At 43.8% G+C, this 1,153,433-nt stretch overlaps 1 protein-coding gene, 1 non-coding gene and 2 pseudogenes across 2 annotated transcripts; 1 reads left to right on the top strand and 3 right to left on the bottom strand.

Annotated features, from left to right (window-relative positions):
• Window positions 1-229,640: 229,640 nt before the first annotated feature.
• Window positions 229,641-867,320, bottom strand: LOC124716675. The gene is made up of 5 exons (XM_047243213.1): window positions 867,067-867,320; window positions 846,992-847,052; window positions 368,575-368,725; window positions 229,802-229,975; window positions 229,641-229,657 (listed from the first exon to the last, which is right to left on the bottom strand). The coding sequence occupies exons 1-5, from the start codon at window positions 867,318-867,320 to the stop codon at window positions 229,641-229,643; spliced, it is 657 nt and encodes a 218-aa protein (XP_047099169.1).
• Trnat-ugu lies at window positions 709,377-709,451 on the bottom strand. Its single transcript has one exon. It is a non-coding gene; the product is annotated as a tRNA-Thr (tRNA).
• On the top strand, window positions 744,051-744,168 carry LOC124717583 (annotated as a pseudogene).
• Window positions 755,684-755,801, bottom strand: LOC124717416 (annotated as a pseudogene).
• Window positions 867,321-1,153,433: the final 286,113 nt, after the last annotated feature.

The following is a 1,153,433-nucleotide window of genomic DNA, read 5'->3' as shown; positions in this document are numbered from 1 at the left end:
GATGGCAGGCCTCAGACGTGATGTGAACACTCCGATCTGCTTTCACCATTTCATTCACGCGAGTAACGATTTTGTCAGTCAGCGACGAACGAACGCGGCCTCCCGGACAGCTCATTGTCATTCAAGACTTCACTGCCTTTGCCGAACTCGCAAGCGAGACTGTTTTCCCGATATGTGGACTGCATTTCTCTGTAGCCTCCATGGGTGTTCGTCTCTTGCTTCATAGAAAACGAATCACACATCGTTGCTCTAACGCTATGGACGTGTGAAGCACAACAGACATCTTTAACAACTGACAGCAGCGCCGTGCTGCGAAGCTACCACGGGTTATTTACATCCGTAATTTGGCTAAAATAAAAAAAAATAAAAAACATACGGGCAAAGGCTTTCTGATTTGCCGTCAGACTGGCGGGTGCGGCCTCTTAACATCCTTTGGTCAAATCGGCGTTACACTGCGGTGTCCGAGTACTTCTGTTCAGATAGTGTGCAGTTTCCAGAAAACAGGGAAGAGTGCCATCGGCAGAGAAGAGCTTTCTGGGCAGGACATGACTCGTGTCTCGTTAGCTCAACAGGTAAGAGCACTGCCTGCGATAGCCGAGGTTCCAGATTCCGAGCCGGCATTTCGCTCCCCGATGTCTCAACATTGCAATAGGTTTAGTAGATAGATGGCCAGAAGTCATGCGAGAAATAATAATAATAACGGCGTTTCACCCATCCCACAAAATATCAGTAAATTAATTTCGAAGAAATTACTGTATTTATGACTTGGGGTCAATTTTTTATTTATCATAAAATAAATTACTGACTTTTGCGGAAGTTAGCGATTTTATAACCACGTAAGGACATTCATCGCGTTCGATGGGGTACAATGGAACCTTGCATGGCGGACATACCAGTAGAAATGGGACAGAGAAGAAATGCAACTCTGCATTCCGATTAAGACGGCAGTCAGTTTGACATTGTTTCTGTGGTGTTCAGTTCGACGAATGGTATGCTGCAGTCTCCTGTGCAAGCCTCTTTATCTCTGCATGACTAACGCAGCTTGCATCCTTTTGATACTGCTTACACGCCTTAGTCTTCCTCTACAATTTTTACCCCCACCCTTCCAACTGACAGTTCTTGGTGCCTCACGATTTGTCCTATCAATCAACCCCATCTTTTATTCAAGTTGCGCCTTTTTTTTACCCAGTTCGATTCAATAAGTCCACGTTTATTATTCTATCTATCCACTTAGTACTCAACATTCTTCTATACCACCGCATTCCAAAAGCTTCTACTTTCTTCTTGCCTGAAGTGGCTATCCTTCACGTATTCATTTCCATGCAGGGCTTCATTCCAGGCAAATAATGAGCGAAGTGGGGCACTGGTCAGCACACTGGAGTCGCATTCGGGGCGTCCGGTCATCCTGATTTAGGTTTTCCGTGATTTTCCTAAATCGCTTCAGGCAAATGGCGGAATGGTTCCTCTAATCCGAGCTTGTGCTCCGTCTCTAATGACCTCGTTGTTGACGGGACGTTAAACACTAATCTGCTCCTCTTCCAGGCAAATACCTTGCCATTGCCAGGCTGCATTTTATACCTTCCCTACCCCGTCCATATTCAGTTACTTTGCTGCCCAAATAGCAAAACTCATCTAATACTTCTCACTGTCTCATTTTCTGAAGTAATTCCCTCAGCATCGCCTGATTTACTTCGACTAAATTCCATTGCCCTTGTTTTACTTTTGCTGATGTTTAATCTTTTAATATATTTCGTGACATTATGTATTCCGTTCAACTGCTCTTCCAAGTCCTTAGTCGCCTCTGATGGTATTACAGTGTCATCGGCAAACAGCAAGGCTTTTATTTCTTTTTCCTGAACGTCGCTTAAAAATTTCTCGTTTGTTTCCTTTCACGCTCTTTGACTCTTAGAACTGCAGTCTAGTTTCTGTTCTACGCGCAACTCTACAAATGCCGTATACGTAGATTTGCCTTTCTTCAACCTAGCCTCTGTTCTACGATAAGTCCTAGGTTCAGTATTACCTCGACTGCTCCTGTATCTCTCCGGAACCAAAACTGATCTGCCAGTTTTCATTCTTCTTACTTATAACACGTCCCCCAATACTGACGAACCTTACTTTTCATACACAGTACAGATAACAAAATGTTATCTCCAAAGCATAGTACACAAAACGAGTCTTTCTGCTATATGTATAAGAAACTATGATTCTTGAGAAAGGAGTAGTAGAATTGTATACACTCGTCAGCGTACGCAGAGAAACGTTTGGTAAAAATAACCGAAGACTGTGACCCCGAAGTACGCCTAATTGTAGACGCAATGCATGTTTACACAACACAAGAGGTGAAAATGTGCCATGAGTGCCTCACGATTAGCACTCTTAGCGAGAACTGTGTGTGTCGACAACGTCGTGTTTCTACAAAAAATAGGCCTATCTGTAAACGGCTAACAGGGTTCAAGGTACCCTGTCTCCGTTGCAGGCTGCCTACTAAACGGCTTCCAGGTACAACAAAAATTTGCTTCCCCTTTTCATACAATTAGTGACTGAATTTCAAAGCCGGCAGGAGTGGCCGAGCGGTTCTAGGCGCGACAGTCTGGAACCGCGCGACCGCTACGGTCGCAGGTTCGAATCCTGCCTCAGGGATGGATGTGTGTGATGTCTTTAGGTTAGTTAGGTTTAAGTAGTTCTAAATTCTAGGGGGCTGATGACCTCAAAAGTTAAGTCCCATAGTGCTCAGAGCCGTTTGAACCATTTTTGAATTTCAAAACATAAAATGTGTTTCGGTTTTTCTTGCTCTAAGGCATCTTCAGTGGGGTCCACAACGATTTTTGTTATTTTTTGATTTTCAAAGAGTTCACGTCGGTTTTTTTACGTAATTAAGCAATTACTTACAGTTTGAATTGATCTCAATTACGTAAAAAAACGCGACGTGAACTGCTTGATAACCTAAAAATAACAAAACTGTATCGTTATAGGCCCCACTGAAAGATGCCTTAGAGCAAGAAAAGGAGAAACACGTCCGGAAAAAAATAAATTAAATTGCACCAAGGAAAAGGCGGTTTTATTTACAGAACAAGTGTTTCTGTACTTGCTGCCGAGAATGGCCACGCAAACAAACTTGCTACGCGCCACGTTCTCCGGAGTTCGGACGGTTTTCCTGGGGACGGTTCCCTTTCGATTCGATGCACTTGCAACTGTATGGAAGTTTCTTAACTAATTCAATATTTTTCCAAAAGCAGGAACTGGATCTCGCGGCTGAATGTTGAAATGCTTGCGAAAGGCACGCTGCAAGTGCGCGACGGATTCGCCGTAGCGAAAATAGCACTCCACCGCTAACGCACGATGTTGCTTCGACCAGTACATTGTTACTAACATGTGTACGGGATGAAACTTACACTCCGCACAACTAACAGACGGCGCCACCGTCGCTGTGTCTTGTTTTTATCGTTATTCAACTCCGAAATCGTCAAAACAATGTGAAACACTGTAGTAGATGTGTTATGCTATATGGGCAGCAAAGTAACTGCTGGTCGCCGATGTAGGGAGGATATACGATGTAGACTGGCAATATCAAGAAGACAATATCAAGTATAGCTTTGTACGGAAGTGAAACGTGAACGCAATCAGTTCAGAAAAGAAGATAACAGACACTTTTGAAATGTGGTTGTATACAAGAATGCTGAAGATTATGTGGGTAGATCGAATAACTAATAAGGCGGTACTGAATAGAATTGGGGAAAAAAGAGATTTATGGCACACTTGACCATAATAAGGGATCGCTTGATAGGGGATATTCTGAGGCATCGAGGAATCATCAGTTTAGTAATCCAATGAAGTGTTGGAGGTAAAAATTATGGAGGTAGACCAAGGAATAAATAAATTATGCAGGTTCAAATGAATGTAGGCTGTGGTAGTTACACAGAGATGGAGAGGCTTACATGGGAGGGTGAAGATGTTGAGCTCCATCAAATTAGTCTTCCGGCTGAAGAAAACAACAACAACAACAACAACAACATGTGTGACGAAGTAATTTGTTGCCTGATTCTACATGAAACACGCATTACCAGGACTTTAACAGTAATAGTCTGTGACTCACAACGTTGCAAGGATCCCTTGAGTTTGATGAGCATCTCCATGGCTATCTCGCGGTCCTATGCAAACCCTGTCTTTCGGATCGTCTCTACCTCCTTTAATAATCAGGTCAGGTGCGGCTCAAGCATTGATGATCAGTTGTCAAGAAACAGTGAAACGAGTGTTTCGTAAGCTAACTTCTCAGTGGAGGAATTGCATTTCGTTAGCGCTCTCCCAATCAATCCTAGACTGACATGTTGCTGTCCACTGTTTCTAACGATTGTTTGGCAGTAGTAATATCGAAGAACAACGATCATTTTCATCTGTTTATGAGCAATAGATCATACGCGTACGCCTATATATATTGCAACTGTTTCTAACGATTGTTTGGCAGTAGTAACATCGAAGAACACCGATACTTTTCGCCTGTTTATGAGCAATACGTCACGTTTATTGGACATAATCATCCTTGGCCCCTTTCGCACAAGACATTCGATTCCAAGTGTGGGATAAACAAACATGAGCTTCGAAAAAATGAATAGCAGTTGTTATTACTTGTTGGCATAGCCCATTTTTATCAACTTTTAATGTTATTCCATCTTATTCTTGCAAAGAATTAATGGAAAGGATCAGGTTACTTGTTCATCATCAGTTCTCCAAATCTCGGCATAAGACAGGATATTGCGACTCGCTTCTCTTCCTCCGCGTTCATTCGGGATCTGTATTTCGTACTGATGATTTCCAATGCTGAAAAATCTACACGTTTTGTGTTTACATTTAAAGATTTGCAATAACACACACTTGCTGGCCCGCAAGATACCACTACTGGCGTACACGTTATCCCTGTACTCAGAAAGCTAACAAGCCAAATTATTATTTTTATGAAGCCACTGCGACGCCCCTACTTAAACGCCGCAACACATGGTTTGAAAACTCATGCGTTATTCCTTAATCACCATTACAGATGCAGAATACTCAAGGAATGTAATTGTTGCTACTCCTAGTCACAATAAAGGCTACTCTTGCTTATTTAAACACAAAATATTATACAGGGTGTTCGGAATTTCAGTCTTTCTCGGCGTATTCCACTGATGAACTCTTCTCGGGTTATCAGCCGAGTGGTGGCGTCGTCTTGTCGCAGAAGATGATGGGTACGAAATCACTGAAACGTTGCGACAAGACGACGCCACCACTCGGCTGATAACCCGAGAAGAATTCATGAGGGTGTTTGGAAATTCTCGTTGCAAACTTATAGGACTTGTAGAGGGGAATGAGTACATCATATTTTGAATAGGAACCTCAGCCAGACGGTTTCAGTTCAGATGTTAAACGCGTTCACGTCTCAGGGTAACTTATCCCGGTATGCAATAGTGTAGACAGGATGCTGTGTACCACTTCTTATGGGGTCGTATGCAAACTTTAATTTACTATACTCCTGTAGGGACAGGGGAATATCTACCGACACGAGTTCTGGCTGCTACACTAGAAATTGAAGAAACACCGCGGGGGATGGAGAGAATGTACCAGAAGATGCTTCGTAGGTACAATGTCTGTTGGTGGTTGTCACATCGAGCCGTTGTTTGAATACATCAGTACTTTTCTGTATATGCAGTATGCTGCGTTCTTGTTTTATTTTGGAATAATGTACATAAGTAATACTTGGGTGTTGATACAAACAAATGTGCTTAAGAGATGAACTGGTGTTTCGTTATGTTTCCTTTCGAACTGTTACCTAATAATTGTAGTGCGTCACGCCTAATTCAATTCCTCAAACAGAAGTGGGTGAGTTAAACATCTGAGTAGAACCCGTCTTAGAATGGAAACGGTACGTTTCCGGACAAGGATTCCTATTCAAAATATTATATACTCCCTTCCCTATAAAAGTCCTAGAAGTTTGTGATGGGAATTTCCGAACGCCCTGCATTTACTAATGTTCAGGGTCAACTGCTGACGCTACAGCAAGCATTGGTCTTCTGTAGGAATACTGCTCGAGAGTCTGGGTTTCAGATCGGGCTGCAGTTTGACAGCGAGAGCATGGATGGACTTGGCACTTCACGTGACAGAGCATGCTTTTTTTTATCTTCGTATTGACCAAGTAAAATGACGTTACCACTTCAGTTCCTCTTCCTTCTTTGATAATGTTTCCTATTTCTCCAGTACTCATTCATCTTCTCTCCATATTGTTTTTTCTACCTTCTGTCCCTGTTGTTCCCGATTTCTTATTTCTTCTGCCTTGAAAGCCTCCTAAATTTAGTATTTTATCCTTAAAAAGGTTTCTTTCTGTTATTTCCGTTTCTTCAGTGTTGTTTCATTCCAGTTCTTTTCTTCTTTCTGTAATCCATGCTATTGTTGATACTTTTTTTCAAGAAATACAGCAATATTTATTTCGTTGGCCTGTTGTCATTCTTCCGACAGAGGTGTCCAGAGGCGATTAATCTTCACCTGGCCATTGCTTCTGCCATTTTTATAAATCAGCCCGTTACTTCTCATTTTCTAACTATTTATAGTCTATATTGCGCTCATTATCTTTTTTACGATCTGTCTTTCAAGTATCTTTTTTCTTTTCAGAGTGTAGTATACCATTAAACACTCACATACAAATGACATTCTGGTCTTATCACTATGATATAGTGTTTCAGTTCAATTTTTCTGGACTTGCAATTCTTCTTGTAGACAATTTTTTGTGAAACCATGTTCTTTCCATTTTATTAACTTTTACAACTAGGCCTAATGCAAATTTTTCTTGTCCATTCTGCCGTATGGTTTTACCAAGATATTTAATTTTACTATCTCACTTTTTTTAACGTATTTTTTTCTATGTATTTGGGTGCATTTTTTATACATGTCATGAATTTTATCTTTTTCAGCTGAAATTTTGAAGGCTAGTTATATTTGATATTTTTTTCCAAAAGATTTGAGTAATTTTTCTTTTTTCGTGCAAGCATTGAAAATATTTTTGTAGTAAAGATCCTTACAATAAACATGTGCATAATGCAACATGATTATATTAAACAATAATGAAACTTCATAATTAAAAAGGCAGTAATTAGGCCAGAATGCAATTATGCGCATCAGAAACACTAATTTTAGGAGCAGTATAAGTAAAACGAAAGAGATTAGGAAAAAGGAAAGATATTGCAAGGGTGACATTGTCAAGAAATAGAACAACAGTACAAACACTTACATTTTGTAAGTACCACAGAAGTATACCATGGCGCTAAAAAAAAAAAAAAAAAAAAAAAAAAAAAAAAAAAAAAAAAAAAAAAAAAAAAATAAGAGAGAGAGAGAGAGAGAGAGAGAGAGAGAGAGAGATTAAATTAGAACGCGACTAATGCTCAGGGCACATACGGGAATTGGTCCTAGCACTCTGACAAGAAAAATCGTTTATCGCTTTGAAAAACTAAAAGGCAAACCCAACTGGGGTGGAGAAGTGCTTAAAGGCCTAGAAGAGATCCCCATAAGCAAGTAACTGAGACACGATAAAATAAAGAGGTGCTAACCTCAAACAACTCTAAAATGGCAGCAGTGATCATATGAAGACGTGGTAAAGGAAGCATAAAGTTAACTAAATATAGTCGTTAGACAGACTGTAACGTATGCAAAAGACATCGTATGGATAAGAATAGGAATAGAGTTAGGCTACATGAGTGACACTGATCCCGTGCACAGGTGTTCGTAAGTTTGCAAGAGGAACTTGTTGAAAAAAAAATCGATCACCTGGAAAATATATCCTTATACAATTCTTACATGTAAATATATAATGATCCGAATTTCCACATAAAATTCGCAGATAAATTAACTATGCTCAGCGACAAATCTGGAGAAAATTTTCGAAATTAAGACTGAACTTTTCTATACAAACATTTCTCACAAATATCAAAACTACGTGTCACATTCGACTAGCGCATACCAGGTTTGTTCTATATCTGTGATATGATAATCATTGTGAAGCGCCTGTTGGATAATTTTTCTACTAGTGCTACCATAAATTCATAAATAACTTCTCGAAATTTTCGTCTTCAGTATTCATACTGTCGAAGGAATCTACCTCAGCTAAATACATTGGTTAAAGGCAAAACAATAAGAAAATTACGGTATTGAAATATTTAATGGATATATTCGTTGTTTAATTTTTCTTCCATCGTTATGCTCATCCTCTGAGAACATATCAAAGATCCAGCGTCTGTACGAGCAAATAAGAATAAATCAATGAAGACGCCTTCCACTTACGCGATACGAATACTGCGAAACAGCTCAGCAAAACACGTGCCGGCTCACTGTTTCCAGTTAAGACGCGCAGCGCCAGGCCTTAAACAAACAGCTGACAGTAATCAGCAAACAGTTGCCAGGCGTGTTGCAAAGAGCAAACAGCGCTGAAACCAGAGAAGACGCACCGCAAACCGAACATCTAGAAGGCATTTGGAACCAGTTATTCGAAATTACATTACTACCTGCCTTGGATCTAGACACTGCGACAACATTTTTATGTTGCCGAAATCTATATGAAGGTCAAAACGAGGGTCATTGGCAGTGTGAAACGAAGTCATACTGGTTTGTTCAACCACTGTTACAGTATTATTATACTGACACACAGCCTGCATTACCGGGCACACAAAGTTGGCTATGCATTAGATCATGAAAAAGTTACTAGCGCACATCTCAAGAACAGGTTTTTTGTGAGGAATCTTGCAATATCGCTCTGCCACCAACATACTGCTGCTTCAAGCCATTGGAGAAGAATGATCAGATTCAACACGTACACAAATGAAGAGCATTTTCCCACATTCCAACTCTGAATAAGGATGCAAAGAGTATTTATGAAAAATAACGAACTATTCTACAAGCTTTACAATTGGCTACAGAATACAACACAGGTTAGGTCGTTACCGTGACATCATCAGAAAGTGATTCTAACGCGAGAATACATTTGTGAGTACAGCCAAGCGGAGTAACGTCTTTCTCAAGATCTTTGTAAAAGAACAAAAACTTTTTCCTTACTTTCATGTAACTAGCAAGGGCACTTTGACAGCTGCACATTATCGACTTCACCGGATTCCAACACGATAGATAAGCAAGTACAAGGCATTTCAGACTCACAGTCTAGATTTCCATGTACGTAAAAGTGAAATTTATCATCAAAATATGTACAGTACATATGTATATGCATTACTGTTGTTTAAATTCGTCGAAATTTCCGACGTTTTTCAGGGATATTTTCTGAGCATTTTGAGCTAAGGGACCCAAGGTCTCCAGTGTCGCGTTATAGAATAATAATGTAGCTAATTATGATTTATTAGGTTTCTCAAAAAGAGTTGCCTTTGGTTTTTTTATTTTTAAAAAAAAAATACACGTAAGAACCATGAAAAAGTTTGTGATACGCAGTCACGAAAGTGTGCAACACAAGACACAAAGTAATGAAACAACCGTAAGATGCAAAAGAAATGTCATGTGGTTGCCGTCGCTTCGAGGACACCTATCTGGCGCTGCGTTCAGTGAACCCACACATCGACCAACTTTTCTCCAGTAAACGTATCAATACTGCTGTGTATGACTGTTTACGTGTCGAAAAGCTAACACGAGCCGGAACCGAGCAGTACTGATTCCAAGCTTGATGTGAACATCACTGTTGTCAACAACCAGTACTATTCAATCACGTTACTGCACACTGCCGCAATCGGAAACATGCGTGATGTTCCAGTAAACAATAGCTGTGGTGACAGAGGAAGCGTATCACAATGTCAATGCTTTCAGATCAGTTGTGCATATATTATTAACCCCAATTACACACTGACTCATGGTAATACAGCCGATGCGTCTTCACTTCCACATGCAACAATATTGTGGTCGACTAATACAGCGCGTGAATGGAACAGGTTTGTTTTCAAGCAAGACACACGGCGCATACCGTCGACATCTGCAGTGTCGTACAGATATTTGAGTGCAAGATAGATACAAACATAAATCTGGGCAAGATGGGAATATCATACAACGTCCGTTCAAAGAAGAATTTCCTTCGGTCAGACGTTTATTACCATCTGACTTACAGCAACGTTTCCAAGGACTGGCTTTCTGTTAGTGGGTCAGACTTCGTAAGCATGTGGTAAGAGGTGAAAAACATCTCAGGTAACACTACGAAAAGGATGACAGAATGATAAAGAGTAAGAGAATAAATATTGTGTAGCCCTACCTTTCCGAAGCGCCGTTGGAGGTTCCTTTCTGGGACACAAAAAGACAAGAAGCTCCGAGGGTGCGCCGACAGCAAGGAGATATTCCTGGAGTAATCCTCAGACGAGCTGTGGTGGAACCCCTCTAGCAAGGACGCAGCATACACTCACAAACCACACTGACGTTAAGACGAATATCCGGGGATAAATCGTGTGAGAAATGGAGGTTAACACACAGCCGGGCCGGAAACGAAGTCGACTCCTGGCCTCTTCAATGAACAAAATTTTCCAGACGCACTAACATTACTGAAATTGATGAGCGCGAACACACGTACACACAGCGAGATAACTTCACAAGACAGAAGAGCAGCAAAGCTGGGTATATTTGTAATGCACAACACATTCACACGTCACACAAAACAGAACTGTATCGTTACAAAAATGACTATTGTGCTTGGAACAACACTGGTAGTTTTTGTAGGTAAGTTTACTATTTTACTAATGCGTTAATGCAGCACACCACATTTAATGCTCGAACGTGACACTGATACTGATTTTCAACTTTTCACATAGAATATACAACTTCTGTCTTCTTCTGTTTGATCGCAAAGACGTTGTCGCTTTAGGCTCTTGGAAGAACACGTTCCGCTTCGTTAATATTCCGGCGGTTGCAAATGAGGACGATGACCTTCTGTACGCGGACAGGACCAGATTTTGACGTATTCGCACGCGTTACACTGCGAGGAGCTTTTTCGGTGTATGTAACTAAAAGCAACAACAATTGACGAGTTGTCCGCGGCACAACAATCACAGATAACACGTCAAGAAACTGAACGTCTCCGGCGCTCGACGTGCGCATGCGCCGTACGACGCGGCCGCTCGCTCGCAACTGTTGGCTCGGGCAGAAGTAAGAGGTTTTTCGTGTGAGTGGGGACGAGTCGTGAGCTGGCACGGCGTCGACGTCGTCGTCGTCGTTTTATGTTACCGGAGTCGTGGGCGCCTCGAGCGGCGCGCACCGCTGCTGGCAAGGTGCCTTCGCGTTCGCGCGGACGGTTGGCCAATTCGAAACAGTCGGCCGTTAGCGTAGGCTCGCCGACTAGCATTCGCGCTTAGGGTAAGCGCCACTCGTGGCCCGCGTGGCGAGTATAGGCGGCGTGGAGAATTTCCCCCCTCCCCCGCCGCGCCGGCGCGGGTGGGGGAAGCTCTGGCCAGGGGAATGCGGGCGCAGCGTCGGTTCTTACCTGTCGGGCCACATCTCTCGTGCGCACAGGTAACAGCCAGCCGGAACGGCGGCGCGCGGCGTTGCCAAACGTTTTAATGTCTTTAGGCGGCGGACAAAAGGGAAGTCGCTGCTCGGCGGACAGAGCATTCCGTCCGTACGGAATCCGAGAGCGCGCCTGCTCGTTCGTGCAGTCCCGACGTGGCTTTTGTTTCGCGCCCGCTGCGCTTTTTGTTCCTCGCCTCCTTTTGCAAGAGAGGGCGACGCCAGAAGAAAAAGTGGCGTCGGGCGGCTCAAGGATACGCCGCCGCGAATCGGCCAAGGAGAGCGGTAGGGCATTTTCATTCATGGCCTGGCAGCCGCGGAGAGAGACAGACGGAAATACAATTTCCAACGCACTGGACTCGCGCGTGCGGCAGGCTGCGAGGTGGTTGCGAACTGGTGCTCGTAGAAATTCCAATGGCGGCACGTGTCTGGCAAGGAAAAGTAGAACACATCCCTTACGCTAAGCTCCACATTAAATTTTTTGGTCGTCTTATAAACCGATCCTGATGTAGACCGTGGTGCTTTCCTTAGTCTTGTAAAACCGCCCTGCGTGCTGATAGTGACCTATCTATTGTGATACTCTGCAAATCGGCGTGAAGAGTCTGGTGGAGGTATATTACGTTGTTATCACACATAAAGGTTCATTTTACCTTTATTCATGGATGTAGGTCAGAATGGTTACATATATGAAGAGTGGAAATGGAAAACATGCTAAGTGACAAATTGTTTCACAAAACACGTGCCGGGCGGTGTGGCCGAGCGGTTCTAGGCGCTTCAGTCTGGAACAGCGCCGCGCGATCGCTACGGTCGCTGGTTCGAATCCTGCCTCGGGCATGGATGTGTGTTATATCCTTAGGTTAGTTAGGTTTAAGTAGTTCTAAGTTCTAGGGGACTGATGACCTCAGATGTTAAGTCCCATAGTCCTCAGAACCATTTGAACAAAACACGTTATCAGTCTACATGTACACTCCTCAAACAACCTTGCAGCGTGTGGCGGAGGATTTACACAGGGGAAGCAATATATTTGTTGACTCTTCTAGGAGAGTACGCTGTCGGAAGTGTTAAACAGTAAACCACACTGTTATGCAGAACGCCTGACTTTCAGCGTCTGCCACTCGACGCTGGAACTGGTTTATGATCTCCATTACGCTTCGTGCTTAATAAATGAAAGTGTAACGCTGTTCTTCCTTAGATCTTTTCCACTTTCTCCATCAATCTTATCTGGTACTGATCCCATAGTGGCGAGGAGAGATGGGTAAACTGAAACATCAGACTATTTCGAAACAAGTGAAACAGTACAGTGCAATTTTTCGTAACACTGAAACACTTCGTGTTTTGATAGCATAGGTCTAGATATTAAACTGTACGATGCTTATGGTGCAAATGGCTATTTAAGCAAGAAGTGGAAATACTTCTAAACAACACTGCCGAGTACGAGTTACTTTTAACTTTCTCGGGATGTATTTTCATAAAATAATTCCACACGGAACTTCGTGACGGCAGAGCTGAAGAAACAAGAAACGACACGAACTGAATGGAGCAAATTGCAGAAATAACGCATACCACAATTCCCAAATTCGTTAAGAATTTACAATGGTTAATACCCATCTGCAGTGATGGATCATAAAAACAATTTTCATACAAACTAAAGGAATCATTTTGGATAATAGGCACAATGAATACAGTATCACAAATAATGCCCTGTGAAACACGCAGATACGAGATTTTTTTTCTCGTCAGGAAAATCGAACCATAATTAACTGCTCAGCAAACGTTCTATCTACACGCCTTGACCCTTACGCCACTGCATAGTTGGACACTTAGTTTCTACTATTAAGCTTATATCAGGTGCACATATACTTCAACCTTTAAGAATATTTCTCTTTTAAATGTGTGCCAAGGCAGAGATTTGCCGACGATATTTCTTTTTTTTCATTTTTGGCTTTCAATAAATTATGGAAAAAAATCCTGACTCTTAAGTAGAGATTTCATCTGTGATCTCCTCTTGTTGGTGTACGGACTGCCACGCTAGGCCTTACGTTGTTGTTTATTAATAAAGATGCAAGTTCACTCGCTTTTTTAAAAATGAGATTACATGAACAGATAAGCCTATTGTATAAGAGGTGTGTGACTTATCTGTACATTTTTCAGTCTTGGTAAGACACTGGACACGGATTGGAGATGACAGTGGTCCAAATTCCTGTCCGGACGTCCACATTTAGGTTTCTGCGGTTTCCCTAAATAGCTTAAAGCAAATGCCGGGGTGAATCCCCATTTCTGGTCTGTATCGTCGCTAAAATGATTCCGCATTCGTCTTTGCATCGCTTACATTCTTTCCTTACCTCTCACGTGCTCATAATGCCAGCACGTGGTATTCACTCTCGTGGTTGGCAATGGACATAATGTTTTGAGTCATAAGTGCATATTACTGTGTCATGTTTACCTTAATCTCAGACTGCACTACTATGGAATACTTTCCTGTTGCTGTTATCTCTGGCAGGGGAGAGAAAGCAACAGAATGGTGGAGGGAAAGCACAAAAATCATACCACACCGACCTGCGCTGCCTCGCACAAACTATGCTATGGTATGGCGCATTATGCATATAATCACAGAATTGGTTGGAATATTACGAAGGACCATACCTGCAACCCTCCCCTCCCCCTGTCTACGTCCGCTAGTTTAGTGAAACTCAAGAATGTCGCAAGTTAGTGAAAACAGTTTCTTGCATGAAACTTCCTAACAAACCAAAATTGTGTGCCGGACCAGGTTCCCAGGTTCGAGTCCAGATTTGGCACACATTTTCAACCTATCCACCGAGCGAGGTGGCGCAGTGGTTAGACACATGGACTCGCATTCGGGAGGACGACGGTTCAATCCCGCGTTCGGCCATCCTGATTTAGGTTTTCCGTGATTTCCCTAAATCACTCCAGGCAAATGCCGGGATGGTTCCTGTGAAAGGGCACGGCCGACTTCCTTCCTCATCCTTCCCTAATCCGATGAGACCGATGCTGTCTGGTCTCCTTCCCCAAAGAACCCAACCCCAACTTGTCCCAAATGAAGTATATCAACGCCTGTTTGCAGCTAGGGTGTCGATGTAATTATCATTTCATTCTAGCAAAACTGCATGGTCATCAACGGTAACTGTTGTTTCGGGAACAGATACTAGCTTCATATATAGTTAATATATGGCTTCCCAGCCACTGACCTTCTTGTGCGAACGCACACGCTACGCCCGAACTCGTACGGGACTTGGTAGATTAATCTACCATGAGTAATGAGCATGATGGGCAAACATTTATTGGGAGCACTACGAATGTAGTGGTGTGGATATGTTGGGAATGTGTGGGTCTCACGGGGAGCGTGCAAGGGATACGTCCCTGCAGGCGCACTATCCTCTGTGCCCTCGGTGGCTCAGATGTAGCCGGCTGCAATGTTTACAAATGCGGAGTTGGCAGATGCCCATTTGAAGTATGGATTAGCACGGGGCAATAGCCGTGGCGCGATACGTCTGTATCGAGACAGATTTCCAGAACGAAGGTGTCCCGACAGGAAGACGTTCGAAGCAATTGATCGGCGTCTTAGGGAGCACGGAACATTCCAGCCTATGACTCGCGACTGAGGAAGACCTAGAACGACGAGGACACCTGCAATGGGCGAGGCAATTCTTCGTGCAGTTGACGATAACCCTAACGTCAGCGTCAGAGAAGTTGCTGCTGTACAAGTTAACGTTGACCACGTCACTGTATGGAGAGTGCTACGGGAGAACCAGTTGTTTCCGTACTATGTACAGCGTGTGCAGGCACTATCAGCAGCTGATTGGCCTGCACGGGTACACTTCTGCGAATGGTTCATCCAACAATGTGTCAATCCTCATTTCAGTGCAAATGTTCTCTTTACGGATGAGGCTTCATTCCAACGTGATCAGATTGCAAATTTTCACAATCAACATGTGTGGGCTGACGAGAATCCGCACGCAATTATGCAATCACGTCATCAACACAGATTTTCTGTGAACGTTTGGGCACGCATTGTTGGTGATGTCTTGATTGGGCCCCATGTTCTTCCACCTACGCTCAATGGAGCACGTTATCATGATTTCATACGGGATACTCTACCTGTGCTGCTAGAACATGTGCCTTTAGAAGTTCGACACAACATGTGGTTCATGCACGATGGAGCTCCTGCACATTTCAGTCGAAGTGTTCGTACGCTTCTCAACAACAGATTCGGTGACCGATGGATTGGTAGAGGCGGACCAATTCCATGGCCTCCACGCTCTCCTGACCTCAACCCTCTTTCATTTATGGGGGCATTTGAAAGCTCTTGTCTACGCAACCCCGGTATCAAATGTAGAGACTCTTCGTGCTCGTATTGTGGACGGCTGTGATACAATACGCCATTCTCCAGGGCTGCATCAGCGCATCAGGGATTCCATGCGACGGAGGGTGGATGCATGTGTCCTCGCTAACGGAGGACATTTGGACATTTCCTGTAACAAAGTGTTTGAAGTCACGCTGGTACGTTCTGTTGCTGTGTGTTTCCATTCCATGATTAATGTGATTTGAAGAGAAGTAATAAAATGAGCTCTAACATGGAAAGTAAGCGTTTCCGTACGCATGTCCACATAACATATTTTCTTTCTTTGTGTGTGAGGAATGTTTCCTGAAAGTTTGGCAGTACGTTTTTGTAACACCCTGTATAAGCAGGAGATCCGGGTTCGAGTCCCGGTCGGGGCACACATTTTCAACTGTCCCCGTTGATGTATGTCAACGCCTGTTTGCAGCTAGGGTGTCGATTTAATTATCATTTCATTCTAGCAAAGCTGCATGGTCATCAACGGTAACTGTTGTTTCGGGAACAGCTACTACCGTCATATATACACTCCTGGAAATGGAAAAAAGAACGCATTGACACCGGTGTGTCAGACCCACCATACTTGCTCCGGACACTGCGAGAGGGCAGTACAAGCAATGATCACACGCACGGCACAGCGGACACACCAGGAACCGCGGTGTTGGCCGTCGAATGGCGCTAGCTGCGCAGCATTTGTGCACCGCCGCCGTCAGTGTCAGCCAGTTTCCCGTGGCATACGGAGCTCCATCGCAGTCTTTAACACTGGTAGCATGCCGCGACAGCGTGGACGTGAACCGTATGTGCAGTTGACGGACTTTGAGCGAGGGCGTATAGTGGGCATGCGGGAGGCCGGGTGGACGTACCGCCGAATTGCTCAACACGTGGGGCGTGAGGTCTCCACAGTACATCGATGTTGTCGCCAGTGGTCGGCGGAAGGTGCACGTGCCCGTCGACCTGGGACCGGACCGCAGCGACGCACGGATGCACGCCAAGACCGTAGGATCCTACGCAGTGCCGTAGGGGACCGCACCGCCACTTCCCAGCAAATTAGGGACACTGTTGCTCCCGGGGTATCGGCGAGGACCATTCGCAACCGTCTCCATGAAGCTGGGCTACGGTCCCGCACACCGTTAGGCCGTCTTCCGCTCACGCCCCAACATCGTGCAGCCCGCCTCCAGTGGTGTCGCGACAGGCGTGAATGGAGGGACGAATGGAGACGTGTCGTCTTCAGCGATGAGAGTCGCTTCTGCCTTGGTGCCAATGATAGTCGTATGCGTGTTTGGCGCCGTGCAGGTGAGCGCCACAATCAGGACTGCATACGACCGAGGCACACAGGGCCAACACCCGGCATCATGGTGTGGGGAGCGATCTCCTACACTGGCCGTACAACACTGGTGATCGTCGAGGGGACACTGAATAGTGCACGGTACATCCAAACCGTCATCGAACCCATCGTTCTACCATTCCTAGACCGGCAAGGGAACTTGCTGTTCCAACAGGACAGTGCACGTCCGCATGTATCCCGTGCCACCCAACGTGCTCTAGAAGGTGTAAGTCAACTACCCTGGCCAGCAAGATCTCCGGATCTGTCCCCCATTGAACATGTTTGGGACTGGATGAAGCGTCGTCTCACGGGGTCTGCACGTCCAGCATGAACGCTGGTCCAACTGAGGCCCCAGGTGGAAATGGCATGGCAAGCCGTTCCACAGGATTACATCCAGCATCTCTACGATCGTCTCCATGGGAGAATAGCAGCCTGCATTGATGCGAAAGGTGGATATACACTGTACTAGTGCCGACATTGTGCATGCTCTGTTGCCTGTGTCTATGTGCCTGTGGTTCTGTCAGTGTGATCATGTGATGTATCTGACCCCAGGAATGTGTCAATAAAGTTTCCCCTTCCTGGGACAATGAATTCACGGTGTTATTATTTCAATTTCCAGGAGTGTACATTTCTAATTTGTCAGGAAGTTCCAAATCAGCGCACTCTCCGCTGCAAGGTGAAATCTGGTCCTAGTTTCTTGCATCTTGCTGCAAGTACTTGCCGAATTGGTCGTTTTGTGGAAGTTGTTCTCAAACTTACAGAAGTCTTGTGTGTTCAGTACCGATGTGAAAATGTCAGTGATGAAAATGAGAATGGCACTCAGACAGAGCCGCGAGGGGTAGCCGCCCGGCCTAGGGCGCCTTGACACGGTTCGCGTGGCTGTCCCCGTCGGAGGTGCGAGTCCTCCCTCGGGCATGGGTGTGTGTTGGCGGTAGCGTAAGCTAGTTTAAGTTAGGTTAAGTAGTGTATAAGCCTAGGGACCGATGACCTCAGCAGTTTGGTCCCACAGGAACGTACCAAAAAATTCCAAATTTTTGACACAAACAGACAAGCCGAAACAAATGTACCATTACGACCCTTAAACACACATAATTGGCACCACCAGCCAAGTAAGTGCGGAATAAGTTTACCCATCAATTTCTTTCACCAGAAGGGAAAGCAGAATGGCAGTACAGACGGCTTTATATTTTAGCTGATTTTTTAATGTTACCGTAAACATAAATGCGTTATTTTTGTGATAAAGGTAGTAAATATTGGTTGCAAAAATCAAAGAGTAATTAAAAGATAGTCTCTTGGTGATATACCGCGCCACATTTTTGTTTCCTGATCTCGAATGTTTGGTTACACAATGGATCAGGGATGTTCCGGCCCGAGATGCTGGCGTTGCCGGTAGTGTGTGTGTGTGTGCGTGTGCGTGTGTGTCTGTGTGTGTGTGTGTGTGTGTGTGTGTGTGTGTGTGTGTGTTAGCTTGTGTGTGTGTGTGTGTGTGTGTGTGTGTGTGTGTGTGTGCGTGTGTGTGAATGTTGTGTGTGTGTGTGTGTGTGTGTGTGTGTGTGTGTGTGTCTGTTTACTGATGAAGGCAATTTATTGCAGAACTTAATTAGTCTTTCTCCTCTCTCATTTCTTGTGCCAACTCCATATTGTCCTGTAACGCTTCTAATATACCCTCCGTATTTTGGATCTCACCAGCGGCAACTTCATTAAAGTCGCTTTATCGGTTAACATACCCACGGAAGTAAATTTAGGATCCTGTTGCTGTCGCACACGAAACCAGTCACAAAATTCAGTACGAGGTGCATAATCCTTTGTGTAAAAATTGTGCATTTCAGCCTTTTTAGTACACTTTCATGCCGTTCCACACACGCCATAGCTTTGACTTCTGAAACGCTCAATGGCCCTCGACTTGTCGTGTACTCGTTTCAGGAGCCTAGGTTACACGCGGCAAAGCAGCTCCCTCCATTTGGTGTCTTACATTTGTGCAACGCCCAACATTTACGTCACGTCCAAGAACGTGGAAGGTTGAAGTTAATGAGAAACATCTGCACGCGACGGGAATATCTTGAAATACAGGCTTTTATATAAAACTCTTACAACTTTTTAAATAAAACAATCGTTATTAACATCTTTACTCAACATATGTACGTATTTGCAGCCCTCTGCCGGCAGAGGACACCAAATTGTAACTTGTTACCCAGCACTGTGGAACCTACCTATATCAGTGTGTGAGAAACAGCACGTTATAATCGAATTTTGAATTCGAAGAGTTCGTCTGCACTTCTCCTTTTTAGCCGGGCCACACACGAGCACTGCGACAGTCCGATGCCTAGGGATTCACATTCATCGTCCTGCATATAGTCCCCACTTGGCCCCATCCGATTTTCATGCGTTTACAAAATTTAAAGAACGTCTTCATGGGTCTCACTTTGATAGTGATGAAGTGGTGCAAGCAGAGGTGAGGTTGTGGCTTCGTCAAAAAGAGTCAAATCTTCTACAGTGGCGGTATCAATGAACTGGTCTCTCGTTGGCAGAAATATGTTCGTCGCCAGGGTGACTATGCTGAGAAATGAGTGTGAGGCATAAAGAACAAAGATGCAGAACAATAACAAAGTTTTTTTCATTTAAAAAGCTTTAAGTGTTTTCACATCGAAAGTTCGGAGGCATTACTTTGCAGCACGCCCCCGTACTTTCGTCTACTGACTCCGTAACCCTTGTTTCACAAGTAGGACTACAATCTGTGCTGAAAAGGCTGAATCACCGCCTTATCGTTTAGATCTAAGTAATTCAACCTGAAAAGCTGATGAGATACTCTCTGTTCATCGCAAGGTTAATACGGATGGGAACGTCATACTACGTTTCTTTCCATGTTGCCTCTTACGTCACTGCATCCAAATTTCGCGAAACTCCGAGATTTAAATAACCACGTCCCGTTGTGTACAGTCACAAGAGATTGTATACGCAGCACGTGTATTCAAATAAATGCGCAATTCGTGAAAGTGCTGCACGATATACAAAAAGGCCTAGGACTCAATCCACAGACCCACTCTATTTAGGATTCTTGAAGAAAACGGACTGGATCGTGAAATACAGAAAATCATTCAGCAGACATTAACAACGACAACATCCAAAGTGAAATTTATGGGAAAACTTTCAAAACCATTCGAGATAAAAACTTGGGCTAGACAAGGTGATGGGTTATCGCCTTTGTTGTTCAACGTAGTTCTAGATAGAGTCATGGAAGAATGGGAAGAGAAACTTGAAGAAAAAATTGCTGGAAACGAATTACATTATGAACCAAAAAAAAAAAAAAAAAAAAACTACGAATCCCCTACCTAGCCTTTGAGGACGATCTCACAATAATGGCAGATTCCTGTGAGATGGCTATGAAAACAGTGTTTACAAAAACAAACTTAGAAATTTTCAAATTACGAACCACATATGGAGAAATTAACGGAATATCACACTTTAAATATGTAGGAGAATTTATCTCTGAAAAATATGCACAACAAGAAAGAACACAAACAGCTCGTAAAGGTTTAGTATTAGTGAAAAACCTCTATAATAAAAAACGCTTATCTTTAAATGCCAAATTAAGCCATTACAAAACGGTAATTAAACAATCAATGTTATATTCCAACGGAACCTCGGCACTAAACAGGAAAACTGATATAGAAAATCTAAAGAAAGAAGAAAGAAAAATAATTAGGAAAATTTTGGGACCAAGATGGACCGAGAATGGATTGACTACAGAAAACGTCCAAAATTGATATTCTAACACAGAAACAGACATGAGGAAAAGACGCCTCAAAATCTATGGTCACCTAATGAGGCTTCCCGAACACAGACTAACAAAAATAATAGTAAAATACGTAGATTCCCTCGCTAATGGAAGAGAATGGATCCAAAATGTTAAAAAAGACTTGGAAGGAGCCAAAATCACCAAAGAAGAAATAGTCATAAGGAACAATTTTAGAATAAAAATAAAAAAGTGTGAGGTTAAACCAGAGACAAAATCCCGAAGAACCGGAACAAAATTGAGCGAAGACGAAGAGCTAAATTCTCGCAAACAATGAAAAACAGGTGGGCAAATAAGAAGAACAAGAAGAACGGAAAATGAACCATCTTTACTTAGCGTCTTCCACTATGGGAGCTTTCCGACTAATAATAATAATAATGGTAATAACAATTCTACCAACGCACTTCAGTGTAAATTGTAAAACGGAAGTAATCTACGGTAAAATTATGTCAGTATTTTTCTCACACTATCAGGCCGATTACACATACGGGTTGAGAAAACTCAGATTAAAAAGCCTGTAGCAAACATAGCATGATTCATACACGGGAGCTATGTGCGCAGGAAGTAGCAAATTAGTGATACACTGACCGGGGTGTCTCCAGATACGTCTTCGAACGGGAATCTCACTGAAGTGAGTAGAGTCGTCTTCAGTGATGAGTCCCGCTTTGGATTCAGCTTCGATGACCAGCGTTAGACTTGCCTGGAGACGCCGCGGACAGTGGTGGGACGCTAACCGAACTGTTGCCCGCCATGCAGCTCGACAATCAAGAGTGTGCTACTTCTTTTCATAGCAGCACCCCATCGGTTATCGTCCACGGCACCCTTGCATAACAACGGTACACGATGACATCCTACGCCCCGTTTTGTTGCCTGTAATGGCCGGCCAATCTGGTCTCACATTTCAGCAAGATAATGCCCGCCCACACACGGCGAGAGTTTCAACTGCCTGTCTTCGTGCCTGCGAAACCCTGGCTTGGCCGGCTATGTCGCCGGATCTCTCACCAGTTAAGAACTTTTGGAGCATTATGGGCAGGGTCCCCCAAGCATCTCTGGATGTGGACAGCATTTGACACGATATCGCTCAGGAGGACACTCAGCAAATCTATCAATTAATCCCAAACCGAATAACTGCTTCCACGAGTGTCAGAGTTGGACCAAAATCATCCATTTTTTCTGAAATTGCAATCATTGTTTGTATCTACATGTACATCACATCTACCGATTTCCGTCCCATTCGTCTTTTTTTTGTCTTAGAGTGTAGTATGGCCACTAAGGTCATTACTTACAGTTACCCGGTAATATCTTATCTCTATGTATCCGAAGACTTCCTACAGACTTTCGTGCATTACTGTGGTACGTCTGGTATTGATTAGTAACGCTGTAACCACAACAATGTGGCTCGCAGCACTAGTATTTTGCAAGAAATGTATTTTTATTATTACTTTGTCCGTAATTTCTTACTAAGGTTTTGGTCTTTATGAAAGGTCTCTTTATCTTATTCAAATGTACAAAAACCATCTATCTGTTAGAGACATCAATGTACAGGGTGTCCATAAAGTCCCTTTACAACTTCAAAATTTTATTACAACGGCAGTTGTTGAAATATTTTAACAAAATTTCTTCTACTGTAATCACTCTTTACTAAAGTTTTTAAATATACCAAAATTTTGTGTTTCAGATACTCTGTTGTTGGAAGGAACTGAACCTTTATAAAATGGCAACTCTTCAAGAGAAGGTACAATGTGTGTCCTGGTTTATTGAGACAAAATCGGATGTTCAGATTCAACGAAACTTCCGAACAAAGTATGGAAGAGATCCACCATCGCGCTCTTCAATCCATGCATGGCAAAAAAAATTATGGAGACAAGGACAGTGTTGGATAAATGGAGGAGTGGGCGATCGAGAACATCCGAGGAAAACATCGATTGCGTTTTAAACGTCTTCACTCGTTCACCTACGAAGTCCATCCGCTCTGCTGCCAGACAGTTGCAACTACTACGTTCAGCTGTGCATCAGGTCCTCCACAAGAACTTACGGTTGTACGCTTACAAAGTGCAACTCTTACAGACACTTGAGCCAAATGACAAGCCAAAACAGACCGAGTTTGCACTCAACATGCTGGAACGCCTTTCGGAGGATGAAGCATTCCTCAAGCGAGGTTGTTTCAGTGACGAGGCAACTTTTCATGTTTCTGGGACATTAAACAGACACAATGTGAGAAACTGGAGATCTAAACACCCCCATGTAACTAGGGAGCTTCACCGGCATAGTCCAAAAGTGAATGTGTGGTGTGGAATCATGTGCAACCGAATAATTGGTCCATTTTTCCTCAACGAGTCAACAATTACTACAGATGTTTACCTGGACCTTCTGACCGAATATGTAGCACCACAATTGACTGGCTTACAACTAACTATCATTTTCCAGCAAGATGGTGCACCACCACATTGGGGACTGCATGTTCGTCGGTTCCTCAATGAGACATTTCCAGGCAGATGGATAGGCAGTGATGGGCGAATTTTTTGGCCACCGCGTTCGGCAGATATCAGTCCCTTCGACTTCTTATTTTGGGGGTATGTAAAAGATATTGTATATCAAACGCAGATAAGAGACATTGCTGACTTGAAGCAAAGGATTCGTAATGCCATTGCCACCACTGATGACGCTATGCTACAGCGAACATGACAAGAAATCGAGTACCAGGCACCCATATAGAGGTCTATTAAACACTGTCAAAAACACTTTTATAAACACTGATTAGAATAAAATAAATTTTATTAAAATATTCAACGACTGCCGTTGTAATAAAATTTTGAAGTTGTAAAGGGAAAGGGACTTTATGGACACCCCGTATTTTTCAATATATCGTTGTAACGTGGATCCCACAATGCGATATATCGGATCGAAAAAGCGTCGATGTATTTCTTTAATATTTGGCCCTATCGCTACCCTCCAATTACATTGATTTCGATTGCTTTTAAATTAATTTGTAACCGCTACTTGTCTTTGTATCGTAGATCAGAACAGAGATGGAAGCTCACACAGTGATACTGCAGGAGAAGGGCCAGCAGCCAGCCATTCAGTACCGTACGCACACCTGCGTCTCCTGGCTTTGTACTACCGCCTATCACCTCCTGTACACATGCAGGTGTGTGGGTTTGCTACAGGTGAGTCTCCTTTGTGAAGACTTGCATTGGGAGGTGTCCCTTTCTTTGCAGGGATCCCCCTCTACCGAAGTCTTCCAAACATCGTGGGAACGTAGCAGCAGCTTCAGACCAGCTGGAGCTCACCTGGCGACTTTTCTGTATTCTGCCACCCAAGCGTTACGGTGGTCGACTCTCTGAAGACTACCGATCACGCTGGCCCAGTAATTAATGCAATGGTGTCGCATAATGGAGCTACGGCATCAGTATCCACATTTATGCATCTAGATTTATATTTCTCGTATTTTCTCCTTATCTTTTAAAGCGATTGATCGGATGGTTCCATTGAGAAACCTATACAGACGATTTTAAGCCTTTTTCAATGCGAGCCTGGGCTCCATTATTATTGACCTAGACGAAACTGGTACATTAAATCACTAATGTTCCCTGGTCCTTAGTCAACCTCCGTAACTCAGCGGTCGTCAGCCTGTCTGGTTCGTACTTGCGGAACTCGGTTTCGATTCCCGATACCGCTATTGATTTTTTTCCTTGGTGAGAGGAGTGGCGTGGAACGGGATACATTCAGCTTCGTGATGCCAGTTGAGGAGCTACTTGAGAGAGAAGTAGCGGATCCAAGGTCAGAAAAGCCGACAGCGGCCGATAGATCGGTGTACTGATCCCATGCCCCTACATATCACGCAAGAATGACGCCATTGGCGGAAGATGACATGGCGGTTGGTCGGTCCCGATTTTCACGCCTGGACCAGACTGCAGAGCCTTGCTTTACTCTTTGTACCCTGACTTTTAAACGGTAGATGAATTGTTTCAGAAGGCTCTGCAATAGTCAACAACGTGTGTCGTAACACGAGGCGACATGGTGTGTGGCAGGATCTGGACTCAAATTAGAGAGGAGAGAGATTCAAATTCCAATCTAGGGATGCAGATTTAGGTTTCTGTGGTTTCTCTAAACAGCTTAAAGCAAATTCCAGGATGGTTTCCCATTTTCTGAATTTTTTTCCTCTCCTGACTGGTGTGACACAGGCCCCCCTTTTCATCTCAGAGTGCCACTTGCAACCTAGTTATTTGCTGGATGTTTTCCAGTCTCTGTTTTCCTCTACGTCTTCCTCCTCTACAGATCCCTCTATGACCATGCAAGTTATTCTACAATGTTTTAACAAATGTACTATCACGTTGTCCCTTTTCCTTGTCAGTGTCTTCACATTTGATATGACGTTATGCAAAGCTCTTTTAAATTCTGATTCTAATACTGCACCCCCTATCTCTTCTATATCGCTTCTTGTTTCTTCTTCTAGCACGTTAGCAAACAAGTGATCCTCATCATAGAGGCTTTCAATGTACTCTTTCCACCTACCTGCCGTCATCTCTGCATTTAACACTGGAATTCTCATTGTACTCTTAAGGTTACTGCCTTTCCTTTTAATTTCAAAAAATGGCTCTGAGCACTATGGGACTCAACTGCTGAGGTCATTAGTCCCCTAGAACTTAGAACTAGTTAAACCTAACTAACCTAAGGACATCACAAACATCCATGCCCGAGGCAGGATTCGAACCTGCGACCGTAGCGGTCTTGCGGTTCCAGACTGCAGCGCCTTTAACCGCACGGCCACTTCGGCCGGCTTTTAATTTCACCGAAGGCAGTTTTGACTTTGGTGTATGCTGAGTCAGTCCTTCCAGCAATCATTTGTTTTTCGATGTCTTCACATTCTTCATGTAGCCATTTCCTCTTAAAATCAATTTAATTTCTCTTTATAATGATTCTTAAGCATTTTTACATTCCTGAATTCCCCTGAACATTTTTGTACTTCCACCTTTCATTGATCAGCTGAAGTGTTTGTTCTATTACCCACGGTTTCTTCGCATTTACCTTGTTTGTAACTACGTTTTACTTCCCAACTTTTGTGATTGCGCTTTTTGGAGACGTCCTTTCTTCTTCCACTGAACTGCCTATTGAGCTATTCATCATCGCAGTATCTATAGCCTCAGAAAACTTTAAGGGTACTTCTTCACATCCGTAACTCACTTCTTTGTGCATTGACTCTTCCTCACTAACTTTTTAAATTTCAGCCTACTCTTCATCTTAATTAAATTGTGATGTGAGTCTCTATCTGCTCTTGGGTACGCCTTACAATCCAGTATCTTACTTCAGAATATCCGTCTGACCATGGTGCAAAATGGTTCCAATGGCTCTGAGCACTATGGGACTCAACTGCTGTGGTCATCAGTCCCCTAGAACTTAGAACTACTTAAACCTAACTAACCTAAGGACATGACACACATCCACGCCCGAGGCACGATTCAAACCTGCGACCGTAGCGTTCTAGCACCTGGAACAATCATGCAACCTAACTGGTATCTTCACGTTTTTCCCGACCTGTTCTAAATGTACATCCTCCTCTTGTGATTCTTCGGCCTCAAAGGGTGGCCGTGCGGTCTAAGGCGGCGCCTAGGCACGGTTAGCGCGGCCCTCCCCGTCGGAGGTTCAAGTCATCCCTCGGGCATGCGTGTGTGTGTGTGTGTGTGTGTGTGTGTGTGTGTGTGTGTGTGTGTGTGTGTGTGTCTGTGTTGTCCTTAGCGTAAGCTACTTTATGTTAGATTAAGTACTGTGTAAGCCTAGGGACCGATGTTCTCGAGAGTTTGCTCCCATAGGAACTTACCACACATTTCCAAATTTTTCTTGTGATTCTTCAATAAAGAACTCGCTATTACTAGCTGAAATTTATTGCAGAACTTAATAAGTTTATCCTTTCTCATTCCTTGGAGCAACTCCATGCACTCCTGTCTCGCTTTCTGCTACACCTTACCCTACAACCACGAAACCTATCCCCCATGACTATTACATTTTCATCTGCCACTGCATGCTGAAATGCCCGTTCAGTATCGTCATATACTTTATCGGTCTCTTCATGCTCAGCTTGCGACTAGGCAATCATACCTAAACTATACTGCACAGGAATGATGCCACTGGCGGGGAATAACGCGGAGGTCAGTCGGTCCCAATTTTCACGTCTGGATCGAAACTTGGAGCTTTGGTTTGCTTGCTTGTATCCATGAAGATTACAGGAATTATTTCGGAACCCACTGCGATAAACAAAAAGTGTACAGTAACACCGAACGACATGGAGTACTGCTAAGATACTGGTCCCGAATTAGAGAGGACAGTGGTTCAAATTCCTGTCTGGACATATAGATTTAGGTTTCCATAGTTTCCCTAAATAGCTTAAAGCAAATGCCGTGGTTATTCCCCATTTCTGGACTGTTTCGCGCTAAAATGATTCCGCATTCGTTTCTGCTCCGCTTACATTCGTGGTCCGACAGTAAAGTAATGAGACTGATTTTCTTTGCATGGTGTGGCAACCCTGCAGGCTTGCGTAGGCACAATATCTTTGACCTCGGTCCATAAGCTGCATCTAGTCCAAGCGGCACATCGATACAACTGCTCAGTCGTGAGTTGTGCTGTAATAAGTTAACACGTGTTTGTGTCTCTCGTCACGGAAATGGAACCGCATAATATTGCGCAACGGTATGCCATTTCTTTTTGCGTTAAATTGGGTGAAAACGCGACAAAAACTTACGGTAAGGTTCAGAAGGCTTTTGGAGTGGTTCTTATGTCAAGAGCTCAAGTTTTTCGTTGGCATAAAATGTTTAGTGAAGGCAGAACGAATATTGAAGATGCAGACCGCAGTGGACGACCATCAACCTCACAGACGGATGTCAACATAGCCAGGGTGTGTGAACTCGTACGATCTGATGGAAGATTATCCGTGAAAATGATTGCAGAAGAACCGAACATCAGTCGAGAAGCGGTTCGTCTAATAATAACTGAAGATCTTGGTATGAGAAAGATTTGTGCAAAAATGGTCCCCAAAAATCTCACACCACAACAGCGATTAACACGGAGAAATGTGGCAGCCGATCTGTTAGAGCAAACGGAAATGAACCCAGAATTGTTGAGCCGTGTTATCACTGGTGATGAAAGCTGGTTTTTTCAGTACGATCCAGAGACAAAACGCCAAAGTTCGCAATGGCGCTCAAAGGGATCACCCAGACCAAAAAAAGCTCACATGTTGAAGTCAAAAGTGAAATGCATGCATGTGTGCTTCTTTGATTCCAAGGGAATTGTTCATAAAGAGAGGGTGCCCCCTTTACAAACATTTAACCAATATTACTACAAAGACTTCGTAAAAGAGTTCTTCGTGTCCGTGCCAACATTGCTGATTATTGGACTCTGCATCACGGTAATGCGCCATCCCATACTGCTCTGTGAGTACAGCAATAACCTCAAAACAAATTTCAGTACGGCCATAGCCACCTTGTTCACCAGATATCGCTCCGTGTGACTGTTTTCTATTTGCAAGAGTCAAAACGGTGGTCAAGGGACACCATTTTCAAACAAGAAATCCAAAAAGCTGTGGCGAGGGTCTTGGAAGATATTACAGAAGATAAGTTCCAGAAAGGTTACCATCAATGGCAGAAGCGCTGGAAAAAGTGTGTGCAATCGGAAGTGAACAACTTTGAAGGAGACAACACTAAACTTGACTAAAACGGTAAGTAACATTTTCTTTCACATCAGTCTCATTACCTTATTGTCGCACCTCGTACTTTCCTTACCTCTCACGTTCCTACAATGCCGGCACGTAGCATTCACTCTCAAGGTTGGCCGTGGACATACTCATGAGCGCATCTCTGTGTTACATGCACCTCGATTTCAGACTGCACTACAGAATCCTTCCCTGCCTCTGCTGCCCATCACAGGACAACGAAAGCGACAGAGCAGTAGAGGGAAGACACAACAATTCGTAATACACCGACATGCACTGACTCGCACAAAGTCAAAACAAACAAGAGGAGGCATTAGTTTTGGAATGACACTCGTGGTGTACCTACGTACGAGGACGTGCTGAAAAGACATGCTTCCGAATTTTTCATGCAAACAGTCTAGAAGCCTTTTAAATAAAACAGACGTTAATGTCATTGAGACGCCCTGCTAAAACTGCAGGACAGGACACGTAGTTTCAATAGTGGGAAGGGGCCAAAATAAGCGGCTGTCAGTTACACTCGAACATACAACTTTATTTATTTGACCAAACATTACAAGAGACAAGAAAATTAAAAGAAAAAAGCATTTATTTACCGACTGAATGCGCTATACAATCTCATGCCTTGACGGCAAGACAACTTCAATTTAAAATCGGCTGAAGGCCAATAACTTAATACTCAAACCAAAATCAGAAATTTAATAGGCAGAAGGCCTTATCTTAAATCAGTTCTTTCAATTAGGCTGAAGGCCCAAAATATCTCGCACTTTAAGAGCAAAACAACTTTAATTTTTAAAAAGTCGGCTGAAAGCTCATCTCTTAAGACTCAAACCAAAATTAAAATTTTAAAAGGCAAAAGGGCTTATCTTAAAACAGTTCATTAATTAGACTGAAGGCCCAAACAACCTGACACCTTAAGAGCAAAACAACTTTAATTTAAAACTCGGCTGAAGGCCCATCACGTAAAACTCAAACCAAAATAAATTTTTAAAAGGCCTTACCTGATAACAGTTCTTTAAATTAGGCTGAAGGCCCAGGCAATCTTAAGCCTTAAGGGCAAAACAATCTTAATTTAAAAATCGGCTGAAGCCATACAAATACAAACAACAAGAACAAACAAGAAAGGCAGTACACCCAACGGCGCTCAAAAGTTTCTGAGGGTCGGCCTGGAATTCAAACACTAACGCTCGCTTAGGTGAGACAGGCAGTCGGCCCAACCATTCTCGATCCGACGACAACCCAACCTACATACAGTCAACGGACCCACCGACAAGATAACTTCCGCTCCACCCGACCAGCACACCACAGGGAGTTCAATGGAAAAACGTAGAAGGTATTGGCGCCCACCACCAATCACACATGGAGCTTTCAAACTACACACCGTGTCGGACAGCGCCAATACGATGAGGAAAATACACTGCCTGAATTTACGTCAACGGCCAGGGCAGGTAACCGGAACATTAACGGCCACAAGGCATAAGATTCCGCTGGTGCACTTGAATTCAAATAACCAAGTACAGTTAAACTACACCAGAGGGTGGCTAAAAATTGCCAACTTGAAAACAGACGTTGTTGCTCGCGGGAATGTCCCAGCAGCCGACAACGAAATCCAAACGACACAATGTGAACAGTCGTGACTTGCTGGTAGATTAAGTCAGAACTCAACTTTCGTGTCCAGGATCGGTGAGCCACGGACCTCGTAGCAATGGGAACAGCACCACACACTCCGGCCAAACTGCGCGCCGCGAGGATTTCCTGCTGCTCCACGCCAACCGACCAACTGCTCGCCCACAGCACAGCCGGAAACTTCATGTGCCAGGCCAAAGATAGTAAAAGGTGCGAATATCGATACACACCGCTGCTGCCACTCGCGGAGAGAGAAGATAACACCATAATCGCGATAACTGCCGGCGACTAAACGCAGAATAGCAATCAAGGTTAAAAAAAAAAATGTTCAAATGTGTGTGAAATCTTATGAGACTTAACTGCTGAGGCCATCAGTCCCTAAACTTACACACTACTTAACCTAAATTATCCTAAGGACAACCATGCCCGAGGGAGGACTCGAACCGGGACTAGCCGCACAGTCCATGGCTGCAGCGCCTTAGACCGCTTTTTTAAAAAAATAATAATCTTTATTGAACAAGCTGAGAGTAGATATATATAGACAAAGCAACAGTTCTAACAGTTCTTCAAGGTACCATTTAAACATATACAAATGAGTGTTAGTTAAACAAAAAATATTAGAAAAACATTAAATACAACAAAATATAACATATTCTTTCTTCCTTTTTTTTTGTCGATGCATGAGAACGTGGATAAGGGTGTTGCATCATGTGACAAGTAGACATGGCACACCGCAACTTTGAGGGGGGTCAAGGAAGACGCTGCGGAGATAAACGGCAAAAGTTTGTCGGTAAGATGGTTTTCGGGTGAGGGTGCTATGCGCGGTCACAACTTTGTACCAGAAGTCAAGGAATGTATGCGGACCACTCTGACAGAGGTATTCTAAAGCCTGTCCTCGAAACCAGATTAGGGTATGGTGCTTGGCAGGAGGGTAGTGAAGTGCCTGGGGTAACAACAGGAAATCCGGGGTTACCGTCGTTGGCGGGGCACGGGGGTAAAAGCCCACGATTCGTTGGATGAGGGGCCATACGTTTTGTTTCAGGGGGCACGTAAGACGGTGCACGTCGGTGTCTTCGAGCTGACATTCAGGGCAGAGTGGGGAGGTGGCCAGTCCTATGCGATAAAGTCGACTATTAGTCGGGAATTTTCCATAGACTAAAACACACCAGAGTGCAGACACAAACGACGGTAAAAAGGGTGCATGCACACACCCCCAAACCGTTCGCCAGTTAATGTCAGGGTGCTGTAACAGCATGGGGTCGCAAGGGTTGGACAGCATAAACAAAGGATAATAATCTTTCGTACGGCGAGGACGGGTGACTGGAAGATCGGTCCGGACGTAGCTGAGTTCTATGAAACAATTGGCGACGTGGTACAATAATGGAGAAATAGGTGCCACATTGATCGGTAGATCGAGAGAAGCTGGTCGGAGGATATCTAAGGGACTGCGTGTGAGGGACGGGACCGGCCCCCGCCCGTGCCGCAACATGGTATGGACAAAGAATGCAGAAGATCTTGCCCGCACGTTGACGAGTCCGAGGCCTCCTTTTGCAGGAGGCAGTGTTAGAGTGTTGTAGCGGACTTTGAAAAGTGCCCCTGCTGACACGAAATATCCAAAGGCTGATTGGATGCGGCGGCCAAGGAGTAACGGCATTGGGAGGATCTGGGCGACGTGTACCAGTTTAGGGGCGACATACATGTTGACATAGGACACACGTTGGAGTTGGTTGGAGTTACGGTGCACTTGACCGCGGACATGGTGCCGAATCGATTACTGCAAATTCGGCTAATCCCGCGCGGCATCAAGGTTTAATCGAACGCATAACATGCGCCAGCCACGACTCAATCATGCCACCTGTTTATTCTTCAGATGTGCACATTTACTTCTCTACATATTAACGCACAGAACGGGAAACCAGTTAGTGATACTGTCACTACAAAATGTTTCACTTTGATGACGGAATCACAGCCTCTCCACCTCTTCGTCACTATTAATGTGACGTCCTCGAAGGTGTACTTTCAGTTTTACAAACAGACGAAAAGCGGGTGAGGCTAAGTCGGGACCGGATGGAGGATGATCGATGACGGTAAATCCAAGGCGTCGGATTGTTGCACACGTCGCAGCGCTGGTCTGGCGTTGTCGTGCTGGAGGGTGCTCCATGTGTGGACGGACTCTTCGAATACGAAACTCGATAACAGCTCACTGTTTCTCATGCTCCGGCATAGTTACGTTATACACCGCCGCGTTACACGATACATTTCGGTGCCCTCTAGCCTCAAAGGGCTGCAAATATGTAGAAATGAAGAATAAAGATGTAGAATGATAATACCGTTTGTTTTAATTAAAGAGCTTTAAGAGGTTTCACATTAAAAATTCAGAGGCCTTAATTGACAGCCCGCCCTCGTGTATCTCTCCAACACTCGCGTGTCATATGAGGGCAAACCAGGAAGTCTTTGCTCCTAATTTTTATTAGCCAAAGTGAGATACGTACAGGTAACGCAAATATGCATCCTATTCTATGTACCTTACACTATTTTTCCACTTACTTCCCACATCGGTTTACAAGTTTGTCCCATTAGAGCCCTAAATCTGAGATGCCCCTGCAGTAGAATTCGTCCGGCTGACTATGAAACCACTGCGAGACTGCTGTCTTGTCTTCATCATTACTTGTGAATCGCTGTTGTACCAGGAACTTTTTCAGCGCTCCGAAAACGTGAAAATCACACGCCGATCTACTTTCACCTCTGCATCGACGCGGGAAAGGTTGTCGTCAGTCAGCGATGAACTCCCACCGGTTATTGTCATTCAAGACTTCACCGTCGTTGTCGAACTCAAAACACCAACACCTGATTATTCTCAAAGCGATACAGTTTTCCCCTTACGTGAGCCGCATTTCCCCGTAGATCTCGACAGGCATTCTTCCCACGCTCCATAGAAAACGAATCACATTTCTTTAACGCCATGGACGTGTGAAGATCACCCGCCATCTTAAACAAGTGCAGCAGCGCCGTGCGGCGGAGCTACCGGCAGACTAGGCTTCTTCGAATCAAGAAAGGTCCAACGCTGGGAACGGATATATTGACTTCGCATTTACAGCCGTAATTTGGCTAAAAAAAATGGGGGCAAATACTTTCTGATTTGCTCTTGTGTCTCGGCCAAAGCGGATGTTAGCACTCTACTTGGCAAAAAAAAAAAAAAAAAAAAAAAAAAAAAAAAAAGTGAAGCATCTAGACGCCGAGGAGGAAACGAAAAGAAACTTCACGGTCCGAAAGGCTATCTTGTGTTCTGGTATCGAGTGCCGTGGATTTCGAATCCAGACGACATGGGCCTCGATTACAGCTAGAGGTCTCTGCAGCCGTCGCGCGCTCCTGGCCCGCGTATAATGAGAGGGCGCCACGGTGGAGCACGTGGTCCCAGCGGCCAATAGCAACGTACCCTATCATCTGTTTAAGCGCCTGCCAATCGCTCAGCGAGCCCCACCATTCTATCCTCTCTCCCTGTATCCTCCACCGCACTCCTGGTCCTCGTGCACAGGCTGGAGTCGCGATTGGCCACCTTAAGCATATCCCCTTCCGGCCACAACCTCTCCTCAATGTCCCCACAGAACACCTTATCCTCAACTTCTTCCCCCTCCTCACCATTACCTGTGCCACCTTCTATGTCCGCTCCACTGCTCCTCTTCCTTATGACTTCATCTACATCTACATACAGGGCGTTTCAAAAATGACCGGTATATTTGAAACCGCAATAAAAACTAAACGAGCAGCGATAGAAATACACCGTTTGTTGCACTATGCTTGGGACAACAGTACATTTTCAGGCAGACAAACTTTCGAAATTACAGTAGTTACAATTTTCAACAACAGATGGCGCTGCGGTCTGGGAAACTCTATAGTACGATATTTTCCACATATCCACCATGCGTAGCAATAATATGGCGTAGTCTCTGAATGAAATTACCCAAAACCTTTGACAACGTGTCTGGCGGAATGGCTTCACATGCAGATGAGATGTACTGCTTCAGCTGTTCAATTGTTTCTGGATTCTGGCGGTACACCTGGTCTTTCAAGTGTCTCCACAGAAAGAAGTCACAGGGGTTCATGTCTGGCGAATAGGGGGCCAATCCACGCCGCCTCATGTATGTTTCGGATAGCCCAAAGCAATCACACGATCATCAAAATATTCATTCAGAAAATTAAAGACGTCGGCCGTGCGATGTGGCCGGGCACCATCTTGCATAAACCACGAGGTGTTCGCAGTGTTGTCTAAGGCAGTTTGTACCGCCACAAATTCACGAAGAATGTCCAAATAGCGTAATGCAGTAATCGTTTCGGATCTGAAAAATGGGCCAATGATTCCTTTGGAAGAAATGGCGGCCCACACCAGTACTTTTTGAGGATGCAGGGACGATGGGACTGCAACATGGGGCTTTTCGGTTCCCCATATGCGCCAGTTCTGTTTATTGACGAAGCCGTCCAGGTAAAAATAAGCTCGTCAGTAAACCAAATGCTGCCCACATGCATATCGCCGTCATCAATCCTGTGCACTATATCGTTAGCGAATGTCTCTCGTGCAGCAATGGTAGCGGCGTTGAGGGGTTGCCGCATTTGAATTTTGTATGGATAGAGGTGTAAACTCTGGCGCATGAGACGATACGTGGACGTTGGTGTCATTTGGACCGCAGCTGCAACACGGCGAACAGAAACCCGAGGCCGCTGTTGGATCACCTGCTGCACTAGCTGCGCGTTGCCCTCTGTGGTTGCCGTACGCGGTCGCCCTACCTTTCCAGCACGTTCATCCGTCAAGTTCCCAGTCCATTGAAATTTTTCAAACAGATCCTTTATTGTATCGCTTTTCGGTCCTTTGGTTACATTAAACCTCCGTTGAAAACTTCGTCTTGTTGCAACAACATGAAGCGTCCCCTTTAAAAAATTATACAAGACTGTGCTTAAACTGACATACAATATTTTTAGCGCAACACAATCTGACTTTCAAAAATCCCTGCAAAAGAATGGCCCTGAGTAACATTAAACTATACCTTTCAGAAATCACTTACCTCACAAAAATCTTCATTACTCGAACTACTGCAGTACAGCGAGCGCCACTACTGCCAGCTAAATAAAAGATTCAAACTATGGAAGGCACTAACTACTGATAGGGATAGTTAGCAAATGAAAGATATTAATAGAGAACAAACAATGTATTTACCTTGATAGTCATAATATATATAGCAGTTCATGACAAATTAAAAAACTCCGCCATCTCTCTCCCCACATCCACCACTGCTGGCGGCTCACCTCCAACTGCGCAATGCTACACGCTGTTAGCAGCCACCTGCCCAACACTACAATGGCAGACAACAATGCAAACTAGCCACAGACTGCACACAGCACAGCCAGTGATTTTCATACAGAGGTGCCGTTACCAATAAAAAAACCTAAACAGCCTACTTACATAGCCCCCATGCTTCCCACAAAAAATTTTACAAATTGTTTTGGGCAGTGGCCAACAATGATTTGATAAAATTTTTCATAATTACAATAACAAAGATATCAAATGCACACACTTATTCATACAATGTTGGTCAAAAGCTAAAATTTTCTCACAGTCCATAAAGACAGTCCAGATTGTTCATCACAGTAAAATTCCAGTGTTTTTCTCAAAGTCTGAGCAGTAAAAGACAATGCACACGGAAGTAGTGGATTTCCATGCAGTCTTGAAGAATTAGTATTGTCCTTCCAATGGAAAGACAGTGCTGACTCTTGACATGCTGACAAGTAATGGGCCACAACAGAGCAAACCCACAGCAGAGTCATTCGAAGTTTTGAAGAATATTGGTAGGTAGGTCATCACAGAGCAGACCCACTACAGTCTTGGTAGAGAGTATGGTATTGGTGGGCCACCAGAGGTGCAGACCCACTGCAGTCCTTGTAGAAATAATGGTACTGGTGAGTCAGCAAAGGTGTAGACCCACTGTAGTCCTTGTAGAAATAATGGTATTAGTGGGCCATCAAAAATGCAGACCCACTGTAGTCCTTGTATAGATGGCTAGCAGCCATCCGTTGCGACTGTGCAGGTGCACAATCACCATCGAAGATTCTTGCGGAGAATATAGCAAGTCCATAAACCACCACTTGTGCACGCGCAGAAAAATATTTTTGAAATGTCCTTAGAACCAGCAATGCTGTTATCCAGTCCCTTGCTGAATTATTAACACACGTGCAAACACTATCAGTCCCTACTTCTCACATATTGTCCATATACTATGACCAACAGAAACGTGTGCAGTGAAACGTAACTTAATTTGAAGAACTGGTGTCTATACAATTATAAATTTACAACATGAAAATACAATTACAAAGGTACAAAATACATCATTAAAGAACATAATAATACAGATAACATTTGTAGTAAAACAGGCTTTGCAAAAGAATCGAAATAACATATACATCAGTATTACAGGAATTATAAGTACCTACATAAAAGATCAGAATAACTTTTGAAACATCAACTTCACACATGAGCAACAAAACAGAACAGATAAATAATGTCTAAACATCTTTACAAAGTAAATAACATATTATTAATGCAAATTATATTTGAGGATAACAGTATTCCTCATCATAGTGAATGTAGCTTAGTATTAGAAAAATTCTACGACATAAGTCTTATCAGATAAACACATAAAGACAGGAAGTACACAAATACACAAGGGTACACAAACATATAGAGGGATGACACAAAAGGAAAGGACAGGGTTTGTTTTACTGCAGTATTTTGCAAACAAAACTTTCTTTACTTCTCGGAGATCTCCCTTCATTCTTCATTATTTCCAAAAAGTCCTATCTAAGCCTGCTGTCTGTATTCTGTTCACATCCTCTTTCAAAATAGTTTTTCTCCACTGCACAATACTCATTTTGGCCCAAATCTTTTTCATATAACTTCTCAATACATTTTTTTCCTATAGTCCATAGTCAGTTTCTTATATAGTCTACCCCCTCTTAAGCTAATTTAAATCTACTGAGCTCAGATGCTAAACTAAGGGACGAGGCAATGCAGCAGCATAAAACAATTAATACAAACAGCAATAAAAAATGGAAATTTGCAAAGCAAGCTACAGTAAATCTAAATTACCAAGCAATTCAACATTACAACTAATATGAGGCAATGCACAGCAAACAAGAAAAATAAATCTGGCTTAGCAGAGTAACACAAATTAAAATTCAGTAGCACGAAAATGAAATAACTTATATCTAAACATGACATAGCTCAAGCAGAAAAATATTACACTAAAAATAGCCATGTCTAATACTTATGTCACATCTTAACACTAGAGTGATGCATCACAAAAACTTACTCTGCAAGAAAGTTACCAAGTCAATAAAAAAATTATTTATGCAATTCCTGTGAAAGGAAATGTCTATTTGTGTTCTCTTTTCTAAGAAAGGATATCATAAACGTATTCTTTACTAGGTCTGTAGACAGAAAATAGCGATTTTAGTACATATGTTAAATTTTATAATAACCAATGCTGCAGTGCAGCTAGGAACTAAATATTAAACAAAATAGGCAAAGCAAGGCGTCAAACGTCATTCACTAGCCATATGGCATTTCATAATGCAGTAAACAATCTTTCAACTAGCAAGACAATAGACATAAAATGTTTCTCATCATTTCATTTCAGTAAATGTCATAAATTAAGAACTCTACAGTGTAATAATGTTTTCAAGTTTGAGGGTGTCGTATTTACGATGCTTTCTACAAAGGAACGTCAATAGCAAGGATAATGGCCCCCTTTTTTTTCCACCTGTGCCTCTGGAAGGCACACGCTAATGGCTTTTTTTTCAAGGCGACTGTCGCCCAGCTGGGTGCCCACGACGCATTAGGTGCAGGTGGTTACTTAACTTTCTTACCGAAATATTTACGACACCAGTTTCCGCTACAGTGACAGTCTCATATGAAAATTTCACAGGTCGAAAATTTACGTTCAAATGTGTAGAAACAAAATCCTGTAAATATAACAGCATCCAAAAAATTTTCGCCAGCATTGTGATACATTCACGCATATACACACATTTCATAACTCTTAAAGTACGATTCTTGGTTTCCAACAATCTTTTTCACAAACCAGAGTCCCTAACCACTACTCATTATTCCTTACCTTATTACACATATGCATATTCGTCGACACTTCTTCAATATTTCATCATGAGAAATACGTAACATAATAAACGTTCCTCAACAGCATAATACACATCGTCGTCGTAATAATAACATCATAACACCTCAGTCAAATCTCAAAAACGTCGTAGCTTTTTGCAATAATGTCAAAACCTAAAAAAAATTCTCTGCTCATTTCAAGAGTGTCATCTACCTCAAACGTACTTTAAAAATCATGATCTCATACCAAATACATCATTCAAAGCCCTCATAGTATCACAATGGTTCTGAAAAATATGAAGAGTTCACAAAGTACAGACAAAATACAATTTCGTAAGTGTGAAGTTATCCAACTGTGTAATTACGTAAACATCTGTCACTGATGTAGTAAAATAAATATTTGTCTCACTCAGTTAAATGATCAGATAGCTGTGTAATTCTGTGTTAGAGAAATATGGTACCGATGTGTAAAGTTGTATAAGCAAATACCATATTAGCTAGGGCTCCTTGTGCTTGCCAAACACATGGTACACAAAGTAAGCGTGTACCCCCCTGAGGATTAATGTAATTATACCCTGAGGTGTTACAGATTATTGCAATGGAATGAAATGTATCACTGAAAACCTTTGTATCATTGTACTTCAAATATCTTTAAAAATAAATGTTTTAAGTACAAAGGTAATCACTCAAATGCGTGTCCTGTAGCGCTAAATGTGCGTCTTGCTGTGAGATAATTCTGTGGAAGTGTCGTAGTTATTGTCCTCCGAAAGCTAAGTTCTGCAGAAACCAATGTACTTACCTTATGATAAACAAAAGTGAAATGCTTTGCGTATAGATATCTTAGTTATTACGCTTATTGTTGTGATGAAGAAAGTACTGTGCTGTAACGTATTGTTGTGCTACGGAAAAGACAGTCTCATTGTAGCTATACCACAAAAGTTACTACTAAAACATGTTTTACTTTCCAGAATAATACAGAAAACTGTGCAGATATAAAACAGAAACACTGGAAAAGCAACATTGTAAATTGTCACTCATTAGTAGCGTCGTGATAAAACCGTGTAGTTGTCACATAAACTCCAGCATGTATTTTCAAGTAAACCAAAATGTTGTATTAAAATCTCATTAGCAGTACCGGTATATGTTCTAAGTATGTGAGCCTTATAGTCGTTACGTAATCGTGCAACTAACAAGCAAGAATGTACACACACAATAACACTGTGTCGTCTGTTCGCAATAACAATGCATTCATAATTTCTGTTTAAATAAGTTCTCTTGGTTCTTGAGTGGATATTTAACTTCAAACATTGTTGCATTGTAACATATTCTAAGTCTGACAAATCATATTAGCAATGTAAAGTGAAAAGTTATATGGCAAAGACAAAGTTAAAAAGCAGATTATCTTTCAATAAACGGTTTTACATGTGAAATGTGGTGTAAACCTTTACTCTTCCTAGTACGCAGAGTTTCAACTTTAACGCAATTATCATGTGGTATATGTCAGTGAGGAGTGCTAAAATTTTTCTCAAGGTTAGCGTCTATGTTATTTTTCTCTGAGCCAGCCGGCGCGCGCGGCTGCCTGTGGTGCAGGTCATTGTCTGTTCCTTTGTTGGCGCGCGTCGTTATTGGGATTTGGAGACCTAACTTCTACAAATTCACCGTGACGAGAGGGTCCTGCTCTGTTTGAATCCCGCCAGTTCTGATGAAATTCAGCTCTGTCGTTACGATCATATCGTCTGTCGTCATGTCGGTAGTTCCTGTAGTTTCTTTCTTGTTGGTTAAGTGGTGAAGAATTTCTCCCTGAATCGTAACTGCGTGGTGGATCGTTGCGTCTGAAGTTATTCTGTCTCCCTTGATAATAATAGTTCTGGTTGCCATATTGTCTGTTTCTACGACTGTCTCTGTTATAATCATTACTACGGAAATGCGATCTTTGTCTGTAACTATTACCCTGCCAGTAGTTGTCATACGGGTGGTGTCTGTTTTGGTCACGATTTGTGTTGTGAGAATAGCCTTGTCGTGTCCAGTTGTTATTTCTTTCATCTCGGAATTGCGACGGATGTGACCTGTAATTGTTGTGCTCCTGTTTCCGCGTTCCCCGATTGTCAGTGTCAATTTCCAGTTCTTGTAACAGTCCCTGAAAAGCTTCAATGTCGTGTTTGCAACGTCCTGCTAAAATAATATATCGTAAATGATCAGGCAATTTGAGTAAGCAAATGCGGATGAGTTCTGAGGGGCTGTATGGGTTTGAAAGATACTGATTCTTATGCAACATGTCTTCAAAATATTTGACAAGACTGGAAAATTCAGATTGTTCAAAGTGTTACATCATCATGATGCTATGTTTTACTCGGTCTTGTGTAGCTTGAGACCAATATGCTGAGAGGAAGGCATGATAAAAATCTCCTTCATTGTGGCAATCGTGAATGACCGACCGCATTCTTACAGCTGGTTCATTCTCTAAGTAGCCACACATAAATTCTAATCTGTGTTCTAACGACCAGTTGGGAGGAAAACAATGAGAGAAATGATGGAGCCATGCTTGTGGATGAATGTCGTTGCCAGAATTCTTAAATGTTTTGAATTTACGTGTAGTAATGATCAGCTTATAGTCAAAATCATCATGTCGGCGAGTCGCGTATTGGTCATTGTTAGATCGTGTCGGCTGTTCCATCTCAAATTTCGGTGCACATTGCCAATTTCTTTCATAACTTCCGAAATGCCCTGTGTTATTATTTTGTGGCTTTTCTGTATTTCTAAGTCCCTCTTCCCGTGTTGGAGCGCGAGTGTCCTCTGAAATTTGTAGTTTTTGTGTTACTTGTGCCAACTGATCTTGTACTTCCCGGATTTCTCTATTGTACTGTATATTGATTTGATTTTGATTGAATTTCCAAATTTGTTCGCACTCTTCTGTGTCATTAAAGGCTACCGGTTTTGTGTCATTCAGATTATCATCTACCTTCGTAGATAAATTAGTGAATTGATCCGAAAGTTCGGCTACTTTCTCCGATAGTGTACTTATTTCCTCAGTGTGTTTTTCTGAACCAAGTTTCAGAGTATCTACTGTGTCCTTTAAGTTTTCCTGAGTTTTTGCAAGTTGCGTAACCGAATCGGTAGATGCAACTGAGTCAAATTTAGCTTGCAAGGTCTCATGATTTTCATGAACAATAGTTTGCAGTTCTTTTATGGCTGCTTCGTGATTCTGTAATGCATTTTCATGCCGCGAAAAAATAGGTTGAAAATGCTCACAAATTTGAGTTTTTACGTCATTACAGACTTTTTGACATTTCGATTCAATGTTATGTAACTCAGTAGTTAAATCTTCACGTGTTTGTTCAAGAGTTTGTTCCAATGACTCTAACTTTTGAAGCTGTTGCTGTGTTTGTCTCTGATTTTGTTCCATCGTGTCTAACTTTTGAAGATTTTGTTCCATTGTGTCTAGCTGTTGCTGTGTTTGTCTCTGATTTTGTTCCATTGTGTCTAACTTTTGAAGATTTTGTTCCATTGTGTCTAACTTTTGTAGCCTTTGTCCCATTTGTTGCATTAACTGTAATAACAATGCACTGGTGTCTGAAACATGTTCCTCAGTGCTTTTCGGCAGTGAAGTTGCACCGGCAACATTCACATTTTGACAAGCAGAAAATGTTTCTTGACTCATTTGAGGTAACGGTGAGAACCCAAAACCTGAGTCTACAGTATTTGCAATATTGTGTTCTGTCATTCCCGATTCCTGAGGCGAGCTGTTGCCGACCGATCGATCGATAATGCTTCCCTGTTCACTACCTGTTTGACTGTCTACACCATTATTTGACGACCGCTCCATTTCCCTATGCACAGTTACCAAATTACTACTTTGAATGTCTGTTAATTCATTACACAGCGGTGCTAGTAAGCTACACTCGTCGTCACTATTATTTCTCAGTTTACTTTGGAGCCTAGTGTTACGTTTTTCACACGCCATTATTGTCACAATATTTCACACGATAACACAGAAAAGCACAATTTGAAGAGCAAAAATAAGAGAACACATTAACATAGCACTGAAAATAATATGTAGTTAATTGCAAGCGCAGCAGCGAAATACTTGGTGCAAATCTACATGCATGCCACAACTATTTTACTGTACAACAATGAAAGGCTGCTACTATAAAGGAGATTCTCTCTACAATTACGCGCTAGCAATAAACAATAGCTACACTAATTACACAAACTACAAGAAAAAAATCAGAAGATTCCAGTGAGGTATCCCCGGCTAAGGGTCGACATATGAAGCGTCCCCTTTAAAAAATTATACAAGACTGTGCTTAAACTGACATACAATATTTTTAGCGCAACGCAATCTGACTTTAAAAAATCCCTGCAAAAGAATGGCCCTGAGTAACATTAAACTATACCTTTCAGAAATCACTTACCTCACAAAAATCTTCATTAGTTGAACTACTGCAGTACAGCGAGCGCCACTACTGCCAGCTAAATAAAAGATTCAAACTACGGAAGGCACTAACTACTGATAGGGATAGTTAGCAAATGAAAGATATTAATAGAGAACAAACAATGTATTTACTTTAATAGTCATAACATATATAGCAGTTCATGACAAATTACAAAACTCCGCCATCTCTCTCCCCACATCCACCACTGCTGGCGGCTCACCTCCAACTGCGCAACGCTACGCGCTGTTAACAGCCCAGCTGCCCAACACTACAATGGCGAGTATTACAACAATGCAAAGCAGCCACAGACTGCACACAGCACAGCCAGTGATTTTCATACAGAGGTGGCGTTACCAATATAAAAACCTAAACAGCCTACTTACAAACACTGTGTTCTAGGCGGTGGAATTCCAACACCAGAAAAATCCTCTGTTCTAAGAAATAAACCATGTTGTATACAGCACACATGCACGTTGTGAACAGCGCACGCTTACAGCAGAAAGACGACGTACAGAATGGCGCACCCACAGACTGCGTTGTCTTCTATATCTTTCACATCACTTGCAGCGCCATCTGTTGTTGAAAATTGTAACTACTGTAATTTCGAAAGTTTGTCTGCCTGAAAATGTACTGTTGTCCCAAGCATATTGCAACAAACGGTGTATTTCTATCGCCGCTCGTTTAGTTTTTATTGCCGTTTCAAATATACCGGTCATTTTTGAAACACCCTGTACATACTCCGCAATCCACCATACGGTGCGTGGCGAAGGGTAACTCGTACCACAACTAGCATCTCCCTGTTCTACTCCCAAACAGAACGAGGGAAAAATGACTGCCTATATGCCTCTATATGAGTCCTAATCTCTCTTATGTTATCTTTGTGCTCTTTCCGCGAAATATAAGTTGGCGGCTGTAAAATTTTACTGCAGTCAGCCTCAAATGCTGGTTCTCTGAATTTCCTCAGTAGCGATTCACGAAAAGAACGCCTCCTTTCCTCTAGAGACTCCCACCCGACTTCCTGAAGCATTTCCGTACCACACGCGTGATGATGAAACCGACCAGTAACAAATCTAGCAGCCCGCCTCTGAATTGCTTCTATGTCCTCCCTGAAACCGACCTGACAGGGATCCCAAACGGTCGAACAGTACCCAAGAATAGGTCGTACTAGTGTTTTATAAGCGGTCTCCTTTACAGATGAACCACATCTACCCAAAATTCTACCAATGAACCGAAGACGACTATCTGCCTTCCCCACAACTGCCATTACATGCTTGTCCCACTTCATATCGCTCTGCAATGTTACGCCCAAATATTTAATCGACGTGACTGTGTCAAGCGCTACACTACTAATGGAGTATTCAAACATTACGGGATTCTTTTTCCTATTCATCTGCATTAATTTACATTTATCTATATTTAGAGTTAGCTGCCATTCTTTACACCAATCATAAATCCTGTCCAAGTCATCTTGTATACTCCTACAGTCACTCAACGACGACACCTTCCCATACACCACAGCATCATCAGCAAACAGCTGCACATTGCTATCCACCCTACCCGAAAGATCATTTATGTAGATAGAAAACAAAAGCGCACCTACCACACTTCCCTGGGACACTCAAAATGATACCCTCACCTCAGATGAACACTCACCATCGAGGACAACGTACTGGGTTCTATTACTTAAGAAGTCTTCGAGACACCCACATACTTGGGAACCAATCCCATATGCTCGTACCTTAGATAGGAGACTGCAGTGGGGCACCGAATCAAATGCTTTCCAGAAGTCAAGGAATATGGCATCCGTCTGATACCCTTAATCCATGGTTCGCAAGATATCATGCGAAAAAAGGCCGAGTTGCGTTTCACAGGAGCGATGCTTTCTAAAGCTGTGCTGATGCATGGACAGCAACTTCTCTGTCTCAAGGAAATTCATTATATTCGAACTGAGAATATGTTCGAGAATCCTGCAACAAACCGATGTTAAGGATATTTGTCTGTAATTTTGAGGATCCGTCCTTCCACCCTTCTTATATACAGGCGTCACCTGCGCTGTCATCTCCCGAATTGACCGCACCTTCTCCACCTATGTGATTGCCGCCGACCTCAACATCCATAGCTATTCCCCTGCCTCCCTTCGGCGGTGAAATCAGTTCCACTCCACGATCTAAGGTGACCTTGTTCCCCTTCCCCAGCACACCTGTCCCAAAAGCGACATCACCCCTGATGTTGTCATTGCCTCCACCAACCTCCTCGGGTGTATCGCTGTCGACATCCTTGACACCGCAGGTAGCAGCTGCCTCCCCGTCCTTCTCACCAGAACGTCTGCTCACCACTCCCTACAGTTCCCCGCCCTGCACCCCCTCCCAAGGTCGTCCATGACTACCGCCATGCCAACTGGGATGCCTACCGGGAATCCATCGCCACCCAGGTCGAAAGCCACCCTCTTACCTATCATCATCCTGATGACATCACCCAAACCTCGTCCTTCCTTCAGAAGGTAGTTACTGACGCCGTGGAGGCCCATGTTCCTACTAAAACTATCCACCACCACTGTCCCACTCTCCCTCCGTGGGCTGTCCTCCTCCACAAATCTCGGCGCCTCTTTCGCTCCTTCCTGCGCACTCGTGAATGGATACCTTCCAACGCCACTGGCAAATACAGTGATACATACAGAACCTTATTACAGCAAAGAAACGCCGGGACTGGCGCCAGACCTGCAGATGACTCAACACCACCCTCCCTATCAACTCCTCCAAGTACTGGTCCACCTTCCATCGCCTTACTGTTTCCCATTCTGCACCCTATTACCCCCTCCTCCATCACGACCGTCCTCTTCCTGACAACCTCAGTAAGTCAACCACCTCGCTTCCCAACTTTCTGAGGTATTCTCCATCCCTGATGATCCCCACTTTGATTATTCTCTTTTCTCCAGCATCATGGAATCCACTGATACCTTGGTCGCTCCACTTGCTCCTAGTCTCCAGTACTTGGGGCAGTTACCCCCTCCGACATCAACGCTCCAGTGAATGGTGGGCTCCACATAGTTGCCAAGTCGTGCAGTGACCGTAAACCAGTGGCAAAATCATGTTTTATTTACTCACTTTTGAATAAATAAAACATGATTTTGCAACTGGTTGCTGCATATTTGTTAATTTTAATCAACACTCCAATCACAGCACAAGTCATTAAACTTATCCTCCGGTCCAAATGCAATATGGCCCCTGGTCATCTTAGGGAAAGCCCCTTCTCCTTCCTGACTGTCTTTGTCCATCTCTATGATGTCATCCTCTCTACTGACTTCTACCCTGACCTGTGGAAGACTTCCCGCGTCCTCTTATTCCTCAAACCCAATAAATCCCGTTCCATTGCCTTTTCCTATCATCCCATCTGCCTCACCACTGTCTTCAGTAAGGTCTTCGAATCCATCCTCTCCTGTCATATCCATCAGCACCTTACTCAACACCACTTCCTCCACCTTGGCTTCCGAACCTCCTCCTCCACCGAAGACCAATTCCTTAACCTCATTCACCTTCTCTCCCTCCAGCGTATCTCCCGCCACTCTGCCATTTTTGTTTCCCTCGACCTCCAAAATGCCTATGACAGTGTATGGCATCCCAGTCTCCTCTGTAAACTCCAAACCTACGCCCTGCCTATCCCACTGCTGGCATCCCCCAGGGCTCCGACCTCTCCCCTCTCCTTCTCCTCTTGTACTCAGCTGATATACCCAAGTCACCCCCACCTGTCCACCTTCTCCAGTATGCTGATGACACTCTTCCTGGCTCTCTATCCTACCCTTGAACAGTCCCAACGTTAACCAGTTCACCACCTGGTGTAACCAGTGGTTCCTCCATCTCAATAAATCCAAAACCAAGGCAATCATCATAGGCCGTACCACCTGGTCCTTCCGTCTATACGGTTTCTACCTCTCCCTTTATGGTCGTCCTATCCAGCTCACCCCAACCTGAGATACCTTGGCCTCACCCTCGACTGTCACCTAACCTGGACCCCTCATCTCCTGACCATCCAGCAGAACGCCCATTCCTGCTTCCGCCTCCTGAAACTCTTGTCTGGCCTGACATGGGGATTGCATCCTTCCACCATCCTCCACACCTACAAAAATGGTTCAAATGGCTCTGAGCACTATGGGACTCAACTGCTGAGGTCATTAGTCCCCTAGAACTTAGAACTAGTTAAACCTAACTAACCTAAGGACATCACAAACATCCCTGCCTGAGGCAAGATTCGAACCTGCGACCGTAGCGGTCTTGCGGTTCCAGACTGCAGCGCCTTTAACCGCACGGCCACTTCGGCCGGCTTCCACACCTACAAATCCCTCATCCATCCTATCCTCTGTTATGCCAGCATTGCCTGGATCTCTGCACCCACCCGCCTTTACAAGGCCCTCCCAATCCTCGAACGACATGCGCTCTACCTTGCCTTCCGAATGTGCCTTCCTTCCCCCAGACAGCTCCTGTATGACCTCATCCCCTTCCCCTATCTCCTCCTTTTCCTCCAACATCTCCGCATCCTTTACACTGTCCGCAGGCTTGATCCCCCCCACCCACTAGTTTCCTCCTTCCTCTCCACCCCCCGACCCACTGCCGCTCCTCTATCGCTGTATCCCTCACTCTCTCCATCTCGACTCCCTCTATCTCCTTCATCAGGGCAATTTCCAGCACCTCCCTCTCCCAGATGCTGAACTTTGTCGTGACATCTACTCTTCCTTCCAACTGTAGCCTGGCCATGTTCCCCCCTCCTCAGGGCCCACCTTTTCCTCTCCTCTCCTTCCCCCCTCTCAGTTCATGCACGCCATCCTCGCCTCTTTCCCTCCCACGTCCTTCCCTCCCCAGCCCTCTTTGGCGCGCCCCCCACCCATCTCCCCTCCCTGCCTTTTCCTTTCCACCTCATCTCCTTCCACCTGGCAGATCCTCCGTTTGGCTCATCATCATCAGTGTGCTACGTCAGTGTTGTGTTTGGTGCTGTTGTCCTGTGCATCAACAGCCGTGATTTTAGTTGTGTGCTGGACTTGTACATAGTGTTACTGTCAGTGTTCGTTATGTGCTACGCCATCCGTCAATATTTTTATCCCGAAGCCTTGTGTTCTTTTAATTGTCCCAGTGTGTGGTTTTTTTGAGCTCAATACTTTTTAAGGTTTTTGTCTCCATTTTACAGTCGCCCCCTTTTTGTCTGTTCTTGTCCACTATGTTCCCCCTTTTTATATTTTGTCCGCCGTATTTTCTCCTTTGTAATTTTAAATGTCTTCTGTTGTAACATTATTGTCTTTTGGCTGAAGAGCAACGCATATGCTGCTGCCAGCCCGCCCCGATGGGGAATTGAAATTCAATAAAGAAGAAAAGGAAGCTCAGCAAGGCAGTCTGATGTTCGCGTGAGTCTATTGACATCTCACCTACAGACAGCGTGTTTACTGTACTTTGTTTCCGTGTACGAGTGGACATTGTGGATTCGTGAGGTTTTCCCTTGTGACCACGTTGCTTCTTGCGTGTTGTTGTTCGTAAGGTCTGGCTCGGTCGTTCGTGTCCGTCCTTTCCCGTTCGTTTTGTTTGTTCGCGGGCTGCTCCCGTTTGGTCCCGCCGCGTTTTCGTTCTCGGCAACACCGCGGATGTTATTTCTGTGATTAGCAAATCAAAATTACAAAAAAACTTGGCAGTATGAGACTACTCATCAGTAAGATGTGGCATCTCCTCTGGCCTGGATTCTTGTACTGATTAAATTGTCAGCCATTTTCATGCAGCCTCTCCTGAGGCAAGGCGACAGATAACGGTTGGAACTGGTCGCTGAAATCATGGACACTGGCACAGTAATGGAGTTGGCCTTCACAATGATCTATCAGGGACGGACCTGGCAATTTTGCTGGCCACGGGAGAATCTAAACACCAAATGGACATCTGCAGCGATAGTTACGTCATTATACTGTCGCATGAGAGTAACACATGAGGACGTAGTATGTCAGTGACGTACTGTTGTGAGATCAGAGTTTCACCGTTCACTACCAGCCGTGACCTAAAACCGTACACGATGGCTTCCCGCAATATGAGACCGGGGATTAAACTGCTAAGCCTCTCCAAAAAATTGGAATAGTTCGGCTGCTGCACCTAATCTCCGGCCGATGCAACATATATTGCGTTCGAACATTATGAATTACCTCGAAGCCGCACGGGATTAGCCGATATGTCTGAGGCGCTGCAGTCATGGCCTGTGCGGCTGGTCCCGGCGGAGGTACGAGTCCTCCCTTGGGTATAGGTGTGTATCTTTGTCCTTAGGATAATTTAGGTTAATTAGTGTTTAAGCTTAGGGACTGATGACCTTAGCAGTTAAGTCCCATAAGATTTCACACACAATTACCTCGAAGAAAACGGTCTATTGACACACGGATTTAGGAAACATCGTTCTTGTCAGACACAACTAGCTCTTTATTCGCATGAAGTGTCGAGTACTATAGACAAGGGCTCTCAATTTGATTCCGTATTTCTTGATTTCCGGAAGGCTTTTGACACTTTACCACACAAGCGGCTTCTAATGAAATTGCGTGCTTATGGAATATCGTCTCAGTTACGTGACTGGATTCATAATTTCCTGTCAGAGAGGTCACAATTCGTAGTAACTGACGGAAGGTCATCGAATAAAACAGAAGTGATTTCTGGCGTTCCCCAAGGCAATGTTATAGGACCTTTGCTGTTCCTTATCTATGTAAACGATTTGAGAGACAATCTAAGCAGCCGTCTTAGACTGTTTGCAGATGATACTGTCGTTTATCGACTAGTAAAGTCAACAGAAGATCAAAACAAATTGCAAAACGATTTGGAAAAGATATTTGTATGCTGCGCACATTGGCAGTGGACCCTAGATAATGAAAAGTGTGAGGTCATCCACGTGAGTGCTAAAAGGAATCCGTTAAACTTCGGTCACAGAATAAATCAGTCAAAGCTAAAGGCCGTAAGTTCAACTAAATACCTAGGAATTACAATTACGAACAACTTAAATTGGAAGGAACACACAGAAAATGTTGTGGGGATGTTTAACCAAAGACTGCGTTTTATTGGCAAGACACTTAGAAAATGTAACAGATCTACTAGGAAGACTGCCTACACTACGCTTGTCCGTCCTCTTTTAGAATACTGCTGAGCGGTTTGGGATCCTTACCAGATAGGAGTGACGATCGAAAAAATTCAAAGAAGGGTAGCACGTTTTGTATTATCGCGAAATACGGTGTAACTTTCTTTTACAAGGAAATGAGAAACTTTACGATTACATTGAATGAAGTCTGATCTGTGGAATGGATAAAAAAGAAGAATTGTCGTGTTGTGTGTTGTAACTGCAAGTTAACTCTGTGTTATTGTGTAAGTAGGCTGTTTAGGTTCTTTTTATTGGTAACGTCACCTCTGTATGAAAATCACTGGCTGTGCTGTGTGCAGTCTGTGGCTGCTTTGCATTGTTGTAATACTCGCCATTGTAGTGTTAGGCAGCTGGCTGTGAACAGCGCGTAGCGTTGCGCAGTTGGAGGTGAGCCGCCAGCAGTGGTGGATGTGGGGAGAGAGATGGCGGAGTTTTGAAATTTGTCATGAACTGCTATATTTATATATGATGATATCAAGGTAAATACATTGTTTGTTCTCTATTAATATCTTTCATTTGCTAACTATCCCTATCAGTAGTTAGTGCCTTCCATAGTTTGAATCTTTTATTTAGCTGGCAGTAGTGGCGCTGGCTGTATTGCAGTAGTTCGAGTAACCAAGATTTTTGTGAGGTAAGCGATTTGTGAAACTTATAGGTCAATGTTAGTCAGGGCCATTCTTTTGTAGGGATTTTTGAAAGTCAGATTGCGTTGCGCTAAAAAAATATTGTGTATCAGTTTAAGGACAGTCGTGTATAATTGTTCTAAGGGGACGTTTCATATGTCGACCCTTAGCCTAGGATACCTCACTGGAATCTTCTGATTTTTTTCTTGTAGTTTGTGTAATTAATGTAGCTGTTGTTTATTGCTAGCGCGTAATTGTAGAGAGAATTACCTTTGTAGTTGTAGTTTTTCATTGTTGTACACAGTTGTGGCATGCATTTAGATTTGCACCAAGTATTTCGCAGCTGCGCTTGCAATTAACTAGATATTATTTTCAGTGCTATGTTAATGTGTTCTCTTATTTTTGCTCTTCAAATTGTGTTTTTCTGTGTTATCGTGTGAAATATTGTGACAATAATGGCGTGTGAAAAACGTAACACTAGGCTCCAAAGTAAACTGAGAAATAATAGTGACGACGAGCGTAGCTTGCCAGCACCACTGTGTAATGAATTAACAGACGTTCAAAGTAGTAATTTGGTAACTGTGCATAGGGAAATGGAGCGGGCTGCAAACAATGCCATAGACAGTGAAACAGGTAGTGAACAGGGAAGCATTATCGATCGATCGATCGGCAACAGCTCGCCTCAGGAATCCGAAATGACAGAACACAATTTTGCAAATACTGTAGATTCAGGTTTTGCGTCCTCACCGTTTTCTCAAATGAGTCAAGAAACATTTTCTGCTTGTCAAAATGTGAATGTTGCCGGTGAAAATGCACTGCCAAAAAGCATAGAGAAACAGATTCCAGACACTAATACATTATTATTGCAATTAATGCAACAAATGGAACAAAATCAGAGACAAATGGGACAAAATCTTCAAAAGTTAAACACAATGGAACAAAATCTTCAAAAGTTAGAAACAGTGGAACAAAATCTTAAAAAGTTAGACAGAGTGGAACAAAATCTTAAAAAGTTAGACACAATGGAACAAAATCAGAGACAAACACAGCAACAGTTAGACACAATGGAACAAAATCAGAGACAAACACAGCAAAAGCTTCAAAAGTTAGACTCATTGGAACAAACTCTTGAACAAACACGTGAAGATTTAACTGCTGGGTTACATAATATTGAATCGAAATGTCAAAAAGTCTGTAATGACGTAAAAACACAAATTTGTGAGCATTTTCAACCTATTTTTTCGCGGCATGAAAATGCATTACAGAATCACGAAGCAGCCATAAAAGAACTGCAAACTATTGTTCATGAAAATCATGAGACCTTGCAAGCTAAATTTGACTCAGTTGCATCTACCGATTCGGTTACGCAACTTGCAAAAACTCAGGAAAACTTAAAGGACACAGTAGATTCGATTTCAACACAAATGGACACTCTGAAACTTGGTTCAGAAAAACACATTGAGGAAATGTGTTCACTATCGGAGAAAGTAGCCGAACTTTCGGATCAGTTCACTAACTTATCTACGAAGGTAGATGATAATCTGAACAACACAAAACCGGTAGTCTTTAATGACACAGAAGAGTGCGAACAAATTAGGAAATTCAAACAAAATCAGAATCGAATTAATACGCAACACCAAAGAGAAATCCGGGAAGTACAAGATCAGCTGACAAAGGTAATACAAGAATTACGTATTTCAGAGACCACTCGCGCTCCAATACGGGAAGAGGGACTTAGAAATACGGAACAACCACAAAATAATAACACAGGACACTTTGGAAATTATGAAAGAAATTGGCAATGTGCACCGAATTTTGAGATTGAACCGCCGACACGACGTAACAGTGACCGACATGCGACTCGCCGACACGATGATTTTGACTATAAGCTGTTCATTACTACACGTAAATTCAAAACGTTTAAGAATTCTGGCAGCGACATTCATCCACAAGCGTGGCTCCATCAATTCTCTCATTGTTTTCCTCCCAACTGGTCATTAGAGCACAGATTAGAATTTATGTGTGGCTACTTAGAGAATGAACCAGCTGTAAGAATGCGGTCGGTCATTCACGATTGCCACAGTGAAGGAGAGTTTTACTATGCCTTCCTCTCAGCATATTGGTCTCAAGCCACACAAGACCGAGTAAAACATAGCATCATAATGATGAAACGTTTCGAACAATCTGAATTTTCCAGTCTTATGAAATATTTTGAAGACATGTTGCACAAGATTCAGTACCTGTCAAACCCATACAGCCCCTCAGAACTTATCCGCATTTGCTTAATCAAACTGCCTGAACATTTACGACACATTATTTTGGCAGGACGTTGCAAAGACGACATTGAAGCTTTTCAGGGACTGTTACAAGAATTGGAAATTGACACTGACAATCGCGGAATGCGGAAACAGGAACACAACAATTACAGGTCACATCCGTCACAATTCCGCGATAATAACTGGACGCGACAAGGCTATTCTCACAACACAAATCGTGACCAAAACAGACACCACCTGTATGACAACCGTTGGCAGAGTAGTAATAATTACAGGGAAAGATCACCTCTCCGCGGTAATGACTATCACAGAGACAATCAGAGAAACAGACAATATGGGAACCAAAATAAATATTATGAGGGGAGACAGAATAACTTTAGACGCAACGGTCCAGCGCGCAGTTACGATTCAGGGAGAAATTCTCCACCACGTGACCGACAAGAAAGAAACTATGGAATCTACCGACATGACGACACACGATATGATCGTAACGACAGACCTGAATTGCATCAGAACTGGCGGGATTCAAACAGAGCAGGGCCCTCTCGACAAGGCGAATTTGTAGACGTTAGGTCTCCAAATCCCAATAACGACGCGCGCCGACGAAGAGACAATAGGCAATGACTCATACCGCAGGCAGCCACAAAACGTACTTATGAAAATGACGACGCAGCTGCCGTAGCTAATAATTACGTAAAAATGAAAGACATTAGGGACATCTTACTCCAGGAACACGACGTAAAACATAACAACATTGCATATCCTGTGATTCACATTACAGTAAATGTAAAATTTACGGCAGTACTTGACTCTGGCAGTCCCATTTCAGTAATTAGTGAAACAGCCTTTAGCAAATGTAACAAATCGAACGATTGCCCCACACTTCCGTTACGTAAGATTAAATTACAAGGTGCAATCTTTGGAAAAAGTGTAGATGTACGCCAACAAACCAATTTAGAATTCTTTTGTCAAAGCCACAGCTTCTCTATGAACTTTCTTATTGTTCCATTATTGTCGACGGAAATTATACTGGGAGTAGACTTTTTGAATGAATACAAAGCAATCTTAAGCTTTCACGATGCTGAAATAAGTTTAGAAAAAGAAGGTAAGTGAGTAGCTTTGAAATTTGAAGATTGGCTCTCAAACCATGACGAAGAAATTAATCGGCTTTACCTCCTGTTAGACAACAGTTCGGAATTTTCAACGGAACTTGACACTAACAATCACTCTGCAAGTACTGACAGGGGTGATATCGACGGCGCATTTGATACTAATGAGTTAATTCAGAATAAAATTCAAACAATTGAGAATTGTAATGACAATGATAGGCAAGACCTTTTTGAGATTTTACAAGCACATTCCACAGTTTTACTCACAAAACAGGAACAATCAAGGGATTTCAATACCAATTTCGTGTTCGTGAGCATACTAAATTTTGTGTTAGACCATACGTAATTCCGGCGCATTATAGGGACCGTGTTAGAACAGAAGTACAATCTATGCTTGACGAGGGCATTATTGAGCCTGCAGTAAGCTCATACAACAATCCATTACATGTTGTTGAGAAGAAAAATGGATCGATCAGACTTGTCTTAGATTCGAGACAAATCAATACTATCATTATTCCTAAAACAGACAGGCCGCAAACGTTGGGAGAACTTCTTCAAAATTTTAATGGTGTAAAAGTGTTGTCTTCCATTGATCTCAGATCCACCTTTTATCAGATCGAACTTCATCCAGAATCTAGAAAATACACAGCTTTCCTTTGTTTCGGAAACTTCCCTTTGGTTTGAACATTTCTTCGGCAGCATTCATTCGCGGGCTAAATTCCATATTACCTGAGTTCTTAAAACGTCACATCACCTTATATGTAGACGATATTCTGATAGCAGAAGCTTCATGGGAACAACATAATCGCATCCTTAACAGTTTGTTACGTATTTTTGCAGAATCTGGAATTACAGTTAACTTGGAAAAGTCTGAATTCGGTAGGTCAAAGGTGAGGTTTTTGGGACATATTATTTCTTCTGAAGGCATTCAGCCGGATCCTGAAAAGTTAGAAGCAATCAGAGCCATTCCAGTTCCATCCACAAAAAGACAAGTCCGCAGTTTTCTGGGTCTCGTAAATCTTTACCGTCGTTTCCTGAATATGCAAATTGTTGTTACACCAAAACTTTGTTCTCTCACTGGAAAAAAACACTATTTGGAACTGGGACGAACAAGCACAGTTGGAATTCAATTCTTTGAAAGAATCGCTACTTAACGCGCCAATACTAGCTCATCCAGATCTGTCACAAGATTTCTGCCTTAGCACGGATTCTTCTAAAGTCGGTCTTGGTGCCCATTTATTTCAAGAAGCCACAGAAAATGACACTACTGTTCAGAAAACCATTGCTTTTGCTAGCAGAGTGCTAACCAAATCTGAAAAAAAATTATTCCGTTACTGAATTAGAAGCTTTAGCTATCGTTTGGGCATTTAACAAATTCCGTTTCTTTCTTTCTGGTAAGCACGTAAAAGTATACAGTGATCATCGTGCATTACAATTTCTTATGTCTTCAAAATTAAATCATGACAGGTTAAAACGTTGGGCATTGTTTCTGCAAGAATTCCGCCTCACAATAGTCTACATTCCCGGTAAGGAGAACATTGTTGCGGACGCACTGTCACGCGCACCGGCTGGGCTTGAGAAAAGTACCACAGAAGGCAACCTCGAGAAAAATTTCAGTATTCTTTACATTCAGAAAGTCGCCTTTGAAAACTTCATCACCACATCTTTAAAGGACATTGCTCATGAACAAGATAAAGATCCGATTTGGAAAGACATCAAGAGCAAATGGCATGAAAAGACACACACACAGATTCGGCATTATTATCTGGTTAGAAACAACATACTGTTCAAACGCTGCACTGTTGATGACAAGCTATGGGTACTTTGCATTCCTGACGATGTTGTTAATAAGCTCATTTGGTATATTCATTTCAGCTATGCACATTTTGGCCCACGAAAATGTTATCATATTCTTCGAACGACTTGTTATTTTAACAATATGGAAAAGAGAATTCGAAGAGTCTTGTCTATTTGTAAACTTTGTCAAAAGGCGAAACCATCTACTATCTCCCATCGAGCTCCGCTGTTTCCTATCATTCCTTCTAAATTAAAAGAATTTGCTGCTGTTGATCTCTTGGGACCGCTTGTCAGAACATCTAATGGATTTTCGTACATTCTAGTCGCTGTTGAACTTACTTCAAAATTTGTTTCTTTCACACCGTTACGTAAAGCCACTGGACGGTCTGTATCCAACGCCTTTGTTAAAAATTTCTTACGTGAAGTTGGACACGTTAGTAAAGTCATTTCAGATAACGGACCGCAATTCAGATCTGCTGTTTGGTCACGCATGCTTCGCAACCATAAAATCAAACCTGTTTTTATTTCATTGTACTCACCACATTGTAACCCGTCTGAACGGATTATGAAAGAAATCAATAAGCTATGCAGACTTTATTGTCACAGAAAGCATCAGCATTGGGACAGATATTTACACTTATTTCAAAACGTGCTGAATGAAATGCCTCATGACTCCACTGCTTTACCACATACTCTTGTACTGAAGAATGAAAAACCACCGAACAGAATCAGAGAGCTTGTACCTTTCCCAAATACACGTAAACTTCGGCACAAAGACATAATTGATTTGTCTATTAAAAATATAAAATCTGCAGCAGACAAAAGGAGAAAACTACACGGTAAAGCAAATGCAAAGAAATTATGTATTGGTCAGAAAGTTCTCATTAAAGCTCATTCATTGTCACATAAGAAGAAACACTTGAGTCACAAATTCTTTCTAGTTTACAATGGACCTTACAGAATCCGACGTTTACCACATGATAATTGCGTTGAAGTTGAAACTCTGCGTACTAGGAAGAGTAAAGCTTTACACCACATTTCACATGTAAAACCGTTTATTGAAAAATAATCTGCTTTTTTTAACTTTGTCTTTGCCATATAACTTTTCACTTTACATTACTAGTATGCTTTGTAAGACTTAAGAAACTGTTAACATGCAATAATGTTTGAAGTTAAATATCCAATCAAGAACCAAGAGAACTTATTTAAACAGAAATTACGAATGCATTGTTATTGTGAACAGACGACACAGTGTTATTGTGTGTGTGCATTCTTGCTTGTTTGTTGCACGATTACGTAACGACTATAAGGCTCACATACTTAGAACATTTACCAGTACTGCTAATGAGATTTTAATGCAACATTTTGGTTTATTTGAAAATACATTCTGAATTTAAAGTGCTTTCTGAGAGATACCAGATGACACAGAGGTTAGTTTATGTGACAGCTACACGATTTTTATCACGACGCTACTAATGAGTGACAATTTACAATGTTGCTTTTGCGGTGTATCTGTTTTATATCTGCACAGTTTTTCTGAATTATTCTGGAAAGTAAAACATTTTTTAGTAGTAACTTTTGTGGTATAGCTACAATGAGACAGCCTTTTTCGTAGCACAACAATACATTACATTATAGTACTTTCTTGATCACGGTAAGGTACGTAATAACTACGATATCTATACGCAAAGCATTTCACTTTCGTTAATGGTGAGGTAAATACAGTGACTTCAGCAGAACTTTGCTTACAGAGAATGATAACTACTACACTTCCACAGAATTATCTTACAGCAAGACGCACATTTAGCGCTACAGGACACGCATTTGAGTGATTAATTTTGTACTTAAACCACTTATTTTTCAAGATTTTTGAATTACAAAGAAAGTTTTCCATGATACATTTCATTCCATTGCTGTAATCTGTAACACCTGAGGGTATAATTACATTAATCCTCAGGGGGGTACACGCTTACTTTGTGTACCATGTGTTTGGCAAGCACAAGGAGCCCTAGCTAATATGGTATTTGCTTATACAACTTTACACACCGGTACCATATTTCTCTAACACACAAATTACACAGCTATTTGATCATTTAACTGAGAGATAAACATTTTTTTTACTACATCAGTGACAGATGTTTACGTAATTACACCGTTGGATAACTTCACACTTACGAAATTGTATTTTGTCTGTACTGTGTGAACCCTTCATATTTTTCAGAACCATTGTGATACTATGAGAGCTTTGAATGATGTATTTAGTAAAGGAGCATGATTTTTAAAGTATGTTTGAGGTAGATGACACTTTTGAAACGAGCAGAGAATTTTTTGTAGGTTTAAAATATTCAGAAAGCTACGACGACTTTGAGATGTGATTGATCTGTTATGATGTTATTATTATGGCGACGATGTGTATTATGCTGTTGAGGTATGTTTATGATCAATAAGATGATGCTACCGTATATGAGGAATTTGATTATGCTATGTATTTATTAAGATGAAATATTGTAGAAGTGTCGACGAATATTTATATGTGTAATAAGGTAAGGAGTAATGAATAGTGGTTAGGGACTCTGGTTTGTGAAAAAGGTTGTTGGAAACCAAGAATCGTACTTTAGAATTATGAAATGTGTGTACATGTGTGAATGTATCACAATGCCACTGAAAATTTTTTGGACACTGTTATATTCATAGGATTCTGTTTCTACACATTTGCAATGCAAATTCTTGACCTGTGAAATTTTTTATATGAGACTGCCACTGTAGCGGAAACTGGTGTCGTAAATATTTCGGTAAGAAAGTTAAGTGACCACCTGCACGTAATGCGTCGTGGGCACCCAGCTGGGCGACAGTTGCCTGGAAAAAAGCCATTAGCGTGTGCCTTCCAGAGGCATAGGTGAAAAAAAAAGGGAGGCCATTATCCTCGCTATTGACGTTCCTTTGTAGAAAGCATCGGAAAAACGACACGGTCGAACTTGATAACATATGATTACACTGTGGAGCTCTTAATTTATGATTTACTGAAATGCCTAATGAAATGACGAGAAATATTTTTATGTCTATACACCTGATTATGACTACTGTCTCTCTAGTTGAGAGATTTTTCTACTAATTTACGAAATGCCTAATGACTACTGAATGATGTTCTTATGCTTTACTTTGTACATAGTTGCTTATTTCATTTGATATCTAGTTTCTAGCTACACTGCAGCATTGGTTAAAATAAAATTTTATAGATGTACTAATATAAATATTTTCTGTCTACAGATCGAGTAAATAATATTTTTTTTCAAAATAAATGAGGGAGCACAAAACGACATTTACCTTCACAGGAACTGCATTCATAATTTTCTTTTCAAGTACTTGGTAATTTCTTTTGTAGAATAAATTGTGATGCATCACTCTAGTATTAAGATGTGTCATAGGTATTAGACATGGCCATTTTTAGTGTACTATTTTTTCTGCTTGAGCTTTGTCATGTTTAGGTATAAGTTATTTCATTTTCTGTTGTTGGTTGCCAGGCATAGTGCTACTGAATTTCAATTTGTGTTACTCTGCTAAGCCAGATTTATTTTTTTTGTTTGCTGTGCATTGCCTCATATTAGTTGTAATGTTGAATTGTTTGGTAATTTAGATTTACTGTAGCTTGCTTTGGAAATTTCCATTTTTTTTTCATTGCTGTTTGCATTAGTTGTTTTGTGCTGCTGCATTGCCTCGTCCCTTAGTTTAGCATCTGAGCTCAGTAGATTTAAGTTAGCTTAAGAGGGGTAGACTATATAAGAAACTGACTATGGAGAATAGGTAAAGAATGCGTTGCAAAGTTATATGAAAAAGATTTGGGCCAAAATGAGTATTCTACACTGAGAAATAATTATATTGAAAGAAATATGAATAGAATACGGGAAGCAGGTATAGATAGGACTTTTTGGGAATAATGATGAATGAAGGGAGATCTCCAAGAAGTAAACGAAGTTTTGTTTGCAAAATACTGCAGTAAAACAAACCCTGTCCTTTCCTTTTGTATTATTCTGCTATATGTGTGTGTACTCTTGTGTATTTGTGTTTTTCCTGCCTTTATATGTTTAGCTGATGTTGTTATGTTGTAGAATTTTTCTAATAATATGTTATTTACTTTGTAAAGATGTTTAAACATTATTTATTCTGTTTTGTTTTAATGCTCATGTGTAAAGTTGATGTTTCAAAAGTTATTCTGATCTTTTACGTATTTACTTTTGTCATAATTCCTGTAATAATGATGTATATGTTTATTTCTATTTTGTTGTAAAGCCTGTATTACTACAAATGTTATCTGTACTGTTATGTTCTTTAATGATGTATTTTGTACCTTTGTAATTGTAATCTTATGTTATAAAATTGTAATGGATACCAGTTCATCAAATTAAGTAACTTGTAAGTTACATTCCACTGCACACGTTTCTGTTGGTCATAGTATATGGACAATATGTGAGAAGTAGGGACTGTTAGTGTTTACACGTGTGTTAATAATTCAGCAGGGGACTGGATAACAGCATTGCTGGTTCTAAGGACAATTCCAAAAACTTTGTGCGTGCGCAAGTGGTGGTTTATGGACTTGCTATCTTCTCTGCAAGACTCTTTGATGGTGATTGTGCACCTGCGCAGGCGCAGCAGATGGCTGCTGGCCATCTCTACAAGGACTTCATTGGGGCTGCATCTTTGATGGTCCACCAATACCATTATTTCTACAAGGACTACAGTGGGTCTGCACCTCTGGTGGCCCACCAATATCGTAATCTCTACCAGGACTACAGTGGGTCTACTCTGTGATGGCCTACCTACCAATATTCTTCAAAACGTCGAATGACTCTGCTGTGGGTTTGCTCTGTTGTGGCCCATTACCTGTCTGCAAGTCAAGAGTCAGCACTGTCTTTCCATTGGAAGGACAACACAACTTCTTCAAGATTGCATGGAAATCCACTACTTCCGTGTGCATTTTCTTTTACTGCTCAGACTTTGAGAAAAACACTGCAATGTTACTGTGATGAATGATCAGGACTGTCTCTATGGACTGTGAGAAAATTTTAGCTTTTGACCAACATTGTATCAAAAAGCGTGTGCCTTTGATTTCTTTGTTATTGTAATTATGAAAAATTTTATCAAATCATTATTGGCCACTGCCCAAAAAAATTTGTAAAAATTTTTTGTGGGGAGCATGGGGGCTATGTAAGTAGGTTGTTTAGGTTTTTTTTATTGGTAACGCCACCTCTGTATGAAAATCACTGGCTGTGCTGTGTGCAGTCTGTGGCTGCTTTGCATTGTTGTAATACTCGCCATTGTAGTGTTAGGCAGCTGGCTGTGAACAGCGCATAGCGTTGCGCAGTTGGAGGTGAGCCGCCAGCAGTGGTGGATGTGGGGAGAGAGATGGCGGAGTTTTGAAATTTGTCATGAACTGCTATATATATATATATGATGATATTAAGGTAAATACATTGTTTGTTCTCTATTAATATCTTTCATTTGCTAACTATGCCTATCAGTAGTTAGTGCCTTCCATAGTTTGAATCTTTTATTTAGCTGGCAGTAGTGGCGCTGTCTGTATTGCAGTAGTTCGAGTAACCAAGATTTTTGTGAGGTAAGCGATTTGTGAAACTTATAGGTTAATGTTAGTCAGGGCCATTCTTTTGTAGGGATTTTTGAAAGTCAGATTGCGTTGCGCTAAAAAAATATTGTGTATCAGTTTAAGGACAGTCGTGTATAATTGTTCTAAGGGGACGTTTCAATTGTTAGCAAAAATTTACGATTAGATTGGGCAATGCGACTCCCGATACCAATAAAGAAATACAGTCACTGCAAAACACATTCAGCCCCTTAGGTACTGAATCATCTGGCCCTGTTAAATACTGGTAACTTTGGCCGCCGTGCATGTAACAAATAAATTAAATTGTCTTACCTCTAAAGCAGCAACGGAGTAACGCGATATATTCCGGTCTCTCACAGTTAATATGAATACTAGCTACAGGCTCAGCAGTTTGCAATGCTGGCCATAATACTTGGCACATGCAATTCATTTGGCTGATAAACGAGAACATTTAAGAAAACTCAACATCTTTAAAATATGTATGACCTAGACTGGGAAGCGGTACTGATTATGGTGAATTACTAGCACTCAGTGTTTTTAGCAAAATTATATTGGAAGCTAAGTTTGTCTTTTCAAAAACATCTGACAATTGCAGTTAGGTTACTCACAATTGATTCACAAACAATGAGATTTAAACAGCAAGTATTATTTAACTTCATTAATCCGACATAAATGCAAATCATCAAATTACACACAGCTCCATTAACAAATTTTAAAACCATTACAAAATTGAAATATCTAACTGGTCTTTTTCTCAAAACAGTTTACGTACATTCTGGGGTTACTCAACAATTACAAATTATCAGCCAACTCATGCATACTAACGCGCTGGCAAAAACAAAAGTCATAATTACTTAAATCTTAACGACATTTGCCTGAAGACGTCTGCTTCCACGTTCAACAATATTAACATACTTACATTAATCTAACTGTTGGTGGGTTCACACAGCACACCAGAGAAACTGCCTGCTCCATCGTCTTTCTCTCACAGACAGCTACCTACAACTGAGCGCCCAGCGCTCTCTCGCTCCAATAAAGCAGTATAGTATCTTTGGCTCTGTGGTCAGCGACCCACATTATCGAGCCTATCAGAGACATTCATTGTTTATAGTACACTAGTTTCATTTTAATTTATTACTATTCTTATCTTATTCTGGCACCACATGCAAGTGTGCTCCAGTATAAACCTTTCAAGGGGTTCAAATGGTTCAAACGTCTCTAAGCACTATGGGACTTAACATCTGCGGTCAGCAGTCCCCTAGACTTAGAACTACTTAAACCTACTTAACCTAAGGACATCACACACATCTATGCCCGAGGCAGGATTCGAACCTGAGACCGCAGCAGCAGCGCGGTTCCGGACTGAAGCGCCTAGAACCGCTCGGTCACAGCTGCCGGCCCTTTCAAGGGAAGAGAGTGTCACTGAAATGATACAGGATTTGGGATGGACATCATTCAAACAAAGGCGTTTCTCGTTGCGGAGTGATCTTCTCACGAAATTCCAATCACCAGCTTTCTCTTCCGAACGCGAAAATATTTTATTGTCGCCGACCTACGTAGGGAGAAACGATCACCATGACAAAATAAGGGAAATCAGAGCTCGTATGGGAAAGATTTAGGTGTTCGTTCTAACCGCGCCTTACACGAGATTGGAATAATAGAGAATTGTGAAGGTGGTTCGATGAACCCTCTGCCAGGCACTAAAATGAGATTTGCAAGAGTATATAGATGGAGCGGGGTAACACGGAATGCTGTAGCGAGTCCATTGATCGGTTTCGAATGGGAGGCGTAGACGTGAAAGGGTTACAATGCACTTGCTGCACAATATGGCGACCTTTACCTGTGGGGGTCAGATGCACTCGACCGGAACCTTCACGTCGGGTATGCCTGCCCTCACGTTTCCCTGTAGTCCTGTCGGGCCACTGTGACATCCGAGTTCCACACAAGTCTAGCCACAGCAAGATTTGACCAGTAGTCCAAATGGTGACGTACAGAGCGGCCATTTCAAATTGTGTCAGGTGCTCATAACGCAGTCTCAGACGGTTATGTGACTTCTCTGTGTCCTTCACATTGGGCACGCATTGACACTGTTCACTCCCCATATACCAGGTGTAGAAGTATGAAACCGGGATTTCCCCATAGATGGTACTGACCGTGAGAGTGCGTCTGCAGCGCCATCTGCTTCCTGTAACGGCTGACGACGAATGTCAGCACACAGTAACCCCAGTTCCATACATCAGTATCTGTTTCAAACTCGTAAACGTGTCGAGTTTTGTGCCTACGAACTACGATTTGCAGACAGCTTTGGTTTTCTGTTGTCATTTGAAGAAAACTGCTGCAGAATCGCATCGAATGTTTGAATGTTTGTCGAAGCTTTCGGCGAACATGCTCTTGGGAAAACAGTGTTTCGAGTGGTCCCAAAAAATTGAAAAGTGATGTCGATGTGAGAAACGACGAGCATGGGAAACCACCGACAAAGTTCGAAGACAAAGAATTGCAGGCCTTATTGGAGGAAGACGATACTCAACAGGAATTCGCGGAACAACTGAATGTGACGCAGAAAGCCATTTCTCTCCGTTTGAAAGCTATGGGAAAGGTGCAGAAAGTGGGAAAATGGGTTCCGCATCAACTCAATGAAAGACAGCAAGCAAATCGAAATATCACTTGTGAAATGCTGCTCGCCAGATACAAAAGAAAGTCTTTTCTCCATCGAATAGTGACAGGTGATGAAACATGGATATATTTTGAGAATCATAAGCGTTGTACATCATGCCTGAATCCAGGCAAACCACCGAAATCCACTGCAAGACCAAATGCCTTTGGAAAGAAACAATACTCTGTGTTTGGTGGGATCAGAAGGGTTTCATCTACTATGAGCTACTAAAACCTGGCGAAACCGTTAACACGGCGAATGATCGATTTAAATCGAGCATTACGCGAAAGACGACCGGAATATGGAAAAAGGCGACACAAAGTCATATTGCTCCATGATAACGCCCCATCACACACAGCAAAACGGGTCAGGGAAACGATTGAGGCCTTCAGCTGGGAAATACTAGGGCATGCGGCTTGTTCTCCAGACTTGGCTCCTTCCGATTATCATCTATTTGGAACACTGGCACACGCTCTCGCTGAATAACACTTCAGTTCATATGAAAATGTACGAAAATGGCTCGCTGACTGGTTCGCTTCAAAATAACTGTTTTCTTTTGGCGTGGCATTCATAGCCTGCCGGAGAGGTGGGAGAAATGTATAAATAGCAATGAAGATTATTTTGAACAAAATATTGCTTATTAGTTTCAAACAATACACGTGTAATTATAGCAACCAATGTCCGGTTTCATACTTGTACATCTGGTATATCCTGTCAGGCTCTGACACAATATTAAACACGAACAATGCTAATACACTCTGAGTGACCATTCCGCTTATCACCGACAATTGCATCTCTAATCCTTTAATAAACTGATTCCCATCCAGCCCACTCGTCTAATAGAGGGTGCCTAGGAAGCTGTTTTCTCGGATAGCTAGACAACAATTCGAACAAATCTTAGTAATGGAGTTTATTACATTAAGTTAAATTGATAATACTTAACTTCGCGTTTTCACAAAGAGGTATCGCAAGCAGTTGGCGACATGCAAACAATCAGTGTGTAAGTAGGCTGTTTAGGTTTTTATGTTGGTTACGCCACGTAGCGCTCTGTGTGAAAATCACTGACTGTGCTGTGTGCAGTCTGTGGCTGGTTGGCATTGTCGAAATATTCGCTATTGTAGTGTTGTGCAGTTGGCCGTTAACAGCGCGTAGCGTTGCGCAGTTGGAGGTGAGTCGCCAGTAGTGGTGGATGTGGGGAATGAGATGGCGGAGATTTGAGAGTGGATAATCTGGACGTGTGTCCATTAGAGAGAGAGTAAATTTGTAAGACTGGATATCATTAACTGATATGTATATGATGACTTTCGAACATTATTAAGGTAAATACATTGTTTGTTCTCTATCAAAATCTTTCATTTGCTAACTATGCCTATGAGTAGTTAGGGCTTCTAGTAGTTGGAATCTTTTATTCTGTTGGCAGTATTGGCGCACGCTGTATTGCAGTAGTTTGAGTAACGAAGATTTTTGTGAGGTAGGTGATTCATGAAAGGTATAGGTTATTGTTAGGCAGGGCCATTCTTTTATAGGGATTATTGAAAGTCAGATTGCGTTGCGCTTAAAAAATATTGTGTGTCAGTTTAGTGATGATCAGAATAAGTAGAGAGAGAAATGTCTGAGTACGTTCAGTTTTGCTCAGCTGTCTGAAAATCAAATAACGTAAGGGGTTTACCAGCACAGTAATTCATTAATTTTTCTAAGGGGACGTTTCAAGTGTCCTTCGACATAAACAATTTCCATGCAAGCTAATAATATAGTTCACAAGTCACTGCTATAGCGTTTATATCGCGGCTCGTCTTCTTATAGTCAAACATCCATGACATACGTCATGGATGTTTGAGACTTAAAAAAGGTCTCTGCAACCGTATACGAGGGTTGGAACTTTAATAGTGGCAACTATTTATTTACAGTTCCTACAAAATAGATACGTGTTTGAGTTTTACTGACCTTCGAAGCAGTCACCAGCATTGTGTATAACCTGTTTCCAACGATGTGGAAATCGTAGGGTACTCTTAGCAGTGCCAGTTGTGTTGAAAGTTCGAGTGGCGCGGTCTATTGCCCGACGAATTTGTAGCAGTTCTGAAGTCAATGCCGTGAAGTGTCTCCTTCAGTTTAGAGGGGTTACGCCAGGGGAGTGCAGTAGGTGGTATAGCACTTAACAGCCCCATCAGTCAAACAAATCGGTAACAGCTTGCACTGTACGTGCTTGAGCATTGCAAAATGATGGTCAGGTCCTGCAGAAAGTGTCATCACTTCTGTCTCTAAGCTGGTCGTAGGTTGTGTTCCAAAAATTGGACAGCATAGAGACAGAAGTGATGACACCTTCTGCAGGACCCGACCATCATTTTGAAGGACAATGCTCAAGCACGTACAGTGCAAGCTGTTACTGATTTGTTTGACTGCCGGCCATTGTGTCAGAGCGGTTCTAGACGCTTCAGTCCGGAACCGCCCGACCGCTACGGTAGCAGGTTAGGATCCTGCCTCGGGCATGAATGTATGTGATGTTCTTAGGTTAGTTAGGTTTAAGTAGTTCTAAGTTGTAGGGGACTGATAACCTCAGATGTTACGTCCCATAGTGCTCAGAGCCATCTGAACCACTTGTTTGACTGATGGGGTCCACCCCAGTAAGCTGAGTGGTCAGCTCGGCAGAGTGCCACGCCAAGGTGCCCGGGTTCGATTCGCGGCTGGGACAGAAGATTTTCTCCACTCAGGGACTGGGTGTTGTGTTGTCCTCATCATTTCATCCCCATCCCCGACTCGCAAGTCGCCCAATGTGGCGTCGAATGCAACACGTGCTTGCCATCCACGGCCGAACTTCCCCGAATGGGGGACTCCCAGCCCACAATGCCGTACGCTCATTTCCACTTTTTTTTTTTTTTTTTTTTTGACTGATGGGGCTGCTAGGTGCTGTACCAGCTAATGCACTCCCCTGACTTAAGCCCTCGTGAATTCAACTGGATTTCTAAACTGGAGGAAACAATTCAGGTCATTCGCTTCAGAACTGCTACAAATTCGTCGGGCAATAGACGGCGCCGCTCGAACTGTATACACAACTGGCACTGCTAAGAGTATCCTACGACTTCCACATCGCAGGCAATGGGTTATACACAAGGCTGGTGACTACTTTGAAGGTCAGTAAAACTTAAGAAGCCGGCCGCTGTGGCCAAGTGGTTCTAGGCGCTTCAGTTTGGAACCGCGCGACCGCTACGGTCGCAGGTTCGAATCCTGCCGCGGGCATCGATGTGTCTGATGTCCTTAGGTTAGTTAGGTTTAAGTAGTTCTAAGTTCTAAGGAACTGATGACCTCAGATGTTACGTCCCATATTCCTCAGAGACATTTGAACCAAACTTTGAAAGACGTATCTACTTTGTACGAGCTGTAAACAAACAGTTGCCACTACTAAAGTTCCAACCCTCGTAGTTTCATTTGATTAACGCAAATATGTCTGGGTTGCAGGAAGGTTGTCCCGTTTCGTTCGCTGTCGAGATGGTATTCGAGTGCAGTTGGTGAGCCTCTGGAATGCCGTTCGAGTTTAGGGGGAATACCAAGCAGGCTGAGGCGTAAAGGGGAATATGGATTGAGGAGAGAGGCGTCCTAGGCCAGAGCGTGCAGTTGTGCGAAGCCAGTGGGTGCCGTAGTGGTTAGCAAATCTGACTGCTGAGCAGGAGGAATGGGTTCAAATCCCGGCAGTGGAACAAAGTTTTGTTCAAAGAGTTTTTGATTGTTTATTTAAGTGCATCCCAGGTTTCGGCTTTTTATGCCATTTCCAAGTATTTAATTTTACATCTTTAACATACATTGCAGGACACTGAACATGTTGTCAAGTTCAAACGTGACCATAAATTAAGTCAAATATTGGTTCTCCGCATTTTAAGAACATCTGCTCATCTTTTGTTTACCAACGTAAGCCTGTTTCTACTAAATATAAAGTGCTGTCACGATTATTTACTGGTCAGCAACAAGATGGTGATTTTACATCTGGCATTGTATGGGGACTCAATATGTTTCTTAATTTGCGGCCAACTTTGTGCCTGGCAACATGTTCAGTCTCCTGCAATATTTGTTAAAGACACAAAATTTGAAAACAGAATAAAATGCAGAAACCTAGGTTGTACTTAAACGAACAATAAAACAGTCAAATGGTGGTGTATTCCTTTAACAAATTTTCGTTCGTTGCTGCAATCTGCATATACACTGAAGCGCCAGACAAACTGGCATAGGCATGCGTATTCAAATACAGAGATACGTAAACGGGCAGAATACAGCGCTACGGTCGGCAGCGCTTATTTCAGACAAGTGTCTGGCGCTGTTGTTAGATCGGTTATTGCAGCTAGAATGGCAGGTTATCAAGATTTAAGTGAGTTTCAATGTGGTGTTGTAGTCGGCGCAACAGTGACGGGACGTAACATCTCCGAGGCAGCGATGAAGTGGGGACTTTCCCGTACGACCATTTCACGCTGCGGCCGGAAAAAGATCCTGCAAGAACGGGACCAACAACGACCGAAGAGAATGGTTTAAAGAGACAGAAGTGCAACCCTTCAGCAAATTGCTGCAGATTTCAGTGCTGGGCCACGAACAAGTGTCGGCGTGTGAACCATTCAACGAAACATCATCAATATGAGTTTTCGGAGCTGAAGGCCAACTCCTGTACCCTTGATGACTGCACGGTACAAAGGTTTACGCCTCGCCTGTGCCGTCAACACCGACATTGGACTGTTGATAACTGGAAACATGGAGCCTAGTCGGACGAGTCTCGTTTCAGATTGTATCAAGCGGATGGACGGATACGGGTATAGAGGCAACATCATGAATCCATGGACCCTGCTTGTCAGCAGGGGACTGTTCAAGCTGATGGAAGCTCCTGTAATGGTGTGGGATTCCTGATAGGTCTAGATATGACTTTGACAGGTGACACATATGTAAGCATCCTGTCTGATCACCTGCATCCACCCATGTCCACTGTGCATTCCGGCGGCAGTTCCAGTAGGACAATGCGACACCCCACACGTCCAAAATTGCTACAGAGTGGCTTCAGGAACACTTTTCTGGCAACCAATCTCGCCAGACATGAACATTTTTGAGCGTATCTGGGATGCCTTGGAACGTGTTGTTCAAAAGAGATCTCTACCCCCTCGTACTCTCACGGATTTATGGGCAGCCATGCGGGATTCCTTGTGTCAGTTCCCTCCAGCACTACTTCAGACTTTACTCTAGCCCGGGCCACGTCGTGTTGCGTGCTCGCTGGGGCCCAAGACCATATTAGGCAGGTGAACGAGTTTCTTTGGCTCTTCAGTGTATAGTAATCATTTACACTCTCGCCGAGGGTGTATACGTGTATAAAGTTACATTGACCATGTTTCCCGAGTTATTCACTCTTTTTTCAGGCAGTGGAGTAGCGAAATGGTGGTTAAAAAATCTCATACTCGAATAACGTACTTGAAAGAAGCCGCTCCAGAAAGGAATCCATTTTATTCCGCCGACTCTTGTATTAACGTATTCCGTTTCAGCGCCCTCATTACGAAAATTACCGGTTGAGAGCATTGCTGGCCGTGTAAGAAGTGCGCGGGAGCTTCTAGTTCAAAAGAAATCCGCCAGGGGTCGCGAGGGCGAAAGAGCTCCTCAGCTGCTCTGAGCCCGCTTAATAAATAAAATGGCGGATCAGTGTCGCCGCGCAAAGGGACCCAAGCAGTGGGCGGTGGGATGAAAGGCGGTGGTGTGGTGGGGGCGCCGGCAGAGTTGCGGGGGTGGCGAAGGCGTCACGGGACCGGAAAGGAGCGGCGCTGCGCCGCGCCGGAAATGAAGAGCGCCGGAGGCGGCCCATCTGCAGGCGCCGCTTGGCGGCGGCCGGATTAACGAGCGGGCTGGATCATCCCCTGCCGAGACAAGGGCCTCGTGTCCGGCGTGGCGGAGACTGCAGTGCCGGCGGAGCAGTGGCAAATAGTCCCGCACTCTGGCGGCTTCTGCTGGGATTACTGCGGCGCCCCCAACGGGCGGAGGAAGGGATTGGATGTAAATACACACGGGCACTAGAGCCATGCCTACATGTACAGGGTTATTACAAATGATTGAAGCGATTTCACAGCTCTACAATAACTTTATTATTTGAGATATTTTCACACTGCTTTGCACACACATACAAAAACTCAAAAAGTTTTTTTAGGCATTCACAAATGTTCGATATGTGGCCCTTTAGTGATTCGACAGACATCAAGCTGATAATCAAGTTCCTCCCACACTCGGCGCAGCATGTCCACATCAATGAGTTCGAAAGCATCGTTGATGCGAGCTCGCAATTCTGGCACGTTTCTTGGTAGAGGAGGTTTAAACACTGAATCTTTCACATAACCCCACAGAAAGAAATCGCATGGGGTTAAGTCGGGAGAGCGTGGAGGCCATGACATGAATTGCTGATCATGATCTCCACCACGGCCGATCCATCGGTTTTCCAATCTCCTCTTTAAGAAATGCCGAACATCATGATGGAAGTGCGGTGGAGCACCATCCTGTTGAAAGACGAAGTCGGCGCTGTCGGTCTCCAATTGTGGCAAGAGCCAATTTTCCAGCATGTCCAGATACACGTGTTCTGTAACGTTTATTTCGCAGAAGAAAAAGGGGCCGTAAACTTTACACCGTGAGATTGCACAAAACACGTTAACTTTTGGTGAATTGCGAATTTGCTGCACGAATGCGTGAGGATTCTCTACCGTCCAGATTCGCACATTGTGTCTGTTCACTTCACCATTAAGAAAAAATGTTGCATCATCACTGAAAACAAGTTTCGTACAGAACGCATCCTCTTCCATGTTGCAACCCCGCCGAAAATTCAAAGCGTTTGACTTTGTCATCGGGTGTCAGGGCTTGTAGCAATTGTAAACGGTAAGGCTTCTGCTTTAGCCTTTTCCGTAAGATTTTCCAAACCGTCGGCTGTGGTACGTTTAGCTCCCTGCTTGCTTTATTCGTCGACTTCCGCGGGCTACGGGTGAAACTTGCCCGCACGCGTTCAACCGTTTCTTCGCTCACTGCAGGCCGACCCGTTGATTTCCCCTTACAGAGCCATCCAGAAGCTTTAAACTGCGCATACCATCGCCGAATGGAGTTGGCAGTTGGTGGATCTTTGTTGAACTTCGTCCTGAAGTGTCGTTGCACTGTTATGACTGACTGATGTGAGTGCATTTCAAGCACGACATACGCTTTCTCGGCTCCTGTCGCCATTTTGTCTCACTGCGCTCTCGAGCGCTCTGGCGGCAGAAACCTGAAGTGCGGCTTCAGCCGAACAAAACTTTATGAGTTTTTCTACGTATCTGTAGTGTGTCGTGACCATATGTCAATGAATGGAGCTACAGTGAATTTATGAAATAGCTTCAGTCATTTGTAACAGCCCTGTACATCTACACCCATTTATCCGCGAGTCAACTTAATGTGTATGGCGGAGTGTGCTTCTTGTTAGAAATGTTGATATTTTTAAAAATACCAAGAATCCGTCCGATACATCGATATTTACAAACCATTGTCCGTCTTCGATATATCGACAAAATGGTATCAACATGTAAGGAGAAAATATCGGCATATAAATCTACAAAAATATCGGGAGCACATTGTAAATATACTGTCCGTTGTAGAGTTGTGTATTTGAGTAATTATCTAACGATATTCTGCACATGAACAAGCTAGCAGCTTGCCATTCGCACCTTTTCCCACCCTAATGTAGGAACATTGCGTGGTGAAGCTAAACGTTGCAGTTTTTGTTGGTAGCCCCGAGCGCCGATTACGTCCGCACTTCTCCTCGCGCGTGTCCACCCACCACCCGTCCACCCACCGCAAATACCAATGTTGTCATTCAGTTTTTTGTTCATCATTTTCAGCACTGGTTTTAAAGAATGCCGATGTGAAAAAAATGTTCAAACGTGCGTGAAATCTTATGGGACTTGTGTTGCTTGAGGCTTTCCCGACGGACATGTATATATGGTTCTCGGGCGAGACGTCGGATGCCATAGTGAAAACTCCACAATATTTCGTCAGCGCAACTGGCCGACATCTTCAGGCGTGACGAACACACCTGAAGATGTCGGCCAGTTGCGCTGACGAAATATTGTGGAGTTTTCACTATGACATCCGACGCCTCGCCCGATACCATATATACACCTTATGGGACTTAACTGCCAAGGTCATCAGTCCCTAAGCTTACTACTACTTCACATAAATTATCCTAAGGACAAACATACATACACATGCCCGAGGAAGGACTCGAACCTCCGCCGGGACCAACCGCACAGTCCATGACTGCAGCGATCGAGACCCTTGGGCGAATCCCGCGCGGCGCCCATGTGAAGAAATACAGAAATACCACACAAATTGCGTCAAAGATTGTTTTTAACTTAACTGGTGTGCTGTTTTTTCACATCAGGCATGTTGTTATTCCATTCACACCGCCACCCACTAGTTCAGTCGGGATTGTTGTTTGTGCTCCCTACACTTGTCGTGTTTCATTCGACGCCACACTGGGCGACTTCCGCGCCGTTGATGAGGATGAAATGATGATGAGGACAACACCCAGTCCAGGAGCGGAGAAAATCTCCAACTCGGCGGGGAATCGAACCCGGTCCCACTTGCATGGGAGGCGAGCATGTTACCACCCAGCTAAGCAGGCGGACGCCCCCTATACTTGCTTCACATGGTGAAAGAGGAAAATTGGACGTGGTGGAAGGTCAAAAAGAAGTAAGACTCCTTCACACAATGAAAGGAAAATTACGTTCTGCTACAGTTTCAAAAAACAACTTCAACTATTTGCCGCAAATTGCGAAAATATATAATATAAAATAAAAACATCGGCATTCTACATTGCTGTTTTGATATCGATATATCGCGGAGCAAAACGCGATTGATATACAGGGTGTAAATTTTAAGTTCACAAACTAGAATAACTCGAAAAGTAAGCTTCACACGAAAATATGTGTAGAATTCAAAGTTGATTATTTTCGAGGGGGACATCTGCTGGTGCTAAAATTAGCCCGTCACCCCAGCCCCTTGTGGGTGGGACGGGAGGCAACTTTAAAATTTCAAATGGGAACCCGCATTTTTTATTGCAGAATCAGATTCTACATAGAAAACTACGCACATTTTGTCTTAAACATTTGTTTTGATTCTTGGTAGTTGGCGCTTTAATTCAAGAAAATCCATGTTCTGATTTTTGCGTGGAAAATGGTTACTCATAAATCAAAAATACTCATCTACTTCGTAAATTTTGATTCGCTAAAACTAAAACTCTCCCTTTTGGTTAGCTAGTCAGATGATTTGTTTGATAATTAAAAGTTGTATGGCCTCATAACCACGAAACAAACAAAATTTATCCGAATCTGCGGAAAAAATTAATATTTGGGTCAACATTTGTAAAATTCTAATTCCCCTCTCTCAAACCCCACCCTATAGGGAGAGAGGGAGAGTTTTAGTTTTAGCGAATCGAAGTTTACGAAGTAAATAAGTATTTTTTGTTTATCCATAACCATTTTCCACGCAAAAATCAGAACATGGATTTTCTGAATTACAGTGCCAACTACCAAGACTCAAAATAAATGTTTAAGGCAAAATGTGCGTAGTTTTTTATGTAGAATCTGATTCTGCAATAAAAAATGAGGGTTCCCAATTGAAATTTTAAAGTTGCCTCCCGTCCCACCCACAAGGGGCTGGGGTGGCGGGCTAATTTTAGCACGAGCAGGTGGCCCCTTCGAAAATAATCAACTTTGGATTCTACACATATTTTCGTGTGAAGCTTATTTTTCGAGTTATTCTACTTAGTGAACTTAAAATTTAAACCCAGTATATCATTTTTTTCTTGGGATAAATCGATAAATCGGTGTTTTATCAACAGCCCTACTCCTTGTGCCACGATGTTTTCCCATTGCCACTCAGTACTCCCCGTCTCCTTTTATAATGTCTCGTACGGCTATAACGGTCAGTTTCGGGTTACGCAGGGCTGCAAGGATGCTTTTGAGCAAGTGATGTTGGTTGTTATTCGAGGAATGTGATGTGAGCTCTTTATTTTTATTCGGTGTGTCATACTTTATATTTGTACGTTGGACAGTATTCAAACAGCAGTCTTCAAGAGCTGACATGTTACGCCAGAGAGGCTCTGGGTACAAGATCTGTGGTCTTCGGTTGTCAGCAGCATTGCCGTTGCCAGTGTAGCGTTCTGTGAGGAGTAAGTGAGTGGACGTGTGTATGGTTCGAGGTTATGGGTGGGCCATGGCGAGGTTATCAGCACCCTAGCACTCAATAAAACAAACGAATGTGGATAAAATCCCAGTCATTCGAATTGTCCATACAGTCGTTCTATCTTACGTGCGATAAAACAAGGGAGAAAGATAAAAGTAGCTATACACGAGACTTAGAAATAAACTTAAATGACAAAGGAGCTAAAAGAAAAGCACAGAAAGATTGACCGACTGACAATCTACAACAAACATGGGTGAACCAGCCACCCTGTTAACACTGTAAAACCATCACGCTAATATCTTGGTATAAATACTGGACAATTCCCAGCACTTTAAAACTCGAACCACATTCGTTTGAATGTTACTTAAAATAGAGGGCAGATACGTAGGCAAATCCGCTGTGGCCCGCTGGTCGGAAAATAAAAGACAATACAATAATATGTGGCGCACAGAGCCGGCCGTGGTGGCCGAGCGGTTCTAGGCGCTTCAGTCCGGAACCGCGCGACTGCTACGGACGCAGGTTCGAATCCTGCCTCGGGCATGGATGTGTGTGTGATGTCCTTAGGTTAGTTAGGTTTCAGTAGTTCTAAGTTCTAGGGGACTGATGACGTCAGATGTTAAATCCCATAGTGCTCAGAGCCATTTGAACCATTTTTTTGTGGCGCACAGTGATCTGTCCGCCACAAGCAGCATAACTGGAGGGGTCTCTCGCCGGAGCAAAAGCCATGTGTCAGAGGAGTGTCGCCTTTGCGGAGAAGAGTGAGGAGGACCTCTTCCCGCCGACGTGGCTGGAAGGAAGTACGCCACGGCCGCGTTGTGGGTTTTACTAGTCGAAGCTTACTGTCTGCCACTTGCAGCCATTCATTCTTCGGTCGACGCAACTCTCTGGATCTCAACAGTGAGACTATAGCATGCAGCTGTGTACCGTACTGATACTGAAATAATTGAGGGTTACGACAAGCCTCCTTGGATGCTAGGCCCGCCGTTTCGTTCCCTGCGATACCCATCTGTACTGGCACCCAGCAGAAAGACACCAGTCTTTCCCAGTCGTTGTATTGGAGGAGGGCATCCTGGGTATCGTGTTCGGCCTTATCTCCTGGGTACAAACATTGTAGAGAGTGAAAGCGGATACTTCGTTTTTGTCATGTGGCACTGTATAGTTCTATTTACTGGTATTTTATCGGTTTGGTAATGTGAAGTTTAACTCGTGATTAGAGAAACAGTTAAGTTCGTATTTAAGTTCATAAGCAATCTCGTAATTCTTAAAAAGTGATCAGTAAAGCAAAAGTTTATCTGAAACGCAAAATTAAACAGTGTACTGCAATGCTTGTGGTAAGAGTACAGTCTGTCCTGTTAATGTATGAAAACTCTCCTGTTAACAATAATACATCTGAGCCGCCCGGAGTGGCCGTGCGTTTCTGGTCGCTACAGTCTGGAGCCGAGCGGCCACTACGGTCGCAGGTTCGAATCCTGCCTCGGGCTTGGATGTGTGTGATGTCCTTAGGTTAGTTAGGTTTAATTAGTTCTAAGTTCTAGGCGAGCGATGACCTCAGAACTTAAGTCGCATAGTGCTCAGAGCCAATAATACATCTGAGAGAGAGAAAAATATGAAATATAAATCTCTCGTTCCAAGCATTTATCCCGACTTGCGGGGTCTGCTGTTACGGTTAACCGGATTTTGGGTGTTAATTTTAAGGTGTGGCGGGATGGCCTTTATACATGGTGTTACAAAAAAGTACGGCCAAACTTTCGGCAAACATTCCTCACACACAAATAAAGAAAAGATGTTATGTGGACTTGTATCAGGAAACGCTTAATTTCCATGTTAGAGCTCATGTTAGTTTCGTCAGTATGTACTGTGTAAGTAGGCTGTTTAGGTTTTCTTATTGGTAACGCCACGTAGCGCTCTGTATGAAAATCACTGGCTGTGCTGTGTGCAGTCTGTGGCTAGTTTGCATTGTTGACTGCCATTGTAGTGTTGGGCAGATGGATGTGAACAGCACGTAGCGTTGAGCAGTTGGAGGTGAGCCGCCAGCAGTGGTGGATGTGGGGAGAGAGATGGCGGAGTTTTGAAATTTGTAATACTGGATATCATGAACTGCTATGTATATTACGATTTTTCAACACTATTAAGGTAAATACATTGTTTGTTCTATATCAAAATCTTTCATTTGCTAACTATGCCTATCAGTAGTTAGTGCCTTCCGTAGTTTGAATCTTTTATTTAGCTGGCAGTAGTGGCGCTCGCTGTATTGCAGTAGTTCGAGTAACGAAGATTTTTGTGAGGTATGTGATTTGTGAAAGGTATAGGTTAATGTTAGTCAGAGCCATTTTTTGTAGGGATTTTTGAAAGTCAGATTGCGTTGCGCTAAAAGTATTGTGTGTCAGTTTAAGCACAGTCATGTATAATTTTTCAAAAGGGGACGTTTCATATGTCGACCCTTAGTCGAGGATACCTCACTGGAATCTTCCGATTTTTTCTTCTAGTTTGTGTAATTAGTGTAGCTTTTGTTTATTGCTAGCGCGTAATTATAGAGAGAATTTCCTTTGTGGTTGTAGTTTTTCATTGTTGTACAGTAAAACAGTTGTGGCATGCATGTAGATTTGCAGCAAGTATTTCGCAGCTGCGCTTGCAATTAACTAGATATTATTTTCGATGCTATGTTAATGTGTTCTCTTATTTTTGCTCTTCAAATTGTGTTTTTCTGTGTTGTCGTGTGAAATATTGTGACAATAATGGCGTGTGAAAAACGTAACACTAGGCTCCAAAGTAAACAGAGAAATAATAGTGACGACGAGTGTAGCTTATCAGCACCGCTGTGTAATGAATTAACAGACATTCAAGGTAGTAATTTGGTAATTATGCATAGGGAAATTGAGCGGGCGGCAAACAATGGCGTAGGCAGTGAAACAATTAGTGAACAGGGAAGCATTATCGATCGATCACTCGGCAACAGCTCGCCTCAGGAATCCGAAATGACAGAACACAATATTGCAAATACTGTAGATTCAGGTTTTGCGTCCTCACCGTTTTCTCAAATAAGTCAAGACACATTTTCTGCTTGTCAAAATGTGAATGTTGCCGGTGCAAATGCAGTGCCGAAAAGCGTAGAGGAACAGATTCCAGACACTAATGCATTGTTATTACAGCTAATGCAATAAATGGAACAAAATCAGAGACAAACACAGCAAAAGCTTCAAAAGTTAGACACAATGGAACAAAATCGTCAAAAGTTAGACACAATGGAACAACACCAGAGACAAACACAGCAACAGTTAGACGCAATGGAACAAAATCTTCACACCACGCTTGAACAAACACGTGAAGATTTAACTACTGAGTTACATAAAATCGAATCGAAATGTCAAAAAGCCTGTAACGACGTAAAAACACAAATTTGTGAGCATTTTCAACCTATTTTTTCGCGGCATGAAAATGTATTACAGAATCACGAAGCAGCCATAAAAGAACTGCAAATTATTGTTCATGAAAATCATGAGACCTTGCAAGCTAAAATTGACTCAGTTGCATCTATCGATTCGGTTACGCAACTTGCAAAAACTCGGGAAAACTTAAAGGACACAGTAGAAAGACACATGGAGGAAATTAGTACATTAGCAGAGAAAGTAGTTGAACTTTCGGATCAGCTAAATAATTTATCTACGAAGGTAGATGATAATCTGAATGACACAAAACCGGTAGTCTTTAATGACACAGAAGAGTGCGAACAAATTAGGAAATTCAAACAAAATCAGAATCAAATTAATACGCAACACCAAAGAGAAATCCGGGAAGTACAAGATCAGCTGACACAGGTAATGCAAGAATTACGTATTTCAGAGGACACTCGCGCCCCAATACGGGAAGAGGGACATAGAAATACGGAACAGCCACAAAATAATAACACAGCGCATTTCGGAAATTATGAAAGAAATTGGCAAGGTGCACCGAATTTTGAAATGGAACCGCCGACACGACGTAACAATGACCGATATACGACTCGCCGACATGATGACTTTGACTAGAAGCCGTTCATTACTACACGTAAATTCAAAACATTTAAGAATTCTGGCAACGACATTCATCCACAAGCATGGCTCCATCAATTCTCTCATTGTTTTCCTCCCAACTGGTCGTTAGAACACAGATTAGAATTTATGTGTGGCTATTTAGAGAATGAACCAGCTGTAATAATGCGATCGGTCATTCACGATTGTCACAGTGAAGGAGAATTTTACCATGCCTTCCTCTCAGCATATTGGTCTCAAGCTACACAAGACCGGGTAAAACATAGCATCATGATGATGAAACACTTTGAACAATCTGAATTTTCCAGTCTTGTCAAATATTTTGAAGACATGTTGCACAAGAATCAGTACCTGTCAAACCCATACAGCCCCTCAGAACTCAACCGCATTTGCTTAATGAAGTTGCCTGAACATTTAAGAAATATTATTTTGGCAGGGCGTTCCAAAGACGACATTGAAGCTTTTCAGGGACTCTTACAAGAATTAGAAATCGACACAGACAGTCGCGGGATGCGAAAACAGGAAAACAATCACTACAGGTCACATCCGTCACAATTCCGTGACGACAGAAACAATAACTGGACACGACAAGTCTATTCTTACAACGCAAATCGTGACCAAAACAGACGCCAACCATATTACAACCACCGGCAGAGTAATAACAGTTACAGAGAAAGATCGCATTTCCGTAGTAATGAATATGACAGAGATTACCATAGAAACAGACAATACGGGAACCAAAATAATTATTATCAAGGGAGACAGAATATCTTTAGACGCAACGGTCCAGCGCGCAGTTACGATTCAGGGAGAAATTCTCCACCATGTGACCGACAAGAAAGAAACTGTGGAATCTACCGACATAACGACAGACGATATAATCATAACGACAGACCTGAATTTTATCAGAACTGGCGAGCTTCAAACAGGGCAGGGCCTTCTCGTCAAGGTGAATTTGTAGAAGTTAGGTCTCCTAATCCCAATAACGTCGCGCGCCAACAAAGAGACAGACAATGACTCGCACAGCAGGCAGCCGCGTGCGCCAGCTGGCTCAGGGAAAAATAACATAGACGCTAACCTTGAGAAAAATTTCAGTATTCTTTACCGACGTATACCACATGATAATTGCGTTTAAGTTGAAACTCTGCGTACTAGGAAGAGCAAAGGGTTACACCACATTTCACATGTAAAACCGTTTATTGAAAGATAATCTGCTTTTTAACTTTGTCTTTGCCATATAACTTTTCACTTTACATTACTAGTATGCTTGTCAGACTTAGAATCTGTTAACATGCAACAATGTTTGAAGTTAAATAACCAGTCAAGAACCAAGAGAACTTATTGAAACAGAAATTACGAATGCATTGTTATAGTGAACAGACGTCACAGTGCTATTGTGTGTGTACATTCTTGCTTGTTAGTTGCACGATTACGTAACGACTATAAGGCTTACATACTTAGAACATATACTGGTACTGCTAATGAGATTTTAATGCAAAATTTTGGTTTACTTGAAAATACATTCTGGATTTAAAGTACTTTCTGTGAGATACCAGATGACATAGTGGTTAGTTTATGTGACAGCTACACGATTTTATCACGACGCTACTAATGAGTGACAATTTACAATGTTGCTTTTGCGGTGTTTCTGTTTTATATCTGCACAGTTTTTCTGCATTATTCTGGAAAGTAAAACATCTTTTAGTAGTAACTTTTGTGGTATAGCAACAATGAGACAGCCTTTTTCGTGGCACAACAATACGTTACTGTACAGTACTTTCTTCATCACGCCAATAAGCATAATAACTAAGATATATATACGCAAAGCATTTCACTTTTGTTTATGATGAGGTAAGTACATTGACTTCTGCAGAACTTAGCTTTCGGAGGACGATAACTACGACACTTCCACAGAGATTATGTTGCAACAAGACGCACAGTTTAGCGCTACAGTACACGTATTTGAGTGATTAATTTTATACTTAAAACATTTATTTTTAAAGATTTTTGAAATACAAAGAAAGTTTTCCGTGATACATTTCACTCCATTGCTGTAATCTGTAACACCTGAGGGTATAATTACATTAATCCTCAGGAGGGTACACGCTTACTTTGTGTACCATGTGTTTGGCAAGCACAAGGAGCCCTAGCTAATATGGTATTTGCTTATACAACTTTACACATCGGTACCATATTTTTCTAACACACAAATTACACAGCTATCTGATTATTTAACTGAGAGATAAACATTTTTTTTTACTACATCAGTGACACATGTTTACGCAATTACACAGTTGGATAATTTCATACTTATGAAATTGTATTTTGTCTGTACTTTGTGAACTGTTCATATTTTTTCAGAACCATTGTGATACTATGAGAGCTTTGAATGATGTATTTGGTATGAGATCATGATTTTTAAAGTACGTCTGAGGTAGATGACACTATTGAAATGAGCAGAGAATTTTTTTTTTAGGTTTTGAAATTATTGGAGGAAGCTACGACGATTTTGAGATTTGGGTGAGGTTTTATGATGTTATGATGACGATGTGTATTACGCTGTTGCAGTATGTTTATGATCAATAAGCTGTTGCTATAGCAGGAATTTGATTATGCTATGTATTTATTATGATGAAATATTGAAGAAGTGTCTACGAATATGTATATGTGCAATAAAGCAAGGAATAATGAGTAGTGGTTAGGGACTCTGGTTTGTGAAAAAGGATGTTGGAAACCGAGAATCGTACTTTAAGAGTTATGAAATGTGTGTAAATGCGTGAATGTATCACAATGCCGGCGAAAATTTATTGCACATTGTTATATTTATAGGATTTTGTTTCTACAGATTTGCAATGCAAATTCTCAACCTGTGAAATTTTTATATGAGACTGTCACTGTAGTGCAAACTGCTGTCGTAAATATTTCGGTAAGAAAGCTAAGTGACCTTGCTGTAATGCGTTGTCGCGCCCAGCTGGGCCAGCCGCCTGGAGAAAAAGCCATTAGGTGGAGAAAAAAAGAGGCCATTAACCTCGCTTCTGACATTCCTTTGTAGAAAGCATCGCAAATACGACACGCTCATTACTTGGAAACATATCGTACTTTCTGATATTTACTGAAATGCCTAATGAAATGACAAGAAATAGTTTGTCTACACACCTGATTATGACTACTGTCTTTCTAGATGAGAGATTTTTTTTACTACTTATGAAATGCCACATGGCTATTGAACGATATTCTTATGCTTTGCTTTGTACATAGTTGCTTATTTCATTTGATATCTAGTTTCTAGCTGCACTGCTTCATTGGTAAAAATAAAATTTTATAGATGTACTAATATAAATATTTTCTGTCTACAGATCGAGCAAATAATATTTTTTTTTTTCAAAAAATGAGGGAGCACAAAAAGACATTTACCTTCACAGGAACTGCATTCATAATTTTCTTTTCAAGTACTTGGTAATTGATTTTGTAGAATAAGTTGTGGTGCACCACTTTAATTACATAGACATTAAGATGTGAATAGACATTTCTTTTATCTGCATTGTTGTCTTTAGTGTACTAGCTTGAGCTTTGTCATGTTTAGGTATAAGTTATTTCATTTGCTGCCGCTGTTTGCCAGGCATAGTGTTACTGAATTTAACTTTGTATTACTCTGTTAAGCCAGTTTTACTACGGATTTATTTTTCTTGTTTGCTGCACAGTGCCTTATATTAGTTGTAATATTGCAATTCCTTTGCCTTTTGTATTTTTTATCATTGCTGTTTGTGTTAATTGTTTTGTGCTGCTGCATTGCCTCATCCCTTACTTAAGCGTATGAGCTCAGTAGATTTAAGTTAGCTTAAGAGGGGGGATACTATATAAGAAACTAACTATGAAGAATAGGGAAAGAATGCATTGAGAAGTTATATGAAACAGATTTGGCAAAAATGAGTATTGTGCACTTAGAAATAATTATTTTGAAAGTAATACGAATAGAATACAGAAAGCAGGTATAGACAGGACTTTTTGGGAATAATGATGAATGAAGGGAGATCTCCAAGAAGTAAAGAAAGTTTTTTTTGCAAAATACTGCAGTAAAACAAACCCTGTGCTTTCCTTTTGTATTATTATGCTACGTGTTTGTGTACCCTTGAGTATTTGTGTACTTCCTGTCTTTATGTGTTTATCTGATAAGACTTATGTTGTAGAATTTTTCTAGTACTAAGCTACATTCACTATGATGAGGAATACTGTTATCCTCAAATATAATTTGCATTTATAATATGTTATTTACTTTGTAAAGATGTTTAGACATTATTCATCTGTTCTGTTTTGTTGCTCATGTGTGAAGTTGATGTTTCAGAAGTTCTTCTGATCTTTCATGTCATAATTCCTGTGACACTGATGTATATGTTGTTTCTATTCTTTTGTAAAGCCCATATTACTACAAATGTCATCTGTATTGTTATGTTCTTTAATGATGTATTTTGTACCTTTGTTATTGTATTCTCATGTTGTAAAATTGCAATTGACACCAGTTCATCAAATTAAGTAAGTTGTAAGTTCCATTTCACTGCACACGTTTCTGTTGGTCATAGTATATGCACAATATATGAGGAGTTGGGACTGTTAGTGTTTGCACATGTGTTAATAATTCAGCAAGGGACTGGATAACAGCATTGCTGGTTCTAAGAACATTTCAAAAAAATTTTTTGTGAGTGCACAAGTGGTGGTTCATGGACTTGCTATATTCTCCGCAAGACTCTTCAATGGTGATTGTGCACCTGCACTGTCACAGCAGATGGCTGCTAGCCATCTCTACAAGGACTTCGGTGGGTCTGCACCTCTGGTGGCCCACCAATACCATACTCTCAACCAAGACTATAGTGGGTCTGCTCTGTGATGATCTACCTACCAATATTCTTCAAAACGGCGAATGACTCTGCTGTGGGTTTCCTCTGTTGTGGCCCATTACGTGTCTGCAAGTCGAGAGTCAGCACTGTCTTTCTGTTGGAAGGACAACACTACTTTTTCAAGACTGCACGGAAATCCACTACTTCCGTGTGCATTTTCTTTTACTGCTCAGACTTTGAGAAAAAAAAACCACTGCAATTTTACTGTGATGAATGACCAGGACTTTTTTTTGTGGACTGTGAGAAAATTTTAGCTTTCGACCAAAATTGTATCAATAAGTGTGTGCATTTGATATCTTTCTTACTGTAATTATGAGAAATTTTTTCAAATCTGTATTGGCCAGTGCCCAAAACAATTTGTAAAATATTTTGTGGGGAGCATGGGGGCTGTGTAAGTAGGCTGTTTAGGTTTTTTTATTGGTAACGCCACGTAGCGCTCTGTATGAAAAATCACTGGCTGTGCTGTGTGCAGTCTGTGGCTAGTTTGCATTGTTGTCTGCCATTGTAGTGTTGGGCAGATGGATGTGACAGCACGTAGCGTTGAGCAGTTGGAGGTGAGCCGCCAGCAGTGGTGGATGTGGGGAGAGAGATGGTGGAGTTTTGAAATTTGTAATACTGGATATCATGAACTGCTATGTATATTATGATTTTTCAACACTATTAAGGTAAATACATTGGGTTCTCTATCAAAATCTTTCATTTGCTAACTATGCCTATCAGTAGTTAGTGACTTCCGTAGTTTGAATCTTTTATTTAGCTGGCAGTAGTGGCGCTCGCTGTATTGCAGTAGTTCGAGTAACGAAGATTTTTGTGAGGTAAGTGATTTGTGAAAGGTATAGGTTAATGTTAGTCAGGGCCATTTTTTGTAGGGATTTTTGAAAGTCAGATTGCGTTGCGGTAAAAATATTGTGTGTCAGTTTAAGCACAGTCATGTATAATTTTTCAAAAGGGGACGTTTCAACTGTACTTCCTCGATTCACTGCCAGTTGGCCCAATTGAAGGAAGGTAATGTAGACTTCGGTGCTTGTGTTGACATGCGACTCATTGCTCGACAGTACTAGCATCAAGCACATTTCAGTCGAAGAGTTCGTACGCTTCTCAACAACAGATTCGGTGACCGATGGATTGGTAGAGGCGGATCAATTCCATGGCCTCCACGCTCTCCTGACCTCAATTCTCTTGACTTTCATTTATGGGGGCATTTGAAAGCTCTTGTCTACGCAACCCCGGTACCAAATGTAGAGACTCTTCGTGCTCGTATTGTGGACGTCTGTGATACAATACGCCATTCTCCAGGGCTGCATCAGTGCATCAGGGATTCCATGCGACGGAGGGTGGATCCATGTATCCTCGCTAACGGAGGACATTTTGAACATTTCCTGTAACAAAGTGTTTGAAGTCATGCTGGTACGTTCTGTTGCTGTGTGTTTCCATTCCATGATTAATGTGATTTGAAGAGAAGTAATAGAATGAGCTCTAACATGGAAAGTAAGTTTGGCTGTACCTTTTTGTAACACCCTGTATATCTACCCCCCAGGACGGAATGTGTGTACCCCAACTGTCTGCATCTAGTGTAATCCGTGGAATAGTTGCTTTCATTGTTCGGAAGCTATTAACTAAAGTTACCACTTCACGTGGCTTGCACTCAGACTTTATAGATTTACTTCTCCTTAACCAGTATATTACACTCCTGGAAATTGAAATAAGAACACCGTGAATTCATTGTCCCAGGAAGGGGAAACTTTATTGACACATTCCTGGGGTCAGATACATCACATGATCACACTGACAGAACCACAGGCACATAGACACAGGCAACAGAACATGCACAATGTCGGCACTAGTACAGTGTATATCCACCTTTCGCAGCAATGCAGGCTGCTATTCTCCCATGGAGACGATCGTAGAGATGCTGGATGTAGTCCTGTGGAACGGCTTGCCATGCCATTTCCACCTGGCGCCTCAGTTGGACCAGCGTTCGTGCTGGACGTGCAGACCGCGTGAGACGACGCTTCATCCAGTCCCAAACATGCTCAATGGGGGACAGATCCGGAGATCTTGCTGGCCAGGGTAGTTGACTTACACCTTCTAGAGCACGTTGGGTGGCACGGGATGCATGCGGACGTGCATTGTCCTGTTGGAACAGCAAGTTCCCTTGCCGGTCTAGGAATGGTAGAACGATGGGTTCGATGACGGTTTGGATGTACCGTGCACTATTCAGTGTCCCCTCGACGATCACCAGTGGTGTACGGCCAGTGTAGGAGATCGCTCCCCACACCATGATGCCGGGTGTTGGCCCTGTGTGCCTCGGTCGTATGCAGTCCTGATTGTGGCGCTCACCTGCACGGCGCCAAACACGCATACGACCATCATTGGCACCAAGGCAGAAGCGACTCTCATCGCTGAAGACGACACGTCTCCATTCGTCCCTCCATTCACGCCTGTCGCGACACCACTGGAGGCGGGCTGCACGATGTTGGGGCGTGAGCGGAAGACGGCCTAACGGTGTGCGGGACCGTAGCCCAGCTTCATGGAGACGGTTGCGAATGGTCCTCGCCGATACCCCAGGAGCAACAGTGTCCCTAATTTGCTTTGAAGTGGCGGTGCGGTCCCCTACGGCACTGCGTAGGATCCTACGGTCTTGGCGTGCATCCGTGCGTCGCTGCGGTCCGGTCCCAGGTCGACGGGCACGTGCACCTTCCGCCGACCACTGGCGACAACATCGATGTACTGTGGAGACCTCACGCCCCACGTGTTGAGCAATTCGGCGGTACGTCCACCCGGCCTCCCGCATGCCCACTATACGCCCTCGCTCAAAGTCCGTCAACTGCACATACGGTACACGTCCACGCTGTCGCGGCATGCTACCAGTGTTAAAGACTGCGATGGAGCTCCGTATGCCACGGCAAACTGGCTGACACTGACGGCGGCGGTGCACAAATGCTGCGCAGCTAGCGCCATTCGACGGCCAACACCGCGGTTCCTGGTATGTCCGCCGTGCCGTGCGTGTGATCATTGCTTGTACAGCCCTCTCGCAGTGTCCGGAGCAAGTATGGTGGGTCTGACACACCAGTGTCAATGTGTTCTTTTTTCCATTTCCAGGAGTGTAATTAATTTCAAGGTTCGTTATGTATAAGGGGGATTCTTGTAAAGGCGATTGCAACTGTTGAAGTATCAGAGTTTCAGTAGGAATTTGGAATGCTAGTCTGTTTACATTATTCAGTAAATATAATATCATCGACCGTCTCCTCACGAATTTTATTGTTTGATTGTGTGTGTCGCCTCATTGCACTGAACAGAACACAGTTGCACTAAAGCAAAGTTGAAGCATAATGTGTCATCGCATTGCACTGTGCAAGCATTTTCTTTTATTTAGGCGGTTTGCTGTTGCGCTGTATATTTTTTGTTAATCGCTTTCGAGCGGTAGCGAGTTTCCGTTGCCATAGACGAGTCACATAAATTCGTTAGGACCAGTTTAAAATTACAGTCGCGACTCAAGATCAGTCACAATCACGCATTACGTTTCAAAAGTGTTATCACGTTCAGTTTAGGTAGAGATAAGCGTATGTTTAATTTCCTACGAAGAAAGATATATAGTCTTACACTGCAGTCTTACATCCGCGTGTGTTTTACCCAGCGTTTGGAATTCCATTTAGTTGCTTAAGTAAAATCATAGGGCATTTTTTGGGAAACAGTTCTCGTTAATCATTCCTTCAAGATTCGTTTTATAACTTTTATAACTTATAGCCGGCAGGGTTGTCCGAACGGCTCTAGGCGCTTCAGTCTGGAATCGCGTGACCGCTACGGTCGCAGGTTCGAATCCTGCCTCGGGCATGCATGTGTGTGATGTCCTTAGGTTAGTTAGGTTTAAGTAGTTCTAAGTTATAGGGGACTGATGACCTTAGAAGTTAAGTCCCATAGTGCTCAGAGCCATTTGAACCACTTATAAAGTACTTTTATTCTCTGTTTTGTGTTGGAATTGCAAGTCACGTATTGTGACGTCAGGCACTTTAACACTGTCCGCTGTACTGCACAACAGAGTTTCACATGACAGCTTATTTAACACACAGTTTTGCGTTTTATATTTAATTCAAATACAGTTATACAGTTGTTTATTCTTATGAGATAGCTTTTCTGTTATTGCACCACTTTCATTGTTCAGAATTACAACGCAGACACACATGAGGCTAAGATAGGAAACCAATTTAGTCCAGTAGAATTATAGTTCACAATTTTCAACATATTATTGATTTTTATTCACAAAAGTTACAACTTTATGGGAAGAGTGGAGCAACATGTTACTTCCGCTCACATACGTCTCGTGAAATGGCAACGACGAGTAATTCAAAGAAATTAGTTTTTGCGGGAATAACTGCAACCAGTCGCCTTTTGTAATTCTTCAGTTTTTATTTACCATGACTGGTTTCGAATCGCCGTGCTATTCGTCATCGGATGGTAGGTCTACATGTTTGGAGCTTTGTTGGCGTGACATACCTGTGGCAAGATATAAAACGTGACAACAAAGCATTGAAGGTGGCGAGAATTATTTGTATCACGATGTGAACTTAAAGGCATCTCTTACAGTTATTAGCATCCGTTGGTTTAACGATGGTGCGCACATTACCCTAAAAAACAAAATGCATACACTGATCAGCAAGAACACTATGACTAGCGACCTACTATCGATACAAACCATCCAGGCGATAGGAGCTTAACCGAGGAAGGTGGTGGTGGTGGTTAGTGTTTAACGTCCCGTCGACAACGAGGTCATTAGAGACGGAGCGCAAGCTCGGGTTAGGGAAGGATTGGGAAGGAAATCGGCCGTGCCCTTTCAAAGGAACCATCTCGGCATTCGCCTGAAACGATTTAGGGAAATCACGGAAAACCTAAATCAGGATGGCCGGAGACGGGATTGAACCGTCGCCCTCCCGAATGCGAGTCCAGTGTGCTAACCACTGCGCCACCTCGCTCGGTACCGAGGAAGGAATGACTGCTAGTCGCACTATGCATGTAGTATCAGCGAGTGTGCTGTCCCTGTGTGGAATGGGGAAGGCGTGCAATCTACACTACTGACCATTAAAATTGCTACGCCAAGAAGAAATGCAGATGATAAACGGGTATTCATTAGACATATATATTGTACTACACTCCTGGAAATTGAAATAAGAACACCGTGAATTCATTGTCCCAGGAAGGAGAAACTTTATTGACACATTCCTGGGGTCAGATACATCACATGATCACACTGACACATAGACACAGGCACATAGACACAGGCAACAGAGCATGCACAATGTCGGCACTAGTACAGTGTATATCCACCTTTCGCAGCAATGCAGGCTGCTATTCTCCCATGGAGACGATCGTAGAGATGCTGGATGTAGTCCTGTGGAACGGCTTGCCATGCCATTTCCACCTGGCGCCTCAGTTGGACCAGCGTTCGTGCTGGACGTGCAGACCGCGTGAGACGACGCTTCATCCAGTCCCAAACATGCTCATTGGGTGACAGATTCGGAGATCTTGCTGGCCAGGGTAGTTGACTTACACCTTCTAGAGCACGTTGGGTGGCACGGGATACATGCGGACGTGCATTGTCCTGTTGGAACAGCAAGTTCCCTTGCCGGTCTAGGAATGGTAGAACGATGGGTTCGATGACGGTTTGGATGTACCGTGCACTATTCAGTGTCCCCTCGACGATCACCAGTGGTGTACGGCCAGTGTAGGAGATCGCTCCCCACACCATGATGCCGGGTGTTGGCCCTGTGTGCCTCGGTCGTATGCAGTCCTGATTGTGGCGCTCACCTGCACGGCGCCAAACACGCATACGACCATCATTGGCACCAAGGCAGAAGCGACTCTCATCGCTGAAGACGACACGTCTCCATTCGTCCCTCCATTCACGCCTGTCGCGACACCACTGGAGGCGGGCTGCACGATGTTGGGGCGTGAGCGGAAGACGGCCTAACGGTGTGCGGGACCGTAGCCCAGCTTCATGGAGACGGTTGCGAATGGTCCTCGCCGATACCCCAGGAGCAACAGTGTCCCTAATTTGCTGGGAAGTGGCGGTGCGGTCCCCTACGGCACTGCGTAGGATCCTACGGTCTTGGCGTGCATCCGTGCGTCGCTGCGGTCCGGTCCCAGGTCGACGGGCACGTGCACCTTCCGCCGACCACTGGCGACAACATCGATGTACTGTGGAGACCTCACGCCCCACGTGTTGAGCAATTCGGCGGTACGTCCACCCGGCCTCCCGCATGCCCACTATACGCCCTCGCTCAAAGTCCGTCAACTGCACATACGGTTCACGTCCACGCTGTCGCGGCATGCTACCAGTGTTAAAGACTGCGATGGAGCTCCGTATGCCACGGCAAACTGGCTGACACTGACGGCGGCGGTGCACAAATGCTGCGCAGCTAGCGCCATTCGACGGCCAACACCGCGGTTCCTGGTGTGTCCGCTGTGCCGTGCGTGTGATCATTGCTTGTACAGCCCTCTCGCAGTGTCCGGAGCAAGTATGGTGGGTCTGACACACCGGTGTCAATGTGTTCTTTTTTCCATTTCCAGGAGTGTAGAACTGACATGTGATTACAAACAGAATACTGTTTTGATCACTGTTGTGCTGTTGGAGTTGTTACTGGGATGTTACTTTGTAGAAACGTCAAGTGTCAGACACACACTGCCAAAGTGTAACTGTACACAACAGCTCCGCTAGTATACCATCGATGCCAGTGAAACTTTGGGACGCCAAAATCGTGAATGAACATCGGACATATAAAGTGTATATCACGCCATAACAATTGCTACAAAACTACCTGTATCCTCCTCAGGGTAGGTGTTGTATCAGTCAGAACAATCAGACACAGCTCCACACCAGCAGAAGACAACAATGAACGCCGATTTCGGGCCACACACTGTTTCCCCTATCCCCAGATACTCCCAAACAGCTACTCCAGCAGCAAAACAAATAAAGGATCGTCTACTCAGGCCGACCACGTTGGCCTAGCGGTTCTAGGCGCTTCAGTTCGGAAAGGCGCGGCCGCTACGGTCGCAGGTTCGAATGCTGCCTCGGGCATGGATGTGTGTGATGTCCTTAGGTTAATTAGGTTTAAGTAGTTCTAAGTTCTAGGGGAGTGATGACCTCAGATGTTAAGTTCCATAGTGTTCAGTGTCATTTGAACCATCTACTCACTCCCGACGATAGCTAGACCAGAACAGTGCGAGGCCTATCACACAATTACCTCAGCAGCTCGCACATCCAGGATTCTGGCAAGAATAACCACAGGAAAATGGAAAAGAAAGTTATCAGTTAAATAACGATCAATTGGCGTTGAGCGAAGGTTAAAGACACCAGAGAGACAGTTACGACTATGCGTTTACTAATAACAACAGGACCTAAGAAAAATGAAGACGTCTTCGTGAGATTTGTCGACCTATAAAAAGGTTTACACGGTTTAAAAGTGGGCTAGTTTTTCGAAATTCCCAGGAAAATAGGTGTAAAAGTAAATATAATAACGAGTGATATACAATATGTCGAACAAACGAGTGAACATTAAGACTGGAATATCAAGAACGAAGTGCTCAGACTAAAAATGGTGGAAGACAGGGGTATTGTCTTTCGTCCCTACCGTTCAGTCTATACGTCGAAGAAGCAATGACGGCAATAGAAGAAAGAGAAGAAAGGGTAAAGAGTGGACTGAAATTCAGTGTGAGAAGGTTATCAACGATAAGATATGCCGATGACGCTGGTATTCTCAGTGAAGGTTAAGAACAACAATTACAGGCTCTGTTGAACGGAAAGAACAATCGAATGACTGCAGGATGTGTATTTAGAATAACCCGCAACTAGACAAAAGTAATGAACGGTAGCAGGTATGAGAATAGTGAGAAGATTAACACCAAATAAACGAAGATAAGGACATCCGGTACCTTGGAAGCAAAATAACCCAAGACTGACGAAGCAAAGAGGACATAAAAAGCAAACTAGCACTGGCAAAGAGGGCGTTCCTGGCCCAGAGAAGAAAGACATTTCTGAGACTATGCGTTTGGAGCAGAGCATTGTCTGGTAGTGAATTACGCACTGTGAGGAAACTGGAACACAAGACTCTTGAAGTATTTGAGATGTGGTGCTACAGAAGAATGTTGAAAATTAGGACTGCTAAGGTAAAGGAATCAGGACATTCTCCAGAGAATCGACGAGGAAATGAATATGTGGAAAACACTGACAAGGAGAAGGGACAAGATGATAGGGCATCTGTTTGAGACATGAGGGAATGACTTCTGTTGTATTGGAGGGAGCTGTAGAGGGTAAATTCTCTAGAGAAAGGCAGACATTGGAATACATCCAGAAAATAATTTACAAGATGCTACTCCAGGCGGGTGTAAAAATGAATGTGCGCAAAGGAAAATAATAAACGCTAAATGAAGATTTGGCCCTGTCGGACTACCCTCTGAAGCAGATTTTAGGATCTCTGAATTTTGTAAATTACGATCTAAACAGAAATGAATAATGAAGGCTACTAATGCTACAAAATGATAAACGTTGTTCCTGCTTATATATGTATTGTAGATTAAAAAAAACTTTAGATTACAAAGTTTACATTTCCCAAGTAAAATTACTAATCAATTGCCCAACTCTGATCCTTCTTATGACTGCCAGATCTAATATCAATACCGCGAAATGACTGACGTCAGCTACGTACGACCCACTAAAAGACACTACTTTCAAAGACGATCTATGGAGGTGTGGACCCTCAGTGGAAATAAACTAACGTGATCACGGCTGTTTAGCTTTTAAAGTCCTAATAAGCCGAAGCAATAATTTGCTATATCACCGTAGGTACTGTGTTCGGTGCGTCGAAGTGATGGTCCTCGTATTTGTCTGCGACGATGGAAGAACTCCAGCCACAAATAAACTCTTTCAAACTCTAGGACGGCAGAAAGCGGTCCTCTGACTAATATACTCTAATACTGTCTTCTCCTCTCTGTGTTCTACAGACGAGAGACGCGAACTCCTAGTCACAAGGACGGAGTTCAAATAATGTCTCAACGTGAGTATAGGCAGAGAAAGTGCTCTCAATTACTGAACGCTGCGTACTCATTGACGACTTCCAACCCGGAGGTGAAGTCCAGAACCGCATAGGCTCGCAACAGTACAGTTCCTAACTGTTCTAACTATTAACTCTTCTCCGAGCAAAGACAGCAAGTCCGTCTGTACCAACGAAAGCTGATACTGAGCGACGTCAAACACGGGCGCCACCGCTGGCTTCCCAGCAAGGCTCAGCTCCCCACCATCGTAATTCCGAAAACGAATCATATTCCCGAAGCCACGGAATATCCTCCCTCTCTACAGATTCTTCCGAACGCCGGCCAACCATATGTTAGTCTTTTGTCGTCCAGCGCCGGAGGAAAAACTTATACTCGTATAACGGTACGCTTCTGACTAAAAATCCTTGGAAATAACCTAGCCTGCATGGTTTGCGAGATACCGCTTCTTCGTTCCTCTCACCTGCGCCCAAGTTTTTCAGCGTTCGGAAGTATTATCCGGTTATCCTTCCGGCCCGTACTACAATAGCGGCCGGCCGTCACTCTACTGTGCTCCAGAGCTCAGGTGCCACGACGCCTGTCTGGCTACTTCCTGTGTTTAAGCAGGACCAACACCTGTGTGGGCCTTCCACCCAGGGCTTGGGTTCTGCCTGCCGTTTCATCTCCACTGGCGTTCCAACCTCTACTGGTATAGGCAATCATTCATTACGGCGTTGTTATAATAAAGACACTCCGTCACCTTTCATGCAATAAGCGTTAACAATTATTTACAAGACGTACTATATGTTCCCATATACGATGTACTACCTATCAAATAATACCTAATGTGGTTGTAGATCACGGCAAAGTATGTGGGTGAGTTCTTGTAAGGTGCGAAATTATAGCCACCTTACAAAATGAGGAGGCATGTTACAAGAAGATGAAAAGGTTGATACAGGAGAGGAGTTCGTGGCGGGCCCTGTCAAATCTGTCAGAAGGCTGGGTGCGGCGGACAATAAACAAAGGTTGAAACGTTCAATGAGACACTTTGGCATTTAGCAGCTATCTCTGAACTGTTTCGAGGCACTTTTGTATACGCTCGATACGTGATCACTCTATTGTGGTTGGATTTTATAAAAAAGTGAGGATGAGCGGAAGTAAATGAGAGCGCTATTCGCCGGCCAGTGGGGACGTGGAGAGCGGCTCGCTTGCAGAGCACGCCAGGGAAATGTCAGAGGGGCAGCCGCGGCAGTAGGCCATACGGCACCGCCACGCTCCGTATCCCGCATCCCGTACTGGCTGGCGGGCGGGCGGGGCACGTGTATCCGTGACATTTGTGGCGACGACCGGTTTACGGGGGCAGACAGGCGGGACGAGAGCCGATGCGTGCGTAGACTGCCAAGCAGTGGGCGTGGCCGCTGGTCTCTCTCTCTCTCTCTCTCTCTCTCTCTCTCTCACACACACACACACACACAACAGCCGCCCGCGCCTACCGGTTATGTCAACTGAATGCATTTCCGCATCTCGCGAGGCTATAACAGAATTCGAATCTATCTCAAATGCGAAATAACAGTGCCTTTGTTGTTAATGCAACGGTTCTCCGGAAACGCTTCCGTGTCCGAAGGAACAGGCACTGCAGGGACTACAGCCGTCAAGATACGGATTCGCAATTGCGAATATGAGCCCCCATCGGAATGATGACAGTGAAAATTACTGCCAGACGGGACTCGAACCCCGATTTGCCACCTTACGCGAGTGGTTCCATTCTTTAAAGAATCAGCGGTGGGGGAGCTCAACATTAACTATGATCGCTGTGTTCCGTCATTATGTCAAAAAATGTAAACGGAAAGAATCGCAGCTTTGGGAGGAATGATACGCAACATAGCCAAGATGCTTCCTTGTGGTAAACCATTTACTGTATTGTAAGCAAAAAAAGAGATATTCTTGGTTGTAAGACGTTTGAATTCATTTATTACAGCAAATCGATTTCAGTCCCTATGTGACCATCTTCGGTGCTGAAGAGTATAAGATATAAAATCAGACACGAAGACAATATTATATAACATAGGCATGAATCACATCTAGTAAATTACAATGACATATAGCAGCTACCAGACGTTAAAGTTTTGAAGATTCATGTGATTTTGTTGTTGTTGTTGTTGTGGTCTTCAGTCCTGAGACTGGTTTGATGCAGCTCTCCATGCTACTCTATCCTGTGCAAGCTGCTTCATCTCCCAGTAACAACTGCAACCTAAATCCTTCTGAATCTGCTAATTCATCTCTTGGTCTCCCTCTACGATTTTTACCCTCCACGCTGCCCTCCAATACTAAATTGGTGATTCCTTGATGCCTCAGAACATGTCCTACCAACCGATCCCTTCTACTAGTCAAGTTGTGCCACAAATTTCTCTTCTCCTCAATCCTATTCAATACCTCCTCATTAGTTATGTGGTCTACCCATCTAATCTTCAGCATTCTTCTGTAGCACCACATTTCAAAAGCTTCTATTCTCTTCTTGTCCAAACTATTTATCGTCCATGTTTCACTTCCATACATGGCTACGCTCCATACAAATACTTTCAGAAACGACTTCCTGACATTTAAATCTATACGCGATGTTAACAAATTTCTCTTCTTCAGAAACGCTTTCCTTGCCCTTGCCAGTCTACATTTTATATCCTCTCTACTTCGACCATCATCAGGTATTTTGCTCCCCAAATAGCAAAACTCATTTACTACTTTAAGTGTCTCATTTCCTAATCCAATTCCCTCAGCATCACCCAACTTAATTGGACTACATTCCATTATCCTCGTTTTACTTTTGTTGATGTTCATCTTATATCCACCTTTCAAGACACTATCCATTCCGTTCAACTGCTCTTCCAGGTCCTTTGCCGTCTCTGACAGAATTACAATGTCATTGGCAAACCTCAAAGTTTTTATTTCTTCTCCATGGATTTTAATACCTACTCCGAATTTTTCTTTTGTTTCCTTCACTGCGTGCTCAATATACAGATTGAATAACATCGGGGAGAGGCTACAACCCTGTCTCACTCCCTTCCCAATCACTGCTTCCCTTTCATGTTTCCCGACTCTTATAACTGCCATCTGGTTTCTGTACAAATTGTAAATAGCCTTTCGCTCTCTGTATTTTAACCCTGCCACCTTCAGAATTTGAAAGAGAGTATTCCAGTCAGCATTGTCAAAAGCTTTCTCTAAGTCTACAAATGCTAGAAACGTAGGTTTGCCTTTCCTTAATCTAGCTTCTAAGATAAGTCTTAGGGTCAATATTGCCTCACGTGTTCCTATATTTCTACGGAATCCAAACTGATCTTCCCCGAGGTCGGCTTCTACTAGTTTTTCCATTCGTCTGTAAAGAATTCGTGTTAGTATTTTGCAGCCGTGACTTATTAAACTGATAGTTCGGTAATTTTCACATCTGTCAACACCTGCTTTCTTTGGGATTATTATATTCTTCTTGAAGTCTGAGGGTATTTCGCCTGTCTCATAAAAGCACGTATTACAACTTCTATATGGCGTCAATACACAAGGACATAGCAGCTAACGAACAAATTTTGAACTGAGTTCGTAACTTACAGTCACATGCAGCAAAGCATTATTAATTTGTTGTACCTATGGGACCAAACACATTCATACCCGAGGGAGGACTCGAATCTACGACGGCGGGAGGGGGGGGGGGGGGTGGCGAGGTTGCGGGAACCGAGGCAAGGCGCTCTAGACCATGCGGTTACCTCGCGCAGCTCATTGTATGACGTACACATCACAGTGTCTTCTTTACTCGGATTACAGATTACACAGGACAGATTCATGCAAAAGAATAGTAAAATTAAAAACACAATCTTTTTACCAAGAGAAATCAAGAATATAAACGATATAAAAATACACCATACATAAAACCATCAACAGGCATAACGAAGTTACATGATTTCAGTTAAATTAATAACTGAAGAAATCCAACAAGTAATAACAGTTTTCTCGCCTCCATTTTTTATTGATACTTATTTTTGCTTCACCTATAAATGGCGATTTCTAAACCAAATGAGAGCAGTGAGTGACTATAGTATGCTTCATAGAAAATTGCCATAAATACCTATAATTATACGTATCAAACCCTCTCTGGGAAGAATAAATGCATAGTCTGATGTTAAGAAATATGCAGAAGAAGATGAGAACAAAAATTATTAGTAAAGAAGCATAACACATCGACTATAATATGTGTACTAAGATGCTGGACAGTGTTCTCCCGTAAGATTATGCAGTTTATTAAGCAACTTTCACTGATTAGCATTATCATGTGGGACGACTACTATGATTTATTCGCACAAAAATTAAAAGTTTCGAGAGTGGAATTTTCACTCTGCAGCGGAGTGTGCGCAGATATGAAACTTCCTGGCAGATTAAATCTGTAAATCTGTATGCCAGACCGAGACTCGAACTCGGGACCTTTGCCATTCGCGGGCAAGTGCTCTACCGACTCAGCTACCCATGCACGACTCACGACCCATCCTCACAAATTTCACTTCCGCTAGTATCTCGTCTCCTACACTCTAAACTTCGTAATTTCGCACCGCACAAGCTAGGACCCATCTACATACTTTGCCGTGATTTAGAACCAGAATTAGGTATCATTTGATAGGTTGTGAGAGGTGGCATGAGCCCCCTCTCATATTTCTGAGTAATTCGATTTTCCTCTCTAATTGCTTGCAGTGAAAAGTTGCTATTCCTCCACACGCGGACTTCCCATGCAGCGTCTCTGATCACCCGGGTGGTCCGGTGACAGGCGGGTTCTGGTGATCTTGAAAGGGTTAAGCCGACGGGTGTGAGGGAGTCGAGTGGATGCTTTCCAGCCGACATTGTCATAAGAGCGGGTGCGACACGTCCACAAGGGTCTGACGGAGCGGCTGGGCTAGAGATTCCGTTACTTCGCATAAACTTAGTGAAAACACTTTCTGACGAGCTACCAGCGAGGCGTGGGAATGACTTGTGTTCCCAGGCAGTCATGGCGGGCCAATTCCCGCGTTTTCTGCAAAATCATAACTGCGACTGGCTTGCTCAGGTGATAGCTCTGTGACGTAGAAAAATCGGCGCAGAATTTCGCGCCAAGTATCTCCATTGGTTGAATAGTAGTGCTCTGGCAATAGAGTGGAATTTTCCGCCGGTTTTCGAGTTGCTGATTGGAACGTTTAACCATGGCCGCTGTCGTGGGGGCGGGAATGTTCTGTGTTCGGCTTGTGCGGATGCTCTTGAGGGGGTCGGCTCTCGCCTTTCGGTCGGAGTAGGTTACAAGACTGAGCTCTCGCTGCTCTGGACAGCCTGCCTTCAGTTGGCTGTCTAATATACTTTCATTTAATTGTAACTGTTTGACGAAGTTGCTAAAGCTTCGACTTCAACGTAGCTTTCCGAGTACAGTTGGAAATTGAGCGTTCTGCGTACAAGCGGCCTGTGTTGTCCGTCTTGAGCAGTTTTGGCTAAAGTTGACTGTATAAGAGTTACTGTGTGACTTCGCTTGGTAAAATCAATCACTGTACTGTCAGTGATTGTGTGGTGGGCCTTCTTCGTCTCCCTCAGAGGCGCATTTATATTGCTAGGAAGTCGTTAGTCTGGAACAACCAGACCAGGATAATTTGTTTTGGGCTATACTCGCTACATTATCACCACCACGACGGGACATCGAAGCAACCAGCTATCGCCTCCGGTACGCCAGATCGTGCCCTTGCAAGTAAGAAGACAGCTTGGTAATGTGTTGCTCTGTGATTAATGTTGGGTTGGCTGGGTGTTTCTCTTAAGATCTGAGTTGCAAGGAATTGGCTCCACATGCCACATAAACTTCACAAGCTAGTTTATGGATAACTTCACCTTCACAACATTTATTTGAGTATCCAATTTGACGTACTGTAAATGTTTCATGTGTTTTGTTTATTATTTTGAGTTTAGTCATGATAAATCAAATTGTTATTTTGGATAGAACTTTCATTCTGTTGATCAGTAGGGCAACCCTTTTATTTCTCACTACGTTAATGAAACTTTCCTTTATCAAATTAACTTGTATCAAATTAAATTATTGCATGTGCCAAACTCTTTTTTACTCCACTTCCAGGGTCGATTACAATCAGTTCACGTTTCTTCTTAATGCATGTGCGCAGTAAAAGTCAGAAAAGGGGGGGGGGCTTAGAGCATCATTTCCATATGAAGATTCTAGAAGAATTTAGTGTTAAATACATTCCTAGCCCCGGCACCTCGCACACTCTTACATTGCATATATTCCCGTCCAGTAAGGACATGCATACATGTACAGAGAGAAAAAAAACAGAAGACCTTGAATGACTAGAGGTAGGACATCTATATTCATAGGAGATGTACATTCATATGTTCTGCAGAAATGAGTAGCATATAAGTCACCTCAGTTCAGCACATGTCCTATTGCGTAGCAGGCACAGGGTCCGCCGTTGACCCTGTGACATTCGGGAGGCCGACGGTTCAAACCCACGTCCGCCTATCCCGATTTAGGTTTTCCGTGATTTGCCTAAATCTCATCAGATAAATGTTGGGATGGTTGCTTTGAAGGGACTCGGTCAAATTGGAATGGCTCTGAACACTGTGGGACTTAACTTCTTTGGTCATCAGTCCCATAGAACTTAGAACTACTTAAACCTAACTAACCTAGGACATGACACACATCCATGCCTGAGGCAGGATTCGAACCTGCGACCGTTGCGCCTAGAACCGCTCGGCCACTTCGGCCGGCGACTCAGTCAATTTCCTTCCCTACCCTTCCCTAACCTGCTGGGACCGATGACCTCGTCGTTATGGCCCCCTCCTCCAAATCAACGGCCGGCCGAAGTGGCCGTGCGGTTAAAGGCGCTGCAGTCTGGAACCGCAAGACCGCTACGGTCGCAGGTTCGAATCCTGCCTCGGGCATGGATCTTTGTGATGTCCTTAGGTTAGTTAGGTTTAACTAGTTCTAAGTTCTAGGGGACTAATGACCTCAGCAGTTGAGTCCCACAGTGCTCAGAGCCATTTGAACCATTCCATATCAACGAACCAACCATGATGGACCCTAATAACTTCTTCCATGAGTGATGGCGTAGACGCGTATAAGGCGTGAATGGCGTCCTGTGGTATAGCCATCCACACTGCATTCATCTGGTTACAAAGTTCATCAATGGTGGTTGACATTGGGTCACAGCGCTACACCGTCTTCTCGCCACATCCCGCACATTTTCGATTGGCGACAAGCTGGTGATTCGGCGGGCCAGGGCAAAAGGCTGACGTCCTGTGACACCAAGAAGGCACGTGTTCGTGCTGCAACGTGTGGTCGTGCATTGTCTTATTGAAAAACGGCGCTGGGGTGTTGTGTAAAAAGGGTATGGTTACCGGTCGCAGGATGCCATTCACGTAGGTTACACTGGTCACAGTGCCCTTGATATTCGCACCAACTGTAATTTGTGGTTGTACCCAGTAACACCTCCACCATACGGCGGTGTAAGTCTTGTGCGAATGCAGTCACTGCGATGCCGCTTCCCCTGTCTGCGGCGAACCAAAATGCGGCCATCGTTTTCAAATAAACAGAACCGAAAACACTATCTGATACTGAGCCGTAGTAAAAATTGGTGTTTTGAAAAGCGCGCCGCAGCGCGTAGTGTGAAGCAGTCGCCCTCCGTTTCTGGCGGTGGCGCCGCTGTGGCAATCGCAGCTTTGGTGTCTCCCTCTGGTGGGAAAGGGGAAAGGTTGCCTGTTCACGTGCATTTAAGTGGCGCTATCAGCTCGGCAGGGGGTTATTCGGAGGTAGTCAGTCGGAGGCAGTTGGTCAGCCAGGTCAGTCTGTCAGTCTGGGCGAGTCTGGTCAGTTGGTCAGCCAAGTTAGTCTGGGTCTGTCTATCGTCCGCATTGGTGAGGCGGTCAGTGTCTTTCTGTCTGTCGTCCGGAGTGCTAGTATGTGTTAGGCCGCCAGTCTTCTCGAGGTTGCTCAGGCAATGGACATTGGCAGTTGGATCGATCGGTTGGTCGCTCGCGCACTGGGACACAAGATGACTTGTCCGCCTGGAGCGTCGGGCATGTGAGGTCGCCACGTGAGTCCAGTGTTGAAAGGGAGCAGGCAAGCTTCTCAGCCCGAAGGCTCATACTGTAAAAAAAGAAATTGTTGTTCTGCCTCTGAATAATTGTAACTTGATATTTAGAGGGTGCTGTTCTCCTTATAATTTTAAAACTGTTTTGAAAAAGCTTTTAGGAATAAAATTCACATTTGTTAAACTGTAACTTGACATTTCGAGGGTGCTTTTCTGCTTACAAATTTTAAATCTGTTTTTGAAAAGGCTTTGATGAATAAAATTTCCATTGGTTGAAATTTAATTTGTTTCCATCAGTTACTCCTTGGCAGCTACTTCCACGCTCACATAGTGTGTTAATGTTCTTGATGAATCGCTAGTAAATAAATTCTTTAAGAAAAGATTTTGAAAGTAATTTTTCACGGTTCAGATACCATTCCTGTCCCCAGTGACGTCGTTCCACAAACTGTTGTCATCTAACACGTTTCTGTACATTCGTCAAAGGTAGGCAGAGAAGTGGGGGACGCGCACGTAGCCCACGCCGTAATAAACAGTGACAGACTGTCACCCCTAACAGTGCACGATGTGTCCCACTGTTCCGCCAGAGCCGAGGAGGGCTCAGACCTGTCCTGCAATGCCATTCGGATGAGTATCGATCTTCTCTGTCCCGTGTCGTCGTGTTCTCTGGTCTCCCGTGAACCATTCTGCACACTCCCGTTGCACTGCAGAAACACTTCGTACCACAATTTCCAGAATGTCTGCATCACATTCTCTAATACTAATAATGTACCCTCTAGCAAGCTCACTGATTTGATGGAACGTTTCGGCCATACGCCACCGAGACATCCTGCATACCTCTTCAGGTCTCACTGATCCATTACCTTCGGCTTACAACGTCAACGAGAGCCTCAGTAACATTTTACCGGCAGGTGCTGTTGCGCCTCGATATCTATGTTTACCGTGCACCCGGGGGTAGGCATGATTCAAATGCTATCATTTTTGCAGAACGTACTAATGTAATCATTTTTACAGAACATACTAATGTAATCATTTTTTCAGAACGTACTAACGTACATGTCCTGTCAATATGAGCTTCCTACGTCTAGCCGTTCATGGTGTTGGTTGGTTGATTCGGGGGAGGGGATCAAACAGCGAGGTCATCAGCCCCAGTGGATTACCGTGTTCTGTGTTTTCTGAACATGAGTGTATTTATTGAGAGCCCAGGGCCTGGTATTGGCGAGTACATGCGAAACAGAGGTGCCAGTGTTACTAGGAAGTACGGTGCAATGTTTCCCCGGACATGCAAGCAGGAAATCCGGGTTCGAGTTCTGATGTGGTACAAATTTTCACTGGCGTAATTCCAATATACAAGCGATGGTGGTTCATATTTTCAGTTACGAGTACGTTTCCTGTATGTCTTAAATGATCACTCTGTCACCGAGACCCATTTGCATGTTGTCTAAAAACTTCCAGTCGCAAACGAAATTTGATTTTTAGTATTTCGTATAATTGTTGACCAAATTTAAAAATTTTAGATGCTATGACGATCTACTCGTTAAGGGGGGTAGGACGTCAAACGGGCCGACTTCGAGAAGGAGAGGCACCACAGGACATTTTAATATGCACTGTTTATACTTTTACAAATAAATTCATAAAACTTTGTCAGCATCACCAGGAAGGATTCAGGATTCACACTCGTAGCAGTAGAAGTTCAAAAACATAACAAAACAAATTTCTTTTACATGTGAAATTTCATGATTTTTTCACTTACTGTTGGCTGCATTTGTTGCTATAGGTACACTTTTCTTCACAAGTAAGAGAGATTCTTCGATGAATTTTGCACAGCTTACAAACCATACTTACAGGTGTATGAAACTCTAGAATTAATTTAATCTATGGTAAAATGAATGGGCTGTTACGTTTTAAACTTCGTGTTTAGGGAAAACTCGAATTTTATAGTTAATTATCTCAATTTTTACCACAGTTTTTAACAGATTTGGGAAATTCTAGAGTTTAATACACCTGTAAGTATGGTTTGTATGCTGTGAAAAATTCATCGAAGAATCTCTCTTACTTATGAAGAAAAGTGTACCTACAGCAACAAATGCAGCCAATACCAAGTGAAAAAATTATGAAATTTCACATGTAAAAAAAAATTTGTTTTGTTATGTTTTTGAAGTTCCTCTGCTATGGGTGTGAATTCTGAATCCTTCCTGGTCATGCTGACGAAGTTTTATGAATTCATTTGTAAAAGTATAGACAGTGCAAATTAAAATGTTCTGTGGTGCCTCTCCTGCTCCAAGTCGGCCCGTTTAACGTCCTACTCCCCTTAAGAGGTACAATCTTAAAGCAAAGTGAAGTATTAAAATCAGAAACTGTGTATATATAGGGGGCATCGTAAATCACGCCGTGCGATTTACCCAGATTATATTCATCCAGTATTTGAGAATGAGAGTATTTACAGCCTTACAGCACTCTCCATACTTAACTGCAATCCCTTTCGGAACCGTTTCTAGCTTATACCCCTCCACGAAATAATGAATGGAAAATAGTTTACCGCTTAGTATGAGGACCAATCAAAAATGTAAACCGAATACCGGCAACAATGGGACCATGCAGTGAGACATTTGTTCCACTGGGTGACGATCAATTGCCGTTTCGTAGGGCGCGGTCGGCCTCTGACGGATCCACAGCCGCACTCACTCTTGCACTTCCTCGGTCGACTGAAAGAGACGCCCACGCATGTCTTTCTTCAGGTCGCCAAAGATGTGAAAAGCACGCGGTGGAAGACGCGAGCTGTTAGGAGGACAGCGCTGTTTTTCAACTAAGTCGGTGAAGTGTAGCCCTCATCCCATCGACAGTGTGGGGGTGGTCTTATCCTGCACCAGGATGATCGCGTCCGACGGCATTCCTGAGCGCTGCTACGTTACATACGTGTTTCATAACCCTCCACTGGGGGGGCAAAAATTTGGCAGCGATGGTGAGTCATTTGGACTTGCCATCGCAAGAAATTTTTTTACAATTTACAGAATATTCAAAAGTAGTACATAAATTAAATGTTGTGCACATGCACCGAGTACAAAACATTTCAGACAAAGACAAGATATGAGTACAAAACATAGTAGCAAATCAGAAAACTGTATATACAAATTATTTGACAGATAACAGAGTGCATACGCATTGAAAAAATTCTTTAGCATTTTCAGAACAAATAAACAGAATGGTAGAAAATCATGTTGACAAGTGACATGAGTGTACTTGCACTGGAGTTGAGGACATATCAGCAAATGACGAAATGTATATACAATGAGTAACAAATGACATAAGTGCATAATGAACATATCAGGAAATCATAAAAGGTATACAGAATGAGTACAAATCATATTGAAAAATGAGAAAAGTGCACAGGCACTGAAGTTCAGTAGAAAACATATTAACACATAACCTAAGTGCACATGCACTGTAGTTCAGAACATATCATTAAAATAAAAATGTATATACAATGTAAAAGACAAGAGTGCACATATACTGTACTTCAGAACAAATCGAAAAAATGTCTTTAGCGTTTTCACAACAAATAAACATAATGGCAAAAAATCATGTCGACAAGTGACATAAGTGTACTCGCACTGGAGTTCAGCGAATCGAAAAAAAATGTATAGCCATGAACATAAATGATGTTAGCAAAAAAATGATTTTCACTATTAGGATAGGAAAGGGAAGGATTGCATCATGGTTGTAGCACTTTAGATTGCACACAGCTGTTCTGAAAGTCCATATCTTTCCACAGAAGTACAACACCAAGTGACACAATTTGAAGTTCTTTTCCCATAAGAATTTATCAGCGTAGCCAAGACACTGAACTGTCGTAGTAATGTTCCATGTTCTCATTTTGGCAGTACACTAGGTACACCAAACAGTGGGACCATAATAACGTCTTCATCGCTCACGGTGGTGGACAGCATGTCGTGTCAACACCACGCTCTTACAAGGCACACCAACGTAGAATTAGTGCAAAAACCAAATATAGTGCTCCATGATCATGAGGATGGACAGGACAAATCGACATTGCAGTAATTCAGGGTAGTTAGCTCATAAGGTGAAGGACATTAAGTCACATAATATTGAGAATTACAGTAGTAGCTTACGGCATTCATAGCCTAGTTATTGAACATTTCTGTACCATGTATTTAGTATTACAGAATAATGTTCATAAAATTAAATTATTGGCATCATGGGTAATCGTATTACAATAAACAGTGGCAGTCCTTGGCCAGTTACAAAGCATATTTAGTATGACAGAATAATGTTCATCAGACGTCTTAATTGAAAAGGTTAGTCAATTATTGGCCTACCATTAACATAATACATTGAGTGATACAAATTATTGGCACTCATTGGCCATTTGCCAAAAACATGAAAAGTCAATATTGAAAACAAGAGCTAATTAATGACATAATTAATAACATATCCATTTAGTGACATTAATTATTGGCACTCAGTGGCCATCAAGTATCGAATAGTATAAAACATTGTTCATCATTCAGTGTTAATCAGATCATTAAGAAGTCATTATTAAAAATCAGTTAATTACAATCATAGCATTAATAATCATGGGCATTATAAGTAGCCTCATTACAATAAACAGTAGCAGTTATTTGCCCGTTACAAAGCATTATTTTTATATATATATATATATATATATATATATATATATATATATATATATATATATATATTTGTATCATTAAGAAGTCATTACTGAAGTGACATACTATTCAGAGCTGATCAGTATTATTCAGAACTGTCCTAAACTAGTATCATTACTTGGGACTGATAATACGTTTTTTTGTTAGCAATGCATTGCATTGGGATCGATAATTAATTGCTGAGGCATAACAATATTTACTTTTGACCTATTGCTGCAAATGAGGATAGGTAACGTCATTCGTCATGAGTCAGCTGTAGCAAGGTTATGTAACAAGGCAGTATATGTTATCACATTTATAAATGATGGACACAAATGGGTAAAAAATAAAAGTGCAAGTACTAGAACAGGTATAATAAGTAACAGGTTTAGTAAGTATCATGAAAAGCTTCTCCTGGAAAAAAAAAATACAAAATGGATTATTGAGCTGAAAGAAGAAACGCATACTATGCTGAAAAGTAGTGAACTTCGAATTAACAGGTAGTGAAATGTGTATAAAAATGTGTTCCATAGCTGTCCTTTCCAAAACTTTCCGTCATCCTACTATGCAATATAACACCTGCTGTCAAAGCAAACTGCAACAAATACTTAAATAACTACATAGCATAAATACATAACTTCAACATTATCCTCATCTGTAAAGAAAAAAAAACTTCATTATCCATCACTTCATTATCCATATTATCATAACTTCATTATTATCATCACCTGTAAAGAAAAACTTCATTATTCATAGTAGCATATCCTTCATCATTATTCATCAGCATTCATTATCATCTGCAAAAAAAATCACTTCATTACTCATTACACAACTATTCCTTATCTCTAGCATATTTCATCACTAAAACTAAGATGTGTAGTTCTGTCTGACAGCCTGCATCAATCACCTTGTATTCTGAAAGAAAAAATTCGTTAAGACTGCTATTCTACGATGAGTATAGTATATTCTTGTTAATGCTTGTTAATCCTGATCCATTTACTCTTCCTCATAAAGTTATTGCATCTTCTTTCGTTTATTCCGTAGGTCAAATTCCCATTTCTGTTGAATTTATTTCTTACACTCATCATTTCTTTTTGAAATTGATGAACAGAGATTAATGTTTCCAGAATGAGATTTTCACTCTGCAGCGGAAGTGTGCGCTGATATGAAACTTCCTGGCAGATTAAAACTGTGTGCCCGACCGAGACTCGGTCGGGCACACAGTTTTAATCTGCCAGGAAGTTTCAGAGATTAATGTCTTGCATTTAAATCCTATACCCACTAAATAATGACTGGTTTATGATGACATAATTAACCATACAGCATAACATGACAGAAAACGTAATATGTCAAAGACATTGACAGTGTTCAGAGGCAAAATGTACAGAGAATATCACAATGCAGCAGCAAAAAGAAAAATGTAAAACAGTCACGATGTTGAGATATCATAGGGCAACAAAAATGTCAAAGTCAACTGGTGTGTGTTATATCTTAACTATTTCACAGTGCATACAAACAAAACTGGAATACAATCATATACACAAAAAAAATGGAAAATGTGCACGGTCTGATGTGTAACGACAAGAAAAGCGACCTGCTAACCTTACCTTGTCGGGCACTTGTCAAGAAAAAATACGATAATCATCACTAATTAGTCATGTGAATATAATTGCATAAGTGATCATAAAAAATTAGTAAATGGCATCATAGTGTGTCGAATCATAAAGTGTCTTCATTCAATAAAGGGTTTAATATTTGACCAATGGTGGTTACCTTTCGATTTTCTGGTTCTCAAAGTTTCGACGTGTACAACACTGGGATGAGGAATGCTGCGAATCCGATATGGACTTGCGTATAGAAGTTCAAATTTACTGCACTTACCTTTTAATTTGCTGGATAAATAGTGTGTACGCCCTAATATCTTCTGTCCAACGTGAAAGTCGCGGCGTGTACAAACCTGTTTTTGCTGTCTTCTCCGGCGCTCTGCGGCACGTTTGATGTTGTTCAGCGCAATGTCAATCATTTCGTGGTGTCTTAGTCGACGACAGGTAGGGAAGTTTACTAATTCTTTAATTTTGTTTGGTGGTTCAACGTTTTTCAGTATAACAGACGGAGATAGCATAGTGGATTCATTTGGAATGGAATTAATTACATCTTGGAATGAGAATATGTGTGTATCCCAATCAATATGTCTTTTGTGGCAGTATATTCGGCACAGCTTACCAATTTCTTTCATTAATCTTTCACAGGGGTTCGAAGAAGCATGTTACTTGGATATATAGATCGGAGAAATGTTTCTAGCTCGTAACATACGTGTCCATATGCCAGAGCGAAATTGTGATCCATTGTCAGAAATTACTTTCATCACATGCCCTACATGAAATAGAAAATGTTTTACAAATGCTTTCGAAACAGTTTTAGCAGTAGCTTTGCGTAACGGAGTGAAAGTAACAAATTTTGAAGTGAGCTCAACAGCGACAAAGATGTAGCAAAAACCTCTGTTAGTTCTCGGAATTGGACCAAAAATCTCTACTGCGGCCATATGTCTTAATTTAACGGGTACAATGGGATATAAAGGAGGAATATGAGAAGTGGTGTTTGATTTAGCTTTCTGGCAAATTTTACAAGACGCTAAAACTCGTCGTATACGTTTTTCCATGTTGGTAAAATAACAGTTCTGTCTCAGTATAAGAAAACATTTTCGTGCTCCGTGATGTGCGTAACTTAAATGAGTGTACCAGATTAATTTGTTAACCAGTTCGTCAGGAATGCATAATAACCAATTGTTGCTGTCAGGATGAGGGCGGCGAAACAGAATGTCATTGCGTACAGTGTAGTGGTTCCTAATCGTAACATTATTCTTATCTTGCCAGAAGTGTTTAATTTCTTTCCACACGTTGTCTTTATTTTGTTCTTGTGCTATGTCCTGTAATGACGATGAAATAAAGTTTTCAAATGCAACTTGCTGAATGTACATGACACTGAAATTTGCTTTGCAGAAGTTGGTTGCAACGTCTTGCTGATTGTTGCTCAGGGAACGCGATAGTGCGTCTGCTATAACATTTTGTGTGCCAGGAATGTGAACTATTGTAAAATTAAACTCCTGTAAATACAGTTTCCATCTGCTTAATCTGTCGTGAGTGAATTTAGCCGAAAGTAAAAATTGTATTGCTCTGTGATCTGTGTAAACGGTGGTATGTCTGCCATAAAGAAAATGCCGAAATCTCGTAAAAGCCCACACAACACATAGTGTTTCAAGTTCTGTAACAGAATAATTTCGCTCAGCAGGTGACAGAATGCGGCTTGCAAATGCGATGTTTTTAATTACTGTTGAGCCATCTTCTTCAATTTCCTGGAAAATATGTACGCCTAAAGCCGTGTTAGAACTGTCGGTGGCAATGGAAAAATTTCTGGTAAGATCTGGGTGCGATAAAAGTGGTGCATTCAACAGAGCATGTTTCAGGTTCATGAATTCAGAGTGTGCTTGCTTATCCCAAGACCAAATACTGTTTTTACCTGTTAATTGGCATAATATGGGTGTGTCTAAAGCAGAGTGATGAATAAATTTACGAAAAAAGTTAATTAAGCCCAAAAAACTGCGTAGTTGCTTTTTCGTTGTAGGAATAGTAATGTCACGTAGAGCTTGAAGTTTTTCCGGATCAGGCGCAATGCCTTCTGCTGAAATTACGTGTCCAAGAAATTTTATAGAAGTTTTGCCAAAGTGCGATTTACTAAGGTTAACTGTAAGTCCTTGTGCATGAAAAGTTTGTAACAGTTGTTCAAGAATCAGATTGTGTTCAGACCAGTTAGCTTCTGCGATAAGAATGTCGTCTACATACGTCGTGATTCAGTCCTTAAGTTCTGTCGGAAGTATTGTGTTTAAACCGCGAATAAAAGCTGCAGAAGAAATAGTTAAGCCGAACGGTAATTTGCAAAATTGATAACAGTCGCCGAAACAGAGAAAAGCTGTATATTTTCTGCAATTTGGATGAAGTTGAATTTTTCAAAATCCCGATTTCAGATCTAAAGTGGAATAAATAGCCGTACCATGAAATTTCTGTAGAAGTTCCTCTAATGTCTGTGGTCGATCAGTTTCATTAATAATAATATCATTAATGTGACGCGAATCAAGTACGAGGCGAAGTGAGCCATCTTTTTTCTTAACAATATGTAGCGGGTTTATGTACGGACTAACTGCTGGTTCAATAATTCCTTGGTCAAGCATATCCTGCAATTCTTTTTTAACTTGTTCTCTGTGAATATATGGAATGGGATAATGCTTTGCTTTAAATGTGTCGTGCTGTTTGACTTGAAATTCATACATAAAACCGGACATAGTACCAGGAATGTTGTTAAAAACTGGAGCTTGCTGTAAAAGAATTTTGTGTAACTGCGTGCGTTCGTCGTCTGTATTTGCACTGCTTTGTTTAACTTTATCAGAAATCAATTGCATTACGTCGTAGTCAGTTTCGTCTGGAGTATTATAGTTGTGTACGTACGTATCTGTGAACAATGTGGGATTACAGTCTATGTTACGTGTTGCGGAAATGACCTCTGTGCGGTTAATTGTTTGTTCTTCCGCAGATAAAGAGTGCTGAAATTCTAAAGCCAATTGTACATTTTCATCCTTTAGCATTAAATAGGAATTTTGAAAATCAATAACTGCGTCATGTTGTACCAGAAAATTCGTACCTAAAATAACATCTGTTGTCAATAAAGGAACAATCCAAAAATTTGAGTGGAAAGTATGACCTCCAATACAAAATGATAAATGCGTCTGTAATTTAACGTCTACTCCTTTACTCGATACTGCTCCCTTCACTTTTGTTTTGCCTAATGGTAACGTAGGATAGGTATTCTCTTTGTTACACTCGTTAAAAGTTTCTTCATTTATTACTGATATAGGTGATCCGGAATCAATTACTGCTGAAAATTTCGATGAACCAATTTTAATTTCGATAGCAGGATGTGAAATAGTTTTCTGAACAAATGGTCTTTCCTGCAAGAGAGTGTCTCTGATGTCGTCAAAAGTAATTACATTTTCGTGAACAACATTTTCCGTGTCAAAGGTAGTGCTTGTGTTATTGGAAGATGTGTCCTGTACAGTATCTAGTCAGATTCTATCTGACGTGTTATTATTATCAGGAGGATTCTGTGGCATTTCTACTATTTGAACTGTTCTATTACTTCTTCCAGACGTTTTACGCTCTGGATGATACCTACTGTCTGGTTCATTCATGAGAATAGGTTCTTGCGTATAATTTTGCTGTTGGTATGACCGACTGTTGTTAGATGTACGCTGAAAATTGTCCTCATTATTTTTACGTCTGTCGTAATAGTCATCCCTATACGGTGCATTACGATAGGAATTGAAATACTGCCTTCTTTGTACGTAGTTGTTTCCTTGCTGCCGTACGTTACTATTTCTTGTATCAGGGACTATACGTGCACGCGGCGAAACATTAAAGCCTGGATGACCTTGTGCATTACATTGTTGGTTAGGTATGCTAACCGGCTGGTTTTGATGTTGTTGTTGTGAAACACCTCTATTTTTACCAAAATGTGCTTCCTGTTGCTGAAAATTTTGACGATATTGATAGTCTGAATTTTGTCTGTGATTTAAGTTCTGGTAGTTGTCGTTCCTAAAGCGTCTGTTACGTTTCCTATTGAAATTACGTCCTTGATCATAATTACTGTAAGTTTGTTGACCTTGGTTATTATACGAAAAGTTTTTGATTACAAAAGAATAATCAGATTGCTGTACTTCCAAGAGCTGTAAAAGATCTCTGAATGCTGAAATGTTTTCTTTTTGCTGGCCCGTTAGAAGTGACACTCGTAGTGACGGTGGTAATTTAGAGATACATAATTGTATAAGTGCGGATTCACTGTACGGTTCACTTAGGTACTGGTTTTGTTGCACCATGTGCTCAAAAAATTGCGTCACACTGGGAAAATTTGAGTTCTCGTAATTCGGCAAACAAATTAACTGATCTTTAATTCCGCGCTGTGTCGTTTTCGACCAATACGCAGACAGAAATGCATTCTGGAATTCTTCTACCGAATAGCATTGTCTCGCGATCGGTCTCATACGATTTGCCGGTTCGCCTTCCAAAAAGCTGCAAATAAATTCAAGTTTATGCGTAACGGGCCAAGTCGGTGGAAAAGCAAAGCTAAACTGTTGTATCCAATCCAGTGGGTGAATCTGTGTTCTGTCGTTTTTAAACACTTTAAACTTTCTCACTGACAGAAAATGTTTGTAATCAAAATTATCGTCTCTGTGTGATGGAACAGGTTCAGGATTGTAAGAGAATCTATTGAACTGTGGTTGTTCGGAATCTAAGTCCCGTACTCTCTGTAGATTACCCAAATTATACGCGTTGCGCGAGTCTGACAGATGTTCGCAAAGTGGCGTCTGCTGTGATGTGTTATTAACTGAAATACTTTTCATCTCTGTTACTTCTTGTTGTAAACTCGATAACTTTCTACGCAACGTATTATTGGACGAATCGATCTCATTAATTGTCTGCTGTAAATTTTGAAATTCAGGTGTTTGGTTAAATGAAACCGGTGCAGTATCGTCTGATTTATTATAATTATTACTTTCAATAGCATCAATACGACCGGCTAATTCATCATATTTTTCAGTCAGTATTTTTGCCTGATCATCGGTTTTAGAATCGGACGCATTTATCTGTTTTTGCAACTTACGTGTAGTTTCGCTCAGTTTTTTAACATCAGCTTTGATGACATCACTATCCTGTGTTAGTTCTAATTGTTCGAATCTGTCTGTCACTGTTTGAATATTTACTGTGTGTGTATCTGTTTTTGATTTAAGATTGGAAATTTCGTCACATAATTCTGTGTTCGACTGTTTGATGGAATTAATTTCGTCGGACACTGTAGCAATATTATTGTCTACATACGTTTTTGCCTTCGCAAACATTTTACGTTTGTCTTCCTGTCTCTGTGCTGTGATTGTTTCCATTACTTGTCGTTTCACTTTGTTTTGATCCTGAATAAATTTACGGAAACGCGTATCACTGTTTTGTATATGGTGATTAAGACGTTCGTTAATTTGAGTGTTCTGCTGCTCGAATTTCGCGTCTATCTTTTCATCCATTGTGCGCTAAAGTTCTGCTGTCATTGTTTTAAACTCTTCCCGTAATTGTGTAGCTTTTTCAGAGCATTGTTTAGCGACTCCGCTAATTTCGTCTCTAAGCGTTTCTGTTGCGGCTGCTTGCATTTCCCTTAATTCCTGAGCAACAGATCTAATTTCTTCGCTACTTTTTTTTGAACAAGCCTCAATTTCCACGCGCAACTGTTCCTTAGTGTCATGGCACTGCGCGGCAACGGCTCTAATTTGTTCACTAAGCTGTCTGGAATTGTCGTCTAATTTTTCATTTAACTGTCTGGAATTGTCGTCTCATTTTTCATTTAACTGTTTGTTCTGCTCACTAAGTTTGAAATTTTCGTCATTATTGTCAAGTTTTTCATTTAAGTGCTGTTTGAGATTTTCGTTATCCTGTTTGACCTGTTCACTAAGTTTGTCTTGTTTTTCGTTCTGTTCGTTCCTAAACTGTAGCATTATTGCCATAAATTGTTCCAAAGTAACATTACCTACTCCATTATCTGTGCTGTTTGATTGTGTACCTGGAATTGTCGCTCTTTGTGTGACCATTTGGTCATTCTGCAATTTACAAAAAGGATTATCAGTCGGACCTACACTGTCACTCATTATTTCGGAATTAAATAAATCCGTCGTACTTTGTGTATCCTGTTCATTTTCATTAGACAAATTTGTCTGTACGTTACTTGAATTTTCCAAATCGGGTGTGTTATGCTGGGCAGCGCTCATTACAATAGTGTGCCCCGCATCATCGATTGTCGTCGAATCAACAGAAGACACAATCGAGTTCGTTTGTTCATCATTAAGGTCTACATCATTATTAATGGTTGGAACGCACTGATTGTCAGTGAACGCAGGATTGTCACAATTACTACCGGTCACGTTGTTTAAGTCGGTAATTTCGTTCATAATACCTCGCGATACACTATTCATAGTCTTTCGCGGCATTTTTGCTAAAGTCACAATTATTCACAAAAGAAATAAGCACAATACAAAAACAACACACAAATACAACAGAGCAACGAATTGCCGTTGACCTGTAGAAATAAAGTCATAAGATTAGTAAAAGCGTTGCGCCAAGTCCTAATTATATCTAAGCAAATAAGAGCAGATCTCTGACTGGTTTTCAAAAGATTCTCAACGAAATTCGATCCTGGACTGGGTGTCGCCAAGTGTAACCTCCCCACAAAAATTTTAAAGACAATATTATTTATGATTGCTAATGGTCATTGAGCTAGGTGTAACCTCCCCACAGAAATTTAAAAGAAATGACAATATTTAATAGAAATGGGAGCCAAACGTAACCTCCCTGCATGAAATGTACTGACTATGACAATTAAATCTTTGAAAAACGCAATCTGACTCTGGTGTAAGCTCCCACAGAAAAATAATAATAAAAGACAATTCAATGCTAATGAAACTTCAGTGACAATGAAAATTCAATTAAACCGAAATATCGGTATTTGGCCCTGTGCAAAAAAATCAGAATTAATTTCTTACCTCAGTATAACTGCATGTCAAATTTCTGCTCTTATTGTTGGCCACGGCTTGGAGGAAATGCATTGCAAATAATATTTTTTTTTTTGAAATTTAACTGAAACTTTTCTTTAAAGGAAATGGAAGGAAATCGTTGGTTCAATTAAATGGTTTATTTGTTGAAAATTGCTTTGAAATAAAAATTATTATTGGGGCGATTATTGCACAAATTAGTTACAGTTAATTTACATTATTCGCTGAGCGCATTTAAAAATAATATACCTCGTCCTGTATCTTGACCAGAATGCCATGTCGACGCCCGCCGACTCCTCACACACAACTGCACTGGGCTGCTACTACCGACATACTGCACTGCTCACAGACTGCCCACTGACAGACTGCTCGCAACTGTACTGCACGACTACTACCGACCGACTACTGGACGCAACTGAACTGAGCTACTGCTACCGACAGAGTGCACTGCACGACGACTACTAGAGTACTGCTCGTAACACTCGCGCGGTCAAGCGCAGACTATCCACGATAACAGGCTCTCTGGTCAAAGATTTTATCATGCCTCACCATCGCTGCTACGTTACATACGTGTTTCAATGTCACAAATTTATATACTGGGAGTTACAAAAAGTTACGGCCAAACTTTCAAGAAACATTCCTCACACACAAATAAAGAAAAGATGTTACGTGGACATGTATCCGGAAACGCTTAATTTCCATGTTAGAGCTCATTTTAGTTTCGTCAGTGTGTACTGTACTTCCTCGATTCTCCGCCAGTTTGCCCAATTGAAGGAAGGTAATGTTGACTTCGGTGCTTGTGTTGACATGCGACTCATTGCTCTACAGTACTAGCATCAAGCACATCAGTACGTGCCATCAACAGGTTACTGTTCATCACGAACGTGGTTTTGCAGTCAGTGCAATGTTTACAAATGCGGAGTTGGCAGGTGCCCATTTGATGCATGGATTAGCACGGGGCAATAGCCGTGGCGCGGTACGTTTGTTATCGAGACAGATTTCCAGAACGAAGGCGTCCCGACAGGAAGACATTCGAAGCAATTGATCGGCGTCTTAGGGAGCACGGAACATTCCAGCCTATGACTCGCGACTGGGGAAGACCTAGAACGACGAGGACACCTGCAATGGACGAGGCAATTCTTCGTGCAGTTGACGATAACCCTAATGTCAGCGTCAGGGAAGTTGCTGCTGTACAAGGTAACGTTGACCTCGTCACCGTATGGCGAGTGCTACGCTAGAACCAGTTGTTTCCGTACCATGTACAGCGTGTGCAGGCACTATCAGCAGCTGATTGTCCTCCACGGGTACACTTCTGCGAATGGTTCATCCAACAATGTGTCAATCCTCATTTCAGTGCAAACAATCAACATGTGTGGGCTGACGAGAATTCGCACGCAATTGTACAATGACGTCATCAATACATATTTTCTGTGAACGTTTGGGCAGGCATTGTTGGTGATGTCTTGATTGGGTCTCATGTTCTTCCACCTACGCTCAATGGAGCACGTTATCATGATTTCATGCGGGATACTCTATCTGTGCTGCTCGAACATGTGCCTTTACAAATATGACACAACATGTGGTTCATGCACGATGGAGCTCCTTCACATTTCAGTTGAAGTGTTCGTACGCTTCTCAACAACAGATTCGGTGACCGATGGATTGGTAGAGGCGGACCAATTCCATGGCCTACAAGCTCTCCTGACGTCAACCCTCTTGACTTTCATTTATGGGGGCATTTGAAAGCTCTTGTCTACGCAACCGTGGTGCCAAATGTAGAGACTCTTCGTGCTCGTATTGTGGACGGCTGTGATACAATACGCCATTCTTCAGGGCTGCATCAGCGCATCAGGGATTCCATGCGACGGAGGGTGGATGCATGTATCCTCGCTAACGGAGGACATTTTGAACATTTCCTGTAACAAAGTGTTTGAAGCTACGCTGGTACGCTCTGTTGCTATGTGTTTCCATTCCATGATTAATGTGATTTGAAGAGAAATAATAAAATGAGCTCTATCATGAAAAGTAAGCGTTTCCGGACACATGTCCACATAACATATTTTCTTTCTTTGTGTGTGAGGAATGTTTCCTGAAAGTTTGGCCGTACCTTTTTGTAACAACATATATATATATATATATATATATATATATATATATATATATATATATATATATATATATAATGACTTTTGAACACTATTTAGGTAAATACATTGTTTGTTCTCTATCAAAATATTTCATTTGCTAACTATATGCCTATCAGTAGTTAGTGCCTTCAATAGTTAGAATCTTTTATTTAGCTGGCAGTATTGACGGTCACTGTATTGCACTAGTTCGAGTAACGTAGATTTTGGTGAGGTAAGCGATTCATGAAAGGCATAGGTTATTGTAAGTCAGGGGTATTTTTTTGTAGGGATTATTAAAAGCCAGATTGCGTTGCGCTAAAATATTGTGTGTCAGTTTAGAAATGATAAAAATAACTAAAGAGAAAACTGTCTGAGTACGTTGTAAGAGGTCCGAGCAGATGTAATTTCGATGTATTGCTCATGCGCTGCCTGCGATATGCATGGTCTCTGACCAGAGAGCAGTGTTGACTGCAGCAGGAACTGTGTAGCTGTAGCAGTAAGTTGTTGCTAGTCTGCAGTCTGCTCTGGTCTGGTCTGGTGTACCGTGTTGGCTGGCCCGGTCGCGGTGCAGCGATGCCGGAGCCTGAGTGTTATTGTATAAGGTAAAAAAAAAAAAAAAGCAGCCTCGCGCATATCTAGTAATGTTATCTCAAGTCCCATGTAAATGTTTTAAAACTCTCGTAATAATAATCTTTGTCATAAAAAGTAACTTTTAACAACCATTCATTTCAATTTAAAGAATTTACTAATTTCTCCCATCCATGATCATCCCGATTGTTGCAAAAGAAAAATCAGTTGCATCCTTTCATAAATGACAAATCTATCGGCCAGCATTGCACAGAGCTGTGCCAGAAAACATTATTTTAAGAGCAGATATATATGCGTTATCCGGCGACTTCATTGAGGTAACAATTTTTCTCTCTTTTTTTTATGACAAAGATTATTATTACGAGATTTTAAAAACATTTACATGGGACTTGAGATGACATTACTACATAAGCGCGAGGCTGCTTTTTACCTTATACAATAATACTCAGGCTCCGGCATCGCTGCATCGCGACCGGGCCAGCCAACACGATACACCAGACCAGACCAGAGCAGACTGCAGACTAGCAACAACTTACTGCTACAGCTACACAGTTCCTACTGCAGTCAACACTGCTCTCTGGTCAGAGACGCTGCATATCGCAGGCAGCGCATGAGCAATACATCCAAATTACATCTGCTCGGACCTCTTACATAAAATTACATCTGCTCGGACCTCTTACAACGTTCAGTTTTACACTGCTGCTTCAGTATCAAATAACGTAGAAGTTAACCAGCACAGTCTTTCTTTACATTCAAAGGGGAAGTTTCAAAGGCACAGAATACAGTTAATTTTGGCCCTCTGCATACGCTGCTGTTCATTGCACATGAAAACGGTTGTGGATGGCAGTTTACGTTCGGGGCCTGAATCTGGTAGCATGTATTAAAAAGAATAAATGACGCTAGATTCAAATACAGGTGCTGGATTTGTTATCGTTATTCAAGTGTAACGGGTCCGGTTGCAGTCCCACTTTCCTTGATAGATTACCAGAGTTACAATAACTGTTCGCTAGGTTGCCTCGGGAGAGGATACGACAGCTTCGTGACACCCTTCCCAACCGAACTGTTGCATGCATCCAGGCCAAAGTGGATGCAACGTCGAACTGATAAAGAGGTTCATACTACCAAGTTGTTAGCAAATTTGACTCTATTTTGTAATCACTGAAGTAAAATCACACTGCTTCTCAATCCGTGAAGGTGACTGGAGAACGTATATTTAAGTGCAGAGAATTCTATGATTATTATAGTTCACAGTGTAAGTATATTTACGAGGTGCATTCAAGTTCTAAGGCCTCCGATTTTTTTTCTCCGGACTGGAAAGAGATAGAAACATGCGCATTGTTTTAAAATGAGGCCGCGTTCATTGTCAATACGTCCCAGAGATGGCAGCACCGTACGGCAGATGGAATTTTACTGCCAGCGGTGAGAATGAGAACTCTTTTAAATACTTAAAATGGCGACGTTTTCCTTACTTCAACAGCGTGCAATCATTCGTTTTCTGAATTTGCGTGGTGTGAAATCAATTGAAATTCATCGACAGTTGAAGGAGACATGTGGTGATGGAGTTATGGATGTGTCGAAAGTGCGTTCGTGGGTGCGACAGTTTAATGAAGGCAGAACATCGTGTGACAACAAACCGAAACAACCTCGGGCTCGCACAAGCCGGTCTGACGACACGATCGAGAAAGTGGAGAGAATTGTTTTGGGGGATCGCCGAATGACTGTTGAACAGACCGTCTCCAGAGTTGGCATTTCTGTGGGTTCTGTGCACACAATCCTGCATGACGACCTGAAAATGCGAAAAGTGTCATCCAGGTGGGTGCCACGAATGCTGACGAACGACCACATGGCTGTCCGTCTGGCATGTTGCCAAGCAATGTTGACGTGCAACGACAGCATGAATGGGACTTTCTTTTCGTCGGTTGTAACAATGGATGAGACGTGGATGCCATTTTTCAATCCAGAAACAAAGCGCCACTCAGCTCAATGGAAGCACACAGATTCACCGCCACCAAAAAAATTTCGGGTAACTGCCAGTGCTGAAAAAATGATGGTGCCCATGATCTGGGACAGCGAGGGCGTAATCCTTACCCATTGCGTTCGAAAGGGCACTACGGTAACAGGTGCATCCTACGAAAATGTTTTGAAGAACAAATTCCTTCCTGCACTGCATCAAAAACGTCAGCGCGTGTGCTGTTTCACCAAGACAACGCACCCGCACATCAAGCTTGATAGCAACTTTGAAGTGATTCCTCATGCTCCCTACTCACCTGACCTGGCTCCTAGCGACTTTTGGCTTTTTCCAACAATGAAAGACACTCTCCGTGGCTGCACATTCACCAGCCGTGCTGGTATTGCCTCAGCGATTTTCCAGTGGTCAAAAGAGACTCCTAAAGAAGCCTTCGCCGCTGCCATGGAATCATGGCGTCAGCGTTGTGAAAAATGTGTACGTCTGCAGGGCGATTACGTCGAGAAGTAACGCCAGTTTCATCGATTTCGGGTGAGTAGTTAATTAGAAAAAAAATCGGAGGCTTTAGAACTTGAATGCACCTCGTGGTTGTAGTAATAGTAGTAGCAGTAGTGAGACGTTGGTGGCGGCACTGGATAGTAGAGGTAGAAAAAACTAAACTCCGCCGCAATAAGCCATGAAGGCCCAACGAGGCATAACTGAGCGCGGATATGGAGGGGCGTGTGACCAGCACACCGCTCTTCCGACCGTATGTCAGTTTACGATACAGGAGCCGCTACTTCTGAATCAAGCAGCTCCTCTGTTTGCCTCACAAGGGCAGAGTGCACCCCGCTTGCCAACAGCGCTCGGCAGACCGGATGGTCACCCATCCAAGTGCTAGCCCAACCCGGCAGCGCGAAATGTCGGTGATCTGGCGGGAACAGATAAATTAGAGCTAGAGGTGGGTGTTATTATTCATTTATTCCACTATATGGAGTTAATACTCAATTGGAAAGTCTGAGACGCGAAGGCGTGATCTTCTGTTTGTATATTTTGTTCTCATTTATAGAGTTGACAGATTTTAAGCATTTATTCTGTTATATTGAGTGGCGCCCAACTGTAGTGACTCTGAGCCAAGAGAGCAACAATTTTGTTGTGTAACTTTGTCTTTGTTGGTGCCCTCATATGTGTTACAGGGCTGCATCTAATATTCGGTTGTTTTGTGATGTTATTTAAGGAGTCTTTAATATGTTTGTGATATTATGGGTCCAAATTGCTCAAGAAGTAGAGCTGGGCAGTATACCTTTCCGTGATCATTACTGCTTTATATGTAGACTGGTCTTGTAATGTGTCGTCGATGGCACTTACGAGGGTAAGTCAATTATTATCCGCAATTTAGTTATATTTTTGTTCATTTTGGTAGTACTGTCGTTTTACGTTGATGGCGCATGCTTTGTTTATTTGTTGTTATATCTTTGCAATTTTTCAAGCTCCTAGCATAGTTTCGCTATCGCTGCCGTGCTGTTAATCATGGCTGCTCCGCTATTAGCACCAAAGAAGGCCAACGTTCAATGTTCCTTTTTTTGTGGTCGGAAGGCGTGTCAGGGGTTGAAATTCATCGAAGATTTTCGGTACAGTGCGGGAACAGTGTTTTGCCACAATGGAGTGTCTACGAATGGACTGAAAAATTCCGAAATGGTCGCACAAGTGTTACGCACGATGAAGGAGCCGGACGACCGTTTACCGCCGCAAATGAAGAAACCATTGAGCGTTTACGTGAAATTATTCTCTTAGATAGACGATTAACTATTGACGAAGTAGCACATCGCCTGTAAATTAGCCACGGTTCTGCCTACGAAATCATCCACAATAGATTTGGCTTTCATGAAGTTTGTGCAAGATGGGTCCCAAAACAACTCAGTTTTATAAACAAACGCGCTTGGACATCTGCAAAAAAACGTAAACGGCAGAGTATGGAATGGAAACATCCAAATTCGCCGTGCAAGAAAAAATTCAAGACCCAACCGTCCGCAGGAAAACCGATGCTTACTGTTTTTTTGGTACGCACAAGCTCCCGTACTGGAACATTATAGGGAAAGGGGCATAACAATAAACAATGTACGTTAGAGTGAAGTGCTTACTAGCAGGCTAAAGCCTGCAATTCGAAGCAAACGGCGAGGATTGCTGTCAAAAGGTGTTGTGTTGTTGCACGACAATGCCCGTCCGCATACTGCTGCCCACACTGCTGAAACGCTCCAGAAACTCAAATTTGAAGTACTGGATCATCCTCCATATAGTCCCGATCTTGCCCCTTCTGACTATCACTTGTTTGGTCCTCTCAAACAGGCATTAAGCGGCCGTCGAATTGCGTCGGACGAAGCAGTGAAAGAAGCGGTGCATTCCTGGCTCGCAGCTCAACCGAGAACCTTCTTTTATGAGGGCAATAGGAAGCTTGTACAACGAGGGACCATGTGCGTTGAAACGCAAGGAGACTATGTCGAAAAATGATGCTCTCGTAAGTTTACTATTTGATTACAATAAAATTTTTTAAGTACTTTTCGGATAATAATTGACTTACCCTCGTATATTTTCTTAGTAAATGCTTTTAGTAAAAGAAGCTTCCGCCTCACACAATCCCCAAATCACACCTCGGTCCATCCAAACTCTACCCTACGTATTCAAAATACTGATGAAGATTTCGTCATGCATGATGGCGCACGCATCCTGAAAGGCTAAACTGGGGCTCGCCTGAAGAAATGTAAAATTGAACATTCCAAAACCGTGAGACGAGTTCAACCAGAAACCATCGGCAGGACTCAACACGCTTGAGCTGATGCGCAAAGTAACAGTAAGAATTCTCCTGTTCATTAACAAGGGCCAATTGTACGTCAGCCTTACAGACATTTTCCGTGCCAGTTTTATTCTACCAAACTTGTTTTACTGAGGTATAAGGAACTCCATATTGCAGCCATGCTAATTTGACCTTCAAAAGTGGAAGAGTTTCTCAATAGACGATCACAATTAAAGCAGTCTCACCAAAAATGACGGATGGGGAACATCAGTCCTCCATGTTGCTACGCAGGACGAACCGCTTACCTGCAACAGAAGAGAGCGCTGTATGAGATCCATTGGTCACCAACTGTAACGCAAGCAAATTAGGCTACGCGGTTACATTTACACGTCATGGTATTTACTGCTTTTTATTTATTAATTTCTGTGGCACCATGCAAACTAGAACTACTTGGCCATGGAACGAGTCAACACACAGCTGATCGTAAATTCTTCTTTTGTGTGGCCATATTATCCGCAATTTGTTTACAGTTCCTGAGGGTATTTTCGTTCTGTCGATGCAATTACAAGAAAATTGGAATAGGATTGTGATTACGTTTTTAAACTGGTATATATGTGTAATTATCGTTTGTCCTGCTGACAGACTTACGCGACGTAGCATTCCTGACAATAACAGAATTCTGACTGAGAACAAGAAGAAACAGTAATTACACTTCGTACAAATCATAAAGGAATCAGTTCTCAAGTATCTGACTGCGAGTTTTAAATTATTCTCTAACAATTCCTAACAATTGTTCTGCAATGATCCCGTACTCAACGGACAGCTTACAACGTCTTCACGCTGCAACTGCGTCATCAGCAACATGCTACAAATATTCCAAAAGCAATTCTGCAATCGATGCAGAGTGCAATGTGTGTTCATAACAACTGCAACTACTGCCATATTATTATTTTTTTTTATTTATAGAAACTGAATGACAGGAGTCACCCAGCCTTAAACGGTATAAAAAAAACAATTAAGCAGGAAAGACTTTACTTTACAATATTCGCAAAATAGGTTACTTAAACATTCACTAACTTTGCATAGACTTTAATTATTCCGCAATGTCTCTTCTCAAGAAACACGTCTCTGGCCACAACAAAGATACGAATATAACTCTCAATACATGCATACAAAAATCTGACAAAATCCCTACAGTGCGCAAGCTAGCAAGATCCAAATGCAGCAACAAGGCATATTACCAGAATTCCTGAATTTCGACTCCTGCAGCGCTACTACAACGATGAGTGCAGGGTGCGACCTCCCATGTCGCGCGGCTTCCCTCCGCCGAAGGCTGCGTCCGGACCACTTCCGACTCCCCTCGACAATTGACCGTTCGCCAGTAGTCGCGATAATTGTATCTCAGACTCCTCAGAGTTTGTGTACACACATCACACCAGAACCATTGCTCAATTTCGCAGCAAAATATTAACGTCCAACTTTGAAAGTGCGTCCTTTACTCGCCAGACGCGTTCCACTTCATTGAGATAAAGCATCATCACTAGTCTATAATTAAAGATATTTACAATTTTAAGAGCGAAAAACCGTTAGTTAGGAATATGTTGGTTTTTACTTACAGTGATTTCCCCCTTGGTTTCTCGCTTACATCAGGAAATGCCGTCTGCTGGCACATCTTTGGTGTTTTTCTTCATTACACGCTGATACTTGTAGTCTAATTATTAGTTGCTCACAGAACTACGCATTTTTTAAGGTTTAAACAGCACACTTTTTCGCACATCATTGTTTTCTGTTTATTTTTAGTCTTCTGAGTAAGTATTGTGGTTTATGTTTTGCAGTGTTGCCAACATAACGTTGCCACTAGTTTCTCCTTTGACCTGCACTATTTGTTTCCTATTTTAGTTTGCTGTGTATTTACACTGAAGTGCCAAAGAAGCTGACAAAGGTCTGCGTATTCAAAGACAGAGATATGTAAACAGGCAGAATACGGCGCTACGGTCGGCAACACCTATATGCCAGTAAGACAAGTGCCTGCCGCAGTTGTTAGATCTGTTAATGCTGTTACAATGGCAGGTTATCAAGATTTAAGTGAGTTTGAACGTGCTGTTATAATCGGGGCACGAGCGGTAGGACGCGGTATCTTCGAGGTAGCGATGAAGTGGGGATTTTCCCGTGCGACCATTTCACGAGTGTATCGTGAGTATCAGGAATCCGGTAAAAGAGCAAATCACCGACATCGCTGCGGCCGGAAAGAGATCCTGCAAGAACGGGACCGACGACTGACGAGAATCGTTCAACGTGACAGAAGTGCAACCCTTCCGCAAATTGCTGCAGATCTCAGTGCTGGGCCATCAACAAGTATCAGCGTGTGAACCATTCAAAGAAATATCATCGGTATAGGCTTTCGGAGCCGAAGGCTCACTCGTGTACCATTGATGGCTGCACGACACAAAGCTTTAGGCCTCGCCTGGGCCCGTCAGCACCGGCATCGGACTACTGATTACTACAAAAATGTTACCTGGTCGGACGAGACTCGTTTCAAATTGTATCAACTGCATGGAGACAACCTCACGAATCCATCGACGCTGCATGTCAGCAGGGGACTGTTCAAGCTGGTGGAGGCTCTGTAATGACGTGGGGCGCGCTGCAGTTGACGTGATACGGAACCTCTGATACGTCTAGGTACGACTTCGACACGTGACACGTACGTAAGCATCGTGTCTGATCTCCTGCATCCATTCATGTCCATTGTGCATTTCGACGGACTTGGGCAATTCCAACAGGACAATGCGACATCCCACACATCCAGAAATGCTAGAGAGTGGCTCCAGGAACACTCTTCTGACTTTGAACACTTCCCCTGGCCACCAAACTCGCCAGACATGATCATTACTGAGTAATGGTTGAACTGTGTAAGCATTCACTTGAGCACGAACAACTGCTACAATTCCGCACTGCATTGATAGTGACCTGACACAGGTCGAAATCTGATCAGCGCTGTGACTATAAATGTCATATTAAAGCAACTTAATTTCTACGACTGATTGCTGCTCTATCTAACCCAATTATTGAGCATATCTGGGATGCCTCGCAACATGCTGTTGAGAAGAGATCTCCACTGTCTCGCACTCTTACGGGTTTATGGACAGCCCTGCAGAATTCGTGGTATCAGTTCCCTCCAGCACTACGTCAGACGTTAGTCCAGTCCATGCCACGTCGTGTTGAGGCAGTTCTGCGTGCTTGCTGGGGCCCTATTCGATATTAGGCAGGTGTACCAGTTTCTTTGACTTTTCAGTGTATATACTGTGTAAAAGTAGTGAACGAATAGTGATTGAGTGTGGTTTTTTCTTTTTATTAGGTGGGGGATGGAGAAGCCACGATGAGTGGACATAAGTGCATAGTAGTGTGACGGAGGAGGTGAGGAACAAGAAGTGATATGAAATTCGGAGAGGGTGGGTTGGGTGGGAGAGTGGGAGAGGGTGAAGGATGGAAAAGGGTGTTATATTTTTCTTGTAATTTCTTCAGTTGTTTTATATAACATCTGGTTTTCAATATTTATCTGGTCATTGAGCTGATTGGAAAATTTGTAAAAAAAATGAATCTAAGGAATTAATAAAATACTGACAAGACAGTGAGAGATAATACGAATAAATAATACGTTACAGAGAAGAAAAGTTCCTAAAGACTGAGTGGAGGACTTGTACACAATAGCCGTCGATTCGCCGCAAGGTGGCGGGTGTAGCACCTAAGCTCAAAGGAGGAATGCGCGGACCGCCGCACACAGTCGTGGACAGGCAAGTGGATGTGGCAGTTTGCAGTGCTTCAGCGAAGCTGAGTTTACGGCAGGAGTGAAATGCTGTGGTGACGAAGGACACTTTAAAATTTGCACTGCACAAAAGTGGAAGCCGTGCTATTTTGCGACGTGCTAATATTAAGCCTTTGTGTGCCGCTTCACATGGAGAGGCGGCGCTCGGCTTGAAGAAAGTTCCTCGTTGCAGCGGAGCGAATGGGCCGTTGTAATACACTACTGGCCATTAAAATTGCTACACCACGTGCAACAGACGCGAAATTTAACCGACAGGCAGGAGACGCTGTGATATGCAAATTATTAGCTTTTCAGAGCACTCACACAAGGTTGGCGTCGGTGGCGACGCCTACAATGTGCTGACATGAGGAAAGTTTCCAATCTATTTCTCATACACAAACAGCAGTTGACCGGCGTTGCCTGGTGAAACGTTGTTGTGATGTCTCGTGTAAGGAGGAGAAATGCGTACCATCACGTTTCCGACTTTGCTAATGGTCGGATTGTAGCCTATCGCGACTGCGGTTTATCGTATCGCGACATTGCTGCTCGCGTTGGTCGAGATCCAATGACTGTTAGCAGAATATGGAATCGGTGGGTTCAGGAGGGTAATACGGAACGCCGTGCTGGATCCCAACGGCCTCGTATCACTAGCAGTCGAGATGACAGGCATCTTATCCGCATGTCTGTAACGGATCGTGCAGCCACGTCTCGATCCCTGAGTCAACAGATGGGGACGTTTGCAAGACAACAACCATCTGCACGGACAGTTCGACGACGTTTGCAGCAGCGTGGACTACCAGCTCGGAGCCCATGGCTGCAGTTATCCTTGACACTGCATCACAGACAGGAGCGCCTGCGATGGTGTACTCGACGACGAACCTGGGTGCACGAATGGCAAAACGTCATTTTTTCGTATGAATCGAGGTTCTGTTTACAGCATCATGATGGTCGCATCCGTGTTTGGCGACATCGCGGTGAACGCACATTGGAAGCGTGTATTCGTCATCGCCATACTGGCGCATCACCCGGCGTGATGGTATGGGGTGCCATTGGTTACACATCTCGGTCACCTCTTGTTTGCATTCACGGCACTTTCAACAGTGGACGTTACATTTCACATGTGTTACGACCCGTGGCTCTACCCTTCATTCGATCCCCGCGAAACCCTACATTTCAGCAGGATAATGCAAGGCCGCATGTTGCAGGTCCTCTACGTGCCTTTCTGGATACAGAAAATGTTCGACTGCTGCCCTGACCAGATTCTCTCCAGATCTCTCACCAATTGAAGACGTCTGGTCAATGTTGGCCGAGCAACTGGCTCGTCACAATACGCCAGTCACTACTCTTGATGAACTGTGGTATCGTGTTCAAGCTGCATGGGCAGCTGTAGCTGTACACGCCATCCAAGCTCTGTTTGACTCAATGCCCAGGCGTATCAAGGCCGTTATTACGGCCAGAGGTGGTTGTTCTGGGTACAGATTTCGCATGATCTATGCACCCAAATTGGGTGAAAATGTAATCACATGTCAGTTCTAGTATAATATATTTGTCCAATGAATGCCCGTTTATCATCTGCATTTCTTCATGGTGTAGCAATTTTAATGGCCAGTAGTGTAGTACTGGTTGGCGGCATCTCTGAAGCTCGCTGTAAGTGGAATACGATCAGTGGTAAGCGCCTTTACGTGATCTCACCATGAGAAGGCGTTGAGCGCTGGCCGAAAGTTGTTCTCCGTGGTTGGACAGCATTCAGCTCTGCTTCGCGATGATAATGGCCATCATTTGCAAGTCTGTAAAACTTGGTTCACTGCCAGTGCTTCAGTTGTTTAGTGTGTACCGCCCTGCTCTTAACAGGACTGGGATTTATTAGTCTTTTGTAAATGTGCTATGTCAATGTGCCGGTTCCTTTCAAAAAATAAATGTTTTACTGTCATATGTTCGTTAAAATTCCTTCTGGAGCTTTTGTGTGCTTTCAGTTTTATACGGTTATCTGAAGCGGGTCGGGTTTATCGAAACACACTCTGGTTTAGTAACCTTAAAACTGCAATTGCTGGCCCATTAGCTTATCGCAGCGACCGTTCACTACTTGCTATTGGACGGCTATTGCTCGAGTGTGTCTTGCCCTTTTCAAGTAAAGTAACTGCTGAGTAATTTTGCGGCACCATTAACTGATGCTGTGTATCTTTTATTTAATGTTGGGTTTTAAGCGTTTTCTTATTCATCAAAACATTTTAATACCCACTGCCATTGTGTGGTACAATGCAGAGCTCGGGACAGGTTCTGGGCTTGTGGAATCATTATGTTTGTTTTTACTTGTATGTTCGTTTCTTCTTCTATGAGTTTTCTGTACCGGCCTGCAGTCAGAGTGTTTATGATACCACAGGCGGCTGCTGTTGGCATAGTGTAAGGTCATGTTGTGGCCGTTTGTAACAGCCTCTGCAACTAAATAATCTGTCTTGATTACAGCTGTTTATCTGATGTAAAAGACAGTAATTGCGTGAATTTAGAATTGTAGCTTCTCGGTTATGTCCCTATGCATTCCCGAATTCGAAAGTAATTTTGTGCTTTCTCTTGTGTCCATGATTGCTTTTGCGCTGTATTCAATTTGTTTAAAATTTAGTCGTAAATTTATATTTATAGAGGGTGGACCATTTTAATCCATACTGCGAAATAACTCGAGATAGTGATGAGATACAGGAAAATGGTTTAGATTAAAATTGTGGGAAGCAAGGAGAGTCATTCATTGTTACTAATGGCCGTGACCTTGAACGTGATTTACATGCTGATTTGGAGGTTAAAGTGACTTTTTTTAAAGTGAGAATCCTAATATTAGATTTAAGATCTGAAAAGAATGCAGATTTTATGTATAAAATGGCACGTTATTTAGGGTCATGGCAAGGTTCAACAAAGGAAAAATTAGCAAACTTGTTTTTAATTCTAGTAGGGATTACCTGGGAATAGAGGGATACAGCAAAATACAATGTTAGATACAAGCTAAAAGGGGCATCCCGAGGAATGAGAGGCAAGGGGTCTCACTCAATGACTTATGAATCGATGGTCAATTTTTATTTATGTTCGATGTATCGTTCCAATGTCAAAATAACATTTATACGTTGTGATGTATTTATTTTTGCCAATAAACAAGTTGATTAGAACTTAGAGCTCGAATCCATTTTCGCTCTTTCCAAACAAAACTCAACTTTCGAATGACCGTCGATAGTTAACTTTAAGATCATGATCATAGGTAATTATATGTGACCCTTATGCTGCTTCCAGTTTATATCTAAAATTGTATTTTGCTGTATCCCTCCTCTATTCAGGGCTAATGACCTAATAGAACTAAGAATATATTTGCTTATTTGAGCATCGGCCACGGCCTTGGCGCAGTTCCGTGAGATCACCGAAGTTAAGCGCTTTCGGGCGTGGTCGGCACTTGGATGGGTTACCATCCAGGCCGCCATGCGCTGTTGCCATTTTTCGGGGTGCACTCAGCCTCGTGATTCCAATTGAGGAGCTACTCGACCGAATAGTAGCGGCTTCGGTCAAGAATACCATCATAACGCCCGGGAGAGCGGTGTGCTGCCCCACGCCCCTCATATACGCATCCTCCTCTGAGGATGACACGGCGGTCGGACGGTCCCGGTAGGCCACTCGTGGACTGAAGACAGAGTGCTTTTTATTTGACTTTCACTGGACCTCCATGACTTTGAACAATATATTTTATACCTAAAATTTGTCGCTCTTTTCAAATATTAAATAAAATATTAGGGTTCCCATTTCAAAGAAGACTTTAGCCTCCAAACTACCATGAAAATCCAGTTGAAGCTAAAGGCCATTAGTAGTAATGCATGACGCTCTTTTCCACATAAATTTTAACCCAGAACGTTTTTCTGTGCCTCATCTCTAGCCCGAGTTATGCCCCATTTTAGATTAAAATGGTCCACCCTGCATGTACCGGGTGTTTACGTCAGAGCATGAAAAAATTTGACATGGCGTAGAGAATGCTTCACTGAACGATTTGAGGTAGGAAACCTGGGTCGGAGATAATAGGAATAAAATCACATTACTGTGTACTTTTTTAATTAAATTAATTACAGTTAACTGCCAATACCATCACTGAAACAATGACACTGACCTCGAGGCAAGCATCACATCGTCTAGTAAGATACTGACGCATCCTGACAAATATCCCTGGTGTTTCGAATCATATCACAGGCAGGTATAATTCTGGCACCTTAATTTCATCTCCGTGTCCACTCTGGTCTCATACACAAGTAACTTTTGAGATATCCTCACAGGAAATGATCAAGGCGATACAAGTCAGGTGACATCGCAGGCCATGGAATAGGACCTCCACTTCCAGTCCAGTGACCAGGAAATACAGCACTGAAATGGTTGCGGACATCCACACTGAAATGAGGCGGTGCACCGTCGTGTTGTATCCACATCCCCTCAAGGAACAGCCGAGGTTACGTACTCCGAAACCTCAGGTAGAACACTTTCCACGAACCTCAAGGAAAGGTGGCCATTCATACGGTCAGGTAGAAGTTGTTTCCCAATGAGACTGTGGCCATCAGTGCTGGCCCAGATATTCACGGCAAAACGTACTTGATCGATTACTCTACTACAGCGTGAGGGTTTTCCTCATCCCACAAATGGCTGCTCCTGCTGTTCGGAGTACCATCACGATCAAATGAGGCCTCGTCAGTAAACAGCACGATGTGGAGGAAAACTGGTCGATCAATCCATTGTAGGAGCAAGCACTGACACAAAGCCATCCTCGATGCAAAGTCAGTCACAAGAATTGTTTGCCGCGAGGGGTAGACAAGCGGTCTACGGCGCCTTGTCACAGTCCGCGCAGCTTCCCCCGTCGGGGGTTCGAATCCTCCCTCGGGCATGGGTGTGTGTCCTTAGCGTAATTTAATTTGGATTAAGTAGTGTGTAAGCTTAGAGACCGATGACCTCAGCAGTTTGGTCCCATAAGAGAGTAGATAGTGTCGGAAGTTCCATGCGGCTTTTCACGGATCCTGCTATAGTATACTGAGAAGTTGCAGCATTAGAAAATTGCAGGTAATGCAGGAAGATTTGCAGCGGATAGGCACTTGGTGCCGGGAGTGGCAACTGACCCTTAACATAATGTAATGTATTGCGAATACATAGAAAGAAGGATCCTATATTGTATGATTATATGGTATCGGAACAAACAATGGTAGCAGTTACTTCTGTAAAATATCTGGGAGTATGCGTGCGGAACGATTTGAAGTGGAATGATCATATAAAATTAATTGTTGGTAAGGCGGGTGCCAGGCTCAGATTCATTGGGAGAGTCCTTAGAAATTGTAGTCCATCAACAAAGGAGGTGGCTTACAAAACACTCGTTCGACTTATACTTGAGTATTGCTCATCAGTGTGGGATCCGTACCAGGTCGGGTTGACAGAGGAGATAGAGAAGATCCAAAGAAGAGCGGCGCGTTTCGTCACAGGGTTATTTGACAAGCGTGACAGCGTCAAGGAGATGTTTAGCAAACTCAAGTGGCAGACTCTGCAAGAGAAGCGCTCTGCATCGCGGTGTAGCTTGCTGTCCTGCGTTTCTGGATGAGGTATTGAATATATTGCTTCCCCCTACTTATACCTCCCGACGAGATCACGAATGTAAAATTAGAGGCTTTCCGGCAGTCGATCTTCCCGCGAACCATACGCGACTGGAACAGGAAAGGGAGGTAATGACTGTGGCACGTAAAGTGCCCTCCGCCACACACCGTTGGGTGGCTTGCGGAGTATAAATGTAGATGTAGGTAAGACCTTACTACAAATTTCCAAGAACTGCTCGGACTCGTTGTGAGTGACGTGGGTGTAATAGTTGAGGAGCTCTCGCCACACGCTAGTATGTGGAGCACTCATTTCACGTGCGTGCGATACCACAAGTACGTGTAGCGGGGATCCGCTGCAACACGTTCCAGCATCTCCTCTTCAAAATCAGCTGTGCGAGTGGTCCTCATGTCGCCAGAGCACTACAACATACTTCCCCATACGCAAGGTGATTATTAGTTAGTTCTGAGAAACTGTACCGGTACTGCTGCATTGTACTGTACTGTACATTTCTCAATAGCACTGCATAAGGAATGGGTCTGTCTTCGATTCATAGTACATTCTGTCATGGGACAATGTAAATACTATACAACGGAGCTACATTATGGACAAATAAAGTAAACAAAGCTTGCATCATGACTTCCTGGTAATCAGGCCCGTCCTCACTGTTCCATTGCAGGAAAAATGCAGAATGTACATGTAAACAAACAGCACAGTACGTGTGAACTTGTACGCATGCCAGCTGGAAATAAGCTGGAAGAGAGTAATGCTAGATGAAGTAGTAGAAAAGTTTACTTGCTTATCTCCTTCAGCTGACTTCTCTGACTCCAGGTTCTCTATTTCAAATTGTTCAGTGGGGCATTCTCTATATCCTGTTACATTTTTGCACGCCCTTAGGTAAACGCCCTGTATATAGCTTAATCCCAAGGAAGTCACGCATTTTCATGATATATTTTGTTGATGGGGGTAGGACGTCAAACGCACCGACTTGAAGCAGGAGAGCCACCACAGGACATTTTAATTTTCACTGTGTATACTATGACCAGGAAGGATTCGGGATTCAAACTCATAGCAGTGGAAGTTGAAAAACATAACAAAATAATTTTTTTACATATGAAATCACTTCATTTTTTCACTTACTATTGACTGCATTTGTTGCTATAGGTACACTTCTCTTCATAAGTACCGTACCATAGATTCTTCGAAGAATTTTGCACAGCATACAAACCATGAAACTTTAGCATTTTCCAAATCTATTAAAAACTGTGGTAAAAATTGAGATAATTAACTATAAAATTTGAGTTTTTTTCTAAACATGAAGTTTAAAATGTAACAGCTCATTTACTTTACATAAATTATACACCTATAAGTATGGTTTGTATGCTGCGTAAAATTCTTCGAAGAATCTCTCTTGCTTATGAAGAAAAGTGTACCTATAGCAACAAATGCAACCAATAGTAAGTGAAAAAATGATGAAACGTCACGTGTAAAAAAATTATTTTGCTATCGAACTTCCACTGCAGTGAGTGTGAATCCTGAATCCTTCCTGGTTATGCTGACAAAGTTTTACGTATTTATTTGTAAAAGTACATACAGCGGAAATTAAAATGTCCCGTGGTGCCTCTCCTGCTCCAAGCCGTCCTACCCTCCGTAACAGAACAGAGGGACAGATCACGTGTGCCACATGGATTTGGGTAGAGGGGACTTATCACTGTGTTTTTTTTTCAGTTATGTTGGAAGCCTCGAAATGTGTCTGTTGATTCACTACCCCTTCATTTAGATCGTGTATTTTCCGCATCGATTACAGACGCGCTCATTGCCTTTATTTTCCGATCGCACGTCGATCGATTTCCACATTTATTTCTGCTGCACGGGAAGTGCTTAAGTTGTACTTGTGGTCTTTGGAGTGCGGTGTGACATGTGATCACTTAGAACCTGAAAGGAAGAACGAGAGGCAGTTGTACTGACTCAGCCAGTCTGTTGTGGTCAAACATGGGCAGTCCTAAGTGGTCTCGCCATGTAACGCAGGGCAACTTATTGTGAGTTAGTCGGCGCTGAGCAGTTTTAAGTATGAAGCGCCTGTTTTTGTGAGTTTGTGACGGCAGGCATTGCTGAGCATAGGCAATGTGTTTCGTTGAAGTAACGGGTTCATTTGTTTCCTGAAAGCTGCGTGGTGATCTTACTGACTGCAATATTAGCTACATCATTATCTTTACGTTCTGCGTTTCCTCAGTGTTGTGCTGTGGGTGGAAAGTCACACGCAAACACCAAGGTAGCAGTAACGTCTGACCGTGGGTACCGTCCTGTGTGGTTTGTGGTGGCACCTCGCAGGAGAAGTGAAAACTCGCCGTGTCGAAGGTCTGTTCAAAAAATGGTTCAAATGGCTCTGAGCACTATGGGACTCAACTGCTGTGGTCATTAGTCCCCTAGAACTTAGAACTAGTTAAACCTAACCTAAGGACATCACACACATCCATGCCCGAGGCAGGATTCGAACCTGCGACCGTAGCGGTCACGTGGTTCCAGACTCCAGCGCCTAGAACCGCACGGCCACTTCGGCCGGCGAAGTTCTGTAGTGGACAACTACATGTGTACTCTATATATGGCGGACAGTATACAATGTATCAAAATCAAACGTTACACAATCTACACCTGGGAATGTTTTCACTTCAAATACACCCTAAGATGCATCACAAAGGAATTATGCGAATGGGACGCATGCAAAGCTCCGATTACTGTTGTTTTGGATGCTGTGGATAATCACAGTAAGGTTCAACAACTACTAGCTGATCCAGTGTATCGCAAGTTAAAAAGCGATCCGACGAACAGAATCGTTCGCAGAGTGAAAGACCTGATATCAGGCTCCAGACTGGACAGCTGTATTACAAAAAATCTAACACCTCGATTACCTGCCTCACCGAGAATGTATGGACTACTCGAGATACATAAAGAATGTATCGACTACTCAAGATACATAAAGAATGTATGGACTACCCAAGATACATAAAGAACCGGTTCCTTTGACGCCTATCCTCAGTGGGATTAACTCGCCGACTTATTTTTTGGCACGTCATTTATCTGGCAGACTGAGACATCTACACTTTTTTTTTTGGTCATCAGTCTACTGACTGGTTTGATGCGGCCCGCCACTCTTCATCTCAGAGTAGCACTTGCAACCTACGTTCTCAATTATTTCCTTGACGTATTCCAATCTCTGTCTTCCTCTACAGTTTTTGTCATCTACAGCTCCCTCTGGTACCGTGGAAGTCATTCCCTCATGTCTTAGCAGATGTCCTATCTTCCTGTCCCTTCTCCTTATCAGTGTTTTCCACATATTCCTTTCCTCTCCGATTCTGCGTAGAACCTCCTCATTCCTTACCTTATCAGTCCACCTAATAATCAACATTCGTCTATAGCACCACATCTCAAATGCTTCGATTCTCTTCTGTTCCGGTTTTCCCACAGTCCATATTTCACTACCGTACAATGCTGTACTCCAGACGTACATTCTCAGAAATTTCTTCCTCAAATTAAGGCCGGTATTTGATATTAGTAGACTTCTCTTGGCCAGAAATGCCGTTTTTGCCATAGCGAGTCTGCTTTTGATGTCCTTCTTGCTCCGTCCGCCATTGGTTATTTTACTGCCTAGGTAGCAGAATTCCTTAACTTCATTGACTTCGTGACCATCAATCCTGATGTTAAGTTTCTCGCTGTTCTCATTTTTACTACTTCTCATTACCTTCGTCTTTCTCCGATTTACTCTCAAACCATACTGTGTACTCATTAGACTGTTCATTCCGTTCAGCATATCATTTAATTCTTCTTCACTTTCACTCAGGGTAGCAATGTCATCAGCGAATCGTATCATTGATATCCTTTCACCTTGTATTTTATATTCCACTCCTGAACCTTTCATTTATTTCCGTCATTGCTTTCTCGATGTACAGATTGAAGAGTAGGGGCGAAAGGCTACAGCCTTGTCTTACACCCTTCTTAATACGAGCACTTCGTTCTTGATCGTCCACTCTTATTATTCCCTCTTGGTTGTTGTACATATTGTATATGACCCGTCTCTCCCTATAGCTTACCCCTACTTTTTTCAGAATCTCGAACAGCTTGCACCATTTTATACTGTCGAACGCTTTTTCCAGGTCGACAAATCCTATGAAAGTGTCTTGATTCTTCTTTAGTCTTGCTTCCATTATTAGCCGTAACGTCAGAATTGCCTCTCTCGTCCCTTTACTTCTCCTAAAGCCAAACTGATCGTCACCTAGCGCATTCTCAATTTTCTTTTCCATTCTTCTGTATATTATTCTTGTAAGCAGCTTCGATGCATGAGCTGTTAAGCTGATTGTGCGATAATTCTCGCACTTGTCAGCTCTTGCCGTCTTTGGAATTGTGTGGATGATGCTTTTCCGAAAGTCAGATGGTATATCGCCAGACTCATATATTCTACACACCAATGTGAATAGTCGTTTTGTTGCCACTGCCCCCAATGATTTTAGAAATTCTGATGGAATGTTATCTATCCCTTCTGCCCTATTTGACCGTAAGTCCTCCAAAGCTCTTTTAAATTCCGATTCTAATACTGGATCCCCTATCTCTTCAAAATCGACTCCTGTTTCTTCTTCTATGACATCAGACAAATCTTCACCATCATAGAGGCTTTCAATGTATTCTTTCCACCTATCTGCAGCTCTCCTCTGCATTTAACAGTGGAATTCCCGTTGCACTCTTAATGTTACCACCGTTGCTTTTAATGTCACCAAAGGTTGTTTTGACTTTCCTGTATGCTGAGTCTGTCCTCCCGGCAATCATATCTTTTTCGATGTCTTCACATTTTTCCTGCAGCCATTTCGTCTTAGCTTCCCTGCACTTGCTACTTATTTCATTCCTCAGCGACTTGTATTTCTGTATTCCTGATTTTCCCGGAACATGTTTGTACTTCCTCCTTTCATCAATCATCTGAAGTATTTCTTCTGTTACCCATGGTTTCTTCGCAGCTACCTTCTTTGTAGCTATGTTTTCCTTCCCAACTTCTGTGATGGCCCTTTTTAGAGATGTCCATTCCTCTTCAATTGTACTTCCTACTGCGGTATTCCTTATTGCCGTATCTATAGCGTTAGAGAACTTCAAACGTATCTCGTCATTCCTTAGAACTTCCGTATCTCACTTCTTTGCGTATTGATTCTTCCTGACTAATGTCTTGAACTTCAGCCTACTCTTCACCACTACTATATTGTGATCTGAGTCTATATCTGCTCCTGGGTACGCCTTACAATCCAGTATCTGGTTTCGGAATCCCTGTCTGACCATGATGTAATCTAATTGAAATCTTCCCGTATCTCCCGGCCTTTTCCAAGTATACCTCCTCCTCTTGTGATTCTTGAACAGGGTATTCCCTATTACTAGCTGAAACTTGTTACAGAACTCAATTAGTCTTTCTCCTCTTTCATTCCTTGTCCCAAGCCCATATTCTCCTGTAACCTTTTCTTCTACTCCTTCCCCTACAACTGAATTCCAGTCGCCCATGACTATTAGATTTTCGTCCCCCTTTACATACTGCATTACCCTTTCAATATCCTCATACACTTTCTCTATCTGTTCATCTTCAGCTTGCGACGTCGGCATGTATACCTGAACTATCGTTGTCGGTGTTGGTCTGCTGTCGATTCTGATTAGAACAACCCGGTCACTGAACTGTTCACAGTAACACACCCTCTGCCCTACCTTCCTATTCATAACGAATCCTACACCTGTTATACCATTTTCTGCTGCTGTTGATATTACCTGATACTCATCTGACCAGAAATCCTTGTCTTCCTTCCACTTCACTTCACTGACCCCTACTATATCTAGATTGAGCCTTTGCATTTCCCTTTTCAGATTTTCTAGTTTCCGTACCACGTTCAAGCTTCTGACATTCCACGCCCCGACTCGTAGAACGTTATCCTTTCGTTGATTATTGAATATTTTTCTCATGGTAACCTCCCCGTTGGCAGTCCCCTCCCGGAGATCCGAATGGGGGACTATTCCGGAATCTTTTGCCAATGGAGAGATCATCATGACACTTCTTCAATTACAGGCCACATGTCCTGTGGATACACGTTACGTGTCATTAATGCAGTGGTTTCCATTGCCTTCTGCATCCTCATGTCGTTGATCATTGCTGATTCTTCCGCCTTTAGGGGCAATTTCCCACCCCTAGGACAAGAGAGTGCCCTGAACCTCTATCCGCTCCTCCGCCCTCTTTGACAAGGCCGTTGGCAGGATGAGGCTGACTTCTTATGCCGGAAGTCTACAACTTCAAAACAAAAATGACAGTCGACAAATAAGCCCATACCAAATGGAGTACTAACACGCGAAATTAAAAATTATCCCTCTAAAAGTCGGACGCATGTTACAATGTTACATGGAATGTTTTATTCGAGTTAGCCGATACTACCACCTCCTAAAATGTTCACTATTCCTGCTGAAAACCAATGTATTTAACTGGTATAAAAGATTTCCTTGTACCTACAATGATGTCATGTGTATTCCGCGCGTTATGTTTCAAGTTTTAAGGCGCGAGCAGTTTTGTGCGAAATGCAGAGCGGGTGATGTGCCATTGTTAGAAATTGTTATGATTCCTATCGCTCCAATCGCCTAGACTCGTAAAACAGAAGAAACCGCTACAGATAAATGTCAGCGTCAGCAGATAAGCAGTAAGAACTCAGGGGCATAAAAGCGAAACAAGCGCTACCGTTTCGCGCCCTGACATTGTAACCGTGAGGCTTGTACGGAGAAACTGTTCATTCAAACACATATTACTAACCTTTCGATGTTAATGCACAGTTTTCAGTCTCTGAGGACCAATCAAAATGTCTCCGTTCGAAGGCTGCACAGTCCAGTATCGGTATGCCAATAAGGCAGAATCGTCGTGGGGCACTGAGGTAATGATTCCACTGATGCATCGGGTTGAACATACCCGTTTGGTAAATGACAGTGTCGTACTGTCGTCCGACATCAATCGTCGACCCTTCAGGGCCTATTTTAAGGGCTAATATATGGGAATGACGGCCCCAGTTACGCAAATTTTCTGGTCTTTACCCAGGTTTCGACTAGAATAATCTAGCCTTCTCTGAAGAAGTATAAAATTACTATAACATGCCAGAGTAAAGCACAGTCATCAATAAAAATTAAAACCTATAGTACCGTGGTACCATGTCGAATTAAAACTACTTAATTGAAGTCCAGCCCCAGCATCACTTCACCACGCGGTCGGTTGGCAGCGACAACAGCGTTGGCACACACCGCTGCACGCGGAATTGCACTGAGCCTTACTCTGGCATGTTGTAATAATTTTATGCTTCTGCAGAAGGCTAGATTATTCTAGCCGAAACCTGGGCAAAGACCAGAAAATTTGCGCAACTGGGGCGGACCTTTCAATGTATTAGTCTATCACAGCTGCTGACTGGGCTGCAATATGCTAAAATTTCCTTTTTTTAAGGGACCGTTGGCATGATAATCGCGTGGGAAGAGATCAAGGCAACAGGGAGGCTGCTGGAGTTTCTACCATTTGAATTGTTGTTCGCAGTGAATGAGACTGGCTTTTCAGATCGATTGGCGTCTTGATTCGACTAGCATGGAATTAGACATACTTTTCCAAAACGGTCGTTTTTGACAAGCGCGTACACATTCTTAATTGTCCGATGGATGTCTACCGGTGTCTGTCCTTCGGCAGGTGAGAAAAGAATAACAGCTCATTGGTACTGTTTGGACGCATTTGGCAATAACGTCGCTGTAGTTCACTTCTTCGCATTTACCGCATGCGCATCGCTACGACACGAATGCCACTCCAGCTGCTTGACTATTCGTCGGTGCTTATACAGGGTGGTCCACTGATCGTGACCGGGCCAAATATCTCACGAAATAAGCATTAAACGAAAAAACTACAAAGAACGAAACTTATCTAGCTTAAAGGGGGAAACCAGATGGCGCTATGGTTGGCCCGCTAGATGGCGCTGCCATAGGTCAAACGGATATCAACTGCGTTTTTTTTTAAATAGGAACCCCATTTTTATTATATATTCGTGTAGTACGTAAAGAAATATGAATGTTTTAGTTGGACCACCTTTTTCGCTTTGTGATAAATGGCGCTGTAATAGTCACAAACGTATACGTATGTGGTATCACGTAACATTCCGACAGTGCGGACGGTATTTGCTTCGTGATACATTACCCGTGTTAAAATGGACCGTTTACAAATTCCGGAAAAGGTCGATATGGTGTTGATGTATGGCTGTTGTGATCAAAACGCCCAACGGGCGTGTGCTACGTATGCTGCTCGGTATCCTGGACGACATCATCCAAGTGTCCGGACCGTTCATCGGATAGTTACGTTATTTAAGGAAACAGGAAGTGTTCAGCCACATGTGAAACGTCAACCACGACCTGCAACAGATGATGATGCCCAAGTAGCTGTTTTAGCTGCTGTCACGGCTAATCCGCACATCAGTAGCAGACAAATTGCGCGAGAATCGGGAATCTGAAAAACGTCGGTGTTGAGAATGCTACATCAACATCGATTGCACCCGTACCATATTTCTATGCACCAGAAATTGCATGGCGACGACTTTGAGCGTCGTGTACAGTTCTGCCACTGGGCACAAGAGAAATTACGGGACAATGATAGATTTTTTGCGCGCGTTCTATTTAGCGACGAAGCGTCATTCACCAACAGCGGTAACGTAAACCTGCATAATATGCACTATTGGGCAACGGAAAATCCACGATGGCTGCAACAAGTGGAACATTAGCGACCTTGGCGGGTCAATGTATGGTGCGGCATTATGGGAGGAAGGATAATTGGCCCCCATTTTATCGATGGAAATCTAAATGGTGCAACGTATGCTGATTTCCTACGTAATGTTCTACCGATGTTACTACAAGGTGTTTCACTGCATGACAGAATGGCGATGTACTTCCAACACAGCTCGCGTGCGGTTGAAGCGGTATTGAATAGCGTATTTCATGACAGGTGGATTGGTCGTCGAAGCACCATACCATGGCCCCCACGTTTACCGGATCTGACGTCCCCGGATTTCTTTCTGTGGGGAAAGTTGAAGGATATTTGCTATCGTGATCCACCGGCAACGCCTGACAACATGCGTCAGCGCATTGTCAATGCATGCGCGAACATTACGGAAGGCGAACTACTCGCTGTTGAGAGGAATATCGTTACACGTTTTGCCAAATACATAAAGATTGACGGACATCATTTTGAGCATTTATTGCATTAATGTGGTATTTACAGATAATCACGCTGTAACAGCATGCGTTCTCAGAAATGATAAGTTGACAAAGGTACATGTATCACATTGGAACAACCGAAATAAATTGTTCAAACGTACCTACGTTAAAAACCCTACCTGTCACCAACTGTTCGTGTAAAATTGTCAGTTATATGTTTTACACGGTCATCTGTCACAAGGCGAAAAAAGTGGTCCAACTAAAACATTCATATTTCTTTACGTACTACACGAATATGTAATAAAAATGGGAGTTCCTATTTTAAAAAATGCAGGTGATGTCCGTTTGACCTATGGCAGCGCCATCTAGTGGGCCAAGCATAGCGCCATCCGGTTTCCCCCTTCAAGCTAGACAAGTTTCGTTCCGCAAAATAGTTATAAAAGTTTATTGTAATCAAATAGTAAACTTACAAGAACATCATTTTACGACAAAGTCTCCTTGCGTGTCAACGCTCATGGTCCGTCGTTGCACAAGCTTCCTGATGCCTTCATAAAAGAAGGTTCTCGGTTGAGTTGCGAGGCAGGAATGCAGCGCTTCTTCCACTGCTTCGTCCAGCAGTGTGGGCAGCAGTATGCGGACAGGCATTGTCGTGCAAAAAGACAGCACCTTTTGACAGCAATCCTCGGCGTTTGCTTCAAATTGCTGGCTTTAGCTTGCAGTAAGCATCTCGTTGTAACGTACACTGTTTACTGTTGTGCCCCTTTCCCCAATATGTTACAGTACTGGACTTTGTGCGTCCCAAAACACCGCAAGCATCGGTTTTCCTGCGGACGGTTGGGTCTTGAACTTTTTCTTCCACGGCGAATTTGGATGTTTCCATTCCATACGCTGCCGTCTACTGTCCGGCTCGTAATGATGGATCCATGTTCGGTTCAAAAAAATGGTTCAAATGGCTCTGAGCACTATGGGACTTAACATCTATGGTCATCAGTCCCCTAGAACTTGGAACTACTTGAACCTAACTAACCTAAGGACATCACACAACACGCAGTCATCACGAGGCCCATGTTCCGTCACCAGTAATGATCCTGTCTAAGAAGTTGTCCCCTTCGTTACCATAGCGATCCAAATGTTTTTTGCAGAGGGCCAGGCGCGTTTGTTTTTGCAACTGTGTGAGTTGTTTTGGGACCCATCTTGCACAAACTTTATGAAACCCAAGTCTGTTGCGGATGATTTCGTAGGCAGAACCGTGAGTAATTTGCAGACGATATGCCGCTTCGTCAATAGTTAATCGCCCGTCTAAGAGAATCATTCCACGTGAACGCTCAATGGTTTCTTCATTTGTGGCGGTAAACGGTCGTCCGGCTCCTTCATCGTGCGACCATTTCGGAATTTTTCAATCCGTTAGCAGACACTCCGTTGTGGCGGAACACTGTCGCCGTACTGTAGCGAAAGTCTTCGACGAATTTCAACCCCTGACACGCTTTCCGACCACAAAAAACGGATCACTGAACGTTGCTCTTCTTTGGTGCAAACAGACAGCGGAGCAGCCGTGGTTAACACCACTGCAGCGATAACGAAACTAACCTAGCAGCTTGAAAATTGCAAAGATATAACAACAAAGAAATAAAGTATGCGTAATCAACGTAAAACGACAGTACTACCAAAATAAACAAAAATATGAGTAAATCGCGGATAATAATTGACTTACCCTCGTATGTAAGCAGAGCACATACGGACAGGGGATCCAAGTAACTTCCACAATATTTATAACTCTGATGATGGATCACACTGATTTATGTACTGTACCAGGTTTTTTTCGTTTGTGAGGCTTAATAAAGCACTTAAGAAAACTGTAGATCAAGGTATTTATTTCTGAATTGTCAAAGTATTATTGTGTTTTTGTCCACAAATGGAACGGTAGTTCACAGTTGAGTTCGAAGACTAGGCTGGCCGATGTATCCCCAACCCCGCGCTAACTTTGACCACCTAAAATCTCTTCCATTTCTTCCTATGCATTTTAGAAAATGTATTGTGCTAATTTGTATGTAATGCTTTCATACAAGCCCTTACGTTCACTACCATAAATATCACAGAAGTGGGAAACAGTCATGATAATCACATTTGAATCTGAGAAACGGTCGAAGTATGCCCAGTTTATGGAAACAAACGTTTGATCTCTGTTGGTCCATCATGGACAGGGGCATCAGCCGGTTAGGTAATTGTCAGTACCAATGAAATCCTCCAGGAGCCGTGTAACTACGGTGCTACTTTATTTTATTTTGACGACAACCAGTTTCGGCGGCATTCCATCTTAAGACCTCATACACATCTCTCAAAATAAAAGATAATGCCAAACAGTGCAATGCATCATTGGATTTGGTGAATTCAAATTGTTTCACAAGTGCTTCGGCAGTTACTACCAAGTCTTCGAATGAAGCACTTGTGAGCTGGTTTGAATTCACTAAATCCAGGGGTACATGGCACTGTATGGCATTGTCGTTTATATTGAGAGAAGCATGTGGGTCCTGACGACAGCGTAGTGGAATACCGAAACTAGTTGTTGTCAAAATAAAATGAAATAAAATAAAATAACATCTTAGTTACACAGCTGTTGGAGAATTTAATTGATATTGACAGAAGCGTTTGGTGTCGGCCATTTTGGAATTACTACCAGTGATCACGTGATAAACGCTAATGACGTCACAAGATGATAGCATGTGGGATAAAGTATATTACGACCCTGTAGTCTTTTTGTTGCATTGTTCGGACTGGGATTTTAGCAATGGGTTGCTCAAGACTTTCAGTATAGTCTCTGAGTGGCACCACCGTCTGAAGACCATTTTACAGCATGTCTTTGGCACCTGTCAGTTACGCATACATTTTACAATCTTCGAAACGCTAAGCTTCAAACTTGTTTGTGTTTCGTCGCGTCTCGCCGTTGTCCGGATTGGATGTCACGTGGTTTTATAGCAGCAACACGCCCAAGTTAAAAAAGGTAGCAGTTGTCAGCGGCGAACAGCGCGAAATACGGCGCTCCTCTTCCACATTTACAGCAGACGCACGTGGATGTAGCGGCCGCGCTCGTAAATATGGCTCCCGCTCGTGACATTTAGCGCCGTGAACCCAGGTATTGTGCCGGCCGCGCCCGGCACAATGCCATCTGTCGGCCGCGCGGCCCTCGACGCGCCTCGCCCGCTGATTGATAGATGGCTCTCGTGTCGGGCGCATGCGGCGCCAATTTCGCGGGCGCGGCATCCCCCCCTGGGCTCGGGCTGACAGACGAAACAAACAGCGCGACGCACGTGGCTCGCTTTGTGACGTGCGGGGAAAAAGATTGCGCGTCACTGCTGTGCTCGTCTTGTTTACAAAACGACGGCCGCACAATTACACCGCAGCAACCGGCGTAGCCTCGGGCTCTACAGACCGAGAAACAGCGTACCTGTATACAACCAATAAATTAGTAAAACTCCTCTGGGTTATCAGATTAGGTGAGGCTTTGTTTGACATGTTTATCAAACATACACTGTGACGTGTATGAGAGAAAATTTGGTCTACCTGACGTCCGAAGGAAGGAAGGAAGATTGGATTTAACGTTCCGTCAATATAGAGGTCATTAGGGACGGAGCGCAAGCTCGAACTGTATCAAAGATGTCCGCAGCTCGTGGTCGTGCAGTAGCGTTCTCGCTTCCCATGCCCGGGTTCCCGGGTTCGATTCCCGGCGGGGTCAGGGATTTTCTCTGCCTCGTGATGACTGGGTGTTGTGTGATGTCCTTAGGTTAGTTAGGTTTAAGTAGTTCTAAGTTCTAGTGGACTGATGACCACAGATGTTAAGTCCCATAGTGCTCAGAGCCATTTGAACCATTTTTTTTTTTTTTATCAAAGATGGGGAAGGAAATCGGCAGTGTCCAGTCCAAGGAATCATCCCGGAATTTGCCTGGAGCGATTTAGAGCAATGACGGAAAATATAAATCTGGATGGCCACCTCGTTCGGTCTGTCGTCCAAAAGGGGTCATGATCATTAGCTTTCGGGCCAAGGGTGGAACCATTTTCGAACTGGCTAAGTCTGTAAATTGTTCGAGTGCTGCCGTGTTTATAGTATACCGTAGATGGCAAAATGGCGCCTGTGAAAAACCAGCGCCAAGGCAATTGCGGCGCACCGCGCGTGCAGGGGTGTACGTCGGCTGTAGAGATGGAGACGTGTACGGGGAAGAGATGTGCAACTGTTGAGCAACTGAACGGCCAGATCAACCGGGGGGCCACTTACGACCCGCGCGGGATTAGCCGAGCGGTCTTGGGCGCTGCAGTCATGGACTGTGCGGCTGGTCCTGGCGGAGGTTCGAGTCCTCCCTCGTGCATGGGTGTGTGTGTGTGTGTGTGTGTCCTTAGGATAAATTAGATTAAGTAGTGTGTAAGCTTAGGGACTGATGACTTCAGCAGTAAAGTCCCATCAGATTTCACACACACTTGAACATTTTTTTCGGCCACTTACGGTTACTCCTCAACGATCACTCAGCGAACGTTGTTGCGTAAGAATCTCCGCAGCAAGAGTTGGTTCATGCACACATACTGACTGACCTGTGTTCATCGGCTGCGATGGCAGGACATTGCACGGCAATTGTGTGGCGACAAATGGCCTCTTTAGACGAGTCGCGTTTTGCTCCATCGGAAAAACAGCTGTTGGCGTGTACGGTGTGAAACGTCTGAAAGGTAATATCCACGATGGAGGAGGGAGCAATATGGTCTGCGGAATGTTTTCTTGGCATTCCCTGGGTGATGCCATCATTCTGGAAGGCACATGAGGTCCTTGGCGGCTGTGTCCACCCCTTAACGCTGTCTGCTTTTCCCCAGCACGATGACACCTACCAGTAGGACAAAGTCAGCATGTTACCTTCCAGAACTTCACTAACTCTCTTCCTGCGCCTCTCGTAGAGGTCTGCGCTGCAAAATCTGGTTATTCGGGCTATTGACAGGTGGTCGCTTTAGTGTGGTTGGACGATTTATATGGGGGAATGCGATTAAATAAAATGAAAAATCGAGGCTCTCCGGTTTTTTCCATGGACAATGTTCGTTCCCACCTTATGGCATCTTAATTTTCATGGATATGTTTAACTCTCAATTTCAACCCTTCCCTGGACCAGCATCTTCTTTTCTGTTATTGTCTACACACAGTGCTGAAGTGAATGCAGGGAATGCTTTGTCTGCATTTGTAGCCATTCCGCCAGGCGTCAAAATACGAGGGGCATTTGAAAAGACCGTGCAAAATCCGAGAGATGGCACCACCAGCGCGTATCGAAGTCATGTTTAGTTAGTAGCATCTTTGGACAGAACGCACACCAAGTTTCAGCCATATTGCTGTATTTCTTTGTGTTTGGCATTCTTGTGAATCAAGGAAGTCGAGTGATTGTCAAAAAATGGACGAAAAAGAATTTCGTGTGGTGATTAAACATTACTTCTTTGAAAGGCAAAACGCCTCAGGGGACTAAAGAGAAGCTTGATAAACATTACCGTGACTCTGCACCTTCGATTAGAACAATTTGTAAGTGGTTTCAAAATTTTCGGCGTGGCCATATGGGCACAAGTGATGCTGAACGTTCTGGACGCCCTGTGGAGGTTACGACTCCAGTATTCATTGATAAAACCCATGATATGGTGATGGATGAGAGAAGAGTTAAGGTGCGTGAGATTGCTACTGCTGTAGGCATCTCGAATGAACGGCTACATAATATTTTGCATAAACATTTGGACATGAGAAAGCTATCCGCAAGATGGGTTCTGCGATTGCTCACGCTTGACCAAAAACGGAATGTAGTGAAGTGAAGTGTTGCAAGGATGGTTTGCAGCTGTTCAGGAAGAATCTGCAGGACTTCAAGCGTCATTTGAAAGTCACACGCCCGGTATAGGCAGATAAATGCGATATTGCAGTGCCTGTGCTATTCTAATGACTGGTCGTGAGTCGTGCACGGGTAGCCAAATGGCACGGCGACCGCTCGCGATAAGCGGGAAACCGCAGTTCGAGCCCCGGTCCGGCACAACTGTCCATTGTCGTCATTCCATTCTACAGCTGATGGCAGTCATTTTTCGCAATTGCGAATTCATCCGATGTGTTCCACTTTCAGCGTTTTCTTAGCTCTCACAACCTAACCACACAAATCACCCCCATGCCACAACACGACCCCGTCCACGCTCCACTGTTGGCATTATACATAGTGGCAGGTAACGTTCTGCATGCACTCACCAATTCCAAACCCTTCTTTCGGATTGCCTCAGAGTATAGCGTGATTCGTCACTCGTTTCCAGTCACCTACTGTTCAGCGGTGTCGTTGTGTAACCACGTCAAGCATAATATCCCACTGACTACGGAAAGTCTGGCTTATGAAGAGCTGTGCAAAACCCCCGTATTGGCTACATTCCCAATCCCTCAAAACTACTGGGGCCGGCCACTCTCTTAAGATCGACCCTTTAAATCTTAATTATGACCAAATTAAGTGGATAACGCGGAATAACACCCCTCGCCATCGGCATTAAAGTGGGGGAATGTGACTGACGAATAATTTATTTGCGTATGGAAATGGAAATGCCGTATTGCTAAGGCCTCCCGTCGGGTAGACCGTTCGCCTCGTACAAGTCTTTCGAGTTGACGCCACTTCGACGACTTGCGTGTCGATGAGGATGAAATGATGATGAGGACAACACAACACCCAGTCCCTGAGCGGAGAAAATCTCCGACCCGGACGGGAAGCGAACCCGGGCCGTTAAGTATGACATTCCGTCGAGCTGACCCCTCTTCTACCAGGGGCGGACTATTTGCGTATGATTTACTATGAGAAGTATCTACCTGGTTAACTGCACCAAACAGAAACACTGATTAGTTAAGTACTCAAACTTATTCACAAACGCATCAATCAAACTATGAAAATAGTGGCAATTCTGTTTCCAAACTTAGGTGTAGCTTTAAGAGGGTAACAGTGTTCCTTATCTGTGTATGAATTTACTACTTGCCCACTCGAGAATTTACACTCAAAATACAACAATAGTTCCACCCTGTATGACCCTGCAAATTCCTGACTTAAACAGCGACAGAGAGTAAGTTGCTACCCGCAGAAGTCTACACACTCCTACAAGTGCGAACAACGTGAGGCAGGCGATCGTCCTGCACTCCAGGAGAGTGGAAACGAAGTGAACTACTCTGCCAGCGCTGCGAATGACGCTCACTGTGAGTCCTGCTCTGTACGCTGCGCAAGTGAAGATGAGGTCGTCAGCTCACTATCACAACGCGAGTTGTTGCATGCCCAACCGCAATGCGACACCAACTCCATCTGTCGTCAATAGCTACTGTCCACGGATTCAATCCAGACACTTGCGCGACCAAAGAGCAAGATGATATGGACACCTTCATCACGAAATCCGACACCTCCGCGTCCAAACTGCAACTGCTTTCTCTCGTTGTTCTCACTTTATTTCTTTCTTTCGTCCTCCTTTTTTTCCCCTCTGGTTTGATGTGGACCGACACGAATTCCTCTCCTGTATCAACCTGTTCATCTCAGAGTAGCACTTGCTACCTACGTCCTCAATTATTCGCTGGATGTATTCCAACCTCTGTCTTCCTCTTCAGTTTTTGTCATCTACAGCTCCCTCTAGTACCGTGGAAGTCATTCCCTCATGTCTTAGCAGATGTCCTATCATCCTGTCCCTTCTCCTTATCAGCGTTTTCCACATATTCCTTTCCTCTCCGATTCTGCGTAGAACCTCCTCATTCCTTACCTTATCAGTCCACCTAATTTTCAACATTCGTCTATAGCACCACATCTCAAATGCTTCGATTCTCTTCTGTTCTGGTTTTCCCACAGTCCTTGTTTCACTAGCATACAATGCTGTGCTCCAGACGTACATCCTCAGAAATTTCTTCCTCAAATTAAGACCTGTGTTCGATACTAGTAGACTTCTCCTGGCCAGGAATGCCCTTTCAGCCAGTGCTAGTCTGATTTTGATGTCTTCCCTACTCACTCCGCCACTGGTTATTTTGCTGCCTAGCAGCAGAATCCGCTAACTTTATCTACTTCGTGACCATCAGTCCTGATGTTAAGTTTCTCTCTGTTCTCATTTCCGCTACATCTCATTACTGTCGTCATTCTTCGATTTCCTCTCAGTCCATATTCTGTATTTTCAGACTGTTCATTCCGTTCAGCAGATCATTTAATTCTTCTTCACTTTCACTCAGGACAGCAATGTCATCAGTGAATCGTATCATTGATATCCTTTCACCTTGTATTTTAATTCCACTCCTGAACCGTTCTTTTATTTCCAACATTGCTCCCTTCAATGTACAGATTTGAGCAGTGTGGGGCGGGGGAGGGGGGGGGGGGGAGGGAGAGGGGGGGGGGAAGACTACATCCCTGTCTCACACCCTTTTTAATCCGAGCATTTCGTTCTTGTTTGTCCACTCTTATTATTTCCTTTTGCCTCTTGAAGATATTGTACATTATCCATCTCTCCCTATAGATTACCCCTATTTTTACCAGAATTTTGAACATCTCGTACCATTTTATATTGTCGAACGCTTTTTCCATGTCGACAAATCCTATGAACGTGTCTTGAACATTTTTTTACATTATCAACCGCTACGTCAGAATTGCCTCTCTGTTACCTTTGCCTTTTCTAAAGCCAAACTGCGCATCGTCTAACACATAGTTTTCTTTTCCATTCTTCTGTATGTTATTCTAGTCAGGAAGTTGGATGCATGACCTGTTAAGCTGATGTGTGATAGTTCTCGCACTTGTCAACTCTTGCAGTCTGCGGAATTGTGTGGATGATATTTTTCCAAGAGTCAGATCGTATGTCGCTGGACTTACACATTCTACACACCAACGTGAATAGTCGATTTGTTGCCGCTTCCTCGAATGATTTTAGAAATTCTGATGGAATGTGCATAAGATGGAGACTGCATTATGCAGGGAAGATAATTGGATTGGGCATATATTAAGAAAGAATGACGGACTGATAAAAACAGTTTTAGAAGGTTATGTAGAAGGGAAAAGGAAGCGAGGAAGGAAGAGATTCCAGATACTGGATGACATGATGGACGGTACAACATACAGCAGCCTTAAGAAGGAAGCAATGGATCGCAGAAAATGGAGAGGCAAAGGACCTGCTAATATAGCAGATAACTGATGATGATGATGATGATGATGATGGAATGTTATCTATCCCTTCTGCCTTATTTGAGGTTAAGTCTTCCAAAGCACTCTTAAATTCCGATTCTAATACTGGATCCCCTATCTCTTCTAAATCGACTCCTGTTTCTTCTTCTATCACATCAGACAAATCTTCACCCTCATATAGGCTTTCGATGTATTCTTTCCACCTATCTGATCTCTTCTCTACAATTAACAGTGGAATTCCCTTTGCACTCTTAATGTTGCCACCATTGCTTTCAATTGCACCGAACGTTGTTCTAACTTTCCTATATGCTGAGTCAGTTCCTTCCGACAATAACCAATAACTTTTTTCGATTTTTCACATTTTTCATGCAGCCATTTCGTCTTAGCTTCCTCAGTGACTTGTTTTTCTGTATACCTGAATTTCCTTGAACATTGTTGTACTTCCTTCTTTCATCGAACAACTGAAGTATTGCTTCTGTTACCCATAGTTTCTTCGCAGTTTGTAGCTATGATTTTCTTTCCAACTTCTGTGATTGCCCTTTTTAGAGGTGACCATTCCTCTTCAACTCGCGCTCACTTACACCCTCCTAATTCTTTCACCACGAAACAGTGCTAGTTGCCAATTTCAAAATTAAGAAGCACTGCTGCCTAATTCCTCGGATTCCCTCCAGGCAGAGAATCCTGCCAAAACAGCGCGTCTCCTTCAGTCAGAAAAGGGATATCTGCCCTACTGCCATAAAACATTTACACAGAGCTGCGCTATTGACGTCACACACTATTACGCCGATCGCGCGTTCTCCTGTCCTTATGGTTAGCTTCGCGCCTCATCGTTCGAGAAATACAGCAAGAGTCTCTACAAGGCTAAACTTTTTTTTCCCGTAGCCCACGCTTTCTGCAACTGGTGGATGGGTTAACTTCAAAGGAGGTCTGCAAAACACGGAAAGGCTTTCCCCCGCCTCGTGCACTCGGCGTGCGACTGCTTGCCGACCAGATATTAGGCTTTGCAGTCGTATACCATATTTTACTGACTATAAGACACACTTTTTTTTCGAAAAATTGGCTCCAAAATTCAGGTGCGTCTATACTCGAAACTAATATAAAAATTTTCAGTGTTTGATTGAAAACACAAAAACTGCCAACATTCTAAATAGACGCCATGAGCCGCGCACAGCTCGCGTTTATCCCATTCATGGTTTGTCATCTTCTATTGCGGTTCTGCCGCCTCGTTTGTTTATTCCATGTACTGGCGTCACTAACTTCCTGCCTCACTTGCTCGTGAGCGGCAGCAGCAGCGCATATCGATAATCGCACTGTTGTACCATCTCTGGAGCGACCGATAGTATTTCAGGGTCGTCGTGAGTCTGGCAGTCAGCTGGAGACGCAGCAGCAGTGCAGTCGGGGACGCAGCAGCAGTGGAGTCGAGGACGGAGCGCCGGTGAGGCGCTGACAGCCAGTGCTAGCCGACCGCTGGCGGCACACGTGAACTGTCCGACGGACGGAGATTGGAGAGGGACGACCGTTGGTTGGTCGTTCGATTGCTCGTATCATCGGCCGACGCCTACTTGGTCCTTTCATCCTTTCCAGGCCTGGACAGTTAGTCGGTTGGCGTGGGGCAGCGAGGAAGTCTGCGTGTGGCACATGTCTGGCCGGGTCCTGGCGGCCTCTATGCGGTGTCGGAGTGTGTGGGGCTGTTCCCATTGCTACGAGGTTCGTGGCTCACCGATCCCGGATGTGGAAGTTGAGTTCTGACTTAATCTACCAGCAAGTCACGACTGTTCACATTGTGTCTTTCGATTTCGTTGTCGGCCGTTGGGATATTCCCGCGAGCAGCAACGTGCTTTTTCAAGTTGGCAAATTTTAGCCACCCTCTGGTGGAGTTTAACTGTACTTGGTTATTTGAATTGAAGTGCATCAGCGGAATCTTCTGCCTTCTGGCCGTTAACGTTCCGGTTACTTGCTCTGGCCATTGACGTAAATTCAGGCAGCGTATTTTCGTCATCGTGTTGGCGCTGTCCAGCACGGTGTGTAGTTTGACAGCTCAACGTATAATTGGTTGTGGGCGCCAATACCTTCTTCGTTGTTCCATTGAAGTATCTGTTGTGTGCTGGTCGGGTGAAGCGAAGGTTAGCTCGTCGGTGGGTCTGTTGATTGCCTGTTCGTTGGGTTGTCGTTGTATCGAGAATGGTTGGGCCGACTGTTTGTCTCGCCTAAGGGAGCGTTAGTGTTTCAATTCCAGGCCGACCCTCGGAACTTCTGGGTGCTCTTGCGTGTACTGCCTTTCCTTGTTTGTTCTTGTTGTTTGTACTTGTACGGTTTCTAGCCGATTTTTAGATTAAGGTTGTTTTGCCCTTAAGGCGTCAGATGGTTTGAGCCTTCAGCCTAATTTAAGAACTGTTTTACGTAAAGCCTTTGGCATTTTTAAAATTAATGTTATTGAGTCTTAAGTGTTGGGCCTTCAGCCGATTTTGAATTTAGGCTGTTTGCTCTTAAAGTGTCAGATTCTTTGGGCCTTCAGCCTAATTAAGGAATTGTTTCAAGATAAGGCTTTTAAATTTCTGATTTTGATTGAGCTTTAAGTTATTGGCTTTCAGTCGTTTTTAAACTAAAGTGGTCTTGCCCTTAAGGCATGATATTGTACGGCGCATTCAGCCGCTAATTAAGTTCCAAAACTAAAGCTGCGTGTTTTTTTTATTATTTTTTTTTTTAATCTTGGCTCTTGTAATGTTTGATCAAATAAAAGATTGTACTTTCGAGTGTAACTAACAGCCGCTTATTTTGGCCCCTTTCCACAACTTAAACTACCTGTCCTGTCCTTTGGGTTTAGCAGGGCTCTCAGGCTATATATTCGACGCTGCAGGAAACTTATCTATATTTGCCAACACTGAATTCGACTGGCAGCAGCAGCGCACCGATGCGACGGACACGAGTTGCGGGGATTCACAAGCTTGCTAACACTGCCTCCCTCCCGCCTGGCCACCAAAAACCCACCCAGAACACTGTCTAGCCTATGATAACGTCATAGCAGTCTCGGGGCCAGTGAACTTGGACTGAAAATGATTTGTGTTATGGGTAGCAGTACAGTATTTATGTTAGTAGCTAATTTCCTAATGCAAAAAAATAAAAGGTATTCGTATGATGCGGGCTATAAATTGAAAGTAATAACATGTGCAGAAGAACGGGGAAACAGAGCAGCTGAGAGGCATTTCGGCCCTCCATCAACAGGAAAAAATCATTCGCGACTGGCGGGCTAGTAAAGAAGAACCGACAAAAAATCAGGAAGACTATATGTTCAAACAGAGGACTGTAAACAAAATGGCCAAAACTAGAAGACGACTTACTGAAATGGATTCAAGGTCACCGTTAAAATGGCTTTGGGATTAATACAAAACTGACGAAATACGCGCTCGTAAGCTAACACTACAGCGGAAATTAACAGACTTTCAGCGTGCAGTTAGTTGGTGGTAGGAGTTTATGAGGCGTCGTGGACTTTGCATCAAACCAAAACCAAAATATGTCAGAAAATGCCACAAGACTAAGATGAGAAAAAACTGCCTTTTCATTGTTTTATTATTCGACATAGAAAGAAAATCACCGTGGAACTACGTGAAATAGCGACATCTGATGTGCCGAGTAATAGAATTGTTGCCATGAGAGGTGCTAAAACTGCAACTACAAAAAGAAGTGGACATGAAAAACTGCAGTACATCATTGTCTTTTCCTGTTGTGCTGACGGTACTAAATTTAATCCATTTATCATTTTCAAGCACAAAACAGTCCAAAGACTTTCTGCAATAGCGCCAAGTGTCGTTGTTCACGTACATAGCAAGGATTGTATGGAAGAGGATGGTATGAAATTATGGATTGACAGAGTGTGGGAGTGAAGGAAACGCGCTTTATTGAAGAAGACTTCTTTTTTGTGCTAGATCGGTTTAGTCGTCATTTGAGAAATTCTCTCAAAGAAAAATTGAGCCACAATTGCGACCTGTTGATGTCTCGACAAATAAGACATTTAAAGTGTATATGAGAGACGAACGGAACAAATGGATGGTGGGTCAAACCCATCATGAATTAATGCCAAAGGGACTACAAACAATTGTATCAGTTGATAAAACAGCCGCGGTGTAGAGTGGAAGAAGACATTATTGTTAAATCTTTCATGAAGTGCTCTCAATGGCAGTGAAGAGCATCTTATATATGAAGATGATGATGAAGAGGATGATGATGATGAGCTCTCCATGCTACTCAATCCTGTGCAAGCTTCTTCATCTCCCAGTAACTACTGCAACCTACATCCTTCTGAATCTGTTTAGTGTATTATTTTATCTCCGGAATATTTTACCCAAGAGGACGCCATTATCATTTAACCATACAGTAAAGTTGCATGCCCTCGGGAAAAATTACGGCTGTAGTTTGCCCTTGCTTTCAGCCGTATGTAATAAAAAAATGGTAAAGACGTAACTTTTTAAAAAATTACTTAAAAATGAAAGTGAGGCTTATAGTCCGTAAAATACGGTTCGTGGGCAATAATAATCTTAGAATGTTACAGTTCTTCGAGCAGAATAGATAAACATGTAATAATTAGAAAGTGAAGAAATAACAAATAAGCTAATGCAAACAACTTAGAAACAATAGATGACGATTGGTAAGCGACAATGAGCAGTCTAGTACTTAAAACAAATTATCGTGTCGTAGGATGGACGACTCCACTGGCTAGCATTCTGCGCCGCATGCTTTTAATGGCGCGGCGAAGTCGTTAAGTGTCTGACAGCAGGCTGCTGCAATTATGGTCTCAGTCGATGAACAGGACATCCTTATGATCCAAAAACACCACAGACGTAATCTTTCTGATGTTCAGAATTAATTTTGCTTTTTTGAGTTTCGTTGGGCATTACGTGTGATCCCATTCCATTGGTTGGCGCTCCGTTCCTGGTGTCAAGTGTGGTTGGTGGCCACGTTTCATCGACGGTGACGATGTCATTCAAAGATTCATCGCCGTCCTTTTCATACCGACTGAGAACTGTCAATGCAGCCGCCATTCGTTTGGTTTTGTGTTCGTCTGGCACACAGTTCCTTACAGCCCAGACCTGTGCAAACAATCTCGTACAACGCAGTTCTTGAAATATATGTGAAGAATGAGTGCAGACCACTAATTGTGAAACGCTCGTCTTCTTCGATTTTTATTCCAGTCTTCCGTTTGAGTTCGTAAGCCACCACTGAGGGCCGGCCCGAGCGATCTTCGTCGTGAACATCCTTACGTCCGCCATTAAGCTTGATACATCACTCCCAGACTGACGCTTCGTTCTTCACATTGCCGTAAACCTATCTGTCTATAAGTTTCAATGTACCAGACTTCTCGGGCGTTTAAAAAGTGGATAACACTGGTGTGATCGTCGGTTTTGTCACACATTTTGAAGTCAAGCACCTAAGCGGTAAGCAACCGTATTGGATCGCACGTGCCTCTAAACTGAAGCGCATGAGTAGCAGCGTCAGTTGTCTGTAGGCGGCGGTGGTGGTGGTGGTGGGTGGTGGCGAAATAAAACGTTCTTTCCGGAAGGAAATTTTCACTCTGCAGCGGAATGTGCGCTGATATGAAACTTCCAGGCAGATTAATACAGTGTGCCCGACCGAGGCTCCAATTCGGGACCTTTGCCTTTCGCGGTCAAGTGGTGGTAGTGCGGGTGGGGGTACATGCGGTCACGTGTTAAAATAAAAGGTTCTTTCCGGAAGGAAATCTTCATTCTGCAGCGGAGTGTGCGCTGATATGAAACTTCTTGGCAGATTAATACTGTCTGCCGGACCGAGACTCGAACTTGGGACCTTTGCCTTTCGCGGTTAAGTGGTGGCGGTGCGGGTGTGTGTGTGTGTGTGGGGGGGGGGGGGGGACATATGGTCACGTGTTAAAATAAAACGTTCTTTCAGAATGGAATTTTCACTCTGCAGCGGAACGTGAGCTGATATTCAACTTCCTGGGAGATTAAAACTTTGTGCCAGACCGAGATTCCAACTCAGGACGTTCGCCTTCCGCGGGCAAGCTCCACCAAATGAGCTACCCAAGCACGAGTCACGACCCGTCCTCACAGCTGTACTTCCGCCAGAACTTCGTTTCCCACTTTCCGAAATTCACGGAAGTTCTCCTACCAAACTTGCAACAGTGACATCCCTGGAAGAAAGTATATTGCGGAGACGTGGCTTAGCCACAACCTAGGGCATGTTTCAGGAGGAATTTTTTCATTCTGCAGCGGGCACTTGCCCCGGAAAGGCATAGTTCCCGAGTTCGAGTTCGCACCGGCTCACAGGAAGTTTGAAAAAGTTCGTAACTTTCGGAATGACCCTCGTACTTGGGTCCAGCTCCCAGCAGCGCTCAGTACGATCGGACTGCGTGGCTGGCTGTTGCCCTGAGGTGCGGGATGCCTCAACCAGTGGCTGGTGTCAGAGACAGCCGGGGGCCGGCCCGTCTGACCCCCAGACGTCTCCGAGAAATCGAACGCTTGTTAGGGCGACCTCTCGGCGCCTGCCCTATCGCTCCTCAGACGCCCTCTCCTCGGCCCTCCACAAATCTGCCCTGCAGGCCACTCGAGACAGGCGGCGTTTCCTCGCGTCCGCACTGCCAACCCTCTCTCTAAGCCGACAGATCCAGCAGAAAAGTTGGCTGCGCGATTTCAGCTGTGAGCGTGTAGGCTGTTTATGTTTTCTTGTTGGCAATGTTACGTAGCGCTCTGTGTGAGATTCACTGGCTGTGCTGTGTGCAGTCTGTGGCTAGTTTGCATTGTTGTCTGCCATTGTAGTGTTGGGCAGCGGCAGCTGGATGTGAACAGCACGTAGCGTTGCGCAGTTGGAGGTGAGCCGCCAGCAGTGGTGGATGTGGGGAGAGAGATGGCGGAGTTTTGTAATTTGTAAGACTGGATGTCAATTATGACTATTAAGGTAAATACATTGTTTGTTCTCTATTAAAATCTTTCATTTGCTAACTATGCCTATCAGTAGTTAGTGCCTTCCGTAGTTTGAATCTTTTATTTAGCTGGCAGTAGTGGCGCTCGCTGTATTGCAGTAGTTCCAGTAACGAAGAATTTTGTGAGGTAAGTGATTTGTGAAAGGTATAGGTTAATGTTAGTCAGGGCCATTCTTTTTTAGGGATCTTTGAAAGTCAGATTGCGTTGCGCTAAAAAAAATATTGTGTGTCAGTTTAAGCACAGTCTTGTATAATTCTTCAAAAGGGGACGTTTCATATGTCGACCCTTAGCCGAGGACACTTCACTGGAATCTTCTGATTTTTTTCTTGTAGTTTGTGTAATTAGTGTAGCTATTGTTTATTGCTAGCGCGTAATTGTAGAGAGAATCTCCTTTGTAGTTGCAGTATTTCATTGTTGTACAGTAAAACAGTTGTGGCATGCATGTAGATTTGCAGCAAGTATTTCGCAGCTGCGCTTGCAATTAACTAGATATTATTTTCAGTGCAATGTTAATGTGTTCCCCTATTTTTGCTCTTCAAATTGTGTTTTACTGTGTTGTCGTGTGAAATATTGTGACAATAACCGGCGTGTGAAAAACGTAACACTAGGCTCCAAAGTAAACTGAGAAATGACAGCGAAGTCGAAAGCAGCGTGTTAGCGCCACTGTGTAATAAATTAACTAATGTTCAACATAGTAACTTGGTAATTGTGCATAGGGAAATGGAGCGGGCGGCAAACAATGGCGTAGGCAGTGAAACAATTAGTGAACAGGGAAGCATTATCGATCGATCGATCGGCAACAGCTCGCCTCTGGAATCGGGAATGACAGAACACAATATTGCAAATACTGTAGACTCAGGTTTTGGGTTCTCACCGTTTTCTCAAATGAGTCAAGAAACATTTTCTGCTTGTCAAAATGTGAATGTTGCCGGTGCAACTTCACTGTCGAAAAGCACTGAGGAACATGTTTCAGACACCAGTGCATTGTTATTACAGTTAATGCAACAAATGGGACAAAGGCTACAAAAATTAGACACAGTGGAACAAAATCTTAAAAAGTTAGACACAATGGAACAAAATCTTCAAAAGTTAGACACCACACTTGAACAAACACATGAAGATTTAACTACTGAGTTACATAACATTGAATCGAAATGTCAAAAAGTCTGTAATGACGTAAAAACACAAATTTGTAGCATTTTCAACCTACTTTTTCGCGGCATGAAAATGCATTACAGAATCACGAAGCAGCCATAAAAGAACTGCAAACCACTGTTCATGAAAATCATGAGACCTTGTGGGCTAAAATTGACTCAGTTGCATCTACCGATTCGGTTACGCAACTTGCAAAAACTCAGGAAATCTTGAAGGACACAGTAGATACGATTTCAACACAAATGGACACTCTGAAACTTGGTTCAGAAAAACACACTGAGGAAATAAGTACACTATCGGAGAAAGTAGCCGAACTTTCGGATCAGTTCACTAACTTATCTGCAAAGGTAGATGATGATCTGAATGACACAAGACCTGTAGCCATCACTGACACAGAAGAGTATGAACAAATTAAGAAATTCAAACAAAATCAGAATCAAATTAATACGCAACACAAAAGAGAAATCCGGGAAGTACAAGATCAGTTGGCACAAGTAATACAAAAATTTCATATCTCAGAGGACACTCGCGCTCCAACACGGGAAGAGGAACTTAGAAATACGGAAAAGCCACAAAATAATAACACAGGGCATTTCGGAAATTATGAAAGAAATTGGCAAGGTGCATCGAATTTTGAGATGGAACCGCTGACACGACGTAACAATGACCGATATGCTACCCGCCGACACGATGATTTTGACTATAAGCTGTCCATTACTACACGTAAATTCAAAACGTTTAAGAATTCTGCCAACGACATTCACCCACAAGCATGGCTCCATCAATTCTCTCATTGTTTTCCTCCCAACTGGTCGTTAGAACACAGATTAGAATTTATGTGTGGCTATTTAGAGAATGAACCAGCTGTAAGAATGCGATCGGTCATTCACGATTGTCACAGTGAAGGAGAATTTTACCATGCCTTCCTCTCAGCATATTGGTCTCAAGCTACACAAGACCGAGTAAAACATAGCATCATGATGATGAAACACTTTGAACAATCTGAATTTTCCAGTCTTGTCAAATATTTTGAAGACATGTTGCATAAGAATCAGTATCTTTCAAACCCATACAGCCCCTCAGAACTCATCCGCATTTGCTTAATCAAATTGCCTGGACATTTACGACATATTATTTTAGCAGGACGTTGCAAAGACGACATTGAAGCTTTTCAGGGCCTGTTACAAGAATTAGAAATTGACACAGACAGTCGCGAGATGCAAAAACAGGAAAACAATCACTACAGGTCACATCCGTCACAATTCCGTGACGACAGAAACAATAACTGGACACGACAAGTCTATTCTTACAACGCAAATCGTGACCAAAACAGACACCACCCATATGACAACCACTGGCAGAGTAATAATAGTTACAGAGAAAGATCGCATTTCCGTAGTAATGATATGACAGAGATTACCTTAGAAACAGACAATATGGGAACCAAAACAATTATTATCAAGGGAGACAGAATAACTTCAGACGCAACAGTTCAGCGTGCAGTTACGATTCAGGAAAAAATTCTCCACCACATGACCGACAAGAAAGAAATTATGAAATCTACCGACATGACGACAGACGAGATAATCATAACGACAGACCTGAATTTCATCAGAACTGGCGGGATTCAAACAGAGCAGGGCACTTTCGACAACGTGAATTTGTAGAAGCTAGGTCTCCTAATCCCAATAACGATGCACGCCAACAAAGAGATAGCAGACAATGACTCTCACTGCAGGCAGCCACGTGCGCCGGCCGGCTCAGAGAGAAATAACATAGACGCTAACCTTGAGAAAATTTTTAGCATTCCTTACTGACATATACAACGTGATAATTACTTTGAAGTTGAAACTCTGCGTACTAGGAAGAGTAAAGGTGTACACCACATTTCACATGTAAAACCGTTTCTTGAATGATAATCTGTTTTTTAACTTAGTCTTTGGTATAAAACTTTTCACTTCACATTTCTAGTATGCTTTGTCAGACTTAAGAAACTGTTAACATGCAATAATGTTTGAAGTTAAATATCCAGTCTAGAACCTAGGGAACATATTTAGACAGTATTTACGAGTGCATTGTTATAGTGAACAGACGACACAGTGTTGTTATTTGTACATTCTTGCTTGTTAGTTGCACAATTACGTAATGACTATCAGGCTTACATACTTAGAACATATACTGATACTGCTAATGAGATTTTAATGCAACATTTTGGTTTATTTGAAATTTGGTGTATCATGAGGTAAGTACATTGGCTTCTGCAGAACTTAGCTTTCGGAGGACGATAACTACGACACTTCCACAGAATTATCTTACAGCAAGACGCACATTTAGCGCTACAGGACACGCATTTGAGTGATCAATTTTGTACTTAAACCATTTATTTTTCAAGATTTTTGAATTACAAAGAAAGTTTTCCGTGATACATTTCATTCCATTGCTGTAATCTGTAACACTTGAGGATATAATTACATTTATCCTCAGGGGGGTACACGCTTACTTTGTGTACCATGTGCGTGGAAAGCACAAGGAGCCCTAGTTAATATGGTATTTGCTTATACAACTTTACACATCAGTACCATATTCCTCTAACACATAAATTACATAGCTATCTGATCATTTAACTGAGAGAGACAAACTTTTTTACTACGGCAGTGACAGATGTTTACGTAATTACACCGTTGGATAACTTCACACTTACGAAATTGTATTTTGTCTGTACTTTGTGAACTGTTCATATTTTTTCAGACCCATTGTGATATTATGAGAACTTTGAATGATATATTTGGTAAGGGAGCATGATTTTAACGTACGTTTGAGGCAGATGACACTTTTGACATGAGCAGAGAATTTTTTTTAGGTTTTGAAATTATTGGAAGAAGCTACGACGATTTTGAGAGTTGACTGAGGTGTTATGATGTTATTATTACGATGACTATGTGTATTATGCTGTTGTGGTATGTTTATGATCAATAAGCTGATGCTATATGAGTTATTTGAGTATGCTACGTATCTGTTATGATGAAATATTGAAGAAGTGTCGACGAATAAGCTAAGGAATAATGATTAGTGGTTAGGGACTCTGGTTTGTGAAAAAGGTTGTTGGAAACCAAGAATCGTACTTTAAGAGTTATGAAATGTATGTAAATGCGTGAATGTATTACAATGCCACTGAAAATTTTTTGGCCTCTGTTATATTTACAGGATTTTGTTTCTACAGATTTGTAACGCAAATTCTTGACCTGTGAAATATTTTTATATGAGACTGTCACTGTAGCGGAAACTGGTGTCGTAAATATTTCGGTAAGACAGTTAAGTGACCACCTGCACGTAATGCGTCGTGGGCACCCAGCTGGGGGACAGTCGCCTGGAAAAAAGCCATTAGCGTGTGCCCCTTTCAGAGGTACAGGTGGAGAAAAAAAAAAGGGAGGCCATTATCCTCGCTATTGACGTTCCATTGTAGAAAGCATCGCAAAAACGACATGGTCGAACTTGAAAACATATGATTACACTGTGGAGCTCTTAATTTATGATATTTACTGAAATGCCTAATGAAATGATGAGAAATATTTTTATGTCTATACACCTGATTATGACTACTGTCTCTCTAGTTGAGAGATTTTTCTACTAACTTATGAAATGCCTCATGACTACTGAATGATGTTCTTATGCTTTACTTTGTACATAGTTGCTTATTTCATTTGATATCTGGTTTCCAGCTGTGTTGCAGCATTGCTTTTATAAAATAAAATGCGTTTGCTAATGTGAACACTTTCTGTCAACAAATCTATTAAATAATAATTTTGTAATCCACATTCTTAAAAAAGGGAGCACTTGGAAAGGAAAGAACAATAAGAAGGGACTAGTAACAGTAACTGGACACATAATTTTCTTTTCAAGTACATGGTAATATTTTTTTTACAATAAGTTGTTGTGGTGCACCACTTTAATTACATAGTCATTAAAATGTGAATAGACATTTCCCTTATATGCATTGTTGTCTTTAGTGTACTATTTTTTCTGCTTGAGCTTTGTCATGTTTAGGTATAAGTTATTTCATTTTCTGCTGCTGGTTGCCAGGCATAATGTTACTGAATTTGACTTTGTATTACACTGTTAAGCCAGTTTTACTACACATTTATTTTTCCTGTTTGCTGCTCATTGCCTTATATTAGTTGTAATTTATGCTGCTTGCTTTGCCTTTTGTATTTTTTTATCATTGCTGTTTGTGTTAATTGTTTTGTGCTGCTGCATTGCCTCGTCCCTCGGTATATATATCTGAGCTCAGTAGATTTAAGTTAGCTTAAGAGGGGGTAGACTATATAAGAAACTAACTATGATGGATTGGAAGAAAGGCATTGAGAAGCTATAAGAATATGGTTTACCCAACAAAGTATTTTGAAAGAGGATATGAACAAAAAAGTAGGTTTTAGAGACAACAAGTTTAGGTAGGATTTTCTTGGAAATAAATGATGTAAGATAATGGAAAATAAATAATGAGGTAAGAAATATGTGAACATATAAATACAGAAAGCATGCTTGGACAGCAATTTTTGGTGGAAACAAATGTTGAAATAAGACGAAAGATCTATGGAATGAAGTTTTGGGTTGGACTGCAGTACCAAATGTTACACTGAAAACGAACCCTGTCTTTCCTTTTGTATTATTTTGCTATGTGTTTATGTACCATTGTGTATTTGTCTTTTTCCTGTCTTTAAGTGTTTAGCTAATAAGATTTATGTTATTTATCTGTTCTGTTTTGTTGCTCATGTGTGAAGTTGATGTTTCAAAAGTTATTCTGATCTTTTATGTAGGTACTTATAATTCCTGTAACACTGATGTATATGTTATTTCGATTCTTTTGTAAAGCCTGTATTACTACAAATGTTATCTGTATTATTATGTTTTTAATGATGTTTTCTGTATCTTTGTAATTGTATTCTCATGTTGTAAAATTGTAATTATCACCAGTTCATCATATTAACTTCTAAGTTACATTTCACTGCACACGTTTCTGTTGGTCATAGTGTATGGACAATATGTGAGAAGTAGGGACTCTTAGTGTTTACACGTATGTTAATAATTCAGCAAGGGACTGGATAACAGCATTGCTGGTTCTAAGGACAATTCCAAAAACTTTGTGAGTACACAAGTGGTGGTTATGGACTTGCTATATTATCCGCAAGACTCTTCAATGGTGATTGTGCACCTGCACAGTCACAACAGATGGCTGCTGCCCATTTCTGTAAGGACTACAGTGGGTCTACACCTTTGCTGACTCACCAGTACCATACTCTCTACCAGGACTACAGTGGGTCTTCTCTGTGATGACCTACCTACCAATATTCTTCAAAATGTCAAATGGCTCTGCTGTGGGTTTGCTCTGTTGTGGCCCATTATCTGTCAGCATGTCAAGAGTCAGCACTGTCTTTCTGTTGGAAGGACAACCCTACTTCTTCAAGACTGCATGGAAATCCACTACTTCCATGTGCATTTTCTTTTACTGCTCAGACTTTGAGAAAATCACTGCAATGTTACTGTGATGAATGATCAGGACTGTCTTTATGGACTGTGAGCAAATTTTAGCTTTTGTCCAACATTGTATCAATAAATGTGTGCCTTTGATTTCTTTGTTATTGTAATTATGAAAAATTTTATTAAATCATTATTGGCCACTACCCAAAACAATTTGTAAAATTTTTTGTGGGGAGCATGGGGGCTATGTATGTATGCTGTTTATGTTTTCTTGTTGGCAATGTTACGTAGCGCTCTGTGTGAGAATCACTGGCTGTGCTGTCTGCAGTCTGTGGCTAGTTTGCATTGTTGTCTGCCATTGTAGTGTTGGGCAGCGGCAGCTGGATGTGAACAGCACGTAGCGTTGCGCAGTTGGAGGTGAGCCGCCAGTAGTGGTGGATGTGGGGAGAGATATGGCGGAGTTTTGTAATTTGTAAGACTGGATGTCAATTATGACTATTAAGGTAAATACATTGTTTGTTCTCTATTAAAATCTTTCATTTGCTAACTATGCCTATCAGTAGTTAGTGCCTTCCGTAGTTTGAATCTTTTATTTAGCTGGCAGTAGTGGCGCTCGCTGTATTGCAGTAGTTCCAGTAACGAAGAATTTTGTGAGGTAAGTGATTTGTGAAAGGTATAGGTTAATGTTAGTCAGGGCCATTCTTTTTTAGGGATCTTTGAAAGTCAGATTGCGTTGCGCTAAAAAAAAAAAAAATATTGTGTGTCAGTTTAAGCACAGTCTTGTATAATTGTTCAAAAGGGGACGTTTCACGCCCTCTCCTCGGCCCTTCACAAATCTGCCCTGCAGGCCACTCGAGACAGGCGGCGTTACCTCGCGTCCGCAGTGCCAACCCTCTCTCTAAGCCGACAGACCCAGCAGAAAAGTTGGCTGCGCGATTTCAGCTGAGTGGAGCGCGAACGCCCAACGCCTAGCAGGGGCAGTACAAAGGGTGGTGTGTGGGTGCGGGACCACCGTTCCACGACAAAAACAGGCTCATAAACAGAAACTTAAAGTCAAGTCGTACGACATGCGAGAGGGAGGAAAAACTGTAAGGTTGTCAACATGGGCGCCATTTCGGGAGCCGCCATCTTCGATGCGTCTCATACAGGGTGGCGCACGAAATGTGTTACCAATTGTTTCTTTCACAATTTATGACGCACAGTAGATATCCCGCTGGGACTCAGACGCGTTTTCGACAACAGTTTAACGCACGATGGGCCCCTTGCAAGATGACCATCCACAGGTTGTACGATAAATTTGTATAGGAAGGAACAGTATTGGAAGCGAAGCGACCTCGGCCTAAGCCTGTTTGTTTGCCGGAGAATATGGAAGCGGTACGAGTTACAGTACAGAGAAGTCCCAGGAAATCGTGTAGAAAGACAGCAGTGCAGCTGGGAATATCCAGACGCGCCGTTCAACGCATTCTTAAAAGTGACTTCTATATGTATTCATACAAGATGACCTGTGCACAGAAGCTCACTGAAGAACACAAGCAGCAGAGACTACTGTTTGCTCAGAGGGCGGAAGATAGGGAAGAAACTCTCAACAACGTTTGGTTTTCAGACGAGGCGCATTTTCATTTAGACGGTGTGGTTAACTAACAAAATGTACGATTTTGGGCCACTGAAAACCCACAAGTGCTTCATGAACGACAACATTATGCTCCGAGGATTACAGCGTGGGCAGCAATTTCCTGTCATGGACTTATTGGACCCTTTTTATTTGAAGACACTGTGAACAGCGAGCGTTATTTGAGCATGCTTCGCAATAGCTTCATTCCACAGCTTCTTGTTACTGCCTTGCCCTCCAACACGCTGTGGTTCATGCAAGATGGAGCAAGGCCGCATACTGCAAACACTGTGCTGGAGTTTTTACTCGAGCATTTCGATATGCGGATCATTTCACTCATGTTTCCAGGTCGCTTCAATGACGGACAAAATTGAACCCCGAATAGTCCAGACCTCAATCCATGTGACTTTTTTCTTTGGGGGTACCTGAAGGAAAAACTTTTCCCGAAACGTCCACGTGATTTAATGGAGCTCAGAAGACATATTCTTCAAGCTTGCAGTGAAATTACGGAAGACACGTGCCGTAGGGTGATCACTAACTTCAGTGTTCGTTTGAAGGAAGTTAGGAAACGAAATGGTGGACATATTGAGCATGTGCTGAGTTGGAACAAATCCCCATGGACGGCTCTTCATTGTAGTATATGTTCCTTTCAGATTGTATTGACAATAAAGTTTATATTCAAAAACAAAATGATAACACATTTCGTGCGCCACCCTGTAATTTTCCAGTGGAAACATAGTCACGTAACGTATCAAAAGATGGAAAATTACACGAGAAGAAGCCTAGAGGGGCCACGTTCCAATTTCACTTCTTAATCCCATGTTGTATTTCTTTTCTCCCAGTATTCTCTTCTTCCAGTATACCATCACTGTTTAACTATCCTTCTTTTTCCCGTCTTCAGATCACTTTCTGCCGGTTTTCTTTTCCCTGAAAATCTTTCTTTCCGATACTTCTTCTCTTATGTCATGCTTTCCCCGTCTTTCCTAACCATATTTGAAGGACAGCAATCAGACGTAAGAATCCTTAATTTATTGTAGATCTAGATTTCGATTATAAAATAGTCAAACATCGTTGCACGACGAGAAGAGTGATAACAACTTATCAGAGCATGAACTTTTGTCAAATGACAGTAGTCCGTACATGGCACGTGCTAGGCAATTTATTGCAACACCTTTGTTCTTTTCCCTAGCACAAAAGGTGATATTTTAGATTCTTCCAGTCTTTCACTCCGAATTATTACAATTTTCTCCACTAGAAAGTTGAAAATTTGAGATAGACCATGGGCTTGTGTGAAACCTGTATTTATGTCGAAAGGTCGCGATTTCTCCACCAATGTACTTTTAAGTCACAGATTACTTATCCTAAAGTTTTCATATCAACACAAACTTTTTCAAAATCAGTAAATGTTACAGTATCTTTGGAGTTTATTAATCTGTGACGTATTGGGGATATTATGCCGAAAACATGTTCCGAGCATGATCTTCCCTTTCTAAATACACCTAGATATTCACCAAATTGACAGTCAAACGTCGATTGTACTATACTGCGTATTATTGTTAAGAATATCTTATTAGCAATGAACAACATGCTGTAAGGTGGCTATAATTTCGCACCTCACAAGCACTCATCTATATACTTTGCCGTGAACTACAACCACAATTAGGTGTAATTTGATAGGTTGTACATTGTATATATGAATATTTAAAGAAGATTGACATGGTCGCGTACACCTTGTAAATAAATGTTAACACGTATTGCACGAAAGGTGACGGAGTGTCTTTATTATCAAAACGGCCTAATGAATGATTGCCTATACTAGTACAGGTTGGAACGCCAGTGAAAATGAAACGGGAGGCGTAACTCAAGCCCTGGGTGGAAAAGCCCGCATAGGTGTGTTGGTCCTGCTCCACAAAGACGGACAGTTTTGGCACCTGAGTGCGGAAGCACAATACAGCGGCGGCCGGTCGGTTTTGTCGCGGGGCCGGTGGATAACACTTCGGAAACTCTGAAAATCTTGGACGCACAGAGAAGAACGAGGAAGTGTTACATCGGAAATCACACAGGCTGGGTTGTTTCTGACGATTTTTATTCTGAGAAGCTTACCATTTTATGAATTTCTAATTAATGGGTATAGGTATTTCCTCGCAAACTTTCCGTGCAGGACAACAAAAGATTAAAATATGGTTGCTCGGCGTTCGGAAGAATGTGTAGAGAGGGAGAATATTCCGCGATTTCGAGAATATGATTCGCTTTCTGCTGTTACGAGGGAGAGGGGCTGAAATTTGCTGGGAAGCCAGCAGTGGAGAGAAGGAGGTGTTCCGTTGTGAGCGCTCGTGTGTCACGGTCGCTCGGTACCAGCTTTGTTGGTACAGACGGACTTGCTGTCTATACTCTTAGGAGATTTTAAAGTTAGAATGGTTAGGCACTGTACTGTTGCGAACCTATACGATTCTGGACTTCACCTCCGGGTAGGGAGTCGTCGTTGAGTACGCAGCGTTCAGTGATCGAGAACACTTCTGCCTATACTCACGTAGAGGCGTTATCAGAACTCCGTCCTTGTGGCTGGGAGTTCGCGTTTCTCGTCTGTAGAACACAGAGAAGACAGTTTTAGATTATAGAAGTTTTCTGCCGTCCTTGTGCTTGACTGAGGGCTTTTTTTTTTGTGGCTGGAGTTCTTCCGGCGTCGCAGACGAGTACGAGAACCATCACTCCGACGCACCGGACACAGTACATACGGCGATGTTACTAATTACTTCGGCTTATTAGGGCTACAAAGCTAAGCAGATGCGATCACGTAAATTTATTTCCACTGAGGTTCCACTGTAGATCATCTTCGAAAGTAGTGTCTTCTAGTGTTTGGTACGTAAATGATGTCAGTCATCTCGCTTTATTTATATTAGATCGCGTAGTCATAAAAAGGGGCAGAGTTGGGTAACCGATCACTGATATTAGTTAGGAAATTAATTTGTATCTCTTTATGTCCTTTAGACATTGATATATAAACATTTGTAATATGTAAAGGGGTTTTAATCTACAATAAAGGTATAAGCAGAAAGAGCGTTTTTCATTTGCAGTTAATAGTTCCCTTAATCATTCATTTATGTTTATGTTGTAATTTAAAAATGGTTCAAATGGCTCTGAGCACTATGGGACTTACCTTCTCCCCTAGAACTTAGACTACTTAAACCTAACTAACCTAAGGACATCACACACATCCATGCCCGAGGCAGGATTCGAACCTGCGACCGTAGTGGTCGCGCGGTTCCAGACTGGAGCGCCTAGAACCGCTCGGCCACTCCGGCCGGCTATGTTGTAATTTAAAGAGCCATGAAGGAGGTGATAGTATCACCATTAGTAGATCCTAAGATCTGCTTCAGGGGGTCGTCAGACAGGGCAAAATCTTCGTTTTCGCTCTCAGTATTTTCCGTTGCGCATTTTCATTTTATACCTGCCTGGACTATCATCTTGGAAAACATAGCTTTATTCGTTCCGGAGATACAGCGGATGTTACTTCCTTGTGGGTGACGTAAGAGCTGACGAAGTTAACACGAGCCGAACGCACTGGGATCGCTCTGATCGCAGAGGATTTCAACCAACGCTACTTGATCAGAATACGCATTACGCATGGTGCTGCGGTGGAACTTCTCGTGAAATTCCGTGAAACTGGCTCTGTCGCAACGCAAAGCGGAATGGTGAAAGGTATCATAATAAATACAATAACATTCTTGTTATTCATTACAAATTTTGCTTGCTCGCAGTGTTAGCTATCTGTAAACTCCAGTAAACTTGCGACATAGGAATTCTTTGAACATACGAAATTGACTGCGATAATGTGTTGCAAGATCTGACTGCGAGAAAGTAACCAGAAAGTTCCTATCTGGTTCCCTGTCTGTTTAAACATTCGTAACTGCAAGACAGTCAGAATTCAACAATGTGAATCTTCAAACTTTTAAACTGATAAACTGGCCCTGGGAAAACTTAATCTTCCCTTTTCTTTGATACTTAATTTTGGCTTACGTGTTTCACAATGGAGTCATCGTGACACTGCTCTTGTTTTGAAAGCGCGTTGCATTTCCTGAGCTTCATCTGAGATGCAGCTGGTGCAATGAGACAGCCGACAGTTGAACAGGGTCGTAATGTGCAATAGGCACACATCTATCCAGGTCAGCAGACAGGAATTCCAGACTTCATCAACATCCACTGCAAGTACTGTGACAGGCGGGATGTGAGAAAACTTGGATTTCATGGTCGAGCGGATGCTCATAAGCCAGACATCACGCCGGTAAATGCCAAACGACGCCTCGCTTGGTGTAAGGAGCGTAAACATTGGACGATTGAACAGTGAAAAAACGTTGTGTGGAGTGACGAATCACGGTATACAATGTGGTGATCCGATGGCAGGTTATGGGGTATGGCGAATGTCCGGTGAACGTCATGTGACAGTGTGTCTAGTGACAACAGTAATGTTCGGAGGCGGTGGTGTTATGGAGTGGTCGTGTTTTTCATGGAGGGGGCTTGCACCCGTTGTTGTTTTGCGTGACACTATCACAACACAGGCCTACACTGATGTTTTAAACACTTTCTTGCTTCCCACTGTTGAAGAGCAATTCGGGAATAGCGATTGCATATTTCAACACGATCGAGCTCCTGTTCATAATACACGGCCTGTGGCGGAGTGGTTACACGACAATAACATCCCTGTAATGGACTGGCCTGCACATACTCCTGACCTGAGTCCTATAGAACACCTCTGGGATGTTTTGGAATGCCGACTTCGTGCCAGGTCTCACCGACCGACATACACTCCTGGAAATGGAAAAAAGAACACATTGACACCGGTGTGTCAGACCCACCATACTTGCTCCGGACACTGCGAGAGGGCTGTGCAAGCAATGATCACACGCACGGCACAGCGGACACACCAGGAACCGCGGTGTTGGCCGTCGAATGGCGCTAGCTGCGCAGCATTTGTGCACCGCCGCCGTCAGTGTCAGCCAGTTTGCCGTGGCATACGGAGCTCCATCGCAGTCTTTAACACTGGTAGCATGCCGCGACAGCGTGGACGTGAACCGTATGTGCAGTTGACGGACTTTGAGCGAGGGCGTATAGTGGGCATGCGGGAGGCCGGGTGGACGTACCGCCGAATTGCTCAACACGTGGGGCGTGAGGTCTCCACAGTACATCGATGTTGTCGCCAGTGGTCGGCGGAAGGTGCACGTGCCCGTCGACCTGGGACCGGACCGCAGCGACGCACGGATGCACGCCAAGACCGTAGGATCCTACGCAGTGCCGTAGGGGACCGCACCGCCACTTCCCAGCAAATTAGGGACACTGTTGCCCCTGGGGTATCGGCGAGGACCATTCGCAACCGTCTCCATGAAGCTGGGCTACGGTCCCGCACACCGTTAGGCCGTCTTCCGCTCACGCCCCAACATCGTGCAGCCCGCCTCCAGTGGTGTCGCGACAGGCGTGAATGGAGGGACGAATGGAGACGTGTCGTCTTCAGCGATGAGAGTCGCTTCTGCCTTGGTGCCAATGATGGTCGTATGCGTGTTTGGCGCCGTGCAGGTGAGCGCCACAATCAGGATTGCATACGACCGAGGCACACAGGGCCAACACCCGGCATCATGGTGTGGGGAGCGATCTCCTACACTGGCCGTACACCACTGGTGATCGTCGAGGGGACACTGAATAGTGCACGGTACATCCAAACCTTCATCGAACCCATCGTTCTACCATTCCTAGACCGGCAAGGGAACTTGCTGTTCCAACAGGACAATGCACGTCCGCATGTATCCCGTGCCAACCAACGTGCTCTACAAGGTGTAAGTCAACTACCCTGGCCAGCAAGATCTCCGGATCTGTCCCCCATTGAGCATGTTTGGGACTGAATGAAGCGTCGTCTCACGCGGTCTGCACGTCCAGCACGAACGCTGGTCCAACTGAGGCGCCAGGTGGAAATGGCATGGCAAGCCGTTCCACAGGACTACATCCAGAATCTCTACGATCGTCTCCATGGGAGAATAGCAGCCTGCATTGCTGCGAAAGGTGGATATACACTGTACTAGTGCCGACATTGTGCATGCTCTGTTGCCTGTGTCTACGTGCCTGTGGTTCTGTCATTGTGATCATGTGATGCATCTGACCCCAGGAATGTGTCAATAAAGTTTCCCCTTCCTGGGACAATGAATTCACGGTGTTCTTATTTCAATTTCCAGGAGTGTAGATACCTCTCCTCAGTGCAGCACTCCGTGAAGAATAGGCTGCCATTCAACAAGAAACCTTCCAGCACCTGACTGAGCCTGAGAGAGTGGAAGCTGTCATCAAGGCTATGGGTGGGCACCACGTAAGTCATTTTCAGCTAGGTGTCCAGATACTATTGATCACATAGTGCATATCGCATACCCAAAAGGTTGGAAAAGTCTCTGTTAGGATGAGCGAACGATCCATCAGCACCAGCATCACTGAACATAAACGATATCACAGGATGGGGCGGTTTGAGAAATGGGCTGTGGCTGTGCTCGCGCTGTGCGAGACCGACCACGGAATGAAATACGCCGACACTGCGGTTCTCTTATGTGAAAGTGTGTGGCCTGTTCCTTTAGACATGTCCGGAAGAGCAGACACCACGCACTCATATAACTGATTCGGCTAGTTGGGAAATGGGTCCACCTCCTTCAGTGCAGATGCACAAGCACGTGCGACCTGTTGCGGGTATCTCAGGGTAAGGAGCGTGGAGGAAAATGACGGGGACTGCGGACAGGTGGCCCTCGGTGGGAATGCGGGTCGGTCGTGATGCGTGCAGCTGCGATAACGCCGTGTCCCGGATGGCGTAGTGGTTAACTCATCTGCGTAGTTAGCAGAAGATCGCAGGTTCGACATCCGGTCTGGTACACATTTGTACTCGTCGCCGTGTAGTGTCCCTTTTGCAATATTCACCGTTATCGAGGTGAAACATAAATAAAAATGACTGTATGTGACTCAAAATGAACTGCAGACATCGATTTATCTGCGAAAGGTAATAACACTAACCGTAAAAATATACAATATATGCCGGGCGGTGTGGCCGTGCGGTTCTAGGCGCCTCAGTCTGGAACCGCGTGACCGCTACGGTCGCAGATTCGAATCCCGCCTCGGGCATGGATGTGTGTGATGTCCTTAGGTTAGTTAGGTTTAAGTAGTTCTAAGTTCTAGGCGACTGATGACCACAGATGTTAAGTCCCATAGTGCTCAGAGCCATTTTTTTTATACAATATAGATCGATGAATGCAGAAAAGACATTATTTTTATTGTATGAGATTACAATGTGTAAGTAATTAAAAGAAATATTATTATCTTTGTAAGAGTATAAAACACAATGCAATGCTCATTCTTCTGTCTAGTCTGATTTGTTCTGTTCCTTCTGGTGTTAGCTGGAATAAGGTACGCAAGCTATTGTGCTCCGCTAGCATTTGTTTCTGTCGCAACGTAATTGCAAATATTTAATGGTGTAAACTGTGTGCTAGTAAGAATATATTAGTATAAAGTGATGTCCGTGTGTTATTTCAAGAACCTACGCCACATTTATGTTATGAAAAGAATATTTAATGAAAATTATATAGCATGTTTCCAGCTGCTGCGCAGCGAGTAACAGTGATCTCTGACTGTTAACAACTAGCCGCCATTACGCGGTACATTCCAAAATATTTTTTCACAGCAGAATGTCTGATAGCCGGAGCGGAAGAAATTATGTAAAAATATTCAGTGACTTTAATTGAAGGAATCCAGTGAAATAATTTTATTAAAACTTGTCTATTTTCTGTCATAGTGAACTGGAGCTGAGTAATACTACGCTATTGCATTTACAGTAATTTGTAGGGAGCCTGGCGCTCGATAAAACCAGGTATAATACGTAATTGGCAACCTACGAAATTCATTATTTTGCTTATTATATCTCTTTTGTATTTTTTTGACAGCTAAACGTAAAAACTAACTTCACTAAAAATCTAGAACAGATCACGATAAATCAAAGGGCAAACAAATTTACTAGGAGAGTATTTCCTCTCAAATAAATAGTTACATATATATATATATAAGAGATATAATAGCGGCTGATTCCGCGTAATGTGACGATGCAGGTGACATCAGTAATCCCTTCTCTTTTCCGTGCGTTCTCTCCCCTCCACCTTCAATTTACATATACTGCGGTTCTCGCTGTAGAGAAAAGCTACCACCCCGCTTATTCAGGGGTGTCGCGACAATAGATTCAGCAAGACTCAAGCCCCAAGGACTCTCGTGCTGCAGTGGAAGACCATTGCAGATAGCAATGGGAGATCCACAGTGGTAATGAACACGAAAAAGCTCTTAGATTCGGCGCGACAGGTACACAAAATCTGTTGCTTCGAGCTCGACCCCAGTCTGCCATCAGCTCTGGAGGGTGAAACTTTGATAGTGCTGCTGGAATGCCAGAAAACTTGTCAAACAAATGACGCTCAAAGAACCCCGACACGGAAGCCGTCAAACAATTTGTCATATTGCTTGACTTGTAATTTCTGTTTAAGCACCTGCATTCATCCTAGAGAGGTGGTCCACACATATGGCCGATCCTCTATGGTCTATAATTCTACAAAAAACAATTGAGATATTCGTACGGTCCTGGCGCGAGTTTATTGTCGTTCAGGCGACCGAAAGTATAGTGGTACAACGAAAGAAGCCAGCCTCTCCGGGTATTAGAGGTGAACACCAACATTACTGACAAAATTTCGAAGTTTTTTCGAGGATATTTTCCGAGAATTTTGATATACAGCATCCATGGTCTTTGGTGCCTTGTAAAAGGCTAATTACGAAATCGTGATTTACTAAGTTTGTTATATCACTTACCTTTCTGTGAGAATAACTTCGCGACATACTGTCGGCATTTGCAGTTCTGCGCAGATATGTTCAGCGCACTAAAAATAGAAAGATAAACAGCTGAAAGCTATCAAAACAAATGCAATTTATCTGTCACAAGTCAGGGGAGACTAGAATACACAAAAACATGTCCCTGAACATTCTGGGAAATTTAAATGGCGAAATTCAAGCTCACCCTTTGGTAGTCCTGCTGGATTTCCATTTTAGAGCGATCTGGGCCGTTTTTCATTTTCTCGGCCAATTATTTCTACCTCTGTCCTCGCACAGACGGCCGGCCGCGGGGGGTAGCCGTGTGATCTGGGGCGCCTTGTCACGGTTCGCGCGGTTCTCCCCGTCGGAGGTTCGACTCCTCCCTCGGGCATGGGTGTGTGTGTTGTCCTTAGCGTAAGTTAGTTTAAGTTAGATCAAGTTGTGCGTAAGCCTAGTGACCGATGACATCAGCCGTTTTTGTCCCGTAGTCCATACAAGAAATTAAAATTTTTTTTTACAGAGCGAATGAATTGCGTTGCCATATCATTCAATGCAGTATTTACTTCAAAGTTCATTCATATAAAAACTACTAATCATCTATCAGTCACTAAGAACAACGGCTATACGTAAACAAAACAACGGTCACCAGTCTGAACGGAAAGGTTCACCATCAGACGCCTTTTCGTAGTTAATTTTTTCATTGAAAGTGTGCTTGACGCAAAATTCCGGCTGATTCTGGCGGTGACGAAAGCTTGTTGCGGTGGCATTGCCGTATTGCACCAACGGATGTTGGGTAAAGCACATTAATCGGACCTAATGATGAGATATGACAGCATAAACAACTTCCAACGTAAGAACAGAGTTTGTTTTTGCGCTACTGAGCTTTGTGTTCGCCTCATATTAAACTGTCCCGTACGCAAGCTCGCAGGTACTTAATGGACACTTAATGGGTATTGCTGTTTGAAATGGTTCTAATGGCTCTGGGCACTATGGGACAACTTCTGAGGTCATCAGTCCCCTAGAACTTAAACCTAACTAACTTAAGGACATCACACACATCCATGCCCGAGGCAGGATTCGAACCTGCGACCATAGCGGTCGCGCGGTATCCAGACTGAAGCGCCTAGAACTGCTCGGCCACTCCGGCCGGCCTATTATTGCTGCTTCCGTTGACTGTTCGGCAATCCTAAAAATTTATAGTAATGGGTCTTTCTGCCCTTCTCTGAGCAACACTATACATTTGTTTTTGCTGTGAATCCTTGCATCGAGTTTGATCATGCACCCTTATCAAGCTTCCATATGTCTTTGTGTGTAATATCACAGCTGGGAAACGAGGAGGGAAATGACACCCGGAGAACGCTTGCTCCAGTAATGGCGATTCTTTCTGGCGGAGAGCCGCTGCAGCTAGCTAGAGCCGTACGTAATAACCCGCCCGTAGACGGAGTGCCAGACTGAAGCCCGCTCTCCGCTCTTCTGGAAATTCCTCTGGCGGCGCCGCGCCAGAACAGAAATCGCTACAAGTCACGTTTCCGACAGAGGCGCTGCGTACTCTGGGGGAATCCCCCCGTAATGATGGCGGCCAGCCCGCTGTTCTCCACCAAATCCCCGGCCGTGCTTCCGGCGCCTTCGCTGTCTTTCCACTTCAGGTTATCAGGAATTGGCGCTACCACCGTCTCCCTGGCGTCGCCTTCACCTCCTGACGTGAAATATGTAAAGTGTCCCGGAACCCCCGTACCTCTATGTCAAAATAGTATGTTGTATAGTGAGTACTTACATAGGTAATTACGTACTCGGTAGGCATGTTTACGGTACATTCAAAACGAAACGAGCTGGATGCTGTAAAATGGAAACCGATCGTAAGTTCATTTTCACTAGCGGAAGAACGCAATAAAGCTGTTTTCCTAGCACCGGGAATTTCCCGCAACGTGCTGCGTAAAACGTGTGCGAGACCGCGCCCCCTGTTCGCGCAATGCAAATATGACAGATCGTTAGTGAAATATTGTGGGGTTTCAAGCCGCGTCAAGTGGTTAACTGCCCGCGAGTTTTCGGCGGACACCTCCTCTGTTATTCTCAAGCTGTTGACAGTCGTGTGAATGCCACTCTCGTGCTTACATAGGCGAGACACCGCCAGCGACGTGCCTAGACCCGCATCATACACAGAAGCACCAGAGAAACTGGTGTAGGCATGCGTATTCAAATACAGAGAAATGTAAACAGGCAGAATACGGCGCTGCGGTCGGAAACGGCTATACAGGGTGCTACAAAAAGGTATGGCCAAACTTTCAGGAAACATTCCTCACACACAAAGAAAGAAAATATGTTATGTGGACATGTGTCCGGAAACGCTTACTTTTCATGTTAGAGCTCATTTGATTACTTCTCTTCAAATCACATTAATCATGAAATGGAAACACAGCAACAGAAAGTACCAGCGTGACTTGAAACACTTTGTTACAGGAAATGTTCAAAATGTCCTCCGTTAGCGAGGACACATGCATCCACCCTCCGTCGCATGGAATCCCTGATGCGCTGATGCAGCCCTGGAGAATGGCGTATTGTATCACAGCCGTCCACAATACGAGCACGAAGAGTCTCTACATTTGGTACCGGGGTTGCGTAGACAAGACCTTTCAAATGCCCCCATAAATGAAAGTCAAGAGGGCTGAGGTCAGGAGAGCGTGGAGGCCATGGAATTGGTCCGCCTCTACCAATCCATCGGTCACCGAATCTGTTGTTGCGAAGCGTACGAACACTTCGACTGAAATGTGCAGGAGCTCCATCGCGCATGAACCACATGTTGTGTCGTAAAGGCACATGTTCTAGCAGCACAGGTAGAGTATCCCGTATGAAATCATGATAGCTTGCTCCATTGAGCGTAGGTGGAAGAACATGGGGCCCAGTCAAGACATCACCAACAATGCATGCCCAAACGTTCACAGAAAATCTGTGTTGATGACGTGATTGCACAATTGCGTGCGGATTCTCGTCAACCCACACATGTTGATTGTGAAAATTTACAATTTGATCATGTTGAAATGAAGCCTCATCCGTAAAGAGAACATTTGCACTGAAACGAGGATTGACACAATGTTGGATGAACCATTCGCAGAAGTGTACCCGTGGAGGCCAATCAGCTGCTGCTAGTGCCTGCACACGCTGTACATGGTACGGAAACAATTGGTTCTCCCGTAGCACTCTCCATACAGTGACGTGGTCAACGTTACCTTGTACAGCAGCAACTTCTCTGACGCTGACATTAGGGTTATACTCAACAGCACGAAGAATTGCCTCGCCCATTGCAGGTGTCCTCGTCGTTCTAGGTCTTCCCCAGTCGCGTGTCATAGGCTGGAATGTTCCATGCTCCCTAAGACGCCGATCAATTGCTTCGAACGTCTTCCTGTCGGGACACCTTCGTTCTGGAAATCTGTCTCGATACAAACGTACCGCGCCACGGCTATTGCCCCGTGCTAATCCATACATCAAATGGGCATCTGCCAACTCCGCATTTGTAAACATTGCACTGACTGTAAAACCACGTTCGTGATGAACACTAACCTGTTGATGCTACGTACTGATGTGCTTGATGTACTTTAGAGCAATGAGTCGTATCTCAACACAAGCACCGAAGTCAACATTACCTTCCTTCAATTGGGCCAACTGGCGGTGAATCGAGGAAGTACAGTACATACTGACGAAACTAAAATGAAATTAAGCGTTTCCGGACGCATGTCCACATAGCATCTTTTCTTTATTTGTGTGTGAGGAATGTTTCCGGAAAGTGTGGGGCGTGTGCAGGGTTGGGTTGGGGTTGGGTTGTTTGGGGAAGGAGACCAGACAGCGAGGTCATCGGTCTCATCGGATTAGGGAAGGATGGGGAAGGAAGTCGGCCGTGCCCTTTCAAAGGAACCATCCCGGCATTTGTCTGGAACGATTTAGGGAAATCACGGAAAACCTAAATCAGGATGGCTGGACGCGGAATTGAACCGTCGTCCTCCCGAATGCGATTCCAGTGTCTAACCACTGCGCCACCTCGCTCGGTGGACGTGTGCAGTTGGAGTGATATGGGACGCCTAATACGCATACATACGACTGTGACCGGTGACACGTTCGTAAGCATCCTGTGTGATCACCTGCATCCGTTCATGTTCGTTTTGCATTCCGACTGTCTTGGGCAATTCCAGCAGGACAATGCGATACCCACACTTCCAGAATTGCTACAGAGTGTGTAATATTTATGGCTTACTCAGCCATGAAATTAGGCTCCAGGAAGCTATTCCCAGGGCAGTGGAGATGCAAGAAGCATAGAGACGACGCAGTGTGGGATGAGGTACCGGTGACAGATGTTGGATTCGGTACCATTCCCGTGAGAAAGACCGCCTGCATGATGCTGCTGCTCTGTGATTGGCTGTTGTGTTCGGCGGTAGGGCGCCAAAACGTTAAACTTTAGTTGCTATTATTAATTAAACCTGTCATCTAAATTACTTCATTTTTTAAAATAAATACCTCTCAACAGCCAGCTATCAATCAGTCATTTCAAAATTATTAACATCAAAGTATTACTAAAACAAAAGACTGACGATATTACTGCCGATGCACTTCGGTGGCGTTCGGGTCACGCCTTGCTGGCTTGGCGCGCGAAGTGTCTCGGGGCAGTCCGGCTCTCCAGTTCTGACCGTTCCAGTAGACAGACATGTTGTCTGTTATAGCAGTATTTGTTTCATGCAATTTTATTTATTACAGTTCCGACCGTCGCTAGGTACAGACATGTTGTTTGTAATAGTAGTATTTGATTCATGTCATTTTATTCTCCAGTTCTGACGGTTCCAGTAGACAGACATGATGTCTGTGGCAGGATGTATTTCATGTTATTTTAACCAGATACAATGACTGTGGAAAGATATGTTCAATACGTTGTGATCAAGAACAGTTTCTCGTGTCTATATCAATAAAAACGTGAGTGGCACCCGAAATGAGTTATAGTTTATTCGTGGGAGCAGTTCCTTGCGAAGTTAATTTCAGCCTCAAGAAAAAGAATCCACGACCTGCGTGCTGTTTTCTGCGCTGGGGACATCATCATCATGAAGACAGCAGGTCAGTGAAGTTTACAACGACTTACGTATTCCACACAGGGCAGTGGAAACAACTAGGCACCTCACGTGTACTGCATGCACAGTACAAATGTGCTCAGTGACACGTCATCTGCAGTAATGCAGAGGAGGTAAAGAAGGATTAAAGTATTAACACTATCTCACTTTTATTCATTTTTTCTTGCCGTAAGTGGTTTCTGAAACACTCTTCTGAGTTTAAACCCTTCCACTGGTCACCAAACTTCCCAGACATGAATATTGGTGAGAATATCTGGGATGCCTTGCAACGTGCTGTTCAGAGGAGATCTCCACCCCCTCGTACACTTATGGATTTACGGACAGCCCTGCAGGATTCATGGTACCAATTCCCTCTAGGACTACCTCAGACATTAGTCGAGGGCACGCCACGTCGTGTTGCGGCGCTTCTGAGTACCCGCGGGGGCCCTACACGACATTCTGCAAGTGTACCAGTTTCTTTGGCTCTTCAGTGTATGCGGCAATGTTTTAATGGCGCGACCGCCGCGCTCGCTTCAACTCCGCAATCACAGGACTCCAGGCTGTACTCAGCTGCAATCCAACGTCTATATTGAAAGTGTTCACCGATATTTTGACTCCTATTGCTTCATGTGTTATGCTGTCCCACAAGCTGTTGCCCCGTTTAATGATAGAAGTATCGTCGAATGCAATTCAGTGTCCGTATTCCAGTGCACGCTCGGCGACAGATGATTTTTCGGGTTAGCGTACGTGGCAATACGTTTCATGTTCCTTGCGACACTGTTCAATAGTGAGGACAGTCTGACCGTCATAAAACGGCCCACACCCACACGGTATTCTGCATATTTCCGGTGTTCTGAGGCCAGCGTGTCTTTCACAGGCTTCATTAGTCACCCGATCTTTGCCGGGGTCCTGAGGACTGTATCGATTTCATGTTTCTTCAGAAGCCGGCTAATCTTCCCTGTTATTGAGGCAAAAAACGGGAAAATCAGAATCTTCTTCGTGTCTTCTTCGGAGGTCTTTTGCTTTCGCGGCTTAAATGAAAGTGCTTGCGAAATTTGTTTGTGGTTGTAACCGCATTCCTTGAAAAACTAACGTAAGGTTTTCGGCGCCTGAGATGGCTTCAGCTCTATATACCACCCCTTCGGAGGTTCAAATGGCTCTGAGCACTATGGGACTCAACTGCTGTGGTCATTAGTCCCCTAGAACTTAGAACTACCTAAACCTAACTAACCTAAAGACATCACACACATCCATGCCCGAGGCAGGATCCGAACCTGCGACCGTAGCAGTCGCATGGTTCCGGACTGTACGCCTAGAACCGCGAGACCACCGCGGCCGGCTTCGGAGGTTCGAGTCCTCCCTCGGGCATGGGTGTGTGTGTTGTCCATAGCATATGTTAGTTTGAGTACGTATTGTGTAGGCTTAGGGACCGATGACCTCAGCAGTTTGGTCCCATAAGACCTTACCACAAATTTCCAAAATTTCTGTGTACCAAGGTCCTCAGAACCGACCGTTTCTGTGCTGAGTGGTGGTAGCTGGTGGGGTGCAGATGCCGACCCCTGTGGATGAGCTTGCGATAAATGCTGTGACCGAGACACCCATTGGGTGTAGGGCATACTAGCGAGTACAGAGGCGACAAGAAACCGTCCTTCTCTACTTCCATCGTGAACTTTATGAGGTCGTGGATCTTCTTGATGTGTCCAAAAACTCTTTCAGCATTTCATATCCATGGGCACATGTGACGAAGATGTCGACGTAGCGAGAAAAACAACTAGGCTTTGCAGGAGCTGTGTCCGAGGCGGTGTCGTCAAAATGTCCATAAAGAGGTTCGGTACAACTGGAACTAATGGGCTCCCCATCGCGACACCGCCCCTCCGGTTGAAATGTTCACCATGCGCAGCGGTCGCGCCACCAAAACATTGCCATATATGGTGCGGGGCTTGGCACCAGTGACGTCACCGGCGGCGGCGCGACTATATAAGCACGGCAGCGGCATTCTGACGAATGGCAGCCACTTGACAATGGCAGAGCAGATCACTGCGGAAAACTCGTGGGAGTTAAATACTTGAGGCGGCTTGAAAGCCGAGAATATTTTATTAATTGATATCGCCGCGTTCCTGGGATGCGGACATGGCAGTGCCTCTGCCTGCAACGCTTTCGTGCTTCGGCGGTGGTGTGTCCAGCACGCCACAGCGATTTGCTTGGTTGCTGGTAGTGGGGGAAGTCGAACTGATTGTGAGCGGCAGACTAAAAGGCGACAGCTGAAGTATAGGGTGTACATAAAGTCTCAGAACACTTTCAATTATTTGTTGCACAAGAACCAAACATTGTACAGATATCATAGATACGTCATTTTCAAGAGAAACGCTGGAAGTTTTTTTCCATGTATACCGTCACAGCGTAGTTTGATAATATGCCGATAGTCAGCGCTAGTCGCAAACATGGCGAGTTGAGGTGCGGAGCGAGCTTTCTGTGTGTTGCAGCTCGACAAAAACAAGTGTGCTACAGACGGTCAACGGATGTTTAGAACCAGGTACGGTAAGAATCCACCAACAAGGAAGGCCATTTAGCAAAAATGTTCAAATGTGTGTGAAATCTTATGGGACTTAACTGCTAAGGTCATCAGTCCCTAAGCGTACACACTACTTAACCTAAATTATCCTAAGGACAAACATACACACCAATGCCCGAGGGAGGACTCGAACCTCCGCCGGAATCAGCAGCACAGTCCACGACTGCAGTGCCTTTAGACCGCTCGGCTAATCCCGCGCGGCAAGGCCATTTACCACTGGCACAATAAATTCGTTGCTTGTGCCCGGCAAACAGAAGCGCACGTCCCAGTGTCAGTAAAGTGAACGTGGAACGCGTACGAGAGACGTCCGTAAGGAGTCCAAAGAAATCGGTGCGTCGTGCATCCTGTGAACTCGAAATGGCCCCAATGACAGTGTGGAAAGTCCTGCCACAGAAGCTGTCTGTGAATCTATTAAAAAACTAAAAAACCGGCCTCGATTGCGAAAAAAGCACCTACTGTTATGTGTTAACCCAGGTTTCGGCGTAGATAACTACACCTTCTTCAGAACAACAATAAAACCCACAGGGGCCTAAGAAGACTGCAGTTTATGGCGGGTCATGGCCCATCGAACATAGGCCGGTGTGAGGTGGAGCGTACACCATTAAGTTTAGTGGTTTTGACTTTGTGCATATGTACTGTTTGTGTTTTCCTTTTCTTTTCCATTTATAAATGTATAGCTATGGTGTTCTTTTATTCATTGACAAAGGTCTTCTTAGGTTTTTTAATATATTAACCCACGATTGCTGACGCGTTGCGATGTTGAAGGTTCTTAAAATGTCTGTAAATCCATTCAAATTGGAGCTAGTGCAGAAGCTCAATGACGACAACAAAGAGAAGCGTTTTGAGTTTTGTTCGTAGTTGCAACAATTGAATGAGGATGGGAATGGCATTGTTGATTGCTTAATTTTTAGCGACGTAGACACTTTTTACACTAATGGGAAAGTGAACAGGCATAATTGTCGAATCTGGGGTACTAGGCATCCACATGAATCAGTTGAATTTGAGTGTGATTCCCCAAAGGTAACTGTTTTTTTGCCTTGTCACGTCGAAAACTGTGAGGGCCATTCTTCTTCGCCGAGAGCACTGTCAATGCATATTCCTACTTGGACACATTGCAGCAATGGCTGACGCCTCAAATGCAATCGGAAACTCCTTTCATCTTTCAGCAGGACGGGGCTCCACCCCAATTTCATCGTGAAGTTCGTGGGTTCCTGAACACGGAGCTGCCGCTTCGATGAGTCGGCCGTGCTACAGAAGGGGACAGCTGTTTCATGAAATGGCCTCCCCGATCACCAGATCTCACTCCATGTGACTTTCTTCTGTGGGGACACATTAAAGATCTGGTGTACGTACCGCCTATATCACGTGATGCAGCAGAGCTCCGGCAGAGAATACGGGAAACGACTGCCACAGCCGACGATGCCATTCTGGGACCGGAATGGTAAGAATTTGATTACCGTATTGACTACCGTTTTGACGGGTCACTCATGCTTCGCATATCGGATGTTTGTAAAAGAACTTTCAGAGTTTCTATTCAAAATTCAATATGTATGACATCTGTACAATGTTTGGTTCTTGTGCAGTAAATAACTGATATTTTCAGCGCACTAAAAATACAAAAATAAACATTGAAAGCTATCAAAAGAAATGCAATTTATCTATCACAAGTCCCCGGAGACCAGAATACACCAAAAAAAGTCCCCGAACATCCGAAGAAATTTTACTGGTGGAATTCAAGCTCATCCTTCAGTAGACCTGCTGGATTTCCAATACAAAGCGCTGTGCGAGACCGACCACAGAATAAAATTCGCCGACACTGTGGTTCTCTTATGTGAAAGTGTGTGGCCTGTCCCTTCAGACATGTCCGGAAGAGCAGACACCAAACATTCGAAAGCATAGCGTAAAGCGTAATTGCATGGTTAGGCTCGTGACTGTTAGTCCGAGTTTGCAATAATCCCATGTTTTGCTTGTCAGTTAAAGAAGCCTCCTTATCCTCCAAATAATTATTATTATTCTCCGCTTCTAATTCATAAATATGCTGTGATTAATAAATGTTAATCTAACTTTGAAATTGAAATAATATGTTTATCTGGCACCCAGCCATTACTGATACTTACAAGGTCATTGTCAGGCATTTCGCCGTAATTAATAGTTGTCAAACTATTATTGGTCATGACGATTTCTGAAGTTTTTAAATAGACATAATTTATGGAATCCCTTCTTGCTAGTTATTTAGTAGTTAACAGGACCCAGTCAACCACTTTTTTTATGAAATTCATTCTTAATAACGACAACCTTTACCCGCTGTTGCTGGATGCTGCTACGAATTGCTGTAAACCACTTGGAAAAAGGCAGTCATCTAAAGAGATGAGTGTAAAAGTTAGGGCCAAAACAGAGACACACACCACAACATGCCATTTCCTCTGATCCAGTAAATTCCGTTGCACAAGCCAAATTCTGTATTACTTTAAATTCCTACTCAAATACGCAGTCATATAGCTTATCCAGATTTTAGTTTTAAGTTTTTCATATAACGATATTCTGAGGGAATAAATGACAGTGAAACTGACACTCATACTACACACACACACAGACACACACACACACACACACACACACACACTCACACACACACACAGTGTTATGCAGGTTAGATTCCGATTACTGAAAGCTCAGGTTGCTTATCGAGTCCATTTTCTCAGACGAACATAGGCTAGATTTGTTACACTTGAAAGGTCTCTGTTCGATTCCTTTCATGTTAATGTCTTAAATCTGTTGTCATTTACGGAATAAATTCCTCTTCTAAATTTACTGTGGTGTTTCTGACTATCTGGGAGGAGACTGAGCAGTGAAACGTGTTACTTTTACTCATAAACAAGAACGATCTGTCACACTACTACACTTAAAAACACAGTTTATATGTAATTCATGTCACACAGTTTCATACGGAACCTACATCCGCTTTCCTTTATATACTGTATACGATAAGAGACTGTCATCCCCCTTCCCTTCTGTGTGAAAGAATGAATGAGCAAATGTATTTGTAGTTGCATGCTTGATGGTGGCATACAAGCCTGTCTGCTAGAGAACAGTAGGACCAACGTCGGAACAGGTAGCTATGCTTTCTAGAAGCAAAGAGGTTTCTATTCTTAGTATGGTCCTGTCGGTCCCTTGTCATGTTGGTATAGGGAGCTGCCTCTCTGGTCACTTCCGTTTGTATTTGTGAAGCACGCTCGGTAGGAGCCCAGGTCAGTCTGTCCGTGGCGAACGTCTGAAGTGGTAAGATCTCCGGCTAAGTGCGTCTCTGCTAAGTCCGTAGGATAATGGATGTCTTAAGTTCAGCCTAACTGAAAATTTAATCACTTTTATTTCACGTTTAGCTCTAAAATATCTAATGTTATCTTAAATTGCAACGCAGTGTATTTCGAGTGTGAAGTTCAGAATATCTTCCAGTAGTTGGTTTGTCACTACTTTGTGAGTAAAGTGGGACCACGTGTTGATCAGTAACTCTGACTGAGATCATAAATCTTAAATGCAAATGTGCGTGAGATTATAACGTCTCGTCTTGACAATATTTTTCAATATAGCAACTTCTCTTTATGTTCAACCCACGTGGGGTGTACTTTGTGAGACCAGTACCACATGCTTATACAATTGTTTGACCCATCAGGTTAATAGTAAGACGATAGTAACCAGTTCGAGGTTTTTCTTTTGTAAATTGCGTTTCGATGTAATTTGTTTTAATTATCAAAATTAATGTGGAGTTACACTCTTTGTGTAAACCAAGTTGACCACGTGAAGCATGTGGTGTCAACATCAAAGTAGCCCTCAGCTATTCTTTTCGGGAACATTTCACAGAGAGTTAGTATGCATTTAGTATACTAGTGTGTGGTAATTTCATGACGGACAGGATTGTGCTACGAACGTAACTTCTTTGGGTGAAAATTGAATCGGTTGGTTGCGGTTAATTTCCTCTTGGGTATGTTTCAACGTTCTTCGTGTGTTATTTTATGAATGCAGTGTTGTATGTAGTCTCCCAATCTTGGCTCCCTATTTGATGTGTTCCATAAGATTAAAAAAATCACATTTTCACAATCCTAAATAAGGCACCAGCTTAGTTATGAATCAAGTTTAATATGCTGAAATTTCAACGATCAATGTTAAAATAAATTTCCAAATATAAACTGATTTATTTCTTTTTATTTAAATTATCTTTTATATATATATATATATATATATATATATCACCGGTTGAATATATATATATATATATATATATATATATATATATATATATATATGTATATATATATCACCAGTTGACGTATGACGACTAAAAGATTAAAAGATTATAATTAATGTTAGTCTGGTTGGGAATTTGGTAAGCTAGACTGGATACCTGGTGAAGCAGTTGCTCAGTAATGCAAGGTTAACTTCCCCAGACAGCTCACAGCTTTTAACCCGCTTTTATTGTCTATCAGCACCGCTTTCATAACAAATTAATGAAACAACATTACACACTCTATACAAGAAATTATTCTTTCCGTTTCACTTCACTGACCTCTACTATATCTAGATTGAGCCTTTGCATTTTCCTTTTTATATTTCCTAGGTTCCCTAACATGTTCAAGTTACTGACATTCCACGCCCCAACTCGTAGAGTGTTATCCTTCAGTTTTCTTTTTCAATTACAGGCCATATGTCCTACGTGTACACATTACATGTCTTTAATGCAGTGGTCTCCATTGCCTAGTGTATCCTCGAAATTTGTTGCGATTAAGGAAGATTCCATAGAGAGGACATGGTCGGTCGACGATACTGACATCTGTGTGCGAGTGATAAAATCAAAATAGCGTGTGGTGAACTCGCCCTTAAATGTTTCACAGTTATTCTTGACAATAACATCCTTATGTAATTTTTTATCATGTTATAGCAGTTACTCCCTAAGTTAAGGATAGGATTCAGTACATTGCAATAATAAATAATTGGTACTTATCTTTCAAGACAGCTTCAGTGTCTAGGTCTGTATTGCTGCGTAATATTCTATAAAATGAGGTCCTGGATTTTGTATATTAACTGTATCTGAAGAACTAACAATTTCAAATTACCATAGATGTTTATTTTTATTTCCTCGATACAACACCCATATTTTCACAAACACTGCATAAACGTCTTCAGAAACAACACACAAAAAATTAATTCTCTTCATAGAATCCAAAGACTGTCGTCCAGGAACCGTCCAATCATAAACTGAGAGCAACATGAACCGAACTCCAAAGATTTTAATGTCACTTTGACGCACTTGAGGTAAAAGATTAAATATGTATTGCAGACCCAGTGTCTAGAACCTTTTACTACTGGAAATAAATCAATTTCACAATAATATAGCTTTGATTAGTGAAAATGTTTGTCAGTTTTGAAGTAAACAATGTTTTCTGAAAGTAATAACTTATGTGAGGATTTATAGATGAAATGGTTAATAGGAAGGGCTGCATATTATGAAGATATTAAAAATTTTCTTTTTATTATAATATGGATTTCATTGTAGATAGTAAAATTTATGACATTATAAATGGAGACAGAAATTTTGTTTTCAGTTAATACTGACAAATACAAATTATTGTATCTAACATAGACTTCTTTTCAGGTCATATACTTCGAAAATTTTGAATACTGATTTTCATTGTGTAAGATCGACGCCTGATAATATGTCGAAATACAAGATATTTACAGAAAAATCGTATTTGACAATTAATAAACTTTATAAGCTTTTGTACAAAGGAAGTAAATAATTTATGTAATAAAGTCCGCCAAAGTCTGGTTAATATTTAGATGGTATCGAACATTTCACTACTTGAGTAGCAGCTTTGCAGGGACTAGATTCATTGTAAGTGTCAGCGAGTTTTTAAAGTAAGCGGCATAGCAGTAGATAAAAAAGAATAATTATTCTTTGATATGGCTATGTATTAATTTCTTATTACTAAGAATGTTCTCGTGTTTCTTAGATGGAGAAATGAAATATTTTGTCTCCTATGAGATTATGGACACGAAAAAGGGATTTTGTTATAAAATTTTAAAGAGAGGAGGACATGGAACATTGGAAAAACTTAACAAGAGAATATAAGTAACGAATGTATGCCAATTAATTGGAATGATAAATCATAATGTAGGTACGTATTTCTTACGTTTCATTATTCACATTGCTGGTGATTTCTTTTACTATATCAAATTCAATTTCTTTTAGTTTTAATAAAGAAGAACTGGTGAGCATAAGAGAATTTTGCTGGTGACATATGTAAAACATCGTAAATCAGACACCCTTTTCACTGACGTGGGAGAGATTATATATTGGTTTTCAGAAAGAAGTGCAGCATTACATCTATTTACAGACCCAGTGAACCGGAAAGCTACTGCACAGGAGTAATTAACATTGTACCAGTCAGTGTAATTTTTTTTCCTCTATAATTTTGACAGTGATAGAGTGTATTAGCTGGCTGCCCTTTTCACTCACTCATTCGTGCAGAAATACTCTTGCCTCATTGTGGATAACGTGGGAAGTGAAACGTTTTTCAAATAACTGGGAAATACAGATTTATCAGCTTCCTGGGAAATACAGCTAAGCACACTACACAGCCATCACTGATACTGTGAAAACGAAATTGAAGCCTTTCCTTTCCGTCACACTACGTTACACCAGCAGACTATCTTTATTTACTTTGGACAGACGTCTTGGTTCAGTACTTGGAAGGCCGAATTTGAATATACAGTACTCAAATTACTTTGTTTGCATGGTCATTTTGTGCACTAGCACCTGTGGACGATGGAGTGAATTGTGAAATACCACAGACAAAAAAACTGGTGTAATCAGACTGTTTCAATTAATTATAGCATATACATATGACAGATAGGAATGAAACGTGTCCTTGGGCCTAATAGTGGTAGTAGATGTAGTTTTTATTAATATTAGAAATAGCTATGGTGAAGGAAGTGATACTCTGTTGGATGTAATGACCCATTTTGTATCATTAACTGGACATGTGTGGGATGATAGGGATATCAGACGTTGGAATACATTCAGAAAATAATTGAAGGTGCAGGTTGCAAGTGCTAATGTGAGATGAAAAGGTTGGCTCAGGCGAGGAATTCGTGGCAGGCTGCATCGAAACAGTCAGACGACTGATGACAAAGAAAAAGGGAATAAAAATTTCTTTTAGAAATAATTTGTGTAAAAGTGAGTATGGCCTGTGCTTGAACTGTAGGCATCGAAGTTCACTGTGATAAATAAATAGTTTTAAACTGAGTGACGTGTGCACCATCTCCCTCCCACCAGTGTATTAGCGAATCTAAAAACATCTGTTTCCCAGAGGTCGTCCTGGACGACTAGTTGGCAGTCTTACAGGAGACAGTAAGGGGCGTCGTACGCTGTAGACGGCGGCGTTCTATTCTCAGAGGCACTCCGCGCCTCCTCCAGACACGGGCCCAGAGCTAACTACTCGGAAACGACTTGGTTACAAGATTAAACGCTGCGCCATAGCCTGTGCTCCGGGATAGAGGAGAGGAGGGAACCAAATTAAAGGCAGGCAGGCAGGCAGGCTGCAGTCTGGGACGAACACATCCCAAGGCTCGCAGAAACAGGGCGCCGGCAGCTCGGAACCGACCGTAACCCGTGTGCCCCGGAATAAGCACACCGCCACTCTGCTGAAGCCTTACTCTTTTCGACTTTGCCACTGACAGCGCTCCAGCTGTAAAGAAACGGAGCGAGTGCGAGACTTGTGTTGTGGGTTGCATACTTTATAAATCAAGGCGCCGCCGTCACGTCAGTGCTAACGGGCGCCCGTCGCTCCCGCTGCAGTTAAGCGAGTATAGGTCACACCAATATTCAAGAAAGGTAGTAGGAGTAATCCACTAAATTACAGGCCCATATCGTTAACGTCGATATGCAGCAGGATTTTAGAACATATATTGTGTTCGAACAGTATGATACCTCTAAGAAAACGGTCTATTGACACACAGTCAACATGACTTTAGAAAACATCGTTCCTGTGAAACACAACTAGCTCTTTATTCACATGAAGTGTTGAGTGCTACTGACAGGGGATTTCAGATCGATTCCGTATTTCTGGATTCCCGGAAGGCTTTTGACACTGTACCACACAAGCAGCTCGTAGTGAAATTGCGGGCTTATGGAATATCGTCTCAGTTATGTGACTGGATTTGTGATTTCCTGTCAGAGAAGACACAGTTCGTAGTAACTGACGGAAAGTCATTGAGTAAAACAGAAGTGATTTCTGGCGTTCCCCAAGGTAGTGTTAGAAGCCCTTTGCTGTTCCTTACCTATATAAACGATTCTGGAGACAATCTGAGCAGCCGTCTTCAGTTGTTTGCCGATGACGCTGTCGTTTGTCGACTAATAAAGTCACCAGAAGATCAAAACAAACTGCAAAACGATTTAGAAAAGATATCTGAATGGTGCGAAAAGTGGCAGTTGACCCTAAATAATGAAAAGTGTGGGGTCATCCACATGAGTGTTAAAAGGAACTCATTAAACTTCGGTTACACGATAAATCAGTCTAATCTAAAAGCCGTAAATTCAACTAAATACCTAGGTATTACAATTACGAACAACTTATATTGGAAGGAACACATAGAAAATGTTGTGGGGAAGGCTAATGAAAGACTGCGTTATTGTCAGGACACTTAGAAAATGTAACAGACCTACTAAGGAGACTGCCTACACTACGCTTGTCCGTCCTCTTTTAGAATACTGCTGCGAGGTGTGGGATCCTTACCAGGTAGGACTGACGGAGTACATCGAAAAAGTTCAAAGAAGGGCAGCACGTTTTGTATTATCGGGAAATAGGGGAGAGAGTGTCACAGAAATGATACAGGATTTGGGCTGGAAATCGTTTTTAGTTGAGACGGATTCTTCTCATGAAATTCCAAGTTTCTCCTCAGAATGCGAAAATATTTTGTTGACACAGACCTACATAGGGAGGAACGATCACAACGATAAAATAAGGGAAATCAGAGCTCGTACGGAAAAATATGGGTGTTCATTCTTTCCACGCGCTATACGAGATTCGAATAATAGAGAATTGTGAAGGTGGTTCGATGAACCCTCTGCCACGCACTTAAATGTGATTTGCAGAGTATCCACGTAGATGTAGATGTAAATATAGGTCGTGCAAGATACAGTGACCGATGTGGAGTGACCAGTTTTGAGTCCAAAGCGCTGGGCGATTACATTTGTTTGTTCAGAAGGGAAGGCCGAGAAGCGTTTGCCACCTTTGACCGGTTGGAGATGACAGAACAGACTCGAATTAAAAACAGCCCACATTTGCACTAAGTTACATTTATTTTAAACCTTGACCATGGTTTCAGCTATAGTAATATAGCCTTCTTCAGAAGTCCTAAAAAGTGATCAAAATAACATCTGGACCAGTGATACAATCTACAGATAAACTTAAAAATTACGTAACTGATAACATATTACTTACATACACACTGATAATTGTAAAATGTCTTAGCCGAGCGGCTTCGTCAAGACCAATAAAATAACTTCAACAGACAAAAGCCTGTTTAGAACATAAGTAAAATTACATATGGCACCGTATGTCCTCCACCTCTACCTGTGTTATACTGGGCGCACGGTCGTCAAATGTGCTGCACCCCGCACACCATAGGTGGCGCTCACCACAGTGAGCTACGTCGCACCGTTTATCAGGCAACTAGTCAATACATACGACAATAAATTAATTACAAGCCTACACGTGCAAATGAAGGGCCATATACTTAATACGAATGTCCAACAGTTGAAATACTGTTGTATACGATCATTAGAGTGGTGGAACATTAACAATTTCATATAACAAATTTCGTCGTATCACTATTAGATGCATGATTCAGAAACGAGACTATCGTATACAGATATAACTCCAGCTTACATTATACGCTCTAATAGCTTATAGGCCTAATTCTACCAGCTGACCATAGTCATTGTACACAGCCACACTGCCAATGATTGACATTATTATAGCTGAAACCATGGTCAAGGTTTAAAATAAACATAATTTAGTGCAACTGTGGGCTGTTTTCCATTCCAGACAATTTCGTAATGTTTTCTGTTGTCGCTGCCATGATGAAAATAATGATAGAATAGACGCGCATGCCCTTCCGTCTTCCTCAAACGATATTTTTCAGACACTATAAATTGGTAAAAAAAATCATTTTTGCTTTTCTTGTAGCTTTTATATGTCGTGTTCATTATGCTATGTCCATCATTTCGTTGATGGGCATAGCTACTGTGATACTGACGTGGAAGTAAGACACTGCGCGAAATTCGAAAACGTTCGTAACGAAAAACAGGGGACGCTATGATTTTGCATTTGCTGCATATTACATAACATGTTGTTGCACGTGAAATTTAGCTAACATATTAAATTTTTCTTTAGACTGTCTGTGGCCAATCTCGACAAAATTGATCCGACGTAGCGCACTCATTTGCAGTCTCACTGCAACAGCAGTAAAGCCAGAGTGAAATATCGACAACATTCCTCTGTTTCACAAGAGTTTCATGCTACAGTCCACGCTTCAGACGAAAAGCAACGTCATTGTTAAAATCCTCTGACCAGGAAGTGCATTGTTTCTGCGTCTTTGATCATGGAAACTCGCGTTCATGGGCTAAAAGCTAGTTATGTAGCCGAATGAAATGAAATGATTGTACTGTGTTGATGGCTGGGAGTTCCCACCTGGGGAAATTCAACTGGTGCGTTGCAAGTCTTTTCAGATGACGCCATATTGAGATACTTGCGTGTCACTGAGGATGAAACGATGATGAGGACAACCCAACACGCAGTGCCTTTGACCTGGCCAGATACCAAACCCGGGCCTGCTGCATGGCAGTCAGACGCACTGACTACTCAGCTAAGGAGTATCACGTCATGTCTGCTGATACTGTCATAGAGACTCAGTAAGGTCTCAACAGTGAGTGTATGTCAACGTAATTGTTAAGGATTCTCTGAATAGAAATTAAACATTAAAATAAATTTACAGCAGTGTTCGAAAAAGTTGTATATATACAGGCTACAGGGTGTATAAGTGCGGATATTTTTATATGGTGTCGAATGATCTTCCCACAAACACATCACAAAATTTACAACCTGATGCTTTCTCCACAGTCCTACTTCACCATTAAGTGGATTGCGTCTGTCAATACACACACACACACACACACACACACACATAGATACTGAGGTGACATAAGTCACAGGATACCTCCTAAAATCATGTTGGACCTCCTTTTGTCTCGTGTAGTATAGCAACTCGCCAACAGCCTTGCCAGAGTGGTAACACCGGTTCCCGTCAGATCAGCGAAGTTAAGCGCTGCCGGGCTGGGCTAGCACTTGGATGGGTGACCATCCGGTCTGCCGAGCGCTGATGCCAAGCGGGGCGCACTCAGCCCTTGTGAGGAAAACTGAGGAGCTACTTGCTTGAGAAGTACGGGCTCTGGTCTCGTAAACTGACATACGGCCGGGAGAGCGGTGTGCTGACGACATGCCCCTCCATATCCGCACCCAGTGACGCCTGTCTACTGAGGATGACACGGTGGCCGGTCAGTACCCTTGGACCTTTCAAGGCCTGTTGGGACGGAGTTTAGTTTTAGTATAGCAACTCGATGTGGCATGGACCCAACAAGCCGTTGGAAATCCCCTCCAGAAATACTGAGCCATACGCCTCTACAGCCGTCCATAACTGCGAAATCGTTGCCAGTGGAGGATTTTGTGCATGAACTGAGCCTTTGATAGTGCCCCATAAATGTTTGATGAGATTAATGCCAGGCGATCAGGGTGGTCAAATCATTCGCTCTTCAAACCATTTGCAAACATTTGACTCCTGGTGAGAAGGCACACTGTCATCCATAAACATTCCATCGTTGTTTCGGAACATGAATGGCCTCAAATGGTCTGCACATAGCAGTAGCGCGGGGTAGCCTTGTCATGCCCCCCCCCCCCCCCCCCCCCCCCCCCGTCGGAGGTTCGAGTCTTCCCTCCAGCATGGGTGTGTGTATTGTCCTTCGCGTAAGTTAGTTTAAGTTACGTTAGGGATCGATGACCTCAGCAGTTTGGTCCCATAAGACCTTACCACAAATTTCCAAATTTCTCTACATAGCCGAATAAAGCCATTTCCAGTCAATGATCGGTTCTGTTGGACCAGAGGACCCAGTCCATTCCATGTAAACACAGCCCACACCATCATGGAGCCACCATCAGCTTGCACCGTGTCTTGCTGACAACCTGCATCCATGGTCTGCACCACATTCAAACCCTACCAACAGCTTTTAGCAACTCATCTGACCAGGTCACTGTTTTCCAGTCGTCTAGGGTCCATCCGATGTGGTCACGAGTCCAGGAGGGGCTTTACAGGCGGTATCGTGCTGTTAACAAAGGCTCTCGCGTGCTGCTTCTTCTGCCATAGCCCACTAACGCCAAACTGCACCGCACAGTCCTCACGGATATATTCGTCGTACGTCCTGCATTGATTTATGCAGTTATTTTAAGAAGGTTGCTTGTCTGTTAGCACTGAAACCTCTGCACAGACGCCGCTGCTCTCGGTCGTCAAGTGAAGGCCGTTGACCACTACCTTGGCAGTGGTGAGTGGTAATATCTGGAATTTGGCTTTCTGGGCACACTCTGGACGTTGTGGACTTCGAATCTCTGGTTGCGATAAGCGATCGTTCTCACATGACATGTATTTAGCCGTGAGTCAGGTGACCGAAGAGCTTCACAGCAGCAGAAGGAAAAAATAAGACCTTGCAAATCTTTGTATTTTGTTATGGATAATGGAAGGAGATCTAGAATAAAGAACGGCATTGTTCAAGTTAGATTACACCGAACAGAAGATAACTGCAAAGCTATTGTGCATTAGACGAATAACGAATTCTGAAGTTAAAACATACAATTATCAGCACGTATGGGGCAGTTCAGACAGCCCATCCACTGGTTGACGTTGTCATGGTGTCCTTATGATGCCAGTTTGCCATTCCTCCTGATTAGTCGTTTGACGTTTTATCATTCGGTAGTGGCTAAATTCGGATGACATTATCTTAATAGCATGAGTTTTTAAAGGGAATTGTGCAGCGTATTTTGAGTTCAACATTGTTTTTCATTTCTTGATTAACACTGAACACACTCAAAGGAGACGGCTTAGATGTGGATGCGTCGATGGGTTCTTTGAAATCTTCAGATGTTTCCATCAGTGCCTTCCCTTTCCATAGTCCAATATTTTATCATAGTTTAACTACCCAATGGCCATGCACAGAACGTAATTTTTATCTTCTTCTGGGCACTGATTTGATTGAGAATTACATAATAAATGAAAGGGAAGACGGTGATATTTTTATTTCGACCACCAGCGGAATCAAAAAATATACTGGATGTTCCTGGAGGAATGGTCAGTATTGAGGAATATGACAGCAAAAGAGTGTAATAAACATGGGCCCTTAAAACACATATCTCAAGAGCTATGAGGACCACTTCATATTAGTTAATGTGAATCACATCTCCTCTACTGCAAGTTGTTTGCTTTCCATATCTTTGGAGGAGGTCGTATGGACAATAACAAGAAAAAATGTATAAGCTCTAAACTCCATTCCTTAAGGTTTATGAGCATTTACCCATCTTCACTACGTTCAACACATTTCTTCCACTGAACTAGTGCTCCTAGCTCTTACGGTATACATTACAGAGCTCATGTTTACTAAACTTTTTTGCTTCGAATTATCGTCCCTTTCATATGTCCGAATACTGACCATTCCTCCTGACACACCCTGTATAGAGCTCTTCAGTGTCCTTATCCAAGGCAAAAGTGACGAAAGGGAGAAGGAATGATGTCACTTCGTTTGCGACCTTTTTTGAAATGCATTCAGGACAAAGATGAAAAAGGGATTTGGCTGTTGCAAGGCCATGGATACTGAAAGTATACATCGAAAGTTGCCGCACTGAGTAAACGTCATTGGTTGGCATATTTGGTAGCGATAATTTTTTTGTTACGTCTTTACAAGCATACACCTTATTTTTCCTTGCCACTAATTTACTGGGGCGAGAGAATACATTAGGATTCTGTTTGCTATACTCCTCACGCCCGAATGAATTACCACTGACTTGTCATAGAGGAAAACTTTGAATGCTAATATTTCCGGATTCGCTTGTTTTTTTTTCAGTTTTAGTCTCGCAACAAATGAATGGAGCTGTGCCACCAACTTAATTTCGAAAAAAAGCGACTTACCTAGTTCTCTTTTTCTCCCCAATTCTTCCTATGTACAATAATGGTCTGCCAGTAGTCTAACGGCTAATAAATCAAGGTGTACAGAAGTGAGTAAAGCGTTACTGTTTACTTTGGATGAAGGACTTTCGGAACACACGCAAGTATATTCTGCCGTGTACAGGCGACGCAATAGACCAGGTTGGTTGTTTGGTTGATTTGTATGAGGGTACCAAACAGGGATGTCATCGGTCCCATCGGAGTAGGGAAGGATGGGGAAGGAAGTCGGCCGTGCTCTTTCGAAGGAACCATCCCGGAATTTGCCTGAATAGATTTAGGGAAATCACGGAAAACCTAAATCTGAATGGAGGGACTCGGGTTTGAACCGTCGTTTTCCCGAATGCATATCCAGTATGCTAACCATTGCGCCACCTCGCTCGATAATAGGTGAGGCAAGGCAAACGCTGAAGCCAGATAGCGGCTGTGTCTGAACTGAGGCTGGGGGAGTCCTGAGCGCTTGGTGACACGCCTCATCTGGCCATCAAGAGGGCCGGATTACGCTCGTCCCGTGCCAGTCTACGTGAGTAAAAGGCCGCCCATAAATACGGACTGTCCTGTAATAATTTATACACTGTCTGGCCAGAACAGTGAAGCACTTATGAGATCCCCTGCTACACCCACAGGACAGGACAGATAGTTTAATTTGTGGGAAGGGGCCAAAATGAGTGGCTGTCGGTTGCACTCGAACATACTACATTATTCATTTGACAAACATTACAAGAGTAAAGAAAACATTAAAAACAGAGCAAGCCAAAGATTAATTTTAGAACTTAATTCCTGGCTAAATGCGCCAATCAATCTCACGCCTGAGGGGCAAAACAACTTTAATTTCAAATCGGCTGAAGGCCAATAACTCAAGGCTCAAAACAGGAATTTGAATTTTAAAAGGCAGAAGGCTTTATCCTAAAATTTCTTTAAATCAGGCTGTAGGCCCAAACAATCTCACGCCTTAAGAGCAGAACAACTTTAATTTAAAATCGGCTAGAAGCCATACATAAACAAACAACAAGGACAAATAAGAAAAGGCAGTACATCAAACTGCGCTCAGAAGTTTCCAAGGGTCGGCATGGAATTCAAATAGCAACGCTCGCTTAGGTGAGACAGGCAGTCGGCCCAACAATTCTCAATCCGACGGCAACCCAACTGACAGACAGTCGACGGACCAAGCGACAGGATAACTTTCGCTCCACCCGACCAGCTCACAACAGGGAGTTCAATGGAACAACGCGCCCACAACGAATTACACACATTCATCTGTCAAACTATACGCCATACCGGACAGCCACAACACGACGAGGCCGAAAGAAGGTAACTGCGAAGAAACCGTTGGTAATAGAAGAAACATTTCAGTTGATCGACGAAAGAAGAAAGTACAAAAATGTTCAGGGAAATGCAGGAAAACAAAAATACAAATCGTTTAGTGATCAAATAAATGGGAAGTGCAGGGAACCTAAGTCGAAATGGCTGCATGAGAAATGTCAAGACATCGAAAAAGAAATCATTGTCGGAAGGACTGAGTCAGTATGCAGAAAAGTCGAAACAAACTTCGGTGAAACTGAAGGCAAGGGGGGTAACATTAAGATTGCGATGGGAATTCCACTGTCAAATGCAGAAGAGAGAGCGGATAGGTGGAAAGAGTAAATCCGAGGCCTCTATGACGGGGAGAACCTATCCGATAACGTGACACAAGCAAAACCAGTAGTCGATAGGGAAGAGATAGGCGATGCAGTATTACAATCGGAATTTAAAAGAACTTTAGATGACCTAAGATCAAATAGGGCAGAAGGAATAGATAATTTGGCACCGGAATTTTTAAAATCATTGAGGGAATAGGCAACAAAACAACTATTCACGATGGGGTGTAGAACGTATGAGATTGGCGGTACACCATCAAACTTCCGGGAAAACATAATCCACACAATTCCAAAGATGACAAGAGCCGACAAGTACCAGAATTATCGCACAATCAGCTTAACACTTCTTGGATCCAACTTGCTGACAAGACTAAACCGCAGTGGATAGCACACTGGACTCGCATTCGGAAGGACGACGGTTCAAACCCTCGTCTGGCCATCCTGATTTGGGTTTTCCGTGGTCACCCTAAATCGCTTCAGGCAAATGCCGGGATGATCCCTTAGAAAGGGCACGGCCGACTTCCTTCCCCATCATTCCCTAATCCGACGGCACCGATGACCTCGCTGTTTGGTCCCCTCCCCCAAATCGACCAACCAACCAAGACTAATATACAGAAGAATGGAAAAGAAAATTCAGGATCTTTTAGATGACGACAGGTTTCGGTTTCAGAAAATCAGAGGGACTAGATATGCAGTTCCCATGTTGCGATTCATGATGCAAACAAGAAAAATTAAGACACGTTCATAGGATTTATCGACCGGAAAAACGGGTTCTGTAATGTGAAAAGGTGTAAGATGTTCGAAATTCTGAGAAAAACAGGATTAAGCTATAGGGAAAGACAGGTAACATACAGTGTATACAAGAACCAAGAGGGAACCATTAGAATGGAAGACCAGGAATGAAGTGCTCGGATTAAAGAGACTGTAACGCTGGGATGCACTTTTAGCCCCTAGTACATCGAAGAAGCAGTTGTGACAATAAGAGAAAGATTCAAGAGGAGGATTAAAATTCAAGGTGTAATAATATAAATGATAAGATTCGCTGAGGACATTGCTATCCTCAGTGTAAATGATGAAGAATTATAGGATGCACAGAATGTCTAGAACTGCATAATGAGCACAAACTATGTATAAAGAGTAATCCGAAGGAAGGAGAAGTAATAGAAGTAGGAGACATGATATTCGCGATGAAATCATCAAAACTGAGGAGCAGGAAGTGGGCGAAGTCAAATGGTTCAAATGGCTCTGAGCACTATGGGACTCAACATCTTAGGTTATAAGTCCCCTAGAACTTAGAACTACTTAAACCTAACTAACCTAAGGACATGACACACACCCATGCCCGAGGCAGGATTCGAACCTGCGACCGTAGCAGTCCCGCGGTTCCGGACTGGAGCGCCAGAACCGCTAGACCACCGCGGCCGGCCGCGAAGTCAAAGAATCCTACTGCCGGGCCAAGAGAAGTCTGCTAGTATCAAACTTAGGACTTAACCTGAGGAAGGAAGGACGGAAGATTGGGTTGTCGTCCCGTCGACATCGTGGTCATTAGAGACGGAGCAGGATCTCGGACTGTGTCAAGGATAGGGAAACAAATCTGCCGTGCCCTTTCAAAGGAACTGTACCAGCATTCGCCTGAAGCAATTATTTTAGGGAACTCACGTAAAGCCTACATGAGGATGGTAGGGCGAGGGTTTGAACTATCATCCTCTCGAATGCGAGTCCAATGTGCTAAGCACTGCGCCATCTCGCTCTGTAGCTTAAGAAAGAAATTTCTGAGAAAATACGTTTGGAACACAGCACTATACTGTAGCGTTTCATGAATAGTTGGAAAACCAGGAGAGAAGCCAAGTATTTGAGATGTGGCGCTACAGACGAATGTTGACAAGTAGGTGGACTGATAAGACAAAGAATGGAGAGGTTCTCTTCAGATCGACAAAGAAGCGAACATATGGAAACAACGAATTACTTCTTCCGAATGGCGTAAAACTGCTAAAATTCGTTGGCGCAGAAGGTTTTATGAGAGCAGATAATTACGTACACCAGCGCCCACAAGTAGTTACCCAATGATCTGTCTGACGTAACTCACTGCTGATCTGCAGATTATCCTCTCGTTGAGACATCTGACAAAGGGAGGCACACAGATTTACTTAAAAGTTTGTACACGTTTAGTAGGCCGTTAAAGCCACATAATGTCCAAATAGTAAGGTGCACTACTCTGGCAATTCCGATAAAATCGCAAGGGAAGTTTTACGGGTCTATTATGTGACTGATGTATCTGTGCGTAGGTGCCGGATGTTGAGAGTTGGTGGTGGTCAAGTGGTTAGCGTTCGAGCTTCGTAAGGTTGTTGTTGTATGAGGTTACATTTCCACTCCCGCTCAAACCTTAGTTTCTGTAGTACAACATCCTGTGATATCCAAAAAATTTGCACCTATACCACTCGTTCTTGCTACATTTGCAAGGTTGACTGCCAAATGGACACTGCATTTGTTGTAAGTGGGCTGCTTCTGTGTTGGCAGCGCTGTGTAGCGCTTTGCATTGGATCTCTGGCTGCGCTTTCTTTGTAAGAGACACTGTGGCTGGTTGGACTCGTTGTTGGAAGTTAATCGCCAGTGGTGTCGGGCAGCTGGAAGTTAGTCGCCAGCAGTGATGGAAGTACTGTTGGGCAGTTGGAGGTGAACAGCTAGCAGCGATGGATGTTAAATGTGAGAGGTTAGCATTGATGGAGGGTAGAGGTCTGAAGTGTTAGCGTAGGCTATCGATATGGAAGTATCCCACTTGGAGATTGCAAATTATTCATGATTACATATCTTTGCACTGGATGTCAATGGCGATTTATATTCGTATTTGAAGTGGATGTCACATTATTAAGTTAAAAAAATACATTATTTGGTTTGCAACAAAATCTTCCCTTTGATAACCACATGCCTATTAGTAGTTAGTGGCTTTAGTAGTTAGAATCTTTTATTTAGCTGGCAGTATTGACGCTCAATGTATTGCATAGTTCGCGTAATGAAGATTTTTGTGAGGTAAGTGCTTAATGAAATGTATAGGTTATTGTTAAGATATCTTTTTACTCATGGCCATTCTTTTGTATTAATTATTTGATGTCAGATTGTAATTTTTTCTGGGCAGTCAGATTGCGTTGCGCTAGAATATTGTGGGTCAATGTCGACATGATAAGAAAAAGTAAAGAGAAAGTAGGATCAGTACGTGCAGTTTACTCAGCTGTTTCAGAATCAAATAACGCAGAAGTTTCATCTTCTCAGTCATTCAGCAATTTAACTACAGCTTCACACATTTAAATAAAGAAGTTTCAGTGTGTCTGCAGCTCGGAATGTTGAGGTGCAAATTAGTTCTAACTACCTTACCAGAATACATGTAGAAGGGATTTCGCAAATCACGACAGACGTACATTTTCAGGAAAATTCTATGCATTTCTTTATTTACTTGTCGACAGTTATAAATGTGTTTGTTCTAATAATTAAATTTAATTAAAATAGTAAGTAGTCAAATAAAATTAAATTCACTAATACTTCATGAAAATACACGTGGTTTTTGTAATTATATTACCCCTCAAATGTCATATAAATTAAATAATATGAAGAGAAATGAAGAAAATATAGATTAGGGCGTAAGTTTGAACAGGAGCCGAACCATCGTCTCATACACGCTCGTTTTACGTAGCTCTTACCACTTTTTTCCCCTCTTGGATTTTGTTCGGTATTATTCGTTGTATTTGGTCCAGGCGGACGTCACATGACATCCATTCAAGTTAACTGTTGATTCCTTTTTATTAGAGACGGCAATCAGGCATCTGACCGAACACGCTGAGCTACCGCGCCGGCTATTTCCTGATCACCATGAACTCTTAATGTCCGGCACCTACGGACAAACACATCAGGTACGTAATAGACGCATAAAACTTCTCTGGCGATTTTCTCGGAAATTCGAGAGTAGTGCACCTTACTACGGGGTGTTCAAGAAGTCGCACTGCATTGCCGTATGATTGTTAGCTGCGCGTGCCGTATGATTGTTTGCCTGCCTGGGTTATTTGCCTTCAAGTGGACTCTCCCAACATTCCACCGTTTCGTTTATCTCAGCCAGCGTCAGCAGCAGCGTTGCTGTGTGTCGTTACGTGTTGACGTGAACGTTTAAGTTTAGTTCCTTTGTTTGTTTGTTTCGTTTTTGTCACTGTTAAAATGCTAACCATTGAAGAACGTGTGTTTTTAGTCGAACAAGTGTTCAAAGCTGGCGGTAAATACACAGTTTCAGTTCGTCAAACATTTAATTCAGTTTTCCCGCAGACAACACTCCCACATGGCGGTACTGTGCCAGATTTGATTAACAAATTTCGAAGTACGGCTTCAGTGACAGATGCACCGAGAAGTGGTCGTCCTAGCGCTTTGTCTAAGGACAAACTATTCGATATTTCCGATAAAATGTTTATCAGTCCGAACAAGTGAGTAAGAAAACTCGCTCAGGAAATCGATGGTAGTGTAGAAACGGCCCCCACAGCTGTAAGGAAAAATTTAGATCTTTTCCCATTTAAAGTGACAGTCGTACAAGAACTGAAAAATACTGATCGTGGCAAGAAACTGCATTATTGTCAATGGTTCAAAAATTTCGTTCAACAAAAGGGAAGGGATATTCTTAATGAGACGTTTTTCACTGATGAGGCGTGGTTTCATTTATCCGGGTGCATGAAGTCGCAAAATTCTCGCATGTGGAGTATAGCAAATCCATAGTGTATTCACGAGGAACCACTTCATTCTGTGTAAACAGGAGTTTGGATTGGAATTTGTAGACGTCGGATTGTGGGTCCCATATTTTTCAAAGAAACAATAAACGGCACAACTTTACTGCAGTGAGTTTCATTTCGGTATATGTTCACTGCGGCATACGGCACACGCGGCTAACAATCACACGGCTCTGCGGAGAGACTTCTTGAACACCCGGTACTTGCACATTACGTGTTTTTAATGGCCCACTGAAGGTGTACAAAGTCTGAAGTGAATCCGCGATCCCAGCGTCGTGTCCTCCCCCTGTGAGGTGTCTGCCAACGTCGTTGGGAGCCCTCGCTTGCGCAGTCAGAGACTGAGTGGGAATTTAACCGCTGCCTGATGCGTTTCTGACCTTGGCGAAGCAGACAATGCCACCTATTAGCACAACAATGGAACAACGCCTGGCTCCCACTTTCTGCGTTAGCCGACGGCTTCAGCCTTGACACCCAGGCCAAGCTGCTCCTGAGATATACCACGCAATTGTTTAATTTACTTCTTTAGTGGAAAATAGAGATATTAGTAGTGTATTTGTTTGTTTTAATGTAGGGGATACCGGGAGGGAACGGCCCATCTATTTTTTGGAGCAAATTTTTGAGGTCTCAGTGATGAAAAATATTTTTAGAAAAATCAGGAACAGTTTATTCAAACACTATTGTAATATAATTTTCAAATAAAGATAACATAAAATACTACATTTCCAATAAACTAAGAAAGCATTTGTAAGTCCGTTTCGCTCCGTATTTTTCGTATAATGAGTCACTTCCTGTTCACTATATTTTGTCCGTTATAAAAATAAATCTGAAGTAAACAAACACAATCGTGATGATTGGTCAGCACCGGTAGCACACGTATTACGGCGTTTTTCCTGTCTTCGGAGTAGTGCTAATTATGTATTAGGTATCTTGTTACTATGTTATGGTGAATGAAACTTTAAGATATTCTTATGTGTTACAAGCCATCGACGTTTTTCTTAACCCTTAACTTTTCTGTAACGTATACCACAAGGTGGTGGTATCTGGGATCCCTATCCTTAAACTGAGATTTAGGGCAAAAATCATTCGAAATTTTTAATTTACGCCATATAACGTTTATTTTTACAATTATTTAAGTGCTATTTAAATGCTTCTAGCTTATTTTATTGTACTAAACAAAGCCTGCAGCCTTTTACTATTTATGGCACAAAAGCACATAATTTTGTGTGGTTCTTTTAAATTGTACACGTAAATTGACTGTTAGAGAACTGAATTTTACATTCCGAGAGATTATACAATCTCTGTAGCAAATAAATTTCATAATAAAACTACCGAACGAGGTGGTGCAGTGGTTTGAACACTGGACTCACGTTCGGAAGAGCGCCGGTCAATCCCACGTCCGGCCGTCCTGATTTACGTTTTTGGTGATTTCCCTAAATCGCTCCAGGCAAATGCCGGGATGGTCCCTTTGAAAGGGTACGGCCGACTTTCTTCTCCGTCCTTCCCTAATCCGATGAGACCGATGACCTCGCTGTCTGGTCTCCTCCCCCAAACAACCCAACCCAACCCAAAATAAAACTAAATTACAGGGTTTAAATTTGCACATAAAAGTTCCACCCGACGGGTACAAAAACGAAGTCTGTCAAATTGGCATTCATTGCTGGGAACTACATTTTTGTTAATACCACTCGGAACGCATTCGATTTTAACAGACACTTCAAGTTTTTCATTGAAGAAACAGACAGATGCCCATCAGAACTTTCCTGAAGTTCTTCCTCTGAATGATACACTTGTTCGATATCAGAATTGTGATCACTGGCTGATGTAAAATCGTCGACTTTTTTGTTTATTTCTTGATCTATATCACTGACACCTTCCTCCACAGACCGATTAATAGTTTCATCAAACTCGGGAAAGTTAAAACTGACACATTCGTGCGAACACTTTTTGAGCTATATGGTACCGAACTGAAGAATACACGTACGTAGTTCACGAGACGCGGTCTAGGAGACCCCAACACCTATCAGTAACACGAGTAAAAAAAAAAAATACAGAAGGTGATAACGCAACCGTCAACAAAACATCATAGGCTTGGCAATTTAAGGAGGGTAGGGGAGGTGACCATGAGAAAAATATTGAATAATCAAAGGAAGGAAAACGTTCTACGAGTCGAGGCGTGGAATGTCAGAAGCTTGAACTTGGTAGCGAAACTAGAAAATCTGAAAAGGGAAATGCAAAGGCTCAATCTAGATATAGTAGGGGTCAGTGAAGTGAAGTGGAAAGATGGCAAGGATTTCTGGTCAGAAGAGTATAGCGTAATATAAACAGCAGCAGAAAATGGTATAACAGGTGTAGGATTCGTTATGAATAGGAAGGTAACGCAGAGAGTGTGTTAGAATGAACAGTTCATGATAAGGTTATTCTTATCCGAATCGACTACAAACGAACACAACGATAGTTCAGGTATACATGCCGACGTCGCAAGCTGAAGCTGAAGAGATAGAGAAACTATACTCATATGAGGATTTTGAAGGGTAATACGGTACGTAAAGGGAGACGAAATCTAATAATCATGGGAGACTGGAATGCAGTTGTAGGGGAAGGAGTAGAAGAAAAGGTTACAGGAGAATATGGGCTTGGGACGAGGAATGAGAGAGGAGAAAGACTGAGGTCTGCAACAAGTTTAGCTAGTTATAGCGAATACTTTGTTCAAGAATCACAAGAGGAGGGGGTATAATTGGAAAAGGCCGGGAGATACGGGAAGATTTCAGTTAGATTACATCATGGTCAGACAGAGATTCCGAAATCAGATACTGGATTGTAAGGCGTACCCAGGAGCAGATATAGACTCAGATCACAATATAGTAGTGATGAAGAGTAGGCTGAAGTTCAAGACATTAGTCAGGAAGAATCAATACGCAAAGTAGTGGGATACAGAAGTACCAAGGAATGACGAGATACGCTTGAATTTCTCATAGGCTATAGCTACAGCAATAAGGAATAGCTCAACAGGCAGTACAGTTGAAGAGGAGTGGACATCTCCAAAAAGGGCCATCACAGAAGCTGGAAAGAAAACATAGGTAGAAAGAAGGTAACTGCGAAGAAACTATGGGTAACAGAAGATATACTTCAGTTGATCGATGAAAGGAGTAAGCACAAAAATGCTACGGAAAACTCAGGAATAGAGAAATACAACTCGCTGAGGAATGAAATAAGCAGGAAGTGCAGGGGAGCTAAGACGAAATGGCTGCATGAAAAATGTGAAGAAATCGAAAAAGAAATGATTGTCAGAAGGACTCACTCAGAATATAGGAGAGTCAAAATAACCTTCGGGACATTAAAAGCAGGGATGGTAACATTAAGAGTGCAGCAGGAATTCCACTGTTAAATGCAGAGGGGAGAGCGGATAGGTGGAAAGAATACACTGAAAGCCTCTATGAGCGGGAAGATTTATTTGATGTGGTAGAAGAGGAAACAGGAGTCGATTTAGAAGAGATAGAGGATCACGTATTAGAATCAGAATTTAAAGGAGCTTTGGAGGACGTAAGATCAAATAAAGCAGAAGGGGCAAATAACATTCCCTCAGAATTTCTAAAATCATTGGGGGAAGTGTCAAAAAATCGACTATTCACGTTGGTGTGTAGAATGTATGAGACTGGTGACATGCCTTCTCAGTTTCGGAAAAATATCATCCACACAATTCCGAAGACCGCAAGAGCGGACAAGTGCGAGAATTATCGCACAATCAGCTTAGCAGCTCATGCATCCAAGTTGTTTACAAGAATAATATATAGAAGAATGGAAAAGAAAATTGATGACGATCAGTTTGGCTTTAGAAAAGGTAGAGGCAGGAGAGAGGCAATTCTGACGTTGCGGTTGATAATGGAAGCAAGACTAAAGAAAAATGAAGACTCGTTCATAGGATTTGTCGACCTGAAAAAAGCGTTCGACAACGTATAATTCTGAGAAAAATAGGGGTAAGCGATAGGGAGAGACGGGTCATATACAATATGTACAACAGCCAAGAGGGAATAATAAGAGTGGACGACCGAGAACGAAGTGCTCGGATTAATAAGGGTGTAAGACAGGGATGTAGTCTTTCCCCCCCTATTGTTCAATCCGTACATCGAAGAAGCAATGATGGAAGTAAAAGAAAGGTTCAGGAGTGGAATTAAAATACAAGGTGAAAGGATATCAATAATACGATTCGCTGCTGACATTGCTATCCTGAGTGAAAGTGAAGAAGAATTAAATGATCTGCTGAACGGAATGAACAGTCTAATGAGTACACAATATGGTTTGAGAGTAAATCGGAGAAAGACGTAGGTAAAGAGAAGTAGTAGAAATGAGAACTGTGAGAAACTTAACATCAGGATTGATGGTCACGAAGCAGATGAAGTTAAGGAATTCTGCTACCTAGGCAGTAAAATAACCAATGACGGACGGAACAAGGAGGACATTAAAAGCAGACTAGCACTGGCAAGAAGGGCATTTCTGGCCAAGAGAAGTCTACTACTAGCATAGTCTTAATTTTAGGAAAAAATTCTGAGAACGTACGCCTGGATTACAGCATTGTATGGTAGTGAAATACGGACTGTGGGAAAACCGGAACAGAAGAGAATCGAAGGATTTGAGATGTGGTGCTACAGAAGAATGTTGAAAATTAGGTGGAGAGATAAGATAAGGAATGAAGAGGTTCTGCGCAGAATCGGAGAGGAAAGGAACATATGGAAAACAATGATAAGGGGAAGGGACAGGGTGATAGGACATCTGTTAAGACACGAGGGAACTTTAGAGGGCAAAAGCTGTAGAGGAAGACAGAGAGTGTAATAAATCCAGCAAACAATAGAGGACGTAGGTTGCAAGTGCTACTTGAGATGAAGACACAGGAGAGGAATCCGTGGCGAGCCGCACTAAACTAGTCAGAAGACTGCTGACAAAAAAAAGTAAAAAAAAAAGAAAATTGGGGGAATATAGAAGCATTTGGCCTTGGAGAGCCAGTCCGAAAATTTTCGCGCAGTCTGAGAGACCATACCTCGTGAGTTAAGGGTTAATCACGCTTTAGCTATGTAGTTTTTATTTAAAAAATCGTCAACAGTCACAGAGTCTGTGTACTGTTGTGCTCTGATATTCGCACTGTTAACACGTAGTGTGATCGTGGCTATGGCTGCCTCCCGCTCCGTAGTGTAAAACGGTGAGAAACAGACTGTTCTCAAAATTGCTCCACGTGTACACAAAAAAAATCGGTTTTGAGGTTTTACGATGGCTGTATTTACTCAGCTGAAGGCGTTATGTCAAATGAAATGCGTAGCTGAATTGGTAGCATTGTAGATGCGCAACTGGTTCAAATCTCGCTTAGGTCTTCTTTCTTATTCGTTCACTTTAGAATACCTACACTTTTTAAATATAAGTTTTATGAAATATATGTTAATTAACATACATCTTATCATTTTGATGAAAATGCACGTATTCGTATTTCTAATTACATATTGCAAGCGGAATTCCAGTTTTCATTGCAAATGTAAGTTTTTCATCATCGAATACTGTTTAAATTAAGCAAACATAACAAATTAAATTCTTAGGACAAAAATGAAAAATCGGATACTCCTTATTTGGACTATGTCCATTGTTTTGTGGAACACATGTAGTTCCACACGAGCCAGAGTGATAAGCGTCGTAGAAACAGGGCAAAGAATAGTTTTCACCAACATCGAGCACACCACATAAATGGAGCATTTTTATAGTTGCTATCGTGCCCTGCAATATGAGCCCGACAGACCTGATCTCTAGACAAGTTGAATTTTTGTTGCGACACTTAAAGAGGCATTTAAGCTGCCAGACGTACTTAACTGACGCACGAAGCTTTGTCACATGTCACTGACGAACGCTAGCGGGATACAGAACGGCACGTCATGGAAGAGGAAAAAATGTGGTGCTCAGATAGTTTCCTGAAATCTGTTGTTGATCGATTGACTCAATATTTAAGTCTATGATGAAATCCTTTGGAGTCACACACAACTTGCGCAGAGAAATTACCCTGTGTTTAATTTAGACATTTTGATCACTCTTATTTTTCATTACACAGGCCAACGATGGAAAAACTTTTTTGCTGAAAATACCTTATTCTTATATTTTTTAGGTCGGGAAATCCAAATATGATACTTAAAACACTATATCACCCAGCATTTTTTCGCATTTTGCAGTTAAATTTATTAAATTAGGCGATTTTTTCAAGAAATTAACAGCTTTTATATAGTTAAAATACATTTAAAAAGGAGGTGTAACGAATGTAGCTGACGTTGGTAGCACTGCTGAAAAACATTTGCTGGCAGAAAAAGGTCGATTATATTTTTGTGTTACTGTTTTACTGTCAACCTAACCTCACTTTCCCGTTTCTTGTACATGTGCCCAGTGCAATGTCTAATCGTGGTTGTAAAAAAGTCTGCTGACAGTTTTTGTTATATTTATGCTGAATTATTGATTAAAAACACCAAAGAAACATTATAGACTTTGTGAGAGAGGTTTATCTATCATACTTCGGATATTAACTTGGTGATCAAGATAAATCTTGGGGGCCGCATAAGGTACGTTAATATGTGAACTGAAGATCTGAGAAAATGTTCCAAAAAGGAGAAAAACGCCTTTAGATTTTCTGTTCCTGTGATATGGAGGGAGCCAAGAAATCATTCCGATGATTGCTACTTTTGCAATGTTGATATTACTGGTCACAATTCGAAAAACATGAAGGTAATAATCTACCCTAATCTTCCGTCCGCCATCCGATCAGTAGGGAATGGTGTAGATTTGCCGGTTCCTGAACCACCAGATGATTTAGATTCTATTCCAGCACAAGTATTTTCTGATGTACAATCTGATTTAGGTGAACCAGACGGTGATGAATTCCATTGTAATACAGAAAGTCTTGAGCCCAAATTGTTTACTCAGACCGAGCTAACCGATTTGGTTAGGGATGTGGGCTTAACAAAAGAAAAAGCTGAATTGCTTGGTTGTAGATTAAAAGAAAAGAACTTATTGGCAGTTGGAACAAGCATATACATGTATAGAAAGACAGAGCAGCAATTTTCCAAGTTTTTTTCAACAAGAATGTGATTTAGTCTACTGCTCAGACATTCGCGGTCTGATGAATGAGTCTGGCACTGAATACAAAAAGGGAGACTGGAGGCTGTTTATTGACTCATCCAAAACTAGTTTAAGGCTGTTTTATTACACAGTGGTAACATGTATGCATCTATACCTGTTGGACATTCTGGTCATATGAAAGAAAGCTATGAAAACCTAGAAATATTCCTAAATAAATTAGGCTGTTCTGCTCATGGTTGGGTGATATGGGCGATCTAAAGGTAACATGCATGCTCCTTGGTCAGCAAGGTGGCTTTACCAAATTTCCATGTTTCTCGTGTGAATGGGACAGTAGGGCTAGGGATCAACACTGGTGCAGAAAGAACTGGCGTGTGAGGGAGTCCTTAAAACCTGGAGAGAAGAACATTCTATGCAGAAACCTTGTAGATCGAAAAAAACGTACTCCTACCACCTCTACCTATAAAGTTAGGCCTAGTGAAACAGTTTGTAAATGCTTTTTCTAAAGCTGGACCATGTTTTAAGTAACTCTGCCAAAAGTTTCCACACCTTTCTGAAGCTAAACTAAAAGAAGGCGTCTTTGTCGGTCCTAACATTAGAAAATTGATGTCTGATGTTAACTTGGAATCCACAATGACCTCAAATGAGAAATAAGCATGGGTACATTCAAACAAGTCGTTACAAAGTTCTTAGGGCACGAAAAAGCCCCAGAATATGTTTCTATTATAGCTACAATGTTAAAGAAGTTTAGAACTTATAGGATGTTTAATGAGCCTGAAAGTTCACTTTTTGAACAGTCACCTTGAATACTTCCCGGACAATATGGGAGATGTTAGTGAGGAGCAAGGAGAGCGTTTTCACCGGGACATTAAAGTGATGGAAAAACGCTACCAAGGCCGCTGTAACACCAACATGATGGGGGACTACTGTTGGTTACTTCACCGAGAAGTTCAGCAAACGACTCATCGTAGAGAAAGCTACACAAGAAGCTTCAAAGAAAAAAGAGAAAGGAAATACAAACCAATTCCAGCTGACAAGTGAAACCTCTATTAACACATATCATTGTTTTAAGTAGCTTACTGTAAATACAAACCATGCTTATGTTGTAACAAAGCGTTTCATTAATTTCCCCATTTACCGTATAGCATAAGATTTTTATTCTATATAATAAAAAGCACATTGCTCGAAAACCATGGGTGATACAAAAACACTAACGCTACATTTGGATTCAGCTCATAAAAATTTATAAAGATCAACTATCAAAGTAAAAAAAAAAGTCTTAAAATTTTTCGTTGGCCATTGTTACAAAACAACGTTAGTTAAGAACTAGAGTATGGTATGTTTTCCGTTTAGTTCCATAAGAAGCGTATACTGAATTTTTCCCGAATATTATTTCATTGTGTTTAAAACCTAAATGACATTCAGAGCTATATTGTTTACTGTCTCGTCTCTTTGACGTCTTAACTGCAACTGTTCATGTCGCTGAAGTTTATTTGGACCAGCAAATGCGCAAGTAGAGCTGTTGTCCCGTGTTGTCGCTGAGTCGATGTGCTCGTAACGCATAGCATATCGTTCTTTACTGTACACAGTGTCCCTTCATCGGTGATAAGCCGCACGTACAATTGTTTTGTATGACCAATACTAGAATATGCAGCGATAACATGGATCAACTCTGAATCCAAATACGGCAGAATTCAAGCGCACGCCATACGCAACCTTCGCACAGCAGGACGTCTTCACCCAAGCACCAGTGTCGAGGAAGTTCACGTAAGCACAAACACTCTCCTAGTACCTAAAAGATGGCTACTCCAAATTGCCAATTACGGATCCCAAAGAGTCTGAACAGGTGGCCTAATAAAAATTTCTGCTAACCTCTCAGACATTGGAAATTTATATACCCCCAATTTCAGTACCCTCTGCCATCATATACCATTGCAAATTGTATTCAGCAACATCTCCTAGAACACGCTCCCACCGCAACAAATATCATTCAGGACATCGATAGACAATAGCTAAAATTACGAAGAAAAACAGGTACCATAGAAATACTGAAATAAATAGATATCACAACAACGACCAACAGAAGAACAACATTAAAATGAGAGATAAGAGAATCCGCAAGTAAACAAATAAAAAGAAAAGAAAGAAAATCAAACATTGAGAGCTCTATACATTCAACTGGAAACGGGGTTAATCCCAGGATTAAGAACACAATTGAAGAAATAAAATGTACCAAAACGGAATGACGTTCCTCATTTATGGCTGAAAAGCGGGTCGAATCGGTCGGTAACAGCCGAACGTTCTCCACTCCGCGGGGAAAAGAAAATCTCGAGACAGCTTGGCTCCCGCTCCAAGTGAAAAGAAATTCTATGAGACTCCAGTAAACGCGGAAGAATACACGGTGCAATGTTTATACCAAGTTTATTCTTACGATGAACACAACAGAGATGTAAGTAGGGTACATTTTTATAAAATATGGCACACTCATTTACGCTTATTAACAGCACATTAAACTAATACATACCCTAAGCCAGCCGGTCGTGTGGTGAGTGGGGAAGGGGCTGGTGGTGGGGGGAGGGGGGGGGGGGAGCAATAGGTGACGGGACAAAGATAGAAACGCGGCTGCAATACCCAGCTGTACCGAGCTGTGTGGGCCTCTAACTTTGAAATGTGGAAAGGTGGGGCTACGTCGGACTCATCAAGACTGCTGGTAGGACGGCGTAGGGCCAAACAACGTGAACATTACGTCCTACTGCAGAGTCTAGTCCAAGTTCAATATTAACGGCTTCAAATACATTGTATTCATGTTCCACAACAACATTTATTCTATGTTTTAGATAAAAGTATTCATACAGACATTTTCGTTTGAATAATTTTATTTATGAGAACTAAAGGTCACAACCAGAGGTGTTTCATAGTAAACTACCAGTATGGGGTCTTCATGCTAATTTGTACGTAAAAAAGGATTAAATAAATGCCCGCGTGGTCTTGGGCGCCTTGCACGATTCGCGCGTCTCCCCTACCCTCCCCCTCCCTCGGCCATGGGTGTGTGCATTGTCCTTAGTGTAAGTCAGTTTAAGTCGTGTGTAAGCCTAAGCCTAGGGACCGATGACCTCAGCAGTTGGTCCCATAGAAACTTACCACAGTTTTCAAATATTAAATAAATTAGCCTTCTGCAAAAAGTACATACAAATTCTGCGCGAGCTGGCTCCACAGAATGAGGAAAAAGGTTTTGTTACACTACGAGAAATGTAAACCTGGAAACGACTAACCAACAGCTTGCCGCCAGGGACGCCTTCAGTGGCAAACAGTACCTCATGCATGTTGGTCCTAATATGCGGTGAATGTCGTGAGCAGCAAACTAGACCGCAAGAGAAGGAAACAACCGCAGAGGAAAGGCAATTAACTATCTCCCTACATGAAAAGGGTAAATCAATTTCAGAAATAGCTAATATTATTGGGAGAAGCCGAGAAACTGTGCTGTCGCTAAGGCCGCGATTCAGAGAACGAAATATTCTCAATAATAGAGAAAAAAAGAGGTCGAACACAGAATCTAACACAAAGAGAACGAAATATCTTAACAAGGATGCTCAGAAAAGATCCTGAATAGAGCGCTTCTGCGGTGTCAGCGCATGTTAATAATGAGTTAGGGAAGGAAGGCACACCAAGGACAGTTCGATATATTTTAAATAGTGCATGTTGTGGAACTTGGGTGCCAAGAATTAAGTCATACTTCAGCACGAAGAACAAGAATATGAGACTTCAATTTGCTCGAGAGCGTACAAGCAAGCATACAAGTTTCTGGTACAAGGTACTGTTCACAGCTGACAGTAAATGTAACGTATTTGTAAATGATGGCGCAATTCTGGTTTGGGAAGACCAAATATTGAGCTGGACCCAAAACACATTCAACTCGCAGTGAAGCACGGTGATGGAGGAGTTGTGGCATGGGGATTATGGCTACATCTGGTGTTGGGCAACTTGTTTTTGTTGAAGGTAACATGGATAGGTTTTAGTATTTAAATATCCCAAAGGAAAAACTTTTAACATGACAATGACCCTAAGTATAGAGACGAAATTGTGGGTCTGTGATTGCCCCATATTCCGCTTGTTCTCAATTTTGTAGCACAGGGCACAGACCTTAATCCAATTCATCATCATTGGAAAACGCTTGAAAGAATCGCCAGAAAACACGAAGTAAAAGGCAAGACTAATCTGAAACAATGTCTGCAACAAGAATAGTAAAAAATTGCCTCAGAGACTACTAAAAAACTGGGTCACTCCATGCAAAAGAGATTAACAGAAGTGGCACATAAAATAGGAATGACTACAGTGTATCAACATTGTCATTACACTTATGTACATGGCAATATTCTATGAGTGTATGAATACCTTTTTGCTCCACTGTATGAAGCCAGTTGGTAAACAATTTTTATTTATTTTTGCAGAAGGCTAATTTATTTAATCCTTTTACACGTACAGATTAGGAAGGGAACGCCATACTGTTAGTTTACCAAATAACGTATATGGTTGTGACGTTTAGTTCTGATGAATAAAGTTAATCAACATGAACAACGGTGTATGAATACTTTTCTCCATGACTGAATGTGTATGGTGTGCTGTGCTTGTGGGGACGTACCACAAGGTAGTTACACAAACTTTTCTAACATTTAAACTGACTTCACAAAAAATAAATTTTACAGTGGAGCTTGAGGGAGGGGGGAGGGGGGGGGGTGCTCAATCAATTTCTTACATCCTACCATTGACATCAGCAAGCTACGAGTAAAACATCTCACAAACCAATTCAGATTTTTAAGGTGAATTAAAATCAAAGAAATTGCATACCATAGCATACATACTTGGCAGAGGCAAGAGACAAAGGGGTAACAGCAGTTTTGTATCCTCCTCAGTAGGAACTAAATAGCACTGGCAACGAATGGGTCCACTTGCTATATGTTGCTAGCAAGCTAAAATCCAGCAAATTGACACCATCTTTGCGTAACAGGGATAGTGTTGGCCACAATTTATTCAACAGTAAAGACGATTCACGAGTGTAATTTACAGAGTTTCCTGCAGTCTGTGTCGCAAATTACTTGTAGCTTAATCTGGTACAGCTATAATTGCACGACAGACAGAACATGAAAGGAGCTGAAGACTGAAAAAGGAAGTTTCCACGTTTGTTGAACATGCTCTGAATGAATGTCACTCTGATGATGTTAAATGTGATCCTCTCCACATATCCTTCTATATAAAAAGAATGTATATGTTTGTTTGTACAAAATCGTAAATACCCGAAAGCTATACACCAGTTGCTTTGAAATTTTGACACAATGTTACATTTCAATACACCTACTAGAGCGCCCCATATGTAATATATAAATATATATGTAATAATTATAGCGGAAATCAATAACAATGTAAATGTTCGTCTGTGCAGAATCGTAAATCTCTGGAAGTTCTTCACTTACTGCTTCGAAATTGTGACACAAAGTTGAATTCGAATACACAAGTGTTTTCATATATATATATATGACATATATATATGCCATATATATATATATGACATGTAAATAAATGTATAATACATAGGGTGTTTCCCCGAAGAGTCGTTCAGACGCATTTTCTCTGGTCTTTCGGCGGATGTTTGCAATTTCTTTTTTGCAGTGTGCAGCTGGAGTCATACCAAACAAATACCCTTGTGGTGTCACCGCCAGACACCACACTTGCTAGGTGGTAGCCTTTTAAATCGGCCGCTAGTATACGACGGACCCGCGTGTCGCCACTGTCAGTAATTGCAGACCGAGCGCCGCCACACGGCAGGTCTCGAGAGACTTACTAGCACTCGCCCCAGTTGTACGGACGACTTAGCTAGCGATGCAACACTGACGAAGCCTCGTTTATTTGCAGAGAAGATAGAATAGCCTTCAGCTAAGTCAATGGCTACGACCTAGCAAGGCGCCATAGCAATTGATAGTTATCGTATGAAGCATGTCTCATCAAGAACGATGTATACAAATGATGGATTAAAGTTATGTATTCCAGCAGCTATGTACTTTTCTTTATAGCATTCATTACGTATCCTGTTTCAGACCTCACGCCATCTTATAGCGTGCATTTCGGCCTTCCCTAGCTATATAACAAGTAGCGACGAGGCTTAAAAGAGGATTTCGCGTTCGTATTGCTCTAATTTACTTGTGTCATGGCTTAGCCACAATCTCCAGATGTACTGTCCGAATTTTATCGCTTGCAGAATCAGCAGACGCAGACGTTATTGGATGCTCTTGGACAGCTCGTCCAGGGTCAACGTGCAATGCAAACCGATGCGGCAGCCGCCGCTTCACCGCTACCGCAGCCACAACATGCTGTTGTATCCCCGTTTCGGCACTACGATGCGGAGGTGGAAACCTGGACGGAGTGGTCACGCCAGTTTGGATTTCATCTCGAGGTAACGAGCGGCAGCCTCATTTATTGGCGTGTGTAGGGGTGCAAACGTACCGTGTGATAGTGAAATTATTTCCCCGACGCGACGTAGCAACTCTGTCCTACGAAGAAATTTTGTCTGCTTTAGATGCCTATTTGAAGGAATCAGTTAATGTAGTTGCAAAAAGGTATACTTTCTTTCGTACAAAACGTGCGGCCGATCAAACTAATCGGGAGTGGGTTGCAACTTTGCAAGGCCTTACCAGAGATTGTGCTTTTGAGTGTGAATGTGGACTCCCTTATTCAGATACAATGGTGCGTGATGCAATTGCACTGAACGTTTCTGATGTTCGTATACGGGAGCAAATTTTGAAACTAGTCAATCCCTCCCTTCAACAAGTGATAGACATATTGGATAGGCAAGATACACTTGACTTTGCTCACGAAGCATTTGCAACTTCGCCAGCTGTGTGTCACATTAACCGGCCCGCCGGGCGAGCTGCACGGAACTGTAAACAGCCCTCGCGCCCGTCTGCGCAGCCACGTGTCCCGCGCAAGCACGCAAATGCAGTGCTAAAGTCATGCCCGCGGTGTGCTACTAGACATTCGCGTGAGAATTGCCCGTCACGCCAAGCTATTCGCTTTTTCTGTAATAAAAAAGGACATGTTCAAAGTGTTTGCCAGAAAAAGCTCAGATCGGACACTAAAAACCATTCCAGGCCCTTTGCTTCGCGCCGGAATCGAACCAAGAATACTCAGGCTCATGAACCTTCGCCCATGGACATTCATGTTGTTAATTCCACTCCGCCCAATGCAACTCTCTCTAACGGTGACTGTGTTCGTCCCACCAAAAGTGTGCTTCGACATCGACGGAAACAACGTCAATTAGCAAGTGATTCTGTACCAGTGTCTGTTCACATTGCACGAGACAGTCGCTCTTGTCGTCAGCAGGACAATAAACTTTTTGTAGACTTGGACATTAATGCCCCCGTGATCCCATTCCAGCTCGATACCGGAGCTGCAGTTTCATTGATCAATAAAGACACGTATCAAACAACTGGGCAACCCTCCATTGCGTGCCGCAAATGTTAAGCTAACTACATATTCAGGACAGCAGATCCCTGTGTTAGGACAGTGCAGCCTTCTTGCAACATACAAGGGACAAACAAAACTTGTGTCATTTTACGTTCTTCGTTCTTCTTCTGCAGTGAACTTGTTTGGTTTAGATTTATTTCAGTTGTTTAACTTGTCTATAGTCAATCAGGTCCTATCAGTGAACCAGACTGTGCCTTCAGCCAGTGTTTCTCGGCTATGTGAAAAGTTTGCAGACATTTTTGCACCGGGCCTAGGTTGCGCTAAGAACTATAAAGCACATTTGGAACTGAAAGTAAACACGCAACCGAAATGTTTCAGGGCGCGCAATGTTCCCCACGCATTGCATGATGAGGTCGCAAGAACGATACACGATTTAGAATCACAAGGTGTAATTGAACGTGTGCAAGCTTCTCTCTGGGTCTCACCCTTAGTAATTTTGACAAAACCTTCCGGAAAATTGAGACTTTGTGTGGACTTCGAGGCAACAGTGAATCCACAACTAGTGATTGCAACTTATCCTTTACCCCGCCCGGAAGATCTTTTTAACAAACTGTGCCCGGGTAAATATTTTTCTAAGTTGGACTTAGCAGATGCGTACTTGCAAATACCGGTGGACGAAGACTCCCAGCACGTTTTGGTGGTTAACACGCATCTTGGTTTGTATCGATTCAAAAGACTGCCATTCGGGTGTGCATCCGCCCCTGCATTGTTCCAGCAATATCTGCAAACTGTTTGTGCATCGGTCCCTACTGCAGCAAACTATCTGGACGATATTGTGATCTCCGGAAAGACGGAAGAAGAACAGTTAGCCAACCTCCGCACATTATTTCAGGTATTGCGGCAAAATGGTATTCGCTTGCGGAAGGACAAATGTGTGTTTTTTGCTCGTGACTTACCGTATTTGGGACATGTAATCAATGCCCAAGGCATACATCCGAGTCCAGAGCACCTCCGTGCCATAAAAGACTTGCCTTCGCCGCAGAATTTGAAGCAGCTGCAGAGTGTGCTGGGTAAAATAAATTACTATCATCGCTTTCTGCGCAATGCTTCCTCCATTTCAGCTCCGCTTCATCGCTTACGCCGTAAAGGTGTTCCGTTCGTCTGGTCGACGGAATGCGAACGCGCCTTTCGCCAGTTGAAGTCGGCGTTGCTTTCAAATACTTGCCTTACGCCATTCGATCCCCGGAAACCCCTTTTGTTGATGGTAGATGCATCGGATTTCGGGATCGGAGCTGTGCTTGCGCACAAAGATGGTTCGCATGATCACCCTATTGCCTTTGCGTCCAAATTGCTCTCGTCAGCGCAAAGAAATTATTCACAGATCGAGAAGGAAGCTTTGGCTCTCGTGTTTGGTGTTACAAAGTTTCACGATTTCTTGTATGGTCGTCACTTTACCATCATCACAGACCACAAACCTTTGACATCGCTTTTTCATCCGAACAAGCCTGTACCTCCACGTACAGCGCAGAAATTCATTCGCTGGTCTATTTTCCTCTCGCAGTACCGCTACGATATCTTGTATCGGTCCTCTGCTAAGCACGGAAACGCCGATGCGTTGTCCCGTTTGCCTGTTGCTGAGGATAGCGCATTCGATTCTTCCGAACTTGCTTGCATGTTCATCGATTCGGAAACCGATGTCGTGATCGAATCGTTTCCGATCGATTTTCGTCGTGTAGCTACAGCCACAGCTGCTGACCCTGTCCTTGCTACCGTTTTGCATTTTGTTGTTACGCAATGGCCCTTGTCAAAGTCACGGATCGAGGATCCGTTGGTTCGCAGATTTTTTGCTCGCAAGGAGAGACTTTTTGTTCGACGTGGTGTTTTGTTGTTGCGTTCTGATAATGATCAGTCCAGAGTCGTGGTCCCACGTTCGTTACAGTCCTCTGTCTTACGGCTTCTCCACCAAGGACATTGGGGTATGGTGCGAACGAAACGACTTGCTCGTCAGCACTGTACTTGGTCCGGAATCGATGCTGCGATTACGAATACGTGCTCTTCTTGCATTTCGTGTGCCGAACAACACTCCGCACCGCCGCGGAACTTCTTTGCATGGCCGAAAGCCACTTCCCCTTGGCAACGCTTGCACATCGATTTTGCTGGTCCATTCTGGAATGCTCTATGGTTGGTTGTGGTAGATTCTTTCAGTAATTTTCCTTTTGTTGTCCGGATGTCTTCCACGACGTCATCTGCCACCATCCAAGCGTTATCCGCTATCTTTTGCGTTGAATGTCTTCCACAGACTATTGTTTCCGACAATGGCCCACAATTCATGTCCGCCGAATTTCAGTCATTCTGCAAGGCCAATGGTATTCAACATCTGACATCCGCGCCGTTTTCGCCTCAGTCAAACGGTGCCGCTGAACGATTGGTCCGGACTTTCAAGTCACAAATGTTGAAGTTGAAAGAGTCTCATTCTCGGGAGGACGCGTTGTTGCTCTTTTTGTCTTCGTATCGCTCTCAGTCCCGAGATGGTTGCTCGCCGGCTGAGTTGCTCCACGGTCGTCCTCATCGCACCTTGATGTCTTTGCTCCATCCGCCGCATCAGGTTCCTGTGCAGCGGCAGACACCTGCTTTTGCCCCTGGCGACGTTGTATACTATCGCAACTATAGAGGTTCACGGCGTTGGCTCGCAGGGCGCATTCTTCGCTGCCTCGGCCGCGCTATGTATCTGGTTTTGGGGGCCTCTGGTGAGGTGCGTCGGCATCTCAATCAGCTGCGCCTCTGTCGTCGCTTGGGTTCTGCCACTCCCCGTCTGCTTTCAGCGACGGTGCCGTCCGGTCAGCGCCCTGGGGACCCATCTACTGGCTCGCCTCATCCCCAGGTGTTACCGACGCTGCCTTCCATTTTGCCCCATGGCGACGCGCCGCCGCCGCCGCCGCCGTCGCCTGTTCTCCCGCCAGCGCCGCCCGCAGCGGACGCTTCGCTGCAGCCGCCAAGCGCCTCCCTGGGTCATGCGCCGCCGATCGCTTCCCGTGACCAGCTGTCCTCCGACATGGACCTCTTGCCCACTCCGGACCAGATGTCATCTTCGCCCGTCGGGTACTCCGACTCGATGGAGGTCGACCCTTCGGCCCCTCCTAACTATCTTAGGGCGCATCACCCGCATGTTGGCGTGCACCCTGGACTAGGTTTTCAGGCGTTTCCTCGCTCCCCTCGGACCGAATGGCCGGGTGCGGGTGGCACAGCCTCGCCTGTTGTTAGGCTCCCCACCTCGTCGCATACGCCAACATGGGGTCCTCCCCACGGCGGGCGGAAGCCTTATAACACCACCGTTCGCCGATTTGCGGGGGAGGAATGTGGTGTCACCGCCAGACACCACACTTGCTAGGTGGTAGCCTTTTAAATCGGCCACGGTCCGCTAGTATACGACGGACTCGCGTGTCGCCACTGTCAGTAATTGCAGACCGAGCGCCGCCACACGGCAGGTCTAGAGAGACTTACTAGCACTCGCCCCAGTTGTACGGACGACTTAGCTAGCGATGCAACACTGACGAAGCCTCGTTTATTTGCGGAGAAGATAGTTAGAATAGCCTTCATCTAAGTCAATGGCTACGACCTAGCAAGGCGCCATAGCAATTGATAGTTATCGTATGAAGCATGTCTCATCAAGAACGATGTATACAAATGATGGATTAAAGTTATGTATTCCAGCAGCTACGTACTTTTCTTTATAGCATTCATTACGTATCCTGTTTCAGACCACACGCCATCCTGCGTGAGCTTATAGCATGCATTTCGGCCTTCCCTAGCTATATAACAACCCTCATGTCATTCATGCGACGTCCAATGGGGACGGAAAGTGTCGGTTTGTTTCCTGGCACGAATATTACATATATTACTGGCCATTAAAATTGCTACACCACGAAGATGACGTGCTACAGACGCGAAATTTAACCGACAAGAAGAAGATGCTGTGATACGCAAATGATTTGCTTTTCAGAGCATTCACATATGGTTGGCGCCGGTGGCGACAATTACAACCTCCTGACATGAGGAAAGTTTCCAACCGATTTCCCATAAACCAACAGCAGTTGACCGGCGTTGCTGGTTAAACGTTGTTGTGATGCCTCGTGTAAGGAGGAGAAATGTGCTCCATCACGTTTCCGACTTTGATAAAGGTCGGATTGTAGCCCATCGCGATTGGGGTTTATCGCATCGCGACATTGCTGCTCGCGTTGGTCGAGATCCAATGACTGTTAGCAGAATATGGAATCGGTGGGTTCAGGAAGGTAATACGGAACGCCGTGCTGGATCCCAAAGGCCTCGTATCAGTAGCAGTCGAGGTGACACGCATCTTATCCGCATGGCTGTAACGGATCGTGCAGCCACGTCTCGATCCCTGAGTCAACAGATGGGGACGTTTGCAAGACAACAACCATCTGCACGAACAGTTCGACGACGTTTGCAGCTGCATGGACTATCAGCTCCGAGACCATGGCTGCGGTTACCCTTGACGCTGCATCACAGACAGGAGCGCCTGCGATCGTGTACTCAACGACGAACCTGGGTGCACGAATGGCAAAACGCATTTTTTCGGATGAATCCAGGTTCTGCTTACAGCATCATGATGGTCGCATCCGTGTTTGGAGACATCGCGGTGAACGCACATTGGAAGCGTGTATTCGGCATCGCCATACTGGCGTGTCACGCGGCGTGATGGTATGGGGTGCCATTGGTTACACGTCTCGGCCACCTCTTGTTCGCATTGACGGCACTTTGAACGGTGGACGTTACATCTCAGATGTGTTACGACCCGTGGCTCTACCCTTCATTCGATCCTTGCGAAACCATACATTTCAGCAGGATAATGCACGACCGCATGTTACAGGTCCTGTACGGGCCTTTCTGGATACAGAAAATGTTCGACTGCTGCCCTGGCCAGCAGATTCTCCAGATCTCTCACCAACTGAAAACGTCTGATCAATGGAGCTCGAGCAACTGGCTCGTCGCAATACGCCAGTCGCTACTCTTGATGAACTGTGGTATCGTGTTGAAGCTGCATGGGCAGCTGTACCTGTACACGCCATCCAAGCTCTGTTTGACTCAATGCCCAGGCGTATCAAGGCCGTTATTACGGCAAGAGGTGGTTGTTCTGGGTACTGATTTCTCAGGATCTATGCACCCAAATTGCGTGAAAATGTAATCACATGTCAGTTTTAGTATAATATATTTGTCCAATGAATACCCGTTTATCATATGCATTTCTTCTTGGTGTAGCAGTTTTAATGGCCAGTAGTGTATATTAGTGAAACGTTGTTGTGTAAAATTGTGTATATGGCTTGTAATCGTAATCACATTGTAAAAATACTACTACAGAATTTGAACATGCAGTAGCAATAAAGAAGGGGTGTATGTCAGAGTGAGAGGCAGGAGAGGAGAGGGACAAAGATGTGAGAGGAAATGAAGACAGAAAGCGGAAAGAAGGAGATGGACAGTGAGAGGGGGAGGAGATGATGGACAGAGAAGGAGGTGATGAACAGAGGGATATGGGGAGAGAGGGGGAGGACGATATGGGGGGGAGAGAGAGAGAGAGAGAGAGAGAGAGAGAGAGAGATAGAGAGAGAGAGAGAGAGAGAGAGAGAGAGGAGGGGGGGGGGGAGAAGATGGACAGAGAGAAGCGGAAGGAAGTGATGAATAGAGACAGGAGGAAGGAGGTGGTGATGGAAAAACGAGGGGGGAGGGGGAGATTGAGAGCGGGGGGCGGGGACGGAGTTGAAACAGGGACCTATATCCAGTTCCCATACATTCTAGAAACGTGTGCTTTCTGTTCTCTTGCTTTTCCATTTAACGACACTGTGTCATAGCAGTGTGTAAGGAGTGTGTCAGAACTCTCCAATACATAACACAATACATCCAACCTAAAGCTCGGAGACAGAAGACGTGTCACGCTGCCGTAACGTCGGTGATGGCAGATCTTACCACACTCAAGGTCTGATTTCATGTACATAGCCAGGAGAGATTTAGATGGCTCACCTACGCCTGAACATAGAATTGAAGGTAAAACTCGTAAGCACAGCGCCAAAGCAGTTGCAGGATTAGTCTCGAGATTGTTAGTCCGAGTTTGCAATAATCCCATGTTTTGCTTGTCAGTTAAAGAAGCCTCTTTATCCTCCAAATAATTATTATTATTCTCCACATCTAAATAACATGCTGTGGTTACTAAATGTTAATGTAATTTTGAAATCGAAATAATTTGTTGATCTGGCACTCTGCCATTATTGACACTTATGTCATTTGTCATTGTCATTATTAATACTTGCTCATGATGATTCTGAAGTTTTAAATAGCCTTAGTTAATGAAATCCCTTCTCAAAAGTTAGTTAGTAGTTAACAGGGCTCAAGCAAACTCCTTTTTATGAAATTCATTGTTGTGTTGGCAGAAGAGCCAACACCGTGTTACTAGAGGAGCCCGAAATGCACGCGTTGTAGCTCACGCAGGCTGGCGTGAGGAGGGAAGAAGTACAAGGTGTTATAAAAAGGTACGGCCAAACGTTCAGGAAACATTCCTCACACTCAAAGAAAGAAAATATGTTATGTAGACATGTGTCCGGAAACGCTTACTTTCCATGTTAGAGCTCATTTTATTACTTCTCTTCAAATCACATTAATCATGGAATGGAAACACACAGCAACAGAACGTACCAGCGTGACTTCAAACACTTTGTTACAGGAAATGTTCAAAATGTCCTCCGTTAGCGAGGATACATGCATCCACCCTCCGTCGCATGGAATCCCTGATCGGAACCGCGCGACTGCTACGGTCGCAGGTTCGAATCCTGCATCGGGCGTGGATGTGTGTGATGTCCTTAGGTTAGTTAGGTTTAAGTAGTTCTAAGTTCTAGGGGACTGATGACCACAGATGTTTAGTCCCATAGTGCTCAGAGCCATTTGAACCATTTTTTGAATCCCTGATGCAGCCCTGGAGAATGGCGTATCACAGCCGTCCAAAATACGAGCACAAAGAATCTCTACATTTGGTACCGGGGTTGCGTAGACAAGAGCTTTCAAATGCCCCCATAAATGAAAGTCAAGAAGGTTGAGGTCAGGAGAGCGTGGAGGCCATGGAATTGGTCCGCATCTACCAATCCATCGGTCACCGGATCTGTTGTTGAGAAGCGTACGAACACTTCGACTGAAATGTGCAGGAGCTCCATCGTGCATGAACCACATGTTGTGTCGTACTTGTAAAGGCACATATTCTAGCAGCACAGATAGAGTATCCCGTATGAAATCATGATAACGTGCTCCATTGAGCGTATGTGGAAGAAAATGGGGCCCAATCGAGACATCACCAACAATGCCTGCCCAAATGTTCACAGAAAATCTGTGTTGATGACGTGATTGCACAATTGCGTGCGGATTCTCATCAGCCCACACATGTTGATTGTGAAAATTTACAATTTGATCACGTTGGAATGAAGCCACATCCGTAAAGAGATCATTTGCACTGTAATGAGGATTGACACATTGTTGGATGAACCATTCGCAGAAGTGTACCCGTGGAGGCCAATCACCTGCTGATAGTGGCTGCACACGCTGTACATGGTACGGAAACAACTGGTTCTCCCGTAGCACTCTCCATACGGTGACGTGGTCAACGTTACCTTGTACAGTAGCAACTTCTCTGACGCTGACATTAGGGTTATCGTCAACTGCACGAAGAATTGCCTCGTCCATTGCAGGTGTCCTCGTCGTTCTAGGTCTTCCCAAGTCGCGAGTCATAGGCTGGAATGTTCCGTGGTCCCTAAGACGCCGATCAATTGCTTCGAACGCCTTCCTGTCGGGACACCTTCGTTCTTGAAATCTGTCTCGATACAAACGCACCGCGCGACGGCTATTGCCCCGTGCTAATCCATACATCAAATGGGCATCTGCCAACTTCGCATTTGTAAACACTGCACTGACTGCAAAACCACATTCGTAAAGAACACTAAGCTGTTGATGCTACGTACTGATGTGCTTGATGAGTCGCATGTCAACACAAGCAGCGAAGTCAACATTACCTTCCTTCAATTGGCCCAACTGGTGGTGAATCGAGGAAGTACAGTACATACTGACGAAACTAAAATGAGCTCTAACATGGAAATTAAGCGTTTCCGGACACATGTCCGCATAACATCTTTTCTTTATTTGTGTGTGACGAATGTTTCCTGAAAGTTTGGGCGTACCTTTTTGTAACACCCTGTATACTGACGTGAGGTCTGGAACATGACAAGGAATTAGAATTCAGAAAGCGGACGTAATTAGTTTCATACTTAACCTTAATCCATTATTGATGAACGTCGCTCTTGACGGCATATGATTCACAATATTATCTGTTCAGAATACATTCTTGAAGAATATGGCGCCTTGCTAGGTCGTAGCAAATGACGTAGCTGAAGGCTATGCTAAACTGTCGTCTCTGCAAATGAGAGCGTATGTAGACAGTGAACCATCGCTAGCAAAGTCGGCTGTACAACTGGGGCGAGTGCTAGGGAGTCCCTCTAGACTAGACCTGCCGTGTGGCGGCGCTCGGTCTGCAATCACTGATAGTGGCGACACGCGGGTCCGACGTATACTAACGGACCGCGGCCGATTTAAATGCTACCACCTGGCAACTGTGGTGTCTGGCGGTGACACCACATTCATTCTTAAGAACAATAAGCTTCAGCCACTGCTGCTGCGCGTTGCTGTAAACTACGTGGAAGAAGGCAGTCATCTAAACAGGTGAGTGGAAAACTAAGGGCCAAAGCAGAGGCACTGACACACCGCAACCTGTCATATACTCTGATCCAGTAGATTCCGTTGCACAAGACAGATTCTGTGTCACTTGTAAATTCATATTCAAATACGCAGTTCGATAGCTTATCCAAATGCTGGTTTTAATTTTTTCGTGTAACGATCTGTTGAGGGCTTAAACGACAGGAAACTGACACTCATACTACACACACCCACACAGTGGTATGCAGGTTAGATTCCGTTTACTGATAGCTCAGGTTGCTTATCGAGTCCAGTTTCACAGACGAACATAGGCAATATTGGCCGTAGCAATCCTACGATATTGGATGCATATACGTTGAATTTGTTGCATATACGTTACAACTGCTTGGCAGGGAATAGCTAGTAGCAAATAAAGCCAGCATAGTTTCAGAACAAAAAAGTCTTAGCTGGGAAGTTATCAAGTATCAGTAACGCATATCACCCTTTTGCGGCATCATAATGTCGTTTAAAAGTAGCTGGATATATAACCCATACAACATAAAGCCATATAAAATGGAAAATATCCAGTTACTGTTGCGTCCATTTTATATTGCCTTGAAATTTATGGGTTTATCTAATGATGCCCCAAAAAGGATGAAAAACATTACTGATATTAAATAACTTCGCAACCAATATTGTTTTTATTCTGAGATAATTCGAAACCGGTGGCTATAGCACCCTGTCACAATGGAGGGGGAAATTTTAAAAAGCAGAATCTTCCTATGAGTAAACACCATTCACTGTACCCTCACCTGGTCCTTAATGCGCAAACACAGGTTCTTTCGTCAACCTTACTATAGTAGCAGTAGCCAGGTAACATTTTTTCCTCACCGCTAAGAACTCGCGCTTGCTATAAACAGTATAATTGTTCCTCTCTCACATTCCATTGATTCTTTCCTCCTCCTTCATTATTTGCTTATTCGTCGTACGCGTCAGTTATTTGCTCCTTATAAAATGTTTCTAATGGCTCTGAGCACTATGGGACCTAACCTCTGAGGTCATAAGTCCCCTAGAACTCAGAACTACTTAAACCTAACTAACCTAAGGACATCACACACGTCCATGCCTGAAGCAGGATTCGAACCTGCGACCGTATAGGTCGCGCAGTTCCCGACTAAAGCGTCTAGAACCGCTCGGCCACACCGGCCAGCTGCTCCTTATAATGCAGTAGACTGTGTCAGTACTCACTTATATACTGTTTTCGATTTTATAGACTTATACATTTAGTCTTTGAGCATAAAGTAATATAAGATTTATTTTGTTGTGTCCTGCCTATTTGTCAAATATGGGGTGCCTAGGAAACCAGCTTTTCGGATCGTTAGACAAGAATTCAAGCAAATCGTATTAATGAATTTTTATTACAGTGAGAGAAATGACAATCCTTAACTTTGAGAATTTACAATATTTAAGGTGGTGTGGTCTCCTGACGTTCATTTGATACATATTCCGTCCTCACAATCGTATTCTGCATATCAAGATGCTTCATTCAAACCCAAACTAGATAAGGTAGAGTCAATTTTGTATGAATTCATGTAAGCGATATGCAAATCTAATAAGTAAATCGCAAGTGTGCACTGAGGTTGTAAAAGTCGAGGCTGGCATACACAACATGATAGCCACAGGAATTTTCGTTCTAAAGAGGAAACCAGACCGCTGGGAAGACTGTCCCTTCAGAGGGCTGGGTCAACAACATACCTACTTCAGCTGAAGCGACCGCCCAGAGAGAAGAAAGCTTTTGCCAGAGCGAAGGGATAACTACCCCCGTGTTTGACTTAAAAGCAAATTCCGCTACATTGTATGGCAGTGCCCAGAAGCCACATTTTTTCATGGATCGACTGTGTAGTTAAGGAGTTATCACAGTAGTACAGAATACGCCTAACAGAGATGCTACAGATTTCCGCATTGGTCGACTTAAACGAAACGTCATTCTCCTGTTTAATAGAGCAACGCTAATTGGGGGAATATTTGTGACGCAAAGAGTCAGAGGAGTGAGGGAAGGCAGCGAATGATATACCCTTGCAACTTTTGCAGAAAAAGAGGCCATCCCGTTGTCGCTCCTACGTGTATGCAAAGAGTGAGGAACAAAGTCTCTCCTCAGTACTTCACTGGGAGAGCACTTCTGTCGTTAGTGAATCAGAGTGACACTCTATAGTGAGTCGCTCATCATAAAGCATTGTTCACTGTGTTGGCCATCACACTTATTGTGCAGTGTGAACACGGACAGAGTACTAGTTAAACGCCTGCGAGCGAGTATTGAGTGGCATTGCGGTGGACTGGTTATCTGACCGGTGTACCACGCCAATAGAGTAGGGGCGGATATGAGTCCTTGACTTCATCAAGGCATAGGGAGAGTTTGATTGGCGAAGGTCAATCCAGATAAGAAGAGACAGTTATTTGTGAGCAGCGAGCGACGCAGGCAGCAGTCGTCGCAGCTCACAGTACTGCGCGCTACAGCGTATGCGAGCCCCCTCTGTCCTCCCTAACAGTACACTCCAACTAGATATCTCACGCGACAGCCTTGACCGTACCTAGAAAATTATTCAAGTTGTGTTGGTGCTGCTCTCAGCCATTCTGCCGAGTAAATAACATTCTTAAAGAGAAGGGAAAAAAGAACCTTTCCATACTTTGTAAAATAATAGCATTCCTAGCCATAAGGGGCACTCTACTGTTCTGAAAAGAACCCGGAAATTTATTAATTTTTTTTCTTTAAGAAGAAGTTTCACTTGATTTCTCAGAATTTTTTGTAATAAATAATATTTTTCGTTCGTTTCATGTCTTTCTTACACTAACTAGCAATACTCCTATACCCAACCATTCCACTAGTTACGCAAGAATATGCAGAATATTTTTGTGTCTTTTCCTTACAGCGAACGACTTCAGAAGATATTTGTTGCTGAATGTTTTTCAAGCAGTTCTTGTTGGTACATTAGGAGCGTCTGTCTGACTTCTGTAGTAGTGAGAGGTGGAAATTTTTTCTTGCAGGAGCCAAAGGGTACGTGTTGGATCAATCCACTGCGCAACTCCACAAAAATAAAACCCACACACTTACAAATAATTTGTCGCAAGCAATGGGAGACAGACAAAATAAGAAATTTCATCAGTATGGACAATGCGTAATAGAAGTGACAGACTACAGTTCCTAAGTCGCTGCTGCAGAGCTTGTAGAACGGCCAGTCTTCAAGTGAGCCGCGGCAAGGCGGCGTGGAGCTTATGTCCTCGTCGGGTAGAGGGCGCGCCCGTTTCGTTGTCGTCCTAGAGGTGAGTCGGTCGGCGCACCGCTGGCTGACGTCTCCTTCACACCCCTCTCCGCCCTGCCGCTCCAGAGCGCTTCAATTTACGCCACAACATATTTGCTCAGAGCTTCTTTGTGTATTTCATTATGCGTGTTTTTTTTCGGACAGATATATAGTTGTAAAAGTGCATATAGCTTTCGAAAAGTAGTCTTTCTACAACTATAAGCGGCAACTGCTGGTCTGTGGACCATCTAGTGAGTCTTACGTTGTCTGAGGGTGGTCGACAATCGGTTCACAACGAAGTGTAAAATGAAAGTAATTGTGGAACATGAGTACTATTTATTTTAGTCTTTAATATGTCTGTGTACCTCCAAGTATATTCCATAAACGTTGCCATGTTTAATACTTTACCATGTGGCAGGTCGATCAACAATTTAGGCCATCAGCTTAGTTTTCTTTTCGAGTTGTTTATATCAAGCCATAAGTCAGCGCGTGACATTTTCATTAATCATTCCACTCAACACCTGCTCGCCGCAAGCATGAAAGCCAAACAACGGTATCCATTGTTTCATGCCTGCCTTTCTTTGGGCTTATTGTTTGCACGCAAGGATTGATATTTTTTATGGCTGCAGTGCCAGTACTGATTTTGTATTTTGTTAGGTTTTGGACTGCATTACGTACTTCAATGTTTATGCTGAACTGGTCTGCGAGAAGCACATCTGAAGATGAAATTGTATAATTTCGAAATCCGTCGTGTAAATCAACCCTATATTTAGCACCAATTTAAAAGGTTGAAAAAAACTGTTGTGTTAATTTTTTTTAGTTGTTTGGAAAAAAAAGGCCGCTTAGACAGTTATTTTAGGAGATGAGGAGTCATATTTTAATCAAGGCGAAGTTCGAAAGATCTTCGTTATTTCCGGTAAGAGCACTTGTTGATTCAAAGACATCACATTTAAACCTATTATCAGTGACTTGATGTATTAAGAAACAAACCATGTTTATCAACTTAATGTTATGATAAAGTAATTAGAGATATAATAATGTCTGTGAGGACAACAGAACAAAAAAACCACAATTCAGCAACAATTTTAGTTTCTGTATCGAATACATTTTGTAACCAGACAAATTTTGTTTCTTATTCTCCCAGATCCAAAACAGATATTGACTGTGTCTATTCACCACGAAGACCAATGAATATAAAAAAACCAATGAACAGAAAAAATAGTCAGATTAATCCTGCTGCTGTTTCTATTCACCCCTTTCTGCAGAGTGAACAGAATAACACAGTCATTACTTCTTATGTCATTAAAACGGGAGTTATGTCTGGAATCTATTTATAAACTTAAAGTTAATCACAAGACCTATAATCATGTATAATTTTGATTTTTATGTTTATTTCCAAAATTATCGCTCGTTTCCTTTTAAAGCTGAAAACTGTTCCTACTCACTCCATTTTACGGCATTTAGGCAAGGCACAGGATTGGGCCAACCACTGAACCTTGCGGAACTACATATTTAATGCGACTCCACTCGGAATATAGAGTCTAAAATCTGAAAATGATCAAAGGGCTTTTTGCTTAAGGGTAACGACGATGAAGAAGATGACGATAATAATCGTGATGATGCTGATGATGAACTTGAGAACCTCTGCTGACTCTGTGTGAGATTTTGGTTGGGAAAACTGCTGCTGTGGCTACGACACACGAACATTCAGAATTCATCCGTGAGCCCGAAAAAACGTAAATAAATTCACAAGTGCAACAACAGCCTCTCACAAAAGTCAATAATTCAGGAAAACTACCAAATACACACATACAATGTCTGAGCAAACTTCAGAGCACCCGATGGCCATAATAATAATCTTTGGAAAAATATGGCTTAAGAACTGAAAGAAGGACGGGTGCTGACGACTACTGGGCTGAAATGGTGTGCCGTACTCACCTTGTGACGGGAGGGGCGTGTGGGGGCTGAGCCGCCTCTGGTTGTCCAGGTCGAGGTCGTGCTCGCGGTCGTGGTCGTGGTCGAGCGTGTAGCGCAGCACGAGCCTGACGGGCCCGCGGCCGCGCCACTGCTGCAGCACCTCGAGGGGGCGCTCCGAGTCCGACAGCGCCCGCTCTGCAACGCGAGACACGACCTCTGAAGATGACGCACTCTGCCCACATCCAAACGACCTCATAAACCACTTCTTGTGTGGCACATACACTTCCGGCCACTAAAATCAGACCGGGAATGATAGTAAATAGCAAATTTTTAATTGAAACTTCCTGGCAGGTTAATGCAGTATGCCGTACCGAGACACGAACTGGGGACCTTCTCTGAAGTTCCAAGGTGCTACTCCAGGCGGGTGTAAAATGAATGTGCGCAACGGAAAATACTGAACGCGAAAATCAAGATTTGGCCTTGTTTGACTATCCCCTGAAGCTGATCTTAGGATCTCTTGATGGTGATATTATCTCCTCCTTCTTGCTCTTTAACATACAAATTACAACATAAACGAATGATTAAGGGAACTAGTGACTACAAAATGATAAATGCTGTTTCTGCTTATACATTTATTGTAGATTAAAACCCTTTTATATATTACGAATGTTTATATATCAATGTCCAATGGACATAAAGAGATACAAATGAATTTCCTAACTAGTACGATTGATCAATTGCCCAAATATGCCCCTTTTTTGGCTATGTGATCTAATAAAAATAAGGCGAGATGACTGACATCATCTACGTACCAAACACCAGAAGATACTACTTTCAAAGATGATCACGTGATGTGCATCCTCAGTGGAAATAAAATTTACATGATCACAGCCGTTTAGCTTTATATCCCTAGAAAGCCGAAGCAATTAGCAATATCACCATATGTACTGCGTCCCGTGCGTCGGAGTGATGGTTCTCGTACACGTCTGCGACGAAGGAAGAACTCCGGCCACAAAATATAAAAAAAAACCCCTCATTCAAACACTAAGACGACAGAAGGCGGTCCTCGGACTAGTATAATCTAATACTGTCTTCTCCTCTCTGTGTTCTACAGACGAGAAACACGAACTCCCAGCCACAAGGACGTTCAGATAACGTCTCAATGTGAGTATAAGCAGAAGAAGTGCTCTCAATCAGTGAACGCTGCATACTCAACGACGACTCCCTACCCGGAGGCGAAGTCCACAATCGTGTAAGTTCGCAACAGTACAGTGCCTAACCGTTCTAACTATAAAATCTCCTGAATGCACAGACGGCAAGTTCGTCTGTACCAACAAAAGCTGATGCTGAGCCACTATCAAACATGGGCACTCAAATCGGAAGACTCACTTTCTCTCCACTTCTGGCTTTCCAGAAAAGCTCAGCTCCTCTCCCTCGTAGCTGCAGAAGTCGAATCATATTCTCGAAACCACGGAATATTCTCCCTCTCTACACATTCTTCCAAACGCCGATCAATCATATTTTAGTCTTTTATTGTCCAGCGCGGACAGTTTGCGAGGAAATCCCTATCCCCGTTAATTAGGAATTCATACAATGGTACGCCTCTCAGAGTAAATATCCTCGGAAATAACCCAGCCTGCGTGATTTCTGACGTAACGCTTTCTCGTTCGTCTCTGCTGCATCCAAGATTTTCAAAGTTTCCAAAGTATTATCCGGTTATCATTCCAGCCCTGCTACAACGCCGGCCGGCCGCCGCTGTATTGTGCTTCAGCGCTCAGGTGCCCCGACCGTCCGTCTTGGCTACTTGCTGTGTCAAGCTGGACCAACACACCTGTGCGGCCTGTTCCACCCAGGGCCTGAGTTACGCCTGCAGTTTCATTTCCACTGGCGTTCCAACCTCTACTAGTATAGGCAATAATTCATTATGCCCTTTCGTTATTAAAGACATTGGTTCAAATGGTTCAAATGGCTCTTAGCACTATGGGACTTAACATCTGTGGTCATCAGTCCTCTAGAACTTAGAACTACTTAAACCTAACTAACCTAAGGACATCACACACATCCATGCCCGAGGCAGGATTCGAACCTGCGACCGTAGCAGTCGCGTGGTTCCGGACTGAGCGCCTAGAACCACGAGACCACCGCGGCCGGCATTTAAGACATTCCATCACCTTTCATGCAATAAGCGTTAACAACTATTTACAAGGTGTACGTGACAATTTCAGTCTTCTTTTAATATTCATATATACTATGTACAACCTATCAAATGATATCTAATTCTGGTTCTAAATCAAATCGACAAAGTATGTAGATGGGTGCTAGTTTGTGAGGTGCGAAATTAAAAAGTTTAGAGTGTAGGAGACGAGATACTGGCGGAAGTGAAACTGTGAGGATGGGTCGTGAGTCGTGTGTGGGTAGCTGCGCACACTCTGCTGCAGAGTGAAAATTCCGCTCTCGAAACTTTTAATCTTTGTGCGAATAAATTATAGTAGTAGTCCCACATGACAATGCTAATCAGTGGAAGTTGCTGAATAAACTGCAGCCGGTCGCGGTGGCCAAACGGGTCTAGGCGCTTCAGTCCGGAACCGCGCAGCTGCTACGGCCGCAGGTTCGAATCGTGCCTCGGGCATCGATGTGTGTAATGTCCTAAGGTTAGTTAGGTTTAAGTAGTCCTAAGTTCAAGGGGACTGATGACCTCAGATGTTAAGTCCCACAGTGCTCAGAGCCCAATAAACTGCACAATCTTACGGGAGAACACTGTCCGACATCCGAGTACACATGTTATAGTCGATGTGTTACGCTTCTTCTTTAATAATTTTCGTTCTCATCTTCTTCTACATATTTCTTAACATCAGACTATGCGATTATTCTTCCCAGAGACGAGTTTGTCACGTATAATTATAGGCATTTACGGTAATTTTCTATGAAGCGTACTATAGTCACTCACTGCTTTCTTTTGGTTTAGAAATCGCCATTTATAGGTGAAGCAAAAATAAATATCAATAATAAATGGTGGCGAGAAAACTGTTATTACTTATTGGATTTCTTCAATTATTAATGTAACTAAAATCATGTAAACTTTGTTATGCCTGTTGATGGTTTTATGTATGGTACGTCAGAGGGCGTACTTAATGCTGTATTTTTATATCATTGATAATCTTGACTTCTCTTGGTACAAAGATCGTGTTTTTAAATTTACTATTATTTTGCATGAATCTATCCTGTGTAATCTGTATTCTCCCTTCCCCCCGTCGGAGATTGGGTCCTCTCTCGGGCATGGATGTGTGTGTTGTCCTTAGCGCAAGTTAGTTTAAGTTAGATTAAGTAGTGTGTAAGCCTAGGGACCGATGACCTCAGCAGTTTGGTCCCACAGGAACTTACCACAAATTTCCAATGCTTTGCTGCATGTGACTGTAATTTACAAACTCAGTTCAAAATTTGTTCGTTAACTGCTATGTCCTTGCGCATTGACGCTATATTGAAGTTATAATACTTGTTTTTATTACATGAATCTTCAAAACTTTAACGTCTGGTATCTGCTATATGTCATTATTGTAACGTACTAGATGTGATTCATGTCTATGATATGTAACATTGTCTTCGTGTCTGATTTTATGTCTTATGCTCTTCAGCACTGAAGATGACCACATAGGGACTGAAATCGATTTCTGTAATAAATCAGTTCAAACGTGTTACAACCAAGAATATCACTTTTGTTGTTTACAATACAGAAAATTGTTTACCACAAGGAACCATCTTGGCTATGTAGTGTATCATTGCTCCCAAAGCTGCGATTCTTTCCGTTTACAATTTTTGACGTAATGACGGAACATGGCGATCATACTTAATGTTTTATTAAAAGCAGCAGCCCAGATTGCAAAAAATTATTTTTATTTCTGGCCAGCAATTTCAGTCTTTAACACTATCACCACGCCACGGTTCCAGATGACGTGAGGAACCAGTGTGCGGGGCCACTACATGCTACCAACTAATACCTGTTGTGATTTGAGCGGTTCGTGACGGGTACCGGTCGGTATTACACAGTGGATTCACGCACTGGCTCCTCACGTCATCTGGAACATTGGTCCGAGGATGGTCTTGTAGACTGAAACTGCTAACCAGAACTAATTTTTTTTGTTTTCATCGTCTAGACTACTACTTTCATTTAAATCTTTCCATGTTGTCTATTTTTTGTACGTCGCATTTGCATCTTCACTTTTGTAGAGGCAGCTATAGCCCTGTTTCTCCTGGTGGACGGGGAACAGAGCTGACGCAAAGAGATACCCAATCCAGTTTCTGCTACAAATTTAATACCAGTAAGCTCCCCCATAGCCGATTCTTTAAAGAATCCAGCTCCCACGAACAAAACAGTTTCAAATGTGTGATTACAGACGAGCTAATATGTTAAATGCTTATCATTAAGCATGTACAACATCATTTTCATATTCATAACTCACAGTACATCCTAATACCTGAAACTTAGATACCTGTGCAACTGACTTTCCATCAAGCAATGTTTTAAAAGGTACTGTGAACTTTCCTTTATAAGCCATTGTTTTGGTTTTATTTTCTGATATTTTCGAGTTTTAGAGAGTAACCACTGAATCCAAACGATATAGAATAAATTGTAAATCATCCTCCGCCTTTTCTAAAATTATTTGACCATCAGCAAAGAGTACAGTATTTAATTCCTCTTTTTTTGGAATTAATTTTATTCCTGTGTTAACTTCTTGTTTCCGTCGTCTAACAATATCGTTAAAATAGATGTGAAATAATAAAGTGGGTGAGAGACTGCACCCTTGTCGTACTCCTCTGTTAATTCCTAATGGTCCTGTTCTCTCTTTGCCCGTACTAATGAAAAATCCCTCATTTATATACAAATTTCTTATCACTTGTAGTAAACGTTTCGAATGACATCGTCTTCCCATTAAATGCCACAGCATGTATCAACTGACTCTGCCGAAGGCTTTTTCATAATCTACAAATGTAGTCTGAGTCTCAAAGTTATTTTATCGTGTCTTTTCAGTTACCTCTCGCACTATTGTGGTACTTTCACTGCATTATCACCCTTTTCCTAAAACCATTTTGTTCCTCCAATAAGAGGTCGTCAGCTATTCTTTTCAGTCTGTTATTAATTATTCGTGCTTACAATTTATAGCCAGTGTTCAGCAGACTAATTCCCCTTCAGTTTTTACAAGCATTTCTGATTCCTTTTCTATAGAGTGATGTTACTTTCGCCTCTCCCCAGGAGTCAGACATCGTTTTCAATTTCCGTCATTCATTTCATAAATGAAACAGCCGGAGCTCTAACGTTAAACCTCCGTATCCGATAAGTTATGCATTTTATTCGCCTGCTAAATGTGTTGTTGTTTCGTTTTTACGTCGCATGTTTTCATATCCGGAGAATATGGCGGCCAATCGAGACCCATTCCAGTGGCCTCTGGGTACCCCAAAGTAAGAATGCGGTGCCCAAAGTGCTCCTCCAGGACATCAAACACTCTCCTGCTTCGATGGGTGGGGCCGAGCTCCGTCTGCATGAACCACATCTTGTCGAAATCAGGGTCGCTTTGGATAATGGCGATGAAATCATCTTCCAAAACCTTCACGTATCATTAGGTAGCCACCGTGACATCAGGGAATATCGCACCGATTATTCGGTGACTGGATATCGCACACCACATAATCACCCGTTGAGGGTGAAGAGACTTCCTGATAGCGAAATGCGGATTCACAGTCGCCCAAATGAGCTATAGACATCGGTAAAATGTCGTGGCGTTTTGGTCTGAAAAACTGTTAATGTGGCCACAACATTCTAACATGAAGAATTCGCCAATGATTAAGAAAAAACGTTAGTAAATTTTAAAGTGCAGCCACATCACTCCATGAAAACTAATAATTAAGAAAATCACAAGGTACGGAAAGACATAATTGAAAGAGAAGAAATAGTAAATGATTCCGCAGCTCTTTGCAACGGAACTGCGTTCTCCGCCCAACGGGACCAACGGACCGCCGTGTCACCCTCAGCTCACAGGCGTCACTGGATGCGGATACGGAGGGGCACGTGGTCAGCTCTCCCGCTCTCCCGGCCGATGTCAGCTTTCGTGACCGAAGCCGCTACTTCCCAGTGAAGCAGCTACTTAATTGGCCTCACACGGGCAGACTGCACACCGCTTGCCAACAGCGCTCGGCTCAACCGGACAATGACTCATCCTAGTGCTAGCAAAGTCCGGCAGTGCCTATCTTCGGTGATCTCATGGAAATCCGTATTTCCACTGCGACAAGGACGTTGGCACTCTTCCGGATAGAATGAAATAGTGTTAACCGTAATATCAAACTCGCAAATTTTCCAAATAAAATAGCTTTCTGCAGTAAATTCTCTATGGCTGCAGCTGAAAAATTGTGAAAGAAAACATAAAAACTTCAAAAACCACTACATGAGGTTACAAGATCTAAATAAAAGAATCTTTTCTATTTTCCTACTTGTGATTAATTTTCATAAAAATTGAAATTTATATATGGCTATATAGTAAAGCATTTTCTTTGTCGTTTGACAGAAAGAAAATAAAAGAAACCGCATTACTGATGCTGTATCTTGAGGAACATGTCTGGCCCAGAGATCAGAAACTGTGTTTGCTGTCATCCAAAAATAAATTTAAGTATCAAAAATCCGCAACAGAATGTGTCAAGCCACGCCAGATACTATTCCAAACTTAAACATAATGAAACTATACCCATATGCAAAGAGCGGTGTAAACATAAAAACCGGAAAACAACACATTTATGAGGCAAATAAAAAACAAGTACAGCTGAGAACAGGTCAAATACAGCAAAGGTGTGAAAAGGAGGAATATGCCACTATTTTACCGGAGCAAACTCTAAACAGAAACTCAGTGCGGGTGTTGTCCTAACATCCTTGGGTTGCAGATGAAGTGCCGTATTTAGACTTGTGACCGCTTTTTGTTGGCAGTTAACTGATGTCAATATATTCCTAAATGAATGGTTCAAATGGCTCTGAGCAGTATGAGACTTAACATCTATGGTCATCAGTCCCCTAGAACTTAGAACTACTTAAACCTAACTAACCTAAAGACAGCACACAACACCCAGTCATCACGAGGCAGAGAAAATCCCTGACCCCGACGGGAATCGAACCCGGGAACCCGGGCGCGGGAAGCGAGAACGCTACCGCACGACCACGAGCTGCGGACAATATATTCCTAACCGACAGAAAATTTGTATGTACATATTTCAGAAACAATAAACGAAAAAGCGGGGAGAAGACGCCACAACTCTGGTGGAACACGTTCGGGGATTAAACAAAACAAAGATTGTGGCGGACCCTCTTCAGTTCATTATTATTTTTGGCAATCACGGCAACACAGCATAAAATTCCATTACAATAAATTTTTAATTTAGTTGATAAAATTTGCAATTACGTGTTTTATGACGTATGCAGTTGCAGCAGGGAAGATTAGGTTAGAAACGGACACTTGGCCCGAGCAGTCTTCAGTTATACAAGTCGTATTAAATGGCTCTGAGCACTATGGGACTTCACTTCTGAGGCCATCAGTCCCCTAAAGTCGTATTAAAGTAGAACATACGCATGCTGCCAGATTTGGTGCCAGTAGGCTTGGTCAGTACGGAAATACTCCTTGAACTCAGATGGGAATCCTTGGAGGGAAGAAGACGATAGGAGTATTTACGCGTCCGGTACTGAAGAAGTGCAGGGAAATGGCATTTCAGACAGACTGCGTAGCGATCAGACGACCATCTCGTGTCGGTAGCGTAAGGACAAAATAAACAGAATGAGGGCTCGTAAGCTACTAAGGCATAGGCCCAGTCATTTCTCCCTCGCTCCATTTGTGGGAGGACTAACAGTAATACAAAGCACTATCAGCCGTGCACCATACAGTGGCTTGCGGGTTGTGTATGTAGAAGTTCTGAGCTGCCGACGCCTGATAGGTATTTCCGCTACCGGCACTGTCCATAAAGAAAAGCCTTTAGAGCGATATCATCATTAAACATGGCGAAGATAGGAGCGTCGAGGAACGACCAGTGGATAGCGTCACCAACAACATGAAAACGTTACCCATACAGAAACACAGAATGAGATTTTCACTCTGCAGCGGAGTGTGCGCTGATATGAAACTTCCTGGCAGGTTAAAACTGTGTGCCCGGCCGAGACTCGAACTCGGGACCTTTGCCTTTCGCGGGCAAGTGCTCTACCATCTGAGCTACCGAAGCATGACTCACGCCCGGTACTCACAGCTTTACTTCTGCCAGTATCCGTGAGTACCGGGCGTGAGTCGTGCTTCGGTAGCTCAGATGGTAGAGCACTTGCCCGCGAAAGCCAAAGGTCCCGAGTTCGAGTCTCGGTCGGGCACACAGTTTTAACCTGCCAGGAAGTTTCAGAAACACAGAAACGGAAAAACTAGAGATTGCCACAGAAACAGGTGTTTTAGGGTCGGGATGTTCGTGTTATAACTTTATATTAAAAACTAGTGAATATTAGTTCACAACTGGAATTTTTATCATGCACGTAGGTGTAACTGTGCAGTATGCTACACAAAAGTCTCTACAACTACCATATACGTTTACACTGCAGTACTGCTGTTCAGTTTTGACAATGACGTCATAATCGACACGATTTATATATATGGTTCCGACAGCGATGTTAGTGGTCAAAGCAGAACCTCTCTTTCGCCGTTTTCAATACACCAGTCCCTGACTGGGCTGCAGAGGTCTCTCATGAAGTTTGCGGGTATTGGGGTCAATGCCCACATAAAATGTTTAGCGGCTACACCGATTTGTAGAGACTAACCCATAAATATTTCTCCTACTGCAGGAGCCTCAATGAAATGTTTATATCTAGCACGCTTTGATGCAGTTGTAGGACAAGAAATACTTGTGAGGTATTGATAATGACTAGTCTCTCAAAACCGGCATAACCTCAAAGTACACATATCAAAAAAAGTTTTGCATCACCCAGGTTCCGAGAACTCCTGAAGATAGACGTTGACTGTGGATATTGTATCATAGACACAGTCCCTTTGACTGTTCAGAGATGTCACTAAACCCGCCCAAAGATGTAAACAACCGTGCATGAGCAGCGCCTATTAGACGGAGGGGGTGCGACAGCCGATCAGTTCCAGTCATTCCACCTTGAAGGAGGTACACGGTTCGTGTTGTCTGTAGTTCAACCATGTCTAGACGGTCAATATTGCGGTTCGATCGCGTCCTCATTGTTATTTTTGTGCCAGGAAGGCTCTCAACAAGGGAAGTGTCCAGGCGTCTCGGAGTGAACCTAAGCGATGTTGTTCGGACATGTAGGAGACACAGGAACATGCCACGCTCGGCCGCCCAAGGGCTACTACTGCAGTAGAAGGTCGCTACCTAGGCATTATGGCTCGGAGGAACAGTAACAGCAACGCCATTACGTTGAATAATGCTTTTCGTGCAGCCACACGACGTCGTGTTTTCAAATGTGCCCAATAGGTTGTATGACGCGCAATTTCACTCCCGACTTCCATGGCGAGGTCCATCTTTGCGACCATGACACCATGCAACAGGGTACAGATGGGCCCAACAACATGCCGAATGGACCGTCAGGATTGGCATCACGTTCTCCTCTCCGATGAATATCGCATATGCCTTCAACCAGACAATCGTCAGAGACGTGTTTGGAGGCAACCCGGTCACGCTGAACGGCTTAGACATGCTGTATAGCGAGTGCAGCAAGGTGGAGGTTCCCTGCTGTTTTGGGTGGCATTATGTGGGTCCGACGTACGCCGCTGGTGGTCATGGAAGGCGCCGTAACGGCTGTACGATACGTGAATGCCATCCTCCGAGCGATAGTGCAACCACATTGACAGCATATTGGCGAGGCATTTGTCTTCATGGACAACAATTCGCGCCCCATCGTGCACATCTTGCGAATGACTTCCTTCAGGTTAACGACATCGCTCGATTAGAGTGGCCAGCACGTTCTCCAGGCATGAACCCTATCGACCATGCCTGGGATAGATTAAAAATGGCTGCTTATGTACTACGTGACCCACCAAACACTCTGATGGATCTACACCGAATCGCCGTTGAGGAGTGGGAAAATGTGGATCAACAGTGCCTTGATGACCTTGTGGATAGTATGCCACGACGAATACAGGCATGCATCAGTGCAAGAGAACGTGATACTGGGTATTAGAGGTACCGGTGTGTGCAGCGATTTGGACCTCCACCACTGAAGGTCTCACTGTATGGTGGTACAACATGCAATGTGTGGTTTTCATCAGCAATAAAAAGGGCGGAAATGATGTTTATGTTGATCTCTATTCCAATTTGCTGTACAGGTTTCGAAACTTTCGGAACCGAGCTGATGAAAAACTTTTTTTGATGTGTGTAGTTTACGCGAGTGTTGAATATAATAAACTTCACAGGAAAAAATAATGTGCTTACCGATGCTATCAGCCAATAACATTGTGAAGATGAATACATGAATAGGTTTGGTTCACTGCATGATCCAAGCTATTCCTTCCCACAATGGATCGTATCCGCACTAGACCTACATAGGTGCAGTAAAAACGCCATTCAGATCACCACAGATAAGAACTAAGCAAATTAGCAAACACATGAACGAGATATACAACTGAAACATATAATCAAAAGCACCCCCATGCATCACAGACGCCACGTACGTGACGCTTCAAGCAATATACCGATAGCAGCACCCATAAGCCCCCCCCCCCCCCCCGATAACTCGCGTTGTTCCTTACATCTGAAAAGCGATCACGGCCTATAGTATCTCCCAGTGTACTGATTCTATTACAGATACGAGTAATAAGTGAATGAAAAGGGAGTTAGTTAGTTACGTGTTCAATTGATCAATAGCACGGAAATACCGTTATGATGTGGAACGTGTCAATGCACAAGAAATGCGCACAGGAAAAAAGTTTTTTTTTTACATTATAGTGATATACCTACATATTTCTATTATCTATCCCATTCCCTTAAATGGCACAAAATGCATATATTATATCTCCAAATTTATTTACTCATATTCAAGAATTCATCTATGGCATAGAAGGAGTTGTCAAGGAGGTATGATTTCAATTTCTTTTTGAAACTATTACTGCTGTCTGTCAGACATTTTATTTGATCTGGTAATTTATCAAAAAGTTTTATAGCAGCATATTTTACCCCTTTCTGTGCCAAAGATAGGTTAAGTAAAGGATAGTGTAGGTCTTTCTTTTTTCTGGTATTGTAATCATGAATGTCGCTGTTCATTTTAAACTGATCCATGTTGTTCAGAAAAAATTTCATTACTGAGTAAATGTACTGTGAAGCAGTTATAAGAATTCCTAACCTTTTAAACAGATGCCTACAAGATGTGCGGCTATGAACCCCACACATTATTCTAACTACTTTCTTTTGAGCAGTGAATACCTTTTGCCTAAGTGTTGAGTTGCCCCAGAATATTATTCCGTATGACATCAGAGAGTGGAAGTATGCGAAGTATGTTAGCTTACTAATTTCTACATCCTCAAAATTGGCAATTATTCTGATTGCAAAAGTTGCTGAACCCAGTCGCTTTAGGAGATACAAAATATGAATTTTCCATTCTCATCTATATGTACACACAAAAACTTAGTATGCTCTACCCTGGCTACTGACTTCTTTTGATGTGTTATGTTTATTGAAGGAATTATACTTTTTGCAGCAGAAAATTGGATGTACTGTGTTTTTTCAAAGTTCAGAACAACCCCATTCGCAGAAAACCAATGAATAACTTTTCCAAAGACCTTATTCGTATCATTTTCTATCGGACTTTCTTTTACTGGATGAATAATTATGCTTGTATCACCAGCAAACACTGTAAGTTCATCATCTTGTTTCACATAAGAAGGGAGGTCATTCACATATATCAAGAACAGGGGGGGACCCATGATCGAACCTTGTGGATCACCTAATGTAATTTCACCCCAGTTAGATGAAGAGGCAAACTACTTTGAATCACTTGAAGCATATAAAGAGACTTTTTGCTTCCTGTTCTATAGATATGACTTAAACCACTCATATGCTGTTCCATTTTCACCATAGAATTGTAATTTCTCTAACATAATGTCATAGTTCCCACAACCAAATGCTTTGGATAAGTCACAGAATATTCCTACTAGTGACATTTTACTATTTAAAGACTCTATTATGTGGACAGTGAAATTGTGTATTGCTGTCTCAGTAGAAATATGGAAGACTCAATATAATCGTCCTTCTTGAACAGTATTTTTATTTTTTAACAATTCTGTGCAATTTAAAGACTTTTGGCTACCATATAAGTCATTTCCCATATGCACTAGTACCATAGACTAGATCAGAGGTCTTCAACATTTCTCCTTCACTTGCCCCCAAGGACATGTTTCCTTTCCAGTATGTATGTATGTAAGCCCTAGACATGCCCTAGAATTATCCTTAATTCAAATTAGTCATATCTTCATCATCATCATCATCATCATTTAAGACTGATTATGCCTTTCAGCGTTCAGTCTGGAGCATAGCCCCCCTTATACAGTTCCTCCATGATCCCCTATTCAGTGCTAACATTGGTGCCTCTTCTGATGTTAAACCTATTACTTCAAAATCATTCTTAACCGAATCCAGGTACCTTCTCCTCGGTCTGCTCCGACTCCTCCTACCCTCTACTGCTGAATCCATGAGTCTCTTGGGTAACCTTGCTTCTCCCATGCGTGTAACATGACCCCACCATCTAAGCCTGTTCGCCCTGACTGCTACATCTATAGAGTTCATTCCCAGTTTTTCTTTGATTTCCTCATTGTGGACACCCTCCTGCCATTGTTCCCATCTACTAGTACCTGCAATCATCCTAGCTACTTTCATATCCGTAACCTCAACCTTGTTGATAAGGTAACCTGAATCCACCCAGCTTTCGCTCCCATACAACAAAGTTGGTCGAAAGATTGAACGGTGCACAGATAACTTAGTCTTGGTACTGACTTCCTTCTTGCAGAAGAGAGTAGATCGTAGCTGAGCGCTCACTGCATTAGCTTTGCTACACCTCGCTTCCAGTTCTTTCACTATGTTGCCATCCTGTGAGAATATGCATCCTAAGTACTTGAAACCGTCCACCTGTTCTTTGTTCCTCCTATTTGGCACTCAATCCGTTTATATTTCTTTCCCACTGACATTACTTTCGTTTCGGAGATGCTAATCTTCATACCATAGTCCTTACATTTCTGATCTAGCTCTGAAATATTACTTTCCAAACTTTCAATCGAATCTGCCATCACAACTAAGTCATCCGCATATGCAAGACTGCTTATTTTGTGTTCACATATCTTAATCTCACCCAGCCAGTCTATTGTTTTCAACATATGATCCATAAATAATATGAACAACAGTGGAGACAGGTTGCAGCCTTGTCTTTTCCCCTGAAACTACTCTGAACCATGAAAATTTACCGTCGACTCTAACTGCTGCCTGACTATCCATGTAAAGACCTTTAATTGCTTGCAAAAGTTTGCCTCCTATTCCATAATCTCGTAGAACAGACAATAACTTCCTCCTAGGAACCCGGCATATGCCTTTTCTAGATCTATAAAGCATAGATACAATTCCCTGTTCCACTCATAACACTTCTCCATTATTTGCCGTAAGCTACAGATCTGGTCCTGACAACCTCTAAGAGGCCTAAACCCACACTGATTTTCATCCAATTGGTCCTCAACTAATACTCGCACTTTCCTTTCAACAATACCTGAGAAGATTTTACCCACAACGCTGATTAAAGAGATGCCTCTGTAGTTGTTACAATCTTTTCTCTTTCCACGTTTAAAGATTGATGTGATTACTGCTTTTGTCCAGTCTGATGGAACCTGTCCCGACTCCCAGGCCATTTCAATTATCCTGTGTAGCCATTTAAGACCTGACATTCCACTGTATTTGATGAGTTCCGACTTAATTTCATCCAACCCAGCCGCTTTATTGCACTGCAATCTATTGACCATTTTTTCCACTTCCTCAAATGTGATCCTATTTCCATCATCATTCCTATCCCATTCTACCTCGAGATCTGAAACATTACTGATCGCATTTTGACCTACATTGAGCAACTCTTCAAAATATTCCCTCCATCTGCCCAAGGCATCCACAGGATTCACCATCAGTTTTCCTGACCTGTCCAAAATACTTGTCATTTCCTTCTTACCTCCCTTTCGAAGACTGCTAATTACACTCCAGAATGGTTTTCCAGCAGCTTGACTCATAGTCTCCAACCTGTTTCCAAAGTCTTCCCACGATTTCTTCTTGGATGCTGCAATTATCTGTTTGGCTTTGTTTCTTTCTTCAACATAACTTTCTCTGTCTACCTGGGTTCTGGTATGTAGCCATTTTTGATACGCCTTCTTTTTCCTTTTACAGGCTGCCTTGACTGTATCATTCCACCAAGCTGTTTGCTTCATCCTACTTTTACACACTACTGTTCCAAGACATTCTTTAGCCACTTCTAGTACTGTGTCCCTGTACCTTGTCCATTCCTTTTCCAATGACTGTAATTGACTACATTCAACTAACTGGTACCTTTCTGAGATCGCTGTTATGTACTTGTGCCTGATTTCCTTATCCTGAAGTTTCTCCACTCATATCCTCCTACATATGGACCTGACCTCCTGCACTTTCGGCCTCACAATCCCAATTTCACTGCAGATTAAATAATGATCAGTGTCATCAAAGAATCCCCTGAATACACGTGTGTCCCTCACAGCCTTCCTGAATTCCTGATCTGTTATTATATAGTCAATGACAGATCTGGTTCCCCTGCCTTCCCAAGTATACCGGTGAATGTTCTTATGTTTAAAAAAGGAGTTTGTGATTACTAAGCCCATACTGGCACAGAAATCCAAGAGTTGTTTCCCGTTCCTGTTGGCCTCCATATCCTCTCCAAATTTACCCATAACCTTTTCATACCCTTCTGTTCGATTTCCAATCCTGGCGTTAAAATCACCCATGAGCAGAACACTGTCCTTGTCCTTTACTCTAACAACTACATCACTGAGTGCCTCATAAAAACTATCCATCTTATCTTGATCTGTCCCTTCACAATGCGAATATACTGACACAATCCTAATTTTCTTGCTAGACACTGTCAAATCTATCCACATCAGTCGTTCGTTTCCATACCTTATTGCAACTACGCTGGGTTACATTTCTTTCCTGATGTAAAGCCCTACAGCCCGTTGAGCTATTCCTGCTTTGACTCCTGACAGGTAGACCTTGTATTCTCCCACTTCCTCTTCTTTCTCACCCCTTACCCGAATGTCACTAACAGCTAAAACGTCCTGCCTCATCTTACTTGCAGCCTCTGCCAGCTCTACCTTCTTCCCAGAGTAGCCCCCATTGATATTAATAGCTCCCCATCTCATATCTAGACTACAAAATTTGTAACTCATTAAATACCACAGGAAGGAGGATTATGCTATAAACGTATGAAATAAATACAGGAATTACGTTCCAGCTAGCATAAACACACAGCAAATTATAGAATTTTTTCATATTTCTGACTTGTTAATGAAATAGCTGAGCTTCTGTTCTGGACACCAGCTCCTTTATTCGTGGCTGAATGTTCGCTAATGCGAGTATGAATGGCATTCTGAACCCCAGCGATTTCTGTGTCTCGTTGTGATCGCTGTCAATGCAGAGAAACCTGCTCACACGAATGAGTAGAGGGGAATGGAAGAAGGTGTGTACTGTTCAGTGTTTTCTTTGCGTACATAACACCAGAAATCACAAATTGGCGTATTTTCGATTTTTATTTTCAGTAAAGTCAACGGAATTTTTTTAAAAAGACTCTCTTTTAATGATACGGGAAGACCAGAGGAATTGATGGCGATGTTGCAAAATGGATTTGTATTCCATTGTTGTGTATTATCATCCTTCTCTGTTTGTGGAAAGTATTTTCAAAACTGTAACCTGCGTTTTTGTAGGCCTAGGCAGAGTCTGATCTTTTCAAAAGTACACCAGAAATAATAGCTTTATTTTCTCCATTATGTTGCAACACGGTTGGATAAATATCAGTATTCCCGTTATTAATGCAATCAATCTAAAATAAAATTATCTTATAAATCCTCTTTCCTTTCTCACGAGCCTTAGAAATATTTCTGTCAAAACCTTTTGAAGTAAAGACTGAGCTCGTTAAATTTGTTGAATATATCCGTCAAATAAGCTGACTGACGCATCCAATCTTCAAAACGCTTCACCAGATCGGATTTCTGTTTTGTAAGCAAATATTTTACCTAATTTTTCAGTTAAAATAGACCAGTCAATATGCATCCTCGTGATCACTAGCATACCTCGGTGTGCAAAACAATTGAGCAATTGTGTATGTGTAGTTCCCCCAGCTCCTCACACACTGTTTTTCAAAAGTCTAGTGGACGTGACTTCGTTCATTTGACTCCTTTTATAGCAATGTTCAGAGTTTCGTGTAGATCAGGAGTTACTATTTTTGCTACCAAATGTAATGTAGCCAAATTTTTATGAGCAATAAGTTCGCTTTTTTTACCTGTCATTGAAGTAGCAACGTCTGTGGAGGACCCCACATACAAGTACCACGACAAATTTAATTGTAAACTTAAATTTTAAAAATATCTCTAGCGTTTTATGTCCTAGTAATTGTTCACGTACTAGAATTTCATCAGCAATAGCACCTTCTTTAAAGTCAAAATACCGAACATATAGGCTACCGTATACAGCATCTCAGACAGACACACACCAATTCATCGAAACAAATCGCAAATCTTTCGTCCATTGTAATATTATCCAATATTTCGGTCCATATGATGAATTCTACGCTCTACGCTGTTGTCAGAATTCGGAATTATTTTGTTCACTTTAGCGGTCTTAGTGTGTAGCATTTGATCTACTACAAACAAAGAACCGATAATAAGAATATATTAAACTGCGGTGTAAGGTAATCTATTTTATGTCTTTTTTTAATTTTTCACTCAATCACTTTTTTATGATACACTCATAGTCAGTTTCAGCCTTTATTTGACAGCGCATGAACGCTTATTCATGAACCACCACTCACCGCAATGGAAGATGCCCGTCGAAGGTCGAAACCTGTTCTGATTGTATCATAAAATCTGACTGAGTCAGAAATGAAAAACAATATCCTCTAAAATGTCAGTCATCGTCTCCTCAGATGGAATGTCGTTTACTCCAGGATTTATTTTTTGCAACTAGCAGTGCTAAATCATAGGATGTCTCTAGTGTCACCTTTATTGGTCTCGCAAATATGTGTATTATGTTTGAACTTTTATCTAAATTTTCTGCTTTGTGCCTGAAGAATTCGACTGACTGGTCTCTACAATCGCTGTGACTGGTTACCAAGTGACTGTGAAGTAGGAATGGTTCCATAGTTTGTGAAGCAGGAATGGTTCCAGATTTAAGTTGCAGATAATGAAGAGTAAAGAGGTGGATCACACATATTGATACAAACACGTATTTAATGTTAGAGCCATTGTACCATTTGTATTTCAAATTTATCGCGTTATCTCGACTTGTTTCAACAGTATTTTTACCATTAAGCCATGGTGGAACAAGTGGTGTACTTGTCACTGGTGGATGGTTCAACACTGTAGCTACTATCACTTGTTTCATTGGTCTGACGTTTTCTTCTCATAAAGTAAACATTTGTGGTTCACTATCACAATAATAAAAAGAAATGTAACGTTGATAATGTGAAAATCAGTTCACAGACCACTAACCACTAAGCAACCACTTCGTCTGAGGATATATGTCGGTAATAGCCACATAAAATACCTTGAAATCTTTGTTTTCTTTTTCAAGACTGGTCGAATATCTACAGATAAAAGAGATATGTATTCGATTATCTTGATTTCCACTGAGCGGGTCTCCTCGGAAATTGGACGATGGCACTTCCCGTGTTCTCCGCGTGAGTACTGAGAGACCATAATCAGTCGTAAACGTACATTAACAGACACTTTCGTTGTTTCTGGCGTTTAAAACAAACAATATAAATGGCTAGTGAGCGCAGCTGTAACATACACTACTGGCCATTAAAATTGCTACACCACGAAGATGATGTGCTACAGACGCGAAATTCAACCGACGGAAGAAGATGCTGTGATATGCAAATGATTAGCGTTTCAGAGCATTCCCACAAGGTTGGCGCCAGTGGCGACACCTACAACGTGCTGACATGAGGAAAGTTTCCAACCGATTTCTCATACACAAACAGTAGTTGACCGGTGTTGCCTAGTGAAACGTTGTTGTGATGCCTCCTGTAAGGAAGAGAAATGCGTACCATCACGTTTCCGACTTTGATAAAGGTCGGATTGTAGCCTATCGCGATTGCGGTTTATCGTATCGTGACATTGCTACTCGCGGTGGTCGAGATCCAATGACTGTCAGCAGAATATCGAATCGGTGGGTTCAGGAGGGTAATACGGAACGCCGTGCTGGATCCCAACGGCCTCGTGTTACTAGCAGTCGAGATGACAGGCATCTTACACGCATGGCTGTAACGGATCGTGCAACCACGTCTCGATCCCTAAGTCAACAGATGGGGACGTTTGCAAGACAACAACCATCTGCACCAAGAGTCCGACGACGTTTGTAGCAGCATAGAGTATCAGCTCGGAGACCATGGCTGCGGTTACCATTGACGCTGCATCACAGACAGAAGCGTGATGCTGTACTCAATGACGAACCTGGGTGCACGAATGGCAGAACGTCATTTTTTCGGATGAAAGCAGGTTCTGTTTACAGCATCATGATGGTCGCATCCGTGTTTGGCGACATCGCAGTGAACGCACCGAGACGTTTAACCAATGACACCCCGTACCATCACGCCGGATGATACGTCAGTATGGCGATGACGAAGCGTGTATTCGTCATCGCCATACTGACGTATCATCCGGCGTGATGGTACGGGGTGTCACTGGTTAAACGTCTCGGTCGCCTCTTGTTTGCACTGACGGCACTTTGAACAGTGGACGTTACATTTCAGATGTGTTACGACCCGTGGCTCTACCCTTCATTGGATCCGTGCGAAACCCTACATTACAGCAGGATAATGCACGACCGCATGTTGCAGGTCATTTACGGGCCTTCCTGGATACAGAAAATGTTCGACTGCTGCCCTGGCCAGCACATTCTCCATATCTCTCACCACCTGAAAACGTCTGGTCAATGGTGCTCGAGCAACTGGCTCGTCACAATACGCCAGTCACTACTCTTGATGAACTGTGGTATCGTGTTGAAGCTGCATGGGCAGCAGTACCTGTACACTCCATCCAAGCTCTGTTTGACTCAATGCCCAGGCATATCAAGGCCGTTATTACGGCCAGAGGTGGTTGTTCTGGGTACTGATTTCTCAGGATCTATGCACCTAAATTGCATGAAAATGTAATCACATGTCAGTTCTAGTATAATATATTTGTGCAATGAATACCCGTTTATCTTCTGCATTTCTTTTTGGTGTAGCAATTTTAATGGCCAGTAGTCTACATATTTCTGGGTTGACCGGTAGAATAAGCAAAATGGATTGTTGGAGAGAGTGCAATTCACAACTCTCTGGCTGAAATATTTTTCGTTATCTGTGATCATTAGAGAACGTTTTAAATTTTACGTGGCCCCTGTGAAGTTTTCACGCACCCGTGAGAGTACGTGTACCCCGGGTTGCATATCGCTCGACTTGACCATTGTTTTTACGCCGTTCTTAGAGAAAAGACGTGCAGAGGAGTGAGCCACAAGGCCGCGCAGCAGGAGAAAACGCGTGGGCGGCGCGCGTTTCTTGGTCTGCCGCAGGCTCTAGACCGCCAATCTCGCCACCTGTCATCGACAATCGAAGCGCTCCATCACCGCCCAGCTGCCGACTCGGGGGCGCTAGGCACGGAACCAATTCCCCCCGCCCCCGCCGCCGCTTTTCGGCCTCCGGCCACTCCACTGGGAGGCCTGCTGCCACCCTGGGGCAGGGCCCGTCCGGCCCGAGAAGGGAGTTCCGGCGCCGGCAGCGCCACAGGTGGCGGGCCGCCGAAACAATGCTCCACTAATGGCACCCTTGGGCACGGGGGAGTCCCGGTCGGCGAGCGGCGGAAAAAGAGGCAGGAAAGGCCGAGGGAGGACGTCAGAGTCAGAGTCCTAACGAACGAGTGGGTAGAGGGGCGAGGCGGACTTCCGGGGAACCTCGCCGATTCTCTTCTGGCCGAAGGATTCGCGTCTGGATGTGGTTGTTCACCCGGTGCAAATGGACAGACGTGTTTCTCGTCTGTTTACTGCCGGTTACCGGAGCTCAGTGGCCTTAGAGCCTCACCAATAGATAAATCAGAATGCGACACAAGGCAGACTAAATCTCACACAGTACCTGTTAATTTACGAACACTGTTAGACATTAAAACAGGAACATTACGAAGGCTAACGAATAATTATTTTCTTACAGCGAGTCGTCTATATAGACGGAAGGCCACGTAATTAAATGTGAGTAACTATGATAAAATCTAGCACACCTCGGGCAGCAAAGCTCTAACCTATCTCGGTATCCAGTCGAACTAAACTAGGATGACGGATATGGGTACGTCAATTCATCATGCTGACAGGCCATGGTGATCCAGACGTATGGCGCAGAGTTCAGCCATCACAGTCGAAGTGAGTGGTAGCATGTCCGTATCTCGGCAAACCACAAGTAAATGTTTTTGATGGTGATGGTGAGAGATCTGAAGAACATACTGCCAGGGCAACAACCGAAGAGCGCCAGTATCGAAGTAAATCAGGATACTACAGGCATCATGTAACCTTCTGTTGCCTTTCTGAAAGATAACGTATTAGAGAATTCGAATATGGAAAGCACAGCTGACCTGTATACAACAGAAATATTACAGCTGCTATCAAAATTATAGGTTATGTGAACCAGAAGTGATTGGGTTCTGCACCCAGTGGCATCCCACACCATCTCGACACTGAGAGTCTAAGAGTCTGCACACCTCGTGTGCAGAGCCACATTCACCCTAAGATATACCCTCCTGTATCCACTGTTTTCCTCAAGCGTAGCTCCGCTGTCTCCTCAAAGGAAGCCATGCTGACAGGCCGTGGTGCTCCAGACGCGAGGTGCAACAACTGCAGCTTCTAACAGTCTGTGGTGCTTCTGACCATCACCATCACGATACCACAGTTCATCAAGAGTAGTGACTGGCGTGTTGTGACGAGCCAGTTGCTTGGCCACCATTGACTCAACTCGCTTTATTTGTTCATGAGACCCAGAAAATATTAGATACAGGCTCCCAGGTAGATGCTATTTTCCTTGACTTCCGGAAGGCGTTCGATACAGTTCCGCACTGTCGCCTGATAAACAAAGTAAGAGCCTACGGAATATCAGACCAGCTGGGTGGCTGGATTGAAGAGTTTTTAGCAAACAGAACACAGCACGTTGTTATCAATGGAGAGACGTCTACAGACGTTAAAGTAACCTCTGGCGTGCCACAGGGGAGTGTTATGGGACCATTGCTTTTCACAACATATATATAAATGACCTAGTAGATAGTGTCGGAAGTTCCATGCGGCTTTTTGCGGATGATGCTGTAGTATACAGAGAAGTTGCAGCATTAGAAAATTGTAGCGAAATGCAGGAAGATCTGCAGCGGATAGGCACTTGGTGCATGGAGTGGCAACTGACCCTTAACATGGACAAATGTAATGTATTGCGAATACATAGAAAGAAGGATCCTTTATTGTATGATTATATGATAGCGGAACAAACACTGGTAGCAGTTACTTCTGTAAAATATCTGGGAGTATGCGTGCGGAACGATTTGAAGTGGAATGATCATATAAAATTAATTGTTGGTAAGGCAGGTACCAGGTTGAGATACATTGGGAGAGTCCTTAGAAAATGTAGTCCATCAACAAAGGAGGTGGCTTACAAAACACTCGTTCGACCTATACTTGAGTATTGCTCACCAGTGTGGGGTCCGTACCAGATCGGGTTGACGGAGGACATAGAGAAGATCCAAAGAAGAGCGGCGCGTTTCGTCACAGGGTTATTTGGTAAGCGTGATAGCCTTACGGAGATGTTTAGCAAACTCAGGTGGCAGACTCTGCAAGAGAGGCGTTCTGCATCGCGGTGTAGCTTGCTCGCCAGGTTTCGAGAGGGTGCGTTTCTAGATGAGGTATCGAATATATTGCTCCCCTACTTATACCTCCCGAGGAGATAACGAATGTAAAATTAGAGAGATTCGAGCGCGCACGGAGGTTTTCAGACAGTCGTTCTTCCCGCGAACCATACGCGACTGGAACAGAAATGGGAGGTAATGACAGTGGCACGTAAAGTGCCCTCCGCCACACACCGTTGGGTGGCTTGCGGAGTATAAATGTAGATGTATATGCCGAACTGATCAAAGAGAATGGAATCATCGATTTCAATCTCTTTACTCTTCAAATAAGAAACTGTCTCTTCAACACTTTCCCATTTTGGCACTCTCTTCAGTAACATCCAATCAAACACTGGCGATGAGGGTAAATATGAGGCGCTCCACTTACTGAGATATTCTACACAAGTGTCATAAAACTTGTTAACTTCTTCTCTAAAACTCCTTTCCGCTGCTTCTGATACTTCTGCTCTTCTAAGGACAGATTTAATGTGGTGTCACCGCCAGACACCACACTTGCTAGGTGGTAGCCTTTAAATCGGCCGCGGTCCGTAGTATACGTCGGACCCGCGTGTCGCCACTATCGGTGATTGCAGACCGAGCGCCGCCACACGGCAGGTCTAGAGAGACTTCCTAGCACTCGCCCCAGTTGTACAACCGACTTTGCTAGCGATGGTTCACTGACAAAATACGCTCTCGTTTGCCGAGACGATAGTTAGCATAGCCTTCAGCTACGTCATTTGCTACGACCTAGCAAGGCGCCATTACCAGTTACTACTGATGCTGTAAAACATGTACCGTCAAGAGCGACGCTCATCATTAATGGATTAAAGTTAAGTATTCCACCAGCTACGTTCGTTTTTCTAAAGTCTAATTTCCTTGTCCTGTTCCAGACCTCACGCCAGCCTGCGTGAGCTAAAACGCGTGCCTTTCGGCTTCCTCTGGTAACACGGTGTTGGCTCTCCTGCCAACCCACAACATTTAACATTAAAAAAAACATCATTTACCTCTATTACACTTTTCGTGCTTCCCTCAATTTCCTTTGTCCCATGTTGCAAAGTGCTAAGCGACTGTGAATGAACCATAAGTAGGCTTCACATAAAGGGTTACTGAAACACTGAACCAATATTTTGGGGGCTTTGTCTTCATTTAGCAAAATATCTTTTAACGGTTCAAACAGGCGGATTACTCTTTCAACTGCTGGAAACAGTGATAACCAGCGAGTTTTCGAGTGACACATTACATTCATATATTCAGTTCCCACATAATCACAGAACTCCTTAAGCCTCTCTGTTCTAACAGTATATATGTAAACGTGTGAGTATACCTTCATGACGATAGTTTCAACATCACAGCTTTATTTTAAACTGTCAGCAGATGTCTGCACGCTATTGTGTAAAACATGTGCAGGGCACCCTATGCCTTCAATGTTTTCATGCAGTGTTGCCTTTAATTTGGTAAATACATTGCATTTGCCTCGTCTTTCTAAACCACCAAAGTTTGTGTTGGTGTTGTCTCCACAAAATGCCACACATTTATTTTTCTCAAGATCAAACATTTCGATGGTATTCATACAAAATCTTGAAATTTCGTCAGATGTTTCATTAGGTAGGGAACTCACCTTCAAAAGTTTGGTCTGAATTCCCTGATTAATATCGAAAAACTGAACAATAAACGGAAATATTTTAGTGGCCTTATGATTGCTGGCATCAGTGGATATCCCGTAGAAAGAAGACTTTTTGATGTATTCAAGGCTTTCCTTTACACTCTGGGGAGCAATAACTCCTTTCACTAAGGCTGACACTTTAGTTCTTGCTGAACTAAACTTTTTTGCAAAGGAAGAATCATCAAACATAATGCTGTTAAGCTTATTAGTGCGATCACTAGATCTATAAGGTTGGTGATGTTTTACCGTGTGGTAGGCTAGTGTAAGCTCAGGTGCTCGAACTTTCGCCTCTTCACTTGACTGATGTTTCACAAAATGATTTTGTAGAGTTTTACTGCAGCTCGGTGCACTGTATCTGTTAATGTGTTTCTTTGACCTGATGTGATCAACTATGTCGGAACGTCCACCATGACTTATACTAATAAAACAGTTACATACTTAACACTCTGCTTCGTAATCAAAACGACCTTTCTTAATGAAATTCCATTCTTTGGAATAACAGTCACTGAACTTGCAGGCACGTTTCGGCGTTGCGTTTCACAGTACTGCAGCAATAATACCACTAATATGAGAAAAAACTATTGCAGTTTGTCTGACAAAACATCAACTACTACACTGTTCTGAAAATGAGTGTGTGTGTAAGCGGCGCGACAATCGGACGGTTTCATAGCTCTGTTGCAATAATACAACTTACTACTTGTTGGCCAAAGTACCGCTCAAAGTAAATTGTTGCCTGAGTGTATCAATACTGATACTGTGATTACTAGTATGCGGCAATGGAGGTTTTAGACTAATAAGCTAAAATATATTAATTTCTTGTGTTGTATTTCCTTTAATATAGCGAAATCCCAAAAATTTGAGAAAGTTTCACGAAATGTATTTAAAAACTGAATTCCGTGCCTTTTGAGCGTTCCGAAACAAATTTTCGGGACACCGGAACACAGGGATGAAAACCGGGACAATTCCGGTTTTCCGGGACGTTTGGTCACCCTATAGTAGATGGGACTCCCACATCGGTTGTATTACTCCACAAATAATAGCATTATGTGACTTTGCAACACATGAATTTTATATTTCTTTGGGTTGACAGCAAAAATGGATTCAACAATGATTCATTTTCCTTTGGTTCTTTATTGTTTCCTGTTCAGTGGCACTTAGTCCAGTGTTAGATACAACTGTGATTGAAAATTTTGATAAAATGAATAAATTACTGCCAAAATATTATTCTGTTGCGATACACACTGTTATTGATGAAATGTCATTGTTCTGTGGCAGGTTTCGCTTCAAGGTCTTCATGAAGGAAAAACCTGTTAAATACGGTATACTTATGAGCATGCTCACAGACGATAAAACTAGATGTGTTATCAGCATGGATCCTTATACTGGGAAAAGAAGAAATGGTACACAACAATGAAATCCCGCTGCAGCTGTGGTCAAACGCCTGGTGCTTCCTATACATAATTCAGGGCGAAATGTCACCACAGACAGACATTACACTTCAGCTGATTTGGCCGAATATCTATGGACGAACCACAAACTAACTCACGAGGGAACATTACAAGCTAATAGGAAACACATACCTTAAGAACTGAAAGATATTTCAAGACGAGAATTATATTCTAGTAAATTTGCTTTCAGTGACACTAGTACTGGAAGTATTCCAATCACAATTGTTTCTTATATCCCCTACGTACACCCAAAAGAAATCTGCTGTTTCTATCATCTCAACATTATGACGCTGCAATTGGTTCACCTACTGACACTAAGTAGAAAATAGTTATAAATTTATATTACAATGAGAAAAAATGTGACATTGAAACGATATATCAAATAGTGAGGAAATAATCAAGTAACAGGGCTACAAGAAGGTGGCCGCTGTCTGTTTTCTATACTCTTGTGGACATAGCATCGGTAAATAATTATACACTATTTTTGTTGAACTTCACGGACTGGAATAAGAAAAAAAACCTAAGAAGCGACGACTTTTTCTTCAAGAAGTAGGAGTACAGGTTACGAAACCATACAGCGAAGAAAGGGCTACAAATAGTGCAGGACCGCCAAAGCCTGTAGTTTCAAGTATGGAGGTTATTCTCAGATGGAAAATCAAGCAGAACTTCGGTGCAAAGGAATCTCATGGAGGTAAAACTAGATGTCATTTGTGTGTGTGTGTGAGAGCTGCTCAAAAGCAGGAAAGAACAACAATGTAAACAAAACAACAACAATCTGCAACAATTGTAAGAGAAACACACGTGGCAAACACAGCAAGAAGACTATTTTATGCTCCAAGCGTGAAGTGGATTCCGAAGAATGTGTGAATAATCCTGTTAACGAAACTATGTTATGTTGCTAAGCTATTTGTATATTTCCTCATGTTTCTGTAATATTTTTAAATTATACTAAAGTGTACTTCAATAGTACTATAACGGCTTTTACTACCAATTTTTTCTCAAGATAATTAGACTTAATAAAGTTAAATGATGAAGTAAGTAAAAGATATAAAACGCATTTTTGAAAACAGTTTTATAAGACATATTCAGGCTCTGGATCCTGATTATGCATCAATAGGTCTTTCAAGAGCATGTTATTAATGTAATTCAAGAAATTTTATTTATTTTCTAAATTTTTTTATGGCAGGCAAAAAGTACACCCCCCCCCCCCCTGTTGGTAATATACGTTACTGAAAATGGTTTGGTATTTCGAGGGTGGTTAAGAACGGAAATAGCTTTCGCATGACGTGTCACTGCCAAGTAACATAGCTCAATGAAATTTCTACCATACGTAGAAATAACTGCTACACTATAGTGAAGAAGATAACTGAAAGAAATACGCAATGAGCTGAACAGAAATTATACTTTCATTCTAAGACAATAACTACATTCAAGTCCCCCAATTTATGGTAGTTGACATGCACATTACAAAATGCGGAACGTAGTTCTTTATTAAAGTGTGTTATGACCACAGATGGAAACGCATGTTCCTCCATGGGCTTCCATGCTGGCAACAGCTAGCACTGCACTAAGCGCCATTGGACAGGAAACAATAAAGAACCAAAGGAAAATCAATCATTGTTGAGACCATTGTTGCTGTCAACGCAGAGAAATATAATATCCATGTGTTGTAAGGTCACGTAATTTGTGGGTTAAGACGACCGTTGTTTGAGTCCCATCTACTACTAAGGGGAGAGGGGGGGAGACGTTATGACTACCACCCTTAAACTTAAATTTTCCGATTAAGCTTAAACGAAAAATGTAAAACAATCATAGAATCTGGAAGCAGACTTAATTAAAGACAATAAATATTTTTCACACAATTTTAAAAAATAAAGTACTTGAGTAGATTTCAATATTCGTTCTGGGTGGTCGATGGTGCATATGGACATACCACATCCTACACACGGTGCTTTTTGGGATTTAGGTCTGAGGAATGGGCATGCCAGTCCATTCCCTGAACACGCTGTCGTTCCCAGAGCTGCTGCAACTGTGGTGTCCGAGACGGTTGTGCATTTTCATTCACAAAAATGAAGTCAGGGCCGAATGCACATCTGAATAGACCCACATGAGGTAGGAGTACAGTATCGTAATAACGCTGACCTTCGAGTGTACCATGTTCAAAAATTAGGGTGCCAGTAGTCTCATGCAAGATTACCTCTCACACTTCGACCACCAAAACGATCATGCTCGACAATATTTCTGGGTGCATTACATGTTACCACCCTGCGCATTACGTGCTCCCATCTCTCGCTATACGAGGTACGACAACAAAGTAATGAGACTGATTCTCTTTGCAAGATGTGGCAATCCTGCAGGCTTGATTAAGCAGAATATCTTTGACCTCGGTCTATAAGCTGCTTCTAGTCGAAGCGGCACATCGATGCAACTGCTCAGTCGTGAGTTGTGCTGTGATAAGTTAACACGTGTTCGTGTCTCTCGTCACGGAAGTGGAACCGCATAATATTGCGCAACGGTATGCCAATTCTTTTTGCGTTAAATTGAGTGAAAACGCAACGACAACTTACGGTAAGCTTCAGAAGAAGGCTTTTGGAGAGGAGGTTATGTCAAGAGCTCAAAGGGACCACCTAGACCAAAAAAAGCTCGCATGTCAAAGTCAAAGGTGAAATGCATGCTTGTGCGCTTCTTTGATTCCAAGGGAGCCGGCCGCGGTGGTCTAGCGGTTCTCGGCGCTCAGTCCGGAACCGCTCGACTGCTGCGGTCGCAAGTTCGAATCCTGCCTCGGGCATGGATGTGTGTGACGTCCTTAGGTTAGTTAGGTTTAAGTAGTTCTAAGTTCTAGGGGACTGATGACCACAGATGTTAAGTCCCATAGTGCTCAGAGCCATTTGAACCATTTTTTTTTATTCCAAGAGAATTGCTCATAAAGAGCGGGTGCCTCCTGGACAAACAGTTAACCAATATTACTATAAAAAAATTTTAGAAGGACTTCGTAGAAGAGTTCTTCGTGTCCGTACCAACAGTGCTGATAATTGGATTCTGCATCACGATAATGCGCCATCCCATACTGCTCTGTCAGTAGAGCAATTTTTACCCTCAAAACAAATTTCAGTACTACCACGGCCACCTTGTTCACCAGATATGGCTCCGTGCGACTTTTTTCTATTTCCAAGAGTCAAAACGGCGGTCAAGGGACACCATTTTAAAACAACACAAGATGTCCAAAAAGCTGGGACGAGGGCCTTGGAGGATATTACAGAAGATGAGTCCCAGAAATGTTACCATCAATGGCAGAAGCGCTGGAAAAAGTGTGTGCAATCAGAAGGGAACTACTTTGAAGGAGACAGCACTAAACTTGACCGAAACGGTGAGCAACATTTTTTTTCACATCAGTCTCATTACTTTATTGTCGTATGAGGGGCCATCCAGCATTATCGAAGATCGAGGTTTGGTGGTCGAGGGCTGTATTCAGCCCTGGCTTCATTTTTACGCACGAAGACTTCGAACAGTGGAGGCGGAGGAGCTATTGGATTCAGAGGGTATTCGGCGAATGAAATGATCTGTCATTCCCCTTACTTAAATTGTATCGGGCTCGAGTGGGGTATGTTGGGCAGACGTCCACATGGACTAACGACAAACCAGCAGTCGTCAACGACTCTGGTGGAGGAATGGACTGACATCTCTGCCCAAACTCTTTGCCTTTACATATGTCTGCTTGTGTCTGTATATGTGTGGATGGATATGTGTGTGTGTGCGAGTGTATACCTGTCCCTTTTCCCCCCCTAAGGTAAGTCTTTCCACTCCCGGGATTGGAATGACTCCTTACCCTCTCCCTTAGAACCCACATCCTTTCGTCTTTCCCTCTCCTTTTCTCTTTCCTGATGAGGCAGCCTTGGGTTGCGAAGGCTTGAATTTTGTGTGTGTGTTTGTGTTTGTTGGCGTCTCTATCAACGTGCCAACGCTTTCATTTGGTGAGTTGCATCATCTTTGTTTTTAGATATATTTTTCCCGCGTGGAATGTTTCCATATATATATAACTTCTGCACAATTTCAGTGCAGTAATGTGTTCATCGTACATGTGTGTGTGTGTGTGTGTGTGTGTGTGTGTGTGTGTGTGTGTGTGTGTGTGTGTAAGTACAATCTAACTTCTGCACCATTTCAGTGCAGTAATGTGTTCATTGTAAATAAGTATTATAGTAGTTGTATTACATGTTTATTACCTTATAAATAAATGAAAAAACTTTTTAATTTTAAATTCAGTGCATTAGTATTTGTAGAATGACTCTTTCATATAGTATGCATTAAAAAATGACGATCATTCCACTTGGGACCGGTGGCATGGTACATTAGCTTATTTGTTTTAGTTGTAAATATTTAAATATTTGTCATGTATTGTTGTTTTTCTGACATTTTCCACATCCTGGAGGACCTCCTCACTACGGATCAATTGGAATGAAAGTAAATCTAATCTAATCTATCACAAGAACCCTCTGCAAACCTTGTGGTCAGCATGGAAGCACGTTGCAGAGCGCGTATTGCCATCCGTCGTGATCGCACGCTCTATTAAGAGCCAAGTCTCGCCTTTTGTAATGTCCAGGGGAACGTCATGAATCACGGTGACTTCACTGTAATTACCGTCTTCGAATAAAGATGAAATTTCGGTATATGAAGGTAGTATCGGTTCCCGAAAGAACAGATACCATTGATGGCCGTGCAGCTTCTCTAGAATGAAATGATAGTTAAATCGACACCCTAGCTGGAAACAGGCGTTGGAATACATCACTGGGGACACGTTGAAAATGTGTTCCCCGACCGGAACTCGAACCCGGGATCTCCTGCTTACATGGCATCCATCTGAGCCACCGAAGGCACAGAGGATAGCGCGACTGCAGGGACTCATCCCTTGCACGCTCCCTGTGAGACCGACCTTCCATCTACATCTACATCTACACCTACATCTACATCTACATGATGACTCTGCAATTCACATTTAAGTGCTTGGTAGAGGGTTCATCGAACTACAATCATACTATCTCTCTACCATTCCACTCCCGAACAGCGCGCGGGAAAAACGAACACCTAAACCTTTCTGTTCGAGCTCTGATTTCTCTTATTTTATTTTGATGATCATTGCTACCTATGTAGGTTGGGCTCAACAAAATATTTTCGCATTCGGAAGAGAAAGTTGGTGACTGAAATTTCGTAAATAGATCTCGCCGCGACGAAAAACGTCTTTGCTGTAATGACTTCCATCCCAACTCGCGTGTCATATCTGCCACACTATCTCCCCTATTGCGTGATAATACAAAAGGAGCTGCCCTTTTTTGCACCCTTTCTATGTCCTCCGTCAATCCCACCTGGTAAGGATCCCACACCGCGCAGCAATATTCTAACAGAGGACGAACGAGTGTAGTGTAAGCTGTCTCTTTAGTGGACTTGTTGCATAAGTGTCCTGCCAATGGAACGCAACCTTTGGCTCGACTTCCCCACAATATTATCTATGTGGTCTTTCCAACTGAAGTTGTTCATAATTTTAACACCCAGGTACTTAGTTGAATTGACAGCCTTGAGAATTGTACTATTTATGGAGTAATCGAATTCCAACGGATTTCTTTTGGAACTCATGCGGATCACCTCACACTTTTCGTTATTTAGCGTCAACTGCCACCTGCCACACCATACAGAAATGTTTCTAAATCACTTTGCAACTGATAGTGGTCTTCGGATGACCTTACTAGACGGTAAATTACAGCATCATCTGCGAACAACCTAAGAGAACTGCTCAGATTGTCACCCAGGTCATTTATATAGATCAGGAACAGCAGAGGTCCCAGGACGCTTCCCTGGGGAACACCTGATATCACTTCAGTTTTACACCAACATGTCCACACCACTACATTTGTAGTGCGCCTAATAGATGTTTGCCCATCTCACTCATTACTCGTGTCAGATTAATCTACCAAGTCCCGTACGAGTTGGGGCATAGCGTGTGCGTTCGCACTAGAAGGTCAATGGCCGGTTAGCCGTATTTTAAATGTATATGTAGGTAGTATCAGTTCCCGAAAGATGTCACTTCTGTTCGACTCATTGCGTGTTTCTTTCGATCACCTTCCGTACTATAGTGTATCACTTCTTTCAGTATACGGTCCAAGTCTCATCGTGCTATGTTACTTCGCAGTGACACATCGCGCGAAGGTTACTTTCGTCCTTAAGTTTTGCACTCCAGTGTCTTTTATGCTGTCACTTAGGAAATCTAATTGTTTGCTTGTCCAAGCATGCAATACACATCATGCTGCCTTCATGCATATGCAAGTTTAATGTATTAAAGTAATTAGCGGACATGGTTTAACTAACCATTTTACATATGAACGCAATAAATGTCAAAATTTCTTAAGTCTATACACTGTAAGCAGAAAGGAATCCTACAGTCTCCAAAATTCATATTAACGTAATGGTACTACGTATTCACTTTAAGCCTTAACCAGATAATAGATGATCTTTGGAAACTTTTTTAGGTATCAGCGCAATTGTTCTGTTCCATTGTACCGCCGCCACCTCCAGCACTACAGAGGACCTGATGTGTCCTTCACTGAGCAAAGAGGAAGTCGGTAACAACTGTTAGACGAGCATTTCGCACAATGTTTCACCACAATCCACCCAGCAGTGTCTCCATTTACGTCTAGTACAAACAGTTTGAAGAGAAGGAATGCATTTGCAAAGGGAAACGTCCTGATCAGTGTTCTGTGTCATAACACAATAATATTTGCATCCGAGCAGGATTCCAGCGAATTCCACAGATATCATAACGTCGAGAAAGTCATGAGCTTCATTTCTCACAAACAACCCGTGACATATTTTGGCCCTCCTCTTCGTATTGCGATGAGTGTTTCACTAAGTCGATATCTCGTAGGGAGTAACACGAAACTTAGTATATGCGCTTCAGTTTACTTTTTAAGTGTCTTCTGTTATCTTATGCTCTATGTGTACCAACATGGAATCACCAAGTGATATCTAAGTTGCTGTTGTTATTTTGAATTGTAGTAGTATTCGCAGTGCACCAGCGTATATTGTCTATGCGTATACTGTCAGTAAAAATAGATATCTGTTCAGAAGTTTTACGAACAAAAGGAGACAAATGATGTGCGGGGTAGTTCAAGACGAGCTTGCTTTGCGTAGGACGGGAAATTACGAATGTGTTGCAGTTCTGAGAAACGTCTGTCAGTTTGTGAAAAGGAGAGTAATTTTAGTAATGTGGAAATAAGGAACAGTTTGGAGAATATTATTTCATCGTGATATGAATGAAGTAGCCAATCCAGCTTCGTTTTCGTGATATAAAAGGCTAGTTAGTAACTGTAATTTTTGTTGTTTCGAGTGCTGACGAGTGGAAATTTTACTGAAATTCTGAACACCGAACTATCATTTACTTGGTACAAAACTGCGTTTAGAAGTGCGAGGGCCAAGCTTCCACCTCTTGGTCTTGAGTGGAATAATAACCCCACTGCTAGATATCTTAATACTTAATTAAGCTGCCGTCATACTTAAAGTGCAATATATCTGTGTATCAGATCACAGGGTTCCGGGTTCGATTCCTGGTCGGGTCGGGGATTTTCCCCGCCCGGGGACTAGGTGTTTGTGTTGTCCTCATCATCAATCGGGTAGCCGCGAGACATGGAAATGAAAAGACTGGAACTTGTACGGGCGCTGATGACCAAGAAGCCGAGCGCCCCACAAACCAACACATCATCATCATCATCATCTAGTGTCAGTTTCTAACCCGATATGATCCACTACAGTATGTTGTTGTTGTGGTCTTCAGTCCTGAGACTGGTTTGATGCAGCTCTCCATGCTACTCTAACCTGTGCAAACTTCACCTGCCAGTACCTACTGCAACCTACATCCTTCTGAATCTGCTTAGTGTATTCATCTCTTGGTCTCCCTCTGCGATTTTTACCCTCCACGCTGCCCTCCAATACTAAATTTGTGATCCCTTTATGCCTCAGAACATGTCCTACCAACCGATCCCTTCTTCTAGTCAATTTGTGCCACAAAATTCTCTTCTCCCCAATCCTATTCAATACCTCCTCATTAGTTACGTGAACTACCCATCTAATCTTCAGCATTCTTCTGTAGCACCACATTTCGAAAGCTTCTATTCTCTTCTTGTGCAAACTATTTGTCGTCCACGTTACACTTCCACACACGGCTACACTCCATACAAATACTTTCAGAAACGACTTCCTGACACTTAAATCTATACTCGATGTTAACAAATTTCTCTTGTTCAGAAACGCTTTCCTTGCCATTGCCAGTCTACATTTTATATCCTCTCTACTTCGACCATCATCAGTTATTTTGCTCCCAAAATAGCAAGACTCCTTTACTACTTTAAGTGTCTCATTTCCTAATCTAATTCCCTCAGCATCACCCGACTTAATTCGACTACATTCCATTATCCTCGTTTTGCTTTTGTTAATGTTCATCTTATACCCTCCTTTTAAAACACTGTCCATTCCGTTCCACTGCTCTTCCAAGTCCTTTGCTGTCTCTGACAGAATTACAGTGTCATCGGCGAACCTCAAAGTTTTTATTTCTTCTCCATGGATTTTAATACCTATTCCGAATTTTTCTTTTGTTTCCTTTACTGCTTGCTCAATATATAGATTGAATAACATCGGGGAGAGGCTACAACCCTGTCTCACTCCCTTCCCAACCATTGCTTCCCTTTCATGTCCCTCGACTCTTATAAATGCCATCTGGTTTCTGTACAAATTGTAAATAGCCTTTCGCTCCCTGTATTTTACCCCTGCCACCTTCAGAATTTGAAAGAGAGTATTCCAGTCAACATCGTCAAAAACTTTCTCCAAGTCTATAAATGCTAGAAACGTAGGTTTGCCTTTTTTTAATCTAGCTTCTAAGATAAGTCGTAGGGTCAGTATTGCCTCACGTGTTCCAACATTTCTACGGAATCCAAACTGATCTTCCCCGAGGTCGCCTTCTATCAGTTTTTCCATTCGTCTGTAGATAATTCGCGTTAGTATTTGCAGTCGTGATTTATTAAACTGATAGTTCGGTAATTTTAACATCTGTCAACACCTGCTTTCTTTTGGATTGGAATTATTATATTCTTCTTCAAGTCTGAGGGTATTTCGCCTGTCTCATACATTTTGCTCATCAGATAGTAGAGTTTTGTCAGGACTGACTCTCCTTGAATGGAATATTGTCTACTCCAGGTGCCTTGTTTCGACTAAGGTCTTTCAGTGCTCTATCAAACTCTTCACGCAGTATCATGTCTCTCATTTCATCTTCATCTGCATCCTCTTCCCTTTCTATAACATTGCCCTCAAGTACATCGCTCATGTATAGTCCCTCTATATACTCCTTCCACCTTTCTGCTTTCCCTTCTTTGCTTAGAACTGGGTTTCCATCTGAGCTCTTGATATTCATGCAAGTGGTTCTCTTTTCTCCAAAGGTCTCTTTAATTTTCCTGTAGGCTGTATCTATCTTACCCCTCGTGAGATAAGTCTCTACATCCTTACATTTGTCCTCTAGCCATGGTTGCTTAGCCATTTTGCACTTCCTGCCGATCTCATTTTTTTAGACGTTTGTATTCCTTTTTGCCTGCTTCATTTACTGCATTTTTATATTTTCTCCCTTCATCAATTAAATTCAGTATTTCTTCTGTCACCCAAGGATTTCTACTAGCCCTCGTCTTTTTACCTACTTGATCCTCTGCTCCCTTCACTACTCGTACTTCATCCCTCAAAGCTACCCATTCTTCTTCTACTGTATTTCTTCCCCCCATTCTTGTCAATCGTTCCCTAATGCTCTCCCTGAAGCTCTCTACAACCTCTGGTTCTTTCAGTTTATCCAGGTCCCATCTCCTCAATTTCCCACCTTTTTGCAGTTTCTTCAGCTTTAATCTACAGTTCATAATCAATAGATTGTGGTCAGAGTCCACATCTGCCCATGGAAATGTCTTACAATTTAAAACCTGGCTCCTGAATCTCTGTCTTACCATTATATGATCTATCTGAAACCTGTCAGTATCTCCAGGCTTCTTCCATGTATACAGCCTTCTTTTATGATTCTTGAACCAAGTGTTAGCAATGATTAAGTTATGCTCTGTGCAAAATTCTACCAGGTGGCTTCCTCTTTGATTTCTTCTCCCCAATCCATATTGACCTACTACGTTTCCTTCTCTCCCTTTTCCTACTACCTAATTTCAGTCACCCATGACTATCAAATTTTCGTCTCCCTTCACTACCTGAATAGTTTCTTTTATCTCATCATACATTTCTTCAACTTCTTCCTCATCTGCAGAGTATCCTGGCCACAATAATGCGTTCACACTGACCAAAGGTCTTGTTCCTCCTGCCACCGACCTTCACTAATTCCCACTATATCTAACTTTAACCTATCCGTTTCCCTTTTTAAATTTTCTAACCTACCTGACCGATTAAGGGATCTGACATTCCACGCTCCGACCCGGAGAACGCCAGTTTCCTTTCTCCTGATAACGACGTCCTCCTGAGTAGTCCCAACCCGGAGATCCGAATGGGGGACTATTTTACCGCGGAATATTTTACCCAAGAGGACGCCATCATCATTTAATCATACAGTAAAGCTGCATGCCCTCGGGAAAAATTACGACTGTAGTTTCCCCTTGCTTTCAGCCGTTCGCAGTACCAGCACAGCAAGGCAGTTTTGGTTAGTGTTACAAGGCCAGATCAGTCAGTCATCCAGACTGTTGCCCCTGCAACTACTGAAAAGGCTGCTGCCCCTCTTCAGGAACCACACGTTTGTCTGGCCTCTCAACAGATACCCCTCCGCTGTGGTTGCACCTACGGTACGGCTATCTGTATCGCTGAGGCACGCAAGCCTCCCCACCAACGGCAAGGTCCATGGTTCATGGGGAAGGGGGGGGGGGGGCACTCCAGTATATAGCCTGAAAAACGGTTAAAATTTTTTTCCTTTTGTGAGTTCTGCCGCTAATCGATACGACGAAGCAACTGTTAATTTTTATTTCAGATTTGGTTCTCATTTTAGTAATTATCGAGATGACCACCGTCATCTTGCAGCAGGTAAATGATATTCGGGGACAGCAGAGTGTCACATACAGAGTAAATCCTTGATGGCAGCGGAAACGCACATTAGACAGGCGAATATATCTGTGACATCAGACCCGACTCCCATATTTGTTTATAACATGAGTGAACATAATCATTATCCTAGTAACAGGTGATAGTGACCATTTAGAAAGACAAGTAACAGCGTTAATCCGAACGTCCGTTGAATTAGTAGCGTATGTTTCCACGCAGTGAGAACTTCCACGATCACATGATATCATCGGTGCTTACCTTACACTTTACACGTTGAGTAATATCCTCATCCATTTTTACGTCACACCTTGTCATTACGATAGGTGTAGAGAAACCTCAATTCGAGGTTATTTAGTTATTTATTGTGTTAAACAAAATTTAAGCTAGATGATGTTAGGAAGTGCGACGGAGGATTCCATTGGTTTTGAACTACTTTGAGTAACAACCATATACAGAGATACCAATAATGGGGGTTCTTACTTCCGAAGTATCCTTGGTTGAGGGCCACTTTCAGTTAACAGCCATGTGCAGAAATACCAATAACAACTTTTTATTTCCGACATATTACGTTGCATTTGAAAATTATATGGATGAAGGACACGTTACGACTGCGACAGGTAAGTTATCTCTGACTCGTGATACAAAATCTCCGTGGATATAATGTGTATGATTTGAGTCAAGATGGTGTACTCAGTGTTGAAACAAAGCAGTAGGCTTTACCAGAAATATTCACCCTTAGACAATGTGTCTAATAGCGTATTTTAAATACGAGAGTATGCGATTTAGGCACTGCATACAAGGTGTTACAAAAAGGTACGGCCAAACTTTCAGGAAACATTCCTCACACACAAAGAAAGAAAATGTGGACATGTGTCCGGAAACGCTTACTTTCCATGTTAGAGCTCATTTTATTACTTCTCTTCAAATCACATTAATCATGGAATGGAAACACACAGCAACAGAACGTACCAGCGTGACTTCCAACACTTTGTTACAGGAAATGTTCAAAATAGCGAGGATACATGCATCCACCCTTCGTCGCATGGAATCCCTGATGCGCTGATGCAGTCCTGGAGAATGGCGTATTGTATCACAGCCGTCCACAATACGAGCACGAAAAGTCTCTACTTTTGGTACCACGGTTGCGTAGACAAGAGCTTTCAAGTGCCCCCATAAATGAAAGTCAAGAGGGTTGAGGTCAGGAGAGCGCGGAGGCCATGGAATTGGTCCGCCTCTACCAATCCATCGGTCACCGAATCTGTAGTTGAGAAGCTTACGAACACTTCGACTGAAATGTGCAGGAGCTCCATCGTGCATGAACCGCATGTTGTGTCATACTTGTAACGGCACATGTTCTGGCAGCACAGGTAGAGTATCCCGTATGAAATCATGATAACGTGCTCCATTGAGCGTAGGTGGAAGAACATGGGGCCCAATCGAGACATCACCAACAATGCCTGCCCAAACGTTCACAGAAAATCTGTGTTGATGACGTGACTGCACAATTGCGTGCGGATTCTCGTCAGCCCACACATGTTGATTGTGAAATTTGATCACGTTGGAATGAAGCCTCATCCGTAAAGAGAACATTTGCACTGGAATGAGGATTGACACATTGTTGGACGAACCATTCGCAGAAGTGTACCCGTGGAGGCCAATCAGCTGCTGATAGTGCCTGCACACGCTGTACATGGTACGGAAACAACTGGTCCTCCCGTAGCACTCTCTATAGAGTGACGTGGTCAACGTTACCTTGTACAGCAGCAACTTCTCTGACGCTGACATTAGGGTTATCGTCAACTGCACGAAGAATTTTCTCATCCATTGCAGGTGTCCTCGTCGTTCTAGGTCTTCCCCAGTCGCGAGTCATAGGCTGGAATGTTCCGTGCTCCCTAAGACGCTGATCAATTGCTTCGAACATCTTCCTGTCGGGACACCTTCGTTCTGGAAATCTGTCTCGATACAAACGTACCGCGCCACGGCTATTGCCCCGTGCTAATCCATACATCAAATGGGCATCTGCCAACTCTGCATTTGTAAACATTGCACTGACTGCAAAACCACGTTCGTGATGAACACTAACCTGTTACTGCTACGTACTGATGTGCTTGATGCTAGTACTGTAGAGCAATGAGTCGCATGTCAACACAAGCTGCGAAGTCAACACTACCTTCCTTCAATTGGGCCAACTGGCGGTGAATCGAGGAAGTACAGTACATCCTGACGAAACTAAAATGAGCTCTAACATGGAAATTAAGCGTTTCCGGACACATGTCCACATAACATCTTTTCTTTATTTGTGTGTGAGGAATGTTTCCTGAAAGTTTGGCAGTACCTTTTTGTAGCACCCTGTAATACTTAAACACGTGATAATGGCACTTTGAAGCCGAAATCATGATAGTTTATGTGTATATGTAACACTGCAAATAAAAAAGTCTAATGCCGGTACTAACTTTAAAGAAATTAAAGTAGTTGATTCTGTAATGCGGTAAGTTTTTGTATAAGCCACAGTTTCCGAGTTATTCAAAGAATACGTACAAAACATTCAAATGCACCTTCACCCCACACTCATAGATCAGCAGTCTGGATTCCTCGAACATTGTTCGTGACACTCTCTTCTCCTACTACTGTACAAAAATGTCCGACTAAACGAGCTATTCCCGACGTTCGACCTTTTTTGGTCTATACTGCTTGGCCTATTACGCCACCAGCATTGTGAGCTACTTCGTCAACATTATTAATTTAAACGAGACCGTGAACGCAATGAAAGAAAAATGATTTTTGTAGACGTTATGCTGTATGTAATTACGTTAGCGACTCGATCCAACCTTAACCTTTACAAACAAAATAGTTTCGTAGTCAGAGGTCCAGATGAATACAACGACGTGATTGTTTATGTTCTGCAGTTATTACTCACAAAATTGCTAGGTAAAATTTACACAAACACCAATTTTACAATTTGTAAATGTTCGAGTAAGCCGGTGGCGTAATAACAACCATCGACGAAGAGCATAAAATGTCGAACATAGGAAATAATTCGCGCAATCGCAGATATTTTTGCAGTGGTAGGTGGGAGTGCCATGAAACCTACTAGAAATCCTGAGAGGTGGGGGCTGAGCGTGGCAATGGACTCTTGCGAAAACGGAGGGCAGAACAAATTTAACTACATTACATTTCCTACAAAAACGACGTGTTCATTATTTCTGTAGGACTGTTTGGATGTAGCGAGTGAGAGAATATGAAAATCTCGCTTGTGGTTTATGAAGGCCAGCTATAAAGCGAGTTGCATAAAAGGACAGTGGTAGAAGCAGATGACTCACTCTGTTTGTGTATACGGGGGAACTTGAGTAAGTTACACACTGCTATGGCGTCCCAAGCAACGTTTATTGACTGCTGCACAGCACTTTGAAAGTGATAGAGGTGCACTTTTCTACAAAGTCACAAGTTTCTGTAAAAAAGATTTGGAAAATTCTACCAACAGTTTAGTTCCATTACAAAAGTCCAGTACTTCGTCACGGAGCAATTCGAGAAGCGTTGTGAGAACGCTGGAAAATCTGCGGTCTCTGCAAATTAGTTCCTCGATTGCCTGGATATTGTAGTATGTGGCCGAAGTCGATGACCTTCGGAATCAGCTCCTCGGTTGGCGGGATACTGTGGTTATGGCCGATGTCGATGGCCTTCCAATCCGATCAGCGTTACCCACTTCCATGCGGCCTTGATCACACTGTTGGCACCATTTCACTACAGCTGGAAGCGACCGTGCATTTGGTCTGAATTTCAACTAGCCACTCACACACGGTCGATGTAATCAATGACCCATGGGCTATTAATTAATCTGACATGTGACACGTAAAACCGGTAGAAGCCGACATCGGGGAAGATCAGTTTGGATTCCGTAAAAATGTTGGAACACGTGAGGCAAGCGGTGGTCTAGCGGTTCTAGGCGCGCAGTCCGGAACCGCGCGACTGCTACGGTCGCAGGTTCGAATCCTGCCTCGGGCATGGATGTGTGTGATGTCCTTAGGTTGGTTAGGTTTAAGTAGTTCTAAGTCCTAGGGGACTGATGACCACAGATGTTAAGTCCCATAGTGCTTAGAGCCATTTGAACCATTTTTTGAACGTGAGGCAATACTGACCCTACGACTTATCGTAGAAGAAAGATTAAGGAAAGGCAAACTTACGATTCTAGCATTTGTAGACTTAGAGAAAGATTTTGACGATGTTGACTGGAATACTCTCTTTCAAATTCTGAAGGTGGCGGGGGTAAAATACAGGGAGCGAAAGGCTATTTACAATTTGTACAGAAACCAGATGGCAGTTATAAGAGTGGTTGGGTAGGGAGTGAGGCAGGGTTGTAGCCTCTCCCCAAAAAAATGGTTCAAATGGGTCTGAGCACTATGGGACTTAACTTCTAAGGTCATCAGTCCCCTAGAACTTAGAACTACTGAAACCTAACTGACCTAAGGACATCACACACATCCATGCCCGAGGCAGGATTCGAACCTGCGACCGTAGCAGTCGCGCGGTTCCAGACTGTAGCGCCTTTAACCGCTTGGCCACTACGGCCGGCTAGCCTCTACCCGATGCTATTCAACCTGTATATTGAGCAAGCAGTAAAGGAAAGAAAAGAAAACTTCGGAGTAGGCATTAAAATCCATGGAGAAGAAATAAACGCATTGAGGTTCGCCGATGACATTGTAATTCTGTCAGAGACAGCAAAGGACTTGAAAGAGCAGTTGAACGGAATGGACAGTGTCTTGAAAGGAGGGTATAAGATGAACATCAACAAAAGCAAAACGAGGATAATGGAATGTAGTCGAATTAAGTCGGGTGATGCTGAGGGAATTAGATTAAAGTAGTAAAGGAGTTTTGCTATTTGGGGAGCAAAATAACTGATGATGGTCGAAGTAGAGAGGATGTAAAATGTACACTGGCAATGGCAAGGAAAGCGTTTCCGAAGAAGAGAAATTTGTTAACATCGAGTATAGATTTAAGTGTCAGGAAGTCGTTTCTGAAAGTTTTTGTATGGAGTGTAGCCATGTATGGAAGTGAAACATGGACGATAAATAGTTTAGACAAGAAGAGAATACAAGCTTTCGAAATGTGGTGCTACAGAAGAATGCTGAAGATCAGATGGGTAGATCACATAACTAATAAGGAGGTATTGAATATAATTGGGGAGAAGAGAAGTTTGTGGCACAACTTGACTAGAAGAAGAGATAGGTTGGTGGGACATGTTCTGAGACGTCGAGGGATCAACAATGTAGTATTGGAGGACAGCGTGGAGGGTACAAATCGTAGAGGGAGACCAAGAGATGAATACACTAAGCAGATTCAGAAGGATGTAGGGTGCAGCAGGTACTGGGAGAGGAAGAAACTTGCACAGGATAGAGTAGCATGGAGAGCTGCATCAAACCAGTCTCAGGACTGAAGACCACAACAACAAACAATGTCACACTTGAGGCTGACAAACGTCACAAACACGGGAGCACGAGGAAACGAAATTTTACTTCCACTCAGTAGCGAATCGGATCTTCATAGAGGCTAGAGCCTCGTCGAAGTTTTCCGGAGATGGTTTCTCCGAGCAATTCATCCGACCAAGCACAAGAGCTTGGAATATTTTAAATAAGTGTGACATATCCGGTAGTGAAAGTTTACGAAGAAGTTTAGCGCCTGGAAATACACAGGCTGGTTACTCTCACGGATTGCCGGCCGGGGTGGCCGAGCGGTTCTTGGCGCTACAGTTTGGAACCACGCGACCGCTACGGTCGCAGGTCGAATCCTGCCTCGGGCATGGATGTGTGTGATGTCCTTAGGTTAGTTAGGATTAAGTAGTTCTAAGTTCTAGGGGACTGATGACCTCAACAGTTAAGTCCCATAGCGCTCAGAGTCATTTGAACCATTTTACTCTCACGGATTGCTGATAGTAAATCTGTGTATAACCGGTAAGGAATGTAGGAAGCGGTTATATACACAGAGCTAATGTGTAGAACTAGTTAATCAGTCTACACCTGCATCTACATCTACATCTACGTACTCCGCAGGGCACCGTATGGTGCATGGCGGAGGGTGCCCTGTTCCACTCGCAAATAGAGCGAGGGGAAAACGACTATCTACATGCCTCCTCTATAATCTTATCTTCAAGGTCTTCACGCGAAATGTACCTTGGCGGCAGTAGAATCGCTCTGCACCCAGCCTCACATGCCGCTTCAGTAAATTTTCTCAACTGAGTTTCTCGAAAAGATCGACGCCTTGCCTCAAAGCATCTCCGTAATACTCACGTATTGAGAGAACCTACCGGTAACACATCTAATAGTCCGCCTCTGAATTGCTGCGATGTCTTCCTTTAATCCGAGCGGTCTAAGGCGCTGCTGTTATGGACTGTGTGGCTGGTCCCGGCGCAGGTTCGAGTCCTCCCTCGGGCATGGGTGTGTGTGTTCGTTCTTAGGATAATTTAGGTTAAGTAGTCTGTAGGCTTAGGGACTGACGACCTTGGCGGTTAAGTTCCATAAGATTTCACACACATTTGAACATTTTTTTCTTCCTTTAATCCGCCCTGGTGTGGATTCCAAATACTAATACTCAACATGGGCTTTTGCACTAGTGACCTATATGCGGTTTCCTTTTCTGTTGAGCCACACTTACCTAAAATTCTCCCAACAAACCGACCATTCGCCTTCCCCACTACAGCCCTTACGTGCTCATTCCATTTCATACTGCTTTGCAACGTAACGTACGATCTGTGGCAAGGCAGCAGTTTTTTGTAATCACTTAGCAAGCTTTGCCCCCCACAGTACTGTATGCATCCGATAAACGGTAGCTTTTCGCGTTACTAGTATTCAGCGTTGAACAATTTCGTGCTTTACGTTTGTCCTGGACGAAAATTTCTGTTTATAGCGACGTCTGTTTTCTGCCTTTGTTATTTCTGCTTATATGTATTACAACGACACCCATACATAGCGAGAGCAAACAGGAGTCACACACGAGCCATGGCGTGTAGACAGCTGGAATATTCAGAGGCCACTGGGGTAACCTACAGTGCGGTTTCGACTTGCGGTCGCTACGGTCGATACCACGTGGCAGGTCGACACAACATACAATGAAGAATGGTGGGGATGGGAGGGCGGAAGGGGGGGTGGGAGAGAGAGAGGAGGAAGGTCTCAGGTGGTCAGGTGGCACAGCAGGAGGCGCTGGAGTGAGTGGCGGAGGGTTACCGGCACGAACGGTAATGTGTCCATTTTTAAGGCCTCACTAGTGATGTTCCGATATTATTGATTTGGATAAGTATCGATACTTTTGTTTCGATACCTATGTAAAGGGTATATTCAGTATTTTCATAATACCTCTCCAGTTGTGGTCTTCATTCCGAACACTGGTGATGTAGTCCAAGACTCTATCGTGTGTAGCTCTCTGCGTAACAGCCGGCCGGTGTGGCCGTGCGGTTCTAGGCGCTTCAGTCTGGAACAGCGCGACCGCTACGGTCGCAGGTTCGAATCCTGCCTCGGGCATGGATGTGTTTGATGTCCTTAGGTTAGTTAGGTTTAAGTAGTTCTAAGTCCTAGGGGACTGATGACCACAGATGTTAAGTCACATAGTGCTCAGAGCCATTTGAACCATTTCTCTGCGTAACTTCTGCAATCTGTATCTGCTTTAAGCTAGTTACTTAGTCCTCTGTCTCCCTCTACAACGCGTTCCCGCCGCCCCCAGTTAACTTTCTGCAATACCAAACTCAGTACTCTTTAATGCCTTAGGATATGTCCTGTCAGTCTATCAGTTCTTTTAGTCAAGTTCTGTAATAAACTTCTGTAGTCCACAATTCGATTCTGCACCCGCTGATTAGAAATCCGATCTATCCATCTAATGTTAAGATTTGTTCTGTAACACAAAAATTCAAAAGCTTCAGTCCCCTGCTTGTATCAACTGTTTTTCGTCCACGTTTAATTTCCATAGAATGCTACATTCAAGACAAATGGTTTAAAAAAGACTTCCTAACACATAAATTTATACCCCATGTTAACAAGTTAGTTTTTACGGAAATTCTTTTCCTCTTATTTCCTGTTTCCATTTTATATCTTTTCCACTTCTGCCATTGACAGCTATTTTGCTGCTCAAGTACCAAACCGTATCTACTAATTGTAGTGCCTCATTTTTTACTTTCCCTTAGTATTGCTTGATTTGATACAGCTACATTGCATAACCCTTATTTTACTTTAACTTTACGATTAATTTATTTATATTATGATCGAGCGAGGTGGTGCAGCCGTTAGCACACTCGACTAGCATACGGGAGTACGATGGCTCAAACCTGCGTCCCGCCATCCTCATTTAGATTTTCCGTGATTTCCTCAGAACGCTCCAGGCAAATGCCGGAATGGTTCCTTTGAAAGTGCACGGCCGATTTCCTTCCCCATCCTTCACACAGTCCAAGTTTGTGCTACGTCTCTAATGATGTCCATGTCGAGTGGACGTTAAAACGAATCTTCCTTCCTTCCTTCTGTCCTCACTATCCCCTCTCAAAGCTACCTATTCAATTTCTACGGTACTCGTACTCTTTTCCCCTATTCTAGCCAATCGTTGCCTGAGGTTCAAATGGTTCAATTGGTTCTGAGCACTATGGGACTTAACTACTAAGGTCATCAGTCCCCTAGAACTTAGAACTGCTTAAACCTAACTAACCTAAGGACATCACACACATCCATGCCCGAGGCAGGATTCGAACCTGCGACCGTAGCGGTCGCGCGGTTCCAGACTGTAGCGCGTAGAACCGCTCGGCCGCTCCGACCGGCGTTGCCTGAGGCTCCTACAGAAACTCTCGGCTCTCAATTTATATTACGTAGAGTAGAAATTCCTGGTGTTTTGTTCTTACAACACATTTTATCTGTATACAAGCCTCAGGTATCATATTTATCTTCACTTCATTCTGTTATTATAAATCCTTCGTGTATTCAACTCCCGTAGCCAATGTCGACGTTCTGAGCAAGTACATCGTAAATGGATCTGACCAAATATGGAACACATCAGGAGCTCTTCACAACATACAGCGTATCACGGAACATATGCTCAGGGCACACATGTAAACATGAGGTGGTCACTTCGAACAACATCTGTCAGAAACTTTTAAAAATATTTTGCTTCATAGTCATAAGCAGTTTTGGGTTACCATGCCCATCTCCAGATTGCTAATACTTTGAGTTACATTGATGTACTGATCAACAACAATTCGCCTTCTCCTATGCAGCAAAAGAATATCTATGTAAGCTGTTTTGTTAATAAAAACAGTGTAAAGTGCTGGCACTTATTTAGATATTGACCTCTTAGCTGAGTTAGAAATATTCACGCCTCAATACACCCCAATACATTTTGAATGATCAGCTGGAGCTAGCGAATAAGTTTTACATAATTTCTTGGGCTGTTCACAGAAATCATATCAGTCACAACTCTGAAAAATACCTGTTTAATAAATAAATTTGTATACATATAAACTATCATGATGAATTAATGTGTTGCTCTCATGCCACACTCCAATTTTCTAATTTGTATTTCCGGCAACTAACTGATAAACTGTAATCATAATCAAATATTTGTATAAATAAATATGTGCACATATATGTGTAATTTGAAGCCTCTGTCAGTTGGCTTTAACGTATTTCGTCAAACTTTCTACTGACAGTTACATACAAGAAGATAACACAAATAACACAATTTTTCCTATTGTCGTCTAAAATTAATTTACTCTTAGAGTACAAACACTTTTCTTTATTCAAATGTATTTTGCACATCCCATACGTCATGTTTGCTATGTTTACATCCTTGGTTAATAGAAAATGAATGATATGTTTGTATCTTTACTTAGAAATATCTCTGCATTGTAAAGAAAAACATGTAGTGTATAGCACATCTGTGATGCTTAGCACTGATATTAAGAGCATTATGAAGTGTGTCACACTCATTTATTTGCAATACGAGTGCCGTTTGCAATTAAACAACATATACCTCGACCAGATACGTCAACTATATAACCACATGGACCACAACAAAACAAATCACCGTCTACATTCTTGCTCAATGGAAAATGAATGTTATCTTTGTGACTTTGTGTAATGATTATCTTTGCACTGTAAACACATGTGTGATAATCAACACTGACATTATTATAAAGGGTACCACAGCCATTTATTTGCAATATATGTGTTGTTCGCAACTGAGAAACATACACATCGTCCTGGAAAACAACATGGACCACAACTACCTATTGGAAACTATGTAAGTGAATGCAACTAGTTCACATCATATCTAAATTAGAGCAAAGTACTTTAGCGTGTTTTTTTATTAATGAAAGAACTTGTGAAGTAAATATTCAGATATTCTGGTGCCATGTTGATCAAAACAATGTAACTGAAATTTTTAGTCATCTGAAGATGGGCAAGGTAGCTCAAAACCGGTTGCGGAACTAAAATGAAACATTTAAAAATATTTGCAGCTGTTTGCATCATTCATCAAATATAAATAACAAACCCTTTGCCGGCCGCTGTGACCCAGCGGTTTTAGGCGCTTCAGTCTGGAACCGCGTGACCGCTACGGTCGCAGGTTCGAATCCTGCCTCGGGCATGGATGTGTGTGATCTCCTTAGGTTAGTTAGGTTTAAGTAGTTCTAAGTCTAGGGGACTGATGACCTCAGATTTTAAGTTCCATAGTCCTTAGAGCCATTTCGAACAAATCCTTTCGCACACACCTCTCCACGGAAGGATTTGCAGACCGATTTCCAATTAACTTTTTGTAGCGTTTTGATATCATAAATATATTCCTAAGGTTTCGGATAAATGTTTTTATAAACCATATTGGTCTGGTATAGTTATCCAGGTCTATAGTGTCTTTCCTCTAAAACAATAAACACATTAACCACTACAATGAAAAAATTCTTGACAAAACCAACAACCACAGATCTTTGACAGATTTTTTTTTAATTTTTATGTCAATTCCCTGCTTGGAAAATTACAACTTCTTTTTCAATGAAGAGTGATTGTGTTCGAAATATCGAAAATTCGGAATATCGAAAATATCATTGTCTTCCATCCGATATACCGTTGAATCGATATCACCTATGCTATTTATGAACACTTCAATACGTCGGCATTTCAGTAAATTTTGACATCTGTAGCCAACTTGCGATTATGTTATGTAAATCAACAGTATCAATCAATGGAAAGGAAACAACTATTAATTAAACATCGGGTGGAGAATTTAACCATTTAAAAAATACAGTGACGGTGGGATGGTAGTGAATCAGCAGGTCCGCTTGATTTATGTGCGACCTCGGTCCTAAAGCGGAGCGCAGCTAAATTTGCTGGCGACATTGTTGTCTGAAGGCGTGGTCCGCCGGCGGGACGCCGCGATCGGTTACTAGCGCCGGCTGGTACGGCCGACTCCCAGGACGCGAGCAGAAAAGACGTGGGAGGGAGGGAGGGAGGAAACGGACGGTGGATAGGGAGACGTAACGAAGGGAGGGTGAAGGACACACGCCAACAAGTAGACGGAATCGATGGAAAGCGAGCAGAATGAAATATTGTTCGTCCTGGCATTTCGATCACTTAATAGTTTGTTGCTCCGCCTCTGGAACGCTGTGCAGCAGTGATTCTCAGTGGCACGGATTCAACAATCACTTGGTAGGTTTACGGAGGTACGTGGCATATTCATACACCATATGATCAAAATTATCCGGACACCCCCAAAAACATACGTTTTTCACATTAGGTGCATTGTGCTGCCGCCTACTACCAGGTACTCCATGTCAGCGACCTCATTAGACATCGTGAGAGAGCAGAATGGGGCGCTCCGCGAAACTCATGGACTTCGAACATGGTCAGGTGATTGGGTGTCACTAGTGTCATACGTCTGTACGCGAGATTTCCACACTCCTAAACATCCCTAGGTCCACTGTTTCCAATGTGATGGTGAAGTGGAAACGTGAAGGGACACGTGCAGCACAAAAGCGTACAGGCAGACCTCGTCTGTTGACTGACAGAGACCGCCGACATTTGAAGAGGGTCGTAATGTGTAATAGGCAGACATCTATCCAGAACATCACACAGGAATTCCAAACTGCATCAGGATCCGCTGCAGGTAATATGACAGTTAGGCTGTAGGTGAGAAAACTTGGATTTGATGGTCGAGCCACATAAGCCACGCATCACGCCGGCAAATGCCAAACGACGCCTGGCTTGGCGTAACGAGCGTGAACATTGGACTATTTAACAATGGAAAAACGTTGTGTGGAGTGACGAATCACGGTACACAATGTGGCGATCCGGTGCCAGGGTGTGGATATGGCGCATGCCCGGTGAACGTCATCTGGCAGCGTGTGTAGAGCCAACAGTAAAATTCGGGGGCGGTGGTGGTATGGTGTCGTCGTGTTTTTTATGTAAGGGGTTTGCACCCTTTGTTGTTTTGCGTGGCACTATCACAGCACAGGCCTACACTGATGTTTTAAGCACCTTCTTAGTTCCCACTGTTGAAGAGCAATTCCAGAATGGCAATTGCATCTTCCAACAGGATCGAGCACATGTTCATAATGCACGGCCTGTGACCGTGTGGTTACACGACAATAACATGCCTGTAATGGACTGGCCTGCACAGAGCCCTCACCTGAGTACTACAGAACACCTTTGGGATGTTTTGGAACGCCGACCTCGTGCCGGGTCTCACCGACCGACATCGATATGTCTCTTCAGTGCCGCAATCCGTGAAGGATGGCCTGCCATTCCCCAAGAAACCTTCCAGCACCTAATTGAACGTATGTCCGCGAGAGTGGATGCTGTCATTGAGGCTAAGGGTGGGCCAACACCATACTGAATTCCAGCATTACCGATGTAGGGCGCCACGAACTTGTAAGTCATTTTCAGCCAGGTGTCAGGATGCTTTTGATCACATAATGTAAATTGCGGGTCTTTGGTTTGTGGTTAAATAGCTGGTACGATAGCCTGCCAGAAGTGTTCTATTAGGTTCAAAGCAGCCGAATCTGGTGGTCAAGACATCAGCGTGAGTTCACTATCATACCCCTCAGACCCTGGCCTTGTGACAAGGGCAGTTATTCTGAAGAAAGATGCCGTCAGGGGAACCAACAAGCATTAAGATGATTAAGATGTGCAGGTGGTCCGCAGTGGTCACTCACACCTGTTATGGTGCTTTAGATTACTACCACTGGTCCCACAGAATCCCAAGCAAATGTCCCTCATAGCACAAGACTGCCTCTACCGATATGAATGTGCATCTCCATTACACGCCGCAAGGCACCGCGAGTATCGGCGTATTAAAGGAGGTCATCTTTTCTCACTGGGATCTGGAATGTATGGAAAATGCTCCTGGGAGAGGTCAGTTAAAGCAGTTGAAGAAATTACTGTTGGCATGGCTGAAAATTGTGTATTATAGTGTACTGTGTATTCAACCGGGGACCTATAAACGACGTAGAGGCTTCGTACCGCCGTAGCCCTCAGTGGTCCACACCCTTACAACAGGCCACAGCAGTCCACCCACCCCACCGCCACCCCGCACCGAACCCAGGGTTATTTATTGTGCGGTTCGGCCCCCAGTGGACCCCCCCCCTGCCCCTCCCCCCGGGAACGTCTCACACCAGACGAGTGTAGCCTCAATGTTTGCGTGGTAGAGCAATTATGGTGTACGTGTACGTGGAGAAAGTGTTTGCGCAGCAATCGCCGACATAGTGTTAGGAAAACCGCCTTAAAAACTATACACAGGCTGGCCGGCACACCGGACCTCGACACTAAACCGCCGAGCAGATTCGTGCCGGCCCGCCTTCCCGCTCGGAAAGCAGCGCGTCAGACGGCGCGGATAGCCGGGTGGTCATGGCTGACAATACTGAAAGCTATACGCGCTCTTGAAGCAGTGTATGAGCTGTGGTGCAAAAGCTTGTAAGGTGTATGCTTCGCCGGCGATGGGCGAGGCATGACAGAATCTCTGACCAGAGAGTATTTTATTGTTAGTTGTTGCTTGTCTCGAGTCTGCGCTAGTCTGCGCGAGTCGACAGTAGAAGTCAGTCTGCGCTTGTCTGCGCGAGTCTGCAGTAGTAGTCAGTCGGATACGGTAGTAGGGAGTCGGCATGCGTCGGCTGTGTGCTCTGGTCGCGACTCTGGTCAGGACTCTGGAGGATGAGTATTGTTGTAGAAGGTAAAGAAGCAGCCTTGCGCTTAATTAATAATGTATGTTAATTGTAATTTAATTTGTTCAAAAAAATGCCCCAATAATAATTTTTTATAAAGTAACTCTTTTAAAGAAAAACATTCATTTCAATTTAAAGAACATTTCTAATGGATCATCACTCCTTTCAATAATCAAATATATATATATATATATATATATATATATATATATATATATATATATATATATATATATATATATATATATACACCAGCATTGCACGAAGCTGTGTCGAAGAATGTATAATTAAGAGCAGATATAGATGCAGTTTTATTGAGGTAAGAATTTTTGCTTTTGTTATTCAGAATACAGGGCCGAAGGTCAGCGCTGCTGTCCTTATAAAATTTACCAGATATTATTATTTCTGTTAGGAGGTTACATTTCGTTCATGGTTCATTATTTAATTAATATTATTGTGTGGTTTTCGGTCAATTTTCATTCCTTAATTTTTGTGGGGAGTTTAAGCTTGGCTCCATTTTGCATTATTATTAAGCATTATTTTTGTTGGGAGGTTACACTTGGCTCCATTTCCATTTAATTATTTAAAAATTTCTGCGGAGATGTTACACTTGGCGACATCCGGCCAGGATAGTATTTCTTTGGGAATCTTCTGATAGGTAGTCATATATCTGTTCTTATTTACTTAAATGTAATTAGCATTTGGCGCAACGCATTTACTAATTTGTCACTCTTTCTTCCACAGATCATCGGCAATTTGTTGCTCTCTGTTGTATTTGTTGCATTTTGCATTGTGTTTCTTTCATTAGTGAATAATCTTGATTTGTGTAAAAATGCCGCGAAAAACTGTTAACAGTACATCGCGATGTGTAATGAGTGAAATAACCGACACGAATAATTTGACCGATAGTACTTGCGACACTCAGTGTAATGATGACAATCCTCCATTTACAGACAATCAGTGCGTACCGACCACTTGTAATGATTTTAATGCTAATGATGAGCAAACAAATTCAAGTGTGTCCTTTGTTATTTTAACGAGAATTGATGACGCAGGACGTTCTGTTACAATGAACGCTGCCCAGCTTGACACACCCGGTTTGCAAAATTTACGTAACGAACAGACAAATTTTTTTAACGAAAATGAACAGTGTACTCAAAGTACGACAGATTTATTTGATTCCGATCTAGTGACCAACAGTGCACATTCGATTGGCAAACCTTTTCAAGAATCACAGAATATCCGAATGGATACACAAAAGGTGACAATTGCAGGTACGCCATTAAACGGCACAAAGAATACAGTAGCTAATTTTGACATGGATCGAGTCATAGCATTAATGATACAACTTAACGAGAATCTCAGACAAGAATTTAATGAAAATTTCAAACAACAATTTAGTGAACAGAACAAACAATTTAATGAAAAACAAGACAACCTTAATGAAAATCTCAAACAACTTAGTGAACAGAACAAACAATTTAATGAAAAACAAGACAACCTTAATGAAAAATTAGACAACAATTGCAGACAGCTTAATGAACAGATTACAGCCGTTGCCGCGCAATGTCATGATACTAAAGAACAATTACGTGAGGAAATTGAGGCTTGTGCTAGAAAAAGTAGTGAAGAAATTAGATCTGTTGCTCAAGAATTAAGAGATATGCAAACAGCTACAACAGAATCACTTAGAGACGAAATTAGTGCAGTCGGTAAACAATGCTCTGAAAAAGCAACCCAGTTACGCGACGAGTTTAAATTAATGACAGCAGAACTTTCGCGCACACTGGATCAAAAGTAGACGCGAAATTCGACCAACAGAATAGTCAAATTGACGAACGTTTTAATCATCACCTGCAAAACAGTGAAACGCGTTTCCGTAAATTTATACAGGAACAGAATAAAGTAAAGCGACAAGTTATGGAAACAATTACCGCACAGAGACAGGAAGATAAACGCAAATTGTTTACGAAAGCAAAAACATACGTAGACAACAATGTTGCTACTGTATCAGGCGAAATTAACACTATCAAACAGTTGAACACCGAATTGCGTGGTGAAATTTCCGATCTTAAATCAAAAACAGATACACACACAGTAGATTTTCAAACAGTGACCGACAGACTCAAACAATTAGAACTAACACAGGATTCCGATGTCATCAAAGCTGACGTTAAAAAATTGAATGAAACCACACGTAAAATACAAAAACAAATTAATGCTTCTGATACTAAAAACGATGATCAGGTAAAAATACTGTCTGAAAAATATGATGACTTGGCCAGTCGTATTGACGTTATTGAAAGTAATAATGACAGCAAATCAGACGATACTTCACCGATTTCGTTTAATCAAACACCTGAATTCCAAAATTTACAGCAGACGATCAGTGAGATAGATTCGTCTAATAATACATTACGCAGAAAATTGTCAACTTTACAGCAAGAGGTAACGCAGATGAAAAATGTTTCAGCGTTTAATACATCACAGCAGACGCCACTTTGCGAACATTTGTCAGACTCACACAGCCAGTATAATTTAGGTAATTTACAGAGAGTATGTGACCTAGATTTCGAACAGTCACAGACAAATAGATTCTCATACAATCGTGAACCTGTTCAGACGTACAGAAACGATAATTTTGATTACGAACATTTTCTATCAGTGAGAAAATTTAAAGTATTTAAAAATGACAGAACACAGATTCCCCCATTGGATTGGATACAACATTTTAGCTTTGCTTTTCCACCGACTTGGCCCGTAACACATAAACTTGAATTTATTTGCAGTTTTTTGGAAGGCGAACCGGCAACTCATATGAGACCGATCGCGAGACAATGCTACTCGGTAGAAGAATTTCAGAATGCTTTTCTGTCAGCGTATTGGTCGAAGACGACACAGCGCGGAATTAAGGATCAATTAATTAGTTTACCGAATTATGAGAACTCAAATTTTTCCAATTTTTTGAGCACATGGTCCAACAAAACCAGTACTTAAGTGAACCATACAGTGAATCTGCACTTATTCAATTATGCATTTCTAAATTACCACGATCATTAAGAGTGTCACTTTTAACGGGTCAGCAAAAAGAAAATATTTCGGCATTCAGAGATCTGTTACAGCTTTTGGAAGTGCAGCAATCGGATTATTCCTTCGTAAGCAAAAATTTTTCATGTAATAACCAAGGTCAACAAACATACAGCAATTACGATCAGCCACGCAATTTCAATAGCAAAGGTAATAGACGCTTTAGGAACGACAACCACCAGAACTTTAATAACAGACAAAATTATCAGCAAGAGGAACTACATTTTGGTAACAATAGACATTTTTCGCAACAAGAGCAACAAAACCAAACGGTTAGCATACCTAACCAAGAATGTAATGTACAGCGTCAACCAGGCTTTAATGTTTCGTCGCGTACGCGTATAGCGTCGGCCCCGACAAATAGTAAAGCACAGCAACAAGGAAACCAGTACGTGCAGAAAACACACTATTTCAATTCCTATCGCAATGCGCCGTATAGAAATGACTATCATGACAGACGTAAAAATAATGCGCAGAATTTTCAGCGTACGTTAAATAACAGTCGGTCTTATCAGCAGCAAGAACATCAGCAACAACATATTATCATGAATGAACCAGACAGTAGATATCATCCAGAGCGTAATACGTCAGGAAGAAATAACAGAACAGTTCAAATAGTCGAAATGCCACAGCATCCTCCCGAAAATAATAACACGTCAGATAGAATTTGACTAGATACAGTACAGGTTGCATCTTCCAGCAACGTGAGCAATACTTCAGATACACAGAATCTTGTTTACGAAAATGTTATTACTTTCGACGACATCCGAGACACTCTTTTACAGGAAAGACAAGTTGTTCAAAAAACCATTTCACACCCTGTCATCGAAATTAAAATTGGATCATCGAAATTTTCGGCAGTAATCGATTCTGGATCACCTATGTCAGTGATAAATGAAGAAACTTTCAACGAGTGTAACAAAGAGAATACCTATCCTACGTTACCATTAGGCAAAACGAAAGTAAAAAGAGCAGTATCTAGTAAAGGAGTAGACGTAAAATTACAGACACATTTATCATTTTGCATTGCAGGTCATACGTTTCACTCAAATTTTTGGATTGATCCCTTGTTGACAACAGACATTGTTTTAGGTACGAATTTTCTGGTACAACACGATGCCATTATTGACTTTCAAAATTCATATTTAATGTTGAAGGATGAAAATGTACAACTAGCGTTAGAATTTATCTGCAGAAGAACAAACAATTAATCGTACAGAGGTCATTTCCGTATCATGTAACATAGACTGTAATTCCACAGTGTTCACAGATACGTATGTACACAACTATAATACTCCAGACGAAGCCGACTATGACGTTATACAGATGATTTCTGATAAAGTTAAACAGAGCAGTGCAAATATAGACGACGAACGCACACAACTACGCAAAATTCTTTTACAGCAAGCTCCAGTTTTTGACAACGTTCCTGGAACTATGTCCGGTTTTATGTATGAATTTCAAATTAAACAGCACGACACATTTAAAGCCAAGCATTATCCCATTCCGTATATTCATAGAGAACAGGTTAAGAAGGAATTGCAAGCTATGCTTGGCCAAGGAATTATTGAACCGGCAGTTAGTCCGTACATAAACCCGCTCCATATTGTCAAGAAAAAGGATGGCTCACTTCGCCTCGTACTTGATTCGCGCCACATCAATGACATTATTATTAATGAAACAGATCGCCCACAGACACTAGAAGAACTTCTACAGAAATTTCATGGTACTGCTATTTATTCCACATTAGATTTGAAATCGGGATTTTGGCAAATTCAGCTCCATCCGAACTGCAGAAAGTACACAGCATTTCTCTGTTTTGGTGACTGTTATCAATTTTGTAAATTACCGTTCGCCTTAATAATTTCTTCAGCAGCTTTTATTCGCGGTTTGAATACAATACTTCCGACAGAACTTAAAGACAGAATCACAACGTACGTAGACGACATTTTTATTGCAGAAGCTAACTGGTCTGAACACAATCTGATTCTTGAACAACTGTTACAAACTTTTCGTGTACAAGGACTCGCAGTTAATATCAGTAAATCGCACTTTGGTAAAACTTAAATAAAATTTCTTGGACATGTAATTTCAGCAGAAGGCATTGCGCCTGACCCGGAAAAACTTCAAGCTTTACGTGACATTGCTGTTCCTACGACGAAGAAACAACTACGCAGTTTTTTGGGTTTAATTAATTTTTTCGTAAATTTATTCATTACTCTGCTTTAGACACCCCTAGATTATGTCAACTGACAGGTAAAAACACTATTTGGTCCTGGGATAGGCAAGCACATTCTGAATTTGTGAACTTGAAAGAAGCCTTGTTGAATGCACCACTTTTATCGCACCCAGATCTTACCAGAAATTTTTCCATTGCCACCGACAGTTCTAACACCGCTTTAGGCGTACACATTTTTCATGAAATTGAAGAAGATGGTTCTATAGTAATTAAAAACATAGCCTTTGCGAGTCGCATTCTGTCAGCTGCTGAGCGCAATTATTCTGTTACTGAACTTGAAACATTATGTGTTGTATGGGCTTTTACCAGATTTAGGCATTTTCTTTATGGAAGACATACTACCGTTTACACAGACCACAGAGCGATACAGTTTTTACTTTCCGCTAAATTTACACATGACAGATTAAGTAGATGGAAACTTTATCTACAGGAATTTAATTTTACAATTGTTCACATTCCCGGCATACAAAATATTGTAGCAGATGCACTAGCCCGTTCTCTCAGCAACAATCAGCAAGACATCGCAACCAACTTCTGCAAAGCAAATTTCAGCGTTATGTACATTCAACAAGTTGCATTTGAAAATTTCATTTCGTCGTCATTACAAGACATAGCACAAGAGCAGAATAACGACAACGTATGGAAAGAGATTAAACACCTTTGGCAAGATAGGAATAATGTTACCATTAGAAACCATTACACTGTACGCAATGACATTCTGTTTCGCCGCTCTCATCCTGACAGCAACAATTGGTTATTATGCATTCCTGACGAACTTGTTAACAAATTAATCTGGTATACTCATTTAAGTTACGCACATTACGGAGCAAGAAAATGTTTTCTTATACTGAGACAGAACTGTTATTTTACCAACATGGAGAAACGTATACGACGAGTTTTAGCGTCGTGTAAAATCTGCCAGAAAGCTGAATCAGATACGACTTCACATATTCCTCCATTACATCCCATTGTACCTGTTAAATTAAGACACATGGCCGCTGTAGACATTTTTGGTCCGATTCCCAGAACTAATAGAGGTTTTTGCTACATCTTTGTCGCTGTTGAACTCACTTCAAAATTTGTTACCTTCACTCCGTTACGCAAAGCTACTGCTAAAACTATTTCGAAAGCATTTATAAAACATTTTCTATTTCATGTAGGACATGTGTTGAAAGTAATTTCCGACAATGGACCACAGTTTCGATCTGCTATATGGACACGTATGTTACGAGCTAGAAACATTTCTCCGATATATATATATATATATACAGGTACCACGCTTCTTCGAACCCTTGTGAACGATTAATGAAAGAAATTGGTAAACTTTGTAGAATTTACTGCCATAAAAAACATACTGATTGGGACACACACATACTCTCATTCCAAGATGTAATTAATTCCATACCGAATGAATCTACTATGCTATCTCCGTCTGTTATACTGAAAAATGTTGAACCACCTAACAAAATTAAAGAATTAGTAACATTTCCTACATCTCGTCGACTTCGACACCATGAAATAATTGACATTGCGCTGAACAACATCAAACGTGCCGCAGAGCGCCGGAGAAGACAGCAAAAACAGGTTTGTATACGCCGTGACTTTCACATTGGACAGAAGATATTAGTACGTACACACTATTTATCGAATAGAGGAAAAGGTAGGTGCAGTAAATTTGAACTTCTATACGCAGGTCCATATCGGATTCGCAGCATTCCTCACCCCAATGTAGTACACGTCGAAACTTTGAGAACCAGAAAAGCCAAAGGGAACCACCACATATCCAACATCAAACCATTTATTGAATGAAAATACTTTATGATTTATCACACTGTAATGCCATTTCCTAATTTTTTTTATGACCGCTTATGTAATTATATTCACATGAACACCTACTGATGATTATTGTAATTTTTTCTTGGCGAGTGCCCGGCAAGGTAAGGTTAGCAGGTCGCTTTCTTGTCGTTACACATCAGACCGTGCATATTTTTCCAGATGAACTTACACATTTTATGACCACTTATGCAATTATATTTATGTGACTACTTACTGATGATTATCGCATTTTTTCTTGGCAAGTGCCCGGCAAAGTAAGGTTAGCAGGTAACTTTTCTTGTCGTTACACATTAGACAGTGCAAATTTTCGAGATAATTACGTATCTTACGAATAATTATGCAATTCTATCTAGTGATATATTAATTTTATCAAATTTTCTCTCTATTAAAGTATTCAATTCTCGCCTCTACTAACTACACAACATACAAGCTGTACACAGAGAAGATCACATTTCTTGTCGTTATACACCCTAGACCGTGCATATTTTCCATTTTTTATGTAAGTATGATTGTTTTTCCTATTTTGTTTGTATGTACTATGAAATATTTAAGATATAACAAACACCAGTTGACTTTAGCATTTTGCCTTATGATATCTCAACATCGTGACTACTTTACTTTTTTTTTTTGCTGCTACATTGTGATACACTGTGTACATTTTTGCTTCCGAACACTGTCAATGTTTTTGACATATTACGTTTTCTGTCATGCTATGCTGTATGCTCAATTATGTTACTATAAACCAGTTTTTATCTAATGGGTATATGAATTAAATGCAAGACATTAATCTTTGTTCATCATTTTCAGAAAGAAATAACGAGTAAACCAAATAAATTAAACAGAAATGGGAATTTCACCTTCGGAATGAACGAAAGAGGATGCAATACCTCGTGATGAAGAGTAAATGGATCAGAATTAACAAGCATTAACAAGAATATACTATACACATCGTAGAATGGCAGTCTTAACTAATTTTTTCTTTCAGAATACGAGGCGATTGATGCAGGCTGTCAGACAGAACTACACATCTTAGTTTTAGTGATGAAATATGATAGAAATAAGGAATAGTTGTATAATGAATAATGAAGTGACTTTTTTGCAGATGATAATGAATGGTTATGAATAATGATGAAGAATATGCTACTATGGATAATGACGTTTTTCTTTACAGGTGATGATAATAATGGAGTTATGGTGATATGGATAATGAAGTTTTTCTTTGCAGATGAAAATAATGATGAAGTTTATATATTTGCTGTTAGTTAAGAGATGCTATGTAGCTATTTAAGTATTTGTTGCAGTTCGTTTTGACAGTATGTTTTATATCGCATGGTATGATGACTGAAGGTTTTGGAAAGGACAGCTAGAGAACACATATATTTTTATACACATTTCACTACCTGTTAATTCGAAGTTCACTACTTTTCAGCATAATATGCGTTTCTTCTTTCAGTTTAATAATCCATTTTGTATATTTTGCAGGAGAAATTATTCATGAAATTAATGTGCTATAAGCAGTTGTTTATTAAACCTATGTCGTTTATGAATGTGATCACATATACTCTACTTGTTTCATAACCTTGCTACAGCTGACTCATGACGAATGACGTTACACATCTTCATTTGCAGCAATAACTCAAAAGCAAACAAAGTAATTACCAGTCCCAAATAATGCTACTAGTTTAAGAGAGTTCTGAATAATACTGATCAGCTCTGAATAGTATGTCACTTTAATAATGACTTCTGAATAATACAAAAAAAATGCTTTGTAACTGGCCAATGAATGCCACTGTTTATTGTAATAAGATTACCTATGATGCCAATGATTACTATAATTAAGTGAATTATGTTAATACCATGCCATTCATTAGCTTCTGTTTTGAATGATGACTTCTGGTGGTTTGTAACTGGGCAATGAGTGCTAATAATTACTATACTCAGTTAATTTTATGAACGTTATTCTGAAATACTACATACATGGTACAGAAATGTTCAGTAACTGGGCGATGAGTGCCACCATTTACTCAAATCAGTTGTTAGACTAGTGTAATTCTCAATGAAGACTACTATGTGACTTAATGTCCTTCACCTTCTGACCTAATTACCAGAAATTACTGCAATATCCATTTGTCCTGTCTATCCTCATGATCATGGAGCACTATATTTGGTTTTTGCGATAATTCTACATTGATGTACTTTACAAGAACATGGTGTTGACACGACATGCTGTCCACCACCTTGAGCGATGGAGATGTTATTATGGTCCCACTGTTTGGTGTACCTAATGTACTACCAAAATGATAGCATGGAATATTATTACGACATTTCAGTGTCTTGGCTACACTGATTAACACTTCAAGGAAAAGAGCTTCAGATTGTCTCACTTGGTGTTGTGCTTCTGTAGAAAGATATGTACTTTCAGTGCAGCTGCGTGCAACCTAAAGTGCTACAACCATGACGCAATCCTTCCGATTTCTTTCCTAATTCATGTAAAATGATAAAGACCTATATTGTGCGTGTGCACTTCATTTCATTTGTTAACAAGATCAGTTGTCCTAAAAATACTAAAGACTTCTATAGTGCATGTGCACTTTATTTTACTCCTTGATATGTTTATTTGTTGTAGAAAAATACTAGAGAGTTTTGCAGTGCGTGTGCACTCTATGCCATTTGTTAATATGATTTGTACTCGTTGCCTATACATTTGTGATTTCCTGATATGTTCACTACTTCAGTGCGTGTGCACTTTTGTCATTCGTCAATATGATTTGTACTCATTAGGTTTATTTGTTGTAAAAATATTAGAGTTTTACAGTGCGTGTGCACTTTACGCCATTTGTACTCATTACGTATACATTTTTTTGTGATTCCCAGATATGTTCTGTATTACAGTGCGTGTGCACTTTCGTCATTTTGTTAACATGATTTGTATTCATTGCTTATACATTTTGTGATTTGCTGATATGTTCTGAACTACAGTGTGTGTGCACTTTTGTCATTTCTCAATATGATTTGTACTCGTTGCCTATACATTTGTGTTTTCCTGATATGTTCACTACTACAGTGCGTGTGCACTTTTGCCATTTGTTAATATGTTTTGTACTCATTGTGTGTACATTTTGTCATTGCTTGATATGTCTGTACTCAGTGCGTGTGCACTATATTTTATTTCATGTTCTGCACTTATATATCTGTAAATATTCTGTAATTGTAAAGTTAGTTAATTAAGAAAAATTTGTTGCTCATGGCAAGTCCAATTGACTCACCATCGCTGCCAAATTTTGTCCCACCCAGTGGAGGGTTATGTAAGGTGTATGCTTCGCCGGCGATGGGCGAGGCATGACAGAATCTCTGACCAGAGAGTAGTTTATTGTTAGTTGTTGCTTGTCGCTAGTCTGCGCTAGTCTGCGCGAGTCGACAGTACAAGTCAGTCTGCCCTTGTCTGCGCGAGTCTGCAGTAGTAGTCAGTCGGATACGGTAGTAGGGAGTCGGCATGCGTCGGCTGTGTGCTCTCGTCGCGACTCTGGTCAGGACTCTGGAGGATGAGTATTGTTGTAGAAGGTAAAGAAGCAGCCTTGCGCTTAATTAATAATGTATGTTAATTGTAATTTAATTTGTTCAAAAAAATGCCCCAATAATAATTTTTTTATAAAGTAACTCTTTTAAAACAAAGTATTCATTTCAATTTAAAGAATTTTTCCACTCTTTTGAAGAAAAAGCATTCATTTCAATTTAAAGAATATTTCCTATGCATTCCTTCCAAGAATAAAAAAAAAATATACGCCAGCATTGCACGAAGCTGTGTCGATAAATAAGAGCAGATATAGTTGCAGTTTTTATTGAGGTAAGAATTTTTGCTTTTGTTATTCAGAATACAGGGCCGAAGGTCAGCGCTGCTGTCCTTATAAAATTTACCAGATATTATTATTTCTGTTGGGAGGTTACATTTCGTTCATGGTTCATTATTTAATTAATATTATTGTGTGGTTTTTGGTCAATTTTCATTCCTTAATTTTTGTGGGGAGTTTAAGCGTGTCTCAATTTCACATTTTTTATTAAACATTATTTTGTTGGGAGGTTCCATTTTCCATTTCCATTTTTAATTTAACATTTTTCTTGGGGAGAGGTTACAAGCTGATAATTTCAAGGGTCGAAAAGTACAGCGAAAAATGCGAAATTGTGAATGTAGTGCTGTTCCAGGCTATCGTGGTTGCAGATGGTCGTCACATTGAGCCACGTTTGTAACCGGGAACGTAAACATTGTACACGATTAACAAGTATTTCTCTCTCGTGTGGTTTATTCGTCCTTCCAAATGTTTCCACAAAGTTTCCTTGTTTCACCATCACTCGCTTTTCGTGGGGGCCTCCTCTTAAGTGCCGAGAGTTTATTCATAACCACGCCGTATACTCACGCAGCGCTCTTTCTGTTACTCTTCAGTGTCATTGTCAGCACCACAGGTAAGTCCACGTGATGTAGTACCACAAAACAGCACAGACGGCGTCATCCGAACTTGCTTCTTCCACCGCAGCAGCTCATACATTTACACGCCCTTATGCAGCATAGTCATAAAAGACAAATTTATTTGTCCAGCACAGTTCTAGCCTATAAACAACAACTTATACACTTCGAAGGCTCGTAGTACAATGTTTGCAGTCACTATTATAATTTATATTTTGTCTGTGGGAAGATCTCGGGGAAGATCAGTTTGGATTCCGTAGAAATGTTGGAACACGTGAGGCAATACTGACCTTACGACTTATCTTAGAAGAAAGATTACGGAAAGGCAAATCTACGTTTCTAGCATTTGTAGACTTAGAGAAAGCTTTCGACAGTGTTGACTGGAATACTCTCTTTCAAATTCTAAAGGTGGCAGGGGTAAAATACAGGGAGCGAAAGGCTATTTACAATTTGTACAGAAACCAGATGACAGTTATAAGAATCGAGGGACATGAAAGGGAAGCAGTGGTTGGGAAGGGAGTGAGACAGGGTTGTAGCCTCTCCCCGATGTTATTCAATTGGTGTAGGTATTAAAATCCATGGAGAAGAAATAAAAACTTTGAGGTTCGCCGATGACATTGTAATTCTGTCAGAGACAGCAGAGGACTTTGGAAGAGCAGTTGAACAGAATGGACAGTGTCTTGAAAGGAGGATATAAGATGAACATCAACAAAAGCAAAACGAGGATAACGGAATGTAGTCGAATTAAGTCGGGTGACGCTGAGGGAATTAGATTAGGAAATGAGACACTTAAAGTAGTAAAGGAGTTTTGCTATTTGGGGAGCCAAATAACTGATGATGGACGAAGTAGAGAGGATATAAAATGTAGACTCGCAATGGCAAGGAAAGCGTTTCTGAAGAAGAGAAATTTGTTAACATCGAGTATACATTTAAGTTTCAGGAAGTCTTTTCTGAAAGTATTTGTATGGAGTGTAGCCATGTATGGAAGTGAAACGTGGACGATAAATAGTTTGGACAAGAAGAGAATAGAAGCTTTCGAAATGTGGTGCTACAGAAGAATGCTGAAGATTAGATGGGTAGATCACATAACTAATGAGGAAGTATTGAATATGATTGGGGAGAAGAGAAGTTTGTGGCACAACTTGACCAGAAGAAGGGATCGGTTGGTAGGACATGTTCTGAGGCATCAAGGGATCACAAATTTAGTATTGGAAGCCAGTGTGGAGGATAAAAATCGTAGAGGGAGACCAAGAGATCAATACACTAAGCAGATTCAGAACGATGTAGGTTGCAGTAGGTTCTGCGAGATGAAGAAACGTGCACAGGATAGAGTAGCATGGAGAGCTGCATCAAACCAGTCTCAGGACTGAAGAGCACAACAAAAACAACATTTTGTCTGCGTTACGAGTACTTCCGAATGATACCCTATACCCTCCATGGTCGTTAAGCTTATCGAACATCTCTGTCATCTCCGAAGTTCTTATGATACAGTCCGACTGTGTTTCCAAGGACCTCATTCGATATCTTGCGGTAAGAGCATGTTCATAACTATTCACGAACACACATAGTAAGTGGCAGGCTTTTAGTATGAAACACTTCAGCAAAATGATGTAGACTGAAGCAATGAATTAAATTTTAGAATTTGTACTGGGGACGGAGGCATAATAGGTCAATCTGTGCAGGTGTGGTACTTGCAGTGCGAGTGTGGTGCAGTGGTTAGCGCAGATGCTTAATAAACAGAAGACCCAGGTTTGAATCCCGGCACTGGTACAAATTTTGTTTCATTGCTTCAGCCTACATCATTATCGTCATAGAGGTCAGACGCTGTACGTCTCAGGAATACGAACTGTGTGTGATTAAATCGTCGAAAGTTACAGGTCGAGGCACTTATGGGGCTCCGGAACGCCCTATACTTGCAATGTTAAAATAACGCTTATAAATTACATCTTTCCTCACAAAGTATTTGAGGTAGGAAGTTGAACTTTTTACAGATTATTTTTTGGAATATGGGCTACAACTTAACACAGGGATTTTACAAAATTTTAGTTCAGTTATTAAAGATGATTTTTTTTCAATTGTAATGAAAATTCACAACATTTTTTTGCAATTTTTTATTTATATATTCAAAATTATACAGTTTTTTGGAAAAAGGCTGTGTTAAATTATGCAGAAGGTACTGTGTAACATTTACAAAAAGTTTGAAACAAATATGTTTGGAAGATCCTTAGAAAACATGTAATTAGTAGGAGAGAATAAAAGTTTTGGGAATCGAGCGACAAAGATTGGATTAACGTTTTAGTGCATTCCAGGTCCATAGGATGGATTATCTTCATCCTCTGCAAACTCCTCCTCCAGCTTCCTCTTGTTCCTCCTCCTGTTTACTCTTGCTTGTATTTCTAGACTCTTTACAGCCCTGTCTGCAGCCCGAAGGCGTTCCTTGTCTAAAGCAAGCATCGCTCGTTGTTGTGTTCGTAGATTTTGCTACCATTTTCTTCAGTTGCAGTTACTGCAACACTGTTCCAAAAGGTGGTCATGTATGAACACTTATCACATTTCAGTTGTATTTCACTAGCAAGTCCTACGCGCTTTATTATGGAGAGTTCCAGACCAACTTCACTACAATGAATACATCTTACACAGTTTGAAAAAATTCCTTTGAGAACCGACATATCAAATATTTCATTCACATCCGATTCACCCATAAAACATTCATAGTTTTCACTCATTGAACCAAGCTTCTTCTGTGAAGTATTTTCTTTCCCACTTTGACTGCTATGGGCAGGTGTACTTGAGAGGTTAGGTTCACTCACTTGGTTAACGTCTTTATTGTTTACAGTAATAACACATACCTTTGGCTTTCCAACATTTCTCCTTTTCTTAAAAGCCTTCAGAGGATTTCTAATAACTTTACTTTTACTCATTATTATACTTCAACAAAACAGAGACTCAAGAAACAGAATTAATTACTAATATTTTCGAGATAACGACAGAGTAAATAAACATGAAACAATCGACAATCACACCAGCGATATACACTCCTGGAAATTGAAATAAGAACACCGTGAATTCATTGTCCCAGGAAGGGGAAACTTTATTGCCACATTCCTGGGGTCAGATACATCACATGATCACACTGACAGAACCACAGGCACATAGACACAGGCAACAGAGCATGCACAATGTCGGCACTAGTACAGTGTATATCCACCTTTCGCAGCAATGCCGGCTGCTATTCTCCCATGGAGACGATCGTAGAGATGCTGGATGTAGTCCTGTGGAACGGCTTGCCATGCCATTTCCACCTGGCGCCTCAGTTGGACCAGCGTTCGTGCTGGACGTGCAGACCGCGTGAGACGACGCTTCATCCAGTCCCAAACATGCTCAATGGGGGACAGATCCGGAGATCTTGCTGGCCAGGGTAGTTGACTTACACCTTCTAGAGCACGTTGGGTGGCACGGGATACATGCGGACGTGCATTGTCCTGTTGGAACAGCAAGTTCCCTTGCCGGTCTAGGAATGGTAGAACGATGGGTTCGATGACGGTTTGGATGTACCGTGCACTATTCAGTGTCCCCTCGACGATCATCAGTGGTGTATGGCCAGTGTAGGAGATCGCTCCCCACACCATGATGCCGGGTATTGGCCCTGTGTGCCTCGGTCGTATGCAGTCCTGATTGTGGCGCTCACCTGCACGGCGCCAAACACGCATACGACCATCATTGGCACCAAGGCAGAAGCGACTCTCATCGCTGAAGACGACACGTCTCCATTCGTCCCTCCATTCACGCCTGTCGCGACACCACTGGAGGCGGGCTGCACGATGTTGGGGCGTGAGCGGAAGACGGCCTAACGGTGTGCGGGACCGTAGCCCAGCTTCATGGAGACGGTTGCGAATGGTCCTTGCCGATACCCCAGGAGCAACAGTGTCCCTAATTTGCTGGGAAGTGGCGGTGCGGTACCCTACGGCACTGCGTAGGATCCTACGGTCTTGGCGTGCATCCGTGCGTCGCTGCGGTCCGGTCCCAGGTCGACGGGCACGTGCACCTTCCGCCGACCACTGGCGACAACATCGATGTACTGTGGAGGCCTCACGCCCCACGTGTTGAGAAATTCGGCGGTACGTCCACCCGGCCTCCCGCATGCCGACTATACGCCCTCGCTCAAAGTCCGTCAACTGCACATACGGTTCACGTCCACGCTGTCGCGGCATGCTACCAGTGTTAAAGACTGCGATGGAGCTCCGTATGCCACGGCAAACTGGCTGACACTGACGGCGGCGGTGCACAAATGCTGCGCAGCTAGCGCCATTCGACGGCCAACACCGCGGTTCCTGGTGTGTCCTCTGTGCCGTGCGTGTGATCATTGCTTGTACAGCCCTCTCGCAGTGTCCGGAGCAAGTATGGTGGATCTGACACACCGGTGTCAATGTGTTCTTTTTTCCATTTCCAGGAGTGTATATTGAACCATCACAGGTTAGCCACAACACATACTTTATCTCACATCACTAAAATGTACCTGATGAACACGGACGTTAATAATAACACCATTTGACAGCAGTTTAACAGCGCCACAGTGGGTCACGCCCATGCAGAACACATTTCAAAAAAAATTTAAAAATAGCTGTAGTCTTCGGAATTGAATAAATTATGTTGTTGTTGTGGTCTTCAGTCCTGAGACTGGTTTGATGCAGCTCTCCATGCTACTCTATCCTGTGCAAGCTTTTTCATCTCTCAGTACCTACTGCAACCTACATCCTTCTGAATCTGCTTAGTGTATTCATCTCTTGGTCTCCCTCTACGATTTTTACCCTCCACGCTGCCCTCCAATACTAAATTGGTGATCCCTTGATGCCTCAGAACATGTCCTACCAACCGATACCTTCTTCTGGTCAAGTTGTGCCACAAACGTCTCTTCTCCCCAATCCTATTCAATACTTCCTCATTAGTTATGTGATCTACCCATCTAATCTTCAGCATTCTTCTGTATCACCACATTTCGAAAGCTTCTATTCTCTTCTTGTCCAAACTATTTATCGTCCATGTTTCACTTCCATACATGGCTACACTCCATACGAATACTTTCAGAAATGACTTCCTGACACTTAAATCAATACTGGATGTTAACAAATTTCTCTTGTTCAGAAACGCTTTCCTTGCCATTGCCATCCTACATTTTATATCCTCTCTACTTCGACCATCATCAGTTATTTTGCTCCCCAAATAGCAAAACTCCTTTACTACTTTAAGTGCCTCATTTCCTAATCTAATTCCCTCAGCATCACCCGACTTAATTCGACTACATTCCATTATCCTCGTTTTGCTTTTGTTGATGTTCATCTTATACCCTCCTTTCAAGACACTGTCCATTCCGTTCAACTGCTCTTCCAAGTCTTTTGCTGTCTCTGACAGAATTACAATGTCATCGGCGAACCTCAAAGTTTTTATTTCTTCTCCATGGATTTTAATACCTACTCCGAATTTTTCTTTTGTTTCCTTTACTGCTTGCTCAATATACAGATTGAACAACATCGGGGAGAGGCTACAACCCTGTCTTACTCCCTTCCCAACCACTGCTTCCCTTTCATGTCCCTCGACTCTTATAACTGCCATCTGGTTTCTGTACAAATTGTAAATAGCCTTTCGCTCCCTGTATTTTACCCCTGCCACCTTCAGAATTTGAAAGAGAGTATTCCAGTCAACATTATCAAAAGCTTTCTCTAAGTCTACAAATGCTAGAAACGTAGGTTTGCCTTTCCTTAATCTTTCTTCTAAGATAAGTCGTAAGGTCAGTATTGCCTCACGTGTTCCAGTGTTTCTACGGAATCCAAACTGATCTTCCCCGAGGTTGGCTTCTACTAGTTTTTCCATTCGTCTGTAAAGAATTCGTGTTAGTATTTTGCAGCTGTGACTTATTAAGCTGATAGTTCGGTAATTTTCACATCTGTCAACACCTGCTTTCTTTGGGATTGGAATTATTGTATTCTTCTTGAAGTCTGAGGGTATTTCGCCTGTTTCATACATCTTGCTCACCATATGGTAGAGTTTGGTCAGGACTGGCTCTCCCACGGCCGTCAGTAGTTCCAATGGAATATTGTCTACTCCGGGGGCCTTGTTTCGACTCAGGTCTTTCAGTGCTCTGTCAAATTCTTCACGCAGTATCGTATCTCCCATTTCATCTTCATCTACATCCTCTTCCATTTCCATAATATTGTCCTCAAGTACATCGCCCTTGTATAGACCCTCTATATACTCCTTCCACCTTTCTGCTTTCCCTTCTTTGCTTAGAACTGGGTTTCCATTTGAGCTCTTGATATTCATACAAGTCGTTCTCTTATCTCCAAAGGTCTCTTTAATTTTCCTGTAGGCGGTATGTATCTTACCCCTAGTGAGATAGGCCTCTACATCCTTACATTTGTCCTCTAGCCATCCCTGCTTAGCCATTTTGCACTTCCTGTCGATCTCATTTTTGAGACGTTTGTATTCCTTTTTGCCTGTTTCACTTACTGCATTTTTATATTTTCTCCTTTCATCAATTAAATTCAATATTTCTTCTGTTACCCAAGGATTTCTACTAGTCCTCGTCTTTTTACCTGCTTGATCCTCTGCTGCCTTCACTACTTCATCCCTCAAAGCTACCCATTCTTCTTCTACTGTATTTATTTCCCCCATTCCTGTCAATTGTTCCCTTATGCTCTCCCTGAAACTCTGTACAACCTCTGGTTTAGTCAGTTTATCCAGGTCCCATCTCCTTAAATTCCCACCTTTTTGCAGTTTCTTCAGTTTCAATCTGCAGTTCACTACCAAGAGATTGTGGTCAGAGTCCACATCTGCCCCTGGAAATGTCTTACAATTTAAAACCTGGTTCCTAAATCTCTGTCTTACCATTATATAATCTATCTGATACCTTTTAGTATCTCCGGGGTTCTTCCATGTATACAACCTTCTTTCATGATTCTTAAACCAAGTGTTAGTTATGATTATGTTGTGCTCTGTGCAAAATTCTACCAGGCGGCTTCCTCTTTTATTTCTGTCCCCCAATCCATATTCACCTACTATGTTTCCTTCTCTCCCTTTTCCTACACTCGAATTCCAGTCACCCATGACTATTAAATTTTCGTCTCCCTTCACAATCTGAATAATTTCTTTTATTTCATCATACATTTCTTCAATTTCTTCGTCATCTGCAGAGCTAGTTGGCATATAAACTTGTACTATTGTAGTAGGTGTGGGCTTCGTATCTATCTTGGCCACAGTAATGCGTTCACTATGCTGTTTGTAGTAGCTTACCCGCATTCCTATTTTCCTATTCATTATTAAACCTACTCCTGCATTACCCCTATTTGATTTTGTGTTTATAACCCTGTAGTCACCTGACCAGAAGTCTTGTTCCTCCTGCCACCGAACTTCACTAATTCCCACTATATCTAACTTTAACCTATCCATTTCCCTTTTTAAATTTTCTAACCTACCTGCCCGATTAAGGGATCTGACATTCCACGCTCCGATCCGTAGAACGTCAGTTTTCTTTCTGCTGATAACGACATCCTCTTGAGTAGTCCCCGCCCGGAGATCCGAATGGGAGACTATTTTACCTCCGGAATATTTTACCCAAGAGGACGCCATCATCATGTATTCATACAGTAAAGCTGCATACCCTCGGGAAAAATTACGGCTGTAGTTTCCCCTTACTTTCAGCCGTTCGCAGTACCAGCACAGCAAGGCCGTTTTGGTTATTGTTACAAGGCCAGATCAGTCAATCATCCAGACTGTTGCCCTTGCAACTACTGAAAAGGCTGCTGCCCCTCTTCAGGAACCACACGTTTGTCTGGCCTCTCAACAGATACCCCTCCGTTGTGGTTGCACCTACGGTACGGCTATCTGTATCGCTGAGGCACGCAAGCCTCCCCACCAACGGCAAGGTCCATGGTTCATGGGGGGGGGGGGGGGAGGAATAAATTATATATCTATTAAAAGGTAATAGTCTGCAGATTCAGAGAACGCAAAAAAGTATAAATTGAACTTTTCATGATTTTGAGCCTTTCCGGAGCCCCTTAAGGAGAAAATAAGCAAGGACTGCCGGAGCCGTGTTAACACACGCAAAATATGGTTAGTAATAGACTTTGCAGATTGTGTTTGAACTATGAACCCTGTGGAAGAAGACATACTGGAAAATTAACAAGAGATGGAAGGTTTTCTTAAGGACTGAACAGGCTTAAAAGCCTAATCATTAAAGAGGATGACTGTTATAAATCTTATACTTTCTTTAATTTATACAGCATTCTTTCTGGGTTTCAATTCTTTCGTTTGAGATTTTAGTGAATTATATAGTGACACGTTTACGAGCAAACGTAATGAGATCTCGAACAGAAAGAGCTTCACCATGAACATCAGCGTGGATTGTTAAAACATCCATCACGAAAAATCCAACTCTTGCTGTTCTCACGTGAATGTTATGGATGAAGGAAATCAGGTGGAAGCAGTATTTATCGGATTCCGAAAAGAATGTAGTTCATTACCGCACCAAAGCTCATTAATGAAAGTGCAGAGCTATCGGGCGCAAAATTGGTGAGTGATTTAAAGGTTTCTTGGTAGGTAGGACGTTTCTTTGAATACACAGTCATGGTCGTACCAGAAATAACTTCAGATGTGCCCCAGGAAATTGTGTGAAGAACCATACTATTCATGAAGTATATTATTGACTACGTTGTTGTTGTTGTTGTTGTGGTCTTCAGTCCTGAGACTGGTTTGATGCAGCTCTCCATGCTACTCTATCCTGTGCAAGCTTCTTCATCTCCCAGTACTTACTGCAACCTACATCCTTCTGAATCTGTTTAGCGTATTCATCTCTTGGTCTCCCTCAACGATTTTTACCCTCCACCCTGCCCTCCAATGCTAAATTTGTGATCCCTTGATGCCTCAGAACATGTCCTACCAACCGGTTCCTTATTCTTGCCAAGTTGTGCCACAAACTCCTCTTCTCCCCAATTCTATTCAATACCTCCTCATTAGTTATGTGAGCTACCCATCTAATCTTCAGCATTCTTCTACAGCAACACATTTCGAAAGCTTCTACTCTCTTCTTGTCTAAACTATTTATCGTCCATGTTTCACTTCCATACATGGCTACACTCCATACAAATACTTTCAGAAACAACTTCCTGACACTTAAATCTATACTCGATGTTAACAGATTTCCCTTCTTCAGAAACGCTTTCCTTGCTATTGCCAGTTTACATTTTATATCCTCTCTACTTCGACCATCATCAGTTATTTGGCTCCCCAAATAGCAAAACTCCTATACTACCTTAAGTGTCTCATTTCCTGATCTAATTCCCTCAGCGTCACCCGACTTCATTCGACTACATACCATTATCCTCGTTTTGCTTTTGTTGATGTTCATCTTATACCCTCCTTTCAAGACACTGTCCATTCTGTTCAACTGCTCTTCCAAAGTCCTTTGCTGTCTCTGACAGAATTACAATGTCATCGGCGAACCTCAAAGTTTTTATTTCTTCTCCATGGATTTTAATACCTACTCCGAATTTTCTTTTGTTTCCTTTACTGTTTGCTCAATATACAGATTGAATAACTTCGGGGACACTGACTACGTAGACAATGTTAATAGTAATCTCAGACTTCCGTCACGTGATGTATAAAGAATTGCTATCTGAAGCTTCACAAGTATTCCATGATATCTGAACATTTCAAATTAATTCTAAGTTTGGCAACAACCTTCAAATGTTCATAAATGTAAAATGGACCCTTTCACAAAGCTAACGTAAGGAGAATCCTACGCCTACGACATCAGTCGGTTATAACTGGAATCAGTTAACTCATATAAATAAATACCTGGATGTAGCAATTTGCAGGGTTATGAAATACGATGACCGCAAAGACTCAGTCATAGTTAAACGAGGCAACAGATTTCGGTTCGTCGATAAGATATTGGGAAAATGTAATGACTCGAAATGATGACGTTGTCGCTGAGATGCACTGATGGCAATACAGTAAGTACGAGGGAATGATGAAAAGTAAAGCCTCCGAATTTATATGAAAACTCTTAAAGCTGTCTACACAAAACAAACGTTGTTAACATTGTACAGCTTTGTTCTTAATGTCTACACTTTTAGAGCCCTCTGTCGGTACAGGAGCGTGTAACATGGCAGTGCGTCACGTAACTATGCTGGTGCGTGAGAAACAGTGCTGTAATCTGGTTTCGGATTCGAAGAGTTCGCCCACACATGGAGCGCCCTTTCCTTCGTCATCACAACGGCAGACCACACACGAGCGCTGCGACATTTGCAACAGTCCGACGCCTAGGATTCACTGTCATCGATCGTCGTCCACAGAGTCCTACAGTGGCCTCGTCCGAGTTTAGGTTCTTTCCAGAACATAAAGAACACCTTCCAGGACTTCACTTTTTGTTGTGTCTCGTCGTCACTGTAGGCTTATACCATGGGAAGCAAGGAGAAGATGTTGGTTGGTGGCTGGTATCCTCTTTCTATAACACAAACTGCACATATTTATTAACTGGGTTCTTTATTCGTAAGGATAGAAAATTACTTAACTCAAGATAGTTAATAGACCACCTTAGCCTCTCTGCAGGTGAAATACAGGTCCATTACGTACACTACTCTGGTCGCTATGTGCTGCCTGCGACTGGAAGTGACTGGGCTGCTGTAGTGTTGGCAGAAGCCAACACTGTGTTTCTAGAGGAGGCTGAAATGCACGCGTTTAGTTACACGCTGACTGGCGTGAGGTCTGGAACAGGACAATATCTTGAGAATGGCAAATAAAGTACGTAGATGATGTAATACCTAACTTTAATCCACAATTGTAGAACATCGCTCTTGATGATACATGCTTCACATAATAAATATCAATTGAATACGGCGCCTTGCTAGTTCGTAGCAAATGTAGCTGAAGGCTATGCTAACTATCGTCTCGGCAAATGAGAGCGTATTTGTCAGTGAACCTTTCCTTGCAAAGTCGGCTGTACAACTGGGGCGAGTGCCAGGACGTCTCTCTAGACCTGCCGTGTGGCGGCGCTCGGTCTGCAATCACTGACAATGGCGACACGCGGGTCCGACGTATACTACCGGACCGCGGCCGATTTAAAGGCTACCACCTAGCAAGTGTGACACCACAGCTGCCACTGATGTCTCGGCGGCTCACTGGGTGACAGACTGGAACTGACGCGCCCCTCCGGTCCGCGGCGCCCGAGAGGGCGTTGGCAGCGCGTTTCTTCCGAGTCTGTCTTTGGCCTCTAGCGATCTTCTCACAACCTCTTTGCCACCTGGTGTGCTGGCGCCAGCTTACACCAGCACACACTTTGATAGTGGTAACGTGGTACAAGCAGAGTTATGGTTGTGGCTCTGTCAACAGAGTCAGACATTCAACAAAACTGGCCTCTCGTCGGCAGAAATGTGTTCGTCAGAACGGTGACTATGTCGAGAAATAAATGTGTAGACATGAAAAATAAAGTTGTAGAATGTTAATAACATTTGTTTTATTTAGAAAATGTTAATAGGGTTCTCGTAAATACAATCTAAGAAGCAAGAAACGACACACCACCAGCCAGTTATGTTCCTAGGACGGAAATCGGTAGATGTGATGTACATGTACAGACAAACAAATAATTACAGTTTCAGATTCGATGCCTTTTTCAAAAGAAAGAGCTTCACAAACTGAGGAATTCAATAACGCGTGGGTCCATTTCTGGCCCTTATGCAAGCAGTTATTCGACTTGGCTGTGATCGATGGAGTTCCTGGATGTCCCCCTGAGGGCTACTGAGCCGTTGACAGCTCGTGCTCAAGCCATTTGTTGTCTGTCATCTTCTATTAGGGTACTGCCGCCTCGTTTTCTTATTCCATTTCCTGGCGTCACTAACTTCCTGCCTTACTTGCCCATGACCAGCAGCGCGTATCAATAGTGCACTGTCGTACCATCTCTGGAGCAACCGATAGTATTTCCGAGCCGTTGTGTGTCTGGAAGTCAATTGGAGACCGGCACAGAGCAGCGTCGGTGACGGAGCGCCAGCGAGGTGCTCACAGACAGTACTCACGGACCGCTGGCGACACACATGCACTGTCCGACTGAAGGAGACTGGAGCAGGAACGACTGTTGGTTGGTCATTCGGTCGGTCGTCAAATCAGGTGACGTCTATTTGGTCCTTTGACCATTTCCGGGAGTGGAGCAGTCGATCGGTCGGCGCAAAGCAGCGAGGAGGTCCCTGTCGCGCGCAGTCTGGCCGGAGGCGCTGGCGGCGTGCGCGCTGTTGGAGTTGTGAGGCGCTTCTAGCGAGGGTTACGAAGTTCGTCGCCCACCGATCCTGCACTCTAAAGCTGAGTACTCACTTAACCTACTATCAAGCCTCGACTGCTATCGCATCTCTTCGTTTGAACCTGGTTGTTGCTCTCTGCGACATTCCCGCCAGCAACAATGTGTGTGCATTGAAGTCAGCTAGAATTGAAGCTGTTTTCTTGGATGGGGTTTAACTTAATTTAATTCATTCCTTCATTAATGAAGTGTACCAGCGGTATCTGCTGCCTTGTGGCCGTTGACGTTCCGGTTACCTGCCCTGGGCGTTGACGTAGTTTCTGGCAGTGTATTTTCCTCGTCATGTTGTTGCTGTCCAACACGGCGTGTAGTTCGACAGCTGAGGTAGTTTTGGGCGTTTATCCTGACTTGGCTGGATTGGGCACCAATGTCCAGAACGTTCTGCTATTGACGTCTTTTGTCGTTTTGCTCAGCGGGTGAAGAACTGATTTTGTTGGTTGGTTTGATGGCTGGTCTTCGGTTGGGTTGCCTTCCGATTAAAAGGTTGTCGGTCTGGCTGCCTGTGTCACCTAAACGTGCTTTAGTGTTACCTTCCCAGGCCGACCCTTGGAACCTTCTGAGTGCCACTTCTTGTGTTTTACACAGTGATTTCCTTTTGGTCTTAAGTACTCTGTGTGGCCTTCGGCGGAGTTTCAGCTTATTAAAATTGTAAGAGTTTTGTCTTTAGGCCTAAAACCGTAAAATTGTTTTCGCTAAGGTGTGTGGCCTTCAGCCGAGTTTTAAACTCTCTTAAACTGAAAATTCGCCGGCCGCGGTAGCCGTGCGGTTCTAGGCGCTGCAGTCCGGAACCGCGGGACTGCTACGGTCGCAGGTTCGAATCCTGCCTCGGGCATGGATGTGTGTGATGTCCTTAGGTTAGTTAGGTTTAAGTAGTTCTAAGTTCTAGGGGACTGATCACCTAAGCTGTTAAGTCCCATAGTGCTCAGAGCCAAACTGAAAATTCAAAATCTTGCTCTTGCCCTTAAGTCATAAGATTGTTTTTTCTTTTTTTTGGTGTATCAGGCCTTAAGCCGAGTATGCATGAAATGTTTTAAGCTAAGGCCCTCAGCCTTTTCAAATTGAAAGCTCTTCTTCCTAGGCCTTAAGCCGTAACATTGTTTTGACATCGTGTGTGGCTTTCAGCCAAGTTTTAATCTCTCTTAAATTAAAAATTAAAAATTTTGTTTTACCCTCAACTCATAAGATTGTTATTCTTTAGTATCTGGCCTTCAGACGAGATTTAATCTCTCTTAAACTAAAAATTTAAAATTTTGGTCTTGCATTAAGTCATAACATTGTTATTCTTTAGAATGAGGCCTTCAGCCGAGTTAACATGTTTTAAGCTAAGGCCCTCAGCCTGTTAAACTGAATGCCCTTCTTCCTAGGGTTTAAACCATTAAATTGTTTGGTTGATATGCGGCCTTCAGCCGGGTTTCAGCCTATTTAGGATTAACATTGAAAATTTTTGTTTTGGCCTCAAGCTGTAACACTGTTCTTGCTTAAAGTGCGGACTTATGTCTATTTTTATTGAAATAAAAATAAATTTTGAAAGAAGTGAAACTTCCAGAAGAACTCCTGTACCTCAGTTCCTTGCTTAGGCCTTGGGTCATGGATTTTCGTATGTGGCTTTCAGCCGATTTAAATCAAATGAAAGGAGGTCTTTCGTTAAAATCTTGAGAGTTTTTAATTCTTGCTTATGTTGTTGTCTGTTTTAAGTAATAAAATTTATATGTTGAGTGCAACTGTCAACCATTTATTTTGGCCCCTTTCTGAACGGTGCCGACTCGTATCGATTCATCGATCGGGTCGGCGTGGTGTGATCTTTGGACTGGGCCGTTTGACGTGGCTTTTGGCCGCGATAGGCGTGTGTGGCGCTAGAGAGGGACAGCTGGAGAGCCGCGCGGCGAGTGGGAATCGGTGGCCACATTACCCGAATCGAGTCGTGCCGCCCTGATTTGGATCTGTAAAGGATTTCGTATAAGATCTGGTGAGGATTGCTTGTCATACTCTTGGTGCGCAAATTATACTGACCATTGCTTCTCAGGTATCGGCACCATGACCGGAAACTGTGGCCTTGCCAACCAAAAGGTCCCCTCTATTTAGTGCTGTTTAAGTAAACACGTGTTATTGTGTTTGGTTAAAGCTATATCTGAATTTTGTGATGTCATACAGTCCGAGCAAGCGAGGTGTATTAATTGGTACTATAGCTGTTCGGAGTGGCGAAACTGTGATATTTTTCCTGGTACAGGGGGCTGTGTGGACTTTGGTATAGTTGGTTCAAAGCACAGGCTTAACATTAAATCTGTACGTTCTGTGTTATCTAATTGCATTACTGGTTCACTCGCAAACAGTGAAATGGGAGCCTCACTTGACTGTCTAAGTTTATCAGCATCCCGTTAAGTAGTAATTTAAATGAGCTCTCCAGTTTCAGTGAGCATATGTTAATCTACCAGTGTAGTTTAAATTTCTAAACTGACTTGGTGTTATCTACTCACCCTCGTCCTTTAAGGTTACGTCAAGGGCATTAGTTATTGATTCACCCTTGACTATTTTATTTCAATGTTCGTGAAGTAGGCTGTTATTTTATACATCGTAGTTATTTTACGTTTGAGAAATTAATGTTTGCCTTGCTCCCCCCCCCCCCCCCCGCCCCCCTGAAATTGTGTAGTAGCACGGGCTCTAAGACCTTTCCTTCCAGTGTGTTATAGTGTACTGTGTGCGGCACACTCTCCAGCTCACCCTCTTGCTGTGGGTTCAGGGTCCAGTCGTCTCTGGTCTGTGTCCAGTGGGGCCTCCCTTCTGCTACTTGAATTAGCCCGTGCCTATGTGACGTCACCTGTTTTGAAAATGTGTCACGAAGGGGCGTATCTGTTTGTATCTTATTTTGTGTTAAAATTTTTTTGTGATATCCATTTTTATTATTATTTATTATTTATTTTATGGCCTTCATTGGACCACTGTAGTTAAAAATACAAAGTTCTAAACAAGTTGTTACACATGGATACAATTTGGTTCGACAATAACTTAATATATTTAGGTAATATAATTATTAGAGGCTATTCTTATATGAAAGGTGTTTTGCCTTTCTGTCTGCCCAATATTTCTTGATTCTTAAAGATATTTTCTTTCTCTCTTCATATGAGACCACTCTTCCTGTACTCCTTTTATTGATTTTCATTTGTAGTCTGGTTTGCGGGTCTTGCAGTATTCTGGTTTTCTCTGTCTTGTTTTTTAGGTCATCTACTGTAATTTGAAGTTCTTTTATATCTTCCTTAATTTCTGTGATCCATTTAATGTCGCTCTTGCTATTCCACAATTTTTGTATTATTTTTTTACTAATTCTGTTTTCTGGAGTTCTCATCAGATGTCCAAAGAATGAGATGCGTTTCTTCCTGATTGTGCTCATGACTGCTTCTATTTTCTTATATACGGTTTCATTTGATGCTATTCTCCAATGTCCATTTATTTTATACTGTTTATTTGTACATGTCCTAATTATTCTTCTTTCTATTTTTAGTATTCTGTCAATTTCTGCTGTATTAGTTGTTTTGAAGATAGTTTCAGCTGCATACGTTATTTCTGGTTGTGTAACTGTTTTATAGTGTTTTAATTTTGCATCTATAGATTGGCTTTTTTTGTTGTATGTAAAGTTTATCTCATTATTGTAGTCTCCTTTTGGGAGCTTTACTGTGTACAGAATTTAATTAACGTGCGAGTCACTTAATGCTTGTTTAAATATTAATGTTGTTGTTTGAATAGGGAGGTTGCCTATGCTTCTAAGGGTTTTTTGATAACTTACCTTATCAAAAAATTTTAAAGATAAAATTTTATTTTGCCAAAAATAAAGTTCAATAAAAGTGTTGCTGTTATAAGCTGTGAACGTTGCTTATGTGGCCCGGCCCTCCCGCTCAACAGCAACTGGCTGTAATTAGGGTGTACTGACCACCACACTTTCCACAAATATAACGTCACCCGCTCGGTCCTGCTAATCCCGGGATTTCAGATACCATGCCAAATTCTATCCAGCTGGCGCGTTAGAACCTCAAAATCCCGAGCTAGCTGAAGGGCCGTGCCCGCAACACTACAAACGTTCTGCATTGGGAAGAAGTAGGCGGCTTTTGTGGCCAAGATAGCGTTTATCAAACACGAAGAAACTCTCACAGTGTGCGAGTGGGCATTATCTTGTGTAGGTGGAAGCCAGGGATGGCTTGCCATGGAACGCAAGAAAATGGGTAGCAGAATATCGTCGACATGCCGTTGTGCTCAAGGGTGGCGCGTATGACAACTAAAGCTGACCTGCTACGCAGTGAAACGGCACCCCCACCCCGGGCCATCTTCGCTGGCTGTGGTTGGTTGGTTGGTTGGTTGTTTGGGCAAGGAGACCAGACTGCGTGGTCATCGGTATCATCGGTTTAGGGAAGGATGTGGAAGGAAGTCGGCCGTGCCCTTTCAGAGGAACCATCCCGGCATTTGCCTGGAGTGATTTAGGGAAATCACGGAAAACCTAAATCAGGATGGCCGGACGCGGGATTGAACCGTCGTCCTCCCGAATGCGAGTCCAGTGTCTAACCACTTCGCCACCTCGCTCGGTGCTGGCTGTGGGGCCGTGTGGCGGGCGACCGACACGTTGATATCCCACCACTGGAGTGTCTCCAGATACGTCTTTGGCCTGGAATCTCATTGGCTGGATTAGAATTGAGTGACGAGTCCCGCTCCGAACTGAGCTCTGATGACGAGCAGAAGCGTGTCTGGAGCCGTCCCAGACAATGATGAGGTACCAGCTTGACTGTCGCCTCGATAAAGCCTCACAACCAGGTGTGACGGGCTGGGATGCCATTTACTTTCACAGAGTAGAATCTCTTTGGTTATCATCCGTAGCACCGTTATACCACAGCTGTAGGTCGACAACATTCTACGTCCCGTTTTGTGGCCCTCCAGGGCTTACATTCCAGCAAGACAATGCCCGCCCCGCACACGGCGAGTTTCTTCCGCTTGTCTTCGTGCTTGGCAAACCCCACCTTGGACAGCATCGTCGCCAGACCGCTTCCCAACTGACAACATTTGGAGCATTATGAGCAGCACTATCCAACGATCTCGGGGTTTTGACGATCTAGCCCGTCAATTCGACAGAATTTCGCTCTCTACCCTCGGGAAAACTTCCAACAACACTATCAATCAATGCCAAACCGAACAACTCCTTGCATGTGGGTCAGAGGTGTGCCAACGCGTTATTGGTTTGCATCATTTGTAGAGCCCTTTCTCTTGTATGAATCATCTAGTTTTTCTAAAACTGTAAGCATTTTTTTGTCTGTACATCAGTACACCACATTTACCGATTTCCGTCCCTTTCGGATTACTGCTTCTTTTTTTTTTATCTTACAGTGTAATTCGGAGGGATTACTTTTCAACAGAAAAATTCGGAGTAGGTATTAAAATCCATGGAGAAGAAATAAAAACTTAGAGGTTTGCCGATGACATTGTAATTCTATCAGAGACAGCAAAGGAGTTGGAAGAGCAGTTGAATGGAATGGATTGTGTCTTGAAAGAAGAATATAAGATGAACATCAACAAAAGCAAAACGAGGATAATGGAATGTAATCGAATTAAGTCGGGTGATGCTGAGGGAATTAGATCAGGAAATGAGACACTTAAAGTAGTGAAGGAGTTTTGCTATTTGGGGAGCAAAATAACTGATGATGGTCGAAGTAGAGAGGATATAAAATGTAGACTGGCAATGGCAAGTAAAGCGTTTGTGAAGAAGAGAAATTTGTTAACATCGAGTATAAATTTAAGTGTCAGGAAGTCGTTTCTGAAAGTATTTGTATGGAGTGTAGCCATGTATGGAAGTGAATCATGGACGATAAATAGTTTAGACTAGAAGAGAGTAGAAGCTTTCGAAATGTGGTGCGACAGAAGAATGCTGAAGATTAGATGGGTAGATCACATAACTAATGAGGAGGTATTGAATAGAATTGGGGAGAAGAGGAGTTTGTGGCACAACTTGACTAGAAGAAGGGACCGGTTGGTAGGACATGTTGTGAGGCATCAAGGGATCACAAATTTAGCATTGGAGGGCAGCGTGGAGAGTAAAAATCATAGAGGGAGACCAAGAGATGAATACGCTAAGCACATTCAGAAGGATGTAGGTTGCAGTAGGTACTGGGAGATGAAGAAGCTTGCACAGGATAGAGTAGCGTGGAGAGCTGCATCAAACCAGTCTCGGGACTGAAGACCACAACTATCTGGGTGTGGTTTCAATGCGTTTTGCACCACAGTCAGACGTAAGATGCCCGGCTACGACCAGCACACCAGTGTCACGACGACGCACTACTCGTAGCCAGAAATTTAATATATGATGATGGTGCATAACGCATTGACAACGGTTATATGATAATAAAAATACTGTACGACAGAGACAGAGAAAAATTATATTGTCAAAATGTAATGAATCTATAAAACACTTGTGGTATACATTCTAGAATATTGCTCAGTGGCCTGTGACCTATATCATATAGGACTAATAAGGGACGTCGCACATGTACAAAGAAGGGCAATACGAACCGTCACAGGTTTTTTTTTATCATACGAATGAGATAGCATCAATGGGATACTGGAAAACGTGAATCTGCACAAGCTTGAAATTATACGCCAATTGTCCCAGAGAAGATCGCTTACAAAGTTACATGAAGCTCCAGTAAATGAGAAACGTAGTAAGGCAGTGTTATAGATCCATTACTTTTCACAATATGCATAAATGACACAGTAGATGACATCGGAAATTTCATGAGGCTTTTCACGCATGATGCCATTGTACACAGAAAAGTCGTAGGGCTAGAAAATTTTAGCTGGATGCAGAGGATCGACACATGGTGCATGCAGTGGCCACTGAGCCTCAACATAAACAAATGTACTGGAAACATGTAGACACAAAGATCTTTTAATATGGTTTTTATGTTGGTAACGCCACGTAGTGCTCTGTATGAAAATCACTGACTGTGGTGTCTGCAGTCTGTGGCTGGATGGCATTGTTGGAATATTCGCTATTGTAGTGTTGCGCAATTGGATGTGAACAGCGCTAAGCGTTGCGCAGTTGAAGGTGAGCCGCCAGCAGTGGTGGATGTGGGGAGTGAGATGGCGGAGTTTTGAGAGCGGATGATCTGGACGTGTGTCCGTCAGAGACAGTAAATTTGTAATATTGGATACCATGAACTGATATATATACATATATATAACTTTTGAACACTATTAAGGTAAATACATTGTTTGTTCTCTATCAAAATCTTTCATTTGCTAACTATGCCTGTCAGTAGTTAGTGCCTTCAGTAGTTTGAAGCTTTTATTTAGCTGGCAGTATTAGCGCTCGCTGTATTGCAGTAGTTCGAGAAACGAAGATTTTTGTGAGGTAAGTGATTCATGAAAGGTATAGGTTATTGTTAGTCAGGGCCATTCTTTTGTAGGGATTATTGAAAGTCAGACTGCGTTGCGCTAAAAATATTGTTTGTCAGTTTAGTGTTCATCAGAATAAGTAAAGAGAGAAATGTCTGACTACGTTCAGTTTTGCTCAGCTGTTTGAAAATCAAATAACGTAAGGGGTTTACCATTACAGTAATTCATTACTTTTTCTAAGGGGAGGTTTCAATATGATTAAACGATTGCAGCACAATCACTGGAATGAGTTATTTCAATAAAATATCTAGGAGTATGTGCACGGAGCGATTTGAAGGCCAACGACCACACAAAATTAATCGAGGGTGAGGCAGATGTCAAACTGAAATTTATTGGAAGAATCCTCAAGAAATTGAGTCAGTCAACAAAGGAGATACCTTTTGTTCGACCGATACATGAATATTGTTCGTCGTTGTGGGATCCGAACCACATACGATTGAAAGAGGAAGTAGAGAAGATCCAAAGAAGAGCAGCGCATTTCGCTACAGGTAAATTTAGTCACAGGGAAAGCGTCACAGAGATGATCAACAAACTCCAATGGCGGATATTGCAAAAGAGGTATGGTCTACTGTTAAACTTCTGAGAGCGTACGTTACTGGAAGAGTCAACCAATATATCGTGTACGCCCCCGCGAGCACGCAGAAATGCCGCAACATGACGTGGCATGCACTCGATTAATGTGTGAAGTAGTGCTGGAGGGAATTGACACCATGAGTCCTACAAAGCTGTCTATAAATCCTTAAGGGTACGAGTGGTGGAGATCTCTTCTGAACAAGACATTGAAAGGCATCCCAGATATGCCCAATAATGTTCATGTCTGGAGAGTATGGTGGCCAGCGGAAGAATGTATTTGGAGCCACTCTGTACAAATTCTGCACGTGTAGGGTGTCGCATTGTCCTGCTGGAATTGGTCAAGTCCGTCGGAATGCGCAATGGACATGAATGTATGTAGGTGATCAGACAGGATGCTTACGTATGTAACACCTGTCAGAGTCGTATCTGGACGCATCAGGCCTCGATATCACTCCAACTGCACACTCGCCACAACATTACAGTGTCTCCACCAAATTGAACAGTCCCCTTATGACATGCAGGGTCCACGAATTCGTGAGGTTGTCTCCACACTTGTGTGCACGTCTGTCTGCTGGATAAAATTTGAAACGTCCGACCAGGCAACATGTTTTCTGTGGTGTCACCGCCAGACACCACACTTGCTAGGTGGTAGCTTAAATCGGCCGCGGTCCATTTAGTACATGTCGGACCCGCGTGTCGCCACTGTGTGATCGCAGACCGAGCGCCACCACAAGGCAGGTCTCGAGATACGGACTAGCACTCGCCCCAGTTGTACGACGACTTTGCTAGCGACTACACTGACGAAGCCTTTCTCTCATTTGCCGAGAGACAGTTAGAATAGCCTTCAGCTAAGTCCATGGCTACGACCTAGCAAGGCGCCATTAGCCTTACATAGTTTGAAAGTTATCGTATGAAATGTATCATCAAGAACGTTGTAAACCAATGAGGAATTAAAAGATAAGTATTCGAGGAGCTGCATACTTTTCTTGCTACCATTCACTACTTATCCTGTTCCAGAATTCACGCCCGTCTGCGTTAGATAGCGTTAGATTTCGGCCTCCTCTATCTACAAGGTGTTGGCACATTTACCAACACATCATTTTCAGCCATCAAGTCATCAACACTCGAATATCGGTGTTGACGGGGGCCAAGGCGAGGCGTAAAGCTTTGTGTCGTGGAGTCATCAATGGTACACCAGTGGGCCTTCGGCTTCGAAAGCCCATGTCGATGATGTTTCGTTGAATGGTTCGCTCGCTGGCACTTGGGGTAGCCTAGCACTTAAATGTGCAGCGATTTGCGGAAACGTTGCACTTCTGTCCCGTTGAACGATTCTCTTCAGTCGTCGTTGGTCCCGTTTTTGCAAGATCTTTTTCCAACCGCAGCGATGTTTTACCGGATTCCTGACATTCACGATACACTCTTGGAATGGTCGTACGGGAAAATCCCCACTTCATCGCTACCTCGGAGATGCTGTGTCCCATCGCTCGTGCGCCGACTATAATTCTACGTGCAATCTCACTGAAATCTCGGTAACCTGCTGTTGTAGCAGCAGTAACCGGTCTAGCAACTGCGCCAGACACTTGTTGTCTTGTGTAGGTGTTGTCGACCGCAGCGCCCTTTTCTGCCTGTTTACATATCTCTGTATTCCAATACACATGGCGACAGCGGTTTCTTTGGCGCTTCAGCGTATTACTTCCTCCTATGCATACCTAGGCGAAAGCCGATTAAGAAAACTAGAGAGAGATTCGAGACCATGCATAGGCTTACCAGCAATCGTTCTCTCCGCGAGTCATTTGCGACTGGAACAAGAAAGGTGGAAAGTGACAGTGATACCGACCGCCACATATACAGGGTGTTACAAAAAGGTACGGTCAAACTTTCAGGAAACATTCCTCACACACAAAGAAAGAAAATATGTTATGTGGACATGTGTCCAGAAACGCTTACTTTCCATGTTGGAGCTCATTTTATTATTTCTTTTCAAATCACATTAATCATGGAATGGAAACACACAGCAACAGAACGTACCAGCGTGACTTCAAACACTTTGTTCAAAATGTCCTCCGTTAGCGAGGATACATGCATCCACCCTTCGTCGCATGGAATCCCCGATGCGCTGATGCAGCCCTGGAGAATGGCGTATTTTATCACAGCCGTCCACAATACGAGCACGAAGAGTCTCTACATTTGGTACCGGAATTGCGTAGACAAGAGCTTTCAAATGCCCCCATAAATGAAAGTCAAGAGGGTTGTGGTCAGGAGAGCGTGGAGGCCACGGAATTTCAAAAAATGGCTCTGAGCACTATGGGACTCAACTGCTGAGGTCATTAGTCCCCTAGACCTTAGAACTAGTTAAACCTAACTAACCTAAGGACATCACAAACATCCATGCCCGAGGCAGGATTCGAACCTGCGACCGTAGCGGTCTTGCGGTTCCAGGCTGCAGCGCCTTTAACCGCACGGCCACTTCGGCCGGCGCCACGGAATTTGTCCGCGTCTACCAATCCATCGGTCACCGAATCTGTTGTTGAGAAGCGTACGAACACTTCGACTGAAATGTGCTGAACCTCCATCGTGCATGAACCACATGTTGTGTCGTACTTGTAACGGCACATGTTCTGGCAGCACAGGTAGAGTATCCCGTATGAAATCATGATAACGTGCTCCATTGAGTGTAGGTGGAAGAACGTGGGGCCCAATCGAGACAACAATGCCTGCCCAAACGTTCACAGAAAGTCTGTGTTGATGACGTGATTGCACAATTGCGTGCGGATTCTTGTCAGCCCACACATGTTGACTGTGAAATTTGATCACGTTGGAATGAAGCCTCATCCGTAAAGAGAACATTTGCACTGAAATGAGGATTGACACATTGTTAGAAGAACCATTCGCAGAAGTGTACCCGTGGAGGCCAATGAGCTGCTGATAGTGCCTGCACACGCTGTACATGGAACGGAAACAACTGGTTCTCCTGTAGCACTCTCCATACAGTGACGTGGTCAACGTTACCTTGTACAGCAGCAACTTCTCTGACGCTGACATTAGGGTTATCGTCAACTGCACGAAGAATTGCCTCGTCCATTGCAGGTGTCACCCTCGTCCTAAGTCTTCTCCAGTCGCGAGTCATTGGCTGGAATGTTCCGTGCTCCCTAAGACGCCGATCAATTGCTTCGAACGTCTTCCTGTCGGGACACCTTCGTTCTGGAAACCTGTCTCGATACAAACGTACCGCGCCACGGCTATTGCCCCGTGCTAATCCATACATCAAATGGGCATCTGCCAAATCCGCATTTGTAAACATTGCACTGACTGCAAAACCACGTTCGTGATGAACACTAACCTGTTGATGCTACGTACTGATGTGCTTGATGCTAGTACTGTAGAGCAATGAGTCGCATGTCAACACAAGCAGCGAAGTCAACACTACCTTCCTTCAATTGGGCCAACTGGCGGTGAATCGAGGAAGTACAGTACATACTGACGAAACTGAAATGAGCTCTAACATGGAAATTAAGCGTTTCCGGACACATGTCCACATAACATCTTTTCTTTATTTGTGTGTGAGGAATGTTTCCTGAAAGTTTGGCCGTACCTTTTTGCAACACCCTGTAGATGTGGATACACAGTTCCCCACGCTTCCCTCCCGCAGAGACTGTGAAGAAAGACGTAGACTAGTTACCGCACACACAGAGGCATTTATGCAACCATTCTTTACACGCTCCGTAATCGAATGGAACAGGAAAACGACCTGACGGCTGGTACAATGGAATATATCCGCTGCCATGTAGTTCACACTAGTCTGAAGGGTTTAGATGAAGTGCTCGTAGCTTTGAATCGCACGGTTGCACGGAAACAAAATAAGAAACAAAATAAATTTAAATCAATACAATATTTAAGAAAGGAGATGGCATTATTTGGTGACACATAGTCCCAGGTGCCAACTGTGTGACCGCTATATTTAAATTGCCATAAAAGTTGCATTCAGAATCCAGCAATTTCAGTGTAACAGTTCAGATTTTATGTAAGAGGTTACATTAATAACACGCAAAAAATATATTTTGAAATAAATTTTAAAATTTATTTTTATTAAAATAACTGCATTCAAGCAGACAACTATATAAAATGATCATAATATTACATGACGATGTTAATGCTATGAAAACTCAAATACTCTGCACTCCACATTTTACTTTTTGGTATATTTTTATTTTTTATTACGTATGTAATAATAAAAATATAAAAATCTCACACAAAACATTAAAAAATGAAAATGACACTGGTACGTTTTAGATGTTTAGTTTCCTTCTCAGAGGTTTTCTTTGCACTTGCTGGAAATTTTTCTGGAAATTTCATATCAGATTGGCTTCTTACAGCAATACCAAATATAAGGTGACTTTCTCTTCTTTTTTGAGTCACAAGTGCAACATGTTTTGCGGTTTTACAATCGTGCTAAGGCGACTTCTACTCCTGATTCTGGTACACCCACACCACGGTGAAGGATGCACGAGGTTCACGAGGTGTGTTGCACTTGTTGACTCACTTTTTATCTGCGGTGTCACCAACGGGTTTAGAAGCTTCTTCAAAACTTACAGCGCTTCACGTGAATATTGACTGTGTAGGAATTGTGAAGGAGAAATGCACTGACGTTGTTTACGTCTCACATACGCAAAAATAATAGCACTGGGAGTCGCTGGAAGAGGCTTCGGTGAACAGCGAAGTCTCCACCACTTGGGTCACTTGTTTCAGCCAAGGAATTCACAGACGGTAAAATAAATTCACCTTCCCTTTCGCGCTGTTCCTGTACCGTGTTATGTTCAATTTCAATTCCGTTGTCACCTTCTGATCCAATATCGCTTCCTGAACTGTCCTCAAACCATTTTAAAATAGTGTCCTCAAAGTCAGCGTCCGTTCGACATGAAGAGGCTGCTGACCCAAAGGAAACCACGGCAGCTTCGGGAAAGAACCAATGGACACCATTAGGCATTAGCAACAGAGCAATAAACTCTAGCGGGCTGTGAGACCGCACCTGGGACTTTAAGGGTAGGGTGGAAACTAACTGTAGTACGTAAGAAGAACAATGTGGTTTCACGACTGGTAGATGATGCTTATTTATGTATTGCTGCAGTTTTTAAAACAGCATAGAGAAAAATAAAAAAACAGCGTTGGATTAGTTTCTGTAGATTTAGAAAAGACATGATAACATTCCAGGAAAGCTACTTTGAAAAGTATTACTTATAGCAAACATAAGAAGATCCCTTAATTAATATCAAACGAGAAGTGTAGAAAGATAATATATGCCGCACAAAAGCTGGTAGCACACTTTCATAGACATTTAGAGCGAGCTAAAGCCTGTTAGAAGACTGCCCAGTATCACCAATGCTACTCAGTGTATATATATTTGTATGTATTAGTCTTAGGGATTGGTCTAGTTAATATAGGAGAATGGGGTTAGACATTAAAGATGCCATACATCTGCACTATTTGCTGTTTGGTGATGGCCAAACCACCATATCCCAAGACTGGGAAGATGTAATTATAAATGTAATGAGCTAGCAATGGAATGTAAAAAGTGAGATCTGAGGATTTTTATCAAAAAACAGAGCATTGTACTAATGATCTGAATGAACAGCACATAGAGGAGAAAAATGGTAAAAGTTAATTCTTTCTGCCTGGCGTCAGTTGCAGAATAAGAGGGAAATTCAAATTTAGAAATTAACAAAAGAATTACTAATGGACGTAAGGTTATTAGACTGTTTAATTCTGTGGAGTAGGAATATGATAAGGTAGAGCAAAAACACATCAAAGTCGGCATCAGAGAGTCCAGTCCTATATGAAGCAGATACCTGGAAAGCTAATAAGAGATTCGTAAACAAGCTGCATGTATTAGAGATGGATTACTGGAGATCACAAGAACCTCAAAAGGTCATGTAAGGAACACCGAAGTAACGAAAGTAAAGGAAGTGGAAGAAGGAATATGTGATGTGACGGATCTAAGAAAACTGCAGAGGTTTGGACATGTAAGAAGAATGGAGGAATCAAGAACAACCAAACGCATACTAAGTTGTGAAATGGAGGGGGGAAGAAGAAGAAGAAGAAGAAAGAAGAAAGAAGATGACTAGTGACCAGCTGGCTCCAAAATGTACAGATGACTGATTCAGAAGAAGAAACAGAAGATCGAAGAACCTGGAAGAAGATCCTGAGGAGATGGTATTCAGTACTTGGGTAATATTTATTGTAATAAGTTCCGACTTCACTCTTACGACGGAGCGACTCCGCTGTATTGAAGGAAGTCTCAATAAATAAAAATAGTTAACCAAATATTACAGTGTCACAGACACTTGAATGTGCAGATAACTAGCGGATTATTTTCCAAGCAGCTGTGCCCCGTGGGAAAAACAAAGGTACTTACTTTTGCAGATGGTGACATTCTGGTTCTGGAAGAAGGACGTGGAAGTCTTCCTGGTCGTCGTTATCACCAACATCGTTGTGGACGGCATTTTCGGTGCTGTCTTATCAACAGTGGCACTCGGTGAAAGAGACACAATCACAAAATCACTGATGTCTCCCGTGGGTGTGATTCACCTGTCGCACACGACACATCTACGTCTGTCAACAACGTTTTGTTTGGGTAATCTTGATGAAAAATAGGTTATATACATCGATGACTGAGGCCAAGGAGGTGTTTATTTCGGAGGTACAAGTCGTTCAAAAAAAAAAAAAAAAATAGGACTGTCTGCTGATGTCTGCAGTAGCTAATCCATAAAAGGGTCCCACGTCGCGAAGAAAAAACTGGGACCACGGCCAAACCAGTCTAACAACCTCCCTCCAGAAAGTACTGTTTATCTTTCGTTAGGGACGTCAGTCATGGAGAGGAGCCTTCAGTAAATTTACGTCGAGTTTGGGCCGGCTCCGTTTGTAGACAGTTTGAGCCTTGACAGACGTAACAGCGAGTTCCGCGCGCGTTTCGTAACTGGATCGATACGGCAGTAAGCGTAACTGGTACGCGCTGCTAACTGCTGAGAACTTCTGCAGAATGCACAGGCCACAGGGCAGACGCGAACAGTAGTCTTGATGACATGATCCCAAGTGACACGAAAAAAAAAAAAAAAGATTGGAACTCTTTCTCTGATCTCTGTGCGAAGTGGTGAACACTTTTGTACCGACATTAGCTGCTCATGCTGGTCAACATAATGATAACTCTGTGCATTCACTTTGAATAAACCGAAGTTTCAGCTGTTCAGAAGTTGTTGTTTACCTGTTCAACCCGATATTCAGTTTTACACACGAGAAATTTTAATACTTGAACTGTATCGCAGATAGGCGTTTATTCAACGGAAATTAACATTTGAAATCAGTTTAACTGCAGCAGCTTGAACATCTGGTCATTACGCTAAGCTGATGCATTCGGGGACGAAATACACTCTTGCCTGTCAATGAGTCCTCTCAAAATCCAGACGGCTAACAGATATACTGGGCTACTAGGTGTGTGTGTGTGTGTGTGTGTGTGTGTGTGTGTGTGTGTGTGTGTGTGTTTGTGTTTCTTTGTGTTAGAGAGAGAGAGAGAGAGAGAGAGAAATTTGAAACTCTGACCTGTCTTTGCCTAGAGCATCGTCGAGTCATCATTATAGAGCTGAAAGACACAAAAAAATGTTGATGTGAGTTTTAGTGGCCTTCTATGTTGTCCCTGTTTCAATTTTCCCTAATAAGCTTATTGAGTACAGATCCGACGTGCTTAAAATGATCCAACAGTTCTTGAATGCATTCCAAAGTGGATTATAGCAGCATTCGGTTTCGCACCAATAATGGTTCTTTCATATCACCATTCAGACTGAGCTCTCAAATCTCGGGCGCCTAAAAATGTTCTTTATTAGAGACGTGTACTTATACCACGTCTGTGTCTGTTGGATAATACGAGACAGCTGACATAATAATGATAGTCCCAGATACGAGACTTGCATTGCACCATTTTACGAACAGATGGATGTGATAACGAAACAACGTGAACCCTATGAAACAGTGATATTACAGGAAGACGGCGATGGTATCGGCAAAGACCCCCGAATTAGTTATTAGAGATCCGTTTGGGGAGTAGGTGGGTGGGGTCATAGGAAAAATAATCTTCTCACGCCATTTTTTTCTGTTAGCTACATAACCCTGAGGTATTATGATATCACTGGACGTGGTCCGGTCCTCTTCATATACTTTTGCAACCAGTTGAAAAAAAAACTTCAGATGCGACTAAAAGACTGGGGTGCCTCTTATCACTTCTTACATCATGACAACATGCTGACAGATATGAAGCAGACACACAGCACTCTTACATCGTATGAAGAATATCAAGGAGCAACTTCGAGAACCATTAATATATTACCATGACACACTGTCGTCAATGTTCCTCATACATGCTCCATTTAATTGACCATTCAGAGACTGGAAGCAACATTATAAGTTAAGTTCCATAAGTAATGTGAATTTCTTTCACCAAAGTGTATATGGCAGTAGAATGAAGCCTAGAAATACTGGTCAGTTGTTCGGTAAGCATAAAAAGTACTGTGATCCTGCTTTTGCACAGCAACGACTGAGAACAATTTTGCAAATAAGTTAACTCTAGTGACTCTGACACGTTATAAGAACTTCTGAATCATTAGACACCATTACTTTATTGGTGATGTATCAAATACGTAAGTAGGAGAGCCGAGACGTGACATTCTCAAACCTGAAGCATTGCAATCCACTTGCTGACGTCTGTCAATTTCAGCAGGACTGGCAGACCACTGGTTGCCTGAATTGATGGCCCAGATCTTAAATAAGATGCTTCATTGTCAGCTCGTGTTGTGTGATTGTTCCAGACTGTTTGCATCCCCATTCACTCCTGAGTATTAGTAAGCGCTGTGAGGATAGAGCAGTATTAAACCCCTGAGAGGAACTGTATAAAGGCCTCATCAGAAGCAATGGAAATTGTATAGAGATTTGCTGATAGTCCCTCTTCCTATGTACTATTTGCGAATAGAAAGGGGAGGAGGACGAAATTGTTTCAGTACAGGATGAATCCTCTGGCACCCACAGTGAGGAGGCCTCCCTGATATAAATACAGGACAGTTGTAACCTGCTATACAGTGCAATATGGACGGATGTCGCATTTGACTAACTTAGTACCCCATTTCAATAATGCAGTGATGTATTTGACTGACACCACACAATGCTGCATTTGACTGACTCACTGCTGCATTTGACCAACTCACTGCTGCATTTGACTGACACAGTGCTGCATTTGACTGACACAATACTGCATTTGACTGACTCACTGGCGCATTTGACTGACTCACTGGTGCATTTGACTGACACAGTGCTGCATTTGACTGACACAGTGCTGCATTTGGCAGTGCAGGTAGTAGAGCTGGTCTCGCCTATTGCCGTAACTAACACATCCTTGTATTTAAGATGTCCCGAATACTTGACAACTGCACGACGTAATCGGCCATGCCGTTCGGACGGCGAGAGAACTGTCGCACAGGGGTCAATTTAACCCGACTTCCGCGACCTGCTCGCGCCCGTCGACGTCCGCGCCGTCATCGCCGCCCGCTTCGTCACCGCCGCCCAGCACGTCCACGCGCCGCCGCCGCCCCCGGCAGACTGATCGCCGCCCCCGCCCCCCCTTCCCGGGGGCCGTGCGACCCGGCGCCTTCGCCCACAACCTCGCCTCACCGCACGTCGCTCCGCCCCTAGCCGCGGCGCACGCTAACATCAAATTTTCTTCCCCTGCCGGTCGTCCCTCGCTTCCCCCCCCCCCCCCTCCTCCGCCTTATCCATCGGTCTCCTGTGGCGGGACAGGTGACGGTCGTCCTTAGTGATATCGAACACACACACACACACACACACACACACACACAGATTGTGTAGGAGCAGAAGGAAAGGAGGACTGGCGTGATGGCCGCTAGGCCACGTGGTGGGGTTCGTGGGTGGGTGGGGGGTGTTGGAGGGGATGCTAGGAAAATATTCCGCCCCCGCTGGGCAGCTATTGTTAGGCGGACGGGCGCTGGATGGCCTCGAGTCACGCAGCTTGTGGGCCGCTCGATCGAACTGCGTCTGACTGCCCTGGCCTACTCACTGGAGGTTCAGTACAGACACACAGGTCGGGGAAACTTCCAGCCGATCGGATGGCTCGTTGCACCTCCACCACTTGTTCCCACTGCAGTTTGAAAGCTCTTTACTAGCGATACTGCTGCAATTGGTAAGGTGTCTTGGATCATAATTGCCATCTCTCGCTGCAATATGGAACGAGTCACTGATTCAATGAGCTTAAAGCGGTTCCACCACTGAATCACAGCCGCAGTGCATATTTACTCACAGACAACTAGTTTGGGTCAAGCGATCATCATCACGTCATGTATATACCGTTATGCACAGAAAGGTATATGAAACACAGCATGGCGAAACAGCTATGGTGAGACGTGTATATTACTAAATGGCTAAATCGGTCACGTGGTTTCCGTTGCAGACTGACTATCTAATAGCTTTCAGGGGCAACTAAAATTTAGTTTTCGGTATTTCGCACAATTACTGGCTAAATTAAAAATTAAAAAGACTATTATAATCTACACGTTAACATGTACAATTTTACGCTAAATCTTTTGCAATAAGCCAAGTATTAAAAAAAATGGCTCTGAGCACTATGGGACTCAACTGCTGAGGTCATTAGTCCCCTAGAACTTAGAACTAGTTAAACCTAACTAGCCTAAGGACATCACAAACATCCATGCCCGAGGCAGGATTCGAACCTGCGACCGTAGCGGTCTCGCGGTTCCAGCGCCACAACCGCGCGGCCACTTCGGCCGGCGCCAAGTATTAAAGCTGGAAACTATATGTCTTGAGGTACTGCAACTCATGTCAACAAGACTGTATTCATCCCCTGTTTTCTCACTAACAGCCCCCCCACCCCTCCCACGATGATGAAAGGATAAACTGAGCTACCGAAGCACGACTCACGCCCCGTCCTCACAGCTTTACTTCTGCCAGTATCTCGTCTCCTACCTTCCAAACTTTACAGAAGCTCTCCTGCGAACCTTGCAGAACTAGCACTCCTGAAAGAAAGGATACTGAGGAGACATGGCTTAGCCACAGCCTGGGGGTAGAGCACTTGCCCGCGAAAGGCAAAGGTCCCGAGTTCGAGTCTCGGTCGGGCACACAGTTTTAATCTGCCAGGAAGTTTCATATCAGCGCACTCTCCGCTGCAGAGTGAAAATCTCATTCTGGAAACATCCCCCAGGCTGGCCTCAAGTACAAGGGCATAGTGAAAAGTAATGCTTCCGAATTTTGTATGTGAAACCTCTTAAAGATTTGTGCAGAAAACATACGTTATTACCAAGCTACACCATTATTATTGATGTCTATATATTTACTTCTCAACCTAGTCATCCTGGCGACGAATACATTCATCCCAACGAGAGGCCAGTTTGTTGACACCGACCTATAGAATGTTTGACTTTACTGATGCAACGAGAGACCAGTTTTTTGATACCGTGACTGCAGAATGTTTGCCTTTATTGACGGAGCTACAACCACAGCTCTATTTGCACCACTTTGTCACTATCAAAATGAGGTCGTGGAAGCTATTCTTTTGTTTTGGAAACAGCCGCATATCGGATGATGCCAAGTCGAGACGGTATGGAGGATGATCGATGACAGCGTCGGATTGTTGCAGACATCTCAGCGCTCGTGTGTGGTCGGGCGTTGTCGTGCTGGAGGAGAGGGCGCTCCGTGTGTGGACGAACTCATCCAATGGGAAACTTGAATACTGCTCGCTGTTTTTCACGCACCGATATAGTTACGTCACACACCGCCATGTACACGCTACAGTCAGGATCTCTTTAGCGGCAGAAGACTGCCAATACGTATACATGTACAACAAACATGTAGAATGCCAATAACGTTTGATTTAGTTGAAAAGCTTCAAGAGTTTTGACGTAAAAGATTCGAAGGCATTACTTTTCAGCACTGCCTGTTCTGAATAAAATAACTCGTCACACTGAGGTGACAATAGTTGTGGGGTCCCTCCTAACGTTGTGTCGGACCTTCTTTTGCTCGGCGTTGTGTAGGTTCTCGACGTAGCATCGACTCACAAAGTAGTTGGAAGTTACCTGCAGAAACACTGAGCGATACCGCCTATGTAGCTGTTCATAAGAGCGAAAGCGATGCCGGTACACGATTTTGAGCACGAACTGACCTCTTGCTTATTTCCAATAAATGTTCGAACACGAACATTTACGGTCAATGATCCGTTCAGATGGGCCAGAGAATCCAGTCCCTTCCATACAAACACAACTCACACCATTATGGAGCCACCAGCAGCTTGCACAGTGCCTTGTTGACACTGGTGGGACCATGGCTTCGTGGGACCTGCGCAACACTCGAATGCTACTATTAGCTCCTGCCAACTGAATTCGGGACTTTCTTTTTTCTTTAATATTTTTTTTTTAATTTCATTGCCATAAAACGAAAAAAAAAGCGGAGGCATACTCTGCTATGCCTCAGGGGGCGACGACACACTACTCAGAAATACACCTCTCTCTGCAGGTGTGAAGCAAGTGATGAGTTTAGAAACTAAAAAGGAAGAAATAAATAAAGACAGAAATGAAGGCAAATTAAAAACGGGGACGGCAGCACACACAAATGAAAACGAAACTGGCGAGATAATCCCATCGCCCATAGAATTAACGAAGTAATAATCCTCTAAGATAGATCACGTGTTTTCTAATTTTCCAATAATTTTTCATACAAGGTTCACACAATTCCCATGTTACCAATTGCCGTATTATCAGTACCATAGAAACGTCTACTCTAGTGGTGCCCAGAAGGCCACCGTCAAATCTTGGGTATAGGCAAGTCAAGAGTAGTTTGAAAGCCCGAGTGACAAGGATCCAGGGGTAAACTCAGGCAATTCCTGGACGGGGTGCCTTAGTCAACCCGGAACACCTTTTGATAACCATGAACCATTGCAACTTTCAGAAATCTTGCAAAAGTAATGGTATATTTCCGGTCAGATTCCGCCAGGCGATGCTGGCTCCACAGGTAGTCCATGAAAGAGACAGCATCGGTGAGGGAAAGATCGTGAAAATGGTGTGGCCCAAGAGCCACACCATTGCGTTACGTCGTGTTCGGGGGTTGGTCTGAATATCAGGGGTAAGGAACCAGTCGATTGACACATTGTCTGGTGTCGTCCCACCGATCAGCGCTAATAGCACACGTGCAAAGTCCCACACTTCTGTGACGTGACGGCATAAGAGACGGTGCTGTCTGGTGTCTACGTCACCACATCGGCCGCAAGCAGCAGAGGGCGGCCAGGCGATGATTAGTGGGTATTAAATTGTTTACGACACGATACCATAGCGCTGAAACTTCCGTGGGAAGGGCTGGGTTGTTGATATTAGCGCAAGCTTGGTGCCAGATGACCGACGGTCGTCTGTCCTCTAATTTATGTGGTGTGGGCTGGCCTCGAAGTGCCTGGTAAAGGCGCTTCGACGTGCGTGCCTTGTCAGTGGCCACTGTTAGTACGTAACTTTGATTGAGGTAATAGTCCTTGACTGTCGTCATCCGGAACGGAATATGTGTCAAGCAGACTGGTGCAGGCGCCGATTCATCTGACCAGGCCACGGTTTCCCAGTCGTCTAGAGTCCAATCGATATGTCTCGAGCCCAGCAGAGGCGCTGCAGTCGTGCGATGTCGTGCTCTTAGCGAAGACTCTCGCGTCGGTCGCCTGTTGGCATAGACCATGAACACTAACACTATACGGAGACTACATCCTCTCTGCCGTCCACAAGAAAATGGAAACACGAAGTGTGAATCTGAAGCGCAAGGTGTCGTAAGGCTTCGAAAGAACTGCGAATCCCTCATGCGACAGTGCAGACGATTTTTCTAAACCTTTTTCATCTGTTTCCATAGATATTGCAATTATTACAGAAAATCAAACCAGATGAAGGGCAAAAACGTGCATGGAGACTATTGACGTTGACATATTAGAACGGCTGTGGACTAAAATGGAATATCCTCTAGATATTGTGCGTGTCAAAGGGGAAGCGCATGTAGAACTTTGTTTCTCACTAGTCTTCTGACTGCAACACATGTTTTCAGTTATCTGCTGGATGTCTTCCAATCTCTCTCGTCCCTAAAGTTTCAACCCTCTACAATTCCGTCTGGTAGCATGGAAGTTATTCCGCGATGTTTTAACAGATGTCCTAGTATCGTGCCCTTTCTTCTTGTCAGCATTCTCCGTACAATCCTTTCCTCGCCGATTCTGCGCAGAACCTCCTCATTCCCTACTTACCTTATCAGTCCATCTAATTTTCAACATTCGCCTGTAGATCACATCTCAAATGCTTCCATTCCCTTCTGTTCCGGTATTCCCACAGTCCATATTTCACCACCATTCAAGGTTGTGCTCCAGACGTACATTCACAGAAATTTCTTCCTGAAATTATGGTCTATGTATGATACTAGTAGATTTCTCTTGATTAGAAATGTTCTCTTTGTCAGTGCTAGTCTGAACTATTATAAAGAACAAAAAAAAACAGGATGCATCAGACAAACTTTATTTTTTTTAATAGTTAGTTACAAATCGAATTATGTGGCACTGAAGCTGGAAAGTACCTTTTGAGACACCCTGTATATCCTTAAATCGAAGAGAACAAAGGAGCCGACTGCAGCGCATACTATTTCGGTCTATCATATGGTAGGCTCCAACCAAAACACTCACTGCTGGTCGGACTTTGTGAGCCTGTGCATAAGATGACACGATATTCACGTGCCATTATATTGGTGGCCCCGAATTTGACACTCTTAGTGTAGCTGAAGACCCTAAGGCCTATATAGTCTACTCCAAGACACTACACTGCGAAACTGAGTTTCGTAAATGTGCTGGTAGGATATGTGCATGCGGGGCTCACAGTGGCAATGGTTCCTCTGGGGCGTTCCTAGTTCCACAACACGGAACTGACAGTTGTGTGTGTTTTTAAGTCACTTCGTATTCCAATAAGCCCGTTTTGGGCAGTTACGCTATGCATTTGTTCAATGAGGTGGTTGAATGACGATAATTATTACATGTATAAAGTACGACGCGGTGCTGCACTTTAGACATTTCTTCGTTATGAAACTCTAAGAATTTACGATGTGACAGTTACTAACCAAAATACATTCTGTGAGAAACAGCAAGGCAGCTAAGATTAACGAAGATCCCGTTCTGCGTTTGGAAACTTTTCTAGATGCTCTCAAGTCAATATGAAGCCGTTCTGAAATGACTGACTTCAGTTAAAGCACGGCTGCGAAATTTAGGAAGCTACGCAAAGAATGTAATGTGGAACTAACGGCGGAAACAGAAAATTTTATACATACGAAGCGGAAAACTTGCTGTACAAAAGTTGGAGATAAGAAACTTCGAAAAAAGGTGGCATCACAAATACCTGGGACGGATTCGGCCATTGTGGACCTTAGAATGCGGTATCAAACCTTTAGGGACGAATAATTTCAAATCTTCATTTGCTAAAAAGACTGTGTGATCTCAAGTTTCAGTGCCGACTACAATGCTTCGCGCATTGCTGTATCTTCTTTTCTTATTGCGTCCTGAACTGTGTTCATGATCCAAGAATCGTTTGGCTGCATTCTTAGGTAATGAAGTATCTCCTGGAGTGATCTACCAAAATTTCGTCTCCGAGCACTTGGGCATGAGCATCTGCATAAAGTTTTCCGAGACGGGGTAAGATTCAGAACTTGCCAGTTTTGATACAACTGATTCGGTGAGTGAGAAAGCAAGCTGTGCATCAAGAACTAAATTTGGAAAGAACTAAACGGAATTTATGTCTCAAAAGAAAGCTATCTAAGTAGTGCATGGACGTGACAGAAATCCTGGAATACCTCGTAATATGGTGCCGGACCTCCTTTTACCCGCCGTAGACGTGACATTGAGTCTGCAAGTCTCTGGGAGTCGCCTGTGCAAATAATGGGCCCTGCTGCCTCTACAGAAGCCATAATTGGGAACGTGTTGCCGGTACATGACTTTGTGCACGAATCAGCCTCTCGATTTTGTCCCATAAATGTTGGATGGGATTCATGTCGAGCGATCTGGGTGGCCAAATCATTCGCTCTAACTGTCCAGAATGGTCTTCAAGCCAATCGCGAGCAATTGTGGCCCTGTGACATGGCCATAATCATCCACAAAAATTCCGTCGTTGTTTGAGAACATGACGCCGATGAAGCGTTGTAAATGGTCTCCCAGTAGCCGAACATAACCAGTCAATGATCGGTTCATTTAACCCATAGGACCCACCAGTCCACTCCATTCCTGAAATTTGGTATTCTCGGCACACTCTTGAGACTGTCTGTGGATCTCGAAATGGTGTATCCTCCAACCATTTCCGAAATGGAATGTCCCATGCACCTAGCTGTAACTAGCATTCCGCGTTGAAAGTCTATTAATACCCGTCGTGCAGTAATAATCATATTGCAAACTAGAGGTGGGTCGAACTCGTTCATTCCCGTAAACTACTTCATTCATTTCACTCTTTGCCGTCAAGCGTTCAAATGAAGTAGTTCATTCATGAAGTAGGGAAGCCTGGCGAAGTTGCCCAGTTCGCCGCTCAGCCGCGGCTACGCTCGCTTCGCCTCGCTCGTACAATAAAGCTTCGTAATACTTCATAATTTTACCAACAGACGGACGAACTATGTATTAATGTGAATGCAACGTTTTACGCTCTTACAGCGTCTGAGTTAACTTAAATAGAGCATGGTCGAAGGGGACAAAGGAAAGATAAACAGAGAAGCCTGTCACATATAAAGAAGGTATTACATTTAATCTTGCTCGGCATTTTCTCATGAAGCGCCCAAAAAAGTCTTTATCTGCCAACTGAAACATTATTTGTTGTATTCATGGACTGAAAACTAGGGCTACCAACGAAATGCAGTCCAATTTTATGTTCCTTTTAAAATTTAATCCAAAATAGAATGAGTATGTTTACCACTGTCACAAAGTCTATATATCTACGTTAAGTAATTATTCAGAAGTTTTCCTGTAGATTTTATTTTTGTTGAGAATAATATAACCCCCCCAGATTCAAAACGTAAACTGTCACCTGTAGTCACTGGTACGCTTTCAGGTAAAATCCCTCTTTCAGTGTTATTAACAAACCCCTTATTTTGATGTTGTCTGTGCCTGCTCACACAGCCAGCCTCTTCATTTGTATCTGTAATATTCATTTGTCCGCAAGCGCTGCCAACGGTAGGCTACCGGTAGACGCGAAGTATAACTGAACTGCACAAATAGTCACGCGTAATGATGTCAGCACTGCAGGAAGCAGCTGACGCTGCCTTCACCTCGCCCCTCACCTCCCCAACCCCTCGCAAACCTATCGTTTCCCACAAACGCCGCGCGATTCGTCGATAGGCAGTAGAGGGGGGGAATGAAGTGAAGGGAGAATGAGTGACGTAGCGCCGATGTAATGGGATGAGGGAGAGGGGAAGAGAGTGAGTGAACTAGAAAAAAGTTCAAAAATGGTTCAAATGGCTTTGAGCACTATGGGACTTAACATCAGTGGTCATCAGTCCCCTAGAACTTACAACTACTTAAACCTAACTAATCTAAGGACATCACAAACATCCATGCCCGAGGCAGGATTCGAAGCTGCGACCGTAGCAGTCGCGCGATTCCGGACTGAGCGCCTAGAACCGCGAGACCACCGCGGCCGGCTAGAAAAAAGTGTGGAGTGTGTTATCTGTGAAGAGTTTGAAGTATCAGTTCATTGAAATTGAGTGGCTAGTTCACACTTCACTGGAGCGAAGCGATCATTTGAACGACTCATTCACGAGCTCCCCATCAATATTGCAAACCCTTTCAGACGAATCAGCTGAGTAGAAATAACAGCTCCGCCAACCCACTGCCAGTTTATACTTTGTGTACGCCATACGACCACCGTCTGTGTATGTGCATATCGCTATCCCGTGATTTTATCACCGCGGGGTGTTTTGGATTATCTTGATGGTTAAACGACAAGCATATTTCAGTAGTATACGTCTAAGTCACATCCTTTTCTACTGTTGAAGCGAATATGGATGCTGCCTTTTTGTTCATCGATCTGAAGTTATAAGGGGCAGTCCAATAAAAGCGAGACAGATGCAAAAAAAGGTAAGTTAACTGTTTATTATTTCAAAAGTAATCACCATAACTGTTAATCTACTTATTCTACTATGAGACAAACGCCCAGTGCCTTCTTGGAAAAATGTTTGTAGTTGCCCACAGAACCACTATTATACCAAGGCCTGCACCTCTTCGTCCAAACGAAATCAAGACCCACAAATATCTTTCTTCAAGGCTCAAAAAATGTAGAAATCGCATGGGGAGAGAGCGGGACTGTACGGGGATTGAATGCAACCGCACGAAGGCGTTGACCGCCTTGTTTCACAGTAGGATAAATGTATTAACAGTTAGGGCGAGTACTTTTGAAGTCCTAAACACTTTACTTACTTTTTTCCATCTATCTCGTCTTCGATCGACTGCCGCTGACATATCCACTCGTATTTAAATGTAAGGCAACCAATCAGCTACGAAATAAAGCTATAAAATAATTACAAAAATAATTTTTTCAAACTCTTACAATGTTCTGGAATCTGTAGTCAACAAAAAGTCTGCGCCTGGTTCCCAGGGCAACTGCTTCCTCCAGACTGCCCGGTCTAGCCCCCCCCCCCCCCCCCCCCCCACGCCCTTGTGGACTACTACTCCTATGCACCCGATACGACATCTTCTCTTTATCCAGACACGAATACAAACACGCTCGTACTTTTGTACCGGTTTCAAATGCACAATGCCACCAAAACTGTACCTGCCACAAATTTAATTGCAGAGACGAGAATGTCACTTTGTTACTCAAGAAATGTTGAAACTGATGTGTACACGGATACTGCCATCTAGGTAGTCATTTACGAAACTGGTTTCGCAAGGCTGCTTTCTAGAAACGTAAGCTGGTAGCCGCACCGTCTCAAGCGCCTTGTCACCGTCCCCGTCGTAGTGTTGAGTCCTCTTTCGGGCATGTGGGTGTTATCCTGAACGTAAGTTAGGTTAAGTAGTGTGCAATCTTAGGGACCGATGACCTCAGCAGTTTCGTCCATAAGATGTTCTTGTTGTTGTGGTCTTCAGTCCTGAGACTGGTTTGATGCAGCTCTCCATGCTACTCTGTCCTGTGCAAGCTTCTTCATCTCCCAGTACCTACTGCAGCCTACATCCTTCTGAATCTGATTAGTGTATTCATCTCTTGGTCTCCCTCTATGATTTTTACCCTCCACGCTGCCCTCGAGTACTAAATTGGGGATCCCTTGATGCCTCAGAACATGTCCTACCAACCGATCCCTTCTTCTACTCAAGTTGTGCCACAAACTCCTCTTCTCCCCAATTGTATTCAATACCTCCTCATTAGTTATGTGATCTACCCATCTAATCTTCAGCATTCTTCTGTAGCAACACATTTCGAAAGCTTCTATTCTCTTCTTGTCTAAGCTATTTATCGTCCACGTTTCACTTCCATACATTGCTACACTCCATACAAATACTTTCAGAAATGAATTCCTGACATTTAAATCTATACTCGATGTTAACAAATTTTTCTTCTTCAGAAACGCTTTCCTTGCCATTGCCAGTCTACATTTTATATCCTCTCTACTTCAACCATCATCAGTTATTTTGCTCCCCAAATCGCAAAACTCCTTTACTACTTTAAGTGTCTCATTTCGTAATCTAATTCCCTCAGCATCACCCGATTTAATTCGACTACATTCCCTTATCCTCGTTTTGCTTTTGTTGATGTTCATCTTATACCCTCCTTTCAAGACACTGTCCATTCCGTTCAACTGCTCTTCCAAGTCTTTTGCTGTCTCTGACAGAATTACAATGTCATCGGCGAACCTCAAAGTTTTTATTTCTTCTCCATGGATTTTAATACCTACTCCGAACTTTTCTTTTGCTTCTTTTATTGCTTGGTCAATATACAGATTGAATAACATCGGGGATAGGCTACAACCCTGTCTCACTCCCTTCCCAACCACTGCTTCCCTTTCATACCCCTCGACTCTTATAACTGCCATCTGGTTTCTGTACAAATTGTAAATAGCCTTTCGCTCTCTGTATTTTACACCTGCCACCTTTAGAATTTGAAAGAGAGTATTCCAATCAACATTGTCAAAAGCTTTCTCTATGTCTACAAATGCTAGAAACGTAGGTTTGTCTTTCCTTAATCTTTCTTCTAAGATACGTCGTAGAGTCAGTAATGCCTCACGTGTTCCAACATCCAAACTGATCTTCCCCGAGGTCGGCTTCTATCAGTTATTCCATTCGTCTGTAAAGAATTCGCGTTAGCATTTTGCAGCTGTGACTTATTAAACTGATAGTTCGGTAATTTTTACATCTGTCAACACCTGCTTTCTTTGCCATTGGGATTATTATATTCTTCTTGAAGTCTGAGGGTATTTCGCCTGTATCATACATCTTGCTCACCAGATGGTAGAGTTTTGTCATGACTGGCTCTCCGAAGGCCGTCAGTAGTTCTAATGTAATGTTGTCTATTTCCGGGGCCTTGTTTCGACTCAGGTCTTTCAGTGCTCTGTCAAACTCTTCACGCAGTATTGTATCTCCCATTTCATCTTTATCTATATCCGCTTCCATTTCCATAATATTGTCCTCAAGTACATCGCCCTTGTATAGGCCCTCTATATACTCCTTTCACCTTTCTGCTTTCGCTTCTTTGCTTAGACCTGGGTTTCCATCAAAGCTCTTGATATTCATGCAAGTGGTTCTCCTTTCTCCAAAGGTCTGTTTAATTTTCCTGTAGGCTGTATCTATCTTACCCCTAGTGAGATAAGCCTCTACATCCTTATATTTGTCCTCTAGCCATGCCTGCTTAGCCATTTTGCACTTCCTGTCGATCTCATTCTTGAGACGTTTGTATTCCTTTTTGCCTGCTTCATTTACTGCATTTTTATACTTTCTCCTTTCATCAATTAAATTCAATATTTCTTCTGTTACCCAAGGATTTCTATTAGCCCTCATCCTTTTTACATACTTGATCCTCTGCTACCTCCACTATTTGGTCTCTCAAAGCTACCCATTCTTCTTCTACTGTATTTCTTTCCCCCATTCCTGTCAATTGTTCCCTTATGCTCTCCCTGAAACTCTGTACAATCTCTGGTTCTTTCAGTTTATCCAGGTCCCATCTCCTTAAATTCCCACCTTTTTGCAGTTTCTTCAGTTTTAATGTACAGTTCATAACCAATAGATTGTGGTCAGAGTCCACATCTGCCCCTGGAAATGTCTTACGATTTAAAACTGGTTCCTAAATCTCTGTCTTACCATTATATAATCTATCTGATACATTTTAGTATCTCCAGGGTTCTTCCATGTATACAACCTTCTTTCATGATTCTTAAACCAAGTATTAGCTATGATTAAATTATGCTCTGTGCAAAATTGTACCAGGCGGCTTCCTCTTTCATTTCTTAGCCCCAATCCATATTCACCTACTACGTTTCCTTCTCTCCCTTTTCCTACTGACGAATTCCAGTCACCCATGACTATTAAATTTTTGTTACCACAAAGAAAAGGTAATTCGCGATGTAGTGTCTCTGTGCAAAAAAAATAAATAAATAAATAAATAAATAAATAAAAATAAAAATAAAAAAATAAAAATAAAAAAAAAACCTAATTCGCGATTTAGTGTCTCTGTGCACTAGGCGTTATGAGTACAACAGGGTGCATGTTGCCTTTGTCCAGCGGCGGAAGTCAGACACCGGTGGCAGTGGTTTTGGCGAGCTGGTTGGTGAAGACAGTAGTGCAGTTCAGTAGCAGACAATCGGGGTGTGTTGTCTCGTGATGTCATAGTGTGACGTCACACACTGTGCTGCTCCGCGCTTCGCGCAGCGTTTGCTCACGCAATGGCCTCGTTGCCAGCAACGGTGGCGTAGCACTAAATTCACACCACCTGACGCAAACGTGACGTCATTTTTACGTCACACACTGTATGGAGGGCGGCAGGGATGTCTATCGACCTTAGTGATCGTTCGGAACTTGGGAGACGCCATACTGGATTTCGTCGTTTATAGCTGAAGCTCGTATTTGGTGGGTTTTATAATACAGTGAGTCCGCCCCGACAGCTGAGTGGTCAGCGCGGCGGTTTGTCACGCCAAAGGGCCCGGGTTCGATTCCTGGCTGTGTCTGAGATTTTCTCCGCTCAGGGACTGGGTGTTGTGTTGTCCTCATTATCATCTCATCATCATCAGTGCAATGCAACGGGAAACGACTACTGGAATCACTTCCCTAGACGCTCATGCGGTAAACCTCTCTGATGAGGATTCCCCCATGACAGTACAAAAGAATGTTTATTGTACAGTGAGGTGAGGAAAGTCGTGGAGTTCCTCCTAAAATCGTGCCGGATCTCAAAAATGGTTCAAATGGCTCTGAGCACTATGGGACTCAACATCTGAGGTGATCAGTCCCCTAGAACTTAGAACTACTTAAACCTAACTAACCTAAGGACATCACACACATCCATGCCCGAGGCAGGATTCGAGCCTGCGACCGTAGCAGTCGCGCGGTTCCGGACTGAAGTGCCTAGAACCGGACGGCCACCGCGGCCGCGCCGGACCTCCTTTTGCCCTGTGTAGTGCAGCATCTCGACGTGGAATTGACTCAACAAGTTGTTGGAAGTCATCTGCAGAAATACTGAGCCACGTTGGCTCAATAGTCGTCCACAATTGTAAAAGTGTTGCCGGTATAGGATTTTGTGCACGAACTGACCTTTCACTTATGGCCCATAAATTTTCGATGGGATTCATGTCCGGCGATCTGGGTAGGCAAATCATTCGCTTGAACTGTCCAGAACGTTCTTCAAAGCAGTCGCGAACATTTGTGGCCCGGTGACATGGCCCATTGTCATCCACAAATATTCCATCGTTCTTTGGGAACGTGGAGTCCGTGAATGGCTGTAAGTGGTCTTCAAGTAATCGAATATAAGCGTTTGCAGTCAGTGTTCGGTTCAGCTGGGTCTGAGGACTCAGTCCATTTCATGTAAACACAGGCCGTATCATTTCAGAGTCATCACCAGCTAACACAGTCTTTGTTGACAACTTGGGCCGCCACACTCGAGCGCTGCCATCAGCTCTTACCAACTGAAATCGGGGTTCATCTCACCAGGCCACGGTTTTCTAGTCGCCTAGCGCCCAACCGATATGGTCACGAGCCCTGGAGAGGGGCTGCGGGCGATGTCGTGCTGTTAACAAAGGCACACGCGTCGGTCGTGTGGTTCCGTGGCCCATTAACGCTAAATTTTCTCACATATACGTTAGTCGTATGTCCCACATTGATTTCTGTGATTATTTCACGCATTGTTGCTTGTCTGTTAGAACTGCCAACTCTACTGAATCGGCACTGTTCTCGGTCGTTAAGTGAAGGCCGTCGGCCACTGCTTTGTCCGTGCTGACACATCGTGACCTCCCCTTTTTGGCCATCTCTTCCTTTTCTTCTGTCTCTTCTCCTCTTCCTTCTTCCTTCGTCGTACCGCGGCTGTATCTCTCAACACAAAAAGGGAGGGAGAAAGGGGGCGCATGAGTGACACGACGACGTAGTGTCACACTTATCTCCATTTTGAGAAGATTGATAACTGAAGTAAAACATTCATCTGAAAGAAAAAGGTAAATGCTCTCTTCTTGAAAAAAAAAAAAAAACCTAAATAATAGTGTAGACTAAAATGTCTATCGTTCTACCAAACTGAAGGAACACGACACAGTTTGTAAAGTTTCAACTTCGGATGAAGGTTATTGATCCCAAGGAGCTGAAAAAAAACCACATCAGTTTCAAATGTTATTCACAACGAGAGTAGTTAGTTTTCTGGTGTGTGTGTGTAGTGGTCACTAATGGTTGAAATGATGGTTCCGGTAATTCTATCACAATCTGTTTATGGGTTGCTAAGCAACCACGGGTACATCATATGAACATTTACAATGCCAATGCAACTTCTCTTTTGATAACTTGTGCACAAGCCTATATTTATTTCTACCCTGATCAGGAGACCTCACTACCCGTGAGGCCATTTTCTAGGATGGCCTTCGGCTGTGCGTCTGAGGTATGACTTGTAAGGTTACTTTATTGAGGTTCTAATAATTGTACCACAATGGCCTATAACGACCTTGCCTAAAATCAAAATACCTATTAGCACACCTTATACCATTAGGCATAAATACATATCCTCTGTATGCGTCCCTAAATTGACGAATTAAATCGTCCAAATTAGGCGTATAATACCTCTTCTAAAACAATAACAGCTGCTGCATAATTAATCTTGTTGCCATAGGATGTTATAGCTAATTCATCAATCCTCTGTTGATTGTTGGGAACAAGGAAAGCCAGGCGCAGGTCGTCCGGATAATTTCGGATATGGTCCAAGTTGGCATAAAAAGAACTCCAATGCAGACATTAGCTGTAAACAATAACCTTTATTCAGAATGTAACAGTGCCTTTCCTCTTACAAAATGTCATATACACTCTATTTCTTACAACATAGGTTAAGTATTTTACTTCGCTCTGAACATTATCTGACTTCTCAGGTTCATCACCAGGTATTTGAAGACCAATATAAAATGGATTACTACCTTGGAACAAACGATTCTTAACTTTACATTGAGTCTCTAAATCTGTCCAGGATTTGACTTTAGATATATTTGAGTCTGGCGACATACCATCTGACTTTCGGAAAAGCATCATCCACACAATTCCGAAGACGGCAAGAGCTGACAAGTGCGAGAATTATCGCACAATCAGCTTACCAGCTCATGCATCGAAGCTGCTTACAAGAATAATATACAGAAGAATGGAAAAGAAAAAGCAATTCTGACGTTACGGCTAATAATGGAAGCAAGGCTAAAGAAAAATCAAGACACTTTCATAGTATTTGTCGACCTGGAAAACGCGTTCGACAATATAAAATGGTGCAAGCTGTTCGAGATTCTGAAAAAAGTAGGGGTAAGCTATAGGGAGAGACGGGTCATATACAATATGTACAACAACCAAGAGGGAATAATAAGAGTGGACGATCAAGAGCGAAGTGCTCGTATTAAGAAGGGTGTAAGACAAGGCTGTAGCCTTTCGCCCCTACTCTTCAATCTGTACATCGAGGAAGCAATTATGGAAATAAAAGAAAGGTTCAGGAGTGGAATTAAAATACAAGGTGAAAGGATATCAATGATACGATTCGCTGATGACATTGCTATCCTGAGTGAAAGTGAAGAAGAATTAAATGATCTGCTGAACGGAATGAACAGTCTAATGAGTTCACAGTATGGTTTGAGAGTAAATCGGAGAAAGACGAAGGTAATGAGAAGTAGTAGAAATGAGAACAGCGAGAAACTTAACATCAGTATTGATGGTCACGAAGTCAATGAACTTAAGGAATTCTGCTACCTAGGCAGTAAAATAACCAATGACGGACGGAGCAAAGGACGACATCAAAAGCACACTCGCTATGGCAAAAAAGGCATTTCTGGCCAAGAGAAGTCTACTAATATCAAATACCGGCCTTAATTTGAGGAAGAAATTTCTGAGGATGTACGTCTGGAGTACAGCATTGTATGGTAGTGAAACATGGACTGTGGGAAAACCGGAACAGAAGAGAATTGAAGCATTTGAGATGTGGTGCTATAGACGAATGTTGAAAATTAGGTGGACTGATAAGGTAAGGAATGAGGAGAGGAAAGGAATATGTGGAAAACACTGATAAGGAGAAGGGACAGGATGATAGGACATCTGCTAAGACATGAGGGAATGACTTCCATGGTACTAGAGGGAGCTGTAGAGGGCAAAAACTGTAGAGGCAGACAGAGATTGGAATACGTCAAGCAAATAATTGAGGACGTAGGTTGCAAGTGCTACTCTGAGATGAAGAGGTTAGCACAGGAAAGGAATTCGTGGCGGGCCGCATCAAACCAGTCAGTAGACTGATGATAAAAAAAAAAAAAAAGCAACATACCAAGTAGCTGACTATTCTGTAATTAATATCTGTCGTATTCAAACAGTAAATCAACTCACACTTGCTTTAAGCATCAAGAACACTTACTATCCCTTTCGATAAGTCTTTGATAATTGTTATTAAGTTGATGTCAATAAATCACGGCCAGTGTCACTTAATCCTTTACGCGACTATAACGCGCGATAGCTTACCGAGTATTTCAAACTTTGCGCCGGTATTTCATAGTCCGCGCCCGATTTGTTTGTAACAAAGTTTGGCCGTGGATCCCTAGAATATTTTCTAGACCAACTACGGGTTGTGAATTATCAGTTCATGTGCACTCATAAAAATTATAGAGGACTCGCACTCGATTACCACTTGTTCGTGCAATCGAGCAACTCAGAAGGTATCATCCTTCTTAAAGAGAAAAAATATCACGCATAACACAGCATTGTGATATGCTATGTCAAAACACATTTATATCCATGTCATAAAGACTCATTACCTATTGATCCTAAAACATGTCCTCTTCTTTTACTTGTGCCTTTTTCCCACAATGTCACAGGGTCGGCATAATTAATCGGAATTGGCAAGGTTAACTTAAGGGGTGGCCGGATGCCCTTCCTTCCGCCACCCTGTACCCCCCGGGGCGGAATTAGTGTACCCCAACTGTCTGTGTCTAGTGTAATCCATGGAATAGTGCAAATGTGTTCAGATGTTTGCGAGCCGTGTACCTGAGGCGGAACATGGGGACCAGCCCGGTATTCACCTAGTGGGATGTGGAAAACCGCCTAAAAACCTCATACAGGCTGGCTGGCACAACAGTCTCCGTCGTTAAGCCGCTGGGCGGATTCGATCCAGGGCCGCCGCACCTACCCTAGTCCAGGAAGCAGCGCATTAGCGCTTTCGGCTATCCTCGCGGGTTTTGATCCTAAAGCATATTGTACTTAATTACATTCTTTACTCTATAAATAACCAATAAAATTTAAATATGATTTACATGTATACTGCGTCAATCACTCAGCAAAGATTAAAAAAAAAAAAACTTGACTTGAAATGACGTCATGGGTTACTACCTGTTTTGACGCAAGATATATCCGACTGTAATGGATATCCCTACAGATTATTTCTTAAAGATTTCGATGGCTACAGGGACGATTACCCGTGTAATGCTACAAGGTAATGTCTGAAATGCGGTACTTTCGGCACACTCTTGACACTGTAGATCTCGGAGTATTGAATTCCCAAACGATTTCCGTTATGGAATGTCTCCCGCGTCTAGTTGTGACTACCATTTCGCGTTCAGTCTGGTAATTCCCGTCATGCAGTCATAGTCACGTCGGTAATCCTTCCATATGAATCGCCTCAGTAGAAATGACAGCTCCGTCAACTCACCGCCCTTTTACACCTTTAGGACGCGACACTGCCGTCATCTGTATACATGCTTATCGTCAGCATTAGCACCTAATATGCTTTCGTTACCTCAGTCTATAATAACTTATGTCCTATGAATATGTGATGTTTCAAATCAGCAGCACATGAAGGGTCTCTCGAAAACGCGTAGGTATTGGTACAATTTCTTCGAATAAAACGAAGATAAACGTCATACTGGTGGTTAAAGTATTTTCTGATTTTACTGTCTTCGTACACTACTATACCCTGTATATTATGATAGTACGTCGTTTGAAGGCAAGGCCACATTGCTGACTTATTAAAGGACGCCTCTTTTGGTACAATCTGTTGTAATTAAACGTTAAGTAATGGCATATCGGCCGTTAAAGCCGTCACGAGATCTAGGTTACAGAACACCGTCAAATGTTTCTCAAACGCAGTGTGGTGTAGTGGCTATTAGCAAGGAGCTACCAAGTGTATAGAAGCTTTTTCGTGACCTGCTATTTCCAAATATATTTTTTTATCCTCCTTCGTGTTTCTAAAAGATACTGAGACTTATTTATTAGTTTAATATGTTCCGTAATATTAGATGTTATGTTCATACAAGAGAGCTCTCTCAGCCGTCAGAAATCTGTAACTATCAATATGACGGTTTTCGTCTTTTTATTACAGCAAATCGTACCAATAACGACGTATTTTCGAGAGGTCCCCCATGTGCTGCTGTTTTGAAACAGCATTTACTCGCACGACAAATGAGATGCTCAGATGGTTCTTCTGGTAGAATGGCTATCCATTCTTCTTAAGCACAGATCAACTTCTGAAATTAGCTTTCATATTTTCTACAAATAAACTTACGTTTATGGGAAATCTTGATGAACACTGTTCAGTAGACGCGGGTGTGCTGAATTGCAATGCCTCAGAATTTTTTTATGTCAAAAGTCTTGAAGTTTTTAAAATAAAATGTTGCAAATACACTTATCGGGTTGGCCGCCGAATCGTATTGTGCAAATCCCACAATATTACATCGATGCATCGCCTCGACATCTTCAGGTTGTGATACAGTCAGCTCCACAAGACAGTGTATTCCATTATCTGTACTAAATAAAAGACGCTATTATAAATATACACTCCTGGAAATGGAAAAAAGAACACATTGACACCGGTGTGTCAGACCCACCATACTTGCTCCGGACACTGCGAGAGGGCTGTACAAGCAATGATCACACGCACGGCACAGCGGACACACTAGGAACCGCGGTGTTGGCCGTCGAATGGAGCTAGCATCGCAGCATTTATGCACCGCCGCCGTCAGTGTCAGCCAGTTTGCCGTGGCATACGGAGCTCCATCGCAGTCTTTAACACTGGTAGCATGCCGCGACAGCGTGGACGTGAACCGCATGTGCAGTTGACGGACTTTGAGCGAGGGCGTATAGTGGGCATGCGGGAGGCCGGGTGGACGTACCGCCGAATTGCTCAACACGTGGGGCGTGAGGTCTCCACAGTACATCGATGTTGTCGCCAGTGGTCGGCGGAAGGTGCACGTGCCCGTCGACCTGGGACCGGACCGCAGCGACGCACGGATGCACGCCAAGACCGTAGGATCCTACGCAGTGCCGTAGGGGACCACACCGCCACTTCCCAGCAAATTAGGGACACTGTTGCTCCTGGGGTATCGGCGAGGACCATTCGCAACCGTCTCCATGAAGCTGGGCTACGGTCCCGCACACTGTTAGGCCGTCTTCCGCTCACGCCCCAACATCGTGCAGCCCGCCTCCAGTGGTGTCGCGACAGGCGTGAATGGAGGGACGAATGGAGACGTGTCGTCTTCAGCGATGAGAGCCGCTTCTGCCTTGGTGCCAATGATGGTCGTATGCGTGTTTGGCGCCGTGCAGGTGAGCGCCACAATCAGGACTGCATACGACCGAGGCACACAGGGCCAACACCCGGCATCATGGTGTGGGGAGCGATCTCCTACACTGGCCGTACACCACTGGTGATCGTCGAGGGGACACTGAATAGTGCACGGTACATCCAAACCGTCATCGAACCCATCGTTCTACCATTCCTAGACCGGCAAGGGAACTTGCTGTTCCAACAGGACAATGCAAGTCCGCATGTATCCCGTGCCACCCAACGTGCTCTAGAAGGTGTAAGTCAACTACCCTGGCCAGCAAGATCTCCGGATCTGTCCCCCATTGAGCATGTTTGGGACTGGATGAAGCGTCGTCTCACGCGGTCTGCACGTCCAGCACGAACTCTGGTCCAACTGAGGCGCCAGGTGGAAATGGCATGGCAAGCCGTTCCACAGGACTACATCCAGCATCTCTACGATCGTCTCCAAGGGAGAATAGCAGCCTGCATTGCTGCGAAAGGTGGATATACACTGTACTAGTGCCGACATTGTGCATGCTCTGTTGCCTGTGTCTATGTGCCTGTGGTTCTGTCAGTGTGATCATGTGATGTATCTGACCCCAGGAATGTGTCAATAAGGTTTCCCCTTCCTGGGACAATGAATTCACGGTGTTCGTATTTCCATTTCCAGGAGTGTATGTTCAAAATGGTTCAAATGGCTGTGAGCACTATGGGACTTAACATCTATGGTCATCAGTCCCCTAGAACTTAGAACTACTTAAATCTAACTAACCTAAGGACATCACACAACACCCAGTCATCACGAGGCAGAGAAAACCCCTGACCCCGCCGGGTATCGAACCCGGGAACCCGGCCGCGGGAAGCGAGAACGCTACCTCACGACCACGAGCTGCGGACGAAAATATATGTTTACATGAAAATACATGTTATTACCAATTGCACAGTTACCGATAGCGCCATTATCGTTTATAGCTTGGCACGTTTATGGCGTGCTTCTCACGAGATTTTCTGCATATCGTCTTGGTAACGATCTCCATATCACCCTGATTTATGTGAGCTGCTTCAAAGGATATATTGACTTTCCTTTAAACGTCATCTTAACATACGACCAAACATTTTCGATCGGATTTGCATCCCGACATTGCAGGCCAGTCCATAGTGGGCTCCCCACTGTCTTGTTTCCACGCCGTAGAGAGACTACTCTGATGTTTCGGATCATTATCCTCTTGAATCCACCAGCCTGCCTCGTTCGAACCAAATACCTTCTTAACGGACCGCAGAAGGCATATTTGATAAGTTTTGCAAATTTTTGCACTCCCTCGTCTGGTCTCATTCAAATTCGTTCTACAGCAAAAGCGCATAAATACTTTAATATTGATTACCTTATTGTACATCGACGTAACAATATGTAGAAAAATTTTTCATCAAAGTTTCATAATAATATTTGTATTTTTTTATAATTAATTTTACCTCAAATACTGTTTATTCCATAAATCATTAATACACAGCGTTGAAATTATTACCCCGCATATTTAAAACTAAGCGACTACCCACTCCAGGGCATAGCAACAGACACTGCCGGCCTGTGGCGCGCTAATACTGCTACTCCCGAGCTACATACAGCTGCCTACTACTGCGCGACCTAACATAGGCTCTTTCTTACAAATAATCTGCCTCAACAATAGCTGACTAGCAGCGGTCTTTCACATGTAGATCTTTGTAATCGATATATCGCTTATGCCCTTGGATAATACTTTAAAATTTATAATATTCATTATATGTACCTATTTCATGATTATTACTATGTCGTCCATACGACAGTCTGTGCGGTGGTAAAAATAACGATCTCTCTGTACGATTCTCCTGTGTGAACTATTTCTTAAAAGTGAAATTTTAAACTGCGGCTTTCGTTTTGCTATCTTCCAATGCCACGCCACAGTGGTCACCAAGGAAATGAATGGAAGCCTTAGGCCCGCTTAGCGATTTTACACATTACCAGAATTTTTTCGGGTTTTCTGCAGATCTTTTGCTAAGGCTGCATACTTTGCGTATACACTGTGTGAGCGAAAGTATCCGGATACCTGGTTGCAAATGACTTACAAGTTCGTGGCGCCATCCATTGGTAATGCTACAGTTCAATATGGTGTTGCCCCAGCCTCAGCCTTGAAGACAGCTTCCATTCTCGCAGGCTTACGTTCTGTCAGGTGCTGGAAGGTTTCTTGGGGAGCAGCAGCCCATTCATCGCGGAATGCTGCACTCAGAAGAGGTATGGATGTCGGTCAGTGTGGCCTGGCACGAAGTCGGCGTTCCAAAACATCCCAAAGGTGTTGTATAGGATTCAGCTCAGGACTCTCTGCAGGGCAGTCCATTACAGGGATGTTATTGTCGTGAACCACTTCGCCACAGGCCGTGCGCTATAAACAAGTGCTCGATCGTGCTGAAAGATTCAATCACCATCCCCGAATTGCTCTTCAACAGAGCGAAGCCAGAATGTGCTTAAAACATCAATGTAGGCCCGTGCTGTGGCAGTGCCACGCAAAACAACAAGGAGTGCAAGCCTCCTCCATGAAAAACACGACCACACCATAACAGCATCGCCTCCGAATTTTACTGTTGGCAATACTCACGCTAGGAGCTGACGTTCACCGGGCATTCGCCATACCGTGATTCGTCGCTCCACACTACGTTTTTCCACTGTTCAATCGTCCAATGTTTACGCTCCTTCCACCAAGCGAGGGGTCGTTTGGCATCTGGCGTCGTGAAGTGTCGCTTATGAGCAGCCGCTCGACCATGAAATCCAAATTTTCTCACCACCCGCCTAACTTTGATACAACTTGCAGTGCATCCTGATGCAGTTTGGAATTCCTGTGTGATAGTCTGCCTATTACACATTACGACCCTCTTCAAGTGTCGGCAGTCTCTGTCAGTCAATAGACGAGGTCGAACTGTATGCTTTTGTGCTGGACGTATCCCTTCACGTTTCCACTTCACTATCATATCTGAAACAGTGGACCCAGGGATGTTTAGGAGTGTGGAAGTCGCGCGTACAAACGTATTGACATGCAATCACCTGACCACGGTCGAAGTCCGTGAGTTCGACGCAGGGTCCCATTCGGTTCTCTCACCATGTCTAATGACTACTAAGGCCGCTGATATGGAGTACCTGGCAGTAGGTGGCAGCACAATGCACCTAATATGAAGAACATACGTTTTTTGGGGGTGTTCGGATACTTTTGATAAAAGTAATGACTCTAAGCACTATGGGACTCAACACCTGAAGTCATCAGTCCCCTAGAATTAGAACTACTTAAACCTAACTAACCTAAGGACATCACACACATCCATGCCCGAAGCAGGATTCGAACCTTGCGACTGTAGCAGCTGCGCGGTTCCGGACTAAAGTGCGTAGAAAGGCTCGGCCACAGCGGCCGGCTACTTTTGATCACATGGTGTATGTCTTTTCATAAACGCACGAAGCTGTACTAACCTTTGCTTGTCGTTATTCGTGCGTTCTCTTTTGAACCGCGAGTGCAACGTCATCTGCCTCCTCAGTATCTTAGGAATATTGCAGGGGCGTACAACAGTATTGCCACGTAGTTCAGCCATATTGCTGCACTGTTGGTGCCAACACTGTTCTAGCCGCACACTACTGCAAAACAGAGGTCGCGGCTGTGTGCCTCGCGCAGGTGGTGGAAAGTCGGCAGCGGCGACAGAGCGTCGCGGTGTGAGGCGAGGCGAGGCGAGGTGAGGACTGTCTTTAGCGCCCGTGGCCCCCACGGCGGGCCGGCGCCCCGCCGTGTCACGAGATGAATTTTGCAGCGGCCTTTCTTCGCGAGCAGAATGGTCGCAGCTTAAGCCCTGCTGAATAAAATAGCCGTCCCGGCCCCGGTCCGCCGCTAAAGGCGAGATTTTGGCCGGCCACTCCACTCCATCCCCCACTTCCGATACGGCGGCCGGGGGCTCGTAAAAGTACAGCGCGCTGCGGCGACGCCATCGACCACACTCCCGCCCACACAAACACACATTACTGCCTTTAGACTGATAGTAAAGGAAGTAACAAAAGTTGTGAGACCACGTGGTACACAGAAAAACACGAGTTTTGCAAATACAGCAAGCCTCACAAATGCATCATCTAGCACAAGTGAATAAGACGCACGTCATCGGTACGAGTATGACCGTGACTCCCCCCCATTCTGTTACCACAGATAGCAAGTGGCTGTCTCCATTTGTACTGGACTTGCAGGTTGTGTAAATGAACCTAGTTGTGTCCCTAAAACTAATATTAATCTCGAGAACTCTGTTTATTAATCTCATGCTACCTTACGCCATTCTGAAATACTGTGCAACAGAAAACATGGAAGGGTATCATTGAAAATACACTTAAGACCCAAAGAAACTGTCTAATATCGCGTAGAGCGCCCCCCCCCCCCAATAGGACTCAGAAATGCCGAAGACGACGTGCCATGAACTCGACTAATGTCTGAAGAAATGTAGGAGGGAACTGACACCATGAATCCTGCAGGGCTGTCCATAAATGAGTACGAGGGGGTGGAGATCTTTTCTGAACAGCACGTTGCGAGGCATCCCAGATATGCTCAATAATGTTCACGTCTGGGGAATTTGGACGCCAGTGGAAGTGTTTAAATTCAGAAGAGTCTTCCAGGAGCAATTCTGGTTTTGTGGGGTGACGCGTTGTCCTGCTGGAACTGTCCCAGTCTGTCGGAATACACAATGGACATGAGTAGATGCAGGTAATCAGACAGGATGCTTACGTGCGTGTCACCTGTCAGAGCTGTATCTAAACGTATCTGGAGTCTCATATTACTGCAACTGCTCACGCCCCACACCATTACAAAGCCTTCACCAGCTTGAACAATCCCCTGCTGGCGTGCAGTGGCCATGGATTCGTACACGTCCATCCGCTCGATACAATTTTAGACGAGACTCTTCTGACCAGGCAACATGTTTCCAGTCATCAACAGCCCAATGTCGGTGTTGACAGACACAGGCGAGGCGTAAAGCTTAGTGTCGTTCAGTCATCAAGGTTACACGAGTGGGTCTTCGACTCCAAAAGCAAATATCGATTATGTTTCGTTGAATGGTTCGCAAGCTGATACTTGTTGATCGCCCAGCATTGAAATCTGCAGCAATTTGCGGAAGGGTTGCACTTCTGTCACGTTGAAAGATTCTCTTCAGTCGTTGGTCCCGTTCTTGCAGTGTCTTTTTCCGGCCGCAGGGATATCGCAGATTTGATGTATTACCGGATTCCTGATATTCATGGTACACTCGTGAAATGGTCTTACGAGGAAATCCCCACTTCACTGCTACCTCGGAGATACTCTGTCCCATCGCTCGTGCGACGACTATAACACCACGTTCAAACTCACTTAAATCTTGATAATATGCCGTTGTAGCAGCAGTAATTGATCTGACAACTGCGCCAGACACTTGTTGTCTTATAGAGGCGTTGCCGACCGCAGCGCCGTGTTCTACCTGTTTACACAACTCTGTATTTGAATACGCCCGATCATACCAGTTACTTCACACTACCGGAAGAATACATAAAGTGAATATCGTAAAAAACGAAGAGAATTTACCAGAATATCCGTGACACATTCTTAGCTAAAACGAAACTGATTTTGTCAAATATGGATACAAGGAATCTGGTCTACATTACAGAGTGCAAACTGACACACTGTACGTATCGAAGTATTTGTGCCGGCCGGGGTGGCCGAGCGGTTCTAGGCGCTACAGTCTGGAACCCCGCGACCGCTACGGTCGCAGGTTCGAATCCTGCCTCAGGCATGGATGTGTGTGAAGTCCTTAGGTTAGTTAGGTTTAAGCAGTTCTAAGTTCTAGGGGACTGATGACCTCAGAAGTTAAGTCCCATAGTGCTCAGAGGCATTTAACCCATTTTTTTAAGTATTTATCTGAAGGAGACCACCTGAAAGCAGTACTTTACGGCGTTAATGAAAATTTTGTGTTGGAAGTACGGAAGCACTAACACAGTTGATTGATATAAGGTAAAAATGACAAACAGCATTCTATTGTATGTATTAAAAAAAATGGTTCAAATGGCTCTGAGGACTATGCGACTTAACTTCTGAGGTCATCAGTCGCCTAGAACTTAGAAATAATTAAACCTAACTAACCTAAGGACATCACACACATCCATGCCCGAGGCAGGATTCGAACCTGCGACCGTAGCGGTCGCTCGACTCCAGACTGTAGCGCCTAGAACCGCACGGCCACTCCGGCGCCGTAACGTCTGTACGATACGTGAATGCCATCCTCCGACCGATAGTGCAACCATATCGGCAGCATATTGGCGAGGCATTCGTCTGCGTGGACGACAATTCGCAGCCCCATCGCGCACATCTTATGAATGACTTCCTTCAGGATGACGACATCTCTCGACTATAGTGGCCAGAATGTTCTCCAGACATGAACCCTGTCTAACATGCCTGGGATAGATTGAAAAGGGCTGGTTATGGACGACGTGACCCACCAACGGCTCTGAGGGATCTACGCCGAATCGCCGTTGAGGAGTGGGACAATCTGAACCAACAGTGCCTTGATGAACTTGTAGATAGTCTGCCACGACGAATACAGACATGCATCAATGGAAGAAGACTTGCTACTGGGTATTAGAGGTACCACCACCTCTGAAGATCCCGCTGTATGGTGGTACAACATGCAATGTATGGTTTTGATGAGCAATAAAAAGGGCGGAAATGATGTTTATGTTGATCTCTGTTCCAATTTTCTGTACAGGTTCCTGAACTCTTAGGTGTTTATTTAATGGAAGTGACTCTGTCAAGCTGCTCCCTGATAATGCTATATTCGAACACTATAACCCTCTTTTGCTGCTCATACGGATTAACCCAGATTTTTGAACATTTAGAGCAAGCTAGGCCAAATAGGAGTTTTGTCTATGTCTTCTTATATATTCCTACATTCACTCAATGACGATACACAAAAGCGTCATCTGCAAGGAGCCGTAAATTGCTGCTCACGCTCTCCGTCAGCTCATTTATGTGTGTAGAGGATGATAGCGGTTCTATCACACTTTCTTGACGCACTCCTGACGATACCCTTGTCTCTGGTGAACACTCGTCGTCGACCACCACGTACTGGGTATTGTTATTTAAAAAGTCACCAAGCCACTCGCATGTCTGGGAACCCACACCGGATCGTCGGTCCTTCGCCAACAGTCTGCAATAGGGCATCGTGTCAAAAGATTTCCGGAAATCTAGAAATATGGACGCTGTCTGTTTCTCTCCGTCCACGATATCTTATTCGGTCCCAATTTGCATAAAAAAACGCCAACGCAGAGGTCAGCTGTAATACAAAAACTTTATTCTGAATGTTATTTTCCCTCTCCTCTTACAAACGTACAGCATTGTTAACCATTCATGTAAAGTATTTAATTTTTGCCTGGATGAAATTACAATGAAATGAACACCCTTAGCTTCTTACAGGCGTTGACATACGACAACGGGGACAGATGAAAATGTGTGCCCCGACCGGGACTCGAACTCGGGATCTCCTGCTTACATGACAGACGCTCTATCCATCTTTTTTTTGTTTTAATCTCATTTTGTTCACTTTTGTTCGTTGCATCTGTTCGGGGCGGACGTCGTAAAACATCCGTTTAAGTTCGTTGTTGATCGATTAGCTCAGTTTTTTTATTACAGAGGGCTGTTAACCCTCTGACCGAACACGCTGAGCTACCGTGCTAGCGTCCATCTGAGCCACCGAGGACACAGAGGATAGCGCGACTGCAGGGATTTATCTCTGGCACGCCTCCCGCGAAACCCACATTCTGAACGTATAGTCCCGCACAACATTCTAACAAGCTGCATGGTCACCGATGATATCTGTTCTTTCGGACATGTCCGAAAGAACAGATACCATCTTAGTATATTTCGCCTGGATGTTATCATCTGATTTAGGTTCTGATCCACTCACCAAGATTCCGACATAGAAAGGATTACTTTGAGCTGGCCGGAGTGGCCGAGATGTTTCAGTCTGCTTTCCGCAGCGCTGCGGCGAGGACGTCTTGTTTACGTCCCGTCCGCGCGGTCGCGAGTGCCCGTAGTTGTTTACTACTGCGTTGCCGCTAGTTTAGAGTCCATCACTACCGACGTAATACGGCACATTCATACAGACAAACCACCATCAAGATCAGTTTTCAACCCGATCATGCACGACCGCGAGCTTTTGAAGTGGGACGTTTTCTACGTGACGACGTTAAAATTGAACCGCGAGACATAATTGGTATCCATCTCTCTATCACGAGCAGTGTTGTTTACGTCAAGTTAGTAAGTGACGAGGTGTGCAACAGAATCGTGCGCGCACATGCGAACGATCTTAAATTCAAACATTTTGGTGGCCATATTGGGGCAGTCTCTATCGATCACACGGGGCTTGGCCTCCGTACGATACGCGCCTTCGAACTCCCTTTCGAAGTATCACCGGACGTAGTCACCGCGGTTTTCCAGCCCTACGGCAGAGTGATCAGCCATATCGCCGAGAAATGGACCATCTTAACAACGTACCCCGTTCTTAACGGGGTACGACAGATCAGAATTGAACTGACCAAACATGTACCGTCGTATCTTGTCATCGGCGGATGTAGGGCGATCATTATGTATGACGGTCAGCCACGCACTTGCTCTGGTTGTGGGCAAGAAGGGCACGTCCGGTCGGATTGTCTCCGACGACGGCTAACTCAAATCCCGACAGGTGAATCTATGACTCCTTCTACGGTGACGACCCTTCCTCTGAATTACGCCGAAGTTGCACGGACAGCAACTCTTTCCGATACTGACCACATTAGTCCGATAGCCGCCCCCGATAGCGAGACCGTGATGGATTCTGCAGTACAGGATCCGGCCTCTACAACGGCGCCCCCACCTGAAGATAATCACCGACCGACCTCGCAAGGAGGCATGGATGCCAGGATGGACATTGACCCATGGGTTGTGCCGACAGCGGATTTACTTCCAGACACCGGAGCAGCTGAAGAAATCCACCCACATTCAGATAATGAAACACACGTCCGTAAACAGCGTTCCCCGCGAAAACACAAGAGACGGCGGCGTGCTCCATCGGACGAGTGTTTGCAGCGATCGTCTGACATGGACTGTGGACACTCCGACGACGGTACCGGCGGTACAGAGGCCGTTGTACCATCAAACTCAACAGTTCGCCGTGGTGACAGCTTCAGCCCCTCCGACCCCACAGAACAGCAGTATCACAAGCAGACAGCCGCCGCCGATTCCCAGCCAGCAGAGCCGATGGAGTCAGCGCCGAGTGCCGCAGCAGCCACTAACAGCCACCAACAGCCGTTGGTATTTCATGGCGACTGGGCGGAAGACTGTGAGGAACACTCCTTGTCCACCGTGTCCGACGACATGCGGGGAAATTTGCCCCACCAGTGTTGATCCTTTTCCGCCATCAGATACAGTGACGAGACAGCCTTACAAGGGTATTGATGGCCAACACGGGTGCTATGGATAGACCTCAAACTTATCGCGTTGCAACTAAAAACATCAACACTACACTGACGCGCGCTAAGTTATCCCTGCTTCAGGATATGTTGAACTCTGCTTCCATCGATATAGCCCTTCTCCAGGAAGTGTACGTCGACGACTTCCCAGTCATGTACGGTTACGATGCTTGCGTCTCTCCAGCTTCCCCTACAGGCAGCGGTGTCGCTGTACTTCTTCGGGAAGGGATAGTGGCCGACGATATCCTGTTTCTGCCTGGGGCAAGAGGAATGGCACTCACAGTACTGGGTGTCCGCCTTATTAATATCTACGCTCCGTCTGGGACGGACAAACGTCGCGAACGTTCACGATTCTTTGCGGAAGACGTCGCCCCGCTCTTCCAAGGCCGCCACGACCATCTGGTGTTTGGAGGTGACCACAATTGCGTACTGGTGCCCAGAGACCAACTCCCGCGACATAATCCGTGCCCGGAACTCGAGACGCTAATTCGAGACCTGCAGATGGTGGACACTTGGGAACATCTTCACGGCCACCGACCGGGATTCACGCACTTCACGAGTCACTCTTCCAGTCGTATCGACCGGATTTATGTCCCACGCTCTCTCGCCGCTGGAACACAGGATGCGGAACGCCTGCAGCCTTCTCGGAACACTCAGCTTACATTTGTAAGCCGGCGGCAACAAGTGTGGAGAACCCGCAGCCCGTGGAAATTAAACATCGCTCACCTGTCGTACCCGGATTGCCGCCAAGCCGTTGAGGATACGTGGCATTCGTGTGAAAATCGCCTCCGTGCATATTCCACAACGATCCGCTGGTGGTTGGACTGCGCCAAACCGGCACTGAGGCGAACGTTGATAACCTACGGTCGCGATCACGCTACTTGGCGTAGACATACACTCGACTTTTACTTCAGGGTACTGCGCGACTGCGACGACGGTCCACCGTGCTAAGGCTCAGATCATCGCTCATATGCGACGACACCTAGAAGGGGTAGCCATCCGCTCGAGGACGCAGGATCGGATACCGAGGGAACGCCCGTCAATGTTCCACGTCCTTCGTGAACGTAAACGACGCCAACGAGCGCTGATTCGCTTCATCGACACGGAGGACGGTCGTCGCCTCACCACGCAACAAGACATAAACACAGCGTTCTACAATCATTATTCCCAGCTCTATTCCGCTCAGACCCCTGATCCGACAGCACTGGAGGACGTCTCTCAGACGAGTTACGGCACCGTCACCCCGGTAATGGAAGCGACCTTGATGGAAGAAATTTCAGAAGAAGAAGTGATCGACGCCATTAGAAAAGGAGCTGTCAACAAGTCTCCGGGCCCTGATGGCCTCCCCTTGGAATTTTACCGGACTATTCAATATTTATTAGCCTCCCGATGGACGGACATCTGTCGCGAACTACTATACCCGGAAGTGCCGCTCCCTGCGGCCCTTGTGGAAGGGATGATCATTCCTATTCACAACCCGTCCGGTGGCTCACGACTGCAGGACTACCGCCCGTTGACGCTATTGAACTGCGACTTTAAGATCTTTCCTCGACTGTTGGCGGCGCGGATACACCAGACCCTACGAAATGTTATCTCACCCGATCAAACGTCATTAGGAGGCGACAATATTATTCAAACAGCACTCAGTGAATATCGTGACTTGATCTCACTGGCGAGGGCATGTCGTCTGAAGGGTGCACTGGCGGCAATCGATTTTAGTCAAGTTTTCGACCGAGTGGACCACGACTATTTGGAAGCGGTCCTCCAACATATGCGGTATCCACAGCCATTCGACACTGTCGTCATGCGACTACTCCGTGGCGCGACGTCCAAGGTGATCGTCAACGGCCGACCTACGCAGCCCCTCACCATTTCTCGATCGATACGCCAAGGCTGCCCTCTGTCCACTTTACTTTACGCTGTGGCCATGGAACCACTCCTCTGCGGCCTGCGCCAACGACTAACGGGTATGACGTTACGAGGCCACACTTTCCGATGTAAAGAGTACGCTGACGACCTGGTGATAGTCATCCGCAATGGTGACGACTGCGCTAGCGCACTAAATTGGATAGCGAAATATGGCATGGCCACTGGTAGTCGTATCAACGTCGCAAAATCGGTGGCGATGAACATCGGGGTCGGATTGTCTGAGAACAGTGTCACCCTCTTACAGCTCAGAGATAGTTTGAAATGTCTCGGCATTGATTTTACAGACGATATACGACGGACCGCTGCTCACAACTTTCGACGGCTTTTACGAAATGTTCGGACTGGCATTGCCAAAACCGCCTACGAGCCCTGGACATCGTCCAAAGGACCCAGTATGTCAACACACATTTAGCGTCACGTATTCCGCACATCGCCCAGATATTACCTATACCGGTGATGGTAGCTCGCCGTATACTTGCGGCTTTTGGGCCCTTCGTGAGTTCAGGAATGCTTTTCAAGATCAAATATGAGACTCTCACCCTTCCCCCGGATCGGGGAGGGCTTGGCCTTTATCACGTTCACGACAGAGCGGTCGCCCTATTTGTGAGCACATTAGTCAAACTACGGCGCCGCCGTCCGGACAGTCTGACCAGTTTGTTAATATAAGAACTAGCACCGCCCTCCCTGTTGCCGCCTGTGCCGATACACCACGTCCCCTCCTCGCTCTTCTACATCGGTGTCTTTTACCTCGAACTCAGTAACTGAGTTCGACTTGCCTTACCAGCGACTCAACTGGCGACGGCAAAGACGGTTTATAGGGTCCTGCAACGTGGCCGACCCGATAACGTCGTGGAGAGGAAGCACCCGAATGTCAACTGGCGAGCAGTGTGGAGGACAATTCACCACGTAACACTGGACACTGACGTCACAGCGATGTGGTATATCACTGCCAACGGTAAGCAGGTGACCAGATCCAGGCTACATGCGATCCACATTGTAGACTCACCCATGTGCACGAGCTGTGGCGTTCAAGACAACGATGAACACCGTCTTAGCTGTGGCGAGTCTGCGGCAGTGTGGCACTTAGTGAGGCAAATGTCAGCGTACTTCCTTCGAGTAGCGCCGAATCATATCGACCCCAAGACTATCTTCTTTCCGGATGAGACGTATTACCCACCCACTAAAACTAATGCAATGACGTGGCTTCGTAGACATGCAGTGCATTATTTGTTTCAAGACGGCGCTAAGGACACTTTAGACTTTTGGAACTATTTGCAGGAACGACATTGCAAGATCCTCCGTAACCCAAAGTATCGACAATATTTTTCCAATTATTTGTGGAGTGCGTTCCACGACCCTCCACGTAGCTGGAACATCACGGGTGAGAAAAGCTAAAATTACAAGACGATGATAGAACACTACACGGTACAACGTGGGATCTACCTTGGTCATTACGAGAAGTCATACCTGGATGATCCAGCAGATGGAGAGTTTCGTTGTGAACCCTCACACTCTGTAGCAGCATTTGCCCCATTTCCTCTTTTTGTCCCCGGTGCGAAAAGGTCTTCGCAGTTTTAGTTTTCCCATCCGGTGCAAGATGTAGCACTGGTTAATGGTGGTATGGATTCCACCCTTCAGTTTTGTTTCATGGTTTCCTTCACCCCGTGCTTTGCTCTCTTTCTTTATGCCTTTTTCTACAACTGTTAGCATGTTTTTAGTTATGTGCGTCCCCAACTCGACGCAACGAGTGCACTTTCTACTTTTCAGTTCCTTACTGTTAAAAAAAAAATTAATAAAAAATTAAAAATAAATGAATAAAATAAACTAGCAGAAAAAATAAAAAAATTAAAAAAAAAGAGGTTCGAGGCGCTTCAGTCTGGAACCGCGCGACCGCTACGGTCGCAGGTTCGAATCCTGCCTCGGGCATGGATGTGTGTGATGTCCTTAGGTTAGTTAGGTTTAAGTAGTTCTAAGTTCTAGGGGTCCGATGACCTCAGAAGTTAAGTCCGATAGTGCTCAGAGCCTTTTGAGCCATTTTGATTAGTTTGAAACACAGTATTCTCAGCGCCACTTTTTTTTTTGAATGTTTGTCCAATCTCTTACAGTATCAACAGAAACTGATTTAGCGGGTTGACTGTGCGTTACAAATTTATATGCATTTCGGCCATCATATTCCCTCCACGGCATAGCGGTAAATTAAAGTCCCTGACAGCTAAACTGACCCAATTTATTATTGACACACAGACAGCACCAGCCTCTTCAAAAAATTTCGTTTGTGCGTGACCGTCGTGAGGAAAGTGCACCAGCGATTCTTTATAGATCCGTGCTGATTTGTGGACACGGGCTTTTCTATGCGATCTGACGTTTTTCCGTCGTATTTCTAGCTTATAGAACTCTCTGATGTCCGACCGGTCACGTCGCAACCGAGACATTATCAGACAGTGATTCGCCCTGAAACCTCATTTGCTGCAGAATCTCACAAGAGCAAGATTCCTTAGCAGAATAACTTGTGGAACAAAGATTTCTCAGGAGGATATTGGGCCCTAGAAGGGCAGAGTAGAATACGAGCGAACTAAAAACTGTAGATGCTTGGGCAGCATGGTTATTGAGAAACAGAGATAAATATTAATTAACTTAGTATTAAGAAAACAGTCTTAATAGCATTTTTTATTTCAGCCCATCGCAGCGGCCATCTGACAGTCTCCTGCCACACCTTGGTAGACGTGACCCCACCAGCAGTCGACGAGCGGTATGTTCGCCCTGAAGATGGCCCCTGCGATGTGCCGAAACCGGTCGGCACTAAATATTTAAGACATGCGATTAAGACTGTTTTCTTAATACTAAGAACTGTAGATCCAGATAATGCGAATCTCGGGCATAGTCTGGAGAAGAAGTAGCACTTTCTTCGCACACATTCTTCTAATGGACCAGGGGAGGTTGGCGCACTAGATAATGTAGTTTCTTGTGAAAAAGAGAACCCAAGTACGCTGGATCCAAGAAGTAAAATAAAAAAGGATCAGCGTAATTTTCAAATAAAAGATTCAGGCTGTCACAGGTTTCTATTACAGAATTAGTCCCAGTGCAAAATTACCATTACGAAGAAGATTGCGAAGTATGAGAAGGAAAGAAAATTGGACGAGGATAAAGGCCACAAGGAAAGTAGCACATCCGAATTAATATGGCCTAAAACGGAAAGAAGAAGAAGAAGAAGTTACTGTGGGCAACTTCTGTACAGAATAGAACGATTGTTTCACAAGGAAAGCATTCAAATTAGATACGAAGACATGGGCATTGCTACTCTTTTTTTTCAGTTCTGCTGGACGTCTATTGATAAAGCTGCTGAATACTGCACACCTTCCTGTACGTTGCCTCAGGAACACATCTCCTATGGCGCTGTCACTTTTCTTGTCGTTGTTTTCCGTATGTTCCTTTCTTCGCCGATTCTGCGGACAACCTCCTCATTCTTTAACTATCAGTGCATCCAGGTTTCAACATCCTTCTCTAGCAACACGTAGCAGACGCTTCGATTCTGTTCCTTTCCGGGTTTCCCAAAATTCATAACTCACTAACGTACAATCCTCTGCTCTAAACGCCCATTGTTAGAAATTTCTTCCTGTTATTAAGGCCTACGTCTGATTCTAGCAAACCTGTCTTGTCCAAGAATGCCCTCTTCCTTTGTGCCACCTGCTTATTATAGTTAGTGCCAGTTTGCTTCCAGGCTAAGGTAACAGAATTTATTCACTTCATCTACTTTGTGGTCACAAATTTTAATGTTAAGTTTATTACTAATACCATTTCCGCCGCTCCATCACTTTAATTTTTCTTCGGTTTAGTCTCAATTCATAGTGAGTTCTCGTTACACTACTCATTCGTTTTAACAGGGGTTCTTTCTCATTTTTACTGAGGATACAAGGTGTCATCACTGAACCTCATCATTGACATAATTTCCCCCTGAATTTTAATTTCAAGCCTGCATCTTCCTTTTATTCCCTACAGCCGTTTTGACATAAAGTGGCAGTGGCGTTAATCGATGTTTCAGCTGGCGCGAGATCATGAATGAGCAGCGCCTCCTAATTACGTCTTTGCAAACAGTTTATGTTTCGTGGCAGACAATTGCCTATCGCATCGACGTTGCTGGAGCTACCTTGACGGGTAGCATTCATCTCACACTAGGTCAGGAGAACCCTACGTCATATTGACGTAGCGGTACGTCATCCTGACGTAAATAAACCTAAATCGACTTCATGGGTACGGATATCGATCTTTGCAGTTGCACCACAGAGGTTGCACGGTAACGTGAAAGCTAAATGTAAATACATGTGTAGAAACGAAGTTACAGCAGTTGTGTGGTATATTCAGCCCAGTTGAATTAGTTATTAAGCTGGAATCCTAACAATTTAGAATGTTATTGTGTGTTTCATGAACACAACAAATATCTGAACGAAGGAACCATAACCACAACGAAAGTAAAAAAAAGCAAGTAGTCATTTTTTAAAAGAAAATCCGACTAATTGTGCATAAATCATGTGGATAGAAACGTGAAATAGGGAGAAATTGAAATGTTTCTTATTTTGATTAAAGCCAATGGATTGTACATAATTCTTGTAGACAGGAACGTTAAACCGAGAAATTAATGTGGTTCCGTTCCAAAGATAGTTCCGAATGTTGCTGGAATTTTAATTTTGCCTCATGTTGCAGATGGCTCTGAGTACTTTGGGACTTAACATCTGAGGTCATCAGTCCCCCAGAACTTAGAACTACCTAAACCTAACTAACCTAAGGACATCACACACATCCATGCCCGAGGCAGGATTCGAACCTGCGACCGTAGCAGTCGCGGGGTTCTGGACTGAAGCGCCTAGAACCGCACGGCCACCGCGGCCGGCATGTTGCATATCAACTCAGTAAATTTTGCTCTTCAGAAATAAATTATTGCTGCTGATTATGATGTTTATTGCAACTTGATTATAAGACATGTCATTATTTTTTATACGCAGTATACTGTGCAAAAATATAATATTTCGTCTATAATTGTTACTCACATTTTAATATTTAAGCAGTATCAACAATAAAAAAGTAAGTTTCCTTGTAGTGCCAAATGATGTTGAACACTGACTGTCACAATGGGTGAGCTACTTGACAAAATAACCTCAACAGCCCACAGTTTTAGCAGCACTAAGTGATATTTCATATGCGAGGGTGGAATACTGTGTTTATTCTCTCAATAGACATGGTGCAAATTTTGAGGGTTTTTGGCATGATTACTATAGCTATTACGATATTGCCTAAGGGTCATACAAAAAGCAGTTGAAAATGGCGACAGCACTCACCTCTTTCAGTTGCTTAAAATGCTGTTAAATGTGACTTACATGTCATTGTTTTTTCACAGTATACAACGTATAAAGAAAAATAATGACATGTATTATAACAGGTCAGTACATTATAATCATCAGCAATAATTTATTTCTGAAGAGCGAAAGTTTCTGTGTTGATCGACAACATGAAAGCAAAATTAAAATGCCAGCAACATTCGGAATTATCTTTGGAACCACATTAATTTCTCAGTTTAACGTTTCTGCCCAGAAGAATTATGTAAAATCCATTGGCTTTTATAAAATACGAAACACTTTAATGTCTCTCTATTTCACGTTTCTATCCATATGATTTATGCACAATTAATTGGATGTTTTAAAAACATGACTAAACTCTATTTTTGACTTACGTTATCGTTATGGTTCCTTCGTTCAGACATTCATTATATCAAGAAACACACAATATCATCCAAAATTGTTGCGATTACAGCTTAATAAGTAATTCAACTGGAACAAGCATACCATACAACTGCTGTCACCTCGTTTGTACACGTCTATTTACATTTATGCGATCTGAAGTTTTCCCGGCATATTTCCAATTTGAACAGCTGTCGGGTATCCGACCAGGTAGCGTCGTAATATCTCCACAATATTTCGGCAGACGTACACGCTGCCGTCTTCAGGTGGTTCCTGGCGAATGCGGCGCCCTATATATACTAGCCGTTACCCCCTCCACCGTTCCTCTCCTGGTGTCTTCAGTGCGGCCGGCACGGCTGTTACTGGAGTTGGCGGAAAATCGTACATTGGGCAGACTTTCCGCGCTGTGGAAGAGAGGTGCCGCGAACACAAGCGCCATACCGAATTACGCCAGGCCACTAAATCAGCCGTGGCTGACCATTGTATAAAGATTGGCCATACTATGGACTATCAAAAAACAAAAATACTCTGTCAGTCCTTCTACTTCTGGGACTACCTTACTAAAGAGGCCATCGAAATCCGAATACAGGACGATCTAATTAATAGAGACAGCGGCCTTCAACTTAGTCAGGCTTGGAACCCTGCAGTCAGCCTGGAGAGAAAGATGCGGTCCCAGAGATCGAGGACCGCCCCCGACGGCGGCAGCAGGGAGACTGCAGACCCCAGTTCAGACCCAGGCGCCGCTTCCCCCACCACCTCCAGTAGCCTCCGCTCCGAAGACACCAGGAGAGGAACGGTGGAGGGGGTAACGGCTAGTATATATAGGGCGCCGAGAGGAACAGCACAGCATTCGCCAGGAACCACCTGAAGATGGCAGCGTGTACGTCTGCCGAAATATTGTGGAGAAATTACGACGCTACCCGGTCGGATACCCGAGAACTGTTCAAATATTTACATTTAGCTTCCTCGTTATCGGTGCAACCGCTATGCGGTACAACTGCAAAGATCGATACACGTATTCATGTAGTCGATTTAGGTTATTTACGTTGACGTAGCGTTACGTCACTATGACGTAGGGTTCTCCTCACCTAGCATGAGATAAATGCTACCCAACCCTGACAAACAGCGCAGTTGTCTGTGATGTTGAAAGGTGTGAATGTTAATTTTTGTAGGAATTTTTCTTGTTTTGGATGTCTGAAACCGCGCTCGTAGTCTGGATTGCTCAGATATGCGCGCGCAGCCTTGACAAAGTTGCTAGGCCGCACAGAAGTGAGTCGGATGTGATCTTTGCTCTGCGAAGACGCGCGCCAGGTTTATACACTCCTGGAAATGGAAAAAAGAACACATTGACACCGGTGTGTCAGACCCACCATACTTGCTCCGGACACTGCGAGAGGGCTGTACAAGCAATGATCACACGCACGGCACAGCGGACACACCAGGAACCGCGGTGTTGGCCGTCGAATGGCGCTAGCTGCGCAGCATTTGTGCACCGCCGCCGTCAGTGTCAGCCAGTTTGCCGTGGCATACGGAGCTCCATCGCAGTCTTTAACACTGGTAGCATGCCGCGACAGCGTGGACGTGAACCGTATGTGCAGTTGACGGACTTTGAGCGAGGGCGTATAGTGGTCATGCGGGAGGCCGGGTGGACGTACCGCCGAATTGCTCAACACGTGGGGCGTGAGGTCTCCACAGTACATCGATGTTGTCGCCAGTGGTCGGCGGAAGGTGCACGTGCCCGTCGACCTGGGACCGGACCGCAGCGACGCACGGATGCACGCCAAGACCGTAGGATCCTACGCAGTGCCGTAGGGCACCGCACCGCCACTTCCCAGCAAATTAGGGACACTGTTGCTCCTGGGGTATCGGCGAGGACCATTCGCAACCGTCTCCATGAAGCTGGGCTACGGTCCCGCACACCGTTAGGCCGTCTTCCGCTCACGCCCCAACATCGTGCAGCCCGCCTCCAGAGGTGTCGCGACAGGCGTGAATGGAGGGACGAATGGAGACGTGTCGTCTTCAGCGATGAGAGTCGCTTCTGCCTTGGTGCCAATGATGGTCGTATGCGTGTTTGGCGCCGTGCAGGTGAGCGCCACAATCAGGACTGCATACGACCGAGGCACACAGGGCCAACACCCGGCATCATGGTGTGGGGAGCGATCTCCTACACTGGCCGTACACCACTGGTGATCGTCGAGGGGACACTGAATAGTGCACGGTACATCCAAACCGTCATTGAACCCATCGTTCTACCATTCCTAGACCGGCAAGGGAACTTGCTGTTCCAACAGGACAATGCACGTCCGCATGTATCCCGTGCCACCCAACGTGCTCTAGAAGGTGTAAGTCAACTACCCTGGCCAGCAAGATCTCCGGATCTGTCCCCCATTGAGCATGTTTGGGACTGGATGAAGCGTCGTCTCACGCGGTCTGCACGTCCAGCACGAACGCTCGTCCAACTGAGGCGCCAGGTGGAAATGGCATGGCAAGCCGTTCCACAGGACTACATCCAGCATCTCTACGATCGTCTCCATGGGAGAATAGCAGCCTGCATTGCTGCGAAAGGTGGATATACACTGTACTAGTGCCAACATTGTGCATGCTCTGTTGCCTGTGTCTATGTGCCTGTGGTTCTGTCAGTGTGATCATGTGATGTATCTGACCCCAGGAATGTGTCAATAAAGTTTCCCCTTCCTGGGACAATGAATTCACGGTGTTCTTATTTCAATTTCCAGGAGTGTATTTTGATCGCGAGCGGAGGAGAGGAGAGGAGACAGTCAGTTGAGCCTTGGAGTTATAAGTGAACAGTCCAGTTTTGGTTTAGCAGCAGCAACGAACAAACAACGGAGACTTTTGAGGTAGGAGTCTAATTCCGGAGAGAAAAAGAATTGATTTTTACATTGGTACGAAATATTTGTGAAGAATGAATTACAGGTAATGATTAAATTTGTTTTATTTGCGTCAGAGGTTTGATAATGCAGTATTCTTGGTTCGTCAGACATCCAGATCAGGAATCTTTTTGCGTTTCAGTTCTTTTTTGTTAGGGTTTATCCATCGTTGAGAGCGAAGTGGATTTAAGAATTAGGTTCTGGAATTTTATTTAAAGAAAGATTATATATGTGAAGTTCAATTTTGTAAGTTCAATTTTTGTAAGTCTTGGATTATTGTTAGTGATTTCAGAGAAAGCTTAAGTGTTTTTGAAGTTTCATTAAATGTTACTGAATCTAAGGAAATGAGATTGGAAGTGAGTTAATTTAAACCAGAGTCACTGTCCACATCCTAAGAATTAATTAACTTTAAATTATTTAAAAACCATTATCAAAAAATCATGAACCGATGACGATAGCAATGTTTTCACAGTATGCATTGAACCTCTGCGTATCTCTGTTGTCAGATTTTTGCAGTTCTGTTATCGCGACGCGCTGTAGCTACGAGAGTAGTTTGCACTCTGTGATGTCAACAGATTCTTTCTTTAATTAAATTTGACAGGGAGCACCTTTACTTTCAAAGTAATCACTTTTCTTTTGTCAGATTTCATAGTCAGATTTTATGATTACAGTAAGTTACAGACAGGGCATTATTTTCTGAAGAATCTCGCAGTTACATTTATCTATGCATTCTCGCAGTTGAATTATGTCTCCAACATTTAGTGTTAACCTACATACAGTCCCCCCACCCCCATGAACCATAGACCTTGCCGTTGGTGGGGAGGCTTGCGTGCCTCAGCGATACAGATAGCCGTACCGTAGGTGCAACCACAACGGAGGGGTATCTGTTGAGAGGCCAGACAAACCTGTGTTTCCTGAAGAGGGGCAGCAGCCTTTTCAGTAGTTGCAGGGGCAACAGTTTAGATGATTGACTGATCTGGCCTTGTAACAATAACCAAATCGGCCTTGCTGTGCTGGTACTGCGAACGGCTGAAAGCAAGGGGAAACTACGGCCGTAATTTTCCCCGAGGGCATGCAGCTTTACTGTATGATTAATGATGATGGCGTCCTCTTGGGTAAAATATTCCGGAGGTAAAATAGTCCCCCATTCGGATCTCCGGGCGGGGACTACTCAAGAGGATGTCGTTATCAGGAGAAAGAAAACTGGCGTTCTACGGTTCGGAGCGTGGAATGTCAGATCCCTTAATCGGGCAGGTAGGTTAGAAAATTTAAAAAGGGAAATGGATAGGTTAAAGTTAGATATAGTGGGAATTAGTGAAGTTCGGTGGCAAGAGGAACAAGATTTCTGGTCAGGTGACTACAGGGTTATAAACACAAAGTCAGTAGGAGTAGGTTTAATAATGAATAGGAAAATAGGAATGCGGGTAAGCTACTACAAACAGCATAGTGAACGCATTATTGTGGCCAAGATAGATACGAAGCCCACACCTACTACAGTAGTACAAGTTTATATGCCAACTAGCTCTGCAGATTACGAAGAAATTGAAGAAATGTATGATGAAATAAAAGAAATTATTCAGATAGGGAAGGGAGACGAAAATTTAATAGTCATGGGTGACTGGAATTCGAGTGTAGGAAAAGGGAGAGAAGGAAACGTAGTAGGTGAATATGGATTGGGAGTAAGAAATGAAAGAGGAAGCCGGCTGGTAGAATTTTGCACAGAGCACAAGTTGTATACATGGAAGAACCCTGGAGATACTAAAAGGTATCAGATAGATTATATAATGGTACGACAGTGATTTAGGAACCAGGTTTTAAATTGTAAGACATTTCCAGGGGCAGATGTGGACTCTGACCACAATCTATTGGTTATGAACTGTAGATTAAAACTGAAGAAACTGCAAAAAGGTGGGAATTTAAGGAGATGGGACCTGGATAAACTGAAAGAACCAGAGGCTGTACAGAGTTTCAGGGAGAGCATAAGGGAACAATTGACAGGAATGGGGGAAAGAAATACAGTAGAAGAACAATGGGTAGCTTTGAGGGATGAAGTAGTGAAGGCAGCAGAGGATCAGGTAGGTAAAAAGACGAGGGCTAGTAGAAATCCTTGGGTAACAGAAGAAACATTGAATTTAATTGATGAAAGGAGAAAATATAAAAATGCAGTAAATGAAGCAGGCAAAAAGGAATACAAACGTCTCAAAAATGAGATCGACAGGAAGTGCAAAATGGCTAAGCAGGCATGGCTAGAGGACAAATGTAAGGATGTAGAGGCTTATCTCACTAGGGGTAAGATAGATACTGCCTACAGGAAAATTAAAGAGACCTTTGGAGATAAGAGAACCACTTGTATGAACATCAAGAGCTCAGATGGAAACCCAGTTCTAAGCAAAGAAGGGAAAGCAGAAAGGTGGAAGGAGTATATAGAGGGTCTATACAAGGGCGATGTACTTGAGGACAATATTATGGAAATGAAAGGAGGATGTAGATGAAGATGAAATGGGAGATACGATACTGCGTGAAGAGTTTGACAGAGCACTGAAAGACCTGAGTCGAAACAAGGCCCCCGGAGTAGACAACATTCCATTGGAGCTACTGACGGCCTTGGGAGAGCCAGTCCTGACAAAACTCTACCATCTGGTGAGCAAGATGTATGACACAGGCGAAATACCCTCAGACTTCAAAAAGAATATAATAATTCCAATCCCAAAGAAAGCAGGTGTTGACAGATGTGAAAATTACCGAACAATCAGTTTAACAAGCCACAGCTGCAAAATACTAACACGAATTCTTTGCAGACGAATGGAAAAACTAGTAGAAGCCAACCTCGGGGAAGATCAGTTTGGATTCCGTAGAAATACTGGAACAGGTGAGGCAATACTGACCTTACGACTTATCTTAGAAGAAAGATTAAGGAAAGGCAAACCTACGTTTCTAGCATTTGTAGACTTAGAGAAAGCTTTTGACAATGTTGACTGGAATACTCTCTTTCAAATTCTAAAGCTGGCAGGGGTAAAATACAGCGAGCGAAAGGCTATTTACAATTTGTACAGAAACCAGATGGCAGTTATAAGAGTCGAGGGACATGAAAGGGGAGCAGTGGTTGGGAAGGGAGTAAGACAGGGTTGTAGCCTCTCTCCGATGTTATTCAATCTGTATATTGAGCAAGCAGTAAAGGAAACAAAAGAAAAATTCGGAGTAGGTATTAAAATCCATGGAGAAGAAATAAAAACTTTGAGGTTCGCCGATGACATTGTAAATCTGTCAGAGACAGCAAAGGACTTGGAAGAGCAGTTGAACGGAATGGATGGTGTCTTGAAGGGAGGATATAAGATGAACATCAACAGAAGCAAAACGAGGATAATGGAATGTAGTGGAATTAAGTCGGGTGATGTTGAGGGTATTAGATCAGGAAAGGAGACACTTAAAGTAGTAAAGGAGGTTTGCTATTTGGGGAGCAAAATAACTGATGATGGTCGAAGTAGAGAGGATATAAAATGTAGACTGGCAATGGCAAGGAAAGCGTTTCTGAAGAAGAGAAATTTGTTAACATCGAGTATAGATTTAAGTGTCAGGAAGTCATTTCTGAAAGTATTTGTATGGAGTGTAGCCATGTATGGAAGTGAAACCTGGACGGTAAATAGTTTGGACAAGAAGAGAATAGAAGCTTTAGAAATGTGGTGCTACAGAAGAATGCTGAAGATTAGATGGGTAGATCACATAACTAATGAGGAAGTATTGAATTGGATTGGGGAGAAGAGAAGTTTGTGGCACAACTTGATCAGAAGAAGGGATCGGTTGATAGGACATGTTCTGAGGCGTCAAGGGATCACCAATTTAGTATTGGAGGGCAGCGTGGAGGGTAAAAATTGTAGGGGGAGACCAAGAGATGAATACACTAAGCAGATTCAGAAGGATGTAGGTTGCAGTAGGTACTGGGAGATGAAGAAGCGTGCTCAGGATAGAGTAGCATGGAGAGCTGCATCAAACCAGTCTCAGGACTGAAGACCACAACAACAACAACAACATACAGTTTCAGATTCACTTTCACTCTCTATAACAAATCGGAACAGATAACTTTCAATGTGTCCCCGGTGGGGTCGAAGACGTCAGAAAATGAAACTTTGCATAAAAACTTCTGTTCTTCATTTATTTTATCGTAAGTAGTTTCTAGCCTAAAGCATCTTATTCAGATGCCCATATATTGCGAAGCTAATATCTCCTTCATTATTTTGAGAACCGAGCCAATGATGTTGGTGTAATACTAATTTTTAATCTGATCGCTAATGCCCTGTTGTTCTCTTTCTTTCTGACAAATAACAGCAGCAGCGTTCTACAACGATGACTGACGTCGATGCGTGCATAAAATAAGTTGTGTCATTCCAATCTTCTCTGATGGAGGGATTGCGCCAATCCGTCTACTGTTGATAAAGGTGGGTGGAGACGATGCAGTACACATTAGTAATGTGAGGCAGAGAGTTCTGCACCTCAAACAGGTGGAAAGGCTATTAAAACAAACTACGCACCAGTCGACGCTGATCAGCTGCTATCCCTCACAATGGACAGCTTCTGCATCAACTCATTTATGAAGATCGGTGCATTACGACCTAGGAATTGTGTGCACAGCTAAAGTGGGCTGTGATGTCTTAAGCAAGATGTTACGCAGTCTTGGGCATCCCGGAGATTGTGAGAGATGGACCCTGCAAAGACCAAAATCATCGTCAGATGCAATTATTTCAGTATCTGCTGGATCGATACTTGGCTGACCGTAGTGCTGGAGATGTGCTGTCACCTCTACGAGCCAGAATCCAAAGGATGGTACAAGGAATGGCAACATGGGAATTCTCCAACAAAGAAGAAGTTCAAAACACAGCCATTCTGTTGGTGAAGTGATGTGCACAGCCTTGCCAGTCCTTTGGATTTCCTGGAGTCTACAGCAACTAAGAACGCTTGTAAGGCGACACTGATGACGCTGACAAACCGAATTTCTAGAGTCATTCCAGAAGAGGACTAAATTTCACTTGCAACACGATGATACCAGCCCGAAAACAGTTGTGTGGTCATGGAAAGCAGTACCAAATTTTAGTTGGCCCCTTCTGCCACATCCATCGTACAGTTCTGATTTAGAACCCATAGACTTCCACCTCTCTGCGACGATGAAAAATGGGCCAGATCTTTTTATATCTAAATCTGTCAAGGGTTCAGCAGATGGGGCTATTCATCATGTCTCAGTGACAACTCGTCCAGTCCTTTCTGTATCTCATTCTATCTAGGGCTCAGCAGATGGGGGTACTTACCACCTTCCAGTGATACATCAGTCAGCCCTTTCTTTACTTGGCTGCTCACCAGGTAGGACTGTTCGATGTTTCCTAGCAACGTCTCTACCAGCCCTTTCTGTATCTCATCCTGTTGAATACTCAGCTAGTGGGACAGTTCAGTGTGTCCTATTCATGTCTCAACCAGCTCCTACTGTACCTCAACCCAAGTAGTGTTCAGTAAGCTAACAGCCCTTTCTGTACTTCATTTTACAAAGTGCTCAGCAGGTGGTGCTACTCAGTCTGTCCTAATGACGTCTCTACTACCCCTTTCTGTACCTTATCCTACTGAGTGCTCAGCAGGTGGGGCTACTTGCTGTATCCCACCGATACGTCAAACAGCCCTTACTGTACCTTAACCTAAGGAGTGTTCACCACTTGGGGCTATCAGTGACACTTCTGTCAGACCCTTCTGTACCTCAGCCTACTGAGTGATCAGCAGGAGGAGGGGCTACTCATGACTCTCTGTGGGACATCAGTCAGCCTTTCCCATATCTCAACTTACAGAGTGTTTAGGAACGTGGCTGCCAAGGAGGGGAAGGAAGCCAGTGTGCACTCCGTGTGCATTCTGGGGGGAGTCACTCCTTATGTGGAAAGGGTGCTTCCGAACGCCATGAAGAGTACACGGTGCAGCCAACGGCAGGTGGTGGCTCATCTCGGTACCAATGTACAAATAAGGGCAGCTCGTTTTATATTATCGCGAAATAGGGGAGACAGTGTCACAGACATGATACGTGAATTGGAGTTGCAATCATTAAAACAAAGGCGCTTTTCGTTGCGACGGGATCTTCTCATGAAATTTCAATCACCAGTTTTCTCCTCCGATTGCGAAAACATTCTGTTGGCACCCTCCTACATAGGGAGAAATGATCATCACGACGATAAAATAAGAGAAATCAGGGCTCGCACAGAAAAATTTAAGTGCTTTTTTTTTTCCGCGTGGCGTTCGAGAGTGGAACGGTAGAAAGACAGATTGAAGGTGGTTCACTGAATCCTCTGCCAGGCTCTTTATTGTGAATAGCAGAGTGATCACGTAGCTGTAGATGTGGCATGTGGGGAAACTCACCATATCCCAGTGACACTTGGTTCAGTCTCTTCTGTACTTCAGTCAAGAAGAGGCTTCTCTCTGTGTCCTAGTAACATGTTTACCAGTCTGTTTTAAACAAAGGGAGTTTTCACAAATTGGGCCTATCCATTATGTTCCAGCAACATGTCAACAAGTCCCTTCCATACCACAACCTACAGAGTGTTCACCACTTGGGGCTACTAGTGACACTTCTACCAGACCTTTCTGAACCTCAGCCTACTGAGTGATCAGCAGGAAGGGCTACTCACTGTCTCTCAGTGGGACATCAGTCAGCCTTTCCCATACCTCAACTTACAGAATGTTTAGCAAGTAGGGAAACTCACCATGTCCCAGTGACACCTGGACACAGTCACTCTGTACCTCAGACCAGATCTCTGCAGAAGAGGCTTCTCTCTGTGTCCTAGTGACACTTTTAGCAGTCTTTTTTAAACAACAAAGGGAGTTTTCACCAACTGGGCCTATTCCAGCAACACGTCAATAAGTCCCTTCCATACCACAACCTACAGAGTGTTCAGCAAGTGGGGCTACTCACCGTGTCCCATCGACACCTCGACCAGCGTGCAGGGCTCGTCCCCGGGGTCCCGGCAGCAGTCCACCAGGTCCCGGCACGTGGTCAGGGGCGTCACCGGCACGTCCGTCCACTCGGCGTCCGCCCCCGCGCCGCCCCACACGCGTGCGATCATCTGCAACACACGGGTCACCCTCTCATTCTCCGCCCCCTCAACACAGTGTGCTGCTTCGAGGAACTCACTTTGATTACTGTTCCATCTGCCACGATAGAAGAGTCTGCGCTTGGCGGCTTGTGTGTCGTGGTAAATCTTTGGAGGTCACACCCTGAAGCAGTGACACTACAGTAGCAACAGTTGCCTGGGCGGTATGCAGGTCAACCAGCCGGTTGATTGCTGAAGTACAGGGTGGTCCATATGTGTGGGGCCGTTCTTACAAATCTGGTGGATGCGGAGAATTTTAAAGCAGTGGGGAGTGAAAACTGTGAAGCGATGTTACCAACGTGGAGGTCACTTTGGAAGGCGCCGTATTGGATGCAACTCGTACTTTTGTAATGGAAGGAAGGTCATGTGACATGTCAAGCAGATAGGTTCAAATGGCTGAGCACTATGGGACTTAACATCTGAGATCATCAGTCCCCTAGACTCAGAACTACTTAAACCTAACTAACCTAAGGACATCACACACATCCATGCCCGAGGCAGGATTCGAACCTGCGACCGTAGCGGTCGCGCGGTTCCAGACTGTAGCGCCTAGAACCGCTTGGCCACCCCGGCCGGCCAAGCAGATAGGGAATTGCAATAGAAAAACAGTGTTGTCTTATATTTTAGCATATCTTTATCCACTCTACGGTTGTGATTGATGTTTCTTCCTTAGAACTGACGTGAAAGCTATAGGCGTCAACACAAGCCGAACACATTGAGATCTTTCTGATATCAGGGGAGAGGAGCACCTGCGTTATCGCAGAAGATGTCAGCCAATAACCTATATATATAAAAGAAAGTCGTGTTAGTTAGACTATTTATAACTCAAGAACGGCTGGACCGATTTGGCTGAAAATTGGTAGAGAGGTAGCTTAGAACCAGGAGACGGACAGGATACTTTTTATTCCGTTCGACCATTATAAAACGTGGTATAACAAAAACGCATTTGGCATGGAATAACAAAGCGCAAATGTCAGCTAAACGACTGCTGGACCGATTTGGCTGAAAATTGGTGGAGAGGTAGCTTAGAACCAGGAGACGGACATAGGGTACTTTTTATCCCGTTCGACCGCTACAAAACGTAATATAACAAAAACGCATCCGGAATGGAATAACAAAACGCAAATGTCAGCTAAACGTCATTATAAAACGTGCTATAACAAAAACGCATCTGACATGGAATAACAAAACGGAAATGACAGCTAAACGTCTACGGTTAAGTATCAGTACATATCATTATTTAAAAATTTATAGAAATAATTTGTATTTTCTTTGAATGATCATTAACAATGCCGAATATTTCTCGACAAAGCCGTAATGCAAGATGGATACAAAACATGTAGATGATCTAAACTACACAATTCAGAATGAGATCATTGGTAAAATGAATTCATTCAAATCTATTGACTGTGTAAGAAATGAAGATGAAGCCACCAACTATCCAAATGAATTTTTAAGCTCCTTGGATGCGCCTGGCTTACCACCGCACAATTTACGCCTAAAAGTTGGCTCCGTAGTAATCATGCTTCGAAACATAAACCAACCAAAACTGTGCAACGGTACGAGTTTAGTGCTAAATAAATTGATGAACAATGTTATTTACGCGACGATACTCAAAGGAAAATTCGAAGGTGAGGAAGTTCTCATTCCGAGGATTCCGATGATCCGAACGGATACGCCGTTTGAGTTTAAAAGACTTCAATTTCCTATCCGTCTTGCATTCACCATGACCATTAAGAAATCACAAGGCCAATCCTTGAAAGTTTGTGGTTTCAATCTGGAATATCCATGTTTTTCACATCGTCAATTATATGTGGCATGTTCACGGGTCGGAAGACCATCTACGTTGTTTGTTCTTGCACCTGATAATAAAACAAAAAAAATTTCGTGTATCACAAGGTACTTAATTGAAGAGTGGGAGCTATGCACCAACAAACATAAAGAATGAAGAATCATAAAAATACTTAATTTTTTATTTGTATTTCCTAGTAAAAAGTTGAATTTAACATCCAAAATCTGATTATTTATTGGCTTTAAGGCGGAACAGAGTTTGCTGGGTCAGCTAGTGATGGTAATAATATCGTGTGGTGCATGTCTCCCAACTGGACGCCACTTCAGCGATTTGTGTTGGCCGGTCGGGGCGGCCGAGCGGTTCTAGGCGCTACAGTCTGGTACCGTGCGACCGCTACGGTCGCAGGTTCGAATCCTGCCTCGAACATGGATGTGTGTGATGTTCTTAGGTTAGTTAGGTTTAAGTAGTTCCCAGTTCTAGGGGACTGATGACCTCAGAAGTTAAGTCCCATAGTGCTGAAAGCCATTTGAACAATTTTTTTTGATTTGTGTTGGACCCAAGATGCCGGCTATCAAAATGTTTCTAATATAGCTTTTCTTCTCTCCCATGTGTTTACCCACCTATGGACCGCCATGTAAATCGGTAGAACAACCGAAAACCACGAATACGCCAAGTCGTCGCCAGCCAAGTTCTTAGTACCAATAGAGATAACCGAAAGCGTAGTCCAAGATATTAATCACAGGTCGTTACACTGGTCCTGTTGCGGTGCCTGAGCAACAGCTTCGTAGAAAGACAGCAGGTGGTGATCTGGCGAACTGCACGAGATTTTTTAGCCGTTAACCAGGGGCCGTAGACTGCTAGCGCCGAGTAGGTGGAAGGTATACTTAGCATACCGGCCGCTGGTGTCTGTCGCGGACGTGATAGGAAGGCGTCGACTGACATCCCTGTGTCTACATCCATACGCTGCAAACCAGTGCGAAGTGGATGGCAGATGTTACATCCTATTGTACGAGTTATTAGGACTCCTACCCGTTCCATTCCGTATGCAGCACGGGAAGAATGAATGCTTAAACGTATCTGTGCGTTCTGTAATTAGTCTGATCTTCTCCTCACGATCCCTATGTGAGCGATAAGTAGGGAGTTCTCATTGAATCGGGTGTACTTCCGGTGGTCTGCGTTTATCTAACACAATATGTCGACACCGTACCTCGGCGTCTTCATCAAGTGCTTCCTGTGACTGAACGACAGGCTGACCCTAGTAGGGTACGCCATGAAACGGTCGCGACCGGCGAAAACAGCGGAAGCGGGCGCGGACGGAAGACGCAACATCTGGTGACCAACCGACACGGTCGCAGCGGGAGCGGACGGCGTAGGGAACGCCAAACACCGTCCAGGCATAAATACGGGACACGATCAGCCTATTCCCAATTGGGAACCCCCCCCCTCTCCCATCCACCCCTTGCGAGCAAAATAAACAGTGCCAAAACAGAATAAACTTATACCCTATAGCTGATAAAGGGCGTATAGCAAGCCCTAGAACAGCCCGCCCTTCTCCTTAAGAGAAGGGAACGAAAAAAAAAACCTGTCGTTCAGTCACAGGAAGCACCTGATGATGACGCCGAGGTACGACGTCGAAATACTGTGTTAGATAAACGCAGACCACCGGCAGTACACCCAATTAAATGAGATGTCACAAAATCGCCGGGAAAGTCTAAGAAACTACAAGTAGGGAGTTGTAATATACCGTAAATTTATCACTTACAGTTCTAGAAGCTGTCTAAGTAGGCTTTCACGAGAAAGTTTGGGTTCATCTTTAAGTATCTGCAAATTCAGTTCTTTCATCATGTGCAGGACATTCTCTTATGGGTGAAACAAACCATTCGTGCTTGTATACTTACAGTCCTATTTGGTACAGGCCCCACATAACTGAGCGTTATTCTAACATAGGTCGTACGAGTGTTTTGTAAGCAGTCCCTTTTGTACTTTATAGGCTGATAGCTTTTCTCCAGTACCGTACCAATGAACCCCGTGACGATACTGCTTACTCACATGTCACTATCCAACATTTAATAATAGCCTTATATGCTGTATTGGCCGGAAGTCTCTGTGAGGAGCGTAGGGCAGGTGGCAGGAGGGGCGTGGCCACCGACACACTTATGTTCTCCGACTGAACAGCGGCGTCTTGAGATGTTCCCAGAAGTTTTCGCACGACCTGGCTAAGTCTCGTGAGACAGCCGGCCGAGAGGGCTATTCTCTGATCGGCGGTTCCGCTAGCCACCGTTCTGCTGTGTGCTGGGCTATTCTTCAGTTGTCTCCTGAGTACCTTGCGAGACGGAGCTGGGCGGTTCCTGGAACCATAGCAGAAGGGAAGCCACCGCCATATTTTCGCACATGGCGAGGGAATCGAGCCACTTTTCGCACGGTAGACCTGCAGCCAATAAGCAAAGAGATAGCACCGCCTACTTGCCAACTGAAGAAGAGAAATTTGTTGACATGGAGTCGTTTCTGAAAGTATTTGTATGGAGCGTAGCCATGTATGGAAGTGAAACATGGACGATAACTAGTTTGGAGCAGAAGAGAATAGAAGCTTTCGAAATGAAGAATGCTGAAGATTAGATGGGTAGATCATATAACTAATGAGGAGGTATTGAATAGCATTGGGAGAAGAGAAGTTTGTGGCACAACTTGACCAGAAGAAGGGCTCGGTTGGTAGGACATGTTCTGAGGCATCAAGGGATCACCAATTTAGTACTGGAGGGAAGCGTGCAGGGTAAAAATCGTAGAGGGAGACCAAGAGATGAATACACTAAGCAGATGTAGGTTGCAGTAGGTACTGGGACATGAAGAAGCTTGCACAGCATAGAGTAGCATGGAGAGCTCCATCAAATAAGTCTCAGGACTGAAGACCACAACAACAACAACAACAACTTGCCAACTTATGCTTAGTCTACGGCAATACAACATGAAAAATTTAAGCAGGACTTCTATGCAAAGTGGTGTGGAATAAGCAATTCACACTCGTCATGATGGCCAACGGGGGAATTGGTTCCCTCCGGGTTTGACAGCGGAGTAAAGGAGAGCTGGCGAGGAGTCAGGTTGCTGGGCGGTTCTATCAGGCACTCGGACTGTTGATATTTTTAAAAATATCGGGAATCCGATAGACTGACATTTAAAGAAGTATCACTAATGGCGCACGATGTATCGGAAAAGGTACCGCGCGGGGTAGCCGCGCGGTCTTTGGCGCCTTGCCACGGTTCGCGCGGCTCCTCCCGTTGGACGTTCGAGTCCTTCCTCGGACATGGGTATATGTGTTGTCCTCAGCGTAAATCAGTTTTTAGTTACATTAAATAGTGTGTAAACCTAGGGACCGACGACCTCAGCAGTTTGCTCCCATAGGAACTTACCACAAATTTCCAAATTTTTCGCGAAAGGTATCGTCATATCGATATATCGATGGAAAACATATAAAAATATCGGCTGGACTTTGTAAATATACTGTAGGTTTTAGAGCTGTATATATATTAGTTAAAAACAGTCTTGATTGTAATTTTATTTTTTTATTTTTCAACGACGCGTTTCGCCTTATTTAGGCATCTTCAGGTTATCTTTTCTAGATGGACGCGAGAGGCACCAAGATATGCATAGCGCGTTCCCGTTCACAGGAGCGAGTAACAGAGTGGGATTCGGGGTCAGGTAGTAAACAGAGTAGTAACAGAGTAAGATGGGGGCTCAGGTAGTAAATGCTTACTGTTTTTAACTAATACTGTTAAGCACGGGTTTGCTGTATGCCACATATGGATTGGAAGAATTGCTGTATATTTAAGTATTGATTTATTATTAGACGTTCTGCACACCAAAAAGCTAGCAGCCTGCCTGTCCCCCTTAGACCAAGAGCCGGCCGGTGTGGCTGAGCCGTTCTGGGCACTACAGTCTGGAACCGCGAGACCGCTACGGTCGCAGGTTCGAATCCTGCCTCGGGCATCGATGTGCGTGATGTCCTTAGGTTAGTTAGGTTCAAGTAGTTCCATTTGAACCTTAGGCCAAGAACTGAAACGGAAACGATGCACATTCATACTTGGCGATAAACATGGTGCTAACAATGGTAACTGCATGTAAGTGGAACAATAAAAGGTGTCCGACGGGAACTTTGTTAGGCTGCGTCACATATCGGATTTGTCCGGAACACTCCATGTCGACTTCCCTGTTTTTTCGTTTCTTCAAACGCCCTTGCAGTTGTTGCGCCAAAATTGCTTGGTGAAGTTCAACGTTGCAATTTCTGTTGGTAGCCCCGAGTGTCAGCATTTCCCCTCACAAGTCTGCGCCCACCGCAAGTCTTGTCATTTAGATTTTTAATTATATATATTTAATTATATTACATAAGATCGCTGATAATGTTTAAAAACGTTTTTTGTTTAGATTTTTGTTCATCATTTTGAGCAACTGTTTTTGAAGAAAGCCGATCTGAAGAAATACCACATAGCTGCGTTAAAAATGGCCCTCCCGGGAATGAAGCAATTACCTATCCCTGGTTAATCAATAATGTTCTAGCTAGTGGAACCTCTTCAACTCTGGAACGCCGACACAGTGAGCACACAACTCAGAGCGTAAACCCACCTGATGATATAATAAGGGAGGGGCGCCGCAGTAAGAGAAAGTTGTTGTAGGACAGCTGGAATAAAAATAAACGTTAAAATGAATGTGGCTTTATTGACTGAAATTAAAGTGTTGACATATACAACATCTTTTCTCTGAGCTTGAGGTACAATGATGAATCCCAGTTATGTGAGAAAATCAATTGAAAACTGACTTCGGAATTAATATTGGAAAGCAGAAGGCACCCGAAAGTTATTTGGAAGACTTAACTACTTATCAAAGCACAGGCAGCTCACAAATGCAGCAATACTGGCGAAGTTCGGGACACAGTCTTCGTAATACAAAATCTAAAGCATAGAGCAACAACACAAGTTCTGGAAAGCACTCACAGGTTGAGACCTGCGCAGACTATAAGTAGAGCAAACGCTATACGCGACTGTTACTTGTAACAAAAACAAGCTGGATCAGACACCAATCATAAACTCTCTTTTCAGTGATATATCGATACCGAAATGGCACCATCGAATGCCGATATTTTTATTTTATGTTATATTTTTCTCGCAGGTTTTGGTAAATAGTTGAAAATGTTCTTTTGAAATTCTTGTTTTTTTTAGTTATCAGTCTTCTGATTTGATGCGGCCCGCCACGAATTCGTCTCCTGAGCCAACCGCTTGATCTCAGAGTAGCACTTGCAACATACGTCCACAACTATTTTCTTGATGTCTTCCTCTACAGTTTTCGCCCTCTGCAGCTCCCTCTAGTACCATGGAAGTCATTGGCTCATGTCTTAGCAGATGTCCTATCATCTTGTCCCTTCTCCTTATCAGTGTTTTCCACATATTCCTCTCCTCTCCGGTTCTGCGCAGAGCCTCCTCATTCCTTGCTTTATTAGTCCCTCTAATTTTCAACATTCGCCTGCTTCGATTATCTTCTGTCCCGGTTTCCACACAGTCCATGCTGTGCTCCAGACGTAAATTCTCACAAATTCTTCCTCAAATGAAGGCCTATATTTGATATCAGTAGACTGCTCTTGGCTAAGAATGCCCTTTTTGCCAGTGCTAGTCTGCTTTTTATGTCCTCCTTGTTGCCCGTCATTGGTTGTTCTGCTGCATAGTTAGCAGAATTCCTTAACTACATCTACTTCGTGACCATCAATCCAACTGTTCTCGCTGTTCTCATTTCTACTACTTCTCATTACCTTCGTCTTTCTCCGATTTACTCTCAAACCATACTGTGTTCTCATTAGACTGTTTATTCCGTTCAGCAGTTCATGTAATTCTTCTTCACTTTCACTCAGGATAGCAAAGTCATCAGCAAATCGTATCATTGATATCCTTTCACCTTGAATTTTAATTCCACATCTCAACCTTTCTTTTGTTTCCATCGTTGCTTCTTCGATGTATAGACTGAACAGTAGGGCGAAGGACTACATCCCTGTCTTACACACTTTTTAATCCGAGCACTTCCTTCTTCGTTGTCCACTCTTATTATTCCCTCTTGTCTCTTATACATATTCTATATTATCCGTCTTATCCTTATTTTTTTCATAATTTCGAACATCATGCACCATTTTACATTGTCCAACGCATTTCTCGTCGACAACTACCTTTAACGTGTCTTGATCCCTGCAACTTTTTGGAACTCAGGCTTGAGTTGACCGACACCAAATGTGCTTCGTTGATATTGTAGTCATGATATGCTACGTTTTTTTTTCACTTTCTGAAATGCGAGGTTTTACATTTCTGTGCATTTAAAGGAAGCTGCCGTCTTTTCACCACTTTGAAATCAGTATTTCACTGATTAACAGTGACACTTTTTTCAGACAGCACTTCGTAACAGATAGTTGCATCGACTGCGAAAATTTGTCAGTAGGACTCCCGTGAAAAATGGAATGTTGACAGCGGTGATTCGTTAACTATGTTTTGCTTGTCACAGACGAACTGTCCAGGAACGACTGATTTCGCTGGACTTGGACACGGTCTCATGGCCGTGTCTATGACAGTACCGGCAGCCGCTTCTGGCGATGATGTGCGCGTGTAATTAATGTTCCCCATGTCACAGCGGTTTCCTCCGTTTCATTTTTATGTAAATGCCGCTAGTTTGACGTCAACATTTATTAGAGCTCGCACATGAAGTGACGCGTTGTAATTTCATTCCGAATGTCCTCTTTCATGCATTTCAGTGTTATGTGGCCTGTCCCCTTTGCTGTTTCTGACACTGTGATATCATATTTCTGCCGTTTCATTTTTGCTGCTCTTCTGACACGGCTGTTGCAAATAACAATCGAAATTTTCTTTTAATTTAATGCGTGCGGATAACGTTAGCAGGGTGTGTTACCCATTTCTAAATCGTTTACCCTTTCTTTCTGTGCCTTCCTTAGAGCGCATGACGACACGTCGGTTTCAATAATTTTTATGAAATAACGTACGGACAGTACAGATGTCAGTTATTTTGAATGACACTGAAAAGACGTGCACACGTTATTAAATTAATATATTTCTACTTAGTTGATTGTCTCGATGTTTAATTCGTTGTCTCGCCTCAGAGATACACTATGTGATCAAGAGTATACACCTGCCTGAAAATGACTTACAAGTTCGTGGCTCCCTCCATTGGAAATACTGGAATTCAATATGGTGTTGGCCCACCCTTAGCCTTGATAACAGCTTCTACTCTCGCAGGCATACGTTCAATAAGGTGCTGGAAGGTTTCTTGGAGAATGGCAGCCCATTCCTCACGGAGTGCTGCACTGAGAAGAGGTGTGGACGTCGCTCGGTGAGGCCTGGCACGAAGTCGCCGTTCCAAAACATCCCAAAGGTGTTCTATAGGATTCAGGCCAGGACTCTGTGCAGGCCAGTCCGTTACAGGGACGTTATTGTCGTGTAACCACTTCGCCATAGGCCGTGCACTATTAACAGGTGCTCGATCGTGTTGAAACATGCAATCGCCATCCCCGAATTGCTCTTCAACAGTGAGAAGCAAGAAGGTGCTTAAAACATCAATGTAGGCCTGTGCTGTGATAATGCGACGCGAAACAACAAGGTGGTGCAAGCCTCCTCCATGAAACACACGACCACACCACAACACCACCGCCTCCGAATTTTACTGTTGGCACTACACACGCTGGCAGATGACGTTCACCGCGCATTCGCCATACCTGCCCCCTACCATCGGATCGCCACATTGTGTACCGTGACTCGTCACTCCACGCAACGTCATTCTACTGTTCCATCGTCCAATGTTTACGCTCCTTACACCAGGCGAGGCGTCGTTTGGCATTGATCAGCGTGATGTGTGGCTTATGAGCAGCCGCTCGACCATGAAATCCAAGTTTTCTCACCTCCCGCCTAACTTTCATAATACTTGCAGTGGATTCTGATGCAGTCTGGAATTACTTTGTGATGGTCTGGCTGGATGTCTGCCTGTTGCACATTACGACCCTCTTCAACTGCCAGCGATCTCTATCAGTCAACACACGAGGTCGACCTGTACGCTTTTGTGCTGTACGTGTCCCTAGACGTTTCCATTCCACTATCACATCGGAAACAGTGGACCTAGGGATGTTTAGGACTGTGGAAACCTCGCGTAAAGGCGTATGCCACAAGTGACACCCAATTACCTGACCACGTTCGAAGTGCGTGAGTTCCGCGGAGCGCCCCATTCTGCTCTCTCACGATGTGTAGTGACTACTGAGGTCGCTGATACGGAGTACCTGGCAGTAGGCGGCAGCAGAATGCACCTAGTATGAAAAACGTATGTTTTTGGGTGTGTCTGGATACTTTTCATCACATAGTGTATGACGATGATCGCAGATCTTGTTTGTACGAAGAAATATTGCTATTTACAGGATTGTAAACTTCGAGGATTCACTGCAAATAAAACTGGTTTCTGCATTACATCTTCTATATTCGTAAAGTACTAAGTTTGTTTGACAAAATATATGAGCAACAAAGTTATGTTTGTTACGTCTGCTCAAAACAAAACGTTCCACAAGACTACCTTTCACAACTGTTCCTTACAAATAATTCAGACTTGACTGAATTTCTAACGCTCTTCCAGACAATCGCAAGCAAGGTAACTGTGATAACGTATAAATTCAAAGGATTTATAATTTACATTTACTGATACATTTAGCGAAACTCGGTGAGAATAAATTTTCCTTTTTTCGTGGTACAACTTCAAAGTTTTCCTAACCACGTGGAATACAAACATTTATGCATGAAATAATGAATTTTAGTAAACCCAATTTATTTTACGTTTTAGACTTACAACTAAGTTTATCTATCCCTGTAGGTTCAAATGGTTCAAATGGCTCTGAGCACTATGGGACTTAACATCTGTGGTCATCAGTCCCCTAGAACTTAGAACTACTTAAACGTAACTAACCTAAGGACATCACACACATCCATGCCCGAGGCAGGATTCAAACCTGCGACCGTAGCGGTCACGTGGTTCCAAACTGAAGCGCCTAGAACCGCACGGCCACACCGGCCGGCTCCCAGTAGGTGTCGGAGGGTTCAAAAAGTATATGAGACTTGATTGCATCACAATACACAGCGTGAACACGGCCATGAGAAGTACGTATATTCCTGCAAGCACGGAAATGGTAATTTATTTCCGCTGCTGTATTCACCCCATCAGCAGAGATCATCTGCTATCAGGTAGAGCCGTGGACCCTGAAGGAAATATATTTAGCCAGTCTTCCTTGTATATAAAGATCACAAAGGAACGATTATTTCTCTTGAAGAGACAAATTTTTCTATTATTAATTTTTGAGTATTTATTTTACATGAAAAAATGGTAGACTAAGGTGCCCTGTTTTCTGACAGCTAAGGAAATCTAAGGGTATGGTTGGTTAAAATCAGCTGAAAGATCCCGAAAATGACTGAAGCGCCAGAGCAACTGGTATAGGCATGCGTATTGAAATACAGAGATATGTAAACAGGCAGAATACGGCTCTGCGGTCGGAAACGCTTATATAAGACAACAAGTGTTTGGCGCAGTTGTTACATCGGTTACTGCTGCTACAATGGCAGGTGATCAAGATTTAAGTGAGTTTGAACGTGGTGTTACATACATACGTATATACACACATACATTAATACTTGTTGCATATATCATGTATACATTTCGTAACGACGAGGAACGTATCACAGTGGGCTCACGAGCGATGGAACACAACATCTCCGAGGCAGCGCTGAAGTGCGGATTTTTCCGTACGACTATTTCACGAGTGTATCGTAAATATCAGGAATCCGGTAAAACATCAAATCTCCGACATCGATGCGGCCGGAAAAAGATCCTGCAAGAACGGAACCAACGACGACTGAAGAGGACCGTTCCACGTGACATAAGTGCAACCTTTCTGCAAATTGCTGCAGATTTCAATGCTTGGACCACCCAGAAGCGCCAGCGTGCGAACCATTCAACGAAACGTCATCGATATGGGCTTTCGGACCTGCATCCATTCGTGTCCATTGTGTATTACGACGGACTTGGGCATTTCCAGAAGAACAATGCTACACCTCACACGTCCAGAATTGGTACGGAATGGCTCCAGGAAGACTCGTCTACGTTTATACTTCCGCTGGCCACCAAACTCCCCAGACGTGAACATTATTGAGAATATCTGGGATGCCTCGCAGCGTGCTCTTCAGAGGAGATCTCCACCCCTCGTACTCTGACGTCCTGCAGGATTCATGGTGTCAATACCTCCATCACTGCTTCAGACTGTAGTCGAGTCCATGCAATGTCGCGATGCGGCACTTCTGCGTGCTCGCAGGGGCTGTACACGATATGTGGAAGGTGTAGCAGTTTCTTTTGCTCTTCAGTGTTTAATGACCTTTTATATCGAAAGGAAACAGATTACATTTAATACATGGCTCAATAAATGTTTGAAATACTATCGTAAAATGTAGTTTTCAGTACTAGAGGTGTCATTGACTGGGCACTTTATGCATTATCCAGTTAGGGCCCATATTCTGGACTGTGTTAACTACTGGCATGCTTTGTGTTCGTTTCCCAGTCACGTAAACATACCACTGCCGCAGCGGCACACCGCGAGCAGTCCAGTATTAACAACAGCTACATTCAGTTTGTGTTCAGCACTGCTGTAACATGCCACGTAGAGGCATACAACACTTTGATAGCGTCAGGATAGCGATTTTACTTTTAGCAGCAAGATCTACATCTACATCTACATTTATACTCCGCAAGCCAACCAACGGTGTGTAGCGGAGGGCACTTTACGTGCCACTGTCATTACCTCCCTTTCCGGTTCCAGTCGCGTATGGTTCGCGGGAAGAACGACTGCCAGAAAGCCTCCGTGCGCGCTCGAATCTCTCTAATTTTACATTCGTGATCTCCTCGGGAGGTATAAGTAGGGGGAAGCACTATATTCGATACCTCATCCAGAAACGCACCCTCTCGGAACCTGGACAGCAAGCTACACCGCGATGCAGAGCGCCTTTCTTGCAGAGTCTGCCACTTGAGTTTGCTAAACATCTTCGTAACGCTATCACGCTTACCAAATAACCCTGTGACAAAACGCGCCGCTCTACTTTGGATCTTCTCTATATCCTCCGTCAACCCGAACTGGTACGGATCCGACACTGATGAGCAATACTCAAGTATGGGTCGAACGAGTGTTTTGTAAGCCACCTACTTTGTTGATGGACTACATTTTCTAAGGACTCTCCCAATGAATCTCAGCCTGGTACCCAACAATTAATTTTATATGATCATTCCACTTCAAATCGTTCCGCATGCATACTCCCAGATATTTTACAGAAGTAACTGCTACAGTGTTTGTTCCGCTATCATATAATCTTACAATAAAGGACCCTTCTTTCTATGTATTCGCAATACGTTACATTTGTCTATGTTAAAGTCCAGTTGCCACTCCCTGCACCAAGTGCCTATCCGCTGCAGATCTTCCTGCATTTCGCTACAATTTTCTAATGCTGCAACTTCTCTGTATACTACAGCATCATCCGCGAAAAGCCGCATGGAACTTCCGACACTATCTACTAGGTCATTTATATATATATATATTGTGAAAAGCAATGGTCCCATAACACTCCCCTGTGGCACGCCAGAGGTTACTTTAACGTCTGTAGACGTCTCTCCATTGAGAACAACATGCTGTGCTCTGTTTGCTAAAAACTCTTCAAACCAGCCACACAGCTGGTCTTATATTCCGTAGGCCGATCGGTTACGTGTCGGCCAAAGTGGTGTGTCTGAGACGTAGATAAAGCACAGAAGACGGGAAATGTGAACGATCGACCTCTCAGTGGTCGTCCTCATATGACAACACCAATGCAGGATCGTTTTCTCCAACTGCCGGCTCGCAGGCGCCCTACGTCAACCCTCAGAAATATTGGAAACGATTATTTCCAGGCAATAGGGATTCTTATTTCAGACCAAACAGTGCGTAGAAGATTGCATCTGGACGGTCTGCATTCCAGAAGACCAATGAAAAGCTATGCACTGAACCAATGGAACCGACGCAATCGTAGGACCTGGGCTCTTGTACATTAGCATTGGACCATTGCAGAATGGAGTAATGTTTGTTGACGATACCAAGACTGGTTTGCAACCGGACGCTGGACGTGTTAGGGTTTGGAGAAGCGCTACACGACACCAGGAACACCGATACGTCCTGGAAGACCATCAGTTTGTATCTGGAAGCGCAATTTTCTGGGCGGCAATAATAACGGGCCGGTCGATCCCTCTATTTGTCATCCACGGCCATTTAACTGGTCCCCGACACCTCCAAGAGGTCCTACAAACGATTGTAGAGCCTACAGGCGTGAGGTCGGTAACAGATTCATCCTAGTCAATGACAATGCAACACCCCACACTACTCTAGCTGTGTCTGTATCTTCCGATATGCAATTTCAACTGAATGCATTGGCCAGCACAGTCTCCAGGCATAAATGCAAGAGCATGCATGAGATCTGTTGAAAGTGGCCATTGCACAGCATCCGAATCCACCTCACTGAAGCTGCTATTGGGAAGTGGGACCTTGTACTCCAAGATGATGGTCTCATCGAGAGCATGCCTCGCAGACTGGAAGAACTCATCCGCGTGTGCGGGGAGGACATACTACTAAAGTATGATAATCATCACCATGAGATACAGATGAGCACTATTTTTACTTTTCAAGATGTACACTTAGGAGAGGACCTGCTTTGCTTTGTAATAATCTTTTATAACGAACCAAAATCGTTCTTGTGATTCTTCAGTTTTTCCCGGCGTATTTCTTGCTCGAACAGTCCACGGGTGAACTGCCGGTCCATAGTGTCGAACGGGCACAACATTTCGGCGATCACACATGTCGCCATCGTCAGGTGCGCTGGAGAACGGCCGCTCGCCCTCAGGAGCTCAGTTCGTCAGCGCATCTGACGATGGCGACATGTGTGATCGCCGAAATGTTGTGCCCGTTCGACACTATGGACCGGCAGTTCACCCGTGGACTGTTCGAGCAAAATCGTTCTTGTTTTGGAATTATGTTTAGTTTGTTAATGACGTATTGTACAAACCTCAATGCGTGTACTATAAGGAGCCATTGTAGTAAACTCTATGATGTTGTCAAAGAAATTTGTGCATTTTGGAGAGCGCAACAAAAGTGTGTGTGATTTCATATAGTGTGGTTCTTAATTCTAACAGGGTTATTTGGTAAGATAAATTCAAGATTGCCTATCTATAGAAGTATTGTTTTATTACAAAAAAAGAATGTTGAGATATTCCAGTTTGATTGCAATAATGATACACTTGTAACAGCATTCAGGCTAGCATTTGTAGTTTTCAGTTTCGTACGTCTTCCAGCCATGTTTCTCAGTTCCAACACGTAGTTCAGGCACCCAACGCAAACGTCCTAAACACCTCATCCAAGCTTCTGCAGATTCATCTTCCTGGTATGGGACAGAGTAACAGATGCACTCCTTATCTGCGTTGAGTTCATCGTCTGTCGAGACAGGGGAAACAGAACTTTCGGAATCGTCTGCTGATCTTATGCCGATTTACTTTGTCCCCTACTCATTTTAATTAGCTATCTTTGTGTCCTTCTTTGGTTATTTGATGTTTTCCCTTTTTTGATGATCCTCCTAGTTCTTCTAAAATTACCCTGTTGCATTTTGGCTTCTCTTGAGCTGAAGGTTCTTCATAAAACGCATTTTCTGCCTACCCTAGAGCCCAGTTTCACTTCCAAGTTTCCTGTCTTCGCGTAACCTAAAAGTGTCGATTATGGCTGTCTAAACACTGTGGACACCTTTAAGAATCCCATTTTTATTAATGGCTTCCGTTGCCTTCCTCACAGTTTCTGCTGCCCGACATTTTCTTTCCAGCCATCTCCGTAAAAGAAATAAAAAGTAAAATCTATAGGGGGGGGGGGGGGGGGCACTTGTCACCGAGTCGAAATTAGGCACCCCAGGGCGGCATCTGAAATTAGGCACCTGTACCGCTTGACAAACATGGCTGAACTACCGAAACATGTAATGAATTATTGTATTTAAAAGTTGCTCACGACTTTCATGAAATATATCACTAATTTTTCTTTCATATTTGCGGTACGTGAAGTTTAGAACTAAAATATCAGTCACTAAAAGCAGTTCAATGCAACTTCCAAAAATTATCCAGAAAACTGACACTGGAGTTTTCCGAGCGTCTTAAGTTCTGTAAAAACAGGGCTTTTTCGCCGGGCTGTGTGACTCTACGGTAGAGCGCCCGCTTACTACGTGAGTGGCCCCTGTGTTCGATTCTTGCCATATGCAAATTTTTAAACAAAGGCCAAGGAAGCAAAAAAAAAAGTGGAAAAGTCGGTAGCACTCGAGTTCGGTAACCACTGGATTGCTGGCCCGATTCTCCTTTAGTTCATTATTTTTTTCGGTTTTTTCGTTCACTTCGAATACCTACGTTATTTCCATTACAGTACATGAAATATATATTCATTAACATACATCTAATTGTCATTTTTATGAACAATGCACGTCTTGTAATTTCTAATAATATGTAGTACAAGACAAATCATGTTTCACTCGAAATATAAATTCTTAATTACCGTTCGTTTATAAAAAGTTGTTATTAAAGATCGTTTAAATTACATTTATTTAATTTTTATTCGTCTCGAAAATGCTTCTAGAGCACGGAGTTTTCTTAAAAATATACCACGGCGAGGAATCGAAGCCACGCTATCCATGTGACAGTCAAAGATTCTACCACAAAGGAACGGAGCCTGTTGAAGCAACAAACTTAGTTTAAGTTATTAAAGGTGCTCGGAAAACATCAAAGTCTATTTTTTAGAGTTGCATCAAATTTCCTTGGGCCTTTACAATTTGCGTTTTGAGCTTCTTATACTGTAAATATAAAAAAATTGCAGAGTCCAATTGGCGTGTGGTCTTCACGTGAGTTAAAAGTCGAGATTTCGAATATGATCACCATTATCTTCTTCACCTGGACACGACTGCCTCATTTACAGTATCGTTCAAGCTTTTCATTGGACGGTCGACGTTGCTTTGTGTCTTAACTTGTATTTTGTGGAGTGACGTCACGTAGAGGACGGGATTCACATGCCCAGTCCGGGAATCAGGCAATGAAGCAGCAAAGCACCGTCCTTTCACCTGTTCATGATTGAGGGGAGGAGGGGAAACGAAGACCACCGCTATGATCAGCTATTCCACTATAAATTACGATTTTTAATTTTATTTCTTCGAAGACGCACTCAGTTGCTCCTCTCCATAACCACTGAGATTGTAATCTCCGTAGCGTTACGAAAGAATGTAATTTAAGCGGAAAAAACGCAGAAGAAGAGCTCGTGGACGATATTCTGCGGAGCAGCTGGGATTAGTTCGCAGAGGGCGGCCTGGGAGGACGTGGGGGTAAGGCTGGTCTCGTCTTATCTGCATCTGCAGCGTCCGTCCGCAGAAGCATTAGCCCCTGCAGCTTATGCCGACCGCCGCACTGCTGCGTGCGATAAGTTGCCGCTACGCAGCGGCGCAAGCATCTTCCGCTAACGCCTGGGGTGGGGCAGCACTAAAGACCACAATAATTACCGGACACGCCTCGCGGCACTGCGCTTATATCAAAACAGTGGCTGAATGCGAACACCGTTCCACGTCAGCATGCCTTGTTTAGGAATGCCTACGGCTGTGCTTCTGTTATCTTAGCTAGCACTTCTACCCTAGTAGCAGGTAGAAATGTTAGATTCTGATTTCAGACGTCAGTTTCATTACACTCGCAAGGCCTCATGATGTTGCGCTTCTCCTGTAGTACTACAACATCGCCGCCAAAGATCAATGCTCCTATCGAAACATCATGGATAATACTCACCACTGCCAAATATTTTCGCTCCAGCGTGGCAAGCTTTTCTCTCGAACAATCGTCTAGGTAGACCACAGTATTATGATTTACACCGACCACAAGATGAACGCTTGATTGAAACTCTTTTTCGGTTACAGTACCTGTGTGATGGTTTTTTGATAAACTTTCTTTTGAAATATGTAAAGGTACGGAGAATTGCTTGTAAAGAAAAATATTGCCTCCCTCGAAATGTACTCGACGGCTAATAACACTCTACAAGACGAAGACTAGTTGTTTTCGATTGCAAGAATGTGACACGAATTACTCACAGGATAATGGAAAAACTGGTGGAATCTGGCCTTGAGCGAGATCAGTTTGGTTTCCGGGGTAATGCATGGACAAGCGACGCAACACTGCCACAGCGAGTTGCCTTAGACGATAGGTGGAGGAACGGTAAACTTACGTTTACAATATTTGTTGACATAGTGAAAGTTTTAGACAGTGTTAGGTGGAATAGACTCGCTGAGGTTCGGAGGATAGAAGGGATAAAATACAGGGAGCGAAAGGTTATTTACAGCTTGTAGAGAAACCAGTCATCATTTGTAGGAGCCGATGGACATGAATGAGAAGCAGTAGATGAGAATGGAGTAAGACAGTGTTGTAGCGCATTCCCAACGTTATTAAGTCTGTACATTGAGCAGACAGTAAATGAATCGAGAGAAACATTTGGAAAAACTATTCAAGTTCAGATAAAAGAGATAGAAGCTTTGAGGTTTGCCGTTGAAACTGCACGTCTGTCAGAGACATCAAAGAACTTGAAAAAGAACTTGAACGGAATGGATAGTGTTGAAGAGATATTAAAAGATGAACACCAACAAAAGGAAAACAAGGGTAATTGAATGTAGTCGAATTTAACTAGGCGATACTGAGGGGATCAGATCATGAAATGAGACACTCACAGTATTACTTTTGCCATTTGGGCAGCAAAACAACTGGCCGAAGTAGATACAAAACACAGACTGGCTGAATTTGTTAAAATCGAATATAAATGTAAGTGCTAAGAATTATTTTCTGAAGGTATTCGTCTGGTGTTTGCGGATGTGAAAGGTCGACTATAAACATTACAAATAAGAAGACAACCAAAGGTTTTGAACGTGGTGCTACAGAAGAATGCTGAAGATTAGATGAGTAGATCGCGTAAGTAGTGAGGAGGTACTTACCTGAATCAGGGAGAAAATACATTTGTGGCAAAATTAAACGGAACAAGGGAATTGGTTGACAGGACACATTTTAAGGCACCAGGGAGACACTCAGTTTGGTAACTGAGGGAAGTGTCGAAGATAAAATCTTAGAGGGAGACGAATACAGTAAGCCCATTCAAAGAGATGCAGGTTGCAGTAGTTATTTGGGGATGAAGCGGCTTGCACGAGATAGAGTGCGGTGGAGAGATGCATCAGACCAGCCTTTGGACTAAAGACCACCACAACAACAACAACAACAACAACAATAACAGCATGACCATATAACGGGAGTCGTGCACTGATACGTGTAACGAACCGACATCGAAGCCACTGTAAGAAACTTTCGTCTAAAAAGTTGGCGTAATGTGCTTCCTAGGTCCTGGCGAATCCAGTTATAACTGGAATAGCAGTATCTTCATCAGATGAAAATGAAATGCTGTAAGTGTTGTCATGTATAATGATGGGAACAACCAAATGAAAACAATCGATTCATTCGGTTGTTGGAAAATAACGTCCAATTCGATTGTGGTTTTACTTATCGGTTGAATTACTCATTCATTTGAGTGAAACCAGTCTGTGGGAGCAACAGAATGAAAACAGTTGTGTCCATTGGTTGTTGTTCTACATACTTGTTGGATTATTATTTACTTATTTTTTTCAAGTGAAAGCAGCGTGTGGGAGCAACCGAATGAAACCATACACACCGCTATTTGCTTTGCACATTGACTGAATTATTCGTTCTCTCTCGTCGAGTGGAAAGACTTTGTAGTATTCATTCTTTCAGCTGAAACTGTTCTTTAGTGTTTTAGCTGACGGAGCTATCCATAGTTCTCCCGAGAGAAACCACCCTGAAATACCTTCATTAGTTCAACTAAAGCAGTGCTACATTACACCGCCAGAGGATAGCCCTACGCCAGGTGTAAGTGAATACATATCTCAGGGGTACGTTAAAGTTAAAATAAGCATAATAAATGTTCATTTAATTATGTACTGAATAGATTAAATTTTCTTTTCGTTATTTAAAAGTGATTCTTATAGTGTCGTGGATGAAGTTGTTCCAAGTGCCATTAATGCGTAACTAATTAAGCTCAGGTATCGGACACACAAAGTCTGCAGACTGTAAGTTCCTCTATGGCCACGATGTACCGCCGGGTGAGGGGTTCGCGAGACACGGAGTGTTTTCTCGCCTGCGTTTCAGTGCTAACAACGCCAGCGGGCGCACGCCTCCATCCTACTAGCAGATATAAATTACACACAAGAGTAACAAGGATTTGTGAAAGCGCATTATATGGACGTCTATGTTCAAACACAGCACTCATTTGCAGTACGGGATATGAAGTAAATTAAGGCAGTTTTAATACAGCTCAACGAGTAGGAGGCAAATGTCTGATTTTTCTCATTGGTTCAGTAAAGGCGTATGGAAATACAGGGTGTTCCAAAATGATCTTTACAGCTTTGATCACATATATTCCGGAAATAGGGAGAGCTCGAAAGTGCGATTTGTAGTATGGTGTTCATTCACACGTAAGACTCTGGTAGTCGCTTAACAGAGTTCAGTGTTTAGAATGAAGTTTTCACCCTACAGCGGAGTGTGCGTTGATATGAAACTGCGTACTGGAGCGAGAATCGAACTCGACACCTTTGTCCTTTGCGGACAAATCCTCTACCGACTGAGCTACCCAATACCGAAGCACGACTCAAGGCGCATCCTCACAGCCTTACTTCCGCCAGTACCTCGTCTCCTACCTTCCAAACTTCACAGAACCTCTCTTGCGAAACTTGCGGTCTGCAGAGCACTAGCAACGGAACGGTAGAGGTGCCGAGTTCGAGTCTCGGTCCGGCACACAGTTTAATCCGACAGGAAGTTTCATATCAGCGCACATTCCGCTGCAGAGTCAATATTTCATTCTGGAAACATCCCCCAGGCTGTGGCTAAGCCAGGTCTCCGCAGTATCCTTTCTTCCAGCAGTACCGGTTCTGGAAGTTTCGTAGGAGAGCTTCTGTAAAGTTTGGATGGTAGGAGACGAGGTACTGGCGGAACTACAGTTGTGAGGATGCGCCGGGAGTCGTGCTTGGGTAGCTGAGTCGGTAGGGCACTTGTCCGCGAAAGGCAAAGGTCTCGAGTTCGAGTCTCGGTCCGCCACAGAGTTTTAATCTTCCAGAAAGTTTCACAGTTCGGTGTGTTAAGGTGATCATACACTCCTGGAAATGGATAAAAGAACACATTGACACCGGTGTGTCAGACCCACCATACTTGCTCCGGACACTGCGAGAGGGCTGTACAAGCAATGATCACACGCACGGCACAGCGGACACACCAGGAACCGCGGTGTTGGCCGTCGAATGGCGCTAGCTGCGCAGCATTTGTGCACCGCCGCCGTCAGTGTCAGTCAGTTTGCCGTGGCATACGGAGCTCCATCGCAGTCTTTAACACTGGTAGCATGACGCGACAGCGTGGACGTGAACCGTATGTGCAGCTGACGGACTTTGAGCGACGGCGTATAGTGGGCATGCGGGAGGCCGGGTGGATGTACCGCCGAATTGCTCAACACGTGGGGCGTGAGGTCTCCACAGTACATCGATGTTGTCGCCAGTGGTCGGCGGAAGGTGCACGTGCCCGTCGACCTGGGACCGGACCGCAGCGACGCACGGATGCACGCCAAGACCGTAGGATCCTACGCAGTGCCGTAGGGGACCGCACCGCCACTTCCCAGCAAATTAGGGACACTGTTGCTCCTGGGGTATCGGCGAGGACCATTCGCAACCGTCTCCATGAAGCTGGGCTACGGTCCCGCACACCGTTAGGCCGTCTTCCGCTCACGCCCCAGCATCGTGCAGCCCGCCTCCAGTGGTGTCGCGACAGGCGTGAATGGAGGGACGAATGGAGACGTGTCGTCTTCAGCGATGAGAGTCGCTTCTGCCTTGGTGCCAATGATGGTCGTATGCGTGTTTGGCGCCGTGCAGGTGAGCGCCACAATCAGGACTGCATACGACCGAGGCACACAGGGCCAACACCCGGCATCATGGTGTGGGGAGCGATCTTCTACACTGGCCGTACACCACTGGTGATTGTCGAGGGGACACTGAATAGTGCACGGTACATCCAAACCGTCATCGAACCCATCGTTCTACCATTCCTAGACCGGCAAGGGAACTTGCTGTTCCAACAGGACAATGCACGTCCGCATGTATCCCGTGCCACCCAACGTGCTCTAGAAGGTGTAAGTCAACTACCCTGGCCAGCAAGATCTCCGGATCTGTCCCCCATTGAGCATGTTTGGGACTGGATGAAGCGTCGTCTCACGCGGTCTGCACGTCCAGCACGAACGCTGGTCCAACTGAGGCGCCAGGTGGAAATGGCATGGCAAGCCGTTCCACAGGACTACATCCAGCATCTCTACGATCGTCTCCATGGGAGAATAGCAGCCTGCATTGCTGCGAAAGGTGGATATACACTGTACTAGTGCCGACATTGTGCATGCTCTGTTGCCTGTGTCTATGTGCCTGTGGTTCTGTTAGTGTGATCATGTGATGTATCTGACCCCAGGAATGTGTCAATAAAGTTTCCCCTTCCTGGGACCACGAATTCACGGTGTTCTTATTTCAATTTCCAGGAGTGTATTTTCTAGACAGAAATTCGGGACGTAGGGGGTTAAAAATTTTTGATATCACAAAAAAGTCGTAATAAATGTAAACTATCACTTTAATTTGTTACAAAAAGTACATTAATTTGTATATTATTAGCACCTTCTAAAACGAAGAAGTGGGAGCAAACATACAGTTTTCATCAGTGCTTTAAATTTTCTTCAGCATGTCTATATTCTTCAACGGGATATGAAAACATTCAACTCAAGTTTTATTATAATTCCCTTTAGTCAGTAACATTGCTTACGTAGTTTCTAGAACACTCTGTGTTTTGTCACAGCTCCATACATTACTTACCACGGAAAAAGAGGGGGAGGCGACTGGACGATGGTCACCTTTAATGTGTGCGCCACTTGCAGTCCAGTCCACAGGACACCTAAGCGATATTCCAGTACCGTGCCCGGCCTTGCGAGTCATCCTCGTTAACGTGTGCTGTTGCTGTTCAGGTGCGAGTTCACTGTTCCTGCAGGTTCCGCCCAAAGAAAAAATTCTAATGGGATTCCGCAGGACCTGGGTGTCAGATGTGGTCTGTACCAACCTTTCCACACTGTGCCAACAGTCTTCCTCTACAGTTTTTTCCCTCGACAACTTCCTCTAGTACCATGGAAGTCATGCCTTCATGTGTTAACAGATTGTATCTTCTCCTTGTCAGTGTTTCCACATACTTCTTTTCTCTCCGATTGTGGGCAGAGCCCCCTCATGCCTTAACCTATCTGTCCACCTAATTTTCAAATTTCGTCTAGAGCACAAATGTTTAGTTTCTCTTCTGCTCCGGTTTTCCCACAGTCCATGTTTCACTATGACACAATGTCGTGCTCGAAAAGTATGTTCTCAGAAATTTCTTCCTCAAATTAAGCTCCACGTTTGTCTTCTCTTGGCCTGGAATGCCCTTTTTGCCTAATGTGCTTGTTATGTGTTCTTTGCTCCGTCCGTCATTGGTTATTTTTCTGTCTATGTAGCAGAATTCCTTAACATCATCGACTTCGTCACCATCAATGCTGATGTTAAGTTTCTCGCTGTTCTCATTTCTGCCACTTCTCATTACTTTCGTCTTTCTTCGATTTACTCTCAATCCATATTCTATACTCATTACACTGTCGATTCCACTCAGTAGATCACGTAATTCTTCTTCGCATTCATTCATGATAGCAGTGCCATCAGCGAATATTGTCATTGATATCCTTTCAGCTGGAATTTTAATTCTACTACTGAACCTTTCTCTTGTTTCCATCAATGATTCTTCGATGTAAAGACTGAACAGTAGGAGCGAAAGATTACATCCCAGTCTTACATCATTTTTAATCCGTCGTCCACTTTTACTATTCCCTCTTGGTTCTTGTAAATGTTATATATTACCCATCTCTCCCTACAGCTTACCCCTATTTTTCTCAGAATTTTGAACATCTTGAACCATTTTACATTGTCTAACGCTTTTTCCAGATCGACAAATCCTATGAACGTGTCTTGCTTTTGCTTTAGCATTGCTTCCATTATCAACGGCAACGTCAGAATTGCCTCTGTAGTGCCTTTACCTTTCGTAAAGCCAAACTGATCATCATGTGCCACGTCCTCAATTTTCTTTTCCCTTCTTCTGTATATTAGTCTTGTCAGCAACTTAGGTGCATGAGCTGTTAAGCCGATAGTGCGAGAATTATCGTGGGTTATGAGAAGCTCCTCCATTCTGGACTTCTGGACAGCTGGTACCACTTTAGAACTTGTAGGTTCTTCTGAATGGAATGAGATACCGCCAAATTCTTTGGGTTTAAAGACCTTCGTTTCGTTGATCTCATGCGATTTTTACAATCCTTCTCCGCAATGCTCGCTGTCAACCAGTACGTGAGGTCTGCCCGCTCTTGGATTTAGGCGAGGTTGTACCGTCGTGTTAGCACATCATCAACAGTCCGTTTGGGCAGCTTTAAAAGGGTTGAAATTTCTCTGATGGGTTTGTTATTCAGGTGTCGTCCAACGACTAGACCACGTTCAAAGTCAATGGGCTTGAAATGCCTGGGCTAGCGGAACAGAGCGGATTATGTTGTGGAAAGGGGCCAAAATGAGCAAGTTGCACTCAACATACAAACTTTATTTATCAACATACAATATTACAACAAGGATGCAAAACACTCAAAACTTTAATCGACCTCCTTTGATTAACTTTAGATCGGCTGGAGGCCACACTCCAAGACACAAAGCCTAAGCAAGAAATTGAAATACAAGGTTCTTCTGGAGGTTTCACCCAAAAATATTTTCTAAATCTTCAATCTAAACAGGCTGAAGGCTTTAGCAATTTAATTTTAATGGAATTTTGATGGAGGCCGCATTTTAAGCAATAAGAAGAGTTTCAACCAAAAGACAGAAGGCCTTATCTTAAAACATTTCATGCAACATTCGGCTAAAGGCCCCATACAAAAGCATAACAACCTTATACCTTAAGGGTAAGACAAGAAAATTAATTTAAGAGATATTATAACTCGGCTGAAGGCCGCACATCAGCAAAAAATTTAACGGCTCAAGCCCAAGAAAGAAGAGTTTCAGTTTTAAAAGGCAGAAGGCCGTATCTTAAAACATTTCATATAAAATTCGGCTGAAGGCGCCTATAAAGAATAACAATCTCATGCCTTAAGGGCAAGATACCAACATTAATTTAAGAGATATTAATACTCTTCTGAAGGTCACATATCAACAAAATATGTTTAACGTCTAGAAAAGGAGTTTCAATGTAAAAAGCAGAAGGCCTTATCTTAAAAGATGTCATGTAAAATTCGGCTGCAGCCCCCATAGAAAAGAATAACAACCTCATGCCTTAAGGGCAAGACAAGAACATTAATTTAAGAGATACTGATACTCGGCTGAAGGCCGCACATCAACCAAATTACTAAAACCCAAACCGAGCGAGGTGGCGCAGTGGTTAGACACTGGACTCGCATTCGGGAAGACGACGGTTCAATCCCGCGTCCGGCCATCCTGATTTACGTTTTCCGTGATTTCCCTAAATCACTCCAGGCAAATGCCGGGATGGTTCCTCTGAAAGGGCACGGCCGACTTCCTTTCCCATCCTTCCCTAATTCGATGAGACCAATGACCACGCTGTCTGGTCTCCTTCCCCAAAACAACCAACCAACTAAAACCCAAACAGGGAAATTACTATGCAACACACGAGAAACGGCGCTCAGAAGTTTCCAAGGGTCGGCCTGGGGTTGTAACACTAACACCCATTTAGGTGAGACAAGCAGGCTCTCCAGCGACTTCTTAATCTGAAGGCAACCCAACTGACAAACAGCCGACCGACGAATCAACAAGATCAGTTACTCTCCACGCAACCAGCAGAACGACCGCAAGATTTCAATACAATGACACACAGAATATTTGCGCCCACAACGACCAACAACACCTCAGCTGTCGAACTACACGCCGCACTGGACAGCAACAACACGACGAGGAAAATACACTGCCGAAAATTACATCAACGACCAGGGCAGGTAACCGGAACGTCAACGGCCACAAGGCAGAAGATACTGCTGGTCAACTTGAGTAACAGGGAATAAATTATGTTAAACTCCACAGGAAGACGGCTGGAATCTTAGCCGACTTGAATACACACACTTTGTTGCTCGCAGAAATGTTCCCAAAGTGACAACCAGGGTCAATAGAAGAAATGTAAACAGTTGAGGCTCGATAGTAGGTTAAGTGAGGACTCAAGTCTGATGTCCAAGATCAGTGGGCGACGAACTTCGTGGCACTCGCAAGCAGCACCTCACACTCCAACCGCGCGTGCACACCGCCAGCGGCCCCGGCCAGAGTACGCACGACGGAGACTTCCGTGCTGGTCCACCCCAACCAACCGACTGGTCACACACCGCCCAGCCGGAAACTATATCCGCCACACCAAAGGTAGTACAGCAGTACTAGAATCGATACACGCTGCTGCTGCCTATCACGGAGAGGACAGCAACATTATCGTGATAACTGCAGGAGAAATAAAAGCACAGGACTGCAAACGAGGTTCGACCCGAGACAAGCACGAGTCGAGCCAGCCACGGGTCTCTTGACCGACCACTTCAGCTGTCCCTGCGTCTCTACTGACAACTGTCGTGTGCTGAGACAGTATAGAGGGAAGACTCGGGGTTTGAGGTCAGCCTACAATTTGCGAGCGGTGAGGAGCAAATGCAGAAGGACGCACTCCCCGCGAGGGCAGGTTGGTAACTCGCATCAGCGCCAAACACTGTCTCAGGGCACGAACGAGTGGCGTGGACTCTGGGACTCTACAGGCTGCCTCTAGCAGCAGACTCGTGGAACTCACTATTTATTTGCGATCAGACTGACTACTACACTGGAGGATGATCCTAAACATTATAAAAAGCAAAGGAGGCAATTGTTCCACAACAGAAGTCAGTGTCCGAAGTCGTGGGGGCGGATGCTAACAGAAGTAGCGAACACTAGCAGCACGTTAAGTACAAACCTGAGAGCAGCCCTTCAAGGGAGGAAAGCATGTCGGAGCTTACCGAAGCTGGCCACGAGCGACGCAGAATCGGCGCCCCATCGATCGCACTCAGAACTCTGTCTGAATACAGAAACACGGGTTTTTAAAGAATCGTGGCGGCGCACCATTTCTCCCTTCCTATGGTCGACCCACCAATCCACCGGCACTTACCAAGGTTCGGCAAATCTGCTGAGTCGCTCTGCACCTCCAGGCTGCCTCTGGCCAACCACATTTAGATTCCTCTACATCTACATCTACATCTACATCTACATCTACATCCATACTCCGCAAGCCACCTGACGGTGTGTGGCGGAGGGTACCTTGAGTACCTCTATCGGTTCTCCCTTCTATTCCAGTCTCGTATTGTTCTTGGAAAGAAGGATTGTCAGTATGCCTCTGTGTGGGCTCTAATTTCTCTGATTTTATGGTTCAAATGCCCCTGAGCACTATGGGACTCAACTGCTGTGGTTATCAGTCCCCTAGAACTTAGAACTAGTTAAACCTAACTAACCTAAGGACATCACACACACCCATGCCCGAGGCAGGATTCGAACCTGCGAACGTAGCAGCAGCGCGGCTCCGGACTGGAGCGCCTAGAACCGCTCGGCCACCGGGGCCGGCTCTGATTTTATCCTCATGGTCTCTTCGCGAGATATACGTAGGAGGGAGCAATATACTGCTTCACTCCTCGGTGAAGGTATGTTCACGAAACTTCAACAAAAGCCCGTACCGAGCTACTGAGCGTCTCTCCTGCAGAGTCTTCCACTGGAGCTTATCTATCATCTCCGTAACGCTTTCGCGATTGCCAAATGATCCTGTAACGAAGCGCGCTGCTCTCCGTTGGATCTTCTCTATCTCTTCTATCAACCCTGCTGAGTAGTATTCAAGCAGTGGGCGAACAAGCGTACTGTAACCTACTTCCTTTGTTTTCGGATTGCATTTCCTTAGGATTCTTTCAATGAATCTCAGTCTGGCATCTGCTTTACCGACGATTAACTTTATATGATCATTCCATTTTAAATCACTCCTAATGCGTACTCCCAGTTAATTGATGGAATTAACTGCTTCCAGTTGCTGACCTGCTATATTGTAGCTAAATGATATGGGATCTTTCTTTCTATGTATTCGCATCACATTACACTTGTCTACACTGAGATTCAATTGCCATTCCCTGCACCATGCGTCAATTAGCTGCAGATCCTCCTGCATTTCAGTACAATTTACCATTGTTACAATCTCTCGATATACCACAGCATCATCCGCAAAAAGCCTCAGTGAACTTCCGATGTCATCCACAAGGTCATTTCTCCTACTCGGTGGGTACGGATACTTCTGGATTTTACGTTAACAGATTCGAAGTTCGGTATGAACAGCGTTCATCTGAGAGCTAAACGTCATTGCCACCCATATTATAGACAGCAACAACAGTGTTTTAAGTCACCTGGCCCCGTTCTCCGTCTTTCTGTGTACGATAAACCCTCTGCCAGGACCTAAAATGTGTTTTGCAGAGTATGCATGTAGATGTAGATGTGGGTGGGGGCTGCTTTAGTTGTATTCTACCCTGGCTGCCTCTGCTAAGACGTGCCTTTTCATGGCCATCTTCTACAGTGACGCTTTACTACAGCGTCTAGGCGGTGGATGGAGTTACGGTTATTTCTCTATCTTCCTCGAGACAGCTGCCCAGAGCGTCTGCAACATGCAGGGTCTAGTGTTACTATTTATTTCCGGCAACTTAAACGCTACCACTTTTTCCTGCTCTCTGCATTGTGTCTCTGATTTCCTTGATGTCTCCCAACGGCCTTAAGCGTAACATAGCATATCTACAAACTGCCTATTGGCTTCTGTCTCGGGTTCTTCGGCCGACGTTCATCTAATGATTTTTCTGACGTTTCGCCAGCATGAGTGGCTGGCATTGCCAAAGCTTCACCCTCCATTGCCGGTGGTGAAGCTTTGACAATGCCAGCCACTCGTGCTGGCGAAACGTCAGAAAAATCATTAGATGAACTCCGGCCGAAGAACCCGAGACAGAAGCCAATAGGCAGTTTGTCAACAAGTGACCACGAAAGCCTTAACAATTTTGTAAAGTATATCTACATCTACATATATACTTCGCTAGCCACCAAGCGGTGTGTGGCGGAGGGTACAATTCGCAACAAAGTCATATTCCCCCCCCCCCCCCCTCCCGTTTCACTCGCGGATCGCGCGAGGGAAAAACGACTGTCTGAACGCCTCAGTACGAGCTCTAATTTCCCTTATCTCTGAATCGTGATCATTGCGCGATTTGAAAGTTGGTGGTAATAATATATGCTCTACATCCTCGGTGAAGGTGGGTTTTTGGAATTTAGTGAGCAGCCCCTTCCGTTTAGCGTGTCGTCTATCTGCAAGTGTGTCCCACTTCAAACTTTCTATGAGATTTGTAAAGCTCTCGCGATGGCTGAATTTATCAGTCACGAATCTTGCCGCTCTTCTTTGGACCCTCTCATTCTCTTGAAATAGACCCAACTGGTAAGGGTCCCATGCAGACGAACAATACTCCAAGACTGGACGAACTAACGTATTGTAAGCAATTTCCCTTGTTGAAGGACTGCATCGCTTCAGGATTCTACCAATAAACCGCAACCTAGAGTTCGCCTTGCCCGTGTAATCTGATCATTTCATTTGAGAGCATTTCGAATAGTCACACCCAGATACTTGACGGATGTTACCGCTTCCAAAAACTGGGCATTTATTTTGCACTCTTACATTAATCGTGATTTTCGCCTCGTTATACACAGTAGGTTACATTTACTAATACTGAGAGATAACTGCCAGTCATTACACCACGAATTTATTTTCTACAAATCCTCATTGATTTGTTCACAACTTTCGTATGATACAACTTTCCTGTAGAGTACAGCATCATCGGCAAACAGTCTAATGCAGCTGTCAGTACCTTCAACCATATCATTTATGTAAATCGTAAGAAGCAGCGGACCTATTACAGTGCCTTGGGGCACACCTGAAGTAACGCTTATTTCTGTTGAAGTCTCAACCATTCAGGACGAAATACTGCTCTCTGTCTGTTGTAAAACTTTCTGAGCAATCGCATATGTCATGGGACAGACCGTGAGCGCGCTCTTTTTGGAGCAAGCGACAGTGCTTCCCGGTCCCTTTCGTACTGTCGGGATCGGTTCCGTCGTGGTGATTTCCGCGTTACATAGGGGTGTCTTGAGATACCGTGTACCTGCAAGCGACCAAACATCAATTACGTAGCATTTTTTAAGGTAACACTGTATGGCCATCACTCGTTTGCTCTGCACGTTGAAGACGTATGCAAACGGGCTGCTACGCACACTGTCGGAACGTACTCGGTAACTGGTAGCCCCTAGTATGTGCGGCAGGTGCTGCCACGAGCGACCTTGGCGCAGGCGGAATCCAGAACGGAGTCAACGCAACGTTAATGAGGCCTGCACGGCCTTCACTCAATCACGGGAGCGCCCCAGTCGAGCGCCATTTTGGTAAGTGGCTTCCAGGCCGTTTTTCACCGAGTCGCGCCCCGACGCTGACAGCGTTACGGCCGAAACGGCGGCGGCTGGCGGTGCTAGGTGGTCTGCTCCCGGCGCCGTTTACATAAATTAAGCGGAATTAATGTCGCAGCCGCGCGAGTTGCATAACGCCTGCACCGAACACGAGGCTCAAAACTACAGACTTGGACTGGGCAGTGTCTGTCCGATGTGTTGTGTCCGCCAGCGACGGGCATGCACTTCTCTTGGCGCTATCCTCCTGGCTGTTAAGATTGCAACAGCGTAAAAGCAGCATGCAAAAAAGGCAAATTCGTATGAAGTTACTACATAGTTGAAAATACAAATGATGAGCATGTCACCACAAGTACAGACTTTAGGTAGGGGTAACGTCGTCTACATTCTGTATATAACGAAGGCCGATGCGACGGGTTTCTCATACAGCAGTCGCATTTGCATTTTGCTTCTTTGCGAGAAGATCGTGTTTTGCCTCGTGTAAGAAGGAAAAAGTTTGCCAACACATGTCAGACTCTGACAGATGTAGGTTCTTTGCCTGTTCAGGAGGTAACGTGTCGCATCTTACTTAGCATACCAGAATTTGAATTCCAGACGATTGCTCGAGTGAGAAAGAGGAGGAGATTAGTCTTTAAGGCCTCGTCAACACCGAGGTCATTATCACTGAGCACAAGCTCGTATTAGGGAAGGACAGAAAGGAAATTGACCACGCCATTTCACAGGAACCATCCCGGTATTTGCCTTAAGCGATTTAAACCACGGAAAACCTAAATCAGTATGGCCGGACTCGTATCTGACCTGTAGTCCTCTCGAATGCGAGTTCAGTGTGCTTACCACTTCGCTACCCCGCTGCTCCACTGAGAATGCTGTTAATAATTCACTCAGCAATAAGTACAAGCCTTAAATATCGCCATTTGGTATTTTTTGTGATGTTTCCCAGCCGTTTGATCTTGTTGACCACGTTACTCTCTTAGCAAAACACAAATTGTTTCGAATTGATGGCCGGCCGGAGTGGCCGAGCGGTTCTAGGCGCTACAGTCTGGAACCGCGCGACCGCTACGGTCGCAGGTTCGAATCCTGCCTCGGGCATGGGTGTGTGACGTCCTTAGGTTAGTTAGGTTTAAGTAGTTCTAAGTTTTAGGGGACTGATGACCTCAGAAGTTAAGTCCCATAGTGCCCAGAGTCATTTGAACCATTTTTTTTAATTGATGGCATTACATACAGCCACTCAGAATCACACTTACCAAACAGTATTGAAAAAGTTGTGCTGAGTAATTCAAACAACGTCGCAGGGGCAACAAGTTTTAGTCAGTGGAGTTAAATCACAAAGAGGGTCCCACAGGGTTCAATTTTGGGACCTCTCCTATTCCTTACACAGGGTGGAGAAAAATTGTGTCACCAAATTTTAACCCTCGGTAGCTGATGCCAGTAGAAACCAAAATTACTAATGTTGTGTAGGTCGACAACGCACCATATTTAAACAATGCAAACTTGGCGCCACGCGCTCCGATTGGACGCGGGTTTGCCCTGTTGCCGGATGCTCTGGACAACGCATGACCGCGGATCTTTGCCTGCCGGAGATCGCGACGTATCCTAGGCAGCCCGCACGCTCGGTGGTAGTGCGCCAGCCTTCCACTCTCGGGGTTTGTGGCGAATCCCACGACCAATCGGAGCGCGTGGTGCCGAGTCCCTGTAGTTTAAAAATGGTGCGTTGTCGATTTACACAACATTATTAATTTTGGTTCCTACTGGCAACAGATACCCAGGGTTAAAATTTCGTGATACAATTTTTCTCCACCCTCTATATGTGAATGACCCCCCACTTAAGATTCAACGAGCAGAACTGGAGCTTTTCGCAGACGATAGTAATGTTTGTTGGTAGAATATTGGAAAAATGCTAACACTGTACAAAGGAGATTGTTTGCAAATCACTCGTACGTCCCATTCTGGACTATTGCTCAGGTGTGTGGGACCTGTACCAAATAGTACCAGGCGGGGATTCTGAACATATACAGAGAAGAGTAGCACGAATGGCTACAGGTTTGTCTGACAGGTGGGAGACTGTCACGGAGATGCTTTGGAAACTCTTGAAAAATAAACTATTCTGACGAAGCCTGCTTACTGAGTTTCAAGAACGGGCGTTCAAAAATAATTTTCGGGATGTAGTAGAAACCCCTACTTATCGCTCACACAGTCGCTGGGAGGACAAGATTGGACAAAGTACAGTATACACAGAGGCATTTAAACATTCATTCATCCCACACTCAATGCGTGAATGAAGTGGGAAGAAACCCTAATAAGTAGTACACTGCCGTGCACTTCACTGTGATTTACAGAATACAGATGTAGACGCGGATGTAAACATTTACTAACGTCACATGTAATGAATCCCATTACCAAGAAAGCAACAGAAGAAAAGGTTAATGATATTTTCCAAAGAATTGTGAAGTAGTTTTCAGAAAATGGACTCTCTCTAAATTTTGAAAAACACATTATATTAATTCTGTACAATAAAGACAGTCTTATGAACAACGGATGAAGCACATGAACACTAGTCAGTAAATAGGGTAGAATGCTCCAAATTTTTGGGTTTACATGCTGATGAAAACGTGAACCAAAAGAAGCACTTTGGTGAGCTTCTCAAACAGTTAAGTTCAGCTGCTTTTGCTTGAAGTACAATTGATAGTCTTTGAAACAAACGAATAGACTTCCTGACAAGTTGTGCGTATTTCCACTCAATAATGTCTTGTGGAATAATTTTCTGAGCCAACTCATTATTACCATTAGAAAGAAAGTACTGACTGAACAAAACCGAGCAGCAAAGAATAATATGTGGTGTTTGCCCATTGACGTCATGCAGCACCTCTGCAAGGACCTAGGCTTTGTAACTGGGCCATCACAACACATAGATTCGCTAATGAAACAAGTTATAAATAATCCACTACTATTTGAGAAGTCCAATGATGTCCATACATACAACACTAGAGGGTAGCTCTGAGTAGCTCAGCAAGGAGTTCAATACGCAGCAACAAATACTTTTGAGCAATTGTCAAAAAACATAAAATGTCTCGCAGGTAGCAAAATACGTTTTAAAACTAGCTTGAAAATCATTTCTCCAAGACAACGCCGATTCCACTGATGAATTTCCACTTAAAAAAACGGTGTTGTTGTTGTCGTTGTCTTCAGTCCTGAGACTGGTTTGATGCAGCTCTCCATGCTACTCTATCCTGTGCAAGCTTCTTCATCTCCCAGTACTTACTGTAACCTACAACCTTCTGAATCTGCTTAGTGTATTCATCTCATGGTCTCCCTCTACCATTTTTACCCTCCACGCTGCCCTGCAATGCTAAATTTGTGATCCCTTTATGCCTCAGAACATGTCCTACCAACCGATCCCTTCTTCTAGTCAAGTTGTGCCACAATCTCCTCTTCTCCCCAATTCTATTCAATACCTCCCCATTAGTTATGTGATCAACCCATCTAATCTTCAGCATTCTTCTGTAGCACCACATTTCGAAAGCTTCTATTCTCTTCTTGTCTAAGCTATTTATCGTCCACGTTTCACTTCCATACATTGCTACACTCCATACAAATACTTTCAGAAATGAATTCCTGACATTTAAATCTATACTCGATGTTAACAAATTTCTCTTGTTCAGAAACGCTTTCCTTGCCATTGTCAGTCTACATTTTATATCCTCTCTACTTCGACCATCATCAGTTATTTTGCTCCCCAAATAGCAAAACTCCTTTACTACTTAAAGTGTCTCATTTCCTAATCTAATTCCCTCAGCATCACCCGACTTAATTCGACTACATTCCATTATCCTCATTTTGCTTTTGTTGATGTTCATCATATATCCTGCTTTCTATCCTCCTTCCTACTCCCATGAACCATGGACCTTGCCGTTGGTGGGGAGGCTTGCGTGGCCTCAGCGATACAGATGGCCGTACCGTAGGTGCAACCACAACGGAGGGGTATCTGTTGAGAGGCCAGACAAACGTGTGGTTCCTGAAGAGGGGCAGCAACCTTTTCAGTAGTTGCAGGGGCAACAGTCTGGATGATTGACTGATCTGGCATTGCAACACTAACCAAACGGCCTTGCTGTGCTGGTACTGCGAACGGCTGAAAGCAAGGGGAAACTACAGCCGTAATTTTTCCCGAGGGCATGCAGCTTTACTTTACTAAAAAAAACGGTAACCAGAAAAAAACTTGCTTTTAAGTGCGGTTGTATGAGTAGGACTAAGAAAACAATATACTCATTTATGTTACTACTAATGATGTATACGTATTGTGTAAACTGACTCGTTCCACATCACATCGATAAAAGAACGGTTCTTAAGGTCTATGGAGCATGTAAGTAACTAATAACTGCGTTTTATCGTTCTGCAGTATTGTTGCCTGTGTCGTGATAACATGGAATCGAAGGGTTCAGGAGGATCATACTTAATGCCATGCAGGATGTCAACGAGTCCACAGGGCTAGCGACTGACAGTGATATTGATCGCTCGATGTTTAGGATTGTAAAACCATGTCGGGAACCTTGAGCGAAATGAGCTCGTTTTTTTATCAAAATAAGTGTGCACACGGAGAGCGCGACGATGTTTGCATCACCACCGACTGGCAGCTTGGCGACCATGGTCGGGGCTTCCGCCTACGAAGCAGCAGCAGAGGTATGGGCACCAACACTCGTGCACCCTAGCGATGGGAGACACCGGACGGGTTAGTCCTGAATACCTGGCATTTTTCGGTATTTGTTTCATCTGCGTTATAGCTGGTTTTATTTCATTTTTAACTAATAAACTGTGTAGAAAATCCGGGATATGAATTTCCTAAAGACCCAAGATGCTACTCCAGGCAGGTGTAAAACGAATGTGCGCAATGGGAAATACTGAAAGCGAAAATGAAGATTTGCCCTGTCTGACTACCCCCTGAAACAGATCTTAGCATCTCTTAGTTGTGATATTATTTCCTCCTTCTTGCTCTTTAACATATAGATTGCCACATGAACATAGCCGGCCGGTGTGGCCGTGCGGTTCTAGGCGCTTCAGTCTGGAACCGCGTGACTGCTACGGTCGCAGGTTCGAATCCTGCCTCGGGCATGGATGTGTGTGATGTCCTTAGATTAGTTAGGTTTAAGTAGTTCTAAGTTCTAGGGGACTGATGACCACAGATGTTACGTCTCATAGTGCTCAGAGCCATGAACATAAATGAGTAGTTAAGGGAACTAGTAACTACAAAATGACAAATGTTGTTTCTGCTTATAAATTTATTGTAGATTAAAATCCCTTTATAAATTACAAATGTTTATATATCAATGTCCAATGGACATAAAGAGATACAAATGAATTTTCTAACTAATATGATTGATCAAAATGCCGAAATCTGCGCCTTTTTATGGTTACGCGATCTAATATAAGTAACGCGAGATGACTGACATCATCTACGTACCAAACACCAGAAGACACTACTTTCAAAGATGATCTACAGTGGTGTGCAACCTCAGTGGAAATAAAATTTACGTGTTCACAGCTGTTCAGCTTTATAGCCCTAATAAGTCGAAGCAATTTGCGATATCACCGTATTTACTGCGGCCGGTGCGTCGGAGTGACGGTTCCCGTACTCGTGTGCGACCATGGAAGAACTCCAGCGACAAACGAACTCTTTCAAACACTAGGACGGCAGAGGGCGGTCCTCTCACTAATGTATAATACTGTCTTGTTCTTTCTGTTTTTTACAGACGAGAAACGCGAACTTCCAGCCACAAGGACGGAAGTCAGATAACGTCTCTACGCGAGTATAGGCAGAAGAAGTGCTCTCAGTCACTGGACGCTGCATGCATACTCAGCGACGGCTCCCTACCTGGAGGCGAAGTCCAGAATCGTATAAGTTTGCAACAGTGCAGAGCCTAACCGTTCTAACTAAAAAATCTCCTGAGAGCAAAGACAGCAAGTCCGTCTGTACCAATAATAGCTGATACTGCGACCGTCAAACATGGGCGCTCAAAACGGAAGACCTTGTTCTCTCCACCACTGGCTTCCCAGCAAAGCTCGGCTCCCCTCCCTCGGTGCTAAGAGAATTCGAACGTGGGCAGATTGTGTTACGGCGTAAAATCAAGCGCCGGCTTGCCAGTCGGGAATGTCAAAGAAGAAATGGCTGTGAGAAGAAGTCAGCCAATCGCAAACTGATCGACCCCTCTCCAGGACGACGACGCGACAGCAGCGGCCCCTATCTGAAAAGGACATATGGGCCGCGACTGACTGGTGACGGCCCAGTTCAACAGCAGCTTCAATACAAGTGACTTGGATAGAAACGTCAACGCTCGTTACTTCGCTTGCACTCTCTGCATAACACCGACTTAGATTTGTCTGAAGAAGATTAATTTTTTTGTTTGTCGCCATTTGCTTGCGACACATCTGTATAATTGCAAAGTTAAGTATTGTATCTTCTCATTCTCTAAATAACTCATTACTACGATTTGTTTGAATGTTTGTCTAGGGAACCGAGAAGGCACGTTTCCTAGACACCACATATTTCACGACTAGGCTGGACTAATAGATCGTTGGTGCTCGTATGGTGTGTGTTTCGGTAACCAAGTTGGGCGAAGTGTTTGGTATTTCAAGAGGCACCGTATCGAATATTTATACCACGGAAAATCATAATCCGCTAAGTCACAATGCGAACGAAAGTGTTGCTCGAGTGATCGTGTGACGGACGGTCACTAAAGAGGAGTGTGACGAAAAATAAGAGGACGACAGCCGTAAAACAGGTTTAGATTTCGTAGCAAATATTTCAAGTTATTAGAACACGGAGAATGGATTGTGTAGAACAGGAAGACAGCTATTGGGACGACCCAGACGCGTGGGTTTGGATCGGAAATTCAACGGTGGGTCTGTTCCTGGCAAGAGAATTGTGGTGTTCGACTGTGAAGAAGAGGAGAAAATCCAATGTGAAAATGGAACTACTCTTATGGGCTGGAAATGTAACAGCTGTTCGAAACAATGCAGTTGTAAACAATACACGACGACACTGGAAGACGGAAGAGGAGTCGAAGTTATTTCCTGTTTTATTTTCTTTGTTCCCAGACAACACTCAAAATACGTACGAACGACTTTTTTTGGAATGAAAAATAAGACGCCTGTGAGGTCTCTGAAAACTGGACTGTTAGACTTTGAAATGGCTACGATTAATGTTTCCCGAAACATCTGTTTTCGGTTGCAATTATCACTTCAACCAGTGCAGTGGATATACAAGAATTAGGATTAACTGTGGGCCACAGAAATACATAAGAAGTCCAATCGTTTTGACGCATGTGTAGTGCAGTACACAACTTTCACTAAACAATGCTTATGAATGCAGGAATGTGCAGTGGAGAAAAATGTTACTACGTTCGCAGACTGTATTGTCAATCAATAGACGGAACATCCTAGTGTGCCAATTGGATTTTGGAATGTTTTTAACTAGCGCCACAGGACTACAAACGCTGTTGATGAATGGCGTGCGGAACTAAACTCTACAATAAAATAAATACGTCTATTTGTATATTTTCAGATAAATAAGCTGAAGGAGGAATAAGTAATCATCATATTGGAAACGAGACGAGATTTTATTACGGTACCTCTTCAAAAATGAAACGATTCATGAACCTTGACAAAAGACTAAAATATACAAAAAATATAACGATTCGGATGATTTTATATGCTTAAAATACTCGGCTTTCTTACAAAAAAATGAGTGAGAAATAAACATTAATAAAATGAGACATGGAGTTTAATAATTTGCTGCAATAATAGCGTCGAAAAAATAGATACAAAATTAAAGTAAAAAAGTAAAAGAAACAACTTTTGCACGTGCGTATGTACTATGTGGTTAGCCAGTCTTAAGCCTGGATGAAATGTCAACGGTCGGAAAATCCATGTCTAAAGTATTTGTGGTTGGAAACTACGCTGACATCACGGGTCACAAAGTCCATGGTCGCAAAAAAAATGGTTCAAATGACTCTAAGCACTGTGGGAGTTAACCTCTGAGGTCGTCAGTCCCCTAGACTTACAACTACTTAATCTAACTGGCCTAAGGACATCACATCCATGGCCGAAGCAGGATTCGAACCTGCGACCGTAGCAGCAGGGCGGTTCCGGACTGAAGCGCCTAGAACCGCTCGGTCACAGCGGCCGGCCCCTTGGTCGGAAAATCCATAATACTGGCTGTGCTGTGTTCAAGTCTCATTGCTCCCTCTGCCCTGTAGTGTTGCATCGAATTAGTTCGCGCCTGATATATAGGCAAACAAATCAACAGATTTGCAAAGCGGGCTGCTAGGGCGCCTTCGCGAACAATTCGTGTCGATGAACTACAGGCACATATACAAGTAGATGTCTCCCGCGTCTCAGGCTATGCCTACATTGTCCACCCCTCCTGTGACTTAAAACCTTCGAGAGGTGCTGTATGTACTGATATGTGTGTGTTTGCTGTAAGCCTTGCACTTTTTGCACAGTTGTCTTCTGAAATCCCAGCCATTTTGAAACTGAAATGTGCAGCGCTCACGTTGATGTGGTTGAAGAATTAGAGCAACGAACTATACGGTCGCACCAAGATTTACGAGGCGATCCTGGTGTGTTTAGAAAAATTCGTAACTGACTGCAGAGGCGAGTGCAATATTGCATCAAAATGCGAGAAGACACACAGAACACAACGCTAAGCAAGTGGAGTAACATACGATGTGCTGAAGCGTGAATGTATTTCCTCTTAAGTTAAGCCAAATGGCTCAAATGGTTCAAATGGCTCTGAGCACTATGAGACTTAACCTAAGGACATCACACAACACCCAGCCATCACGAGGCAGAGAAAATCCCTGACCCCGCCGGGAATCGAACCCGGGAACTCGGGCGTGGGAAGCGAGAACGCTACCGCACGACCACGAGATGCGGGCAAGTTAAGCCATGGAAGGCATTTAAGCCCTAATTAGATGGTGACTTGATAGTAAAGTTTACGTTTAAAATACGTCTGCACCAACTAGGACAGTATTTCAGACTTGAGTCAGTGCAATTTGGTAAGCACACATTCAGAATTACCTCCCAAACTGATCGTTTGTTCACTGGTAAGTTATTACTTATATTATCATGTAGTTTCATCAGTTCAAGTGTTGATTATTATCCTTGTTGATTTCACTAACACACTCAGGTAATTCGCGGTCGGTATCAACCCACGAGTGTGCACAGAAGTACAGAGTGGTTACAATTAACCTTTTGCTACTTGAGGGAGGGGGGCATGAGAAACGAGCAATCGTAGGACAGTCAGAGCTGTGTGAAACATTTGTAAACGCACGCGGAAGAGAAATAACAAATAAATTTCTGAAAGAAACGCATTTTAATTTCCACATGAGAAGGTAACATTTGTTGACTGCTAACATGTTTCTGTTCCCGGTTACAAAAATTGCTCAACATGACGACCATCTGTATCCACAGCAGTCTGTCGTGCGAGCACGGGGCTCACAACCCGAACCACACGCCACTGTTGAGCACTGGTGAAGGACTGGGTCCCTTACCTCGATTGCACGTAATTCATCAAGGTCAATCCAACACATTTATTTCAAATGACATAAATGAAGTTACATTTGAATCTGTCTGACATTAAACAGGAATAAAAAAAACAATTTCAATATCAGCTGATTTAGCGCGTGAAGCGCGAGTTAAGCCAATAACCAGATAAACTAAATTTGAATCTGTCTGGAATAAAACAGGGAAAAAAAAACATTTTTTTATATGTTTAAATTACAGCATTAAGGAATTCCAAATCTTTCCCTTTTCTAGGCGGAGGCTGAGCCAGAAACACAGAATGCCACAAAAACACAGTTTTGCTGTGAAATCGTGCAGGACACCCGGAAGCAGTGACAGACAAGGGGTCGGCACCCACAAGTAACACAGGCTAAAAGTCAGGCTGGGAGCACACCCTACGAGACCTTGTTCACACTATGCTCACCACAAACTGTGGACATTCCGGCCGAACATCCGCTTGTGGTGGCTGCCAGAAGGACGAAGCAACCGACAGGCCCACGCCGTGCTTCTCACACAGGCACCTCAATTTGTACAAACATCTCGGCCAACACCAACTCCGGACTCCCCTCTCACTGCGAGGCTTGGCACAGTTTATACGAAATGCCTTCCAGGCAACCAGTAACCGCCGCAGGAGTTTCACGATTCACCAACAGCCCCAGCGTAACAGACATCACACACGTGGTCACGCCCGAACCACAACTGCCCCAGTCTCACCGGCCGCCCAGACCGACTGCCTCTCGCCGTCCCGCGCACTCACAGCCGAAAACGCAGAGATGCTCGTGCCCGGGGAAACGCCAAAGATAAGCCTATCGCTGATGATCGACCAGCGATCTGACTCAGTCTGGGACTGCACCGGAGATACCATTTCACAACTGTGCGCAGCACAGTTGGAATGGTGGACCACGGAATGTTGAGCTGTGGTGACGCAACTCGTGCACTGCTTGAAGGTCGCATTTTGCGTCCAGCTGTCTCAGCCATGGAAACAGTAACTTCTCCAAAAATTTGTAGTGCACTTACCTTCGGCAATTCCCAAACCCGCAGTTAATTCGAACTTCCGAATGGTGTTCTTCAACCCTGATGCAGAAAGTTGACCTCTCTGTATTCCTTTAATATGTCGATACTCGGGAAGGGCAGCCGCAGTTCTGGTGTTGTTTGGATAAACGAGTGAAGCCCTGCCTACCTTGTCCAGATCTGTGTTGACTGTCTCGAACTGTAATGTGCGGTGATGGTCGTGTTTCAATCCTACGTCACCATACTAGTGCTAATGCGTAACGGCAAATTATGACAATAACGCTACTAACAACAGAAATACTGAAGCGCACAGTCTGCACATCATTCGTTTATAGTTGGGTACATATATGGCAAATAGATTTCACTCTACACTGTCTCGAGTAGCCAAAGTTTCATTATAACCATTCTGGAGATGTACAGGGAAACATTGTGAGGGACCAGTGCGTTTGGCCGAGCGGTTCTAGGCGCTTCAGTCCGGAACCGCGCTGCTGCTACCCTCGCGGGTCCAAATCCTGCCTCGGGTATGCATATGTGTGATGTCCTTAGGTTAGTTAGGTTTAAGTAGTTCTAAGTTCTAGGGGACTCATGGCCTCAGACGTTAAGTCCCATAATGTTCAGAGCCAGCCATTTCCTATTTCACGAACATTGCTCAGGTGTGCTTTGACCCATATTTGAGCCAGTGCGTTTTGATCAAATTTAATCTATTTTTTTTTACACTTTCTTGTATTAGCAAGCTATGGTTCTTTGGGTTTTGATACGTGTCTGTTTATGTAGGGTGATCATTAATAAAACTGGAAATGAAGGGCCGGCCGGGGTGGCCAAGCGGTTCTAGGCGCTACAGTCTGGAACCGCGCGACCGCTACGGTTGCAGGTTCGAATCCTGCCTTGGGCATGGATGTGTGTGATGTCCTTAGGTTAATCAGGTTTAAGTAGTTCTAAGTTCTAGGGGACTGATGACCTCAGCAGTTAAGTCCCATAGTGCTCAGAGCCATTTGAACCATTTTTTTGGAAATGAAGGAGAAAAGGTCCTATGAACATGTGTCCGGAAATGCATCGTTGCCACGGTAGATGGGACCGACCAATGACAGTTCCTCTGACCACGTGGCGTGTTTTCCTTGTGTGTTGCAGGTTGTGTGAGTGAAGCAGCGTACTGCAAGCAGCAGAATCGCTCGGTATTCTTGTCGGGACCGAGCCGAGATGGTATTTGAGTACGGCCGAGCAGTTGAAAACGGTCGGGAGGCAGCACAGCTACTCCTCACAGACACCAACCACAACAGAAAGAGACACTACTTTGGTGACGTGCGCTGACGAAAAAGGTACGGTAACTTCTTGCAGATGTAGACGAGGCAGAGTGAATCAGGGACTGAAGAATGACAGAACAATCATAAATAACTGTCTTTGTTTGTTGTCAATGTCGAATTAAGGTAAAGGTTTTGTCGTCCTCTCTAACGTAATATTACAAATAAAGTAATTAATTTTTCGTAGAAATTCTGTTTCTAAAAAAATTACAAGAAAGAACTGAGTTGTGGTTTTTAAATAAAACATGTTCCTTCCACGCAATATTTGTTATGCTGTATAACTGCACAGATTAGGAAGGTGTGTAGAATGGAGTTTCTCGAGATATTTTCTCTCATTCACTTGCTGACATATTTGAAAACTGAGTGATCCATACGACACCAGTAAGAAAGATAAAGTTAATCAGATAGGTGTAATATTACGTCGTCGCAGTTCTCAGTCTTCTTTTCTTACTGAAGTGACGTCTTTGAACTTTATTTGCAAAAGATTCGGAAGAAACTTTCAAACGCCAAGATTGTTAGTAAAGCATTTCGTATATTTTGGATAACGCCTTTCGGCAAGGCTTGTTGCATCTCCGCATCTTGTGCGTTACATCATTACACCATGTTTTTCATTAGTAGTGTAAAAGCTAATGCGCCGACTGAGGCGTGCGTGGCTCGTGTTCGTGCCATATCTCATTTGACATCCCGTTTTTACTGTACTACCACCTCGTTATGTTAATTTCAATTACTGGTGTCAGTTGCCGCCTTGCCTGCCCGTGAGCGGCAGCAGCGGCGCTTATCGATATAAGCCCTGGCGAATAATCTTTGCTGACTGCTATTACCTCCCGGTTGTCATGTGTTCGGAGTGAGTTCGGATCTGCCAGTGAGTTGGGAGGCGTTAGTTTGGCCGGGCCCGTTGGCGGTATCTACGCAGTGTCGGAGTGTGGGGGGTCTGTTCCCACTGCTACGAGGTCCGTGGCGCACCGACCTTGGACACGAAAGTTGAGTTTAGATATAATTTACCAACAAGTCAAGACTGTTCACATTGTGCCGTTTGGTTCTCGTTGTTGGCTGTTGGGACATTCCCGCGAGCAACAACGAGTGTGTTTGAGTTGGCAAAGGTTTACCCACCATCCGGTGGAGTCTATATTTGGTTATTTGCAATTGAAGTGCACCAGCGGAATTTTCTGCAGTGTGGCCGTTAACGTTCCGGTTACCTGCTCTGCCCGTTGACGTAAATTTAGGCAGTGTCCTTTCCTCACCGTGTTGTCGCTGTCCAGCACGGTGTGTAGTTCGACAACTTAATGTGTGCTTGGTTGTGTGCGTCCATGTCTTCTTACTTTTGCATTGAACTAACAGTTGTGTGCTGGTCGAGTGGAGCACAAGTTACATTGTCGGTGGGTCCGTTGACTGTCTGTTGGTTGGGTTGTCGTCGGATCGAGAATGGTTGGGCCGACTGCCTGTCTCACCTAAGTGAACGTTTGTATTTCAAGTGCTGGCCGACCCACGAAACTTCTTTTCTTATTTTCTGTTGTGTGTATTTGTATGGCTCATAGCCGATGGTTTTGAATTACAGTTGAATTGTTTTTAGTGGTGTTTTAAGTCATGGGCCTTCAGCCATTTTAAAATTAAAGTTCTTTACTTGTCAAGTGTTGGATTGTTTGGGGCCTTCAGCCTAATTTAAGATCAGGCTTTGTTGTTTAAAATCATTTTACCTTGAGTTTTAAGTCATGGGCCTTCAGCCGTTTTTAAATTAAGGTTGTTGCTTTTCAAGTGTTAGATTTTTGGGCCTTCAGCCAAATTATGGAACTTATTTAACGTGAGGCATTCTGCGTTCTAAATATTCTCTTTGATGTATGAATTTTGAGTTAATGGCTTTTAGCCGTTTTTTTAAAATTAAAGTGGTTGTGCCCTTAAGGGGGGTAGGACGTCAAACGGGCCGACTTGGAGCAGGAGGCACCACAGGACATTTCAATTTCCAGTGTCTATACTTTTACAAATAAATTTATAGAACTTTGTCAGCATCACCAGGAAGGATTCAGGATTCACATTCACTGCAGTAGAAGTTCGAAAACATAACGAAGTAATTTTTTTAAATCTGAAATTTCATCATTTTTTCACTTATTAATGGCTGTATTCGTTCCTATAGGTACACTTTTTTTCATAAGTACGAGAGATTCTTCGATGAATTTTGCACAGCATACATACCATACTCACAGGTGTATGAAACTCTAGAATTTATTTAATTTATGAAAAACGAATGAACTGTTATATTTTAAATTTCATGTTTAGAAAAAACACAAATTTTGTAGTTAATTATTTTTACCACAGTTTTTAATAGATCTGTAAAATTCTAGAGTTTCATACACCTTTAAGTATGGTTTGTATGCTGTGCAAAATTCATCGAAAAATCTCTCTTACTTATAAGGAAAAGTGTACCTATAGCAACAAATGCTCCCATTAGTAAGTGAAAAAAATGATGAAATTTCACATGTAAAAAAAATACTTCGTTATGTTTTAGAACTTCCACTGCTATGAGTGTGAATTCTGAATCCTTTCTGGTCATGCTTACACAGTTTTATGAATTTATTTGTGAAAGTATAGACACTGGAAACTGAAATGTCCTGTGGTGCCTCTCCTGCTCCAAGTCGGCCCGTTTGACGTCCTACTCCCCTTAAGGCATAAGATAGAGTGGCGTATTCAGCCGATAACTAAATTAAAATATTGTCCTGTAATGTTTGGTGAAACAATTAAAGTTATATGTGTTCGAGGGTAACTGACAGCCGCTCATTTTGGCCACTTTCCACAGTTTCAACTACCTGTCCCGTCCTGCGTGCCTAGCAGGGCGTTGCACCGACTACGAATTGTCAGGTGTTGCTACGTGTGACCACTCGCTGGTTGGTTGGTTGATTTGGGGGAACGGCGCAAACATCGGTGTCATCGGATTAGGGAAGGATAGTGAAGGAAGCCGGCCGTACCCTTTGAAAGGAACCATCCCGGCATTCCCCTGAAGCGATTTATGAAAATCACAGAAAACCTAAATCAGGATGGTTGGACGCCGGTTTGAACCGTAGTCCACCCAGTTGCGAGTGCAGTGTGCTAACCACAGCGCCACCTCGCTCGGCCTGCACTCGTAGTGGACGGGTTAGTATCATGTTAGCACACAGTATTTCTTTTAAGTTTGACATGCCGATTTCTGGTGAATTTTGGGACACTGACATGTACATACGTGGTGTAATACCACTTACAGTACTGACGAAGGGATGATGTACTGTTCAAAACCATAAGATCTGATGATGGCATTACAGCGTTGTCGAAACCGGTCATCAAAATCTAATAAATGATTTACTAGCTATCTTTCAGTTTGAACGTTCCTTCATAGTCCACATTATTGGAGATCATCCTCATGCTGATACAATGTCAGGAATGTACACTACTGGCCATTAGAATTGCTACACCACGAAGATGACGTGCTACAGACGCGAAATTTAACCGACAGGAAGATGATGGTGTGATATGCAAATGATTAGCTTTTCAGAGCATTCACACAAGGTTGGATCCGGTGGCGACACCTACAACGTGCTGACATGAGGAAAGTTTCCAACCGGTTTCTCATACACAAACAGCAGTTGGCCGGCGTTGCCTCGTGAAATGTTGTTGTGATGACTCGTGTAAGGAGGAGAAATGTGTATCATCACGTTTCCGACTTTGATAAAGGTCCGATTGTAGCCTATCGCGATTGCGGTTTATTGCATCACGACATTGCTGCTCGTGTTGGTCGAGATCCAATGACTGTTAGCACAATATGCATGGTGCGACAGCTGGCAGCTTTCCCTAAACGTAGATAAATGTAATATAATGCGCATACATAGGGGCAGAAATCCATTCCAGTACGATTATGCCATAGGTGGTAAATCATTGGAAGCGGTAACGACCGTAAAATACTTAGGAGTTACTATACGGAGCGATCTGAAGTGGAATGATCACATAAAACAAATAGTGGGAAAAGCAGGCGCCAGGTTGAGATTCATAGGAAGAATTCTAAGAAAATGTGACTCATCGACGAAAGAAGTAGCTTACAAAACGCTTGTTCGTCCGATTCTTGAGTATTGCTCATCAGTATGGGACCCTTACCAGGTTGGATTAATAGAAGAGATAGACATGATCCAGCGAAAAGCAGCGCGATTCGTCATGGGGACATTTAGTCAGCGCGAGAGCGTCACGGAGATGCTGAACAAGCTCCAGTGGCGGACACTTCAAGAAAGGCGTTACGCAATACGGAGAGGTTTATTATCGAAATTACGAGAGAGCACATTCCGGGAAGAGATGGGCAACATATTACTACCGCCCACATATATCTCGCGTAATGATCACAACGAAAAGATCCGAGAAATTAGAGCAAATACGGAGACTTACAAGCAGTCGTTCTTCCCACGCACAATTCGTGAATGGAACAGGGAAGGGGGGATCAGATAGTGGTACAATAAGTACCCTCCGCCACACACCGTAAGGTGGCTCGCGGAGTATAGATGTAGATGTAGATGGAATCTGTGGTTTCAGGAGGGTAATACGGAACGCCGTGCTGGATCCCAACCGCCTCGTATCACTAGCAGTCGAGATGACAGGCATCTTATCCGCATGACTGTAACGGTCGTGCAGCCACGTCTCGATCCCTGAGTCAACAGATGGGGACGTTTGCAAGACAACAACCATCTGCACGAACCGTTCGACGACGTTTGCAGCAGGTTGGACTATCAGCTCGGAGACCGTGGCTGCGGCTACCCTTGACGCTGCATTACAGACAGCGCCTGTGATGGTGTACTCGACGACGAACCTGGGTGCAGGAATGGCAAAACGTCATTTTTTCGGATGAATTCAGGTTCTGTTTACAGCAGTCAAATGGTTCAAATGGCTCTGAGCACTATGGGACTTAACATCTCTGGTCATCAGTCCCCTAGAACTTAGAACTACTTAAACCTAACTAACCTAAGGACAGCACACAACACCCAGCCGTCACGAGGCAGAGAAAATCCCTGACCCCGCCGGGAATCGAACCGGGGAACTCGGGCGTGGGAAGCGAGAACGCTACCGCACGACCACGAGATGCGGGCTACAGCAGTCGCATCCGTGTTTGGCGACATCGCGGTGAACGCACATTGGAAGCGTGTATTCGTCATCGCCATACTGGCGTATCACCCGGCGTGATGGTATGGGGTGCCATTGGTTACACATGTCGGTCACCTCTTTTTCGCATTGACGGAACTTTGAACAGTGGGCATTACATTTCAGATGTGTTACGACCCGTGGTTCTACCCTTCATTCGATCCCTGCGAAATCCTACATTTCAGCAGGATAATGCACGACCGCATGTTGCAGGTCCTGTGCTGCCCTGGCCAGCACATTCTCCATATCTCTCACCAATTGAAGTCTGGTCAATGGTGGCCGAGCAACTGGCTCGTCACAATACGCCAGTCACTACTCTTGATGAACTGTGGTATCGTGTTGAAGCTGCATGTACCTGTACACGCCATCCAAGCTGTGTTTGACTCAATGCCCAGGCGTATCAAGGCCGTTATTACGGTCAGAGGTGGTTGTTCTGGGGACTGATTTCTCAGGATCTATGCACCTAAATTGCGTGAAAATGTAATCACATGTCAGTTCTAGTATAATATATTAGTCCAATGAATACCCGTTTATCATATGCATTTCTTCTTGGTGTAGCAATTTTAATGGCCAGTAGTGTATTTATTAGCAAACAAATAAGGGAATAAATTGCCTTTCCACATGGCACACTCATAGTAAAGAATCGATTGAAATGCTGTAAATCACTCCACTGCCAAAGGAGAAAGGTACACGACATTTTTTAGTTCCCTTTTTTATGTTGCTGCCGAAGTCGTACACGAAAACGTATAGACTCAGAGATTCATTTTGTTTTTATTCGACCGTGATTTGTAAGACACGCTGGTCTTAAGCCAAACCAAAAATGTGGAATCGCAAAATCTGCTCCTAAAATATTATTCGTAACACAACAATTCTGTAGTCACATTGGTAAATGAAATAAGAGTCCAGCTAAATGATGAGCTATTCGTAGCGTGCGAGGAAAGCAGATATATTCATTAGCATCATTTTTTCTTTGTTCCCATTGATGCTGTCACTGCGCATGACAGACATCGGTCAGCTTTAGCTTCCATAATATTCTATTGCTTGTGGTCGAGGCGGGAAGTCCTAGAGTATTAAATCTGCACCGGGGCTGGCGAGGACTCTAGCTGGTACTTGCTACGTGACTGGACGGTACAGAGCTGTGTCGTTTATCAGAACGAGAAGTCAGGACAGTTTGACGTTTTTTACTTACTGAGTCTTATTAAGAGGCAAACATTCAAGTGAGAAGCTGGAGCTGTACACAAACAGCGTTCGCAGCCAAGAAACGTCAGCTTGTTTCGTCCCCGGGGGGCTGGGCTGTCTGTCTGCGTAACAATGTGAGAATAGGACTTTCCCCAGCGCCTCTCGCAGACCCTTATTTTGCGCCCTCCGACCCTCCCTCTCATTAGCCGACTCTCCAAAGACAGTGACGGGGTCCGGGCGCGTCAGGAACAAATTAGTACGAGAGCGCCGTACCAGCAATTGGCCGTGGGGGATAAGCCGCAGGGCCTATTAGACTGCATAATTAGGGCCGGCCGGATTAAATAGTGCGGGATTTGTCTGCCCTAAAAAAGAAGCGAGGTAATAAGGAAGCGCTGGAGAAAGTGCACCGTAAAGAGGATTACGTCACTGGGAATGAGGCGGCAGCGGAAGAAAGGGCGAAACGTGGAGCCGACAAGGTTGACTCGCGTCCTCTCGCTGTCCTGGAGGCGAAGACGTAACCCAAATCAGGCGCACGTCGCACACATGACAGCAGTGTAATTGATATGCAGAGGGAAGTACTTTTTCCCAGATCGAAAGTTTAAATGATGTCGGTGAGAAGTTACAACATGAAATACTATTTTACGCCGATTTCGTTTTGCAATGCGGGGAGGGGTGGTACATTCAGGTAACAGCAGTACCAGCAAAGAAGTGTAGTGCCATTAAGACATGTTTCGATTTACGTGTATTTACATGTCACATACTTAGGTAAACCTGCTAGCACAATTGAACTCTGCAGCTATTGGAATTCATCACATGACACTCATGAAATCCACAAGCTAGGTTTGTGGCAGGTTTGAATGGGGGCTCTGAATTCATTTTTATCGATTCCTAGCGTAGTCGTCACAAAGGCGGAGAAATCGTGTTGTTTGTAAAACAGTTGTGGTTTCAGGTGAGACACCTGAATGCATTGTAGATGATGCATTGAACATGAGACGATTTGTAGTTTTGCTGCTTCTCGCGTTTCGAATCTCTGCCAGCACGACCATGGGATTCAGGTGTGGACTGGACTACAAACAATGATGATCCAAATTTTCTATCCAGTGTCACCTGTAAATGAAAATTCAAATGGTTCAAATGGCTCTAAGCACTATGGGACTTAACATCTGAGGTCATGAGTCCCCTAGACTTAGAACTACTTAAACCTAACTAACCTAAGGACATCACACACATCGATGTCGGAGGAAGGATTCGAACCTGCGACCGTAGCAGCAGCGTGGTTCCGGACTGAAGCGCCTAGAACCGCTCGGCCACAGTGGTTATCTGAAAGGACTGCACGAAAACTGCAAGACGTACAGAAAATAGACACACATCAGTGGACAGAGCTTTCTCCAAGTTCGTAACTCACATTACAGGTGCTGAAAATAGGCACCTTTTGTGAGGCCGCAGTGGTGCATTCAAGCGCCACAGCAGCCTAATTTGCGAATCTATTGATCGGGTTGCCTGTTTACAGCTGCGAACCAATTCGACGCGACGATAAAGACCCGTCGATTTGTCCATTAGGGGTAGTCAAATGAAAATCGAACGCCCGCCAAAACGCGAACATGCAGTGGTTCCGTTTAAGAATAATCGCCACAGGAATTAATACATTTATCCCACTGGGAGGCGACACGATCATCTTCTGTTTAATAGCCCGCATCTCGTGGTCGTGCGGTAGCGTTCTCGCTTCCCACACCCGGGTTCCCGGGTTCGATTCCCGGCGGGGTCAGGGATTTTCTCTGCCTCGTGATGGTTGGGTGTTGTGTGATGTCCTTAGGTTTAAGTAGTTCTAAGTTCTAGGGGACTCATGACCATAGATGTTAAGTCCCATAGTGCTCAGAGCCATTTGAACCATTTTTTTTCTGTTTAATAGAAAGCCGCCGGCCGCTGACTTATCCACAACCACACCCGCTCTTGCAGTACCTCGTCCGACTGAAACCCGACGTCCACGCATGTCTTTCTTCAGGTCAACAAAGATCTGGAAACCCTACAGTGAAAGGGTCGGGTTGTGAGGGCCGATGCCTCAGTGTTCCCCAACCGTCCGACAGCATTCCACAGACGCAGTGTCTTCATAGTATTGTAGTTCCGTCCGCCCCGGTAGCTGTGTGGTCAGCGCGACAGAATGTCAATCCTAAGGGCCCTGGTTCGATTCCCGGCTGGGTCGGAGACTTTCTCCGCTCAGGGACTGGGTGTTGTGTTGTCCTAATCATCATCATCATTTCATCCCCATCGACGCGCAAGTCGCCGAACTCGCGTCAGATCGAAAGACTTGCACCCGGCGAACGGTCTACCCGACGGGAGGCCCTAGATTTTCATTGTAGTTCCACGCTTAAGGAACTCGACGAGCAGACGAATCACGCTGTTGCGCGATAAGGTTCGCCCTCACACTGCCAAGCGGTCGGAGGCCACGCTTCGGCGATTTGGTTGGGAAACACTGCAGCATCCTGCGTGCAGCCCGGATATTCCACTGTGCGATTTTAACATATTTCGCTACCTGAAGAAAGACGTACGTGGATGTCGGTTTCAGTCGGACGAGGTGGTGCAAGAATGGGTGCGGTTGTGGATTCCTCAGCGGCTGACTACGTGCTATGAAACAGGAATTGATCGTCTCGTCTTCCAGTGGGATAAATGTCTTAATGTGTGTGGTGATTACTTTTAATGCAACCGTACTATGGTCCCGTTGTGGTGGATCTTCGGTTTTCATTTGATTGCCCCTAATTCATGCCAATGAAACTTGAAGACAGCACAGCCTACAGGTGTAATCTGTAATTATAAGAAATGAAAGCAATTGAGCAATAACAGGTAAGTCAAGTTTAAATAACTTCGAGTAAAACATTAAAAAAACTGTCCATAAATTGGAAAAAAATCAGTTTTGCCTTTTCCCAGCTCTTATTTAGTATACCTTATTATGTAACGAAACGAAGATTATTTTTATTTTTTTAAAATTTCGATTTTTTTAGAGACAACTCAGCAAACAGCTGAACTTTGAACCAATTTCATCAAGGTACTTACAAAAATTGAAATAGGATATACAACATGACGAAGAGTACTGGAGGCCAAGTCTTCAAAGTTAAAACCATAACGTCTGTAGGGCAGACAGTCGATGGATAAAAAGTTGGACGACGGAAGCATTCTATGCCATGTAACAAGGACACACCTATGACCAATAAGCTAAATTGAGACGCTGTATTCTCCAACATGTTTACCACAGTTTAATTTTTTTAAATACACTTGTGGTTTTGCCTATTGTCTTAAAAAAGTGCTTTCGCCTCTGGTGTTACTTTGATATATAGGTGCTGAATCACTGTCATTGTTTATGTGTTGCTGCTTAGATATGCACCTGATAATGTGGCTATAAGCCACCCAAACCGGTAATGCCTTAACAAGACTGGTTAAAGATACAGCTGTTTGTGGAGTTCTTGGAAGAGAATATACTACCAAAGCTGCGGATGTCCCGAACTCAGAATAGTTTGTAATTTATTGAATTTTGAAAAATGGAGTTGTCTTGCACCAAACAAGTGTGATGTTAAATAAGTAAACAAGTAACGCAAGATACAACAACTATTAGAAGTTTACAGCTGGTTACTGAATTTTATGAGAACTCTGAGAACCAAAAATAATGTATACCCTAATAGAACTCATTGGTGTGGAAGCTTAGTAACAACTTCATTGCGAACCTGCTTCTGATCAGCTGGATGCAGCACCTGTAACAGTTTTGTCACAGAGCAAATTGTTAGAATGTTCCATATCTGACGCCGGCACATACTTCTTGGCAATCTGACATCTTTATATTTCTCAGCTTTAACTGGCAGAGGAACTTTATAAAGATTTTCCTCGGGAAAAGTCGCTGTAGTTGAGGCTTTCTGAGAGACGAAATCACAGTAGAAAAGTAGATTTGTCGTTGCTCAGATATCTTGCTACGGAACCTCTCGCAACACAGCATGAACTGAATGTGCACAGGAAAAGAACTGCTTTTGTCTCCCCCGCCAACTACGCTACTTCCTCCCACAGAGCATGGGGGGGGGGGGGGAGGGGGCAATCCCAGAGGAGGAGAATTCTCACCGTCCAGTCTTGCTATCACACTGTCACCTCCCTCCATCCCGGTAGAGCAGGCCAGGCAACCCAAGAGGATTACAAGTGTCTTTGTTCAATGCCCAGCCATATCACTTCCCCCATAGAGCATTCCAGTGGAACCTCAGAAGAACAGACCAGGATCTCTTTCACATTATTTCCTCCTGCATATAATGACTGAAAAGTCCAGAGGAGTAGAACTGTAGTTTCCCAGTCCTCATACCATGTTACGTCCTGTCGCAGACCATGACAGGGATTCTCACAAGGGAACCTCTCCATCGCACCTCCCTCAGATTCAGTTATAAGTTGGCACAGTGGGTAAGCCTTGAAAAACTGAACAGAGACCATCCGCAGCTCGTGGTCGTGCGGTAGCGTTCTCGCTTCCCACGCCCGGGTTCCCGGGTTCGATTCCCGGCGGGGTCAGGGATTTTCTCTGCCTCGTGATGACTGGGTGTTGTGTGATGTCCTTAGGTTAGTTAGGTTTAAGTAGTTCTAAGTTCTAGGGGACTGATGACCATAGATGTTAAGTCCCATAGTGCTCAGAACCATTTGAACCATTTGAAATTGAACACAGACCAATCGAGAAAACAGGATGAAGTTGTGTGGAACTATGAAAAAAATAAGCAAAATATACAAACTGAGTAGTCCATGCGCAAGATAGGCAACATCAAGGATAATGTGAGCTCAGGAGCGCCATGGTTCTGTGGTTAGCGTGAGCAGCTGCGGAACGAGAGGTCCTTGGTTCAAGTCTTCCCTCGAGTGAAAAGTTTAATTTTTTATTTTCAGACAATTAGCAAAGTTCAGGCACTCACACACAATCAACTTCGCTCTCCAAAATTCCAGGACATGTTCAGATTTGCTTGGACATATGCAGGATTTGACGTCTACACACGGAAAAATTTGAAAACGTTAAAAACATATGTTTTGACAGAGCACAGGGAAAATTGTGCGACTCTGAAACTGTTGCATTCATTTGTTGCAGTTTATGTGACAAACTCTTATGTTCTCATCACTTTTTTGGGAGTGATTATCACATCCACAAGAAAACCTAAATCGAGCAAGGTAGAAGAATCTTTTTACCCATTCGCCAAGTGTTCAAGTTAGGTGGGTCGACAACATATTCGTGTCACGTGACGCACATGCCGTCACCAGTGTCGTATAGAATATATCAGACGTGTTTTCCTGTGGAGGAATCGGTTGACCTATGACCTTGCGATCAAATGTTTTCGGTTCCCAATGGAGAGGCACGTCCTTTCGTCTACTAATCGCACGGTTTTGCAGTGCGGTCGCAAAACACAGACACTGAACTTATTACAGTGAACAGAGACGTCAATGAACGAACGGACAGGTCATAACTTTGCGAAAAAAAGAAAGTAAACTTTTCACTCGGGTGAAGACTTGAACCAAGGTCCTCTCGTTCGGCAGCTGCTCACGCTAACCACGGGACCACGGCGCTCCTGAGCTCATACTCTCCTTGATGTGCCTATCTTGCGCATGGACTATCAGTTTGTATATTTTGCTTCTTTTTTCATAGTTCTACACAACTTCTTCCTGTTTTCGAGAAGTAGTTATAGATTCCCCTACCACGCATCCTCACCCCATACAGCATGACTGAGAATCCCAGAAAAGTAGAATTGTGTTAGTTGAGTACGAGTACCACGTAACCTCCCTGCGTTTAGCCTGTCCAAATTCAAAGCGATTTTGCTTTTATATTCTCCCAAGCCGTTGCTATTTTTGCTATGTTTCTGTGCTTTATGTTTCCTTTGGACCACTGTACTTTAAGCTTCGCTCTTCCTTACTTTGGCCCGGGCCTTCGGCCGCGGCGAGCATTATTAAAAATTCCGGACGCTCGCACCTCGTCCTTCCCCGAGTTCTCGCCTGCGCGCCATTTACGAGTAATTAAAATCCGGCGCGCAACTCGCCGCTAATCTTAGCCCCTTTGTTTCTCTGGATTTGCGCGCAGAATATGCGCGTCGGGCGCACGCCGGAAATTACTCAATCCCACCCCGAACCCCCCTCCCCCTGGGCTACCCCGTTCCTACCATCATCAAGGCTAAGACATTTCCCAGCTTCTGCGGCCGAAACCACTGAACCGACAGTGGCAAGAGAGCTTGGAGGATACAACTGAACAAGAAATACTAATGCAACACAAAACAGACAAGACTGTAGTATTGCTGAGAAACTAGTGAGCGTATCTTTGGGCTAATTTAAGTACTGTCATCTTGAAAGAGTAAACTGGCTTAGGAATGCTAGGTGCGAGGATGTGCTGGAGCTGAGAGATTTTCAAGGTGTCTACTGTTTCATCAAAGGTATCTGGACAGCTGTTAGTGGACAGCCTTGGTCTTTTAGGATGGCTAGAGCTATGGTGGGAACACTTTCAATGAGGTGTCTGGTTGCTGGATGATCGGATCTGGAGCGAAGTCGACGAACACATACATCCCAAAGCTGTTCCATTGGGCTCCGGATGGGACTCTAGACAGGGCCGTCCATTTCAGGTACGTTATTGTCCACAAACTATTGCCACACACAGACAGTAATTTATGGACTATAAGACGCAATGGACTATAAGACCGACAGCCCCGGGATAACAAGGCCTCCCAGCAGTGTTAGTGACGTCACACTAAGCGGCCCATAGCCGACGCAGCAGTCCACGGACACCTCCGTACAGACGCGCCTGGTGCTAACAATCTTCTGTCCGTCATACAGACAGGAGCGAACTATAATTCGAACCAAAGACCAAATTATATATATTCTTGTAAACAGCATAAAGGTTCCTAACGAAATACCGATTACATATACGGGCAGGAATAAGTTTAATCGATTGAGGAACTTTGCCACTATTTTATAATTGTCAGAACACTATTTAGCTTTAAAACTCGCATACAGGTGGAGACAAATGCCAACTGACAGCAGGACTTAACATTTTCAAGCTATTACACTGAAAGTAAATTATTCAAAAATGGTTCAAATGGCTCTGAGCACTATGCGACTCAACTGCTGTGGTCATAAGTCCCCTAGAACTTAGAACTACTTAAACCTAACTAACCTAAGGACATCACACACATCCATGCCCGAGGCAGGATTCGAACCTGCGACCGTAGCGGTCGTGCAATTCCAGACTGTAGCGCCTTTAACCGCTCGGCCACTCCGGCCGGCAAAAAGTAAATTATCTTAAACACTGTCATACATAGCAAAACCCTCACAACTTTCGTTTACAATAAGGTAACAAGAGTTTGCTTTATCTCATAAAACACATGACTATTGTGAATTTACTCATATGTTCATGGTGACAGCTCTTTTCAAGAATTTTTACAAGTGTATCGCCAGTAATAAAGAATGGAAACAAAAAATAGATATCAAATATTCTCCTTTTAACATAGACATCACTGAACACAAGATTCTGTCTTGCACTGTGATACTAAGGGACTGCTCTTTCCTTTAAGAAAAGCCTGACAATTTGAAGTTCACTCTGCTATTGAAGATACACTCCTTGAAACAATATTAAAAATGTTATGAAAGGTAAGGAAATGAAAAACAACCAAGTCCATTACATGTAAGAATGTGAGCAAAAGGCTGAGGCTCTCTTTACTTACCATTTTCAATCTCTCTACAGCTTATTTCCTTTTCCACGTAGAAATCACCAACTGCAAGTCTCATTATTGCTGTCTGTTACTAACAAAGTGCTTTTCTGTTTAGAAAACCTGACAATTTGATGTTCATTCTGGCACTGAAGATAAACACTTTTCAGAGGAGTTCTAGAACCTATTCCTGCCCGTATATGTAATCGGTATTTCGTTATGAACCTTTATGCTATTTACAAGAATATACATAATTTGGTCTTTGGTTCGAATTATAGTTCGCTCCTGTCTGTATGACGGACAGAAGATTGTTAGCATCAGGCGCGTCTGTACGGAGGTGTCCGTGGACTGCTGCGTCGGCTATGGGCCGCTTAGTGTGACGTCACTAACACTGCTGCGAGGCCTTGTCATCCCGGGGGTGTCGATAAGACGCACCTTAACTTTTAACCAATTTTTTCGAAATATAAGGTTTTTACCATTGTCATTATTAGATTGAAAAGTCAGACTAAAAAAATTCTTAGTTTATAAAACCGAACTGATGTTTAAAATCTCTGAAAATCGGCATCTGAACTTTCTTCTTCTCCTTCTCCTCCTTTTCCTCTTCTTCTTTTTCTTCTTCTCTCCTTCCTGTTCGTCGTCATCGTTGTCCTCTTCATACATACAATGGTCTTCACTGCCATCGAGAGCGTTATCTACGCCGCACTTCTTGAAGGATTTAACAATAATGTCTTCTCTCACTCCAGACTACTACTGTTTTATTCACTGACACACTTGTTTGATTGTAGGTCGTTTTAAAGCTCCCTTCGGGGTAAATTCGTTAGGGCTTCATCCATCATCTATTCCTTCCATTCCTCTCTCGTGTACATTTTATTTATTGAGAGGCTGCAATTGTGAAGTAAATCCTCCTGGAATAACAGCATGCTCTGTATTTCCCCGTCTCCATTTCTCTTTCACAGAATTTTCCAAATGACTACTAAACTGATCTGGCACAAGAAGACAACTCTTCTTCAATAAAGCTCGTTTCCTTCTCTACCACACTCTGTTAATCCTTAATTTTAAACAAGCCTCGTCCATCCATCCCTAGTCATATGCGTGAACAACAACACGCGGTGATATTTCAGAAGGTTTTGTCATTGTTTTGCCGTTGAAAGTGATCATTGGATTATGTTCAGTAACGTCAGCACAACATGAAAGAACAATGTAGTGCACTTGTTTTTATAGTTACAGTTTTAGCACCTTTTATAGCAAATTCTGTTACTCGGCACATCAAATGTCAGAGGAGTATCATCCATGTTCGTTATCTGGCTTAGTTCCACACTGGATTTCTTTCGATCTTGAATAATAAAGCGATGAAAAGATGATATTTTCTCTTCATCCTCTTGTAGCATTTTCTGAGATATTTTGGTATGGTTTGCACGCTAAGTTCATGACGTTTCATAAACCTGTAACACCAAACAATGCCGCCCTTCATGCCTCTTAAGTTCCACTGTTGTGCCAGCTTACGAGCGCGTATTTGAATCAATTTTGTATTAACTCCAACGCCACTTTGATGGTGTCCTTGACTCCATTTCATCAGGTCTTCTAGTTTTGGCTTTTTTTGCATTCAGTCCTCGCCGGCCGGGGTGGCCGAGTGGTTCTAGGCGCTACAGTGTGGAACCGCGCGACCGCTACGGTCGCAGGTTCGAATCCTGCCTCGGGCATGGGCGCGTGTGATGTCCTTAGGTTGGTTAGATTTAAGTAGTTCTAAGTTCTAGGGGACTGATGACATCAGAAGTTAAGTCCCATAGTGCTCAGAGACATTCAGTCATCTATTTGCACGTTTAGGTACTAGTTTATGACAGGGTGCACTCTCAAGCTGTTGCCGTCATTGTCTCCAAACTGTTCCTCTACTGAGTGTAGTACATATTACTGTAAAATGTGTTCATATCCTTCCGTATTTGGCGTTTTATTGGGCACAATATACATAAAACTTACCTAATAACTTCATTTCCATTGTCATTTGGAAAGTATATCATTTGCAGTTGTATGGATCTCTTCCAGCGGTTTCTCCATTGCTGGAAGCAGTGCTGGAAGTATCCTGACTGAATCGTGTTCGAAAGTAGTTGTGACTCCGCCTGAATCCCTTCTGTTATAACTCCGACCTTGCAACTTGCAGTTCATGTTCAGGAAGATGGAAGAAATCAAATGGGGCTAGATTAGGCGAATTGTGTTCGTGGGTAAGAGTTTCCATGTTACTTTTTGCCAGGATTTCTCTCATAGTGGACTACGTGTCTGAGCTCATGGAAGCAACAATCTCATGAATGTAAAAAAAAAAAAATCATATGCATTGTCTCAATGTTGCTGCGAACTTGCGTCATTTTTCGGGCCGGTGAAGGGTGGTGTCTTCAACTGCGTAGAGTGCTGCTTTGTTTCAGGGTCGTAGCGATACACCCATGATTCATTTACAAGTGTGACAATGGATAAAATATTTAGACCATCATTGTTTGCAGTCCAGTGGACACCTGAATCCAACTGTCTTGCTGGCAGGAATTCTAAACATGAGAAGCAGCCTTGCTACAAATCGTCTCATGTTCAATGCATCACCTGCAATGCGTTCAGATGTCTCACCTGAAATCACTACCGTTTTACAAACAACACGGTTTCTCCGCCTTTGTGACGCCTATGTAGGAATAGATAAAAATGAATTCTGAGCCCCTATTCAAACCTGCCACAAAACTGGCTTGTGGATTTCATGAGTGTCATGTGATGAATTTCAATAGCTGCAGTCAAATTCCAGGTTTTTGTTCCCAGAGTTCAATTGTGCTTCCACGTTTACCGAACTATGTGACATGTAAATACTCGTAAGTCGAAACATGTCTTCATGGCACTACGCTTCTTATGTGAACTCAACTCACAAAGTAAACCGAGCGTGGTGGCGCAGTGGCTAGCACACTGGACTCGCATTCGAGAGGACGACGGTTCAATCCCACGTCTGGCTACCCTGCTTGAGGTTTTCCGTGATTCCCCTAAATCGCTCCAGGCAAATGCCGGGATGGTTCCTCTGAAAGGGCACGGCCGATTTCCTTCCCCGTCCTTCCCTGATCCGACGAGACCGATGACCTCGCAGTTTGGTCTCTTCCCACAAACAACCCAACCCAACCCTCACAAAGTAATTTCACAGTACAAACAGACATCGGACACGTTTCCCCACTGGTGTCAACTATTTTGGATGCCATTTACAGAAAGTAAAAGTATTGTAGGTCTACACGAGCTACTAGTTCAGCAGTTCACTCTGAACTGTCATTTGGCGTCTCTGTGAAATGTATTCATAGACTGCGGTATGAACGCCATCTTCGTCGACCGCACCCGGCGTTGGTGGAGGCTTTAAACGCAGGGTACACGCATCATGGGAGTAAATTTCATAGCCGTGTTTCTGTGTGGTATGTGCCCTATCAGACGCCTCCAAGTCATCAGTATATAAAAAATGACGACATAGGTCTCTTCACATTAGAACAGGCTTTACTAGACGCTGTATTTATTATACTGTAAGTTCATAGAAAAAGTACGTACGATATCTAAAGTTCACTCACAGTAGGCTAACATTCACATGATTCCAGATCTGCACTCGTGTTAGCCATTGGTTTTCTGACTTGATATAGTCACAATGAAATATTATAAAGGGCGTCTGTGATAGTGAAGTGGAAACGTGAAGGGACACATGCAGCACAAAAGCGTACACGCCGACCTCGTCTGTTGACTGTCAGAGACCACAGACAGTTGAAGACGGTCGTCATGTGTAATAGGCAGACATCTATCCAGACCATCGCACAGGAATTTCAAACTGCATCAGCATCCACTGCAAGAACTATGACAGAGATGAGACAATTTGGATTTCTTGGTCGAGCGGCTGCTCATAAGTCCCACATCACGCCGTTAAATGCCAAACGATGCCTCGCTTGATGTAAGGAGCGTAAACATTGGGCGATTGAACAGTGGAAAAACGTTGCGTGGAGTGACGAATCACGGTACACAATGTGGCGATCCGATGTCAGGGTGTAGGTATGTCGAATGCCCGGTGAACGTCATCTGCCAGCGTGTATCTTGCTTCCCATTATTGAAGAGCAGTTCTGGGATGGCGACTGGATCTTTCAATACGAGCGAGCACCTGTAGATAATGCACTGCCTGTGGTGGAGTGGTTACACGACAGTAACATCCCTGTAATGGACTGGCCTGCACATAGTCACCGACCGACATCGATAGCTGTTCTCAGTGCAGCATTCCGTGAAGAATGGGCTGCCATTCCTCAAGAAACCTTCCAACACCTGATTGAACGTATGCCTGCGAAAATGGAAGCTGTTATCAGGGCTAAGGGTGGGTCAGCACCGTATTGAATTCCAGCATTGCCAATGGAGGGCGCCACGAACTTGTAAGTCATTGTCAGTCAGGCATCCGGATACTTTTGATCACATAGTGTATGAATCTCTCCAGGCTGAGAATTAAGTTTCATAAACAGTCACTTCCAGAAGTAAACACCCATCTAACACAAGTCAGCTACAAGGTCAGTGTTAAGGTGCTGTTGGTCTCTGTCCAGACTGGTGGTAGCTCTCTTCCACTGCCCTATCGTGACCTCCGGCCTCTGTAGCTGATGCCTCGTGACGTAACTGTTGAAGGCAGCCGCCGACCTGGTGCCCGAGGAACCGTGAATTCCTAGCACCACCAGCCATGAACTCTGCTGAAGTTCCCATGAGCTGTAATCAATAATTTCTCTTCTAACTCGCTGAAGAGCAATTTATAAATCTGCTTCGATTGCTACGCCGAATCCGTGCTATTTGCTGATGCGGGAGGGGGTAACGGGTATCTCAGCCGTTGGTTCCACTAGCAGGGTGATGCCATCATTGTGCGTGATCAGTGCGTGTGGTAAAGCATGACGAACCTGTGCCGTCGCCACTGGTGGCATTTCGAGACAGTCGTCAATGTTCTCGCCAGTCTCGGCTTTGTATGGCTGCAGGCATCTTGACGTGCTGCTGTGACAGATGGGTGGATTAGATAGCAGCGTGGTGTGCGAAGCAACATGAATCTACGAGGGTCATTCAGTATGAAATGCAACACTTCTTTCCTGGAAGTAGATCGTTTTATTCCGTATTCCAGTACACCATATTATTCCCGTATTTTACCTGCAAATCACTGTTTCGAGTATAGCCCCCGTTCAACGCCACGGCGTCACGCCACATTACTCGGAGGGCCTGTATACTCGCATGCTACCTCTGTACTGGTCCACATCGGACACGACGTCACGCTGCATCAATATCCTCCCCATCACCACGTACTGCTCCTCCACCGACCGTTGTGGCCGAGCGGTTTTAGGCGCTTCTGTCCGGAACCACGCGGCTGCTACGATTGCAGGTTCGAATCCTGCCTCGCGCATGGATGTGTGTGATTTCCTTAGGTTAGGTTTAAGTAGATTTAAGTCTAGGGGACTGATGACTAGACTTGGCCACTGTTTCTGTGTTTCGATACAGTGTATCGATACGTGGTACTGTTTCAGTGTTTCGGAACGGCTACGGTTCACTGTTTCGAAACAGTGTTGTTTCATTCCACCCCTGTCTCGGATAACTGGACCAGATTCGGTCTCGAGCCAGACACAGAAACTGTATCATTGTTTCAGAATAAGGCTGTTTCAGTCCACCAGTGCTTGGAACGGATTAATTGTGTCCAAACAGTGATGTTTCATTCCCCTCTGTGTCGGACGAGATTCGGGCTCGGCACAGGTACTGAAACACATTTAACATACCACTTCATGAAACACTTTCAAGAGTGTCAAAATCTTTTTGATAAGTAATAGCATGAAGCTTAAGATATCCGAAAATATAGCTTCGTTTCTAGCTGACGGTCATATTCCGAAATGGCGTAACATCTGCTTTATAAACACTAACCAAACAATAAAACAACACATACTATTCACATTCAAAATAATAAATATGTGAAAATCATTCAGTTAAAATACACTTTTTGATAACATACGCTTCTCTGTTCATGTACAGCAATCATATTAAGAAACGTAAGTAAGCCTACAACATTTCGAATAAAAAAAGGCGTAGAGTGACAGTTGTTAGACATATACATAAATTTGATGTAGGTATAATTGCAAGCAATCTGTTTGACATATCACTGATAGTGTAATGGTGAACGGGAAGGACTAGGAAGCATGGTGAATTTATAGTAACGGTTAGAAACACCTTGAAAGACAAAATTTTTTCTGTTATATTTTGTTATTTATTCGAATTATTTGGCGTTATTTGTGAGTCAATAGTCACTGTGCCTATTATCCACAATGATTCCCTTTCTGTGCATGGAAATTAGCAGGATGGGTACATTACCTATACTAACGGAATGTGGGAATCCCAGTAGCTTATCCGTTGTTTCTGCAGTTTGCTCCCACCTCCAGATCCGTTCGTGGTGGATCTTCTGTCTTCAGCTATGGCTGTCCTCCGCCAATTGAAAAATATGAAAGTCACACGACACGAAAGCAGCGCATTTGCTGCAGAAATACGAAACTGCCAAGACGCTTAAGTGATAATTTCATACTTTCTGCGATATGATTAGCGCTCTCGCACCTCATTTGTGTTTATGTAGACATACTTATACAGTAGACAGTCAAGATGATAAAATGTGTAGGTTTATTAGATTACAAAACACAAACTGTTTCACTGTTTCGAAACAGCGTATCGAAACGTTACATTGTACTGTTTCATTTGTTTCGAAACAGTTACGTGTTTCAGTTTGCCCACCTCTACTGATGAGCTCAGATGTTAAGTCCTATAGTGCTTAGAGCGATTTGCACCATTACTGCTCCTCCCAGAGTGCATTATTCAGTGCGCCAAACAGACAGCAGTCGGTAGGTGCGAGACCTTCGCTGGTGGGTGGATGGGGATGAACAGACCAGTGAGCTTTTGTGAGCTCCTCTCAGGCGCACAAACTTATAGGAGACCTTCCGTTGTCATGGAGAAGGCGAAGTCCGTTCGCATTTTTGTGACGGCGAACACGGTGAAGTCGTTTCTTCAGTTTCTTGAAAGAAGCACGATACTTTTCAGAGTTGACCGTTGCACCAAGAGGGAGGGCATCTAACAAAATACCCCTTCACAGTCCCAGAACACCATCGCCATTTTACCAGCTGAGGATGCAGGTTTGAAATTTTTCATAGGAGGAGAGATGGTGTTGTGAGACTCCATGGATTGCCAATTTTTTTCCAGTTAGAACTGGCGACCCCGACGTTCAGCAAAAGACTGTTGCGATCAGCCTTATAATGGGCAAGTTATTCCACACATATGGTCCTTCACTGCTCTTTAGCGGGCGGCAAGTAACCCGGCCGGCACACACCTTTGAGTGCCACAACTGGTAAATGAGTGCGTCAACAGTACCAACAGATACGTCCAGTTGTGTAGCGAGGCATCTGATTGCGATCCGTCGACCACCTCGAATGAGAGTGTCCACGCGTTCCAAAATTACAGGAGTCACAGCTGTGGGCGGCCGGCCGGCACGCGGGAAATCGGTCACGTTAGCGCGACCTTGTTGCCACGATGACAGATCCCTCGTCCGACGACTCACACATCTACATCTATCTGATTACTCTGCTATTGGCAATAAAGTGCCTGACAGAGGGTTCAACGAACCACCTTCAAGCTGTTCAAAAAGATTTCGTGCCTGCAACCGGTCGTAGTAAACTTCATTGGACGATATTTCGGCTGGATAACTGCCAGCCATCTTCAGGTGAGCTGTACGAGGACTGACGAAGACTTTTTTTTTTCCTTTATTGTGTTTCGATTCCCCCTGATGGGGGCGGGTTGGCAGCAGCTTAGTATGCCGCTCTTCAGCCTACAGACTTTGTTTTAAAAGGTGAAGATAATAGATAATAAAAAACAGGCGATAAAATCGAAGACTTAAAGGGTAACGTGGCGAAAAAAAATCGTGAACTTAAAACATAGAACAAAGGGATGATGATGCTAATAAAAATACATACGAAGCAGACAGGTAAAATAAAAGACAGACAATTAAAAAAACACGGCCACAGTCTGGTTTCTGTTCGCAAAGGACATAAAATTCACACCCAGCGACGGCATGGTTTCTGTTCGCAACACGGGAAAAGATGAAAACACTGAACATTCACTGGAACACTGCACTAAAATATGACATACCACAGCCGAGAGCACGTGGGGGGAAACTGGACAGATGAGGGAAGATAAAAAAAGGGGGGAAGGTGACGAAAAGGAAGGGGGGAGTGGGGAAAGGAGCCAATGGAGGATGAGGACCCATAAGAGGGGTGGGGGGGGGGGGGTGCTGGGCAGACGCGACAGGGAGCGGGGAAGGCAGAGAACGGGACTACAAAAGGACTCTTGGGGTGGGGGGAAGGGAGGTAGGGAGAGGTTAGGCCGGGAGAAACACAGGATGAAAGGGGGGAAGAGGGAGCCCAGGGAAAGGATGGAGGAAAGGAGGGGGCATCATCTGGGAGAGGGAGTTGATGGAAGCCACCTTGGGAAAGGAGATGAAGGGTGTAGAGGTGGAGGGTAGGAGGGGGGGGGACACAACGTGAAGGCGTGGCAGGGGGTGGGGATGGGAGAGGAGAGGAGCAACCAGGGCGTGAGGGGTTTCAAGGCGGCGGGAGGTGTAGAGGATGCGGATATGTTCGAGGAATAGGAGTAGATGGGGGAAAGGAACGAGGTCGTAGAGGATCCGCGTGGGGAATGGGAGGCGTATACGGAAGGCGAGGCGGAGTGTATGACGCTCAAGGAGCTGGAGGGACTTAGAATTTGGAGGGGAGGGGGACGAAGACGTTCTCCGCTCCAGCTTATATAGTGCGGTGATAGTACTGCCCCGCATGCGTTGCAATTGCGGAGACAGAAGGGCCACACCGCCCAGCGGCTGCGCCCTCGCTGGTGGAACTGCAGTTCTCAGCTGTCGTCGGTATTGTCGCTGGTCGGAGCTGTCGAAGTCTTCTGGCGTCTTCGTCTCGAGCAAATTTCGGAGATGAGGGGATTCCATGCGTTATTCAATTGGTAACCACTGTCACGGTTCATTAGATTTCCCGCAATGTGTATTTCAACTGATTCTTTGATAATGGAGTCCCAAAAAAATGTTGCAGTGGCCAAAATAGAAGTTTTGTCGTACTCCATTGAATGTCCGTTAGAAATACGATGTTCCGCAACTGTAGACTTGCTGGATTGCAGTAGGCGAGTGTAATGTTGAAGTTCCGCACAACGCTCTTCCACTGTACGAGTTGTCTCTCCTATACAGGCCGTACCATGTTGACACGGTATTTTGTAAATTCGCGCCTTCCGCAGTAACAAATCATCCTTCGCCGAAATCTTAGAAGGCGGACGAAAAACCACTTTCACATGAAAATTATTAAGAATCCTCGCTATCTTGAAGGAGAGATTTCCGACAAAGGGAAGAAAAGCTAGGGACTTGGCTGGCGCGTCCTCCTCTTTGTCCACTTCCCGGTTTCAGTTGAGAAGGCCCTGTTAATTTGCCGGGTCGAGTATCCATTGTTTCTGAACACCGTCCTCAAATGTGCCAGTTCCTGAGGCAAATTCTCTGCATCCGACACTGTGTGTGCCCTGTGCACAAGGGTTTTAAGTACACTCATGGTCTGGGATGGGTGATGGCAACTTGATGAATGCAAATACAAATCAGTGTGAGTGGGCTTGCGACAGACAGAATGTCCCACAGTGCCGTCGCTCTTCCGAGGCAGTACTATCAGCGCACTATACAGGGTGTTACAAAGAGGTACGGCCAAACTTTCAGGAAACATTCCTCACACACAAATAAAGAAAAGATGTTATGTGGACATGTGTCCGGAAACGCTTACTTTCCATGTTAGATCTCATTTTATTACTTCTCTTCAAATAACATTAATCATGGAATGGAACCACGCAGGAACAGAACGTACCAGCGTGACTTCAAACACTTTGTTACAGGAAATGTTCAAAATGTCCTCCGTTAGCGAGGATACATGCATCCACCCTCCGTCGCATGGAATCCCTGATGCGCTGATGGAGCCCTGGAGAATGGCGTATTGTATCACAGCCGTCCACAATACGAGCACGAAGAGTCTCTACATTTGGTACCGGGGTTGCGTAGACAAGAGCTTTCCAATGCCCCCATAAATGAAAGTCAAGAGGGTTGAGGTCACGAGAGCGTGGAGGCCATGGAATTGGTCCGCCTCTACCAATCCATCGGTCACCGAATCTGTTGTTGGGAAGTGTACGAACACTTCGACTGAAATGTGCAGGAGCTCCATCGCGCATGAACCACATGTTGTGTCGTACTTGTAAAGGCACATGTTCTAGCAGCACAGATAATGTGCTCCATTCAGCGTAGGTGGAAGAACATGGGGCCCAATCAAGATATCACCAACAATGCCTGCCCAAACGTTCAAGAAAACCTGTGATGACGTGATTGCACAATTGCGTGCGGATTCTCGTCAGCCCACACATGTTGATTGTGAAAATTTACAATTTGATCACGCTGGAAGGAAACCTCATCCATAAAGAGAATATTTGCACTGAAATGAGGATTGACACATTGTTGGATGAACCATTCGCAGAAGTGTACCCCTGGAGGCCAATCTGCTGCTGACAGTGCCTGCACACGCTGTGCATGGTACGGAAACAACTGGTTCTCCCGTAGCACTCTCCATACAGTGACGTGGTCAACGTTACCTTGTACAGCAACAACTTCTCTGACGCTGACATTAGGGTTATCGTCAACAGCACGAAGAATTGCCTCGTCCATTGCAGGTGTCCTCGTCGTTCTAGGTCTTCCCCAGTCCCGAGTCATAGGCTGGAATGTTCCGTGGTCCCTAAGACGCCGATCGATTGCTTCGAACGTCTTCCTGTCGGGACACATTCGTTCTGGAAATCTGTCTCGATACAAACGTACCGCGCCACGGCTAGTGCCCCGTGCTAATCCATACATCAAATGGGCATCTGCCAACTCCGCATTTGTAAACATTGCACTGACTGCAAAACCTCGTTCGTGATGAACACTAACCTGTTGATGCTACGTACTGATGTGCTTGATGCTGGTACTGTAGAGCAATGAGTCGCATGTCAACACAAGCACCGAAGTCAACATTACCTTCCTTCAGTTGGGCCAACTGGTGGTGAATCGACGAAGTACAGTACATACTGACGAAACTAAAATGAGCTCTAACATGGAAATTAAGCGTTTCCGGACACATGTCCACATAACATCTTTTCTTTATTTGTGTGTGAGGAATGTTTCCTGAAAGTTTGGCCGTACGTTTTTGTAACACCCTGTATAAGCTGGAGCGGAGAACGTCTTCGTCAGTACTCGTTCGGCTCGCCTGAAGATGCCTGGCAGTTGTCCAGCCGAAATATCGTGCAATGAAGTTTACGACGACCGGCTGCAAGCCCAAAATCTTTTTGAACAGTTGATTCGCCGGGGAAAATTTCAAATTTTATATCACCTTCGAGCTGTCTCTCTACCGTTCCACTCTCGAACGGCATGCGGGAAAACGAGCACTTAAATTTTTCTGTGCGAGCTCTGATTCCTCTCGTATTATCTTGATGATGATTTCTCCCTTTGTAGGTGGGTGGCAACAGAATGTTTTCGCAATCAGAGGAGAAAACTGCTGATTGAAATTTCATGAGAAGATCCGGTCGCAACGAAAAACGCCTTTGTTTTAATGATTGCCACTCCAATTAACGAATCATGTCTGTGGCACTATCTCCCCTACTTCGCGATAATACAAAACGAGCTGCTCTTCTTTGTACTTTTTCGATGTCATCCGTCAGTCCCACCTGATACGGCTCCCACACCGCACAGCAATACTCCAGAATAGGGCGGACAGGCGTAGTGTAAGCAGTCTCTTTGGCAGACCTGTTGGATCGCAGTCTTTTGTTTGCTCTACCCACAATATTATCTATGTGATAGTTCCAATTTAGGTTATTTGTAATTGTAATCCCTAAGTATTTAGTTGAATTTACAGCCCTCACATTTGTGTGACTCATCGCGTAATCGAAATTTAACTGATTTCTTTTAGTACTCATGTGAATGGCTTCACACTTCTCTTTATTCAGGGTCAATTGCCACTTTTCGCACCGTACAGATATCTCATCTAAATCATTTTGCAAGTCGTTTTGGTCATCTGATGACTTTACAAGACGGTAAATGACAGCATCATCTGCAAACAATCTAAGACGGTTACTCAGATTGTCTCCTATGTCGTTAATATAGATCAGGAACAATAGAGGGCCTATAACACTTCCTTGGGGAACGCCGGATATTACTTCTGTTTTACTCGATGACTTTCTGTCTATTACTACGAACTGTGGCGTTTCTGACAGGAAATCACGAATGCAGCCCCACAGCTGACGCGATACTCCGTAGGCACAGAGTTTGGTTAGAAGACGCTTGTGAGAACGCTGTCGAAAGCCTTCTGCAAATCTAAAAATATGCAATCAATTTGACATCCTCAGTCGATAGCACTTATTACGTCATGAGTACAAAGATCTAGTTGCTTCACAAGAACGATATTTTCTGAATCCGTGCTGACTGTCACTAAATCGTTTTCTTCGAGGTACTTCATAATGTTCGAATACAGTGTATGTTCCAAAACCCTAATACAAATCGACGATAGTGATACAGGCCTGTAATTCAGCGGATTGCTCCTACTTCCATTTTTGGGTATTGCTGTGACTTGAACAATCTTCCAGTCTTTAGGTACGGATCGTTCTGTGAGAGAATGGTTGTATATAATAGCTAAATATGGAGCTATTTTATCAGCATACTCTGAGAGGAACGTGACTGGTATACAATCTTTTGTTCACTGGAAGGACTCCGCAGACATTCTGCACACGCTGCTCTGCTTTTCCACCAAACAAATCTCAGTGACAGTGTTCTGCTTGGAAAGCACTTCCGACACAGATGTCATTTTGAAGTATAGCGCTGCCAATTATTGGAATTATATGAAACTGTTGGGGCTGAAGCGAGAAGATTCCACGCCATCGCACAAAAAATTCTGCATTTTTTCAGTCGAAACTGGCCGTGAAAAATATGTGATGCAGTACTTACTGAACGCGCGTCGTGCATTTATTAATGTTTGTGTCTAGTTTTCTCGTTCCGATGCGTGATTGTGCAAGCCACGCCGGCCGCTGTGGCCGGGCGGTTCTAGGCGCTTCAGTCCGGAACCACGCGGCTGCTACGGTCGCAGGTTCGAATCCTGCCTCGGGCATGGATGTGTGTCATGTCCTTAGGTTAGTTAGGTTTAAGTAGTTCTAAGTCTAGGGGACTGATGACCTCAGCTGTTAAGTCCCATAGTGCTCAGAGCCATTTGAACCATTTTTTGCAATCCGCTCCCGCCAGCGACTCGTTCTGCAGACTCTCCCACATCAAATGCCGTGCGCCAAACCGGCATGGGCCAAAACGCCCATGATGCAGCTACCCACCGCCACCTTTGGGCTCCGGTCTGGCGGAGATGAGTAAGGGCAAGATTCGATACGTAGGGAGTGGTTTGATATGGTATCCTTACAAAGAAGATGAATGTAACGCATTCCGCATAAACAGGCAGAAATACCCATTATTGCTCTGATTACAAAGTTGCCTAACAACAGTCACTAGAAGCAGGTACATCCATCAAAAGCCTGACAGCATACGTACAGAACAGTTTGATGTGGGACGACCGAATAAAACCGATCGCAAGTGAGGCAAAGGTCAGATTGAGTTTCATTAGAAGAATCATGATGGAGGTAGTTGACAAACACTCGTCCTACCGATTCCAGTGTAATGTTCGTCAGTTTGGGACCGTTGCCAGGTTGGTTTGATAGAGTCCATATGTAACCAGAGAAGAGCGCTCTGTACCGCCACAGGTTAGTTTAGTAAGCGCGGTGATGTTCATCCAAGACCGCTGGCAGACATGATGTGGTTTACAATTGAAATTCCTAGAATGTTCTTTCGCAGAAGAGTAATCCACAATACTGCATTCTCCGGGTCTAGTTTAGCAGGGGATACAACCCATCGGCTTTGAACAATGACGTCATTCCTTAGTCATAGATAGTAATGCCTTCACTTCGAGGCATAGATAATAAATGAGTTCTGTGTTCCGGATAAGCGCTATCATTGTACATTAAAATAATTATTCATAATGATATTGAGGTAATTTGGAGTATTAGTTTGTTATTGTAGAACAATTTTTAATCTTATTTTCGTTTATAGAAATGGATTTGCCTGTTTGTGGGTACGTAATTTTCGTTACTGTCTGTCTAGACGAGCTTCGGTTATTCCTCGATATTTCCGTGTGGTAAGCTCACTTTTCCATTTGCTTCTTTGACTGTATTTCACAATTTTGACATATTTCACAGTTTTATTCCACCAATATGTGTGTTTTCGTGTTGTGAAGAACGTAATAGAAATTTCTCAGCTGTCGATCTTCTTTCGTTTCCCAGCGCTAGTATCAGTTGGACATTTTCGAATGTTTACTTGCTGTATTACAGGCGAAACCGCCGACACAACTAAAATTTGTATCCAGTGCTTCACTTCGCCTTCACACTGACGACACAACTAAAATTTGTGTCCCGTCCTTCACTTCGCCTTTACACTGACACTACATATGTCAATTGGCGAGCAAGATACAAATGTTGCGTATAGCTATATAGCTCAAGGTAACGAATGGGATACTATTAGCGTCCAAGGCAACACGAAAACTGTACCCCATAGTGAAGTACGGGATGCAAATTGTACATGTGTCGTCTTCTTGTCTCCGCCTTTCGTAGCGACACAGCTGAACCTAAGACAGCCATGCATAACACCCACCCACCTCCCCAGGAGTCGGAACTCCCGCACCCATTAGAAGATACAGATGCTTCAGTGGCTGATAAGTGTTTTTTGGCTTTAAAAAAAAATCTCACGAGATAGAATAAACTGATCCTACTTTATTAAGCAATCAATAAAAAAACTAAACTAAAACATAACAGCAAAAGCGAAAATGGTAAACTGAAAATAGAATAGATTACGAAGACAATACCAAAGTGACCAGGACAAGGCAGAGTGACCCAGAGAATCCCAGAGTGTCCCAGAGAATCCCAGAGTGACCCAGAGAGCATCCCAGAGTGCCCCAGGGAGCTACAACACTAAGAAGAATCGCTTCTCGGCTTTTGACAAGATCACTGTGTAGTTCCCTTTCAACAAGTGAAACACAAAGGTTAAATAAACAATCAAAACATATAAAATGAAACAGGTTGCAAATGTAACGTACGTGTATTTCCACCTATTCGTTACCAGTGTACATATATCGAGGTCAATGGAAGTCTGGTATACATATATTACATACGTAGGTTCTTCTGTCATCAGTAATACTGATATGTACGTAAGAAAAGACTGTTAGTAATAGCGGAGACGAAATAAACAGCACATCTACAATTTGTATCCCGTGTTCCACTTAGGGTTTACTGAAGCGGAGGATACATCGTTCAGGTTAAGAACAGGACAGCAATGCTAGTGAAAACGAAGAAATAGACTTACGACAAACTCATATTCCGGACTGTACTTAAGCAACACACTTCGAATGAGCTTTTAATTTGTATCGGGTGTTTCATTTGCGGTTTAGTGAAGCAGGGGATACATAGTTCAAGTGAACAACAGGACAGCAATGCTAGTTGAAACTAAGAAATCGACTACGCTGAACTTGTATCCCGTACTGCACTTAAGCAATACAGTTCGAAAGACTTTCGAGATACAACTGACATACATGTAACGTGATGTATTCTTTGCTAGTAACATATTTCATTCATTTCTTTCCATTGTATTTTGCGGAGAAATACTAAGATACAAACACGCGATATCGTTAACGTGAAAATACTACTGGCCCTTATATATGTGAAGTACAGTTTTTCTCTCTGGCATTCCTCTGTTTCTGAACATTCTTCTCAGCTCTTTCATCTTTGTAATACATGTTGTCTGGCGAATTCTGACGTCATTGTTCAAAGCCGACGGGTTGTATCCCCTGCTAAACTAGACCCCATTCTCCTATGTTCATCTTGCAAGGGCAGAGACAGTTGGACTTGCATTTGAAGATTTCTTTAAATCAACTGAAAGCATGAGTGAGAAAAACAGACACCTACATACGAAAAGAGCGACATTCCGGAACGATGCAAGATGAAGTGTACGAAGCTATTCGAGGTGTGAAATAAGAAAGATGAGAAGACAATGGTCTCTCTATAGAAGTCACTGAAGCTGAAGGGAAAGTAATAACAAAGGAAGCTGTGACATTATCTGAAAAATGGAGCACAGTTCCCGAAATCCGTAACAAGGTTCTAATTATGTCATCCATTCGCAAGAAAGGACACTGGCAAGACATAAACTAGACACTGGGTTGAGTAGAGCTCAATCGCGTGGCTGAGGAACAGACTCGCTTTTCACTGTGGAGGAATACATAGCTTTATTCGAATATTGATAAAGACTGCTAAAAATGGACGAGCAGTATACTGAGAAATGAAACACTACGCGCAGTGGTTGTAAGTTCGTGATGCGTAAATTTCGCTTCATTCTCTTGAGAATTAAAAGGGGAATGCATTGCCAGGAGGCATTACTTTCTTTACGACGCTGGTATTAATGGAAGCGTGCATAACTGTGAAACATTAGCATCCCGGTAAATCTACAGAAGTAAAAATAAGGCTCTCGTATTATGCGAAACACCGGAAGCCTGGGGAACGGAAGAATATCATTGGTACGTAAATGGCAGTAAGGTATTGCGCAAAAAGTTCCTACAACATGTACTGGAGCAGTGATGATTGCAGCCAGCGAATGTTTATAAAGTATTTGCACTTGTATTGTTTTGAGATGAAGTTCATTTAAAGACACACACACGTCGCCGATGTGTTGGAGTGTAGAAAAGTTTTACATTGTTTTTCTGCGCTTTTTGATTTCCTTTCTTATCTTCTGATGTTACAGCTCCGAATTTTCCCGTTCCTCGTAAGAGATAGAATTAATTTATATTTGGGGCGTATTATGCACAGAAGCCAGCGTCCTTCACTTGAATTTTGCGGGAGATGTTTCATAGCGGAGTTTCAGTTTTTCTGTCGAAAAGGAAATAAAAAGCTTCAGCTTCACCCGCTTCATCTTAATTATACGGCGTCTTCTCTCACGCTCAGAATTACTGACGCAGATTTCTCAGGAAAAAAAGTAAGAATTAGCTCTCGAGGGCAATGTTTAATGTTGGAGGGTTTTGGAATTTTTAAAAAATAAATTCAGATTCTCGAAGAGGTTGCACTTCACGGAATAAGTATGATGAAAAAGTACGGGCAGTGGGAGTATCTAGTTCTCTTCTAGCGACAGAGGAGACTGCAGAAAGCTTATTACGCTGTTCCCCATTGAAGAGTTGTAAGCAACACAAGACATGAAATGTGTGGAGTGACTGAACACTTCCTAACAAATTCGGTAAGCAGTCAACGACAGGAAGACACTGGCAAAAGCGAAGGCCACAGAGGCAGATGGTGAGTTTCTGTACTTCTGTATTTCTGTACTAGGGAAGCTTAAGGTATCTAGTGGAAGAATATTTACATTTTTACATTCAAATTGATCTTCACTGACGGTCCATCATGTAGTTAACTAAATGTATCCTAGAGTATACTTATGATTTTATAATTAAAAACGTATAGAATAACTTTATATTGAGTAATCAGAAGAATTTAACTTTATACTGTTTGATTGATTACAAGACAAAAAAAGAAGATGGAAATTGTAATGTTCCAGAACAAGTGCCATTCCAAAAGCGAGGACCTCGGTAATGCACTCCGAGCATTCACCTATGCATGACATTTTTTTTTTTTTCATCAGTCTACTGACGGGTTTGATGCGGCCCGCCACGAATTCCTTTCCTGTGCTAACCTCTTCATCTCAGAGTAGCACTTGCAACCTACGTCCTTAATTATTTGCTTGACTTATTCCAATCTCTGTCTTCCTCTACAGTTTTTGCCCTCTACAGCTCCCTCTAGTACCATGGAAGTCATTCCCTAATGTCTTAGCAGATGTCCTATCATCCTGTCCCTTCTCCTTATCAGTGTTTTCCACATATTCCTTTCCTCTCCGATTCTGCGTAGAACCTCCTCATTCCTTACCTTATCAATCCACCTAATTTTCAACATTCGTCTGTAGCACCACATCTCAAATGCTTCGATTCTCTTCTGTTCCGGTTTTTCAACAGTCCATGTTTCACTACCATACAATGCTGTACTCCAGACGTACATCCTCAGAAATTTCTTCCTCAAATTAAGGCCGGTATTTGATATTGGCCAGAAATGCCTTTTTTGCCCTAGTGAGTCTGCTTTTGATGTCCTCCTTGCTCCGTCCGTCATTGGTTATTTTACTGCCTAGGTAGCAGAATTCCTTAACTTCATTGACTTCGTGACCATCAATCCTGATGTTAAGTTTCTCGCTGTTCTCATTTCTACTACTTCTCATTACCTTCATCTTTCTCCGATTTACTCTCAAACCATACTGTATACTCATTAGACTGTTCATTCCGTTCAGCAGATCATTTAATTCTTCTTCACTTTCACTCAGGATAGCAATGTCATCAGCGAATCGTATCATTGATATCCTTTCAACTTGTATTTTAATTCCACTCCTGAACCTCTCTTTTATTTCCATCATTGCTTCCTCGATGTACAGATTGAAGAGTAGGGGCGAAAGGCTACAGCCTTGTCTTACACCCTTCTTAATACGAGCACTTCGTTCTTGATCGTCCACTCTTATTATTCCCTCTTGGTTGTTGTAGATATTGTATATGACCCGTCTCTCCCTATAGCTTACCCCTACTTTTTTCAGAATCTCGAACAGCTTGCACCATTTTATATTGTCGAACGCTTTTTCCAGGTCGACAAATCCTATGAAAGTGTCTTGATTTTTCTTTAGCCTTGCTTCCATTATTAGCCGTAACGTCAGAATTGCCTCTCTCGTCCCTTTACTTTTCCTAAAGCCAAACTGATCGTCACCTAGCGCATTCTCAGTTTTCTTTTCCATTCTTCTGTATATTATTATTGTAAGCAGCTTCGATGCATGAGCTGTTAAGCTGATTGTGCGATAATTCTCGCACTTGTCAGCTCTTGCCGTCTTCGGAATTGTGTGGATGATGCTTTTCCGAAAGTCAGATGGTATATCGCCAGACTCATATATTCTACACACCAACGTGAATAGTCGTTTTGTTGCCACTTCCCCCAATGAGTTTAGAAATTCTGATGGAATGTTATCTATCCCTTCTGCCTTATTTGGCCGTAAGTCCTCCAAAGCTCTTTTAAATTCCGATGCAAATACTGGATCCCCTATCTCTTCTAAATCGACTCCTGTTTCTTCTTCTATCACATCAGACAAATCTTCACCCTCATAGAGGCTTTCAATTTATTCTTTCCACCTATCTGCTCTCTCCTCTGCACTCTTAATGTTACCACCGTTGCTTTTAATGTCACCAAAGGTTGTTTTGACTTCCTGTATGCTGAGTCTGTCCTTCCGACAATCATATCTTTTTCGATGTCTTCACATTTTTCCTGCAGCCATTTCGTCTTAGCTTCCCTGCACTTGCTATTTATTTCATTCCTCAGCGACTTGTATTTCTGTATTCCTGATTTTCCCGGAACATGTTTGTACTTCCTCCTTTCATCAATCAACTCAAGTATTTCTTCTGTTACCCATGGTTTCTTCGCAGCTACCTTCTTTGTACCTATGTTTTCCTTCCCAACTTCTGTGATGGCCCTTTTTAGAGATGTCCATTCCTCTTCAACTGTACTGCCTACTGCGCTATTCCTTATTGCTGTATCTATAACGTTAGAGAACTTCAAACGTATCTCGTCATTCCTTAGTACTTCCGTATCCCACTTCTTTGCGTATTGATTCTTCCTGACTAATGTCTTGAGCTTCAGCCTACTCTTCATCACTACTATATTGTGATCTGAGTCTATATCTGCTACTGGGTACGCCTTACAATCCAGTATCTGATTTCGGAATCTCTGTCTGACCATGATGTAATCTAATTCAAATCTTCCCGTATCTCCCGGCCTTTTCCAAGTATACCTCCTCCTCTTGTGATTCTTGAACAGAGTATTCGCTATTACTAGCTGAAACTTGTTACACAACTCAGTTAGTCTTTCTCCTCTTTCATTCCTTGTCCCAAGCCCATATTCTCCTGTAACCTTTTCTTCTACTCCTTCCCCTACGAGGTGCATTCAAATTCTAAGGCCTCCGATTTTTTTTCTAGTTAAGTACTCACCCGAAATCGATGAAACTGGCGTTACTTCTCGACGTAATCGCCCTGCAGACGTACACATTTTTCACAACGCTGACGCTATGATTCCATGGCAGCGGCGAAGGTTTCTTTAAGAGTCTGTTTCGACCACTGGAAAATCGCTGAGGCAATAGCAGCACGGTTGGTGAATGTGCGGCCACGGAGAGTGTCTTTCATTGTTGCAAAAAGCCAAAAGTCACTAGGAGCCAGGTCAGGTGAGTAGGAAGCATGCGGAATCACTTCAAAGTTGTTATCACGAAGAAACTGTTGCGTAACATTAGCTCGATGTGCGGGTGCGTTGTCTTGGTGAAACAGCACACGCGCAGCCCTTCCCAGACGTTTTTGTTGCAGTTCAGGAAGGAATTTGTTCTTCAAAACATTTCGTAGGATGCACCTGTTACCGTAGTGCACTTTGGAACGCAATGGGTAAGGACTACGCCCTCGCTGTCCCAGAACATGGACACCATCATCTTTTCAGCACTGGCGGTTACCCGAATTTTTTTTCGTGGCGGTGAATCTGTGTGCTTCCATTGAGCTGACTGGCGCTTTGTTTCTGGATTGAAAAATGGCATCCACGTCTCATCCATTGTCACAACCGACGAAAAGAAAGTCCCATTCATGCTGTCGTTGCACGTCAACATTGCTTGGCAACATGCGACACGGGCAGCCGTGTGGTCGTCCGTCAGCATTCGTGGCACCCACCTGGATGACACTTCTCGCATTTTCAGGTCGTCATGCAGGATTGTGTGCACAGATCCCACAGAAATGCCAACTCTGGAGGTGATCTGTTCAACAGTCATTTGGCAATCCCCCAAAACAATAACTTTCCACTTTCTCGATCATGTCGTCAGACCGGCTTGTGCGAGCCCGAGGTGGTTTCAGTTTGTTGTCATGCGATGTTCTGCCTTCTTTAAACTGTCGCACTCACGAACGCACTTTCGACACATCCATATCTCCATCACCACATGTTTCCTTCAACTGTTGATGAAATTCAATTGGTTTCACACCACGCAAATTCAGAAAACGAACGATTGCACGCTGTTCAAGTAAGAAAAACGTCTCCATTTTAAGTATTTAAAACAGTTCTCATTCTCGCCACTGGCGGTAAAATTCCATCTGCCGTACGGTGCTGCCATCTCTGGGACGTATTGACAATGAACGCGGCCTCATTTTTAAACAATGCGCATGTTTCTATCTCTTTCCAATTCGGAGAAAAAAAATCGGAGGCCTTAGAACTAGAATGCACCTCGTACAACTGCATTCCAGTCGCCCATGACTATTAGATTTTCGTCCCCCTTTACACACTGCATTACCCTTTCAATATCCTCATACACTTTCTCTATCTGTTCATCTTCAGCTTGCGACGTCGGCATGTATACCTGAACTATCGTTGTCGGTGTTGGTCTGCTGTCGATTCTGATTAGAACAACCCGGTCACTGAACTGTTCACAGTAACACATCCTCTGCCCTACCTTCCTATTCATGACGAAACCTACACCTGTTATACCATTTTCTACTGCTGTTGATATTACCCGATACTCATCTGACCAGAAATCCTTGTCTTCCTTCCACTTCACTTCACTGACCCCTACTATATCGAGATTGAGCCTTTGCATTTCCCTTTTCAGATTTTCTAGTTTCCCTACCACGTTCAGGCTTCTGACATTCCACGCCCCGACTCGTAGAACGTTATCCTTTCGTTGTTTATTCAATCTTTTTCTCATGGTAATCTCCCCCTTGGCAGTCCCCTCCCGGAGATCCGAATGGGGGACTATTCCGGAATCTTTTGCCAATGGAGAGATTGTTGTGGGTTGGCAGGAGAGCCAACACCGTATCATTAGAGGAAGCCGAAAGGCAGGCGTTTTAGCTCACGCAAGCTGGCGTGAGGTCTGGAACAGGACAAGGAAATTAGACTTTAGAAAAACGGACGTAGCTGGTCGAATACTTAACTTTAATCCATTAATGATGAGCGTCGCTCTTGACGGTACATGATTATAGTATCAATATTAACTGGTACTGGCGCCTTGCTAGGTCGTAGCAAATGACGTAGCTGAAGGCTATGCTGACTATCGTCTCGGCAAATGAGAGCGTACTTAGTCAGTGAACCATCGCTAGCAAAGTCGGCTGTACAACTGGGGCGAGTGCTAGGAAGTCTCTCTAGACCTGCCGTGTGGCGGCGCTCGGTCTGCAATCACTGATAGTGGCGACACGCGGGTCCGACGTATACTAACGGACCGCGGCCGATTTAAAGGCTACCACCTAGCAAGTGTGGTGTCTGGCGGTGACACCACAGAGATCATCATGACACTTCTTCAATTACAGGCCACTTGTCCTGTGGATACACGTTACGTGTCTTTAATGCAGTGGTTTCCATTGCCTTCTGCATCCTCATGCTGCTGATCATTGCTGATTCTTCCGCCTTTAGGGGCAATTTCCCACCCCTAGGACAAGAGAGTGCCCTGAACCTCTATCCGCTCCTCCGCCCTCTTTGACAAGGCCGTTGGCAGAATGAGGCTGACTTCTTACGCCGGAAGTCTTCGGCCACCAATGCTGGTTATTTATCAAAATTTAGGCAGTGGCGGGGATCGAAACCGGGACCGTAGACGTTTTGATTATGAATCAAAGACGCTACCCCTTTTTTTTTTTAATCTTATTTTGTTCGCTTTTGTTCGTTGCATCTGCTCGGGGCGGACGTCGTAAGACTTCCGTTTAAGTTCGTTGTTGATCGATTAGCTCAGTTTTTTTATTACAGAGGGCTGCTAACCCTCTGACCGAACACGCTGAGCTACCGTGCCGGCGATCCTAGTGAGTGTCTCATTAGGGAAGAACCTCTGAATGAGCGTGGTGTCGCTACCTTAAGTCTATCTTCTAGGCTCTTATATTCTAGTTACTACTGTATTCTAATACAAGCTAAATCATTGTATGTGTGTTGTTAGTGTATTTCATTTATACAGGGCGATTCTTATTAACGATTAAAAGCCCCCGAAGCGACGAAGGTAACGCTGAGACGAGTAATTTAATGGAAGACACATCGAGTCGCAAACGTCGGGAAATAACCCAAACAAGTGATGGCGTCACCAGCTAACGTTCCTCGCCACACGTGCACCTGTTGAGCTTGGCTGAGGAGGGGTAACTGAGGCATGCAATACTTGCATTCGAGTAAACGGTGCAAATTTCGAACACTTTTTGTAAATGTGATCTGTTGCACAAATAGAAATTACAAAATTATTGACCCAGCTCTAACCATGCAAAAGCTATTCTTATTTCGTGTTTCTTTTCTTTCGTCCCTTCAGTGTTTACGAACATTATTTAGTAACGAAATGGTAGGTCATTTACTGGTAACAACGCAATTCGGAAAGTTATAAATATTTACTGGTGACACAGTACGGTAGCTGTTTGTTGTACTGCACTAAAATAATAAATCTTACCTCAAAGTAAACACATGACTACCGCAGTGACAAAAGCATTGCCTGCCAGACGCAAGACTCGAACCGCGAGCCCCACGTGCTGAAGTCGGGCATAGGGGCCCGGCGCACAGCCAGAAGAACACTTCACTTGGGTCTGGGTGCTCAGGTGGGACACATCGGTAGAGTTGACCAGTGCAAACACGGCGAGGTACTTCATACGGTGACGTCACGCGTTCAGAACCTGTCATCTACGTTTGGGATACTTCCCGACATTTACGACCCCATGTGTTTTGTATGTGATATTATTGGATTTCAGACATTTTGTATATGAGAAAAGATAGCCATCGAGCTGTAGTTTGTAATGATACTAAGCATGACAACACGAGAGTAAAGAAACGAAATCTGTTTATAACGTGCGCCTATACCAAGACTCGCGGCCAGCGTTTAAAAGGTACTTTTAAACACTATGACTCGCTGGGCGCAGATATTTAAAATCATTGCTGCAGCGCTTGATAGCAAGAAGCTGCGAAACAGAAGAAAGAACAATTTATCATTTGTTAGGAAAATTTTAGAGTCTTTACAGTTAGTTGTACTTCTGGTCGCCGATATGTTAACATGTACTTCATTGCCTTTGATGTTTAGTCGCCGACTTGTTAAGACGTGTTGTGTAGCACCGCTACATGTTATATTTCATTTAGTGTGAAAAACCACGTTATCGCCAAGAAAAAAAAACGCTTTTGTAAACCTTGTGACGATAAAAAATACTTACGCGCACTCCAGGACATTTAATTTTTACAAAATATCACACATACAAGAGCAGCGATTGTTGGACTTCTCCATGTATGAGAAAAACATAAAAATGTAAGTTTTGTATTCATTGTAAATTTGTTAATGTTTATAGTTTAACGCCTTTGTTCTTTGAGAATATATTGATGCTTCACTGTACAGAAAATCTATGCTTATTCCTTTCTTTAAATTAACCACAAATAATATTTAAGTTTAAATGAACTTTGTTACAGGTTCGCTCTTTATTGCGGTGTCTTGATTGTATTTGGGAGACCATTAATGTGTTCAATTTCCGATCTGTCAACTGTTTTTTTACAAAATTTCATTGTTTTGCATTCATTTCCAATTTTTTTTTATTATTCAAATAGGTCCCTTAGGTAATTTCATTGAAGAGTCTGATTGCGTGAAAGCAATCCGGGTTAAGAGGTCATTTGAGAAACTATTTTCGCGCAATCAATCTGTACGTCTCCTGAACACAATCGAGAACCGACGCATCGGCGATCATTCATTAATTTTTCCCTCTTTCCAAGTCGTACCAAAAAACGGCCAAGGAGAACTGCCGTGAGTACGCAATCTAGTGTTAAAGGTTGCATTCTTTATCTTGTCGGCAAACCTTGCCGTAAATTATCATCATCAATGTTATATTTGGTTAAATGTGAAAAGCAAAAAAAAAACGTTTTAACGCTAGATGTACTAAACTACTTGCCTCAGCCTCAACTAATTAGCTTCTGAATTGTTTACGTTAATAAGAATCATCCTGTGTACAATACAGTGATCTAGTCATACTGCTACTACAATATACAGTAGCTATTGCAGGTGTAACGTGCGCTTTCAGGACACACTGTTCTGTCTCGGATGCTTGCGACGTGGCAGGTTGTAAGGTTTCTAATTTGTCTTTGGTACCCAAGGAATGTGATGTGATATATACAGGGTGATGCGAAATTCTCGCACTCGGGCTTCGCAGCGCCACTCCTCAAATGCCAGTGATAAAAAAAAAAGTATTGTCACAAAATTTCGTCTGGCGAGTAAATCCGGCAGAAAAAGGACGTTAAAGAGTGGCAGTCTGAAACACTGTAACCACATGCACAGTAACTACCTCTGTCAAGATTGCTCATTTGCGCTGTACAGTTGGTGCAGTGGATAGTATTTTGGGTTAGCGCGCAGCAGGTCGAGGGTTCGATCCTGGGTTCAAGCATATGTTTTTTATTTGGTAAATGTGGTCCAGCTGGTACGGTATCTGGCATCTTAACCGTCAACAGCGATAGCAATGGGTCCTGTTGAAAACATTTGCTCTTACATACTACAATCGTAGAAATGGAAGATTGGTCAGCTTTGAAAGAGGCCCTTTCCACGTCGTGGCCTCGAATTTATTCGCACCTCTTCATCTACTAGATGTGAAACCTGTTTTCTGTGCACCTTCCTCTAATGTTCACATAGATTAGTACCAACTATTATTCTTGCCTCATTCAGGTCCCTTACATTTGGTTAGGGCCTTACGTTATCAATAGGACCAGCAACATGCTTTGCAAATAATGTCCAAACTCGGTTACTGTTTTTATGTGTTATCACCATGGTCCCATTAATTATTTCAACTGTCTATTTATTATTTGTCCAACCACATATCTGTTGTGTTCAGCATTACAAAATGTTGTAAATTTAGGATACATGTGACATAAGAAACGGTATATATTACAGTATGAAATGTCACAATAAAATTACCAAAAAAAAGCGCCCCAATCCAGGGTTGAACCTTTGAACTCCTGCATGCTAACCCAGAACTCTATCCACTGCATCAACAAGTAAAATGTGCTGTCAGAGGTACTTACCGTTCATGTGATTAGAGTGTTGGCAGATTGCCACTTTTAACATCCTTTTTCTGCCCGATGTTCTCGCCGGATGAAATTTTGTGACAGACATTTTTTTATCGCTGGCGTGTGAGGAGTCGCTCTGTGAAGCCCGAGTGGGCGAATTTCGCTTCATGCTGTACATATTCATTCGATGTGTTATACTTCTTATTTGTACTGTGGACTTTTTCAGACAGTAGTCTTCAGCAGTCGATACGTTACGTTACAGAGGCTCTGAGTGCAAGCAATGTGATCTTCGGTTGTCAGTAGCACGGTCGCTGCCAGTGGCGGCATCCTGCGAGAAGTGAGTGAGTGATTGGGGTGCTGGCCATGCTACTGTGTGGTCTGGAAACAACTTGCAGAGCAAAGAGACATGAGGATAAAAAGGATGTAGAATTTTGGAAATACGATTTGGTACAGATTAATTTGAGAAACGTGAAAAGTTACAGGTAATGTTGTTGCCGCATTGCTTGCCTGCCCGTAATTTATGTTGTGTTTGGAAAACGGTAAGTTTTAGTGACAGTTTTCTTTATTGCAGTAAATGTATTCGCATTTGCGAAAAATGATAACCATCAGCTGTAAAATGGAATGATGACAATGAAAATTTGTGTTGCACCGGGAGTCGAACCCGGATTTTCCGCTTGTCGCTAGCATTTTTTAAATTTTTTTACGCTACTGTTCCTTATTTTTTTAAATCTCATTTTGTTCGCTTTCGTTCGTTGCATCTGCTCGGGGCGGACGTCGTAAGACATCCATTTAAGTTCGTCGTTGATCCATTAACTCAGGTTTATTTTTTCACAGAGGGCAGCTAACCCTCTGACCGAACACGCTGAGCTACCGGGCCGGCTCCATTTGGATATCCGTGCGCGACTCACTGCCACACCCACACTTTCATGTGTCGTCAGCCGTGTGCCTACGACCTAGACTCGTGCATCCACTATGTACATTCCCACACAGATCAGACGTGGCACTTGACAGTTGATTCCCCCGTTATCGGCAGATAAATACGATATTGCAGTACCTGTGTTATTCTGATTACGATGGAAAGTTCCTTTGGACATGGATGCATATGGCTCGAGTTACATTCATGCCCATAAATTGAGGATAATCGCAGAATATGGTGCCACACAACGTGGCACTACACAAAACTGGCGCTAATAGCACAGCCACATAGGGAACACACACAACATAGTTCTGTAAGTTCACGGCATTGGCAATAAGTTGAGAAAACCGTCCCGAAACACATGTTCTACAAAGGGTCACTGTTTCCTGCGCGTGTACCCAGACATCAATATGGGATATGATCACCATGCACACGTACACAGGCCGCACAACGCGTTGGCATACTCTGGACCAGGTGGTCTAGCAGCTGCTGGGGTATAGCCTCCCATTCTTGCACCAGTGCCGGTCGGAGCTCCTGAAGTGTCGTAGGGGTTTGAAGACGTGCAGCGATACGTCGACCGAGAGCATCCCAGACGTGCTCGATGGGGTTTAGGTCTGGAGAACAGGCAGGCCACTCCATTCGTCTGATATCGTCTGTTTCAAGGTACTCCTTCACGATGAAAGCTCGGTGGGGCCGTGCGCTATCACCGATCCAGAGGAAGGTGGGACCCACTGCACCGCTGAAAACGCGGACATAATGGTGCAAAATGACGTCCCGATACACCTGATCTGTTACAGTTCCTCTGTCATAACATGCAGGGGTGTTCGTGCACCAATCACAATCCCACCCCACACCATCATAACACGACAGGTCCCTTTCAAGGACATTAAGGGGTTGGTATCTGGTTCCTGGTGCACGCCAGATGAAAATCCAGGGAGAATCACTGTTCATACATGGACTCGTCCGTGAAAATAACCTGGGACCACTGTTCCAATGTCCGTGTACTGTGTTCTTGACACCAGGCTTTACGGGCTCTCCTGTGACCAGGGGACGGTGGAATGCACCTTGCAGGTGTCCGGGCGAATAAACCATGTCTGTGCAGTCGTCTGTAGGCTGTCTGTCTGGAGACAACTGTTCCAGTGGCTGCGGTAAGGTCCCGAGCAAGGCTACCTGCAGTACTCCGTGGCCGTGTGCGGGCACTGATGGTGAGATATCGGTCTTCTTTGTTGAAAAAAGTGGACGTCCCGTACTGTAGCGCCTGAACACGTTTCCTGTCTGCTGGAATCGTTGCCATAATCTTGAGATCACATTTTGTGGCACACGGAGGGCCCGTGCTACGACTTGCTATGTTTGACCAGTCTCCTGTCGCCCTAGTATTCTACTCCTTATAACGTCATCAATATTTCTTTGAGCCATTTTCAACACATAGTCACCATTAACACGTCTAAAAACGTCTGCACACTTCCTCGCTGCACCGTACTCTGACATGCACCAACACACCTCTGCGTATGTGGACTGCTGCCAGCGCCACCGTGCGAGGACCGCAGGTCAAATGGTCCGCATGGTCATACTCTGTGGTGATTTAGACACGCAAACCGCCCACCAGAGCGTTGTTTCACCATGTAATTTATGAGCATGAGTGTAGTTTCATTACTGATTAGGAAAAGTTATCAGTTCACATAGCTTGCACCCATAAATTAGAGTGTTACCACTTCTTTATCATTTCAATAATTAATTTCATGGTAGAGTCGTATTTGTAACAAGCAGTACGTTTAGCAAAGGTAGTTGTAACTCTTGAGGAAGGTATGAGTATTTCAGTATAGTTTTTGAATGGTAAACTCTCTACATTATTCATTAAATGCAATACCCTGCACCGCCTCCTCACGTATTTTATTTTGTGATTGTGTGTCCCGCATTGCACTGAGCGGTAAGCAATGGTTCAAGTCACAGTGTAATTTGCTTAGAATATTACACGTCCTTGCATTCCACCTGCGCAGGACTTTCTTTCCCTTGTAGCTAGTTTTCTGATGAGTTGCACTTTTATTTTTTTTATTTTTTTAAAATGTTCATGACTTCGATCAGTACCGAGTTTCCGTTGTCACAGATGTTGTTGTTGTTGTTGTTGTTGTGGTCTTCAGTCCTGAGACTGGTTTGATGCAGCTCTCCATGCTACTCTATCCTGTGCTAGCTTCTTCATCTCCCAGTACGTACTGCAGTCTACATCCTTCGGAATCTGCTTAGTGTATTCATCTCTTGGTCTCCCTCTACGATTTTTACCCTCCACGCTGCCCTCGAGTACTAAATTGGTGATCCCTTGATGCCTCAGAACATGTCCTACCAACAGATCCCTTCTTCTACTCAAGTTGTGCCACAAGCTCCTCTTCTCCCCAATTCTATTCAATACCTCCTCATTAGTTATGTGATCTACCCATCTAATCTTCAGCATTCTTCTGTAGCACCACATTTCGAAAGGTTCTATTCTCTTCTTGTCTAAACTATTTATTGTCCCTGTTTCACTTCCATACATGGCTACACTCCATACAAATACTTTCAGAAACGACTTCCTGACAGTTAAACAGATGATAATTAGTTCGGGCGAGTTTTACATCGCCCGCAGCTCGTGGTCTAGTGGTTAGGTTTATGTCTCTGGATCGCGAGTTCGATTCGTGGCCAGGTCGAGAATTTTCTTCCCACAGGGACTGGGTATTTGTGTTGTCCTCATCATTTCATCATAATCCTAGAAAGTGGCGAGAGTGGACATTGGACCGAATGGGAATTTGTACGAGCACCGATAACCACGCAGGTGAGCGCGCTACTAACGAAACGTCATCATTAGTTTTCCACCACTGTCAGAACGCAATAAGATCATTCATTTAGTTATTGCATTTCAAAACTGATATCGCTAAAGTTCAGATTCACTTGCTTTGTCAGATAGACTCATTCCTACTGTGCAGTGCTAACATCTGCGTGCGTATCAGTGTTTGTAATTTTGTTTAGTCCGGTTTGTGTATGTATTATCACAGGGCATTTTTTATAGTAACTTTCTGGTTATTTACTCTTTCAAAATTCGTTTTGTAATTTTATATAGCAGTCTGACTCTGTTAGTTTTGTGTGTTGAAGTTTCAAGTCATGTATTGTGACGTCACGCACCGGAGCCCTGTTCAGTGCACTTCACAACTAGAGAACTTCACAGGATCGATTCTTTAATTTACAGTTTTGGTTTTCTAATTAATTTGGCTTAAGTTAATGGCAATTCGGCATATAGCATACGTGATGTAGTGTGAGCGGCTGTGTTCAAGTTTTGCCATTTGTTCTGGCTCTCTTACGGATTCGTAGATGTAGTCACGTGTGAATTTGTTTGTCCGGTGCGCATGTGTAGCGTGAAGTGTAACATACGCTCAGGGGCTCCTGTTCACTCACAGAAGCTAGCTAAATTCGATGAAGGTGCATTCGGTAGGCGGTCGTGTCCTGTTAGAAAGTGCACCATGTCTCGACTGGGATCTGCATGACGCATATTCAACCGCTCCCGGTTGTCGGAGGAAAAGGAATGCACTCTACGGCCTTTAACACCTGCTGGACGAGCATTCACATGACACTGTAGTATTTGGCGCTTGTCCCTTAAAATCTTCTCCCGTAATTTACATTACTTCATCTTCCTATCCGTATCTCTCCGTTACTAGCACTGGTAGTATTATCCTTAATAATACCGCTACCTCTTTTAGTCGCTCCTATAATTCCGAATGACAATACAGATCTAGTTCTAATGATTTGTTATTCCATTACTAACACGTCATTGGTACGCATCATCAGGCAACTCTGATTCGAAAAGAAATAACGCATTTCAGTTGTTTATTACAGAGAGACTATGAAAGATAGATGCATATTCCGCATGTCACTGGATACAGGAATGTTCAAAGTTTTATGTTCGCACAGACACTGTACCATACACTCAACATGAGCACCATGCGTTGCACGAGGAACATCAGAACTGTAGTCTATTTCATTCCACACACAAATTAACAGATCCCTGTTCAACGAACCAACAGCTTCAACAATTCATTTTTTCACCTATTGAAGAACAGCTGCCGTAAGTGGGATAAAGACTCACTGAAGAGCCACAGAAGCTAGTACACCTGCCTAATATCGTGTAGGGTTCCGCGAGCACGCAGAAATGCCGCAACACGACGTGGTACGGACTGGACTAAAGTAGTTCTGGAGGGAACTGACACGACGAATCCTGCAGGGCTGTCCATAAATCCGTAAGAGTACGATGGGATGGAGATCTCTTCTGAACAGCACGTTGCAAGGCATCCCAGATGTGCTCAATAATGTTCAAGTCTGGGAAGTTTGGTGGGCGGTGAAAGTGTTTAAACTCAGAGGAGCGTTCGTGGAGCAACTCTGCAGCAATTCTAGACATGTGGGGTGTCGCATTGTCCTGCTGTAACTGCCCAAGTCCGTCGGAATGCACCAGGGACATTAATGGATGCAAGTGATCAGACAGGATGCTTACGAGCGTGTCACTTGTCAGAGTATATAGGCGCATCAGGGGTCCCTTATCAACCCAACTGCACACGCCCCACACCATTACAGAGCCTCCACCAACTTGAACAGTCTCTTGCTGACATGCAGGGTCGATGGATTCATGAGGTTATCTATACAGGGTGTTACAAAAAGGTACAGCCAAACTTTCAGGAAACATTCCTAACACACAAAGAAAGAAAATATGTTATGTGGACATGTGTCCCGAAACGCTTACTTTCCATGTTAGAGCTCATTTTATTACTTCTCTTCAAATCACATTAATCATGGAATGGAAACACACAGCAACAGAACGTACCAGCGTGACTTCAAACACTTTGTTACAGGAAATGTTCAAAATGTGGCGTATTGTATCACAGCCGTCCACAATACGAGCACGAAGAGTCTCTACATTTGGTACCGGGGTTGCGTAGACAAGAGCTTTCAAATGCCCCCATAAATGAAAGTCAAGAGGGTTGAGGTCAGGAGAGCGTGGAGGCCATGGAATTGGTCCGCCTCTACCAATCCATCGGTCACCGAATCTATTGTTGAGAAGCGCACGAACACTTCGACTGAAGTGCAGGAGCTCCATCGTGCACGAACCACATGTTGTGTCGTACTTGTAAAGCCACATGTTCTAGCAGCACAGGTAGAGTATCCCGTATGAAATCATGATAACGTGCTCCATTGAGCGTAGGTGGACGAAACTAAAATGAGTTCTAACATGGAAATTAAGCGTTTCCGGACACATGTCCACATAACATCTTTTCTTTATTTGTGTGTGAGGAATATTTCCTGAAAGTTTGGCCGTACCTTTTTGTAACACACTGTATACCCGTACACGTCCATCGGCTCGATACAACTTTAAACGAGACTCGTCCGACCAGGCAACACGTTTCCAGTCATCAACAGCCCAGTGTCGGCGTTGAAGGGCCCAGGCGAGGCTTAAGGCTTTATGTCGTAGAGTCATCAAGGGTACTTCGATGATGTTTCGTTGAATGTTCCGCACGCTGACACTATTGAAATCTGCCGCAATTTGAGGAAGAGTTGCATTTCTGTCACGTTGAACGACTCTCTTCGGTCGTCATTGATCCCGTCCTTGCAGGATCTTTCTCTCGCCTCAGCGATGTCGGAGATTTGATTTTTTACCGGATTCCTGATATTCAATGAACACTCGTGAAATGGTCGTACGGGAAAATCACCACTTCAGCGCTACCTCGGAGATGGTGTGTCCCATTGCTGGTGCGCCGACTACGACACCATGTTCAAACTCACTTAAATGTTGATAACCTGCCATTGTAGCAGCAGTAACGGACCTACCAACTGCAACAGACACTTGTCTTCTATAGGCGTTACCGGCCGCAGCGCCCTCTTCTGCCCCTTTACGCATCTCTGCACTTGAATACGCATGCCTATATCAGTTTTTCGGCGCTTCTTTGTGCCGACCTTCCACAGCAAAATGTCTCGAGGTGAGAGTTCTGGTGAGCTAGGAGGTCAAAAGCATTAAACATCCTGTTGTCCACCTCTTCCAATCTAACGCTGCGGGATGGTGTTAAGATAAGGCGAACGTGATGCAGGCTGTAGTCATCCATAAAAAAAGAAAATCACTGGAATCTCTCGTGAAGCTGAGGAAACAATCAATTTTGTCCAATTACCATATTCCTGTCATATTTCCTTCACAAATGAGAAAGATCCATAAAGTTTGTGAACAGAAGCAGCACAAAACCATTCACTTCCGGTGAGTCTCTTTCACGTTTGACGACAATGTCAGGAGTTTGTGACCTCGAAATTCTTACGTTATGGTGGCTTACTGTTAGCGATGGATGAGATGTCGATTCGTTCTGGAGAACTGAAACGCAAAATTCGTACTCTCTATTATGGCTACCGGGATGCAACTACTCAAGCAACTGCAACTTGGAAGGCTTGATATGCAGGCACGTCACACCGTCGTGTGAGGAACTTGAAGTTTCTGGCCAGCCCTTGCGAATGCGTCTCGTATAAGCACGACACTTTCATCAGACGCGCCCAGCCGACCAGTGTTCTTCCCTTAGCATATTCAACCAACTTCCAAGGACTTTGCACGCCAGTCATAAAACTGCTAGTGCGGAGACGGTTTATTGCCAAGTCGACGGCGTAATGCACGTTGCACTTGAACAATGGATTGAACCTTCCTCTATTCAGTGACATGCCATATGTGTTTCTATCTTTTATAGTTTGTCTGAAATAAAGGACTGAAATCTATTCTTTCTTTTTTAGTTGCCCCGATAATATGGTATTAAAATTACTATCATTCCTTAAGTAACGGTGACGTAACAGTTACTATAAGTGCAAAACCCAAAGGGTATAAAGGCCCTAATATAATGATTAGTGTAAGACGACAGCCTATCATAGATGGGAGAGACATTTTATTCCATCACAAACACGCGACCGCAGACTCACAGGCGGTGGCTAAGATCTGGTCATACTAGTGTTGACAGCTGAAATCACCTTGGCAGGAGCCGGTGGATGGCCAGTTTCAAACTATGCCTCTGAACTTCACCGGCCGCTAAGCTGACGGTACGCCACATTACGTGATGAAAATATGTTGAATAAATTCGCAAATATACCAAAACTGACGTCCTAACGAAACAAATATTATTGCAGAAAGGTCACCAAGACTCCGTAATCAATTAATCTCTGCAAATGTAATTACAATCTCTGTTACTTTAGAAAAAGGATCACTCCTCTCTTCCCTTTCATTTTTTTCGTAGTGCAAGAACCCATTTTGTGACGAGTCACGAAAACGTGTAAGTTTCATGTGATGTTGTTGTTGTGGTCTTCTGTCCTGAGACTGGTTTGATGCAGCTCTCCATGCTACTCTATCCTCTGCAAGCTTCTTCATCTCCCAGTACCTACTGCAACCTACATCCTTCTGAATTTGCTTAATGTATTCATCTCTTGGTCTCCCTCTACGATTTTTACCCTCCACGCTGCGCTCCAATACCAAATTGGTGATCTCTTGATGCCTCAGAACATGTCCTACCAACCGATCCCTTCTTCTGGTCAAGTTGTGCCACAAACTTCTCTTCTCCCCAACCCTATTCAATACTTCCTCATTAGTTATGTGATCTATCCATCTAATCTTCAGCATTCTTCTGTAGCACCACATTTCGAAAGCTTCTATTCTCTTCTTGTCCAAACTATTTATCGTCCATGTTTCACTTCCATACATGCCTACACTCCATACAAATACTTTCAGAAATGACTTCCTGACACTTAAATCTATACTCGATGTTAACAAATTTCTCATCTTCAGAAACGCTTTCCTTGCCATTGCCAGTCTACATTTTATATCCTCTCTACTTCGACCATCATCAGTTATTTTGCTCCCCAAATAGCAAAACTCATTTGCTAATCTAATTCCCTCAGCATCACCCGACTTAATTCGACTACATTCCATTATCCTCGTTTTGCTTTTTTTGATGTTCATCTTATATCCTCCTTTCAAGACACCGTCCATTCCATTCAACTGCTCTCCCAAGTCCTTTGCTGTCTCTGACATCGGCGAACCTCAAAGTTTGTATTTCTTCTTCATGGATTTTAATACTTACTCCGAATTTTTCTTTTGTTTCCTTTACTGCTTGCTCAATATACAGATTGAATAACATCTGGGAGAGGCTACAGTACTGTCTTACTCCCTTCCCAACCACTGCTTCCCTTTCATGTCCCTCAACTCTTATAACTGCCATCTGGTTTCTGTACAAATTGTAAATAGCCTTTCGCTCCCTGTATTTTACCCCTGCCACCTTTAGAATTTGAAAGAGAGTATTCCAGTCAACATTGTCAAAAGCTTTCTCTAAGTCTACAAATGCTAGAAACGTAGGTTTGCCTTTCCTTAATCTTTCTTCTAACAAGGGAACCTCCCCATCGCACCCCCTCAGATTTAGTTATAAGTTAGCACAGTGGATAGACCTTGAAAAACTGAACACAGATCAATCGAGAAAACAGGAAGAAGTTGTGTGGAACTATGAAAAAAATTAGTAAAATGTACAAACTCAGTAGTCCATTCGAACATAGGCAACATCAAGGAGATCGCGAGTCAAGGAGCGCCGTGGTCCCGTGGTTAGCGAGAGCAGCTATGGAACGAGAGGACGTAGGTTCAAGTCTTCCTTCGAGTGAAAAGTTTAATTTTTTATTTTCAGTTTATGTGACAAACTCTTATGTTTTCATCACTTTTTTGGGAGTGATTATCACATCCACAAGAAAACCTAAATCGGGCAAGGTAGAAGAATCTTTTTACCCATTCGCCAAGTGTACAAGTTATGTGGGTCGACAACATATTCCTGTCATGTGACGCACATGACGTCGCCAGTGTCGTATAGAATATATCAGACGTGTTTTCCTGTGGAGGAATCGGTTGACCTATGACCTTGCGATCAAATGTTTTCGGTTCCCATTGGAGAGGCACGTCCTTTCGTCTACTAATCGCACGGCTTTGAGGTGCGGTCGCAAAACACAGACAATAAACTTATTACAGTGAACAGAGACGTCAATGAACGAACGGACAGATCATAACTTTGCGAAAACAAAGAAAGTAAAATTTTCACTGGAGGGAAGACTTGAACCAAGGACCTCTCGTTCTGCAGTTACTCACGCTAACCACGGGACCACGGCGCTATTTGACTCCCATTGTCCTTGTGTTGCCTATCTTGGCATGGACTACTCAGTTTGTATATTTTACTATTTTTTTTCATACTTCCACACAACTTCTTCCAGTTTTCTCGATTGATCTGTGTTCAGTTTTTCAAGGCCTATCCACTGTGCTAACTTATAACTAAGTCTGAGGGGGGTGCGATGGGGAGGTTCCCTTGTAAGATAAGTCGTAAGGTCAGTATTGCCTCACGTGTTCCAGTGTTTCTACGGAATCCAAACTGATCTTTCCCGAGGTCGGCTTCTACTAGTTTTTCCATTCGTCTGTAAAGAATTCGTGTTAGTATTTTGCATCTGTGGCTTATTAAACTGATAGTTCGGTAATTTTCACATCTTTCAACACCTGCTTTCTTTGGGATTGGAATTATTATATTCTTCTTTAAGTCTGAGGGTATTTCGCTTGTTTCATACATCTTGCTCACCAGATGGTAGAGTTTTGACAGGACTGGCTCTCCCAAGGCCGTCAGTAGTTCCAATGGAATGTTGTCATATGATATTTAGCCTAAATATAGTCAAATATTACTTAAATATCTCACTAATGATTTTCTGTAACAAGTCCTATATTCATGACGCGATAAATTTCAATACTTTATGCGGATTTTATAAGGGAACATTGGCGCCATTATTCTAAATGATAACGACCCAGACTCGTAACAAATAGTTTGCTGTTCGCTAATTTTGACAAATAAAATTAAATGTAAATGTAGAATTATCTTGATACCCTTCTTCCCTTGAAACAGTTTTTTCGTTACAGAACGACATTTGAGTAAATTGACATCAGCAATCTTTTCATGATTCTCACTTACCGAAGTAGCGAGAATCTCCTTATCACTACATTTTCATAAGAGTAAAAATTAACCAACATTATTCAACTGCAATAAAAAGTGCAAATTTTAATCTGATAAAACAGTATGTTGGTAGCGTCTGTAATATAAAAACATCGTGTCGCTCAAACTAACTGCGAGAAGTACCACAACAGAGTCACAGACGTAAATAATTTTCCAGTTGTGAAGCAGGCAGAATAACTCCAACTTTTCATAACATATAAAAACCTATTCATATAAAAGAACCACCACAGCGCGACCGGGAAGTCCCGTGAAGTCCCGTGAGCCTAATGACTGCTCATTTCTCATGGCTGCTTTTCGCGTCCAGTGAAAAATTAAAGCTTACCCCAAAGTAAGTAAATATTGGACCATTTGTATCGCTGAAGAACCAGTAGGATCATTTGAAACGGGAAAGATGGAAGATAACGCTTGTGAAGGCGCGGCTTCGATAACCGGATTAGTTTATAAATTATTGTAACATATGTGTTATAAATAATTAGTGAGCTGTAAAAGTAAATATTTCGGCAACACGTTACAAACGAGGTATCAACGGATACACCTCGCGAAATAGCATCGGGCTGCGGTAGATTTATGAAATTATTCATATATTTAAATGATAAGCCGCAAAGTGGATTTTGCGGAATTAAAAACAGCTCTTCTTGCTAAATAAAGTCCGCAGCTCGTGGTCGTGCGGTAGCGTTCTCGCTTCCCACGCCCGGGTTCCCGGGTTCCCGGGTTCCCGGCGGGGTCAGGGATTTTCTCTGCCTCGTGATGACTGGGTGTTGTGTGATGTCCTTAGGTTAGTTAGGTTTAAGTAGTTCTAAGTTCTAGGGGACTGATGACCATAGATGTGAAGTCCCATAGTGCTCAGAGCCATTTGAACCATTTTGCTAAATAAACAGAAAAAACTTTAAAAGTAGCGGCAGTACTGTAGGCTGTAGGTACATAGGAGATTATTTAACGTATACTTTAAATTGTTTGTTAATATTTACACTTATAAATCCGACAACGGAGAAAAACCAGCATAATATTTCTCGCGAAATTTCCCTGTGATTCGATGTATCACATGTGTATAAAAGCTTAAAATTAAGAATTTCAGCAGTTTTCACGTTGAGTAGTTTAAATGACTTCAGTGATGCCTGACCGAGGTTTCTTGGGTAACATCGGCATTTTGGAAGGAAGTCGATGTTTGGACGCCGCTGGAGGTGGCCAGGTTGTGTTATTGTGTGTTTCGAGAAAGTTTTATCTGATGAGCGGTGAATCAGCCACTAGTCCGCATGTGTGAATTACTCCGAGTTCCTAAGTCCGGACAGAAATTTTTCGCATCTGGTGGACTAGTTACTTTTCTGGTTGTGTGATACAAACTGCTCTTAGAAGAATTCAGTGTATAGGCGTTGTGAAATCTGTAGTTTGAGATAATGTGGAACTTAAACGTTTTCCTAAAGATAACTCACGCAATTAATCGCGGTTTATTCAACCACCTCAAAGATCTTAAAAAACTCCGTCAGACTCTGAAATTAATTTATTGTGAATGTCAGTTTCGACCTTTTCATGTTATTGCAAATAGACTCGAATTTGTGTAAATCTAAAAAATACATAGTCCGTACGTGATTTTTGCATAACAAATCCTGCCCGCATTTATATTAAATATTTCTGTGAAACATTGGGTACAATCCGACGAATGTGAGTTGGCACCCCATAGCCGAAACATAGCCACGCTTGTAAGTCCAGCCACATTTACAGGGGCACACTGAATCGTTTATACTGTGTAGTGTGTGGGTAAATCTTTTCATGCAGTAGCACCTGGGGGCTCCGAGCTGATATAGAACTTATGAACAGTTTAGAACTTTAATTTCGGTGAGTTGATGCGAGAGATTCTATTTTATTTCCTCATCCACACCACATGCACATTTCCCTGTAATCCGTACGGTCGCTTAAGAAATAAGACATTGGGTGTCAGTTATCCAACGACTTTTCAGATAAAATTAGAAAAGGAAAAAAATCAACTGAGATGCCATCGTGTCAGTACTATCCGCACACTATTCTTGACCGGAAAATGGTGCTTTGCTATGAGGACCATTTATTTATTTATTTATTTATTGTTCCGTGGGACCACATTAAGGAGAAGTCTCCATGGTCATGGAACGAGTCAATACATGAAGTTATAACACGATTGTACAGACAGATAAAATGAAATATAAGAAACATATTCAGTTGTAGATTGTAGAAACAGATAAAATGAAATATAAGAAACATATTCAGGCGACACGTCGTTAGTTTAAATAAAGAAAATCAAGAATGTAACACTGGAATTTGCTTAATTTTTTAGCTCTTCCAGGAGCTCCTCGACAGAATAGAATGAGTGAGCCGTGAGGAAACTCTTCAGTTTCGACTTAAAAGCGTTTGGGCTACTGCTAAGATTTTTGAGTTCTTGAGGTAGCTTATTGAAAATGGATGCAGCAGAATACTGCACTCCTTTCTGCACAAGAGTCAAGGAAGTGCATTCCACATGCAGATTTGATTTCTGCCTAATATAACTGAGAGAAAGCTGCTAATTCTTGGGAATAAGCTAATATTGCTAATAACAAACGACATTAAAGAAAATATATACTGTGAGGGCAATGTCAAAATTCCCAGACTATTGAACAGGGATCGACAAGAGGTTTTCGAACTTACACCACACATAGCTCGAACAGTCCGTTTTTGAGCCAAAAATACCCTTTTTCAATCAGAAGAATTACCCCAAAAACTAATACTATATGACATACGCGTATGAAAATATGCGAAGTAGACTACTTTCCGTGTTGAAGTGTCACTTATTTCAGATACTGTTCTAATGGTAAATAAAGCGGCATTTAGTTTCTGAACAAGATCCTGAACATGGGCTTTCCGCAACAGCTTACTATCTATCCGTACGCCTAGGAACTTGAACTGTTCCCTCTCGCTTATAACATGCCCATTCTGTCTGATTAAAATATCTGTTCTTGTTGAATTGTGAGTTAGAAACTGCAAAAACTGAGTCTTACTGTGATTTAGCATCAAATTATTTTCGACAAGCCACGAACTTATTTCATGAACTACATTATTTGATAATGTTTCAATATTACACACAAGCTCCTTCACTACCAAGCTGGTGTCATCAGCAAACAGAAATATTTTTGAATCACCTGTAATACTAGAAGGCATATCATTTATATAAATAAGAAACAGCAGTGGCCCCAGCACCGACCCTTGGGGAACGCCCCACTTAACAGTGCCCCATTGGGACTGAACACAACTACCACTCTCAATATTGCGGAGAATTACCCTCTGCTTTCTGTTCTTAAAGTAAGAGGCGAACCAATTGTAAGCTACTCCCCTTACTCCATAATGTTCCAACTTCTGCAGTAATGTTTTGTGGTCAACACAGTCAAAAGCCTTCGTTAAATCAAAGAAAACACCTAACGTTTGCAACCTTTTATTTAATCCGTCCAAAACCTCACAGAGAAAAGAGACTATAGCATTTTCAGTTGTTAAGCCATTTCTAAAACCAAACTGTACATTTGACAGCAAATTATGTGAATTTAAATGCTGCAGTAACCTTGTATATACAACGACGGCGATGACGATGACACCGATAACACGACGATGACACAATGACGGTAATAATGATAGTGATGGTGATGGTGGTGGTGATGGTGAATATCGTTACAATGATGAAGATGGAAATGATGATGATGACGACGACATGATGATTATGATGATGATGGCGGTGGTGACGACGATGGTGAGATCGGTGACTATGATGAAAATAGCGATGATTGTACTGGAATATTACGTATCCTTACCATATATCGCAAACTGGATAACGAGGTGCACTTGTTTGTGGAATTCAGTAGGTATTAATTTTTGCTTACAGCAGTCAAAAATCATCGTTTACACACATAACAGATTTCGCGTTGTGGATTCAGCTCTAGTGCGACAACGATGAACGGAAAATAGACGTTCTCCTTGTATTTCAGTCATGCAGTATGAGACCGCTGTATATTTACGCGGATAAACACTGAAGAAGGATGTAGCGACAACAGCAATTGTTTTTCTGCGTTAGGTGTCCTCGAACGAAAACAGGTTTTCCAGTCTCGTGTGCTTTTACGGTAAATGTGTCACTGATGGTCTATCGGCCCATGCGTGTTCGGTCGTTTTCGTTTTGTTGTAGCTGTCTCTGTAATTTCGTGCTTTGGCGCTCTATTTGCAACGCAGCGGAGTACTGCGGGACATCGACAACGTTCACAAATAATGACACCAGAAACTAAAAACTCTATGCCTGTGTCCGCAAAAGCGAAGAGGAACTACATGCACAGCATCAAACTCAGTACACCGCCAGCTGCCCAATGGTGTGTGGCGGTGGGTAATTTATGGCGGAGAGAACTTTTGGTACCTATGTAATTTCCCATAAAGGTCTCTGTCCGGATAATGGTGTGTGGCGGAGAGTACTTTCGGTGCGAATGCCATTCTCCACTTCCCTAATGGTGTATAGCAGAGTATACTTTAGGTATCAATGTCATTTCCCACTTACGTGTCCGTCCGCCTGGGTAAACAGAGCGTTCAGAGCGCCTTGCTGCCACGCAGAGGACCCGGTTTCGATTCCCGATATTGACAGGGATTTTTCCCCGGCGAGAGGACTGGTGCGTGACGCCAGCTAAGGAGCTACTTGAGCGATCAGTAGCGGCTCCAAGGTCAAGAAACCCGACAACTACACGAAGAGCGGCGTGCTGACCACGGCAAACCCTTCTGACACACAGGCCTTGCGGCGAAACTGTCAAGTTATCGCTGCTAGGCTGTCGCTACAAACCAGCATCAGCGCAATAGCGCGTACTTCTTTCGTGAAACCATAACAATATCACACAACTTAGTCCTCGATTACCAATCTGTGTGTCATTTACAAAGAAACTGTGCCGCCCTTTGTCATTTGCTGTGTCGTTCGTGTATGCTATAGCGCAAAATGCATGATGAGGTGAATGCAAAACACTGTAATTTCCTTCTATTGTGTTCGAGATCATTTTCCTAGTTTTTAAGAAAAACGTTGCGACAAAAACGTACATACGCCACAGCCTGTAAATTACGCTAATAGAGTTACTGTGATGGAGATACTCACAAGTTGTCAGACAGGATGACGTAGTTATTCTGGTGATCTTAAGTTAAATTACCTCGACAATAATGTAATTCACTGGGACATTAATCACTCAACAAACATCTCATCGATATTATCGCCGGAAATAGTTTAATTATAAACGCTCATATAACCAATTTTTAACCAACAAAACAAACAGAGATTTTACAAATTTGACAACATTGTCTCTCTGTGACATCAGAACTGTCAAATACACTCCTGGAAATGGAAAAAAGAACACATTGACACCGGTGTGTCAGACCCACCATACTTGCTCCGGACACTGCGAGAGGGCTGTACAAGCAATGATCACACGCACGGCACAGCGGACACACCAGGAACCGCGGTGTTGGCCGTCGAATGGCGCTAGCTGCGCAGCATTTGTGCACCGCCGCCGTCAGTGTCAGCCAGTTTGCCGTGGCATACGGAGCTCCATCGCAGTCTTTAACACTGGTAGCATGCCGCGGCAGCGTGGACGTGAACCGTATGTGCAGTTGACGGACTTTGAGCGAGGCCGTATAGTGGGCATGCGGGAGGCCGGGTGGACGTACCGCCGAATTGCTCAACACGTGGGGCGTGAGGTCTCCACAGTACATCGATGTTGTCGCCAGTGGTCGGCGGAAGGTGCACGTGCCCGTCGACCTGGGACCGGACCGCAGCGACGCACGGATGCACGCCAAGACCGTAGGATCCTACGCAGTGCCGCCACTTCCCAGCAAATTAGGGACACTGTTGCTCCTGGGGTATCGGCGAGGACCATTCGCAACCGTCTCCATGAAGCTGGGCTACGGTCCCGCACACCGTTAGGCCGTCTTCCGCTCACGCCCCAACATCGTGCAGCCCGCCTCCAGTGGTGTTGCGACAGGCGTGAATGGAGGGACGAATGGAGACGTGTCGTCTTCAGCGATGAGAGTCGCTTCTGCCTTGGTGCCAATGATGGTCGTATGCGTGTTTGGCGTCGTGTAGGTGAGCGCCACAATCAGGACTGCATACGACGGAGGCACACAGGGCCAACACCCGGCATCATGGTGTGGGGAGCGATCTCCTACACTGGCCGTACGCCACTGGTGATCGTCGAGGGGACACTGAATAGTGCACGGTACATCCAAACCGTCATCGAACCCATCGTTCTACCATTCCTAGACCGGCAAGGGAACTTGCTGTTCCAACAGGACAATGCACGTCCGCATGTATCCCGTGCCACCCAACGTGCTCTAGAAGGTGTAAGTCAACTACCCTGGCCAGCAAGATCTCCGGGTCTGTCCCCCATTGAGCATGTTTGGGACTGGATGAAGCGTCGTCTCACGCGGTCTGCACGTCCAGCACGAACGCTGGTCCAGCTGAGGCGCCAGGTGGAAATGGCGTAGCAAGCCGTTCCACAGGACTACATCCAGCATCTCTACGATCGTCTCCATGGGAGAATAGCAGCCTGCATTGCTGCGGAAGGTGGATATACACTGTACTAGTGCCGACATTGTGCATGCTCTGTTGCCTGTGTCTATGTGCCTGTGGTTCTGTCAGTGTGATCATGTGATGTATCTGACCCCAGGAATGTGTCAATAAAGTTTCCCCTTCCTGGGACAATGAATTCACGGTGTTCTTATTTCAATTTCCAGGAGTGTATGTACCAGAATGCTGCTATTAATGAAATGAAATCTTTGTAAATAAAATGTAGGCCTAGTTTTATGCACATTCAGTGTTAACGATGAAGTTACATGTATCGAGAAGAGAAAATCAGGAATTCGGAGAAAACGACAAATGTAAATGTTTGTTAACCTGTCACAAAATGTATTCCAAACTACTTTACAGTTTACAATTTTCTTGTTTTACTCTTATTGCCGTTAAAGCTATCGTTAATTTTTTAATATAATTACTGAGAAACATATTACACGCCACGTTTACTACACACTTCTGTCGTCTGTGTGATCTACCTGACTACTAAAAAAATCCTTTAGGAAGAAGTTTTCTCTCTTAATTACATCAACAGTTAATCTTATAACTAAATTTCTCTCGGATGACCGTCTCATAAAGCTATGTTCATGTTCTCCAGACACCAAGTCTTCGCCGGCAGGGGTGGCCGAGCGGTTCTAGGCGCTACAGTCTGGAACCGCGCGACCGCTACGGTCGCAGGTTCGAATCCTGCCTCGGGCATGGATGTGCGTGATGTCCTTAGGTTAGTGAGGTTCAAGTAGTTCTAAGTTCTAGGGGACTGATGACCTCAGAAGTTAAGTCCCATAATGCTCAGAGCTATTTGAACCATTTTGAACACCAAGTCTTCAACAACCAAATAAGTAAAAGTAACGGCTACAATAACTTCATTATTAGGACAATACAATCCACTTCTGTCCGCCTTTCTATATGTTCGTAGCCTTCATCAATTTCTGTTACTGATAATGTTTTATCTAGCACTAAATTTGTTTTACAGGTCTCACATCTCAGTTTCTTAAGAACATCTCTACCACAGTATCTTGACAAGTACGAGAAAACAGACAAGTATTCCTGAACAACTCAATTAGTTCCTCGCTGAAATTTAGTCCACTGTCGAAGTCGGTGGCCATGGTGGTGCTAAGGTGACCTCATCTGGACAGTCAGTCTCAAAAGAATCTAAATCTATGGCAATTTCCCAAGAACAGATCATGAAATTTTCAAGGATAGCAGGGTCTGAATTCTTAGCTTGGATTCAGTTTCAAATACTTGTCTCAAAGATACCAAATACTGAGACCCTGTCATTGTTCGACATTTTTTAATTGCCGAGAACTTGGCCGCAGGCAGTTGTGCACTTTCTGAAACAGTTTCAAACTGGTGGTACTTTATTGTCTGATTAGGATCTTTTTTGCTGATGCACTTGTTTCTGATAAATTTTAATGCGTCAACATAATATGAAACATAAAAAAGAGGTTGAGTGTCATCACAAGGGTGTTTGTAAACCACTGACAGTTGAGAAAAGGAAGTAAAGATTGACATTGTCCGTCTGTCAATTGAATTGTTGTAACTAGCAACACTACAGAATGTTGTCCAGAAACTATTCTTTTAATTACAGTGGAAGATCTTCACCATTTTCGTTTCTCATTGGAAGGATGTGAACTACATCTTTGTATGAAGTAAGCAAACTTCGTATCACAAAAATCTGAGCACTAGTTGCCACATTTTTAGAATTGAATGCAGCACTGGAACTTCTGTTATGTATACAACAGGAAATTTCCATTTAGCTGCTCAGCTGCTGGATTTGTTTGAAAATGTGAACAAATCTTATACAGCGTGTTTGGATGGGGTAGCACAAGGTAGTGTGTGCTTCTTATAAACTTGTAAGCATTTGGTGATATTGAAAATATAATCTGACGAATAACTGTAATGGATCTTTTGGACACCCATTAAATTCACTTGCTAACATAAAAAAATAATTTTGCTACTTTGTTCAGATGGCTCTAAACACTATGGGACTTAACATCTGAGGTCATCAGTCCCCTAGACTTAGAACGACTTAAACCTAACTAACCTAAGGACATCACACACATCCATGCCCGAGGCAGGATTCGAGCCTGCGACTGTAGCAGCAGCGCGGTTCCGGACCGAAGTGCCTAGAACCGCTCGGCCACTGCTACTTCGTCTCATAAATTAAAAAAATTCCCATATTTTTCAAATAATTGGTTATGAGTAGCAAGTGGTCTGTTACTGAACTATCATTGTTCTTTCTGGTGAAGTTTTCCAAGTTATCAATAGTGTCAATTAAGTCATTTAAACGGTTTATAGCTAATGGGATCTTCCTTGTACCAAGTTTTGTGATTACTCTTTTACCAACATACAACTGCATACTCTGGCCAGTATTCGCCGCAACAGAACACAAGAGTGTAGGAATACCTGTTGTTTCTCTTAGAAGAAAATTAATGGCAATATCTGACTACATAACATGCTAATCTTGGGCAGCTTGAGGCCTCTAGCCCTCTAAGCACTTAAGAAAGCCATTAAAGCTAACGAAACGTCTTTCCTGTTCATACTGGACATGAGTTGCAATAGCTATTTCCGAGTTTCTGTCTTCCAGACGCTCCCGTCTCTCACCTCCTCTTTCTCTTGAACAAGAAGCTGACGACAGGTACTTCGGACAGTTAGGCAGAATCGACGATGCTGCGGCTCCTGGTTTAAGGCGACGCTTCAGAAAAGGCGCAGACTATTTCTTCTCTGTGGGACTGTCAAAAAATTCATTGGGTCCCTCGGTGAAGTGGAGCTCGCAGATCTTGAAATAATGGCATATCGTCGCAGAATAAGCTCAGTAGCGCAGTCACCCTGGTACAGTGGTTATGATACTTAACTAGACTGTTGCATGAAGGCACAACTGTAAACTTTAATTTCTATATTCGGTTCGATTACGTTCTAGAAGTATCCACAAATGTCAAGAATCATTGTACTGGAATGTTCCGTAACCGTATACAGGGTGAGTCACCTAACGTTACCGCTGGATATATTTCGTAAACCACATCAAATACTGACGAACCGACTCCACAGACCGAACGTGAGGAGAGGGGCTAGTGTAATTGTTTAATACAAACCATACAAAAATGCACGGAAGTATGTTTTTTAACGCAAACCTACGGTTTTTTAAATGGAACCACGTTAGTTTTGTTAGCATGTCTGAACATATAAACAAATACGTAATCAGTGCCGTTTGTTGCATTGTAAAATGTTAATTACATCCGGAGATATTGTAACCTAAATTTGACGCTTGAGTACCACTCCTCCGCTGTTCGATCGTGTGTATCGGAGAGCACTGCAACATACATCGCGTTTCTCCAGAATGATCTGCCAACGTTGCTCGAAAATGTCCCACTGGAAACGCGTCGAAGTATGTGGTATCAGCATGATGGTGCACCTGCACATTCCGCAATTAACACTAGGCTGACCCTTGACAGGATGTTCGACGGGCGTTTCATAGGGCGTGGAGGACGCATAAATTGGCCAGCCCGTTCTCCTGATCTTACACCTCTGACTTCTTTCTGTGGGGTACGTTAAAGGAGAATGTGTACCGTGATGTGCCTACAACCCCAGAGGATATGAAACAACGTATTGTGGCAGCCTGCGGCGACATTACACCAGATGTACTGCGGCGTGTACGACATTCATTACGCCAAAGATTGCAATTGTGTGCAGCAAATGATGGCCACCAGATTGAACATCTATTGGCCTGACATGTCGGAACACACTCTATTCCACTCCGTAATTGAAAACGGAAACCACGCGTGTACGTGTACCTCACCCCTCATGGCAATGCACATGTGCGTCAGTGAAAAAGGCGAATAAAAAGGTGTTAGCATGTGGACGTAATGTGCTGTTCCAGTCTCTTCTGTACCTAAGGTCCATCACCGTTCCCTTTGGATCCCTACGTAATTCGGTGCTCTCCGATACACAAGATCGAACAGCGGAGGAGTGGTACTCAAGCGTCAAATTTAGGTTACAATATCTCCGGATGTAATTAACATTTTACAATGCAACAAACGGCACTGATTACGTATTTGTTTATATGTTCAGATGTGCTAACAGAACTAAAGGGGTTCCATTTAGAAAAAACGTAGGTTTGTGTTAAAAAACATACTTCCGTGCATTTTTGTATGGTTTGTATTAAACAGTTACACTAGCCCCCCTCCTCACGTTCGGTCTGTGGAATCGATTCGTCAGTATTTGATGTGGTTTACGAAATATATCCAGCGGTAACGTTAGGTGACTCACCCTGTATATACCGCATGTGTTGTGGCCAGAGGCAGTTCGCTCCGCACTCTTGTATGTGCAAGTGCTGAATGATCCTTCGTGAAGTGAAGTTAGTGTTCGTCATTCATCTAATTACACCCTCTTCTACGTGGGAAATGCCACCAAATACTAACGCAAACGTGGGATTGGTGTCAGTTATTGTCAGAACAAATCGATTAATACTGACAGTATTTTTAAGTTATAAAGCTACAGATATTCCTGCATAAGTAAATCACAGTCTGCCGGTGACTCAGTACTAAAGTCTATTCACCGAGAGCTGGCACGAAACATAAACAGTGTCACGTGAGCGACTACGCTCGTTTCCAGAGAAAGCATTTGGTGTTCACGTGATACGTAGGGGTGTGGAAAATCCTTGGCGCACGCTTTGAGTCTGGATTCCGAGCTGTCACAGCGGACCGAGAGAAACCTGGGCAACAATGTACGAAATAAATTTAACAATAATGTTAAAATAATGTTAAACTGAGTTCATTCTGTCGAAGCAGATTTATTGTCATTCAGGCTGCTAACAAAACGCTCCATTCAAACACAATTATTTGATAATTTTAATAACAATACCAGTAATAATAATGATAAAGGACGAAACAAGGTTCACTCTGTGGAACTCGGAACTGTTTTCATTGAGGCTTATAACAACCCGCTCCTCTCTCTCCTCTATAATGCAGTCTAATTTCCACATTTGAGTTTCCACTTTTTCTACGACATGGAGGACGCACTTGTTCCAATCCTCTGCAGTCACTCATCTTACTGCTTCTTCTAGCAGTACTTTAACTTCCGGCATTTTGTATGTTTCTTTTTTCGCTGCAACATAGCCTTTGATTATGGCCCACGCTAACTCGATGGCGTTTAATTCACAGTGATACGTAAGAATTCTGAGAACAGTTTTACCTGCATTCTTCGCCATTTCATCTATTGAGTATTCGTTGTGCGCTGTTCTGTGGTTTTTAACTATATCTAAAAGTTCTTTCTTCAACATACCGTCTTCGAAATCGATGTTTTTAGATTTTAGCCACTCTGATATTTCGTGCTTATTGGAATTCGCATTGGGAACTTTTTCTTTTCTCCGAGAATGGTAGGGCGCGTTATCAAGAAAAATAACTGCATTTTCCTGAAGCCGAGGATGAACATCTAGAAACCACTTCTCGAATGTTTCGGCGCATATCTCCTCATGATAATCTCCACTTTTCTTGGATTCGAAAGTCCACAAACATCCTTCAACGAACCCTGCTTTGCTGCCAATGTGTGCGATAATCAGACGTTTCCCTTTACCTGATGGGCTCTTGCTTCCGGTGGATAATCCGGACAGAAACGCTTGTTTTGAGGAATTTATAGTGTCATCTACCCAGACGTAACTTCGGGTATGTCCTGCGTTCACCCACATCTCGTCCAAATAGTAAATGGGTCTGCCTTCATCTCTCAACCGTTTAATGGTTTGAAGATAACGCCGCCTCCATAAAATTACGTCATCCCTGTCTATTAGCATGCTATCGCGCCCACGCCGGACATATTTGAAATTCATTTCTCTCAATAACTTATAAAATGTAGTTCTCCGAAAATTGCCCAGATCTGCATCTTCGTTCACGACTGTAAGCACTTTGTCAATTGTTGGAAATTCGTTACGAAAAAAAAAAAAATCATGTACTTTCCTTCGTATCGCATTTCAATTGAAGTCATCAACACTTTCAGAAAGTTTCTGTCGTAATTTTCCTTTCTTGGGAGACTACAAAGAGTCACGATACACTGAGGAACGTCCAACACCTGTAGTTGCAGCTATTTTCGAAACAATGTCACTCATCGACTGCTCTGGATGTAACAAAAATGTTCAAATGTGTGTGAAATCTTATGGGACTTAACTGCTAATGTCATCAGTCCCTAAGCTTACCCACTACTGAACCTAAATTATCCTGAGGACAAACACACACACCCATGCCCGAGGGAGGATTCGAACCTCCCCCGGGACCAGCCGCACAGTCCACGACTGCAGCGCCTTAAACCGCTCGGCTAACCCCTCGCGGCTTGGATGTAACAGTTGCGTTTTATACACATTAAGCGCCATGTGCTTCTCAGAAGAACTTAATGATTTTGTGTTTGCTCGCTTCTTTGGTGGACTCAGAACTGACACGTCGGCCTCGCTCGCTGAATCCGTGGATGACATAATGAGGACAGCCGTATGTGATGCTAATGAAATAAGTGAATATGTAAAATAAGAAACCATGTGATGCTATTGGATGCGCACATAAACAGTGAGTGCTCAGCGTGACTACAAACACATATACTTCTTCTCATAATCAACAACTAGTCTTTCAAGTGTCGTTACAGATGAACTAAAGATATCCTGAAATCGCCGCTGTACAACACCCACTGACGAGCTCACACCTGCAACTGAGACGGCCACACTGACTGAGCGCCGCGCCTGGGAGCCGCACGATGCATCGCTCATAAAGGACAAACTGTTGCACCCATCGCATTCGAACAAACTACAAAACTAAATTCAAACCTTTCTGAAACTTTTCTCGCTTACACCCCCATAAAAATATTTAAAGGGGAAAAATCGCTCACTATATTTCGGATGATGATTTGGTAGAAGTTCTGCATCAGACGTGAGATTTTAATTTATTACTTCACTATTACTGACTCTATTGGGAAGAAAATTTGCGGGCGTCATCAACATATAGTACTGAAGGCAATTATAAAATTATTTTGCTGTGCGACACACAGTTTAGGAGATATGGCGTGATAAATACAGAATAACGCGAAAGAACAACTTTTCCTGAAAGTTTAAATATTTCTCTTTTTCAGTGACAATAAATTTTAATGTAATGTAAAAAAAGGTGTCGGAAGGTAGTTCTCGGATCACTTTATCATGTTCAGATGCCAAATTATAAAAAACACGACTTTCATTTTTTAATTTCTGACGGCTCTGCCTTGTACACCCCTCGACGGCAGCGCCTAGCCGTGTTTACAGGACGTCTCTTGTTTCGGTGAATGGCGTACACATACAGTGTATTTCGTCTTCTATAGAAGGGAATCAGGTCAACCAAAATCACGTTGTTACTGAACAACTAGACATAATGCTAACTTAAACAAACGATAAGCTGCCCCTGCCCTCTATATTAAAGCACACATATCCTTAGACAATCTAACTGAATTTTAAAGTCGCCGAGCTTGCCTTCGAATTCTGTGTAACACGGAAATTTTCACGGTGTATTGCAGCTATTTCTCCTGTAGTTCTGTGCTTTTAGGAGAAGAAAACATCTTTCTAGCTGTCCGTTTTTCTAATTACCTCTGCAACGTATCACACAACACTTGTACACTATTTCGAATGGTGACATCGAAACCTCAGAATTAAAAACAGATAAATTTCTGTAGCTCAAGTCTCACGGTCAAACAACATATTTTGAAATCAACGTAAACGGTAACGGAAGTTTTGTTTACTGGATAGGTTAGCCAACATAAGCATATTATTCGGAATTGCTTAAACAGATATAACTATAAAAATTAAGCACATTATTATACAGTGCACATATGGCTTTGTAGCCGTCGCTTCTTTTTCTTGCGATATATTAACGGAAATGAACAACGCGTTCAATCGGTGGTCTTAGTTGCATTGTTGGTACCACCATTAAATCCAGCGCTGACCATCAGTAGCGCTAATTGTAGCAGATTCTTTCCGCTCACAAACGGACTATCGGAAATGATGTCACACAGCCCGCTCGACTTGCTGGGGAGCCCTGTATGTCAGAAGGAGTTGCCACATGCCCCTCTCCACCGCATCAAATGACGCCATTGACAGTGGATGAACCGCGCGAGATTAGCCGAGCGGTCTGTAAGGCACTGCATTCGTGGACTGTGCGGCCGGTCCCGGCGGAGGTTCGAGTCCTCCCTCGGACATGGTTGTGTGTGTTTGTTCTTAGGATAATTTAGGTTAAGTAGTGTGTAAGCTTAGGGACTGATGACCTTTGCAGTTAAGTCCCATAAGATTTCAAACACATGTGAACAATTTGAGCATTTGACAGTGGTGAACATTTGACAGTGGATGACACGCCCGTAGGTCGTGCCTGATTGCGGATTGACCCGCAGAACAAGACAGAACAATAAAAGTGTAAGACCAAGAACGAAGTGGTCGGATTAAAAATCGTGTAACACTATTCAATCTGTACGTCGAAGAAACAATGACGGAAATAAAAGAAAGGTTCAAGAGTGGAATTAAACTCCCGGTGAAGGGTTATCAATGATAAGATTCGCTGATGACACTGTTATCCTCAGTGGGAGCGAAGAGGAAGTACAGGATCGACAAAGTGGAATGAACAGATTGAGAGTAAATCGAAGAAAGACGTAAATAATGAGCAGTATAAAAAAAAATACGGAGAGCGAGAAACTTAACGTCATGGTTAACGGTCACGAAGTTACGGAAGCAGCAAAATAACCAATTACGGACGGAGCAAGGAGGACATCAACAGCAGACTGGCGCAGGCAAAGAGGGAATTCCAGGCCAAAAGAAGTCGACTGGTGTCAAACATATCCCTGAATTTGAGGCAGATATTTCTGAGAATGTACGTCTGGAACGCAGCATTGCATGGTAGTGGAATATTAACTGTGGAAAAACCGGAACAGTTGAGAATCGAAGCATTTGAGATGTGGTGCTACAGAAGAATGATGAAAATTAGGTTAGGAATGAAGAGGTTCTCCGCAGAATCGGCGAGGAAAGGAATATGTGGATAACACTGGCAGGAAGAAGGGACAGTATTGTAGGACATTTGTTAAAACATCGCGGAGTAACTTCCACCGTAGAAGAGGGAGTAGTAGAAGGTGAAAACTATATACAGAGATTCGAATACACCCAGCAAATTGTTGAGGACTTTGGTTTCAGGAGGTACTCCGACATGAAAAGGTTCGCCTAGGAGAGGAATTCGTGGTGGGCCGCATCAATCCAATCTGAAGGCTGGTGATTATTATTTTAAAAAATCCAGACCGCGGAATTTCACCATTTAGGTCGCTGCGGATGGTTACCCCCCCCCCCCCCCCCCTTCCCACATATTTTGCGGTAGTTACTGCTTCCAGCAGATTTGTCGCCAATAATTCGTAGCCTTCCACGGCCGGTATCCTTTTGAATAAAGTGTTAGGACGCGTCATTGTAAAACGCAAAAGTAACTACACTGCTGACGTTTCGATCGACTTGCTGCGGTCATCTTCAGGGCGGCGACCTGCTGGATACTGGTGAATATCGTGCCCTGTGTGCTGTGTTCTCTGGTGACTACCGGTGTCACATAGGTGGTAGGTCGCTGGACAATTTGAAGAGAGGCTGATGTGGACAGGGATGATGTGCGGTGGGCTGGTGGTGGTCATGCTCTGGAGGCTTACTGGAAGACAACTCCAGCGGGAAGCTGGTGGGAACCAGCGTATCGACAGGCTACTGCAGTGCAACTGGTAACTGTAGCGCTGCAGTTCGCTGTTTCTCACACCCCAGCACTGTTACGTGATACATCACCCTGTTAACACTCTGCAATTCAATGCCCTCTTGTGGCAGAGGATTGGAAATCAGTAGAAGGACGGATCCTCAAAATTACAGACCAATATCCTTAACATCGGTTTGTTGCAGGATACTCGAACATATTCTCAGTTCGAATATAATGAATTTCCTTGAGACAGAGAAGTTGCTGTCCATGCATCAGCACGGCTTTAGAAAGCATCGCTCCTGCGAAACGCAACTCGCCCTTTGTTCACATGATATCTTGCGAACGATGGATGAAGGGTATGCCATATTCCTTGACTTCGGAAAAGCGTTTGACTCGGTGCCCCACTGCAGACTCTTAACTAAGGTATGAGCATATGGGATTGGTTCCCAAATATGTGAGTTGCTCGAAGACTTCTTAAGTAACGGAACCCAGTACGTTGTCCTCGAGGGTGAGTGTTCACCGGTGGTGTGAGGGTATCATCTGGAGTGCCCCAGGGAAGTGTGGTAGGTCCGCTGTTGTTTTCTATCTACATAAATGATCTTTTGGATAGGGTGGATAGCATTGTGCGGCTGTTTGCTGATGATGCTGTGGTGTACGGGAAGGTGTCGTCGTTGAATGACTGTAGGAGGATACAAGATGACTTGGACAGGATTTGTGATTGGTGTAAACAATGGCAGCTAACTCTAAATATAGATAGATGTAAATTAATGCAGATGAATAGGAAAAGAATCCCGTAATGTTTGAATACTCCGCTAGTAGTGTAGCGCTTGACACAGTCACGCCGATTAAATATTTGGGCGTAACATTGCAGAGCGATATGAAGTGGGACAAACATGTAATGGCAGTTGTGGGGAAGGCGGATAGTCGTCTTCGGTTCATTGGTAGAATTTTGGGAAGATTTGGTTCATCTGTAAAGGAGACCGCTTATAAAACACTAATACAACCTATTCTTGAGTACTGCTCGAGCGTTTGGTATCCCTATCAGGTCGGATTGAGGGAGGACATAGAAGCAATTCAGAAAAAAATGGTTCAAATGGCTCTGAGCACTATGGGACTCAACATCTGAGGTCATCAGTCCCCTAGAACTAGAACTACTTAAACCTAACTAACCTGAGGACATCACACACATCCATGTCCGAGGCAGGATTCGAACCTGCGACCGTAGCAGTCACGCGGTTCCGGACTGAAGTGACTAGAACCGCACGGCCACCGCGGCCGGCTAGCAATTCAGAGGCGGGCTGCTAGATTTGTTACTGGTAGGTTTGATCATCACGCGAGTGTTACGGAAATGCTTCAGGAACTCGGGTGGGAGTCTCTGGAGGAAAGGAGGCGTTCTTTTCGTGAATCGCTACTGAGGAAATTTAGAGAACCAGCATTTGAGGCTGACTGCAGTACAATTTTACTGCCACCAACTTATATTTCGCGGAAAGACCACAAAGATAAGAGAGATTAGGGCTCGTACAGAGGCATATAGGCAGTTATTTTTCCATCGTTGTGTTTGGGAGTGGAACAGGGAAAGAAAATGCTAGTTGTGGTACGAGGTACCCTCCACCACGCACCGTATGGTGGATTGCGGAGTATGTATGTAGATGTAGTAGACATAAAGAATAAAGACATGGACTATTACTAACATTTGCTAGTAACCATGTAAGGGGTTCACCACCCTGTTGGAGCAAATGTAATTTCAATGTATCGTTCACGCGCTGCCTGCGACAGAAAATACCTTTCCTGCAATAGAGTCGCAGGTCAGAGCAGTCTCGGGAGCAGTTGCAGTCGCTCGCTGCTACAGCGCAGTCGTAGTCTGTCGCTGGTACAGCGCAGTTCACGGCCATGTATTGTGAGGTAAATTTCATAATTTTTACTAGCATGCGCGTAGTTAAGTCACTTGTCTGATATGTTCATATGAATTTGTTTAAATTTCTTCTTACCGCATGATGGTGTCGCCAGATAACACTGTCTATATATCTGCTCGCGAATGGCACAGCATAGTGCAATGCTGATCTATCTACTAATACTGGACAACATTTGTTCTATTAGAATATAGGAATTTTCTCATACCACTATTTTGTTTTACACCACACGTAAAATAGGTAGTTAAAATAATGAATGATTTTATAATCAAATGTAAATTTAATTGTGACAAGAAAGGATTACTGGACTGATATTATAGAGAACCTTTGAGAGTACATGTATTATTGTAAATATATATGTGGAAGGAGAAGTCTTCTCGCAGTTAAGGTAAAGATTATAATTTTTATTGCTTTCTTTTTGTCAGCGCTTTAGCCGGCCGCGGTGGTCTAGCGGTTCTGGGCGCTCAGGCCAGAACCGCGTTGCTGCTACGGTCGCAGGTTCGAATCCTGCCGTGGGCATGGATGTGTGTGATGTCCTTAGGTTGGTTAGGTTTAAGTAGTTCTAAGTCTAGGGGACTGATAACCACAGATGTTAAGTCCCATAGTGCTCAGAGCCATTTTTTTGCCAGCGCTTTAGTGTAAATGAGTTGGCTGATAATTGGTAACACGGAGATCTATGTTGAATAGCTCCAGAATGCACGTAAGGGGATCTGATCTATAGGCTAGTTAGATATCTCCCTTTTGTAATGTTTCTAACATTTGCTAACACAGGTACACGTAATTTGATGATTTTTCTTTATGATTTTTAGTGATGTTTACTTGTACAAATCTCATTGTTTGTGGGTACGTCAGCAAAGAAAGGTTTTCATTTAGTAAGAAGGACGTAATTTTTCTGAGTAATATAATTTCAATTTTCAGATGTTTCGAAAAGCCAAACTTAACTTCGAATACAACTTCACTACTGAAAAAGTCAGTGTTAGTAATTCATCCATATTAAATTTCAAGTATATTTCAAAGTATTACGGTCAGCATTGCACACCCCTGAGCCTGTAGCTAGTATATTTTATTGTTGTTCATGAGAGTGCAGAATATAACGCGATCCACCGTTGCTGCATTTGAGGTAAGACCGTTTTATTTATTAGTTATGTCTACAGAGACCGACGTTATCTGTTTTGAACAGGACTAGATGTTGTTGTTGTTGTTGTTCTTGTGATCTTCAGTCGTGAGACTGGTTTGATGCAGCTCTCCACGCTACTCTATCCTGTGCAAGCTTCTTCATCTCCCAGTACCTACTGCAACCTACATCCTCCTGAATCTGTTTAGTGTATTCATCTCTTGGTCGCCCTCTACTATTTTTACCCTCCACGCTGCCCTCCAATGATAAATTTGTGATCCCTTGATGATTCAGAACATGTCCTACCAACCAGACCCTTCTTCTTGTCAAGTTGTGCCACAAATTCCTCTTCTCCCCAGTCCTATTCAGTACCTCGTCATTAGTTATGTGATCTACCCATCTAATCTTCAGCATTCTTCTGTAGCACCACATTTCGAAAGCTTCTATTCTCTTCTTGTCCAAACTATTTATCATCCATGTTTCACTTCCATACATGGCTACACTCCATACAAATATTTTCAGAAACGACTTCCTGACAGTTAAATCTATACTCGATGTTAACAAATTTCTCTTCTTCAGAACGCTTTCCTTGCCATTGCCAGTCTACATTTTATATCCTCTCTACTTCGACCACCATCAGTTATTTTGCTCCCCAAATAGCAAAACTCCTTTACTACTTTAAGCGTCTCATTTCCTAATCTAATTCCCTCAGTATCACCCGACTTAATTTGACCACATTCCATTAACCTCGTTTTGCTTTTGTTGGTGTTCATCTTATATCCTCCTTTCAAGACACTGTCCATTCCGGTCAACTGCTCTTCCAAGACCTTTGCTGTCTCTGACAGAATTACAATGTCATCGGCGAACCTCAAAGTTTGTATTTCTTCTTCATGGATTTTAATACCTACTCCGAATTTTTCTTTTGTTTCCTTTACTGCTTGCTCAATTTACAGATTGAATAACATCGGAGCAAGGCTACAACCCTGTCTCACTCCCTTCCCAACCGCTGCTTCCCTTTCATGCCCCTCGACTCTTATAACTGCCATCTGGTTTCTGTACAAACTGTAAATAACTTCTCGCTCCCTGTATTTTACCCCTGCCACCTTCAGAATTTCAAAGAGAGTATTCCAGTCAACATTGTCAAAAGCTTTCTCTAAGTCTACAAATGCTAGAAACGTAGGTTTGCCTTTCCTTAATCTATTTTCTAAGATACGTTGGTTGGTTGGTTGTTTCGGGGAAGGAGACCAGACAGCGAGGTCATCGGTCTCATCGGATGAGGGAAGGACGGGGAAGGAAGTCGGCCGTGCCCTTTGAAAGGAACCATCCCGGCATTTGCCTGGAGCGATTTAGGGAAATCACGGAAAACCTAAATCAGGATGGCCGGACGCGGGATTCTAAGATACGTCGTTGGGTCAGTATTGCCTCACGTGTTCCAACATTTCTACGGAATCCAAACTGATCTTCCCCGAGGTCGGCTTCTACCAGTTTTTCCAATTTTGTGTAAAGAATTCGCGTTAGTATTTCGCAGCCGTGACTTATTAAACTGTTAGTTCGGTAATTTTCACATCTCTGGCAACACCTGCTTTCTTTGGGATTGGAATTATTATATTCTTGTTGAAGTCTGAGGGTATTTCACCTGTCTCATACATATTGCTCACCAGATGATAGATTTTTGTCAGGACTGGCTCTCCCAAGGCCGTCAGTAGTTCCAATGGAACTAGGACTAGATGAAGTGGCTGAATATATTTTACAGTGACTGTATTTCTTTATTGGTGTTGGGAGTCGCATTGCCCAATCAGTTCGAATAAAGTGTTGCTAACAGTGTCACACAGTAAGCACACCACTTGCAGTTACAACACGCTACACTGTAATCCAGTTTTGTATGCATTCCCAATTTAGGCAATTATTCAAGTATTTCAATAAATTATTAAGAATGTCCGAATAAATGTAAAGAATGTTACAAAATGACTAAACAAATATTTTTTCATATCCATAATTACAAATTCACAATTTTCGATTTTTTGCTTTTACTTGTACTGTGAAACCTTGCTTCTTGGAATACTCATGATTCGAGTCCAACAGGGAGTACCCAACAGGTTTTCATGAGTGAGTTTGCGATTATTAAAATATGTGACATAAATGGCCATATCTTTTGATTGAGTTGACTCGGAAGTTTCAGTGTTTCACGCCACCAAGGAACAATAGTATGTGACATAAGTTCGAACCTGTTCCTGGGAAAAAGGGCTTTTAACAGAGAGACGGACAGAGGGACAACGAAGGGATCCTGTGAGGGTTCCGTTTATGCCGACTGGGGTACGGAACCGTAAAATAGAGAAAACTTGAGGTGGTAGTTTTCATGCCTCCAGTGTTGTTCATAGTCTTTCACCACTAAAGTGCAACGCACAGTACGTTGACGTAACAAGTAAGACTAGCAGAAAAGTCCTTCTTTCGTATGTTCTTGAACTCGCGCCTGACATTGACTTGAACTGCTTACGTCGCCAAAGCTTTTGACCTTCATATGAATTGCGGTGTTTTCTTGTTTTGTGGTAGGTTCGTATTCGTACAACCGGCTCTCGTGCTCCGTGATGATTTTTCTTTTCCGTCAAGTAGCAAAAAATGGTTCAAATGGCTCTGAGCACGATGGGACTTAATATCTGAGGTCATCAGTCCCCTTGAACTTAGAACTACTTAAACCTAACTAACCTAAGGACATCACACACATCCATGCCCGAGGCAGGATTCGAAGCTGCGACCGTAGCGGTCGCGCGGTTCCAGATGTAGCGCCTAGAACCGTTCGGCCACTCCGGCCGGCGGTCAAGTAGCAGCAGACGTCCACGTGTAGGTGATTTTGTTCGGTAATTATGGTGTGTGGGCCAAATTTTGCACAAACTTTTCAAACCTTCTCAACAGTTTGAGGATCTGCTCAATTGGGATTCGTGACCCAACAACGCTGACACACTGTGGTCGCTTACCCACTACTTGAGACTGTCTTCTCACAACTCACTGCTTGAGTGCACTTCTGTTGTTTACATTTGTTGGTTCAAGCTACCATCGTAGTTACTGCGCTGTCGCCGCGTGTATGCCAGGAATAAAACCAGTCTCGCAACTGTTTGTACGGACAGAGTACAAGGTGCATTCAAGTTCTAAGGCCTCCGATTTTTTTTCTCCGGACTGGAAAGAGATAGAAACATGCGCATTGCTTTAAAATGAGGCCGCGTTCATTGTCAATACGTCCCAGAGATGGCAGCAACGTACGGCAGATGAAATTTTACCGCCAGCGGTGAGAATGAGAACTGTTTTAAATACTTAAAATGGCGACGTTTTCCTTACTTGAACAGCGTGCAATCATTCGTTTACTGAATTTGCGTGGTGTGAAACCAACTGAAATTCATCGACAGTTGAAGGAGACATGTGGTGATGGAGTTATGGATGTGTCGAAAGTGCGTTCGTGGGTGCGACAGTTTAATGAAGGCAGAACATCGTGTGACAACAAACTGAAACAACCTCGGGCTCGCACAGTCTGGTCTGACGACACGATCGAGAAAGTGGAGAGAATTGTTTTGGGGGATCGCCGAATGACTGTTGAACAGATCGCCTCCAGAGTTGGCATTTCTGTGGGTTCTGTGCACACAATCCTGCATGACGACCTGAAAATGCGAAAAGTGTCATCCAGGTGGGTGCCACGAATGCTGACGGACGACCACATGGCTGCCCGTGTGGCATGTTGCCGAGTAATGTTGACGCGCAACGACAGCACGAATGGGACTTTCTTTTCGTCGGTTGTGACAATGGATGAGACGTGGATGCCATTTTTCAATCCAAAAACAAAGCGCCAGTCAGCTCAATGGAAGCACACAGATTCACTGCCACCAAAAAAATTTCGGGTAACCGCCAGTGCTGAAAAAATGATGGTGTCCATGTTCTGGGACAGCGAGGGCGAAATCCTTACCCATTGCGTTCCAAAGGGCACTAAGGTAACAGGTGCATCCTACGAAAATGTTTTGAAGAACAAATTCCTTCCTGCACTGCAACAAAAACGTCCTGGAAGGGCTGCGCGTGTGCTGTTTCACCAAGACAACGCACCCGCACATCGAGCTAACGTTACGCAACAGTTTCTTCCTGATAACAACTTTGAAGTGATTCCTCATGCTCCCTACTCACCTGACCTGGCTCCTAGTGACTTTTGGCTTTTTCCAACAATGAACGACACTCTCCGTGGCCGCACATTCACCAGCCGTGCTGCTATTGCCTCAGCGATTTTCCAGTGGTCAAAACAGACTCCTAAAGAAGCCTTCGCCGCTGCCATGGAATCATGGCGTCAGCGTTGTGAAAAATGTGTACTTCTGCAGGGCGATTACGTCGAGAAGTAACGCCAGTTTCATCGATTTCGGGTGAGTAGTTAATTAGAAAAAAAAATCGGAGGCCTTAGAACTTGATTGCGCCTCGTATTGCGCCCAGAGAGACAGAGAGAGGGTGGGAGTGAGTCTGGCATTCACAGAACGCGGCTGGCGAGGTACGTCAACAGTACAAATTTCCCTCTAATGGCTTCTGTCCTCCAGTCCATTTGACCGCCTGGGTGAATGCGGCGCTGCAGCGCTAAGGTACGGTCCCAGAGGTCTGGTCGTTAGTATCGGCGAAATAATTAACGTGGCCCGTCGCTAGTGCACCGGTCTCGAATAGCAGACTTCATTACTGCGAAACGGGGGGAGTGGTCGCCGCTGCGGAACACACGGGCCACGGCCTTTCCTGGTGTGGGTGTCCCTCCCCTCGTCAGGCCGCATTTGCTAAGGCCGGTATTACACTATCAAATTTCTTTGTCAAATATCTTTGTCAAAGATATTTGATGGTGTAATAGGGAACTTTGTCAAATGTCGTCCAATATTTGATAAAATCTAGGGCCTCGCTGTAGATTTGATCAAAGAAGTTGCTTGTCTTCTGTTCACTGCAGTGTGACATGTTCACACATGGAGCGCTAGCATCGCTGCATTCTGTCGTCTGTAGTGTTTTTATAAACATTGCGGGTAAATACAATTGGTGTGTGCCGACAACTACAAAATTAATAGAGATGTATGAAGCTGATTGGAGACTTGACCTGACCTGATCTGGTCTAACCTAACCCAATCCTCTCCTTTCGCAAGGAATCGGAGTGTTACAGTGAGCCTCTCTTCTGCAGATGTAGCAGCTGTTAAGTGAATATTGTGCTTTGTGATATGAGGATACACTTCATTGAGCACATACAGAAATGTATGCTCATCCATTCTTAAGTAATTGATGTACGACTTGTCGTCCTCCACTATAAGCTCACGTAACAAGTTTTATTGAATACTTTTATCGTGTCGTCGTAAAACCCACGGCTTCTCCCAGGTATGTTTCCTTTTTTTTTTTCCCGCTTCTATTCCGCATATGCACACAGTGCAATTGTGGTACATGCAAACTGCTGCGGTTAATAACAAGTTGTTGTTGTCAGCCATCTTGAACTTATGATGAAATATGATGACAGTGTAATACCCCTTCTAGCGCTACGTCAAAGATCTTTGTCAAATATATTTGACGGAATATTTGATCACATCTTTGATCAAATCTTTGACAAAGAAATTTGATAGTGTAATACCGGCCTAACGATTACACACCTCTCTTAGAAACGTTTCTTTGACACGCACGCACTGGCAAAAGGGTCTCTGCGCTGTAAGGTAGTCTTTGGAATGACGCCGAACCCTGGTGTGAACAGTAACTAGCATTTGCGCAGTTTCTCGTTGTCGCTTTTGACGGTGGTGCAACGTGCGGTAGGTTTGGAGCAGAGGTGGAAGGAATGGAGGGGGGGCGTGTTAGAAAATTAAACTGCATATCTATTTGATACTCACCTTAATTACGCCGTGACCTGTACAGGGAGGAATATCCGTCTGTAAGGTAATCCAGAAATTACATAATTCTTCCAATTTTCCCGTCGTAAAGTTTCCATGAAGTTTTGGGAGCGCTGCCGGATAACGTCTACTTATTCCCTCGATATTTCGGCTGGCAGCCTTTGGTGACATTAAAAGCAACGGTGGTAACATTAAGAGTGCAACGGGAATTCCACTGTTAAATGCAGAGGAGAGAGCAGATAGGTGGAAAGAATACATTGAAAGCCTCTATGAGGGTGAAGATTTGTCTGATGTGATAGAAGAAGAAACAGGAGTCGATTTAGAAGAGATAGGGGATCCAGTATTAGAATCGGAATTTAAAAGAGCTTTGGAGGACTTACGGTCAAATAAGGCAGAAGGGATAGATAACATTCCATCAGAATTTCTAAAATCATGGGGGGAAGTGGCAACAAAACGACTATTCACGTTGGTGTGTAGAATATGTGAGTCTGGCGATATACCATCTGACTTTCGGAAAAGCATCATCCACACAATTCCGAAGACGGCAAGAGCCGACAAGTGCGAGAATTATCGCACAACCAGCTTAACAGCTCATGCATCGAAGCTGCTTACAAAAATAATATACAGAAGAATGGAAAAGAAAATTGAGAATGAGCTAGGTGACGATCAGTTTGGCTTTAGGAAAAGTAAAGGGACGAGAGAGGCAATTCTGACGTTACGGCTAATAATGGAAGCAAGGCTAAAGAAAAATCAAGACACTTTCATAGGATTTGTCGACCTGGAAAAAGCGTTCGACAATATAAAATTGTGCAAGCTGTTCGAGATTCTGAAAAAAGTAGGGGTAAGCTATAGGGAGAGACGGGTCATATACAATATCTACAACAACCAAGAAGGAATAATAAGAGTGGACGATCAAGAACGAAGTGCTCGTATTAAGAAGGGTGTAAGACAAGGCTGTAGCCTTTCGCCCCTACTCTTCAATCTGTACGTCGAGGAGGCAATGATGGAAATAAAAGAAAGGTTCAGGAGTGGAATTAAAATACAAGGTGAAAGGATATCAATGATACGATTCGCTGATGACATTGCTATCCTGAGTGAAAGTGAAGAAGAATTAAATGATCTGCTGAACGGAATGAACAGTCTGATGAGTACACAGTATGGTTTGAGAGTAAATCGGAGAAAGACGAAGGTAATGAGAAGTAGTAGAAATGAGAACAGCGAGGAACTTAACATCAGGATTGATGGTCACGAAGTCAATGAAGTTAAGGAATTCTGCTACCTAAGCAGTAAAATAACCAATGACGGACGGAGCAAGGAGGACATCAAAAGCAGACTCGCTAGGGCAAAAAAGGCATTTCTGGCCAATATCAAGTACCGGCCTTAATATGAGGAAGAAATTTCTGAGGATGTACGTCTGGAGTACAGCATTGTATGGTAGTGAAACATGGACTGTTGAAAAACCGGAACAGAAGAGAAACGAAGCATTTGAGATGTGGTGCTACAGACGAATGTTGAAAATTAGGTGGATTGATAAGGTAAGGAATGAGGAGGTTCTACGCAGAATCGGAGAGGAAAGGAATATGTGGAAAACACTGATAAGGAGCAGGGACAGGATGATAGGACATCTGCTAAGACATGAGGGAAAGACTTCCATGGTACTAGAGGGAGCTGTAGAGGGCAAAAACTGTAGAGGAAGACAGAGATTGGAATACGTCAAGCAAATAATTGAGGACGTAGGTTGCAAGTGCTACTCTGAGATGAAGAGGTTAGCACAGGAAAGGAATTCGTGGCGGGCCGCATCAAACCAGTCAGTAGACAGACGAAAAAAAAAAAAAACATTCATCCATCTTCAGATGAATGTTTTGCTTTGGAGATTGCTAGTCCACGTCGCTATCTTTGGACAAAAAATTTGTGCGGAGAGTAATGTGTAAAGACAACAGCTACATGAGTGACCGCTGTCGAGTTTCGCGCCCTCTTCGAATACTGCACCATTTATGGCACTCAGGCACATACGTAATGAGCACCAAGATAAAAAAAAGAGGGTAGTTGGCATTACGTCACAAACTTGAAGCCGATGTCCGTCATCTTATCTAGCCCAAAACGCCGGGTTCACCGCATTCATACGCCCGTAGCTCACCGCGGTGACACCCATGACGTCACTCTATGTCGCATTACTAGAGTAAACACAAGGACAGAAAAACGTTCGAAACTACCTTCGTGACACTATGTTATTCATGTAAGCTCTATAATTTTTAGTATTTAAAACAGTGATTGCGCGCGCACAATACACATAATGAACAAGAAACACTTGTGAACAGTAGTCTGTTAATCGTTTTGGGCTGCTTGGAAAGACGACCACTTTGGCTTGAAAGCAGCGTTCAGCATAAGTCTGTAATGGGACCTTCTTTTTTTTTATCTCCATGGTAATGAGATACAACACGCATGCTATCTGTCGGAATGCGCACTCGCGGAGTTTAAATGAAGATGTCAAAATGAATAAATGTCGCTAGACGTGTCACTGGTCATAAATTACTGTGTTCCACGCCTTATCCAGTTGAAATCCGCCATCACAATTAATAAGAGCTTGCGCTAAACGTAATTCTGCCGACTGCTTAATAACAGAATCGCAGAAGCATCTCGTCGAGATCAAGATTTTCGTGGCAGAATAATCCACGGAATGTCGTGTGGAGATATCTTTTATGGCCAATGATACGTTTAGCGACATTTAATTTTATTTATTTTGACATCTGCACTTTAACTCCGCGAGTGCACATTCCGACGGAGACAGTGCTTGTAGTATCTCATTACGTATACGCCTGTGATCCATACCTGGAGCAACATTAAGTTTTGAAGAGGGCGCTTAATTCGACAGGGGTCGCTCACGTAGCGGTTGTCTTTGCGTATGCGTCTTCGCACCAATTTCTTATATAAAGGTAGCTACGTGAAGTAGCAATCCTCCGTGTTTTGTGCGCCGTGTCAACAAGTGTTAGTGTTTTTTCGTCCAACGTGAACGGCTTCTTGTTTTTTTGTTTTTTTTTGTAACTACTTTCTTTGCCCGCCATTTTTTGTATTTTCTGTGTCACCTTTCTCATATTATTGTACCCCATACGGCTGAAGAGCGGCGTATTAAGCTGCTGCCAGCCCGCCTTGTATGAGGTGCTGAAAATTACAATAAAGGAAAAAAAAAGTTGCAATCTCCAGTGCAAAACACACACCTGACTGAATGGTTGTCTGCCGGAATATCGTGGCAAGAAGTCGACGTTAACCGGGTGCAAATCCTGAATCTTCATGGAATACTGAAATGATATTTCCACCGTCGCATGTGATTATTCTTTCTATTTCACTTATAACGGAACTGTTCCGTGGTAGACTTTTACTTTTAAAAAACATCTCACACTCCATTTGGCCGACTGGTGATGCAACCATGTTGCGGAAATATTGCTTTAACGACGCTTTTCGCCTTTGTAGGGCCTCGTCAGATTACCATGAATTGACAGACTGAACATGTCCCGGTTTGCACGACCTGGGTGTTTGCTTATTCCTCGGCGTAATAGTTCTACGAACGTCTCTCAATCCAAGTTAATCTGATACGCTACAAAGGCGAAACGCGTCATTACAACAATATACTCGCAAAAACTGATTTATTCAAAAATAACTTTTGCTTTTAGTATACAACACGATACCTCGTCCAATGACGTTTTTCGCACAAGATTTGATTTTAATTTACTTTCTAACAGATTATGAAGCCTAATTTGTTTGTATTAAAAACTAAAAATATTTTACGGAAGGTCATTTCAGAGAGAAGATTGTCAAACACATTTTATAATTTTGAAAATCACCCGTAATTATTAGTGTTATCTCTACAATGTTTTTGCTCAGTTATAAAGTTTGTGACGTCAGTTATCATAATTTTAAGTTAACGTACAATTGTCTTTGCTTGTGTAGATAGATTTCAGACAACATCTGTGTATCAATAGATACATCGCTGATCTCTTTACTTTTTGACGCGTTTCTGGTATCCGTCAGACGTGTCAACAGTACTACTGGTTGAAACAGTGTTAAGGCCTGCAATTTTATAGAAATTTTTTGTAATTCAAGCTTATCTTTTTTATGATGTGTTTTTCAAAATAAGGTAGTAGGCGATGGAAATAATCAGGAGAGAAAGTATTGCAACTAATCATTTCTAAAGCCGAAGTGTAGCCAAAATCACTATGCTGGATGTCTCGCTTCCTCAGACGGGAACCATTCTTCTAGACATAATGTGCCACTGGGAAACGTCGAGAAACCTGCAAAGAAGCGACAGAGGTAAGTAATAAGCAATTTTGCAAGTTGTGTGCATATTATTCCACGCCTAGCTAATTCTGTACTCTTATGTGTTCTCAAGTTGTTGAGAATTATTTATGCAGACCCCACTAAAAAATTCAACAAACATCACTGAGATTTGGTCGAACATTAGTGGTGAACGTTGAGGTTTTGTGAACAATTTTAAATATTTTTATCCAATAGCGAAAGAGTAGGTTAGACACTATTGGTCGGTTTGGGCTGTTATGCTCTTTCCTAGATGCAGTTGTGCATGAAGACAGGTTGCTAAGCTGTTCACCCTATAGTATACGGTAATTGACGCTTGAAAATGATAAAATATCAGAAATTGGCCAACGTTCGTAGACAGACAACTGCAGTCAGTGGTGGTTACGTTGTCCATTCAGAAATTTTGCACGACTGCAGTACTTGTCGGAAGAAAAGTAATCGAAAGAGGCATTTATTTATTTCAATTCTCGCTTATCACTGTGCTTAACAGCAAGCCAACAAACGTTCTCTTGTTGATTTCGATCTGCAATAAGCATCTTCAGGTCTGAGTGCACGGCCGTACAGAGAACGTAGTGAGACAGGACCCCGCCAAGGGCACAGATACACAGCGGGCCCAAAACTTACCGGAAAAGAAACACTAAACAAGAACAACTCTAGAATTTACAGGGAGAGGTATGTGAGTTTCCCCAACCACAGTGGTCCTGTCTCCCGTGTAGGATAGGAGGCCTTTCCCGACGACAGTAAACACACGCTGTTGCCACACTCATTTATACAGCGTCCTTTCGGCCGAGTAGGGTCATAAAAGAAGGACTACCGCCCAACAGACACCTGTCGCTTACATGGAGTATGTCGCAACACTGCACTTGGTTCACACATCTACCGCCTATACAATTGTCATATCCAACAATGGAGTTCTCCACGGTATTGTTGAGTCTCAATGGCCGGCGACCAAATAGTGAAACGTACACATTATTTGAATCAAGCCTTCCGATTTTTGACAGCTGAGGACTGGAGGGAGCATTATTTAGAGTGCTCCAAGGAAACTGATAGAATAATAAGTGAAATGTAAACAGGTCTCACATGTATTGCACCATTTCGGCCGATGTCAATTTCACGTCAGGAAGCTCTGTATCTTAATAAACGTAGGGCTGATTTCGATGCTAAATATAGTTAAGTTATTGAGACGTCGAAACCAATTAGCGAAATATCCGCTTTGAGGTTTCAGATGGAAAAGGCAAAGAAAAACATTCACAGCGCTCCCTGTTTCAATATTATGAAAAATTTCCAAAGTGTTGGTTAAGAAACATTTATTCAAACATCGAAATAGCTTTGAGGATATGTATGATAATGCCAGTTTATAGCGTCCCCAGTGCTATATTACGAAAAGACTTAAAAAAACAGTATTTATAAAGAGACATTTAAAAATTAAATAATATATTTTTATCATGTAGACGTAAAATAATAATTTCTCTATGTAAGTTTCGACTGCAAAGAAATAATTTATGACAACATGATCTAAAGAGGTGACAAGATACGCTCTTTTGTTAATTTTTTAGTCGTCTTCACTTCTCTTGTCTTGATTGTGTATAGACGGACATCTTGCGAGTGCTGGCAAATGTAAGTATGTTTGTATGAGTTAAGCATATAATATATTCATTTAATATTATTGTGCACTTTTAATTTGTAAGAGGTGATCCCGATTTCATGTCCGCCTTCCTTGAATTAACCTGCATTCGAGTAATTCACAGCTCAACAATCGCAGCGGCCGATGCAGCCAACGACGCCATTACGTGGCGATATTAGCTTATGAAAAATTAGTGGAAGCGGAAAACTCGCCCGCTATTAACATAATATTAATTTTTCTCCACAGCCGCCCGACGTTGCAGAAAATACGTAGCTTTAAGATTCTTATTTTCAGTACCATAGCCGACAGCCAGAGCCAGGACTTCGACTACAATACAATGATTAACGGAGGTAAGAAAAATACTCTCGCGCGTGTGTGGGCCGCAATTGTAATTAATAACTAAAGATTTCTTGCTTTAAAGTGAACTGACTAGCCGAGGAAATTAATATGAATAGTTTATTACATTGTTCAACTTATATGCTCATGTTTTAAGATTCAGCGAGTCTAACATTCATTAACGTAACAAATTATTTGAGATTAATATTGCTAAAAAGGAGAACTTCAGGAAAGCATTTAATCATAAATCAAAATTAAATGAAATATCATTTTTATTAAGGCCCACCACCTAAGTCGGCAACAATCAAAATAATAATATCTTAAATTACGACGGCCGACGGACGCGAGATTGGCTTTGAGGATATGTATGATAATGCCAGTTACTGCATCATTTTGTAAAGACAGTTTCAACACATTAAAGACGATACGAAACCATTTAAAGTCTAATATTGGCGCAATCGCGCTTGCAAATTTAGCTATCTTGTAGACAATACATGACGTATCTGCTAAACTTAACTTCGGTCATACAATCAATGTATTTGCTTCGCACAAAGCAAGGTACGAATCTTACAGCGTGTATTTAAGGCAAACCCGATTTGCACCCTCATGGTGCCACTATTGACAGCACTCTTACGCTACAGGAGCAAGATTTGGATGGACGTCATGCTCCAGATGCAGAAACACTCCTACGAACTTTCGTTCATGTCGCACAACTCCTCGGCATTGCGATTTCTTTTGCCGTCAGTGTAGTACCGTGTAAATGTCGAAAAATTCGTCATGCTACGAATAGCTTATCATTGAGCACTTTTTCACTCCCCGAGCAGCACCAGTGTTCTGCGAAACACAGTCTGGGAAGCCCTGATCTAGAAGCTAATTCTTCAGCTGCAGGTTTGGAGAGAAGACCAAATTCGTTTCAAGCTCTACCGCTTGAAGACTACCTCAGGGAGATCTCGTTTAATACTCCAGAATCAGTCTGTCATCATGTATTTGTTCCATCTTCCTGAAAGTAATTAACCTGACGGGAAACAGCTGGAATGATAAAGTTCGAATTGCATGAAAACCAGAGTATCCAGATCAAAATCAGTTTCAGATCTGAAATTATTTGATCAGAAACATTAAGGAAAAAAAAGACCCTCATGCAAGTGAAAGTTGGAAACAGTTTGTTGACGATTGCTTGATGAGATACTGAATTGAATTGGGTAAAAATGAAAGTAACGGCAAAAATTGATGTAGATTGGTCCTGAAGCTTCGAGAAATCGTCAGTTTGTTCGTGGAGGGGTGTGGAAGAGTAACAGTTGTACAGAGACAAAAATCTGAATACAGTAAGCAGGCTGAGACGGATGTATGCTGCCGTAGCTGCACAGCGGTGAAGAGGCTTGCTCAGGATAGAATAGTGAAACCTTCCCGTCTCCTCTATACCTCTTTTGTTAATGATAACCTTCCCTTTTACAATAAACTATGAAACCTTTCCTTAGGATTTCTATCTCTTGCTTAATAATAACAAATGAAATCTTCCCTTTGAAATTAATTCTCTTTCTCAATCTTCGCATACAAATTTGATCGCTGCTTATTAAAGTGATTTGCTGATTATTTCGACGAAACATAGAATGTGTCGTCGTCGTGGCCCTCAGTCGTTACCTGCAATAACCCAAAACTGTTCCTCACCTTTTTTACTGTTACTGGATCGCCATCTGACTGCTACATCGAACTGCGACATGAATATACTTACTCTGGTTTACTATACTCTATTAGCTGCTGGTGGGCTTTCATAATAAGTGGCTGTATTTATTACCAAAGCTGACATTCTTTAATAGCAAAGCTGACGTTATTCTTTAATTAATTTGAATGAAGTTACGTAACTTATAATTAAACTTTTTCTTGACAACAATAAAATTTTGAAAAGTTTTACGTTGATGGTTTTTGGGATGGATTATAATTAGAAATGTAATGTTGCTGGCAAAAGTTAATTATATTCTGAATGGAATGATTTTACAAACGTTCAAATGGGAGTTACTTTTTTACAATAATCTTACAACTAGCAATGAGCAAACATACCTTCAGCAGTCTTGAGTTTCTCAAAAAATTAATTCAATAATATTAGTTTCTCTTATTAAAATAGTTAGCTGATGTCTCTGTACATCCGTTTATAATCTCTTGTAAATCATAGCTGGTGGCTCGCAAGCACACCGCTCCTCGCAACATCTCGCTTCAGACCTGCTACCGACTCGCTTCACATCTCGCTTACTACTGACTTCCTACGAACGCTAAGTGCGGGCTCTTCTGCCAGCAGTGCTTTCTGGTGCAGACAATCCCTGCTACCATTTCAAAATGTATCAATGCGCGGTCTTTCCCGCTCTTTTCTTAAAATCTATCCATACGCGGTCTCTCCCGCCCTTTTTTAAATTATATCAATTTGCGGTCTCTCTTGCCAACAATACTTCGGTGCAGACATTCCCTGCGACCACAATTATTTCCAACATGACAAATATTAATTATTCCTACTTAATCCTATTAATAAAATATAAACATCTTTCATAAATTGTGGTTTGACAATAGACAATAGAAATATACACGTCTTACAACAGCAACGAGTCCTCAGACCACAAAAGGCACAACAACGCCAGCTGGCTGCTTCTCTTTACAGACCTCACCCCCGCAGGTTGTATTCTGCGTCGATTCCAAGGCGTTAAGCCCATCTCACACGGAGCAAGGTTCGCCGCAAGTTTGCGAGATGGCGTGCATGCCTGCCGGCTTGCAGGGAAGGAGCCGGCTATCTTCCATGCCGAAGCTCTCCCACGGTGCAAGATCGGCAGCTAGTTGTGTTGTGATCGGCTGCATGTTGTATCGAACGAAGATGGCTGCTTCAGGTACAGATGTCCAGAGCAAACTGGCGTTATTAACTGTTTTGGTGCTAAACGATGCAGAAATGCATGCTAATGAGAGAAGAAGAAAGAAAGAATGGACGAAAAACTGTATTAAGAGGAGAAACGCTGGAAAAAGGTGTGCTCTCCATGCTTCATAAAGAGTTGAGGTTAATTCACATAACACCTACTTTTGTTTGAAAAGTATCACCATTTCATTACTGTTTGATTTTATAAATATACCAATAATGACTGTTATATACGACTTTATTTTATAGGATAGAAGATCGTACATCCTTTGCAAATTTCATACGAATGGATGTATTAATATTTGCAACTCTTCCGAGTGCTTCTGCCCGCAAGTGTTTATTATAATAGTTTGCGCTTTTCACGACGTACAGACACTGTTCTTTCCTATATGTACATATCAACGCTTCAATCGGTTCCTTGGACCACTGCGGTGCCATTATTTAATAATGATAAGAACTTCCTACCGCACCTCACAACAGCAGAAAAGCTTTCCGCGTCTGACGTCACAAACGAAACGCCTCATGACTGGCCAACGCAGGTAGCACGCAGGGAACCTTGCAAGAAAAATAGCACCGGACCTGTCCTGGAAATCTTACAAGCTTCCCAGCAAGGTAGCCCGCTAGCAGACGACGGAGCCCGCAAGGTAGCCGCCGCGCGAGCCAGCAAGGAAACTTACAGCGAATCTTGCTCCGTGTGAGACGGGCTTTACTCTCGACACTGGGGCTGGTACTTGGCGACGCGCGTCCGCCCAGAATGAAGACGCCACAATTCGGGAGGACTTGTTTGCATCTCAACAGCGACTGAGCAAGAACGAAGCTTCCGGGACCTCGCAGACTGCGACGCGTCACACTTTCTCCAGAAGTGCGGGCAGCCAAGTCAAGCGAGGCGGCCGCGACTGCGATATGAATTATTCATTGTCGGCTCGGGGGCGGCGCCATGCCGCCTCCGACCGCCCCCGCCGCCCCCCGACTAAGTTTAATTGCGTTTCTGGGCGGCGCGCAAAGACGGAACGGCGCTTCTGTAATTGCGTTTCGTTGTCTCCAGAAGGGACTCGGCCTGGCTGTGCCGTACGTGTGTGTGTGTGTGTGTGTGTGTGTGTGTGAGAGAGAGAGAGAGAGAGAGAGAGAGAGAGAGAGAGAGAGAGTGCGTGTGTTTCCGCCACCCACCAGACGGCGGAGAGCAGCGAAACTTGGCTGCCTTACTCGGGCGACCAACTCGGAAAGGTCGGAGAGGGCCTTGCGGCAACTTGGCGGGCCGCAATCGACAAGTTACTCCGGCCTGTGTTTTGCGAGTCACTAGGCGGCGAAACTGAGACGGCTTTTCTTTCAGCCAACATCCTTTCCACTACACAGGCGAAACTAGATGATAAAATATCTACTTACGATAACACCGTTTCTGCAAATGCAGCCAGCACATCAAAAGTAACAGCTTGTAAAACATCGTTCAGTGTCAGTTGCATACAAACTTTTACCTAAGTGGGGTGTCAATTGTAAACCTTACAGTAAATGTCGCCCCACTTAGGCATATATCAGTATTGCTACGAAACTGAAGAAAAGAAATCGCAGCACCCAAAAAAAAAAAAAAAAAAAAAAAAAAGGAAAAGAAAGATGTAGAGTAATGAAATTTCAAGGAATACGTACTTACGTGACGTACTTAAGTGATCTGCACTGCAAGACAGCAGGATGTGATATGCTGGTACATTAATAACTGCATGCATTATGGTGTAGAGGTGCCGTATGTCAGTTTGTGGGCTGCCTGTAGCAGTTGGTTGGTCAATATAGGGACGGTTAATGCTGGATGTGAAATATATTGGAGTCGTTGTCAGACGGTGTCCCATTTGCGCTCGACTGGATGGAGAAAGCCAAGGAAATACGTCAAGATTCTGTACACCATGATGGCTTACATCAGCTCTGTGTGTGGGCGAGCGTTATCCTGTTGGAAAACATCCTCTGATGTGCTGTCGAGTGGAAGCATGATAGGTGGAATCATGAAAATGGTTCAAATGGCTCTAAGCACTATGGGACGTAACATCTGAGGTCATCAGGCACCTAAACTTAGAACTAGTTAAACCTAACTAACGTAAAGACATCACACACATCCATACCTGAGGCAGGATTCGAACCTGCGACCGTAGCAGCAGCGCGGTTCCGGACTGAAGGGCCTAGAACCACTCGGCCACAGCGGCCGGCTCGAATCATGAGACTGACTTATAATTAGCATTCTGCGTAAGTGGGATAACTGCGAGAGTGGTCCTGCTATCGTACGAAATCACACACAGACCATAACTCCACGAGCAGGTCAAGTGTGTTTACCATGTAGACAGGCTGGCTGCAGACCCTGGACTGGCTTCCTTCTAACCAACACATGGCTGTCAATGGCAACGAGGCAGAACGAGCTTCAATCAGAAAACATATCTGACCTCCGCCCTGCCCTCTAATGAACCCTGTGTGACACCAATGAAGTCGCAAATGGCGGTGGTGTGGGGTCTGTGAAATGCACGGTACAGAGCTTCTGCCTCGGAGCTGTCCTTGAAGCCGATTTTTAAAAGTTGGTTGTCTCATAGTGGTGCCAACTGCTAGTCAGTGAGGTGTTTATAACGGCATCTTGACTAACAGCAGTTCACCACTTCCAGTCTGAAAGTTGACTACCGCTCATAACTGTAACAGCTTGTATTTGAAGCAAACGTGATTTGCATACTCATAGTGGAGCTACTGGCGCCACTCTTATGCGACTGGCGCTAAATCTGCGTAGACGCAATTTTTCAGCTGTACAAACACGCCTATCTACTGCAGTTTATGTTGCAAAGGTTTAAATAGCTCTGAGCACTATGGGACTTAATATCTGAGGTCATCAGTCCCCTAGAACTTAGAACTACTTAAACCTAACTAACCTAAGGACATCACACACATCCATTCCTGAGGCAGGATTCGAACCTGCGACCATAGCAGGTACACATACTACGCACTGTGTGGAAAGAAGCACTGCGGGCATAGGATTAAGAACCATCCATCTCCAGTAGCGCTGTGAGTGGGGTTGAAAAGAGTTGGTAACAACTGACATCTAGACTACCATGAATGACTGGCATGCTGTGCTGGTAGTATTAGAATGCATTCTAGGGGGTATACGTTCATAAGGGCATGGTTGGGCAGAGAGAAGGACGAGGAGATGGATAAAGAGATAGGGGGAAGAAGGAGACGAAAAGAGAGAGAGGGGTAGATGAGGTGGAAAGAGAGGGAGGAGGAGTGTGTGTACAGTACGCACATGTGGACAAAGCTACAGGTAAAAGGCTCGTTACTCAGTATGTGCTGTTCACCTATTTCGGCTGCTTGGTGCTTTCATCAGATGAAGTGACAAGGAGATTAGTTTCGTTGTTTGCCAGTGAGGTTATGGTTCAAATGGTTCAAATGGCGCTGAGCACTATGGGACTTAACATCTATGGTCATCAGTCCCCTAGAACTTAGAACTACTTAAACCTAACTAACCTAAGGACATCACACAACACCCAGCCATCACGAGGCAGAGAAAATCCCTGACCCCGCCGGGAATCGAACCCGGGAACCCGGGCGCGGGAAGCGAGAACGCTACCGCACGACCACGAGCTGCGGGCAGTGAGGTTATGTTCCAGATATTGTTGTTCCTGTCCAGCCAAAATAAATTAATTTTACTATGCAATATTATGGATGCTGTACATGTAGATAGTCTCAATGATATAACGAGTTACATGTTTTGAAAATATATCCTTATCTGGTAGATGAAGCACAGATACAATTACAACACTGCCACTTCACACAGTTGTTTACAAGCCAAAGATTTTTCACTGTCAAGCTATTATATATTTCTAAAAACACACATACAGCGTGACAATTATTAACGTATATGAAAAAAAACGTAAATTAGTTACAAACTGCGGCGTGCGAACATTTTATTCAACGTGTAAACGTCACTACAGATATTCGGATTTAGGTTAGGACATGTTCGATATGCCTGCCATCATTGGCGATGATGTGGTGCAGACGAATACCGACATTCTGCATGACCCGTTGAAGTGTCGGAACAGCAATGGTTTTGGGTTATTGCTGTATACCTTGTCTTTAATACAGCCCCACAAACAGGAGTAGTATGTGTTCAGATCTGTAGAATATGGTGGACAATCGAGGCCCATGCCAGTGACCTCTGAGTACCCCAGAGCCAGAATGCGGTCTCCAAAGTGCTCCTCCAGGACATCACTTTCCTGCCTTGATGGGGTCGAGCTCTGTCTTTCATGAACCACATCTTGTCGAAAACAGGGTCACGCATCGACTATTCCGTGACTGGACATTGTACACCACACAGTCACCCCTTGAGTGTGATGAAACCTCTTGAGGCGGCCGGTGTGGCCAAGCGGTTCTAGGCGCTTCAATCTAGAACCGAGGGACCGCTACGGTCGCAGGTTCGAATCTCGCCTCGAACATAAATGTATGTGATGTTCTTAGGTTAGTTAGGTTTAAGTAATTCTAAGTTCTAGGGGACTGATGACCTCAGATGTTAAGTCCCATAGTGGTCAGAGCCATTTGAACCATTTAGACTTCTCGATCGCGAAATGCGGGTTCTTAGTCTTCCAAATGCAGCAGTTTTGCTTAGTGACGAACTCATCCAAATGAAGGTGGGCTTCGTCGCTAAACCAGAACGTGCAGAGCATACTAGTTCCCCACATGCGCCGCGGTCAACGACCCAGTTTGAACGTCCTAATGCAAACCGTTGAGAAGTTATGATGATTTTATTTCATATAGTTCAATAACTGTCAACTTGTATGTGAAGGATTATATATATGTATATAATGCATCTGTGTGTATCATCCTAATATTCTAGCATTTGAAGAATGCTTGGCATGTGAACAACTGTGCGATCTGATGGTGTTGTCTTTTTCCTACGCTTCGAGTGCAAGGTGAGGATATATTCCCACAAGTATGTTATTAGAACACTGAAGTTATCTAAACACGCAACATACATTATAAAATAAATTATTTTTGCTGAAGAAGGAGACCATCATTCGGAACATAACCTCACCAGCACAGCCAGCAGTCAGTATTTTTGTAACTTGACATTTATTGGCAATGGATAATGGACATTTAGGCGCATGATTCCGAAACACGGCGTGCCAGTAAGGATTGAACAATAAAATGGACTGAGAAATAATTTTTTGTTTGAACGAAATTGCCGCCATTGTACTATGTTTCTTTATTAGTCATTTATTTTACACTATCACGATTTCGGTTTTATTGCCATTAACAAGTTTATAAGTGGAAAAAAGTCATTAGACACCAGACATGTCTGTACGATATGTCGTCGATATATTAAAACAAATGTGATGTATATACGAGCCTCTCCTTTATAAGATCAGAGTGCGAATTAGAAACAGATATTACAGCCAACATTACACGCAGCAGACACACATTAGCGTACTGTGCTGTATTGATGATGGACAGTAAAGTGCTGTGGCAGGCGCGAACCATGTACAAATGCTTATGTTATAACAAAACAAAGCTTATATCCAGTGCAGTCCATAGACTAATGACCAAAGTAGGTATACTTAATAGAGGCATTGAATGATTAAAGTAGGACATCGTTAAGCAAAGCAAAGTGAGCATTGGGCTCCATATCACATTGTCAATTTAGAATTCTTACTTGCTTCTTGTTCTTCTTAATTTTCAGCTCTTCCAACTAATTGAGTGCACGACCTTTAGGCGATCTGTGGAGAACACGCAAACCATTCACAGTCCTCCCTATAATACGGGCGGTCTCTGCCAAATGCAGCCCAGGGGTAGTTTTATTACGTGGTTGTAAATGCCACTTAAACCTCATATTAAAAGAGAGGCTAGTTGGTTCGACGTAGTACTTCCCACAATTAGCGCACCCAGTCCTATACACAACACAGGCGCTTCTCAGTCAATGGTTTACATGAAGTTTTACTGTATTGTATTTTTACTGTGAAATTTCATTCGAATGGCTTTCATTTTTTACTATCTGTAGTTTGTGGGTGAGTTTGCGTTTTCCTGGTACATACGTTTTATTTGTTTACCCGTTGTACTGCCGCATAACGTTACTTGCAGAAAAAAACATTGAATATCACAGTTTGCTTTTAAATATTGAGTTGTTTACGTTATTTCACTGTCCGTCAACGTAAACGCAAGCTGCAGTGGATCACTGATTTAAAGCTAAGAGCAAAGTTCCTTTCTACAGCCGAAGTAAATGTTATTTTTGGATGCATTCCGCCTATTGGTTTAGTAGATTCATTAACCTCATGATTATCGCCTTCTATAAGCATAAAATATCTTCCAATTGATTTATGCGAAACAGGTTTTTCTTTTAGCTGTGGAAATTTGGTAAAAAATTTACATTCTAAATTATTTACAAAAATGTCTGCTGATGTACTAGCCAGACTCTTACCCATCAAAAGACCACGTATTTGATGATCTATTTTGTTACGAAGGTAAATGTAGGCTATCACAGACCCTCAATATTTACTTACTTCTGTACATTCTGCAGTAATAATCTTATTAAATATTAACAGATTATGTCTAATAATTTCAATCGTTTCTCTCATTGAGATATTAATGCAGAGACTTTTTACGTCGAGGGGTGTAGGTATATTCTTGATTGCATTTGCAAGTTCAGAACTGCTTTCAGTTCCAAAGTAGGCACTGGAAATGAAAATGTACACAGATTTGAATTTGCTGCTAAGAAACGTATTTGGTCTACAGCTTAGTGGAATAGGATTATCGGTTTTGAGTATTCTGGCTTGACACATAATTTAGGGAAGTCTAGTGTTCATCTTTTAAGTGATTTCTTTTCGTTGGGAACTATCCAATTTTTACGCAGTTAGGTTTGGAATTTCTCAGTTGGGTCTCTGTGAACTTCTCTTATTCCGTTTGCTGCAAGGAACTCTCCTGTGTTTCTAACATAGTCATCTTCATAGATAATTACTGCTGTATTCCCCTTACCTGCTCTGATGATTACTGCCTTCTCTTTCTCCAACTCTGAATTGCTATTTTTTAATATACAATTCTCGTGATTAACAACTTTACAAAATCTATACTAAGTGGATGAAGCTTTATTGACTTTAACGGCACTGTCCGCAGTTTCAAGTTCCGTTATATTTGGTGCTTCGCATGCAATTTTATTCTCAATTATGGCTCTGTATAATCATTTTAGTTTGCTTTTATTTTTTGTATTTATTATGACGCAATCACATGAGCATTTTGCAATGTCATTGCCGATTTCGACCAGACTGTCTATAATAAATATTTGGAAACAAGGAATCATTGTATAAAGTCCGCAAAATAATTATTTACGTAATCATAACGAAAGAATAAAATGATACCTAACGGCACGCACTGCAGAGGGTCTGTTGCCGTTTCAGTAATACAAATGGCTAGAGGTCAAGGTTACGTAGGCGGAATAGAATCCCCTCGTTTTCTATTCCAACTCGATTATATTCGTTACAAGAACAGCTACATCAGTTGATTTTATCGTCACATTCTTTAAAGCAATGTGATATGATTTTAGAAAGACAACAAAAAAACCTTAAAAACACAGTTAAAGTCTCATTGAAGTAATGTAGAAAAATAGAAGAAATAATTACATATTAATTCCCTTAACACTTATGCGCTTAAGAGGAACGTTTGGTTTAACACGAACATTTCGGTCCCAATATTGATGCATGATAATGATCTTTAGGAAGTTTTATTGGATAACATGAATTTCGGTTATCACGAATTACAAACTGGTTTTTAGACAGTTGCATCATTAGATTTTTTTATTAAACCTGAACTTAAACGATTTTCTCTTTTTTCCCCCTTATGTTTAACTGCCGGAGCCGCGTGATTTAATATTCCTCGGCAACCGCGATCAACAATAGCAACAATTGCGACGCCAAAAGCATGAACAAAGCGCTTCAATGCCATTCTGTGACACATGTGCTTATTTAGCGTTAAGTTGCAGGCAGCAAGAGGGGACAGACATGGCCAAGAGGAAGCAGAAAAGCATAGACCTCCAAAAAAGCTCAGCCCTAGAGGAATTATACCTTGGTGTATTGAAGAAAGGCAGAATTGGACCTGCCAAATCTACATAATTCGCAACAGTTAAAGATCGTGAAAAGCCCTACAAAACTAAGTAGAAAACAAACAGAATTGAAAATAAATAAATAATTCAGACAACATTCAAGATTTCATTTATTTTGTGTGTAATCCCACTTACGCCGAACAAGGACATAAATACCCAAGTGATTCTCAAATGTAGCATACTAACTGTGAACTACGCTGTATTCAATACGAAATTATACATACACATTGCAATGTCTTACTACCGAAGCCGTGCAAGTGATACAGCAGCGATACAACAGAAACTAGCTTTCATACGAGGGTTGTAACTTTAATAGTGGCAACAGCTCGTACAAAATAGATACGTGTTTCAAAGTCATAGGATCAACGACGTATATGACATAATCTGTTACCTAAAAATCATCCGTAAACTAAGTTATAATGCGCCTAGTGTATCTACGGATATGGCTTGTTCCTATATCAAAAACAGAAGTGTCACTAATGTATCCAATGTATGAAACTTCCGTTTTATATACTCGAAAATGGCCTAAGGCCGAAATTGTACAATCGTACAGGAAATAAAGAAAATGGAAGCTGAAGGCTTCAAGAAATCATTCAAAAAATTCATCGCAGTTGTGGACCCTATCACATTGAAAATTATACGAGTTTTGATTGTCGTCAGTGATAAACATCATCCGTAGGTGAGTCCGAAAAACCATGCTGTTTTAAGATAAGAAACAATAATAGTTTTGCCATGCATCTACTATCAACATTAGAAAACGTAGATCGACAGCTTATCATCCCTTAAGTGTCTTCCTAGTCAAAAAGAGTTAAATGGTGGTTGAGTACAGGCATGTATTTATCACATTGTACAGCTGTGTAGACCATAACATACATCATCTTAACTTAATCAATGGAAAGATTCACTCCCCCCACGCAGATGACAGAAATGTGTGTTATTAGGGGGTTGCATTTGTGGTTCTTCGTGAAAGTAAGTGTGAGATGCAAACTGAGTTCTGGGTGACACTGCTGAAATTCAAACAGTGTGTCAAAAATATATAGATATAAAAAATAGAACATGAGCCAATCACTTTACCTCCAGGACAACATGGCATTTACAGCTCTTTCGGAACAGGAAAGTCTAAAGTGAGTACAGAAGGTACACGTATTCCATCAGCACCTTCTTCACACCCCTTGAAGCAGACCTGCAGAGTCTGTGCAAGGTGGGTTCAAGGTGAGGCAGGAAGAAAAATTCCGGTCGCAGTTGATCCGGCAGTAATCCGCTCTGAGAAGCAACACAGGTACAAAATGCAGCGGCTGCGAACGTTGGGCGCTTCAGATAGCAGAAATTTGTCATGGCAACGCTAACTGATAACCGCGTTCCACAAAGTAATCAACATAAATACGTGGGACAAATTACCCAATTCATTACGGCGCTACAACTGCATCACATTAGCGCGGCTGCAAGCGAGTTTGGAGAGCAGCGCATGAATATGATACGCGACCTGTGGCGGTTTTAATCCGCAAAAATGTGCGCGGAAGCAATAAAACGGAGTTACGGGAACAGCCGGGCGGTTATGTAGCGGTGGCGACTCGGAAAAAGTCCGCCGGCTCCACATCCGGGTACGTTCCTTATAAGTAGCTACGGCTAGGTCTAAACATTTGCTGGAATATACAGCGTGTTCCAGGAGGAATGGTCAGTATTCATGGATATGACAGGAACGATCATTTGAATCAAAAACTTTTATAAGGACCCATGCCATTTTCAGACTGATGTCCACGATAGAACGCATTTAATAGGCATTAGTATTTATTTTCTACATTCTTCATTACATTGTCTGGCTTAAATATGCACACAAGTAAACGAGTTAGTACACATAACAACGTGCGTTTTACAAAATATCATTTGAAAAATAAGTATTTCAATTTATTCACAGCTAAGCATTATCGTATACAGTAGTTAGTTAGTTAGTTACCTCGTTGCGTGTTCCATTGATCAGCCGCACAGTACGGTAGACGTTATGATGTGGAACGTGTCAAGTGCACAAGAATGCACATATGAAATAAGATTTATATATATATATATATATATATATATATATACTCCTGGAAATGGAAAAAAGAACACATTGACACCGGTGTGTCAGACCCACCATACTTGCTCCGGACACTGCGAGAGGGCTGTACAAGCAGTGATCACACGCACGGCACAGCGGACACACCAGGAACCGCGGTGTTGGCCGTCGAATGGCGCTAGCTGCGCAGCATTCGTGCACCGCCGCCGTCAGTGTCAGCCAGTTTGCGTGGCATACGGAGCTCCATCGCAGTCTTTAACACTGGTAGCATGCCGCGACAGCGTGGACGTGAACCGTATGTGCAGTTGACGGACTTTGAGCGAGGGCGTATAGTAGGCATGCGGGAGGCCGGGTGGACGTACCGCCGAATTGCTCAACACGTGGGGCGTGAGGTCTCCACAGTACATCGATGTTGTCGCCAGTGGTCGGCGGAAGGTGCACGTGCCCGTCGACCTGGGACCGGACCGCAGCGACGCACGGATGCACGCCAAGACCGTAGGATCCTACGCAGTGCCGTAGGGGACCGCACCGCCACTTCCCAGCAAATTAGGGACACTGTTGCTCCTGGGGTATCGGCGAGGACCATTCGCAACCGTCTCCATGAAGCTGGGCTACGGTCCCGCTCACCGTTAGGCCGTCTTCCGCTCACGCCCCAACATCGTGCAGCCCGCCTCCAGTGGTGTCGCGACAGGCGTGAATGGAGGGACGAATGGAGACGTGTCGTCTTCAGCGATGAGAGTCGCTTCTGCCTTGGTGCCAATGATGGTCGTATGCGTGTTTGGCGCCGTGCAGGTGAGCGCCACAATCAGGACTGCATACGACCGAGGCACACAGGGCCAACACCCGGCATCATGGTGTGGGGAGCGATCTCCTACACTGGCCGTACACCACTGGTGATCGTCGAGGGGACACTGAACAGTGCACGGTACATCCAAACCGTCATCGATCCCATCGTTCTACCATTCCTAGACCGGCAAGGGAACTTGCTGTTCCAACAGGACAATGCACGTCCGCATGTATCCCGTGCCACCCAACGTGCTCTAGAAGGTGTAAGTCAACTACCCTGGCCAGCAAGATCTCCGGATCTGTCCCCCATTGAGCATGTTTGGGACTGGATGAAGCGTCGTCTCACGCGGTCTGCACGTCCAGCACGAACGCTGGTCCAACTGAGGCGCCAGGTGGAAATGGCATGGCAAGCCGTTCCACAGGACTACATCCAGCATCTCTACGATCGTCTCCATGGGAGAATAGCAGCCTGCATTGCTGCGAAAGGTGGATATACACTGTACTACTGCCGACATTGTGCATGCTCTGTTGCCTGTGTCTATGTGCCTGTGGTTCTGTCAGTGTGATCATGTGATGTATCTGACCCCAGGAATGTGTCAATAAAGTTTCCCCTTCCTGGGACAGTGAATTCACGGTGTTCTTATTTCAATTTCCAGGAGTGTATATTACAATACAGAGTTAAAAATTAATATTTCTATTATTTACCCCTTAAATGGCATAAAATGCATATACTATATTTATAGATTTATTTACTCCTATTCAAGAATTCAATTCATCTATGGTATAGAAGGAGTTGTAAAGGAGATATGATTTCAGTTTATTTTTGAAGCTATTACTGGTGTCTGTCAGACATATTATTTCATCTGGAAATTTTTCGAAAATTTTTATGGCAGCATATTTCACCCCTTCCTGTGCCAAAGATAGGTTGAGTAAAGGATAGTGTAAGTCTTTCTTTTTTCTGGTATTATAATCATGAATGTCACTGTTGTTTTTAAACTGGTCCATGTTGTTGAGAACAAATTTAATTAGTGAGTAAATGTACTGTGAGGCTGTTGTAAGAATTCCCAATCTTTTAAAAAGATGGCTACAAGATATGCGACTATGAACCCCACACATTATTCTAACCACTTTCTTTTGAGCAGTGAATACTTCTTGTCTAAATGTTGAGTTACCCCAAAGTATTATACTGTATGACATCAGAGAGTGAAAGTATGCAAAGTATGTTAGCTTATTAATTTCTATATCCTCTAAATTGGCAATTACTCTAATTACAAAAGTTGCTGAACCTAGTCGCTTTAGAAGATCCAAATTATGATTTTTCCAATTAAGATTCTCATATATATGTACACCCAAAAAGTTAGTATACTCTACCCTGCCTACTGACTTCTATTGATGTGTTATATTTATTGAGGGAACTGTACTTTTTGAAGCAGAAAATTGGATGTACCATGTTTTTTCAAAGTTTAGAGCAACTCCATTAGCAGAAAACCAATTAATGACTTTTCCAAAGATCTTATTTGTATGATTTTCAATTGGAGTTTCTTTTCCTGGATTCGTAATGATGCTTGTAACATCAGCCATCAGTGTCACTTCAGCTTTCTGTTTCAGATAGGAAGGGAGGTCGTTCACATACATCAAGAACAGAAGGGACCCATGATTGAACCCTGTGGAACACCTAATGTAATTTCTGTGGTATCGACAGCCACAGCGTAGCTGCCATTTAAGTTGGCACTACGACAGACAACGGCGACAGCGCCCCTCTAGCAGGCGCTGTTGAGCTGTACGAGCTCCACTGGAGAGTCAGCCCCTTTGACCTAGAGCAGACGGCCGGGACACTTCGCTTCAGCTTTGCTCTACATACGACGAGTCTCAGCATCGCACCTCATGGCAAGTTATGTAACCATGTATTAACTTGTTTTCTGCACCAGTAAACCACTTTTACTTGCATGCAGTACCGGCGTATTTTTCCTGCTCCTGCTCCTACCCACGGGCTATCTTACAGGCGGGATACAAAAATTTCACCCCAGTTAGATGAAATGGCAAACTTATTTAAATCACTTCTCATATAAGGAAACTTTTTGCTTCCGGTTCTGTAGGTATGACTTAAACCACTCATATGCTATTCCATTTATACCATAGAATTGTAATTTCTGTAAGACAGTGTCATGGTTCACACAACCAAATGATTTGGACAAGTCACGTTAGAGCTGTTGTGCAGTTCGCAATACATGTACGAAAATCGCACCGTCAGTTTCAGTGGATTAGCGGACTCTTTGGAGAACACGCTGTGATGCTCGTGTGTGCGCCTCCGCGCGTTATGATGCAGTCGAGCAGTACTTCCACTGACAAAACAGTTTGTACGAATTTCTGACATCGCAATTGGTCACTCCCACCATCTTTACATCTTGGGCCTGTTGCTCTTCCGTTATTTGACACTGCGAAATTCCTGGGGCTCCTGCCCGATAGGAAGCTCTCTTGGTCCTCCCACGTGTCCTACCTGTCAGCTCGCTGTACCCCGTCCCTCAATGTCCTACGTGTCCCCAGTGGTACTTCCCGGTGTGCAGATCGAACCACGCCCATCCGTTTGTACCGGTCCATTGTCCTTTCGAAACTGGACTGTGGGTGCTTTGTTTATTCATCAGCACGCCCGTCTCTCTTATGCCGTCTCAATATTATCCACCGTTCTCGCATCCGTTAGGCTGCTGGCGCCTATTAAACCAGTATGGTTGGGAGTCTGTATGCCGAAGCTGCCGAACTACCACTGTCCTACCGCCGTGACTTCCTCCTCACCATGCATGCATGCGTTTTGTCTGCCTCTTTTTTCGATGACTCCTTTGATCGCCAGTATGGGGCGCGTCCCTCTTTTCTGTTACCTTCTGGAGTCTGCTCCGGCGGCTTAACTTCACACTAACTGCGACTTTCCCAGTGGGTGTGAACCCTTCACCACCTTGGCTTCGTGAAGCGGCTCATGTTAACTTTGGCCTTCATTCACTTCCTAAGGACACTACTCCAGCCTCGGTCTATCGCCTTCAGTTCCACGGTCTTCGCACGGAACTTAGCGATATACACTGATGGCTCTCGGACTGACCGTGGGGTCGGGTGTGCCTCCGTCATTGGCACCCGCGCCTTTCGGTATCTGCTTCCGGCACACTGCTCAGTATTTACAGGAGAGCTTTTCTCCCTGTATCAGGCCACAGAGTACTTCCGACGATACAGGATCAAATGGCTCTGAGCACTATGGGACTTAACAGCTTGTAACGGAACTGAAATGATGGTGGGCTGACAGTAATTTGGAGCCCGCGCGTTGGAAACGGGCGCGCTGGTGTGAGACTGCCAGGGAGTGCACCCTGATGCCATCTATTGGCGAAACTGGGAATTAGCGCTGCCTGTCAGACAATGCACTAAGCTCTCGGAGTCAAATGTATTCTTTTTCTTAGTAATTATAAGCTATTACTGTATGATTTAATGTTATAAAGCGCTAGTAGTAAATTATTATGACTGGTATGAACTCCAGGGTAATAAATATAGATATTCTTAAATACTAAATGATTTCGGTGAAAAGGTGGTAGGGGAACACCCCCACTCTTGGTGATACGAGCGTAGCTAGAGGTAGCTGGAGACACAGGGACGGAACAATGAAATGGCCTGGGGAGTGTTGACGTGATGGGACGTGCGAAACTGTGCTCACGCAAAAGTGATTGTGCAACAGCGAAGAGGCGAACATCGTCGCCGTTTGTGGAGTAGAACGCGACGAATGGTTGTCGAAGCCGTCTCTATGCCACTGGTGCTGATTGTAAGAGATCCTGCGCCCAGATTTTATGGCGGACGTGCAGTAACTTATAAGAGTGCTACAGCTCGTAGTTCCAGCCGCCATTAAGGGCATGAGGCGTGAAGAGCTGCGTTAGCCACATGCATCTCACCACCAGCACCGACACGTCTACCCAAGGCAAGACTGCTTGCAATTGTTAAGTCGAACTTTGTATACATGTAAAAGGAGAATACCAGTTTTCTTTTATGCAAGTGCAGAGGACAGAATATAGTAATGAGTAAAATTACGACGCATGTTGTTCATTGTAAAGTGTAGTAACCTCAAATATAGTGTAGTGAAATCAGACTGAGGCCACCATCGCCTCTTTCATTTACAATTCTTTTGGTTGTAGAATACTTTAGCGTATAAGAATGTTGAAAAGAGCAATGGTCACACCAGAATGAGTCGCCTATTTATAGTTACTTAAATTTTTCTGAGTAACCTTTCAAGTAAAGTCACTTAACTAATTCTATAGCAATTGTCCAAAGAGTAATATCCCAAAATCATTAAAAAAGTTGAAGGGTAGAAGTTTGTTAACCTAAGTTGCTTAAGTTGTTTTGGTGGTAATTACCAAGCCAACTCACAGAAATTGAGAGAGTATTTGCTTTGTAGAATCACCTAGAATGATCAGAAATAGTAATATTCAGAACTAAGTTTAAAATTCAACTCAAGCCGTTTCACTTTGAAACGAGCCAAAAAATTGATTTATTCTTTTGCTCCTTCAGAGCTGGCGACCGTAGTTATAAGTATTTTCAGGAGGATTCGACGGTAAGTCTGCTGCTCTCGTCGTGCTGATAGGATTATCTACTGCTGCTAGCAGTGGTGATTGGATACATAAGCTCACTACCAAGTTAAGTGGGTCAGGTAGGCAGTGTTACCGTGTGAACTGTAGGACACTGTAGGCCATGGATCGAACCCGTTCAATCATCACAGCTCTTTGGGAAATAGTCCGGTTAGGAGTGTACTAATCATTAGGTAAATACTGGCGAGTAACGGTCAAAAATTTACACGCAAGTGAATTTAGCAAGGTCCATGTAGCACCTAGTTAATGTGGTGCAATGGCGAGGGTAGGAGTGGAGTAAAAGTGAGCTGAGCTTGTGGCAGCTGTGCTGTCTTCAAAGATTAATAACGTGAATTCACTACTACCTCTTACCATTAGGGCTGAGCTATTTACGGTTAAAATACGTAGCAGTAAGCGCAAAGGCGTGACAGCTACAAGTCCGTATTGGCTTTATACATACGGAAGTAGGAAGCGGGTCATTCCGTCAGTGGAGGGGTTAAAACAACCGAGTCAGTTGAGAACATACCCCATTTACTGATGGAAAGATTCGGCGGTTCGGTCGCAAGCTATGGTCATTAGTCCCCTAGAACTTAGAACTACTTAAACCTAACTAACCTAAGGACATCACACAACACCCAGTCATCACGAGGCAGGGAAAATTCCTGATCCCGCCGGGAATCGAACCCGGGAGCCCGGGCGCGGGAATCGAGAACGCTACCGCACGACCAGGAGCTGCGGACCCGACGATACAGGCTTTTCAATTGTGTCCTCTGCTTCGACTCTCTCAGCGCCCTTCAAGACTCTGTGCGTTGTCCATCCCTTAGTACAGAGGATCCAGGAAAACGTCACTAGCTCATTCTTGATGGAGCCGCTGTGGTGTTTATGGAGGTTCCTGATGATGTCGGTCTGACACGAAATGAGGCTGTTGACGCTGCTGCCACGTACCTCAGCCCACTAGTTCCTGCGCAGCTCGTGGTCGTGCGGTAGCGTTCTCGCTTCCCGCGCTCGGCTTCCCGGGTTCGATTCCCGGCGGGGTCAGGGATTTTCTCTGCCTCGTGATGACTGGGTGTTGTCTGATGTCCTTAGGTTACTTAGGTTTAAGTAGTTCTAAGTTCTAGGGGACTCATGACCACAGATGTTAAGTCCCATAGTGCTCAGAGCCATTTGAACCACTAGTTCCTGCATCCCCTCCCATAATTTCTGTGTTGCCGTCTGTCAGGAGGTGGTGTCACTTTAGGATCCCTAATGATGCTCCCTTCATGGGAATAAGCTCCGGGTTATTAAGCCTCTCCCAGCAGCTTGGACGACGTCCTCTCGGCCCTCCCACCACGACGTGGGCAGGGCTAGAATCCCGAGGACTGGCCACAGTCTTCCCCTCACCACCACCGAGCCTGTAAGGCATAGCGAAGTGCGAGACACAGGAATCAACAGAATTCAGCTTCGACGCCTTCTCTCTTGCCAGTTACCCTATATTGCTGTTCTTCTTTTTGGACCGTTCACTGTTTCTATTCTGCTTTCTTTTGCACAGTTCAGTATTCTTCCTCTTTTCATGCTCGATCTGTGTTCAGTTTTTGACAGACTTTCCATCGGGTCCTCTTACCACTAAATCTCATGGGGGCGGGGGGGAAGGAGGGGGGTTGCAATGGGCAGTTTCCCATGCGAGGATTCTTGCAGTATCCTGCGCTTTTCGGTGATTTCCTTGTAAAGGCTTCGTGAACGTAGTGAAGGTATTTACACAAAGACAAAGGTAATTTGGGAAATGAACCCGACATTATTACTCGGTGACCACGACTGCCTTTTACCAAAATACTCATAATACAGTGTGTTTCAGGTCAATATTCAGGGATATCACAGGAATGACCATTCCAAACAAAACAAAAATCGAGTAAATGATCAATTCTTGATCTTCGGTACTGTGAAACAAATCTCTTCTACCGCAAGCTCTTTGCTTTCCATGTTCTGTACAATACAATATTTGTGTTCCAAATTAGCGAAGGTGAACAAGTGCTCATACTATTAAGCTACGCATTTTAGAGCACATGTTTATCAGACTTTTTTTATTGTTTTGCTTCGTACTACCACCTCCCAGAATATGGAAAGCAAAGAGCTTGCAGTAGAAGAGATTTGTTTCACAGTATCGAAGATCAAGAACTGCTAATAGCTCTTCAGGTATGCGTTTTAGAGCCCATGGTTACTTCACTTTTTGTTTAGAATTATCATTCCTATCGTATCCTTCAATGTTGACCATCACTTCTGAAATACCCTGTGTATACCTGAGCGACGTCTTAAATTTAACCCATGGAGTTCTGTTTCACCCTGGTATCATGTGAAATACGAGGCATGTTCAAAAAATAGGGTGAATAATTTTATTAGAAACGTCACAAAATTACATGAAATTTGATTTAATGTCCTTCAAAGTACTCTCCTTGGCTAGCAATGCACTTTTCGCAACACTGAATCAATGACTGGGAGCGTTTCTGGAAGGCTTCTCTTCGAAGGGGGTTCAGTTGCCCTGTCGTGGCTCTCTGAGTGTCAGGAGCAGTGTCGCAACATTTTCCTTTAAGCACTGTCTTACTTTTTGGGAAGACGCAGAAGTCACACGGTTCTAAACCTGGTGGGTAAGGCGTGTGCGGACAGATAGGAGCGTTTTTTCCGGCCAAAAACTCGCGAATCAAAAGCGAAATGTGTCACGGTGCGTTGTCGTCAAGAACAGGGAAACCATTTTGGCCCATTTCTCAGATCTCTTTCTTCGAAAATCATTTTATAAACATTACAGCACGCCCTTGTCAAATTCGGCATTTACAGTTGTTAACCTCGGGACGATCTCTTATCGCACTTCGCCCTCGATATCGGAAACACAATGGACGTGACTCTGATATTCGATTTGCCTGACGTACCTTTGTAGGGCGAGAATATTTATTGGGTTTGAGTTGGGAAATCTAAATGTTCGTCTCAGGCTCATGCCCATATATCCAAGTTTCATCTCTAGTTATAATTTTGGTCGTGAAGCCCGGATCAGAATGAATACTATCCTGTAACTCGGTGTAAACCTACACACAACTTAACTTCTGTTCATCACGCAAAAGTCTCGGAACATATTTTGCCCTCAGTCGTTTCATTTGCAAATTACATGTTAAAATGCCTTGCACGGACCCGTAAGAGATGAGAGTTCTTCGTATGTGCTCGAATAGTTATTCGCCCGTTTGAAAGAACAATTTTTGCCACTTTCTACATCTACATCCATACTCCGCAAGCCACCTGATGGTGTGTGGCGGAGGGTACCCTGAGTACCTCTATCGGTTCTCCCTTCTATTCCAGTCGCGTATTGTTCGTGGAAAGAAGGATTGTCGGTATGCTTCTGTGTGGGCTCTAATCTCTCTGATTTTATCCTCCTGGTCTCTTCGCGAGATATACGTCGGAGGGAGCAACATACTGCTTGACTCTTCGGTGAAGGTATGTTCTCGAAACTTTAACAAAAACCCGTACCGAGCTACTGAGCGTGTCTCCTGCAGAGTCTTCCACTGGAGTTTATCTATCATCTCCGTAACGCTTTCGCGATTACTAAATGATCCTGTAACGAAGCGCGCTGCTCTCCGTTGGATCTTCTCTATCTCTTCTATCAACCCTATCTTGTACGGATCCCACACCGGTTAGCAGTATTCAAGCAGTGGGCCAACAAGCGTACTGTAACATACTTCCTTTGTTTTCGGATTGCGTTTCCTTAGGATTCTTCCAATGAATCTCAGTCTGGCATCTGCTTTACCGACGTTCAACTTTATACGATCATTCTATTTTAAATCACTCCTAATGCGTACTCCCAGATAATTTATGGAATTAACTGCTTCCAGTTGCTGACCTGCTATTTTGTAGCTAAATGATAAGGGAACTATCTTTCTATGTATTCGCAGCACATTACACTTGTCTACATTGAGATTCAATTGCCATTCCCTGCACCATGCGTCAATTCGCTGCAGATCCTCCTGCATTTCAGTACAATTTTCCATTGTTACAACCTCTCGATACACCACAGCATCATCCGCAAAAAGCCTCAGTGAACTTCCGAGGTGAACTTCCGATGTCATCCACAAGGTCATTTATGTATATTGTGAATAGCAACGGTCCTACGACACTCCCCTGTGGCACACCTGAAATCACTCTTACTTCGGAAGACTTCTCTCCACTGAGAATGACATGCTGCGTTCTGTTATCTAGGAACTCTTCAATCCAATCACACAATTGGTCTGATAATCCATATGCTCTTACTTAGTTCATTAAACGACTGTGGGGAACTGTATCGAATGCCTTGCGGAAGTCAAGAAACACGGCATCTACCTGTGAACCCGTGTCTATGGCCCTCTGAGTCTCATGGACGAATAGCGCGAGCTGGGTTTTACACGACCATCTTTTTCGAAACCCATGCTGATTCCTACAGAGTAGATTTCTAGTCTCCAGAAAAGTCATTATACTCGAAGATAATACGTGTTCCAAAATTCTACAACTGATCGACGTAAGAGATATAGGTATATAGTTCTGCACATCTGTTCGACGTCCCTTCTTGAAAACGGGGATGACCTGTGCCCTTTTCCAATCCTTTGGAACGCTACGCTCTTCTAGAGACCTACGGTACACCGCTGCAAGAAGGGGAGCAAGTTCCTTCGCGTACTCTGTGTAAAATGGAATTGGTATCCCATCAGGTCCAGCGGCCTTCCCTCTTTTGAGCGATTTTAATTGTTTCTCTATCCCTCTGTCGTCTATTTCGATATCTACCATTTTGTCATCTGTACGACAATCTAGAGAAGGAACTACAGAGCAGTCTTCCTCTGTGAAACAGCTTTGGAAAAAGACATTTAGTATATCGGCCTTTAGTCTGTCATCCTCTGTTTCAGTACCATTTTGGTCACACCTACCGCTTTGACATAAGACCAAAATTTCTTAGGATTTTCTGCCAAGTCAATACATAGAACTTTACTTTCGAATTCATTGAACGCCTCTCGCATAGCCCTCCTCACACTACATTTCGCTTCGCGTAATTTTTGTTTGTCTGCAAGGCTTTGGCTATGTTTGCTTTGAAGTTCCCTTTGCAGTTTCCTAACTCGGTTGTTGTACCACGGTGGCTCTTTTCCATCTCTTACGATCTTGCTTGGCACATACTCATCTAACGCATTATGTACGACGGTTTTGAACTTTGTCCACTGATCCTCAACACTATCTGTACTTGAGACGAAACTTTTGTGTTGAGCCGTCAGGTACTCTGTAATCTGCTTTTTGCCACTTTTGCTAAACCTTTTTTAATATTTCTATTTGCGGCTGAAATCATCGATGCAGTAACCGCTTTATGATCGCTGATTCCCTGCTCTGCGTTATCTGTTTCAAATAGTTCGGGTCTGTTTGTCACCAGAAGGTCTAATATGTTATCGCCACGAGTCGGTTCTCTGTTTAACTGGTCAAGGTAGTTTTCAGACAAAGCACTTAAAAAAATTTCACTGGATTCTTTGTCCCTGCCACCCTTTATGAACGTTTGAGTCTCCCAGTCTATATCCGGCAAATTAAAATCTCCACCAAGAACTATAACATGGTGGGGAAATCTACTCGAAATATTTTTCAAATTATCCTTCAGGTGCTCTGCCACAACAGCTGCTGACCCAGGGGCCTATAGAGACATCCAATTACCATGTCTGAGCCTGCTTTAACCGTGACCTTCACCCAAATTATTTCACATTTCGGATCTCTTTTTAAACGTTTCCTTCTGTTTTTGAATTTAATGGACGTCCCAAACGTTGCTCATCCTCTATCGACTCATTTCCGCTTTTATATCGCTCATAACACTTGTAAGCAGTATTGTCCAGTCCCAAGAAAAAGATTTAGTACACAACACTTGTCGGATCAAATCGAAGGAGACTGCGACAAGAGACACAATCCCTAACGCTGCCGGAAGCTGTCCAGTATACATAAGTGGTAACATCGAGTGGAAACCTATAAGAGAAATCGAACAGTCAAGTGTTTTCGTGTCGAAGGAGCCAGCTAATGGAACTATCCCGAACGTCTATTATAGAAGGTCAGCCTCGACTTATAACGGTATACAAGCAAGAGATTCTGAGAGAGGATTCAGGGAGAGCAGTAGTGTCCGCTTTGAGCAGCCACCGTGTAGCTACGCCAGGCAGCGGCAGCAGAAGGATGCAGAAGTAATATTCTCAGCGAGAAGTCGGTGATCAGATCTGGTGACACGCAAGATAAGTAATCATTGTCTATTACGGGGAATAGCTTTGAACATAGACGATCTGTCTTTGTCTCAAGGAATATATAGCATTTGTAGTTTCGTAATTAACACGAACAATTTACGAAGTAGTAATTGTCTCTTGTAAGCTTAGGAGAGTGCCCTGTTGATAGGAATAAACTGAGTCTAACATATATTAAAGAAGGGGTTAGGAACTGGCACCTCTTTTATAAGTTATCAAAGATATAATAAATGAATTACTTAAATAAATACTGAACTCTTCAGCATGCCCATCCTGCCATTAATCCTAACAGATTACCACTGCACAAAATAATCACAGTTCTACCTCGGAGAGCTTTGTCCCTCTCACCTCCGACAACAAGGTGGACATCCCAACAATCCTCGGATTATCGTTAACGTTCCTACTCCACCACAAAACTGTGCTGGGACGCGACACTGTTCACAGCTAGAGTACTATCGCAATAAACACAGTATCAGCATTTCGTGAGTTTGTTTGGCTATTTTTTCGAAACTCGAAACAGAACTTAATGCTCAAGCATTGTTCAAACTCGTTGATGCGCGACAGACACGGTAAAAACAACCCCACCCCAGTGTCGCCGGACGCTAACTGACAAGCCATAAAACGTGTTCCAACTTGACGCTGCGTGTCTCAGTGATTCAGGCTATCGGGCAAGTTACATCAACTGGTTGTAGCGGTAGCAGCTGCTGCTTAAAAAAATTCATTCATCGTACTTTTTGATCACGCATCGTATTATGAGTCTTTACGTGCAATGTATTTTTACATATCCTGGTAATATTTAATATGTAGATGAGTTTTCGGCAGCAACATCAGAGAATCCCTCCTAAATTGGTACACCTGGCAAATGTGTACCATGGCTGCTGTTCCCCACCCCGTCCCTCTACACGGCGGTCCGTCCGCGCCCGCATGTTGTGTGTATGTGTGTGAGGGTGCGAACAATTGGATATGGCTCGGCTGATGTAAGCGAACTGTCTCGCTAGCGTAACCCAATATTCGGTGACGAGCCCACGCAGTTGCCAACTGAATGTGCAGCGCCCCCTGTCCACGTGTCGATAATGCCCTGACAGACAGACAAGGGCTTTCCGATCAGCCGCCTGTCCCTGTTTACTGCACAACCGGAGCCAGGGAGGGCATACGTGGCCATTCAGTCCTCTGTGCTGCGACCGCCAATGCGTGCGTAATGCCATCTGCGTGCATACAGTGCGTAGCGCATTCTGTGTTCCCCGGCGGCACGCGCTTTCAGCCACCTACAGTAACGCAAATCGTGCTCTGTTAACGGTGCACCGCAACTATAACGGCGCATTCACATCGCTGACAATATGGCAGGAGCTAGGCGATACAATTGTTTCATTATGTCAATCTCGTCTTTCCTGGAGTCTGGAAAATACGACAGCCAAAACACCAGAGCAAACAACAACATTGTACTAAGAAGCTCCCGTGCTGGTGTAGTGTAAACCAGATCGTGAATGTATCGCCACTGACGAAAATTTGTGCCAGAACAGGATGTCCTGCTCTTCGCCAGCGCTCACCGTAACATTTTTTTACGTTAATCATTTTATTCTACTGATACAGTCGAAACGTCCCTATAGAAAATTAGTGAATTACTGTGCTGATAAACCACTTACGTTATTTGATTTTCAAACAGCTGACCAAAACGGAACGTACTCAGACATTTCTCTCTTTACTTACTCTGATCAACACTAAACTGACACACAATATTTTTAGCGCAACGCAATCTGACTTTCAATAATCCCTACAAAAGAATGGCCCTGACTAACATTAACCTATAACTTTCATGAATCACTTACCTCACAAAAATCTTCGTTACTCGGACTACTGCAATACAGCGAGCGCCACTACTGCCAGCTAAATAAAGGATTCTAATTACTGAAGGCACTAACTACTGATAGCCATAGTTCGCAAATGAAAGATTTTGATAGAGCACAAACAATGTATTTACCTTAATAATATTCAATAGTCATCATATATATATATCAGTTCATGATATACAGTCTTACAAATTTACTCTTTCTGATGGACACACGTCCAGATCGTCCGCTCTCAAAACTCGGCCATCTCTCTCCCCACAACTGCGCAACACTACGCGCTGTTAACAGCCAACTGCCCAACACTACATAAGCGAATATTCCAACAATGCAAACCAGCCACAGACTGCACACAGCACAGTCAGTGATTTTCATACAGAGCGCTACGTGGCGTTACCAACATAAAAACCTAAACAGCCTACTTACATAGCCCCCATGCTCCCCACAAAAAATTTTACAAATTGTTTTGGGCACTAGCCAATACATATTTGTTAAAAAAATTTTATATTAACGCTAACAAATATATCAAATGCACACACTTATCGATACAATGTTGGTCAAAAGCTAAAATTTTCCCACAGTCTATAAAGACAGTTCTGATCATTCATCACAGTAGTAATTGCAGTTTTTTTTCCACAAAGTCTGAGCAGTAAAAGAAAATGCACAGCAAGTAGTGGATTTCCACGCAGTCTTGAAGAAGTAGTGTTGTCCATCCAACGGAAAGACAATGCTGGCTCTTGACATGCAGACAGGTAATGGGCCACAACAGAGCAAACCCACAGCAGAGTCATTCGCGGTTTTGTAGAATATTGGTAGGTAGGTCATCACAGAGCAGACCCACTGTAGTCCTGGTAGAGATTACGGTATTGGTGGGCCACCAGAGGTGCAGACCCACTGCAGTCCTCGTAGAAATAATGGTATTGGTGGGCCATCGAAGGTGCAGACCAACTTCAGTCCTTGTAGAGACGGCCAGCAGCCATCTGTTGCGACTGTGCAGGTGCACAATCACCATCGAAGAGTCTTGCGTACAATATAGCAAGTCCATAAGCCACCACTTGTGCACTCACAAAGTTTTTGGAATTGTCCTTAGAACCAGCAATGCTGTTAACCAGTCCCTTGCTGAATTATCAACAAGCACTAACAGTCCCTTTTTTCACATATTGTGCATATACTATGAACAACAGAAACGTGTGCATTGAAATGAAACTTAATTTGAAGAACTGGTGTCTATACAATTATAAATTTACGACATGAAAATACAATTACAAAGGTACAAAATACATCATTGGAGAACATAACAATACAGATAACATTTGTAGTAATACAGGCTTTACAAAAGAATCTAAATATCATATACATCAGTGTTACAGGAAGTATGACATAAGTAAATACATAAAAGATCAGAATAACTTTCGAAACATCAACTTCACACATGAGCATTAAAACAGAACAGAATAAATGATGTCTAAACATCTTTACAAAGAAAATAAGATATTGTTAGAAAAATTCTACAACAGAACTCTTATCAGATAAACACATAAAGACAGGAAGTACACAAATACACAAGGGGACACAAACACAAAAGGAAAGGACAGGGTTTTTCTTTACTGCAGTATTTTGCAAACAAAACTTTCTTTACTTCTTGGAGACCTCCCTACGTTCATCATTATTTCCAAAAAGTCCTATCTATACCTGCTTCCTGTATTCTATTCATATCCTCTTTCAAAATAATTATTCTTCATTGTACAGTACCCTTTTTTTTACAAACTTTTGTCGTATAACTTCTCAATGTATTTCTTCCAATTCATCGCAAATCATTCTCTTACATAGCCTACCACCTTTAAGCTAACTTAAATCTACTGAGCTCAGATGCATAAACTAAGGGACGAGGCAATGCAGCACCAAAAAACAATTAACACAAACAGCAATGACAAAAAAAATGCAAATTGGCAAAGCAAGCAACAGTAAATCTAAATTAGCAGAGCAAATGCAACATTACAACTAATATGAGCCAATGTGGAGCAACAAGAAAATAAATCAGTAGTAAAACTGGCTTAACAGAGTAAAACAAAGTGAAATTCAGTAGCACTATGGCTGGCAACCAGGAGCAGCAAATGCAATAAATTATACCTAAACAGGGCAAAGCTCAAGCAGGAAGAATATTACAGTAAAGATAGGAAATGTCTCATACCTATGTCACATCTTAACACAAGAGTGACGCATCACAAAACTTACTCTACAAAAAATGTTACCAAATCGCTGAAGAAATTATGTATGCAATTTCTGTGAAGGGAAATGTCTATTTGTGTTCCCTTTTTTTTTTTTTAAAGAAAGTAGATCATAAAATTATTATTTACTGGGTCTGTAGACTGTGCGATACAAAGCCAATATCGTGTTCATCAAGTAGTTGTCTTCTCTAGGAGATACAGACATACATAGATGAGTAGCAGTGTGCCACATGTGTGAAAGTAAAAATCCTCTAAATGTATTCGCAATTGCGAATAAGGACAACCATCAGCTGTGGAATGGATTGACGACAATGAAAATTTGCATTAAAAATGAAACTCCTCCAGCTATACTCAAGATTTTATATTTATTTGGCTACTAGTTTCGACGTTGCGCCAACGCCATCTTCAGGCCCGTACACTTTAATGGAATTCTATTGTTTGTGTCTGAGTACTGGAAGTCCGCCGTGAGACCAAAAGGTGCTCCACATGGATGGCGGGCAGTTAAAAATGAAGCTCCTCCAGCTGTACTCAAGATTTTATATTTATTTGGCTACTAGTTTCGACGTTGCCTCAGCGTCATCTTCAGGCCCGTACCCATTGATGAACTGCCTGACGATGGCTTTGACGCAAAGTCGAAACTAGTAGCCAAATAATTATAAAATCTTGAGTACAGCTGGAGGAGTTTCATTTTTAATAAAAGTTATACCAGCTGTGTCCCACCATAATCCAATTTAAATATGGATGTACGAAGATGAAAATGTGGCGAACTGGGACACGGACCCGCTTAACGCGAGCGGTCACCTCGCCATTTGGCTATCCGCGCACGGCTGGTGGCCATATCCAAGCTTCAGTACGTCCTGTACTCGTTTATCCGTCATATATACTCCCGTACAGATCACACGTTTTACTTGAACTTGTCTGCCCGGTACCGGTAGATAAAAACGACGCTGCAGTCCCTGTGTTATTCTGCTTACCATACGTGCATTCATGTCCAAAGGAACTTTGCATCGTAATCAGAATAACACAGGCACCGCAGTATCAAAGGTAGAAATCATTACCGGAGTCAGAGACTGTCTAGACACCGACACACCCCTTAAGACCAAATGCTGATACACTTAACACAATGTGTAAGTGGGCTGCTTCTGTGTTGGCAGCGCTGTGTAGCGCTTTGCGATGGATCTCTGACTGCGATTTCTTTGTAAGAGACTCTGTGGCTGGTTGGACTCATTGTTGGAAGTTAATCGCCAGTAGTGTTGGGCAGTTGGAAGTTAGTGGGCAGCAGTGATGGAAGTACTGTTGGGCAGTTCGAGGTGAACAGCCAGCAGTGATGGATGTTAGATGTGAGAAGTTAGCATTGATGGAGGGTAGAGGTCTGAAGTGTTAGGGTTGACTAACGATCTGCATATCTTCGGCTTGGAGATTGAATATTATTCACGATTATATACCTTTGTACTACATGTCAATGACGATTTATATTCGTGTCTGAACAGGATGTCACATTATTAAGGTAAAAAATACGTTATTTGGTTTTCAACAAATCTTTCCTTTGCTAACCACTAGCCTATTAGTAGTTAGTGGCTTTAGTAGTTAGAATCTTTTATTTAGCTGGCAGTATTGACACTCGCTGTATTGCAGTAGTTCGCGTAATGATTTTTGTGAGGCAAGTGCTTAATGAAATGTGTAGATTATTGTTAGGATTTCTTTTTAGTCAGGGCCAGAATATTGTGGGTCAGTGTTGACATGATAAGAAAAAGTAAAGAGAATGTAGGATCAGCTGTTTCAGAATAAAATAACGTAGAAGTTCCATCTTCTCAGTGATTCTGAAATTTAAGTACAGATACACTTCTTTAAATAAAGAAGTTTCCAAAGGGAAAAAAACGCTATCTGCAATTGGCCCTAACACGAGATCCTAAAACAGGGAATCAAAAATGAGACGAAGGCAACACTAACTCCTTTAAATGAGATCCAACTCAAAATAACCCGGTTATTGTTTACAAAAGTTGTACTTCGTCCACACGAAAACGAGCATATTGGCATTACCCATGTAACACCACACACAAGTACTCAGCACAGGCATGATGTGTAGGGAAGGATAATAGATTCAAGATGGCCATTCCCTCAGTGAAGTGAATAAACTCCACAAATCTGAATATGACTATGCAGTGGCTGATTGTCCCAACTAAACTGAAAAGAATGCATCTTCGGAATTGGAATCTAGCTGTACTGTGGCGTCGGTGTACCCTTATACAACTGCTAAACTCCCACCTAACGAGTCGGTGTTGCACAATATGCTCGCCAATAACTTTTCGTCTCGATGGATGTGAAGATGTGGGCCAGCACGGGATCAGCACCAGCCCAGAATCTGTGTCGGCACGCAGTCCCAGCGCAAAACATCAGCACGATCGCCCACTCGGCGATCGCGCGCGAGTAGTCGCCTTTAAGACGACCGGCCCAAGATTGTTCACAGTCAAGCGTGCCTGTACACAACTCCGCTTGCGACCACTGCAGCAAACACCAATCAGGCAAAACGTTATTTATGTCTGTCCAATGGCGTAAAACTGCAATGTTAAATAATTTCCCACCACGGAATGTACGCTGAAGCGCAAGTCAATCTGGTGTAGGCATGCGTATTCAAATACAGAGATATGTAAACGAGCAGAATACGGCACTGCGGTCAGCAACGCCCTTATAAGACAACAAGTGTCTGGCGCATTTGTTAGGTCGGTTACTGCTGCTACAATGGCAGGTTATCTAGATTTAAATGAGTTTGAACGCGGTGTTGTAGTCGGCGCACGAGCGATGGCACACAGCATCTCCGAGGTAGCGATGAAGAGGGGATTTTCCCGTACGACCATTTCACGAGTGTTCCGTGAAGATCAGGAATCCGGTAAAACATCAAATCTCCGACAAAGCTGCGGTCGGAAAAAGATTCTGCAAGAACGGGACCAACGACGACTGAAGAGGATCGTTCAACGTGACAGAAGTGCAACCCTTCCGCAGATTGCAGCAAATTTTAATGCTGGCCCATCAACAAGTATCAGCCTGCGAACGATTCAAAGAAACATCATCGATATGGACTTTCGGAGCCGAAGGCCCATTTGTGTATTCTTGATGATTACACGACACAAAGCCTTACGTCTCGCCCGACGGACTGTCAATGACTGGAAGCATGTTGCCTGGTCGGACGAATCTCGTTTGAAAATCGTATCCAGCGGATGGACGTGTACGGGTATGGAGACAACCTCATGAATCCATGGACCCTGCACGTCAGCAGGGGACTGTTCAAGCTGGTGGAGGCTCTGGGTGATGGTGTGGGACTTGTGCAGTTGGAGTGATATGGGTCCCCTGATGTGTCTAAATACGACTGATAAGTAACACGTAGGTAAGCATCTTGTCTGGTCACCTTCATTCATTCGTGTCCATTGTGCATTCCGACGGACTTGGGCAATTCCAGCAGAGCAATGCGAAACCCCACACGTCCAGAACTGCTACAGAGTGGCTCCACGAACACTCTTTTGAGTTTAAAAACTTCCGCTGGCCACCAAACTCCCAATGAACAATACTGAGCATATCTGGAATGCCTTGCAGCGTGCTATTCAAAAGAGATCTCCACCCCTTCGTACTCTTACGGATTTGTGGATAGCCTTGCAGGATTCATGGTGTCAATTTCCTCCACCACTGCGTCAGACATTAGTTGAATCCTTGCTACGTCGAGCTGTGGCACTTCTCCGTACTTTTGAAAGCCCTACACGATATTAGACATGTGTACCAGTTTCTCAGTAAATCAAACTGATGGCACACTCTTCTTTCAAACTCTGTTGCAAAAAATTCCCGTCCGATCTCACGAGACGATAGGCAAGTCAGACTGTTGTTTACACAACTTGTAATTTCCAACACGCCAAGCCAACGCGACGGAAACCAGGTCCCGTTCCCACAGGAGCAAGCCTGACCTCTTCGAGAATATATTTTATCAGGTGGCGGCAAAGCCCTTAAAACCCAAAACCCGCCAGCCGGGCACCGGACAGTACTGTAGGCAGCAGCGCCGAAAATCCCTTGAGAGACACGAGAGTCGTGCAGGCCTCATTGGACTGTCTCCACTGGCTGCGTAAGCCAGGGGCCGCATCCTCTGAGTGGTGAGCCGACTGCCCCGTCATTCCCAGTGTCCCGGTGTTGTGTGCCTCGGACGTTCTCCAACTCCTGGAGAAACGGCGAGTTAATGGCAGGTAAGTGTAAGTGGTTCAAAAAATGGCTCTGAGCACTATGAGACTTTTCTGAGGTCATCAGTCCCCTAGAACTTAGAACTACTTAAACCTAACTAACCTAAGGACATCACACACATCCATGCCCGAGGCAGGATTCGAACCTGCGACCGTAGCGGTCGCGCGGTGCCAGACTGTAGCGTCTAGAACCGCTCGGCCACTCTGGCTGGCCAGCGTAAGTGAGCAATGAACTAGCGCCGCGCACCGTCTTCATACTACCGTTAAGAAGTTCAAAATTTCTATCAATAAATCACCGTAACTCGTTGATTTCTCTGTTACTATTCTTTTGCCGTAGTCGTTGTCTAATAAGTGGAGAATCTGGGTCTAACAGGAGGCGTGCTCGGTTAGTCCGCGCAGCTACAGCGACCACTGTGCCCGGATGGCTTATAGTCACAGCATCTGGTTCCGTCCGTCCAAGTGCCACTGAATACTACCAATTTTAGCATTCATTTGTGTTTTACGGGCATTATCAGTGACATGAGTTGTCTGTGCTCCTTTTCATGCGTGCTTGATTTGCTTGTTTGTAAAGCTGTTCTTATGCTGCCAGTCTTTTGGAAATGCAGCACTGAGCATATCGACAAGTCTGATTATATTCTTGATGTCGTGAAATTTAGAAGAAAACACGATCCATAATAACAGCTTGAAGTTGATGTTGATGTAGATAATGATGCTTTTATATTGACTCACTAACTATTGCCACTTAGAATAACTACGAAAATATGTTAGTAACTGAAACGTTTGGACATATGAAGATCAACTTTGTTTTTTAAATGGGATGCTATAAATGTGAATGTATGCTTTCCCGGCGTATACAGCTGGCGAAGAGTTCTCGGGCTTCCAGCCGGGTGGCGATGTCTTCAGACTGCGACGTTTCGACGAGTGACATACTCATCATCTTCTGGCGAAGTGCCGAGTCTTTGCGGATGCCGGTCCCTTTATACCTGCGGTGTGCCCCCCACCACCTGGCCGCGGGAGGCTGGGTCCAGCGGAGCCGGCGGGCGGGGTGGAGGGGGAAGCGGGTGCGCCGTTCGTGTCTCCGTCAGAGCATTCTGATCGCGTCTCGTGAGCTGGACGGTTCTTGTTGCGTTCCTGGCGTACTGCGGCTAATGCTGGATTCCAGGCCGCGCTCAGTTGATAGCCTTCGTCCCTGTTCACAAGATTCTCGTGGACCCGTATTTCTATTGATTCTTTAATGACGCTATCCCAATAGCTCCCGGCTCGGCACAGCACCCTGGTGTTTTCGAAATCAAAGGTGTGGTTTTCTTTGATGCTATGTTCAGCTATAGCAGATTTCTCTCTCTGTCCAAGTCGAACATGCCTGATGTGTTCCTCGCACCTTTTAGAGATGCAGCGCTGCGTTTGACCAATGTACTGCACACCACATTCGCAGGCAATGCTGTATATACCAGGTGTGTTTAGTTTGAGTGGGTCTTTAGCTGAGCCCAGCAGCTTTTTCGTCTTCGGCGATGGTCGGAAGACGGTATTTATGTTTGATTTTCTGAATAGCCTCCCGATTTTGGCTGATGTGGGCCCCAAATATGGAAGAAAGGCGAGTCTCTTGTTAACTTCCTCTTCCTCTTCCTGAAATTTGTCAGCCTGTCACCTCTTGAAGGCCCTGCCAATCTGTGTTTCACTGTACCCGTTTTTCCGAAATACCTCTCTTAGGTGGTGTAATTATAGTTTGGTACTTATTTTCTGATAGAAGCCATCTACATATACACCCCGCTAGCCACCAAGTGGTATGTGGCGGAGGGCACTATTAGCGCCAAAGTCGTATCCCCCCCCCCCCCCTCCTCACTGTTCCACTCGCGGATCGCGCGAGGGAAAAACGACTGTCTGAACGCCTCAGTACGAACTCTAATTTCCCTTATCTTTGAATGGTGATCACTGCGCGATATGAAAGTTGGTGGTAATAATATACGCTCTACATCCCCGGCGAAGATCGGATTTTGGAATTTAGTGAGCAGCCCCTTCCGTTTAGGGCGTCGTCTGTCTGCGAGTGTGTCCCACTTCAAATTTTCTATGAGACACGTAACGCTCTCGCGATGGCTAAATGTACCAGTCACGAATCTTGCCGCTCTCATCGAGACGAATCCAATGATGTCTAACAGTAAGATCTTTGAAGGTCAAAAAGGTGGCATGAACGACCATTTACAGAAGATGTTCGAAGTCATGACCATTGGTATCAGAATGCTGCAATCTTCTTATCATGGATTTTATGGTATTCCTTATCAGTTCGACACTTATCGAAGCACATGCTCTGACAATTCTCTCTCGTATATCGTGCAAATAATAAATATTCGCCGAATACGGCGTATCCATCTAACGTGCCATTGACATGTAAACACCATTCGACGGTTGCACAATGAAACACTAACAGGAACGGTAATACTAGTGTCGTCGTATCAAGCGAATGTGAATGGTATTTCTTCGAAGACTATGTCGATATGCTTCTCATTTATGGAGAATTCGGAGGAAATCCAGTGAGAGCTACAGAATTATACGCAGAAAGGAATCCTCAACGTACTCACCCTACACGTCGTACATTTAAATACGTGTATGATAAATTGAGAACAATTGGACCTTTAACGCATCGGAAACATATCCGGCAAAGGAAAGTTACTAATGAGGAGTCGGAAATTTGTACTCTTGCGACTGTGGTTCGAGATCCCTGTGTTAGTTCGCGTCAAATCGCAAGAGAATCTGGTATGAGCCACAGTAGTGTTATTTGTGTTCTGCATCGCCATAAATATGATCCTTATCATATCAGTCTGCACCAAGACGGATTGTATACGTCGCACTGAATTCTGCCGATGAGCTCAGCTTCAGAGCGATGACACATTTATTAATTTGATTTTATTTACTGGCGAGGATACTTTCACGAACCATGGAGCCGACCGGTGTGGCCGAGCGGTTCTAGGCGCTTCAGTCTGGAACCGCGCGACCGCTACTGTCGCAGGTTCGAATCCTGCCTCGGGCGAGGATGTGTGTGATGTCCTTAGGTTAGTTAGGTTTAAGTAGTTCTAAGTTCTAGGGGACTGATGACCTTAGGTGTTAAGTCCCATAGCGCTCACAGCCATTTGAACCATTTGAACGAACCATGGAAATGTTAATTTGTGTAACATGCAACTGAAAATCCATGCTGGCGGCGACAAGTTGCACACCAAAAACCGTGGTCGGTGAATGTATGGTGTGGGATTCTGGAGGACAGAATTATAGGCCCCTATTTCATCAAAGGAAATCTTAATGGTAGGAAGTACACCACACTCCTGCAAGAAACATTAGGTCTGTTATTGGAAGAAATACCTATACGGACAAGGAACACAATGTGGCATCAACACGATGGGTATCCGGCACATTTTTCGCTGATGGCTAGAAATGAGTTGTAGAGACAATTCCCAAATCGTTGGATTGGACGCGGAGGAGATGTGCCGTGGCCGGCTCGTTCGCCAGACTATTTTCTTGTGAGGATTCGTAAAAGACATTGTTTGTAAAGACGTTCCAACTACGTCTGAAGATAGGCGTGAGAGAATTGTCAGAGCATGTTCCTCGATAACTCCCGATGTGATAAGGAATATCACTCAATCCATGATAGGAAGATTGCACCACTGCATTGATACCAATGGTCATCACTTCGAACACCTGCTGTAAATGGTCGTTCGTGCCACTTTTGTGACCGTCGTTGTCCTTCAAAGACCTTACTGTTACACATCGGCCGGCCGGTGTGGCCGTGCGGTTGTAAGCGCTTCAGTTTGGAACCGCGAGACCGCTACGGTCGCAGGTTCGAATCCTGCCTCGGGCATGGATATGTGTGATGTCCTTAGGTTAGTTAGGTTTAAGTAGTTCTAAGTACTAGGGGACTGATGACCTCAGACGATAAGTCCCATAGTGCTCAGAGCCATTTGGACCATTTTTTGTTACACATCACTGGATTCGTCTCGATAGCCGATATCAGAAAATAAGTACCAAACTATAGCATCCCATTTGAAAAAAATAAACTTGACCTTCATATCTCTGAACCGACACCTGGCATGGAAAAACCAACATCATATTATAGCCCCCGTTGTCCCATGCAACTTTTGTCCCACAAAATTTTCAGTTCCTAAAGAGTTATTCTTGGTGGCAATAGTTATTGTCTCACCCTGTGCGTGTGTATACAGGGTGAGTCACCTAACGTTACCGCTGGATATATTTCGTAAACCACATCAAATACTGACGAATCGATTCCACAGACCGAACGTGAGGAGAGGGGCTAGTGTAATTGGTTACTACAAACCGTAAAAAAATGCACGGAAGTATGTTTTTTAACACAAACCTACGTTTTTTTAAATGGAACCCCGTTAGTTTTGTTAGCACATCTGAACATATAAACAAATACGTAATCAGTGCCGTTTGTTGCATTGTAAAATGTTAATTACATCCGGAGATATTGTAATCTAAAGTTGACGCTTGAGTACCACTCCTCCGCTGTTCGATCGTGTGTATCGGAGAGCACCGAATTACGTAGGGATCCAAAGGGAACGGTGATGGGCCTTAGGTACAGAAGAGACTGGAACAGCACATTACGTCCACATGCTAACACCTTTTTATTGGTCTTTTTCACTGACGCACATTTACATTACCATGAGGGGTGAAGTACACGTACACACGTGGTTTCCGTTTTCAATTACGGAGTGGAATAGAGTGTGTCCCGACATGTCAGGCCAATAGATGTTCAATGTGGTGGCCATCATTTGCTGCACACAATTGCAATCTCTGGCGTAATGAATGTCGTACACGCCGCAGTACATCTGGTGTAATGTCGCCGCAGGCTGCCACAATACGTTGTTTCATATCCTCTGGGGTTGTAGGCACATCACGGTACACATTCTCCTTTAACGTAACCCACAGAAAGAAGTCCAGAGGTGTAAGATCAGGAGAACGGACTGGCCAATTTATGTGTCCTCCACGTCCTATGAAACGCCCGTCGAACATCCTGTCAAGGGTCAGCCTAGTGTTAATTGCGGAATGTGCAGGCGCACCATCATGCTGATACCACATACGTCGACGCGTTTCCAGTGGGAAATTTTCGAGCAAAGTTGGCAGATCATTCTGTAGAAACGCGATGCATGTTGCAGCTGTTTGGGCCCCTGCAATGAAGTGAGGACAATGTTTCAAGCGTCAACTTTAGGTTACAATATCTCCGGATGTAATTAACATTTTACAATGCAACAAACGGCACTGATTACGTATTTGTTTATATGTTCAGATGTGCTAACAAAACTAACGGGGTTCCATTTAAAGAAACGTAGGTTTGTGTTAAAAAATCATACTTCCGTTGCATGGGGGCTTAATTAAATAATATTTATTGAAAATATTTTTAGTAGCTGTCTGTCCGATTACGTAATCTCGTAATCGGTTGGCCCTGACTAGTATTATTACGCTATCTGACTGCAACAAACAATGTAAGAAAATTTCCGTAAACACAGTTAATTAATTAAGTCCCCAGCAACTATAAAACCTACAAAACCAATGAGCACAAGAGTAACTGTTCTGTATGTGGGAGTGTGACTCAACGCCCACATCTGGCACGGTTCTTTTCCAACAAGACAAGAATTTTTAAATACCAACTATACTAACGTGACAAAAGAAATTTAGAAAAACTATCATTACGCAAGAAAATCACAATTACACTCTAATCCAAGAACACAAGCCAGATGCTTTGTTGACTGAACCTGTAGTGACACATTATTTCAGATACACAACTAATAAAAGAACATTGTAAGTTTTACCTTCATATATATTGACGAAATGCACTCATTACAATAACATCTGCTATCTCTCCCATCAAATAACTGCATAAGACATGGAACAACACTCTTTACTACAACATCTTACTCCAACTTCACGACAGCCACGAGCTCTCTACTAGCACTGACTTTCACGAACTCTCAACAAGCACTGACTTCTACGATCTCTTCACAAGCACTGACTTCTACGATCTCTTCACAAGCACTGACTTCTACGATCTCTTAACACGCACTGTGGAGGCGGCTTAATAGTACTCTTTGGCGCACTCTCTGGCGCAGTGGCACAGTGTAGCCACCTTTCATATGCCCCTCCTCCACAGGCCAGAATTTGATGGTATTTTTGCCAGCATTGGTGGTGAAAATACCACCAAATTCGTCCACAAAAATACAGACAAAAAATAAAAGATAATATTAATACCTAAATATCACATAATTAGTTAAAAATTTTGGCTTTGCACTGACTTTTTACTAACCTAATGTATGAAATACAGTAAGCAATACAACTTCTTTTCATACATGTGATTTTACATAATAGTTTACACAATATACAAAAAATCAGTTTATACAAATGTTCACATAAAATGCTTTCAATGATTAGTTTATACAAACAAAAAAAAAAGACACTAACAGGTGACATCTTTTCAGTAGAAGCAGTTCATCAGTTGCACCCAGTAAAGTTTAGCAGGTACACCCAGCAACAAGTCACATTAATTCAGTAGAAGCAGTTCATCAGTGGCACCCAGCAATGTTGAGTAGGTGCAGACAGCAACAAGTGACTTCATTTCAGTAGAAACAGTTCATCAGTTGCACCCAGCAATGTTGAGCAGGTGCAGACACCGACAAGTGACATCATTTCAGTAGAAGCAGTCCATCAGTTGCACCCAGTAAAGTTGCAGAGGTACACACAGCAACAAGTCACATTAGTTCAGTAGAAGCAGTTCATCAGTGGCACCCAGCAATATTGAGAGCAGGTGCAGACACCGACAAGTGACATCATTTCAGTAGAAACAGTCCATTAGTGGCATCAGCAATGTTGATCAGGTGCACACAGCAACAGGGGACATCTTTTCAGTAGAAGCAGTCCATCAGTGGCACCCAGCAATATTGAGTAGGTGCAGACAGCAACAAGTGATATCATTTCAGTAAAAGCAGTTCATCAGTTGCACCCAGCAATGTTGAGCAGGTGCAGACAGCAACAAGTGACACCATTTCAGTAGAAGCAGTCCATTAGTTGCACCCAGCAATGTTGAGTGCAGGTGCAGACACCAAAAAGTCACATTTCTCAGCAGAAGCAGTTCTATCAAACTCACTAGCACTGATCACACTGTTCATCAGAGTTTATGAGCACAAATTAAACATGTCCTAGTGGCACCAATCATGTAGAAAAGGTACCAGTAACAGTCCATAATTTTTTTAGAATCACTGATCACACAGTTCATCAGCAGAAATTGAACATGACTAAATGTCACACATCACGTTGAAAAGTGCAGGTAACAGCTCAGAATATTTATCTTCACTAATCAGACAGTTCAGGCATGAACAATAGTTTGAATGCACATACAAATGCTTTTACAGTAACATACAAATCATAACAAACACACAAATGATATCAGATAATTGTCCTATTAACTATTACAAATACTCAAATACCAGTAAACCTATAATATTTATGGGTGTCAGTGCAAGCCACTACCAACAAATAAAATAATATTTAGGAGATAGGTGGGTAGGATTAGGAAAGGAAAACACACAAAACACACTCACTCATCTTTCAACCACATTAAGTACTACTGTGTAATTGAATAGTGTTAACTGTGTAAATGTAATTCTGTCAAAATCTGATGTTCATCATGTGTATCAAGTAGTAGTGGCAGCAATGTATAATAGTCAATAGTAGTTAGTCAACGTCATAGTCATCATGTCAAGACCAATGTTTGCCAAGCCAGATCAAAATGTACTGTTGTTGAACAACTGTCAGTGAGCCAAGATATGCAAATTACTTCCTCTCTTCAAAAAAAAGTATATACTGCTTAGTGATTTAACAAAGTGTGTGTATAGACTATCTTCCTTCTACTTTAGTGTTCTAGTCTGCTATCTTCATCCTCCTTGTTCCATAAGACCAACAAAAAAAAAAAAAAATATGCTCCTCACTTACTTTACCTCTTATACACCAAAACTCCAATAATCATCAGCATCACATAATCTCAATACGTCACTAATACTTCTTCAATACGTCGATACATATAACTCTTATCATCAATATCATTTATCTTACCTCTTGTCCACAAAAACTCCAATAATCATCTACTTCACATACTCTCAATACCTCAATAATACGTCGATAAATATAAACCTCAGCACTAATATCATTTCACTTCCATAACAACTCTTTCCTCTAGTCAGTCTCCTCGAACAAGTACAGACAAAATCCTAATGCAACTTCAATTCAGCATCCCACACAATCCGAAGACACAGTGTCCACACACAACCTCTGTGTAATCCATCTGACCCAAATTTTCTACTCATTATAAATTATAAGATACATTTTGGTTCCTTGTCCATCATTAAATAAAAGAAATGCATACCTGACCTCTCAGACTTAGTTCGAAGAACTCTCAGTAATTAAGTACGATTACGGAGTGTGATGATCATAATGTTTCACAGTGTGTACACCACTTCAAGAATTATGGCAGACAGAAGCAAACATGTGGAGTATTTCTTGTGTCAAGTGTCACTTCCTATTTCAATTGCTCACGAAAAATGCACTGTAATAACTGTCAATGGTCTAAACCTAGTATTGGTATGTCATGTCGTTAGCTTCCTTCCTATTAGCATAAATTTATACAACTTCCATAAAACCTCAGCTCATGTGACTTCTATGACTTTCTTGTACTAATGTCGTTCGTCGAATTATAGCAGTTAATTTTCTTATCTTAAAACTATAAGGCACTGAGCGTAAGCAAAACTTGCAATAACGATTAAATATACCAGTAGAGAACAGAATGTCAACAAGTGGATGCAGCACAATTCCTACAACGAGGCTCTGCCAAGCAAACAATCTATAATTAATCCAATAGTGTGACCTAAACTCTATGTTTATACACAGTATATCAGCATTTCTATACACCAAATTAAAGAGCAGTTATGGCAACAAAACAGAAATGTGTAAATATGTAATCCGTACGCATAGCAGTAAATATATATCTTACGTAATAAACAGGTCATTAGCAACATATCAGCATAAGCAAATAAATGTTCATATGTCATCTTAGCAAGTAAACATGGAGGCGCAAGCAGATAAATCACAAGGTACAACATACATCAGCATAAGCAAATAAATGTTCATATGTCATCTTAATAAGTAAACATGAAGGCGCAAGCAGATAAATGACAAAGTACAACATACATACATAATCACAGTCAGCACAATTAATCAGATAACAATTATAATTTAAATAAATAAGCACAGCAGGCACATAATAGAAAAATATGACATCAGTGAAAAAGCATAGCAGCCAAGCGATGCATAATATATACAAGTTACAACCCAGTTCATTAATAATAATTGTCAAAATCAGTAAATGTACGCAAGCATGTCGCTTCACAAGTAAATTCATAGAACATAAAATTTAGCACAAAGTATGAATCACGTAATCGCGAGCAGCAAATTACGTCTAAAGTACGTACCTAAGTGGAAATATGTTACCTGAAAAATGAACTCAATTAATAGTTACCTTTTTTTTTTTTTTAGTTAATTAGTTTCTTCTTCGAAATTACATTCTTCCTGAAAATCAGAATTTACCTGAAGTTCTCAAATACTTTATACAACCGTATCCTGCAAAATACTGAATGTTAATAACACAATTCAACAAGTCCTTATAGCTTTATACAGAATTTAGTCGGAGAAATTAGACTGTGTATTTGTTTACGGCTGTCAGTGCATTCGCACTGAGCGCTCGATCAGCTGTGGGCGCGTGACGTAGGAAGCTATTGTTCGCGGTCAACGACTGCCTTGTGCGGCGCGCAGACTTGACTGTTGCTTTGAGTATGTGCCGCCGCCAAAACACAGCGCGGTATCCTTGTACTCTCCGCATGTTTACATCTAGCTGTTGGTTTCTCAAAAGTATGTCATTCCACAAAAATTTTAACGTTAGATATATGATGTATTCCTTTAGAGCGTCGAGATTTAAGAGTTTCTACTTCAACAGTGTTATCATGAATAATTTTACGAATTCTATATGGACCGTTATAGACCAGAAAAAATTTGCGACACAAGCCTTTTCCTTTATGCGACAAACGATGAGACTTAATTAATACCTTTTGACCAACTGACAAGATTTTTAAACGACCAGGACGCTTCGCCGATTTCTTTCTTCTAGCAGCCGCAGACGCAATATTTCGTAGAGCCAGGTTGACAACTTCGGAATGTCGCAGTTTCCGTGAAGGCGGAAAAGGAACGATTTCAGAAATGCGATTTGTTGGTACTTTATTTTTTAATACCAGTATAGGCGGTAAAGAAGTTGAATCATTAGGAAGTTCATTCAGAATGTTTTGAAAAATATGAAGATACTGATCCCAAGTTCTGTGATTCTGATGACAATAAAGACGGCACAATTTATTGATTTCCTTCATCCATCTCTCTGAAGCATTAGATTGAGGGTGAAAAAGTGAAATGAAAATTGGTTTAATTTTACGACGGTGTAGAGTACGAAGCCAAATTTTAGAACGAAACTGTGATCCATTATCTGATATAACCTTGTTAACATGACCAACTTCTTTAAGAAAATGTTTGATAAAAGCGTTAGATACTGAACGAGCTGTTGCTTTGCGTAAAGGTGTAAAACACACATATTTTGACGTCAGTTCCACTGCTACGAAAATGTACGCAAAACCATTAGTAGAACGAACCACTGGACCAAACAAATCGACTGCAGCCATTTTCTTTAATTTCGCTGGAATGACAGGAAACAACGGTGCTCTGTGAGAAATCATTGGAGGCTTAGCCATTTGACATAATTTGCATTTGGCAAGAACAGATCGAATACGTTTTTCCATATTACTGAAGTAACAATTTTCTCGTAATTTGTGAAAGCATTTTCGGGGACCAAAGTGCGCATAACTGAAATGCGTATACCAAATCAATTTATTGACCCACTCATCAGGAATACAAACTAACCAAACAGAGCTGTCGACCGATCTTCGTGTAAAAAGAACTTTCCAGATAGATCGCAAAAACGAGGTGTGGCCAAATCGTCCAAACTAACAAAGCGTCTAGGAAAATTACAGACACCAAGGAAACTACGAACATCACGTTTTGTAGTAGGAACAGCATAATTACGAATAGCGTCTAATTTCTCTGGATCAGGAAGAATACCTTCTGTAGAAATAATGTGACCGAGAAATTTCACCTGAGAACGACCAAATTCAGATTTTTCCAAGTTCACTGTCATGCCAACTCGTGCAAAAATACGCAATAATGAATCCAAAATTTTGTTGTGCTCACTCCAAGAACGTTTAGCGATAAGAATGTCGTCAACATAAGAAGTAATGTTGTCACGAAGATAAACAGGTAACATTTCGTTTAAACTACAAAGAATGCTGCAATAGGTACAGTAAGTCCAATCGGTAATTTCCAAAGTCACTTTTGGGTAAAACAGTCATATCCGGTTATTGTTCACTTACTCACTAGATAGATTGATAGTGGAAGAGTTGGTTTGACAGATGCAAAGAATAGTAAAAGAGTCGGCAGCGGTACAGAAAACTAAAAGAGAAATAGCACCACTACAGCTCGGGGCCCTATGCTCGCTACGGCACATATTCACTTAGAGTAGTGAATCCCCTGAGGACTTTAATAACTGCACATAATTTCCAGTTTATGACTTTGTGGCACATCTGGCGGAAGTGCGTACGTAAATTGATCTAACCATGCACATGGATGTATGTCGTTCTTCGAATTGCGGAAGATCTTAAATTTCCGGACAGTCAAAAAGTGTTTATAATCAAAGTTTTCGCCTCGTGGCGACAAAGACCTACCGCGTCTGTCCCAGTCCGAATGTCGATTATTGTCAAGTTCACGCGCCTGGCGCTCTCTTGTTGCTTCTCGTAAATGAAATAAATTACTTTCTTCACATCCTTCTGCTAAACTAACACTTGTCAATTTATCTGAGATCTCTTCGACTCTTTCCGATGAGTCACTTAATTGTTCTTTCACTTTATATACGTCTTCTGTAAATGTCGCGACTCGGGTTTCGGTGTTGTCAATTTTAGTAGTTAAGTGTTCACACTGTTGCGTTAAGTTATTTATTCTGTCATTTGGTACGGATTCCTCGATTCTTTCAATTATTTCTTCCTTGTCTTGTGCACGTTGTAAATTTAACTCTGAAAATTTCTGTACTATCACGCGATCTCTTTCTTCCCGTTCTCTGTCCTGTTCCTCTTGTCTGATTTCTGTTGAAATTAAACTATTATTGTGAGAATTTAAAATCGGTTGTACTTCTTCTCTAATTTCTTTCTTTGATTCATCATTCGTATTTTTGAAATATGTCCCTATTCGTGAGCATAACCGTGTTGTCATTGCTTCCATCTCAGTTCTAATTTCAGATCGTAACTGTGATCCCACTGCTTTCATCTCGGTTCCAAATGTTTCTATTTGTGAGCCTAGATTTAATATTGCACTCATCAACTGCCCCATGGTAACTGTTTCAAAATTATTTTCGCCCCTAACATTTCCCGCAAAACCAGTTTCCTTCGTCATAGCTGTAAAGCTATCTGTGTTCGATACTCTTTCAGAATCTTCTGTCGTTAATCTCAGATTCTGTGAATTTTCCGATTGAGAAAAATTTTGAAATGGTTCCGGACTATTTTCCCGACTTATCACATTGTTTTCCACCTCATTATCCATCATACTGTTTTCCTCTGTTGGCGAGTTCGCCATGTCAACAATTTCGTTATTCTCACTATTCATCATTTTTGCCTTTTTCATTGATCGCTTAATCATTTACAAAATATACGAAAGATTCGTCACTGTACGAAAATTACACACGGTGACTCTTTATCTCAACAATACCATTCTAATGCAATGACTCCCTCAAACACAATCAATCGAACAATTGCAATAATTGCACTAAATTGTCAAACCCGTTGACAAGACAACAATTTAAATTCTGAGAAAAAAATATCATTAGAAGAATGCCAATTACCAAATCTACACATGCAATATAACCTACAATTACTAAACTACAAATTACTACAACAATACTACAGTCTACAATTTTCACAATCAGAAGAATCCAAGGGACGATCCTGGCAGGGTCGCCACGTGCATGGGGGCTTAATTAAATAATATTTATTGAAAATATTTTTAGTAGCTGTCTGTCCGATTACGTAATCTCGTAATCGGTTGGCCCTGACTAGTATTATTACGCTATCTGACTGCAACAAACAATGTAAGAAAATTTCCGTAAACACAGTTAATTAATTAAGTCCCCAGCAACTATAAAACCTACAAAACCAATGAGCACAAGAGTAACTGTTCTGTATGTGGGAGTGTGACTCAACGCCCACATCTGGCACGGTTCTTTTCCAACAAGACAAGAATTTTTAAATACCAACTATACTAACGTGACAAAAGAAATTTAGAAAAACTATCATTACGCAAGAAAATCACAATTACACTCTAATCCAAGAACACAAGCCAGATGCTTTGTTGACTGAACCTGTAGTGACACATTATTTCAGATACACAACTAATAAAAGAACATTGTAAGTTTTACCTTCATATATATTGACGAAATGCACTCATTACAATAACATCTGCTATCTCTCCCATCAAATAACTGCATAAGACATGGAACAACACTCTTTACTACAACATCTTACTCCAACTTCACGACAGCCACGAGCTCTCTACTAGCACTGACTTTCACGAACTCTCAACAAGCACTGACTTCTACGATCTCTTCACAAGCACTGACTTCTACGATCTCTTAACACGCACTGTGGAGGCGGCTTAATAGTACTCTTTGGCGCACTCTCTGGCGCAGTGGCACAGTGTAGCCACCTTTCACCGTGCATTTTTGTATGGTTTGTATTAAACAATTACACTAGCCCCTCTCCACACGTTCGGTCTGTGGAATCGGTTCGTCAGTATTTGATGTGGTTTAAGAAATATATCCAGCGGTAACGTTAGGTGACTCACCCTGTGTATGTACAGCATAGACGAAAACAATGCTACGAATGCGAAATGTTGCGTATGTATTATTTGAACTCTCCTGAGTGCGCGCGCCAAGTTTCTGTCACTACTAGCGTAGCTGGAGGACAGTTTCAAACTAGTGTCTGTGGGTTATGTACATTGAATTTCTCAGTGCAGAGAAAGTAACTGTGGGGAATATTCACAAACGCTTGTGCAAAGTCTATGGAGCATCTGCTGTCAATTAAAGTACAGTTAGTCTCTGGGCGCGGAAGGTGGGGTCTTCAGAAGGCGGTTCGGCGGAGCTCCACGATTTGCAGCAGTCGTGGAGATCATCCGCGGCTCTCACACCTCGCGTAGCCCTCGCACTTCCACTTGTTTGGGCCATTAAAAGATGCCATTCGTGGATTTTGAGGACGATGAGGAGGTGATTCACACAGTGAAGCACTGGCTCCGCCACCAGGACAAGGATTGGTACCGACAGGGCATACACGCCTTTGTTTCGCGCTGGAGGAAGGCCGTAGAACGGGACGGAGTTTACGTGGAAAAACAGGGTGTGCATAAGACACCATTCTTTCGTGTGTGTATATAGCATTATGTTTAATAAAGAATTGTTGAAGGAAAAAAATGCGGTGCATTACTTTCTGGGCAGCCCTCGTGTATGACAAGATTATAAATGTGTCAAGGAAACGGACAATGAACCTAGTGCCCTAATATTCGCCGTCGACGTTCTGCTACGGCTACAAACAGGAGGCGTGGTACACAAAAAGCAACACATATATTTCAAAATTCTGGACTGAAGATAAGGAACACTTTTAATGGTTACGATATGGGAGATCCGGAAATCATGAACGACTAAGCCCACAATTAGCAGAAATATTTCGCAAAATTTATTCCACACACAATACGCACATGATTGACACAGTGATAGCACACTGATAACCTGAGCACAGTCAGCTATTAACTTGTCTGAAAGGCCCAACAAATAATCACGAAACGGATATAAAAGCGCCGATGAGCAACAGACATCTAGACCATTAGGCAGCGGAAATTTTTTTTCAAAAAGGGCCTATTATTAAGACACAGCAAGCACCAAAATAGTTCAAAATGGTTCAAATGGCTCTGAGCACTATGGGACTCAACTGCTGAGGTCATTAGTCCCCTAGAACTTAGAACTAGTTAAACCTAACTAACCTAAGGACATCACAAACATCCATGCCCGAGGCAGGATTCGAACCTGCGACCGTAGCGGCCTTGCGGTTCCAGACTGCAGCGCCTTTAACCGCACGGCCACTTCGGCCGGCACCAAAATAGTTAAATGGTTTAAATGGCTCTAAGCACTATGGAACTTAACATCTGAGGTCACCAGTCCCCTAGACTTAGAACTACTTAAACCTAACTAACCTAAGCACATCACACATCCATGCCCGAGGCAGGATTCGAACCTGCGACCGTAGCAGCAGCGCAGTTCCGGACTGAAGCGCCTAGAACCAAGATAGTTAAAAGGCGCCAGTAAGATAATTATTTAATAGCTCCAATAAACATACAACAAAGTAGTTTAAGTACGCCCATGAGCAAAGAAGTAAACGTAAAACTGATATGGGTCGAATAACAAAAGTCAAATTACAGCCAGTTTATTTACACAGCAGAAGGCAGGGTACTAACAAACGAAGAACTTCATGACTTCATCCAAAAAAATTCGATTCGAAGCTGTTATGAACATATTTACATTTGGCACAAGTCCCAAGAGGCTATCGCACCAGGTGCTGTAAAAGAATTAGGTTTTATACTTCTAAATCAGAAAAAACTACAGTATTACAACCCACATAACATCTTCAAGCACTTACGTACCATTTAATGTGGCAGTCCTGTACCTTTCCCACTGTTTAACAGCGTTAATGAATTTATCAAATGACTGTTCCAGTAGTCAATTAACTCTGTCCGAGTCTCACACAGGTAAACCGAGTGCCAACTCAGGTGGTTCATCACAAAAGACGTACTCGGCAAGATACCGCCCAAAAGGGGCAATATTGACAGATTTATTTAAATCACAAGAAGCCCACAAACTACCGCCGGCACTCCTCCTTTGGAATCTTGAATTAAAAGAACCACATAAAACTGACATCTTGTATCACATTGGTTGGTACATCCAGAGACAACACTATAAACTAGGATACAGAGAACATCCAGTTTTTACAGTCAAGTCAGAAACCTTCTATGGAACTGCAAAATATCACAAAATGCAAAAACAATCATGTACCACACAGACTTTGCACCAATTTTCACTCGTGGTTTGGAGAAATGTATCCTGCTGAAAAAGACGAAAGCTACAGAAATGAGATTCACGGCAACTGTGTACCAAAGTATTAGAAGGCCCAAGATTAGGAATTAGCTGAACAGATATCTAACCGATACAAGAGCCCCCACCGCTAGAGTAATAAAGAAACGCAGACTGCAGTGCTATGGGCATACTTTGAGAATGAAGTCAGACCTAAAAATACATCCACGGAAAAAAATTGCAACACCAGGATTGAGGTGTGTGACATAAACGGGTGTTGGAAGGGGTGTTTCAACATCTGATGTCTCCTCAGTTTTCGCGCCAGCCGCATAAGAGTGGCGCTAGCAGCTAGTAGCTAGGTTTGGTTTAAAAAGGTGTAAAGATCACGAGTGTAAGTTATCTTTCAGACTGAACGTTCTGAGTTGATGTCAGTCAAGAATGCCTTTAAGATGAAAACAAAGACGCAGTATTAACACCACATTAAGTTTGAACGAGATCTTGTAATAGGGTTGCGAGAAGCTCGATGTTCCTTCTGGGATAGTGGAAAAAGACTTGGTAGTGATCTTTTTTTTTTTTTGGTCATCAGTCTACTGACTGGTTTGATGCGGCCCGCCACGAATTCCTTTCCTGTGCTAACCTCTTCATCTCAGAGTAGCACTTGCAACCTACGTCCTCAATTATTTGCTTGACGTATTCCAATCTCTGTCTTCCTCTACAGTTTTTGCCCTCTACAGCTCCCTCTAATACCATGGAAGTCATTTCCTCATGTCTTAGCAGATGTCCTATCATCCTGTCCCTTCTCCTTATCAGTGTTTTCCACATATTCCTTTCCTCTCCGATTCTGCGTAGAACCTCCTCATTCCTTACCTTATCAGTCCATCTAATTTTCAACATTCGTCTATAGCACCACATCTCAAATGCTTCGATTCTCTTCTGTTCCGGTTTTACCACAGTCCATGTTTCACTACCATACAATGCTGTACTCCAGACGTACATCCTCAGAAATTTCTTCCTCAAATTAAGGCCGGTATTTGATATTAGTCGACTTCTCTTGGCCAGAAATGCCTTTTTTGCCATAGCGAGTCTGCTTTTGATGTCCTCCTTGCTCCGTCCGTCATTGGTTATTTTACTGCCTAGGTAGCAGAATTCCTTAACTTCATTGACTTCGTGACCATCAATCCTGAAGTTAAGTTTCTCGCTGTTCTCATTTCTACTACTTCTCATTACCTTCGTCTTTCTCCGATTTACTCTCAAACCATACTGTGTACTCATTAGACTGTTCATTCCGTTCAGCAGATCATTTAATTCTTCTTCACTTTCACTCAGGATAGTAATGTCATCAGCGAATCGTATCATTGATGTCCTTTCACCTTGTATTTTAATTCCACTCCTGAACCTTTCTTTTATTTCCATCATTGCTTCCTCGATGTACAGCTTGAAGAGTAGGGGCAAAAGTCTACAGCCTTGTCGTACACCCTTCTTAATACGAGCACTTCGTTCTTGATTGTCCACTCTTATTATTCCCTCTTGGTTGTTGTACATATTGTATATGACCCGTCTCTCCCTATAACTTACCCCTACTTTTTTCAGAATCTCGAACAGCTTGCACCATTTTATATTGTCGAACGCTTTTTCCAGGTCGACAAATCCTATGAAAGTGTCTTGATTTTTCTTTAGCCTTGCTTCCATTATTAGCCGTAACTTCAGAATTGCCTCTCTCGTCCCTTTACTTTTCCTAAAGCCAAACTGATCGTCACCTAGCGCATTCTCAATTTTCTTTTCCATTCTTCTGTATATTATTCTTGTAAGCAGCTTCGATGCATGAGCTATTAAGCTGATTGTGCGATAATTCATGCACTTGTCAGCTCTTGCCGTCTTCGGAATTGTGTGGATGATGCTTTTCCGAAAGTCAGATGGTATATCGCCAGACTCATATATTCTACACACCAACGTGAATAGTCGTTTTGTTGCCACTTCCCCCAATGATTTTAGAAATTCTGATGGAATGTTATCTATCCCTTCTGCCTTATTTGACCGTAAGTCATCCAAAGCTCTTCTAGTATTCTTTCTACCTATCTGCTCTCTCCCCTGCATTTAACAGTGGAATTCCCATTGCACTCTTAATGTTACCACCGTTGCTTTTAATGTCACCAAATGTTGTTTTGACTTTCCTGTATGCTGTGTGTCCTTCCGACAATTACATCTTTTTCGATGTCTTCTTCACATTTTTCCTACAGCCATGTCGTCTTAGCTTCCTTGCACTTCCTATTTATTTCATTCCTCAGCGACTTGTATTTCTGTATTCCTGATTTTCCCGGAACATGTTTGTACTTCCTCCTTTCATCAATCAACTGAAGTATTTCTTCTGTTAGCCATGGTTTCTTCGCAGCTACCTTCTTTGTACCTATGTTTTCCTTGCCAACTTCTGTGATGGCCCTTTTTAGAGATGTCCATTCCTCTTCAACTGTACTGCCTACTGCGCTATTCCTTATTGCTGTATCTATAGGGTTAGAAAACTTCAAACGTATCTCGTCATTCCTTAGTACTTCCGTATCCAACTTCTTTGCGTATTGATTCTTCCTGACTAATGTCTCGAACTTAAGCCTACTCTTCATCACTACTATATTGTGATCTGAGTCTATATCTGCTCCTGGGTACGCCTTACAATCCAGTATCTGATTTCGGAATCTCTGTCTGACCATGATGTAATCTAATTGAAATCTTCCCGTATCTCCCGGCCTTTTCCAAGTATACTTCCTCCTCTTGTGATTCTTGAACAGGGTATTCGCTATTACTAGCTGAAACTTGTTACAGAACTCAATTAGTCTTTCTCCTCTTTCATTCCTTGTCCCAAGCCCATATTCTCCTGTAACCTTTTCTTCTACTCCTTCCCCTACAACTGCATTTCAGTCGCCCATGACTATTAGATTTTCGTCCCCCTTTACATACTGCATTACCCTTTCAATATCCTCGTACACTTTCTCTATCTGTTCATCTTCAGCTTTCGATGTCGGCATGTATACCTGAACTATCGTTGTCGGTGATGGTCTGCTGTCGATTCTGATTAGAACCACCCAGTCACTGAACTGTTCACAGTAACACACCCTCTGCCCTACCTTCCTCTTCATAACGAATCCTACACCTGTTATACCATTTTGTGCTGCTGTTGATATTACCCGATACTCATCTGACCAGAAATCCTTGTCTTCCTTCCACTTCACTTCACTTCACTGACCCCTACTATATCTAGATTGAGCCTTTTCATTTCCCTTTTCAGATTTTCTAGTTTCCCTACCACGTTCAAGCTTCTGACTTTCCACGCTCCGACTCGTAGAACGTTATTCTTTCGTTGATTATTCAATCTTTTTCTCATGGTAACCTCCCCCTTGGCAGTCCCCTCCCGGAGATCCGAATGGGGGACTATTCCGGAATCTTTTGCCAATGGAGAGATCATCATGACACTTCTTCAATTACAGGCCACATGTCCTGTGGATACACGTTAGGTGTCTTTAATGCAGTGGTTTCCATTGCCTTCTGCATCCTCATGTCGTTGATCATTGCTGATTCTTCCGCCTTTAGGGGCAATTTCCCACCCCTAGGACAAGAGAGTGCCCTGAACCTCTATCCGCTCCTCCGCCCTCTTTGACAAGGCCGTTGGCACAATGAGGCTGACTTCTTATGCCGGAAGTCTTCGGCCGCCAATGCTGATTATTTGTCAAAATTTAGGCAATGGCTGGGATCGAACCCGGGACCGAAGACGTTTTCATTATGAATCAAAGACGCTACCCGCCCTTTTTTTTGTTTTTTGTTTAATTCTCATTTTGTCCGCGTTTGTTCGTTGTATCTGCTCGGGACGGACGTCGTAAGACATCCGATTAAGTTCTTTGATGATCGATTAACTCAGTTTTTTTATTACAGAGGGTACGTAACCGTCTGTCCGAACACGCTGAGCTACCGTGCCGGCTAATTCATTTTAGTAGGCAGTAACGCTAGTCATTATGCTACAACAATAACTCCCCTAGACCACGGGGATCTAGCCACTATTATTGCTAGCAGCGGTGGTCAAAAGAATTTATGGTCCAGAGAAGATCGGCCTCTGGAAGGTCACGTAGGACTACCGAAGAGAAAGACTGTCGTGTTCGGTGTAAGGCTCTGGCGTACCGCACTGCATCTACAGCAGCAATTTCAGCAGGAATTCGCACCACAGTGACACAACGATCTGTTACAAATCTGTTACAGCTCCGAATCAGATACCTAGTAACGTGCATGCCACGGCCCCAAATTAGCACCATTTGCAACTTCAGTGGTGTCAAGAGAGAGCTCATTGGAGGTCAGGGTGGGGGTCTGTTGTATTCTGCGATGAAAGCTGGTTCTGCCTCGGTGCCGGTGATAGCCGTGTGCTGGTTATGAGCCGGCCAGCTGAGGGTCTGCAACCAACCAGTCTGCTTGCTAGACACACTCGACTTAGACCTGAAGTTATGGTGTGGGGTGCGCTTTCGTATGACTTCAGAAGCACTCTGGTGGTGCAAGCAGCCTGACTGCAAATTTGTACGTCAGTCTGGCGATTCAATCTGCTTGTGCTGCAATTCATGAACAGCACGCCAGATGATGTTTTCCAACAGGATAACGGTCGGCCACATATAGCTGCTGCAAGCCAACATGCTCTACAGCGTGTCGACATGTTTCCATGGCGTGCTCCAATGGAGCACATCTGGGACATCATCTGATAACAACTCCAGTGTCAGTCATAACCAGCATTAATCAACCCTATATTGACCGACCAAGAGCAACAGGCATGGAACTGCAGCCCACAAAAGGACATCCGGTTCAAAATGGCTCTGACCACTATGGGACTTAACATCTGAGGCCATCAGTCCCCTAGAACTTAGAACTACTTAGACCTAACTAACCTAAGGACATCACATACATCCATGCCCGAGGCAGGATTCGAACCTGCGACGGTAGCGGTCGCACGGTTCCAGACTGAAGCGCCTAGAACCGCTCGGCCACACCGGCCGGCAAACTGACATCCGGCACCTGTACACCACAATGCAAGCACGTTGGCTTGTCTGCATTCAAAATTTAGGCGGTTACACCACTTGTTAATGTACCGGGATTTTAAACTTCTAATTGCTTATCTCGCGCTTATGTTAACCTGTGATCTTGCGATTTTTATCACTTGAATATGTCGCCTAGTCAAATTATTCCCGAAATTTCATTACTCTACGCTAATCATTATTTGGTAATGGGCTTTTTTCAGTAAGGGTATTTCGAAATAAATGCCCAAGCCAGAAGGACAACGTCGAAGGGTCTGCAAAATTCTGGACAGATGCAGTGAAATGAGGTATGGTAGAGTCAGGATTCAAACGGGGGTATATACGGGAACAGAAGCTCTATGAAGACAGGAGGAGTTGGGAAGCCCTTGTACACCATACACGGGAAGCTGGAGCTGCGAGGTGATGATGAGGGCTACGATGATGACGAGGCAGGGTGGAGGGGGGGGGGGGAGAACAGTGACAAACCCCGCACCCTCCTTTGGCAGCACGCAGCGCCGTGTCGGCTTCACACAGAGCGGTGCGAGCACGCAGTGTCCCATTGAGGAGGCGTCGCCCAGAGTAAGCGCAGAGCAGCTGCCGGCGTCTGTTTCCCCAGAGGCCGGCGCGCCCAGATCTGCATAACTGGTCGCCATTGTCTGGCGGGCGAGTGCCTTCCCGGGAACAGTCGGTGCTGGCGTGTCCTGTGCGGTATGCGGGGGCACACACGGCGGTTCCCGCCACGGGACGCACGGCGACACACCGGTATACACGCGACACGGCTTGTGGAACACTGGACAGCGGAAGCCGATTTCCGCTGTCCTGACTGCGTTAGGCCTGAATCAATTCTCCAAGACCCATCATCTCCATCTACACTACTGGCCATTAAAATTGCTACACCAAGAAGAAATGCAGATGATAAACGAGTATTCATTGGACAAATATATTATATTAAAACTGATATGTGATTACATTTTCACCCAATTTGGGTGCATAGATACTGAGAAATCAGTACCCAGAACAACCACCTTTGGCCGTAATAATGGCCTTGATACGCCTGGGCATTGAGTCAAACAGAGCTTGGATAGCGTGTACAGGTACAGCTGCCCATGCAGCTTCAACACGATACCACAGTTCATCAACAGTAGTCACTGGCGTATTGTGACGAGCCAGTTGCTCGGCCACCATTGACCAGACGTTTTCAATTGGTGAGAGATGTGGAGAATGTGCTGGCCAGGGCATCAGTTGAACATTTCCTGTATCCAGAAAGGTCCGTACAGGACTGGCAACATGCGGTCGTGCATTGTCCTGCTGAAATGTAGGGTTTCGCAGCGATCGAATGAAGGATAGAGCCACGGGTCGTAACACATCTGAAATGTAACGTCCACTGTTCAAAGTGCCATCAATGCTAACAATGGGTGACCGAGACGTGTAACCAATGGCACGCCATACCATCACGCCGGGTGATACGCCAGTATGGCGATGACGAATACACGCTTCCAATGTGCGTTCACCGCGATGTCGCCAAACACGGATGCGACCATCACGAGGCTGTAAACAGAACCTGGATTCATCCGAATAAATGTCGTTTTGCCATTCGTGCACCCAGGTTCGTCGTTGAGTACACCATCGCAGGCGCTCCTGTCTGTGATGCGGCGTCAAGGGTAACCGCAGCCATGGTCTCCGAGCTGATAGTCCGTGCTGCTGCAAACGTCGTCGAACTGTTCGTGCAGATGGTTGTTGTCTTGCAAATGTCCCCATCTGTTGTCTCAGGGATCGAGACGTGGCTGCACCATCCGTTAGAGCCATGCGTATAAGATGCCTGTCATCTCGACTGCTAGTGATACGAGGCCGCTGGGATCCAGCACGACGTTCCATATTACCCTCCTGTACCCACCGATTCCATATTCTGCTAACAGTAATTGGATCTCTACCAACGCTAGCAGTAGTGTCGCGATACGATAAACCGCAATCCCGATAGGCTACAATCCGACCTTTCTCAAAGTCGGAAACGTGATGGTACGCATTTCTCCTCCTCAGACGAGGCATCACAACTATGTTTCACCGGGCAACGCTGGTCAACTGCTCTTTGTGTATGAGAAATCGGTTAGAAACTTTCCTCATGTCAGCAAGTTGTAGGTGTCGCCACCGGCGCCAGCCTTGTGTGAATGCTCTCAAAAGATAATCATTTGCATACTACAGCATCTTCTTCCTGTCGGTTAAATTTCACGTCTGTAGCATGTCATCTTCGTGGTGTAGCAATTTTAATGGCCAGTAGTGTATGTCTGAGCGATCTGATTGAAAGCATCTGGAAGCCTATTACCAGGCATTACATGGTGTGTGTCTGTGTGTGTGTGTGTGTGTGTGTGTGCGCGCGCGTGTGTGTATGTGTGTGTGTGTGTGAGTGTGTACCCTCCGGCTTTATGATAGTTTCAACTCTGCCGGGAACACTTTCAATGAGGTGTCTCTCTGTCTTTGGAGGAATGGAAGCCCGTTCTTCTACAAGACCGCAACCGGAGGAAGAAGTGGTACACGATGCTGGAGCGAAATCGACGTTCTAACTCATCCCAAAGGAGTTCCACTGAATACAACTCGGGAATCTGCAATGCCCAGTCCATTCCAGGAGTCCATTTAGTGTCCACAAACCACTGCCTCACAGCTGCTGCTTTATAACAAGCTGCATTATCATAGTGATACTAATAATAATGTTCCTCTACTATACGTAGTCTATAGTGCAGTAAAATGTATTTATATCCTTCCGTATTTAGAGTTTTCTTAAGTACAATGAGGGGACAACATCCTAACAGCAGTCCCATACCGTAACACCACAGCCTCTGTACCTCACTTATGGTAGTACACTTGTTGACATCTACAGTTCTCCAGGCATTCGCCAAAGACAAACCCTCTCATATGATTGCGATGCAGAATAGCGTGATTCGTCACTCCAAATCACTTGATTCCCGTCATCCACTGTCCAGTGGCCTCTCTCTTCACATCACCTCAAGCATCGCTTAGCAATGACTACAGAAATGTCTCACTTTGAATTGCAATGAGGCACCTGTGGACTGCGATAGTCTTTCTGCGAACATTTTATAAATTATACATTGCGATTTTGATGTTTATTATTAAGTGCAGGAACTTACAGTGCAGCTCCAGTACGTGAGACTTGAAAATGAGACAGTTGGCTAGAAACTAGTCACCAAACGTATGTACTCCAACTGTTGACAGACTCATTAATTATAGGTTCATGATATCAGAGTTCTTTTGTCGAGCGCATTCAACACTAGGGGCTCTACACTGCCTGTGCCTTGTGGTCCATCAATTAGAGTACTTTCACTGAACATACCGTGCACTCCCAGATCTACGCTGGTCCATCAATTGGAGTTCTTTCGCCGAGTGCACGCTACATTCCACGTTCCAGGCTGGCCGTAGATAGTTGTCCTCAACTGGTGTTCTTTCGCTGGACACACTCTGCACTGGTGTTGTCCTGATGAACACACTCTGCACTCTGGACTCTACGCCACCCATGCCGAGAGGTTCATCAATCCGTCAATTGGAGTTCTTTCGCCGAACACACATGCTTTACAGTGCTGTTCACAACATTATTCCTCGACTACAGGTATTGTTGAGGAATGATGGTGGACATATTGAGCATTTCCTGTAAAGAACTTCATCTTTGCTTTGTCTTATTTTGTTATGCTAATTATTGCTATTCTGAACAGATGAAGCGCCATCTGTCGGACATTTTTTGAACTTTTGTATTTTTTTCGGTTCTAATAAAACCCCATATCATTCCAAGCATGTGTGTCAATTTGTACCTCTCTATCTACATTATTCCGTGATTTATTCAGTTTTCAAATTTGTACTGACTTTTTGATCACCCGGTACATCGGCTGTGCCTAATGGTCCATCAGTTCGAGTTCTTTTGCCGAATACATTCCACATTCCGGGCTCTGTGTCATCCACGCATGATGGTCCATCAATTGGAGTTCTTTCTCCAAGTGCATTCTATACTCCGGGCTCTACGGCTGTCATGCCTAGCACTGCATCTATTAGAGTTCTTTCACGGAACACACTAAACACTCTGAGCACTTGGTCTGCTGTGCGTATTGGTGCACTCTACACTCTAGGCTTTATGCCGGCTGCAGCTTGTGTTCCATCAGTTGGAGTTCACCGCAGCACGCTGGCCTTCGACTTCTCTCCGTGCTTACTGCCTCACGCGGCACTATCACAAGGACTTAATCCACATAGGAACATCCACGTTCCAGTGACCTGTTGGGACACTCTGGTGCTTCTGTGATTAACTATGACAGTGAACCGAGTAGTGACGACTCTCACTGCAAGAAATTGTTATTCCTACTTTGTTTGAAAGACTTCATATAGTTCTGTTCCTTTTGGCTACTTAGGCCTCTCAGTCGTAAGCTGTTGTTCCCCTCGGTTGTTGATATGCACAGTGCGTTTGCTATCAGGTATCACTGTTTGTTCCCTCCTTGCCCCCCCTCCCCCCCCCCCCACACACACACTAAAGAGATGTATGTCTAATGGAAATTGTGGCATGGACGTATGCCAACGTAAACCGAATCAACGTCCTGTTTCTCGGGGCTTGTCAGCACCACAGATTTTCTTCAAATGCAGAAAACAACTTACTCTACGAATCCCAGACACTACAGAAATTCGTACACCATTATTCACTCTGCAACTAAATTCATGAGTCTGAAAATATCCATTGTGCCACATCGACACACGTGTGTTTACCTCATCTGCCGCGAGTAAAAAAAAAAAAAAAAAAAAAAAAAATAAAATAAAAAATAAATAAATAAAAAAAAACAAAAAAAAACGGTGTATTAGAGTCCCGCTGAATGATGGCGAGGCATGAAGAGAGACACCAGAGGCGACCTCATGCCAAAATAAAATCACCTTTTCTCGTCTTCATTAGACTTACTCTCTTTGTTATCTGGCAGTTGCCGATGGTGTGTGCGCTCCAAGTTACATGACAGAAATTATGTCTGCCAGTTCGCAACAGCCTGTGCGTAGGAGCGCCACAGGGGGCGCGGAACACTCGTGTTCAATTCAGGGGCAAAGGAGACCCACATAGCATTACGTGGAGTCCGACAGCTGCGTAACAAAGTCAACAAGTGGTGTACAGTGTCAGCGACACGGGTAGATAGGAAGGGAATAACCCTCAAGAGCTACGCAAACAACAACTCGGCTGTAGGCGAAGCCGAGGGTTTCAGCAAGGGTCCTAGGACTGTTAAAGGCAGTCCCCTTCGACAGCTTCCAAATCTGCATCTCCGAAACAAGTCAATCGTTTTCTCTCTTAGTGCTCGTCTGTAAGTTGCCTGAAAGTACAGGGGAAGGTGAAATGTTGCTGTCCTTGCAGTGACAGGCAGCTTTTCTAGATTAAAAAAGTGCGCTTATTTTTCGGCTTAGTCCGTGCAGTCGGGACGCAGCCTATACAGAAGAGTACTCTGCTGCCTACAACGCGTGGGTACAACAAGCTGGCGCTCGATTTTGGAACAGAAATTCATGATTTTATTCAGTAAAATTAACAAGTAAATTACACAAGCGGCCTTTGATCTTAAGATTGTATCATATATTTTTTTTTAAGCTTTGCACCCAGAGGACGTTACACGACATCGCTTTTGCGGAGTATGGGGTCGCTTGGTGGGAGCTCTGAACGCCACGATTTTCAACCTAGAAAAAAAATTTAGAAAATGCTTTGAAAATGATGATACTATCTAATGCAGTATTGTGGGGTATTCAAACTGGTTTTTGACAATGTATCGGCACTTTGAAATCAATATTTTCGACAAAAATGTCGTAACAACTTGTACCAAAAATCGAAATTAAAATATATCGCAGTAATTCTACGTACTACGGTAGGAAAAGCGCCGATTCACAAGTTACAGGAGGGTATAATGTAATTATATGTATATTACGTGAAATATATCTCCTTCCGAAGTGAAAATTGTTATTTTGAAAAAAAAAAAGAAGTCAAAATATCCACGGGTGTGCTGCCGGTCTATAGTGTCCAACGGGCACAATATTTCGGCGATCATACATGTCGCCATCATCAGGTGAACTGACGGACTGAGCTCCTGTGAACGTGCCGGCACGGAGATCCGTACGTTGTGGCTGCTCAGAGGGAACTGGGTTCGGTCGCGGCGGCGGCCGATTTAAATACCCTCCGCCCGCGGCGCGCTTCCTCCGCCGTCCGTGCCCCGCGCCACGGTCGCGCGGTCGAACAAATTGCGACGGCGTCTGAGATGACGTCGGTGTGATGGCTCTGTCCGCCGTGGTCGTCACAACTATACGTTTGCTCGATTTACTCTTGATTAACCCAATCGCTGGTTCCCAAGCCTTGCTAAGATTATAGCCACAGTCACGGTTTATGAGGTCGTCATTGGTGCGAATTTCGATGGCCTCTCTAACAACGCTGTCCCAGTATCTCGACGTCTGTACCAGAATCCTCGTGCGGTCATACTCCATGGCGTGATTTTCCGACAAACAATGTTCAGCGACCGCCGACTTGCTAGGATAGATCAGTCGAGTGTGCCTCTGGTGTTCACGGCATCGATCCTCGGCGGTACTCATCGTCTGACCATCACACCGACGTCATCTCAGACGCCGCCGCAATTTGTTCGACCGCGCGACCGTTGCGTGAGGCGCGGACGGCGGAGGGAGCGCGCCGCGGGCGGAGGGTATTTAAATCGGCCGCCGCCGCGACCGAACCCAGTTCCCTCTGAGCAGCCACAACGTACGGATCTCCGTGCCGGCACGTTCACAGGAGCTCAGTCCGTCAGTTCACCTGATGATGGCGACATGTATGATCGCCGAAATATTGTGCCCGTTGGACACTATAGACCGGCAGCACACCCGTGGATATTTTGATTATCAAATACGCCGGGAGAAACTGAAGAATCACAAAAAAATAAGTGTTTAAAGTTTCAACTTTTGTTTTTCAATACTGAAATTGAAGAAACCCTTAATCGGCAGTGCCAGCACCGTACAGTTGCCTTTTTTTCACCGATGTCGAAACACTTTCACTTTGACGAAATTATATCGGTTAACTGGCTTCCCCATACTAAAAGAACAGTTTCTTGCTCGATTCTGATTTCTTTTCGAACCTTTTCTATCCGTGGAAGTAAGTAATGAGAAGTTTCTCCGCAGCATGGGCGAGGAAAACAATATAAGGAAAACAATGGGAAGAGGAAGGAACAGGGTGGTAGGACAACTGTTAAGCCATCAGGGAATAACTTCCATGATACTAGAGGGAGCTTTAAAGTGTAAAAACTGTAGAGGAAGACAGAGATTGGGATACATTCACCAAATTAAAGTGCTACAGTGATGTAAATACACTCCTGGAAATTGAAATAAGAACACCGTGAATTCATTGTCCCAGGAAGGGGAAACTTTATTGACACATTCCTGGGGTCAGATACATCACATGATCACACTGACAGAACCACAGGCACATAGACACAGGCAACAGAGCATGCACAATGTCGGCACTAGTACAGTGTATATCCACCTTTCGCAGCAATGCAGGCTGCTATTCTCCCATGGAGACGATCGTAGAGATGCTGGATGTAGTCCTGTGGAATGGCTTGCCATGCCATTTCCACCTGGCGCCTCAGTTGGACCAGCGTTCGTGCTGGACGTGCAGACCGCGTGAGACGACGCTTCATCCAGTCCCAAACATGCTCAATGGGGGACAGATCCGGAGATCTTGCTGGCCGGGGTAGTTGACTTACACCTTCTAGAGCACGTTGGGTGGCACGGGATACATGCGGACGTGCATTGTCCTGTTGGAACAGCAAGTTCCCTTGCCGGTCTAGGAATGGTAGAACGATGGGTTCGATGACGGTTTGGATGTACCGTGCACTATTCAGTGTCCCCTCGACGATCACCAGTGGTGTACGGCCAGTGTAGGAGATCGCTCCCCACACCATGACGCCGGGTGTTGGCCCTGTGTGCTTCGGTCGTATGCAGTCCTGATTGTGGCGCTCACCTGCACGGCACCAAACACGCATACGACCATCATTGGCACCAATACAGAAGCGACTCTCATCGCTGAAGACGACACGTCTCCAATCGTCCCTCCATTCACTCCTGTCGCGACACCACTGGAGGCGGGCTGCACGATGTTGGGGCGTGAGCGGAAGACGGCCTAACGGTGTGCGGGACCGTAGCCCAGCTTCATGGAGACGGTTGCGAATGGTCCTCGCCGATACGCCAGGAGCAACAGTGTCCCTAATTTGCTGGGAAGTGGCGGTGCGGTCCCCTACGGCACTGCGTAGGATCCTACGGTCTTGGCGTGCATCCGTGCGTCGCTGCGGTCCGGTCCCAGGTCGACGAGCACGTGCACCTTCCGCCGACCACTGGCGACAACATCGATGTACTGTGGAGACCTCACGCCCCACGTGTTGAGCAATTCGGCGGTACGTCCACCCGGCCTCCCGCATGCCCACTATACGCCCTCGCTCAAAGTCCGTCAACTGCACATACGGTTCACGTCCACGCTGTCGCGGCATGCTACCAGTGTTAAAGACTGCGATGGAGCTCCGTATGCCACGGCAAACTGGCTGACACTGACGGCGGCGGTGCACAAATGCTGCGCAGCTAGCGCCATTCGACGGCCAACACCGCGGTTCCTGGTGTGTCCGCTGTGCCGTGCGTGTGATCATTGCTTGTACAGCCCTCGCGCAGTGTCCGGAGCAAGTATGGTGGGTCTGACACACCGGTGTCAATGTGTTCTTTTTTCCATTTCCAGGAGTGTAGGTTGGCACAGAATAGGAATTCGCGGCAGGCCGCAACAACCCATCAGTAAGTTATACGTTGCTCTTAACTAGAGCGAGAATTTCCTTCTATCCAAATCCTAAGCAAAGGTATGGAATTTGTGTGCAAGTTTATTTTTAGGTATGTGAAATTTCTCTGTGTTATTCTATTGGGGGACTTTTAGTGTTTTAAATTTCTAGCCAAGTTTTGCTTTAATCAAAGTTTTTCTGAACATTTGTTTTGAGTCATTCATGAATCAGATTACCGAGCCTTCCCGTAAAAACATATTTTCCTTAACTGTTTCAAGGTGAATTTTTCTTGAATCAAAGTTTGTCCCAAAGGTTTGCACTGATTCGCTGCTTCACTGTTTAGATTTCTGGTGTTGTGACTTGGCAAGACAGCCAAGCCACTATGATTGGTAGCCGAAACGCACGCGTTAAGCTCACGCAGGCTGGCGTGAGGTCTGGAACAGTTAAAGGAGTTGAGTGTAGTAAAAATAATACGTAGCTTCTGGAATACTTAACTTAAATCCATAATTGGTGAACATCGGTCTGACGGTACATGCATCACAAGATAAATAGCAAATGATAATGGCGCCTTGCTAGGTCGTAACAAATGACGTAGCTGAAGGCTATGCTAACTATCGTCTCGGCAAATGAGAGCGTAATTTGTCAGTGAACCATCTCTAGCAAAGTCCGCTGTACAACTGGGTCGAGTGCTAGGAAGTGTCTCTAGACCTGCCGTGTGGCGGCACTCGGTCTGCAATCACTGATAGTGGCGACACGCGGGTCCGTCGTATACTAGCGGACCGCGGCCGATTTAAAGGCTACCACCTAGCAAGTGTGGTGTCTGGCGGTGACACCACATCTGGCCTGTCTGTAAAGTCATATTTTGCTTAACTGCTCGTAGTTGAATTTTTGGCTTAGCTAAAATCTGTCTAATTTGTTCTGAATATCGTTCTGCTACTCACATTGCTGAGAATGTCTGTAAAACCATAAGATGCTTAGCTGTTCGATGCATGTTACCAGTATATTGTGTATCGGCAAATAAAAGAAAAAAATTATATTTCTGCCTTATCCTCGACTTGGAGCACATGTTTAGCATACCATTTTGTTCCATTGATTGGTACTGTCATATCCTTGAATACTGCCCACTCCTTGCGGGACACACTGTATAAGTGATCTTCGTCATCATTCATTGGATTTAGGGCTACGCCAAGGTTTTAAGACACTGAGGAGTCAACATTGATTTACGTTGCCCACACAAAATCTCCACACTCCAGTTAAGTACAGTAAAAAATTTGGTTAGTAAATAGTTGTAAATCGTTGCTAACCTATGTTGTCATCTATCTTTGCATAGGTGTTGCCTAAAACAAAATGGCTCTGTGACAAAACTACACGATTTTTATGTGCAAGCAAGCCATCTCGTAGTCCGCAGCTCGTGGTCGTGCGGTAGCGTTCTCGCTTCCCGCGCCCGGGTTCCCGGGTTCGATTCCCGGCGGGGTCAGGGATTTTCTCGCCTCGTGATGACTGGGTGTTGTGTGATGTCCTTAGGTTAGTTAGGTTTAAGCAGTTGTAAGTTCTAGGGGACTGATAACCACAGCTGTAAAGTCCCATAGTGCTCAGAGCAAGCCATCTCGTAATCGCAGCTACACTCACTAGTAGAGGAGTGTCTTGCTGCCAAATTTACACACTGATCGTCCAGAACATTATGACCTAAAGAGCAGGTACGTCCACCTTTGGCACGGATAACAGTGACATAGCAGCAATGAGGCTTTGGTAGGTCGCTGGAGGGAGTTGGCGCCACACCTGCACACACACACGTTACGTAACTGCCGTCAATTACGGTGAGGGGGGCGATGAGCTCTGACGGCACGTTCGATCACATCCCAGATGCGTTCCATCCGGTTCAGATCTGGACAGCTGGAGTGCTGGCATAGCAACTGGAACGCGCCAAACCGCGCCACCGCTACGGTCGCAGGTTCGAATCCTGCCTCGGGCATGGATGTTTGTTATGTCCTTAGGTTAGTTAGGTTTAACGAGTTCTACGTTCTAGGGGACTGATCAGCTCAGATGTAAAGTCCCATAGTGCTCAGAGCCATATGAACTACACTCCTGGAAATGGAAAAAAGAACACATTGACACCGGTGTGTCAGACCCACCATACTTGCTCCGGACACTGCGAGAGGGCTGTACAAGCAATGATCACACGCACGGCACAGCGGACACACCAGGAACCGCGGTGTTGGCCGTCGAATGGCGCTAGCTGCGCAGCATTTGTGCACCGCCGCCGTCAGTGTCAGCCAGTTTGCCGTGGCATACGAAGCTCCATCGCAGTCTTTAACACTGGTAGCATGCCGCGACAGCGTGGACGTGAACCGTATGTGCAGTTGACGGACTTTGAGCGAGGGCGTATAGTGGGCATGCGGGAGGCCGGGTGGACGTACCGCCGAATTGCTCAACACGTGGGGCGTGAGGTCTCCACAGTACATCGATGTTGTCGCCAGTGGTCGGCGGAAGGTGCACGTGCTCGTCGACCTGGGACCGGACCGCAGCGACGCACGGATGCACGCCAAGACCGTAGGATCCTACGCAGTGCCGTAGGGGACCGCACCGCCACTTCCCAGCAAATAAGGGACACTGTTGCTCCTGGGGTATCGGCGAGGACCATTCGCAACCGTCTCCATGAAGCTGGGCTACGGTCCCGCACACCGTTATGCCGTCTTCCGCTCACGCCCCAACATCGTGCAGCCCGGCTCCAGTGGTGTCGCGACAGGCGTGAATGGAGGGATGAATGGAGACGTGTCGTCTTCAGCGATGAGAGTCGCTTCTGCCTTGGTGCCAATGATGGTCGTATGCGTGTTTGGCGCCGTGCAGGTGAGCGCCACAATCAGGACTGCATACGACCGAGGCACACAGGGCCAACACCCGGCATCATGGTGTGGGGAGCGATCTCCTACACTGGCCGTACACCACTGGTGATCGTCGAGGGGACACTGAATAGTGCACGGTACATCCAAACCGTCATCGAACCCATCGTTCTACCATTCCTGGACCGGCAAGGGAACTTGCTGTTCCAACAGGACAATGCACGTCCGCATATATCCCGTGCCACCCAACGTGCTCTAGAAGGTGTAAGTCAACTACCCCGGCCAGCAAGATCTCCGGATCTGTCCCCCATTGAGCATGTTTGGGACTGGATGAAGCGTCGTCTCACGCGGTCTGCACGTCCAGCACGAACGCTGGTCCAACTGAGGCGCCAGGTGGAAATGGCATGGCAAGCCATTCCACAGGACTACATCCAGCATCTCTACGATCGTCTCCATGGGAGAATAGCAGCCTGCATTGCTGCGAAAGGTGGATATATACTGTACTAGTGCCGACATTGTGCATGCTCTGTTGCCTGTGTCTATGTGCCTGTGGTTCTGTCAGTGTGATCATGTGATGTATCTGACCCCAGGAATGTGTCAATAAAGTTTCCCCTTCCTGGGACAATGAATTCACGGTGTTCTTATTTCAATTTCCAGGAGTGTATTTTTGCAGGACATCAAAATATGAGACATAAATGGCCGTATATTGTGACTGCACTGGCGTAGAAGCTTAAATCTTTTACACCACTAAGGGTCGCTAGGCCTCAGTATGTGACATATATTTTAACTAGTACGTCTGATCGTTCCTGAGAAAAAGGTTCAAATGGCTCTGAGCACTATGGAACTCAACTTCTGAGGTCATCAGTTCCCTAGAACTTAGAACTACTTAAACCTAACTAACCTAACGACATCACACACATCCATGCCCGAGGCAGGATTCGAACCTGCGACCGTAGCGGTCTCGCGGATCCAGACTATAGCGCCTAGAACCGCACGGCCACTCCGGCCGGCCTGAGAAAAAGGGATCTTAACAGAGGGACAGACAGTCGGATATGAAATATATCGTGCGATATAGTTACAAAATAACACTTTTCTGATTATTATTAGTATTTCTTTATTTGCAATGTGGAACCTGGCTTCTTGCCAAACTGCATGACTGCAAGTCAACGCGAGATACCATATTGGTTTTGATGAGCGAGTATCAAAATATGTGACATAAATGGTCGTATCGTTTGGCTGCATTGACGTAGAAGCTTAAATGTTTTACTCCGGTAACGGACAGTAGGCCATAGTACGTGACATGAATTTCAAATCTTTCTGCCTATCCGTTCCTGACAAGGGAACATCCCCATCGCACCCCCCTCAGATTTGGTTATAAGTTGGCACAGTGGATAGGCCTTGAAAAACTGAACACAGATCAATCGAGAAAACAGAAAGAAGTTCTGTGGAACTATGAAAAAATAAACAAAATATACATACTGAGTAGTTCATGCTTAGGATAGGCAATATTAAGGACAGCGTGAGCTCAGGAGCGCCGTGGTCCCGTGGTAAGCGTGAGCAGCTGCGGAACGAGATGTCTTTGGTTCAAATCTTCCCTCGAGTGAAAATTTTACTTTCTTTATTTTGGCAAAGTTATGATCTGTCCGTTCGTTCATTGACGTCTCTGTTCACTGTAATAAGTTTAGTGTCTGTATTTTGCGACCGCACCGCAAAACCGTGTGATTAGTTGACGAAAGGACGTGCCTCTCCAATGGGAACCGAAAACATTTGATCGCAAGGTCATAGGTCAACCGATTCCTCCACAGGAAAACACGTCTGATATATTCTATACGACACTGGTGACGGCATGTGCGTCACATGACAGGAATATGTTGTCGACCCACGTAACTAGTACACTTGGCGAATGGGTAAAATGATTCTTCTACCTTGCCCGATTTAGGTTTTCTTGTGGATGTGATAATCACTCCCAAAAAAGTGATGAAAACTTAAGAGTTTGTCACATAAACTGAAAACAAAAAGTGGGAAGACTTGAACCACGGACCTTTCATTCCGCAGCTGCTCACGCTAACCACGAGACCACGGCGCACATATGCTTACATTATCCTTGATATTGCATATCTTGCGTATGGACTACTCAGTTTGTATATTTTGCTTATTTTTTCATAGTTCCACACAACTTCTTCCTGTTTTCTCGATCGATCAGTGTTCAGTTTTTCAAGGCCTATCCACTGTGTCAACTCATAACTAAATCTGAGGAGGGTGCGATGGGGAGGTTCCCTTGTGAGAAAACTGGATCTTAACAGCTGTAAGTAGGCTGTATCGGTTTTTTTATTGGTAACGCCACATAGCGCTCTGTATGAAAATCACTGGCTGTGCTGTGTGCAGTCTCTGGCTGGGTGGCATTGTTGTTGGCTATTGTTGTGTTGGGCAGTTGGCTGTTAACAGCGCGTAGCGTTGCGCAGTTGGGGTGAGCCGCCAGCAGTGGTGGATGTGGGGAGAGAGATGGCGGAGTTTGGACATTTGTAAGACTGGATGTCATGAACTGATATATATAATATGACTTTTGAACAATATTAAGGTAAATACATTGTTTGTTCTCTATCTAAATATTTATTTTGCTAACTGTGCCTATCAGTAGTTAGTGCCTTCAGTAGTGAGAATCTTTTATTTAGCTGGCAGTAGTGGCGCTCGCTGTATTGCAGTAGTTCGAGTAAGGAAGATTTTTGTGAGGTAAGTGATTTGTGAAAGGTATAGGTTAATGTTAGTCAGGGCCATTCTTTTGTAGGGATTATTGAAAGTCAGAATGCGTTGCGCTAAAAGTATTGTGTGTCACTTTAGTGAATGTTTGAGTACGTTCAGTTTTGCTCAGCTGTTTGAAAAGCAAATAATGTAAGAGGTTTATCAGCACAGTAATTCAGAAATTTTTCTAAGGGGACGTTTCACAGCCGGACAGACACACGGACAACAACGCGATCCTACAAAGGTGCCGTTTACACCGATTGAGGTGCGGAACCTTAACAAGACGAGAGTCCTAGTTGTCTATACGCCTTCAGTCGCTGCAAATTTCGTAACTGAATCGAACAATTAACAGCTGTACTGTCTGATGAGCTCAGTATTGCTCACCGGTAAAACTGTACCGCCCGCTGGATACTATGAAGCGGCAGTACACCCGCGGACTGTTAACTAATACGGCGGGAGGAAGTGAAGAATTAATTCTTAGAGGAAGTGATTTTCCTGCAGACTGCTCTTCCCATAAGGGAAAAAAAGTTCTTTATTTAGCGATGAGCAAATTTCGCCCCTGTGGTCCCTATCAAGCTGCCTGCCGGTGCAAGTAATAACAGTATTTATTGCAGCTTCAAGAAAAAGAAGGCAAATCAAATGTATTAAAATACTTATATTACAATAAAAAGGGTTATTTTTTGATAATCGTGGTTTGCCCACAGCTTGAAACGTATACACACGTGATAAGAAAATGGACCTGAGATGGTCAAATGTAGGACCAAGTAGGAGCATCGATGCTCAACAGCGATCTCTGACGCAAGGTGTTATGGGTAATGTGTTTGAGTAACTTTAGGTCGAGGGATATATGGAGGACTCTCAAGTGTAAAGACGTGTTGTATGTGATGTGTACTGGATTTTAGTCGCTATGGGAAACAATGATTTTTATTTGCAAGATACTGTGATGTTTGCTAACTGTAAAAGGAATATCAACAGAACTTGGAAATAATTAACGTAAAGGAAGTTGTTTTGTTGCTAATAAAATGCACGTATTCATAAGTGATGACTGAGACGATGTATAGCACTCACATCCAACGATTGTGTAAAGCTGTTAACGTATAATCACTGTATTGAATGTGTTAATTGAGAGCATTATTAATTTTCAAAGAGTCAAAATACAAGTTTTAAAGTTAGTGCCGTGTTGTTACTTACCCCAAGTCAATACTAGTTACCAGATTCATGTCATTTCTGATTAACTATTTTTCTCAAGAAGTTATTATCTCAGTCATATTTGGTTGAATTAAAATGTATGCTAAGCAACAGCCTTATACGATAGCTACTTGCTAACAGAGAGCAGTGCGAAGAGCGTTACCATTGCGCAAATAAAGGTGAGAAATTTTATTATTTCAGGGATAGCATTCATTAAGCACAGGGACCATTATTTTCAAACTGATCAAGTTTTGTTTTATTACCAGGGAAAATTTCAAATCAATAATGTTGCATCAGATTCAGATTTTGTTTTATGTAAATTTATGCAGTTTTGGTTTGGTTTAAAATTATTAACAGCTTACATTCTCGCAGCTAAATTAAATGTACATTCCCGCATTCAGGAAAGTTCAGTACAGGGCAAAGCGCATAAACGACGGGATAAAATACACGTTCACATGCCATTCACACTGTAACAGTTTGTTTGAGACTACTGTCAGTTAAGTAATTTCAATCATATTTCAAACGCATGTTTTTAAGCTGTAGCGCCACTTTATTACACTCCAGTTTCGGTCATAAATGGACCATCCTCAGGTATAACACATCACCATCATTTGTACGACAAACCGTGGGCATTAATAGACACGATGGCATACAGCCTAAAGAAGATCTGTGGCGAAGCGCATGGAGAAAAAAATGACCATAAGCCTCGCACAGTTGGGTGTGATAGTTGTACGTGAATAAGTGGTAGCTGTACACAAGACATTGTAGTGCCAAGCGGCAATGAAAATGAATGGTCGTATGGGAATCATTTCTCTGTTCTCTTGAACTTTTATGAGTGTGGAGCCCGAAATGTAAATTATCTGAAGGATTGCACATTCATATCATATCCACAAATTTTGGATACAGTATCAGGTTACAACGGAATCGGTATCAGAGCAAGCCTTCAGCGACGTTATTAATTTTAGCGGGCATGGTCTGCCATGGCGTTTGTGTGGTCGCGCTGCGGCCGCTCGGATTAGCGGAATGCTGGAATCATAACTGGCGTTGGTTGCATGCCATACTCTTCTCCGCTGGAACCCACTAAAGTTATTTCTGTCCAAATTCTACGCAGGCCACTGGCGTCATTTAAACATTAGCGGCAACTTTACCACGGTTGTAAATTTAATAGCAAGCGAAGGGAAACGATGTTTAAATTTCTCGGGAGCATCCTTAAGGTAAACTGCACACAAGTCACTAGGGCTCAATATTTTTGTTTTGACATCTGGCTGTCGCCTTCGTTTATAAACAGTTCTACGGAAGGCACAAGAGCCAATATTGCAGAATATTATATCGCAACAGCCAGTTCCGACCACCTTGCTTTTAAATTTTCTAATACTTCTGCGGAAGGCTTCAGTGGTGACAAGGATTATATTACTGTTCTCGTCATTTCAAGAGCTTCCTCCTATAAAAAAATTCCATTAGTTTAAAAAAAAACCGCCTTTTTTATGCCGATCCCAGACGCTTTTCGCCTTACTTACAAGGTCTCTTTTGTGTGTGTTCTGAAATATTACATTTTTTTTCTGTTCGCACATACAGATTATAGGTTTAAAACAGTTAATGGAAGTTTTATACTGTAACAGAAAGATATACGTACAGATCAGCGACTAACACATCATTTGTTCGCGAAACAGCTTTCTCTTATACGGAAAACTGGCTGAATGCTTGCAGGTTTCTTCGTGATCGCTCCGTTTTCGAAACACGGCAGTGCAACTGTCATTTCCTCTGTCTAGAGCGTCATTCGTTTTTGTAAGTGTTGCCAACTTTCCCAGTTTCCACCTTCGACTGTGTTTTGTTTGACTATACGTATGTTGATATGAGTTTATTGTGCGTGTGTGTGTGTGTGTGTGTGTGTGTGTGTGTGTGTGTGTGTTTGTGTACTCCGTTTTATACTTTTTATTTATGTTTTTATTATTTTTCATTTACTTGAGCTGTATTTCAAAGTAGCAAAGATGAACAAGCCCTCATAGTTCTTAAGGAATGCATTTTAGAGCACACGTTTACTGGACTTTTTTTTCTTGTTTTGGTCTATACTACCACTTCCCAAAATATGGAAAGCAAAGAACTTGCAGTAGAAGAGATCTGTTTCACAGTATCGAAGATGAAAAATTGGTGTGCATTTTCGACCCTATGTTTACTGAGCCTTTTTTGCTTCTATTATCGTGTACTTTGAACTGGATGCGTTTATGCCATTAATTATGATACATCCTGTATACAGGATGAGTCACGGTAAAGGTACGGGGTTGGGTTGTTTTGAGGGAGGAGACCAGACAGCGAGGTCATCGGTCTCATCGGATTAGGGAAGGACGGGGAAGGAAGTCGGCCGTGCCCTTTCAAAGGAGCCATTCCGGCATTTGCCTGGAGCGATTTAGGGAAATCACGGAAAACCTAAATCAGGATGGCCGGACGCGGGATTGAACCGTCGTCCTCCCGAATGCGAGTTCAGTGTGCTAGCCACTGCGCCACCTCGCTTGGTAAAGGTACTGTATTAATGATTCTGAACAAAAAACTTCATATGGCATATGCCCTATTGCGAATGGTTTCCGAGATAGAACATATGTAATAATACATTGTTACTTAGTTATTCGAATATCGTTATTGTTCACAACGCAAGGCGGTAGAGTAGAGGAAGCTGAGACGAAGTTTGATACAGGACACTTGTGTTCCATCATGTCGGGAAACTACTTCAAATTGGGATACAAAAAGTACCTAAGCTACAGGGTATGCGCATCGCGGAAGGTTTTCAGTATCCTCACACTGTCTTTGGGGAAACTGTAAGTCCTAGTGAAACATGAATAGGTCCTTTTATTGTAGAAAACTAAATGTAGTTTTGTACTGCGACATGTTTTCGCTGGAGGGTGCGGGTTTCGAGTGACTCAAGAAATCCTACAAAAGTGATATTACATGTGTTCTACATCGGAAACCATTCGGAACATTGCATTTGCTCATACGAAGTTCTTTATTCAGAATCATTAGTGCTTCCAGAATGAGATATTCACTCTGCAGCGGAGTGTGCGCTGATATGAAACTTCCTGGCAGATTAGAACTGTGTGCCGGACCGAGACTTGAAAGGCAAAGGTCCCGAGTTCGAGTCTCGGTCCGGCACACAGTTTTAATCTGCCAGGAAGTTTCACTAATGCTATCACTCCTCAATGCATGTACCTTTCCCCCTTACTCACCCAGTATAAGGGAAGGTGGGAGTAAGGTGGCCAGGGCGCCTAAAATGGCCAGTGCATATCTTTTTTGCCCTGAACAGTGTTACCGCCTAACATATACAATTATTGTTGTGTCCGCAGCTCGTGGTATTGCGGTAGCGTTCTCGCTTCCGGCGCACGGGGTCCCGGGTTCGATTCCCGGCGGTGTCAGGGATTTACTCTGCCGCGTGATGATTGGGTGTTGGGTGTTCTTCATCATCATTGACTCGCAAGTCGCCGCAGTGGCGTCAGCTAGAAAGGGCTTCCAATACGGCGGCCGAACAACCCCGCATGGGGTCTCCCGGCCAACTATGCCATACGATCATTTCATTTTCATTTCATTGCTGTTAGTGAGTTTGGCACAGCGAGTTTGTTCCATTATTTTTTATAAAACGTTTCTGATTTTCAGTGGTCAGATATAAGGTGGGTTATTTCCAGTATTCTTGTTACGTCATTTATACGAAGAACGGTACTTTTTCACCATATCAGTGTTTCAGCGTCTTTTAGCCTTCAGACGCAACACTACTCCTCGGAAAAAGTGAACAAGGTGTTCACCCGCATAAGAGGTACTTATTTCCACGTTATCACGCATAGTACTAAATGAGTATATTCAAAGCTACATCTGTCGTTGTATCACTTTGTGACCATTTTGAATTAAGCTATTTATGTTGTATGAAACCAGTTCTGTTCTGTTTGGCGTAATGCAAAATACAATTGAAAACGGCCTGCTATTGTCTAAGGTACCTGGGCAGGTACCAGGACATCAGAATGTACAGCGACGCACCACCGACTGTCTTACGCGCTCAAGAATTCCAGGTGTTTGGCGCACTACCTCCGCGACTGCGACAATCCAACAAACCAGGTCCTTGCCAATATCGTCCGGAATCTCCTAACCCAGGCTCTTCACATGCCCTCAGAGGCAGTAGTAGTCCACCAGTATCATCTGTGGTGACCGAATTGGCCATCCCGCGGGACCTATTTGGAATATATTGTTAAAGCGTTTATAAACGATCCTGTCATCGTTTGTAGTATTTATATAAGGCGACAAGCTTCAAACCTTACAGGTTCATCTTCAAGCGGGGCCTTCTGAGGCTGCACTGACAGTACATAATAAACGTCAAAGTGGCAACACATGCTTCATAAATGTTTCCAGAATGCATGTAACATCCACTCATGTCTCTTATCAAGCCAAAATCAAACAGGTCTTGGTAAGGGGCGCGTGTGGATTCTGATATTCACTATGCCAACATTTATGAGTGTTCCCACTTTGGTGTTTATTATTAAAATAACGCTCTGTCAGTACAGCCTCAGAGGGCCGCGCTTGAAGACAAACCTGTAGGGTTTGAAACTAGCCGCATAATACACTGAAGAGGCAAAAAAACTGGCGCGCCAGCCTAATATCGTGTAGGACCCCCGCGAGCTCACAAAAGCACCACAACACGACGTGGCATGCGGCTGGAATTGCCCATGTTCGTCGGAATGCACACTGGACATGAATGGACGCAGGCGATCAGACAGGATGCTTACGTACGTGTCACCTGTCAGACTCGTATCTAGACGTATCACTCCAAATGCACTTGCCCCGCAACATTACAGACCCTCCATCAGCTTGAACAGTCCCCTGCTGACATATAGCGTCCATGGTTTCATGAGGTTGTCTCCGTACGCGTCTACGCCCACCCACTCGATACAATTTGAAACGAGACTCGTCCGACAAGGCAACGTGTTTCCAGTCAGCAACAGTCCAATGTCAATGTTGACGGGGCCAGGCAAGGCGTAAAGCTTTGTGTAGTACGTGAGTGGGCCCTCGGCTCCAAAAGCCCATATCGAAGATGTTTCGTTGAATGGCTCGTACGTTGACACTTGCTGATGGCCCAGCATTGAAATCTGCAGCAATATGGGGAAGAGTTGCACTTCTGTCACGTTGAGCGATTCTTATCAGTCGTCGTTGGTCCCGTTCTTGCAGGATCCTTTTCCGGCCACAACGACGTCGGAGATTTGATGTTTTACTTGATTGCTGATATTCACGGTAGACTCCTGGAATAGTAGTGCGGGAAAACCCCACTTCATCGCTACCTCGGAGATGCTGTGTCGCATCGCTCGTGCGCCAACTATAACACCATTTTCAAACTCACCTAAATCTTGATAAACTCCATTGTAGCAGCAGAAACCGATCTACCAACTGCGCCAGACACTTGTTGTCTTGTATAGGCGTTGCTGACAGCAGTGCTGACTTCTGCCTGTTTTACAAGTGTTCGTATTTGAATACGCAAGCCTATAACATTTTCTTTATCATTTCAGTGGTTAAATACTGTAACTGTTTTCGCATACAGAGGAAAATGTCGTGAGACTCTGTTACATTGAGAAACGCCGTTGTTTTAAGGACGTCCCCGTCAAATCCTGTATCATGTTCAAAATGACACTCTCTCCCCTATTTCTCGATAATACAAAACGTGTTCCTTCTTTGAACTTTCTCGATGTACTCCGTTAACGCTATCTGGCAAGGATCCCATACCGCGCAGCAGTAGTTCAAAAGAGGAGGGAAAAGTGTAGTGTTGCATCTTCTAAGTGTTCTGCCACAAAGTCTTTGGTTTGCCTTCCCCAAAACATTTTCTGTGGTCTTTCCAATTAAACTTGTTCGTAACTATAATTTCTAGATATTTAGTTGAATTTAGATTTGACAGATTTATCGTGTTACCGAAGTTTAACGGATTCCTCTTAGCGCTCATGTGGATGACCTCACACTTTTCATTATTTAGGATCAATTGTGACTTTCCGCACCATACAGATACGTTATCTAAATCGTTTCGCAATTTGTTTTGATCTTCTGATGACTTTACTAGGCAGTGAATGACAGCGTTATCTGCAAACAACCTAAGAATGGTTCAATTGGCTCTGAGCACTATGCGACTCAACATCTAAGGTCATGAGTCCCCTAGAACATAGAACTACTTAAACCTAACTAACCTAAGGACATCACACATATCCATGCCCGAGGCAGGATTCGAACCTGCGACCGTAGCTGTCGCGCTATTCCAGACTGAAGCGCCTAGAACCGCTCGGCCACAGGGCTGCTCAGATTATTTCCTAAATCATTCATGTAGATAAGGAATAGCAAAGAGCCTATAACAGGACCTTGGGGAACGCCAGAAAACACTTCTGTTTTACTCGATGACTTTCCGTCAGTAACTACGGACTGTGATCTCCCTGACGAAATCGCGAACCAATCTCACAACTGGGACGAAATTCCCTAAGCAAATAATTTGATTGCAAGTCACTTGTGAGGCACGGTGTCGAAAGCTTTCTGGAAATCTGGAAATACGGAGTCAGTTTGAAATCCCTATTGTCGACAGCACTCGCTCAATACTTCGTGTGAGTAAAGACCTAGCCTTTCACAATAACGATGTTTTCCAAATCGGTGTTTTCTGTGCGTCAACGGACCGTTCTCTTCGAGGTAATTCATTAAGTTCGAACTCAATATATGTTTTAAAATCCACCTGACTATCGACGTTAATTATATGGGCCCGTAATTTAGAGGATTACTCGTATTGGCTTTCTTGAGTATTGGCGTGACCTGTGTAACTTCGCAGTTTTTGGGTATGGACGCTTCGTCGAGTGAGCGATTGTGTATGATATCTGAGTACGGAGCTATTGCACAACATACTCAAAGGAACGGAACTGGTATACACAGCCGGCCGCTGTGACCGAGGGGTTGTAGGCGCTTCAGTCCGGAACCGCGCTGCTGCTACGGTCGCAGGTTCGAACCCTGCCTCGGGCATGGATGTGTGTGATGTCCTTACGTTAGTGAGGTTTAAGTAGTTCTAAGTATAGGGAACTGATGACCTCAGATGTAAAGTCTCATAGTACTTAGAAACATTTGGTACACGTTCAGAGCCTACTCCTCTTCCTTTTCCCTTCCTTCCCTTGTCTCTCTCTCTCTCTCTCTCTCCGTCTCTCTGTCTCAGTCCAGTGAGTTTCCTATTGTTCGACTTGGGCGTTACTGCACATGGCAACACCAAGCATACTCCGCCACACGCTTCCAACGTTGGCGCTGCGTGCAGCACTTTATTTCCGAGCTGAAAACAAACGGATATTGTCGGCTATTCCTGTCACACGCGCTGTCGCACAAATTACCACCTCCACCAACACGCGAGTAGTTAAATGGAAAAAAAAGAATAAAGAGTCGAAACGGCCGACCGCTTTTGTTGCCAAATTCTGTCCGATGGGATGCTCGTCCCGACATATTCGTTTTTACTTTGCGTCCCGCCAACGCACAATAAAACACTGGCTTTAGGAGCGTGCGACGCCCTAATATAGCGGGATGGCAACAGGGCAGTGCAGTGGGTCTGAAGTGGTCCGGTTTGGCTGAAGACGCACCCCGTGACACGGTTCTCCACTAAATATATACAGTTACATCTTACAGATGGAGCCAACTGAATTACTAAACCAAGGGATTCATGCAGTACGATCTTCGTTTAACTTATGCAATCTGCTCCTGCGTGTTCTCTTATGTCCTGTATCCGCCGTCCATTACAGTCTCGTCTCGGTCTTATCTTTGGAAGCCGGTAGAGAAGTTCCCTGGTCCACGCACCGTCAATATGTCGGACCTCACGACACTCCAACAAGTCTCCCCCCCCCCCCCCCCCCCCGTCTGCCTCATGATGACTGGGTGTTGTGTGCTGTCCTTAGGTTAGTTAGGTTTACGTAGTTCTAAGTTCTAGGGGACTGATGACCATAGATGTTAAGTCCCATAGTGCTCAGAGCCATTTTTTGAAGTCTCTCCCCCGTCCCCCCCTCTCCACACCCACTTGCATAAATTTCACTTTCATTACGGTCATAATTACGTCTTCACTCTTTAGGTTGAAGCTTTTCTGCCTGTGTTTGCTTACAAATAGATTTGTTTTTGGAGGGGGTCTACCTTGAATAAAAAACAGTTTCATCTTTTCTTCTAATTCCCAGACATGTTTCACTGACGTTTCAGCATCATAAGTGAACATTTGTTTCCTATTAAACTGGAAAAATGCTCTTCAGTACTTTTAGACATGCCTGGACTGCGGATTAATTTACATAGGACAGACAAGCAAAAATTTTAATACCATATACACAGACCATAGAAGAGCATTAAAAAGTTGCAGCTGTCATTCCACGTTTGCTGAACACCTTGTGGACATGAAACACAGCCAAACAGACGTCAACACCGACTTGAAAATTCTCGAATGCAGCAACAGCCTCCCACAAAAAACAGTAATCGAAAAAAATTATCAAATACAAAACGCTATAGTAGAAGAAAAACAAATAATAAATGAATACACAGCTCTCTGCATCGGTACTCTACTCTCTGTCCTCAAGGAACTATTAGACCAACCCACAAACACATCTACCGTCCAATCAATACCCGTCCCACACACAAAACTAAATTAATCAAGCGAAACTCATAGACATTCAGCTTCTTACAAACATCAAAACAAACAAACAAACAAACACACACACACACACACACACACACACACACACACACACACAAACAACGAAGAATGACGGAACTGCAAATCGCACGACAAGGCCCTTACGCATCAATACAAGTTTGCATGCCTCCGCGAAGTAATTTTGAATTTAAGAATTGCTAGCTATTTAAAAGGAACAGACAATGCTTAACAATTCCCGATTTTAACACATGGGATCTTAAATGAACACACATAATTAAAAAAAGATTACTTCTTGTAAATGGATAAATGCAGACATGACACTTGCAAAATGGTTCAAATGGCTCTGAGCACTATGGGACTCAACTGCTGAGGTCATTAGTCCCCTAGAACTTAGAACTAGTTAAACCTAACTAACCTAAGGACATCACAAACATCCATGCCCGAGGCAGGATTCGAACCTGCGACCGTAGCGGTCTTGCGGTTCCAGACTGCAGCGCCTTTAACCGCACGGCCACTTCGGCCGGCACACTTGCAAAAACAATGAACATTAAATATAATTTCTGTTAGCCTTTTCAAACCAGGCTTAAAAAGAACACGATTTTTTAGTATTAATGCGAAAAGTCTAAGACACGTGCAATTGCCACTGTTCAAAGCTAACCAGCATTAAACGCGAGAACCCAAACCGAATTTCACTCAACGAACAGGGGATTTCGCGAATGCAACTGCACTTTAGGTCATTCAGTTACACGTCAAGAAAGTCTTAACATTGCCCTGGACGCCTGTGTTCTGCTGTAAGTAAATTTCCGAAGCATAGCATCCACAACGAAGGCAGCAGAAAGGAGAAATGTGGGGACACCAAAGACACAAAAGCAACAATGAAGACAGAGGACGCAATAATTCTTCGACTGTCGTGAGCACACCGTTTCCACAGCCACCGACAACATGACAAATCGGTGAGTGGCCCCAGATACTAAACAGAGCGCCAAACAAGCATTGAGAGAGACAGGAGCGCAGATGCTGTGGTAGTTAGATGCAGCACACAGACTGCTTTCAAAGGATTGTTGATCATCTTTAGTAGTCCACTGCTGGAAACAAGTGGCAAATGAATTTAGACGTATTTTCTACAGCCAGAATCTAATTACACCATGGATTCAGAATAACATAATATAACAATTAAATGATTAATTTTTGGGAATAAGGAGGTCCCATACTCCGAGGAGCGTAGGGGACGATGTGGGAGACCCGCACCGCCGTACTAGGCAAGGTCCTAGCGGAGGTGGTTTGCCGTTGCCTTCCTCTGACCGTAATGGGGATGAATGATGATGATGGAGACGACACAACAACACACAGTCATCTCGAGGCAGGGAAAATCCCTGACCCCAGCCGGGAATCGTACCCGCGACCCTGTGCGCGGGAAGCAAGAACGCTGCCGCAAGACCACGAGCAGCGGACTAGGAACTGTAAAGAGTTCCCTAATAAATCAACATTCACAGGTCATTTATTGAAACTGAAGCTACATTATTTGTAACGCAGGGGCAAGTGCTACATTTACAACTAAGAACTAATGAGAATATTTTAATATTTGTTGCTTCTATTTTGACAAATTATTTACAAATTTTAATTTGTTAATTTTTCTTGGAAAACAAGATATTGGGGATACTGGGACTGAGAGAGAATATTGTATCACTCAAAACTGTCCCATTCGAAAGTAGGTGGATATAGAGAAAAACCAAAGAGGTACTACTCATTCCGCCGTACAAAAGAAAAATGGTCTATTTGTGTAAACAGCGTGACAACTCCGTTGTTTCTGCAACATCAAATACAACTGATGTGAACCCAGTAACTTAACTTTGAATGATATCTTCAGCGGTCAAGGAAACATATCGAAGTTGCTCGACCCTCCACCCTGACAGAATACAACAACATGGGTTGAACTGATCGAGTGGCTAACAAAGTGAATCAAGGCAAGGTAAATATTCATAATTGGAAGTAGTACTGGAAGTTGTTGATACAGAAAAAAAATGCTTTATTAGTCAAGATCGCAAGTATAATCTTTCATTGATAACTAGTCTCGGCCAAATTACTCAGCTATCTTCAGATCTGTTATTATTATTTATTTTATGGCTTTCATTGGACCACTCTAGTCAAAAATGCGAAGTTGTAAACAAGTTGTTACACAGGGATACAATTTGGCTCAACAATAACTTAATATGGTATTTAGGTAATATAATTATCAGAGTCTGTTCTTATATGAAAGGTGTTTTGCTCTTCTGTCTGCCCAATATTTCTTCATTCTTTCAGATATTTTCTTTCTTTCTTCATCTGAGACCACTCTTCTTGTACTCCTTTTGTTGATTTTCATTTGTAGTCTGGTTTGCGGGTCTTGCAGTATTCTGGTTTTCTCTGTCTTGTTTTTCAGGTCATCTACTGTAATTTGGAGTTCTTTTATATCTTCCTTAATTTCTGTGATCCATTTAATGTCACTCGTGCTATTCCACAATTTTTGTATTATTTTTTTACTAATTCAGATCTGTAATAGAATATTTCAACTAAGAAAATAATGCTGTGTAAAATGTTAATATGGAACAGTTGTATCAAAAAAATAACATACCACAAAAAAGTGTTTTGTGAAGTGTACATCACCGATTGGTGGGACTCATCGACATTAAGCTATATTGCTTATTATATTATTATGTAAAATTACTTGTAAGTCATATTTCAGTCATGCCGACATGTATAATACAGTGCATGAAAACATAAGGTATAAGAAGGGACTAATTTTTTTGCCGAAGTTTACGAGATCGTTGCGTGCCATGTGCAGTAACAGAATCAAACAATCTCCACGCGTGCGTAGTGAGAGCGTAACTAACACAACAGGCAGAAGACTATCCGATGGCATGCGTCAGGAGTCACCAGGAAGAAAGTTCGACCAGATGGCTCTATTGGTAGGTGCTCGCCATAGCAGAAACCACTGAACGACTGACAAACTGTGGTAATACAAGTAAGAATTGATTGGTGACTCCATGTTGTCTTGTGCACTACGACCAGGTAACAGGTATACTTGAAAAAAGAGACAGCATTGGTCGTAGTGACAGAAAATCGATTTTGCAATAGTAAAAAATATACGACCAATGCTGTCTCTTTTTTCAAGTATACAAGTAAGAATAGTTTTAATGGATGAATAACACAAAAACCATGTATAATTAAAATTAATTTCACGTAGCGGAAGTGGCAGTAACATATAAACTGTATATGTCATCTGATAAACTAATAGCAATAAATAAAAATATATGCGAAACATTTTCTAGGTCAATGAGTCTCTGAGTGTGCTAAGAATCTTCATATCGTTTCCCTGCTGGCGATGTACCAGGACGAAAAAAAGGAAGAACGCAGATGCATGGTGGTCAGTACAAATTCGTACATGTACACACCACCAGTGGATGTCTAATAGATTAAAGTTGCAGTTTTCTGTGATAGGCAGAACTGCCAGTGTTGATCGTGTTTAATTTTGTTACCATGCCCAGTAAGGCTCGTAAGAGGCGTGAACAGTGCCAGATGCTGATTGGTCACTGTGACTGACATATAGCTGCTGCGTACCCATAGAAGGCAGCGTTATCAGCCACTGACAGACTTTGAAAGGGACCTCATTGTGGGTCAGCGTTTGGCCACCTGGTCCAACTGTATGGTATACAAATTTGCTGGGCATTCGCATGTGACAATGACCCAATGCTGGTATAGTGTCCTCGTCAACACAGTAGAGTCTTGTACCATAGGAATCAAGGGAGAGGATGTTTGGTGGCCTGTATCCACTTTCTACACCACATCTGCACATATGCATTAACAGGGTTCTTTATTTACTTAAACAGGTAATTCCTACTTAACTTTAACAGCATGCATGAGTTGTGGTACCACCTCTTCAGTATTAGTCCATGATAGCCTCACTGCTGGTGAAGTAGAAGTCTCGCTTTGCGATGAATGACAGACCCCCATACTGTGTTGCAAGGTGGTGCTTCAGTGACTGTGCTAGTGACTGAGTGACTGTGCTAGTGACTGAGTGACTGTGCTAGTGACCGAGTGACTGTGCTAGTTACTGAGTGACTGTGCTAGTTACTGAGCGACTGTGCTAGTTACTGAGTGACTGTGCTAGTTACTGAGTGACTGTGCTAGTGACTGAGTGACTGAGCTAGTTACTGAGTGACTGAGCTAGTGACTGAGTGACTGAGCTAGTGACTGAGCAACTGTGCTAGTGACAGAGTGACTGAGTGACTGTGCTAGTGCCCCTGGTTCGTGGCAGCGATCTAAATACTTGCGGTCGAGATGGCGTTGGCGCCGTGTTGCTAGCGAGTCTGTCCTTGGTCTCTCTCCTGATCCAGCCCCTACTATCGACCTTCTTGCTACATCTTTGCCAACTGGTGCACTGGCGACACCTTCGCCAGCACAACTGGATTTAGTGGAAACGTGAGAGCCGGCATATTCAAAGTCAAGTTTCTGATCGACTCATCTGACCACCACATGGGAGGACCATTTCACTGTGTTCGAAGCACATCATAATCCCTCCACATCTGTGTCTGCTATCGGAGAACAAGTAGTGGACTTTCAGCAACATCCTGTGTGATACCGCACAACTGTTCGGTGACTAGCAGCAGTCACACTAGGGTGGTGGTGGTGGTGGTGGTTAGTGTTTAACGTCCCGTCGACAACGAGGTCATTAGAGACGGAGCGCAAGCTCGGGTTAGGGAAGAATTGGGAAGGAAATCGGCCGTGCCCTTTCAAAGGAACCATCCCGGCATTTGCCTGAAACGATTGAGGGAAATCACGGAAAACCTAAATCAGGATGGCTGGAGACGGGATTGAACCGTCGTCCTCCCGAATGCGAGTCCAGTGTGCTAACCACTGCGCCACCTCGCTCGGTTCACACTAGGGAAATAGTGTCCCATACGTGGGCTGCCATCAACACAACAACACAAATGGCCACGTCTGGAGTGGTGCCATGACTGGGAGGCATGAATGGCTGAAGATTGGTGTCGCATTGTGTTCAGTGATAAACTGATCTTCTGTAGTTACCCTAGATGACCATCGTTGGTACCGGTGACCACATAGTTTGGTCCTTTTAAACTTCAGACCAATAAACCAACCATCTTCATGACGAGTATGGCAGTGATTCAGGGGTATGTCACATTCTTCCAATGTTTTGGAGAGGCCTAGCAGTGTTGCTTCTGAACTCATGTGTGGGTGGCTGTTGGGGGGAGGGGGGGGGTGCTTCAGATATTCTAGGTCATGGATGGTAGTGACTGGCCCAGTGGTACCTCACAGACATCATCCATCCTTATACACTACCTCTCACAAGAAAGAATCATAGTGACATTTTTCAACAGGAAATGCTCTTCCACCAATGGCACATGTCTCTATGAACTGACTGTATGATGCTGAGGTACTTCCATTGACAGAAAAATTACCAGGTCTATCCCCAATAAAACATGTGGGGACCAGCTCAGAAGTCAGCTCCATCCATCTGGGATATCACGAACCATTTACATCAGTTGTGGGATAGCTAGCCTCCAGAGGGGATACACTAGCTCCATGTCCACTGAGTCAGTGAATGCATCCAGGCCAGAGGGGGCAGCATCATCATGCTGATGCGTGGGTTCATACTGCCAAGTTCTCTGTACATTGGACTCGGCATTGCAAACACACAAACAACGTCACATACCTTCTCAACCTGTCAAGTTTCGATTCATTTCCTGCCCTCTCTCCTCCTCCCGTTCTGGGTGGTCAATTTTTTTTGTCAGGCAGTACAATTTAGATCACCGCCGCGGTCCGGAGGGCTCAGTCTCATTGTGAGGCAGTAGCAAAGTCACTCAGTCACTAGCTCAGTCGCTCAGTCACTGAAGCACCAACTTGCAACCCAGTTTGAGGTCTGTCATTCATCGTGTAGCGGGACTTGTACTTCACCAGCAGTGAGGCTATGGTGGACTAATACTGAAGAGCTTGTACCACAACAGATGCATGCTGTTAAAGTTAAGTAGCAGTTACCTGTTTAAGTAAATAAAGAACCCTGCTAATACATACGTGCAGTTTTGTTGTAGAAAGTGGATACCAGCCACCAAACAACACCCTCTCCTTGATTCCTTTGGTACAACTGTTGACGAGGACGCTATACCAGTACTGAGTGATTGTCACATGCCAATGCGCAGCAAATTTGCATATCGCACAGTTCGACCAGCTGACCCACAACGAGGTCCCTTTCAAAGTCTGTCAGTGGCTGATAACGCTGCCTTGCATGGGTACGCACCACCTATATGTCTGTCACAGTGACCACTCAGCCTCTGGCGCTGTTCACGCCTCTCTAATGCCACGGGAGCTTGAGGGAGAGGTCGCCCCATCATCTCCAGGCTGGAAACAAACCCTCTTGCTGCACATGCTAGCAACTGGCTGTAGCATAAACAATGATGAACAGCACGAGCAAACAGGCACGGAAAGGATATGATGTTACTATGGCCTTTCATTAAAGTACAAACCGCCTGTTTCATTTTTTATGAAAATAATTGTTCTGGCGTAACCACCGGAGCCGAAACGAAGAGGAAGAACGCAAGAGAAGAGAAGGCGGTGAAACGACGTCGGCCAATGGTGCGCTGATTAGGACCGCGCCACGACAGTAGCGACACCTGCAAGGAGTGAATACAAGCGCCGCCCCTGCCAGCCTAGGCCGGACATTAGCGCTGAGTAGCGGACACTAATGGACAGTATCGCGGGGTAGTACCACGGCCTAGCAGAGTGTGCTACGAGAAGCGTTAGTAGTGATCCCCGACTGTGTGACAGACTCGCCCGAACACTGCGTATATCACAGGATTCTGATTTATGTTTCATGTCGCCCAGCGTTTGCGACAACATTTTTCACATTCAAGTTAAGTTTTGTCAGTCTGCTTTACTGAAATAAAACTACTAATGTTTGTGCCGTGCACGGCTAGCGTTTGTCGCATTTATTGTTTGTCATCTTCTATTACGGTACTGCCGCCTCGTTTCCTTATTCCATTTACTGGGGTCACTAGCTACCTGCCTTACTTGCCCGCGAGCAGCAGCAGCAGCGCGTATCGGTAAGCGCACTGTCGTACCATCTCTGGAGCGACCGATAGTATTTCCGGGTCGTCGTGTGTCTGGCAGTCAGTTGGAGACGCAGCAGCAGTGAAGTCGGGGACGGAGCGCCGGTGAGGCGCCGACAGCCAGTGCTCGCCGACCGCTGGCGACACACATCAACTTTCCGACGGAGGGAGACTGGAGCGGGACGACCGTTGATTGGTCGTCTCATCGGCCGACGTGTATTTGGTCCTCTCACCGTTTCCGGGCCTGGGCAGTCGGTCCGTTGGCGTGGGGCAGCGAGGAAGCCTTCGTGGCGCGTGTCCGGCCGGGGCCGGTCGGAGTGTGAGGGGCTGTTCCCACTGCTACGAGGTCCGTGACTCACCGATCCCGGACACCAAGGTTGAGCCTTTAGTTAATCTACCAACCAGCCTCAACTGGTCACATTGTGTCGTTTCGATTAGTTATCCCTTCGGTTGGTTCTTTGACTGTTGGTCGGTTGGGTTGTCGTCGGATCGTGAATGGTTGGCCCGACTGCCTGTCTCACGTAAGCGAGCGTTAGTGTTTGAATTCCAGGCCGACCCTCGAACATCTCAGCGCCTTTGGGTGTACTGCCTTTCTTTTATTTGTTCTTGTTGTTTGTAGTTGTATGGCTTCTAGCCGATTTGTTTTTAAATTAAGGGTGCTTTGCCGTAAGATTCTTTAGGCCTTCAGCCTAATTTAAAGAACTGTTTCTTTTGTGACGGTTCCCCCGGCGGTACTTTTGGGGCAGCCACCACAAATTGTATAAAACGTGGGTAGTGACCAGTTTTGACAAGAATTGCGCCAGCTAGAATGATGAGATAACGTATCTTTATTTCTGACGAAACGTGCACCAGCAAAACAAGTACGAGTAATATCCGAGAGTAATCCGTGTACTGAGGCTAGTCGAATACGATAGCAAATACCACACTGCAATGGCTGCGCTATAAACTCCACGAAAGGCTAGCAACAGGCAATAGACAATAGACTGTCCGTCTCGGGGCGAGCGCTCAGCGCTCCTCCTTATATGCAAAAGGGGGACGGCTCTCAACCGTGGCGCGACCTCTTCCGCCGGCGGTAACGCCCTGAGACGCCGACGGCCGCGACAGGAACTGTGGCCGGCGATGTCACAGGCAGGGCGCGCGTGCGCGAGTTGGTTGGTTGGGTCCGTGGATACAACAGTTTCACGTAAGACCTTTGGCATTTTAATGGTTTTAATGTTGTCGAATTTTAAGTGTTGGGCATTTAGAAAAAATTAATGTTATGGAGTTTTAAGTGTTAGACATTCAGCCAATTTGAATTTAACTTGTTTGCTCTTCAACTGTCTGGTTCTTTGGGCCTTCAGCCTAAATAAAAAGCAGTTGTAAGATAAGGCTTGCCTTTTAAATTTCTGATTATGCTTGCGTTTCAAGTTATTGGCCTTCAGGCGTTTTTAAATTAAGGTGGCTTTCAGCCGGTAATTAAGTCCCAAAGATTAAAGCTGTGTGGTTAAAAAAAATTGTTTTGGGTTCTTGCAATGTTTGATCAAATAATTAAGTTGTATGTTCGAGGGTAACTGACAGCCCCTTATTTTGGCCCCTTTCCACAATTTAAACTCCCTGTCCTGTCCTGCGGGTTTAGCGGGGCGTTTCAGCGTTATTTGCTTGAGTTGTTGTATAGTATTGCGAGAACCCAACATGCCCAAGGCACCCTGTACGAGACGACTGGGCCGGCCGGGGTGGTCGAGCAGTTCTAGGCGCTACAGTCTGGAACCGCGTGACCGCTACGGTCGCAGGCTCGAATCCTGCCTCGGGCAAGGATATGTGTGTGATCTCCTTAGGTTAGTTAGGTTCAAGTAGTTCTAAGTTCTAGGGGACTGATGACCTTAGAAGTTAAGTCCCATAGTGCTCAGAGCTATTTGAACCATTTTTCGAGACGAGTGGGCAAGACCCAACAATAATTACATTTTTCACATTAGAAAAAAAAATTCCCTTTTCATTTAAACGTACTGAACAATTCATCTATTGATTTGAGACTGAGATTTAAATTCGCGTTATTCCGTGGATTACGGAGTGCAGCGTGCGCACGAAGATTCAGCCCTAGTCCTAATCATAAAACCAATCCATGCCATGCTCCAGTGTTGGTTTGATGTGGTGTCGGTTCCAGCCATTTGCGGTTTACTGCAACGCCGGTGGAATGCGAGAGGTTTACGCGTCTGAGCAACGCACAAGCGCCGCCGTTCGCGCAAACTGGCTGACGGGGAATCCCCCACCAGGGCTACCTGCGGGCAGAGACCGCAAACGCCCAACTTGGGCCGGAACTCCGCTCCCCGGCAACTGTGCTGTGCGGCGCAGCGGCCCTTTGAGGGCGCAAGGGCGGCTCCTGAGGGCGTGAACCGCCCTGCTCAGCCAGCCGCGAAATGAGAGCAACACTGCCGCGCTGAAAGGACTGGCTGAACTGTCGCTTTACGGTAACAGTGTTCGCTGTAACAGTTTTAAATAACACTTACGAGTCCACAACCTGTGTCTCTCCGGAATCCACTGCAGCTGTCGCACTCCGATTAGCCACAAGTAACATCCAACATTCAGCCGCAAGCGTGTCTGCTGACTGGTATTTCTGGCCAGGTGAAATGTGTCAGTGGAAAATAAGTGTTATGTTTTCCTCTATAAAGGCGGTTACATGTTAGGATCTAAGATTAACATTTTCAGTAACCCAACTGACAAAAAGCTTCTGAACGCAAGCATTTTCATAGTCATCAGCTGTACGCATTGAACTTTATTCTCTACCGGTTTCGCCGGCCGGAGTGGCCGAGCGGTTCTAGGCGCTGCAGTCTGGAACCGCGTGACCTCTACGGTCGCAGGTTCGAATCCTGCCTCGGGCATGGATGTGTGTGATGTCCTTAGTTAGGTTTAAGTAGTTCTAAGTTCTAGGGGACTTATGACCTCAGATGTTAAGTCCCATAGTGCTCAGAACCATTTGAATCTACCGGTTTCACTTCGTGTTTCATCAGTGAGCCTGTTTCTTGGTAGTTCCACTAAAGCCTCGGGACAAAAGTAGCTGCCTCACGATCTGCGTGCTACCTCTGTACCGATTGGAAATTCTGCACTTTGCTTTGAAACGGTGAGACACAACTGAGCCCATTACACGTTCTGCTACTCGACTACAAACAGAGGCCGTCACATAGCATCTGCAGGTGGCGATCGCAATCGCATTCGCGCTGATGGCTGACTTGCATGATGTACAGTTATGCTGGGCACCCTTTTTTCTGACGATCGTCGTGTGTTGCAATTTTAATGGTGAGCTGTGTAGCTGTGGCTAAGCCATGTCTCCGCAATATCCTTGCCACAAGGAGTGCAAGTTTCATAGGAGATCTTCTGTGGAGTTTGGAAGGTAGGAGATGAGGTACTGGCGGAACTGAAGCTGTGAGGACGGGTCGCGAGTCGTGCTTGGGTAGCTCATATGGTAGAGCACTTGCCCGCGAAAGGCAAAGGTCCCGAGTTCGAGTCTCGGTCCGGCACACAGTTTCAATCTGCCAGGAAGATTAGAGAAGGTTAGAGGGTCTAGGGAAAACAAAAGAAGGTCTTCAGTCACAAAGGGTGCAGGCTGACCACGGGAAGAACGTAGATACAGGAACCGTCGGTATAGCAGCTGTAAATTGCAGGGAGGAGACCCCCAAGACGGATCATTGCCGACAAAATTTTATTTAAATAAATTTTCAATGCATAATGTTCGGCCGTAGCCGGCTTGGGCATACTGTGGTGGAAGGTGCTGGCCGGAAGACCATGGTCGGCACATTCCTGCCACGTGCTCCTCGGTCAGACTCAAGTCCCACGGGTTGGTTGCGCTGACGGGGGCACGCTACTAGCAAGGCGCGTTGGCGGAATCAATCCTCCAATCAGAGACTAATCGTGTGATCACGTGGGGACGCGGTCGGGAGCGGCGAGGGCGGCTTGGAAACAGCTCCGCGCTCTCTTAGCTTCTGACCTCGGCCCCGAGTAGTCGCTCCTCTAGTCTCTGCCTCTCTGATGAGCAGACGGCAACCCCTCTTGGGGCTGCTCAGCCCTACGTAGGCACCACTGTACCATCATTACAAGAATAAACTGGGTCCATTCCACTCAATTAATTTTCATTTTACAACGCCCTCCGCTCCTGACTTCTATCCTGACGAACAAATGGTGTCAGAAGTGGGATGCGACCTACCTTACGGTTGTAAAATCAACTCATCAGTTGAGTATGAGTACTATGAAGGGGCCGAGTTTGAGCAATTAAGGGAAACTAGACCGAACGTGGCGAGGCTGCAGCGCGCCATGCACGTGCCAGCCGGACGCCTGCGTTGCAGAATGTGCGTGGCCGCGCACTAGCGCGCCACAAGCGTGACGCAGTTCGCCGCCGGACGCGAGCCGAGGAGGGTCCGCGATGCAGTCACGCTCGCCGCCTCCGCCGCCGCCGCCGCCGCTGTCCGTAGCTGCCACGGGTCACCGCCTGCGCCAGGGTCCGGGGTGCGGCCCTCGCGCCGCCTCGCCGTCGCAGCTGTCCATGCTGTCGCCCGCCGCCTGCTGCGCCCACGCGTGATCAACGCGCCTGCCGCCGCTCGTCGACACCGCCGCCGTCCGTCGTCTGCACGCCACCAAATAATGTAAGTCGCTAGCGACGCTACGGTGGTGTAGATGCCCATACTATTGTAACATGCCGATCACCAGGCAGCAATCGGAGGCAGGAGCAGCCGGAGCGGACGAAGATCCCCTCTTGGCGCTGCAGTCCCAGTTAAATCAATTAATTCTAACTAACGCGGAGCTTAAGCAACAGATAGATGATCTTAAAATGGCTTCTCCGCAATCTAGTGTTGCTAAGCCAGTGCTAGTGGAAGAACAGCTGAAGCAGGTGATTCCACCACTCACTAGTGCAGAATCACCTGTGGCAGTAGCCACCTCTACTTTGGTGCAGAGCTTCCCAGCAGTAGCGTTCATTCCGGCGTTCGCTGGAAAGCCGCACGAGGATATTCAAACGTTTGTCCAGAATATCCAGGACATCGGAAAGCTTTGCGGTTGGCCAGATGAATTTCTCTTAAACGTGATGAAAATGAAACTCACCGGCGAAGCGCGGAACTACGTGCAGTCGGTCGAGAGCTTGAAAAATGCCCCTACCTTCCAGTCCCTTGCAACAGGGTTGATTGAAAGGTATACAGACAAACGTGGTACTAGTTACTATCGCGACCTGCTTTCCACCCTCAAGCAAAAAGCGGGTGAAGATTTAGAAGCATTCGCGGACAGGATTCGAAGCGTTGCATGCCACACGTACGCACTAAGTGCCAGTTCTGCTCGTAACGAAGTTCTGTTGGAAGAATCAGAATGTCGTGCGATAGACGTGTTTATTCGTGGCATAAACCCTCAAATAGGGGGCGAAATCAAGGTAGCTTCCCCCCGCACCTTACACGAAGCCGTGCGATTAGCACTCTTGAGAGAGGAGGCGAGCCGATTTGTGGCCGTCTCCGTGCGGCAAAGTGAGCCCCGACGTGTCTTTTCGAACGACACTGTGTGTGGGCGCTGTAATAGACAAGGACATGTGGCAGAGCAATGTCGCGTGCCATATTGTCATCAGTGCAGGAACATGGGCCACCAAAGCGTGCATTGTCCAAATAGTAGGCCACAAAGGCCTGCAAATTCCAGGCGAAATGCAAACCAATCACAGAATTCGGGAAACTGCCGCGGGGCAGGAAGTGCCACCCCTCCCGGCCCCCGTTAAAAATAGTGACCCCCCTAGTTGATAAGGGAATCACGCAGGTGGCAAGCGTGGTTGTCGATGGTGTTAGAGGCCGCAAACCAATACGCGTGCTAATTGACACAGGCGCACAGATCAGCTTGGCATTTTTATCGAAGAGAGATAAAAGAACATTGCAACCGCCGCGGTACCATATCAGTGGTATTGGTCCCGGCATAGTGAAACCTGATGGCAGCTGTTGCGTTGAGTTCACGTTGGACTCCACAGAATATGCTTTTACGATGGAGGTTGTACGAAACAGGCGCACGGATTACGACATCATCCTAGGAAGTGACTTTCTGCGTCATTTCCAGGGGGTTATTGACTATAGGTTGAATACCGTCCAATTCGGCGACAACGTGCACTGTTTTGGACGTGACTGCACGTTGCGGGCGAGCGGAGCTGGGAAAAAAGGATCCGTTTCCCAAGTTTCGGAGTCTCCCGTAACGATGCTAAAAGCCGATAATCCCGTGGAGATACCAGAAGGCACAGGAAAGATCCTTTGGGTGCCTGTCGGGATACGTGAATCCGAAGAGGTTCATTTCTTGGTAGATCCACTCTGCCAGAATGAAACTCTCGACCAGATGCAGGTCCACGTAAAACGTAGCCTGTGCAAAGCGCAGCAAGTACAGAAAGAAAATTGCGTACCCGTGTGTTTAGACAATTTTAGTCACAAGCAAGCTTTCATACCGCGTGGTACAGTATTAGCCAGCTTACAGGTTATCCCAGAAGATGAGTTGTCAAAGAGAACCCCTTCTCTGAAAAAGAAAAAGACTGCTGCCGCCTCTCAACACTTTTTGACAATCACGTCACATCTGACAGATAAGTTTAAAGCTAAGCTTAGTCACCTCCCATTGCATGAACAAAAGCTAATAAATGAAGTATTGAATGAGTATTCATGGTTGTTTGAAGACAGGAAATATTTACCAGCAACAGATTTAATCCAACATGAGATTCCAACCGGAAATGCTAGGCCAATAGCTCAAAAAGGGTACCGAATTCCCTACCATCTTCAGTCAGTGGTAGAGGAAACTATACAACAGCAACTAGAAGCAGGAATAATACAACCCTCTTCTAGTGCGTGGTCTAGCCCAATTGTAGTCGTTCCAAAGAAATCTATAGACGGAGAAAAATCCTATCGCCTCTGTGTAGACATGCGAGCAGTAAACAAAGTTACTACTCCAGATCATTATCCATTACCCCGGATCGATGAAACACTCGATCGTCTGGGCAATTGCCGGTACTTCACAACATTAGACATGCGCAGTGGGTATCATCAAATTCCAATTGCTCCTGAAGATCGAGCTAAGACAGCTTTTGTAGTTCCTGGCGGCTTATATGAATTCTTAAGGATGCCTTTCGGGCTTCGCAACGCACCAGCAACCTTTCAGCGATTTGCAGATCTGCTATTACGTGGGTTGAAACCTACTATGTGCCTTGTGTATCTTGATGATATAATTATATTTTCAAAATCCATTGCTGAACATGCTGAACATCTACGCAGTGTACTGTTGCGCTTGCAAAATGCTAATTTAAGCTTAAAATTAGAAAAATGTTCTTTTGCTCAATCACAAGTGCAGTATTTAGGTCATGTCATCAGTTCCAACGGAGTCAAACCAGATCCACGATTAACTGAAGCAGTAGACACTTTTTCTATTCCAACAAATTTAAAGGAATTACAATCCTTCCTTGGCCTTGCAAATTATTACCGCCGTTTTGTTAAAGATTATGCTACTATTACCAAACCACTTACTAAATTGTTGAAAAAGGATACTCCTTTTGTTTGGACGGATGAATGTTCGACCGCCTTTCAAACAGTGAAAACTATTTTAACTAGTTCACCTCTGCTTGTTTACCCAGACTTCGCTGAACCTTTTATTTTATCTTGTGACGCATCTGATTTTGCTGTAGGAAGTGTCCTAAGCCAAGTGCAAGATGGTGAGGAAAAACCCGTTGGGTATGCCTCTCGTCAACTGAATAAAGCAGAAACTAATTACAGTACTACAGAAAAGGAATTGCTTGCCCTTCTTTTTGGAATTAATTATTTTAGATGTTACCTCTATGGTCGCAAATTTACAGTTCTTACCGATCACTCTGCTCTGCAGTGGTTATTGAATCTTAAAGACCCTAGCAGCAAACTTATGCGCTGGGCCATGAAACTGTCAGAATATGATTTTGAAGTTCGGCACAAGCCTGGTCGGTTGCATCAAAATGCTGATGCGTTAAGTAGAAAAGTGCGTGTCATTGAATCAGATGAGGTATCAATTGAAGAGTTAAAAGAAGCACAGCAGGTGGACGTTCAATGTCAAAGATACGCCACCTTCCCAGAATTTGAAGTAATAGACGACCTTTTGTATCGAAGAACTCCACATGGGAATCGTTTGGTAATACCGGAATGCTTGCAGCAACGTATAATACGGCAATGCCATGATACCATCCAAGCATGTCACAGCGGAAAACGCGCTACGAACGCTCGAATTGCGACACGTTATTGGTGGCAATACCGACAACGTGATGTGGACAGGTATGTAAGATCTTGCCTGCCGTGTGCACAACGAGCACAAAATAGGCATCCGCGAGTGCCGCTGCAAACACTTCCTCAGGCATCTTCACCCTTCGAAATTCTTGCTTTAGATTTCCAAGGTCCTTTTCCACAGTCGCAACAAGGTAACAAATACATTTTGTCTATTATTGATCACTTTTCACGTTATCTAATTTTGGTTCCCCTCCCCGACATGACAGCTGAAACTGTGGCGAGAGAGTTTGTAAATCGTGTGATACTACCTTTTGGAAGTCCTGATGCCATTTTAACGGATCAAGGAACCAATTTCATGTCTGCTTTATTTGTACAAGTTTGTAAATTATTAAGAATCAAAAAATGGCGTACAACTCCCTTCCATCCTAAAGCCAACGGTCGCGTTGAACGCGTACACCGTACAATTTGTAAAATGTTATCCTATTATGTTGCAAAAACGCACGCTGATTGGGACAGATATGTACCGTATATTTCTTCTGCATACAACACCCGAATACATGAATCCACAGGGTATACCCCTTACGAAGCTGTGTTTGGACGGCCGATGAATTCGCCGTTCGAAATAGACAAACTACCTCAAGGTGTAGAAATAAAGGAAGTAAAAGGTTTAGCCCGCCGGCTAAAAGCGATCTGGTATAAGGTAAAGAGGAATAATATCAAAGCTACTAATAAACTGTTGCACAGGCAGAACAAAAATGCTGTTTTACCGACTTATCAGACAGGTGATTTAGTGTTACTACGAAACCCGGCAATCAAAAAGGGACGAACTAAAAAGTTCTCTCCCCGCTTTGAAGGCCCGTATCGGATTGTACGGTTGACCTCACCAGTCAATGCAGAACTGCAATTAACCGATCGTACGGTGATAGTGCACTTTGACCGCCTGCAACCTTACCACGGTAGGGCTGTGTCACCACAACAGGTCGCAGCCCCCGATCCGCCTGTGTCACCTCCACCTCAAGTAGAACAAAAACGAAAGGAAAAACGGAGGAGATTACCTCCACAGGGTTGTAGATACCCTTTGCGGAATCGACACCCTTATGGGTTGAGGTCGCGTGATTAATAACGCCTAGTTAGAGTTTTATGTTATGTTTTATTGCAGCTTAGTTTAAGTCATTTTCTCCAGGGACTTGGAAGCAAGACGTGCCTGGCCACCACGGAGTTCCCAGCCATTCTCAATTGTCAGTTTCCAGTCCTGTCATGTATTTTTGCTCATTTTTATATGTATGATTATGTTTTATGTTTTGCAAGCAATGCCACGCATTAGACGTCACGCAACTGACTTGCTTCAAATGCAATCATTACACTTGGTGTTGGCAGAACCGCGGCTGCTAACTCCGAATAATATTCTTCAATGTCCTCTATTGCCATCTATTTGGCAAACCAGTACATGTGGAGTATTTTTACTCCGAGCTTTTCTTAATACTTGTTACGTTGACGTCTAGTGTATTGTACTATATGTCCTAGTTCTGTATTGCTGCAGCTAATCGTAAGTAATCGGAACAGATAAAGCCAGGACTTGAAATGCATACGCCTCGTACGCTTTGTTTACGGGACCAGCTGTTGGCGGGGCATAACATCAGCTGTCGCCTCCCCTCCTCTTCAGCGCTGTCCCTTCTCCACGCCAAGAACTGGCCAGCGGCCATCATTCCTTCTCAGCCAGTAACAGCGCTCCGCGCGATGACGTATCTTATCACTACGTGCGCTGCCGCCTCCAGCGTCTCAACACGCGGAGCGTCCGAGTAGTTACAAAAACAAATCGCAAATTACTGCCCTATCCTCTGTGTATGACAGACTACAATGCACTTACCATCAGTTTATATAACTAACAGCCTTTTTTTTTAAAAAAAAAACTCTTATTCTAGATAATTAGCAATTTCTAATTCATCGTTATTTCTGGTACACGCTAAGCGCGTGATATTTGTGGCTGCAGTAGCGGCCGGTCTCCCGCGGCTACACGCCGTCTCACGTGACCGCTGACGTGCCGGTGCCTACTCCGCACCTACGCGTGCGCTGCGCTCTCGCTAACAGCTCCAAGCTGGTTTCTTTCATGCATCCGGAAGACACGGCAAACAAAATTCATTCAAACATCCCAATAAATCTTAACATAAATATTAAATAGATGTGATTCATGGTTTAAATTCTTTTCCTCGTTTTGTTTCACATTAGCTGGATAAATCACACGAAGTTCTTAACGATTTACATTATTCTGCATACCTTAGTCTGCCAATCCTATAAGTGAAATTTCATTACTGCTTTGATTCATTGTGTAAGCTACAAACTACAGCCCTAACCCTCTTACACATCGAACTGCCTTGGACAAGGCCAGATATGGGCAAACCAATACAATGCCACGGGTTTTTCACGCTACTGACGAGGCACAAACGACCAATCGTCCGGGCTGCCGTATATCGGTAGACGATTGTTCCTTGGTTGCTACGCAGTTATTTTTGCCCTCCCCATTTATTTCACTCTACCACCGTGGTCATTGTTCTATCCTGTTTTCCTTCTTCTGTCGATGAGGAGGCCCCTACAACATGTTAGGTACCCTCTTCCGACAGTACCGGTCTTTTAGTCTTACCACCATTTACACCGAGATATTGCTCTTCCTTGTTGCAGTCTTGCCCCAAAATATCGGCCGATGATCCATTGTGAGATACGTACTTTGCCTCTAATTAGCCGGTGATGTAAGCGCTACGGGAACTGTGCCTAGTTGTCCTTTCAGTTCAATTTGTTATCGTCAGTTTTAAAACTAACACACACGCAGCCTAGCAGCCAGCCCCAGGTGGCCAGTGTTACATGTTAACGTTGAGCGTTCCGACTACTTACAGCATTATTATTATACATCATTGTGTTTTTATTTTCCTGTCAATATATGTCATTGTTTTTAATTATGTCATTATGCTAGCGCTATTGATTTATAGTTCATGATTTTCATTTTATGTAGTGTTATGTACTGCGCGCACAAAAAGTGACGCTATTTATGCATGTATGCTATTCTAGCTTCAGAGCTATTTTTATTGCTTGAACAGTCGACATTTCCCTAGTACAGCAGGTCGCTAATAACGCCGCTGATACTTTTATTACGGACGCCCTTAGGCCCGCTTAACCACGGTATCGCAGATAGCTCCAATGCACTGCCTACCCCTCAATTATTAGACAGGTTGCCTTAGCACTGTCCGCAGGTTGCCCCATTGCCCTGCAAATTATATAATCATCAGTCCAAGTCTGCAGATTGCACTAATGGCCTGCTGAACTTAATAGTCGAGTCACTCGCAGGTAGCTCATACGCACTGCGAACTTGTACTTACACGTCACCGAATCCTAGGCTCCTCGGTTGACCACAAAACAATTCACACATCAATTTCCGTGAGACAATTTGCACTCACACTACGCCTTTGGCACTCAACCACAAATGAACTGAGCCCCAGACGCTCTTTTATTACATTTTATACAAAGCCACCGTCTTCTAGATGGCAATTCCATTGCAAAATCATCGGATTCTGCCAAAGATTCAGATACCGTTCCCCAGATGGCAGCCTTTTCCGTTGCTGAACGGATTAGTTGCTTTTCACCATCTGAGAGTGCAAACTGCACTTTTAAGAACAATGTTGTTACATACACACACTGTCGGATTTTACTGACGTAGTCCCTTATGCACTTCGTCAACCGACTAAAAAAAAAAAAAAAAAAAAAAAAAACAACTTCCCCTGGCGGATTTCGTATCCGATTCGGAAGTTTATGTTCGGGAAATATTTCCTTTATTTTATTTCTTGTCAATTGTTATTACTTCAATGTTATGTTTTATTGTTATCAATTTATAGTTATGATGAATGTTAGTACACTTTATGGTTATACGCTATTTTTGTGTCATATTCGGTATTCCCTTTTAAGTTTCATTGTTTCTCGACTGGAAGTATCTCTGATAGCACCTATTGGCCTTCAATTCGTATCCACCATCAGCTACCATTAGTCACACATTTACACAACACTTCATACGCCCAATAACAACTTACAACACACTCACACTGTTCATATCCACACTACCTTGGTGTAACTCGTTGATGTTACCAGACCTCTATTGTCATATACTAAGTACATGAACAAGGCTTTTATGGTTCATGCCCTCCGCTCTTCGGAAGGGGAAAGGGAAGTACGTACATATGTACGTCATGTTCAGTAGCAGTTTCTTTTAATCAACAACGTAGTCAATTTACCTGTTGAACACTTAAGTTGTTCTGTTAAAATGGAATCAAACGTCTTTGTGACATCAGCTATTTGTGTATTATTGCTTTGCAATAAACTGTTACTTTTAAGTTGCACCTACAGTGTCTTAGTCTCGGACGCAGAGCCACTAGCGCTCTCCGACGCTGTTATCTGAGCTCAGCACTCTGCCGGCTCAGCGCTGATAAAGCTGCGCTGCGCCGCCTCCACTGCTTCACACCCAGCCTCTGTATTCACGAGCAACAGACTCGCTCTCGCTAACATTCATTTCCGACTTCTATTGGCCACTTCTGTAAGTAAAGATCCTTTGATTATTGAGTTAACTTAAGTTGTCCTACCCTCATTCGGGTTTTCTACAGCTGAAAAACCACTCAATATTATTTCTGAAATTTATGAAGTACTTCACCTGTCTCGCCGTGTCGAACCTTAGCGGGGTGGGTGCCCCTGCGTAGTGGCCAATGCGTGGGAGGTGCCTAGGCTGTGCGGGTTTACACCGCGATCACAGGATTCCTTCTCATTTTACTCATTCAAAAAAAAAAAAAAAAAGAAAAAAAAACTTTCTTCGTACAAAATCTCAAATTAATTGATGACACTTGGCCTTCGTCCCATAGCAGGTAGAAAAATTTTTCCAGCGAGTTACGCTTAGTCTGCGCTGCGTAGTACTGCCTCCGCGTTCAGCGTCTTTTTTGCTGACGCGTGATTGATCAGCGGATACTCGGTGTCGAATTACACCATTGTCTTGCCGCCTTGCTACCCCCACGGCTGCCAAACTGTTGGTTGCCTGCCGTGATTCTACTTCGTGGCCTTCTTCATCAGTAAGCGTGACTGAACGGGTCCATCGTCGCTACTTGCCAGGTAATTACTGCTACAACGTTGTACCCCCTCCGTCATCTCTGAATTACTCATCAAGTAAGCCAGGAAATTTTTACTTCTAGGGGCACCAATACTTTCTCTCGCAGTCGACCGTTATCACATTGGAAACTGAAAGCAACCTCCGTTCAAATGGCTGTCAATTTATCATCCGCAATGGGCAGCATGTTAATCTCAATGGTTGTCGTCGTCGCCGTTAAGGCGCCTCCATTTCACGTCTACCCTTCCACATCTGGCGTGCTCTTTGGACGTCGTCACAATCTGGTGCATACTCCACATTATGCTATTGTGTTAGCTGATGTCAACCTAACATTATTAGAAGAGGAAGACTGTGCTTTATATGATACAGCTCAGCAATTGTCAAAATATGAAACCTTCTTGACGCAGACGAAGGAACATGAGTTTCTCCGATCTTTGTGGGAAGTGACTAGAATTATTTCAACCCTTCGAAGTCAATTGAACAGTATTAGGGATGCAGTACCACTGCCTCGTTTCAAACGAGCCTGGTTGTCCGTTGGAGGTACATTATTAAAATCTGTCTTTGGGACTCCTGACGAAACAGACGCAAAACGCTGGGATTTGGACACACAGCAAGCGCTTTCGGAAACACAAGTTAATCACGAAGTGTTGATACATCAACAGGTGCGCCTGACACATCTTGAGAATAACCTGTTAGCCACAACTACACTCCTGGAAATGGAAAAAAGAACACATTGACTCCGGTGTGTCAGACCCACCATACTTGCTTCGGACACTGCGAGAGGGCTGTACAAGCAATGATCACACACACGGCACAGCGGACACACCAGGAACCGCGGTGTTGGCCGTCGAATGGCGCTAGCTGCGCAGCATTTGTGCACCGCCGCCGTCAGTGTCAGCCAGTTTGCCGAGGCATACGGAGCTCCATCGCAGTCTTTAACACTGGTAGCATGCCGCGACAGCGTAGACGTGAACCGTATGTGCCGTTGACGGACTTTGAGCGAGGGCGTATAGTGGGCATGCGGGAGGCCGGGTGGACGTACCGCCGAATTGCTCAACACGTGGGGCGTGAGGTCTCCACAGTACATCGATGTTGTCGCCAGTGGTCGGCGGAAGGTGCACGTGCCCGTCGACCTGGGACCGGACCGCAGCGACGCACGGATGCACGCCAAGACCGTAGGATCCTACGCAGTGCCGTAGGGGACCGCACCGCCACTTCCCAGCAAATTAGGGACACTTGCTCCTGGGGTATCGGCGAGGACCATTCGCAACCGTCTCCATGAAGCTGGGCTACGGTCCCGCACACCGTTAGGCCGTCTTCCGCTCACGCCCCAACATCATGCAGCCCGCCTCCACTGGTGTCGCGACAGGCGTGAATGGAGGGACGAATGGAGACGTGTCGTCTTCAGCGATGAGAGTCGCTTCTGCCTTGGTGCCAATGATGGTCGTATGCGTGTTTGGCGCCGTGCAGGTGAGCGCCACAATCAGGACTGCATACGACCGAGGCACACAGGGCCAACACCCGGCATCATGGTGTGGGGAGCGATCTCCTACACTGGCCGTACACCACTGGTGATCGTCGAGGGGACACTGAATAGTGCACGGTACATCCAAACCGTCATCGAACCCATCGTTCTACCATTCCTAGACCGGCAAGGGAACTTGCTGTTCCAACAGGACAATGCACGTCCGCATGTATCCCGTGCCACCCAACGTGCTCTAGAAGGTGTAAGTCAACTACCCTGGCCAGCAAGATCTCCGGATCTGTCCCCCATTGAGCATGTTTGGGACTGGATGAAGCGTCGTCTCACGCGGTCTGCACGTCCAGCACGAACGCTGGTCCAACTGAGGCGCCAGGTGGAAATGGCATGGCAAGCCGTTCCACAGGACTACATCCAGCATCTCTACGATCGTCTCCATGGGAGAATAGCAGCCTGCATTGCTGCGAAAGGTGGATATACACTGTACTAGTGGCGACATTGTGCATGCTCTGTTGCCTGTGTCTATGTGCCTGTGGTTCTGTCAGTGTGATCATGTGATGTATCTGACCCCAGGAATGTGTCAATAAAGTTTCCCCTTCCTGGGACAATGAATTCACGGTGTTCTTATTTCAATTTCCAGGAGTGTAGACAAATACAAGTTGTAGCCGACAGATTAACACGACACTATGGTGCACTTGAACAATCCTTTAACCAAGAGTGGACTCATCTTCGCTCGGGATTACGTAATCTAACTATCACATTGGACATTATGAAGACCACGCAGATTCTTTTATTTAATATACACACAGCACAGTTACACGTGCACATGTTACACTCGGCCATTCAACTCGGACTGCAAGGAAAGCTCAGTCCCCATCTGTTACCCTCAGAGCCCTTCTTGCACATGCTACACAATGTGTCCTCGCAAATTTTGGCCCCTAAACAAATGCTTCATGCCGTGCGGGAAAGCAACCTCCCCTTTTACTATGCTGCGTTGGAGGTCCGACTTACCCGTAATTCTGACGGTATTCGGATGCGAATGAGGTTGCCAATCACGTGCGCAAATTGCGAATACGAGTGCTATCAAATATACACTTTTCCAGTCTCTTGGGCTACCCTTCATCACCATGTTGTTTGGCAGACTCAAGAATTTTTAATAGTTAGTCGGGATCGACAAACTCACGCCACTCTCACTCGCGCTGAACTATCCAGTTGCTTCCATACAACACATTACTTATGCTCCACGCTAATTTTACACACTAACACTACTGAGTGCGAGATGTCACTGTTTTTAGCTGAAACTACTACCCCTCCATGTCCTCGTGTTCTAGTCTCACTTCGTCAACCAATAATTCAGCCTGTTGGCAACAGTTTTCTGTTCGCTGTTCCACAGACTGTCACCGCCACCCTGGTGTGCCACCGTTCAATGTCAGAGACTGAATCGTACCGGGTAACACTGAATAATAGTGGCCTAGTGTATAATAGTTCTAGATGTGACGTATACGCTGCTTCTATGAGGATATCAGCTCAATTGCACTCCACCTTTCATGTCACCATTCCCACATTTACCTTATACCTTCCTGAACTCTCTTTTAAAATCCATCACCATGAGAAGCTGAAGAATTTACCGAATACCAATGATTCAGATCTACTCCAATCGATCAATCATCTCCTTACCCAGGAACACAACCAAGTTGCTCTTGACCGAGTGGCCTCACATATTGCTGATTGGCACCAAACCAAGCGATTAACCACCGTTGTATTACCCAGCGCTGGTTCGGTGATCATCACTGTAATAATTCTGATTATAGTATCCTGGATACTCTGTAAAAGAGGGTTTTGCAAATGTTTCACTTCCTTCCGAGAAGTAGTACCACCCCCACAACCTGAAGGTGAATATCACACCTGAAACTACCTGCCAACCTTGGTGCATGCGATCAGGCATGACCCCCCCCCTTAGAATTAAGTTGTAGTCTAGGTGTCAGGTCAATGAACTAATTTTGTAATGGATTTGTATTTCTATGTAAAGTCTATGGAATCACAATTTAACTGTCGAGTTTTAACCCTCATGTAAGTTATTTTGTTTTCTCTTTAAATTTTTGTCATTTTGTAATGTTCTCATTCACCCACTTGGGCAATTACCATTGTAATCCTAGATTTAAGAACTCAAAGTAATATTACGGGGAAAAACCCCCTTGTGACTATTAGGCCTGGGAGCATTCTCTCACCCCCACGAGGGTGGAGTGTTTCAGTGTGCTGTGCTCCGGTGCCCCTCATCAACGCCTGGGTACCCACCACCACTGATACCGCCGACACACATTCACAGCATGGCGCCGCCCCACTGCCGTCGCACCAACTTCACAAGTTTGTTATTCAAGAGCCTTCCCTCAGGCCCTTCAGGCCACTTTGTAACATTTGCACATATTAATATCACTATGTTATGGGACCCTTCATCATGATCATATATTTTTTTAAATGGAATAATCGATTAGAATAAGCTCATTCATTTTCATCCAGAGAGCCTTCTTCGGAAGGGGAAAGGATGTGCAGGGAGGAGACCCCCAAGAGGGATCATTGCCGACAAAATTTTATTTAAATAAATTTTCAATGCATAATGTTCGGCCGTAGCCGGCTTGGGCATACTGTGGTGGAAGGTGCTGGCCGGAAGACCATGGTCGGCACATTCCTGCCACGTGCTCCACGGTCAGACTCAAGTCCCACGGGTTGGTTGCGCTGACGGGGGCACGCTACTAGCAAGGCGCGTTGGCGGAATCAATCCTCCAATCAGAGACTAATCGTGTGATCACGTGGGGACGCGGTCGGGAGCGGCGAGGGCGGCTTGGAAACAGCTCCGCGCTCTCTTAGCTTCTGACCTCGGCCCCGAGTAGTCGCTCCTCTAGTCTCTGCCTCTCTGATGAGCAGACGGCAACCCCTCTTGGGGCTGCTCAGCCCTACGTAGGCACCACTGTACCATCATTACAAGAATAAACTGGGTCCATTCCACTCAATTAATTTTCATTTTACAACGCCCTCCGCTCCTGACTTCTATCCTGACGAACACTGTGTTGGGAAAGTACCAGAGCTCCAAGCGCTAATAGAAAGCACTGACGCTCAAATCGTTGTAGGCACTGAAAGCTGGCTAAAGCCGGATATAAGCTGAGCCGAAATTTTTGCGAAGAACCCAACGGTGTTCCGAAAGGATAGGCTAGACACGGTTGGCGGTGGCGTGTTTGTTGCTGTCAGAAGTAGTTTAACTTGTCGCGAAATTGAAGTAGACACTTCCTGGGAGTTAGTATTGGCAGACGCCATTGTTGGCAACCGGATTAAAATAATAATAGGATCCTTTTACCGACCTCCCAATTCAGATGATACAGTTCCTGAAAGGTTCAAAGCAAACTTGAGTTTGATTTCAAACACGTACCCGACTCATACGATAATAGTTGCTGGTGACTGTAATTTACCCTCGATAAGTTGGCGAAAATACACTACTGGCTATAAAAATTGCTACACCAAGAAGAAACGCAGATGATAAACGGGTATTCATTGAACAAATATATTATACTAGAACTGAAATGTGATTACATTTTCACGCAATTTGGGGGCATAGATCCTGAGAAATTAGTACCCAGAACAACCACATCTGGCCGTAATGACGGCCTTGATACGCCTGGGCATTGAGTCAGAGCTTGGATGGCGTGTACAGGTACAGCTGCCCATGCAGCTTCAACACAATACCACAGTTCATCAAGAGTAGTCACTGGCGTATTGTGACGAGCCAGTTGCTCGGCCACCATTGACCAGACGTTTTCAGTTGGTGAGAGATCTGGAGAATGTGCTGGCCAGGGCAGCAGTCGAACATTTTCTGTATCCAGAAAGGCCCATACAGGACCTGGAACACACGGTCTTGCATTATCCTGCTGAAATGTAGGGTTTCGCAGGGATCGAATGAAGGGTAGAGCCACGGGTCGTAACACATCTGAAATGTAACGTCAACTGTTCAAAGTGTCGTCAATGCGAACAAGAGGTGACCGAGACGTGTAACCAATGGCACCCCATACCATCACGCCGGGTGATACGCCAGTATGGCGATGACGAATACACGCTTCCAATGTGCGTTCACCGCGATGTCACCAAACACGGATGCGACCATCATGATTCTGTAAACGGAACCTGGATCCATCCGAAAAAATGTTTTGCCATTCGTGCACCCAGGTTCGTCGTTGAGTACACCATAGCAGGCGCTCCCGTCTGTGATGCAGCGTGAAGGTGACCACAGTCATGGTCTCCGAGCTGCAAACGTCGTCGAACTGTTCGTGCTGATGGTGGTTGTCTTGCAAACGTCCCCATATGTTGACTGCACGATCCGTTAAAGCCATGCGGGTAAGATGCCTGTCATCTCGACTGCTAGTGATACGAGGCCGTTGCGATCCAGCAAGGCGTTCCGTATTACCGTCCCGAACCCACCGACTCCATATTCTGCTAACAGTCATTGGATCTCGACCAACGCGAGCAGCAATGTCGCGATACGATAAACCGCAATCGCGATAGGCTAGAATCCGACCTTTATAAAAGTCGGAAACGTGATGGTACGCATTTCTCCTCCTTACACGAGGCATCACAACATTGTTTCACCAGGCAACGCCGGCCAACTGCTGTTTGTGTATGAGAAGTCGATTGGAAACTTTCCTCATGTCAGCACGTTGTAGGTGTCGCCACCGGCGCCAACCTTGTGTGAATGCTCTGAAAAGCTAATCATTTGCATATCACAGCATCTTCTTCCTGTCGGTTGAATGTCGCGTCTGTGGCACGTCATCTTCGTGGTGTAGCAATTTTAATGGCCAGTAGTGTACATGTTTAATTCCGGAGGTCCGCATAAAATATCATCCCGACATCAAGAACACATCTGTCAGTCGGCGATATTTTGTGAACTCAGCTCTGTAATTGCTGCCGTTCACACGAAACAGTTTCATTGACGGCGGACGTTTCCGCGACAGCCGTACTGTTCACTCACGCTATGGCTTGTCAAACGACAGCGTTGATGCCATTCCGTCGAACAAACATTGTACAACGCCATATTTGCACCTCGTGCCCAGAACCGAGACTAAGGTTTTTTTCCATCGTAAATCGGTTCCACATTAGCTCAATACACTATCTACGAATAAGTTTCCTTTAATTTACGTCAATGGTCACAATCTTTTCTGTTTAACAGATTACCGGTTTCGGTCTTTAATGACCATCATCAGATACGTTTCATAAAATCAAAGTCCTAATGCACTGCAGCCATAGTGGCATAGTCAACTGTTAAATGCGGAATCAGCACCAGCATCGTCAAATACATATAAATGCTGGTGCTGATTCCGCATTTAACAGTTGACTATGCCACTATGGCTGCAGTGCATTAGGACTTTGTTTTTATGAAACAGATCTGATGATGGTCATTAAAGACCGAAACCGGTAATCTGTTAAACAGAAAAGATTGTGACCATAGACGTAAATAGAAGCAAACTTATTACATATACGGGTCACTGCGTTTTTTCGCGACGATGTCGCAGCTTGTGAAACTATCTACGAAGTTTCGTTGTCATATGATAGTTACAACCCACGCTGCACCTCCGTGTGTAGCTGCACATCAGTTAGAGTGTAACCACGCAGTAGTTGGTGTGATGTTTTGTACATTCGTATTTTTCAGTGCGGCATATCTAATGCCTTACGGGTGTCAATGGATTTCCCCACTTCCGCCCCTTATCGTCGCTCATCTATATTTCACTTACTTACTTTCCTTACCTCGTAGCGTGTCCGCATCGCCTTCGGGGACATTCATTATCGCCGTGCGTAGTGTTTTACGTCATCAATGTAACAAACAAACCGTGTAAAAAATCATGGTGACCGTGCAGTCTACATGGGACCCCCACTATGCTAACGCCACCAGCATACCTCCAAAGACCTCGAGGTCTGTGGGCGAACCCGAGAACTTTGCGTACCGTACCGCCCTCGAGTTCGACGCGACTGCCTCCCTCGCCGGGTCGGCGCCAGGTCAGGTTTGTTTGCGGCGCCGCGCTTTAAGCTGATGGAGACGGGCGCTTCTGTGGAGATCGCACTCGGCGTGTGTGGCGAATGGCGGCTAACAGCGGAAGCGGCCAAAGTGCCTCTCCGGCCGGCCGCTCCTCTTGTTTTTAGGGCTGTGCAAACGTATCGACCCCAAGCAGCGCGTCCATCTGGCCAGAGCCCACCCCACCGTCCCCCGCAGATGATTTACGATCGCTCCTCTTTCTCTGTCTTTCCCCGTCACCGGCTCCATCTCCGAGCCAGCGTGTGTGCGCGGGAAATCACGGCGGAGCGAACGCGAGACCGCACAGTCGATGCACCAAGTGCACTATCTGATCGACAGTATCGAGACACGCCTGTGTACTGCAGCATTTCTAAATCTACATGGCTACTCTGAAAATCACAGCTAAGTGCCCGGCAGAGGGTTCATATAGCCACCTTCGCAATAATTCTCTATTACTCCAATCTCAAACAGCGCGTGGAACACCTACATCGATACGTGCGAGCTCTGATTTACCTTACTATGATGATCGTCCCTATGTAGGTCAGCGTCAATCAATCTATTTTTGCATTCAGAGGAGAAAGTTGGTGATTGAAATTTCCCTCCGCAACGAGAAACGCATTCGTATTAATGATGTCCGCCCCAAATCGTGTATTATGTCCGTGACACTCTCTCCCCTATTTCTCGACAACAGAAGACGTGCTGCCCTTCTTTGAACTTTCTCTATATACCTAGTTTAACCTTACCTGCTAAGGATCCCACCCGCGCAGCAGTACTCCAAAATCGGACAGACAAGCGTAGTGTAGGCAGTCTCCTTAGTAGACCTGTTACATATTCTAAGTGTCCTGTCAATAAATCGTACGCTCCGGTTTCCCTCCCCCACAACATTTTCTGTGTGTTCTTTACAATTTAAGTTCTTCGTAATTGTAATGCCTAGGTATGTAGTTGAATTTACGACCTTCAGATTTGACTGATATTTATCGTGTAACCGAAGTTTAACATCATTCCTTTCGGCACCCTTCAGGATGCTCTCATACTTTTCATTATTTACGGTAAATTGACAGTTTTCGCACCATACAGATACCTTGTAAGAGGTCAGTGTCTAAGGAGTTTATTGCTAGCGCTTCGATGGACTGCTCACGCGCTGCCTGCTATAAGTGTGCTATACAGGGTTATTACAAATGATTGAAGCGATTTCACAGCTCTACAATAACTTTATTATTTGAGATATTTTCACAATGCTTTGCACACACATACAAAAACTCAAAAAGTTTTTTTAGGCATTCACAAATGTTTGATATGTGCCCCTTTAGTGATTCAGCAGACATCAAGCCGATAATCAAGTTCCTCCCACACTCGGCGTAGCATGTCCCCATCAATGAGTTCGAAAGCACTGTTGATGCGAGCTCGCAGTTCTGGCACGTTTCTTGGTAGAGGAGGTTTAAACACTGAATCTTTCACATCACTATGCGTGAAACTTGCCCGCACGCGTTCAACCGTTTCTTCGCTCACTGCAGGCCGACCCGTTGATTTCCCCTTAGAGAGGCATCCAGAAGCTTTAAACTGCGCATTCCATCGCCGAATGGAGTTGGCAGTTGGTGGATCTTTGTTGAACTTCGTCCTGAAGTGTCGTTGCACTGTTATGACTGACTGATGTGAGTGCATTTCAAGCACGACATACGCTTTCTCGGCTCCTGTCGCCATTTTGTCTCACTGCGCTCTCGAGCGCTCTGGCGGCAGAAACCTGAAGTGCGGCTTCAGCCGAACAAAACTTCATGAGTTTTTCTACGTATCTGTAGTGTGTCGTGACCATATGTCAATGAATGGAGCTACAGTGAATTTATGAAATCGCTTCAATCATTTGTAATAGCCCTGTAGAATAGAATCGCTGACCAGAGAGCAGCGTCGGTAGCAGCAGTAGTTGTAGTAGTAGCTCGCAGTCGGGCGGTTGGGTCGGATCGCACGTATAGAGCATTTGTCTAGTTGTGTAGCTCACATAGAGCGCTTGTGTCCTGTAGTGAAGTACCAAGGCCGGTCGTGCACAACGATGGTGGTGCCTCAGCGATGTAGTAGTATAAGGTAAAAGCAAAAATTATTATTATTTGTTGCCGCGTGCATATGTAATTTGCAACAACTCATTTTGTACTATTGTTATACCAAAGTCTCACGTAAATAATTTTGAATGATTTTTCAATAAAAATCATTCTTATAAAGATAACTTTTGACAGTCATTCATCTGAATTTAGAGTTTTTACTAATTTCTCCTATCCATAATCATGCCAATTATCGTAAAAAAGAATCAGTCGTTTTTCATACATAATAAAATCTAGTGGCCAGCATTTGACTGGGCTGTGCCAGAAAATTTTCTTGTAGGAGCAGATATATACGCGTTATCTGGCGACATAATAGAGGTAGGAAATTTCAGTTTACTCAGAATGACTTTTCAGGACCATGACACAGCATTGCTGACGTCCAGATTTACCAGTTTAGATACGCAGTCAGTTAATTAGTGAAAGGTTATATATGAGTCAAAGTTTTATTGAGAGGATAGTCACCATTTTTATTCCGAGGTTACAGGATTAAACTGTTGGGACGTTACAACCTTTTGTAAATCGTTTTACAATTTGTTTTTGATCTTTTGCTGACTTTACTTGACAATAAACGACAGCATCATCTGCAAACAATATAAGATGGCTGCTCAGATGGTCTCTTAAATCGTTTATATACATAAGCAACAACAGAGGCCTTATAACACTATCTTGGCGAACGCCATAAATCCGATTTGCTCGATGACTTTCCGTCAACTACTACGAAATGTGGCCTTTCTGACACGAAATCACGAATCTATCCACTTAACTGGGAAGATATTCCATAAGCACGCAATTTCAATTCAAGCCGCTTGCGAAGGATGGGGTCAAAAGCCTTCTCGAAATCTAGAAATAGGGAATTGTTCTGAAATCTCTTTTCACTATAGCATTCAATACATGTGACTAAAGATCTAGTTGTGTTTCACAAGAACGATGTTTTCTAAATACGTGTTGAATGTGCGTCAATAGACCGTTCTCTTCGACGTAATTCACTACGTTCGAACACAATATATGTTCCAAAATCCTGCTGCCTATCGACGTTAATGATACACACCTGTAGTTTAGTGGGTTACTCCTATTGGATTTCTTGAATATTGGTGGGCCTGTCCCTCTTTCCAGTCTTCGGATATAGTCCTATCGTCATGCGAATGATTGTGTATGATTGTTAAATATGGAGCTATTTCATCAGCATATTCTGAAAGGGAACTGAATGGTACACAGTCTAGACAGGAAGACTTGCTTTTATTGAGTGATTTAAGTTGCTTCACTACTCCGAGGATGTTTACTTCTAGGTTCCTCATACTGGCAGGTGTTCTTGATTCGAATTCTGGAATATTTACATCGTCTTATTTGGTGAAGGAATTTCGGGAGGCTGTGTTTAGTAACTCTGCTCTAGCAGCACTGTCATCGATAGTATTTCCTTTGCTTTCGCGCAGAGAAGGCGGAATTGCTAGTACCACTTTGTAGCTCACGAGTGATTCCTTCTGCCGACTTCACTTGAATCTACAGAGTGATCATACAGATCTAGATGTAGACGCAGATGTAGAAGGTTATGACTTTGCTCATCGGTTTCTGGCATGGATCGAAATTGATGACTTGTGACCGGGCAATAATCTATGAAGTGGTGAGGCACATTTTTCACTATAGGGATCAGTGAATTCACTGAACTGCCGAATTGAGGACACTATTAAGCCGCTTGTTGTGCACGAAGAACCACTGCAGTCGCCGTACGTAACTGTGCGGTGAGGTTCCACATGTCTCTTTATTCTCGGTACGTTCTTCTTTGAAGACAATACAGCCAGAGGGCTTTTCAGATGTTCCGTGACGTCCTCCTTGTACACCATGTGATTCCTGCTTTGGGAGAGCGCTACTGTGGGGGAAGCACTGTTTTAGTTCAACATGGGACAATACCTCATGTCGCTTGCCCAGTGAAGGATCTGCTTACTGTGGTATCTCCGGAGGTTTTCCACGTGCATGGTCCGCTACATCGCCTGAACTCAACCTATGTGAGTGTTGGCTCTGGGGATATCTAAATGTAGGGGTTCACTAGGGACACGTACGGTCTCTGCCAGATCTGAAGGCCGGTGTGCGGGAACACGTTGATCAGATTCCACTGAAACTGCGACGAGCAACAGTTGATGACGTCTTTTTATGGATGCAGCGTCTCGTCGCCGTCTCCAGTGCTCAAAATGAACAATTTTTCTAAGTGGAGGTTAATAATAAAATCAACATCATCCCTTTGTCACTTGTTTGACCTTTTCTGGTCACGTCCCGTTCCTAATCCGTTCCATGTGCGTGTTTGGTACATTCAGAGCGCCAGATTTGCACCAGGTAGCCAAAACTGGAACTAATTGTTTCCAGCGTACATCGGTTGCGGATTGACGCATTAGAATATCTACCAAATTTCGCTCCCATACGATAAATACAGCCCATACTGGGCCTGTGTCAGTAGCTGCACTCTAGCCGGTCTGTGATTGGACTGAGGAATTTCTGTCAAACAGAACACGGCACGTCATTCTCAAAGGAGAGAAATCTTCAGATGTAGAAGTGACTTCGGGCGTAACCCCTTGGGAGTGTAATATATCCGTTTACTTTCACAATATATGTAAATGAAATAGTAGACGTATGGGAATTTCCCTGAGGCTTTTCGCGGACTATGCTGATGTATGCAGAGAAGTCGCAACGGCACAAAATTGTAGCGAAATGCTGGAACACCTTCAGAGGATCGACGCTTGTTGTAGGCCCTCAGTGTAAACAAATGGAATTCACTGCACACGCATAGGCAGAACGACTGAAGCAGTTACTTCCATAAGATATCTTGCAAAATGCGCACGGAGAGATTTAGAGTTGAACGACAACACAAAACTGGTGGCAGCAAAGCCAGATGACGAACTGAGATTCATTGGAAAAATCCTCATGAAATCTAGTTCATCAAGGATGTACCATAAGGAACACTCGTTTCATTTGTCAGTATGGGATCTGTGCGAAATAGGACTGATAAAAGAGACAGAGGAGAACTTTTGGTTACAGATTCTTTTAGTAAGCACGAAGGCGTATCGAAGATAATCGACGATATGCAGCCGCAGACGTTGCAAAAGAGGCGCTCTACGCCACTGAATGCTTTATTATTAAAGTTCCAAAGACCGTACGTTTGTAGAAAAGGCAACCACTTGTTGCTCCCTCATAAATGTATCTCGCGAACAAACCCGTGAAGACAAAAATTAGAGGTGTTCGAATTCACACGGAGGGTTACCGGCAATCGTTCTTCCCGTGAACAAGAAAGGTGGCAAGTGACAATGTGACACAAGGTACCCTAAGCCATACACTGTACGGTGGCTTGCGGAGCATAAACGTAAATTTAGATGCAGACAATCGACCTAGACAAAGGCTCGGCGTCTTGCAGACGGCGTAGCTGGTTGGCCGTTCGTGCGATGCTGTCGAGATCATATATGGAAAGTGGTTGAATCGCTGTGAAATAACAAGTAAGCGACAAGGCGTTGGGACGTCCGCGTTTCGTCACCGAACGTGAAAATCAGAGGTTTGGCAGCTCTTTAAAGCAGGTTAGTTGGTGATGTGTGCCATATTTGTGGATAGAGTACAATGCTGGTGCAGACAAAAATTTTCCGAAGCTGATCGTCCAGTGCCGGCCGTTGTGACCGGGTGGTTCTAGGTTCTTAAGTAGTTCTAAGTTCTAGGGGACTGATGACCTCAAAAGTTAAGTCCCATAATGCTCAGAGCCATTTGAACCCTAGACTTACACAGTAATTGAAATAACTTAAACTAACCTACGCTAAGGACAAGACACACACCCATGCTCGAGGGATGAGTCGAACGGGGGAAGGGGGTGCGGGGAAGCCGCGCGAACCGTGACAAGGCGTCTAGACCCTCCCCCCCCCCCTCCCCGGCTACCCCTCGTGGCCCGGCATTCGGGAAGACGACGGTTCAAATCTGCGCACGCCCATCCTGATTTAGGTTTTCCGCGATTTCCCTAAATCGCTTCAGGCAAATGCCGCAATAGTTCGCTTGAAAGGGTGCAGCCGACTTTCTTCCCCGTCCTTTCCTAATCCGATGAGACCTATGACTTCGCTGTTTGGTCCCCTTCTCGAAATCGACCAACTAACTAACCCAATTGGCAATAAATGAGAGGGGCTTACCACTTATGGCATACGCTTTACAAACAAGGGAAACCTCTGGAAAACCTTGGCCGAAACCGGGGAACTGGAACCATATTAATATGATTCTGGGGCAACGCAGTTTGTTGAAAACGTTATTCGGGCCAACATTTTAAATGTTGTGTATGTGGAAGGTATGTATATGTTGTGTATATGTGTATGTGTTACTGTACAGTATGTGTTTATACGCTGCTGGCCACCGTAAATGCAACACCAAGAAAGACAAGAGGTAGCACAACAAAATTTATTTTGTAGATAACATGTTGACCAAGTATCAAATGATTACGTTTACAGACGTCTGTGACATGTGGTTCCTGCCAGAATCAGTAGCCAGAGTAGCCGTCATTGTTGGAGATCACCGCTGCCACACGTCTCGGCATTGGGTCAAAGAGACGTTGGATGTGTTCCTGGGGTACAGCAGCCCAAGCAGCTTCCACATGTTGCCAAAGATCATCTGGTGTGACAGCTGGGGATGTAATCTGGGTCACTCGTTGAGCAACCATGGACCACATGTTTTCTATCGGCGAAAGATCCGGAGAGCGAGCCGGCCAGGGAAGGAATTCAATCTGGTTATTGACGAAGAACCTTTGGACAATTCGTGCCACGTGCGGTCGCGCATTATCCTGTTGAAATATGGTTGTGGCCCAGCCCTGAAGGTAAGGAAGGACAACTGGCTCCAGCACCTCGGATATGTAGCGCCGGCTACTTAAAGTACCGGCAATGCGTACTAGAGGCGTGCGAGAGTAATATCCAATACCGCCCCATACCATAATACCCGGTGCAAGACCAGTGTGGCGGTGCATAATGCAGCTGTCCAGCATCCTCTCTCCACGGTGTCTCCACACTCGAATCCGACCATCGTGGTGCTGCAGACAGAAGCGTGCCTCGTCAGTAAAGACAACGTCATTCCATTCTGCCGTCCACATCCGTCTGTCATCACACCATTGGGGACGGAGACGTCTGTGGTTCTGCGTCAATGGTAGACGAAGCAATGGACGTCTTGCGGACAGAGCACTCTGCTGTAAACGGCGCAGACACTGGATGATGCGTTACAGACGCAATGTGCTGTGCTATGGCTCGGGATGTCACTGAGCGATCCGTCACTGCCATGCGCACAATTTGCCTATCAGCACGTGCAGTGGTGCACCGAGGTGAACGCGATCGACCACGTCGGTCCGTCGTACCCTCCTGCATCCAACGGTCACATATCCGCATTACAGTTGTTTGGTTTCGTCCAACACGACTAGCGATTTCTCTGTATGATAATCCACAATCTCGGTAAGCCACTATCCTTCCTCTGTCGAACTCGGATACTTGATCAAAAGATGTTCGCTGTTGTCTACGAGGCATAACTGATCGTCTTGTGAAACAACCACAAGGTAAACACACGTGCCGAACATACACTCGTCGAAATCGCCAAGCCTTAAATGGCGCTATGAGGTGGCGCCACAGGCGCGCGTGATGTGCGTCTGCGCTGAAATTCTAATCAGTTGCATATCTCATCGCTGCAAACTCATGGTGTAAATTTCACTTGATTCGGATGCTTCCTTCAGGGTGTTGCATTTACGGTGGCCAGCAGTGTATATCACACCCCTTTTCCACCGTACACGCCCTCTATCCAAGTGAAAGGGCTGCGACGTACAGGCACCACGCCACGTACGCAGTCCTGTAGATGATGATGATGATGATGATGATGATGATGATGATGATTATGATTGGTTTGGGAGGCGCTCAACTGCGCGGTTATCAGCGCCCGTACAAATTCCCAACCTCTGCTCAGTCCAATCTCTCATGAATGAAATGATGAGGACGACACAAACACCCTGTCATCTCGAGGCAGGTGAAAATCCCTGACCCCGCCGGGAATCGAACCCGGAACCCCGTGCTCGGAAAGCGAGAACGCGACCGCGAGACCACGACCTGCGGACGCAGTCCGGGAGAGGCAGTGTGGTCTTATGGGGGACACAATGTGTGTTTCTATGGGGCACCACGACAGCTGTGGGCTGAGTGAACAATACTGCGGACTGTCTGCATCTCTTCATACTTCATGTCTTGGCGATGGCGTTTTCCAGTAGTGTCAAAAGGCCAAAATCGTACAACACTGGCTAGAGGAGTGCGACAGCGAACTCACGTTGATGCCTTCGTCATCAAGTTTGCCTAACCTGAACGCTATGGAACACATCGGAACGCTCTCGTGCGACAGTTCCGTCGCCACAGACAGTTGTCCCGTAACTTATGGGAATTGCATGACGTGCGCGTAGTCATCTGTTCCCACACACGCGCGCGGAAACCTATCAAGGAGTTATCGAACCCAGTGCACGTAGGGTCGCCACCGTATGGCGTTCCGAGGCTAGAGCAAACTGGTGTTAAGCAGGTGGTCACAATGTGTTGGGTTATTAGTGTGTCTTCGTGGTTACAATATTTGTTTTACTGTAAAAAGGAAAGCCATAAAAGAGTGAGGAATAAACAAGCTTGATTTAAGCGGCGTCACCGCTTGTATGGTCCATCCCCGGTAGCTGAGTGGTCAGCGCGACAGAATGTCGATCCTAAGGGCCTGGGTTCGATTCCCGCCTGGGTCGGAGTTTTTCTCCGCTCATGGACTGGGTGTTGGGTTGTCCTACTCTAATCATCATCATTTGATCCCCGTCGACTTGCAAGTCACCGAAGTGGCGTCAAATCGAAAGACTAGCACCCGGCGAACGGTCTACCCGACGGGAGGCGCTAGTCACACATTTACAGGTTGTATGGGAAGGCAGTACAGAAGGGGGAAACGAAATGCTCATATTCAACACTGAACGACTACGAACCAGATAGTGACTAATGCTACTAACTAAAGTACGAGGGCGTTCAAGAAGTAAAAACACATTTTTTCTGGGCCAGGTTTGGTTGAAAAAGTGCGGAATCTGATGCGGGTCGCCGTGAAATGTTCCCGCTTCAGCCTCCATAGTTTCGTGGAGTTCCAGTCGGTGGAGTTCCAAGCAGAGAACTGTCATTGAGCTTCTTTTGGCGGAAAATCAGAGCATCGCAGATATTCGTAGGCGCCTGCAGAATGTTTACGAAGACCTGGCAGTGAACAAAAGCACGGTGAGGCGTTGGGCGATGCGTCTGTCATGGATTCATCACTTCCAACCTGAAACAAAATGGCGATCCGTGGAGTGGGGCCGCACCACATCTACTCACAATATATATATATATATATATATATATATATATATATATATATATATATATATATTATGAAAGGTGGCTACACTGTGCCACTGCGCCAGAGAGTGCGCCAAAGAGTACTATTAAGCCGCCTCCACAGTGCCTGTTTAGAGTTCGTAGCAGTCAGTGCTTGTTATGAGATTGTAGAAGTCAGTGCGTGTTTAGAGTTCGTGGCAGTCAGTGGTTGTCGAGAGTTCATAGCAGTCAGTGCTTGTTGTGACATCGGAGAGGACAGTGTGTGTTAAGAGCTCGTGGTTGTCGTGAAGTTGGAGTAAGATGTTGTAGTAAAGAGTGTTCCATGTTTTATGCAGTTATTTGAAGGGAGAGATAGCAGATGTTATTGTAATGAGTGCATTTCGTCAATATATATGAAGGTAAAATTTATAATGTTCCTTTATTAGTTGTGTATCTGAAATAATGTGTCACTACAGGTTCAGTCAACAAAGCATCTGGCTCGTGTTCTTGTATTAGAGTGAATTTTGGTTTTCTTGCGTAATTATAGTTTTTCTAAATTTCTTTTGTCACGTCAGTATAATTGGTATCAAAATTCTTGTCTTGTTGGAAAAGAACCGTGCCAGATGTGGGCGTTGAGTCACACTCCCACATACAGAACAGTTACTCTTGTGCTCATTGGTTTCGTAGATTTTTATAGTTGCTGGGGTCTTAATTAATTAACTGTGTTTACGGAAATTTTCTTACATTGTTTGTTGCAGTCAGATAGCGTAATAATTCTAGTCAGGGCCAACCGATTACGAGACTTACGTAATCGGACATACAGTTACTAAAACTAAAAATATTTTCAATTATTTATTTAATTAAGCCCCCATGCACGTGGCGACCGCTGCTTCGGATCGTCCCTTGGATTCTTCTGATTGTGAAAATTGTAGACTGTAGTATTGTTGTAGTAATTTGTAGTTCAGTAATTGTAGTCTGTATTGAATGTGTAGATTTGGTAATTGGCATTCTTCTAATGGTATTTTTCAAAATTTAATTTTTATTGCCTTGTATACGCGTTTGACAATCTTGTGCAATTATTTCAATTGTTCGATTGATCGTGTTTGAGGGAGACATTGCGTGTGAATAGTATTGTTGGAGATAAGGGGTCATTGTGTGTGATTTTCGTACAGTGACGAATCTTTCGTATATTTTGTAAATGATTACGCGATCAATGAAAAAGGCAAAAATGATGAATAGTGAGAATAACGAAATTGTTAACATGGCGAACTCGCCAACAGAGGAAAACAGTATGATGGATAATGAAGTGGAAAACAATGTAATAAGTCGGGAAGACAGTCCGGAACCATTTCAAAATTTTTCTCAATCGGAAAATTCACAGAATCGGAGATTAACGACAGAAGATTCTGAAATAGTATCGAACACAGATAGCCTTACAGCTGTGACGAAGGAAGTTAGTTTTGCGGGAGATGTTAGGGGCGAAAAGAATTCTGAACAATTTAATATGGAGCAGTTGATGAGTGTAATATTAAATTTTCAATCTGAATTAAAAACACAAATGGGGACAATGGTAACACGAATGGAAACAATGGAAACACGGATGGGAACAATGGAAACTCGGTTAGGATCTGAAATTAGAACTGAGATGGAAGCAGTGACAACTCGGTTATGCTCAAAAATAGGAACAATTGAAACAGAAATAGGAACAAATAAAGCCGAGATGAAAGCAGTGGGATCACAGTTACGATCTGAATTAGAAACTGATAGGGGAACAATGGAAACTCAGTTAGGCTCACGAACAGGGACATTTTTCAAATACATGAAAGACGAATCAAATAAAGAAATTAGAGAAGAAGTACAACCGATTTTGAAGGCTCACAATAATAGCTTAATTTCAACAGAAATTAGACAAGAGGAACAGGACAGAGAACAGGAAGAAAAAGATCGCGTGATAGTACAGAAATTTTCAGAGTTAAATTTACAACGTGCAAACGATAAGAAAGAAATATTTGAAAGAATCGAGGAATCCGTACCAAATGACAGAATAAATAACTTAACGCAACAGTGTGAACAGTTAACTACTAAAGGAGACAACACCGAAACCCGAGTCGCGACATTTACAGAAGACATAAATAAAGTGAAAGAACAATTAAGTGACTCATCGGAAAGAGTTGAGGAGATCTCAGATAAATTGACAAGTGTTAGTTTAGCAGAAGGGTGTGAAGAAAGTAATTTATTTCATTTACGAGAAGCAACAAGAGAGCGCCAGGCGCGCGAATTTAACAATAATCGACATTGGGACTGGGACAGACGCGGTAGGTCTTTGTCGCCACGAGGTGCAAACATTGACTATAAACACTTCTTAACTGTTCGGAAGATTAAGATATTTCGCAATTCGAAGAACGACATACATCCATGTTCATGGCTAGATCAATTTACGTACGCACTTCCGCCAAAGTTGCCATTAAGTTACAAACTTGAAATTATGTGCAGTTATTAATGTCCTCAGGGGATTCACTACTCTAAGTGAATATGTGCCGTAGCGAGCATAGGGCCCCGAGCTGTAGTGGTGCTATTTCTCTTTTAGTTTTCTGTACCGCTGCCTACTCTTTCACTATTCTTTGCATCTGTCAAACCAGCTCTTCTACTATCAATCTATCTAGACAGTAAGTAAACAATAACCGGATTTGACTAATTGTACCTAAAAGTGATTTCGTAAATTACCATGTGGAGTTACTGTACCTTCAGCAGCACTCATTCTTAGCTTAAATGAAATTTTTTCTGTTTCTCTTCGTGACAATATTATTTCATATGTTGACGACATTCTTATTGCTAAACATTCTTGGAGTGAGCACAACAAAATTTTGGATTCATTGTTACGTATTTTTGCACGAGTTGGCATTACAGTGAACTTAGAAAAATCTGAATTTGGTCGTTCTCAGATGAAATTTCTCGGTCACATTATTTCTACAGAAGGTATTCTTCCTGATCCAGAAAAATTAAACGCTATTCGTAATTATGCTGTTCCTACCACAAAACGTGAGGTTCGTAGTTTCCAAAATTTTTGTGGAATGATATACTTTTGAAAAAATTTTTTTGTGGAATGACATACTTTTGAGAAACTGACAGTTAGATGTAAACATGCGGAGATTGGCGGCGGCACATACTCAAAGCAACATTCAAGTCTGCGCGCCGCACAAGGCAGTCGTTGACCGCGAACAATGACTTCCTACGTCACGCGCCTACAGCTGATCGAGCGCTCAGTGCGAATGCACTGACAGACGTAAACAAATACACAGTCTAATTTCTCCGACTAAATTCTGTATAAAGCTATAAGGATTTGTTGAATTGTGTTATTATCATTCAGTATTTTGCAGGATACGGTTGTATAAAATACGTCACGCGCCCACAGCTGATCGAGCGCTCAGTGCGAATGCACTGACAGCCGTAAACAAACACACAGTCTAATTTCTCCGACTAAATTCTGTATAAAGCTATAAGGATTTGTTGAATTGTGTTATTAACATTCAGTATTTTGCAGGATACGGTTGTATAAAGTATTTAAGACCTTCAGGTAAATTCTGTGCGTGTCTGACGTTAAGACGACCTGCTATCGAGAAAATTTCAGGAAGAATGTAATTTCGAAGAAGAAACTAATAAACTAAAAAAGGTAACTGTTAATTGAGTTCATTTTTCAGGTAACATATTTCCACTTAGGTACGTACTTCAGACGTAATTTGCTGCTCGCGATTACGTGATTCATACTTTGTGCTAAATTTCATGTTCTATGGAATTACTTGTGAAGCGACGTGCTTGCGTACGTTAACTGATTTTGACAATTATTGATTAATGAACAGGGTTGTTATTTGTATATATTATGCATCGCTTGGCTGCACTGCTTTTTCACTGATGTCATATTTTTTTTTTAACTATGTGCCTGATGTGCTTATTTATTTAAATTGTAATGGTAACCCGATTTATTGTGCTGATGTGTTTAGGTATGTAAGTTATACTTTGTGATTTATCTGCTTGCGCCTCCATGTTTACTTATTAAGATTACATATGAACATTTATTTGCTTATGCTGATATGATGCTAATGACCTGTTTATTACGTAAGATATATGTTTGCTGCTTTTTGTATGGATTGCATATTTACACATTTCTGTTTTGTTGCCATAACTGCTCTTTAATTTGGTATATAGCAATGCTGTTGTACAGTGTACAAACATAGGGTTTAGGTCACACTACTGTATTGATTATAGATTGTTCGCTTGGCAGAGCCTCGTTGTAGGAATTGTGCTGCATCCACTTGTTGACTTTTTGTTCTCTACTGGTATATTTACTCGCTATTGCAAGTTTTGCTTACACATTTCTGTTTTGTTGCCATAACTGCTCTTTAATTTGGTGTATAGAAATGCTGATATACTGTGTATAAACATAGAGTTTAGGTCACACTATTGGATTAATTATAGATCGTTCGCTTGGCAGAGCCTCGTTGTAGGGATTGTGCTGCATCCACTTGTTGACATTCTGTTCTCCACTGGTATATTTACTCGCTATTGCTTGTTTTGCTTACGCTCAGTGCCTTATATTTTTAAGATAAGAAAATGAACTGCTATAATTCGACGAACGACATTAGTACAAGAAACTTCATGGAAGTCACATGAGCTGGAGGTTTTATGAAAGCTGTATAAATGTATGCTAATAGGAAGGAAGCTAACGACATGACAGACCAAAACTAGGTTTAGACCATTGACAGTTATTACACTGCATTTTTCGTGAGCAATTGAAATAGGAAGTGACACTTGACACAAGAAATACTCCACATGTTTGCTTCTGTTTGCCATAATTCTTGAAGTGGTGTACACACTGTGAAATATTATGATCATTCACACTCCGTAATCGTACTTAATTACTGAGAGTTATTCGAACTAAGTCTGTTAGAGGTCAGGTATGCATTTCTTTATTTAATGATGGACAAGGAACCAAAATGTATCTTATAATTTATAATGAGTAGAAAATTTGGGTCAGATGGATTACACAGAGGTTGTGTGTGGACACTGTGTCTTCGGATTGTATGGGATGCTGAATTGAAGTTGCATTAGGATTTTATCTGTACTTGTTCGAGGAGACTGACTAGAGGAAAGAGTTGTGATGGAAGTGAGATGATATTGGTGCTGAGGTTTATATTTATCGACGTATTATTGAGGTATAGAGATTATATGAAGTTGAGTTGTTATGGAAGTGAAATGATATTGGTGCTGAGGTTTATATTTATCGACGTATTATTGAGGTATGATTATTGGAGTTTTTGTGGACAAGAGGTAAGGTAAATGATATTAATGATAAGACGTATTGAAGAGGTATTATTGAGGTATGATTATTGGAATTTTGGTGTATAAGAGGTAAAGTAAGTGAGGAGCATATTTTTTTTTTGTTGGTCTTATGGAACAAGGAGGATGAAGATAGCAGACTAGAACATTAAAATAGAAGGAAGATGGTCTATACACACACTTTGTTAAATAACTAAGCAGTATATACTTTTTTTTGGAGAGAGGAAGTAATTGCATATCTTGGCTCACTGACAGTTGTTCAACAACAGTACATTTTGATCTGGCTTGGCAAACATTGGTCTTGACATGATGACTATGACGTTGACTAACTATTATTGACTGTTATACATTGCTGCCAGTACTACTTGATACACATGATGAACATTAAATTTTGACAGAATTTCATTTACACAATTAACACTATTCAGTTATACAGTAGTACTTAATGTGGATGAGAGATGAGTGAGTGTGTTTTGTGTGTTTTCCTTTCCTAATCCTAACCACCTATCTCCTAAATATTATTTTATTTGTTTGTAGTGGCTTGCACTGACACCCATAAATATTATAGGTTTACTGGTATTTGTGTATTGTAATAGTTAATATGAAAATTATCTGACATCATTTGTGTGTTTGTTATGATTTGTATGTTACTGTAAAAGCATTTGTATGTGCATTCAAACTATTGTTCATGCCTGGACTGTCTGATTAGTGAAGATAAATATTCTGAACTGTTACCTGCACTTTTCAACATGATGTGTGACATTTGGTCGTGTTTAATTTCTGCTGAAGAACTGTGTGATCAGTGATGGCAAAAAAAATTATGGACTGTTATTTGTACCTTTTCTACATGATTGGTGCCACTAGGACATGTTTAATTTGTGCTCATAAACTCTGATGAACAGTGTGATCAGTGCTAGTGAATTTTATAGAACTGCTTCTGCTGAGAGATGTGACTTTTTGCTGTTTGCACCTGCACTCAACATTGCTGGGTGCAACTGATGAACTGTTTCTACTGAAAAGATGTCCCCTGTTGCTGTGTGCACCTGATCAACATTGCTGATGCCACTAATGGACTGCTTCTACTGAAATAATGTCACTTGTTGGTGTCTGCACCTACTCAAGATTGCTGGGTGCAACTGATGAACTGTTTTTACTGAAATGATGTCACTTGTTGCTGTCTGCACCTGCTCAACATTGCTGGGTGCAACTGATGAACTGTTTCTACTGAAATAATGTCACTTGTTGGTGTCTGCACCTGCTCAACATTGCTGGGTGCCACTGATTGACTGCTTCTACTGAAATGATGTCACTTGTTGGTGTCGGCACCTGCTCAACATTGCTGGGTGCAACTGATTGACTGCTTCTACTGAAATGAAGTCACTTGTTGCTGTTTGCACCTGCTCAACATTGCTGGGTGCAACTGATGAACTGTTTTTACTGAAATGATGTCACTTGTTGGTGTCTGCACCTACTCAACATTGCTGGGTGCAACTGATGGACTGCTTCTACTGAAATGAAGTCACTTGTTGGTGTCTGCACCTGCTCTCAACATTGCTGGGTGCAACTGATGAACTGTTTTTACTGAAATGAAGTCACTTGTTGCTGTCTGCACCTACTCAACATTGCTGGGTGCCTCTGATGGACTGCTTCTACTGAAATAATGTCACTTGTTGCTGTCTGCACCTACTCAACATTGCTGGGTGCCTCTGATGGACTGCTTCTACTGAAATAATGTCACTTGTTGCTGTCTGCACCAACTCAACATTACTGGGTGAAACTGATGGACTGCTTTTACTGAAAAGATGTTACCTGTTGGTGTTTTTTTTGTATAAACTAATCATTGAAAGCATTTTATGTGAACATTTGTATAAACTGATTTTTTGTATATTGTGTAAACTATTATGTAAAGCCACATGTATGAAAAGAAGTTGTATTGCTTACTGTATTTCATATGTTAGGTTAGTGAAAGGTCAGTGCAAAGCCAAAATTTTAACTAATTATGTGATGTTTAGGTATTAATATTACCTTTTATTTTTGTCTGTATTTTTGTGGACGAATTTGGTGGTATTTTCACCACCAATGCTGGCAAAAATACCATCAAATTCTGGCCTGTGGAGGAGGGGCATATGAAAGGTGGCTACACTGTGCCACTGCGCCAGAGAGTGCGCCAAAGAGTACTATTAAGCCGCCTCCACAGTGCCTGTTTAGAGTTCGTAGCAGTCAGTGCTTGTTATGAGATTGTAGAAGTCAGTGCGTGTTTAGAGTTCGTGGCAGTCAGTGGTTGTCGAGAGTTCATAGCAGTCAGTGCTTGTTGTGACATCGGAGAGGACAGTGTGTGTTAAGAGCTCGTGGTTGTCGTGAAGTTGGAGTAAAATGTTGTAGTAAAGTGTGTTCCATGTTTTATGCAGTTATTTGAAGGGAGAGATAGCAGATGTTATTGTAATGAGTGCATTTCGTCAATATATATGAAGGTAAAATTTATAATGTTCCTTTATTAGTTGTGTATCTGAAATAATGTGTCACTACAGGTTCAGTCAACAAAGCATCTGGCTCGTGTTCTTGTATTAGAGTGAATTTTGGTTTTCTTGCGTAATTATAGTTTTTCTAAATTTCTTTTGTCACGTCAGTATAATTGGTATCAAAATTCTTGTCTTGTTGGAAAAGAACCGTGCCAGATGTGGGCGTTGAGTCACACTCCCACATACAGAACAGTTACTCTTGTGCTCATTGGTTTCGTAGATTTTTATAGTTGCTGGGGTCTTAATTAATTAACTGTGTTTACGGAAATTTTCTTACATTGTTCTTTGCAGTCAGATAGCGTAAATATACTAGTCAGGGCCAACCGTTTACGAGACAGCGTAACCGAACAGACAGCTACTAAATCAAAAAATTAAAATTATTTGCATTATATATAATTAAGCCCCCATGCAATATATATATATATATATATATATATATATATATATATATATATATATATATATATATTTGCGTGCGGAACGATTTGAAGTGGAATGATCATATAAAATTAATTGTTGGTAAGGCGGGTACCAGGTTGAGATTCATTGGGAGAGTCCTTAGAAAATGTAGTCCACCAACAAAGGAGGTGGCTTACAAAACACTCGTTCGACCTATACGTGAGTATTGCTCATCAGTGTGGGATCCGTACCAGGTCGGGTTGACAGAGCAGAGGAGGAGGAGGAGATTAGTCTTTAACGTCCCGTCGACAACGAGGTCATTAGAGACGGAGCGCAAGCTCGGGTGAGGGAAGGATGGGGAAGGAAATCGGCCGTGCCCTTTCAAAGGAACCATCCCGGCATTTGCCTGAAGCAATTTAGGGAAATCACGGAAAACCTAAATCAGGATGGCCGGAGACGGGATTGAACCGTCGTCCTCCCGAATGCGAGTCCAGTGTGCTAACCACTGCGCCACCTCGCTCGGTCACAGAGGAGATAGAGAAGATCCAAAGAAGAGCGGCGCGTTTCGTCACAGGGTTATTTGGTAAGCGTGATAGCGTTACGGAGACGTTTAGTAAACTCGAGTGCAAGGGAGGCGCTCTGCATCGCTGTTTAACTTGCTGTCCAGGTTTCGAGAGGATGCGTTTCTGGTCGATGTATCGAATATATTGCTTCCCCCTACTTATACCTCCCGAGGAGATCACGAATGTAAAATTAGAGAGATTCGAGCGCGCACGGAGGCTTTCCGGCAGTCGTTCTTCCCGCGAACCATACGCGACTGGAACAGAAAAGGGAGGTAATGACAGTGGCACGTAAAGTGCCCTCCACCACACACCGTTGGGTGGCTTGCGGAGTAGAAATGTAGATGTAGATGTACTCCGTCCGCTCCGATAGCTGAGTGGTCCTGTTCTACTGTTTGCCAGCACGGTAGCTCAGCGTCCGCCCTATGTAATAAAAAACTGAGTCAACGGCTGAACACTGAACTCGAACGGGTGTCGTGCGACAATAGCACAGAGCAAATGCAATGAAAAAAAAAAAGTGGTCAGCGTGACGGATTGCCGTCCTACGGACTAGGTAGGAGACTTTCTCCGCTCAGGGACAGGGCGTAGTGTTGTCTTCATCATCGTTTCGTCACCATCCGGCGCGCAGGTCGCCCAGTGTGGCGTCGAATGTGATAAGACCTGCTCCAAGGCGGCCGGACCTGCCCCCGTAAGGGGCCTCCCGGCCAATGACGCCAAACGCTCATTTCTATTTTTACCTCTACTCCCAAGAAAAAGTTCAAAGCCGCACCCTCAGCCGGAAAGTCATGGCGGTGGTTTTGTGAGACTCTGATGGATGTACTGTAGTTCATGTTCTCAACTCTGAATTTCACTGTGCTACTTCAGGAAACTGATGAAACGAACTTCTCGTTCTACCTGCCAACGCCAGGCCCCACGCAAGTCTCCGCACCAAACTCACTATTGTATTATTCTTCCTCATCCATCCTACAGCGGGGATGTCGCACCTTCAGACTTGGATCGCTTTAGCCCCATGAAGGATGCACTCCAGGAGAAGCAGTACGTGGATGTTGGGGAGGTCACTGATGAAGCGAGACGTTGGCTCCGACGTCGAGCAGGAGTGTGGTACCACGTGGGCTACAGGCTCTCCGAGTAAGGTAGCGTAAGGCCGCCGCACTGAACAGGGATTATGTTGAAAAATTGGGTATTGTAGGCAAAAGAGTGGGGAATAATATTGTGTATTGGAATGCTGAATAAAACCAACCTGCTTTCAGAAAAAAAAAGAATGTTGCGTTACCTGTTGAAAACCTCTCGTATAAGGGGCAACCAAATGTTTCCGTTGTAAAGTCGCACAGTCCAGAATCCGTATACGAGTCAGACAAAATCGTCGCGACCATTGAGGAACTCATCCCACCGACGAATCAGGCTAAAGATACCTGATGAAACATCGTGTCCTGCTGCTTGAAGTAGTCCGTAAGTCCTCGACGCTTAGAGACCTTTTTAAGTTATCCAAGTTGTGATAATCCTATGGGGAGAGTTCAGGGGTTGGAGGGGGGGGGGGGGAGGGGGGCGCGTCGATTCTCTTCAACTTCAGTTCCACTTCAGTTGGCGTCACTTCTGCTTCACGACATATGGGGGCGTGCGTTATCATGAAGAAGCAGCATCGCTTGCCACGCACCATCACGACGTTGGTTTTCAACAGACGTGCTGCCCTATAAACATTCAGTCTCCGATGGATGTCTACCGGTGTTTGTGCATAGGAAACCAATGAAAGAATAACAGCGCCTTGGTCCTGTTTGGACGCATTCGGTAATAATGTCGCTTCAAGTCAGGTTTACCTGTTTACCGCATGCATACCGGAAAGAGACGAATGCGACACCAAGCCCTTGCTTACATGTCAGTGCTTATATATCCACATCGGAGTCGCGCCACGTTGCTCGTCAATGCCTTCAAATGGAAGCTTTTTGATTGATCCTTGCATAAACGTTAAATATTAACCTAGAAAGTTAGCATTACACCTACAAATATTTTCGTCCAGTTTTCTGTTGTTTGGAGTCATCTGTTATGCCATCACAATTAATACCGATTATAGCTTCACTTTCAATTTGTACTACAGATAAAATATTACATCTTCCACGCCTGCTACTAGTCCGTAGATTACTTTTAATTCTTTTTAATACCTTTCTGCTCAACAGTCAGACACACCTCCAAGTTGTTTGGTCTGAGCGGTGTCCTCTCTTCTTCTTTCAGTAGCTCGTCTGGTATTTAGTGCGGCACCTAGCTTCTCCACGTTTGTCACCGTGTTGGACTGACTACATTTTAAGAAACGCTAACATCTGATACTTGCAGTGATCACAACTGACAATCAGAGCAAAGTCAATATACGAAACCCTAATTAGGGAGGTTTGAACAGGTTGTCACAATTTATGATTTTTAATTTTTGAATAGGCACTATTCAAAGTTCCGCTTTTCGCCATTATATTAAAAAAAAAAGTGCTGTTGGGAAAATTGTTTTGACAGCCTGCTCCAGTTCCTGGTTGGCTGTCACAGACATGGGGGCTTTTTGCTCTCAAAAGCTTCCTGCAGTACCATGGAAGATATTCCCTAGTGTCTTAACAATATCCTACTATCCTTTCCCTTCTTCTTATCAGTCTTTTGTGCATGTTCCTTCCTTCATCGATTCTGCGGACAATCTCGCCATTCTTTATGTTATCAGTCAACCTACATTTTCAACATTCTTCTGTAGCACCACGTCTCAAACGCTTCGATTCTGGAGCACGAGGGGTCTCTCGTATCTCGTTTGCTAATAATCCCAACCGATGTACCCATTCAATTTAAGCAATTTCGTTTACCAATCAACGTTTCGTTGGCATAAACAATATGCACGACTCAAAATATGGGAGACATGAAGGAAGAGGGACTGCAGGGGAGGGGGTGAAGAAGCGGACACAGAGAGGGGAAAGGAGGAGGTGGTGTGTGTGTGTGTGTGTGTGTGTGTGTGTGTGTGTGTGTGTGTGTGTGTGTGTTTTGAGGCTTATGAGCGCTCAACGACGAGGTCATCAGCGCCCTGACACACATTTAAAGAAACGAATGTCGACAAACGTAGTGAAATGGAAGCATACACGCAAAGGAAGTGAGAAAAGAAGAAAAATGCTGTATAAGAAAATAAAACGTAAGGAAAAAGAGAAAGGAGCGCCAAGGATACCGCAGGAGATTGTCACTGGCTGGCCACTTACATAAAACATGGGCGATCCAGTCACCCTGTGAACAAATTAAGACTCTCTCCCTGAAATCTTGGTAAAAACATTGGACAACTCACAGAACTTTAAAACTAACCACATTCGTTTGAGTATTTCGTAAAAGAGACGGCAGGTCCGCTGGCAAGTCAGCCGCGGCCCGCTGGTCAGAAAATAAAACGCAATCCAATAAAAGTGGCGCACAGTGACCTGGACGCCGCAAGCACCACACATTGGAGGGTCCTCTCGCCGGAGCAGGAAGCCGTGAGTCATAGGGCTGTGGCCTATCCGAAGCCGAGTGAGGGGAACCTCGTCCCGTCGATGGGGCTGAAAGGAAGTACACCACACGCGCGTTGTGGGCTCGACTGTACGGAGCTTATTGTCAGTCACTTCCAGCCACTCATCCTCCCACCGACGCATGACTCGTGAGCTCAACAGCGAGGTGAGTGCGTGCAAGGGGATAGCACACTGAGATACTTGCGGATCGAGACACGCCTCCTTGGCTGCGAGATCTGCCCTTTCATTCCCAGCAATGCCGACGTGCCCCGGAACCCAGCAGAGAGCCACCTCATTCCCCAGTCGTTTTAGTTGGAGGGCATCGTGGACGGTGAGGAGGTGGACACAAAGAGGGGGAGGAAGAGAGAGCTAAAAAGAGGGGGAGATGGTCAATGGTAGGCGAGGGGAAGAGAGAGAGAGAGTCAGAGAGAAGAGAAAGAAGGAGATTGGGACGTATATACGATGCCTACGCAAATTTAGCAGATGAGAAGCACTGCCGGAGACGCTAGTATAGGTGCTGACCAGCGCTACCGAAAATGGAATTGCCGACCGGCGTCTCCCGGAGGGAGCCACTAGACGCAGGCACGCCCGGCCTCTGCCCTGTGTGGCGCTCTCGTCCCCAGTGGCTGCCTGGCTCTGGCTCTGGCTCTGGATGCAACCAGTGTTGTCCAAATGCCAAGGCCTGGGCGACGCTCGCCGGTCGCGACTCCTCAGCGCTGGTGACGTAACGGCCCCTCTCCAGCCAGATGCGGCGCCTGACCGTACCGAGGCTACACTCGCCCGCAGACACTGAGGGCGTCGACCTCGCACCGTTTCTCTAGCCCGCATTTGGTGATTAAATACTTACTGAGCTCTGTACAACTCATAATAAAACACCCTAAAACATAAAAGGGGCACCACGAAAGGATTATCCGAATGAGACGAAAATCGGTAGACGTGATGTACATGTACAGACAAACAAGTAATTATAATTTCAGAAAAATTGGGTATTTTATTCAAGGAAAAGAGATTTACGAATTGAGCTACTCAGTAACGCGTCGGTACATCTGTGGCCCTTGCGCAGTTAGTTATTCGTCTTCGCATTGATTGAGAGACTTGTTGGATGTCCTCCTGTGCCAGATTCTGTCCGAATGGCGCGTTAGACCATCAAAATCAAGAGCTGATTCGAAGGTTCAACCAATAATACTCCAATCGGTCTCAATTGGACAGAGATACAGCGACCTTTCTGACCAATGTGTGGTTTGTAAAGCCAAACGACAAACAGTAGTAACTCTCGCCGTATACGGGCGGGCATTATCTTGCTGAAATCGTGAGAGAGCAGAATGTGGCGCTCCGCGGAACTCACGGACTTTGAACGTCGTCAGATGATCGGGTGTAACTTGTGTCATACGTCTGTACGCGAGATTTCCACACTCTTAAACATCCCTAGGTCCACTGTTTCCGATGTGATAGTGAAGTGGAAAGATGAAGGGACACTTACAGCACAAAAGCGTACAGGCCGACCTCGTCTGTTGACTGACAGAGACCGCCGACAGTTGAAGAGGGTCGTAATGTGTAACAGGCAGACATCTATCCGGGCCATAACTCAGGAATTCCAAACTGCATCAGTATCCACTGCAAGTACTACGTCAGTTAGGCGGGAGGTGAGAAAACTAGGATTTCAGTGTCGAGCAGCTGCTCATAAGGCACAAATCACACCTGTAAATGCCAAACGACGCCTCACTTGGCGTAAGGAGCGTAAACATTGCACGAATGAACAGTGGAAAAACGTTGTCTGGACTGGCGAATCACGGTACACAATGTGGCGATCCGACGGCAGGGTGTAGTTACGGCGAATACCCGGTGAACGTCATCTGCCAGCGTGCGTAGTGCCAACAGTAAAATTCGGAGACGGTGGCGTTATGGTGTGGTCGTGTTTTTCATGAAGGGGGCTTGTACCCTTTGTTGTTTTGCGTGGCACTATCACAGGACAGGCCAACACTGATGTTTTAAGCACCTTTTTACTTCCCAATGTGGAAGAGAAATTCGGGGATAGTGACTGCATCTTTCAACACGTTCCAGTACCTGTTCATAATGCACGGCCTGTGGCGCAGTGGTTAAACGACAATCACATCCCTGTAATGGAGAGGCCTGCACAGATTCCTGACATGAACCCTACAGAACCCCTCTGGGACGTTTTGGAACGCCAATTTCGTGCCAGGCCCCACCAACCGACATCGATACCTCTCCTCAGTGCAACACTCCGTGAAGAATGGGCTGCCATTTCCCAAGAAACCTTCCAGCTCCTGAACGAGCGTATGCCTGGGAGAGTGGAAGGAGTCAATAAGGCTAATGTGGGCCAACACCATACTGAATTCCAGCATTACCGATGGAGGGCGCCACTCATTTTCAGTCAGGTGTCCGGATACTTTTGATCACATAGTGTATTTCGTCAACCATGTGTTTACATCCTGTACTCGTACATCCATTATGTATATACGAGTAGCACTCACTCCGTCTTCAGGCCATAAGTGGCCCATCGGGACCATCCGACCGCCGTGTCATCCTCATTGAGGATGTGGATTGGAGGGGCGTGTGGTCAGCACACCGCTCTCCCGGTCGTTATGATGGTTTTCTTTGACCGGAGCCGCTACTATTCGGTCGAGTAGCTCCTCAATTGGCATCACGAGGCTGAGTGCACCCCAAAAAATGGCAACCGCGCATGGCGGCTGGATGGTCACCCATCCGAATGCCGGCCACGCCCGACAGAGCTTAACTTCGGTGATCTCACGGGAACCGGTGTATACACTGCGGCAAGGCCGTTGCCTATATACCATTAGAGGAGAGACATTGTACTCGATAGTCGCCTGCCCGGTGTCGGCTGATAAATACGATATTGCAGCACCCGTGTTATTCCGAATTACGATGCAACGTTCCTTCGGAGATACGTGCATGTGTCTACAACCTGGACTCGTACATCCATTGTGTATATTCCCGTACAGAGGAGACATTATACTCGATAGTCGCTCGCTCGGTGTCGGCTGATAAATACGATATTGCGCAGCCTGTGTTATCCCGAATTACGATGCAATGTTCCTTCGGACGTGCATGCTTGCGTTGCATCGTAGTTGGGAATAACGTAGGCACTGCAACATCGTACATATGATTATAACAGATCATGCATTCTGTAGACCTGCTCAGAGTACAGAAGAACTGACGAGCAATGCTTATCCTGAACCGAAAGCGGATATCGAAAATAAAGAATGATTGTGTGAACGGAGAATTCTGGTAATGGCTAATGAGTGCGTAGGGCAGTTAAACAAAAAAATTTTGTCACAAATATGAGGAGATATTACAAATGTTTGTCTATAATATTATGGGCACTGAACAAGTCATCACATTCCCTGGAGAGTTTCTCAACTCTTTGGAACTGTCTGGAGCGCATTCTCATAAACGAATTTTGAAAACTGACACTCCGGTACTCTTCATGCAAAATTTTGATGCGATCAGGTTGTGTAACGGTACACGCGTGCGAATTGCACACCTGGTCAAAACTATTATTAGATATATTATAATTACGGGCACAGCTAAAAGATAAATTGTTTTCATTCCACGAATCAACATTATACCGATGGATTTGCCTTTACGCTTTGAAATACTGCAATTCTCGCTCAAAACTGCATTTAGAATCACCATTAATAAAGACCAAGGGCAAACATTCAAAGCTGCCAAAGTGCATTTAGAAAAGAAACATGTTTTTCTCATGGACAATTGTATTAGCTGCAGTTTGCATGAGAATGCCATGCGACGACGCGGCCATCAGGACGCACTTTTAATAACCTTACTCGTGTCTTGTCTACGCTTTCAGTTTTGATCAACCTTACGTGTTTCGACTTTCCGTCATTTTCAAAGGCATTGCTATGTCACTCACATAAAAACTGTAGGTACATTGTATCACGTCATCACTCTCGAGCACGAGATAGGCCCAAACTTGAGCTTGCACTTGTCTCATACTCGAGAATGTTGACGTGATACAATCTAACGTTTTTATATGACTGACATAGCAGTGCCTTTCAAAATGACGGAAAGTCGAAACACGTAAGGCTGATGAAAAACAAAAGTGTTGCCAAGACAGAAGCAAAGTTATTAAAATTCATGCTTATGCAACCCACAAAATCTCTCTGTCTTGCGAAAGAAGGCAAGACCTGCGAAAGAAGGCAAGACCAGAAACGTTATTTATACAACTGCGCTGGGTTAATAATACTTATACACACCTACATATCTGAACCACTATTGCCCAGGTATTTATGAATTAGCGATCTGCTCATTCGCCGTCAGTCGTCATGACAAAACTTCTGACGTCAAGCGCAGACCCAGGTAACAGCTAGTTTTTACGTATGGCGATCGTGTGTGACACAGTAATCATTTGTACTAAGGCCAAAGAATGTTCATCAAAGACCAAAATTAATTAATTGGTGTAAAATATCGTGGAATATGTATGAAGAACCCTTTCCTGTGACGCTACGGATTTTTGCTGCGATGATGTCACAATTCGTGGGGCACAAGAAAATGAGGGCATTATACTGGTACCATCTTGCTGCGACAACCCATGTTTATATACGTTTGGTGATTCAGCTAAGCTGTCTATGTAAGATATTCACCACCAGGAGTGGAATGCGACCTAGTAAAGCAGCAAGCTACCACTTGCCTCAAGAACATAAAAGAAAGCATAAACCATGGCATATGCAAGGAATTTCTCCGCAAATGGTAGAAAAGATGCTTGAGCCGAGTTACAAGTTGTTCTAGCCTTGGCTGTCCAACACATTGTGCAGTACTCTCTCCACCTCATCATCGTAGCCGGACAGTACAAACGACTTTCTGCAACTCACTTCGGCCGCTATTAACTGAATCCTGAAATTAAATGTAGTATGACAGTGTTTCTCCATTTGATTACTCTATCATATACAGGGTTGGGCAAAGAAAAGGGATCCGAAGGACAGAGTTCCATGGTACAAAATACACAGCAGAGGAAAGTAAATACAGGACCTACCTGACCGTAGCAGATGTCGAAAGTGACCGCCATTCATCTCTTGGCACTTTTCGGCCCTGAGCAGCAACTTGCTGAAGGCGAATATAAGCTGGACTACTGGAATTGCTGCAATTTCCTGCTAAATGTTCTGCTGCAGTTCTCGAAGTCTATGAGGGTTGTTGCGACAAACCTCAGTGGTGAGGGCTCCCCACACAACGTAATCGCACACTAACGCATCAAGTGACCTAGTGACAGCTAGGGCCGCGACCAGACTGACTTCTGCTAACAGGTCTGTCACGCGTGAAGACTGTGTAAATGTGCACCGAGGTTTGGGCGGCTGTATGGGCAGTTGCCCCATCCTGTTGAAAGTGACTGCAGGTCTTCTCCTCTTCTGTTAATGCTGCCAAAAATGGTTTCAAAAATTGGCAATGTAACGCGCCGGAGTCAGCGTCTGATGAAAAAAGATGGGACCAATAAAGCGACGCGTAAACACTGAACACCAAACCACAACTTTCTGATCATGCAGTGCGGATTCTCTGCCGCCCAGAACCTGTGATTCTGCTAGCTTACATGACCACTCAAGTGAAACCAGGCTCCATCACACATAAAGAAAAGATTCATGTCCAAGCCATTCATTGTTATCTCAGTGAACAAGCGCTCACAAAGCTGGAGGCGGTGAGTACCATCTGCTGGTTTTAACACACGAGCAAGTAGGAACTCGATAGGAATTCATGTGCAGGTCCAGGTGGAGTATGAGTGCGCACCACTGACGTGATATGCCGGTCTCTTGGGACTGGCGTCGCGGTGGTTTGGTAGGATTCTGAAGAGTTTTCCGGTGAAATGTCGCCACATTTTCTGGTGTGAGGATGCGTTTCGGAATGTTTATTGTCTTGTTCAAAACAGATCCTGCCTGATGCGATTTTCGGACTAAGCACTGCATGGTAATCTTTGCTGGCACTTTATCACCATTAAACACCTCTGCAAACAACTGACCACATACAGAATGACATTTTCACTCTGCAGCGGAGTGTGCGCTGATATGAAACTTCCTGGCAGATTAAAACTGTGTGCCCGACCGAGACTCGAACTCGGGACCTTTGCCTTTCGCGGGCAAGTGCTCTACCAACTGAGCTTCGGTAGCTCAGTTGGTAGAGCACTGGCCCGCGAAAGGCAAAGGTCCCGAGTTCGAGTCTCGGTCGGGCACACAGTTTTAATCTGCCAGGAAGTTTCAACTGACCTCATAGTTTTCACGAGTTTGTTGTTACTTATCTTTCCACAACGACTACCCGCTGCTGCACTGTAGGTGCCATCGTCTCCTTCGCGGTGCTCCACTCACACTGACAGAGCCCGCACTGCACTCTGAACCATTGTGGATCACGTAGTGGGCGTACAACGAGGTGTGGTGATATGCATAGGTTCACGACTAATCGTATCCACTTGTTCCGAGCGCTTTTATTTGCCCCACCCGGTATTTATATTTGCACAAAATGCTTTGTGTATTTTCCATTAGTACATTTTGGGGTATATATCAATATGATTTTTTTTTTGTTTCAAAAGATCTTCCGTGTCATATAACTAAACATTAACAGTTGCTCCTGGAACCCCCTGTGTTGACAATGTAGGTGACATTATTCCTTTAATCCTCCCCCTGAATTCCAGAGAAGGTTGCTGTTCTCCGAATTTAGTTATAGTGATTCGATGCAAGACGACGCACATGTTTACGTGAGAACTATATCGCCCGGGCACAAATGCAGTGGAGCGCGTCCATTGACCTACCTGCAAACACGCTCTTTATTAGCTAAATCAGTCAGCTAGCCATACTGAAACCCGCGTCAGATTGCACACGTCAGCCCTCCCTGTTCCCGTCTGCGCTTCGGGTAACCATTGGCACGTGGTGTTCTATTTCTAGGGCGTTGGGTCACAGACTGGGTCGCGCCGCGACACGAAGTGCTTGCCTCGGCGGCCCGATGCGCCTTACGGCAGGCAACCAGCCGCACTTTACGACCTAGCGGGTACCCGGGCTGGCCGGCGGGAAGTTTTACGTCGCGCACCGTCTCTCCGAACGACGCCTAAATCCGCTTTAATGCCCCAACCCCTCCTCTGGCTACGAACTACCGACCACTGAGCGCCAGACTGCTGCGTCATTCACTGCTGGAATAAAAGTGACAAGAAAACGAGTCAGCCCTCGTGCCGTTGTCGGGTGTTCGATATTTCGGCGCCTTTTCGCAACCGTGGCACCTATGCAGACAGGGAAAAGCTCCTTCAAGAACATTTTTCTTCCCTCTCCATTTTTTCAGTTTTTCTCGTTCATCCGTGATAGCAGTTAGAAGTAACAGGTACCAGATATGGTCCCATGTCCTGAGGGGCTGAAAACTGAATCTGTTGGAACAATGTATCTCTTTTTCTGCAGATCTTATTTGTTCAAATGGTTCAAATGGCTCTAAGCGCTATGGGGCTTAACATCTGAGGTCATCAGTCCCCTAGACTTAGAACTACTTAAACCTGACTAACCTGAGGGCATGACACGCATCCATGCCCGAGGCAGGATTTGAACCTGCGACCACAACAGCACCGTGGTTCCGGACGAAAGTATTTGTGGCCCGAAATCGAGAAGGTACTGTGCTATCATAGAATTAATTCTGCCTACCTCATCAGAGCAGAACAAGAAATACGTACCTAGCAAATGCATTAAGGATGGAAAACACTCACTTTAATACAGAAATTCCGAAAATAGTGTGGAAGCAGAGGCCGTTGCACTCTTGAGACATATTACGGGCCATAGGAAGGCGACTGTTCATTGCAGCTGACAAAAATATGGTCTCTACTGGGGTCCACGTTCAGTGTGACAAAAAAGTTATCTGGTCGCGTGTAAAACGTCTAGGCGAAACCAAGTTAACTGTTGGATCAATGAATAAAATTTTTCTGGGTTTGTGACTGTATTGTCAATATGTAAAACACCCTGAAGAAGGTCAGTTGCAACAGTGACCGCAAAGTCGGTAGTTTTACATATTTACAATGCTGTCACATAATCGGAAAAAAATTTCTTGATTGTGACAATGGCCGCGGAAGCCTAAGTTTATAATTATTTGTTGGATGTTTTTACCAGCCACTCGATTCTGCTGTGACGGTTCTAGAGTCATTAAAAGAATGTCTATGGCCAGTAGCGTGTAAATATCCACATCATGCAGTAGTAATTGGAGGCGACTTTAACCGACCGAGTATAGACGAGTATCTATGGATACTTTGCAGGGGCAGAGACGGACGGTCATGCGAAGTACTTTTCAACGCGTTTTCTGAAAACTGCCTTGAGCGGCTAGTTCGGCGGCAATGGAAATATCTGAGACCTTTTAGCTACAAACTGGCCGGATTTTTTTGGACAACGTCAGCATAGAAACGAGGATTACCGATCATGATGTCATTATAGCAACGATGGTTACGAAAGTTATTAAACTATTCACTAAGCCTACGAGGCGTTTCTGCTCAGTAGAGCAGATAGTCAGTTGAAACTGAGGTCACTTAGTTCCAGTAAGATGGACGTAGAGGAATTGTGGGCAAAGTTTAAGCAGGTAGTAAATCGTGATCCAGAGAATTATGCGCCTAATGAATAGATTAGGACAGAAAAGACCAGCCATGGTTTAACAAGGAGATTCAGAAAATGCTGAGGAAGCAGAGGCCGTTGCTCTCTCGATTCAAAAGAGAACGCGCGAATAACGACAAGCAAAGTTTAGTAAAGATTCGTGCGTCTGCGAAAAACCCATGCGAGAAGCATACAACTACTACCATCGTCATACGTTAGCAAAAGTTATGGCAGAGAACACGAGAAAATTCTGGTCCTATGTTAAATTGCAAAGTGTGTCTAAGGCTTCCATCCAGTCACTTGCTGACCAGTCTGCTGTGGCAGCTGAAGATAGCAAAACCAAAGCAGAAGTTTCAAATTCCACGTTCAAGAAATCGTCCACGCGGGAGAATCGCACAGACAGACAGACAGGCACCCCTAAGGACGAAGCAGTAATGAGCATCCCTGGCGTAGAGGGACAAGTGAAGGTGTAGAACACAAATAAGTCACTCAATCCCAGATTCTTTTTTTATTTGGAAATTTGTGGTAAGTTCTATAGGACCAAACTGCTGAGGTCATCGGTCCCTAAGATTACAAAAAAATGGCTCTGAGCACTGTGGGACTTAACATCTATGGTCATCAGTCCCCTAGAACTTAGAACTACTTAAACCTAACTAACCTAAGGACAGCACACAACACCCAGCCATCACGAGGCAGAGAAAATCCCTGACCCCACCGGGAATCGAACCCGGGAACCCGGGCGTGGGAAGCGAGAACGCTACCGCACGACCACGAGATGCGGGCCCTAAGATTACACACTACTTAGTCTAACTTAAACTAACTTACGCACACACTCATGCCCGCGCGGACCGTGACAAGGCGGCTTAGACCGTGCGGCTACTCCGCGCAGCTACCAAATCCGAATTCGGTTTTTCAGAGAGTACTTTACGGCACTGGCCTCTTACTTAGATTTGCATTTATTGCGAATCTCCCGCCCAGCGCATGTCTCAAGCGACTGGAAAAGAGCACAGGTGATTCATGTGTATAAAAAGGGCAAAAGAAAGACCCACAAGTCACACACCTACGCCAAACTCCTCGATGACTTTCTCTCCAACAGGCAATTCGTAGTCGAAGTAGACGGCACACGCTCATCTCGCAGAACACTCCACGCGGGGATACCACAAGGATCAGTACTCTCGACAACGCTATTTAATATCTATGCGAACGACATCCCCGCCACTGAAGGCGTCCACATCTCCCAATTCGCGGACGATACCGCCTTCTTCACAAGCGGCAAACGACACCTGGCGAATATCAGAAAAATCCAACGGCTGCTCAACTCAGTGGAAAAGTGGTGTCGCCAAAACAAGCTATCACTCAAGGCAGGAAAGACGACAGCCGTCTATTTCACTAGAAAAAGACCTACAGGCCTAGAACGACAACACCTGAATGCACAAGAACTGCCCTGGAGGAATGAAGTCACAATAGACAGGGAACTGAACCACCAGCATATCAACCAAAAAAAGTCTAAAGCGCTCATCCTTGTTAAAGCCGTATTTCCAATCTTTAAAAGCAAAAATATGTGACACGAAACCAAAAGGGCCCTCTACAAAACAACTGTCCTCCCCACCATGACCTACGGTTGCACATCATGGGGAACAGCTAAAACCCAAAAGGTGTGAATTGCAGATAATACAGAACAAAGTACTTCCATGGATCCTAGACGCTCGCCTATGGACCAAGACTACAACCCTCGATGAGGCCCTGTAGATGGACACTGTCGAAACAACAATGCATAAGTTAACCACAACTGTCTATAAAAAGCTGGATATATACAGAGACAACAGCAGTCACCTGCAAAACATGGAAACAATCAAATCAAGAATACGGCACAAACAAAGAGTTCCACGAAACATCATAGAGCCAGCAATCTAGATTCGTGCCCACTAGAAGGAAAAAAAAAACACTTCCTTAGAAAATCACCACCTAGGATAGGCTAATTATTACCCCATTCTAGATCAATTGGATGTAAAACAAACTCATGGTGAAAAACCAATTAGAATAGGCTTACTAAAAACTATATCAGGTCAGTAAGATGTAGGATAAATTCATGGCATGGTGAAAACCAATTAGAATAGGCTAAACAAAAAGCATATTAGATCAGTAAGACGTAGGATAAATTCATGGTGTTCAATCAAGTAAAATAGGCTATCCACAAACACAAGCTAGAAGTCTAGGACATCTAAATGAGTAATCTTAGATATAAGTCAAACCAAGACAACATAGGAATATTCACCTAATGACAGCCGGCCGGGGTGGCTGAACGGTTCTAGGCGCTACAGTCTGGAACCGCGCGACCGCTACAGTCGCAAGTTCCAATCCTGCCTCGGGCATGGATGTGTGTGATGTCCTTAGGTTAGTTACGTTTAAGTCGTTCTCAGTTCTAGGGGACTGATGACCTCAGAAGTCCCATAGTGCTCAGAGCCATTTGAATCATTTTTAACCTAATGACAACAAGCTAGAAAACGCATGAAAGAAGAAACCAAAGCCTCACCCCAATGAGGCACAGAAACCCACCTACGGCGGCGGATTGGCGAACTTTTAAGTTCCTGTCACCAAAAGTTTAAATAAACGGTGCCACCACAGCACTAAAGCCAAACAAAAACATCACACCAAAACACGTCAAACAGGCGAAGCCGGTGGGACTGATCTTCAACAATGTTACAAAAAAACCACGAAACTACAGATCAATATTCCTAACATCGGTTTACTGCAGAATCCTTGAACGTATTCTCAGTTCGCATACATTATATTTTCTTGACGCAGGACCACGAATCAACGTGGTTTTAGAAAGCATCGCTCGTGTGAAACTCAGCTTGCCCTTTTCGCACATGACATACTGCAAATTATGGACGGAGGGCAACAAGCATATTCCTTATTTCTAGATTTCCGAAAATGATATGACACGGTGGCCCATTGAGGGTTGTTAAAGAAGGTACGAGCATATGGAGTAAATTCACAGATATCTTAGTGGCTCGAAGACTTTTTATGTTGTTTTCAACGGCGAGTGTTCATCAGAAACAATGGTATCGTCAAGAGTGCTCCCATGGAAGTGTGGTAGAACAGCTATTATTCTCTGTATACATAAATGATCTGGCGGACATGGTTGGCAGCAATCTTCGGTTGTTTGCTGATGTCGCTGTCGTGTATGGCAACGTGCCGAAGTTGGCCGACTATGGGAGGATAAAAGATTTCTAGTTGGTGTGATAAATGGCAGCTAGTTATGAATGTAGAGAAGTATAAGTGAATGCATGTGACTTGGAAAAATAAACCAGTAATGTTCGGATGCAGCATTAGTTGTGTCGTGCTTGACGCAGTCACGCCGTTTAAACATGTGGGTGTAACGTTGCAAAGTGATATGAGATGGAACAAGCATGTAAGAACTGTGGCAGGGAAAGCGAAGGTCGACTTCGGGCTATTGGGAGAATTCTAAGAAAGTGTAGTTTTTCTGTAAAGGAGACCGCATATGGGATGCTGGTGCGACCTATTCTGGACCACTGCTCGAGTGTTCCAGATCCGTACCAGGTCGGATTAAAGGAAGACATCGGAGAAATTCAGAGGCGGGCTGCTAGATTTGTTACCGCTAAGTTCGAGCAACACTCAAATGGGAATCCCTGGATGGAAGGCGCAGTTCTATTCGAGGAGCACTGATGACAAAATTTAGTGAACCGGTATTTGAGGCTAACTGCAGATCAATTCTGTTGCCTCCAACATATAATGTGCGGTAGGACCACATGATAAGGTACGATAGATTACGGCTCATATGCAGGCATACAGACAGTCGTTTTTTTCCTCGTTCTGTTTGCAAGTGGAACAGGAAAGGAAATGACTAGTAGTGGAACGGCATATCCTCCGCCACGCGCCGCAAGGTAGATTGCGCGGTGTTAATATAGACGTAGAGGTACATATAGATGTAGAAAAACAGTAGTAATATTTTAACTGGGAGAATGTAGTCAACAAAAAACCATTTGTCATTTCATTTACATTTTGTTTTGCAATAGGACAAAAAAATTAAAATCTCGAAAACAGCTCTCAGCAGTGACTTGTGTTTCTTACGCAACTGCATTCTTGGGATCAGATGTTGCAAAGTTTGCTGTACAACTCCTTGTGCTGTTAGAAAGAAATGACATCATCAGGTCTTTCCGTTTTGCAAATAATAAGCAAGATGCAACTAAGGTACGGCATCGCTTATATCTGCCATGCCCTTTCTCCTTGCATTGACATTTCCCTATTCTTCTGTTTAAGAGTAAGAATTTGGATGTTTGAGTATGAGACACTTTGATCATACTACATTTCCGCAGCTTACACTTTTGTGTGTTTCAGCAGCTCAGTTACATGCACTGTAATTTCATGGAATGGGCTCATCGCTTTCGCTGATGAAACTCCTTAGGGAAGAATTGCTTGGCACAAAGACCATGCATCTTGTAGTAATGAATGTCTGAAACATTTTTTCCATGATTTATTAGGTGGAAGAAGTCTAGGAGCAACTGAGCAGCGCGAACACAATAGCACGGAAATTTTTTTTTAGAAACGAACATTTAGCATTTATATAATTATTTTATTGTGACGTCAGTGTATTCCAAAACTTAGGCATTATATTGTATCATATAAAGAGCAGTCAAATGAAAACGAACCCTCTAAGAAAAAATAGTTCAGGAGCCCACTCGAAGCGTAAATGGTTGCGAAAACATAGTTGAGACCCCTTAGCAATAAATAATCCTGAGCGAATAGGTAGCATGATGACGGATACAGGGGTTCGTGACTACAAGGTTCTTGTAGCAAGATTGAGTGCTGCAACATCCAAATCCAGCAAAAATAAATGCAAGATATATATATTTAAGAAAGCAGATAAACATTCGCTTGACACATTTCTAAGAGGCAGTCTTCATTCGTTTCGAGCTAACTATGTAAGTGTAGACCAGATGTAGCTTAAATTCAGAGAAATAGCATGGAACGCACTTCAGAGTTTTGGACCGAATAATTCAATAACGAATGGGAGTGATCCCCCATGGTATACAAAACAGACGAGAACACGCTAGGAGAAGCAGCGAAACAAGCATGGCAAAAATTTAAAATGACACAAAATCTCGAAGATTGGCCATGTTTTACTGCAGCTCGAAACTGTAATTCAATGCGAGATGCTTTTGATAGCTTTCGCAACGAAACTATGTCTCGGAATCTGACAGAAAATCCAAAGAGATTCTGAACGTATGTAAAGAACACCAGCGACAAAACACAATCGGTATCTTCACTGCGCGATACCAATGCTAATACTATCAAAGGCAGTGCCACTAAAGCGGAGTTATTAAAATTTTTTTCTAAAATTCATTCATCTGAAATTAAATATTTCAGAAAAAGAAATCAAAAACAGCTGCCAAAAGTAGTAACTTAGAAGTAGATATTATAGGTGTAGTGAAAAAGTCTTCTGGTCCTGGTATTATATCAATTATATTCCTTTCAGAGTATGCTGATTACATCCTCCATACAGTCCTTATCTCTCCCCATACGAAGTCTATATTTTCAAGCATTAAACAAAGACGTTCGTGGGCGTCGATTTCCTTCGGACGAAGACGTGCACTTCTAGGCGCTGCAGTCCGGAACCGCGGGACTGCTATGGTCGCAGGTTCGAATCCTGTCTCGGGCATGGATGTGTGTGATGTCCTTAGGTTAGTTAGGTTTAAGTAGTTCTAAGTTATAGGGGACTGATGACCTAAGATGTTAAGTCCCATAGTGCTCAGGGCCATTTGAACCATTTGAAGACGTGCACGCCTGGGTACAATCATGGTTCCGTAGGCAAACGCAAACATTTTTCCATGAAGGCACTGACCGTCTAGTATCACAGTGCGATGTGTAAACAGTTATGGTGAATACTTTTGAAATGATAAAGAGTTCACTTACCTTTTTTTCCGTCGATATCGTTTTGCTGTGAACTCGGGTATTCTCAGCATGTCATAAACGCTCGACTGGATTCAGATTTGGTGATCTCGGGGTCCAAGATATAATTGTTAATGCATTAGAATGTTCATCAAGCCACATCTGCACAACTACAGTGGTGGCATGCTGCATAGTCTCGTTGGAAGTTGGCCGCTCCATCAGTGTTCTCTAATGCCAGAAATGGGTACACATGCTCCATTACGTTTCGGGTGTGCAGCCGCAAGAAATCTCCTTCTTCTTCTAATATTTCGGCTGTAAAACGTTCAGCCATCTTCAGAGTGAGCCGCAAGACTGCCGCTCCAGTGCTTGCTTCATCCCTTTATACTGTTGTACCGCGCGACTGCGCATGCGGCCACAGATGCAAATGCGCCAGAGACGTTGGTCGGCGGCAGAGACGTGCATAATGCGCGAGTTGTATCTATGACTCCGCAGTTGATCTTTGTTGGCATATCGATACACCATTGTGAGCTGCACTGTGACGACGTCTTTGCGAGTTTATTACAGCAAGTGCCGGATTCCACGATTTATCAAGATTGAAACCACTGTTTCTATTAATTAAGTTCGTCGTCAAGCGAATTTCAATTGCCTGCTTTACTATCGAGTCCCAAAGTGACGATGTAGTTGCCAAAATTTCGACGTTGTCGTACAACATACATACATTAAGGGTGGAAGGGGAATTCCACTGTTAAATGCAGAGGAGAGAGCAGATAGGTGGAAAGAATACATTGAAAGCCTCTATGAGGGTGAAGATTTGTCTGATGTGATAGAAGAAGAAACAGGAGTCGATTTAGAAGAGATAGGGGATCCAGTATTAGAATCGGAATTTAAAAGAGCTTTGGAGGACTTACGGTCAAATAAGGCAGAAGGGATAGATAACATTCCATCAGAATTTCTAAAATCATTGGGGGAAGTGGCAACAAAACGACTATTCACGTTGATGTGTAGAATATATGAGTCTGGCGATATACCATCTGACTTTCGGAAAAGCATCATCCACACAATTCCGAAGACGGCTAGAGCTGACAAGTGCGAGAATTATCGCACAATCAGCTCAACAGCTCATGCATCGAAGCTGCTTACAAGAATAATATACAGAAGAATGGAAAAGAAAATTGAGAATGCGCTAGGTGACGATCAGTTTGGCTTTAGGAAAAGTAAAGGGACGAGAGAGGCAATTCTGACGTTACGGCTAATAATGGAAGCAAGGCTAAAGAAAAATCTAGACACTTTCATAAGATTTGTCGACCTGGAAAAAGCGTTCGACAATATAAAATGGTGCAAGCTGTTTGGGATTCTGAAAAAAGTAGGGGTAAGCTATAGGGAGAGACGGGTCATATACAATATGTACAACCAAGAGGGAATAATAAGAGTGGACGATCAAGAACGAAGTGCTCGTATTAAGAAGGGTGTAAGACAAGGCTGTAGCCTTTCGCCCCTACTCTTCAATCTGTACATCGAGGAAGCAATGATGGAAATAAAAGAAAGGGTCAGGAGTGGAATTAAAATACGAGGTGAAAGGATATCAATGATACGATTCGCTGATGACATTGCTATCCTGAGTGAAAGTGAAGAAGAATTAAATGATCTGCTGAACGGAATGAACAGTCTAATGAGTACACAGTATGGTTTGAGAGTAAACCGGAGAAAGACGAAGGTAATGAGAAGTAGTAGAAATGAGAACAGCGAGAAACTTAACATCAGGATTGATGGTCACGAAGTCAATGAAGTTAAGGAATTCTGCTACCTAGGCAGTAAAATATCCAATGACGGACAGACCAAGGAGGACATCAAAAGCAGACTCGCTATGGCAAAAAAGGCATTTCTGGCCAAGAGAAGTCTACTAATATCAATTACCGGCCTTAATTTGAGGGAGAAATATCTGAGGATGTACGTCCGGAGTACAGCATTGTATGGTAGTGAAACATGGACTGTGGGAAAACCGGAACAGAAGAGAATCGAAGCATTTGAGATGTGGTGCTATAGACGAATGTTGAAAATTAGGTGGACTGATAAGGTAAGGAATGAGGAGGTTCTACGCAGAATCGGAGAGGAAAGGAATATGTGGAAAACACTGATAAGGAGAACGGACAGGATGATAGGACATCTGCTAAGACATGAGGGAATGACTTCCATGGTACTAGAGGGAGCTGTAGAGGGCAGAAACTGTAGAGGAAGACAGAGATTGGAATACGTCAAGCAAATAATTGAGGACGTAGATTGCAAGTGCTACTCTGAGATGAAGAGGTTAGCACAGGAAAGGAATTCGTGGCGGGCCGCATCAAACCAGTCAGTAGACAAAAAAATAAATAAATAAATAAATAAATACATAAATAAATAAATAAAAAAATAAAAAAATGAAGTCAGCCGAGTTTCTTATGTGGTGAGTACATTTTCCTACAAGAGGCCTCAACAATGATGCCAGATGTTTGGCAACGTCATAGGTCGGAGAGCCTATGTTACTCACTATGGGGCGTAGAGGAACATCTTTCTTGTGGACCTTTGGTAGACCATAAAGTCTAGGAGGCACTGGACCACTTGGTTTCAATCTCCGAACAACTTCTGGTGGAAAGGGAGAATCATTCAGAAGCGAAACAGTTTTCTTCGCGACTCGATTAGTGGGATCACCGCTGATCTTCCGGTACACGCTATCACTCAATAAATTGTACATTTTATCATGGTATTCGTCCCGAGACAATAAAACAGTAGCATTACCTATATCTGCTGGGAGTACCACCGTCTGAGTATCCAGGCGAAGCTTGCGTAGAGCAGCCCTCTCTGCCACAGATATATTGCTCCTTTGTGGGCGAACCTTCATAATTGCACGGCATGTTTCACGTCTTATTTCCTCTGCTGAATCAGAGGGAAGTGGTCGAACAGCTTCTTCAATGACGCTGATAAACGAAGGCAATGGCAGAACCTGTGGCGTGGGTGCAAAATTCAGTCCCTTACTCAAAACCATCATCGTAGCATCGTCCAAATCTCTACCTGTCATATTAATAACAGGGCGTCGAATAACAGTTTCTCGCTGCGATGTCGTCTTCAGTCGACTAAATTTTGCAGTCTGTCGGGATGTGGCCACCTCACAGATCCAGTCTGATTTGCCCCATGGTGAAGACAACTTGCAAGACTTCTTAAGACATCTGAACTCCCTCCACGATCAAATAAAGTTTACAATGGAAATTGAAAAGGAGGGATGCCTTCCATTCTTGGATGTTTTGGTTCAGCGCAGAGAGGATGGCACTTTGGGACATGAAGTGTATAGGAAGCCGACACACACCGATCTGTATTTACGTGCAAATAGCTGCCACCATCCTGCCCAGACAATGAGTGTTCTCAGAACTTTGACTCACAGATCGCATATTATTTCTGACGAAAGCAGTCTGCAAGATGAACTTTCCCACTTACAAAGAGTGTTTGAAGACAATGGGTACTCTCCACAACAAATACAGAGGGTACTGAAAATGAAACCGAAAGAGGCCACAAAGAAAGCAGAAGAAGATGAAGAAACCTTTAAATCGATAGCCTTCCTCCATATGTGGGTAGCCTCTCATCAAAAATAGGACGCATTCTCGGCAGACACAAAATAAAAGTGATTTTTCGTCCTCCACCTAAGACAGCTGCACTCGTGGGCTCCGTCAAAGATGATTTGCTGCTCCGAAAATCTGGAGTTTACAAAATTCCATGTGAATGTGGCCTCTCTTACATCGGACAAACAACTCGTACTGTCCAAGAAAGATGTACAGAACACCAGAGGTACACACGACTTTTACAACCTAACAAGTCGGCCGTGGCAGAGCGCTGTATTGATAATGGTCACAGTATGTTGTATGACAACGTCGAAATTTTGGCAACTGCATCGTCATTTTGGGACTCGATAGCAAAGCAGGCAATTGAAATTCGCTTGACGACGAACTTAATTAATAGAGACAGTGGTTTCAATCTTGATAAATCGTGGAATCCGGCACTTGCTGTAATAAACTCGCAAAGACGTCGTCACAGTGCAGCTCACAATGGTGTATCGATATGCCAACAAAGATCAACCGCGGAGTCATAGATACAACTCGCGCATTATGCACGTCTCTGTCGCCGACCAACGTCTCTGCCGCATTTGCATCTGTGGCCGCATGCGCAGTCGCGCGGTACAACAGTATAAAGGGACGAAGCAAGCACTGGAGCGGCAGTCTTGCGGCTCACTCTGAAGATGGCTGAACGTTTTACAGCCGAAATATTAGAAGAAGAAGGAGATTTCTTGCGGCTGCACACCCGAAGCTTAATGGATCTTTACACCGCCAAAACCTGAAGATTCACATGGGTACACATGTCTGCATGAACGTCTCCCTAATGTGTGTCTGTCTCAGCTCACTGCCTACAGACAATGGGTCCACATTGCGGTCATGTGAATACAGTCTAGATCATAACAGAGCCTTGTCCTACCCGGGCAAAAGATAATCCACAACTTGGTGGAGCAAACGCTACACACTGACGAGGCCACGTACTCTATGCAACTGAAACCATGCTACATCCCGCGACTCTTCCACAGTCCAGTGGTGATGTCCGCTGGTACATGATAGTTGAGTTCTATCGGTAGGCGGAGGTGAAACCTTTGCAGTGCCTATGCCTCCGTACAGTCGTAATAGACGAATGGGTCCTGAAACTCCAATCCGTGCATGATGATTTTCTTACTCATCTCAATGTTTATGATGTCATATCTCTTGAACTACGTGTGGTACAATGATATATTTGTGTAGGTACATTCAGCAGCATATGTGGCTATTGCGTGCGAAATACTTTGGGAATAGAGTTAGTAGCAAAGAAATAAAAAATTTAAACGTCGTGCATGATTCGGTAGTTTTTCACGCATCTCATTGTTTATCCCGTTTTATCTCCAGAAAGAAGTATGGTACCATGATATAATTTTGTATGTGCATATAACAGCATATGTCGATACTGTCTGCATAATTCATATCGAACAGAGTTAGCAGCACAGAATTAATAAATTTAAGCGTCATGCATGATGCTGCTGTTTTTCACGCTTATTATTGTTTAAGACTTGTATGTCCCGAACTATGGTAGGTGTGTGGTTCTTACCTCATAGCGATTGATGCCTGCCAGTAACGGATATGTGTACCAAGCTTGGTTGAAATCGGTCCACTGGTTCAAGAGAAGATGTGGAACATACATGCACGCATACCTACATCCATTTTTATAACATATATGGATTTTAAAAGTTTTAGAAATACTGTAACGTCCAAGTACAGTGTTAGTGACGTGCTACTTGACTTACTCACGTTGATAAAATATCATGGCGTAACGTTGCAAAGCGATATGAGCACGTAAGGACGATAGTAGGGAAAGCGATTGGTCGACTTCGGTTTACTGGGGGATCCAAGGAATGTGTAGATCTACAAAGGGGACCGCATACAGAACATATGTGCGACCCATTTATGAGTACTGCTCGAGTGTTTGGGTTCCCATCAGGTGAGATTAAAGGTATACATCGAAGGAATTCAGGGGAATGCTCCTAGATTTGTTCCCGGTAGGTCCGATCAACACGCGAGTAGAGGTCCTCCGAGAACTCAAATGGAATTCAATGAAGGTAAAACTACGTTCTTAGGCGAAACACTGTAAACAGAATGTGGAGAACCGTCATTTGCGACTGGCTGCAGAGCTATTCTACTGCTGCTGATATACACTGCTGGCCACCGTAAATGCAACACCAAGAAAGACAAGAGGTAGCACAACAAAATTTATTTTGTAGATAACATGTTGACCAAGTATCAAATGATTACGTTTACAGACATCTGTGACATGTGGTTCCTGCCAGAATCAGTAGCCAGAGTAGCCGCCATTGTTGGAGATCACCGTTGCCACACGTCTCGGCATTGAGTCAAAGAGACGTTGGATGTGTTCCTGGGGTACAGCAGCCCAAGCAGCTTCCACACGTTGCCAAAGATCATCTGGTGTGGCAGCTGGGGATGTAATCTGGGTCACTCGTTGAGCAACCATGGACCACATGTTTTCTATCGGCGAAAGATCCGGAGAGCGAGCCGGCCAGGGAAGCACTTCAGTCTGGTTATTGACGAAGAACCTTTGGACAATGCGTGCCACGTGTGGTCGCGCATTATCCTGTTGAAATATGGCTGTGGCCGAGCCCTGAAGGTAAGGAAGGACAACTGGCTCCAGCACCTCGCATATGTAGCGCCGGCTATTTAAAGTACCGGCAATGCGTACTAGAGGCGTGCGAGAGTAATATCCAATACCGCCCCATACCATATTACCCGGTGTGGCGGTGCATAATGCAGCTGTCCAGCATCCTCTCTCCACGGTGTCTCCACACTCGAATCCGACCATCGTGGTGCTGCAGACACAAGCGTGCCTCGTCAGTAAAGACAACGTCATTCCATTCTGCCGTCCACATCCGTCTGTCATCACACCATTGGCGACGGAGACGTCTGTGGTTCTGCGTCAATGGTAGACGAAGCAATGGACGTCTTGCGGACAGACCACTCTGCTGTAAACGGCGTCGAATGGTACGCGCAGACACTGGATGATGCGTTACAGACGCAATGTGCTGTGCTATGGCTCGGTATGTCACTGAGCGATCCGTCACTGCCATGCGCACCATTTGCCTATCAGCACGTGCAGTGGTGCACCGAGGTGAATGCGATCGACCACGTCGGTCCATCGTACCCTCCTGCATCCAACGGTCACATATCCGCATTACAGTTGTTTGGTTTCGTCCAACACGACTAGCGATTTCTCTGTACGATAATCCACAATTTCGGTAAGCCACTATCCTTCCTCTGTCGAACTCGGATACTTGATCAAACGATGTTCGCTGTTGTCTACGAGGCATAACTGATCGTCTTGTGAAACAACCACAAGGTAAACACACGTGCCGAACGTACACTCGTCGAAATCGCCAAGCCTTAAATGGCGCTATGAGGTGGCGCCACAGGCGCGCGTGATGTGCGTCTGCGCTGAAATTCTAATCAGTTGCATATCTCATCGCTGCAAACCCATGGCGTAAATTTCACTTGATTCGGATGCTTCCTTCAGGATGTTGCATTTACGGTGGCCAGCAGTGTATATTTCGCGTTAGGACCGCAAAATAAGAGAAGCATATGGATAGTTGTTTTTCTCACTCATCATTTGCGATTGGAACAGAAAGAAGAGTGGCTAGTAGAGGTACAAGGTACCCTCCTCCATGCACCGTATACATGTACACAGTCCTGGTACGCAATGAAACTCCTGGACCACAGCAGCGTAGCACGTCGTAGAGTCACCAGAACCAAGTGTCACTGCTTATCTCTACGTTAGCAATGCTTTGGCTCTTTTGGTTTTGGGTGCTCTAGCTAGTTACAATACTTGGCGCAGGGAGTTCAGTGCATACCAGAACTGCAGACAAGTTCCTGCAATCATGAAAGAAGTGATTATGTAAGTTTAAACTGTCGACGTGGTAATTAAAACGGTAGGACTAACTCTCGTGTGGTTAGATAGAAGTGGCAGTTCCTACCTTGTCCACTGCGTGGATCGGATGAGGCCGTGTCGAGGCTGAGTTAACCGGCGTGCGCGCCGGGAGCGAGACAGATGTGTTTGGACAACTTGCGGGCGCTCGGAGGACACGATCTGGCCACCGGCCAACAGGTATTTCTCCCAAACTGGTTTGCAGATATGGGCGCGCGGGAGCAGCAAGCTCTTATAAAGTCGAGGAATTTAGCTCTGTCCACTGAATTTGTACCCAAAGTGTTGCAGTATCCTTGAAAATTTGTTGCGAAAACATCGCCTTCTTATCGCGACAAGAGCGAGCGGACTGCCGCTGTAGTCGACACACCCGCGTTCCGGTGAGCGGGCTTCAGGCCTGCTTAACTCCAGTCTGAATGTTTTATCGTTTCCCTGAAGTGATTAATGCGACGCTCCCTTTGATAAGGACACCAGATGTTTTCATTGGGCGAGAAATCTGCAGAACACGCAGTCCAAGCCAACAATCGAACAGACTCTATATCGACATAGGTCCGGACAATATGGGCAACGTGTCGTCTTCCATTATTTTGTTGAAAGATATTGAAACATTATGTGTACATTAAGGCAAAACCCTGCTTTGTGTAGCAGTTGTCATTATTGTGACTTTATTTTCATTGGCTGTAGGCCTATTTCGGCTCAAAGGCCATTTTCAAACACTCTGCACCATATAGTACGGTATTCAGATCATATACCTGAGAATTTTCGTAATAAATAATTATTTTGTGCATTTGGCGTAAAGCTTACTTCCATGTAACGTCGTTGACGCTCTTGCTGTCAGATATCTTTTGGTGCGTTTTCAAGCAAAGCACAGGCGAAATTATAAATTACTCGCTAAGTAATGTCTCAGCAGTGGAATTTTTCTTTGTTGGCCAGTATCGTTAATATCTTTTTACCGTTTTGTAAGTTTGAGAGCTTCGAGTTATGTCAGCGACGTTAAATGGTTACAGATTTTTTTAATAAATCTATGGAATTGTGTGATAGTAAAACGTTTACAGCTGTATATTGGTGATCGTTTTATGAACTTATCCGAGGTCAATAATTTCAATAAAATTATCAAAATAGTTTTATGTTTTAAATCGGTTAGTGCGTTTAAAATTTTTTCTTCATATTTGCCGGTATGTACATGGATTTCGATCTCTTCCAGAAAGTTCAATATTAGGCCTTTTGGTGTTATGTGGAGAATTTGCATAGAATTTTCAATCTGGTCTATGTTGTGATTTTCAGTTTTTACATGTTTAATAATGTAGATGGGTTTGTGCCACTGTTTCTGGTATGTTCTACATATCTAATTTGGAAATTTCTGCCTGTTTGGCCTATGTAGAATTTTCCGCAGTCATTACAATTAATTTTGTATGCGCCAGCGTATGAGTGCACTGGTAGTTCCATATTTCCGAAGTTAATTTGTATCTTTAGGTTGTGTGCAGTGCGGTATGCAAATCTAACTGTGGCCTTCTTTAGTAAAGCATCAAATTTGCTGGATATACTGCCTACGAAACGAAAAATAACGTACGTACCACAAAGATACGTAGGCAGTATATCCAGCAAACTTAATGCTTTACTAAAGAGGACTACAGTTAGATTTGCATACCGCACTGCACACAACCTAAAGATACAAATTAACTTCGGAAATATGGAACTACCAGTGCACTCATACGCTGGCGCATACAAAATTAATTGTAATGACTGCGGAAAATTCTACATAGGCCAAACAGGCAGAAATTTCCAAATTAGATACCTGGAACATACCAGAAACAGTGACACAAACCCATCTACATCATTTAAGCATGTAAAAACTGAAAATCACAACATAGACCAGATTGAAAATTCGATGCAAATTCTCCACATAACACGAAAAGGCCCAATATTGAACTTTCTGGAAGAGATCGAAATCTATATACACACAGGCAAATATGAAGAAAAAATTTTAAACGCACAAACCGATTTAAAACATAAAACTATTTTGATAATTTTATTGAAATTATTGACCTCGGATAAGTTCATAAAACGAACACCAATATACAGCTGTAAACGTTTTACTATCACACAACTCCATAGATTTATTAAAAAAAATCTGTAACCATGTAACATCGCTGGCATAACTCGAAGCTCTCAAACTTACAAAACGGTAAAAAGATATTAACGATACTGGCCAACAAAGAAAAATTCCACTGCTGAGACATTACTTAGCGAGTAATTTATAATTTCGCCTGTGCTTTGCTTGAAAACGCACCAAAAGATATCTGTCAGCAAGAACGTCAACGACGTTACATGGAAGTAAGCTTTACGCCAAATGCACAAAATAATTATTTATTACGAAAATTCTCAGTTATATGATCTAAATACCGTACTATATAGTGCAGAGTGCTTGAAAATGGCCTTTGAGCCGAAATAGGCCTACAGCCAATGAAAATAAAGTCACAGTAATGACAACTGCTACACAAAGCAGCATTTTCACTTACTGTACACTGTCCTTACGAGAAGTATATAGCGCTGCAGTCCCAGAAGAATTTAAGATATTGAAACGTTAGGGACTGGTAAAGTGTGAGCAAAATTAAAAATTACCTCGGTTTATTTGCAGCCTAAATAACGTTAAGATTGAAAATAAAAACTAAACTAAATGCCCTCCCCACCCTCCCCTCCGGAACAGGGCTGAAGGCCCAATGGTACCTCGACCGCCGTGTCATCCTGAGCCTACAGGCGTCACTGGATGTGGATGGTTTGGCACCCCGCCCTTCGAATGACACTACATATTTCCACCGCGATACTGAATGCATATCTGGGACTGGTCTGCTGCGACCGAGAAGAAAATGTCGAGCCACTGGGGCGGCAGGTGCTGCATTATGGGCGCACACCTGTCCATGTGCCGCGCACTGCTGTTTCGTCAAGGGGATCCTGCAACATACTGACAGCCCATAGTAGCCCAGACATAGTCACACTGTCCATGAGTACAGAGGGTGAACATTAGTGAAACCGACGTACCACAGGGACGGCTTCGTGACTGGCAGAATCTGGTGCCCCAAATCTCGTGTACGTACAGTCCGCCGCCTACCAGCACGTTCATCTGTCTGGAAGGACTCACGATCGCACAAACACCTAAAAAGGGCTTGAACTGTTGTATAATGTGTTTGATGCCTGTGGGGGTACTTATTTTGGTATAGCCGCGCTGCCTCTCGACCGTTTCCATCTGCTTGGCCGTACATAAACACCATCTCGGCTTGCTCCCGTCATGAATACCGGACCACTCTGCTGCTTATAGTACGCTGTGTCAGTCAGGCAGCCTGCAACACGCAGGAAACACACGGCACGCGGTCAGAGGAACTTTTTTATTCGTCAACACCATCTGCCGTGGCAACGATGCATTTCTGGGACTGTTTTTCCTCAATTTCCAGTCAGGAAACCGTAGCTGCAGTTTGTCAGTTTTACTAATGCTCATCCTGTATATGTCTTGCTACGAAAGGACCCTTTTCCTGCCACAATGACCAGCCTGCACGATGCTGTATTGCCGAGCAAGCTGTGTGTCTCCTCTCGGGCGCTAGTTATGTGGCGCTGGCTATACCCATACTCCATACTCGCACGAGAGTCATAGGACCGCGACCAATGTGAGCAGCAGTATCGGGGTACCGTTAGGCCTTCGTGACCAGTTCCGAAGGAGTTTTAGTATCGCGAAAAAATAAACCATTGTCTCGATAGGAAACGATCGTGTCACTGTCGAAGTCTAAACAGGTGCTACTAGACGTTTCCCCTTCTTGGGTGAGGCATAACACGATCTCCTCACAAGCAAGTATAATTAAAACGTGATTTGAGACTGACAAGCCCTGTGCGTAATCTTTTTGTTTAAACAGCATGTTAGGGGTATAAGTGCAGGCATTTTTGTTGGTGAATGAGGACAGTGACTGAGCAACATTAAATAATTATTTACTTCATTTGCAGACTAATAATTACAGCTGTTACACGATTTTAGGTTGGTTAATATCTCCAAGTGCATGTAGAGGAGCAAGCCATTAATGCTTATTTTTTCCTGGGCAACGGGTCAGGTGTTGAAGTTTTCACACGTGGAAGAAAAACTGTTACTCTATCCTGACAGGTGTAGTCCACTTAGTGGTGGAGTTACGACCGTGCAGAAAACATCAGGTACTGTATCATGTGACGTGTTTGCAGGAAGACTGTAAGACGCAGTTAAAAAAACAACTAAGACATTGAAGTGGGTACATATTGAGGTAGCAATGATCACAATATCTGCACTTATACCCCAACACTCAGCATACAGATTGTACTACCTAATTCATCCGGTTCTGCTGAAATCCTGGTAACTTGATATACCGGGTGACCAAAAGTCCGTGTAAATTTGAAAACTTAATAAACCACGAAATAATGTATATAGAGAGGTAAAAATTGACACACATGCTTGGAATGACATGGGGTTTTATTAGAAAAAAAAACAAAACAAAGTTCACAAAATGTTCTACAGATGGCGCTGGACAGCAAAACGTCAGTGATGGCGCATGACAATCGTGTATAAAAGATGCGGCAGCAGTCGCAGCATGTTGATGTTACCTGAAAAGGCGCTTTTAGTGAAGCTGTATTATCAGAATAGGGAATGTGCTAGTTCAGCCTTACGACCCTATCGCCATAGGAAGGGGATTCGAACGGGTAAAGGTCCGTTGACAAATGCAGCTGTGGCGAGAATGATTTCGAAGTTGGAATCCACGGGTTGTTTAGGCGATAGACCCCGTAGTAGCCGACCGAGCACAAGGCGTAATGCTGCTAAGACAGTTCAGGAAGAAATGGAGACTGTAGCGGGTTCGTCTATGCACGGGGAAGTCAGCGCTCGTGCAGTCGCACGTCGCACCGGCATTCCATACACTACTGTTTGGTTGGCACTGACGCGTACCCTCCGATGCTATCCGTACAAAATCCATCGGCATCATGAACTGTTACCTGGCGATTTAGTGAAGCGGAGGGCATTTGCGGTGTTTACCACATCTACCGTTATCGGGCCTTTTTTCTTCGAGGAAATGCGTGATTCTGGTTTTGTAACTGCTACCGTGACGGGTGAGAGGTACGCCGATATGTTACAGAATCGCATCATCCCCAGCCTGGCTGATAAACACCTGCTGGAACGTACGATGTTTATGCAGGATGGCGCTCCACCGCATACTGCTCGCGTCATTTGGTGATGATCGTGTGCACAGCCGCCACTTTCGTCATGCTTGGCCTCCCAGGTCCCCAGACCTCAGTCCGTGCGATTATTGGCTTTGGGGTTACCTGAAGTCGCAAGTGTATCGTGATCGACCGACATCTCTAGGGATGCTGAAAGACAACATCCGACGCCAATGCCTCACCATAACTCCGGACATGCTTTACAGTGCTGTTCACAACATTATTCCTCGACTACAGCTACTGTTGAGCAATGATGGTGGACATATTGAGCATTTTCTGTAAAGAACATCATCTTTGCTGTGTCTTACTTTGTTATGCTAATTATTGCCATTCTGATCAGATGAAGCGCCATCCGTCGGAAATTTTTTGAAGTTTTGTAATTTTTTGGTTCTAATACCCCATGCCATTTCAAGGAAGTGTGTCAATTTGTGCCTCCCTATTTACATTATTCCGTGATTTATTCAGTTTTCAAATTTATACTGACTTTTTGATCACCCGGTATAGGCATGTAATATACTTCATAGCAATTTGACTTTTGTTGCATTCCGCCTTTGTAGTGGTACTGCTGCAATGGCCAGCAGTGTAGACAGAAATGCAGGTTTGTAACAGATATATATAGAAGAATCGGGTTACGGGAACTACGTAAGTGGAGTTTACAGGTGAGCCGACACAGACGAGTGAATGTGACCGCACGGTTGTGCTGAGGGCCCCAGCCTTTTAGTGCCGCTATTGCCAAACTGGCGCCCTTCACGGCAGCCAAGGACGCGGAATTTGCGCGCCGGGAGACCCGTATGACGCAGAACTGCCGGCGGCGCGGCTCTGCCGGCTTCTGGCTACCGACTACCGCCGGCACGTGCCTGAGGGCTCACAAGACCCGAGGAGTTCAATTCCAACGCAGATGGGCAAAAGAAACACTGTATCAAGAGCCACGTGTCGACAAGAAAGCTTTTCTTCGAGGTATGGAAATGTCAAGATTTCTTCGCTGAAGAAGAATATCTTCGAGAGAAGACAATCAGAGTACGTAAACGACACTCCATCATCTCTCAATTTGAGCATCACACGTGTTGGGATGCTGTTGGGAGACATTTTGCTTCACAACCTTATGATGCGGCGACCAGCTTTACAATACATATGCTCTCTCTCTCTTTCTCTCATTCTCCCATTATCTCTTCCCCTCCCCCTCTCCTTTTTGTGGTGGGGTGCAATTGGGGGGGGGGAGGGGGAGAAGAACGGGGTTGTTACTGGTTTTAGAAAGCCCTGCAATACGTCGTCTTTTGCCAACCTCTTCATCTCACATTAAAACTTGTACCCTATGCCATCAATAATTTGTTGGCTGTATTCAAATCTCTGTCTACAGCTACAATTTTTACCCTCTACAGTTCCCTCTAGTAGCATCGAAGCTGATGTCTTGACAGATGTTTTATCAACCTGTCCTTGCGAATGTTGTCCACGTACCACTTTCTCGTTCCTTTATCAGTCCACCTAATTTCCAACATTCTTCCATAACACCGCACCTCAAACGCTTCGATTCTCTCGTGTCTCGATTTTCCCACTGTACATGACTCACTGCCACATAATACTGTGGTTCAAACATAAATTTTCAGAAATTTATTCCTCAGCTAAAATCTGAGAGATGCAGCCTTTCTCTTCTACTCTTCAATATGTACATCGAAGGAGAAGTAACAGAAATGAAAGGTTCAGGAGTGGTATTAAAATTCAGCGTGAAAGAATAACAACGATAAGATTCGCTGATGACACTGCTATCTTCAGGAAAAGGGAGGAAGTATTATAGTGCTTCGTTAAAAAAATGAACAGGCTGATGGGCACAGATAATGGACTGAGAATAAATCGAAATAAAATGAAAGAAATGGAGGATGACGAGTTAGATTAGTGATAAAATTAAAAACAAACCTGAATACCATGAAGTAGAAGAAGTTGCGAAATTCCGATAGCTTAGAAGCAAAATAACTATGAAGGACGAAGGAAAGATCATATACAAAACAGATTAGCATATGCAAAGAGGGTACTGCTAGCCAAAAGAAGTCTAGTAATATCAGACATTGGCCGTAATATAGGTATGAAATTTATGAGAATGTATGTGTGGTTAACACCAGAGTAAGGAAAATAATAGCGGACAGTGGGAAAACGTGAGACGAGGAGAATCTCAGGGTTTGAGACGTGGTGTTATAGAAGGATGCCGAAAATTAGGTGCACTGACAGATAAGAAATGAGGTGGATCTCTTCAGAATCGGTAGGCATAGAAATATGTGGAAAACATTGGGAAGAAGACAGGAGATAGTATATCTGTAAAGACATCACGAAATAACTGTCATGGTGCTAGCGGGATATGTAGAGGGTAAAAACTGTAGGGCAAGACAGAGACTGAAATCGTAGAAAAAACTGAGGACGTCCGAGGCGAGGGCTGCTCTGAGATGAGAAGATAGCACAGTAAAGAAAGTGGCTGTCCGCATCAAACTAGACAGACGGCTGATGACTCCCAAAAAAATTGCTTTAATAAAGCCCAACGGCAAACATTCCTCTATTGTGGCAAGAATTGAAAAGATTCGTATTTCTCACATGCACAAGTACACGTGTTGCACAAACACAAACTTATTGTCCTTTTGACGCGAAAGTAAAACACCAAACGTAGTTTGTGAGAGTATGCTTGAATAAGTTAGATTCTATACACATCAGGTAGTTAATTCCACTTTTTTTCCAATTCATGGAACAAATAATAAAAAAAAAGATCATGTGAAGTGATGAAGAAGGTTTAATCTAGTTTCTGTATGTGATGTGTGATGAACAAGTTCAAAATACCACGAAATATAGTTGTGTGGGTGAGAGTATAAAATTTATTATGTTCATTATTGTATGTTTCAGAATATCCGATACAAAATAGGAGGTCCAATTCGAAGTGCAAAGCTATTAAACATTGTTGACTTTAGGAAGGACATTTCGAAAGCGCCACAAACGTATGGATCGCTAATTTCGCTCCCAAGGCGTTTACTTTAACGGTTCTTGTGACGTTTGTGTGATGGATGGCACTTGCTCTAAATGTGGAAAATTGTAGGCTAATGTAGATGAGAAGAAGAAACAACCATAAAATTTTCGCGTACCGTATTAGAGAAGTGTTGCTTCACATAGTCATCTCAATTAAATATCTAAGTTGGTTCAAATGGCTCTGAGCACTATGGGACTTAACATCTGAGGTCATCAGTCCCCTTAAATATCTAAGTGTAACATGAAATTGTACTAGCACCTAAGATCGGTTGTAGGGAAGGCAAGAGGTCGACTTCAGTTTATTGGCAGAAGTCTAGGAGAGTGTACCTCATCTCTAAAGCACACGCGTATACAACACTTGTCAGATCCATTTTGACTACAGTTCCAGTGTTTGAGATCAGCAACTAGATCGTTTTAAAGGGACGCCCGCAAAGGCAAGGCAGAATAAACCAAGGGTCTTACGGAAGCATACAGACAGTTGTTTTCCCCTCGATCCATTTGCGAGTAGAACAAGAAAGGGGTGACTACATGTGATACAAGGTGCCCTCCGCTATGCACCGTATCGCGGGTTGCGGAGTATGAATGTGGATGTAGACGTAACGATAGAGAATAACAGCAAGGTAGGACGTAAGAGCGAAGCTTACGACCATCAGACCTTAGCAAAAGATCTGGCACAGAACCCGAGACATGTAAAATCGCTAATCGGCTCTAAGCGTTCCACTCAATTTCTTGTTGATCAGTCTGGTGTGGCAATAGAAGATAGCAAAATGAAAGCCGAAGTTTTAAATTTTACTTTCAAGAAATCGTTCACACAGGAGAATCGAACAAATATATCCTCATTTGACCATCGGACAGACTCCCGTATGGACGACATAGTAATAAACATCCCTGGTGTAGAGAAACAATTGAAAGATTTGAGAGCAAATAAGTCATCAGTTGCGGATGGAATTCCAGTTCGATTTTACAAAGGGTATTCTACGGTATTGGCTTCTTACCTAGCTTGCATTTATCGCAAATCTCTCGCCCAACGCAAACTCCCAAGCGACTGGAAGGAAGGCCAGGTGAGTCCAGCATATAAGAAGGGTAAAAGGACGAACCCGCAAAATTACAGACCTAAATTCCTAACTTCTGTTTGCTGCAAAATCCTTGAACGTATTCTCAGTTCGTTTATAATAAACGTTCTTGAGACTGAGAAGCTTATGTCCACGAATCACCATGATTTTAGAAGGAATCGCTCCTGCTAAACTCAGCTTGCCCTTTTCTCGCATGATACACTGAGAACTATGGATGAAGGGCAAACAGGCAGACGCCGTATTTCTAGATATTCGGAAAGCATTTGACACGGTGTCCCATTGCAGGCTGTTAACGAAGGTTCGAGCATTTGGAATAAATTCACAGATATGTGAGCGGCTCGAGGACTTCCTAAGTAATAGAACTCAGTGCGCTGTCCTCGACGGCGAGTGTTCGTCAAAGACAAGGGCATCGTCAGGAGTGCCCCAGGGAAGTGTGATAGGTCCGCGTCCTCTATGTAGAGAAATGCTTTGCCCGACAGGGTGGGCAACAATGTCCGATTGTTTGCTGATGATACCGTGGTGTACGGTAAGGTGACGAAGTTGAGTGACCGTAGGAAGATACAAGACCACTTAGACAAAATTTCCGTTTGGTGTTATGAATAGCAGCTGGCTATAATGTGGTAAAATGTAAGTCAGTACCGATAGGAAAAACAAATCTGTAATGTTTGGATACATCATTAGTAGTGTTCTGCATGACACAGCACGTCGTTTAAATATCTGGGCATAACGTTGCAAACCGATGGAACGAGAATGTGGGAAATGTAGGTAAGGTGAATGGTGCAGTTCGCTTTATTGGGAGAATTTTAGGAAAGAGTGGTTCACCTGTAGAGGAGACCGTACATAGGACGCTGGTGCGACCTATTCTTGAGTACTACTCGAATGTTTGGGATCCGTACCAGATCGGATCGAAGAAAGACATCGAATCAGTTCAGAGGCGGGTTTCTAGATTGGTTACTGGTAGGTTTGAACAGTAGGAAATCGTTACAGAGATGCTTTGCGAACTCAATTGGGAATCCATGGAGGGGTGACGTTCTTTCGAGAAACGTTATTGGCGAAATATTGAGAGCCAGCGTTTGAAGCTGACTGCAGAAAGATTCTGTTGCCTCCAGCATACATTGCGCATAAGGACCACGAAGACATGATGCCACAGATTAGGGCCCATATGGAGGCATATAGACAATCATTTTCCCTCACTCTGTTAGCGAGTGGAACAGGAAAGGAAATGACTAGTAGTGGTACGAGGTACCCTGCACGGTGGCTTGCGGAGTATCTATGTAGAGGTAGATGTAAACGTAATAGGTTGTCTCGGGAACTTTAGGTTCTGGTCGGAGCGAAGCTGAGACCGGGTATTCGTCAGCTAGGTGCATCTGATGAAGCGCGCCCGGCTGGGCTGCGGCGTGGCCGTGTGGTTTGGCATTTGGCCCGCCGCTATTTGGCGGCGACACAAGGCCAGGGGCGCAGGCGAAGGCAAAGGCGGCGGCGGCGGCGGCGGCCCTGACAAGCACCGCCGGTTGCTAGGCGACCGCGGCGCCGGCCGGTCGTCCTCAAGGGTCAGTTCTCGGCCCAGTATTCCACACCACTTACACTGCTGGTACAGGAACTTTCACCGGCAGCGACTGTCGGTCACTGCTACACTATCTATCGAACTTTCGAAAGACCAGCATATACACAATCCCACAAACAAGAGCAGACAACTGGTAGAACTAGGGTATGTGCCCATGTTTCGATTTGCTGCCCAACTCCAGGTCGCTTTGCTTGGGACTGCACTCTGCTGCTGGCTTCGACAATCAGTCGCGGAGGCCATTGAGACACGCCATTGTGAGTTAGGTGCTGGTGTTGTCAACGTTCCCTTTTCCGCAGTCATTGTAGTCAAGATAAACATTTTGTACAGAATAATGTTGGATGTCATTCCACAAACCAGGTAAGACGTACTTTCAAACTATTTCACGTGAGACAGTACTCTGAAGCATGCCCTTTTTTGTCGAACTGATAAAATGTCGTCCCCCACTCAGATAAGTATTAGGCTGTGCGCAAATAGAGGTTAGGGATGATGGTCCCTAACAGCAAGTGCCAATAGGCTGCTCTATTTCGAATAATCTGGCATCAGGTTACAGAAACAGATGTTCTGAATTTTATTCCAGATACCTCATTTCCAGTGTTTGAGAGACAAAAGCATTGGGCCATAAACAGGTAGGGAATATTGCAAATTTGCAACAATATAAGTGGCTGCAAATGATTGAAAAAAATGTGGCGTCTACCGTTGTGACTGCCTGATTTTTTCATCAGTGCAAGTTCCACCTCAGCAATCAGGAGCAAAAGCTGATAAGGCCTTAAAAGCTACGGCAGGACCATTACCCAACGCAATTAACGGAAGAAACAGCGGTTTCTACTTTTGGAAACAGTTCGGCTCTTCTATTTCCACCATTAAATCCAACACCAGGAGCAGGTAAGGCAGCAGTGTTTACGTCACGTCCTTGTAAAACGGCTTTGGAGCGATACCTGGGTAAAGGGAAAAAGAAAGCAAATACAATACTAAAAGAAAGACACCACGTTCAGCAAAACCTTTTCCAGGATTGCTTGGTTGGTTGATTTGCGCGAGAGGGGGGAGGGGAGGAGGAGGCAAAACAGAGAGGTCATCTGTCCCGTCGGATTAGCAAACGATGGAGAATGAAGTCGGCTGTGCCCTCTCAAAGGAGCCATGCCGTCATTTGCCAGAAGCGATTCAGGAAAACATAAATCATGATAAGCTTCATAAATTAGGAAGGCTGGATCTGGGTTTGAAACATCGTCCTTCTGAATGCGAGTCCAGTGTGCCAGCTACTACGCCACCTCAGTCGGTCTGTTCCACGAGCTTCTCCTGATGCATCTTTTAGACCTTCAACATTGGGCCTACCAAAAGGAAGCTGTTCGAAAGACAGAACCGGAGAGCCACGAAAGAGCAGGATTGTGGTGAGGACGATGAAACCATATTTGAAGACAGAATTGGAAGGAAAATCAGCACTGGCCGTATTTTGTTGTTTTATTGTCAGCAAAATCGATTTTCGGTCACTCAGTGACCATCCTCAGTGCTGTAATATACAATTAAAATTGGTAGGCACTGGTATCAACAAGCTTAGAGCGATCACATAAACTGACATTAGAGAATCAGAAAATATTCGGAAGGTTTTTGCAAGTGGGGGGGGGGGGGGGAGGGAGGAGGGGGTGCTTAAATACTTCCTATGCTAGGAAGTACTCAGTTAATGTGATCGCTCTAAGCTTTTGGTTATAGCTTGATACCAGTGCCAACCAATTTTAATTGTATATTACAGCACTGAGGATGGTCACTAAGTGACCGAAAATCGATTTTGCTGACAGTAAAACAGACATCTGGTGAGAAGAAAGGCTACGTTACTCATTCATTAAATTTTAGTGTTTATTTACAATCCGTAATTAGGGAAACCGAAAACCCGAAATGTTTTAATTCCTTGTCGTGATATTAGAGAATCAGAAAATATTCGGAAACAAGAGAGCATTTCCTACAATTTAAAGACTGCTGGTTGTTATCTTGAACTTGGAAATGATACCCCATAATCGGGCACTTTCCCCTATAGCACGTTCAACTTAACAGCTCATGCATCCAAAGTTGCTGACAAGAATAACGTACAGAAGAGTGGAAAGAAAACGGAGGATCTGTTACATGAATATCATTTGGGATTTACATGTGCTAAAGGCACCAGAGAAGCGAAGAAGTTCTGGGGTTGCGGTAGGTAATGTAAGGATGACTTGCGAAACATCAAGATACCTTATTAGGATTCGTCGACTCAAAATAGCGACACAAAGGTTAAAATGCTGGGAGATGTTTCAGATTCTCAGAAAAATAAATGTAACCTGGGGGGAAATACACAATTTACACAAGACCCAAGGGGGAACAGTAAGAATGGAAGATCAAGAATGAAGTGCTTACATTACAAAGGATGTCGGATAGGGGTGTATTATCTTCAACTATTGAATTTGTACATCTAAGAAACTATGACGAAAATAAAAAGGAGATTCAAAAGTGGGATTAAAATTCAAAGTGAAAAAGATATCAGCGAAAAGATTCATCAAATGATGTTGCTATCCTCAGTCAAGTTAAAGAAGAATCGCAGGACCTGTTGAATGGAATGAGCAGTCCAATGAGTACAGAATATGGGCTGACAGCAAACCAAACAACGATGAATCTAATGAGGAATAGAAGATAACAGATTAGCGATAAACTTACACTATGTGTATCCGGACACCTGGCTGAAGGTGATTTACAACTTCGTGGCGCCCTCCATCAGTAATGCTGGTATACAGCCTTAACCTCGATGACAGCTTCCACTCTCGCAGCCATACGTTCAATCAGGTGCTGAAAGGTTTCTTGGGGAACGGAAGCCCATCTTCACGGAATGCTGCACTGAGGAGAGGTATCGATGTCGGCCGGTGAGGCCTGGCACCAAGTCGGCGTTCCAAAACATCCCAAAGCCGTTCTATAGGACTCATGTCAGGAGTCTATGCAGGTCAATCCATTACAGGGATGGAAACTTCCTGGCAGATTAAAACTGTGTGCCCGACCGAGACTCGAACTCGGGACCTTTGCATTACAGGGATGTATTGTCGTGTAACCACTCCGCCACAGGCCGTGTATTACGAACAAGTGTTCGATCGTGTTGAAAGATGCAATTACCATCCCCGAATTTCTCTTCAACAGTGGGAAGCAAGAAGATCCTTAAAACATCAATGTAGGCCTGTGCGTTGATAATTCCACGCAAAACAACAAGGGGTGCAAGCCCCCTCCATGAAAAACACGACCACATCATAACAACGCCGCCTCCGAATTATACTGTTGGCACTACACACGCTGGCAGATGACGATCTCCGGCATTCGCCACACCCACACCCTGCCATCGGATCGCCACATTGTGTACCGTGATTCCTCACTCCACACAACATTTTTTCACTTTTCAGACGTCCAATATTTATGCTCCTTACACCAAGCGAGGCGTCGGCTGACATTTACCGGCATGATGTGTGGCTTATCAGCAGCCGCTCAACCATGGAATCCAACTTCTCTCACCTCCCACCTGACTGTCATAGTATCCTGATGCAGTTTGGAAGTCCTGTGTGGTTGTCTGGATAGATGTATGCCAATTACACATTACGATATCTTCAACTGTCGGCGGTCTCGGTCAGTCAATAGATGAGGTTGGCCTGTACGCTTTTGTGCTGTACATGTCCCTTCACGTTTCCAATTCACTATTACAGTAGACCTAGGGATGTTTAGGAGTGTGGAAATATCGCGTACAGAAGTATGACACAAGTGACACCCAACCACCTGACCATGTTCGAAGTCCATGAGTTCCGCGGAGCGCCCTATTCTGCTCTCTCACGATGTCTAATGACTACTGAGGTCCCTGATATGGAGTACCTGGCAGTAGGTGGCAGCACAATGCAACTATTACGAAAAACGTCTGTTTTTGAGGGTGTCGGGTACTTTTGATCACATAGTGTAACATCAAGATTGGGGTCCACGAAGTAGATAAGTGAAGAAATTTTATTATCTTGGATGCAAAATGACGGAAGAAACAAGGAGGATGTAAGAACCAGACTAGCACACGGAAAAGAGGAACTCTTGACTAAAAGTAATCTGTTACAGTAAAAAATGGGCCTTAATTGCTAGATGTGGTGTTACAGCAGGATGCTGAAAATCAATTGGACCGATAAGATAGGAAATGAATGAGAAGCATTTCCACATCGTCAAGTAAAGGAATACAAGATGGCAGAGGATAGTAGGACATGTCGTATGACACCTGGGAATAAGGTGCTTCATACTAAAGGTAAGCTGTAGAGGATAAAAACTACAGAAGACAGGGATGGAAGCGTATCTAACAAATGTACTTATTACACTGGAGCGCCAAAGAAACTGGTATAAGCATGCGATTCAAGTACAGAGATATGTAAACAAGCAGAATAAGGCGCTGCTATCTGGCGCAGTTGTTAGATCGGTTGCTGCTGCTACAATGGCAACTTATCAAGATTTAAATGAGTCTGAACGTGGTGTTATAGTCGGCGCACGAGCGATAGGACACAGTATCTCCGAGGTAGAGATGAAGTGGGGATTTTCCGTACGACCATTTCACGAGTGAACCGTGAATATCAGGAACCGGGTAAAACATGAAATGTCTGACATCGCCGTGGCAAGAAAAATATCCTGCAAGAACGTAATAGAAGTGGAACCCTTCCGCAAATTGCTGCAGATTTCAATGCTGGGCCATCAACAAGTGTCAGCTTGCGACTATTCAACAAAACTTCATCGATGTGGGCTTTCGGAGCCGAGGGTCCACTCGTGTACTCTTGATGACTGCCCGACACAAAGCTTTACGCCTCCCTGGACCCCTCAACACCGACACTGGATTGTTGATGGTAGGAGACATGTTGCCTGGACAGACGAGTCTCGTTTCAAATTGTAGCGAGCGGATGGATGTGTATCGCTATGAAGAGAACCCCATGAATCCATGTAGCCTGCATGTTAGCAGGGGACTTTTCAAGCTGATGAAGGCTCTTAATGGTGTGGGGCGTGTGCAGTTGGAGTGATGTGGGACCCTTGATACGTCTAGATGCGACTCTGACAGGTGACATGTGCGTAAGCATCCCGTCTGATCACCTGCATACATACATGTCCATTGTGCTTTCCGATGGACATGGGCAATTCCAGCAGGATAATGCGACACCCTACACGATCAGAATTTCTACAGATTGGCTCCAGGAACGCTCTTTTGCGTTTTAACACTTCCGCTTGTCACCAAAGTCCCCAGACATGAACATTATTGAGCATATCTGGGATGCCTTGCATTGTGCTGTTCAGAAGAGGTCTCCACCCCCCCCCCCCTCACCCCACCTACTCTTAGGGATTTATGGACAGCCCTGCAGGATTGATGGGGTCAGTTCCCTCCAGCGTTGCTTCCGACATTAGTCGAGTCCATGCCACGTCGTGTTTCGGCACTTCTGAGTGATCGTGGGAGCCCTGTACGATATACCAGTTTCTTTGACCCTTCAGTGTATTTTGAACTGCGAGCAACGGCAGCCAAATGTCCATACTTTTATAAGAAGGAAAACATACCGCTCTGGCTCTAGAATGTTGTTTATTAAAACCACGATCGGTTCATGTCAATTTAGGTTAATCCTCAGGTAATCTAAACAGTGATTACGAAGGAAGTAGTTTACTTTTTTTTGCTTTTACACTGGCTTAATAAATATTGTCATATCAAGTAAAATAGCCCTGTACATTAGTTTCTTACGTTAATTCTATCTACAACATAATTTTACGCTGTCCTGAAGCCTTTACCGATCCTTCACGTCACTGGCAATAGCCGCTGGAAACGTTTGTCAAATTGATAGAAAGGGGGTTGTCACTAAAAAGTAACATTAACAGGGGTATATAGCACGAAGCTTAAATATGAATCAAAATATGACGCATTATTCATCCCAATTGGCTCCCTTGTCACAATAGACAACAAAGCTTCCACCAGAAAAAAGTACCATAGGCTTCCTTTCTTTGGAAATATTTCTGATAAAACAGGGAATGTATGTTTCTGATAAAACAGGGAATGTATGCTTCGTGTTTGGTTAAAGTTATCTGGTGTCTTCTGCATCTCTTGTCAGCAATGTATCGCCAAATATATGAGTATCTGTCAATCTGGCAAACGTTTTTCATCTCGGTTTAAAGAGCACACCAATTGCCCGAATGCAGGATGAGTACTAAGTGTGCAAAACATGTATTTCTGTATCTACATCTACATCTACATCTACATGCTTACTCTGCAATTCACATTTAAGTGCTTGGCAGAGGGTTCATCGAACCACAATCATACTATCTCTCTACCATTCCACTCCCGAACAGCGCGCGGGAAAAACGAACACCTAAACCTTTTTGTTCGAGCTCTGATTTCTCTTATTTTATTTTGATGGTCATTCCTACCTATGTAGGTTGGGCTCAACAAAATATTTTCGCATTCGGAAGAGAAAGTTGGTGACTGAAATTTCGTAAATAGATCTCGCAGCGACGAAAAACGTCTTTGCTTTAATGACTTCCATCCCAACTCGCGTTTCAGATCTGCCACACTCTCTCCCCTATTACGTGATAATACAAAACGAGCTGCCCGTTTTTGCACCCTTTCGATGTCCTCCGTCAATCCCACCTTGTAAGGATCCCACACCGCGCAGCAATATTCTAACAGAGGACGAACGAGTGTAGTGTAAGCTTTCTCTTTAGTGGACTTGTTGCATCTTCTAAGTGTCCTGCCAATGAAACGCAACCTTTGGGTCGCCTTCCCCACAATATTATCTGTGTGGTCTTTCCAACTGAAGTTGTTCGTAATTTTAACACCCAGGTTGAATTGACAGCCTTGAGAATTATACTGTTTATCGAGTAATTGAATTCCAACGGATTTCTTTTGGAACTCATGTGGATCACCTCACACTTTTCGTTATTTAACGTCAACTGCCACCTGCCACACCATACAGAAATCTTTTCTAAATCACTTTGCAATTGATACTGGTCTTCGGATGACCTTACTAGACGGTTAATTACAGCATCATCTGCGAACAACCTAAGAGAACTGCTCAGATTGTCACCCAGGTCATTTATATAGATCAGGAACAGCAGAGATCCCAGGACGCTTCCCTGGGGAACACCTGATATCACTTCAGTTTTACTCGATGATTTGCCGTCTATTACTACAAACTGCGACCTTCCTGACAGGAAATGACGAATCCAGTCGCAGAACTGAGACGATACCCCATAGGCCCGCAGCTTGATTAGATGCCGCTTGTGAGGAACGGTGTCAAAAGCTTTCCGGAAATCTAGAAATACAGAATCAGCTTGAGACCCCCTGTCGATAGCGGCCATTACTAATGCGAATAAAGAGCTAGCTGCGTTGCACAAGAACGATGTTTTCTGAAACCATGCTGATTACGTATCAATAGATCGTTCCCTTCGAGGTGATTCATAATGTTTGAATACAGTATATGTTCCAAAATCCTACTGCAAACCGACGTCAATGATACAGGTGTGTAGTTCGATGGATTACTCCTATTACCCTTCTTAAACACTGGTGCGACCTGCGCAATTTTTGCAATCTGTAGGTACAGATCTATCGGTGAGCGAGCGGTTGTATATGACTGCTAAGTAGGGAGCTATTGTATCAGCGTAATCAGAATGGAATCTAATCGGTATACAATCTGGAGCTGAAGACTTGCCCGTATCAAGCGATTTGAGCTGCTTCGAAACCCCTAAGGTATCTACTTCTAAGAAAATCATGCTAGCAGCTGTTCGTGTTTCAAATTCTGGAATATTCCATTCGTCTTCCCTGGTGAAGGAATTTCGGAAAACTGCTTTCAATAACTCCGCTTTAGCGGCACAGTCGTCGGTAACAGTACCATCGGCACAGCGCAGCGAAGGTATTGACTGCGTCTTGCCGCTTGTGTACTTTACATACCCATATTTGGAAAATATGGGTAACAACCTTAATATTTTAGTAGAGATAACGTTTTCGGAGCCTTACAAAAATTTACTGAGCTCATCGTAAACACCCAGACACAAATTGTTTGATATAACATCCATTTTAAATATTACTGGTTGCATCGTACAGGAGTTTTGTGCCCACGCGTTGTCCATATTTTATATCACTTGCTTATTTTAATTGTAATTTATGCTTATGTACAGCACCACCCCTCCTTTCACGCTTCGCCGTTCGGTGCGCTAGCCCCACTTTTTCTAGCGCCATCTCTGGCTTTTCGGATACCACGGCAAGTACAGTTTTCCTCGTTGCTGCTTGCGTAGGGCTCTGGCTAGTTCAGTGTTACGTATGATCGTGCCCCCATCGCCTCCAGGTGATAATATGGCTTTTTTTATTGATTCTTATATAGGTTTTCGCACGCTTTACAGCACTTATTTTATTCTCTCCGCACGAAACACTCGTTTTATTTTGTTTTATGACCACTCCTTTTTTATCAATTCAATAAACAGTTCTAACGAGCTTTAATTTATGACTCACATTAAAGACGGGGAGAGGCCTCAGGGCAGCGTAGGATAATGATGTAGACACAATTTATGTAAGTATCTAATGTACAGGACTATTATATTCCATACAGCAATATTTACTAACCTAGCGTAAAAAGGAAAAAAAAATGTAATATACTTCCTTTTGTAATTCCTGTTTACTTCTCCTGAGGAGGTTTCTAAATTGGCGTGAAACTGATCGTCTTTGTAAATGAAAAACAGCCAAAGCAGCGGCGTTTTTGCGTTCGTATAAAAATACGTGACAAAGAAGTGAGAACGTTCTTTGTAAGCGCTTGTGTGAGATGAAGAGATTGGCACATGGAAAGAAAGTTTTGGTAGTCCACTTCAAACTAAAGTAAAAAAAGGTAAAAAAAATGAGCCTTTTCGACATTTCATATTGCTTCGTAATATTAAACCCAAATACACAATCTCACCTGGGATACTTTCTCTCCCTCCCTCTCTCTCTCTCTCTCTCTCTCTCTCTCTCTTTCTCTGTCTCTCTCTCGCCATTTGCAAGCTTTTGTCCTGCCGTTCAAATTCCACTGCTTTTATGAATTGCCTTTACTTTCAAACAAATTTTGCCTTTGTGATCCTTTCTGTCTCGACAGTTGACAGTTAACTTAAGGTAGGAAAGTCGTACCTGTTAATCACGTAATATTTGCTGTACTTTAAGTGTTAATGCATCACATTTTCTGAGACGGATGCTGGGGCTAAGATCAATTTGTCCGTGAAAGACCGTGGAAAACCGCCTAAAAATCGCAGGCAGGTTGGCTGGTGTTCCAGACCTACGGCTGTTAATTTTTCGCGCGGATTCCATCCTCGCTGTCTCACGACCTAGAACGGTGCGCTGTATGCAACACGAGCAAATTATTTACGCTAATGTTGATGTGGTAAAACTGGATATGTCGAGCGTTTCTCAGTTGCAAAACCTGTATGTGCTTACATTACCGAAAATAATTTTTCTGTCACATTCAACGGTCGTTAGCATACTACATATCTGCGTCCCTCCGGGAAGGAAAGAATCAAGTTTAGGTTTTAGCGTCAGTCGACAATGTCATTAGAGACGGAACACGATCACCCATTTAGATAATCCGTCGTGCATTTCCGAAGGAATAATCCCGGCATTCACCTCAGTCAAGATCGGGAAACGGAACCGACTGCTGCTACGGTCTCAGGTTCGAATCCTGCCTCGGGCATAGTTGTGAGTGATGTCCTTAGGTTATTTAGGTTTAAGTAGTTCTAAGTTCTAGGGGACTGATGACCTCAGATGTGAAATCCCATAGTGCTCAGAGCCATTTGAACCATTTTTGAAGATCGGGAAATCACTGAGGATCTGTATGTGACTGGCCGGACTAGGTGACACCACACGGCCTACAGCTCTCGAGTTGTGTAGAAGGGGCAGCCGAGAAATGTCCACATCACTATTATCACTATCACATGCTGTCTCCCCCTCAGATCCTAGAGATATGTAGGTTTAGGGCAAACCAGGACTCTGAAAGGACGCCTCGTAGTCAGCTACTGCACTCCACTACCTTCTGTCCCCTTGAGAGCCAGTTAACAGAGAAGAAAATTCATCCTCTTACCAGGATTCAAAACGGCTGTCTATTAGGGAAAGAACGAAAGATAAGAATTCAAAGTTAATTCGGGTCGAAACACACACTGGTTGGTGAGAAATAGGATAAAATATAGGCCATGGTCTTTACGAAGGAAAACTCCTGGAATTCGCCGCGATTTAACAAAATCACAGAAAAACTGGACGGTTGGATGGGAAGTTGAACCGCCATCCTCCGAAATACTACGCCACCTCGTTTGGTATGTCTGTACACGATACCAGCCGTAAAGATGTTTGTCTTGCCATAAAACATGGTGCTATCTAGACGGGACAGCCATCTGCCCCGAGGGACGGAAAATTCTAAGTTATTTTTTACCGTTCAAACCTGAGACGCCTTGCTCAAGAGGCCCGACATATGGCTTGTTGTTGACCAGAGGCAAAGATGCAGACATTTGGCCAGAAAAGGAAAGCGCTTCTCGGAGACATTTGACAAAGTGGTGAGGCGACCATACGGAGCTTGAAGTTATTGTGGAAACTAGCAGACGGTGACGACAGAATGCTGAGTGAGAAAAACTTTCAAGGGATGTTTGTGTCTCTTACCCCGGGCAAAGAACATTTAACGCAGTGTGTTCCAGGAGGAATACTCAACATTGAGGGATTTGAGAGGAACGATCATTCAAAGCAAAATAGTCTACTGAACAATAACTCTACAATGCTTACCTTAAGAAGCATGAGCACTTGTTTATTCGAAGATATGTTTTTCTCAGTAGCGAAAATGAACAAGTTCTTATAGCTCTTAAGATATACCAGTTTTACTAAACCTTTTGCTCCGAATGATCCTTGCTGTCAAATCCATGAATGTTGACGATTTCTCCTGGGATACCCTCTACAATAGCTACAAAAGTTGCATTCAGCTATCCAGAATACAGTTACTTAATATGATTGATAAAAAATCGAAGCTAACCAGTCCTTTGGAAGAACATACCTGAAGTGAGGACTCACGGGAAAGCACTGCTAGATCTTTGCGTCAACTATAGCTTGGAGGTCGCTCGGCACTTCGGTGCTGAGTGCAATGATCCAGTGCGAGTCATACACTGAACGGTCAAAGAAACGGGTACCTTTGCCTAATGTCGTGTATGGCCCCCGCGGGCGCGCAGAAGTAGCGCAACGCGACGTGGCATGGACTGGACTAATGTCTGAAGTAGCGCTGGAGGGATCTGACACCATGAATCCTTCAAGGCTGTCCATAAATCGGTAATAGTACGAGGGGCTGGGGATCTCTTCTGAACACCATGTTGCAAGAAGTCCCATATACGTTCAGTAATGTTCACGTTCTGGCAGTTTGGTGGCCAGCGGAAGTGTTTAAACTCAGAAGAGTGTTACTGGAGCCACTCTGTATAAATGCCGGACGTGAGGGATATTGCATTGTCCTGCTGGAATTTCTCAAGTCCGTCGGAATGCACAATGTACATGAATGGATGCAGTTGATCAGACAGAATGCTTACGTACGTGTCACCTGTCAGAGCCGTATCAAGACGTATCAGGGGTCCCATATCACTTCAACTGCAGTCGTCCCAGACCATTACAGAGTTTCGACCAGCCTAACCAGCCTGAACAGTTCCTTGAAAGTTATGAAGGGCAGGGAAGGTACCGGAGTGGATGGAATAAATGCTGAACTGATCCAACATCACTAGATAAAACACTTTCATTTTTAATAATTGAATGTTGGCGGTGTTGCAAGATCCTCCTCACAGTTAGTATACAGCAGAAGCAATATTATTCTACAAAAAATGGAAAAGCGATGACTGTAAAAACGATCGGGGCACCAGTCTTCTAAATACTGGCTACAAACTACACTCAGAGATAGTCAATAGCTACTTGAAGAATATCACAGGAGCTCTTATTTCCGATGACCAAAATGGATGTCAATCACGTCGTTCGTGCATGGACAACGTGTTTATACTTGAGAACATTGTGGGAAAAATCAGAAAATTTACTGTAGAAACCCATATGGCTTTTATCGGCTTTGAGAAGGCTTTCGACCGCGTGAGCCGCGGTAGCACATGGGATATACTGTCGGAATGTGGATGTCCTGGTCACTCAAACCCAAGCGCTGCTGGCTGGTCATTCTAGACTCACTAGACCGAATTATCGAGAATTACTACCATTTTTAATACTAAATGGGACAAGTGTCGACAGCTCTCTTTCAGCAAAGAGGTCGGCAACAAATAGGAAGAAACATAAATTGGACTGAGTACGCAACTGCAATGTGAAAGATGAAAGAAACATCTCTCCATGTCCTACAAAAATATAAAAAGCTGTTCCCCCTTGACCTGAAAAAGAAACTTGTTCAAAAAGTTTCACTCTCAGTTATCGATTACAGCGATGTTACCCTGCAAGGTGTTTCTCAGGAAGGCTCACAGCGCCTGGATATGGTTATCAATGTCTGTGTTCGTTATGTCTGTCATACTCGACTCTTCCACCATATGTGATCGTCGTATGCACAGCTATCCTGGATGCGTGCGGGCAGTCGCAGAGCTTTTCATTGCCTCTGTCTTCTCTATTGTCTTATCGACTTACACTGTCCCCCACATCTCTCCTCGACCTTAAAGAACATTCTCGGAATAACACGGCAGAAACACCCGTTCCTATCAGACCAAAATCCTTCCTGTCTCACTCAATCGTTCAGCCACTCTGTGGAAGTCTTCCTTAGTAGCAGGAACAACTCTCTGGATAACTACCGTGTTATATTAGAGACCTGAATAACATCTCCAGTTTCAGAAGACATTTAATGACATACCTACTGAAGCACCAATAATGTTCACCAATGTCCCTGAACGCATTCGTTACCCTTCTACATTCTTCTTTCCAAACAGCAATGGCTAGCACACTGGACTCGCATTCGGGAGGACGACGGTTCAATCCCGCGTACGGCCATCCTGATTTAGGTTTTCCGTGATTTCCCTAAATCCCTCCAGGCAAAATGCCGGGATGGTCCCTTTGAAAGACCACGGCCGACGTACTTCCCCGTCCTTCCCTAATCCTATGAGACCGATGACCTCGCTGTTTGGTCTCCTCCCCCAAAGAACACCAACCCAAACAGATCGTCCTCATTTCCCAGTATTCTTAACTGGTGAAGTCTCCTTAAATTTCCTTTCTCCAGAACTCGGTACATCAGAAAACATCTATTCTGAACACTAATAAATTCGTTTTATATGTTTCACTATCATTGTTGTTGTTATTGTCACTATTTTATTACGATTATTATTACTATTATTATCACTATTAGTGGCAGCAAGGCATAATCACTACAAATACTGGCAGTATTAACTTCATCAGTTCATTGTCAGTATTTTTTACTGACACTGGCACTGTAAACACTCAAATTATTTTAATTTTATTTGTCATTTTAAAACTGTCATTTTGTAGATATATACAGGGTTATTACAAATGATTGAAGCGATTTCACAATAACTTTATTATTTGAGATATTTTCACAATGCTTTGCACACACATACAAAAACTCAAAAAGTTTTTTTAGGCATTCACAAATGTTCGATATGTGCCCCGTTAGTGATTCGGCAGACATCAAGCCGATAATCAAGTTCCTCCCACACTCGGCGCAGCATGTCCCCATCAATGAGTTCGAAAGCATCTTTGATGCAAGCTCGCAGTTCTGGCACGTTTCTTGGTAGAGGAGGTTTAAACACTGAATCTTTCACATAACCCCACAGAAAGAAATCGCATGGGGTTAAGTCGGGAGAGCGTGGAGGCCATGACATGAATTGCTGATCATGATCTCCACCACGACCGATCCATCGGTTTTCCAATCTCCTGTTTAAGAAATGCCGAACATCATGATGGAAGTGCGGTGGAGCACCATCCTGTTGAAAGATGAAGTCGGCGCTGTCGGTCTCCAGTTGTGGCATGAGCCAATTTTCCAGCATGTCCAGATACACGTGTCCTGTAACGTTCTTTTCGCAGAAGAAAAAGGGGCCGTAAACTTTAAACAGTGAGATTGCATAAAATACGTTAACTTTTGGTGCATTGCGAATTTGCTGCACGATTGCGTGAGGATTCTCTACCGCCCACATTCGCACATTGTATCTGTTCACTTCACCATTAAGAAAAAATGTTGCTTCATCACTGAAAACTTTCGCACTGAACGCATCCTCTTCCATGAGGTGTTGCAACCGCGCCGAAAATTCAAAGCGTTTAACTTTGTCATCGGGTGTCAGGGCTTGTAGCAATTGTAAACGGTAAGGCTTCTGCTTTAGCCTTTTCCGTAAGATTTTCCAAACCGTCGGCTGTGGTACGTTTAGCTCCCTGCTTGCTTTATTCGTTGACTTCCGCGGGCTACGCGTGAAACTTGCCCGCACGCGTTCAACCGTTTCTTCGCTCACTGCAGGCCGACCCGTTGATTTCCCCTTACAGAGGCATCCACAAGCTTTAAACTGCGCATACCACCGCCGAATGGAGTTAGCAGTTGGTGGGTCTTTGTTGAACTTCGTCCTGAAGTGTCGTTGCACTGTTATGACTGACTGATGTGAGTGCATTTCAAGCACGACATACGCTTTCTCGGCCCCTGTCGCCATTTTGTCTCACTGCGCTCTCGAGCGCTCTAGCGGCAGAAACCTGAAGTGCGGCTTCAGCCGAACAAAACTTTATGAGTTTTTCTACGTATCTGTAGTGTGTCGTGACCATATGTCAATGAATGGAGCTGCAGCGAATTTATGAAATCGCTTCAATCATTTGTAATAGCCCTGTATAACCAGATCACGTTAAATAGATGTGTAAATAATGTTGGGATGGAAAATCTTTTTAGAAACTGTCAGACCTTAATAAAGACAGGTTGCAATCAATTACAAGAATTACAAGGTGCGTCTCAAAAGTTCGGTGAATGGTGTCAGAAAATAAATGAAAGAAGAGTAGGAACAAAGCATTGACCTGCGTCCACTCCTGACAACGGTTGGAGAGCTGCCAGGGAACGGTTCGGGTCACAGCGTTGTCGGATACCCGCAGGTTCTGCGAATGCTCGCGAACATCAGTGCGTACACCGCCTTTGCTTATCTTCAACCCTTGTGCTCTTATTCTCAAAGGCAGCCGCGGGTCATCCGCAAACACCCGTCCCGTTCGTGTCAGTGCAAAATGAAGCGCAAAATGGAGCGACGCGTCTGCATGAAGTTTTCCTTCCAGTTACGTAAAACGGCAGCGGAGACGCGTGGAATGTTAGTACAAGTGTGCGGGGTTGAAACAGCGCCGAAAAAGTTTGTGTCTGAGTTGTTTAAAAGCTTCACAGACGGAAAGGACTGCCAGAGGATGAGGCGCGGTCGGGTCAACACGCACAGTCCCAGACATCGTGGAACGAATGGCGACGGATGCTCGCGGGTGATCGGCCGCTGTCTTTGAGGATGAGCGAGGAAGAACTGAAAGTAAGCAAAGAAAATGTGAGCACTATTGTTTACGAACATTCGAAGACGTTGCGGTTATCCTAGAATGAGTGACCAAGGTGCAGGGAACGAATCTACAAGAAGCGTTCGCCCACAGTTTCCAACAGAGCTACAGTCGATGTCAGAAGTGTGGCGATTACTTTGAAGACCATTCACCGAACGTTTCAGACGCACCTTATAGTTGTTCGGGTAAGACAAGGGTGTTGACTGTCGGCTGCTCTTTTTAATATTGATATTGACTTCATTTTTCGTCAATGGAAACGAGAAGTAAACAAAGGAATTAAAGTAGCATGTGGTGAGTATTTGAATATGTTTCTATTTGCGAATGATATCGTTTTTATTCAAAACAATGAAGGCGACCTCCAAAGGACCGTCCTCCAGATGAACAAAAAATTCAAGGAATCAAACTGAGCAGTTTCTAGTAATAAAACGAAATTAATGTCATTTCTAGTAAGAGACCCAGCCAGATCAAAATGTTTCAAATGGCTCTGAGCACTATGGGACTTGACTTCTGAGGTCATCACTCCCCTAGAACTTAGAACTAATTAAACCTAACTAACGTAAGGACGTCACACACATCCACGCCCGAGGCAGGATTCGAACCTGCGACTGTAGCAGTAGCGCGCGCGGTTCCAGACTGTAGCGCCTAGAACCGCTCGGCCACAACGGCCGGCGATCAAAGACAGATAGTTCAGTTTTAGAGCAAGTCTCTCTTGTTTAGGTTGTGATGTAAGTTTAGATTTTGATTTTCTTATTGTCAATAAGATACACAAATTCCAAGCTGAGAAAATATGTATATTATTCAAACAGCTGGAATGAGGTTTCTGAGGAGGAAAAAGGATTGCACAAGAAGAAACATAGTTAGAAATAATGATATTAAAACAGAATTAAATATTTTCATAAAATTTATTCCCGTATATTGTGCCGGGGTCAGCCGGCCGCTGTGGTCGAAGCGGTTCTAGGCTTCAGTCCGGAACCACGCGGCTGTTACGGTCGCACGTTCGAATCCTGCCTCGGGCATCGATGTGTGTGCTGTCCTTAGGTTAGTTAGATTTAACTAGTTCTAAGTCTAGGGGACTGATGACCTCGGCTGTTGTCCCATAGTCCTTAGAGCCATTTGAACCATTTTTCTGCGTTCGAACTGTGTAATAAATACTTCGACTTCTTTGGTGAAGGAATGACGGACTGCTATCGCCCGGAGAAGGCATTGATTGTGTCTTGCCGCTAACACAATTTACGTAAGACCATAATCCCACAGTGCTTAGAGCCATTTGAACCATTTGTGCCGGGGGTTATGTTTACATTTTATGAACGCGGTCTTACTCCACACTGCCATGACTGACGTCCGTATAGCACGAGGTAATCTGGTGATGACGGAATCCGGTTAAAACGCGTCGTTTTTGAAGTGATGAAGAACGTTGTGCAGCCTGGGACTGTTTTTTGTAACATAAATTAAATATTTTCAGCATGAATGAAAAGTATCGTGAAAACCTGAGGCAACACCTCATGAGAACATAGGTTATATAACTCCCCAGAAGACGCTGATCTACAATCCGAATAGAAAAAGTGATACTGGATGATCTCGGAAAAGATTAGAGTGATTCTCTCAGTCTATAACGTGCAATAGGCTAATCCTTGAAAGGAAGATGACGACACTTTATCGCTAATGTAAATTCTGCTACTGTTTTCTGTTTTCGTCCTGTTACCATTTACCCTCATACACAGACTGCTTCTTTTCAATACGTCCTTCAGTTTGTGTTCACTTTCACGGAAGATAGCAATGTCATCAGTGAATTTTGTCGTTGATGTGCTTTCATCCCGAACTTTAGACCTGCTCCTGAACCTTTCTTTTATTTCAGCTACTGTATGTATGAAATGGAGTGGCGAAGTACCACATCCCAGTTTCATTCCCTTACTGACTAGGTTCTTCGTTCTTGGTCCTCCACTTTTATTTTTTCTTGTTGGTTGTTGTACATGTTGTGTATAACCCCTATTTGCCTATAGCTTCTACATGATTACTCTGCAATTCACAGTTAAGTGCTTGTCAGAGGGTTCATCGAACCACAATCATACTAACTATCTACCATTCCACTCCCGAACAGCGCGCGGGAAAAACGAACACCTAAACCTTCCTGTTCGAGCTCTGATTTCTCTTATTTTATTTTGATGATCATTCCTACCTATGTAGGTTGGGCTCAACAAAATATTTTCGCATTCGGAAGAGAAAGTTGGTGACTGAAATTTCGTAAATAGATCTCGCCGTGACGAAAAACGTCTTTGCTTTAATGACTTCCATTCCAACTCGCGTATCATATCTGCCACACTCTCTCCCCTATTACGTGATAATACAAAACGAGCTGCCCTTTTTTGCACCCTTGCTTACGCCTATTTATTTGAGAATTTTGAATATATTGCACCATTTTACTTTGTCGAACACTTCCCTAGGTCGACAAATGGTTGTGTCAGAACTACATCTAGTGTACGTAGCTTTCCTAAAGCCAAGCTGATCGTCATCTAACAGATAAAGTCAGTTTTCCGTTTTTCTATAAATTACTCTTGTTTCTTACTGAATACGCGAGTATTTGTGACGAGAATTTCTAGCACCGCAAAGACACGAATCCGCTACCTCCGTCTCGCCTCCGCAGACGGTAATAGTTTAAGATAATCGTTTCACTCCGCTTTACTTTTTTTTTTTTTTTTTTTGGCAGTTTGTTGCTCGCTATGAGGGCTTGCGATGAATTACTCAGAACGGCTTATTCCTCCACTTGATACTGTGTTTACTGCCATGTATAGTTATTCATTTCCAATACCTCTACTGCGTCAAAATTTATCTTCGCTAGGCGAATGAATGTAAGCCTTCCTTTTCTGCCGGCCAACAAACGATTATAAGTTGCGTGTGTGAACTTCCTTAGCTCTACAATGTAGCTCACGCATTTGTCACAGGCAAAGCGGCGCGAGATAATCGGATTACCACTCCATGCAGAGTCCAACACTCTGTGTCCCTCTCATGAATTACGCACTGATCTTTTTAGCAGCGACAAAAATAAAGTGGCCGATTTGTTAGGGTCCGCAAGTAGGGAGCAGTTCTGCACGAGCGGTTTAGCGAGTACGTTGCACCGACAACGAGACAGAAATGCGTCCCGTATAAGGCGGCTCGAGCAACTCTGCAAGGCCAGTAATACTGTGTCTACGTGTCGAAAAAAAAAGAAGCAACGTACACTTGGGATAGGGTGGGAATCTAAATAAGCCAATGTACAATACGTGCAACTATTTTATTTTATTTCGAGTAAAAGAGCCCCCCCCCCCTTCCCTCCCTTCACATAGCAGTAATAGTAGACGACAACCTAAGGCTAGCATAAAGATGTTTGTGATTCGCTCACAGCTAGAGGAGTACAAGAAGCAGATTGAAAGTGCCCTAGTAAACTCGCAAGGTAGTGTAGTTCTACTATGTACAGTACTGGCCATTAAAATTGCTAGACCACGAAGATGACGTGCTACAGACGCAAAATTTAACCGACAGGAAGAAGACGCTGCGATATGCAAATCATTAGCTTTTCAGAGCATTCACACAATGTTGGCGCCGGTGGAGACACCTACAACGTGCTGACACGAGGAAAGTCTCCAACCGATTTCTCATACACAAACAGCAGTTGACCGGCGTTGCCTGGTGAAACGTTGTTGTGATGCCTCGTGTAAGGAGGAGAAATGCGTACCATCACATTTGCGGCTTTGATAAAGGTCGGTTTGTAGCCTATCACGATTGCGGTTCATCGTATCGCGACATTGCTGCTTGCGTTGGTCGAGATCCAGTGACTGTTAGCAGAATATGGAATCGATGGTTTCAGGAGGGTAATACGGAACACCGTGCTGGATCCCAACGACCTCGTATCACCAGCAGTCGAGATGACAGGCACGTTATCCGCATGGATGTAACGGATCGTGCAGCCACGTCTCCATCCCTGAGTCAACAGATGGGGACGTTTGTAAGACAACAACCATCTGGACGAACAGTTCGACGACGTTTGCAGCAGCATGTGCTATCAGCTCGGAGACCGTGGCTGCGGTTACCCTTGACGCTGCATCACAGACAGGAGCGCCTGCGATGGTGTACTCAACGACGAACCTGGGTGCAGGAATGGCAAAACGTCATTTTTTCGGATGAAAGCAGGTTCTGTTTACAGCATCATCATGGTCGCATCCGTGTTTGGCGACATCGCGGTGAACGCACATTGGAAGCGTGTATTCGTGATGGCCATACTGGCGTATCACCCGGCGTGATGGTATGGGGTGTCATTGGTTACACATGTCGGTCACCTGTTGTCCGCATTGACGGCACTTTGAACAGTTGACGTTACATTTCAGATGTGTTACGACCCGTGGCTCTACCCTTCATTCGATCCCTGCGAAACCCTACATTTCAGCAGGATAATGCACGACCGCATGTTGCAGGTCCTGTACGGGCCTTTCTGGACACAGAAAATGTTCGACTGCAGCCCTGGCCCATACATTCTCCAGATCTCTCACCAATTGAGAATGTCTGGTCAATGGTGGCCGAGCAACTGGCTCGTCACAGTACGCGAGTCACTACTCTTGATGAACTGTGGTATCGTGTTGAAGGTGCATGGGCAGCTGTACCTGTACACGCCATTCAAGCCCAGGCTATCAAGGCCGTTATTACGGCCCGAGGTGGTTGTTCTGGGTACCGATTTCTCTGGATCTATGCACCCAAATTGGGTGAAAATGTAATGACATGTGAGTTCTAGTATGATATATTTGTCCACTGAATACCCGTTTATCATCTGCATTGCTTCTTGGTGTAGCAATTTTAATGGCCAGTAGTGTAGGAAGAATAGCTACAGTATAGTGCAGAAAGTAACTGAAAGAAACATGTAATGAGAAGAGCAGAAGTAATACTTTCATTCAAACACAGTAATAACACTGAAGTCACAGTGATTTATGTTGGCCCCCTGGACGTTTCAAAACGTGCGACAGGGTTTCTAACAGGGTGAGTGATGACCGCGGGCGGCAGCGTATGCTCTGAAGCTGCCGCCGCACCGGTCACGAGGTTGGTAAGGGGTTCCTGTGGTAGTGCGTTCCAGCGCTCCAGCAGCGCCGTTTACGACTGCTTGCTGGACGTCGGTGCATGTAGACGTGCTGCAGTACGTCTCCCCAACGTATCCCACACGAGGTCAGTGGGTCTAAGTCGGGGCAAAGGGCAGCCCAAACCATTCACCGAATATCCTCCCGTCCCAAGAGTTCGCGCACCTGCGCTGTTCGATGCGGCCGTGCTTTGGCATCCATAAAAAGAAAGTCAGGGCCGTATGCACATCTGAAGAGACGCATAAGGGGAAGGAGTACAGCGTCAGACTGTCTTTTACCAAGGGGTGTACAGTGTTCAAAGGTAAATACACACCCATGAGACATTATACCTCGCAACACCGGAATACCAGGACAACTGAAACGACCACGTTCGACAGTGTTCGTGGGTGCATAACGTGTTACCTCCTCTTCTCATATGAGGGTACATCCAGAATCAGCACTGCGGCCGAATCTGCTCTCACGGGGGGAGAGCTCGCCTCGCGACCCCACGCCTTGTTAGTCAGGTCTTGTCTTATTCTCAAAAACAATGAAGCGCCAAAGAAACTGGTATAGGCATGCGTATTCAAATACAGAGATATGTAAACAGGCAGAATATGGCGCTGCGGTCGGCAACGCCTTTATGAGACAACAAGTGTCTGGTGCAGTTGTTAGATCGGTTGCTGCTACTACAATGGCAGATTATCAAGATTAAAGTGAATTTGAACGTGGTGTTACGGGCGGCGCACGAGCGATAGGGCACAGCATCTCCGAGGTAGCGATGAAGTGGGGATATTTCTTTACGAGTGTACCGTGAATATCAGCAATCCGGTAAAACATCAAATCTCCGACACCGCTGCGGCCGGAAAAACATCGTGCAAGAACGGCACCAACAACGACTGGAGAGAATCTTTCAAACGTGACAGAAGTGCAACCCTCCCACATATTGCTGAAGATTTCAATTCTGGGCCATCAACAAGTGTCACCGTGAGAACCATTCATTCAACGAAACATCATCCATACGGGCTTTCGGAGCCGAACTGTTTTAAATACTGCACTCGTGTACCCTTGATGGCTGCACGACACAAAACTTTACGCCTCGCCTGGGCCCGTCAACACCAATATTGGACTCCTGAAGACTGAAAACATGTTGCTGGTCGGACGAGTCTCGTTTCAAGTTGTATCGAGCGGATGGACATGTACGGGTATGGAGACAACCTCATGAATCCATGGCGCCTGCATGTCAGCAGGGGACTGTTTAAGCTGGTGGAAGCTCTGTTATGGTGTGGGGCGTGTGCAGTTAGAATGATGTGGGACCCCTGATACGTCCAGATTCGACTCTGTCAGGTGACACGTAAATAAGCATCCTGTCTGATCAGCTGCATCTGTTCATGTTTATTGTGCATTACGACGGACTTTGGCAATTCCAGCAGGACAATGTGACACCTCACACGTCCTGAATTGCTACAGAGTGGCTCCAAGAACACTCTTCTGAGTTTAAACACTTCCGCTGGCCATCAAACTCCCCAGACATGAACATTATTGAGCATATATGGGACGCTTTGCAAAGTGGTGTTCAGAAGAGATCTCTAACCCCTCGTACTCCTACCGATTTATGGACAGCCCTGCAGGATTCATGGTGTGAGTTCCCTCCAGCATTACTTCAGACATTAGTCGAGTCCGTGCCACGTCGTGTTGCGGCAGTTCTGGGTGCTCGCGGGGACCATGCACGGTATTAGGCAGGTGTACCAGTTTCTTCGGCTCTTCAGTGTAGAAACATCAGACACACATTACACCACGACTACTGTACTTCGTAACGCTTCCATAGGGAAGGTGCAGAAGTAGAAGAAGAAAGTGACGAATGGCCTGCAACAATACAAATGTGGACGATTGACATCAAAATACCATTGCCTCAGTTAGTGCTAGTGAGCTGTCTTAAATACTCCACTCTAAACCTAAATATAAGTTGCAGTACTGTAAGACAGTGTGTGCCTGTTGGTGCGAAAACGCTCTATAAACATGGAAATAGGCCAAGTATAAAATTAATAGCACATCATTATGCTACTAATAATAGACTAAGCAATGCTCTGCTGCAGTATTATCCACACTGACACTGCATTGTGTCTCTTACACTACTAACATAATTTTAAGTGTTCTGACTGAGATCAACTGCTCGAAGTAACAATTCTAAAGTAGACACTGCAAGTCATACTATCAACTATCTTTCAGTTTTTTTATTCATCTTAACTATGAAAACATTCTTATACTTCCGTTTTCAAATTTTATTACCTTACCTCTGCTGCAGAGTGGAAATTTTATTCACCAATTATCTGGTATAAAAATGCTGCAGAATAAGGGCTAAGTTGTCAATTCAAAATCCACCTTAAGAAATCAGAGGTGGTAAGGTCAAACATAAAATAGCAGCAAGTAAAAAAAAAGAAAAAATAATGGTTCACTTCTCTGTTAGCATAGCAAACGGTGCCGCAGATATGTGGGTGTCAAGTGTTAACCCCGTACACAAATGCAATGTTACTAGCAGAAACAGTGTTGCGTATTAGGGCGAATTTTATGTGTGTGTCTTGAAGTCTATTTTCTCACCAAATTAAAGATTAACAGCGGGAGGACAATGTTTCCGAAATATATTTATAACATGTTTCCGATTTTTATACGTTTTGCGGCCCTTGGGTCTCGTTTCACTTACAATCTGTGGAAGAAACATTAGCACATCTACTCTTTTGTACACTAATGTGCATTTATATTCCCTATTTTATGGCCTGTTACATATCCTTGAAAATATCCTCGCTATGGATCTATGGATGGAAAATTGTACTTATTTGTTTATCAATCTGTTATTATTATTATTATTATTACTATTACTATTGCTTGTTATCAAATATCCATACGCAAACAAAACATTGTTTTCAACAGAAAAAGGCGATTTGGAAAACATCCAGAAAGAACAAAGGAGGATTTTTACAAAACGCTTGACTCAAAGAAAACGGAGGAAAGTTAGTGACAGAAACCTGAAAAGCAACGGGGAAGTGATAAAATTTGGCGGTAGAGTTCAGAAAACGAATACTAAAACTTTATGGACATGTTGAAAGAATCCCGACAATTAGGCTTACACACAATATGATGGCATATAGATGGTCATTCAGCTGCCCCCAATGATCTAGTTTTATCCAACCAGTAATGCTATATCTGAACCTCAAAAACCACGCTCAAGATTTTCACAGCTCTCGGTCGTTCAGCGCAAACTACACTGAAGAGCCAAAGAAAGTGGTACGTCTGCCTGATACCGTGTACGGCCCCCTCGAGCACGCAGCACTGCAGCAACACGACGTGGCATGGATTCGACTTATGTCTCACATAGTCCTGGGGGGAAATGACACCATGAGTCCTGCAGGACTGTCCATAAATCTGCAAGAGTACGAGTGGGTGGAGACCTCTTTTGAACACCGCGTTGAAGGCATCCTAGACATGCTCAAGCGGAAGTGTTCAAACTGAGAAGAGTGTTCCTGGAGGAACTCTTTAGCAATTCTGGACGAGTGGGTTGTCGCATTGCCCTGCTGGAATTACCCAAGTCTGTCGGAATGCACAAGTCAGAGTCGTATCTAGACGTATCAGGGGTCCCCATATCACCCCAACAACACACGCCCCACACCATTACAGAGCCTCCACCAGCTTGAACAGTCCCCTGCTGTCCATGGACTCATGTGGTTCCCCCCTCACTCGCTCACGTCCATCCCCTCGACACAATCTGATACGAGACTCGTCCGGCAAGGCAACATCATTCCAATCATCAACAGTCATCGGTGTTGATAGACCCAGGCGAGGCCTAAAGCTTTGTGTCGTGCAGTCATCAAGGGTACATGAGTGGGCCTCCGGCTGAGAAAGCCCGTATCGATGACGTTTCTTTGAATGGTTCGCACGCTGACACTTGGTGATGGCCCAGCTTTGAAATATGCACCAATTTGCGAAAGAACTGCACTTCTGTCACATTGTACGATTCTCTTACGTCGTCATTGGTCCCGTTGTTGCAGGATCTTTTTCCGGCCGCAGCGATGTCGGTGATCTGCTGTTTTAGTGGATTCCTGATATCCACGGTACACTCGTGAAATGGTCGTAAGGGGAAAATCCTCACTGCATCGCTGCCTCGGAGATGCTGTGCCCCATCGCTCGTGCGCCGACTTCACGTTCTTGATAAGCTGCCATTGTAGCAGCAGTAACCTATCTAATAACTGCGCCACACGCTTGTTATGTTGTAGAGCTGTTGCCAACCGCAGCGAAGTATTCTGCCTGTTTACACATCTTTATATTTGAACACGCATGCCTATAATAGTTTCTTTGGCGCTTTAATGTATTATCGATACACAATAAATGAACAGTATCCTTTTATGGGAACTTTAATGTAGTTAAATTTTTTAATGGGATAAGTTTTCACTAGAGACCGTAGTTTTTAAATTATTAAATAAAATTACAAAGGTGAGATACAAACGCACTCTTACTCCCACCGGTCAGGGTTAATGGTATGTTGTTCATGGCACTTCCTCCTACCACTGTACAAAAATTTGCTACTGCTCGAATTGTTTCCCACATTCGACCTATCCGGTCTTGATTGACTGGCCATGTTACGCTACTGGCTTAGTCGAGAACTGACAAATTATAAAAATGAGTTTATGTAAATTTTGTCGAAAAATTTTGTGAGTTTTAATAGCATAAAATAAATAATAACAACGTCATATTCATCGTGTCTTCTGGCTACGAAACTACTGGGCTTGTAAGACTTAATTTTTTATCGAATTGTGTACATACTTAGTTTTAGCCTAACGTTTACAACATTGTGTTTTTTGCATTACCCTCATGTGCACGTTTAAATGCAAAATGTGAACGAAATATCCGACTATGTTAATAGCGTAATGGCATAATCAACAGAGGCCAGAAAACCTAGATGATCGGGAATAGATCGTGTAGTTGGATGTTTTGTGCAGTGAGAGGAGAGAGTGCCACAAATAGCATACTAGAAGTCCTGACTGCTGAGGGATGGTGTGGGGACGGAGGGAATTCGAAGGTCACTTTTGCGCGTTTTCTTGAAAACGTGGCCTCCAGCAGAAACGTATCACTGAATAGAATTTAACAACATTAAATTACCTGCGAAAAGGTGCTGTTCTTTTTTTTCTTTAGGGCTAATAGTTTGCGTATAGCCAGTGAGAGAATATGAAAATCTCACGCCTAGTATTTGGGGATCTGGTCAATCGAAGCCCTGGTGCCGCTAATTTGTAACGTCCCGGTTTGATTTCTGTGCACAGTTCTGTGACTGAACACTACTAAAACACCAAGGCTAAACAGTGCAATCATTTTCTTCCATTTCTTTCCACGGTGTTTATAACTCGTTCACTTTGTTTCTAGGCTAAAAACGATAGGCCACGTGCTAGAATGTGCGAGCTAGCCGGCCGCTGTGGCCGAGCGGTTCTAGGCGCTTCAGTCCGGATCCGCGCTGCTGCTACGGTAGCAAGTTGGAATCTTGCCTCGGGCATGGATGTGTGTGATGTCCTTAGGTTAGTTAGGTTTAAGTAGTTCTAAGTCTACGGGACTGATGACTTCAGATGTTGAGTCTCATCGTCTTGGAGCCATTTGGATCATTTGTGCGAGCAAAACGGCCGAGCGTCACAGGTTGATCGGGTTCTGTCTACAGAGGTAATGGTTCCCGCGCAAGGAAAAAAGACATTGGTTGCGTCGAACGCTAGACACCAAGTAACAGCATGGACAAATTTGACACACGCGCTCAGCCCTAGAGCAGGGATGGTTGTTATCACTGAAAAAACTGGTTTTCCGTTATACTGTCTCTTTTTTACGGCAGTTTAACCTGACTGTCGGAAAAACAGCTCCTCTGAAGTCCAAGACGGGTGAAGCCATTACTGATGAAGGCAAAGAAATGAAACGCTGGGTTGAACACTACCTCGAGTTGTATGCAGCCGAGAATGAAGTTAGCAAGGATGCATGTGACGCCATCAAACAAATGCCAGTTATGGAAGAACTAGATGCAATGCCTACTATGGAAGAACTCAGTAGAGAAATAGATTCTCTTGCTAACGGAAAGGCCCCAGGTGAAGATGGGATCCCTGCAGAGGTTATTAAGTATAACAAGTCTGCTCTTCTCAAACATTTATATTCACTTATCACAACCAGATGGGAAGAAGGTTATGTCCCGATGAGTATGCGGGATTCGAGGATAGTTACTCTATATAAACAGAAAGGGAACAGAAGTGACTGTAACAATTACCGAGGCATTTCATTACTAAGTGTAGCCGGGAAAGCTTATGCAAGAATCATCCTAATGCGATTACAAATCTTAGCTTCCAGAATCTACCCAGAATCTCAGTGTGGCTTCATGCCCGGCTGATCAACCGTAGATATGATCTTCTCCTTAAGACAGCTACAAGAGAAATGTCGTGAGCAGCAGAGGCCACTTTATATTGCTTTCATTGACCTTGTTAAAGCGTTTGATTTAGTGAGCAGAAATGGGCTTTTCAAACTGTTGCAGAAGACTGGATGCCCACCTAAACTACTACAGATAATTGTCTCTTTCCACGAGAAAACACAAGCAACAATCTGCTTCAACGATAAAACATCAGAAGCATTCCCTGTTAATAGCGGTGTGAAACAGGGGTGTGTGTTAGCTCCTACATTATTTGGGATTTTCTTTTCCCTTCTGCTCAGATTTGCCTTTGAAGACTGTGAGAAGGGAGTGTATCTACATACGAGGTCTGATGGAAATCCTTTCAACATTGCTCGCCTCAAGGCCAAGACCAAAGTAAATACAGTTGTTATCCGTGAGTTGTTATATGCGGACGATGCAGTTCTAGTAGCGAACACAGAAGATGAGCTGCGGTATATAATCAACAAATTATCAAATGCCTGTGAAAAATTTGGTCTACTCATCAGCCTTCAAAAGACTAACAAGGGAACCTCCCCATCGCACCCCCCTCAGATTTAGTTATAAATTGACACAGTGGATAGGCCTTGAAAAACTGAACACAGATCAATCGAGAAAACAGGAAGAAGTTGTGTGGAACTATGAAAAAATAAACAAAATATACAAACTGAGTAGTCCATGCGCAACATATGCAATATCAAGGACAATGTGAGCTGAGGAGCGCTGTGGTCCCGTGGTTAAAGTGAGCAGCTGCGGAACGAGAGGTCCTTGGTTCGAGTCTCGCCTCGAGTGAAAATTTTACTTTCTTTATTTTCGCAAAATTACGATCTGTCCGTTCATTCATTGACGTCTCTGTTCACTGTAATAAGTTTAGTGTCTGTGTTTTGCGACCGCACCGCAAAACCGTGCGATTAGTAGACGAAAGGACGTGCCTCCCCAATAGGAACCGAAAACATTTGATCGCAAGGTCATAGGTCAACCGATTCCTCCACAGGAAAACACGTCTGATATATTCTATACGACACTGGTGACGGCATGTGCGTCACATGACAGCAATATGTTGTCGACCAACCTAACCTGCACACCTGGCGAATGGGTAAAAAGATTCTTCTACATTGCCCCATTTAGGTTTTCTTGTGGATGTGATAATCACTCCCAACAAATGAATGCAACAGTTTCACAGTCGCACAGTTTTCCCTGTGCTCTGTCAAAACATATGTTTTTTACGTTTTCAAATGTTTCCGTGTGTAGACCGTCAAATCCTGCATATGTCCAAGCAAATCTGAACATGTCCTGGAATTTTGGAGAGCGAAGTTGATTATGTGTGAGTGCCTGAACTTTGATAATTGTCTGAAAATAAAAAATTAAACTTTACACTCGAGAGAAGACTTGAACCAAGGACCTCTCGTTCCGCAGCTGCTCACGCTAACCACGGGACCACGGCGCTCGTAAGCTCATAATCTCCTTGATGCTGCCTACCTTCCCATGGACTACTCAGTTTGTATATTTTGCTTATTTTTTTCATAGTTCCACACAACTTCTTCCTGTTTTCTCGATTGATCTGTGTTCAGTTTTTCAAGGCCTATCCACTGTGTCAATTTATAACTAAATCTGAGGGGGGTGCGATGGGGAGGTTCCCTTGTCAGATAATGGCGCAGAGCACTACCAACCTTCCATCCATCAGCATTGACGGCAATCCTCTCCAGGTAGTTGATGCCTTTACCTACTTGGGATCCATAATATGTAGCAACTTGTCCATGCACACTGAAATTACTAACAGAATCGTAAAGCCATCATCTGTCAAGGCTAGATTGAAAAACAGAGTATGGAACAACGGACTGCTTACCACAAAAACTAAATTAAAAGTCTACAACGCTTGTGTTATAAGCACCCTTCTCTATAGCTGTGAGACACGGACAACTCTTTCTAGGCATGAACCTCGACTCAACGGCTTCCATCTCCGCTGTCTCCGGAAGATCCTTCAGATCTGTTGGAGAGATAGAGTACCCAACACCGGTCTTTCATCGTGCAAGCACAGCCAGCCTCTTTGCACTCCTGAGTCGTCGACGTCTACGATGGTTGGGACATGTCAGGCGCGTGGATCCTGCCGTACGGAGAACTTCAGGAGGGTGTGAGGCCAGCGGGATGACCGCATCTTCGGTTCAAGGATGTCTGCAAGAGAGACCTGACCGAGACCAGAATCAATCCAAGTCGCTGGGAAAGCATTGCAGATGACCGTGTCAAGTGGCGAGTAACTGCGCAACGGCGTCAAGCTCTCAGAGGACGAACGCACAAAGGAACAAATCAGGAAGAGGACAAAGTGAAGAGACAGAGCGGCTTCTGTTCGAAGTCCCTTAAATTTCACATGTCCAAACTGTAGTAGGGACTGCCACTCTCGAGTGGGACTTTCTAGCGACAGCAGACGCTGCAGACTCTGAACCAAACATGCTACACCATCATCCCTCAAGGATGGACGGATGCCATTATAACCTGACTGTTAAAACCGATCAAAATAACCGGGTACTGAAATAACTGGTCTTCCAATAATAAAATTAGAAATCGAACAAAAATTGAAAAAAAATTTACTCTCTCAGTTTCAGGATACATAGAACCAAAATACTGAATTAAAGAGACAGATAAAAGAAAACTTAGGTCGTCCACCGCTCGCTGCTTTCCTCGTAAAGTGATAAGTGGTTGAATGCTATTAAAAAAACACCAGTATTCTCCTACTGATTCTAATTTTTTGAAATTCTGCTCAAAAATCATGTTGTAATAGGGGATCATAGCACTATTAGGCAATCACCAACAGTCAGAGCTAAGGTTCAAGAATTCTGTTCTCCGTGTTAATTTGCCCGTTTTAAAGGAATAGAAGCAGGTAAAGGGATGTTACGTAGACGCAAGCTGCAGATCACCTACTTTCTTCTTTTATTGTATACTATGAATGAATTTTCTTAAGTTTTGAATTTATCACAGTTGATATAATTTCCTCCCTCTTTATTTCACAGAAATGCCAGTCAAATCTTTAATCTTTAAAAGCAAATGAAGCACAGTACTTCACTATCACATCGCTACGTAAAAATATTTGCCGACTAGAGCTGGTGCTATTCTCCAGTGGAAGTCACGCCTAACTTGAGGCACGTCATGCGACAACACAGATATTATTTAAAATCTGAATGGGGGGGGGGGGGGCTCCATATGGTTCCCAAGTTGTGCAGCGACCGTAAACCATAAAATTACCAAATAATGAGCAACCAGTTGCAAGATCATGTTTTCTTTATTTAATTTTGCATATCGATTTCAACCGATTAACAGCCATCACCATAGCACTATTTGGCCATCACTCCATGTTTGACGTCTGTTTAAGACAGTGTTATTATTCAGGGAACATACACGTTGAAAGCACCGATGATGGCTGTTAATCAGTTGAAATCGATACGCAAAATTACATAAACAAAACATGATCTTGCGACTGGTTGCTGCTTATTTGGTAATTTTATTACTTAAAATATCTCATCAAACTTCGCACAATATCCCTGCACTACGATGCTTGTCGGACAACCAAGGATTCTTGCGCAACGTGCTTGTACAAGCATGCTTGGCGGACAGTGCAGGATGCTTGCGCAATATGCTTGCACAAGCGCGGCTGTCGAGCCCGCAGGAACCCGTGTGGCCAGCTACGAGACGCAGACGCCCGCACAAGGGCAACAGGACGCAGCTGTCCGCCGGGAGATTTGGGCGCTCGATGAGGCCCTGGACAGGTTGTCTTTCCGGTGGCTGAACCCACGGCCTTCAGCCACGAGAGCGGACCGGGCGAGGACGGCGCCGGGAGAAGCCAGCGGGCAGCGAGAGAGAGACGGCGAGAGAAAGAAGTTGCGGAGGAAGCGGCGGGCTAGGAGGAGCGGCGAAAGCAAGCGAGGCGAGGCGAGGCGAGGCGAAGCGCGCGTCCCGCCACAAGGGCAGCCCAAACTGGCGGCAAAAGTTTCCCGCGCAGTTCAGGAAGGCAACTGGCTGGCTGCGCCACCTGCGGAACAACTTTCGCTGCTCCCCGCGGCGCAGTGTCGGCACCTGCGACGGGCGCCGGTGACCAGACTTGCGCCCCGGGCGACTTGACTTCATTCAGGTCTGCCGGCTGTGTTGCGTCAGTGCGCCAACCATTCTACCAGTAAACCATGATTCCTTAGAGAACTGAACACCTGAGCATGAAACAGTTTCAAACGTCTCACCGGACCTGACGGGATACCACTTCGATTGTACACAGAGTACGCGAAAGAACTTCTCCCCCTTCTAACAGCCGTGTACCGCAAGTCTCTAGAGGAACGGAAGGTTCCAAATGATTGGAAAAGAGCACAGGTAGTCCCAGTCTTCAAGAAGGGTCGTCGAGCAGATGCGCAAAACTATAGGGCTATTATCTGACGTCGATCTGTTGTAGAACTTTAGAACATGTTTCTTGCTCGCGTATCGTGTCGTTTCTCGAAACCCAGAATCTACTCTGTAGGAATCAACATGGATTCCGGAAACAGTGATCGTGTGAGACCCATCTCGCTTTATTTGTTCATGAGACCAAGAAAATATTGGATACATGCTCCCAGTAGATGCCATTTTCCTTGACTTCCGGAAGGCGTTCGATACAGTTCCGCTCTGTCGGCTGAGAAACAAAGTAAGAGCCTACGGAATATCAGACCAGCTGTGTGGCTGGATTGAAGAGTTTTTAGCAAACAGAACACAGCATGTTGTTATCAATGGAGACACGTCTAGAGACGTTAAAGTAACCTCTGGCGTGCCACAGGGGAGTGTTATGGGACCATTGCTTTTCAGAATATGTATAAATGACTTAGTAGATAGTGTCAGAAGTTCCATGCGGTTTTTCACGGATGATGCTGTAGTATACAGAGAAGTTGCAGCATTAGAAAATTGCAGAGAAATGCAGGAAGATCTGCAGCGGATAGCCACTTGGTGCAGGGAGTGGCAACTGACCCTTAACATAGACAAATGTAATGTATAGCGAATACATAGAAAGAAGGATCCTTTATTGTACGATTATGTGATAGCGGAACAAACTTCTGTAAAATATCTGGGAGTATGCGTGCGGAACGATTTGAAGTGGAATGATCATATAAAATTAATTGTTGGTAAGGTAGGTACCAGGTTGAGATACATTGGGAGAGTCCTTAGAAAATGTAGTCCATCAACAAAGGAGGTGGCTTACAAAACACTCGTTCGACCTATACTTGAGTATTGCTCACCAGTGTGGGATCCGTACCAGATCGGGTTGACGGAGGACATAGAGAAGATCCAAAGAAGAGCGGCGCGTTTCGTCACAGGGTTATTTGGTAACCGTGATAGCGTTACGGAGATGTTTAGCAAACTCAAGTTGCAGACTCTGCAAGAGAGGCGCTCTGCATCGCGGTGTAGCTTGCTCGCCAGGTTTCGAGAGGGTGCATTTCTGGATGAGGTATCGAATATATTGCTTTCCCCTAAATACACCTCCCGAGGAGATCACGTATGTAAAATTAGAGAGATTCGAGCGCGCACGGAGGTTTTCAGACAGTCGTTCTTCCCGCGAACCATAAGCGACTGGAACAGGAAAGGGAAGCAATGACAGTGGCACGTAAAGTTCCCTCCGCCTCACACCGTTGGGTGGCTTGCGGAGTGTAGATGTAGATGTACTTAACAAATAAGTTTATATGTTTAATACCTGACGTTCAGCACATAAACAAGAAATTATTAGAAAAAGTTTGAATTTATGCTTGAAGTTTGTTTTTGACGTCGCTAAATGCTCTAATTACGAAGCACTAGATAAATATAGTGTGGGTAATACGTGCTCCACTGTAAGCAAAAACTAGCTTTTCATGCATTTCAATGCTTATGGCGTCATATATCCTGAACGACGTCTTCTAAAGTGATATCATTTTCCAGCTACATTCAGTAGTATTATGAAACGTCCCCTTTGAACAATTATACATGACTGTGCTTAAACTAACACACAATATTTTTTAGCGCAACGCAATCTGACTTTCAGAATTCCCTACAAAAGAATGGCCCTGACTAACATTAAACTATACCTTTCACAAATCACTAAATCACTTACCTCACAAAAATCTTCGCTGCTCAAGCTACTGCAATACAGCGAGCGCCACTACTGCCAGCTAAATAAAAGATTCAAACTACTGAAGGCACTAACTACTGATAGGGATAGTTAGCAAATGAAAGATATTAATAGAGAACAAACAATGTATTTACCTTGATATCATCATATATAAATATAGCAGTTCATGACAAATTTCAAAACTCCACCATCTCTCTCCCCACATCCACCACTGCTGGCGGCTCACCTCCAACTGCGCAACGCTACGCGCTGTTCACAGCCAGCTGCCTAACACTACAATGGCGAGTATTACAACAATGCAAAGCAGCCACAGACTGCACACAGCACAGCCAGTGATTTTCATACAGAGGTGGCGTTACCAATAAAAAAACCTAAACAGCCTACTTACATAGAGAAAACATAAACAGCCTACTTACATAGAGAAAACATAAACAGCCTACTTACATAGCCCCCATGCTCCCCACAAAAAATTTTACAAATTGGTTTGGGCAGTGCCCAATACAGATTTGAAAAAATTTTTCATCATTACAATAACAAAGATGTCAAATGCACACACTTATTGATACAACGTTGGTCAAAAGCTAAAATTTTGTCACAGTCCATAAAGACAGTCCTGATCATTCATTACGGTAAAATATAGTGTTTTTCTCAAAGTCTGAGCAGTAGAAGAAAATGCACACGGAAGTAGTGGATTTCCATGCAGTCTTGAAGAAGTAGTGTTGTCCTTCCAACGGAAAGACAGTGCTGACTCTCGACATGGAGACAAGTATTGGGTCACAACAGAGCAAACCCACTGCAGAGTCAGTCGAAGTTTTGATGAATATTGGTAGGTAGGTCATCACAGGGCAGACCCACCGTAGTCCTGGTAGAAATTACGATATTGGTGGGCCACCAGAGGTGCAGACCCACTGCAGTCCTTGTAGAAATAATGGTATTGATGGATCATCAAAGATGTAGACCCACTGTAGTCCTTGTAGAGATAATGGTATTGGTGGGCCACCAGAGGTGCAGACCCACTGTAGTCCTTGTAGAGATAATGGTATTGGTGGGCCACCACAGGTGCAGACCCACTGTAGTCCTTGTAGAGATAATGGTATTGGTGGGCCACCAGAGGTGCAGACCCACTGTAGTCCTTGTAGAGATAATGGTATTGGTGGGCCACCAGAGGTGCAGACCCACTGTAGTCCTTGTAGAGATGGCCAGCAGCCATCTGTTGCGATTGTGCAGGTGCACATTCACCATCGAAGAGTCTTGCGGAGAATATAGCAAGTCCATAAACCACCACTTGTGCACTCACAAAGTTTTTGGAATTGTCCTTAGAACCAGCAATGCTGTTATCCAGTCCCTTGCTGAATTATTAACACACGTGCAAACACTAACAGTCCCTACTTCTCACATATTGTCCATATACTATGACCAACAGAAACGTGTGCAGTGAAATGTAACTTACAAGTTAATAATAAGATGAACTGGTGTCAATTACAATTTTATAAATTTACAACATGAAAATACAATTACAAAGGTACAAAATACATCATTAAAGAACATAATAATACAGATAACATTTGTAGTACAGGCTTTACAAAAGAATAGAAATAGACATATACATCAGTGTTACAGGAATTATGACATGAGTACATACATAAAAGATCGAATAACTTTCGAAACATCAACTTCACACATGAGCATTAACACAAAACAGAATAAATAATGTCTAAACATCTTTACAAAGTAAATAACACATTATTAATGCCAATTGTATTTGAGGATAACAGTATTCCTCATCATAGTGAATGTAACTTAGTATTAGAAGAGAAAAAAGTTCTATGAAACAGTACACAGAGACAGGAAGAAAACAAATACACAAGGGTACACAAACATATAGTGGGATAACACAAAAGGGAAAGGGCAGGGTTTGTTTTCAGTGTAACATTTGGTACTGCAGTCCAACCTAAAACTTCATTCCATAGATCTTTCATCTTATTTCAAAATTTGTTTCCATCAAAAAAATCCTATCAAAGCATGCTTTCTGTATTTATATGTTCACATATTTCTTACCTCATTATTTATTTCCAAGAAAATCCTACGTAAACCTGTTGTCCCTAAACCCTACTTTTTTGCTCATATCCTCTTTCAAAATACTTTTTTTGGCCAAACCATTTTCTTATAGCTTCTCAATGCATTTCTTCCAATTCATCACATCTCGTTCTCTCATATAGCCTACCCCATCTTAAGCTAACTTAAATCTACTGAGCTCAGATGCTAAACTAAGGGACGAGGCAATGCAGCAGCACAAAACAATTAACACAAGCAGCAATGACAAAAAATACAGATTGGCAAAGCTAGCAGCAGCAAATGTAATAACTTATATCAAAACATGACATAGCTCAAGCAGAAAAAAATATTACACTAAAAATGGCCATGTCTAATACCTATGTCACATCTTAACACTAGAGTGATGCATCACAATTTATTCTACAAAAGAAATTACCAAGTACCTGAAAAGAAAATTATGAATGCAGTTCCTGTGAAGGTAAATGTCGCTTTGTGCTCCCTCATTTTTTTGAAAAAAATTATTATATACTCGATCTGTAGACAGAAAATATTTATATTAGTACATCTATAAAATTTTATTTTAACCAATGCTGCAGTGCAGCTAGAAACTAGATATCAAATGAAATAAGCAACTATGTACAAAGTAAAGCATAAGAACATCATTCAGTAGTCATTAGGCATTTCATAAGTTAGTTAGAAAAATCTCTCAACTAGAGAGACTGTAGTCATAATCAGGTGTATGGACATAAAAATATTTCTCGTCATTTCATTAGGCAATTTAGTAAATATCATAAATTACGAGCTCCACAGTATGCTTTCAACAAGGGAATGTCAATAGCGAGGACAATGGCCTCCCCTTTCTTTTTTTCTACCTGTGCTTCTGATGAGGCACTCACTAATGACTTGTTCTCCCGGCGTCTGACTCAGCTGCGTGCCCACGACGCATTACGTGCAGGTGGTCACTTCTTACGGAAATATTTACGACAGCAGTTTCCGCTACTGTAACAGTCTCATATACAAAATTTCACGGGTCGAGAATTTGCGTTGCAAATGTGTAGAAACAAAACCCTATAAATATAAGTGTCCAAATAAAATATTCGTCAGCATTGTGATACAGTCACGCATTTACGCACATTTCATAACTCTTAAAGTACGAATCTTGGTTTCCAACAACCTTTTTCACAAACCAGAGTCCCTAAACACTACTCATTATTCCTTACCTTATTCGTCGACACTTCTTCAATATTTCATCATAACAGCTACGTGGCTTAATCAAATAACTCATATAGCATCAGCCTATTAATCATAAACATACCTCAGCAGCATAATACACATCGTCGTCGTAATAATAACATCTTAACACCTCAGTCAAATCTCAAAATCGTCGTAGCTTCCTCCAATAATTTCAAAACCTAAAAAAATTCTCTGCTCATTTCAAAAGTGTCATCTGCCTCAAACGTACTTTAAAAATCGTGATCCCATACCAAATACATCATTCAAAGCTCTCATAGTATCACAATGATTCCGAAAAAATATGAACAGTTTACAAAGTACAGACAAAATACAGTTTCATAAGTGTGAAGTTACCCAACTGTGTATTGCGTAAACATGTGTCACTGATGTAGTAAAACAATGTTTATCTCTCAGTTAAATGATCAGATAGCTGTGTAATTTGTGTGTTAGAGAAATATGGTACCGATGTGTAAAGTTGTATAAGCAAATACCATATTAGCTAAGGTTCCTTGTGGTTGCCACACACATGGTACACAAAGTAAGCGTGTACCCCCCTGAGGATTAATGTAATTATACCCTCAGGTGTTACAGATTACAGCAATGGAATGAAATGTATCACGGAAAACTTTCTTTGTAATTCAAAAAATCTTTAAAAATAAATGTTTTAAGTACAAAATTAATCACTCAAATACGTGTACTGTAGCGCTAAATGTGCGTCTTGTTGCAACATAATCTCTGTGGAAGTGTCGTAGTTATCGTCCTCCGAAAGCTAAGTTCTGCAGAAGTCAATGTACTTACCTCATAATACACAAAAGTGAAATGCTTTGCGTATAAATGTCTTAGTTATTACGCTTATTGCCGTGATGAAGAAAGTACTGTACAGTAACGTATTGTTGTGCTACGGAAAAGGCAGTCTCATTGTAGCTATACTACAAAAGTTACTACTAAAACCTGTTTTACTTTCCAGAATAAAACAGAAAACTGTGCAGATATAAAACAGAAACACTGCAAAAGCAACATTGTAAATTTTCACTCATTAGTAGCGTCGTGATAAAACCGTGTAGTTGTCACATAAACTAACCACTGTGTCGTCTGGTATCTCACAGAAAGTACTTTAAACCCAGAATGTATTTTCATGTAAACCAAAATGTTGCATTAAAATCTCATTAGCAGTACTGGTAAATGTTCTAAGTATGTGAGCCTTATAGTCGTTACGTAATCGTGCAACTAACAAGCAAGAATGTACAAATAACAACACTGTGTCGTCTGTTCACTATAACAATGCATTCGTAATTTCTGTTTAAATAAGTTCTCTTGGTTCTTGACTGGATATTTAACTTCAAACATTGTTGCATGTTAACAGATTCTAAGTCTGACAAGCATACTAGTAACGTAAAGTGAAAAGTTATATGGCAATGACAAAGTTAAAAAGCAGATTATCTTTCAATAAACGGTTTTACATTTGAAATGTGGTACAATCTTTTACTCTTCAAAGTACTCAGAGTTTCAGCTTGAACGCAATTATCATGCAGTATACGTCGGTAAAGAATACTGGAATTTTTCTCAAGGTTAGCTTCTATGTTATTTTTCTCTGAGCCAGCTGGCGCACGCGGCTGCCTGTGGTGCGAGTCATTGTCTGTCTCTTTGTTGGCGCGCGTCGTTATTGGGATTAGGAGACCTAACTTCTACAAATTCACTTTGACGAGAAGGCCCTGCTCTGTTCGAATCCCGCCAGTTCTGATGCAATTCAGATCTGTCGTTACGATCATATCGTCTGTCGTCATGTCGGTAGTTCCTGTAGTTTCTTTCTTGTCGGTCATGTGGTGGAGAATTTCTCCCGGAATCGTAACTGCGCGCTGAACTGTTGCGTCTGAAGTTATTTTGTCTCCCTTGATAATAATTGTTTTGGTTTCCATATTGTCTGTTTCTATGGTTATCTCTGTCATATTCATAATTACGAAAGTGCGATCTTTCTCTGTAACTATTACTCTGCCAGTGGTTGTCATACGGGTGGTGTCTGTTTTGGTCACGATTTACGTTGTGAGAATAGCCTTGTCGCGCCCAGTTACTATTTCTTTCATCGCGGAATTGCGACGGATGTGACCTGTAATTGTTGCACTCCTGTTTTCGCATCCGGCGACTGTCTGTGTCAATTTCTAATTCTTGTAGGAGTCCCTGAAAAGCTTCAATGTCATCTTTGCAACGTCCTGCCAAAATAATGTGTCGTAAATGTTCAGGTAATTTCATTAAGCAAAAGCGGATGAGCTCTGAAGGGCTGTATGGGTTTGACAGGTACTGAATCTTGTGGAATATGTCTTCAAAATATTTCACAAGACTGGAGAATTCAGATTGTTCGAAATGTTTCATCATTATGATGCCATGTTTTACTAGGTCTTGTGTGGCTTGAGACCAATATGCTGAGAGGAAGGCATGGTAAAATTCTCCTTCACTGTGGCAATCGTGAATGACCGATCGCATTCTTACAGCTGGTTCATTCTCTAAGTAACCACACATAAATTCTAACCTGTGCTCCAATGACCAGTTGGGAGGAAAACAATGAGAGAATTGATGGAGCCACGCTTGTGGATGAATGTCGTTGGCAGAATTCTTAAACGTTTTGAATTTACGTGTAGTAATGAACAGCTTATAGTCAAAATCATCATGTCGGCGAGTCGCATGTCGGTCATTGTTACGTCGCTTCGGCGGTTCCAACTCAAAATTCGGTGCACATTGCCAATTTCTTTCATAACTTCCGAAATGCCCTATGTTATTATTTTGTGGCTGTTCCGTATTTCTATGTCCCTCTTCCCTTATTGGGGCGCGAGTGTCCTCTGAAATACGTAATTCTTGTATTACCTGTGTCAGCTGATCTTGTACTTCCCGGATTTCTCTTTGGTGTTGCGTATCAATTTGATTCAGATTTTGTTTCAGTTTCCTAATTTCTTCGCTCTCTTCTGTGTTATTAAAGACTACCGGTTTTGTGTCATTCAGATTATCATCTACCTTCGTAGATAAATTATTTAGCTGATCCGAAAGTTCAACTACTTTCTCTGATAATGAACTAATTTCCTCCATGTGTCTTTCTACTGTGTCCTTATGTTTTCCTGAGTTTTTGTAAGTTGCGTAACCGAACCGGTAAATGCAACTGAGTCAATTTTAGCTTGCAAGGTCTCATGATTTTCATGAACAATAATTTGCAGTTCTTTTATGGCTGCTTCGTGATTCTGTAATGCATTTTCATACTGCGAAAAAATAGGTTGAAAATGCTCACAAATTTGTGTTTTTACGTCGTTACAGACTTTTTGACATTTCGATTCGATTTTATGTAACTCAGTAGTTAAATCTTCACGTGTTTGTTCAAGTGTGGTGTCTAACTTTTGAAGATTTTGTTCCATTGTGTCTAACTTTTGAAGCTTTTGTCCCATTTGTTTCTGATTTTGTTCAAGTGTTGTGTCTAACTTTTGTAGCTTTTGTCCCATTTGTTGCATTAACTGTAATAACAATGCACTGGTGTCTGAAACATGTTCCTCAGTGCTTTTCGGCAGTGAATTTGCACCGGCAACATTCACATTTTGACAAGCGGAAAACGTGTCTTGACTCATTTGGGAAAACGGTGAGGACGCAAAACCTGAATCTACAGTATTTGCAAAATTGTGTCCTGTCATTTCGGATTCCTGAGGCGAGCTGTTGCCGACCGATCGATCGATAATGCTTCCCTCTTCACTAATTGTTTCACTGTCCACGCCATTGTTTGCCGCCCGCTCCATTTCCCTATGCATAATTATCAAATTACTACTTTGAACATCAGTTAATTCATTACTCGGTGGCGCTAACACACTGCTTTCATTTTCACTGTCATTTCTCAGTTTACTTTGGAGCCTAGTATTACGTTTTTCACACGCCATTATTGTCACAGTATTTCACACGACAACACAGAAAAGCACAATTTGAAGAGCAAAAATAAGAGAACACATTAACATAACACTGAAAATAATATCTAGTTAATTGCAGCTGCGAAATACTTGGTGCAAATCTACATGCATGCCACAACTGTTTTACTGTACAACAATGAAAGACTGCAACTACAAAGGAGATTTTCTCTACAATTACGTACTAGAAATAAACAAAATCTACACTAATTACACAAACTACAACAAAAGATCAGAAGATTCCAGTGAGGTATCCTGGCAGGGTCGCCATATGAAACGTCCCCTTTGAACAATTATACATGACTGTGCTTAAACTAACACACAATATTTTTTAGCGCAACACAATCTGACTTTCAGAATTCCCTGCAAAAGAATGGCCCTGACTAACATTAAACTATACCTTACACAAATCACTAAATCACTTACCTCACAAAAATCTTCGCTGCTCAAGCTATTGCAATACAGAGAACGCCACTACTGCAAGCTAAATAAAAGATTCAAACTACTGAAGGCACTAACTACTGATAGGGATAGTTAGCAAATGAAAGATATTAATAGAGAACAAACAATGTATTTACCTTGATATCATCATATATAAATATAGCAGTTCATGACAAATTTCAAAACTCCACCATCTCTCTCCCCACATCCACCACTGCTGGCGGCTCACCTCCAACTGCGCAACGCTACGCGCTGTTCACAGCCAGCTGCCTAACACTACAATGGCGAGTATTACAACAATGCAAAGCAGCCACAGACTGCACACAGCACAGCCAGTGATTTTCATACAGAGGTGGCGTTACCAATAAAAAAACCTAAACAGCCTACTTACATAGAGAAAACATAAACAGCCTACTTACATAGAGAAAACATAAACAGCCTACTTACAGTATATGTAGATAGATACAAGTGTGCTGTAACTGGAGTTAGTAATAAAGTACTAATAGGCTCAAACGTCATCGTTGACATTTAAGTTTTACTGCACGCAATTTTAAGAAGCTAGTTTTTCACGCGTCTAAATGTTTATGATTTCGTATCTCCCGAACGACGCGTCGTACGATGATACAATTCTGCAGGTACAGTCAGTGGTGTATGTGGATACTGTATGCGACATACGTTACGAATAGAATCAGTAGCAAATAAGCAGTGAATTACAACATCATGTCTGTTGCTGTAGTTTTTCTGTATGAAGAACGAAAATGTAGTAAGCGAGAAACTTGTTTTCCTTTCATCATTTTTTTTTTTTTTTTTGAGGGGTGTCGGCAAGAAAAAGTTTATCAATGATCTGAAATCATGTGTAAATTTTGTTGGAAGTCCCTAACTGCTCTCATTGAAAAATACTGGGTTGATAAATTCCGAGCCGGCCTCGGTGGTCTCGCGGTTCTAGACGCTCAGTCGGGAACCGCGCGACTGCTACGGTTGCAGGTTCGAATCCTGCCTCGGGCATGTATGTGTGTGATGTCCTTAGGTTAGGTAGGTTTAAGTAGTTCTAAGTACTAGGCGACTGATGACCACAGATGTTAAGTCCCATAGTGCTCAGAGCCATTTAATAAATTCCGTATATTTGGGCTGTGTGATGCTATGGGAATTAGACTAGGAAATGAGACACTTAAAGTAGTAAATGAGTTTTGCTATTTGGGGAGCAAAATAACTGATGACGGTCGAAGTAGAGGGGATATAAAATGTAGGCTGGCAATGGCAAGGAAAGCGTTTCTGAAGAAGAGAAATTTGTTAACATTGAGTATAGATTTAAGTGTCAGGAGGTCGTTTCTCAAAGTATTTGTATCGAATGTAGCCATGTATGGAAGTAAAACATGGACGATAGCCGGCCGGAGTGGGCGTGCGGTTCTAGGCGCAACAGTCTGGAACCGGGCGACCGCTACGGTCGCAGGTTCGAATCCTGCCTCGGGCATGTATGTGTGTGATGTCCTTAGGATAGTTAAGTTTAATTCAAATGGTTCTGAGCACTATGGGACTCAACTGCTGAGGTCATTAGTCCCCTAGAACTTAGAACTAGTTAAACCTAACTAACCTAAGGACATCACAAACATCCATGCCCGAGGCAGGATTCGAACCTGCGACCGTAGCGGTCTTGCGGTTCCAGACTGCAGCGCCTTGAACCGCACGGCCACTTCGGCCGGCTTAAGTTTAATTAGTTCTAAGTACTAGGCGACTGATGACCACAGATGTTAAGTCGCACATGGACGATAAATAGTTTGGACAAGAAGCGAATAGAAGCTTTCGAAATGTGGTGCTACAGAAGAATGCTGAAGATTAGATGGGTAGATCACATAACTAATGAGGAGGTATTGAATACAATTGGGGAGAAGAGGAGTTTGTGGCACAACTTGACAACAAGAAGGGACCGATTGGTCGGACATGTTCTGAGGCATCAAGGGATCACAAATTTAGCATTGGAGGGCAGCGTGGAGGGTAAAAATCGTAGAGGGAAACCAAGAGATGAATAAACTAAGCAGATTCAGAAGGATGTAGGTTGCAGTAGGTACTGGGAGATGAAGAAGCTTGCTCAGGTTAGAGTAGCATGGAGAGCTGCATCAAACCAGTCTCTGGACTGAAGACCACAACAACAACAACAACAACAACAACATATTTGGGCACCGTCTGTTACGCTGCCTCAAGACAAGTACCGTGTAGTCAGTCGTCAACCAGTTCTGAGCGCGGACTCGCTTTGCAGAATACTGAATTCCAGTACAACATTTTCGAAAACCACCTTGATTACCTTCACTGTGAGCGGATTTGCATAATCCCAGAAAATATTTTATAAAATATTAATTAAAAATGGTAATGAATACATGATGAAACAGGTAAGACAAGGTGCTTCAAATATATGCACTACAATTAAATACATCATGGTGAGATTTTCCGAAGTTATAGCTGACAATGTGGCGTATGCAAATGATGTTTGACGCTTTGAGCTGACGAAGCATGAAACTGTATTTTTTTTATTTTGTTTTGCCGGCCGCGGTGGCCGAGCGCTTCTAGGCATTTCAGTCCGGAACCGCACGACTGCTATGGTCGTAGGTTCGAATCCTGCCTCGGGCATGGATGTTAGGATTAAGTAGTTGTAAGTTCTAGGGGACTGATGACCTCAGATGTTAAGTCCCACAGTGCTCAGAGCCATTTTTTATTTTGTTTTAATGGATCTATATACCATTTTCTACAGCACTGGAGAAAACCTTCAAAAAGGACCTCACTGACATAACATTTGCAGAACTCAACAAAAGGTGCAAAATTTTCATTATATCTTTCTACATTCTCCCAAAACCCCTCTCTAAAAAACTGGACTTAATTTAACATACCTGTCACTTCCCAATACCTGTGCGCTAAAGCGCAATCCAGAAAACAGGCTCGGCGATGTAAAATGGCGCCAGATACCGATTCTCGGGAAAATTAGGTTTAAGCTATAGAAACAGACGAGTAATTTACAGCATGTACAAGAACCAAGAGGGCAAAATAAGAATGGAAAACCAAGATCGAAGTGATCACAATAGTAATGGTTTCACGGGTCGATGCAGTCTTTCCCCCTATTGTTTAGTCTGTACATCAAAGAATCAGTGAGCGAAGAAAAGGGTTTGGAACTGTTGATTAAAATACATCGTGAAATGATAACAATGATAAGATTCACGACATGGCTATCCCCAATGAAGAAGAATTACAGGACGTGCTAAATGGAATTAACAGTCTAATGCAGGGATGGGTAACGGGGTGCCAAACTGCAAGCAGGACGAATGTGCGTGCGGGCTGCGTGACAGATCGAGGCTCGGCCGGCTTCGGCTTCTCTCGGTCTTCCTCGGAAGTGCTCGGTACAGCGCGACATCTTATTCACTGTTGCGGCGCGGCATTTCTCGACCGGTACAACTCTCTTCAGTTTGGCACGGTTCAGCAGGTTCACGGTTTCAGCTGTTTATCCTTCGTTATTTTTTCAAGGTATGAAGGACATTCACCGGTCCAGCTGCTGTTTGCAAAACGAGGGGCAGTCCAACGATAAAGCGTCAGAAGACCGAAAAAATGAATCGAAATGACAGAAGAGAGGCATGAAGTATGTAGCACGTATATAAATTGATAGTATGACTAGCAAACTTTCTGAAGTCGCACGGATTATTCCACTGTCAGTTGCACAGTTTTTGATTGACGTTAATGAAGAGTATTATGACTTAATACACTACTGGCCATTAAAATTGCTACACCACCAAGATGACGTGCTACAGATGCGAAATTTAACCGACAGGAAGAAGATGCTGTCGTATGCAAATGATTAGATTTTCAGAGCATTCACACAAGGTTGGCGCCGGTGGCGACACCTACAACGTGCTGACATGAGGAAAGTTTCCAACCGATTTCTCATACACAAACAGCAGTTGGCCGGCCTTGCCTGGTTAAACGCTGTTGTGATGCCTCGTGTAAGCAGGAGAAATGCGTACCATCACGTTTCCGACTTTGATACAGGTCGGATTGTAGCCTATCGCGATTGCGGTTTATCGTATCGCGACATTGCTGGTCGCGTTGGTCGAGATCCACTGACTGTTAGCAGAATATGGAATCGGTGGGTTCAGGAGGGTAATACGGAACGCCTTGCTGGATCCCAACGGCCTCGTATCACTAGCAGTCGAGATGACAGGCATCTTATCCGCATGGCTGTAACGGATCGTGCAGCCACGTCTCGATCGCTGAGTCAACAACCATCTGCACGAACAGTTCGACGACGTTTGCAGCATCGTGGACTATCAGCTCGGAGACCATGGCTGCGATTATCCTTGACGCTGCATCACAGACAGGAGCGCCTGCGATGGTGTACTCAACGACGAACCTGGGTGCACGAATGGCAAGACGTCATTTTTTCTGATGAATTCAGGTTCTGTTTACAGCATCGTGATGGTCGCATCCGTGTTTGGCGACATCGCGGTGAACGCACATTGGAAGCGTGTATTCGTCATCGCCATACTGGCGTATCGCCCGGCGTGATGGTATGGGGTGCCATTGGTTACACGTCTAGGTCACCTCTTGTTCGCATTGACGGCACTTTGAACAGTTGACGTTACATTTCAGATGTGTTACGACCCGTTGCTCTACCCTTCATTCGATCACTGCGAAACCCTACATTTCAGCAGCATAATGCACGACCGCATGTTGCAGGTCCTGTGCGGGCCTTTCTGGATACAGAAAATGTTCGACTGCTGCCCTGGTCAGCACATTCTTTAGATCTCTCACCAATTGAAAACGTCTGGTCAATGGTGGCCGAGCAACTGGCTCGTCACAATTCGTCAGTCACTACTCTTGATGGCACCGAGCGAGGTGGCGCAGTGGTTAGCACACTGGACTCGCATTCGGGAGGACGACGGTTCAATCCCGTCTCCAGCCATCCTGATTTAGGTTTTCCGGGATTTCCCTAAATAGTTTCAGGCAAATGCCGGGATGCTTCCTTTGAAAGGGCACGGCCGATTTCCTTCCCACTCCTTCCCTAACCCGAGCTTGCTCTCCGTCTCTAATGACCTCGTTGTCGACGGGACGTGAAACACTAACCACCACCACCACTACTCTTGATGAACTGTGGTATCGTGTTGAAGCTGCATGGGCAGCTGTACCTGTACAAGCCATCTGAGCTCTGTTTGACTCAATGCCCAGGCGTATCAAGGCCGTTATTACTGCCAGAGGTGTTAGTTTAAGTTAGATTGAGTAGTGTGTAAGCTTAGGGACCGATGACCTCTGCAGTTTGGTCCCAATTTCTAATACAGTCGCTAATGGAGCGAGAGAGAAACGACTGTACATATCACTCCGTACGATCCATAATTATCTTGTCTTTGCGGTCCTTAACGCGAATACATGTTGGTGGCTGCTGCGGCCAGGGATCGGTTATGTATGCATGAGGTGTGCTTGCTTGTGTGAATGTGTGTGAGTTTTTCTTGTTCACTGAAGAAGGCTTTGGCCGAAAGCTTAACGTGTAACGGTCTTTTCGTTGCGCCTGTCTGCAATAGGGTAAGCAGCAATAGGCGCCAAAGAAAATGGTATAGGCATTCGTATTCAAATACTGAGGTATGTAAACAGGCAGAATACGGCTGTGCGGTCGCAACTCCTATATAAGACAACAAGTGTCTGGCGCAGTTGTTAGATCGGTTACTTCTGCTGCAATGGCAGGTTATCAAGATTTATTTGAGTTTGAACGTGGTGTTACAGTTGGCGCACGAGCGATGGAACAAAGTATCTCCGAGGTAGCAATGAAGTGGGGGTTATCCCATACAACCATTTCACGAGTGTACCGTGAATACCAGGAATCCGGTAAAACATCTAATCTCCGACATCGCTGCAGCCGGAAAAAGATCTTGCAAGAACGAGACTAACGACGACTGAAGAGACTCGTTCAATGTGACAAAAGTGCAACCCTCCCGCAGATTTCACCAGATTTCAATGCTGGGCCATCAAAAAGTGTCACCTTTCGAACCATTCAACTAAACATTATCGATATGGGCTTTCGGAGCCAAAGGCCCACTTGTGTATTCTTGATGACTACAGGACACAAAGCGTTACGCCTCGTCCGGGCCCGTCAAAACCGACATTGGACTGTTGATGATAGGAAACATGTTGCCTGGTCGGACGAGTCTCGTTTCAAATTGTATCGAGCAGATGGACGTCTAAGGGTATGGAGACAACCTCATGAATCCATGGACCCTGCATGTCAGAGGGGGACTGTTAAAGCTGGTTGAAGCTCTGTAATGGTGTAGGGCGTGGGCAGCTGGAGTGATATGGGACACCTGTAACGTCTAGATACGACCGTGACAGGTGAGACGTACGTAAGCATCCTGTCTGATTACCTGCATCCATTCATGTCCATTGTGCATTCCAACGGACTTGGGCAATTCCAACAGGACAATGTGAGATCCCACACGTCCAGAATTGCTACAGAGCGGCTCCAGGAACACTCTTATGAGTTTAAACATATCTGCTGGACACCAAACGCCCCAGACATAAACATTATTGAACATATCTGGGATGCCTTACAACGTGCTGTTCAGAAGAGATCTCCACCCCGTCGCAGTCGTACTCTTACGGATTTATGGACAGCCCTGCAGGATTCATGGTGTTAATTCTCTCCAGCACTACTTCAGACAATACAGGGTGGTCCATTGATCGTGACCGATCCAAAAATATCTCACGAAATAAGCGTCAAACGAAAAAACTACAAAGAACGAAACTTGTCTACAAAAGTTCACAAAGGTACATATATCACATTGGAACAACCGAAATAGAATGTTCAAACGTACCTACGTTCTGTATTTTAATTTAAAAAACGTACCTGTTACCAACTGTTCGTCTAAAATTGTGAGCGATATGTTTGTGACTGTTACAGCGCCATCTATCACAAAGCGAAAAAAGTGGTCCAACTAAAAGATTCATATTTCTTTACGTACTACACGAATATGTAATAAAATGGGGGTTCCTATTTAAAAAAAAACGCAGTTGATATCCGTTTGACCTATGGCAGCGCCATCTAGCGGGCCAACCAAAGCGCCATCTGGTTTCCCCTTTCAAGCTAGACGAGTTTCGTTCTGTGTTGTTTTTTCGTATGATGCTTATTTCGTGAGATATTTGGCCAGGTTACTATCAATGGACCACCCTGCATATATATATCTTGATACTTTTTTGAGTGCAGTGTGGATTAAAGCCTCGAACCATTCCAGACACCACTCTTCTCTTAAGCACGATATGTACAGTTGCTTACATATCAACACTTACAATTCATCTTACTTCCTCCACTGTCTCAGAGAACACAGCTTCCTCAGAGGCTGGCTCTGAGCACTATGGGACTTAACATCTATGGTCATCAGTCCCCTAGAACTTAGAACTACTTAAACCTAACTAACCTAAAGACAGCACACAACACCCAGTCATCACGAGGCAGAGAAAATCCCTGACCCCGCCGGGACTCGAACCCGGGAACCCGGGCGTGGGAAGCGAGAACGCTACCGCACGACCACGAGCTGCGGACTCGTCAGAGGCCATCTGATCCCCAGAGTCGGTAATTTCCGCCCTATCAGGCCTACGCTACAACAACAAGTTCGTGCACTCCGCATTTCCGTACCACGTCACTGCTTTACACAGCCGTACGATTTAACAAGAGGAACCGAGGCGACGAGCGATCAGTGACCGGAGCGCCACTGTTCCTAGCCTCGTCGTACTCGCGAACTACAGCGGGAAGGGAGGAAGCAAATATACTACTAAACTAACAGTGGCTCCCTCAATGATGGATTCGTATTCGTTCCGTTTCTGATCTCTATGGAGCATTTCACGTTTATGGTTTTGTAATTTTGAAGTCGAGCAGTGTAAAAGATAAGCAGGTTTCCTATGAGCGACCTTTCATAAATAATGCAGAGGTTGTTGGTATTACTGTGGATTGTTTGACGCAACAACAATGAAAATTGCGTCACATGTAGTTGGGAGTGTGAGGGAGAAGCACGTGTTTTTGTTTTTTTCGCTGTGTACTCTAACAAAACATTGGTGATGTGTAGAAGTGGAGCTTGCAGGGGTCTCTCGTTCTGTGCCTATTGAAGACCAGATGTCGTACAACAAGATCGAAATTTCACCCGGCAAAAACCAGACAGAAATCTACAGGGCTTTAACTGAAGTTTTTTGTGAGTTTACAGTGGACGGCAGTACAGTTTCACATTGAATTAGTCGTTTTCGTCGGGTCGTGTGAGCATAGACGATAATCCAAGACTCGGAAGGCCAAAAACGTTAAAAGATGATAGAACTTTGAAACTGATGACAGACGCTCTTGAAGAAGATCGCACACTTGTGAGGAACACCTTGAAGCCACGGGAAATCCCACATCATCAGTATTCCGTATTCTGACAAGTAATCTGAAGACAAGGAAAGCCGGCCGCTGTGACCGAGCGGTTCTAGGAGCTTCATCTGGAACAGCGCGCGGTGGTCTAGCGGTTCTAGGCGCTCAGTCCGGAGCCGCACGACCGCTACGGTGGCAGGTTCGAATCCTGCCTCGGGCATGGATGTGTGTGACGTCCTTAGGTTAGTTAGGTTTAAGTAGTTCTAAGTTCTAGGGGACTGATGACCACAGATGTTGGCTGGCTGTTTTGGGAAACGAGACCAGACAGCGAGGTCATCGGTCTCATCGGATTAGGGAAGGACAGGGAAGGAAGTCGGCCGTGACCTTTGAAAGGAACCATCCCGGCATTTGCCTGGAGCGATTTAGGGAAATCACGGAAAACCTAAATCAGGATGGCCGGACGCGGGATTGAACCGTTGTCCTCCCGAATTCGAGTCCAATGTCTAACCACTGCGCCACCTCGCTCGGTAGATGTTAAGTCCCATAGTGCTCAGAGCCATTTGAGCCATGTGGAACCGCGCGACCGCTACGGTCGCAGGTTCCAGTCCTGTCTCGGGCATGAATGTGTATGATGTCCTCGGGTCAGGTAAGTTTATGTAGTTCTAAGTTCTAGGCGACTGATGACCTCAGATGTTAAGTCCCATAGTGCTCAGGGCCATTTCAACCAAAAAGAGAAAAAATTCTGCCAGATGGGTCCCACACTGTTTGACTGCTGAAGAGGAACACAAACGCGTGAACATTGCAGCCCTGCTCAAACAACAATTCTACCGTGAACGTCGTCAAGGATTCTTGTGTCGAAGTTTCACTACTGATGAAACGTGAATTAGAGACCTTGAATTGAAATCACAGTCCAGTGAGGGGGAGAGGTTCAGATTCATAAAAAAACTTCGACACGCTCATTCAAAGCTCAAGCAAACGATGAGTTTTGTTTATGATCACCAAGTAGTCATTGTCACAGATAGAATACTGTGGGGTGGCCGAGCGGTTCTAGGCGCTACAGTCTGGAACCGCGCGACCGCTACGGTCGCAGGTTCGAATCCTGCCTCGGGCATGGATGTGTGTGATGTCCGTAGGTTAGTTAGGTTTAAGTAGTTCTAAGTTCTAGGGGACTGATGACCTCCGATGTTAAGTCCCATAGTGCTCAGAGCCATTTGAACCATTTTTAGAATACTGTGTGGAACGAGCGTCACGGCAGTGTATTATCCTAATTTCACACAATGTTGTAGCCGAAAAGTGCCGAAAACGGACTAGAAGTGTCACCGCATCCTTCGTACAGCCTGGACATGAGTCCACCAGACTTCGACTTGTTCCCGAAGTTGAAGAAACCTCTGCGTGGACGTCGTTCCCCTTCTCTGGAAGAACGTTTTGCCACCCTTACCCGAACCATTCGACTGCTGAACAGATGTGGTGTCCTGGATGAAATAATAGAGCTTCCCAGAGGTTGGGATTCAGTCATAGAGAAGCAGGAAAACTATATTTATGAATATAAAACAATAAATAAATAAATAAAACGTGTAATTAAAAAAAATTGGTGTGCATTTTAATGAAATGTCTCTCGTACTGAGCAGACAGTATGTATCGCTGCGGGTTCTGCCTTGAGCTGTACAACAGGTGGAATCTCATCGCGAAACACTCCAGCTCCACCTTTAACGAGGCCGTCCGTATATGGCGACGTAACGCTGCGGCGACAGTTCCAGCGCGATGTGCGAGCAGAGAAGCCCGCAGATGCAAGGCGAACGCTTCCCACTCGTTCCAGGGCGTACAGGCCGCTCGCGGTATGACAATTAGCATAACAAGTTGGAACGCCGAGCGGTAATCAGGGCCCACTTAGGATTACAAGCCCGCGACAATTTGTATTTGTACAAGCGCATAATGGCGGCAATTATTTGGGACCTCGACGTGCTGAGACATTTACGAGCAGTGCGCGGCAGAAGCAGATCCGTCAAGCCGATTGCTGTGCAACCGATGTGTCGAGAATGGGACGTGACGACTCGGTGTCGAAGTGTGTCATGTTAATTAGGGACAACCTTTAAAAATTGCAGCTGTCACATTCATCTTTCAAGCTATTTTTAAAGCGAGGACGCCCAATCCGACAGGAATCTTGGGCATCAGCCAAGGAGATCAACAACGGTGGCGATTCTCTGCTACCAAACTGGCAATAGTGCCCTATGTCTACGGAATTGATAAATCAAAAATCTAATCATTCAACAGTTTGTAGGTGTATGAACTGGAATGGTCGCACAGGCTATGTCGTGGCGGAATTGGTCTCATTGGTAGAATACTAGATAAATGCACTCAAAGGAGATTGCTTACAAAACACTCAAGGGTATGGGACCTGTACCAAATAGAACTACCACCGTAATCATCATCATCTCCTTCCAAGCATTAGGCGCTCTGGTCTCTGTCATCCATGTACCTCGTACGAGCTCTACCTGGTTCTCTCTTTCCAGTTGGTCCCTAATTCTCATTTTTTGTCATACTACCATTCTATCAAAATTTCATTCTCTCTACCCTGCCATTAACTGAAAATATTTTTAAATCTGATCTTATTGTTTCATTTCTTATTTTATCCACTGTATTATAGCCCCTTACGTACTCCATTAACTTCACGTCACCTGCCTGATAACGTCATTCTTTTATTTTTTGCTATTACTCATAACAGAACGGTATACAAGAAAGAGTAGGTACAGCCATAATTATGTAAAATTTCACTCTGTTTCTGTTCTGTATTGAACGTATATAGATCAGGGCAGTACGAATGGTCGTAGGTTTGTCTGCCCCGTTGGAAAGTGTCATGGATATGCTGTATAAACTGAAGAGGCAAACTGTCTCGTGGAAGCCTACGTATTTACAATGTTCCAAGTACTAAAACTATCACGTGAGAGCCTACGTGTTTACAAAGTGCCAACTCCTGAATTTAAATGACCAAACTTGGACTATTCCACAAACCACTACATATCGTGCTCTCAGGTAATCGCGCAGACAAAATCAGTTTAATTACAGAGGCTTTTGTCATTATTCTCACGATCCATACATGAATGGAGCGGGAAAAGGCCCTCATAATGGGAAGTACCCTCTGCCACTCTCTTCAAGTAGTTGACAGCGCTTGTAGTAAATATAAATGTAGAAGTGTGGTCTCAAACTCAGAGCCTTGCCTTTCAAGGACAACAGCAAATCCAATCGAGCTATCCACGCATGTTTCACAGTTCTACTCAAGGTTGTAATTCGCTAGTACTTGAAACTTCCCAAATTCTCAACGAACAGCTCCATACGCATCAATGGTAAATTATCCTAATACTCTACTGATATTATGCACGTTAAGAAAAAAAAAAAGAAAAAAAGAAAGAAAACTGTAGAAATTTGAAAGTCTACAATATAAATCGAAACCTACATTTACCGCCTGTTTGATCCACATTAATCTTCACTGTTCGTGTTCCAATGCCGGAGGAATAATAGATATATTGGCGTGTAAAAGTTGCCAAAGTAATTCTTACATCACGTGCCTCTGCCAAGTAAGACGGCTCAATGAAACTTTGACCATTCGTAGAACTGCTACAGTACTGTCCAAGAAGTAACTGGAAGAAATACAAGGTGTCCATAAAGTCCCTTTACAACTTCAAAATTTTGTTACAACGGCAGTTCAAATGGCTCAAATGGCTCTGAGCACTATGCGACTTAACTTCTAAGGTCATCAGTCGCCTAGAACTTAGAACTAATTAAACCTAACTAACCTAGGGACATCACACACATCCATGCCCGAGGCAGGATTCGAACCTGCGACCGTAGCGGTCGCCCGGTTCCAGACTGTAGCGCCCAGAACCGCACGGCCACTCCGGCCGGCTACAACGGCAGTAGTTGAAATATTTTAACAAAGTTTCTTTTATTGTAATCACTGTTTACTTAAGTTTTTATATACACTACAATTTTGTCTCTCAGATTGTTGATGGAAGGAATTGAACTTCTATAAAATGGCAACTCCTCAAGAGAAAAGACACAGTGTGTGTCCTGGTATATTGAGACAAAATCGGATGTTCAGACTCAACGAAACTTCAGAACAAGGCATGGAGGAGATCCAACATCGCGCCCTTCAATCCGTGCGTGGCACAAAAAAATTTATGGTGACAGGGACAGTGTTGGATAAAGGGAGGAGCGGGCGACCGAGAACATCCGAGGAAAACATCGATCGCGTTTTAAACGTCTTCAATTGTTCACCTACGAACTCCACCCGCACTGCTGCCAGAAAGTTGCAACTACCACGTTCAGCTGTGCATCAGGTCCTCCAGAAGAACTTACGGTTGTACGCTTACGAAGTGCAACTGTTACAGACACTTGAGCCAAATGACAAGCCAAAATGGACAGAGTTTGCAGTCAACATGCTGGAACGCCTTTCGGAGGATGATGCATTCCTCATGCGAGTTTGTTTCAGTGACGAGGCAACTTTTCACGTTTCTTGGATAGTAAACAGACACAGTGTGAGAAGCTGGTGATCTGAACACCCCCATATGACTAGGGAGCTTCACCGGCATAGTCCAAAAGTGAATGTGTGGTGTGGAATCATGTGCAGCCGAATAATTGGTCCATTTCCCTTCAACGGGTCAACAATTACTGCAGATGTTTACCTCGACCTTCTGATCGAATATGTAGCACCACAATTAACTGACTTACAACCTGCCATTTTCCAGCTTCCATGTTCGTCGGTTCCTTAACGAAACATTTCCAGGCAGATGGATTGGGAGGGATCGGCCATTTCCTTGGCACCGGATTCGCCAGATATCACTCCCTTGAACTTTTTTTTATGGGGGTTATGAAAAAGATATCGTGTATCAAACGCAGATAAACTGACTTGAAGCAAAGGACATTGCCACCATTGATGACGCTATGTTACAGCGAACATGGCAAGAAATCGAGTACCGTCTTGATGTGCTTCGTGCAACTAAAGGCGCCCATATAGAGGTCTATTAAACACTGTCGAAACACTTTTATATGCACTGATTACAATAAAAGAAATGTAGTTAAAATATTTTAACGACTGCCGTTGTAATAAAGTTTTGAAGTTGTAAAGAGACTTTATGGACACCCTGTACATCAACAGAAATTACACTTTTATTCGAAAACAATAATTACACTGAAGCAGCGTGATTTATGATAGTCCCGTGGACATTAAGCAAGGCGGGACACGGATTGTAACATGAAATGATAATTAAATCAAGACTCTACGCTGCCGACAGGCATTGACATACATCAACGGGAACAGTTGAAAATGTGTGCCCCGATCGGGACTCGAACCCGGGATCTCCTGCTTACATGGCAGACGCTCTATCCATCTGAGCCACCGACGGCACAGAGGATAGTGCGACTGCAGGGACTTATCCCTTGCACGCTCCCCGTGAGAGCAACATTCCCAACTTAATGTCCACACACTGCATTCTTAGTACTCCTGCTCATTACACTCATTACTCGCGGCAGGCAATCTTACCGAATCCCGTAAGAGTTCGGGCAATACGTGTGCATCCAGCACAGAAGAAGGAGGTTAATGGCCGCTTAGCCTTAACTATATGAAGATGGTAGCTGTTCTTTCGTACATGTTCGAAAGAGCAGATACCATCTTCATACGGATTGCAACAGGATATGTGACCACCATGGACAGCAATGCAAGTTCTGCAACGCACAGCCACGCAAGTTACAAGGTTGGTAAGGAGTACTTGTGGTAGAACGTTCGATCCATCTAGCGGTGCATTCAGAACTGCTGGATAATCGTCGGTGCATGGGGACGTGTTGCAGTTCGCCTCCCATTAATCCCACAGGTACACGGTGGGATTTAAGTCCGGTGAACGAGCAGGTCAGTCCATTCGCCGAATACTCTTGTCTTCCAAGGGTTCCGTCAACTGCGCTATTCGACGTGGTCGCGCGTTGTCATCCATAAAAGTGAATTCAGGGCCGAATGGATCCCTGAAAAGACACACATGGGGAAAGAGTACTATCACACAATGACGTTGACCGGTTACCGTGCCCAAAGATGTAGAGGTTATTGCAGGAAAGCTAAGGCGAAATGGCTACATGACAATTGTGAAGAAATGGAAAAAAAAATGACTGTCTGAAGGACTGACTCATCATACAGAAAAATCAAAACAATCTTAGTTGAAATTAAAAGCAAGCGTGGTAACATTAAGAGTGCGTTGGGAATTCCACTGTTGAATGCAGAGTAGAGAGCAGATACGTGGAAAGAATACACTGAGGGTCTCTATCAGGGGGAGGAGTTGTCTGATGAAGTGATAGACAACGTAACAGGAGTCGACCAGGAAGACATAGTGGAGCCAATGTTAGTACCAGAATTTAGAACAGCTTTTGAAGGCTTATAAAAGGGATAAATGATATTCTACCGGAATTTTTAAAATCATAGGGGGAAGTGGCAACAAAGCGATTATTCACGTTGTTGTTAGCACGTATGGGCAATTTGCCACCAGACGACTCCCGACCTGCCCTCGCAGCCTTATTTCGGCCAGTACATCACGTTCTACCCTTGAAACCTCACAGAAGTTGTCTTGCGTAACCTGATGCAGTAGCGGTCGTGGAGGAAACGGGTATTGCCAAGACGTGGCGTACACACAGCGTGGGGGATGTTTCCAGAATGAAATTTTCATTCTGCAGTGGAGTGTCTGCTGATATGAAACTTGCTGGCCGATTAAAACTGTGTGCCGGACAGAAATCCGAGGCTTGCCTTTCTCGAGCAAGTGGTCTACCAGAACACGACTAATGACCCTTCTTCACAGCTTTATTTCTGGCAGTACCTCGTCTCCTACCTTCTAAACTCCACAGTGAAAATTTCATTCCGGAAACAATCAAAGGGTTCAAATGGCTCTAAACACAATGGGACTTAACATCTGAGGTCATCAGTCCCCTAGACTTAGAACTGCTTACACCTAACTAACCTGAGGACATCACACACATCCATGCCCGAGGCAGGGTTCGAACCTGCGACCGTAGCAGCGTCGCGATTCCGGACTGAAGCGCCTAGAACCGCTCGACCACAGGGTCCGGCCCGGAAACAATCCCTCAAAGCTGTATAGTCATGTCTCCGCGATACCGTTTCTTCCAGGATCGCTAATCCCGCAAGTTTCGCAGGAGAACTTCTGTGAAGTTTGGAAGGTAGGAGGCGAGGTACTGGCGGAAGCAAAGCTGTGAGGACTGGTCGTGACTTGCGCTTGCGCTTAGTTGGTTAGAGCACATGCCCGCCAGAGGCGAAAGTTGCGAGTTCGAGTCTGTGTCCGTTACACAGTTTACATCTGCCAGGAAGTTTATTTTCTGAACTTTTTCATTAGTGTATGGGTGAATAACCCGAAAATAATAAAATCAGCATAAATAGTGTTTTGTAATGCTTTTAAATGGTTGACGTCAAACACTTAACACATTAACTTAAATGAGGCGTACGGAGCTGTTTTAAAAACAGCAATTCGATACTTTAAGGAATTGAAGATGAAAGTGTTGTAACATTCATTATAAAATAATTACTTCTTTAGATTACGTTGAATGAAAGTGTAATGTTCTTTAACAAAGAAAATTCTAAGATGATTACGTTGAATGAACGCCTGAACTGCGGAATGGGTACTAAACTCTAATTATCGTGAAACGTCCTGGCAGGAGAGCTTCTGTGAAGTTTGGAAGGTAGGAGACGAGGTACTGGCAGAATTAAAGCTGTGAGGACGGGCCGTGAGACGTGCTTGGGTAGCTCAGATGGTAGAGCACTTGCCCGCGAAAGGCAAAGGTCCCGAGTTCGAGTCTCGATCCGGCACACAGTTTAAATCTGCCAGGAAGTTTCACATCAGCGCACACTCCATTGTAGAGTGAAAATCTCATCCTCGAAATATCGTGTATCGTGTTCTAAGTGCAAGTGGTGTGCTTATTCTGTTGTGTTAGCAAAAGCTTTATGCGAACTGTTTGGGCTATTCAACTCCCAGTACCAATAAAGAAATACAGTCACTGCAAAATACATGCAGCCCCTTCGCCACTGAATCCTCTGGCCCCCTACAAAACTGGCAACTTTGGTCCCTGTGCAGCAGCAACGGTGGATCGCGATATATTCTGGTCTCTCATGAAGAAGAATAAAATATGCTAGCTACGGGATCAGCGATGTGCAATGCTGCCGGCAATACTTCGAAAGGTACATTAAATTCTTTTGGCTGATAAATGAAAACATTTATGAAAAATTCAACTTGTTTGAAAAACATATGACCTGGAAAGGGTGGAGGTGCTGATTGTGGTGAATTACTTACTAACACTGAGCTTTTTCAGCAAAATTATAATGCAAGTTATGTTTGTCGTTCCAAAAACATCTACAATTGAAATAACATTGGTTAGAATGATAGATCATATTTACTAATTGATCCGCAAGCAATGAGATTTATACAGCAAGTATTATACAACCTCACTAAACCAGCATAAATGCATATCTTCATATTACATATAGCTCTGTTAACAAATTATAGAAACATTACAAAAGTGAAATATTTAACTAGCCTTTTTATCAAATCAGTTTATGAATGTTCTGGGGTTACTCAACAATCAGCCAACTTATCTATACTAACGCGCTGGCTAAACAAAAATCATAATTATTTAACATCTTTACCTTCCTTGTGAGACTTCTGTTTCCATGTTCTCGTAATTCCTACATTAATCTAACAGTTGGTGGCTTCACACAGCACACCACAGAAACTGCCTACTCCATCGTCAGCTACCTACAAGTGTGTGCCAAGCGCTCTCTTACTCCAACACTACAATCTCAGACAAGAAACAGTATCTTTGGTTCTGCGGTCGTGAACAGTCAGCGATTCGCTTTATAAAACCTATCAGAGACATACATCGTTTATAACACCATAGTTTCAGTTTAGTTTACATTAATATTGTACCATATTCGGGTGCTACATACGCGTGTGCTACAGTAGACTCCTTTCAGTCCTACTGGTAATAAATAAGATTTTTATTTGATACACTCTGGTAAATGCGGTGTGGTTTCTGTACGACTAGTAAATAACCTTCTGCTCTCTTAAATTAGGACTCCCCTACGTTCGTCGTTCCACATCATAAAGTACATCTACATTTATACTCTGTACGTGACCTTGCGCTGTGTGGCCGCAAACGGACCTGAACTTATCGAATCAGTTTACGTAAAGGAAGGTATCACTGATCATAATGCTGTGACAGCATCTATGACGACGGGTCCTACAAGGAATGTTAAGAAAGGTAGGAAGATATGTTTGTTCAGCAAGGGTGACAGGATACAAATTTCAGAATATCTCTGCAGTCACCATCAAATATTCTGTGATACTGGCGAGGATGTGGAGAACAAATGGAAAAAATTCAAAGGCATCGTTCAATATGTCCTAGACAAATATGCTCCGAGTAAGGTTTTAAGGGATGGGAAAGATCCACCGTGGTTTGATAGCCGTGTTAGAAAAGTGCTACGTAAACAATGAGCACTTCATTTCAGATTTAAGAGAAGTAAAAAATTAGCTGGCAAACTGAAGCTGAACGAAGCGAAAATTAGCGTAAGGAGAGCAATCAGAGAAGCGTTGATTGATTGCGAAAGTAGGACGTTGTCAACCAACCTGAGTGAAAGCTCTAAGAGATTTTGGTCGTACGTAAAATCAGTAAGTGGGTCAAAATAAAATATTCATTTTCTCAGCGACCTCACCGGCACAGAAACGGAAGATAACAGAGAGAAGGCCGAAATACTGAATTCGGTCTTTCGAAGTTGTTTCACCGCAGAAGATCGTACCACTGTCCCTCCTTTCAATCGTCATGCGAACCTCGAAATGGCAGACATTGAGATAACCGACTGCGGAATTGAGAAGCAGCTACAGTCGCTTAGTAGTGGAAAGGCTTGAGGACTAGATGAGATACCTATAAGATTCTATAAAGATTACGCGAAAGAACTTCCTCCCCTTCTAGCAGTAATTTATCGTAGGTCGCTTGAGCAACGAAAGGTACCTAACGGTAAAGAAAAAAATACGAGCTTACGGAGTATCGGAGCAGATTGGATGCAAGACTTTCTTGCAGATAGAACTCAACGCGTCGCTCCAAACGGAACTAAATCGACAGATGTAAAGGTAATATCCGGAGTAGTACAGGAAGTGCGATAGGACCGTTTCTGCTCACAATATATATAAATGATCTAGTAGAAAGCGTCGGATGCTCTTTAAGACTAGTGGCAGATGATGCAGTTGTTTATAACAAAGTAGCAACGCCAGAAGGTAGTAAGAATTTGCAGAACGACCTGCAGGGAATTGATGATTGGTGCAGACTCTGGCAGTTGACCCTGAATGTAAATAAATGTAACAAGTTGCGCATACATAGGAAAACAAATCCACTATTGTACTGCTACACTATTGATGACAAACAGCTGGAGACAGCGTCAGCCGTAAAATATCTAGGCGTAACTATCCAGAGTGGCCTTAAGTGGAATGATCATGTAACACAGATAGTGGGAAAAACAGATACAAGACTCAGATTCATTGGAAGAATCTTAAGGAGATGTAACTCATCCACGAAAGAAGTGGCTTATAAGACGCTTGATCGCCCGATTCTTGAGTATTGTTCATCTGGGATCCCTATCACGTAGGGCTGATACAGAAGATAGAGAAGATCCAACGAAGAGCAGCGCGTTTAATCACGGGATCGTTTAGCTGCCGAGAGAGCATTACGGAGATGTTAAGCAAATTCCACTGACATACGTTAAAAGAGAGGCGTTGTGCATTACGGAGAGATTTACTATGAAACTTCGGGACAGCACTTTTCAGAAGGAGTCATAGAACATATTATTTCCCCCCAAATACATCTCGCGTATTGACCACGAGGAGAAAATTCGAGAAATTAGAGCCAATACAGAGGTTTACCGACAATCATTCTTCCCACGCACTATTCGCGAGTGGAACAGGGTTGGAGGGATCAGATAGTGGTACTGAAAGTACCCTCCGCCACACGGCATTAGGTGGCTTGCAGAGTATGATGTAGATGTAGATGTACTCTGAGCAGCAGTGTCACTTTCGCCGTTTCCCGTTCCAGTCGTAAGTGGCTCGAACCTGCCTAATTTTCTCTTCATGGTCTTTTCGCGAGTTGTTCGTAGGACGAAGCAGTATGTTTGTTGACCCTTCTAGGAAGGTACGCTGTCGGAACTTTAACAATAAAACCACAGCGTGGCGCAGAAGGCCCCTCTTGCAGCGTCTGCCGCTGTAGTTGGAATAATGACATCTGTGACGCTTTCTTGCCTACTAAGTCAACCCGTAACGAAACGCGCTGCTCTTCTTTGAATGTTGTCTGTTTCGTCTGTCACTCCTATCTGGTATGGATCGCTGAGTGACGAGCAGTAGTTAAGTACTGGTCGAACGAGCGTTTTGTAAGCTACCTTGTTGACGGACTGCATTTCCTGGGGGTTCTTCCAGTAAATCTGTCTGGCGTCTGCCGTACTCGCGATAAATTTGATGTTTTCGTCCTCTTTCAGATCGCTCCGTACACATACTCCTGGGTCTTTTATGGAAGTAACTGCTTCCAGTGATCGTCATGCACTTGAGTAATCATACAATAAACGGTCTCCCTGTCTCTCTACTCGCAATACGTTAGATTTGTTTATGTTGAAGTCAGCTGCCATTGCCTGCACCAAGCGTCTATCCTCTACTGGTCTTCCTACACCTGCTACAATTTTCTGTTCTCGCGACTTCCCTGCGTACAACAGAACCATCCACAAAGGGCTCATGGAACTTTATCCAGTAGGTCATTTACATACACTAGTATCGCGTGTGGTCTAAATTTGACCAACTGAGTAAGTGTATCTGATCTGTGATATAAATGTGTTATCTTAAAGTGATACACTCCCAGTAAAACTTTCTCTGAAATGTTAGCCTCAGAGCTGACCCACAGCAAATACTGCATTGCAGCTACGAGTAGTCTTGAAATAATTCATTGATTTCTCTTCAGTTGTTCGATTATTTGATGTCCTTGATACAGCGCGCTGAAAAGTAAATTTTGTGTTTACTACAGGCAAATTCACTTTTCCCTTATGACAACACAATGTAATGCCGCTGTACCTCGTAAAGTAACTTCAAATGTGCAATGACCTGCATTACAAAATCTGCACTATAAATTCATCAAACTGTAATTATAACTCTAAAAATTATTTGGAATTACGTAATTGCACATTTAAATGTACTTTCCAAACAACAATGGAATCATCATCGTCAGTGTACACATTATTCCTATTCATTGTCTACGCAAAAACTGTCTCTCTCTAGCTTTTCATGCAACCCATTAGTGTTCTTCTTCGAAGCATAGCCTAAAACAAACATACACTCAAAAGCCAAAGAAACTGTTGCACCTGTCTAATATCAATTAGAGCATTCATGACCCACGACGTGGTGTGGACTTGACTAATATCTGAAGGAACTGACCGTGAATCTTGCAGGGCATAAATCCTTAAGAGAACGAGGGAGTGGAGATCTCTTCTGAACAGCACATTCCAAAGCATCCCAGATATGACAAATTGCCTATTGGCTTCTGTCTCGGGTTCATCGGCCGACGTTCATCTAATGATTTTTCTGACGTTTCGCCAGCGCGAGTGGCTGGCATTGTCAAAGCTTCACCCTCCATTGCCGGTGGTGAACTGGAGGCGAGCTCGCGGCCGCAGACTATATTTACCTGGTGCGCCAACGTCCGAGGGCTTCTCCACGGTCATTTCCGGTGCGGTTCTCCTCTTGTTACCTGCGACGGTCGTTGGCATGCCAACATAACATTTACCATGGAAGTAGAAAAGGACAAGAAACTGCCATTTCTAGATGTGCTGGTCACAAGGGACGGCGAAAACCTGGTACACAGCGTGTATCGAAAACCGACACACACGGACCGATACCTGCACAAACTGTCAAACCACCACCCGAGCCAGAAAAGAGGCATGATTAGTACGCTCGTAACGAGAGCAGTACGAATATGTGAGCCGCAACACCTCAAACGAGAAATGCAACACCTGGAAACTGTCCTGAGGAGCAATGGGTACTCCACAAATTATATTAGAAGTGTAACAGAGCCAAACACTCGGCGAAGGAAGGAACCAGAAAAATAAATGTCAGGTACGGCCTTTCTGCCATACATTCCCAGAGTGACGGACAGAATCGGCCGTATATTGCGCAAACATGGCGTAAAGACGATTTTCAAACCGACAAGGAAGATCAAAGAGTGTCTTAGATCGGCGAAGGAGAAGAGAGACCCACTTGCAATGTCGGGAATATACCGTATACCATGCACATGCGGAAAAGTTTATGTCGGAATGACTGGACGATCCATTAACACCAGGATCAAAGAGCATAAGCGACATTGCAGGTTGGGGCAGGTGGAGAAATCGGCCGTGGCAGAGCACGCACTGAATGAGACCGACCACGTAATAAAATTCGCCGACACGGAGGTTCTGGCTGTAGAGAAGCACTATCAGACGCGCTTGTTCAGAGAAGCTGTGAAAATACAAAAACACTCGAACAGTTTGAACAAGAAAGAGGAAAGCCTTAAGGTAAACGGATACTGGCTTCCCGTACTGCAGCGAACGACCGCCGCAGGTAGCAAGAGGAGAATCGCACCGGAAATGACCGCGGAGAAGCCCTCGGACGTTGGCGCGCCAGGTACATATAGTCTGCGGCCGCGAGCTCGGCTCCAGTTCACCACCGGCAATGGAGGGTGAAGCTTTGACAATGCCAGCCACTCGTGCTGGCGAAACGTCAGAAAAATCATTATATGAACGTTGGCCGATGAACCCGAGACAGAAGCCAATAGGCAATTTGTCAACAAGTGGCAACGAAAGCCTTAAGAATTTTGCATCCCAGATATGTTCAATAATATTCACGCTGGGGAGTTTGGTGGCCAGTGAAAATGTTTTAAACTCAGAAGAGTGTTCCTCGAGCCACTCTGTAGCGAATTTGGACGTGCGGCGTGACACCTTGTCCTGCTGGAATTGCCCAAGTCCGTCGAAATGCACAATGGACATGAATGGACGCAGGTGATCAGACAGGACGCTTGCGTACGGTTCACCTGTCAGAGTCGTATCTAGACGAATCAGTGGTCCCATTTCATTCCAGCTGTACTCGCACCACACCATTACAAAGCGTCCAACTGCTTGGAGAGTGCCCTGCTGACATGCGGGGCCTATCGATTCACGAGGCTGTCTCCATACCCGTACACGTCCATCCGCTAGATATAATTTGAAACGAGACTCGTCAGACCAGACAACATGTTTCCAGTCATCGACAGTCGAATGTCGGTGTTGAAGGGCCAAGGCGAGGCGCATAGCTTTGTGTCGTGCAGTCATCAAGGGTACATGAGTGCGCTCTCAGCTCCGAAAGCCCATATCGATGATGTTTCGTTGAATGGTTCGCGCACTGACACCTGCTGATGGCCCAGAACCGAAATCTGCAGCAATTTGCGGAAGGGGTGCACTTCTGTTGGTTTGGTTGCACTTCTGGCACGATGAACGATTCTCTTCAGTCGTCGTTGGTTCCGTTCTTGCAGGTCTGGCCGCAGAGCTGTCGGAGATTTGATGTTTTACCGGATTCCTGATATTCATGGTACGCTCATGAAATGGTCGTACGGGAAAATCGCTACCTCGCAGATGCTGTGTCGCATCACTCATGCGACAACTGTAACAGCACGTTCAAACTCACTTAACCCTAGGACGTTTAAAGGGGGGGGGGGGGTTCGTTGAACTCACAATTGTTTTATGTCCCCTGCTTTTGCCCAAGTAACCTTCATACTACATATTCCCTTTGAGTTATTGTTTGTTGGCTATTTCATGAAATGTTAGTATCAATATATTTTATTGAAAATTATGGGTCCAACAACCCCCGCCCCCCCCCCCCCCCCCCCACCTTAGGCTTCCATGCTATAGAAAATTTCCCTTAGTAGGATTTCGTATTTCTCATCTCGACAACAATGCAAGTTAGTTTCTTGTTGGTTGGTATTCTTGATATTCACAACAATCGGTTTACTTTCAGAGGAAGTGATTATTGATGTCAGTCAGCTGTTATTTATCTTGTAAACTTGCAGTGAGTTAGTGCAGTTCCCAACACGTAGGCCTCCAGGAACTTTGGTGTCCTACACAGCAAAAACGAAACCAAGTAAAATCCTACTGATGTTGTCAACAATGCACCAAGATAAAGGCACTGTTGGAGGAGAGAAGAATAAAACCGAGATGAATACATATTATAATTCGACTAACGGTGGAATTGATACCATTGATTAAATGGTGCGTATGTACACCTGCAAGAGGGGAACAAAGAGATGGCCTCTATCTATTTTTTACTCTCTCATCGACATCTGTGCTATCAATGCAACCACCATATTCATCCAGCAACATCCAAGATGTAATGAAAAGAAACACAACAAACGGAAACTTTATCTTCTGCAAGCTGGGATGGAACTAGCGAAATTGCAGGTAGAAGAAAGAAGTGCCAATGCAAGAAGGTTATCTAACCAAATTTTTCAATCAATGGAGACTATTCTACAAAAGAAAATCAAAGAAGTGACAGCAGAAGCACGTCAGCCTCCTGCAGGGAAAGGTCGGTGCCATGTTTGTGGAAGAAAAGCTAAAACAAAGAAGCAAAAGTACAACAATCCAAGTAAACCAAAACAGAATAGTGGACAGTGTCATAAACAAGTGTGTAACACACACTCAGAAAAAATTGTGAAGTGTGTATCTTGCCTTGAAGTTGAGGGCTCAGAGTCGTCTATATTATATGAACACATCTGTATTTTGTATTGTAATATGTCAATTTTTTATTCGCTCAATCCGATATTTATAACAATTAACAACATTTATAAACCGATGCCTTAGTTAAAATACATAAACCATTTGAAAGCTGTAATTTTTCGTCAGTAAACTTATTAAATACCTGTGGGCTCGCCGAACCACCCCATTAGGCATCCAAGTTAGAAAAAAAGGCTTGGGCGTCCTAGGGTTAAATCTCGATAACCTGCTGTAACCGTTCTAACAACTACGCCAGACCCTTTCTGCCTAATATACGCGTTGCCGACCGCAGCGCCGTATTCTGCCTGTTTACATGTCTCTGTATTTGAGCACGCATGCCTATACCAGTTTCTTTGACGCTTCAGTGCAGTTTCCGTATAAAAATGGAAGTCGTAGCTATTCAAAATGAAGAAACTGAAAATTATGAACACTTCAAGTTTTGCGGTGACGAAGGCAAAAGAACACGAAGTTAGTTCCGTTTACTCATAGACAACAGTAAACGCAAACACGCCGTTAATAATCAACTTTTCTTGCCCCCGATGGCTTCGTTACTACGTTTTGAATTCCACTGCTGACAAAATCAGCGCCATGGCAATTCTGGCATTGTAGCTGCGCTGTATGGGTGAGATACTGCAAATAAACTATCTGCAACGTTTAACATGAACGTCCCTAGAACGCGAGTTCACGAAACGTCGTTACTCTCTTGAGTCATTTCTACCATAGGAACAGGTCGCTACGCAAGGCAGAAGTTGGTAGCACTTTAATTTTCGATGTTCAGCTACTGGAGATTTAAATGCGTATAGAGAAGGTATCACCATATTTGTGAATGTGAACGCATCAACTTCCTTTTATCATTCCCAACAGCTTTGCACACAGAAGATCTTTTTTATTTGTGCACATCTAGTGCCAAGCACCTTTCGAATTATGTAAGTTTCATTGGCCTCTTCGAATGATTAATACTAAAAATTGTATAGGGGAGGTACTTAGTCGCAGAAACACGCAATAAAACGACTGTCACGCAATTAGCTTTCGGCCAGGAAGGATAGAGCTACCAGAGACTGTGGTCACTTGTGTGTGAGTTATGTTTGCGTGTGTTTGCGCGCGCGCGTGTGTGCCTGTTGTCTAATTTTGACAAAGGCCTTGACAGTCTATGTTGTGGCTTTCTGCGTCCCAGCATCTCTGCTATATGGCTAGTAGCAACTGTCCTTTTCATTATATTGTTACATTCCATCCTAGATTTTCCATTGTTTAATATTAGAAATTGGTACTTCAATTTTCGTGTCCACATATTAATATTATGATTATGAAAGGTAATGGTCCTATAAATCTCCCATGGAGGACGTCCGACGTAGCTTTTCCGTCTGAAAACTACTCTGCCTTCGTAATGAGATGCTGTGAGCCGTTAGCTAGAAATTCTTCAATCTGGTTACGCAGTCGGCCGTATTCCTTTTTTTTTTTTTTTTTTTTTGGCATCAGTCTACTGACTGGTTTGATGTGGCCCGCCACGAATTCCTTTCCTGTGCTAACCTCTTCATCTCAGAGTAGCGCTTGCAACCTACGTCCTCAATTATTTGCTTGACGTATTCCAATCTCCGTCTTCCTCTACAGTTTTTGCCCTCTACAGCTCCCTCTAGTACCATGAAAGTCATTCCCTCATGTCTTAGCAGATGTCCTATCATCCTGTCCCTTCTCCTTATCAGTGTTTTCCACATATTCCTTTCCTCTCCGATTCTGCGTAGAACCTCCTCATTCCTTACCTTATCAGTCCACCTAATTTTCAACATTCGTCTATAGCACCACATCTCAAATGCTTCGATTCTCTTCTGTTCCGGTTTTCCCACAGTCCATGTTTCACTACCATACAATGCTGTACTCCAGACGTACATCCTCAGAAATTTCTTCCTCAAATTAAGGCCGGTATTTGATATTAGTAGACTTCTCTTGGCCAGAAATGCCTTTTTTGCCATAGCGAGTCTGCTTTTGATGTTCTCCTTGCTCCGTCTGTCATTGGTTATTTTACTGCCTAGGTAGCAGAATTCCTTAACTTCATTGACTTCGTGACCATCAATCCTGATGTTAAGTTTCTCGCTGTTCTCATTTCTACTACTTCTCATTACCTTCGTCTTTCTCCGATTTACTCTCAAACCATACTGTGTACTCATTAGACTGTTCATTCCGTTCAGCAGATCATTTAATTCTTCTTCACTTTCACTCAGGATAGCAATGTCATCAGCGAATCGTATCATGGATATCCTTTCACCTTGTATTTTCCTAACAGTCGTGCTTTTTCCATTAGACGGCAGTGCGGAACTGTATCGAATGCCTTCCGCAAGTCAAGGAACACAACATCTACCTGTGTGCCTTTATATTACGCTATATTTGCTGTGATTACAGTACCCACACCCTGGCCCCCCACCAGCACCGCTTCCCCCCTCAGCGTTTAGGAGTTGACAGAGAGTGGCTATCTCCATCAGCAAACGAGCGCAGCCGAGCCGCAGCTGCCGAGAGCGGCGGGCAGTCGCCGTGGTATGGGTGCTGGTTAGGCAGGCGGCAGGCGTGACCTCGGTAACGTGAGGCGAGACACCTCCCATGGCTGCGCCGTGCACATGATGGATTCCTCGCCGCGACAGCCAAGGCCGACCGGTGGCTCGCGAGTCTCGCCTCGGCGTCGGCGTCGGCGTCGGCGTCGGCGTCGGCGTCGGGCTCTCGTCCGTCCGAATGCACGGCCAGCTGCTGGTCGATGACGATGACGTCGACGGCGCCGTTCCAGTGAGGCACCTAGGGGTCGCTACGAGGAAGCTTGCGCCCTGGGGTGACATGGACAGAAGAACGTGTGCCGCGTCCATATACGAGGTGCATTGAAGTTCTAAGGCCTCCGATTTCTTTTCTCCGGACTGGAAAGAGATAGAAACATACACATTGTTTTAAAGTGAGGCCGCGTTCATTGTCAATACGTCCCAGAGATGGCAGCACCGTACGGAAGATGGAATTTTACCGCCAGCGGCGAGAATGAGAACTGTTTTAAATACTTAAAATGGCGACGTATTCCTTACTTGAACAGCGCGCAATCATTCGTTTTCTGAATTTGCGTAGTGTGAAACCAATTGAAATTCATCGACAGTTGAAGGAGACATGTGGTGATGGAGTTATGGATGTGTCGAAAGTGCGTTCGTGGGTGCGACAGTTTAATGAAGGCAGAACATCGTGTGACAACAAACCGAAACATCCTCGGGCTCGCACAAGCCGGTCTGACAACATGATCGAGAAAGTGGAGAGAATTGTTTTGGGGGATTGCCGAATGACTGTTGAACGGATCGCCTCCAGAGTTGGCATTTCTGTGGGTTCTGTGCACACAATCCTGCATGACGACCTGAAAATGCGAAAAGTCTCATCCAGGTGGGTGCCACGAATGCTGACGGACGACCACACGGCTGCCCATGTGGCATGTTGCCGAGCAATGTTGACGCGCAACGACAGCACGAATGGGACTTTCTTTTCGTCGGTTGTGACAATGGATGAGACGTGGATGCCATTTTTCAATCAGGAAACAAAGCGGCAGTCAGCTCAATGGAAGCACACAGATTCACCGCCACCAAAAAAATTTCAGGTAACCGCCAGTGCTGAAAAAGTGATGGTGTCCATGTTCTGGGACAGCGAGGGCGTAATCCTTACCCATTGCGTTCCAAAGGGCACTACGGTAACAGGTGCATCCTACGAAAATGTTTTGAAGAACAAATTCCTTCCTGCACTGCAACAAAAACGTCCGGGAAGGGCTGCGCGTGTGCTGTTTCACCAAGACAACGCACCCGCACATCGAGCTAACGTTACGCAACAGTTTCTTCGTGATAACAACTTTGAAGTCATTCCTCATGCTCCCTACTCACCTGACCTGGCTCCTAGTGACTTTTGGCTTTTTCCAACAATGAAAGACACTCTCCGTGGCTGCACATTCACCAGCCGTGCTGCTATTGCCTCGGCGATTTTCCAGTGGTCAAAACAGACCCCTAAAGAAGCCTTCGCCGCTGCCATGGAATCATGGCGTCAGCGTTGTGAAAAATGTGTACGTCTGCAGGGCGATTACGTCGAGAAGTAACGCCAGTTTCATCGATTTCGGGTGAGTAGTTAATTAGAGAAAAAATCGGAGGCCTTAGAACTTGAATGCACCTCGTACAGGGTGAAAAGTATTTAAACCGACAAACTCCGGAAGGTTGTAGAGGGCATCAAAACAAATATTTTTCCCTAATGTCATTTTTTCCTATGAGGAGTATTTAAAGCGGTGGAGGCCGTATTACGCTCTTCAGATGTTTGAGGCGGTATTACGATCTTCAATTGTTAGAGGGCGTATTACGCTCTTCAGTTGTAGGCAACTGCTGTCCACCAGTGTAGTAGTGCATTGTCTCTGTTTACTAATGGAGCGATACAACTGGAGTGAGTACACTGATATGGTTGGTGCGTACTACGTAGCGCAACACAAAGGACGAGCTGCACAACGGGTTTATCAACAACAATATCCTAATCGCCGTATCCCGCATCGTACGACCTTCGCTGCTGTGTACCAACGTCTGCGTGAGACCGGGCCATTTAGCAGATTACCTGGACAGGGACGCCGTCGCACGGTAACAACGCTGCAACTTGAGGAAGCTGTCTTGCAGCTTGTGGAGCAGGATCCTTCAATCAGCACTCGTGCAATTGCACGTAACATGGGAACGAATCAGACGAATGTAAGAACAGTCCTTCTAGAGCAATTCTTACGTCCATTTCACTTACAGCGTGTCCACAACCTGGAACCAGTTGATTATCCACCCAGACCACAGATTTCGCAGTGGTACCTGGAACAGTGTGAAGTGCATCCTACATTTCCATTCTGTGTGTTGTTTACTGATGAAGCAACGTTAGGGCGTGATGGAGTCTTCAACATGCGCAGTTCGCATGTTTGGAGTGAGGATAACCCACATGCCACAGTTACTAGCGATCATCAAGTGCGGTTCTTCGTTAATGTGTGGGTCGGTGTTGTTGGGGATTGTTTAATTGGGCCGCATCGGCTACCTAGGCCATTAAATGGCAGGCACTATTACAATTTTCTCTCCAGAGCATTGCCAGAATTGCTGGAAGACGTCCCGCTCCCTAGATGACAACGCATGTGGTTTCAACGTGACGGGGCGTCGGCACATTTCAGTCGTCGTGTGCGTCGATTCCTGGACCGATGGTTCCCAGAAATGTGGATTGGCAGAGGTGGTCCTGTACCATGGCCTGCTCGATCTCCAGATACGTCCCCTCTGGAGTTTATGTGGGGAGAAATGCGCAACCTTGTTTACGCAACTCCTATCCTGGTTGTAGCTGCAGGAACAATTCGAGATACTCCTGGGGTTTTTGCCCGTGTAAGACAGAACATGATCCGACGGTGTAACCTTTGCTTACGTATCAATGGAGGCATTTTTGAAAATCTGCTGTAATTGAAATTGGGGTGTCTCTTGGTCATAAAAATGGAAAAGTGTTCGTTGGTTTAATTAATTTGCCACCAGGGAAATCTTCCTCTACCGGTTTAAATACTCCTCATAGGAAAAAATGACATTAGGGGAAAATATTTGTTTTGGTGTCCTCTACAATCTCCCAGAGTCGGTCGGTTTAAATACTTTTCACCCTGTATACAGTGCCTGGCAAAAAAAAAGTGAACCATCCAGAAGGAGAGGGCCAAACGAAATGAAACTTCATGGGTTGATTGCGTGATTACAAAATTGCATAAAATTTACAAAGAACTTGGTAGTGCGAGGCTACTTATCAGTATGATGTTGCACCTACTCTGGCCTGTATACATGCACTGTTTCAGTTGGGAGGGGTGTATCCTATCAGGTGGTCCACAACTGTTTTAACTGGTCATCTAGGATACTGGATGTAGTTGATAACTGAGATGGTCTCACACGAGGTCTGTCAGCTACAGATGTGGGGACTTTGCTGGCCAAGCCAGTACCTCATTTTAACGCAGACAGATCAGTGGCACGTATCGACGAACACTGTCGTGTTCAAAAATGGCGCCATTATACTGTCGCATCAGGAGACAGGGTGTCCATGGCGACAGTTGTGCCGTCAGAGTTTCCACATTCACTACCAGCCAGGACCTGAGGTCACATCCGATGACTCCCCACACCATGACATGAGGTGTAGCATCTTTGTGCCTCTCCAGACAGATCACTGAACTTAATTCGATGCCATTCATCAGCAGTGCTGTGTCCTTGTTGCCTCGTTGCCACTGTACAAAAATGGTTCAAATGGCTCTGAGCACTATGGGACTCAACTTCTGAGGCCATTAGTCCCCTAGAACTTAGAACTAGTTAAACCTAACTAACCTAAGGACATCACACACATCCATGCCCGAGGCAGGATTCGAACCTGCGACCGTAGCGGTCTCGCGGTTCCAGACTGCAGCGCCTAGAACCGCACGGCCACTTCGGGCGGCCACTGTAGAGTCTTGTATCATAGAGATCAAGGGTGAGGCTGCTGTTTGGTGGCCAGTAGCTTCTTTCTACAACACAACTGCACACATGTGTTAACAGGGTTCCTTCTTTATCTACACCGGAAGCTTCTTGTCTGTAAGAGAGTCCATGTGTTGTGGTGTGAACTCTTCCATAATAGTCCTCTTGGAGACACTATTCGGTATTCTAGCTATTACAAACTTTAGTATCGCTATGGGTGAAGTACAAGTCCCGCTATGTATACTAATCCGGGTACTGATGGACGTCGACTGCGAGTGTGAGTTAGTGCGCCAGTGACTGAGTGGCTGAGCTATTGACTGAGCTGGTGACTGAGGCCCTCCGGCCAGCGGCAGCAATATAAATACTGGTGGGCGAGAGGGCGTTGGCGGCGAGTTGCTTGCGAGCCTGTCTTTGGCCTCTCTCCTGATAGGCGCTCTTTATCCAGCGCCCACTATCGATCTTCTTGCTACATGTTTGCCTGCCAGTGTGCTGGCGACCACTTACACCAGCACAATCAGTTCATACTTCCCAACCACCCCCATCACTCCAAACACAATAGTTTGTGTTGTGGTGTTAGTGGCAGCCTACAAGTGGGATAGTGATTACCTAGTAGGAATGCTGCTACTTTTTATTTATTTATTTATTGTTCTGTGGGACCAAATTAAGGAGAAGTCTCCATGGTCACGGAACGAGTCAATACATGAAATTATAACATGATAGTGGAAACAGATAAAATGAAATACAAGAAAAGTATTCAGGCGATAATTCCTAGGTTTAAATAAAGAAAATCAACAATGTAACACTGGAATTTGTTTAATTTTTCAGCTCTTCCAGGAGCTCCTCGACAGAATAGAAGGAGTGAGCCATGAGGAAACTCTTCAGTTTAGACTTAAAAGCTTTTGGGCTACTGCTAAGATTTCTGAGTTCTTGTGGTAGCTTATCGAAAATGGATGCAGCAGAATACTGCACTCCTTTCTGCACAAGAGTCAATGAAGTGCATTCCACATGCAGATGGGATTTCTGCCTAGTATTAACTGAGTGAATGCTGCTAACTCTTGGGAATAAGCTAAAATTGCTAACAACAAACGACATTAAAGAAAATATATACTGTGAGGGCAATGTCAGAATTCCCAAACTATTGAATAGGGGTCGACAAGAGGATCTCGAACTTACACCACATATAGCTCGAACAGCCCGTTTTTGAGCCAAAAATACCCGTTTTGAATCAGAAGAATTACCCCAAAAAATAATACCATTTGACATAAGCGTATGAAAATACGCGAAGTAGACTACTTTTCGTGTTGAACTGTCACTTATTTCAGATACTGTTCTGATGGTAAATAAAGCAGCATTTAGTTTCCTGAACATGGGCTTTCCACAACAGCTTACTATCTATCCGAACGCCTAGGAACTTCAACTGTTCCGTCTCGCTTATAATATGCCCATTCTGTCTGATCAAAATATCGGTTTTTGTTGAATGGTGAGTTAGAAACTGTAAGTCTTACTGTGATTTAGCATCAAATTATTTTCCACAAGCCACAAACTTATTTCATGAACTACATTATTTGATACAGTTTCAGTATTACACACAAGATCCTTCACTACCAAGCTGGTGTCATCAGCAAACAGAGATATTTTTGAGTCGCCTGTAATACTAGAAGGCTTATCATTTATATAAATAAGAAACAGCAGTAGCCCCAGCACCGACCCTTGGGGAACGCCCCACTTAACAGTGCCCTGTTGGGACTGAACATCACTACCACTCTCAATATTGCGGAGAATTACCTTCTGCTTTCTGTTCTTAAAGTAAGAGGCGAACCAATTGTAAGCTACTCCCCTTACTCCATAATGGTCCAGCTTCTGCAGTAGTATTTTGTGGTCAACACAGTCAAAAGCCTTGGTTAAATCAAAGAAAACACCTAGCGTTCGCAACCTTTTATTTAATCCGTCCAAAACCTCACAGAGAAAAGAGAATATAGCATTTTCAGTGGTTAAACCATTTCTAAAACCAAACTGTACATGACTGCAAATTATGTGAATTTAAATGCTGCATTAACCTGTATATACAATCCTCTCGATAACTTTAGCAAACACCGATGGCATAGAAATAGGTCTATAATCGTCAACATTATCCCTGTCTCCCTTTTTATAAAGTGGCTTCACTACCAAGTACTTTAATCGGTCGGGAAACCGACCACTCATAAAGGAAAAGTTACAGATATGGCTAAGTACTGGGCTAACATACACAGAACAATACTTCAGTATTCTGCTAGATACCCCGTAATATCCATGAGAGTTCTTGGTCTTTAGTGATTTAATTATTAACTCAATCTCCCTCTTGTCAGTATCATGGAGGAGCATTTCAGATAACAGTCTCGGAACACTTTCTTCTACGAGCGCTATATGATTCCCCATTGGGACTAGGTTTCTATTTAGTTCATCTGCTATATTCAGAAAGTGATTATTAAATACTGTACATATATGCGACTTATGAGTAACACGGACATTCCCTCTACGCACTGATTCTACACTCCTGGAAATGGAAAAAAGAACACATTGACACCGGTGTGTCAGACCCACCATACTTGCTCCGGACACTGCGAGAGGGCTGTACAAGCAATGATCACACGCACGGCACAGCGGACACACCAGGAACTGCGGTGTTGGCCGTCGAATGGCGCTAGCTGCGCAGCATTTGTGCACCGCCGCCGTCAGTGTCAGCCAATTTGCCGTGGCATACGGAGCTCCATCGCAGTCTTTAACACTGGTAGCATGCCGCGACAGCGTGGACGTGAACCGTATGTGCAGTTGACGGACTTTGAGCGAGGGCGTATAGTGGGCATGCGGGAGGCCGGGTGGACGTACCGCCGAATTGCTCAACACGTGGGGCGTGAGGTCTCCACAGTACATCGATGTTGTCGCCAGTGGTCGGCGGAAGGTGCACGTGCCCGTCGACCTGGGACCGGACCGCAGCGACGCACGGATGCACGCCAAGACCGTAGGATCCTACGCAGTGCCGTAGGGGACCGCACCGCCACTTCCCAGCAAATTAGGGACACTGTTGCTCCTGGGGTATCGGCGAGGACCATTCGCAACCGTCTCCATGAAGCTGGGCTACGGTCCCGCACACCGTTAGGCCGTCTTCCGCTCACGCCCCAACATCGTGCAGCCCGCCTCCAGTGGTGTCGCGACAGGCGTGAATGCAGGGATGAATGGAGACGTGTCGTCTTCAGCGATGAGAGTCGCTTCTGCCTTGGTGCCAATGATGGTCGTAGGCGTGTTTGGCGCCGTGCAGGTGAGCGCCACAATCAGGACCGCATACGACCGAGGCACACAGGGCCAACACCCGGCATCATGGTGTGGGGAGCGATCTCCTACACTGGCCGTACACCACTGATGATCGTCGAGGGGACACTGAATAGTGCTCGGTACATCCAAACCGTTATCGAACCCATCGTTCTACCATTCCTAGACCGGCAAGGGAACTCGCTGTTCCAACAGGACAATGCACGTCCGCATGTATCCCGTGCCACCCAACGTGCTCTAGAAGGTGTAAGTCAACTACCCTGGCCAGCAAGATCTCTGGATCTGTCCCCCATTGAGCATGTTTGGGACTGGATGAAGCGTCGTCTCACGCGGTCTGCACGTCCAGCACGAATGCTGGTCCAACTGAGGCGCCAGGTGGAAATGGCATGGCAAGCCGTTCCACAGGACTACATCCAGCATCTCTACGATCGTCTCCATGGGAGAATAGCAGCCTGCATTGCTGCGAAAGGTGGATATACACTGTACTAGTGCCGACATTGTGCATGCTCTGTTGCCTGTGTCTATGTGCCTGTGGTTCTGTCAGTGTGATCATGTGATGTATCTGACCCCAGGAATGTGTCAATAAAGTTTCCCCTTCCTGGGACAATGAATTCACGGTGTTCTTATTTCAATTTCCAGGAGTGTATATCGTCGACCTGTCTCTGCACACCAGCCGCTTCCTTTACGACTGACCATATCGTTTTAATTTTATCCCGAGACTTAGCTATTCTACCTGCATACCACATACTTTTTGCCTTCCAAATAACTTTTTTAAGCACCTTACAATACTGTTTGTAATGGGCTGCTGAATTTAGATTTTGACTATTTCTAACGTTCTGATATAACTGCCACTTTGTTCTACAGGATATTCTTATCCCTCTAGTCAGCCACCCAGGCTGCCTGTTTGTGCTAGTACCCTGTTTTGAACGCTCTAACGGAAAGCAACTTTCAAAGAGCACGAGAAAAGTCTTGAGGAAAGCATTATATTTATCGTCTACTGTATCAGCACTATAAACATCTTGCCACTCTTGTTCCTTGATAAGGTTTACAAAGGTCTCTGCAGCAACTGGATCAGCTTTCCTAAAAAGTTGATAACTATATTTAACATGTGTTGCAGCACAAGAATCTTTTAGAATTAAAATTTGTGCATCATGATCTGAAAAGCCATTCACCTTTTTGCTAACAGAATGCCCTTCTAGTAATGAGGAATGAACAAAAATGTTGTCTATGGTTGTTCTACTGTTCCCTTGCACTCTAGTTGGAAAGAATACGATTTGCGTAAGATTATATGAATTAAGGAGGTCTACCAGCAACCTTTTCCTTGCACAATCACTTATACAATTAATATTGAAGTCACCACATATAACTAACTTTTTGTATTTCCTATAAAGTGAACCAAGAACCTCATCTAGCTTTAGCAAAAATGTTGTGAAATCGGAGTCTTGCGATCTATAAATAACAACAGTTAGAAGTTTAGTTCCACTAAATTTAACCACACCTGCACAACATTCAAACGCCTTTTCAGTGCAGTACTTTGAAACATCAGTTGACTCAAATGGGATGCCGTTTTTCACATACATGGCTACTCCCCCACACCGCAAAGAGCTCCTAGAAAAGCTGCCAGCCAACTTGTATCCTGGTAAAGGAAGTCTCTGAATTATCTCCTTATTTAAGAAGTGTTCAGATATACCAATAATTTCAGAGTCAACATCTATAAGCAGTTCACTAACTTTAATACCTTGTATATTTTGATGAAATATACTAATTCTCTCATTACTTGGATACCTAAGCTTTGTCAAAAGTGGTCCCTTTGTTAGACTTCCCTTAAGCAGGAATACCTATCAGCTGACTTCAATCTAAAAAAGGTACAGCTCTAACACCCACTACTACAGGAATTTTCCCATGAGTGATCCCACCACCCCCACGTATGCTGTCACCTATAAGCTTTGCCAACCTCCCCTTTCCATACCTGTTGAGGTGCAGGCCATGTCTGGTGAAACCCGTCCTGCTGATAGACTCCACCGACACCACTAAAATGTGACCCATGCTTTCTGTCATCAGCGCACCCGCAAGTCTCATGTTATTACGCCTGACGGCTGTATTAAGATGAGGCCGATCGTGACGCTGAAACAGTTCCACGAAATGCACATTCGTGTTGCCAGTCTGAGTGGCTATCTTTTCCAGGTCACCATCTATGTTATACTCCCCATCCCTATCAATACTATTACCAGCCCCACTCACAATCACTACCTGATCCTCTTTAGTAAAATCCCTACATAACCCCCCTATGTTAACAATCACCTGAGCCAACCCTGCATTAGGCTCCACAATGCTGGTGACCTGGTACTCACTCCCCAGCACTTCCTGCAACTGCTGGCCTACACCTCTGCCATGAGAACTACCTAAGAGCAGAACCTTCTTCTTCCTCTCCGACTTTGCAACTGTTCTAGGCACAGTAACTACTGAGGTCTGCTGCTTACTTCCTACATCTACAGCTACTAGAGATTCCTCTCCACTAGACTCTGACGGTTGGTCATATCTATTGTAAACATCAATAGTAAAACTATCTGAAAATCTTCTTCTCCTAGCAGATCTGTTGCCAACAGCCAGCTCCCATTCCCCAACCCCCTTCTCCCTCCTCATCCTATCTAGCTCCTCCTGTGCGTTTTTCAACTGCACCTGAAGGGCACAGATCTTACGCTCCTGCTCCTCTATCAGCTTACTCTTGCTACATAACCTGCAGTTCCAGGAGAGGATCTCACCAGAAAGCCCACTGGCTTCCCCACTGCATTCCCCCCCCAGTGAAAATACTTCGAACAAGTCTCACACCGCAATCCACTACTCACGAACCTACGGCAAAGCCCACACTTCTCACTCATGTTAAAATTTTACAGTTATTGAAACAAGAAAACTACTTTATCTAAATTCCACTACTACAATAAGAAGATGTTAAAAAACTGACTACAATAATCACAAACTTGCTCTACAAGGGAAGTAACTACTATTATTGACAGTATTAATCAACAACAAATGAGAATATAACAAAAGACTAACACAGAAAGGAAATCAAACGTCTAATGACACAGTAACGAAACTGAAAGCAGATTCCAAAAATTTCTTCTGAAATTATTTCACCAGAAAACACCAAGAACACCGGTTGAAGACTACTAAAGTTTCTAAATAAACCACTATACACAAACAATTAATTAGTACTTAGCTTTCGATGCGCCGCTACAGCTGCAATTGGTCAGCGCCCCGATCAATGGTGTGGAATGACGTAAAATGTTGCACAGAGTCCTTTACTTGTTCACTGATAGCACTGTGAAGGAGTTATGATGAGCTTGTTGCACAATATGCGATCCGTCGCAGTGATCAGACATGGTCGGCTGGACAATCAGCATGCCTGCCCTAACATTCCAACACAGTCCAACATTGGGTTTGTGTCACTGTCACATCCGTATGCCTACCAAATTGGGTACTGCATGATTCGATCAATCAGCCAAATGTAGACCCACAACGAGGCATATTTAAAACTCTGTCAGGCAATGACCACACTGTGTCACACGACTATACGGCACCTCCATGTCCTTCACAGTGATCGCTCGACAATCGATGCTGTTCACACACCTACACTGTGAAAAAGTCGTGGGATAGCGATATGCACACATACAGACGGCGGTAGTATTGCGTACACTAGGAATAAAAGGGCAGTGCATTTGCGTAGCTGTCATTTGTACGCACGTGACTCGCGTGAAAAAGTTTCCGACGTGACTGTGGCCGCATGTCGGGAATTACCAGACTCTCAACGCGGAATGTTAGTTGGAGCTGGACACACGGAAAATTCCATTTTGCAAATCGTTAGGGAACTGAATATTCCGAGATCCACATCGACCAGTCATACGAATATGCGACGTCTCCATGTAATTAACTGTGACCACTCCACTTCTGATGCTGTTCACGACCCTTGCATACCCTACTGGGCCTAGTAACAATACTGGAGACGAACAACACTGATGCATTCTAAAAATTCGTTTCATGTTTTCATTCCTTAACTACTAATGCACTTTGTTGAGCGTTCTACATGTCACCGACAACTGCACTTCTAATCAGTTTTATACCCAACAAGTGTTCATATGTGTACAAAGTTGTGACGACATCCAATCATGCCTTCACAGTGCTTAAATTTTTTGTCAGCCAATGTGTTTGTTTTTTATTTATCTTCGTTTATCAATTAACTGAGTTGATTTCTCTCCTGTGACAATGTCTTCGATGTTTCAGGGTATCACTTGCTCCCAAAGTATTTGTTGGATATATTGCAATATCTGTGTTGTTGTACAGTGTTACCTTCCATAGCACCCTGAAGTATCATCGAATTATTCTATTATTCTTTCATGTCCTAACAAATGTTCTATCACCTTCTCCCTCCTTCTTGTCAATCTTTTGCACTTTTTTCTCTCTTCACCGATTTTGCGAATAATCTCCTCGTTCCTTACCTTATCAGTCCATCTAATTATCAAAATCCTGCTATAGCACTGCTTCTCAAACGCCTCGAGTCTCTTCTGTTCCGGTTTTCCCTCAGCCCGTGATTCACTACCATACAAAGCTGTACTCCAAAGGTGCATTCTCAGAAATTTCTTGTTCTAATTAAAGCCGATGTTTCATAGTAGTAGACTTCTTTTGACCAGAAATATCCTCTTCGCTTGTGCTAGTCTGTTTTCTTTTTGTCTTTTTTGTTTCGACTGTATCTGTTATTTTGCTACCAATCTATCATTGGTTCGTGGTCCCCAAATTTAGATGTCATCAGTAATCTTATTTCCTACACTCGCCGAGACTTTCGGCTTTCTTCGGTTTATTCTTAATCCATACCGCGCGGTCATTAGTCTCTTCCTTCAGCCCTGCACTCCTTCCTCACTTTCAAAGAGGACAGCAATGTTATCAGCATGTGTTTTTTACTGATACCCTTTCACTCGAAGCATTTTTTTTTGTTTCCGTCAGTGCTTCTTCGATATATAGGACCCGCAAGTCGCCCAGTGTGACGTCGACCGAACTCCCCCGAATGGGGGACTCCCGGTCCACAGTGCCGTACGCTCATTTCCATTTCCACTGAACCGTAGGTGCGAAAGATTACAGCTCTGCCTTGCACCCTTTTTGATCCGAGAGCTTGGTTCTTGTTTTCCATTATTATTTCCCGCACTTGCTTTTTGTAAATATTGTATACTGCCCGTCTTTCTGTATATTTTACGTGTATTTTGTGAAGAATTTGGAAAGACTTGCAAATGCATATGCTTAGAAATGAGTGTTGCCATCTGTTGCTGGGTACGAGAACTATGAAAATTGACACTGGTCTCATCCCTAAGTGATATTTAGGAGTGAGACCAATGTCAATTTTGATGATTCCAGAATGAGATTTTCACTCTGCAACGGAGTGTGCGCTGATATGAAACTTCCTGGCGGATTAAAACTGTGTGCCCGACCGAGACATCCCCCAGGCTGTGGCTAAGCCTTGTCTCCGCAGTATCCTTACTTTCAGGAGTGCAGTTCTGCAAGGTTCGCACGAGAGCTTCTGTAAAGTTTGGAAGGTAGGAGATGAGGTACTGACAGAAATAAAGCTGTGAGTACCGGGCTTGAGTCGTGCTTCGGTAGCTCAGATGGTAGAGCACTTGCCCGCGAAAGGCAAAGGTCCCGAGTTCGAGTCTCGGTCGGGCACACAGTTTTAATCTGCCAGGAAGTGTCAATTTTGATAGTTCCCGTACCCGCCAAAATATGGCAACACTTTTCCCTAAGTTTTTACAATTGAGGGTTTGCCCATTTTTCCGCGCATGTCTTCAGTTACTCTCAAGTCTTGCTTCCATTATAAAACGTAACTTCAGAATGGCCTCTCAGTTCCTAAAGCGAAACTGATCCTCATCTAACATTCTCTCAATTGACCTCGAGAAGATATAGTATTTGCTGAAGTGGCCTGGAAAATACTCTTCGGAGAAATAAATAATGTTGGAGGAGACTGGAGGGAGGAAAAAAAAAAAAAGAATCTCAAACTGTATAGAAACAGAGTATAGATTCCCCTTATTAATCACTTGAGAAAGAAGCTAAACCACGACAAAGCTCTTCTCTCTCTCCACATTTATTTATTTGAGCAAATTATGAAAATGGAAACAAAGGGATTAAATGTGATGATAAACAAATACGCGATAATTCAAAACGAGTATAGACGCCACAAACGGCTATAACTATGTAATGCATAGCCATATATCGAGAATAACGTAGAATGTAAAAGACAGTTAAGTAAGTTTACACATTTATTGCTATTCCATATGATTGTCCTTAGTCCCGTGGACAAGATGTAGGAGAGAATTCACGTCATGCTATACATTCTGAAGCATGTATGGTATTACAGTGGCCAGCATGTTAGAGATGCGCATTATGAGTTCTGGAACCGTTTCTGCGAAAACGTGCAAAACTCCATACCCCAGTGCAGGGGTACTGCACCTTGCTGAAAGATGTTTATGTCATTTGCAGCTGCCTACTGGCTTCCCTCATCCATTTCCGTGGAGTGTGTTCAGACGAAAGGCATACTTCTTGATTCTTGTGAGATGACATACGTCGCCGACTTGCACTTTTTCATTTGCACTAATATATTTTCTTTTTTCAAAATGCCGATGCATGAAGTTTTAATTGATTACCTCTTTACCACTGACTACATTCGGAACACATTGAAAACAGTATCGACATATACCACTGAATGTACAAGCAAAATTATATCACTGCGCGACAGACAGTTCATAGATATGTAACGTTGATATGCGCAAAAAACACTAGCTTTCCTTAAAACGGAATACAATTTACCCAGACTATACCCATCCAGTGTCTGATAATGATACCACTCAGCAATTTGCAACAAACATCAAACATAATCTGAAACCAAGAACCGAATTTTTTTAAAAAGAAAAGAGTACATTGTCAGTTGTAGGCTGTATTGTACTTTATAAAAATCGTCGTACTCCCACGTAATAGACTGTAAGTGACACACTAAGTAACGCTGCAGAACCACTTCTGGTTTTATGTATGTGACCTGCAAGAATGTGACGAGCACGGTATGTAACACACCAGACCCGCCAGGTTAGCTGACAGTACTAATGCGCTGCTTCCTGGACTCGGGTAGGCGCGATGGCCTTGGATCGAATCCGCCCAGCGGATTAACGACGAGGGCCGGTGTGCTGGCCAGCATAGATGTGGTTTTTAGGTGGTTTTCCACATCCCACCAGCTGAATACCGGGCTGGTTCCCACGTCCTGCCTCAGTTACACCACTTGCAGACATTTGATACACACTTGCACTATTTTATGATTTACACTAACTGCGGGTACAGTGATTCCATCCTGGGGGTACAGGGGGTGGCAGGAAGGGCATCCGGTCACCCCCTCACATTAACCATGCCAAATCCGATTATAACAATGCCGACACTGTGAAAACTGCGGGACTAAGGCATAAGCAAGAGAAACAAGAAGCAGCAAATGGGCTTGATAATCGCTCACGGCCAAAATTTAATAGTTAACAGTACTATTTTAGTAAAGCACAATGCAATCTTCAACAGACGATGTATCCTTTATGAAAATAATTAAGGTTTAGAGTCTTCAACCAGACAAGTTTTACATTCTTAACATCAAATGTTTAACACATTAATTCATTTCTAATTAGATGTCTAAGGCTGTTTCAAAAAATGGTTCAAATGGCTCTGAGCACTATGCGACTTAACTTCTGAGGTCATCAGTCGTCTAGAACTTAGAACTAGTTAAACCTAACTAACCTAAGGACATCACACACATTCATGCCCAAGACAGGATTCGAACCTGCGACCGTAGCGGTCGCTCGGCTCCAGACTGTAGCGCCTAGAACCGCACGGCCACTCCGGCCGGCGGCTGTTTCATACATGGGAATTCGACTCTTTAAAGAATCGGGAGCTGGAGCGTGCTGGTACGTATGGAAACTTGTGGGCGCTCTTCCTGGGCAAACTGAGCGTGTTCGCAAGGATAGAGGCGTTGTTAGGCGGTACTGGCGAGGTAGCTCCTGGATATGATAAAATTTTGGTGTCGTGCGCTTGTGTAGTTTCAGACGCAAATTGGTAGTCGAATGGAGTATGGTTCTGAGTCGCCCCAGACACCTGAAAGCGCAGATGAGCACCTAATAGTAGTGTAAGGTTATTTGTGATTCGAAGACAGCGAAAGGAGTCTGATGCTTGAAGCTGAAAATCTCACGTTTTAGGTTCTCATAGTCGAATTGATCAAAATAAATTCGAGGACTGTTGTTGCAGAATTTTTGTTGTTACGTTATTATATTTTGTCACATTTTGGTATATTATACAGTCTTTTGAATTTCGCATTAGCACAGCGAAATTACATTGTTCGCCCAAAATACAAAAATACGTCCGATCTCATCAGAATCATGCTTTCTACTACTTCACTGTGCGGTAATAACCGTATTCCAAAAGGTTGACAATTTTTCTTGACAAATGAATTTCTATTAATTTTGATTATTATTTCATAAATGAATACAGAAATAAACATAACAAACAGTACTAGATTGCGTAATTAATTACAGATATTTTAAGTGTGACAAATATTTCATAATTACAAATGTTTCTAAAAAAACATTTTAACTGTACATTTAGAGCTAGTATTTATTGATTGTAAATCGAAAATAAAGTAATTATTTTGGTAAATTTTAGCTTGAAATATGACATATTGTGTATAAAATTACATGAAAGTTTTCAGGAAAGCAGCTGAGATAATATTGACCTGTCCAAAATTCGAAAAATTATAGTGGCACCGACAACTGCTGTTGAGGTTCAAAAAATGGCTCTGAGCACTATGGGACTTAACATTTGAGGTCATCAGTCCCCTAGAACTTAGAACTACTTAAACCTAACTAACCTAAGAACACCACACACATCCATGCCCGAGGCAGGATTCGAACCTGCGACCGGAGCGGTCGCGCGGTTCCAGACTGAAGGAAAAGTAATGCTAGAGGAGATGTTCCGTTACATGTTGGAGATTTTCGTCACTGCTGTTCAACTTGTACTTCGAAGAAGCAATAAAGGAAGTTGTTTCTGGACGCGAAGGAGAAGTCATCTTGAAAGGAATGGTTGTTTTGTTTAATAAAGTCACACCACTCATCGCCGCTGCCCTTCATGATGTTGGTGCAACGTTCATTAGTTTAACATTTTCTAATGTCCTTCAATGAAACATTAGTTTATGTTCCGCAAGCAGTTGTGAAGTGTGTGCTGGAACGTAACCGTAAACATTTGCTTCTTACGAACATTAGCCGATATTGTGTAATCTTCGCAGTAGCCACAATTCATCTGTTTCCCACGCAGCTGTGGGCACACTCGTGGCTAAAAATTAAGGACGAAAGTAACTTTCGCATGATGTGTCACTGCCAAGTAACACAGCTCGATGAAATCTGAACCATTCATAGAATGAATTGCCGCAGAATAGTACAGAACGTAAGTGAAAGAAGTACACAATGACACAAAGATTAACGACAATTTAGTTATAACGCAGTACGAGGTGCATTCAAGTTCTAAGGCCTCCGACTTTTTTTCTAATTAACTACTCACCCGAAATCGATGAAACCGTTACTTCTCGACGTAATCGCCCTGCAGACGTACACATTTTTCACAACGCTGACGCCATGATTCCATTGCAGCGACGAAGGCTTCTTTAGGAGTCTGTTTTGACCACTGGAAAATCGCTGAGGCAATAGCAGCACGGCTGGTGAATGTGCGGCCACGGAGAGTGTCTTTCATTGTTGGAAAAAGCCAAGAGTCGGTAGGAGCGAGGTCAGGTGAGTAGGGAGCATGAGGAATCACTTCAAAGTTGTTACCACGAAGAAACTGTTGCGTAACGTTAGCTCGATGTGCTGGTGCGTTGCTTGGTGAAACAGCACACGCGCAGCCCTTCCCGGACGTTTTTGTTGCAGTGCAGGAAGGAATTTGTTCTTCAAAACATTGTCGTAAGATGCACCAGTTACCGTAGTGCCCTTTGGAACGCAATGGGTAAGGATTACGCCCTCGCTGTCCCAGAACATGGACACCATCATTTTTTCAGCACTGGCGGTTACACGAAATTTTTTTGGTGGCGGTGAATCTGTGTGCTTCCAATGAGCTGACTGGCGCTTTGTTTCTGGATTGAAAAATGGCATCCACGTCTCATCAATTGTCACAACCGACGAAAAGAAAGGCCGTTCATGCTGTCGTTGCGCAACAACATTGCTCGGCAACATGCCACACGGGCAGCCATGTGGTCGTCCGTCAGCATTCGTGGCACCCACCTGGATGACAGTTTTCGCATTTTCAGGTCGTCATGCAGGATTGTGTGCACAGAACCCACAGAAATGCCAGCTCTGGAGGCAATCTGTTCAACAGTCATTCGGCGATCCCCCAAAACAAATCCCTCCACTTTCTCGATCGTGTCGTCAGACCGGCTTGTGCGAGCCCGAGGTTGTTTCGGTCTGTTGTCACACGATGTTCTGCCTTCATTAAACTGTCACACCCATGAACGCACTTTCGTCACATCCATAACTCCATCACCACATGTCTCCTTCAACTGTCGAATTTCAATTGGTTTCACACCACGCAAATTCAGAAAACGAATGATTGCACACTGTTCAAGTAAGGAAAACGTCGCCATTTTAAGTATTTAAAACAGTTCTCATTCTCGCCGCTGGTGGTAAAATTCCATCTTCCGTACGGTGCTGCCATCTCTGGGGCGTATTGACAATGAACGCGGCCTAATTTTAAATCAATGCGCATGTTTCTATCTCTTTCCAGTCCGGAGAAAAAAAATCAGAGGCCTTAGAACTTGAATGCACCTCGTAGATACAGTGAAATCATCGTGATTGACGATGGCCCCCCGTAGCCTAGAGAAGGCGGGACATGGTGCGTAGTGGGGTGTATGATCTCCAGGGACAGCAATGGGTGCTCGGCAACGTCCTCCCATGGTGGTCACAAGGCTGGTAAGTGCGATGGTGATGATGATGATTATGTTTGGTTTGTGGGGCGCTCAACTCTGCGGTTATCGGCGCCCGTATAAATTCCCAACCTCTGCTCAGTCCAATGTCGCCACTTTCAGGAACGATGACGATGCAGTTGAAAATCCCTGACACCGCCGGGAACCGAGCCCGGGACCCTGTGCTCAGGAAACGAGAACGCGACCACGAGACCACGAGCTGGTAAGGAGTTCTTGGGTTAGGGCGATAAACATCTCCACCAAACGCTGTTGACAACTGCATTATGTGTTCCCCCTCTCGCCATGCGATGTTGCATTAAGCGTTGTCGAACATGATCGTTTTAGTGATCCAGGAGTTTTGCTGTATGCAAATACACTGAAGCGCCAAAGATACTGGTATAGACTTGCGTATTCAAATACAGGCATATGTAAACAGGCAGAATATGGCGCTGCGGTTAGCAACGCCTATGTAAGACAACAAGTGTCTGTTGCAGTTGTTAGATCGGTTACTGCTGCTATAGTGGCAGGTTATCGAGATTTATGTGAGTTTGAACGTGGTGTTATAGTCGGCGCAAGAGCGATGGAACACAGCATCGCCCAGGAAGCGATGTAGTGGGGATTATCCCATACGACCATTTCACGAGTGTACCGTGAACATAAGGAATCCGGTAAAACATCAAATCTCCGACATCGCAGCTGCCAGAAAATGATCCTGCAAGAAAGGGACCAAGGACAGAAGTGCAGCCCGTCTGCAAATTGCTGCAGATTTCTTTGCTGGGCCATCAACAAGTGTCAGCGTCCGAACCACTCAACGAAACATAATCGATATGGACTTTCGGAGCCAAAGGCCCACTCGTGTTGCCTTGTTTACTGCTCGACACAAAACTTTACGCCTCACCTGGGCCCGTTCACACCAACATTGGACTGGAAAAATATTGCTTGGTCGGACGAGTCTCGTTTCAAATTGTATCAAGCGGATGGACGTGTGCGGATATCGACACAACCTCATGAATCCATGGACGCTGCATGTCAGCAGGGGACTATTAAAGCTGGTGGAGACATTGTAATGGTGTGGGGCGTGTGGAGTTGGAGTGATATGGGACTCCTGATACGTCTAGGTACGACTCTGTCAGGTGACACGTACATAAGGATCGTGCCTGATCATCTGCATCCATTCATGTCCATTCTACATTCCGACGGACTTGGGCAATTCCAACAGGACAAAGCGGCACCCCACACGTCCAGAATTGCTACAGAATGCCTTCAGGAACAGTCTCCTCAGTTTAAACACTTCCACTGGCCACCAAACTTCCCAGACATAAACTTTATTGAGCATATCTGGGATGCCTTGCAACGTGCTGTTCAGAAGAGATCTCCACCCTCTCGCACTCTTACGGATTTATTGACAACCCTGCGGGATTCAAGGTGGCAGTTCCCTGCAGAACGACTTCAGACTTTAGTCGAGTCCATGCCAAGTCGTGCTGCGACCATTTCTGTGTGCTCGCGGGGGCCCTACACGATATTAGGCAGATGTACCACTTTATCTGGCTCTTCAGTACATAATGATGTGTTGCATGGCCACACCGAGATCAACATCTCTGAACATGGTGCCCTTACTGGACAACGTTGTTGTGTCACATTACTCCTTCACCATGTGCGTCTTTTCAGGGGTGCATTCAGCCATCAGTTTATTTATAATGATGACAGCGCAGGTGGGGTAGCTCTTGGTATGAGAAGATGCGAATGGGCTGGACTGCCCGTTCCCAGATATCGAGCACTTGTGGGGTGCACTGGGGAGTCGTATTGCAAGCGGGTCCACGTGGCTCAACGACTATGCAGCGCTGGTGGAGAAATGGAAAACTCTGTCATAAAAACCCCTTACCAACATTGTGGTACTCGCGGGTACACCTTGCAGAGTATAGGTTGCCGTCCACGGTGACCACACGCCCTGTTAAGAACTATGCCCCCCCCCCCCCCCCCCACTTCCCTTTTGTAATATACAAGGAACCATCTCAAATCGCGGTGACTGCAGTCTTTGAACAAAAGTGTCATTTATGTTTCTCTCCTTGCATACTTCTTTCAAGTAAGGTCTGCATCATTGAGTAGCAATTCTTTCTATGCGTGGACCACACTTCATCGGGCTACGTTACTTGGCAGTAAAACATCAAGCGAATGTTACCTAACGGCCTTAAGTACTGCTCAGCGGTGTTGATACGTACTTTGATGCGGCGTATCTGTCGTCAGCATTTTGACGCGAATTATACGGCCACATAAATAGCTGGTGGTGGTGATGGGGACAAGGAGGACGGGCTGAACAATGCGGAATTCAATAACCACGAGCACGTATAAAACGACAATTAATACCGCATTATGAATGAAGCCACGTCTGTCAAAGATTTTGTTATTGGCAACGCAACGACGCCGCGACATTAATTTCTGCGTGAAACAAAACCAGAGATGAAGAAAACAGTAAATTCCAGTTCCCTGTATTAAAACTTTATTACAAAGCTAACCTAAAAAATGGGTAAGCAATTCAGCTGTCAGTCGCAGATCCATTCTGTAGTTTTATTCTGCAATGAAAACAGATTGAATTTGCGAGTCCAGCTATTCAACAGCTTCAGTGCATTTAAACCGAATCATAAGGACTCATCAAACATTCGCTCACACATGTTATTATACGACTTTAGAAGGTTCATTGTCAGATTCTAACCTGAAGTCGAATAATACGAGGGTTGGAATTTTAATAGTGGCAACTATTTGTTTACAGCTCTTACAAAATAGATACGTGTTTCAAAGTTTTACTGACCATGAGAGTAGTCGCCAGCATTGTGTATAACCCATTGGCAGCGATGTGGAAGTCGTAGGATACTCTTAGCAGTGGCAGTTGTGTTGACAGTTCGATCGGCGCCGTCTATTGCCCGACGAATTTGTAGCAGTTCTGAAGCGAATGCCGTGAAGTGTTTCCTTCAGTTTAGAAATCGAGTTGAACTCACGAGGGCTTCAGTCAGGGGAGTGCAGTAGGTGGTATAGCACTTAGCAGCCCCATCGGTCGAACAAATCAGTAACAGCTTGCACCGTACGCGCTTGAGGATTGTCCTGCAAAATGATGATCAGGTCCTGCAGAAAGTGTCATCGCTTCTGTATCTAAGCTCGTCGTAGGTTGTGTTCCAAAAATGAACAGCATAGCTTCAGAACTGCAATAGACCGCACCGCTCGAACTTTCAACACAACTGGCACTGCTAAGAGTATTCTACGTCGCTGGCAGCATATTATACACAATGCTGGTGACAACTTTGAAGGTCAGTAAAACTTTGAAACACGTATCTATTTTGTACGATATTGCTGTGACCATTGCAACTTCCTAAGTAATGATATCAGAAAGACGTAATGGCAACGGCCTTGCCGCAGTGGATACACCGATTCCCGTCAAATCACCGAAGTTAAGCGCTGTCGGACGTGGTCGGCACTTGGATGGGTGACCACCCAGGCCGCCATGCGCTGTTGCCATTTTTCGGGTTGCACTCAGCCTCGTGATGCCAATTGAGGAGCTACCCGATCGAATAGTAGCGGTTCCGGTAAAAGAAAACCATCATAACGACTGGGAGAGCGGTGTGCTGACCACACACCCCTCCTATCTGCGTACTCAACTGAGGATGACACGGCGGTCGGATGGTCCCGATGGGCCACTTGTGGCCTGAAGGCGGAGTGCATTGCATTAAAGTTCCAACCCTCGTAATGTGTGGTCAGAAGCTAGAACCAGTCTATACACGGTGTTCCAGAAATGTTACTATAAGCTTCGAGTGGTTGAGGAGGAAGTGTTGAAGAACAATTCAAGGACAAGAACCCGTGTCCAGGAACTTCATCCGAGGACGCAACAGAGCGTTGAAGTTATTGTACGCTGATGCACCACAGACGGAACATCTTGCAATGTTGTTTGTTATTCAGTGATCGCGTCTGACTGCCACGATAGCCATTGAAGAAAATGGAATTAGTTGGTGCACAGACAGGCCTTGTCTCCTACGAATGCGATGCTCTGTTGCCTTGGACACGGGTTTCCATCCGCAGTTTATTTTTCTCTGGATACAGTGGTAACACAGCATTCATAAGAGACAAGGCAATTCTACGCATCAGCTAGCTACATCGTCTCGCTCAATAACAAACAACATCGCGAGATGTTCCGGCCACGGTACGTCGGCGCACAAAGCCACGTTTGCTGCCGAAGGGGTTGCCTAGCAGCAGGCGACAGCGCCCATAGCTTCGACGCTCTGTAGCGTCGATGGATGATCTTTCCGCACACAAATGCTTATCCTCGATTTATTCCTCAAGACACCCCCTACAACTCCTCGAAGTTTGTCGCAACATTTGTGGGACAGCCTGTATGATTCGGTTTCAGTGCACTGAAGATAGCTATTCTGTAGTTGAAATGTAGATCTGGAGCAAAGACAGAGACCGACTTGCGTCTTATTGCTGGATTCCTTATCCTTTTCCGAAATTTTTTACAGTCTGTGTGCACAACCCCTCCAGTGGAATCAAACGTGGTTAAAATACTAATCCCAACAGGCAACTCATTTCCGAGAAATTCACCCTGCGAATCGAATGCGGACTCGGCACCACACATGTTAATTGAATTCAAAATAATAATAATCAGCCAACTGCCATCCACTGCTGAACAAAGCTTCAGCTGTACACATCCACCGTGGTCGTGATTTCGTCCGTCGCTACAAACATATACACTTGTTTGTACTTCCATCTTTCCTAGTAGTTCCCACAACGCATCTTTTCACTGCCCACTGAGCTACAACTGTCAGTTTTTCTGTGCTCTTTGTCTTACAACCCCCATCTCTTACTGCCACAGAATATTGCCACTACAGATAAAGCACAATCTTAATTGCAAATCCGTTAATGAATCGCCATGGCAGAGATACGTTTAAGCTGGTATGATTACTGCTATAGGCGCTGTAGAAACGAAGTAACTAGTTTAATCTGCATATTTCCATCCGCTCAGTTTTTTTTTTTTTTTTTTTTTTTTTTTTTTTTTTTTTTTTTTTTTTAGAAATGCAACTTACGGGGATAGAAGTATGTTGTAAGAGTTATATCTGATTTTTGTTCCAGAACATACTGCGGAAACTTACATGGAGCATTTTCAACAACATCTCTGAATGAAAATATTAAATACTGGTTCGGACATGTAGGCGAGGTGCTGTGTATGCGCACAGGCACCGCAAAATAAGCTCATCACATTTTTGCATAATTTAAGCAGTCAAGATAAAAATGTTCCCTTCACAATGGAGACTATTAACAAATCCATAAACTTCCTAGATCTGACCACTCTCATCAGCACACAGACACAGTGTTTCAAAAATTTATAGAAAGACATCTACAGACAGCGTACTACCTTCTTGCTCACAATACCCAGTAACACATAAGCCTGCAACTTTCCGCTTAATGGTGCATGCTCCTATATCTGATCCAATGTCCAAAGAAGATTTCAAAGCAGAATTAGACACAATAAAGATTACAGCCTCAACCTGTGACTACAAGCCTGTCCTGATTGACCGCATCCTGCATAGAAACAGACACTGAACGTTATATCCCTTCCCTAGGCCCCCTCAGTTGTCTCTTCAACTGTTTGCAGGAAGGGATGTACAATACTATACCTAGGACTGATATCACAGACTGTAGCAAAAGCAATGAAATCCTCCAATTATAGGATTTCCTACAACGTGAAGAACACCACAGCCCAATGTATTTTCAACAGCAGGGATACAACCCATTTACTAGCCAAGAGAAGGGAATACTTGTCCTGCTTGTGATAATTTTTATATTGACCTATGAGGCAGAGATATAGCAACCAGGATGGCTGAGCAGTAATGCAGCTGGAGGTTGCCGAGTACTTACTGCACATTTGTTAAGCATGTACTGAGTGAGGGCCGCAGCTACTAGCCACAGTCCGATGCCCTTCAATAGATAACAAAGGCCAAAAACCCAACCTCCTGGAATCAACAATCATCTAGAGCACAATTCCGTTTTAACCGTAAATCACCAAACATAGTTCAACAGTTCCCTCCTTCCAAACTTCACATAATTCTCTCAGTTTTCCATTACTTCCCACTGTATATATTCCTTTCCATTACTCCATTTTCCTATTTACCCATTTTTTGATATTTTATTGCCATTTGCAATGTAATCGATACAGTCTATTGTTACAACTGTTAATTCGCCGCGGGGTACGGTGGTAATTAGTATGCGTGTGCGCGTTTGATTTAGCGACAAAGCCAACTTCCATTTGGATGGGTTCGCCATTAAGCGAAACTGGTGTATTTGGGTGTCCGAGAATCGGCATTTCACGATCGTGAAGTCTCTTCACCCTCAATGGGTGTCTGTGGGGTGCGCACTGTCCAGTCAAGAAATAATCGGGCCGATATCCCTTGATGGGACGGTGACTACTGGACGGCACATGAAGGTTTTGGAAGATGATTTCATCCCCATTAGCCAACGTGACACTGACTTCGACAAAATGTGGCTCATGCGAGACGGAGCTCGACTCCATCGCTGCAGGAGAGTGTTTGATGTACTGGACTGTGGGGACCGCATTCTGGCTCTGGGGTACCCAGAGGCCACTGGCATGGGCCTCGATTGGACGCCGTATTCTCCGGTCTGAATACATGCGACTCCTTTTTGTGGGGCTATATCAAAGACACGATGTACAGCAATAACACCAAAACCATTGCTGAGCTGAAAAAAGCGACTGAAGAGGTCATAGACAGCATCGATGTTCCGACACTTCATCGGGTCATGCAGAATTCCGGTATTCGTCTGCGCCACATCAACGCCAATGGTTCAAAAAATGGTTAAAATGGCTCTGAGCACTATGCGACTTAACTTCTGAGGTCATCAGTCGCCTAGAACTTAGAACTAATTAAACCTAACTAACCTAAGGACATCACACAAATCCATGCCCGAGGCAGGATTCGAACCTGCGACCGTAGCGGTCACGCGGTTCCAGACTGAAGCGCCTTGAACCTCAACGCCAATGATGGCAGGCATATCGAACATGTCATAACCTGAATCTGAATCCGAATATCTGAAGTAGCGTTTCCATGTTGAATAAAGTGTGTGCACATTGTAGTTTGGAACTAATTTACGTTTTTTTCATATAGCTCAATAACTGTCATCATATAGGTTAAAACGTCATGGCTGCAAAAATGTAAGAAGCGATAAACATTTTTCCTTTCATCATTCTGTACGGGATGTCAGCGAGGATAAGTTTCACAGAGGCGTGAAATTGTGTGTAAAGTTTGTTGCAAGTCACTAAATGCTCTCATTCTCAAATACTGGATGTATGTAGTATGGGTATTTGCGCGCGATAAATGCTTTTGTAAAGCCGAAATGAGATTCCATCAGGAGCTGGAAAATTATTTATTTTCGACTCTTTCAGTTGCTTCCCTACACCAGGGCTGCTTACTGCTACGTCGCCCATACGGGAGTATGTGCGGTGGTCAGCCGACGGAACGTTCGCAGGATACTTCTGTGTGAACGAATCGTTAAACGCGGAATTTAAAACTTCGGCTTTCCTTTCGCTCTCTTCAACTCACACGCCAAACTGGTTAACGAGTGACTCGATAGGAACGTTACACACGCTTTTCGAGTTTATTTAGTAGCAGAATTATCTCGTGTTCCCCGAAAGATCTCTTGCTAAGGTAGGATGGTGGTACGAGGCTCACTCCAAAAGAAATGCACACTGTATTTTTTAATCCATCTTTTATTCCACATGTTTGAAAGTTTGACAGTGTGTAGGTACTTCCTTTAGGAACAATATTTTCATTTCTCCACATAATTTCCATCCCTCGCAACTCCCTTACGCCATCTTGGAACCAACGCCTGTATAGCCGCACGGTAAAATTCTGGACCAACCTGTTGGAGACACTGTTTGGCAGCATGCACAAGGGAGTCATCATCTTCAAACCTTGTTCCACGAAGAGAGTCTTTCAGTTTCCCTAAGAGATGATAGTCACATGAAGCCAGGTCAGGAATGTAAAGCGGGTGTTTCAGTGTTGTCCATCCGAGATTTGTGATCTCTTCCATGGGTTTTTCACTGACATGTGGCCGTGCATTGTCGTGCAACAGCAAAACATCCCGCTTCTGCCGATGTGGTCGAACACGACACAATCGAGCTTGAAGTTTCTTCACTGTCGTCACATATGCATCAGAATTTATGGTGGTTCCACTTGGCACGAAGTCCACATGGAAGAGTCCTTCGGAATCGGAAAACACCGTAGCCATAACTTTTCCAGCAGAAGGTGTGGTTTTGAAATTTTTTTTTCTTGGGTGAATTTGCATGATGCCACTCCATTGATTGCCTCTTCGTCTCTGGTGAAAAATGATGGAGCCATGCTTCATCACCTGTCACAATTCTTCCAAGAAATTCATCCCCACCATTCTCGTACTGTTCCAAAAGTTCGCTGCATACCGTTTTTCTTGTTTCTTTATGAGCCACTGTCAACATCCTGGGAACTTGCCTGCCACAAACCTTTCTTTTTAACGCCAACACTTTCAGTATTCTGCAAACACTTCCTTCCCCTATCCCAACGTAGCGTGACAATTCGTTCACTGTGATGCGTCTGTGAGCAGTCACCAATTTGTTGCCGGCCGCGGTGGTCTAGCGGTTCTAGGCGCTCAGTCTGGAACCGCGCGACTGCTACGGTCGCAGGTTCGAATCCTGCCTCGGGCATGGATGTGTGTGATGTCCTTAGGTTAGTTAGGTTTAATTAGGTCTAAGTTCTAGGGGACTGATGACCACAGATGTTAAGTCCCATAGTGCTCAGAGCCATTTGAACCATTTGAACCAATTCGTTAACTCTCTGCACATTGTCTGGAGTGTGTGCAGTACGAAGCCTGCCATTGCGAGGACAATCCTCAATCTTGCCGTGCCCGCATTCGTCACGTAACCTGCTTGCCCACCGACTAACTGTACTGCCATCGACAGCAGCATCTCCATACACCTTTTTCAACCTCTTGTGGATGTTTCCCACTGTTTCGTTTTCACAGCACAGGAATTCTATGACAGCACGTTGCTTCTGACGAACGTCAAGTGTAGGAGCCATCTTGAAGACATGCTGTGACGGCGCCACTCACGGGAACAGGTTGAACTAAGTTTGAAAACAAGCGGGAAGGATGTATCTACACACTGTAAAACTTTCACACATGCAGAATGAAAACTGTATTTTTACAAAAATAGTGTGCATTTCTTTTGGAGTGACACTCGTAGTTGTATGCTTCGCGCATTTTATCTGTTGCGCCCCTTATGACAGATGCGTGACTTTCCTCAATCCGTGTGTCCCAAAGCGCGTAGGAAATTTGCAACGGACAACGGGAAAAACCACATCTATGAGTAGTCATCTTGGGTATTAATAACCGCTTCAGCTGTATTTAGTCCTTTATTAACTGGATCACTACGGATTTCGTGGCTCTAAAAGCCACGTCTCCAGGTGAACAAGCGACTAAAACATTAGAGCGGAATAGCTCGGAATCTTTTTACCCAACATTCGTTGTCCATGAGAAAAAAACTGTAGTAGTGACAGGGCACACAGCCGCGTCCCCTGTACGCACCAGAGAGCCTGTATAGGGAGAGAGTGGCCAAACGGGCGATACGGCGGCCATTTTTCTGCCAAACTGCGGGCGGGACTTTTGAATGGCCAGTAGTGGAGTAGTGGAGTACACACTCACCGAATCAAAAGCACCAGACAATATGGTGAAATCATCCGTTAAATGCCTTTGTTTATAAGAATAATGTGTTATAATAATTTTCACACAGCCAATTTACAGGTCTGTTTTCAAATTTAACTATGTATATTGCGTTTTATATGTAGTGAAAAGCAAAAACGACTTACTTCGCATGGATAAGAGTACTTGGTTGGTTTCCACAAGGCTCCTGTGTGATTTATGTCAGCCCTGTTGACTGCGACTGCCCACTGCTTTCGTCTTAATTCATTGCGTGCAAATGCTAACATGCGAAATCCACCTTCGCCTCTATTGGAACAACCTAATGCAGCACAACCTGGCATCGTTTACGAACGTCTGCAGAACGAATTACAGATGTCAAAAACAATACCGTACAATTACTAACGTGTTTATTTCAAACATGTAGTCCTACCGACTTCATCACAAAACGCTTCATTATTTCAACTCGTATTTAAGAGTAATTACGTACTAAAAGCGATATACAACTAAATCGAACATGCATACACAACGCATGACAAGTCTCTCAATAATTCAAATACCTTTTAATCGTTTCCAAAAGTCCTCTGAACTTCAGCTCAAAATTACGGCGAACATAGGAAGCGCGAGAGACGTTTGGCGCCATTTTTCTGCCAAAGCTAATCAACCAATCACGGGCAACTTCATCTATGGCTACTCTCTCTGTACACAGGCTTTCTAGTACGCACCTCTGTATACAGGGTGTTCCAAAAAGGTACGGCCAAAGTTTCAGGAAACATTCCTCACACAGAAAGAAAGAAAATATGTTACGTGGACATGTGTCCCGAAACGCTTACTTTCCATATTAGAGCTCATTTTATTACAACAGAACATACCAGCGTGACTTCAAACACTTTGTTACAGGAAATGTAGCGAGGATACATGCATCCACCCTCCGTCGCATGGAATCCCTGATGTACTGATGCAGTCCTGGAGAATGGCGTATTGTATCACAGCCGTCCACAATACGAGCACGAAGAGTCTCTACATTTGGTACCGGGGTTGCGTAGACTAGAGCTTTCAAATTCCCCCATAAATGAAAGTCAAGAGGGTTGACGTCAGGAGAGCGTGGAGGCCATGCCATTGGTCCGCCTCTACCAATCCATCGGTCACCCAATCTACTGTTGAGAAGCGTACGAACACTTCGACTGAAATGTGCAGGAGCTCCACCGTGCATGAACCACATGTTGCGTCGTACTTGTAAAGGCACATGCTCTAGCAGCACAGGCAGAGTATCCCCTATGAAATCATGATAACGTGCTCCATTGAGCGTAGTTGGAAGAACATGGGGCCCAATAAAGACATCACCAACAATGCCTGCCCAAACGTTCACAGAAAATCTGTGTTGATGACGTGACTGCGCAATTGCGTGCGGATTCTCCTCAGCCCACACATGTTGATTGTGAAATTTTCAATTTGAACACGTTGGAATGAAGCCTCATCCGTAAAGAGAACATTTGCACTGAAATGAGGATTGACACATTGTTGTATGAACCATTCGCAGAAGTGTAACCGTGGAGGCCAATCAGCTGCTGATAGTGCCTGCACACGCTGTACATGGTACGGAAACAACTGGTTCTCCCGTAGCACTATCCATACAGTGACGTGGTCAACGTTACCTTGTACAACAGCAACTTCCCTGACGCTGACATTAGGGTTATCGTCAACTGCACGAAGAATTGCTTCGTCCATTGCAGGTGTCCTCGTCGTTGTAGGTCTTCCCCAGTCGCGAGTCATAGGCTGGAATGTTCCGTGCTCCCTAAGACGCCGATCGATTGCTTCGAACGTCTTCCTGTCGGGACGCCTTCGTTCTGGAAATCTGTCTCGATACAAACGTACCGCGCCACGGTTATTGCCCCGTGCTAATCCATACATCAAATGGGCATCTGCCAACTCCGCATTTGTAAACATTGCACTGACTGCAAAACTACGTTCGTGATGAACACTAACCTGTTGATGCTAAGTACTGATGTGCTTGATGCTAGTACTGTAGAGCAATGAGTCGCATGTCAACACAAGCACCGAAGTCAACATTACCTTCCTTCAATTGGGCCAACTGGCGGTGAATCGAGGAAGTACAGTACATACTGACAAAACTAAAATGAGCCCTAACATGGAAATTAAGCGTTTCCGGACACATGTGCACATAAAATCTTTTCTTTATTTGTGTGTGAGGAATGTTTCCTGAAAGTTTGGCCGTACCTTTTTGTAACACCCTGCAGATCGGAGAATCGGACCCATCCACTGGAATCTGACTGTACCATTCTATGATGTACCGCCTTTTAGCGGTGTTTTGTTCTGACGGACAGGGAATGTTGGGTAAAAAGATGTCGCCTCAGCAGTTGAGTCCCATAGTGTTCAGAGCCATTTGAACCATTTGAACCAACCCCTCCTCCGAAACCTGCCAGTGATTTTTGCAGAGGACAAACGCTAATGCGGTGTTCGCTACTCCGACGGTTTAGAGCCAGCTGGCGGCTCGGCTGTCACAACGCAGACGCGGCGGGCCCGCGGTGGAACGCGCAGGATGTGTGTGTGCGTGGAGCGCGCCGGTGACCGCGGCATGCGGCGCACGCACCGGGCGGCGGGGTCCCGCGTTCGCTTCCCGGCGGGGGCATGCCGCTCTACCCGTCTGACGGGTGCGCTTTTTCCGCGCTCCGCCGACCCGTCGGCCAGACCGGCAGCATCCAGCGCCGCCGCCTGACACAGCCACCCATCACCAGACCCTGTCCAGCCGCGGCGCGTGTCGGCAAATTTGCTGCTCTGCAAATTAACGTCACCACTCAGACGCGTCCTGCACTGCGCTAACACCCGAGATCTCCACTGGTCTCGTATTCATTTAGCACGTTCAGATTAAGGCCATCAGGATATTTCGTACATGGGACCGGGGTTATCGCACACAATTCTCTTTGTCAGGCTCAGCTTTTACCTCTACATCTACATACATACTCCGCAATCCACCATACGGTGAGTGGCGGAGTGTACCTCGTACCACAACTAGCATCTTCTCTCCCTGTTCCACTCCCAAACAGAACGAGGGAAAAAGACGGCCTATATGCCTCTGTACGAGCTCTAATCTCTCTTATCTTACCTTCGTGGTCTTTCCGCGAAATATAAGTTGGCGCCAGTAAAAGTGTACTGCAGTTAGCCTCAAATGCTGGTTCTCCAAATTTCCTCAGTAGCGAGTCATGAAAAGAACGCCTCCTGTCCTCTAGAGACTCCCACCCGAGCTCCTGAAGCATTTCCGTAACGCTCGTGTGATGATCAAACCTAGCAGCCCGCCTCTGAATTGCTTCTATGTTCTCCCTCAATCCGACCTGATAGGGATCCCAAATGCTCGAACAGTGCTAAAGAATAGGTCGTATTAGTGTTTTATAAGCGGTCTCCTTTGCAGATGAACCACATCTTCCCAAAATTCTACCAATGAACCGAAGACGACTATCCGCCTTCCCCAAAACTGCCATTACATGCTTGTCCCACTTCATACCGCTCTGCAATGTTACTCCCAAATATTTAATCGACGTGACTGTGTCAAGCGCTACACTACTAATGGAGTATTCAAACATTACCGGATTCTTTTTCCTATTCATCTGCATAAATTTACATTTATCTATATTTAGAGTTAACTGCCATTCTTTACACCAATCACAAATCCTGTCCAAGTCATCTTGTATCCTCCTACAGTCATTCAACGACGACACCTTCCCGTACACCACAGCATCATCAGCAAACAGCCGCACATTACTATCCACCCTATCCAAAAGATCATTTATGTAGACAGAAAACAATAGCGGACCTACCACACTTCCGTGGGGCACTCCAGATGGTACCCTCACCTCCGATGAACACTCACCATCGAGGACAACGTGCTGGGTTCTATTACTTAAGAAGTCTTTGAGCCAGTCACATACTTGGGAACCAATCCCATATGCCCGTACCTTAATTAGTTTACTTGCTTGGTCGGAAACAGCAGTTCAGATTATATACGATGGTGTCCAGAAAATATTTATTTATTTATTTATTTCATTAACATACAGAGTAACCCATCGCCTTAAAATGAAAGAAATCTAACAGCAAACACTTCTCATTGTTGCAGTCCTATTGGCATACAATTATTAATGCTTTTTTAAATAATATAAAGAACATAATACACACATCAAAAAAAGTTTTGCGTCTCTCCGGTTCCCAGAACTCCTGAAGATAGAAGTTGACTGTGGATATTGTATCACAGACACAGTCCCTTTCACTCTTCAGAGATGGCACTAAACCCGCCCATATATGTAAAGATTCATGCATGGGCGGCGCGTATTAGACGGACGGGGTCCGACAACCGATCAGTTCGTCATTCCACCAGGGTAGCCAGAGAGGCCGAGAGGTTCTAGGCGCTATAGTCTGAAACCATGCGACCGCAACGGTCGCACGTTCGAACCTTGCCCCGGGCATGGATGTATGTGATATCCTTAGGTTAGTTAGGTTTAAGTAGTTCTACGTTCTAGGGGACTGATGACCTCAGTAGTTAAGTCCCATAGTGCTCAAAGCTATTTGAACCATTGCACCAGGAAGGAGGTACACGGTTCGTGTTCTCCGTAGTTCAACCACGCCTAGACGGTCAATACCGCGGTTCGACCGCGTCCGCATTGTTACTTTGTGCCAGGAAGGGCTATCAAAAAAGGAATTGTCCAGGCGTTTCGGCGTGAATCAAAGCGATATTGTTCTGTCTGTATGCTGCTCATTTTAAGAACATAACCTACGACAAGGCCTGTCTGTGCACCAGCTAATTTTATTTTCTCCAACTGCTATCGTGGCAGTCAGACGCGAACACTGAATAACAAACAACATTGTAAGATGTTCCGTCTGTGGTGCATCACCGTACAATAACCTTAACGCTCTGTTGCGTCCTTGGATGAAGTTCTGTACACGGGTTCCTATTCTTGAATTATTCTTCAACACTCCCTCTTCAACCACTCGAAGCTTGTAGTAACATTTCTGGAACACTGTGTAAGGACTGGTCCTAGCTTCTGACCACACATGTTCTTTACGAGGGTTGGACCTTTAATGCAATGCAATGCACCTCGTCTTCAGGCCACAAGTGGCCCATCGGGACCATCCGACCGCCGTGTCATCCTCGGTTGAGGATGCAGATAGGAGGGGTGCGTGGTCAGCATACCGCTCTCCCAGTCGTTATCATGGTTTTCGTTTACCAGAGCCGCTACTATTCGGTCGGGTAGCTCCTAAATTGGAATCACGAGGCTGAGTGCACCCCGAAAAATGGCAACAGCGCATGGCGACCTGGGTGGTCACCCATCCAAGTGTCGACCACGTCCGACAGTGCTTAACTTCGGTGATCTGACGGGAATCGGTGTATCCACTGCGGCAAGGCCGTTGCCATTACGTCTTTCTGATATCATTACTTATTAGGAAGTTGCAATGGTCACAGCAATATCGTACAAAATAGATACGTGTTTTAAAGTTTTACTGACCTTCAAAGTTGTCACCAGCATTGTGTATAATATGCTGCCAGCGACGTAGAATACTCTTAGCAGTGCCAGTTGTGTTGAAAGTTCGAGCAGCGCGATCTATTGCGGTTCTGAAGCTATGCTGTTCATTTTTAGAACACAACCTACGACCAGCTTAGAGACAGAAGTAATGTCACTTTCTGCAGAATCTGACCATCATTTTGCAGGACAATGCTCAAGCACGTACAGTGCAAGCTGTTACTGATTTGTTTGACTGATGGGGCTGTTAAGTGCTATACCACCTACTGCACTCCCTTGACTGATGCCCTCGTGAGATCAACTTGATTTCTAAACTGAAGGAAACACTCCACGGCATTCGCTTCAGATCTGCCACCAATTTGTCGGGTAACAGACCGCGCCAGTCTAACTGTCAACACAACTGGCACTGCTAAGAGTGTCCTACGACTGCCACATCGCTGACAATGGGTTATACACAATGCTGGTTACTACTTTGAAGGTCAGTAAAGCTTTGAAACACGTATCTATTTTGTACGAGCTGTAAATAAATAGTTGCCACTATTAATGTTCCAACCCTCGTACTTCTGTCTACACTTAATAAGACGAACGATAGATGTCTACTTGTGTGCGGTATACTTTAAACACTACGCACTGTATCGTTGGGGAGGAGGAGCCTCGGAATGAAAATTTTTTGAGACTTCTCCTCCCAGGCGAAGTTAACTTATTACTACGATCTTACTCTGAGGTATCGATGTTTGTTTTATCATTGTTACTGCCTGTTGTGTTATTTCTGACTATGTAGTGGCATGCAGTGTCATGCATTGTTAGTTTGGGTCGCTTATGTGTTGATCCTTTCTCAGTCATGTTCACGTAGCGTGTTGGTTCCTGCCTCAGTTTCGTGCTTGTGCATAGCACTCGGCCGAAAAACAATGGTACGAATGCGAAACGTTGAGTCTGTGTTCTTTGAGGTTTCCTGAGTGAGTGCGCCAAGTTTCCGTCACTTCCAATACGAGGTGCATTCAAGTTCTAAGGCCTCCGATTGTTTTTCATGCACATTGTTTTAAAATGAGGCCGTGTTCATTGTCAATACGTCCCAGAGATGGCAGCACCGTACGGCAGATGGAATTTTACCGCCAGCGGCGAGAATGAGAACTGTTTTAAATACTTAAAATGGCGACGTTTTCGTTACCTGAACAGCATGCAATCATTCGTTTTCTGAATTTGCGTGGTGTGAAACCAATTGAAATTGATCGACAGTTGGAGGTGAAATGTGGTGATCGAGTTATGGATGTGTCGAAAGTGCGTTCGTGGGTGCGACAGTTTAATGAAGGCAGAACATCGTGTGAAAACAAACCGAAACAACCTCGGTCTCGCACAAGCCGGTCTGGCGACACGATCGAGAAAGTGGAGAGAATTGTTTTGGGGGATCACTGAATGACTGTTGAACACATCGCCTCCAGAGATTGGCATTTCTGTGGGTTCTGTGCACACAATCCCGTATGACGACCAGAAAATGCGGAAACTGTCATCCAGGTGGGTGCCACGAATGCTGATGGACGACCACACGGCTGCCCGTGTGGCATGTTGCCGAGCAATGTTGACGCACAACGACAGCATGAATGGGATTTTCTTTTCGTCGGTTGTGACAATGGATGAGACGTGGATGCCATTTTTCAATCGAGAAACAAAGCGCCAGTTAGCTCAATGGAAGCACACAGATTCGCCGCCACCAAAAAAATTTCGGGTAACCGCCAATGCTGAAAAAATGATGGTGTCCATGTTCTGAGACAGCGAGGGCGTAATCCTTAGCCATTGCGTTCCAAAGGGCACTACGGTAACTGGTGCATCCTACGAAAATGTTTTGAAGAACACATTCCTTCCTGCACTGCAACAAAAACGTCCGGGAAGGGCTGCGCGTGTGCTGTTTCACCAAGACAACGCACCCGCACATCGAGCTAACGTTACGCAACAGTTTCTTCGTGATAACAATTTTGAAGTGATTCCTCATGCTCCCTACTCACCTGACCTGGCTCCTAGTGACTTTTGGCTTTTTCCAACAATGAAAGACACTCTCCGTGGCCGCACATTCACCAGCCGTGCTGCTATTGCCTCAGCGATTTTCCAGTGGCCAAAACAGACTCCTAAAGAAGCCTTCGCTGCTGCCATGGAATCATGGCGTCAGCGTTGCGAAAAATGTGTACGTCTGCAGGGCGATTACGTCGAGAAGTAACGCCAGTTTCATCGATTTCGGGTGAGTAGTTGATTAGAAAAAAAATCGGAGGCCTTAGAACTTGAATGCACCACGTAGATAGGACAGTTTCAAAGTGGCGTATGTAGGTGAAGCAACGTGCCGTCACTGAATTTCTCACAGAAGAGAAAGAAACTGCGAAGAATATTCAGAAACGCAGCTGCTGTAGACAGAAGTACAGTTGGTCGCTGGGCATGGAGGGTGAGGTCGTCAGAAGACGGTTCGGCGGAGCTCCACGATTTGCAGGGGCGTGGGGACCATCCACGGCTGTCATGGTTCAAATGGCTCTGAGCACTATGGGACTCAACTGCTGAGGTCATTAGTCCCCTAGAACTTAGAACTAGTTAAACCTAACTAACCTAAGGGCAGCACAAACATCCATGCCCGAGGCAGGATTCGAACCTGCGACCGTAGCGGTCTTGCGGTTCCACACTGCAGCGCCTTTAACCGCACGGCCACTGCGGCCGGCACGGCTGTCATACCTGACAAGTTGCAGCGAGCTGGTGGCGTCATTCGCGAGGACAGACGCATTGCGACTCGGCAGTTGGCGCTGCATCCGTCAATCAGCAAAAGAAATGTGGTGGCAATTATCCGCTCTCTTGGATATTCAAAAGTGTGTACAAGAGGGGTCCCGCGGTGCCTAACGGTCGATCACAAATCGCACAGAAAAAACATTTGTCTCGATTTTTTTTTGCAACATTTTGAAGCTGAAAGGGAGGCCTTGTTGTTTCGGATTGTGACACGTCATGAAACCTGGTTTCACCATTTTGAGCCCGAAACAAAACGACAGCCGATGGAACGGCGCCATTCCCATTTCCCACAGAAGAAAAAAATCCAAAGCAACGGCTTTCGCCAGTAAGGTCGTGATGGCAGTGTTTTGGGAGTGTGAATGTGTGATTCTCATGGATGTGTTCCTAAGATTGGTTGTTTTGGGGAAGGAGACCAGACAGTGAGGTCACCGGTGTCATCGGATTAGGGAAGGACGGGGAAGGAAGGCGGCCGTGCCCTTTGAAAGGAACCATCCCGGCATTTGCCTGAAGCGATTTAGGGAAATCACGGAAAACCTAAATCAGGATGGCCGGACGCGGGATTGAACCGTCGTCCTCCCGAATGCGAGTCCAGTGTCTAACCACTGCGCCACCTCGCTCGGTACTGTTCCTAAGAGGCGGTGCCATTAATACAGAAACATATGTGAACACGTTAGCAAGATTCAAGGCGCGCCTTCAGCAACCCAGGAGATGTTTTGTTACAACACGGCCGCACAAAAGTCTGAGGACTGCCAAACACATGACAAAACAGAGTTGGACAGTGTCACCCCGTCCACCCGACAGACATTTTTGGGACGATGACGAGTACGGCCCAGTTTCCGAGTTGTCTGGTCCACCGTTGTGGTCGTTTAGAACTGAGTGAAGCGTGATCTGTTGCGCACAGTTTCGGCAGACTTTCGTGCTGTCGTCGTCAGGTTCGGGTTAGGCGCCGCAGCGCGGGCTGGTAAGGGGCAGCTGAGGACGCAGGCAGGTGGCAGCGAAAGCGGGGACCTCGCCCGGGCGCCGTGTCCTTGCCTCGGGGCGCAGTCGAATCCGCCTTGGCCCGTCCGCGTTTCGGTACAGTGGCGGCCGCTGAACGCTTACTGAAAAGTGCTCACGGCTGGCGAAGTCAGTGCCTGATATCAAACGCAGTGTAATGGTAGGGTACCAGAGCTGCTGTTTATGTATTTTTGTTTATTTATACCCACTAGACCATTCCTTATATTCAGGCCGTTCCTAAATATGACCAAACTAGAGGGTGTAAACGGCAGAACACAGAAGAGCCAAAGAATCTGGTACACCTGCCTAATATCGTGTAGCGCCCCCGCGAGCACGCACAAATGCCGCAACACGAATTGGCATGGACTCGACTAATGTCTGAAGAAATGCTGGAGGGAACTGGCATCATGAATCCTGGAGGGCGATCCATAAATCCGTAAGAGTACGAGGGGCTGCAAATCTCTTCCGTACATTACGTTGCAAGGCATCTCAGATATGCTTAATAATGTTCATTACGGGGACGTTTGATGGCCAGCAGAAGTGTTTAAACTCAGAAAAGTGTTCCTGGAGCCACTCTGTAGCATTTATGAATGTGTGGGGTCTTGTATTGTTTTGCTAGAATTGTCCAAGTCCGTCGGAATGCACAATGGACGTGAATGGTTGCAATGACAATTAAATCAAGACGTTGAGCAGTCGACAGGCGTTGATATACATCAACGGGGACAGTTGAAAATGTGTGCCCCGACCGGGACTCGGACCCGCGATTTCCTGCTTACATGGCAGACGCTCTATCCATCTGAACCACAGCGGACACAGAGGATAGTGCGACTACAGGGATTTATCCCTTGCACGCTCCCCGTGAGACCCACATTCCCAATTTAATGTCCACACACTACATTCGCAGTGCCCCTGCCCATTACACTCGTTACTCGCGGCAGACAATCTTACCGAGTCCCGTAAGAGTTCGGGCAATACCCGTGCATCCGCACAGAAGAAGAAGGTCAATGGCCGGTTAGCCTTAACTATATGAAGATGGTATCTGTTCTTTCGCACATGTCCAAAGGAACAGATACCATCGGTGACCATGCAGCTCTCTTAGTATGAAATGATAATTAAATCAAGACGCTAAGCTGTCTACAGGCGTTGATATACATTAACAGGGACAGTTGAAAATGCATGCCCCCACAGGGACTCGAACCCGGGATCTCCTGCTTACGTGGCAGACGACGCTCTATCCATATTTTTCTTTTTTTAAATCTCATTTTGTTCGGTTTTTAGTTCGTTGCATCTGCTCGGGGTGGACGTCGCAAGACACTCGTTTCAGTTCGTCATTGATCCATTGACCCTGTGACGGAACACATTGAGCGACCGTGCCGGCTGTTAATATTCACACACTACATTGGTAGTGCCCCTGCCCACTACAATCGTTACTCGCGGCAGACAATCTTACCGAGTCCCGTAAGAGTTCGGGCAATGCGTGTGCATCCAGCACAGAAGAAGAAGGTTAATGGCAGATTAGCCTTAACTATATGAAGATGGTATCTGTTCTTTCGTACATGTTCGAGAGAGCAGATACCATCTTCATATATGAAAGGATGCAGGTCATCTGAGAGGAAGTTTACGTATGAGTCACCTGTCAGGGTCATATCTCCATGTATCAGGGGTCCCATATTGCTCCAGCTGCACACACCACACACCATTATAGAGGCTACACCAGCTTCAACAGTCCCCTGCTGACATGCAGGGTTCATGGATTAATGGGGTTACCTCCCTACCCGTACACGTCCATCCGGCCGATACAATCCGAAACCAGTGTCGTCCGACGGCGCAACATGTTTCCAGTCATAAACAGTCGTATGTCGGTGTTTACGGGCCCTGGCGTGGAGTAAAGCTACGTGTCGAGTAGTCATCACCGGTACACAAGTGGGCCTTCGGCTCGGAAAGCCCATATCGATGATGATTCGTTGAATGGCTCGCACGGCGACACTTGTTGGTGGCCCAGCATTGAAATCTGCAGCAGTTTGCGGATGGTTTGCGCTCCCTTCAGTCCTCGTTAGTCCTGGTCTTGCACGATCTTTTTCCGGTCGCAGCGATGTCGGTGATTTGATGTTTTACCGGATTCCTGATACGATACCCTCGTGAAACGGTCGTACTGGTAAAATCCCCACTTCATCGCTCCCTTGGTGATGCTGTGTCCCATCGCCGACTATAACACCACGTTGAAACTCACTTAAATCTTGATAATCCGCCATTTCGTCAGCCGTAACCGATCTCTCAACTGCGCTGTACACTTGTTGTCTTGTACAGGCATTTACGACCACAGCTCCGTCTTCTGCCTGTTCAGATATACCTGTATTATTATTTGAATACGCATACCGATACCAGTTGCTCTGGCGCTTCAGTGTATAATCAAGGTACAGGATGTAACGGGTGTAACTCTAGATGGTTATATTGACGACTGAGGACAATGCACTGAATAACATTACATCAGTATTTGTATCATCAGCAGACTAATAATTATAGCTGTTACAAGTTTTATGTTGGTTATCACTGTTAGCATTCAACCGCGATTCTTATACATGTATTTTAATAACGCGTTTCAAGAGACAATGCTCCCATCATCAGGTTGTAAAATCTATGTCATGAAATTAAACGGACTAAAAAGACAAAATACCATCACAAATAGTTGGGAAGTCCATATAGTAAAACATAATTAAAGTATATTGGACTGTGGGTCTTCGTCTTACACTGAAGTTGTTGACACAAGTCGATGGCCGTCCCATAGCTACCAAATATGCTGTCGCACTGTGCCGTCTTCAGTGTAAGACGAGGACCCACAGTCCAATATACTTTTAATTCTGTTTTACTCTATGGACTTCCCAACTATTTGTGATGGTATTTTGTCTTTTTAGTCCGTTTAATTTCATGACATAGATTTTACAACCTGATGATGGGAGCATTGTCTCTTGAAACGCGTTGTTAAAATATATGTATAAGAATCGCGGTTGAATGCTAACAGTGATAAACAGTATAACGACTGCTGCTACCTCGACTCCATAATGCATTATATTAAAAGTTTTATGTTTTTGGGTTGAAGAAGAGAAATTTGTTAACATCGAGTATAGATTTAAGTGCCAGCAAGTCATTTCTGAAAGTATTTGTATGGAGTGTAGCCATATATGGAAGTGAAACATGGACGGTAAATAGTTTGGACAAGAAGAGAATAGAAGCTTTCGAAATGTGGTGCTACAGAACAATGCTGAAGATTAGATGGGTAGATCACATAACTAATGAGGTATTGAATAGGATTGGGGAGAAGAGAAGTTTGTGGCACAACTTGACTAGAAGAAGGGATCGGTTGGTAGGACATGTTCTGAGGCATCGAGGGATCACCAATTTAGTATTGGAGGGCAGCGTGGAGGGTAAAAATCGTAGGGGGACAGCAAGAGATGAATACACTAAGCAGATTCAGAAGGATGTAGGTTGCAGTAGGTACTAGGAGATGAAGAAGCTTGCACAGGATAGAGTAGCATGGAGAGCTGCATCAAACCAGTCTCAGGACTGAAGACCACAACAACAACAACATCACCTCCAAGTACATATGGCAAGAGCAGGCCATTAATAGGGAGGAAATCATCAAAAGAAAGGCGTTCCTTGTAGCGGTGGGTCTTCTCACGAAATTAAAAAAAAAAAAAAAAAAAAAAAGGTTCAAATGGCTCTGAGCACTATGGGACTTAAGATCGGAGGTCATCAGTCTCCTAGAACTTAGAACTACTTAAACCTAACAACTAACCTAAGGACATCACACACATCCATGCCCGAGGCAGGATTCGAACCTACGATCGTAGCGGTCGCGCGGTTCCAGACTGAAGCACGAAATTTCAATCACCGACTTTCTCCTCGGAGTGCGAAAATATTTTGTTGACGCCGACTTACATAGGAAGAAACGATCATCATAATAAAATTAGAGAAATAAGAGGTCGCACGGGAAACTACAGGTGTTCGTTTTTTTAGCGCGGTGTTCGAGATTAGAATAACATAATTATTGTGGAGGTGGTTCGGTGAATCTCCTGCCAGGCAGTTCAGTGTGATTTACAGAGTATCCACGTAGATGTGGAAGTTACATAGGCATCCGACCATGGGTTTTAGTGGCAATGTGTATTGACAGGCGCTCATTCATTTTAAAATGAAACTTTTCCGTTAGCTAATGAAAAATCCGCGTACATTTGTCTCCGTTCGCTCACAGACATTATATCGCATCCTTTGGACTTAACTACCGTGGTAAACACCGGGCAGTCATGAATTTGTCATTACGACTAAATTATGCGCGCTAGATAATAAAGAATTGCTGATAGAACTCTACGACTGTGGTGTATCTGTCGCTACGTTTGTGAACATTCCTGTGTTCCGGTTTCACGTTCTCTCCGCTGGCCGTGCAGTTGTTCTCTCGGCAGCGGAGAGGTATATAGACACGCCCTCTACTGCAAATCGAACGCATTGTCGTGGCAGACAAAGACCGATCCGGCCGTTATCACGGCTGGGGGTGAAACGAGACCTGGTTTCCCTTTGTGCGGGCAGAAGCCAAGTAACGGCTCGCAGTTCACTGGGGAAATACCGCGAAAAGCGTCTCTATGTGGGGGAGGAAGCTCCGGTCCATCGCAACGTCGAATACACAGGGGGGAAAGGAAAGGAAAGACAAAGTCTTACCTCTTGTTGAAGGCAATGTGTTTGGATATTTTCTTTTTAATCATCAGTCTTGTGTTTCGAAGTGGCCTGCCACCACGAATTCCTCTACAGTATCGACCTCTCCGTCTGAGAGTAGCGCTTGCACCCTACATCCTTAATTATTTGTTGGCTGCTTCTACAATCTGTCTTCAGCTACAGCGTTTACCCCTCCACAGCCCCCTGTAACACCATGGAAGTTATTCCTTGATGTTTCAGATACATGTCCTGCCAGCCTGTCCTCCTTTCCTTGCCAGATTTTTCGATATATTCCTATCCTCACTGATTCTGCAGTGAACCATGTTTCTGATGAGTCCACTTAATATTTAGCCTCGTTCTATAGCACCTTATCTCAGACGCTTCGCTTCTCTTCTCCTCCACTTTCCGTCATCCCAGACGTACATTCTCAGAAATTTCTTCCTCAAAAAATGGTTCAAATGGCTCTGAGCACTATGGGACTTAACTTCTAAGGTCATCAGTCCCCTAGAACTTAGAACTACTTAAACCTAACTAACCTAAGGACGTCACACACATCCATGCCCGAGGCAGAATTCGAACCTGCGACCGTTGCGGTCGTGCGGTTCCAGACTGTAGCGCCTAGAGCCGCTCGGCCACTACGGCCGGCTTTCTTCTTCAAACTGCGGCCATTGATGCTCCATTACACTTCTTCTGGCTAGGAATGCCCTTTGACGGTAGCAGAATTCGTGGTCCACAATTTTGATGTTAATATTATCACTAATTTCTTTTCTGCTACTTCTCATTATTTTCGTTTTTCTTTGGTTTACTCTCTGTCCATATTCTATGGTCAGTAGACTGTTCGTTTTGTTCAATATGTCCTGTAATTATTTCTCGCTTTTGCAGAGGGTGGCAATGTAATCAGTGAATCTTATCGTTGATGTCCTTTTATCCTAAATTTTAATACCGCTCTTGAATCTTTCTTTTATTTCCGTCATTGCTTCTTCTATGAATAGGCGCAATAGTATGAGTGGAACACTGAATTCCTGTCTTACACCCTTTTTGATTGTAGCCAAAAGATTTATTGCAATTTTTAAATTTCCAGTTCTTAACGTCATTGGTTTTTTTTATCTGCGTTTCTTGCACTTCGCGTGTTTTACGCAGAGTGCTATATGCTACATTCGATCGTTTAAACTGATGCAATTTTATATTTTTTCTAGTTTAGATTTTTATCAGTCAATGTTCTAATGGAATATATTGCTTTTCTTGTTGTGGTCGTCAGTCCAGAGACTGGTTTTATGCAGTTTTCCATGCTACTCTATGATTCGCATGGAATATACAGGGTGGTCCAAAAGTCCGGAAACACCCTGATAAAATCCAAATGGAGTAGCAAACAAGGAAATAGAGTTCCTACACACGAGGAGCGGGAAGGGGGAAACTTTATAGGGTATGCCACCAACATGGCGGCCAAGCCGCCATCTCGGATTCAACTCCAAAATTTCAAATGGGAATGTGGTCATGTGACATATCAGACAGATAGAGAATTTCACCAGAAAAACAATGCCGTTGTTATTTTATACATAGCTTTATTCATTCTCAGGTTATAGCCCATTACTTGCGGCAGCAGTGGGACTCTCGGCAGCGTGAGTATTACGTACTGAGAAGTCATAAAATGGAGTCTGAAACGGTGCAAAGTGACTATCCCATGCCTGATATGTTACACGTGTTTAACTGTTAGGTATCTGTTAGGTATCATTAACATTTTAATCATTGTTTCCTTATTTAGAGGTTACAAAATGTCCTTAACACATGAAGAACGCATTGAAATCATCTTGATATCAGGAGAAAGAAGCACACGGGTCATTGAGACAGCCCATCACTCACAGCGCAGTTGCCAAGCTTTTGGCCAAATTCCGAGCAACAGGTTCCATCGCAGATAAACCTCAGGCTGGAAGACCAAAATCCGCCACCGATGAAGCAACAACAGTGAGCGTGTCGGCATCATTTAGCAAGAGTCCGCAACGGAGTACTTGTCGCCTGTCACCAGAATGTGGGTTAGCCGTACCTCCATACTGCGACTTTCATCGCAGCACAAATGGCACCCGTACAAAATTCAGCTGCTCCAACACCTGAACGAGGATGACCCAGACCGTCGGGTACAGTTCGCAGAATGGGTGACACAGCAGCTGCAGATAAACCCACGTTTCCTCTATCACGTGCTGTTCACTGATGAAGCCAATTTCTTTATCAATGGTGAAGTGAACAAGCAGAATCACAGATACTGGTCCGACACAAATACGCACTGGATTGATGCTTCCAAAACGGTCGACTCACAAAAAGTGATAGTCTGTTGTGGTGTGTGGGGTACCAAAGTCGTTGGACCTTTTTTTATTGATGGTACGTTAACAGCCATCGGTTATCTGAGGTTACTGGATGAAGAAGTGTTTCCCTCGTTGTTAACAGAGGACGGAACATTTCCGGAATTCTTCCAGCATGATGGAGCCCCACCACTTTAAGGCCACAACGTGCGAGCATACCTGGATGTGCAGTTCCCTCAAAAGTGGATTGGTCTTAGGGGTGCTGTGGAGTGGCCACCACGTTCACCAGATTTGACTCCTTTGGATTTTTATCTTTGGGGTCATGTCAAAGCACTGGTTTATTCTGTGAAAATACGGGATTTGCATCATCTAAAGCAGCTCGTTGTTGATGCGTGTGGTTAAATTCAGCCAGATGTGTTGGTCAAAGTTCATGTGGACTGGGTTCGGAGGATAGCATTAACAATACAACACAATGGACAACATATCGAGCCATTCCTATGGTTGTTGGTGGTCTCTTGGGACTGTGTAACATCGGCGTAATGTCTCTTCGGCACATAACACACATGCTGCAGAGCGTCCCACCACTGCCACATATAACTGGTTATAACACGAGAATGAATAAAGCTATGTTTAAAATAACAACGGCATTGTTTTTCTGGTGAAATTTTCTATCTGTTTGATATATCACATGACCACATTCCCATTTGAAATTTTGGAGTTGAATCCAAGATGGCGGCTTTCAAGATGGCCGCCATGTTGGTGGCATAGCCTATAAAGTTTCCCCCTTCCGTTCCTCGTGTGTAGGGACTCTGTTTCCTTGTTTGCTACTCCATTTGAATTTTATGAGGGTGTTTCCGGACTTTTGAACCACCCTGTATTATGACTCTGTTATTAGTATCCAGATCGGGTATGATTTTTTCTGTCTTTCCTTCTGAGGTTACTGACTAAAACATGATACTATTTAGCGCGTCTGTGGCCCAATTCTGATTGAACAGGACGGAAGTGTACGAAATGATTTTTAGTCATAATACTGACTGGCCAACTGAGAAATTAGTTCTCTTGGGTCCGTTGCGCGGGTTTTATTCGTTTGCACCACACCAGTATACACTTTTATACTTTCTGTTTTTTTTTTTAAGAATATATTTACTGTTATGTAAGTCTGAAGGCTTTCGTGGCCGTTGTCACTGAAATTCAAGTCTTCTGGGTTATTAGGCCGCGTCATATTTCTACTAAAATGATCGATGTTTCGACCCCTCTGCTGGGATCTTCCTCAGGATCTTCTGGTCTCCGCTACTGCTAGAGCACAAGATCCTGAGGAAGATCCCAGCAGAGGGGTCGAAACGTCGGTCTCTTTAGTAGAAATATGACGCGGCCTAATAATCCAGAAGATTTTAACTTCATATTTACTGTTGTTTATTATTTGTATAAACACTTTACTTTTAATGGCATTACTGTTGGTCTCGTTTCTCTTTGTGTTTATATATGGAAACCTAATAACTATCGCAACCCATCACCTAAATGCGTCGCCGGCCAGTGTGGCCGTGCAGTTCTAGGCGCTTCAGTCTGGAATAGCGCGACCGCTACGGTCGCAGGTTCGAATCCTGCCTCGGGCATGGATATGTGTGATGTCCTTAGGTTAGTTAGGTTTAAGTAGTTCTGTGTTCTAGGGGACTGATGACCTCAGAAGTTAAGTCCCATAGCGCTCAGAGCCATTTGAACCTAAATGCGTCATCTGCTGCGTGGTGCGTTTGCCAGCCGTATACTTGTCGTACGTTTCTATGCTTTCAAGGGAAACTTCCCATCGCACTCTCCTCAGGTTTTGTGCTAAGAGGGCCCTGTGGACAGCGCCCCAGAAACTGAACACAGGTCAAGCATGGAAAGAGGAAGAAGGTGTACTGGACCGTGAGAAAAAATATAGAAAAACAGTGAACAACCCAAGAAGAAGTAGGGGGAATATAGAGCAGCTGGAAAGAGAAATGGCGTTAAATGGTTACGGTGTTGTATTACGAAGCTAGCCCAGCCGTGTTCAAAGGTCTCTCGTGGTATTTTTTTTTTTCGCTGTTCGCTTTGTTCAAATTTGTGACGTGTCGTGATGTAACGTCCGTTTGCAACAGCGAGGTGGAAGTTAGGGACCTATAATGACAGTTGATTCTGCACCTCTACTTTATTGGCAACGGGAAGGAAGTGGCTTTCAAACGGGAACCGGAAACGTTTGATGACAAAGCGACAAGTCAACCGAATCCTACACCGGAAAACACACCCGGTGTGTCGTACATGGCATTAATGTTCCGGCGTAAAAGTCAGGCGCCGGTACGACGGCCAGGAACGTCAGAGGAGAAGACGTCAGCCAACAGTACGCCGACCGACCCCTCTCTAGGACGACACCGAGGCAGCAGCGGCCTCAAGGCGAAGAGAACATACACTATGTGATCAAAAACATCCGGACACCCCCAAAAACATATTAGGTGTTTTGTGCTGGCACCTACCGCCAGGTACTCCATATCAGCGACCGCAGTAGTCATTAGACATCGTGAGACAGCAAAATGGGACGCTCCGCGCAACTCACTCGACTCGCAGCTGAGTTTAAGGCGCGTACACTGAACTTACTAGGTACAACGCGTGTGTAGCGTCGTTGCGTCACACTGTCGCACCTCTGATTCGTGGCCATCGTGCGCCTTCGCTCGGCCAGCACTACAGCCGTGGTGTGGGGGAAGTAGTTTCGTGAGGTAGTAGCGGTTACCGTAATAACTACCCCGCGCGCTGCCTGAACGTGCCCAGCCTGGCGTCTGTGTCGCAGTATACAGCAACGAACTGCAAGGCGGCAGCGGCGTTAAGCCGCCGTAGCGACACAGAAACTGGGCTCCAGCAACCGTATCTGTCTGTCACGCTCCTCCTGCAATGTACGGCTCTTCCGAGGTCGGCGTGCAGCCCAGCGTGGCGTGTTGTCACAACCGCTGCCAATCCAACATTGGAACCTGCATCCCCACCTACTGTCAACTGCAGACAAAAACCCGTGCGATAGTAACAGCCACTCTCTAGGGCTTTGGGACGAACAGAAGTTGTCATGGTGGGCAGAAGCATAACATTTTGTTTGGGTGTACTGGCCTCCAAATCATTGAATACGGTACCCTCACTCGTCAACGTTATTGTGACACCATACTATACTCAAGCGCCAAAGAAACTGGTATCGGCATGCGTGCTCAAATACAGAGATACGTACAGGAAGAATACGGCGCGGCGGTCGGCAACGCCTGTACAGGGTGTTACAAGAAGGTACGCCCAAACTTTCAGCAAACATTCCTCACACACAAAGAAAGAAAATATGTTATGTGGACATGTGTCCGGAAACGCTTACTTTCCATGTTAGAGCTCATTTTATTACTTCTCTTCAAATCACATTAATCATGGAATGGAAACACACAGCAACAGAACGTACCAGGGCGACTTCAAACACTTTGTTACAGGAAATGTTCAAAATGTCCTCCGTTAGCGAGGATACATGCATCCACCCTCCGTCGCATGGAATCCCTGATGCGCTGATGCAGTCCTGGAGAATGGCGTATTGTACCACAGCCGTCCACAATACGAGCACGAAGAGTCTCTACATTTGGTACCGGGGTTGCGTAGACAAGAGCTTTCAAATGCCCCCATAAATGAAAGTCAAGAGGGTTGAGCTCAGGAGAGCGTGGAGGCCACGGAATTGGTCCGCCTCTACCAATCCATCGGTCACCGAATCTGTTGTTGAGAAGCGTACGAACACTTCGACTGAAATGTGCAGGAGCTCCATCATGCACGAACCTCATGTTGTGTCGTACTTGTAAAGGCACATGTTCTAGCAGCACGGGTAGAGTATCCCGTATGAAATCATTATAACGTGCTCCATTGAGCGTAGGTGGAAGAACATGGGGCCCAATAAAGACATCACCAACAATGCCTGCCGAAACGTTCACAGAAAATCTGTGTTGATGACGTGATTGCACAATTGTGTGCGGATTCTCGTCAGCCCACACATGTTGATTGTGAAAATTTACAATTTGAACACGTTGGAATGAAGCCTCATCCGTAAAGAGAACATTTGCACTGAAAAGAGGATTGAGACATTGTTGGATGAACCATTCACAGAAGTGTACCCGTGGAGGCCAATCAGCTGCTGATAGTGCCTGCACACGCTGTTTATGGTACGGAAACAACTGGTTCTCCCGCAGCACTCTCCATACAGTGGCGTGGTCAACGTTACCTTGTACAGCACCAACTTCTCTGACGCTGACATTAGGGTTATCGTCAACTGCACGAAGAATTGCTTCGTCCATTGCAGGTGTCCTCGTCGTTGTAGGTCTTCCCCAGTCGCGAGTCATAGGCTGGAATGTTCCGTGCTCCCGAAGACGCCGATGAATTGCTTCGAACGTCTTCCTGTCGGGACACCTTCGTTCTGGAAATCTGTCTCGATACAAACGTACCGCGCCACGGCTATTGCCCCGTGCTAATCCATACATCAAATGGGCATCTGCCAACTCCGCATTTGTAAACATTGCACTGACTGCAAAACTACGTTCGTGATGAACACCAACCTGTTGATGCTAAGTACTGATGTGCTTGATGCTAGTACTGTAGAGCAATGAGTCGCATGTCAACACAAGCACCGAAGTCAACATTACCTTCCTTCAATTGGGCCAACTGGCGGTGAATCGAGGAAGTACAGTACATACTGACGTAACTAAAATGAGCTCTAACATGGAAATTAAGCGTTTCCGGACACATGTCCACGTAACATATTTTCTTTCTTTGTGTGTGAGGAATGTTTCCTGAAAGTTTGGCCGTACCTTTTTGTAACACCCTGTATAAGGCATGTGTCTGATGCAGTCGTTAGATCCGTTACCTTGCGAGGTGCCGGGGTGGAGGAGAGTTTGTACCTACTGTATTTAATTCAGACAAATTTTGGATGAGAACGAGACATCCACTCTACCCCCTCCTTATCTACCAGCTAATTAATTATGAGCACAACGGTAACGGAAGGAAAGGATGGTGGACACTGCTATTTGATAAAATAAGGAGTGCACACTCACAATAATTCAATAAAAATTCTAATCTATTAAAAAAAAGAGAACTTTATCATAATAAACAACAGGAAATGGGATTCTGCCTTGTATCTAAGAAATGATATGCGGGTTAAATATTACAACGAGATTTATTATACATCAGGACATAAATGGACACGATTGTCCACACACACACAGTAAGTTAAAGGATAGGGTATACTGAAATATTATGAGAATAAGAGTTGGCTCGAGAACAAGGGGCTCCTACTCTCTGTAATGCAATAGATTGACGATAATGACTGGAGGTCCCAATGAATCAAAGACTAATCTCCCGACTATATAGCAGTACTGCAATTGGTAGTGAGAGCTCAAATGGGATCACATGGAGAAACAAGCAAGTTGTAGCAAAACGAGCGCGCGTGCTGCTGAGGGATTCAGTACAAAACTGATAAGGTCCTACAACGCCGGAGCCGCAAAATACTGTACCAGTACTGAAATCTGAGGCACATCGTCGGTAGGCAGCGTCCTGATGATGTAGGCGCCGACTTTTGCCGTGCAGCAACTCTGCGTCAACCCCTGGCCGCGAAGGGGTTCTTCCGAAAACGAGCGACCAGGTCGCAAGACCGTCCGACTCCGAAGAAGATCAGATCCCGAATTCCCGTCTGTGATGCGATGCAAACAGCGAAGCCAGCATTGCTGAACTCCCTACTCTCCTCGGAAAGCCGCGAATCAGCATTCAGTGGTGATTCCAAAATTCCCCCATACTGTCTCAGAATTCTTTCACGCCAATAGCGACCATTCCCTCCAATTTGGAGCAGGGTTTTACGACATCAACTAGACTCAGTTTAATTTTACCAATTATGCTTCTACTATTCAGCTGAGGGCACTGTACTTGCTGTTTGACCGGCTACAAAAACAACCTGCCTAGACCACTGGCCATCCGGCGCCAGTCAGTCGCACCCAGCAAGGGCACCGTCCACAAGTAGTCTCAGAATCAGTCAGTTGGTGCCAGGAGTCTTCGTTCCGGACCAGCTGGAACAGTAAACACATAAACTGCGGCGACACTGAGACGTCTCGCAGGTCGTTTCGCCCTGCATACAACAGGCGAAACTCGACCGACATCAGTCGCTCCGCCAGGCACTTAAGCCTACTGTACGAACCCCTCAGAATTCAGGGAAGCGCAGCCCCCAGCCGGAAGTGCTGTGTGCCGCGTCCTAAGATGCTTGTCTCGCACAGGCCACCCAGGGAAGTAAAACAACATGTTTAGCAATCAAGTGAAAAGTATTTTTTGAGCTCTCAGTACAAATGCTCTCATTCAATAACCTTATTCGGTCTGTTACTACCGTGAAATAACATAGAACATTAATAAAATTGATGAAAATGAGAGGAGAAATGCAAAAGAGGGCATAGAACCTCTCAACCTCCGCTACAAAGGTAGGTTATCAAGATGTAAGTGAGTTTGAACGTGGTGATACAGTCGGCGCACGAGCGATGTGACATAGCATCTTAGAGGTAGCGATGTAGTAGGGATTTTCCTGTACGAGCATTTCATGAGAGTGCCATGAATTTCAGGAATCCGATTGTGGTGTGCGTACTGTAAGAGCTTCAGTACACACATTATCAGATTGTTTGACTTGTCGCTCTAACGAAGTAGGCGAGTGTCAGCAATATGTCTCGTGGTCTTATCGTGGCGTGTTTATCTTCTGCCATTAGGGCAAACGATAGAAATGCCACTTGCACGCTCAGAGTAGCAGATTGACGGAGACCAACTTTAAACAGAACTTGATTAATTTTCACACACATTTATTAACATGATAACAAGCATAAAAATTACTCAAATTGGTTTTGGATGCCATTTACAATCGACAATCTGAAGTTCCTTTGGTATTGGTACGTTAATCTTATTCTCACATATATCTCTGATACTTGAGAAAAGTGTCTATACATTTATCTTCATGGCTATGTACAGGAATATGGTAATCTTATTAGGCGCAGACTGAAACTTGACTATAGACTGGTACAGACAAAGGTAGAACTCGTACAGTCTGGTACAGACTAATGCAGACTGGTACAGACTGGTGCAGACAAATGCAGACTGGTACACACTGATGCACACAAATGCAGACTGACTAATTGGAGATCTGTACACTCGTTATAATACCTCGTGCGTTCATGTATCACTGCACGAGTGTGATCCGCAAGGAGAAAAGGTTCTACGTTAGCAGCAATCTGATTGGCTGCGTTAGATATTAATACGCGGATCGGCGGAAGCAGAATTTGGTCCGTCTCTATGGCAGCGCCATTTCGTAGTGCGGAGACGGACGAGCGCTGCGTCTGCGCTGTTGTGCTTAGCGGGGTGCGCTCTAGTGGGAAAGTTGTGTACGCGCTGACTACGCGGAACTATGTACACAACACCGATAAAACGTCAACTAACCGACATCGCTCCGGCCGGAAAAAGATCCTGCAAGAATGGGACCAACGACGACTGAAGAAAATCGTTCAATGTGACAGAAGCGCATCCCGTCCGCAAACATCATCGATATGGGCTTTCGGAGCCGAAGGCCCACTCTGGTGTCCTTGATGACAGCACAACACGAAGCTTTATCCCTCACATGGAAGGAGACATGTTCCCTGGTCAGACAAGTCTCGTTTCAAATTGTATCGAGCGGATGGAAGTGTACGGTTATGGAGACAATCTCATGAATCCATGGACCGTGCATGTTAGCAGGCCACTGTTGAAGTTGGCGGTGGCTCTGAAATGGTGTGGGGTGTGTGCAGTTGGAGGGATATGACTTTTACAGGTGCCGCGTACGTAAGCACCCTGTCTCATCAGCTGCATCCATTCATGTGTATTGTGCATTCCGAAGGACTTGGACAATTCCATGCTCCAGGAACACTCTTCTGAGTTTAAACACTTTGCCTGCCCATCAGACGTCCCCCCCCCCCCCCCAGATATGAACTTTATTGAGTATATCGGGGATGCCTTGCAATATGCTGTTCAGAAGACATTTCCACCCCTCGTACTTTTACAGACTTACGGACAGCCCTGCAGGATTCATGGTGTCAGTTCCTTCCAGCATTACTTCAGAAGTTGGTAGAGTCCATAGCACGTCGTGTTGCAGCACTTCTGTGTGTCTGCGGGGCCCTGCACGATATTAGGCAGCTGTACCAGTTGCTTTGGCTCTTCTATGGAGATCCTCATATGGGCCTTTCCTTGGGTGAATTCGGCCCTTACTTCATTTCTATGTCTGACAATGCAGGATCGTATCGAACAGTGCCGGTGGAGGAGGCCTAGGAACAAAAACGTATTCTGCGAAAGGACACACCTGCCCACTCACCCGGTTTATATCCCAGTGAGCATGTGTGGGATATGTTGTGAGACGTACTGTAGTACGTCCAAATGAACCACCGACCATCCAGCAGTTGTCAATCGCGCTCGAAGAGAAATGGAACTCCCTACCATAGGAACACCTTACGAACGTCGTGGCTAGCATGGAACACCCTGCAGAGTGTGCACTGCCGACCATGGTGATCACACATCCAATTAAGAACCATGCACCATCTCGATTGATTGATTGTTTGATTATTTGATTTATCGGGGTTATGGGACTAAACGGTGAAGTCATCAGTCCCGCAATTCAAAGAAACTTGCGAAGACAGAAGGTCCGCTAAAACTGGGCGGATTCAGTCACAGGAGTCAAACTACAAAGCGAAGAAGTGAAAACACACACAGTAGCACGCATAAAAGGGTAGACCAAATCTAAAAACTAGAAAAACTGCGGAATAAAAGAGTGGTTTGTGCCCGGGGGGTGGTCACAGGTTCCAGACCTGGAAAATACGACGACCCTGCCCCTGCTCCAGGAGGAAAGCAAAACCTCATATCTGAAAATAAAAACCACTTTCATGTAGGAACTGAGGACAAGTTCAGCCATCCATGAATCGTCTGCTAATATGAAACTTATCGAATCTGGAAGATTATACTTAGTTTGAAGGACATCCCAGCAATATACAGGAACTGTCAGTCTGGCTCCACAGTCACATTGTGGTGGTGGTTCGTTACGCAGGAGAAAACAATGGATGAGCCTAGTATGATTGATGCGTAATCGGCATAAGACAGTGGACTCCTCCCGAGAGGAGCAGGAAGAAGATCACCATACTGCGCCGGTCTGCTTCATTGTGCAGAGTTTATAACTGATAGCAGCTGCGCACCAGATCTCATTTTACTGTTGGGCAAAGAGAGACTTGATGTGTATCCGCGTATCTGTATCTGGGATGTTGAAAAGGAATGGGGTAAGTATCTGCCTCTCTAGCCAAACGGTCAACCAGTGCATTCCCTGGGATACCCACACGATTTGGGACCTGTCCCATCTTATGCACTGTGCAAGGGACTGCATTGTAATGATTGTCTTTCAGGTACCTTCTGTACTGTACTGTAGTAGTTCTTCCTATGTATTTTAAAAGTTTCATCGATGTTGTGACACTTGATGCGAAAGTTACTTTCGTCTCTACACTTTGCACGTAACTGTAAAGAGCTCCGTGGCAAAATACTAATTATGTAGCCCTAACTTTTCACATTATTAAATAATATCTTTCCACGGCTGTAGTGTATCGTTGCTGTCGATGGGGAGGCAGGCTACATCGATGGGCCGGCCTGATTTTTCTGTGGATGTTGAACAATGTACACATTCTAGCGATGATTAAGTGTATCCCATGTTACCAAAGATTTTCCATCTACGTGGTGAGTAGTTCCGCGAAGACACAAAGCACAAGTGAAAGAAGGTAATACTTCCACTCTCTTCCTATAATTGACGAGTATTAATGATCTAAATGTCGTAGTGATATGGCAATTGTGACTAAATTTCTGCAGCCGTCATTGGACAAAAATGGTTCAAATGGCTCTGAGCACTATGGGACTTAACATCTATGGTCATCAGTCCCCTAGAACTTAGAACTACTTAAACCTAACTAACCTAAGGACAGCACACAACACCCAGCCATCACGAGGCAAAGAAAATCCCTGACCCCGCCGGGAATCGAACCCGGGAACCCGGGCCTGGGAAGCGAGAACGCTACCGCACGACCACGAGATGCGGGCGTCATTGGACAGTACGAGCTGTTCGCACCATATTGTCATATTCACAGTACGGAGTTTGTGCGGTGGACGAAGACTAGGTGTGGTTTACCGATGCAGTCCGGTTGCCATGAATGAACCATCTCGAATCTTGTCGAATCTTAGGCCAAAATATGAAATGTGTTGACACATATTTAGTGTGTGATATTTAATAGCTATTACACCCGCTAATGCGCTGCTTCCTGGACTCAGGTAGGAGCGCCGGCCCCAGATCGAACGACGGAGGCCAGTGTGCCAGCCAACCTGGATGTGGGATTTACGCGGTTTTCCACATCCCACTAGGTGAATACCGGGCTGGTACCCAGGTCTCACCTCAGTTACACGGCTCGCAGACATCTGAACACATTCGCGCTATCCCATGGATTACACTAGACACCGACAGATGGGGTTCATTAATTCCATCCCGGGGGGTACGGGGTGGTGGCAGGAAGGGCAGCTGGCCACCCCTTAAATTAACCATGCCAACTCTGCATCACTGTGGGAAAAAGGCACAAGCAAAAGAAAAAGAATTTAATAGTTATTACACTACAGCTCGTTCACGCAAACCAGTGCCCTTGACTGGGCCAATGACATATGCCTTTTGAAACATTTAATTAACAATGAATATTTATAACTTCCCTATCTGCTGTAGTGAAATGAAAAAGATCTGACTCAAACTATGGTCAAAATAAAATAGCTACACTCAAAATAAAATATTTATTACAATACCCAAGACTTCATTATACATTTACTTCTGCTGAGCCATCGATAGTAACCCTCCCCTCTAAACAAGACAGCATTGTACACTAGGCGTAAAACGAATGAGGATGCTCTGTTTTAAGCGGAGTGGCCTTGTATTTGGAAAAATGAAGGATGCAGTTTCCATCCCCCCATCCTGATTTAAATTTTCCGCCGTTTTCCTAGACTTTTTCAGACAAATGCCGGGGCGGTTCCCATAATAAAACTACAAATGACTACCTGCTGAACACTACTCACAAGGGAACCTCCCCATCGCACCCCCCTCAGATTTAGTTATAAATTGGCACAGGCCTTGAAAAACTGAACACAGATCAATCGAGAACACAGGAAGAAGTTGTGCGGAACTACGAAAAAAAATAAGCAAAATATACACACTGATTAGTCCATGTACAAAACAGGCAACATCAAGGATAATCTGAGCTCAGCAGCGCCGTGGTCTCGTGGTTAGCGTGTGCAGCTGCGGAGCGAGAGGTCCTTGCTTCAAGTCTTCCCTCGAGTGAAAAGTTTACATTCTTTCTTTTCGCAAAGTTATGATCTGTCCGTTCGTTCATTGACGTCTCTGTTCACTGTAATAAGTTTAGTGTCTGTGTTTTGCGACCGAACCGCAAAACCGGGGGGTTAGTAGACGAGAGGACGTGCCTCTCCAATGGGACCCGAAAACATTTGATTGCAAGGTCATAGGTCAACCGATTCCTCCACAGCAAAACACGTCTGATATATTCTATACGACACTGGTGACGGCATGTTGCTCACATGACAGGAATATGTTGTCGACCCACCTAACTTGTACACTTGGCGAGTGGGTAAAATGATTCTTCTACCTTGCCAGATTTAGGTTTTCTTGTGGACGTGATAATCACTCCCAAAAAAGTGATGAAAACATAAGAGTGTGTCACATAAATTGCAACAAACGAATGCAACAGTTTCACAGTCGAACAGTTTTCCCTGTGCTCTGTCAAAACATATGTTTTTAACGTTTTCAAATTTTTCCGTGTGTAGACCGTCAACTCCTGCATATGTCCAAGCAAATCTGAACATGTCCTGGAATTTTGCGGAGCGAAGTTGATTATATAAAAAATTAAACTTTTCACTCGAGGGAAGATTAGATCCAAGGACCCCTCGTTCCGCAGCTGCTCACGCTAACCACGGGACCACGGCGCTGCTGAGCTCCCACTATCCTTGATGTTGCCTATCTTACGCATGGATTACTCAGTTTGTGTATTTTGCTTATTTTTTTCATAGTTCCACACGACTTCTTCCTGTTTCTCGATTGATCTGTGTTCAGTTTTTCAAGGCCTATCCACTGTGCCAACTTATAACTAAATCTGAGGGGAGTGCGATCGGGAGGTTCCCTTGTCAGTAGGACTCTAAGCACATCATTTCCTGTATATTTATGAACTGTGTTCTTAAACTGATATGCCATGGCACGATTAATACCCTGTAAAAGTGACAGAGGGGTGATTAAAGCTACTGCTGCAGCTACTACTACCATTAATGCTACTACATTCATTGCTGAAGATTTCACTGCAGCCTTTCTTTTTCTTTTCCAACGGGACGTTGTCATTCTGAATGGACTGCAAACGAAAGTGCATATTTTCGTAAGAATTTCCTAAGACTTGCAAAATTTGTAACCTAACATCAAACCTTTTCGTGACAGAAGCATGTTGTCTTTGTTAACCATCACATACCCCCGTCTGATCGCGCAAATTTAAAGTAAAATACAGGGGAAGTGAGGTTACAAGATGCTCAGCCAACCCCAGTGGCAAGACGCTGCAAGACATTCCTTGTACGTTATGACGTGGTTTACTGTTAATATATGGAGAGCGTACGTTCCTAGAAGAGCCAGTCATTACATTGCTCCCTCCTACGTGTTTCTCGTGGAAATACCGTGAAGGTAAAATTAGAGATATTCGAGCTCACACGTTGTGTTACCAACAGCCCTTCTTCAGCGAACCATTCTCTTTCCTGTAGGAGAAACTATTTCCTGCCATTCTGTCAACGTAAACTTTACATTTCATTCTTTTCTCTTCTACCTTGTCGTCAACAGAAAAGATTATTAAATCTGATGATAGTGTTCATTCTGTGTTTTGAACATTTTTGGAGGGTGACTATCAACAGTCATCACGTAATGTATAAAATGCGTGTCTGACCGTCAGCTGCTTTTATATTTAAAACCCAAAGTTTGGTTTGAGGCGCCAAGTCACGGATTGAGCGGCCCCTCCCGCCGGAGGTTCGATTCCTCCGTCGGGCATGGGTGTGTGTGTGTTGTTTTTAGCATAAGTTAGTTAAGTAGTGTGTAAGTCTAAGGACTGATGACCTCAGCAGCTAGGTCCTTTAGGAAGTCACACACATTTGAACATTTTTTGAAAACACAAATATCACAGACCACCTTCACGGCTTACGGTTAAAACAGGTTAAGCCACAACATCACATCTGTCATTACATAAATAATGGTCACATCCGACATGCAGAGCATGCCATGAATTCTAATATAACACACAGGGCTTCGGGAGGTAACCACGCTAATGACTTGCTCTGTTTATGCATGTCATTAGTATGGTTGCCTCCCGAAGTCCTGTATGTTATATTAGATTTCATGGCATGCTCTACATGTCGGATGTGACCATTATTTATGTAATGACAGATGTGATGTTGTGGCTTAACCTGTTTTAAGTGTAATCCGTGAAAATGGTCAGTGACTGAAACAGGTCGATTTTTGGGTTTTAGATAAAAAAGCAGCTGATGGGCAGACATGCATTTTATACATTCTTTATTTCATCCATTTTATTACAGTCTCTTACACATCTCGTGAACTTCATCTCTCCTGTCTGTATAAGTCATTTTTTTGATTGTTGTTATTGTCCATGATTCGGAACCTTACACCAGAGTAGGTACTCAGTCATTATTTTATGAAGTTTCATTTGTGTCTCCTTTCTTGTTTTACTTTCAAAAGTTCTTCCAGCTGTTCAGAAGATAGCTTCATTACTTGAAACTAACGTCAATTGCCTATTCTAAAATTTTCTCATTTATTGTCATTTCCGATCTGATTGGATCCTTCCTTTTGAACGCCATCACCTTTGATTATTTTCAGATATAATTAAATTTCAGTTTATTCCATTTTTGCTGAATCTATGTACCATTCTTTGTAAATTATCTTCTGATTCCTGTATCGTCATCTGGTCATCAGCGTATAGTAGAGTGTTAAATGGTATGCTAGATCCTGTTTTAATTCCTAACTGTATTTCATCTTTCCACTTCATAACTAAGTTGTCAATATATAATTAAGTAAGGTGGGTGACGGGCCGCCTTGCTATATTAAAATTTCATCAGATGTTCTCAAATCTTCAACTTACAATTGTTTTCGTATTTACATGTAAACTCTTTATGGTATTAATAAAGTGTTCAGGAAATCCTTTTATTTGTAATATTTCCCACAAAATGGGTCTTTTTATACTATCAAAGACTTTCTCATAATCAAGAAATACTAAATGCGTTTCTCAATTTATTATAAATGCATTATAATTACATGAATGTCCCTTCCTGAAGCGTGATTTGTCTTCTAAAATTATTGCGTCTGTGACGGTTTACAGTCATTGATTAAGAATTTTCACATAAATTACATGTATCCTGCCTTAAGTAAACTTAGTCCTCAACAATTTCCGTAAGCGACGGTTTACAATCACTGATTAAGAATTTTCCCATAAATTACATGTATCCTGCCTTAAGTAAACCTAGTCCTCAACAATTTCCTATGTATTCCGTACTGCCTTTTTTAAGTATAGAAATAACTTAAGCTGTGATCCATTCTTGATGTACGGAACTGTTCTTCCAACACATATTATTAAAAAAAATGGTTAAAGCAAAACTTTAAAAGTGATTCCTCCATATCTGATTAATTCAGAGTTAATCCACCTGGCTAGTACCTTTTATACTTTTTGTTACATGTTACAGCGACGTTTTTGATTATTTTATGCCTATTTGGTCTACAGAGCTACTTAGATGTCGATGTGAACATTGATGAGATCGGTAGAGGGTACAGTTTATTAGCTGAGCTTTCAAAGGGCTGGAGGGTCAGCAGAAAACAAACGGGTCAGCAGGATCCATGAAGGGCTGAGCCCTGGGAGCCGCCTGGCCGTAAACCGGCCCTGCTCGCCCTTTCCCTTGGCCCTGGGGCGGAACTGCAGCCAGCCGTTCGCCGTAAACCGAACAGCCGTATCCTCCCTTCCACACCCGCACTGCCCCCCCCCCCCACCCCTCTCCCCACCTTTCTCACGGCACGTCAGCCTTATCGGCAGGTTGCAGCCCCAGCGCCCCAGCTTTACCGATCGTTATTTATTCGTTTCTTCAAAGATTTACTTTTACGCTGCCGTTAAGACCTGCTCGTTTTAACGCTTCGCACTTTTAACGCTAAGGTCATGAAATACGCGAAAGAGCCTCTGCATTAGGAGAGATAGTGCCCTTTATACGTGGCTGTATGTATAGGCCGTCGTGCGAATAACGCGGCGGTTTCTTAATGGGCGACGAAAAAAGTGCCTTTTGAAGCACACGGCCGACTAATTCGAAGACATGATGAAAGGATTTTGTTTGTTTATTTTCGTACGCATTTTTCCTTTGGATGTCTGGAATCGCGCTCGTAAGGTTTGAATTGCTTAGACATAAGCGTGCAGCCTCGGCTGAGAAGCTGCAAAGAGATATGATCTTTGCTCTGTGAAGGTGGGCGTCCAATTTATTGTTGATCGCGAGAAGAGGACAGGAGACCAACAGCTGAGCTTTCGTGTTGAGAACATGTCACTTTGGTTTAGTAGCAGTATGCAGCAAAAGAAAGGAGATTTTTGGGAAGTATACACCGAAGAGACAAAAAGAACTGGTACACCTGCCTAATATACTGTAGCGCCCCGCGAGCAGGCAGAAGTGCAGCAACACGACGTGGCACCGACTCGACTAATGTCTGAAGTAATGCTGGAGGAAAATGACACCATGGATCCTGCAAAATGGTTCAAATGGCTATGAGCACTATGCGACTTAACTTCTGAGGTCATCAGTCCCCTAGAACTTAGAACTACTTAAACCTAACTAACCTAAGGACATCACACACATCCATGCCCGAGGCAGGATTCGAACCTGCGACCGTAGCGGTCACGCGGTTCTAGACTGAAGCGCCTTTAACCGTACGGCCACACCGGCCGGCATGGATCCTGCAGGGCTGCCCATAAATCCGTATGGGTAAGAGAGGGTGGAAATCTCTTCTGAACAGCACGCTGCAAGGCATCCCAGATGTGCTCAATAATGTTCATGTCTCGGGGGTCTGGTTGCCAGCGGAAGTGTTTGAACTCAGGAGAGTGTTCCTGGAACCACTCTGTAGCCGCCCTCAATGTGTGGGGTGTCGCATTGTCCTGCTGGAATTTCGCAATTCCATCGGAATGCGCAGTGGACATAGATGGATGCAGGTGATTAGAAGGATGCTTACGTACGTGTCACCTGTCAGAGTCGTATCTATACGTATCGGGGGTCTCATATCACTCTACCTGCGCACGCCCCACCAGCTTGAGCCTCCACCAGCGACATGTAGGATCAATGGATTAATGAGGTTGTCCCCATAACCGTACACGCCCATCCGCTCGATACAACTTCAAACCACACTCGCCCGACCAGGCAACATGTTTCCAGTCATCAAGAGCCCAGTGTCGGTGTTGACAGGCCCAGGCGAGATGTAAAGCTCTGTGTCGCGCGATCATCAAGGGTAGAGTAGGCCTTCGACTCCGAATGCTCATGTCGATGTTGTTTCTTTGAGTGGTTCGCACGCTGACACTTGTTGATGGCCCAGCATTGAAATCTGCAGCAGTTTGCGGAAGGGTTGCACTTCTGTCACGTTGAACGATTCTCTTCAGTCGTCGTTGGTACCGTTATTGCAATATCTTCTTTCAGCAGTAGCGATGTCGGAGATTTGATGTTTCACCGGATCCCTGGTATTCACGTCACACTCTTGAAATTCGTAGGAGGTAAATCCACACTTCATCGCCATCGCGGAGAAGTTGTGTCCCATTGCTCGTGCGCCGACTATAACATTACGTTCAAACTCACTTAAATCTGCCATTGTAGCAGCAGTAACCGATGTAACAACTGCGCCAGACACTTGTTGTCTTATATAAGCGTTGCCGACCGCAGCACCGTATTCTAGCTGTTTACATATCGGCTATCGGTAAGTACAAAGTGTGCAAATCATCCTACATTGGTTGGAAAATTTCCTTCATTGTTCTCCCATTTGTAAAGTCTGAAATTCTAAATGGATACTTTAATATTTTGAGAGGATTATTTGCTAGGTACATGGAATGAACAAGATAATGTCTTCTTTAATACTTTCTCGGCGTAGTCATCTTAATACAATCATGCTGACTGTCACTATCATCTCCTGAAGGTGAGGAACAAGTGTTCCATGGAAATATTGCACAGTTTCAACTTCACCATCCGACGGAAAACCCAACAGTCTCAACAACAACAGCATAATTAAATAATGTAATACACTGTTATTCGCTGGTGATATTATTCGTGACAGGGTCAGCTTTATTGTTTGTATTGGTTTAAATTTCTTGTGTAGTTATGAATTTATTTCACTTTCTTTTATTTCAGTTTACGTTGTAAAGAAAAAATGGTATGATTTAAGGGAGGTATAGAATACAACAAATTTTCGCAAAGCAGGAGTGGAGAGGAGTCGCCAAAGTTTAGTTGCCTCACATCTGGCCACGTGTCAGAAGTTACTTGGCTGTAGTGACGATCTTTAGCAGTCGGCCATGAGTCAGACAAATACGGCCCTAGTGGACAGCCAGGCTTAATGCAGTATTCTCGTGCCTTTGTGACGTGCGTACTGAACTATGACAACATTATCACCAAATGCTTCCAAACGGGACCAATGTGCTGGTAATCTTTTCTTGGCTGCCGAAGGATAAACAACAGTAGAGAATGAAGAATGTGTATGGGGCGCCGGCCGAAGTGGCCGAGCGGTTCTGGGCGCTACAGTCTGGAACCGCGCGACCGCTACCGTCGCAGGTTCGAATCCTGCCTCGGGTATGGATGTGTGTGATGTCCTTAGGTTGGTTAGGTATAAGTAGTTCTAAGTTCTAGGGGACTGATGACCACAGCAGTTAAGTCCCATAGTGCTCAGAGCCATTTGAACCATTTTTTTGTATGGGGGCAGAACGTCTGTCGCAAACTACCATTGTGGAATTGTGGACTAAGTTCCGTGCTGGTCGCGATTCGACACGAGACGCTGGTCGATGTGGAGTCTGTGGTAGATTCCAAATATCGCGGTTCCACAACACAGTCGGCAACACACATCGATATCACCGACATTCCAGAATGAGATTTTCACTCTGTAGCGGAGTGTGCGCTGATATGAAACTTCCTGGCAGACTAAAACTGTGTGCCGACCCGAGAGTCGATCTCGGGACCTTTGCCTCAAGACCGGGTTAAGAAAATATTGGTGATTAAAATGTCATGAAAAGATATTTGCGCAACGAAAACGCCTTTGTTTTAGTGATTGAAGTCACAGTTCACGTATCATACCCGTGTCATTCTCTCCCTATTTAGAGATAATATAAAACCTGATGCCCTTCGTTGTTTTCGATGTTCTTCGTCAATCCTGTCTGGAAAAGATTCTGTTCTTCTCAGCCATACGAGGTATAGAGCTTTGCTTCCGCCGTTTTTTTCGAAGTTCGGGGCTTTATTGTGAAAAAATTACAAAACGATTGTGATTCGTAGTATTGCCCATCGCTGGCCACTACATTCTCCCATCTTTCGGATAGCATACGAATCCCGTGGCGGAAGAACTGGGCGTCTTTTGTGGGGATCCATGAATCGATTCAGTTTTGCACTTGTTCATATGATCGGAAGTGCTGGTCAGCCAGAGTGTATGCCACTGATCGAAAAAGGTGGTAGTCAGAGAGAGCAACGCATGGAGAATACGGCGGGAGAGACAGGACTTCTCATTTCAACGTTTCCACGTATATTTTGACGGGGTTTGCGACATGGGGTCGAGCACTGACCTGCTGCAAAATTACCTTTACGTGTCCATCGCTGTATTGTGGCCGTTTGTGCTAAGTGCGGGGCTCGAACGCATCAATTGCTTTGGATAACGATGTCCTATGACTGTATCTGTTCCCGAAAGAACAGTTACCGTGGATGACCATGCAGCTTTGCTAGAAATGAAGCGTGCAAGGAATAAGTCCCTGCAGACACACTATCCTCTGTGCCCACAGTGGCTCAGATGGGTAGAGCGTCTGCCATGTAAGCAGGAGGGCACACATTTTCAACATGTCCCAATGAAGTACATCAACGCATTTAATTATCATTTCATTCTTATGACTGTCTTCGTCTGTTTCAGTAGCTACGAAAACGTTCTGTCTTCCACCGCCATGCCGATCTTCGCCATCAAAATCACAGTTCTTAAGGCGTCGAAAACATTCTGTGCACGTTCTTCCACTACTTGTTCCCTCATTATTGATCTTACCCGGTATTTTAAGAGCCACAGCCGCAGATTTCTTCGTGTTAGAGCAGAAAATTAAAACTTCCCGCAAAGGGCGAGAAATGGGTACGTTAGTTGACGTACTTAACCGAGAATAACCTTATGATGCAATCACAAAGTGACTAATATTTTATGGCATTATGTTAACAGATCTCTAAGCTTGTTGTATTACACCTATGACGAACCACCCGAACGGCACTTGCCGCTGCTGCCGTCTATTGCAAAAAAAAATGGTTCAGATGGCTCTAATTACTATGGGACTTAACATCTGAGGTCATCAGTCCCCTAGACTTAGAACTACTTAAACCAAACTAACCTTAGGACATCACACACATCCGTGGCAGAGGCAGGATTCGAACCTGCGACCGTAGCGGTCGCGCGGTTCCACACTGAAGCGCCTAGAACCGCTCGGCCACTCAGGCCGGCACCTCGTAAAGGTTCAAATGGCTCTGAGCACTATGGGACTTACCTTCTGAGGTCATCAGTCCCCTATTATTATTGGTGTTTTGCCCTTAAAGAGCGCATTTGGACTAAACTACATGGCCAGTTCCTTTTGCTGCCTTCCTTGCTGCCCAAACTTCCCTCATTCGCTCGCTGTGTTTCTGCTTACGGTCCTCCGTCCATGCTTCTTGTCGGCTTTGTGTCTTCGGCTTCATCTTGATTGCATTTTTGGTTGCCCATATTATATATATATATATATATATATATATATATATATATATATATATATATATATATGAGGTAAAAATTGACACACCTGCTTGGAATGACATGGGGTTTTATTAGAACCAAAAAAAAGTTCACCAAATGTCCGAAAGATGCGCGTCGTTTGGTGAGGATCGTGTGCTCAACCCCCACTTTCGTCATGCTTGACCTCCCAGGTCCCCAGACCTCAGTCCGTGCGATTATTGGCTTTGGGGTTACCTGAAGTCGCAAGTCTATCGTGATCGACCGACATCTCTAGGGATGCTGAAAGACAACATCCTACGCCAATGCCTCACCATAATCCCGGACATGCTTTACAGTGCTGATCACAACATTATTCCTCGACAGATGAAGCGCCATCAGTCGGACATTTTTTGAACGTTTGTATTTTTGGTTTCTAATAAAACCTCATCTCATTCCAAGCATGTGTGTCAATTTGTACCTCTCTATCTGCATTATTCCGTGATTTATTCAGTTTTCAAATTTATACTGCCTTTTTGATCACCCAGTGTATATATATTATATACGAACCTGTCCATCGGCCGCCGTACGGCACAACAGCAAATAGTATTGGTGTGCAGTGCCATTTCTTTTCATAGCAGGACTGCTTTGGTTGTCAACCGCACACAGTGTCTTACAGCACACAGCGGTACGGCGACGATATTGTAGGCGCCGTTTCCTTGTCCATCATAACGTGTCATCTTGGGCTTACGTTTCAGCAAAATAACGACCGACTGCACGCGGCGACATTGTCTACTGCTCGTCTTCGTAGTTGCCAAACCCTGCCTTTGCCAGCAAGTTCGCTGGATCCCTTCCAGTTTGAGCACGTTTGGGGCATTACATGTAGGGCCCTCCGACCCGCTCCGGATTTTGACGACCTAACGCGCTAATTGCTCAGAATTTGTCGCGATATCCCTCAGGAGGACATCCAGCAACTGTATCAATCAATGCCAAGCGGAATAACTGACTCCAAAAGGGCCAGAGGTGGACCAACGCATTATTGACTCGCTCAGTTTCTGTAAGCTTTCTCTCTTGAATAAACCAACAATATTTCTGAGACTATAACTATTTGTTTGCCTCTATATGTACATGGAATCTACCAATTTCCATCCCGCTTACGTAAATCTTTCGTGTTGTTGTTGTTGTTGTGGTCTTCAGTCCTGAGACTGGTTTGATGCAGCTCTCCATGCTACTCTATCCTGTGCAAGCTTCTTCATCTCCCAGTACTTACTGCAACTTACATCCTTCTGAATCTGGTTAGTGTATGCATCTCATGGTCACCCTCTACGATTTTTACCCTCCACGCTGCCCTCCAATGCTAAATTTGTGATCCCTTGATGCCTCAGAACATGTCCGACCAACCGGTCCCTTCTTCTCGTCAAGTTGTGCCACAAACTTCTCTTCTCCCCAATTCTATTCAATACCTCCTCATTAGTTATGTGATCTACCCATCTAATCTTCAGCATTCTTCCACATTTCGAAAGATTCCATTCTCTTCTTGTCCAAACTGTCGATCGTCCATGTTTGACTTCGATACAAGGCTATACTCCATACTAATACTTTCAGAAACGACTTCCTCACACTTAAATCTATACTCGATGTTAACAAATTTCTTTTCTTAAGAAACGCTTTCCTTGCCATTGCCAGTCTACATTTTATATCGTCTCTACTTCGACCATCATCACTTATTTTGCTCCGCAAATAGCAAAACTCCTTTACTGCTTTAAGTGTCTCATTTCCTAATTCCCTCAGCATTACCCGACTTAATTCGACTACTTTCCATTATCCTCGTTTTGCTTTTGTTGATGTTAATCTTATACCCTCCTTTCAAGACACTGTCCATTCCGTTCATTTGCTCTTCCCAGTCCTTTGCTGTCTGTGACAGAGTTACAATGTCATCGGCGAACCTCAAAGTTTTTATTTCGTCTTCGTGGATTTTAATACCTACTCCGAATTTTTCTTTTGTTTCCTTTACTGCTTGCTCAATATTCAGATTGAATAACATAGGGGAGAGGCTACAACCCTGTCTCACTCCCTTCCGAACCACTGCTTCCCTTTCATGCCCCTCGACTCTTATAACTGCCATCTGGTTTCTGTACAAATTGTAAATAGCCTTTCGCTCCCTGTATTTTAGCGCTGTCACCTTTAGAATTTGAAAGAGAGTATACCAGTCAACATTGTCAAAAGCTTTCTCTAAGTCTGCAACCTTTCTTCTAAGAGAAGTCGTAAGGTCAGTATTGCCACACGTGTTCCAATATTTCTACGGAATCCAAACCGGTCTTCCCAGAGGTCGGCTACTACCAGTTTTTCCATTCGTTTGTAAAGAATTCGCGTTAGTATTTTGCATCCGTGACTTATTAAACTGATAGTTCTGATATTTTCACATCTGTAAACACCTGCTTTCTTTGCGATTGGAATTACTATATTCTTCTTGAAGTCTTACCATTACATAAACTTTCGTGATGCGTATTTCTTTTGTCTTAGAGTTTGTCTTAGTTATGATAACCACTATGGTTGCCAATATTAATGCCGAAAAACATGTTTTGCACATCAAAACTACTGTTTAGTTCAATTGGCTCTAAGCACTATGGGACTTAACATCTGAGGTCACCAGTCTCCTAGACTTAGAACTACTTAAACGTAACTAACGACCTTACACACATCCGTGCCCGAGGTAGGATTCGAACCTGCGACCGTAACAACCGCTTCGTTCCAGACTGAAGCGCCTAGAGCCGCTCGACCAGAGAGGCCGACACTGCTGTTTGTTGGAAGAATAGAAGAAAAGAGAACGAGTCAATGAGAAATAAGGTGTACTGGAGCAGCGTTCTCTACGGCTAGGCGGGTGCTACAACTGTGCCAATAACGAGGAGTATTTATGATCTATAGTGTGTGCGCTTCCTTCTAAGAGCCAGAGAAATCTCCAATGCGGCCGTAATGGCGCCCTCTTGCATTTCCGATAGATCGAGCGCCGGAGCTGGCGCAAAGCTAGGCTGTGAGGGGCCCTTAATGAGGCCGTGGCCACTTTCGCACTGTGGCGGTCCGCCCCCCGCAACTCGGAGGTGCGGGCGGCGATAAGCGTGCAGCGCAATTACACCGCAGCAGCCTAGTGCAGCGCGCCGCGGCGTGGCGGGAGGCGGCTAATTGCCGCCGTCATCTGTCTGCCGCCTCCGACACCCCGCCGCCCCCGCCAAATTACAGCCGCCGCGGCCCGTGAAAGCCGACCTGCACCGCACGGCCAAATCGCCCCTGCTCAGGGACCAGTCGCGCGATTAGCATTCTATGCGCTTAGATTAAAACGCACCTCACAGCGGCAGAAGTCGGAGGGCTGAAATCGACGGCGGGAAAAAGAACTGTCAAATAAATAATATAATACTCCTAAATTTGAAACTTCTTGGCAGATTAAAACCGTATGCCACACCGAGACCCGCACCTGTCACATTTTCCTTTTGCTGGAAAGTACTCTAAGCGAGATATGTACAACGAAAATTTGGAAGATAGGAGAAGAGGCACTGGTGTCATGTAAGATTTATGAACTGATAAGACATTGGCCCCGAATGTGGGAAGTGATTACACGTGTTATTAAATATATTTTTAAACACACTGCTGTGTGGACCAAAGACTATATGTAAAGTTATAAAACTACTGTAGGCCATCATAGACTACAGCAAGTGTTGAGTACAGTAATTTTCCTAGTAGCTTTGGTCAGTTAAGATCGTAACCGCATAACATGTACGTTTGGAGTGTTCCATAACTATCTGGCGTTACCTCATTTCGATTGATTTGGTGGCATATGCGATTCCCCTAAAAACCAGTAACAGTTAACCGTCTCGAAACTGAGTGAGGATTTATAAAGGGCTGCATAACCTACGGACATTTTTGTACCACATTGTTATCCACATGTCAATTACTTAATTTATAACAAAATTGAAATTGTCAATGTTTAATTCAAATTTCGTTCGAAAATTGTTGATTTGTAATGCGCAACAGAGGGATGTTCTAAAAATAAACGGTCCAGATTGATTAAACAGGGAGGAAAAGCGCAATCTTCTCAAGAAAAGGTAAAATTAGGAGAAATGAAAGAAAAAAAAAAACTTATCAAACATCACTTCAGTACTTCGTTGATATTACATATACAACTGTTTCTGTTATTGCTGCCGGCCGCTGTAGCCGAGCGGTTCTAGGCGCTTCAATCCGGAACCGCGCTGCTGCTGCGGTCCCAGGTTCGAATCCTGCCTAGGGCATGGATGTGTGTGATGTCCTTAGGTTAGTTAGGTTTAAGTAGTTCTAAGTTCTAGGGGACTGATGACCTCAGAAGTTAAGTGCCATAGTGCTCAGAGCCATTTGAACCAAAGAAATGTCGTCGGCTCCCATTTACTCTCACAGACACTGATTTACGTTTCTTTCGCCACCAGTGATGCCAATACTACCGGTAATCCCACCATTTACTACATCATTTATCTACTGTACCAACATTACCGAACCGTAGACTTGGTAGAGCGCAACTCTACGTGACTATGACGTACCTTTTATGAGTGCTCCATGCGCTATACATTTACTACTTGTTTACTGCGTCGGATTAACTTTGTAGAGAAGCATGAGAACGATTGTTTTGGATAAAATAAAGATGTGATCTAGTTGAACCCCTAGTGACGATAGACGATTAATTAATTGCTAATTATCAAGAATAATCATTACCTGTCTTTATTGCGTGATATAACAAGCAGTACTTGAAACTTTGAGAAAATTAAATGAAAGTCGGACTCACAATACTGATGGTACGACAACTTGAAATTCGGTTTTACTCCATTAATCTTATGTAAGAGACAGCATTACATCGGGACAGAGTGGTAAGGAGCTCGAACGCAGCCGTCAAACCTGCTCTACAGGACTTGTGCGTGATTCGAGCCCCCACATCGAGTAGCGAGCTTCCACACCTGGCCCACATTGCGCTACGTGGAGCCCTATCACTGATTAACAACCTGTCTAGATGTAAGGCAGCTGTCAACATCCGTAATTCTTTAATCTATTGTCTTATCATACCTTCACAGACTTTCAAATGTTTCAAATGGCTCTGAGCACTATGGGACTTAACATCTGAGGTCATCAGTCCTCTAGAACTTAGAACTACTTAAACCTAATTAAGCTAAGGACATGACGCACACCCATGCCCGAGGCAGGATTCGATCCTGCGGCCGTAGCGGTCGCGCGGTTACAGACTCAAGCGCCTAGAACCGCTAGGCCACTTTGGCCGGTTTCACAGACTTTGCTCAGAATAACTACCCCGCTGCCGGCGCGACCCCAGACACGTCCTCGGCCTGGAATCTCGTTCAGTGGGGTACAGTTGTCTCCAGTGATGAGTTCCGCTTCGAACTGAGCCAGGACAACCAGCGAAGAAGTGTCAGAAACCCACCAGACAGCGGTGGGGTATCAATCTCACTGCCGCCCGCAATACCGCGTGATAACCACGCTTCAGGGTCTGGGCTACCGCTCCTTCTCACAGCAGGACCCCTTTGGTTGTCAACCGCGGCGCCCGTACACCGCAGTGGTTCGTCGACGATATTCTACGCCCCGTTTTCTTGCCCTTCATGACGAGCCGTCCTCGGCTTACATTTCAGCAAGATAATGGCCACTCGTACTGCACGATGAAGGGTTCCACTGGTTGTCTTCGTGCTTGCCAAACTCTACACTGGCCAGCAATTCAGAACGTTTGGAGCATTATGGACAGGGCTCTCCAATCATCTGGGGATTCTGACGACCTAACGCGGCACTTGGACAGAAATTGGCTCGATATCCCTCAGGACTCTGTCAATAAATGCCAAGCCAAATAAATGATTACATAAGAGCCAGATGTAGACCAACGGGTTATTGAGTTGCTCAATTTGTAAGCTCTTTTCCTTGGAAATATCATCCAATTTTTCTGAAATTGTAATCATTTGTTTGCCAGTAAATGTAAATCGCATCTATCGAGTTCCGTTCCATTCGTGTAAATCCCTCGTGGTGCATAGCTTTTCTTTTTCTTTCTGTCACAGTGTGTACGTTCCTAGATTCTACACTTCATACTCGTTCTAGGGGGTATGTAAGCTGCGTTCCTCTTTAAGGTTATCGTCCATCTTGAAGCGTCTGTCATCTCAGGCTTCTCAGCGTTTCCTTAAACGAATCTGTGACCATTTGTGCAGCCCTTCTTTGAACACTTTTACTATCTGCTATGTGTCCCACAAGTTTGAGCAACATTCTGAGGTGCGACAAACGAGTGTTTTGTAAGTAGACTCCTTTCTACACTGACTTCATTAACCCAGTATCCCCCCTCCCCCCCCCCCCCCCCAAACAGTCGAAGTCTGCCACTGCTTTACCCAGTACTGAGCCCATGTGATCATTTCGTTTTCACCCTTACAAACTGTTATGCCTAGGTATTTCCATAAGTTGATTGATTCCAATTGTGACTCGCTCAAGCACACAGTATTACATATTTTTATATTTAACTCAAGCGGCCTGTGTTTGCACTCCAACCAGAACCTGACTGTATATATGGGCAGATTTTTTTCTCATATTTCATTATAAATGGTGATTCCGTGATGTCGGAGAAGGGTAAATGTATCAATCTGAGGTAAACGACCTGGTTCGGAGACGACCTAATCGAAAGTAAAAAAAAAATGGCTCTGAGCACTATAGGACTTAACAGCTATGGTCATCAGGCCCCTAGAACTTAGAACTACTTAAACCTAACTAACCAAAGGACATCACACAACACCCAGTCATCACGAGGCAGAGAAAATCCCTGACCCCGCCGGGAATCGAACCCGGGAACCCGGGCGTGGGAAGCGAGAACGCTACCGCACGAACCTAATCGAAAGCTATAAGCGAAAATAATTTTTGCTAAGATTACAGGGCATGGAAATTTCAGAGCCGATATTAAGTTGTTGCATAAGTTATTGGCTTTTTTGTTTTGCCTGTTGGTATTCCGTTTGTTATGGATTTATTTATCGATTGTCATTGTTTATTTGCAGTTCACTGTTCTTATTTGAATTTACATATTGCCATTTTGTCATTTGGAGATAGTGAGTGGAGCTGTGTACCCTAAAAAAAGCAGCATCAAGTGGAGAAATCGGAACATTTCCGACATGTTCTTCTACCTGAGTTCAATAGAGGAGTAACAAAAGCGGAGGCAGCCAGATATATGGGGATGATAGGGTAAAGTAGGAGTAAGCTATAGGGGGAGACGCGTAATTACAATATGTAGAAGAGCCAAGAGGGAATAATAAGAGTGGAGGACCAAGAACGAAGTGCTCGGATTGAAAAGGGTGTGAGACAAGTGTGGTGTCACCGCCAGACACCACACTTGCTAGGTGGTAGCTTTAAATCGGCCGCGGTCCATTAGTACACGTCGGACCCGCGTGTCGCCACTGTTAGTGATCGCAGACCGAGCGCCGCCACACGGCAGGTCTAGAGAGACGAACTAGCACTCGCCCCAGTTGTACGGACGACGTAGCTAGCGATGCACACTGACGAAGCCTCGCTCATTTGCAGAGCAGATAGTTAGAATAGCCTTCAGCTAAGTCAATGGCTACGACCTAGCAAGGCGCCATTAGTAGTTTATTGCCTGAATCTACGGAGTCTCACTTGTATCGTCAATAGCGATGTACAACAAGGATGGATTAAAGTTAAGTATTCCAGCAGCTACGTACTTTTCTTTATAGCATTCATTACGTATCCTGTTTCAGACCTATCTCTAGCCTGCGTGAGTTAACGCGTGCCTTTCGGCTACTTCCGAGTGGCGTGGCTGTTAACCTACGACACAACAACAAGGATTTAGCCTTTCGTCTCTACTGTTCAATCTGTACGTCGAAGAAGCAAAAGAAAGTTTCAGGAGTGGAATTAAAATGCAAGGGTATGAATGATACGATTTGCTGATGACATTGCTATCTTGAGTGAAAGTGAAGAAAAATTACAGGATCTGCTGAATCGAATGAACACTCTAATGATTGCAGAATGTGGATTGAGAGTAAATCGAAGAATAACGAAAGTAATGAGAAGTATCAAAAATGAGAACAACGAGAAACTTAGTATCACGATTGATGGTCACTTGGTAGATGAAGTTACGCAATTCTTCTACCTAGGCAGTAGAATAACCAATGACGGACGGAGCAAGGAGGACATGAAAAGCAGTCTAGTGATGGCAAAAAGAGATTTCCTGGCGAAGAGAAGTCTACTAGTATCCAACGTAGGCCATAATTTGAGGAATTTCTGAGAATGTATGTCTGGAGCACAGCATTGTTTGCTAGTGAAATGTGGACTGTGGGAAAACGGGAACAGAAGAGAATCGAAGCATTTGAGATGTGGTGCTATAGACGAATGTTGAAAATTAGGTGGACTGATAAGGTAAGGAATGAGGAGGTTCTACGCAGAATCGGAGAGGAAAGGAATATGTGGAAAACACTGATAAGGAGAAGGGACAGGATGATAGGACATCTGCTAAGACATGACGGAATGACTTCCATGGTACTAGAGGGAGCTGTAGAGGGCAAAAACTGCAGAGGAAGACAGAGATTGGAATACGTCAAGCAAATAATTGAGGACGTAGGTTGCAAGTGCTACTCTGAGATGAAGAGGTTAGCACAGGAAAGGAATTCGTGGCGGGCCGCATCGGTGAGGAGAGTGGTGACCTAAAAAACAAGTGATGATGCCACTGGACAGAACACGGTAAGGAAACGGTTTTCTCGTTTTAAGGAGGGTCGTTTTGACATTAGTGGTTCTTCATCTTCAGGAACACCTTCCGGGTTTGATAAGGATCGTTTTAACGGATTAATCCGGAGTGACCCATGTCAGTGTACTCGAGAGCTGGCGGATGTGGTGAACCGTGATTTGCACGCAGCGGGGAAGGTTCAAGAATCGGGTGATCGGGTACATCTATTGGCTCGTGAAAAACTCCGACCATTCTTATCACGTATCGCTACTGGCGGCGAGAAACGGTGTCGTTTTGGGAAAAGAAAGGAATGGTTGAGTCCAAGCAAAGCAGCAATTGCCCGCACAAAGCCATGCGCGCACCCACAAAAGATAATATTATGCATATTGTGGAACAGCGACGGTATGGTGGACTGCGAATTGCTTCCCACAGGTATAACCATCACAGATGACATTTGCAGACGAGGGGCCAAGAACAAGGACGAGAAAGACTGCGTGATGTGCTGCTAATCCACGATAATGCCCACATTCTGCTAGACCAGGAAAAACACTATAGAGGTGTCAGGTTGGGAAGTCATTCTGCAGCCACATTATAGGCCCGATCTTGCACCCTCAGATTTTCACCTTGCTTGCTCTGTCGAAAAACCTTCAAGGAACTTCCTTTCGGTATGTATATGCTTTCCGAACGTGGGTCGAAGAGTTCTTCACCTCACAACCACGCAATTTCTACAGTCGTGCAAGTTACTCCAGCGTTGGTAAACTGTTGTAAATAGTGAAGGAAAATATGTTGTTCATGACTAAAGTCTCTGTTAGATGTATCCGTTGTTTTTATTAAACTTACAGAAAAACTGTACTAGCTTATGCACCAACCCAACAGTATGGACCAAAACAAGAAAATTCAGTAAATACGGACTCTAAAGTGCATAAATTAAGATCTCTGAGCACCTGTTCAACTTAGCTTTTCTACTGAGCAAGTGCGAAGAGCTCTTAAGACATGCATGTTAGAGGCCATGTCTATTTGACTTTTTCCTGTGGCTTAACCATTCTACCAACTCTGAAAGTTGCTTACCCTACAGTTTTAGGAACAACTGCGTCTGTATCAGTACGGGGTTTCCGCTGTCAGATGTATCCGAACGATTTTCGCTTATTACATTCGACTCCGTGGTTTCGGAACCAGGGTCTCTCACCTCAAACGGATACATCTATCCTTCTCCATTACCCCTGAAAGTTAATATCATCATCACGGAATTACATTTAAGCTACACTGAAAAGCCAAAGAAACGTACATCTACCTCATATCGTATAGGGGCCCCGCGAGCATGCGGAAGTGCCACAACACGACGTGACATGGATTAGAATAGTGCTGGAGGGAACTGACATCATGAAGGCTGTAGGGCTGTACATAAATCCGTAAGAGAAAGTGGAGGTGGAGATCTCTTCTGACGAGCACGTTGCAAGGCATCCCAGATGTGCTCAATAATGTTCATGTCTGGGAAGTTTGGTGGTCAGCGGAAGTGTTTAAAATTAGAAGTGTGTTCCTGGAGCCATTCTGTAGCAATTCTAGGATATGTGGGGTGACGCATGGTCCTGCTGGAATTGCCCAAGTCCGTCGGAATGCACAATGAACATGAATGGATGCGGGTCATCAGACATGATGCCTACGTACGCGCCACCTGTCAGAGCCGTATCCAGACGTATCAGAGGTCCCACGTCACTGTAACCGCACACGCCCCTGACCATTACAGAGCCTCCACCAGCTCGAACGGTACTCTGCCGACATGCAGAGACCATGGATTCATGAAGTAGTCTCCATACTCGTACAGGTCCATCCGCTCGATACAATTTGAAACAAGACTCGTCCGACCAGGCAACATGTTTCCAATGTTGGTGTTGACGGGCCCAGGCGAGGCGTAAAGCTTTGCGTCGTGCAGTCATTAAGGGTACACGAGTGGGCCTTCGGCTCGGAAAGCCCATATCGATGATGTTTCGTTGAATGGTTCGCACGCTGACACTTGTTGATGGCCTAGCATTGAAACCTGCAGCAATTTTCGTAAGGGTTGCACTTCTGTCATGTCAAACGATTCTCTTGCGCCGACTATAACACTGCGTTCAAACTGACTTAAATCTTGATTACTTGCCATTGTATCAGCAGTAACCAATCTAAGAACTGCGCCAGGCAGTTGTTCTCTTATATAGCCAATCGCTGACTGCAGCGTCGTATCCTGCCTGTTTACATATCTTTAAATACGCATGCACATATCAGTTTCTTTGTCGTTTCAGTTTATTATCACTGCAGTCTGCTTTGTCGTTAATATAATATGTGAACAGTAAGGATCCCAACATACTTCCCTGGGCTTCGAGTAACGTTACATCTACATCTGTCGACGATTCTTCGTCGACTACAACATGCAGTATCATCTCTATCTAGACATACTCAATCGAATCGTAAATTTCGTCTAACAGTCCATGTATCGTACTTCCGTTAAGAACGTTGCCTACACCCACGTCTCTCCCGATTTCACATGAGAAAACCCCGATTTTTGTACAAACAGTATCTGCCATTCTGCAGCTCAACTGCTCTAGGCAATGAGCCATCACACAAAGCAAGTAAAGTATTAAAAGTTCATGGTACTAAAGTGGGTAGTGTGTTGTTACAAGAACCGATACGCCACACATTGCAAGCAGTTCCGCAAATGTACTGAGCCTACAGACAGCCGTCCATCGTGCAGAATCGACAACCCGTCCCTCCCCGCTCATTGCCGATATTCGCGTCACGTTTCACATCTCATTCGGCAGTCCAGAGTCCAGCCTGCTAAACGCCCAGAATACCTGAGCACCGTTTTCAGAATCCCAGCCGCAACTGCTGGCTAATCTCTTAACAAGGCTGCACGTTGACAACGTTGCATGAGCAAAATGTTTATCTCACTTACGCCATATTGGACTCAAAGTTTTTTCGTGCGAGACTAAGTGACGAGAGAAGTTTCGAATGCCGTAAGGAATCATGTTAGACTTAATTCTGTCTATAGTCCACGCGAATACGCACTTAGTTCACATAGCAATGCCAGGTTCTTTGGTGATGGAATTGTTGAGAATTTTGATACACATGGGGTGTCGGGTTTGTTGATGAAACATCACTAGTCGATGATAATGAAATTTTAGGAAATAACTAAATTTTCCTTCAGTAGATCATTCATCTTCTTGCGTCAGAATAGTGCTTTCTCTGTAACCATTTAGTGCTGTTACCTGATGAAGATGTTTTTGAGGTCTTCATTTGTAAAAAAAAATCGTATATACAGGGTGTATCATAAAAGGCTTTACAACTTTAGAAATTCGTAGAAACTTATTCATACGACTTACGGACTTAGTGTTGGTATCATCCAGATTTGACCCACGCAGTACCCTAGTACAGAATATCGCCACCGCACGCGCTAGAGGCAGTCGCAGCAAAGATGGCTGCCTTTACCATTCCCGAGCGTGCTCACTGTTTGATTTTGTTTGAAGAGTCGAAGTCTGCGACAAGTGAGAATCGTAATTTTCGTACAGAGAAGGGTAAAGACCCTCCCAGTAGACCTACTATTTACGAGTGGCGTAAGTGTTTTATTGAAACTTTGTGTCTGAAATGTTGTGTCTAGGAATCCTGCATGCTCGGTTCCGGCGGAGGTACGACTCCTCCCTCGTGCATGGATGTGTGTGTTTGTCCTTAGGATAGTTTAGGTTAAGTAGTGTGTAACCTTAGGGACTGATGACCTTAGCAGTTAAGTCCCATAGGATTTCACACACATTTGAACATTTTTTGACCTCAGAAGTTAAGTGCTTAGAGCCATTTGAACCAGACAATTACATAATCTGCCACGAAGTTACAAACATCCAAAAAGCTCTTCTTAATGAGTTTTATTAGAAAAGTCAAATACAAATACTTAACTTTGCTTGATGTATCGCAAACAAAGGGTGACATGCAAAATAATGTCTTCTTCAGAACAGACAAAAACAAGCTTGTGCTGCATAGTGAGTACTAATGATACAGGCTGCGGCGCGTCGGCTAAGGCAGTGGCTGACGTTGTGGCTACTGTCGACGTGGGCTGCCACCAGTCGGGCGTGGCGCTTGTGTTGTGTTCACCTTAGAGAGCCTGTATAGGGAGAGAGTGGCCAACCGGACGATACGGCGGCCATTTTTCTTCCAAACTGCGGGCGGGACCTTTGAATGGCCAGTAGTGGAGTAGTGGAGTTCAGACTCACCGAAACAAAAGCACCAGACAATATGGCGAAATCATTCGTTAAATGCCTTTCTTTACAGCTATACGAGGTGCATTCAAGTTCTAAGGTCTCCGATTTTTTTTCTCCGGACTGGAAAGAGATAGAAACATGCGCATTGTTTTAAAATGAGGCCGCGTTCATTGTCAATACGTCCCAGAGATGCCAGCACCGTACGGCAGATGGAATTTTACTGCCAGCGGCGAGAATGAGAACTGTTTTAAATACTTAAAATGGCGACGTTTTCCTTACTTGAACAGCGTGCAATCATTCGTTTTCTGAATTTGCGTGGTCTGAAACCAACTGAAATTCATCGACAGTTGAAGGAGACATGTGGTGATGGAGTTATGGATGTGTCGAAAGTGCGTTCGTGGGTGCTACAGTTTAATGAAGGCAGAACATCGTGTGACAACAAACCGAAACAACCTCGGGCTCGCACAAGCCAGTCTGACGACATGATCGAGAAAGTGGAGAGAATTGTTTTGGGGGATCGTCGAATGACTGTTGAACAGATCGCCTCTAGAGTTGGCATTTCTGTCGGTTCTGTGCACACAATCCTGCATGACGACCTGAAAATGCGAAAAGTGTCATCCAGGTGGGTGCCAAGAATGCTGACGGACGACCACACGGCTGCCCGTGTGGCATGTTGCCGAGCAATGTTGACGCGTAACGACAGCACGAATGGGACTTTCTTTTCGTCAGTTGTGACAATGGATGAGACGTGGATGCCATTTTTCAATCCAGAAACAAAGCGCCAGTCAGCTCAATGGAAGCACACAGATTCACCGCCACCAAAATAATTTTGGGTAACCGCCAGTGCCGAAAAAATGACGGTGTCCATGTTCTGGCACAGCAAGGGCGTAATCCTTGCCCATTGCGTTCCAAAGGGCACTACGGCAACAGGTTCATCCTACGAAAATGTTTTGAAGAGCAAATTCCTTCCTGCACTGCAACAAAAACGTCCGGGAAGGGCTGCGTGTGTGCTGTTTCACCAAGCAACGCACCCGCACATCGAGCTAACGTTACGCAACAGTTTCTTCGTGATAACAACTTTGAGGTGATTCCTCATGCTCCCTACTCACCTGACCTGGCTCCTAGTGACTTTTGGCTTTTTCCAACAATGAAAGACACTCTCCGTGGCCGCACATTCACCAGCCGTGCTGCTATTGCCTCAGCGATTTTCCAGTGGTCAAAACAGACTCCTAAAGAAGCCTTCGCCGCTGCCATGGAATCATGGCGTCAGCGTTGTGAAAAATGTGTACGTCTGCAGGGCGATTACGTCGAGAAGTAACGCCGGTTTCATCGATTTCGGGTGAGTAGTTAATTAGAAAAAAAATCGGAGGCCTTAGAACGAATGCACTTCGTAATATATTCATAGTAGCCTACTACGTACAGCACAGGAAAATTTGATACAGTGGCTGTAAAAATTATTCCTTACTTGCATTTATCTGCTTTAAAGTTCGTTTACTAGTCATATTGCAATGAAAGTAACGTAAATAAAAAAATATAGTGTATAGCATTTCTTTTGTATCGGAAGTGCATAACGCTAAAGATTTAACGTACCTGTATTACATCAGATGAATGAAAGTCTTAAGCAGTTGTTTACTTGTGACATGCAAAAAGGGTGAGACGTATTAGTACTTCTTGCCGCGTCTTCAAACTTTTTGCACGTCACAAGTAAACAACTGCTTACGCCTTTCTTTCATATATATACTGAAAACGTCTCGTAGATAACAAACGAAAAAGATTACAAAAATCAGGTAATGTTAAATGTAGGCTACTGTAATAACGACCAAATATACCAAGAAAACTACAGTATCCCTTCTATCGCACAGTAAGTAGGCCTATTAAAACTGTCTTCAAGAGTACCTACAATTATTTACTACGAATAACGTTTCAGAAACCACGAAAACTGCGGAAAACGTGCCTACAACTTGCCTGCGTCAACAGTCAGGCAATAATACTGAAAACAAAATAATGCCTAGCGTTCTGATTCGGAACGAAATAAAGTTTGACGCTGTAAAGTCGAATGAGCAGGGCACAACAATTACAGGAACTTTCCGTTTCCAGTAAGGACTGTCAGATATTGGCTTCAGAAAAGCTTGTGGTGCTACCAGTATGCACGAACTGTTAAAGAAATACGAGCTTAAAAATGCAGTATATTGTAATAGGCCTACCTGTTTTGCGTGACTTTCTTCATTGCGCGCAAATGCTAACATGCGAAATCCACCTTCGCCTCTATTGGAACAACCAAATGCAGCACAACCTGGCATCGTTTACGAACGCCTGCAGAACGAATTACAGATGTCAAAACAATACTGTACAATTACTAACGTGTTTACTTCAAACAAGTAGGCCTACCGACTTCATCACAAAACGCTTCATTATTTCAACTCGTATTTAAGATCACAAACGCTAATTACGTACTGAAAACGATATACAACTAAATGGAACACGCATGCACAACGCATAACAAGTCTCTCAATAATTCAAACACCTTTTAATCGTTTCCAAAAGTCCTCTGAACTTCAATTCAACCCAAAAGCACGGCGAACATAGGAATCGCGAGAGACGTTTGGCAGAAAAATGGCGCCAAAGCTAATCAACCAATCACGGGCTACTTCACCTATGGCCACTCTCTCTGTATACAGGCTCTCTAGTTCACCTAGGGGCGGCTCCTGCCGCGTTGTCGTCCTGAAGGGATGGCGGTCAGTGTGCGATTGGCCCTCTCTTTACTGTCGTTCATGACTGGCTTGCCGGCGCTGACTTTACAGCGTAACATGGTAGGACATAACAAATCTTCATATCATCACTGTGCATCTGACGAAGTCAGAGAGCAACTGAGCTTCTCGAGATGGGTCAACAACATACGAGTATGTTTGGCGTGTGATGAGAAAACGGTTGTACGTCATACTATTCAAGTCTGTACCTTCCACTTTCCAGGTTAATGTTTGGGCTGAGCTGTGCCAATTGCATAGACCCCACGTTCAACATACCTACATCTCTGGACTGTTCTTTTGGCTATTTATCAGGCATACCGTGTTTATTCCACTCTTGCCAGATTCTCTACCAGAGCTTAGAGCTAGAATCTACCTCGCAATTGAACAAGTTATGCCTGACTTGCTGCAGCGAGTTTGGGAAGAGATTGACTTAAGATGGGATGTGTGCTGCGTAATCAAAGGAAGTGACATTGAACTTCTGTAGGTGTAAAGCAAAGATTTTCATGTATTTTGCTTCGAAATGACACTGAAACCACGTCTGTAACTTAGAAAGTTAAATGAATAACTCAGTATGAGCTTTCACAGAGGTTCTTTTTGATACACGTGTTAAATATACAGTATATACAGGGCGATTTCGTGATAATGTTAAAAACTTTCAGGGATGGTGGAGAAGGGCAGATGTATCAATTAAGGTAAGTGACCCTTGAGTGGAACCAAATGGTTCAAAATGCTTCAAATGTCTCTGAGCACTATGGGACTTAACATCTGAGGTCATCAGTCCCCTAGAACTTTGAACTACTTAAACCTAACTAACCTAAGGACATCACACACATCCACGCCCGAGGCAGGATTCGAACCTGCGACGGTAGCGGTCGCGCGGTTCCATACTGAAGCGCCTAGAACCGCTCGGCCACAACAGCCGACTTCTGTTTAGTTAAGTCAGTTCATAAAAATATGTTTCTCCCATTCCATTTGCACCACCCATGTACTCCACAATGTTCTTTTACAACTCAACATTTAAAAACTTTTCTATTCTCTTTTTGACTTTGCTGTTAATCATCCACTTTTCGTTTTCATGTAAGGCTAGAGACATGCACAGTAGCGAATCAGAGAGAAAAAGGTGAGGAAGGCTGAAAGAAGAAATGAATGAGGGGTGTGAACTGCACAATAAGGGAAATTTGGGCTAATGGAAGATTTGAAAGATGGAATGAGTGAGTGAGTCCGTGAGATTAAATGGGAGGAGTTGATAAGGAGAGTATAAGAGGAAGAGGTAAGGAGAATATAAACATACAGTATGAAAAAGATATAAAAGGAACATTTGAGGACTAAAACAGCAAAAGATGAAAGAAGAGAGGCATTAAGTAAATGATGAAAGAAAGATACAGAGTTGCTGAATAGCATGAGAAAGTACAAGTGAGACACGTGAATAGAAAAATGAAAATGAGGGGCGAATTGTTTGTGAAAGAGAGCGGACGGATTTGGAGTACTAAAATAGGTCACAGTTTATGGAGAGGGCAATTCAGTTGAGAGACGTTGATGCTGCTTAGACGCCGCTCACCGCGGTTTTGAGGTCTGTCGGCTGCCTGTAGCGATAAACAGGTCGTAGCGGGCCGTAAACGGCCAATAACAGCGGCTGCGCCGGCCGAGCAGCACACGTGGGGCCGTCCAATAAAACGTGACGCGCTGCCGCGATGATAAACCGAGGGACGGCGCCTGGCTGTCAAACTACCCAGCACGTGCATCTGGCGGGTGCGGGCCAAGGACCGAAGCTGTTGTGTTCTGCCACACTTACTGAAGATGACGTCGTGACGGGTGGCCACGTATAACAGAACAGATTTGTTTTCATTCTGGCGGGTGTTGAAAACCAAGTATAAATCAACTGTACTAGTGTTGAATATGTAGTCTTCGGTATAAAACTGCCTTTTTCTTTTACTGTTTTAGGCATTTAATTAACATTAAACCCTTTGTTCCGCATCACTTTTCTGAGTGAGTAAAATTAGTAAAAGACTATGTCTAGACCTGAATGATGAATCCCATTCTTCTCACTTTGAACGTGTGTCTCGATCTGTGCTTTGCTTCCGAAGTTACGGTTATGCCAGAAATGTGCACTGATCCACCTGTATCATGATGGTGAACCCTGGTCGGGTGCGCCGCCCCCATCATGGTGCCGCCATCGTAATGTTTTGTCGTCTTATTCGAGGAAACACGACTATGTTAAGTAGGAAACGCACTATTGTATTCGTTTTTTAATTAAGCGTTATTATTAATCAGATTCCTGGCACCAACTGGTAATGTACAAAGTATGTCGCACTGTCTCTGTCAAAACACTCTAGACACACTGGTGAATACTGAAATGAACATAGCACTTTGCTTATTAGCTATTATTAAACCTCGACATCATTTTTGCTATTAACTTTTGAGTATTGTGCGCACGCGCTCCCGACCGTGCTTCTACGCTACTCCAGTGTTGACTCTGGCGTATGTCTCTACAAACGCTCTCTTTGACGGGCGCCACATTATGAGTGCGCTTCTGGTGTCCATTCATTAGGCAGTCTCCGCCTGCCTATCACACTCTGATCACGCAGGAGAGCTTCTGTAAAGTTTTGAAGGTAGGAGACGAGATACAGGCAGAAGTGAAGCTGCGAGGACGGGGCATGAGTCGTGCTTGGGTAGCTCAGGTGTTAAAGCACTTGCCCGTAAAAGGTCCCGACTTCGAGTCTCGGTCCGGCACAAAGTTTTAATCTGCCAGGAAGTTTCAGCTGCATCCAGCTTATAGAAACTAGGCGGCATCATGTTTCTTAATTTGGATACTTTGCTTACACATTTGCGTGTCATAAAAATTGCTTTGTACGACTCATCTGTATCGTCAAAGGCGTTCTCGCGAATTCATGGAAATGAAATTTTTTTAATACTTCACTACAAACGGAGTCCATTTTTTGTTTCCGTTTTTAACAGAAAATTGGCAAAATGAACAGCCGCGCAGTGCCATGTTTGTCAGCTAGTACGAGGGGCGTTCAGTATGTATTGCAATACTTTTTTTTCTCGGCCAGTTTCGATTGAAAACAATGCCGGTTTTTATTTTGGGACATTGTGGAACATTCCCGCTTCAGCCCCTATAGTTTCAGGGAAGATCCGATAGGTGACGGTGCTATATATAGCCTTCAAAATGGCGTCTGTAATGGAGGTTCAAGGTGCATTACAAGCAGAGAACTGTAATTGAGTTTCATTCTGCCATTTTTTTTATTTTTTTTTTTTTTTTTTTTGCGGGAAACAAGAGCATCAGTGAATCGGGCGAGGCGTTTATCCTCATCCAAACAAGATCGCCCAAATAACGTTCGAACTCTTGGGTCCCGGCCGGTTGCACACAGCTGTGGCTCCTGCATTTTTGAAACGTGCAGACACTCTCACTCGCGGTGATCAACGAATCATAATCAAACATCTCATTGCACAACCGGAAGTCTCTGTCGGCACTCCTGACACACTCGTCCACGGGTTGGGGTACCCAGAGGAGTGTGCCTCCTGGGTGCTTCACCGCCGTTGAGCACCTTCAAGAGCTGAATTTCTTGCGCATTACCAGGCTGATCGTAACAATCTTTTGTCGGACATCGTTACATGCCACGAATAATGGGTTGACCACTTCGGCCTGGAAACAAAATGGCAATCCACTGAGTGGCGCCACACGACCTCTCCTACGAAGAAAAAGTTCAGCCAGCAAAGTCACAGTGACAGTCTTCTGCGCCTCTGAAGAGGCTATTCTGTTTGATGTCCTTCCTCACGATGCAACGACGAACTGTGACGTGTATTGGCATATCCTCAGGAAGTTCAGTGTGTTCGTCACTACAAAAATGCAAACGAGAGGAGGTCACTCCACCCTACAGCCCAGGTCTCACAGCTTCCATCTGTTTGACCCAAAGAAGATGCACTTCGCAGGAAGCAGTCCGTGAATGGCGGGGAGGTTATTGATATAGCAAGATTTTGACTCCGACGGCTAAGTAGAGTGGCATCATGAGGGCGTACAGGCCTTCGCGCTAAGGTGGCGTAAGACGAAGATTACGTTAAAAAATAGGGTTTTCGTAGCCAGGAAAGAGGAGAATAGCATGCTATATAGAAAGTCTGAATAAAACCAACTTTAAAGTTGTAAGCTATAGAAGTGAATTAAAATTTGTGCTGCGGCCGGGACTCGAACCAGGGGCTTCTTGCTTACTAGGCAGATATGCTGACCATTACAAGACCACAGCATTATGGTCAACATAGCTGCACGAACTAGCCAAGTCAAATACCCTCCTCAACACAAACTCCAATTCACATCTCCCCTTATATTGTCACTATTAGCAGGGCTCTCCGGCATTGGAATAGCATTGTATGTGATGGGGAACTGCTGTACTACGTGTGGTCGTATAGATCTTAAATTAAATTTTCCCTGAGACATTTAAGTCTCTAATTTATCTACGATAACGTTGGAGGCTGAAGAAGAGAATTAAAATTTCTGTTCCGGCCGGAGCTTTTTTTTTTTTCGTGTCTGATTGCTGTATTTGGTCGTTGCTGACGTGACATGACGTCCGTTGAAGTTCGTTGTTGATCCTTTGACTCAGGTTTTTTATTACAGAGGCCAACCAGGCCTCTACCGAACACGCTGAGCTACCGTGCCGGCTATGGACTCGAACCCTTGTCTTCTTGCTTACTAGGCAGATATGCTGACCATTACACTACCATTATGGTCAACATAGCTGCACGAACTACTCAAGTCAAATACCCTCTCCAACACAAACTCCAATTCACATCTCCCCTTATATTGTCACTATTAGCAGGGCTCTCCGACATTGGAATAGCACCCGAGCATTGGATGTAATGGGGAAGTGCTGTACTACTAGTAAGCAAGAAGACCTGGGTTCGAGTCTCTGCCGCAGCACAAATTTTAATTCACTTCTTCAGCTTCCAACGTTATCGTAGATAAATTAAAGACTTAAATGTCGCAGGGAAAATTTAATTTAAGATCTACACGATGACATGTAGTACAGCACTTCCCCATTACTTCCAATGCTGGGGTGCTATTCCAATGTCGGAGAGCCCTGGTAATAGTGACATAAGGGGAGATGTGACTTGGAGTTTGTGTTGGGTGGGGTACTTGACTGGGGTAGTTCGTGCAGCTATGTTGCCAATATGCTGTGGCATATCTGCCTAGTAAGGAGCTGGCACGGTAACTCAGCGTGTTCGATCAGAGGGTTAGCTGCCCTCTTAATAAAAAAAAAAAACTGAGTTAATGGATCAACGACGAACTTTCGGGTGTCTTGCGACGTCCGTCCCGAGCAGATACAATGAACGAAAACAAACAAACTAAGATGGCCCGGGTTCGAGTCCCGGCCGCAGCACAAATTTTAATTCACTTCTTCAGCTTGCAACGTTATCGTAGATAATTAGAGAGTTAAATACTCATGGAAAATTTAATTCAAGAAAACCAACTTTCCTTCAGAAAAAAATGTTGCATTAGTTTTGGACGCTCCCTGTACTATTATTATGATGTACGGCTGAGAAACTCGGGTCGAAAGAATAACCGACGCGGGTCGCATGCGGGCCACGGTGTGCAGTTCCACGGTTTCTGTCCCTCTTGACGGACGAGACTTGACGAGCGGGATCACGCCGACAACGGCTGCCGCGAGGCGTGGCTAGGAGGAGGGGAGGGGCTGGAGGACGGCTCACGCGTTCTGCGAACACACGCACATCACGCAACGCACACGCAGGAATCCGGCAGGACGCGGTGGCCGGCCGGGAAGCGGCCGTGTGGTCGTGGTTCACCGGCCGGTACCGGGGTGATCAACACCACCTGCTGTCCAGACGCGTCCCGCGCACTCAGTGACTGCTACCAGGTGGTGGCAGTAGCGACAGGAAATTTTTGAGATGATTCAAAGTAGCCCACAACATCTTTGGCCCGTTTGAACCTCCTCGTTCTGGAATCGGTTTTGACCATTGACGCAACGATGCGGCGACGTTTGATCTACTAAACCCTCGATTCTCACACGAATAAAACAGTTTCAAACGTCTAAGTAGTTCATAAGAGATTTAATGTTTGAAATATTTGACTTTAAAAGCACGTAAGTGACTAAAACTTTAGGAAACGTCTGAAAATATTCTTAAAATTTGTTGGAAGTAGCTAAATTTACGGGATGAATACAAGGTGTGACTATAAATGTTAATGTAAAATATTATCCATGCAAATTTCCCATTGATGGTAACAGTGCTTCTGGAAAGCAACAGGAAGCTGCCGCATTACTGTTCCCAAGGCGCACTTGACATGGACCTCTATGTACAAAATAATGATTCCGGAGGTAAACATCCCCTCAATCGGATCTCCGATGGAACGATCGCCTCCTCTCACTATGTGGCAAATTGAAAAATGCGAAAAGAAGAGATGGAGTACAGCGATATAGAGATTAAAATTAAATCAAGACCCTAAGCTGTCGACAGGCGTTGATATACATCAACGGAGACAGCTGAAAATGTGTGCCCCGACCGGGACTCTCACCCGGGATCTCCTGCTTACATGGCAGACGCACTATCCACTATTTATTTATTTATTTTTTTACATGATTACATTTAGGAAACGTGTACAAATGAGAATTCTAGTAACTCAGTGTTACAGCAACAAAGGTGGCATTCAAAGAGTAAACAAAAAATAAAAATGTAAATCACTGATGCAATTCCAGCTAAAATGTTCTTGAATAAATGTAAGTGGTTCCACTTGGTGCTTCGCCATCGTTATACCCTTTGAAGGGTATCTGCAACGAAGGCACTCTGCTTCGCTAGTGCCTTAAGATCCATCTGAGCCACCGAGGGCATAGCGGATAGTGCGACTGCAGGGACTTATCCCTTGCACGCCCCCCGTGAGGCCCACATTCCCAACTGCCCACAACGTACATTCGTAGTGTCCCTGATAGATATTTGCCCATTCACTCATTACTCGCGCCGGAGTAAGCAGGAGATCCCGGGTTCGAATCCCGGTCGAGGCACACATTTTCAGCTGTCCCCATTGATGTATGTCAACAACACCTGTCGGCTGCTAAGGGTTTCAATTTAATTATAATTTCATTCTAGAGAAGCTGCACAGTCATCAATGGTATCTGTTCTTTCGGGAACAGATACCATCTTTGTAATATAGATATTCTTGCAACGCGCGAGGTGACAGGGGGAGGCAATGGTGTGTTACAGAGTGATAACTAGAAACTATTTTATTCAGGCAAGGAAAAAAACGCAATAAACGGAATAGCTATAATGGTAAAGAAAAAGATAAAAACCATGATAATGAAGGTGGAATACATAAATACAGACTGATGATGCTGAGGTTGAAAGTTCACAAGAAAGATGTAGTTCTGATACAGGTCTACATGCCAACCAGCCAACACAGCGACTATGAGATTGAAGATTGCTACAGCAAAATTGAATCACTGGTGGAGAGAGAAGAAAAAGGCGTGCATCATAGTAATGGGAGATTGGAACGCGGTGCTTGGCGAGGGGAAAGACGGAGATGTGGTTGGTAAGTTTGGATTGGGTAACAGAAACGAAAGAGGTGCGAGAATGGTCAGATTTTGTAAGGAAAACTCATTGGTAGTTGGAAACAGGCTTTTTGACATCACAAAAGAAGATGGTACACACGGACATCGAATATAGACAGTAGCAGATACCAGATCGATTACATAATAATACAGAATAGATTCCGGACATGCATGAGAAATGCCAACGCTTATTCAGGAGCAGATCTCAACTCTGACCACAACTTGGTGGTAGCAGATGTGCAGGTTAAATTGAAAAGAATATTGGTAAGTAAAGTAGGAGAGAAATTTAACTTTGATGCTCTAAAAGAAGAAGGAATAACTAAAATGCTTGAATAACGGTTCCGATACTAGTGGAAAATGAGAGAAAAGACACAGGGAATAAATGAACAGTGGAACCAGTTCAGAGAGACGCTGAAAGGAACCAGTAAATACGTTGTTTGTCTGGCGAAGTGCAAGCGGACATGATTTTGAAGATAGCAGAAACGAGAAAATGGAAAAACGCACAAACTGATGAAGGAAAAAGGTAATACAGAAGACTGAACAATGATCTGAGAAGAGTAACTGATCAGGCCAGGGAAAAATGGACGAGAGAAATCTGCTCAGAAACTGAGATACTGGAGAAAGATGGCAAGTACGAAAAGTTGTATCGAGTAGTCAAGGAAATAGTACTTCGGAGAAGGAAGAACAAAACAAATATGGAGGTAGACAGAAAAGATGGAACTCTTTTAAGTGACTCACACGCTGTTCAGAATAGATCGAAAGAATATACCGAAACTATGAAGTGGATCAAAGACCTTCCGATCTGCAGACTGAGAAGGAAGAATCAGTAAATGAAGATGAAAAAGGAGATTTTATCGTAGGTTCAGAGATAAATACGGCATTGGAAGAACTAAAAACAACAAACCGTGCGGTGTAGATAACATTCCGGCAGAAATCTTAAAGAGTTTAAAAGAAACAGGCGAAGATGAGTTAACCTCTCTTTGCATGTATATCTATGACAAAGGGGAATGTCTAGAAGACTTAAGTATAATAGTCCCAATCCCAAAGACTAAAAATCCCAAAAAGTGTGAAGGCCACAGGACAATCAGCCTATTATCGCAGGCAGCTAAAGTAGTTCTTCGAATTCTGAATAGAAGGCTATATGGAACGCTGGGAGAAACACGTGATGAAGAACAACATGGTTTCGTAAGGGGAATGGGAACACGAGATGCCATACGACTTCTAAGAACCATCTGAGAAAGATACATAGAAAAGGGCAAAGAAGTGTTATGTTGTCTTTGTAGACCTCGAAAAGGCCTTTGATAGAGTGCAGCGGGATAAGCTGTTAGATACCTTGAAAAAGAAGGGAGCAAAGTGGAAGGAGAGAAGATTGTTTGCAAATCTGTACCTGAATTAGAAAGTTCGAGTACGAATAGGTAATGGGATCTCTGAAGACAGGAAGACTGGGAGAGGTGTAAGACAGGGCTGTTGTCTCGCCGATCCTGTTTAACATCTGTCTGGAGGAAGTACTGGAAAGCTGTTTGGATGGGACTAGAGGTGTCAGCATAGGTGGGCGGAATATTGAATGTATTAGATCTGCAGATGACACGGCGATCATCGCAGAATATCAAGAGACACTGACTCAAATGCTAAATGACCTGAATGAAGGCTGTGCACCATATGGTATGAAAATTAATAAAAAGAAAACCAAAAGCATGGTCATAGGCCTAAGGAAAATAAAAGTGGAAATTAAGTTGGGGTCAGAAATCATAGAACAGGTAAGTATCTGGGAAGTTGGATTAAAGAAGACATGGATTGGCAACAAGATATCAAAGTGAGAATGGCTGTGGCGAAAGAGGCATTTCAAAAGCAGAGAAGATTCCGCACTGGTTGCTTAAACAAGGATTCAAGGAAGCGACTGGTTAAGTGCAGTTGGGATCAGAAATCATAGAACAGGTAAGTATCTGGGAAGTTGAATTAACGAAGACATGGGTTGGCAACAAGATATCAAAGTGAGAATGGCTGTGGCGAAAGGGGCATTTCAAAAACAGAGAAGATTCCTCGCTGGTTGTTTAAACAAGGAATCAAGGAAGCACTGGTTAAGTGCTTAATATAGAGCGTGGCCTTGTATGGAGCAGAAACCTGGACTGTGAGAAATCATGATGAGAAGAGAACTGAAACTTGTGAAATGAGGATATGGGGTTGAATGGAGATCAGTTGGACTGATAAAGTCAGGAATGAAGTACTGAGCCGAGTTGGAGAAGAACAGAGGATGCTGCTGACGGCGAAGAACAGGAAACTAAACTGGATAGGCCACAATCTAAGAAGAGATTGCCTTCTAGTAGAGGCAAATGAAGGTTTTGGTCCGGGAAAGAGAGGGAAGGGCAGGGGAAGGTTCCAGAAGCTGGATGATGTCAGCAGGCCACAAGCAGGGTACCAAAGAATGATGAGCAATGCAGATCACAGAGATGCATGGAGGGCTACGCAGTCAAAGCCTGCCGCAAGGCAGACAATTCAATGATGATGATAATGTAACAGTGCTGGATGCTCTGAGACCTCTTCGAAGACGCTTGCCGCTTTTTCTTTCACTGTTTCAACGGATTGAAATCTTTTTCCTTTTAATGCAGATTTTACCTCGGGGACTAGATAAAAGTCACATAGTGTCAGGGCAGGCGAATAACGTGGTTGGTCTAACAGTGCTGTGCTTGGTAGAAACCTCTCAACGGACAATGAGGTATGAACCGGTGCTTGGCCTTCATGCAGTACCCATGACCTATTCTTCCACAATTCGCGTCACTTTTTGCTTATTTTCTCACGGAGTTGAACAAGAACCTGAAGATAGTAATGTTGATCAAGGGTCTGACGTTCACGAACCCTGTGAAGATAAAGAATTCCATGAATGTCGAAGAAAACTCTGCATCGTTTTGAACCTTGATTCTCTCACTCGAGCTTTTTCCGATCTTCGTGACATTGGCTCCTCCAAGTGCGTGGACTGGCGCTTAGTTTCAGTACCACAAGTGAAAAACCGAGATTCATCACATGTTATCACTCATTCCAAGAAATTGGGATCATTTTAAGTGGCATTCATGCGTCAGTAAAAACATTTTCCCGAGCTTCTTTTTATTCGACCATGAGAATTTTCGGCACCAATTTCGCACACCCTTTTCTCGTGTTAAGTTAGTTATGTAAATTTTAGCTTAAGCAGTCTTTGTCAGTTACTAAAGTTTCAGTAATCTGCCGAATACTCAACCGACGGTCAGATCGACTCCGACTATCCACTTTTTCGATATTTTCATCCATTTTTTACGTCGAAGGGCGTCGTGACCATAAGTCTTCTTCAACGCATTCTCGGTCATCCTGGAAACGCTTGAGCCACTCAAAAAGTCGCATACGTCGTAAACAGTCTTCCCCACACATGTTTTACTAAAAGACAGGTTTTGGTAGTAGTTTCTCCACGTTACTACAGTTACCATTTTTCCGGCAAAACAAAGTAACAGCTCTTACACAATTCAAGGCTACGGCCAAAGTGATTTGTCTATAGATCAAGAAATGCAGCAGTCGATAGAGAAGGCTTTACGCTTCATACCTATTGGTCGTTTGGACCATGCGTACTTTCTCTGTGACAGAAAGTTCAATTTCAAAGAAAAGTAAGTTTTTCAAGCGTTTGAACATTTATGACGCCATATCTCCTCAACTGCCAGTCGTACAATGATGTAATTTTGCAGGTGCATTCAGTGATGCACACGCACATTATCTGCAAGGTGGGTTTGTAGCAAAGAAGCAATAAAACGTCATGCTTGATGGTGGAGTTTTACTGCATGAACAGCGCAAATGTAGTAAACAATAAACTCTCTTCCCTTCATCATTTTGTCGGGTATTAGCGAGAAAAAGTTTCGTAGTGGTTTGAAATTACGGAAAAAGTTTGTTGAAAGACACTAAGTATTCTCATTCTCAAATACTGGATGCATATAGTCCGGGTAATTTACGCACTATGAGTTACACTGCCTCAAGACATATTCATAGTTCTTAGTCTTTAATGTGTGTGAAATCTTATGGGACTTAACTGCTAAGGTCCCTAAGCTTACACACTACTTAACCTAAATTATTCTAAGGACAAACACACACACCCATGCCCGAGGGAGGACTCGAACCTCCGCCGGAACCAGCCGCAGTCCATGACTGTAGCGCCCCAGACCGCTCGGTTAATTCCGCGCGGCACTACCCTGTGCAAGCTTCATGATCTCCCAGTACCTACTGCAACGTACCACCTTCTGAATCTCCTTCTATGATTTTCACCGTCCACGGTGCCCTCCAACACTAAACTGGTGATCCTTTGATGCCTCATAACATGTCCTACCAACCGATCCCTTCTTCTAGTCAAGTTGTGCCACAAATTTCTCTTCTCCCCTGTTCAATTCAATACCTCCTCATTACGTATGTGACCCACCCATTTAATCTTCAGCATCCTTCTGCATTTCAAAAGCTTCTATTCTCTTCTTATCTAAACTATTTATCGTCTATGTTTCACTTACATCCGTCGCTACACTCCATACAAGTACTTTCAGAAACGACTTCCTGACACTTAAATTTATACTCAAAGTTAACAAATTTCGCTTTTTCAGAAACGCTTTCCTTGCCATTGTCAGTCTACATTTTATATCCTCTCTACTTCGACCATCATTAGTTATTTCGCTCCGCAAATAGCGAAACTCATTTACTACTTTAAGTGTCTCATTTCCTAATCTAATTCCCTCAGGATCATCCGATTTAATTCGACTACGTTCCGTTATCCTCGTTTTGCTTGTGTTGATGTTCATCTTATAGCCACCTTTCAAGACACTGTCCATTCCGTTCAGCTGTTCTTGCAGGTCCTTTGCCGCCTCTGACAGAATTACAATGTCATCGGTGAACCTCAAACTTTTTATTTCTTCTCCATGGATTTTAATTCCTACTCTGAATTTTTCTTTTATTTGCTCTACTGCTTGCTCAATATACACATGGAATAACATCGGGAATAGGCTACAACCCTGTCTCACCCCCTTCCCAACAACTGCTTCCCTTTCGTGCCCCTCGACTCTTATAACTGCCATCTGGTTTCTGTACAAACTGTAAATAGCCTTTCGCTCCCTGTATTTTACCCCTACCACGTTCAGAATTTGAGAGAGACTGTTCCAGTCAACATTGTCAAAAGCTTTCTCTAAGTCTACAAATGCTAGAAACTTAGGTTTCCCTTTCCTTAATCAGTCTTCTAAATCGTAGGGTCAGTATTGCCTCACGTGTCCCAATATTTCTACAGAATCTTCCCCGAGGTCGACTACTACCAGTTTTTCGACTCGTCTGTAAAGAATTCTTGTTAGTATTTTGCAACTGTGGCTTCTTATACTGATAGTTAGGTAATCTGTCAACACCTGCTTTCTTTCGGATTGGAATTACTATATTCTTCTTGAAGTCTGAGGGTAATTCGCCTGTCTCATACATCTTGCTGACCAGATGGTGGAGTTTCGTCAGGGCTGGCTCTCCCAAGTTCTAATGGAATGTTGTCTACAACCGAGGCCTTGTTTTTTCTCTAATTTCTATTAATCCCGTGTCGAAATTGTTGGACTGAGAGGGTACTTTTACGTTCCTGAGCCAGTGTTGACTCAGATGGGGGTTTACGGTGACACACCGTGCCGGGAGTTTTACTGGCAGTCGCTTCTAAATTGATCGCGTACACATCCCGTGCCGCGCAGTAAACCGAAGAACACTCGTCTTGGCAACGTTCCAGCAACCATTTACGTCGCTTGTCGCTGTTGGCGTGCTGTTCGTTGTGCACTGTCTGCCTTCACCTTTCGAAAAGTCAAGAACATCTGACATTCTTAGTGCCACCGAGGGGTATACCATAAGAACAGAAGAAAATGAGTTTTTTATAGCTCGACCATCTCTTAATAAGCGCAAGCACACGAGCCATCTACGGACGTCTTTGACTTGATAACACGCTGACGTGGCTTGAAAATCGAGAATATTTTATTCAGGCACACCACCTCGTACGACTCCGAGGTCACAAGTCTCTTAAGTGCAAGGAGGATCTAAACCACGCCTATGCATGGATTAACTGCAGGCGTTTCTGGCGTCAACAATTATTTTACCGTACTTATCTCGAATTTTCTAACATTAAAATGTACACTATGTAGAGGGTTGCCAGGAATTATTTTTTAGGTGTAGGAGCCAGTAATTTCGAAACTATACTACACAGTTAGCAACGGGTTCGTCACATGTTACTAGATAACCATCTCTGACGAAGATCGGACTAAAAATATGGACACTACAGGAGAAAGCTCAGAGACGAAGTGCAACGAAAGTTTAGGAGGCTGTACGGAAGGGAACGTCGCCTCTACCAATCATTGTTGCTTTGCATAGCTCATGTCTGGGTAGGCAGCGTTTTCCATAACCAAGGGGCTGGTCACCCACCCGTTTCGGACGCCAACGTTGACAAGGTACGGTAGGTTTTTGGGACGATTCTGCGTATGGCAGCCAGAGAGTTGGAAATGCCACAATCAACAACACTGTACAAAATGTTTCATAATTTTATGCCTACATGGTATTAAAACCGACGGGCGAAACTCAGCGCCAATTTTGCAGTAATTATGCTTGCCGTGATTTGCACAAGTAATGCCTTTTTGGAAAGAAATTGTCCTTCACTGAATAAATTTTACGTCCATCTGATGAACTGAAACGTTACAACTTTCATGTGTGGGGATCAGGGTGTCCTCAAGTTACACGTAAAATAGACAAGAGACAGACCGAAGGTCAATGTGTGGTGTCGACTTGTGCACAATTACATCATATTTCCATTCTTCAGCGAATGTACCATCAACGTGTACCTGGGAGTGTTACAGGACTTTGCTAGAATGGTGTCTGTAGCACTAGGGCTGCTCACATCGACGTGTGTGGATGAGGAAACAAAATATGATATGTGGTGTCTATTCTTTCGGGTATGTCTGGAGAAACATTTATATAAGACGAGGATGGCCAATAGTCTCTACAGCGCAGATTCACATCAGACATGAACTCTTATGGGAATCGGCGAAATATATATTATTCACGAGTGAGTGTTATATACCATTTCTGTGTGTAGAAGTTACAAATGTGTAAAAATCAAGTGATTTACACTGGTCTTAAAGGCGTCTTAGTGTCGCCAACGGTGGTGCGATGAGTAAACTCGACTGTCCCAGTTGCTGTGTGGGTTGGCAGGACTGTTCTTTGCGGTCAGGGAAATCCCCCCCCCCCCCCCCCCCCCTGCGGGACTGCCACAGTGTGACGTCAGAGGAGCCAACGTGCCATCAGCAAGTCCCTGCGGTGCGGCTGCTAGCGAGCTGTTAATCTGGGTCAACACGTGTGTGTGTGTGTGTGTGTGTGTGTGTGTGTGTGTGTGAGGAGGGAGGAAGGGAGGGAGGGAGGAATGATAGGAGGCAACGGCCAACAGTGCGCCCTGGGGGCGAGTGCTGCCCTGGCGTTAACAGCCCGGGAGGGGGTGGGGGTTGGTGTTACGTAAGGCCGGCGCGGTCTGAGGGGTGTGCCACGCACACGGAACAGGGCGTGCCGACGGCTGATGCCTGCAACAACGTAACTACAAAGTGTTTTACACCAATGGTAAGGCTTTCAGTCATGTTCATATGTCTATCAAGTAAAAAATATACAAAAAAATCAAGGTAATAAACGTTATAAAACAGAAAATTCGCCCCACTGTCCTCTGTACGTTATCGAAAACCGCATTTTGTCGGCACATTTGGGATGATCAAATTTATTACCTTTTACCACACTCGAGTGCTTTCACAGTGTGACGTATAATTTTATATATATAAATTTTCGTTGCCTACAGTGTCACGTCTTTCTGTGTCATACAAATTTTTATTTTTAAGGGGGATCACTTAAGACTATTTCCATGGGTTCGCCCCACAAATTCTCCCTCGTATCACAAAATTGTCGTCTGATGTAGTACAAACTGAAAAAATAAATTCCTTTGAAAGCACAGTTTCGTATATAATTTATATTCAAAACCTTACACTTGTAACAGAACAAATCCTACATCGAGAATACTTTACACAAGTTTAAGGGAAGAAATGCTTCCGATAATTATTACAGTATTTAAAGAACATCAAAATACGAACAGGCTGAAATGAACAAACAGTACATGAGACTATGTTAATCAATTCAACTCTAAAAAGCTAAGGAGCATATTATTAGCAAAATGAGAAATACGCAGAAGTGAAATGCCAAAATGAGCACTTCTCAACTGGGAGTAAATCAAAACAGAGTGGCTGAAAGAGAGCACAATAACATGAGCCTTAAACGAATAAGAGCTAAGCAACTAAGCAAATAAGAGAATAGGCAAAAATGAGATGCCAACAAAACGAGAGCTGGCCGAACTCCGTCGGCACTTATACACGGCTGCGCTCGTGGCGGCACCTCGCGGCCCGTACGCAAGTTGTACGATAGCTGTCGCAGGTCGACCCGATGTTACAACAGCTGTCTACGAAAATTGCACACGGCAAATTGCTCTGCACAAAGTAAACAAAAACCCTGACGTTTGCTCCGAATAATGGCATGTTCTTTCGTCTTTTAAGTGTGCGGAAATGTTAGCACAATTCAATTAAGAGACAGAGAGTACGTCTGATGTACGTGGCGTTACAGCGCAACCACGGGCGGTATAGAATAGGAAAAAACGATTTGTACTTCATCGATGTGCACAATAATTGTCAGTACATTTGGCTTCTCGTTTTTTTTTTTTTAAACTCCGCCCTACGCGAATCATAATATCTTTATTTTTTATTTACCCAGATCTTCCGACACATAAATGGCGAAGAAAAAACGTCGCATTTGGGGTCGGCATCTGATTCCTCATCCACATTCAAGACAAAAGCGTATCTAGCAAAACCTAGTCCTGCCAATATATTTAACAAAAGTCAACATCTGAGGTCATCAGTCCCCTAGAACTTAGAACTACTTAAACCTAACTAACCTAAGGACATCACACACATCCAAGCCCGAGGCAGGATTCGAACGTGCGACCGTAGCGGTCACGCGATTCCGGAATGAAGCGCCTAGAACCGCTCGGCCACTCCGGCCGGCTAGGTTTAACAGAAACGCTATTTTGAAAAACGAGGCCCGCTGTAGCTGCGTGCAGTGTGACCAAGAACAGGTAATATGAATTTATGTGCTGTCACAATTAATAAAATATTCCGTGGCCGTGGTCGAAGGGACTTCACTTTAAAACGTGTTTCGTTCGCATCTGTGGAGGACATCTTCAAGGGGGACCGTAGCTTTGTTGAATGTCCAACGCACACCCTGGCCCAGTCAGTGAATGTTTACATTTTAGAAAATGGTTCAAATGGCTCTGAGCACTATGGGACTTAACATCTATGGTCATCAGTCCCCTAGAACTAAGAACTGCTTAAACCTAACTAACCTAAGGACATGACACAACACCCAGTCACCACGAGGCAGAGAAAATCCCTGACCCCGCCAGGAATCGAACCCGGGAACCCGGGCGCGGGAAGCGAGAACGCTACCGCACGACCACGAGCTGCCGACTACATTTTACAACTCTTGTGCTGTGTCACAGTTATCCCATTAGCTCAGTGAGACAATGCAACGCCATGGAGAACGGATCTGCAGAGTCGAGTTCACGCAAAATTTTTTTAACATCTGAAGCATCAAATTGTATCGTATTTACACCACCACAATGCTGTATCTTGAGTATTCGTTTCTGTTATTGTTACCTTTGTTTAAACATTACGTAGTAACATGAACTTCTAGCGGATATGAATGACTACTTTGTTTCGTCCACGTCACAAATGAAGCAAATAGAAAATAACAGCCTGTATTCATTGAGGCACAAAATACACAATAGATAGGCTACGCTAGATTGCACCTATTCTACACACAGTACTTCCATTCTGCACGTTTGACGTCCAGGCTAATCTTCACAGAGCCAGTATGTACACGTACGAGCAACGTTCACTTCAGAGAAGAAGGTCGAAGCGACCACGTTGCATTTGCAAACACATCGCCACTCGCTGGATCATAATTCACTGGATCCTACACAGCTCACCTGCACCGACCATTGCCGAAGGGGTATGCATGCAAACTATTAGGTCGTTTACATCCTTAGCTGGAGTACAGTAAACTTGTTCCTTTGAGTGTCTCCACAAACAAAAATCTAGTAGATTAAGGTCCGGGTAACATGGGGACTAGAACATTGGACCTCCACGACGAACCAATTTCCCTCGAAATGCTTCTTTTAAATATTTACACACATTCATTTCAGAGTGTGGCGGTGCACCTTCATGCTGAAACCATAGCTGTCGTCGAACGCCAAGTGGAACCTTTTCTGATGTGTCAGGCAAAGTACTGCAAAGAAACGTACGATATAGGGGCGCATTCAGCTTGTCCGGAAATATGTAAAACGACCCAAAAGCACTCCTCCCACGATTCTAGCATACAAGTTTATGGCAAAACATGACTCAAAGCCACATTCGTGGGTGAAATGTGGATTCTGTTCCGATCGGTAATGGCTGTTGACTAGTGAAGCTAGATTCGTCAGTCCTTACCAATCTATTTATAAAGTGTTCGTTATCTTCCACTTAGTGCAAAAGCAATTCACAAAACTGTACTCCGTCGAATGCGGTCTTCTGACAGCTGGTGTTGAGTTATCGTGTAATGATACAGATGCAGTTCTTCAGCAATCAGTCTTGGAGATGTCTGGAACTGACTTGGAGTAACACAGGTACTTTGTTGAGATGGCTGGTGAACTGTTTCAAGAACTGGGTTCTCTGAAACTTCCTGACAGATTAAAAATGTGTGCCGGACCGAGACTCGAACTCGGGATCTTTGCCTTTCGTAGACAAGTGTTCTACCAACTTTTTTTTTTATTTTTTATTTTTTTTAAATCTCATTTTGTTCGCTTTCGTTCGTTGCATGTGCTCGGGGCGTACGTCGTAAGACATCCGTTTGAATTCGTTGCGCTGCATGATGTAACAGTGTTGACAGTTTCTCCTTTTCGAACACGCGTATTCAAAATGCACCTGATCTCATTTTGCTGGGTAAACTTTTGCGTGGAATCTGCATGTTGAATCGTATGTTGACCGCCAGATGCGCCTTTTTTCTTTAACTTGTATCTGTCATCTTCTGTGGGTCTCGATCTATTTTGGTTAAATATCATACGAATTTCGTGGCTGTTTTTCTATTTTAGCCCTAAAAACTGTTACATGTGCGTTTTGTTTGATTTGTTTCGATTGCTGATCTGGAATTACATTGTTTGAGAAAACTGATTTTTACAGATCGGCTCTCTTTGTGCCCTTTTATCGTTTTGCACCATGTTATGTGCAAAGTAGTCATGAAGAGCTTGCTTACTTTTGAAATGCTTTTTCTTGACTTGTGGTTTTGTATAGACCTATACTTATATTTTGCTTCTATCGTGCATTGCTGGTGGACTTCTCTTTCTGCTGCTATTGTGTGCGCTGTATTCCACACCTTTTCGTACATTCCACTTTCATCTTTTTATCTTCATACATATTTTTCGCAAAGCGGAATTTGAGAAATCACTTGCGGCTCGGGTCGATACTCATTGAGAACGTTATGTTATTGCCCCCGCCCACTTGTTCGGCGTTTTGCTTCAGTGCGGCGCTAATTTTGAATGTTTTTCTCAGACCATTGTGGCGTGTCTGCTGCGGGAGAACGTGTTTGTTTGTGTGCGTGTGTGTGTGTGTGCGCGTGCGTGTGCGTGTGTGTGTGTGTGTGTGTGTGTGTGTGTGTGTGTGTGTGTGTGTGTATGTAATATCAGATGAGAGGGAGATGAAAGGTTGGGGAAGGGGATTCAGAAGCAGGTGCCTTTGGTTATTGGCGTTGTTTTTTACTATGTTTATGTCGGGAAGTGACTTTGTATAATTCACTGAGCGTTGCAAACAATGTTTTATTAGACAGTTTTGTGTTTTCATTCAAGACTTTTTACCCCTTCTATAACTGCTTTTCGTCTGTGTTAGCTCTCCACTATGTTGACAAACCGATAGCTTCCAAAAAATGGTTCAAATGGCTCTGAGCACTATGGGACTTAACATCTATGGTCATCAGTCCCCTAGAACTTAGAGCTACTAAAACCTAACTAACCTAAGGACATCACACAACACCCAGTCATCACGAGGCAGAGAAAATCCCTGACCCCGCCGGGAATCGAACCCGGGAACTCGGGCGTGGGAAGCGAGAACGCTACCGCGCGACCACGAGCTGCGGACAGTTAACTGGACAGGCACTCTCTAATGGTAGGTGTCTTGGGCACAAGTGCAGCTGGCTCAGTGTTGATAGCCTGACATCCAATGACGAGCTGACACTTCCGCCTAGTTCAATAAAAACTTCACTTTATCAGCTCAATGTTCTCAGACAACAAACAGCAAAGGTAGGACTAAGTATGTTACTTGAAAAACCGCAATACATCACGAACATCAGCGATTCTCTTTGCAGAGTACACCTGCAGAAGGGATAAATCAATAATACCAACCAGTTTAAATACGTTGGGGAATGGCTGAAACCCAGTCTTTCTGAAAGAATGGCATTATCAATTCGGCTAACAAAACTAGAATTGGTATACCAACCAAGAGCACATTTAACATTTAGCAAGAAGTGTCTCTCCGATAACACCAAAATGACGCAACTACGAGCAGTCATTCATTCTGAAGCCCTTTCATGATTCAGAGAGTAGTGGTGCTTAATTGGGCCATACAGAGGAGGAAGAAGAAGAAAGACGGCTTCAATTTTGTCCGTGCCACCTCTACGACATTCAGTAACATTACAGATTAACTGTAACTGCTGAAGACGAGTTAACTCTGTTCCCCAGGTGCTGAGGACACTTTAAAATGCGACCCCTGGATTTCCCTGAAGCGCTATTGACGTGTTTACGCGTCTTGTTCCGCCGGTCTTTCACTGAATACAAAAGTTTCGAGCATTGATCATGCAATGTATGTGCCTCTCTCTGCGGTGTCATTTGCAAAAAACCTCGTTTCGATATTTGGAATTATTTGGGATTATCATGACCACACCTTACACGATGCATAGGAATGGAAATATTCGCATCATGCGCAACCATGTGCTGCCTATAAAAATCAATAACTCGAGAAAGAAACGAGATATCGTTCTATTCTCTATTTTAAATAAAATTTCGATATGTCATCTACATTTCATACATAAAATGTATCAGCTAAAATAAACCATACGCAAAGTTTACACAGTGCGTGTTTACTTCTGTAAACTTTACACAAATTTTTCTAATGTTTTGCTTAATTTGAACCAGCACTGTAACTATGACGCATGAAGAGAAGAAATTCAGTGCTTTATCGATTGAATATATCAGACTTTACAAAAAATTAAATATTTTCACCTAATAGTTTTGATAAAATGGATAAGTATTTCATAGTAGCCGGAATTCTGTCTCTCAGTATCTGGCGAGCGGTACAGCCATAACAAAGTGCCCTTAGTACCGAATGCAGAGAGCACATGTTTAGCAGCAAAAGGGTTAGTTTTACGTGAAAAGAACGTATAAAATACACATTCTATTTAAGCAACTTATGGCGAAAATTGAACTTTTGACAGTATTAAAGCATTAATAAGGAAACTTTTGGAATTGTAGGATGTGAGGACCTCCAGTTATGCGAAACACCGTTTTTTATCAGTAGCCAAACATGTTTCAGCACCACTGTGCCATCATCAGCGGATTTCCGTATTATTTAATCGGTAATGTGAACATTTTTACTAAATCATTACAAAATTATGTGGATATTTAATTCAAACAATAGTTCGTTTTTGTTAATACCTTTACACTTGGTGCACATGATTTTTCAGGACCACTTGTGTATTATTTACTAGAGGTAGCTTGTCATCAGCAAACAGTGTTTACGAGAAATTTTGTTGGGAGTTAACCTATCATCTAAACGTAATTTAGTTTGTGGCGATATTTCACGCCTATATTTACTTACGTTTTCGTGTGGCAAGCCCTATTACTCTCAGAATAATAGTGATGTGTCATCATGCACACGTAAATATAGCACTTATTTTCACAAATGAGGCCGTAAAAGCACTTTGCACTTCACCAAAACTCAGTGTAATTGTGATTGTTGTGTGTCCCAGCCCAGACAGTGTTTATTTGTTCACCAGGGAGTTCGGCGCCATATTTGAGTGAATTTCGTTTACATTTTATCTATGTCTGTGTGTTTTCTGTACGTTTCTTAGCTGTTTGTGTTATCTTATACATGGTGTCCTTTTGTGTGTAAATGGTCAGTCTTTGCAGAGTGTAGTGTATACATTTCTCGTGTGTGTGTGTGTGTGTGTGTGTGTGTGTGTGTGTGTGGTGTAGTGTAGTGTAGTGTAGTGTACACTAGACTACACTACACACACACTACACTACACTACACTACACTACACTACACTACACACACACATACACACACACACACACACACACACACACACAGATAAAATGTAAACAAAATTCAAATTTTACGCCAGACTCATTGGTGAACAAATGAACACTAACTGGGCTGGGACACACAACAACCACAATTACACTGTGTTTTGGGGAAGTGCAAAATGCTTTTATGACCTTATTTGTGAAAATAAGTGCTATATTTACGTGTGCATGACGAGACATCAGCATGACGCTGAGAGTAAAAGGGCTTGCCAAACGAAAACGTAAGTAAATATAGGCGCGAAATATCACGACAAACTAAATTACGATTAGATGATAGGTTAACTCCCACAAAACTTCGCATCAACACCGTTTGGTTTCAGATGACAAGCTACCTGTAATAAATAATGCACAAGCGATCCTGAAAAATTATGCACACCAAGTGTAAGGGCATTAACAAAAAGAAACGAACTATTGTTTGAACTAAATGTCCACATCATTTTGTAATGATTTAGTAAAAATGTTCACATTACCGATTAAATAATACGGAAATCCGCTGATGATGGCACAGTGGTGCTGAAACATGTTTGGCTACTGAGAAAAAACGGTGTTTTGCATAACTGGAGGTCCTCACATCCTACAATTTTAACTGCAGTATCGGTAAACACAAGGAGCTGCAAATCCAAATGATGAAACTCTTGGACTTATGGCGCCAAATATAAACTTTAACACCTATAACGAAATTGTTTACTAATAAATTTATATTTTCCATAACTCTTTTAAATGAACTGTGTTCATTACGTGTACATTCTACAGTGAGATAAAACTCTAGCGCTGCTTAATTTCTGTACTGGACAAAAATTTAACGCTATCTTCAGTTCTATAATGGAAAAATAGACTTCATCTTCAGTTTCCTCTTTGATAAAATCTTGGTCGCTATCGACGTTCCTCGCCGTCGCTGAGGTCTTGGACGTCGACGACACTGACTTTTATTCCATCGTCAGCCAACACTTGACAGCCAGAGCAACCGCCACCAACATAATCCTACAGCTGGTCTATCATTTCAGATTTATCGGAAACACTAAGGATAACGCGTTAACGTTTAGTCTCCATTGCGAACTACACGACAGCGCAATGTGTCACAAGCTAAGGTTCAGACGTCAACACGGAACACCAACGACAGCGTCTGTGAGGGAGGGAAAAGCCGCGCAGCTGGGCAGCCCAGGGCTAACGGACATTCTACGTGGCGCTCGCGCAAAGTAGAACTTACCGACCGGAACGACGGCGGTTAGTATACGGTTACTCTATCCTCAACTACATTTCTCAAGTCGATAATAATATTTTTCCGTTCACAAAAAGGCGGATTTTTTTTCGTGTAACATAGGGAACGTTGCTTCAGTGTTCTTTCTGGACTTTTATAAGAACCATAAGAAAGAACTACAATAAAACTTGTTCAAATGATTTACGGGAATGCAGTCGGGTGAAGTTTTCGACAGTTGTCGATTTCTCGACAGGAACACATCCTGACCATTACTTTTGAATACATTATGGGAGTGACAGTGATCAATACGTTACAAATATTTACTATTAAAAACAGTCTTGATCACAATTTATTTAGTGCGGTGACCGGTTTCGACCACTACTGTGGTCATTTTCAGACCCATGAGTAAGAACCTCCTTCTGATAAAGAATCACTTGTGGTAGTCTCCAGACCCATGAGTAAGAACCTCCTTCTGATAAAGAATTACAGTAGTGATTCTCTATCAGAAAGAGGCTCTTATGGGTCTGGAGACTACCACAGTAGTGGTCGGCACCGGTCACCGTACTAAATAAATTGTCATCAAGACTGTTTTTAATAGTAAACATCCAGACCATTTTCAAGGCGAAACTGCAAACGACAGGAGGTGCTCTTTTAGAAATATTGTCCGTTGTCGAAGACTTCAGCCACTTGCATTCTCGTAAGTTATCTGAGCACCGAATACGCCGGGAGGAACTCAGGTCTTACAATAAAACTGTTTCTTGGTTAAAATATAAGACAGCAACAACAAAAAAAGTCACAAAACATGAATGAAAAATGCGTCTTTCTAATAAGCACTCCGTCTGCAGGCCACAAGAGGCCCATCGGGACCGTCCGAACGCCGTGTCATCCTCAGTTGAGGATGCAGATAGGAGGGGCGTGGGGTCAGCACACCGCTCTCCTGGCCGTTACGATGGTTTTCTGTGACTGGAGCCGCTACCATTCGGTCGAGTAGCTCCTCAATTGGCATCACGAGGCTGAGTGCACCCCGAAAAATGGCAACAGCGCATGGCGGCCCGGATGGTCACCCATCCAACTGCCGACCACGCCCGACAGCGCTTAACTTCGGTGATTTGACGGGAACCGGTGTATCCACTGCGGCAAGGCTTACGTCTTTCTAATATCATTACTTATTAGGAATTTGCACAGGTCACACCAATATCGAAGGAAGGTAGTAGGAGTAATCCACTAAATTACAGGCCCATATTATTAACGCCTCTATACAGCAGGATTTTGGAACATATATATAATCGAAGAGAAAGGACTATTGACACACAGTCAACACAGATTTAGAAAACATCGTCCTTCTGAAACACAACTAGCTCTTTATAAACACGAAGTGTTGAGCGTTACTGACAAGGGACTTCAAATTGATTCCGTATTTCTAGACTTTCAGGAGGCTTTTGACATTGTACAACTTAAGCAAGGGGAAACTACAGCTGTAATTTTACCCGAGGGCATGCAGCTTTACTGTATGGTTAAATGGTGATGGCGTCCTCTTGGGTAAAATATTCCGGAGGTAAAATAGTCCCCCATTCGGATCTCCAGGCGGGAACTACTCAGGAGGACGTCGTTATCAGGAGAAACAAAACTGGCGTTCTACGAATCGGAGCGTGGGATGTCAGATCCCTTAATCGGGCAGGTAGGTTAGAAAATTTAAAAAGGGAAATGGATAGGTTAAAGTTAGATATAGTGGGAATTAGTGAAGTTCGGTGGCAGGAGGAACAAGACTTTTGGTCAGGTGAATACAGGGTTATAAATACAAAATCAAATAGGGGTAATGCAGGAGTAGGTTTAATAAAGAATAACAAAATAGGAGTACGGGTAAGCTACTACAAACAGCATAGTGAACGCATTATTGTGGCCAAGATAGACACGAAGCCCACGCCTACTACAGTAGTGCAAGTTTATATGCCAACTAGCTCTGCAGATGACGAAGAAATTGATGAAATGTATGATAAAAGAAATTATTCAGGTTGTGAAGGGAGACGAAAATTGAAACATAGTGGTGAATATGGATTGGGGCAGAGAAATGATAGAGGAAGCCGTCTGGTAGAATTTTGCACAGAGCTTAACTTCATCATAGCTAACACTTGGTTCAAGAATCTTAAAAGAAGGTTGTATAAATGAAAGAATCCTGGAGATACTAGAAGGTATCAGATAGATTATATAATGGTAAGACAGAGATTTAGGAACCAGGTTTTAAATTGTAAGACATTTCCAGGGGCAGATGTGGACTCTGACCACAATCTATTGGTTATGAACTGTAGATTAAAACTGAAGAAACTGCAAAAAGGTGGGAATTTAAGGAGATGGGACCTGGATAAACTGACAACCAGAGGTTGTACAGAGTTTCAGGGAGAGCATAAGGGAACAATTGACAGGAATGGGGGAAAGAAATACAGTAGAAGAAGAATGGGTAGCTCTGAGGGATGAAGTAGTGAAGGCAGCAGACGATCAAGTAGGTAAAAAGACAAGGGATAGGAGAAATCCTTGGGTAACAGAAGAGATACTGAATTTAATTGATGAAAGGAGAAAATATAAAAACGCAGTAAATGAAGCAGACAAAAGGGAATACAAACGTCTCAAAAATGAGATCGACAGGAAGTGCAAAATGGCTAAGCAGTGATGGCTAGAAGACAAATGTAAGGATGTAGAGGCTTGTCTCACTGGGGGTAAGATAGATAATGCCTACAGGAAAATTAAAGAGACCTTTGGAGAAAAGAGAGCCACTTGTATGAATATCAAGAGCTCAGATGGAAACCCAGTTCTAAGCAAAGAAGGGAAAGCAGAAAGGTGGAAGGAGTATATAGAGAGTCTATACAAGGGCGATGTACTTGAGGAGAATATTATGGAAATGGAAGAGGATGTAGACAAAGATGAAATGGGAGGTACGATACTGTGTGACGAGTTTGACAGAGCACTGAAAGACCTGAGTCGAAACAAGGCCCCGGGAGTAGACAACATTCCATTGGAACTACTGACGGCCTTGGGAGAGCCAGTCCTGATAAAACTCTACCATCTGGTGAGTAAAATGTATGAGACAGGCGAAATACCCTCAGACTTCCAGAAGAATATAATAATTCCAATCCCAAAGAAAGCAGGTGTTGACAGATGTGAAAATTGCCGAACTATCAGTTTAATGAATCACAGCTGCAAAATACTAACACGAATTCTTTACAGACGAATGGAAAAACTGGTAGAAGCCGACCTCGGGGAAGATCAGTTTGGATTCCGCAGAACTGTTGGAACACGTGAGGCAATACTGACCCTACGACTTATCTTAGAAAAAAGATTAAGAAAAGGCAAACCTACGTTTCTAGCATGTGTAGACTTAGAGAAAGCTTTTGACAATGTTGGTTGGAATACTGTCTTTCAAATTCTGAAGGTGGCAGGGGAAAAATACAGGGAGCGAAAGGCTATTTACAATTTGTACAGAAACCAGAGGGCAGTTATAAGAGTCGAGGGGCATGAAAGGGAAGCAGCGCTTGCGAAGGGAGTGAGACAGGGCTGTAGCCTGTCCCAGATGTTATTCAAGTGTCTTGAAAGGAGGATATAAGATGAACACAAACAAAAGCAAAACGAGGATAATGGAATGTAGTCGAATTAAGTCGGGTGATCTTGAGGGAATTAGATTAGGAAATGAGACATTTAAAGTAGTAAAGCAGTTTTGCTATTTGGGGAGCAAAATAACTGATGATGGTCGAAGTAGAGAGGATATAAAATGTAGACTGGCAATGGGAAGGAAAGCGTTTCTGACGAAGAGAAATTTGTTAATATCGAGTATAGATTTAAGTGTCAGGAAGTCGTTTCTGAAAGTATTTGTATGGAGTGTAGCCATGTATGGAAGTGAAATATGGATGATAAATAGTTTGGACAAGAAGAGAATAGAAGCTTTCGAAATGTGGTGCTGCAGAAGAATGCTGAAGAGGTATTGAATACAATTGGGGAGAAGAGGAGTTTATGGCACAACTTGACAAGAAGAAGGACCGGTTGGTAGGTCATGTTCTGAGGCATCAAGGGATCACAAATTTAGCATTGGAGGGCAGCGTGGAGGGTAAAAATCGTAGAGGGAGACCAAGAGATGAATACACTAAGCAGATTCAGAAGGATGTAGGTTGCAGTAAGTACTGGGAGACGAAGAAGCTTGCACAGGATACAGTAGCATGGAGAGCTGCATCAAACCAGTCTCAGGACTGAAGACAACAACAACAACAACAACACAACTTAAGCGACTTGTAGTGAAATTGCGTGCTTATGGAATATCGTCTGTTATGCGAGTGCATTAGCGAATTCTCGTCAGAGAGGTCACAGTTCGCAATTATTGACGGAAAGTCATCGAGTAAAACAGAAGTGATTTCTGGCGTTCCGACAGGTAGTGTTATAGAGCCTCTGCTGTTCCTTAGCTACACTATTGGCCATTAAAATTACTACACCACAAAGAGACGTGCTACAGACGCGAAATTTAACCGACAGGAAGAAGACGCTGTGATATGCAAATGATTAGCTTTTCAGAGTATTCACACAAGGTTGGCGCCGGTGGCGACACCTACAACGTGCTGACACGAGGAAAGTTTTCAACCGATTTCTCAAACACAAACAGCACTTGGCCAGCGTTGCCTGGTGAAACGTTGTTGTGATGCCTCGTGTAGGGAGGAGAAATGCCTTCCATCACGTTTCCGACTTTGAGAAAGGTCGGATTGTAGCCTATCGCGATTGCGGTTTATCGTATCGCGACATTGCTGCTCGCGTTGGTCGAGATCCAATAACTGTTAGCAGAATATGAAATCGGTGGGTTCAGGAGGGTAATACGCAACGCCGTGTTGGATCCCAACGGCCTCGTATCACTAGCAGCAGCCGAGATGACAGGCATCTTTTCCGCATGGCTGTAACGGATCGTGCAGCCACGTCTCGATCCATGAGTCAACAGATGTGGCCATTTGCAAGACAACAACCATCTGCACTAACAGTTCGACGACGTTTGCAGCAGCATGGACTTTCAGCTCGGAGACCATGGCTGCGGTTACCCTTGACGCTGCATGACAGACAGGAGCGCTTGCGATGGTGTACTCAACGACGAACCTGGGTGCACGAATGGCAAAACGTCATTTTTTCGGATGAATCCAGGTTCTGTTTACAGCATCATGATGGTCGCATCCGTGTTTGGCGACATCGCGGTGATCGCACATTCGAAGCGTGTATTCGTCATCGCCATATTGGCGTATCACCCGGCGTGATGGTATGGGGTGCCATTGGTTACACATCTCGGTCACCTCTCGTTCGCATTGATGGCACATTGAACAATGGATATTGCATTTCAGATGTGTTACGACCCGTGGCTCTACCCTTTATTCGATCCCTGCGAAACCCTACATTTCAGCAGGATAATGCACGACCGCGTGTTGCAGGTCCTGTACGGGCCTTTCTGGATACAGAAAATGTTCGACTGCTGCCCTGGCCAGCACATTCTCCAGATCTCTCACCAATTGAAAACGTCTGGTCCATGATGGCCGGGCAACTGGCTCGTCAGAATACGCCAGTCACTACTCTTGATGAACTGTGGTATCGTGTTGAAGCTGCATGGGCAGCTGTACCTGTACACGCCATCCAAGTTCTGTTTGACTCAATGCCCAGGCGTATCAAGGTCGTTATTACGGCCAGAGGCGGTTGTTCTGGGTACTGATTACTCAGGATCTATGCACCCAAATTGCCTGAAAATGTAATCAGATGTCAGTTCTAGTATAATATATTTGTCCAATGAATACCCGTTTATCACCTGCATTTCTTCTTGGTGTAGCAATTTTAATGGCCAGTAGTGTGTACAACGATTTAGGAGACAATCTGAGCAACCGTCTTAGGTTGTTTGTAGATGATGCTGTCGTTTATCGTATAGTAAGGTGGGCAGAGGATCAAAACAAAGATATCTGTATGGTGCGAAAATTGACCCTAAATAATGAAAAGTGTGAGCTCATCCACATGAGTTCTAAAGGTGATCCGTTAAACTTCCGTTTCACTACAAATCAGTCACCTCTAAAGGCCGTTAATTCAACTAAATACCTAGGAATTACGATAGCGAGCCAACATAAATTGGATACAAGACACAAAAAAAAAGGTTTTGGAAAAGGCAAACCAAAGTCAGCGTTTTAATGGCAGAACACTTTACAATGTAACAGAACTACTAAAGAGACTGGCTACACTACGCTTGTCCGTCCTCTTTTGCAGTACTGCACGGTGTGGAATCCTTACCAGATAGGATTAACACAGTACACGAGAAACTCCACAGAAGAGCAGCACGTTTTGTATTATCGCGAAATAGGGGAGGGAGAGTGTCCCTGACATGATACAGGATTTGGGATGGACATCATTAAAACAAATGCGTCTTTTCTTGCGGGGAGAGCTTCTCATGATATTTCAATCACCAAGTTTTCCCTCCGAAGGCGAAAATATTTTGTTGACGACGACGTAGGTAGGGAGAAACGATCATCACAATGAAATAAGGAAAATCACAGATAGCACCGGAAGATGTAGGTGTTCGTTTTTTTCCGTGCGCTGGTCGAGACTGGTAAAATACAGAATTATTGTGAAGGTGGTTCTATGAACCCTCTGCTAGGCACTTAAGTGTGATTTACAGAGTATCGATGTAGATGTAGATGTGTATTGTTAAAAAAAGTGTTTGAAATATTTGTTTCAGGTAACCGTTACCAACGTCGGACATACTCCGAGAAACAAAACATCGTAAATCCGTACAAGAAAATAAAAATAAATCATTTACATTAGTATTGTTATAGACCTTCAGAATAAAAGTTCATTGTTTTCTGTTGACACTTTCTGCTCCTCCAAGCATGACAGACTGGGTACAATGTTAGGAAAATACGCAATGCCGCTTCATGAAACCCCGAAAAACTTTATTACCCGCAGCTTTCTTGTTCTTGCGGAACTGATGTGGGAGCTACAAATGTTTCGCCAGATCATAAATTAATTTTAAAAATTCTGTGCACGGGCAGAAACAGTTTTCTATATGTTTAAGATGTTTTATTATCTCATCTTCCAGATGACCAGTGAAAGTGATTTTAAATATGACGCCACAAGCTACCAGTTTTGTACATTCCCAGCTTTTAAGGTCAGCAACACGTTCTCTTAATGGAATCTGAGGAACAGTAGAGTGCCCTGCTGGTCCCCTGATGCTGAACATTCCAGGTATTCATCATCGGCAGCTTATTTCATTGTTTCCTCATCTCTGTTTGATTTCTTTGTAACTGGAATTCTGAGAATATGTGGAACTGAGTCTCAGTCCGGGATTGGGCTGACACAATAGGCTTTGAAAGACTTACTGAAATATGCGTATGTTTTTTATGGAGGTGATGGTGTACAGCTTTGGCGTATGTTAAGAACCGCATTGTGCAAGATACAGCCGTAACAGCATATTTTATTAGAGACGATCGATTTCGGTCAAGGGTCAGACCATCATCGGGTCCAAAAGTCCGTAAGATTGGTTAACAAAGGTGAGCCGCGGTGGGACTGGCGCCTGTAGTATCTCTGACATGAGCACGATCGGTTTCCTAGTACGGAGGTTTGTCTTGGGGCCTTGGTCGGCTCGGGATATAAGCGAGTGCCGGCCGCGAGTAAGGAGGAAAAGGGGCAACGCTTTGAGAACAGAAGGCGGCGGTGCGCGAGTCGGCGATTGGCTGGCGGGCAGAAGCGAAGACGGCGTGCCTGAGGCCGGGCGGCGGTTGTCACGTGGTTATACACTGGAGGCGGCAGGAGTTGGCCGGCGCTGTGCGTTCTGCGGCAACCTAGAGAGCTGCGGATGTGCCCGCTTCCTTGGAGGGACACGCTGTTACGGTCTCGCGAAGTGATGGTCTGCCACCTTCACAAAATCGCCCCAGCGTCAAGATACACAGTTCAGTACTGTAATTACTAAGAGCGCTTAGTTGTGACTGTGATCGCTCTTGGTATAGTAAGACGTTGCCGAAAGCGTGATCTTATGTGTGTTCGATTTCATTTGATGCCTCTTACTAAGCGTGTGGTCTGCTTCCGCGTAATATTGATGCATTTGCAGAATGTCAGTTCATTAGCTATTATTAGCAAGTGTTTCATTTGCTTACGGTTAATCCATGTCAATATGTCCTCTGCGGGAAATCTGAGTTCTCATTTATAAAGGTTACCGTGTTGAGCTTCGCAGGCTCACTCAAGGTGGCCAATATGTGATTCATTAAGTTCTAGTGAGTGTCGGTTCTCGTGAGCCAGTTCATTGCCCACTCCTAGCGTTTGTTTTATCAGGTACTGTTTCATTTAAAGAGAGGACTTGCGAGTGAAATTAGTTATTGTTTAGCCTTGATTTTATAGTGTTAATTTACTGATCAACCTTGAATGTTAAAAGATAAGAAAAGTTTTTTTGACTTCCCGTTGTCGGGTGTGGTCTGTGTTTCACTGAGCTGAGGCAGCGGGCAACCGAAGCGCAGAGCTTCCCTTTAGATTACAAGTTTGGCTTACGGGCGGTGGACTTGGCCTGAGCTCGTGCGTTCCTCTTCGGTAGCGTCTGCTGGGTTCACATTTGGTGACCTACTCGACTGCAAACGGAGCCACGTCTTGGTTCCAAGTTAAGCATTACTTCCCTCGGTCGGCTCCACCGTTCGTAGTTAAGCTTCCGCCTTGCTAGCTTGGGCCTTACTTCTGTTGTTACACATTTGTGATTGTACAAAGTTGTAACTTTCTATGCCATAAAAGCCCATCTTACAAGCCAATGGGCATTTGAATAATTTCGTGGTTCGCTCTTCAACGTTCTCTAGTCTAGTAATTTGCAAGATTCCCCAAGTTACGTTTTAATAAATATGTTCTAAATATTCGTGTGAAAATTGAGGCTGTATGCCCACTGTTACACTGTTTACATGTTATGTTAAAGTATTGGAATTGAAAGGGTCTTATATATCGTGTCTTAACTAGAGTTGTTTTCTTAAAGTTATGGTCAAATTCAGCCTTGGTGGCGTTTCCAGTGTTTATAAGAGACCGTTGGCTAATGATTTATTAACTTTCTTATGATTTTATGCAATGAGTGCTTCGTAAATAATCTTGCCTGAGTGGCGTCTGTCAATTTTTATGTGAGATTGTTTTTGGTAGTTAATAAACACATGGGAATGAAAATGTTCACTTTATTGGGTCAGCCCCTCCACTCCCTTTAGATTTAAAGATTAAATAAAGCAGGTGTTAAGTGAAAACGTTCCAAAAGGAATACTATGTTATTCGTTATTCATTCTCACTTTAATCAACATTGTAACTTTTTGGTTAAACTTTCCAGAAAGTGTTCAAAATTCCCTTGAGGATTACCTGCGTAGCACTAGTAACAATAGATGTTCAAATAACATCGGATTTCTCACCATTAATAGGACAAAATTAGACTGAGGTGATAAAAGTCATGCGATACCTTGTAATATCGTTTCAGACCTCATACTGTCCGGCGTAGTCCACCAAATCGACGGGTCATCGAGTCAATAAGTCGTTGGAAGTTCCCTACAGAGATATTGAGCCATATTGAGTCCGTAATTGCGAAAATCTTGCCGGTGTAGCAACTGATGCAGAACTGCTCTCTCAATTATGTCTCGTAAGTGTATGATGGGAATCATGTCGGGCGGACTCGGCGGTCAAATTATTCGCTCGATTTGTCAATCGCGAACAACTCTGGCCCGGTGGCAGTTCCATCGTTGTTTGGGTTCAAAAATGGTTCAAATTACTCTGAGCACTATGGGACCTAACATCTGAGGTCATCTGTCCCCTAGAACTTAGAACTACTTAAACCTACCTAAGGACATCACACTCATCCATGCCCGAGGCAGGATTCGAACCTGCGACCGTAGCGGTCGCGCGGTTCCAGACTGAAGCGCCTAGAACTGCTCGGCCACACTGGCCGGCTGTTGTTTGGGAACATGAAGTCCATGAATGACTGCAGATGGTCTCCAAGTAACCGAACCTAACCATTTAAAGTTTATGACCATTCCTGTTGAACCAGAGGACTCAGTCCATTCCATGTAAACACAGATCACACCATTATGGAGCCACCACCAGCTTGCTCATTGCTTTGTTGACAGCTTGGGTCCAGGGCTTTGTGGATCCTCTGCCACAATCGAACCCTACCATCAGGTCCTACCAACTGAAATCGGTATTTATCCGACCGGGCCATGGTTTCCCAATGGTCTAGGAGTGTGCTGATATGATCACGAGACCAGGAAAGGCTGTTATCAAAGGCACTCACGTAGGTCGTCTGCTGCCATAGCCCATTAACGCCAAATTTCCCCACATTGTCCTAACACATAAGTTCGTCGGACGTCCGTAATTGATTTGTGCCGTCACTTCAAGCAGTTTTGCTTGTGTGATAGCACTGACAACTACACACCAACGACGCTGCTCTCAGTCGTTGAGTGAAGGCCATCGGCCAACGCGGTGAGAGGTACTGTCTGAAATTTGATATTCTCGGCACACTCTTGATACTGTAGATCTCGGAATATTGAATTCCCTAACGATTTCCGAAATGGAATGTTCCACGCGCCTAGCTCCAGCTACAATTCCGCGCTCGGAGTCTCTTAGTTCCCGTCGTGCGGGCATAATCACATGAATCACCTGTTTACACATTCGATCAGTCCCTTGTCACACAATTTTTGACAATATAAACTCAACCATGGCTTGCCGAAGTTCGTATTACCATATGCGTAGGCAACCCTCACGACCTTGTACGAGTTCTGCATCTCCTCAGCCGTTTGTCCTGCAGATGTAATAGTTTCGGCATGAATATTCCGCAACACGGCCTCCGGATTAGTGCGTGTGCTCCGCGGAGGGCATGCATTAGCCCCGGACACTGCGGGGGATCACGTATGGCCTTGTAGGGAGGCCCTCCAAACCACGGTGTAGCCCGTCCCACGTCCACAGGTGTCAGCGGGGCAAATGCACGCTCCGGCAAACGGATGCCCACGCCACGAATGAAATGAAATGTTTCGGCCGTGTAAATTTATCTAGCCGCTGTCCCTCTAATGGAATGACAAAACCGCAAACAGTGGAACGCTAAACGTCTACTATTTGCTTGTCCACAGTGATGTCCGTGCCATCGTAGGCTAGACAGGGGGATGGTAATTGAAACGTTTTGAGACTAATGCGGTGATCGATATCACTCAACTACTAAAGGACACGTGAATGATTCGAACATGCCCTTTTGGACTTGTTTAGGGAAACACAGAAATACTATAATGTTCCTGAACCACATTTAATAATATTTCATTTGTGTCAATCTGGTGTTACATCAGCATAGTGCCTAGCCAAAAATGCAATGGTAACAGTGTGTGATCTGCTGTTGGAAAACATGATTTTATACCATTTTCACGAAAAAAAATTTTTTTAGAAAAAAACATGTGGTTATGGAATCAAGGTTTCAAGAAATGATTGAGTGTTGGAGATCAATGTCAACCTTTCTTCCTCTTTGTTTTGCTGTCAGTCTTTTGTCTGGTTTGATGACACGGCCACGAATCCCTCTTCGCGCCTACCCGTCATCACCGATTTCGTTTAAATTTATGGTACATGCAGGGCTTGGCCAGAAATAAAAATTACAGATGCGGTAGCTCCAGATGGCCTGTATATCAACAGTAAGGAATCGAGGAACTCATTGATTTTTGCCTCTAATTAACGTTAATACTGGTAAAATATCTGTCCCGGAAATTCCTAACATACGAGAACGTTTTAAGTTCTGGTTTGGAGCCGCATAATAAATGACAAAAGAAATATTTTTGTGTGATATAGTTATGTTGTTGTGGTCTTCAGTCCTGAGACTGGTTTGATGCAGCTCTCCATGCTACTCTATCCTGTGCAAGCTTCTTCATCTCCCAGTACTTACTGCAACCTACATCCTTCTGAATCTGCTTAGTGTATTCATCTCTTGGTCTCCCTCTACGATTTTTACCCTCCACGCTGCCCTCCAATGCTAAATTTGTGATCGCTTGATGCCTCAGAACATGTCCTACCAACCAGACCCTTCTTCTTGTCAAGTTGTGCCACAAACTCCTCTTCTCCCCAATTCTATTCAATACCTCATTAGTTACGTGATCTACCCATCTAATCTTCAGCATTCTTCTGTAGCACCACATTTCGAAAGCTTCTGTTCTCTTCTTGTCGAATTAAGTTATGCTCTGTCCAAAACTCTACCAGGCGGCTTCCTCTTTCATTTCTTAGCCCCAATCCACATTCACCTACTATGTTTCCTTCTCTCCCTTTTCCTACTCTCGAATTCCAGTCACCCATGACTATTAAATTTTCGTCTCCCTTCACAACCTGAATAATTTCTTTTATCATACATTTCATCAATTTCTTCGACAGCTGCAGAGCTAGTTGGCATATAAACTTGCACTACTGTAGTAGGCGTGGGCTTCGTGTCTATCTTGGCCACAATAATGCGTTCACTATGCTGTTTGTAGTAGCTTACCCGTACTCCTATTTTGTTATTCATTATTAAACCTACTCCTGCATTACCCCTATTTGATTTTGTATTTATAACCCTGTATTCACCTGACCAAAAGTCTTGTTCCTCCTGCCACCGAACTTTACTAATTCCCACTATATCTAACTTTAAACTATCCATTTCCCTTTATAAATTTTCTAAACTACCTGCCCGATTAAGGGATCTGACATTCCACGCTCCGATCCGTAGAACGCCAGTTTTCTTTCTCCTGATAACGACGTCCTCTTGAGTAGCCCCCGCCCGGAGATCCGAATGGGGGACTATTTTACCTCCGGAATATTGTACCCAAGAGGACGCCATCATCATGTAATCATACAGTAAAGCTGCATGCCCTCGGGAAAAATTACGGCTGTAGTTTCCCCTTGCTTTCAGCCGCTCGCAGTACCAGCACAGCAAGGCCGTTTTGGTTAGTGTTACAAGGCCAGGTCAGTGAATCATCCAGACTGTTGCCCCTGCAACTACTGAAAAGGCTGCTGCCCCTCTTCAGGAACCACACGTTTGTCTGGCCTCTCAACAGATACCCGTCCGTTGTGGTTGCACCTACGGTACGGCCATCTGTATCGCTGAGGCACGCAAGCTTCTCCACCAACGGCAAGGTCCATGGTTCATGGGGGGGGGGGATATAGTTATAAATTAGCGATTTTCGCAAGTTTTAGTTAATTTTTTACCATCAAACCTTGCTTTTTGCCATATTTCATGATTCTAACTCAAAGGGAACTACTCTTCAGGTTTTGAAGAGTGATTTTCCGAGTATCAAAATGTCTGACATAAATGGTCGTATCTTTGTAATTGTACTGACTAGGAAAGTTATATTTATTACACTGTCAAGGGCCATAGCCCTTGTACGTGTCACGAATTTACACTTGATAAGTCTAGCCATTCCTGAGAAAAATGGTTTTCTAACAGTCGGACAGACAGGCAAACAGACAGACGGACAATAAAGTGATCATACAGTGAAGCGCCAAAGAAACTGGTATAGGCATGCGTATTCAAATACAGAGATATGTAAACAGAAAGAACACGGCGCTGCGGTCGGCAGCGACAAGTGTCCGGGGCAGTTGTTAGATCGGTTACCGCTACTATAATAGCATGTTACCAAGGTTTAAGTGAGTAGCGATGGGACGCAGCATCTCCGAGGTGGCGATGAAGTGCGGATTTTTCCTTACGACCACTTCAGGAGTGTACCGTGAATATCAAGTACCTGATAAAACCTCAAATCTCCCACATCGCTGCGGCCGGCGAAAGATCTTGCAAGAACGGGTCCGACGACGACTGAAGAGAATCATTGAACGTGACAGAAATGCAACCCTTCCGCAAATTCCTGTAGATTTCAATTCTGGGCCGTCATCAAGTGTCCGCGTTCGAACCATTCTACGATACATCATCGATATGGGCTTTCGGAGCCGAAGGGACACTTGTATACCCTTTATAACTGCACGACACAAAGCTTTACGCCTCGTCTGGGCCCGTCGAAACCGACAACGGACTCTTGATCACGGGGAACATTTTGCCTGGCCAGATGAAACCCGTTTCGAATTGTATCGAGCGGATGGCCGGTTACGGGTGTGGAGACAATTTCATGAATCCATGGACCCTGTATGTCAGCAGGGGACTGCTCAAGCTGGTGGAGGGTCTGTAACGGTGTGGGGCGTGTGCAGTTGGAATAACATGGGACCCCTGATACGTCTAGATACGACTCTGACAGGTGACACGTACGTAAGCATCCTGTCTGATCACTTGCATCCATTCGTGTCCGTTGCGCATTTCGACTACTTGGACAATTCCACTACGACACAGCGCGTCCAGAATTCCTACAGACTGGGTCCAGGAACATTCTTCTGAATTTAAACACTTCTGCTGGACACCAAAGTCCCCAAACATGAGCGCTATTCAGCGTAAGTGGGATGCCTTGCAAGTTGCTGTTCAGAAGAGATCTCACGCCCTCATACTCTTGCGAATTTATGGGCAGCCTAACAGGATTCATGGTGTCAATTCCCTCCAGTACTACTTCAGAATTATTCGAGTCCACGCCACGTCGTGTTGCGGCACTTCTGCGTGCTCGGTGATGCTATACACGATATTAGTCAGGTGTACCAGTTTCTTTGGCTCTTCAGTGTATAAGGATTCTGTTTTTACAGATTTAGGTACGCAAATCTACAAATTGCATTTTTGGCGTAGGTGGGGGAAGACATGAGCCATTTAAGTTATTCTAGACGCTAGGCAGTGATTAGCGCAACGGTAATCCAATGGTCGTAGGTTGAAGTCCATAATGAGAATTATTGAAATTTTTCTATTTTCAATTTTTATGTTACTTGCACTGTAAATAAACCGAAATGACGCTCGATATATTGTATTTATTAAGATTTTCATAAAACGCACGAAAAGAAAGGGCAAGGGAAAATTGGGGATTACAAATAAATTTTCAGGCAAGGATTGTAAGGCGTAACCGATAACTTCTTGTACTCCTATAAGATTAGATACTTTCATTATTTTACAGTTGATGACTTACACGTGCTGGAGCGATATTCATCGTAAAAACATGCGGAAGCAGCAATTTTTACGCCCTCTGGCGAACGACATAAACGCAACATTTTTAAAATTACGTCGTAGTTTTAGTGTTTCTGTAGAGAAACAATAAAGTTTATGCTCATAAAAGGTTCTCTCTCATGGAACAGTTCGCCAGCAAACCATGTGCAACGCGTCATTTTGCCATATATTGACGAGGATAACTACTGATGCCCCGTGGAACGTCTTGTGAGGCAGTGTTCTCGGGATGTGATTCTCTTGGTGAGATAAGAGACGTCTTGGAGCTTTTTGATTAAGTTCTTCACCTGAAGATAAAAACAGACATCACAGTTTTCCACTAGCGGGGTGGATTTGAGGGAAACCCTATCTAGGAAATTTATTTGCAATAGCAAATTTTCATTTCCCTTTCCTTTTCATCTTTTTCATAAAAATCTTAATAAATGCAATATATTCAAGCTTATTTCGATTTATTTGCAGTGCAAGCAAATCAAGAATTCACAACAAAAATGAAAAAAATTTCCGCCAAGGAATTCGATGTAATCACCCTCGGATTCCGGTTCTGCACTTTCATCGCTGCCTGGAGGCTAACGTAAATGCTTGTGCCTCGCCCATAAATGTTATTTTTAGGGTTCCGTACCTCAATCAGTAAAAACGGAACCCTTATAGGATCACCTTCTTGTCTGTCAAAAACTCCTTCCCTCTGGTAAGGGTAGACCTACCAAATCCAAATTTAAGTGACATAGTAGGCCCTACGGTCCCTTGGCGGTTTAATATTCTGAACCTAAGTCGATGCAGATACCCGCAACTGACTCATCAAAAGCTAGAGGCCAGGTATCGTCGGTATAAAATGATGAAATTTGGCAATAAATAAGGTTTAAAAAAGAATTAAAGGAAAAACCCGAAAAGTAATGATTTGTAATTATATCACAAGAAAAAATATTTCTTTCGTCTTTTGTTATCCAACTTCAAAAACTTGAAATTTGATCATCCTCAAAAGTCTTGGAATCCCTGGGACCAATATTTTGTCAGAATCAGTGTCGACAACAGGCAAAAACGTTCGAGATTCTCGATTCATGAAATAGTTAACCTGTTTCCATACATAATTACGTCTGTACGGAACCTTCATCGCGCAAGTCCTAATCGCACCTGGACAATTTATTTTCTAAATGCTTCTTCATCTGGAGCTTCAACTTCCGACACTTTCATTTCTGGCCATTTCTGCATGCAGCGTAAATTTGCACCATACCGGTGGTCACGAGTGGGCGTGGTCCCCTTGGCAGAGTGGTACTTGCAACTTAACGTCGTCAGTTATTTGCTGGATGTATTCCAATCTCCGTATTCCCCTACGGTTTTTACCCTCTACTGCTCCCTCTATTACCACGGAAGTTATCCCCTGACATATTTGATAACCTCTGAATGAATTCGTTGCAGTCGATGATGGTGGAGTGTATATCCGATTGTGATAGGCGAAGATACATTTGCGACATCGTTCAGACGTCAAAGAACTGCATCGGCGTAGATGACGACCACATTTTGACAATGAAATCACCACTACAACTGCATTCTTCAATACAATATAAACGCGGAACAAAACGAAACGTATGTGCAGCTATTTTGAGATGTGCATTCGAATGGTGAAACGTGTGGCGTCGTCCGAAGTGCCAAAGTGAGGTTAGTATCTCGCAAACGCAACGGAAACAGATGGTGGACGCTGCAAGCCGCATCGACGAATGAGCGACCCCGGCGTAGCCACGCCCACAGATCTTTCGGCACGCCGCCGCATCGGCTCTTCTACTTAATGGCAGAGCGTTGGACTGCGCTGCCCTAGTCGGCTATCGTCCACTGAGGCGAGAGCATCGCCATCTGTGTGTCCGACGTATTAGGCAGGCCTCAACGTGAAAGTTAATGTTAAATGTGCCCTGAGTGAGAGACTTGTATTTTGTCTGTACTGGGTGGCACGCTAATGTTCAGAGACAGTGTAATACACTCCTGGAAATGGAAAAAAGAACACATTGACACCGGTGTGTCAGACCCACCATACTTGCTCCGGACACTGCGAGAGGGCTGTACAAGCAATGATCACACGCACGGCACAGCGGACACACCAGGAACCGCGGTGTTGGCCGTCGAATGGCGCTAGCTGCGCAGCATTTGTGCACCGCCGCCGTCAGTGTCAGCCAGTTTGCAGTGGCATACGGAGCTCCATCGCAGTCTTTAACACTGGTAGCATGCCGCGACAGCGTGGACGTGAACCGTATGTGCAGTTGACGGACTTTGAGCGAGGGCGTATAGTGGGCATGCGGGAGGCCGGGTGGACGTACCGCCGAATTGCTCAACACGTGGGGCGTGAGGTCTCCACAGTACATCGATGTTGTCGCCAGTGGTCGGCGGAAGGTGCACGTGCCCGTCGACCTGGGACCGGACCGCAGCGACGCACGGATGCACGCCAAGACCGTAGGATCCTACGCAGTGCCGTAGGGGACCGCACCGCCACTTCCCAGCAAATTAGGGACACTGTTGCTCTTGGGGTATCGGCGAGGACCATTCGAAACCGTCTCCATGAAGCTGGGCTACGGTCCCGCACACCGTTAGGCCGTCTTCCGCTCACGCCCCAACATCGTGCAGCCCGCCTCCAGTGGTGTCGCGACAGGCGTGAATGGAGGGACGAATGGAGACGTGTCGTCTTCAGCGATGAGAGTCGCTTCTGCCTTGGTGCCAATGATGGTCGTATGCGTGTTTGGCGCCGTGCAGGTGAGCGCCACAATCAGGACTGCATACGACCGAGGCACACAGGGCCAACACCCGGCATCATGGTGTGGGGAGCGATCTCCTACACTGGCCGTACACCACTGGTGATCGTCGAGGGGACACTGAATAGTGCACGGTACATCCAAACCGTCATCGAACCCATCGTTCTACCATTCCTAGACCGGCAAGGGAACTTGCTGTTCCAACAGGACAATGCACGTCCGCATGTATCCCGTGCCACCCAACGTGTTCTAGAAGGTGTAAGTCAACTACCCTGGCCAGCAAGATCTCCGGATGTGTCCCCCATTGAGCATGTTTGGGACTGGATGAAGCGTCGTCTCACGCGGTCTGCACGTCCAGCACGAACGCTGGTCCAGCTGAGGCGCCAGGTGGAAATGGCATGGCAAGCCGTTCCACAGGACTACATCCAGCATCTCTACGATCGTCTCCATGGGAGAATAGCAGCCTGCATTGCTGCGAAAGGTGGATATACACTGTACTAGTGCCGACATTGTGCATGCTCTGTTGCCTGTGTCTATGTGCCTGTGGTTCTGTCAGTGTGACCATGTGATGTATCTGACCCCAGGAATGTGTCAATAAAGTTTCCCCTTCCTGGGACAATGAATTCACGGTGTTCTTATTTCAATTTCCAGGAGTGTATTTCTGGCTTATTCAGCCATCATGTTAGGCTCCAGGAAGCTATTCCCAGGGCAGTGGAGATGCAAGAAGCATAGAGATGACGCAGTGTGGGATGAGGTACCGGTGACAGATGTTGGATTCGGTACCATTCCCGTGAGAAAGACCGCCTGCATGATGCTGCTGCTCTGTGATTGGCTGTTGTGTTCGGCGGTAGGGCGCCAGAACGTTAAACTTTAGTTGCTATTATCAATTAAACCTGTCATCCAAATTTCTTCATTTTTTTAAATAAATACCTCTCAACAGCCAGCTATCAATCAGTCATTTCAAAATTATTAAAATCAAAGTACTACTAAAACAAAAGACTGACGATATTACTGCCGATGCACTTCGGTGGCGTTCGGGTCACGCCTTGCTGGTTTGGCGCGCGAAGTGTCTCGGGCTGTCCGGCTCTCCAGTTCTGACCGTTCCAATAGACAGACATGTTGTCTCCAGAATGAGATTTTCACTCTGCAGCGGAGTGTGCACTTATATGAAACTTCTTGGCAGATTAAAACTGTGTGCCCCACCGAGACTCGAACTCGGGACCTTTGCCTTTCGCGGGCAAGTGCTCTACCATCTGAGCTACCGAAGCACTACTCACGCTCGGTACTCACAGCTTTACTTCTGCCAGTATCTCATCTCCTACCTTCCAAACTTTACAGAAGCTCTCCTGCGAACCTTGGAGAACTGGCGCTGTCTGTTATAGCAGTATTTGTTTCATGCAATTTTATTTACTACAGTTCCGACCGTCGCTAGGTACAGACATGTTGTCTGTAATAGTTGTATTTGATTCATGTAATTTTATTCTCCAGTTCTGACGGTTCCAGTAGACAGACATGTTGTCTGTGGCAGGATGTATTTCAAGTTACTTTAGCCAGATATAATGACTGTGGAAAGATATGTTCAATACGTTGTGATCAAGAATAGTTTCTCGTGTCTATATCAATAATAGCGCGAGTGGCATCCCAAATGAGTTATAGTTTATTCGTAGCAGCAGTTCCTTGCGAAGTTAATTTCAGCCTCAAGAAAAAGAATCCACGACCTGCGTGCTGTTTTCCGCGCCGGGGACATCATCATCATGAAGACAGCAGGTTAGTGAAGTGTACAAGAACTTATGTATTCCACACAGGGCAGTGGAAACAACTAGGCACCTCACGTGTACTGCATGCACAGTACAAATGTGCTCAGTGACACGTCATCTGCAGTAATGCAGAGGAGGTAAAGAAGGATGAAAGTATTAACACTATCTCACTTTTATTCCTTTTTTCTTGCCGTAACATTTGTAAATACTCGTGACATTCCTCAGGAAATGGACTGTACAAATTCATCTTACTAAGGTTTGAAGCTCCTCTTCATATTTTTCCGTGTTTGCGATTTAAAAATTGGGTTGTTTTGAAAAGCAGCATTATTCAAACACAATTTTGTTTTCGTATTTACCCCAACATATTTCGACACCTATGTGTCATCTTCATAGGTCGAATTTTATTTCTGTAAAGTACAATACCAAATTAATAATAATGTATCTATTATGGGCCTGAGAATTACTATATGTGCATTTTGCTTTGTTTTATTTAGACGTTCATCTTAAAATTGCATCGCTAAATGAAATACATTATTATACATCGCTTGTCGACCCCCTTTCGTCGTTTTTTGACAGCATGTCATCCGCAAACTAGCTATGAAGGAAATTATCATGTATTTGTGAACAACAATAATTTTCTTGATGGCTAGTTTTCAGATGACATGCCGTCAAATAACGACGAATAAAGGCACAAAAATCGATGTATAATAATGTAGTTCACTCAGCGATGTAATTTCAAGATGAGCATCTAAATAAAACAAAGCAAAATGCACATATAGTAATTCTCAGGCCCATAATAGATACATCATTATAAATTTGGTATTGTACTTCACAGAAATAAAATTCGACCCACAGAAGATGACATATGGATGACGAAACATGTTTGGGTAAATACATAAAAAAATTGTGTTTGCATAAGGACTGTACAAAGTTTAGTATTATTCTTATCTATGTTACAATAAAGTAAACAACATTTCATGTGTTGTAGTATCCACTCAGTCTGCTCCCAGAGCGAAGAACAGAGCCCACCATTCTCACAAGGAATGTATTTTCGTCTGGTACAACAAAATGAATAAAACGATGGGCGATATTGAACAATTTAGTGACGAGAAAGAGACTGCACAAACAATAAAAGCTTTTTTCTGAAAAAAACATAAACATGTGCAGTCTGTACTTACAAGACTATTTAGCAGGAAACAGAATTAATGAATTGTAGTAAAATTTGACAAGTTCCAAACTAAAACTTTTTTCCACACGCAAAATTTAACTCGAAAAATTATTTCCGTCTCCTCAGTATTGTGTCAACCGTTTTTCACAGATTTAAAAAAAGAGTAGTTTGTTCCTTTGTCTGATTAAAAGCTAATGTTTCATTTTTCTGTGGACTTGCGGTATTTTTCGTGAATATCTTTCTTGGGAAAAAGGTAGGTGGCTCTACAGATTTTTTTTCTCTTGTCTGTCTTTCCTATGAAGCAGGATAATATTATATAGTTTGTTCAATTATACAGATTTGTCCTCCACAGTAGAAATTCTGTAAGCAAGACAATCGAATAAAATCTGAGCTATTAAGGAAAGTATCTTATGTACGCATCCCCTATAGTAAAGACCTCTGTTAAGTGCACGACAACGGGACTACAAACTCTGATATATTTCACGATGACACCATTTTTGGCCCGAATCAACACAGCTCGGATTTGGTTTAAACACTCAGACAAAAATTGCAGATGGTACTTAAACTCTGTGCGTCACTTTAAAAAAAAGGTGGTGAATATTACTTACGGGTACCATGGGAGACGGCCCCTGCAGTGGCAGCTGTTGGTAGTACTGACGCTGCTGCTTCCTGAAAAACAGAAGCAGAAAATAGCAATGTAGGTCCCATACCTAATGTAAGATTTCTCTGCTATTTCTAGATCTACATATACTACAGACCACTAAAATTACAAATCTTGTAAGGATAGCGAAACAACGAAATTTTAACTTTTTTCCTCTGCGTCCACAGTCTCTGTGAATACTTTAAATTACGCCATTTTCTGATTTTGGCAATAACAGTTTTTATTGCGCTGCGCAATTTCACCTGATGTACCACTGTCGAGCATCTACAAAGATGTAATACATCAGAACAAGAAAAATATTATAGGAGTACAACAGTGAAACGTGGGACTTAGGGAAAACAGGAAAAGGTGTGAACAGGGACTAATCAGTTACCGTTGGTTGCACAGTAAACACAAACACGTTATTTAAGGAAATAATTTTTTAAAAACAATCACTTTTAAAAAAAAATTGACTGAAACACAAGCTACACTGATGGCTGAAGGCCTCATTAAGAAAGAATTCAAATAATTTGTCGGGTGATTGCCACGAACAATACTCTTGGACAATTAGTGGCTTAACTGGCCGGAGTGACCGTGCGGTTCTAGGCGCTTCAGTCTGGAATCGCGCCACCGCTACGGTCGCAGGTTCGAATCCTGCCTCAGGCATGGATGTGTGTGATGTCCTTAGCTTAGTTAGGTTTAAGTAGTTCTAAGTTCTAGGGGACTAATGACCTCAGATGTAAGTCCCATAGTGCTGAGAGCCATTTGAACCATTTTTGAATTAGTGGCTGAAGGCATGAATTACGAATGAGGAAGACAATTACACGTTAAAAATACCAAAATAATTTTTTAAACCAATAATTAAAAAAAATTGACTGTAACACAAGCTACACTAACGGCTGAAGACCTTATTAAGAAAGAAGTCAAATTATTTGTCGGCTGAAGGCCACGAGCAATACTTCAGAACAATTAACGGCTGGAGACCTGAATTACAAATGAGGAAGACTATTACATGTTAATAATACCAAAATAATGTTTTAAAACTATCATTTAAAAAAATTGACAGAAAGACAAACTACACTGACGGCTGAAGGCTTTATTATGAAGAATTCAAATTATTTGCCGTTGAAGGCCACAAGCAATAGGAACAATTTAAACAAAATATTATTTTTAAACAACTGAGACAATCAGACCAAATAAAGAAGGGAGTGATCCACAGACAGTGCTCCAAGGATCGACCTGAGAAAAGCCCCTACAGCTGGGTAAGTGGTGAGACAGGCAGCCAAGAGTTATGCTCACCTAACAGGATGCCAACTCAAACTAGGGACGGTTTAAACGCCGATCAATGCTCTTACCAAACCCACCTAACGTGTGATAATCAGTACAACGATGGAATAATTCAAGCAAGGACGAAGTGACAGGCAGCACTGTGTCTTCAGAATCCGTTGTTTAAAACATCGAAAGGCAGAAGGAACCACTACAATCACGGTAGACAAAGAAACCGCAATCCACACCACAGTCAAAGATGCTATCGAACTACACGTAGAGGCCGGCCGCGGTGGCAGAGCGGTTCTAGGCGCTTTAGTCCGGAAACCGCGCGACTGCTACGGTCGCAGGTTCGAATCCTGCCTCGGGCATGGATGTGTCTGATGACCTCAGATGTTAAGTGAACCACTTTTGAACTAGACGTCATGCTGGACAGCATCGGCAAGACGGGGAAAAGTACACTGCCGCAAAATACGCTGACCTCCAGGTCAAGTAACTGGGACGTTAGCAGCTACTGGACAGTAAAATAATTCTGGTTGCACTTCACCCAATAACAACACAAGATTAAAAAACTAAAAGGTAGTAGAAGATAGCTAATAGATTAAGCGAACTCGACACGCTCCACTTGTTGTCTCACGGCGACCCCGCGAGCAGCAAAGCACGAACAAACGACGTGATCACCAAATAGTGGAGGTTTCACTACTGGATTAATGTTCACTCAACTCAACGTCCTGGGTCCGGTGGACGACGAGGTTGTGGCCCTCGCAACTACAGCCCCTACATCCAGCAATGCCTGCGTGCCGCCAGCGGCCCCGGCATGGGTAAGCGCTGCTGGGCCTCCCTGCTGCTCCGTACCGACCGAACTACCGACACATCCGACCGGGGAAACACTTCACGTCCTACCAAAGATAGTGCAGGTACTATATATCGATAAACGCTGCTGCTGCCGCCACTCGCGGACAGACAACGCTAGCAAACGTAGTGGCGCCAGTAAAAAGAAGAAGAAAACGAGACGCCACTATCTCTATTACTCGATGCCAACCTACCTACGGCACCAACCGCTCAAACAGCATGTGCAACAGGTCAGCACAATTACAGTCAAAGTATGAGCAGCATTGAGGTATCTTTTAAAGTACAGCAAAGGATACAGAAGTGTGGAGCAATGAGCAGTCTAGAAGAAATTGACACATACTCGTATAGCGCTTTCAAAGAGCAACCAATAAAGTTACTCAAGGAACAAACAGAGCTCAGAAATAAGAAATCTTTAGACTTCATCTGGCGTTTAATGTGTCACAAGTACACACTTTTAACTATATGGAAGCCCACTTTGCTGTACATGGTCAGTTCAGGAGTACACTATAAAAAATGGAGTATCATGCTCGGTAATATACTGCTGGCTAGTTCCTTTTTGATATACAGCACGGGCAGCAAAGACTTCGGCTCGTGAGCCGTCAGCTGGCACGAGTGCCATAGCGCTCTGCCTCGCTGCACACTTACCCCACTGGCTCGCCACACTGACTGTAGGCAGGGGGAAGGGAGGGGAAACTGCGAGCGCGACGCGTTTAGATGGCTCTGCAGTCGCACTGTACAAGCACATTTCTCAAGAACGAAGATCACGAACAAAACAAATTTTCAGTGCTATTTAATAAGTTTTGGCTCGGTTAGTGCATAGACGTAATCGTGACTTACTTAGTTTCATAATCGAAGAAAGGTCTTTCACACAAATCTAAACGTTGGGGAACGTTTGCAACCTCATTATGGAGACGTGGAAACTCTACCCGAGGAAAGCGATGTAGATTTTTCTGGACAATTTTAACGTAGAAGAATTTGTCATTAAAAAGGAAATTACAATGCAAATCAATCAGTTTCATCTGCACGTGCATAGGGGCGCTTTCAACTAAAACGGAAAACGGTCTCGAAAACAGATACTGGAACTATCCTTAGAACGTTTAGCAATTGTAATTTTTTCAAGGCCATAATGAGTTCTTCCATCGTCGCGTTTTCTTTAATGGCAGTGAGCTTAGGGAACTGGATTGTGTTTGCTAGAATGTGTCCTTTCTACAACGCCATTTTCTTTTTAAATGTGTCCCCCATCAAATCACAAAGTTGCCTCTCGCCTTGCAATCTCTTGTTGTGGCTTGTGTGCAGTAACGTCCACTTAAAATGCCTCGTCTGCAATTCATTCCGAGTGCTCTAATTTTCGTTTCTGCACTTCTTTTTGCTTTACAAATTCAACGACAGCGAGTTGTAAATACAAATGTCGTTTCAGCATTGCCTCTTAAATTAACGAACGTAATTCGTAGAAACATGCACAGAGGCTATACTGTTCATTCAATTTCATTGAAAACTGATGAAATGACAGCGGAATAATGAGTGAGACTTCAGAAATTGTACTGTTCGTATCATTCGTTTCATCACATACTCCATGCTGAAAATTTAGCACAGAGTGCTTGTCAACTAAATCTTTAAATTTTTTCGGCGTGATACTTCAATAGTGTTTAGTAGCAATTTTTCACTACTCATCGCTTATGCTCTTTCATTATCATCTAAATCTTTAAATTGTTATTTCATAGCAAATCTGCAATATCCATCGCTTTTGCGACTGCATAACACGTGGTGAGGAGACCTATCCTTCTCTTCTGTCATTCACGCTCACTTTTTATAGGCTTGTGGCGACAGGTCGCCATATCGCCGCTTTCTATGGAAGCAGCCACTGGACTTGTGAACGTCCTTCATAGCATGAACAAATACTGAAGGGTAAACAGCGCTGACACCATGATTCAGCCGAACTGAAGAGAGCTGTGCCGGCCGAAAAGTGCTCGCATACCCGGTTCACGTGAGATTTTAGCACGCCGTGGCCGAACCTGATGTACAGGACTATTCTCAAGTACCTCTGCGACTTCAGAAGTCGGCTGCACGAAAACTAGAAGACATGTAGAAAAGTAACAAACATCAGTGTACAGAACATCCATCCAATTTTTGATACATAGTATATACTGTGGCGTCGTTGCGTCAGAAGTATCATAGCATGTAGACGATCATCTCCACCATACTGTTGCACTGAATTAGTTCGCGCCTGCGATAGGAAACCCAGTGAACAGATTGGCAAAATGGGCTGCAGTCACTTGTTTGCAGGTAACTACCGTCAGCGATGTCTATGAATTACACGCATGCACTAACGTTTGCTGTATCACAAACTGCAACCGTATTGAGCACCTGTTTTTCCACATGTCGGTTTTGTGAGCAAGAACTGGGTTAATAAATTGTCGAATGACTAATAAACATTTGCTAATTAAAATTATTGTAACGGAAAAAATCAGTATTTAAATAATTGTCTAGGACAATAATTAAACATCAGGTAATTCACAATGAATGGCTTGCTTCATTCCTTTGAAAGAACATTCCTTCACCAGGCGCATTCAGCCAATACTTAGGGTCGTTAGTAACCACTCACAAAATGTCCCAGAAATATTAGGCAGGCTTTGTTCGCGATTGCATCTACCAGGCGGATATGCAACGTGGCACACAGCTCGCGGTGTACACACACGGCTTGAAGAGCAGCAGGATTGGCTTAGCGAATACCTTTGGCCGTCAAACTCATCGGATTTAAAGCCAATCGAGAATTAATGGGACCACTTCTATCGGACTGTTCGCGCCGTGGATCCTCAACCGAGAAACCTAGCGCAGCTCTCCACAGCATTACAACCCTGCGAGGCGCTTATTCAGGCTTTTCACGGGTGGTCACATATATTTAATAAGAACAAAAAGTACTTGTTTTAATGAAGGACTACAGACTAGTATAGCACTTTTGCCAACTTCTGTTGTTCAGAATTTTAGTACAGTAAGATCCAGGAGAAACGTTAAGCCAATAGACCACGTCTTACGAATGAGCTATGTCCCACACTAGAGCTGCAACAAGCTCTTAGTTACGTCGGAAGTGACCAGACGTCAGCATAGCGCCGTCTGGTATTCGATCTCGTTGACCGCTCCATGCAAAAACATAAAGTGTCTAGAAGCAAACCCTTGGAATACACTGGCAGATCCAAGTCTGCAATCTATGGGGAGCTGAACTACCTGAAACAGAGTCCATAACAATGGAGGCCATGTCAGATAACGGTGAGAACGTATTGCCTGAATTCTGTATTTCTTTGAGCAGAATTCCCTCCTAGAAATTCGAGTATTCTCAGATGCACCAAGGTTTGCCTTGAGAAGCTCCGTTGAGAACATTCACTGTGCCAGGCTCTAATCCGATGAAGGACAGACGAAAATCAAATGTCTATTTAAGTATCGTCGTAAAGCCATGCCACCGAGCTGCCCAATGCGTTTTTTGGTCAGTCTTCTGACTGGTCTGATACGACCCGCCTTGAATTCCAGTCCTGTGTTACTCTTTTCATCTCAGAGTATCTCTTGTACCGTACGTCCTCAATTATTTGCCGCATATGTTCCAATCTCAGTCTCCCCTTACAGTTTATAACCTCTACAGCTCCATCTAGTCCCATCGAAGTATTCCCTGAAGTCTTAACCCATGTCCTATCATCCTTTCCCTTCTTTCTGTAGGTATTTTCCATATGTTCCTTTCTTCCCAGATTCTGCGAAGAATCTCCTCATTCTTTGTTTTATAAGTCCACCTAATTTTCTGTAGCATCCCATCTCAAACGCTTCGATTCTCTTCTGTTCCAGTTTTGCCACAGCCTCTGATTCACTACCACACAATGCTGAGCTCCAAATGGACAGTCTTACAAATTTCTTCCTAATATTCAGACCTGTGCTTGGCAACAGTAGACTTCTCTTGTCCGGGAGTGCCCTCTTCGTCTGTGTTAATCTTTTTTGGATGCCCTCCTTGCTTCTTCTGTCGACGGTTACGTTTATTCCGAAGTATCAAAACGTAACTTCGTCTACTTCGTCATCACCAATTTTAATGTTAAGTTTCTCGCTATTCTCATATCTGCTACATTCCATTACCTTTTTTTTCTGTTTACTCTCAATCCGTATAACGTACTCGTTAGATTGTTCATTACAATCAAAAGACCATATAATTCTTCTTCATTCTCAGTGACAACAGCTGTCATCAGCGATTCTTATCATTTAAGTGCTCCCACGCTCAAATTTATTCCCACTCATTAATATTTGGTTTACACTGAACCGCCAAATAAACTGGTATCGGCATGCGTATTCAAATACAGTCATATGTGTACAAGCGGTATACGGCGCTGCCGTCGCCAACGCCTGTATAACGCAATAAGTGTCTGGCACAGTTGTCAGATGGGTTACTGCTGTTGAATGGCAGGTTAACAAGACTGAAGTGAGTTTGAACGTGGTGTTACAGTCGGCGGACGAGCGATGGGACACAGCATCTCCTCGGTAGTGATGAAGCGGGATTTTCCCATACGACCATTTCACGAGTGTACCGTGACTATCAGGAATACGGTAAAACATCAAATGTCCGACATCGCTGCGGCCGGAAAAAGATCCTGCAAGAACAGGACCAACGACGTCTGAAGAGAATCGTTCAACTTGACTGAAGTGCATCCTTTACGCAGGTTGCTGCAGGTTTCAATGCTGGGCCATCAACAAGTGTCAGCGTGCGAAACATTCAACGAAACGTCATCGATATAGCCTGTCGTAGCCGAAGGCCCACTCGAATATTCTTCATGATTGCACGACAGAAAGTTGTATGCCCCGCCTGGGCCCATCGACACCGACATTGGACTGTTGATGACTGGAAATATTTTGCCTGGTCTGACGATCTCGTTTCAAATTGTATCGAGCGGACGGACGTGTATGGGTATGGAGACAATCTCATGATTCCATGGACCGTGCATGTCAGCAGCGAACTGTTCAAGCTGGTGGAGTTTCCGTAATGGTGTGGGGTGAGTGCAGTTCGAGTGATATGGGGCCCCCGATTCGTCTAGATACGACAGGTGACACGTACGTAATGATCTGATCACCTGCATCCATTCATATCCATTGTGCATTCCGACGGACTTGGGCAATTGCAGCAGGACAATGTAACACATCACACGCCGATAATAGCTACAGAGTGCCTCCAGGAACAGTCTTCTGAGTTTGAACACTTCCGCTGGACATTAAACTCTCCAAAGATGAACATTACTGATCATATCTGGGATGCCCTACAGCGATCAGAAGAGATCTTCACCTTCTCGTACTCTTACGGATTTATGGACAGCCCTACAGGATTCCTGGCGTCAACTCCCTCCAGCACTACTTCAGATATTAGTCGAGTCCATGCCAGGCCGTGTTGTGAACTTCAGGGCGCTCTCGAGGACCCTACATGATATTAGGCAGGTGTACCAGTTTCTTTAGTTCGTCAGTGTATTTCCACATTTGATTCTTTGATGTTTAGATTGGATAGTGGGGGAGAAAGACAGCATCCCTGCCTTACACCGTTTTAATCCGACACCTTCGTTCTTGATCTTCCAGTCGAATTGTCCCCTCTGAGTTCTTGTACTTACTATAGGTTACTAGTCTCACCCTACAGCTTACTGCTATTTTTCTCAGAATTTCGATCAGCTTGCACCATTTTACATTTGTTTTTCTAGGCTGACGCATGCTGTGGGCGTATCTTGCTTTTTCTTCAGCCTTGCTTCCGTCATCAAACGCGGTGTCGGAACGGCCAGCCTGCTGCCTTCACGTCTTCCTAAAACCAAACTGATCTTCATTTCAGTTTTCTCTCCCATTCTTCTGTGTATTATTCTTTAAGCTGATCCGGCGATAATTCTCGCACTGGTCAGCTCTTTCAGTTTTCGGGACTGTATGGATGATATTTTTGCGGTCTGATGGCACGTTGCGAGATTCCGCACACCAACTTGAATAGCCGTTTCTTTGCCACTTTCCGCAATGATTTTCGAAATTTCGATGGAGTGTTATCTATTCCTTATGCCTTATTCGACCTTAAGTCTTCCAAATCTCTTTTAAATTCTGGTTGTAATACTGGATCCATATCTCGATCATATCGACTCCAATTTCTTCTTCTATCAAGTTATCATACAAGTCCTCCAAATAGAAGTCTTCCAAATCTCTTTTAAATTCTGATTATAATACTGGATCCATATCTGTATCATATCGACTCCAATTTCTTCTTCTATCAAGTTATCATAGAAGTCCTCCAAATAGAAGTCTTCCAAATCTCTTTTAAATTCTGATTATAATACTGGATCCATATCTGTATCATATCGACTCCAATTTCTTCTTCTGTCAAGTTATCATAGAAGTCCTCCAAATAGAAATCTTCCAAATCTCTTTTAAATTCTGATTATAATACTGGATCCATATCTGTATCATATCGACTCCAATTTCTTCTTCTATCAAGTTATCATACAAGTCCTCCAAATAGAAGTCTTCCAAATCTCTTTTAAATTCTGATTATAATACTGGATCCATATCTGTATCATATCGACTCCAATTTCTTCTTCTGTCAAGTTATCATAGAAGTCCTCCAAATAGAAGTCTTCCAAATCTCTTTTAAATTCTGATTATAATACTGGATCCATATCTGTATCATATCGACTCCAAATTCTTCTTCTGTCAAGTTATCATAGAAGTCCTCCAAATAGAAGTCTTCCAAATCTCTTTTAAATTCTGATTATAATACTGGATCCATATCTGTATCATATCGACTCCAAATTCTTCTTCTGTCAAGTTATCATAGAAGTCCTCCAAATAGAAGTCTTTCAAATCTCTTTTAAATTCTGATTATAATACTGGATCCATATCTGTATCATATCGACTCCAATTTCTTCTTCTATCAAGTTATCATAGAAGTCCTCCCCTCCATAGCCTGCTTCAGTGTACTCTTTCCACCTACTTGCTCTCTCTTCTGCACTTAACAGTGGAAAAGATATTGCAGTCTTAACGTTAGCACCCCTGCTGTTAATTTCTTAATTGAATTAATTTCTTTGGGTGTCCGTTTGGAGCACACCTTTTCTATACGCTGAGTCAGTCTTCCCGACGATTATTTCTTTTTCGATTTCTTTATATCTTTCCTGCAGCCATTTCGCCTTGGCTGCCATGCAATGCCTTTTCATTTATATTGCAGTATTCCTGTTTTCTCCTCAACATTTTTGTACTTTCTTCTTTCATTGATCGCTTAAAGTATTTTTCTCTATTCTCAAGTCTCTACGTAGTTTGCTTGCTCGTGCCTAGTTTGACTTTGCAACTCCACTGACCTGTGTTTATTGGCGCTACATGACGGGCTGATCCTCGCCACAGTCTCTCCAGTCGTTGTCATAGAGTTTTCATAGTTTGAAGATGATTTTTCTGCGATCGAAATCGACCAGCTGATTAATAAACTTCAAATTCCAACCACATAGATCCTCGACTGTTTCTATTTAAAAACTTCTTTAGAGTGTGTGTGTTGGGGTTTACAGGCGTTCAACGTCGAGGTCATCAGCGCCATGACACACATTAAAAGAAACGAATGTCGACAGACTTAGCAAAATCCAAGCATACACGCAAAGAAAGCAGGAAAAGAAGGAAAATGCCGTATAAGAAAGTAAAACGTAAGGAAAACGAAAAAGGAGCATCAAGAATGCCACAACAATTGTCATTGGCTGGCCACTTACATAAGATATGGGCGAGGTTGTCACCCTGTGAACAAATTAAGACCCTCTCCCTAAAATCTTGGTAAAAATATTGGACAAATCACAGAACTTTAAAACTTTAACCCCATTCGTTTGAGTATTTTCTAAAAGAGATGGCAGATTCGCCGGCAAGTCAGCCAAGGCCCGCTGGTCAGAAAATAAAACGCAATAAAACGTGGCGCACAGTGACCTGGACGCCACAAGTACCACACACTGGAAGGTCCTCTCGCCAGAGCAGGAAGCCATAGGGCTGTGGCCTACCCGAAGCCGAGTGAGGAGAACCTCGTCCCGTCTACGGAGCTGGAAGGAAGTACACCACACACGCGTTGTGGGCTTGACTATACGGAGCTTATTGTCAGTCGCCTCAAGTCACTCATCCTCCCACCGACGCATGACTCGTGAGCTCAACAGCGAGGTGAGTGCGTGCAGGGGGATAGCACACTGAGATACTTGTGGATCGAGACACGCCTCCTTGGCTGCGAGATCTGCCCTTTCGTTCCCAGCAATGCCGACATGCTCCGGAACCCAGCAGAAAGCCACCTCCTTTCCCAGTAACTGTAGTTGGAGGAGGGCATCCTGGATGGTCTGGACTATTTTATCTGCTGGATACAGAAGTGTACGGCACTTAGCGAATCGGAACAGATAAAAAAATTCAGGACGGGAAGAACGTCTCATCTGCTCCAGTGCCCGCAAGATCGCAGACAATTCTGCATCAAAAACACTAAACCTGAGGCAGTCGGACGTTGAGGACACGATCCGGAAAAACAACAGAGCAACCAACGGAATCCCCTTTGTTTCGACCCATCCGTAAAAACTGCTACATAGCCGTGGTGCTCAGATAAAAACTTCTTTAGAGTTGGATGTAGTTTATACGGCGATTTTGTACCTATAGTAAGTTTATCGGCTAAAAATAGAACATGTCTGCCAAATCAACAGACAAATTTGCTGGAACTGAATAGAGCTGCAGAGCCCAATGGAAATTACTGTTAGGTTCTGTATCGTATTTGAGGCTGAGCTTGTTCCTTTTGAACCAAAACATACTGAGATTTCCCGATTGTAATCCTGTGCCCAGTAGTTGGAAGACAGCGCAGATCACTCAAGAAGGTTAGTAAAACAGGTCTACAAACTGCCTCTGACGTCAACGTTCAGTAACCACGCAGAGATGGCATGTGGCGGCACTAACAGTGGAGAGGACGCAGAAAACAGAACAGTCGCTGGCGTAATGTGAGAACGAACGTCCAAATGTGAATGATCACTGCCTTCCGGCCCAAGAGTGGAAGCTTTTCCGAGATGACGAAGTTTGTAAACTGTTCGCGTGGTGTCGTGGTTAAAGTATACCGAGGACGGCAAAAAGCCGGAGCCGACCGTTATGCACCTTGGGCCATCATGGGGCGAACGACTGCTGCGAAGAGATGTATAGAATAAAGTAAGTGCAAGTGTTGAGAACTGACTGCCCAGGTGAACCAAGGGGCTGGCAACAGCGTATGCTCAACTACCGTTCAGCGAGCGTTCGTTCCTGCTTATGGGTCTCGACAGCGGGCGTCTGGAATTTTGGACAACATGGTTGTGGAGATGAAGCAGCGATTAGTGTGATCAATCAATTATTCAAAAACAGTCTTAATCGCATTTATTATCATTATACCGCAACCGGTTTCAACCCGACCTAGGGGTCATCTTCCATTGGTCGACTGCTGGTGGTTTCACTCCTGTCTACATGACGGCAGGAAACTATGCCTCCAGCAGTCGCCCAGAAGACGACCCCTACGTCGGGTTGAAACCGGTTGGCGGTATAATAATAATAAATCAGATTAAGACTGTTTCTGAATAACTGAGGCGTCTGGAAGATGAACTTAGGTTCACCGCTGTTCATTGGCTTCGAAGGCTGGAATTTGTACGCCAGTACCGCAACTGCACATCTACGGCGGCAAGTGGCGTTTTCAGATGGGTCCATTCCTATGCTCAATCGAATACGATCGACAACAATCATCGCAAGGGTGCAGGTCAGGGGAAAGAGCGTTTTGGTCTGAGGAATGCTTACGTGGCATTCCCTTGGTCATCTCATCATTCTGGAAGGCACAGTGGATGAATACAAGTATGTACTATCCTTTGGGATGCACGTCCAGCCCTACATGCAGTTTGTTTTTCTCGGCATGGTGGCATCTGCCAGCAGGACAATGCACTGTGTCACACAGCTCGCAGTATATACAGGGTGGTCCATTGATAGTGACCGATACAAATATCTCACGAAATCAGCATCAAACGAAAAAACTACAAAGAGCGAAACTCGTCTAGCTTGAAGGGGGAAACCAGATGGCGCTATGGCTGGCCCGCTAGATGGCGCTGCCATAGGTCAAACGGATATCAACTGCGTTTTTTAAAATACGAACCCCCATTTTTTATTACATATTGGTGTACTGCGTAAAGAAATATGAATGTTTTAGTTGGACCACTTTTTTCGTTTTGTTATACATGGCGCTGTAATAGTCACAAACGTATAAGTACGCGGTATCACGTAACATTTCGTCAGTGCGGGCGGTATTTGCTTCGTGATACATTACCCGTGTTAAAATAGACCGTTTACCAATTGCGGAAAAGGTCAATATGGTGTTGGTGAATGGATATTGTGATCAAAATGCCCAACGGGCGTGTGCTATGTATGCTGCTCGGTATCCTGGACGATATCATCCAAGTGTCCGGACCGTTCGCCGGATAATTGCGTTATTTAAGGAAACAGGAAGTGTTCAGCCACATGTGAAACGTCAACCACGACCTGCAACAAATGATGATGTCCAAGTACGTGTTTTAGCCGCTGTCGCGGCTAATTCGCACATCATTGGCAGACAAATTGCGCGAGAATCGGGAATCTCAAAAACGTCGGTGTTGAGAATGCTACATCAACATCGATTGCACCCGTACCATATTTCTATGCACCAGGAATTGCATGGCGACGACTTTGAACGTCGTATACAGTTCCACCACTGGGCACAAGAGAAATTACGGGGCAATGACAGATGTTTACCACGCGTTCTATTTAGCGACGAAGCGTCGTTCAGCAACAGCGGTAACGTAAACCGGCATAATATGCACTATTGGGCAACGGAAAATCCACGATGGCTGCGACAAGTGGAACATCAGCGACCTTGGCGGGTTAATGTATGGTGCGGCATTATGGGAGGAAGAATAATTAGCCCCCATTTTGTCGATGGCAATCTAAATGGTGCAATGGATGCTGATTTCCTACGTAATGTTCTACCGATGTTACTACAAGATGTTTCACTGTATGACAGAATGGTGATGTACTTCCAACATGATGGATGTCCGGCACATAGCTCGCGTGCGGCTGAAGCGGTATTGAATATCATATTTCATGACAGTGGATTGGTCGTCGAAGCACCATACCGTGGCCCGCACGTTCACCGGATCTCACGTACGCAGATTTCTTTCTGTGGGGAAAGTTGAAGGACATTTGCTATCGTGATCCACCGACAACGCCTGACAACATGCGTCAGCGCTTTGTCAATGCATGTGCGAACATTATGGAAGGCGTACTACTTGCAGTTGAGACGAATGTCGTTACACGTATTGCCAAATGCATTGAGGTTGACGGACATAATATTGAGCATTAATTGCATTAATGTGGTATTTACAGGTACTCACGCTGTAACAGCATGCGTTCTCAGAAATAATAAGTTCACAAAGGTTTATCTCATTGGAACAACCGAAATAAATTGTTCAAACGTACTTACGTTCTGTATTTTAATTTTAAAAAACCTACCTGTTACCAACTGTTCGTCTAAAATAGTGAGCCATATGTTTGTGACTATTACAGCACAATCTATCACAAAGCGAAAAAACATTCATATTTCTTTACGTACTACAAGAATCTGTAATAAAAATGGGGGTTCCTATTTTTAAAAAACGCAGTTGATATCCGTTTGACCTATGGCAGCGCCATCTAGCGGGCCAACCATAGCGCCATGTGGTTTCCCCCTTCAAGCTAGACAAGTTTCGTTCTTTGTAGTTTTTTCGTTTGACGCTTATGTCGTGAGATATTTGGCCGGTCACGATCAATGGACCACCCTGTATATTGTTATGGTGTAAAGTCAAGCGCCGGCCCGCCGGTCGGGAAAGAGAAGAGACGGCAGTGAGAAGTAGTCAGGTAATCGCAGGCTGGCCGACCTCCCTCCAGCACGACAACGCGACAGCAGCGGCCCCTATGTGGAGAGGACATAAGGGCCGCGACTGACTGGTGAAGGCATAGTTCAATAGCAGCTTCAAGACTAGTGACTTGGATAGCTGTGACTTAGGAATCGTTTGTACTGAAGAAGCTTGTTAATTTTATAGGCAGTTCTTTGCTTGCGACACATCTGTGTAATGAACAAAGTTAAGTACTGTAATCTTTACCATTTGTAATAAAACTCATTAACACGATTTGTCTGAATGTTGTCTAGCGATCCGATAAAGCAGGTTTTCTTGACACCCCATATTTGATGACTAGGCTGGATTTAAAACATGTGCGGTTCGTAGAGCACCAGGTTGAGTATATCGTGCTCAGCATTTGTCTCAGAACCTCAAATACGATTATTATCGATATGGCGATCGATAAGGGGCACCAAGCGAAATTTTGTCATTATTTTCATTATGGCAGGGACAACAGCAACCGTTACGAAATTGTCTCCGATGAAAAACAGCCCACAGTTGCACTAAATTATGTTTGCTTTAATCCTTGACGATGGTTTCTGCTATAATAATATAGCCTTCTTCAGAAGTTCTAAAAATGATCAAAATGAGATCTAGACCAGTGATACAATCCACACATTAACTTCATAATTACGTGAGTGATAAAATATTACTCACATACACACTAATAAATGAAAAATGTCTTAGCCCAGCGGCTGCGTGAAGACCAATAAAATAACTTCAACAGACATAAGCCTATTTCGAACATAAGTAAAATTACATATGGTACCGTATGTCCTCCACCACTACCTGCGTTATACTGGGCGCACGGTCGTCAAATGTGCTGCACCCCGCACACCATAGGTGGCGCTCTCCACAGTGAGCTACGTCGCACCGTTTATCAGGCAACTAGTCAAGCTATACGACAATAAATTAATAACAAGTCTACACGTGCAAATGAAGGACCATATACGTAATACGAATGTCCAACTGTTGAAATACTGTTGTACACGATCATTAGAGTGGTAGAACGTTAACAATTTCGTATAACAAAGTTCGTCGTATCACTATCTGATGTATGATTCAGAAACGAGAATATCATATGCAAAAATTTCAGCTTACATTATTCGCTCTAATAGCTTACAGGGGTAATACTAACAGCCGACCGTAGTCGTTGTACATAGCCACACTACCAATGATTATCATTCGTAAGGAACAAGTACCATGTTAACTTCGGTACAGGGTCATTGACTTTGAATTAACTTCAAGTATGGCTCAGGGAAAAGTGTAGTCGACCTTGCGTTGGACGTAATGTTAATAGTAAACTCAGACTTTTCGCATTTAATGCAGTTATCTATAATGTAACGTCTAAAAGAAAGGGCAAATATTCAGTAGGATTTCGATAAGATTTCAAAATGATGACATCACTGGCAACTTCCTTTAAGTGTTCAGAAATGAAAAACTGTGTACATCACAAAATGAAAAAAAAAAAACAGTATTATCGTGTGACTACAATATCAACGAGTCACAGATGCTATCGGCGAACTTACACAAATACAGTAACATGAAACGCAATGGTCACCTAGGCTCAGCATTAAGCAAAGCAGGTAGAAGACCGCGGTTCATTGGTAGAATAAAGTAAGAAACTGAAAACGGTCTGCAAAGGATTGCTAGAACATTACTGAAGTGTGTGAGACTCTTACCAAATAAGGACAGCAAGGAATATTGAACATTTTTAGAGAAGGCCAGAAGACACGCACGAATGGTCACAGGGTAGTTTGATCCACGGGAGAGGGCCAAGAAATGCTGAAGAAACTGGACTCTTGAAGACACAAACTATCTCGAGAAAGTTTCAAGAAAGTGAGGAATCTGGGACTATACGACAACCGCTTATGCATTGTTGCCGTAGGAGTCCCGAGGACAAGATAAAACCTATTACAGCCCGCAGCAGTTAAGCGGTCTACCCGCGCTTCATGCATGAATGGAATTCTAAAAAATAAAGTTATTTTAACTGGGACAATACAGTCCTCGCTTGGTTGAAGATTACGGCTGTAGTGCTGATTTAGATCGACATTTTTTTACCCTTCCCATGCTGACCGATCCAGTGATAAGCAAGCGTCTACTTCACACAGATTCTTGTCACACCTTGGCCGTACAATATGACAGTTTTGGGCTTAGCGGTGCACGCAGAGCGCTCTGGCGCCGGACGTCGCAACTACCACCGGCGTCCCGACGCCTGGCGTCCACACTGTTTCACGCGACGCTCCGATAGGTGGCAGACATGCTGTGTTAGCGCACGACAGCCCTTTCGGCAGTGCTGGCTGCAGTGATAACCGGTTACGAGCCTAGGAGTTACACACACAGGAACACGAGTCCAATATGACTCGGGCGACAGTTCATAGCCTCTTACACCTAGCGTATACATGTTCGTCCCACTTGATAACCATGTGTTTCTACTGCATCATCAGGCTACGGAATTAACTCCTCCTGCAACCTCAATAATTCAACAATTGCCTGTCTACTTATCTGTTGCAGTTTTGAGCCTCCATGCTCGTCTATCATGTGATTATTTTGTGAACGAGGGCATCTGAAAAGCTAAAATTATTTCCTCATTTATTATACTGTTTCGGCCACTGGGGTTATTATATCTGTAATTATGTGAGAGAAACATAAAGAGCGACAGGTGTTTTTATATGACATCAAGCTACAAAAAATGAGAAACTACAATGTTAAAAAAATTTAAAAAGCTCACTCACCAAAGCTTGGAACTTGCAAAACAAGGTTCAGTGTCAAGACCTACGCATAGCAGGGACGTCAACTCGATTAAAAAGCTGTACAATGATATTTTCTATCCGACAGGTGGCGTTAGTGGGGGGGTGTTGCCTCCAAATTCTCTCCTCCTTTTATTCCATACTTGTAAGAAATATAGACAGTTTTTAATTTACAAACAATTGAAGTCAAATTATAATACAGTACTTACGTGGATATATTTCATTAACAGTACAGAGGAACCCACCGCCTTGAAATGTAAGGTGGGTCGGGTGCTTCTGAATCTAATAGCAAAGACTTCTCGAGTCCACCTCTGGTACACCTAAATTTGACAAAAGTTTCATTCAATCTGCTGTGCAATATTATCTGTACAAAAGCCCATTTGGGAGCGGAGGGGTGGGGGGCGGGGGAGGAGGAGGAGGAGGGGGGGATGGATACTCTTCAGCGAAATGCGAAATGGCAAGTAAAACCAAATATGATGGTAAAACACTACCATATAGATGACAAATTTACAAGTCATTTAAAAAGTTTTCAAGGCTGACAGTAATGGAGGTATCTGGTTGCAAAAGGAACAGTATTAATGAAAAGGTAAAGCAAAGAGGGTTCATTTAAAACGTTTAAAATGCGATTTAAAAAACACTCATGCTTAAAATGAAGTGCTTCAGTGGCACTAAAACTGGAAGGACGTGCCTTGGGACTGGTAGTTCGTTGTTGAAAGGGAGAAGGTTATTTGTGGAAGAGGGCGGGAGGATGATGGTATAAAGATGGAAGAGTGTAGTGTCGATGGACTAGGAGTGCCTGTTGGGAAACAAGAATGTTGGGTTGGAGGGACATATTGTTGAGGCTAAAATTTTAAGGGGAAAAGAGTGACACGGAAAGAATGGAGAAGGGTAAAAAGGGGAGAGGGAAATATTGGCAGGACAGGGAGAGCCCTGATGAGCTGGAATGGGTGGGGTGGATATAAAGTTGGAAGGATGTGTGAAGCAGGTACTGAGTTCGCGATCTGGGAGACATTTAAGGATTCTTTTGCGTGAGTATATAGAGTGTGTGTAGGTGTATGAGTGGTGGGATGTGTTCATGGATGGATGCCAGCGTATGAGGATTGGAAAGTTGAAAGGAAACTACAGGATTATTGCAGTAAATTTCTCTTTTGTCCACGATTCAGTTCAAAACCGTTTTGTCAGTTATCCGACCTCTCCATCTAATCTTCAACATTCTTTTGCAGTAGTACAACTGAAATGCTTTTCCTCTCTTGTCACTACTGGTTGTTATCCATGTCTCACTTCTGTTCAAAGCTACACTACAAACAAATACTTTCGGAAAAGACTTAGTATGATCAGGATATTTGTTGTACACGCACCGTATACCATACTGAACATCTGTAAAAGGTAAACTAAAAAATGGTTCAAATGACTCTGAGCACGATGGGACTTAACATCTGAGGTCATAAGTCCCCTAAGGACATCACACACATCCATGCCCGAGGCAGGCTTCGAATCTGTGACTGTTGCAGTCGTGCAGTTCTGGACTGAAGTACCTAGAACCGCTCGGCCACCGCGGCCGGCCAGATATAGTCTTGTCAATCTTTTGAAAGACGCTGTAAGAATTCTCTCACGGTTGCTGTACAAACCCACAATAAAAAGTGACCCTAATGACACCGATTTGTAGCCATTAATATGGGATACATTCAGTTTTTGCCTTTATGACCGCTTGAACTGGGCTGGGGACTCTTTAAATGACTTGTGTGAATGCCTGTGGAGGAATGGCAGCTGAGTCTCCCACAAGAACTGAGACCAGTAAATTTAGGCATTGGCAACTGGCACTAGAGGTGAATCAAGTGGTTGCCTGCTGGCAGGTGCCTGGCACTGCTTCATAGGTTACCCCTGTAAAGATACATTTTAAAATTCTCAATAAATGGGGGTAGATGCCATCGAGGTTATTGCCAAACTGGGGGCTGTTAGAGAGATCCTTTGCCGTTTTATTCGCGCATGTGGTAGTGTCTCACCCCTCCATGACCACCCCACAGGAGGGTGTGAAACAGAAGCACTGGAAAAGCGTAACAACCTTTTGCTGCTTCAGATCACGTTCAAATTTCATCGAACGGTTTTGACCAATTCCTTGTGGTCCCACCCAGAACATCACAGCGAAAACTGTAGTCGCTCTCCAGAGGGATGAGATCACGTTCAATTGTATGGCAAGCCCACAATGTTCTTAGAGACCCGTTGAAGCGTCAGGGACATGTCAGCAGTATCAAAAGGATCTCATAACTTCTTCCTGTTGATCATCGCACTGCGAACTATCGTTTTAGACAGAGAAATGTTTGGAGGAGGAGAAGGAGATTACTGTTTAACGTCCCGTCGACAGCGAGGACATTTGAGACGGAGCACAAGCTCGGATTAGGGAAGGATGGGGAAGGAAATCGGCCGTGCTCTTTCTAAAGAACCATCCCGGCATTTGCCTGAAGCGATTTAGGGAAATCACGGAAAACCTAAATCAGGATGGCCGGACGCGGGATTGAACCGTCGTCCTCCCGAATGCGAGTCCAGTGTGCTAACCACTGCGCCACCTCGCTCGGTAAATGTTTGGAAATCAACGTCCCAAGGAAAGGGGTGGTGTCATTGACGCCCTTTATGCCACCCCCTGAGACCTTTTTATGTTGATTCTGAGCGGTGTTGTGTTCAAAATGTTTTCTCCGCCTCTCATAAGAAAATCGCGTGATTTCAACAGCGGTCGCCGCTGTTTCGACCACCATCACAGACTCGTCAAAAGAACAGGTGAAAGGTGTGACACATTCACGGCGGCGTTGGACAGAATTGTGCTGAAATCTGGTGCCAATGGGACATCATTAACCCACTTTACACGTCACATAAACTTCTGAGCTGCGGCCTCTTCCGACGTGTGTCAACACTTTGCGTCGTCGAGCCCAAGAGTGACGTCGCAGGGTACTCCACTTTTGTATTATTACAGAGGAATGTTGTAGACTGAGCAAAATTTCAAACTTAAGCGTCGCAATGGGTGACAACTACGAGGTTTCGAAAGAGTGATGCTTTAATTGTGTTGCGTAGTATAGATGTTTTACGATATATAGGCAGGACTCCAGCATGACATGCTTTCTTCCAGATGGTGCCAGTGGCATCACCCATTGTGACATGACTGCCTGGCCCCAGTGTGTTGTTGCTGCTTGCAGATGGTGTCAGCAGCATGGCCTCAGTGTGGCATGGCTGCTCACGGATAGTGCCACTGGCATGGCCCCAGAACAGCATGGTTGCTGGTGGACGATGCCAGCAGCATGGCCCCACTGTGGTATGCCCACTCATGGATGGTGCCAGCTACATGGCCCTGGCATAGCATGACTGGCTGCAGATGGTGCCAGTGGCATGGCGCCATCACGGCGTGGCTGCTCGCAGATGGTGCCAGCTGCCTGGCCTCAGTGTACCATTGCTGCTTGCAGATGGTATCAGTGGCATGACCACAGTGTGGCATGGCTGCTCACAGATGGTACCATTGGCATAACCCCAGTGTCGCATGGCTGCTTGCAGATGGTGTCAGTGGCATGGCCTCAGTGTGGCATGGCTGCTCACAGATGGTGCCAGTGGCATGACCACAGTGAGGCATTGCTGCTTGTGGATGGTGCCAGTGGCATGGCCTCAGTGTGGGATGGCTGCTCATGAATGGTGCTAGTGGTGTGGCCCCAGAATGGCATGGCCACTCATGGACAGTGCCAGCAACATGGTACTAGCACGGCATGGCTGCTTGGGGACGGTGCCACGGGTATGACCCCGGCATGGCATGGTTGTTCTCCAATGGTGCCAGTGGTGTGGCCTCAGTGTCGCATAGCTGCTCATGGAAGCCCATTTTGGCATGACTGCTCATGGATGGTGCCAGTGATGTGGAAGACTGATGGAACACCTGCAGGGGAAAACATCCCTGGCGAAATGTGGTGCATAGTGCCAGGGCACCCATATCACTCAGGATGGTGGGAGATGTACAGTCCCACTCTTGACCTATCCTCCAGGGCAGCAAACTGGTTAGGCTGGATTGAGTCTGGAACAGCGCACTGGTGGATAGGCACCAAGACCAGAAAGTAAGAGGTGGTGCTAGCATCCAGGCTAAACTGTTGGTGACTACTTGCTATCGTATTTTGCTCTGGCTCCTGGCATAGCCCTCCTGTCCTAGTAGGTGCTGCCGGATTGCTGGTACCTCTGCCAAAATTGACCGTTATTTATATTAACTAGCTGTCCACTTGTTGAGCTGGCGTGCTAATTCAAACTAAGTTCGGGGCAACAATTCCGTGGCCTGCTGATGTAGAAACTGTGCTGGCAGCACTTCTGTTGTCGTCCTTGGCCACCTTCCAATGTACAAAATAAACAACCCTGCTGCTGGAACCGACATGCGGACACGTTAGCGGCCACTGGCTGCCTATAGCTCCTTCAAATGCTGCGGGTGAGCTTCTAGTTTCCAAAAAACAGTGGTGGCACTACAGAGTAACGTTCATGAAAAATCATCAAATAGTAACAACAGCGCCCAAAACCACTGTCCCATTGTCAGGAGAAGAGGTCCTGGGACATTTGTCCTACTGTACCAAATGTAAGTAAACACGTGACTCAGGTAAGCTCCCCATTCTTTATCTGTCCATTTGAGGTCCATCAGTTCCTCAGATAGAATTCCACCAGTCTAATCTGCTATAGCGACAAAAAGCTCATTTGCTGAACTATTCCGACTTTCGCTATATACATACAAAAATAAAAAAAGTGATTACTATTTTCGTTTATGGGGAATGTCTCCAAACTGTTAGTCCAGCGCTGCGACTGTACACCGAAAAATATCGTGATCGTCCCATCCTTTCATGCTCTAGTTTTTCAGACATTATAAATGATGGAAGAAACAAGTCTACCAAGCAGAACAAGAAACCCTCCAGTCACATTTACAAACGCCAAATGAAAACCAGACGAATACCAACAAGCTGGTGAATATGTTAGAATGTCAAAAGTGCAAATCAATGTTATCGGGAATGAGAGGCAGAGATTTCAAACCTAGACGTAAAGAACACATAAGATGAAAATATGACAATAGTCACACTAACTTTGTGGAACAACTAATAAAGCATGGACATGAACCATTTAACATGGAATATGACATGAAAATTTTTGGGATGAACAATCAGAACAGACATGTTTTAACAGCACAGGAAAAGTTTCACACATGAAGAGCCCTTATCAAAAACAAGAAAGTAATAAATGACAAAATCCATATACATAACAACTCACTGATCATGTCATCCACTAAAACAATAACAGAAAGAGATGCAGGACATACCAAGATTTTAAAAAACCTGTTAAATTGCATACAGATACCACGAGGTAAACAGAATAGAAACGAAAAACACAGACCGAAAGTTAGCAACACAACATACAGCAAACAAACCAAATCTAGAGACAGCGATCAGTGGAAGCGAGTTGTGAAGTCGATATCATAAAACGCCGAAAACTGGACATCCTGCGTACACAAACCAATTTAAGATCGAGAAATTTGTGCTGTGGAATGTTGTTCCACATCCGACATGGACAGGATTATAAGAACCAGTAATGTAGTAACGAATCTGTTGTTATAACATAACGCGAATATTATATGCGAATAACGAACATGTATTACAGGCCACTGAAAATGCTTGGCAGATGAAAAGAAGCGAAATGTGCATGGCAGAATAGAAATAGCTATCCATTTAGTTGCATTTTAGACAAACGTCGTGCTAAGAACTACAAAAACAAGTCAGGAAAAAGGGAGAATAAAATACATCAACGAAAAAGAGCAGCGACTCATAGGAGAAATGCAGCTAATGTTTTAATAACGCCAACGCGCACTCTTCATGTCACTGCGAGGCAGCTTGCGTGTGCGAGTGCGATCAAACAAAGCAGAGTTCTACGAATACTACATTCCAGCACATTTCATACTTGCCATACTCCGGTCTTTCAACAGCTTCACGGAAATGTTTTTCAAAAGCCGTCCCAGTTCTCCGAATTGTATCGGATTGACCGTTCAGGAGATAAAGTGATCTGCGCGGCCACCACATGTAATACATCTGGACTTGTAACGGTGGCGAAAATTCAAACGCCGATCATTCCCAGAGACTTGAAATGCTGTATAATCCTGTGGTGTGTGCCCCATGTCGATCCACCTTTTATTAGATTTAATCGCTCAGTGTAAAAATACTTACGCAGCACATCAAACGGCGTCCAGAAGTTTCCAAGGGTCGGCCTGGAATTCAAACACTAACGCTCGCTTAGGTAGGACGGGAAGGCGGCCCAACAATTCTCAATCTGACGGCAACCCAACCGACAGACAGTCAACGGACCAAGCGACAAGATAACTTGTGCTCCACTCGACCAGCACACACAGGGAGTTCAATGGAACAACGCAGAAGGTGTCGGCGCCGACAACGAATCACACATTCAGCTGTCAAACTACACGCCGTGCTGGACAGCCACAACACGAGGAGGAAAATACACTGCTTGAATTTACGTCAGCGCCAAGGGCAGGTAACCGGAACGTTAATGGCCACAAGGCAGAAGATTCCGCTGGTGCACTTCAATTCAAAAATAATCAAGTTAAACTCCACAGCAGGGTGGCTAGAATTCCGCCAACTTGAAAACACACGTTGTTGCTCGCGGGAATGTCCCAAGAGCCCACAAGGAAATTCAAACGACACAATGTGAAAGTTGGGGGCTGGCTGGTAGATTAAGCAAAAATTCAACTTTCGTGTCCGGGATCAGTGAGCCACGGACCTCGTAGCAATGAGAACAGCCCCTCACACCCCGACCGCGCGTGCTCGCCGCCAGCGGCCCCGGCCAGACAAGCGCGACGGAGACTTCCTCACTGCACCACGCCAGCCGACCAACAACCCGCTCACAGCCCAGCCAGAAACTACACTCCTGGAAATTGAAATAAGAACACCGTGAATTCATTGTCCCAGGAAGGGGAAACTTCATTGACACATTCCTGGGGTCAGATACATCACATGATCACACTGACAGAACCACAGGCACATAGACACAGGCAACAGAGCATGCACAATGTCGGCACTAGTACAGTGTATATCCATCTTTCGCAGCAATGCAGGCTGCTATTCTCCCATGGAGACGATCGTAGAGATGCTGGATGTAGTCCTGTGGAACGGCTTGCCATGCCATTTCCACCTGGCGCCTCAGTTGGACCAGCGTTCGTGCTGGACGTGCAGACCGCGTGAGACGACGCTTCATCCAGTCCCAAACATGCTCAATGGGGGACAGATCCGGAGATCTTGCTGGCCAGGGTAGTTGACTTACACCTTCTAGAGCACGTTGGGTGGCACGGGATACATGCGGACGTGCATTGTCCTGTTCGAACAGCAAGTTCCCTTGCCGGTCTAGGAATGGTAGAACGATGGGTTCGATGACGGTTTGGATGTACCGTGCACTATTCAGTGTCCCCTCGACGATCACCAGTGGTGTACGGCCAGTGTAGGAGATCGCTCCCCACACCATGACGCCGGGTGTTGGCCCTGTGTGCCTCGGTCGTATGCAGTCCTGATTGTGGCGCTCACCTGCACGGCGCCAAACACGCATACGACCATCATTGGCACCAAGGCAGAAGCGGCTCTCATCGCTGAAGACGACACGTCTCCATTCGTCCCTCCATTCACGCCTGTCGCGACACCACTGGAGGCGGGCTGCACGATGTTGGGGCGTGAGCGGAAGACGGCCTAACGGTGTGCGGGACCGTAGCCCAGCTTCATGGAGACGGTTGCGAATGGTCCTCGCCGATACCCCAGGAGCAACAGTGTCCCTAATTTGCTGGGAAGTGGCGGTGCGGTCCCCTACGGCACTGCGTAGGATCCTACGGTCTTGGCGTGCATCCGTGCGTCGCTGCGGTCCGGTCCCAGGTCGACGGGCACGTGCACCTTCCGCCGACCACTGGCGACAACATCGATGTACTGTGGAGACCTCACGCCCCCACGTGTTGAGCAATTCGGCGGTACGTCCACCCGGCCTCCCGCATGCCCACTATACGCCCTCGCTCAAAGTCCGTCAACTGCACATACTGTTCACGTCCACGCTGTCGCGGCATGCTACCAGTGTTAAAGACTGCGATGGAGCTCCGTATGCCACGGCAAACTGGCTGACACTGACGGCGGCGGTGCACAAATGCTGCGCAGCTAGCGCCATTCGACGGCCAACACCGCGGTTCCTGGTGTGTCCGCTGTGCCGTGCGTGTGATCATTGCTTGTACAGCCCTCTCGCAGTGTCCGGAGCAAGTATGGTGGGTCTGACACACCGGTGTCAATGTGTTCTTTTTTCCATTTCCAGGAGTGTATAAGCGCAGGGCCAAAGATAGTACAAGGGTGTGAACATCGATACACGCTGCTGCTGCCACTCGTGGATAACTGTGGTAGACAGAATAGCAACCAAGGTTCAATGCAAAGCATAACACGAGTCTGCCTTGGCTCAAATATTAATAATTTACATGTTTATTTATAACTCCAACTAGACTGTCGACATTATCCACATTGATAAATGCTTAACCACGGTTCCAGTAATTCCAAAATCAAGCTCACATTTTAATTATAACTCCAGCCTTTCCCCACAACTCTACCTGCGCATGTGTACGACGCATTTGTCCATCTCGTCCTCTCACCTCCATCTATCTATCTCCTCCTCCCTCCCATCCATCTCCTCATCCCCTCAGTTTTTCGATTTCCACCACCCTATCTGCCTGGCCATAACTTTCTTACCCCTCGCCCGCATCTCGTGGTCGTGCGGTAGCGTTCTCGCTTCCCACGCCCGGGTTCCCGGGTTCGATTCCCGGCGGGGTCAGGGATTTTCTCTGCCTCGTGATGGCTGGGTGTTGTGTGATGTCCTTAGGTTAGTTAGGTTTAAGTAGTTCTAAGTTCTATGGGACTGATGACCATAGATGTTAAGTCCCATAGTGCTCAGAGCCATTTGAATCATTTTTTTTCTTCCCCCTCCCTCTGACCATATCTTCCTTCTCTTCTCTATTTCCATATCCGACTCCCCATCTTTTCTTTTCTTCCTGCCCACTACACCTTCCACCTCTCACTCTCATCCGCTATCTATATCCCTCCTCCCCCTCAGTCTATCGACCCCCCCCCCCCCCCCCATCCATCTCAACCTGTCCCCAGCCGTGCTCAATGGCACGTGTAGTCCCTGGAATACAGTTCAGTAAAGCAAGATGATACTATTCCAACACATCTACCATACAGGTCAGGCTACACATGAGGGGTTTGAAAATGATATTACTCTGACATAACACACCTATAATGCTGGCCAGTCTACGTGTCAGGGCCCGATATGTGCTTGTTGCCCCTCACAAGTAGGCTGACTTGCAAAGCATCTTCATTTGGCAGGCCTATATGTTCCCACTCTACACAGTATTAGTCGGCCTCACGTTAAGGTTACCAAGCACTCTGTAACCAGCTTTCATGTGAACAGTAAGTTATGACATTATGCATTCAGAAGTGAAATAGTGAGTTAAAAGTGCCTTGGAAAACTATTATTTGAGTATCTGGGAATGTGCGACATCCAACTGCCATAACACTCGTGTAGCGATAATTTTATGAAGTTGAAATTATGCTTGATATGTGACGAATAGAATCTTCCAGCTTACATTCCGGTATTACTGTTAGGCTACTCTGAAGGCTGTTTTTTGCTTAGCTGCCACCACTTTGCGACTTTCATTATAGTAACGTTCAGGCTATCCCATTTGCCATTCCATCATTCACAGTCATTGTATGTGTGTTAGGATATACGGCAAAAGGAGAAAAACAACAAGTGCGACCTCGAGACAACTTTACAAGACATGATATAGGCAGACCTCTAGGAGGTGCATTAGCGAACTTTCAGGTGTGCTGGAGCTTCTCTTTACGAGTTCGTCAACGTAGCTTTTCACATGCAGAAATTTGCGAGAAAGAGCATAACCTGTTAGCATGTCTGACGCGGTAACGTGGCAGTAACACTCCTTATCTCACAATGATTAATTAATTAGTTAGCAGGGGGGTAGGATGGTTGGTTCAAATGGCTCTGAGCACTATTGGACTTAACATCTGTGGTTATCAGTCCCCTAGAACTGAGAACTACTTAAACCTAACTAATCTAAGGACATCACACACATCCATGCCCGAGGCAGGATTCGAACCTGCGACCGTAGCGGTCACGCGGTTCCAGACTGAAGCGCCTAGAACCGCACACCCACACCGGCCGGCGCAGAGGGTAGGAGTCACTAAAAGACGTGTCTGCTCTGCGGTAAGTGCGGACGAAATTCAGTGTAAAGTACTATCTCTCTTGAATCACTTTATAGGCTATATCAAATCTCATGTTCAAAATCTGGAGCATTTAATATGACAGTCAGTAAACACACGAACTGCAGCTGAGTATCGTGTCTGCTTACATCTTGTGCAGTAAGGATGGACTTGTATCGCACCACTTCTCCTGTGGCACTCTTATCTTGTGACTATTTGATCAATTTGTACATATGTTATGCCATTAAAGCTCTTTCACAAGACTATTTACAGAGCCTTAGAAAAGTATGTACTTCAATTAGAAAACAAGACAGGCTACATCTTACAATTCGGCTGTTAAAAACATTAACTAGTTTTTACAGATTTTTACAGTTTTGACCATCTGTCAAAAGCATGAGTAACCACTTTCTGCAGCGCGGACCGCGCGAGACGTGCAAGAAGAAAGTTAATGAGAGTTTGGAAAGTTCTGATTCCAGTGTCATGCGCAGCTGGACTAGTTCTCTTACTCCATGGTGCGAACAGCCTGATCGACGTCGTCCCGTAGATTATTGACTGGATATTAATCTTGAGTGTTTGATGGCCAGGGAAGTGGGGTACACTCATACTGATGCTCTTCGAGCCATGCGTATACGCTCGACAATTTGTATTGTCCTGCTGATAGATACCATGGTGCCGAGGAAAAAACGAGCGGTATGGTCCCTAAGGAGAGGTGAATTCTTGTGTTGATAGCCCACTGGTTGAGCGGGGCGGTCAGTTGCTCAACACATGCACATCTATTCGCCCATATCGTTTCCGCAGCCGTCCTTCAACCCTGTCATCTATTGGGCCTGGAGCACCGCAATTGTCATGCACATTATCGTTAGCACGGCGGTATGCAAACAGCTGACAAACTTGGCCTTTCGGAAATATTATCATCCTTCGCCCGAAAGCCAAAGATCATGCCCTTTTGGACGTCAGATAGGTCACTCAGTTTCCGCATTACAATAACGGTTGAACTGTTTTGTATGTCCCCCTACACGCTTTAATATATCCTCCACCGCTAGTACTGCCAACTGTTGTATGTGTGAGTGGTTATTGCATGCTGATCTTGAACATACACGGGGTCACATTGATATCACTGGACCGTCTGTATTCCGTCTTTGCGACTGTAATAAAATTATAATTTATTCCAGACGCGTTTTTCTTTATTTTACGGCAACTTCAATGGTCAGATTCTATCTTTTTCCTAATTTTTTATTTCCTTAGATTCTTCCACACACAGGCGTTGTATTTTGCTCACATAGCACTTTACTGGCATAGAAGAACGTTATACAGTATTTAAAAAATACAGAGTTTTTCAGGTATTATTAACCCGCATGTAGGCAACAAAAAATTTCATTGCACGTGTATCCGGAAATGGTCTTCAAAACACCGATATTCAATGAGACGTGTTTCTTTCTGCAGGTACCTGTCGTGGCAGACAATACAGGGTGTTTATAAGTGTCTATCGGGGTTTTAACGCTTTATAATATATATTATATTAAACTTAGTTATAAATGATATGTCAAATGAAAGAGCAACTCAAACAGTTTCACCAAGAGCCTTATAAATGTTAAATGTGAGCTCTATTTGTCACACGGCACACATCAAGTCTACAGCCGAGTTCTTCCCAAACGTTGATAAGTGTGTCTTCAGTGATTGTAGCAACAGCTGCTTCAATCCGGTTTCTTAATTCAGGGAGGTCTGCTGGTAGCGGAGGCACGTACACACGATCCTTGATGAAGTCCCAAAGCAAAAAATCGCATGGCGTTAGGTCGGGTGGACGTGGAGGCCATGCAAAGCAAGCCCTGTCATTGGGTCCCTTGCGACCTATCCAGCGCTTGGGTACAGACTTGATGTGTGCCTTGTGACAAATGGTGCTCACATTGAACATTTGTAAGGTTCTTGGTAAAGCTGTTTGAGTTGCTCTTTCATTTTACATATCATTTATAATTGTAAGTTCGACGTCCGGTGTGGCCGAGCGGTTCGAGGTGCTTCAGTCTGGAACCGCGCGACCGCTACGGTCGAAGGTTCGAATCCTGCCTCGGGCATGGATGTATGTGAAGTCCTTAGGGTAGTTAGGTTTAAGTAGTTCTGAGTTCTAGGGGACTTATGACCTCAGATTTTAAGTCCCATAGTGCTCACAGCCATTTGAACCATTTGAACTGTAAATTTAATGTAATAAATATTATAAAGCGTTGAAACCCCGATATTCATTTATAAACGCCCTGTACTATCATGACAGTTAATTCTAAGACTAGGAGTTCATTGAGTGGTGTGTTTGGCGTTCGACATGTAATCAAAATCAGGAGCTGACAGAAGTGGACTTCACGTGCGGTAAGATGGACGGAAATGTTGTGCTGGCCCGTCCTCGTACTAGAAGAGGTACCCACAGCGAAGATATCCATCGGAGGATATCTGAACGTCTCCATCGCCGTCTGTCCGATCATGGAAACTTCACGTCTCCTGGTTCGGAGAGGGAGCGGCCAATGTCTACAGCTCCAGATGTGGAGGAAAAGATTCTGGATTTGGTGCATACGATTTTTCTTATCAGGACAAGAACGTTAGAGACAGAAGTGAATGTTCCTCATAAGACAGTCTGGAATCTGCATCCTTAACATGTGCAACGTGTACAGGCCCTATCAACAGCATTTCGCAGCACTAACCGCGTTCTGTCAGCGCTTCTGCTATCTGGGATCGTGTTCGGAGGTCCCCGACACATTGATGAGAGGCCTGTATCCGAGCAGAAAATGTAAGTTTTAGACATTTTATGTCAAGGCAATTACTTGCAGGGAGAAAAACGTTCCTTTGAATATCACTGTTTTGAAGGCCATACTCGGAAACCAAGTATTTCCGGATACATGTAATTATCTTCTTTACTGGCTACGTGTGGGGAATACATACGCTCCATTTTTTAAACGCCCTGTAAATTCTTAGTCAGGGAAGAGTAATACGGAAAGACTTGAACATCCGTGTGTAGAAGAGTGTTACAAAAAGGATCGTTAAAAATAGACAATGGATATGTTTTAAAATAACCGAAAAGCATCTGTTCTAAATAAGCCTTTCATTGTTTAATTATTTAGTTACTTAGTCACTTGTTCCGCAGATCATTTGAACGACATTTTTATCGAAATGATGTGGAACGACTCAGTTGACGGGATATGTATACATGATTAGTGGTAACGTTGAGGAACACATTACCTTTCCGTTTTGTAAATATTCATTTATATTTAGTCCGACTCATGCTACCCACTTAAAAACTAGTTGTTTCTTATTTTATTTTTATTTTTTTACGGCTATCTGTTTTTTAAATAGAAATTCATGTATAAAATAGGAGTAGTCTAGGAGAAATAATTTTAGTTTAGATTTAAAACTTGCTTTTATACCTGTCATGCATTTTATGATATTGGGCAGATCAAAAATTTTTTTTGCCGCATAGTCAACTCCCTTCTGAGCCTCAGATAGCTTTAATAATGCGTAATAACGGTCATTTTTTCCTCTAGTGTTGTAGGCGTGCGTATCGTTATTGCTCTCAAATTATGGTGGATTATTTATGACAAATTTACGTAGACAGTATACGTATTGAGGCGGCCCACTTAAAATTCCTAGTCCCTCGAAGGGGTGCCTACATGATGTCCGTGGGCGAACACCTTCCTTTCTAAGTGATGAGTTACCCAAGGAAACTATTCTGTAAGACATTACTGTATGGAGATATGCAAGATATATCAGGAGGTTGATTCGTTTGTTTCCAAAAATATATGGGAAGAACCAAAGTAGTTGAACTCAAGTGTTTCAGAAGCTCATAATGTGATTCTTCCAGTTCAAGTTTGCATGAGTATTTACACCCAGAAGCCTGGAGCATTGTATCCTATTTATTGATTCCTGTTCATGTGCAGGATCAACTGTTGGTATGACTGTATTCGATGTGCACAACTAAATACAACGTGTTTTCTCAAAATTTAGAGATGGTCCATTTTCAGATAACCATGTAATAAATCTTTGTGGAAATCATTACCAATCTCTTTGGCTAATTTATTTCTAATGAAATTTATTGTAACACTATTACTATCTGCAAACAGGCACCAATTCAGTTTTCTGAATGTTAAGTGGGAGATCAATCAGTATATAAGGAATAGGAGTGGACACAATATTGACCCCTGTGGGACTTCCTTTCTGATTTCTAATCATTTAGTAAAGTCTGAATTATTTAGGACAACGTTATGCATTATGTTTGTTAAGTACGATTCGAACCAGTCGTGTGTAAAGCCATCAATTCTGGAAAACATAAATTTTTCTAAGCGTGTCATATGATCTACACAATCAAACTCCTTGGAAAGAACACCAAAAATACCAACTAGCGATATTTTATTGTTTAAGGACTGTAATATTATGTGGGTGAACGTATGAACAGCATTACCAATCACAAAATATGGAATGTATCGGTTTTTAACGATTATTTTCCACATGCTATAATTCACTACATATTCTACTATTATAATCAGAAACTGTAATTAGATAGTTTTAACCATTCGTCAGATATCTGGAGTGTTCAGTGTTAGCTGCCTCATCTTGTATTTAACTTTTTAATCAGTGTATTGTACTTCTGCTTTTAAACCTCTACTGACGAATTTATGTTAATTTTGGACTACAGACACAGTTGAATCTTTTTCCTATATAGTGTCTAATGGAAGAATGGGATAAGTAAGTTACGAGTTAGTAATTTCATAATCTCCCAAAATCTTCGCACAGTAATCAGCTTTTGTTTAATTAGGAGTGAAATTAATAAGCAAGAAAGCTCTTCCACTAGGAGCTACCTCCTGAAATAAATTTCCAGGTCGTAAAGAATTCTGGGAAGGAGAATAGCGAGCAGCGAACATTAATCTCCCCCGGCGATACGCACTTGTGCCAAAGTTTAAAAAACTCCTTAACGAAGTAATGAACGAGATAATACCTAGAAGCGAGGGAAGTTGATCGAGTGGGATCGAATTACACTGCGCAGTGTGTGTGTGTGTGTGTGTGTGTGTGTGTGTGTGTGTGTGTGTGTGTGTGAGAGAGAGAGAGAGAGAGAGAGAGAGAGAGAGGGGGGGGGGGGGGGGGGAAGAGAGAGATTGTTTCAGACACAATCCTCACATCAGAGTTCTCGCAATATGAATCTGGTACAGGAAAAGAAATTTTAAAGACATGTACCGATACAGTTCTAATTCTTTTACAAGCCAATAGTTCAAAATAACAAATTAGATCAACGACTCAAATTATTTCATATCCTCTTTTGATATGGATACACCTGACTCCCACAAAGCAAAGCGGAAACACCTATCGCTTTCTAAAAGTCAAGTTTTGTTTCTTTGTTTTTTACGCCCACAGTGTCCTATGTATTCTGCGACACAGACTGACTGCCATGTCTCAAACGAAACATCATATATATTTAAGGACTGTACCCCTTTTTAATATCAAACTGTAAGTGTCCATTTTTGGTTGAATGAAGTCTTGCCCCCGAAGTGCCACGATCTTAGCTTTCGCCGTAGAGGTTTCATTACAGCATCCTTCGTAAAGTTGGTGGAGAACTGATGTTGCCAATCTCCCGGACGTCATTACATCTGACTGCAGTCTAATATTAGCTAGTACAACACACTCTCTTTCCCCATTACCAAGATAAGTGTCCAGTTAAACTGTAGTATTAAACGAATTTTGTTTGAGCACTTTTATTTTTAAAATAACAAAAGATAAACGATGATATATCTTTGCCGATGTTTTATCAAACGAAGAATTAATGAGTCAATGTGACAGCTATTTGCCGGCCGGAGTGGCCGTGCGGTTCTAGGGCTACAGTCTGGAACCGCGTGACCGCTACGGTCGCCGGTTCGAATCCTGCCTCGGGCTTGGATGTGTGTGATGTCCTTAGGTTAGTTAGGTTTAAGTAATTTTAAGTTCTAGGGGACTGATGACCTTAGAAGTATAGTCCCATAGTGCTCAGAACCATTTGAACCCTTTTTTTTGACAGCTATTTTTTGCTTATTTCTAGGAACGATTTTTATATTTAGTTTGTTTTCGGGCCCTGCCCATCAAAAGTCATGATTCAAGCCCAATCAGTTCCTTATTTTGGTTTTAGTTACTACCATATTTAAAGACCACTTTGACATCTATAATGTACATGCTACGTTTTTTTTCACGTGCTGTGTTTGAAGTGTTAGAACGAAAGAAGAAGAATAATGAAACTGAAATCTCCAGAACTAGGTGCAATAAGATAATGTACTTAATATTTTACGTGACAAGCCTCCTTCATCTTAATTACCATTATCAAATGACCTGCGAAAACAACACAGGTAAGATTACCTACAAGTAAATCGTGGCTGTTTCACATTTACGTCAGCGTTGGTACTTAAGTATAGATGGAAGTGAACCTATAGCAATCTTTTTTTATCAAGTCGTGATAACTATAATATTTTTGCAGTTAAAAAACGTAAAAAATACGTTTCTACACACATTTTGACAGTTCAGTATTCTGACAGTTCTTCACTACAATGCAATATGTTTACAAAGTATATAAAGCTTACCAGAGATGTTAAATTTCGTTGTTTTTATTTTCCTTTAAACTTTACCTGTGGTCTGTTCATATTTTGTTCTCCATATGACTATCCCTTTTCGTATTTTGTTACGTCGACAAAGTTTACGAGATAGTATTTATGTTGAAAGTCTGTGTGTTCATTTACAATTTCATGTAGATATGTTCTTGTATGAATATCTATTTCCAGTTATGGCATTCTGTATATAATAGGTAAACACACAGCATCGCAGTAGACAACTGTCAAATTATCTGTCAGAAACGTATTTTTTACGTTTCTTAACTACAAAAAATGTTATACTTACCACGAACTGAGAGGCAAAATTTACCATATAAGCAATATGGTCGTCATTTCCAGCTGCACTACGTACCAACACAAACGTAAACATAAAATGGTCACGATTTACGTACAGATAATCTTACCAATGTTACTTTTGTGGGTCATTTATTAATTGCAATTAAGCTGAAACAGGCCTATCGTGTAAAATATTAAATATATTACCTTATTCTAACTAGTTTTGGCGCTTTTATTTTCATTATTCTTTTTCATTAATTCTAACACACACTCTACACAAAACAGTACGCTTTTATTTTCATTATTCTTTTTAATTAATTCTAACACACACTCTACACAAATACGTCGCATTCAAAATTATGGCTGTGGAAGCGGATTTTAAATATGACGTAAACAAGAAACTGATTGAGCTTGAAACATGACTTATTATACGCAGTATCTAAAAACAAACTAAACATAAAAAAAGGTTCCTAGAAATAATCAATAACCGTCACACTGACTCTTTAGTACTTTGCTTAACAAAATATCGGCAAAAAGCGATTGTCATTTACCATTCGGCATTTTAAAAAATACAATTGTTCAAAGAAAATTTATTTTTATTTTACAGTTTAATTGGACACATTTCATTATTCTTACAATGACGCATACTAAGCTGCAGCCCCACCGGAACGTAAAATAGAATGAAGACGCATTTCCTGGTACACACAGTGCTATCTACAGCTCCTTCGAGGAAGAGAAACCTAACCATCCCTAGAGAGGGTAGATGTTTATTACAGAACATGCGTCCTCCACACCACTCGGCTACCTAGCGGCATCCAAACACTCCCTGGCCCGCCATTTGAAATCAACCAAGCTGAAATGCGTACCTCTATACACACTGTTTGTAAATCGCTAGACTGTTCGACTCCTTTCTTCTGAACTGGCAGAAACTGAAAGTCTTCAGGCTGGCAGTGCTTCGCGTTTGGCTACTGCCACTAATAACAATAATTAATGATAATAACAATAATACTGTGTATAACACTATAGTAACGATTGTCAACTAGTGCGTTTACCAGTTTCAAAGCGACAAATGAAAAAATTATTGTAAATCGTAGAAACTACCTACCGGTTGGAAAAGAAAGTTTCATGAGACATTTAGTATTCGTCACGTAGAGGTCTCACTTTTGCTGCCACATAGCTTTTTGTGGTGGTAAGTTCCTACAGGACCAAACTGCTGAGGTCATCGGTCCATAGGCTTACACACTACTTAGTTTAGCTTAAACTAACTTACGCTAATGACAACACACACACGCACATGCCCGAGGGAGGACTCGAACCTCCGACGGGAGGGGCCGTGCATACCCTGGCAAGGATCCCAAAACCGCGAGGCTACTCCGCACGGCAAATTAGCTTTGTAGGGACGTGTACGAGTTCATATATTCGTTTCATAAGCTGGAAGCTTCACCTCATCGTGTCACGTATTCACAGCAGTAATTGAGAAAAGTAATTATTGAACTTAAATAATCAATATTAGAGTTTTGTGATGTTTATGGTAATAGTATTGATACTTCGTTACTGTGACACATTCAAACCGTTTTGGTTTCTACCCCTCAAAAGTTTCATTTTACGGATCAAGGTGCAATTATTTCCAAGTTGGGAGCCACTGGAGTAGAAAATGTGCGGTTTTTATTTTTGGTAAGTCGTTCTCTAATGCTAACAATACTGCCAGGTCGGTCTGTGGAAAGGAAGATTGTATTGTATGCCACTAAGTTGGATCACTCTAATAGATTCCGATTTCTCTCACAAGTCATTACTGTCAACATACAATCCACATTTACACCTGCATGATTACTCTCTTATTATCGCCTAAGTGCTTGGGAGAGGATTAACAAAATCACTTTTTCAGACAATTACTCTACCGTTTCATTGTCGAATAGAACTGGGGAATACGAATCCCTAAATATTTTTGTGGGAGCTTTTATTTCTCGTATTTCATTCCCGTGATCCTTCCTGCCCCAGAAGGTTCGAGTTAACAAAATATTTTGGTATTTGGAACAAAAAGATGGTTGTTGAAATTTCCTGAAAATGTCTTGCCGCAACGAAAAACGCCTCTGTTTCAACGACTACCACCAGAGTTTGTTATCATGTCCGTGACACTGTTGCCCCTGACTCGCGATAATAAAAGACGAGTTTCCCTTCTCTGAACTTGAAACTCATTTCCAACCGGGATAGTCTAACACAGGATTTTCCTCACTTGCGGCTGTGTTTAACAAAAATGGATACTGCGAACAGTATATTCGACGCCCTACGGATTTTGGACCATCCCCGGAGGTGCATGAAGAGACGCATACATCTGTGACCTTCACTCCTTGTTCTGGGGGCATACCCTTAAAGACTGGGAGAATTATAAAGAGATTTGATATTAAAAGTTTGATCAGTCCACCTGCCAATGTTAGGGCACTACCTGGCTCCGTCAAGTATGAATTGGGACTTAGAAAGCCTGACATATACAAAATACTACGTCAGTGTGGGAAGGCCGCCCGATACACACAGCTCAGGACGTCACAAGAGGCTATAACAACGTGAAAAATCGGCAGTAGTGGGACATTCCTTATGCGAAGCACAAGGGGTCAAATCTGACGAGACAGTGATAGTTGCGAGTATTTCCGATTTTGGTACAGTGTTTATAAGGAAGAACCTTGTACTGCTCGGTTCTTCTAATTAAACTGACTGCGTTCTGAGTGCTTGAACATCGTTTTTTTTTTTTTTTGGTCATCAGTCTACTGACTGGTTTGATGCGGCCCGCCACGAATTCCTTTCCTGTGCTAACCTCTTCATCTCAGAGTAGCACTTGCAACCTACGTCCTCAATTATTTGCTTGACGTATTCCAATCTCTGTCTTCCTCTACAGTTTTTGCCCTCTACAGCTCCCTCTAGTACCATGGAAGTCATTCCCTCATGTCTTAGCAGATGTCCTATCATCCTGTCCCTTCTCCTTATCAGTATTTTCCACATATTCCTTTCCTCTCCGATTCTGCGTAGAACCTCCTCATTCCTTACCTTACCAGTCCACCTAATTTTCAACATTCGTCTATAGCACCACATCTCAAATGCTTCGATTCTCTTCTGTTCCGGTTTTCCCACGGTCCATGTTTCACTACCATACCATGAACATCGTAGCATGCTGAAACATCGTAGGTATGTTCATTAATCGGTGCGCTCGCGGAGTCTGCTGAAGAAAATAATACACTACTGGCCATTAAAATTGCTACACCAAGAAGAAATGCAGATGATAAACGGGCATTCATTGGATAAATATGTTATACTAGAACTGACATGTGATCACATTTTCACGCAATTTGAGTGCATAGATCCTGAGAAATCAGTACCCAGAACAACCACCTCTGGCAATAATAACGGCCTTGATACGCCTGGGCATTGAGTCAAACAGAGCTTCGTGACGTGTACAGCTACAGCTGCCCATGCAGCTTCAACACGATACCACTGGCATATTGTGACGAGTCAGTTGCTCGGCCACCATTGACCAGACGTTTTCAATTGGTGAGAGATCTGGAGAATGTGCTGGCCAGGGCAGCAGTCGAATATTTTCTGTATCCAGAAAGGCCCGTACAGGACCTGCAACATGCGGTCGTGCATTATCCTGCTGAAATGTAGGGTTTCGCAGGGATCGAATGAAGGGTAGAGCCACGGGTCGTAACACATCTGAATTGTAACGTCCACTGTTCAGAGTGCCGTCAATGGGAACAGGAGGTGACCGAGACGTGTAAGCAATGCCACCCCAAACCATCATGCGGGGTGATACGCCAGTATGGCGATACACGATTCCACTGTGCGTTCATCGCGATGTCGCCAAACACGGATGCGACCATCATGATGCTGTAAACAGAACCTGGATTCATCCGAAAAAATGATGTTTTGCCATTCGTGCACCCAGGTTCGTAGTTGAGTACACCAGCGCAGGCACTGCTGTCTGTGATGCAGCGTCAAGGGTAACCGCAGCCATGGTCTCCGAGCTGATAGTCCATGCTGCTACAAATGTCGTCGAACCGTTCTTCCAGAAGGTTGTTATCTTGCAAATGTCCCCATCTGTTGACCCAGGGATCGAGACGTGGTTGCACGATCCGTTACAGCCATCCGGATAAGATGCCAGTCATCTCGACTGCTAGTGATACGAGGCCGTTGGGATCCAGCACGGCGTTCCGTATTACCCTCCTGTACCCACCGATCCCATATTCTGCTAACAGTCATTGGATCTCGACCAACGCAAGCATTAATGTCGCGATACGATGAACCGACCTTTATCAAAGTCGGAAACGTGATGGTACGCATTTCTCCTGCTTCCACGAGGCATCACAACAAAGTTTCACCAGGCAACGCCGGTCAATTGCTGTTTGTGTATGAGAAATCGGTTGGAAACTTTCCTCAGGTCAGCAAGTTGTAAGTGTCGCCACCGGCGCCAGACTTGTGTGAATGCTCTGAAAAGCTAACCATTTGCATATCACAGCATATTCTTGCTGTCGGTTAAATTTCGCGTCTGTAGCACGTCATCTTCGTGGTGTAGCAGTTTTAATGGCCAGTAGTATAGTTACTCTTTCTGCCACCAGGTGAAAATACAGCGCTGAAATCAGTCAGAATCTGAAGTGTTCCCTGTCAGTATGGTGTTAGTTGATTGGCCACGCCTGGCGATTTCTGTCGCGAACTGACTGTTTGTATAAGGGTTTACAAGGTTGAAATTTTCCGGAAGTAACGCAGCGGGTAATGAGAAGAAACACCGTGCACTCCTGGTAACGTTCTTCAATTAGAACGGCAGTAGCAGGAGCCCTGCACTGCGGGATTGTCGCCAACAGAAAAGCGGCAAAGAGGCCCTATGTCAATAGATTGGCTAAAGAATATGATCAAGAAATTTGGAGAGAGAGAAAGGCGATTTAGGTGGTTCAGCAGGAAGATAGAGGCAGCCCACTGGCATAGCAGTTGAAAGAGTTACTGCAACTATGGCCGATCATGCAGCACATGCCTCAAATTATGCAGCCAGTGTTCCAGCTGTGTCTCGGTAATTTTCTCTCATATGACCAACAGTTCAAGAGATACTGCGGCGCATATTACACTGGTACCCCTACAAGATTCAGAATGTGCACCAAACGAAGCCCCTAGGTAGAATACAACGCCGTGACTTTACCCTTCGATGTTTGGCACTCATGGATGTGGATGACATGTGGGCGGGCAATACTCTTTGGACGGACGAGTCACATTTTACTCTGCGCAGTGCCGTGGATGCACAGAACTGTCGCATATGGGGTTCTGCTCCGCCACATGTCGCGCAGGAACATCCGCTGCGCTCAACTTATGTGGCTGTGTGGTGTGCTTTCACAAGCTCCTTGATTCTCTGTCCGGTTTTCCTCGGGGAGATGACAACTCCTGGGACTCTTACGTGGTATAAGAACCTTCTTGTGCTAGGCTTGATTTCAGCTTTGCAAGAACGCAACTGCGTCTACACCACTATTTGCATGTAAATTGGGACGACATCACGTCACTTTTCAATTCAAAGACTTCTTGTTGTAAGGATGTCGTGTTTACCAGGGATATATCCGGACTCTTCCTGATCTGAGGGACAGCATTCGACGACGAATCAGTCTAATTACACCAGACACGCTGCGAGCAAATGTAGCCCATGTCGTGTTGCAGATGGAGCCAGTTGCTGAGTCAGGAGACCATGTTGAACACATGTTGTAATTTCCGACCATGCCTTAATAAACGTGACAGAACCACCGTCATTGTGTGTTTGATCGTTTCACCCCTCTTCCTGCACCCACAACACAAAAAAATTGCTCTCAGCATTATGGGACTTAACATCTGAGGTCATCAGTACCCTAGAACTTAGAACTACTTAAACCTAACTAACCTAAGGACATCACACACATCCATGCCCGCGACAGGATTCGAACCTGCGACCGGTTCCAGACTGAAGCGCCCAGAACCGCTCGGCCACACAGGCCGGCCCCCCAACACAGTCTGACTGCTTACAGCACCATATCCTCACCTGGTGCCAGAAAGTGGAACTATTGGTTTTTCAGCACCGATCTATGAACACACCAGCGATGTTTCAGCCCCCTGCGATGTGTACAGCCCACACTACAGCACTTGGAACAACGTCAGGTTTAATTATAATCACCCCGTAAAAATGAAATGAGCGTATGGTGTCGTTAGCCGGGAGGCCCAATCTGGGGAATTTCGGCCGCCAAGTGCAAGTCTTATTTCAGTCGGCGCCACACTGGGCGACTTGTGCGCCGGTGATGAGGATGAAATGACGTTGAGGACAACACAACACTCTGTCTCCCAGCGGAGAAAATCTCCAACCCGGCCGGAATGGAGCCCAGGCCCGCTAGCATGGGGGGCGAGCACGTTACCACCCAGCTAAGTAGGCGGACATAACCACCCGGTACTTCATTATGGTGGGAAAGCCTACGAAACAGCTGAAATACTTCCGCACTCCCTTCAAACATATAATTCACTTATGCTGATACAGGTTCCTCTTTACAGTTCAAATTGTTATGGGACTTAACTGCTAAGGCCATCAGTCCATAAACTTACACACTAATTAACCTAAACACACAGACACCCATGCCCGAGGGAGGGCTAGAACCACCGCCGGAACCAGCCGCACAGTCCATGACTGCAGCGGATAGACCGCTCGGCTAATCCAGCGCGGCAGGTTCCTCTTTACAGTCCACAGAAAATGTATATAAATTATTCTTTGTGCGATCAAATATTTTTCTCTGGTTTAGAAAGTAGAATTTATAGGATCAAGGTAGATTACAAATCAGGCACTCAGAATCTGAGCAACTACAGCGAACGGCAGGATTCAATTTTCGGATATTTGTAGTTTCTGAGATAGATAGACGATGTTTCACTTCCACAGGCATAAGAAGTAAATTTCACTTTTTGGCAGCTGACACAGGAATAGGAATTAATTCTAGTACCGCATTTCATACTGAAAAGGTAGGTAATGAGATGTTTGAAAACATCCAGAGGTGATTCGAAGCAAATGGGTTATCATGTATTTTTTATGTGACTCTGCACTTACAATGCAGTTTAACAAAAACAGAATGTGTGTGAGTGTAGACTCAGGAAGATTGAAAATGGTGAACCCAGAGGGAAGAAAGATAACAAATGTGAAAGTCAGTGAGCCGCACCAGCTCGCGTCGATCAATCGATCGCTTGATCGCAGCGGTAGCGGGGGGTGATCTTTGGTGGTTCTCCGCTGGAGGGGCTTTGACCGGTGCGAAGGTTGACAGAATTTAAGCGCAGAATTGGAAGGGGCACTTGCTGGCTGCGAGGTCGGTTTACCTCGGCTGTCTGTAGCCGATAGTGAACGGCTTTTCTAGAGCACAGACATCATTCTGCGAAGACGGCATTTTGGGTTGGCTGTGGTGAAAGTGAGACTCTGGAAATTTGCCTGTGTCGGGCGTGTGGAGATTTTGAGTGCCACTTCGCTACCGAGTCATCAAATATTTTGTTCATGTTGTAAGGGACCCGCCCCACCCACCAACACACCCGTGAGTGGCGACTTCACACCGTCCACCCTGTCCATCGGGATATCGAGCCTGTTGTGGGGCTGAATTGCATCTGTATAAGTTCTCCTGGTAATGGACGTGACGCATCAGGTGTGTGGGTGCAAATTGTTACCAAATCTGCTGCTGTCATTTTAATAATATATATAAAAGCCAATTGAAAATTTTTGTAAATGTCAAGGTTTCGATTAGTAATATGCAGCGCGGCTGCCTTTATATACGAGGGTTCGAACTTAAACAGTGGCATGTATTTATCCACAACCGATACAAAAGAGTTACATGTTTGCACCTGTTACTGTCCTTGAAATTAGTCAGCAGCGTTGTGTAGAACCCGTTGCCAGCGATGTAGAAGGCATAATATATCGTTAGCAGAGCCTGTTCTGTTGATGGTGCGAATGGAGCGGTCTACTGCCTGTCGAATTTCTGGAACAGTTCTGAAGCGAATGCCACGAAGTGGTTCCTTCATCTTCGGAATCAAATCAAAGTCACAAGGACGTAAGTGCGGGGAGTATGGTGGATCGTACAGTACTTCCCAGTCCCATCGACCGAACAGAGCAGCCACAGCTTGCGCTGTATGCGCCCGAGCATTGTCGTGCAAAACGATGGGTGGGTTGCGCAGAAAGCGTCGCCGCTTCTTTCGCAAAGCTGGTGAGGCTCTAAAAACCAACGGTAATACTGTGAATTGACGGTCTGCCGTGGAAGAACGTAATGCGTTAGGATAACACCATCACAGTCGTACACGAGAATCACCTTAACTTTCACTATACTGGGGCTCTGACGCAGTTTCAACTCTCGCGGCGACCCATAATGACGCCGTTCGCTGGATTGGTGTTTCAGTTTTGGCTCGTACGATGTGGCCCAAGTCTCATCCAGTGTTACGATACGGCGTAAGAAAGCCTCTCCTTCGCGCTCATAGCGCTCCAAGTGCGTCTGAGCAGCGTCGTAACGCATCCATTTCTGCATTTCCGTCATGCGGAACCCATCATAATGCAATTTTTCGCATGCCCAGGCGTTCCTTGAGGCTGCGAAGCACAGTCCTATGCGCTAAACTGGTTTCGTGGGCGAGCTCACGAATCGTATGACGTCGATCAATGTCCACTAAAGCGGCAACAGCACGCGCTTCATCTTCAGAGACGCTAGGACGACCTGCCCGATGCCTGTCTGCCACTGTTTGCCGACCTTCATTGAAGGCTTTTACCCGACGTGCCACTGTTCTGTACGGCAATGCCGATTCCCTGCACGCCTCTTAATGACCTTGATGACACTGTCGTGCTGTACGACTTCTGGCACATTCAGTCTTGACATACTCCGTTTTTCCTGTTTCGAAAACATAGTGACACCGTTATGTTAGACCGCTCGCTCACAAGTGACTGTTTTTCACTCGATTGTGCGCACGCCGGTGACGTGGGACGGGCGAGTCCATTTGCTCGGAGGTAAGGTAGATATGTCAACAACGCGTGCTGTCAGAGTCAATAGCAGATTCCATTGCATAGTGTCTCCACAGCAGTGTTGCCACTATTTAAGTTGCAACCTACGTACTTGTTAATGTTCGACAAATCGCTTAGTTTCTTAAATGTTTAAAAACTCTTTTGCTGACGTCAGTTGCTAATCTCATTTCGTCGTCAATATTTGACAAGTTGTTTAATCTACTGTTTCTTTTTAAAAGTTATTTTACTGACGACATAGGTTGTTGACTTTTATTTAAATAAAATATTATGCAAATTTTCAACTGTGAAGGTTGCTTTCTTGCCTCTTGGTCCAGCCCTTCCTCTCTACAGCGTATTAAGCTGCTTTAGGGTAACTACAACCACTTCAGTTAGCAAATAAGTGCAGTGACATCCGATGTGGAAATGACCCACGTTTGGTGTCAATGCGCATGTCTGCAGACCCCTGCAGTGGCGCTGCGATCGGGCAGACGGTGAAAGGTGGCTACACTGAGTCACAGCGCCAGAGATTGTGCCAAAGATTATTATTACGCCGCCTCCATTGGTGCAGTAGTAGTTCAGAGGATGTCGAGGGCAGTTGTTGTTCTGTTGGGCGAGAGAGTAGATGCTGTTCGGTTGGTGTAATGTATAGATGGAAGAAGTTGCAATTGTCAGAGTGTATTTGAGGAGATGGGCTTTTGATTTATGATGCTGGTGTAATGGAAAATTTACGTCAATATATAATGAGGTAAAAAGGTATTACAGTTTTCTTTATGACAATGCCTCTTGCTCACAGGTATAGTCAACAAGGCATCTGGCTCGTGTTCATTTATTAGACTTGTAATTCTGGTTTCTATGCGCAATTATAGTATTTCTGGTTTTTCAGTTAGTTGATTGTAAAAGGTGTTTAAAATATTTTGTCGTATTGAGAAAGAACTGAGCCAGATACATGTACGTTGAATCACACTACTGCACACAGAACAGTAACACTTGTACTTTGTTGTTTCGTAGCTTTTATAGTTGCAGGGGACTTAATTAATCAATTCTGTTAATGGAAATTCCTTGTCATTCTTTATTTTTATTTTATGCAGTCAGATTGTGTTCCAATACTAGTCAGGGCCAACCGGTTAAGAGACTTCGTAACTGGTCACACAGCTACTAAAATTATTGCATTTATACATTAATATTTATAATTAAGCCCACATGCACGTGGCGACCCTGCCAGGATCGTCCCTTGGAATTCTTTTGATAGTAAAAATAGTAGACAGTAGTATTGTTGTAGTAATTTGTAGTTTAGTGATTGTAGTCTATATTGCACTTGTAGATTATGTAAGTGAACATTTGTAGTTGTCTTGTCATTCTTCTGATGGTCCTGTTTAAATGGCGCATCGTGGACGAATCGTTCACGCGATGATCGCATCCCGGCGCGAGGAGGACGTCGGTAGCCGCAGAGTGCCAAACAGACGTGTTAGATGACATTTGTCACAAATAAGCCACTGTGAGAGTGGCCTTAATCACCGGCATGAAAACCGCAAACTGGTCGACACTCCGTGTGGCTTGCCAGGACTATCGTTCGGAGTGTTCCTTCAAGCGATGTTCGGAGCAGTGGACGTACTGGGCCTGGAGTCACCAGGGAGGCGACGAGGCGAGGTAGATCGAAGGGTTGTGTCACAAGCGATTAGAGATCGTACAGTGACTCCGTCCACGATGGGAGGAGAGGTACGGGTGCTAGTTGCTCCACAAACCATTTCCAAACGCCTTACCGATGCGAATTTGCAATCCAGGCACCCCTGCAGTTAACACTGGGACATCGGCAACTTCGTCTGTAGTGGTGCCAAGCAATATCGACATGGACAGCCACAGATTGGCAAAATGTGGAGTTCAGTGAAGAATACCGGTTCGTTTTGGGGACGGATGATAACCGCATACGGGGGTGAATGACAGTTTGGTGAATGGTACAGTTCTACCTACGCTGTAGCCCGCCACTCCACCCACACAACTCGCGTAATGGTCTGGGATGATATAGCCTACGATGGTTGGTCCCCTCTAATTATGGTGCGTGCACTGTAGCTACGGTTTTGTTGGTGACATTCTTCGACTCCATGTGGGACCTTCCGTACACAGCCCAGCAGGAACACCTTTCCAGCAAGAGAATGCTCGTCCACACACAGGTCGAGTTCCTCGAGACGTGCTACGTCATGTTCCGACTCTTCCATGGTCGGCCTGCTCCCCGTATTTGTCGCTTCTAGAGCATGTGTCCGACCAGCTGTAACGACAGTGCTACCGTGTTGCTCTGTGCATGATTTGAAAGTGGCTCTTTAAGACTTATGGGCCAGTCTGCCTTAGGATTAACTAACACGATGCCGGATCTAGATGCGGAATGTATTGCAACAAAAGGTGCCCCAACACGTTACTGATATCTACTTGAACTCAGTATATTTTTCTACTTTCTTGATTGTAGTATCAAGTGATTCTCTCATATGCTGTATCATTACATTTCATAAATTTCATTCTTGGTGCACTGTTTTCTTCGTGAGTCGACGTACAATGAGGTGACAAAAGTCATGGGGCACCTCCCAATGTGCCGTGGCTTCCTTTGCCTGGTATTGAGAAGCAACTCGACGTGACGCTGGAATACCTTACTGAATTATTGAGCCATGCTGTCTCTATAGCTGTCTATAATTCCGAAAGTGTTACCGGTGCAGGATGTTGTGCACGAGCTGACCTTTCGAGTATGTCCCACAAATATTCGATGGGATTTATGTCAGGAGATCGGGGTGGCCAAATAATTCGCTAGAACTGCCCAGAGTGTTCTTCAAAACAGTCACGAACAACTGTGGCCGGGCGACATCATGGATTGTCATCCACAAAAATTCCATCGTTGTTTAGGAACATGAAGGCAATGAATGAATTGGCTGAAAATGGTCTCCAAGTAACAGAAAATAGCCATTTTAAAGCCAAGCGATCATAGCCAAAAGCATTTTGGAGTCAGCACCAGCTCGCACAGTGCCTTGTTGACAACTTGGCTCCTTGAGCTCGTGGGTCCTGCACGAAACCTACCATCACCTCTTACCAACTGAAATCGTGACTCATCTGACCAGGCTACGGTTTCCCAGTCGACTAGGATCCAATGCATACGGTTACAAGGACAGGAGAGGCACTACAGACGATATCCTGCTGTTAACAAGGGCTCCAGCGTCTGTTGTCTCCTGCTGTAGCCCACAAACGCCAAATTTCACCGCACTGTACTAACGGATACGTTCGTCGGACGTCCCTCATTAATTCCTGCGGTTATTTCGCGCAGTGTTGCTTGTCTGTTAGCACTGACAACTCTACAGAAACGCCGCTGCTCTCGGTCGTTAGGTGAGAGCCGTCGGTCGCTGTGTTGTTCGCCTGAAATTTGGTTTTCTCGGCACACACTTGACAATATGGATATCGGAATATTGAATTCCCTAACGGTTTCCGAAATGGAATATCGCAGGCATCTAGCTCCAGTTACCATTCTGCATTCAGAGTCTTTTAACTCCTATGAGACTGCCACAATCACGTCAGAAGCCCTTTCACACGAATCAACTGACTAAAAATGATAGCTTCGCCAATGCATTTCCTTTTTATACCTCGTGTACGCGACACTGCCGCCATCTGTATGCGTACATATCGCTATCCCATGACTTTTATCACCTTGGTGTACAGTGTGTTGTAGGAAACAGTTGGTTTTTTTCGTTACAAAGAAAATCGTCTTCAAAGCAGAATCTTACATACCGATTCGATAGTGCGATATCAAATTAATCTCTTGCAGTATTTTATTTATCGATATGTAGTAACAGGGGCAGCAAAACCAGTACTCCAGCGCCGGCCACAGTGACCGAGCGGTTCTAGGCGCTTCAGTCTGGAACCGCGCAACCGCTACGGTCGCAGGTTCGAATCCTGCCTCGGGCATGGATGTGTGCGATGTCCTTAGGTTAGTTAGGTTTAAGTAGTTCTAAGTTCTAGGGGACTGATGACCTCAGATGTTAAGTCCCATAGTACTCAGAGCCATTTAAACCATTTTTCGCACTCACTTCAGCTACATAATGCAAGAACGAAATCGCAACACAAAGTGCTCCATAAGTTACTTTACTGTGAAGCCTGCAGCATACATTATGTCACAGGAGGACATTATATAAGAAATTGGTACTATGCTACTTGAGCTTATTTCGGTTTTATTGCCTTTATCAGCCCATGTCCTGACATGGTAGATGGACATAGGTCAACTTCGAGCTGCTGTCTATAGTTGCTGGATGTTATATTGTTTTTTCAAATTCTCCGCACAAAGTTCTCCGCTGACTAACGCCGCATCTTAACAGGATCATTTCCCCACCATCGCCGGCCGAAGTGGCCGTGTGATTAAAGGCGCTGCAGTCTGGAACCGCAAGATCGCTACGGTCGCAGGTTCGAATCCTGCCTCGGGCATGGATGTTTGTGATGTCCTTAGGTTAGTTAGGTTTAACTAGTTCTAAGTTCTAGGGGACTAATGACCTCAGCAGTTGAGTCCCATAGTGCTCAGAACCATTTGAACCATTTTTTTCCCCACCATCCATTTCACCGGACAATCCAGCAGTTCGAAATTATGTTTCTTCACATACTCACTTGGTATACCACACATCTGCTCCCATTCCGAAAGTGAACATTCAAACATTAACAACTTATTCAAGACAAGCGTTTAAATGGTACGGCCAATAGCGAATAAAATATTCGACGGCGGGTCGAAACAACATGCACAGGTAGCGCCTTCTTTTGTTGAGATTGCAAAACAAAAAGGTTATCACAGAGTCAATAGTCATCATGCAATCTTCCTATTGTGACGTGTCAGTATTTAGCTGTTCTTCCCGACGACTTAAAAATTTAAAGTACAGACCAATACGTTATAATTCGGAAAATAGTCTGCAAGTCACAAGTTCTAAAATTTACTAAAAGGAATGAACGTTCATTTGTAGTAGCTTCGGATAGGACACAAGTGTTGTACACTACGCGAACACTCCCAAGTACCTCAGGAAAACAAACAGAAATCTATGAAGGTTAAGTCAGGGCAACTGAAGTGAAATGAAGTGTCGTGTGGCGTCGGGTAGACTGGTCGCCTGGTGAAAGTCTTTAGTTGACGCCACTTCGGCGACTTGCGCGTCGATGGGGATTGAAATGATCACGATGATGATGACAACAACACTCAGTCCCTGAGCGAAGAAAATCTCCGACCCAGCTGGGAATCGAACCCGGGCCCTTAGCACGGCATTCCGTCGCGCTGACCACTCAGCTACCGAATCGGACAGGGCAATTGGAGTAATAAAATGTTTATTAGTTTAAATATCTTACCAACCAAGCTTAGCGGCTTATTATTAATAAACTCATTATAATACGGCGATATTATGAGAAGCATATTTTGTAAACCCTAATAGCCAGTTTTGTAAAATCTCGTTGCTACTGCTGTGGGGGCCGAGTTGGCACTGTCTTTACGGTAGGCCGAGTCTATGAGTTCGTGAAATGTACACAGCTAAGACAATTTCTGCCTGCCGCTATCACAGGGACAGGTAACAGCACACGAGAACGAGGGATCTACAACACTCCAACGAATTAGTAACAGAGTCACACAAATGACTTAAACAGGATAGTATTGTAGTGTATGGAATTGGGGACCGAGAAAAGGCTTCGTCCTCGCAGTGGTACACAGCCCCACAACAGGCTACAGCAATCCACTCACCCCCCACCGCCCCACACCGAACCCAGGGTTATTGTCCTGTTCGGCCCCCGTTGGACCCCCCAGGGAACGTCTCACACCAGACGAGTGTAACCCCTATGTTTGTGTGGTAGAGTTATTATGGTGTACGCGTACGTGGAGAAAGTGTTTGCGCAGCAATCGCTGACATACCGTAACTGAGGCGGAAGCAGGGGAACCAGTCCGCATTCCCCGAGGCAGATGGAAAACCGCCTTAAAAACCAACCACAGGCTGGCCGGCACACCGGACCTCGACACTAATCCGCCGCGCGAATTCGTGCCGGGGACCGCCACGCCTTCACCCTCGGAAAAACAGTGCGTTAGACCGCACAGCTAACCGGGAGAGCTTACAAAGGAGTTGTTGAATAATGACATGCCCAACACTGCTTGTCACATAACACAAAAAAAGGCCCTCAATGGCCAAGTGCAAATAATCGTAGGTCAACTTCACAGTACATATCAAATGCAATTTACAACAAGTCTCTGTTCACTTCTAAGAGTTCACTAAACGACGTTCCCTGCCTAAGTCAACCCTGAACGACTATCTATAACTAAGTGGTCTACATCTACATCTACATATATACTCCGCAAGCCACCCAACGGTGTGTGGCGGAGGGCACTTTAAGTGCCACTGTCATTACCTCCCTTTCCTGTTCCAGTCGCGTATGGTTCGCGGGAAGAACGACTGTCTGAAAGCCTCCGTGCGCGCTCGAATCTCTCTAATTTTACATTCGTTATCTCTTCGGGAGGTATAAGTAGGGGGAAGCAATATATTCTATACCTCATCCAGAAACGCACCCTCTCGAAACCTGGCGAACAAGCTACACCGCGATGCAGAGCGCCTCTCTTGCAGAGTCTGCCACTTGAGTTTGCTAAACATCTCCGTAACGCTATCACGGTTACCAAATAACCCTGTGACGAAACGCGCCGCTCTTCTTTGGATCTTATCTCCTCCGTTAACCCGATCTGATACGGATCCCACACTGATGAGCAATACTCAAGTATGGGTCGAACGAGTGTTTTGTAAGCCACCTCCTTTGTTGATGGACTACGTTTTCTGAGGACTCTCCCAATGAATCTCAACCTGGTACCCGCCTTACCAACAATTAATTTTATACGATCATTCCACTTCAAATCGTTCCGCACTCATACTCCCAGATATTTTACAGAAGTAACTGCTACCAGTGTTTGTTCCGCTATCATATAATCATACAATAAAGGATCCTTCTTTCTATGTATTCGCAATACATTACATTTGTCTATGTTAAGGGTCAGTTGCCACTCCTTGCACCAAGTGCCTATCCGCTGCAGATCTTCCTGCATTTCGCTACAATTTTCTAATGCTGCAACTTCTCTGTGTACCACAGCATCATCCGCGAAAAGCCGCATGGAACTTCCGACACTATCTACTAGGTCATTTATATATACATTGTGGTCGTCGGGAGGGCCCCTCTCTCTTCCGAGTAAGCTTCTGTCCGTGGTCGTCCGGTCATTGGCGGATTGTACTCACTAGGCAACTGGCCGAGGCGAACTCGATATCTTCATCGTCAGCACCGCCAGTGTCGCTGGTGGAACTCGCGCAAGTGGTGAGTCTCTATGGGACTGGCAGCAACTCGCATCTTTGCGCTTGTGCTGCTTCCGCCCTGCCTGTGTCTTGTCCGGACGACACAGCAGGATGGATCGCAACTTACCGTACAGAGAAGTGTAGAGTCGCAGATATATACATATCACAAAATGGCGCTCGTGTGCGCCGTTCTTACAGCTAGGATCGTTGTAACTAAAGTGCAGCTACTCAAAAAGGCCCGGTGTGGTCTGCAGTTATGGTATGGCAGCAATACGTGGTAGACATAACAGTGCGTTACTGCGGAACCAACCTAAGCTAGAAATATCCCATTTTGATACTAGGTGAAAATCTGGCGCTGCGAATGCAAGAAAGACGTGTAGAAATGTTTCCATATGTAATGGATCAGGATCTGGAGTTAGGCACGAAAGATGGAGCAAATTCGAAAGGCATAATGTTGATTTTATTACGAGGGCTATCCACAAAGTACATTGCGTTTTGGAATTAAAATATTGCAAATTTTTTTTATTATATACAGATGAAAGCCACACTTAAATACTACTTCTCTACATAGTTGCCATTTAAATTAAGGCGCTTATCGTAGCGATGGACGAGCTTGGAAATTCCTTCGTCGTAAAATTCGGCCGCCTGCGCCTTCAACCACGTGGTTACCTCTTCTTGAAGCTGTGCGTCGTCATCAAAACGCTGCATAGCCAACCACTTCTTCATTGCTGGGAATAAGTGGAAGTCGCTCGGTGCCAGGCCGGGACTGTACGGCGGATGAGGAAAAAACTCCCACTTAAAAGATTCGAGAACTTCACGAGTGGCATTTGCCGTGTGGGCCCGGTCGTTGTCGTGAATCGGCAAGATCTTTGAGTCCAACTTTCCCCTGCACTTGTTTTGTATTGCTCTTCTGAGGTTGTGCAGAGTTTGGCAATACCTTTGAGAGTTTATTGTAGTGCCTCTTTCCAGGAAATCCACAAAAATCACACCTTTTCTGTTCCAAGAGAAGAGGTAACCACGTGGTTGAAGGCGCAGGCGGCCGAATTTTACGACGAAGGAATTTCCAAGCTCGTCCATCGCTACGATAAGTGCCTTAATTTAAATGGCAACTATGTAGAAAAAGTAGTATTTAAGTGTGGCTTTCATCTGTATATAATAAAAAAATTTCCAATGCTTTATTTATTTTTAATTCCAAAACGTAATGTACTTCGTGGATAGCGCTCGTATTAACCTTCGCTTAAACAGTTTGTTCAGTATGAGTACCGGAGACATGGACGAAATGCTGCATCCGTAAAACGACGTGATCGGCAGTTGCTTGCAGCCGTTCTGGTGGAATCTGAACAATGTGCTGCTGTATACTGGCATTCATATCAGGTGGAGACCGAACCTGACCCTGGTCAACGTTCTTTTGTATATCACCACAGCAGATGTCACATGGACTAGGATCATGTGGTCTTGAAGGCCATGCATCTGGAAAATCTCTGGAGGTAAGTCGTTCGTGGAAGGTTACGTTAAGCAGATATATCACTGGGCGAACGACCTGAGGTGTTGTCCCATCTTGCATGATAACAGTGGTTTCCGCACACTTGTGCTCTTCCATAGATGGAGTCGCATGCTGTACAGGGAGATCTCGATAACGTGCAAACGTCACGGTGCACCTGAAACACCCTCTGAGTGTATTCTCTTCAAAGCAGAATGGACCGACAGTAAAGCTGCTTTTGAATCCAGGCCACACAGTCACGTAAGACGATAGAAATGACTCTTTGTGCACAACACGCGCTTCTGTGTGTTCACTGCAAGCTGTCGCTTAAAATGTGTCTCGTCACTCCGCAGAATTTTGTCTGGCCACATGTCATTAGCTTTGATCCATGCCAGAAACCGAAGAGCAAATCCAGAACGTTGCTGTCGATCGTGAGGCTTCACAGCGGGATTCCAGTATAAGATAAACGGCAAAACTTTCCGTACTGTTGATCATAGGATGGACAACTTTCGTGACACACCACGAACACGAGCATTTACAAAGGGACGTGCTGCATCGTCACTTACTGCAACAACAACCTCGTCAGTAACTTCCACCAGAATAAGACGCCTTCCTTTCCCAGCTGCCACACGAAGATCATCCGTGTATATCAACTTCTTTATAATTATCTTTAAGCCAATAAAGACATTGGGCCTCTTCTCAAACCTTTCAGTCGGCACTGTAACAATTGCCATTCGCATAAAACAGTTTCACTAACAGCAGACGGTCTCGCTTCTCGATAGCCATACTGTTCACTGAAGTTATGGCTTGTGAAATGACAGGCTGGATGTCATACAGGCAGTGTACAGCGCCAGATTTGCACCCAGTGGCCGCAACAGCAACTAATTCGTTTCACTACGTAAATCAGTCTCGCAGTAACGCTTTAGCATACCTACCAAGTTTCGCTGCCATATGAAAGTTACAGCCCACACTAAACATTCGTGAGTAGCTGCACTTTAATTTCACTGAAGATACAAAGAAACTGGTACGCCTACCTTATATAGTATAGTCTCCACGCGACCACGCAGAAGTGCCGCAACACAGTATGATATGGACTCGACTAATGTCTGAAATAGTGTTGTAGGGAAATGACACCATGAATCCTGCAGTGCCGTCCATAAACCTGTAACAGTAAGAGGGGGTGGAGATCTCTTCTGAACAGCACGTTGCAAGGCATCTCAGATATGCTCAATAATGCTCATGGCCGGAGGATTTGGTGGCCAGAGGGAGTGTTTAAACTCAGAGGAGTGTTCCTGGAGCAACTATGCAGCAATTCGGGACGTGTGCAGTGTCGCGGTGTCCTGCTGGAATTGCCCAAGTTCGTCGGAATGCACAGTGGACATGAATAGATGCAGGTGATCAGACAGGATGCTTACGTACGTGTCACCTGTCATAGTCGTATCTAGACGTATTAGGGGTCCCATACCACTCCAACTGCACACACCCCACACCACTGCACAGCCTCCACCAGCTTGAACAGTCCCCTGCTGACATTCCGGGTCCATGGATACATGATGCTGCCTTCGTACCCGTACATGTACAACCGCTCCATACAATTTGAAACGAGTCTCGTCCGACCAGGCAACATGTTTCCAGTCATCAACAGTCCAATGTCGGTGTTGACGGGCCCAGGCGAGGAGTAGAGCTTTGTGTCTTGCAGTCATCAAGGGTTCACCATTGGGACTTCGGCTTCGAAAGCCCACATCGATGATGTTTCGTTGAATAGTTCGCACGGTGACACTTCTTGATGTCCCAGCATTGAAATCTGCAACAATCTGCCAAAGTGTTACACTTCTGTCACGTTGAACGAGTGTATTCACCCGTCGTTGGTCACGTTCTTGGAGGATCTTTTATCGGCCGCAGCGATGTCGGAGATTTGATGTTTTTCCGGATTCCTGATATTCACGGTACACTCGTGAAATGGTCGAACGGAAAAATCCCCACTTCATCGCTACCTCGGATATGCTATGTCCCATCGCTCGTTCTCCGACTATAATAGCACGTTCAAACTCACTTAAATCTTGATAACCTGTCATAGCAGTAACCGATCTAACAACTGCGCCAGACACTTGATAACCTGTCATAGCAGTAACCGATCTAACAACTGCGCCAGACACTTGTCGTCTTCTATTGGCGTTCCCGATCACTGCGCCGTATTCTGCTTGTTTACATATCTCTGTATTTGAATACGCATGCCTGTACCAGTTTCTTCGGCACTTCAGTGTATATCCACCCGGCACATGTACCCCTACCGAGCGAGGTGCGCAATGGTTAGCACACTGGACTCGCATTCGGGAGGACGACGGTTCCAACCCGCGTCCGTCCATCCTGTTTTAGGTTTTCCGTAATATCTACCTAATGCCTCAGGCTTTGGAAGGGCACGGCCGACATCCACAAACTCGCAACGCGGGCGGAAGTTTGTGGTGACTGATCGTTACGGACGATCACTGAGGAGGACTGTGACTGAAAATTAGCGGACGACAGCAGCAGTAGTCAGTGAAGCACCGAATGTCAAACTCACGAGCGCTGTCAGCACTAAAAAGCCGTACGGTGCCGCCACAACGATGTAATTGCTGGGTAAGCTAGAATTCTGAAACCACTCATCAGTTGTGCATGTAAGAGGGAAACGCGTTGCTGAAGCCCTTAGTTAGCTACTTTTGTATCATACTGTCAATTAATCATTTATGTGTTTGGAAGCGAGTAACGCGGCAATTTCTGGACTACTGCAGATACTATCTACAACTTGAACAAGACATTTTCTTGAGATATGTAACATTATGGAAATGGAAGAGGATGTAGATGAAGATGAAATGGGAGATACGATACTGCGTGAAGAGTTTGACAGAGCACTGAAAGACCTGAGTTGAAACAAGGCCCCCGGAGTAGACAACATTCCATTGGAACTCCTGACGGCCTTGGGAGAGCCAGTCTTGACAAAACTCTACCATCTGGTGAGCAAGATGTATGAGACAGGCGAAATACCCTCAGACTTCAAGAAGAATATAATAATTCCAATCCCAAAGAAAGCAGGTGCTGACAGATGTGGAAATTACCGAACTATCAGTTTAATAAGCCACAGATGCAAAATACTAACACGAATTATTTACAGACGAATGGAAAAACTAGCAGAAGCCGACTTCGGGGAAGATCAGTTTGGATTCCGTAGAAATGTTGGAACACGAGAGGCAATACTGACCCTACGACTTATCTTAGAAGAAAGATTAAGGAAAGGCAAACCTACGTTTCTAGCATTTGTAGACTTAGAGAAAGCTTTTGACAATGTTGATTGGAATACTCTCTTTCAAATTCTGAAGGTGGCAGGGGTAAAATACAGGGAGCGAAAGGCTATTTACAATTTGTACAGAAACCAGATGGCAGTTATAAGAGTCGAGGGGTATGAAAGGGAAGCAATGGTTGGGAAGGGAGTGAGACAGGGTTGTAGCCTATCCCCGATGTTATTCAATCTGTATATTGAGCAAGCAATAAAGGAAACAAAAGAAAAGTTTGGAGTAGGAATTAAAATCCATGGAGAAGAAATAAAAACTTTGAGGTTCGCCGATGACATTGTAATTCTGTCAGAGACAGCAAAGGACTTGGAAGAGCAGTTGAACGGAATGGACAGTGTCATGAAAGGAGGGTATAAGATGAACATCAACAAAAGCAAAACGAAGATAATGGAATGTAGTCAAATTAAGTCGGGTGATGCTGAGGGAATTAGATTAGGAAATGAGACACTTAAAGTAGTAAAGGAGTTTTGTTATTTGGGGAGCAAAATAACTGATGATGGTAGAAGTAGAGAGGATATAAAATGTAGACTGGCAATGGCAAGGAAAGCATTTCTGAAGAAGAGAAATTTGTTAACATCGAGTATAGATTTAAGTGTCAGGAAGTCGTTTCTGAAAATATTTGTATTGAGTGTAGCCATGTATGGAAGTGAAACGTGGACGATAAATAGTTTAGACAAGAAGAGAATAGAAGCTTTCGAAATGTGGTGCTACAGAAGAATGCTGAAGATTATTTGGGTAGATCACATAACTAATGAGGAGGTATTGCATAGAATTGGGGAGAAGAGGAGCTTGTGGCACAACTTGACTAGAAGAAGGGATCGGTTGGTAGGACATGTTCTGAGACATCGAGGGATCACCAATTTAGTATTGGAGGGCAGCTTGGAGGGTAAAAATCGTAGCGGGAGACCAAGAGATGAATACACCAAGCAGATTCAGAAGAATGTAGGCTGCAGTAGGTACTGGGAGATGAAGAAGCTTGCACAGGATAGAGTAGCATGGAGAGCTGCATCAAACCAGTCTCAGGACTGAAGACCACAACAACAAAACATGTAACATTTGTTAGTATGAGTATTACTTTTATCATAAGCAATGTACGGAAGAAGGCACAACATAAGAATGTAGCGGGTGGACTGTGTGAGAAACCTGTAACATCTACCGCATTAATGCTACTACTTCAGAAAAAGTAATTACTGATAATTTGTATAAGAAGTCTAAAGGTATTACAAAATTATGATAACAGTAATGATCTTGTAAAAATAATTTAGCTTCATGAGTGAAACAGAATCGAATCATTTAGTTTTTACCCATCAGTATATTTTATGTTACACCTAAGCGGATAGTTAGCCTCAGATTGGGAACCACTGCTTTAGAGCTCGAATTCAAACTGAGCCAACCTTTCTTTCTCGTATCCAGTGATGAGGTCTTCTTTGCTGTTATTTGCAGTTAGGGTTTACCATCGTACGACATATTAATATTCCTATTAGTTAGTTCTGAATGTATAGATGACCATGATATTAAAATAAAATAAGTATTCTATAAGGTGAATTTGTATGTTAGCTGTGAGATCCGTACCTTTTGAATCTGATGGACAGTTATATATCGGAATTACCGTTTCTAGTTGGAATAAGTGAAATCAAGTTCATGTTGGTATGGGCACGCGACAGCAAAGTCTTCAACGCCCGCGCGAAAACAGTTTGGGACGAGTGTCGGTAAAATTACGGTATACTGACGTACGCCGTCGTCTGAAGGGAGGAATCAGAACTGCTTTTAACTCACCCCCAATGCAGCAAATTCGTTGTAGGTGCACAGATCGATACGTTAGTAACAGCCCGCAGTTTGCATTAGGGCTGCGTCAAGCGCCTGGGTTGGCGTGGGTGCTTCATGTTACGTCGCTGGCGTGTTGCACTGAACGGTAAACAGAGGACCGACGACGGGGACCGAACCACAGGTGCGTGGCAGAGAGCACCTGCGTCACAATTCCAACTGCACATCGCCACCATGACGCTGAACAAATATTACGATGCTACAGCGTGCTGGAACTCGCTTCGCGCAAAATCTGTACTACTGAAAGGTCAAAACAATCACGCGGTACCGATTGCCGGCTGCTTACCTAACAGAATCCAGAGCAACAAAAATTTTATTTTCAGTATTTAAAAATATAAAACGCTGTCATGATCTTGAAAGGTCTCTGTTGGATTCCTTTCATTTTAATTTCTTAAATCTGTTGTCATTTACGGCACAAATTCCTCTTCTAAATTTACTGTGGCGTTTCTATCTGGGAAGAGACTGAGTAGTGGAACGTGTTACTTTTACACATAAACAAGAACGATCTGTCACACTACTACACTTTAAAACACAGTTTATATGTAATTCATGTCACACAGTCTCATATGGAACCTATATCTGCTTTCTTTTATATACTCTATATGATAAGATACTGTCATCCCCCTTCCCTTCTGTGTGAGAGGATGAATGAGCAAATGTATTTCTAGTTGCATGCTTGAGGGTAGCAGACAAGCCTGTCTGCTAGAGAACAGTAGGACGAACGTCGGCACAGGTAGCTACGCTTTCTAAAAGCAAAGAGGTTTCTATCCTTAGTATGGTCCTGTCCGTCCCTTGTCATGTTGGTATAGGAAGCTGCCCCTCTGGCCACTTCCGTTGGTATTTGTGAGCCACCCTCAGGAAGGGACCAGGTCTGTCTGTCCGTGGCGAGCGTCTGAAGTGGTAAGATCTCCGGCTAAGCGCGTGTCTGCCAAGTCCGTAGGACAATGGATTTCTTAAGTTCAGCTTAACTAAAAAATTTAATCACCTTTATTTCAGGTTTAGCTCTAAAATATCTAATGTTATCTTAAATTGCAACGCAGTATGATTCGAGTGTAAAGTTCAGAATATATTCCGGTAGTTGCTTAGTCACTACTTTGTGAGTAAAGTGGAACCACGTGTTGATCAGTAACTCTAACTAGCATCATCAATCTTCAATGCGAATTTGCGTGAAATTATAACGTCTCGTCTTGACAATATTTTTCAATATAGCAACTTTTCTTTATGTTCAACCCACGTGGGGTGCACTTTGTAAGATCAGTACCACGTGCTTATACAATTGTTTGACCCATCAGGTTAATAGTAAGACGATAGTAACCAGTTCGAGGTTTTTCTTTTGTAAATTGCTTTTCGATCTAATTTATTTTAATTATCAAAATTATTGTGGAGTTACACTCTTTGTGTAAACCAAATTGACCACGTGAAGCATGTGGTGTAATCATCAAAGTAGCCCTCAGCTATTCTTTTCGGGAAGATTTCACAGAGAGTTAGTATGAATTTAGTATACCAGTGTGTGGTAATTACGTGACGGACAGGATTGCGCTACGAACGTAACTTCTTTGGGGAAAATTGAATCGGTTGGTTGTGGTTAATTTCCTCTTGCATATGTTTCAACGTTCATCGTGTGTTATTTTATGAATGCAGTGTTGTATGCAGTCTCCCAATCTTGGCTCCATGTTTGATGTGTTCCGTAAGATTACAAACTCACATTTTCACAGGCCTAATAAGGCACCAGCTTAGTTATGACTCACGTTTAATATGCTGAAATTTTAATGATCAATGCTAAAATAAATTTCCAAATATAAACTGATTTATTTCTTTTTATTTAAATTCTCTTTTATATATATATATATATTAACTTCCACAGACAGCTCACAGCTTTTAAACCGCTTTTATTGTTTATCAGCTCCGCTTTCACAGCAAATTAAAGCAACAACGTTACAATCTACTTATTAAGCAACATTAGATGTGTAACACAATAAGAGAAGTACAGGGTGTTTATAAGTGAATATCGGGGTTTTAACGCTTTATGATATTTATTACGTTAAACTTACAGTTATAAATGATATGTCAAATGAAAGAGCAAAGAGTTTTGTTTGGCACCAGTGCGCAATGTTCCCGCCGCAATCCTCTAGACAGCGGTAGTAGCGAAGATGAAGACTAGTGAACAGAAAGCGTTTTGTGTTTTGCTGTTTGCAAAGACCGAATCTGTAGTTACTGTGCAACATGCGTTCCGGCTGAAGTTCGCTTGTGATCCTCCAAGTGATAATAACATTTGTAGATGGTGTCATCAATTTGAAGATACCGGCTGCCTTTGTAATGGGAAAAGCACAGGGCGACCAAGAGTTAGTCAAGAGACTGTCGAGCGAGTGAGAGAGTCGTTCACTCGTAGCCCAAAGAAATCAGTCGGGAAGGCTAGTCGTGAATTACAAGTTCCGTGTCGACTGTTTGGAAAGTTTTAAGAAAACGCGTACAACTAGTTACTTACCGTTTACAGTTATTACAGGCGCTAAAGCCGGCAGACCATGGATTATGTGCCAACTTCGCAAACGAAATGTTGTTTCATCACGATGAAGATTTTCTGGATCATGTTGTCTTCAGTGATGAATCGACCTTTTACCTTAGTGGCCATATTAACACTCACAATCTGCGCATCTGGGGCTCCCGTGCGGTCTGGGCGCTGCAGTCATGGACTGTGCGGCTGGTCCCGGCGGAGTCCTCCCTCGGGCATGGATGTGTGTGTTTGTCTTTAGGGTAATTTAAGTTAAGTGGTGTGTAAACTTAGGGACTGATGACCTTAGCAGTTGAGTCCCATAAGATTTCACAGACGTTTGAACGTTTCTGAACGCATCTGGGGCTCAGAAAATCCTCACGAGGTGTTACAAATGCAACGAGATTGCCCTAAAATGACTGTTTTTTTGTGCCGTATCTGGGCGGAAAGTTTATGGGTCTTTCTTTTTTGGTGAACCTACTGTAACTGGCACTTCTCACCTTGATACACTAGAGCAGTGGCTCTTCCCTCAGTTGGACGAAGATGAGCAAGAGAACTTCATTTTCCAGCAAGATGGTGCACCACCTCACTGGCATAGCAAAGTACGCGATTGGTTGAACTCCACTGTACCCAAGCGCTGGATAGGCCGCAAGAGGCCCAAAGACAGGGTTTGCTTTGCATGGCCTCCACGTTCACCTGACCTAACGCCAAGCTATTTTTTCCTTTAGGACTTCATCAAGGATCGTGTGTACGTGCCTCTGCTACCAGCAGATGTCCCTAAATTAAGAAACCGGATTGAAGCAGCTGTTGCTACAATCACTGAAGACACACTTACCAACGTTTGGGATGAACTCGGCTGTAGACTTGATGTGTGCCGTGAGACAAGTGGTGCTCACATTGAACATTTATAAGGTTCTTGGTAAAACTGTTTGAGTTGATCTTTCATTTGACATATGATTATAGCTGTAAGTTTAATATAATGAAAATTATAAAGCGTCAAAACCCCGATATTCATTTATAAATACCCAGTATTGAAGTTAGGAACTGTGTACATACACTGAACTGACAAAAGCCGTGGGATGGTGATGTGCACACATACAAGTGTTGGTAGTATCGTTTGCACGAGGTATAAAAGGGCAGTGCACTGGCGGAACTTTCATTTGTATTCAGGTGACTCATGTGAAAAAGGTTTCCCACGTGATTATGGCCACACGATGCGAAGTAACACGCTAGACACATTCCATTTCCATTTCGGATATCGTTAGGGAATTTAATATTCTGGGATGCACAGTGTCAACAATGTGCTGAGAAATCAGATTTCTGGCACTGCCTCTCACTACGGACAACGCAGTCGCCGACGGTCTTCACTTAACGACCGAGAGCAGGCGCCTTTGCGTAGAGTTGCAAAATTACAGGCGTTGATAAATATCAACGGGGACAGTTGAAAAAGTGTGCCCCGACCGGGACTCGAACCCGGGATTTCCTGCTTGCATGGCAGACACTCGATCTCTCTCTCTCTCTCTCTCTCTCTCTCTCTCTCTTTTCTCTGATCTCATTTTGTTCAGTCGTTTCGTTTGGTCTGGGCGGACGTCACAAGACACCCGTTCAAATTCATTTATTTCCTTCACTCAGTTTTTCGACTAAGCCATCGAGGACACAGAGGATTGTGCGACTGCAGGGACTTATCTCTGGCACGCACCCCGTGAGACCACATTTACAACCACATGTAGACTGCACGTCTCGCGGCAGTCAATCTACCGATTCCCGTAAAAGTTCGAGCAATGTGAGTGCATCCGCACTGAAGAAGATCATTGGCCGGTAAACCCTATCTATATGAAGATGGTATCTGTTCTATTGGACACATATCAATGTGGAACGTCCGAATCACGTATCCGTTAGGACAGTGAGTCAAAACTTGACGTCAGTGGCCCATGACAGCAGACGACCGACATGAATGCGTTTGCTAACAGCACTAAATAGCCTGTACCGCGTCTCCTGCGCTCAGACCACATCGGTTCCACCCTCGACGACTGGCAACAACTGGCCTGGTCAGAGAGCCCCGATTTTTGTTGCAAATTGTTAATGGTTGGCTTCGAGACTGGCGCAGACCGCACGAAGCCACGGACCTACGTTGTCAACAAGACATTGTACACCTTGCAATGGCTCCGTATTGGTGCAGCCTGTGTTTACATGGAACGGGCTCGGTCCTCTGGTGTAACTGAACATATCACTGAATCGTAATGTTTATGTTCGGCTACTTGGAGACCACATGCGGTTCATGTCCCCAAAGAACTAAGGAATGTTTATGGATGACAATGTCCCATCTCACAGCGCCAAAATTAATTCTGGACCGTAAGAGCGAATGATTTGGCCACCTAGATCCGCCGACGTGATCGAAAGATCAGTTCATGCGCAAAATCCTGCATCGCCGACACTTCGGCAATTGTGGACGGCTAGAGATACAGCATGACGCAATACTTCTGCATGGGACATCCAACGGCTGCTTGACGCCATGTAACGTCGAGTTGCTACTGTACGACGGACAAAGGTGGTCCGACACGGTGTTAGGAGCTATACCACGAATTCTGTTACCTCAGCGTATGCTGGGACACCTTACCTCACTGCGCGCAAAAATACCTAGTCTCTGTTCACCAAGTAGTTGGGACTGAGAGCACTTAGTGACTTCCAACAAACATTACCAACAATTTCAAACCTTTATGGAACCTTCTCCCGCTGACAAACCCACGACATAATGAAAGAAAAGAAGTTTATCGCTTCCTACATTTTCGCTGCTCATGCAGCAAAATTTTGGCATCCGACATGGCATTTAAATTTATTACTCCTTTGTTACTAACTCTATTCGCAAAATATCCTCATATGCCACTCTATGTACCTGCAAAATTATACAATGAAGCGCCAAAGAATCTGTTATAGGCATGCGTATCCAAATATCGAGATACGTAAACAGGCAGAATACAGCGCTGCGGCCGGCCGCGGTAGCCGTGCGGTTCTAGCGCTGCAGTCCGGAACCGCGGGGCTGCTATGGTCGCAGGTTCGAATCCTGCCTCGGGCATGGATGTGTGTGATGTCCTTAGGTTAGTTAGGTTTAAGTAGTTCTAAGTTCTAGGGGACTGATGACCTAAGATGTTAAGTCCCATAGTACTCAGAGCCATTTGAACCATACAGCGCTGCGGTGTTGGGAAGTTCCTATGGGACCAAACTGCTCAGGTCATCGGACCCTACACTTACACACAACTTAAACTAACTTAAATTAATTTATGCTAAGAACAAGACACACACCCATGCCCGAGGGAGGACTCGAACCTCCGACGGGAGGGGCCGCGCATTACGTGACATGACGCTTCAAACCTCGTGGCCACTCCGCGTGGCAAGACAACAAGTGTCTGGTGCAGTTGTTAGATCGGTTGCTGCTGCTACAATGGCAGGTTACCAAGATTTAAATGAGATTGAAAGTGGGACCGAGTATCTCCGAGGTAGCGATTAAGAGGCGATCTTTGTGTAAAACCATTTCACGAATGTACCATGAATATCAGGAATACGGTGAAACATCAAATCTCAGACATCGCTGCGGCCGGAAAAAGATCCAGCAAGAACGGAACCAACGACGACGGAAGAGAATCGTCCAGTGTGATAGAAGTGCAACTCCTCCCCAAAGTGGTGCAGGTTTCAGTGATGGGCCATCAATGTCAGCGAACGAACGATTCAACGGAATATCATCGATATGGGCTTTCGGAGCCGAAGGCCACCTCGTGTACCCTTGATGACTGTACGACGCAAAGCCTGGCCTGGGCCCGTCAACACCGACATTGCACTGTTCACCACTGGAAAAATGTTGCATGGTCGGACGAGTCTCATTTCAAATTGTAGCGAGCGGATGGACGTGATCGCGTATGGAGACAACGTAATGAATCCACGGACCATATATGTCAGCAGGGGACTGTTCAGGTCGGTGGACGCTTTGTAATGGTGTGGGGCGCGTACAGCTGGAGTGATATGGGACTCCTGATACGTGCAGATACGACTCTGACAGGTCACACGTACGTAAGCATCCTGTCTGATCAAGTGCATCCATTCGTGTGCATTGTGGAGTCCGACAGACTTGGGCAATGGCTTCACTTCACTGCGTCATTGTTACACAGTGGCTGCAGGAACACTCTTCAGAGTGAACACTTCCACTGGTCACCAGATTCTCTAGATATGAACATTATTGAGCATATCTGCCGCCGCGTGGGGTAACCGTGCGGTCTGGAGCGTCTTGTTACGGTCGCGTGGCTTCCCTCGTCGGAGGTTCGAATCCTCCCTCGGGCATGTGTGTGTGTGTGTGTGTGTGTGTGTGTGTGTGTGTGTGTGTGTGTGTGTTGTCCTTAGTGTACGTTAGCTTAAGTTAGATTAAGTAGTGCGTAAGCCTAGGGACCGATGACCTCAGTAGTTTGGTTCCACAGTCCTTACCACAAATATTATAGTATTATTGGCATATCTGGGATGCATTGGCGGCCGAAGACTTCCGGCATAAGAAGTCAGCCTCATTCTGCCAACGGCCTTGTCAAAGAGGGCGGAGGAGCGGATAGAGGTTCAGGGCACTCTCTTGTCCTAGGGGTGGGAAATTGCCCCTAAAGGCGGAAGAATCAGCAATGATCAACGACATGAGGATGCAGAAGGCAATGGAAACCACTGCATTAAAGACACGTAACGTGTATCCACAGGACATGTGGCCTGTATTTGAAGAAGTGTCATGATGATCTCTCCATTGGCAAAAGATTCCGGAATAGTCCCCCATTCGGATCTCCGGGAGGGGACTGCCAAGGGGATGGTTACCAAGAGAAAAAGATCGAATAATCAACGAAAGGATAACGTTCTACGAGTCGGGGCGTGGAATGTCAGAAGCTTGAACGTGGTAGGGAAACTAGAAAATCTGAAAAGGGAAATGCAAAGGCTCAATCTAGATATAGTAGGGGTCAGTGAAGTGAAGTGGAAGGAAGACAAGGATTTCTGGTCAGATGAGTATCGGGTAATATCAACAGCAGCAGAAAATGTTATAACAGGTGTAGGATTCGTTATGAATAGGAAGGTAGGGCAGAGGGTGTGTTACTGTGAACAGTTCAGTGACCGGGTTGTTCTAATCAGAATCGACAGCAGACCAACACCGACAACGATAGTTCAGGTATACATGCCGACGTCGCAAGCTGAAGATGAACAGATAGAGAAAATGTATGACGATATTGAAAGGGTAATGCAGTATGTAAAGGGGGACGAAAATCTAATAGTCATGGGCGGCTGGAATGCAGTTGTAGGGGAAGGAGTAGAAGAAAAGGTTACAGGAGAATATGGGCTTGGGACAAGGAATGAAAGAGGAGAAAGACTAATCGAGTTCTGTAACAAGTTTCAGCTAGTAATAGCGAATAACCTGTTCAAGAATCACAAGAGCAGGAGGTATACTTGGAAAAGGCCGGGAGATACGGGAAGATTTCAACTAGATTACATCATGGTCAGACAGAGATTCCGAAATCAGATACTGGATTGTAAGGCGTACCCAGGAGCAGATATAGACTCAGATCACAATATAGTAGTGATGAAGAGTAGGCTGAAGTTCAAGACATTAGTCAGGAAGAATAAATACGCAAAGAAGTGGGATACGGAAGTACTAAGGAATGATGAGATACGTTTGAAGTTCTCTAACGCTATAGATACAGCAATAAGGAATAGCGCAGTAGGCAGTACAGTTGAAGAGGAATGGACATCTCTAAAAAGGGCCATGACAGAAGTTGGCAAGGAAAACATAGGTACAAAGAAGGTAGCTGCGAAGAAACCATGGGTAACGGAAGAAATACTTCAGTTGATTGATGAAAGGAGGAAGTACAAACATGTTCCGGGAAAATCAGGAATACAGAAATACAAGTCGCTGAGGAATAAAATAAATAGGAAGTGCAGGGAAGCTAAGACGAAATGGCTGCAGGAAAAATTTGAAGACATCGAAAAAGATATGATTGTCGGGAGGACAGACTCAGCATACAGGAAAGTCAAAACAACCTTTGGTGACATTAAAAGCGACGGTGGTAACATTAAGAGTGCAACGGGAATTCCACTGTTAAATGCAGGGGAGAGAGTAGATAGATGGAAAGAATACATTGAAAGCCTCTATGAGGGTGAAGATTTGTCTGATGTGATAGAAGAAGAAACAGGAGTCGATTTAGAAGAAATAGGGGATCCAGAATTAGAATCGGAATTTAAAAGGGCTTTGGAGGACTTACGGTCAAATAAGGCAGAAGGAATAGATAACATTCCAGCAGAATTTCTAAAATCATTTGGGGAAGTGGCAACAAAACGACTATTCACGTTGGTGTGTAGAATATATGAGTCTGGCGATATACCATCTGACTTTCGGAAAAGCGTCATCCACACAATTCCGAAGACGGCAAGAACTGACAAGTGCGAGAATTATCGCACAATCAGCTTAACAGCTCATGCATCGAAGCTGCTTACAAGAATAATATACAGAAGAATGGAAAAGAAAATTGAGAATGCACTACGTGACGATCAGTTTGGCTTTAGGAAAAGTAAAGGGACGAGAGAGGCAATTCTGACGTTACGGCTAATAATGAAAGCAAAGCTAAAGAAAAATCAAGACACTTTCATAAGATTTGTCGACCTGGAAAAAGCGTTCGACAATATAAAATGGTGCAAGCTGTTCGAGATTCTGAAAAAAGTAGGGGTAAGCTATAGGGAGAGACGGGTCATATACAATATGTACAACAACCAAGAGCGAATAATAAGAGTGGACGATCAAGAACGAAGTGCTCGCATTAAGAAGAGTGTAAGACAAGGCTGTAGCCTTTCGCCCCTGCTCTTCAATCTTTACATCGAGGAAGCAATGATGGAAATAAATGAAGGGTTCAGGAGTGGAATTAAAATACAAGGTGAAAGGATATCAATGATACGATTCGCTGATGACATTGCTATCCTGAGTGCAAGTGAAGAAGAATTAAATGATCTGCTGAACGAAATGAACAGTCTAATGAGTACACAGTATGGTTTGAGAGTAAATCGGAGAAAGACGAAGGTAATGAGAAGTAGTAGAAATGAGAACAGCGAGAAACTTAACATCAGGATTGATGGTCACGAAGTCAATCAAGATAAGGAATTCTGCTACCTAGGCAGTAAAATAATCAATGACGGACGGAGCAAGGAGGACATCAAAAGCAGACTCGCTATGGCAAAAAAGGCATTTCTGGCCAAGAGAAGTCTACTAGTATCAAATACCGGCCTTAATTTGAGGATGAAATTTCTGAGGATGTACGTCTTGAGTACAGCATTGTATGGTAGTGAAACATGGACTGTGGGAAAACCGGAACAGAAGAGAATCGAAGCATTTGAGATGTGGTGCTATAGACGAATGTTGAAAATTAGGTGGACTGATAAGGTAAGGAATGAGGGGGTTCTACGCAGAATCGGAGAGGAAAGGAATATGTGGAAAACACTGATAAGGAGAAGGGACAGGATGATAGGACATCTGCTAAGACATGAGGGAATGACTTCCATGGTACTAGAGGGAGCTGTAGAGGGCAAAAACTGTAGAGGAAGATAGAGATTGGAATACGTCAAGCAAATAATTGAGGACGTAGGTTGCAAGTGCTACTCTGAGATGAAGAGGTTAGCACAGGAAAGGAATTCGTAGCGGCCGCATCAAACCAGTCAGCAGACTGACGACCAAAAAAAAAAAAAAAAAATCTAGGATGCCTTGCAACGTGCTGTTCAGAAGAGATCTCCACCTAGTGTTACTTAACCACCGATAAGCTATTGATCAATCGATAGCGTCTAGTCCGTCGTCACTATCGGCAGTCTGGTTAAATTATCGATGTTATATCGTTTTTAATGAATAATAGACTCGCGAAAATTGCTGGATCCTATTACCTCCGTGGCGTGTGGAGTGTAGAGGGCAAGTAGATTGCATGTCGGTATGTAGTCGACGTCAAATATTGTGGCGGCTTTACCAGCCTGTGCTGTATGTTGTTAATAGGCTGGCAGCCGTGAGGGAGGGGACGTGTGGGAGGGCATTTTCTTGTTTGTCTTCCAGTGATGAGAGCCGACGGTCGGAGGCATCTCGTACCGATCAGATGCTGATGGTAAAAATTAGACACGTAAATAACACGGATTCATGAATGCGCGTTATACAGATGGTCATCTTCAAATGTGCTTGCATACTTGCTTGTAGCAAGGAGTACAAATGTAAATAAGGCTGTTGTAATACAGCGCAGTTAGTGGAGGAAAAATTGACATTTAAATCATTTTTTAGGTGTTCGTGATTTACTGCATAATGCATTTTAAAATAAGTTTGATAATTATCGTTATTACTGAAACGCACCCGCTATTGTCTTCTTCTGTTTCTGAGTCCACCTTGAAGTTACAACTGTTTTGAATTGTGCATGTATAAGGCGACTCGAAAACACAAAACATCGATGCAAACGTAAAATCCCTGCGTTACTTTCGCTTTTGTGGAAGCGCAAATATCGTTCATACGTTGGTTATCTGTGTTGTGTTCGATTAGTGGAGCATGTCCCCTCAAGGATGCACCACTTCCCGCAAAACCGAATACAGTACTAGTACAACATGTCGACTAAAAAGTTCTTTATTTGTGTGGTGGCTGGACATAATCATTAAAATATACAGCTGCATTTTCATACTATCAGCTTTCACAGTAATGCAGTGCCTATTAATAATTGATTGTTTGGATCAATGTGAGACAAAACTAACCTCTTCTTGCCATAGTTGACGATGAAAGTCCGGGAATGTTTTTGTAAAACACCTAACCCTGTAGATATTTCTTAAGCTCTTGCCCATTAATGATTAAACCCCTTGTTTGAAATTTGTGAAGCGGGTGAATTTGCTCACCATTTATTCATTTATTTACACGAATTGGCCAACTAAGGACCGCGTTACATATTCTATTTCATGTTCACTATTTTCTTTCTCTTTTGTCGGGCTGCTCTTCTGCCTGCTGCCATTTTTGCCAGATGTTCAGCTGTTCTTTTCCTGTGGGTCTTCGGTTTTGGAGCCTCCTGAAAAACCTCGAATTCAGTCATTGGCCTTCTGTACTTGTCCCTATTCATTGTGCCCATTTCTGTAAGTAGAAGTTAACCGAGGTCTTTTTTTATTCCTTGCAACCAAGAGTTGGGTGTTTTCCTCTGTTGAATTATATTAAAGATTTTCTTAGTTAATCTGCCATCATCCATTCCCACCAGATGACCAAAGAACATCAGCCTTCTCTTTATCATTTCCGTTGTGACTGGTTTAATAAGCCGGCCGGAGTGGCCGAGCGGTTCTAGGCGCTTCAATCTGGAACCGCGCGACCGCTACTGTCGCAGGTTCGAATCCTGCCTCGGGCATGGATGTGTGTGATGTCCTTAGGTTAGTTAGGTTTAAGTAGTTCTACGTTCTAGGGGACTGATGACCACAGCAGTTAAGTCCCATAGAGCTCAGAGCCATTTGAACCATTTTTTGGTTTAATAAATTGGTAGATCTTGTCATTGCTCATCTTTACCCATTCACTAATTTTTTTGTGTCTACCAAGAATGTTTATCAGAATTACTCTTTCCTTCTTCTCGAGCTCGTCTATTAGCCCTTTGCTTGTGAGTAACTTTTTTTCTTGTGATATCTGTAAACCAAATTTAGCTTCATGCTAGGATTTCTATTTGTTTAATAGCATCTGCTATATTTGTGGATAGGAGAGCTCACCATTATTTTTATTTTTTTTATATTTTGAGTTCACATCATATTGAGATCTAATCAATAATTTTTCGAGAGTCAAGAGGAAGAATGCTCTTCCTAAAACTTATGTCTATTCGGTATATCGCAGGAGGTGACCTCACTGTGTCAACAATGGTTTCTTCGTCATTCATTTCGTTATTTAAACGCCACACAACCACAGGATCATTCTTCGTCAAGGAACCATTGTGCCACAATTGTTGAATCGCTGTGGTTGGCAGCAGTGATACAAAGAACACAGTCGCCACGAAGTGTTCCGAATGGTGCCGACATGAAACGATCAGTTTCGTGCTCCACCGATAGTCTCTATCGGCCGAAGACTGCTTTGTGTGTGAGACAAGTACATAAATTTTTTGTTATTGCTTTGCAAATGAATCGTAAGAATCAATGATGTCTGTGGAATTTTTTCAAGAAAGTGAGAGATAATATTCAGTTTGTTCAAATGGTTCAAATGGCTCTGAGCACTATGGGACAACATCTGAGGTCATCAGCCCCTAGAACTTAGAACTAGTTAAACCTAACTAACCTAAGGATATGGCACACATCCATGCCCGAGGCATGACTCGAACCTGCGACTTGAGCGCCTACAACCCCTCGTCCACACCGGCAGGCTATTCAGTTTGTGTAGTGTACCATCTGCAGTGAAGAATATAAACATTCAGGGAATACAGCTAATTAAACAAATCACTTAAAAAAGAAAGCACGACGAAAAACTAGAGAGCAATTTATTAGTAATAGAACTGAAGGACGAGAGGTCAACCAGTGATCTGGATCAAGTGCAAGAGGTGTAACCAGAAAATAGAGAAGCAGTATAAAAAATCATTTTAACAGAAGTCAGTTGTACGATTTCAGTTCAAAAGTTAAGAACGACGTCGTGTCATTTGTGTTCTATTTATGAACACTGCCAACGTTTATAAATCAATGTATAATTGCGTTTCAACAGGCTAAATTTGTTTTCTTATTCAGTACTATAAATAAGTAACACATTTGAACGTGGATGTCTCTGTAAAGCGCTTTCCCAAAATGTGTTACTGCGGGGCGTCATTTATAGCAAGCCGTCCAAGGTTTACACTTGAGAGGTGCATTTCAAGTTTGTGTGATAACAGAGTAACAAGTGAGAAACGAACGCGAACCCCAATACCGTCTGAACCAAAATTAATACAGCATCGCAAAATTAACTGGTCGTGGCGCTATGATTACTGTGTTGTGGCCTTCTGAGTATATAAACAACGTGCTTTGGTGCGCGATTTGTACAGAAGTGCTTCCATTGTGTTAATGAATCGGAACAGAATTAAAACTTCTGGTGCTTATGAAATGGCGTCAATATTAATGCATATCTCCTGCCACAAAAAAGGCTAACAATAGCAAGTTGTAAATACAGGCCATATTAACCGAATTGGAATTTTTCAGTGGTAATGAAGAACTCCCAACTACTGTGTAATTTAAGCTATTGTTACAGACGTGCAATATGTCGCAGGTGAAAAATAGATCCAGAACTTGACTTCTTATCAAGAAAAAAAAGGATATTTCTCAGTTCAACTTATGACGGAGCTACAACCATTTGTTTCTATTTTAAGCTGTTGTATTGTAGCTATAGTGAAGTCGACGAAAAGCTATCAGGATCTGGCATGTGAGGATTTCGAGCGCCCCGGGTATATTATAGGAATACGTGATGGCTGAAGGTGCCAGCAGGACTCTCTTTCCCCGCACCTCTCCTTGCCCTTCATCAATGTGCTCTTTATACCGCTGCATGCACTTCCCTCGGCGAACGGCGAAACTCCCGAGAAAACTTCTACAAGGTCCACAACTTTACGTCGACTGCTTTAGATCACGGGTGGTGCCGACCTCAGCGATGCAGCAGTAGAGTGATGGCCCTATTATTTTGTACTCAATGTCAACTCAACTGAGAAACTCCACTGGTCTGTTCAGTCCGCTTTCGCTGTACCTCCTGTGAGCAGTTTATACCATATCTGCTGCAGTTCGTCAGCAAGCAGCAGAATTGCGTGGCAGATCAGTAAACATTTCCCCTCTCGCATACTTATTCCTCGTGATGGCCTACAACTTCTTCCTCTTCTTCTTCTTCTTCTTCTTCTTCTTCTTCTTCCACTTCCTCCTCCTCGTCCTGCTTACCCCGTGCACCTAAGATGCTGAAGTTCAGCTCAGCATCGACAGGTAATATATTAGCCTGATTCTTACTAGAATTATTTTTTTTATATATTAAAGTGATTTTTCACGCAACAAGACGTTGAAAAAATAATTTTTTGACAATATTATGCAACATTTCGGACATAAAGGCACTTAATTTCAACATTAAATTTTTTTCAGATCATCAATTAAATCTTACAAGAATAAAAGACTAGTGATAACACAGCGGTAGTGGTTACAGACAACGCTGCAGGTATGAAAAGAAAAATGCCGAAATCTTAAACGATTCGAAATTCATCCTGTCTTACCCACTGCGTCAACTTAACGGTACAAGACTGTTTCACAGTGGGATCATTTTCCAAAATTTTATTGAAAGCAAATGCTATTGTGACTTTCTTTCCTAGCTCGACACTAGCCAGTGACAAACTGCCCAATGCTCAAAAAAGAGTTAACAAGAAGACTGATACGAAAGCCGCCGACTCGATGCAACAGCTCATAATACATGCTCAAAAGAATTTTGGAAGTACAAAGTGAACTTTGCCATTGCTATCAATGAAATCAGAAAATTACTTAGCTGTACATGAGATAATAGATCTTCTTAGACCTTTTGATGTAGCAACAACAACCATCACAGGGGAGTCATACGTCATTGCTTCCTTAATTATACCTCTTATACGATGTACACTACTGGCCATTAAAATGGCTACACCAAGCAGAAATGCAAATGATAAATGGGTATTCACTGGACAAATATATTATACTAGAACTCACATGTGATTACATTTTCACGCAATTTGGGTGCATAGATCCTGAGAAATCAATACCCAGAACAACCATCTCTGGCCATAATAACGGCCTTGATACGCCTGGGCATTGAGTCAGAGTTTGAATGGCGTGTACAGGTACAGCTGTCCATGCACCTTCAACATGATACCACAGTTCATCAAGAGTAGTGACTGGCGTATTGTGACGAGCCAGTTGCTCGGCCACCATTGACCATTGACGTTTTCAATTGGTGAGAGATCTGGAGAATGCGCTGACCAGGGCAGCAGTCGAACATTTTCTGTATCCATAAAGGACCGTACAGGACCTGCAACATGCGGTCGTGCATCATCCTGCTGAAATGTAGGGTTTCGTAGGGATCGAATGAAGGGTAGAGCCACAGGTCATCCGAAATGCAACGTCCACTGTCCAAAGTGCCGTCAATGCGAACAAGAGGTGACCGAGACGTGTAACTAGTGGCACCCCATACCATCATGCCGGGTGATACGCCAGTATGGCGATGACGAATACGCGCTTCCAATGTGCGTTCACCGCGATGCCGCCAAACACGGATGCGACCATCATGATACTGTAACAAAACCTGGATTCATCCGAAAAAATGACGTTTTGCCATTCGTGCACCCAGGTTCGTCGTTGAGTACACCATCGCAGGCGTTCCTGTCTGTGATGCAGCGTCAAGGGTAACCGCAGCCATGGTCTCCGAGCTGATAGTCCACTCTGCTGCAAACGTGGTCGAACTGTTTGTGCAGATGGTTGTTGTGTTGCAAACGTCCCCTTCTGTTCACTCAGGGATCGAGACTCCGTTACAGCCATGCGGATAAGATGCCTGTCATCTCGACTGCTAGTGATACGAGGCCGTTGGGATCCAGCACGGCGTTCCGTATTACCCTCCTGAACCCACCGATTCCATATTCTGCTAACAGTCATTGGATCTCGACCAACGCGAGTAGCAATGTCGCGATACGATAAACCGCAATCGCGATAGTCTACAATCCGACCTTTATCAAATTCGGAAACGTGATGGTACGCATTTCCCCTCCCTACACGAGGCATCACAACAACGTTTCACCAGGCAACACCGGTCAACTACAGTTTGTGTATGAGAAATCGGTTGGAAACTTTCCTCATGTCAGCACGTTGTAGGTGTTGCCACCGACGCCAACCTTGTGTGAATGCTCTGAAAAGCTAATCATTTGCATATCACACCATCTTCTTCCTGTCGGTTATATCTCGCGGCCTTAGCACGTCATCTTGGTGGTGTAGCAGTTTTAATGGCCAGTAGTGTATTTCTGCAAATTTGTAGACTTGGAAAGGAAGGACGAAGTGTTCTGGATTCCTTGATTGAATCGGTCAATGAAAGACTGAAACCATTTAACACATGGACTCTTAATATGCTTGCGACATTATTAGACCCTAGATTTGAAAAGCTTGGTTTAAGGACACTTCAAGCGCCAGACAACGCTGCACAGTTACTTTAGAAAGAGTTTGCTGCTATCATCGGATCAACACCAAGAATAACACCTGAAACAGAAGCATCCATCAACAGTGTAAGCCAGTGATTCCAAAATTGATCATCGTCAGTATTTTGAAAAACCTGGAATACACAAGCCTGTTTGTGTATTAGAATATTGGGTAAAAGCTACTAGAATTTGCGTGTAATGGCCACAAAACCATTTCTGTTGTCCAGCGACTTTGTCGAAGGTAGGAGAAACAATTAATGAAAAACGCAACAGACTAAAAGGACAAGAACTTAATTATCTTACTTTTTTGTATTTTACACAAAGGACTAAAGGACAAGAATTTAAATACGTTACATATTACAAAACAACATTTGCATATCTTGTATTGCTGTCTTTAATGAATAAAAATTCTTAGAAAGCTATTTTTCATTTAAAGTACTGGCATAAAACATCGAAAGTAAAGCGGTATATCGATAGTTCTCAAAGATACTATTGATTATATCGTTTGTGTCAGCTGTCGATGGTTAAGTAACGCTGTCTCCACCCCCTCATACTCTTACGGATTTATACACAGCCCTGCAGGATTCATGGTGCCAATTCTGTCCAGCACTTCTTCAGACAGTAGTCGAGTCCATGCCGCGACGTGTTGCAGTTCTTCTGCGTGCTCGCGGGGTCCGCACGTGACACTAGACAGGCGTACGAGTTTCTTTAGCTCTTCAGTGTATCATTGTACAACGTATGGTGCAGGAGGTATAATGGCATAAACACTCAGATGCGGAATACCGATGTTTCATACAGGGTGGAGCAAATGGTTCAAATGGCTCTGAGCACTATGGGACTTAACATCTGAGGTCATCAGTCCCCTAGAACTTAGAACTACTTGAACCTAACTAACCTAAGGACATCACACACATCCATGCCCGAGGCAGGATTGGAACCTGCGACCGTAGCGGTCGCGTGGTTCCAGACAGTAGCGCCTAGAACCGCTCGGCCACACCGGCCGGAAAAGGGCCGTTTCTCATTTTTGTGTGAGGCTTAGGGCATTTGAAAGGGTGAGCTTAATTTTTTTATTTTTTTGTTTTTGTTTTTTGGAAGGTCAGTTTAGTAGCAATGAAGTAGTGCTCGAGAGAAGCGAGGGATTTCACCGTCGCGTTCATATTGTGTGCCGCTTGGCCACCTGACCTTGCACCAATGGTCTTTTATTTTTGGGGGTGTGTGAAGGACATTCTTTACCTAAATCCATTTATTGTTTTATGTCCACTGATCGGGCTGGACTGGAAGAGGCCTGGCCGGAAATGCAGCACCGGATAGACGGACAGCGTGTCAGAAATGGAGCCCATCTGAACATCTGTGAATGTCAATACGCACGGTGAGAGATAACCTTTCCTTCTGTATGTGTATTTCTCAAATAAGGTCTTTACTGAAGTGACAGAAATACTTCTTTTCGCCCCATTCATTTTGAATTACCCTGCATTATTATGGCTCAGCGTCGTGCCTGCCGTGGTGACATTTTTGAGCAGTGCGTTTATGTAGGTGCACGTAAACTCGTTAATCCTGCGCAAGACCTGCGTGTATCTTAGGAAGGGACGGAAATGCTGCAAGTGGTCAATGTACCCAGCACCACGCACTGTGCGCTGCTTGCAGAGAACACGTCAGGTCACGACGGTACGTCTGCTGTGGAGTTTATTAACGTGGATACATGGAAACAAGAAACAGTAATACGCAGACGGCTGTGACAAGTAATACCTTCATAACAGAGAGAAAGCACTTTGCGCTCGCACTATGCTCCGCATTTGTTCCCAGGAGTGCAACAGATGGAGCAAATGCATTCTGCGAGGGAACAAGGCGTAGGAACACACCCAGCTGTAAATTATCCCATACACGGTGCCCAGTCTGTTATGGAAACCATCTAGTCGCCTCCAGCTTTGCAGCACACTGTGTTTCTGTCCCAGGCGACGCTGACTCATACCTACTGTGTGAAGGCCGATCCACACAGGACGTAATTGGAGCGGCAGATCAGCGAAACAGAACGACAAAGTCACACTGTACTTTATGATCAAAAGTATCCGAACACATGTATGTAATGCTGAACTGACCGCTAGGTGGCTCGGCCGCCGATATACATGGAACCGCCAAAGAAAGCCGGTCGGAGTGGCTGAGCGGCTCTAGGTGCTACAGTCTGGTACCGCGCGACCGCTACGGTCGCTGGTTCGAATCCTGCCTCGGGCATTGATGTGTGTGTGTGATGTACTTAGGTTAGTTAGGTTTAAGTAGTTCTAAGTTCTAGGGGACTGATGACCTCAGAAGTTAAGTCCCATAGTGCTCAGAGCCATTTTTAAACCGCCAAAGAAATTAGTATAGGCATGCGTATTCAAATACAGATATATATAATCAGGCAGAATACGGCGCGGCGGTCGGTAGCGCCTATATAAGGCAAGTGTCTGGCGCAGTTGTTAGATCGGTTACTGCTGCTACAATGACAGATTATCAAGATTTAAGTGAATTTGAACGTGGTGCTATAGTCGTCGCACGAGCGATGGGACATAGCATCTCCGAGGTAGCGATGACATGGGGATTTTCTCGTACGACCATTTCACTAGAGTACCGTCAATATCAGGAATCCGAAAACATCAAATCTCCGGCATCGTCGCGGCCGGAAAAAGATCGTGCAAGAACGGGACCACAGACGACTGAAGAGATTCGTTCAAAGTGAGAAAAGTTCAACCTTCCGCAAATTGCCGCTGAGCCATCCAAACGTGTCAGCATGCGAACCATTCAACGATTTGGGCTTTCGGAGCCGAAGGGCAATTCGTGTACCCTTGATGACTGCACGAAACAAAGCCTTACACCTCGCGTGGGTCCGTCAACACAGACACTGGACTGTTGATGACTGGAAACATGTTGCCTGGTCGAACGAGTCTCGTTTCTAATTGTATCGAGCGGATCGACGTGCACGAGTATGGAGATAAACTCATGAATCCATGGACCCTGCATGTGAACATGGGCTGTTCAAGCTGGTGGAGGTTCTGCAATGGCGTGGAGCATGTGCAGTTGGAGTGATATGCGACCCCTGATACGTCTAGATACGACTCTGACAGGTGACACGTACGTAAGCATCCTGTCTGATCACCTGCATATGTTCGTGTCTATTGTGCGTTCCGACCAACTTGGGTAATTCCAGCAGGACAATGCGACACCACACATGTCCAGAATTGCTACAGAGTGGCTCCAGGAACTCTCTTCTGAGATTAAACACTTCCGCCGGCCACCAAACTGCTCACACATGAACATTACCGAGCGTACACAGGATTCCTTGCAACGTGGTGTTCAGAGGTGATCTCCACCCCTCGTAGTCTAAGGGATTTGTGGACAGCCCTGCAGGATTCATGGTGTCATTTCGCTCCAGCACTACTTCAGACATTAATCGAGACTACGTCATGTTGCCGCACTTCTTCGTGCTCGCGGGGGCCTAGACGATATAAGGCAGGTGTACCAGTTTCTTTAGCTCTTCAGTGTAAGAAGAGGCAAGGAATACTGTGTTATCGGTACAGAAGCACAAGCAGCAGAATGGTTCTGTCAGGCGAGCTCACGTGTGGGTGGCTGCGAACGGGACTAGTCTTGGGATATCACCTGATTAACGTTTCGATCGAGGACATTTAAACCCTTCTAAAATTCCCAAGTCGACTCTTAGTGATCGGACTGTGAAGCGGCAAGGCGAAGATGCAGCCACAGATCAACCAATACCAGGTAGACCTCGTGCACTGACGGAAAGTGACCGTCGCGTATTACGGAGAGCTGTTGTAAAAAACTTATCAAATAAGCTGAAGGAATAACTCGTGAGTTCCAGAGTACCATCAGTACCACTTCAGAAGAATGGACAAGACAATGGAGGATGTTATAGGTGATGATCAGGTTGTTTTTAGGAAAGGTAAATGCACTAGAGAGGCAATCCTGACGTGGTTGGTAATGGGAGCAAAACTAAAGAAAAAGTCACGTTTATAGGATCTGTCTACCTGTAAAAAGTGTTCAACGATGTCAAATGGTGCAAGATGTTCAAAATTCTGAAACAAGTAGGGGTAAGCTATAGGGACAGACGGGTAATATACAACATGTAGAACAGCCAAGAGGGAATAATAATAATGGACGATCAAGAACGAAGTGCTCGTATTAAAAAGGGTGCAAGGCAGCGGTGTAGTCGTCTTTCACCCCTAATGTTCAATCTGCAGATCTAGGAAGCAATGATGGGAATAAAAGCAAGGTTCAGGAGTGGAATTAAAATTCAAGTTGAAAGGATATCAGTGATACGATTCGGTGACGACATTGATATCCTGAGTGAAAGTGAAGGAGAAATACATGATCTACTGAATGGAATGAGCAGTCTAATGAGTACAAAGTATGGATTGAGAGTAAATCGAAGAAAGACGAAAGTAATGAAAAGGAGCAGAAATGAGAACAGCGAGAAACTTAACATCAAGATAGTCACGAAGTAAATGAAGTTAAGGAATTCTGCTACTAGGAAGACGGAACAAGGAGAGCGTCGAAAACAGACTAGCAATGGTAAGGGGGACATTTCGGTCCAAGAGAAGTCTACTAGTATCAAACATTGGCCTTAATTTGAGGGAGAAATTTCTGAGAATATACGTTTGGAGCACAGTATTGTACCGTATCAAAACATGGACTGTGGGAAAACCGGAACAGAAGAGAATCTAAGCATTTCAGATGAGGTGTTACAAAAGAATGTTTAAAATGATGTGGACTGATAAGGTAAGGAACGAGGAGGTTCTGCGCAGAATCGGTGAGGAAAGGAATATGTGGAATGTACTGATAAGTAGAAGGGACAGGATGATAGGACATATGTTAAGGTATCAGGGAGTAATTTCCATGGTACTACAGTGAGTTGTAGAGGGTGAAAACTGTGGAGGATGACAGAGAGTGAAATACATCCAGCAAATAACTGAGGACGTAAGTTGCAAGTGCTACTCTGAGATGAAGAGGTTCGGCATAGGAGAGGAGTTCGTGGAGGACCGCATAAAACCAGCCTGACAACTAAAAACTGTGGTCCAACTAGCACAGTGACATTGGGCAGTGATCGAGCAGCTCTTTTAATAGACATTTCCACAGTCAGCGCCAAGCGACGCTCGAGGTGGATACAAAGAACGACGCCACATGAGAATGGATGACTGAAACGAAAGATTTGGAGCGATGAATCACCCCATACCGTGTGGCAAGTGGATGGATGGATTTAGGTTTGGCGAATGTCTATAGAAGGTAATCTGCCATCGTCTATAGAGTCAAGAGTGAATTACGGAAGACGTGGTCTCACGGTAGGGGGGTGTTTTTCGTGGTCAGCATATGGTCCACTTATTCCGCTTAAGAAACCGCTAAATGCGAAAGGACGTCAACTGACGTCACAACGGTGTACTGCGAATAGCAGAGGAAGGGTTCGGGGCGATGACTGTTTCATCATACCAATGCAGCCTGTGATAAAGTGGCATCTGTGAGGCAATGATTTGTGGACTGTGACATTCCTGAGATGGAGTGACCTGCGTACTGTCGCGAACTGAACGGATCAGATGAGGTTTGTCAGAACTTAAAAATTTTTAAGAGTTTTCACATAAAAAATTCGGGGGCATTGACCTCCAGTACAGTATGGTAAAATGGTTCAAATGGTTCAAATGGCTCTGAGCACTATGGGACTTAACATCTGTGGTCATCAGTCCCCTAGAACTTAGAACTACTTAAACCTAACTAACCTAAGGACATCACACACATCCATGCCCGAAGCAGGATTCGAACCTGCGACCGTAGCAGTCGCGCGGCTCCGGACTGAGCGCCTAGAACCGCTAGACCACGGCGGCCGGCGGTAAAATGGGAGGTGCTGAATAGAATTGGAGAAAAAAAGAAATTGTTGCACAACCTGGTTGAAAGAAAGGACAGAGTAACCGGCCACATTCTGAGTCATAAAGGAACAGTCAATTTGATCTTGGAGGGAAGCGTAGGTGGGTAATCTGTAGAGGGAAACCAAGGGTTGACTACAGTAAATCTTTTCTGACGGATGTACACTATGTTAACAAAAGTATCCGGACACCACCAAAAACATACATTTTTCATATTAGGTGCATTGTGCTGCCACCTACTGCCAGGTACTCCATATCAGCGACCTCAGGAGTCATTAGCATCATGCGAGAACAGAATGGGGCGCTCCGTGGAACACACGGACTTCGAATGTGTTCAGGTGATTGGGTGCCACTTGTGTCATACGTCTGTACGCGAGATTTCCACACTCATAAACATTCCTAGGTCAACTGTTTCGGATGTGATAGTGAAGTGGAAACGTGAAGGGACAAGTACAGCAAAAAGGCGTACAGGCCGACCTCGTCTGTAGACAGACAGAGACCGCCGAAGAGAGTCGTAATGTGTAATAGGCAGACATCTATCCAGACCATCACACAGGAATTCCAAACTGCATCAAGATTCACTGCAAGTACTGCGACAGTTAGGCGGGAGATGAGAAAACTTGGATTTCATGGTCGAGCGGCTGCTCATAAGCCACACATCACGCCGGTAAATGCCAAACGTCGGCTCGCTTGGTGTAAGGAGCGTAAACATTGGACGATTCAAAAGTGCGAAAAAAATGGTTCAAATGGCTCTGAGAACTATGCGACTTAACTTCTGAGGTCATCAGTCTCCTAGAACTTAGAACTAATTAAACCTAACTAACCTAAGGACATCACACACATCCATGCCCGAGGCAGGATTCGAACCTGCGACCGTAGCGGTCACGCGGTTCCAAACTTAAGCGCCTTTAACCGCACGGCCACACCGGCCGGCAAAAGTGCGAAAACGTTGTGTGGACTGACGAATCACGGTACGCAATGTGGCGATCCGATGGCTGGGTGTGGGTTTGGCGACTGCCCGGTGAACATCTGCCAGCGTGTGTAGTGCCAACAGTAAAATGCGGAGGCTGTGGTATTATGGTGTAGTTGTGTTTTTCATAGAGTGGGCTTGCACCCCTTGTTGTTTTGCGAGGCACTATCACAGCACAGGCCCACATTGATGTTTTGAGCACCTTGTTGCTTCCCACTGTTGAACAGCAATTCGGGGATGGCGATTTCACCTTTCTACACGATCGAGCGCCTGTTCATAATGCACGACCTGTGGCGGAGTGGTTACACGACAATATCATCCCTGTAATGGACTGGCCTGCACAGAGTCCTAACCTGAATCCTACAGAACAGCTTTGAGATGTGTTGGAACGCCGACTTCCTGCCAGGCCTCAAAAATGTTCAAATGTGTGTGAAATCTTATGGGACTTAACTGCTAAGGTCATCAGTACCTAAGCTTACACACTACTTAACCTAAGTTTCCTAAGAACAAACACACACACCGATGCCCGAGGGAGGACTCGAACCTCCGCCGGAACCAGCCGCACAGCCCATTACTGCAGCGCCCTAGACCGCTCGGCTAATCCCACGCGGCTGCCAGGCCTCACCGACCGACATCGATACCTCAGTGCAGCACTCCGTGAAGAATGGGCTGCCATTCCCCAAGAAACCTTCCAGCACCTGATTGAGAGGTCTGATGCCTGCGAGAGTGGAAGCTGTCATCAAGGCTAAGGGTGGGCCAACACCATACTGAAATCCAGCATTACGATGGAGGGCCCCAAAAACTTGTAAGTCATTTTCAGCGAGGTGTCCGGATACTTTTGATGTTGCTGTGGTTTTGTGGAAATGAAAGGCCTTGGATAGAAAAGAGTAGCATCAAATCTTCGGACTGAAAACAACATGAGCAACAACAAGAAGAAAAGGGTGTGGAGAAATTTCTGCCCTCTACACATTCAGGGACGGAATGGGAAAGTACCCTCTGACACGAACCGAGTCGTGTCTTCCGCAGCGCCAAAGCGGACCTCCCTAGTTTCGCACAGTGGAGCCTGTAGATCTGAAGCGGCCCTGGGGTACCGCACAGCCGTGTTACGCAAGGCAATAGTGCGGGCTGTGCGGGTAGCGGACACTGCAGGCGGCGGACAGGTGGGTCGGAGCAGCAGGCAGGAAATACAGAAGCCAGAGGCAAGCCTCGCTGAATGGGACCGGGGGCACGGGAGCGTGGCGGGGGCGCTCACAAAGCGGTCCCAACCCTCCCATCCCACCTGCCTATAGCAGCAGCCGTAGCGGCCAGGGTGGCGCGGCCTGGTACACGGGGTGCGTCTGCTCTGTACAGTGTCTCTGTGCGTGCGGCTAGGTGTTTCCAGGTTCTGCTTACCTCGTGTTCTCTCTTCCAGCTACACCCGGACAGCCCATACAAGCAGACGGAAAAACTGAAATGCGGAAAGCACACTTACCGCATGGAAACAGTAATCACTTCAAATTGTCGCGAAGATAAAGAGAATTTATTAAGCGTTACAGTTACTGAAACTTCTCAAAATTCAGTAAAACAGTGTCGCTCACAACAGATGTTTCTTATATCTGGCAACGGGTTGCAGTCTATAATTTACTCCATTTTCCGGCCGCAAGCAGTGCAGTTCAATAACACACTGAAGAGCTAAATAAACTGATACACCTGGCTAATATCGTGTCGGGCCCCCGCGAGCGCGCAGAAGTGTCGCAACACGACGTGGTATGGACTCGACTAATGTCTGAAGTAGTGCTGGAGGCAACTGACACCATGAATCCTGCAAGCTGTCCATAAATCTGTAACAGTACAAGGGACTGAAGATCTCTTCTGAAGAGCACATTGCAAGACATTCCAGATATGCTCAATAATGTCCATCATGTCAGGGGAGTTTGGTGGCCAGCGCAAGAGTTTAAACTCGAAAGAGTGCTACTCTGGGATGAAGAGGTTAGCACAGGAGAGGGATTCGTGGCGTGGTGGGCCGCATGAAACCAGTCAGAAGTCTGATTTTATATATATATATATACGCTGATGTGTCTTAAGATCTCTATCACACCCTGCAGCCATTAATCCTGGTGGGCTGTCGTTTGTGAGTAACTGACGGAAAAAAATTTCGTAATTTTGTGTGAATCCCAATAACATTAAAATGCATGCTGATATAATCTGGTTATGTGCTGAATTGGTAGGATAATAGCTTCACATGTAGGAAATTGTAGGTTCGAATCTCGTCAGCTGCAGTAAGTTTTTTTTTATTTTTAAATCTTCAACTATTTGACTTTGATCATTATTTTTATTCAATTAATTGGTTTAAATATATTTCTTTTATTTATATTCCTTCATCACATTATTTTAATCACCATACGAATTTCTTCGATTTATACCAGTTCTCTTTCTATCATTCTTTTACCATGAGGCATTGCTGTGTATATGAATTGAATTATATTTATATATTATAATATTGCATTATTTGAAAATTTCGATCTATCAGTTAGAAACAAAACACCAAATAATCTATTTATATTTATTGTGCAGGGGTGTGAAAAATGTATTTTTCGAAATCAGATTTTTTGCATGGTAATCGTCATACAAACATTTAAAACATAATATAAATACCTATTGTACTGTGGACGAAATAAAGCAGATAAAAATTTAAGTTAAGGCAGGATTTAAAAACATAACGAAATTCAAACAAAATGAGAAATACATGTAATGAACGCAATAATCTGGACGAAAAAACAGGGTGATAAAAGGAATTAAACCGAAATTAATACATAAAATTAATTAATAACATATTAAAAAAGATTTCATCTGGAAAAATAATGATAGGAAGAAAAAATGAATGAAAATGAAGAAGTTTTTTGGAAATTTGTGGTAAGGGCCTATGGGACCAAACTACTGAGGCCATCGGTCCCTAATCTTTACACTACTTAATCTAACTTAAACTAACTTATGATACGGTCAACACACACCCATGCCGGAGGGAGGAGTCGAAACCCCGACGGGGCAGCCGCGCGATCCGTGGCAAGGCGCCTTACACCGCACGGCTAACCCACGTGGCGATGAAGAAGTTGACATTATGATTAAAATGGTGTAACAAAGGAATGGATATGAAAACTACATTTATAGCAATTAGCTGAATAAAAATGATCGTCAAAGTCATTTCGATGAAGCTTCCCTGGACCTGACGTGATTCGAATCCAGAACCTCTTGCATGTGCAGCTATTATCATACCGATTACACCACACAAGCAGACTATGAGACCCAGCTTTCTTAATACTGTTGACTGTCACACGAAATTCCGAATTTTTATCGTCTTCAGTTACTCGCAAATGAGGTCCCACCAAGGTGAATGACTGCAGTGTGTGGTAGCTGGGATCTTAACCTACATAACAGTATAGATGGTTCCAAAAAGTTGATCGCGCCGCTGGGGAGCTCTCCGTGTTAATAGTGAAGGGACCTCAGAACCAGACGAGAGACCTCCAAGATTCTACGGAGATTATGCAAAAGAACTTGCTCCCTTCTAGAAGCAGTTTGAGGTAGATCGTTGTAGCAATGAAGGGTGCCTGGCGACTGCAAAACTCGTTCTCGTTTACCAGAGGAGTCGTAGGACAGAAGCACATAGTTATACATCTACATCTGCATCTACATAGATACTCTGCAAGTCGCATTTAAGTGCCTCGCAGAGGATTCATCGAACCACCTTCACATATCTCTACTATTCCAGTGTCGTATAGAGCGCGGAAAAACGAACACCTATATCTTCCCGTTCGAGCTCTGATTTCCCTTATTTTATTATGATGACCATTTCTACATACGTAGGTCGGCGTCAACAAAATACGAGGGTTGGAACTTTAATAGCGGCCACTACAAGTATTTATTTACAGTCTCTATGCTGTTCATTTTTGGAACACAACCTACGACCAGCTTAGAGACAGAAGTGATGACATTTTCTGCAGGACCTGACCATCATTTTCCAGGACAATGCTCAAGCACGTACAGTGCAAGCTGTTACTGATTTGTTTGATTGATGGGGCTGCTAAGTGCTGTACCACCTACTGCAGTCCCCTGAACTCGTGAGTTCAACTCGATTTCTAAACTGAAGGAAACACTTCACGGCATTCGCTTCAGAAGTGCTACAAATTAGTCAGGCAACAGACCGCGCCGATCGAACTGTCAACACAACTGGCACTACCGGGAGTATCCTACGACTTTCACATCGCTGGCAAAGAGTTATACACAATGCTGGTAATTACATTGAGGTTCAGTAAGACTTTGAAACACGTATATATTTTGTACGAGCTGTAAATAAATAGTTGCCACTATTAAAGTTCCAACCCTCGTATTTTCACATTCGGAGGAGAAAGCCGGTGATCGAAATTTCGTGGTAAGATTCCGCAGCAACTAATAACGCGTTTGTTTTAATGATGTCCACCGCAAATCCTGTATCATTTCAGTGACACTTTCTCCCCTATTTCGCGATAATGCAAAACGTGCTACCCTTCTTTGCACTTTTTCGATGAACTCCGTCGATCCTATCAGGTAAGGATCCCACAGCGCGCAGCATTATTCTAAAACAGGACGGACAAGCGTAGTGTAGGCAGTTTCTTTAGTAGATCTGTTTCTAAGTGTCCTGCCAATAAAACACAGCCCTTGGTTGCCCTTCCCCACAACATTTTCTATTTTGTCTTACCAATTTAAGTTGTTCGTTATTGTCATAGGGCTAAATCTTTATAGATTCATGGAACACGCTTTAAGATTACATATTGTAACGTTTTTGGAGAACCAAAATGTCCTCTATAAAAATCAGTATGGATTCCGAAAGCACAGATCTTGCGAAACTCAGTTTTTTCTGTTCCTTCATCGGATCCATAGCGTTGTAGACGAGGGCACTCAGTTCGATGCCGTGTTCCTTGACTTTAGAAAGGCATTTGACACCAATCCGCACTGCCATTTAATGAAAAAAAAAACTCGTTTACTATGCCAGTTTGTAGCTGTCCCGATTTCGATTGCGTTAGATCGGTTTGATTTTAAGTGTACTCTCATTCCCCTAAAGTTGGCAGTGGCCGCTCTGGTGGAGCCGCCGTGGTTTTTGGTGAGGCTTCTTCTTGCAGTGGACGACAAGTCGCCCCGGGAATCGAAGCAGTGAAGAAGGGTCGCCCCATCGCTGTGATTTGTCACCGCCGTCAGTCAGTATTTATTCACGGAGTTGTGCCCAGAGTCCGCAAGAAGTGAAGGTTCAGCCGTGGTAACGTTGACGTCGGAGTCTGCTAGGTCCAAGAAACAGACATTCTTACTCAGCCACGCGCTACCTGTGTATCCTCGTGCCCAGCATCACTTGTGAATTACGTGACGCGATGGTGCCTCGGTAGAGTTGAATCATTTGTTGGACGTCGAACGTACTCGGTTATTTTGGGACGGGGGGTGTGACTGACTCTGGAGTATGGCGGCCGCAGATGATGGGCTCGCTTGCGGAAACTGTTGACGCAAACCGTTGGAGGCATCGTTTCGCAGGGTGCTGTTTGCAAAAGGTGAGCATAGCGTGTGTTCGATGCGTGAGCTGTTACCATGAAAACGAGATGTTTGCCTGAGCCACATTCTCCTCTTGGAATTGTGCTAAGGATTTGCCTACAATATACACTACTGGCCATTAAAATTGCTACACCATGAAGTTGACGTGCTACAGAACCAAATTAAACCGACAGGAAGAAGATGCTGTGATACGCAAATGATTAGCTTTTCAGAGCATTCACAGAAGGCTGGCGCCGATGGCGACACCTACAACGTGCTGACATGAGGAAAGTTTCCAACCGATTTCTCACACACAAACAGCAGTTGACCGGCGTTGCCTGGTGAAACGTTGTTGTGATGCCTCGCGTAAGGAGGAGCAATGCGTGCAATCACGTTTCCGACTTTGATACAGGTCGGATTGTAGCCTATCGCGATTGCGGTTTATCGTATCGCGACATTGCTGCTCGCGTTGGTCGAGATCCGATGACTGTTAGCAGAATATGGAATCGGTGGGTTCAGGAGGGTAATAAGGAACGTCGTGCTGGATCCCAACGGCCTCGTATCACTAGCAGTCGAGATAACAGGCATCTTATCCGCTTGGCTGTAACGGATCGTGCAGCCACGTCTCGATCCCTGAGTCAACAGATGGGGACGTTTGCAAGAAAACAACCAACTGCACGAACAGTTAGTTCGACGACGTTTGGAGCAGCATGGACTATCAGCTCGGAGACCATGGCTGCAGTTACCCTTGATGCTGCATCACAGACAGGAGCGCCTGCGATGGTGTACTCAACGACGAACCTGGGTGCACGAATGGCAAAATGTCATTTTTTGGGGTGAATCCTGGTTCTGTTTACAGCATCATGACGATCGCATCCGTGTATGGCGACACCGCGGTGAACGCACATTGCAAGCGTGTATTCGTCATCACCATACTGGCGTATGACCCGGCGAGATGGTATGGGTTTCCATTGGTTACACGTCTCGGTCACCTGTTGTTCGCATTGACAGCACTTTGAACAGTGGACGTTATATTTCAGATGTGTTACGACCCGTGGATCTACCCTTCGCTCGATCCCTGCGAAACCCTACACATCAGCAGGATAATGCACGATCGCATGTTGCAGGTCGTGTACGGGCCTTTCTGGATACAGAAAATGTTCGACTGCTGCCCTGGCCAGCACATTGTACGGATCTCTCACCAATTGAAAACGTCTGGTCAATGGTGGCCGAGCAACAGGCTCGTCGCAGTACGCCAGTCACTACTCCTGATGAACTGTGGCATCGTGTTGAAGCTGCATGGGCAGCTGTACCTGTACACGCCATCCAATCTCTGTTTGACTCAATGCCCAGGCGTATCAAGGCCGTTATTACGGCCAGAGGTGGTTGTTCTGGGTACTGATTTCTCAGGATCTATGCACCCAAATTGCGTGAAAATGTAATCACATGTCAGTTCTCGTATAATATATGTGTCCAATGAATACCCGTTTATCATCTGCATTTCTTCTTGGTGTAGCAATTTTAAAGGCCAGTAGAGTAATTTATGTATTTTATTGCGGTTTTAATTATCAGTTTCTGATGGCCATTTGCCCTCTGCTTAATATCTAAGTTGCTGAACACTACTCTTATCACGAACTATACGTTTTGGAACCTACGACTATATTTCTTGTTTACTCCATTGTGACCTGTTGTTCACTGAAAGTACGTAAGCTGTTTGCTACGCCAGTCACTTGTCCTCTGTGGTACAGCGACCGAGTTATTCAATTTCGTATATAGTTTATCTTAGTTAAATTCATGAAGTTTTCCCGCAGGCCAGAGTTATTTGAATGTTCCTAAAGAACTTACAGTTAAGAGCACAAGTCTGTTGCTTAATTCTTTACCGTTCCTTTTTTTAAAGATTGTTTTATTTATCCACAGCTAAAGCTTAAAGATGTCATTACTTAAGGTCTTGCTGCTCAGTTGTTGAATCGAATCTGTAGCATTTCACTATCTAGGTTATTTGTGGCTGATTCTGGCTGATCTTAAGATTTTAATGTTTTGTATCTGTTACAATGTATCGTCTCTGTGTTTCAGTTGTGCCGTGACTGACGTAGTGGCCAATGTGAGAGTCCGTTCAGTGTGGGACGGAAGTTGGAACTGCACCACTGTAAAATTAAATTTGAAGCCTTCTTCCTGTTTGAAGTGCTATTTTTGGTAATGAAATGTTTTCCTATTTGTCACTGATTCAATTGCGCCGTGTGTGTTAAATATTCTCAAGGATCAATGAAGAGATTGTTCAGAATTGTTAAACAGTTTTGTGGCCTGGACGCTTACCACCTCCAAGCACCGAACACAGCCATCATGTAAATGAAGTAAAGAGGAGCCGAATGTGAAGACTCAAATCAGTCATGAAATTTTTAACTAAGGTGATTAAACAGTACGAAATATATGGAGGGATGGGACATTACATCTGTTTGATACTAGTAATTACAAATGCATTACGCTATATATATTCAATTAAGTTACGGTTGAAAACTTTATTTGCTTCCAATTTCGGCCTAATATCCGGAACGTGTGCCGCCGTTCGTAAAATTGAAGTTCACGGAAGCAAAGAATAGTATTGGTTGGTACCCAGTGATAAATCGAGAATCGAGAATGGAGCCTGCGTTTGTTTGTTGTGTGTGTGTGTGTGTGTGTGTGTGTGTGTGTGTGTGTGTGTGTGCATGTTTAATGTGTTTGTTTCTGTACACTGCTCCTAACGCCTGAGAACAGTTGAATACTTCACTTGTGGTACAGGTATAGCGTGTTACGAATAGTTGCCTAACCATGTACGACTTCAGCATTCCGCCTTTTTCCTATGAGCCCTCTCAACCAATAAACCGGTCCTCGTAGTCGTCCTTACGAGGCTATGTTCAAATACAATCGGCGTTGCTGCAATACAGTCTAAGACAAAATAAAAATAAATAAATAAAAAGACGACGCACCCCGAGGAATTATGCAAATGGGACGGAAAATCGTAAGAGTAAGAGTATAGATTAAAAGAGGATGTCGCGAGAAAATTTGTGCAGGACTAGGACTCGAACCCAGATTTCCTGCTTATTCCGAACAGTCGCCTGAAAATCTGACCACTCCTCGAAGTTGGGTTGAAACTTTCATGGTCCTGATGTTCCCTAACTATAGTTGCAAACGAACACTCTCCATTCGGAAATAGCACGACCAGAGCAACGGGTGTTATTGCATCCCCATCGATATGTTCACATCATTTCAGTGGACGTAATTCCATGTCATATACGTACCGGTAAAGGGACAAACTTGAGGAAAAGCAACAAAAAAATTCATATTTGCATACAGGGTGACCGAAAACTCTGATAACATCAGAAAAGCACTGATTCACAGAATAATGTATGTAGAGGGGTAAAAGTAGACATAAATGCATGAAATTGCATTGCATTTTACTGAAACCGAGACCGAGTGCAAAAGCCGGCCAACAAATGGCACTGGATAGTAACAAGTCAGTGACGGCGCATGAGAATCGTGTATAAAACGAGCTGTAGAGAGAAAGGCAGGCAGATGTGCCTGCGGTCGCAGAATGTTGACTTTAACATAACAGGTACTGATGGCTCTGAGCACTATGGGACTTAACATCTATGGTCATCAGTCCCCTAGAACTTAGAACTACTCAAACCTAACTAACCTAAGGACAGCACACAACACCCAGCCATCACGAGGCAGAGAAAATCCCTGACCCCGCCGGGAATCGAACCCGGGAACCCGGGCGTGGGAAGCGAGAACGCTACCGCACGACCACGAGATGCGGGCATAACAGGTACTGATACTGAAGCATTAATATCATGGTGGAGAAGACGCTACTGGATCTTTGCCATCCTATCGCCATAAGAAAGGATTAGAACGCGTAAAGGTCCTGTGACAAGTGTCGCTGTGACGATAAACATCTGCTGGAAGCTACGACTTTCATGCAGCATGCCGCCCCACCCCATATTGCTACGCACGTGAAACATCTCTTGCGCTCATCGTTTAGTGCGGATTGCGTACTGAGACGCCACTTCCGTCATGCTTGCTCTCCCAGGTCCCCAAACCTCAATCCCTATGATTATTGGCTGCGGTGTTACCTGAAGACTAAAAGTGCTAAAAGACAACATCCGACGGCAATTTCTGCCATTAGTCACTCACTGATTCAGCCCAACTCATTGGCATTATCTCTTTGTGTCTCTCTATCACTGTCTCCTGTCTCACAGCCGTGCGGGGTAACCGCGCGGTCTGGGGCGCCTTGCGACGGTCCGCGCGGCTCCCCCCGTCGGAGGTTCGAGTCCCCCCACGGGAAAAGGTGTGTTTGTCGTCCTTAGCGTAACTAGTTTGAGTTAGATTAAGTAGTAGGGACCGATGACCCCAGCAGTTTGGTCCCATAAGACCTTACCACAAATTTCCAAATTTCCTGTCTCCCAGCCACAGTCTCCTTTTTTCTGACCCCCTATTACTGTCTTCCCTCACTGCCACTGTCTCCCCCTTGCTCTCTCTTACTGCTACCCTATCATTCATTCCTTTCCACTATTACTCTCACTGTGACCATCTCCCTCTTCCTCGTTGTCATTGTCATAGACTCTGTCCCTCATTATCACTGGCTCTTACCCAATTTCATTTCCTCTTCCTCTTTATTTCTGTCCCACTTGCACTATTCTCTTCACTATTGCCCTAACACAATTCGTTCACTGTCAACTACGTTCCACTGCCACTGTATCCCTCACTTTCTCTCACACTACCGTTGCGTCCTTCGCCCCTTCTATACCACAAACACTATATTCGAATATTTATTACTTTTCCGTCTCTTCCTCAGTGCCTTTGTCTACATCTACATCTACATGGATACTCTGCAAATCACATTTAAGTGCCTGGCAGAGGGTTCATTGAACCACCTTCACAATTCTCTATTATTCCAATCTCGTACAGCGCGCGGAAAGAATCAACGAACACCTATATCTTTCCGTACGATTTCTCTTATTTTATCTTGGTGATCGTTCCTCCCTATGTAGGTCGGTGTCAACAAAATGTTTTCACATTCGGACGAAAAAGTTGATGATTGGAATTTCGTGAGAAGATCCCGTCGCAACGACAAACGCCTCTGTCTTAATGATTGCCACTCCAATTCACGTATCATGTCTGTGCACTATCTCCCTTATTTCGCGATAATACAAAACGAGTCGCTCTTTTTTGAACTTTTTCAATATCATCCGCAGTCCCACCTGATGCGGATCCCACACCGCACAGCAATACTCCAGAATAGTGCGGAGAAGCGTACTGTAAGCAGTCTCTTTAGTAGACCTGTTGCACCTTCTAAGGGTTCTGCCAGTCTTTGGTTTTCTCTACCCACAACATTTTCTACGAGAGTGTTTCAATTTAGGGTATTTGTAATTGTAATCCCTAAGTATTTAGTTGAATTTACAGCCTTCAGATTTGTGTGACTTATCGCGTAATCGAAATTTAGATGATTTCTTTTCGTACTCATGTAAATAACTTCACACTTTTATTCGGGGTCAATTGCCAATTTTAGCACCATACAGATATTTTATCTAAACCATTTTGTAATTCATTTTGGTCATCTGATGACTTTACAAGACGGTAAATGACAGCATCATCTGCAAATAATCTAAGAGGGCTACTCAGATTGTCTCCTATTGTCGTTAATATAGATCAGGAGCAATAGAGGGCCTATAAAACTTCCTTGGGGAACGCCGGATATTACTTCTGTTTTACTCGATGACTTTCCATCTATTACTACCAACTGTGACCTTTCTGACAGGAATTCAGAATGCAGTCGCACAACTGAGGCAATATTCTGTAGGCATACAGTTTGGTTAGAAGACGCTTGTGAGGAACGGTGTCGAAAGCCTTCTAAAAATCTAAAAATATGGAGTCAATTTGACATCCCCTGCCGATAGCACTCATTACTTCATGAGTATAAAGACCTAGTTGTGTTCCTCAAGAACGATATTTTCTGAACCCTTGCTGACTATGTCTCAGTAAATCGTTTTGTTCGAGGTTCTTCATAATGTTCGAATACAATATACGTTCCAAAACGCTACTATAAATCGACGTTAGTGATATGGGCTTGTAATTCAGCGGATTACTCCATTTCTCTTTTTGGGTATTGGTGTGACTTGAGCAACTTTCCAGTCTTTAGGTACGGAACTTTCTGTGAGGGAGCGGTTGTATATAATTGCTAAATATGGAGCTATTGCCTCTGCATACTCTGAAAGGAACCTGACTGGTATACCTCGTGGACCGGAAGCCTTGCCTTTATTAAGTGATTTAAGCTGCTTTGGCTCACCGAGCATATCTACTTCTATGTTTCTGATCTTCACAGTTGTTCTTGTTTGGAATTCGAGAATATTTACTTCGTCTCCTTTGGTGAAGGAGATTCGGAAAATCGTACTTAATAACTCTGCTTTAGTGGCATTTTCATCAAAGATTTCAGCGTAGTTATCGTGCAGTGATGGTATTGATTGCGTCTTTCCATTGGTGTGCTTTATGGATGACCAGAATCTCTTTGGGTTTTCTGCCACATTTCGAGACAGTTTCATTCTGAAAATTATTAAAATAATCTCGCATTGAAGTACGCGCTATTGTTTCGAATTTCTGCAAAACTTTACCAATATTCGGTATTTTGCGTTCTTTTAAACTTGGCATGCTTTTTTCGTTGCGTCTGGAACAGCGATTTATGTGGTATACATCTCTCAATTGCCGTCAAATGGTTGCCGTCACATCCGTACCCACGGCACAGCCTTACCTGCTACCATCGAAGCTCATTTCCACTCACGCACATTCGTGTTAGAGCCTTGTTGCAACCTGAAGTTGTAGCTCCGTGTACTGAATTACGCACCCTCAATATCTCGAGGAAGGTGTTGTACGCACAATAAGTAAAACTTCCCTATTTCCCGCCCCTACTTGTGTTTCAGTCCTCTACACCTCGAGGTAGGTGCTTCGCTATTTCCCGCCCTTACTTGTGTTTCAGTCGTAGAGGCCAGCAGCGTATTTACGACGATTTCATACATTAAGAAGCCAGCCATGTCTAAGGGCGCCGGAGACTGGTTAGGGTCCCGTAAGGGCACTACTGAGAGCCGCTCCATGAGGCTATCAGGAAGCAGAGCGAGATGAAATGGGTCGAGCGCAGCCCTTCTGTGAGCCTCATGAAGTTTCATCACCTAGTCCGCGCCGTAACTGCGTTCACTAGCAAACTGTGTGTGTGTGTGTGTGTGTGTGTGTGTGAGAGAGAGAGAGAGAGAGAGAGAGAGAGAGAGGGAGGGAGGGAGGGAGGGAGGAGGAGGTGTAGGGTACGTAGAGGGGGAGTGGAATATGCTTTCCGCTTCGTTAGCGCGAACAGCAGCTTCTACTCACAGAGCAGCGCGAGGGCAGACGGCCTGCAGACACTAAACACCGCGTGTCCTACTCGTGCCTGGTGGCCAAAGCAGTACACAGCTCCCAGTCTCAGAGTGTAGAGAACGGCCCGGTAGCTTGATTTTCTCCATACGATCAGTTCTCACAGATTTACAAATGACTACTTGTTTAAAACCTGCGCCTCTCCCAGCGTATCGATTGTTGAAATACCAGGTAGATTGATAGGCAAGTTCGTAGCGTTTTTCCGTAAGCTTAAGTAACACAAGGCATATACATAATAGACACTTTAGTGATCAATAATACACTGAGGCGAACAAGAAACTATACAGGGTGGTCCATTCATCGTGACCGGGCCAAATGTCTCACGAAATAATCGTCACTCGGAAAAACTACAAAGAACATAACTTGTCTAGTTTGAAGGGGGAAATCAGATGGCGCTATGGTTGGCCCGCTAGATGGCGCTGCCATAGGTCAAACGGATATCAACTGCGTTTTTTTTTTTTTTTTTTAATAGGAACCCCCAATTTTTATTACATATTCGTGTAGTACGTAAACAAACATGAATGTTTTAGTTGGACCACTTTTTTCGCTTTGTGATAGATGGCGCTGTAATAGTCACAAACATACGGCTCACAATTTTAGACGAACAGTTGGTAATAGGTAGGTTTTTTAAATTAAAATAAAGAACGTACGTACCTTTGAACATTTTATTTCGGTTGTTCCAATGTGGTACATGTACCTTTGTGAACTTACCAATTCTGAGAACGCATGCTGTTACAGCGTGATTACCTGTAAATATCACATAAATGCAAATCAGCATACTTTGCACCATTTATATTGCCATCGATAAAATGGGGGCCAATTATCTTTCCTCCCATAACGCCGCACCATACATTAACGCGCCATGGTCGCTGATGTTCCACTTCTCGCAGCCATCGTGGATTTTCCGTTGCCCAGTAGTGCATTTTATGCCGGTTTACGTTACCGCTGCTGGTGAATGACGCTTCGTCGCTAAATAGATCGCGTGCAAAAGATCTGTCATCGTCCCGTAATTTCTCTTGTGCCTAGTGACAGAACTGTATACGACGTTCAAAGTCGTCGCCATGCAATTCCTGGTGCATAGAAATGTTGATGTAGCATTCTCAACACCGAAGTTTTTGAGATTCCCGATTCTCACGCAATTTGTCTGCTACTGATGTGCGGATTAGCCGCGTCAGCAGCTAAAACACCTACTTGGGCATCATCATTTGTTGCAGGTCGTGGTTGACGTTTCACATGTGACTGAACACTTCTTGTTTCCTTAAATAACGTAACTATCCGGCGAACGGTCCGGAAACTTGGATGATGTCGTCCAGGATACCGAGCAGCATACATAGCACACGCCCGTCGGGCATTTTGATCACAATAGCCATACATAAACACGATATCGACCTTTTCCGCAACTGATAAACCGTCCATTGTAACACGGGTAATGTATCACGAAGCAAATACCGTCCGCACTGACGGAATGTTACGTGATACCACGTACTTATACCTTTGTGACTATTACAGCGCCATCTATCACAAAGCGAAAATGTGGTCCAACTAAAACATTCATATTTCTTTACGTACTACAGGAATATGTAATAAAAATGGGGGTTCCTATTTTAAAAAACGCAGCTGATACCCGTTTGACCTATGGCAGTGCCATCTAGACGGCCAGCCACAGCGCCATCTGGTTTCCCCCTTGAAGGTAGACGAGTTTGGTTCTTCGAAGTTTTTTCGTTTGATGCTTGTTTCGTGAGACATTTGGCGCGGTCACTATCAACGGACCACCCTGTATACGAACATAGTAACTGTTCTCGAAAGAAAAGGTACCATTGATGACCTTGCAGCTTCTCTAGAATAAATGATAATTAATTGAAACCCTCAGCTGCCGACAAGTGTTGTTGATGTACCTCGACGGGGACAGCTGAAAATGTGTGCCCCGACCGGGACTCGAAAGCGGGCTCTCCTGCTTACATGGCAGGCGCTCTATCCATCTGAGCCACCGAGGACACAGAGGATAGCGCGACTGCAGGGACTTGTCCCTTGCACGCTTCCCGTAAGTCCCACATTCCCAACTGTCTACAATTTACATTCGAAATGTTCCTAACAGATATTCGCCCATCCACTCATTACTCGCGCCAACTAAGGTGACGATTCCCGTAAGAGTTCGGGCAACCTGTGCTTATTCGCACAAACGAATGTCAACGGCCGGGTAGCCTATTCATCTGTGTCCTCGGTGGCTCAGATGGATAGAGCGTCTGCCATGTAAGGAGATCCCGGGTTCGAGTCCCGGTCGGGGCACACATTTTCAGCTGTCCCCATTGAGGTATATCAACAACACCTGTCAGTAGCTGAGGGTTTCAATTAATTATCATTTGAAAAAGAAACTGGTATAGGCATGACTGCCGGCCGCGGTGGCTGTGCGGTTCTAGGCGCTGCAGTCCGGAACCGCGTGACTGCTACGGTCGCAGGTTCGAATGCTGCCTCGGGCATGGATGTGTGTGATGTCCTTAGGTTAGTTAGGTTTAAGTAGTTCTAAGTTCTAGGGGACTGATGACCTAAGATGTTAAGTCCCATAGTGCTCAGAACCATTTGAACCATAGGCATGACTATTGTATTGAATTACAGAGATATGCAAACAGGCAGAATACGGCGCTGAGGTCGTCAGCGCGTATGTAACACAGCAAGCGTCTGGCGCAGTTGCAACATAGGTTACTGCTGCTACAATGGCAGATTACCATGGTTTAAGCGAGTTTGTGGAATATGGTGTAATAGGCAGCGCAGGAACGATGGGACACAACTTTTCCGAGGCAGCAATGAATTGGGGACTTTTCCCGTACGGCCATTTCACGAGTGTACCGTGAGTATCAGGAATCCGGTAAAACATCAAATCTCCGACATCGCTGCGGTCGGGAGATGATCCCGCAAGAGGGGGACCAACGACGAATGAAGAGAATCGTTCAGCTAGAGAGAAGTGCAACCCTTCTGCAGATTGCTGCAGATTTCAATGATGGGCCATCAACAATTGTCAGCGTGTGAACCTAACATCGTTGTTATGGGCTACCGGAGCCGAAGGCCCACTCGTTTACCCTTGATCACTGCGCGACACAGAGCTTTACGCCTCGCCTGGGCCCGTCAACACCGAAAGTGGACTGTTGATAACTGGAAACATGTTGGTCGGATGAGACTCGTTTCAAATTGTATCTAGCGGATGGACGTGTACCGGTACGGAGACAATCTTATCAATCCATGAATCCTGCATGTCAGCAGTGGGCTGTTCAAGCTGATGGAGGCTCTGTAACGGCGTGGGGCGTGTGCAGTTGCATTGATACGGCATCGCTGATACGTCTACATACGACACGTGCGTACGGATCCTGTCTGATCACCTGCATCGATTCATGTCGTTTGTGCATTCCGACGGACTTGGGAAATTCCAGCAGGACAATTCGACACTCCACGCGTCCGGAACTGCTACGAAGTGGCTCCAAGAACACTCTATTGAGTTTAAACACTTGCGATGGTCACCAAACTCCCCAGACATGAACATTATTGAACACACGTTGGATGCCTTGCAATGTGCTGTTCAGAAAAGATCTCCACCCCCTCGTACTCTTAGGGATTTATGGACAGCCCTGCAGGAATCTGGTGTCATTTCCCTCCAGCACTACTTCAGACGCTAGTCGAGTCCATTGCACGTCGTGTTGCTGTACTTCTGCGTGCTCTCGTGAGCCGTAGACTATATTAGGCAGGTGTACCAGTTTCTTTGGCTCTTCAGTGTATTCTCCTTCATTACTTACAACAGTCTGCCAATGCAGGAGTAACTTTTCGAATTCGCGTCTGTAGAAATCACGTGGTTTTCAGTCGAAGAACTGATCGAGCCACGTTCGGTGCGCATTTACATGCTGAAAGGAAGTTGCTTGAAGGTTGTCCGACGGCGTGCGGGAAAGGCGAAAATCTGAGGGCGCGAGTTCTAATAAATAAGGTGTGTGCGGAATGACTTCCCAACCCAACTGCTGTACAATACTTTTTTTCAGTCTAACAGAATGTGCGCGGCCGTTAGCGTGGAGTACCACCATTTCACGCAGTCTTCCTGCCGTTCTCCTCGGACTGCGTCTCTGCAAGACGTCTCAGTTGATGACAATAAATGCCAGCAGTGATGTTTGCACCTCGGGGAAGCAACTCTTAGTTCAGCAGACCGTCGCTACTCCACCAGATGCATACCATTATCTTCTGTTGATGCACGCAGGTCTTTGCACGGAGAATTGCTTCTTTGTTTGAGCTCAACGATTCGTTTCTTGTTCTTAAGTTAACATGAGGACACCGTTTCTTGTCACCAGTAACGATGCAGGAGACTAGCGGTCGGTGTTGTTCAAGAACCAATTGATGACGAGCTAACAGACATGCACACATGGCCACATGCTGATTATGCTGATTTTACTGATTTTGGCTTAGAGCACGTGGTACGCATTTACCCGATTTTTGAATCTTCCCAGTGTAAGTAGGCTGTTTAGGTTTTTATATTGGTAACGCCACGTAGCGCTCTGTATGAAAATCACTGGCTGTGCTGTGTGCAGTTTGTGGCTGGGTGGCATTGTTGTAATATTCGCTATTGTAGTGTTGGGCTGTTGGCTGTTAACAGCGCGTAGCGTTGCGCAGTTGGAGGTGAGCCGCCAGCAGTCGTGGGTGTGGGGAGAGAAATGGCGGAGTTTTGAGAGCGGATGATCTGGACGTGTGTCCATCAGAAACAGTACATTTCTAAGAATCGATGTCATGAACTGCTATATATATTATGACGTTTGAACACTGTTAAGGTAAATACATTGTTTGTTCTCTATCAAAATCTTTCATTTGCTAACTATGCCTATCAGTAAGTAGTGCCTTCAGTAGTTAGAATCTTTTATTTAGCTAGCAGTAGTGGCGCTCTCTGAATTGCAGTAGTTCGAGTAACGATGATTTTTGTGAGGTAAGTGATTTGTGAAGGGTATAGGCTAATGTTAGTCAGGGACATTCTCTTGTAGGGATTATTGAAAGTCAGATTGCGTTGCGCTAAAAATATTGTGTGTCAGTTTAAGCACAGTCATTTACAATTTTTCTAAGGCGATGTTTCACCAGTTACATTCTAATGTCGCGTCATGATGGAATGACAACAGTTCATCACATGTGGCAGTTCTCGAGTACACTGACGTGGGTAATTACGGACTAATGCGTTTAAACGATTTTCACCAAACTCCGAAGGTCTTCACGAAGGTGGAGAACCACTGATTTCAAAACGATCCTCCTTGAAACGAAAAAACAATTTTCTCGCCGTGCCCTGTACAGAGCCATTATCCCCATACAAGGCGCAAACGTTTCTGGCTACCTCCGCCGCTGTCACACCTCTAATGAATCCAATCAAAATAATACGTCGGAAATGTTTCGATTTCTCCACTTGACAATCTATTTTCTAGCATCCACAGCTTCACTCAGTATCTCCAAATGACAAACTGGCAATATGCGAACTCAAAGATGCAAATCGAGGGTCGCCTCTTATTACCATATTGCAGCGAAACTTGATGGATATGCTAATGCGTTTACGCTGGGAAAAAAATTAGTTTCAGTTTTGGCCACCAGGTGAAAATATGGCCCAGTGAATTCGAGAAAGACGTATGGAAATGTTTTCATATATAATACATTAGGAACGGGACGTCACCAGACTTGGTCAAACAAGTGATAAAGGCGTGATGTTGATTTTATTATTAACCTTTATGGTTAGTCAAATGATAGCTTTGATACCGTCATACAAGCAGTGCACAGCGTCGTATTTGTACCTGCCGGCGAATACTGACACTAAATTTTTCCAGCGTAAATCGGTTCTGCATGAAACGCATTTAGCACATCTACCAAGTTTCGCTGCCACACTGGGCCTCCGTATGTAGCTGCTCTTCAGTTACAACCACGAGGCGTGACACATAGTCACAAAGTTATCACTTCGAAAAAATTACGTTACATTATCAACATTTTGAAACTTCTCGACAGATAAACACTGTGTACCAGACCAGAATTCGAAGCCGTGACCTTTCCCTCCAGCGGACAGGTGCTCTACCGACTGGGCTGCCCAAGAACGACACACGAACCGCTCGCAACAGCTTTGCTTCCGCCAATTGCTCATCTCCTGCCTTCCGGATTTCACAGCAGTTCTCCTTTAGACTTGTGGGACTACCACTCTCAGCCGAAAGGATATATGAGTTAAATATATTTGCAATTGTGACCACAATTAGACATCAGCTGTACAATCGATTAGTTACAAAGAAAACTTGTGTCGGATCTAGATTTCCCGCTAATCGCAGGCGGTCAGCTTACCACTTTCTTAACAGACTTTTTTCCACCTTAAATGAAACATTATTTTCTCTACAATTAACTTTTATCTATTTCGAGAAATTACAGAATACATGTAACCAACGAAACAGCTATTCTTGTTTTATTTATTTAAAAAAATTACACTGAAGAGCCAAAGAAACTGGTACACCAGCCTAATTTCGCATAGTGCCCCCGCGATCACACAGAAGTGCCGCAGCACGACCTGCCATGGACTTAACTAATGTTTGAAGTACCGCTGGAGGGAACTGAGACCATGAATCCAGCACGGCTGTAAGAGTGCGAGGGGTGGAGATCTCTTCTGAACAGCACATTGCAAGGCATCCCAGATATGCTCGATAATGTTCATGACTGGGGTGTTTGGTAACCATCGGAAGTGTTTAAACTCAGAAGAGTGTTCCTGGAGCCACTCTGTACCAATTCTAGACGTGTAGGGTTTCGGAGAGTTCTGCTGGAATTGCCCAAGTGCGTCGGGATGCACAATGGATGCAGGTGATCAGATAGGATGCTTACGTACGTGTCACCTGTCAGAGTTGTGTCTAGACGTATCAGCGATCCCATATCACTCCAACTGCACACGCCCCACGTCCTTACAGAGCCTCCATCAGCTTGAACAGTCCCCTGCTGACATCCATAGTCCACGGATTCACGAGGTTGTCTCCATAGCCGTACATGTCCATCCAATCGATACAATTTTAAACGAGACTCGTGCGACCAGGCAACATGTTTCCAGTCATCAACAGTCCAATGTCGGTGCTGACGGGCCCAGACGAGCGTAAAGGGTTGGGTCGTGCGTCATCAAGGGAAAACGAGCCGATAGCGATGATGCTTCGTCTAGTGGTTCGCATGCTGACACTTGTTGATGGTCCACCATTGAAATCTGCAACAATTGGCGGAAGGGTTGCACTTGTGTCACGTTGAACGATCTCCTTTAGTCACCGTTGGTCTCGTTCTTGCAGGATCTTTTCCCGGTCGCAGCGATGTCGGAGGTTTGATGTTTTACCGCATTCCTGATATTCACAGTTGTTGTGGTCCTCAGTCCTGAGACTGGTTTGATGCAGCTCTCCATGCTACTCTATCCTGTGCAAGCTTCTTCATCTCCCAGTACCTACTGCAGTCTACATCCTTCTGAATCTGCTTAGTGTATTCATCTCTTGATCTCCCTCTACGATTTTTACCCTCCACGCTGCCCTCCAATACTAAATTGGTGATCCCTTGATCCCTCAGAACATGTCCTACCAACCGGTCCCTTCTTCTTGTCAAGTTGTGCCACAAACTCCTCTTTTCCCCAATTCTATTCAATACCTCCTCGTTAGTTATGTGATCTACCCATCTAATCTTCAGCATTCTTCTATAGCTCCACATTTCTAAAGCTTCTATTCTCTTCTTGTCCAAACTATTTATCGTCCATGTTTCACTTCCATACATGGCTACACTCCATATAAATACGTTCAGAAACGACTTCCTGAGACTTAAATCTATACACGATGTTAACAAATTTCTCTTCTTCAGAAAGGCTTTCCTTGCCATTGCCAGTCTACATTTTATATCCTCTCTACTTCGACCATCATCAGTTATTTTGCTCCCCAAATAGCAAAACTTGTAGCGTTGCTCTTGGGGGACGAAAATAAAAAGAACTGTTACTTTTTTTTTAATGTCGAAAAAGTGAATGTTTTGGTGGGCCACTTGGAAACAGAATCAGGGATTTATTACGCTATTATAATAACATACGTTGACCATTAAATACCTGAATAAGAGCAGCATATTGATATATATATTTGAGATCGTTCGGAAGAAACATTATCATTTCTGTGCATTTTTATAGTGGCGATGCAGTCATACCCGGATTAACACTAAGGGACCAGAAGATTTATAGACTTTAAAAGAAATGAGACACTACACAAAAAAAGTTGGTTCAGAAATAATTGGAAAACGATAATGTTCCTTCTGCCTCATGCTGCGTTCGGCCCATCAGCGTGATCGTAATTTCTGATGATGAAGTAACACAAACAATAATTATCACTCAGCTAAATAAGGTGATGGAATCATCAAGGTTAATTTACGAAAATAAGCACACTTATCCTTAACACACGTTTTTTTTAAATGCTACGTACCTTTTCATATTAAATTACAATAGATGACCATTGTGGTTAAATACTTTATACATAACAGTCAAAATGTCCTCTTGACGCTGTCTGTTCGATATCAGTTACAAGAAACTACATGTTTTCTGATTGGAAAAAATAACAATTAGCATATTCACTCAATATTTTCACATAAAATATAAAATACAGTTGTGGAACGCAGCAAGTCCTAGTCCGCCTTTCATAGAAGACAAACAGTAAAAGGTGAGGCGCCAAAAACCTCATTTGTCTTGAAACAACACCATTCTTTTTTATACCATTAATCGATACATGTACCTAGAGATTTACTGGCACCGCGCAAGAACGGCAAAGATAAAGAATAATAGATTCTGCCGCTGATATGCGATGGTTCATTTCTTTTACTTTACAATTGTTCGATAACTTTAGGCCATCAGGCGTTTACTATTGTGCGTATATTAATGTTTGTGAGGCGAAAATTACTAGTATTACAAACTCCTTTACTACTTTGTCTAATTTCCTAATCTAATTCCGTCAGCATCACCCGACTTAATTCTACTACATTCCATTATCCTCGTTTTGCTTTCGTTGATGTTCATCTTATAGCCACCTTTCAAGACACTGTCCATTCCGTTCAGCTGCTCTTCCAGGTCCTTTGCTGTCTCCGACAGAATTACAATGTCATCGGCGAACTTCAAAATTTTTATTTCTTCTCCATGGATTTTAATACCTACTCCGAATTTTTCTTTTGTTTCCTTCACTGCTTGCTCAATATACACATCGAATAACATCGGGGAGAGGCTACAACCCTGTCTCACTCCCTTCCCAACCACTGCTTCCCTTTCATGTCCCTCGACTCTTATAACTGCCATCTGGTTTCTTTACAAATTGTAAATAGCCTTTCGCTCCCTGTATTTTACCCCTGCCACCTTCAGAATTTCAAAGAGAGTATTCCAGTCATCATTGTCAAAAGCTTTCTCTAAGTCTACAGACAGTGAAACAGTCGTATGACAAAATTCCCCTCCCCCCACCCTCCCGTCATCGCTACCTCGGAGATTATGTGTCGTGTCCCATCCCTCGTGCGCCGACTATAACACAACGTTCTAACTCACTTATATCTTGATAACCTGGCATTGTAGCGGCACTAACGGATTTAACAACTGCGCAAGAGACTTGTTGTCTTACATAGGCGTTGCCGACCGCAGCACCGTGTTCTGCCTTGCCTGGATGGTTTCCTATCTCAGGACAGGCGAAAGCCGCGTCGGCTCACAGGGCTCCGTACTGTCGCCAGCTGTTTGTTCCGGAGCTATAAAACGCAGCGCTAGCCCTACGTAGCCCTTTTACGGCCTTCCGCGTCCTTCCGGGAGTCGGATGAGCCGCAAAATTGCCGGGACAGAGTAACGTACCGCGACAGCTTTCCCATACGTGGCGTCTCCAGTAGCCGGTTTCTACCGGCAGTTCTAGGCATCTTAAAAGACATGTACAATTTCGGGGCTCTTGCTTACAGCCATTTGGAGTGCTGCAAGTAAATAAAATGTTCACGATAATGCATTATCAGGTCAAAAGTATCCGGACACCTATTAGTGGACATTAATATGGGATGTGTCCAACCTTCGCCCTTATGACGTCTTGAACTCTGCTCGGAACACTTTCAGTATTGTGTCTGAATATCTGTTGAGGAGTGGTAGCCCATTCTTCGTCAGCAACTGAAACCACAGAAGGTAGTCATGTTTGACGCAGGATGTCTGGAGCTAAGTCGACGTTCTAACTGACCGCAGTAGTGTTCCATTGGGTTCAGGTTCCACAAACCACTGCCTTACAGATGCTTCTTTATGACAGGCTGGCTTGTCATTGTAATACAAACAATCATCGTCCTAACTTGTTTGTCTACGGTGTGCAGTACATAGGACTGTAAAATATGTTCACATCTTTCCACATTGTGCAACAAGGAGATCACACCTCCCATACCGTGACATCACCATCTCCATGTTCGGATACAGCATTAGTACTGCCCAGCTCGACGCAGCCACGTCGTTTAAATACCTCGGCGTAACGTTGCGAAGCGATACGAAATGGAACGAGCATCTGAGGATAGTGGTAGGGAAGGCGAATGGTCGACTTCATTTCAGTGGGAGAGTTTCAGGAAAGTGTGGTTCATCTGTAAAGGAGACCGCGTACAGGACGCAAGTGCGACCTGTTCTTGAGTATTGCTGGAGTGTCTGGGGTCCGCACCAGGTCGGATTGAAAGAAGACATCGAAGCAATTCAGAAGCGAGCTGCTGGGTTTGTTACCGGTGGGTGGCAACTACCCCCAGCATTGGACGTAATGGGACGTCCTTGTACCATTTGGTGATCGTATAGCCTTATAATTAAATGTTTCCCTTAGACATTTATGTCTCTTTTTGTCTACGATAATGATTGAAGCAGACTAAACATTTAATTATTAGGTCGATAAGATTACCAAATGGTACATGGTCGACCCATTGCGTCCAATGCTGGGGTGCTTGCCAATATCGGAGACCCCCGGCAGTAGTGACAGTATCTAAGGGAAAAATGAATCGAAGTTTGTGTTGGGGAGGGCACTCACCTTAGGTAGTTCGTGCAGCAGTGTTGACCATCGCACTGTGGTGGTGTGACGGTTAGCATTTCTGCCTAGCAGGCCAAGTCAGTGCCAGAGTGACACCAGACAGTACTACAGACGACTGCCTCGGTAAAGAAATATGTAAAGAACACCAAGACACGTGCACTTGGTGCTGTGACTCCGAGCAGTAAAACTGAGCGGAAGCTGGTGACATAAAATTTATGTACAAACCATAAAACGCAATGAAACTTGTCCCTTTACACGAGTGGAATGCAAGTTTTTAATTTAGTGGGGCAAGTATAAAGGGACAAGTTTCATTATGTTTTAAGGTTTATACATAAATTTTATGTCGCCAGCTTCCACTCAGTTTTCCTGCAGTTCTGTACTGCTCTATTCAACATGTCCCTTTACCGCGAATAATGCTCTTTTAACGTTTTTAATGTAACTTTCTGTACAATGTTCCCTTTTTTATTTTTCATTTAAAATGTAAATCACTAACTCAAGATGTCAACAGCCGAGCTAGTGGCCCCGCGTTCTTCTTCCCGTCAACAGATGGCAGTACCTTTGCCACTCTGGTTTACCAGTTTGCTTCCTGCTAGATGAATATTAACAGCATTTGAAAATTGTACCATACTTTTTCCCTACCTATGCCCACAGTGCAGCTATGGAAAGAATATTTAACTTATTTACACTGAAGAGCAAAGAAAATGGTGCAACTTCTTAATATCGTGTAGGACTCCCGCGAGCAAACAGAAGTGCCGCAACACGACGTGGCATGGACTCGAAACGGTACTGGATAGAAGTGACACCATCAATCCTGCAAGGCTGTCCGCAGACCCATACGACTACGTGGGGGTGGTGATCTCTTCTGAAAATCACGTTGCAAAACATCTCAGATATGCTCAATAATGTTTATGTCTGGGGAGTTTGGTGGGCAGCGGAAGTGTTTAAACTCTGTTACTGGAGCCATTCTGTTGCAATTCTGGACGTGTGGGGTTTCGCATTGTCCTGCTGGAATTCCCCAAGTCCGTCGGAATGCCACTGGATGTAGGTGATCAGACAAGGTGCTTACGTACTTGTCACCTGTCAGAGTCGTACCTAGACGTATCAGGAGTCACTCCAACAGGACACGCCCTACACCTTTACAGAGCATCCACCAGCTTGAACAGTCCCCTGATGGGATAGAGAAACGAGCTATTTGAAGTGATTAACCCCGCTATACGATGTGGCAGCCCAATAGAAGTGTTTGGGTTTGGCAAAAGCGTGGAGAACTTTACTTCTAACCGTGTGTAGTGTCAACAGTCAAGAGTGTAAACAGTAAAGCATCTACATCTACATCTACATACAGACGCCCCAAGCCACCGAACAGTGCGTGGCACCAAAATTAGCCGGTTCCTTTCCTGTTCCACTCGCAGACAGAGCGAGGGAAAAACGACTGCCTATTACGAAAAATGGTTCAAATGGCTCCGAGCACTATGGGACTTAATTTCTGAGGTCATCAGTCCCCTAGAACAGAACTACTTAAACCTTACTAACCTAAGGACACACACACATCCTTGCCCGAGGCAGGATTCGAACCTGCGACCGTAGCGGTCGCGCGGTTCCAGACTGTAGCGCCTAGAGCCGCTCGGCCACTCCGGCCAGCCCTATTACAACACATTAACAAGCTTGTCATTGTCATAATTAGAGATTCCGCCACTTACTTTTAGGGGAACGAAGTTATTTTTAGCGTTGTCTTCCAAACTTGACACTAGGTATCACTGAGGACAGAATACACTTGTGCTACGGTCTTTTTTTTCACCTCCAATGTGCAATATTTGATTGCACAACTAACTGGAGACACTATGAAGAATTCATTGGAATTTTTCTTCTGCCTGAGGATTTTCCAGGAAAACCCTCATTGTTATGGGGGCATTATTTTCAGACACGAAGAAAGATTGAAGAGCCTCGTACATTTGCAAAATTCTTTCAATTGCAGACACAAGTGACTGGCATCTTGTCTTACTATGAGCAAGTACCGTCTTATTTACAGTACCTGTAAAATTACAAAATTCAACCAAGTTTCGTCCTCTCACAGTTTAAATTGAAATATTAGACAGTACTTTATGGACAAAGTTTTCAACATCCGTCTGCACAATATCTGAAGGAACTCTATCAGCATTATATATATATATAACATGACATGAAGTGACACGTCCTAAAATTTGTCCCCCCTAATTCTTGCTTCGCTTTACTCAAACATTGTTGGAACCAGATCGCTCTAGTTGACGCTGGCGTTGTCACCGCCAAATGCAAAACATTTTAGTGACACACTGCTTTTCTAAAGCACTTCCACTGTATACTGTACTTGACTGTAGTGTCTATCTATAGTTATATAGATCTGCTAATGGGAGTTGAAATAGAGAATTAAAAACCGCGTGGAATCTGGGTAAACAGGGTGATTTGGTAACCCTAAACAGTGGACACACACACACACACACACACACACACTGGGGAGCTACGTAAGAGGGAGAGACCAAGAGATGGCCATGATGTAGTGTTAGATATTTCTGTATAGCTCCCTTTTGTCAGCACAACAACGTCGTTTGGTCCTAATGGTCCCATGACGCACGCTCTCAAAACTGACTCCAGACGTACGTGTGTGTGTGTGTGTGTGTGTGTGTGTGTGTGTCTGTGTGTGTGTGTGTGTGCGTGTGTGTTTTGCCTGCGTGTGTGGTCCGGGGGCGGCCGGTACGGCGTGACAGAAATAGGCCGTGACCACGAATACAAGCTGGCGCCACCAGGACGAGATGGACACGGAGGTAGGAGAGCGGCTGTGTATGTGTGGTGGGAAGGGGGGGAAGAGAGGGGGGGCACAGACGGGGAAGTGGGGGGTCTGCTGGAGTGGGACAGGCCGGCGCCACCGCAAACACAGAGCCCAGTGCGTGATGTCTGCCACTCCACGCTGGGGCCAGAGTCAGACGTCGTAGAGTTGTCAGCTCGTCCCTGGCGGCCTGTTGACTCAGTCCGGTCCGTACTCTTGGTGCCAGAGGCGCCGGCAGTCTCAGACTGGGAGATCTGTGCAAACACTGTGCAGCCCCTCCCCTGAACTTCCTGCCTCCCTGCTACTACGCTCTGAACACGATACTGAGTACCCCCCCCCCCCCCCCCCCAGCCCCCACGGCAGATTAGAGATGGCATGCTCGTCTGGAATTCGAACGACGAAACCGCCTTTCGCTGGCGACATTCTAGTGAATCGCAACAGGAATCGGTCAAGAAAATTCTTGGGTGCGAAAATTTGTGGGGATATTACGTGAAACGATCACACAAGTACAACTCATAGGTGAAGTAAGTGGCAGATTTCGGCTCACTGGAAATGCAATCAGTGAGTCTACACTCGTGCGATCCATCCTAGGATATTGCTCTTGTTTGTCAGTTCTGTACCATATAGTACTAATAGGGGACAATGATCGAGTACACAGAAGGGCATCTGGAATGGTCATAGGTTTGTGTGACCACAGGAGAGTGTGTCATGGGGATGCTGAAAGGTCTTAACTGCCAGAAGCTTGAAGACTGACGCAAACTACTCCAAAAAACCCTAATTACAAATTTTCAACAACCACATTTTAATTGCGTAGCGTGAAATACACTTCAACCCCCAATCTGTGATTGTTGTATGGATCGCCAGAACAAGTTTACACTAATTACAGCGCCTATTGAGATGTTTGGGTAATCATATTTTTGCGCTCCACACGTCAATGGAGCGGCTTGAAGTCCTAATCCATACATATTATAAAACGGATGTACTGATATACGAGGGTCACTCCAAAAGAAATGCACACTATTTTTGTAAAAATACAGTTTTCATTCTGCATGTGTGAAAGTTTTACAGTGTGTAGATACATCCTTCCCGCTTTTTTTCAAACTTAGTTCAACCTGTTCCCGTGAGTGGCGCCGTCACAGCATGTCTTAAAGATGGCTGCTACACTTGACGTTCGTCAGAAGCAACGTGCTGTCAGAGAATTCCTGTGCTGTGAAAAAGAGACAGTGGGAAACATCCACAAGAAGTTGAGAATGGTGTATGGAGATGCTGCTGTCGATCGCAGTACAGTTAGTCGGTGGGCAAGTAGGTTACGTGATCAAACCGGGCACGGCAATATTGAGGATTGTCCACGCAGCGGCAGGCCTCGTACTGCACACACTCCTGACAATGTGCAGAGAGTTAACGAATTGGTTACTGCTGACAGACGCATCACAGTGAACGAATTGTCACGCTACGTTGGGATAGGGGAAGGAAGTGTTTGCAGGAAACTGAAAGTGTTGGCGTTAAAAAAAAGTTTGTGCCAGGTGGGTTCCCAGGATGTTGACAGTGGCTCAAAAAGAAACAAGAAAAACGGTATGCAACGAACATTTGGAACAGTACGAGAAAGGTGGAGATGAATTTCTTGGAAGAATTGTGACAGGTGATGAAACATGGCTCCACCATTTTTCACCAGAGACGAAGAGGCAATGGAGTGACATCATGCAAATTCAACCAAGAAAAAAAAAAAAAAAATTCAAAGCCACACCTTCTGCTGTAAAAGTTATGGCTACGGTATTTTTCGATTCCGAAGGACTCTTCCTTGTGGACATCGTGCCAAGAGGAACCACCATAATTTCTAATGGATATATCACGACACTGAAGAAACTTCAAGCTCGACTGAGTCGCGTTCGGCCACATCGGCAAAAGCAGGATGTTTGCTGTTGCACGACAATGCACGGCCACATGTCAGTCAAAAAACCATGGAAGCGATCACAAAACTCGGATGGACAACACTGAAACACCTGCCTTACAGTCCTGACCTGGCTCCATGTGACTATCATCTCTTTGGGAAACTGAAAGACTCTCTTCTCTCTTTGTGGAACAAGGTCTGAAGATGGTGACTCCCTTGTGCACGCTGCCAAACAATGGCTCCAACAGGGTCCAGAATTTTACCGTGCGGGTATACAGGTGCTGGTTCCAAGATGGCGTAAGGCAGTTTAGAGGGATGGAAATTATGTGGAGAAATGAAAATATTGTTCCTAACACACTGTAAAACTTTCAAGCATACAGACTAAAAGATGGATTTTGAAAAAAATAGTGTGCATTTATTTTGGAGTGACCCTCGTATGTATGGATGTATGACCCACGTCTCCGTATAAACCATTAGACCCATTTAAACTAAACTTGGTACACACATCACTTACAGTTTGATTATCGCTACTGAGGAAAGAACCACCTATCTATCAAAGGGGTGTGGATGGGAGTGAAAAAGCAGAGTAGCCCACGTTGCACGAATACCCACAATTTAGTCACCCAGGATTTGAGATTGAGAGCACTTCAATCTATTCAATCTGTATATTGAGCAAGCAATAAAGGAAACAAAAGAAAAGTTCGCAGTAGGTATTAAAATCCATGGAGAGGTAATAAAAACTTTGCGGTTCGCCGATGACGTAATTCTGTCAGAGACAGCAAAGGACTTAGAAGAGCAGTTGAACGGAATGGACAGTGTCTTGAAAGGAGGGTATAAGATGAACATCAACAAAAGCAAAACGAGGATAATGGAATGTAGTCGAATTAAGTAGGGTGATGCTGAGGGAATTAGATTAGGAAATGAGACGCTTAAAGTAGTAAACGAGTTTTGCTATTTGGGGAGCAAAATAACTGATGATGGTCAAAGTAGAGATGATATAAAATGAAGACTGGCAATGGGAAGGAAAGCGTTGCTGAAGAAGAGAAATTTGTTAACATTGAGTATTGATTTAAGTGTCAGGAAAGTATTTGTATGGCGTGTAGCCATGTATGGAAGTGAAACATGGACGATAAATAGTTTGGACAAGAAGAGAATAGAAGCTTTCGAAATGTGGTGCTACAGAAGAATGCTGGAGATTAGATGGGTAGATCACATAACTAATGAGGAGGTATTGAATAGAACTGGGGATAAGAGGAGTTTGCGGCACAGATTGACTAGAAGAAGGGATTGGTTCGTAGGACATGTTCTGAGGCATCAAGGGATCACCAATTTAGTACTGCAGGGCAGCGTGGAGGGTAAAAATCGTAGAGGGAGACCAGGAGATGAATACACTAAACAGATTCAGAAGGATGTAGGCTGCAGTAGTTACTGGGAGATGAAGAAGCTTGCACAGGATAGAGTAACATGGAGAGGTGCATCAAACCAGTCTCAAGACTGAATATCACAACAACAACAACAACAACAACAACAGCACTTAGTGACCAGCAACAACCTATACACACAATTTCAAACCTTCACGAAACTTTTTCTCGCTGACCCCCACAAATTGATAAAAGAAAAAGTTTATCGCTGCTACATTTTCACTGTTCATGCAGTAAAACTCTTTCTTTACTACTAACTGTATTCTCGACGCTTTTTGCAGACAGTGTTCACATATACCACTGAAATGTACCAGAGAAATTGTATCAATGAACGACATTTAGTTTAGGAGATACGAATTCATAGACACTGAAATGTACGAAAAACTGCCGCATCATGCATCACGTTCCAGCAGATTACGCCTTTACTTCTAATTCTATTCACAACACATTTCGCAGACGGTAGCTAGGTGTATTACTCGATATACCGAAAAAATCATATCATTGTACAGCACACAGTTCATGAAAAAAAGTCATAACAGTAAGCTGTGTGAAAATTAAACTGGAAGGCGAAATTTGCTAGACATATAAATGAAATATGTGTACAAATACCAGTGAAATATGCTAAATATATGAAACATATTTGACAGTGTGTAACGTCTCACCGCTTAGTGAGCAGTTACAAATGGTTTAAATACCTGAAAATATCTTCCCCTCGGTGTTCCTCGACGACTGCATACACGAGCTAAAATATGCTTGTTCAATAAATACAGCAGACCATAATGGATTTCATTACAATGATGTGGGCCACAACTGAAGTAAAGTATGTACTTCAAAACATGTACCTTATGAGCTTACGATCAATCTTCGGCGTAAAGAGCCTCGTTGTTACTATTACAGCTAACCGATGGTAGTATATACGAGGGCTATCTACAAAGTACATTACGTTTTGAATTAAATATAAATAAAGTATTGGAAATTTTTTTTATTATATACAGATGAAAGCCACACTTAAATACTACTTTTCTACATAGTTGCCATTTAAATTAAGGCACTTATCGTAGCGATGGACGAGCTTGGAAATTCCTTCGTCGTAAAATTCGGCCGCCTGCGCCTTCAACCACGTGGTTACCTCTTCTTGAAGCTGTGCGTCGTCATCAAAACGCAGCATAGCCAACCACTTCTTCATTGCTGGGAATAAGTGGAAGTCGCTCGGTGCCAGGTCGGGACTGTACGGCGGATGAAGAAACAACTCCCACTTAAAAGATTCGAGAACTTCACGAGTGGCATTTGCCGTGTGGGCCCGGGCGTTGTCGTGAATCGGCAAGATCTTTGAGCTCAACTTTCCCCTGCGCTTGTTTTGTATTGCTCTTCTGAGGTTGTGTAGAGTTTGGCAATACCTTTGAGAGTTTATTGTAGTGCCTCTTTCCAGGAAATCCACAAAAATCGCACCTTTTCTGTCCCAAAAGACAGTCGCCATCACCTTCCTTGCCGACATTGTCTGCACGCATTTCTTGGGTTTTTGGGGGGAATTTGTGTGCCCCCACTGTATTGACTGCAATTTTGTCTCGCAGTTCACATGTTTCGTCACCAGTAACGATGCGATCGAGTAATGAGTCGCCATCTTTCTCGTAAGCGTCCAAAAACGTTAACGCTGCAGCCATTCGCTGATTTTTGTGAATCTCTGTCAAGATTTTTGGTATCCATCTTGCACAAAACTTGTGATAACCAAGCTTTTCGGTAATGATTTCGTGCAACAAACTTCGTGAAATTTGTGGAAAACTCATAGAGAGTTCCGTTATTATGAAATTACGTTTTTCACGGACCGCGGCATCGACTTTTTCGACAAGTTCGGCAGTCACTATGCTGGGTCTTCCACTTCGCTCTTCGTCGTGAACGTTAGTTCGGCCATTTTTAAATTTTATGACCCATTGACGCACTCCACCTTCAGTGATTATGTTGTCCCCATACACTTCACAAAGCTGCCGATAGATTTCTATCGATGTACAGTTTTTTGCAGTCAGAAACCTTATTACAGCATGCACTTCACACTTCGCGGCATTTTCAATTAACGCTGACATTTCAAACTGTCACAGTAACTCAACGGAGTACAGCACGAACCTCTCACTAGCACGGCAGGATGCCGACTGAGCGGCGGAATGCCATGACACCAAGATGGCCGCGCTAGCCCCGCCCCTAACGGACACGTAATGTACTTTGTGGATAGCCCTCGTACTACACAGGCGATATTAAATAGTCCAGATGCAGTAATTTGTTAGAAATGCATGTGTGAGGTCTATTGAATTGTTCAGAATTAATACTCAACAAAGTACAAATATAAAGTCACATATCATTCTGCATTCTGCGATATTAAACCAAACTGTTTATCACTCCGAAATGATCCATCACTGCACTGTTCTAATATGCTGTTTTAGACAATGTCCAACACACGAGTTGCTCTATTGTAAATCCAAACCTGAATCAAATGGTTCAAATGGCTCTGAGCACTATGGGTTCAAAAATGGTTCAAATGGCTCTGAGCACTATGTGGCTTAACATCTTAGGTCATCAGTCCCCTAGAACTTAGAACCACTTAAACCTAACTAACCTAAGGACATCACACACATCCATGCTCGAGGCAGGATTCGAACCTGCGACCGTAGCAGTCGCGCGGTTCCGGACTGCAGCGCCTAGAACCGCACTGCCACCGCGGCCGGCAAACCTGAATCATGCACCAAGAACTTACCTGAGCTGTACGCACAGACCTGTCCTCTAGTGGGTCCAACACTCATCTGCCGTAACAATACTCGGGGCCGAGTATTTATACTCTTCCTGTTGTTGTTGTTGTGGTCTTCAGTCCCGAGACTGGTTTGATGCAGCTCTCCATGCTACTCTATCCTGTGCAAGCTTCTTCATCTCCCAGTACCTACTGCAACCTACATCCTTCTGAATCTGCTTAGTGTATTCATCTCTTGGTCTCCCCCTATGATTTTTACCCTCCACGCTGCCCTCAAATACTAAATTGGTGATCCCTTGATGCCTCAGAACATGTCCTACCAACCGATCCCTTCTTCTGGTCAAGTTGTGCCACAAACTCCTCTTCTCCCCAATCCTATTCAATACTTCCTCATTAGTTATGTGATCTACCCAACTAATCTTCAGCATTCTTCTGTAGCACCACATTTCAAAAGCTTCTATTCTCTTCTTGTCCAAACTATTTACCGACCACGTTACACTTCCACACACGGCTACCCTCCATACAAATACTTTCAGAAACGACTTCCTGACACTTAAATCTATACTCGATGTTAACAAATTTCTCTTCTTCAGAAACGCTTTCCTTGCCATTGCCAGTCTACATTTTATATCCTCTCTACTTCGTCCATCATCAGTTATTTTGCTCCCCAAATAGCAAAACTCCTTTACTACTTTAAGTGTCTCATTTCCTAATCTAATACCCTCAGCATCATCCGACTTAACTCGACTACATTCCATTATCCTCGTTTTGCTTTTGTTGATGTTCATCTTATATCCTCCCTTCAAGACACCATCCATTCCGTTCAACTGCTCTTCCAAGTCCTTTGCTGTCTCTGACAGAATTACAATGTCATCGGCGAACCTCAAAGTTTTTATTTCTTCTCCATGGATTTTAATACCTACTCCAAATTTTTCTTTTGTTTCCTTTACTGCTTGCTCAATATAGAGATTGAATAACATCGGGGAGAGGCTACAGCCCTGTCTTACTCCCTTCCCAACCACTGCTTCCCTTTCTATACAAGGGCGATGCACTTGAGGACAATATTATGGAAATGGAAGAGGATGTAGATGAAGATGAAATGGGAGATACGATACTGCGTGAAGAGTTTGACAGAGCACTGAAGGACCTGAGTCGAAACAAGGCCCCCGGAGTAGACAACATTCCATTGGAACTACTGACGGCCTTGGGAGAGCCAGTCCTGACAAAACTCTACCATCTGGTGAGCAAGATGTATGAAACAGGCGAAATACCCTCAGACTTCAAGAAGAATATAATAATTCCAATCCCAAAGAAAGCAGGTGTTGACAGATGTGAAAATTACCGAACAATCAGTTTAATAAGCCACAGCTGCAAAGTACTAACACGAATTCTTTACAGACGAATGGAAAAACTGGTAGAAGCTGACCTCGGGGAAGTTTAGTTTGGATTCCGTAGAAATACTGGAACACGTGAGGCAATACTGACCTTACGACTTATCTTAGAAGAAAGATTAAGGAAAGGCAAACCTACGTTTCTAGCATTTGTAGACTTAGAGAAAGCTTTTGACAATGTTGACTGGAATACTCTCTTTCAAATACTCTTCCTACAATGTACTAATGGTTATAATAATGCAAAACATAATTTATAATATGAAATAGTTTAACAACATTATCAAAAGCACTCTATAATATTCGTACTTTGATAGAACAAGTTTAAGACTTCTCTAAACACATAAATATCACATTAATATTGAAATTGCAGAAATAACCATTCTAACAATGCTAAACGAGCAGTTATCTATATTTTGTTAATTAGGCTCGAGATTTAACTCCTACCATTTACAGATGATGAGAACGAAATATATTGTTCTTTTATCTAAACATTTTTCATATATTAATTTACTGACTCTGATTCTGATTGTTCATGATACAAAGGGTATTGTAACTGCTATTATTTGGTATTGCTATTATTCTTCTGAAAGTCTTTTTCCTATTATCGAAAAGTAATTGAATTTAATGTAAAATGTAAATGTCGTGTGACTAGGGCCTCCAGTCGGGTAGACCGTTCGCCGGGTGCAAGTCTTTCGAGTTGACGCCACTTCGGCGACTTGCTCGTCGATGGGGATGAAATGATGGTGATAAAGACAACACAACACCCAGTCCCTGAGCGGAGAAAAATCTCCGACCCAGCCGGGAATCGAAACCGGGCCCTTAGGATTGACATTCTGTCGCGCTGACCATTTTTTTCTTTTTTTAATTCTTTGTTGATCTTATTTTGAGCCACTTTGTCCGTTGCATATGTTCGGGTTGGACGTCTCATGACACCTGTTCAGGTTGTTCGTTCATCAATTCACTCAGTTTTTGTTATTGCAGTGTGCAGCTAACCCTCTGGCCAAACACGCTGAGTTACCGTGCCGTCACCACTCAGCTACTGAGCTACTGGGGGTGGGGGGGACACATTGAATTTAATTATAGCTGGAGATTAAGAGTACTGATTTAGTAATATATAATGCAGGGGTGGTAACCATAAGGCTGCAATGCTACAAGTGGTTGCGCGGGCAAAGCCACGAGAAAAAAAAGTCCTCCTTAACCGCTGAATCGATTTCAGTCGAAAATGGTACACAAAATACACACTACCTCGAAAGAAATACTGTGAAGGTAACAACCACCGGCCCCCATTGGGTTGAGAGTGATAAAGCGACCAGTGCGATCCATTAAACTGTGTGCTTTTGTGTGCTAACCACGCAGTGGAGAACCCTGACTGCTCCTGTCGAGTTTATGCAGGGCGGCTTCCCGATGCAGAAACAAGCAATGAACACGTCGATATGCTTTGGGTGCTGTGTGCGTCCGATAACCAACCTGCTGTTTCTGCTGCTAGTGCGTACGCTGCGTGGTACCCTCAAATGCGCAGTCCCGTTAAGTATGATTCTCGTCGCCTGTATGAACGGTTTCGGGAAATCGTTAAACTTCGTCCACAGGCAACGAAAAGACGTCGTCCCAGGCCTATTCGTACTCCCACGTCACTTCAGCAAAGTAGCTGTGATATTGCAGTGCATTTCGAAATCTCTTTAAGGGTGGTTGTTGAAGTATTGCACGATGAAGAACTGCATCCATATCATTACACGTTCACTGAACACCTGCGGCCAGAAAACCACATTCGACGAGCACTGTTTTGAAGGGCTTTTGTATCAAGTGGAAGACAACGAACATTTTATAAATAACGCGGTATCGACTGAGGAATCTGCTTTCGCTCGTGAAGTTATTTTCAACCTCAACAACAGCAATTATTAGTCAGAACACAACCAACAATCGCCTGTAAACGTGGCTTTCAACCACGCTTTGGCATAAATCTTTGGGCTGGAATCGTGGGAGCAGGGTTTATGCGCCTTACATGTTGCCGGACAAGTTGAAGGTGCTCCTGTATCGTACGCTTCTTCGCAGTACTTTGCCTGACTCACTAGAAAACGCCCCACTTGGTGTTCAGCGGCAGCTATGGTTTCAGCATGATAGTGCAAAGCCACGCTTTTGGAATGATTTTACGTTACTGTTTAAATGAAGCGTTGTCAGGGAAATGAATTGGTCGTGGAAATCCAGTGTTCTGACTTCCACGTACCCCGAAACTTAATGCACTGTACTTATATTTGTGGGGACAAGGAACCGCGCGGCCGCTACGGTCGCAGGTTCGAATCCTGCCTCGGGCATGGATGTGTGTGATGTCCTTAGGTTAGTTAGGTTTAAGTAGTTCTAAGTTCTAGGGGACTGATGACCTTAGAAGTTAAGTCCTATAGTGCTCAGAGCCATCTGAACCATTTTTTATGGGGACAAGGAACAAGCTTACAGTAAGAAACTTCCTGGCAGATTAAAACTGTGTGCCGCACCGAGACTGGAACTCGGGACCTTGCTTTTCGAGGGCAAGTCCTCTATCTGTGAGGACGGGGCGTGAGTCGTGCTTGGGTAGCTCAGCTGGTAGAGCACTTGCCCGCGAAAGGCAAAGGTCCCGAGTTCGAGTCTCGGTCGGGCACACAGTGTTAATATGCCAGGAAGTTTCATATCAGCGCACACTCCGCTGCAGAGTGAAAATCTCATCCTGGAAGTACTCCACCCATGGATGTAAACGACCTAATAGCTCCAGTGCATGCCGCTTCGGCACTGGTAATAGGCTCGGGTGAAGTGGTTGAAAATGCAAGCTGGTCGCTTTGAACATATTCTCCAAAGTGAACATTGCTCGTTCGTGTACCTACTGGCTCTGTGAAGATAAGCTTGGACGTCAAATGTACATAATGGAATTGTGCGCAGCGTAATTTACAATCTAGTGTAGACCGCCTATTGTCATTGGATACAGACGATGTTACTGTATTCACTGTTATTTTCTATTGACTTTATTTGAACCGCGGGACTGCTACGGTCGCAGGTTCGAATCCTGCCTCGGGCATGGGTGTGTGTGATGCCCTTAGGTTAGTTAGGTTTAAGTAGTTCTAAGTTCTAGGGGACTTATGACCTAAGATGTTGAGTCCCATAGTGCTCAGAGCCATTTGAACCATTTTTTGACTTTATTTGTGTCATGGAGAATCAAAGTGGTCGTTTTCGTCTGTAAGAAGTTCATGTCATGTCTTAATATTTACAGAAAAGTAACAGTAACAGAAAAAATACACAAGATACCGCATTGTGGAGATGTAAATTTGCTATTTTAACTGAAAAAAATATGTTTCACGCGAACGCGATTGGAATATCGGCGAATCTACATATCCGATCCCCACGGCATTGCCGTGTCTCGCCAAGTTAGTGGGTCAGCTCTGGCGCAGCTGAGCTCGTGGAACTTGCTCTCGGTCACGTTATACCAGAGCCTCGTTTTTTAAATTGCATTTCCATTAAACACATTGGCTGGGATAGTTACGCTTTTTTCTTGAATTGGGATGAGGAACCGCATGCCAACCGCCTAGTGAGGCATTTTCTCTGCACCCTGTGTTTTGACAACAGAGAGAAACTTTTTACAAAAGCATATGATCCAGTATTGCAATCAAAATTGTACAGAATTCGTTTTGAACTTGGAATACCAAAGAAGTATGTTAGACTTATAGAAGCGAGTTTGAAAAACACAAAAGGTAGAGTACACGTGGGGAAATTGGAGTCAGAAGAATTTGTAATAGAGAACGGATTTAAGCAGGGAGATGCCTTGTCTCCCCTACTTTTTAATTTAGTCCTACAATATATTGTACGAGTGGCAGCAGATAATTCAGAGGGTGTGGAGTTAAATGGAGATATTAACATATTAGGGTATGCAGATGATCTAAACATAATTAGCGATAGGAAAGAATCTGTAACAGCAAATGCGAATGCGTTAATCAAGGCTAGTGAAGATGTAGGTCTAAGGATAAGTGAAGACAAAACTAAATATCTGGTTACTACTAGAATGCCAACAGCAGTAGAATGTTAAGAGTTGGAGACATGCAGTTTGAAAAAGTGTACACATTTACGTATCTAGACGTGGACATCAATTCGAGAAATGAGATTGAATCCGAACTGATGAAGAGATTATGGGCGGGAAATGCGTGCTACTTCTCACTGAATAGATTACTTTCATCACGGATATTGTCTAGGAATTTAAAGATTAGAATACACAAAACTATTATTCTACCAGTTATGCTGTATGGGTGTGAGACTTGGTCTCTCACTGTGCAAAATGAAAAGCCGTTTCGAGTATTTGAAAACAAAATTTTGAGGAAAATTTTCGGAGCAAAAAGGAACGACATTAGCGTAGAGTGGCGAAAAATGCGTAACGAAAAGGTTCACGAACTCTATTCAAGCCCTGACATAATCAGTATCATTAAATCACGTAGGCTGCGATGGGCGGGTCCCGTAGCTCGAATGGATGAGGGCAGGGCAGCGCGCAGAGTACTGGTAGGGCACTTAGAGAGAAAACGTCCTGTGGGGAGACCGAGGCGTAGATGGGAGGACAATGTGAAGGCTGATTTGAGGAGCCCAGGTATTGAAGGTGAATGGAAGGAAATAGCCCAAGACAGGGACAGGTGGCGAAAATACGTTGCTGCGGTAATGGACTCTCGAGTCCGGTATGACCAGTAAGTATGTGTGTGTATACTATGTTTTTATTGTGTGCAAGTTATTTTGTACGATTGATAATATCTTATTCAAATAATTAGATGGTATTTAATATGTGAACTTGTAGTATATGCGAGGAGTTGCTTGAAGTGGACGAAAATCATGCAGAGTTTGTTGAACAAAGAAACGAGGAGAATTTTCCAAGTGAAGAGGGAGACTATACAAGCACTACAGGGGAATAAGATGGTCCAGGTGACGATACTACGTGAGTGGAGCTGGTTTAAATGAGCGCCTCCAAAATTCTCGCGCTCAAGGACCAAGCAGAAAGGCAAAAATGGTTTTGTGCGGTATACGACATTTCCATTTCAAAGATCAGGTGCTTACAAATGTTCTTAAAATGTACGTACGGTGTGTAAAAAGTAAGCTCCAGAATTCATCAAACTTAAAAAAACGCGATGCATAAATGGTTTCTTTTTTCTAAGCAATGTGTTATGAATATTATATTCGGACAATAAGACTTTTGCTTATTTTGGTAATAATAGAATTTTCACTTTTTCGTGATATTCGTCGGATTTTATCGGATAATTTTTTTTATCAGTAACATAATATCTTTCCCTTGTAGTGTCCGTCTCCGTAGCGTAGCGGTAGCGTTATAGCCTACCACGTAGGGGGCCCATGTTCGATTCCCGGCAGGGGACTGGGTGTTGTGTGTCCTTCATCATCATTTCATCATCATTGACTCGCAAGTTCCAAAGTGGCGTCAATTAAAAAGGACTTGCAATACTGCGGCCGAACTTCCCCGAAAAGGGCCTCCCGTATTATATCTCGACCAAACTCAGTTGAATTTTTAGCCATTTATATGAAAACATAAAGAAGTTTGATTTAAAAAAAAAATGGTAATGTTTCCAGTTTTCCGCAATCTGAATTGTTTAATCCTATATTTTGATTATATGACCCACGTAGCTAGAAAAGGTAAGCTTTTGAGAGGTTATAAAAATATTCAACAGATTATTCGTTATAACAATTTTCGCTGGGGTGTGACCCATTCCAGTGTTTCAAGCACCTCACTCTACCTCTACCTCTACCTCTACCTCTACCTCTACATCTACATCTACATCTACATCTACATCTCTGAAAATCACATTTAAGTGCCTGGCAGAGGGTTCATTGAATCACCTTCACAATTCTCTATTATTCCAATCTCGTAAGCCGTTGTGGTCGAGCGGTTCTAGGCGCTTCAGTCCGAAACCGCGCTGCTGCTACGGTCGCAGGTTCGAATCCTGCCTCGGGTATGGATGTGTGTGATGTCCTTAGATTAGTTAGGTTTAAGTAGTTCTATGTTCTAGGTGACTGATGACCTCAGATGTTAAGTCCCATAGTGCTCAGAGCCATTTGAACCACCCAGTCTCATATAGCGCGCGAAAAGAACGAACACCTATATCTTTCCGTACGAGCTCTGATTTCCTTTATTTTATCGTGGTGATTGTTTCTCCCTATGTAGGTCGGTATCAACAATATATTTTCGCATTCTGAGGACAAAGTTGGTGATTGGAATTTAGTGAGAAGATTCAGTCGCAACGAAAAACGCCTTTCTTTTACTGATGTCCAGCCCAAATCCTGTATCATTTCTGTGACACTCTCTCCCATATTTCGCGATAATACAAAACGTGCTGCCTTTCTTTGAACTTATTCGATGTACTCCGTCAGCCCTATCTGGTAAAGATCCCACACCGCGCAGCAGTATTCTAAAAGTGGACGGACAAGCGTAGTGTAGGCAGTCTCCTTAGTAGATTTGTTACATTTTCTAAGTGTCCTGCCAATAAAACTCCACAGCAGTTTGTCAAGTAAGGTATCGTACCCAAATCACTAATACCAAACAATTTTTCATAATGTGGCGGCGCACTACGACAAAGCCAAACAACGCAAGTTCTTGTTGGACTGAGAGGCAGCAATTAAATGCCAGCAAGTCTTGAAGGATTAACAGTGAGAACTTAATGAAGACACCACCGTAAGGGGTATCCACGATGGAATCAACTTTTAACAGCGCAACTTATTATCTTAAACCAACTTCTTGTCGCGACTACGCTGCGCACGCGACATGAAAATTAATCAACTAATTTCCATTATATTCTGTAATGTATGCATCGTGACTGCGTGGACTTTATGACTTGCTGGCAGGTGACCATTAAGTGCGAGGGAAATAATTTAACAGTGGTCGTAAAAGTTCTGAATGTCTCGACGACAGATTCTCCAAATACGACGGACTAGCGCCAAGACTCGCCGCTAAGGCTCAACAGAGGTCATTCATTACGCGTGTGGCATCTCTCGCTAGCTACCAAGATACCAGACCAATAGTCTACCCTGAATTTATGGCAATTGTAGACTTAGAGGAAGCTTTTGGCAGTGTTGACTGGTTTATCAATTGAAAACAAAGTCTGCACAGGGGACCCCGATCATGTTGTGGCACTTCGTTTGTATAACACAAAAACTGTACACATGACAATTACCAGTTTCGACCATTGTCACCTTCAGGTCATACAAGTTATCTGATGCAGGTATCAACGTCAAAATCGGGGCACTTACTATGTATCTACATAAATAGATTTTGACGTCGATCTCTACATCAGAATATTTTTTATGATCTGAAGATGGTTCAAATGGCTCTGAGCACTATGGGACTTAAGATCTGAGATCACCAGTCCCCTAGAACTTAGAACTACTTAAACCTAACTAACCTAAGGACATCACACACATCCATGCCCGAGGCAGGATTCGAACCTGTGACCGTAGCGGTCGCACGGTTGTAGACTGAAGCGCCTAGAACCACTCGGCCACATAGGCCAGCTGATCTGAAGATGGAATGGCCGAAACCGGTAAATGTTAAATGAACAATTTTTGGACAAAGATGGACTTCTACAAATAAAGTGTTCACTTGAATACTCTATCCGCAGCCCTGAAGATGGCAAGGATAGAACACAGCGAGCGAAAGGCTATTGACAACTTTTACAGAAATCATAATGCAACAACAAGAGTCGAAGGACGTGAAAAGGAAACAGTTGTTCAAGAGGTGTGAGAAAGGGTTGTAACCTATCCTCGATGTTATTCAATCCGTACAGTGAACAAATGGTGAAGGAAACCAAGTAGAAATTTGGAGCAGGAATTAAAGTTCGGGGAGAATAAACAAAAACTTTGCAGTTTACCGTCGACATTGTAACTTTGTCAAAGACACAAAGGGCTTGGAGCAGCAGCTGTACGGAATGGATAGTCTCTTGATGGAGATGGAAAGTAAACATAAAAAAAAACCGTAATGTAGTGACTGATTACATCAGGCGATGCTGAAGGGATTAGATTAGGAACTGACACACTAGAAATAGTAGGTGGGTTTTGATATTTGGCCAGCAAAATAACTAATGTTGGCGGAAATAGATGGGATATAATATTCCGATTGGCTGTAGCAAGGAAAGCACTCCTGAAAAGGAGTAATTTGTTAAAATCGGATACAAATTGTAGTCAACTGAAACTGTATGGTTCCAGGGCCGCTTCACATCTTAAAGATCTGTGATGTATATACGCAGACCGACGAATAAAAATTTGACCCTGGCCGGCATTCGAACCCCGGTCTCCTGCTCACTAGGCAGATGCGCTAATCACTACGCCATCCTGGCACCGTGGCTTTGCAGAACTGCAGTCCAGGTTCCTATTCACACCTCAGCCCTCTTGGTATTCCCTGTAAACTCGAATAGCATTGCAAGGATTCTCCAACTGAATTGGAACAGAATCTCACCATTGAACGAAATGGAGACTCCTGCCTGAAACCCAGGCATAGGTACTTTAAACAAATGTTTTTCGAGTTTCGGGGGAATACCAAATGGACTGGGGTGTGACTCGGAATTTGGATCAAGTAGTCTGTACAGCTGTGCAAAGCCGCCGTGCCAGGGTGGTGTAGTGGTTAGCGCACCTGCCTTGTGAGCAGAGACCCGGGTTCGAATTCCGGCTTTGCTGCAAATTTTCATTCGTCGTTTCAGTCTGCACGTACACATTATAACTTTTAGTGGTAGCAGTCTAGCGTTATACCCAAGTGAAATGTGGACAATAGGCAGTTCAGGTAGGAAGAGAATAGAACCTTCTGAAATCTGTGGCTGTACAGGGATGGTGAACATTAGATGGGTAGATGGCGTAACTAATGATGAGATACTGATCAAATTCGAGAGGAAAGAAATTTATAGCGCAAGTTAACTAAAAAAAGTGATCAACTGATAGGGCACATGCTGAGGCATTAGGGAAGTATCAGTTGGACGTGTGTGTGTGTGTGTGTGTGTGTGTGTGTGTGTGTGTGTGTGTGTGTGTGTGTGTGTCGCGGGTGGTGGGGAGGGGGGAGAGGGGCTTTAAAAACTGACAGTGGATGAACACAGTAAGCAGGTTCGAATGGGTGTGGGTTGCAGCAATTATTCGGAGACGATAATGCTTGCACGGGATGAAGTAGCTTGGAGAGCTGCATCAAACCAGTTTTCGGAACTAAGACCACAAGAACAACAGCCGTAGCCGAGGTCAGCATCTCGCAGTCTTGTGGTTAGAGAGTTGCTGACTCTCGATCGCGGGTCCCCGGGTTCGATTTCAGCCGGGTCGGGGATTCGCTCCGCTCGGGACAGGATGTGTGTATCGTCCTCATCATCGCCTTCTTCACCGAAGTTGCGTGAAGCAAAACGACTTTGTAATGAATTCTTGCCTCTTCGGAACTTCCACATCTCAACTGAAATGTACGATTCTGTATAAATTTTGGACTGACTTGAGGTAATTTTCATACTTAAATTAAATATTCCACATCAGAAGATATGTCTGCACACGTCTGATTGCCTAAAATCTATTATTCTGATAATATATATTTTATTTTCCATATCAATCTGGTTCATAATATCGATCTCGACTTATGAAAATTATTAATCACAAGTGTCATCTTAAATTATTCAAAAACAACTTTACAGTAAAGATAATATTATTATTCTTCAGTGTTCATACAAACAAAATTTCTTGTTTCATTTATAACTCTTCTAATTTTACTATCGGCAGTAAAGTCGATTTTATGCAAAGAGAGGAAGTTGCCATTTTTCAGACTGTCAAAATTTCCAATCTTTGTTATTGACTATTAACCGTATAAATCTTTACGTAAATAATTGTTTTCAGAAAACATGATCGAAATTGCCGGCCGCGGTGGTCTCGCGGTTAAGGCGCTCAGTCCGGAACCGCGCGACTGCTACGGTCGCAGGTTCGAATCCTGCCTCGGGCATGGATGTGTGTGATGTCCTTAGGTTAGTTAGGTTTAAGTAATTGTAAGTTCTAGGGGACTGATGACCACAGAAGTTAAGTCCCATAGTGCTCAGAGCCATTTGAACCATTTTTTTGATGTAAATTAAATCTGAAAAGCCGTTTCAATTAAGACAGTCGTGTTAATACTAATTTGGACTACATTCTGTTCTAGACGGCACTGGAAGCTGTGATCACAAAACTTATAGAGATTTTTTTTTTGTGCCAAGGGTGCCATAGTGGTTTTAGTATCTATTGAGATTGGTCCATGTGAGTGACTGAGAAATTACGATCTTTATCTTTTGTAGAAATGTTGTGCAGTGTGTTTGTTAACGAGTGGTTTTGTAGAAAGTGTGTTAAGAATGTAAAAATAAACTGATACGGTGATAAAAAGCAACAATATTCCTGCGACTTGTTATTGCAAACATCTCGGACCAGTTAGTTGGAAGGCTTATATAGGAACAAAGAAGTCACCCTATACGCTGAGACAGCCATAGCAAGGTAAGTGTAAAATAAGTATCATTTATCTGCTAATTTACTGGGTGTCCCATTTATCTTGCTCGCCCAAAATAACTATTTTATGATGCGTTAAATGAAAAATTGTTTCAACCAGTGTTTTTTTTAACATCATTGGGCAGTTCTTGCTGAGGGTACACGTTTCATGCATCCCCACAGATGTTGGAGATACGTGGTAGAGATTAAAATTTTAAAATGGAGCTATTTAAATTTAATCAAGAATACATTTACCCTTTCCAAGAGCTATTCAAAAGTGTATCACACGGTAGCATTTTATCCACGAAACCTGTAGCTATGGAAATGATAAATAATACATTACATCTTTGATGCCGGCCGGTGTGGCCGTGCGGTTAAAGGCGCTTCAGTCTGGAACCGCGTGACCGCTACGGTCGCAGGTTCGAATCCTGCCTCGGGCATGGATGTGTGTGATGTCCCTAGGTTAGTTAGGTTTAATTAGTTCTAAGTTCTAGGCGACTGATGACCTCAGAAGTTAAGTCGCATAGTGCTCAGAGCCATTTGAACCATTTTTGAACATCTTTCATTTAAATATGACTTCAGTGAATTTCGTTAACTACCATTTAATCTCTTCAAGGGATGTTGGAAAATTTTACAAATTACCAATAATCACCGAATGCAACAGTACTGCACTGTACAGTAACTGGATCTTGTTATAATACAGAACAGTATTACAGTACTTACGTCCATGCAGAAGTAACACGGCCCTTTGTAGTAACTACCACTACACGAAAAACGGATTTTACATCAAACGCTACAAATGGTGGCCACTGGCATTCATACATAGGGTGACTGTGGATAAAGCATGCCCTACACCGTGCTGTTATCTGCTCTGTGATGACTGTAAAGGCATGAATAACGCGTTGCTGCATGACCTCTGGTATTGTTGGAACATTTTTGGTAGACAGCATCCTTGACTGCTCCCCACAGAAAAATGTCGTTGCTGTACAATAGTTGTGCCGGAACGGATTTTCACCCGTCTACAATAAATTACAGTCCAGGTATGTTCAACAGAGTACGAGAAAGACACAATAAGATAATAATCATAATTTTCTGTAACAGCACTGAACTTAAAGATGCAAATTACTAATTTATTTCCTGTCATCGTACTTTCTCCGTAAATCAGCAGCATTTCTTCCTTATCGTCATTCCTGTACATCATACACCTTTACACAACAAGAATTGTATTCACAACATGTACTACTGTCATGCAGCTACTAAGTCACTCTAATGCACGGCTGCAACGCTAAAGCAACAAAAATGAGATGCTCCGAGGAGAGGTGAGTACCCGTGTTTACATGAGTCGGCAATCGTAAACAAAATCCACATCTCTACTACAGCAGTACGTTTGGTATGTAATGTTAGAATCAAGGTAGTAAACACTTCGGTTTTTTCACAATCCGTGTACTCTTTACGATTGCGCATCTACGTTTTATTGACAAAAATGGTACAGCGTGATAAATTTTTTAATAGGTCATGGAGACGGTAAATGAAGTCTTGAATAAAATTTACATGGTCCTATTTTAAAAAAAATTAACCTTTACCCAGAACCTCCTACATCTGTGGGGATACATAAAACGTATACCCTCAGCAAGAACTACCCAAAACTAGTTGAAACAATTTTTCATTTAACCCACCAGAAAGAAGTTATTTTCAGTGACGAAGATAAATGGGACAACCAGTATTGTGCCGCCCATATCGACTTATCAAAACGTTGGTTAATCTGGAAAAGGGATAGTAAGTTCAAAGTAGTATTTTTTTTTAAATTTTTCTTTGGTATATCCGTGGGCAGTTAAGTATGGCAGTAACTTGCACCACGCAGCCGAACTCTCCAGATGGGATTTCACTGTCAGTGCCATGCGCACATTTAATTTTCTCCGTAGTCGAGGACGCTAACACACGCCTATGCCGTGATACTCGACTCCGAGATAGGTGGTTCGGATCCTTACGGTGGGCCGGCAAGGCCTACGCGCAGCTGCTTGGTTCAAATGGCTCTGAGCACTTTGGGAATTAACATCTGAGGTCATCAGTCCCCTGGAACTTACAACTACTTAAACCTAACTAACCTAAGGACATCACACACATCCATGCCCGAGGCAGGATTCGAACCTGCGACCGTAGCAGCAGCGATGTTCCGGACTGAAGCGCCTAGAACCGCTCGGCCACAGCGGCCGGCCGCGCAGCTGCTGATCATCTGACTTTACACCAGTGCCCTTGACTAAACTCCATACCTCTCCAGAGTGATTGATGGAACTATGGCCTGCGATACTGGTGCACCAGCATCATACAACACGAACATGATAACACACTATACGTGCATCAGTCGAGGATGGATGGATGGAGAGGGCTTTAAGGGCGCACGACGGCAAGGTCTTCAGCGCCCGCTCAGTAACAGATTGAGATGGGGTCAAGAAAAGACTCAGAACAATAAGATAAAATAGAACGTAAGACACAGGAAACTAGCTTGGAAAAATAAGTGCCTACCCACACCGAAGCGTGGGACGAAGCATGCCGCCAGCAGTAAAACGTGGACAACGCAGGAAGAAAGTGGTAGAGGGAGCTAAAACAATATAGCAGATGGTAGTGGCTGGCTGACAGCAAGGAAAAAGGGAGGAGCCAATCTCTTTGCAATACACTAAAATCCCCAGCCTAAAAGTTTAGGCCAGAGTCCAGACACATTACAAAACTTTAAAAACCTAGACACACACGTCTCATCACTAGCCAAAACACAGGGCAGATCCCTAACAACTTGTGCTTCATCAGTCGAGGTCACTGGAGAGAAACAGTTTAACACACAAATCTCACACCTCGTGAAGGAAAGACGCTATTACGCGTGAAGAAGGAAAGTCTTCCCTCAATAGGTCGGGACAAAATTAAATGTGTGTGAAATCTGATGGGACTTAACTGCTAAGGTCATCAGTCCCTAAGCTTACACACTTCTTAACCTAAATTATCCTAAGGACAAACACACTCACCCATGCCCGAGGGAGGACTCGAACCTCCGCCGGGTCCAGCCTCACAGTCCATGACTGCAGTGCCTAAGATCGCTCGGCTAATCACGCGCGGCAGGTCGGGACAACTTTCGCAATCCGATACAAAAAGACGGCATTTGGACACCATCTGACTCAGGTGAGTCCAACCCTTTTCGCCTACCTGGGCCACACTAGAAGAAGACGAATATTTTTGGGCGGCCACAACATTCTTGACACTAAAAATAGATGGGGGGAGGGGGTGGCGGACGGTCAGAGGTACGTATTTAACATATTTAAGTAATTTACAATGTCTTAATTTATTATTCTTTATTCTCAAAAGCAAAGTGGAATTCTTTATTTTATATGAGAGAATCCGTTAGTAATTTCCTAAGTAAGTAATTACAAACCATAGAATACATGTGACATTTGACTTTGAATTTGGGAAACTAATGTATCAGTATCGTGTTCAATGGAAGTGCTTGCAATTCTCAAGGCGTTCATCTGAGACCTTGGTTCTATTTTTACTCTGTATGTGCTTTGCTGTCGAAAATAACTGTTAACAAACATATGTGCATCCAAACAAAATTGAATATATAACATATGACTGCGCAGCAAGGGCATTTGTCGCCCACCGGGTATGATTCGTAAAATTCCAACAAAGACACTTGCTTAAATTTTTCTTTTAGTTGAATGTCAGACTGCAACTCTAAGCACTCCGTATGAAAATCTTGTAGGAACTGTAACCTCCCCACCGCAATTTTTTTAAAGAAAATAAAGCAATACTTAATAGAAATGGGAGCCAAGTGTAACCTCCCCGCAAAATTTATAATAATTGACAATATTATTTAGGGATGCTAATGGACATTGCTCTATGCGTAACCTGCCCACAATGAAATGTACTGACAATGGCAACAAAAATGTGAAATACGCAATCTGACTCAAATATAAATTCTTCACAAAATTTAAAGTCCGTTCAGTGACAAGAAAATACAATTAAACCGAAATATCGGTCTTTGGCCCTGTGTAAAACAATCAGAATTAAAGTCTTACCTCAGAATAAATGGATGTCACATATCTGCTCTTGTTGTTGCGCACCGCTTGGAGGAACTGCATTGCAAATAATAATATTCTCTTTTTTTTGTGATTTTACTAAAAATTTTCTTGTAAAGAAGTGGAGTGAAATGGGAAGTGCAACTAAATCTTGAGTTCAATAAAAAATTAAATTTTTGAGAAAATGCTTTTGAAATAAAAAAATTATTATTGGGAGACTTGTTGCAGAATAATTACAATAAATAAAATTTTTCATTATCTAATAATTATTTAATTAACAGTATACCTTATTCCTCATCTTGACCAGTGTTGCCGACCGCCTACATCACACAACCGCACTGGGCTGCTACTACTGACCGACCGCTCTGCATGACGACTACAGACAGAGTACTGCTCTCAACTAGACAGAGCTACAGACTCTCAACGACTGAACTGACAGACTCGCAACGACTGACTGACTGCCACTGACCTACAGCTACTAACAGACTAACTGCTACTAACTGAGAACCGCTCGCAACACTCGCGCGGTCAAGCGCATACTCTCTGGTCACAGATGCTACAATGCCTCGCCATCGCTGCTATGTTACATACGTGTTTCATAACCCTCCACTGGGGGGGCAAAAATTTGGCAGCGATGGTGAGTCATTTGGACTTGCCAATCGCGGCAAAATTTTTCTTTAATTAACAAAATTCTACAACTTACAGAGTATTTAAATGTTGTGCACACGCACTAAGTACAAAATATATCAGACAAAGACAAAATGTGAGTACAAAACATAGTAGCAAATCAGAAAAGTATATACAAATTATTTGACAGATAAAGTGCACAGGCACTGAAAAAATTCTTTAGCATATTCAGAACAAATGAACAGACTGGCAAAAATATTATGTTGACAAGTGACTTAAGTGTACTCGCATTGGAGTTCAGCGAATCGAAAAATGTATAACCTATGAACATAAATGATGTTACCAAAAAATTTTTTTCTTTATGTGACAAGAATCAGGATAGGAAAGGGAAGGATTGCATCATGGTTGTAGCACTTTAGATTGCACACAGCTGTTCTGAAAGTCCATATCTTTCCATAGAAGTACAACACCAAGTGACACAACTTGAAGTTCTTTTCCCATCAGAATTTATCAGTGTAGCCAAGACACTGAACTGTCGTAGTAATGTTCCATGTTTTCATTTTGGCAGTACATTACGTACACCAAACAGTGGGACCATAATAATGTCTTCATCGCTCACGGTGGTGGACAGCATGTCGTGTCAACACCACGCTCTTACAAGGCACACCAACGTAGAATTAGTGCAAAACCAAAGATAGTGCTCCATGATCACTAGGATAAACAGGACAAATGGACATTGCAGTAATTCAGGGTAGTCAGCTTATGAGGTGAAGGACATCAAGTCACATAATATTGACAATTACAGACTTAATTAGTAGTTTGTGGCATTCATAGCCCAGTTATTGAACATTTCTGTACCAAGTATGTAGTATTACAGAAAAATGTTCATTAATTGTTGTACATAGAATCAGTAGCCTTCTTTTCCTGGTTACAAAGCATTATGAAATAATCGCATTCTTTTCAGTTACAGAGTATAATCAAGAATCATTAACCTTCTCCTAATTACAGTTAATTAATCATTTGTCATTCCAATAATCATTAGCCTTTGCCTAATTACAGTTAATTAATCATTTGTCGTTAATTGATCATTTGTCTAATTACAGTTAATTAATCATTTGTCGTTAATTAATCATTTGTCTAATTACAGTTAATTAATCATTTGTCGTTAATTAATTATTTGTCTAATTACAGTTAATTAATTGATCATTTGTCATTTCAATACAGTAAGAATTATTAGCCTTAATTAATTACAAAGCATTATTAAACAGTACCATAGTTAATTAATTATGTGTCATTCCAATCTATTAAGAATCATTAGTCTTTTCCTAATTACAAAGCATTATGAAACAGTCACATTCATTTCCAACAACAAAGTATCAACATTGGAAACAAGAGCTAACAATGGCATAATTAATAACAATTCGTGGAGTGACATTAATTATTGGCACTCAGTCGCCAGCAAGTATTGAATAAAATCATCATTCAGTATTATTCAGATTATTACGAAGTCATTATTAAAAATCAGTTAATTACAGTCATAGCATTAATAATCATGGGCATTACAAGTACTCATTACAATAAACAGTGTTCCTCCTTCAGTAGTATTCAGATCATTACAAAGGCATTATTAAAATCAGTTAATTACAGTCAAATCATTAGTAATCACAAGCATTATAAGTGGTAACATTACAATAAACAGTGTTCCTCCTTCAGTAGTATTCAGACCATTACAAAGTCATTATTAAAATCAGTTAATTACAGGCAAATCATTAATAATCACAGGCATTATACGTAGTATCATTATAATAGACAGTGGCAGTTATTAGCTAGTGACAAAGCATTATTTTGAATATAGTCTCATTAAGAGGTCATTACTCAAGTGACATGCTATTCAGAGTTGATCAGTATTATTCAGAATTTTCTCAAACTGGTATCACTATTTGGGACTGTTAATACATTTTATATTTTTTTTTTTTTTTTTTTTTTTTTTTGTTAGCAATGCATTGCGTTGGGATCGATAATTAATTGCTGAAACATAACACTATTTGTTTTTGACCTATTGCTGCAAATGAGGATAGGTAACGTCATTCGTCATGAGTCAGCTGTAGCAAGGTTATGTAACAAGGCAGTACATGTGATCACATTTATAAGCGATAGACACAAATGGGTAAAAAAAAAAATAAAAATGCAAGTACTAGAACAGGTATAATAACTAACAGGTTTAGTAAGTATCATGAAAAGCTTCTCCTGGAAAAAATACAAAAACGGATTATTGACCTGAAAGAAGAAACGCACACTATGCTGAAAAGTAGTGAACTTCGAATTAACAGGTAGTGAAATGTGTATAAAATGTGTTCCATAGCTGTCCTTTCCAAAACTTTCTGTCATCCTACTATGCAATGTAACACCTGCTGTCAAAGCAAACTGCAACAAATACTTAAATAACTACATAGCATAAATACATAACTTCAACATTATCCTCATCTGTAAAGAAAAAAAAAAAACTTCATTATCCATATCATCATAACTTCACCATTATCATCACCTGTAAAGAAAAACTTCATTATTCATAATACCATTTTCTTCATCATTATTCATCAGTATTCATTATCGTCTGCAAAAAATCACTTCATTACTTATTACATAACTATTCCTTATCTCTAGCATATTTCATCACTAAAACTAAGATGTGTAGTTCAGTCTGACAGCCTGCATCAATCACCTTGTATTCTGAAAGAAAAAATTAGTTAAGACTGCTATTCTGTGATGAGTATAGTATATTCTTGTTAATGTTTGTTAATCCTGATCCATTTGCTCTTCCTCATAAAGTTATTGCCTCTCCTTTCGTTTATTCCGTAGGTGAAATTCCCATTTATGTTAAATTTATTTCTTAGAATCATCATTCCTTTCTGAAATTGATGAACAAAGATTAATGTCCTGCATTTAAATCATATACCCACTAGATAATGACTGGTTTATGGTGACATAATTAACCCTACAGCATAACATGACAGAAAACGTAATATGTCAAAAACATTGACAGTGTTCAAAAACAAAGATATACACAGAATAATACAATGCAGCAGCAAAAAAAATGTGAAACAGTCACGATGTTGAGATGTCATAAGGCAAAAAAATGTCAAAGTCGACTGGTGTGTGTTATATCTTAACTATTTCATAGTGCATACAAACAAAACTGGAGTACAATCATACACACAAAAAAGTAGAAAATGTGCACGGTCTGATGTGTAACGACAAGAAAAGCGACCTGCTAACCTTACCTTGCCGGGCACTTGCCAAGAAAAAATACGATAATCATCAGTAATTAGTCAGGTGAATTAATTGCATTAGTAAATGGCATCATAGTGTGTTGAATCATACAGTGGTTTCACTCAATAAACGGTTTAATGTTTGAGATATGGTGATTGCCTTTCGATTTTCTGGTTCTCAAAGTTTCGACGTGTACAACATTGGGGTGAGGGATGCTGCGAATCCGATACGGACCTGCGTATAGAAGTTCAAATTTACTGCACCTACCTTTTAATTTGCTGGATAAATAGTGTGTACGTACTAATATCTTCTGTCCAACGTGAAAGACGCGGCGTGTACAAACCTGTTTTTGCTGTCTTCTCCGGCGCTCTGCGGCACGTTTGAGGTTGTTCAGCGCAATGTCAATTATTTCGTGGTGTCGTAGGCGACGACTTTTGGGAAATTCTATTAATTCTTTAATTTTGTTCGGTGGTTCAACGTTTTTCAGTATAACAGTCGGAGATAGCATAGTGGATTCATTTGGAATGGAATTAATTACATCTTGGAATGAGAGTATGTGTGTATCCCAATCAATATGTCTTTTGTGGCAGTATATTCGGCACAGCTTACCAATTTCCTTCATTAATCTTTCACAAGGGTTCGAAGAAGCGTGGTACTTGGATATATAAATCGGAGAAATGTTTCTGGCTCGTAACATGCGTGTCCATACACTACTACGAAATTGAGATCCATTATCAGAAATTACTTTCATTACATGCCCTACATGAGATAGAAAATGTTTTACAAATGCTTTCGAAACAGTTTTAGCAGTAGCTTTGCGTAACGGAGTGAAAGTAACAAATTTTGAAGTGAGCTCAACAGCGACAAAGATGTAGCAAAAACCTCTGTTAGTTCTGGGAATCGGACCAAAAATATCTACTGCGGCCATGTGTCTTAATTTAACAGGTATAATGGGATATAAAGGAGGAATATGTGAAGTGGTGTCTGATTTAGCTTTCTGGCAAATTTTACAAGACGCTAAAACTCGTCGTATACGTTTCTCCATGTTGGCAAAATAACAATTCTGTCTCAGTATAAGAAAACATTTTCGTGCTCCGTAATGTGCGTAACTTAAATGAGTGTACCAAATTAATTTGTTAACCAGTTCGTCAGGAATGCATAATAACCAATTGTTGCTGTCAGGATGAGAGCGGCGAAACAGAATGTCATTGCGCACAGTGTAGTGGTTTCTAATCGTAACATTATTCTTATCTAGCCAAAGGTGTTTAATTTCTTTCCACACATTGTCTTTATTTTGTTCTTGCGCTATGTCCTGTAATGACGATGAAATAAAGTTTTCAAATGCAACTTGCTGAATGTACATGACACTGAAATTTGCTTTGCAGAAGTGGGTTGCTACGTCTTGCTGATTGTTGCCGAGAGAACGCGATAGTGCGTCTGCTATAACATTTTGTGTGCCGGGAATGTGAACAATCGTAAAATTAAATTCTTGCAAATAAAGTTTCCATCTGCTTAATCTGTCGTGAGTAAATTTGGCTGAAAGTAAAAATTGTATCGCTCTGTGATCTGTGTAAACTGTGGTATGTCTGCCATAAAGAAAGTGCCTAAATCTCATAAAAGCCCATACAACACATAATGTTTCAAGTTCTGTAACGGAGTAATTTCGTTCAGCAGGTGACAAAATGCGACTTGCAAATGCGATGTTTTTAATTACTGTAGAACCATCTTCTTCAATTTCCTGGAAAATGTGTACGCCTAAAGCGGTGTTAGAACTGTCGGTGGCAATGGAAAAATTTCTAGTAAGGTCTGGGTGCGATAAAAATGGTGCATTCAACAGAGCATGTTTCAAATAACATTCTCGTGAACAAAATTCTGCGTGTCAAAAGTAATGTTTGCGTTACTGTAATATGCAATCTGTGCTGTATCTGGTTAAAATCTATCGTACGTCCTGTTATTTACGGGAGGATGCTGTGGCATATCCACTATAAGAACTGCTTTGTTATTTCTTACTGACGTATTACGCTATCGATGACACCTATTGTCTGTTTCATTCGTGATAATATGTTGTTGCTAATGTTCTTGCTGCTCATAATATCGACTGTTATTAAATGTACGCTGAAAATTGTGCTCGTTATTTTTACGTCTGTCAAGATAGTAATTTCTATACGGTGTATTGCGATACGAGTTGAAATAGAGTGTTGTCTGTACCTGGTTATTTCTTTGCTGCCATGCGTTACTATTTGTTGGAGCTGGGACTATAAGTGCACGCGGCGAAACATTAAAGTTTGGTTGACCTTGTAGACTTCATTGTTGGTTACGTGTGCTAAGCGGCTGACTTTCATGCTGTTGTGGTGAAAAGGTCTATTGTTACCAAAAAATGCGTTTGCTGTTACTAATAACTTTACACATACTGATGATTACGATTTTAATCTGTAATTAAAATTACGGCGGTAGTTGTCATTACGGGAGTGCCTGCTGAAAATTGTCACGTTCGGTAAAAGATTTGTCATATCGGGTTTTCAGTACAATATTTCTTAATTCTAGATAGAGCAATAGTTAAAGAGCAGTTTTGATAGATATAAAGGATAGTAGAAGAAAAGGCAGCAGTGCAGAAAACTAAAGATGAAACAGCACTACTACAGCTCGGGGCCCTATGCTCGCTACGGCACATATTCATTAAAGCGTAATGAATCCCCTGAGGTCATTTACGCACTGCAAATAAATTTTAGCTTTTGCGTTACAGGCAATAGCGGTATAAATTCAAAAGCAAATAGTTGTATCCAAGTTAATTCTGGTTTCTTCATTATAGGCAATGCTGTTGTAAATACAAAAATAAATTGTCGCATCTGGTTCAAAGCTAGCTTCTGCATTACACGCAATAGCGGTGAATGTACAAAGATAAATTGTCGTATACAGTGCAAAGCGTGTATCTGTGTTCTGTCATTATTAAATTCTTTACATTTTCTGGCGGATAAAAATTGCTCGTAATCTACGTTCTCGTCATTGGATTTGAGAACACGTTCGGATTTGTGTGTGAATCTGTTCGTCTGTGTCATTTCGGATTTCAAGTTACATAGCTTTTCAGATTTTAAGTCGCGTGGCTTTTCGGATTTTAATTCGCGTAGTCTCTGTAAATTGCTCACATTATACACGCTGCGTGAGTCAGACAAATGCTCGCAACGTGGCGGATTCTGTGACGTATTGGTGACTGAGATAGTTTTTAATTCTGTTACTTGAAAACTTTCGACATTTTGGTTGTTCTGTCGTTCACTTTTATAATTGACTTCCGTATTCGCAGTGTGTGAAACTTCCACTGACTCTAAATTAACTTCGTCGCAAATCTGTACTGCGTTTTTAGGGCATTGTTCAGTGATTGCATTAATTTCGTGTACCTGTGTTTCGTTTGCTGAACATTGTTCGGTGACTCCAATAATCTCGTCTTTATGTGATTCTGTTGTGCCTACACGTGTGCTACTTAATTCTTGTGCAACAGTGCCAACTTCTTCATTACTGTTATTAGCACAAGTCTTAGTATCCTCACGTAATTGTTCTTTACTGTCCTGACATTGTACGGTAACAGCTGTAATCTGCTCACTAACTTGTTTGTTCTGTTCTTTATGATCGTCTTGTTTTTCGTTTGTGAATTTGAAACTTTTATCAATTATTTCGCTAAGTTGTTTGTAGTGGTTGTCGAGAATTTCACTGACTCGTAGTAAAAATGCGATAGCTTGAGCCTCAGTAACATTACCCATTTGTTGTGCCAGTACTCTAATTTCATCCCTAGTAACATCACCTACTATATTCTCTGTGCTGTTTAGTGGTGGATCTGGAACTTTCTCGCTTACTGTAACCATTTGGTTATTCTGAGCAGTCGGATGTACACTGTCAGACATTATTTCGGAATTAAATAAATCCGTCGTACTTTCAGTATCCTGTTCATTTTCATTAGACAAATTTGTCTGTACATTACTTGGATTTTCTAAATCGGGTGTGTTAAGCTCGGCAGCGCTCATTACAATAGTGCATTCTGCGTCATCAATTGTCGTCAAGTTAACAGACGAGACAATTGAGTTCGTTTGTTCATCATTAAGGTGAAAGTCATCATTAGTGGTTGGAATGCACTGATTGTTAGTGAACGCAGGATTGTCATCATTACGTTGCGTATCACAATTACTATCGGTCACGTTGTTTAAGTCGGTAATTTCATTCACAATACTTCGCGATACACTATTCACAGTCTTTCGCGGCATTTTTACAATAGTCAAAATTTTTCATAAAACAAATGAGCACAATGCAAAAGCAACACACAAATACAACAAAGCAACAAATTTCCGTTGACCTGTAGAAAGAAAGTCACAAGATTAATAAAAGCGTAGCGCCAAATCTTAATTATATCTAAGCAAATAAGAGCAGATATCTGACTGTCGCTCAAAAGACTCTCAACGAAATACGATCCTGGACTGGGTGTCGCCAAGTGTAACCTCCCCACCGCAATTTTTTTAAAGAAAATAAAGCAATACTTAATAGAAATGGGAGCCAAGTGTAACCTCCCCGCAAAATTTATAATAATTGACAATATTATTTAGGGATGCTAATGGACATTGCTCTATGCGTAACCTGCCCACAATGAAATGTACTGACAATGGCAACAAAAATGTGAAATACGCAATCTGACTCAAATATAAATTCTTCACAAAATTTAAAGTCCGTTCAGTGACAAGAAAATACAATTAAACCGAAATATCGGTCTTTGGCCCTGTGTAAAACAATCAGAATTAAAGTCTTACCTCAGAATAAATGGATGTCACATATCTGCTCTTGTTGTTGCGCACCGCTTGGAGGAACTGCATTGCAAATAATAATATTCTCTTTTTTTTGTGATTTTACTAAAAATTTTCTTGTAAAGAAGTGGAGTGAAATGGGAAGTGCAACTAAATCTTGAGTTCAATAAAAAATTAAATTTTTGAGAAAATGCTTTTGAAATAAAAAAATTATTATTGGGAGACTTGTTGCAGAATAATTACAATAAATAAAATTTTTCATTATCTAATAATTATTTAATTAACAGTATACCTTATTCCTCATCTTGACCAGTGTTGCCGACCGCCTACATCACACAACCGCACTGGGCTGCTACTACTGACCGACCGCTCTGCATGACGACTACAGACAGAGTACTGCTCTCAACTAGACAGAGCTACAGACTCTCAACGACTGAACTGACAGACTCGCAACGACTGACTGACTGCCACTGACCTACAGCTACTAACAGACTAACTGCTACTAACTGAGAACCGCTCGCAACACTCGCGCGGTCAAGCGCATACTCTCTGGTCACAGATGCTACAATGCCTCGCCATCGCTGCTATGTTACATACGTGTTTCAGAACGTATCTGCATGATTTGTAAAAGGTGTCACGAAACCAAAAACTCTGATTAATTTTTCGAAAATCCTTAAATCTATTTTCAAATTCTTGCTTCAAATCGAAAGTATGGCTGTGTATTTCATCCCATTTTTAGGATCTGTTTGACCAAACGTGTTGAAATAAAAAAAGTTGTTTGCATTTACTTGTGACTGCTATAATTTAAGTTTCATTCGGAATGCGTTTATTTTTTGAAACACTGTACTGATACGTAGCATTCTACCTTGGAGATGCCCGTTTGAGTCACGTAATTGAGGAGCCAAACCTACCAAGAATGTTTAAATCTGCCACACAGTTGGCTTCGTCAAGTTCTGGCACAGATTTTTCTTCTGATACCGTGAAAAATTTTATTTCATTAATCATGCTATAAAATCTTTTTTATAATTTGGCCTCGAGCGAGCCATGTTACTTCTGTAAAATATAATACCATAGCCAGCGTCCAAACTTCTGAGGAATTTGTGGAATTGACGATGAGCTAATCCCATACGAAGCTAGTTCGTGAGCTCTCGAATGAAGAAATTGAATTGAATTAAAGCTCATATCTTTGTAGCGATGATCTGCTGTGGTACAAATTCCACACGAAAGTAAAAAGACGTGACAGTCCGTTACAAGGACGTTCATGTTCAAAAGCGGATCTTATTTGTAGCAATGGGTATGATGTCAAATTAAACCTCTTAAAAAAGAATAACTGTACTGCTGGACAGCAAACATTGGGAGTGATAAGATTAGATTGAATTTTCGTTCCCTAGAGCCAAGAATGAGATGATTCTGGTGGATGTGTAACATGTCAGAAAGTATAACACATAAAACATACAACATTTGAATACAATACTCACTACCCTGACAGGAGATTGCTAAAACAGATTCATATATTACACACAAAATACCTAATCTTGACTGTTATGACCAAGTGCTGACAAAACAGAAATCTAACTGACGTTTTTACTTAAGCTGGTTTAACAGTCCGTGTTAAAATATTAATCTATAGACTAGAAGGAGTTGCCTATCAAAAAGTCTTTCAAACTCTGTTTAAACTGTGCTTTATCTGGACCAAGAACCGAGTTTTTAATGGTTGCTGGCAGTTTATTGAAAATGTATGTTCTTGATAATTGGAGCCCTTTATGGATCAAGGTAAGTGACTTTAGATCTTTATGCAGATTGTTCTCATTCCTAGTATTGATACTATATATTGAGCTATTGGTTGGAAATAGAGATATATTACTTGCAACAAATTTCGCTAAGGAATAAATATACTGAGAAGCAGCGGTTAGAATGCAAAGTTCGTTGTACATGATTTTCTTGAATTTACACCACAAATGGTTCTTATTACACACTTCTGAACGCTAAAACTTTACTCCATATGATCCTGATGACATAATAGAATGAAAGTAAGAAAAATATGCAACTCTTTTTATATTTATATCTCCTGCATCCGACATCATTCTCAATGCAAATACAGACTTGTTTAGGCGATTCAGCAATTCTGTGGTATGCCCTTCCCAACTGAATTTATTATTGAGTTGTAATCCCAGAAATTTAACATCAATCTCTTCAATCTGAAAGTCTTCATATTCTATACACATGCTGGAAGGAAATCTCTTACAGTTTCTGAACTGCATATAGTGGGTCTTTTCAGAGTTTAATCACAGAGAATTAGCTTCAAACCATTTATTAATGTCACTGAAAATTTGATGAGCAGCCATATATAAATCTGTAATTCACTTGCTACTTAATGCAATGTTTGTATCATCTGCAAACAAAACAAACTTAGCATCTAGTAATGTAACAGACGAAAAGCCATTAATGTTCACAAGAAAAAGCAACGAACCCAAGATGGAACTTTGAGAAACACCACATGTAATTAATTCCCAGTCACTTGAAGACTGACTGTTTACTGCACAGGTGTTTCACAACGACATCCTTTGTTTTCTGTTAGACAAGACTCAAAGCATTTCGCAACACAGCCAGTGACATAATATTTTGATTTAGTTAAGAGAATTCTGTGATTCACTCATTCAAAGGCATTTTATAGGTCACAGAAAATACCATGTGCAGTCTAGGTGAAGAATTCTAACATCCACTGACTTGTAATAATTAGAACTACTGTGAAAAAGGTTCTTTATCACATGTGTAAGGAAATAACTCAGAAGTTCCATGTATTTCCATAAATTAATTTCGTTTTACGTCTCTAAATCTCTAGTTTCGCAGTTGCAGCTGAAGACGTGCAGACCAGCGCGTCTGACGGGCTGGCCGGTTATAAGAAACAGACCGACATTTGAAGTACAGCACGGGCGGCAATGAGTCTAGTGAGAGAATTGCGTCGTGTAGCGGGATAGTCACATAGAAAATATTCAGTTTATCGTAACGTTACATAAACAGAATTTTGTGGATATTTTTTTTAATTAGCGATCGTATGATAGATGCACACGTTTTTGGCCGAACTGAAACTTGTTTTGGGTGGTGCGCGGTCCGCAGGCCGCGGGTTGGACACCCCTGATCTAACTGGAACTAAAGGTACAATTTTGAACCTTTTGGAAGAAACATAGATCTACAGACATTATCTGCAATAACTGGCTAAAATACTCAGTCTTCAGCGTGACTCAAGAATTCTGTCTACTTCACGAATTGTGACACCTTACTCAGACCGCCCATTCACTCAGAAGCAATACCCTGGCAATACCGCGTCACGTGATAAAAACACGACCTACGTTTCTGTGTAGTCTGAGATAAAAGTCACGGACTGAATGCAGAGCGACTTTATTAATGCAACATTATGCGTTTCCCCGTATGCGATCTTCAGATATCCTGGAACCTAAGGTAATCAGTGGACATAATAGTTACATGTGTAGTGGTAACATTACTACAGAGCAGCAGAAGAAAGCTACAGTAAATGAATCAATTACAGTAGTCAGATCTGGAGCAAATTGTTCCGCCATTAACAGCATTCCACGCTGTTGACAAATGAAGCCACTAATGGAAGCAAAGCACTGTCAACCGACGTCTTCCCTGCACAGCATTAATTTAGCCACACAGTGCGAACATTGCGCGCTGTTGCAACAGCGATGTTATTCTGTAATTTCCACCGTTCAGGCATAGCGTTTTAGGCAACAGGGCAGAGGACTCAACCCAAGAGCGGCTGCGAACAGTACGAGGTGCTCCTCACCGATTGCACAAAATTTGTGGCTATCTGCTGGTACGGAAGCACGGTACTGAAGAAACGGGATCTCGAAGATCCTTATCTCCTATGCGCCGAAAGCTTCGCTGTCGACAATAACCGGATGCCACTTATTAGTGGATCTCATAGAACCATGTTTCGCCATTTCCGTGATTTCTACACTAGTGTGCGAAGCTTGAGGAGTGACTTTCGCAGCCGGCCGGAGTGGCCGTGCGGTTCTGGGCGCTACAGTCTGGAGCCGGGCTACCGCTACGGTCGCAGGTTCGAATCCTGCCTCGGGCATGGATGTGTGTGATGTCCTTAGGTTAGTTAGGTTTAATTAGTTCTAAGTTCTAGGCGACTGATGACCTCAGAAGTTAAGTAGATAGTGCTCAGAGCCATTTGACTTTCGTATGTGTCACTGCCATCTAACATAGATCGCTGAAGCTTGGACCATACATAAAAAGAAGGTAACTGGAAGAAATACGCAATGGGACACCTTCATTCGAAGATAATAATTAAACTGAATTCACCGCGGTTCATGTTGGCCCTTTGGACGTTGTAAAAGGTGGGACATTTTCCTGAGTAGGGTGTGTTAGCAGCACTGGACGGCCATGCATGCTCTGCGACGTGCTCCCATACTGGGCACAAGCTTGTCGAGGCATTCCATTCTAGCTGGCACCTGCGGATGCTCGTTGATGCTTGTCAACGTGCCGCAGTCCATCTTCCCAACGCATACCACATGTACTCCAGGGGATTTAAGTACGGGAAACGGGCAGGCCAGTCTATTCGCCGAATATTCCATCGTTCCAGCGGCTGTTCTACCTGCACTGTTCGATACGATCGCGCATTGTCATGTGTGAAAATGAGCGCAACCTGAAAAGACGTAAATGGGGAAGGTGTGGTGGCGGCACTCACCGCTTCAGATGGTACTTCACGACATTCGATAAGCCACTGAGTACTATAAACGGAATAAACTTACAGAGACATCCAAAACCATTATGAATAGGGCGCAAATTACACAGAGAGAGATTGCGCACATTTGGATAAGCATGACAGGAATAAGGTATATCTTGGCCCACAAATACAGGGTTGTTATAAATGATTGAAGTGATTTCACAGCTCTACAATAACTTTATTATTTGAGATATTTTTCACAATGCTTTGCACACACATTCAAAAACTCAAAAAGTTTTTTTAGGCATTCACAAATGTTCGATATGTGCCCCTTTAGTGATTCGGCAGACATCAAGCCGATAATCAAGTTCCTCCCACACTCGGCGCAGCATGTCCCCATCGATGAGTTCGAAAGCATCGTTGATGCGAGCTCGCAGTCCTGGCACGTTTCTTGGTAGAGGAGGTTTAAACACTGAATCTTTCACATAACCCCACAGAAAGAAATCGCATGGGGTTAAGTCGGGAGAGCGTGGAGACCATGACATGAATTGCTGATCATGATCTCCACCACGACCGATCCATCGGTTTTCCAGTCTCCTGTTTAAGAAATGCCGAACATCATGATGGAAGTGCGGTGGAGCACCATCCTGTTGAAAGATGAAAATAGCCCCCTGCTTGCTTTATTCGTCGACTTCCGCGGGCTGCGCGTGAAACTTGCCCGCATGCGTTCAACCGTTTCTTCGCTCACTGCAGGCCGACCCGCTGATTTCCCCTTACAGAGGCATCCAGAAGCTTTAAACTGCGCATACCATCGCCGAATGGAGTTAGCAGTTAGTGGATCTTTGTTGAACTTCGTCCTGAAGTGTCGTTGCACTGTTATGACTGACTGATGTGAGTGCCTTTCAAGCACGACAAACGCTTTCTCGGCTCCTGTCGCCATTTTGTCTCACTGCGCTCTCGAGCGCTCTGGCGGCAGAATCCTGAAGTGCGGCTTCAGCCGAACAAAACTTTATGAGTTTTTCTACGTATCTGTAGTGTGTCGTGACCATAAGTCAATGAATGGAGCTACAGTGAATTATTAAAGCGCTTCAATCATTTGTAATAGCCCTGTACTATGTAACCCATGGCAAGTCCTCGCTTGTATTATTTGCAAGCGTGATTCCGTTTGCTAATAGCCACCCAGTGCTGTGAGAGGGAACTCGTATGTACTACGAGGCTGTCGCCTGTCTCGATATCGTTCCTGATACAGATTTAGTGCGGGTTGCATAAAACGAATCTGTAGGAGCAGCTGACTCACCCTGTCCGACTCGTACAGTTTTTCGGAATTGCAATTTCTATGCATCTACGCTGGTGGTATGTACTATTCATAAATGTAAACATTATTATTATTATTATCACAATCATCATAAGATATTCGACATATTTGATGGTAAGTCTAAAATCTATTACCATCTTATTACATTTTCTTGTATTTGATTGGTGTTGTTATTAAAATTGCACACATCTGTAGCACATTAAAAGAAATGATAACGAAGGATTATACGTGAATAGACTGAAGACGTGAATGAAAATTTGCACCAAGGCCAATAATAGAATCCGGGTCTTCATCTTGGTGGCCGGTGTGCTAGCCACTAAGCCACGTTAGCACATTGGTTCACATAACTGCACGCATTACCCTGGGACGGCTCTCTCCTTGATCCAAATTTTCACTGCCCCACCAGTTTACTTTAAACGACAGGGTAAACTGGCAGGTGGGGGGAAGGGGGGGGGGGGGAAGGACACAGAGTAGGTGACTTGGGTTGTGGTGGCGGTGACTGTGATAAAGCTGCAGATGGTGATGAGGGTTGCCTTAATGGAGCGACAGAACACGTGTCGTAACAGTAGACAAATGATTTCAGTGTGGTGCCTGACGGTAAGACCGTCCTGTATACTCAACGAAATTGGCATACGTATGCGTATTCAAATGCAGAGATATGTAAACAGGCAGAATATGGCACTGCGGTCGACAACGCCTATGTAAGACAACAAACGTCTGGCGCAGTTGTTTGATCGATTACTGCTGCTACAACGGAAGGTCATCAACATTTAAGTTAGTCTGAACGTAGTGTTATAGTGAGCGCACGAGCGATGGGACACAGCGATGTATTGGGGATTTTCACGTACGACCATTTCACGAGTGTACCGTGAATATCAGGAGTACGGTAAAATATCAGATCTCAAACATCGCTGCGGCCTGAAGAAAACATCCTGCAAGAACGTGACCAACGACGACTGAAGAGAATCGTTCAACGTGACAAAAGTGCAAGCCTTCAGCGAACTGTTGTAGATCTCAGTGCTGGGCCATCAACAAGTTTCAGCGTGCGAACCATTCAATGAAACATCATCGACATGGGCTTTCTGAGCCGGAGGCCCACTCGTGTACTGCGCGACGCAAAGCTTTACCAGTCGCCTGGACCGTCAAGACCAACATTGGACTGTTTATGACTGGAAACATGTTGCCTGGTCGGACGAGTCTCGTTTCAAATTGTATCGAGCTGACTGACGTGTACGGGTATGGAAACGACCTCATGAATCCATGGATTACATACGACTCTGCCAGGTGACATGTACGTAAGCATCCTGTCTGTTCACCCGCATCCATTCATGTCCACTGTGCATTGCGATGGAAGGACAATACGACATCCCACATATCCATAATTGCCACAGAGTGGTTCTAGAAACACTTTTCTCACTTTACACACTTCCGCTGGCCACCAAACTCTCCAGACATAAAGATTATCGAGCATATCTCAGATGCCTTGCAACGTGTTCACGGAAGAGATCTCCAGTCCCTCGTACTCTTACGGATTTACGGACAGTCCTCCAGGATACATGGCGTCACTTCCTTCCAGCACTACTTCAGACATTAGTCGAGTCCACGCCACGTCGTGTTGCGGCACTCTTGCGTGCTCGCGGGGGCCCTACGCGATATTAGGCATGTGTACCAGTTTCTTTGGCTCTTCAGTGTAGTATCGATGCGTTACTGAGATATCTGTGGTGTCACCGCCAGACACCACGCTTGCTAGGTGGTAGCCTTTACATCGGTCGCGATCCGTTAGTGTACGTCGGACCCGCGTGTCGCCACTATCAGTGATTGCAGACCGAGCGCCGCCACACGACAGGTCTAGTCTAGAGAGACTCCCTAGCACTCGCCCCAGTTGGACAGCCGACTTTGCTAGCGATGGTTCACTGTCTACATACGCTCTCATTTGCAGAGACGACAGTTTATCATAGCCTTCAGCTACGTCATTTGCTACGACCTAGCAAGACGCCATATTCAGTTACTATAATTACTTCAAGAATGTATTCTGAACAGATAATATTGTGAATCATGTACCGTCTAGATCGACGTTCATCATTAATGGATTAAAGTTAAGTATGAAACTAATTACGTCCGCTTTCTGAATTCTCATTCCTTGTCATGTTCCAGACCTCACATCAGTACAGTTCTTCCCTCCTCACACCAGCCTGCGTGAGCTAAAACGCGTGCATTTCGGCCTCCACTCGTAACACGGTGTTGGCTCTCCTGCTAACACAAAAATATCCACTGCATCGCGAGACGCTACTAGTTGCTAAGTGCAGTAGCTTGTCACTGAAAGAAACAGATTGATGTGCCTACGAAAGAAGTTGTTACAAGCCGTAACTGTGAAAGAGAACGGCTAAAGCACACCGCTTAGAGGTAATGACAAGTTGTTGAGCCGGGCGGGGAAAATAAGCGCAGTTTCCAGCAGTGAGCGGGGTACGTGCTGGCCGCAGGCTATCGCAGACACACACACACACACACACACACACACACACACACACACACACACACTGCTGTGAGTCTGTGGTTAGGTGTTTCAACAGCAGGGCCGCGGTCGTTATGTAAGTGGCAGACATTGTGTCGGCCCCGCAGGCTCCCCCTTCCGGTGGGCCAACCAGTCAGCTTCCAGCCGTGACTCTCTCACTCTCTGCGAGCGAACTGAACGCCAGAACGGCGTCCTATGCGTTAATGCGTTGTACCCGGTCGCCTTTGTCACCACCTGCTAGTGCCTCCAGCGATAAGCGCCCCCGGCTAGCCGCGCGGTCTAACACGCTGCTTCCCGAGCGGGAAGGCGTGCCGGTCCCTGGCACGAATCAGCCCGGCGGATAATTACCACACACATTTGGGTTTACACTCGTCTGGTATGAGACGTTACCGAGGAGGAGGGAGGGAGGGGGGGGGTCCACTGGGGACCGAACCGCACAATAGCCCTGGATTCAGTGTGGGGTGCCGGTGGCGTGGGTGGACTGCTGTGGCCTGTTGTGGACCACTGAGGGCTACGGCGGGACGGACCCATTCCGTCGTTTCTAGGCCCCCTGTTCAATACAGAAACACAATATACAGGGTGGTCCATTGACAGTGACCGGGCCAAATATTTCACGAGATCAGCATCAAACGAAAAAACTACAAAGAACGAAACTCGTCTAGTTTGAAGGGGGAAACCAGATGGCGCTATGATTGGCGAGCTAGATAGCGCTGACATAGGTCGAACAGATATCAACTGCGTTTTTTTAAAATAGGTACCCCCAGTTTTTATTCCACATTCGTGTAGTACGTAAAGAAATATGAATGTTTTAGTTGGACCACTTTCTTCGCTTTGTGATAGATCGCGCTGTAATAGTCACAAACGTATAAGTACGTGGTATCACGTAACATTCTGCCAGTGCGGACGGTATTTGCTTCGTGACACAGTACCCGTGTTAAAATTTACCGTCGGTGTTGAGAATGCTACATCAACATCGATTGTACCCGTACCATATTTCTATGCACCAGGAACTGCATAGCGACGACTTTGAACGTCCTGTACAGTTCTGCCACTGGGCACAAGAGAAATTACGGGACGATGACAGATTTTTTGCACGCGTTCTATTTAGCGACGAAGCGTCATTCACCAACAGCGGTAACGTAAACCGGCATAATATGCACTATTGGGCAACGGAAAATCCACGATGGCTGCGACAAGTGCAACATCAGCGAGCTTGGCGGGTTAATGTATGGTGCGGCATTATGGGAAGAAGGATAATTTGCTCCTATTTTATCGATGGCAATCTAAAAGGGGGAATGTATGCTGATTTCCTACGTAATGTTCTACCGATGTTATTACAAGATGTTTCACTGCATGACAGAATGGCGATGTACTTCCAACACGATGGATGTCCGGCACATAGCTCGCGTTGAAGCGGTATTGAATAGCATATTTCATGACAGTTGAACTGGTCGCGGAAGCATGGCCCGCACTTTTATCGGATCTGACGTCTCCGGGTTTCTTTCTGTGGGGAAAGTTGAAGGATATTTGCTATCGTGATCCACCGACAACGCCTGACAACATGCGTCAGCGCATCGTCAATGCACGTGCGAACATTACGGAAGGCGAACTACTCGCTATCGAGATGAATGTCGTAACACGTATTGCCAAACGCACTGAGGCTGACGGACATCATTTTGAGCATTTATTGCATTAATGTGGTATTTACTGGTAATCACGCTATAAAAGCATGCGTTCTCAGAAATTATAAGTTCATAATTGTACATGTATCACATTGGAACAACCGAAATAAAATGTTCAAACATACCTACGTTCTCTATTTTAATTTACAAAACCTACCTGTTACCAACTGTTCGTCTAAAATTGTGAGCATATGTTTGTGACTATTACAGCGCCATCTATCACAAAGCGAAAAAAGTGGTCCAAGTAAAACACTCACATTTCTTTACGTACTACACGAATACGTAATAAAACATGGGGGTTGCTAGTAAAAAAACGCAGTTGATATCCGTTTGAACTATGGCAGCGCCATCTAGCGAGCCAGCCGTAGCGCCATCTGGTATCCCCCTTCAAGCTAGATGAGTTTCGTGCTTTGTAGTTTTTTCGTTTGATGCTTATTTCGTGAGACATTTGGCCCGGTCACTATCAGTGGACCACCCTGTACATACCTCACGCGACGGTACCTGTAATTACCAGTTAACAGCGAACTGCTCCTCCAGCATTACTTTTCCTCAATACTAGTTGTCGATACCAGTATTATTTTTCGATTTTTTGACAGGTCAGTATGATCTCAGTCGCTTTTCTGAAGACTTTCATATAATTTTATACACAGTACGTTATACTTCAAGCTAAAATTTCTGAAATTGAATTACTTTCTAAAATGTTTTAGTCTCGATGTTATAATCGATAAATACTAGTTCTGAATGCACAGTCAAAATTTTTTTTAGAAACATTTGAAATTTCGAATTATTGGCGCACTTAAAATTTCTATGATTAATTACGCAATACTCTACTAGTAACCTTTACTTCTGGCTTCATTTCTGAATTAATAATCGAAAGTAATAATGTAACAGAAACTAGCAGAAATTTATTTGTTACCAAAAGTTGTAAATGCTTTGGAATATGGTTATTTCCGCATAGTGTGAGAGTCGTTAGGGTGCCTCTGATGTGATCGGACGTAGTTTTCTATTTTGTGCGAACAATGTAATTTAGCCTTTGTTAATGTGATAAATCGAAAGACTGTATGATGTACTAAAATGTGAGAAAATAGCCTATATTAACGTAAAAACATAAATCATCCAAAAACCATCTTAAAATTTATTAAGATAAACCGAACCGTGAGGACCTAACATGCGACATTTTCAGCTTCAAGAATCAGTCCCTTAGACAAGAATAAATGGAGCGAACACTACATGAGAAACTAACTAGAAAGTTTATTGTAATCTTCGCTCCTCTCAGATCTTCAGAAAGGACTAACGAGGACAATAGACGGAATTAGGAAGGAAACTACAGAGTGCAGTTCGAAAAGTTCGCGGGATCAGCATCGCATGCCAGCTCTAGCGGAACGATGTTCCAGCATAATAATAGGTCATCCCGTGAGAGTCAGCACGTGACGCGTCAGTGTTCTGGGTAGGGGTCTGTGATTCCGACGTCTCTCTGTTGTTGTTTCCGTTTAGTGGTTTATGAACATGGGGACAAAATCGAGATTCCAGCAGTGGTTAAGTACTCGTAAAAGAAAAAAAATCAATAGGAGTACTGCACAACTGCTCTATTGGTCACTAATAAGAAGCCACCAGTTCATAAACCAATGGCTTTATTTGATGCGTTTCCCAGACTTCCTGCAAACCAGAAATATATAGCAAATAACAGAGAACGTAACTATACAAGCCGGCCGGGGTGGCCGGGTGCATCTAGGCGCTACAGTCTGGAAGCGCGCGACCGCTACGGTCGCAGGTTCGAATCCTGCCTCGGGCATGGATGTGTGTGATGTCCTTAGGTTAGTTAGGTTTAAGTACTTCTAAGTTCTAGGGGACTGATGACCTCAGATGTTAAGTCCCATAGAGCTCACAGCCATTTGAACCATTTTTTCAACTATACAGATAATATGCAAGAGTGTGCAACTAGAAGTATCGTCAAATTTAAACAGCTGGAATACACGCTACGAACATACTGGTGATCAGATATATAAAAACACTACGCAACAAACAAAGCTGCCGTGGCAGACTAACTGAGTAGTTACAACAGCATAACTTGGAAGACAACTTAAGCCACTGGAGCGCGGTGTTGAATAAAAAAGCAAATTTTATTATATTTTAAGAAATGAAGTATACTACATGTCTTATGAAAAAATAAAAAAAATAATAACAAAAATTCTGCTTTTGTCGCTACGTGTCACTAGTTTTGTATTCATCACGGCCCTCTGGTGGCTTAAATTGTCTTTCTGGTTATCGTGTTGTGGTTCGTCAGTTAGTCTGCCACGGCAGTTTTGTTTGCTACATACTACACTACTGCCCATTAAAATTGCTACACCAAGAAGAAATGCAGACGATAAACGGGCATTCATTGGACCAATATATTATACTAGAACTGACATGTGATTACATTTTCACGCAATTTGGATGCATAGATCCTGAGAAATCAGTACCCAGAACACCCACCTCTGGCCATAATAACAGCCTTGAAACGCCTGGGCATTGAGTCAAACAGAGCTTGGATGGCGTGTCCAGGTACAGCAGCCCTGCAGCTTCAACACGATACCACAGTTCATCAAGAGTAGTGACTGGCGTATTGTGACGAGCCAGTTGCTCGGTCACCATTGACCACTGACGTTTTCAGTTCTTGAGAGATCTGGAGAATGTGCTCACCAGGACAGCAGTCGAACATTTTCTGTATCCGGAAAGGCCCGTACAGGACCTGCAACATGCGGTCGCGTATTATCCTACTGAAATGTAGGGTTTCGCAGGGATCGAATGAAGGGTAGAACCACGGGTAAAAAAAAATGGCTCTGAGCACTATGGGACTTAACATCTATGGTCATCAGTCCCCTAAGAACTCCTTAAACCTAACTAACCTAAGGACATCACACAACACCCAGTCATCACGAGGCAGAGAAAATCCCTGACCCCGCAACCACGGGTCGTAACACATCTGAAATGCAACGTCCACTGTTCAAAGTGCCATCAATGCGAACAAGAGGTGCCCGAGACATGTAACCAATGGCACCCCATACCATCACGCTGGGTGATACGCCAGTATGGCGATGACGAATACACGCATCCAATGTGCGTTCACCGCGATGGCGCCAAACACGGATGCGACCATCATGAAGCTGTAAACACAACCTGAATTCATCCGAAAATATGACGTTTTGCCATTCGTGCACCCAGGTTCGTCGTTGTGTACACCATCGCAAAAAAATGGCTCTGAGCACTATGTGACTTAACTTCTGAGGCCATCAGTCCCCTAGAACTTAAAACTACTTAAACCTAACTAACGTAATGACATTAGACACATCCATACCCGAGGCAGGATTCTAATCTGCGACCATAGCGGTCGCGCGGTTCCAGACTGTAGCGCCTAGAACCGTTCGGCCACCCCGGCCGGCGTACACCATCGCAGGCGCTCCTGTCTGTGATGCAGCGTCAAGGGTAACAGCAGCCATGGCATCCGTGCTGATAATCCATGCAGCTGCAAACGTCGTCGAACTGTTCGTGCAGATGGTTGTTGTCTTGCAAACGTCCGCATCTGTTGACTCAGGGATCGAGACGTGGTTCCACGATCCGTTACAGCCATGCGGATAAGATGCCTGTAATCTCAACTGCTAGTGTTACGAGGCCGTTGGGATACAGCACGGCGTTCCGTATTACCCTCCTGAACCCAACGATTCCATATTCTGCTAACAGTCATTGAATCTCGACCAACGTGAGCAGCAATGTCGCGATACGATAAACCGCAATCGCGATAGGCTAGAGTCTGACCTTTCTCAAAGTCGGAAACGTGATGGTACGCATTTCTCCTCCATACAGGAGGCATCACAACAACGTTTCACCAGGCAACGACGGTCAACTGCTGTTTGTGTATGAGAAATCGGTTGGAAACTTCCGTCATGTCAGCACGTTGTAGGTGTCGCCAACCTTGTCTGAATGCTCTGCAAAACTAATCATTTGCATATCACAGCATCTTCTTCCTGTCGGTTTAATTTCGCGTCTGTAGCACGTCATCTTCGTGGTGTAGCAATTTTCATGGCCAGTAGTGTATATTTATACACGCTGGATATATTTCGTAAATCACATCAAATACTGACGAACCGGTTCCACAGACCGAACGTGAAGAGAGGGGCTAGTGTAATTGTTTAATACATACCATACAAAAATGCACGGAAGTATGTTTTTAGCACAAAGCTACGTTTTTTTTGTAATGGAACCACGTTAGTTTTTTTAGCACATCTGAACATATAAACAAATACGCAATCAGTGCCGTTTGTTACATTGTAAAATGTTAATTACATCCGGAGATATTGTAACCTAAAGTTGACGCTTGAAACCTCCGACGTTCAGTTGCGTGTTGTAACAAACACGGGCCACGGTCGGCGAGCAGCATCTGCAGGGACATGTTTACGATGACGACCGTGTTTCTCCTGATCTTACACCTCTGGACTTCTTTCTGTGGGGTACGTTAAAGGAGAATGTGTACCGTGATGTGCCTACAACCCCAGAGGATATGAAACAACGTATTGTGGCAGCCTGCGGCGACATTACACCAGATGTACTGCGGCGTGTACGACAATCATTACGCCAGTGATTGCAAGTGTGTGCAGCAAATGATGGGCACCACATTGAACATCTATTGGCCTGACATGTCGGGACACACTCTATTCCACTCCGTAATTGAAAACGGAAACCACGCGTGTACGTGTCCCTCACCCCTCATGGTAATGTACATGTGCGTCAGTGAAAAAGACCAATAAAAAGGTGTTAGCATGTGGACGTAATGTGCTGTTCCAGTCTCTTCTGTACCTAAGGTCCATCACCATTCCCTTTGGATCCCTATGTAATTCGGTGTTCTCCGATACACACGATCGAACATCGGAGGAGTGGTACTCAAGCGTCAACTTTAGGTTACAATATCTCCGGATGTAATTAACATTTTACAATGCAACAAACGGCACTGATTACGTATTTGTTATATGTTCAGATGTGCTAACAAAACTAACGGGGTTCCATTTTTAAAAAACGTAGCTTTGTGTTAAAAAACATACTTCCGTGCATTTTTTATGGTTTGTATTAACCAATTACACTAGCCCCTCTCCTCACGTTCGGTCTGTGGAATCGATTCGTCAGTATTTGATGTGGTTTACGAAATATATCCAGCGGTAATGTTAGGTGACTCACCCTGTATATGTCATCATAAAAATTTTCGTTGAATGTATTTCAGCTGTTTGATTTTCACCCAACTTGTAGTTTCATACTCTGTATAGTCTTTGTATAGTTACAATTTCCGTTAGCAGTTATCTGTTGGTCGTTTTAGTTTGAGAATGGGTTCTGCCAGAAACGAGTTATCGGTTGGTGGCTTCTTATTTAGTGGCTATACAGCAGTTGTGCAGTACTACTGATTTGCAATGTGGTCGCATTCTTCGTGATTAGCTTTATGTCACAGTCACAAGTTCGTATAAAAGGTGTGAAAGAAAAGGATATTTAGGCCGATTTTCAGAACACACAAGATGAGTCTGCTCCTCTATATTCAACTACTGCAAAGTGGACAATCGAGTTTAAATTTGGTCGGGAGAGCTTGGATGATGATATGCGTAGTGGCCGGCCAAGATGTGCCACTACTACCCCAGAAATTATTGCAAAAGTGCATAAAATGGTCAGTGAGTGAGACGTTGCTGGGGCTGTAGGGATGACACGAGAAAGGCGTAACATGTTTCAATAGTGGAACTGGATATGAGTGTATTATCTGACACATCTGCGCTGCAACTCTTAAATGAAGGATCATAAACGCACCAGAATGGAAATGTCCAAACAATGTTTTACCTGTTTTCAGAGCAACCAACAGCTTTTTTTTTCTGCCGGTCTGTCCTCAGAGATGAAACGTGTAGCCACTACTGCACCCCAGAGTCAAAGTAACAGTAAAAGCAGTGAAAACATCTTGATTCGCCACCACCAATGAAAGGAAAGGCAATACGGTCGGCCGGCAAGGTCACGGAGCTATTTTCTTGGATGCGAAAGGGATTCCGCTGACAGATTAGCTTCCCACAGGTCAAACAGTTACGGGAAAATACTAAGCTTGCCTCCTGGTCAAACTACAACAAGACAACGCGCGAACAGGCCAGGTACGACCAGGAAGAAAGTCACCTTTCATTAAGACAATGTGCGTCCACACACAAGAGTTGTTGCCATGACAAAAAACACGTGAACTAAGATACGAACTGTTGGCATACCCGCCTTATTTACGTTATTTTGCACCATCAGATTTCCATCACTTCCGTAAGTTCAAAATTTTCCTCGGTGGACCGAGATTCTCTTCAAACTAATAACTCACAGCGGAAGTTGACGGGTATTTTCCACGATTGGAGGAATCTAATTTTCACTAAATAAAGTGCATTAGTGTACATGGAGGCTACATGCGAAATAAAACAAAAAAATTGCTGACGTAAGTGTTTTTTCTACTCCGTTCCGAGGACTTTTCAAACTACCTTCGTAGTATGCGTTTAGGTGACAACAGTCAAGGGGCAGCGATATGCCCATATACAGATGGCGGTGGTATCGCGTAGAGGAGGTGTGAAATCACACAGTGCACTGCCAGAGGCTGCCATTTGTACTCAGGTGGTTCACCTGAAAAGGTTTGCGACGTGACTGTGCTCGCACGACGGGAGTAAACAGACTTTTAGTGAGGAATGGTAGCTGGAACTAGGTGACATTCCATTTCGGAAATCGTTAGGGGATTCAATAGTCCGAGATCTTCAATGTCAAGAGTGTGCCGAGACCTCCAAACTCCAGGCATCACCTCTCACACCACGTACAACGCTGTGGCCGATGGCCACGTAAGGACCGAGTACAGCGGCGTTTGTATAGAGTTGCCACTACTAACAGACAAGCACTACTGCGTGAAATAACCGCAGAAATCAATGTGGAACGTACGACGGACATTCATGTTACGACAATGCGACGAAATTTGGCGTTATTGGGGTACGGCAGCAGGACGCGAATGCCTTTGCTCACAGCACAGCATCGCTTTCAGCCCCTCTCTGCCGTGGATTAGGACCATATTGTTCCGAACTTAGACAATGGAAAAAAGTGGCCCGGTCAGATAAGCGCCGACTGCAGCTAATAAGAGCTATTGGTAGGCTTCGAGTGTGGTACGGACCCCCACGAATCCCTGAACCCATGTTTTCAACAAGGCACTGTGCGAGCTGGTGGCGGCTCTATACTGGTGCGAGCAGAGTTTACATGGAATGGACTCTGTCTTCGGGACCAACTGAACCGATCATTGATTGTAAATGGTTATGTTCGGCTACTTGGAGACCATTTGCAACCATTCATGGACTTCATGCTCCCGGACACGATGTAATTTTTACGGATGACAGTGCGCCATATCAGTGGGCACAATTGTTCGCCACTAGCATGAAGAACATTCTGAACTGTTTGAACCATAGATTTCGTTACCCAGATCACCCGACATGAACTGTGGTGTCACCGCCAGACACCACACTTGCTAGGTGGTAGCCTTTAAATCGGCCGCGGTCCGTTAGTATACGTCGGACCCGCGTGTCGCCACTATCAATGATTGCAGACCGAGCGCCGCCACACGGCAAGTCTAGAGAGACTTCCTAGCACTCGCCCCAGTTGTACAGCCGACTTTGCTAGCGATGGTTCACTGACTACAGACGCTCTCATTTGCCGAGACGATAATTAGCATAGCCTTCAGCTACGTCATTTGCTACGACCTAGCAAGGCGCCATTATCATTTGCTATTTATCTTGTGATGCATGCACCGTCAGACCTATGTTCACCAATTATGGATTAAAGTTAAGTATTCCAGAAGCTACGTACTTTTTTTACTAGACTCCTTTAACTGTTCCAGACCTCACGCCAGCCTCCGTGAGCTTAAACGCGTGCCTTTCGGCTATCTCATAGTGGCTTGGCTGTCTTGCCAAGTCTCAATATGAACCCCATCGAACATTTACCGGACATAATTGAGAGATCAGGTCGTGCACAAAATCCAGCACCGGCAACACTTTAGCAATTATGGACGGCTGTACAGGCAACACGGCTCAATATTTCTGCAGGGAGCTTGCAACGACTTGTTGAGTCCATGCCACGTCCAGTCGCTGCACATCGCCTCGTGATAGAAGAGCCAACCAATACGGTATTAGGAGGTGTACCAGCTGCCTTGAGCACCGGAGATAACTTGTTGCCCAGAAACGAAACAACAAACTGTCAAGAAAATGTTGTTAAGCCACCACGAAGACATTAACCACCGTGGTTGCGTTCTTGCATATTTGTCCGCTAAAGATATGAACGGCAGTACGTCTATTTTAAACAACAGTCAATTTTTTTTTATTTGGTAATCCACTTCCCGCTACCAAGAACCGCACAAAGATGTATTGTAGCGTGCCAATTACCTAAACGTCATTAGAAATATAACACAAATCTGACTGGTTCTCCTGCTTTAGAACGCAGTCAAGGTGAAGGACGCGAAAACGTTAGAAAAGGACCTATAATAAAGCAGTGTAGATTTCTCCGCATTAAGAGAAATCTGCCGGACTTCGTTTATGTTATGATTTGAGAGGTACGCGAGCAGGCCACGTATGCGAAGGAAGTGTGAAAATTACAAGACATATTTTGCACGTTTCCACTCAATAAAGTCTTATGTATTAATTTTCTGAGGGAACTCACCGTATACAAATGAACTATTGATTGCACAAAACCTTGTCATAAGAATAGTATGTGAAGTTCCCCCGCGGTCGTCATGTAGTTAAGCATTTTGACTGCACAGTCAAAACACATTTATTTGCCATTGAAATTCGTCATAAGTAATCCTCCACAATTTGAAAAGGACAGTGATGTCCGCAACTACAGCAACAGAGGAAAGAGGGATCTATATTATCCATTCTTAAAGCTGTCAACGGCGCAGAAAGGAGTTCAGTATGCAGCACGAATGCCTGATAACTAGCAACGTAGTTTTATTTCTAAACTAAAATCGTTTTTCCTGAACAACTCCTTCTCTCCCAAAGACGAATTTCAACTGATTCAACTGAAAAATTGGCAGCCTGAAAAACTTAGATGTAAGTGTACCAGGTGTACCGGTATGAAATGAGCGTTTTTTTGTGAAAATGAAACACTAATTTTGAATTGAAAAGTAAAAACATTTTATTCAAAGTACTGACCATTGCTTTGTATACATTTTGACCACCTTTCTGGCAATTTGTGGACACCACGCCTATAGAAATGTTCGTCTTTTGAAGCAAACCAATCAGACACGCATTCGACTTCTTCGTAGGAATCGAAATGTTCCTCGCCAATGCGTGTCCCATTGATGAAAACAAATGGTAGTCGGAAGGGGTCGAGTCTGGTGAATACGGCGGGTGGGGTAGCAGCTCCCAGCCAAGTGTTTTGATTGTATCCTGAACCAGTTTTGCTTTGTGTGTAGGTGCCATGTCGTGTAAAAAACTTATTGTTCCATGTCTTCTGACCAATTCTGGTCTTTTTTCGATCAACGCATAGTTCAAATTGATCATTTGTTGTCTGTAGCGATTAGTATTCACAGTTTCACCGGGTTTTAGAAGCTCATGATTCGCCATTCCTTTCTAATCCCACCAAACACAGAGCATTGTCTTCTTGCCGAATCGATCTGGCTTTGCAGTCGATGTTGATGGTTGTCCCGTATTAACCCACGATTTTTTCCGTTTAGGATTCTTAAAATAAATCAATTTTTCATCGCCAGTAACAATTCGATGCAAAACTGATTTTCTTTCATGTCTTTGAAGCAAAATTTGACAAATGGTTTTTCGGTTTTCCGTCTGTCTTTCATTCAATTCATGTGGCACCTATTTTCCACACTTTTGGATCATTCCCATAGCTTTCAAACGGTCAGAAATTGTTTGTTGTGCAACATTTAGCATTGCTGCCATTTTTGCTTCTGACTCAAAGTATCATGTTCATCCAATGTTGGTTGCAATTCGGCGTCTTCGAACTTTTTTGGTGGTCTTCCACGTTCTTCATTTCTTATTATTCATTATTTCTGAACCGTTTGTAACGTCCCCTTAGAAAATTTAATGAATTACTATGCTGATAAACCTCTGACATTATTTGATTTTCAAACAACTGAGCAGAACTGAACATACTCAGACATTTCGCTCTTCACCTATTCTGATCAACACTAAACTGACACACAATATTTTTAGCGCAACGTAAGCTGACTTTCAATAACCCCTACAAAAGAATGGCCCTCACTAACAATAACCTATACCTTTCATGAATCACTTACCTCACAAAAATCTTCGTTACTCGAACTACTGCAATACAGCGAGCGCCACTACTGCCAGCTAAATAAAAGCTTCAAACTACTGAAGGCACTAACTACTGACAGGCATAGTTACCAAATGAAAGATTTTGATAGAAAACAAACAATGTATTTACCTTAATAGTGCTCAAAAGTCATAATATATATCAGTTCATGACATCCAGTCTCACAAATTTACTGTCTCTGATGAACACACGTCCAGATCATCCGCTCTCAAAACTCCGCCATTTCTCTCCCCACATCCACCACTGCTGGCGGCTCACCTCCAACTGCGCAACGATACGCGCTGTTCACATCCAGCTGCCCAACACTACAATAGCGACTATTCCAACAATGCCACCCAACCACAGACTGCACACAGCATAGTCAGTGATTTTCATATAGAGCGCTACGTGGCGTTACCAACATAAAAACCTAAACAGCCTACTTACACGTTGAAACCATCTTTTGCATGTTGCTTCTGACAGAGCATGATCACCATATGCCTCGAGAAGCATTCGATGCGACTCTGCAGCACTTTCTTTCAAATGAAAGAAAAAAAATAATGCTTTTCGCAAATCATCACTTTCTGGTACAAAATTCGACATTGTTAACACGATGAAAACATATGATGTTGTTTGTTCCATGACTTGATGTGTACCAAACATCTTTGACAGATGTCATACCAATGAAATGAACACCCTTAGCTGCTTACAGGCGTTGACATACGTCAAGGGGGACAGATGAAAATGTGTGCCCCGACCAGGACTCGAACCCGGGATCTCCTGCTTACATGGCAGACGCTCTATCCATGTGAGCCACCGAGAACACAGAGGATAGTGCGACTGCAGGGATTTATCTCTGGCACGCCTCCCGAAACAGCTAAGGGTCGTCTGCCATGTAAGCAGGAGATCCCGAGTTCGAGTCCCGGTCGGAGCACACATTTTCATCTGTCCCCGTTGACATATGTCAACGCCTGTAAGCAGCTAAGAGAGTATATACTTAGTATATAGTTGTCATACCAACCAAACAAAAAAAATTAAGGCTCGTTCACAACAAATGTTCCGTATCGACACATTTGTATCTTAACGCTCATTTCATACCGGTACGTCTGGTAGTTGCATGATAACAAAACGATAATGTGTTCATCAATGTTAGCAATAATCGTGTGTACATATCCTGTAAACTAATTCGTTCCACATCCTTTAGATAAAAGAACCGTTCAGATCGTCTAAGGAACACGTAACTGAGGACCTAACAATGATCCTTGTGGAACACTAGTACAGTGTTGTGAACAACAAGTCGGTGTGCTGTCAACACACTGACGGACTCGGTGTACGCAGGTGGGCTAGGTGGAGCGGTGGTAAGGGAGTGCTGGCTGGCTGCGGCGGCGGCTCGGCTGGTGGCGAGGTGTGGGCGGCAGCCGCGGCTGTGCGGGGCCCGGCCTTGGGGCGCCCCGTGACCTCGGCGCCGGCACAGTGGTCGGCCAAGGCCGCAGCAGCGCGATCAGCTGACGCGGCGGCAGCGGAGGGGGCCACCCACCGCCGACCGCCCACAACCTCTCGCGGGCCTCTTACCGAAAGATTAGGACTTAATGTCCCGTATGGAGCCACCTCCGTGGTTGGTCATAAATCTACCCCACCACTTACTGGCGCCTTATGTGCTCTTGTGGGTACGTCACGCAGGGAGTTGCTGTTTCGATAAAGCGCTAACTAGCACAGTATCATCTACATATACATATACAGGGTGTTACAAAAAGGTACGGCCAAACTTTCAGGAAACATTCCTCACACACAAATAAAGAAAATATGTTATGTGGACGTGTGTCCGGAAACGCTTAATTTCCATGTTAGAGCTCATTTTAGTTTCGTCAGTATGCACTGTACGTCCTCGATTCACCGCCAGTTGGCCCAATTGAAGGAAGGTAATGTTGACTTCGGTGCTTGTGTTGACATGCGACTCATTGCTCTACAGTACTAGCATCAAGCACATCAGTACGTAGCATCAACAGGTTAGTGTTCATCGCGAACGTGGTTTTGCAGTCAGTGCAATGTTTACAAATGCGGAGTTGGCAGATGCCCATTTGATGTATGGATTAGCTCGGGACAATAGCAGTGGCGCGGTACGTTTGTATCGAGACAGATTTCCAGAACGAAGGTGTCCCGACAGGAAGACGTTCGAAGCAATTGATCGGCGTCTTAGGGAGCACGGAACATTCCAGCCTATGACTCACGACTGGGGAAGATCTAGAACGACGAGGACACCTGCAATGGACGAGGCAATTCTTCGTGCAGTTGACGATAACCGTAATGTCAGCGTCAGAGAAGTTACTGCTGTACAAGGTAACGTTGACCACATCACTGTATGGAGAGTGCTACGGGAGAACCAGTTGTTTCCGTACCATGTACAGCGTGTGCAGGCACTATCAGCAGCTCATTGGCCTCCACGGGTACACTTCTGCGAATGTTTCATCCAACAATGTGTCAATCCTCATTTCAGTGCAAACGTTCACTTTACGGATGAGGCTTCATTCCAACGTGATCAAATTGTAAATTTTCACAATCAACATGTGTGGGCTGACGAGAATCCGCTCGCAATTGTGCAATCATGTCATCAACACAGATTTTCTGTGAACGTTTGGCAGGCATTGTTGGTGATGTCTTGATTGGGCCCCATGTTCTTCCACCTACGCTCAATGGAGCACGTTATCATGATTTCATACGGGATACTCTACCTGTGCTGCTAGAACATGTGCCTTTACAAGTACGACACAGCATGAGGTTCATGCACGATGGAGCTCCTGCACATTTCAGTCCAAGTGTTCGTACGCTTCTCAACAACAGATTCGGTGAGCGATGGATTGGTAGAGGCGGACCAATTCCATGGCCTCCACGCTCTCCTGACCTCAACCCTCTTGACTTTCATTTATCGCGGCATTTGAAAGCTCTTGTCTACGCAACCCCGGTACCAATGTAGAGACTCTTCGTGCTCGTATTGTGGACGGCTGTGATACAATACGCCATTCTCCAGGGCTGCATCAGCGCATCAGGGTTTCCATGCGACACACGGTGGATGCATGTACCCTCGCTAACGGAGGACATTTTGAACATTTCCTGTAACAAAGTGTTTGAAGTCACGCTGGTACGTTCTGTTGTTGTGTGTTTCCATTCCATGATTAATGTGATTTGAAGATAAGTAATAAAATGAGCTCTAACATGGAAAGTAAGCGTTTCCGGACACATGTCCACATGACATATTTTATTTCTTTGTGTGTGAGGAATGTTTCCTGAAAGTTTGGCCGCACCTTTTTGTAACACCCTGTACACTCCGCTAGCCACCAAGCGGTGTGTGGCGGAGGGCACTATTCGCGCCAAAGTAATATTTCCCCCCATCTGCTCCACTCGCGGATCGCGCGAGGGAAAAACGACTTTCTGAACGCCTGAGTACGAGCTCTAATTTCCGTTATCTCTGAATCGTGATCATTGCGCGATTTGAAAGTTCGTGGTAATAATATATGCTCTACATCCTCGGCGAAGATCGGAGTTTGGAATTTAGTGAGCAGTTCCTTCCGTTTAGGGCGTCGTCTGCTTAAAGTGTGTCCCACTTCAAACTTTCTACGACATTTGTAACGCTCTCGCGATGGCTAAATGTACCAGTCAGGAATCTTGCCGCTCTTCTTTAGACCTCAATCTCTCGAATCAGACCAAACTGGTAAGGGTCCCATATAGACGAACAATACTCGAAGACTGGACGAACTAACGTATTGTAAGCAAATTCCCTTGTTGAAGGACTGCATTGCTTCAGGATTCTGCCAATAAACCGCAATCTAGATTTCGCCTTGCCAGTTACTTGAGTAATCTGATCATTCCATTTGAGATCATTTCGAATAGTCACACCGAGATCTTTGACGGATGTTACCGCTTCCAAAGACTGGGCATTCATTTTGTACTCGTACATTAATGGGGATTTTCGCTTCATTATACGCAGTAGGTTACACTTACTAATAATGAGAGATAACTGCCAGTAATTACACCACACATTTATTTTCTGCATATCCTCATTGATATGTTCAGAACTTTCGTGTGATACTACTTTCCTGTAGATTGCAGCATCATCGGCAAACACTCTAATGCCGCTGTCAATACCATCAACCAGATCGTTTATGTAAATCGTAAAAAGCAGAGGACCTATTACGGTGCCCTGGGGCACACCTCAAGTTACGCTTGTTTCTGTTGAAGTCACCCCGTTCAGGACGACATACTGCTCCATGTCTGTTAGAAAACTTTCTATCCAACCGCGTATGTCATCGGATAGATCGCAAGAGCGCACTGCTTGGAGCAAGTGACAGTGCCGAACTGAGTTGAACGCCTTTCGAAAGTCGAGAAATATGGCATCAACCTGGGAGCCGGTATCTAGAGCCTGTTGTATATCATGCACGAAGACGGCCAGCTGTGTCTCGCATGACCGCTGTTTCCTAAAACCCGTGCTGGTTTCTGCGAAATGTCTCTGAGCACTATGGGACTTAACTTCTCAGGTCATCAGTCCCCTAGAACGTAGAACTACTTAAACCTAACTAACCTAAGGACATCACACACATCCATGCCCGAGGCAGGATTCGAACCTGCGACCGTAGCGGTCGCGCGGTTCCAGACTGTAGCGCCTAGAACCGCTCGGCCACTCCGGCCGACTGGTTTCTCCAGATAAGCTTCTTAGAGTCTAGAAAGATCATTATGCCCGAACACAAAATATGATCCATGAGTCTACAACAAATCGATGTCAGTGAAATTGGCCTGTAATTATGAGCATCCGATTTTCTACCCTTCTTATAGGTTGCTGTGACCTGGGTCCTCTTCCAGTCCCGTGGAACTTTCCGCTGTTCCAATGATCTCTGATAGATGATGGATAAGAATGGTGCTATATTTGTAGCATAGCCCACATAGAATCTTACGGGGATACCATCTGGGGTACATGCCTTCCTGGCGTCTAAGGATCTTAGCTGTTTTGCAATCCCAGATACACTAACCACTATGTCAGCCATCCTTGCGTTTGTTCGACAACTGAAAGGGGGAATGGTGCTGCAGTCCTCTACCGTAAACGAGTTTTTGGAAGCTAGGTTTAGAATTTCGGCCTTCTGTTTATCATCATCCGTTACATTACCCATATTGTCAGCAAGAGAAGGTATTGAATTATTTGTAGCGTTCATATATTTTACGTACTACCAAAATTTTTTGAGGCTATTTTTAGAATCTGCAGATAAAATATTGCTTTCAAATTCGTTAAAAGAATCTCTCATTGAACTTTGGATAGCTGCTTTCATTTCGCACAATTTCTGTTTGTCAGCGGGGCAGTGACTGCGTTTAAAACGTCCGTGCAAAATTCTCTGCTTTCTCAGCAACTTTCTAATATTATTGGTGTACCAATGTGGATCCTTTCCCCCCCCCCCCCCCCCTCTATATTTTGCTAGGCACATACTTCACTAGCACGTAGTGGACAATACCTATAAATTCCGACCAAAGATGCTCAATATCTTTGTGCCCCGCGGTGAATGCTTGGAGAAGACTACGAAGGTATTCATTAATGACATTTTTATTTGCTTTTTCAAACAAAAAAACTCGACACTGTTTCTTTGGTTTTTTTTTTTTTTTTTTTGCAACTTCCACTGACATAGAAGCCTCAACGACATCATTATGGTCACTAATACGTTCTTCTAGATTAACTTCCTCAAAAAGTTCAGGCCTGTATGTCGCCAAGATATGTAATATGTTACCATCTCGAGTTGGTTTTCTAACCAATTGCTCATGGTTTTATGTTGAGAGCGCTCTTACAATAGCTTCACACGAGTCTTTGCTTCTGCGCCCTGTGATAAACGTGCAATTTTCCCAGTCAGTGGATGCCAGATTTAAGTCGCCTGAGCTGGCGTTGGTCTTATCTTCGCAACATATTCTGGTGCGCGAAACTTAAGGACGAAAGAAGCTTTCGCATCATTTCTCACTGCCAAGTACCGCTGTTCGTTGAAACCTGTACCATACATTGAACTGAATTCGGTCTTTCGAAATAGTTTCATCGCGGAAGATCGTAACACTGCCCCTCCTTTCAACCGTCGTACGAACGTCGAAATGGCAGCTACTGAGATAACCGATCGCGGAACTGAAAAGCAGCTACAAATCGCTTAGTAGTGGAAAGGCGTGAGGACCAGACGAGATACCTATGAGATTCTACTTGTATATAAAGATTATGCGAAAGAACTTGCTTCCATTCTAGGAATAATTTATCGCAGATCACTTGACCAAGAAAAGGTAACTAACGACTGTAAGAAAGCGCAGGTCATTCCCGTTTTTAAGAAAGGCCTTAAGACAGATCCACACAATTATAAACCTATATCGTTGACATCAATCTGTTGTAGAATTATGGACCATGTTTTACGCTCAAGTATTATTATATTTTTGGAAAATGAACATCTCCTCTATAAAAATCGACATGTATTTCGCAAACAGAGATCCTGCGAACCTCAGCTCGCTCTGTTCCTCCATGAGATCCTCAGTTCACTGGACAACGGCGCTCAGGCTGACGCCGTGTTCCTTGATTTCAGTGAGGCATTTGACACCGTCCCGCACTGCCGTTTAATGAAGAAAATACGAGCTAACGGAGTATCGGAGCAGACTTGCGATTGGGTTCAAGACTTCCTTCCTGACAGAACCCAACAGGTGGCTCTTAACGGAACCAAATCGACAGATGTAAAGGTAATAGGACCGTTGCTGTTTCCAATATATATATATAAACGATCTAGTAGAACGCGTCGGACGCTCTTTAAGGCTATTCGCAGATGATATAGTTGTCTATGTCAAAGTAGGAACGCCAAAAGATAGTAAGAATTTGCAGAACGGCCTGCAGAGAATTGATGAATGGTGTAGGCTCTGGCAGTTGACCCTTTACGTAAATAAATGTAACATATTGCGCATACATAGAAAAAGAAATCCACTACTGCACAGCTACACTGTTGATGACAAACCACTGGAGGCAGCGCCTGCTGTAAAATATCTAGGCGTAACTAGCCAGAGCGACCTTACGTGGAATGACAGTCTAATCTAAAAGCCGTAAATTCAACTAGGTATTACAATTATGAACAACTTAAATTGGAAGGAACACATAGAAAATGTCGTGGGGGAGGCTAACGAAAGACGGCGTTTTATTGGCAGGACACTTAGAAAATGTAAAAGACTATTAACGACTACGCTTGTCCGTCCTCTTTTAGAAAACTGGTGCGCGGTGTGGGATCCTTACCAGATAGGACTGACGGAGTGCATCCAAAGAGATTAAAGAAGGGCAGCACGTTTTGTATTATAGCGAAATACGGGAGTGTCACAGAAATGATACAGGATTTGGGCTGGACATCATTAAAAGGCGTTTTTCATTGCGACGCAAACTTCTCACGAAATTTCAATCACCAACTTCCTTCTCCGAATGCGAAAATATTTTGTTGACACCGACCTACATAGGGAGGAACGATCACCACGATAAAATAAAGGAAATCAGAGTTCGTAAGGAAAGATATAGATGTTCATTCTTTCCGCGCGCTGTACGAGATTGGAATAATAGAGAATTGTGAAGGTGGTTGCATAAACCCTCTGACAGGAACTTAAATATGATTTGCAGAGTATCCATGTAGATGTAGATGTAGATTATTGACCACATAAAAGAACTAGTGGGAAAAACAGATACCAGACTCAGATTCATCGCAAGAATCTTAAGGAAATGTAACTCATCTACGAAAGAAGTGCCTTGTTTGCTCGATTCTTTAGTATTTTTCGTCTATCTGGGATCCCTATCAGATAGGACTGATAGAGGGGATAGAGATGATACAACGAAGAGCGGCGCGTTTCGTCACGGGATCGTTTAGCTGGTGAGAGAGCGTTACAGAGATGCTATACAAACTCTACTGGCAGACGTTACAAGTGAGCCGTTGTGCATCACGAAGAAATTTGAATAGTAAATTTCGGGACAGCACTTTTCAAGACTGAAAAGAACCGTTCAACGTGGCAGAAGTACAACCCTTCCGCAGATTGCTACAGATTTCAATTGTACGCCATCAACAAGTGTCAGAGTACGAACCATTCAAGGAAACATCATCATTATGGGCTTTCAGAGTCGAACGCCCACTCGTGTATCCTTGATGACCGCACGACACGAAGCTTAACGCGTCGCATGGGCCTGTGAACACCGACATTGCACTCTTGATGACTGGAAACATGTTGCTTGGTCGGGTGAGTCTCGTTTCAAATTATATCGAGAGGATAGACGTGTATGGAGACAACCTCATGAATCCATTGACTCTGCATGTTAGCAGGGGGACTGTTCAACTGGTGGAAGCCTCTGTAATGGTGGGGGGGGGGGGGGGGGGCGTGTACAGCTGGATTGATATGGGATCCCTGATACGACTCTGACAGGTGACACGTTCGTAAGAATCCTGCATCCATTCATGTCCATTGTTCATTGCGCCGGACTTGGGCAATTCCAGCAGGACTATGCGACATCCCACACGTCCAGCACTGCTACAGCGTGGCTCCAGGAACACACTTCCGAGTTTAAACGCTTCCGCTGGACACCAAACTCCCCTTACATGAACGTTACTGAGCCTATCTGGGATTCCTTGCAACGTGCTGTTCAGAGGAGATCTCTACCCCCTCTACTCTCACGGATTTGTGGACAGCCTTGCGGGTTTCGTGGTGTCAGTCCCCTCCAGCACTACTTCAGACATTAGTCGAGTCCATGCCACGTCGTGTTGTGGTACTCCCGCTCGCGTGAGCCCTACAAGATATCAGTCAGGTGTACCAGCTTCTTGGATCTTCAGTGTAATAAACAATATTTGAAAATTCTCGATTCATGCCGCCTCCTCCGACAGTCCAGATCCACATCGATCAGTCGATATTTTCGTCTCGGCCGAGCCTGTCCGTTCCAGATGCTGCTCTCTAGTGAAAGGAAACGGCAGCCACTCACGCGTTTTCTCCCAATGTGTCACTACTTTACACAACGTTATTGTGGCACCTTACTTCTTCCGCACTTGCACTGAAACGTCCCCTTGGAAAAATTTGTACATGACTGTGCTTAAACTGACACACAATATTTTTTTAGCGCAACGCAATCTGACTTTTAATAATCCCTACAAAAGAATGGCCCTGACTAACATTAACCTATACGTTTCACAAATCACTTACCTCAGAAAAATCTTTGTTACCCGAACTACTGCAATACAGCGAGCGCCACTACTGCCAGCTAAATAAAAGATTCAAACTACTGAAGGCACTAACTACTGATAGGCATAGTTAGCAAATGAAAGATTTTAATAGAGAACAAACAATGTATTTACCTTAATAGTGTTAAAAAATCATAATGTACATAGCAGTTCATGACATCCAGTCTTACAAATATCAAAACTCCGCCATTTCTCTCCCCACATCCACCACTGCTGGCGGCTCACCTCCAACTGCGCAACGCTACGCGCTGTTCACATCCACCTGCCCAACACTACAATGGCAGACAACAATGCAAACTAGCCACAGACTGCACACAGCACAGCCAGTGATTTTTATACAGAGCGCTACGTAACGTTGCCAATAAGAAAACATAAACAGCCTACTTACATAGCCCCCATGCTCCCCACAAAAAATTTTACAAATTGTTTTGGGCAGTGGCCAATAATAATTTGATAAAATTTTTCATAATTACAATAACAAAGATATCAAATGCACACACTTATTGATACAATGTTGGTCAAAAGCTAAAATTTTCTCACAGTCCATAAAGACAGTCCTGATCGTTCATCACCGTAAAATTGCAGTGTTTTTCTCAAAGTCTGAGCAGTAAAAGAATATGCACACGGAAGTAGTGGATTTCCATGCCGTCTTGAAGAAGTAGTGTTGTCCTTCCAACAGAAAGACAGTGCTGACTCTCGACATGCAGACAGGTAATGGGCCACAACACAGCAAACCCACAGCAGAGTCAGTCGAAGTTTTGAAGAACTAGCCACAGACTGCACAGAGCACAGCCAGTGATTTTCGTACAGAGCGCTACGTAGCGTTGCCAATAAGAAAACATAAACAGCCTACTTACAGCACCTTTCCACGGATCAATTCGACCCTGTTTCATTTTTATGGATGACAACGCGCGCCCGCTTAGAAAAGCGCAGGTAGAGCAGCTCTTGGAATGAGAAGATCTCCAGTGTACGGGCTGACCTTTCTGTTTCCATCACTTAAACCCCATCGAGCACGTGTTAAGACACGTTGGGGAGACGTACTCCAGTACGTCCACATGCACGTTGGGGAGACGTACTCCAGTACGTCCGCATGCACCAACGACCGTCCAGCACTTGTCAATTCTGGTGGATGAATGGAACGCTCTACGATAAGAACTCCTTGCCAATTTGGTGGCCAGCATGGTAGCACGCTGCAGAGCATGCTTTGCCGCCCATGGTGATCACACAAACTATTACGAACCATCCGCTGCCTTTTTTCACGTCCAGGGGACCATCATACATCACGGTGACTTTGGTATAATGATGTCTTTGAATAAATGGCTCATTTCTGTTTCTTTCAGTTGCCTTCTGTACTATTGAGCCGTGCTTTGGCTCGCGTTGGTGCTGTTGGTAGTTTTCCGTCATCTGTTGCAGGCCAGACCGTATCGTTTAGTTGACACGGTTGCGGTTGTTTGTTTTCTTCTCGTGTTGACTGGCGCCACTTGGTTTCGCAAGCGTTGCCTGTCCGGTAGTGGCACCAGCGGCAGTTATCTATATGTAGTAACTGTGGCCCTATCTTTGGGGCGACGTCGTGGTACGAGGTGCATTCAAGTTCTAAGGCCTCCGATTTTTTTTCTCCAGACTGGAAAGAGATAGAAACATGCGCATTGTTTTAAAATGAGGCCGCATTCATTGTCAATACGTCCCAGCACCGTACGGCAGATGGAATTTTACCGCCAGCGGTGAGAATGAGAACTGTTTTAAATACTTAAAATGGCGAAGTTTTCCTTACTTGAACAGCGTGCAATCATTCGTTTTCTGAATTTGCGTGGTGTGAAACCAATTGAAATTCATCGACAGTTGAAGGAGATATGTGGTGATGGAGTTATGGATGTGTCGAAAGTGCGTTCGTGGGTGCGACAGTTTAATGAAGGCAGAACATCGTGTGACAACAAACCGAAACAACCTCGGGCTTGCACAAGCCGGTCTGACGACACAATCGAGAAAGTGGAGACAATTGTTTTGGGGGATCGCCGAATGACTGTTGAACAGATCGCATCCAGAGTTGGTATTTCTGTGGGTTCTGTGCACACAATCCTGCATGACGACCTGAAAATGCGAAAAGTGTCATCCAGGTGGGTGCCACGAATGCTGACGGACGACCACACAGCTGCCCGTGTGGCATGTTGCCAAGCAATGTTGACGCGCAGCGACAGCACGAATGGGACTTTCTTTTCGTCGGTTGTGACAATGGATGAGACGTGGATGCCATTTTTCAATCCAGAAACAAAGCGCCAGTCAGCTCAATGGAAGCACACAGATTCACCGCCACCAAAAAAATGTCGGGTAACTGCCAGTGCCGAAAAAATGATGGTGTCCATGTTCTGGGACAGCGAGGGCGTAATCCTTACCCATTGCGTTCCAAAGGGCACTACGGTAACAGGTGCATCCTACGAAAATGTTTTGAAGAACAAATTCCTTCCTGCACTGCAACAAAAATGTCCGGGAAGGGCTGCGCGTGTGCTGTTTCACCGAGACAACGCACCCGCACATCGAGCTAACGTTACTCAACAGTTTCTTCGTGATAACAACTTTGAAGTGATTCCTCATGCTCCCTACTCACCTGTCCTGGCTCCTAGTGACTTTTGGCTTTTTCCAACAATGAAAGACACTCTCCGTGGCCGCACATTCACCAGCCGTGCTGCTATTGCCTCAGCGATTTTCCAGTGGTCAAAACAAACTCCTAAAGAAGCCTTCGCCGCTGTCATGGAATCATGGGGTCAGCGTTGTGAAAAATGTGTACGTCTGCAGGGCGATTACGTCGAGAAGTAACGCCAGTTTCATCGATTTCGGGTGAGTAGTTAATTAGAAAAAAAATCGGAGGCCTTAGAACTTGAATGCACCTCGTACTTCTGGGTCGTGTCAGTGGGCCTGTTCGATTGGGGACTCAGGAGGAGCGAGGTCCGCGCGGTGCGAGGACACGCCGGGACCGCTGGCGGCGCGCATGGACTGCCGGATCGAAGGCCTGTGGTCACGAGGGTGCTCTACCTCGTCGTAAACCGGATCCTGCAAGTTTTGAGTGCATTTGGATTTAAGTAGAGAAACCTCCACCATTGTGAGATCTTGCGATTCGCCAGTAACTTGGGTTCGTACTGCTGCTCGTAGTGTTGCCGAGGCAAACAGCAGTGAGTGGAGTGTCTGGGGAAGGCGGATCTGATTAGATTTCCTGGACTTCTAATTACTATTTATTGTGTTCAGCTTGTTACAATTTGTTAAGTTCAACCAGCGGTAATTTTGCTCGCCTGGTGGCCGCCAACGCCCCAGTTACCTGCCCTGAGTGTTAGTGCATGTAACGGCAGCGTACGTTTCCTCGCCTTACCGCTGCTGTCCGGTGATGTGTGTCGATTTGACAGCTTTCTTGATTGTAGGTTGGTTGGCGATTCTTCTACTTTGGTGGTAGTGATTCCTTTCTCGTTCCGGGAGCTCTAAGCACAGTATTCTGTGGGCAGACCCCAGTCCGCCGGTTCCGGCTTTGGCGTATTTTTACATCTCTGCCTTTCGTTTATTGGACGTCAGGCAGCCTCAGCAAGATAATCGTTAGTCATTCGCTAGACTGCCACTAGTCTGAGGTAGCATCCTGTGAAGTGAATGCAACCCTTGGCTGTCTATCCCATCGCTCGCGAAAGTGTTTTTTGGCCGGACCTACTCAGAGGTCGATTCCTAGTGCACCGTGTGTGACTGGCCCTAGGTTTCATTATTGTATTTGCTATTTTTTTGTATGTTTCTGAATTCTTTTATATAATTGTTATTCTTGGCTATACAGCAGGTTTCAACGGTTGTGCTACCAAGTTTACCATCATTTTGTCTCACATATTTGGTGATCAGCTGCTGTCTTTGTAAATTAACCTTGCTATTGCATTGCTGTTTTGCAGTATGTTTGTTAATTTTTTTTATAATTGCCGTTCTTGGCGTTAAAGGCCTTCAGCCGTCACTGTGGTTACTTGCCTTAACATTCTAACTGGGATCACATTGGCTTGTTTTTAAAACATTATTTGCTGCTTCTATATTTTATGCTCATTTGGTAAATTGTAACGTACTAAAAGCACTATTAACAACACAGTTGTTTATTCCTTCATTAATAACGTGCGATATCTTTATTTATTGCTAAGTTTCGATGGGGCAAATGGCTCTGAGCACTATGGGACTTAACATCTAAGGTCATCAGTCCCCTAGACTTAGAACTACTTAAACCTAACTAACCTAAGGAAATCACACACATCCATGCCCGAGGCAGGATTCGAACCTGCGACCGTAGCAGCAGCGCGGTTCCGGACTGAAGCGCCTAGAACCGCTCGGCCACAACGGCCGCCGCTGGGTCTGGAATTACCGTTTTTAAATAAATGTGTGTAATTGCAAAAGGGAAGCAACAGTAATTGATTACAGCGCCGTCCACAATAGTAGGCGAATTCTGCCTTTCTTGACTACCAGGGTTGAACTATACTGCAGCTGTATTTTTTAGTATGCTTGTTGATCGAGCTATTCTTCATTCCAGTGACATATCAGGCGAAAATTAGTTTCGAGATTAAGTTTTACACACCAATCTATACGGACAGGGATAGTAATGGCCTTTTCTATGCACGTGTGCGTCAGCGTCTGCGAAGTACGTATGTATGTTCCTCGAACACACGAGCAATGTGAGGGCTTTTCATTAAGCCACTTGTCCAGTCGAGGCAGTAATCCGATAAGAACTCACGGACGTGGCAGCTGTTCTCAGGAATGGGCTGCGTTCTCGCCATACGACGCAAGTCGGCGCCGAGCCTCGCTGCAGATGAGAACCCGGCAATTACCTTACTCGTAATTGCTTTACTATAACCGCTTTAACGTGCGCGAAATGCTACTACGGATAACGCCACTTCGTCGAGGACTCTGAGAACGCTGCCTCGACTCCCACGCGCGTTTCGCGTCAGTTCGCGTCGACAAGGCGGTAAGAGAAAATGATGAGAAGGGTATATTAATACGGCATTCGAGTACTCGGCACGCTGTGCTGTACCAGCCCGTACGATGTGTAATTGCAAACGCGCCATTCCTTACTCGATTCCCAGCAACATTCACAGAAAGTGCCTATGCGTAAATCAAAAGGGTATTTCAGAAGAGTAGTAAACTTTTCTGAAACTGACAGTACAGAAAAATTCGATCATCATTTAGACTGGACTGAACACACAAATGAAGTCTGCAAGAATGTGTCGGCGTCGCTTAGCTATATAAAAAAAGTATTTCATTTTGAGCTTAAAAAGAAGCTCGTCCCTAATACTCCCCGTACTTCGGTATGCTGGTGCCGTTCTCCGGGACTTTTATACGAAAGCTCACGTAGGCTGTACTGGCCATGGCTGCTTTTTGACGCTTTTCCGACCAAGTCAGACCATCCTACTACAAGCAGTTCTCACGCATACGTGCCGATTATCGTACAGACTATAATAATCTATCTTTACTCTGTCGTCTTATCAACCATTGCAATCCCTCTTATTTGCCTTCAATTATTACTCTACTACCTGAACAGCACAGCAGTTATACTCGTTCCTAACAAAATTCTCTCTGTACCATCACACAGCACTGAGATAATCTCTAAATTATTTTCTGCATCAGGAATTCCACTTTGGAATCACATTCCTCAAAACATCGGAGTAATCAAATTCCTCCCGAACTTCAAAAAACGGCAAATGGTCCACCTTCTGCCGCAGTAGCCATTTCTTGCAGTTCATCCTCGTCAGTCCCCTTCCGCCACAACTCTTCCCTTCCCCTTCTCAGCAGAGTTCTGTATTTATACTCTACTCTTTTCTAACAGCCCACTGTTCATTGATTTCAATTTTCTTCTCTTCCTTTACCTGTTTCGCTTGGTATAGTACTAAACATGGCTTCAAATGCGCAGAGATAATTCATATCATCCTAAAAGCCCTTTAATATTGTTATTATTACTAATGTTCAGAATGTAACCGAATTTACAAATTAATTTGCGATCTGAATGTAAAATGATTTGTTCCACATAATTATCGCGCGAAATAACCCATGTAACATGTAACTAGCTAACTAACTATTATTATTAGTGTCAGTTATTGTTGTTATGACATGACGAAACTACAATCGTCCGATATAACTATGGGTTTCTTAATAGTTCTAAGCAAAATTAGAGCAAAATTTCAATTTACGAGGATAAATCAATTATTATCCGCAAAGCAGGCACAAAATTTTATCGTAATCAAATAGGGAACTTACAAGAACATCATTTCGTCATAGTCTCCTTGCGTTTCAACACACTTGGTCCATCGTTGTAAAAGCTTCCTGATGCCCTCATAAAAGAAGGTTCTCGGTTGAGCTGCGAGCCAGGAATGCACTGATTCTTTCACTGCTTCGCCCGAGGCAAATCGACGGCCCCTTAATGCATGTATGAGTGGACCAAACAAGTGATCGTCAGAGGGGGCAAGATCGGGACTACATGGAGGATGACCCAGTACTTCAAATCTGAGTTTCTGGAGCGTTTCAGCAGTGTGGGCAGAAGTATGCGGTCGGGCATTGTCGTGCATCAGTACAACACCTTTTGCCAGCAATCCTCGGCGTTTGCTCCCAATTGCAGGCTTCAGCCTGGCAGTAAGCATCTCACTGCAACGTACACTGTTAATTGCCGTGCCCCTTTCCCCATAATGTTCCAGTACTGGAACTTGTAAGCGTCTGCGGACGGTTGGGTCTTGAACTTTTTCTTGCAAGGCGAATTAGGATGTTTCCATTCCATACTCTGCCGTTTACTCTCCGGCTCGTAATGATGGTTCCATGTTTCGTCACCAGTAATGATCCTGTCTAAGAGCTTGTCCCCTTTGTTACCATAGCGATCCAAATGTTTTTTGTAGATGTCCAAGCGCATTTGTTTATGCAACTGTGTGGGTTGTTTTAGGACCCATCTAGCACAAGCCCATCTAGCATAGACCCATCTAGCATAAACCCAAGTCTGTTGTGGATGATTTCGTAGACAGAACCGTGACTAATTTTCAGACGATATGCCACTTCGTAAATATTTAATTGTCTGTCTAAGAGAATTATTTCACGTGAACGCTCAAAGGTTTCGTCATTTGTGGCGGTAAACGGTCGTCCTGTTCCTTCATCGTGCGTAACACTTGTGCGACCATTTCGGAATTTTTCAATCCATTCGTAGACACTCCATTGTGGCAAAACACTGCTCCCGTACTGTACCGAAAGTCTTCGATGAATGTCGGCCCCTGATACGCCTTCCGACCACAAAAAAGGAACATTGAACGTTGCTCTTCTTTGGTGCAAATAGCGTAGCAGCCATGATTAACAGCACGGCAGCGATAACGAAATTAACCTAGCAGTTTGAAAACCGCAAAGATATAACAATCTGAAGGTGGCAGATGTCAAATACAGGGAGCGAAAGGCTATTTACAATTTGTATAGAAACCAGATGGTGGTTATAAGAGTCGAGGGGCATGAAAGAGAAGCAGTCGTTGGGAAGGGAGTGAGACAGGGTTGTAGCCTATCCCCGCTGTTAATCTGTATATTGAGCAAGCAGTAAAGGAAACAAAAGAAAAATTCGGAGTAGGATCTAAATTCCATGGTGAAGAAATAAAAAACTTTGAGGTTCGCCGATGACACTGTAATTTTGTCAGAGACAGCAAAGGACCTGGAAGAGCAGCTGAACGGAATGGACAGTGTTTTGAGAGGAGGATATAAGATGAACATCAACAAAAGCAAAACGAGGATAATGGAATGTAGTCGAATTAAATCGGATGACGCTCAGGGAATTAGATTAGGAAATGAGACACTTGAAGTAGTAAATAAGTTTTGCTATTTAGGGAGAAAAAAACTGATGATGGTCAAAGTAGAGAGGATATAAAATGTAGACTGGCTATGGCAAGGAAATCATTTCTGAAGAAGAGAAATTTTTTTAACATCGAGTAAACTTTTAAGTGTCAGGAAGTAGGGTCTGAAAGTACACTCCTGGAAATGGAAAAAAGAACACATTGACACCGGTGTGTCAGACCCACCATACTTGCTCCGGACACTGCGAGAGGGCTGTACAAGCAATGATCACACGCACGGCACAGCGGACACACCAGGAACCGCGGTGTTGGCCGTCGAATGGCGCTAGCTGCGCAGCATTTGTGCACCGCCGCCGTCAGTGCCAGCCAGTTTGCCGTGGCATACGGAGCTCCATCGCAGTCTTTAACACTGGTAGCATGCCGCGACAGCGTGGATGTGAACCGTATGTGCAGTTGACGGACTTTGAGCGAGGGCGTATAGTGGGCATGCGGGAGGCCGGGTGGACGTACCGCCGAATTGCTCAACACGTGGGGCGTGAGGTCTCCACAGTACATCGATGTTGTCGCCAGTGGTCGGCGGAAGGTGCACGTGCCCGTCGACCTGGGACCGGACCGCAGCGACGCACGGATGCACGCCAAGACCGTAGGATCCTACGCAGTGCCGTAGGGGACCGCACCGCCACTTCCCAGCAAATTAGGGACACTGTTGCTCCTGGGGTATCGGCGAGGACCATTCGCAACCGTCTCCATGAAGCTGGGCTACGGTCCCGCATACCGTTAGGCCGTCTTCCGCTCACGCCCCAACATCGTGCAGCCCGCCTCCAGTGGTGTCGCGACAGGCGGGAATGGAGGGACGAATGGAGACGTGTCGTCTTCAGCGATGAGAGTCGCTTCTGCCTTGGTGCCAATGATGGTCGTATGCGTGTTTGGCGCCGTGCAGGTGAGCGCCACAATCAGGACTGCATACGACCGAGGCACACAGGGCCAACACCCGGCATCATGGTGTGGGGAGCGATCTCCTACACTGGCCGTACACCACTGGTGATCGTCGAGGGGACACTGAATAGTGCACGGTACATCCAAACCGTCATCGAACCCATCGTTCTACCATTCCTAGACCGGCAAGGGAACTTGCTGTTCCAACAGGACAATGCACGTCCGCATGTATCCCGTGCCACCCAACGTGCTCTAGAAGGTGTAAGTCAACTACCCTGGCCAGCAAGATCTCCGGATCTGTCCCCCATTGAGCATGTTTGGGACTGGATGAAGCGTCGTCTCACGCGGTCTGCACGTCCAGCACGAACGCTGGTCCAACTGAGGCGCCAGGTGGAAATGGCATGGCAAGCCGTTCCACAGGACTACATCCAGCATCTCTACGATCGTCTCCATGGGAGAATAGCAGCCTGCATTGCTGCGAAAGGTGGATATACACTGTACTAGTGCCGACATTGTGCATGCTCTGTTGCCTGTGACTATGTGCCTGTGGTTCTGTCAGCGTGATCATGTGATGTATCTGACCCCAGGAATGTGTCAATAAAGTTTCCCCTTCCTGGGACAATGAATTCACGGTGTTCTTATTTCAATTTCCAGGAGTGTATTTGTATGGATTCTAGCCATGTGTGGAAGTGAAACATCGACGATGAATAGTTTGGACTGTGGTGTCACCGCCAGCCACCACACTTGCTAGGTGGTAGTTTTAAATCGGCCGCGGTCCATTAGTACATGTCGGACCCGCGTGTCGCCACTGTGTGATCGCAGACCGAGCGCCACCACAAGGCAGGTCTCGAGATACGGACTAGCACTCGCCCCAGTTGTACGGACAACGTTGCTAGCGACTACACTGACGAAGCCTCGCTTCTTTGCCGAGCAGATAGTTAGAATAGCCTTCAGCTAAGTCAATGGCTACGACTTAGCAAGGAGCCATTAGTAACATTGCATGTATCTATGGAGTCTCACTTATATCGTCAATAGCGATGAACCAAGGATGGATTAAAGTTAAGTATTCCAGAAGCTACGTACTTTTCTTTATAGCATTCATTACGTATCCTGTTACAGACCTATCTTTTGCCTGCGTGAACTAAACGCGTGCCTTTCGGCTACTTCCGTGGGGTGGCTGTCTTGCTACGCCACAACATAGACAACAAGAGAATAGAAGATTTCGAAATGTGGTGCTACAGAAGAACACTGAAGATTAGATGAGTAGATCGTATAACTAATGAGGAGGTATTGAATGGAATTGGCGAGAAGAGAAATTTGTGGCACAACGTGACTAGAAGAAGGGATCGGTTGGTAAGACATGTTCTGAGGCTCCAGGGGCTCACCAATTTAGTATTGGAGGGCAGCGTGGAGGTCAAAAATCGTAGGGGGAGACCAAGAGATGAATACACTGAGCAGATTCAGAACGATTTAGGTTGCAGTAGGTACTGGGAGATAATGAAACTTGCATAGGATAGAGTAGCATGGAGAGCTGCATCAAACCAGTCTCTGGACTGAAGGCCACAACAACAACATAACAACAAATAAACGAAGCATGCGTCATCAGCGTAAATCGACAGTACTACAAAAATAAACAGAAGTATTACTAAATTGCGGAAAATAATTGACTTACCCTCGTATTAAATATATTGCCGGAAAAAAAAAAGAGTACAGCCTTTTAGAGTTTTGCAAATCACTAAGTTTTGTTGCGACGGTGCTTTTGGAGTCCATGAGATGATTACATTTACAGATCAATAGCCCAAGCTGTTCTGAACTACCAGGCATCAACTCGTGCTGAAATTCCCCGACTAGCTGGTGGTGCAGTCTCCACGGGGTGCAATGTATGTGTGGCATCCAATAAATCGCACAGACTGCGAATACTGTCCTCGGATACGTGATGCCACGCCTGGTCGACCTGTTGGCGTAGCTCTCTCTGTAAGAGCTGAGGAGTCGCACGAGTCACTTCACGTCTCATAATATCTTCGACTGAAGGCAAGTTCGTAGATCGTGCAGGCCAGGGAAGCTTCTGCACGTCTTGGAGAGCACGTTGAGTTTCACGGGCTGTGTGTGGGCGGGCGTTATCCTGTTGGAACAGCAAACCACTTTCTTGTTGAAAGAACGGCAAAAGGTCGAGTCTGACAACATTCTCCACGCATCTAGCGCTGATTAACATCCCCTCCAGAAACACGAAAGGTGAACAAGAGATGCAGTTTATCGCACCCCAGATTATAAGACGTGGGTCTGGGCCAGTGTGGGCTCACTCAACGTGACAGCTCTCATCAGGTCTACGTTGTTCAAGTAAACGACCATCACTTGCATCCATGCAGAATCTGGTTCAGACGCTGACCTCAGAGTGTCATTTCATGTTCCAACTTATCCTCTGACAGCACCAGTCGACCCGAGGACGTCGATGCTGTGGCGTGAGTGGAAGACGGGCTAGAGGTTGTAACACCTCCGATTTTTATCCCGACCTAATCTGATCGAATAGCAGCCCAATATTTATTATTAACATGACCGTGAACCTAATGGGGCTGGCAATCGGAATTGACTGCTACGGAAGTTGTTACTTTCCAGTTCATTCTGCTCAGTACTATAATACTGAATGTCTGGTAATGAGGAACACCAACACAGTTTTACTAATTACGAACTTATATTCTTCTCAAAACACAAAAAAGGAGATAGCCAATGCCTTCGTCGTACATATCTAATTACGACTAATCTCAGCACAGGTTTTCTTCATTTGCCATTATCGTCACACGCTAATCCATCACTGCATCCAACACTGCAATCCAAGGTTAGGCCGGCGCGGTGGACGCGAAACCAAATATCGGCACTAGTAACGTCACTGATCACTTTCATAGTGATACTTCTTCACTTTACCGGTATTAATCCATTACATAGGGGTCTAACCACGGCGATGGCGACACCCTTCTCCGTTAAAGATCCTGTATTTCAACAAATGGCCTTCACACACATATACCCGCCAACCACAACTGGCGCATCTCGACACCCGCTCTCTCAACACGTCACAATCGATTGTTCGCCCTATCGACCTGTGCCGAGTGCAAATTTATAGTAAGGGCCTACGGGCCCCTTACAAGGTGTGCGTGTCCATAATCTCACTGCTAATAAGCGGTTATGGTTATCAACACTTTGTGTTGCCGCATCTGGGGTCATAAGACCTCTCTTCTGTGCTGTGGTGCCGCGGCGACGGATTAGCCGAGCGGTCTAAGGCGCTGCAGTCATGGACTGTGCGGCCGGTCCCGGCGGAGGTTCGAGTCCTCCCTCGGGCATGGGTGTGTGTGTGTGTTTGTCCTTAGGATAATTTAGGTTAAGTAGTGTGTAAGCTTAGGGACTGATGACCTTAGCAGTTAAGTCCCATAAGATTTCACACGCATTTGAACATTTTGTGCTGTGGTAGCCGAACGGTCTGCCAGTGCTGCCCATACAATACGACGATCCTGGAGGGCGTCTGTCCTGCGTGGACGTCCAGAACCTCGTCTGGCTGTGCAATGATGTTCACGTGGCCACTGATACCACCGTTGCACAACTGACCCAGCAAGTCCATCTTGTATGGAAACTCTCCGATAGGACCATTCCGCCATACCGAAAACCTATGATGGAATATGCCACCTGGGGGATAGTAACTCCTCCCACACAGGCCATGAAGGCCAAAAGGTACCGACTGGCCACCGTGTCATCCTCAGCCCAGAGGCGTCACTGGATGCGGATACGGAGGGGCATGTGGTCAGCACACCGCTCTCCCGGCCGTGTGTCAGTTTGCGAGATCGGAGCCGCTACTTCTCAGTCAAGTAGCTCCTCAGTTTACCTCACAAGCGCTGAGTGCAACCCGCTTGCCAACATCGCTCGCCTGACCGGATGTTCATGCATCCAAGTGCTAGCCCAGCACGACGCGGCGCTTAACTTCGGTGATCTGACGGGAACTGGTGTTACTACAGCGGCAAGGCCGTTCGCTAGGCGATAGTAGATGTACTGATAATAGTTTGAGTGTCGTCCGGCGACAGGTAGCGTAGTGGCAAAGTTGCCAGAGCACCGTCTGTGTCTACACTTCAATAGGCCCTGCTCACAGCCAGAAGGCTCAATGTGGTGCAGACGTGTGAAATTATCAAGCATGCCACAAAGACGCACTCGCGCTTCCTGCAGCCAACTGAAAATATGGAATTTGCTGTGGGGCGCCGCGGTAGATTCCCGCTTCAGCCCATGTAGTTTCAGGGAGTTTATGATAGACGGGCGGCGCTACACGTAGCCTTGAAAATGGCGTCTGCAGCGGAGGTGCGTTCCAAGCAGAGAGTTCTCACTGCGTTTCTTTTGACAGAAAACCAGATCACCACAGATATTCGTTGACAGTTGCAGAATGCTTGCGGAGACCTGGTAGTAAAAACAGAAAGGTGAGTGACTAGGCAAGGCGTTATTGGAACGTGCGGACACTCTCATTCGAGGTGACCGATGCATCACAATCAACACCTCGCTGCTCAACTGGACGTCTTCGGTGGTAGTGCTGACACACTCGTCCACCAGTTGGGGTACTCAAAGGTTTGTGCCCACTGTTTTCCTCGTCGACTAACAGAATACCATAAAGAGAGGAACGAAGGACCATGTGTACCCACATGTTTGTGCGTTACGAGGCTGGTAGTGACAAGTTTTTGTCGAACATTGTCAGAGGCGATGAAACATGTGTTCATCGCTTCAAACCGAAAACACAGCGGCAATCCTTGGAGTGGCAGCGCACTGTGTCTCCTCCGAAGACAAGCTTCAAAGGCGCACATTCAGCCGATAAAGCAAAAAATGGTTCAAATGGTTCTAAGCACTATGGAACTTAACATCTGAGCTCATCAATCCCTTAAGAACTACTTAAACCTAACCAACCTAAGGACGTCACACACATCCATGCCCGAGGCAGGATTCGAAAATACTACCATAGTATAAGCGCGGTTCCAGAATGAAGCGCATAGAACCGCTCGTCCACAGCGGCCGGCGATAAAGCCATGGCAATCCTGAAACTGTAAAGGGGTTATTCTGTTTGATATCCTCCCTCATATTTCAACGATCAACTGGGAACTGTACTCTGCTAATCTCAAGAAATCGAAGAAACGACTTCAGCGTGTTTGCCGCCAAGAGAACGCAAACGAACTTTCTTCTCCGTGACAACTCAGGGCCTGAGACAAGTCTGTGCGCAAGAGAGGATCCCACAATACTTCGCTGGACTGATCTTCAGCATCCACCCTAGGGCCCCGATGTCGCACCTTCCGACTTCCATCTGTTTCGCCCGATGAAGGGTGCACCTCGCGGGAAGCAGTGTGTGGAGTATGGGGAGGTTATTAGCTAACAAAACGTTGGCTCAGACGTCGACCAGTGAAGTGAATCCATGCGGGCACTAAAATTTGGTAAGGCCTTGACAATGAACGGAGGTTATAGTCGAAAATAGGGTTATGTAGCCAAAAGAGTCAGAAATAATATGGTGTATTGTAATCCTGACCAAAACCAACCTGCCTTCAGAAAAAATTTGTTGGATCACTTATTGGACGCCTCTCGTACGAATGCTGAGTTTGCCAATGGATTTGTGTATGGGTTTTACAATGGAAACGATGCTGCTGCTTGTAGAGAATACATTAGACGATTTTGTTACAGCGGACCCGAGGTAGCCCCTGAAGGCCGCCAACCAAAATTACACCACAGAGGATAAGGTTGTCTATGTCCTAGGCGTACCAAAAGCACCATGGTAAACACTGGCTATTTACATACAAGGTGATGGAAACAGACATTCCGAGCACTACTTCCTGCAGGGGGAGCTCGAGCCACAGGCTGCAGGAAGTATCACTACGCCAAAACCTGATTGGCTCAAGACAGCTATTTAGGGGCTAGAACCAGCCCTGAAGTTGAGTTCACTCCGTATGCCAACCTCGTGTACTTCGACCGTTGAACATTGCGTCTTCGTATCTGAATTGGACTGTTACAAGTGTGTGTATGTGTGTGTGTGTGTGTGTGTTACCATGAACCTTTGTGGAAAATATTGTAAGTGAACTTTTGCTTGCCTCAATTAGGAGACACTTACTGGCATCGTTATTGTTACCTTTCGTTTGTTGTTCAGTCATCAAACTTGTGAACTTAAATCAATAAAAATTGTGTTTGCGAAAAATTGCGAATTGTCGGTCACAACAGATTTGCTATCCACGGAGTAGCGGATTCATAATAGTTTAAACTCCTTGTTGTCCAAATTAATTGCGATTAATATCAAATGCTCTGGTTGCCAAATATGAGAAACTGCAGATAGTACTAATGTTTCATTGTTCGATAGAAACAACAATCCACGACGATTGTATAAAATTAAAACTATTTCAGAGGGGATAAGTCCCATATCTGAAAGCTCCTGCACCGCACTTGCTTAGTCAACCAACGCACTAATTCGTCAATTGTCCATGTGTGATATCATGCACCAGCGCAAACATAAACGTCAAAAATTAGTACTGTTACCACGTCAGTAGCCCAACCTGGCACTGACATACAACGAACGAGACCATACCCATTGTGCTCGCACATTCATATATGTTCTATGTCAAACTGTAAATAATATTTGTTGGTATTTTAACTTGTAAACTGTAATTCTATAGGCTGAAATAATGCTTTGCTCTTTTTTTATAGTAATGGTGTACGTGGTCCAATGCTTATTTGCAAGACTCGCTGTAAACTTACCATTACTAACAATTTAATTATGAAATAGTCATCGTGAAACAAAAATTTAACCCTTGTTCATCTATTTGACTGTACTTCATCATGTTGTGGGTTTCTTATTACCTCGATGGTAAATCTCTTGCCACATTACTGTTATGTTGCATTATTTACAGAAAACGTTTACATAGTTGGGAGTAAGCACCCTCGGGTCAGAATCTTACAAAATAATACAATATCAAGAATATTTACTGTTGTGACTGGCCAGATTTTTCGTCTGGCCATAGCTATTTTTTCCCCTAAGGGATCGATCTGCTTAGGTCATCGGTCCCTAGACTTACACACTACTTAAACTAACTTACGCTAAGAACAACATACACACCCATGCCCGGAGGGAGGGGCTGCGCAGTCCGTGACATGACGCCTCAAACCACGCGGCCACTCCGCACGGCTGGCCATAACTGTGTGATTGCTCGACATCTACATCTACATTTATACTCCGCAAACCACCCAACGGTGTGTGGCGGAGGGCACTTTACGTGCCACTGTCATTACCTCCCTTTCCTGTTCCAGTCGCGTATGGTTCGCGGGAAGAACGACTGTCTGAAAGCCTCCGTGCGCGCTCTAATCTCTCTAATTTTACATTCGTGATCTCCTCGGGAGGTATAAGTAGGGGGAAGCAATATATTCGATACCTCATCCAGAAACGCACCCTCTCGAAACCTGGCGAGCAAGCTACACCGCGATACAGAGCGCCTCTCTTGCAGAGTCTGCCACTTGAGTTTGTTAAACATCTCCGTAACGCTATCACGGTTTCCAAATAACCCTGTGACGAAACGCGCCGCTCTTCTTTGGATCTTCTCTATCTCCTCCGTCAACCCGATCTGGTACGGATCCCACACTGATGAGCAATACTCAAGTATAGGTCGAACGAGTGTTTTGTAAGCCACCTCCTTTGTTGATGGACTACATTTTCTAAGCACTCTCCCAATGAATCTCAACCTGGTACCCGCCTTGCCAACAATTAATTTTATATGATCATTCCACTTCAAATCGTTCCGCACGCATACTCCCAGATATTTTACAGAAGTAACTGCTATCAGTGTTTTTCCGCTATCATATAATCATACACTAAAGGATCCTTCTTTCTATGTATTCGCAATACATTACATTTGTCTATGTTAAGGGTCAGTTGCCACTCCCTGCACCAAGTGCCTATCCGCTGCAGATCTTCCTGCATTTCGCTACAATTTTCTAATGCTGCAACTTCTCTGTATACTACAGCATCATCCGCGAAAAGCCGCATGGAACTTCCGACACTATCTACTAGGTCATTTATATATATTGTGAAAAGCAATGGTCCCATAACACTCCCCTGTGACACGCCAGAGGTTACTTTAACGTCTGTAGACGTCTCTCCATTGATAACAACATGCTGTGTTCTGTTTTCTAAAAACTCTTCAATCCAGCCACACAGCTGGTCTGATATTCCGTAGGCTCTTACTTTATCAGGCGACAGTGCGGAACTGTATCGAACGCCTTCCGGAAGTCAAGAAAAATAGCATCTACCTGGGAGCCTGTATCTAATATTTTCTGGGTCTCATGAACAAATAAAGCGAGTTGGGTCTCACACGATCGCTGTTTCCGGAATCCATGTTGATTCCTACATAGTAGATTCTGGGTTTCCAAAAACGACATGATACTCGAGCAAAAAACGTGTTCTAATATTCTACGACAGATCGACGTCAGAGATATAGGTCTATAGTTTTGCGCATCTGCTCGACGACCCTTCTTGAAGACTGGCACTACCTGTGCTCTTTTCCAATCATTTGGAACCTTCCGTTCCTCTAGAGACTTGCGGTACACGGCTGTTAGAAGGGGGGCAAGTTCTTTCGCATACTCTGTGTAGAATCGAATTGGCATCCCGTCAGGTCCAGTGGACTTTCCTCTGTTGAGTGATTCCAGTTGCTTTTCTATTCCTTGAACACTTATTTCGATGTCAGCCATTTTTTCGTTTGTGCGAGGATTTAGAGAAGGAACTGCAGTCCGGTCTTCCTCCGTGAAACAGCTTTGGAAAAAGGTGTTTAGTATTTCAGCTTTACGCGTGTCATCCTCTGTTTCAATGCCATCATCATCCCGGAGTGTCTGGATATGCTGTTTCGAGCCACTTACTGATTTAACGTAAGACCAGAACTTCTTAGGATTTTCTGTCAAGTCGGTACATAGAATTTTACTTTCGAATTCACTGAACGCTTCATGCATAGCCCTCCTTACGCTAACTTTGACATCGTTTAGCTTCTGTTTGTCTGAGAGGTTTTGGCTGCGTTTAAACTTGGAGTGAAGCTCTCTTTGCTTTCGCAGTAGTTTCCTAACTTTGTTGTTGTACCACGGTGGGTTTTTCCCGTCCCTCACAGTTTTACTCGGCACGTACCTGTCTAAAACGCATTTTACGATTGCCTTGAACTTTTTCCTATTAACTTCCATATTCAGGGATGCTGCAACGGCCTTATGATCACTGATTCCCTGTTCTGCACATACAGAGTCGAAAAGTTCGGGTCTGTTTGTTATCAGTAGGTCCAAGATGTTATCTCCACGAGTCGGTTCTCTGTTTAATTGCTCGAGGTAATTTTCGGATAGTGCACTCAGTATAATGTCACTCGATGCTCTGTGCCTACCAACCGTCCTAAACATCTGAGTGTCCCAGTCTATATCTGGTAAATTGAAATCTCCACCTAAGACTATAACATGCTGAGAAAATTTATGTGAAATATATTCCAAATTTTCTCTCAGTTGTTCTGCCACTAATGCTGCTGAGTCGGGAGGTCGGTAAAAGGAGCCAATTATTAACCTAGCTCGGTTGTTGAGTGTAACCTCCACCCATAATAATTCACAGGAACTATCCACTTCTACTTTACTACAGGATAAGCTACTACTAACAGCGACGAACACTCCACCACCGGTTGGATGCAATCTATCCTTTCTAAACACCGTCTGTACCTTTGTAAAAATTTCGGCAGAATTTATCTCTGGCTTCAGCCAGCTTTCTGTACCTATAACGATTTCAGCTTCGGTGCTTTCTATCAGCGCTTGAAGTTCCGGTACTTTACCAACGCAGCTTCGACAGTTTACAATTACAATACCGATTGCTGCTTGGTCCCCGCATGTCCTGACTTCCCCCCCCCCCCCCTCCCGTTGAGGCTGTTGCCTTTTCTGTACTTGCCCAAGGCCATCTAACCTAAAAAATCGCCCAGCCCACGCCACACAACCCCTGCTACCCGTGTAGCCGCTTGTTGCGTGTAGTGGACTCCTGACCTATCCAGCGGAACCCGAAACCCCACCACCCTATGGCGCAAGTCGAGGAATCTGCAGCCCACACGGTCGCAGAACCGTCTGAGCCTCTGATTCAGACCCTCCACTCGGCTCTGTACCAAAGGTCCGCAGTCAGTCCTATCGACGATGCTGCAGATGGTGAGCTCTGCTTTCATCCCGCTAGCGAGACTGGCAGTCTTCACCAAATCAGATAGCCGCCGGAAGCCAGAGAGGATTTCCTCCGATCCATAGCGACACACATCATTGGTGCCGACATGAGCGACCACCTGCAGATGGGTGCACCCTGTATCCTTCATGGCATTCGGAAGGACCCTTTCCACATCTGGAATGACTCCCCCCGGTATGCACACGGAGTGCACATTGGTTTTCTTCCCCTCTCTTGCTGCCATATCCCTAAGGGGCCCCATTACGCGCCTGACGTTGGAGCTCCCAACTACCAGTAAGCCCACCCTCTGCGACCGCCCGGATCTTGCAGACTGAGGGGCAACCTCTGGAACAGGACAAGCAGCCATGTCCGGCCGAAGATCAGTATCAGCCTGAGACAGAGCCTGAAACCGGTTCGTCAGACAAACTGGAGAGGCCTTCCGTTCAGCCCTCCGGAATGTCTTTCGCCCCCTGCCACTCCTTGAGACGATCTCCCACTCTACCACAGGTGAGGGATCAGCCTCAATGCGGGCAGTACCCCGGGCAACCACAGTCGTAGTCCGATCGGGGGATGCGTGGGACGAGCTGGCCGTCCCCGACAAACCCCCATCCGGACCCCCACAGTGATGCCCATCGGCAACAGCCTCAAGCTGTGTGACCGAAGCCAACACTGCCTGAAGCTGGGCGCGAAGGGATGCCAACTCAGCCTGCATCCGAACACAGCAGTTGCAGTCCCTATCCATGCTAAAAACTGTTGTGCAAAGAACGTCTGAACTAATCTACAGAGAGCGCAAACAAATCGACACAAAATTTAAACGGTTATTAAAATACAAGATTGCCTAGTAAATGCAGTAATGCTGCTACTTACGCACTGCTGACACACTGCTCGGCGGCGGAAGGAGACTACGCGATTTTACACTATTCAGGTACTAAAACGCGGTGCTACAACTCTCAAATACTATAATACGCCCGAAATTTATGAATTAAACAATGCAAGTACCAAAAACACGCAAAGAAATTAGGAATTAAACTATGTAACAAATGAGTGAGCTAGGAGTATACGACTTGCTGCTGCAGCTGCTTATCCAACGGCGGCAGGGAGCACACTAAGAGAAGGCTTGTCAGACTAGAACACATGATGCATTACTTTACTTTATGACATAAATAAATAAAAGATTTTCTTCACTTTACCACACCTCTTTGTTACAGGAGTACTGGCAATTTACAACTGTGACTGATTAGCATAACATTGCTTGATGCACTAATTAACAAACTGTTGTCTTGCAGGAAAGTACATTTCATCTAAAACTTTAAATGCCACTGTCCTACACAGTGTTGTTGACTGCTGTAGCTGAGGTCTCACGTGCTCGGCACTGTATTGACCTCTGTATGAGGGCGCAGCTGTTGTTGAAAGGGAGGTGTGGCCTTCTGGAGCGCCTCCTATACGTCGTTGCACATTGTAGTGAGACATTGCTGTGGCATCGATTCGCGTTGCTGACATCGGTGTGGTAACGTGACCTTTACACAATACCACATTTACTCCTTTTCCCAGTAAACTGTGTCAAACTGATACAGTACTTGGCAGCCATATTTCATCTGAATGTGCGAATGGACGGAGTGCGGTTGAACTAGAAGACTCAGTAGTACGTAGAACGTCAACAAGTATATGCAGAATTCCTACACGTGTCGGTGTTCCACATGCAAGAATACTGCTGGCACGGTTTGTATCCTCGCCGTTTGCAGTTTGTTCACCAAGGTCGAGAAAGAGGTGAAGGTAGACAATAGGAATTTTGTTATTGGGAAGTGGCCAAGCGGTTCTAGGTGCTTCAGTCTGGAACCGCGCGACCGCTACGGTCTCACGTTCGAATCCTGCCTCTGGCATGGATGTGTGTGATGTCCTCAGGTTAGTTAGGTTTAAGTAGTTCTAAGTTCTAGGGGACTGATGATCTCAGATGTTAAGTCCCATTTGTTATTGGTCAATTGCAAATAAACGGGAAACCCCATTATTCTGTTTACTGGTGAAGCAACTTTCACTGATGACGGTATAAATAACACCTGTAACTAACATCGGTCGTCCGATCTAAACCCTCGTGTCTTTGTGGAGATACATTTTCAAGAACGTTTCTCCGTAGATTAGTGGCGTGGTACGATAGTAAGTCAATTTATTGAGCATTTTGAGTTACCGCACCCCCATACAGGGGCCCGTTATATATATACACTCCAGGAAATGGAAAAAAGAACACATTGACACCGGTGTGTCAGACCCACCATACTTGCTCCGGACACTGCGAGAGGGATTGTACAAGCAATGATCACACGCGCGGCACAGCGGACACACCAGGAACCGCGGTGTTGGCCGTCGAATGGCGCTAGCTGCGCAGCATTTGTGCACCGCCGCCGTCAGTGTCAGCCAGTTTGCCGTGGCATACGGAGCTCCATCGCAGTCTTTAACACTGATAGCATGCCGCGACAGCGTGGACGTGAACCGTATGTGCAGTTGACGGACTTTGAGCGAGGGCGTATAGTGGGCATGCGGGAGGCCGGGCGGACGTACCGCCGAATTGCTCAACACGTGGGGCGTGAGGTCTCCACAGTACAGCGATGTTGTCGCCAGTGGTCGGCGGAAGGTGCACGTGCCCGTCGACCTGGGACCGGACCGCAGCGACGCACGGATGCACGCCAAGACCGTAGGATCCTACGCAGTGCCGTAGGGGACCGCACCGCCACTTCCCAGCAAATTAGGGACACTGTTGCTCCTGGGGTATCGGCGAGGACCATTCGCAACCGTCTCCATGAAGCTGGGCTACGGTCCCGCACACCGTTAGGCCGTCTTCCGCTCACGCCCCAACATCGTGCAGCCCGCCTCCAGTGGTGTCGCGACAGGCGTGAATGGAGGGACGAATGGAGACGTGTCGTCTTCAGCGATGAGAGTCGCTTCTGCCTTGGTGCCAATGATGGTCGTATGCGTGTTTGGCGCCGTGCAGGTGAGCGCCACAATCAGGACTGCATACGACCGAGGCACACAGGGCCAACACCCGGCATCATGGTGTGGGGAGCGATCTCCTACACTGGCCGTACACCACTGGTGATCGTCGAGGGGACACTGAATAGTGCACGGTACATCCAAACCGTCATCGAACCCATCGTTCTACCATTCCTAGACCGGCAAGGGAACTTGCTGTTCCAACAGGACAATGCACGTCCGCATGTATCCCGTGCCACCCAACGTGCTCTAGAAGGTGTAAGTCAACTACCCTGGCCAGCAAGATCTCCGGATCTGTCCCCCATTGAGCATGTTTGGGACTGGATGAAGCGTCGTCTCACGCGGTCTGCACGTCCAGCACGAACGCTGGTCCAACTGAGGCGCCAGGTGGAAATGGCATGGCAAGCCGTTCCACAGGACTACATCCAGCATCTCTACGATCGTCTCCATGGGAGAATAGCAGCCTGCATTGCTGCGAAAGGTGGATATACACTGTACTAGTGCCGACATTGTGCATGCTCTGTTGCCTGCGTCTATGTGCCTGTGGTTCTGTCAGTGTGATCATGTGATGTATCTGACCCCAGGAATGTGTCAATAAAGTTTCCCCTTCCTGGGACAATGAATTCACGGTGTTCTTATTTCAATTTCCAGGAGTGTATATACTTCGTCTGAACCACGGCCTTGAAGGCCCAGTGGTACCGACTGGTCATCGTGTCATCCTCGACCCACAGGCGTTGCTGGATGCAGATGTGGAGGGGCATGTGGTCAGTACACCACTCTCCCTGCCATTCTCGTGGCCGGAGCAGCTACTTCCCAATCAAGAAGCTCCTCAACTTATCTAACAAGGGCTGAGTGCACCCCGCTTGCCAATAACAGACGGTCACCCATCCAAGTGCTAGCCAAGCTGACAGCGCTTAACTTCGGTGATCCGACATGAACCGGTTTTACCACTGCGGCAAGGAGTTGGCGGCCCGTTACATAGACTTTCTTGAAAATGACCTTCCAGCATTACCGACAGAGATTCTTTTGACTATGAAGATGGAATTGTTTTGCCGACACGACTGAACCCCTGAACGTTAAGAGTCGTCAAGTGACTCATAATCTAAGCCTACACCACACGTTTTGATGAGTGAGTTGGCTACTGTAAAAATATATGACATAAATAGCCGTATTTTGTGAATGCATTGAGTTGCAAGCTTACATTTTCCACACTGCCTAGGGACTATAAATCCCACTGTATGTGACAAAATTCGATGAGATACGTCTACCCATGGGTTTTAACAGACAGTCGGACAGACAGATTGTCGGATAACAAATGACAAAATTTTTTTTCGTATAATATAACAACTAATTAACAATTTTCGGGTTTTTTCTTTAGTTGTACTGTGAAACTTTGATTGTTGCCAAATTTCATCTTTCTGGAAGCAAAGGGAAGTACTGTATAGGTTTGATGAGTGAGTTTTCGACTATAAAAATATGCTACATAAATTACCATATTTTTTATATATTAGAAGCTACGTTTTTTATCCCACCAAGTAGCTATAGACCTTAATAACTGACAAAAATTTTAACCCGATGCCCTAAACAGTTCCTTACTTAAATTTCAACTGGACGTATTGTACTAACTTATTAAAAATGTTGTTGATGAATAAAGGAAAAAATGTTGCACTTTAATTTCCATAAACTTGACGCAAAATATAAAGGAGAATGGTTATTGTTATTATTTACATTTTTGCTTAGAAAGTTCGGTAAGTTTCATGCGAAGTCTATATAACTTGGATTATACAGCACTGTTAAGAGGATGATGTCTGTTTCATTTAATAGTACACCTAGTTAAAGTAGAACGTCTCACAATAATTACTGTTTGCTTAAAGATGTGCCTAGTTTCATCAGAGTGTAGCGACGACTAGTTTCTTAAACTGCAGATGAAACAGAAGAACATGAGCTACCCTGTTTTCAGGGTGAATATAGTTTCTGCATGTACTGCTACAGATGACCTGGAAAACATTTATAAGTACCTGAAAAAGAAAATTGTTTAACCTATGCGGCTGGCTGCGTCCAGGGGTACCTGAAATAATTTAAAATTCTGACCATATGTGCTTGTATTGCTTTCACTTGTTACTTCTCTTTTCGCTTTTAGCGAATATGTGGGCGCCGCGCCCAGCTTTAGGTAAATTTAGAGAATGTTGCAACAATGGCTGCCAACAATTAACTTAAGGCTGCTGCACTGGAAATGATAACAACTCGGCAAAGGTACTTTACGCTCTATGAACATTAAATAATATCAGTTATTTTATATTAACGAACAGTAATTATATTCTGATATAACAAACAGAAGTTATTACATCACAGACCTTTTCATCCACGTAACAAAATGTTAGCGTACAAGTTTGTGTCTTAGTCTTCCAAGGACTCGAACAGAAGTAGGTGCTAACAGTGTCACAGTCTTTACACAATTAGTGTTAAGGATGAACATTGTATTTTCTTTGATTTTGTAGCATCGAAGATGTGACTATTATCTTAATTTACTGGATTTTGTGCTTTTGTATTTCGTGTCTTTTCACACACAAGAAAACATTTATTTAGCACTTTTCATGCTTCCAGGCGACAACACAACATCTACGCGGTCCTGAGAAAAACAATTTCCATCAGTCGGACACACATACGCACGGACAACATTATCATGTTACTATAAGTCTACTTTTACAGACTAAGATACTGAGCCTTGAAAATATAAGACAGGAGGATTTTGGCGAGTAACTGCCCTCACCTTTGCGCCCCCCCCCCCCCCCCCCGCGCCGCCCCTTCCTCCCCTCCACAAGGCTCACCGCTACATTCTCTTACGGCTTTATAACAAAGATTTAATTATGCGCTTGCATTGTTTTTAACACAAAACAGCAGACCTTACTGGCGAGTGAGACAAATTAACTGCCTGTAAGCGCTTTTGAAGAACAATACTAAGCTCTTTGTTTATGTGTACTTTCCGTAGTGTTGTTGGTGCGTAAATACGACGTAGAACTTTCGTAGGAAAGTAATCTTTCAGCTACGGAAAAGTAGCGAGCTGCCGTCGGAATTAAAAGAAAACACGAATCGATAATTCAGTATTTTTGCTTCTCCGCTACGAGATTAATTGAGAATCCTTAAATTACATTCCTCTCAGGTAATTAAGATCTTTTCTTGAGAAAAAACTTTCTCATTTTTACTCGGACTTTTCTGTTAATTAGCACTAATCTGAAACAATCAACGGTTATAGGCAACTGAACGACAGAAAGGGAGAAGATTACTGTTTAACTTTCCATCGGCGAAGAAGGCATTAGAAATAAAACGAGGATGGGAGGAAAATCCTCAAGCATACGACGAGAGACGTTTTATTACCATAATATTCATCAGAATGTCTCTCACACTGTACTAGTCATAGATAAGAGTTAATGAATGTACCCAGCACTTGAGACGCAGCTGCTACAGCTTAGGTATGACACCTGTGTTCTGTGATGGTAACCGGTATGAGTCTAAGCTGGCTGAAGCCACGTACAAGGGGTGGACAAAAATATGGGTACACCTAAAACAACACTTTACCATGCCTAATAAGGTGTAGGAAACCCGTCGGCCTCCAGACTTCTTTCAAACGTCTCGGAATGGATAAATACAGGTCCTGTATAATTTTTAATGGATTCTCATACTTCCTGCTAAAGAATGGGTAAGTATAGATAAGGTGGATAACACTCACACACCCTTCTCTCCAAATTAGAGCACAAAGTCTCCATAATATTGTGCTCTGGTGACTGTTGTGAAAAGGGGAGATGCGACAATTCATCCTCGTGCTCACAAATCCAGTCCTCGAGGACGTGAGCTGGGTGAACAAGGCATTGTCTTGAAAGACAGCACCACCACTGTGGAACAAATATTGCATCCTGGAGTGGACCTGGTCAGCCAAAATGGCCACATAATCATTGGCATTAATGGCACATTGGAGAATAACCATAGGAACCATGGAATACCACGGTACGGCTGCCCAGTTCATCACTGAACCCCCGCCAAATTTCTCTCTTGGGACGTAAACTCAGCCAGAAGTTGGAAACAGTGTTAAGCAAATCTCGTCAGACCAAAAGTCATTCTTGCATTGGTCCATAGTGCAGGTTTTATGGCTTCGATTCCGGGGTTTTCTATTACGGCTATTTGCATCACTGATGAGTGCTTTTGGAATTCCAACTCGCATCTTACGAAGCTTCCTTCGTTTTGTTTTAGTACTGACAAGGTTCGCGAGTGTGACTTTCAGTTCTGCAGTGACTTCTGAATCTGTCGATCTTTTATTTTTCGTCACAATCTCCTTCAATAACCGTCAGTCACGATCAGTCAACACACCCTTTCTCGGCGTTGTGACTTAGTGGATGATGTTTTTCCTCTTTCTCTGTATGCGGCATAAATGATGATGATGATGTTGATGATGATGTTTGGTTTGTGGGGCGCTCAACTGCGCGGTCATAAGCGCCCGTACAAAGTCTCAATTTTTGTACACTGTCCAGTCTAGCCACTGTCACGAATGACGATGATGAAATGATAAGGACAACACAAACACCCAGTGCCCGGACAGAGAAAATCCCCAACCCGGCCGGGAATCGAACCCGGGATCCCATGATCCAGAGGCAGCAAATGTAGCCACTAAACCACGAGTTGCGTGCGGTCTGCGGCATAAATTTCCGCTATGATGCCTCTTGAAACACCGAATACTTCGACTATTTTGGGTATGGAAGCATCCACCACAGGAGAACCAACAATTTGCTCTCGTTCGAATTCACTTAGCTCAGACATAATGCACTCACTACTACACACAACGCTTTTCCTAGCACAACTGACGCTTGGAGCATGTTAAGGACATTGTACAGGTGTTATTCGTGGTCAAATGCAACCCCTGCGGGCTCCGCTGTCATCGGCGTTTATGTTCAAGCATGTATTTGTAGTAGGGTTTCCACATGTTTCTTCAACCTTGTATTTTCACAGCATTAACGAACGTCGCTGCCACGAAAAAATCGAGCAAGTTGTTAATGTGGTAAGGCACTGGATTCACGTACAGGAAGACTGTGGTTCCAATATCTGTCTGTGCACCCAGATTAAATATATCCATCGTTGTACTGAAAAGAGCAGTAACTGTTTTTCTTAATCTTCATTCCCCAATTCTGGCTTGGAGTCTAAATTATCTCGTCAACGATGGGACGTTTTAAGTAACAGAAACCAGTACACCGTCCTATACGGCGGGTGTGCAACAGAGACAAGGGTGTGATCAGGAGTGCCCTTTGAATGTGTGATAGGTCCGATCATGCTCTATATAATGTTACTGTAAAAGTAAGATGATTGGTAAATCCTGCATTTTACTGGTGAAACCTAAGATTTACCATCATGGTGTGGTAAAAGTCCTAAATTTATTATTGTACGCATAGATTTCGAACTTTTACCGAGAGACGTTGGTAAAAGGATATACCCATGCCAACTCGTAAAACTGGATTCATTAAAAAAAAAATCAAAGTTGCAATTTATTGCAATAACTTGTATTTATTGTAAATTTACGTATTTTAAACATTCTTGAAAAATGCTGTAAAAAATGTTATCTTGTAAACGTTAATTTTGTTGCTACAAGGCTGACTGTTGTGGCATTTAGAATTACGTAAGGTGGAGGGCGATTTACACAAGCATTTTTTAGTTGAACACTTTTTTAAGCAATTGCACTTTTTGAACCCTTGTCCTCCAGCAAAAGATTGTTTGGCAGCAGATTCCCGTACACTAATTTATTATGTTACTGCTTCTTGGACGTTGATAAAATTTTCCTTGCACGATATAAATTGGTTCCTAGTGTTCAATGACTTCAGTTTACCAGCTTCGGTACCAAGTTGATAAAATTCGTCATTCTGAATATTTATCACTACAGCTATTACAGATTTTGCATGCATTTTTACCCTGTCTACATCCGGTACTTAAATTGTCACATTCTGTCCAGCTGAAGATTTTGGAATTTTGTAACATAACGCTGCTTTGATTTTCTCTGCCTGCAATTGAAGACCTTCTTTGGCAGCTTCTCGGATCAGTTTCACTTTATTAACACTGTTGTAAGTTGTCAGCGCCTCGTCACAACCATCAGCTGGTGCCGGAGTCTAGCTGTTTACTGACGTCAAAACCTGTGCCTTTGCCGCAGCCGCGCTCTCTACCTCCAGTACTTGATTCACTGGTGTCAATCAGTCAGCCGTCATTTTCAGTGGAACTGGTGTTTAACGTTGTTTGCAAGTTTTCTTCAGTGTTTATATTTTTTATTAAACCACGTGGGACAACTGAGGTGGCAATGCCAATTTTCATTGGAACCCCAAACATAGCCCCATATGGTGGACATCTGATCCCTTCATGATAAGCCCTATTATTCATTGCTTGCACAAACCTCAGCCCTTCAGACCATTTTGAAGTTTCATTTGTTTCCATCTAAGTTGATAACGTATTTTCGATATCTTGATTTGCTCTTTCGACTGATCCCTGAGACTGGCTGTGCCTTGGCTTCCCGTGGACTATCTTCATATCACTCCACAACCCACATAAACTTTGAATGACTTGGTTATAAAATCTGAGAATAGCAGCACCACCACTGAAGCTTATCATTGACATCCTTTCACCTTGAATATCAGTCCCACTGATGAACCGTTTTATTACTTCCATCATTCTTCCTTAGATGTACAGATTGAACGATAGGGGAGAAAGGCTACTTCCTTTTCTTAGGTCCTTTTTAATCCGAGCACTTCGTTCATGGTGTCCCAGTCTTATTGCTCCCTTTTGGGTCTTGTACATATTATATATTACTCATCTTTTGCCACTGGACTAGCAATCGGGAGGACGAATGTTCAATCCGGCGTCCGGCCATCCTGATTTAGGTTTTCCGTGCTTTCCCTAAATCGCTCCAGGCAAATGCCGGGATGGTTCCTTTCAAAGGGCACGGCCGACTTCCTTCCCCATTTTTCCCTAATCCGATGAGACCGATGACCTCGCTGTCTGGTCTGCTCCCCCAAAACAACCCAACCCCAACCCATCTTTTGCTACAGTTTACCCGTATTTTTGTCAGAATTTTGGACATCTTGTACCACTTGACATCGTCGAACGCTGTTTCTAGGTCCACAGATCCTATGAAAGTATCTTGAGTCGCACTTCCACTACCGACTGCAACACCAGAACTGCCTCTCTGTTGCCTTTACCTTGCTCTAATCCAAACTGGTCATCATCTAATAAATCCTGTTTTCTTCTCCAGTCTGAGCGTAATGTTGCAAAAAGGCATGAAATGCAATAAGTTCATAAGCTCAGTTGCAGGGAAGGCGAATCGTCAACTTGGGTCTACTGGCAGAATCCTAGGAAAGTCTACCTCATCTATAAGGAATAGAGTGTACAGAATACTTGTGAGACCCATTGGTGAGTACTGTTAGAGTGTATGGGTTCCCAACCAGGTCACATTAAAGGAAGACATCGAAGCAATTCAGAGGTGAGCTGTTAGATTTGTTAGTGTAAGTTCAATCCACATGCAAGTGTCACGCAGATGCTACGGAAACTCAAATGAGAATTCCCGGACGTACTTTTCGAGGAAAACTAATAACGAAGTTTAGAGAACCAGCATTGCAACAGCCTGCAGAACGCTTCTACTGGCACCTACTTACGTTTCGCATTAGGTCCTCGATGGTAAGAGAAGCCAGGGCTAGTACACATGCATATGGATATGGACAGCCGTTTCTCTCTCATTCCTTTTTCGAGTGGAACAGGAAATGTACCTTCCGCCACGCACCTTACAGTGGCTTGGGGAGTGGGTATGTGTATTCATATGTAGAAGTAAATCCTAATACAACTGCCATTCTTCCTTCTCTTTCGACAAAACCTGTACCTGAATGGCCAGCTGGAAGTTTGGCGTTACCACTTCTCCTGAATTCTCGTCCAGTGGAAAAAGTCAGCTCTCTGTCTAAGTGATCAAACTCGTCTATTGTAATCTGACAGAAACTAGGCAGGTCGTTGCCACGAATCACGCTATGCGTACGACAGAAAGCCTTACAACTGGAAGTAATGAGAGTTGAATCAGTACCAATGAATAAAGGTAGAGTCGCCTCAGGCGCCTTTTACACGACTGACTTTTGTCTCACTCGACAACTCAAGGCAAGTAACTGCGGCACCCCTGGCGTTTTATTCCTGTACTGTTGCCTATTAGCAGTGATCGTTTCGCTTACATGTCGGTGTCTTTTGAGAAATTTCTATTGTGTATTTTGGCCCATGAATGATTAAAGTGTAATTATGAGATGAGAGCGAAATATACACTGAAGTACCAAAGAAACTGGTATAGGCGTGCGTATTAAAATAGACAGATATGTAAATAGGCAGAAAACGGCGCTGCGGTCGGCAACGCCTATATAAACAAGTGTCTCCTGCAGTTGTTAGATGGGTTACTGCTGCTGCAATGGCAGGTTATCAACATTTAAGTAAGTCTGAAAGTGGTGTTATAGTCAGCGCACGAGACACTGTTCACAGCCGGCCGTTGTGGAAGCGCGGTTCTAGGCGCTTCAGTTCGGAACAGCGCTGCTGCTACGGTCGCAGGTTCGAATCTAGGCTCGGGCATGGACGTTTGTAATGTCCTTAGGTCCGTTAGGTTTAAGTAGTTCTAAGTCTAGGGGACTGATGAACTCAGATGTTACGTCCCCCCGTGCTTAGAGCCATCTGAACCATTTTGAATATGGGACACAGCTTCTCAAAGGCAACGATGAAGTAGGGATTTTCATGTACGACCATTTCACAAATGTACCGTGAATGTCAGGAATTCGGTAAAACATCACATCTCCGACATAGCTGCGGCCGGAAAAAGATCCAGCAAGAATGGGAGCGACGACGACATTGAATCCTTCAGTTTGACAAAAGTGCAACCCTACCGCAAATTGCTGCAGATTTCAGTGTTAGGCCATCAACAAGTTTCAGCATCCGAACCATTCAACAGAACGTCATCGATACGAGCTTTCGGGCCGAAGGCCTACTGTGTACCACTGATGACGACACAAAGATTTATGCCTCGCCTGTGCCCGCCAACACCGACATTCGGCTGTTGGCGACTGGAAACGTGTTGCCTGGTCGGACGAATCTGCATGTCAGCAGGGAGTCTCTGCAATGGTGTGGGGCGCATGCAGTTGGAGTGATATGGGACCCCTGGTACGCATTCATTCTGACAGGAGACACTTACATAAGCATCCTGTCTGATGGTCTGCATCCATTCATGTCTATTGTGCATTCCGACGGACTTCGGCAATTCCAGCAGGACAATACGTCACGCCACACGTCCAGAATTGGTTCAGAGTGGCTCCAGGAACACTTCCGCTGACCACCAAACTCCCCAGGCACGAACATTATTGTGCAAATCTGCGATGCCTTGCAACGTGCTGTCGAGAAGAGATCTCCACTCCGTCGTACTCTTACGGATTTATGGACAGCCCTGCAAGATTCATGGTGACAGATCCCTCCAGCACCGCTTCGGACATTATTCGAGTCCATGTAACGTCGTCTTGCGACACTTCTGCGTGCTCGCGGGGGCTGTACACAACTTTAGGCAGGTGTACCAGTTTCTTTGGCTCTTCAGTGTAAAAACAGAATTGAGGAAATGGCAATGAGAACAGAGGTTACTAATGACTGAAGCCAAATGCATAGTGGATAATCTCAACGCAGATCGTATGGTAAATCCTTCATAAGGCTGATAACTGAAAGAATAGTTAAAGCGTTGTAGAAACGTTTCAGAACATCAACATCCATTTGCTCGACAAAATAAGACGATCATGAAACGTCCTGGCAGATTAAAACTGTGTGCCGGACGAAAACTCGAACTCGGGACCTTTGCCTTTCGGGGGCAAGTGCTCTACCAACTGAGCTACCCAAGCACGACTCACGCCCCGTCCTCACAGCTTTACTTCCGCCAGTACCTCGTCTCCTACTTTCCAAACTTCACAGAAGCTCTGGAAACATCCCCCAGGCTGTGACTAAGCCATGTCTCGGCAATATCCTTTCTTCCAGGAGTGCTAGTTCTGCAAGGTACGCAGGAGAGCTTCTATGAAGTTTGGAAAGAATGAGACGAGGTATTTGCGGAAGTAAAGCTGTGAGGAGGGGGCGTGAGTCGTACTTGGGCAGCTCAGATGGTAGAGCAGTTGCCCGCGAAAGGCAAAGGTCCCGAGTTCGAGTCTCGGTCCGGCACACAGTTTTAATCTGCCAGGAAGTTTCATATCAGCGCACACTCCGATGCAGAGTGAAAATCTCATTCTAAGACGATCGTCTTTGACAATGTTCCTGGGTGCATTACGTGTTCCCACCTTTCTAAGTGAGAGGACATGACCGTTTTGGTGGTCCACTTTTTATAGTGAGGCATAGTATGGCAAGGGCGTTCTGGCCTCCAAGTCTTTGAACACGCTTCACTCACCGGTGAACTTTCGCCACATGTGTCTTTTCAGGGGTGCATTCGGCCCTGACTTCATTTATATGGACGACAACGCGCAACCGGCTGGAACAGCGCACGAGGACGCGCCCTTGGAACGAGAGGATATTCGGCGGACGGACTGGGTGCCCTTTCCCCAGACTTATATCACTTGAAGCACGGGTAGACGCGTTGGGGAGTCGCAGTGCAGCATGTCTTCGTGCACCAATGGCCATACAGAAGTTGGCAACCCAAATTGTGGAGGAATGGCACGCCCTACCACAATAACCTTGTGGACAGCGTGGGAGCACGTTGGGGAGTATCCATTGTCGTCCGTGGTGATCACACGCCCCATCAAGAACCACGTCCCGCACTTTGTAACGTAGTGGGGACCATCATGGATCGCAGTGATTCAAATGACCACAAGGCAGAAACTGCTACTGTGGATACTTTGAACAAATAGTTCTATACTCAAAGTCGACAACGATGTCATTAAGAAATTCTATATGACCTTAAATCCCAGCCAGGAAACATGAATAAAATAGGCGGGGATTAGCGACTAAGATGGTGTTACAGGTATGCCCACCAAAGGCAAAACTTTCTCGTAAACCTTATATGGGTGGTTGACCTTAACAAACCTGAGGCATAGTTACTGCCATAACAATTAAAAGACGGACTGAGAACATTTGTTCAAGTCCGACAAACGAAGAAGAGCTGTGAATCCAATCTTTAATTGAGCTCTAGATAACTACATAGGAAGTAAAGAAATAGAGGACCTCGTAAACGTACCACGATTTAATGCTACTATTCGGAGTATACTGAGAAAACAAAGTGTTATTTCCTCTTTACAAAAGGGTAGATATGGAAACAGTGAAGAGCAAACGCAATGTTAGCGAACACATCCGCTGCGGAATAGGGCCATTTCCTAGCTCTTATTAACCTACCATCTCTCGCGTAGCGAACAGTCCAGTGTAACACGAAATAACAGCAGGTCACTTCTGAACACAAAACGGGTAAAACAACATCGGCGCAGAATTACAGACCGAAATGGCTAACCCCCTTGTGCTGCAGAATCCTGGAGCATATTCTGTTCTCGACTATTATCACAATCCCTGACGCGGTAGTAGAAGATAGCAAAACGAAAGCCGAAGTTTTAAATTTCTCATTTAAGGTATGGTACAAGCAGGAGAATCTTACAAACATTCGTCGTTTGACCATGACAGACATTCCCGTATGGACGACATAGTAGAAAGTATCCCTCTCGTAGAGAAACAACTAGAAGAATTAAAAGTAAGTAAGTTGCCAGGTCCGGTTGAGATCCCAGTTCGGTTTTACAAAGAGTACTCTACGGCACTGACCTATTCCTCACCTTCAATTTATCGTGAATATCTCGCCCAGCGCGAAGTCCCAGGAGTTTGGGAAAAAGCGCAGGCGACTTACAGACTAGCACCCTTAACATCGATTTGGTGCAGGATTCTAGAACGTATTCTGAATTCGAATATCGTAAATTTCGTACAGACCGAAAAGCTTATTTCCAAATTTTAGAAAGCATTGCCCGTTCGAAACATACTTCCCTTTTTCCCACATTGATGACTGTCGAAGCGAGTGTCCCATCCAGTTCTTCTTCCTTTTCTGCTATAATCTACAACTGTTTGGCGAAGAGGACGAAAACTGCCTTTGTAATGCTTGAAACGACACAACCAATCAAAATAAATCAAGAACCAGTCTAGTACCTTAGATGTACGACGATTGCACTACAGGAAACACATTTTTGATGTGCGTAAATTGCAACTCGAAGCACAATGATGAACAGGTCTTCACTTACCAATCAAACCTCTGTGTAGCCCGTATTGTGCTAACAGGTGGAAGTTCGACAAAGATTTGTTTACTGACAGTAAAATTACCGTATTTTTCCATGTCAACTGTTGTTGTTGTTGTGGTCTACAGTCCTGAGACTTGTTTGATGCAGCTCTCCATACTACTCTGTCCTGTGCAAGCTTCTTCATCTCCCAGTACCTACTGCAGCCTACATCCTTCTGAATATGCTTAGTGTATTCATCTCTAGGTCTCCCTCTACGATTTTTACCCTCCACGCTGCCCTCCAATTCTAAATTGGTGATCCCTTGATGCCTCAGAACATGTCCTGCCAACCGATCCCTTCTTCTAGTCAAATTGTGCCACAAACTCGTCTTCTACCCAATTCTATTCAATACCTCGTCATTAGTTATGCGATCTACCCATCTAATCTTCAGCATTCTTCTGTAGCACCACATTTCATGTCAACTGGTATAAGTAAATTTGTAATTTTCTTTACTGACAATGAAGCGCAGTTTTAAAATTTACGTAGTGTGTTTATTTACTTATTACTGTGTTCTATAATAAACTTGCCCCACTGTGCGCACACTTGCCTTATATGTGCATAAACTTGCCCCATGACCGGGGAACATTTACGTACTCGACTGGAGTCTATATCAATGTTTTTGCGATCTTCAATGTAATGTTGAGTTATTAGTTTAAAAACATTTAAAAATTCCGAAAAGAAATCCTTGTAAATGTGGTGTGGCCTTCCGAGTTGGATAATACAGAGAATTGGTAACAATGGACATTAAATGTGTTCTATCTCGGAATCTATGAGGAATACGGCATAAGTAAACGTGAAGTTTTTCTCTTCAAATGATCGTTCCTGTTATATCCCTGAATTTGGCCATTCCTCTTGCGACAAGAGCGTGCAAAAATTTAACGGTACATGGAGGATGCTCCCCTTCCAATGCAGCGACCAGGAAATACAGCAGTGAGATGGCTGAGGTAGGGAACATGGGGTCGGAGAAGGCAACTTAAGGATATAATAGGAATAAAACCACATTACTGTGTACTTTGTTATTTGCATTAGTTACAGTTAACTGCAAATACCGTCATTGCAACAATGAACGTACCTTTTATACTGTATCTTACAAAATGTACTGAAACTAGAGGCAATAGAAGCATGACATCGGCGAACAAGATTCTAACACAGCCTGACAAATATCCCTGGTGTGTTTCGAATCACATCACAGGCAGGAACAATTACGGCAACTAATTCCATCTCCGCATGCAATGAGGCCTCATACAGAAGTGACTTTAAATATACCCGTAGAAAATAATCAACGGGGTTCACGTGAGGTGATCTCGCAGGCCACGGAATAGGGCCTCCCTTCCAGTCCAGCGACCAGGAAATACAGCAGTGAGATGGTTGTGGGCATCCACACTGACGTGAGACGGACAGCCAAGCGTACGTTCTCCAACAAATCAGCTAGAATTCTTTGCACGAACCTGAAGTACATGTTGCCATTCAGACGGTCAGGTAGATGATATGGCTCGTCGTCACTGTTTCCTTTCAGGAAATAAAGAATGTGCATGTAAATAAACAGCACAGTACGTGCAAACCTGTACGCATGTTAGTTGTATGTAAGCTGGAAAGCAGTCATGAAAGGCAAAGAGGTAGACAAGTAGCTGGCTTCTCCGACCACAGGTTCCCTACCTCAAGTTGTTCCTCTATCTCCTGTTAAATTTTTGCACGCTCTTACGAAAACGTCTTGTAGAGAACGTAAGTGGCCTCTCTCTTGTACCTGACATTTTTGCATTTACGCTGAAATGTTATTCTTTTGAATGTAGTAACGCTTTACACGAATTTCAAGTCTACTGAACGCCGTCTTCGTGGTGTTGCAAGTTAAATGGCGAGTAATGTAGCTGAACTACCAGGTCCGCTCTTCCGGAGCAGATTTGTGTGCCGAACGCCACAAATGGCAAATTGTAAAGAGGTGCTGTCTCCTTGTAGTAGCCAGTCTCGGGCTGTTGGCCCGACAGTGATAACTGGAAGACTGGAGACTGGGGTGCGGGCTGATAGTCTCCAGCCCGCAGCTGTGAGGAGCGGCTCGAGGCGAGTCGTGTACTGAGGCGGGCCGAGGGCCAGGGCCTCGCCCGGCTGGCAGCGCGCCTCACAGTTTGTGCACCGTCAGCCACTCTGCGTCGCCTCCTTCAATGCCACGAGTGGTCGGCCCACTCTTTCGGCGCGTGCTTGCCTGACACCTGCACAATTTGCCTTCCAAGCACACGCACTACTGCTTTTTCTCACGCAAATCGAAAGGCGAGAAAAAAAATAGTGGAGCGTATGATTCATAGTGCAGCATTAATATACACTGAAGAGCCAAAGAAACTGGAACACTTGCCTCGTATCGTGCGCGCGAAAGTGCCGCAACACGACGTGGCATGTGTAATGCCACTTCCCCGGACAAGAAATAAAAATCAAAAATTAGCTCACAATGCCAAATGGTTCAAATGGCTCTGAGTACTACGCGACTTAACTTCTGAGGTCATCAGTCGCCTAGAACTTAGAACTAATTAAACCTAACTAACCTAAGGGCATCACACACATCCCTGCCCGAGGCAGGATTCGAACCTGCGACCGGAGCGGTCGCTCGGCTCCAGACTGTAGCGCCTAGAACCGCACGGCCACTCCGGCCGGCAGCTCACAATACCCCAAAGATTTCCCGCCAAGTCCCAAATTCCCAGAAAAGTGAATAAGCGAACGAAGTTCCATTTATCACTACTATTAGGACAATAACAAGTAATTAAATCAGGAATCTAACACTTGACAATTTAGCAATCTACGAAAGAAAGATTAAATTTCGGTAAAATTAAAATCAAAATCATAATAAATCGCAAAATTAGCATAAATTAACATTCGAAAAGTAGAACCAGCGATCCCAAAGAATACTGCGTGTGAGTACTCTTTGGCAATCGTGAGTAACGACTAAGTATAATTCAATGCATTGTCACTACGTTACGAGAGTTAGCCGAAGCAGGTCATATATTTGAATGCTCGTACATGTAGGCGCGCTTACATTGTTTTTGAGATTGGATAATTGCGATCCATTATGACGCAGTAATACGATCTCCTGACTTCAAATATCACGGCATTAGAATGCGAACGGAGGACTTTTACCTACTACTAAAGTGAACTTTTAACTAGATAATTGAACTAAACATTACTTAGACAGTGATTTAGGCAACGAACACTGATAGACAATTTTCATTGATAACAGCCAGTGGTTTGGAACTTCAGTGATAGGTCCGAAGCATATAATTTAAATCCCCCCAACACCTGGGAAAGTTTTCTTCTCAAGGCTCGGTCAGGAAGTGACTGATATTGTGCAATAAAACACACTCTAGTGCCAAGTCGTGCATTTGTGATTTAAAATTCTATCAAATTATTGACATGAAACTCCCGAGTAATAATTATGCGCAGCGATAATATTTGACTGTAGCGCTCGACGCTTGTGTAGAATCTTTGACTCAAATAACAAGCCCACTGTTACGATTTCTTAGATACTTGAAATTGCGACCAGCTTCTAGGGAATTTGTTGTGAATGTGACTGTATTGGTTTTATCATTAATATTTCATCATTAATCAGTTAAACATCGATTACGAACGATTAATTACGATTCTTGGTGAAGTAAATATCTTACGCACGTCGACATTTCGGTTCAGCACTGTTATTTTGTGTAACGTCGTCTTCGTTACTTGATAACGATCTCAACACTCTACCGACTGTCGCCGCGTTTTAGCCGAGGCCAAGTACAAATCAAACCATATCATCAAGAAGAAGAGCCGTTATACATGGACTCGACTAATGTCTGGAGGGAACTGACACCATGAATCCTGCAGTGCCGTCCATAAATCCGTAAGAGTACGAGGGGGGGGGAGGGTAGAAATCTCTTATGAACAGCACGTTGTAAGGCATCCCAGATATGCCCAATAATGTTCGTGTCTGCGGAGTCTGATGGCCAGCGAAAGTGTTTAAACTCAGAAGAGTGTTCCTGGAGCCACTCTGTAGCAATTCTGGACGTGTGGGGTGTCGCACTGTCCTGCTGGAATTGCCCAAGTTCGTCGGAATGCACAATGCATATGAACGGATGCAGGTGATCAGGCAGGACGCTTACGTACGTGTCACGTGTCAGAGTCGTATCTAGATGTATCAGGGGTCACTTAGCACTCCAACTGCGCACGCCCCACACCATTACAGAGCCTGCAGTAATTTGAACAGTCCCCTTCTGACATGCAGGGTCCACAGATTCATAAAGTTCTCTCCATACCCGTACACGTCCATCCCCTCGACACAATTTGAAACGAGACTCGTTCGATCAGGCAACATGTTTCCATCCATCAACAGTCCAATGTCGGTGTTGACGGTCTCAGGCGATGCGTAAAGCTTTGTGTCGTGCAGTCACCAAGGGTACACGGGTGGGCCTTCCGCGGTGGCCGAGCGGTTCTAGGCGCTTCAGTCCGGAACCGCGCGACTGCTACGGTCGCAGGTTCGAATCTTGCCTCGGGCATGGATGTGTGTGATGTCATTAGGTTAGTTAGGTTTAAGTAGTTCTAAGTTCTAGGGGACTGATGACCTCTGATGTTAAGTCACATAGTGCTCAGAGCCTTTTTTTTGTAGGTCTTCGGCTCCGAATGCCCACATCCAAAATGTTTCGCTGAATGGTTTGCACGCTGGCGCATTGAAATCGGCAATTTGCGGAAGGGTTGCAATTTTATCAGATTGAACGATTATTTTCAGTCGTCGTTGGTCCCGTTGTTGCACGATCTTTTTCCGGCCGCAGCAATGTCGGAGACATCAAATTTTAATGGATTCATGATATTCATGGTACACTCGTAAAACGGTTGTACGGGAATATCTCCATTTCAGGGCTACCTCGTAGATGCTGTGTCCCTTCGCTCGTGCACCGACTGTATCACAATGTCAAACTCATTTAAATCTTGATAACCTGCCATTGAAACAGGAGTAACCGATGTAACAACTGCGGCAGACACTTGTTGTCTTATATAGCGTTGAAGACGCAACGCCGTAATCTGCCTGTTAACAGATCTGTCTATTTGACTACGCATGCCTATACCAGTTTCTCTGGCGCTTCAGTGTATTACTTCCTCCCACGTATATCTCTCTAAATAACCCCGAGGAGAAAATTCGAGAAATTAAAGCTAATACAGTGGCTTAGCGAAAATCATTCTTCCCTCGTGCCACTAGCGAGTGGAACAGGAGAGGGGAAATCAGTTAAAGGTATAAGTACCCTCTGTCATACTTCGTCATATGGCTTGCCACGTATTGATGTAGATATAGAACACACAAAAAAATGTTGACTGAAAAATTGCGGCGAAGTAACGAGTCAGCAAAGCCATAAAATTTGGTTTAGAAACGACTTGCACCAACAACGTTACCTGCTCTTAACAGCGTACTTTAATAAGCCACAAATTTCCGTCGAAGAACATTTTTTTGGCACCTGTACATTATCTTCATGAATATAGAGAATGCAGGTGAGAATGTATATTCACACGAGGACGTGCTGGATTGTAGCACCCACAGTTTTTTTGTGAAAATTCTTAAAGATTTTTAAGTAAAACAGACTTTACTAACATTCTACATCTTTTCTGCGCGTGTACATATTCATTTCTCAACATAGTCACCCTGGCGACGAACAAAATTCCCCCAACGAGAGACCGGTTTGTTGATACTGTCACTGTAGAATGTTTGAATTTGTTGACGGAGCCAGAATCTCATTTCTGTCTGCACCGCTTCATCACTATACATGTGAAGTCCTCGAAGGTGTTCTTTAAGTTTTGCAACCAGACGGAAATCAGACAGGGCCAACACGTGACTGTGTGGAGGGTGATCGATGACAGTGACCCCTAGAGGTCGGATTATGGCAGATGTCGCAGCGCTCGTGTGTCGTCCAGTATTGTCACGGTGAAGGAGAGGGCGCTCCACGAGCGGACGAACTCATCTGCGGTCAGAATCTCGGTCACAACAAGCTATTCTCCACGCAGCGGCATAGTCGCATTACATATCGCCATGTTACACGCTATAATTCGGAGCCTTCTAGCAGAATAGGGTTGCAACTTGCGTCAGCGAAGCATGGAAGTTGACCGAGTAATGTGCATAACATGTAATACCTCAACCGATACGGACAACAGAATAAAAAGTTCGGATGCGTTTTTCGCAGGAAGTTCCCATAGAATTATTTTTCTAGCAAATGTAGTCATTACAGAAAATATCGGTAAGTAAATTTGTTTGTACTACATGCGTTGGAAAATCGTCTTTGACAGAAACCGCTTGCTTCTTAAATAATACTTTTAACAGTGCCTTGTGATGTTAATGATATCATTTGGAAAGTTTGACAGGACAGGAAGATTAGAGTGGAAGCAAAGTTTAATTCAACCTATACCCAAGACGGACAACCCTAAGTCGCCAGGTGACTACAGGCCGATCAGCATACTACCTGCAATATCTAAAGCCCTAGAATACATCGTCCATGAACAGCTGACGGATTACCTCAAAACTCATAACATCCACGACAAATATCAGTCAGGTTTTCGAAAGCACCGTAGTACAGCAACTGCATTAATCAAAGTAACTGATGACATTAAACATGCTATGGACAGACGTGAAGCTACCATCCTAACACTGCTTGACTTTAGCAAGGCTTTTGATACAGTTGACTTTGATATATTACTAATTAAAATGAAGCAAGTGAATTTCTCAAACAGCGCAATACACTGGTTCGACAGCTACCTCAAAACAGAAGTCAACAAGTCATTTGTGGGTCGGAAAAGTCATCATGGAAAAACGTGCGCTCTGGAGTTCCCCAAGGCTCCGTTCTTGGTCCATTACTCTTCTCACTGTACATTAATGATATTTCTTCAGTGATTCACTCCTGCAACTACCATCTATATGCCGACGACATCCAACTGTACATAAGTGCAAGCCCGAAGAACATTGCTGGCGCAGTAGCGAGTATGAACGCAGATCTTTGCTCTGTTTCTCGATGGGCACAGAACCTAGGTCTGAAACTAAACCCCAAGAAATCCCAGGTCATACTTATATCTCATCCAAAGTTAATCAGTCGGTACTTTCGCGAAACAGTCCCTCAAATAGTCCTCAATGGTACCCAACTAACATACCAAAAAACAGTAAAAGACCTTGGAATAATCTTGGATGAACACCTAAACTGGGAAGAACAGTCACAGCTTGCCGGAAATCGCTCTCCTCCCTACATGCAATTCAAAAATTTAGAAAAATATTTCCAACCCATGTTAAATAAAAATTAGTCCAAACACTAGTATTGCCTAATCTTTACTACTGTGATGTAGTTCAACACGGCACAAATAGTGAAAATTCGAGATGCCTCGAGCTAGTGATGAATGCTTGCGTTAGATACATATGCAATATACGGTTGTATGATCATATCAGTCCTTCATACTCCCAGCTAGGTTGGATACGCCCACATAAGGCACGCGATCTCCACACCATGTGCTTACTTCATCGATTTCTTAGCCACTGGTGCCCCCAATACTTATCTTCTCACATTAAACACCTATCATCATTCCACAACCGCAATACCAGATCGGATATGTCTAGCATCTTGGCTGTACCTTTACATAACACGAAATCTTTCTCCGTGTCATTCTCCATCTCAGCCATACGACTACGGAACGCGCTCCCCTGTGATCTGCGTCTTATCCAGAACCACTCAAAATTCAAGAGGGAACTCAAGACTTACATATTAGGGACAACAATTGTTGTGCCCCTCTCATCTTTTTCTTTCTCCTCTCCATCATAGCTTCGAATTTTACCATTCTATTTTCTCTTCCTCTAACCTATCTACCTCTTCTATATCTCTTTCACCCCATTCTATCGTCTAATGTCTCTGCTTGATGAGAATAACTCACAAGCTGCAAGAATATAACGAGTAGATTCCCAACCAGCAATAGGACTGACATTCATAAAAAGAAAAATATGTTTACTTTCATATACATAGTCATTATTATTATTATTATTATTATTATTATTATTATTATTCTTGATTGTTATAATTATTTTTTGATTGTTATAATTATCATTGTACTACTTTTATAATCTCTATTTTTTTTCTTTAACATTAATACTGTATAACATGTTATATGTCCTTAATGTTCTGTAGAAACTGAAATTTGTTGAATCTGAGTATGCCTGGTTAGGTGTAAGAGAGGGCCTGAAGGCCCTAATCTTGCCAGGTAAAATAAATGCATAAATAAATAAATAGAGTTACCTTTGTTTCTGACAAGTAGAATGCCCACTATAGGGCATTCATTACGTTGTCGTCGTTGTTGTTGTTACCAGGAACGGTGTACGAGGGTTGCGAACGCTGCCAGGTGTTGCGTGGTAACTCTGAAGGACGCGGAGTTGCCACGTACTCGTCTCACAAGGGCAGGCCACGACACTGGAGCCACAGATTTACTTCAAACTTTGTACACCTTTAGTAGGCCGTTAAGGCAACATAACGCGCCAAGTAGTTAGGTGCATCACTCTGTCAATTCCGAGAAAATCTCTACAGAAGTTTTACGAGTCTGTTATGTAACTAATGTATCTGTGCAAATGTACCGAGCAAAAGATGTCATTGCGGTGGGGTGGTTTGACTTAGCGCTTAATAATAGGTTCGTCGACGAGGCGACTGTTTGTATCCCCGTAACAGTAAAACCTCCAAAAATACACGAAAAATATACGTATTCAAAAAAACAAATACACTTTCCTGAGAGACAATCTCCACTCCTTCCAAATTAACGATGTAAGTGTAGACCATATGTGGCTTAAATTCAGAGAAATAGTATCGACAGCAATTGAGATATTTATAACAAATAAATTAACGAACGACGGAGCTGATCGTCCTTGGTACACAAAACGGGCCAGAACACTGTTGCAGAAACAACGAAAGAAACATGCCAAATTTAAACAAACGCAAAATCTCCAAGCTCGAAATTTAGCACGTATCTCGGTGCAAGATCTTTATAATAGTCTCCACAACGAAACTTTGTCTCGAAACCTGGAAGAAAATCCAAAGAAATATGGTCGTGTTTGAAGTATGCTAGCGGCAAGACACAGTCAATGCCTCCTCTGCGCGATAACAACGGTAATACTATCGACAACAGCGCTGCTTAAGCAGTGTTACGAAACACAGCCCTCCGAGATTCCTTCACCGAAGATGACGAAGTAAATAGTCCAGAATTCGAATCAAGAACAGCTGCCAACATGAGTAACTTAGAAGTAAATATCCTCGGAGTAGTGAAGCAAACTAAATCACTTAATAGAAAAAAATCTTCTGGTCCAGACTGTACCCCAGTTAGGTTCCTTTCAGAGTATTCTGATACAATAGCTCCATACTTAACAGTCATATACAATCGTTCGATCGTCGAAAGACCCGAACCCAAAGACTGGAAAGTTGCACAGGTTACACCAATAGTGAAGAAAGGCAATAGGAGTAATCCATTAAATTACAGGCTCTTGTCACTAACGTCGATGTGCAGCAGAATTTTTGAACATATATTGTGTTCGAAAATTACGAATTACCTCGAAAATAACGGTCTATTAACACGCAGTCAACATGGATTTAGCAAACATCGTTCTTGTGAAACACAACTAGCTCTTTACTCACTCGAAGTGTTGAGAGTTATTGACAAGGGATTTCAAACTGATTCCGTATTTCTAAATTTTGAAAAGGCTTTTGACTCTTTACTACACAAGCGGATCGTAGTGAAATTGCTTGCTAATGGAATATCACCTCAGTTACGCCACTGGATTTGTGATTTCATCATCTCAGTTACGCCATTGGATTTGTGATTTCCTGTCAGAGAGGTCACAGCTCGTAGTAACTGACGGAAAGTCATCGAGTAAAGCAGAAGTGATTTCTGTCGTTGCCCAAGAGAGTGTTATAGGACCTCTGTTGTACCCTATCTACATAAACGATTTAGGAGACAATCTGAGCAGCCGCCTGAGGTTGTTTGTAGATTATGCTGTCGGTTATTGACTAGTAAAGTCATCAGAAGATCTAAACAAATTGCAAAACGATTTAGAAAAGATATATGGATGGTGCAAAAATTGGCAGTTGACCCTAAATAATGAAAAATGCGAGATAAGGCACATGAGTGCTAAAAGGAAGCTGTTAAACTTCATTTAAACGATAAATCAGTCAAATCTGAAGGCTGTTAATTCAGTTAAATACCTGGGAATTACAATTACGATCAACGTAAACAGGAAATAATACATAGAAAGTGTTGTGGGGGAGGAAAACCAAAGACTGCGTTTTATTGGCAGAACAATGTAAAAGATCGGCAGGAAAATGTAACAGATCTACTAAAGAGACTGCCTACACTACACTTGTCCGTTCTCTTTTGGAGTACTGGAGTACTGGAGAACTGCTGCGGGGTATGGGATCCTTAACAGATAGGATTAACGCAGTACGTCGAAAAAGTTCGATGAAGGGCAGCTCGTTTTGTATTACCGCGAAATACGGGATAGAATGTCCCTGACATGATAAAGGATTTGGGGTGGAAATCATTAGAGCAAAGGTGTTTTTCGTTGCGGCGGAATCTTCTCAGGAAATTTCAACCACCAACTATCTCCTCTGAATGCGAAAATATTTTGTTGACGTCGACCTACATAGGGAGAAACGATCATCATAATAAAGTAAGGCAAATCAGAGCTCTCACGCAAACATGTAGTTGTTCGTTTTCCCCGCACGCTGTCCGAAATTGATATAATAGAGAATTATTGTGAAGGTGGCTCGAAGAACCCTCTGCCAGGCACTTAAAGGCGATTTGCATGGTATCCATGAAGATGTAGATGTAGTTCATAGAAATACTGTTGAACCTGAAATGATTAATGCTCTATTTGCTATTGAAAAGAAGTTATACAACTAAGGCTGCTGAGTAAAAAGTGGGGAAAAGTTTGCCCTGATATGGCACAGTCTCATTATCTGGCACAGAGAGAACTCTTTTCGTGGAGAAATGTTTCTACACGTATTCTTCTCAGCATATGATTTCTCTCTTATTTTGGTTATCATGTCTTGGATATAGGTTTTTTTTCATTCCTGTAACTGTATCTTCCCTCAATGTTGGTATTTAGCACATAGCTCTGTTCTTCATTTCATTGCCTTCTTTTTTTCACTTACAATAAGATTCTTCCACCCTATTGTCATAAGGAAGCGTGAGCCGGTGTTCAAGTTAATTATAGCCTTTGATTACAATACTTCGAAGACTCTTCGCAAATGCTTACGAGTTGTATAAGCCTCCGACATCCTCTGCTTGTTCCACACTATTTATAACTTCCCATCTGTTGGTTGTGGCACACAACAGAGGTCTATAAAGTGTCGCGGTAAACTAACACATGTTGCAACACGAAGAAACCCAAAAAATAAACTGTGGACAGTTAGGCACCAAGTAGATGGTTTAATAAGAGCGGGAAGCAGTGACGTTCAGTCAGATCCTCAAATAATCATGAAATGATATTTATTTTATGCACCATCTTGAATTCTTCTTCTTTCTGTATTATAACTCGGGAGGAATCATCAGTCTATGGGTACTAAACCGCTATCCAGGAACCTGTTGCAGGTTGCCTATCGAACAGCTTCCAGGGGAAACAAAAATTTAATTTTCAATATTTCGCGTAACTATTGAGCAAATTTAAAATGAAGTAGTAATCTACTTATTAAGAGGTATAATCTTATGTTAAACCTTCATCACGATAAGAGAAGTACAACAGTTAGAAATGGTGCATGTGTCTCGAGGCACTGCAACTCACAGCGCGCAAATACCCCGACTATATTCACGCAGTAATTGAGAACGGTAGCACGCAGAGACTTCTAAGAAACTTTACACATAATTTCAAACCTTCACAAAACGTATCCTCGCTGACACCCTCCACAAAACAATAAAAAGGAAAAGCTTTTCTTCCTTGCTATCTTTTCGCTGTTAGTTGCAGGTTAGCAACAGACATAAGGTTTTAATTTATTACTTGTATACTAGCGATTCCCTTCGCAAAACACTCTGGCCGCGCGGGATTAGCCGAGCGGTCTCAGGCGCTGCAGTCATGGACCGTGCGGCTGGTCGCGACGGAGGTTCGAGTCTTCCCTCGGGCATGGATCTGTGTGTTTGTCCTTAGGCTAATTTAGGTTAAGTAGTGTGTAAGCTTAGGGACTGATGACTTTAGCAGTTAAGTCCCATAAGATTCCAACAAAATAATAATAATAATAATAATAAAACTAATAAAAAAAGAACACTATACAGATAATATCCACGTATACCACTGAATGTGTCTCCAAAGAGTTGTATCATTTTACGAATCGTAGTTCAGGAGGTATAACGTCATACACGTTTAGATGCGTGAAAAGCAAGTTTTTGCTTAAAACGGAGCGAGATTCACCCAGACGGTACTCATCAAGTGTTTCATAATGAGAGCGCTTAGCGACTTCCAACAAACGTCAACAAAAATTTTAAACCTTTCTTAGACTATTTTCTGGCTTACATGCTTACAGTGAAATATTTAACACTTCAACTCATTTGTAAAATAATCAGTGGTTTGAAGTAGTTTTACACACGAAAGTTCGATTCTTTAAAGAAGTGGGGTTTTGTTTATATCTTACAGTTTTAAGTTTTTGTTCACAGCCGATTCTTAAATATGCCCATGGCCTTCCACTCTACATATTTATCTATTAAATAAATTTATTAATTTTTTTTTAGAGAAACAGAAATCATTCGTCATTTTTGTGGCCATGTTGTCCGTAGTTGCTTTACAATTCTTGAGGGTAGTTTTCTTCTGTCGTTGCAACTACAAAAATGAGTGTTTCTTTCACCAGACGCGTTTCGCTTTACTGAGGTAAAGCAGCAGACAATTGATGATGCTTTGCCTCAATAAAGCGAAACGCGCCTGGCGAAGAAAAAACAAACGCTCATTTTTGTAGTTACAACGACAGAACAAAAACATGTTCAACACACAAATGAAATTGTCAAAGATATTTTTCTAAGAAAGGATTAGATGATTTGCTGAAATCAGGCTCTCTGTTACCTTCGAAAGAAACACATGTAATTAGTTCTTTATAGGAAGTGAAATGTGTGGGGAATGCGGTGTGTCAACTGAAAATTTGCTCCAGAAACCTGAAACTGGCTTTGGCGCTAATTGTGAGCAGCCACCTCAACCATAAGGATGTGTGAGAGCACCTCCAGGCTGGTACTTCCATTGTCACTGACGCCCCGACCAGCGATTTCGGAACACCCGTACCAAAGATTCACCCAGTGGGTACAAAGAAACTGCAGTCCTGGGAAAATGGATTTCATTCCCACCGAGCCTTTAGTTTCATGTCAGTGGACTTAATTCTGTGCCGCCTGAATGTACTGTGGGCACATGAGAGGTAAGGCAAGTACGAGGGGCATCTACATCTACATCTACATCTACATCTACATGATTACTCTGCTATTCACATTTAAGTGCTTGGCAGAGGGTTCATCGAACCACAACCATACTATCTCCCTACTATTGCACTCCCGAACAGCGCGTGGGAAAAACGAACACCTAAAGCTTTCTGTTCGAGCTCTGATTTCTCTTATTTTATTTTGATGGTCATTCCTACCTATGTAGGTTGGGCTCAACAAAATATTTTCGCATTCAGAAGAGAAGGTTGGTGACTCAAATTTCGTAAATAGATCTCGCCGCGACGAAAAACGTCTTTGCTTTAATGACTTCCATCCCAACTCGCGTATCATATCTGCCACACTCTGTCCCCTATTACGTGATAATACTCATACAAAACGAGCTGCCCTTTTTTGCACCCTTTCGATGTCCACGGTCAATCCCTATTCTAACAGAGGACGAACGAGTGTAGTGCAAGCTGTCTTTTTAGTGGACTTGTTGCATCTTCTAAGTGTCCTGCCAATGAAACGCAACCTTTGACTCGCCTTCCCCACAATATTATCTATGTGGTCTTTCCAACTGAAGTTGTTCTTAATTTTAACACCCAGGTACTTAGCTGAATTGACAGCCTAGAGAATTGTACTATTTATCGAGTAATCGAATTCCAACGAATTTCTTTTGGAACTCATGTGGATCACCTCACACTTTTCGTTATTTAGCGTCAACTGCCACCTGCCACACCATACAGCAATCTTTCCTAAATCCCTTTGCAACTGATATGGTCTTCGGATGACCTTACTAGACTGCAAATTACAGCATCATCTGCGAACAACCTAAGAGAACTGCTCAGATTGTCACCCAGGTCATTTATATAGATCAGGAACAGCAGAGGTCCCAGGACGCTTCCCTGGGGAACACCTGATATCACTTCAGTTTTACTCGAGGATTTGCATTCAACAAGCAAGGGAATTTAATGAGACGGGACCTGGATAAACTGACTAAACCAGAGGTTGTACAGATTTTCAGGGAGAGCGTTAGGGAACAAATGGCAGGAAGGGGGAAAGAAATACAGTAGAAGAAAAATGGGTAGCTTTGAGGGATGAAGTAGTGAAGGCAGCAGAGGATCAAGTAGGTACAAAGACGAGGGCTAATAGAAATCCTTGGGTGTCAGAAGAAATATTGAATTTAATTGACGAAAGGAGAAAATATAAAAATGCAGTAAATGAAGCAGGCAAAAAGGAATACAAACGTCTCAAAAATGAGATCGACATAGAGTGCAAAATGGCTAAGCAGGCATTGCTAGAGGACAAATGTAAGGATATAGAGGCTTATCTCACTAGGGGTAAGATAGATACTGCCTACAGGAAAATTAAAGAGACCTTTAGAGAAAAGAGAACCACTTGTATGAATATCAAGAGCTCAGATGGAAACCCAGTTCTAAGCAAAGAAGGGAAAGCAGAAAGGTGGAAAGAGTATATAGAGGGTCTATACAAGGGCGATGTACTTGAGGACAATATTATGGAAATGGAAGAGGATGTAGATGAAGATGAAATGGGAGATATGATACTGCGTGAAGAGTTCGATAGAGCACTGAAAGACCTAAGTCGAAACAAGGCCCCGGGAGTAGACAACATTCCATTAGAACTACTGACGGCCTTGGGAGAGCCAGTCCTGACAAAACTCTACCATCTGGTGAGTAAAATGTATGAGACAGGCGAAATACCCTCAGACTTCAAGAAGAATATAATAATTCCAATCCCAAAGAAAGCAGGTGTTGACAGATGTGAAAATTACCGAACTATCAGTTTAATAAATCACGGCTGCAAAATACTAACGCGAATTCTTTACAGACGAATGGAAAAACTAGTAGAAGCCGACCTTGGGGAAGATCAGTTTGGATTCCGTAGAAATATTGGAACACGTGAGGCAATGCTGACCCTACGGCTTATCTTAGAAGCTAGATAAAGGAAAGGCAAACCTACGTTTCTAGCATTTGTAGACTTAGAGAAAGCTTTTGACAATGTTGACTAGAATACTCTCTTTCAAATTCTGAAGGTGGCAGGGGTAAAATATAGGGAGGGAAAGGCTATTTACAATTTGTACAGAAACCAAATGGCAGTTATAAGAGTTGAGGGGCATGAAAGGGAAGCAGTGGTTGGGAAAGGAGTGAGACAGGGTTGTAGCCTCTCCCGGATGTTATTCAATCTGTATATTGAGCAAGCAGTGAAGGAAACAAAAGAAAAATTCGGTGTAGACATTAAAATCCATGGAGAAGAGATAAAAACTTTGAGGTTCGCCGATGACATTGTAATTCTGTCAGAGACAGCAAAGGACTTGGAAGAGCAGTTGAACGGAATGGATGGTGTCTTGAAGGGAGGATATAAGACGAACATCAACAAAAGCAAAACGAGGATCATGGTATGTAGTCGAATTAAGTCGGGTGATGCTGAAGGTATTAGATTAGGAAATGAGCCACTTAAAGTAGTAAAGGAGTTTTGCTATTTGGGGAGCAAAATAACTGATGATGGTCGAAGTAGAGAGGATATAAAATGTAGACTGGCAATGGGAAGGAAAGCGTTTCTGAAGAAGAGAAATTTGTTAACATCCAGTATTGATTTAAGTGTTAGGAAGTCGTTTCTGAAAGTATTTGTATGGAGTGTAGCCATGTATGGAAGTGAAACATTGACGATAAATAGTTTAGACAAGAAGAGAATAGAAGCTTTCGAAATGTGGTGCTACAGAATCATGCTGAAGATTAGATGGGTAGATCACATAACTAATGAGGAAGTATTGAATAGAATTGGGGAGAAGAGAAGTTTGTGGCACAACTTGACTAGGAGAAGGGATCGGTTGGTAGGACATGTTCTGAGGCATCAAGGGATCACCAATTTAGTATTGGAGGACAGCGTGGAGGGTAAAAATCGTAGAGGGAGACCAAGAGATGAATACACCAAGCAGATTCAGAAGGATGTAGGTTGCAGTAGGTACTGGGAGATGAAGAAGCTTGCACAGGATAGAGTAGCATGGAGAGCTGCATCAAACCAGTCTCAGGACTGAAGACCACAACAACAACAACAACTTTCCAATTTAGGTTGTTCTTAATTGTAATTCTTACGTATTCAGTTGAATTTACAGGCTTTAGATTTGACTGATTTCTCATGTAACAGAAGCTTATCGTTTTTTATTTCAGTCTTTGGTCACGATATGAATTCTTTAGACGATGGCCGGTTTTAGTCCGTAATGACCATCCTCAGATCTTTTTTACACCATATCCTAAATGATGCCATTATGGCCTTATCACTTTAGGACATGGTGTAAAAAACATCTCAGGATGGTCATTACGGACTAAAACCGGTCATCGTCTAAAGAATTCATATTGTGACCAAAGACTGAAATAAAAAACATTTGACAGTACTGGAACACTGTTTGTATACGCGACCATGTCGCAGTAGGAGAAGCTTAGCGGATTCTTTTTAACACTCGTGTGGATGAGCTCACACTCTTCCTTATTTAGGGTCAATTGTCAATTTTCGCACCACACAGATATCTTCCCTACATCATTTGATAACTTCACTAGACGATAAACGACAGCGTCACCTGCAAACAACATAAGACGACAGCTCAGATTGTCTCCCAAATCGTTTATAAAGATGAAGGAACAGCAGAGGGACTATAACACGACTTGAGGAATGTCAGAAATCACTTCTGTTTTACTAATGACTTTCCGTCAATTACTACGAACTGTGAGCTCTCTGACAGGAAATCACGAATCCAGTCGCATAACTGAAACAATATTTCGTAAGCACGCAGTTTCAGTACAAGCCACCTGTGTGGTACATTGTTAAAAGCCTTCTGGGAATCCGGAAACACGGAATCAGCCTGCTATTCCTTGTCAATAGCATTCTCGGTAATAAGTTAATTGGTGATACGTGGGGAGGAGCTGGCGCCAGTTGCTTTCTCCGTTCGATTCACCCGGATCCATTGTTTCCCTCTCGCGTTGCGTATCTTTGCCTCGTATGCTGGTGGTGGTGGTGGTGGGCTGGCGGCCAGACTGGGTTTTGGCTTCGGAACGGCCGGTTCGTGTCGCTGCTCAGACAGTGAAACTTGTGTTTGCGTGGAGTTAGCTGGATCTGACCGGTGTATGTGGCTCGGAGTGCGGAAGCGGGCCTGTTATTGCAAGTTCTTGAGGCGTGACTGGACCACGGTCTTCTACACAGGACGCTGAGCAATGTGTTATGCATTTTGACTAGTGGAGTTGAACTATGTACCACGCAGCTGTCTATTGAAGAAGTAGACATTTGTTTTGCAATCGGGCCTGCCCGTGTTATCACTAGCTTCTACCTTTTCTTATGAGTGTCAATATTATATTGGAACTTCGACGTACTGGTGTAGTAATATTATGCTTTGTATTATCATTGCCCTTTTAAAAATAGTCTGTTTGTGCTGGGGCAATTTTACATATGTTGAAATTTGAAGTCTCCGGTTAATGCTTTTAACCATTTTTAATTTGCCTTTGTCTTGATCTGACCTATCCTTGCAGAATTTTATCTTACCATATTCTGGGGCTGTTAACATTGTTTCTTTTAGCTGTGGCTTTGTGGTTCAAATGGCTCTGAGCACTATGGGACAACTTCTGAGGTCATCAGTCCCCTAGAACTTAGAACTACTTAAACTTAACTAACCTAAGGACACCACACACATCCATGCCCAAGGCAGGATTCGAACCTGCGACCGCAGCGGTCGCTAGGCACCAGACTGTAGCGCCTAGAACCGCTCGGCCACTCTAAATAGATGTCCGGAGTACGACGCCTTGGCCGGCAAGTACGAGAGGGAACGGGAGGTTCTTTAGGCCGCGGGGAAAATGGCAACCGATACGGCGGCCACTGAGTTCTTCGGGTTGCAGTGAGTGGGGATCTTGCATTAAGTTACGTTTCCTCTGCATTGGGACGCCAAGGTGTCTGTTCCGCTTGTGATACTGCTTATATATTTACTTTCAAAACATAAAGGAAGGAGACCAGTGTTCTGAATTATACCTTACGTGCAGCGGGAGTTGAACTTATGTACATGCTAAAGGGAAATACTGGATGGGTAGCGGAAATTGGAAATTACGTGAATTGTCCTATTGCGCTTGCCCAGGTGACCTATTTAAAAGAAACTTACTTCACCTTTATTATTCAAGTGCCCTTTGTTAAATGAAACTGATTCTACCTTTTATTATTGAAGCGGTTACAATTAGTATAGAAGTTATAAGAAGTTCTTGTTTGCACCTAATTCAATCAGAAAGGTTTGTGTAATGTATTTTTTTGACTTGTCTATCCTGTTCAAAAGAAACTTATTTCACATTTATTATTCAAGTGCCCTTGTTAAACGAAACTGATTTTACTTTTTATTATTGAAGCGCTTACAGTTAGTAGAGAAGTTATAAGAAGTTCTTGTTTGCACCTAATTCAGTTAAAAAGGTACTGTGTAATGTATTTTTCTGACTTGTGAATAAGAAACAGTTGAAAAAAACTTTTGGGTAAATACTGTGCCCTTTGCGTTCAGCTGTTGATCAGTAATAAATTAGTTGTATCTTGCAAGTCCTCTGTACTTGTTATTTCACTTGTCACCGGTCTGCACGTAAACACCACGTTGCAATTGGACCGTACATTCTTCCATTCTGCCTCGATGGACAGGGTTGTAGTATCTTCGTGGAACATTTGTTTCCAGACAAAGGATGTACTCCCAGCACGGTGGGGCGCCAGCCAGTTTCTGCATTACTGTGAGGAATCACCTGAGAGCCACACTCGGGAATCGATGGACCGGCTGAGGTGGGCCTCTGGTAAGACCAGCCAGGTCATCTGGTCACGCGTGTTTGGATTTCTCTCTCTGGGACCATGCGAAGCAGCTGGTGGATAAGCCACTGTGGAAATTGGAGAAGACCTCGTCGCTAGAATTGCCGTCGGTGCAGGCACCACTGAGCATGCCAGGAATCTTCGAACGGACACGACAGTCAATGGTCCGAAGACGTACTGCGTACATTCCTGTTAATTTCATTGCTGTAAATAGCATCCTAAACTACCTTCTGTGTAAATCGTCCCTCTATCATCAGTAATTGCCGTCAGGGATCAAATGTAGCGTAAATCAATTTATTCGTTTTGATGTTCTTTACCTCCTATATTAATCTGAACGAATAGTTTCGAAACACCCCTTATATTAGCGAATATTTGGAGCGTCATTACGTAGCTATTTGTTTTGTTTTGTTTCAGGGCGCAAAAATAACTAAAATCATACGCGTCCATGACAGAACCGTAGAACAGGAAGACGAACAAGGGGATAAAAGCAACTACACGTTAAATCCAATTGACGGAAGGGAGACAGCTAAAAACAGAAATTTTCTCTTATGTAAAGGTACGTAAAATACGCCATAGAGGCAACAGAGGCCCTGAACTAAAGATTAAATATCCTTCGCCATATTGCTACGACGGACAAAAAGTAAAACGCGGTCGACTGCCCGCGCGTCGTTCACTAAAACGGCTGATTAGACAGACGACAAACACAAATTAATACGTGATCAGAAGTATCCGGACACCCCTAAAAACACACACATATTTTATATTAGATGCATTGTGATGTCTACCGCGACGTACTCCATATCAGCCACCTCAGTAATTAGACATTCTGAGAGAGCAGAATGGGGCGCTCCGCGGAACTCAAGGACTTCGAACGTGGTCAGGTGATTATGTGTCACTTGTGTCATACGTCTGTATGCGAGATTTCCGCACTCCTAAACGTTGCTAGGTCCACTGTTTCCGATGTGATAGTGAAGTGGAAACGTGAAGGGACACGTACAGCACAAAAGCGTACAGGCCGACCTCGTCTCTTGACAGACAGAGATCGCCGACAGCTGAAGAGTGTAGTAATGTGTGATAGACAGACACCTAGTCAGACCATCACAGAGAAATTCCAAACTGCATCAGGATTCACTGCAGTTAGGCGGGAGGTGAGAAAACTTGGATTTCATGGTCGAGTGGCTGGTCATAATCCTCACATCACGCCAGTAAATGCCAAACGACGCCTCGCTTGATGTAAAGAGCGTAAACATTGGACGATTCAACAGTGGAAAAACGTTGGGTGGAGTAACGAATCATGATACACAATGTGGCGATCCAAGGCAGGGTGTGGGTATGACGAATGCGTGGTGAACGTCATCTGCCAGCGTGTGTAGCACGAAGAGTATAATTCCGAGTCGGTGGTGTTATGGTGCGGTAGTGTTTTTCATGGTGGGGGCTTGCACACCTTGTTGTTTTGGGTGGCACTATCACACCACAGGCCTACAGTGATGTTTTAAGCACCTTCTTGCTTCCTACTGTTGATGAGCAATTCGAGGATTGCAATTGCATCTTTCAACACGATCGAGCACCTGTTCATAATGCACGGCCTTTGGCGTATTGGTTACACGACAATAACATCCCTGTAATGGACTGGCCTGCACAGTGTCCTGACTTGAATCCTATACAACACCTTTGGGATGTTCTGGAACGCCGACTTCGTGCCAAGCCTCACCGACCGTCATCGATACCTCTCCTCAGTGCAGCATTCCGTGAAGAATGGGCTGCCATTCCCCAAGAATCCTTCCAGCATCTGATTGAACGTATGCCTCGGAGAGTGTAAGCTGTCATCATGGCTAAGGATGGGCCAACACCATATTGAATTCCGGCATTACTGATGGAGGGCGCCATGAACTTGTAAGTCATTTTCAGCCAGATGTCCGGATACATAATGTTTCTGGTTAAAGAAAGGCATTCTGTCAGGAAATAGCGAACAGTCAAAGGTTGAGAGCAGTGAGCGCGAAGTGGCGGGGTATCATCACTGAACAAACGGCGATGGCTAGAACGACAGCGGCCAATACGCAGCCTAGCTAAAATGACCTTCTGGCGACGAGAGGGCGGAGAGGGGGTCGGCCAAGCAGCTGGGAGAGGTTTAATTCCGCGGAGCTTGTCCCCATGAAGGGGAGACTAGTGGAGATGCCAAATGGACATCACCTACTGACAGACGGCAACACAGAGATTATCGAAGGGAACGGATGAACCAGCTGGCCGTGGCATGAGAACTGCAGCCTCGGAAGCAGCATCAGCGGCCTCGTGTCCCGTCAGACCGATGTGACCAAAAATGGCTCTGAGCACTATGAGACTTAACATCTGTGGTCATCAGTCTCCTAGAACTTAGAACTACTTAAACCTAACTATCCTAAGGACATCACACACATCCATGCCCGAGGCAGGATTCGAACCTGCGACCGTAGCAATCGTGCGGTTCCGGACTCAGCGCCTAGAACCGCTAGACCACCGCGGCCGGCGATGTGACCAAGAACCCACATAAGCATCACAGTGGCTCCATCAAGAGTGAGCAAGTGACAGCTTTCCTGGACCCGTTGCACTAAGGGATGAACGGTGTACAGCACACACAAAGGCTCTGAAGGGCACTGAGAGAGCAGATGACACGATAGAAAAGCCTGCGTCGCCGGATGTACTGCGTGGCCTGATACAGGGCGGAGAGCTCCGCTGTGAAGAAGGAGCAGTGAATTACGTAGCTGTTGGTATGGTGCGGTTCAAAAGAAGTGTCAACTCTGTAATTTTCAGATGTCAGTGGTTTCGCCACAGTGCAAAGGACTGATACCTTCGCCCAGAAACACGTCACTTGCTCTGCGATCGCCACGAATACTTACGCCCTATCCAGAGGCGCACCGTATACGATATTTAGGCAGTGTGTACGTGAAGGTGTGAAAGTTTGCGAATTACTTAACAACAGAGTTGCCGCTATGGCAGCCGCCTACTGTGGCAAAAAGCGGCCGTCAGGTGGGGGCGTCCTCTGACGGCGACCTCGCCTCCCGGCAAGGTGACCTTGACCTCGCGAAGCGCGCAGCACAGCCGACCACTGGGCCACAACACACGGCTCTCCGTCGCCTGCTGCGTGGGTCAGGACTCCACTGCCCCACAACTCCAGCACATATCCCCCCTCCTTTTGTAGTGTCACACATACATTTGTGACACGAGCTACCAAACGTACGTGGAGGTTATTATTAAACTGACAGTATTCCGAGTTTGCAGTGCAGGCTGCATACCTCCCAGGAAGCTGAAACATCGTAGGTATTTTCAGTAACAGGTGCACTCACGGAGTATTCTGAAAAAAAAAAAAATTATACTTTCTGCCCCCAGCTGAAAGTATGAAACCAGTCAGAAGGTGAATTTTTTGAAGAATATAACCGCCATTCGACTGTACAACAGGTTTTATATTCCACAATCTATATGTTGGCTTTAGGCCGTTATCAAGTGTTACAAGTATCGAAAATCATCACACTCGAGTAGAACACACGTGGTCGTCAAAACATGTATCTTCGGTTATACAGGTTGTTTCAGAAGTGATGGTCAGTATTCAAGGATATGACTGGAATGATCATTCGAAACAAAAAAGTCAAGTAAACATGGGCTCAAAAAAGGCATACCTTAAGAGCTATGAGCAATTCTTGATCTTCGATACTGCGAAACAAATCTCTTCTACAAAAAGCACTTTGCCTTGCATATTTTGGGACGTGGCGGTATGGCCCAAAACAACAACAAAAAAAGTCCAGTAAAATGTGCTCTAAAATGCATACCTTAAAAGTTACGAGGACTTGTTCATTAGAAGAGTTGTGTTTCAAAGTAGCGAAGACGAACAAGTGCTCGTAGTTCGTAAGGTACTCATTTTAGAGCACATGTTTATTGAATATTTTTTTCCTTGTTTTGGTCCACACTACCACTTCCCAAAATACGAAAAGCAAAGACCTTACAGTAGAAGAGATTTGTTTCACAGTATCGAAGGTCAAGAATTGCCCATAGCTCTTAAGGTTTTAGAGCCCATATTTGCTAGACATTCTTGTTTCGAATGATCATTCCTGTCATATCCCTGAATATTGAACATCACATCTGAAACACCCTGTATAAACCAATTCTGTCAAAAGTAAAAGCGAGAACATTTATGTAATAGGCTAATACAGTTGCAATTAGCATCACTTCTTCACTCGATATGGTCCCCAGCTCGTGGTCTAGTGACAAGTGTTGCTGCCTCTGGACCACAGGGTCCCGGGTTCGGTGCGCGACCGGGTTGCTTATTTTTTTCCGCCCGGGTACTGGGTGTTTGTGTTGTCCTTATCATTTCATCATCATTCCTGATAGTGGCGAGATTGGACTGAGTAAAGATTCGGCATTTGTACGAGCGCTGATAACCGCGCAATTGCGCGCCCCACAAACCAAACATCATCGTCATCATTCACTAGGTATGGTTATGGAATAATATAGATACCAAATCACAGGCTTTGAACTTCGCTAAACTGTGTCTAATCAGCCGCCGACGTACACGACCACGAAGCAGACGAACTGAAGGAATTCCGCTACCTTGAAAGCAAAGTAAGACATGACGGACGACCAAGGAAGACATAAAAAGCAGAGCACCACAGGCCTGTGAGCATTCGTGCCTGAAAGAAGTCTGTTAGTATCAGAGGCCGGCCGGTGTGGCCGCGCGGTTCTAGGCGCTTCAGTCTGGAACAGCGCGACCGCTACGGTCTCACGTTCGAATCCTGCCTCGGGCATGGATGTGTGTGATTTCCTTAGGTTAGTTAGGTTTAAGTAGTTCTAAGTTCTAGGGGACTGATGAACTCAGATGTTAAGTCCCATAGTGCTCAGAGCCATTTGAACCATTTTTTTGTTAGTGATCAGACTTCGGCCTTTACTTGGTGAAGAAATTTCTGAGAATGTACGTTACAAGTACTGTATTTGCTATTTCGCGAGATTAATAGCGACATTCACTGACTGATGTCGCGGGTCCAAGCCATGCGTAAACACGGTTTACGTGTTACGATGTATGCTTCTTCCGTTACTATACAAAGTGTGTTGTTTCACTTTACATGGGACGGGCGACAATTTCGAAGACGGCCCTCGCTGACGTGTAGCTAGTCGCTATCCACCACGCGACGTAGCCGTGAAGATACGTCCACGCATTGACCCCTTCTGTTCCACGGAAATTACTCATTGATTTTTGTATCTCGTACTTATATTACGGACATTTGTTGAAACATGCAGCACCACTGCCTATATACACTGCAGAGCCAAGGAAACTGGTACACCTGCCTAATATCGTGTAGGGCCCCCGCGAGCATGCAGAAGTACCGCAACACGACGTGGCATGGACTCGACTAATGTCTTAAGAAGTGCTGGGAGGAACTGACACCAGGGATCCTGCAGGACTGTCCACAAATCCCTAAGAGTAGGAGGTGGTGGAGCTCTGAACGGCAAGTTGCAAGACATCACACATATGCTCAATAATGTTCATGTCTGGGGAGTTTGGTGGCCAGCGGAAGTGTTTAAACTCAGCCAAGTGTTCCTGGAGCAGCTCTATAGCAATTCTGGAAGCATGGGATGTCGCATTGCCATGCTGGAATTGCCCAAGTCCGTCGGAATGTACAATGGACATGAATGGATGCAGATGATCAGACAGAATGCTTACATACGTGTCACTTGTGAGACGTATCAGGGATCCCATCTCGCTCCAACTACAGACGCGCCACAACATTACAGAACCTCCACCATCTTGAACAGTCCGCTGCTGACATGCGGAGTCCATGAATTCATGAGGATGTCTCCATATCCGTTGACGTCCATCCGCTCGATACAATTTGGGACGACACTCTTCGTACCAAGCAACGTGTTTCCAGTCATCAACAGTCCAATGTCGGTGTTGACGGGCCCAGCTTTGTGTCGTGCAGTCATCAAGTTTACACGAGACATCATATCGATGATGTCTCGTTGAATGATTCGCACGCTGACACTTGCTGATGGTCCAGCACTGAAATCTGCAGCAATTTGGGGAAAGGCTGCACTTCTGTCACGTTGAACGATTCTTTTCAGTCGTCGTCGGTGCCATGCCCGCAGGATCTTTTTCCGGCCGCAGCGACGTCGGCTATTTAATGTTTTACCGGATGCCTGATACTCGTGAAATGATCGTACGGTAAAGTCCCCACACCATGGCTACCTCGTCGATGCTGTGTCCCATCGCTCGTGAGCCCACTATAACACCAAGTTCAGACTCACTTAAATCTTGATGACCTGCCATTGTAGTAGCTGTAACCGATCTAACAACTGCACCAGCCACTTGTTGTCTTACATAGGCGTTGCCGAGCGCAGCGCCGTATTCTGCCTGTTTACATATCTGTGAAGTCGCAAGCCTATACCAGTTCCCTTGGTTCTTCAATGTAGGAATAAACACGATAATATTTGGAAGAGAACTATTTACGGTGATGTTATTAAATTATTAGGAAGTATCGTAAGAACCTATTAATGCACTAATCGAAAAAAATCGCAACAGAAGGTGGTGGTGTGCGACATAAACGAACGTCGGTAGGCGTGTTCCTACATCTGAGACACCATGTCTATTAAAATTTCCCGTCAGTCGCATAAAAGTGGAGCTAGTGACACCACTACAAGGGTTCAAATCAGGTTTGCTTTAAATAGACGGTATAACGATCGTGAGCCTTAGTTATCTTGAGACTGCACGTGGTGATATGATGTTAGTGAAGAATGCCTTTAAAGCGACAGAGACTACATTATCAACACGTCTTTGTGTTTGGACGACATCGTTTGATGGGACTACGAGTAGCACTGATGTATTGTGCAGGTAGTATAGGAATGTCTTCCAGGGGGTTTATGTGCTGATGGGCGTTTGTCAGCAGACAGGACGGAGGAGGGGATTAATAGTGAGAGAGGAAGGATGAAATGGACAGGCAGAGGTAGGAATAGAAAAGAGAGACTGTGTAATGTCCTCACAGAAACTACCCTCTACTACGCACCAATTAATCATTTTCAATCAAACCATCCACATTCGTTCACTTTGGAAAAGTTATCTGATCTGATTTTCTCGTAATATATGCGGCGATAGCTCGACGAAGCCAAAGTATTTTCTAGTGCGTTTATTCTTTGAAATAACAGAGATGCATACATGCATTCTCCATGGTTGTTAGAGTGGTAACTAGGACAGCTTCTGGAGTATCTGTTGAGGGATTGACGTGTTTCTGAGAGATACATATTCTGCTTTTCTCCTCACTAAACCGAGCCAAGTAACATTTGTGCCGCTAGCGGTTTGGTTGAGGAGAAAGAGACTGTAAAAGGAAAATAATTAAGGGATGGAATCACCGGAGATCTGGATATGTAATGGAGATGGATTTAATACACAATTTACTCCATAAATAAGATTTGCGACTTTTTTGTTCTGGAGTGAATGAACGAATGAGTTTTTTCTGAATCATTTTGTGATCACGTTGGCCCTGTAATTAGTGGGGAAGTTTCAGCTGTGTCGAAGAGAGCCTGCAATCACTGAGTATGTGTTAAATCGCCCAAAAAGGCTTCGTACACATCTGGAATTCGCAATCTTTCGTGAAAGGAACAAATTGTCCAAACGATTGATTCTCCCGACTTACTGCAGTGTTTAACAGTAATAATAAATGTAAAGATCTCTTACAGTAAGCCAGCCGCTGATTACCAAGACGAAGGACTCCACCAAAGATCTTATTTGGCTGATTTCACGTAATAAAATATTATATTACTGAACATAGATAAAGGAGAGAAAGAGAGAGAGCGAATGAAAATAGAGATAATACTAATAATTCTCCATTAGCCTAATTTTTCGCCTGCCATATCACGGATCAGCCAAGAACGGGGAGCGCCTTACTTTACTGTATAGATTTATGTGTCAAGGTGAAGGGATCTTAAAGGCAGCAAATACACGTCTATACAGACAAGACATTACACAGAGATAGCGGCTAGCTGTATTCATCATCTATTCTTAGATAAAGAGACGGCAACTTATTATCAGAACATTTTAAAAAGGTTAAAACTGGAGGAGATGGTCAGATAGAGAGAGAGAGAGAGAGAGAGAGAGAGAGAGACTGAGGAGCAGGAGAAATGAGAGATGGGCGACGAGGAGATGGACAGATAAAGGTGGATGAGACAGACGAAAAGATGTGGGGTAAGAGGAGACGGGCAGACAGAGGAATGTCAGACGAGAACATGGAGGTGGGAGTAGGAGATGTATAGGAGTGTGAGCAGGAGATGGAAAAAGGGACAGAGGAAGGAGGAGATGGACAGAGAGGGTGAGGAGATCAGGTAGTGGGAGGGTGAGACGTACAGAGGGAGGGTGTTGCAAGAGAGGGAGAAAGAGATGGACTGAGGGGGGTGGTGGTAGACAGAGAGGAGATAGGAGAAGATGGACAGAGAAAGACGGTCAGACGAGGTGTGTGCAGTATATATGATTTACGCGTACGCAGCAAACCCGCAACTAAAGGTTTGGTTTAGTTACATCGAAAAGTAAGAGAGAGCTGCATAAAACCAATTTCCTGTGGGTGACCACAACAACAAAGAAAGGTGCGTCTTCGAGTGACCCTACATTTTGACTTGTACAGTAAACGCGCTGGACAGTGGGGTCTTGTGAGCAAATTTTGGTGTCCACCCGTCGTGTGCAGGAGCGGCGCTTTATGTCCGCCCCAGAGGACGAACACGCGACCGGTGAGCCCGCAGCGGCGCACCAGGCTCCAGCAGCCGGCTCGCGTTACCCGCGCTAATCCCCGGAGAGCGGCCCCGCGGGCTGACCGCAGGTGTCCCGCCCGGCCTCCCTCCCTCCCTCCCTCCGGGCAGCGGCGCCAGGCTCTCGGATAACACCGCCGGCACGGCTTACCTCTGCCGCGCACGCCAAAGGCGAAACGGGGCACGCCGTCACGTGTGAGCTCCACTCTGACCCGACAGCGACACGCACAAATCTCCGCAACCTCTGTCAGACCGAGCTCTGTCCATCGCGTTACCAAATGATGAACCCTCTGCCAGGCAAATGTGATTTGCAGACTATCCATGTAGATGTAGAAATAGCGTCTTCACCTACGTTTATACCCAGCAAGATAGTATACATCGTGTGACGGAGAGTCCATCTGTTGTTAATCTTTTTCCCACTTTCTAGTTCCATCCATGAATGGTGGGAAGAACTGCCAAACCACCTATGAATTCTCTCATTTTCTCGTTGCGGTAATTTCACAAAACGTATCCGGGACGAGATAATACACTACTGGCCATTACAGTTGCTACACCACGAAGATGACGTGCTACAGACGGGAAATTTAACCGACAGGAAGAAGATGCTGTGATATGCAAATGATTAGCTTTTCAGAGCATTCACACAAGGTTGCCGCCGGTGGCGACACCCACAACGTGCTGACATGAGGAAAGTTTCCAACCGATTTCTCATACACAAACAGCAGTTGACCGGCGTTGCCTGGTGAAACGTTGTTGTGATGCCTCGTGTAAGGAGGCACGTTTTCAAATGGCTCTGAGCACTATGGGACTTAACATCTGTGGTCATCAGTCCCCTAGAACTTAGAGCTACTTAAACCTAACTAACCTAAGGACATCACACACATCCATGCCCGAGGCAGGATTCGAACCTGCGACCGTAGCAGTCCCGCAGTTCCGGACTGAGCGCCTGAACCGCGAGACCACCGCGGCCGGCAAGGAGGCACGTTTCCGACTTTGATAAAGGTCGGATTGTAGCCTATCGGGATTGCGGTTTATCGTATGGCGACATTGCTGCTCGCGTTGGTCGATATCCAATGACTGTTAGCAGAATATGGAACGGGTGGGTTCAGGGGGGTAATACGGAACGCCATGCTGGATCCCAACGGCCTCGTATCGCTAGCAGTCGAGATGACAGGCATCTTATCCGCATGGCTGTAACCGATCGTGCAGCCACGTCTCGATCCCTGAGTCAACAGATGGGGACGTTTGCAAGACAACAACCATCTGCACGAACAGTTGCACGACGTTTGCAGCAGTATGGACTATCAGGTCGGAGACCATGGCTGCGGTTACCCTTAACGCTGCATCGCAGACAAGTGCGCCTGCGATGGTGTACTCAACGACGAACCTGGTTGCACGAATGGCAAAACGTCATTTTTTCAGATGAATCCATCTTCTGTTTACAGCATCATGATGGTCGCATCCGTGTTTGGCGACATGGCGGTGAACGCACATTGGAAGCGTGTATTCGTCATCGCCATACTGGCGTATCATCCGGCGTGATGGTATGGGGTGCCATTGGTTACACGTCTCGGTCACCTCTTGTTCGCACTGACGGCACTTTGAACAGTGGACGTTACATTTAAGATGTGTTACGACCCGTGGTACTACTCTTCATTCGATCCCTGCGAAACCCTACATTTCAGCAGGATAATGCACGACCGCATGTTGCAGGTCCTGTACGGGCCTTTCTGGATACAGAAAATGTTCGATTGCTGCCCTGGCCAGCACATTCTCCAGATCTCTCACCAATTGAAAACGTCTGGTCAATGGTGGCCGAGCAACTGGCTCGTCACAATACGCCAGTCACTAGGCTTGATGAACTGTGGTGTCGTGTACATGCAGTTCAAGCTCTGTTTGACGCAATGCCCAGGCGTCTCAAGACCGTTATTACGGCCAGTGGTGGTTGTTCTGGGTGCTGATTTCTCAGGATCTATGCACCCAAATTGCGTGAAAATGTAATCATATGTCAGTTCTAGTATAATACATTTGCCCAATGAATAGCCCGTTTATCATCTGCATTTCTTCTTGGTGTAGCAATTTTAATGGCCAGTAGTGTACATTATATACGAATCAAAAGTATCCAAACACCTATCAGTGCCTTCCGCTGTGGCCGTATCAGTGCCTTCCGCTGTGGCCGTGCGGTTCTAGCTCTTCAGTCTGAAACCGCGCAACCGCTACGGTCGCAGGTTCGAATCATGCCTCGGGCATGGATGTGTGTGATGTCCTTAGGATAGTTAGGTTTAAGTAGTTGTAAGTTCTAGGGGACTGATGACCACAGATGTTAAGTCGCATAGCGCTCAGAGCCATTTGAACCCCTATCAGTGGACATTAATGCAGGCTGTGACCACACTTTATCTCTAAGACAGCTTGAAATCTGCTGGAGTTTCTTTCTGTGAGGTGCCTGCATGTATGTGGAGCAATGGCAGTTCATCCTTTCTCACCACCAGAAGTCAGAGATAGTGGTGCTACACGCTGGAACCCGCAGCGACGTCAACATTCTGCCCCATCGCAAAGGTCTCGCGTTGGATTAAGGTGGACACTCGGGGCAGGTCAGTCCATTTTAGGAACTCACGAATGCGCGACGGTCGCTGTGCTTTAGTACGAGAGGTCTACTGGTTCTTCCTTCGCGTCTCCAATTCGCAATCGCATCACCTTGACATGGGCAGCTTTACAAAGGGCGAAATGTCCGTGATAGATTTGTTACGGATGTGGAGTCCAAAGACCAGAACACGTTCTAAATCACTGAGATCTCCTGACAGACTCATTCTGCTGTTACTGCCTTTCTAGTGACGATCATGATGTTTGGTTTGTGTGGCGCTCAACTGCGCGGTCACCACCGCCTGGACAAAGTCCCAACTTCTACACAGTCCATTTTTTTTTCACTGTCCAGTCTAGTCACCGTCACACATGACGATGATAATGATGATGATGGAATGATGAGGACGACACAGACACGCAGTCCCTCGGTAAAGAAAATCCCCAACCCGGCAGGGAATCGAACCCGGGACCCCGTGATCCAGAGGCAGCAACGCCAGCCACCAGAGCACGAGCTGCTGACTGCTTCTCTACTGACAACACACTACTCCCCGCTTCTCGTGACATCTAGTGCCGGATTCCGCATTAAACACGATATCCAGATACGAACATAAGATTTTGGATCAGCTTTGTTGCAAAACACACTTTTATTTGTTCACTTCCCTCAGTCTAGTCTCATCGAAATAGCGACGTCATCAGAGGCTTACTTTATTCTTTCTTTACTTTACAGTCACTGCATAATATTGATGTTTGTTGTGCTTTTTTCGTCATGTAGCATATCGTGTTAGTTATTCGGCTTTCAGATTCTCTAAAAACAGTAAAAATCATAAGAGAAGTGGTATCCAGCATTACCCAAGCATGAGAGAAACGACATCTGACGTCCCCGACGACGTGTTACAGACCCTCAGCTGTTCCTGGTTTATATTAACAATTTAGGAGACAATAGAACCACCCATTTAAGATTGTTCGCAGATGATGCTGTAATTTGCCGTGTAGCAAATTCATCACAAACCAATAAAAGAATGCTAAGCAAGATGAATAGTTATGCTGTTGTGCGTTTTTAGGGTAGCTAACAGCTGGCCAAATAACATGACATGCTGTGTGCTGAAAAAAGGAAACAAATATACACTGAAGCGCCAAAGAAACTGGCATAGCCATGCGTATTCAAATACAGAGATGTGTAAACAGGCAGAATACGGCGCTGCGGTCGGCAACTCCTATATAAGACAAGTGTCTGGCGCAGTTGTTTGATCGGTTGTAACGTCCCCTTAGAAAAATTATTGGATTACTGTGCTGATAAACCTCTTACATTATTTGCTTTTCAAACAGCTGAGCAAAGCTGAACGTACTCAAACATTCACTAAAGTGTCACACAATACTTTGAGCGCAACGCAATCTGACTTTCAGTAATCGCTACAAAGAATGGCCCTGACTAACATTAACCTATACGTTTCACAAATCACTTACCTCACAAAAATCTTCATTACTCGAACTACTGCAATACAGCGAGCGCCACTACTGCCAGCTAAATAAAAGATTCAAACTACGGAAGGCACTAACTACTGATAGGCATAGTTAGCAAATGAAAGATTTTGATAGAGAACAAACAATTTATTTGCCTTAATAGTGTCGAAAAGTCATAATATACATAGCAGTTCATGACATCCAGTCTTACAAATTTCAAAACTCCGCCATTTCTCTCACCACATCCACCACTGCTAGCGGCTCACCTCCAACTGCTCAACGCTACGGGCTGTTCACATCCAGCTGCCCAACACTACAATGACAGACAACAATGCAAACTAGCCACAGACTGCACACAGCAGAGCCAGTGATTTTCATACAGAGCGCTACGTAATGTTGCCAATAAGAAAACATAAACAGCCTATTTACACGGTTACTGCTGCAACAATAGCAGGTTATCAAGATTTAAGTGAGTCTGAACGTGGTGTTACACACGGCGCACGAGTGATGGGACACAGCAACTCCGAAGTGGCGATGAAGTGGGGATTTTCCCGTACGACCATTTCACACGTATCAGGAATCCGGTAGAACATCAAATCTCCAACATCGTTGCAGCCGGGAAAAGATCCTGCAGAACCGGGACCAACGACGACTGAAGAGAATCGTTCAACGCGACGGAAGTGCAACCCTTCCGCAAATTTCTGTAGATTTCAGTGCTGGGCCATGAAGAAGTGTCAGCGTGCAAACCAATCAATGAAACATCATCGATATGGGCTTTCGGAACCGAAGACCCACTCATGTACCCTTGATGACTACACGACACAAAACTTTACGCCTCGCCTTGGCCTGTCAATACCGACATTGGACTGTTGATGACTGGAAACATGTTGCCTGGACGGGCGAGTTTCGTTTCAAATTGTATCGTGCGGATGGACGCGTATCGGTATGAATCCATGGACCCTGCATATCAGCACGGGACTGTTCAAGCCGGTGGAGGCTCTGTCATGGCGTGGGGCATGTGCAGTTGGGGTGATATGGGACCCCTGATACGTCTAGATACGACGCACGTACGTATCCTGTCTGACCACCTGCATCCGTTCATGTCCACTGTACATTCCGACGGACTTGGGCAATTCCACAATTGCTACAGAGGGACTCCAGGAACACTCTTCTGAGTTTAAACACTTCCGCTGGCCACCAAACTTCTCAGACATGAACTTTATTGAGCATATTTGGGATGCCTTCCAACGTGCTGTTCGGAAGAGATCTCCACCCCCTCGTACTCTTACGTATTATGGACAGCCCTACAGGATTCATGGTATCAGTTCCCTGCAGCACTACTTCAGACATTCGTCAAGTCCAAGCCACATCGAGCTGCGGCACTTTTGCGTTCTCGCGAGTGCCCTATACGTTGTATGGCAGGTGTACCAGTTTCTTTGCGTCTTCACTGTAGAGATTAGGCAATGACTTATAAGTAAAGAAAGAATAAAGAAATCTACTGATGCTGTCGGCAGCTGTTTGAGGGAGAAAATGAACAAAATGTTTTGCATCAAGGCGCACCCGGTATCTCATTTTGTTTTATGCAGACGCGGAGCAAAAGAAGAGGTCCACTTACAATCATTGTATCCAGATACTTTTGAAGAGACAAAACTTGTTACTCGATTCTTCTTAGAAAGCAACGACTTTCGATATTGAACGATAAACTTGTCCATGATGCTCAACGCCTCTTTTGTAGCGTCTGCCACCGGATTTTGTTCAGCCTCTCTGTAACGCTCTTGTGACGACTTAACAACTATCCCATGACGAAAGGCGCCGTTCCCGCTCTCTCTCTCTCTCTCTCTCTCTCTCTCTCTGTCTCTGTCTCTCTCTCTCTCCCTCTCTCTCTCTCTCTTTCCCCCCCCCCCCCCCCCCCCCACTCTCTCTCCCCTAGTAATCTAACCCGCCAAGTGTTCCAGTTTGATGAGCAATACTCAATAGCGGTCGAACAACTGTCTTTTAAGCCACTTCCTTCGCGGAAGAATTAAACCTGCTCTGCATCTCACACTAAAGTGGTTGGCCCCAGTCAAACTCCACGTCATAGTCGAATAGTTATTCTGATTAAAATCGTAGCCACATGCGGCATATCTAATGCAATGGTGACACCATGGTCTCTTGCTGGTCCGCCTCAGTAGCTGCGGGGTCAGTATGGTTACTAGTCTAGTAACCATACTGGGGCCCTGGTTCGATTCTCGGCTGGGTGGGTGATTTTCTTCGTTCGGAGACTGGTTGCTGTGTTGTTCTTATTTTCGTATCGTCACAACCGACACGAAAATCGCCCGCATGGCGTCACATAACAAATCTAACCCTGCGTAACTTCATACCAAGGTGCGACTTGGCCCAAATGAATCTTCTGCATTGTCGTATCACACTGTAAAGACGCATGGGCGCGTCTCGAAAACCAGTACAGGGTGAACCATTCTAATCTGTAATAGGGAATAACTGGAGATAGGGATGAGATTCAGAAAAATGTTTTAGCTCAAATTTGTAAGAGGAAAATAGGGTCACACATTGGTACTAATGGCGATGACCCTGAACGTGATTTTCACGGTGACTTGGGGTTAAAGTGATTTTTTTTTTTTAAATGGGAAACCTAATATTTGATGTAAGATTTGAAAACATGATGCATTATTCAAGATCATTTCAAGGTTCAATGAAGGGTAAATAAGCAAGTATGTTTTTTGTTCTGGTAGGGATTAACTCGCAGTAGGCGAGGGTTACAGCAAAACAAAGTTAGATACAGAGTGGATAGGTCATAAAGGGCCATGTATCGTTACCAACAACTATGATACTAAGGATAATTATCAAAACTCATTCGGAGGTTGAGTTTTCTTTCGCAGAAACCCGTATTTGTGATGTCGGAATTAGAAATAGTGAAGAGAGATTTGATCTTTAAGTTTTAATTAATGTAGTTATTGGCCAAAACAAATCAATCACAATGTCTACTTGTTGTTTTGGCATTTGCAAGACAGGACAAACGTAAATAAAACGTAGACCATTGTATTTTGCTGTAACCCTATTCTATTCCGAGTTAAATTTTACTAGAATCAAAAACCATTTGCTTATTTGACTTTCACTGAACCTCGCCATGACTGAATAATGTATTACCTTATATGTACAATCAGTCGCTCTTTCAAAATCTTAAAGAAAAATTGGGTTTCTTATTTTTTAAAAATCAATTTAAACTCCAAATCATTTTGAAAATCACGTTCAAGGCCACGGCTATTGGTAACAATGTGTGACCCTATTTGGCACGTACAGTTTTTACTTAAACCATTTTTTTGAATCTCATCTCTATCTCCAGTTATTCCCCATTACGGATTAGAATGGTTCACCATGTATTGGTTTTCGAGACGTGCCCATGCGTCTAAACACTGTGATACGACAATGCAGAAGAATCATTTGGGCCAAGCCGCACCTTGGTATGAAGTTACGTAGGGTTAGATTTGTTATGTGACGCCATGCGGGTGATTTACGTGTCGGTTGTGACGATATTAAAATAAGAACAACACAACAACCAGTCTCTGAACGAAGAAAATCACCCACCCAGCCGGGTATCGAACCAGGGCCCCTTTGGTTACTAGACTAGTAACCATACTGACCCCGCAGATTTGATTTCTGCCAAGTATTAACTGAGTGAAAACTGCTTATTCTTGGGAATAACCTAATATTGTTAGCAAGAAATGACAGTAGAGAATATGTCAGAATACCCAGACTCTTGAACAGGAGTTGAAAGAGGTTCGTCAACGTACACCACTTATTGCCCGAACCGCACGTTTCCGAGCCAAAAATGCCCTTTTAGAATGGGAAGAGTTACACCAAAATATAATACCATACGACATAAGCGAAAGGAAATAAGCAAAGTAAACTAATTTTCTTGTCAAACGATCAATCACTTCAGATACCGTTCGAATAGTAAAAAATGACAGCATTAAGTCTTTCAACAAGATCCTGAACGTGGGCTTTCCGCGACAGTTTACTATCTATCTGAACACTCAGAAGTTAGAACTGTTCAGTTTCACTTGTCATATGCCCATTCTGTTAAATTAAAAAGCCAGGTTTTGTTGAATTATGTGTTAGAAACAGTAAAAGCTGAGTTTGACTGTGATTTAGCGTTAGTTTATTGTCCACAAGCTATGAACTTGGGCCATGAACTGTACTATTTGAAAACGAGCCAATGTTGCACACAACATCCTTTACTATCAAGCTAGTGTCATCAGCAAACAGAAATATTTTAGAGTTACGTGTAATACTAGAAGTAATATCATTTATATAAATAACGAACAGGAGTGGCCCCAACACTGATCCCTGGAGTACCCCCCCCCTTTATTGTACCCAAATCAGACCCCACATCACAGCCATTCTCAACAATGCGAATAATGACCTTTAGCTGTCTGTTGCTACTGTAAGAAGTGAACCAGTTGTGAGCTACTCCCCATAATCCGTATGGTTCAACTTCTGGAGCAATATTTTGTGATAAACACAATCAAACGCCTTAGTTAAATCAAAAAATATGCCTAGCGTTCGAAACCTTTTCTTTAACCCAACTCATAGAGGAAAGACAATATAGCATTTTCAGTTGTTAAACGACTTCTAAAGCCGAACTGTACATTTGATAGCAAATCGTTTGATATAAAATGATCAATTATCCTTACATAGACAGTCTTTTCAATAACTTCAGCAAACATTGATGGCATAGAACTTTAATATTCTGCTAGGCACTTCATCATATCCATGAGAGTCCTTGTTCTTCAGTGATTTAATTATTGACTCAATCTCCCCCTTGTCTGTATCAGAGAGGGGTCTTTGAGACATCAGCCTCGGAAAGGCATTTGCCAAGAGGGCTATATGATTCCCTGTAGAAACTAAATTTTTATTTAATTCACCAGCTATGTTCAGAAAAAGATTGTTAAATACCGTACTTATATCTGATTTATCAGTTACATAAATATTTTTACTAGTAACTGACTTTATATCGTCGACCTTGTTCTGCTGACCAGACACTTCCTTCACAACTGACAATATGGTTTTAATTTTATCCTGTGAATTAGCTATTCTATTTGCATACCACACACTCTTTGCCTTCCTAATAACATTTTCAAGCACCTTACAGTACTGTTTGTAATGGGCTACTGTAGCCTGATTTTGACTACTTCTAACATTTTGACATAATTCCCACTTTGTTCTACATGATATCCTTATCCCACTAGTCAGCCACCCAGGCTGCCTTTTACCGCTAGTAGCCCATTTAGAACTTTCTAATGGAAAGCAACTCTCAAAGAGCATGTTAAGGAAAGCATTATTTTATCATCTATATTATCGGCACTGTAAACATCCTGCCGCTCCTGTTCCTTGACAAGGTTTAAAAAACTCTCTATTGCTGTTGGAGTAACGTTGCTACATAGTTTGTAATTACATGTGTCATTTGTTTGAGTACAATCATGGTGTGAAAGGCCATGCGCATCTAGTAATGAAGAATGAATATTGTCTATGGCTGAGCTCCTGTTCCCCTGCACCCTAGTTGGAAAAAAGAATCTACATCAGATCGTATGAGTTTAGGAGACCTACCAACATTCTTTTGTTTGCACCACATATACAAAATGTATATAGAAGTCACCACATGAAACTAACTTCACGTACTTCCTACAAAGTGAGCTGAGAAAAATGTCTGTGAAGTCAGAGTTAGGGAACCTATAAACAACAATTAGAGGTTTAGTTTCACTAAATTCAACTGCCCCTGCGCAACATTCAAATATCTGTTCAATGCAGTGTCGTGATACGTCTATGGACTCAAATGGAATACTCTTTTTCACGTACATAACCACTCCCCCACCCTGCAAGGAACTCCATGAAAAACAGCCAGCTAATCTGTATTCTGGTAAAGGAAGCCTCTGAATTGTCACATTACAGAAGTGGTCCTCCGACATACCAATAATTTCAGAGTGAATATCTATAAGCAGTTCACTAACTTTATCTCTTATAATTCGTATATTTTGATGAAATATGCCAATTCCTTCTCTGCTTGGAAACATGACGTCCTCTGGAGGTGAGCCCTTAGTTAGATGGACTTCCTTTAAGCAGTCAGCTTATAAGTATACCTTCTTAAAGGAATTCCATCAGCTGACTTCAATCTAAAGAAGGTGTAGCTCTAACACCAACTAGTACAGGAATTTTTCCATTAGTGATCCCACCACCACCCAGTACACTGTCACCTAGAAGCTTTGCCAGTCTCCCCTTCCCACACCTATTGAAGTGCACGCCATGCCTAGTGAAACCCGACCTACTAATAGACCCAACTGGCACAACTGAAATGTGACTCATGCTCTCTACCATCACCACCCTCTCCAGCCGCATGTTCAGGCGCCTAACAGCAGCATTAAGATGAAACCGATCATGACGCTGAAACAGTTGCACGAAATTCACATTAGTGCCACCAGCTTGAGTAGCTTGAGGTCACCAGCTGCATCATATTCCCCGTCACTATCAAGACAATTACCTGCTCCACTCACTATCAGTACCTGATCCTCCTCCGTAAAAATCCTACACAACTCACCTATGCTGTCAGTCACCTGAACCAACCCTGCACTAGGATTCATAATGCTGGTGACCTGGTACTCACTCCCCGACACTTCCTGAAACTGCCAACAGTTGGTCAAATCTATTGCATGTACGCAAAATATAACTCCCCCTTCTTACCAACTGTCAGTTCTCATTCCCCACCACACTTCACCCTCCTCAACCTATGTAGTTCCTCCTTTGAAGAGCCAAACATACTGCTTCACCTGCCTAATATCGTGCAAGACCACCGCGAGCCGCAGCAAGACGTGGCTCGGACTCGAGTAATGTCTGAAGTAGCGCTGAAGGAAAGTGGCACCATGAATCCTGCAGGGTTGTCCATAAATTCGTAAGAGTACGAGGGGGTAGAGATCTCTTGTCAAAAGCACGTTGCAAGGCATTCCAGATATGCTCAATAATGTTCATATCTGAGGAGTTTGGTGGCCAGCGGAAGTGTTTAAACTCAGAAGAGTGTTCCTCGAGCAGCTCTGTAACTATTCTGGACGCTTGGGGTGTCGCACTGTCGTGCTGGAATTGCCCAATCCGTCGGAATACACAATGGACATGAATGAATGCTGGTGATCCGACAAGATGCTTACGTACGTGTCACCCGTCAGAGTCGTATCTAGATATACCAGGGGTCCCATATCACTCCAACTGCACTCGTCTCACACCATTATCCAGCCTCCACCAGCTTGAACAGACCCGTGCTGACAGACAGATTCCATGGATTCATGAGGTTGTCTCCATACGCGTACATGTCCATCCGCTCGATACAACTTGAAACGAGGCTCGCCCAACCGGTCAACATGTTTCCAGTCATCAACAGTCCAGTGTCGGTGTTGATGGGCCCAGACGAGGCGTGACGCTTCGTGTCGTGTAGTCATCAAGGGAACACGAGTGTGCCTTCGGCTCCAAAAGCCCATGTCGATGATGTTTCGTTGAATGGTTCGCACGCTGACACATGATGGCCCTGCATTGATATCTGCAGCAATTTGCACCTCTGTCATGCTGAACGATTCTCTTCGGTCGTCGAAGGTCCCGTTCTTGCAGGATCTTTTTCCGGCGGCAGCGATTTCGGAGTTTTGTTGTTTTACAAGATTCCTGATATTCACGGTATAGTCGTGAAACGGTCGTATGGGAAAATCCCCAGTTCATCGGTACCAAGGAGATGCTGTTCCCATCGCTCGTCCGCCGACTATAGCACCAAACACTTAAATGTTGATAACCTACCATTTTAGCTGCAGTAACCGATCAAACAACTGCGCCAGACATCTGTTGTCTTCTATAGGCGTTGCCAACCGCAGGCCGTATTCTACCTGTTTAAGTATATCTGTATTTGAATAAGCATGCCTATACCAGTTTCTTTGGCGCTTCAGTGTATTTACCGGGTGATCGAAAAGTCAGTATAAATTTGAAAACTTAATAAGCCAAGGAATAATGTAGATAGAGAGGTAAAAATTGACACACATGCTTGGAATGACATGGGGTTTTATTAGAACCAAAAAAACACAAAGTTCACAAAATGTCTGACAGATGGCGCTGGACAGCAAAACGTTAGTGACTGCGCATGACAATCGTGTATAAAAGGAGCTGTAATGAGAGAGAGAATCAGATGCGCCAGCAGTCGCAGCATGTTGACGTTACCTGAAAAGGCGCTTTTAGTGAAGCTGTATTATCAGAATGGGGAATGTGCTAGTTCAGCGTTACGATCCTATCGCCATAAGAAGGAGATTCGAACGGGTAAAGGTCCGCTGACAAATGCAGCTGTGGCGAGAATGATTTCGAAGTTTGAAGCCACGGGCTGTTTAGACGATAGACCCCGTAGTGGCCGACCGAGCACAAGGCGTGATGCTGCTGAGACAGTTCAGGAAGAAATTGAGACTGTAGCGATTTCATCTATGCACGGGGAAGTCAGCGCTCGTGCAGTCGCACGTCGCACCGGCATTCCATACACTACTGTTTGGTTGGCACTTAGGCGTACCCTCCGATGCTATCCGTACAAAAGCCATCGGCATCATGAACTGTTGCCTGGCGATTTAGTGAAGCGGAGGGCATTTGCGGTGTGGGCGTTTCAAAAGATGGTGGAAGATGATGATTGACTGAGTAACGTGTTGTGGACCGACGAAGCTCATTTCACGCTCCGAGGGTCTGTCAACGCCCACAACTGCAGAATTTGGGCTACCGAAAATCCTAGAACTGTCGTGGGAACTCCATTGCACGACGAGAAAGTCACGGTATGGGTTGGATTTACCACATCTACCGTTATCGGGCCTTTTTTCTTCGAGGAAATGCGTGATTCTGATTATGTAACTGCTACCGTGACGGGTGAGAGGTACGCCGATATGTTACAGAATCGCATCATCCCCAGCCTGGCTGATAAACACCTGCTGAAACGTACGATGTTTATGCAGGGTGGCGCTCCACCCCATATTGCTAGACGCGTGAAAGATCTCTTGCGCGCGTCGTTTGGTGATGATCGTGTGCTCAGCCGCCACTTTCGTCATGCTTGGCCTCCCAGGTCCCCAGACCTCAGTCCGTGCGATTATTGGCTTTGGGGTTACCTGAAGTCGCAAGTGTATCGTGATCGACCGACATCTCTAGCGATGCTGAAAGACAACATCCGACGCCAATGCCTCACCATAACTCCGGACATGCTTTACAGTGCTGTTCACAACATTACTCCTCGACTACAGCTATTGCTGAGGAATGATGGTGGACATATTGAGCATTTCCTGTAAAGAACATCATCTTTGCTTAGTGTTACTCTGTTACGCTACTTATTGCTATTCTGATCAGATAAAGCGTCATCTGTCGGACATTGTTTGAACTTTTGTATTTTTTTGGTTCTAATAAAACCCCATGTCATTCCAAGCATGTGTGTCAATTTGTACCTCTCTATTTACATTTTTCTGTGATTTATTCAGTTTTCAAATTTATACTGACTTTTTGATCACCCGGTATATAAGATCTGCTGAGCTATTGGCTCTCCTCAGAAACGGGCCCTGCTCTTCATAGCTCCACGGAAATTTCCCTGCTGGAGTGGCGCCCTGAGCGGCAGCCGGTCTCGCCAGCAGCCAGTAGCCAGTAGCCAGCAGCCTGTGGCCGCTGCTGCCGTTGGTGGTGACGGTCTGTTCACCTGGAGGGGACCCGCCGCGCCGTGTGTTGTGCGCGGCCCCACGGCCGGTTGCCCGGCGACCGTAATTCATTGGGGCGGACCGGAAACGGAGATGAGGGCCCACATCCGCTGCAGTGGGGGCCGCCCAGCCTGACTGAAGGCCGGCCGCGCTCTGCTCCGCCACTGGACGAGCCCGCCGGTTCGTCTCCCGGGCAAGGCACCGAAGTCTCCGAGCGGTCCCGATCCGTCCACTGGTCTACATCTACGGTGTGTTTCACAGTTCCCGTTACACACTTCTAGAGGTTGTCGAGGAGGCTCAGCAGATCAAGTTTTACACAGAGACCCGTGTCCGGAAACGTCAGCAACTTACAGGATTTAGAGCTCGCAAATTTCATGATGATGTTACTGACATTCTGGGACTATGGAGAAAGATGAATGTATGAACTTCATATAAGGTGTCCCTTAACCTGAATCGAACGAGTCGAAATTTATGAGCGGAAACCGTTCTGATACGTGTGACAGTAGAATACTTGAACTGGTACTGTTGTTGCTAAGACTGCAGGGCGTGCAACATTCAGAGGTGGTAGTATGGGTAATTTCCAAGAATGATTGCCTATCGAAGTCACTGGGCCAAAACGATACATATCGAACGTGCGATTGTAAATCGATCATGAGACTCCGGTGGCGGGCGTTGTGATCAGTTGTTTGTGATCGTCATTGTTACCTGTTTCCCGTTTGTTGTGTACATAGTTCTGCGTAAGTCAGCACGTACACAACTTTCCCACTAGTGTGCGCCCCCGCTAAACACAACAGCGCAGGCGCAGCGCTCGTCCGTCTCCGCACTACGAGATGGCGCTGCCATAGAGACGGACCAAATTCTGCTTCCGCCGATCCGCGTATTAATATGTAACGCAGCCAATGAGATTGCTGCTAACGTAGAACCTTTTCTCCTCGCGGATCACACTTGCGCAATGATACGTGAACGCGCGTGGTATTATAACGAGTGTACAGACCTCCGATTAGTGAGTCCGCATTTTTCTGCATCAGTCTGTACCAGTCTGCATTCGTTAGCAACAGTCTGTACGAGTTCTACCTTTGTCTGTACCAGTCTATAGTCAAGTTTCAGTCTTCGCCTAATAAGATTACCATATTCCTGTACAGAGCCATGAAGATAAATGTATAGACACTTTTGTCAAGTATCAGAGATATATGTGAGAATAAGATTAACGTACCAATACCAAAGGAACTTCAGATTGTCAATTGTAAATAGCATCCAGAACCAAGTTAACCAATTTTTATGCTTGTTATTATTTTAATAAATGTGTGTGAAAATTAATCAAGTTCTGTTTAAAGTTGGTCACCGTCAATCTGCTACTCTAAGCGTGCAAGTGGCATTTCTATCGTCTGACCTAACGGCAGGAGATAACCACTCCACGATAAGACCACGAGACATATTGCTGACACTCGCGACAAGTCAAATAATCTGATGGTGTGTGTACCGAAGGTCTTACAGTACGCACACCACACCGTTGTTCCCGTAGTTGCTCTAAATTACATACCTCCGCGAATTGTTTGTGAGTTGCTAGGGAAACCCAGACGATTTATGTCGTTAGTGAGTGGGATGTCTGGCGTTCTTGACGTTTCTTCGGCGGATTCTCTCACATGGAAAAATCTAATTCCTTGTTTATCCAGCGTAGTAAATTGTTTGAGTTTTTGTCGCAAATATGGAGTACTGCCGGACGAGGAAAGAAGGGACTGTGTAGACTGTGGTGGTGCGAAGTGTGTAAAGTTTTGTAAGAACAGTTTCGATGCTGAAATACCGTTACAATTTCATTGCGGACAGTGCGGAAAATGAACGAGTATCAGGAAGAATACGTGGTTCGACTCTTCCAAATTATCCATCCAGACCACCGTAATGGACTTTAACATGACGACAACACCGACGACGAGTAAGGTAAGTCGTCTCCTTTGCAATTACAAGTATTTTTGTAACGCTCTCCTTTTGTGCCTCTGAGCACTATGGGACTTAACTGCTGAGGTCATCAGTCCCCTAATTAACTTAAGGACATCACACACATCCATGTCCGAGGCAGGATTCGAACCAACGATCGTAGCGGTCGCGCGGTTCCAGACTGTAGCGCCTAGAACCGCTCGGCGACTCCAGCCGGCTCTTCTTTTGTCATTGCTGTAGTGACCACGGTAAGCATACTTATAACGCCCGCCATCAGAGTTGCATGATCGATTTGCGATCGCACGTTCGATATGTATTATTCGGACCCAGTGACTTCGAGAGGCAATCGTTCTTGGAAATTACCGTAGTATGGACCAAAACAAGGAAAAAAAGATTCAGTAAATATCAGCCCTAAAATGCCCACCTCAGCATCTATGAGCACTAGTTCATCTTCGCTGCCGTGAAACACATCTCTTCTGCTGAACAAGTGCTCATACCTCTTCATGTATGTGTTTTTGAGCTTCTGTTTATTAGACATTTTTTCTTGTTTTGTTCCATACTAGCATCTCTAAGTTGCTTACCCTACAATCCTAGCGACAACAGTTCTAGTACATATATTCCACTGTCCCGTGTATCAGAACGGTTTCCGCTTGTAACTTTCGACTCGTTCGTTTCCGGTACAGGGTCCATTACCTCAAACTGATACAGTTATCCTTCTCCATTATCTGAGAACGTTGCTAACATCACGGAATCAGCCTGTATGTAACTGCAGTTCCAGGCGCCGGCGCCTATACGGTGATCTGAAAATTGCGCCCACTGAAATTTGCGCCCAGTGAAATTTGTGCCGAGAAAGGGTCAAGGACGGGTCAGCTAATCCCCTTGAACGGCAGGTAGAAAAGTTACCGGACGTTACCCAGATGTTTCCGGACTCACAATTTGAAGCCGTAGAACACAGAACGCTGGGAACAGAGAAGGTCAATGTTAAAAGGGCACAGTAGATCGATACACATTCCAAAACCATGGAATGTGTATCAGATGCTGTTTCAGACTTTAGTCATTTGACTAAAACTTTAGAAACGAAACTTCCCACGATTACACGAAAATCAATTGACTATTATCTCGAGATTTCTTGCACAAATTTCACGACTAAGAAGATTTTTTCTGAAACTGTTTCCAACTTTATTTGGGAGCTAAGATTTTTCTTAACTTTGTGTGTTATGGTAGCGTTATGTACGAGTGTTTTTTTTTCCAAAAGCTAAATTAATTAAGAATTATCTCGAGCCCCTACGAGTAAGACACGAGTGTGTAATTCAACAGTTAATGAATGAAAAAATGGGCTAGCTGAATGTATTAATATTGGTGAGGCAATTTCAAAATTTGCAGCCGAAAAAGAATGAAGAAATTCTAAGCTACGAACTAGTCAGCTGTCACTAAGGGAATCTTGGGTTACTTGTCATGCTTTCTTAATAATCAGTTAATTGATTGTGTGTGTGTGTGTGTGTGTGTGTGTGTGTGTGTGTGTGTGTGTGTGTGTTTTTTAATGTGTTTAATTTATTCGATTTCATCCATAAAAATCTGTTTGCGAAGTAGTTAGCATTATACTCTGATTACATAATCAAGCATATGGAGAAAATTCCTACAGACACAAGTTGCATTGTACGTTTTTGTGAGGTTGGCAGTTTTGGATGTGTAGGTAACGAAATAGGGAATTCTTTGTACAGTTCTGTACAAGTTCGAAGTTGATCACAGCAAATAGGGCAAAGACATTCAATAACATTTAAATAGCTCACGAGTCTTATCTTTACGTCATTAAAGTATGTGTATGCGTCTTAGAAGCTTTATAAAGTGAGTAACAAGTTCACTCAAAGAAACAAAGTTTACATTCCATTGACATGCTTTATTTTAGCTCAGTATATCTTCATTCATCGTGATAACAGCCTAGCGAAGATAAATTTTGCGTTTGGTGCTTTACGTCGCGTCGACTGTTATTACCGATAGAGATTTAGCTTTTGTACAAATGCTAATTTGTTGTGTCACTTTTTCATTTCCTTTGTTTTCGTGAGTAAGTCCTAGATCTTTCCCTTTTCTCCAGAAAGACTTTTTCGTGTGGAAATAAAATCCATGCACTTCGGCTGTCGGTAGTACTTCAGTCTCCCCCGATTCGAAAGCTGCGGTCATTCCACTGCTCTGGAATATTTTTCACCAAATTTCTTTTGTTGTGAAATTATGCAAAGGCAACTAGATGTATGTTTGCCTTATTATTTGTATTCTCAAAGTCGGCTTAAATTGTGTATATTTGCGAAAACTGACTGACGCAGCACTTGAACGTACCATCCGTAAATAAGTCTTGTTTCCTTCTTAGAACCTGTCTCGTGCTCATCCGCTAAAATGCTGTTATCCTTTCTCCTAATATGTCGTCGGTTAACAGAGAACTGCTGCCATCATTCGTAGCTAGTATCTCTGCCTTGAGGCCAATTTCTTCTGTTGTCTGAGGATCTCAGTCACTTTCTTGTGATTTTTCCCGCTGGTAGCATAAAGTTGTCTTAGCTGTTTGCTGCTCTGTCATTTCAGTGACAAAATCATATCCTCGATTATGCAAGTAACCCGGCTCCTTTGAATGTATTTTGGAAACAGAAGTCTTTTTCTCTCGTGGCCTTTTCTTTGCCTGGTGTAAGCCTTTCAACCGAGCGTCGTCCGGAGCTCCACATTGGTGCTCGAGTGAAAAAAGCACCGTCGGATCCTTAGTTTTAAGCATTCCTCGCCAGTGGTTTGCATTCTGCGCCACGCCACGGTCCCTTCTTCTTTCGTTCTCTTCGTATAAGAATAACCTTCATAGTAGCAACATGGCTTACATATCGGGAACTGTTGCGACAGAAGTGCACAAATCGCACAACGTCAACTCTGGGACAGCTAGAGCGGTAATACGGTTGTTTGTTTATGCAGTCGGCTACTGTGGTACAGGAGGTCTACCGGGCGCCGATCGTCCGTGACTAGGGAACTGGTAGTTCAGTGTAATTACGACGGTCTGGGCGAAGGGTACGTCGTGACACAAAGGGAGCCGGTACTGGGCGCAGATTTCACACATTTCTGGTTCGGCGCAAAGAACACTGGGCGCAGTTTTCTTGGATTCCGCGTAGCGTCGTTGGATGACATTACCGGAAATGAACTCGTGTGTAAAACTTAAACCACTAAGTCCCCTCTACCACCCCTAGACGTGATGATGGTGATGTCTCGTTTGTGGAGCCCTCAACTGCGCGGTTATCAGCGCCCGTACAAAATCCCAACCTCTCCTCAGTCCAATCTCGCCACTTTCAAGAATGATGATGAAATGATGAGGACAACACAAACACCCAGTCATCTCGAGGCGTGGAACCGAACCCGGGACCCCGTGCTCAGGAAGCGAAAATGCGACCGCGAGACCACGAACTGCGGACAACATCTAGAAGTGTGTAATACAAAACACCCTGAATATCTTCATCTAAATCACACTCTCAAAGTCTCCTAAAGGTGTGTGTGACGGAGGGTACTCCTGACACCACAAACTGATCCCCGATTCCCTGTTCCACTGATACCAGACGGAAGAGCGCGCTACTGCGTGAATACCAGAAGATTGCTAGTGGCACCGACTTTCCAATAGCGGACGACGTATTCCCCGCGGAGCAAAAAAGACTAAGATCGAGACATCCCACTCTCATAACAGCCGGGACTCTCATGGAAACTGAATCGATGAATGGAAACGCTGCTGGCAACAAAACTGTTCCCCGCAATACCTGAAGCTGCTCTGCATCCAGAAGAAACTCCCTGGGTTCGACCAACCTCGGGCAACTTGGAATATCTTGAACCGCATCCGAACGGACCACGGACGAAGTGCAGAAACTCTCTACAAGCGCGGCAAATCTTCACCACCAATCTGTGACTGTGGTGCGGAACGGCAGACATTTGCTCGTGCTGTATCCACGTGTCTCGCACGTGCCTACAGGGGTCCTTTCGAAGATTTACTCCCAGCGACGAACGATGTTATACAATACATAAAAGACCTTCATTTCGATCTATAGCTGTCGTTATTTGTGGTATTTCATGCTGGACATCTGCGTTTAAATGTTGATGTGTAGTAAATTGTAATCTTTATATATGTATTACCATACGATAAATAAATAAATACCTCTTCCACTCGCGAATGACGCGTGGGAAGAAAAACTGTCGTATGCGGTCATTCCACTCGAGGTCGCTATACATTAATGATAGATATTTTAGGTTATATTGTGTTGCCAGCAATTTATCATCAATAGTGTAGTTGTATGGCAGTAGGTTTCTTCTCCTATGAATGCAGAGTATCTTACATTTACATAGTTTCAGCATCAACAGTCAGAGCCAGCATCATTCATCAATCCGCTGCAGATCATTCAGCAAAACGTTACTGTCTTCGGGCATTGGTGCTTTCTTACAGTCAACCGAAATCATATGCGAACTGTTTTAAAGAATTACCCATGCTTTGTACTAGACCATTCATATACACTGTAAACAACAATCGTCCGCAGCTCGTGGTCGTGAGGTAGCGTTCTCGCTTCCCGCGCCCGGGTTCCCGGGTTCGATTCCCGGCGGGGTCAGGGATTTTCTCTGCCTCGTGATGACTGGGTGTTGTGTGATGTCCTTAGGTTAGTTAGGTTTAAGTAGTTCTAAGTTCTAGGGGACTGATGACCATAGATGTTAAGTCCCATAGTGCTCAGGGCCATTTGAACCGTAAACAACAATCATCTTAGGTTGAAGCTCTTTTTTCCGTGTTCGCTTTAACAATACATATGTTTTTGGATAGGGTCCGCCTTTAGCAAAACACAATTTTATTTTTTAACCCAAACATGTTTCACTGCAGTTGCAGCATCTTCAGTGGACTTTTATTTTATGGCTGTTGAAGATAAAGAACATTCTTTGCTGTTAGTATACATGTAACTATTAGTTTTTAAATCGTAATTACAGTTATTTAAAAAAAAACACATAAAATTATGAATTCTTACCTTTTTGGCACATGGTGTGGTTTTTCCGATGTATTGTGTTCCTACAGTGACTGTTTTGTTTCACTGTTTGGCATCTGCCTTCAAAGAATTATTAGACAAGACGAACCTAAAGAGCTCTCACCCTCCTCCCCCCCCCCCCCCCACCATCCCACCCAAACAAAAAGAGGATTATCCACCCTACTGTCACACCCACTCTCTCTCTCTCTCTCTCTCTCTCTCTCTCTCTCTCTCTGTCCTGCCCCCCCCCTCTCTCTCTCTCTCTCTCTCTCTCTCTCTCTCTCTCCCTTTTCACACACAACACACACAAAAAGTATTTGTAATAATAATAATAAGGAAAAATTCTCACACCCGCTCTCTATCTCTCTCTCTCTCTCTCTCTCACACACACACACACACACACAAAATGCGCAGACACCTCCGAAAGATTCAGAACAACCGCCAGGAACACCTTCAACTGCTCCCCCGTCAGCCATTTTGTATTTACACCTTCAATTGGCTCTGAGCACTATGGGACTCAACTTCTGAGGTCATTAGTCCCCTAGAACTTAGAACTAGTTAAACCTTAGTAACCTAAGGACATCACACACATCCATGCCCGAGGCAGGATTCGAACCTGCGACCGTAGCGGTCTTGCGGTTCCAGACTGCAGCGCCTAGAACCGCACGGCCACTTCGGCACCTTCAATTGTTCCGCTGTCCACCATGTTTGTTTTTACAGCTGGTAAACAGTGAAACAGTGACAGCGACAGCGACATCTCAGTGTATAGTGTTTGACAGTGATGAAGATGAGGAAGAAGAAAATGTAAGTTCAAATGGCTCTGAACACTATGGGACTTAACTTCTGAGGTCATCAGTCCCCTAGAGCGCAGAACTACTTAAACCTAACTAACCTAAGGACATCAGCTGGCCGGAGTGACCATGCGGTTCTAGGCGCTACGGTCTGCAACCGAGCGACCGTTACGGTCGCAGGTTAGAATCCTGCCTCGGGCATGGATGTGTGTGGTGTCCTTAGGTTAGTTACGTTTAATTAGTTCTAAGTTCTAGGCGACTGATGACCTCAGAAGTTAAGTCACGTAGTGCTCAGAGCCATTTTGAACCTAAGGACATCACACACATCCATGCCCGAGGCAGGATTCGAACCTGCGACCGTAGCAGCGGCGCGGTTCCGGACTGAAGCGCCTAGAACCGCTCGGCCACAGCGGCCGGCGAAAACGTAAGTGAAACATAATGTAAACACACACACACACACACACACACATACACATAGAATTACTTAATTTCAGGCACAGCCATAACAATTTTCAAACCGTAATTTTGGCTTAAACAATTTATCTACTTTAAGGTGTAAATGGTTGCAGATGACGAACTGTGAAACAAAACAGTCACTGTAGAAACATAATACATCAGAAAAACCACACAATGTGACAAAAGGTTATGAATTCATAATTTTATGTGTTTTTTCAAATATCTTTAATTACGGTTTAAAAACTAAAAGTTACATGTATAAAAACAGTAAAGAATATTCTTTATCTCCAACAGCCATAAAATAAAAGCCCACTCAAGATGCTGCAATTGCAGCGAAACATGTTTGGGTTAGAAAACAAAATTGTGTTTTGCTAAAGGCGGACCCTATCCTAAAACACTGTCAACAGTAACGATCCTACCACATTTCCCTGTGGAACCCCGGCAATCAGCTTCCCATCTGTAGATTTTGTTCCGTTAAAAGCGACGTCTTCACTTGTGTCTGGCAGGAAGTCCCATATCAAGTAGCAAGTCTGGTCCGATATTCGGTAAGTTCGTATTGCTTTCACCAAATGGCGGGGCGGGACGGCGTCAACTGTCTTCCTGAAGTCAAGCAACCCGGCAGCAACCCGAGTGCCGTTGTCTGCAGCGCCACGGATCACGTGGAGGAACAGACCGAGCTGAGTTTCGCATGATCTCTGTTTGCAGAATCTATGTTGATTTGTATAGAGACTTTCGTTCTCCAAAAACGTCACAAATCTTGTGCATGAGACTAGTTCTATAATTCTACGTTACAGATAGGCCTATAATAATACGCATCTGTCCTACGACCCATCTTGGAAAGGGGAACGAACCGAGCGTTTTTCCAGTCGCTGGGTACCCTTCCTTTTCCAGCGTTCAGTGACAACGGCTAGAAGGGCACAAAATTCTTTCACATAATCTTTGTAGAATCTTACAGCTATCTCATGTGGTCCTGATGCCTTTCCAATACTAAGTCACTGTAGTTGCTTATCTCTTCCGCGACCGTTTATCTCAGTATCTGCCATTTCGGTGTTAGTACGACGACTGAAAGGAAGGAGCATATTACGATCTTCCGAGGTAAAACAATTTCGGAACACGATCTTCAGAAATTTGGATTTCTCTCTATTAAGAGGTGCATTCAAGTTCTAAGGCCTCCGATTTTTTTTCTAATTAACTACTCACCCGAAATCGATGAAACTAGCGTTACTTATCGACGTAATCGCCCTGCAAACGTACACATTTTTCACAACGCTGACGCCATGATTCCATGGCAGCGGAGAAGGCTTCTTTAGGAGTCTGTTTTGACCACTGGAAAATCGCTGAGGCAATAGCAGCACGGCTGGTGAATGTGCGGCCACGGAGAGTGTCTTTCAGTGTTGGAAAAATCCAAAAGTCACTAGGAGCCAGGTCAGGTGAGTAGGGAGCATGAGGAATCACTTCAAAGCTGTTATCACGAAGAAACTGTTGCGTAACGTTAGCTCGATGTGCGGGTGCGTTGTCTCGGTGAAACAGCACACGCGCAGCCCTTCCCGGACGTTTTTGTTGCAGTGCAGGAAGGAATTTGTTCTTCAAAACATTTTCGTAGGATGCACATGTTACCGTAGTGCCCTTTGGAACGCAATGGGTAAGGATTACGCCCTCGCTGTCCCAGAACATGGACACCATCATTTTTTCAGCACTGGCGGTTACCCGAAATTGTTTTGGTGGCGGTGAATCTGAGTGCTTCCATTGAGCTGACTGGCGCTTTGTTTCTGGATTGAAAAATGGCATCCACGTCTCATCCATTGTCACAACCGACGAAAAGAAAGTCCCATTCGTGCTGTCGTTGCGCGTCAACATTGCTTGGCAACATGCCACACGGGCAGCCGTGTGGTCGTCCGTCAGCATTCGTGGCACGCACCTGGATGACACTTTTCGCATTTTCAGGTCGTCATGCAGGATTGTGTGCACAGAACCCACAGAAATGCCAGCTCTGGAGGCGATCTGTTCAATAGTCATTCGGCGATCCCCCAAAACAATTCTCTCCACTTTCTCGATCATGTCGTCAGACCGGCTTGTGCAAGCCCGAGGTTGTTTCGGTTTGTTGTCACACGATGTTCTGCCTTCATTAAACTGTCGCACCCACGAACGCACTTTCGACACATCCGTAACTCCATCACCACATGTCTCCTTCAACTGTCGATGAATTTCAATTGGTTTCACACCACGCAAATTCAGAAAACGAATGATTGCACGCTATTCAAGTAAGGAAAATGTCGCCATTTTAAGTATTTAAAACAGTTCTCATTCTCGCCGCTGGCGGTAAAATTCCATCTGCCGTATGGTGCTGCCATCTCTGGGATGTATTGTCAATGAACGCGGCCTCATTTTAAAACAATGCGCATGTTTCTATCTCTTTCCAGTCCGGAGAAAAAAAATCGGAGGCCTTAGAACTTGAATGCACCTCGTATCTTCCGTTTCCGTACCATTACGGTCACTGAGCAAGAAACAGAGGATTTGGAACCACTTACTGATTTTACGTGAGACTAAAACCTCTGGCCCTTACGCAAGCAGTTATTCGACTTGGCACTGATTGAGAGAGTTGTTGGATATCCTTCTGAGAGATAGCGTCCCAATTTCTGTGCTGCAGGCGCGTTAGATGATTCTGAGATAGTTGGAAGGTCCATAATGCTTCAGACGTTCTCAATTGGGTGATCTTTCTGGCCATGGTAGGATTTGGCAAGCACCAAGACAATCAGTAGAAATTCTGGCCGTGTGAGGGAGGGCGTTATCTTGCTGAAATGTGAGCCCAGGACGGCTTGTCATGAAGGGTAACAAAACAGGGCGTAGAATATCGCCACGTACCGCTATGCTGTAACATGACAAGCAATGGGGTCCTTCTAAAAAAACAAATGGTATTCCATACTACCACTCCTCACTGTTGACTGGAAGCAGGAGTGAGTATTGTCGGTACCCCACCACTGTCCAGGGCATCTTGAATATGATTTACTGGAGTAGAATTCATTGATGAACCCGGCTTAGAACTGAGCTCATATGATCAGCGAAGACATCACTGGAGACTTTCCAGACAGCGGTCGGATATCTCTGTGGCTGTCACCGGCCACACGGTCTAGCAAAAAGGGTTGATGGTCTGGGGCACCATTTCATTTCGTAGCAGGAGTCCGAATGTCGTGGTCTCACGGTCGCGTTCTCGCTTCCCGAGCACGGGGTCCCGGGTTCGATTCCAGGCGGGGTCAGGGATTTTCACTTGCCTCGAGATGACTGGATGTTTGCGTTGTCCTCATCATTTCATCATCGTTCATGAAAGTGGCAAGATTGGACTGAGCAACTGGTGTGAGTTTGTACGGGCGCGGATAACTGCGCAGTTGAGCGCCCCACAAACCAAACATCATCATCATCATCATCATCATCATCATCGTAGCAGGACCCATTTGGTCATCATCCGCGGCACAATGCAGCACAACGGTACGTCGATGATTCTCTATGGCGGATTATGTTGCCCTTCATGGCAAGCCATCCTGGACTGACATTTCAGCAAGATAAAGCCCGCGTGCATACGGCGAGAGTTTGTGCTGCTTGTCTTCCCACTTAAGCTCTACCTTGCTCCAGCAAGGTCGCCGAAATTGATAATGATAGGAGCATTATGGGCAGAGCCCTCCAATGATCTCAGGATTTTGACAATCTATCGCTCCAGTTGGACGGAATTTGGCACGACATCTCTCAGGAGAACATACAACAACTCTATCAACTGATGCCAAGTCGAATAACTGTGCCGTAACGGAGACATCTAGACCGAAGCATTGTTGACTTGCTCACTCTGTGAAGCCTATTCTCTTGGATAAATCGTCCTACTTGTAATCATTTGTTTATCTATAGATGCACATCTCTAGATTTCCGTCCCATTCGGGTAATTCCTTCTGGTCTATCGTCGTTTTGCGTTAGAGTGTATCTCAAAAGTGGTTCAATATAGGCAGCCCCCGCCTACAAGCAAATAAATAATAAAATTAATTAGGTAACTTAACTTTTTCGAGATGATATTTAAAGCTTCATGACTACCCCGGGTCACATTCACTAGTACAGCAAAGCAATATCTGCGGTTGACTGTCCCTGGTCAGCACATAATCTGCCATCCTTTGGGCAGCAATCCAGTTAACGCCATTTCGCGTGTTATTTCAATGAACATTCAATAATACCAGAGTACGCTCAGTCGGAACACCCACGAAGCTTAGCGGAGGCGTATAGACTTCTGCGTAAACGACAGCAGAGGCGCGCAATTTCCCAGTAAGCCTCTGGAGCTTTGCGGCGTGCTCCCCGGATTGAAACAACATGGCGCGTGCAGCACCTGCGTAGGCGGCGCTCTATCCGGGCGGGCGTAACCAGCCTACGCATTCACGAGTCACTTGCGCAGGCCAGCCCCGGAGCTCTCAGGTCAACAGCTGGCGTGCTGTCTGAATGGCGCCTGGCGCCTGGCGCACGCGCTACCTGCACTTACGAATCGAACACGGCAAGTGTCATAACGGGATTTCCCAGTAACTTCGCTCTCAAGGGAACATTCCCAACTGTCAATAAACGGTCTTTATGAAATCTGGCGGTTATGAAGCCGAGGCAAAATAGTTCAATACATATTTTTCTGTTTATATCCAGTTTCACTTCCAACTGGTGAAACACACTGCGAAAGGTAATTTGGCATTTTATTTTCAGAGGGAATGTCCTCGAAACGATGATTTACAAAAAAATGTTTTTCAAACAAAAGTTGATATGTAATTGACGTTCGTGAAAACTGTATAATCAACTTTTGTAATAATTTGAAAATTTATAAAATGCTGCACCATCACTCAAATTTGATAAACGACAACTTTTGGTACGAGACAAACCAATGAAGCTATGGAATAAAACTGTTCTTCGGAATTGCGGTTTTGGAAAATGGGCTGCACATAGTGTGCTGTCAGCCTATTTTAAACATGACTAATCAAAATATCTAAACATTCGCTATTATTGCAATTATTTATTTTACTTATATTTGTTTTTTTGTTTTAAATTGTTATTTTACGTTTTACATTCATGGCTTTTTTTTGTTTTCGTTTCACTTTCGTGTGTTTTCATAATTTTAAATAATAAGTAACTCATTATTATGATGGACAATAATTACAATAATGATAATCTGTCAGGCATTTCTTGAAACATAACTTTTTTTTTACACGATGCACGTAAGATGAACGAAACTTCTTCAGGTAATATACATGACTGAAAGGAAAATGGCGAAATGTCACGAGTGATCCTCAAATTAATCTGATTTGTATCAGGCATATTTTTGTACATCAGTAAGCCTTGGCGAAGAGAACGGGTTATGTACTAGTGACTGCAACTTTATTATTATTCTCATAATCAGTCAACAGAACACCTGGTACTCTTCTCACAAAGTTCCTCCAACATCGGTAGCTGCACACGTCCCACGACTGTACCTGTGCTGTCGAGCCCTTTGGGATCACCAGATGAAAGAGCCCCTTGTCTTCGGGTACGATGCTCTAACGGTTCTTTCACATTGACCACTGCGATAATCTGGCAACAAAATACAAATTTCTCACTCACAACAAAAGAAAAAATCTTTCAAATATATCTTGATCTGATCAGATGTGTGTTTAACTACATTTAGATGCTGTCACAAGGGTATTTCGTGCATGACAAAGAAATTCTAGAATTCTCGATTAAAACTCATCACTGTTAGTTTTAAAACTATGAAAAGGCTGGTGGTCAGTGTGAAAAAACTGTTTTGAACGACGTACTCGAGAACAAAAAACGTCTGGTGATCGCAAAGGGCTCGTTTTTTTTCCTGACTAAGAACGCAAATACCAATTTTCGTAGTTCTAGCATCAAAATTGCTTTAATAGTGACATATTTCCGGAAAGCCTTTCATCCCCTATTTCAGCCCTTTACGAGTGGAATGTCGAAAAAAAAAACATTCTTAAACGATGCCTATAGTATAGATAGTACAGATCAGCGCTCTGTGAAAATTAATAGTTTCTATCCTTAGTGGTCTGGGCTGGGTGGTGATGATTCAGTGAGTCAGTCACTCAATAAATCAGTCGGGACACTGCCTTTTATATATACAGTTAAATACATGTAATTTTACAGTTAATGTAACACCCTTGTTTGCCCTTACTTGATAAGGAACATTGACGTAGTAACCTTCTGCAGACACGGATAGCTAAACGACAAAAAATAAAGTGAAATAAACAAAATAAATAATAATGACAAACATAAAAAAGGCGGCGAAATTCATAGAAACACAAATAGGTAAAATAGAGCGAGTAAATAAATATCTTGGAGAAGCTATACAATAGAATGGACTAGAAAAATCCGCAATAGATGTAAGAATTAACGAAATGGATAAGGCACATGGTCTGACCAAAAATACTTACAACAAGAAATGTATATCTAGGTATATCTAGAAAAACAAAACAAAAATACTACACCACAGTGGTACGACCAGAATGCCTAACGATGAACTAGGACACACTAGAGGTACTGGAAAGAAGGATTATTAGAAAAATAATGGGTGCAATAAGAAATGCAGATGGTTGGAAAATAAGAAGTAATGAGGAGATCTACAAAAGTATAGAGAAACTATCTGAAGTAATGGCGAAACGAAGATTAGCCTTTTTCGGACACCTCTACCGAATGGATGGAAATAGACTAACAAAACAAATACACCTATATTTCTGGAAGAAGAAATCGATAGTAGCATGGATTATAGAAGTAAGGAAAGATCTAGAACGAAACAATATCAAAGAATCAGAAATAGTAGAAAGAAACCATTTTCAAAATGAAATACTAAATTTGGGAGGCTTTCAAAACAGAAGACAGAAAAAATCGGGAACATGGACAGACGAAAGCAAGAGACTTCATGGGGAGAAAATTAGGGAATGCTGGATAAACAGGAAACAACAACAAAGGAAGAAGAGTAACTGAAGTTGTTAACGTGATCCCAGTTGGCCAATACGATTGTTAAAAAGGAGAGAGAGAGAGAGAAAAAAAAATCAATAATCGGGTTTCGAACACAGGACGCAAACTAATATGCCACCCGATGGGCTCGGCTCAAAGCGCACTAAAAAGCATCTAAAGTACTCGAACTTCGAAAACTTTGACGCTCGTTTTCTCAGAAATAATCAAGTGTCTACGAATAAGCCGAGACACGTGCTCGCTTGTTCTTCCACTGAGCGAAGTTTCTGGGAAATAGGGTTATGACACTTGACGTGTTCTCCTTGTTGCCGGAAAATGCGCTCTGCCTTCCATTGCTGAGGCGCTTAAACTACTTCTCGGCTTCCTTCACCTGCTCGTGGCGAAACTACCTGACGTGTAAAAGCCGTGGGCTGCACGCTAACCAGACTATCTTTATCTGAACCTAAATCTCTGTAAGATACCCTGCAGTGTTGGTGGAGGGTACACCGTACAACGCTATCATTCGCTTCCAATTTCATCCACATATGGTACACGCTCCGCGCGGGATTAGCCGAGCGGTCTAGGGCGCTGCAGTGATGAACTGTGCGGCCGATCCCGGCGGAGGTTCGAGTCCTCCCTCGGGCATGGGTGTGTGCGTATTTGTCCTTAAGATAATTTAGGTTAAGTAGTGTGTAAGCTTAGGGACTGATGACCTTAGCAGTTAAGTCCCATAAGATTTCACACACATTTGAACATGGTACACTCGAAGAAAGACTCCTTATTTTTAACCATAACCAATTCGTCTGCTATATAAGCGCTGGTAAATGTTCTCCCTAGAACTTAAAAATTTAAAAATTAAAATAAGGACGAAGCTCTATCTTAAAAGTGAAGTTCAGCTTCCAGATAATTTAAGTCTGAGTTAATCGTCAGTAATAATTTGAAATCCTGCTTTTACGTACTGCAGCACCTTCAGTAAAGTGCCACACGTGTTCAGCCAGTACGTAAGTGGTCACAATCACGGTACCTTTGTTTAGCCAGGGCCCTGCTAGCGTTGTAGCCGTCACTTTTGTGTGGTTCAGCCCTTACCTGTAACAACACGACATAAAAATTTATCAGTTTCATTCATTGTCAGAAACATCAGATAATATTAACAAAGCGTACGTAACAAGTAGCCAGAATACGGAAAATCGCATATGATATTAACATCCACCAGTCTGCAACTACTAATCTAAATGAAAAAGAATACCGTTCTGCTGTTATAGAGCAGATACATCTTCCTGAGCTAATATCAGGATACGATCATGTACCTTACAAGCATAAAATTTACTGACCAGCCAGTGCTCTTGCTACGAGTGAAAGTATATAAGAAACCTTAGCTGAAATATCACTGATTCGCCTGCATCACTAATTATTCAAGGAAAATCCCCCACGCATAAAGAAAGGTTTTTTGCAGCACTTATGAGGACAATACATTTCTCAGAATTGATAGGGACAACAACGATTATCGTCAATATGCGCTGTGCAACACAATAAAAGCAATCCTTTTTGAAACCCAGTAATTGTCTTCCATTGCTTTGCGTACGTTTGAAATTTAGCTCAAAGCTGCCTAAATCGGCCAAGCGTTACACATGCTAAAAAAAAGGCCAGACCCCAGCTCATGTGAGGTGTAAGTTGAACCCGTGATGTCATATTGGCATCAAAGTTCACCACGATTCTGCTCAAAAGACGTGTCATACAATTAGAAGATCGTCACTGTCCCTCTTACCGACTTTTCACCCCTTCCTTTGACGCCTCTAACGATGGAGGTCAGAACCACAATGGCTAGCGATTAAATCACGCTGTTGTCTTATGGATGGTTGAGGAAACATTACAGACACACCACAGCTCAGATTCGGCACGAAAAGGCCTCAAGAGATGGCATAAGCGGACATCAATAAAACCACCCCTTCCCATACGGAATCTAAGTGGTGTCGAAGGGGATGCCTATCTTCAGGCGTTAGGGCGTAGCTCAGCTGAATGGGTATCGAACTTTCTGTACAGGTATATTTTGTTAAAGTGGTCAACAAGTGTGTAAGAGTGGCCCCGAAGGTGTTGCTGGACTGGGACTCTTAGGGGGATCCCTCTGCAGCTTGTGGTCCAGTGGCTGGTGTTGCTGCCTCTGGATCACGGTGTCCCTTGTTCGATTCCCGGCCGGGTTGGGGATTTTCTCTGCCTGGAGACTGGGAGTTTGTCTTGTCCTCGTCATTTCATCATCATCATCATTCGTGTCAGTAGCTACACTGGATTGTGAACAAAAAATTGGACTGTGTTGTAGCGCCCCACAAACCAATCATTATCATCTAGAGGGACCCTTTGCCAATTTATTCACGTACTTGTTAATGTTGAATCACCCAGTCATAACGCCACGGAAGGGTGTGAAACAGGCCGCTGAAAAAGAATAAATATCCTCTGCTGCTTCCAATAACGTTCAGGTTTCGTTGACTGTTACTGATAGGCCCCTAGTGGTTTCACCGTGTATATCACAGCAAAAATTGCGGTCGCGTTACACTTCAAAGAGGTCGGATGAGATTCAATGGGGTTTCAGCACCACCACGTGCTTAGAGATGGGCTGAATCGCCAGCGGCTGTCGGCAGTGTCAAATCGTGTCTAGAACGTCGTCCTGTTCGTTATAGCACTGCCAACTGTTGTTTTCGACTACGAATGTGTGTCAGTCAACGTTCATAAGGAGCGGGAGGTTTCACTTACGCCTTCATGGCACCTCCTGAGTCTTTTTCGTGTCGGTTCTGAAATGCATTCCTCATCCACACAAAAGAAAACCCAGTGATTTCAACGATGAGGGTCGCAGTTATGACCCCTATTGCCGAGGGGGGGGGGGGGGGGGGGGGGGAGATGTGAGTATGTGGGGATATGGCGATCTTCCCTTAGTATGCAACGTCAACGGCGGCATAGGGCAAAAAATCAAAATGGTTTAAACGGCTCTGAGGACTATGGGACTTTACATCTGAGGTCATCAGTCCCACAGAACTTAGAACTACTTAAACCTGACTAACTTAAGGACATCACACACATCCATGGCCGAGGCAGGATTCGAACCCGCGACCGTAGCGGTCGCGCGGTTCCAGACTGAAGCGCCAAGAACCACTCGGCCACAGCGGCCGGCCGGCGTAGGGCAGAACTGAGGTTAAACTTGTTGCCGATGTGACATCATTAACCCACCCTACACGACATTCGAACTTCTCAGCTCTGACCGTTTTCGACATATGTCGACACCTTACTGTTTGAAGTGTCGCCGAGTCCGAGGGTGGCTTCGTCGGGCGTCACACTTTTGCCCCAATACAGAGGAAGGCTGTAGGCACATTTGAGTCAAATTTCAAACTTCTGCATCGCAATGGATGACAGTTACGTACTTCCAAAGAAGGAGACATTTACTTGTGTTGCGCAGTGTATTCTTTTAATTTTGACAAACGCATATAAATATTAATTTAATCTGTGACCGTGAAGTGGACAACACCAAAACATAGAAAGGAAAAAGAAAATGATAAATATCTTCTCAAAGATTACAGCAAGCTCACCACCACTTACATAAATATACATGAAACTTCCTGGCAGATTAAAACTGTGTGCCGGACCGAGACTCGAACTTGGCACCTTTGCCTCTCGCGGGCAGGTGCTCTACCAAGTGAGCTACTCAAGAACGATTCACGATCCGTCCTCACAGCCTTACTTCCGTCAGTACCTCGTCTCCTACCTTGCAAACTTCACAGACGCTCTCCTGCGAACCTTGCAGAACGAGCACTCCTTTCTTCCAGGCTGTGTCTCCGCAATATCCCTTCTTCCAGGAGCGCTGGCGGAAGTACGGCATTGAGGACGCGTCGTGAGTCGTGCCTGGGTGGCTCAATTGGCGGCGCGACTTCGAGAATACTCTGTAATGGTCGTCTCACCGCGCCTCCAGCGATAGAGCGCTTTGTCCGACAGGGTTGTCCACCTTCCACGATAGTTAATGCTTCGGCTTTAGTGCTCCTACTCCAGGGGCTTCGCCAACGCCTGGTGGCCTGACACTGCATGGGCACCGCTACTGTTGTACAGCGTATGCTGACGATCTAGTCCTCTACCTCCGCAATGAAGACGATCTTCACTCGGCTCTGACTTGGGTGGCGTCGTATGGGGGGCGGCATCGGGCAGTTATCTTTATATTTCCAAATCGAAGGTTCTGCTAATTGGTGAGGGTCTACGTGAGAGATATGTCGCTCTTCTAAAAGTGGCCACAAGCGTTCTCTCTTTGGGCATTGATTTTATGAATGATCTCGGTCGTTTAGCGGCAACCAACAGTAAACGTCTCCTCCAAACGATCTACATCTACATCTCCATCTACATTTATACTCCGCAAGCCACCCAACGGTGTGTGGCGGAGGGCACTTTACGTGCCACTGTTATTACATCCCTTTCCTGTTCCACTTGCGTGTGGTTCGCGGGAAGAACGACTGCCGGAAAGCCTCCGTGCGCGCTCGAATCTCTCTGATTTTACATTCGTGATCTCCTCGGGAGGTATAAGTAGGGGGAAGCAATATATTCGATACCTCATCCAGAAACGCACCCTCTCGAAACCTGGCGAGCAAGCTACACCGCGATGCAGAGCGTCTGTCTTGAAGAGTCTGCCACTTGAGTTTGCTAAACATCTCCGTAACGCTGTCACGCTTACCAAATAACCCTGTGACGAAACGTGCCGCTCTTCTTTGGATCTTCTCTATCCCCTCTGTCAACCCGACCTGATACGGATCCCACACTCATGAGCAATACTCAAGTATACGCCGAACGAGTGTTTTGTAAGCCACCTCCTTTGTTGATGGACTACATTTGCTAAGGACTCTCCCAACGAATCTCAACCTGGCACCCGCCTTAACAACAATTAATTTTATATGATCATTCCACTTCAAATCGTTCCATACGCATACTCCCAGATATTTTACAGAAGTAACTGTTACCAGCGTTTGTTCCGCTATCATATAATCATAGAATAAAGGATCCTTCTTTCTATGTATTCGCAATACATTACATTTGTCTATTTTAAGGGTCAGCTGCCACTCCCTGCACCAAGTGCCTATCCGCTGCAGTTCTTCCTGCACTTCGCTGCAATTTTCTAATGCTGCAACTTCTCTGTATACTACAGCATCATCAAGGTCTGGCCTTGTGGACCACCGGCTTAGATCCCACGACATTGTACAGCGTGCGCAATACGTGAATGTTTACCACGCCTGACGCGTCCCCCCATGTGGCACAAGTGTTCCCGGTCGCGATTACCCTCGCACGTCGTATGTTGATGGCGATGGGAACCTTTGACTGTACCGGAATGTTATTGAAAGTTCAATATTCCTCCCTTCCCCTCCCGCGGGAGCGTGGTGGAGTGGGCTTTTTCCATGTGCTAGACGGAGTCACGGCACTTTTCGTTAGCTCCCAACTGAAAGTCTGGCGTCCCTGCCGGAAGAGTCTGAGCGGACTCCTTTAACATGAATTCGCGCGAGTCTCCTTGTCAGCCCCAGCCATGTTATCAGACATTCCATCCCCCCCCCCCTTTTATCACTTTCGGCGCTTTTTTCTTGCACTCCTTACCCCTTTCACGTATAATCCGGACAAAGACTGTACACGACCCATTACAAATGTGCCGAACCCCCAACCCCGTCGAACACAAGTTTTCCCAGATCATATGACGTCGTGTGTGGAAAGCGGTGCGTGCTGGTTATCTCGGAACGAGCGTCCAGTCCACCTGGTATATCACCGCCAATGGCAAACAGGTCCGCCTCGCTGACACATCCCTCTGTGTTCACTGTGGTGTGGAGGACACAGACGCTCGTCGATTCTCGTGTGGTCGGTCACTTGACGTCTGGAGGCTCGCGCCGCGTATCTTACCTTTCCTCACCCGACCGACACCTGCTCAGATCACTTTCCTGATGCTTTAATTCCCGGATGTGATTCATAGCCCCGCAACAAAAACTAATGCTGTGAATTGGATACGCGGCCATACGGTCCGCTACCTTTTTGGCCCCGATGAGAAATCAGAACTAAGGTATTGGACGTACCTTAACGGTAGAAACTGTACACTTGTTCGCAGCCCCAGATACAAGCAGTTCTTTTCCAGTTTTCTACGGATCGCCTTTCAGGACCCGCTTTCCAGTTGGAACTTCCAAGCCATGAGATGCTGATGCTTTTTTGCCGACATGATGTTCTGCACGCACTACAAAACGAATCTCCACTAAAATTTCGAGAAGACACGTTTGGATGTTCCGCCAATCGGAAGATGCCAGCGACTGCAAGGATTCTGGTGCTACACTACTACAATACAAAAATTTTTTTAAGAAAAAGCAAGAAACAAAAAAATAAATAAAAGAAAATAAAAATATTCATACAAAAAAGCAAAAGTACAAAAACTAAAAACGCAATGAAATAAACTAAAAAAACAAATTCCCGTACACAACTACTTTCATTTCCATGATCTCTATGTTCTTCCTCCCTACTTTCTTGCTTTCCTACACCCTTGTGGTAACAGTTTAGTTGTTTTGGGATAGGCGTAGATAGGCGCCAACGACTGAAGAGGTGCATTTTATTTTTTTGTTAGAACGCAAGTGGCGGTGGCAAGTATATTTTTTTTAGTGTCCATTTCCTTACCAGGGGTGGAAAGAAAGTGGCAGAGCAAAAAAAAAATAAAATAAAAAGTTGGTAGAGCACTTCCCTGAAAAAAAAAAAAAAAAGTTATGGTAGAGACCTGCCCGCGAAAGGCAAAGGTCCGAAGCTCGAGTCTCGGTCCGGCACATAGTTTTAATCTGCCAAGAAGTTCTCATAAATATACATGCTCATCAAGCAGTCTGAACAGCTGCAAGTTAGTATCAAACAGTTCCATGACCCAATGGACATTTTAAAACCTTAGCTGCGGTGACTCTTACTGATTGTATGGTCGTAGTCTAAGAAATGTTATTGTTTCTGACGTTCTTTCGTTCGACATCTTCAGAGATGCTCGTAGTCAGTCGGCAAGACTCGGCGGAAGCAGGAGCAGCTTCTAGGATGTCCAAAGTAGCTCTACACGAAACGGAAGGAACAATGAAGTTTCACGGACCACGAGCCTTCATTTTAAAAGCTACTATCCGAAGAGTATCGCCTTGAAGAAACTAACTTAACAAACGAGTGACCACATCTAATGGTTGTGCATCCACGTTAAAATGACCCTACACCATTGTATCTACAGTGGACACTGATGCAGCTGTGTCTAATGCAGTTATTGTTATTTTGACATTTCTTGTCTGTTGCAAAACATACTTTCTCAGTGTGGGTTTACGGATCTACTTTGATGTTTGTGGACACATACTGGATATTTCATTTATTTTATTTTATTTACTTTACATTTGAAAATCTTTTTACCTGTTGTCTGACAGCTTTAATTGTCTCAGGCGAACTGTGTTGTGTGCTACACCAGGCATCAATAGTCGAATTTATTCTCAGCGAACACAAATTACGAAAATTCCGTTATAAAAGATATATTCAATAATTACCCAACAAATTATATTCTAAAAAATTTGTTCATTATTTAAATAATAGTTTCTACTAAATATCACACCACTTAAACTACATCGATATTAATGAAAGGGCCTGTTGAAATGTCACATCTCTGTCTTTGTGTTGTTGTCTGAAGTCTGTATGTAGAGATAAGAGTCGTATTGTGGTGTTGGAATCGAAAAAAATGTCGGGTTTAAGTGTTGATGGTTGATGGACTGGGGAAGGCTAGACCGTAACTGGTCCCCATTGTCTGTGTGTGAAATGTACGTAAAACATTTACCGATGCACGAGAAGTGTAGGCAGTCAAGATGTGTTTAAGCAAGCATGTCAAAAATATAAGAGCGTTGGTTTAAAAACGTGTTTTATTGAAAAGATTTCAAGTTTACCTATTAACATTGTTTTGGGAACTCAACAGTCCTTCATTATTGAAAATACTGTTCGAGAAACGGATTAAGCCAGAACACTGAAGCCAGGACGAGACATGAATATTATTCTTAAACGTGATAGTAGCTTGTCTTTCGCAGTGAGATCGTACTCCGTTTTATTTCATCACAACGAGCAATGGTAATTAATTCAATATTAAGACAATTGAGATGAGTTTGTCTCTGACGTTTACAACAAGTAGTGTAGACCTAAGAAATCTGCAACCTGTATCTTACGAGGTGAAATTAACACATATCTATGACTATTTTTTTTGGACAGAACTGCAAATTATCTATAATTTTGTCAGTTATCCAACAAGATCGTAGCCAGGCGATGTAACAGGGCTCTTTAGAAAATGAACCAAAAATATGGACGGAAAGAAAAAAACAAGAAAACATACAGCGAAAAGCGAGAAAACACACTGACTGTACGAATTCCACGCTTACACATTTGACAAAAAAGCCATTCTCTGCCAAAAAAAAAAAAAATACTTTAATCTATAATTACTTGTCTGACAGCCTGCCGCACAATTTTGGAAGACGAAAAACTCACAAAATGTGGAATTTAAGAAATTACGTGCAGTGAAAGTTTTGCTCAATACGCACGACAAATTGCCGATAACTTACACACTTGATTTAAGGAACGTACGAAAGGTTTCTGACCTGACATTGCGGTAGCGTTCTTGCTTGCCACGCCCGGGTTCCCGGGTTCGATTCCCGGCGGGATCAGGGATTTTCTCTGCCTCGTGATGGCTGGGTGTTGTGTGCTGTCCTTAGGTTAGTTAGGTTTAAGTAGTTCTAAGTTCTAGGCGACTGATGACCATACATGTTAAGTCCCATAGTGCTCAGAGCCATTTGAACCATTTGACCTGACACACCAAAAAAATCTGCTTTCAAAGATAAAAAATGGTTCAAATGGCTCTGAGCACTATGGGACTTAACATCTATGGTCATCAGTCCCCTAGAACTTAGAACTACTTAAACCTAACTAACCTAAGGACAGCACACAACACCCAGCCTTCACGAGGCAGAGAAAATCCCTGACCCCGCCGGGAATCGAACCCGGGAACCCGGGCGTGGGAAGCGAGAACGCTACCGCACGACCACGAAATGCGGGCTCAAAGATAAAGGTCACAACTTTGAGAAAAATGTATGATCGGCTCAAAATATTGCACACTGTAAACAATGATCACAAAATGATTCAACACGAAGAACGTGACATTTGCATCCATATGCGGGGAGTAGGATAAAATTTTCATAAGAGCTATTCCGAAGATAGATCACGAACTTTCTTTCAAAGTTTCGTCACAGTATTGGTTAAGTTTTTAGATACCTAATCCATTTACAATTTAAAATCGTGTTTTCTTCACTATAACGTATACACATACGACAACAGCACAACAAATGGACGTTCCTGTCGTTATCCAGTTTCTGTTTGCTGTATATGACTAATGTAAATTAGTTGGTCTTGAAACTTCTCCACAACAAAACTATGAGGGCTTACTGAAAAGTGGTATCTCCACATTTTATATAGTAGTTCTTAAGGGTTTTTAAACTAAACAAACGTTATTAACATTCTGCATCTTTATTCTTCGTGTTTACATACTTGCAGCACTCGGCAGCTAGAAGGCTCCGAGATGTAACGTCTTACATGTTGGTGTCAATCGTAATTACAACGATACGTGAGCAACGGTTAGCTGTAATCCACTTACGAACTGGAAGATTTCGTCCACATGCGGAGCACCCTACTCTTCAGCATGGCAATGCCCGAACACACACGTGCGCTGCGACACTGCAACAACCTGACGCCTTGGGTTCACTGCCATCGATCATCCTCCATACCGTCCCTGCATGGCCCCATCCTATTTTCATCTGTTGAGGATTTCACTTCGAGAGTGACAAAGCGGTGGAACCAGAGGTCAGGTGATGGTATCATCAAACTGGTCTCTCTTTGGGAGAAACGTGTTCGTCGCCAGGGTGACTACGTTGAGAAATAAGTATGTTGACATGAAGAACAGAGATGCAGAATGTTAATACTGTTATAGCGACACGCAAAACAACAAGGAGTGCAAACCCCCTCCATGAAAAAACACGACCACACCATAACACCACCGCCTCCGAATTTTGCTGTTGGCACTACACACGCTGGCAGATGACGTACACCAGACATTCGCCATACCCTCACACTGTCTTCGGATCCCCACATTGTGTACCGTGATTCGTCACGCCACACAACGTTTTTCCACCGTTCAATCGTCCAATGTTTACGCTTCTTACACCAAGCGAGGCGTTGTTTGGCATTTACCGGCATCATGTGTAGCTTATGAGCAGCCACTCGACTATGAAATCCAAGTTTTCTCACCTCCTCCCTAGCTGTCACAGTACTTGCAGTGGACCCTGATACAGTTTGGAATTCCTGTGTGATAGTCTGGATAGATGTCTGCCTATTACACATTATGACCCTCTTCAACTGTCGGCGTTCTCTGTCAGTCAACAGACGACGTCGGCCTGTACGTTTTTGTGCTATACGTGACACTTCACATTTCCACTGCACTATCACATAGGAAACAGTGGACCTAGGGATGTTTAGGAGTGTGGAAATCTTGCGTACAAACGTATGACACAAGTGACACCCAGTCACCTGACCACGTTCGAAGTCCGTGAGCTCCGAGGAGCTCCCCATTCTACTCTCCCACGAGGGCGCTGATATGGAGTTCCTAGCAGTAGGTGGCAGCACAGTGCACCTAGTATGTGAAACGTATGTGCGGATACTTTTGATCACATAGTGTATGTGGAGAAGTTGCAGTCCATTCTTGCTAAGGAGTCGAAGTTGCGAAGTTGACGTTTTAAACATACCTGGGCAGGCCAGTCCACTTCTGCAATATTATTGTCTACAAACCATTGCGTCCCAGATGCTGCTTTCCAACGGGGTGCATGTCACGCTCATATAAACAGTCTCGGTCTCCGAACTGTTCCTCCACTGCACGTAGTATACATCGGTTTAAATTGTATCGTTTCCTTAAGAGCAATGAGGGGACCACACACTAACCACGGAAGGCACAGCCACACTTTAATTCCACCTCCTCAGCACTTCAATGCTGGCGCTACACATGTTGGCAGGTAACGTTCTCTAGGTATTCACCGAACCTTCCATCAGACTGCCATAAGTTACATCGTGATACACCACTCCAAATCACTCGTTTCCCATCATCCACTGTCCAGTTGCGTCGCTGCTCACACCACCTCAAGCGTCGCTTAGCACTGAGTACGGAAACGCGTGCCTTGTGAGTAGCTACTCGACCTCTGTACCCCATTCCTTTAATACTCTACGCACAGTAAATATGCCAGCTGGCAGCACTTCAGAACTCAGGGCTGATCCTTCCACTGATTTTAAGGGGGGGAAGGGGGGGGGGGGTACGACGTCAAACGGGCCGACTTCGAGCAGGAGAGGCACCACAGGACATTTTAATTTCCACTGTCTACACTTTTACAAGCAAATTCATAAAACTTTGTCAGCATGACTAGGAAGGATTCAGGATTCACACTCGTAGCAGCGGAAGTTCAAAAACATAACAAAATAAGTTTTTTTACATGTGAAATTTCATCATTTTTTCACTTACTAATGGCTGCATCCCCCCCCCCCCACCGCCAACCACTCCACTTCCGTGATGCTGCCGACACTGGAGAAGCGAACAGACACTTGAAGACGGAGAAACTCGCTTTCCTTCCACATGTAACACGACGCCGCTCCAATCCCCAGGTCCCGTTTCTAGCGCCGAGGCCAGCTCAGCAGTCACCCAAGGAAAAGATACACAGAACAGGTAGAGCAAACTCTAGGAGTACAGGTAGTCATAAGGTTTTCATTATCACATCGAAAAAAATTTACGTTACCAGTTTAATTTTGTTGTTTGTTTCCTGATGCATATACGAAGCATGTTCAGGTAGTAGGTCTACTAGATTTTATAATCTTTTAATAAAAGTATGCTCCAAAAAGTTGACATTGTTCACAAACTTGCTGACTATTTTTCAGACAATCGCCATACCGTTCACCTGATGTGGTGTGGCGTGGCACAAGCACATACACGCCCTCCTACAAGAACTCTCCCGCCAGCTACTTCTTCCACTTAAAAACTTTTTCTGATCGTCTATTGAGAATTTAATTCCACTCGTGTGTGCCTTCAGGGGAGTGAAAAGATCATAATAACGTCAGGGGATGCGAGGTATGATTCGAAACATCCAAACTAAATGAGTTCAAGAGCGTCTTGACGGCTAAGGCTGCGTTAGGACTGCTCTTGTCGTGCAATAAACACATTCCTCTCGTCGGTTTTCCCCTCCTTTTGTTCTGATTGCTCCTTTTGACTTTATTTGGAATCTAACAATATCGTTATCGTTGTGCATTGATAGTCTTCCCCGAGACAGAAATTCGACGAAAATGATGCCTTCTTGGTCCCAGAACGTTGAGATTACGATTTTTTTTTTTTTTTTTGCCAGAATTTCTGGTTTTGAACATTTTGGTAGATGAGGAAATGCTGTGACCCTACTGTGACTACACACTTTTTGTCCAAGGCGTGTAATGAGCCACCCACGTTTTATCGCCAGTCACAATATAAGTGAGAAAATCCTCACTTTCTGATTCAAGTCGCTCAAGAAACTCACAGGCGCTTTCTTATGCTGCTCTGTAAGCTGTTTTGGGACCCATCTTGGGGACCGTTTCGGATATCCCAGCGTTTCTGCGAGTGTCTCGCAAAAGACAGTTCTCGAGAGTTGTGGAAACATCGCGGAAATTTCATCTGCTCTCAACCGGCAGTCTTCACGAACAGTTTTCTCGATAATTAGTCAAGCTGGAAGGCCATCCATTCCTCTGTTTGTCGTGAACATTTTTACTGCCTCCATTAAGCTCCCTATCCCACTTAAACACTCTCGTTCTGTTCATAGCCGTTTCGATTCGCAAAAAAAAAAAAAAAAAAAAAAAAATCGTTAGGTGTTATTCTTTCCGCGAGTACGAAACGGATCACAGCACGAGGTTATCACTCGGTGGGATTTCTTAACGATATGTTTCACGGAACTGGACACTACTACGCGATTTTACGTACTAGCACGTTGCTGCAATGCTCGCTCTGGCCAGGCGACCCCCTCCCCGCCCCCCCTCTCTGCCGTTCGGTGTTACCAACCCTTAAAAAACAAAAGCACACAACCCGTTATGGTCACAATCCACACACTTTCTCAACATGTCTCGTATCTAGTCCTGGCACACATTAAAATTCCCGCGCCACAGCACAGCAGTTCGCCACTGCAGGAGCGAAAGCAAAACGCCGCCAACCAGTAATAAAGTAGAATACCGCGCGTGATAATACTTTTTCTGAATCTGAAGGGGAACAACGTCACAGCAATCCATACAGTGTTGTTGGACGTGAACGGCATCAATACGGCCCCCATATGACGGCGCTAACGCTTTAAGAGTGGGAAAAAATATACCAGAGCGAAGAAAAGGAAGTGAAAGACCTCCTCTCTGTAAAGAAGCGGAAATCGCCAGCGAAGCGGAGGACTTGGTGCTCCGAGAGCGGCGTGTCACATTTGAGGCGAGAGTGGAAGAAATGAAAATCTGTCATCGATGCATTTTCAGTAGCATCACAGGTCGCCGAAGGCTGCCTTCCAGAACCGCTATGTCAGACCAGTCCAGATTTCTTTTGAGACGTCTGTCTTCTCACTGCTTTTATTCAGTCCGCCACGAATTCCTCTCCTGTGCCAACCTCTTCATCTTAAAATAGCACTGCCATCCTAGATACTCAGTTATGTGTTGCGTGTATTCCAGTGTCTGTTTCCCCTAAAGTTTTAACCCTCTACAGAGGAATGGAAGTCATTCCCTGACATCTTAGCTTATGTCCTATCATCCTGTCCCATCTTTTTGACAGTGTTTTCTGAGGAGAACCTCTTCATTCCTTATCAGTACGCCTAACTTTCAACATTTCTCTGCAGCACCAAATCTCAAATGCTTCGATTCTCTTCAGTTTCGACTTCCCCACTGTCCGTGATTCACTACCTTAAAATGCTGTGATCAAAAGGTACATTCTCACAAATTTCATCCTCAAATTAAGGCCTATGTTTGATACCAGCAGATTTCTCTTGGCCAGGAATGCCCTCTCCGCTAGTACTAGTCTGATTTTGATGTCCTGCCTGTTTCGTCCGTCAAGCGTTACTTTGCTACCAAGGTAGCAAAATTCCTTAACCTTGTCTTCTTCTGGTTCACAAATTTTGACGTTAAGCTTCGCGCTATTTCTATGTCTTCTCGTCACTTTTGTCTTTTCCAGTTTATTCTCAATCCATATTCTGTATTCATTAGACTGTTCATTCCATTCAACTGTTCCTGTAATTCTTCTTTTTCCACAAACTATAAACGAAAGGCAAAATTGTTCATAACTTAAATTTAAACAATTAAGTACACCATAAGTCTGGCATGTATCAACTAAGCTGTCCTGTGTGCCCCAAATTTTACATTGGCCAAACTGGAAGGAGTTTCAACTACGATGGCAGGAACACATGGAGGTTATCAAGCTCAGTAACCTAAAACCTCAACTCTTTCTGCTCGCTTGGTGGCCCAACACGGAAACACAGAGACAAAATGTCAAATGTGTGTGAAACCTTATGGGACGTAACTGCTAAGGTCATCAGGCCCTAAGCTTACACACTACTTAACCTAAATTATCCTAAGGAGAAACACACACACCCATGCACGAGGGAGGACTCGAACCTCCGCCGGGACCAGCCGCACAGTCCATGACTGCAGCACCCTAGACCGCGCGGCTAATCCCGCGCGGCCAACAGAGAAAAATGACTCTGAGTACTATGGGACTTAATTTCTGAGGTCATACGTCCCCTAGAACTTAGAACTATTTAAACCTAACTAACCTAAGAACATCACACACATCCATGCCCGAGGCAGGATTCGAACCTGCGACCGTAGCGGTCGCGCGGTTCCAGACTGTAGCGCCTAGAACCGCTCGGCCACCGCGGCCGGCGCCAACAGAGAGACAAGCTTCGAAAAAAAATTAGTGATATTATGTTGTTGTTAATGTGGTCTGACTGGTTTGATGCCGCTCTCCATGCTACTCTATCCTGTGCAAGCATCTTCATCTCCCAGTATCTACTGCAACCTACATCCTTCTGAATCTGCTTAGTGTATTCATCTCTTGGTCTCCCTCTATGATTTTTACCCTCCACGCTGCCCTCCAGTACCAAATTGGTGATCCCTTGATACCTCAGAACATGCTCAACCAACCAATCCCTTCTTCTAGTCAAGTTCTGTCACTAATTTCTCTTCTCCCCAATTCTATTCAATACCTCCTCATTAGTTATGTGATCTACCCATCTAACCTTCAGCATTCTTCTGTAACACCACATTTCGAAAGCTATTCTCTTCTTGTCCAAACCATTTATCGTCCATGTTTCACATCCATACATGGCGACACTCCATACAAATACTTTCAGAAACGACTTCCTGACACTTAAATCTATACTCGATGTTAACAAATTTCTCTTTTTCAGAAACATTTTCCTTGCTTATGCCAGAACATTTCGCGGAAAATAGAGTACAAATGAATCTGTAGAATGGTTAGGAATATGCGGCCACATTCATAGAAAACCTGACTACTCCTGAATTATCAATTACAATTAAGAAATAAAATGTACATCCAAAATTTTATCCAACTCTTATAATTTTAATATAATTGATTAATAGAAAGGATATACTTTATTTATCATTACGATAGCTTTCAATCCTAAATAATTAAATGTGTCGTTTTAAAATGGGTCTGAGCACTATGCGACTTAACTTCTGAGGTCATCAGTCGCCTAGAACTTAGAACTAATTAAACCTAACTAACCTAAGGACATCACACACGTCCATGCCCGAGGCAGGATTCGAACCTGCGACCGTAGCGGTCGCTCGGCTCCAGACTGTAGCGCCCAGAACCGCACGACCACTCCGGCCGGCTGTCGTTTTAAGATGGTCTGTAATTAGAAGACTATATGCAGTAAGTGTGGAAATATGCCACATCTGTACACATATCATATTCTTTGCCACATCATATCGGCAGCCGATGAAAACAAACGTATCCGTCATCTTGTATTTAGTTTATCTCATGGATCAGCACGGACTGAAGAAGGGAATCAAACCTCTCTCCTACATTATGTAACGGAGAGCTTTCATTGAAGTAGGTAGGATGTGCAGAGCTTATACAGGATGTTCGGAAATTCACAGGATCCTTTCACAGTCGTAACACATCACATGTATACTGTCATATTTTGTAACAAACCTTTTGTAAACAATGTAATCACAAAAGTTTGTCATATTTTAGGACGTAAATATACAACTTGTCTGAAAACCAATGCTACCGTCTGACGATGAGACCAGGCCCGAAACTAATAACGGAACTGTAACATCATACCTAAAAAAACTTACAGCTGCTTGCAGTATTTCCTACAGAGTAATTTACGCAAACAACTGCTGTCTTCTCTAACCATAATGATAAAATAATTATTCTTCACTTTCATTGGGGACAGCAATATCGTCATTGAATTTTCATTGATATCATTTCATCCTGAATTTTAACACCAACCTTTTTTTTAATTTCCATCATTTCTTCTTCGATGAATATATTCAACAGTAGGGCGAAAGATTGCATTTCTCTTTTAACCCCTTTAATCCTAGCACTTTCAATCTTTTTGGTCCCTCTTGGTTCTTGTACTGTTTGATATTATCCGTCTTTCTTTATAGCTTGCTCCTATTTTTCTAATTTCGACCATCTTGCACCATTCTACATTGTAGAACGCTTTTTCTAAATGGACAAAATGCTACGAACGATTCTTGATTTTTTTTCAGCCTTGCTTCTATTATCAAGTGCAACGTGAGAACTGCCTCTCTAGTGCCTCTATCTCTCCTAAAGCAAAACTGGTCGTCATCCAAGTGATCCTCAATTTTATTTCCCATTCTCCTGTTACATGAGCTATTAAGCTGATAGTGCGATAGTTTTCGCACTTCTCTCATCTGTGAACTTTACAAAATGCTGGAAAACAGCATTCTATGACTACAATATCAGTGAGTCAGAACTGGAATCAGTCAACTCACACCAGTTCCCAGGTGTAATAGTTTCTAGAGATAATACGAAATGTATACTGAGACATTGCAGTCTGCAAAGGTACTACATGAGAATCGTACGAGCCGTCCTAAACTAATGCTTGCGGAACCCAACCTAGAATACTTATCAAGATTGTGGGACACTGTACGAGGGTCATCCGATAAGTAGTACAACGCATTTTTTTTTCTGAAAGCGAGATGGTTTTATCGAGGATTCCAATACACCATACTATTCTTCACTCTTTTGGCTACAAAACCCCATTTTTGAACATTATCTTCGTTCAAAGCGACGACCTTACGCCATTTTACCGAGGGAGCCTATACGCCCGCATAGTATCGCTGTACTGGCTAAGTCGGAGTATCAGTGACCTCCCCACCACCCATGTATTTCCTTCCGTGGAGTGCATCCTCCATTAGTACAAAATGATCAAAGTCGGAATGTGCGAGATCCGTGCTGTAGGTTGGCGAATGTGTATTTGGTTTCCGCATCTAGGGCTCCCATTTACGTAACGAGTGATTGCGACGACTGAGGTGTTGAGTTACGACCGCAGTCGTATGTTCCGCGCTTCTCGCGTTGCATGTTGCGGAAACCGATGACCCAGTTCTTTCGTTCTCCTAGACAATGCAGAAACACAGGATTCGAGTGTTCGTTGTTGTCGCTTGTCACCGTGCTCGGCCTTTGTGCTCATCCGACGACACAATAAGGAAAAAGCAATGAAAACCGAAGTTGCATTCGTACCTGGTGTGGAATGGAATCAAATATTTTTAATTCTCAGGCAGTGAGGTATACAGGTTGGTCCATTGATAGTGACCAGGCCAAATATCTCACGAAATAAGCATCAAACGAAAAAACTACAAAAAACGAAACTCGTCTAGATTGAAGGGGGAAACCAGATGGCGCAGCCGGCCGGAGTGGCCGTGCGGCTAAGGCCTCAGTCCGGAACCGCGCGACCGCTACGGTCGCAGGTTCGAATCCTGCCTCAGGCATGGATGTGTGTGATGTCCTTAGGTTGGTTAGGTTTAAGTAGTTCTAAGTTCTAGGGGACTTATGACCTCAGCAGTTGAGTCCCATAGTGCTCAGAGCCATTTGAACCATTTTTGAACCAGATGGCGCTATGGTTGGCCCGCTAGATGGCGCTGCCATATGTCAAACGGATATCAACTGCATTTTTTAAAATAGGAACTCCCATTTTTATTACATATTCGTGTAGTACGTAAAGAAATATGAATGTCTTAGATGGACCACTTTTTCGCTTTGTGATAGATGGCGCTGTAATAGTCACAAACGTAAAAGTACGTGGTATCACGTAACATTCCGTCAGTGCGGCCAGTATTTGCTTCGTGATACATTACCCGTGTTAAAATGGACTGTTTACCAATTGTGGAAAAGTTCTATATCGTGTTGATGTATGGCTATTGTGATCAAAATGCCCAACGGGCGTGTGCTATGTATGCTGCTCAGTATCCTGGACGACATTATCCAAGTGTCCGGACCGTTCGCCGGATAGTTACGTTATTTAAGGAAACAGGAAGTGTTCAGTCACATGTGAAACGTCAACCACGACCTGCAACAAATGATGATGCCCAAGTAGGGGTTTAGGTGCTGTCGCGGCTAATTCGCTTATCAGTAGCAGACAAACTGCGCGAGAATCGGGAATCTCAAAAAACGTCGGTGTTGAGAATGCTACATCAACATCGGTTGCACCCGTACCATATTTCTAAGCACCAGGAATTGCAAGGCGACGACTTTGAAAGTCTTGTACAGTTCTGCAACTGAGCACAAGAGAAATTATGTGACGATGACAGATTTTTTTTGCACGCGTTCTGTTTAGCGACGAAGCGTCATTCACCTACAACGGTAACGCAAAACGGCATAATATACACTATTGGGCAACGCAAAATCCACGATGGCTGTGACGAGTGGAACATCAGCGACCTTGGCGGGTCAATGTATGGTGCAGCATTATGGGAGAAAAGATAATTTGCCCCCATATTATCGATGGCAATCTAAATGGTGCAATGTATGCTGATTTCCTACGTAATGTTCTACCGATGTTACTACAAGATGTTTCACTGCATGACAGAATGGCAAAATACTTCCAACATGATGGATCTCCGGCACATAGCTCGTGTACGGTTGAAGTGGTATTGAATACCAAATTTCATGACAGGTGGATTGGTCGTCGAAGTACCCTACCATGGTCCGCACGTTCACCGACTTCGACGTCCCCGGATTTCTTTCTGTGGGGAAATTTGAAGGATATTTGGTATCGTGATCCACCGACAACGCCTGACAACATGCGTCAGCGCACTGTCAACGCATGTGCTAACATTACGGAAGGCGAACTACTCGCTGTTGAGAGGAATGTCGTTACACGTATTGCCAAACGCATTGAGGTTGACGGACATCATTTTGAGCATTTATTGCATTAATGTGGTATTTACAAGTAATCACGCTATAAAATCATGCGTTCTCAGAAATGATAAGTTCGTAATTTTACATGTATCACATTGGAGCAACCGAAATAAAATGTTCAAACGTACCTACGTTCTGTATTTTAATTTACAAAACCTACCTGTTACCTACTGTTCGTCTAAAATTGTGAGCATATGTTTGTGACTATTACAGCGCCATCTATCACAAAGCGAAAAAAGTGGTCCAAGTAAAACACATTTCTTTACGTACTACACGAATACGTAATAAAACATGGGGGTTGCTAGTAAAAAAACGCAGTTGATATCCGTTTGACCTATGGCAGCGCCATCTAGCGAGCCAGCCGTAGCGCCATCTGGTTTCCCCCTTCAAGCTAGACAAATTTCGGTGTTTGTAGTTTTTTCGTTTGACGCTTATTTCGTGAGATATTTGGCCCGGTCACGATTAATGGACCACCCTGTACACGAGAGCTACAGAAAAGAGATGCTCTCGACGAAACGGGGCGAAATTGTTAGGGCCAATGAAATTCTACGAGAGGCCAAAATTATAGAACGTGTAAGACAGGATTTCTCATTTTCATCACTAATATACTCACCCGACAATATACGAAGTTTGTTCAAAAAATTCGGGAAACAGCCCACAAAATTTTTCTTCGTTTCTTCGAAATACTCCCCCCACAATAATTGATACTCCGCTCTAAACTCCTTTTCCACTTCCGGACGCAGTCTTGGTACGCCTCTTGCTCGATCGCGCGAAGCCTCGTCTGCAAATTTCCTTTTATCTCGTTGCAAATCGTGTTCCTTTCAACGGGGTTTTCAACTTCGGAAATAAAAAAATCCCGCAGGGAGAGTACGGAGGTTGAGCACCACAGTGATTTCCTTTCTTGTGGAGTAGTCACGCACCAACAGGGATGAATATGCGGCTGCGTTATCGTGATGAAAGAGCCATGAACTGACTCGCCACATTTCAGACCGTTTTCTTCTCACATTTTCTCGCAGGCATCTCATCACGTCGCGATAGCGCCAGCGATTAACATTTGGCCCTGTGGCATGAATTCAAGATGAACTACTCCTTCAAAGTCAAACAAAGTCAGTATAGCTTTGGCATTTGACCTGACCAGACCAGCTTTTTTTTAGTCTTGGAGAACCTTTCCCGACCCACTGTGAAGACCGAACCGTGAACTCAACAGCATAACCCTAGACCCGCGTCTCAGCACCAGTTACGATGCTCTTAAGGAACATCTCGTTCTCATTTGCGCCATCCAAATGCTTTTAGATTACGAATCGGTCTTGCTGGTCTTCGCTCATGAGCCGTGTGACGAACTTGGCTAAACGACGGATTCCAATAAGCTGTAACGGGATTTCATGACATGATCCAACTGAAATGTTATATTCCTCTGCAATCTCTCTGACAGTCCTCGATAGGCAGGGACCATCTGATTGACGTTCCTGACATGAGCGTTGTCGGTAGACGTCGAAGGACGTCCTGAACGACGGCCGCGGTGGCCAAGCGGTTCTAGGCGCTCAGTCCGGAGCCGCGCGACTGTTACGGTCGCAGGTTCGAATCCTGCCTCGGGCATGGATGTGTGTGATGTCCTTAGGTTGGTTAGGTTTAAGTAGTTCTAAGTTCTAGGGGACTGATGACCATAGATGTTAAGTCCCTTAGTGCTCAGAGCCATTTGAACCATTTTGAACGTCCTGAACGAGGTTCATCTTTAACTTGCGCCCGGCCATTTTTAAACTGTCTGAACCATTGGTAACACCGGGTACGGCTTAATCACTCATTACCGTAGATTTCCTGCATCATTTGGTGAGCCTCTCTAAACAACATCTTGAGTTTCACGCAAAATTTAACGCAGACGCGTTGCTCCTCTAGCTCTGCGATCTCGAAATTCGTAAACTATGCGACACAACGATACTGCACTCGATACAGCACTGAACAGTAACTAACAGAGATGTAACAATGAAACTTCCGGCAGTTAAACATAGGTGTGTGCAGGGATGCCAACCGCCGCTCCAACACAGCATTGGGGCGAAATTACGAATGTATTAGTCAACCTCTGAAAAGCTCATAAGGGTCGCTTTTCAATTAAGCAGACGGCGAAGAGCTGGTGTGGGCTGTCTTGCGACTCTCCACCGCTGCTGATAATTCCTGTGAAATGACGTGTGTGAAGCAGTCGTTTGTGTTCAAGCAGTGCAGTAACATCGGTCGACACAGTAACGTCAAGGAATCCTAGGAAGGAGCAATCAAGTTTGAACGTCCCCACTACCACATATTCAACAAAGTTGCCCGATTTGTTGGTGTACCAACTTGGACTGTCCAAAGTGCTAACGCCTGATGGTGGACCATTGAGTGCCATGTAGCATGGCGTAAGAACAGTGGTGCTAATAACACCTTAACCGACGGGGACCGAACACAAGTTGAACGCCATATCGATAAAAAAAAACGTCATGTGACTAGGGAGTACCGCCGGGTAGACCGTTCGCCTGGTGCAAGTCTTTCGATCTGACGCCACTTCGGCGACTTGCGCGTCGATGGGGATGAAATGATGATGATCAGGACAACACAACACCCAGTCCCTGAGCGGAGAAATCTCCGGCCCAGCCGAGAATAGATCCCGGGGTCTTAGGATTCTCATTCTGTCCCGCTGACCACTCAACTTCCGGGGGCGGACACCTTAAGCCGTCGGCACACGGACCGTGCATCCGAACTATGAGCGTTGAGCGTGCCGAGTTTCTGACGTCATAGCGTGGAATAGCACGCTCGTGAGTCTTTCCGAACGTGCAGAGCAATATCTGGTATGTCAGATATTCTGAGCGTGCGTCTGAGAGTTGACCAATGAGATGGCACAACGCCACCTACGTCACAAGCACGCCGTCTCCCTTCAGTACAGAGTTGTGAGGCGCCATATTGGCATTCATTTCAAGCTTACGTGTATATATGCCGTGTCTGAGCACCAGCAAATTCAGAATCACTGGAAAACCCGTTGTTAGTTGTGTTACTCGTTCCAATAAAATAATGAGAAACATCATATTCGTGGCAAAACAATTATTATAACTTGCGTATTATGAGAGTAGGCTATTTGAAGGCAGTGACACAACGAAGATCCACACAAAACGTATTGTTCTTGGTACAATTTGCTGTAATTAAATTTCAATTAGTAACATGTTGTTGTTGTTGTGGTCTTCAGTCCTGAGACTGGTTTGATGCAGCTCTCCATGCTACTCGATCCTGTGCAAGCTTCTCCGTCTCCCAGTACTTACTGCAGCCTACATCCTTCTGAATCTGCTTAGTGTATTCATCTCTTGGTCTCCCTCTACCATTTTTACCCTCCACGCTGCCCTCCAATATTAAATTGGTGATCCCTTGATGCCTCACAACATGTCCTACCAACCGATCCCTTCTTCTGGTCAAGTTGTGCCACAAACTTCTTTTCTCCCCAATATTATTCAATACTTCCTCATTAGTTATGTGATCTACCCATCTAATCTTCAGCATTCTTCTGTAGCACCACATTTCGAAAGCTTCTATTCTCTTCTTGTCCAAACTATTTATCGTCCATGTTTCACTTCCATACATGGCTACGCTCCATACAAATACTTTCAGAAACGACTTCCTGACACTTAAATCTATACTCGATGTTAACAAATTTCTCTTCTTCAGAAACGCTTTCCTTGCCATTGCCAGTCTCCGTTTTATATCCTCTCTACTTCGACCATCATCAGTTATTTTGCTCCCCAAATAGCAAAACTCCTTTACTACTTTAAGTGGCTCATTTCCTAATCTAATACCCTCAATATCACCCGACTTAATTCGACTACATTCCATGATCCTCCTTTTGCTTTTGCTGATGTTCATCTTATATCCTCCCTTCAGGACACCATCCATTCCGTTCAACTACTCTTCCAAGTCCTTCGCTGGTCTGACAGAATTACAATGTCATCGGCGAACCTTAAAGTTTTTATTTCTTCTCCATGGATTTTAGTACCTACTCCGAATTTTTCTTTTGTTTCCTTTACTGCTTCCTCAATATACAGATTGAATAGCATCGGGGAGAGGCTACAATTCTGTCCTACTCCCTTCCCAACCACTGCTTCCCTTTCATGTCCCTCGAGTCTTATAACTGCCATCTGGTTTCTGTACAAATTGTAAATAGCCTTTCGCTCCCTGTATTTTACCCCTACCACCTTCAGAATTTGAAAGATAGTATTCCAGTCAACATTGTCAAAAGCTTTCTCTAAGTCTACAAATGCTAGAAACGTGGGTTTGCCTTTCCTTAATCTTTCTTCTAAGATGAGTCGTAGGGTCAGTATTACCTCACGTGTTCCAACATTTCTACGGAATCCAAACTGTTCTTCCCCGAGGTCGGCTTCTACCAGTTTTTCCATTCGTCTGTAAAGAATTTGTGTTAGAATTTTGCAGCTGCGACTTATTAAACTGATTGTCCGGTAATTTTCACATCTGTCAACACCTGCTTTCTTTGGGATTGGAATTATTATATTCTTCTTGAAGTTCGAGGGTATTTTAGCCTGTTTCATACATCTTGCTCACCAAATGGTAGAGTTTTGTCAGGACTGGCTCTCCCAAGGCCGTCAGTAGTTCCAATGGAATGTTGTCTACTCGGGGGCCTTGTTCCGACTCAGGTCTTTCAGTGCTCTGTCAAACTCTTCACGCAGTATCTTATCTCCCATTTCATCTTCATCTACATCCTCTTCAATTTCCATAATATTGTCCTCAAGTACATCGCCCTTGTGTAGACCCTCTATATACTCCTTCCACCTTTGTGCTTTCCCTTCTTTGCTTAGAACTGGGTTTCCATCTAAGCTCTTGATGTTCATACGTGTGGTTCTCTTATCTCCAAAGGTCTCTTCAATTTTCCTGTAGGCAGTATCTATCTTACCCTAGTGAGATAAGCCTCTACATCCTTACATTTGTCCTCTAGCCATCCCTGCTTAGCCATTTTGCACTTCCTGTCGATCTCATTTTTGAGACGTTTGTATTCCTTTTTGCCTGCTTCATTTACTGCATTTTTATATTTTCTCCTTTCATCAATTAAATTCATTATTTCTTCTGTTACCCAAGGATTTCTACTAGCCCTCGTCTTTTTACCTACTTGATCCTCTGCTGCCTTCACTACTTCATCCCTCAAAGCTACCCATTCTTCTTCCACTGTATTTCTTTCCCCCATTCCTGTCAATTGTTCCCTTATGCTCTCCCTGAAACTCTGTACAACCTCTGGTTAGTAACATATCTACGATTAATGTTTACAGCAATGGGTAACATAATATGATTTGTTACGAAATGTGTGATGTTGGTTTAGTCCTCCGCAGCTCGTGGTCTTGCGGCAGCGTTCTTGCTTCCCGCGCACGGGTTCCCGGGTTCGGCTCCCGGCGGGGTCAGGGATTTTTCCTGCCTCGAGATGACTGGGTGTTGTCGTGTCCTCTGCATCAGCCTCATTACAGTCGGAGGAAGGCAATGGCAAACCACCTCCACTAGGACCTTGCCTAGTACGGCGATCGTCCCCTACGCACCTCATCTTCATCATCAAGTATATACTATAACATTTGATGTCATGTAAATATAAGATCACCTTTCTTGAGGGGTGACTTTGTTCGATTGGATTAATCTGCAGGACAGCTTGCGCTGCTTGCATAAAGATATTTTGCTCCTTTTTATTTTACGCTTCATAATTCACATGTTGCAAAGATTCTGCTACTGGGTAGGAGCAGTGATCAAGTAAGACTGACCTTGGGGTTTTTGCTAAAATGTGGGAATGATGAAATAATGTTTATCTTATGCGGAGAAGTATTCCAAATTTGTAACGCACTGGTTGTAATGGAACTGTTATAAGCCTGTGTCCTTATTGATTGGACACGGTACTTTACTTTTCGTGGACGATGGAGAAAATGTATGTTTTAATAGAGCTAATGTGGGAATTTTAGGCGCGCCCGTTGAGTAAACAGTGTAATTTACGAACTAGAAACATCCCTCAACTGCCGCTGGAGTGCGTTGCGATCGCGTACACCACGTTGCGGCCCACGTATCGTATGCACTAGTCGCATTGTTCCTGAGCTTCCAGCAGCACGTTGAACTTGGCACGGTCCGTGTGCCGACGGCTTTATCGAAGGCAATCAGTTTCAAACCAAAAGGAAACGTTGGTGTCAATGGACGCAGCTCAAGCAGTTACAACAGAGCGTTACGAAGGACTTTATGAGGAAGTGCGTTAGGGAAGGCCCCTGTTTACAGAGGTGCATACGCTGTCATGGGATAACACTATGAACATAAACGTGTGGTGGTAGTATCGCATACACAAGGTGTAAAAATCAGTACATTGATGGCGCCATCACTTGTATTCAGGTGATTCGTGTGGAAATGTGTCCGACGTGATTTTCGCTGCGTGACACAAATGAACACAATTTGAGTGCGGAATGGTAATTGGACCATGATGGATGGGACATTCCTTTTCGGAAATCTTTTGGGGATTGTGTGACCTGGTGTCAAGGGAAGGCAGGATTCGGTTACGACTGTGGCCGGGGCCGTAGTCAGTTACTATTGGTTGCCTTTTACAATTACACACAATTTATTTTAAACCAGTAATTCCAGACTCAACAATAAGTAAAAATACCACACATTATTAATGAAAGAATATCCAACTGTGTGAATAATAGTGTTTTTAGTGCGTTACAATTTAGAAAATCACCATAAAACACAGATGCAGATAATGGTTTTTTCAAAACAAGCCACTGTGATCACGGCTGAAGGCCTTACACGCCTAGAATGGCAATAAATTAAGAACGTTTAAGAACTCGCTGGAATTACAACTTACAGGTATTGAAATATTAAAAAGTAAGTGGTCAAAAACACAGCAGAAGGTATCAAACACCAGGAATGACAGTAAATAAGGTTATAAGGCTCACTGCTAAAATACAAATATCGAATTATTTTTTCAAAGCAAATAACCACAATCACAGTTGAAGGCCTTACACGCCAGGATCGGCAGTTATATAAAATTTTTATGTACCTGCTGTAAAACAGCAAATACAGGCAAAGGTTAATTAAAGAAACAAGCAACTGACCACCAAATGGCTCTGAGCACTATGCGACTTAACTTCTGAGGTCATCAGTCGCCTAGAGCTTAGAACTAATTAAACCTAACCAACCTAAGGAGATCACACACATCCATGCCCGAGGCAGGATTCGAACCTGCGACCGTAGCAGTCGGTCGGCTCCAGACTGTAGCGCCTAGAACCGCACGGCCACTCCGGCCGGCAAACTGACCACCAAACGGGTGAAATAAGATGATGGTAACTTTGTAACACAACCCTTAGACTGTCAGATTTATTCCAAAAGGGGACTGGAACTATTAACTAGACATACATAACCTTTAATGTAGGCATTACAAGGTATCGTAATAAATAATACAATAATAACACCCAACGACTAGTCACAGACGGTACTCCAGGAATCGACTTGATTGGTTGGTTTGTGGGGATTGAAGGGAGCAGACTGCAAAGTTCATCGGTCCCGAATCGACCTTCGAGAAGGTCAGGCAACAAACACTTTCGCGAGCGATGAGATAGGTAGCCAAGAGTTGCATTCACTTCACAAGATGGTAACTCAGTCTAGTGGCAGTCTAATGGATGATCAATGATAATCTTGTTGAAGCTACCTGACGTCCAATAAACCAAATGCAACGATGGAACAATGCGCCAAAGCCGGAACCGGTGGTCTGCACTACGTCCCCAGAATATTGTGTTTAGAGCGCCCGGAACGAGAAAGGAACCACTACCAGATTTCCGCCCGATTCCACAAACCCGAAAATTTAAACAAACAAGTCACAGTACCAAACACAAGACAAACTAACAGTAACTAAACCCCACTTGATTTGCGTGCTAGGCAAAACCAAAATGTAGCAAACCAGAATCAGCAACCACACGTCATTGCCGAAACTATCGCAAAGCGAGTCAAAAACAAGTACCAAATGAGTGACATCAAATTCATTAGGCACACAAACGCACACTGAACTCACTGTGACAACTCTCACGACGGTTGACAGAATGAAACAAATCTCTAATCACTAAGCCAAATGCTTTTAACACAGTACGGTCTTCAAGTACTAAATAGTACACATATAGACCAAACTACACATGATGGTACGATGACGATCGGTCACATCATATACGTACTACGGGGCCCACACGGGTGACTCCACTCTACTTGGATTGAAATGCCGTCATCTTAAGGCTTGCTGCATCCCGTTTACGACGAGCTCGTGCACCCTCGTGACCACAGCCCTTCCATCCGGCAGTCCATGCATGCCGCCAGCAGTCCCGGCGTGTTCTGGCACTGCGTGGAACTGGTTCCTCATGAGTCCCCAACCGAACTCTCACACTCACAGGGAAAATCAACGAAGTCGCCCCAAAGATAGAGCAACTGTTAGTATATATCGATAACCGCCGCCGCTGCCACTAGCTGACAGGTAACGCTTACGAAACCGAGTGGCACCAGTCAACACGAGAAGAAGACAAACAACCGCAACCATGCCAACTAAACGATACTGACTGGCCTCCAAGAGAGGGCGGAAACCGACAAAAAGCACCAACGCCAGCCGCAGCATGGGTCAATTCAATACCCCGAGATCCACAGGGTCAAGAGTGCACCGAGAATAACAAATTTGACACATCACCTCTCACCAGCGACAACGAAGTGGCCGACGGTCTTCACTTAACGACCGATGGCAGCGGCGTCTGCGTAGAGTTGTCAGTGCTAACCGACAAGCAAGACTGCGTGAAATAACCGCAGAAATCACTGTGGGACGTACGAAGAAAGTGTCCGTTAGGACAGTGCGACGAAACGTGGCGTTAATAGGCTATGCCAGCAGACGACTGATTCGTGTGCCTTCACTAGCAGCAGATCTCCTGCAGCGCCTCTGTTGGGCCTGTCACCATATCGGTTGGACCCTAGACGACTGGGATACCGTTGCCTGGTGCGATGACTCCAGATTTCAGTTGGTAAGAGGTAATAGTAGGGTTCAAGTGCGGCGCAGACGCCATGAAGTCAAGCTGTCAACAAGGCACTGGGCAAAGTGCTCATGGTTCCATAATTTATTGGGGCCGGCCGCTGTGGCCGAGCGGTTCTAGGCTCTTCAATCCGCAACCGCGCTGCTGCAGGTTCGAATCCTGCCTCGGGCATGGATGTGTATGATGTCCTTAGGTTAGTTAGGTTTAAGTACTTCTAAGTTCTAGGGGACTGATGACCTCAGATGTTAAGTTAGAGCCATTTGAATGGATTGGGCTGTGTGTACCTGGAATGGAAAAAAATGGTTCAAATGGCTGTGAGCACTATGGGACTTAACTACTGAGGTCATCAGTCCCCTAGAACGTAGAACTACTTAAACCTAACTAACCTAAGGACATCACACACATCCATGCCCGAGGCAGGATTCGAACCTGCGACCGTAGCGGTCACGCGGTTCCAAACTGACGCGCTTAGAACCGCACGGCCACAAAGGCCGGCACCTGGAACGGACTGGGTGCTCTGGCCCAAATGAACCGATCATTAATGGGAAATGGTTACGTTCGCTACTTGGAGACCATTTACGGCCATTCATGTACCTCACGTTCCTAGAAAACTATGGAACTGTCGCTGGGCGACAAGTGTTCGCGATTGGTTTGAAGATCATTCTGGACAATTTGAGAGAATGGTTTTGCCATTCAGATCTTCCGACACGAATCCGATCGAGCATTTATGGGTCATAATCGAGGGGTCAGTTCTTGCACAACACGTTGCACCTGCAACTCCTTCGCAATTATTGACGGCTGTAGAGGCAGCACGGCTCAATATTTCTGCATGGGACTTCCAGTGACTTGTTGAGTCCATGCCACGTCGAGTTGAGGCACTAACCCTGGTAAAAGGAGGTTCGACACCAAATCAGGGGGTGTCCTACTACTTGTGTCTCCTCAGGGTAATGCGGCACAGCTGTACAACGTACACACGACAGATACTGGGCGTTCGCTGACTGGAGAGGTCCAACATGTTGCGAAGGGTGGCGGTTCTGCCTCTCTCTTAGTGATGTAAGACACGGGTGGGCAAGCGGCGGCCCGCGGGTCGGATGCGCGCCGCAATTGGTTTCTGTCCGACCCGCGAAAGACATTGGGCGGGGGGGGGGGGGGGGGCGCACGGCTCGCCTCGCGTTTGCAGCTCATGACGCATACGAGCAAAAGTCCACATTTTTCCAGTTTGGCTTCAGTATAATGCAGGCAATGCATGCTAAGTTGAAGCGATTTCACTTTCAAACTTTTTTAATCGAACATTTGATTGATTTAGTATTTCATATAGATCCCATTCCTATGTGATCAGTGATCAAAAGTACTTTTGCATATATATTTAAAAAATTCGTGCTAACAGTGTTTGGAATTTTTTGGGGAGTGGAGTGGGGGCAGTCGGTTGGGGAGGGGACATCAGTCTTCTGACTAGTTTGATGGGACCACGAATTTCTCTCCTACGCCAGCCTCTTCACCTCAGAGTAGCACTTGCAACCTACGTCCTCAATTATCTGTTGGATTTATTCTCCTCTACAGTTTTACCCTCTACAGCTTCATCTAGTAACTTCGAAGTTATTGTCTGATGTCTCAACAGATGTCCTACTATCTTGTCGTTCTTTCATGTCACTGTTTTCCGCATATTCCTTTTCTCTCCGATTTTTCACAGAACAACCTCATTTCTTACCTTATCAGGCCACCTAATTTTCAACATTCGTCTGTAGCACCACATCTCATACGCTTCGATTCTCTTCTGTTCAGGGGTTTTACACTGTCCATGACTCACTACTGTACAATAATGTGTTCCAAACGTACATTCTCAGAAATTTCAAACATTAGGATGACCTGTCTGAGGCCAAAATGGCGAAGCTACTTCCTTGTCGAGCGGGACTGCCTATCCCATTGCTGTATATTGTCTATCATATTATCATTAGTAAATCATTCTTGTCCGTCGTGGATACCGCCACTGCGCAAACTGAAGGTAATTTATAATGAAATGACTGCATTCAGTTGCGTTTGTAGGCGTTTATTTTTCCGTGCCTTAATTTGAAGATGTCTGGCATCCCGTCTAATGTGTTTACATTAATTAAATGTTGTAAATATAGTTTCTTTACTATCGGTGCTGCAGAATTTCGCAACTGAAGTTTTCAGAATAGCTATAGTAAAACGTCGTTAGTAAAGAAACAATGTTCACGTTGTGTAAATAAATGTAAACATCTGAAGATTGAATGATTATAAAATGAATGTACTCACAAAAACGTGTGTTTTGAGGAATCATTTGCTGTCGTGTCGTGTAGGGAAATGGGAACCATTCATAACGGTGCGTCATCCCATAAACTAGAGCTCTTAAAAACACAAGCTGGCGGATCCGCCATTTTGTTTCCCAACGAATGCCAAACACAGCACGTAGCTTATGCGAACTCTGTTGTTTTGTTCTAGTTTTCTGAAATATTTTAGAAGGGTCCTGCATAGAGCCTTAGATCGTGCTATTTTCAGCTTTTCATGTTTACGTAGGTACGTGGATTAGACACAGAAATCTCGCTTTTTATTTGCTTATTGCTCCTTTTCTTTGCTGTCCGAATGAATAATAAAGGTGCAAGAAACATGTATACTTCTGCGATAGAATCGCGTACTATGTTTATGTTTTATTTTCTTCGCGGAATTCAAATTAAATATTCGATAATGACGTTTATTACATCAGGTAACAGGCTCCCATAAATACGAGTTGGCGCGGCTGCATCTAAAGCGCATATCTGCGCAATAACCAAGTATAAATACGAAACTCACCAAACACGGCACTTCTAATCAAAGGAAGGTTTGCTTTGTGAAATTTCCAGGACACACAAGAACATATTTAACAGTTACACATTACACAATTCCTTCCCCAAGGTTAAGCACAAGTTATGTGTAAATATGAGAAATGCCTCAAGTTGACAAAGGGCCGACTATCAGTACTATTAATTTCAACCTTCTGCATTCTTCCAGTTAAATATGAAGTAAGCCATTTGTGCACTGTCCCACTCACACCATACTACTTAAGCTTATCTAGAAGAATTTCTTGATGCACGCAGTTAAAAGCCTTTGAGAGATCACAAAAAATCCCAATGGGAGATGTTCGGTTATTCAGAGCATTTAATATTTTATCAGTGAAAGCATAGATAGCATTTTCTGTTGAGAAACCTTTTTGAAAACGAAATTGATACTTTGTTAGTACTTCATTTATGCAAATATATGAAACTACTCTTGAATACATTACTTTTCCAAGAATTTTGGATAGCGTTGTTAGAAGTGAGATTGGGCGGTAGTTGTTAGCATCAGACATATGCCCCTTTTTATGCAATGATTTAACAATACATAGCTGAGCGCTCCGTCCGCGTTCGCAGTTTTCGCGACGAGAATTAACAGTCCATTTTTCTTCTCTCCGAATCTTCTGGAAAATGAATCATTCTAAATTCAATTCTAAAATTCTTAGAACAGTTTATGGCACCACAACCACCAATAATTTGGTGCGCAAGTGCCGCGACGCATGTCCTATAGCACCGCAGAACGTTCCTACCCCAGAGGTCAGGGAAACAAAATGGCGGATGCTCCAGCTCGTCCTTGTACGAGCCTTACCATAAACAGTAACGTCACTGGCGCTATGGTTTTGATTTTTTGCGATAGGAGCGCAGCTGTCGCGTCACGTGTCCAGTCAGCCAACGAGTTTCAGTATAGTCGGTTCGGCATAAGAAGCTCTCTGACAAATGCGAAGCTCAAATGGCTGCAGGAGAAAACAACGGCCGTCTGTGCAGCTGTGACAACGCTGAAGCATTGCCATGGAGTCGTTTACAACATAGCGTCACGTTAGTGGATAGAGGCGCGAAGCACTCGCGCCCAGCGTACTGCAACTGTCAGAGATCGATTTACGCCAACTGGACTATAGATTGGTCGGTTTGTTGGTTGATTTGTGGGAGGGGACCAAACAGCGAGATCATCAGTCCCATCGGACTAGGGAAGGATGGAGAAGGAAGTCGGCCGTGACCTCTCAATGGTACCATCCCAACATTTGCCTAAATCGATTTACGGAAATCGCGGAGACTATAGGTATGTGAATCAGGCGTGCGGGTCATATAAGGTTTCCCATGCCTGGAGTAAGGTGTCGAGTGCGCCGATGGAAGACTGTGGAATAATGACGCGTTTAATGTAAGTGTGTGGACGTGGGTATTTTCCTGATGTTTGGGAGGTATTTGTCGTGTGATAACTTGGGCCCACACGTTGAGATCATTGTGGATGTACAGTAGGATGTTTGTTTCTACAGTCTCAGTGACCAAATTTTGTCCTTCCTGGAGTATCTTATTAATGGGTACGCACTGGACACTCTTGTTTTACAAGATGACAACAGCTCTGTTGGTCTAAGGCGCTGCATTCATGGACTGTGCGGCTGGTCCCGGCGGAGGTTCGAGTCCTCCCTCGGGCATGGGTGTGTGTGTTTGTGTGTGTGTGTGTGTGTGTGAAATATTATGGACTTAACTGCTAAGGTCATCAGTCCCTAAGCTTACACACTATTTAACCTAAATTAGCAGTGGACACCCCTGTGGTTTGGTAGCTCTACATGCTGTCATCATCAACGAGTGGCTTCGGGTGCATACGAAGTGCCCGAAGAAATTTGTGGATTATTTTGGTCGCCCAGTTGAGACTATTATCAAAGATTTACGGCAACGGCATGGCCACAGCGGTGACACCGCTTCCCGTCAGATCACCGACGTTAAGGCCTGCCGGCCGGGGTAGCACTTGGACCGTCCAGTCTACCGACCGCTGTCGGCAAGCGAGTTGCACTCAGCCCTTCTAAGGCAAACTGAGAAGCTACTTGATTGAGGAGTAGCGGCTCCGGTCTCGGAAACTGACACACGGTTGTGAGAGCGGTGTGCTGACCACTTGCTCCTTCATATCCCCGTCCAGTGACGCCTATCGGCTCAGGATGACACGGCGGTCTGTCGGTACCTTTGGACCTTCAAGGCGTGTTCGGGCGGAGTCTGAGCGTTTTTAGCAAGGATATATGCGATGCTACACGGTGTTTGTCATGATGTCTCCTGGGCGTAGCTTTTTTTTTCCGGGAGTAGCTGAGTAGTGACGGCGTCTTGGGCTGTAGTTGCGTAAAAAGTAATTGGTGAAACGCCAGGAACGGCAGAGTTTTTAGGCGGCTGCAGCAGGAGAGAGCAGCGTGGAGCTCCCGTTGCTACGGAGAGGGGACTTCCTGCTCGGCACTTCCGGCTGCATACCGCCAGCGCACGCCATTGTGTTCGCTTCCCATGACGCGGGCTGGACCGCTCAGCTCGTAACGGGGGCGACTTTCCAACAGGTGTCTGGCTGGCCGAGTGGCGTCGGCCGCCGCATACCCCACTGGCCGGTCGATACCAGCCGGGGGCGGGCATCGCGCCCGCCTGCCACTCTTCACCCTTCCTGCCGCGTGCGTGTTGACTGTGTACGGGGGCGCGTCGGAACAAGAATGAAGATCATTAGAGACTATGGACGGATCATTTAGAAAACACCTTTTTTTCTATCCAGCATATCGCGTGGTGTATAGAAGTTGGTATGTGGCCCCTTTAATACGACCTTGAACAATCTCTATGAAAATTATTCTCAGGACGGGAAATGGGATGGCGAAACATGGTTAATAGTCGTACTTTAATTTACACATAATTTCAAAATGGTTCAAATGGCTCTGAGCACTATGGGACTCAACTGCTGAGGTCGTAAGTCCCCTAGAACTTAGAATTAGTTAAACCTAACTAACCTAAGGACAGCACAAACATCCATGCCCGAGGCAGGATTCGAACCTGCGACCGTAGCGGTCCTGCGGTTCCAGACTGCAGCGCCTTTAACCGCACGGCCACTTCGGCCGGTTACACATAATTTATTAACATATGGTTCGTGCAGATCATTCCCCACAGTCTTCACTACAAGCAGCAGTTTCTTAGTGTAAGCTCTCATTAAAACAAAACAAGTATAACCATGAAATGCATGTAAAAACAGTTCAGAAACAACTAGCAAACACAGTATAGCCGTGGCTTCGCCAAACTTAACAAAAGCTTACAACTAACAGTACAGTTCCTATCAGAGTGGGCCAGTCACTTAATTGCATTTAAATACTAGACGGCCCAAACAACACTTGCATCTCACGTCGTTAGCCACAATTCACTAGAACATAGATATGTAACAGAAGCGAGAAAGATTGCCATGAAACAAACCCAGATTACACTTAGTTGGCAGGCCTATCTTTATGTAACTCAAAAAAACATTTGTTTAAACACCAGAAAATCACAATTACAAAACGCTTTTTACCGGCCTTGGTGGAAGGAAGGATATACTAATCTTTTGTATGGGGTCCTCGCCCAAAGCAATTCAGCTGTGGCAGGGCCTGGCAAACACAGCAGGACCTAGGCTGCGGGTTACACCTCACTCCCCGCCAAGGCGTTGGCGCTTACAGCAGCTTTTGACAAACACAGGACAATTGCAACTCTATGAAACACGCACAAAATACAGGGCAGTATCATTGCATTAGACGGATGTGCATCAGACTACAAAATGTTCCGTCCACAGCAATCATTGAACTTTAAATTGAAACCATTGAAAGTAGATTCACGAATAATAAAAATAATATTACTTACGTGCAGTTTTCAATCACTTAATACAGTTATAACTTCATTGCGAAGCCAACATTTAACCAGATCACACGGAGCTCATCCACATACTTTTCCATTAACGGCTGTGTAAATTCCACAATCATCTAGCGAGTGAAACGCCTCTCAACGCGTCGCTCAGCCACATAAACTAACGGCTAACTTACATGATATTTGCACAGAGCACAACTCAGCGGCTCAAACAGCTTAACCACATTCCTTCAGGGACCTTTCCCTTGATAGGAATCACGAAACTTGGATCTCCGAGCTGCCCCAAAACACCGACTTTGTAACACCTCCGTCTTTTTTATCCCGACCTGATCTGATCGAGTAGCAGCCCAATATTTATTATTAACATGACCGTGAACCTAATGGGGCTGGTAATCTGAATTGACTGCTACGGAAGTTGTTACTTTCCAGTTCGTCCTGTTCAATACTACAATACTGAGTGTATGGTAATAAGGAACACCAACACAGTTTTACTAATTACGAACTTATATTCTCCTCAAAACACAAAAAAGGAGACAGCCACTGCCTTCGTCATACATATCTAATTACGACTAATCTCAGCACAGGCTTTCTTCATTTTCCATTATCGTCACACGCTAATCCATCACAGCATCCAACACTGCAATCCAAGGTTAGGCCGGCGCGGTGGACGCGAAACCAAATATCGGCACTGGTAACGTCACTGATCACTTTCGTAGTGATACTTCATCACTTTCCCGGTATACACAAGGTGATTCAAAAAGAATACCACAACTTTAGGAATTTAAAACTCTGCAACGACAAAAGGCAGAGCTAAGCACTATCTGTCGGCGAATTAAGGGAGCTATAAAGTTTCATTTAGTTGTACATTTGTTCGCTTGAGGCGCTGTTGGCTAGGCGTCAGCGTCAGTTGATGCTAAGATGGCGACCGCTCAACAGAAAGCTTTTTGTGTTATTGAGTACGGCAGAAGTGAATCGACGACAGTTGTTCAGCGTGCATTTCGAACGAAGTATGGTGTTAAACCTCCTGATAGGTGGTGTATTAAACGTTGGTATAAACAGTTTACAGAGAATGGGTGTTTGTGCAAAGGGAAAAGTTCTGGACGGCCGAGAACGAGTGATGAAAATGTAGCACGCATCCAGCAAGCATTTGTTCGCAGCCCAGGAAAATCGACTCGCAGAGCTAGCAGAGAACTGCAAATTCCACAATCAACTGTATGGAGAGTCCTACGAAAAGGGTTAGTTATGAAACCTTATCTTCTGAAATTGGTTCAAGCACTGTCTGCAGCTGATAAGATTAAAAGAATCGATTTCTGTGATTTTATCCTTGCTCAAATGGAAACAGATGAATATTTCGTTTCAAAGATTGTGTTTAGTGATGAAGCAACTTTCCACACTAACGGGAAAGTCAACCGTCACAATGTCTGTGTATGGGGCACTGAGAATCCGCGGGAAACGACTCAGTATGAACGTGACTCGCCTCAGGTGAACGTTTTCTGTGCCATTTCAGCCAATAAAGTTTTTGGTCCCTTTTTCTTCGAAGGTGCTACCGTAACTGGACTACAGTATCTGGAGATGTTAGAGAATTGGCTGTTCCCTCAGCTCGAACAAGAAGCACAACAATTCATATTTCAGCAGGATGGAGCGCCACCACATTGGCACTTATCTGTCCGTAACTACCTGAACGTCAACTACCCGAGGCGATGGATCGGCCGCCAGGCAGTCCGTGACAGAGCAGTTCATCACTGGCCTCCAAGAAGCCCTGATCTTACCCCCTGCGATTTTTTCTTATGGGGGCATGTTAAGGATATGGTGTTTCGGCCACCTCTCCCAGCCACCATTGATGATTTGAAACGAGAAATAACAGCAGCTATCCAAACTGTTACCGCTGATATGCTACAGAGAGTGTGGAACGAGTTGGAGTATCGGGTTCATATCGCTCGAGTGTCTGGAGGGGGTCATATTGAACATCTCTGAACTTGTTTTTGAGTGAAAAAAAAAACCTTTTTAAATACTCTTTGTAATTATGTATAACAGAAGGTTATATTATGTTTCTTTCATTTAATACACATTTTTAAAGTTGTGGTATTCTTTTTGAATCACCCCGTATTTATAATTTAGGGGTCTAACCACGGCGATGGTGACACCCTTCTCGGTTAAAAACCCTGTATTCCAATAACGGCCTCCACACACACACCATTCCTGCCAACCACTCTGCATGTCGACACTCGCTCTCGCAACACCTCACAATCGATTGTTCGCCCTATCGATCTGTGCCGACTGCAAAGTATAGTAAGGGCCTACGGACCCCTTACAACTTGCCGACCAATACAACTGCGCGGTATACCAAGCTGACAGGGCAAACCCAGTCGCAGTCGACACTCCTTTCTCCGGAGACGTCCCACGGCTCTCATTGTTTTCCTTTTGAAAACTAACGGCCGACTCTTGAAGCCCGCCAAACCGGGGCAAAGCCACACGATATGCAAAGATCACACATACCCTCCACAATCGATCGCAACGATATAACGCGCGTACTCGGCGCTGGCGCCAGTCCGCCACGGCTCAGGAGTTATGACATGTATTGAAAAATAACGCGTGGGAGGTAACTTTATTAACTTCATGGATATTACAATTTAATGCTGTTTGACTGCCAGTCAACTACAAGTGGCGTTAAGTAAGTAACGCGACACATTTTTTTAAAGCGTATTGCTTTTATTCAGGATTACAATGTACCGCATTATTCCCAACTCTTTTGGCTACAGAACACTATTTTTCGTTACAAACTCCGTTCAGTGTGGTGGCCTCACGCCACCTTCCCGGGAGGGCCTGCAACCTCCCCCCAAGGTACCACTCCACTGACCGACGTCGGATCCAAAGTCTTGCTGCGCCAACACCCTCCACATCATCCACGTACCGCTTCCCGCGGAGTGGATCCTTCATTGGGCCAAACAGGTGGAAGTCGTAAGGTGCGAGATCCAAGCTATTGGGTAAAAAACAACAGTCCAATGAAGTTTTTTGAGGTCCTCTCGGATGCGCAGACTTGTGTGAGGCCTTGCGTTGTCATGGAGAAGGAGAAGTTCATTTGCATCTTTGAGGTGAGGAACGCACTGAAGATATTTATTCTGTTTACTTTTGTAAGTAGGCTGTTTAGGTTTTTTTTATTGGTAACGCCACACAGCGCTCTGTACAGTGTGTAAACTTTTAGATGGCAGACCTCTCCCCAGTCCTGAATCGGTAGAAGTCGGTAAACGTCGGGAGGCTTCGGTAGGCACGCAGTTTCGACTGCTGCCAACATTATGTAGCTGACTGTGTTGTACAAGGTAGCCGCTGTCGTCTGCTTCGTTATTGTTATTGTTTTGCGCTGTACTGTTCTGCGTGTTTTTATTGTGCAGTTGTGTTAAACATTATCAAAATGAGTTAAGAGGCAGTTGCTGGCCCATCTCGGGAGTCGCCAACAACCCCTACCGCTAGGCCTACGGTTAGAAGGAAATCAGTATTACGAAGCGATGCTCGCAAAATTATATTGCGTGTGATTGAATGCTGCGAAAGGGAAAGGGAGCAGAAAAAATTGCTTCACCCCATTTACAAATCTTCAGTGAGAGCTGCTACATACACAGGACAAAGCATGCGTAGCAATGGAAGATTCAAACAGTTTTCCAAGAATCATCCTGGCGTATCACCACAAACACCCGGCAAGAAAAGATGAGTTTCCATTTCCGCGAACAAAATATCTGAAATGGAAACGCACATTCATTTTTATATATAGAGATTGACAGTTACGTTATACTATATGACCTGTTTAAGTATATTTAAATTTTATAATTAATAGTTTAACATTGAGGGGAATGAAATAAAGTTAAAAAAATATTGCGAGCAGTGGGAATCGAACCCAGGTCCGCTGCATGACAAGGATTTACCTATTTTTTTTTTATTAATCTCATTTTCTTCGCTTTTGTTCGTTGCATCTGCTCGGGGCGGACGTCGTAAGACATCCGTTTAAGTTCGTTGTTGATCGATTAACTCTGTTTTTTTCTTTTTTATTACAGAGGGCAGCTAACGCTCTGACCGAACACGCTGAGCTACCGTGCCGGCGTCAGTTGTGCTAGGCATGCTACAGTTACCTAACTGTTGAAACATTGTCCATTACACTTTTCGGGCGTTTGGAGAACAACTCACCAAAATTTCAGTGCAATCGGGTGAATGGTTTGTCAGCGCATAGTAGACAAACATACATATATTAATTTTTATATATGTAGTTTTTAATGTACAGGACGATTCCAGTTTCGTTTACGAACAACATTTGAAGCGAGTTTTACTAACAAGCTTTTCATCTGCTTTCGTGTAAGCATGACGCGCAACTTGTAGTGCCAGCACTGCAACTGGTAGGCGTGCCTTGTCCCCCCCCCCCCCCCCCCCTCAACGGCTCCACTCACCTCGCCAGCCAATGCTTGCTTCCTCCTCTCCCCGCACTCCCCTCAAAACTCTGCCGTCTTAATAGTTAACACACTGTATGAAGATCACTGGCTGTGCTGTGTACAGTTTGTGCCTGGGTGGCATTGTTGTAATATTCGCTATTGTAGTGTTGGGCAGCTGGCTGTTAACAGCGCGTAGCGTTGCGCAGTTGGAGGTGAGCCGCCAGCAGTGGTGGATGTGGGGAGAGAGATGGCGGAATTTTGAGAGCGGACGATCTGGACGTGTGTCCATCAGAAAGAGTAAATTTGTAATACTGGATATCATGGACTGAAATATGTATTATGACTTTTGAACACTATTAAGGTAAATACATTGTTTGTTCTCTATCAAAATCTTTCTTCTGCTAACTATGCCTATCGGTAGTTAGTGCCTTCAGTAGTTAGAATCTTTTATTTAGCCGGCAGTAGTGGCGCTCGCTGTATTGCAGTAGTTCGAGTAACAAAGATTTTTGTGAGGTAAGTGATTTGTGAAACGTATAGGTTAATTTAGTCAGGGCCATTCTCTTGTAGGGATTATTGAAAGTCAGATTGCGTTGCGCTAAAAAATATTGTGTGTCAGTTTAAGCACAGTCATGTATAATTCTTCTAAGGGGACGTTTCATACAGTGATTTATGAATAACCTGCCACCTAGTTACTAAGACGGGACGTGTTTTCGCAATTAGCAATTGCACATGGACAGTTGTGAAACGTATTATTATGTATATTACACACACACCAAAAAAAGTTTTGCATCACTTCGAGGCTTGCCGCTGTGGCCGAGCCGTTCTAAGCGATTCAGTCCGGAACCGCGCGACTGCTACGGTCGCAGGTTTGAATCCTGCGTCGGGCATGGATGTGTGTGATGTCCTTAGGTTAGTTATGTTTAAGTAGTTCTAAGTTCTAGCGGACTAATGACCTCAGAAGTTAAGTCCCATAGTGCTCAGAGCCAATGAATAACCAGTTACATAAGGGCCAGAGGTTTTAGTCTCACGTAAAACCAGTGTTTCTCACTCAGTGACCATACTGGTACCGAAACGGAAGATAATAGAGAGAAATCCAAAATTCTGAAGATCGTGTTCCGAAATTGCTTTACCTCGGAAGATCGTAATATGGTCCGACTAAACTATCCCGGGACGAAACGCGTCGCTCTTCCATGGAACTTCATCTCCTTCAGAAAACTAACCTGTCAAGAGACCCAGCCTCGAGTAATACACGCATCAAAAAAAGCTTTGCATCATTTCGGTTCCGAGAGTTCCGGAATCTGTACAGAAAATTGGAATACAGATAAACATCATTTCTGCCCTTTTAGTTGCTCATGAAAACCACAGCGAGACCTTAAGAGGTGGTGGTCCAGTAGCTCGTCCTCTTGCATTGATGCATGCCTCTATTCGTCGTGGCATACTATCCACAAGTTCATCAAGGCACTGTTGGTCCTCCACGGCGATTCGACGGAGATCCCTAACAGTGGTTGGTGGATCACGTCGTCCATAAACAGCCCTTTTCAATCTTCGTCTCTGAAGAACATGCTGGCCATCGTCGAGCGATGTCATTATCCTGAAGGAAGTCATTCACAAGATGTACACGATGGGGGCGCGAAGCGTCGTCCATGAAGACGAATGCCTCGCCAGTATGCTGCCAACATGGTTGCACTATCGGTCGGAAGATCTCATTCACGTATCGTACAGCCATTAAGGCGCCTTCCATGAGCACTGGTGGCGTAAGTCGGCCCCACATAATGCCACCCCAAAACAGCAGGGAACCTCCATCTTGCTGCACTCGCTGGACAGTGTGTCTAAGGCGTTCAGCCTGACCGGGTTGCCTCCACACACGTCTCCGACGATTGTCTGGTTGAAGGCATATGCGACACTCATCGGTGAAGACAGCGTGATTCCAATCCTGAGCGGCCCATTCGGCATGTTGCTGGGTCCATCTGTACCGCGCTGCATGGTGTCGTGGTTGCAAAGATGGACCTCGCCATGGACGTCGGGAGTGAAGTTGCGCATCACGCAGCCTACTGCGCACAATTTGAGTCGTAACACGACGTCCTGTGGCTGCACGAAAAGTATTTCAAAATGGTTCAAATGGCTCTAAGCACTATGGGACTTAACATCTGAGGTCATCACTCCCCTAGACTTAGAACTACATAAACCAAACTAACCTAAGGACATCACACACATCCATGCCCGTGGCAGGATTCGAACCTGCGACCGTAGCCGAAAAGCATTACTCAACATGGTGACTTTGCTGTCAGGAATCCTCCGAGCCATAATCCGTAGGTAGTGGTCATCCACTGCAGTAGTAGCCGTTGGTCGGTCTGAGAGAGGAATGTCATCGACAGTTCCTGTCTCTCTGTATCTCCTCCGTGTCCGAACAACATCGCTTTGTTCACTCCGAGACGCCTGGACACTTCCCTTGACGAGAGCCCATCCGGGTATAAAGTAATAATGCGGGCGCCATCGCACCACCGTATTGAACGTCTAGGCATGGTTGAACTACAGGTAACACGAGCCGTATACCTCCTTTCTAGTGGAATGATTGGAAGTGATCGACTGTCGGACCCCGTCCGTCTAAAAGGCGCTGCTCATGCTGTGGTGTCACCGCCAGACACCACACTTGCTAGGTGGTAGCCTTTAAATCGGCCGCGGTCCGGTAGTATACGTCGGACCCGCGTGTCGCCACTATCAGTGATTGCAGACCGAGCGCCGCCACACGGCAGGTCTGGAGAGACTTCCTAGCACTCGCCCCAGTTATACAACCGACTTTGCTAGCGATGGTTCACTGACAAAATACGCTCTCATTTGCCGAGACGATAGTTAGCATAGCCTTCAGCTACGTCATTTGCTACGACCTAGCAAGGCGCCATTACCAGTTACTATTGATACTGAGTCATGTACAGTCAAGAGCGACGTTCACCATTTATGGATTAAAGTTAAGTATTCCACCAGCTACGTCCATTTTCCTGAAGTCTAATTTCCTTGTCCTGTTCCAGACCTCACGCCAGCCTGCGTGAGCTAAAACGCGTGCCTTTCGGCTTCCTCTAGTATACCGGTGTTGGCTCTCCTGCCAACCCACAACACATGGATGTTTGTCTACATCTTTGGACGGGTTTAGTGACATCTCTGAACAGTCAAAGGGACTGTGTCTGTGATACAATATCCACAGTCAACGTCTATCTTCAGAAGTTCTCGGAACCTGGGTGATGCAAAACTTTTTTTGATATTTGTATATATAATTATGTATTTCTTATTTGTAGTAAAATTAATAATTTTGCAACATCCATTACTTCCAGACTTAAAAGTAAATAAGAGGTGAAAATCTTAAACTTAATGATTTCTGACTAGAGGATACAATTTTAGGAAGATAGAAAAGAGGTTATTACATATTATTACTTTATGAACTCGGAAAAAATTTCTGAGATAACATGATTCTAGCATTTGTGTAGGAGACGTAAAAGATGATGGTGAAGTACATAGATATTTATTAGAGATCCCACCGCCTAACTATTTCGGATGTAGAGTTTCGCCAACTCATCGAGTGTGTCACATTCGAGGTTACATATAAAATATATCTTTAATATTATATTGATAAATTTATATGTTCAAATGGTTCAAATGGCTCTGAGCACTATGGGACTTAACTGCTGTGTTCATCAGTCCCCTAGAACTTAGAACTACTTAAACCTAACTAACCTAAGGACGTCACACACATCCACGCCCGAAGCAGGATTCGAATGTGCGACAGTAGCGGTCGCGCGGTTCCAGACTGTAGCGCCTAGAAACGCTCGGCCACCCCGGCCGGCAAATTTATATGTATAGACGTGTATTTGTACTACTCTTGTACTGTATCTCCTGGGATGTTGATGAATTTGAAATTTGTAAATGCCGTGTACTGATAATTATTATGTGAATAGCTGGCGATTATGCCAAAGATTAAACAAATGCATTGTGTTGCAATATGTTCCGTGGACATTCGAGATTCTGTGTCTGAGCTGACTTTTTTTTGTCTTGTTCTGTTCTTGGACTCGAAGAGGAAAGAACGATTGTTTGTGGTTAATTTTGCTGTGACTGTCTATGTAAGCTGCAAACGAAAGTAAAATATAGTTGCCCATGACTTACAACTTGTGTCTGGTACATAATTATTTGTAAACCTAAACCTTGGTTGTCCTGAGTGACGTGGCCTTAACGGAACACTGACCATTGTTAGGCGCCATACTAGAAAATAATTTGTAATTTTCTTTCAGCTCATCTTCGAGACGTGCCGCCAGTTTGGACACTAAACTTTCTTTCAGATTTCAAGAGCTATGCGGCCGCTACGAATAATTTAATATATTTCATTTCAGATATTCTCAAGGTTGCGAGATAACATCCCAGGTAGAAAGCCCTGCTCACAGGATTCTAGTTATAGAATAATATTCCATCTGCTTACGATTACGCTTGTTATCTTATAATGGTATTCGAGACGAAATCACGATGTGGAGTTACGGGTTTTATTACTTCATATTGAACTCACACACGAAATATCTGGTCCTATAAGCACATGAGTTTTATATATATATATATATATATATATATATATATATATATATATATATATATATATATATGACCAGATAATTTAATATACTAAAATAATTTAATACATTTCGAAACACCTTGGGCAGTACGTGTAATTTAAATAATGTAATTATTTATTAAGCTTAGGAAAGTAATACATTTAGTGAAAATGATGCAACTGATTATGAAGCCTAGATAAGTCTTTACCTTACAGACAACACAAACTCCATGCACATAACACATAGAAATAAGTCAAAGATGGTCAAGTAATGTACCGATTATGCTCTGTGTAAAGTACATATGACCCGTAGCAAATGTAACATAAGAGTGTAATGTAATGTAATTTATATGTGCTTTGATAGCTTTTAATAAAGTGACGTCGAAACAAAAGAGAAATAACTCTAATGATTCTATGGACAGTGTAACGTAATTTAATTCAGCCCAACGCGGATCAGCAATCAGTAAACTAGCTCAGTACTCAGTGTGGTTACGGGATTATAAACAATTAATTGTCTGTCTCTTGAATTATCAGAGATATTTTAGTTTATTTGGGAACTCCTGTAGGAAGATTAAAGTAAATTGGGCAGGATTGTAAAATTCAGTTTCCAGTAGTTTATGAAATCGCGTTTGAATGTTTGACAATACTCGGCACATCTGTGATGATTCCCTTTATTTGCATTTGTGTTGGTTCTTGTTTGTATATCTCGTGTCAGGTATGTGACGCATTATCGCTTATGTCATTCATATGGGGAAACGCCCGCTAAATCACGCAGGGCTATCAGGTAATTAGGGTTGAGGAAGGAGCCAAGGGAGTTGCGGTCGGATTCATTCCACAATTGCAATTTATTATCATTTAGTTCACAAATACACTTTTGAAAAAATTAAATTTGCTTCGAGGCTGAAGGTCTCCAAACAGGTGTCTTAGAATAAGTTCAGTTTTGAAAAGACATTACACACAATTAAATTTACGAATAAGATAATCGTATATACACACGAGATGAGCATGCGGAGCGGCTGAAGGCCGCCGGATTAAATCTTCAAAATTCCAAATATACTATGATGATTACTGAAGGCAGAAGGCCACAATGTTTTAAGATGCTAAAAGGGCTGATGGCCCACAAGGTGCACAGAAAGCGATAAACAAACGCAGTAAGATGGCTGAAGGCTGCAAAGTTAAATTCTGCGAAGTAAGGAAATATATAATGCAACAATCGGTACAACAATGCATTAAGTTTAAAAATTTCCTTTTGCAACACCAACGGCGGAAGGCCCACAATAACCTGTAAAATCTTTCAGAGGAAATTACAATAATCTTTCAAGAGCAGAAGGCGGTAATTTTTGGACTTGAAGGAAACTCTGAGAACATGTTTCCAAGGCTGAAGGCCCACAACTAACCTTGCAAAATTAAAAATATAAAATATATTTAAATTACAAAATTAAAGACTGCCAAAAGGATAATTAAGAGAACGGCACTCAGGAGTCCCCAGTGGGTCGGTCTGCCCTCGTCCACTTAGGCGAGACAGGTGGTGAGTCCAGCTACACTTCATTCGTGCGACTATTGGGCGGCCGAAGTGGCCGTGCGGTTAAAGGCGCTGCAGTCTGGAGCCGCAAGACCGCTACGGTCGCAGGTTCGAATCCTGCCTCGGGCATGGATGTTTGTGATGTCCTTAGGTTAGTTAGGTTTAAGTAGTTCTGAGTTCTACGGGACTAATGACCTCAGCAGTTAAGTCCCATAGTGCTCAGAGCCATTTTAGCCATTCATGCGAACCCAACCGAGGGACAGTCACGGACCGACCGACCAACCGCTTGCTTGCCACAACGAAGAACACGAGAATTCAAGGCCCCCCAAAAAATCTACAAGTATCACTATCCCCAAAGAAAAGCGTATGTGAACCGAGCTGCCAAAACTACACACCATGTTGGGTAGCAACAACAGGTGAGGTAAAGACACTGCCTAAAATTACATTAGCGGCCAGCAGAACACTAACGGCCACAAGGCAGAAAATTCCGCTGGTGCACTTGGCTATGGATAAATTTATTTGATCAATTCCACCTGACAGTGGCTATCTCGAAACTTCACTCGTTGTTGCTCACAGGAAAATCTCTACAACAGCAACGCCGGAACCGACAACGGAATGCTCAAAACCATTCTACCTTCAAGTGCTGGGTCGGCGAGCGACGATGCTCGTACCGATCGGACAGCTCCAGACAGACTCCCGACACTGCGCAGAGACCGCCAGCGGCCCAGTCGACTACGCCGCACGGAGGTGTCCTCGGACCTACCGACCGACCGACAATCCACCAAAAGTAAGGCCCGGCTTAAGGCCGGTATTACACTATCAAATTTCTTTGTCAAAGATTTGATCAAAGATGTGATCAAATATTCCGTCAAATATATTTGACAAAGATCTTTGACGCAGCGCTAGAAGGGGTATTACAGTGTCATCAAATTTTTCGTCAAAGTTCAAGATGGCTGACAACAACTTGTTATTAACCGCAGCAGTTGTACGTACCCCAATTGCATTGTGTTCACATGTGGAAAGAAGTGGGGGAAAAAATGGAACCATACATACGAGGTTGACAGTCTTAAAAGTCCTGGGATTACAACTTGATAAGAAATTCAGTTGGGAGGAGCACATCCCAGAACTGCAGAAACGCCTTAAGAAATCTGTTTCCAATTCGAGTGTTAGCAGACATAGGCAACATAAAAATGAAAAAGCTTGCACACTTTCATTCCGTAATGTCATATGGTATAATATTTTGGGGTAAATCTTCAAGTCAAACAAAAGTTTTCAGAGTCCAAAAGCGTGTAATACGTATTATTTGTGGAGTAAATTCACGGACGTCCTGTAGAAACCTCTTCAAAGAACTGGGTGTACTAACTACTGCCTTTCAGTATATTTACTCCTTAATGAAATTTATCGTAAATAATATATCTCTTTTTCCAACAAACAACTCAGTTCATACATACAATAGCAGGAACAAAAATGATCTGCACAAGGACTTAAAAGCACTTACTTTAGTTCAAAAAGGGGTCCACTAATCAGGAACACTCATCTTCAATAATTCGGCAGCAAACATAAAAAATTTAGTTACAAATAAAGATCAGTTTAAAAGGAGCCTGAAAGAGTTACTAGTGGCCAACTCCTACTCCATTGACGAAATTTTTAATATAAACAAATGATGTATTTATTCATACTATTAGTATTGTTATTTCAGCTTAAAAAAATTGACATGTTCCACATCCACGAGGATCTCTTCAGCACGGATCTATGGAACGAAAAATTAATCTAATCTGGGTGAAGCCGTGGGTTTAACGACGACACGATAAAAGCATTCAACAAAACTTGTTACGTGAGCTTACAGTGGAAGACATCAAGTGGTACATCAGTTACTTAAGAATGGATGAGCATACATTCCTGTATGTGCT

This window comes from Schistocerca piceifrons, chromosome 9 (genome assembly GCF_021461385.2).
Source record: "Schistocerca piceifrons isolate TAMUIC-IGC-003096 chromosome 9, iqSchPice1.1, whole genome shotgun sequence".
NCBI lineage: Eukaryota > Metazoa > Arthropoda > Insecta > Orthoptera > Acrididae > Schistocerca > Schistocerca piceifrons.
The sequence above is the reverse complement of the archived record's forward strand: the minus strand, read 5'-3'. Positions and strand labels throughout refer to the sequence as shown.

What these genes read in the sequence shown, in the direction of transcription:
- LOC124716675 (XM_047243213.1), bottom strand. Translation starts at nt 867,320, where the DNA reads ATGCCACACTGTGGTCATGCCACTGATACCATCTGCAAGCAGCAATGG. An exon ending in GGCCGTCTCCCATGGTACCC is followed by an intron (nt 368,726 to 846,991) that starts GTAAGTAATATT and finishes CGTGTGTTGCAG; the next exon opens with ATGATCGCACGCGTGTGGGG. An exon ending in CGAGGTGTCGATGGGACACG is followed by an intron (nt 229,976 to 368,574) that starts GTGAGTAGCCCC and finishes CTCGCGTTGCAG; the next exon opens with AGCGGGCGCTGTCGGACTCG.